General features: G+C 43.1%; 1 protein-coding gene across 1 annotated transcript; it reads right to left on the bottom strand.

The window, feature by feature from the left end:
- Window positions 1-217355: 217355 nt before the first annotated feature.
- On the bottom strand, window positions 217356-1128461 carry LOC121290458 (limbic system associated membrane protein). The gene is made up of 7 exons (XM_041210895.1): window positions 1128307-1128461; window positions 747110-747342; window positions 595015-595140; window positions 382620-382754; window positions 355721-355841; window positions 353736-353887; window positions 217356-217456 (listed from the first exon to the last, which is right to left on the bottom strand). Exons 1-7 carry the CDS (start codon window positions 1128459-1128461, stop codon window positions 217356-217358), a joined length of 1023 nt encoding a protein of 340 aa, XP_041066829.1.
- Between the last annotated feature and the right edge of the window lie 24972 nt (window positions 1128462-1153433).

Here is a 1153433-nt window from a genome sequence, read left to right as displayed (position 1 = left end):
TACTGTCTCAAAGTAAAGAGCAACTTTTAAAACTACAAGAGAAGATGACCAATGTGCATGACAAAAATGCAGGTACAGAATTGACAAACTTGCTGTTGGGACAAGTTCACATCCAGGATCCCACATAAGGTACGAGGCCACCAGCTGTAGTGACAAGGCTTTGTTCAGAACCAAGATCTTATGAAGTCATTACACACAAAAGGTGCAATGGTGAGGCGAAACCAAGGACAAATCATATCCATCCCAGACCCTCGAGCATTGTGCAGTCCTGTTGCATCTAGGACAAGATCCTAAATGAAATCAGGAATAACATCTGATAATGCAATTCCAAATATCACTGAGCAATTGAAACTTCCAGACAAGGGTACCATCATAAGGTCTGGGCATGCCAGCAGATTAGTTTTACCCTTGAGAAATTCATAGATTCATCAGTTCTATGCATTTGTGTAATGGTAGCTAAACACGAACATGTATTATAAATTATAATACTTCCTTGGAGGAGGAGAAAGTATCTTTAAAAAGAAAGTGGGATGTTGTAATATGCCTTTAAGGCATATCAGCATAAAATCGCCAGAAGGGAAATACGTCATGTGATCCAGTCTTGGGGCAGTATTTTTCAGTCAGCATGCGGGGCCGGGCCTGACATGCTGATGATGCAGGATGACGTCGGGCGTGCGTCCTGATGTCATTACGCTGTGTTACAATGTTTCGCTCAGTGGGCGTGCGCCAGAGTCGGCTGTGCGCCCGCTGATGTGTAAACGGCCTATTTAAGGCCATTAAGGAAGTAAGTAATGTAATAGTTAACACTGCCTGTCCAACCTTAACGTTGGCAGGCAGGTGAAAAGACCAAGCGCCCTTCATGTTTCTTAGGAAACCTCATCCAAGTGGGATGAGGTTTCCTAAAGCTTTTATTAATTAAATAAATAATTTTTACGAAATATCAAAACATGTCCCATCTCATGTGACACAGTCACATGAGGGAACATTTTTAATTAAATTTCACCTCATTTATTTAATAATTTCAATAGCCCTTCAATCTGCCTGAGGCAGCTCTGCGCATGCGTGTGAAAGAGCACTGGCCCCGACCTCTCCCCCCTCTCTCCACCAGCACAAGTAGCACTGAGCGCTACAGCTCGTGTCTTATGCTGGACGGGTCTTAATTGGCCCGCCAGCATAAAATAGCAGTGCGGAGCTGATCGTGGGCAATGACCGGCTCCACGACCGCTCCCAACGAGCCTGCCCGCGAACTGGAAAGCTCTGGCCTTGGTTTCACTTTTTTTGCTGTAAGCAACAAAACAAACAACTGCTCCTCTTGCTCCAAGCTTTACAACAATGTAAGACGGTTCCCAGGTGTCTTGTCTTAATAAAGGAACACACAATGTGTTTACCCAAACACATGAGTGATTGGTGCCTTGTGTCTTACACAGCAAATAAGCTCAAGGTCTTAAATCATTCTAGAAACATGGCAGGTTTTGCTCATCATTTGTTTTTATTATTATATTATATAATTCTGCCCATCTTTTAGTTCCTCATTGCTGTCTTCTCCTGATATCAACCATGAGGGTGGGAAAATCCAGGCCATAGACTTTTTTCAAGGTCTGTATCAGTGGAAACATGATAGCTTATGTAAATTACATATCTGTGAATAGTGTCTCTGCATCTCTCCTCTAACAAGGGCTTGATGTGGTACAGTGGTATCCTCAATTCAGTGGTCCAGCTGAGAACTGCCAAAGCTCACTCCATAATGAAATAGAATGATTCGGAAGTATGAAACTGCCTTCAAAATAAAACACAAAACTATTTTTATTTAGCCATGCCTCCCTTATAAATACTCTACTTGCAGATTGTAGTGCAAGTATTGAATGCTTTGCTTTGCATTAGTGCAAAATATCAACATAGGTTTAAGGTTAATGCAGTCCTTGAGACATTGCACAACATTGATTGTACTCTGTCAGTGACGATGATTAAAATAACTCAGGTGCACTACAGGATACAGCAAAATCTGAGATGCATTTGATGTTCTCTTGTTCACATTTCAAAAAAATCTTCTTGGGTCTAACTGCTTCCTGAGGTATTCCCCAGTGTTCTTTTCTCAGGTTTAGAAATTAAGCCACAAATTCAGAACTTGTCAAGTATAAGAAATCATTTAGGAGGAACAGTGCAGTGCATAGGCCTAATGGTGAAGGCAAGAGTTTTTTTTTATTGTGGAAGCAGTGATTTGGTTTCTGAAACTCTTAGAGGCTTTTCTTGCATTGTTATCTGATGTATTAACTCAAGGCTTTATTTACCACATATGCTTTCTAGGTTATTCAGCATTGTGGAGGTTAATAACCTCTTCACTATTATTCTGGAGATGCATATGAATCACAGTGGAGGCATACATACATATTCACATGAGTTGAGAAGAGCTAAACTTACCAGATGGTTGTCATAATAAATATGCAATATATTCAGATGAAGGTCTAAAAAGATATGAGCCTTATTACTAGTCTCCGTAAACTGAATATTACAATAGATGCAGGGCAAGAATTCTAAATGCTGAATCTGACATGAGATAAAGTGTCAAAACTGCTACATTGACATTTTGACTTCAACCCCTGATGTTTCTGGACACACGTTTATAAAAAATAACTGGATTATTCCTTAGGCAATATAAAATATCATTACCTGCATATTGTAGTGTGGCTAGATACATACTGATACGCTGAGAATGGAAGAATATTTTGGTTTCGAAATAAGGCTTAGATCTATACGTTCGTTTTGTTTTGTTACTTTTTACCAATCAAGCCAAGTGTTACACAGTTCCGTCAAACTGCCAGAACAATTCAGTTCTGCTGAAGGGTCATGAGGACTCGAAACGTCAACTCTTTTCTTCTCCGCCGATGCTGCCAGACCTGCTGAGTTTTTCCAGGTAATTCTGTTTTTGCCAGAACAATTGTCCATTTGTGGACAATTCCTTCAGCTATTCATTTAAATATTTTACAAAACAATTATTTTACTGTGGTCTTTTTGGATGAAATATGTCACAGCTTTCTCCATGGCCTTGCCACATGCTCTCAGGTAACAGTTGTGCATTCACTCAGCTCTATCTAATTGCATATCAATTCAGCTAGTTCTGTTTCTCTGTAGTCAGCTCTAAAGGAGATTCAACCAGTCACCTGCTGCAACTCAAACAGAAGACCGTTTGCTCCAGGTTCTTGGCTTTTTCTGAGAGTTTCCTATTTGCCTTGCAAGGGTGTCTCTTCTGTCTGCCCATTGATGTTAAAAGATCAGAGCCAGGAGAGGGAATGTGCACACCAGAATTTCCTGTTGCTACTTAGTCAAGATCTAACATGTCCAGCCAGGCCTCAACGTAGTGGATGTGGGCTCCATCTGGGGGTTTCAGATCAGGAAATTGGCCTTGGCTCCCAAAAATTATTGTTCAGTTTTATTTTTTCAAGGTCAGCCCATTTGCTCAAGGTTCTAAGGGGAAGGTGGCCAGGACCTGATGGGTTGCCAAGTTCCTAATGACAGACAGCCACTAATGTTTCTAGCCACTTGGGGCAGAGGGACATTCATTTATCCCATATCAATTAATGCCCTCCCACTGACTCTGAAGTTGCAATCCCAGTGTAACTGCTGGGGTCACATACCAAGGACATGCAGCTCTGTAGTGTCTAAACATTAGGAGCCTCCTCTATAAGTGATGTAGAGTTAACAGGTCAAAATAATCTTAATGAAACCAAATTCCTGACAAAGTCTGATGGATGCAAATTATTGTCAATTCCAAATTTTCCTACTCCCATTGTAAATTTTGAAACAATTAAGCCTATTTTAGGGAAGCTCAGCAAATTCCTTGAATGTTGAACTGAAGCACTGAACCTGACAAACTTTTATCGGGGTAGTTATTTCAGTTTGCTACTGATCAGCTGTTGTGTCACAAGTTATGACTGCACTCAAGTCCTCACGTTAGATTCATCCCAACTTGAAAGATAAAGTATTGCACTCTTACTCAGAATATCAAAATCCATGTGTGTTGTAGACAGGAATACTTACAACTCGGAGGGCAGAACTTTTCATCCCGTGGGCAGTCGCGTACCCAACCCGAACGGGAGTGAAATAGTACGCGATGACATCGGGTGAGCATCCCGATATTTCGCTCGGCAGGAGCAGCCCCCATCATTAATTAAGCGGCCTATTAAAGCCCTGAGCGGTCCAATTGACTATGATTTTTCCTTGCCCGTGCAACTTTCTGCCTGTCACAGGGACAAAAAGGGCAGTCAGCCAGCCGACAATTTCCCAAACCTCATCCAAGGGTAGGATAAAAAGGATCAGCAGCATTGGCAGTGTGAATAGTGAGGAGTTTTGGAGATAGCTTGCAGCTGGTTGCTTATTGTTACTTGGCAGTTTCATCTCTATTCGGGGCTTCAATCTTAGCATTTCCAAGCTTCATTTCAGGACTCATTGCTGTCTGCCAGGCCCCTGGAGGATTCAGACTGTGTTGACCCTTCCAGGTATCAGGCAGCCTTCCCTTACCCTGGTCATGGGGATTGTGGTCTCTGCTGGAGTTACCTACTCTGAGGAGGAAGAGAAGTGCAGAACAGAGAGGAGGCCACATGTCCCAATTCAGCTTCCAGGGGAGGGACCTGTGGGAGGAGATGTGCAGGCACAAGGGGCGCAGGGACATCAGGTAGTCCAAGGTGGACGGGGCTGCAGAAGATGCCACTATCCTGCTGCCAGGGTTCACAGGCAGCAATGCAGCTACCTCAATTTGTCTGAGGTGCAATGCCAAAGGAGGCTCTGCTTCTCAAGGGAGAGCATGGCATCAATTTGCCAGATGATTGGGCCTGAGATCAGCTACAACTGTGTGGGTGGACACCCCATGCCAGTGGCTCTAAAGGTCCTGGTGGCCCTCAACTTCTACACCTCCAGCTCTTTCCAGGTCAGTGGGGGATCTGTGTGGAGTCTCCCAATCAGCTGTCCGCAGCTGCGTCAAGCTGGTGACAAGAGCTCTGTTCAGGCGGGTCCTGACCTTTATTCCAGAGGCTTTTCAGCGATCGCTGGGTTCCTCCATGTTCAGGGTGCAATTGACTGCACACATGTGGCCATCAAGGCGCCAGCGGTCAGCCCGGGGGCTTCGTCAACAGGAAGGGCTTCCACTCCATGAACATGCAGATAGTGTGTGATCACAGGATGCAGATTCTGCAAGTCTGTGCAAGGTACCGTGGCAGTTCCCATAACGCTTACACCCTGAAGCTCTTCAGTGCTCCAGCCCGACTGGATGGATGATGCTGGGTGCCAAGGGCTATCCGTTGGTGGCTCATGATACCTCTCCGCCATCCAAGAACAGAGGCAGAGGAGCGTTACAATAGGAGTCATGCCTCCACAAGGGCAGTGGTAGAAAGGACCATTGGTCTTCTGAAGATGCGCTTCTGATACCTGGACCATTCAGGGGTAGCACTACAATACCTCCCAGAGTGGGTGTCACTGATCAGGATTGCATGCTGCACTCTCCACAATCTGGCATTGGCAAGGGGGGACCCATTGGAGGAAGAGGACCTTGACACAGCTCCACAGGCCACAGATAATAAGTCCAGTAGTGAGTCCCAAGAGGAGCACAGTGAGGAGAATGCCGAGAGCATGGAACCTGTCCTCAGTAACCTCCAGGGAGGCAGGTCACCAGGTACTCCTTGATCCAACGCTCCTTCAGCTAGGCTACCAAAGATCAGCTTCAAACAGATGCCAGTACTGTCGTGTCCATCCCAGATGCCTGAAAGGACCCTTTCATTTGAACACACAGAACACTCAGTGCCTGTCAATGAAGTTCAGAGCCCCGTACAACCAAGAGTATATACTGGTGTTCCCTGCACCAATGAAATAAAAAGGTAAAGAACACTCAGGCCATGATGACAAAAACACAATTTATGTCATTCTGACGGTTAAATAATCTTAACAGAAACATTTCTGGTATTCAACATCAGACCAGTATACATAAAGTAAACAAAAATGAACATAAAATCATCCGTGAACTGTCCCTCTTGTGCTCATGGTGCCTTTAACTTACGTTTACGAGTACTACATCTAGGTGCTCGCCCCTCACTGGCACCAGCATTGGAGAGAGCCTGCTGACTCTGCTGTCTTGTTGTCTTGATGGCCTTGGCAAACATCCTCTGGCCAGTGGAGCCTGTGCTGACCCTGCCTGGGAGAGAGCGGCCAATGCCACAGCTGGCATCCCCCAGTCATCACAGCCTCATCAGATGCCACTGTCAGTAGCGGAGGGGCTGACGAACTGCTGCCAACATCCAGAGCGCCCTGAGAGGAGCCCACAGAGGTGAAAGGCAGCTCACAAACCAATGTGAGGTCGTTGTGCACCTCCCTGCACACCATTGATGAACGAGCACCTAGCTGGGATACTAGGTGCCTCATCCATCTGCCACACTGACACTAATCGCCTGAGGTCAGTGCCTGTTTGAGGGCTTGCAGGCCCAAGCTCAACCCCAGGAGCCCCTCATTCTGTTCCAGGAGCTGCCCCTCCATGAGAGTCACCACTCTCTCAATGGAGGAGGCAGTGCGCTCGGCTATGACGGTCAACGCAGTTCTCATACTCCGCATGGACTCCTCCATCACAGAGACCATGGCACGCACACCCTCATGGACCTCCGCCAGATCCTCTTGGGTATCTCGCTGGACATCCAGCATTTACTGCCTAATGGACGACTCCAGAGACTCATCATCAGCCTTCGACTGAGCATCATTTGGTCCCCAGCAGTCCTCCGACTGCTGGCGCCCTGCCTGCCTCTGCCTGCACCTCAAGCTAGTGTGAAGTGCCCTCACCAATGTGCACCGAGATGCTAGACGCTGCTCTAATGCCCACCAAGGTGCTGGTGCCTGCTCCAGAGTGGGTGTGACGCAGGTGCAAATGACACTCGGTGGCCCTCTGGTGCCAGGGGTGGCCCTTTGGGATCTGGAGATCAAGCGCCTGTTGGCGACCCGAAAAGGACATGTCATTAGTTACGGTCATCACACTGTTACTGTGCATGACAGGTACCCTTGTGAGACAATGGAGATCCGCATCATGGTGCCCTCCAATGATCAACGGGGACTCCTGATTCGAGGCCCGCATCAATGAAAAGACCACATTAGAATTGTTGCACAAGCCGAAATCCTCATCTCTGTGCACTGCACTCATACTTTCGTATGGCACCTCCGCCTTTCCACGCCCAGCTGCACAGGGAGCGTACCAGCTCTTGAGTTGTAGGACATCTTGCTCATACCTCAAGAGGATTAGGAGGCTAGGGGGGCCTCCACTTGCCTGTGACCTTTCTATATTGTCATGGGCTGTTTTCTCCTGAAACACCAGGGGAGATTTGATAAGTCCACTCTGTACATGCAGCACCATTGCAGCTTAGCGAACCCCAGCTGAGGAGCACCTTGCAGGGCACATCCAAGTTGTGGGCCTTGAGCTGCAAGGCACTCAGGCCAAGCAGCCAGGGCTCACCCTTCACGCCAGCTCTGGCGTGATTGACCGTTAGCACTCGGGCTGTAGCACACCTGAGGTCCACGGTGGGATGGCCACACCTTAACGCATCTGCACACTGACCCATGGTACTCACCTGTCCTGAGCGCAGCAGGTCATTGAAGAACTTCTGGCACTAAACCCAGGAGCACAGCACCATGTCACAGCTGCTGACCAGTGCTGCTACCACCTCCCATGCCCTCTTGGTAAAGTGCAGTGGCCACCTTCTCCCACCCCTGGGGACAAGGTTGTTCCTCCTGGCAGCCACCTCCTCCAGGAGGACAGCGAGGCACTCATCAGAGCAGCAGGGAGGCAAGTGCCCACCTGGCCTGCCCTCCCACCTGCCGTGTCCAGCAGCACTCTGGTCCATAGTGCCGGCTCAGGGAATGTCCTCCGTAGCAGCCTTCTGGGGGCTGCCCAGTGGCCAACAGGTCCATCCCCCCACCCCACCCCCTGCTCAGCCCTTCCAGGCCAGTGTTGAGCTGCGTTTCAATCGCGGGCAACGCCCCATTTCGCGGCAGCTCCCGCCCTCGCAGACCCAATGAAAGGAAAACCCTGCACTTTGAAATTAAAAGCACTGTCTACAGATGTATAATGACAAAGTGTACTAATTTTGTAGGGCTACCAGAACTGCAGAAATGCTCAATGTTTGATGAAAAAGCACATGCAAATGATTGAAATAGAAATGCTAGGGTCAATAGTGTAATACGATAAACACTTTTGCTTTGTTAGCTTGTACACCAAGGCACAGCAGAAGGTAATTGCAACAAGGGGAGACACCTCCGGAGTTTAACAGTGGTTGCCGGGAGCTCTAAAGGAATTGAAGAGATATGTTTTAAATACTTTAAATATACACCAGAACCCTGGTTCAGCATGTGATCATTTGCAATAAAACTGAAGTGAACACAGGATAGCATTCAGGGTAGGCACAGTGCCTGGAACACTGTTTGAACAACAGGAGATGCAGCAGATGCAAGTTCATGGCTGCTGTGTTGTGCAGATATTTTTAAATCGACATAGCTTCTACAGTATATAACACATTTGGAGAACCAGCAACCATGATGGTATAGCTCTCAATATGACCTTATGTACTCAGCTGATTCAAGGAGTTAAGTGATGTGGTTTCTGGAGATTTCTATGACAGTACATCATCAGACAAGGAGAAATTAGCATTTGCTATTTTTTCTATTTTGGAGGTTCTGGAGGGGGTCGGGTGGGATGTGCGGAATTGGACGTTTAGGCTTTTTATAGCACTGAATTAGGCAGTGGTGGCTAGAAAAACTGAAATTCTTCAAGACTACTTTTTCTAAAATCCTTCATAGCAACCTTTATCAATCTGCAATTAGCAATCTGCTCCAAAATAAGTCAGCTTTCATTACAAACCACAGTGATGCCGTAGGCTAGATAGACAGCTCCTTCATCTCCACAAAGCTACCAGAGAAAATTTATCTTATGTAGATTTCTCAGTAGTTTGATTAGTAAATTTGTTTGATAATGGATTTCTAGGTTTTTCAGCACCAAAAAAACAAACTGGAAATTCAACAGAAAGAATTAAAACCACACCAAAATGGAACACTTTACGAAAACAGAACAGGGCAGCAAAGAATAATCATAATTCCAAGAAAAACGGTCTCTCCTTTTTTCTTAATAGTCCTTCCTTGACCCATGACACAAGCTTTTACAGTGGTAGAAATAGCATCCTACATTGATAGAAGGACAATTTTTCCACATACACATGTTGTATGATGTTTTGTGTGCCTGCATAGCATTGTACTGTAAAAGTGCTCAGCAAGGCAAGGGTTAGGGGGACTGGAAAATAGCATTGCCCATGGTATGATGTATAGAATCACGTGGTAATAGACTCAGAACATTCTAGTAGGAACCAAACTGCGTGGAGCAGCACCATGCATAGCAGTAACTGGAATCTGTACATAGTAAATAATGTGGTAGCCGTCAAATCAATGTGTTGCCCATCTCCACTGGAATGAGCGGGGGTAGGTCACGAATTGTGACCCCCACACTCAAATAACAGTACAATCCAGGTTTTAGCCCAATTCTAGAGAGAGAGTTCGGAAAAGGGTACATAATCTTAAAATTAGAACTAGGCCATTAAGTGGCAGGAATCTGGAATTGTCTCCCCCAAAAAGCTGTTGAAGCCAGACAGTTGAAAATTTCAAAACCGAGATTGATTGATGGTGTTAATGTTTACAGTACATAGGCAGATAAGTCTGTTTGTTTCATATCTTCACACATACTTTTTTTCCCCTTTGGGAATAATGCGAAAGTGTTGGAAGGATTAGCAGGCTGATTATCAACCTGTTTGAAGTATTACCATGAATGCTCCTTGTGAGCCAACTAGTCCTGGATTGGGACTTCAAGCCGAAGCTTCTGGCACAGAAGCAAGTGCGCTATTCACTGAGCCACAAGACCTCCCTTTTACAGGCATATGAATGAAATTATCATACAGATCAGCAAAGACTTATTTGAACAGTGGGACATGCTTGAGAGGCTACATGGCCTTCTCCTGTTTCTGTGTTCCTCCCTATCTTCCTAACGTCAATCTTGGGCAAGGCAGTTTAAAATGAACTGTTCTACATATCCACGGATTCCAATCCTCTGAAATCTACTGTTTATACACTGTAGGAACATTTCAGAGCGCTGGCAGAAATCCAGTAACAACTGCAAAAGTCCAGGCACAGAATTCTGTGTCATGCTCCAGTATATAATGAGCATTCAGAAAATTCTTCTAAAATTTTGGACACAGTCTGCTAAAATGGCCACTGCAAATCATATGATCTTTGGCATTCTGTACCAAACAGTCCTGAGTTCCAAGTAAATAATTAATTGAGTATGGACATTCGCAGCCAGCCAGGAAATTCAGACATCCCATTGGTTAAGGATGGTCTGTCAACAGCAGAACTATAGCATTCCAGCCAACTCATCTTTCTGTATCATCATGGACAAAAGAAACAGCAGAAGTCAATGGCCAGGATTTTGCCCTCGTCGGGCAAGAGGGGTGGAGAAGTCAACCGCCACCCACGATCAGGGCCTGACTGCAATCTCATGCTGGCGGGCCAATTAAGGCCCACCCAGCGTGAAACCAGCGCTGCAGTGTACAGCACTTCCTGTGTGTGGCATGGGGGGGGGGGGGGGGCGGGGGTTTGGGGGAGGGTGGGGGGGGGGGGTGGTGTGGAGGAGGGGGAGTGGAGGGTGAGCAAGGAAGTTTGTGCATGCACACAGGGACATGCAAGAAAATCTTCCTGAGGCACAGAGCTGCCTCAGAGATGAAGGGTTTAATAATTAAAAATAAAGAATTTAAAATTGTTAAAAAACATGTCCGCTCATGTGACTCTGGCCCTGAGCAGGGACATGTTATTAATGAAATGTTAAGATTTTTATTTAATTTTTAATAGCTGTTGGAAACCTCACCCCACCCATGGATGAGGTTTCCTAAAAAATCCAAAGGCTGCTTGGCCTTTTTGCCTGCCGAACAACCATACGTTTGGACAGGCAGTGAAAAATTTCATTTAGTTGGGGCTTTAATGGCCTTAATACGCTTGTTAATTTTCAGCGGGCGCGCTGCCGACTCCCCTCTGTGCCCGCCAACTGAAATATCGTGCGAGTGCGCAATGATGTCAGGACGCTTGCCCAACATCATCACGCGTCTTTTTATGTTCATTCAGGTCAAGCACGCACTTGCACGACGAGCTAAGTATTCTGCCCAATTCTGGCAAAGGGATCATCTCAACCCTCCATTGTATTATGATGGCCCCTCATCCAAACTAGACAGGATGAATCTCCAAGTGTCAAACAGCAACACACCTTGCTTTGGAAAAAATAATTTTGAGCTTGTGCAAGTTACATGGATGAGCACAGCCATGTTTTCTGTTTGCTTTTAAATAGCAAAGGATGCTTGCAGAGACAGAGTTTTATCAGAAAAGCCAACACAATAGCTGTATGAAAACTAAGCAGCCAAGGGAATGAACAGCAATACCTTGTCAGTGCGACAAACATTATCCCCAACCTGTTCCAACTTCAAGTTCACCTGAGAACCAACCTCCTGGAAGTTCAACTGCAGGAAGCCTCACAGCTTACTGAGAAACCTCTGCTTACAAGACCTTCATTTAAACTTAAACCTTCAGGCCTGCCACAAAAGAGCGCCTGAGACAATTATACATTGTAACTGTACTGTTTTTTCCTTCTAATCCTTGTGTGAATGATAGTGTGTCAGAGTCAAGTGAGTGAGGCATCATGTTTTTAAACCTCTGTGGCAAGTGTGGGATAATAGATAACCTTTATTTTTAAACTCAAGAAAACCTTGTTGCTGGAATTATTTAAATGGGGACAACCACTCTGAGGGTAAGAAAATACACACACCTCACATACAAAACACATTCATCATGGGCAGTAAGAAAACACAAATTCTGTCCATAACACCTGCTTGTACAATAGTTTGAAAGTTAGATTTATATCTTTTGTTTTCCGAGAATAGGCAGCGGCTGGGAAAGACCTGTACAAGCATTAGTACTACAAACACATTGCTGGCTCTGTGGGTTGTTACGATGCTCAGAAATTGTGACTGGGTTAGATCTACCAACAACTTCACCAACTAGCCACAGACATATTAAACTGTTTAAAGAAGAGCTGTTTTTTTTAAGTACAAGACATGTCAAAATGGCTGCCATGAGTCACCTGGTGTTTTATATTGTAAATTGACCTATTGGAAAGTTTCTATATAAATTTTACTGCAGATCTGTTGGATGGAATTTTGCACCGATGTGGGGTAGGGGGGCGGGGTGGATGGGGGTTGTCAAGGTCCACTTCAAACAGGGAGTCTTTTGAAAGGAAGGCATTAAAAATGCAAATTGCTGGAATTTGATCAGCTGTAGTTCAACTAAGGCAATGCTAACCAGCCAAATACTCATCAGACATTCAAAACCCCCTGTGGAGGATGAAATAACTCCACCTCCTGTTGATTTCTATCTTGAAATGTGTCAAAGGTTTCAGAGATCAAAAGACCAAAAAATGGGATTACTTGGTCTGCAGCAATGTCTGCAAGATGTGCTAAATAAATTCCTTGCTGGGAATATACAGACAGGAGTTTAAAATAACTGGTTTTGCCAAGCTGAATCAGAAGGAGGAAGAGAAAAAACATCATGGTCATCTAAAAACACTGCAGGAAGAGAGCAGAAAAGATCTCTTCACCCCCCCCCCTCCCCTTTCTCTTTCTCGCTAAAGCTAAAAGAGTGTCAAGAACGTCTTAGAATAAAATGCAAATCTGAACCAAGTCAATTCCAGAATTCAGCAGGAAACCAACTAAATTCAAACAGCTGCAACGTTCAACAATCTATGCCTCAAAGACAAGCAAAGGGCTTAATTGTATATTCTTTTAACATTTTAATTGAACATTCATTTCATTACTCCTGATATCTGTGTGTGTTGTCGTATCTTTTTTTTCTCGGGTTTAGTAACTGAAACTTTTCCTTTGATTCCAGAAAACCCGGTTTGATTGGCTCCTTATTAACAAATAAATACATTTGGATTGGAAAAGACATTTGCAAGGAAAATAAATTTTAAAGCCTTAGTTGTGACCAACTGAGGGGACTGAATAGAAGGGGAGCCAGCTCATTCCTCACCTGGTTGCAACAAGATGATCAGCTGATTGTGACAGAAAACCATGGTGATCACCTCTGTCTAGTGATGGCACTGGCAGCTGTTTGTTTGTTGCTAATAATGCTGTGCTTCCAATAACACCAGGAAAATATTATTTTTAAGTGGTACTTCATATTGCCTGAGGCAACACTGCCTCGCTTGCATTACAACATTACTGCTGCTGTTGTCATGGTTGTGTCAGTGCTGTAATGTGAAAGAAAATTAATTCATTAAATAAATAGCTGTGATTTTCCCTACCTTTTAAATTGATTTAGCAAAATACTGCAGATGCACAGTTCAGTTTTTCAGGGAGAGTGACAATATTTTCAAAAATATGCTGTATATGAGAATTGTGCAACTAATTTACATATGGTTAACACATCACATTTTTATCCATACATGTACCATTAGTATTATTTAGCTCCCTATTTGGTTAATGTCAGCCATTTCAGTAACATTGGACCCTTATTGATTCAGCTTTGGTCATGAAAAATATACATAAAACATGGGGGCAAATTTTACGGACTCCAGGCATATTTGAAGGTGGGAGCCAAAATAAAGCAAAGGGCCAACCCACCACCTTGCTGCCCACCCTTGATTTGTCCCCAATGTTATGGTGTGTGGATGAGGTGTCAGGCAGTCTGCCCGCTCATAGGCCTTTTTGAGACCCTTAAGTGGACACTTAACTGACACTTAATGGCTTCATTCCACCTTAACCACAATATTTCAGGGAAAGGCGGAAGTCAGGCAGACAGCCCAACAGCTTTGCCAGCGTGGGCTGCTGTCAGGCAGATACCTCCTTTGGACAGTCCTCTGTGCCCATCAGGGTAGACTCCACTAAGATGGTACCTTCCACCCACCCCTTTGTTCCTCCCCACCCCACCCAGGCATCCCTAACCTGACCCTAAACCCGCCACCTTGCCCCTTACTGGTGTCTCCCAGTGGTGCCTGCCCAAAATGCCCAGACTTGCCTGAAGTCTAGCAGGCATCTTCACTTCTTTGTGGGGACTGGTTGTAGTTCCAGCTAATTGGTCAACAGCCATCTATGGAGGGAATTCCTGTCCCTGTGGACACTAATTATGGCTGCGCCTGCCTAAATATCACTGTGATTTCACTTCAGTGAGGTGCCGACCAATTTATAGGTTGGGGTGGGGGTGGGGAGGAGTATGGGTAATCCATCTCCCTATTAAATCCAGCCCATGATTTATGTCCTGACACATCTGAACCTAATGAATGCATACATGATGAATATACAAATGACGAATATATAAATAATTTGCAAAGACATTTTAAGTATCAGTATTATGATTGGCTTAGGGTTTGTATGTCGTGAGAAATAAATGAAACAGTACCTTGGAATTTGGATTCAATATTTGTTTAAGTAGACTCTACCATCTATCATTGAATAACAGCCAGCATAAGCTCTGTTGTAAGTATTTAGAATATTTGGAATGCAGGATCACATCAGTTCATTTCCTTAGCCCAGCAACTTGACCTGCTGTATAAATCCATTTCCATCTGATATGAAACAGCAGTCAGCAGATTTACATTTCTAGGTTTTATATCTTACCAGATATTGTGGTTATGTTCCAGCAAAGCTTCCAAATTCTTTGAAACTCTTAGCAAGTTAGAGTACTCATCCGATCTCCAACATTGACCACATGTTAATCAAAGTGCTATTTCCGTATCTTGCATATCAAAAGACTTAAAAGCAAAGATGAAGTGGACTTGGGAATTATGAACATAATTTCAGAATTTGTTAAAGACGTAATACCTTGATTTTGCACCAAGGTTTGGCAAACAACAATTAAGATTGTAAAATATATTAGGATGATATATGCTTCCAGAATAGGCAGAGAGTTTTTGATACATTTAATGTAAATTTGATAGGGTGAGGAAAAAATCAAGGACTGATAAATGTGAAGAATTTGGATAAACAGCACCATAGGGAATCATATATATGTAACTGCTTGGACTTGCAAGTGCAGGTAGATAAACTGGTAAGAAAAGACAAACAGGATTTTGAATTTTATATACCACAGCAAAGAATGTACAAATTAAGAACTAATGACAGCCATTATCAAAAGGACATTGAAGCAATCACCAATGCATGACCCTGAACTTTCTGTTAATTTTGATTTCAGTTTTCCAACATGTTCCCACTCTGATCTTTCTGTCCTTGGCCTGCTATAGTGTTCCAATGAAGATCAATGCAAGCTCAAGGGACAGCACCTTAACTTTTGACTCAACATGCTAGAGCTTTCTGGACTCAACATTGAGTTCAACAATTTTAGATCATAACCTCTGCCTCCATTTTGTTTCATTTTTTATTAATGGTTTGATTTTATTTGGTTTCTTTATTCCATCACATTGCATTTGGATGGCTGCTATGCAGTCATTGGCACCTCATCTGGATGCATCTTTCATTTTGTTAATATACCCATTATCACTCCCTTCGGCTTTTGTACAATGAATGATGAATGTAAAGCACAATTAGAAGCAAATGAGTATGATATGATAGCCATTATAAAGACTTAGTTACAAAGTGACCGTGGCTGGGATCTGAATATTCAAGGGTACTTGACAATTTGTAAGGACAGGAAGAAATGAAAAGGAGGTGGGTTGGCTCTGTTAATAAAGGAAGAGATCAGTACACTGGTGAGAAAAGATCTTGGTTCAGGGGATCAAAATGTAGAATCAGTTTGGGTGGAGATAAGAAATAGCAAAGGAAATAAGTCATTGGTGGGAGTGGTTTATAGGCCCCCTGGCAGTAGCTATACTGTAGGACAGAGTGTAAATTAGGAAATAATGATGACTAAGAAAGGTACTGCAATAATCATGGGAGATTTCAAACTCCATATAGATAGACAAATCAAATTGGCAAAGGTGGCCTAGAGAATGAATTAGAGTGTATTCAGGACATTTTCTTAGAACAGTATGTTCTTGAACAAACAAGAGAACAGTTTATTTATAAAAACAAAAAACTGCGGATGCTGGAAATCCAAAACAAAAACAGAATTACCTGGAAAAACTCAGCAGGTCTGGCAGCATCGGCAGAGAAGAAAAGAGTTGACGTTTCGAGTCCTCATGACCCTTCAACAGTCTGTTTATACCTGGTAATGTGTAATAGACAAGATTAATTAATAACTTCAGAGTAAAGAGTCCTCTAGGTAAGAATGATCATAGCATGATAGAATTCCACATTCAGTTTGAGGGTGAGAAATGTGGGTCTGAAACTAGTCAAGGGTATGAAGTCAAAGTTGGCTAAAGTATAAAGGGAAAATAAAAAATAAGACAGTAGAGAAACAGGATGGTATCAAATTGAACGAAAAGATGTACAATTCTGTAAAGATTAGTGGTGGCCCAGAAGACTAGGAAAATTTTAGAAACCAGCAAAGGATGACTAATAAAAATGGAAGGTCATATTGGAGTGTTAGAGAAAACTATCAAGAAATATAAAACCAGGCAGTAAAAGTTTCTACAAGTATATAAAAAAGAAAATAGTGACAGTGAGTGTTGGTTCTTAGCGGGTGAGACTCAGGAATTAATAAAGGGAAATGGAAAAGATTTTGAACAAGTACTTTTTATCTGTCTCCACAATAGAAGACACAAAAAGCATCCCAAGAATAGCTGAAAAGCAAGTGACAAAAGGGTGATAGGAACTGAAAACAATCACAATCACTAGGGGAAAAAGTAGTCGGAAAACTAATGGGACTAAAGGCTGACAATACCCCTGGACCTGTTGGCCTGCGTCCTAAGGTCTTAAAAGAAGCGACTGCAGAGATAGTGGATGCATTTGTTATAATCATTCAAAATTCCCTAGAATCTGGAAAGGTCCCAGCAGATTTGAAAGCCACAAATATAACATCACTTAAGGAGGGAGACAGAAAGCAGGAAACTATAGGCCAGTTAGGCTAAAATCTGTAATTGGGAAAACGTTAGAATATATTATTAAGGAGGCAGTAGTAGGACGTTTAGAAATACATAGTACGATCAGGCAGAGTGAACGTGATTTTGTAAAAGGGAAATTGTGGTTGACAAATTTATTGGAGTTCTTTGAGGAAGTAACAAGCAGGATGGATAAGGGGTACCAAAAGATGTGGTATACTTGGATTTCCAGAAGGCATTTGGTAAGGTGCCACATAAAAGGTTCCTGCACAAGATAAGAGGTCATAGTGTTGGGAGTAATATGTTGATATGGTTAGAGGCTTGATTTATGGACAGGAAGCAAAGATTAGGCTTAAATAGGGCATTTCAAGTTTTCAGGCTGTGACTATTGGAGTGCCACAAGGATCAGTGCTGGGCCCTGAGCAATTTACAATCTTTATTAGTGACTTAGACAAAGAGACAGAAAGTAATGGCCCAGATCTTCCGATCTCCAGTTGACTGGAGATCAGGTGTACCCCAGAAGATGCGCTACATGACCCCTCAGAGGTCCCAATGCAAGCACTCTGTGGGAATTACCTGGGATGTTTGAACTTCCAATGGGCACTTCCTCTGAAAAAGTCTCAAACTTAGAGTCGGAAACTTTGGACAGTTCAGACTTACGCAGGAAAGGTTAGACAGGAGAAAACCTAATCTAACTGCTGGGTAACTATATACAATTGATCTCTCAATCATTCACATTGATCCCCCCCTCAACTCCCCTATTACCCATTGACCTGAACTGACTAGCCCCCACCACCTGACTCCCCCGACCCCTTAACACTACCCACCCAACCTGACCTGAATAGCTCCCGATCTGACTATCCCTGACCCACCTGTCCACTCACCCACCAGCCATCCTACCCACATGCTACCCTGCCCCTTTACCTGCCCTACCCTCTTACCCACTTGCTTTCTCTCTGTAGCTTTTCAAAGAAGCTTTGGGACATTTAAACTCTTTACTTACAGAATATGGCAGCGAGAGCTATAAAAACGCTAGATTCCCCTGATGCTCCAGCGCTACAAAGAAGCTATTTGAGGGATTGCAAGCTCCGCATTTCTGGAGAAGCTGGGATCAGAAATCCTAGCCAGAAAGGCAGAGCTCTGGTATAGTTGTCTAAAGTTGGAATGGAGTGGAAATCTGACGGTCATTGCCACTCCTTGTAAGATGCTAGCCAACGTATCTAAATTTGCTGATGATACAAATCTAGGTGGGAATGCAAGCTGTGCAGAGGCTGTGAAAAGATGTAGCTAAGTTAAGTGAGTGGGCTACAAGGTGCAGCTGGAGTATGGTGTAGGAAAATGTGAGATTATTCACTTTGGTGTTAAGAATAGAAAAACAGAATATTTTTTGAAAGGTGTGAAGCTTGTTGATGTTCAGACAGACTGGGGTGTACTCGTACAAGGAACAAAGTTAGCATTCAGGTACACCAAGCAATTACAAACAACACTTTGGCATTTATTGCAAGGGGTCTGGAGTACAAGAATAAATGTTGCTACAATTGTAAGGATCTTTGTGAGACCACATCTCGAATACTGTGTGCAGTTTGGGTCTCCATATATAAGGAAGGGTATGCTTACATTGAAGGCAGTGATCGTTCACTAGGATCCCTGGGATGAGAAGGTTGTCATATATGAGACGCTGAGTATATTGGGTCTATCTTCTGTGGAGTTTAGAAGAATTAGAGGTGATCTCATTGAAACATTCAAGATTATGAAGGGGCTTTACAGGGTAAATATTAAGATGTTGTTTCCCCTGGCTGGGGAATCTAGAACAAGGGAACATAGCCTCAGGATAAGGGGCCAATCATTTAGGACTGAGGTGAGGAGAAGTTCCTTCGCTCAAAGGGTTGTGAATTTTTGGAATTCTCTACCCCAGAAGGTTGTGGATGACCCATTTTTGAATATATTTAAGGCTGAGATAGACAGATTTTTGGTCTCTAAGGGAATCAAAGGATATGGGGAGCAGATGGAAAAGTGAAGCTGTAACCCAAAATCAGTCCTGGCCAGTGATGAGAAACACATCTTTGAGCTAGCATTAGCGCCATACTTAGAATTTCATGGGGAGAATTTACTGTACGTCGAGTGGGCCAGTCAGGAGCAGGCACTGGCAGTTGCGGAGCCTATTGCTGCCCGTGATCAGCTGCGCGCTGCCATTTTATGGGCCAATTAAGGCCCACCCAGTGCTCAGCGCTACCTGAGCGGGCCAGGGGAGGAGGGAGGGTCCGAGCCTGCGGTCTTTCACACGCAGCACGGAAACCTCCCTGAGGCATGGAGCTGCCTCAGGGAGATTAAGTATATAATAAAAGTTCAAAAATAATAACGTTAAAAATTATTTAGACATGTCCCGTCATGTGACAGTGTCACATGAGCTGGAACATGTTTGTGAACTGTGCAAAAAATATTTACTTATTTGATAAAACCTTCAGGAAACCTCATCCCGGCCATGGATGAGATTTCCTGAGAAATGGCAAAGGCCGTTTGGGCTCTTCGCCTGCCCACCAACCTTAAGGTCGGATGGGCAGTATTGATAACTACTTTAATTAGGTTTTTAATGGCCTTAATAGGCCATTGACAGTTCAGCGGGTGTGCAGCTGCCTCTGGCACGCACCCACCAAACGTAACATCTAAATGATGCTGATGTCGGGACGCACACCTGATGTCACCGCGCGTCATTTTATGCGTCGGTGTGCCGGGCCCGCCCCCGCTTGCCAACATCAAAGTTCTGGCTCATATTGCCACCACTAATATTAGCATTTGGATATTTTAGCACTGTGCATTGTCTGACCTGTAAGTAGTGCCCATTGACTGAACTGTGAGGTGTGTTTCTGTGCATTGTCTGAACTCAGGAATTATGCCTGCAGAAGTTGAAGGCTGCACTGCCGACCACCAGCCCAACTGATATTGACTGGAGCAAATGATACATTCCTGGCAGAATACTGAGTGATTGATGTCTAATTACACCTTCCACTTCTTTGTGTTATCTCTACTTCTGTGCACTAGAGGAACAACATTGTCCAGGGTTGCATTCTTTTTCAAATAGCCCTTAACATGGCAACTGTGAAAAGGATGTTTATTTCCAAAATCAGCAAAGCATTTTGTTTTGTGATAGCTTGAAGCTTAGAGTTCTATGACCTTTTTGTGCCCTATTTCTCTTTCCATTGTTTCCACACCACCTTCTAATTGAAGCGTTCAAGATAATGGGAGGAATTTTAACACCCAAAAACAGCTGAAATTGAGTTGAGTGGGAAGTAAAGACTTAAAAAATCTTAAGCATTGGATCTGTCCCTACATCTCTGACCCAAGACGTCATCAATCATCAACTCCTGCAATCACCGCCCCTGCCTCCCAAACTGCATTTGAACCCCTGAAATTAGGCCAAACCATTCTGTAGGTAAAAGCAAAATATTCTGGATGCTGGAAATCTGAAATAAAAACAGAAAGTTCTGGAAAAACTCAGCTGGTCTGACAGCATCCGTGGAGAGAGAAACAGAGTTAACGTTTCAAGTTCGTATGACTCTTCTTCAGAGCTGAAGAGAAGTAGAAATGTGATGAAATTCATACCCTTTAAGGGGGGTTGGGGCAGGTGAAGCTGGATAGAAGGCCAGCGACAGGTGGGGGCTAAGGAGAGATTGACAAGCATGTCATGGACAAAAAAAACTAAGTATGTTGATGATAATCTTTTAAATGAAAATCAAATCAACAAAATTGGGATAAATCAGACACAGCCCCTAATTCAGGTCAGCTGTAAAACCAAGGACAAAAGTTTAAAGGAACCTTACAAACTTTAAATCAAAATGTGATTAAAGGGGTCACCAAAACACCCCAGTCCCCGCGGTGCCCACCGAGCACGGAAGGCCTCGTGAGTGCCAGCAGAAAGTATGTTGATGATGGTGGTGAGGGCTAAAAGTGGCATTAATTATCTTTTATTCATTCATGGGATGTGGGCTTCGCTGGTTGGGCCAGCATTTATTACCAATCCCTAGTTGTTCTTGAGAAGGTGGTGGTGAGCTGCCTTCTGCAGGCCATGTGATGTAGGTACACCCACAGTGCTGTTAGAAAGGGAGTTATAAGGATAGTGGCATAAAGGTAAGAAAGCAGAATGTGTTAATAGCAGAAGAAGGGTAAGCACTTTGTGAAAGAACAACAAGGAACAAGTAACAAGTGGCCCTTTTGAGGGTGGGGTGGGGTGGGGAGGGCAGTGGTTGGTGAAAAATGATAGAAGAAGAAATGAAAAGGGGATAAAAAGGTGATAAAACAAATAAATGAATAAAAATAAGTAGATAAAAAGTAAAAATAAATTTTAAAAAAGGAATTTAAAAAGGGGCGAAGATGGAGGAGAGCGTACATGGCCTGAGGTTGTTGAGCTCAATGTTAAGTCCAGATGGCTGTGAAGTGCCTAATCGGAAGATGAGATGCTGTTCCTCCAGTTTGCATTGGGCTTGACTGGAACATTGCAGCAGGCTAAGCATGGACAATGTGGGCATGAGAGCTGGGTGGTGTGTTGAAACGGCAAGCGACAGGAAGGTCTGGGTCATGCTTGTGGACAGACCAAAGATGTTCTGCAAAGCAGTCACCCAATCTGAGTTTGGTCTTCCCAATGTAGAGGAGAATGCATTGGGAGCAGTGAATGCAATAGACCAAATTAAAAGAGGTGCGAGTGAAGTGCTGCTTCACCTGAAAGGACTGCTTCTTGACCAGTAAAAATTGGGGCTGATGTTTCACCATGAAGATGCTGCTCCTTAATTTTATGTGGCACCTCCATCCAACATTCATGGTCTTTGGTCTCAATGTGGGGATGGGAATGAGGCGGCTGTTTGGGTCTCCCCTTGGGCCTGGCCAAGGTGGTCATCTACACATCTGGTTGGATGTCCTCGGGATGTTTTTTCCATGGCATATGTCCATGTCCAGGTGGTCCAAGAGAAGGACCAAGCAATGTCCTTCAGTACACGTAAGACCTTCTGCAACTGATGGGACTGGTGGGACTACAATGTATCGTCAATACAGGTAACAATATCCTGGTTTAATTTGATATTTTTGTTATATTTATAATTTGGGTGTTTATTGTTTCCCATTGAGAAGGGGACAGTTGTTAAATTATTTTTGATTTTGGTTGATGACACTCTAGCAAGCCAGTGCCATCATAATTGACAATTAAAGTTAGAAGACACAATGCATGGGCTTTTGGGAAATCATTCCCTTTCAGAAAAAGATCAATAACAAAGATAAATTTCAACTAACCATAAATAAAACAAATTTAAAGGGTATATGCATTTAAATACAGATCTGGGCTGTATAATATAAAGAGATAACATCAATATAAATAACTTGACAGTCAAATGGTTGGTATTTAGTGTTACCTTGGTAACAGAGCCTGTGAATATGTCACTGACACCTCATGGCAGATGCTTCTACTGTATCTTTAAGATTACATTTGAAAACTAAATGAAGCACCCAGTCTCCAGAGACTCCTTAGCTGTCAACCAATGGTGTTATGTCACCATGGCAACTGCACTGTCTAGCCAGTATGAGACATAGACTGCAATTAAACTACAGTTTCATTCCCTTGCTACCCTGCTTTCTGATTTATTGCTAAGATGTGTAGTATAATGTTCCCAGACAGAGACTATAGAGCACTACATTTCAGTTCACAAATTATACCTCTGGGTTTCCCCAAAATCAAGCTGGTTTCTGGAAATAAACTCAGGAACCTTTTCATGCTATTTGAACATACACTCCAAATATAAGTTTAAATCCTGTCAGATATACATTTGTTACTGGGTATGGTAGGTTGATGACAGCATTTATCAGAAGACATGACAAACTTCCATTACCTGATGTAATTAGCTTGCAGTCTGACTAGTGGCTTGATCTTTGAGGTTTGAGTTTCATACTGCTAAATCATCAACTTCACCTTCATATTTTAACTGACTGTCATTTCCAATGTGACCACGAAGGATTGTTTGGCCTTTGTAGACTTAAAATCACCAAGGTTCAATCAAAATAAATGGAATGTAATATGAAAGCAAATTTAATCCCAAAATACTGTCAAGAAGATAATTAAAAGAAAACCCAATAAATGGACCCATTTAGATCAATAATAATTATTAAAAATTAGGATGGATTTCATAATAACACTTGGGTGGGTTACTCCACCTCTCCAAAACCCACATCTTGACTCACCCATATGTTTAACTATTACTTTGTCTCTAAATCCTCTGGTTTAGAACCTCAAATGTGTCAGTCTCACAGCTGTATGCTTATGGCTCCCACATCCATCTTGCCCCTAACACCAAGACCACCTTGATCAGAGTCACCAATGATATCCTCTGTGGGTGTGACCAAGGCACTTTGTTCTTCCTCGACCTGTCTGCAGTATTCAACATGATTGATCAAGCAATCTTTGTCCTCCAACTCAGGTAGGGAAGGAAAAACAGGGAGGGGACAAGGTATTTGCATCAGTTAAAGATAATATAATGGCAGTTAAAGAAAGCAATGTAACTGACATTAAGGTAGAAACCACATGGAATGAGACAAAGGATAAGAAGGGATCAATTAAGTTAATAGAGGTAATTTACGAATCACTCAAAAGTGGAAAGAATTAGGAGGAAAAATATGTAGAGAAAGCTGAGAAATGAATAAAAAACATAGTAATTATGAGAGATTTCAAATACCCCAAATTAACTAGCAAGAGGATGTAAAGAAAGGGAAAATGGAGTTGAGCTTTTAGAGTACATTCAGGACTGAAGAGGACCAACAGGAAAGGAATCACTGCTGCATTTAGTAACAGGAAAGCAGTAGAATCTAGCAAATGCACTATTTGACAGACAGCTAATGTTAATCCTATATTTAAAAAGGGTGATAGAACAAGTCCCGGGAATTATAGACCATTTACCTTACCATCAGTGCTGGGAAGGTTAATGGAATGTTTACTCAAAGATATCATTGAAAGCTTCGAGAAATTGAAAATATAATAGAACCAGCACCTCAGCATGATTCCTATAAGGAGAGTTGGATTTGACAAGCCTTATTGAATTCTTTGAAGGTGTAACAGTAATAGTGGACATGGTAAAATAGTAAATGTAATATATTTGGATTTTTGAAAAGCTTCAGTAAGGTATGATATCATAGATGTGTACCTTAGCTGGAATCAGGGAACAGGAAGCAAAATGGATAACAACCTGTACTATAACAAAACAGGGTTGATGGATATCTATTCAGACTGGTAAAAAGTGACAAGCAGTGTTCCAGGGATCGATGCTTAGATTACTGTTGTTCACAATTTGCATTAAAGATTTTGACCCAGCAATTGGAAGTACGATTTCAATATTTCCAGATGACACCAAGTTGGGCAATATGAAATGCAGCACAATAGAGGAAAACATTAACAAGCTTGCAGAACAGACATGAAATTGGCAAATTAATTTCAATACAGATGAGTGTGAGGTGATGCATTTTGATGGGACAAATAAGGAGGCCGTGCCGACATTGGATAATGGTAAGAGTCTGAATGCAGTAGAGGAGCAAGGGGGCCTGTGGATACAACTACATAAATCATGAAAAGTAGCAACCCAAGTAAATAAGTCCATAAAATAAAACAAAGCAGACTCTGGGGTCCATTTGTAAAGAGATAGCTTCTCTTCTTTATACTTCTATGTTAAACTTGCATTGAACTCTGGTTAGAACAAGCTTGGATACTGTGCATTATTCTGGTGTTCATATTGTATAAAAGGTTCAGAGTCATTCGGTGCAAAAAAGATCTACAAGGGTGATACCAGAATTCAGAAGATATGCATTAGGAAAGGCTGGGGCTCTTTTCTGTAGAAAAGAGAAGACTGAAGGCTGACCTGTTAGAGAACTTTAAGGTAATGGAAGGGTTTGATAAGGTAGACATTGATAAATCAAATCAAAAATCCAGGAGAAACTTTACCCCAAGAATGGTAAGAATGTAGAACTCATTACCACAAACAGCATTTAAGGAAAATAGCAAATGGACGCATTTAAGGAGAAATTGCCACCCAGGGGAAGCACATAAATGAGGAAGAGGAAGGAATCAACAATAGATCCTTGAGGAATTCTGGATGTTGACCCTCCAGCAGATGTAAGAATAACCATTGCTGGAAATGTGCTGGTAATGAGTACATGTAGGAGAAAGGAATAGAAGTACATAGAAATAGGGTCAAATTAAAAAGGGTGGGAGGAAGCTTGAATGGAGCATGAGTACCAGTTAAGATGAATGGCTGGTTTCTGTGCTGTACACTTGTTACCACCTCATTTCTGAGTCAAACCGAGTGAACTGTTCTAGTGTGGTTCCAAACCCAATTACCAGCACATTTCCAGCAATGGTTATTCTTACATCTGCTGGAGGGTCAACATCCAGAATTCCTCAAGGATCTATTGTTGATTCCTTCCTCTTCCTCATTTACGTGCTTCCCCTGGGTGGCAATACTTGTAGGCATTGGCTTAATTTCTACAAAAACGTTGATGATATCCAGCTCTACTTCTCCACCACAATCACATCTATGACTGCCTGTCTGACATTAGATTGTGAGTGAAACAATATTTACTGGAACATGCAGGTTCTGCCAAAATCTCTGCAACCTTGACATCAATTCCACCCCTTCCAAGTCTGCTCTATCAAAATGAACCAGACTATATCCAATCATGGCCTATTTAGAGTTCAACTTATAAATTCTGAAGCTTAATTATATCTGGTACCATGATCAATTATTTCCTTTTCTGCCACATTACTTGCCTCCACCCCTACCATTTATCCATTGATCTCCTGTATTCCCAACATCCACACACTCCAAATCTCTCAACACATAGCCATCTACATCTACCCACGCAGTAAGTCGCACTCACTCATTTTCCACATGCTTAATAACCTATATTAGCTCCTTGTCCCCTAGTAGATTGAATTTAAAATTCTGGTCCTCAACTAGCGATCCCTCCAGAGATATTTTCCAACCATATGTCCGCTCTTACACTCTCCAGTTCTCTGGCCTAGGCTTTCTATACAATTTGCCTTCTGCTTTGGAACATAGAACATAGGAGCAGGAATAGGCCATTGGCTCCTTAAGCCTGCCCTGCCATTCATCTGCATCATGGCTGATCTTCCACCTCAACGCCATTGTTCCTCACTATCCCCATCTCCCTTGGTGTCTTTAATGTTTAGAAATTTATCAATCTCTGTCTTGAGCACACTCAATGACTGAGCTTCCATAGCCATCTGGGGTAGAGAATTCCAAAGATTCACCACCCTCAGAGTGAAGAAATACCTCACAACTCAGTCCTAAATGGCCTACCCCTTATTCTTAGACTATGTGCCCTGGTTCTAGATGTCCCAGCATAGGGAAACATCCTTCTTGCATCTACTCTGTTGAGCCCTATAAGAATTAAGGGTGTCACGGAGCGGCTGCAGGACATCCTTTGGGAGAGGGGGATCAGCTAGAAGTCATGGTCAACATTTGTACCAATGACATAGGTAGGAAGAGGGATGAGGTCCTTAAAACAGATTTCAGTGAATTAGGAAGGGAATGACAAAGCAGGACTTCAAGAGCAGTAATATCAGGATTACTCCCAGTGCCACGTGCTAGTGAGCATAGGAATAGGAGGATTGATTGATTAGATACATGGCTGGAGAACTGGTGTAGGAGGGAGGGCATCAGATTTTTGAGGCATTGAGACCAGTTCTGGGGCAGATGGGATCTGTACAAGCTGGACTGGTTACATCTTAACAGGTCTAGGATTGATATACTCACTGGGAGATTTGCTAATGCTGTTGAAATGAGTTTAAACTAGCTTATCAGGGGGGTAAGAATCTGAGGGGTGGCCCAAATTGGATGAAAGTAAAGTTGGTAACAAGGGGCAAGACTTTGGTTCGGTGGGCACCTGCGATCGGCAGGCCCAGGAGCAGTCGGGGAATGGAACGCCAACCACAACCGGCTCCCAAACACGATTTCAATTAATGGCTAGCCAGCGTGAAAGATGCGCTGAAATGCTTAGTGCTGCTGGGGTGGGGAGGGAGGAAGGCCAGCACTGAAGTCAGCACAGGGGAGCATGGAATGAACACTCCCTGAAGGCAGAGAGCTGCATCAGGGAGCTGAAGAATCCAAAAGCAATAAATAAAGATTTTAAAATGCAAGAAAAAATGTCCACGCATCAGAATCAGTCACCTGCACATATCGATAATGAAATTTCTGTCCAAACATTTTTTTAAAATTAAAATTGGAAATATCATCCCACCCTTGGATGAGGTTTTCTCAAAAAGGCAAAGGCCACCTGGCCGACTCACCCACCTACTATGCGTAACATTGGATGGGCAATGAAAAATCTCTGTCAATTACATTGTTAATGGCCTTAATAGGCCTCTTAATTGTCGGTGGGCACACTACCAATTCTCACGCACACCCGCCGACCAAAATAATCACGTGAGTGCAATGACTTTGGGATGCTCACCCAACGTCATCATGCATTATTTCATGCTCAAGCAAGCTGGGCACGTGACTGCACACCGAGCGAAGAATTCTGCCCAGGAAGTAGTAGTGAAACTAGAAGGCAAGAGAAGCAAAGCAGAATATTGAGTGTGCTTTGAATGCGAAATGATATCAAAAAGACAACATTAAAGGCACTCTACCTGAATGTACACAGCATTTGCAAGGCACAAATAGAGGTAAATGGGCATGATATAATTGCCATTACAGAAACATTGCTGCATGGTGACCAGGACTGGGAACTGAATATTCAAGGATATTCAATGACTAGGAAGGACAGACAAGAAGGGAAAGGAGGCGGGGTTGCGCTGATAATAAGGGATAGGATCAATGCATTAGGAAGGGAGGATCTCAGATCAGAAGAACAATGTGTGGAATCTGTTTGAGTGGAGCTAAAAAATAGCAAAGGGCAGCAGACATTGGTTGGATTTGTTCAAAAGCCACCAAACAATAGTGTTAAAGTGGGACATAGTATTAATCAGGAGATGAGAAGCATGTAACATGGGCAACACAGTAATCATGGGTGACTTCAATCTGCCTATAGACTTGATAAACCAACTGAGCACTAATGCTATGGAAGACAAGTTTCTGGAAGTGTGTTAGGAATGGTTTTCTAGAGCAGAATGTTGAGGAGCCAACTGGAGAACTGATTACTTTAGATCTAGTATTATATAGTGAGAAAGGCTAATAATCTTGTTGTAATAGAACCTTTAGGGATGTGTTGTGTGACAACAATATGATAGAATTTTACTTTGTTTGAGAGTGAGCTAGTTCACTATGAAGCAAGGGTAATAAAGTTGAATAAAGGAAATTATGAAGGCCTGAAGGATAAATTGGCCGAGGAGATTGGGAAAATAAATTAAAAGGTATGACTAAATAGGCAATGAATAGTCATACATTCCTATACCTATACATTCCTTCAAGGTACAAAAACCCAAAAAAAGTCAGTCAATCGTGACTGACAACAGAAGTTAAGGATTGTATAAGATTAAAAGAAAAGGCTTATGAAGTTTCCAGAAGTAGTAGTAAACCTGAGGATTGGGACATTTTTAGAATACAACAAAGGAAGACCAATGAACTGGTAAAGGGAGAATAGGACACAATTGCAATGTAGCAAAAAATCTAAAAACAGGCTGTAAAAACTTCTATGCGTATGTAAAAAGACATATGTGGGTCCATTACAGGCAGAGTAAGGAGAATTCATAATGGTGAATAGAGAAATGGCAGAGAAGCTAAATGATTACTTTGTGTCTGTTTTCACTGAGGAAGATACTGGAAATCTTGCAGGTTTAGAGACCCAAAGGACTAGGGAGAATGAGGAATTGAAGGAAATTAGTATAAGTAAGAAGGTTGTATTGGAGAAATTAATGGGACAGAAAGTTAAGTCCCCAGGACCTGATATTCTGCATGTGTTGAAGGAGGTTGCTATAAAGATAGTGGATGCATTGGTGATCATTTTCCAAAATTCTATAGATTCTTGAATGGTTCCTGAAGATTGGAAGGTAGCAAATGTCACCCCACTATTTATGAAGGGAGGGAGAGAGAAAACTGGGAATTATAGACCTATTACCCTTATATCAGTGATAGGGAAAATGCTAAAGGATGTAATAAATGGATACTTGGATAACCATGAGCTGATTGGGCATAGTCAGCATGGTTTTGCGAATGGGAAGTCATATTTGACGAACTTGGAATTTTTTGAGGATGTTACTAACAAAATTGATAAAGGAGAGTTGATGGATTTTCAGAAGGCTTTTGGTAAAGTCCCCCACAGGAGGTTGATTAGCAAAATAAAAGCACATGGGATAGGAGGCAATGTACTGGCATGGGTCAAGGATTGGCTAACAGGCAGAAAACAGAGAATAGGAATAAATGGGTCATTTTCGCATTGGCAGGCTGTGACTAGTGGGGTACTTGACCCCCAGCTGTTCACAATATATATCAATGATTTGGATGTGGGGACCAAATATAACATTTCCAAGTTCACGGTTGATACAAAGCTAGGTGGGAATATGTGTTGTGAGAAATATGTAAAACGGCTACAGGAGGATTTAGACAGACTTAATGGGCAGAATTTTACGGCAGCGAGATTTTACGTTCCCGCTGTCATCAATGGGATTTAAAATGGCTCGCCACATTTTACGGGCCTGTCCCTGCCAAACCAAGGCCATAAAATTCTGCCCAGTGAATGGGCAAGAACATGGCAGATGAAATATAATGTGGAAAAATGTGAGGTCATCCACTTTGGTTGAAGGAACAGATGTGCAGAGCATTTCCTAAATGGTAGGAGATTAGAAAGTGTAGATGTACAAAGGGACCTGGGTGTCTTTGTCCATATGTCACTGAAAGCTAACATGCAGGTGGAACAGGCAGTTAGGAAGGCTAATGGAATGTCAGCCTTTACCGCAAGAGGATTTGAATACAGAAATAGTGAAGTCTTGCTTCAATTGTGTTGAAGCTTGGTTAGATTACACCTGGAATACTGTGTGTAGCTTTGGTCACCTTACCTCAGAAAGGATATTATTGCCATAGAGGGAGTGCAATGAATGTTCACCAGACTTGTTCCAGGGATGGCAGGACTGTCTTATGTAGAGAGGGTGGCGAAGTTTCGTAGAATGAGAGGTGATCTCATTGAAACGTACAAAGTACTTAAAGGAATAGACAGAGTAGAAACAGGTAAAATGTTTCCTTTGCTTGGGGAGTCTAGAACCAGGGGACACAATTTCAAAATAAGAGAGACCGAGATGAGGAGAAATGTATTTACTCAGAGGGTTGTGAGGCTGTGGAAGCTCAGTCATTGAGTATGTTTAATGTAGTGGTTGATATATTTCTGATTAATAATAACGTAAAGGGTGGTGGGAACAGTGTGGGTAAAAGACATTAAAGTGTTGGATCAGCGGTGATCATATTGAATGGCGGAGCAGGGCCAATGGGCTTAATGGCCTTCTCCTGTTCATATGTTCCTAATTCTGTTCATGCCATTGAGATTAACGCTCATTCTTATGAAATCTAAAGAATACAGGACCAGGCTCCTCAACCTCTCCTCATAGGACAATCCTGCCATTCCAGGAATCAGCCTGGTGAATCTTTGTTTCACTCCCTCTATGGCAAGTATATCCTTTTCTGGGCAAGGGGATCAAAACTGTACACAATACTTCTGCTGCTATGTCACCGAGTCTCTATACAACAGTAGCAAGACATCTTTACTCCTGTATTTAAATCCTCTTGCAATAAAAGCCAACATACCATTTGTCTTCCTAATTAATTTCTGCACCTGCATGTTAACTTCCAGCAACCCATGAACAATGATGCCAAGGCACCTTTGGACATCAACACTTCCCTATCTCTAACATTTAAGAAATACTTCTGTTTTTCTGTTTTTCCGACCAGAGTGCATAACTTCACAATTTTTCCACATTATATTCTATTAACCATGTTCTCACCCACTCACTTAGCAAGTCTAAACCCCCTTGAAGCCTCTTTGCATCCTCTTCACAATTCACATTCCCACCTGGTTTTGTGTCATCAGCAAACATGGAAATATTGCATTTGGTCCCCACATCCAAATCAATGATATAGCCTATCAATAGCTGGGGCCCAAGCATTGATCATCCCTGCAATGCCCCACTAGTCACAGCCTGTCATCCCGAGAATGACCCATTTATTCCTATTTGCTGTCCTTTAACTGATTTTCAATCTATGCCAGTATATTATCCTCATTCCATGTGCTCTAATTTTTTTCCACTAACCTCTTCAGCAAGCCTTCTGAAAACCCAAATACACCACATGCACTGGTCCCCCTTATCTATTCTGCTAGTTGCAGCCTCAAAAAACTCCAGCAAGTCTGTCAAACATGATTTTCCTTTCATAAATCAATTTTTACTGTACTCAATCTTGCTATTATTTTTTAAGTCCAGTTATTACACCCTTTTTAAATAGATTCTAGCATTTTCTCCATTACAAATGTTGACACAACAGCGGATCACAGTCTCAAATTACTTATGGGCATATTGAACTTTTGAAGGAAGGTATGTGTTTTTCTAAAAAAGGCATACAAGCAAAAGCTGGTTGAGAATGTAAAGTAACAACTTTCTGTAAAATTCCTATGTGGATTACACTTGACCGACTAGCCTAGAGAGAACTTGGAATATCGCACCTAAAACGGTTTCAAGGCCTATTTCAGACAGAGACACTTGAATGGAAGAAATGCAATGCAAAAGACTGAACTTTATTCTCCTGTGGCTGCAGAGACAATGGAGCCTGATTACCACATCTCAGCAGAAACCATCTCCTGTTGAGTTATATCTCAAAATGTAGAAATGGCCTGGGTCGTAAGATAACAGATTTGGGGTGAAAGACATGTTTGTTTTTTCCCTTCCAGGAATACACAAGAAAATTGGTTAAAAAGCTAGTTGCAAACTTGATCTTGGTGCTCTAGCCCTGGTGTTCTAGTGTGTGCTGCGAGGGTCACAGAAGAACAGCAGTTAGGCATCCCTACATATTGCAGGCAGAAGTCTCTACATATCTCTCTCTCTCTCTCTCTCTGTTGCTGGAGGCAACTCAGCAAAGCCACAGTCAAAAAGGAAGCAGGACAACTCCTTGAGCTAACCTGCAGAACCCAGTGTCTCCAAACCAGCTGCTCAACTGCCAAAGTCAGCTATACCTGAATTACCCAACTTAATGGCCACAACATTTCACCTTCTACACCTCACGGACAAGCCAAAGACAAATTCATATATCTTTTTAACTTTTCTTTTTGAACTCCACTTCTCATTTCTGATCCGTGTATATATGTGTTGCGTTTTTATTATTTTTTCTTGGGTTTCAGTAACTAATAAACATACTCCTTCTTTGATTCAAGAAAGCCTGATTAAATTGGCTCCTTCTAAAACATGAATACATTTGGACTGGGAAAAAGTATTACCGAGGGAAGGGATCCTTTTTAAATCAACCTTATTGCGATTAACCAAGGGTTGAATAAAGAAGGGGAGCCAGCTCATTCTTCCCTCACCCAGAAGCATTACAAAATTGGGGTCTCGTTTGGAAATTTAACAATTTGGGGTACCTTGTCCAGGATCATAAATTGAGGGATCTTGCCCAGGGATCGGTCATAAGTCTTTCACCTTCTTTGGTACATCTATTTAGAAAACTATCTCTAAACTTCTTGATCTACCTCCCCACCTTTAATAGTCTTTTCAAAACACAGGACTTCAGTTAAGCTTTTGGTCATCTCTCCTAACGCCACCATGCTGTTCAGTACCTGCTCCTACTCTGTGAAGTATGGTGGGACCATTTTCCATGTTAAAAGCATTATGTAAGTGTAGGAATATCTGGGAAGCCATTAATCTCTTTTTAGATTGTAATTACATATTTAAATAAAAACACAAGCACCCCAAATAAAATAATTTATTTTTCACATAGAAATATATTTCCCAGAAGGTCTTTTCAATGATCGACAGGCCTCAAGTTGTACATCCAGTGCTGTTAATTGATGTAAATGGGTACTGTTTTGTGCTTCTGAGCTGAAACAATGAAATTGGGATCCTATGCTGTGGTAACTGAGTAATTTTTAACCTCCTGCTAACCAATACATGTGCTGAATATGAATGATTTGGCACTAATCCTAGGTTCTGCTTCATTCCCACCTGACGTGAAATTGGCTGGGGTTTTAGAGGCTGAAAAATGCACTCATTATCATGTGTAAAATGTTAAAAAGAATATTTATTCTAATTTTAATTCACAAAGGCATGTTTAATTCACACTTAAAGGCCATTCAGTTGTAATTTTTTGTTTTTATGAAGCTTGTGTTTTTTGAAATGAAGGATACTGTGAAATCAGCTTTTCTTTAAAGATCTATGTTGTCATCAAGCACTTCCAGATGCAGCATACTGAGTCAAAAGAAGCATGAAACAACCCTAGAACACCAGTCAATCTCAAACAAACACTCTCACACCACTAGTAAGATAATTACATGTCTCACACTATCTAGCCTGATTGTCTCCCCAACTGAAATTACCAATTAGCGCTCAATTATTGGCAGTTTTGTATCGTGGATGTATGCCCATGAGGAAATGTGTTGAGACTACCTAAACTCATTTTGCTTAACAGTTACTGCCGTCGAGAGAAGGGAATTTCATCCCATCAGACTTGGCTACATTCAAATTCTGGTCTCAGGATTTATAGAAAGGTGCTATGACCAACAGGGGTCCCATTACCACTGTAAATGTTTAGTCCGCTATTTTTGCATTAACTATGTGAACAAGACATGTTTGTGAAACCTTTGCTAGTACTGTTAGAATTCTGAAGCATGAGTCCAACGTTGTTAGCTGCAAACAAAAAGTAAAACTCACAGTATCCACCAAATCAGAAGTAAGATTCTTTTATTATAAATATAGAGTCTGTTCACTGAAACATGTAGGGAAGTGGCTACACAAGGCTGATAATAGGACCATGGCTGGACAAAGCACTTCAAATAGCCGCTTCGTGGGAAATTGGGGGTAGAAGCCTAACATCTTCAGCAATGCTAGAAGCATTCATCATGCTCCAATGAAGGCAGTAAACTCAGACATCTTAATATCTGCACACCAGTTGTACATGAGGCTTATTAGGCAGTCAGTAGCCCTTGACTGGCTGCTAGGACCCAGTGTGATGCCCTGGTTCATAAAAGGCATGCTCAGGAATTTCCCAATCAGTGATTTAAAATGATATGAATGGACTTAATACTAAAACCAAGATATGTAAGGCAGCAGAATTAAAACAGCCAAAGAGACAAAACTGCTGAAGTTTACTGGGTTACTGGCTATATCTATGCAAACATTTATTACACAAAAATCTTGTTTCTTAGAAAAAGGGGGATGTGCATGGGTCGTGGATTTCCAAAGGGAGGGCACTCAGTTCAGATAACCTCTGATCCACGCTATTTTACCATGCTGGCTGAATAATCCATATTTTTCAATTTTTCTTTTTGAAAAAAAGTAAATGAGTGCTCTTTTGCCATGAAATTGCTCCACAATAACTTGGATTGATTTGGATATTAACCGATGTAGGAAGGTGTTACTGTGTGGACAGCTTTATCTTGTTTTCACTTTCCTCTAGCATTTGGGTGGTTCCTCAGAATGAGGATCCATTTGGATTGTTTTTGCAGTGACATAAACGGCAGAAAATTCACACAAACAGGCATCCCAGAAAGAAGAGGAAGGCTCTTTATGGTCTCTTAAATTCCGATAATGTTCACATATTCCGCTGTTTTTTTTAAAAGCATAAGACAGTTGGATTTTTGATTTAGATATTACCTTGAACCTTTATAGTCACAATAGTAGGAATCCCATAGTTTAAGGTTGGGATTGCACTCATATTGGTATCAAATAGATCAAATAAAGTTAGAATAATCAATTTTATGCAAACTATATATTCTACTTCTGCCATAAATAAATTGCTGCATTCACAGAGGAGATTCTGTTGGTAATGTCTAGGCCAAATATGTTATACAAATGGAGATATTTTAAAAAAAATGCAAGTAATGTAATTCAGTATCACAGGAAAATAGGGCAGAAAACTAGGTTATAATATTTTTACTTGACTTCAGTTTCTGGAACAGCAGTGAATGTAAAAATAGCCTTTTCATTGATAAAAGGAAATATTCTAATTGGTATAATGCCTTATTGTGAAATTATATTGTTGGCATTGAACGCCAGTAATATTTTGAATCATTGTGAACAGCTACTGTAAAACATGATGGTCAATTTTATGGTTTCAGGCACAAAGTATCGTTTGACAGGAGTGTAGACAGTCAAGCATGGAGAGTAGTGTGTGAGATTGGAGATGTTCTAGATATTCCAGTCATGAAAATTAATCACATGAGAATTCAGGAGAAGTGAACATTGGATGTGCTGATGTTTGTGCTTGATTCCCTAGTCTACAATCACAGCAGTGAAGACTTTAAACTAGGAACAGATCCCCTGAAATTGTATTTATTGTATCTGGTTTGTACTTATGGGGCTCAATTTCCCCCCATCGAGGGGGTAGTTGAAGGGCGGGAACGCACAGGCGTGCTTCCGATCAGCGCCCCCGATTGGATGCGCGGCACCATTTTACTTGGGTGGGCCAATTAAGGCCCACCGAGCGTGACGTCCGCACAGAAGAGCTGTGTGCTCCTTGTGTGCACAGGTGGGGAATCCCAAAATCGCGAGTGCGCTCTTTCGCGCATGCACACGAAAGAGTGCATTTATCTCCCTGAGGCTAGGTGCAGCCTCAATGTCACATGAGTTGGGACATGTCCAAAATTGTCACAAAAACTTTCTTAAAAATTTTTAAAACCTACATGAAACCTCATCCCGCCCATGGATGAGGTTTCATGCTTTTTCTAGTTCACACCAGGGCTTCTGGCCTGCCCGCCAACCTTAAGGTTGGGTGGGCAGGCCCTTTAATTACATAATTGACTCTGTCAATGGCCTCAATTGGCCATTGACAGGTCGACAGATGCGCAGCTGATTTTGCTGCACCCCCGCCTTCCTGAAAATTTAAATGGGGCGCAGTGATGTCAGGAGCTCCCCCCGACATCACTGCGCATCATTTTACGTGTCAGCGAGCAGGCCCTGCCCTCGCTCACCAATGCGTAAAACCCTGCCCAAACAAAACATTCCTATTTTATTTATCGAATATTTTCTAGTATTATTTTGTTGGGACCTGAAATTATGCTATGTGATATTACATGCAAAGACATTTGTCTGAGGTTCCTCTCTTCACTGCCATAACAAGAGGCACTAATCTTCCTATTTCAAATCTGTTAATATTTTTGCTAAAATAGCAGAGAAAATGTTAAGTGGAGACCATTAAACATTTATACAGTAATGTTTCATGCTGGGATTTTGAGGCATTGAGACATGAACTGTCTGAAAATTTCTCACTAGATTGGCCAAGACAGGAGCATACATTTAGGAAAAGGTAGTTCATAGAACAGCTAACCCTTAATTATTGTGTCATCTTTGTGATTATGCATCATCGTTTTATCCTCAATTTAATCAAATAGTGTGGGTTTTCCACAAAAATGCACCAATGTAATATGCAAAACTACTTTGCTTTCAAGAATCATGTTGTACAGGAGTCATACTGATCCAGTTTGTCTTTATATTGTATTTCTTACAGCAGATTTATATTACAGAACTACTCTCTGAAACTGTTCTCGTGTGTTGGCTCCCTGCCCTGCTGCTGTAGGAACCACTTATTTATATTTCATGGAGACTTTCTTGTAGCCGAGATGGAAGAGATGGCTGAAAAGTATGCAAAGTTGTCCTGATATTGATGTTGGTTCTTCATTTCTTTAATGCCTTTTCCAGTGGCTAAGAGAAATCATGCAAGCATTGGAAAGCCTGTTTAGAGATGAATAAGCATTTTAGCCTCTCAAATCTGTGTGACTGCATGTATCTCACATCAAAATGTCAAGTTTTAAGATTTTAGTAAGCAGGCTCACTATTTTTTGTAGACAATTTATACTTCAAACTACAAAACAGAACCCTCATGTGATTTTTAACATGACTGACAATGCCACGTCTCGGTTATACCTTACTCTGTCCCTTAAATGGACACTTTATTCTCCCAGAACATATCCAAAGCTATTCTCTACTCGTGATGCTCTACTTCTTTTTTCCTTTGTTAGCTGGATAGCTTCTAACCCCAGGACTGATTTTTATGGTATGGATTATCCTGGAAATTTCTCCTTTTAGCCAAAGCAGGGCGTATTTTCCAGCCTTGTTTAAATCCTCATGAATTTGGCCTCTTCAATCTGACCATTACCTCTCACTCACTTTCCATGTGGTGAATAATAAAGACAGCATTTTCTCTGCTTCAGTTGGTGCAGGACTGGCTCCCTCTCTCTCTCTCCCCCACACCCCCTCCCCCCCGACCACCCACCCCCTCCCCCCAATCCCCACCCCCCACCTCACAGACTTGCATTCTCCCTTGTCACTGTGAGTTTCAGGGATATCTTAGAGAAACCCTGTAACCCAATGTCTTTCTGTATATTCGTCCCCTCTCAAAGCCGAACTCCATGGCAGCATGAATCACATGGGCCTTATATCAAGGCAGAAATGATAATGAGCTATCCCCTAAACACCCCTACTCCATTCTATCTTGGAATTAGACAGTTTAAGGTTTAACCATTTATTTGACTTGACTTTTGACTTTAGCATCCATCTGTTTCAGGAAACAATGGACTGTGCCCAGGGTGTTTGTCACTTCTGGATTGAACATCATCTGTTGTGGCTCTAGAGGCCTATTTATGAGGGAAGTCCATTCCACAGAAGGCACAGAAAGATAGTGTTGGCCTGAGGTTGACTGACATTTTTTTTTCCTTCCGATGGGCTCTCTTTTTCACCATCTGGTGATTTCTTTTGTCCTCTGATTTTTCCATCCCCTTTCTGACCACTTGTCTCCAGGTACCCCAGTTAGCAGCGAGGAATTCTCATGTATTGACTCCCATCCCAGTTAGTTTGACGTCTCACTTGCAGACATGTTGGTCCCATGCCAATTTTAAGCTCGCTATAGAACATGCTTTTGGGGATGTGACCATCATACATTTGGCTCACATGATCTAGCCAACGGAGTCACCACTGACTCAAGAGGGGAAACAAGCTGGGGTTCTTGTAAGGCTGAGACACAGGAGTCCTGTCAAAACGAATGACAGGACATCAATATTAATTTCTTTGTTCTATTTCCAGCTGGCAGCCAGACAAATTGATAGCCTGGTTGGTGGTTGCAAGAGTGGACCAGAGCCTGAAGGCCATAACCTTCAGCGACCATGGTTGATGTTAGTAAAGGTGTGCTGATGGCGTAGGGGATGATCGGATCAGAAACCAGAAGGGCGAAGTCTTCCTTGAGGGTCTAGAGAGAACTCTTGCCAATCATGACCTACAAGAAGTGCTAGAAAAGGCATTTATTTCATGGAGCAAGCAGCTCCCACCTCCCTTTCACTACAGGTTTTCCTGAGTCCTGGGAAAGCCACACAACAACAATTGATTTTAAAGGGGCCTGCTCACATGAGTCATAAAGTGGTGGCTTCAACCACTCGTCCAAGATTCCTAGCATGTATGTTAGGCTGACACCTCAAATTCAATACCAAAGGAGTGCTGCATTGTCAGAGGTGCTACTTCTAACCGGGTTCTAAACCAAGACTCCAATTGTCTATTCAGGTGGACATAAAAGATCCTATCTGAAGAAGATGGAGATTTTTTTCCATACTCAGGGTCAACATTCATCCCTCAAGTCATGTCACTAAGAAAATTGATTAACAAGAACATGTTGAATTACTTAGTGCCTTTTAACGTAGGAAATTAAGGCTCTTGGCAAAAGTACAATTGGACAACGATCAACACTAAGTTAAAGAAGGAGCATTTATATTGCATTTATAGAGCACCTTTCATGACCTCAGGATGACTCAAAGTGCTTTAGAGCCAAAGAAGAACTTTTGAAGCTGTTGTAATGTAGGAAGCCTTGCACCCAATTTGTGCACAGCAAGCTCCCACTAATAGCTGTAAGATAATGACCAGATATCCATTTTTTGTGATGTTGATTGAGAGATAAATATTGGCCAGGACAGCTGGGATAATTTCTCTGCTCATTTTTAAACTAATGCGATTGTTAATACCTACCTGAGAGGACAGACTACTCTCTAAAAGATCTACTCCTCTGAAAGATGGTACTTCCAGCAATGCAGCATTTTGTCAGTGCTACTTTGGAATGTTAAACCTAGCTTTGTGAGCTCAAGTCTCTGAGATGGGACTTGGCTCCACAACCTTCTGAATCAGAGGCAAGATTGCTAAAAACTGAGCTGCAACTGACACAACAGGAGAGGTTAGGAGGGTTGATTAAATGTTTAGTGGCTAAAATGAGAAATGAAAGATATAATTACATTAAAGGAAGTGGCATGTAATGTTGACAAAAGAGTACTAAGCCTGAAGATTGGGAAGAATTTAAGTAATGCTTACTTAGAGATTTGAGTGGCCAGACTCAATACAGATTTATGAAAGGGAATGATGGCTGAAATCTCACAAAGGCAACGAGGGTCATGGCTGCAGGTTGGAGAGCAGGGGAGAGCCCTGCATCGCTTCTTTCCGGAAAGACCCAGCGCACCATGTGCCACTGAGGTGCTTGACAGGCTAGTGGCGGGATTTCCCTTGGGTCAAGGACTATGTTGGGGCATGGAGGTCCCGCCCACCAAGAGCTGCCAGCTAATCAGAGGCCAGCAGCTGTATTGAACGGCAACACCATGAAGGAGTGGTGGCTGTTGCCGGTACGACACAAACCCAAGGATTAGGATTGTTTACTGCATCCCAAGCCATAAGTGAGTGATGGCGGGAGGGGGGATCGTGGGGTTGGGTCGGAGGGAGAGCTGGGAAGGGGGCAACAGAAAGGGCATGGGGCTAGCTATCAGTGGCCCCCTCCCCCCCTTGCTGATGCTAGGTCCCTGAATCAGGCCTTGAGTGCCTATGAATGAGGTTCCCCACCCCTCGGAGGCCACAAGCAACTTTGTATAGGTTTACATGTCATACTCCTCACATAGCAAGCTCCCCACCCACAGTTGGGTTAATACCAGTGGTGGTGGGATGAAGTCCTAAAGTGGGCACTAAGGCCTCAATTGGTGGTGGACGGGAAGGCCCACCCTGTTGCCATGGGCCTTCCTGCCACAGACTTAATCAAAGTGGAGGCAGGAAGGTGACAGACTCCCCACCCAGCACCTTCTCACCTGATTTAACTCTTCTCATGCCCTGCACCACCACCCCCCACCCCCCCACCCCCCTCCGACCCACACCACCACTGCCACCAAACTCGCCACAGGGTAGGATAGAAGATTCCGGCCAACATTTCACAAATCTGTCAGAGCTTATGAGGGCGGATCAGGGAGAACCAGTGGATGTAATGCATTTGGATTTTCAAAAAGCATTTGATAAGTTGCCACACATGAAGTTATCATACAAATTTAGGACTCATAGGATTGGGAGTGATAAATTAACATGGATTGAGGATTGGATGAGACATTTTGGGTTGGCAGGCTGTAACCAGTGGAGTAACACAAGGATCAGTGCTTGGGCTTCAGCTATTTTCAATCTAACTTAATGACTTATATGTAATGTATCCAGGTTTGCTGACAATACAAAGTTAGTTGGGAAAGTCAGTTGTGAGGAGGATGCAGTTTTACAAAGAGATATAGGCAGATTAAGTGAGTGGGCAAGAATGTGGCAGCTGGAATATGATGAGGAGAAATGTGGAGTTATCCACTTTGGTAGGAAAAATGGAAAAGCAGAATATTTTTAAATGGTGAAATACTAGAACTGTTGCTGCTCAAAGAGATCTAAGTTCCTTGTACAGGAATCACAGAATAGTAACATGCGGGTGCAGCAAGCAATTAGATATGCAAATGATATGTCCACCTTTATTGCAAAGGGATTGGAGTAAAGGGTGAAAAAATATTACTGCAGTTTGGTGAAACCATACCTGAAGTATTGTATGCACTTTTAGTCTCCTTACTTGCCTTAAAGGATATACTTGCCTTAGAGGAAATGTGACAAAAGTTTCACCAGGCTGATTCTTGGGATGAGGGGAGATTGAGTACACTAGGCCTATATTCCTTAGAGTTTCAAAGAATGAGAGTCGACCCCATTGAAATCTATAAAATCTATAGAGACCTACACAGTGGAGACTCTTGGAGGAGGTTTCCCCTGGTTAAATGGTCTAGAACTAAGGGTCACAGACCCAGAATAAGGGTCATGCATTTAGGATTAAGATGAAGAGAAATTACTTAACTCAAAAGCTTGCAAATTTTGGAATTCGCTACACGATTTGGATTCTCGGTTGTTGAATATACTCAAGAATGACATTGATAGATTGTTGAATACGCAGAAAATTAAAGGATAGCAGATAGTGCAGGAAGGTGGAGTTGAGCTTAAAAATCAGTCATGATCCTATTGAATGTTGGAGCAGGTTTCAAGGGCTGAATGGCCTACTCCTGCTCCAATTTTTTTATGTTCTTAGTCAAAAAGGTGTTTTTTAAGAAGGGTGTAAAGGATGGAAGTGGAGAAGTGCTTACATAAGAATAGTGACAGCACTTTAAAAGTAATACCTGTGGTTGCTCTATGGGCATGATATGGTGCTGATCAAAAAATAAATGTTACATTATTACTGTACCTATCACAGAACAGGGCATCTCAAATCACTTCACAGCCAAAGAAGTGCTTTTGAAATGAGGCCACTTTTGATTCAATGTGGGAATATTGTGCACAGCAAGGTCCCACAGACAGTAATGAGATAAATCTATTTTCGTACTGCTGGTTCAGGAGTAAATGTTGGCCAGGGCACTAGAAGAATTCCCTTAATGTTTCCCAAGAAGTGAGGTATTTTACATCCATCTAAGGGGGCCTTGATCTAACAACTTATCCTAAAACAGTACCTCCAACAATGTAGTCTCCTTCACTACTGCAAGTGCTAGCCTAAATTCTGGACTCAGGTTTCTGGATTGGGGCTTAATCCTACGACATCTGTCTTTCTTTCTTTCTTTGAGCTTGCAGTATGGAAACCTGATGGCTAATATGTCCATAGTAACTTACTCCCATGATTCTGGTCCCTTAACATAGGTTGCAATTTTAATTCACTCCCAGTTGCTGGCTAGCTGGTGGTTGCCAGCAGAAAGGGTGACTGATGGGCCAAATGAGGCCATGGAGCTAAAAGCTCACGAGATGCATGCTGTGGCTCTACCCCTAGCTAATTCCTGCTAGAGGGAGTTAAAAATGAGGCTATTCAGGATCTGTGGTTGTGTCAGTGCTGGCCAAGTCTGTTTGTTCGAAATGAATGTTCCAAATGGCCGTCAATACCTAAATCAACCATAAAGTATTATTGAACCATTTCAATTTAAGACCATGTGCAGTACAGCCAAGAATCACACAGAGCACAGGCTCAGGAAATTAAATCCCTTGCCCCAACCCTGCAGTTCTGTCATTTCTTTAAGCTCTGTTCTGCTGAGTTTGTCACCCTTCGAAGGTACCAAGAGATTTGTTCCATTCTGTTCCCCATCCAGCGTTTTATGGTGTGGTTTCATCTGAAATAGTGCTAATTTCATAAAAACTCATATAGTTGTGTGTCACTGTATTTTATTAAATTAAATATTTTATTGTTTAGATAAAGAATGAAAGACTTTATGTCAATGTAATGTATAGATCCTATTGTAGGTGGCTTAGTTGGTTCCTCTGAATCACAAAATTCTTGGTTCAAGTCCCATTCCAGCACTTGAGCACAAAAATCAAGGCTAACAATTCGGTGCAGTACTGAGAGAGTGCTGCACTGTCAGAGATGGTATATTTTGAATGAGACATTAAACTGAGGCCCCATCTGCCAACTCTGATGTGAAAGGTTGCATGGCACTATTTTGAAGAAGAATAGGTGAATTACCCCCAGTGTCCTGGCAAATATTTATCCCTCAATCAACATCTCACAAAACAGATTATCTGATCATTATCACATTTTTGTTTGTAGGAGTTTGCTGAGCGCAAATGTTTCCTATGTTACAACAGCAACTACACTTCAAAAAGTATTTCATAGGCCTTAAAGTTCTTTAAGGCATTTGATAGTCGTGAGAAGCACTTTCTTTCCTTGGTCAAAACATCCATTCCAGTTTGAATGATCAAAGGAGAGAAACTAAACCAATACTTTGGGCAGAATCTTCTAGCTGACAAGCAGATGGCAGAGCCCGCACGCCAGCCCTTAAAATGGCGCATGCTGACGTCGTGCGAGTGTCCTGATGTCAGCGTGCAGCATCACGATACTTCGGTCGGCGGGTGCGCTATGCAGCGGGACGTGCGCCCGCCATTAATTAAAGGCCTTGTTGAGGCCATTAACTCTTCAATCGACCAGGATTTTGAGGGGCCCGTGCGAACTTCGGCTCGGCGCACGGGCCCAATGAGCAGGCAGGTAAGTGATTTTTTTTACAAACCTCACCCAGTGGCGGGATGAGGTTTGATATCGGAATTATAAAATTGTAATAAAGCTTTTGTGTATTTCATTAACATGTCCCATCTCGTGTGACATTTTCACATGAGGAGGACATGTTAATGATTTTTTAAATTTCCTATTTTTAATGTTTCAGTGCCTTTCAGCGCTCTCCCTGAGGCAGCATTTTGCCTCAGGGAGATCTGCGCTCTTTCGTGCACATGTGGGTAAGAGCACACTCTGGCAGATGTGGAATCCCCCCCCTCTGCCCACACTGGAAGCACATAGCGCTTCCTGTCGGGTGGCCTACAGGGCGGGCCCATTTCGCCGGCAGCGATTAGCTGCCTGCCCGCTAATGAGTTGGTCAGGCCCGCCCACCCATCAAGGGCAAAATTCTGCCCTTTGTGTCTGTCTTCACGGGGGAAAATACAGAAGTTGTCCCAAATATACTGGAGAACCAAGGGACTAGTGAGCATGAGAAACCAAAAGAAATTAGCTTTAGTAAAAATGTAGTACTAGACAAATTAATGGGACTGGAAGTTGATAAATCCCCTGGACCTTATGACCTACACCCCAGGGTGTTGAAAGAGGTGGCTATAGATTAGTGGTCATCTTCCAAAGGTCTATAGATTCTGGAATTGTTCCTGCAGATTGGAAGGTGAAATGTAACCCCACTATTAAGAAAGGAGGGAGAGAGAAAACGGTGAACTACAGAGCTGTTAGCAGACATCAGAAGTAGGGAAAATACTAGAATCTATTATTCAGGAAGAGATAACTGGATACTTAGAAAATAATATTAGTATTGGACAGAGTCAACATGGATTTATGAAAGGGGAGTCACATTTGACAAGCCTGTTGGAGTGTTTTGAGGATGTAACTAGCAGAATGGATAATGGTGAACCAGTGGATGTGGTGTATTTAGATTTTAAGAAGGCTTTCGATAAGGTCCCACAAAAGAGGTTAGTGAACAAAATTATAGCACATGGAATGGGGGTAATATACTGGCATGGATTGAAAATCAGTTAAAGGACAGAAAACAGAGTAGGAAGAAATGGGTCATTCTCGGGTTGGCAGGCTTCCATGTTTGCCAATGATACAAACGTAAGTGGGAATGTGAGTTGTGAGGAGTATGTAAAGAGGCTTCAAGGGGACTTAGACAGGCTACTTGAGTGGGCAAGAGCATGGCAGATGGATTATAATGTGGAAAAATGTGAAGTTATCTACTTTGGTAGGAAAAACAGAAATGCGGAGTATTTCTTAAATGGTGAGAGATTGGGAAGCGTTGATGTCCAAAGGGACCTGGGTATCGTTGATCATGAGTCACTGAAAACTAACATTCGGGTGCAGAAAGCTATTCAGAAGACAACTGTGCAGTTGGCCTTCGTTGCAATAGGATTTGAGTACAGGAGTGAAGAGGTCTTGCTGCAATTGTATAGAGCCTTGATGAGGCTGCACCTTGAGTATTGTGTACAGTTTTTGTTTCCTTATCTAAGGAAGCATATACTTTCCATAAAGGGAGTACAACAAAGGTTCACCAGACTGATTCCAGGGATGCTGGGATTATTGTATGAGAAGAGATTGAAAAGACTTCTCTAGAGCTTACAAGAATGAGAGGTAATCTCTTTGAAACTTTAAAATTCTTAAAGGTGTTGACAGAATAGATGCAGGAAAGATGTTTCCCTCGACTGCAGGTGGGGTCTAGAACTAGGGGACACAGTCTCAGAATAAGGGGTGGGCCATTCAGGATTGAGGTGAGCAGGAATTTCCTCATTCAGAGGGTGGTGAATCTTTGGAATTATGTACCCTCGATGGCTGTGGATGCATACTCATTTAGTACGTTCAAGACAGAAATCGATAGATTTCTGGACATTAAAGACATTGAGGGAGATGGGGATAGTGCAGGAAAATGGTGTTGAGGTAGAAGATCAGCCACAATCTACTCGAAAGGCTGAATGGCCTACTCCTACTTCTATTTCCCATGTTCCTAAAGTAAATTGTGTTAAATTTGTCACTGATACTTAATAAATTACATTAATAAATGATATCAACGTTTAGCTTCGTAACACTTCTCATTTTCCCATTATGCTCCCTTTAGTGCTTCATTTTCTTTTTTATTTTCTGGATTGATTATGTTCTGTGGGGAAGAAACAGTGGGTTGAAAGGACCCAAAGGGTAAGCTGCAGGTCAAACTAAGAACACAACCGCTTTAGGGCTGAATTTTGCTGTTGGCGAGCAGGGAGCGGGGTTCCCCTCTACATCACCCCACCCCATTTAAATATTCAGGAAGGTGGGCCCACAGCAAAATCAACTGCAGGCCTGCCAACCTGTCAATGGCCAACTGAGGCCATTGACAGGATCACTGAAACAATTAAAGGACCTGCCTGTCCAACCTTAAGGTTGGTGAGCAGGCCAGGAGCCCTGGCAGGCAATAGAAAAAACATGAAACCTCATCCGCCGGTGGGATGAGGTTTCATGTGAGGATTTAAAATGTTTAATAAAGTTTTAGTGTAATTTATGAACATGTCCCATCTCATGTGTCACATGGGGGGGGACATGTTATTTTTTTTTCTATTTTTAACGTTTTTAAAACAGTCAGCGATCTCTCTGAGGCAGCACTTAGTCTCAGGGAGATGTGCGCTCTTTCATGCGCATGTGCAAAAAAGCGCACTCTCGCTTTTGGGGAATCCCCCCACCCGCACAGGGAGCACATAGCACTTCCCGCTGGACGTCACGCTGGACGGGCCTTAATTGGCCCACCCATGTAAAATGGCGGCGGGGCCCACTTCTCCGTCAGGGATCGGCTCCCCACCCACCGGAGATTGGGTCGGGCCCACCCACCCGGTAGGCAGAAAATTCTGCCCTTAGTGTTTGGCAGGCAACACTTTGCAGCAATGTACTTGGGCTATCCACTTGATATATGATATTGTTTGATGTTGCTGTAGGTGAGAGTTGTGTGAAGAAAGAGGACCATCTATGGAATGCAGTCAGAGGTACTGCCACTTCTGCTTAACTTTTTGCCTTCTCTCTATCTTGGCACTTTTGCTATCTTTTTCCACACCTGTTTCCAAGTCTTGCAAATACCTCTTCTCCAGATACAATGTACCATTTCCCTCAGGGGAGAAGTGTTGTAGAGTACAAAATAGGATGGACATTTTCTCTCTCACACACCTCATGCAGCAGTGCCCCATTTTGCCAGTTATCAGGCATGTAGTGTGGATCAGTTGTTCCATCATTTTCCCACTAACTTCATTTCTGATCTTTAAATTTGTGGTGCCAGCCATTGGCTTTTGCCAACTATTTCTTTTCCCCAGTAAAGTCTTCTGAAAACCTGCCTTCAACTTTCAGCCTCATACAAATTTTTGAAAAGGCTTCCAAAGGTCTTATGTCCCATGACTACTTGTTACAATCTCCATCGGGACTGATAAATTTTAAAGAAAAATTCATGAAGGTGGCTCACCACCACCTTTTAAGGGCAATTAGAGATGGGCAATAAATGCTTGCCTAGCTAGCGGCGCTCATATCCCATGAATGATTTTTTTTAAAAAATGTCACATGGCATTTTTCATTCACCCTACATTTAAAGATACAGTCCCAAACCATGATGATCTTATAAACCAAAAGATACAATCCAAAAACATAATGATCACATAGCCTTCACAATTGTAACACATCAAAGTTTAAGTGGCCACATCCCTTTAAATCCCAGCACTCTAAGGGCTGCCAACGTGTCATACATTCATGTACTCAACTTTGGTGAGCTCTAAACAATGAGGCCTAATCCAGGAACTCACCTTGAATATTAAATGAGGTGTCAACCCCTGAAGGTGCGGCAAGTCTCCCATTTCCGCAAGGTGAGAGTGCATAAGTTCATCCTACGTTCATCCTGCAGCATCAATGACCAGGAAATATACGCATATGGGTTGCTTTTGAGAAAATGTACAAAATAATTTTCTGGAAGGTTTAACTAATATTAATGGAACCCTCAAAGGAAGAATATTAAAATTGTTTGCTTGGAACAAAATTATTTGTTTATGAACAAAAGAAGTTGAGAAGCTATGTTGCAAGTGTTTTTGTTAGGGGTGGATAAGAAATAAAAGTGGTCATTTGAAGGACTTCAAGGACAGAATTTTATGTCCCACAGACAGGTACGTGCCCAACCCAATCGGGAGCAAAAAAGCCTGTGATGATGCTAGGCGAGCATCCAAATGTCATTGCGTACTCATGCGATATTTCGGTCGGTGGGAGCACGCGTGAGTTGGCAACGTGCCCACCAACAATTAAAAGGCCTATGAAGGCCAAAAAACTAGCAATTAATTTGTATTTTTCACTGCCTGTCCAACCTTATAGTTGGCAGGCAGGCGCATATGTTAGGCAGCTTTTGCGTTTTTTAGGAAACCTCATCCATGGGCAGGATGAGGTTTCCAAAATAATTTTAAAAAAATGTATACATCATTTTTAGTATGTCCCTTTTCATGTGACTGAGTTACACGTGGGGACATGTTTCCCTAATCTTTAAAATATTTATTTATCGTTAAATTCTTCAGCTCCTTGAGGCAACTCTGTGCCTTCAGGGAGCTTTCAGTGTGCGCTCCCCTGCGTATGCGCAGACTTTAGCGCTTGTGCTTCTCCTGCCTCCTCCCTGACTGCGCTGAGGTTCTCAGCACATGTTTCACACTGGCTGGCTATTAATTGAAATTGTGTTCAGGGCCCGATCGTGGGTGGCAGTCTGTTTCGTAGCAGCTCCTGGGCCCGCCCGCGGCGCCCACCTGACGAAGGGAAAATCCTGCCCTAAATGTTATTATTTGAGGGATTAGATTGTTCCATTTTTAGGAATAGTATTTGTCTGTGAAATTTGATCAAGTGAACATGGCCCACATTCTTCAGACATATCAGACACATACCAGGAATAAACCTTTTAGACATGCTGCTGTTCTGGAACTGTAATGATTTATCATGCAAAAGAGGCAGATTGCATCTGGCTCCTCCATAGGAAAGCATAAGGCCATAACTTCCGAGCTCCAGGCCATTGTCTTGGGGAGTACCCCAAAGAAATGCTGGGGAACTCCTTTCAGAAGTTCACAGGTAAGATTTGCAAGTCAATTGTCCAGAAGTGCAGACCTCCCCTGGGCAATTGCCTTGCACTCGGAACCACTTGAAAATATGATTTAAATCGCAACTTTGGATGGTTCCAACTGGTTACGTCAATAGTTACCCAGTTACCCCCTCTCCCCACCGATCCCTATACCTTAGACACTTACCTTCTCCCTGGCCTGTTAAGGACCTTTAAACTTGCCTGGACCTTTAAACTTACCTGGTTTACGGCAGCTGGTACCATAAAAAGGGGGCGTGGCCTCCTACCCTTCGACAGCGCTGCACTGTGCTGGGCCCCGTGAAAGCGCAGCACTGCCCAGTTCATCCAGCCTGAGTCGGAAGGTCGGGCAAGACAGAATGGAAAAAAAAATCAACTAAAAAACTAGGAGCGGAGTGGTAATCTGACTCTGATTGCCGCTCTGAGGAAGTTCAGGCCATTTATTAATTACCTTCTTCATTCCAAATACGCTATGGTAGTCTATTTATATGGCTTTTGAAGACACTATTTTTATAAGGACAGTGCTGTAGCTTTGACAAATTTTACATGGTTGTCATTATTCAGGTTCCTGCATAATCTATGCTGTATTATGTCCCAATGGGTAGCTGCTTACTCGACTAATTCTACTAACATTGCTTATAGTATCAATCAAGTTAAATAGCCAAACTAATTAAAGTACAGATATATGAAACATAATAAAATTTTATAGTGACAGAGTAAAGGATCTTAAAAATTTATTGCCTGTCATTTCTCCCTAGATTTTACTTACTCTTGCAAGTCTTCTTTAGTCTTAAATAGTTTTTTCGAACATTTCTGCTGTGATTGGTTGCCTAGTGTTGCAGTTCCTGTAAAATATCATTTATGTAATCCATCTCCCTACAACCTCTTGTGCTGAGGCTTGCTGAAAAAATAATTAATCCACACATGTTTTGCTGCTGAACAAATTCCCCTTAGATTAGATTCTGCACAAAATATGTACGCAGTCTAATTTCAGTGATCTAGTTCTTGATACATTAGCAAACAGGGAGTTAGTAGTGAGTACATAGCTATATGCCTTTTTAGTTAGAGACATTTAAGCCTCAAAGGACTATTAAAATACTGTATATGACGAAGAAGCGTTCGATTCTATCGTTTGATGTCAAGAAGGCTTTTTTTTTGCAATAATTAGCATACTGCCTCAAAACATTTGAATTGCAGAGGTTCCTGCAGCACTCCTGACAATGAAACTTTATTTCAACCACACAAGAATACCATCTCCTGCATCAGATATTCTCATTAACAGTGTAAGAGTAACCATGTGTGCACTGTGATATCACTGCTGTTAGAATATTTCATGAGACTGCTTGTGGTGTTTGGGAAACATTGCTATTTTTTTAATAAAATGTCAATTTTCTCCCCTCCCTCTCTCCTTTCCTACTGACTCCTTGCTCATATATGGTACATAAACATCAATCATGCTCTTCACTCCAGTAGCTATTATTCATTTGTGACCATTGACAAGGAAAGTGTGCAGGCTATAAAACAAAGGGGAGTGGGGAGACCTCAAAGCCAAATCCAACAAGTGAAAAGGGCACTCAGCAGAGCACATAAATATGCCACACTGTAGGCGGAATCGTCCCAGATTTGCAAATAGTCCGGTAGCTGGCGTGAAAAAGGCCGTTTTATCCACCGGCCGCAATGGCAGTTTTTCGCGCCATAGTGTTCCATTCCTAGCCTCATTTGTAATGCATTCACAGGAAACACAATGGATCGCTAGCGGGTGAGTTCGGATTTGCCCGCCACGCCATGACCTCAGTGCTTCCTCGCTCCAGGTGTCATGTTTAAAGCACACCGGACAGCAGCCTACTTCATGTCCACAGACCAGGACTGCTCCAGGCGACTGATGGCCCCGAAAGCAAAGAAGACGGCAGCCCCCAAATTTAGTGATGCCTCTCTGGGTTAAATGAAGTGGAAGGCTAACGTGATGTCCTCTACTCCTGCCCTGACCACAGGAGGTCCACCAAAGTCACCAATCTAGCCTGGGAGGCAGTGGCAGCAGTGGTCAGCACCAACGGAGCATGAGGAGGTCAGCCATCCAGTGCAGAGGATGAATGATCTCATCCGTTCTGCCAGGATAAGTCAACCATCTTATCACTCTCAACATGCCCACTCACAAACCCATCACACATCAAAGGGCAACACCACTAACTCTCACATACACCATCACATCTCCATCAGGCTCATATCCTCCGGAGCTCGTGTCCTCATCCTGTTTATGTCTCTGCTCACCACACAAACAGTCCACACAGTGCTATGTGTCCTGCTCCCACTTGCTCCATCTGTTTTCATGCAGGAGAAGCTGGCTGACAAAAGCAGGGAGAGGTCTCAGATTGGGGGTGGAGTGGCCCACATTAGGCCCCTCACTCACTTTGAGGAGTGTGCAATCGCGCTGACCGGTGAGGACATGGACCATGCTTGCAGCGACAGTGAGGTCAGTGACGAACACCCACGTGAGGATCCTGCACCACATCATCCCTGTCTCAACGCAACTATGAAGGCTCTCTCTCCTGCTTTTGACTCTGCTGCCATGCACTAATTATCTCTACTTTGATTCACAGGGAGCTCTGCCAATCGACCAACGCCCTCAACCAGCCAAGAGGACTCCCTCAGCTCCATCTACGTCCTCACCTGCAGCCAAGAGGACTCCTCCTCCATTGAAGGGCTGGAAATCAGCAGCCTAGAAGGCCCATCACAGTGCTTACCCACACCCTCCACCAGCAAAGAGACACACATTTTGGTGAGACTTAGATCTAGAGGAGGCTCAGGTCCACAATCTTATGGTCACCGTACAGATACATGCCTGCAGCAGGAAGAGGCAGGTTCAGCTGAGCTCCCCAGCACTCAGAGGGCTGCTGGGGAAGAGGCATCCATGAGGTCTGATTCAGATGATGGGCCTCTGGATTTGACCTTCCAACTCATCCTGGAGAGTCAGCAGAAGAACATCACACAGCTGTTGGAAGCCCTCAACAGAGTGGCACGTGAGTCAGAGAAGTGCGTCCACCTGCTCTCTGATGAAGTGTTACCCACATGTGCGTGCACGGAGGTCTCCATGGAAAGGACTCTGGACATCCAACAGAACATGGAGATGCACACAGACCTACTCTCCATCATGGTAGCTTTGGGTGAGTTGCTGCAGTGGCAACGCGAGAGGGTAACAGGGAAGTTCGACATCCCTCCAGGTGCTCCTTCCCCTCAAGAAGTCAGGCCGGGGCACTCGGACACCCAAAGGGACGAAGGGAGGAGGAGCGGCAGCTGGACTCTCCTGGGCCATCCACTCAGGAATCTCAGAGGCTGTCCCCTCCCTCGAAGTCTCCTTTGCCTCTGAGCCCCTGAACCTTGTCCTTTGTCACTGCAGATGGAGCAGCTGACCCACAAGAGGACAGCCAAAGCAAGCCAGGGCCCACAAGGCCTCAGCTCTGCAGAGGCCACACACTAATGTCTTCTGAGACAACAAGGCCAACCATTGCACATACTGCCTCTTCCCCTGCTGTGGATGTCAGGGCAGCACCTAGAAGAAGTGGTAGGCCGAGTGAAGATTAAGAAATTCGGACCATAAGTGGTTGCATGGATGAACACATTTTATCACTTTATAATCTGAAAATATATTCACCTTTATTGAATAATGTGTAATGTTGTCTTTCAGCTTTATTGAAAGGCTCGGCAAGTCCTCGCACTGTATCCCTCCCACTAGCAGTTCAGCTGCACGTAGCCAGACCTTGAGTAATTCCGGATGGTGAAGTGTGTATGTGTCAGGGCCTTTCAGAGCCTCGTGCATGCACTCTCCCACGCACATGGAACCTTCATCCATCACACTCATCTTACTGTCCTGAGCATTTTCAATGCTGCCCGCTGGGGTTCTCTTCCAGTTGCCCATCTGAGCTGACCTGCATCTCCGCCCACCCACTGATTGAACTCCCATGCAGCATCTGTGCCCTTCCAACATAAGGCTCTGCTCACTTTCGATTTTGACAACCATGGTCGTGGTCAAGTATATTGTCAGCTCCCCCATCTTTTCCCCTTCCCAGTTATCCACGTCCTTTCCCCCATCACTATTGAACACTCTCACATCACCTACTGCCTCCTGGCCGTCACCTACCAACCTGAACCCTAATCTTTCTGGGATGTCCAGCTAAACGTGCACATTCCCTACCTTCCTGAGAATCCCACCCCCATCCACATTAACCTCCCCGACCTTCTCCTTCCCGCCTCCAGGGTCCATGTCTGCCTGTGAGTCCCCACCAACCACCCTCGCTGTCCCTTCTACCGCTACCGATGCACCCTCATACTCCCATCCTTCCGGCTCCCTCTGCCCTCTCTCACACTCATCATTCCTTCCTACCATGCCCAACCTCACTTCCTCCCCTGGAGGCAGATTTGACCCTACAGACCCCTCCCTTGCATGTTCAGCTTACTCCCTTCTCCACCCTTACTGATTCCTACCCCCTGGACACCTCCCCACCTCCAAACTCCTTCCTCCCACCGGACACCTTGCCACCCTCCAAACTCCCTACTTTACATCTTCCTCCCCCTTTAAACCTACCTCCCCTGTTACACCATCACCTTCTCAAGGGCATTTAGGGATGGACAATAATTGCTGGCCTAATGAGCAATGCCCACATCCCATAAATTAATAACAAAAAACACCTTACTCCCCAGTGTTGCCTCCTACTTCCCCAATCTCACCCTCCCTCCCCCACCTGATACATTTGTCGCACCCATAGCTCCCCTGCCAACGCCATCCTCTCCCAGTCAAACCTAGACCTTCCTCTCAGAAGCCCCACCTTGGTACACCTTCGTCTCCCACTCGCAGCTAGACCTTCATCTTCCCCTCTCCCCCTCACACCACCAATCACCCGTAGCAGCCCAAGGCCAAGACCATGATGTTCAGAAGTAGATCCAAAGCATCAACAGAGACCTCTCACCTTCCGTGAGCTGCTTCACAGCAGAGCCATTAGCATGAAGATGCATCCAGCATGCAATGCAAGTGTTCCTCCAGGGTCTGGCAGCTGTAGGGCTCCAACATTATCCTCTCCTCGGATGTCTGTGGTCTGAGCAAGGCCCTAAAGGTGAGTCCTGACTTCTGCACGTCTTGCTTTTCTAGACATTTTCTGGGCCGGTGTATTTTCCTGCTGGCGTAATGATAAATCAGGCATGGGGGGGAAATTCCAGTCGGGCCTTACTTTGCATCCATTAGTGGGATGCACTTAGGTTCACGCTGGCCTCCAGCAGGATTCGCATTCCACCATAGCGGACATACATCGCATAATCCCCCTGTACCTTCATGCCGGCATTAAACCGATTTCTTCCCCTCACGCTGAATTGTCCTCCCTGCCTGTCATAACACCTGCCACCAACAAGACCAAATGATTCCGCCCTGTGTTAACTCAACATTATTAAAATTAAAGAACTCTTCTTTGAGGCTTTTCCCTGCCTGCTTGGGTTAACTACAAAGCTGAAAAAATAAATCTTCTTATTAAGAGTTTCCATTTTACTGAAGAGGCTTCAGGCCACTTCACATCCAACAACCTGCTCTGAAAACTCTGCTCACATTTTGACAGCTGCGACAAATTCCACCAGAAGAGCTGCAACAATCCATTGCATTCTAACATAATCAACAATATTTTAAATAAATCAGCCCACAACATTCTAAAAAAAAACAATTTACCCTATCTCCCAATGTTAATGAATTCTTTAGAAAAATTCCAGGATCCAGATTCACACCATCACCAAAAATTAATCAGTTTTGGGCCATATCCTTTCTGTGTACCAAGTTTTATTGAAATATGTCAATTAGTTCTTGAGATATATTATTTACAGATAAACAGACTAACAGGGATGAAAACATTTTCTCCACCTACCTTCAGTAGGTGGACATCATTTCCAGGATCGACTGTGTGGTGATGAGGAGTGGAAATTCTGGTTGAGTTTCCCCTCCTTAACCCAAGGACCCTGAGGCCAAAGGTGGAACTTCTGTCACTCTTTGCTACTATAGTGATTGTAGGTATACCCTTTCATACTGCCTTTAGGGGTCACGTGATTATTCTGATGAATATGCCTTAAGTGTGGGTAAGTCATGGACCTGGCTCAAGCATGTCGCTTCTAAAAGAGCCCTGTAATAAAGTTTTCTGTTTCAAGTAAGAAACCTGTCCTGTAAGTTCATCAGGTTCATTACATTAGTTCTGATGCCACAACTCGCCTTGTGAATGTGAGTACATCAGTTCTTAAGGGAAGAAAAAAGTATACTCAGTAGTCATGCCAATTTTCAGCAGAATTGACCCTTGCAACTCATCCATGGAATACTAGAGCCAGTACATAGAGCGCTTAGGTTTTTATTTTGTGGTGAATGAAATAACCAGAGGAGAAGCAGAAAATAACTCTTTTAAGCATCTGTAGTAGCAAGACATATAACCCCATCCACAATCTGACAGCCCCAAACACATCCAATTCTAAATCTTTTAACAAATTGGTAGACCTTGAGAAGACACATTTTCAGTCAAAACCATTGGTAATAAAGTAATAATTTAAGTTTAACTCCAGAGTAAGGGCCCCGGGAAAATCCATTGCAATTTATCTAACGAATTTGAAGCAGTTGACTGAGCACTGCGACTTCAGAGATACACTCAATGACAATATGTGGGACTGGTTGGTTTGTGGCGTTCATGGCGATGCCAGTCAGGACCGTTTACTTGCAGAAGTTAGTACTGATTTGTAGCAAGCCATGGAAATAATGCTAGCAATGGAGAGTGCTAAGAGGGACTCGCAGCCTTTGCAGAGTGTGCAACATGGCGCTGTTCTTCAGTTGGGGCAGGATCCTACCGCCGGGCGTGGCGTGAAAACCAGAGAGACAGCAACGAAGCAGGAGACCGTCTCTGCTGCTCAAAAAATGAAAAAGCATAGTGGAAGCATCTCAACAGCGATTCAGAAGTCAATCTGTTACAGATGTGGGGGTAATCATGTACCAGAAACCTGCAGATTTAAGGAGGCAGAATGCCACTACTGCCACAAAAAAGGCATGTAATAAAGCAATGCAAGGTGAAATCGAGACAGCTAATCAGACAGCAGACCAAGATGATTGAAGTGCACAATATAACAGAACCAGAAGTTACTGATACTGATATCTATTCCCTATAAAATGCTAAAGCAGTAAAAACTGAACCAATAACTGTTACCCTTCAAGTGAACATGAAGCCTCTGATCAAGGAGGAAGACACCTGAACCTCGACCACAGTGGTGGGAGAACACACATTTAAATACTTAAATTAAGGTACCCAGCCACTGAATCTGGAGCAGACCGCGGCTCAGCTGAAGACATACACTGGAGAGTCAGTACAGGTAAAGGGCATCGCCACACTATCTGTGTCCTTTCGGCAACAGACAGCCCAGCTTCCATTCATCATTGTAACAGGTGAAGGGCCTAGTCTTCTGGGCCATGATTCCTTACAAAAAATTAAGCTCAACTGGTCAAAAATATTTCGAGCGAGAACAGGTGATCCACAGACATGTACACCAAGATCTGTCTGATCCTCTGTACTTCCTAGGGTCTTACCATTCATTGGGTGTTCCCTTGGTGTGTTAGTCCTCCCAAAATGCATCACCTCACACTTTTCAGGATTAAATTCCATTTGCCACTGTTCTGCCCATCTTACCAGCCCATCTATATCATCCTGTAATCTAAGGCTTTCCCCCTCACTATTTACAATACCAACAATTTTCGTGTCATCTGCGAACTTACTGATCATACCTCCTATATTCATGTCTAAATCATTGATGTACACTACAAACAGCAAGGGTCCCAGCATTGATCCCTGTGGTACACTACTCGGCACAGGCTTCCAATCACAAAACAGCCTACCACCATCACCCTCTGCCTACTGCCACTAAGCTGATTTTGGATCCAATTTGCCAAATTGCCCTGGATCCCATCGGCTCTTACCATCTTGATCATTCTCCCATGCGGGACCTTGTGAAAAACCTTACTGAAGTCTGTGTAGAGAGCATCAACTGCACTACCCTCATCTACACAACTAGTCATCTTCTCAAGAAATTCAATCAAATTTGTAAGACATGATCTCCCCCTGAGAAAGCCATGCTGACTATTCCTGATTAATCCTTGCCTCCAACTGGAGATTAACCCTGTCCCTCAGAATCTTTTCCAATAGTTTCCCTTCCAAAGGAGAGCGAATGGATGTTATCTACCTGGACTTCTAGAAGGCCTTTGACAAGGTGCCGCACAGGAGGCTGCTCGGTAAGATAAGAGCCCATGGTGTTAGAGGCAATGTATTAGCATGGATAGAAGATTGGCTGTCTGGCAGGAGGCAGAGAGTGGGGATATGGGGGTCCTTGTCAGGATGGCGGCCGGTGACTAGTGGAGTTCTGCAGGGGTCAGTGTTGGGACCACAACATTTCATTTTATACATTAATGAACTAGATGAAGGAACTGAGGACATCCTGGCTAAGTTTGCAGATGAAACAAAGATAGGTGGAAGGACAGCTAGTATTGAGGAGGCGGGGAGGCTGCAGAAGGATTTGGACAGGTTAGGAGAATGGGCAAAGAAGTGGCAGATGGAATACAATGTGGGGAAGTGTGAGGTCATGCACTTTGGTAGGAAGAATAGAGGCATGGACTATTTTCTAAATGGGGAGAGAATTCAGAAATCTGGAGTGCAAAGGGACTTGGGAGTCCTAGGATTCTCTTAAGTTTAACTTGCAGGTTGAATCAGTAGTTAGGAAGGCAAATGCAATGTTGGAATTTATTTTGAGAGGACTAGAATGTAAAAGCAGGGATGTGCTGCTGAGGCTTTATAAGGCTCTGGTCAGACCACATTTAGAATATTGTGAGCAATTTTGGGCCCCGTATCTCAGGAAGGATGTGCTGGGCCTGGAGAGGGTCCAGAGGAGGTTCATGAGAACGATCCTAGGAATGAAAGGCTTAACGTATGAGGAACGTTTGAGGATTCTGGGTCTATACTTGATGGAGTTTAGAAGGATGAGGGGTGATCTGATTGAAACTTGCAGAATACTGAAAGGCCTGCATAGAGTGGATGTGGGGAAGATGTTTCCATTAGTAGGAGAGACTAGGACCCGAGGGCACAGCCTCAGAGTAAAGGGAAGACATTTTAGAACAGAGATGAGGAGAAACTTCTTTAGCCAGAGAGTGGTGAATCTATGGAATTCATTGCCACAGAAGGCTGTGGAGACCAGGTCATTGAGTGTATTTAAGACCGAGATAGATAGGTTCTTGATTGGTAAGGTAAGGTTACGGGGAGAAGGTGGGAGAATGGGGTTGAGAAACTTATCAGCCATGATTGAATTGCGGAGCAGACTCGATGGGCCGATTGGCCTAATTTCTGCTCCTATGTCTTATGGTCTTATGGTCTTAGGATGAATCTCCTCTGTACCCTCTCCAGTGCAAACACATCCTTCCTATAGTGAGGTGACCAGAACTGTACACAGTGCTCCAGCTGTAGCCTAACTAACATTTTATACATTACCTTACATTAGCATACATATATAAATTACCTCGCCGCTTCCTCATACAGGGTGCCATATTCAAACGGCAGCCGCATGCACACTCCTTAATGTTTGCAGCCCAGGACTGCTCCGGTGACTACATGGCCCCCAAAGCCAATAGGAGTACAGTCTCCTGATTCAATGACACATCCTGGGAATGCCTTTTGGATGCCGTAGAGACCCAATGCAATGTCCTCTACCCCGTTCTGACTGCAGGAGGCCCATCAGCCTCACCATCTGGCTTGGATGGTAGTGGCAGTTGTGGTCAGTGCCAATGCTGCACACAAGAGGTCGGCCATCCAGTGCAGAAAACAGATGAATGATTCCATCCATGCTGCCAGGGTAAGGCAACCATCTTATCACTCTAAACTCACACTCACAAGCCCATCACACATTCACTGGCATCTCACTCACTGCCAGCTCAAGGGACATCACCACTCACTCCCTCATAGAAATCCTCACATCTCCATCTGGCCTTATCTCCCCTGGAGACTGCCTCCTCAGCCCTCACTATCTTGCACAGATCCCCCACGCACCCTGGGATACCCTCCTTCCCCTGAACAGCTCTCGTCCTGCAGCCTCTTCCCTTGCCTGAGCCCACTTCTCCCCCTTCGCCAAGCAAGCCCTGGCCCTGCAGCTGTTGAAAAGCCACCTCTGCCTTACGACTAGTCGGACAAGCAGAGACCTGCCCGTGAGCCCCCCTAAAAGTCATGTGGTGCTACCTGCAAAACCTGAAGTTAATGACCACAAGTGCTATCCACAGCAAAGTAAACAAAGAAGCCTCAAAGTCCCGAGCGAAGTGCAGTTTGCCAGGTGCACATCGCTTATGTATAGTTTTGAATGTGCCGACATGTCGTGATGATTCTGGTGAGCAGGGCTTATAATGAGATGCGAACGTATTGAAATTAGGTTCCCAATGTGCGGCGATGGGAAACACGGCCAACCATTGACGGGTGGAGCGGACGATCGCAAACTGATTTCACAACGGCGTGAAAACTATTTCTGACCTTCTCACCATATTGTGCCACCTGCCATGATGCTTGATGCCAAAGGGGCATGGAAAAATTCCAACCAATGTCTTTCCATGTGGGAGGTGGGATGCCCCAACCTCGTCCACACAAAATCCCAGATTTTCATGCCACCATCTGTGTCAGAATGGAGATGGGTGGGATCTAAAATGGCGGATGAGTCTCCTATCCCTATTTCGACCATTTGGCATTTTTATGGTTCTGTGATAACAGTGCAGGAAGCAATCCTGCCCGTGGGAATTTTAGATCCCCACTATTTCCATGCAGTCGGGCATTTTTGCTCAGAGACATGGACCTCAGAGGAGTTTGCGACCCATGAGGCAAACCTAGTCTGGAGTTAGGAATCTTTTGACTGGTAAGTTGAAAAGGTACAACTTCATACGTCATAATGTAATGGTGTATAATACATTAAGTATGTTTAAAATAATGATAAATGATAAGGCTTTGTTTAGAAAGGTAAGTGACCATTAAATTGACCAGCATTGTGAAAGTGTTCAGATACATTTGAGTACTTTATCTGGTTGATAAAATGCTCATGTGCATTCAAGAATATTGAGATTAATACCGGGATTATATAGCCCTATCATGGCGGGACCTGCCATGGGAGATTTGGCAGCCCAGCCAAAAGTCCATTGATTTTCAGCAGGACCAGATGAACCTGGCAGGGGGCAGGGCTAGAAAATCCGACCCTAAGATTTTAATGGATCAATTCTCCGTGATTTAATCTTTGCTTTGATTGACAGTCCAGTCATTTGTTCAGCCCTTTGAAGCAGCAGAGTAGATGACCATCTGCTCCACTGCTTCAATAGGTTTTAATTATTTATCTTTAGAGGTTTTGTTGACACAGCTGTGCTTTGGATTCCAATTATATATGCTTGGCTGAGTCCTAAACTCCACTGATAAGACCATAAGACGTAGGAGCAGAAGTAGGCTATTCATCCCATCAAGTCTGCTCCACCATTCAATGAGATCATGACTGATCTGATAATCATCAGTTCTACCTCCCTGCCTTTCCCCCATAACCCTTGATTTCCTCACTGATTAAGAATCTGTCTAGCTCAGACCTGAATATACTTAACGGCCCAGCCTCCACAGCCCTCCGTTGTAAAGAATTCCACAGATTCACTACTCTTTGAGAGAAGAAATTCCCCCGCATCTCTGTTTTAAATGGACGACTCCTTACTCTGAGATTATGCCCTCTGGTCCTAAACTCTCCCACAAGAGGAAACAGCCTCTCATCATCTACCCTGTCAAGCCCCCTAGGAATCTTACATGTTTCAATAAAGTCACCTGTCATTCTTCTAAATGCTAATGAGTACAGGTCCAACCTACTTAACCTCTCCTCATAAGAAAATCCTTCCATACCCGGGATCAACCTAATGAACTTTCTCTGGACTGCTTCCAATGCCAGTATACTTTTCTTTAGATAAGGGGACCAAAACCGTTCACAGTATCCTATGTGTGGTCTAACCAGTGCCATGTACAGTTTTAGCAAGACTTGCCTATTTGTATACTCCGTTCCCTTTGAAATAAAGGCCAACATTCCATTTACCTTCCTTATTACCTGCTGAACATGTATGCCAGCTTTTTGTGATTCATGCACGAGGACCCCCAAATCCCTGTGTGCTGCAGCTTTCTTCAGTCTTTCCCCATTTAAGTAATAATCAGCTCCTCTATTCTTCCTGCCAAAGTGCATAAGCTCAAATTTTCCCACATTATATTCTTCTATCTGCCAAGTTTTTGCCCACTCACATGACTTGTCTATATCCCCTTGTAGATTCTTTGGGCAGAATTTTATGTTTCGTGTGTGAGCACGCACCCAACATGCTGGAATGTAAAATGACGCACGATGATGTCAGGCGTACATCCTGACGTCACCTTGCACTATTGCCGTATTTTGCTAAGTGGGTGCTATGTGGATGGAGGCGCGCCCGCCATTAATTAACGGGCCAGTTAATTGTCTGTGATTTTTACGCAGCCCATGTGATATTCAGGGTGTCACATGGGCGCAAAGGGCCGGCAGGGAGGCCATATTTTCAAAAACCTCATCCACGGGCAGGGTGAGTGGACTTGCTAATGTGAGTTGTTAGTACTTTAGCTTATAACTTGCTGCTGCATGCTTGTGTGAACAGGACAACTTCATTTTGCTTCAGAGCTGCTTTGACAGAGATAGCAGGCTTCAGTTCAGGACTCCAGAGGAGTTATAGCATTTGGGCCTTCCAGGTATTAGATAGCCTTCCCTTACCCTGGAAATGGAGATTGTGGTCTCCGTTGGAGGCACCTCCTCTGAGGAGGAAGAGAGAACCGGAAGGGGGAGGAGACCAGGTGTCCCTATTCAGCCTCTAGGGGAGCAACCTGTGGGAGGACAGGCGCAGGCACAAAGGGCACAGGGCCAACAGGAAGTCCAAGATGGAAGGGGCCACAGAAAACGCCACTATTCTGCCGCCAGGGTTCACAGGTGGCAATGCTACTACCTCAATATGTCTGAGGTGCAGTGCCGAAGGAGACTCTGCCTTTGAAGGTAGACCGTGACCTCCATCTGTCAGATGATCGGCCCTGAGATCAGCTCCAACAGTGTAGGTGGTCACCCCATGTCAGTGGCACTGAAGGTCACAGTGGCCCTCAACTTCTAAGTCTCCTGCTCTTTCCAGAGGTTGTTGGTTGATCTTTATGGAATCTCCCTGTCCATGGTTATGCCAAGCTGGTGACAGACGCTCTGTTCAGGCATGCATTGACTTTCATTCACAATTGCATGGACAAGGCCAGTCAGGCTGAGTGAGCCAGAGTCTTTGCCACAATTTCTGTGTCCCCTCCCCCCCGCATTCAGGGTGCAATAGACTGCACACATGTGGTCATCAAGGCACCAGCAGGTGAGCCCGGTGCTTTCGTCAAAAAGGAAGGAATTCCACTCCATGAATGTGCAAATAGTGTGTGATCACAGGATGCAGATTCTGCAAGTCGGTGCAAGGTACCCAGGCAGCTCCCATGACGTTTACATCATCAGACAATCCCAGGTGCAGAGGCTCTTCAGTGCTCCAGCCTGGCTGGCTGGATGGCTGCTGGGTGACAAGGGCTATCCCCTCAAAAGGTGGCTCAGGACATCTCTCCACCATCCAAGAACAGAGGCTGAGTAGCAGTACAATAGGAGCCACACCTCCACAACGGCTATAGTAGAGAGAACTATTGGCCTTCCCAAGATGCGATTCCGATGCCTGTATCGTTCAGGTGACGCACTCCAATACCCCCAGATTGTTTAACACTGATAGTGGTTGCATGCTGCACTCTCCACAATCTGGCACTAGAAAGTGGGGATGCAGTGGAGGAACAAAATGTAGACACAGATGCTCTGTCTGCTAACAATGAGTCCAGTGGTGAGTCCGAGGACAAGCAGGCTCAGGAGAATGCTGAGGGGATAGACATTGACCTGGGCAACCTCCAGAGAGGCAGGGACACCCGGGCTTTGATCAAACGCTTCTTCAGCTAGCCCGCCAAAGATGAACCACCACCACATGCCAGGGTAGCAGGCTTCATATTCGATACCTGACAGGAACATTTGCTTGGTGAACAACATGCACTATGTGCCATTTCAATAAAGCTCAATGACAGACAAGTTACTCATAACATCATGGGTTACCCTGCACCTGCAGAACTAATGAAGCAGCCAGAGGCTTGTTGAACACAAACATATTTAATGTTGTGGTGCCTGGTATACATAAAACAAATTAAATAGAAAGGTGTTCTCCATCACACCATCTAATAATGAAATTAAAAGTGGGGGGAAAAAATATCACCAGTGATTAGCCCCACTGTGCTTAAGATGCTTTAAGTTTTTGTTTGCTACATCTAGGTGCACCCCCCTTACTGGCACCTCCATTGGAGACAGCCTGCTCACTCTGCTGTCCTGTTGTCCTTGATGACCTTGGCGGGAATCCTCTGGCCTGTGAAGCCTGTGCTGACCCCGCCTCGGAGGGAGCAGCCAGTGCCATGGCTGGTATCTCACCAGTCACCGCAGCCTCATCAGATGCCACGGTCACTGGCAGAGGTGCAGGGGAGCAGCTGTCATCATCCAGAGTGTCCTGAAAGGAGCCTACAGAGATAACAAGCAGCTCATATGCCAATGTCAGGTTGCTTCAGACCTCCCTGCTCATCATTGATGGATGGTCACCCAGCTGGGATGTTGGATGCCCAATCAATCTCCCATACTGGCACTGACCACCTGAGGTCATTGCTGGTGTGAGGGCTTGCAAGTCCAAATGCATCCCCAGGAACCTGATTCAGATCCTGGAGCAGCCAGTCCATGAGTGTCACTACTCTCTCCATGGAGGAGGCATTGTGCTTGGCTATGAGGGTCATTGCATTGCTCATGCTCCACATGGACTCCTCCATCATGGTGACCATGGCACGCATTCCCTCATGTATCTCCGCCAGATCCTCCCGCAAACCCTGCTGGACTTCCAGCGTATACTGCCTCAGGGATGACTCCAGAGGCACATCATCAACCATTGATTGAGCATGTCACTGGTGCACAGCAATCCTCCAACTACCGGCGCCCTGGGCACTCTCTGTCTCCGCCTGCACCTCGAGCGTATGTGACGTGCCCTCACCAATGTGCACCAAGATACAACCCGATGATCTACTGCCCACCAAGGTGCTGGTATCTGCACTGGTGCCTGCCTGGTTGAGAGGGTGTGACTCTGGTGCGGTTCTGTGGTCAGTGTCCTCTGGGGTGAGTAGCGGGCCTTCAGGCTCCTGGCCCCTACAGGCTTCTGGTGAACAAGGACATGTGATTAGTTGAAGTCATTACACTTTTACTGTGCATGCCTGGCACCCGGATCAGTGTGCCCTTGTCTTTCCATTATGAATGGGGATTCCATGTTCAAGGCTCACATCAATATATAGACAACAGTGGAATGGTTGCTACTACAGACATTCTGACCTCAGTGCACGGCACTCTTACCTCCCTGTGGCACCCCAACCTCACTATGGCCGGTTGACCTAGGCGCATGGCACCTCTCCAGCTCCAGTGCCTCCTGCTCGTATCTGGTCAAGATTGGAAGGTGGGGCGGTCCTCCACCATTCCACAACCTTTCAACATTGTTATGTGCTGTCTTCTCCTGGAAGGAGAGAGGAGCTTTGATTAGTACTCCCTGTACCTGCATTGCCTTTGCAGCCTGGCCAACTCCACCTGAGGAATACGTCGCAGAGCTCAGCCGATTCGTGACCCTGGAGCTGCAGGACACTCATCCCAAGCAGCCAGGGCTCAACCCCTTGGTCAGATGCTGCCTCACTGACATTTGTCACTCACACTCTAAGAACTCGGAGGTCTGGGGGTGGGGGAGTGCAGGAGGCTCCTAGTTTCTGTCCTAAGTGACCCATGCCAACACAGTACTTACCCTTCCCGATCGCAGGAGATTATTGAGGTGCTTACAGCACTGCACCCACGTACACCTCACCACATCATGGGAGTTCACCTTGGATGCCACCTCCTCCCAGCCATTTTTGGTGAGGTGGGGGGGCCTCCTCCTCCCATCCCTGGGGGAAAAAATATCTCGGCACACTGCCACCTCCTCCAGGATGGCAGCGAGACACTCGTTGGAAGAACATGGGCCGACTGCCCTGCCGACCTGCCCTCCCACCTGCCATGTTCGACACCGACATTCTCCATAACAAGGGCCCTCCGAATCAATGGGAGCCTTTGCATGGCTGCCATGGCCACTTTTGAATTGGCCGTTGGGTCGCTATTGGACCTGGTGGACATTGAGCTCCCACCCCCGTCTGTCCCTTCTCGCTGATACCTTAATTGGCCCACCTGCATAAAATGGCGGTGCGGAGCCGATCGCAGGCGGCAGGCGGCTTCCCAACTGTCCCTGCCCACTCCCGCTGAGCCCGCCCAACAAATACAAAATCCTGGCCTTTGTGTCATTCTCACCACTTACCCTCCCACCTATTTTTGTGTCATCTGCAAACTTGGTGATAGCACATTCATTTCCCTCATCCAAGTCATTAATATATATTGTAACTAACTGTAGCCCCAGCACTGATCCCTGTGGCACTCCACCAGGTTCCTATCCCGAAATTGCCCCCCTTATCCCAAATCTTCATCTTCTATTCATTAGCCAATCCTCTATCCATGCTAATATACTACTCCCAACACCAGAGGCTCTTATCTTATTAAGTAGCCTTATGTGAGTTACCTTATCGAACGCCTTTTGGGGATCCAAATATATTACATCTACTTAATTTATCCTGATTGTTACCTCCTCAAAGAATTCTTATAAATTTTTCAGGTGTGATTTCCCCTTCATGAAGCCATGTTGACCCTGCTTAATTATAATGGGCAGGATTATTAGTTCGGCGGGCGCGCATAATTGGCGGGCCCAGGAGCAGCTGGGGAACAGAACGTCGACTGCGATCGGCTCCGACCGCAGTTTCACGCTGGCTGGTCAATTAATGGCTAGCCAGCATGAAAAGCACGCTGAAATGCTCAGTGCTGCCAGGGTCGGGGTGGGAGGAGGGTGGGTGCTGACGTAAGCAGGAGCGCAGGGGAGCGCAGAATAAAAGCTCCTAGAAGGCAGAGAGCTGCCTCAGGGTGTTGAAGAATTTAAAAGCAACAAATGAAGATTTTAAAATCCAGAAAATAATGTCTATGCATCAGAATCTGTCACCTGAACATATAGATGATGAAAATTCTGTTCAAACATTTTTAAATTTAATAATGGAAACCTCATCCGGCCTTGGATGAGGCTTCATCAAAAATGCAAAGTCTGCCTGGAAGATTCACCCATCCGCCAACCATAAGGTTGGGCAGACCATGAAAAATCAGAGTCAATTGGAACTTTAATGGGCTTAATTGCCCTCTTAAGGAAGAGGGCAATTAAGGAAGCGGGTATGCTTCCAACTTACACGCATGGCCGCCAATGGAAATATCGTGTGAGTGCGGGCTGCTCACGACCTTCATCGCGCATCATTTTACACTCAAGTGGGTCACTGGGGTGCCTGCATGCCGAGCTAAAAGTTCTGCCAATTATGTATTTCTAAATGCTCTGCTATACATACTTTATAATAGACTCTTAAAATCCGTCATTTTGGTAAAATGTTAAGCTAACTGGCCTAAAGTTAGCTCTTCTTTGTCTCCTTCCCTTTTTGAATAAGGGTGTTACATTGGCAGTTTCCAATCCTCTGGGACTTTTCCAGAATATAAGAGCCAGAATTTTTACCTTGATGGCAGGCCCCACCGGCTCGGCGGTGGGCGGGCAGCCATGCCCCGCCGTCGAAATGGGGCCCGTTGCCATTTTGAGTGGGCGGGCCAATTAAGGCCCGCCCTGAGGCCTGCCCGACAGGAGGTGCTATGCGCCTCCTGTGCGGGCAGGGGGAGGGATTCTCCATCTGTCAAAGTGCGCTCTTTCGCATGTGCGCATGAAGAGACCACTGCTCCCTGAGACTAAGTGCTGACTCAGGGAGAGCGCTGAAAGTTTAAAAAACTTTAAAAATTGAGAAAGATAAACATTATTAACACGTCCCCCTCATGTGTCCCCCATCATGAGATGGGACATGTTAATAAATATGAGTGAAACTTTAATAAACTTTTTAAAAACTGAGATGAAACCTCATCCCGCCAGTGGATGAGGTTTTATCTTTTTTCAGAAGCCCACTGGGTCTCCTGGCCTGCCCGCCAACCTTAAGGTTGGACAGGCAGATCTTTCAATGAGCTTAATGATCCTGTCATTGGCCTCAATTGGCCATTGTCAGGTCGGCGGGCAGACAGCTGATTTTGCTGATTCCTCCCGACGTCAATCCGCATCAGTTTCCCATCGGCGAGCGGGCCCCACCCCCAAATTGCCAACGGGAAAATTCTGGCCAAGGATTCTTGGAAGATTACTATCAGTGCATCCACTGGCCAGAATTTTCCCGTTGGCAATTTGGGGGCGGGGCCCGCTCGCCAATGGGAAAATGACACGGGATGACATCGGCAGGAACCCCGACGTCATCCTCGTCCATTTAAATCGTTAGGAACGCGGGCGGACAGCGAAATCAGCTGTCCGCCCACCGACCTGTCAATGGTCAATTGAGGCCATTGACAGGGTCATTAAGATAATTAAGACCTGTCCATCCAACCTTAAGGTTGACGGGCAGGCCAGGAGCCCCAGCGGGCTTCTGATAAAACATGAAACCTCATCCACTGACGGGATGAGGTTACATATTCGTTTTTAAATAATAAAGTTTATGTGAGATTTATTAACATGTCCAATCTCATGTGACATTGTCACATGAGGGGGAGATGTTAATAATTTTTTTTATTTTTCTATTTTTCATGATTTTTCAGTTGTTACTAATCTCCCTGAGTCAGCATTTACTCTCAGGGAGCAGTGCGCTCTTTTGTGCGCATGCACAAAAGAGCGCACTTTGACAGATGGAGAATCCCTCCCCTGCCCGCACAGGAATTGCATAGCACTTCCCATCAGGCAGGCCACTGGATGGGCCTTAATTGGCCCACTCATTCAAAATGGCAACGGGCCCCGTTTCGGCGGCGGGGGTCGGCTGCCCACCCACCAAGGGAAAAATTTTGCCCATTAATCTCTGTAGCTACTTCCTTTAATACCCTAGGATGCAACCCATCAGGTCCAGGGGACTTATCGGCCTTTAACCCCATTAGTTTCCCTAGTCCTTTTCTCTCGTGATAGTTATTGTATTTGTTTCCTCCCCCACCCACCTTTGTTCCTTGATTATGTAGCATTTTTGGAATGCTATTGGTGTCTTCTAACATGAAAACTGATGCAAAGTATTTATTCAACTCCTCTGCCATTTCCTGGTTCCCCATTATTATTTCCCCAGCCTCATTCTGTAAGGGGCCTATGTTCACTTTGGCCTCTCTCTTCATTTTTATATACTTAAAGAAGCTCTTACTGTCTGTTTTTATATTACTTGCTAGTTTACCCTTAAAGTTTATTTTCTCCCTCTTTATTTTTTATTTGCTCATCTTTTGTTGGTTTTTAAAGCTTTCCCAATCCTCTGGCTTACCACTAATCTTTGCCACATTGTATGTTTTATCTTTCAATTTGACACTATCCTTAACTTCCTTGGTTAACCATTGTTGGTTTATCCCCTTCCGACAATCCTTCTTCCTCACTGGATTTTATCTTTGTTGTGAATCATGAACTATTTCCTTAAACATGTGCCATTGTTCATTAACTGTCTTTTCTGCTAAATTCCTTTCCCAGTCCACTCCATCCAACTCTGCCCTCATTCCTTTGTAATTACCCTTATTTTATTTTAGCACAGTTGTTTCCAGCCCAAGTTTCTCACTTTCAAGCTGAATGCTAAATTCTACCATGTTATAGTCACTCTTTCCTAGGGGATCTGCTACTCTGACATCATTTATTAAATGTCCCTCATTACACATTACCAGATAGAAAATAGCTTGATCCCTGGTTGTATCCACAACATATTGTTTTAGGGAACTGTCGAGAGTACACTCTATGGACTGAACTTTGCCGTCAGCGAGCAGGGGGCGGGGCCCGCTCGCCGATGCGCAAAATGATGCGGGATGACGTCAGGGGAAACCCCCATTTAAATCTTCAGGAAGGTGAGCCCGTAGCAAAATCAGCTGCAGGCCCACCGATCTGTCCATAGCCAATTGAGGCCATTGACAGGATCATTGAAACAATTAAAAGGACCTGCCCGTCCAACCTTAATGTTGGCGGGCAGGCCAGGAGCCCCAGCGAGCAATAGAAAAAACATGAAAACTCATCCACCAGCGGGATGAGGTTTCATGAAGGGTTTAAATGCTTTAATAAAGTTTTAGTGAAATTTATGAACATGTCCCAAGTCATGTTCATTGTCACATGAGAGGGACATGTTCAGGATTTTTTTTTCTATTTTTAATGTTTTCATAACTGTCAGCAATCTCCCTGAGGCTGCACTTAGCCTCAGGGAGAAGAGCGCAGTCTCGCTTTTGGGGAATCCTCCCTGCCCGCACAGGCCGCTGGACGTCACAATGGGTGGGCCTTAATTGGCCCGCCCACGTAAAATGGCGGCGGGGCCCACTTCTCCAGTGGGGATTGGCTCCACGCCTGCCGGAGATTGGGTCGGGCCCACTCGCCCGGTAGGTAGAAAATTAACCCCTATGACTTCTTGCTTGTGGCTACCTCTGCCAATTTGATTTTCCTAATCTACATGAAGATTAAAGTCATTCATGATTAATGTACTTCCATTTTTACATTCCCTCATTATCTCCTGATTTATTTTCTGCCCTACATTATCGCTACTGTTAGGGATCCTACAGAGTACTCCCACCATTATCTTCTTCTCCTTGTTATTTCTTATCTCCACCCATTATGGATCCTACAGGCAGAATTTTCTGCCTGTCGGGCGGGCAGGTCCGACCCAATCTCTGGCGGGCGGGGAGACGATCCCCACCGGAGAAGCGGGCCCTGCCGCCATTTTATGCGGGTGGGCCAATTAAGGACCTTTCAGCATGACATCTGCCAGGAAGCGCTGAACGCTCCCTGTGCGGGCGGCGGGGGGATTCCCCAAAAGCAAGAGTGCGCTCTTTCACGCATGCGCATGAAAGAGCGCACATCTCCCTAAGTCTAAGTGCTGCCTCAGAGAGATCACTGACACTTTTAAAAATATTAAAAATAGTAAAAAAAAATCCTTAATATGACCCCCTCATGTGACAATGTCACATGAGATGGGACATGTTAATAATTTACACTAATACTTTATTAAACTTTTTAAATCCCTACATGAAACCTCATCCCGCCGATGGATGAGGTTTCATGTTTTTACTAATTCCCGCTGGGGCTCCTGGCCTGCTCGCCAACCTTAAAGTTGGACGGACAGGTCCTTTAATTGAAAATTTAAATAGGGCAGGATGACGCCGGGGTTTCCCCCAATGTCATCCGGCATCATTTTACAGGTCAGCGAGTGCACCCCGCCCTGTGCTCACCGACAGCAAAATTCAGCCCTACATCTTCCAATCCAAAATCATTTCTTGCTATCATACCCATCCCTGCTCGCCAACGTGTAAAATGACGTGCAGTGACATCAGGCATGCGTCCCATCATAACCGCGTGTCATTCAGGTCTATAGTTTGGCGGGCGTGCACCGGAGTCGGCTGCACAACACCAAACTGTCAAAGGCCTATTAAGGCCATTTAAATTCCAATTAAAATAGTTAACTGAGCTACTCGTCCAACCTTAAGGTTGGTGGGCAGGTGAAGACCCCAGGCAGCCTTTACATTTATCATGAAACCTCATCCACAGGCAGGGTGAAGTTTCATGAAGGTTTTAAAACTTTAATAAAAATATTTAATAAAATTCATAGACATGTCCCTGTCACATGAGGGGACATGTCTTAATTATTTTTTCTTCCTTTATTTAAATTTTTAAAAATCAAACTAATCTCCTGGAGGCAGCTTTGTGCCCCAGGGAGATTTCTGCGCTCTTTTGTGCTCATGCGCGAAAGAGTGCAGGCTCCAACTCAGGGAATCCTCCCACCCGCATAGGGAGCGCTCAGCACTCCCGGGTGCGCATCATGCCTTAATTGGCCCTCCCATGTAAAATGGCAGTGTGCAGCTGATCGTGGGTGGTGATCGGCTGCGTGCCTGCTCCCGCTCAACCTCCCCAATGGGGAGAAAATTCTCCCCTATGAATTCTTGCTCGTGGCTACCTCTGCCAGTTTGATTTTCCCAATCTACATGAAGATTAAAGTCACCCATCACTACATGCCCTCATTATCTCCTGATTTATTCTGTGTCCTACAGTACAGCTACTGTAAGTGGTTTATAGACTACTCCCACCAGTGTCTTCTTCCCTTTGTTATTTCAGCTCAATGGGTCTGGTTGGTACAGCTGATTGGGAAACTTGAATACTGAACTACTGAAAAAGACAGAGGAAAACCCAATGCAAGTGGTTTGAGTATAACACAATTACATTGAAAACTCTTGAATCTTTTGCACTGGTTTGATCAATTGTGCTGGAATCTGTGCACAAATCCAATGGAAAGAAGCATGAGCTCTATGGCGAGAATTTTTAGCCTGGCAGGCAGGCCAGTGCCCGACCTGACTGAGCATAAAATGATGCGCAAAGACGTCGGGTGAGTGTCCCGACATCATCATGCACTCACGCGATATTTCAGTCGGCAGGCACATGCCCACTGACAATTAAAAGGCCATTAAAAAGGTAATTAAAAGAAACTTTTCGCTGCCCATCCAACCTTATGGTTGGCGGGCAGACGAAAAGGCCAAGCAGCCTTTGCATTTTTTAGGGAGCCTCATCCACGTGCAGGATGAGATTTGCAACAGCAAATAAAAATAAAATAAAAGTTGTTAAATTTCGTGAATAACATGTCCCTGCTCATTTGACAGGGTCCCATGAGAAGACATGTTTTATAACGTTTTATAAACATTTGCTTTTTTTATTTTGAAAAATTTTCTTCTCCCTGAAGCAGCTTTGTGCCTCAAGGAGATTTTCAAGCGTGCACTTGCGCGAAGTTTGTGCTGGCCCTCCTCCCCACCCCACATAGGCAGTGCTGAGCGCTGCTGCTCACATTTCACGCTGAGCGGGCCTTAATTGGCCTGCCAGCATGAAAGCTTGGTCCGGCCCCAATCACGGGTGGCGGGCGGATTCTTGAACGCCCCCACCCGCCCCTACTGTGCATTAAGTGTAGACTAGTAATTTATTAACCTTGTGCATGTTGTGTGAAAAAAAAATCATATTCCAAACCACATCTCCGAGGGAGTTTCAGGCTGGAAGGTGTTTCATTTATTCCTTTTTACAACACTTCCCAATCAAATGAATTATTATTAAGACTTTATTGAGTTCTGATGGCAGATAATAGAAGATTTAAATTATTGTGACAAAATAGATTGTTATACTTAATTTCATACAATTTCAAAATGACTGTTAGGAGAACAGTTGCTGAATAAACCCGCGTGGTTTGCAGATTTCTAAGTTATACTGGATATGGGGAATTTGTTCCATATATGTACTAAATTATGCCTGTCCATGACATCAGCAGATACTCTGAACTAAGACAATGTTAACATGTTGATAATGAGCTAAATATGGAGATAATAAGACAAATAATTAAAAGCTTGGTCACTTAAATAAGCTCTATGAAGCCTGTTAAAGGAGGAGAGAGGAGTACAAAGGCTCAGGGAAGAAATTCCAAAGCTTAAGTCCTAGACAGATTAAGTCATGGTTGCCAATGGTAGGGTGAAGGATGCAGCAGATGTGCAAGAAGCCAAAATTCTGGGAGGGTTATAGGGCTGGAGGAGATTATAGAGATAAGGAGGGAGTTGAATAGGTGAGAATTTTAAAATTGAGGCATTCAGGGATTGGACGCCTATGTGGATTAACAAGCATATGGATGGGTGAAAGCCTTGGTGCAAATTAGGATATGGACAGCAGTATTTCAGATAAGCAGAAGTTTACAGAGTGGAAGGTGGGAAAATGGAATAATGCACAAGTGACCATTATTAATGGAATTGAGAATTTAGAGAGAAATATAGGCTGAAGGAGGTTACAAAGATGGGGAAGGGTGGAATCATAGAGGGATTTGTGGACAGGATGTTGTAGCTGAGACATTGGAGGGCTGAGAGCATGGAGGTGATTAGTGATTAGCACTTAGTTCAGCATAGGCTACACACAGCAGAATTTTAGATGAACTTAAGTTTGTGGAGGGTTAAGATGGGAGGCCAACCAGGAGAGCTTTGAAATAATTGAATCTGAAGGTGATACAGGCATGGATGAGGATTTCAGTAGCTGATCAATAAAAAATGTTACATAAGAAGCAACACTGGGCCATTGTGATGGAGAGAACGTGAGGGTTGAAAACTCAGTTTGGGTTCAAACAGGACTCAAAGGTTGGGAACAATTTGAGATGGTAGAGGGCAAGGGGCGGAGTTGGTGGCAAGAAAATTGAATTTGTGATGGCAATGGAAAATTATGGTTTTAGTCTTAATGTTTCACTGTAATTTCTAGACTATAAACATTATTGTCTAGAAATTAATGTCATCAATGCTAGAGGACTAGATTAAAATGCTTGTAGAGCATTCCTTTGACTACAGGAGTTGTCTGTTTATTTTTAATGACTCCAGATCATTCAACAAAATAGCAGAGATGTCATACAGATGGATTCAACATTTTTTTACTTTATGATGTGAGTGTTGCTGGCAAGGCTGGCACTTGTTGCCCATCGCTAATTGCCTTTGAACTGAATGGCTTGCTTGGCCACTTCAGAAGGCAGTTAAGAGTCAACCATGTGGCTGTGGGTCTGGACTCACATGTAGGCCAGACGAGGTAAGGGCGTCAGCTTTCCAATGACATTGTCCAGTGAAATTACCACTACACCACCTTTATCTGCAAGTATTAATTGGTATTTGTGAAACAAGTGCACTACAATCAATCAATGATTTGGGCATTCATGAAAATAGACCATAGTATTTTCCACATTGTAAATAATAATAATATTCTACACTTTGAAATTTTCAGTTATCAATTATATGTTTTTTGTCATATTAAATTTGTCTTTTCAGATTCTGCAGATGAAAGTAAACCTTCTGAAAGTGCCCAAAACGAAGAAGTTAAAGATGATGAAAAGAAGGCCACTGAGGAAAATGCCTGAAGATGTAAGGTCCCCAGCCCCAGCTACTCTCTCCCCTTTGATGTGTGGACCATTCCCCATATGGCTAAAGGCGGGAAAGTTTTCCAGTCAAACCGTGTGGCTTAATTTAAATGTTCTTGGTGTTGTTCTGGCAGTTTGACCATCATTTGGAATTCTTGCACTGTACAAAATTTCTCTGGCTCTCTGTTTCACTGTATGCAATGTTATTTTAAGAAGTAAAAATGTAAGTGAAAATGGTATCCTTTAAATGTGATGGGAATGAATATACATTTGTTTTGAGAATAAAGCAAAGTGCCAATTATTGGTGGGTAAGGCCTCATTGTGATCCCAACCTTGGGGTCATTTATCTTAAACACTATCTCCATTTAATTGATTCAAATAACTAATATTTAATTGCAATCTAATTAAACCTTATTTTTGTTTATCCAATGATTCATGTATATTTGATGATTATGTCACTGCCTCATAACCTTACACAGAATTGTACTGATGACATATGTTTATTGCATGACCTTTAGCAAAATTACATTATGCATTAAGGAGAGAAATGCATTGATCATTTAATTGCTAACCAACAATAGTCTGCAGCTTTAAATTTTGTGACCAGCTGACTTATATATTCCTCTTTCTGGGTGTTTTCTGTGCTGCCCTATGTTCTGCTGCAATCTTTTTGTCAGTTCATCAGAAAATCTTCAAAGTTGGCCTTCACTATTTAGTTGTTAATTAGAAAAAGAATGTTCCCTAATGTCAATGGCTAACATTTCCCCTCATTTGTATTTAAATAAGAAAAAACTCCACAGTAAAAGTAAAACTTCCTTTAAACATCCACTATGATATTTTGGGAACAGATAAAAATAATAGGGAAAAATGGCAGCTAACAGGACAGGACAGAATTCAAGTAGATTGGATAATTTGACTATTTTACATCATTGTGATTGTTGTATTTTGGGATTTTTGCATGGGTTTTACCTCATTTTATATATACTTATTGCCTCTGTGCATCAAATACCAGTCTAACTGCATGTGATTCCAGAGTAATGCATTTCCTTTATTATTTGGAATTTACACTTAAAAAGTGTGAATTTTATTGTCTGATGCTTGAATTCAAGTGTCGACAAAGCCATAAATGCATACATGTATTGTTCTCAGCCATTAGATCTTATATGATTTCTAAATAGGTTTGCAGTTCCAGATTTTCCAACTCTTCAACTTACTACATATTCCAGAAGAGAAAATGTGCATTTTACTTACAGCAGTGCGAGCTTGCTTGGAAACTGTCTCTTGTAGTATATTGTGAGGAAGCTGATTCACATTGCTGCCTTAACTTCAGGTCCTCACACCATTCCAAAGACACATCTATCATTGTATGCAGCACATATGAATGAATTAGCAAGAGCACTGATCCAGACAATGGGCAGAGAGACAGAAGGAGAGAGGCTGCTCTTCCTTTCATAGACAATACAACCACTTGCTGAGTGAAGATGCCCACCCACATGAAGCTGCCAGAAGTTAATGCCAGACCCAAAATGATGGCTGTGCCTAAGAGAAAGCTAGTCACAATTCAATCCATTTTGTTTGACCAACCATTCCCTTTCATTATCTCTCAAACCACTTGTACTTGCTGACATGTAAGATTGGAACTACCTGGCAGGGCTGTTAGTGATGAATGAACCAATGGATATTTCCACTATAATACTTGTTGTAACACTTGCAATAGTATTCACTACATTATAGAAAGGTGGTTAAAACCTTCATTCACAGCTCTCTCACGTTGAGTTTTTGCACTTTTTCTTCAAATTTGGTCTATACTGCTATCTGCAAATCTTTTGGCATAATTTTGTTCAGCAACTGAGAATTGCTGACAACAACTTGAAAACAGAATGTTACATTGAGGCTTGATAGAGTGTCTCATTAGTTTTCTATGTAGGTTCTCTTTAATAAAGGGTTGTGTTTGTGGCTTATAGCATGTTGAGAAAATGTACCAAGGCCATTACATACATCACATGACTGAACATCATTGTGTGCACACATGACTCTTCCCATTAACCAATAAATGTCCTTAAGTAGTTCCTTTCACATTTTTTCATATCAAAAACTTGGTATTGAAATGTAAAGTGACATTAGAGAGTCACAAATCCCTACGTTAAACCAATAAAACAAATCAACTTATGAAAGTTAGTAAAGCTAAACAATTCAGAATTCCTAAGGATTTGACCTGTAACGTTGCATGAGAAAGCATTTTTAATTAATACATATTGATTATATTCAAGAAAAATGTTTTCCCAATTAAAAGTTAACTTCAAATTCAATTATTTTACCAAAAGCGATAATTTAGTTGTATTACCTTCACATGGATCTCACTATACAATTGTAATATTAATTTGGCTGCAATTTCACTTTAAAAATGGTAAGACCATTAAGTGCAACATAACAAGTTAAAAGAGGAAGTGCAATGGGATAACACCATTTAGCTAGTGTGTGCAGCTTCCGAAATAATGGTTACTCTGGTTGTAACTTTTTTGTGCAGAACTAATTAGAGATCCTTCTATTACCTCAAATAATGAACTTTTAATCTAAATGCTCATCTTTATATAATGTGCCTTTCCACTTCACTGAAGTAAGCCCAATCTCTCGTGTGCCATTTTCTGACAGCTGCTACCATTGAAATCTCAAATTGTAGCTAAGTGCGTCAGTAAAAGCTACTGTGTCACCTTCACAATTTACGCTCATTACATAAATTATAAAATGAGAGATTTTCTTATCCATGTTTCAAAACACATGAACAATACACAAAGAGTTTGCTGAATAAGACAGTTTGTTTCTCAATGACCAATGCCTTCATTGTATAAATCTGTATTTTGATGACCATTCATCATAAAAATTATTATCATATGATATACTATTATATCGTATTGAGAGAAATTTAAATTCTTAATGTATTAAAATAGGAATGAACAGCCCATTTTAAATTCAGCTCCATTTACCACCACTTAATAGAAGCAAATAAAATCACTCGTCCCAGATTGAATACTTTCCTGAAAGTGTGAACTTTACTTTGATGTAAAATAACAATAATTGAGACTTGTTTGGTTACAGTGTTCTTAACTGTTAATGAATAAGACCAAATTCAAATCACAGCTTACTTGAGAAATAATATGATTTTTTTTTATTGATTGGCGACATCAATGCAAAAAAAAGTCTTACTAAAACAAATCCCCCTTTCTACTCCAAGCTAAACCATTGCTGTTGGCATTTCACTTTGCAAACCAGTAATGCTAAATTGACTTATTTGAAAGGTGACAGACTAAATAATAGTCATAAGTGTTAACCTTCTTGCCAAGTATGAAGTTCCAAAGCAAATTCTTGATGGCTAGATTCTTTGGCAAATGCCAAAAGATAGTGATGCAGTTCCTGCAAATCTGTCTCAATTACCTTAATGCCTAAGTTTTCAACTGCCAAATGACAGCTAAGGGATTTAATTTATTTGTTTCAGATTTACCTAGGGTCACACACAGTTTGGTACAACTCAAACAGAAAAGAAACTTCACTGCACAGGATGGATTGTTTTCAGTAATGAGAGGATGTTATGTTCTTGTACTACGCACAAAAAAGTCAACTTAGTTTTGACCTTTGTAAGCCATGGGCTGGAGATAACATCTGCAGAAGACTTCACAAAGTATTACGTAAAATTGAAGACTAATTGAAAATAAAGAGATTGTTTTTATGCCAGGGATGATCATACAGATAAGTGTAGCTCGCAGCAACATTGACTGGAAGTACAGTTGATTGGGGTTACTTATCAGACACCAAATGTTCTGATATCTTTGCACTGTGATCTTCAACCTCCACATTTTTATCAGGGCTATAAGATAATAGAACAAGAAAACATCACATTTAATAAAAATGCATTTTACAAACATAAAGATTAATCCTTATCCCAATCAATGATAAAAAAAACTGAATATTTAATTGGAACATTGAAAAATTGAAAAGTTCTTTCATTCAATTTCTCTTTATATAAACCCCATTTGACTAAAAAAATTAAGTCTTAGTGGCTTGTAATATTTTTAATATTATTCTCTGGAATCATACTTTGTGATGCACATTGGCAACCAATAGTTGCTATCTGACATAGTAATTGGATTTCTTGTTAGTTGCATGTTTCTAATGTGTATTGACAACAAAAAGTTGTGAAACTTATTTTTGTTACTGGTCCATTCTTTAAGCAACGTTGAACATAGATGATTCTTAATTAGTTAGTGTCCTCTGTGTTGACTGTAATCATGTGCCATGAATACAACCAAAGCTATTGCCATATTGTTCAGTTGCAAAACTGGCATAACTAGCCTATCACTTTGAATATATTGTCAAGCTTTTTGAAACAGTTCCACTTTTCTATTACACCTATAACTAAACATGATGATTGTTTCATGTAGCACTTGTCACCATTTGAACCATGTGTATTAAAATTCAATGAGCCTTCTGGGAAAAAAAACCCTATGTGGGTCAACAAAGGGTTACTGTCTATTTAATCTTCCATAAGAAATGTTGAAATTAATTTGAAAAGTCTTGAAGACACAAAACAGTCTGCTTTTCTTATCTTGCTAACATAGGTAAGTATTGAAAACTTTGTTAATCTTAGCACAGATAGGTTTTTTGATATAATGGCAAGCTTATTGTACTTCAGCATGTAGACAGACAGCACTAAATCACCATATCTGTTTCATACATACCACCAAAAGCTTTCACTGCAAGCAATCACTTGTACTTCAGTACATGTCAGATCTTCAGTAAGATGGCATTTGTTTTATTGTGTCCTTGGGTGAAAAAATGTCATCAACTTTAATATTTTCAATGCTCACTGTTATTCAGTCTTGCCTCAGAGAGGATGATTGTTCATAATATCAGGAGTGAATAGCCTTTTGCTTGATTGTTCTGCAAAGTCTCTTGTTGAAAACTGTTGTTCACTAGTGAGAGTTAATAGGGGATTGTATTAGCGAGAATTTCAGCTCGTTTTAATAATGATTCTTGCCTGAAGGTAAAAGCAGTTAATGCATACACTGGTACAGTGTGATTTCATATGTCACACCAAGCAACAACATGCTATTTAAAAAGAATGTTTTTAACCTACCGTTTTTAAGATGAACACAAATCACAGGAAACATTTAATATTGTTCTTGAAGTGATTTTTTATAATGCTGTATCAATATACTCCTAATTATCAATGTGAGCATGTTATGCCTTGCTATTGGACAGATCACAAGCTTTTGCCATACCAAAAACTATTGCATTTAATGTCTTCTTAGAATGATATAGTTACAGAGCTAGCAAGAACTAAATACAAAAGAAACCTGTATTATTAAGCGACTACCTTCCAATTTTAATCAGGTGGTCTCTTAATCCTCACCAAGACTGAATCTTTTCCATGGTTAGATGACTAGAAGTGGGTGTATTTTGTAGCGCATATATTTCTATTAGTCTAAGTAGCAATTTTTAGGTTTTACTCATCAAAACAGAGCAAAGGGGACCACTACAGTTATAATAGTGTGCAGCCATTAACCATATTAGTATGTGATTGCTTAATAAAGGCTTCACTCGCTATACATGTGGAAGAAGTAGTGGGATTGGTGAAACAGGCCATTAAATGCAGGTAACTGCTTAACAAAAATAACTGCTTGCGGGGGAGGGAGGTTTTAAAATGGGGACACATGCGGGCCTGTTTTAACTGAGTTTAGAACTCTCGGTCACTATCTTTTTTAACTGTGCTAAGGGAGTGTCCAGATTATTTTGCATGCTGGTCATAGGTTTCAAATTGTACTAATGTTGTATTTGCTGGAGCTGTACTTTTGACTTGGAACTAATTGATGCTTAGGCTAAAAAAAAATTCAAAGGCTGCATGTATATTTCCAACTATCTTGCCAGAAAATGAAACTCCAGCAGATAAAGCCTGTTGGCAGTGCAATTGCAATGGTTCATTTTTCAATATGTTGCCCTCCTTATGGATATGACAGGTCTGAAGAAATTAAATGACAGGTGGAAGCCATCATTAGCCACCTTACATGTCATAGAGTCAATTTTACCTTTTGTCTCTGTAATTGTGTTTTATAGAATGTGATTATATTGCACTGGAACCCTTCCGCTCGTTGGTTGGTATTTGGAATCCACTGCAATATTGTGCCAATTAGGCTTCAAGGATATGCAAATCAAAGTACAGTGAATAAATGGTAATTAATTAATATAATGAAATGAAAGTCCGAGTGCCCTGGTTTTGGTAAATCTAATTGAGCATCAAGAATACCAATGCTAATCATGCATGAGCATGAAATCTCAGACAAAGTACAACTCTCAGTGTTTTAAATGTTGACCATCCTCAGAGCACGAAGTTTGTAGTTGGAAGCATACATTTCTTTCAGCCTTACAATGCATTTTTTGATTGCCTTCCTGCCTACTTGATTGGCCACTGCCTTACGCAATCCTGATCTACTTGCTTGGTGCTGTTGAGTCCTTGTGATGTTCTGTAGTGCTTGATTGCTGGTATTTTTGTACTGGTAAATTATTTTTACTCAGCAGTAATGATATTCTGAATTTGTGAGTGTGTGTAATTGGTGTGGCATCTAAGATGGCTGATGCAGAATGTGGCCTGCCTTTTTTCACAAAATGTCAGAGAGACAGTGGGGAGAATGAAAAAAAAAAATAAAAGTCACCAGTCTTCACAAAACTCAAGTCTTTGGTGTTTCCTTTTCACATGTGACTCCTTAGCATGTTTTAGTGCACTTAAGAGTGCTGGATTGCTATAAGAGAGTATGTATTTATCAGATAAATGTTATCTTTGTGTTAGTAAATCCCATCATAACTTTTGTTTAAAGTACCCTTTCTTTCTGTCACATGATGAAGAACTGCACAGAAAAGCTAGGGAGTTGATTATGGTACTATCGGCAATAGCAGATACACAAAAAAAATATGTCTTCCTCAGAGTAGCATAGGTGTCAGCCAATGTCTTTGAGGCTCTCATAAAGTTGTCTTGAAGTACAACACTTCAGGAAGCTTAATTTTGAAATTCTGGAAAAAAAATGTTGGCCTGAGAGTTAGAAATTGAAACGCTAAGTCTGAAAAAATAGTGGCAAGTCAATTCCTTTCAAACATTATATTCTAATTATAATTCAGAATGTTATTGTTCATTGCTTGAATGGATTGGGTCTCCCTTGGCTATGTATGCCTCACTGTAGCACAGCTAAGGATCAGTTAATGTTGTGACATAAACAACTGGCAGTTATCAATTTGATCAACAAGCATCAGAAGTGATGTTCTTTGTAGCTTACATTACAGAAATAATCCATTTTTGGAATCACAAAAGAAGGCTGTGACACATTTGAGAATTTGAATATTATATACAAGGCAGCCTAGAAAACTACCAAAAACTGATCTACAGCTTTCTAAAAGTTGATACAGCTGAAAAGAATGACAACTCAAAAACAGACCTCTTAAAAGTTCCCAGGACACATGAAGAAAAAGGGATTGAATTTCTGTGGGGGTTATTTGTCATAAATTTATTGAATGATCCATGAAAATCCCAGAGAAATGCCTTAAATAAGAACACAACAAACTAAGAAATAGGAGCACAGTAGGCCATTTGTCCACTTGATCTTGCTCAGCCGTTCAATAAGATCACGTATGACTATCTACATTAACTCCACTTTCCTGCTCTATCCCCATAACCTATGATGTCCTTAATACTCAAGACTCAAACTTGAATATATTCAATAAGTGGAATTCTCTTCCCCCAGGGAATGTACCGTCAAAGATGTACAACCCTCTGAGTGAACAACTTTCTCCTTATTTCATTCCTAAATGGTCAATGATTATCCAGAGACAATGCACCTTAGTTCCAGACTCTCCAGTCAGGGAAATAGCTTCTCTGTATTTATCCTGCCAAACCCTTTCAGATTATAATGTTTCAATGTAATCACCTCTTATTCTTCTAATCCTCACAGAATACGGCCCATTCTACTCAATTCCTCCTCATAGGACAACTCCCTAACAAAAATATAACCTTCCTGATAAAGGGACTAAAACTACACAGTACTTCAGATAAAGTCTCAGCAAAGCCCCAAATAATTGCAGCAGGACTTGCTTATTCTTTTTTATAGAATCATGGATCAGAATATCCTCAGACTTTTGAAGCAGCTTTGAGGGCGAGCAGGATGGGAAAGTACTGGAAAGTGACATTGAGACAATTCAGGTATGATCCCTTCCCAATCCGGCATTCCCTGAGGCAGCTTTGAAGGCAAGCATGGTTAAATAATTAAGAACAAAAACAAAAATTGCTGGAAAATCTCAGCCGGTCTGACAGCATCTATGGAGAGAAAGACAGAGTTAACGTTATGAGTCTGTATGACTTCTTCAGAACTAAAGGGAAGCGGAAATGTGGTGAAATAAGCTGGATAGAAGGCCAGTGATAGGTGAGACAAAGGAGAGATTGCAAAAGATGTCATAAACAGTACTTCTGACATGTCTTCCTTCTTCCTTAACCGAGGTTTCCTACCCATGGTAGTTGACAGGGCCCTCAATCGTGTCCGACCCATCTCCCACACCTCTGCCCTCACACCTTCCTCTCACTCCCAGAACCATGATAGGGTCCCCCTTGTCCTCACTTTCACTCCACCAGCCTCCACATTCAAAGGATCATCATCTGCCATTTCCTCCAACTCCAGCATGATGCCACCACCAAACACACCTTCCCTTCACTCCCCCCTGTCGGCATTCCATAGGGACTGTTCGCTCTGGGACACCCTGGTCCACTCCTTCATCACCCCCTACAGCTCAACCCCCTCCCAGAGCACCTTCCCATGCAATCGCAGAAAGTGCAACACCTGCCCCTTTATTTCCCCCCTCCTCACCATCCAAGGGCCCAAACACTCCTTTCAAGTGAAGCAGCACTTCACTTGCACTTCCCTCAATTTAGTCTACTGCATTTGCTGCTCCCAATGCAGTCTCCCCTACACTGGAGAGACCAAATGCAGACTGGGTGACCACTTTGGGGAACACCTTCAGTCTATCCGCAAGCATGACCCAGACCTTCCTGTCGCTTGCCATTTCAACAAACCACCCTCTCTTAGGCCCACATGTCCATCCTTGGCCTGCTGCAATTTTCCAGTGAAGCTCAATGCAAACTGGAGGAACAGCACCTCATCTTCCGATTAGGCACTTTATAGCCTTCCGGACATAACATTGAGTTCAACAACTTCAGATTATGAACTCTGTCCTCCACCCTCGCCCCTTTTTAATCCCCTTTTCTCAATATTTATTTTAAAATTTTTATATATATATTTTCCCACCTATTCCTATTATTAATTTTAAAATGTATTTCCATTCATTGTTTTATTCTCACCTTTTAGCCTATTTTGATCCCTTCCCCCTACCCCACCCCCACTAGGGCCATCGGTCACTTGCTCATCCTACTTTCTACACTTAATGTCACCATTAGCACCTCCTTTAGGTGAATATCATAACCATCAACACCCCTTCGACCTTTTGTTTATGACATCTTTTGCAATCCTTCCTTTGCCTCCACCTATCAAGGGGCTTCTATCCATCTTTACCTGTCCCACCCCCCTTAAACAGTATATATTTCACCACATTTCTATTTCTCTTTAGTTCTGAAGAAGAGTCATATGGATTCGAAACATTAACACTGTCTTTCTCTCCACAGATGCTGTCAGATCTGCTGAGTTTTTCCAGCAATTTTTGTTTTTGTTTCAGATTTCCAGCATCTGCAGTATTTTGCTTTTAAATAATTAAGAGCTGGTCAAGGTAGTTAAGAAGCCAATTATGAGCTCCTTTTGCCCTGAATCCTGGATTTCTTAGCCATGTAGCCTATTTGTCAGCTTGTCAACAAGTTGCCAGGGTCACTGAAGTCAGTGCACAGCAGGAACAGCTTCTTCAGTGAAATGATGAACTGGGAAAGCTTTGATCAATTACATTGAAGAGCTGCAGTCATGGGTATTGAGGGATTGCTGAGCAAAGCATGCCTTCTCTCACAGAGTGTTTTTATGGCTTCACAGGTAATTGCAAACTGCTTGGAAGGCACTTCACCTGCCTAGCACTGCACTCACCCTCCGCTTCACTCCTCTGCTGCCAGCCTTCATCACAGCATGGGAACAGCTTATCCAGCTCCACCTTCCACCTCACCTGAGGCTCAAGGGCAGAGGCTACACCACTACCAATTAAGGACAAAGCCATTTTAGATCTAGTATGTGTAATGTGGCAGGGCTGATTATTAATCTCTCTAATGAATGATTCTCTAGAAAAAAGTGATCATAATAGAATTGAATTCTAACTGAAGTTTGAGAGTGACATATTTGAGTTCAAAACACAAATCTTAAACTTAAAAATGCCTATTACATGGATATGAGGTGAGAGCTGGCTAAGGTTGACTGGGTAATGTGACAAAAATGTATGGTGGTAAATAAAAAGTAGGAAACATTTAAAGAAATAATTCAATATTTTCAACATTGAAGAAACTTGACGAATATTGTTCCAAATCAGCATGTTATGTGGCTTGGAGGGGAACTTGCGGCTGGTAGTGTTCCCATGTATCTTCTGCCCTTCTCATTCTATGTGGTAGGGGTCGTGGGTTTGGAAGGTGCTGTCGAAGGAGGTTCGGTGAGTTACTACAGCGCATCTTGTGTTTGGTACACACTGCTGCCACTATGCATCAGTGGTGGAGAGAAAAGACTTTCAATTATGTAAATAATAGAAAGCCTGAGGATTGGGAGTGTTTGTGAAATCGGCAAAAGGTGACCAAAACGTTGCTAAAAAGGGGAAAAAATAGACAGCGGAATTTTCCAGTCCCATCAGCAATGGGCGTCATGGCGAGGGATGGGAACATGTGGAGAACAGTCAATGGCCAGTTTCCCGTCAGCGTAAAAATAGGGCGCCATTTTCCGCTCCCGATTTTCATGGTGGGTCAGTCAGGTAGCCCGCCATGCCATGTCAGGAATCGCATTTGCATTCATTTGAATATCATGAATGCTCATTAAAAAGGCATTTCGTCAGAATCTGCCCCCACTCCAGAGCAAATGCCACTCTGGCAGCTAATTAGACCCATGTGATTCACGACCTGATATAAGGTGCATCTAGCGAGCACCACTTCACTCATAACCTCAAGGTATGTTCACCCACCTTCATCGCACGGCAGCTGCTCCAACTCCATTCCAGGCTGCACAGGCAAGACTAGTGGGAATTCAAGGAGGGGGGGGGTCAGAGCCAAGGCTTACCATACAAGCCCAGCAGGAAATTGGGTGCGATGGAAGGGGCTGGGGGACAAAGGCTTGACTGAGGGGGCTACTGAGACAAGACATAGACAAGGAAAGGGGCTGAAGGGCAAATACTTGACTGAGGGGGATACTGAGCCATGACAGAGGCCAGGGAAGGGGCTGAAGGCAAATGCTTGTCTGAGGGAGGGTACTGAGACAGGAGAAAGAGAAGGGGCTGGAGGATAAAGAATTGACTGGGCAGGAATGACTGGGGAAGAAAGCACAGAAACACATGACTGTTGGAGGGCAGGGCAAATTAATTGGATCCATTAAGCGTAGACATTCCTGGGCAATAGAATAATGGATAGTCAGGGTCACAAAGCATAGTCCTGGGATCACAAAGTCCTGGGATCTGCACCACAATTCAGAGGGCTGCACTTGGCATGCCTGGGCTGGGCCCAGTCCAGGGATGGAGAGGGCCTGTCAGTCCTGTGTCAGCCGTGCCCAGCATTGTGCACAGGGCATGGTCAATTCCTCACACAGAGGGCAGAATTTTGCCCTTGACAGGTGGGCAGCCGATTGCCGCGGCCGAAATGGGCCATACCACCATTTTGCATGGGGGGCCAATTAAGGCCCGCCCAGCGGGTTAGCGACTCCCATGTACAACGGGAAAATCGTTACAGAGGTGGATGTGTTCAGACCGCCAACTCCAGTGGGGAATCAGCAGTCTGTATAAAGAGTGGCCAGGCAGCCTCGTTGAGGCAGTGCACTTCGCCACTGACAAAGAGCGACATGCTGCTTTCAGGGCACAGGAGGAGGAGGAGAGGGGCAGGATAGGTTAGCGGGGGGCCACTGTGCCCCTCGCTGCTCAGATGCCAACGTTGCTGTCCTCCTCGAGGACGTGTCCAACCATCGGGATATTTTGTATCCAGAGGATGGGAGGAGGAGGGGTCCCCATGTCACCAGGCAGGCATAGGAGGAGGTGGGAGAGGCAGTAAGCGCCCATGACAATGCACGGCGCACAGGAACACAATGCCGCAAGCGCTTCAATGATTTATTGCGCTGTGGAAGGGTAAGTACCATGTCAACCTTGGCCATTTGACCCAGCAGGTAGCCTTAACCTTTCAGCCCACCACCAGCACCCCCCCACCCCACGTCTTACTTTCGTTACTGCATTGGGCATTTGGTGCACACTGGATGGGCAAACAGATAGTGACCATGCTTACATCAGCCTTAGTGGTTGAGGAGAAGATGGGTTCTCCCCGCAGCATATGTTGGTGTTTGTCGTATTTGAGTAGTCTGGGGGCAACCTGCAGGGAAGGCAGCTAGACACATACTCAGAACTCCAATACATGTCTTATTGATTGTGATAAGATGGTGGAAGGGGAGCCTCAAGGTGTCGTGGCCAAGAGCCATCTTCTGGCCTCGACGCCGCACCTTGTTGCGCTTCCTTGCCATGAACGCTAAGACCCGTGTGTTATTCAAAGTGAGGGACGCCGAATGTGTCCAAGGTGGCCGTTGGGGGAGGGGGTTGGGAGCAACCGTACTATCTTCTAGTGACTGATTACCAGTAGTGTGGACAGGAGCCGCTGGAAGCCTCAGATGGGCCAATGTGGTTGGGGTGTGGCGTGCGCGTGCAGAGTACATGAGCGATCAGCCCCAATAAATCCTCTTCTCTGTTCTGCAGGCAAAAACTGAACACAACCTCAGGGGGTGCCAGTGGATTGGTGGTGGGCACACCGTGCTGCAGCACGTCACCACCTACGAGGAGCTGGTCATGGAGCTGGGGAGGAGGCAGGCGGCCAGGTCGGTAGGTGTCGGAGATGCTGGGGTGCAGCAGCCAGGTATTTGAGGGCCACAGTCCCATCCACTCTGTCTCCCCACCATCCAAACCACTGATGGTTGCTGCAATCGTTAATGCAGCAACACTGCTCATTCACAGACTGATACAGTCTGACGTGTGTGTCATGCACAGAGGTTCCTCGGCCCCTTGAGGATGTGGGTCTCTAGCACCTTCCAAAGTCGCCTTATTCTATTTGTGACCACTATCCCCATGGCCTAACATGCCATGGCATCCCTGCTACACAGCCAAAGATGTTTTGCATCTTAGGAGAGTTGGTACCTCCACCACACTATCAGGCAATGCGTCCCACATTACTCTTTCCAAAAGGTCCCCAGCACCTCACCTGTCAACCTCATGGCACTCAACTTAAATGAACGCCGCCACGTTAGTCATCCCTGCGCCAAGGGGAAACGTTGCTTTCTGTCCACCCATTTTATGGCCCTCATAACGGAATGAAGGTCAATAATCTCCTGTGCTCCACAGCAAATGTCACAAGTGTTTACAATGTTTCCGCATCACTGCAACTCTCCAGGCCATCATGCATCCAGGTCAGGCACATCTGCACTCTCCCCACTCCAATGGCACATAACATTCCATGTGGCATTCCTGAGGCCATCTGATCAGCCTGTCTGTATGTGCGTCTAATGTTTGGGCCTCCTCTTGACTTTCCACCCCACCAACATTCGTCTCCTTAGGTTCTTGAAGGGTGAGCGACTTATGAGGCTGGGGGGGAAAGGGATGAAAGGTGTTACTGACTGAACGCTAACTGATGCACTGCCCTTGTTGTTAATTTCAGCATCACCACTGCATGGCTGTGGCCAACACGTCCAGAGCCCCCTTCCACACCTGAGGGCCAAGACATACAACTTGCAGTACATCATTTCAGCCATCCAGGCACAGCGCAACCACAAACACTTGGTTGAGGAATGTAATGTCGGCTAGTGTCCCGAGGCACAGTGGAGAGGGTACTTCACAATTGCTGGAGGAGATGGCAAGGACAGAGGGTGCCGATGGCACCAGCAGCCGGAGGCTGCAGGGGACCAGGCACGTGCTGAGTGCGGCACTGATGATGTGCCTCTGGAGATGTCACCACTGCAGCAGCTGCAGTACAAGCGGCAGAGTGCGCGGAAGCATCTGCAGGTTTGCATGAGGGTGTGCTTCAGTTGGTCTCTGTGGTGGAGGAGTCCAGGCAGAGTGTCACTGATGGCATGAATCTCAGGACAAAGCTTCAGGCTTCCTCCACTGAGAGATTGACGACTCTCGTGGAGAGGGGCTTCGATCGGATTGAGAGTCTTCTGATTGGCTTACGCTCTGACCTGCAAGCCCTCACAGCGGTAATGGCCACAGGTGGTCATTCGCAATGTGGGAGATGTTCTGGGCACCAAGTGTCGCTGCTCGGTGCCCATTCATCTGCAGTGAGCAGGGAGTTCCAATGTGATCTCACGTCAGTGCAACAGCTGCCTGTCATCGCTCCGAGCTCCTCTCAGGGCGCTCCGGATGAGGGCAGCAGCTCCTTGGCCCCTCTGCCAGTGACTGTTGCATCCGTTGAGGCTGCAACAACTGGGGAGGTGCCAGTTCTGGAACTGGCCACTCTCCCCCACGCAGGGCCATCACAGGCTCCACGGGCCAGAGGACACCCGCCAAGGTCATAGAGGCCAACAGGACAGCACAGTCAGCAGGCTGTCTCACAAGCCACTCCGATCAATGGGGCACCTAGATGTAGCACCCAAAAACAAAAGCATAAGGCATGTTAGGCACTCCACGGGTATGTCTCTGGTGATTTTATGTTGGCCCTAGATTAGGGAATAAATAGTTATGTATGTCAGAGAGACGTTTGTGTTTGGTGTTGGACTGAATAAAGACCAGTTTTCTGACATTGGCTGAAGCCTCAAAGTACAGAGAAGGCTGTTGGAAATCGATGTGAACTGCTAACAATCACACAGGCAAGTTTAAAACACTTTCTGCATGAAATACTTCAGGAAAAACATGAACAGCTCCTCTGAGTCCACATATCCCGCCAGTGCGTGTGTTTTGATAAAAAAGTCACCTACCCGCCTGCCCGTTGGGCCCGTGTGCCGAGGCAAAGTTCTCACGGGCCCCTCAAAATCCTTGTTGATTGTCAACTTAGTGGCCTTAACAAGGCCATTAATTAATGACGGGCGTGCGTTGCGCTGCATACCATGCCCACTGACCTAAACATCGTGATGCCGCAAGCTGACATCAGCTCACGACATTTTAAGCACTGACATGCGGACTCCACCACCTGCACATCAGCTGGAAGATTCAGTCCACACAGTGTTGGTGGCTTGTTGCTGGTCTGCAGATGGCACAGTCGCAGTCTGCAGCTTGTAGATGGGGAACAGTTAATGTGGGGTGGGGGGTGGTGCTAGTGATGGGCGTTAGATGGTCTCATGGGGGAAAGCTCAGTAAATCACAGTACAGTTGGCCTTGAGATGGGGTGGGTGGGCGGGGTCACATCTACATGGGGCATTGGGACATCAAACACCAAACGGTTCAACAACTATAACAATAGGATTAAGGACTACAGGGATAGGAAGGAGAGTAATTAAAGGGAGGGAAACCTGCATAAGATGTTCCTCCAGCTCGATAGTCATAGTGGGGAGGTTCTTGAAGCTGGTCTAGTGGTAAAACCTCAGCACCACCATTTTTCAAGCTGATCCAATGACACAGTTGCAAAGAAATCTATGAAAAAAGTTGTCAGGGGAGGGCTGTCACTTGTGTGCTGATTGAAGGGGTAGCCTACTAGTTTCCACTTTCCCAAATGGTGAGGAAGGCACAGCTGAAACATATTAAGAACAGTCAAATGCCAATGAAGGGAATGTGTCACCTTAACTCATTTTGCTCATATTAACTCATATTCTTGTGAGAGTATAACCCAATTGGGAACTTTGCAGGATTGGCTTCCAAAGCCCCATTGTTCCCCTGGTGTGAAGTGTGTAGTGTCAGAAGGGATCAACTGAAAAGGGTCCACAGGCAAAAATGCATATGCCTAATGGCTCTAGGACCTCTAAACTTTGCAACTGGCAGTTTAACATTTGCAAGTTCCCCTCCTCCACAAATCTCTCATTACATGAGTGCAATTTGGACTGCTGTGTAATCCAAAGGTTGCAGTCTGACAGTGCCCTAACTGAGGCTTCTCTCACCTGACAGAACACAGTCAGATCCAAGCCCCTATGTCAAAGCCCTGTCATGGCCTGTGTCATTTGAGGGGAACAGGTAGAGTGAGTGTTTGGGAGGTTGGAGGGGTTGATGCCCTACTGATGATCCAGAAAGCTGTAATAGTGCTCCAAGTTACTAAGTGGGAATTTAATGGCTGGGATGAATGTGACCCAAGGGCTCCAAACTGACTCTCTAGTGACTGGCTGGAAGGTGGCCATCGTAGGCTTATGTTCATTCATGTTTCTGTTCAATGTTTCCACAGATATGAGCACGAGTGCCTTATGGATGGAGCAGGTAATGTTGTGTACATCCTGCAATGAGGCAACTAAAAAGGAGAAGAATGGCCCATTGCCACCAGGCTGGGCAAAGGGAACTGCCTCACCCGACGAGTAAGGGCCAATGTGGCATCCTCAAGAGCCAGAAGCTGAGGGTGACAGAGCTAATGAATGGAGACATGTTGCAAGATGAAGAGTGTACAGAAGGTGCCTCTCTTACCTCCAGATGAGACAACGCCATAGACAGCTTTGCATGTGTAGGGATGTGGTAGTTTACATCTGCAACATTCTCCTAGAGCAGTTGACACGCAAGGGCTGGGAGACCAACCAGTGCCAGTGGCACTAAAAGTGTCCGCTGCTCTGAACCTCTTCGTGAGGCTTACTCCAGGGCTCCACCATGGTCTCTGCAGGATTTCTCAAGTGTTTGCTCATAAATTTATTCGAGAGGGTGCGGATGCCCTATTTAGCAAGGTGCCCAATTATGTCCAGTTCTCCCTGGATGAAGCCATCCAAGCTGCCAAAGCAATGGGACTTGCCACAATCTCCAGATTCCCACAGGTGCAGGGTGCGATCAATTGCATTCAGGTGGCTTTAACAACCCCCTGGGAATAGTCATTAATGTTCAACAACAGGAATATGCAGCTGCTCTGCAACCACCAGAAGTAGTTTATGCTTTGTACATCTTGAGTCACTCACAGGTGCCCCAGATCTTTGAGGGCCCTCAGCACACTCAGGCTTTGCTCCTCAGTGACAAAGGCTACCCGCAAAGGACATGGTTGATGATGCCAGTTCAGTGGCTACAAAGTGCCTCACAGGAGAGGTATAATGCTGCAACACACTTATGAATTGAGCAGATCATTGGCATCTTGAAGATGTGTTGTCGATGTCTGGACTGGTCAGGCAGCATTCTACGATACTCTTCCCAGATGGTGTCACACATTATCATGGTTTGCTGCACTCTACACAACCTGGCACTCTAAAGAGAGGATGTCTTGCCAGAACAAGAAATAAAGGAGCTGCAAGTCTCCTCTGAGGGTCAGGACATTGAGAAAGCTGAGCTCAATGAGGGCAAGGAAGCGGAGACTCCAAAGGAAGAGCCCATAGCACAAGTCACATGAGGCAGGTGTGCATGTTACATGCTTATAGCGACCAGGTTCCGGAAGGATGAGGTTGAGGTGCCCTTTCCCTCTCGCCTAGCCACTGATAGATCCCACCTATGGCTAGAGCAATGATGCAGGTCCTGACGCAGGTCAATTGCAATGTCCTGGACAAAGGTCTCCATGGCAGTTACCATCCTACCATTGTTGACCTGAGTGCGTGGGCATGTCTGCGTTACAACATCAGATTGAATGCAGACGCACTCCTCCATCATCGGTTGCAACCTGGTGACGGAATCTGACAACCCTGCCAGATGTTCCCGTGTCTGTCTATGCAGTTCCAACATCTGCTTGAGAGCCAAGTCTGTACGCTTGTCATCTGACTCAGGCTGTGCAGGAACCTCGCCTCCAGCAGTCCCCTGAGTACCAGTGACCTTGGATGTCCCTGCCTCCGCCAGCTGTGGACCCGAATCTATGCTGTGCTCTCGAGATTTTGACCCCAAGCTTGCTCCACAACAGGTTCCACTGAGGTGTGTGTCTCCATGCTGGTGGAGGTTGCCGGTGAACACAGTAATGGGTCTTCATCCAATGTGTCCTCAGGATCCTCATCTGAGGTGGTTTGGAGCTGGGGCAGATGGGCTGGCTGCCAGTGAGCCTCTTCCTTTTCCTGCTGGTGCCTGTCAAAGATGGAAGAGATAATGAATGATTGGCTGCAAAGTCACCAACATTACAAAGCACTCACTGTTTTGTCAGGGGAACGATGAGTTGTTGATGGGTCCTCACTGGCATGGGAGATGCCAGTCTCACCCTTGACACAGGCATAGTCAGGATCCTTGCTGGACAGCTCTGCCCCATTCTCCTCGCACTAAGTGAGGGCCCTGAGCTCAGGCATCCCCCTTCCAGTCTGGGACCTCTCCCTTTTGTTGTGGACAATCTTCTGCAAAAAGACAAATTGATAGACCGTGAGCAGGATGGATGCCAAGGCAGCTGATAAGGATGCCTGCCTTCTTTGGGTGCTGAGTGGACCTGCGTAAGGTCTGAGCCAGCTGCGATGTCCCTTGTGCTGACAGTGTGTGAGATCCCTGTGGACTGTAACCCTGTGAATGCCTGATTGTCTTATGAGAATGTGAGTTGAGAATGAGGAGAATGTTGGCTTACCCTGGCGAAGCGGATGAGATCATTAATCCTCTTCCTGCGTTCGATGGTAGTCCTCTTTTGCCATCACGAGGGTAAAGGATGTTCCAGCATCCCTCCACTGCATCAAGAAATGTCCCCAGTACATTGTCACTGATCTTGGGGCAGTAGGCTTCTTTCCTTTTGGGGCCATCACTCACCGTGACCAGCCCTGGGCTGCAGATAGTGAATGATGTGCACAGGTGCAGTTTACATATGGTGCCTGGAAAGGTGATACAATTAGGTCACGGTGGGGCGGAAGAATCCCAGCCCGCCCTGCCACGAGAGACGACATCCTTCATGCATATATAATGAGCAGAAAAGCAGGTGATCTGGCGCAGAAACCTGCCACGTCGGCTGGTGGGAAACGTGCCGCTTCTCCTGCCTGGCACCGCAATTAGACTCCAGAGTGGGAAGTTCCACCCATTATAGGTGAAAGCTACCCAGGAATGTAAAACAGATCCTAAGAGCATTTATAAGTATATAAAAATGAGCAAAGTGACTGAAGTCAACATTGTTCCCCTGGAGGCAGAAACAGGAAAAGTTGTCATGGGGATTGAGGAAATGGCAGAGACGTTGAACAATTATTTTGTGTCTAGCTTCGCAGTAGGAAGCACAAACTATATTTAAAAAATAGAGGGCAATCAAGATGCTATTAAGAGTGAGGAATGTAAGTTATTCAATATCAGCAGAGAAAAAAGCATTAGAGAAATTTAAGGACCTAAGATTTAACAAAACTCCATGTAATTTATGAGGAGGACACAAAGAGGTTGCAAAGGGATAGAGGTAGGTTGTTAGTGAGCAACATGGCAGAAGATGGAGTATAATGTGGGGAAGTGTGAGGTTATTCATTCTGGTGATAAGAATAGAAAAGCAAAACATTTTTTAAAAGGCATGAAACTTTTGTTACAATCCCCATAGAGACCGATAACTTTAAAAAGAGATTTGAATTCCCAGTGACCAACTTAAGTGAATTGCATGAGAATATTTCGAGTTTTAAGGCTTTTGCAGTAACAAACTAAAATCAACATGACTAAGCATTACCTAGTAGGCAGATAATACTCTGAACTACAGAACAGATAACCTTTGTTGGTGTCTTAACATGACTAATACATCCACGCCACACGTATACATTACAGCACACTCTATAGAATTGCATTCACTCAATCACAATCACTCCCAGCTTCCAATGAGTTCACTTCTCCCTGTTTCATTGGGTCATAACAACCCCAGTGACCATTGAAGGTCACTTCCCTCAATATCCTGAAAATTCCTGAACCGACTTACAGCAGTAAGGCCAATTCTGGTGACTCCTTCTCGCGGCCTAGCCAGGGCGATTCTTCCACTGTCCATAAATCATTGTGGGTTCCTTCTCTTCAACCAGTGGACAATTTTTCCCTATCATTCTCTTTGGTAGCTTACAAAGCAAACAGGCTTTTCCTTCTGCAGACCGCAGCATCTTGAACCAATCACATAAATCTCTCCTGCACCATCTCTAATGCTTTCATATCACTTCTGAAGTGAGTTGCCCTGAATTGGGCTGAATCAACACTTTTTAGAGGTTCATCATAACTTCCTTGCTTTTGTATCCTATGCCTCTATGTAATTTATGAGGAGGACACAAAGAGGTTGCAAAGAGATAGAGGTAGGTTGTTAGTGAGCAACATGGCAGAAGATGGAGTATAATGAGAGAGAGACAGCCCAGGACCCCAAATGCACTTTTAACCACTTTCTCAACCTGCCCAGCCACCTTCAAGGATTTGTGTACATTTACACCTAGGTCTCACTATTCCCGCACCCCTTTTATAATTTCTCCTTAATTTTCCTCATCACAATTTTTCCCGCAGGCAGCAAATGTGAAGGCCGGCAGCTTTTACTGCTCAGCCTGGTGGTGGCCAAAAGAGATACCTCCATTGGGGACTGGCTGCAATGCCAGGAGTGGCCACCACTCCCAGATGGGGGCAGAAGCCTGTGCAATCCAATTAGCAGCTCACCCCCCACATTTATTCCAAGGGAGCAGGTGGGGCCCCCAATCCAGCATAAAGTTCTGGCCATTGTGTCTGTATCCAGGCACCACACTGTGTGAATGAAGTAACAGTCCTAGAGAGGCTGAAATAAAGATTTTCGAGAATAGTACAAAGGATGAGGGACTTTAGTGAAGTGGGTAGATTGGAGAAGCTGAGATTGTTCTCCTTAGAAAATAGGAGGTTAAGAGGAGATTTGATAGAGGTATTCAAAATCATGAGGGGTCTTGATAGAGCAGTTAGATGGGTGAAGAACCAGAAAACATCGATTTAAAGTGATTGGGGAAAGAACCAATGATGACATGAGGAAAAACATTCTTACACATCAAGTGATTCGGATCTGGAAGACGCTACCTGAGAGTATGGTGGAGACAGATGCATTCAGGGCTTTCAAAGGGAAATTGGATAAATGCTTGAAGAAAAAGTTTGCAGGTTGTGGGGATGGTGCTTGAGGCCAGCTGAGTTACTCTTTTAGAGACCTGGCACAGATACAACAGGCTGACTGGCCTCCTGCTATGCTGCAACCACTCGATGAATTCTCCATTCCTCTGGCATCACTTCCATATCTAAGGATATTATGGAGATTATGGTCGCTACTTCTGCAATTCCACTCTTATTTTCCTCAGCAAGCTAGGATGCATCTTATCTGTATCTGGTGATCTATCCACTTTAAGCCAGTCTATTATGTACATCCTGTTTATTAGATTCACAATGAATATACACTTGCTCTTAGCAGTTCTGTCTGTGGAGGCCATACTGGTGGGAATTCCCAGGGTAGCCTGGTTACACGTTTGATCACCCCATCCAAGCAGGTTGTAGATCTAGTGAGGGCTGAGAGAAGAGTTACCACCAAAATCCTGAAATCAAATAGCCGTCACAGCTTGTATGGAGTGGAAACCTTTTCCATGGATTGCCACCTTGTTGTGGTGGAGAGGCATGTGTGGTCTTGATGATCCCTTGTGGGAGCTCCTTGAGGGTAGGGACACCTGTGGCAGCAAGGTCGAGGGGGTGTGGGGGGTGTGGGGGGTGCGGGCAGGCAGGGGGTGGGTGGGGCATGTCAGACAAAGTACAGCCCAAAATGTGCTCAACTGTAGAAAAGGCTATGGAAGACTGTGGGCAGAATATTATGCTGGGCTTGTGGGTGTGTGCCCGAGCGTGAAATGATGTGCGATGACGTTGGGCGTGTGTCCCGTGATGTTTCAGTTGGCGGGTCCACGTCGGTAATTAAAAGGCCAATTAAGGCCATTAACAACCTCATTATCTTGAAATTTATGCTGCCCGTCCAACCTAACGGTTGGCAGGCAGGTGAAAAGGCCAAGCGGCCTCTACATTTTTCAGGAAACCTCATCCACAAGCGGGATGAGGTTTCCTAAAGCTAATACACAATAAATGAAAACGTTATTTTGGAATTAAAAACATGTCCCATCTCATGTGACAGAGTCACACAAGGGGACATGTTTTAGTCTTCTACCAGGGACAGTGAAGACAATGGGCTGGAAACACAGCAAGCTTGGTTTTGACTCCAAATTACTGTCTCCATTGTAAATAATTTATTGCCTTTGTGCTCACCGGCACCCTTGGAATTAAGGATCCAAGGACTTTTAACAGCCAGCTCAACTATAATATTAGATCAAGCTTTTATCAATGCAATTTTGCAAATTTTGGGAGTTACAGGCTGGAGAGGGACTAAATCAAACTTAGACCATAGGACCATAAGACGTAGGAGCAGAAGTAGGCCATTGGGCCCATTGAGTCAGCTCCACCATCCAATGAGACCTTGGCTGATCTGATAATCCTCAAATTCATTTTTCTGCCTTTTCCCCATAACCCTTGATTCCCTTACTGATTAAAAATCTGTCTATCTTAGCCTTGAATATACTTAACAACCCAGCCTCTATAGCCCTCCACAGGAATTCCATAGATTCAGAAGAAATTCCTCCTCATCTCTGTCTTAAACAGGCGATCCCTTACTCTGAGATTATGCCCTCTGGACCTAGACTTTCCAACAAGGGGAAACAACCTCTCAGCATCTAACCTGTCAAGTCCCTTAAGAATGTTATATGCTTCAATAATGCTTCAAGTCTGGTAGCCAATAGCAATGACCAGATAGTTTTTGCAGTTAGTTTCCGGGCCTGACCCAAAGCCCATCTAGATCAAGAGGCTGGGGATGTTGAGATTTCTCCATATGAATGAGACCTAAGTTATGAGGGTTAAAATAACGTAGAGTTTCAGTGTCATTATGGCACAGAAAGAATCCATTTGGCTCATCAAGTCCATTTCAATTCTCTGTAGAGCAGTCCAGGCAGTCCCATTCCCCAGCTCTAACCCTGTAGCACTGTAAGTTTATTTTCCTCAAGCGCCCTTCCAATTTCCTTTTGAAATCATTAATCGTCTCCGCTTCCACCAGCCTCATATGGAAAAAAGTTCCAGATCATTATCACTCGCTGTGTAAGAAAGTGCTTTCTCGCATGCCCCCTGCATCTCTTGTCCAAAACCTTAAATCTGTGTTCCCTAGACTTTGTTCGATTTGTTAATGGGGGCAGCTTTTCTTTGCTCGCCTTATTTAAACTCATCATGACCTCATACACCTCCATCAAATCCGCCCTCAATCTCCTTTGCTCCAAGGAGAACAACTGCAGCTTGTGCAACCTAAACTTGTAGCTCATCACTACTTTCACAAGAGCAATTCATGATGGGCAACAAATACAGGCCTTGCCAGCATTCACAACCCATGAAAGAATGAAAAAAAGCTAAAATCCCTCATCCTTGGAAGTATTCTGGTAAATTTCCTCTCTGCCTTCTCAAGGACCTTCACATCCTTCCTAAAGTGTGATAACCAGAACTGGATGCAATACCCTAGTTGTAGTCTAAGAAGAACTTTATAAAGGTAACAAGATTGGAAGGTTCTTAGAAAATTAATTTGTGATGTTGGAATGATAGAGATAAGCAACAGCAATAAGTGAGACTCATGAAGATCAAAATTTATATTTGAGGCAATGAGGGACCAAGAGCTAACATACCACACAGAGGAAGGGGTAGTGAGTGAGTGGGATTTGGTGCTAGATAGGATAAGAGCAGAATAATTTTGGATGAACTGAAATTTATGGAAGATGAAAGATTGGCTAGGAGAGCCTTGGAATAATTGATCCAAAGTTGACAAAGACAAGGATCAGGGTTTCTATAGAAGTTGGGCTGAGTAGTTATGGTAGGCAGGCTTTGTGATGGACAGAATATGGGGTTTGAAATTTAAACAGAAAATACTGGAGATGCTCAGTAGACCTGACAACATCTGTGGAGAGAGAAACAGAGGAAATTTAAAGTCTAGTTTTAGGTGACATAGGAGGCCAAGGCTATAAACACTCTGCTTTAGCCTGAAAGAGTGAGCAGGTAGGGAAATCCAATTGATGGCAATAACATAGAGTGTGTGGCAGGGTTGAAGAGATAGGGCAGAATTTTACGGCCCCGTTTCGGGGGGACGGGGCTGTAAAATGTGGTGAGCCATTATTAACCCCCATTGACGACAGCGGGAACGTAAAATCACACTGCCGTAAAATTCTGCCCATAGGGTGGAATTTTCCCAGATTTATACTAAGTGCAATAAAACGACATTTTACCTGCCAGCCGCGATGGCAGGTTTTCACACCATATCATCCCAAACCCACTTCATTATTTATGCAATCCTAGGAAATACGCCGTTTCCATGGTGGGTCGGCTCTCATTCACCCACCAGCCATTAACCCGTCGCTGCATCACGCCAGGGGCCAAGTTTAAAATCCAACCGCAAGCACAGTGCTTATTGCTTCCAGCTCACCACTGCTGGACAGAAGACATGGCCAGCCAAGGGAAAAAGGCCGCAGCCCTCCGTTTCATTGAAGGGTCCCGCAAACGGTGGAAACCCACCGGGACCACGGCTCTGGCTGCAGGACGGGCAACAACGTGACCAATCCGGCTTGGGAGGCGGTGGAAGCAATGGTCAGCTCCAACATCCTTCAAGAGTAGACAGCTACCCAGTGCCGCAATAGGATGAATGATCTCCTCCCTTCCACCAGGGTAAGTCACTCTTCTCATCACTCTCAGCTCACACACTCACAAACCTATCACACATCCACAGAGCCCTCACTCATTGTCAGTTCAAGGGATATCACCATTCAGTCTCTCACACACCTGGTCATTGTCGTCATCCTGTCCATGGACCACTCAACACCCACACAGGCCAAGCATACACATCATCTGGCCTGGCAGATGTCCTGCTTACTCTTTCTCCATCTCTATCCATGCAGGACAAGCTAGCACACAACAGGAGAGAGAGGTCGCAAACCGGTGGTAGAATGCCCGACATCAAGCTCCTCATAGACTTTGAAAACAGCCATCCAGTTGGTCGGCCATGATCTGGACCGGTCCTGTGCTGAGGGTGAGGTCAGCGTTGCTCTACCATGTGAGGATCCAGCAGTCCAGCATCCATCAGACAACCATGCTGTGAGTGTTGCGTCCTCTTTCACAGGCCACTGCCATGCACCAATTATCTCTCCTTGCTTTCACAGGCACATTCGCCGAACAGCCAACAGAGTCCATGACCCAGGGCCCCTAATCAAGCCTCGAAGTAACCTCTGGAGAGGAATCTGAAGGCACCCTCCATGATGTCCCATCACAGCGCTTACCCACACCCTCCACCAACGCAGAGACACACACCTCAGTGGGACCTAGCTTTAGCATAACCTCGGGATCACAATCTGCTGAGCACATCACACTTTCTGAACCACAGCAAGCGGCGGCAGGGACTTCACAGGTGTCCAGCACTTGGGGGACAGAACATTGCTGAGTCTGATTGATTTCATGGCACGATGGAGGAGTCCATCCGCCTTCAGGCTGAGTTGTTAGCACCGGCTTGCCAACACACTGAGGTCAACACTGGTAGGGTGGCAGTCGCCATGGAGACCTTGGTCCAGGACTTCACTCCTGCACTGTTGCACATGCTCAACTCCATTACTGAAGCCATTGTTGGTCTCCAACAGTGTGTTCACAAGATGGGTCCTGGGCAGCTCGATCTCACTCCAGCTACCCCTGCTCCTCATGGAGTCAGTTTGGAGCCCCCAGGCGCCCATAGGGAGGAAGATCAGCAGGTGCACACTCTGGGTCCATCCCATTCAGGGTGACTCCAAGGGTGTCCGGCACATCCTACTCCCCTCTTCCTCTGACCTCAGCAGCTCTAGCTCCACAGGCCGAGGAGGTTGCCACTGCCACACAGCAGGACCCCAAAAGCAGGCCAGGGCCCCCCAAGTCTCAGCCCTCCAGACAACATCCGCCAAAGCCATCACAGACGGGGCGTCACAGTCAGCAGACTGCCTCCACCTCCGCTGTGGATGTCCAGGGAGCAACAAGACATAGCAACAGGGTTAGGAAATTAAGGAGAATTAGCTGCACAGCCTGGGCACAAGTGTAAATCACTTGTGCGTACTGTTCACTATTGTCAATAAACTCCCAAGGATGTCTCCCTGACTATGACTCGTTGTCCTGATGAGCAGTGTTCTTGTCACTCAGATGTGAAATTCTTCTGCACAAGATAAAGGCAAGTCTCTCAATCCAGGGCCTATTCCCTGTGCTCTGTGCAGCCTTGAGACCAAAGTGATGGTCCAGCCTCACACTCCCTGGAAACATTACTGATGCCTGCACCTCGGTGGTTCTTGGCATTGCTGCCAGAATGTAGTGGGCAGGTGCCACAGAGTTCTCTCATTCTCTTGATGTGCTCTCAGCAGCTTTAGGAGGGGCTGTCCCCCATGTCTTCAGCATCTGTGACCACTGATGCTACGCTCCAGCTCCTGAAGGGCTCAGGCGCTGAAGACGGACCAAGCATCAGAATTTCTAAATTTTCATGGCTGCGTCTCTGAGATGGCCCTGATCATGGAACGCAAGCGAGTTGCCCTCAGCCAGACAGGAGTCAGACATTCTCAGAGGCTATGTGAAGATCTATGGAGTGTCCTCATTGCATGTTGTCCTCATCCTCCTACAATTGAGTGACTATTAGGTACTGCACTGCACCTCCAAGACAGGAGAATTCTCACAGAGGGTACTCGCGCTGCCATAAGCCAGGCTGGGGTCAAAAGTTTACAAACGGGATGTGAGGAACTATGGGGTCAACCTCACTGCATATTGTCATCATCCTCCACAAATCTAGCAGCTATGAGGGCCTCCCGAGTGCACCTGCCTTGTCTAGCTAGTGCGAGGGCCTCATCACCGTTATCATAAAGTCCGAAGACCTCCTCAGCCTCATCTCTGTCATCGCCCTGCTCATTCTTCATCTTCTCCTCAGCCAGCTTGTCTCCCCGTTGGAGCACCAGATTGTAAAAGTGCAGCAGACAATGATGGTGTGTGACACCCTCTGCGGACTGTATTGTAGGGCTCCACCAGACCAGTCCAGGCCCTAAAACCGTATCTTCAGCATCCCAATGATCTGCTCCACCAAGTTGCAGCATGAGCCTCATTATACCATTGCTCTGCTGCAGTCTGAGGCTGCTGCACTGGTGTCATCAGCCACGGCCGCTGTCCCCAAGAAGCCAACCCTGCAGGTTCTGTGGACTCTGAAAGACTCCAGGGGTCTGTGAGTGACTGAGAATGTAGGCATCGTGCACACTCCCTGGAAACCGTGCACACATCTGCAGGATGGGTTTCTGGTGGTCGCACACCAGCTGCACATTCAGTGAGTGGAATCCCTTGCGGTTGATGTAGTCCACCTTGTGCAGCGATGAAGACCTGAGTGCCACATGAGTGCAGTTAATCACACCCTGCATCTGTGGGAATCCTGAGATCTGGGAGAATCCAATGGCCCTTGCATCCTGGCTGTCCCGGTCCCAGGCGAAATGCACAAAGTTGTGTGCCATGGAGAAGATGGCATACGTGGCCTCATAGATGCATTTGTGTGTGGCGGATTGTGAAATCCCACAGAGGTCACCTAGGGAGCCCTGAAAGGAGCCACTGGTATAGAAATTGAATGCCGTGGTCACTTTCACAGCCACTGGCAGTGGGTACCCTCCATGCTCCCTTGGCGCCAAATCCTGCAGTAAGTGGCAGATGTGAGCGACCAGGTCCGTAGACATGCACAGTCGTCGGCAACACTGATTCTCAGTCACCTGCAGGAATGGCAGGTGGCATCTAAAGACCCTGGAAGTCGCTAGGCACTGACCAACCATGGCTCACTGTCGCTCCTGACCAGTTTATGCGGGAGCCCCTGCTGCCCCTTCTTCCTGAGGTTGCTGCTGTTGTGTGGTGGGGTGGGAGGAGGGAGGCTAAGGTCTGGAGCGCTTGGTGGCACTTTGGTGTCTCTGCATTGCTTGCATGGGCGGGCAGGCTAGGACCCTGACCTCAATCATATCACTGTGGCTGTGCCTGAACTGTCTCAGTTGCAGAAGAATGGTCAGTTTATACAGATGTCCTTACTGCGTGGCCACTCCCTCGCCTACACTACCCCCCTACATCTAATTTCTTGTTTGTGGGGCCCAATGCCAAGGCAGCAGTTGCCCCCCCAGCCACCACCCCCCACAACAGTTGCCTCCAAGGCCAGGCAGCAGTTTCCCCCAGTCACCCTCCTGTGGCAGTGCAGTTCCTCCCCCAGTACCCCCTGAAGGCTGCAAAGCAACAGGCGACCCTGGCGAGCTCTGCAGAACGATGCTGTTCACTCACCCCCAAAATGAAGGCCGCCAAGTGCATGTTGCCTGCGTGCTGTTGTGAAACACGGCGGCGTGCTTTCCCGCTGACATGGATGGATGATCTGGCAGAGTTCCAAGACCCTGGTGGGATGGCCTTTTAATGATATGCTGGTGTATTACAATGAGCTCCCTGATGACTGTTGGCAAGAAACGCGGTCCGCCATTGGCAGGCTGGGCATACGATCACGACCTGCCTTCTCGCCTTCGTGAAACCAGTCGTACCATATTGTCCGCACAAGCCACCTACTGCCAGCAGGCACAGAAAATTCCACCCATAGGAACTGGAATGGCAATTCAGCCCTTGAGCCTGTTTCACCACAAATCTGTATCCCAATTCCATTCACCTATCTTTGATCCCTTAACATCTTTATCTATCATCAGCTATGGCTCGATCAGTTAATAGCATTCTTGCCTCTGAGTCACAGGTTAGGGTTCAATTCTCACTCCAAAGACATGAAGACAAAAATTCTAAGCTGATGCTCCAGTGCAGTACTAAAGGAGTGCTGCACAGTCAGAGGTGCTATTTTTCAGATGAGCTGTTAAAGAGAGGCCCCATTTGCCCTCCTGGACAAAAGATCATGTAGCAATATATTGAAGAGTGGAGAAGTCAGCTCAGTGTCCAGTCAATATTTATCCTTCAATCAGCAATATCTGGTCATTATTAGATTGCTGTGCATAATTGTGTTGTCATATTTTCTACATTAATACAGGGACTACACAGAAGTACTGCATTGGCAGTGAAGTACTTTAGGACATCCTGAGACCATGAAAAGTGCTATATGAATATAAGTCTTTCTTTCCTTTTTAATAAAATCTACTAATCTCAGTCTTTAAAAAATTCAATTAATTCAGCATCCACTGCTTGTTGGGAAGAGAATTCCAGAGTTTTGTTACCCTTGTATTAAACATATTTCCTGATTAACTCCTGAATGGCCTGGCTCTTATTTTAAGATTGTGATCCTTGTCCTGGGCTCTCCCACCAGAGGGAATGTTTTCTCTGTAGCTATTGCATTGTACCATTTTAAACACTTCAGTTAGATCACTCACCAACATTCTAAACTCAATGGAAATTCAGTCACATTTTTGCAATGTGTACTCATAATTTAACCCTTTTAACCTGGCATCTTTCTGATGAACTTGTGCTGTACTTCTTCCAAGGTCAATATGCCCTTCTGATGTTTGGTACCCAAAACGTGTCTGAATGAAATACGTGTCTGAAAAAGGCTTTGTACAATTGAAGTATAACTTCCTCTCATTTGTATCCTGACCCTCTTGAGACAAAGGCCAATATTCCATCAGCAGCAGGGTGACAAGTGTATCCAATAAAAGTGTATTGCCAGAATAGATGGCCAGATTATACTTCTAATAACCTGGTACTTCACCAATACTTCGAACACAGAACACATCTCACAAACATTGATGATTTCTTAGTATTTAATGCCAGACTAGTCATTCCTTAAACACTTTGACTTAACATTCTCCAAATAATCCAGTAAGGTCACTTGGGAATAGGAAAATGCTGAGTAAGAGCCTAGCAGTCAGCCTGGTGGCCAGTCATCAATCACTCCATTGAAGAGTGAATCACAAATTGCCTTTCATGTGCAGTGAGTAGCTAACAACAGAGCGAATCACTGTCACCCTCCACTTTTCCTTCAAGGCCTTGGCTGTGTCTGGGAATGGATTTATTTGAGTTCAAAGGCAAAGTTTGCATCATTGTCATTGTTGCCTACTACAGTTGGTTTGAAGTGAGTAGACTGCACAGCATCATGGTGGAGGCACTTAGTACATCAATAAGAAGAATCCTCATGACACACAGCATCCTATATGTTGTGGTGTCAGATGGTGGTCGTTAGTTTGCTAATGAGCTGTTCTATAACTTTGTGCAGGAATATAGTTTCATGCATGTGATTGGTTTGCCTCGATATCCTCAGGCGAACAGAGAAGCAGAAAAAGGAGCTCAAACAATCAAGGAATTAATGATAAAGAACAAAGATATTAACTTAGCCCTTCTTAACTACAGAACCTCACTGCTAAAAACAGGTTCTCACCATCAGAGCTACTGATGGGAAGACAGCTGCAAACATGATGTCTGGGATGCCATGTGTCAGAAAGATTTTCCTTAATCATGTTATATCTGCCTCGGCCATGGTGTTGTGCAGTCTACCCAATTTTTTTTACTACTCATTCATGGGATGTGGGCTTCGCAGGCTGGGCCAGCATTTATTGCCCATCCCTAGTTGCCCTTGAGAAGGTGGTGGTGAGCTGCCTTCTTGAATTGCTGTTGTCCATGTGGTGTAGGTACACGCCTGTGCTGTTAGGAGTAGTGGTCAATGACGATGATGAAAGCTTTGTTTTTAAACTCAAATTAATCTATTTCCAAGCACTGCCATGGCCTCAAAGGAAAAGTGGAGGGTGACAGTGATTCGCTCTGCTGTTGGCTATTCAATGCATGTGAAAGGCAATTTGTGATTAACACTTCAATGGATTGTCTGATGTCCGGTGACAAGGCTGACCACTAGGCATTTGCTCAACATCTCACTATTCCCAAGTGACCTTGGTGGATTCTACAACAAACCATACCTAATATTACCTCGGATGATAATGAGAAAGTTAGAAAACGTGAGGAGCAATAAAGAGACAGTCAAAGTCGTAATTTCAACTGCAGGCACAGAGCATGAAAGTCCACAGCCCGGGGAGAGAGTATGGATACGAAAGCACAGTAATAGAAAGAAATTCACTGCTGAGATCTTATAGAATTGAGACCAGGGAATTCCAGAAGGAATGGAAGAGCCCTGATATCATTAGGAAGGAAACCAGTAGAACCTTGGACTTACTATGTAGACCTGAATGGAAACAAGGAACCAGAAACAAGTAGAAACTCTACAGCCACTCAGGTGGAAGGCCCTTCTATCAAACAATAAGAGAGTGCAGTTCGCCCCCAACCTCAAAGCGAAATCAGGATCAGAGAGACTTACGTTCTGAAGTCTGAAACTTTGTCGGGTGATGTCCGAGTATGTATCTAGTTGGTATAAAGACTTCAGGGGAGATGTAGAGTAAAAGATTAACATCAGGAGCACCTGACGCTGATGTAAATTCTGATAAAACTATGATGCAAAACACATGAATAATACACTGAGATCTGGTGAGAAGCAGAAATCTAAACTTGTGTAGAGAACTGAGATGTGTATAGATCGGTGAATAAACAAGAATGGTTCTTACAAATAACAGTCTGTGGTAGCATTTTTAGGGCAACACGCAAACCCTAATGAAACTCCATCTACACATGCTCAACTAACTTCTTGTAATTTCTTCTCAGTGGCTGGTAAGTGTTTGGTAATGAGTGAAGCATATGAGTCCATTTTGTCAATAAAATTTAAATCTTTCAGCTTGACTCCTTCCACTGGTGTTCTTGATAATGCATCTGCTGTCATCTGGTACTTCCCTTGAATATACTCAGTAAATGAATCGTATCCCATGAATCTTACTCGAAAATGTTGAATTCTAGGTGGCATTTTGTAATTTCCTTTAGGTTAGAAAGAGCAACCTAAGGTTTGTGGTTGGTTTTAATTTTAAACCTTAATCCCATGACATGACTTCTCACAGACCCATACAGCTGCTAATGCTTCTTTCTGAATAGTTGCATACCTTTTCTCTGTGTCCATGAGTGATTTTGAGTCATAATAAACTGGTCTTTATCCATCCTTTTGAACTTGGAACAGCACTGCACCCAAGTCTGTAGATGATGCATTGTTGGCAACTCTGGATCGTGGTGTCTTAGAATTTCTGGTGAAATTAGGAGGTTTTTGATCTTGTCAAAAGCCATTTTGCTGGTCTACATTCCATCACCACTGTTGACCTTGTCTCAACAGCTTTCATAATGGTTTGTTGATTTCCCCAAGTTTTACAGGAACTTGCTTACTTGATTGACCATCCCAAGGAACCTTTTTAATTCTGTGATGGCTGTTGAAACTCTCTAATGACCTTGGTCTTCTGTGTGTCAGCCTTAATTCCCAAAGCTTGCACAATGCGCCTTAAGAATTTTATCATAGGCTGTCCAAATTCACATTTGTTGTTTAATATCAGATCTGCTTCTCGTACAAATTTGAGGACTGCTCTCAATCAGCAGTTCATGTTCTTGCCTTGATGAACCACATATGCGAATGGCATCTACATGGCACATTACTCCTTCCATGCCTTCCCAGGTCTGAGACATCATTCTTTGGAACATCTCAAGTGCTGAAGCAATTCCGAATGGTAACTTGTTAAAACAATAATGACCAAAAGGGATGATAAAAGTAGCTAACAATCTGGATTATTTGTCCAGAGGCAATTGCCAAACACCGCAGTTAGCATTTAATTTTGTGAAAAGGATGCTTTTCGCTAAGTTGGTGAGCCATTGATGCTATCGGATGGATCTCACACTCTACTGACTTGTTTAATTGAGTCAAGCACACAGATTCTAACTGAACCATTTGGCTTTGGTATTGTGACCATTCCAGAATACCACCGGACAGATGACTCCTTGTTGTTGCTATTGAATTTGTCCAAGAGTGGGTGAGGGACCCTTGCTGCATAGTGACATATAGGGCAGAATTATCCCATGTGCTGACGTGCAAAATGATGCGCGGTGACATCGGGCGAGCGTCCCAAAGTTACTGCACGCCATCGCGATATTTCGGTGGTCGGATGCGTGATGATCTCCGATGCATGCCCGCCATTAATTAATGGGCCACGTAAGGCCCTTGAGGCACCAATTGATGGCAATTTTTGGGGACCCGTGCGATCTCCAGGTTATCACATGGGTGCAACAGGCAAGCAGGTAGGACACATTTGTATAAACCTCATCCACAGGCGGGATAAGGATCAGTGAGGTCACGAATGTGCTCACTCAGATATTTAATTTGGAAAGTTACTGATCCTTGCCTGTGTGAGCAGAAATACTTCAAAACTCATACCAGCTGCTTGGACAGGACTCACAACCTTCAGGTCAGCACTCTACTGTGAAGATGCTTTTTGGGGTCTGCAGGTTTCAGGAAACCTTCCCTTAGCCCAGGAATGGGAGTTGTGCTCTCCACTGGAAGCGCCTCCTCTCAGGAGAAAAGGAGGGCCAGAAGGGGGACGAGGCCAGGACTGCACATTCAGCTTACAAGGGACCCACCTTTGGGAGGAGAGGCACAGGCACAAGGGACACAGGGGCAACAGGAAGTCCAAGGCAGAAGGGGCCGCAGAAAATGTCACTATCCTGCTGCCAGGGTATACAGGCAGTGAAGCAGCTACCTCAGTATGTCTGAGGTGTAGTGCCATAGGAGGCTCTGTTTCTCAAGGGAGACAGTCAACTATATCTATCAGATGATTGGGTCTGAGACCTCTGTTAACTGTGTGGGCGGGCACCCCATGCCAGTGGCTCTGAAGGTCACAGCTGCCCTCAACTTCCCTGCCTCTGGCTCTTTCCAGGGCTTGGTGGGTGATCTTTGCGGAGTCTCCCAATCAGCTGTCCACATTTGTGTCAAGCAGGTTACAGACACTCTGTTCAGGTGTGCATTGATCTTCATCCACTACCGCTGGGACCAGGCCAGCCAGACATGGTGAACCAGAGGCTTTGTGGCGATTGTTGGCTTCCCCCATGTCCAGGGTGCAATAGACTGCACACATGTGGCCATCAAGGCACCAGCAGGTGAGCCCAGTGCCTTCGTCAATAGGAAGGGCTTCTACTCCATGAACGTGCAGATAGTGTGTGATCACAGGATGCAGATTCTACAAACCTGTGCAAGGTACCCAGGCAGCTCCCACGATGTCTATATCCTCAGACATTCCCAGGTGCTGGGTCTCTATAGTGCTCCAGCCCAGCTGGATGGATGGCTGCTGGGTGACAAGGGCTATTCCCTCAGAAAGTGGCTCATGATGCCTCTCCGCCATCCAAGAATAGAAGCTGAGCAGCGGTACAATAGTAGCCACGGCACCACAAGGGTTGTGGTGGAGAGAACCATCAGTCTTCTCAAGGTGCGCTTCCAATGCCTAGGCTATTCAGTGGGAGCACTCTGGTACGCCTTGTGTGTCGGTGATACTGGTAGCATGCTGCGCTGTCCACAATATTGCACTGGAAAGGGGGGATGCTGTGGACAAAGAAGATGTTGATGCAGTTGCTGCGGCTGCACACAATGAACCCAGCAGTGAGTCCAACGCACAGGGAAATGCTGAGGAGGCAGACGCTGACCATGGCATACTCCATGGAGGCAGGGACACCCAGGAGGCTTTAATCCAATGAACCTTTAGCTAGTACACCACAGATGGACCTTCAACACACACCTGTGCTGCAGGCTCCGTACTCGATACCTAAGTGCTAAATCTGCGTGGATAGGAACATTAACTAAGGATCTTGTCAATAAAGCTCAATGTGATACAACTCACTCATAACATCATGGGTAACCATCCACCTGCAGGAGAAAAGAGGCACACTTAGCCATGGTCACATGTCTAAAATTTAATGATATAACAAAATGAACTTAAGGAAACAAAATGGCAAAGGTGTTAAGCAGCACACCAATTAATCATGACCTCATTGTGGGGCAACGCAAAAGCACCATGAGAAATCCATGGTGTGCCTAGGTGGCCTTAAATTTATGCTTTCGGGTGCTACGTATAGATGCTGTCCCCTCGCTGGCACTGGCATCTGAGACAGCCTGCTCATTGTGCTGTCCTGTTGGCCTCAATGTCCTTGGCGGCTGTCCTCTGGCCTGTGGAGCCTGTGCTGGCTCCGCCTGGGAGGGAGTGGCCAGTTCCACAGCTGGCATCTCCCCAGTCATCGCAGCCACATTGGATGCCATGGTCACTGGCAGAAGGGCAGAGGAGTTGCTGCCCTCATCCAGAGCACCCTAAGAGGAGCCCGCAGAGATGGCAGGCATCCAAGGTCGCTTCGAACTTCCCTGCTCACCATAGATGGATTGGCACTGAGCTGGGAAACTTGGTGCCCAGACCATCTCCCACACTAGCACTGACCAGCTGAGGTCAATGCCGATGTGAGGGCTTGCTGGTCCGAGTCCATCCCCAGGAAGCCCTGATGGGTCTCCTGGAGGAGCCTCTGCATGAAAGTCGCCACTCTCTCAATGGAGGAAGCATGGCATTCAGCCATGAGGCTCATTGCATCTGCGATGCTCCGTATGGACTCCTCCACCATGGAGACCAAGCCAAATATGGCTTCATGTATCTCCGCCAGATCCTCCCGCACACCCTGCTGGACTTCTAGCATTTGCTGCCTCACAAGCGACTCCAGCCGCCTAAGCATGTGCCTGGTCCCATGCAGTCCTCTGATTGCTGACGCCATGGGCACTCTGTCTCTGCCAGCCCCTCCAACAACTGTGAAGTGCCCTCACCGCTGTGCCCCGGGACACTAGCTGATGATCTAATTCCCACTGAGGTGCTATTGTCTGCGCTGGTGTCTGCCTGGCAGAGATGGTGTGACACTGGTGGGTCAGAGACTTCAGGGCCCTCAGGCGTGAGAGGGGGCCCCTGTGCCTCCTCCTCCTCCTGGCGCTTCTCTGCTGATGCTGAAAGGAAGAACAATGACATTTGATTAGTTAACGTGGAGACAACGTTAATGTGCATCCCTGTCCCCCAGATCATTATGCGCTCATCCTTCCATAAGCAATGATCAAGCAATATTGTAAACTTCAATTACTGAACATTCAGCAGTGCCATGGCTGCTGGGACACCAATGTTGGCCTCAGTGCTATGCCCATGGCACCCCAACCTCATCGACACCGGTGGACCTGGGCACATGGTGCCTTTCCAGATCAAGGGCTTCCTGCTCGAACCTGCTAATGATCGCCAACTTGGGCCAGCCCTCCACAGTCCTCAACCACTTGGTGGCATTATGAGCATTCTTCTCCTGAAAAGGAGAGGTGAGCATTGATTAGTGCAACTTGTACCTGGAATCTCTTCACTGCCATCCCACCCCAACCAGACTGGAGGCTCCAGTGCCTCCTCACCCCACAGCTGATGCACACTCACACAAAGATGCTAGGCCTGTTGCTACCCCCTTGACCAAATGCTGCCTATATCACATTTGGCACCACACAGTCTAACCTTGCAAAGCAAGAAGGTGCAAGCACGTGGAGCGCAGAGGGCAGCAGATGGGTCGGTGCCCCGCCACCTGGAAGCTCCCCTCCCAGCATGTCAGCAGCCTGACTTTGACATGTCCTGGAGTTCCAGTACTGCACCTAGGTGCAGATCCTCCAGGTTGCCCCCAAAACAGTAATGTGGGTGTCACTATACCAGATGCTGCGGGTGCAGACCCCATCTCATCACCACCCTCTCAGAGTGACCGAGGCATGGGCAATATCTGCTAGCCGACCCAGTGAAGGACAGATGCTGTCAATGATTCAATGCAGTAGCTACACTCAGAGTTGGGGTGGTGGTGCGGCCAGGAGAGAAAGCTTACCTGCTGGGTTAAGTGGTCAATGCTAGCATGGTATTCACCATTCCCGAGCACCTGATGCACTGGATCCAGGTGCGCCGCACTATGTCGCAAGAGCTCACTATCTCCACCACCTTCTCCCAGGCACGTCTGGTCATGTGTGGGGGGCCTCCTTCTCCCGGGTTTGGGAATGGGGACCTCCCACTGTTCTGCCACCTCTTCCAGGAGGGCAGCAAGACAATCGTCTGTGAAACGAGGGGCACAGTGCCCCCCTGCCCTATCCTCTTGCCTGGCCTGTTCACCAGCAGTGCTCTGGGGAGCCCTTCTGCTGGCCATGTTTGACAGCCTTTGCAAGGCTACAGGAGGACTTTTAAACAGGAAACCTGGTCGCCATTGGACCCGGCGGTCATAGCAGTCCTGCCGCCACCCATCCACTCCCGCTGTCCTCGGGAGCCGCATTTCACGCTGGGAGGGCCTTAATTGGCCCACCCACGTAAAAAGGCTGTGCAGACCCGATTGCGGGCAGTGATCAGGTCTCCGCCCGCCCGCGCCCACTCCCGCACGGTCCACCTGACTGGCAGAAAATTCTGCCCATAGGCTGAGCATCTGCCCTTCAGGTTATGTGATATTCTGCTTTCAGTTTTCCTACGCCAGAAAATAGGGATAGTTATTCACACCTTAATACACCACTAGACTGCTTGTCAGCAATTTCATCAACCTTGTGAATCAGCCTCAGCTGAAACCATGCTTTTCTGCTCAACAATGAATCCTGGTTCTGTATAATGTACAGATGTTCAACAATTTCCTTATCCTTGTATCTTAATCATGCCAGGTGTTGGCCTATTGCTTATCGTGTGGTCCCTCCTGGACCTTGCAACTGGATGGAGGATGTAACGTAACATTTTAAGCCATTTGACTTCAACAGATAATACTGCCACTATGGGCTGAATCTTCCATCCTGGAGTCCAAGTCTGATGCCAGTTGAGGAAATCAGTGTGATTTCTGCTGGACAGTGGGATGGCTGTACATGTGTGATCTTCTTCTGTTCAGCTCCTTAATTATGCATTCACAAGGAGTATAGTGAACATCACAATAGTGGGGACGGGGCAGGAAGACACTCACTGTGTCATTGCTTCATGGGGTCAAAGGTCCTGCTGCCATATTTAAACAACATCCGAATAGCCATCCACTCACCATAGGCCAGAAGCTCCGCATTACTCCTCCAGAGTCCTTAAGGTCACAGCCTGTACTACAGAAGCTGGTAGATAGATGTGAGCAACCACATCCTGGGATATATAAAGGCTCATTTCTAGATAAGAGCCTGTCTGCAATAGACCCATGGTCAGGTCAATGCTACTGTTGCAGTGGACCCTGATCACCAACATCTTAACCTTCTTGAGGCCCCACTGCCTCTGGCTGCTCAGGGCCTTACTTATCCTGTGCCAACCTGTGATGAACCATCCATCTACTCATCTGGGTGAGAGCCATTAGCAGGGCAGTGTCATTGACACCTCAATGGATCTGTGAACAACTTGAAGTGATAAATTTAAAGCACATTCTTTACAGGCGACACTCCATCTCAAAGCCAGCAGGCCAGCGTTCAGCCCTCTGCCTGGCTTCTGTCTAGACAGGGCATCCTCATCCCAACCCTTCCAGGTGAAGGACATTCTCAGATCAGATGAGGAGTAGAGTAGAAATTGGGGCTTGTTGTACCCATTTTACTGGTGCAAATAGGGCATGAGACCTAGTTTAAGCACCAATGTCCAGTGCCCCAAGGACATCTGAAAATCATCTGATTCGAGGTGGCTGCCTAACACGAGTTAGTCTCGTTATGGGTGTTGATGAGGGACCTAATGCTTGTTTTAGGACCCTTCTAGGAAAATGGAAAGCTCCAATTATTAATGTAGTTGCAGCCTCACAGGGAGCTGCCACCAAAAGGTAAGTGTAACTATTTTCTATAAATTGATGTGCAGCTGGGGAGTACAGGAGTGCTCCCCTCAGCTCCACAGTACTCTTGAAGGCAGCTTCCAGCTGTGATCATCTCCATGTCTGCTTTCCTCTTACCCATTTTCAGGACTAACCTGAGGACCATTTGATTCATCATCAGACACTGGCAGCTTGCTGCAATTATTTAGACGAGGCCTGAGGACTATTTCCTCACAATCCTCTGTCTTTGGGCTCGAGAATAATTCTAAGTTCCCATTCAGTGCTTGAAAACTGGTCTAAATGACCTTCTATGCCTCCATGCCTTCATTCACATCTTTAACATAAGGTGAAAAGATGAGGCTCTGGTGCAGTTCTTTAGGGAACACCACTTTTTGCAGGCCACCTATCAGAGTGCTTTCCCTTCATCATGATTCTTTGTCTCCTACCTCTCAACACTAACCAGCCCACATCACAAATCTGTGCTTTGTGAACATCGAGTATATTTCTAATTTATTCTTTCATTGCATGTAGACATTGCTGGATAGAACAGCATTTATTGACTATTCCAAATTGCCCTTGAGAAGGTGGGGGTGAGCTGCCTTCTTGAACCACTGCAGTCCGTGTGCTGTAGGTTTTCCCACAATGCTGTTAAGAAGGGAACTACAAGATTTTCATCCAGTAGCAATGAAGGAACAGCGATATGGTTCCAAGTCAGGATGGTGTGTGTGACTTAGAAAGGAACATGAAAGAAACGTGGTGTTCCCATGCATCTGATGCCCTTGTCCTTCTTGGTGGTGGAGGTCATGGGCTTGGAAGGTGCTGTCAAAGGAACCTTGGTGAGTTGCTGAAGTACATCTCATGTGATACACACTGTTCACTGCATTGGTGGTGAAGGTAAAAAGCTTTCAAGATTGCAAATAGTAGGAAGCCTGAGGATTGGGAATGTTTGTGAAATCAGCAAAGGGTGACCAAAAAGTTGGTAAAAAGGGAAAAAAATGAGAATATTTGAATGGCTAAGTGCATCTTGTAGATGGTACGCGCTACAGCCATTGTGCGTTGGTGGTGAAGGGAGTGAACGTTTAAGGTGGTGAACAGGTGCCAATCAATCGGGCTGCTTTATCTTGGATAGTTCCAAGCTTCTTACATGTTGTTGGAGCTGCATTCATCCAGACAAGTGGAGAATATTCCATTAAACTCCTAACTGTGCCTTGTAGATGGTGGACACAAATTGGGGTGTTAGGAGTGAGTTACTTGTCACAGAATTTCCAGCCTCTGACCTGCTCTAGTAGCCACAGTGTATCTATGGCTGGTCCAGTTCAGTTTCTGGTCAAAGATAACCCCCATGATGTTGATAGTGGAGGATTCAGGGATGGTACTGTCATTAAATGTCAAGGGGAGATGGTAGATTCTCTCTTGTTTTAGACATATATTGCCAGATTCTTGTGTAGCACGAATATTACTTGCCACTTATGAGCCCAAGTCTGAATGTTGTCCAGGTTTTGCTGCATATGGATACAGACTCCCTCAGTATCTGAGGAGTTGTAAATGGTGCTGAATATTGTGCAATCATCAGCAATCACCCCCACTTCTGAGCTTATGATGCAGGTAGGTCATTGATGAAGCAGAAGATGGTTGGGCATCGGGCCTTGTGGTAGGTATGATTCCAACCAGTGGAGAGTATCCCTTCGATTCCCATTGACTTCCGTTTTGCTCGAGCTCCCTAATGCCACACTAAGTCAAACATTGCCTTGATGTCAAGGGCAATCACTCTCACCTCCACTCTTGAGTTCAGCTTTTTTGTCCATGCGTGGCCCAAGGCTGTAATGAGGTCAGCAGCTGAGTGACCCTGGTGAAACCCAAACTGAGCAAGGGTAAGCAGGTTATTGCTGAGTAATAGACCCTTGATACCACTGTTGACAACCCACTCCATCACTTTGCTGATGATTGAGAGTAGATTGATGGGGTGGTAATTGGCCGGGTTGGATTTGTCCTTTTTTGTGGACAGGATATACCTGGGCAAATTTCCATATTGCTGGGTAAATGCTGGTGTTGTTGCTTGGCTAGGGGTATGGCTAGTTCTGGAGCACAAGCCTTTAGAAGGCAGAGCAATAGCACTAAATTAATTGCTCATTTGGAGAGCCAGTGCAGACACAATGGGCCAAATAGCCTTCTTCTGCACTGTAACAATTCTGTGATTCTATGATTCTGTGGTTCCATTGCCAAAATGTTGTCAGGGTCCATAGTGCTTGCAGTATCCAATGCCTTCAGCCATATCTTGGTTTCATGTAAAGTGAATTGAATTGGCTGTAGACTGACACCTGTGATGTTTGCGACCTCAGGAGGAGGCCGAGATGGATCATCCACTCGCCACTTTTGGCTGAAGTTGGTTGCAAATGCTTCAGCCTTATCTTTGCTGAGCAATGATGGGGATATTAGTGGAGTCTCCTTTTCCGATAAGTTGTTTAATTGTCCACCATCATTGTGACTGGATGTGGCAGGACACCTGAGATTAGATCTGACCACTTGGTTGTAGAATTGCTTAGCTCTGTCTGTTGCATGTTTCTTCCACTGTTTGGCATGCAAGTAGTCCTATATTATGGCTTCACCAGGTTGACACCTCATTTTTAGGTATGCCTGGCGTTGCTCCTGGCATGCCTTCCTGCACTCTCCATTGAACCATGGTTGATCCCCCAGCTTGATGGTCATGGTAGAGTGGGGGATATGTCGGGCTATGAAGTTACAAATTGTCTTTGAATACAGTTCTGCTGCTGTTGATGACTCACAGTACCTCATGAATACTCAGTTTTGAGTTGCTAGGTCTGTTCAAAATATATCCCATTTAGCATGGTGATAGTGCCATGTAACATGATGGAGGCTATTCTCAACATGAAGATGGGACTTCACCTCACCAAGGACTACGCGGTGGTCACTCCTATCAATACTGTCATGGACAGATGCATCTGTGACAGGTAAATTGGTGAGGATGAGGTTAAGTAGGTTTTTCCCTCTTGTTGGTAGCCTCACCACTTGCCAAAGATCCAGTCCTTTAGGACTTGGCCAGCTCAGTCAGTATCGGTGCTACCAAGCCACTCTTGGAGATGGACATGGTTCATGTGTTTTAATATATACTTTTTAATTTTAAGAATTAATGTTTTAACTAGAATATGGTGTAAACGCAACATAAACAAGCTTGCAGGATATTATACTTAAAAGAACAGAATAGAAGAGATAGAGCTATAAAACAGCAGGTGGAGAAACTTTAACAATGCATGACTAACTGAAAACAGAAACTGATATGGAAACAGAAAGGGGAAACATAGAAAGGAAACCGACCCTCCCTGTTTCTAAAGGAAAAAGAAACTGAACCTGAGATTTGGAAACCAAAACTGCTGGGCAAACTGAAACTGGTTGAGGCTATATAAAGGGATGCAGAGCCAGCCAAGCTCAGATGTTGCAATTTGGAACTGGTGAGTGAATTTTTCAGATCACTGGGAGAAGATAGTAAATGACAATTAGATCTGCACTGTAAGCTGAGTAAAAAACTAACTTTATCTTTCATCAAATCACACCCTATGTGACCACAACAAAGGTAAACAATCCCTCCCCATCCTTCTCAACCTGTCTGTAGCCCTTAAGACAATGAACTACACCATCCTTCTTCAATGCCTCCCCACAGTCATGCAGTTAGTGGGGCTGCTCTCACTTGGTTCTATTCTTCTGTTATGACCCCAGCTGCTGTTACAACTGGACAAGCCAGATCCCAGGGTGGAACCTGGCTTGATACATCCTAAGTTTTATTCTTTGTTTAGAAACGTGAAAGGTGGTTGCTGAATAGTCACAAGGGTCTGCTGATCAACTTGTAACAAAAAAAATGAGACAAGAAAAGCTGAACTATATTACAATACTCCTTCACCCACAACTATACCTTTACAGATATATACACATTCATAAGGATGACACAAGCTATCTAATATTGTCATGTTCACAGCAAGTATCCAGCCCATGTAAACCAATAGGCGACCTGTGGTCAGGCACACCACACTCTGAAACCAAATGACAGATGTCACCCCAACATGCCATGGATCCCTCATCAACTCCCCTCAGACACCTGTCACAGTGTGAACCAACCTGTCTCACTGAACTCTGTCTCTCATACAAGGGTTCCAATCTCCACTCTCAAAGAACCTGCTTTGGAATCTTCCCCCAAAAGGATGCTTTCTTTTTGATGTCTTCCACAAGGGTCCATCTCCAGGGTTTTGATCTCTCCTTCCGATGTCTTCTCAACTGGACCGCTGCATGCATTCAAGCTTCATCTTCCATGTACTTTCTCCCAGATACTCAGCTGTGCCAACAGAACACCATTGCTTCACATGCCCATAGTAAGGACTCACCAACCTTTGGCTATCTCGTTGAATCCACTGGCTTCTCACAAGCCTATTTTACTTTAGGTCTGCATCCTGCAGCTTTTGCCCTTTAAGCCTGGAGGCTTTCACTCTGCTCCTTACTTTTGCTTCCACTGAACAGGATCTTGCTCAGATTCCTGTTCTTCTCCCTTGACTTCATTGTCTTCCTGGGGCCTTTCTCCTGTTGCGCTCCTTTGTTTTGGGTCTTTTCATTCTTTGAAGCCTGCTTCTGGCAGTTAGCTTCCCTGTGTCCTACTTCTCCTGGCACCTGCTTCCAACTGAACTAAAAACTACTGTTCTGTTTGTCTCTGTCTCTCCGGATCTCTCTCTCTGGGCCCTTGTGACTAAGCAACAGCAGTTTTTTTTCTGCCTTGTGTTTATTTCAACTTCCCTTCAAGCGTCATAAAACCTTATTAGAATGCAGGCACCTTTTAAAGTAAAACCAAACTCAAGTCTCCCCCTTTCTTAACACACCAATGCAGAAACACAAATTAAGCTTTAAGTTCATTCATAACACCCAAAAATCTAATATAACTTACTTAAACTATTTCTAGTTCTTAACACTTATCTAATCATAGCCAGATTATCACTTGCAATGGTTCCTCTTCCTGCTCCCTCACCATTACATTTGGTAACTCCCAAGGATCTACCCTTGACCCCCATCCTGTCTCTCATGTACATGCTGCCCCTCAACAACATCAGTAGAAGGTATTGTGTTAGTTTTCACACGTATGCTGATGGTACCCTGCTCTACCTCACCATCAAATCTTCTACTATTGCTAAATTATCAGATTGCACATCCTACATCCAGTACTGGATGAGCAGAATCTTCCTCCAATTAAACATTGGGAAGAGTGAAGCCATTGTTTTCAGCCACCACTTCAAACTTTATTCCCATGTCCCCATACCATTCCTCCTGCTGGCATCAGACTGAGACTAAACCAGTTCATTTGCAATCTTGCTGTCTTGTTTGACACTGAGATGAGCTTCTGATCACATACCCTTACCATCACTGAGAGAGCCTATTTCCACCTCTGTAACACTGCCCAAATTCACCCCTGTCTCAGCTCATCTGCTGCTGAACCCTCATTCACACCTTTATTGTCTCTAGCCTTGACTATTCCAACACACTCCTGGCTGGTGTCCACATTCTACCCTATGTAAACTTTAGGTCATCCAAAATTCTGCAGCCCATGCCTTAACTCACACCAAGACTTGCTCACCTCCGCCCATTCAATGGCCTCACCTCTCCCTATCGCTGTAATATCCTTCAGCCCCACAACCCTCTGAGATATCAGCACTCATCTAGTTCTGCCTTTTTGAGCATCCCTAACTTTAATCGCTCCTCCAATGGTGGCTGTGTTTTCAGCTGCTTAGGCCCTGCACTCTGGATTTCCCTCCCTTTATCGCTCTGCATCTCTTCTTCCCTTTCCTCTTTTAAAACACTCATTAAAACCTACCTCTTTTGCCCAAGCATTTAGTCATCTGACCTAATATTTCCTTATGTGCCTTGGTGTCTTATTTTACTTTATCATGCTCCTGTGAAGTACCTCACAGTGTTTTATTACACTGTGGTTTTATTGTTGAACCTCCAATGCCTCCCCCTCTCCCCCACCACCCCACCCACCATCTTATCCAATGGGGTGGCATTTGCAGTTTCCAATACATTTTCTGAATCTTGAGGTCTTTAAAATTATGACCAACATATCTCCTATTTCCCTTAGAGTGGAAACTTTTAGGCCCTGTTGATTTCCAGAAGGCATTTGTTAGAGTGCTGCATCAAAGGTTATTGCAGAAAATAAAAGCTCATGGGAAGGATTTTTTCCTCGTTGGGCGGACTCAGCAGGGGCGGGTGGGGGGCAGTTGGGAAGCCAACCGCTGTCTGCGATCGGGGCCGGACCGTGATTTCATGCTGGCGGGCCAAGGAAGGCCCGCCCGGTGTGAAGCCGTTGCTGCAGCGCTCAGCACTGCCTACGTGGAGATGGGGGGAGGTGGGCAAGCATGAACTTCGTGTATGCACGCAAGTGCGTGCTTGAAAGTCTCCCTGAAGCACAGAGCTCCCTCAGGGAGATTAACAGTTTTCAAGATAAAAAATAAAGGTTTATAAATTGTCCCCTTATGTGACTTTGTCACTTGAACAGAGACATGTTATTAAATAAATTTTAAAATTTTCATTTTATTTTTATTTGCTCACCCTCATCCCACCCCTACACCATGGGGGGGAATTTTTAGCTCGGTGGGCGGGTGTGTGTCCACTAACCAAAATATCGCACAATGATGTCTGGATGCTCACTTGTATTTATCATCATTTTACACTCGGTCAGGCCAACGCCCGCCCGCTGAGCTAAAAATTCTCCCCCATGGTGTAGGGGGTAACATATTGGCATGGATAGAAGGTTGGCTAGCTAACAGGAAGCAAAGAGTTGGCATAAATGGGGTTATTTCTGGTTGGCAGGATGTGATGTGTGGTGTGCCACAGGGAGTAGTGCTGGGGCCTCAACATTCTACAATTTATATAAATGGCTTGGATGAAAGGACCGAAGGAATGGTTGCTAAATTTGCCGATGACACAAACATAGCTAGGAAGGTAATTTGTGAAGAGGACCTAAGGAGGCTACAAAGAGACAGAGATAGGTTAAGTGAGTGAGCAAAGATCTGCAAATGGAGTATAATGTGGACAAATGTGAAATTGTTCATTTTGTTAGGAAAAATAAAAAATAAGCTTATCTAAATGGCAAGAGATTACAGTGCTCTGAGATTCAGAGGGATCTGGGTGCCCTAGTGCACGAATCACAAAAGGTTAGTATGTAGGTACAACAAGTAATTAGGAAAGCTAATAGAATGTTATCATTTATCATAAGGGGAATTGATTACAAAAGTAGGGAGGTTATGCTTCAGCTGTACAGGGCATTGCTGAGGCCACATCTGGAGTACTGTGTATGGTACTGGTCTCCTTATTTAAAGAAAAATGTAAATGCATTAGAAGAGAAGGTTTACTAGACTAACACCAGAATGAACTTATGAAGAAAGGCTGGGCAGGTAAGGCTTTATTCACTGGAGTTTAGAAGAGTAAGAGGTGACTTAATTGAAACCTTTAAGATCCTGAGGGGACTTGACAGAGTGGATGTTGAGAGGATGTTTCCTCTTGTGTGAGAATCTAGAACTAGAGATCACTGTTTAAAAATAAGGGGTCGCTCATTTACGACAGAGATAAGGAGAAACTTTTTCTCTCAGAGGGTTGTGAATCTTTGAAACTCTCTTCCTCTAAAGACGGTGGAAGCAGTCTTTGAATATTTTTAAGGCAGAGCTAGATAGATTCTTGATTAACAAGGGGGTGAAAGGTTATCAGAGGTAAGCAGGAATGTGGGGTTAAGGTTACAATCAGATCAGCCATGATCTTATTGAATGGCGGAGCAGGCTCGAGGGGCTGACTGGCATAATCCTGCTGCTAATTCATATGTTCGTATGTTCATATGTTTGACTATCTTCATTCCAATTAATTTCTCCATTATCGTTTAATTTACTTATTTTAGATTGATTAAGATCCTCTCTGACTTTATGTACTGCTTATTTAGTACATTTTGTCCTTTTCATCCACTGTGAAAATGGATGCAAAGCATTCATTTAACAAGTCTGCCATTTCCTTATTAGCCATTATAGCATAATCTTCATCGGTTTTTAAAGAGGCATATTCCCCTTATCACATCCGTTGTCTAACAAAACCTATATGAAAAACGTTACAACTGTTAGCTTTAATATTGGTTGAGAGTTTTTTTCACTCTCTTTTGCCCATCGTCACTTTTTTTGTATCCCTTTGTTGCTTTATATTGCTCTCCCAATGGCTTGGATTTCTAATTTATCTTGCATTTGTGTATGCCTTTTTTTTAGCCTGACATTGTGTCTTATTTTGTTTGTTGACCATGGTCATTTAACTAGATAAGTGGAGTTTTTGCCTTTTCTGGATTTGTCCTGATTTTGTATTGTGCCCATAACTCCTTTGCATATTTTTTGGAGATCTATTAATGGTTCAGTCCAGCTTATTACAGTCAATGGCCAATTCATCCCTCATCACCTTAAAGTTTGCTTTACTTAAACTTAATACCTTTGTTTGTGACTCTTGCTACACCCTGTCAAACTGAATATCAGAAAAATTGTATTGTGGTTATTATTCACAATTGCTTGATCTGGCTTGAGAAGGTGCTGAAGACTAATTCAAAAATATGGCAACATTTCCAGCATTTTCTGTTTTAATTTCAGGTTTCTAGTGATGACTTGTTGAGTACTTCCAGCATTTTCAGTATCTATTTCATCTTTCCAGCATGCGCATTATTTTGCTTTTCAAAAAGATGATAGAAAGTCTTGGAAAAAGAGGTAGCACACCAAATGAAAGGTAGGTCTAATATCATTCTGGATGGTAATTAATGGCTTTAGGGGCTTGGCGGATCATCTATGAGTGTTGAGTCAAATTTTTGATGAATGTGGCTCCATGTCTGAACTAGTTAATGGTCTCTGTTTTGCTACATCGCCCAGGAGCTGGGCGAAGGAGGGTTGGTATAAGGGGATGAAATCAGATGAAGCGTCAGAGGGTGGATGAGCATGGATGGGTCTGATGCCTTGTCTTATCCTGGATACACAAACACATAAATATCAACTATGACTAGTAGTAACACAGCTTATTTTTATCAAAATATTTTTGGGATATGTGTGTTGCTGATGCCAGCATTTATTGCTCATGCTTAGTTGTTCTTTAGAAGGTTGTTTTATAACTAGATCTTTGCTGATTAGGAGTCTGTGAGATGGTTCATATCAGTTATTGTGCTTAAATCTACTGCTGCAGTTAGCTCCATGGTGACAGATTCAAACAATTCTTCTTCTAGTGCCACCTTATCTCCCTGGTATGTGGTCTTTGGCCAGTTTAGTGAAACCCTATCTTACAAAAAGATGTTAATTAAAATGATAGTGTACTTCTAACAGGTTACATCCTGACAACCCATCTTATTTGCTGTCTTTAATGTCAATTTGAATGTAGGAATTTTTCAAGGAATTTAAAGCTTCAATCTAATGCTCTTGTTTGCTTGCCTTTCCATCTGTCTAATAGCAAACTAAACCAGTAGGAAACTCAGAATATTGCTCCATTTTATGACTGTACATTCACACCAGCCTGAAATGTTTTCTTAGCTACAGGGTAGCTATTATTTCATTAGAAATCAAGATCTAAATTCTTTTGGGGAAGGGTGACCCTTAGACCCACCAATTTTTACTCCCACCACCCTTACTTTCCATGAATAGAAGCAAAATGCTGTGGATTCTGGAGATCTGAAATAAAACAGAAAGTGCTGGTAAAACTCAGCAGGTCTATTAGCACTTGTGGAGGGAAAAACAAAGTTAACATTTTGAGCCCAACATGACTCTTCTTCAAAGAAATGTCATTTTGGGCTCAAAACATTAATTCTGCTTTTTTTTTCCACAGATGGTGCTAGACCTGCTGAGTTTTGCCAGCCCTTTCTGTTTTTACCTCCCTATCCATGGTTTGGAGGCCAGAAAAACCCACTCCTTCCACTTACTGCCACTGGGCTGAAGGGAAATAATTTTCTGCTACAGCCTATAAAAGGCGGCCGCTATTTAAACGGTAGCATCCCTTCTCAGTAGACAAGACAAGAAAGCAGTCTTCAAGATCAGCAGATGGAAGGCACTTAGATTTCCCAATGCATCAGTGCCCATCAGACAAACCAATCTGTCCCTCATTGGTGTTTCGAGCACATGAGAGTGTTAGGTGTTGTCTGAATGGAGGTGCAAACAATGCATTCTCCACCATCTGAAGACCTACCACACAATACAGATAGAAGTTTAATGGCCTCACGAGAGTTGTCAAAATAAGTCAAAACTGTGCTGCCACTACACTACTCATGGGGTATACTGTGTTCTGACATTCAGACAGCTTCACTCAACAATTCTCTATCAGCACCTGGGTAGAAAGAAAACTCATTTCTGCTGTGGGAACTCTCTCCAAACACTCAAGCCACACCTTCTAGGTATAATAGGCAGATGGATTGGAGAACCTACAGGGGAGGACAAGTTTAGAGAGGAAGTAGGACCCCAAGACTCATCAAATGTAGTTTTTGTGCTTTCTTAAAGTACTGCATTGCCCTTAGGCCCAGTTGTTATATGATAATTGCCACTGTATGCACAGCTAAACAAAGTCTTCTGTCTTTCATATTATAAAAGCACCTGGAGCAAGAGGCTAGCCGTTCCAATGATATCCGAGGCATTTCCAGGAAAACAGCTGCAGCCACATTTTCAACAACTCCAACCTAGCAGCTAACCTACCAAATACCAGCACAGAGAAATGAGTTAAACAGTTGGAAGCATTGACAACAAGGGAATAATTGAGCACTAGAAAAACTGAGGACCCAAAAGAATCTCAAACAAAATGCCTGGCCCTAAGCTAGTTTGGAATTAGCAAATCATAAGCCAGAAATATGCCAGGCCATACGTAATGCATGATTACAGGAGTTGGTTGTCTAGCATTGGACTACAACCCCCAGAGTGCTTTGGTATCAATGAAACCCATGTTCCTGCGATAATGGAATGTCTCTTTGAATGATCACTGCTAGCCTGTCTGCAATGAAGTAAATATCATTAGTTGCTTGTGTGACTTTCTGAGACCCTGCGGTTATCCTATTTGAATTTGTGTGTGGCTGATTGCTGCTACAGTTTGCCTTCGATGAAGTAGATCCCTGTTGACATATTTGTTTAGTGAAACTGCTGCCATTGCCAGATTGTCACTATGGCACATCTCCACTAATCTGTTTAATTCCTCTCAGCTGAAGTCATTGTGCCCTTAATTCCACAAAGAATTTATGAAATGTTTGTTTAAAGATGAGAAAAGTTGTATTGCTGTATCCAAGATTATGGTAGTTTAGAATAAAACATATTAAATTACATATGTCTTCAAAACATTTCAAGCTTTTTGCTTATTTCAAATGTCAAATGACAATTTTACCATTTATATAAGAATATGTCATCCTTTATCCAAGTAATGTTAAGCCTACGTGAATTAATTAACATTAATTATCTTTATCTCTTTCAGCTATTCTAAAATAGATGATATTGGTATAATTTAAGGTAACACATAAATAAATGATAATTTGGTATCAAAGAGCTTTACACCAAAGAATGGGGCAAGTTGGCTTATTGTGTCTGTGCTGACTCTTTAAAAGAACTATTCTATTAATAACTCTCTCCTGTTATTTTCCCATATCCTTTCAAACCTCTATTTTTAGGAATAATCAATCCCATTTTGAAAGTTACTATTCAAGCTACTTATACTAACTTTGTTTTCTTTCCTTCTCCTGCTTGGAGTCTTTATATTGCATACCATCTGCAGCTGAAAACAATTTGTTACCTATGGATGAACTCCTATTATTGTGTTAGATAAGCCTTGAATGAATGACTCTCCATGTTCTCCCTCTGATTCGGCGGGGGGTGGACTTCTAATTGTGTTATTGAATTGGGAAGCATATGGGGAAAATCACATGTAAACCTACAGCCAATCATTCACACGTTGGGCTGGATTTCAAATTCCCAACACATTGGGAGAAGGAGTGGGACAGAACCTGGGGGCCTGGTAGTTTGTGGGAAATCTGGAAGGAGTTTCAACGTCTGTTAATGCCTTTTTAACCCAGCCACTGTATTGACATATTATTTCCAGGCTTTCTGACCAATTAAGTTGAGTGGGCATGATGGTGACCCGCATGAATCGATTTCAACTGCAGCATTTAAAGGGACATTGCAAACGTGAAATTTGAAGGATTCTGGAGTTGGGAGCAGAACACAAGAAGGTGACAGATTAGAGTGCAGACATTCAAAGCTCCGTGGATATGATGCTGGGGACTGGAAGGATCCATAGGGAGATACAGCTCCCTACTATCTGGGGGAAGGAGCCTGTCAGTGAAACCAAGAAGAGTGACGGGAGGCAGCAGTGTTCAGTAGCAGAAGTGTGGTGCCATGCTTGTGGATTCACTGCCAAAAATGGTTTAATGACCTAATCAGGGCAGGAAAGGTGAATGCAATGACTATTGACATTCATCCTGATGTGTGTATCACACTTTTTCAAGCCTACTCCAGCGCAACACTATTCACAGTAACTTAGCTTACAGGTGCACTTATCCTTCTCTGTCCACACACTTCTTCACATTCCTACTATCCACTGATGCTCACCCTCACCTTTATGTAATGCCATGCCTCTCTCAGTAACTGTCAATGAAAGCTGTCCATCCATCTGTTCAACAAATGTCATTAGTCTCAATCACAGGTCCCTTCTTTCCCTCTTTGTAGAAGAGGGTACAGAACACAAGGGACAGGCAGAGAATCAGAGGTGACGCTCCAGCGATCTCCATTCTGATAGATAAGAAGTTAGAGCTGCTGGAGATAAGCAGATTCTCAGTGTGTTTGACTATCAGAGATGGGGGCTTTCCATCAGATATGCAACATTCGCCCATGTTTACTTGATGTCAGCAGTGAGTGAAATATGATCATGTGCATAACGATCACTTAAAACATTCTTAACTTGACAGTTCCAAATCATGTCTTTAATCTCCCATAGGATCTTCAAGTGTCCTGCAGGGGATGGTCCAGGTGGGCAACAATGGCTCCTCAGAGGAAGCCATTCACTCAGTTCCAATATGTCATAACTATCACTAGGTCTATTCTGAGTGCACAACCAGTTCAACTGTCCAATCAAACTTCTTAATTGCTCTATTTCTTGCTTGGATACAGGATCCTCTCTTTGTGAGGACCTGGCCCGATTTATTGGGATATGATTGACATTTTCTAAATAAGAATGTTGATTCAAGGTCACTCCTGACTTATCCTGCTGAATGTCTAACCCTGTACATTTAAAGGACCCTGAAGCCTGACTTCCAACCTTAAACTCTTCTTTATTTTATCTATCACCTATTGCTCAAATTCTGCAGAACCTCCCCACAGAAAATCAACAACATACATTATAAAGATGTCTGCTAGTTTTTCCTTGTGATACCAATAGAACATTGCTGGGTCTGCCCTTAGCAGAATACAACCCGTTTTCAACAGGTTGGACCTAACTGAGAAATGCCAGCCTTGACACATCATTCAACCCATAAACACACTTGTTCAATTTCCAGTTTCCCTTCTATGCCGCCAGTTTCTTTAGGTGGTTTCAAAAACTTCTCACCCAGCAAAAATGTAGCTTTATATCAAGTGATTTACATTCCCAGTGATATGTTGCATCACTGAAGTTTAGAAGAATGAGAGGTATCTCATTGAAATTTATAAAATCCTGACAGAGCTGGACAGACTGGATGCAGGGATGCTATTTCTTCTGGCTGGGGTGTCTAGATGAAGGGGTCACAGTCTCAGGATATGGGGTAGGCCATTTAGGGCTGAGATGAGGAGAAACTTCTTCATTCAGCGGGTGGTGAACCTATGGAATTCTCTACCACAGAAGGCCAAGGAGGCTAGTCACTGGATATATTTAAGAAGGAAATAGATAAGACGTCTAGACTCTAAAGGCATCAAGGGGTATGGGGAGAGAATGGGAGTATGGTATTGAGGTAGAATATCAGCCTTGATTCTATTGAATGGCGGAACAGGCTCAAAGGGCACAATGATCTACTCCTGCTCCTATTTTCTATGTTTCCATGTTAAGAAAGCTAAGAAAATCTTCAAGGTCACTTCGCCTGCAGTAGGGGAGACCACCCTGAAATCTTGATGACCAAGTCTTTCTTTGAAACCCCGAGCTACTAGTCTAGCTTTTGCCTTATACAAGAGAGTACCTTTCCTGTGCATATCCACCTATGTGATAAGGCTGACTGTCCCCTCTCTGGTAATTCAGAGTATACATCAAATTCCTTCCAGAGCCCCTTTCGCAAGTCCGTGATCTTTTCCTATGGCCGCAACCACTTTTCCTGCTTTCCCCATAATGGTACTATCCCTTCAAAAACTGGTCCTGATGGGCATATAAGTTACTCTAGTGACAACTTTGGGTAGTTGTCCTTTGGGATAAATAGCCTTATCCTGCGCTTCAGTATCACTTTACTCATATTAAGTCACCCCTTTATCTGCAGTAATCTGCTCCATGTAATTGTCCAATATATGCGAAGTGTATGTGCCTCTTCATTTTCTATTCCCTGTTCAGATTCTGTAAATGTATAATCAATGCCAATTAGCCTTGAGGAATGTTCCCTAACAGTTTGATTGCCATGTTGTAAAATTTCTGTTTTTCCATCACTGCTTATAACATTACCAAGTCCTTTCCATTCTTTCTGCCCTTCTCTTTTATATATACCACATCCCCTGAATTAGACTGTATTTCTGATAGCCTTATGTGGTGCCATAAGGCTCGACAAATTTTCTCTGAAACCTCTGCCTTTCTCCTTGCTTGCAGGGCATTCAAGCGCTCAGAAAATGTTGAACTAATCGTAGCCCCTTCCAAGGCCAGGGATGATTCCACATCACTAAAGGTATTTTTGGGTTTTTCCCATAAACTAATTAATAGGGACTGTAGCCCCAGACCATGAAGTGAGGTAAATTTCAAGTGAATTATTCACATGGGCTCCCCACTCCAGAGCAGATATCAGCTTACAGTTTGGTTGGTTAGCTAAGATTTTGTGAAGCACTTTGTCAATATTGCGTAATTTCTTTCACAAATCCCCATTACGAAAGGAAATTTCTGCTGCTGTGTTAATCACTATGATGTTCATATTTTCACATTGTCATCAGCAAATTCTCCCTAATTGTCAATTAAGAATTTAGTCGGTGCTCCCAGTCCAGATCCTATGCAGTTTTCCATTATCATGTCCACAATTGCCTTTTTCCTTTATTATATATTACTGTTGACAGACTGGATCTGGTTTCCATGTCCATGAAGTGCAAGAAAAAAATGTTTTTGTCCTTATCCCATATCTTTATGTCCATTGCTACAACTTCTTACTAATGGGAGTCTTGTTGATGGGCCGTGATGGTGTCCTCCTTTATTTTCTACATGTATCACATTTCTCTCTGATCTCTTCTATAAAGTTAGTATATTCATCATCCATTACCCCTGCACCCTTTAGTAGAATTTTTAACCTATGACAAGATGGATCTGTAAACTGCTGATGTTGTTTTAAAACAATTTGTTTTTTTCCCTTTAAAATCCCATCCTTGATGTTGTCAAACAGCACAATTCTAAATGTTAAGCCTTGTTAAGGGGATACAATAATGTCCAGATTGCATAAGTTCTAAAACACAGATTTCCCAAAAACAATTGCCTTATTGTGTTCCATATCTAATTTCATTTGAGCCTTTTTCATGGACAGCTTATTCAACAGTAAGGGTATTTCACTAGATATTACATCTGTGCTGATAAAATGGTTTACTCCAGCTGTGTTACAAAGAATCACCATTCTATTTAGTGATTTTAACATGTTCTCAACCCCGAACCTGAAGTAAGTAGAACTCTCATATCCCTTAACCTTATTTCGGACTTTACTATTGAGGGAATCCAGGTAGCACTTAAACCAGCATACTCCATGTACTGTGGACATACACCCACTATCTAGCAAAGCACAACTTAATGAGTCTGCCACTGGACTAAAGCTTCTGGTGACCAGCACAATTCCATCTGACTGATCAGTATCTTCATATTCCCCTTCAGATTCTTCCTTGTCATTGGTAATTTCAAAACTCCTATTCTATTTTGGAATATCATCGCATAATGATATTTTGAGTCACATCTGAAGCACTTGTTTTTTATTCCTCCTGCCATGGTTTCCCAATTCCTGTCATCTGTTGGAGCTGCCAAATGGTCTCTGGCCTTGTTTCTTTTGTTTATGGTTCTCCTTTTGTATTGATGGTTGTGCCCCATACCTAAACATTCTAAAATGCTGCCAGCATTGAATCTTCCATCTTTTGTGTGACTGCTGAATGTTCCATTGGTGCCAGGAAAGTGGCTGGAAATGAATATTTTCCTAGAATTTGTTTTTAAAGTTTCAGAAATCTGTTCCAAAGGCATATCTTTTTCTGAGAATCTCATTCCAGTCAAGGTCAGGAGCCTATCCGTGTTCAATACTTTAGCACAATCCAACAATTTGAAGGCAAGCACTGAATTAGGGATCTCCAAATAGAATTTCTGTGATCTTGCATATAACCTGTTAAATTCCATTATATATTTGTTCTATGGGACAACTGTCCATCCTTCTAAGTTTATCAAAATCTGACCATGCTTCACATACATTTAACAGGTCATCTTTCTTCTAAATTTTGTCCATAATTTTTAAGAGATTATCTAAACCTTCCTCAGTGGCCGATTGATGAGCCTTCTAGTTCCAAAAATACTATGCATTTGATCCTGCTTTTGGTGGGAAGTGAAAGCACCAAAGCCATACTTTGCTTTTTCTTTGGTTAGGACATAACCCGTGTCCATATATCCACTTCATTCTTCCGTTGGTCATAAGGTTCAGCTTTACAGAACAATAGTGGAAAATCAAACCCTGATACTTTACACTTGATTTCAGCCATTCTTCTCAGAAGTACTCCGCTAACTATCTTCTGTCTGAAAAGGTATCTTGGTTTCCAAGTAGCACTTAAACCTTTAGGCTAACCATCCTCTCCCACTAATGTTAACTGGATCCATGCCTGCTGGTGAAATAAACACTAATGCACAACTTATGTAATTGCCATTAAACCTTAATAAGACAATTATCACAATTATATACACCCTCCTACATCTCCCCACAAAGTCTCAGAATTCACAGGGTTAGTCTTTGAGATGATTTGACCTATCTCCATGATCTTGTTCTGATCTCTTTCTGAGATCGAGGACATTGTGCAATCTCCCTTTGTTCGATATGAGTGTCCTTCTCCTGGGTGATTGTAGAGCTTTGTCTTGTTTTTTGTTCCATATTTCCAACTAGATCTGAATACTAAGCCCAAGTTTCTATTGGCTTTCTTTCCAAGGATATTGAGGTGCTACGGTTTCTCCTTATATTTCCTTGGTCTGTTTCAATCCAATAAGATCTCAGTTGTGGAGCTCTTTCTATTATTATGCCTTTTTTCTGCTAGCCTCACATTGATACTCTCTCCCCAAGCTGCAATACTAATAAGTCTGGTGCCCTGTGCCTGAAGTTGAAGTTATGAGCTTGTCCATGTCATTGTTCCTCCTCCAATTTTTTACTTTCTAATGGTTATTTGAGGTGATATATGGTTCTTCTTTCTGTTGCAGTTCTGGAAGTTGTGTGCTCAGCCATCTTCCCATTAACAATTCTGATGGTGAGAACCCATTTTGTAGCAGTGAGGTTCAATAACTAGGAAGGGCTAGGTTTAGATTGTAATTCATTTTCATCAAGTCTTTGATGATTCAAATACCTCTCTCAGCTTCTCCATTCACTTGAGGATATTGAGGTGAACTAGTCACATGAATGAACCCATATTAATTTACAAAGTTATGGAATAATTCATTAGCAAATTGTGGACCATTGTAAGACACTACAATGTCCACGATGCCATGTGCTGCATAGATTCTCTTCAGTGATTGAATAACTGCTTCCACCATGATGCTGTGCAATCAGTTCACTTCAATTCATTTGGAGTAGCAATCAATGACAATAAGGATTACCTTGCCTTTAAAATCAAATAAATCCATTCCCAGGAGCTCTCATGACCTTAATGGAAACATGGTTCTCTTTGCTCATGGCCATCCACTGCACATGTAAGGCAGTTCGGAATTAGTTCTTCAATTGAATAAGAAATGCCTGGCCACCAGGCTGATTGCTGGGCTCTTGATCAACATTTTGCTATCCTTAAGTGACCTTGACAATTCTTTTGGAAAATTTCAAGCCAAAGTGTTTTTGCAATGACTATTCCGTCATTAAAAACTAGGAGATCATCAATGATTGTGAGGTGCTTTCTCTGCTCAAAGTACTGCCATAATACTGGGTTGTTAGGAATATAGTTGGTTAACCTTCCAGGCAGGATTCCTTTATCTGGACACATTTGTCATCTTGCAGTTGTGCTTGTTTTATCTCCTGCTGCTTCCTTGCAGTACCCAGTAGGTGGTAGGTGATTGGTGATGAGTGATGCATATGCTTCCAACTCCTCGATGAAATTCAAATTGTCGATTTTGGTTTCTCAAATAATATTCTTGATAGTGCATCTGCTGTCACCTGGTAGTTCCCTTGAACATGCACAGTTACTGAATCATACCTCATTAGTCTCAGTCTGAAGTATTGAATTCTAGATGGTATCTTCTCAATTTCCTTCATGTTCACAAGAGTGACTAATAGCTTATGATCGGTTTCAATTTTAAACTGCAATCCCACCATGTAGCCTAAGAACTCTTGCATGCCCATGTTGCTGCCAGTGCTTCTTTCTCAATAGTAGCAAGTTTTTTTCCTGCACCTGTGAGTGATCCTGAAGCATAATGAATTGGTCTACATTCACCATCTCTTTGTACCTGGGATAAAACTGTACCCAGACCTGTAGATGATGCATCTGCTGCTACTATGGTTGGCAATTTTAGATTGTAGTGCACTAAAATTTCAGGAGAAAATACAAGATTTTTGATCTTCTCAAAAGCATTTTGCTAGTCCACATTCCAGCACCACTGTAGACCTTGTCTCAACAGCTGCCTCAATGGTTCATTGGTTTCTGTCACATTTGATAGGAACTGGCCTACTTGATTGACCATTCTTAGGAATCTCTGCAGCTTTCTAATGTTACTGGGCTGTGGAAACTCTAGTCAATTTTTTTTCTGTGGGTTGGCTGTTATTCCTGAGATTTCCATAATGTGCCCTAAAAATTTAAGCATAGGTTTTGCAAATTCACATTTCTTGTTCAATGTCAAGCCTACATCCTATAGAACTTTCAAGACCGCTCTCACTCTACGGTCATGCTCTTCCCTCGTAGAACCATGTACAAGTATGTCGTTCATATGGCATATTACTTCTTCCATGCCTTCTAGGGTCTCAGACATTGTTTTCTGGAATATCTCTGAAGCAGATACAATTCCAATCTATTAAAGCAATAATGGCTGAATGGTATTATAAAAGTGGTCAACTGTCTGGATTCTTTATCAAGAGACAACAGCCAAAATCTACTGTTTGCATCTAATTTGTCTATTTCCCCTAAGTAAGCTACTCAACCATTATTATTTATTTAAAGCTCTATGTAATTCTTAGGAAGTCTTCACAAAGTTGGACTTCTCCTCCCTCCAAATCTCTACTGATTGCCTGTATGTCATTACCTCATAGTTACATCAGTATCGGGTGCTTCTGATGTTAACTCTTTACTTTATAACATCATAATTATTGTTTCAATCAGATATCCCTTGTCTCAAAGCAGCCAGTTGGTTAATCTGCTTCAAGGTGTGTAGAGATCATGGAGGCTGGTCTGTCACAGCACCAAAGCACAATGACAGCTGTACTGGAATCTTGCACACACCTGCATAGAGATCTTCTTATGGTTGTATACCAGCTGTACATTGATGGGGTGGAAGCCCCTGTGGTTGATGAACACTGCAGGGCGATCTACCGGTGCCTGGCTACCACATGCCGATGGTACCCTGCAGATGTGGGAAGCCAACTGGAGCCGCTAACCAAAGGACCCACTTATTCTGATTGGCATCATCAGTGGCAAAGTTGACATAATTTCCTGCCCTGGCAAACAAGCCATCAGTTATTTGTCTTATGTATTTGTAGACCACTGACTGAAATCCTGCAAATGTCTCTGGCAGAGCCAGAGGCAAATGGTTAAGGACGGTGGTGAATATGGCAGCCACTTGTAAAGCATGGCCAGCAGGTTCACTTTGCATCAGGCCTTTTTCTAGCAGTCTGCAAATATCCACCGCGATCAGCCTCCTGAGCTATTGGTGTTCTGATATGTTGAGGAAGATTATCCTCTGTCTGTGTACCCCATGTTGTGGGTATGCCCTTGTTATATAATGTGCCATGTGTACGTGTTCCAGTGGGCCACAATTCTCAGCTGAACTAGAGACTGAAGTGATGTGTACTTAACCAATACAATCTGTTTATTTTTTTCTTTTGAACCAGACAGCATGGCAAAATTAAAGAATTTCTGATCTTTACAAACGTAATGTGTAACAACATCTGGGAGCCAAAAGACAACAAGAACCCCCGTAGCAGGCCTCCTCTGAGCTGCACCTCTCTGCCCATCCCCTCTATCCTGTGGAGCAGTAGATCAGTGAGGAGCAGCCTGTAGCTGGTCCTGTTGCTCCTTCTGCTGCTACTGGTCATCTTAGTCCTCACCTGAAGTCAAAATTGAAATAGCATTAACAGTATCCAGGCTGATCTGATAGAAGTTTAGGAAGGGAATTCCAAAATTTAAGGCCTAGACAGCAGAAGACATGGCAACCAATGGTGGAGAAATTAAAATCAGAGTTTTTCAAGAGAGCAGAATTAGGTGAGTGCAGGTCATCTGTTGTCCTGGGGCTGGAGGAGATGACAGAGGTAGTGAAGGGTAAGACCAGGGAGGGATTTGAAAACCACGATAAGAGTTATGAAATTGGCATGTTGCTTAACCAGGAGCTTATGTGAATCAGCGAAGACAGGGGTGATGGGTAAATGGGGCTTGGTGTGAATGAGGATGCAGGCAGCAGAGTTTTGGATAACACCATGTTTACAAAGGGCAGAATGTGGGAGACTGGCCAGGAGCGTGTTGAAGTAGATAAATCTAGAGGGAAACAAAGGCATGGATGAGAGTTTCAGTAGCAGATGAGCTGAGACAGGGACATGGTTAGGCAATGTTTTAGAAGTGGAAATAGGCGATCTTAGTGATGTACAGATATACGGTCAGAAGTTCATCTGGACTTGCAAACAGTCTGGTTTAGCCTTAGCCACTTGCCAAGGTGAGGTACATAATCTGTACCCAAGGAACAGAGCTTGTAAACAGATATAACACAGTCCAATTTCAAGGATCTGCAACAGTCCCTTAAAAGCCCAACATTCTATTGAGTATTGACGTCAGTCCATATAATGTAGTTGATAAACAATTTTCTTTTCAGCAAACGTTCTGTAGATTAAAAAAAAAATTATTAATGTCAGCACCAAAATAGTTTTGTGGTTGCTACTTTTACAAAATTCGTGGAAAAGGTAGTTTTGTGCAAACATTTTTAACAAGCATTCCTCTCCTGAAGGCCTTTGGGGCTAACCTTCTGAGTATGTGCCTTAGCCAAGTTGTCCCTAATGTTATGTCACAGTAGTTGATAAAGGCTGAGTTATTTAAAATCCCAGAGGGAAACTTTAAACAACTGTCATATTTTCAATTGGTATGTTTGGGATGTAGCTCTGAATTCGGGAATAAAAACCACCAAGCCTCAAGTGGTTTTTTTATATAAAATAAATTAAATATTTATTAATTTAACAACAAATTCAAATGCATACATATGTCCACAAATTACTACCATAATAACTTTTAAACCAATCCCCAAATTAATCATTCCCAGGTAATCTTCCCCAAGGCAACAATAACCCATAGATGTAAACAGACACCAGGCAAAGTACATATTATCTTATGAATTCAACATGAGGTTCCTTTCAATTTGGTTCCTTTGCAAACACAGTGGTAGGGCGTACAGGCAGCATGGCTCTGACTTCCACACAAAACCCTTTTTCTGTATATACCTAGCCTTCCCTTTGAATATAAATGCTCATGGTCTCACCAGGCTCTTTGAACTCCACCTCTTCTAACACTTAAATCCCTTTCATAGTACCAATTTTATTAGTAATATAAATATATTGCTTGGTCTCTCCTAACTAGGTGCGAGATTTCACCCCAGTCTTTGAATGGTTTATTCAACAAAATGCAAATGTACACTTTACCTTACTGTTTAACATCTCAAAGCAACTATACATCAAAGCACCCAGACCAGCTGCCTTTAATCCAATTAAGATACACACACTCATATCCACAGACACAGACCCTACTACAAGTCCAATTTAAAATAATTTCCAATAACATTATATACATTAATATGTTCATGACACTAAGCTCTCTGGATTGTGGTATATGGATTGTAATACGACAGGAACATGGGGCGCATTTTACTCTAGACAAACAGAAAATGTTCCTGTGTAGAGTTCTCAATAATTTAGTTGGGAACACTTGATGGGTCTCTGTGCATGTCAGAATGGTTCACCAAAACAATCAATCACTTTCATTATTCCTGAACTGGAGGAAGATCAGAGAAGAGCCACAAGGCTGCTCTCCAGTGTCAACAGATTGAGTTATGAGGAAAAATTGAAAAAAAAACCTTGGGCTTTCCAGCCTTGAAAAGTGATGTCTAGGGGGTCATCATATAGACATTTGTAATATAGCTAAAGCATGGAAAAAGTAAATGCAGAAAATTACTTCAAACTAGATTGTGTGAACAGATCAAGGTGCAAGCTAGTGAAAGAGAAATATGGATCTGACATCAATGGTCAGTGTAAGGGTTAATACAATTACAGGCACTATAAAAAAATTAAAATAATCGCCATTATGTTTTGCTTGACCTCTGAACGTATAAGTCCTCACACAAAGAAGATTGTTATGACCAGGTGAGGAGGAGTAAGGATGGTTGCTCTCTTTTCTCAATTCTCATTTGACAGCAATGGATTTTTTTTAAAAGGATATGCTTGCTAATTTAGTGAATGTTTAAATGTTTACATTCTGTGACTGTCAAAGACGCAGACATGTTTCCTTGAGCTTTTAAAAAGAAAGCAATTGATATTCATTGTACGTAACCCGGTCTAAGAAAATTAATAAAAGTTTACCAACTTTAACACACACACTCAAATTTCACACACAAACAAACAGGTAACAAAATGGGAGGATAGTTTAAGCAATTCAAAGTTCAGTAAAGTTAAAGGGGTATATGGTTCTTAAAGATTGTTGACTTAGCTGGCTTCAAGCTGAACTTGGTGGTCCTTCTGTGGCAGCATCAAGCCAGTTTACAGATGTAGATGGACAATTTTCTGATTGTCTGAAGATAGCAGCTGTGAGGTTGGGTTCTTTTAAAATCTCTGTTTGTGACACTTGGAGAGTCAAACAGGAGACAGGTTTGAAAATTGCAAGTTGTATGGAGAGAGAGGGGGAGGTCCACATGGGATTTTGCTTCTTCAGTGGACCTGCTGGTCAGCAAAGAAAACAGGTGCTTAAACAGTCAAAGGATGAACTGGTTTGTCACATGCCCCCCCTCTCCAACTGCCCAGTTACCCCAAATATGGTCATGGCTAGTGGATTCCAGTTTTGTGGCATGCATGCTTGGATTACATCTGGGAAAATTCCATTCATAGCCAGAGTCCCATTGTCCAAGTGATTATGTCTAATGGCTTGACTCCACCCAGTTGAGTACCCAGATGATTGTCTGGGTGCTTTACTAATGGGATTGAAGATGGCCCCATTCATACTCCTTTAAGGCAATTACTTCTGTGAGGCTTTACAGATAGCTAGGCTCCACTTAATGGACTTGGTATGTAGAAGGTACAGTGATGCAAAGGTGGAGCCATCTTTGACTGTGTCTTCAAGTAATTGGAATGTGGCTTTAGTCTTTCAAAAAATCCATTTAGTGGTTTCAAGCTAGTAAATTCATAGACATTTTTTCCATAAAACATGGTTTCACAACAAGATATGAAATAATGTCCATTATAATGCTTAGTATGGTTAATTTTCCCCATTACCTCACTCAAAATATATTGATTGCAATGACCAACAGATTAAACTGTCAAATTTTCTGAAGTAAAGATGGATGTAAATAACACAGACCTATTTATACACAAGTATTTTACACATTAGTTTGAACATGAAGCAAGCTTACATATGAGATAACTTTAGGTATAAGCACAGATCCTCATTTCTAAATACCTCAAAATTGTACTGAACAAACTATGAATGGAATCTTGTTGTTGTGAGAGTCTCCCAATGGTGGGACCGGAAATACGGGGTCTTCTGCTCGGTGTTGGGACAGCTACAAAACCACAGAGCAGCCAGCCAATTGGGTGTACAGAGTCATGGGCCCAGCCAATCATGTGGCAGGGGTGAGATGGAGGTCAACAACCCCACTGTTAACCCATGGGGTCAGAGGTCCAGACATCATCTTATTAAGGCACCTGGAGAGGCACACACTTCATGCAATTCAGCAGCACAGTACGGTTGTGTAAATGGATGTTTTGACTTTACAACAGCTACTGCAAAGTGCTGATCTAACACCCCTGGAAACCTGCAACTGCTGCTGCAACTACTTGATGTTCTTGAGTAATGTCTCAGCCCAGAGAACGAGTGGCCCCATGGTTTAGCAATGCCTTACTACAGGAGAAAAGCTCCTTCAGGCTGGCTGGGAATGGCGGGCAGTCCTGTTTTCCAGTGACAGTAGCAGGGGACCCTTCCACCTGACCAAGGCTTCCTGAGGAAGATTTCAGCAGAGGTTAGCAGCCGTGGGGTCCACAAGTGAAACTGGGTCCAATGCTGCAAAAGGGTCAACTGCCTCCTGCGCTCCGCAAGGGGAAGTGGCATAATGCAGTGACTGCAAAGTGACACTCATGATGATGTCAAAGAATGTAAGTGTGAGTGGAAAGGTAGGCCAGGCAGGAGTTTGCATTCAAGACTTCAGCATATGTGAACTAAATGTGTGGAAGCCAGTCTATGTTGTGAAATTTGCATCAGTTGAAACAGAATGCGTTTATGGAACACTTACAAGGGAGGTGACATTAGCTGCCTTAGAACTGCATGTACTTAAAAGGTTTGGAAATCCATTGAGATGATGCTCAATCCTTCTGCCTGCAGGAAAAAAGAGCGCATAACATCAGGGAGCCCTCAAAAACTGGCGATGACGTACCTGATATCCGCATATTTAACCCTGCAGAAGAGGAAGCTGTGGAACTCATGGGTTGATGCTCAGTTGTGGATGATGAGGCTGAAGTGTCAAGACATCAGAGTGAAGATGTCTCCAACCTGGTGTTGAGATCTGGTATACAGGAGAAATGCGTGATACACGGCATTGGTGAACTCCTTTACACATCTGTGTGTGTTTGACCTAGAAGGACAAAGGCAGCAGATAGATGGGAACACCACCACCTGGAAGTTCCCCTCCAAGTCACTCACCACTCTGACTTGGAAATATGTTACCATTCCTTCACTGTCACTGGGTCAAAATCCTGGAACTCCCTCCCTAACAGCACTGTGGGTGTACCTACACTACATGGACTGCAGCAGTTCAAGAAGCCAGCTCACCACCACCTTCTCAAGAGTAATTAGGGATGGCCAATAAATACAAAAAAACTGCGGATGCTGGAAATCCAAAACAAAAACAGAATTACCTGGAAAAACTCAGCAGGTCTGGCAGCATCGGCGGAGAAGAAAAGAGTTGACGTTTCGAGTCCTCATGACCCTTCAAGGGTCATGAGGACTCGAAACGTCAACTCTTTTCTTCTCCGCCGATGCTGCCAGACCTGCTGAGTTTTTCCAGGTAATTCTGTTTTTGTTATGGCCAATAAATGTTGGCCTAGCCAGCAATGCCCACACCCTATAAATGAATAATAAAAAAAGCCTCAACCATCCCTCCATCAACCTTACCCTGCCTTCAGTGGCCCTCGAGCTACCCACCATCATCCTTGACCAACTGGCTGTCAACCTTGAGCTACCACCCAACACCATCAACCACACCCCGCCCCCCGGCATCCTCAACCTGCCACTCATCCATCTCCCTTGACCAACCTCCCCTACATCCTTGACCTGCCCCCATCACCCTCAACCTGTCAAGCTTCATCCTCAACCATCCCTGTATCACTATTGACCTTGCCCTAAGTTACCCTCGAATCTTGCAGTCTCACCATGGACCTGCCCTCAATCACTCTTCATCTCCCCTCCACCATGCTTGATCTGCCATTGGTAGAGATTGACCTTTCCTGTGTTAACCAGCTCCTCCCTCTGTCCTCCAGAAACACTGTCATGACTACACAACCTGCCCTCCCTTCCAGAGACATCCATGCCCTGACCTCCCTGGACAGTTACCCCCCACACTCCCTCAGAGAGATATGCCTGGACCTCCCTGGACAGTTACCCTCCCAAACTCCCTCAGACAGCCATGCCCTGACCTTACTGGGCAGTCACCTCCCCTCTGCCCCACCCCCCACCCTCCCTCAGACAACCATGCTCTGACCTCCCTGAAGAGTCATTACCTTGGCTTCCAAGGGCAGCAATGCCCTGACCCCCCTCGACAGCCAACATCAGAACTCAACACAACAGCTCAGCCTCCTTTCCCCTGATCCAACAAAGTTCCTCATACAAGTAAAGCAGCTCTTACTCACTCAAAATTCACCACATAGACTACCTCAAGTGTTGTGCACTACCTTCAGTCAGTCGTGAACCTGAGAGCATGTATTTCTTGTTTGTTGCTGACTTAATAGCAAAGGTATAATTTAATCAGATGAACATGTTTTAATAGTATACATGACATGCTAATCCATTACAAACAGGTTCCCACTGCTTGCCATCGGGAAACCCGATCCACCTCCAATCCGCCGCTGACTTAATAGTTACCATTAATCTTGCCATTGGGTAGCTGTTTTTTCGCCACCCAGACCATTAAGATCGCTCATCTATCTCATTTTCTGCTCCTGGGAGCAATATTAGATTCTGTCCAATGTATGAGATGATTGAAAAGAATTTATTTGCCGAAGTAGATTCTAAGAAATATGGGAAAAAAGGGAATCACACTTTTCAAAACTCCTGCACTTGACTCCTGTGATCCCTGCAAAACACAGTATATTAGTTATGGCTGAATAATACAACTTAATGGACTGACTCAGATTAGATGGGGGAGGGGGATATTGATGGATTGCAGACCATGAGGGCCTCGCTTCATTTCACTTTACACATCATGCTTCACTAATGGGAGTGTCATTAATGGATGTTTTACATTGTGTCATTTCCAGTCAGGGTTTTGAAAGCATCCTGCTGTATTGCTCCCTGGAGTCACTTAAGAAGAAACTTGTCTCATAGAGCATATGCTAGCCCAGATAATGCATGCCTTCTCTGGCCACTTGGTGCACTGCCAACAGACTTTTGTCCTAAACCCATGAACTGTTAGGTGTTTAGTGTACTAAGTGATGTTACATAGCACTCATAATGCAGTTTAGAACAATGAACAATACAGGGGAATGCCATTTGTGGTAATGATTTTTCACTGAAGTCTGATGATAGTTTGTATGTTATATGGAAATCCATGGAGTACAAAAGTAAGTTTCATGTTAATGTAATTGGTTTAGAATTGTTTAAGCACCTTAGTTAAGTTACACAACAAATATATGACACCTTCATTGTTCAGGATTGGTCAATGGATTATTTTTTTTTAAAATACAATTGATTTTTGAAGGAAACATTAATCTGCATTGCAGTCTGACATTTCTGGAATAGTTTCAAGTCTAAAGGCAGTGACCTTCTGACTTCTGGCTGTAATGTCACCTTGTGCTTTAGTCAGTTCATCATTCCGCAATCCAATCAAAACCCTGCTGGATCATGCATCACAGTTTCATTATTGGCCCTTCACAAATCCTACTTGCTATATCTGCTGCTCATACATTTATATGTGTCGTTGAAGTGCAATTATTTCCACTTATTTTAGTCCAATATCATCGATCTTCATCAGCTGTAGTAAAATGCCACTGTCAGGTCAATAGCAATCACTATTTCTACTTCGTTGCATTCCTGGCAATTTGGAGTTAATCCCTTGATTGAAAGGCAGAGATTAGTTATTTGTCTCATAGGTTTTATGTAATTCAACTCTCAGTTTTGTAATTTTTTTAAACCTATAGAACAAATATCCATTCAATGACGGGAAAAAGATTATTGTTCAGGTCAATTTATGTGTTTATATCGAACATAATGCATCATTTTTAGACCAAACTATTAGCAAATTGTCTGCTGTCATTAAAGTATATTTTGTCTTTCCTATATCATGTTGGTTTATTTTCCATACATAGATGTAAACGGCAGTAAATCAAGTCTTCAGTATTTCTAAAAATAGGATTGGAGCTCAGGAGAAGGATGATTATTAAGATGTTAATGATCCTGCTTTGGATTTGGCTTTGGAAAATGATTCGTAAGTGTCCAGAACACTGTGTCCTGTCAGATTATATTCAGGAAACTAAAATATCGGTAATAAGTAGAAGGAACATTAGGAGAAATTATCAGTAGGCCACTGGAAGCAAGGAAGATAAGAAAACATCAAGCCCTTCATTAGTCTTCAACATCAGCTATATGAAAAGATATCAAAAATTAACACCAGAAGAGGGTGTGAAGAAATTGGAAAAATAAAAAATACAGCAAACTTAATCTCCACTAAGGTGAACAGCAAAATGTGCCAGAAATCCAAAGCAAGATCATTAAAATTGCAAAATAATAGAAAAAAATAGCTTAGCCTTTTGGATAGAGACACTTCACAATAACTTCTACAGGGATTCTACTGATCTCCTGCTGTAACTTAAGTGGAAACACTGGGGAAATGGTGTCAATCACTATTTATGTTGTTTTTTCTGGGATTTCTGCCAGTCTTTTTCCCAAGTTATAGCTGGAGGTCAAGGAAACTCTGTAAATGTTCTACCACTATTGCCAAAAGTTTTGATGAAGGGAAACTACCCAGAAAAGTTAATGCTTTTTTGTTCAGTTGCTCAGGCACCTGCTGAGCATTTCCAGCAGTTTAGTCTTTTATTTCATATTTTCAGCACTGTCAGCTCTGGCTCAGTGGTAGCATTCTCACTTCTGAGCCAGAAAATTATATATTTAACTTCTGAAGAAGAGATATATTTGACTCTAAACATTAACTCTCTTTCTCTATGCACAGATGCTACCAGACATGCTGAGTATTTCCAGCACTTTCTGTTTTTATTTTAGACTTCCAACATCCCCTGCAGTATTCTGCTTTTATGATCATATATTTAAGTTATACTTCTGCGACTTGGGAATTAATTTTCTACCCCTACCATTGCCAGGGTCGAAGGCAGGCAGAAGCCAAAAGTTACCCTATCAGCCTGCATATTGATTTCCTGTTTCCATTCTGCCTACAGATCATTTTTGGGGAGGTGGGATTGGGGGCCAGCAGAGCTATTCCCGCTCATGGCAAGGACCAATTTAGGTGCATGGAGGTGAGCATTTAGCAGCAGGCCCAGGCACACAACACTCCAGGCAGGCCTCAAAGTCCTCCCTGCCTGCCAGGGCGCAGGAACAGCCATGGGCTCCCTGGAGAAGTCTTCTGCCCAGGGTGGTGGCTTGGCAGCTGAATCTATTTTTTAGTTGAAGATTTAAAAAAGTTGAAGAGAGGGGGTCTCCAAATTAAGGCGCCCTCTGTCTTACTTACCTTGCAATGTAGTCTGCTGCTCCTTTCAATCTGGAAGGCCTCTGATTGGCACAGCAGCTTTGGGAGCCCGCCTGCCATCCTTAATTGGATGACAAAGCTGCCCTCTGGCTAATAATTGGCTGCTGTAGGGAAAATTACTAATGAATGCCCGTATCCCTCCAGGGGCATGTTCAGGGCCTGGAAACAGGTCCAACCACGGCTTCCTGCCCCTGGATGGAAGATCTGACCCTTGAGCACATCATTGACGATTACGAAAGCAGAGAATACTGGAAAACCTTAGCAAGTCTAACAGCATCTGTGGAGAGAAAGACAGTTAACTTTTTGAGTTCATAGACTCTTCTTCAGAGCTAAAGAGAAGTAAAAAGGTGATGAAATTTATGCCTTTTAAGGAGGGGTGGAGCAGGTGAAGTTGGATAGAAGGCCAGTGATTGTTGGAGGCAAAGGAGAGATTGACAAAGATGTCATGAACAAAAGGACAAAGGGGTGTTAATCGTAGTGGTACTGGCTAAAGGAGGTGCTGATGGTGTCATTAAGGTCAGAAAGCAGAATGTGGTACTAGCAGGGCAAGGGTAAGCACTCTGGAAAGAACAACATGAACAAGTGACAGATGGCCCTAGTGGGAGTGGAGTGGGGGGTTGGGGGTTGGGGGGGGTGGGTGGGGATGGTGGTGGGAAAAAAGATCGAAAATAGGATAAAAGGTGGGGATAAAACAATGAATAAAATAAAAATAAATGGATAAAAATAAAAATGAATATTGAAAAAAGAGGATATAAAAGAGGGGTGAGGATGGAGGAGAGAGTTCATGGTCTGAAGTTGTTGAACTCAATATTAAGTCCGGAAGGCTGTAAAGTGCCTAATCGGAAGATGAGGTGCTGTTCCTCCAGTTTGCACTGGGTTTTATTGAAACATTGCTGCAGGTCAAGGACAGACATGTGGGCATGAGAGCAGGGTGGTGTGTTGAAATGGCTAGTGACAGGAAAGTCTGTGGGGTATGTTCTAGTCCTATTCAGGCCCCCTCCCACAGCTCTTTTATCAGTACATATCTTTTATCTTTTACCAAACACTGATCCACTATGAAGCTAAGTCATCTTGCTGTCATAGACCAATTTCACTCACATAGATTCCATTGAAAAAAAGAAGTGAACTAATTGGACTGAATTTTCGTTTGGCTAAGGAGGCAGGACCAGAGGAGAGCAAGGCCACAATTTCACACTCCCGAGCAGTGTGCTAGCTGTCGGATGCAGTCCCACCTCCCAGTAGTAACTCTTTTGAGTACAAACATGTTTCCATCTGTTCCTATTCAGATGAAGTTACATTGTTTCATAGTTTGCCATTGTGAGATTTGAACTCTTGATCTTGGGGTTACAAGCCCAGTACCATAACTACTTGGCTATTTAGGCCAAGCCACTAAATGTAACAGTAACTCTTTCAAGTACAAACCCGTTTCCATCTGTTTCAGATGAAGTTACATTGTTTCATGGTTTGCCATTGTGAGATTTGAACTCTTGATCTTGGGGTTACAAACCCATTACCATAACCACTTGGCTATTTAGGCCAAGCCAAACCCCAGTAGTAACTCTTTTGAGTACAAACCCATTTCCATCTGTTTCAGATGAAGTTACCTAGTTTCATAGTTTGCCATTGTGAGATTTGAACTCTTGATCTTGGGGTTATAAACCCATTACCATAACCACTTGGCTATTTAGGCCAAGCCAAACCCCAGTAGTATAAGAAGTGGTGTAGAGCCACTGTAAATTGGCCACTCACCCAAACATAGCAAGTAACCAATTAAGCTCAATTTTTAGAGCTTAATTAAGGGTACTTTCCCAACCCCAGCTGGATTTTCAATCAGGGGAATGGAGCACCCATGGGGTCAGGAAGCCATCGCTGAAATCATAGCAGGCAGGTGGACATTAGATCTGGTGGCTCTAATCAATTTGGAAGTCGCCACAATTGCAGCAGTATCCATTCCTGTGGGGTGCTTTTCCCCTGATTCCAAAGGTCTGAAGTCTCCTGGCTAGCAACTGGGAATGGAGGTGCTCTCAGACACCCCTATCTACTTCAGCAGCTCCCACCTCTGACAGTGGGGCTGCTGATCTGTTAGTGTCTTCTATTGGCCCTCCAGACTCAGAAATGTGTAGCCTGCCATCCTTAATTGGACAGGGACCACTTTATTTGTTGCCTTCATCAAAATTGCCCTCAGGACCCCACTACTGGCATTCTTCGTCTAGTTTTTCATCCTAACAGTGAGATCAGGCCCAAGAAAAAAAATTTAGTCCATTATTTCACAATACTACCTTTCTTCCTCGATTACTTGTACTTTTGACTAGGTTTAAAGACATGAAAAGCTTTTTTATATTACTCTGATTTCATCAACTCCTTATACAATGGTCCAGTTACTGTTTTCATAGTCTGTGGGTGCTAAAATGAGCAAGTGCTGTAGAGAAGTTGTTTTGATGTTGTGTTCTCAAGACCTAGATTGCACTGAGCTACTGCTTAAGAATATTTTAGGTTCAACTAATTGGACTAAATACTGATATAGCAAATCAGACAGACATCCTGCCACCTGGCAGATAATTTCTGTTATCCTATAATTACATGTAATGTTTCCTGTGAGTATAAAATTGGTATCATGGGTCTATATGTGTGATCTGCTATTAGACAGCCTGATGACTGGCACTTCTTTCCTTAGCAGAAATGTGTAGCATTCTGATTTTTCTTAATATTCTGGTCATTTTAGAATATCCTATGAGAGGATTATGGCTGATACAGCAAACCAAAAATTGCATTGTTGCTCTATTCTTATTCACTTTGGTAATAAATCCCCATCAGCACAAGCTAGAGTCAGGTTTGTAGATTGCACTGAGGAATTATCATCTTCAGGGAAGAGTTCAACCTGCCCCTTTGAATCCACCCCAAATATCACTTATTTTCCAGGGCCAGAGTTCACTCTATATAAAGGGCAGACTTCTGGCAGGTTGTATGCTGTCAAAAAGGAGACCAGCAGCAGGGACTGCTACTGTGGGGCCAGAAGAGGTAGAGAAGAATCTTAAAGTGGCAGAAACGCACTGATAAAGATAGCAAGGCACCCACTGAAGTTCAAAGTTATGCCTCAGGCCTTCAATAGTTGAGCGCTGTGTCCAGTTTAGAGAGAGAAGCCACCAATACAAGGTCTTTCCCACCCACTGGAGCAGTGCAGATCCATTACAACTGTTTCACAGGCTTACCACCATCTTTCACAGGGTTGCCCCTGGAAGTTGCAGTAAGTGAGGAGAATAGCAAGGAAATTGACCAAGGACCTCGGCCCATGCCCTACAGTTACTTGTGTATGATGGTCTGGGGGGGAGAGGAGGAGGGCAAAGTGAGAGGCAATGAAGTAGAAATAAGCCTCCCTGCCTGAATTCTTCCTAATCTCCCTTCTGTAATCCTGCCTAATTTTAGGTGAGGCCATGGAGGAGAGTTACTCCAATGCATGCAAAACATTTAAGTGATCAAAATTGTGTTGTACCCAGTTTATGAGGTGAGCTCTGTCATTATAAATCAAAGCTTACTTTTATGTTTTTATAATGATATTAAAGCGCCAACCACTCATAAGGGATTGTGTAAGCATGTTGTGGGTTCATTTATTTAAACTAGGCACACGCATATATATATATATATATATTGATAGAAAGTTGAAGACATCAGCAGCAGGGCTAAGTTTTGCTCACAGGCCAAAGTGAAAATGAGATTGGATCACATGACACATTTTCCTTCTAACGATGTCATGCTGATACCCTTCAAAGGAATATTACAACATCCCCCCTTCTTTTTAAAGATACGTTCCCCCCTTCCAAAGAAGTAGAACTATTTACAATACATGTTCATGTTTAGTTACCATTACATAAGTGTAAAGAACTAATGAATCCATGAGTCTGTAAAGCATAGAGGCAATCTGCTGATGCACACACATGTTGTAATGGTAATTTTATCTGGAGGTTTTTTTAATTATTCACAGTGATCTGTGGGATTGTTGTTTTTGGATGTTGTTCCTCATTGCCTTTGGGATTTTGTCCTCTATGCAATAGGACTGTACAGTGATTGAGGAGCTGGAACGGATCTGAATTGTCCTTGTCAGTGTGCCTGCCAAAAATTAAAAGGCCTATTAAGACCAATAAAGTTACAATTGAAAGAATTTTTTTTGCTGCCCATCCAACCTTATGGCTGGCAGGCAGGCAAAAAGACCAAGCAGCCTTTGCATTTTTTAGGAAACCTACCCACAGACTAGATGAGGTTTCCAACAGCAAATAAAAATAAAATATAATATATCCTGTGCCTCAGGGAGCTTTCCCAGTGCGCATCCGCGTGCATGCATGAACTTGCACTCTTGGTCTCCTCTCCCCCCACACACACAGGCAGCATTGAGTGCTATCATGCGCATTTGACGTTGGCGGGCCTTAATTGGCCCGTCAGCATGAAATCAAGGTCTGGCCCCGATCGGGGGCAGCAGCCGGCTTCTTGATCGCCCTTGCCCACCCCTGCCGAGCCCACCCAATGAGGGAAAAATCCTCCCCAATGCCTGATGAACTGGCTGAAGCTTCACATACTGAGCTACATCTACAAAGGTTAATAAGCAATAGTTGAATACAATCAATGAGGTGAAGGATTCAGATGAGTCTTGAATGCCTGTTGGTAGGCTTACAACAAGACTGTTCAGTGCTGTGATTAGATGCCATTCTCAAATTTGAAGAAATCAATATTATCAAAAAGAAAAATGCTGCAAAAGGTAATGGCATGCATTTAACTGTTGAAGAGAAGTTACTACTTAATAACCAATTTAAAGATCATGATCCCAATCACAGTGAGTACTGGAATGACGTATGAGAAGATACCAAAAGTACTTCCAAATGCTCCTGAGACAGTATCAGTGATCCATTCAATTGGAGATTTAGTAACAGAAGCCAACCCTGGCATTGCCTCTATATTACCTTGACCTATAGCCTGAAGCCAATCTGGAGTCTGCCAGAGATTATTGAACTCAATTTGTGACAGTAAATGTTCTGCCCTTCTAAGAGTATCCCCTCTGTTGATGGTAGATTTCCTTATAATTTGATGATATTTTATTCCTTGAAATTTTACTCTGATTCTTTTAAGAAGACTTGGAGTTATGACAGGATAGCCCGTTTGCACTTGGAGCATTATTCCACTTTTAATTCCACCTACATGGGATATTGATCAAAGTAAAGATCAGTTCCTTGCCCTGTAACTGGCTAAGAACTGTACTAATCTTGCTAACTTTAATAGGTGTATAACAATATGAGTTGTATAGGAATTTATAGGTCATCGTGAGAGTATAATAATTTTCATAATATTTGTATAGTTTATTGTAAAGTATGTTTATGAGGGTAAGTAGTTAGGTCTGCCTGTGTGATATAATTACATTTTGTAGCCAAGCAGACTGCAAGTTGAAGTTATCAAAAGAAGTAAGGTGTAGAATTGTTTTTGAAATGCTAAGTAGGTAAACATGGCTGGGGTCTTAGCATGTAAGGTGTGAAGGGTGTTTGCATATTTAGATAGATGAAAGGAGCTTTGAATTTCAAAGAGGTTAATGAAAATATTGGCAACATGAAAAGATTTATATTAGGAGAAAGGTAAAGTTCCAAAGACATATGGAAACCATGGAATTTACACATTAAAAGGGAGAAACATGCATAAAGGAAAATGAGGCTATGTCAGAGGAAGGCATTGTAAGATCTAACAGAAGTGCATGAAGCCTCCAGTATTTGTACATAAACATGCTGGCTACAGGAACCAAAGCTGGAGAAAGCCATTTTGAATTCCACTGTCCAAGATACTGTGTTAATTTGCTGGATCTGTTTAAAATCTAAAATCTATTTTCAGACCGTTGCCTTAAAGGGGATATAACTGGGAGTCAGGTAAATTAAGGATTTCAGGAGTTATTGTAATAGTAATTTGTTGTTCTATGTATGTGCTTGAAATCTTCTCTTTTGTTAATAAATATTTTAATTTAGTTTTTTTAAAAATCTCAAAGTCTTGGTGGCCTTATTACTTCTGAATTCAGAGCACACATCTCGAAATAAGTACAAATTGATTGCAAAACCATTATAATAGCATGGTCAGGTTTCCCTCATGCATTTGATCTGCCTGGCACACATCATCTGCCACATCATAACATTGATCTAGAGGATTTTATATATTGGAAAGTGTGTCCAGAACAAGTGAGACCTTTAGAGGGCATTATCCTCCAGGTGCCTATGTCCAGACAACAGTCAGAACACCTGGACCTCATGGCATCCATTCCCCAAAGAGAAATGTCTCCAGTAATCCAGTCTTATTGGTGTAGAGATGACAGAGCAGTTTGCCTTATCTGAACCAGTTCCACATTGCTTACATTGCTCCCATATATGACAGATAAAAAACCCCTGATCAATACATTTCTTCACATGAAGAAAATCATATTCCATGGAGGCGGAATTGAAAGTGGAATTATGCTCCATGTGCAGATCGGCCATCCTGTCATAATGCCAAGTCTTCTTAAAATTTTAAGGAAATAACATATTACTGTCGAATTGTAAGGAATTCCACCATCAACAGAGAATAAAATCTTTGGTTTATTATGGTGCCAAAGCCAGATGGAGTTGAATGAGAGATGTATTGCTGAATAGTATTTGAGGCTCCAAACACACAGATTCTAGAGGAAGTTCACAATTATTCCACATCATATCCATATAGGAACATGTTGTGCCAGTGAAGATGTTGTATCAGTGGGAAGATCAGCAGTCAGGAATGCAAACTGTGGCTGTTTTCCAATTTCATCAATGGTTGTGTTCTGCACACCCCAGTCAATAAAGTAGCAATGCTGTGTTCTACTCAAAAGCCAAAGTGAAACTGAGACTAAATCACATGACACACTTCCCTTCCAGTGATGTCATGCTTTTATCCCTTAAAGGCATATTACAACACGTACACTGTTGGCATACTGTTGGAATTAATAATTACTTGCAGAAAAGTGCCCTTATTTTTGATGTAAAGTATAAGGACGCTTAGACTACATTGACCCTTAACAACTACAGCATTCATTTATACAGTGCTTTTAATGTAATAAAATGTTTCAAGGTGCTTCATGGGAGCGTTATGTAAAAAATAATGACCTGGAAAAATTTGAAATAGTGTTTTAAATGTCTGATACTGCAGATTGTGTTTTCATCAAACTTACTTTAAAGTTCTAACCAAATCCTGGCTAATTTTTGTAAATGCAATTCTACAATAGGACATTGATGACGGCATTGAATGTTGGAAAAGGCTCGAGAAGCTGACTAAACTTCTCCTATTCCAGTGTTGTTGCTGCTACAGGTGAAAGCAGTTATCAAAATATTTTCTTCTGAAGAATCAGTATAATTTTTCTTAATGTATTTAGGCCTTATTCCTCCCAAATATTCTAAATAAAATCACTTTTTTTCTATCCCACAGATTAGAACTAAAATTTATATCTTAAGTACAATTTCATTTTCTTCAGTTAAATTTATGCAAAGGACATTAAATTTCATATCCCACTTGTGATATGTAGTAGAAAAGCTGTGAGTTGTTCTCAAATTAAATAAAGACTGAATATTCCTAGAAAATGGATTGCCTATTTATTCCTGGCATCTTAGACATACTGGTGCCCTTACCCTTAAAGCCACGAGTCTTATAATAGAAGCAACACAAAGTGCCATCCTACTGAGCTCAAGCCTAATGAATGCCAAAAATGGCCAGCTGGCAGCATGATTATGTTCATACTTTAATTATATGGCAATTTACCTTGCTTAGACTGGAGAGAGAAAAATCCAACGAAAGCTAATATGGATTGGTTCAGCAAGCAATTAACATGTCCAATCCTGTCTGGTTTAGTCTAGTCTGCTGGATTCTATAAAACTGCAAAAATAGGATAGAGTCAACGAATGGCATAATGGATATCTGCAACAAGTTTAACTTGTTGCTAGGTTACATAAGCACAATACAGTGATTGCTTAAAACAGCACTGACACATTTCCAACAGCTACGTCACAATTTCAATTTAATTCCTGCTATCTCCGTGCACATGAATTAATTTAGAAATGTTTTTTGCTAAATGCAATACTGCAAATAAAAATCAATGAAAAGATAAATGATCAAAGCTGGCAAGCCCAATAAAAGGGAATAGTGTGCTGAAGCATTAAAATGTGTCTTATTATGCAAGGAATGGTTACAATTTATCAGTAGGACATTTTCTTCACTGCATCAGTGAACATCTATGATAGCTTGTGCTCCCTGGTTCATTGTTACCCTCGCTGGCCATCTAGAGCTGCACCAGTGCACATTGTTGTTCATTATTGTATTGTTGTAGGATCCTTTCCTCAAGGTGGAGTAAGGAAATCAAATCACTTCATAATTTTATGGCAAAAATTACCATAAGATACATTCAAAGCATATTTACTTTTAATTCAATATTTTTAAAAACACATACGCACACATATAAATATATACAATTCCTTAAAGTGTTAGTCACTGGGTTACCTACATTTATTCATGTGATAGTTCTGTTTTCTTGCATTAGGTATTAGTATTCATGTTTAACCTCACCAGACTTTCTCAGGATTGGATGAAGCTGAATGTGCAGTGGTGTTATTCACATTAGACACATGGGGCAGAATATTGCCGTCGGCGAGCAGGAGGTGGGGCCCATTCACCGAAGCGTAGAATGCCGCGGGATGATGTCGGGCGGAATCCCCAATGTCACCACGCCCCATTTAAATTTTCAGGAAGGCGGGGACTCAGCAAAATCAGCTGCGGGCTCACCGACAGTCAATGGCCAATTGAGGCCATTGACAGGATCATTTAAACAATTAAAGGACCTGCCTGTCCAACCTTAAGACTGGCGGGCGGCAAATAGGAAAAACATGAAACATCATCCACCGGCAGGATGACGTTTCATGCAGGGTTTTAAAAAGTTTATTAAAGTTATAGTGTAAATTATGAACATGTCCCATGAGGGGGACATGTTAGGGATTTTTCTTTCTATTTTTAGTCTTTTTCAAAGTGTAAATGATCTCCCTGAGGCTGCACTTTGCCTCAGGGAGATGAGCGCTCTTTCGTGCGCATGCGTGAAAGGGCGCACCCTCGCTTTTTGGGAATTCCCCTCCCCCGCCCGCACAGAAAGCGCATAGCACTTCCCGCCGGACGTCAAGCTGGGCGGGCCTCAATTGGCCCATTCACGTAAAATGGTGGCAGGGCCCGCTTCTCCGGCGGGGATCGGCTCTCCACCCGCCGGAGATTGGGTCGGGCCCGCCCACCCGGCAGGCAGAAAATTCTGCCCATAGTACTCTTAAGGACATTCTTCCAGCCATGTTTCAGATGGTTCACCATTCTCAGAATACAGCACATGATCTAACAGGTTGCAGACAAATTCTTGATACTTATCCCAGGTTTCTCTACATCCTATTAGCACATTTCAAGTTTTCAACTGCAGAGAGGATGAACTCATAAAATTATGATTTCATTTACCTCTTCAGCTTTCCGAAAAATTTTCAGATTAAGGAGCAATCTCTCTCTCATTATTGTACACAGAGTGGTTACAGCACAGAAAAAAGCCATTCAACCCCTTGTGTCTGTGCCTGCTCTCTGCAAGAGCATTGCAGCTGGTCTATTTTTACAGCATTTTTTTTCTCTTCATGTGCTTATCCAATTCCTTCCCGAAAGTCAGGATTGAATCATGGATTGAATAATAGTGATCATGATATCATAAGGATAGGTTATTTATGGAAAAATGGAGTATAGCCAATTTCAGTGGGATGAGAACAGATCTGTCCCAGGTAAATCAGAATCAAAAATTGGCTGGCAAAACTGTAAATGAATAATAGAGATAAAAACAAAAAACAAAAAAACTGCGGATGCTGGAAATCCAAAACAAAAACAGAATTACCTGGAAAAACTCAGCAGGTCTGGCAGCATCGGCGGAGAAGAAAAGAGTTGACGTTTCGAGTCTTCATGACCCTTCGACAGAACTTGAGTTCAAGTCCAAGAAAGAGTTGAAATATAAGCTGGTTTAAGGTGTGTGTGTGGGGGGCGGAGAGATAGAGAGACAGAGAGGTGGAGGGGGGGGTGTGTGGTTGTAGGGACAAACAAGCAGTGATAGAAGCAGATCATCAAAAGATGTCAACGACAATAGTACAATAGAACACATAGGTGTTAAAGTTAAAGTTGGTGATATTATCTAAACGAATGTGCTAATTAAGAATGGAAGGTATAGCTGTAGTGGGGTTTTTTTTTTATAATGGAAATAGGTGGGAAAAGGAAAATCTTTATAATTTATTGGAAAAAAAAAGGAAGGGGGAAACAGAAAGGGGGTGGGGATGGGGGAGGGAGCTCACGACCTAAAGTTGTTGAATTCAATATTCAGTCCGGAAGGCTGTAAAGTCCCTAGTCGGTAGATGAGCCGGTAGTCGGAAAATGAATAATAGGCTGCTTTTAAAAAGATAATAGTTCAGGCACAATTCAGATGCATTCCCATGAGCGGGAAGGTAGGGCAACCAAAGCCAGCATTCCCTACATGACAACTGAGATTGAGGGTAAGATGAAGCAGCAAAAGGGGACAGATGATAGATGCCAAGTTGATAATTCAAGTCATCCATATTAATGATGACTAGGGTGTATAGGGCACAATTTCAAAATTTTCAGGTGACACAATACTTGGAAATGTTGTGAACAGTAAGGAGTATGGTGATGGGCTTCAAGAGACAACGGCCCAGATCTTCCACTCGGTGTCAGAGAGGGTGCGCCTGTTGCTGCCTGTGATTTGATCTGCCCACTTACCATTTTACACTGGAGCCTTTGCATCTTCCAGACTTGGCTTAAACTGGGACCCTGCGACAAACTGAGTTGGAAGGGCAAGTGGTAAGTGCCATTCCAGTGAAGCCACACCCTCTGTTTTGTCTTGAACTGAAGACACACACCTTAAAGTCTGTATTCAGTTCATTAACTTACAATGTTTCAAATGAACCTGTCAACCGAAAGACAACACAGCCTCAATAACAATGCTCATGCCCTAACTCATCCCCAACAGTGCCCATCCCCACCCTCATCATGACAATGCTCACCCACTGACAATGCTTAACTCCCACCCTCACCCATGATAATGTTCACCCCTGAAAATGCTCACCCCCAACAATACCCGACAATGCTCACTCCCCGACAATGTTCACCCTCTCTGCTCCTGCACTCCCCACCAATTCTGTTTCTTCTGACATCGACCAGGCAAGAGTCAGGGATCCCAGAAGGTGAGTCAGGTTAGGGTGTACTGGAGAGGGTGAACACTGTTCAGAGGTGGGGGTGAGAGAGTGAGTTGGGAGCAGGGTGAATATTGTCAGGAGGTGGCAAACATTGTCAGGAGGGGGTGAAAATTGTTAGGGTGGGGGTGAAAATTTTCAGGGGTTGGGGGGCAGTGAACATTGCCGTAGTGGTGCTAAACATTGCAGAGTGTGAGGGTGAGCCTGGATGGGGGTGGTGAATATTACAGAGAGTATATAAAATAAAAACAGAGGCCTGAATTTTTTTCCCATTTGCGGACATGGGCAATCGGTGAGCCCGAGAGCGATCGGGAAGCAGGCCCCCGACTGCAATCGGCTCCCGACCACGATTTCATGCTGGTTGGCCAATTAAGGCCCACACAGTGTGAAACACACATTCCCAGTGATCAGGATGGACCAGGCCTGTTGGGTGCGGGGTCCAATGGTGGCCCGGCAGGTGGTTTAAAAACGGCAGAGGCAGCTCTTAGAAGGCTGTCAGGGAAGAATCATATACTGTTGTCTAGAGACGGAAGCTAAGTCCTCAATAGTGGCTGGAGACACCAGGTGGGTGGGCAGGTCCGATGGGCACCCGGCCCCCTGGTTTTTGGATGTGTCTCACGGCGCTCTTGGAGGGCACCCTTGTTCGCAGAGATGCCAGGGAGAGGCCACCACACCAGACTAAAAAAGCTTGAGAGGAAAGTGGCAGCCGAGGTCAGCAGTCACAACGTTGTGTGGCACATATGGGTGCAGTGCCACTAACGGTTCAACGACCTGCTGCGCTCAGCAAGGTTGAGTACTGTGTTGGCATGGATCAGTGTAAAGAATTGTTAAGAGCTGGCCGTCCACCCATGGAGCTGAAGGGTGTTAGAGTCTAAGTGCCAACTGTCAATGATGCCGGAGCTGGCCAAGGGGGAAAGCCCTGGCTGCTTGGACTGAGTACCTTACAGCTTGAGGGCCATGACTCAGATGTGCCCTGCAAGGTGATCCTCAGGTGGGGACGGCCAGGCTGCAATTGCGCTGTAGGTAGAGAATAGACTAGTCAATTCTCCTCTGTCCTTTCAGGAGAAGACAAGCCATAACAACATTGAGAGGTCAAGGACAGGCGGAGACCCCCAAACCTCCTAATATTGACCAGATTTGAACAGGATGCCTTGGAGCTGGAGAGCCACTATGCACCTCATTCAGCCAGTCGCGGACAGGCAGGGGTCTCAGCCGATGGTAAGAGTGCAGTGCAGAGACGTGAGAGTTTCAGGCTGTGCAAACATACTTGTGTAGTCTCTTAATTGATGGGAGTCTCAAACCTCAAGCCCCCATTGATCATTGAATGATGATGCAGACCTCCATTGTCTCACCAGGGTGCCTGACATGTCATTTTTCTCTTTTAGATTCGCCAGCACGCACTTGTTCACAGAACCCTGAAGAGCCACCCCTGAGACCAGAGGACCGCTGGGCTTCAGCTGCACCTGTGTCACACCCATTCCTTGAACCAGGCACCAACGCAGATACCACCACCACAGTGTGCATTAGACTGGTAGCTAGTATGTTGGTACACAATCGCTTGAGGTGAAAGCGGAGGCAGAGAGTGCCCAGGGTGCTGGCAGTTGGAGGGCTTCTGGATACCAGGATGATGTTCAGTTGAAGGCAGATGATGAACCTCTGAAGTCGTCCATTTGGCGGCTGATGCCAGATGTCCAGCGGGATGTGCAGGAACATCTGGCGGAGATCCATGAGGATATGCATGCCATGGTTTCTGTTGTGAAGGTATCTATGTGAAGCACCAGCACTGTGTTGACCTGCATGGCCATGTGCACTGCCTGCTCCATTGAGAGAGTGGTGAATATCATGGAGATGCAGCTCCAGGGACAGAATCAGAGGTTCCTGGGGTTGCACTCAGACCTGCAAGCCCTCACACAGGCAATGACCTCAGGTGGTCAATGCCAGTGTGGGAGATGGATGGGGCACCCAGTATCCCAGCTAGCTGCCCGTCCATCAGTGGCGAGCAGGGAGGTCCAGAGTGACCTCACGTTAGTGCATGAGCTGCCTGTCATCTCTGTGGACTGCTCTCAGGGCACCCTGGATGACAGCAGCAGATCCTCCCTCCCTCTGCCAGTGACTGTGGCACCTGATGAGGCTGCGATGACTGGGGAGATGCCAGCTTGTGGCACTGGCCGCTCCTGCCCATGTGGGGCCAGCACAGGCTCCACTGGCCAGAGGATGACCACCAAGGTCATCAAGGCCAAGAAGACAGCAGATTTAGCAGGCTGCCTCCAAATCCGCTGCCAATGAAGGGGGAGCACCAAGACAGAGCACATGTAAATCTAAGTTTAAGGCACCATGAGCACAAGAGGGACTGTTCACGGGTGATCTTCTGTTCTGTAATGTTTTGTTTATATGTTTACTGGTGTGGACATGAACACCAGAGATGGTAATGTTAATTTGTTTTGAGTGTGAAAATTATACACATCTTACTTCTGTCGTAATGGCCTGACTATGCTTCACCTTTTCCTTAGTGCAAGGTACACCAGTATGTCATGCTGGAAGTGAATAGCTCTAAACTTTATTGCGCAGGCACTGAGTGGACTTGGGATTCAAATGAAAAGGTTGTTTCAGACATCCGGGATGGAGGTGGCAGCCCTGGCATGAGGTGGAAGCTGATCTTTGGCAGCCTAGCTGAAGGCGCATTGGATCAAGGCATCCCTGCCTTCCTGAAGGATCAGAGGTTTGCCTCCATGCCCTCAGTGTTCTCCTCACTGTGCTCCTCTTCTTACTCACTCCTGGATTCATCCTCTGTGACCTTTGGAGCTTCATCAATATCCTTTTCCCCCAATGGGTCCCCCCCCACCTTGCCAGTGCCAGATTGTGGAGAGCGCAGGCTGGAACTGCCATCAGTGACACCCACTCTGGAGGGTATTGTAGTGCACCCCCTGAACAGACCAGGCATCAGAAGCACATCTTCAGAAGACAGATGGTCCTCTCTATCGCCGCCCTTGTGGAGGCATGACTCCTACTATAACACTTCTCTGCCTCTGCTCTTGCATGGCGGAGAGGAGCCATGGGCTACCTTTTCTATGGATAACCCTTGTCATCCAGCAGCCATCCATGCAGTCGGGCTAGAGCACTGAAAAGCCTTGGCACTGGGAGTGACACTGGATGTAAGAGTCATGGGGGATGCCGGGGTACCTTGCACAGACTTGCAGAATCTGCATCCTGTGATCACAAACTATCTGGACGTTCATGGAGTGGAATCCCTTCCTGTTGACGAAGACACCCAACTAACCTGCCTAGATGGCCACATGTGTGCAGTCGATTGCACCTTGGCTGTGGGGGAAACCCTCTGGCTCAGTCAGCCTGGCTGGCCTTGTCCATACAGAAATGAATAAATGTCACTACCCACCTGAACAGAGCATCACTCACCAGCTTGACACAACAGTGGACAGCTGATGGGACACTCCACACAGATCCCCCATTGACCCCTGGAAAGAGCCGGAGGCATAGAAGTTGAGGGCCACTGTGACCTTCAGACCCACACAGCTAGAGCTGATCTCAGGTCCAATTACCTGACTAATGGAGATCACAGTCTCCCTGGAGAGGCGGAGCCTCCTTTGGCATTGCATCTCGGACATATTGAGGTAGCTGCATCGCTGCCTGTAAACCCTGGAAGCAGGATAGTGGCATCTTCTGCGCCCCCTTCCACCTTGGACTATCCGCTGGCCCTGTGCCCCTTGTGCTTGTGCCTCCCCTCTCACGGGCCACTCCCCTGGAAGCTGCATTGGACACCTGGTCTCCTCTCCCTTCTTCTTCTCTCTTCTTCCTCAGAGGAGGTGCCTCCAACAGAGAGCACAATCCCCATTACCAGGGTTACAGGAGGCTGCCAGATACTGGGAAAGATCCACACAGTCAAAATCCACCGGGAGTCTTGGAGACACCAATGGGCCCTGAAATGAAGGCTGGAAATGCTAAGATTGAAGCTCAGAACTGAGATGAAGCTGTCAAGTTCAAATAAGCAACCAGCAGCAAACTATCTCCTAAACGCCTCACTACTCACAATGACAATGCTGCTGACCCCTTTTACCCCGCCCTTGGATGAGGTTTTTCAAAAAGTGGGCTGCCCGTCTGCCTATTTTGTCTGTGCAACGAGCACAAAATTTTACAGGCAAGGTAAAATCTGGATCAATTGGGTTTTTAATGGCCTTAATTGGCCTTTTAATTGATGGTAGGTGAGGGTCCGACTCCCACATGCACTGCTGACCTGAAGAGTGCACATATGTAGGATGACATCGGGACGCTCGAGAAAATGCTGGAAAAACTCAGCAAGTCTGGCAGCACCTGTGGAGAGAGAAACAGAATTAAGCTTTCGAGTCCATATGACTTCTTCAGAGCTAAAGAACTTGAATTGTGGAGGGTGTGCTGACCAATGTTGGGACTTGGGTGAACATTGTCATGGTTTCTGTTGTGCTTTGACACTCCAGTTGATTTACTTAGAGTTATGCAGCTTGCTTTACACCTGCTATGAAAGCCTCGAAGTAAATATGTGTGAAAACCAGCATAAGTATCGGGAAAACAACTGAAGTCTCCTTTGTAGGGAATTGTGGAGCAATGCGGATAGGGTAAAAACAGCAATCGGAAGTTTAAACTTCCTACTTAAGTACTGAACACATGCTTACGTGGGACTTCCTCAGGATCCCGAGGCACATCAGAAATTGAAACTGAATCATTCGCCTCTTCACATATTGGAAGATTTGGGCCATGGACAGGCAGGTGGAATGGATAGATGAGTGACGGATGAAAATTAATACAGCAAGTAGTGAAGTGATACATTTTGGTTGGAAGAAAAGTGACAGGCAATACAACTAATTCTAAAGAGGGTAATGGAACAGTGAGATCTTAATGTTTATGTGCACAAAACCTTGAAGGTGACAGATTGAGAAAGTGATTAAAAAAGGCATATGGGACCCTGGGCTTTATAAATAGAGATTTGGCAGAATTGTCCAGTCCTGTTGGTGTTGGGCATCATCACAGGCTGGGGGAGGGGAATCATATGGCGAGAAGGCCAAAAATCGGTTTCACGTTGTTGTGAAACCAGATTGCGATCGTCCACTCCACCCATCAATGGTGGATCGTGTTTGCCACCACCCCATGTCAGGAACCTAAGTTAAATACTTTTGCATCTCATTATAAACCTGGCTCGCTGGAATCAACCCCCAACATGAAATTTACTGCCCACGTTGGTGTGACTTCAGAATGGTGTTCTACATGACTGCTTCTGAAAGGTGTTCACTTGGCAGTCTGAGCTTCGAAGGGAACTCAGAGATGAGTGCACACAACCTTGCGCAGCACTCGCAAGCATCGCCTCTAGAACATCAAGAGGTGCCATGCATTCACAGGGGGCACGGGCAAGTCACTTTGTCCTGGCTGACTTTCCGTGCGGTGCCGGGGCAAGGGCTCTAGTGTGGGTCGGGGGGTGAAGGTGGGGGCTAGAGTGGGGGGGCAAGGCAGCGTAAACTGAAGGAAGTACACAAGCATGTGCTGGGGGATGCACGGAGCAGCCATTCCCTTGGAAAAGCCTGTCAAATGTGAGCATTCTTCCGCTGAGACTGTTTAGCTGCTCCATTGACATGCTTAGAATCGGGCCTCTGAAGCTTTTCTGCGCACTCAAGCAATACAAGCAATGAAAGTGCCACCAAATGCTCAAGATCTTTTCACCCCTCAGGCATAGGCTGCAAATTAATGTGCATTTTAAAGGGGAGGAGAACAATTGTCCAAGTAGGCAAGTTGTACAATCCCCTTACGAAAGGTGGTCATGGTGTAGTCACTGGCGGAGGTGCTCACAGCCCCTTGTAATATCTTTATTAAGGTTTGGACCAGTATCTGTCATGGCTCAAGCTAACAGCACGGCCTTGCAGTATGGGTTAGGAGGATGTCTGTGTCTGAGCTGAGAGCACAGCATGCAGTCCAGTGGCCGAAACTGCTGCCAATCGGTCAAAAGGAGTGGGGCGGAGGTGGGTGGGGTTTCGGACAGCCATGAAGCGCACTACACACTGGCCATCCAAGTGGTGGCCAACACTCTCCTGCATGTGTGAATAAGCCTTCAGACTTAACAAAGAGAGGTTCTTAGGATACATATGTTAAACCACATGTCTCTCCCTTTTATCCTGCAGCAGGTGAACATCAGGATCATGGAGCCTGGTGATTTAGCAGTATGCTTCATGACTTAACAGGAAATAGAGGAGAAGAAGAGTGCAGTGGAGGTGTCTGCCTCGCAAAGGGAAGAGCCCCTCCCTCAAGATGAAGGGGCAGCAGGGCCTGCTGCGCAAGCAGCTGAAGATCCACAGAAAACTGTTGCTCGTCTGAGTTTCACTAGACCCAGTGTCTATAAATGGCGCTTTTCATTCCTGCAGATGACTGACAACCAGTGTCGCCAAAGACTGTGCCTGCCTAGGGAACCGGTCAGTCACATGTGGCACCTGCTGCAGGAGTTTAGAAGAATGAGAGGGGATCTAATTGAAAAGTATAAAATTCTGACAGAGCTGGACAGACTGGATGCAGGGATAATGTTTCCTCTGGCTAGTGCGTCTAGAACAAGGGGTCACAGTCTCAGGATATGTGGTAGGCTATTTAGGACTGAGATGAGGTGAAACTTCTTCACTCAGGGGATGTTGAACCTGTGGAATTCTCTACCACAGGGGGGTATGGAGGCCTATTCACTGAATATATTTAAGAAGGAAATAGATAGATTTCTAGACTCTAAAGGCATCAATGGGTATGGGGAGACAGCGGGAGTATTTGCCAGGAAGATATAATAATTCTCATAATATTATTGGAATTTATTGTAAAACAGAGTAATAGTAGGATGTGTCTATGTGTCTATATGTGTCTGTGTGTCTATAAGTGTCTGTGTGTCAATATGTGTCTGTGTGTTGTGTGTAAGACTTAAATGAATTAGAAGCAGCTGGTGTGGGTGCTTTGATGTAAGAAAAGGAGTTAGGTTTGAAATGTTAATTACGTAAACATGGGGAAGTTTAGAAACATAGGAACGAGGGAACATTTGCATTTTTAAATAAACCAGACTAGATTGTTTTCAAAAGAGGCCGTGAAATGTGTCACCTAGCCAAGTGAAGTATACAAACAGTGTGTTTATTTGTACCAAAGATTACTGGTAAAACTTAGTGCTATGAGACATTTTTATTATCAGGGAGATAAAGCCCAAAGACATAGTGAAACAATGTGGATTCAAAGGGGAAAATTTAAATAAAGGAGCAAAAGTTGTGTGTCAGGGCACAAGTGTGGGAAAGCCTTTAGATCTATGCCTCAAGCTACTGTTTCAGGAAGTGAAGTGAAGAGAGCTCACTTTGAATTCGACTTGTTCTGGGTATCATGTTTCTTTGCCTGGGTCTTTTAAAATCTATGTGTTTTACTCTTGCCTTAACAAAAGTGTAACTGGGAGTTAGATTGATTAGGGGATTTAGAAGTTACCATAGTAGTAATTTGTAGATCTATCTATGTATTTAAAATCATTTCTCTTATTAATAAATGTTTAATTTAGTTTTATAAAAACCTATAAGACTTGGTGGTCTTATTACTACTGAATTCAAGGGATGCATCTCACAATTTATACAAACTGTGAAACCATTTGTGGCAATCGTTTCAAGTTTCCCTTTGGGATTTGAACAACTCAGCATTTACCATCATCAGTGTCATAAGAGAATGGTGTTGAGATAGAGGAATCAGCCATGATCATATTGAATGGTGGAACAGGCTTGTAGGGCTGAATGACCTACTCCTGCTTCTATTTTTCTATGTTTTCTATGCTTTCTATTTGGTGCCACGGGGACATGGAGGGCATCCACTGACCGTGGCTGTGAAAGTGAGCATGGCGCTCATTTTTTACACCAATGGCTCCTTCCATGGCCCCGCAGGTGACCTGTGTGGGATCTCACAAGCCTCCATGCACAAGTGTATCCATAAGGTCATAGATACATCTTTGCAAAGGTACACAATTTTGTGCATTTTGCCCAGGATCAGGAAAGCCAGGAAGCAAGAGTGCTGGGGTTTGTGTGGATTTCTGATTTCCCACAGGTGCAGGGTGCCATTGACTGCACTCACATGGTGCTTAGATCCCCATGGTAACAAGCAGTCAACGACGTCAACCACTAGGGCTTCCACTCGCTGATTTTGCAGCTGGTGTGCAACCACCACAAACACATCCTGCAGGTCTGCACACGGTTCCCAGGAAGTGTCCACAGCTCCTACATTCTCAGTCGGTCTCAGGTCCCTGACATTTTCCAGGGTCCACAGAGGCTGCAGGGCTAGATCCTCAGGGACAAGGGCTACCCACAGCGGAAGTGGCTGATGAAGCCCATGCAGCAGCCTCAGACTGCACCAGAGTGACAGTATAACAAGGCTCATGCTACGACCTGGGCTTTAGTGGAGCAAATGATAGGCATATTGAAAATGAAGTTCTGGTGCCTTGAAAAGTTCTCTGGAGCACTGCAATACACTCCCCAGAAGGTTTTGCGCATCATCGTCACTTGCTGCGCGCTACACAACCTGTCGCTGTACTAACGGGGAGGACCTGATTGAGGAGGAGATGGAGGAACTGCACATCTCCTCCGATGAGGAGGATGTCAAAGGGGATGATGGTGATGAGGTCCTCGAAAGCCAGGATGCTGGCAATGAGGCCATCACACTGGCCAGATGAAGCAGGCATGCTCGGGAGGTCCTCATAGCTGCAAGATTCATGGAGGATGGTGACAAAATGCAGTGAGGACATTCCTGGCATCCTCATCTTGCATCTGTGAATGCTTGACTCCTGTGTGGATGGTGGCAGTGCACATACTGTCAGTGCTCAGGTGCATGTGATGGAGATGTGGCTAAAAAGAATTGTTAGATTCCAGGAGGATGATGATAAAGTGCAATGAGGACACTCCATACATCTTCACATAACCTCTGTGAATATATGAGTCCTGTGTGGCTGAGGGCAGCTCACTTGAGCTCTGTGATCAGGGTCATATCATGGAGATGCAGCCATGAAACCTTAAATATACCTAATCCTTTGACAGTCTTCAACACCTGTCTCTGTTCAGGAACACACCGTCACCAGTCATAGATGCTGAAGAGATTGGGGGTGGGGTGGGTGCAGCCCCACCTCAAAGGAGCTAAGAGCACACAGAGAATGTCCGGACAGTGGATCACAGCCCCAAATTACTTACGAGCATATTGACCTTTTTAAGAAAGACATGTGTTTTTTAAAAAGACATACAAGCAAAGACACTGAGTGAAAGATGGCTGAAATGTAAAGTAAACCTTCTGGTAAATTCCTATGTGGATTATAGTTGACCGATTAGTCCCAAGAGAACATGGAAGGTTGCACCTAAAAAGGTGTCAAGGCCTACTTCAGACTGAGAAACTTGAAAGGAAGGGATGAATGCAAAAGACTGAACTTTAATCTCCTGTGGTCGTGGAGACAATGGAGACTGATTGCCACATCTCAGCAGACATCCAAAATCATCTCCTGTCAATTTATATCTCAGAATGTGGAAATGATCTGAGTTGAAGAAAACTGACCCTGTGAGAACAATATGTTTGTTTTCTCCATTCCAGGAATACACAAGGAAATGAGCTAAAAAGTTAGCTGCAGGCTTGATCGGTGTGCACTAATGTTCTTGTGTTCTAGTGTACTAGTATGCTAGTGTGCTGTGAGAGTCATGGCAGAAGTAGATCAGCTAGGCATCCCTGCAACTTGTAGGCAAAGGCTCTCTCTTTCTCTTTCTCTCTCCCGCTGTTGCTGGAGACAAGTCATCAAAATCACAATCAAAATGGAAATAGGACGGCTTCTTCAGCCAACTTGCAGAACCAAGTGTCTCCAAAGCAACTGCTAAACTGCCAAATTCAGCTCCACCAGAATCACCCAACTTAAGGCTGCAATGTTTCACCATCTACTCCTCACAGACAAGCCAAAGACTGATTTGTAAATCTTTTTTTTAATCTTCAACTCAACTTCTCATTTCTGATCTGTGTGTATGTTTGTTGCATTTTTCTCTGCCTCAGAAGGTGATGGAGGCATGGTCATTGAATATTTTTAAGGCAGAAGTACATAGATTTTTGTCAGGCAAGGGCGTCAGAGATTATTGGGGGTAGATGGGATGTGGGATTCAAAGCACAAGCAGATCATCCATGATCTTAATGAGTGGCAGAGAAGGCTCGAGGGGCTGAATGGTCTACTCCTGTTCCTATTTCTTATATTTCTTATTTTTGTTATGACCTCAGAACAAGGGAACTCACTCACTTGGTGTCTGATGGATGCTGCACAGCTCGATCCTCACTTGGTTGAGCAGCACTGACCTCATTGTCAACACAGAAATAGTCCAGGTTGTCGTCAGCCAACTGGGTGACTCTATTTTCAAAGCCTTTGGGGACCTTGATGTCGGACACTCCTGCACCAGTCTGCGGCCTCTCCCTTTCATTGTGTGTCGGCTTGTCCTACATGAATACAGATGGAGAGAGCGTAAGCAGGATGCCTGCCAGGCCAGATGCTAAGTATACCTGGCATGTGTGAGTGGTGAGTGGTACCATGGATGGGATGAGTGCATGATTTGCAGGGCTGATGAAGGTGTGTGTGAGACAATGAATGGTGATGCCCCTTGAACTGGCAGTGAGTGAGATTCCCATAGATGTGTGATGGGTTTGTGAGTGTGTGAGTTGAGAGTAATGAGAAGAGTGATTTACCCTGGCAGAATGGGGGACATCATTCATCTCTTTTGGCACTGGGTGGCTGTCCTCTTTTGTAGAGAATTGGCACTGACTGCTGCCACCACCTTCCATGCTGGACTAGTGATGCTATTGCCCATCCTGCAGGTGTAGAGGACATCACAGCGGGCCTCCACTGTGTCCAAAAGGCACTCAAGGGATGTGTCATTAAATTGGGGGGCTGGATTCTTCTTGCCTTTCGGGACCATGTCTTCTGTGCAGCAGTTCTGGGCTGGAAGCACTGCGAGGTGTGCACGCAGCTGCACTTTAAATAGGGCACCTGGCATAAGGAAGTGATGAGGTGATGGTGTGCCGGCCAAATGAGAGCCCGCCCGCCATGGAAATGGCTTGCTTTCTGGGAGTCCATAATTAATGAGGTAGGGTTGGGACGATATGGCATGAAAAGCTGCCATTGTGGCTGACAGATAAAACATCCTTATCATACTTAAGGCAAATCTGGGATGATTCTGCCCACAGTTTTTGTGATCTGTCCAGTTTTAGCACCATTACAGTGGATAAACTCCAATTACTGTGGCTGGGCTCTAGGAAGCCATTTTCAATTATCAATTCAATTTCTTTCCACGCTTGAGCCAATTTTATGGGATATAATCTATATGGGTGTTGCCTTATTAAACTGAATCCCCCACATCAACATCATGCAAAGCCAACTTTGTCGCCCCTGGTCTATTTCCACAAATTGCTTTGTGCAACTGCAAGAGCTCTCGTACATAACTTTGGCAGATTTCTGGATTAACTTAATATTGCATTCAGAATTAAATACTTCTTCATTGTCCAACTTCATCGAAAGAGGGTCAATTTCAGGACCTTTAATTTCAGTTTCTCCCTCCTTACCTACCACTACCAATATCTCTTTCTGTTTATCCTGTCTGTCAAAGTACTTTTTTAGCATGTTTACATGGCACACTCACTGGATATTTCTTCCATCTGTCGTATTTACCACAAAGTTTACTTCACTCAGCCTCTTTTCATTCTGGTAAGGTCCACTAAACCTTGCCGTTAATGATTCACCTGAAACTAACAACAACACTAACACTTTTATCCCAGCCACAAAAATATGAGCCTTTGCCCTTTTTGCCTGCATTTGCCTTCATCACTTGCTGAGATATCTTTAAATGTTTCCGAGCTAGCTCACATGCACTACTTAACCTTTCTCTGAATTTTGTCACATAATCCAGGAAAGTTGTTTCAGAACTTTAACTCACTAATTTCTCCTGAATCAGTTTGTGTGGCCCCCTTACTTCATGACCATAAATTAACTCAAAAGGACTGAACCCTAATAGCAAACAAAAAGAATAGATTTCCTCAATCTCAATCATGAAGGTAGTCTTGACTATATGCTCTAATCATAGTCTTTACCATTTGATGCCACCTTTCTAAAGAACCATATTATTCAGGGTGATAGGTTGATGGCCTAAATTACTTTATTTCTAGGTTGTATATTACCTCTTTAAATAGATCTTTTAACCCTGATCCAACTGCATTTCTTTTAGCAACTCAGACCTTGCAAAGAATTTGGCCTCTCGTTTTAAATCACTTTTGCTATGATTTTCCTTAAAGATATTGCTTCTGGAAATCTCATGGACACATCCATGATTGTCAGTAAATACTGATTTCCATTTTTAGTCTTAGGGAGGGGCCCTAGACAATCAATCAGGACCCGATTGAAAGGTTATTCAAATGTTGGAATTGGAATTAAAGGTGCAGGCTTAATTACTGCTTGAGGTTTTCCTATTACTTAACATGTGTGGCCTGTTTAACAGAACTTAACTATACGTTTATGCAGTCCAGGCCAATGGAAATGTTTTTGTATTTTAGCTTGAGTTGTCCTAATTCTCAAATGTCCAGCCATTGGGATTTCATGAGTCACTCTTAAAATTTCATTCTGATACCTAGAAGGTATCACTACTTGGTACACAATCACCCGCTTTTCATCTGCTGGGACATGTGGCGATCTCCGTTTCCTCATAAAAACACTCTGGAATGTATTCTGCTTCCGTTTCAGGATAAGGTGTCTGGTATAACTGCTTCAAGTCCTGCTCTTCAATCCACTAACTTCAATGAACTAAACAACTGAGCCTCGTCCTCTCTAATCTTCTTTTCTTATGTAATCTTTTCAAAGATTGATACAGCCAACAGAGATTCAGCATCCTCCCCATATCTTTTAGATTCTTCCTCTTCCTGTTTAAGTTTGGGTCTTTGTGACCTCATCACCACACAATCTGGAAACAATCCAGGATGCTCTTTCTGTAAAACCTCTGTTGATTGCGTGTCAACAGGTTTCTCTATTACAGTAGGCATAGTCAATGTTGGCAATCCAGCTATACCATTCCCTAGGATAAATCGAACCCCTGCGATGGGGAATTTCTCCACCACTCCAACAATCACCAATTTTGTTTGCAAATCACTCTTCAAAGGTATCTTACATAATGAAATAAGCTTAAATCCTCCATGAATTCCACTAATTAACACTTTCACCCATAACAATCCTTCTAGACAGCAGGTGGCACTATCACATAACATTACTGAATGGCTAGCCCCTGTACCTCTTAAGATTTTTTTTTTCTGCTCTTTCTGGAAAACATGGATATATTTTCCCTTTGCATATAAAATCTTTAAACATCCCTGCAACTCACCCTTCAGAACTTCTTGGGTAGGTTGTGAACACATTCCCACCTCTCTGGCTAATACTGGCTTCCCTTTTCATCTGTACAAAGGCTACTGGCCTGTCTTGCACTTGGGGCTCAAAGCCCACAGCGCTTTTACTTACAGAAATCTTCTGAGTTCTTATCACTGCAATCAGCATACCATATAACATCCAGCAATTTGATCTTGCACCTGCCTTGTTACAATGATAACACACTACTTTTCTTCCTTCACCTTTGCCTTCTTTATCTTTCCATATTTAATAGACTGGCATCCTTCATTTGGCTCCTTGTTACTAATGCTTCTACCAAAACTAGGGGCAGAATTTTGCCATAGGCGAGCAGGGGGCGGGGCCCGCTTGCCGACACAGGATGACATTGGGGGAAACCCCTGACATCATCCCGCCCCATTTAAGCGTTCAGGAAGGCAGGGGCATAACCAAATCAGCTGTGCACCTGCCGACCTGTCACTGGTCAATTGAGGCCATTGACAGGATCAATTATACAATTAAAGGGTTGGTGGGCAGGCCAGAAGCCCTGGCGGCAAATAGATAAAACATGAAACCTCATCCAGCGGTGGGATGAGGTTCCATGCAGGGTTTTAATCATTTTAATTATGTTAGTATGTATATTACGGACATGTCCCATCTCATATGACATTGTCACATGAGGGGGACATGTTACAGAATTTTTTTTTCTATTTTTAACATTTTTCAGAGTGTAAATGATCTCCCTGAGGCAGCACTTAGCCTCAGGGAGATGTGCACTCTTTCCTGCGCATGCGTGAAAGAGTGCACCCTCACTTTTGGGGAATCCCCCTCGCTTTTGGGGAGTCGCCCTCCCCCGCCCGCACAGGAAGCACATAGCACTTCCCGCCGGATGTTATGCTGGGCGGGCCTCAATTGGCCCATCCATGTAAAATGGCGGCAGGGCCCACTTCTCCGGCGGGGATTGGCTCCCTGCCCGCCAGAGATTGGGTCGGGTCTACCCGCCTGACAGGCAGAAAATCCTGCCCCAGTTTTTCCAAACCTCACATTCCCTTGCTGATTTCCATATGACCCTTTCCACACTCAATTTTCTAAGTAAAATATCATAAGTATCGGCTATAACGGCAGTTCCCCTGATATTTTTACTTCATCGTTCATCTAAATGTATCTTGCTAGTTCCTGAAATACTATTTCTAAATTGTTCCATAATCATAATTACTCTTACATTTGCAAAATTCTTGTTTAACTTCAAAGGCCTAAACCATTGATCCCAGAGAACATTTTTTCCTTGCAAACTCTACAAATGTTTGATCAGGTCTCTTTCTTTTAGCCCCAAACTTCAATTGATAAGCTTCAGGGACAAGCTCATAAGCATTTAATATTCCCCTTTAACTACCTTGTAGTCTGCAGGTCGTTCCTCTGATAAGCTAGCATACACGTTCATTGCTGTTCCTGACAAAACACTCTGTAATATTATAGCCCAAGCATCTGTTGGTCAATTCAACTTCATAGCTATATTTTCAAATTAGGTGAGATATCTTTCAACTCCATCCTCTGTAAATGTAGGCACTAACCAAAGATTTTTAGTTGAATCAAATTCCTCAAAGGTATATAAGTCACCACATGAATCATTATCTATTCTTTCCTCCTTTATTCTAAGCTTCACCTTAGACAATTTATATTGTCTGACTTTTTTCTCTCTCTGAAGCTCTCTATCTCTTTCCCCCTCTCTTTCCTCAATTGCTAACTTCTCTCTTTGAAGTTGAAATTCAAGTTTTCACATTTCTATCTTTTGTGTTCTTTTATTTTCCTTTTCTTTCTCCTCCTTTTCCCATTCAGGCTTTTTTTATTTCTATTTCTTTTAATCTGGACTTTTCTTTTTAAAGGCCAGGATTTTATGGCCCCTCCTGCCCAACAGGATATTATGGTACCACCAAACAGAATGGAGATTTAAATGGCTCGCCGCATCCACCGGGCAGGGGGACACACCGTTAAATCACCGGGCAGGGGGACACACCGTTAAATCACCGGGCAAGGGGACACACTGTTAAATCACCGGGCAGGGGGAAACACCGTTAAATCACCGGGCAGGGGGACACACTGTTAAATCACCGGCCAGGGGGACACACCGTTAAATCAAGGCCCAAGCTTTTTTCATTTCTCCTTATTTCTTTGAATTCAAGTCCTTTCAGTTCCATTTCTTGTTCAAGTTCAAGCTTCTTCATCTGCAACTGAAGTCTTACTACTTCTAACTGTTACACACTAGTTTCAGATGTCTGCTCCTCTAACTTTAAATGCTGAGTAAGTATTTTAACCATATCAGTCTTACAAAATTCACCTTTTATTTCCACCTGCACTTCACCTGCTCACTCTCTCAGCTGAGATTTAGTCAGAGATTTCAATACTCCACAGTCACATCTTTCACCACCAGAAAAGTCTTATCAACTACCAAAACCATTTTGCTGTCGAACTACTTTAAAATCTCTCAACACAAATCTCCTGGGTTTAGTACTCTCGTCCTGCTCATATCATTTAAATTCACAAATCCCAATTCAATCAAGGAATTTTAAATCCCCCAAACAGACCACAAATTTGTTACAACCACAACCTAAGTTATTCGCTGAGCAAATCACATCCCAGAGGGAAACTTGTCTTACTGATCATCATTTTTTTTTTTGTATTTTGAAAATGAAGAAAGAACTACTAATCCCAGGAGCATAGAATCCCAGTAACACTTTTAAGATTTTAAAATTAAAAGTCTGGTGGTGGAAGATGTGACTGTGGAGTATTTGAAATCACTGACTAAATCTCAGCTGAGAGAGTTATTAACAAGAAGAAAAAAAACTTAAGCACACAGGATTAAAGCTCCACAGTTAACGGTCCTACAAAACATCCCCCCAAAAAAACTCACTTGCCCAGAACACACAGGTAAACCTCTTGGTAACGGTTCCTTTATAGATTTTTAACCATAAGAATCCAGTAATATTACCCCAAGGAAAGCTGCTGTCGCTTTAGTAAAGGTATACTACACAACTCAGTCTCTTCCACTCTGCTGTGGAAATCCAAGGAAGTTCAGAAATAACCTGCTTTCTGAAACAAAAGCTTTCCTGGCCTCACTGGGTGGCTGCTTCAGATTTCACACCTTTTCTCAGCACAGAGTTGGCCTCAGGACATCTCCCCCACATACAGCCAACACAACTCAGCTCAACATCTTTCCTTAAATGTCTTTTTCCCCTTTCATCTTAGATTCCTTTGTCCTAGCACCTCTTTGAGCTCAACTTTTCCAAAATATGAAAATCTTCCACATTTTCTTATTGTCTCCACTTTCAGGTCAAATAAAATTTAACAACCTTCCCTTGTTTACTAATGAAACATTTGTAAATTGTAAGTGTTCCTTTTCACTTCTTCACCCCTTTGAAATTTAACGGATAGCAAGCCCCTACCTATCACCTAATGCAAATTTTAAAACCCAACCTATTTACTCGTAAGTCTGCTTCACCAGAGCCTCACATTACAATGCATGCATCTAGAACCTTCACCTTTTACCTCTCCGTTCCCACAAACAAGCTGTCTTTACTAACCTTCCCCCAGTTTAATTAATCATGGACACACACAAACACACAGGTATACATCCTACTTTACAGAATACCACCATATTCTCAAAATATATTTTAAAAACAACCAACTTCACTCTCCTCTTGCTGGTCCAGTTCCTGCACTTAAAGCTATCTAGGTGATGGTAGGGGCTGGGCCTTCATGAAACCAAAGCTGTAGAGCATTGCACAGATGTCCACAGATCCAAATATCTGCTCAGAGGGTTCCTCTGGGACAGTCAGGCAGTGAAAGCATTGTTTGAGCAAGTTGATTGTTTGATCAATTGAATTCTTGCTACAGCTTGGCTCTTATTGTAGGCTAGTTTTGAGTCAGTGCATGGCTTCCAGACAAGAGTCATGAGCCATGTCCAGATGGGGTATCCCTTGTACCCATCAGCCAGCCTGTGTGACTTGTTGATTGAATTTGAATAAATGAATGACAAAGGATTGGTACAGGAATTGTCATGACTGCTGTCTCGACACTGGGAAAGGGCATTGCTTGTGTTTATAAACCAGATGCACATCAAGGGAGTGGAATTCCTTATGATTGGTTTGAGAGTGCTGATAAAGATCATGCAAGCTGGGGAAACCAATTGCACCGTCAACTGGTGCAAGGTTAATATCATGGCTACAGCAGATGACGTGTCCCAGTGACAGCCTCCTATGTGAAGTGAAGATGCCACAAACACTGCTCACCAGTAATGTTAATATAACAGACATGACCCTTGAACACTTGCTGCGGATATGTCTTCTTCCTCTTCTCTCTTTTGATAGCTGCTAGGGGCAGGGCTCTGTGCGGTCTTCTGTGCTGCTTTCACTCATCCTTCAGCCCCAAAGGCAGCTCTGCTGCTACAGTCAAATTATTTCTGAGGTGGCCAGCAGCAGTTAAACATCAGAAAAATCTTGTTCTGGATAGACTATTCACCCTTCCAAATTCTTCTGCCATGCACTTTTAATGCCACCAGAGAAGCCCAATCCAATACGGTGGGCGTTGGATTTTCAGCTCCTGCTTCTTGCCAGCCATATAAGACATTTGGATGTCAATGAGCTACCAAAAAATGGGCACTACACAATCTAGTTTTTAGGCGCTCATGATCTTTTCATTCATTTAACACGTACTGATGATCTGTCAGCAAGTCATTTGTGTAGTTTAAGAAGTGCACCAGTGACATCTACTGGTATACCACAATATTATGCCATAATTCTTTTGATAATGCATATATTGTAACATGGAATACATGGAATATGTCATTTATAAGGTTTGACATTTGAACACAATTTTAGACTAAAATTTACTTATGTCTACATTATTATTTAGTTAATTAAATGTATCAGTAACTACTGGAATTAAAGTGCTTTATTCAATAGAATTGAATGCAATGCATTGGATTGTAGTGAAAGATAATGTCCAACATAGACAGATACTTTCATTTCAAGTATGTACGCAAACTTATAGGCCAGGATATTGAGGTCAGTGAGCGGGGGTGCAGGGCCCACTCGCCAACGTGTAAAATGATGCGGGATGACATCGGGCGGAACTCCCGACGTCACTCCGCGCCATTTCAATTTTCAGGTCGGCGGGAGCGCAGCCGAATCAACTGTGTGCCCGCCAACCTGTCAATGGCGAATTGAGGCCATTTAAAAAGTAATTGAGCTAGTTAATGGACCTGCCTGTCCAATCTTGAGGTTGGCGGGCAAGCCGGGAGACCTGGCAGGCTTCAGGAAAAGCATGAAACCCCATCCACCGGCAGGATGAGGTTTCATGTAGGTTTTTAAAAATTTAATAAAAGTTTGAATGAAAGTGATGGACATGTCCCAACTCATGTCACATGAGGGGACATGTCAGGGTAATTTTAATTTAGTGCATTGACCAATTTTGAATTTGGCGCCGATCTCCCTGAGGCAGCACTTAGCCTCAGGGAGATGAGTGCGTTCTTTCGCACACATGCGCAAAAGAGTGCACTCCCAGCTGAGGGAATCCCGCCCCCCTCCACCCCCCACCTGCACAAGGAGCACATAGCGCTTCCTGGCAGACGTCACGATGGGCTGGCTAATTAAGGCCCGCCCATATAAAATGGCGGTGTGCCCCAATCAGGGGCGCCAATTGGAGACATGCCTGCACGTGCCCACTCCTGCACTTACCCCCCCATGGGGGGGAAATTCTTCTCATAGACTTTGAGAGCTATATTGACCCATGTAATTCCCATTTTTATGTGCTACAAAGCCAAATAAGACTTAAAAATAGAGTCTAAGATCTGAACATCCACTTCTGAAGGAGACACTTTCTTGGAAAAGGGGATTACACAAGTGCATCTAACATCAATGGCAGCATCCAGAGCAGCAAGGTGGTGGTGTGAATCAGTGTGCAAAGTTGATTTCAAGCTGCCACTGCTAATTTTGAACTGCACACTCCAGCAATGACCTGCCCTAATCTCTCACAGTCGAACACATATTAAACAGAAAGAAGGAACTCTCAATAGTGCTATTTAAAGGGATCATAAATGACTCATGGGTTAGTTGCTGAATTATTTCTTCTGATTCCTGGTACAACTGTACTCATTTTTAGAGGTTTACTGTGCTCGGCTAAAATTTGAGGGTTCCACACGACTTTTTGTGTAATAAGTTTTTTGTTGTGTAAAACATTGAGTTGAAAGAAGTTGCTTCCAGACACAGGTGGCTTAGTAAAGCTTCGTCTGGGATTTGAGTATGACTGGGAGTATGAAGAGAGGTCATACAGAGCAGGATAAGCTGCTAGAAGAAAGTAGGGAGAAAGATACTCAACATGGGTTATGTATACAAAGAAAAACACGTTCATCCCATTCTCTCTTGGCAAAGGCACACAGCTAATAACCCTTGTACATTCTCTCCGTGCCCATTTTCCATGTGTCTTTCCAGTTCTCCAGTGAGGTGTTATCTACAAGGCTGCAGTGAAAGGCAGCTGATCTTCAACTGAGGAGGTCTTGGATCCAACCCAAGCAGCTCTGGACCTATAGGACCCAGCCTCAGACAGCACAATCTCAGCAAGGGTTGCAGCAGTCTGGGCTGACTAACCAGCTGACAGGCAACAGACAGGGGTCAGAGCAGAAACGCTGTCATCCTGAGAGAGGACAGATTTCCTGTTCAATTGAGCCACAGACACTGACCCCTAACGTTGCCTCAGCAACCCCACTGATCTGTTGGAGAACAGATTGATGGAGTGCTGCGATGCCTTGGAAGCCCCTTTGAAAGATAGTATCCATGGCCATGAAGGCAGCAGCTTGAGCTTGGAAGACAGCAGTCCACTAGAGTGCTCATATGTCTGATGGATGTTGTTAGTGCTATAATGAAAGTTATTTGTGCTGCAATTTATGCTGTGACATTAGCCATCAAATGCTGCATCATCTTAGGTTGCACAGATGTATTGATGGAGGTGATCATCCATTCCATGTTGGAAAAGGTGGACTCCAATCTTTGTGCAAAATCCTGTGCCAATTTGGAGCTGGAATTCTTCATGCTCCTTGCGATTCTGGATGGCTTTCCAGTGCATCAAACATTTGTTGTACATCTATTAGACTTAATCTGAAGCATGGTCCATCAAAATCCTCATCTTACTCTTCTGCAGCAGAACTGGTGTGCAACCTCACCCTCTGGCAAGCTGTATCTTTCACTATCCTTTCTCCCTAGGCTGGCTCCAGCACATTGTGCCCAGTCTCTCAGTGCATGCAGATCTCTCCTCCACACTATCCTCTAAAGTACACATGGTGCCAGCCTCTGACGGAGTGTGAGATTGACTGACGGTGTCTTTTCACCTTCATTCCTTTCTTCATCTTCTGATTGGGAATGTTCCAGCTCTTGGGCATCTGAAATGAAAAAGAGAGGAGAAAGGGAGAAGTGCATGCTCACACCATCTGCAGCTCATGAATCAGAAAAGATAGTGAAAGAAGGTGAAGTGAGGAGCAAAAAGAAGGATTAGGTGTGCAGGTAACCTAATTGTTGATCCTTCCAGCCACAAACTCTGCTGTGCCCTTCCCATGATGGTCAGCACTTTCTCCTCTGTGGGAATTAAAGTATGCAGGCATGATTGTCCTTCTCCAGTTCTTTGCTGTTGATTGTTATTATGTGCTACCTTCTCCTGCAAGAAAAAGAGAATAGTATCAGTGAGTGTCATGCAATATGATTGGATAATATGACTGTCATGGTGGAATAGCTGACAGTATGTGGGAGCTGTGAGTGAGAGGGTTGTAACAGTACTAAGTGTGTGAGGGTGAAGTAAACCATATGAATTGAAAGGTTGATTACCAAAGTAAAAAGGCAATGGGGGTGCAGCGAAGTGCAAAGAGGATAAGGCTAGTGGTACAGTGGTATGAAATACCATCTGAAGATTGAAATCACTCAACCTGACAACTTGTGTCAGATCGTCAAAATGCACTGCACCCATGCTTTTGGAGCTACACTGCTGTCATTGATCTCTGACATTACTTCTTCCCACTGCCTCCTGAGTATATGCCTGAAGGACCTCCATCTTCCTGAAGATACAGGATGTCTCTCCTTTCCACCAAGACCTCCAGTGCCTTATCAGAAAACTTTGTTGCACAAACTCTTTCAATTTCATTTTTTACAGCACAGATTCAGTTCCCAAAGTCTCTTTTTAAAACCACAATGCACTTGCCCTTAAAGAAGTGTAAGCGATCTTTAAGTAACCCTAGCTGTCTACAAGATGGGCTGATCTCTGGACGAAGTGGACAGCACAGGTAGTGATGGCTTCATTATTCAGTAATGATCCAAAGCACAGCACCAATTTCACATATTATCTGCAACAGAATGGACAGTCTTGGATTACTTATCTCTATTAGTTTCCTAGACTTAGCTGTGTAGGACACAATGTCAACATTTGCAGATGACACAAAACTTGGAAGTATCGTGAACTATGAGGAGGTCATAGACAAGGTGTAGGAACGGATGGGCATGTGGCAGATGAAATTCAAAGCAGAGAAGTGTGGAGTGATACAATTTGGTAGAAGAACAAGGAGAGGCAATACAAAATAAAGGATACAATTGTAAAGAAGACTCAGGAGCAGAGGGACCTGGAGGGTACATGTATAAAAATCATTGAAGGTGGTAGAACAGGTTTAGAAAGTGTTTATAAAAGCTTATGAGATCCTGGGCCTTATAAATAGAGGCATCAAGTACTAAAGCAAGGATGTTGTGAACCTTTATAAAACTCTGGCTCAGTCTTTGTGCATCACATTTTAGGAAGGGTGTGAAGGCATTTGAGAGGATGCAGAAAAGATTTATGAGAATAGTTCCAGAGATGAGAGATTTCAATTGCATGGGTAGAATGGTGAAGCTGTAGTTGTTCACCTCAGACAAGAGGAGTTTGGGAGGAGATTTGTTATATATATGATGAAGGGCCTGGACAGGGCAGAAAGGGAGGAACTGTTCCCATTGCAGGAAGAGTCAAGAATCAGAAGGCACTGATTTAAGTTGATTGGCAAAAGAACCAGAGGTGAAATGAGGTAAAATGGTTTACACAAGGGGTTAGGATCTGGAATACACTACCTGAGAGTGTGGTGAAGGCAGATTCAATTGTAGTTTTCAAAAGGAAATTGGATAATTATTTGAAGAGATAAGATTTGCAAAGCTACGGGCAAAAAACAGAGGAGTGCGACAAGTTGGGTTGCATTCACAGAGAGCTGCGTGGGCATGATGGGCCGGATGGCCTCCATTCTATAATTGTATGATTCTATGAATACATACTGTGATCTCCATACTGGATATTGCTTCATTTGTCTTACAAGGTTTCAATCTTTAACACAATCTCACTGACGTATGAAAGAAAATAATTATAGATAATGTCTACATGTTGAATAAAAAGTCTTCAACTGACACACCTCCATATGTTGCACTGAGTTTAATTGGTGGAAGATATAAATGCATAAGTTATCCAATTCCTGATTTCAAGATGAGTCCCATCGAAGGAATAATAGAGTATAACTTTTATCTTGTATGCAGGTTAACTATTTATTAATAGTTTTCTAAGTTCAATTAAATTTGTTGTAACAAAATCAAAAATTTCAAAACAGAGAGGGTTAAAAAGAATCAAAATTCAAGCCCTACCTTACATGCACTGCTTATATAATTAGCAGTTTTTGAAGAGAACATTTCTATAAACATTTTCCTTGCTTGTAAAGATGAGCGTGGGTGTTCCAAATGCCAACTGTCTTTTCATGCACTGTATTGCCATACAAACTTATTCATTGATTGAGTCTTCTATTATTCACAATGAATAAACGCATTACTTTCATTACCCATGCTTCTTAGTTCATGGTCACACAACTGATACATGGAGGCAGTGTGTTATTATCTTGCTGACGGGTTTGAAATAATGAATGGAGGAATTCAAGGATGCTACATAAACCAGGGGAATAATTACGTACATGGACTGTGAAAATAAAACTGGAAACTAACTGTACACTAAAATTATTTGGATACAATAGTAGGTCAAGCACTAAGTGGAGCTTTACTGGACCACAATTGTGGTTAACTGTTCTTTTTTTTCATGAGTCATTTCAGAAGCTGTTTGGTTTCAGAAAACTGTTAATAATAATAACAGAAGACAATTTTAAATGGCATTTTGTCACTTCATCAGGTGATTATTAAACTTTCATTAATAGGCTCTAAGTTTGAAGAATGTTTTTTGTTTCATATGGATCTCTTGTCAGTACTTTTCAGCTGGTCCAGCGAGATGGGTCCTAGTTCCACAGAGACTGGAATTAATAGATTAATATGGTATAATATAGTACATGACCACTGAAGCTGATGCAAACTTCAGTGGAAAAGGTGAACCTGGCATCTGGTCAAATATTTTGATTGAGCAATAGGAACAGGACTTGGCTGTTTAGCCTGTTCCACCATTCAATGAAAAAAGACCATAAGGCCATAAAGCGTAGGAGCAGAAGTAGGCTATTCAGTTCATCAAGTCTGTTCTGTCATTCAATGAGATCATGACTGATCTGATAATCCACAGCTCCACTTTCCTGCCTTTTCCCCATTTCACCTTACTGTTTAAAAATCTGTCTATCTCAGCCTGGAATATACTTAACAACCCAGCCTCAATAGCCCTCTGCTGTAAAGAATTCCACAGATTCACTACCCTCTGAGAGAAAAAAATTCCTCCTCATCTCTGTCTTAAATGGGCACAACCTTACCCTGAGATTATGCCCTCTGATCCTAAACTATCCCACAAAGGGAAATAACCTCTCAGCATCTACTCTGTCAAGCCCCCACGAATCGTATATGCTTCAATAAGGTCACCTCTCATTCTTCTAAACTCCAATGACTACAGGCCCAACTTACTCAACCTCTCCTCATAAGAAAATCCCTCCATACCCGGAATTAACCTAGTGAACCTTCTGTTTCCTTAGATAAGGGGACCAAAAATGTTCACAGTATTCTAGGTGCAGTCTAATTAGTGCCTTGTATAGTTTTAGATCATCTTCGACCTAACTCCATATACCAGCCTTTGCCCCATATCTCGTAACACCTTTATGAATGAAAATCTATCACTCTCAGATTTAAAATGAACATTGGTCCTTTGGATAGCAGGAATGTGCAGGCAGTGGTGGGCGTGCACAAAGCCCCGGATCCAATGGCGACCCGGCAGTCTGTTGTAAAAAAGGCCTGGCAGCCTTTTGGAGGCTGGTGACAATGGCCAGTTTCAGGGTGCACCAGAGGGGTTCGGGTGTGCAGGCCAGGCTGGAGGGAAGGGCAGAGGAGCAGGCCAGGCTGCAGGGAAGGGCAGAGGAGCAGGCCAGGTTGGAGGGAAGGGCAGAGGAGCAGGCCAGGTTGGAGGGAAAAGCAGAGGAGCAGGCCAGGCTGGAGGGAAGAGCAGAGGAGCAGGCCAGGCTGCAGGGAAGCCGTGGATCAGGGCAGGCTGCAGGGAAGGGCCGTGGATCAGGGCAAGCTGCAGGGAAGGGCCATGGATCAGTGCAGGCTGCAGGGAAGGGCAGCGGGGGGCCAATGCCCCCCTTGTTTTTCCAATACCTGCCTTGCTGCCCTCCTCAAGGAGGTGGCAGCACGGCGGGAGGTGTTGGTCCCCCTGGATGGGAGGAGGACCCCCCCCCCCCCCCCACCCCACCTCCACACCACCACCACCACCACATGAAGAAAAATGCCTGGGAGGAGGCAGTGGAGATGGTGAGCTCCTGCGACATGGTGCGGCGCACCTGGATCCAGTGTCGCAAGCGCTTCAACGCTTTGTTGCACTCTGGCAAGGTGAGTACCATGTTGGCATTGGGCATTTAACCCAGCAGGTAGCCTTACCCTCTGAGGTCCCCCTCTCTAAGTCTTACTATCATGACTGCATTGAATCATGTAGGGCATTTTTCCTTCGCTGGGTGGCCAAGCAGATAGTGCCCATGCTGAGGTCAGACTGAGTGGGTCATCATGAGATGAGTTCTCCCCCGCACCATGTGTTGCTCTTAGTTGTACATGACTAGTTTGGGGGCAACCTGCAGGAGATGCAGCTAGGTGCATACTCAGAACTCCAGCTCATGTCCTATTCAGGGTTATGAGATGGTGGAAGGGGAGCCTCAAGGTGTCATGGCAAAGGCCCATTTGTTGCCCTCTACGCTGCACATAGTTGCACCTCCTTGCTATGGGAGGAAATACTGTGTGCTTCCTAATGTGATGTATGCAGCATGCGTCCAGTGTCTGAGTGATCAGCAGCAGCAAGGTGAGGAGGCACTGGAGGCCTGATATGCCCCACTCTGGTTGTGGCGTGGCATGCGCATGCAGAGTCCATGTGCAATTTGCCCTAATGAATGGTTTTCTCTTTTTCACAAGAGAAGAACGCTCATAACGCCTCCGACTGTACAAGGACTGGAGGCGGCAAGTCACACCTCTCCATATTAACATGGCTCAAGCAGGAGGCACTCAGGTCACCCCAGTGTTGGTGACGCTGGGGTGGCAAGGCGAGGTATTTAAGGCCAACAGTGAGGTCTGCATTGTCCTCCCAACAGCCATAGCAACTGATGATTGTTAAATTAGTTATTGTTGCAACATTGTTGGGTCATAGAGTCATACAGTCATAGAGGTCTACAGCACAGAAAAAGGCCCTTCGGCCCATCGGGTCTGCACCAGTCAAACAAGTACCTAGCCATCCTAATCCCTTTTTCCAACACCAGGCCCATAGCCTTGTGTGCCATGGCATCGCAAGCTCACATCCAAACATTTCTTAAATGTTATGAAGGTTTCTGTCTCTACCACCTTTTCAGGCAGTGGGTTCCAGATTCCCACCACCCTCTGGGAGAAAAACTTCTTTCCTTACATCCCCTCTAAATCTCTTGCACCTTACCTTATATCTATGTCCCTTGGTTATTGATCCCTCCACCAAGGGAAAAAGTTCCTTCCTGTCTACCCTATCTATGCCCCTCATAATTTTATACACCTCAATCATGTCCCCCCTCAATCTCCTCTGCTCCGAGGAAAATAACCCCAGTCTATCCAATCTCTCCTCATAACAAAAACTCTCCAGCCCAGGCAACATCCTGGTAAATCTCCTCTGCACTCTCTCTAGTGCAGTCACATCCTTCCTATAATGCGGATTCCAGAACTGCACGCTATACTCTAGCTGTGGCCCAACCAGCGTTTTATACAGTTCCAGCATAACCTCCCTGCTCTTATATTCTATGCCTCAGCTAATAAAGGCAAGTATCCCATTTGCCTTCTTAACTACCTACCCCGCTACCTTAAGGGACCAGTGGACATGCACACCAATGTCCCTCTGATCCTCATTACTTCCCAGGGTCCTACCATTCATTATGCATTCCGTGCCTTGTTTGTCCTGCCCAAGTGCATCACCTCACACTTACCCGCATTAAATTCCATTTGTCACTGATCAGCCCATCTGACCAGCCGGTCTATACCCTCCTGTAATCTAAGGCTATCCTCCTCACTATTTATCACCCCAACAATTTTCGTGTCAATTGGTTCACGACGATTGAACGCATAATGAACCGGGAGGAAAGAATTGAAGTTTGTCAGTGTGTGCATGCTAACTGATCCACTGCCCTTGTTCTTCCTTTCAGTATCATCAGAGCGTGGCTGAGAGGAGGAGCAGCAGGTGCCCCCTCTCACTCCTGCGGGACCTGAAGTCTCACCAGCATCACACCCTTTCTGCATGGCAGGCACCAGTGCAGATACTAGCACCTCGGAGGGAATTGGAATATTGGCTAGTGTCCCGGAGCACAGTGGTGAGGGCACTTCACAGTCACTGGAGGAGCTGGCAGTGACAGAGAGGGCCCATGGCACCAGCAGTTGGAGGGCTGCAGGGGACCGGACACATGCTCAGTTGGTGCCTGATGATGTGCCTCTGGAGTCATCCGCGATGTAGCAGCTGCATGAAATGTAGCCGGGTGTGTGGGAGCATCTGGGTGTGATACATAAGGCTTTGCTTGGCTTGGTCTCCGTGTTGGAGGCGTCTACGTGGACACTCGCCGAAGCAGTGAGCCACATGTCCGAGCGCCATGCATCCTCTATAGAGAGGGTGGCGACTCTCCTGGAGAGCCTACTCCAGGAGACCCATCAGAGCTTCCTGGGGATGCGCTCTGACCAGCAAGTCTTCACATCGGCATTGACCTCAGCTGGTCATTGTCAGTGTGGGGGATGGTGTGGGCATCAAGCTTCCCAGATCATTGCCCAGCCAGCCACAGTGAGTCGGGAGGCCCGAGGTGACATCACTTTGGTGCAGCAGATGCCTGTCATCTCTGCAGGCTCCCCTCTAGGCGCTCCAGAAAAGGGCACCAGCTCCTCCGCCCCTTTCCACTGATCATATCATCCGGTGAGGCTGCGCCAACTGGGGAGATGCCAGTTGTGGAACTGGCAGCTCCCTCCCAGGCAGGGCCAGCACAGGCTCCACGGATCAGAGGATGACTGCCAAGGTCATCGAGGCCAACATGACAGCAGAGTGAGCAGGCCGGCTCAGATACCACTCTGAGCGGTGGGGTAGCACCAAGACGTAGCACCCAAAAGCATAAGGCACCTTAGGCGCACCACATGTTTTTCACTGCTGCTTTTGTGTTGACTGGACTTAAGGCCTTTATCATTTCTTTTTGATTGTTTACACTAGTGTTTAAGAATTTTGCACATTTCTGAATCGCCAGATGTGTGACCATTGCTGAGGGTGGCTTATTCCTCCTGCATGTGTATGTTTAAGAAAAGTGTCATGAGAGATTCTTTGGACATTCAGCATTATGTACAAGGCCCTTAGTTCCTGCTGATGACCTGGCAGATTTTGCACTTAGGTGTCAAGTTGCAAGGTACCAGGCAAGGCTGGTCCTGGTGATCCATCTGTGGAGTGCTAGCTAAAGGTTTGTTAGATTAAAGCGTCCCGGATGTCCCTGTCTCCTTGGAGTAGTCCCAGGTCAGCGTCTATCCCCTCAGCTTTTCCCTGTGCATGTTCATCCTCAGAATCACTGCTGGACTGATCATGTGCAGCGTCAGACACTGCGTCGACGTCTTCAGCATCCACTGCTTTATCCCATTCCAGTGCAAGATTGTGGAGAGTGCAGCATGCAACCACAATCACTGAGTCACCATCTGGGGGGTACTGGAGTGCTCCCCCTAAACCGTCCAGGCAGTGGAAACGGACCTTGAGAAGACTGATGGTTCTCTTCAACACAGCCGTTGTGGTGCCGTGGCTCCTATTGTAGCCCTGTTCAGCTTCTGTTCTTGGATGGTGGAGAGGCGTCATAAGCCACCTTCTGAGGGGATAGCTCTTGTCACCCAGCAGCCAACCATCCAGCCTGGCCAGAGCACTGAAGAGCCTCTGCACCTGGGATTGTCTGAGGATGTTGATGTCGTGGGAGCTGCCTGGGTACCTTGCACAGGCTTGTAGAATCAGCATCCTGTGATCACACACTATCTGCACGTTCATGGAGTGGAATCCCTTCCTGTTGACGAAGGCACCGTGTTCACCTGCTGGCACCTTGATGGCCACATGTGTGTAGCCGATTGCACCCTGGACACAGGGGAAGCCAACAATTGCTGTGAAGACTCTGGCTCGCTCAGCCTGGCTGGCCTGGTCCCAGGAGGTGTGGATGAAGGTCAGTGCACGCCTGAACAGAGCGTCTGTAACCTGCTTGACACAAATGTGGACAGCTGATTGGGAGACACCGCAAAGATCACCCACCAAGCCCTGGAAGGAGTCAGAGGTATAGGAGTTAAGGGCAGCTGTAACCTTCAGAGCCACTGGTATGGGGTGTCTGCCCACGCAGTTAGGGGAGATCTCAGGCCCAATCATCTGACAGATATAGTTTATTGTCTCCTGTGACAGTCAGAGCCTCCTTCAGCAATGCACCTCAGTCATAATGAGGTAGCTGCTTTGCCACCTGGTATACCCTGGCAGCAGGATAGTGGCGTCTTCTGCGGCCCCTTCCACCTTGGACAACCTCTTGGTCCTGCGCACATTGTGCCTGCACTTGTCCTCCCAAAGGTGGCTCCCCTGGAGGCTGAATGTGCACTCCTGGCCTCCTCCTCCATCTAGCCCTCCCTTCCTCCTCACAGGAGCTGCCTCTAATGGACAGATCAGATCCCATACCCAGGCTACAGGCCTGCAAAAGATTGCTCATTGCAGAGTGCTGATCTGAAGGTTAAAAGTCCAGAAAAAGCTGCTTGGATGCATTCTGAAGTACCGCAGATCACAGAGTCAAGTTTAAAATACTTTCTCCAATAAATACTTCACAAAACAGATTCATGACCCCACTGAGCCCTCTTATCCTGCCCGTGGATGAGGTTAATAGAAAAGTATCTTACCAGCCTGCCCATTGCACCCATGTGCTGACTCGAAGAACGCACGGGCACTGAAAAATCACCATCGATTAAAAACTGAAGGGCCTTAACTGGCCCGTTAATTAATGGTGGGTGCATGTCGGACTTCATCACATGTCTGCCGAGCAAAATATTGCTATGGCGCGCGGTGCCATCGGGACACTCACCCGACGTCACCGCAAATCATTTTACGCGCAGACGTGTGGGGCCCACCCCCAGCACGTCAATGGAAAATTCTGCCCCTAGTTATGTGGAATTTTCCTGGTAACAGAAATCGGGTATGGATGCATACGTGGAGTTAAATCCCCTGAAAGTGTCAACAGGTTGGGTTACTGACATTACCCACCTTCTTCCAAGTTTCACTGAGGATGGGTTGAAATCAAACAAGGTATCAGCTTCTTGCTAAGTAATTAAAAGACTCAAATATGACATTAAGTACTGTTTGATCCCTAATTATGGATTTAACACTGCCAGCTAACCTGTTTACCAGGCAATCAGGAACTCTCCAAGGTCACTGAGGTGAGTGCACAGCTGAAAGAGCTTTTACAGTGAAACTGATAGGGTAGGAAAGCTTTGCTTAGTGAAACTGAAGAGCTCCAGCCATTGGCAGATAAGAGACTGTTTGTGGTAATTATGGTTTTATCTGATGTGTAGTATACTTTTAAGAAGGATGTTATAATGGAAGATCGGATGATGTTGTATAACAATGGAAGAGTAGTGTGGGCTAACTCTGTAGCCAGTTGGAAGCCTGTAGTCTGCAGTGAGCACCAGAAGTATGTAGATAGAGTTTGGTGTGGAAGCACATTTTACTTGCTGCTGAGTATCATTTAAATAAACAGAAGGTGTTTCCCCTCAGAAGTAGCTGCAGAACTACTCTATCTAAAGTACCAACTCGGTCACCCCACAACAAGCATGCAATTGGGACTTCACATGTCACCATACTGTTGTTCATAGCACTTCTTATCTCAGAGAGTGGGTTCACTGCTTGGAAGTCATTGCCAATTACTAGGATGACACCTCACCTGTCCAGCGCTTCACTCATCTTCAGCTGCGTTTTCCTGCTGCCAGCCTTCATTGACAATGAAGCAGCTCCACCTTGCACCTCTGATGTGGGACAAGAAGAAAAGCAACACCGCTGCCAACAGAACCAGCAGCAGTAAGAGCAATGCCAGCAGCAACAGCTGCCATCGCTTCACCCGCATGTCCCTCTACAGATCAGAGGGGATAGACACTGAGATTCAGCTGGAGGAGGCGAGCTCCCAACAGAGGGTCTATAGGCAAAGCATCAGTTCTCTTGACATGTCTGAGCACCATTACCTCATGAGGCTCAGGCTCTCATAGCAGGTCACTGCTGACAAATACAGCTTCCTGGAACACAGCCACCTTCCCAGTTTGCCAGGTGGGCAGGTACTGCCCTTGGAAGAAGGTGCTTGTCATTGCAGGGGCATCCCAATTGTCAGCAAATTGTGCGTTCCCTTCTTTTGCAAGGGGAGAAAGCAGAGAGGTTAGTGATTGCCCGTACTGGTTTGATGGAGAGGAGGGATGGACAACATTTGTGGAGGATGTCTGTGAGGCTTTGGTGAGAGGTAGCAACAGGTTCAGGGCGAATGTGAGTATTGGCTGTTCAGATGGGGATGTGCCTGGAGCAAGAAGAGTGATTGGAATTGCAAGGAGTGTTATCCTGAGGAGTGCTGTGCACTAGAATGCTGGGACAGTCGGAGTGTGGGGCCTGGCACCTGAAAGTATTAGGCCATTCATCTCTCTTAGCTTGCTGGATACTCTTAGGCTAGAATCTTCAGGACAGCTTGCGGGGTCAGGCCCTGCTCGATGATATGTAAAATAATGCGCTGTTAAGCGTGTGTCCTGACGTCATCACGCATCATTCAGACCTTCAGTTTGGCGGGCGCGCACTGGAGTTGGCTGCGCATCCTCTGAACTGTCAAAAAGGCCTATTAAGGCCATTAAAACTCTAGTTGCAATAATTAACTGAGCTGCCCTTCCAACATTTTTGGTGATAGGCGAAGAGCCCAGGCGGCTTTCGCATTTGTCATGTAACCTCATCCACAGGCAGGATGAGGTTTCATGAAGGTTTGAAAACATTAATAAAAAATTTAAATAAAATTCATAGACATGTCCCAGCTCAAGCCTTAATTTTTTTTTTCCTTTATTAAAATTTTTAAAAGTCAAAGTAATCTCCCTGAGGCAGCTTCATGCCTCAGGGACATTACTGTGCTCTTTCGCAGGCGTGCATAAAAGAATGCAGGTCCTGACTCTACCTCCTCCCCTCGCCCACACAGGGAGCGCTCAGTGCTTCTGGGTGCACGTCACACTGGGCGGGCCCTAACTGGCCCACCCACATGAAATGGCGGCGCGCAGCCGCCCGCTCCCGTGACCCACTAATGTGTGGCCATTACAGGCAGAATCAGGATAATTTATAATGGGAAATAGGGAAATATGGAAATGGCAGAGAAGCTAAGTGATTGCTTTGGGTTGTATCTTTCAGTCAGTGAGTGGGGGTGGGGCCCGCTTGCCAAGGCATAAAATGACATGGGGTGATGTCGGGCGGGTGTCCTGACATCACCCTGCGTCATTCACATTTTCAGGTCGGCGGGTGTGCTGCTGAGTCGGCTGTGCGCCCACCGACGTGTCAACGGCCTATTAAGGCCATTAAAAAAAGTAATTGACATCATTAATGGACCTGCCTGTCCAACCTTAATGTTGGTGGACAAGCCGGGAGCCCTGGTGGGCTTCTGAAAAACCATGAAACCTCATCCACAGGTGGGATGGGGTTTCATGAGGGATTTAAAAATTCCCGAATATGTTAAAATTAAAGTTATGGACATGTCCCAACTCATGTGACACTGTCACATGAGGGGACATGGCAGCAAAATTTTTATCTCATCTTTATTTACTGTTTCAATTCTGAGCCGATCTCCCTGAGGCAGCGAAAGAGTGCACTCCCCAGCTGAGGGAATCCCTCCCTGCCCGCACAGGGAGCTCATAGTGCTTCCTGGCAGGTCTTAACTGGCCCACCCACATAAAATGGCGGAGTGCTCCATGATCGGGAACCCGCCCACCCGTGCCCGCTCCCACACATCCCCCACGATGGGGGGAAAATGTTGCCCTTTGTGTCTCTCTTCACTGAGGCAGTTACAAGAAATCTCCCAGAATTAGAGATCCAAGGGACCTAGAAGAATGAGAAATTGAAGGAGATTAGTATTTGTAAGACGGTTGTATTGGAGAAATTAATGGGACTGAAGGTCGATAAATCTCCGGGTCCTGATATTCCACATCTCAGAGTATTGAAAGAGATTGCTATGGACATAGTGGATGCATTGGCGTTCAGCTTCCAACATTCTATAGGTCCTGGAATTGTTCCTGCAGATTGGAAGGTAGCAAATATCACCCCATGATGTAAGAAGGAAGGGAGAGAGAAAACAGGGAACTATAGACTTGTTAGCTTTATACCTGTGTTAGGGAAAATGCTTGAATCAATTATAAATGGTGTGACATAAGGACACTTGAATAATAATGATCTGATTGGGCATTGTCAGCATGGATTTATGAATGGAAAATTATATTTGACGAACTTGTTAGATTTTTTGAGGATGTTACTGACAGAATTGATAAAGTGGATAAGGTGGATGTAGTATACATGGATTTTCAAAAGACTTTTGATGAAACCCCCCACATGATGTTGGTTAGCAAAATTATAGCACATGGGACAGGAGGCCATATACTGGCATGGATTAAGGATTGGCTAACAGGCAAAAAAGAGAGTAGGAATAAACGGGTCATTCTCTCATCGGCAGGCTGTGACTAGTGGGATACTGCAGGATACGTACTTGGAGCCCCAGCTGTTCACACTATATATCAATGATTTGGATGTGGGGACCAAATGTAATATTTCCAAGTTTGCGGATGACATAAAGCATGGTGGGAATATGTGTTGTGAGGAAGATGTAAAGCAGCTTCAAGAGGATTTGGACAGACTAAGTGAGTGGGCAAGAATATGGCGAGATGGAATATAATGTGGAAAAATGTGAGGGTATCCACTTTTGTAGGAGGAACAGATATGCAGAGTATTTCTTAAATAATAAGAGATTGGAAAGTGTGGATGTACAAAGGAACCTGGGTTTCCTTATCAAAAAGTCAGTGAAAGCTAAAATGCAGGTGCAGCAAACAATTAGGAAGCCTAATGGAATGTTAGCTTTTATCACAAGAGAATTTGAGTACAGGAGTAGCAAAGACTTGTTTCAATTGTATAGAAACTTGGTTAGACTGCACCTGGAGAACTGTGTGCAGTTTTGGTCCCCTTACCTTAGGAAGATATTATTGCCATAGAGGGAGTGCAACAAAGCTTCACTGGACTTGTTCCCAGGATGGTGGGACCATTCAGTGGAGAGAGATTGGGGAACCTGGGCCTGTATTCTCTAGAGATTCGAAGAATGAGAGGTGATCTCATTGAAACCTACAACGTAACTAAAGGGATACACAGGGTAGATGCAGGCAAGGTGTTTCCAGGTGTTGTGACCCCTGGTTGGGGGGGTCTAGGACCAGGGGTCACAATTTCAAGATAATGGGGCGAAATGTTTTTGCTCAGAGGGTTGTGAATCTTTGGGTTTCACTACCCCAGAGGGGTGTGGAAGCTCAGTCATTAAGTATGTCTAAAGTAGAGATTGACAGATTTCTAAATGCCAATGACAAAAAGGAATATGGAGATATTGTGGGCAAAAGGCATTGAAGTGAATGATCAGCCATGATCTTTTGAATGGTGGAGCAGGATCAATGGGCTGAATGGCCTACTCCTGCTCCTATTTTCTTATGTTCTATGCACAACAACTTGTTGGGAGATAAAAACTGCGGATGCTGGAAATCCAAAACAAAAACAGAATTACCTGGAACAACTCAGCAGGTCTGGCAGCATCGCCGGAGAAGAAAAGAGTTGACGTTTCGAGTCCTCATGACCCTTCGACAGAACTTGAGTTCGAGTCCAAGAAAGAGTTGAAATATAAGCTGGTTTAAGGTGTGTGTGTGGGGGGCGGAGAGAGAGAGAGAGAGAGAGGTGGAGTGGGGGTGTGGTTGTAGGGACAAACAAGCAGTGATAGAAGCAGATCATCAAAAGATGTCAACAACAGTAATATAAAAGAACACATAGGTGTTAAAGTTAAAGTTGGTGATATTATCTAAACGAATGTGCTAATTAAGAATGGATGGTAGGGCACTCAAGGTATAGCTCTAGTGGGGGTGGGGAGAGCATAAAAGATGTAATAAATAAATAAATAAATAAGTAAATAAATAAAAAAATTTCTTTTTTTCTTTTTCTCTTTTTATAATGGAAACAGGTGGGAAAAGGAAAATCTATATAATTTATTGGGAAAAAAAGAGAAAAGGAAGGGGGAAACAGAAAGGGGGTGGGGATGGGGGTGGGAGCTCACGACCTAAAGTTGTTGAATTCAATATTCAGTCCGGATGGCTGTAAAGTGCCTAGTCGGAAGATGAGGTGTTGTTCCTCCAGTTTGCGTTGGGCTTCACTGGAACAATGCAGCAAGCCAAGGACAGACATGTGGGCAAGAGAGCAGGGTGGAGTGTTAAAATGGCAAGCGAAAGGGAGATTTGGGTCATTCTTGCGGCCAGACCGCAGGTGTTCTGCAAAGCGGTCGCCCAGTTTACGTTTGGTCTCTCCAATGTAGAGGAGACCACATTGGGAGCAACGAATGCAGTAGACTAATTTGGGGGAAATGCAAGTGAAAGGCTGCTTCACTTGAGAGGAGTGTTTGGGTCGTTGGACGGTGAGGAGAGAGGAAGGGAAGGGGCAGGTATTGCATCTTTTGCGTGGGCATGGGGTGGTGCCATAGGAGGGGGTTGAGGTGTACGGGTTGATGGAGGAGTGGACCAGGGTGTCCCGGAGGGAGCGATCCCTACGGAATGCCGATAGGGGAGGTGAAGGGAAGATGTGTTTGGTGGTGGCATCATGCTGGAGTTGGCGGAAATGGTGGAGGATGATCCTTTGAATGCGGACGCTGGTGGGGTGATAATTGAGGACAAGGGGGACCCTATCATGTTTCTGGGAGGGAGGAGAAGGCATGAAGGCAGATGCGCAGGAGATGGGCCGGACACGGTTGAGGGCCCTGTCAACGAACGTGGGTGGAAAACCTCGGTTGAGGAAGAAGGAGGACATGTCAGAGGAACTGTTTTTGAAGGTAGCATCATCAGAACAGATGCGACGGAGGCGAAGGAACTGAGAGAATGGGATGGAGTCCTTACAGGAAGCGGGGTGTGAGGAGCTGTAGTCGAGATAGCTGTTGGAGTCGGTGGGTTTGTAATGGATATTGGTGGACAGTCTATCACCAGAGATTGAGACAGAGAGGTCAAGGAAGGGAAGGGAAGTGTCAGAGATGGACCACGTGAAAATGATGGAGGGGTGGAGATTGGAAACAAAATTAATAAATTTTTCCAAGTCCCGACAAGAGCATGAAGCGGCACCGAAGTAATCATCGATCTACCGGAGAAAGAGTTGTGGAAGGGGGTCGGAGTAGGACTGGAACAAGGAATGTTCCACATAAAGATATGTTCCATAAAGAGACAGGCATAGCTGGGGCCCATGCGGGTACCCATAGCCACATCTTTTATTTGGAGGAAGTGAGAGGAGTTGAAGGAGAAATTGTTCAGCGTGAGAACAAGTTCAGCCAGACGGAGGAGAGTAGTGGTGGATGGGGATTGTTCGGGCCTCTGTTCGAGGAAGAAGCTAAGGGCCTCTGACCATGCTGGTGGGGGATGGAGGTGTAGAGGGATTGGACGTCCATGGTGAAAAGGAAGCGGTTGGGGCCAGGGAACTGGAAATTGTTGATGTGACATAAGGTGTCAGAGGAATCACGGATGTAGGTGGGAAAGGACTGGACAAGGGGAGAGAGAAGGGAGTCAAGATAACGAGAAATGAGTTCTGTGGGGCAGGAGCAAGCTGAGACGATCGGTCTACCGGGGCAGTTCTGTTTGTGGATTTTGGGTAGGAGATAGAAGCGGGCCGTCTGAGGTTGGGCGACTATCAGGTTGGAAGCTGTGGGAGGGAGATCCCCAGAGGAGATGAGGTCAGTGACAGTCTGGAAACAATGGCTTGATGTTCAGTGGTGGGGTCATGATCCAGGGAGAGGTAGGAGGAAGTGTCTGCAGGTTGACGCTCAGCCTCCGCGAGGTAGAGGTCAGTGCACCAGACAACAACAGCACCACCCTTGTCAGCGGGTTTGATGACAATGTCAGGGTTGGACCTGAGAGAATGGAGTGCAGTAAGTTCAGAGAGAGACAGGTTAGAATGGGTGAGAGGAGCAGAGAAATTGAGACGACTAATGTCGCGCCGACAGTTCTCAATGAAAAGATCAAGAGAAGGTAAGAATCCAGAGGGAGGGGTCCAGGTGGAGGGAGAATATTGGAGATGGGTAAAAGGATCCGTTGAACTGGGAGAGGACTCCTGCCCAAAGAAGTGAGCCCGGAGACGAAGACGGCGGAAGAAGAGTTCAGCATCATGCCGAGCCTGAAATTCATTGAGGTGAGGGCGTAAGGGTATGAAACTAAGTCCTTTGCTGAGCACTGAACGTTCAGCATCGGAGAGGGGAAGATCAGGGGGTATAGTGAATACACGGCTGGGGTTGGGATTGGAAGATGGGGTGGGGACGGAGGGACATGCAGGGGTGGAGGGTCCTAGATGGGTGTTGGTGTCGATGAGTTGTTGGAGCTTGTGTTCCTTAGCACTTGAGAGAAAGAGAAAAAGTTTCTTGTTGAGGCGTCGGATGAGACGAAGAATAAAATGAAACTGGGGGCACGTGCAGCTTTGAAAAAGGGTACGGCGGTGCTGCTGGAGGGAGAGGTCGAGTGTGTTCATATGGCGGCGCATGGCACTGAGTGTGGATTTCAGAATGTGACGGGAACAGCAGTCCGAGAAACGTTTTATGTCCCGGAGATACCTGTAATCCTGGGTGGGTTTGAAACATGAGGGGTGGAATTTCAGTTGAAATCCACGTGGGGTAAGTCGGAGATGGAGACAGTCACTGAGAAAGGAGATGTGGCTGTGAAAGCGGGTTTTAGTAAACACCTTGTCAAACACCAGGAGGGAAATGGAAAGCAAGGAAGGTGGGCAGGGCAAAACAGAGATACGGAAATCTTGTCGCAGAGAGGAACAGAACTTCTTCAAGGAGGTAGGCATTTCTTGAAGAGCAGTGGCAGTCAATAAAACACAGAGATAAAAACAAAAAAACTGCGGATGCTGGAAATCCAAAACAAAAACAAAAACAGAATTACCTAGAAAAACTCAGCAGGTCTGGCAGCATCGGCGGAGAAGAAAAGAGTTGACGTTTCGAGTCCTCATGACCCTTCGACAGAACTTGAGTTCGAGTCCAAGAAAGAGTTGAAATATAAGCTGGTTTAAGGTGTGTGTGTGGGAGGCGGAGAGAGAGAGAGAGAGAGAGGTGGAGTGGGGGTATGGTTGTAGGGACAAACAAACAGTGACAGAAGCAGATTATCAAAAGATGTCAACAACAATAATACAAAAGAACACATAGGTGTTAAAGTTAAAGTTGGTGATATTATCTAAACGAATGTGCTAATTAAGAATGGATGGTAGGGCACTCAAGGTATAGCTCTAGTGGGGGTGGGGAGAGCATAAAAGATTTAAAAAAAAACAAAATAAATAAATAAATTTTAAAAAAAAAATTCTTTTTCTCTTTTTATAATGGAAATAGGTGGGAAAAGGGAAATCTATATAATTTATTGGAAAAAAAAGAGAAAAGGAAGGGGGCAACAGAAAGGGGGTGGGGATGAGGGAGGGAGCTCACGACCTGAAGTTGTTGAATTCAATAATCAGTCCGGATGGCTGTAAAGTGCCTAGTCGGAAGATGAGGTGTTGTTCCTCCAGCACCTATGTGTTCTTTTGTTCTTTTGTCTGTGATAACTTTTGATGATCTGCTTCTATCACTGCTTGCTTGTCCCTACAACCATACCACCCCCCTCCACTTCTCTCCTCCCACCCAACGCCCCCGCCCCCCAACACACCTTAAACCAGTTTATATTTCACCCCTTTCCTTGGATTCACCTAGTTCTGTTGAAGGGTCATGAGGACTCAAAACGTCAACTCTTTTCTTCTCCGCCGATGCTGCCAGATCTGCTGAGTTTTTCCAGGTAATTCTGAACTGGTTGGGAGAGCTTGTCAACTTCCCCTCCTCCTTGGGAAAGATCATCTCACTGCAGTCCCTCAAATCCTCCTTGTAAGAGCAAGACACTGGGGCAGCAGCCTTCCCAGACCCCCTTTACATTCCCGTGGTTGCTGCAGCCTCAAAAATCCATGTCCTGTTGAGCAATTCTAACCCATGTCATGGTCCCTTTGATTCGAAATCCTTCTTTTCACAGATGTAGGGTTTCATCCCATCTGTCCTCTCTGATTGGCTGAGGGCTCTGGAGGTAGGATGCTAATGTAATGGTTCATTGATAGAGAATTGATAAAATCTGCTCCAGCTGTCAACAGATTTACAACCTACAAGTCATTTTGCCAGGGGCTAAGTAGGAAAATTCAATCTTAAGGGTTGGATTGATAGGCTGGGAGGTTGGTGGGCCCCTAAAATTGTGAGGGAAGGAGGTGGGTGGGAGGGGGAGGGGCAGGGGTGGGGTGGTGGTAGTGGCAAGTCGAGTACATGTCACATTCCTGTTGCCATGGCATATTACCAGCGGCAGGAGGGGCCATCCACAGGCCAATTGGGCCACTTCAGTTGTCATTATGGGCCTCTCCCCACCGCCACTGGCATTTTCCCATTGGGGGATGGGCCCTGTGGCACTGATGAGCTGCCAGTGCTTTAAATTGGCCAGAAGATCTAGGACATTGGTTTTCATCCTTTCAATGGATGGGAGTCCTGTTGTCAACTAGCTGCTGGAAAATGCAGCCTAGGAGTCCCACAAACAGCCAAAGTGGTGTTGCCCCCAAACTTTGCCATTCATCTTCTGAGCCCCCACCATGACAAAACAATTCTAGTCCAAGAATTGAGAGAGCGTGGTAATATAGTTTGCGTCACAGCCAAGTCTTCTTTCCTGATCTGATGTTCACATGTACACTTTCCAGCAATGATCTCTGGTTAGCAAAAAGGGGTTAGATCGCTGAATACTTTCCCCACTCTAGGCCCTGGAATTTGAAAATTCATTCTTGGGATATAGGCGTTGCCAGCAAGACGAGCATTTTATGGCCTTTCCTTGGATACCCCAGAGGAGGTGATGATGAGCTGCATTCTTGAACCACTACAGGTTCTTATATCCAATAGTCCTTATATTGCCCATCCTTACTGGGATCAGCTAACTTTGCACAAACTAGCTAGATTGCTATTTACCTATTGACTTATGATGGGGGCCCATACTGATCTCCATAGAAACCAACAACATTTAAAAAGGAATTTGAACTTCCGGTTAACAATTGAGAAATGGCACATCAAGAGTTCACATTTTAAAACATTTACTGTAACAAATGAATTTGAGCATTGCTGACAAAATACTGGGCCATAACTTCTGAGCTCCCCAGTGTCAAATCTGGGGGATACCTCAAAGATGCACTGGGGCATCCCTCTTGGAAGTTCCCAGGTAAGGGTTTGCACAGTGGTGCAAACTTCCACTGGACAATTGCCCTGCTCTGGTAACCAACTGAAAGTACAATTTAAATTGTAAACTTTGGATGGTTCTGCCAGAGTTAAAGCCTCTTCTAACTTCTGGGTAACTATTGTAAACACCCAGACTGATCCACATGGGACTCCCCCCACACTACTGACCCTCCCCACAAGGAATCCCCCATCCTGTGACCTCTGACCCCTGACATCTAACCCTCCCACCTCCTGCCCTCCGACCCCTGCATTCCCCTGACCTCTGACCCCAACCTCTGAACACCCCACCCCCCAACTTCTGATTCCCTCCACACTCCCTCAAATCCTATCCAATTACCTTAGACACTTATCTTCTCCCAGGCCTGTCAGTTTCACTGGCCCTTTAAGCTTACCTGCTTTATAGCAGCTAGAGCCATAAGAACAGGGATGTGGCCTCCTTGAATCCACCAGAGCTGCACTTTGCTGGGAGTTGCGAGAAGTCTTGTGATGCAGGTCCCATGCAGCTCCAGTGATTGGAAGTGTCAGCGTAATTTTCAAGGGCAGGTTAAGTATGGATTTATTTGTTCTAATTCCTGCAGGCCATCTCTTTTTGACACCAGTTGGAAGTTACGGCCCACTATTTTCTTTTTTGTAGGCATCTTACACTTTAAACTAGAGATAAGAACATTTCCTTTTTATACTAACCATACATTGCACTCTCCATGAAATTGTAGCTCTTAAAGCAAACATCCACTGTAGCTCCCAACTTCCAATGAATTCCCATTTCCTCACTTTGCTGAATGGTAACTTCTAGTGGATGGCTCCAAGTGTTTTCCTCAGTTTTTAGAGAGTTCCTTAAATCCATTCCCAGCAGTAATATCTATTCCAATGATGCTTCTTCCCCCGCAGACCACCACCACACCCCCCCCCCCCACCACTCCGCTTCAATGCACATCTTAGCCATACCAGGACAAATCTCCTGGAATATATAGAAGGTAGTAGGATGCCTCTCTTTGACTAGAGATCATCTTCCTCCTACACTCTGCTGTGGTAAGTCAGAAAGTCAAGCAGCCTTTTCTCTTTGCTGACGGCACAGAACAAAAACTGCTCTCTGTCTTGTGATATTAATTTGTTTGTAGGGAAGCCTGTAACCTGATTTCAAAAATGGCTTCCTCTGTCTCCTTCCCCATGGCAGCGTGAAACAATATAGCCTTGCATCTAGGTAGAAATGCTAAATAACTATGCTTGACCAGAACTCCCTTTCATCTTAGAAATAATTAATAGTTTACAGCATAACTGCTTACAACCCAATATCTGGGATTTTGTTGACTCAGACTCTCCTTACGGCAAACCCAGAGACTGCTGCCATTATCTCCAAGCATTAATACCTTGCACCTTCTCAGTAAAGCAATCTAAACCTTCCTTTGATATCTAACTATCAAACCGCCCAGGCTTACTGTCAGACAGACTTCAGAACAGGTCACATGACTCCTTCATTTATGCTAAATTTAAAGCTATAGCCCCAAAATGTTATTATCTTATAAATCTCATAATTATAACAATATGTTTTGCTGAGAACACATTTGCATACTATTGTGGAAGGATTTTTAAGCCTGAATGTGTGAGTGAGTGAAATAACAAAGTTGATGAAACAGCATTATTATGTTAATAACTGTCTGAAATCAATTAAATTCCTTCACACCGTTGTTCTCAGCAATTAAAGCCAAAGCCCCAATAAAATCAATGGCAATCATGGTTTATAAAAAATCCAATTATTCATAGAAATGTATGGAGCAAAGTAAAAACAAAAGTTAATGCCAATTCTTTGTTATTGTTTAATTTGTTAAATGAAATGAGACATTTACTTGAAGTAACATATGTGGCAACCATGTAAATTGAATACTATTCCATTTTCTGCTTTTGATGGTATACCTAACACACATGTCTCATAAGAATGTCCTATCTTATTACCAGTGTAATTATGAGCAGATTACTCTTGCAGTGATTTACCTAGCTGAATGATTTGCATGATTCAGTTATGAGTATCATGTACAAAAACAGAATTACCTGAAAAAACTCAGCAGGTCTGGCAGCATCGGCGGAGAAGAAAAGAGTTGACGTTTCGAGTCCTCATGACCATTCAACAGTCTGTTGAAGGGTCATGAGGACTCGAAACGTCAACTCTTTTCTTCTCCGCCGATGCTGCCAGACCTGCTGAGTTTTTCCAGGTAATTCTGTTTTTGTTTTGGATTTCCAGCATCCGCAGTTTTTTGTTTTTATCTATGAGTATCATGTAGTCACTTCAAATAATTCAACTGAAAGTTAAAATGTAATCAAACCCATTTTACTAGACCGATGCAGGTAAAAAATACAATGTAAAAAATGTAACCTTTTAAGATCTTATATGTCAGTGGTTGATGAGACATACTGACCAGAGTTACCTTGCCCTGTAGTAAGTTACCAGGGACATTACAATTGGTCTCAGCACTCATGTTATAGGAAAGAAAATCAGCAAGGTAACAGCTACTAACCACGATGCTGCGACACCTGCTGGATGTTTATGTGTGTGATCATTGACTGAGGACATGTTTGGGCTAAACAATAGAATGCACTTCTGACACTCATAAATGTTTATGCCCTCACATGGAAAATGGTCATTTAACTGGAAAACTGGAGGGTGCCTAGACACACAAGCTCCAATATTTACTCAGGGCTGTGACTGGGCAGGAGGTGGGGGTAGGAGCGGGACAGTGGTGTGGGTGTTGTGGGTGATGTAAATGAAAATCTCTGAAATAAGTGCACACACGACATGGTTTTCTGTGGGTGGAGTGTTCTTTGGGGAGGAGTGGATTGTGAATGTCATGGGTAAATCATAAAGTCTGGGGTAAATCATGGGCGAGATGTGGGGGTAGTGACTGATCACAGGGTCTGTGAATCAGTTTCTGGTTAGACCTGAAGGAAAAACTCTGCTTCTCCTGGCCCATAAGCAGTGCTGTCAATGCACTTATCTTATGGATTCGGCTCTTACCATCACCGGGTTCCCCAAACCTGGCTGACATTAACAGAAATCATGTAAAGATTTAATATGCCAATAGTAAAAGATTTCAATGGCTGACTCACTTACTGGGTTGTCCCACACCCCCAAACCCTGCCATCACCACCTCCACCCCTCTCCCTTTAACAGCCTTTATTAAAACTGGAGCTAGGGAGGTTGAAGCGGCTTGGGGTTAGGTTTGAAACATTTATAATTCTTTACTTCCCATCAAACCTAAGCCCACACATTCTTGGGGTTAAAATCACTGTGTCAAGTCATATTCTAGCAAAAAAAATAGCCACCTTAGATAAGTAAGGGGGCAGGAACAAAATTGATGATAAAGGAGGAAGGAAAATAAATTGTCATATATTGCATGAAGAGAATATATCTGTTTTGTTATCCAAGGCAGCTATGTAGTGTCCTACATCATTGAAACCTACTTTACCTGTTGTATGTTATTAGTGTTAACCAACACTTCTGCTGGTGCTAGTTTACAACGAGTATTAGGTAAACATTTGAAACAGAAGAATGTTGGCAGCAATGAGGACAACTCATCCAACATAACCCTGACTGTGTACAAAGTTGTGCAGTCTAAAACTGATGGCATTGGTCTCTACTATCCCTAAAGCTGCGGCAAAAATGTACCCCAAAATTAGGAAGCCACTTTTGAGATGTAGGGGAAAAATGACAGAATGAGTAGAATCACTTTGGCTTCTTCAGTGAAGAAGTGTTAATCCAGATATCTTATTTTAGGGTTTGTTCAATAATTTCCATCATACTACAGTCCCTACAGGATATTAACGTTTATTTTTTAAAAAATAGTTTTTTGATGCTGATAGGAGGCATGTTTTAATGAAGATTGAATCGTAGAAAGCAGGAAGGGAATGTCTTGCAGATTTGTTTTGTAGTAATGGGGTTTCAGCTTAAGGGTCCAATACCAATACAGTTTCACTCATGATCAGAACCATTGAGCCTAATGGGTTGGACAGAAGACTTTCGGCCCATTGGACAGAATCTTATCATGTTTGAAAATATTCTTCTATGGGGGACAAGTGTGGATCCCAACACCAATGGTAACTTCACTAGAAGGCAATAAAGTGTCAATCATTCAGACCCTTTAAAATGTCAATAACAAAACCCCAAACCCTTGAAACCCTTAATCTTATGTAAATAAACATTGTGAAATTAACTGCAGAGATCGGAGAGCCTGAGCTGTCAGTGAAGCAATTTTCTCTGGGGTGCAGCTGTTTCAACAAGGGTAATTGACTTTCAGCCAAGCCTCATTATGTGAGAGTTGATGATTGGAGGGCATTTGTGTTTTTATTTTAACTGGGGCGAAGTCCCACAGCACCAAGGTGGGCTTTTTAAACAGTTTACCTCAGCACCCAGCAACCCCTTTGGCTGCCTCCAAACTTTTTCCCAGGTCAACTGGCCCGACTCCAGCCGACACCCATCTTTGTGGTCACTTTCTCTTGAGGTAGACAGGCCAATCAGGGAATTTTCCCAACTCCCATTAGCCACCTCAAAGATGAAAATTCAGGCATTTGTATCCTCCTCACCATTTCCTTTCCTGACTATCTTTGCTTGTCAGCAAACTTGGCTATAATGCAGTTAGCCCGTTCATCTAAGTAATTAATATAAATCGAAAAAAATTGAGGCCCAGCACTGATCCCTTTGGCACTCCACTAGTTACAGTTTCCCATCCTGGAAATTACCCATTTATCCCAGCTGTTAATTAGCCAATCCTCTATTCATGGTAATGTGTCACCCCAACACCATAGGCTTTTATCTTGTGAAGTAACCTTGTACAGTATGTGACACCTTACTGAATACATTTTGGAAATCCAAATGCACCACATACTGGTTCCCCTTTACCCATTCTGCTTGTTACAACCTCAAAGAACTCTAATAAATTTGTCAAGCACGATTTTCCTTTCATAAAACTATATTGACTCTGCCTGATAGTATTATGATTTTCTAAATGTCCTGCTGCTACCTCTTTAATGATGGATTCTAGTATGTTACCAATGACAGATATTAGGCTAACTGGCCTATAGTTTCCTGCTTTCTGTCTCCTTTCTTTCTTGAAAAGATGTTCATCTGTGGTTTTCCAAACTGCTGGGGCCTTTCCAGGCTCTAGGGGCAGAATTTAGCCCTTGCCAGGCAGGCTCAGTGGGAGTGGGAGGGAAGCCGACTGCCACACGCGATCAAGGCTGGAAGGCGATTTCATGCTGATGGGACAATTAAAACCCGCCCTGCGTGAAATGTGAGAGGCAGTGCTCAGCACTGCCTGTACGGTGGAGAGAGCGGGGGAGAGGGCAGGCAGGGTGAGCGGGGAACTTCAGGGATGCGTGCGAGTAAGCGCTTGAGAATCTCCCTGAGACACAGCGCTGCCACAAGGAGATGACGGGTTTTCAAAAAATAAAATAAAGATGTGAAAAATGTTATGAAACATGTCCCCTCATGTGACTCTGTCACATGAGTAGGGACATGTTATAAGTGCATTTTAAAAATTTTATTTTATTTTTATTTGATGCTGGAAACCTCATCCTGCTCATGGATGAGGTTTCCAAAAAAAAATGCAAAGGCTGCTTGGTCTTTTCATCTGCCCGCCAACTGAAGGTTGGATGGGCAGGGAAAAAGTTAACTTAATGGATACTTTAATGGCCTTAACAGGCCTTTTAATTGTCGGCGGGCGCGATGACATTGGGACACTCGCCCGATGTCAATACAACTCTTTACACGCTCGCGAGGGTCGGGCACACACCCGTGCGCCACGGTGAAATTGCTGCCCTAGGTCATTTGGAAGATTACAACCAAAGCACCCACTATTTCTGCAGCTGCTTTTTAAAGAACCTAGTATACAGGGTGCAGGCCATCAGCTCTAAAGGACTTATCAGCCTTTAGTTCCATTAGTTTTCCCATTACTATTTCATGAGTTACAGAGATTGATTGAAGTTCCTCCCTCACTTTTGCATCTTGATGTTCTACTCCTCTTTGAATGTTTTATGTGCTTTTTGCTGTGAAGACAGATACAAAATATTTGTTCAAAGCCTCCATCATTTCCTCATTTCCCATTATTAATTCCTCTGCCTCACCCTCGATGGGACCAACGTTTATTTACTCTTTTCCTTTTTCTATACACATAGAAGCTTTTACGATCTGTTTTTATACTTATTGCTTTCTATCATACTCCAATTTCTCCCTCTATTAATTTTTTAGTGATCTTTTACTGGTTTGTAAGATTTTCCCAATCTTTCCCAATTTGATACTACCTTAGTTAGCCATGGATGGTGCAACCTTCAAGTAGAGTCCTTTTTCCTCAATGGAATATATCTTTGTTGAACATTATGAAATATCTCATTAAATTTCTTCCACTGATTCTTTACCATCTTCCATTTTAACCTATTTACTTTGTCCACTTTAGCCAGTTGTGTCTTCATACCTTTGTTAATTGCCTTTATTTAAGTTTAAGACAGTAATTATGGACCCACATTTACCACCATCAAACTGAATGTGAAATTCCATCATGGGAAAACCTTCCCCCCACTTTGCGGGGGGTTGCCCGATCAATGCCCCCGATCGGGGCCACGCTACCATTTTACATGGGTGGGCTAATTAAGGCCAGCCCAGTGTGACAGGGGGGTGGGGGATTCTGAGTCAGGGCCGGTGCTCTTTCGCGCATGTGTGTGAAAGAGTTGCAGAAATCTCCCTGAGGCATGGAGCTGCCTCAGGGAGATTAAGAAAAGTCATAAAGGTGTGAAAAATAAAATTATTCAGACATGTCCCCTGATGTGACATTGTCACATGAGCTGGGACATGTTTATGAATTTACATGAAACATTTTATTAAAATAATAAGCCCTTCATGAATCTTCATCCTGCCCATGGATGAGGTTCCATGAAAAATGCGAAGGCCGCCTGGGCTCTTCACCTGCATGCCAACCTTAATTTGAACGGGCAGCCCTGACAAGCACTTCAATTAGTTGAATAATGGTCTTAACAAGCCTTCGACAGTTCGGCAGGCGCGCAGCTGATTCTGGTACACGTAAGTCCAGGACGCACACCCGACGTCACCATGCATCATTTTACACGCTGGCATGCGGGGCCTGCCCCTGCATGCCAACCAGAAGACTCTGCCCTATTTGATCTTGCACCCCCTTTAAAATTGTACCATTTGCTTATACTATGTCCCCTTATTCTTCCCACCAAAATGGATCATATCACACTTCTCTATGTTAAATTTCATCCGCCATGTGTCTGCCATTTCTAAGTCCTCCTGAAATCTGTTATTATCTCCCTCATTCTATATCATTTCTAAGTTTTGTTTCATCTGTAAACTTGAATACCGACATCAAGGCCATTAATATACATCAAAAAGTGCAGAGGCCCCAAAACCAAACCTTTTGGAACACCACTGCACACATTCCATTAATCTGAAAAACAACCATTCACCACTACTTTCTGCATCTGTTCCTTGGCCAATGTTGCATCTGCACAGACACTGCCGCTTTAATCCCATCAGCTTCAATTTTGCTTACATGTCTGTTATGTGGTACTTTATTAAATCCTTTTGAAATTCTATATACACAACCACAATTGCACTACCCTCATCAATATCTTCCATTACTTCATCAAGAATTCAATCATATTTGTCAAGCATCATTTATCTTTAATAAGTCCATGCTGGCTTTTATTTATTATTCCACATTTTTCCAGGTATCAGTTAATTTTGATTTGGCTAATTGTCTCTAAACTTTTCCAAAAATCAATATTAGGCTAACTGTTCTGTAACTGCTAGGCTTATCCTCTCCCTTTCTCAAACAGGAGCATAATATTTGCAATGCTCCAGTCCTTTGGCATCACTCCCATATCAAGGAAGATCACAGAAAGGTCTCAGTAATTTCCTTCCTTACTTCTTATTTTTAGTAACATTCACACCACACAAGTGTCAGGCAATGACCATCTCCAACAAGGTAGAATTTAACCATCTCCCCTTGTCATTCAATGGCATTGCCATCACGGAATCCCCCCACTATCAACATCCTGGGGGTTACCATTGACCAGAAACTTAGCTGGACCAGGATATAAATACTGTGGCTACAAGAGCAGGTCAGAGGCTGGGAATTCTGTGGAGCGTAACTCACCTCCTGACTCCCCAAAGCCTGTCCACTATTGACAAAGCACAAGCCAGGAATGTGATAGAATACTCTCCACTTGCCTGGATGAGTGCAACTCCAACAGCACTCAAGAAGCTTGACACCATCCAGGACAAAGCAGCCTGCTTGTTTGGCACCCCATCCATCACCTCCAACATCCAATCCCTTCACCACTGATGCACAGTAGCAGCAGTGTGTACCATCTACATTATGCAATGCAGCAATTCACCAAGGCTCCTTCAACAGCAACTTTGAAACCCATGACCTCTACCACCAAGTCATAAATGGTGGTGGAAATTTAAACGACTCAGTGGAGGAGGAGGCTCCACAAATATCTCCATCCTTAACGATGGGGGAGTCCAGCGCATCAGTGCAAAAGGTGAGGCTGAAGCATTTCCTATAATCTTCAGCCAGAAGTGCCAAGTGGATGATCCATCTCAGCTTCTTCTGGAGATCCCCAGCATCACAGATGGCAGACTTCAGCCAATTCCATTCACTCCACATGATATCAAGAAATGGCTAAAGCCATGGGTAGTGGAAAGGCTATGGGTCCTGACAATATTCCAGCAATAGTACTGAAGATTTGTGCTCCAGAACTTGCCGTGCCACTAGTCAAACTGTTCCAGTGCAGCCGTAACACTGGCATCTACCTGGCAATGTGGAAAATTGCCCAGGAATGTCCTGTACACAAAAAACAGGACAAATCCAACCCACCAGTTACTGCCCCAGCAGCCTACTCTCCATCATCAGTAAAGTAATGGAAAGGGTTATCAACAGTGCTATCAAGCAGCACTTGCTTAGCAATAACCTGCTCATTGATGCCCAGTTTGGGTTCTGCCAGGGCCACTCAGCTCCTGACCTCATTACAGCCTTCGTTCAAACATGGACAAAAGAGCTAAACTCCCGAGGTGAGGTGAGAGTGACTGCCCTTGACATCAAGGTGGCATTTGACTGAGTGTGGCATCAAAAATGCCTAGTAAAACTGGAGTAAATGGGAATCAGGGAGAAAACTCTCCAGTGGTTGGAGTCAAACCTAACACAAAGGAAGATGACTGTGGTTGTTGGAGGTCAGTCATTTTAGCTCCAGGACATCACTGCAGAAGTTCCTGAGGGTAGTGTCCTCGGCCCAATCATCTTCAGCTGCTTCATCAATGGTCTTCTTTCAATCATTAAGTCAGAAATGGGGATGTTCGCTGATGACTACACAAAGTACAATTCGAAACTCCTAAGATATTGAAGCAGTCCATGCCCAAATGCAGAAAGACCTGGACAATATCCAGGCTTGGGTTGACAAGTGGCAAATAACAATCATGCCACACAAGTGACAAGCAAGGACCATCTCCAACAAAAGAGAATCTAATCATCGCCCCTTGGCATTCAATGGCATTAACATCACTGAATGCTCACTATCAACATCCTGGGGGCTACCATTGACCAGAAACTCAACTGGATTAGCCATATAAAAACTGTGACTACAAGAACAGGTTAGAGGCTAGGAATCCTGTGGTGAATAACTCACCTTCTGACTCCTCAAAGCCTGTCCACCATCCATTAGGCACAAGTCAGGAGTTGATGGAATAGTCCCCGCTTGCCTGGATGAGTGTAGCTCCCATAACATTCAAGAAGCTTTACCCCGTCCAGAACAAAGCAGCCTCCTTGATTGGCACTGCATCCACCAATATTCACTCCCTGCACCACCAACGCATAGTAGCGGCAGTGTGTACCATCTACAAGATGTTCTGTAGAAATTCATCAAGGCTCCTTCAACAGCATCTTCTAAACCCACAACCACTACCATTAGAAGGACAAGGGCAACAGATAGATGAGAACATCACCATCTGGAAGTTCCCCTCCAAGTCACTCACCACCCTGACTTGGAAATATATCACTGTTCCTTCACTGTTGTTGGGTCAAAATCCTGGAACACCCCTCCTAACTGCATTTTGGGTTTACCAACATTGCATGAACTTCAGTGGTTGAAGAAACCAGCTAACCACCACTTTCTCAAGGGCAATTAGGGATGGGCAATACAAATGCTGGCCTTGTCAGCACCATCCATGTCCCATGGAAGAATAAAAAAACTTCCCTTAGCAATCCAGGGTATATCACATCTGGGCTGAGGACTTTCCTACATTGCCAACATTTTTAGTAGGTCCTCTATCTTTATCCTATCCAATTTCTCTACTATCTCATTCTTTACTGTGACATTGGCAGCATCCTCTTCCTTAGCAACAATGCAAAGCATTCATTTAGTATTTCCTCCATGCCTACTACCTCCCCAGGAAGATTTCATTTCTGGTCCATAATCAGCCTCACTCTTCATTTTACTACTTTCTTACTGTTTAGATGCTTATAAAATATTTTTGGGTTCCTACTGAACTTTGAACCTAATGCTTATAATAAGCCTCCTGTTTCTGTTTCAGTTTAATCTTTAGTCACTCACGGAGTTCTAGCTTTGGATGCTCTTCCTTTTCCCTCATGGGAATATGTCTAGTCTGCACTTGAAACATGTCCTATTTGAAGGTCTTCCATTGCTCATTTATTGGTTTACCTGACAATATTTGATTCCAATTCACTTTGGGTCAGATCCCTTTTAATTCACTGAAATTAGCCACCTTCCAGTTGAACATTTTCACATTTGATTTCTTTTTCCCATTTTTCCATCACTACTCTAAATCTAATGATCGTGCAGCCACCCTTTATTTGCTAGATGCTAAAAATAATTCTGTTTGCCAGTGTCCCCTCCCTTTTACTTGTTCCTGTGTATCTATGTAATTCAGTAAATTTGTTAAGGTTGATTTTACACAGTCTATCTTCAGAAGATATTTCATTTTGAGTGCAGTCTTTCACTTTGGGAAGATCATAAGACATAGGAGCAGAAATTAGGCCATTCGGCCCATCGAGTCTGCTCCGCCATTCAATCATGGCTGATAAGTTTCTCAATCCCATTCTCCCGTCTTCTCCCCATAACCTTTGATCCCCTTACCAATCAAGAACCTATCTATCTTGGTCGTAAATACACTCAATGACCTGGCCTCCACAGCCTTCTGTGGCAATGAATTGCATAGATTCACCACTCTCTGGCTAAAGAAGTTTCTCCTCATCTCTGTTCTAAAAGGTCTTTCCTTTACTCTGAGGCTGTGTAAGTCCTACAATCAAATCACATGCTGGCGAATGGTTTATGTTATTATGTTGTGTTGTTCACTAACTTTATTTTTTCCTATTGTGTTATGAATATAGGACTTTATGTAACTGTCTCCTTTATTCTAAAGGTGAAACTGAATATCCTAGATGGGGGCAGCAGGGACAGTCGGGGCAGGAGGGGGGGTTGTTGGTGGTTGTGGTGATCATACTATATCTCTGCCCAGAGGCAAGCCCATGTGATCTTGTCATGGGGGAAGAAACCCAAATCAAAACTTATTGAAAGTCAAGTGAAAGCTTCCTTGTCTTGACCCAAAAAGAGGGACAGCTGCTTTTTGAACATGGAGACACACAAGAGAGAGAGGGGGGGGGGGGGGCAAAGGAATTATTGTTGTGATGAGTAAGAAGCAGCAGCTGGAAAGGAAGGGGACAGGACTGATGGCACTTATACAGATTTAAGGAACAAGAAGTCGCCAAGGTGGACCTTGCCAGCAGAGCAAAATGATTTTCAAGAGACATCAGACGATTGGACCTGGCATAGCATGGCGAATTGAGTCTGCTGGTAGCTTGGAGTGCCTCAGGGCTTAATCTTGTATTGCTTCACATCTGCCAGCCAGAAGTGTAGTGCATAGCAAAAGGATTTAAAAGAAGAATCTCGATTGAGTGAATTAGTTAATGTGAAAAAGGGCCTTTTCTTTAGTTTGGTATATTAGCTGCTTGTTAATTAATGTTTGGTCTATGTTGATTTTAGTTTGTTTGTTACAGTAAGACTTAAATGTGAAATCTTGTCCTTTCCAATGGTCACACGGAAGTTCATCTGAAAGTTATCGGTCACCATGGGGATCGTAACAATAGATATCTCCTTTCTGTGAAAAATAATCATTCCCTTTAATTAAAGATAGGGCAGCTTCACAAACCAACTGACAGCCATGGGTACCAAGGATGACGAAAGGAAGTTGATATCTTCAATAATTTTTCTTGTTTTGACAATTTTGTATTGTAAATATTAGCCAATCACCACACTAGTGATGTTGCTGAAATATTGGTAAAGCTAAAAGCAATATAGGGCCTGATCCATGATGATACATAACAGCTACTGAAGTTACTTTCTAGAACCAAGTAACTGGGAATGAAACTATACTCTATATATCCAAATTAATGCACCTCATCCTGATTATAATTTTATAAATTTGCTCCAACAATTTTCTTTTAAAAACAGCATACATTTTATTAGAATTGATTCCATATTTCACGGATCATTTATTCGCAATTGTAACCAGAATAATTGTACACAATTGGTACGTGCAACACTCTTTTGAAAGGAGCAAATACCATATTTTGCATTTGCCTCAAGGCACAGATTATATTACATTCAGTGCCTGACAATAAGCTTATACCATATTGTGCATTTGATTTAGTTACAATTTGGATGTAGGAATAAAATATGAGACAGACATTTTCACTTAAAACAGGTTTTATTCATGTTAGCAAACCCAAAGCAACACAAACTAGTGGAAAGCAGTAAAAGTAGAAAAGTCACTCACTGGAATATGTTTATAATCACAGACAAAATATACATAGGATTCATCAACACAATTTTACAAGTGGTGCAGCAGTACAGAGTGGGTCACAGCAACATAGAGCTAGGAGTAAGTTTGGCAGGAATTAGGTAAAACAGCAATGAGCTTGTTTTTTCTCATTGCTCAGAATAAAAATTAAGCACATCATGAACCTGAACATGTAGCCAGAGTTTACTTTAGCTAGTGTGTGTGTGTGTATGTGTGTGTGTGTGTGTTTGCTTTCACTGTTACTGCTGCTGGAACTTGTTGACTAACTTGTCAAAGGGTAAAGACACAATCTATTAGGGATGGCACAATCCAACATATTTCAATGTATTTCATCCACAACAACCACTGATACATTGCACCCTTTGCCATTAATGGGGATAGCAGTGTTGAAAGCTTTCAGGTACCAGGTTTGCTTCATCTGTTTGATTCTTCTTTAACATGATGGGACAGTTATAGAACGTCCAACAACTTTCAGTCTAACAAATATTGCTATTTTCATTCATTTTCCTTCAACTGTAACTTCTTTAAAAGATGAACATTTTAGCAGAATGAATTAGTTTTAAATGATGTATAATATTACATGTGAGTGTTCCTAACAGTTTAGAGATAACAGTATTTGCAATATGCAATAATTGTGTTTACAATATATTTCACACCTTGACTTTAGGCCTCAAATCAGACTTATATATAGCGTTTCAGAATTTCAGCCAAAAGCCCAGCCTTATCTATTTCAATACACTTCCTGGCCAGATTCCCATATTCTATACTCCTTAAACTTGTGATCATCCAAAACTCTGCTGCCTGTGTCTTAATTTGCCCATCATCTGTGTGCTCACTGATCTACATTGGTTCTCAGTTCAGCAACATCTCAATTTTAAAATTCTCATGATTGTTTCCAAATTCCTACGTAGCTTTGTCCATCCCCATCTCTGTAACCTCCTCCAATCCTACGACCCTCCTAGATATCTAAATTCCTCCAATTCTGAGCATCTTCAATTTTAATTGCTCCACCATTGTCGACCATGCCATCAACTGCTAAGACCCTAAGCTCTGAAATTCCCACTGCCTCTCTACCTCTTCGTCCTCTTTTAAGACACTCCTTAAAACCTCTGTCTTTGACCAAGCTTTTGGTCATCTGCCCAATATTTCTATATGTGGCTCAGTATCTACATTCCTGTGAAACACCTTGGGACATATTACTCTGTTAAAGCTGCTATATAAATGTAAGTTGTTGTTAAATGGAATGTGCAAAATTCCACTGTTTTAAATAATGGTGAAGGATGTTGTCTTTTTGATAATTACAACTACTTATGAGTGAGCTATAAGTGTAGAATACTTTGCATGTAAGACCTGCACAGGAGAAGGCAAATAGTGCAGATCCTCTATCACTTTAAACACTCCTTATATCTTCTGTAGCTTTTTTTCATAAAAGTCCCCAGCAGGAGGAACAATGACAGAGTTTCAGACATTATCCTAAAGAGGAGATCCTGAAACCACACTGCTCCATTAAGGGTCTACTGATTCCTGGTGTTATGAGTTTGCTAGCTTGCATACACCTGCAATTCATTTTTAGAACAACAACTCCTGTGTTAAGAGCAAAATCTTTTTCTTGTGGTACACTAAATACAATGGGGAGGTGAAGAGGTGCTTTACTAAATGCAATTTCTTCCAACAGTTATACCACATTCTTTATTATTGTTTTGTCTCATAGGAATGATATGGAAATTGTGAATACTCACCTTTGGTTGTAATTTTGGTAGATTTTGGGACAATTGTAGAATAATTATAGTAAAAATAGCAATAGTCCATGAATCATTATGCAAGTAATTAAAAACAGACATGCTTTGTGGAGCTGTTCTCAGTGTCGCTGTGTATTCTGTTGCAGGGCTTATATTTGGGCCACCAAGTCCTGCTTCGGTTTGGACCGGGCACTCTGTATTGCATGTTGAGTTGGATTACTAGCAATTCTGTTGTGCATTGCGGTGCGATGGCCTATATTTTTCCTGGTTGCTGACCGTCAGACAGAAAGCATGAAATTTTAACAGACTTGAGAAGGCTACTTGTTTGGTTCAGCAGCCTGTGAACCTGAAAGGATTAGTTTGGAGCTGGAGAGAAAGGGCATAAAAAAAATTGCCCAGATTTTACAAACATCCCAGGCATTTCTAGTTTAAGAAAAGGATAAGGGTGGCCGCAAATGTTGGGAGTTAGGAATGTGCAATTTACAATCCTATTGTAAGTGGATCTCCTTCTTGGTATAGTTGAAGTAAGCTCTTTACAAGGGTTGCTCTAATCTGACAGGGGTTTGGGTTGGAATTTGAAGTAAATTGTTTGGGATATATTTAAAGCTCGGATCCAATTTTTAATATTTTCTGCATTTAATCAATTTGCTCCGTTCTCCTGAATATGAATGACAATATCACAGTTGAATGTTATAAAAGGAAAGGTGCATCCACAATGTAACTTGTAGAGCAGCTTCTCTTCTGCTTTTTAAATCAATTGGCAGGAAATACAACATGTGGTAGAAATGCGAGGTGCAAAACTGGCAAATGTAAGACAGCTTCCACAGGAGTTATTGTAATTACTGATCAATGTGAACTCTACTTGCGCAGTTACTTTCCACAGTTTATCTTGGAGTTACGTAACACAAAATATTTTCTGAGTTGATACTAAATATATTTATCAAAAATTAGTGAAGTAGATCCAATGAATATGAAATTTAAAATTATTTGTAACATGGCATGCATTATTTATCCAAATGTTAATATTTTGCATGAGCTGGTAATCCAACAGAATAGAGATGTCATTGCAGTTTACTTGTTGCACTTAATTTTACAGAAAGTCTCAAAGCTGCTATTGTTTCAAGTCGTAGTGGTTCATAACCAGTTAATCTTTCAGATGGCTCAGCCAAAAATGTCATTTCTACGAGGCCTTGAACAAACATTGCTGGCCACTGTCAGCATTGCAACAAACATTTCCTATCAAAAATACACTGACACACCTCACATAGCAGATCATATCAGATCACTTCTACAAATTCTTTGACATGTTTAAAGGGATGTAGATAAACCCTAAAATGCTGATGTGCCAACAAGATAAATTTGCACTTAAGTTTGTCACCATTTCTTGGTAAGAAATAAAATGTAAATAAACTTCATTAACCTTTCTTTACAGAAAGAAGAGAGAGATGAAAGTATGAATGAGGCTGCATACCCCTTTCCCTCAAGCATGCTTCCTGTATCCAAAACAGAAGTCGGTATTGGCGTTACAAATAGGGTGTGACAACATCAGTCCAATTACAAATTCTTGATCTCAAATGGACACTTACTTATATAATCACAAGACTTCATCATTACTGTGAGCACCGTAAAAGATAGGTGTAGAAACTTTGCTAAGATCGGTCATATTTGCTACGATCAATCACTAAATATTTAGGAGGTAACTCTGTTTCTATCTTATATCAGTGAGGAAATAAAGCCAATTAGAAAAAAATGCAGCACCTCTCATGCTGAAACACGTCAAAGCACTCTTCATAATGAATTATTTTTTGAAGTGCTATGACTCATGTCACAGAAGAAATTTGATTGTAACAGTGAAAACAATTCCATGGTATGTGGCTTGCAGTCTAGCAATTCATTCTGAAGGTTATCTGAAAGCCTTAAGAGCATGAAATATCAACTAGAATGGATGCAATACATTCACATGTGTTTCAAAATAATTATGCCATTCCTAATATTTATGGGTTAACATCAATAAAATGAAAATAATGGACAGTATTATTTAAATGTTAGCACAGTTGAATACCACACATTTAAATGTATATTTCATTATATACCTGAAGATGTTTTTGTTACATAGATTTCAACTGTGTAACACTGTAATGATCTATTTGTTCTCAATCACAAAAATATTTGGAGAAATCTCATAATCTCATAATATTGTCTTATATATCTTCACTTCTAGTATTTTTCCAAAGCAGCAGTATATTTATCACTGCATTATAAAATGTGTATTTACCTATAGCGTTATCTGGTTACTTATAGAGTGAGAAGTAATATGGTGATAATATGAAGGCAATACATTTTGTATAGTATGCTAAACTTTTGAAACCTACAGATACTTTCTTCAGGTGCCAAACACTATGAATAATAATGCTTAGTGCTTACAATACTTTTATGCAGAGCACCAGTTTGTTAAGTTCCTGCAATAATGTAAGAGATGGTGTGGTAGACAGTGGTTGTGGCCCACAGGTCTAATAGAACAATCAGTTCCCAAGTATATTTACTTGTCTTTACAATGTAACTGACTGACAATAATAAAGAATGGGGTATCTTCTCCTTGCATCTGGTGACAAGTACTCAAGACTTTGGGTATACCATGTTTCAGTCAGTCAGTTAAACTTTGGACATCGGACGTACTGCTGCACAATGCACTTCAGTTAAGTTTCCACATTTTAAATGTATCTGATCTTTAAATCAGGGAAACTAAATTTTGAAACATTTCCCCAGCAAGGTAGATAAAAACTGAAAAGCAGCTAGATAATAAAAGGGGATAAATAGGTAAAAAGAAAAAAAATATGGAATAAGAATTTATAACATGAAACTTTTTGAAGCCTTTCTGGCATATTGAGACTAAAGTTGACAAATTGGAACAAGGTTATAGTTGTTGTTAATGAAGAGCCTTAACAGACAAATAACCTGAAGTTTTGAACTTCTAAGCAGCTGTGTCTAATGATTGACGTGATACTGAGTGCAAATAATATGCATAGACACTAAGCACTGCAACGGGAGCAAATTGGTAAGTCAGCCAGCGGACTGTAGAAGTTAATATTACCATAATACAAAGATCCACATGGGATGATTAACCCTGAATTCAGAGAGCAATTGCAGTCTTCAACATTCATTTCTTTAGATCTGTGGCCTTGGCGGTTCTTTACTTGTACGTACCTAGGAAATAGGTTTCAGTCTCTGTGGTCCCCCAAATCCTAGCTGGATTCTGACCTGGCTCTCCAGAGTTGAAGCATTAATGGCAGGGACAAATGTCTTCATTGAGCTTGCTAACGTATATGCAGAAGAAATGTGTAGGAACATAGGAAATAGGAGCAGAAGTAGGCTAATCAGCCCTGTGAGCTGCTCTGGCATTCGATTAGATCATGACTGATCTTCTACCTCAATGCCTCGTTCATGCTCTATCCCCATATCCTTGATGTCTTTACCATCTAGGAAATCAGTTAACAAAATATTTTGTAACTGGAAAAAGAAATAAAAATCAATGTAGCCAAAATGATGGGCTATACTTGGCAAACCTATATAATGAGGCTGCATAGTGGCACTGTTACCCAGAGCACTTATTCAACCTCTATTGATCAAATATTCAAAAAGTTCATAAATTGTTTATAAATTAGCATTTGCAGATCTAACATATCAGGTCACATTCTTTAAGTCAGTCAGTATTTGGTAGTTAATAAGAATTCACCTTCTTCTGTGTCGCTTGTCCTTTTTTTAAGTGCTGCTCAATTTATTGGAGATTTTGAAGTGGAATGAGCTATAGAAATCTAATTTTCTACCAATATGGGAGCTGACATGATTGGTTGAATGGGACATTGCTGCCTGGTCCTTGTTGGTGATGCCTATCATTTATACTGGATTATTCGACAACTTTCTTAGGCATTTGTAAAACTGTCATCAGATGCAAGAGAAATTTTCACTGTCAACTTTCATGTCATACAAAAAAAAACACAACTCTTAAATTGGTGCTGTCCTGCTGGCAGGAAACATTATTCCTGTCTTTAAATCTCTCATTGGTCAGGGAAAGGTCCCTTGTCAGAACTAAATAGTTATATCAACAAATTAATTCGGTAAATCATGGTCTCTAATTCACTGTTAAGCAGTTATGGCCCCATATTTTATTCGTTAGTGTCAAAAAATGAACACTTGTTTCAATGAACAGGTAATGTGAAAATCTTTTTCATATGCCATCTGTATCATGGCTATGTCATATCAACCAAACTGGTATATGTCACAGAATTTGACTGGCACCATAATTCAATTAGAATTTATTTTAGTTAAAACTTGTTTAGCATATTATTATTCTCAAACTTTTCAAGCAGCCGGATAGCCACAACAGCTTTACTGAAGTGATGTAGGGAATTGCTTAAAAGTTTTGAGAAACAACCCATCCCTGCCAGCCTTACTGAAATTCCTCAACATGTGACATTAGCAGGATTCAATCAGCCATGGCATGCTTCAAACAGCTTTCTGCATTTTACAGGCCTGCTTAATCCTTGTTGCACAGAAATATTTACAATACAATCCTTCAATCACAATACTTTACAGAGACTCCACAGTTCAAGCAGAGCATCATGGGATTGCTGACCACCAGAAACAACATTGCCACAACTCAGTTGGTGGAAAGAACAAGATGATTCAATTGGATTTGCTTTACGAGTGAGAATAAATCAAATTAATTCAGTTACCTTTTTTATTGTCTTGTCCAGAACCAGGGAGAAAAATCGAAAAACATGGTATTTAACAATAATAGGGTGGTAATGAAAATGTTTTGGATTAGATATCCTCCGATCATGTTAATAGACAATGGGACAAAGTTATTGTCCACTAGTGCCTCAAAGCGCTGTCTGCTTGGGTGCTCATCTTACTTGGTAAAAGTCTCTCCCAGCCGTTATTGAAATAATACGTAAAGCATATAAACATTTAGTGCCCTCACATTAGGTGGCAGACTATAAAGTAAATTCCTCAACCTTTGGGCTTTGCACATCATAACACTTTTAACATGCCTGCAATGGTGAACATTTTAGCTCTAAAATGCAATTAATATTAGTTTTAAAAAGTAGTAATTATCATTTAATTATCTGATGTATTGCTATAAATCTCATTCCATGCAAAGTTCTTAAAAAAAAACATTTTTCGTTGAACAAGTTATCAGCAGGACAGTGGTAAAAAGTGCCAGTAATTATCATAGTTACTTGTCTACTTTAATACAAGCCTGATAACTGTTTGATCATCATTAAATCATGATATATATAGTTATTTTGGCCTCACATTAGAATACATTGTTTGGTATAACATTTTAGGCAGAAAGATGTCAAGCTATTTTTAGATGATAAAAGGCCATTGTTGGCTTAGAAATGGCCAAGCATTAAACCATAAACATTTTACCATTTAATCTTCTATCCATCTGGACAAAGTGTTATTGAGGGTGAAATTGGTCTACGCAAGTAGCACAAAACTTGATCATAGCGAATTGGGCACATCATGCCCAAGGAAAGTCAGGTTATTGTCATAGCCCAATTTTGCTTCCATTTTCTTTAGCAAAAGATAGTTCTTCTGTATTCTAAATTGCACCATTGTGGCCTTGTATGTTGATGTGGAATTATGTGCATAATAGGTGGAGTTATTAAATCTGAAGTTGTGGTAATGTTGGAAACCATGTGGCAGCTTCAAGCAGTTGTGCAACTGACTCCCAGCCATGGAGTTACCACAAGTACCTTTCCCAGAGCTCCCATTATTTCAATTTGCTTTCCTTTGGATAATATTTGTTAGATGGACTTCTACGTGTGAGGCATTTCATTTTTGGATGAGTGGGAGAAAGAATTGGTGGATTCTGATTCATACCACACATCAGACAATCAGCAGTGTCAGTTCTGGGAATGAGGAAAGCTATAGCGCCAGTTGTAAAGTCCTCCCAACTGGAAGAGAGTGCCTGCAGCAAGTGGTATCCAAGGAGGATGAGGAAAGGGAAAAAGAAAAGCAAGATTTAAAAAATGCCGTGGTAAAGTTGCTTCTGTGGAGTTTCTGTGCTAATCCCATCTTTAATGAAAGCTGTACAGAAATCATATTGAGTACCCATCGCCTAACCAAGAAACTTGCAAAATATTAGACTTAACCGACCACCACAGCATTAAAAACAGGAACCACGTTGGAATTAAATCAAACTATAGAACTCAAAGTAGAGCCACACACCATTTTAATTTTTTTAAGCTTTTTTGTACAGTTATGCCATATAAGTTATTTGCATCCAGTTTTGGACAATCATTAAAGAAAAATGTATTAAAATGCGTTTTCCATGTTTCATTGTGATATAAATCAGCTTCACAATAACAAATTGAACTGTTTGAGGAATGTAAATTTGTTGCATGTTGGAGGCAGTGACTCCTATTTGGAGTGCTCTTCCATTCATAGATTTACAATGGTATTACAGCAGTGGTTTATTGATCCAAACTTCGTTAATACAGATTTTATGTGATCACCATTGTACATAATATTCATCTCATTTCAAGTAAGTTAATTTACTCTTTTCCAAACCGTTTTATTATTCCAGTAAAATCTGCTTTTGTTGAACACTGCAAAGAATTACTAGCAATGAACAGTGTATTTTCTTTCACCTTTTACCTTAGAAACATCCATCTATAGAACTGCAATGCTGAATATCATTTAGAAAGTGAAATGCAAACAAAAATTTACAGTGCACCACAGCATGTTATAGGACCATTATTAACTGAGAAATCAATCAGAGCTTGATAAAGTGGAGCAAAATCCTACCACTGTTCCCATGCCTTCTCTTCCGAATGCACACAGCGCTTAACTGTCACAAGGAGATCTAACATGGTCTAAAGCTAGCAACATATGTAAATCCATTCAAGGGCACTGGTCTCATATATACACTGACAGAAATGAAGAACATGTTTAGCGTCTGAAATGCAATCTTGTTTTATAACTCTTATAAGATAAGCAATTATTATGACCCATTGAACTGGTGCCGTGTAAACTCATTCTCAGAACTTTTCACAAGTGATTGAACTTGGAGTGACATGACTCACTGTATGTTCCAGGGGCTGCAGTAATTATTAGAAACACTTAAGATCTATAGCATCTCATGTATTATATATAAAATTAGTATGTCACACCCATAGCTTAACGAGCAGTGGTTTATGACCAATGACATATCACTTCCTTGGACCATAAACTTCAGGCCCAATGCGGCTATAATACCCACTCAAATTTGATTCAATTTATCTACCTTCTCTAGTGAAAACCTATGATTTTCAGAGAGGACCCTCCTGTTAGAATCCCATGCATTTGAAGGACATGATCACTTGGATTTTCCCTTAGTAACAAGCAGATTATCACAAAAAAGGGTTTTTCAAGGGAAAGTTTTTAGCTGTTCAAGAATAATGCATTTTTAATAAATAAACAAGAAATGCACTGTATCAATATAACACATAATGACGGAGCATTGTGCAACAAAACATCCCATAAATGACACAGGCCATGTAATATCATCAGCTTTGTAACCTGTTGGACAAATCATTTTCAAAAACCACTGCAGGTTGATATATATCTTGTATTTTGCTAATGATGTTCGCCTTATAATCACTGGAACAGTATAACAGGCCAGATCAGCCAAAGCTTCAACAACCTGAAGTCACTCCCTTTTGAGATCCCTGGTGGAAATAAACATGACAAGTTGGATGTTCTCTCAGTATTAAAAGGAAATGAGGAGGTTTAAAAATTACACCTGTCTTCCCCAACAGTTTATCCTTTTCATTAATTAAGCTAGAGCTTCATTAATTTAGATAGAGTAATGTTGAAATATTTTTATGATTTTATGATCTGGTCAGAATATATTAGCATTTGTTACAGGATAGATACACTAATAATGGCATTTTAAGTTCTACTAATAATTTAAAGGAAGTGTTCCATAGGCTTTACAATTTTTTCTGAACCAGTTTATTGAAGAGGTCATCATCTAATTCGTGTTACTTCGATTAAATTCGTCAAGAATTTACCCTTTGATCCAGGCTGTCGCACATCAGTCCCTGTGTCTAAATATTGTGGGTGATTCATTAAGTCATAATCAATCTATTTAACAATGAGCTCCAGTTCCACTCATCACCCACAATATTACTTCAGGGGTGTTTAATTTTTATATGGTGAATGGGTCACTTGGCACCAACAAATACAGGGTTGTGTTTTGCGTTGATTAAAAGTCATCATTCAGACCCAAAACAAAGGGTTAGATCTGTGTGAATGTAAACATTAGCAAATATGACAGGAGAAAGAATTTCTTTTTACACAATATTTGAAATTCATGAGCAAATGTTGATCATTTTGTATCTAATACACCCTCGACCTTTTGTTTTGTTTCTATTCTAAAAGCTTTTCTAGCAATACTTTTTTTTGTGCGATGTCACGCACTGTGTTGAAATACAAATAGTCTCCTCTTTCCTTGCGGTCAGTTTTTGTATTATTAACATTTGTAAATTAGACAGACTAGAGTTGCTGCTAGCAGCCACAGTGATATGGTGACGCCCGCTAATCCGGTGCCTGAGTCTCGCATGGAACCTGGCCCTGTATGAATGAGAAAGAGAGACATTATTAATAAGTAATCAGTAACTTAAGTTAAACATAAACAGGTATAGCTGTCACTTTCACATTTTCTGCTTTTTTATTTATATTTGGTTCAGGTTATTTTCTCAAGAGAATTTTATTATAGTTAATGAAACAGAACCCATTTTCACCAAGCTGGGTGTTATGAGATAGTCTGTCAGTAAAGCTGAGTTATTTAAAAACCCCAGAGAGAAACTTTAAACAAATGTCATAACCTATATTTTTAAGTGGTATGTTTGAGATGCAACTCTAAATTCAGGAATCAGACCACCAGTTCTCGAGAGGTTTTATATTAAACTAAATGAAACATTTTATTAATTTACACAAGTTAAATATATACACATAGCTACAAAGTACTATGATTATAACTTTTAACAAATTCCCAAACTTATCTCTATAAAGGCAATAGCAGCCCATAGACTTAACTGGACACCAGGCAAAGCATTTTTACCATACAAATTCAAAATGAGGTTCCTGTCACTTTGGTTCCTGTGGAGACAGTTGTAGGCTTACAGCTACTTTGATCTTACATTGCCACTGCCCTGCACACACAAAACTGTTGAGGTTATATCTGGCACAGCTCATTGAATATAAATTCTCATTGTATCACCAGCCTCTTTGTACACATCTCTTCTAACATCTCACATATTTAATGATATTCATGGACTTAACTCAAGCTAGAACTGCCAGTAACAGAGAATGATACCGCATTCATTTTGCTTTGCTTTGTAGGCACCTTTCAATTTTATTTGCAATATAAACATATTTCTTCGTCTCTGCTCGCTAGGTGCCAGATTTCACACCATTTCTTGAATGCTCTGTTCAAAATTGCAAATGCACTCTACCTCTCTTACATCTCAAAACTAGTACACATCAAAGCACACCAACTATCTGGCTTTAATCCAATTAACATGTACCCACAGACTAAACCTCTATTTTAAAAGAAAAATATTTTCCAATAATATATACATTAATAGCTTCATAATACTGGGCTGCAATATTAACTCTCTTTTGCCTCAGAAGCATGTCTATGTAGGACATGCCTTACTGTAAAGATACCATGTTATGAAAGGTGCCTACATAGCAAAGCAAAATGAATGTGATATCATTCTCCGTTACTGCATCAATATCATTAAGTATTCACACTTTCAAGAGATTCTAGTTATTGAAAAGAATGGTTCTCACTTGATTCCAATAATATATCAAGATAGTATGAATTAATTTGTGAATTTTTTGCAGATAGAAACAATCAAACCTGAATATGATAAAGAATAATGCATGAAAAGCATCCACAGCGATTACATGGGGTTGAATTTTACGCCAATTGGGCGGGTGCATGCCGAACCCGATTGGAGCTGAAATCGCACAAGATGATGTTGGGTGAGCATCATGACGTCATCCCGCACTCGCACAATATTTCGGTTGGGCATGCGCAAAAGTTGGAAGCGCGTACACTAACAATTAAGAGGGCAACTAAGCCCAGTAATGGCGTAATTGTCTGTCATTTTACATAGCCTGTCCAACCTCATGGTTGGCGGACGGGTCAATCAGCCAGGCGGCCTTTACATTTTTCATCAAACCTCATCCAAGGGCAGGATGAGGTTTAAATCCCAGAGGGAAACTTGAACGACTGTCATAACCTATATTTTCAATTGGTATGTTTAAGATGCAGCTCTGAAATCAGAAGTAAAACCACCAAGCCTCAAGAGGTTTTTTATATAAAACTAAATTAAACATTTATTAATTTAGCAACTAATTAAATACATAGACAGGTCTATAAATTACTACCATATTAACTTTTAAACAACTTCCCAAATTAATCACTCCCAGGTAAATATTCACTAAGGCACCGATAATCCATAGACTTTGAACAGACACCAGGCAAAGCACATTTGACCGTACAAATTCAAAATTAGGTCCCTTGTAATTTGGTTTCTTTGCAGGCATAGTTGTAGGGCTTACAGGCTGCTTAGATCTTACATGCCTCTGCCTTGCACACACAAAACTCCTTCCTATTTATACCTACATTCTCCTTGAATGTAAATTTTCCATTGTATTACTAAATCTTTTAATTTTACCTCTCCTAACAATAATCCTTTTATTCCACCAATTTTATTAGTCATATAAACACATTGCTTGTTGTCTCCAAGCTAGGTGTCAAATTTCACTCCCTTCTTTCAAATGGTTTATTCAACAAATGCAAGTATAATCTTTACCTTTTAGCCTAACACTTATCTAATTAACATCTCAAACTGCTATACATCAAAGCACCCAGGCTAGCTCGCTTTAATCCACGTAAGCAACACACAGAGATACACAGAAACACAGACCCTATTACAAGACCAATTTAAAAATAATTTCTAATATAATAGGCATTAATCTCTTCACAACAACAGAAAGTAGGACAAATCCAACCCAGCCAATTACCACTCTATCAGCCTATTCTTGATCATCAGTAAATGATGGAAGGGGTCAACAACAGTGCTATCAAGTGGCACTTGCTTAACAATAACCTGCTCACTGACGCTCAGTTTAGGTTCAGCCAGGGCCACTCAGGTTTCGACATCATTACAGCCTTGGTCCAAACATGGACAAAAGAGCTGAACTTCAGAGGTGAGGTGAGAGTGGCCACCCTTGATATCAAAGCAGCATTTGACCGAATGTGGCACCAAGGAGCCCTAGAAAAACTGGAGTCAATGGGAATCAAGGGGAAAATTCTTTGCCTTTTGGAGTTATACCTGGCACAAAGGAAGATGTTGTGGTTGTTGGAGGTCAATCATCTCAATTCCAGGGCATCAATGCAGGAGTTCCTCAGTGTGGTATCCTAGGCCCAACCATCTTCAGCTGCTTCACCAATGATCATGCTTCCATCATAAGGTCAGAAGTGGGGATGTTCACTGATGATTGCAGGATGTTCAGCACCATTCATGACTCCTCAGATACTGAAGCAGTCTATGTCCTAATGCTGCAAGACCTGGACAATATTCAAGCTTGGGCTGAAATGTTAAGTAACATTTGTGCCACATAAGTGCCAGGCAATGACTGTCTCCAACAAGATAGAATTGCCCCTTGACATTCAATGGTATTAACATCACTGAATCCGCCACTATCAACATCCTGGGGGTTAACATTGAAAAGAAACTGAACTGGACTGGCCATCTAAGTACTGTGGCTACAAGAGCAGGTCAGAGGCTAGGAATCCTGTGTTGATTAACTCGCCTCCTGTCTACCCAAAGCCTGTCCACTATCTACGAGGCACAAGTCAGGAGTGTGATGGAATACTCCCCACTTGCCTGGTTGAGTGCAGCTCCAATAACATTCAAGAAGCTTGACACCATCCAGGGCAAAGCAGCCCAATTGATTGGCAGCCCATCCACAATCCGTTCACCACAGTGGCAGCAGTGTGTACCACCTACAAGGTGCTCTGCAAGAACTCACCAAGGCTCCTTAGACAGCACCTTCCAAATCCATGACTACTACAATCTAGAAGGACAAGGGTAGCAGATAGATGGCAACACAAAAATTTGGAAGTCCCCCTCTAAGTCACCCATTCTGACTTGGAAATATATCGTTGTTCCTTCACTGTCACTGGATCAAAATCCTGGAACTTCCTTCCTAACAGCACTGTGGGTGTATCCATACCACATGGACTGCAACAATTCAAGAAGGCTGCTCACCACCACCTTCTCAAGGGCAATTAGGGGTGGGAAATAAATGTTGGCCTAGTCAGTGGCGGAGCCCATACGTCAGCGCCTAAAATGTCGCATGAGCATCCCAATGTCACCATGTGGCATCGCAATATTTAGGTCGGCGGGCGTGCTATGCAGTGGGGTGCACGCCTGCCATTAATTAAAGGCCTCATTAAGGCCATTGTGTAGCCAATCATCAACGATTTTGAGGGGCCTGTGCGAACTTTGGCTCGGCGCACGGGCCCAATGGGCAGGCGGGTAGGTGATTTTTTTTATTAAAACATATGTGGACTGAGAGGGGCTGTTCACGTTTTTCATGAAGTATTTAATGCAGAAAGCGTCCTAAACTTGCCTGTGCAATTGTTAGCAGTTCACATTGATTTTCAAGAACATTTTATGTACTTTGAAACCAGTCTTCAGACAGTTATCTTTATTGGGCCTGCAGCTTTCCAGGGGCCTCCCTTTAGCCTGGGAACATGGGTTCTGACCTCTCCACTGGAGGCAGCTCCTCTGAGGAGGAAGGGAGGGATAGGATAAGGAGGAGGCCAGGAGTGGACAATCAGCCTCCAGGGGAGCCACCTTTGGGAGGCCAAGCGCAGGCACAAGGGGCGCAGGGCCAAGAGGTTGTCCAAGGTGGAAGGGGCCACAGATGACGCCACTATCCTGCTGCTAGGGTATACAGGCGGCGAAGCAGCTACCTCAATATGAATGAGGTGCAGTGCCGAAGGAGGTTCCATCTCTCAAAGGAGACAGTCAACTCTATCTGTCAGATGATTGGCCCTGAGATCTCCCTTACCTGTGTGGGCGGACACCTTATGCCAGCAGCTCTGAAGCTCACAGCTGGCCTCTACTTCTATGCCTCTGGCTCCTTCCAGGGCTCAGTGGGTGATCTTTGCGGTGTCTCCTAATCAGCTGTCCACACTTGTGTCGAGCAGGTTATAGATGCTCTGTTAAGAAGGGCATTGACTTTCATCAACTTCCACTGTGACCAGGCAAGTCAGATATAGCGAGCTAGAGGCTTTGTGACAATTGTTGGCTTCCCTGCGTCCAGGGTGCAATGGACTGCACACATGTGGCCATCAAGGCGCCAGCAGGTAAGCCCAGTGCCTTCGACAACAGGAAGGGCTTCCACCCGATGAACGTACAGATAGTGTGTGATCACAGGATGCAGAATCTACAAGTCTGTGCAAGGTACCCAGGCAGCTCCCACGACGTCTACATTCTCAGACACTCCCAGGTGCCGGGGCTCTTCAGTGCTCCAGCTCGGCTGAATGGTTGGCTGCTGGGTGACAAGGGCTATTCCCTCAGAAGGTGGCTCATGTCACCTCTCCGCCATCCAAGAGCAGAAGCTGAGGAGCGCTACAGTAGGAGCCATGGCACCGCAAAGGCTGTGGTGGAGAGAGCCATTGATCTTCTCAAGATGTGCTTCCGTTGCCTGGACCGCTCAGGTGGTGCACTCCATTACCCCCCAGATCGTGTCTTTCTGATAGTGGTAGCATGCTGCGCTCTGCACAATCTTGCGCTGGAAAGGGGGGATGCAGTTGAGAATGAAGACCTTGACGCAATGGATGAAGCTGCACATGATGAATCCAGCAGTGGGGCTCAGAGGATGAGGAAGCACAGGGCAATGATGAGGGGCAGCACGACGACCCGCTACTACACCAAGGAGGCAGGGACACCCAGGTCAATTTAATCCAACGAACCTTCAGCTAGCTCCACACACATGGAGCAGCAGGAGCAGCATTGCCTGGCACTTCCGCATGTGGCACTTAGGTGCTCCATCTTCCACCTTATCAGCTGCAACTAAGGGCTTGGTACAGAAACATCAATGTCCGCTCAACTACTCATGAGATGTCTGTGAAACATACAAATGCAGCACAAAGGAAACACCCTCAGCCATGGTCAGAAAAGTGGACTTTATTCTGTCCAAAATAAAACACAAATGTCTCTATGACAAATATAACTATTTGTTCCCTAATCTAAGGCCAACACTAAATCACCAGTGACAAACCCGTGGAGTGCCTAACGTGCACTATGCTTTCGTTTGCGGGTGCTATGTCTAAGTGTCGCCCCATCGATCGGAGTGGCTTGTAAGACAGCCTGCTGACTCTGCTGTCCTGTTGGCCTCGATGACGTTGGCGGGCGTCCTCTGGCCCGTGGAGCCTCTGATGGCCCAACCTGGGAGGGAGTGGCCAGTTCCAGAATTGGCACCTCCCCAGTTGTTGCAACCTCAATGGATGCAACGTTCACTGGCAGAGGGGCAGAGGAGCTGCTGCCCTCATCCAGAGAGCCCTGAGAGGAGCTCGCAGTGATGACAGGCAGCTGTTGCACCGTGAGGTCACATTGGACCTCCCTGTTCACCGCAGATGCATGGGCACCGAGCACCGACACTTGGGGCCCAGAATATCTCCCACATTGCGAATGACCACTTGTAGCCATTACCGCTGTGAGGGCTTGCAGGTCAGAGCATAACCCAATCAGAAGACCCTCAATCTGATCGAACCCCCTCTCCATGAGAGTCGCCAATCTCTCAGTGGAGGAAGTGTGAAGCTCTGTCCTGAGGTTCATACCTTCACTTACACTCTGCCTGGACTCCTCCACCACAAAGACCAAGTGAAGCACACCCTCATGCAACCCTGCCAGACGCTCCTGTGAATCCTGCCGCTTGTCCTGCAGCTGCTGCATTGGTGACATCTCCAGTGCCGGACTCAGCATGTGCCTGGTCCCCTGCAGCCCTCTGGCTGCTGGCGACATCGGCACCCTCTGTCCCTGCCATCTCCTCCAGCGTTTGAGAACTGCCCTCTCCACTGTGCCCCAGGACATTAGCCGATGTTAAATTCCCCACCGATGTGTTTGTGGCTGCTCTGTGCCTGGCTCACTGAAATGATGTGCCGTAAGTTGCATGTCTTGGCTCCCAAGTGTGGACGAGGGACTCCGGTGTCTTTGGGCACAGCCATGCGGTGGTGATGCTGAAATTAACAACAAGGACAGTGCATCAGTTAGCGTTCAGTCAGTAACACCTTTCATCCCTTTCCCCCCCAGCCTCATAAGTTGCTTATCCTTCTCATAAGTTGCTTATCCTTCAAGAACCTAAGGAGACGACCATTGGTGGGGTGGAAAAGAGTCAAGAGGAGGCCCAAACATTAGACGCACATACAGACAGGCCGATCAGATAGCCTAAGAAATGCCACATGGAATGTTATGTGGCATTGGAGTGGAGAGAGTGCAGAGGTTCCTGACTTGGATGCATGCTGGCCTGGAGAGTTGGAGTTATGAGGAAACATCGCAAACACTTGTGACATTTGCCATGGAGCACAGGAGATTGACAGGTCACATTATTGACCTTCATACCGTTATGAGAGGCATAGAACGGGTGGGCAGAAGGCAACATTTCGCTTTGGCGCAGGGATGAGTAACATGGTGGCATTTATTTAAGTTGAGTGCCATGAGGTTGACAGATGAGGTGCTGAGGACCTTTTGGACAGAGTAATGTGGGACGCACTGGCTGAAAGGGTGGTGGAGGTACAAACCCTCCTAAGAAGCAAAACATCTTTGGCTGTGCAGCAGGGATGCCATGGCATGTTAGGCCATGGGGATAGTGGTCACAAATAGGATAAGGCGACTTTGGAAGGTGCTGGAGGCGCGCATCCTCAAGGGGTCGAGAGATCCTTGTGTATGACCCACACGTCAGACTGTATCAGTCTGTGAATGAGCAGTGTTGCTGCATTAACGATTGCAGCAACCATCAGTGGTTTGGATGGTGGGGAGACTGAGTGGATGTGACTGTGGACCTCAAATACCTGGCCGCTGCACCCCAGCCTCGCCGCTACCTGCCGCCCTTGTAGCCTGCCTCCTCCCCAGCTCCTTGGCCTGCTCCCCGAAGGTGGTGAGGCGTTGGAGCAGGCCATGCCCACCGCCTAAGGTTGTGTTCAGTTTTTGCCTGCAGAACAGAGAAGAGGATTTACTAGGGCTGTTTGCTCATGTACTCTGCACGCGCACGCCACACCCCAACCACAGTGGCCCATCAGAGGCCTCCAGTGGCTCCTGTCCACACTACTGGTCATCAGTCCCCAGAAGATAGTATGGCTGCTCCCAACCCCCTCCCCCAACGGACACCTTGGAAACATTCGGCATCCATCACTTTGAATAACACACGGGTCTTAGAGCCCATGGCAAGGAGGCGCGACCATGTGCGGAGCCGAGGTTAGCAGATGGCTCTTGGCCACGACGCCTTGAGGCTCCCCTTCCACCATCTCATCACTATCTATATGATATGTGTTGGAGTTCTGAGTATGTGTCTACCTCCCCTGCAAGTTGCCCCCAAACTACTCAAATGTGATAAACACCAACGTATGCTGCAGGGAGAACCCATCTTCTCCTCAACCACTAAGGCTGATGTAAGCATGGTCACTATCTGTTTGCCCATCCAGCATGTGCCAAATGCCCAGTGCAGTAACGACAGTAAGACGTTGGGCGGGGGCGGGGGGGCTCAAAGGCTAAGGCTACCTGTTGGGTCAAATGGCCATGGCCGACATGATACTCACCCTTCCACAGCGCAGCAAATCATTGAATCGTTTGTGGCACTGGGTGCCAGTGCACCGCACATCATCAAGGGCACTTAGTCACCCATCTCCTCCCACGCCTGCCTGGTGACAAGGGGAGCCCTTCTCCTCTCATCCTCCGGATACAAAATATCCTGATGGCTAGACACCTCTTGGAGGAGGACAGCAAGGCACACATCTGAGAAGTGAAGGGCATGTTGGCCCCCTGCTGACCTATCCTGCAGCCTGCCCCCCTCCTTCTGCTCCTGCTCCTGTCCCTGAGAGAAGTCTGTCTCTCTGTGAGTGGCCAAGGTGCACTGCCTCAACGAGGCTGCCTGGCTACTCTTTATACAGACTGTCAGTTCCCCATTGGAACCAGCGGTCTGAACACGCCAACCTCCGCAACGATTTTCCCATTCCACACGGGAGTCGCTGGCCCGCTGGCCGGGCCTTAATTGACCCGCCCTCGCAAAATGGTGGCGCAGCCCGTTTCAGTGACAGCAATAGGCTGCCCATCTGCCGCCGAGTCAGTCAGGCCTGCCCGCCCGTCAAGGGCAAAATTCTGCCCATATAGTTTCAATAGTACTTGTTCAATGCAAACTTTTTTGTTGGAAGCAAACAGATGATATTAACCATGTAGGGTAGATTTTCTCTTATTGTTACTTCCAGTAAAATCTTCTTGAATGATTTTGCTAGAAATAAGTAATGGTATGAATCTCCCTGCACTATTTACCATGTGATTAACATATTTGGAAGAAATATTCTCTTCATTAACAGGAGATTATTTTCATGTTTGCCTAATGCATTGAAATAACAAGGTGTCCACTGTGTTGTACACAGTTAAGTACAACTATTATCCACGTTTGAATTCAGCACAGCATTTTCACTTTGTTTGTTCCATACATAGGTAAGCTAAGGGATGGAGCATGGATGGGTTCAGATAATACATGAAACAATTAGATAATATTCAAGGAGCAAATGAAAAGCCATTATCTGAACCACAAGATGCTTTCTGCCCTTTTAATAGGAAGTGCAAGGCAAAAAAAGTGGGGCTCACCAATGCCACCTGAAGGCCAAGATACTTACTGACCTTGAAAAACCTACTGGTGGAAGGCACCATCCTGAGCAGTGACAAACTCAAGTAACATTAATTTACGTGTTATTACATTATATTACTTGAACTTCAGTGATTCTATATTTTATTTCACTGCACCTTCAGTAAAAGTAGCATGAAGTAGTATAATCTACAAGAGAAATCAAGAGGGTTTAAAATCAATATTAATAGTCAGGTTAGAATAATTTCTTTTGGAGCAATAGGAGATCTCACTACTAACTGACATTAAAATTGAAACTTTTTTTGTTCAGCTTTTCAATATAAATGTAAATCAATTATAAATCAATTCTTTGAAATATGAGGGTATTTCAGTCACAAGCATAAAAATGGAACACATCAGATTATATCCATAAACAAAAAAAAAGATATACAGCTCTTTCATTCTGGTCTATAACACTCAGCATTTAAATTCACTCATATCAGTTTTGTGGATGTAATACAACCGAAATTATGCACATATTTTAAAACTATCAGGTTAATTTAGTAGTCAAAAAGCTTACACCAAAATATTTCAATATCACAGTGAGAAGATTTTCCCTAACCTTCTTGATTTATGGAAAACATTAAATATTGAAGTTACTATGTAAACATGGCTAACCCTAAACTTTCAAAGCCAAGCTGGTTCGTTCTTTTATATCCTTTCTGTTGCAAAAATATAGATCAGTGTTTCTGAATGAGAAAAAGTGCAAAATGAAAATCTCCATCTCGACTTTAAGAACAAAGAAAAGTATAGCACAGGAACAGGCCCTTTGGCCCTCCAAGCCTGCACCGATCATAATGCCCGTCAACTAAAACATTTTGCACTTCCGGGATCCGTATCCCTCTATTCCTATCCTATTCATGTATTTGTCAAGCTGCCTCTTAAATACCACTATCGTACCTGCTTCCACCACCTCCTCTGGCAGCGAATTCCGGAGACTCACTAACTTCTGTGTAAAAAACTTGCCCCGCACATCTCCTCTATAATTTTTTCCTCTCACCTTAAATCTATGTCCCCTAGTAATTGACTCTTCCACCCTGAGAAAAAGTTTCTGACTATCTACTCTTTCCATGCCAGTCATAATTTTGTAAACTTCTATCAAGTCGCCCTCGATCTCCATCGCTCTAGTGAGAACAATCCGAGTTTCTCCAACCTCTCCTCATAGCTAATAACCTCCAGACCAGGCAGCATCCTGGTAAACCACCTCTGCACCCTCTCCAATGCCTTCATATCCTTCTGGTAATGTGGCGACCAGAATTGCACACAATATTCCAAGTGTGGCCTAACCAAGGTTCAATACAGCTGCAGCATGACTTCCAGCTTTTATACTCAATACCCCTGCCAATGAAGGCAAGCATGCCATATGCCTTCCTGACTACCTTATCCACCTGCGTTGCCACTTTCAGTGACCTGTGGACCTGTACACCCAGATCCCTCTGCCCTTCAATGCACTTAAGGGTTCTGCCTTTACTGTATAATTCCTGCCTGTATTAGACTTTCCAAAATGCATTACCTCGTATTTGTCCGGAGTAAGCTCCATCTGCCATTTCTCCACCCAAGTCTCCAACCGATCTATATCTCGTTGTATCCTTTGACAATCCTCTTCACTATCTGCAACTCCTCCAACCTTAGTGTCGTCTGCTTTAGTTAATGATATAAGAGCTTCGGCCACCAAGCTGTTAATCTGTTGTCACCTTATGGTCAAGAACATATATTTTCAACAGGCTCTCAATGTCTGCTCAGTCAAACTTCCTGCTTGGCTATATGGAATGACACCAGGACCCTCAAGTGGTGCAAGAAGCTATCTTCTCATAAGAGGACCTGGTATGTTTGAAATTGTATACATTAATACTATGGTATCTTTCTATAATTATTTAACACGTGAATAACATTGTGCTCTGAAATCAGTTTTCAAGTTGCTGGTTTATTGTTGAGAAAAGTGTTGAATCTAACTTCGGAGAATATAATGCATTAAAAACTGAAGCTCAGGAACACAGGTGAAATCCAATTTGACAGCAGACATTTTGCAAATCTGCATGTGGAATAACCACAACTAACAGCTGCAACAACATTATTATTCATCCCTTATTGATTTGGATCATAGTTCCAATGATAGAAGAAGATGGAAACATGTTGCATTTATTCAGGTAATCTATTTATCAATAAACTTCACTCATTGTTCTTGATAGAATACCATATACATCTTGAATGTCACTTGTACATTTCTATGTCTATCTAATGAGACTGAACAGTTTGAGTAAGGAGGTACAGATAATTTACACTGCCTGACTGATGGGTATCTGTTGGACTGTTATGGAACCTGCAATGGCTGTGTCATTTTATTTGTTAAAAATTGATACTAGAATACTCTATGAACTGCCACGTCTTGTTTTGACTGAAACAACACACACTGAATTTCTCCAAAAAGCCTTGTAGCCACCAAATAGTGGGAAAGATTTGAAAATGACAAAAAGTTTGATCAGCTGTCATAGCAACCACAATGATGAAATTTCTATTGACAAGAGATACAACTGAAACCTGGAGCCCCCGTTAGATGAAGATTACTCAAAGGAAATAATTTAAGACCGGGTGTGATTTTTGCAGAGTTGGGCTGATTCCAGAGGCCTTTAAAACAGGACCCAGATGCAGAAGTCCCACTCCCATTTTCAGCAGGTCCCATTTTTGCTGCTAGGGCATGAATCATACAGTGGGGAGACATGAGCTCCACAGAGCCCTTTGAAATTATTACTGAGTTCAAACAAGCCTGTTTTCAAAGGTTGTTCTAAGGGCCCTAACACGCAAAGTGGAAGCCAGGGATTTATGGGGGCAATGTAAAAATGCTTGAACGCTGGATAGGGTTTGTTTAAGTATCATGATCTGAAGTTATTTAAATCCATAGCCCTTTTAAAATGAAAGAAAAAAGCAGACTACAGATTTCCAGTGGAGTAACAAAGAAGACACGCACAGCTGGAGTGCATTGACAGACAGGCTACCTGATGTAGAATAGAAAAAAACAGTTAGCCATCAGTTCTTGTAGTTTAAATGGACTTCATTGTTGACATTTCTAAAGGGCTTTTATTACAGCTGAGCATTTTATGAATGCTTGGCTGAGTTTCAAATGCTCAAGAACTGCTTATCTCAGCAGGAGACTGCTCACACTTTGATTGATAGTTTTAAGAAGCTGTTAAGGATTAGCTCTCTTTAATGCTGTTAGGGAATATAAGCTTGTTTGTTTTGCAACAGATTGACAACTTGAGGGGATTTTAAATCTTTGAATGGGTTTCATGAATGCAAGTTTCTTTTTCAGTGTCAAGCATTGTATGAGTGATAATTCATTTAGACTTTTAGAAGTGTTTTTTCATTTCCTCATGCTCCTGAGGCCTGCCCATAGTGGATATTGGGTGAGTGGCTAGGGAGGTGGCATGGGGGTAGAAAGCAAAGGGGTGAAGGCTAGAGGGCCTAAAAGCCTTTTATAAACCTGTGCAAGGTTTCACAGAACAGAGGCCGGCCTTGTAACCAGCCCCACCTTGTTGACTGCCCGCTTCCATGCCCACCTTGGAACTCCCTCAGGAAGATGCAGGCCAGACTCGATCACACCCACATTCCCACTTCCAGAGCAAAAAATCATGTGTGTGGGGGTCACTTCCATGCTGATGAGACTGCTGAGTCAGAAATCCTGACTCAAGCTTCATACCTTGATAGCGAAAATCCAGCCCCTGGGCCAGGATTTTCCTATGGCGGGCGTGCTGGGCGGGGCAGGTGCGGAGCCAATCGCTGACTGCGATTGGCTCCGCACCGCCATTTTACACAGGCAGACCAATTAAGGCCCATCCAGCGTAATATGTGGCCAATAGCGCTCAGCGCTACCTGTGTGAGTAGGGGGAGGAGGGAGAGTCGGGGCCAGCATTCTTTCGCACATGCGCATGAAAGAGCACTTCAATCATCCTGAGGCAAGGAGCTGCCTTAGGGAGATTGAGTGGATTGTAAAATAATTAAAGAATTGATTTAAAAATTTATTTAAACATGTCCCCTCATGTGACTGTGTCACATGAGTGGGTACATGTTTTTAATATTTATGAAGATTCATTTACTTATTTAGTAAAAGCTTCAGGAAACTTCACACTGCTTCACACTTTCCTGAAAAACATAAAGGCCACTTGGGCTTTCCGCCTGCCCGCCAACCTTAAGGTTGGACGGGCAGCGTTCTCAAGTGGCTCAATTGATTTCTTAATGGCCTTAATAGACCGGTTACATTTCGGCCGGCGTGCGCCCGGCAAACAAAATATCGCAATGGCGCGCGATAATGTCCAGATGCATGCCCAACGTCATCGCACGTGTTGGTGTATCGGGCCTTCCCCCACACGCTAACAGGAAAATTCTGCCCCTGGTGTATGATGAAGCTCAGGCTTTCTTATAGACTGACCAACGCCAACAGCCATGAGTGCTGCCATTATCAGAGGAAAAAACATTGAGGGTGACCAGAGAAAGGTTCTGTATTCAAAGTCGGACACTGGGGATGCAAGCTGTCAAGTTCTACAATTATGGAGTAAATCTTTCCTTGTGAGCTAGGCAAGTTATTCTTTTGGTACATAGGTACTGACAAAAGAGTAACTAATCTAATTACATAAAATAATTAATTGTTCTTATTCAAAAATATACATCTATGTTATGGTATAGATGAAGCTAATTCCAATGCACAGGTTGTTTCTGGAATAGGATAGACATCATGTACGTACAAGGGTTTTGATATCTTGTGACATTATCCTTAGAAAGAAATTCAAGACAAGGCATTAAACAGATAGTGGAAAACTCCCTGATCATTTTCAGATATCATTTTTCACTGACAATTTTCCCTTCTTTTCAAGTAAGATCTCCATATTTTGCATTTTTTGGGAAAAATGAAAGTCTACCAAACAGGTTATTAAATAACCAACCATTTGGTTTACATGAATAAACTTGATCATCCAAGAAGACCGAACAGAATGAGGTAAATTTTTGTTTTTGCTCACAGAGCTGATCACCTGCCCATTATTGAAACCACCCAACTCTCATTCTGTTCAAAATAATTTACCCAAATGCCACAATTAATCTAGCAAAAAATAAGGAGATTATCACCATGGCAACATTTTAGCAAGACATGCTATCATGTTTATATCTAGAGGACATAAAAGGGAGTAATGCAATTACCCCATTGTGCTTGATGACTTTCATCTTCATTATGACTCTGTTACACCATGAATGTTATTATGGCTAACAGGGCAGCAACATTTTTAAAAAGGCTGCTGCTCATGTTGCAGGAACTGAGTCAACATTTTTGTAATTTTGCAAATTTTATAACAGAATAATTAGAATCTAGCCATCACCTTCTCAAGGGCAATAAATGCTGGCCTAGCCAGCGACACCCACATCCCATGAACGAATAAAAAAAAATTTGATGATGGAAACTACATAACTACATCCTGGTAAATAAAACTCTGAAAGAATATTTTACTTTTTGGTAACAGCTTAGTATATCAAACAATCAATGTGGTTTCACTTCATGAATTATAATGACTCACAGTACTTGATACAGATAATAAGTGTTTCTCTTTCTGCCAAAATAATATACTATATTTGACACAATAAAAGAAAAGGCACATTTTTCAGAAAAAAAGGTGGTCTTTAAATAATGAATAATGCAATTTGTTTCACTATAATTTGAGTGATCCATCTGAAGAATGAAATAAACATTACTGTGGAAAGGTGGGGAAGATTGATCCACAGATAAGCATTGGTTATAAAATGAATACTCTGATTCCTGAAGTTTAAAGCTTCAAAGAATTTTGAGTATGATATTCCAGCAATATACCATGAATTGTGAGACATTCAGAGAATATTACTTGGGGTAAGCAAATCATAATCATGTAACCTAGATCAAATTTGAGCAGATCCTGACATTATTCATTTCTCAGGTTCAGCTGCACTGGTCAAAATTTACATTTTATTAACACATAAAAAACTCAAACGGTTAATTGAGAAAGTCTCTTTTATCATGGGATGAATTTTACGTGGGCCCCACACCGCATAAAGATTGGTGGCAATCCCACCCTCAATTGGCTGGCTCCCCCTGTAGCCATTTAACAGCTGTCATGCTGTTAATTAGCTTGAAGTGAGACTTCGGTCTCCCCATCTGTGAAGAAGTCCTGCCTCTGAGAGCTGTTGGCCAATCAGAGGACCAGCATCTCTCTGGTTCTAAGAGTGGCTACTGAGGGTGGTGGCCACTGCTGGCACCATAGCAGGTCCCAGAGGGAAGCATGCTGCGATGGAGTCAGATTCGAAGATACGTCTGGGTTCTGGCTGGGGCCAGGTTAGCAGGCACTGATGAGGGGGCTGTGGGGGGTGTTGGGGGGGAGGTGGTGGCAGTGTGGGTAGGGAAACGGCAGAGAGGAAACATGGAGGGAGTGAATAACTTGGGTGGGAGTGGAGTGTGTGTGGGGGTGGGGGGGGGGGGGGGGGGGGGGGGGGGGGGTGGTGGGGGGGGTTCCAGTATAGCTACAACACTGGCACCTACCCAGCTTTATGAAAAATTGCCCAGGTTATGTCATGTACACAAAATGCAGGACAAATACAACCCAGCCAATTACTGCCCCATCGGTCTACTCTCCATCAACAGTAAAGTAATGGAAGGGGTCATCAACAATGCTATCAAGCAGCACTTGCTTAGCAATAATCAGCTCACTGATGCTCAGTTTGGGTTCCGCCAGGGCCACTCAGCTCCTGACCTCATTACAGCCTTCGTTCAAACATGGACAAAAGAGCTGAACTCCCAAGGTGAGGTGAGAGGAACTGCCCTTGACATCAAGGCTGCGTTTGACAGAGCGTGGCATCAAGGACTCCTAGCAAAACTGGAGTCAATGGGAACCAGAGAGAAAACTCTCTGCTGGTTGGAGTCATACCTAGCACAAATGAAGGTGGTTGTGGTTGTTGGAAGTCAATCATCTTAGCTCCAGGACATCACTGCAGGAATTCTTCAAGACAGTGTCCTAGACCCAACCATCTTCAGCTGCTTCATCAATGTCCTTCCTTCCATCAAAAGGTCAGAAGTGGGGATGTTGCTGATGATTGCACAAGGTTCAGCACTATTCAGGACTCCTCAGATACTGAAGCAGTCCATGTCCAAATGCAGCAAGACCTGGACAATTTCCAGGATTGGGCTGACAAGTGCCAAATAACATTTGCACCACACAAATGTCAGGCAATAACCATCCCCAACAAGAGAGAATCCAAGCATCGCCCCCTTGATGTTCAATGGCATTACCGTCACTGAATCCCCCACTGTCAACATCTTGGGGGTTACCATTGACCAGAAACTGAACTCGACTAGCCATATAAATACTGTGGCTACAAGAGCAGGTCAGACGCTAGAAATCCTGCAATGAGTAACACCCTCCTGACTCCCTGAAGCCTGTCCACTATCTACGAGGCACAAGTCAGGAATGTGATGGAATGTCCCCACTTGCCTGGATGAGTGCAGCTCCCACAACACTGAAGCTTGACACTGTCCAGGACAAAGCAGCCCACATGACTGGCACCACATCCACAAACATTCACTCTCCATCACCGATGCACAGTAGCAGCAGTGTGTACCATCTACAAGATGCACTGCAGGAATTCACCAAGGCTCCTTCGACAACACCTTCCAAACCCTCGACCACTACCACCTAGAAGGACAAGGACAGTAGATAGATGGGAACACCACAACCTAGAAGTTCCCCTCCAAGTCACTCACCATTCTGACTTGGAAATATATTGCCATTCCTTCACTGTCACTGGGTCAAAATCCTGGAACTCCCTTCCTAACAGCACTGTGGGTGTACCTACACCACACGAACTGCAGCGGTTCAAGAAGGCAGCTCACCACCACCTTCTCAAGGGCAACTAGGAATGGGCAATAAATGCTGGCCCAGTCAGCGAAGCCCACATCCCGTGAATGAATTAAAGAAACTTAAGGGGTTCAATTAGCCCACGGGTGAGTGAGCTGCCGCTGATAAAACTGAAGCAAAATTTGCAAGGAATTCAATAGCAACCAGTACACATTGGACTAGCCATATTTTACTAATTTAACACTTTACTGTTAGATAGGCCTAGTATTAATTAGGCTAAATGAATGATAAGTGGCTACAGGCTCCCTGTCCGTCCCAAAGGAATGATCCCTAGCACATAAGGAAGCTTTATGAGAGTCTCATATTTGGGAAAGAGGGGAGCATGAGGCAGGAGAGCTGTGGATCTTCTAGAACACACAAAGAAAGTAATAAAAAGCATATCTTTGGGCAGCTTATGGTTCTTGCTCTTTCTGTTCCCTTCACCTCGATCTTTGTCCTTGATCAAAGTCATCAAAGTGACTGAAAACAGCCCTAGACTTCAACATGCCACACTCTGATGCTTCAAATATCAAGCTCAAAGTAAATCTGTAATGGCATGTTCCCTTTAACTTGTAACTTTTATAGCTAACATTTTAATAATGTGTCTCATTCTCTCAGCTGCGCAAATGATAAAAATGTAAAAAAACCTTTGGGTCAGATGTGCATAATTTCTTTTGAGAATGGTTAGAGGCTGGGTAAAAATTGACATTGCTCTGTCAGCCTGCAGACAGCATATCCTGTTTCAGCTCAGCACACAGTGACATTGGTGTCAATGCTTCAGAAACATCTGTGCCTTATGGGTCCACCCTCCTCACTAAAAGAGGCTCTACTGGGAAAGTCAGTTTGGCCCTTTGCTCTTCAGTATACTTTATTAAAAATAACACAGCTGTTGTGAGGGCTGAGTGGCTTTTCACCTCCGGAACTGATTCCAGCCTGGACTGATAGGATAAAAGTATATTCATTCCAACATTTGTAAGAGTTCTAAGTAAATTAATATTGGCTGTCTTAACTCAATTCCTGTTGAGCACAAGTTCACCAAACAAAATTCACAGGAAATTCACACCCAATGTTGCAAACCTGGCAGTCTTTTTTACACAGGTCATTGTGGTATGTGCAGTCATCAGAGAACTCCATCATGGTGCAGCGGCATCAGCGGAAGACAGGACATGCCTCCTTTTTATGGTACTAACTGCCATTAGGTAAGTTTAAATGTCTAGGATGAATATCACTGAATGGGTGAATGAATGAGTGAATGAATAGGTAGAATGGGTTTGTGGTAGAGTGGGTGAGGAAAGTGGGTAAGTGGGTAGGATGGGTAAGTCGGTAGAGTGACAGGGGGGTGAGGTGGTAGGTGGGTAGGGTGACAGTCCGTGAAATGGGTAGGTAGGTTGACGGTAATTGGGTCAGATTGGGAGGGTTAGTAAGGTTGGAGGCTGGTCAGGTCATGTCAGGGGCCGGCATTCGGGTAGTGGGAAGGTAGTTAGATCTGGATGAGGGTAGTCAGGTCAGGTTGGGAGGGGTAGTTGGGTGGTTGGATTAGGGTTAGCATGGTTGGGAGGGGTAGTTGAGTTGGGTCAGGGTTGGTATAGAGGTTGGGATGGTAATCGGAGTGTTGAGGAGGGGGAGTTCATGGTGGGGGTGGGGGTGTTCAGTGATTGGGGGGTTACACTAGGATTTTTCTCTCCAACATTTCCTGGGTAAATTTACAGGTAAGTAAGTCTGTCTGAAGTATCCAACACTGACTCAGAGTCAGGGGTTTTTCACAGGATCTTGGGGAGCAGGAGAACTCCCCACTGGAAGTTCAAACCTCCCTGGTAATTACCTCGGAGATCAGCACGTCAGGACCTCTGCAGGGTCCCAATATGCATCTTGAGTCGTACGTCTGGGGTTTAGAAGATCTGGGCCAGGGATTTATGCTAATCAATTTGCCTCAATTTCAAAATGTGATATTTCAAGTGTTCACAATCACTATTTTAGCTAATTTAAACAGAACTTAGAATGATCCACTTAGAGCCTTCTCCCATTTTACCTGGGATCGCCACAATGTTAGTTCATCACTGATCTCCATCTCCTCCTGTTAGTCACCCACTGTATTTAAGTCTCTCACCACCACATCTTTCCATCTGGTCTTAGGCCTTCCCCTTCTCCTTCTTCCTGGTAGTCCCATTCTCGCCCCACCTCATTTCCTCTCTTTCTCACTCTGCAGTAGATGACCATGCCATTTCCATATCTTCTCGGCTACTTTCTTTGATACTTTCGCAATCTTCACTGACCCCCTGATGTACTAGCTCCTGACTTTGTCCTTTCTCGTTACTCCACACATCCATCTCAACATCTGCATCTCATTAGTATCCAGTCATCATTCCTCTCCCCTTGACGTTGCCCAAGTGTCTGCACTCTGTAACAAGGCCGGTCTCACAACTGTCTTGTGGTTTTTTCCTTTCAGTTTCCGCGATGCTTTTCTATCACATAACATTCCACTGCACTTCTTCCAATTACTCCAGCCAGAGCTGATCTGTTGCTTAATTCCCATTTCCATACTTCCATCTTCTGCCACCACTGACCCCGGGTACTTGAAACTACTCACTTGCTTCAAGTCATAACTTTTTCTTAAGGGAACCAACTGTGCTCAAACCACCAAAATGAAATGGTACTAGCTACAAAAAGAAAATGGCGCATTTTATTTCCACTGGTTCTAATATAAACACAGCGGGACCTCAATTATCTGCTACAATTTTCATAGGCAAAACAAAGGACATGAATGTTTGAGAATTTTGGCAAGAGCCTGGCAACCCCCGATGGAAATGGAAGGCCATTATTTAGATTCAGTAGCTGATGCTGCTGATAGATGCTTTGCAGTAAATGAGCAAAAACCAAGGCAAAACCAAGAAATCAAGGCAATAATAATTTTTAGCTAATACATGGACAGTGTAGTTCAATGTACAGAAATATAAAGCATTTCCCCACCAGCTCAGCCTGATGGAAGAGATGCACCAAATCACTTCACATGTGGTTGACCATCCCTGAAAGCTCTCCTGATCGCCTGCCATGGCTGAAAGTGAACGATATGCAGAAACCATCGAGAAATGGTGTGAATGGATGTAAATAAAAACCTACTTCAGATTTCCAGCATCTGCAGTATTTTGCTTTTCTATTGGCGTAAATGGCTCCATTGATGTTATGGTGAGCGCTTGGGAGAGCCCCCATGAAAATTCTACCCCTTGTGAGTAAGGGCTGGATTTTCACTTCTGGCACCTGACCCTCCCGTTGAGTTGAAATGCTGGTCCGGAACCAGGAAACGCCAGCGGCAGGATCCCGTGGGAAATTCTGGATGACAATTAAGAGGGCACCTCAAAATTAAAAAAAAGTAAAAATAAGAAGTTGCCACACTGCTGGATCATCATTGTGAAGGAGGAACCCCGCCACAGGATGGCCTGGAACCTAATGACTGCCCTCAACAGGCACTTTAATTGGTCTAATTGGTAATCTGTCTCTGCTGGGCAGGAGGTCTTCACCACCAGCAGCACCAACACTCCTGACCACTCCCCCCCCATCCTCCCCCCCATCCTCCCCCCAACCACCCCCCCCCCCCCCCCCCACCACACCCCCCCCACCACACCCCCCCACCACCCACCCCTCCACCAACCCCGCCACCCGCCAAAGCAGCTGCCATGAAAATACACCAGAGTTGGGAAAATTCCGGCAGACCAGCATGCTGGCTGGCAGTGAGAAATTGCCACTATGCCTGCCTCCAGTCCCACCTCCTCAGCCCAATGAAAATTCAGCCCTTAGTATCTGATTGATTGCTTTTTAAAAAAGATCAATTGCAGTAGCCAGTGACAAGCAATTCTGCCAATAACAGCACAGAGATAGAGTTCATGTTCAATATTCTAAGAGGGTTAATAATGATTTTATGTGGCCATAATTACAATGCAGAACTAGGACAGAGTGTGCTAAGTAATACAGCAATTCCTCGAGGGCATGTTCAGACAGCACCCAGGGCTAATCAAGTTATGGGAGCACAGAACCTGGTCAATATTCCTGTCTCCAGTCACCTTTTGTTCAACGTAGCATTTTATGATTTGTGTAAAGCACCCATGTGGTCTTCAGTCTGCTGCTTGTAACTATCAAGAGATCAAAATTTTCCCAGTACTCAACTTAGTGAGTCAGTTAGATCAAATCCTCCTTTTCTGGTGAATGATTAATCCATTTACCTCCAGTGCCAGAATTCAGTTCCCTCAACAATGGACACTTTGCACAAAAACCATTTCATGTATCATGCTAACAATATAATACAGTTCAAACTGATTTTTCATTTCCTGAACAGTCTTCATGCTAAGACATCATTCCTATGAAAACACTTCCACAAGAACAAGAACAGAAAGACTTCAACTAAACAGACAATGAGGGACACCCTGCAGGATTAAACCATAAAATCAAATGGCTCAGACTCTGACAATAATCTCTAGCAACTAACTAACAGGTATGAAAGGTAGCCTGAAGAAAAGACATAGCAGGAAGAAAACAGGAGTTGCTACTCACAAGTTGCTGATGTTCTCTGCGAAATATAAGCACAAAACCTCCCTGGAGTGGCAATCACAGTCATATTGCCACACTGCTCCTTTTTACTTACCCAGGTTGGGAGCTGCACATTTCTCGCCCAGTCCTTTGTCCTGGGCCTGATGGGAAACATGCAGGGCAGCAACTCCAGAGACCCTCCAGCGCAGGGCAGCAACTCTGGAGTCCCTCCAGCGCAGGGCAGCAACTCCAGAGTCCCTCCAGCGCAGGGCAGCAACTCTGGAGTCCCTCCAGTGCAGCAGCTCCAGAGTCCCTCCAGTGCAGGACAGCAGCTCCGGAGTCCCTCCAGCGCAGGGCAGCAACTCTGGAGTCCCTCCAGTGCAGCAGCTCCGGAGACCCTCCAGTGCAGAGCAGCAGCTCCGGAGTCCCTCCAGCACAGGGCAGCAGCTCCGGAGTCCCTCCAGCGCAACAGCTCCGGAGTCCCTCCAGCGCAACAGCTCCGGAGTCCCTCCAGCGCAACAGCTCCGGAGTCCCTCCAGCGCAGGGCAGCAACTCTGGAGTCCCTCCAGCGCAGGGCAGCAACTCCAGAGTCCCTCCAGCGCAGGGCAGCAACTCCAGAGTCCCTCCAGCGCAGGGCAGCAACTCTGGAGTCCCTCCAGTGCAGCAGCTCCAGAGTCCCTCCAGTGCAGGACAGCAGCTCCGGAGTCCCTCCAGCGCAGGGCAGCAACTCTGGAGTCCCTCCAGTGCAGCAGCTCCGGAGACCCTCCAGTGCAGAGCAGCAGCTCCGGAGTCCCTCCAGCACAGGGCAGCAGCTCCGGAGTCCCTCCAGCGCAACAGCTCCGGAGTCCCTCCAGCGCAACAGCTCCGGAGTCCCTCCAGCGCAGGGCAGCAGCTCCGGAGTCCCTCCAGTGCAGGGCAGCAGCTCCGGAGTCCCTCCAGCACAACAGCTCCGGAGTCCCTCCAGCGCAGGGCAGCAGCTCCGGAGTCCCTCCAGCGCAACAGCTCCGGAGTCCCTCCAGCACAGGACAGCAGTTCCGGAATCCCTCCAGTATAGGGCAGCAGTAGCGTTGGGGAAGTGAAGCCAGGTCCCTTTTTAGGGCACTAGCTGCCATAAACTGGCTATGTTTAAAGGTCCCAGCCACTTTGAGAAGCCAGAGAGAAGGCAAGTGTGGAAAGTGAGTAGGTGAGGGGTTAGGGTGGTAGGCTGGGTGGTTAAGGGGTTCGGGTAGTCAGTGGAGGGTTGGGTGGAAGCCAGAGGGGTGGGGTTAGTTTGAGGGATGGGAGGTTAGTTGGCAGTGGGAGTGTAATTGAGGTGTTGGGAGCGTAGGTGGGGATGGTGGGTAGTCAAAAGGGCGGGGTGGTAGTTGGGGGGTTAGAGAGGGTAGTTGAAGAGATGGGAGGTTAGTAGGGGGTAGGGAGGGTAGTTGAGGAGATGGGAGGTTAGTAGGGGGGTAAGGAGGGTAGTTGGGGAGTAGTCGGGTGTCAGAAGAGTAGTTAGCAGAGTGAAAGGGTAGTCGGGGTCAGGAGGATAGATGGAGGAGGTCATGAGGGTAATCAGGGAGGGGGGTGTGCGGGTGAAGGGGTCAGGGAACAGCCAGGGTTGTTAGGAGGGTAGTAAGGGTGGCGGGAGGGCAATCATGGTGTTGGGAGCAGTCTGAGTGTCGGGAGGCTAGTTGGGTGGTTGGGAGGGGGGAGTTGGTGGGTAGTCAGGCGGTCAGGTGTTTAGTTGTGGGGTCCAGTGGGCGGGGTCTGCAGTGGTCAGTACTATAGTTACCCAGGAGTTAGAAGTGGTTTTAATCCTCCTAACTTTTCCTGTGTAACTATTCTGCTAAAAGAGTTAGAATCATCCAATCTCCAATTTAAATTGGGGTATGGGATGGTTCCCAGTGCAGGTAAATGCCCAACAGCAGTTTAAACTTCCCGCGCTATTCCCGTGCAGTCCTTGCATGATGACTTCCAGGGGTCCCCCAGTGCATCTTCTGGGGTACCTCGAGGTACGACAACTCCCTCCACTCCACCCTGCTTCCCTCCTCCCCCCCCAGGTAACAGAAGTTCTGTGCCATAGTAGCAAAGGTGAACACCTACGTGTTCAAATTCATTCCACCTCAGAATGTCTAAATTGAATTGAGACCTTCAGGTCAGCTACTTCCATGTACCGGGCACTGCCCATTGTGGCACTGCCCTCATCCAATGCTGGGGTGGAGGGAGCCAAGAAAAACTATCTTATACGTGTGGATGTTAAGGGGTTTAATTACCTGTTGCACTGATTTAATATATCAGGTATAAATATTATTGTAAATTCCTGTCTTAAAATAATCATTAGCGACTATTAAAACTAGCAGAGAGGTGGAGGAGATTTTTAAAAGTCAAGGAGGTGGGGCGGAGGTGTGGTGGAGGTGGTGGAGTGGGGGGGCAGGTATCAGTTTGTGCGAGAGAGTTAAAGCAGCTAAAAGTGCCACCAGCAACAGCAGCAGCACCACTATCCTCAGCCACCATGCTGCTCCATGGGACAGGACAGAGCTCCAGCTCACAGGGGGTGATAACCTAGCACAGGGTTTACAAGCAGAGGATCAGCCTTCTGGATATGACTGAGCACCAATAGATCAGGAGGCTCAGACTCTCATGGCAGTTCACTGCTGACCTCTGTAATCTCCTGGAACAAGATTTCCTTCTAAGTAGACCAGGAGGACATGCATTGCCAATGACCGTCAAGATCACTGAATTTCTTCTCCTCTGGCTCCATCCATCATCTGTTGATGACATCTGTAACATTACACAATCTGCTGCACAAGTGCATAGTGGCCAATGCCATGTTTTCCACTGCCACCAATTACATCCACTTTGCAACTAATGAGGCCAGTCAGTACGAGAGGGCTTTGGGACTTGCTCTCTGGCTGGATTCCTACAGGTAGAAGAAGTCATAGATTGCACTCATGTGGCACTCAGGGCATCCTCAGATTAATCAATAGGACTTGTCAGTCAAAAGGGATTCCAATCCATTTATGTTCAGATGGTGTGTAACCACCAGAAGATTATCATGCATGGCTGTGCAAGATATCCAGGAAATTGCCATGATGCCAATCAAGTCTCCTACACACCTTCACACCCCTAACCAGAGTCAGTGGGTTGGAGATAAGGGACATGGCTGGTGACACCTGTGATGATGCATAGGAAAGCCAAAACTAAAGTCACATGAGCACAAGAGCAACCATTAAACAAGTAAGTCATCAAGAGACTGAAGATGTGATTCAACTGCCTGGACATATCTGGGGGCTCCCTTCAGTATGCACTAGGAAAGATTTCCAGAATGATAATGGTTTGCTGTACCTCACACACAGCATAGCTCTGAGAGGATTGGCGCTGCAGGAGGAGGAAAGTGAGGATAACTCAAGATCCTCCAACACAAGGAGGGGAAGGAGGAAGAGGAGCAACAGGAGGAGCAGCAAGAGGAGGAGAAGGAACCTGGTGTGGCCAGAGTCCTTGCAGCTGCTCACTTAGCTGCCAGAGATGCTTGGGACAAACTGATACAGGCATGAACCAGCTAACCTAAGGCTGTGCAACAATATGGAAAAGCAATGCTGAATCCACTGCAGTGAGGCAGGTTGTTCATTCTTCTGCTCTGACTGCTCAGATGCTCATGGTTGTTGTCCTCTGGGTGTTGAACTCCATGAGGGCCCTGCCAAAGACTGCTCTACCTGCGCAGTAGCAGATTCAGCTAACAGGACAGGAAGCAGCATGTGTGGCTCTGACTGAGGGGTGGTGGTGGTGCGGGCCAGGTATGAGGAGGAGTACACCTTGAGAAGAGTCTCCACTTCCACACGCCCTTTCTCTATCTTCCCTCTTGTGACCTACATTGCTAACCAAGAGTTGGAGAGCACTTTGCTGCGATTCAGTGAGGCACTACATGGCCATGGTGAGGCTTTCCTCCATCCTATTTAAGCTGGCAGACTGAGTGTCAGGCCATTGGTCAGGGCTGCATGCAATTGGTTGACTGCCACAGCTGATGCTCCAGGTCAGTTGCTACTCTTCCCAAAGAGATGGACAAATTCCTGGGTTATTATATCACTCATGGTAGAGACAAACACCACCAATATCGCTCTCAAATCATGCGCAGTGTCTTTGGAAAATGCAGTAGCAGAATCTCATTTTCTGCTGCTGCTCCAGAGTTGTCCACTTTGTCAATGACCGACCAGTGCCCAGCATCTACACCCAGCTGAGCTTGTAGTGCCCTGCATCCTTTGACAGGCCTCTCCACTGCTTCCCATGCCTCCAAACCTACTCATTGTGATGTGCAGCTCACCATGTGACAATTCAGCTACCTGTTTTGGAGGCCTCATCGAGGCATATGTATCTGTGCTTGTGTAGGGAATGCATAAGTCATGTGACTGTTACTTCAGAGTGAGTGACTTCCTCTGAGGAGTCTTTGCCCATCTCCTACACCAGTTCCTTTCTGATGCCCGAAGGACCTGTGGTCCACATGCCTCGCTGTGATTTTACAAGCGGTGGAAGAAGCATTGGGTGGGCTGCCCGCCTGTGGCCCAGATAACTGGTCAATCAATGCCCATTTGAGGACCTCATCCCACTGCCACTCAAATTTAACACGTGGCGGGAGAAGCTCTTGCCCGGCATGCAGTCCGGCAGGTTTGGCTCTGAGGGCTGCAGGCCAGTAAATGGGGGGGGGGGGCGGGGGGGTGCCTCCTTTCTGGAACCCCAATGCCAATTGGAAAACCCCCACCCAACAGTTTCCTATCTCCCATCCACCATCTCCCATCCCCAACCACCCCTCACCACCATCTCTGGGGCCTGCCTAGATTCCGGGAGGCCCTGATCCATTGCTGGGCACCTCCTCCTTGGTCTCGCTGCAGTACTCTCGCCTCTCCAAGTGGTCCAATACTCCAGAGCTGCCAGCCTCTGTTCAGCTCTCAGTTTCTATGAGGCAGGAAATCCGCCTGAAGTGGGGCAGAAGTGTTGCCTCATAATAATTAAAGGCCCGCCTCCACTTGGGCAGCACGGCCCTGACATTGACCCTGGGGTGTCAGGAGCCTGCCCTCAGTATATAATTCAGTCCCATGTTTCATTCAATTCAATATGTTTTGCATGTGACCCTCCCCACAAATAAATCTAACCCTATTAGGCTAACTTCCAGAAAAGGGGGAGTTGATGGAGGTTATCCCCAAGCTCTTCCTCCCACTATTTGCCCCAGATCCACTGGAAAACTTGGGGGGAGAAAGTCTGGGCTAGCATATGTCAGTTGGCAGGCAACAGGTTGGGGATCTGACACTGGCTTGCACTCCGCATCTTGCTACCCCTAGCATGAAGCTTAACTTTGAGGTGGGCAAACATTAAGCATCATCAATTCAGAGCCAAGTGTGTCATTCAACAAAGTAGTAAATGGAGAATTGGCCAATTTCAAGATAAATTCAGCTTCTAACTGCTTTTATAAATGTGGTATTTCATTTTTTATAAAGGGAGTTATTTTCATAAAGCATTATGCTAAAATATTTTAGCATTTTGAGGATTAAAGTTTCATTTCCTCACTTACTATTGAAAAGCTAGTTATTCACCCAATTAGATTAATAGCTGAGAACCAGTGAAATATATTAAGTACACCCAAAACATATATAGTCTCGATCTATCATCAGGCTTCCTTTCCAGTGGTAACGCAGAGCCATTTTAATAGCTTTGACATACAGCCTAAGCAAACTAACAAAGGAAAGGATTCTCATCTCTTTAGGTGTATTGAAATTCCAATCACTAAAAACTGTCTCTTAGAGTCCAGACACCATCTCCCTCTGGGATCATTAATCACTACAATCAAATCAATAAAACACAGAACCAAGAACCATTCTGATCATTTACTCAGGGGATTGAACTAATCATGTATTCTGTAATAGGGGCCTTGATACTTTGCCATTTACTTGGTAAATTGGGGAATGTTTTCACATTGCAACAGCTTTCAGCAGCACATGCCTGCATTGAGGAGAAACAGATTCCATGCTCAACATAAACCAATACATTTATATTTGGTTTATTCTCAGTTCCTTTTTCAAAATAGCTTGTTCCTACATAAAGATTTATAACGGAATAGCTATCTTTTTTAAACAAAACTTTAAATGACTAACGAGCTTTGCATGTGTATTTCAGTGAAGACACACACTGTACTGTCATCTGATATATGGAGTGCATTATCTTTTAATGTAAAAAAGTAATTTTGTAAAAAATTGCATGAGTCCCAGAACAACACAGCTGGTGCCACTTTCAGTGAAACAAGGGTGAAATATGGATGGAGTAGAAAGATACAGTGACAGATCTGCCCTCATTCAGAATGGCAATCCAGGCAATCAGGATGGCAGCTCTGGCTAAATATTTTGTAAAACTTTGCAAGAGCAAACTATTCTGACTTCTTAAACTAATGATACTAAAATATCATAACGATTAAATACAAAGCAATGGGACTACACTGGGCAAGTAGGAAAAGCTACCAATCAACAAAGAAGCACAACAAAGCCAGTCAGTCAATCAACTATCTTTTCAAATCCAGTAATCAAGAGTCCTCACCTCCCTTTAGCTGCTGGCTTTCCTAAGGCCTAGGAATCCTAGCCAGCCAGCCAGGGTGAAATTTTAAAAAGAAGTAAAATGTGGGGCATGCAGGTTGGTCACCTACATACTGTCTTGCCTCCACTAAAACAGTATATGGGGGTGTTCAAGGTGAGTTTGGTATGGGTTTGTGATTTTTAAATTATTTACCCTGCCTGACCTAAGCCGGTTACATCTATGTTGTTAAATTCTGTGCATGTTAGAGGGAATACATAATGCAATCATAGTCCTCACCTTATTACTCTGGAATGACAATATCCTGAGTGCACCAGGACAACCTGTGTCCTGTGACAACCAGGAAATAAAAATAACAAATTATCAGATACAAACTGCAAGAAAAGAAATAATTTTATATAACATAAAACATTAAAATAAATTAAAGGTTTATACAGCCAAGTAGTTGATGCTTTACAGATTGAAAAGTTAAAGCGATGATCACGAATCAACAGCGCCAGTTTTAAAAAAATATACAGATGGAATCCACTTCTCTCACGTGATGAAGCTTTGTGAATGAAGTTTAAAAAGAAATCCTTCCATACCCTTGCACTGCTTCCCTGGTTGAAGAATAGCAAATGCTGGCTCCTGTCAGTCGAATTGGTATGTGGTCAATATGCTGCTGAGCAAGTGATGGGATATGCTGGGCTTCTACTACCAGCCCTGAGAGTCCTGCACCAGTGGGGTGAAAATTCAAACTGAGCTGAGCTGCAAGGATTGGGTAGCCTTCAGGGCCTCAATGTGTCTGGCTGGAGAATGGCCAATGGAATGGTGATGCACTTTATCGAAGTAACAACTTCTTGAATGGGAGCATTTACACCGACAGTAAATAAGTTAAGATTATTTATGCTATGCTGATGATTTAGAAATTGTTACAGCTTTGTCAGCTTTTAATTGGCAACACTTCAATTAAAACACAATTGAATGTTTTTGTCAACGTTTATGGCTTTGCTATAAAAATACGTAAGCAGTAAAGCAGGAAATTCATATTGACCCAGCACGTTGTATTTATAAAGCATTGTCACACCGTTATGAGATGTCTGCATCAATGAATTCTCATTTTCACAGGGAGGAAGGAAATAATGCTAAGATTGGCACTCAGTGCCATTCTTTTGTATCTTGGTGTACATATTCATAAAATCTCTCTTTCATCTCCTTCTTCTACCCTCTTCCTTTCCCCATTTGTTCAATTCCCTTTCCTCCACTCTCTCATTCTGCTCTCTGCCACACTCTCTCTCCTCATTTCCCAGTTATCTCTTCTATTCTTCCTCTTGCTGCCCTCAGACCCTTTCCCTGAACCTTCTGGCTCGGCTTACTATGCCTATCACTGATATCACTGATATCACTGTGACTGTGAGTGGTGTTCTAAGGCACCCTTCGATTTTCTTTTCCCTTCCTAGCCTCCAACTCTCATCTCTCCTTCTTCTTCACTCCATCAACATTCTTCTTCTCTCAGCCTCTAACCCTTCTATACCTCTCCTCATCCCACAGCCCATAACCCTACTTTATCATCCCCCTTTCTCCCCAGTCTCTAACCCTATTCTACCCTCTTTCTTTCCCTAACCTCCAGTCTTACTTCAACATCTCCTAGTCTTTTGTCTTTAACCTTTTTCTTTCTTCAGCCTTTAATCCTTTCTCAGCTTAATCCTACTCTAACTTCCAACTAGGCCCCATCCTGTTCCACCTTTAAGCTCATTTCATCATTCATTGGTCAGAAATGGGCTTAATGGTAGGAAACCATTAGTTGCTTGGAACTGTATGAATCTTAGTCTTATGGCTGTACCATATCAGGAATCATTATAGTGATTTCAGTGAGGTGGTGATTAGAATTTTTGTACAGTAATATCTTGGAAGAGATAATCTTCTGAGAGAAAGTATTGGAATGTTACCGAAGAATGGTATTAGAAATAAAATGGGTGTCCCACAGAAGTAACAGATATTGAGGGTAGATTTGATAGAGATGTACAAGATTATGATAGATTTAGGTAAGGTAGATAAAGAAAAGCTGTACCAATTAGCTGAAGATTAAGGACAAGGGGACACACATTAAAGGTTTTGGACAAGAGATACAGGGGAGAATGTGAGTAAGAGCTTTTTTATGCAGCAAGTGATAATGAGCCTACGAGGGTGGCGGCAGCGGAGACAATCAATGATTTCAAAAGGAAATTGGAAGGGCACTTGAGGGAAATAAATACAGGGATAGTGCGGGGAAATGGGACAGATTAGCTTCTTCTACAGAGAGCAGTCCCATGACTCTATGGGCTGAATGGCCTCTTTCTGTGCCATAATGACTCTATGACATGAAATTAATTTATTTACAGATTTTTATGATATGTGCTTCCATCAACTGTGGCCATTTTCCTTGTTCTGGTATCTGGCTTACCTTGATTGAAGTGAAGTCTGTCCCTGTGGTTTTTCTCACAAGTGTGTATACATCAGTAGTTGCTGCAGATACAGGAAGAGGGCTTGGTTCAGGATGGAACAGCACGGGATTTTCACAATGCTGCCCAATGAAATGAGGAGGAGATAGACAGCAGTGTAATTACTATTGGTTCCATACAGTACACCTGGAGACAATGCCTGAAGAAATGTAATGGCTATGAGATCAAACAAGGTAAGAGAACGCAGTTACCTTCCATTAATTCAGTGGAACAATTACATCTCGTTTAGATTGTTTGAAAATACTTTCTATATTTTAGCCCAGTGCCAATTAGAACTTAGGATACACTTAGCACCATCAGTTCTTCACTAGCAATGTGATGCTGAAACAAAGCTTAAAAAAACTAAAATCAGAAATAGTTTTATACCAATAATTTAAACCCAATAAGGCCAGTAATACAAAACTGAACATTCTTGCTTGACAATTTTCATGCCACCACTAGCAAAACAAAAGCTCACACCTTGGTGAATGGGTACCTGTGGACCGCTGGCAGCTGTTATGACCAGTCCCTGGGTGAGGTCCCCCAATTTGTTAACTTCCCAAATGGGACCCAATTTTGTTATGCTTCCAGGTGAGGAGGAAAGAGCTGGCTCCCCTTCTTTATTTAGCCCCCTTGGTTGGTTGCAACAAGGTCAATTTAAAAATGATCCCTTTTCCCTTTTCCCAGTCCAAATGTATTTATTTTTTTGAAGAAGCCAATTTAACCAGGCTTCCTTGAGTCAAAGAAAGAATAAGTTTCTTAGTTACAAAAAACCTGAGAAAAATAATAAAAATGAAACACACACAGACAGGTCAGAAATGAGAAGTTATGAGTCCAAATAAAAGTTTAAAAAGATAGAGGAGAGAATGGCCATACAGACTTGAAACGTCAACTCTGTTTCTCTCTCCACAGATGCCATCAGACCTGCTGAGTTTTTCCAGCATTTTCTGTTTTTATTTCAAATTTCTAGCATCCAGAGTATTTTGCTTTTATATACGAATCAGACTTTGGCTTGTCTGTGAGGCATAGATGGTGAAACATTGCTGCCGTTAAGTTGGGTGATTCCAGTAGAGCTGACTTTGGCAATTTCACAGGGGATTTGGAGACACTTGGTTCTGCAGGATAGCTGAAGAAGCTGTCCTACTTCTTCCTTGATTGCGGCTTCTGCTGAGCCTTGCTTCCAACAACAGAGAGAGAGAGAGAGAGAGACGGAGACTTTGCCTGCAACTGCAAGGGTGACTAGTTGGTCGTCTTCTTCCTGTCACACACACAGCACACCAGCATGCTTGCACACACTGCACTGTTCTGCAGCCAGCTTTTTAACCTAGTTTTCCCTATGTATCCCTGTAAGGAAAAAAAATGTTTTGCACCCAGAGCCGGTTTTCCTTCATCTCCAACCATTTCATACATTTTGAGATATAAGTCAACAGGAGATGGTATCAACTGAAACACAGTAATCAGTCTTTGCCTTTGCAACCACAGGAGATTAAAGTTCAGTCTTTTGTATCTTTCCTATCTCCCTTTCAAGTTCTCTGCTTAAAGAATGTCATTTTCAGGTGTGACATTCCATGTTCTCTCAGGACAGGTCAGTCAATATAATCCACATAGGAATTTTCTAGAGAGTTGGCGCTGTACATTATCAACCATCTTTTCCTCAGTGTCCTTGCTTGCATTTCTTTAAAAAAAACACAATTTTCCTTAAAAAGTTCAATACGTCCATAAGTAATTTGTGGCTGCAATTGGCTTTTCATGACATTGTCCCCATATCACGAATGAAACGAGATTCATTCTCATTTCATTGCAAAAAGGGAAAAAAATATAAAACTAACAAACACACACACTCTCATTCATTCTCTTAGCTTTGATCAATACCCAGGTGACTCTAAACTGTTTTAGCCCCTGGATAACTTGCCCGCATTGGTTCTTTTTATCCTTTCAGGTGGTTGGTTACATTTATTTACAGATTAATTTGGTATCAATGTTTCAAAATTGCTGTGTTTCTAGTGGTAGTCTTTATGGTCAGTTAACCCTGTGTCAGTCCCTTGTTGTAACACTGGATTAAGTATCATCAATAGGGTTTGGGTGTTTTACCTGACTGTGAGCTCCCAAATTGCTGACAACAGCCAAACTGCTCTGGAATAGGCTAGGCTTCGCCCTGGCACTAGCCTCATACTGTCTTTCACAAATTTGGTTGGTTGTTGGGCTGAGCTGCTCGTGTCAGGATTAACTCTTTGCCTATCTCTGTAACCCATGAATTTACTGGCTCTAACCAAGCACTTTTACAGGTCAAATTGCCAGGAGGTAAGTAGGCTGTGTTTTGACTTTCATCTCCTGTAGGGATTCTGGTTCCAGTACTTCACTTTTAGTGAGATTTTTATCAACTGTTCTGACTGAGCTCTAAATCTTGTTTTGTTTCACCTGGTTTTTCAGAGCTTACTGCTGCATGAGTTTCCCTGCTATTTCTTGTGATCTCCACACTGCAGATCACCTGCTTTGAGGTGGGTCACCTTCCCTTTCTCCTGTGCAAATCTAATTCCTATAGTGGGAGAGGCTTGTAACTCGAGCTTAAGCATAAGTTTTGCCTACTTTAGCGTCGACTCTCCTCTCTTCCTTCTTTTGCTTTAGGAGGGGGCCTTCTCCTAACCTGTCTCACGTATTCTGGGAAACTACTGCCCTCAGGTGGCGGTTTAGCTCCTGCAGCACTGTCCTGCAGCACATCAACTAGGTGATCTGCATGTTTACTTAGGACATTCCCTGTTCTCCCTCTAAAGTTGGAAAATGATATGAGCTAGCCAGACCACCAGCTCAGACTGCAGGGGTGCAGGTTTCTTTCTTTTTGAAACATTCTGCCTGGTTTGGGACCTTTTTGAGTCCCTGTTCTGTCCTGTATCTTTGGGGATATTTTCGTTCACAGGGGTTGGGCTAGCTTCGGCTGCTGTGCCCTCCGGCTCCTCAGCTAGGGGCATCACCTGGCCTATTTGGGAATTTCCCTGTTATTTATTTAAATCTGCCACAAAGCTATCTATCAAACAGAACGTTGGTACAATAGCACCCTCCATTGTCTTGGAAATTTGCATCCCCCTAAACTGTTCCATATCTCCTAGGACATTACCGCCTCCATTGGACGTTCGACTTCTGCCGTACTCTCTTGTGGCTCTTCGGGTGTCAGCCAAACAGACCATTGGTCTATTCCTATCCTCCTATTTAACATTTACAGATGCCTCTTGGACCTCTTTTATTACTGCTGGTCTAGTTTTGATCCTTTTAACTTGCTCAGGTTTTACCTTGTCTCTATGTACTACTGCTCACCTGTCTTTGGCCCTTTTAACTTCCAGTAGCTCTGCAGCTGGGTGTGGCATCTCTCTCACTGTCTCCTTACTTGTCTTGGAACTCCCCTGGTCCCTATTCTGCAAAAAATGTACCTACTAACTCAATTTCCAGGTCATCTTCTTTGCCTGCTTTAAATTCCACCAGTCTTTTCTGGACCCTTGTTAACTCTAAAGACCTAACCTTGGCCTTTTTAAATACAAGAAGCTGTTGCTTAACGGCTCCAACCCTCACTGGTTCTATTGCCTCCTCCTGGGCCCCTGAACACTCTCCAGCTCTCTGCCTCTGCAAACTTTGGCTGCATGTTCCCGGTCTCTGTGATTGCAAGTAACCCTTGCCTCGCTACTCCAACCCTTACAGGCTCTATTTCCCCCTTTAAGGCCTCTGAACTATTCTGGGTTCCGACAGATCCCGGCTGGTTTCCTCCAGCTCCTTTTGATTCAAGTGATTTTTCCTGACTTTTCAAAAGTGCTATCCTTTTGCCTGCTCAGTTGCCTTTATCTTCCTTTCCAATTCATGCAGTCTTTTTTGGAAAGTGTCCTTCCTTTCCCTTTCTCTTCCCTGAATCTCCTTCCTTTCTCTTTGGAAAGCTTCCTCTTCTTCCCTTCTCTCTAATTCCCCTTCTCTTTCCTGAAACTCCTTCCATTCTCTTTGGATAGCTTCCTCTTCTTCCCTTCTCTCTAATTCCCTTTCTCTTTCCTGAAACTCTAATTTCTGCTGCTCCAATTTTAGTCTCTCTTCTAACTCTTTGACGAACAGAACTGTTAAATTTTCATAACTAAAGTCCCCTCCAACTGTAAAAATGCTGCCATCAAATGTGGACATTTTTACATTCTAGTAGGGCAGACTCAAGATAACCTTTTTGTGGTTTTTAAAAAAATTGGGTCCAAAGAAACAATTTATTTTCCCCACTCTGATTCTTTTGTTTTGTCTATGGGAACTATTCCATCACCGAGCCCCTAATTTGTTCCGACCGGTCCCCGGGTAAGGTCCCCCAGTTTGTTAACTTCCCGAATGGAGCCATAATTTTGTTATGCCCCCAGATGAGGAGGAATGAGCTGGCTCCCCTCCTTTATTCAACCCCCTCAGTTGGTCTCAACAAGGTTAATTTAAAAAGGATCCTTTCCCCCCGTGGATACATTTTCCCAGTCCAAACGTATTTATTTTTTTAGAAGCAGCCAACTTAACCAGGATCTCTTGAGTCAAAGAAAGAGTAAGTTTATTAGTTACTAGAAACCCGAGAAAAATAATAAAAAATGCATCAAACATACACACAGATCAGAAATGAGAAGTTATGAGTCCAAATAAAAGTTAAAAAAGATATACAAATCAATCTTTGACTTGTCCGTGAGGCGTGGATAGCAAAAATTTGTGGCTGTTAAGTTGGGTGCCTCTGGAGGAGCTGACTTTGACAGTTTTGCAGTTGCTTTGGAGAGACTTGGATAGCAAGATAGCTGAAGAAGCTGTCCTATTTCCTTCTTGATTGTGGCTTCTGCTGTGCCTTGCCTCCAGCAACTGAGAGACAGAGACTTTGCCTGCAACTGCAGGGCTGACTAGTTGGTGGTCTTCTTCCTGTCACACATATAGCACACCAGCACACTAACACACACTACACTGCTCTGCAGCTAACTTCTTAACCCAGTTTTTCCTGTGTATTCCTGTCAGGAAAAAAAAATGTTTTGCACCCAGAGTCAGTTTTCTTTCATCTCCAACCATTTTACACATTCTGAGATATAAATCAACAGGAGATGGATTTTAGATGACTGCTGAGATGTGGTATTCAGTCTTTGTCCCTGCAACCACAGCAGATTAAAGTTCAGTCTTTTGCATCTCTCCCATCTCCCTTTCAAGTATTTCTACTTGAAGAAGGCCATGATAGCTTTTCAGGTGTGACATTCCATGTTCTCTCAGGACAGGTCTGTCAGTATAATCCACATAGGAATTTTCCAGGAAGTGGTCACTTTACATTATCAAATGTCTTTTGCTCAGTGTCCTTGCTTTCTTCTTTAAAAACACTCAAGTCTTCCTTAAAAAGTTCACTATGCATGTAAGTCATTCATGGCTGCAACTGGTTTTTCATGACACAGTTTAAGGATTAAATATAAGTGGTGCAAAAATCACTAATCTGTATCAAAACTGAGTACAAGTTATAAGTGCAATAAAATATCATTTTTGTTCAAACTTGGACTGAAGGGTAATGTATTGATGTTAATTTATTGACTTGCTGTAGTTCCAGTGTGGTCAGATGTACTTCACCCAAGACATCTTTCTTCATTTGTGAACTGTGGCAGTATCAGAAAACTACATGACTGCAGGTGACATACAGCAGTATTAACATTTGTGTAACTTTATAACTGTCATTGAATACATAAAGTTCTCTGATTGTTTCTTCAGAAGTGTTGGTACTGTATGATAAACAGATACATACAATCTACGGAAATTATGTTTAGTACATGTCAGAGGGTTGAAAACCCACAGGCCTTTGATCCTGGTGTAAATGTTCTTGTCTACCTGCCCCTGACTCCCAGGGCTGATGCTCCTAAAGTTTGTAAAGTCAGTTGGAGGTCACCTTATTTATATTGTCATGAGGCTATGCCCCTTTATTTTGAATATATTATTTTTCAACTTTCAACTGAGTGGAGATTTTGCAATTTGAACTGGGACAGAGCAAACTGCTTAAAAATGTAAGGCCACATTCCACGGTGAACCTTTCCTTTGTTACAATCCTACTCAGATCACCTTGTCTCACCCCGTTTCCCCCTTTTCCAGTAGGTTGATGACTGTATCAGTGTCGCTTCCTGGTCCTGCCCTGAACTAGAAACTGAAAATTTCATCAACTTTGCTACCATTTTTCACCACTTCCCTCACATTCACGTGATCTACCTTCGAATCTTTCCTTCCCTTCATCAACTTCTCTGTCTCCATTTCTCAGGGTAGACTATCAACCAATATCCACTAATAAGCCCACTGGCTCGTACAGTAACATTGACCACACTTCCTCTTACCCCAATTCCTGTAAGGACTCTATTCCATTCTCTTTCTTTATCCCTTCATGCTGCATTCAGGTGACTGCTATGCAGTCATTCTTGCCTCATCTAGACACAACCTTTGTTTCGTCATTATACCCACTACCATTCTCTGTGGCTTTTGCATCATGAGATCTTTTGTTAGTTAACTTCTCCTGTCCTCCAGGCTATCACAGACTTTCCCTTTCGTTCTTCCAGCAGTTCCCTCTTCCACTGACTTAAAACCTCTGACATTCCTATCTTCCTTCTGTTCTGATGAAAGAATCATCGACTTAACTCTGTTTCTTTTCCCAGATACTGCCTGACCTGCTGAGTATTTCCAACACTTTTTGTTTTAATTCAATTAAATGTTACGCTGTCAGTGTCACTTCATTAAAGAAAGAATACCAGAATGATTGCCAGCGTTTGTACGCTGATTGGTTGCACCCAAGATATCACCAATTGTAAATGCAGGCTCTGGTCTCACTTATTTGGCAATAACTATTTCACAGGGTCTCGCTCAGCAGACAGCCAGGTGCAGAAATGTGTAATCTGCTGCAAGGACACATGAAGTTCTATGCAGCACAGGGTGTAATCAGCATCAACAATGGTCATCTGGGCCTGAAACTTGGCTTCACCTCTTTTCAGCTGTGATGAGGAACAGTAAAGAGAACCAACCCCCTCCACCTCTCTGTCTCTCTATCTCTCCGCCCCCCACACACACACCTTAAACCAGCTTATATTTCAGCTCTTTCCTGGACTCGAACTCAAGTTCTGTCGAAGGGTCATGAGGACTCGAAACGTCAACTCTTTTCTTCTCCGCCGATGCTGCCAGACCTGCTGAGTTTTTCCAGGTAATTCTGTTTTTGTTTTGGATTTCCAGCATCCACAGTTTTTTTGTTTTTATCTCTGTGTTTAATTGACTGCCACTGCTCTTCAAGAAATGCCTACCTCCTTGAAGAAGTTCTGTTCCTCTCTGCGACAAGATTTCCGGATCTCTCTGTTGCCTTGTTCACCTTCATTGCTTTCCATTTCTCTCCTAGTGTTTGACAAGGTGTTTACTAAAACCTGCTTTCACAGCCATATCTCCTTTCTCAGTGACTGTCTCCGTCTCCGACTTACCCCACGTGGATTTCAACTGAAATTCCACCCCTCATGTTTCGAACCCACCCAGGATTACAGGTATCTCCGGGACATAAAACGTTTCTCGGACTGCTGTTCCCGTCACATTCTGAAATCCACTCTCAGTGCCATGCGCCGCCATATGAACACACTCGACCTCTCCCTCCAGCAGCACCGCCGTACCCTTTTTCAAAGCTGCGCGTGCCCCCAGTTTCATTTTATCCTTCGGCTCATCCGACGCCTCAACAAGAAACTTTTTCTCTTTCTCTCAAGTGCTAAGGAACGCAAGCTACAACAACTCATCGACACCAACACCCATCTAGGACCCTCCACCCCTGCCTGTCCCTCCGTCCCCACCCTTTCTTCCAATCCCAACCCCAGCCGTGTATTCACTATACCCCCTGACCTTCCCCTCTCCGATGCTGAACGTTCAGTGCTCAGCAAAGGACTTAGTTTCATACCCTTACGCCCTCACCTCAATGAATTTCGGGCTCGGCATGATACTGAACTCTTCTTCCGCCGTCTTCGTCTCCGGGCTCACTTCTTTGGGCAGGAGTCCTCTCCCAGTTCAACGGATCCTTTTACCCATCTTCAATATTCTCCCTCCACCTGGACCCCTCCCTCTGGATCCTTACCTTCTCTCGATCTTTTCATTGAGAACTGTCGGCGCGACATTAGTCGTCTCAATTTCTCTGCTCCTCTCACCCATTCTAACCTGTCTCTCTCTGAACTTACTGCACTCCATTCTCTCAGGTCCAACCCTGACATTGTCATCAAACCCGCTGACAAGGGTGGTGCTGTTGTTGTCTGGCGCACTGACCTCTACCACGCGGAGGCTGAGCGTCAACTCGCAGACACTTCCTCCTACCTCTCCCTGGACCATGACCCCACCACTGAACATCAAGCCACTGTTTCCAGGACTGTCACTGACCTCATCTCCTCTGGGGATCTCCCTCCCACAGCTTCCAACCTGATAGTCGCCCAACCTCGGACGGCCCGCTTCTATCTCCTACCCAAAATCCACAAACAGAACTGCCCCGGTAGACCGATCGTCTCAGCTTGCTCCTGCCCCACAGAACTCATTTCTCGTTATCTTGACTCCCTTCTCTCTCCCCTTGTCCAGTCCCTTCCCACCTACATCCGTGATTCCTCTGACACCTTACGTCGCATCAACAATTTCCAGTTCCCTGGCCCCTACCGCTTCCTCTTCACCATGGACGTCCAATCCCTCTACACCTCCATCCCCCACCAGGATGGTCTGAGGGCTCTTAGCTTCTTCCTCGAACAGAGGCCCGAACAATCCCCATCCACCACTACTCTCCTCCGTCTGGCTGAACTTGTGCTCACGCTGAACAATTTCTCCTTCAACTCCTCTCACTTCCTCCAAATAAAAGGTGTGGCTATGGGTACCCGCATGGGCCCCAGCTATGCCTGTCTCTTTATGGGGTATGTGGAACATTCCTTGTTGCAGTCCTACTCCGGCCCCCTTCCACAACTCTTTCTCCGGTACATCGATGATTATTTCGGTGCCGCTTCATGCTCTCGTCAGGACTTGGAAAAATTTATTAATTTTGCTTCCAATCTCCACCCCTCCATCATTTTCACGTGGTCCATCTCTGATACTTCCCTTCCCTTCCTTGACCTCTCTGTCTCAATCTCTGGTGATAGACTGTCCACCAATATCCATTACAAACCCACCGACACCCACAGCTATCTCGACTACAGCTCCTCACACCCCACTTCCTGTAAGGACTCCATCCCATTCTCTCAGTTCCTTCGCCTCCGTCGCATCTGTTCCGATGATGCTACATTCAAAAACAGTTCCTCTGACATGTCCTCCTTCTTCCTTAACCGAGGTTTTCCACCCACGGTCGTTGACAGGGCCCTCAACCGTGTCCGGCCCATCTCCCGCGCATCCGCCCTCACTCCTTCTCCTCCCTCCCAGAAACATGATAGGGTCCCCCTTGTCCTCACTTATCACCCCACCAGCCTCCGCATTCAAAGGATCATCCTCCGCCATTTCCGCCAACTCCAGCATGATGCCACTACCAAACACATCTTCCCTTCACCCCCCTTATCGGCATTCCGTAGGGATCGCTCCCTCCGGGACACCCTGGTCAACTCCTCCATCACCCCCTACTCCTCAACCCCCTCCTATGGCACAACCCCATGCCCACGCAAAAGATGCAACACCTGCCCCTTCACTTCCTCTCTCCTCACCGTCCAAGGACCCAAACACTCCTTTCAAGTGAAGCAGCATTTCACTTGCATTTCCCCCAACTTAGTCTACTGCATTCGTTGTTCCCAATGTGGTCTCCTCTACACTGGAGAGACCAAACGTAAACTGGGCGACCGCTTTGCAGAACACCTGCGGTCTGTCCGCAAGAATGACCCAAACCTCCCTGTCGCTTGCCATTTTAACACTCCACCCTGCTCTCTTGCCCACATGTCTGTCCTTGGCTTGCTGCATTGTTCCAGTGAAGCCCAACGCAAACTGGAGGAACAACACCTCATCTTCCGACTAGGGACTTTACAGCCTTCCGGACTGAATATTGAATTCAACAACTTTAGGTCGTGAGCTCCCTCCCCCATCCCCACCCCCTTTCTGTTTCCCCCTTCTTTTTTTTTCCCAATAAATTATAAAGATTTTCCTTTTCCCACCTATTTCCAGTATATAAAAAAAAATAAAAAAAAAAATAAAAAAAAGTAAAAAAAAATAAAAATAAAAAAAAAACCCACTAGAGCTATACCTTGAGTGCCCTACCATCCATTCTTAATTAGCACATTCGTTTAGATAATATCACCAACTTTAACTTTAACACCTATGTGTTCTATTGTACTATTGTTGTTGACATCTTTTAATGATCTGCTTCTATCACTGCTTGTTTGTCCCTACAACCACACCAACCCCCTCCACCTCTCTGTCTCTCTATCTCTCCGCCCCCCACACACACACCTTAAACCAGCTTATATTTCAGCTCTTTCCTGGACTCGAACTCAAGTTCTGTCGAAGGGTCATGAGGACTCGAAACGTCAACTCTTTTCTTCTCCGCCGATGCTGCCAGACCTGCTGAGTTTTTCCAGGTAATTCTGTTTTTGTTCAAGAGAATCACCTTCCTTACAACTACATCTCCACTTCTACCACTAGCTATCAGGGGGTTGGGCATAGAGCTGTTCCATCACTTGAATAAAATGTAGTGCTTGCACATTGAGTTTCTTTACCCTTCATGTGCAGCTAGATAAGGAAGCCACTCCCCTCTTTTTTATGGCACCAGCTGCTGTAAAGCACGTAGGTTTACAGGTTCCAGCCACTTTGAGAAGCCAGGAATGAGGTAAGTGCATAAGGTGAGTGGGTAGGATTGGGGGATGGACATGGAGGGGGTGGGGGTAGGGTGGGTCAGGTGGTCAGTGGGGGTGGGGGGATTAGGTGGTTGGAGTGATTAGATGGTCGGGGTGGTTGGTCAGTGGGGGGGTCAAACAGTCAGTGAGGGTGTGGTCAGCAGGGGGTCAGGTGGGTAGTTGAGGGGAGGGAGGGGTAGTCAGGTGGATGGTGTAATCGGGGGTTGAGTGGGTAGGCAGGGAATGCTGCAATTAGGGGGAGGGTAGATGGAGGCTAGTTGGGGGGGGTGGGATAGTTGGGGAGTGGGGTAATTGGGGGACAGGGAGGTAGTCGGAGGCAGGGAGTTGGAGGATGCCATGGGAGGTCAAGGGGTAGGGGGGAACCCTATGGGGGGCTGGGGGGAGGTCAGTTCTATAGTTGTCCAGAAGTTAGAAGTGGTTTTATTTCTCCAACTTTTTCTGGGTAACTATTACTATAAGACAGTTGGAACCATCCGAAGTTTGTTATTTATAATGTAGTTTTTGATGGCTCCCTTTGCAGGACAATGCCCAACAGAAATTTGAACTTCCTGGGCATTTGCCATGCAATACTTACATGGGGACTTCTGGTGGTGTTGGGGGGGGGGGGGGGGGGGGGGGGCGTTGGTGGGCTGTCATCCAGTGCATCAGTTCATCTTTGAGGTACTCCCCAAACCCCCCCTACCCCACCCCAGTTATAACACCCTGGAGAACAGAAGTTTAGACCATTTGTATTAAAAATATTCCACAGAAAGCTCCACCACAAATAAGGCAAAAATGTTACTGCTTAATTCAAACCTTAAGAAAATGAAGTTAATATTAATCATGTCTAATACTGGACAAATAGTTCCTGTCCTCTTTAGTCCCCTGCACTATGCAGCATTCCCAGATGGCTGACATGTTCTTGGGCCTTTGTTCACCCTATTCTGCAACTAGCTGCTATGAAGCACACTGAAAGATAACAACGCAGTGCAACTTGTCTACTCATTTTTGCTGCACTAGGTGGCTTGTGGTGGTCTTGTGGTGCTGTGGGTAGTGTCCTTGCCTTTGAGCCAGAAGCTCTGGGTTCAAGTTCCTATCCAAGGCTTGAAAACCAAGGAAGGTAATTCATAATGTGGCCAATGTATCAACTTGTAAATCCTTCTAAAATACATTAATGGCAGGCGGTAAGAGTTATGGAAAGAAATTGAAGCCTCTATCATCACTAGCCATAGCTCCAGGCTACAACATGCATGTAAAGTGCATTTTGCCACAGCAACTCAGACTCCTTGTGGGGCTGGTTGGCTCAGTTGGCTGGATGGCAGGTGTGGATCAGGTGCCAACAGCACCTGGTCTTATCCCCATTCTGGCTGAAGCGGATTTGGGACATGCCTCCTTGCCCTGCCCGTTTTGGAGGTCATGGCATTGTGGGTGGGATCTGCCTTCGGGCAGAGAAATCAAAAGGAAGAAGGTAACTTGAATGAGATTAGCAACTTACTCTATAGCTAATGACAGACACAATCTGGATCCCACTAATCCCAGGCGAAGTGCGTTTTTACAATGTCACACTGCATCACCCCTCTCGCATTAAAAATAAAAGAAGACGAAATATGATACACATATACCAACTTACCACATGCAAAACTCATGACAATTTCTCATTGTTCTATAGTATACCATAGTAACCCAGTAGGTTAAGTTTAGCACAAGTGTAATTGGTCAGTCAGACATTCCAGGAATTTATTAATGCAGTGTTTAGTGTTGCGTTAACCATATAGCATTGCCACCTGAAAGTCTCCAGCGTTGGCACTAACATTGCAAGATAAATGAAATGACAGCAGCTCACCTTGAGAGCTGGTTTCTGCTGAGCTGAAGAAATAATGTAAATCGCTCCCAACTTGGCCATAAGATGGCTTCAGCATTCAGTGCATTCATCCAGACCAACAACTTTGAGCCACGAGGGAAGGTGCAGTGTTCAGAAATAAAAGGTACAACTCACAGTTTCCAAACAGCTGTACAGATCTGAAACTGCTGGTGATGTGGAAGTTGCCTGTAATACAGGGTGCGGCACAAGCAGCCTAGACAATTGTATACCGGTAGATGTATATTCTAAACGGAATGTGAGTTTATTCCCATTGATTGAAGTGCCCGTAAAATGCATCGAGGATTCTGAGTCTTTACACTCCGAGGTTTTTACTTTTCTCTAGTAATGCACTAGTTAACATGTGGTGAGCCCATTGATTTTAAACATTGATTCAATGACTACATTAAAATGCTGCACAGACGTATTTTACTTTAAGATATTAGCCAGTGCAATCCTGGGGCAAATTAACCCCTAAATGTTAACAAAAACAGAAAATATAGAATAAACCAGCTGGTGTTTGTAAAGAGAAAGTAAAGCAGGCTCCAAAAGTTGGAGATGAAGCATTTTCCCTTGGCCAATCTCAAAATATTGTTTCATATTATGCACATGAACAGTCAATCACATCATTCACATATGATTAGACTTTAAAGGCAAATTAAATGCAGAAACTTACAGCACAAAAATAAATCAAATAAACTGGACAGCATTGAAGCTCCCGAATCCAATTAATTGGCCTAGTGGTTTGGCTTTTAGCCAACCTGCTGCAATTTTTAATTGTCACATAGAGATCACACTGGTTTGCACATTCTCCTGTGTTTTAGAGGCACAACCAACAAAGAAATGAAAACATGAAAACCAATTTCAACAGAACTAAAAAAAGAAACTTATGAAACAAAATCATAATGCCATTTTGTGGGTCTATAAGACACTCCTTCCCTTCTATACCCACTGGTCACAGGAGAAGCCTCAAGTATAATAAGTGAACACAGTTTGCCTCCTTCTCCAGGGTCACTCGGGCAATGACAACACCGTGGAATAGAGGCAGGCAGGCAGCCAGAGCAATCTCTCACACTCCCCGATGTGCCACTTCCATCCTGAACCTGTGAACTGGCACCTTATCAGACCTAGGGGGCAGACCCACAAGACGGTGATCCAAATTCCACATCACTCCCCTTCCAGGAAACTTAAATTTTTACACGTGCAAGTATTGGTTTGGTCTGTTAAATTTTTCAATCAGCCTTTCTGATGTTTTATTTCAACGAAAAGAACATTTTAAGATGCTGAACAAACATTGAAAGCACAGAAATATTATTTGCTGCTGGTCAGTGATGCATGCGATTGAGTAACAATCAATGGGAGTGCAGCTGCTTAAGCCGTAATATCCACAGGAGTCAGATCCTGGCCACCTTCTGCACAGAAGAATTCAAAACCAGTCATATGTTCAGACTAGTTAAAAGAAAACCTCAATGCTTACTAAATTTATCGGAACTGCCGTCTATACAAGGTGCCTAGAGGGCTGCTGCACATTCACTTTTGCTCTCCACACGTCAATGAACAACAATCCCAACTTTAAGCAATGTATTTATGCTTCAAAGGCACAAGCCCTTTGATGCACTCTACTGCTAATCTTTCCACCCAGTTTCACCAAATTTGAAGCACTGCGGTTTCCATGGACACAGGTCTACTTCCTGGGATTTTCAATCAATTTCTTTCTTCACTGGGGTCTGAGATGTTGATTCAAACATTTCAATGGGACAGTCTTAAAGCAGCATTTTCCATTTCAAGTAGCAAGTTCAGTCACACTGCTTATCATTTACATAAATAACATGACACCAAGTGCAATCTGTACAGTCAGTACTCTCATTAAAATAGCATGAAGGACACTTGATTCTAAACATTCCCGAAAGGATATCTTGTTTGGCAGAGAAAAGTGCCCAGATACTGACCTCTTTTTTTTGAATGCACAGTGGTTTCTATTTGTTCTAAAGAAAGAAACATAAAGATTACATTTATATGGAAAAATTGTTTTCAGAATAAATTTATAGCTTGTGCTGCAACAACCCACTTGTCAGCAAGTGGTAGGGAAATACTCCCATCTGCTGGGCAATGGATGATACTACCCAATACACAGTTGAACTGCAATACATAATTCAGGCAAATCTGTTTATAGCCCCTTGTTACACACTCTTTCCATATTAGCTGCAAAAATATTAAATAATCAAATCTGAAATTTTTTGAAATATCTTATTATCTTGCCAAATTCACAAATATATGTCTGCTATTGGGAAGTCACACAATAATGATGTGACTTCAAATTAGATGATAAAAATAAACAAACATACAGAAAAATAAAATGTGGCATTGACCCACTCCATCACGACTCTAAACTTTGTTTCCCCATTGCTATGGCTCTTCTTTCAAACTTTCTCTACTTGCTGTCAATGGCTTTTTTGGCTGTTTATTCCATTATTTTCCTTTCTTTCTTTGACGCACTGTTTCCCATCATTGCTTTCCCATTTAAATTTCTCTGATATCCTGCTTCTTATTTCTGCCTCCACTACAATTTCTCATCATCTCTACAGCTTAATTTCTCACTTTCATTATTAATACTGTTTTTGTTAATTATTGTCTTTTTAATTGTTTTATGTAACCTCTCATTCACTCCCCCTACTGCTGTTTGTCTGTATTCTTCTCTGTTATGTTAACTGGAATCTTTGAAATGTCTTAAACTATGTCCTTCTGCAAAGGGACATCCAAACTTTGGAATTCTCTGGTATTGTCTTTGCAATCTTTCACCTCCATCTCTGTGAACTGACCAATTCGCTGCTATCACTACAGGGCTGTCACTTACTAAAAAGAAACTCTCAGTAAAACGAAATAATAAGGGGTAAATGAGGCAATGGAGAAATCAGAAAGACCTAAGGGCTGAGCAAGATGAAGAAATGTTGCAGAAGAAAAAAATGACATCACATTTAGTCACACCCAAGAGAAATACTCTAGTTCTACAGTTCCACTAGCGAATCCAGTCAGCAGCTCACTCTCCCAGTGCAGGAGCCGTGCACAGCATAGGGAGCTTGATAAGTAATTAAAATAGAATGAGGGATTTGTTCTTCTAAATACTGGAATACATGATGATTTGGTGAGCTTGGCCAAGGTAACTGGACGCATATTTTTGCCATCAACATAGCCAGCCATTTGCTATATTACAATAGCGGCTCAGGAATTCACTGGTGAGGTGACTCTAATGACATGCAATACTGTACAAAGTTTAGAGATAAGCAGAGGACAGTGATAAGAAAGTCCATGCGAAAGGCTGCAATGATTTATGTCTTGTAACTAGGCCAGAATGTTGGTATAAATTAACTAAGTGAGGAAGCATTTTCACCAATACCATTAATTAAACTTGGAAGGGGTAAAATGTTGTTAATGCCTTCCCTCAATCCCTCATGTGAATATAATTATGGCATGATTGAAGGACAAAAACATTCCTACAGAGGAGGAGAAGAACTCAGGGGAATGATCTGATTGAGGCCTGTATACCTCCCAGTGGTCAGTTTTAGAGCTGATTTGGAAGAGACCCAGAAGCAGGTCTCTTGCCCAGTTTCAGCTGAAAAATAATGAGTGTCACAAGAAGCCATCACAAGGGCAACAGGAATAAAATTAAAAAAAACATACGTTGTTCTAAAATCAGTGTAAGGGTATTGGTCAGCGATTCAGCACATTTAAGTACTATGCCATTGTGTCATGAAATAGTAAGACGAGGTCTTGTGACCTTGAACCTCTTGATTACTGAGCTCCTAATCTGATGGCAGCTCTATTTGGAAACCCTAAGTGAAGAGGCAACCACTTTTCTAAAGGCAAGTAGGTTGGGTAAATTGGCTCAGTAGCCATCATGACTTTGCTTTCTCACTCTTGGCAATGGCTAGTTCAATGAAAGTCTGGATGTAGGTCAGTAGTACAGTCTTTGTGCAGAGAGCACAAGGCGAAAGAATAGAAAATAAAAAAATGGGAGATGGAGAGAAATAATGCGCTAAAAAAGAAAACACATACTGAAAGCGAATCAAATCATGCTAGCTGCCACCTTTCAGACAATGATAAAAAAAAAGTACCAGTCAGTCCTGCTTTCTAGCACATCGAGCTGCTGTAGTTTCTTTGTAGATTTTATTTTGCTCAGATCATTTCACAAATGAGCAGCAGGTGACAGAAGTGATACTTATTTAATGAAGAACTTGACTAAAGAAAGAAATGTGGAAAAATCAAGGCAGTAATGAGAACACTGTGTTGTAGGCAGTGCAGTGTCAGTGGTATCAGTCAGCTGTTTGGCAAGTTGCACGAACATGCTTTTTCAAATAGGGTTCCATGCAGGGAAGGACATTTTGATTTGCTTTTCTCTTATCTTATTTTAATAAGCAGTGATCCCATATCAGATTAACAGTCACATAACTGGATTTGGGGTTTTGGTCCAGGATGTTTCTAATAGTGTCAGCCTCTTTGGGAAACAACACATGACTCTTTTAATATAAATACACAGCCCAAAGACCCATGCTGCCAGCTGTCTGTATAGTCCAAACAGGGACATCATTGCTCAGTAATAACAAGAAGTTAGGACATAGCTCTCGTGTTTTCAAACAAGAAAAATTGGTTGGAAATAAATCATTTAAGATGGGATGAAGGAATTAAACAACTATCCAATCTGTATCTGTTTTTAATAGCAATCAATTAGGAAAGGACCGTTGCTATATATTTTGATTCTTCAACACCAAGAAGATAAAACCTACACTATGGAATAGCACCGCAAGCTAATTTTCCCAACTCTGAGATCTAAGTAAGGGTCAGGGAGAGTGCAAATCCAAAACTCTGGCTGGAATTGCACAATTATAATTGAAACATCATGAGCAGCACTCATCTGAACGTTAGGCTTACACTGCCAGTGGGTGTATTTAATACCATTTCATAACCATGAATGGGATTCATAATTCACGACCAACGCCTTTGTAATGTTTGTTATTACACACTAGTATTTTGAGACAAAGATTTCAGAAGTAAACAAAGATTTTCATTGACATGGGCAGAATTTAGTGTTTCCCCCCTAACTCCCCACCCTGATGGTACATTTGGAGGTGGGAGGCATTTCAATGGGAGAGAGGGTGCAGGTGGGGACCCGCCACCTTCTTACCTCCAACTGATTGCGTCTGAGTGGGAAGGCTCCTAGGTGGCTTTCCCTACTGGATGCTAATTGGGGCCTTTAAGTGAGAAATTAATGCAACTTAAGATCTCATTTTGTCGCCACTGGTATTTATCCATCAGTGGGCGGAAGAGTTGACACGCGTGGAGCCCAAAAAGACTTCCAACAGGGTCCTAAGTTCAAAGGTGCTCAGTGCCTGATTGAGGGACCTAGTATCAGGAAGTTGGGGGAGGGGCCTGCTGAGAGCCATCCCCCTTGCCCTTTCCTCCCCCACCAGCCAGCAACACTCTCCCCGTAACCCCCATCCTACCCTAACTCACCTGCGGCCAGGATCCCTCATGGATCCTAAGTCCCTGGTGTGTGCAGCCACTGTTCCTGGTAGTGCTGATAGGCAATGGAGAGCTGCCGGCCTCTGGTTGGCCAGCAGTCTCGGGGTGGGGTGGGGGAGGGGTTGGGATTTCTGACGCCAGGGTCCTAAATCCCAGGGAAGGCCTGACACTAGCTAGTTAAGTGCCCGATGGATACTTGATCTGGTGGGGCCTTCTCCAAAACAGGTGAAGCAGGGTCCGCTCGATTCTCCAGCCGGTGAGCGAGACCCCTATCATCAACATTAAATTTCATCCCATGTCCATCTGAATTCTACAGTTCAGCTCTCAATTATGGTGACATTGTCTAAGTCACAAGGGTTAGGTTGAGAATTTCCTGTAGTTAAAACTACTGAAAATGTTTCAATCTGTATTGATACACATTCCTTCCCAGATAAAGTTAAATATTTACACAATAGCACTTCGTCAACACCAAGCGCCAAAGCCTCAGCAGTCCAAACATTCCAATATGAACAATTCAAACAATCATAAATTCACAGCTATATAAAATTGTTTGTGTATGGTTTTCATACAGCTCTCATACATCCTGTTGTTGGGGTACTGAGCTTGTTCTTCGTCGTGTTGACACGAGACTTTCCACAGCTCCTGTTGCTCTGCTGCATTTAGTTCTTGCTCATTGGTTAGCTGAGTATTGACCCCAATCTTCTTCCATGGTGCTTTGTTGTGGCTGCGATTGCTTGACTGTGGATTACCTAGGCATGCTCATAGTTTTATGAGATGGGTACTCAATTCTCCACTAGCTCCAGAAATAATTAATTCTACTGTTTGCCTTAAATTCTTCCTAATTGTACATTCTGATGTCCATTTGATATTACACTTGTACCACTATCAGTTTCCCTCGCCTTTTTTGTCTTCAATATGGCAACTGCTCCGAGCTTATCAAGTTATTTGGTTCTGTACTGTGGAAATGGGCCTGTTTTTATTAAGCATTTTTTTCTCATTGGATACAAAGTTAGCTGAGTGGAAGAAAACAGAGAGTGCTGATGAGCAGTTGGTTTCACACAGACAGGAGGGAGTTATACATTGGTGTTCCCTGGGTGCAGTGCAATAACCATTGCTTTTCTTAATATATATGAATGACCTATGGAGCACAATTTCAAAATTTGCAGATGATTCGGAACTTGGAAGTACTGTGGACTGTGAGGACAATTGTGATAGGCTTCAAGAAGACACAGATAGGCTGGAGGAATGGGTGGATATATAGCAAATGAAACTAAATGCAGAGATGTGTGTCGTAATACATTTTGGTAGGAAGAATTAGGAGAGGCAATATAAAATAAATGGCTTAGTTCTGAAGGAGTGGGGGGGGTGGGGTTGGATGCAGGAACAGTAAGTCCTGAGGTAAACGTGTACAATTTGTTGAAGGTGGCAGGGCAGGTTACGAAAGTGAGTTAAAAAGGCATAAGGGATTCTGGGCTTTAGAAACAGAGACATATAGTACAAAGACAATGACATTTTGATGGGCTCGTATAAAGCACTGGTTCAGTCTGGAATAGTGTGTCCAATTCTGGACACTGCACTTGAGAAAAGGTGGGGAGGATTTCAGAGGGGTACAGGAAAGATTCATTAGAATGGTTCTAGGAATGAGAGACTTCAGTTACTTGATTAGATTGGCAGATCTGGGGCAATTCTCCTTAAAGAGAGGATTGAAAGGAAATTTGACAGGCATGTTCAAAAACATGAAGGGTCTAGACACAGTAGATAAACTGTTCCTATTGGCTGAAATGTTGAGAAACAGAGGACACTGAAATAAAGCACTTGGCAAAAGAACCAAAGGTGACCTGAGGAAAAGCATTTTTTTTGACACAGTTTAGGATCCGGAATACACTACCCAAGAGTGTGGCGGAGGTGGAGTCAATTGGATAATTATCTAAAGGGAAAAAAAAAGCAGGGCTACAGGCAAAGGACAGAGGAGTGAGAATAGCTAAATTGCTCTTGCAGAGAGCTGGCACACAATGGGCCTCACTTTGTGAAACAAATAACATTTGAACTGGTCAACCATCCAGCATCTCACTTGATACATTGTACAAATCATGAAGGATGAGGTAGGAGGTGAGTGTTAGACTTATGGGCCTGAATTTTTCCCGCGTCGGGCGGGATCAGAGGGAGCAGGTGGGGGTGGTCGTGGAGCCAACCATGCCCACGATCGGCTCCGCACTGCAATTTTAGGCAGGCGGGCCATTTAAGGACTGTCCAGCATAATACGTCAGCAGTAGCGCGCTACCTGTGTGGGCGAGGGGAGGAGGGAGAGTCGTGTCCAGCGCTGTTCGAAAGAGCGTTTCAATCTCCCTGAGGCATGCAGCTGCCTCAGGGAGATTGAAGTGCTTTTGAAAAAAATCACTAAGTCCAATAAAAATTTAATAAAATATGTTCCCTCATGTGACTATGTCATATGAGATGAGACATGTTTTAATTTTTCAGAAAAAGTTTTTAAGTTGTAAAGGTTTTAGGAAACCTCATCTCGCTCTTGAATGAGGTTTCCTAAAAAATGTAAAGGCTGCCTGGCCTTTTTGCCTGCCTGCCAACCGTAAGGTTGGATAAGTAGCGTATACTTGAAATTAATTACTTTGTTAATGGCCTTAACAGGCCTTTCAATTATCGACGGGTGCACAGCCCATTCCGGCACGTGCCTGCTTAACGAAATATCGTGAGAAAGCGTGATGATGTCAGGACGCACGCCCAACCTCATCATGTGTCATTTTACATTCCAGCATGTCGGGCCTGCCCCCAAACGCCAACTGAAAAATCCTGGCCTTGGAATTTCTTTAAGTTAAATGCTGGATACCTGTCTCATTTGACCTCACTTGGAATAACATGGTGTGCAAAATCAGCTTCCAGTTTGACAATGATTTCTTTCTTTTTTTATCAGTCAATTTGCCAAATTGACAGACATTATCTTAGATAACCTTCTCCATTCACTCCAAACAAATCATAACACATTCTGGTATTTGACTAATAACAGTATCCCTTTCCTGTTTAATTTGAAATTGCTTATATACTGCACCTTCAAAGGTACATCTCTATGTCTTGTTCTTTAGAAATCAATAGATCATTCTGTACCTCCCTGAAGACAATCTCTGATTTCAAAGTGGCTTCAGAAAACTGTGCTTTATCTCATCTCTCGTTTGTTGGGATACAACTACTTTTCTACGAATGGATGTCTATCCAGTGTGCTGAGCTCCGAGCCAATAGTAAAATACACAGTCATGTGGGATGGCACTTTTTCTGTCAGCCCTTTCTTTACCGTCATTCTCAGCAATTTCACACTTTGATCTGCTCCAGCAGTTCGGTAATTCCAAAAGTACAGGCTAATATTCTGGCACAATGATAGTCTCAATTCTTCCCAGTTTCCAAATTTACGTTAATTGACGACTACCCTGTTATTAATCTTTCTAATTATGTGAAGTAGAAAACCTCCGCTCAATGTGCCAGTAAGAAAAAGCAACTTGTCTCTCGCAAATAAAATCAAGTTCATGCTCACACTTAAAAAGATGCAACACCATGGAAATATTTTGGGACATTAATCACACTCTTTTTCAAAATTGCTTTAAACAATTTGGAATTACCATATGCAATAATTTTCCTGTCAAGGTTAATTGTTCAAAAATAATGGATGAGCTTTTTTTTAAATTTAAGTAAACATGCATTTATATTTCACAAAGGGGGCTTGAGAAGAAGATAATGTCAAACCTGTTGCATGAGATCGGCAAAAAAAAAGAAATCATTGTCAAACTCGAAGCTGATTTTAGCTGATGTGAGTTCATATGAGACAGGTATCCATCACTTAACTTAAGGAAATTCCACAAGTCTAGCAATAATCTCTCACCTCATCCTTCATGATTTGTATAATGTATCACGGAATGTAAGCATCACTGGCTAGGGCAACATTTATTGCCCATCCCTAAGTGCCCTTGAGAAGGTGGTGGTGAGCTGCCTTCTTAAACTGCTGCAATCTATATGGTGTAGGTACATCCACAGTGCTATTAGGGAGGGAGTTCCAGGGTTTTGACCCAATGACAGTGAAGGAACAGCGATATATTTCCAAGTCAGGATGGTGAGTGGCTTGGAGGGGAACTTCCAGGTGGTGATGTTCCCATATGTCTGCTGCCCTTGTCCTTCTCGATGGTGGTGATCGTGGGTTTGGAAGGTGCTGTATAAGGAGCCTTGGCAAGTACCTGCAGTGCATCTCGTAGATGGCTGCTGCTTAGGTGGTGAAGGGAGTGAATGGTTGTGGATGGGGTGCCAATCAAGTGGGCTGCTTTGTCCTGGATGGTGTCAAGCTTTTTGAGTGTTGTTGGAGCTGCAAGTGGAGAGCATTCCATCATACTCCTGCCTCCTCACTTGTAGACAGTGGACAGTCTTTGGGGAGTCAGGAGGTGAGTTAATCGCCACAAGATTCCCAGCCTCTGACCTGCTCATATAGCTACAATATTTATATGGCTAGTCCAGTTCAGTTTCTGGTCAATGGTAACCTCCAGAATGTTGGTAGTGGGAGATTTAGCGTAATGCCATTGAACACAAGGGGTGATGGTTAGATTCTCTCCTGTTGACGATAGTCAATGTTTGGCACTTGTGTGGCGCGAATGTTATTTGCCACTTGTCAGCACAAGGCTGCATTTGGTCATGGACTGCTTCAGTGTCTGAGGCATAGTAACAGTCCTCTTTTGGCTCAGCTACATTCTAGAATTATATTCTTATTTGCACCAAAGAATTTGAACTGGTGCTTCAGAGATGATCTTCTTTACCTTGTGTAGACATTTATGGTGGCAGTCCTGTTTCGTTTTGGATAAATCATTTGGAGGAGCAGTTACTGCTGATAATATTGGAGCAGAAGAATGCAGAAAATCATAGCCAGAATCCTTTGCCTATGTTCCTTGTCATTGCAGATGGTTCTAAAGAGCTTGTAACAAGGATATTACCAATGTAGAGGTGAATGATTAAAACTCTGATGTATAATGAATTAACTGTTACATATAAAGATGTGGATATGGTTCAAAATGCATGTAAAAGGTTGTGCTGATTTGGCAAATTACTAAAGAATAATGAAGGATATGGAATGTATGTATTCACAAAGGAGTCATTTAACTCTCAAAGACAAGGACTGTTAATGAAAAAATGTTACGAATGGTTAAAAACAAAAAGAATATAAAAAACTGGACGTCTGATACTATGGTCCAAGTAAGTAAACGCTAGAACAAATGTTGTAACAAATGGGTTATGAAAAATAGGTGAAATCCCTGTCATCGAATAAGAAAAGCCAATGCCTTGCCAAAGATCTCTGTGTCCAGAGAAAATGATGAAGAAATGTTGATGCATGTAGATTTAAGTGTATGTAAGCATGAATTTAAGTTATGCAATATAAAGGCAACTTTATTATTTAATTTACAATACATGCATGACAGACTAAAATATGATCTGCCACATCAGTGACTGTCTCATGAACGTTTCTGTGAATATTCCTCAGGAGTGGGGAGTTACACAACCACCTGTGCCTCCAGACAGTGTTGAAAAGGCAGTTAAGTATCTGATGAATATGGCAAACTCATTTTTTGCATTGACAACCATAAGCAGTTTCTTCATTGCTTGTTCAAGCACAGCTGGAGTATTTGTGCAGTTCTAGTCGCCACATTATAGGAAGGATGTGATTGCACTGGAGGGGATGCAGAGGAGATTCACCAGGATGTTGCCTGGGATGAAACATTTAAGTTATGAAGAGAGGTTGATAGATTTGGGTTGTTTTCGTTGGAGTAGAGAAGACTGAGGGGTGACCTGATCGAGGTGTACAAGATTATGAGAGGCATGGACAGGGTGGATAGGGAGCAGCTGTTCCCCTTAGTTGAAGGGTCAGTCACAAGGGGACATAAGTTCAAGGTGAGGGGCAGGAGGTTTAGGGGGGATGTAAGGAAAACCTTTTTTACCCAGAGGGTGGTGACCGTCTGGAATGCACTGCCTGGGAGGGTGGTGGAGGCGGGTTCCCTCACATCTTTTAAAAAGTACCTGGATGAACACTTGGCATGTCATAACATTCAAGGCTGTGGGCCAAGTGCTGGTAAATGGGATTAGGTAGGTAGGTCAGGTGTTTCTCATGTGTCGGTGCAGACTTAATGGGCCGAAGGGTCTCTTCTGCACTTTGTGATTTTGTGATTCTGTGAAGTCACCTATGTTGCAATGCAGGTTGTAATGAATTATCAAAGTTTTGTTAAGTGGCTTTGGATCATTCCCTTTCATCACAACCACCACAGAACTGATCCAGTTTATTGGGACACTGACCAGTGCAAGGGCTTTACATCGTTAATGTACTTCTTGGCAAGTTCTTTTGAAACTAAAATTAGTTTTCTTGCCAGAAACTATGTAAATAGAACCTGAGTATTTAAGTGAAGATGCAGAGTGATTTTCTTTGAAGACATCCTGATACTTGATCATACATCTTGTTTTATGAGTTTTGATGAATCCTCCATGATTCACTAGCCAAGACGTGCTTGCTGGATAAGCTGTAGATTAGGTTTCCATTCACTTGGTATCAGTGCTGACCTTCTTGTTCCTCTTGGGGATTTTTAAAAAATAATGTTTCATCCCAGTTGTTTCATTTATGTTTTGTTGAACATAGGCAGTGAAAATATTAGAATTTTGAAACTCTGCACTTGGATCTTTACATATCTCACAGCCTTTCATTTTAACTGGCACCTTGACTGTAGCACCATTGTCTAGCTGAAATCCACCTTACTTGTTTTGGAGCACATTGAAATATAAATTGTTGATCTCCTCATCGCCAAACAGATTCAACATTTGAATGAGAGATTGTGACCTTCTTTCGTTTCACCATTAGTATTATCTACTGTATGCAGCCAATGTTCACCTCTGCTCTGGAATTTGGACACTTGGCCAAGGCAGCTCTTCTCCTGCACATCTGCAATATTTGTCAATTTTGGTGAAAATTGCATGGATTGAAGGAAGCTGTCTTTCTGTACTTTAAACATTCATTCACTTTCTGAAGCATTCTGCTAGAATCATGATAAGTTACTTGCATTTCTACTAGAAGGTTGTGATTGTTATTATGGTCAGTTATATAGGCAATGTTTTCAGGCCTAAATAAGTATGCTATTTACAATATAGCCCTCATAATTCTACACTGCAGCAGCCAATCACAGCTTGAGAATTTCCTATGCCACACTACTGATACACACTTTGGATTAATTATCAATAGGGTCATGTGGAGCATGAAAATTCTACCATGAGTATATTTAGCTGCTCTTATTTAACTATTCACCATTTTAATTAATTAATTACAATTAGTGTGAAATGGAGCCAGTGATCTCTGCTGAAAGGTGAGAAGCCATGTGGTATCAGCATTCATCCAACTGAATGTCTGTGAAATACATTTTTCTGTTATCTCACATACTTGAAGTCCTCTCTGCATGTCTGGAGGGAAATGATTCCTTTAAAATGAGGCTTCCATCATGAAGATGAATGGATTAAGACTCCTTAAAAATAGACGGAACATTTTTAATCTTCACACAAAATAGAGGGGAAATCATAGAGTGTCATTAACCTGTGATGGGGAACTCACCAGATCTGATCCATCATTGAAATCAAAAACTGCTCAAGCCCTAAGATATCAGATAGGAAAATGGAGTAGGAAAGTGCCAGTTTCAGGAAAATTAATAACTGCATGTCACAGAAAAGAAAGGCTCTGTTCTGTCAAGCGATTATTTTAAGAGACAGTTAAAAATGATTGACTTGCGGAAAATATTAATCCGTCTAACACACACGGAAAGAAATAAATTTATAAGAAACCGTTGGGTGCTACAATCCTGTCCTAAGTTAGACTCAACAACACCAGAAAGTTCATTGTTTAAAGAGTTTTAAATATAGACTAAAATAAACTTTGCCGATGGTAAGTATCAGATATCCCTCAGTTCAAGTACAAAATAACAGTGATGAAAGAAAGATAAATTAGACAAAATGAATTGATGAAGGAATAACTAACCCGTAACAAGCTAAGAGTGCGGCACAGGAAGCTAATTACGGCCGAGATTTTCATCTCTATGGATTAAATTCTTCTGAGCAATTCACCAGTAAGGTTAACTTCTTTAGAGAGGGCAAAAGCAAAATACTGAATGTTGCAAACCTTGAAAAAAATTGAAACCATTGGAAATGCTCAGCAAATCAGACAGCCTCTGTGCAGAGAGAAACAGAGTTGACTTCTCAGGTTGATGATCGAACACTGACCTGAAAGGTTAACTCTGGTTCTTTCTCCATTGTTGCTGCCTGACTTGTTTCCAGCATTTTCTGTTTTTATTCTTTATAAAGGGATTTCACCAACAATGACCTGAGGAATGAATATTGCCCATTTAAGTTTTTCTCTTGATAGTTATAATTTTAAAACATTATTTTGCTGTAAAGTGTATCTGTTATGCCTATTTTTACAGACATCAGGTCAGGCAAGCTAAAAGGATTCATACACTTTTTTTTAGAAGACGAAGTCAGAAGTTATATTTTATAAACAAAAAATTCTGGAAAAAGACAACAGGTTGATCAGTATCTGTAAATATAACATTGCAGATAGAGGTCCTTTAACAGAGCTCACCCTTATTTCAGCAGAAGGATCTGTTCATGTTTCAAGCATTTTCTGTTTATTTCACATGTTTAGCAGCTGTATCTCTGGTGCATGTATTCTCAGGTTTGCTGTGAGTGCCATCCAGTGATGCCATCTTGTCACAACAAGCTGGCTTTTTTTCTTCCACTTGGAAATTTGGAATTGCTGTAAATACTTCCTATTTTAATTGGTGCAAGAAACCACCTGCCTTAGCATTCAGAAAGTTAAAGGTCATTAGCAATAATGAGCTGTCAGATCCTCTCTTTCCTATGTGAAATGATCCCTTATCAAATGAATGTGACTGCCACTAATAACTGTGCCACAATGTCTTTGCAGCAAGCAGCTCCTATTCTGCTTCAATTGCTGGGCAGCTATGGAACAGTAAATTGTGCACATTTTGATTTTAACAGTGATATCATTGGAGATGCAGAGCTATTTTATTCTATCCTGGTGTCTAGATATGCACTAAACATTAGTTAGAAGCAGTTGTCAATTCCAAAACACCTACTATGCAATGTAAGTGGAGAATTTCTTTAAAAATCCTTTCCAATGGTGTGTTTACTTAGCAATGGTTGTGGAACTGCGAATCGTCCCGTTAACTTCCCAGCTCTCTTTTGCCTTTTTAGCACCTGTAGCCTGTTCTCAGGTCACAGCCAACTCATTATCACTATGGGCAGAATTTTACGGCCTCTTCGTAGCGAGGGCAGGGCCGTAAAATGCAGCGAGCCATTGAAAAGTCCATTGGCTTCAGCAGAACTGTAAAATCCCACCCTATGGCCAGAATTTTCCCGTCGGCGATTTGGGGGCGGGGCCCGCTCACCAACGGGAAAATGATGCAGGATGACGTCGGGAGGAACCCCCAACATCATCCCGGTCCCTTTAAATTTTTAGGAAGGCAGGTGGACAGCGAAATCAGCTGTCCACCCGCCGACCTGTCAATGGCCAATTAAGGCCATTCAGGCTAATTAAGATCATTAAAGACCTGCCCAGCAACCTTAAGGCTGGCAGGCAGGCCAGGAGCCCCAGCGGGCTCCTGATAATACATGAAACTTCATCCATTGGCGGAATGAAGTTTCATGTCCGTTTTTAAAAAGTGTAATAACGTTTATGTCGTTTTTATTAACATGTCCCATCTCGTGTGACATTGTCACATGAGGGGGACATGTTAATAATATTTTTATTTTTCTATTTTTTAACTTTTGTGCACTGTCACTAATCTCCCTGAGACATCACTTTGACAGCTGGGGTTTCCTTCTCCCCACCCGCACAGGAAGCGCATAGCACTTCCCATCAGGCAGGCCACTGGGCGGGCCTTAATTGGCCCGGCCACTCAAAATGGCGGGGTTTCGGTGGCAGGGGTCAGCTGTGTGCCCGCCGCCGAGACGGTGGAGCCCGCCCGCCCACCAAGGGCAAAGTTCTGCCCCATGATTTAGCCATTTTAGAAGGCAGACACTCAATAGCAGTCCAGAGATGGCTTTGCTGAATATCTACCCTTTTTGATGTAGGTAGGTACTAGGCATCTGCTTAATGCCTCTGCAGTGAAATAGAGCAGTCATCAGACTATGGAATCCAAACAACATCCTCTTCCACTATGATACATGCTGGTTTTTAAAACTGCTGCTGTTTGCTTTCCTTCACAATCCTTCTTATTTTTTCCTTTAAGATTCCCCATTAATACCACATATCATCATTGTTCAACAGGATAAGGTAGGACAGCAGTGCCTAGGCTTCCTGCTGCGTTGCTCTTGAGGTGATTGCTAGCTTGTGAGTGGCAGCTTTGCCAATACTTGTGATTTTTTGCACATTATGTAAATTCAAACACTGGGACTACATAAGGGAAATTTACATGCATAGGAAGCTCTGTTTAAGTGTCAGCTTGAAAAAAAAACACTCACAAATTGTGGGACTTGTAAGTGAATCATGAATGTAGGAAAAGCTGGAACGGTGAAAGAGACTCCCCTGCTGAATTTTCTCTTTGTCCTTGTGGTGCATTGACTGATCTATGATCAGTTATACCTACCCTTCCTGCCTCCACATGAAGCAGTGAAGATTGAGAACTCATAAGGTAGAAAACCACAGGGAAAAACTGGCACCTGCAGCACAGAATATTACCAGCCTGCCAGTATAATTTAGTTTAATATAATTTTGAAAGCTGTTTTTGAATGGTAGGACAGTGGTTTCAATTTTGTGCAGAAAGGGATAGAATCATTGCGTTACTCTCATATGCTTTCCAGCTAAAGAGCAGGACTGGTATAAAAAACATGCAAGCATGCCTATCTTCTTGACTATGAAAACATATCGGTGAATGGAGTGGTGTAGTAGAAAATAACTTGAAAAATAGAAGGAAAAATAATCTTCTCATTTTTACATCTGACCAAAGCAGAGGTCCAATGTGCTATGGGCATCTGCAGGACTCATGCATCTTCTAGGTTGTTTGCCGGGACATGAGAAATCCAGCTGGCACCTTACTGGTTCAGAGTTTAAAAAAAAAATCACAGAGCAAGTACTAATAAAGGGCGCTTATTTTTTCCCAACTTTATGAATATACCCTGAATGCTGAAATTTTAAAACATACTGGTTTGATTTAAATTTCTGCACATCGGCAAATATTCCGGAAACTGCAAGTTTTAGACCTTGTGGCTCAAACTATATTTTGCTGGCTTGGAAGCTGGTTTGCTCTTGTGTAAGTATTGTGTTTGGGTTGGAGTCAGTATTCATCTAGTTAATGAGGTCACTCTTCCAACAAAGCCATGCAGAAAGCAATTATCATTTTCTTCATCAGTAAACCTTATTTTTTTATTCAGCTCCTTCTGGGGCTTGATTTTCCTGTTTTGCTTTGTTTAGTTTTTATCGTATATACTGTGTAGAAGGTGCCATGGAAAAATGTGTCCTACAGAATACACTAGGTCACTCACAGAGGAGGCATGGACAACTTGTATTAGATTATGTATTATTTATGGGGCTGCTGCACTAATCTGAGTTGGTTGATCCATAAATACTTCCTTGTCTATCACTAACAGAACTTTATTTTTTTTTACTTGAAATAAACGTATCAATCCCTTATGTATCCATCCTGAGCCAAGCTTCATTTGGGGGAAGAGACTGACCGACTCTGAGGCAGTAGTGAGTGTGGAAATTTCAGTGTACTATCATTCCTCAGTCTTTAAGACTAAACACATGCATTTGCTTCACGCATTACATGTTTCAGGGTACAAGTTTTCAGGAGATTCACCTCACTACAGTCCATAACATGGGATAAAATTAGTGAACACAATGAAATGGGCTGATCACAAACAGTCTGCATAGATCTATAAAAGGGCTTGTCATGGTTGGCTAACTTCATTGTGGTTTCAGGAACAAGTTCAGTTACTGGGGCAGTCGTGATGGGTGCCTTGCTTAGGATTGGGTTAAAATTCCAAAAGGAACAAGTATATTTCATGGAATCCTGATCCTATTAATAAGGCTCCTGTCAGAGCCATGATTGACAGACTGGTATAAAACAAAGAGGAAATTTGGGTTTTGGAGCTGAAGCCTCATCCGCCACCAAAAGCAGAGGCATCAAAATTGCAGATCCGTATGAATAGAGTATGAAATGCGAAAGCTGCTCTCCGACCCTTACCCATCAATTGGGGAGAGTTAAAATTGGCCTGACTGTCTTTGGTGATATTGACTGAGGATAAAAATTGACCAGAGAACTAAGAGAACTCTCTGCTCTTTGAATAGTATCATGGATCTGTTATATTCGCCAAAGAGAGCAGACTTGTTTTGACGTTTCATCCAAAAGGCAGTAACTCCGATGGGGAGTGCTCCACTGAGTACTGCACTAAAGTACGAGTCTGGAATAAATTCCGAGGTAGGGCTTGAATTGACTCAAAGGTGACCATGAGCCAAGGTCAGAAATAAAGATTCTTAACAAACTGGAAAAGGAAAATGATGTAGAAATGTGGATAAAAAGATGATAAAATAATGGAATGTGTGTAGAAGGGGTGGTCAATAATAGACAATAGTTAGCCCCCAGGTGATAATTGCATGCAGTTCTGGGAACCCCTATAAATGGAATCATGGAAAGGTTACAATGAAGATGCACTAGAATGAGCCCATAAGTGAGACAAATGGTTGTGAAGAAAGGCCTGCAAAATTGGAACATTTTCCACTTAACCCCAGAGAAGGTTAAGGAGAATTTCAAAATTATAAAAGGTTTTGAGAGGGTAAATAGTGAAACACAGGGCAGGATTTTCCCTTCATCGGGTGGGCACGGCGGGCGGGCACAGAGAGCTGAAGATTTTTAAAATAAAAAATAAAATTTTACAAACAATATAAACATGGCCCTACTAGTGACTCAGTCACATAAAGAGGGGCACGTTAAAAATTACTTTCTTAAAAAGGTATTTTTAAAAAATTTACTGTTGGAAACCTCATCCCGCCCGTGGATGAGGTTTCGCAAAAAATGCCAAGGCTGCCTGGCCTATTTGCCCATCTGCCAACCGTAAGGTTGGACGGGCAGCGAAAAATTATACTTAATCAGCTGGCTTAAGGGCCTTAATAGGCCTCTTAATTGTTGGCGGGTGCGCTGCTGTCTCTCGCGCGAGCCCACCAACCAAAATATCGCGCAAGTGCGCGATGGTGTTGGGACGCTCTCCCGTGTCATTAGGCACGATTTTACTCCTGATCGCGCCTGTCCACGGGATGAAAAATTCTGCTCATAATTTCCATTGTTTAGCATATCAGTAATAAAGGACCATAAATTCGCCGGTAAAATGAAAGGCACATTAGAAGACAGGACATGGAATGCTGCACCACATGTATCTTTTTTTAAAGTAGATCATAGATGTTATTTAAAACATAATTTGAAATATGGAAAGTTATTGGGAAAAGTTCAGGGATTGGGTTAGAATAGATACTTCAGTTATAGAACTGGCATGAAAGCACCTTAATTAGTGAAACAGCCTCCTTCTGTTCAGTAATTTACTTGATATTACGCACGTACTATAAAGTCACCAATGTGAAGTCGCAGCTTTTACTTTAACTACTTTCTGATGCAATAACTGTGGCCTCCCTCCCACTGGATATTAGAGCATCCTTTTTTAAATGGAAGTGTTTGGTAAACATGTTCTGTTTGTTTTAAAAGGAGACAAGTAGTTGAACAGGTGACATGAAGATATTTTTGGTGCAAATTACATTATTGCAGTACATGTTTGCAAACAAGCAAAAAAATGTGTAGAATGTGTGCGTGCACATTAAGCAAGGAACAAGATCAAATGTGGCTGTGATGCCTTTCTATATAGAATAGTTTGCCATGATTCACTGCCTGCTATTACTAATTGACAGTGAATAGAAGGGTGACCAGCAGCCTTGAAACTGTACACTAGCAATAGTCAGGACTTTGTGAAAGGCAAGGATAAAGACTTTTTGCCTTTTTAAAACAAGTCAGTACATGGATTCTGGCAGTAGGTGACAGTGTTTGCAGCTAACAAGATGCCTGAATGGAAAAACAGGTTTGAGATTCTCAACCAAATAAATAAAATGTCCATTAGCTGAATCTGAGGTGGGTTTGGTGTTTAAATTCACAGGTAGACATCATAAATGACACCTTATATCACTTTGACATAGGTAAATTTTCTTTCCTCATCCTTCTCAATCTGTCTCCAGCCTTTGACATGGTTGATTCCAGAGCATTCACTTGATGCTTCTCACCCAACTTGTATCTCTCCCCAAGACATCCAAAACTCAGTGTTTCTTCAATTGCAGAGTAAACAGATGATTTCCCTAAACTAAGCTTTCCAGTTGCACCTCCGCTAAACTAATCAGTTTACTGAGTCCCATAACTGATTATTCAGTCAACTACTGTCCCACCAGCCTTGTAGTTTTTTTTCCTTCTCAGAGAGCTTCAAATCCCTGTCTTCTCTCTTTGACTCATACACTGAACCCTCCTGTCTTTCCTGTGTCTGTGTCCCTGGATTACTGTTGCTAGGCAACAGTAAAGCTCTTCTAATTTGCTTTTTTTATCACTGAATTTTTAACCCCTTTTAACCCAACTCTTTCACTTCAGGGGTTGTAAGGCCTCATTAAAAATGTATATATACAAACAAACCCGAAAAACCTGAAATATTTTAGTGACAAGTCTATGCAGACACCCAGACACCAAGGTTCAGAAATAAAACCTCAAAGAAACTGAAACCATTTTTACCTTTCTTTACACATAGATGTATATAAATTCAATTTAAAATTGTACATTGTTCATAACACTGTAAGTAAAGAGTAAAAGGTTTGAGAAACTACAGACTCAAGCAGCATACTTTTGGAGTTTTTGGCTCATCTGTTCCTGAAACTTTCATCTATGCTTTTGTTATCTCTAGACTTGACTATTCTAATGCACTCTTAGTTGCACTTTCACATTCTACCCTCCATAAGCTTGAGGTCATCCAAACCTTTGCTGTTCATGTCTTAACTTGCAGCGAGCCCCATTATCATCCCTGTGTTCGCTGACCTACATTGGCTTCTGGTCAAACAACATCTTGATTTTAAAATTCTTATCCCTGTTTTCAAATCCCTCCTTGGCCTTGGCCCTCTCTTTGCAATCTCCTCCAACTGCACAACCCTCTGAAATACATGTGCTCCTCTAACTCTGGCTTCTTGTGCATTGCCAATTATAACTGCCCCATCATTGGTAACTGTGCCTTTAGCTGCCTAGGCCCCAGGTTCTAGAATTCCCTGTACACTTCTCTGCCCCTATACCTCACTTTCCTCCTTTAAGACATTTCTTAAAGCTTACCTCATTGACCTGGCTTTAGCCATTTGATCTAATATCTCCTTACGTAGCTCGGTGTCATACTTTGTTTTATAATGTTCCTGTGAAGTGCCTTGGGGCATTTTATTATGTTAAAAGTGCTATATAAATACACGTTGTTGTTGTTGATAATGATAAAGTATGATTTAGAGCAAGAAGGTAGAAAAGGAAAACTAACACTTGAAAAATTTGCTTTGTGTAATGAAATTGTAACTCTTTCAAGTACAAACACGTTTTCCATCTGTTCCTGTTCAGATGAAGTTACATTGTTTCATAGTTTGCCATTGTGAGATTTGAACTCTTGATCTTGGGGTTACAAGTCCAGTACCATAACCACTTGGCTATTTAGGCCAAGCATAATGAAATTGTAAATGTCCTTTTTATGAATAGATTTTGATTTCACTACACCTAGGACAGGGATAATTTAACAACCCTGATGAGTTTTTCTGGGTCTGCATTACTGATGTAGATACTATTGTCATATTACACAGGTGCTCCAGAATGTGTTGTTCTTTGTAATATATATCGCAGCCTATCATTGACTAATGTTAATGAGCTGAATGCTGAGCCCACCTGCAGCTAGAACAATTGGTTGCTGGCAGCAGCCTGTGCTGGCAGCATGTATGTGAGCATGAGGATAAAACAGATGTTGAGGTGCTGCGTTTTGTTAGGAGTGACAACAGGACTTACATTTATCTATTTACCTTACAGCATGAACTTTAAAGTCATGGCTAATGGCAGCAGCACTACTCAGGTTCAGTGCAGAATTAAATGACTCATCGAAGATGTCAAAGTAAGTTAATGTTGAAATTGTGATTAAAGTGCCGTCACCTGTATTATCGCTCGGACACATTAGTTGTTGGAATGAATAACTTCAATTGCATAACTTTGTTATGGGAAAGAAGCTGTGGGCTACATATTGCTCCTCCCTAAATAACCTATTCTATACATATTCACTGCATATTAGCCATACTGTGAGCCATGAAGAACATAAGTAGCATATATATTTGATGTTCCTCATGCAAATTCCTTTGCCTTACAGTAGCTGGAGTTCATTTTCTTACTTAGACCCTTTGGAACAAAGGACTTAGGAGCAGGAGTAGTTCATTTGGTCCTTCGACCCTGCTCCACTATTCGATGAGATAATGGTTGATCTGGCTGTGGTCTCAACTCCACTTTTCTGTCTGTACCCCATAACTCTTGTACCCCATAACTCAAAAATCTATCTCATTCAGACTTGAATAAATTCAATGACCCAGCCTCTACTGCTTTCTGGGGAAGAAAATTCCACAGACCAACAATCCTGAGAGAGAAAAAAAGTAGCTTCATTGGCATTTTAAGGGGAAATCTCAGAATCTTTAACAGTATCCCTTAGTTCTGTTTTGTTGCATGGTCAGGATCGAGATGGCTGTTTTGGGAATTGGCTATTCTCCAAAAGTACGCTGCTTGAGTCTGTAGTTTCTCAAACCTTTTACTCTTTATTTACAGTGTTATGAACAATGTATAATTTTAAATTGAATTTATATACATCTGTGTGTTAAGAAAGGTAAAAATGGTTTCAGTTTCTTTGAGGTTTTGTTTTTGAACCTTGCTGCCTGGATGTCTGGATAGACTTGTCACTAAATGATTTCAGGTTTTTCGGGTTTGTTTGTATATATACATTTTTAATGAGGCCTTACAACCCCTGAAGTGAAAGAGTTGGGTTAAAAGGGGTTGAAAGTTCAGTGATTTAAAAACCAAATTAGAAGAGCTTTACTGTTGCCTAGCAACAGTAATCCAGGGACACAGACACAGGAAAGACAGGAGGGTTCAGTGTATGAGTCAGAGAGAGAAGACAGGGATTTGAAGCTCTCTGAGAAGGAAAAAAAAACTACAAGGCTAGTGGGACAGTAGTTGACTGAATAATCAGCTATGGGACTCAGTAAACTGATCAGTTTAGCGGAGGTGCAACTAGAAGGCTGAATTTAGGGAAATCATCTGTTTACTCTGCAATTGAAGAAACACTGAGTTTAGAGTTCAGTTTTGGATGTCTTGGGGAGAGATACAAGTTGGGTGAGAAGCATCAAGCGAATGCTCAGGAATTCACCGGAAGAAAACCGTCTGTAATTGTGCCAGTTCCAAGCAAGAAGCCCTTGTGTCAAGCTAGTGGTAATTCTTCACTGCTTTATTTCTGTAGAGATATTGGAGTAAAGGAATAGTGCAATTTGAATTATATTCTTGTGTTTGTATTGAGATCTTTTCAACCATTTTTTCTAGTGTAATATAGTTCATTTTTCTTGTTTTACTAAATATTTTATTCTTTGTACTTAAAGTTCATCAGCAGGCTGCAATGAATTTGTTCAGTATCTTATCTCCTCTGAAAAAAACATTAGGATCTACCAGGCCATGTTTCACTCTGGGATCTGATTTGTCCAGTATTAACATCGCTGGGATCATAACAACAGCAAGTATTTACACATTTGGACTTCTACATGAGGTTGGAGCTTCTCCGCCTTCCAGATCTACCTTACTTGTCAGTCATGTGATCTAACATCATTATTACAACAGCATCATCTATTTTTCTGATCTTAACTCTTTACTCTACATCTCCCCTCAAGTCTTTATTCCTATCATGTTTACATCTTCGTACATCCCACCCCCAAAGTCTCAGACTTCATGGGGTTATTCTCTGAGGTGCCTTGACCGATGTCCCTGAACTGGTTTTAATCTCCTTTTGAGGATGAGGCTATTCTGTACTCACCCTTCTATCGGTGTGAGTGTTTTTCTCCTGGGTGGCTGTAGACTTGTAGTAAGTCTTTCTTCTTCATCAGGGTCTGTGTGGTAAGCCCAAGTATCTATTGGTTTTCTCTCCAAGGATATTAAGGCACTGTGGTTTTTCCTTATGATCCTCTGGTCTGTCTCAATCCTGACAATCTTTGTTGTGGAGTTTTTTTCAATGATTGTGCCTTTCTCCTGTTGGTCTCAAGCCATGCTTTTGTCTTTGAGCTTCAGCACTTGTAACTCATGTGCTCCATAGCTGTGATTAAAGTTCCAAGCCTGGTTGCCTCTCTGTTCTTCCTCATGCTGTTTTATCCTCTCATGGTCATTCATGTAATATTGGGTTTGAGTTTTTGTTCCTGACTGCTTGTGGCACAAGAAAGACAGTTAGAAATAATTTCTTCTACAGAGCAAGTAATGTCTGGCCACCAAACTGATTGCTGGGCTCTTGTACAACATTTTGCTATTCCTGGATCATTTTGGTGAAATCTTTGAAGAATATCAAGCTGAAGTGTTCTTGGAAAGACTATTCTCTCGTTGAAGACTACTAAGTCATCAATGACTATGAGGCACTTGTGTTGTTCAAAGTACTGCCGTAGTAATGGATTAATGGGGATATAGTCTTGTCATCCTTCCAGACAATATTCTCAGATTTGGAGACATTCTTCATCTCGTTGCTGGACTTGTTTTGTTTCCTGCAACTGCTGAGTGATTAAGGATGTATATGCTTCAGCTCATCAATGAAGTGTAAATCCTCCTGCTTGTCTGCTGTTATATACTTCGAAGCACATACTCTGTCAAGGAGTCATATCTCATCAATCTTAGTCTGAACCGCTAAATTCTGGGCAGCACCTTCACAATTTCTTTCATGTTCAGAAGAGCAGCTAGTGGCTTATGATCTGTTTTGATTTTGAAACACAATCCCATAACGTAATCTGAGAATTTTCTGCATGTCCATATTGCTGCCAATGCTTCTTTTTATATCAGGATGTATCATTGTTCTGTTTCTGTTAGTGACATAGAAGCATAGTGGACTGGTCTACACTTGCCCTCTCTCTGCACTTGAAATAAAACTGCCCTAATCCTGTAGACAGTGCATCTGCTGCTACTAATGGTTGGTAATTCTGGGTCGTGATGTGCCAAGATTTCAAAAGAGATTAAAAGTTATTTAATCCTTTTGAAGGCATTTTGTTCGTTCACATTCCAGCGCCACTGTTGACCCTGTCTCAACAGCTGTCTCAAGAACTCACTAGCCTCTGCTAAATTTGATAGGAAATTGCCTACTTGGTTGACCATCCCAAGGAATCTTTGAACTTCAGTTACATTCCCGGGTTGTGGAAATTTGCCGATTACATCATTTTTTTTGTAGATCAACTCTGATTCTAGTGGCTTGTACTTTGTGATGTATGGGGTGCTCAGGGAGGGGTGGTATTTCTCTTGGGGAAACATGTCGTGCTCTGAGTAGTTCACCAACTTGGGTCCCCACCCGACATCTAGCTCTCACCTGTGGCTCCTTGAAGTCGCTTGCATGCGATAACGGCCACACCACGGGCAACCGCTTTGACAGGAAGGCTAAATCAAGTGGGGGTAGCTGACAGGTCTCAAACCATCAGTGAGTTTGGGGTTTGCCTATCTCTAGCATGTGAAGAATGCTCTGGCAGATTGGGCAGGAGAAATCACTTGATTGATTCAATGGTCAAGAAGACGGTTCAGCATAGTGCTGTGGAGCATGAAGAGCATGACAAGGTACAAAAGTGGTCATAGTCATCCACTGTAGCCAAAGAAGCCTTCAGTTGTAACAGTTCTCTGTGCCATTGAAACCAGGCTTCTGCAGCAGAGAGAATGAGATTGCTGTTCGATGGTTTTGCCCACTTTAAAAGCATTCTTGCACAGGTTTTTGTGCATACTCATCTTTGCTTCTTTCTTCCAAAGTCCTGTGATGATGGGGGCATGGTGGAGTGATAGGTGGAGGTGACCACTAGCAGTTGTAGTCACAAACCTGCATGTAGGTGGCCCTTGGACTAATAGTTGCTTGACGCTGTGCCGGGGGCTGCATCCAGGGTGACTGGGGCAGCTCTTTTTAGGACAGTACTGCCCACCCTTTGGTGAGGGAGAGGGGTACAAAAGGTACCTCAAATATTGCCTGCCCAGCAAACGTCTGGCTAGCTTACCACAACTGGCAGATCATCCATTAATGCAGTCGAGTGACATCAAAATCAAAGAAACAAAAAGATTTATCATTGGAGCTTGGAATGTCCAAACTCTACTGCATGAAAAAACACAAGACTTTAGAGAACAATTCTTATATCCAAAGAACTAGCACACTATTGCATCAATATTGCAGCACTGAGCAAGATAAGGCTCGCTGATGAGGACTCACTAAAGGAAGACGGAGGTGGCTACACTTTTTATGGAAGGGGAAAATGGAGAGTGAGGGCAGGATACATGGTGTAGGATTCACAATCTGATCATCTTTGATGAAAGACCTTACTACACTTCCTGTCAGGATCAACGAGCACCTCATGAAGTTGTATTTGCCATTCGACCGAGCACACCACGGGACCATCATCAGTGCCTATGTACCAACTCTCAACAGCCCTGAGGACATAGAGGAACAGTTCTACAAGGATTTGGATCAACTTATTAAGTCTATGTCTGTCAATGGGAGACTTCAATGCCTGTATGGGGAAAGTCAGAGATAACTGGAAAGGAGTTCTGGGTAACCACAGAGTTGGAAAATTTAATAGTGATGGCCTGTTACTCCTGATCAATGTGCTGAGCACAATATTTGCATTACCAACACAACATCCAGACAAAGTGATAAGTTCAAGACTAGTTGGATGCATCCAAGGTCAAAACAGTGGCAAATAATTAACTACGTCACTGTGTGTCAGAGGGATCTTCAAGGTGTACAAATTACCCATGCAATGTGAGGTGCCGAATGTTGGACAGATCACAAACTAATCAGAGCAATTCTCAATTTGCAAACTGCTCCAACTCAGCACAAACGACCAAAGGTCATCAGAGACTCTCTCAATACTGAGTAACATCACTTGCTACAATGAGCTTCAGAAAACACTTGATCAAAAACTCAAAGCTAGCATACCCCTAGTTGGAGACTGCATTGAGAAGTGGGGCAAATTTAAAGACACTGTCCCTGAAACAGCAAGCACTGTTCTTTGACTAAAGAAGTGATACATCAAGATTGGTTCAATGAAAATGGTGAAAAGATCTTTCAAATCCTGCAGGCCAAATTTAGAATACAAATTTAGAGTGGCAGAATAATCCAACTTCCACCTCCAAAAGAGACAAGTTTTGACACCTGAAGAGCAAAGTTCAGTGTGAGCTACATGTGATGCAAGACAGATAGAGGGAAAGGAAAATTAAAAATTACAACAATATGCTGACTCTCACAACTCCAAACAGTTCAGTTCCATCAAATCTGTTTATGGGCCTTCTAGGTCAGGCTCCACACTGTTGCTCTTGGATCATCTTTGGTAAAAATCAGGCAGAAATAAGAGACAGATGGGTGGCCAGCTAAACAGACCATCTACCATCAACACCACAACCCTCAGCCAGATTCCTCAGTGACCAGTCCTTGATGAGCTTCACTTGTCTCCTTCTGTTGATGAGATCAAGAAAGCCATTAGGCAGATGAACTCAGACAAAGCTTCAGGAAAAGATGCAATCCCAGCAGAAACTTTCAAAACAGCAGACCCTGAAATGATAGTAGTCTTCCATTAGACCCTCTTGTGTATTTGGAATGAAGAAATTATGCCAACTGACTTTTGTAATGCCACGATTGTTGTTTTGTACAAAAATAAAGGCAGTAAAGCTGTGTGTGGCAGCTACTGAGGTACATCACTCTGTCCATAGCCAAAAAGATCTTTGCTTGCATCATCTTGAACAGACTCGTCATTGTGGCAGTAAGGAACTGACCTGAGGCTCAGTGTGGCTTTTGACCAGGTTGCAGCACAGTGGATATAATGTTCACTGTGAGACAAATACAAGAAAACTGCCTTGATCAGAACAAGGCTGTTTACTTCACTTTCGTTTTCCTAACAAAGGCCTTTTGACACAGTCAATAGGGGACCCTCTGGACAATCCTGGAATGGCTTGGTTGCCCAAAAAAGTTTGTCAAGATCATACAGCTGTTCCACAATGGAATGATGGACCAGGTCCTTTCAAACGGTGAATGACCAGCTTTCTTTGGGATCTCAAACGAAGTGAAGTAGGGCTGCATTCTAGCAGCAGTCCTCTTTAATCTGTTCTTCACCTGTATTCTTAACCATGCTGTTGTGGATTGCAAATAGGGAGTGTATTTCCAATATCATCTTGATGGCTTACTTTTTGATTTACGACATCTCAATGCAAAAACTGGAAGTTCTGAGAAACTCATCCTTTTCACGGATGATTGTGCCTGAATGCCTCACAAAACGAGAGATTTGCTGACCATGGTTGACAGATTCCAGAGGCTTCAAAGCTATTGGATAAACCATCAGACTTGGAAGAGCTGAGGTTCTATACCAGCCCTTACCAAATTCCAGCATTATTCGACCAGATATCGCCATCGATGATACAAAGCTGAAGAATGTTGATAGCTTCAAATCTCTTGGAACCATTATTTCCAACAATGGTTCGCTTGATAGTGAGATGAAATATCAGCTAGGACCAGTAAGGCAAGATAGGCACTCGGAAGATTTCGCAGCAGAGTTGTAAACCACCACAACATTACACTGTCCATGAAGATCAAGATGAACAATGCTCTTGTCATTACCTCCCTCCTCTATGGCTGAGAGTCCTGGACTTTATACCGCAAACACATAGGGCAGTTGGAAAAATTTCCCATGCATACTCTTCGCTCCATCCTTGTTATCTGCTGGCAAGACCAGATCACAAATATTGAAATCTAAGACTGAGCCCAGGCAACAAATATTGAAGCCCAACTGCACTGGGTAGGGCATGTCATTAGAATGGAGCACCATCGCATCTTGAGACAGCTAGAGAGCTAGCATCTGGCAAAAGAAATCAAGGTTGGTCATGCAAAGGCTACAAAGACATGTTTAAGGGAAATCTGAAGTGGTGCAGCATCAAGCCTAATGAGCTGGAAGAATCAGGAGAGTCTGGAGAGTCCTGATGCGTAAAGCTTCTGTCACTTTTGAAAAGGATCAACGTCAACGTCATATTGCAGCCCATGCACAACATCATAGAGCAACGCCTGTTCATGTCACAACATGAGTTCCAATGCCCCAACTGTTTTCGACTCTGTGTCCTTACTGGCACTATACCACCATTGTTAATGATTCTGAATGTCTGTCGTCTTCTTTGAACTTAAAAGATAACCAACATCATCATTGTACTATGCGAGCTAGAAACTTGATCATAGGATTGATGAACTCACATTTTTCGTTCAATGTTAGGCCTGCATCCTATAAGACTCTCAGGACTGCTCTGACTCTGTGATCATGCTCTTCTGGCACGGAGCCATGTATGTGTATGTTGTACATATGGCATATTACTACTTGCATGCCTTCAAATTTCTGGAGCAGTCACTATTCCAAAGGGCAATCTACTGAAACAATAATGATTGAATGGCGGTGGTGGTAGGTAGCAGGGAATGGGGTGGTGCAGGCAGCTTTCCACAACTATAGATAATAGGCCCTTCCAAAACTGCTGTCATCAAAAAGACCTACAACCTGTAAGAAGATGGAGGAAATTTTAAAACAGAGCCACATACAAGAAAAAAAAGAACCACAAGCAAGAGTGGGTGAGGCTACGTTCCTCAGAGTAAGAACACAAACTGATTTAGCATCAGCTCATAAGGTGATATCATACTCAGTCTTTCACTTCCCTAGGCAAATAAACAACTTTCAAAGTTCATTCTGAAATGTACTGCTGTAGTTATCAACAGCAAATATATTAACTTTATGGATTACTTTCAGTTTTAGGCATTCCTTTCTGGTTAGTAGAGAGCACTCTTGATTTTGAATGACAGAGAGATTCGAGGATTTCTCAGTCTTTGTATTTCAGCTTTGCCATGAGTTGGCTTTTGTCTATTAAAGTTGCCCCAACAGGACCTTGTAATTTGATAGATGCGAGTTATAGTATTATCTGCTTGAATCATTTGATAAAACAGAAACTCCTGCTCCTGTGTCTAGTTTTTAAACTCTGTGGGATGTTCATCCACTTTGAATACTCCATTACTTAATACTTCAATGCTTTCGGTTTTCAGTATCATTTACCTCCTCCAGGAAGGTTAGTCTCTTTGCTTGTGGTTCTTTCATTTCTTGTATGTGGCTCTGTTTTAAAATTGCCTCCCTCTTCGTACAGGTTGTTAACATTTTTGAGTGCCAACAGTTTTAAAACGGCCTGTTTTTCTACAGTTGTGAAACTCTTCCTGCACCACCTCATTCCCTGCTACCTACCATCACCACCACCACCACAACACCACGTCCCCCACCACCCCACCGTTCCACCACCCCCGCCGCTGCGCGCACCCCCCCCCCCCCCCCACGCCCCCGGATGTTCTTCTTGCTTGTGCAGTTCATTCCTGCCATACGAAGACATTTCAAAATGTCAGCTGGCACACTTTTCCCCATTTTGGTAGGCTTAGGCTTTGGCATGCTCTCTTATGGCCTCCAAACTGAATAGTCTCAGTTGGTCTGCATAGGACCTCTCCTTCCCCATGCACAAATGCCAGATTCTGTTTCCTGAGTTCATTTGCCTCGCAATCTGCACTCTCTTGCCTGAAAAAGACCTGATTATATTTTGTCTTGGATTCCTGTTGTGAATCAGCTGATCCTCTAAGGCTTCATTATCACAGTTCCCTGTCAACCTATAAAGATTGTTGATGAATGAATCCATGCTTTCACCTGATCTTTGTTTTCTTTTAATAAATTTAGACTTCTCTATTATTAAATTCTGATGGATGCTGAAATAAGAATCAAAAGCTTGCAAGACTTCTTCATAAGAAGCTGAAGTCTCATCAACACCATGTCTTGTTATCATGCCACCAACAATAGATCCTACTGCATAAAGTAGTGTACTGACCAAAATTTTTTGATATTTTTTGTGCAATCCTGAAGCCATTCTGTACCTCGTGAAACTTTTTCTCCAGTTGCCCCAGTTCTGGGCCTGTTGCAAGCCTTCTGTACTCCGAAATGATGCATGGTACTGTGGATTCGATGCTTCTGCTGAGCACTGGAATTATTCTTGTTTCTGTGCTGCTGTTTGCTGCTTCAGGCCTGTGCTCACTGCTGTCTGGTCTCTGGATCTGTGTCTCAGCTGTTTCTCCCTTGATGCTCTGACATCTTGGTGAGTCTTTTTGTTTTTCTTTTGTCCTTCCTTCAAAGATCTCTTTTTTTGCCAGCCCTGTATATTCTTTTTAAGGTCTGCAGGGTCTTCTACTCACTGCCACCATGTTTTGTTGTGTGGTCAGCGCCGAGATGGGAGTTTTAGGGATTGCCTATCCTCCCAAAGTATGCTGCTCAAGTCTGTCATTTTACAGGAAGCATTTACACATTTGGACCTCGACATGTGTTGGAACTTCTCCTCTTTCCAAATCTCTCTCACTTCTCAGTCATGTGATCTGACATCATTGTTACTTCAGCATCATGTATGCTTCTGATGTTAACCCCTTTCTCTACAAGTTCTAGTCTCCCCCACAAGAGGAAACATCCTCCCGATATCCATGCTATGAAGTCCTCTCATCTTATGTGTTTCAATAAGATCACCTCTCAATCTTCTAAAGTCCAATGTGTATAGGTCCAACCTGTTCAACATTTCTTCATAAGGTAAGCCCTTTATCCCAAAGCCTGTCCACCATCTATAAGGCACAAGCCAGGACTGTGATGGAATATTCCCCACTTGTCTGGATGGGTGCAACTCCTACAACACTGAAGAAGCTAGACACCATCCAGGATGAAGCAGCCCGTTTGATTGGCACCACAACCACAAACATTCACTCCCCCCAATACCGACTCACAGTAGCAGCAATCTGTACCCTCTATAAGATGCACTGCAGGAATTCACCAAGGCTTCTACGACAGCACCTTCCAAACCCACGACCACTATCACCTAAAAGGCCAAGGACAACAGATAGATGAGAACACCACCACCTGGAAGTTCCCCTCCAAATCACTCACCATCCTGACTTGGAAATATATCACCGTTTCTTCACTGTCGCTGGATCAAAATCCTGGAACTCCCTTCCTAACAGCACTGTGGGTGTACCTACACGACATGGACTGCAGCAGTTCAAGAAGGCACTCACCACCACGTTCTCAAGGGCAATTAGGAATGTGCAATAAATGCTGGCCCAGCCAATGAACCCACATCCCATGAATGAATAAAAAAAAAATCTCAGAAATGAGTTCAGTGAACCTTCTCTGAACTGTTTCTAAATGAGTTTTTTTTCATAAAGGAAATCAAAACAGTACACAGTACTCCAGATGTGGTCTCACCAAGGCCTTGTACAGCTACAGAAAATCTTTCTGATTTTTATATTCTATTCCCCTCGCTACAAGTAGCAGCATGTCATTTGCTTTCCTAATCACTTGTTGTATATGCATACTAACTTTTTGTGATTCATGTATCAGGATACCCAGATCCCTCTGTACTACAGAGTTCTGCAATATCTCTTCATTTAAATAGTAAATTGCCTTTCTATTGTTTCTGCTAAAGTTGACAGGTTCACATTTTTTCACATTATACTCCATCTGCCAAATTTTTGCCTTAACTTAACCTATCTGTATCCTTCTGTAGACTGTTTACCACCTCTTGTCAGCTCAATTTCCTACAGATATTGGTGTCATCGGCAAATATAGCTACCATACATTTGGTTCCTTCATGCAAATCATTGATATAGATTGTAAATAGTTGACACCCAGCACTGATTCACTCATTACACTTGCCAACCTGAAAAAGACCTATTTATCACTAACCTCTTCTTCCTGTTAGCTATCCAATCCTTTATCCATGCTAATATATTAACCCCTACTGCTCTTATCTTATGTTGTGGCACCTTATCCAAGTACACCACATCTACTGATTCTCCTTTGTCCACCTTGAATATTAATGCTTCAAAAAACTCTAATAAATTAGTTAAATACAATTTCTCTTTGACAAAGCCATGCTGACTCTGCCTGATCTCTTGCTATAACTTGCTTAATAATGGATTCTAGATATTTCCCTGTGGCAGATGTGTGGCTAACTGGCCTATAATTTCCTGCATTTTGTCTCCCTCCTTTCTTGAGTAAAGGTGTATTTTCCAATCCGCTGGAAATCTAAGAAATTTTAGAAGATTATAATCTCTGCTATCTCTGTAGCCACTTATTTTAAGACCCTAGGATGCAGGCCATCAGGTCTTGGGGACTTGTCAGCCTTTAGGTCTAATGGTTTTCCCAGTAACTTTTCCCTGGTGATGGTGATTGCTATAAGTTCCTCCCTCCCTTTCATCTCTTGATTTTCAAGTACCTTTAGGAAATTTTCTCAGTCTTCTACAGTGATGACAGGCACAAAATACCTGTTCAATGTCTCCGCCATTTCCTTTTTTTCCCACTATCAATACACCAGACTCACTCTCCAGAGGAACACCACTAGCTTTAGTTACTCTTTACCTATTCAAATACTTATAGAAACTTTCATGTCTGTTTTTATTTTATTAGCTAGTTTTCTCTCATACTCTACTTTCTCCCTCTTTTTTTATTTTAAGAACTTTGCTAGTTCTTAAATCTTTGCTGAGAATTAAAATGTCTCCTTAAAAATCTGCCACTGCAACTCCACTGCCCTACCTTTTAGCTTAATTTCCCAGTACCTTTTCCCTGGTGATGGTGATTGTTTTAAGTTCCTCCCTCGCTTTCAGCTCTTGATTTTCAAGTATCTTTGGGAAATTTTCCAAGTCTTCTATAGTGATGACAGACTTCACTTCAGCTAACTCTGCCTTCATACCCTTATAATTACCTTTATTTGGGTTTAAAACACTTGTCTTAGACCACACTTCTCCCCTTCAAACTGAAAGTGAAATTCTATAATGTTATGATCACTCTCAACTAGAGGCTCCTTTATCATTAGGTTAATTGATTAACCCTGTCTCTTTGCTAATTACCAGGTCTAGAATAGCCTGCTCCTTGGTTGGCTCCATAATGTAAGCTCAAAGAAATTATCCCAAATGCACTCTGTGAACTCATTTTTCAGTTATCTTTGCCAATCTGATTCACCCAATCTACATGTAGATTAAAGTCACCCATGATTATTGTGGCACCTTCCTTACATGGCCCCATGTATTTCTCCCTGCATACTCCTTCTTACAGTGTACCTACTGTTGGGGGGGTGGGGGTGGGGGGGGTCGCTCTTAACTACTCCCACAATGGCCTCTCCCCTCTCCTATTTCCACCCCAAACTGATTTTACATCTTGCTCTTTTGAGCTAAGGTCATCTTTCACTACTGTACTAATGACATCCTTAATTAACAGAGTTACCCCACCACCTTTTCCTAGCTTCCTGTCTTTTCAAAATATCAAATACCCTTCAATATTCAGATACCAACTTTGGTCGCCTTGCAACTATGTCTCTGTAGGTATCATAACAGTGTTTTCTTAAATAACAAATAAAAGGAAAACATTTATACTTGAATAAATGAAAGAAAATCAACTGACATCAGAAATTTTATTTTGAACACCCATTGGTCTATTTTAGTTACTGACCAAGCTCCTGATGTGGGCTGCCACTAAGGAATAGGGACCTCTGAAATAATAGAGGTAAGTTTTTGATGCTGGTGCATGCAACATTTCTTTCTCTCTTCCTAAGTTTTGAGTTCGAGAAAGCAGACATGCCAACCTAGAAAACTAGGAAAATCTGACTTCAAAAGAGCAGACAACTCAAAACAACCCTAATTATAGACCTCCATCACATAAAGAACTAATTACTCTGAAAGTGCAGTTTCTGTAAGTGTAGAGCCAATATAACGTCATTTGTATTGCAGGGAACAGAAAGTACACAAAAGCGAGTTGTGATATTGGTGCTCACCAATATTACTGTGTAAAACTGACAACTGCTTGGGCTTGGTTTTCAATTGCCCTTGGGGTTGAGAATGGATGTGGGCATGCTTTGAAAATAGTGTTCCCAGATGGCTTGTCTGTGCCTCAAAGCCTTTGGGACATGCTGCTATTTTCAAAGCAAGGACTGGTGGGGTGGGGTGTGGGGAATCTACTTGCCTTCAATTAATTACGCATCAAGTTCCATGAAGAGCTTATTACTATAATGTGGAGGGCCAGATGGCAATTTTCAAATTGCAGATTGGCAAAACCAAATATTCTAGTACTGTTCGTGCACAGTGTCAGGTGCAATGTGGAGAGCTATTAAGTAATGTTTAATTTGAAAAAAAATTGGCAATAAAGATTACTGAGTCAGGTCTGGTGTTGTACCTTTTTTGCCTGTTTGGTCATTTCTCTGCACCGTGAGATTGCTGGCCCTTTGATGTCCTGCTTCCTCTATTTTACAAGGTGGCAGCAGGTCCTTCCTGGCTGTCTTTGAGGATTGTGCTCAGTAATCAGTTCCTGCCCCTGGCAGCATTTAGACCACTAATTGGGCACCAAGCTTGCCACCAGCCCAATTAGGGCATTTATATTTGAAGATAGCATCACGTGAGTGACGCAGATGCAGCGCAGTGTCGGAGCATGATCCAGGCATTGAGTTCCCAGCCCCACATCGAAAATCAAGTCCCTAGTGTCAACGCATACACGTTTAATGCATATTCTGAAGTTCCTGTCAGTGATACACTCCTCCGCAGAGTGCACTGTTGTAATCATCGCAGTTAAAACCATTAACAGCCAATGGATTTGTTGTGAATCTGAACTATTTACACAACATTCTGGCTGTAAAAATTAATGAAAAGGTTAAGCTATGTTCAATCAAGATTATCTACATTTTTAATCTGTGTACCATGTTATAGTTATTGCTGAACAACCTATTTAGGCTTGACAAACTAACAACCTATTTAGGCTTGACAAACTAATTTTACAAGTGTGGAATCCTATTCCCTCAGAAGAAAATTAAAAGTGTGATCAAACGATTTCCAAAAAGATTTTTAAAAGTGTTTAAGTTTCTCCTTTAATCCCATAGATATACTCAATCTGATTTTGCTAGAATGATGCTTTAAATGTAATTTATATCCCTTTTTAATTACTCCCTGTTTTGCTGCCTGTGAGAATTTTCAATTCTGATTGGCTGATCCATCTGCCTGTTGCCTGACTGGTTACAGGACACTACAGATCCCCTGTAGAAAGCATCAAACTGAAACTGACTTTGGAAAAAATAAAATCTGTGTTTTTGAGCCTGCTAAATCTTATGGGTAGATTATTCACAGTCAATGATGTGGGCCATCTTTTTGCCACTGACAACAAAATGTGGGCCAAATATTTATTTCCAGGGAAATACACATTGAAAATTTGAGTTTATTTGGTACTTTTACCAACATGACTAGTTCAATCAGTTTCAATAGATTGCATCAGCTGCACAGTCCAGTTGAGTTTCCAACCCCCATTCCCATCTCCACCAATGACTAGGAATCAGTCCTTACTGACAGCCTGTAGCTCAAATAGAACCAGTGCACAAAACTAGAAACAGTGCTGCTGTAGCAGCAGAAAAAAACTTGAAGTTGGTTATCCATGTTGACTTCTACTGGTAATGTAATCAAAGGACACTACCTGCAAAATATTGATAGGCTGCATAAAATTGGAACATGTGAGAGACGTTTTGAGCTTTTCATTCCATGATTGGAGGTTTGCTGCTGAATATTCAAATGTTTGAACACCCACTGAGATTTTCTCCTGGGAAAGGTGACAACCAATTTATTTTGGAGTTACTTTTTCTAAAATACAAAAACCAAACGATAAAATCAGTAAGTAAGATGGATTGGTTTCATTAGTTACTTATGCCCTATTTTATCTCCTGTGCCACACTGTTCTTTTCTTCCCCCACTCCCTCACCCCACTACAGCTCTAATCACGATACTCGTAAAAGGGTTCTGTGGTATTAGACTTGTTTCAGTAGGCTGGTAGCAGACTTGTAGACTTGGACCCACTGAAACCAAATTTAATGATGCACACACTAGGTCTCAGTCACAGATATCAGGCTCCTGTAATCCAGATTAAAAGAGGACCAATATTCCCCTTTCTATATGCAAGTGTGCATGCCAAATTCATTCCTGCTTCCACTCTGTCTAGTTGATCCAATAAAAAATATTAACTATACACAGTAGATTTATTGTCCTAAATGGCAAAACAAGAAGACACATAGGCCCTCGCCTGCCATATAATATCCAGAGACTGGGTGGATCTTTAACTCCAAAAAATAGGTGGGTTTGGATCAGATGGGCAGATACAGTTTTAAAAATCTGAATCTTGACCCCACTTTCAGTTTTAATGAAGATGGGATATGAGGGCAACGACCTGCTCCCAGGAAGTGAACTGGAAACTTAAATATAATAACGAGGCTACATGCCTTATATTTAACCACTAATCCTAATGTAACTTGAAGAGTCTATGTTTCCCAAGCCTTGAGAAACCTTGCAACGACAAAGAGATGAGGACTGCTGCAGGCATTAAATGCCTGTCCACTCATCTGCTAGATCCAAAGTACCTGCCTTGCCAACACTCCTCCCGCGCTTCCTCTACTGGAGCACCATGCTCAGCCCTTCTGATCTTCCCCCAACGCTGACCAAGCCCATGAGGCCTTTGATCTTTTCCCTCATCACCCCATCCCCCAATCCCACCCACCGCCTCTGCTTCTCCCACGAGATTTCCAATCTTCATCCCATGGCCCCCCAAACCCATTTTGCCCTCCCACCCCAAAATAGAATGTGGATCCTCCTACCACATCCTCGGTTGGAACTCAGACCTAGCTGGTCAGTGGTCTCTTCTCCAACATCCCCTGCCTGACTGAAAGCCAAGCCTGTCAAACAGGTTGACTTCAGGATGGGGAACCTGTAACAGCATGCCAGTAAGCCTCACCTCCACCCCGACCTCTTCCTCGCATCCAGCAAGCCAAAATATTAAACCACCCTTACCACCACCACCATCACTCTCTTCATAAATTTTAGGTCTCAGGCTAAACCCTAATGCTGAACTGTACTGACTTTCAGTACGCTAAGAACCAGCATTGCACTGTGAGTAAAATCATAATTTTTTTTCCACTTGAATATATATAATTCCTTGTCAAAATTCCTGTTTTTCTAGCAGAATATAAGAAGCAGGTAGAGATCAAATGACATGTCAAAAATAATCAAGGTAGATAATTAATTTGAAAATTAATTTAAGTAGAGAATTAATTTAAGTAGAAATTAATTTGATACAGCAGAAAGCTGACTCACACAATTAAAAAAAGGAAAAAAGTAAGACAGCTTTGGTCAGGCCTGACACTACTTGACAGCAGTAATACATCCAGTTCATATTCAACAATTGGAATACTTAGGGCGGAATTTTCCCAGATTTGCACTAAGGGCAGAATTTTATGTTTGTCAGGCGGGTGGGACTGACCCAATCGGCCGCAGGCGCGTAGCCGATCCCTGCCGGCGAAACAGGCCGCGCTGCCATTTTGCGTGGGTGGGCCAATTAAGGCCTGCCCAATGCATTTCAGACTCCCGTGTACAGTGTGCAGTAAGCGTGTACAAACCGCCGGTTCCAATGGGAAGCCAGCAGTCTGTATAAAGAAAGGCCAGGCAGCCTCCTTTCGGCTGTTCACCGCGGCCAGCGACTGGGCTACAGAGGAGGTCAGGGCAGAGGAGGAGGAGGGGAGCAGGCTGCAGGGTTGGCCAGCTGGGGGCTAATGTGACCCTCGGTTCTCCGATGCCTGCCTTGCTGCCCTCCTCGAAGAGGTGTCCAACCATCGGGAGGTGTTGTTTCCCGAGGATGGGAGGAGGAGGGCTCCCCACGTAACCAAGCAGGCATGGCAAGAGGTGGCAGAGGCAGTAAGCTCTCATGATGATGTGCAGTGCATAAGAACACAGTGCCGCAAACACTTCATTGATGGAAGGTTGAGTACCATGTCAGCCTTGGCCATTTTACCCAGCAGGTAGCCTTAGCCTTTGAGGCCCCCCCTCCCCCACGTCTTAGTGTCGTTACTGCATTGGGCATTTGGTGCATTCTGGGTGTGCAAACAGATAGTGACCATGCTTATATCAGCATTAGTGGTTGAGGAGAAGATGGGTTTTCCCCGCAGCATATGTTGGTGTTTGTCGCATTTGAGTAGTCTGGGGGTAACCTGCAGGGAAAGCAGCTAGAACTCCAACACATGTCTTATTGATGGTGATGAGATGGTGGAAGGGAAGCCTCAAGGTGTTGTGGCCAAGAGCCATCTGCTGGCCTCGGTGCCGCACCTAGTTGCACCTCCTTGCCATGAACGCTAAGACCCATGTGTTATTCAAGGTGATGGACGCCAAAAGTGTCCAAGGTGGCCGTTGGGGGAGGGGGTTGGGAGCAGCCATACTATCTTCTGGGGACAGATGACCAGTAGTGTGGACAGGAGCCACTGGAGGCCTCAGATGGGCCACTGTGGTTGGGGTGTGGCGTGCACGTGCAGAGTACATGAGCGATCAGCCCCAATAAATCCTCTTTTCTGTTCTGCAGGCAAAAACAAAGCACAATCTGAGGGAGCGCCAGCGGACTGGTGGTGGGCATGCCGTGCTGCAGCACATAACCACGTATGAGAAGCAGGCCATGGAGCTGGGGAGGAGGCAGGCGGCCAGGGCGGCAGGTGTCAGCGAAGCTGGGATCCAGCGGCCAGGTATTTGAGGTCCACAGTCCCATCCACTCTGTCTCCCCACCATCCAAACCACTGATGATTGCTGCAATCATTAATGCTGCAACACTGCTTATTCACAGACTGATAGTCAGACGTGTGGATCATACACAAAGGTCCCTCAGCCCTTTGAGGATGCCCATCTCTAGCACCTTCCAAAGTCGCCTTATCCCATTTGTGACCACTATCCCCATGCCCTAACATGCCATGGCATCCCTGCTGCACATCCAAAGACTTATTGCATCTTAGGAGGGTTGGTAGCTCCACCAGCCTTTCAGCCAGTGCATCCCACATTACTCTGTCCAAAAGGTGCTTAGCACCTCACCTGTCAACCGCATGGCACTCAACTTAAATAAATGCCACCACGTTACTCAGCTCTGCACCAAGAGCAAATGTTGCCTTCTGCCCACCCGTTCTATGCCCCTCATAACGGTATGAAGGTCAATAATGTGACCTGTCAATCTCCTGTGATCCACGGCAAATGTCACAAGTGTTTGCGATGTTTCCTCAAAACTCCAACTCTCCAGGCCAGCATACATCCACGTCAGGTACCTCTGCACTCTCCCCACTCCAATGTCATCCCTCCCATGCAGCTCAGGTCACAACTGAATGCAGAAGTGTAGATGTGGCCTTGACAACGTTTTCTGTACTTGCAACATGACCTCCCTTTTCCTACATTCTATTCCTCGGCTAATAAAGACAAGTCTGGCTTTGACCTTGTTAAACACTTTATGCTCCTGTTCTGCTACCTTAACGGATCTGCTCAGCAAGATCCCTGTAATCGTCGTGACTTTCCTCAGTCCTACCATTACTCATGTATTCCCGTACCTTGCTTGCCTTTCCCAAGTGCTTAACCGCACACTTATCAACATAACATTCTATGTGGCATTCCTTAGATCATCTGATCAGCCTGTCTGTATGCGCGTCTAATGTTTGGGCCTCCTCTTGACTATTTTCCACCCCACCAATGTTCATCTCCTTAGGTTCTTGAAGGGTGAGCGACTTATGAGGCTGGGAGGGAAAGGGATGAAAGGCGTTACTGACTGAACGCTAACTGATGCACTGTCCTTGTTGTTAATTTCAGCATCACCACCACATGGCCACCAGGAACAAGTCCAGGACCCCCCTTCCAAACCTGAGGGGCATCACTTGCAACTTGCGTCACATCCTTTCAGCGAGCCAGGCACTAGCGCAGCGACTACCACATCGGTGGGGATTATGACGTTGGCTAGTGTCCCGGGGCACAGTGGGGAGGGCACTTCACAATCACTGGAGGAGAGGGCACAGACAGAGAGTGCCGATGGCACCAGCAGCCAGAGGACTGCAGAGGACCAGGTACATGCTGAGTCTGGCAGTGATGATGTGCCTCTGGAGATGTCAGCCATGCAGCAGCTGCAGGAAAAGCGGCAGGGTGCGCGGGGGCATCTGGCAGAGTTGCATGAGGGTGTGTTTCACTTGGTCTCTGTGGTGGAGGAATCCAGGCAGAGTGTCAGTGATGGCATGAACCTCAGGACAGAGCTTCAGGCTTCCTTCATTGGCGACTCTCATGGAGAGGGGTTCCAACAGATTGAGACTCTTCTGATTGGGTTACGTTCTGACCTGCAAGCCCTCACAGCGCTAATGGCCACAGATGGTCATTCCCAATGTGGGAGATGTTCTGGGCACCAAGTGTCATAGCTCGGTGCCCATTCATCTGCAGTGAGCAAAGAGGTCCAATGTGACCTCATGTTGGCACAGCAGCTGCCTGTCGTCGCTGCAAGCTCCTCTCAGGGCGCTCTGGATGAGAGCAGCAGCTCCTCCACCCCTCTGCCAGTGATCATTGCATCCGTTGTGGCTACAACAACTGGGGAGGTGCCAGTTCTGGAACTGGCCACTCCCCCCCCAGGCGGGGCCAGCACAGGCTCGATGGGCCAGAGGACGCCTGCCAAGGTCATCAAGGTCAACAGAACATCAGAGTCACAGGCTGTCTCACAAGCCACTCCGATCGATGGGGCGGCACCAGTGGTCACAGATGCTGAAGCGATGGGGGCCAGATCCTCCTTAAAGGTGCATAAGGTACGCTCGGCACTCCACGGGTTTGTCACTGGTGATTTTGTGTTGGCCCTAGATTAGGGAATGTTTCATTATCTGCTTCAGAGAGATGTTTGTGCTTTATTTTGGTGGGAATAAAGTCCTGCACTGCTGCACTTGCTCAACTCCATCGCTGATGCCATAGTTGGCCTCCAACAGTGTGTATGCGAGAAGGGTGCCAGGCCCAGCTCAATCTCACTCAAGCAGCCCCTGCCCCTCAAGGAGTCAGTCTTGGGCCCTTGGGCACCCATAGGGAGGAGGATCCGCAGGTGTACACCCCAGGTCCATCCACCCGGGTGACTCTGGGAGGCGTCACCATGACAGGAGCATTCTCACAGAGGGTATTCACGCTGCCAGAAGCCAAACTGGAGTCAAACATTCAGAAATGCGCTGTGAGGATCTATGGGGTCACCTTACTACATGTCATCATCATCCTTCACAAATCTAGCAGCTATGGGGGTGCCTCATCCCCATCATCGTTGCCTCCGAGATCCTCCTCAGCCTCATCCCCATTGGCGTCCTCCTCATCGGAGGAGACATGCAGCTCCTCCATCTCCTTCTCTGGCCAATCCAATACCCCTCTTCCTGTGACCTCAGCAGCTCTAGCTCCACAGGCTAAAGAGGGTGCCACTGCCACACAGCAGGACCCTGAAAGCAGGCCAGAGCCCTCCAAGTCTCAGCACTCCAGAGGGTACCCTCCGCCCTCCAGAGGGCACCCGCCAAAGTCATCACAGACAGGGTGTAGCAGTCAGCAGGTTGCCTCCATCTCCGTTGTGGATGTCGGGGGAGCACCAAGATGTAGCGTCAGGGTTAGGACAGTTAAGGGGACTTAGTTGCACAGCCTAGGCACAGGTGTAAATCATGTACATATTGTTCACTATTGTCAATAAATCCAAGAATGTCTCCCTGCCTATGGCTCCTTGTTCTGATGAGCAGTATTCTTGTCACTCAGATCTGAAGCCTTTCTGCACAAGATAAAAGCAGGTGTCTCAGTCCAGGCCTCTTCCCTGTGCTCTGTGTTGCCTTCAGACCAAAGTGATGGTCCGACCTCGCACTCCACAGAGTGATGCCTGAACCTCGGTGGAGCTTGTCATTGCTGCCAGAATGTAGTGGACAGGAGCCACAGAGTTCTCTCATTCTCTCGGTGTGCCCTCAGCAACTTTAAGGAGGATCTGGCCCCCATCACTTCAACATCTGTGACCACTGATGTTGTGCTCCAGCTCCTGAAGGGCTGAGGTGCCAAAGGCGGACAAAGCATCAGATGCTTCCAAAGTTTCTTGGCTGCATCTCTATGATATGACCCTAATCATGGAGCGCAAGCAAGTTGCCCTCGGCCAGACAGGAGTCAGACATTCTCAGGGGCTATGTGAAGATTTATGGAGTGTCTTCACCGCATGTCATCATCATCCTCCTCCAGTCGAGTGACTATTAGTGCCTCCACCGCGTCTCAATGACAGGAGCATTCTCACAGAGGGTATTCACGCTGCCATAAGCCCAACTGGAGTCAAACATTCAGAAATGCGCTGTGAAGATCTATGGTTTCTCCTCACTGCATGTCGTCATCATCCTCCACAAATCTAGCAGCTATGAGGGCCTCTCGAGTATGCCTGCCTCATCTAGCAATTGCCAGTGCCTCATGCCATTCATCGTTGCCTCCGCGGACCTCCTCAGCCTCATTCCCATCGGCGTCCTCCTCATTGGAGGAGATATGCAGCTCCTCCATCTCCTTCTCAGCCAGCTCCTCTCCCCGTGGCAGCGCCAGTTGTAAAGGGTGCAGCAGACGATGATGATGTGTGACACCCTCTGCAGGTGTCCATCAGACTGGTCCAGGCACCGGAACCTCATCTTCAGCGTCCCGATGATCTGCACCACCAAGATGCGAGCTGCAGCATGAGCCTCATTATAGCGTCACTCTGCTGCAGTCTGAGGCTGCCGTGCGAGTGTCATCAGCCACAGCCTCTGCAGGTATCCCTTGTCCCCGAAGAGCCACCCTGCAGCCTCTGTGGACCCTGGAAGACAGCAGGGATCTGCGAGTGACTCAGGATGTAGGCGTCGCGCACACTCCCTGGAAACCGTGTGTACATCTGCAGGATGCGTTTCTGGTAGTCGCATACCAGCTGCATGTTTAGTGAGTGGAAACCCTTGCAGTTGATGTAAGGTGATGTGTGTAACGATGGAGATCTGAGCACCACATGAGTGCAGTCAATCACACCCTGCATCTGTAGGAAAGCCAAGACCTGGGCAAATCCAATTGCTCATACATCCTGGCTGTCCTGGTCCTGGGCAAAATGCATAAAGTTGTGTTCCCTTGCAAAGATGGCATCCGTGACCTCATGGATACATTTGTGGGTGTCGGATTGTGAAATCCCACAATGGTCACCTGTGGAGCCCTGAAAGGAGCCATTGGCATATAAATTGAGCACCATGATCACTTTCACGGCCACTGGCAGTGGGTGCCCGCCATGTCCCTGTGGTACCAAATCCTGCAGTAATTGGCAGATGTAAGTGAACAGTTCCCTAGACGTTCGCACTTTGGTGACACTAGTTCTCGGTCATCTGCAGGAAAGGCGGTGTCTATAGACCCTGGGCGTTGCTAGGCCTGCAACGGTTCACTGTGGCTCTTGGGTGGTGTGTGCGGGAGCCCCAGCTGCCCTTCATCTTGAGGTTGCTGCTCCTGTCTCTGTGTAGCCAGAGCCTCAGTCACTCTCTCCTCCGTCTTCTTCATGCTCTGTAGGCCAACAGGCATCATCTAGTTCACCAGGCTCCATGATCCTGATGTACCCCTCCTGCAGGATTAATGAGAGTAATACATGGTTAGCATGAGTGTACTAAGAACCTGTCCTGGTTAAGTGTGATGGCCCCTTAATGCTTCACGGAGAATGCTGGCCACCACTTAGATGGCCAGAGATTAGTGCGTTGCATGGCTGCCCTTTTAGCTTGAACTATTGGGGAGACTGGTCCAAGCCAGGATGCTGACATTGCAAGGGGCTGTGAGCGCCTCCAGAGTTGACTGCTATATGGCCAGCTTTAGTGAGGAGATTGTACAATGTGTGCAGTCCAACTGCTCTGCAGTCCATTGAACAGAATTTGCAGTCTGTGCCGGGGGGGGGGGTGGTGGAGGAGCTCTGGAGAGCTTGGTGGCACTTTGAAGCCTCTGCTTTGATTGAGTGGGCAGATAAGTTAGGAGGCCAACCCCAATCATATCAAAAACAAAAACAGAATTACCTGGAAAAACTCAGCAGGTCTGGCAGCATCGGCGGAGAAGAAAAGAGTTGACGTTTCGAGTCCTCATGACCCTTCGACAGGGTCATGAGGACTCGAAACGTCAACTCTTTTCTTCTCCGCCGATGCTGCCAGACCTGCTGAGTTTTTCCAGGTAATTCTGTTTTTGTTTTGGATTTCCAGCATCCGCAGTTTTTTTGTTTTTGTTCCAATCATATCAATGTGGCTGTGCCTGAAGGGCCTCAGTTGCAGAGGAATGGTCACTTTCTACAGGTCTCTCCAATGCGTGGCCAATTCTCTCGCCCACCCTACCACCCCCCCACCCCGAATGCTTGCGCGCTATACTCAAAGGCAGGGATGTTCTTGCCACCCCCACCCCCACACTACCATTAGTCACCTCAACGGCAAGGCTGCACTTGCCCCCTGCTCCCCCTCACCCTCAAAAGTTGCCTTAATGTCAAGGCTGCACCTGCCCCCTATCCCCCTTACCTTCCCAAATCACCTCAGGGGCAGGGCTGCACTTGCCCCCCAGCTCACCCTCACCCTCAAAAGTTACCTCCGAGGCAGGGTGACATTTAACCCCAGAAGCCTGCAAAGCAACAGACGACCCTGGCGAGCTCTGCAGAACGTTGCTGTTCACTCACCTCCAGTTCACCCAAAGTGCAGACCGCCAAGTGCACGTTGCCTCTGTGCTGTTGTGAAACACGTCGGTGTGCTTTCCCGCCGATGTGGACAGACAATCCAGCAGGGGTGCAGGAGCCTGGTGGGATGGCCTGATAATGATATGCTGATGTATTACTATGAGGTTCCCGAAGACCGATGGCAGGAAATGTGGCCCGCCACCAGCAGGCTGAGCGGACAATCATGACATACCTTCCACCTGTCGTGAAACTGATCACACCATATTGTCAGCTCACGCCACTTATCAAGCCTGCCACCAGTGGGCACGGAAAATTCCGCCCTCAGTGTACTTGTAACAGAGATGCAGTTGCATGGAGCACCATTAAGTAGAACTCCTCTAGATTTAGTAAAGCACTCAATTATCTTGTTATTATCAGCCTGAGCCTTTTTCAATAGTGTAGACTATTTTCATGTATCCAGTAACCATACAAAAACATCATACATCATGCCTTTTCACTGTCTTCATCTTCAGTAAGAGTATCTTTATTTTAAGTAGAAATCAGCTGGTAGGCAGCTATGCATCTTACAAATGTTAAAAACTTTGAATTATATTTTGTTGCAGAAGTTGAGCTCAAAAGATATCTGCAGGCAGGAAAAGTCGGGTACTTAACTAATGTTCAGAGGCCAGAGCAGCTCATTCACCTCAGTCTGGTGAACTGATAAATTGCTCTCCAGACTTGGGACATGGAGCTTCTCATGGAAATTAAATACTTCATCAGCGGAGGAAAATAATGATTAACAAGCATGATAAGCATGAAATTGTGAGCCAGACAATGGCAGTCTCTTAATTAGAGGAGGAGATAAGCTGAAAAATAGCCTGTGAAGAAAAAGGGGGAAAAAAGCAGCATAGTGGTAATTTCCACGGAAAGCCTTGTTTACCAGGAAAAACTGAAGAGGGTAAGTAGAGGTTCTATCCTGAATTTCCTTATGTGCTAAGGTACAAGGTATTTCTGAGTGCTTACAAACTGAGCTTTGGGCGTGCTGGAATCTTACCTCACTTCCCTTCATGTATTTGATCTAGAAGATAAATCCTATGGAATAAATCTATGTTAGTTTAGGCAGTTGAATCTTGCTAATACTTCCTCTCTTTGGCACTTCCTATTCTCACTGTCAGCTCAAATTTTTTAAAAAAGGTAAAATAAATCTGGCTGATTATGGTAAAAAGATTGATAGGTACAGTATTGATTTTTAGAAGGAAAACCTCTGAAACTCTTAGATAGACAATGTTACAGACCAAGGTTAAGAAATGAAAATGGAAAATGTTGGAAATACTCAGCAGGTCAGACAACAATCATGGAGAGAGAAACAGGGCTAAAGTTTCAAGTCAATCACTATTCATCATAACAAAGATTAAGACTGTTCATCTCAATGTAAGCAAATCATTCAAGTGACCGTGGGATGCATGGATGTCAACTATCATATCCATGGTATTGCAGCTACATTTTGCAATTAGGGTATGTTTTGAGCAATAAATAAAATCCAAGGACTAAAGCATACTGATAGGAATGAATTAAAATTTTTGTATCTAAACTAGAGGGGTTACCGAAACAATAGATTTAAAGACATCCAGGGTAACCCACCTGAGAATAGACTACTAACAGTGGTTTCAGTGAACAGCCTAGGTCTTTATTACACCCTTGGGCTAGAATTTAAGTGAAAGACTAAGTCTACTCTACTGAAGCTTTCACAATCACCTGCTCCAGGCATCAATTTTGACTCAGTAGGATTTGTATGTTCTAACAACAAGCTAGAACCGTTCTAATCTAATCTCTCCTCTGACATAGATTTATAGCTAGATTAGAAGGATACCATATTTGGCTGCTAACTTTGAATTATGGAGACCTGTGATTATTTTGTATAATAAATCTTCACACCTGTGTGTGGTGACATGATTAAAGACCATATAAAATGCTACATTTGAATGGAAAGAATTCAGTCAAATGAATTATTCACTTTGAAAGATGGCATTTACTCCACTGCTCATTGTGCCCTTTAATTTTATGTAAGCACGTGGAGGCACTGACCTTCCTTCATTGTATGCTTTCTGCTTGAACTTCTGAATGTTTTTTTGAAACTAGATTGAGATTTTCTATCACTTATTTTATTGGCAAGACTTACAAACAGCCAAGGTTTGATGCCACTTACTTTGACCCATAATTGTTCCATGCAGCAATGATAAAGGCAACTTCATAAGGCTGCCTTCCACTCTCCAGAACAACTTTGGCAGGTGGAAATAAAGTGCATTTAAAAAAAGATAAAATGTAGGTTAGTGACCCCAACTTAATACATTTTTTTTGCAAAAGCCACTTCTAGTATCAAGGAAAGGTGCAATGAGAATGGAAATCATTCTTTCTATTTTATATACTTCTGACATTTTCAAGGAAGATGTGAGATGGATGGATAGATGGATAGATTCTCTGCTTCTTTTCCTTATTTTGACAATCTGGTTTCTACCTGAGGACACGGGGAAGAAACTTCCAATTATGATGTCACAGCCAATAGTCCCAACTGACCTCAGAATATGCCAATTGAAACCTCAGCATGTTTTGACTGAGGCCACTTCCCAACAGGATCACCCAGCCTAAAGGAAGAGGAGAGTTCTGCCTTAGCAAATAAACATCACTGCAGTACTCCCAGGCCCAGATTACCCACAAGCAATACCACAGGAAACCAGTTGGTAACTTATAATATTGGGGATGCACCAGATGGCATTGCTATTGATACTGCAAGGAACAGCTGCGATGCACAGCAAGTGGTATCATGCTATGGCTCACAGGATTCATAAATGAGATAGTACATGATTTGTATGTACAAAACATCATAAGTTTATACTCCACTGAAAATGTGTTGGCAAATACAAAATAGCCATGGAGGTTTTCAATACCCGCCCTGGACGGGCCCTTCTTAATATAAGTGCCTAATTTCCATAGCCCAGGAGTATAATAAATCAAATATTGATTGCTGTTAAAGAAAACAAGGTTAAATACTATGCCGTTGTATTATAAGAGCTCTGTTAATTATAAGCCACAAATGGTCTTCCTTGTATTCCAAGTGCAATGCTATATCCTCATTTCATCAACAGAAATCAGTATTTGTCAAAATGCATCTTTGGTAGGTTAATAGTCTACGGCACAAAGCCAGCTAAAAGATATTTTTAGTGCCATCTAGTCTAACAAAAATGACTAGAATCATGACTAATCCATACTGACCTTGAATGGGGTTTGGAATAGTTGGCAGGATACTTTCTATGGAAGGAAATGGTAAAAGAAAATGGGAAAAGGACATTTATACATACATCATGCTGCCATGATACAACGCTGAACACAAATGAACACAGGAGGGCCTAGTTTTACAGAACGCTTAGAATTTGTTTAATTTGCCAGTCATTGTGCTCAAGTTCCTCTTGCCCGATTTTCTGCTGTTATGTTGCTTTATAGTCCAACTTGGCACAAAGCAAACATGACAACTAAATGCTGGTGTCGCTTCCACTGGAGTTAAGTGCCAAAATCACTTAAGTATGGCATGCAGAATAAATAGCCTTCAACCTACTGAGAGATTAAAGGTCTGCTCACATAGTTTAAATTTTTTAATGTTATATTCCTTTAAATTTAAAATATCTTCATGGAAGGAAGGTTGGACTATAAATTGTACTTTGATTTGATCCTGAAAACTGGTCTATATATAGTCAGAGTAACCAGTTAACAGCATGAAAGGTTAAAACAAAGTCCTGTGATGCTGTCGGTGACAATCTATGAAAAGCTTGTATTCCACTTTATTCCCTAAAGCAGCCAAAAACAAAATAACTTCTCTTCAATTCTCAATTTGTTATCAAGGTAAATTTCTTTCTTGCTCTGCAGATGGACTACATTTGTGCTCCAATCTACAACCTAATGCAGCTTAACAACAGTGCAAACAATATAAAACCAGGCCCGGGTTTCTTTGTGGACAAACAGTCACATTTCTGACACCTTAAACTTATGAACTCTCTTGTTGTTGGCTCATACAGAATGTCAAAGTCTATATCACAGCTTTGTTTTTAGCTGGTAAAAAATCCACCACATTTCCTAGTGGGAAAATTGGCTAAGATACTCTGCAATGAGGCCATGAACAGTTTGCAAAGTAATGAATCATCATTCAGGAAAATGAAAGATGCAAAGTGCCACAGTGCAACGTTGTGTTTCCTAGCAACCAAATCGCTGTCTTTAATTGGTCCCAAATATTTAAGTTTTACAACCCCTTGGGAACACATCCAAATTGTTCTGCATACAGTATCTGAGATTTGCCTAAAATTGATTATTCTGTGCATACTAGAGTCTGGGTATTTTAATATTACACTGATAAGACTGTAAGCTTTTGGTGACTATAGCGCCATCACTCAGTTTCCTTTTAGCTTAAAATGATGAAAATATTTTTGTTTCTATCTCTCTTGCTTTACTTAAAAGTGCACAGCAAACAATTAACAAGGTCAAATCATTGTACATCTTTGCCCAAAGATGCCAGAGGTCTACTTGACCAAGACAAAGAGTAGGCAATACATCAGAACATTGCACAGTGACACAATAATGGAATAATCACCTGATAATTCGACTTAACAGACACTTAATATTTTAATATTAAGTTACAAATGATAATGAAATCAAGAGCACAGACTGAATGCAAACTCAGCATATTAAGTGTCTTACATGAGTAGCACTTGCCCTCCTTTATGGAGCCCTGGGCCGCCATTCTGAACGGTCTACAGACAGGCAAGATGACAGCCAAGAATTTTCCTATTTGCTGTCTGCACATTCTATATCTGTACTACAAGTGGAACTGAGCACACTATAAAGGATCATCATGAATGATTTGACCCAGCAGCATCCAGACACCATTCTCAATATGAAATGGAGTCCTGCCAATACAATATTCTGAAAAATCAATTGTTACTTAAAGAAAACCCCTAAAGATAATGTACAGTTAATTACTAGTCATCATCAACACTTAGTCATCCAATTATTTCATCAACACTGCTGAAATAAACTCTCCCATTTTTACAAAACGATAAATCAAAAAAGTCAACCTATGCTCCAAATGTATTAATGATATAGAGACTTTCATTGGAGTATCTATCTGGTATAAATGAATATTTGAGTTAAGTGAATTGAAATTGAGCATCCCCATACATTTTCTATCATCAGCAATCTTGTTAGACGAATCATTACAGCTCTAACTTATCACTAAGTGCATATCATTTCATCCAAAATACACATTACAGCATGTTTACAGCCAAAATGATATACACAATTACATTTCGACATATCTGTTACATGATTTTAATTATTTGTCCATTGTGCTGATTTGTAGAATGTTAAATATGATAATACATGTGGGCAACCCCTACGTGACAATTAAAAGTATACAAAATATTCCCTTGATGTCCCAATCATTAAAAACTTACTGGGTTAGTTCTGATGGGGTTTTGTAGGCAATACTATTCACTTCTGTGCTCCATAGCTATAGAGAGGGTAAAAGCAACCAGAGTTCTAATCCCTGATTCAAGTTTGTATGTGAAGAACACTAATAATATCACTTATTGTCAATGGCTCTTTGGCAGAAAGTATATGTTTGTGGATGTCTGGTGAGTGCAGGATCATACTCAGCTGTGATATTCTGACAGCTAAGTAACTTCAGCCACTCACTGTCTCGGGCTACATCAAAGAACAGACATTTGACTACAGTAAAGGAGAAGAACCAATACTAATTGTCCTATATCTCAGTATAAGTCAGCACCTACAGCAGAAATGTTGTGAAATTATGGGAGGATTTTTCCCTCATCGGGTGGGCTCGGCAGGGGCGGAAGGGGGCGATCAGGAAGCCGACTGCCGCCTGCAATCGGGGCCGTAACATGATGTAGCCTGAGACAGTGAGTGGCTGAAGTTACGTAGCTGTCAGAACATCATAAACGTGATTTGAGGCCCACCCAGCGTGAGTCATGTGCAGCAGCGCTCAGTGCTACCAGTGTGGGGGAGGGAGGAGGGTGAGAGCGCAAGTTCGTGCATGTGCATGGGTACATGCTGGAAAAGCTCCCTTAGGCACAGAGCTACCTCGGAGATGAATAGTTTAAAACATTAAAAATAAACATTTTAAAGTGTTATAAAAGATGTGATTCTGTCACATGAGCAAGGACATGTTATTAATGAAATGTTTTAATTTTTATTTAATTTTTAATAGCTGTTGGAAACCTCATCCTGCCCGTGGATGAGGTTTCCTAAAAAATGTAAAGGCCACTTGGCCTTTTCACCTGCCCACCAACTATAAGGTTGGACGGGCAGTGAAAAAATTATTTCAATTACCTTTTTAATGGTCTTAATAGGCCTTTTAATTGTCGGTGGGCGTGCGCCAGAGTCGGCAGCGCACCCACCAACCAAAATATCATGTGATTGTGCGATGACGTCGGGACATTCGCCTGGCATCATCACGCATCATTTTACACTCGGTCGGGTCGGGCGCTTACCCGCCCAACGAGCTCAAAATTCTCCCCATGAGCTATTTAATGCTCACCTGAATCAGCAGCTGGAATTTTAGATTAACATTTAATTTCAAGCAGATCATCTCTGATATTGGAACATTCTTCCTCTCCATGGTGTACCAGCTTAGATTAGGTGTCCATGTGTTGGATTGGGGTTGAACCCACAATCTACAGGCTTAGAGTGATACTAAATGAGATGAGCTGGCATTTCAGTGCTACTTACTTGACCATTCATGGTAATTCCAGAAAGTTTTGTGACACACAATACCACTTGGTTTGCTGTGCAATTTAAGAGTTTAATCTCCAGTATATTTTCATTGAAATGGCCATTAAGCATTATCAAAAGCCCTGTGTGAATTGATCAAGATGTTTCTAAGGGAAGGTACAGTGACAGTGAGATGATTTTGACTTCACATCTTAATGATGATAGAACAAAATACTGTAATTGATATGACAACTCAATTCAACAATTCAACTCCAGAGCTCTCTAAGTGTCCAATTTGGAAAATTAGCAAGATATAAACTTTACAGTGTTCCACTAGCTATCCTTGAGAACTCAGGCAAATCGTTGCTTCTTTGACTGTTACACAAAAAATGTGGAGGGTTTTAAATTCCATCCGATACTACAGTTATCTCATTTTTATGAGGAGGATATGCAGATTAATCAAATATCAGCAGTCATTTTCTGATCATTGAAATTGTGACATTTTGTACTCAACAGGAATCAGTGAATCACATTTTCATGAACTCTGATGCACACCTAAGGAAATGTACCTCAATCCATGCTCTTTACCAAAGTTCAATGCTCAGTCCTTGAATCTGAAACAATGTAGATTTTCCAGTTTCCACTTTCCAGCTCCCTTCTGTGATTGAAGAGAGCCAGCAGTCTGGCGTGCAAGCTGTTGCAATCTGTAAACATGGCACAAAATCCAAAACTGCCATTCAATGAAAAGAAACATTTTAGTATCTTCTATATGAAATGTGTAAAGCCTATGCTTTGCAGATTTTTTGCTTTATCTTAGCTTCTATTGGCACATTAAATTTTAATTGAGCTAAAGCTGATTACAATTGGCTATTAGCTCTCTGAAAATCTCCAGATTTTTTTTCTTTTACAGCTCTGCCTGAAGGTACAGCATTAGAACAGTGAAGAATATATTTCATGAAACTGTCAAAGTCTAAACATTTTATAGAAGTATCAGAGAACATATTTCATGAATTTTTCCTCCATTTTTGAGAGCTATCGGTGAGTGTATAAATCATTGATATCAGTTCTCAACTTCAATTATCCAGCAGTAGTCCTCACTCTGCAGAATTGGTAACTCTGTGCTGTTTCAATGCCACTTTCTGCATTTGTTGAAGTCCCACCCATTAAAATTGAGCCCCAAACTAGATTAGAGTCTGAGTTATGAAATAGAAATGCCCAGCAGATAACTAATGCTGCATTTCCAGCATGCACCCAAACTGGAACGAAGCTCAACAGAAAGTGGGCCTCAGCCTCATTTTAATAATTGCAGTAGGATGCTGTTGCTGGTCTCATTTCCCAAGGCAGGTTGCCACTATGCAGTGCGCCAGTTTATGCCTCACTGGAAGAGATCTGCAATTAGGTCTGAGGGAACCATGCACCAGCACAGGCAGTATTAATGTGGGGGCAACTCCTACAGTCCCTTAGGGTGTAAATCAGGAAAAGAATAGCTGGGATTTATGCAGCACGACCACTGACTAGGCTTGAGGAATTTCACAAACCGGTTGCAAAATGAATGCTCAACATTAACATGAGGCCTTGTGTTCATTTCAGACAGGTGCTGGGATAAAAAAAAAGATGCTGATAAAATAAGCACTGGCCTGAATTCATGCACAGATTAAGCTGTTCCGCTGTTAAAACACAACTGTAAAATGTGCAATGATGTTGATTTTCTCCTCCAACGTGCCAGGTCTTTTAAAATTTACTCAAATGCAACTCTTCAATATAAACCATTGTATGGGTAACAATTGGAATAGAACGGATAGTTAGACCGTATTTGATACTCCCCTCAGTGCAAAGTAAGTTTGTTACAGGGTGTTTTGCAGCCAGATTGATAGAAACATAAGACCATATAAATAGGGGCTGGAGTAAGCCATTTGGTTCTTCGAGTGTACTTCGCCATTAAAATAAGATCCTGACTGATCTTCTACTGCAAATCTTCTACTCTTCGTACCTAAAGGCCTATTGATTTCTACCTGGAATATACTCAATGTCCAAGTATCTTGAAGCCTCTGGGGTAAAGATTTCCAAAGATTCACAATCCTTTGAGTGAAGGAATTTCTCCTCAACTCAATCCTAAATGACCCCTTAAGCTGAGACTGGAACTTCTGTAGCTCACTTGTGCACCAATACATCACAATAAGAATGTATTAAAATACACACATGCTTAACTTTAACATTGCACCTGTAAAGAATATGCAAAGATATGTTCAAATATATATATCTATGTACTTGTACATGTAGCTAGTTTGAGTACCTTGAGCAAATGTAGATGCTAATATTCCAAATTACCTATCAAGATAATTAACTTATACTGAAGTATGAACTACACCACTTGTAATAATAAGTAAATTTCCAACCCAAGTTGGATTCAGCTGTGTAAATGTCTGATCCATGATTTACAGTAGTGGCCCAATAACGGTTCGCCAGTTCTTCTGGTGGTCCGTGAGCTGGTCCAAAATGCAAGTCACTGCTACACAACATGACAGCTGAGGCCATAAGAGAGAAAAGAACAGAAGCCTCAACCCTACTAGACACAAAACAGACTGGCTTTTGCATGAGCAGCAAAAGTTGTCATGAGCATGAGAAACAGCAATGTAGTTTATCAGCAAAGATTATGTTACTCTTGCTGCAGTGTATTTAAGTGGGTACATCCATAATCTGTATACATTATCGAATGTGATTCATTTACCATGTGATATAGTAGTTGGATGTGTTAGTTGACCAAGCAAGATGGACAAGTAAGTGCTGTTCAGCAACGTGTATATACTACTGTAATCTTCGAATAAAGAACTGACAATATAGTTTAGCAGTCTTATTTGAGCGATTAGTGACTTTGTGTTTGAAGGATGGAAGGAAATGCAACATGAGGGCAGCTGATGGGAATTCAAAGATTGAGCTTTTAAGGCATACCATGTACAATGTGGTAGCAAGATTCAGGACTTTAAAGATTTTGAAGTATTAAAGCTCCATTGCCACAGCATTGTTGCAACTTCGAAGGTTCTACATATTTGAAGACTGCCATGTGCAGCACAATCGCAATACATCAAGTTTAAAAAAGAAAACCCACAGCATTTTGAAGTAGGTAGCATCCGTAGGTTGATAGATTTAACTTGGGACTACACCAGCAGACTGCAAGGGAAGCAGAATCTGCCAGAGCTTTGAGGTGAAGTACTATCTGCAGTCAGTGCTCCATTGGGAACAATGAGTAACTATACAACGGCGCTACAAGATCGATAGCAAAAGGGTGTGATCAGTCGATTTGGATCGTGCCATTGGAGGTCGATTCAAAGACAGGCTTAAAAACGGCTGGAAAAAGCCATTGCAGCCTTGATAGCTATTTGGGTTGTCATGGTACCATTCATGTGAAAAACACTACTTCGTGGGCAGGGCCTGAAAAAAGAGTATGAAGGGGAACAATAGCACCACAGACCCACTCCAGAAACAAGGTGTGGCAAGTAAAAATATTGCAAGCAGTCAGATCTGCAATAGATTGAAACCTTTCTGTGGAGGAAAGCAGGAAAGATCTTACTGCCTAGAACATCATGGAAATTCCCAGGAACTTCAGCAAGGTGTTGGTAAAGATCCCAAGTATGAATTAGAAAGCAGTGAACACTCTTTCTGAATTCAAACTTTTCAAAAGAAGAATAGAGCTGTGGTTCTTTGATTTGGTTGTAACAGAACCCGATAAATAAGCAGTCAAAGCAAAGAAAGCTATTGGAAACAAAGGGCTTCATAGGCTAAATACATCAGGCTTATCTGAAGATGATCAGAAAAGAACTTGACAATATGGGCCATGCTAGAAGACCAATTACAAGTGAAACTCAATTTCAGAATACATCGCTTGGAATTTATGTCATATTAGGTGGTAACCAAAAGAGACAATCTACCAGTTTTTCAGTCACTGCAGTAACAAAGACAGGGACTGCGAATTTCCTGAAACTGAGTTCACTGAAAGAATTGCAGAATTGGTAATACAATTGATTATCTTTTCAAAAGGACCTCCTTGAAAAGCCAAATAGTCATGATATTGAATCTTTATTAGTAGACAAACGTAAATATGAAGCTATCCTTGCAGGCCAATCGAGTTTGCAAGCATAATGTGGCTACAACTATTGGCACAGTAACCAAGATGGTGAAACCAAACAAATCTTGAGGAGGATGTGGACTTCTTCATCCATCAAGAAGCTGCCCAGCATACTAGGGTCACTGTAAGTGGTGTGGTATTAAAGAGCATTGGGCATGGCAACGTAAGAAACCAAATACAGAAGGTGTGGCAAGAAGTCATGGCAAACCACATTACCCTCAATCAAATAGCCTAGCAGAATGAATTGTTCCTACTATTAAGGTCTTGATTATTAAATGTTAGGAAATTAAGCAGGGTTTCCTGGTCACAATGCTATATCCAACTGTAACACCACTGAGTGTAAGTTTACCCTCATTAGCTGAGCTCATGTTTGGGAGAAAAGTCTGAACAACTCTTCCAAACCATCACCTATTCAAAGTTTACAGTTGTATGAGACATGTTACTGGAAAGATAGGGAGGGGGTGAAGGATAGGTGATGGATATGCATGAATGAATTGCCAAGTTTGACCATAGAACAAAAGTTTGGGTTTCACATCGAACAGAAGGAACCTGGTTTCCAGCTGAAATAGCTAAGGTTTGTCAAAAGCCAAGGTTGAAGAAGTGGTGACACCAAATGCAGCAACATTACACAGAAATCAATGGCAACTCAGGGAGTAGTCCAATTATACAATACCCAGCAATGATATCACAAATAGTATATATTCAAAGGTGAGATCTGAACAGAGCTTGGTGTAAGCTGGTGAAGACAGCCAGTGTGATGCTGTGGTGCAAAAAAGCAACACACCTACAAATTAAGACTATTGTGATAACAGTCAGAGGTCTCAAAGAAGTTTCACTGTGACCAGATCGGCCATTTTAATAAACTTGCAAAGTTGTGAACTCACATTGCACAAAAGTTTTGCTGTAATGTAAATAAATAAATAATAACATAAGTGTGTAATCTGAACATTAGATAAAGGGGAAATGCCTTTAAGTGGGTATGTCCATAATCTGTATATAACATCAGATGGGATACAATGTCATTTGACACAGTAGTTGGAATGTGATAGTTGACCAAGCAAAACATATGAATAAGCGCTCATCATTAATGTATATATACTTAAAATATTTTTGAATGAAGAACTCACAATATATTTTACCAGTCCTACTTGAGTGATTCTTGAATTTGTGTTTGCAGGATAGAAGGAAACAAATCAACACTTCCAAGATATAACTATGAGATCAGATTTTTAACACTTGTAAGGCTGAAAAAAAAAGGAACTGATTGAACGTGCAGTTCGACATGAGACTGAAGCTCTCAAGTTTAGAACCAGACATCGCCTCATTGGTGTCTCATCAAAAGCAGCACCATTCTTCCTATTATTTCTGATAAGATCTTTTGCGCTGACAAGTGAATGCAGGTGGTATTGGACCAGTAGGTGGTCTGTGAGGCCTTTTGCCCCACCTTAGTGGTTCACAGGTGAAAAAGTTTGAGAACCACTCATTTAAAGCAGAGATGAAGTCCTGTGATGCAGACATCCATAATACCAGGGTACTGTTTACAATTCTGGTCACCATATTATGAAAAAAAGATTTAGTAGAGCTGTAGTGGTTGCAATAAAGATTCAGAAAGATGATAGAGGAAATGCAGGGGTATATCCCTCAGGAAAGGATGAACAGATTGGGTCTCCTTTCTCTTGAAAAGAGAAAGCTGAGAGATGACCTAATAGAGATCATTTAAGTTATGAAAGGTTTTTGATAGAGTGGATACAGATAGAATGTTTTCACTTGTGCCCTAGAGCAAAACTAGAGGCCAACAATATAAGATCCTCACCAAAAATCAATTAGAAAATTCAGAAGAAACTTCTTTACTCAGTGAGTGGTGAGAACATGGAACTCGCTACCACAGGGAGAGTTTGAGGTGAACAGTATGTACACATTTAAGGGGAAGCTGATAAGCATATGAGGGAGAAAGGAATGGAAGATTAAGCTAATAGAATTAGATGATAAAAAGCAGGAGGAGGCTCGAGTGGAGCTTAAATGCCAACATGGACTGATTGGGTCAAATAGCTTGTTTCTGTGTGCTATTTATCCTATGTAATTCTATGTAAGGCAACAGTACCTGGGCAATGTACCAGGAAGCTGTTGGCCAGTGTGGAAACTCCACAGGAGGCAGTGGCTTCTAGAAAGCCCAGGAAAAAAGGAAGAAAAGAATAAATAAATCTATAACACAGCTTGAGATTAAAAATAAACATTTGTGTTTTGCTCATCAAAACTATGAATATGTTTCCTCTTCATGAAACGTACAGAACTTTTGTTCTGATATCTGTTCAGGTCACAAGGTACAACATTCCAGTTCAAACCATATGAGCCAATGGTGAAATCCTTTTGCCAGGATCAATACAGGTGAATTGCAACACTGCATAGTCATGGAATAATATAGGTTAGAGTCTGCTTGAAGGAAAGAACATATCTCAATTTGACATTGCACTGATGAAGTTATCCAGCTTTTCTCTCACAGTTCTTAACATCATGTAAACCATTCAATGTGGATGTTTTACTGCCTCGTAACTCAGTCTCGACTATGTCTATCATTCAAATTACAATAAATGTTGTCTGTTCCTTGAAACATCCCTGATCTGTGATAGTGTTTGCAAACAAGTGGTATAACTGTAACTAAACTACTAAATTTGCTTAGCATTCTACCAATTCATTGGATAAAACCCCACTGGCTGTTGTAAATCTAGAATAATAAGCAACATGCATTCCTTCAATTTCTACAGCATCAAAACCAATAAATCAAAAATCAACAAGAGCAAATCCAGACCTCCATCAAGATTGAATCACTTTCCCTCAGATAACTGTTATTCTTTGGTAAACATTTGTCTTTATTAAGTTGGGGGACACCAATTGTGGATAATGGAATTCTTTTCTGCTGCAGGTATCCAGTATCATCTCCCAGCACACTCAAATCAGTTATTGAATGACCATATATAGATTCAAGCTTCCTGCTCTTAGCTCCAAGAATGTGCGTAATCTGAACCTCAGTGGAATATCCTCTATTATATAAGTGTCAATTTACCATTTCCAACAATAGTTATCCTGCACTTCTATGACTGAAACTATGGGCGAAATTTTACGGCAGCCGGATTTCACGTTCCCGCTAAAACCAATGAGGTTTAGAATGTCTCGCCGCATTTTATGGCCCCGTCCCCGCCAAAACAGGGCTGTAAAATTCTGCCCTACATTTAGTAACAAACTGCACTGAACTGAGGGCATATTTTTCAAGGACACTTTCTTACCCATTAGTCTAGATTACTGGTCCCATGGGTAAAAGAATGGCTAGTTTTCTTCTTTACAGTACCCTGGGATAATACTGGTGCAAAGCCTTGCTAGACCTAAGTGTGGGTCAGAAGAGGCCTCAACATTCTGGCTCCAATTTTCTGACTAATGCTAACTAATAGTAAGGCTCCTGAAGGCCTGTAGAACCTTGTGAAATCATCCCTATATTGTCTAGCAGTTTAAGAAAACATTATAAAAAATTCATCATTAGGCAGAGAACCTGCTTCATCAGCAACAGATGGTGTGGTTTAGTTTGGAAAGTAATAAAAAGTTTATGATATAGCTGCCAGATGTTTATGGCATCATATGACTAGTGCTAGGCCATTATTGATTTACTTGTTTTAGCAGAATACAGGAAAATACACAATACATTAAAAACATATTAAATAACTGACTTACTTATTTCTTAAGGCAAGGTCTCATAAATGGCTGAGAAATTACTGTTGTCAATAAACATAGAACTTGCTCACATAATGTTCCTTGGTCTGCTATTTAGTGCAGGAGTTAGCCCAATTATTGTAAATTGTTTAATAACTTCCATTAATGAAATGGACAGATAAACATAGGCATGCTACAAGTTTGTCTATTCATATTGCCAACAATAATTTCTGGGCTAATGTCTCAGCTTCATAATTATTTTATTTAATCAAAGCAAGTAGGGCATTACTTGAAATGCAATTTATCCTATCTGGAGATATTCCACAAACTCAAGATGCTGGTCTGTGTATAGTACATGAATTAAGGCATAACTGACTAATTCAGTTAGCAAACCTCTGTCTAAAAATCTAGCCCAAACATGAGAACCAGTGGGGGACCTGCGTGTCTGTGCACATCCACCTCATGAAGACACAAGGTGCAATATTAAAAACAAAATGTTTTCAATCCTCGGTCCAGTTGAAATGAATGGGTTAACTCATTTGCTAAAGAAACAGACAGAAGAATTTCATACAAATGTGTCAGTGGGAGGAATTTTAACTACCAACGCTGAGCGAATTGGGGTCAGGCGAGAAGTAAAAATTTTAAATCACTCAAATCCATCACCAACCCGTCTACTTCTGGGTTTAACAGAATTAGGATGGTGCTTGGGGGTGGGGAAAGGCAACCAACCTACTGCCAGAAGGCAGGTTAGTCATTTAAATATTATAACGAGGCTGTGTGCCAGGCTTAATCTTGGCCACAGTTTCCTAGGTCTGGGGAAATCCAGCAAATAAGAGGAGGCAAGTACTGTATTGGGGCAAAGGTAAATGCCTTTGGACCAGGAGGAAACCAAGCTTCCATCAGCACCCCTAGCTTATCTTCTTCTGTGCCCTTGTTTGGATTAGAGATTGGAACTCCATCTCCCACCTATGATGAGATATCATTCCTCCCCCCATAATTAGAAATCTCCCCTGGCCAAGGATCAGCGACCATCCCAGCACCCGTCCACGCTACCATTATCCCAACTGTAGGCTCACTACCTGCTCCTAGAGCCCTGGCATTCTCCAGAGAGTTTTCTGCCAAGCAGAGAACCAAGCCTGTCGAACAGGTTGATAACTGGTTAGGGAACTTTCTGGGAAAGAAAAGATGTATACACTGCAATGTTAAAACTGTGCGATGATGGCTAAAGCTCTTTCCCTCCGTTCGCAAAACCCACTGCACTAAATAGAAGGGCCAATATATCTGTTGTTAATATTAGACCTTGTAACTTTAACCTGCTAGTCTGTTACAGATCAAGCTGCTGTCTTACAATCTCAGTGGCAGAAAATGGGTCATGTGGAATCAAGCAATTAAAACTACTCAGAACATTCACTGATCCCCATGATACCAGCAATACTGAAGTAAACCAAAACTGACTATGATATTTATAATGTGCTGACTCATAAAACAATCTTTCTTTCTACTAGCATTGAATTGCTTATTCTGCTTCTCCTGGACTTGCCAACAGCCCTCCAGTAGTTCCTCCTCCAAATGTCTGGTCTGCACAAGTGAGCTTGGAGATCAGTGATGTCAGTAGACTAATCAATTATAAGAGATATCACATTTAAGCCTGATTCTCTTGCCAATCATAGATCCAGTCATCCAATCTTTTGCAACCAGAACTTCTTTCATTCATTTAAGAACAGTTCCACTATGATCAAAATACGGTGATGATTTGATAGAAGAGAAATTTTAAAAGACATTACAGTTTTCAAAGGGCATTTTCCCATCTTGTCAATTTTGAAAGGAGTGGAAGTGACATTAATTCAAATTTTCAAGCAATAATCCGTTACTGCTACAAAAATATTCCAAATAACTAATGCAGCAATAACAACCTCAGTATTATGAGCAGCAGCTTTGTATCTCTCAAACACTAAATATCAGGCTGTTGTTTATCATTTTAGAACATTTGATAATCAGGCATTAGTGCATAATATCATTATCATATTCAGCTGAAGTCTATGTTGTGTGCACCAAAATTAGTCCGTCGAGGCAACTGCACAGTCAGCAGCACACAGATCAAATTAATCCAAAAGATACAAAGCATGCAAAGCAATTGAAAAAATATTTGTGAGAACTTTAAAGCCACATTTAAAGAGAACTAGGAGCAAAGAACATAGTTTGTTTTAGAAAATGAGTTCTTGTTCTATCAGACGGTACTATTTTCTATGAGTGGAAGTGAGTGGCAAGCTGCCAGCAATCCAATCACTAAAAGCTATTCAGGTATGACCATTTCAAGCACCAGTACCTCATCGTGTATTCACCGGAGAACTGCCTGTCACTGAGCAAGTCCATATGCTGATAAAATGCTAGATCAAAATGTGACAATTAGTGGTCAGGTTGGGCATCTGCAACAGTTTAAGCAACAGACTCCAATGTGCCCTTTGCTGCTAGTGTATCACATTTAAAAAATAGCCCTGAAGTGTGCAGCTGAAAAAAAAAATCAGATCTTGCTGTTAGAGCCACATGAAAAGGGGGCTGTATCAGCCTAGTCCAAAACACAATCTGCTCCTAATGGGTCAGATAAACAGATGCAAAAAAGTGTTACAGAAAATATGTCCATTTTGTCTTCACCTTTCTGAAAGAAAGAATGAAACTAGACAGGCGTAAACATTTTGACTGACTACAGGTCTTAACCCAGAGTAAGTGAGGTCAGTTGTAGCATCCTGAGCACTGCCTACATGGAATTACATAGAATTGACAGTACAGAAATAAGCCAATCAATCAAACTGTCTGTGACAGTGGCCTGAATCTTCCAATGGAGTGGTAATCACTGTTGGATTGCCACTCTGCTTCTATTTTTTACCCAATGTTGGAGTTCCACATTCTTGGCCCAGACTTCCGAACTGATCCTCTTCAGGAATGGGGAGTGTACGTGTTCTCGGAGTCCTCCTCCTAGGGCATGATAGTGGGGGAAGCCAAGCCATGCCCCCTTTTTATGATAATAGCTGACATATTTCAGTAAGTCTTCATTCACTAACATACTGAAAAGCTTTGGGACATTAAAATAACTTCTCAGTATATTAGTAAATAAGTGAGAGTGGGGTATGTGGGCAGGTTGCCAGCTGGGTAGGGTGGCAGGGTGGGCAAGGTGGAATGTGGCAATGTGAGAGGTGGGTAGGGTGGTGAGGGCGGGTCAGGCCTGGGATGAGTTGAAGGGCCAGGGGGGAATTGGAGTGTCAAAGGGAGAATGGGAGGTTCGGAGAGAGTCAATAGGTCAGGGGTAAGTCGGAGAGTCAGGGGACAGTTGGCGGGCTGGGTGAGAGTCAGAGCATCGAGGGGGAGTCGGATGGTCAAGTGGGGAGTCGGAGAGTCGAGGGGAGAGCTAGAAGGTCAGATGGGGCGAGTCGGAGGGTCACAAGGAAGTTGGAAAATCAGAGAGGAGAGGGCTCCAAGAATTGGGCCTTATTTTTCTCTGTCTAACGTTTCCTGGGTAACTATTCAGGTGAGTGAGTTGGAACCCTCCGAAGTCTCCAACTCTAATTCAGAGTTGGAGGCATTTTCAGGGGGTTCCGGACACAGGAAAATTGCCCATCAGAAGTTGAAACTTTCTGGGCCATTCCGCAGAGTCCTTCCATTGGGACTTCCAAGTGGTCCCCCAGCACATCTTCCGGGGTATGACCATCTGGAGATCAGAAGATCCAGGCTACTCTTCCACCTGAACGCCCCCCCCGATTCTACTTCATCTAACCTTAACCGCATATTAGACAGGGAAGACTAAATCTCACCTGTCCTACATCTAACGCAGCAAACTGAAAGCAAAACAGTTGTCAGACTCCAAACTGCTCCATTCCTGTCAGGTGGGAGAGCTTAAAATTGGAACTTAGCTTCAACCCACATAACTTTAAAATTGCAAAATTCAAATTAAAAAGAAAATCTGGTTTTCTCCAAAACCTTTTGGGGGCTGGGAATGGGTATATCTCTTGATATAAACAGGAATTATTTCAGGAATTGGAAAACAAGGAACAGAGGAAATGCAGAGCATTGTTGATCAATTCTAAGCCCATCACATTCCCTAATATTCTTTTCAGAACAAAACATGTCGTCCCTACCCAAACATATACCAGTGGTGAAGGGAGTCAATACTTAAGGTGGTGAATAGGCTATCAATCAAGTGGACTGCTTTGCCATGAATGGTGCCAAGCTTCTTGTGTATTATTGCAGCAACTGGGCAAGTGGAAAGTACTCCATCATACTTCTCACACTTGCATTGTAGGTGATGGAGAAGCTTTGGGAAGTCAGGAGATGAGCCAGTTGTTGCTGAATAACCAGCCTCTGGCTGCTCTTGTAGCCAGGGCATTTATGTGGCTAGTCCAGTGAGCTTCCAGTCAATGTTGATCCCTAGGATGTTGATGGCAGGGAATTTGTCAATGGCAATGCTATTGAATGTCAAGGGGATGTGGTTACACACTTTCTTCTTGGAGGTGACTATTGCTTGGCACTTGTGTGCTGCTATGTTACTTGCCATTATCAGCTCAAACCTATATGTTGCTTAAGCCTGCTGCATGTGGAATAGTCTACATCATTATTTGAAGAATTGTGGATGGTGCTGGGCATGCTGCAATCATCAGCAACAGACCCACTTCTGATCTTATAATAGAGAAGTAGCTACTGATGAAGTCGCTGAAGTTGGCCCTAGGACACTGCTTTGCCAAACTCTGCAGTGATAGCCTAGGGGCAGATAACTGGCCTCCAAGAACCACAATCGTCTTCATTTTTGGCAGGTTTTATTCCAGCCATTGGAGAATTCTCTCCCAATCCTCACTGACATTAGTTTTACTACAACCCCTTGGTGCCACACTTGGTCTAACACATATTTGATACCAAGGCTGCCACTCTCACCACACCTCAGGAATTCAGCTTCTTTGTCCACATTTGGCCTAAGCTGTAATAAGGTCTGGAGCTGAGTGGTCCTGATGGAAACCAAACTGAGCATCAATTTACAGGCTATTAGTGTCTAAGTGCTTCTTAATAGCACTGTTGACAACTCCTTCCATCACCTTGCTGATGATTGAGAGTAGGCTGATGAGGCAGTAATTGGCTGAGCTGGATATTGCCCAAAAATTGATAATTATTTGAATTAAAGTCAATTTCAAAGTTGTCAATTATAGTGAATTAAGTGTTCCATTTATTTCTGGAAGAAGCAGCTGTGTTTACTACTTTGTACCGTGTTAAGATGCACTGAATGCAAGAGCAAATGTATGTAATTAAATAAGTTAGTAATGCCAAGTTAACATCTACTCCCCAAACAACCTATATGTGGTCTCCTTCTGTGTGCTAGTTCAGGGGTTCTCAACCATTTTGCTTTTGAAGACCCCCTTCCATGCTATTAACATTCCACTGATCCCTCGTTACACAAGTATATTTTTCTATATACACACATCAGGAATAGGGCCATGGAATTTTTATCACATAACAAGATCTTTAAAAAGATGTTTTTCTTGAAAGATGCAGATTTGACAGACCCCTTGAAATCTTTTCATGGACCCCCAACTGAGAACTCATGGGCTCAATCTGCAAGAATTGCCAGCTAATTTAATCAATAAGATGACTGAAAACCTAAATGTGATCTCCTGGTATGAAAAGCATGAAAGCATCAAACATGTCAACCAAGAGTCCCATTCAGGATTAACCAACCACAATAATCAGTCCAGTATTTGGCATTTATCAACTCAATGTTGAAGGGCTATCTAGAGCTAAGTATAAGGTCTTGTCAAGGACGTGTAGAACACAAATGATCAGCATTTTTGCCCTGCCAGAAATCTACCTATATGAACCCAACTCCGTCCAGACGCAGATCCATAGTTTCCACATGATTGCGTGCCAATACCACTCAAAACAAGTAAGGGCCACATATGTCCAGGCCAACCTAATTACTGAAGCTGAATAAATCCCATTGGTAGACAGATCATCAATTATCCTCTATGATCAGAGTAAGCAAGGTGGCCAATGTGAATGTTTACATGCTGATTGGAGACATGGTCAACCATTGCCCTACCAACTGTCTTTATCTATTTCAACCAACCATTAATCACCCAGTCATCTACATTGGTGATTTTAACAGCCATCACTACATGTGGGCTACCAAAAGATAGATCAAGCTGACAAACAACTAGGAGAGTGGGTGCTGGCCTTGGATATCTGTCCAGTCTATGATGCCAAATAGCCAGGCAACTTTTTTACTGTCTGTTTATGGAAGGAATACTTATTGGACCTCTGTTTTGCGATCGGTGACTAAAAGATGGATGCTCACCTGCTCTCCACTCACAATACCGACTCAGCATCATGTAGGAATTGAAGTGCTGTTAGCTGCTTCAGTCCAAAAACCAAGAAGACATTTTTGTAAGACTTCATGGGCCAACCATCATAAGCACTGTCAAGAACACAATGCAGAGAATACCATCACCCCCAAACAACAATGACCACTTTGTGCAGCTGCTGAAAGTGGGGGCCGCCAGAAGTTTTCCAAGTGACTACAGGAAAGAATACATGCCATGCTGGTCCCAGGAGAGTGAAAGATTGCAGGTGGAGTTTAATGTGACTCAAGACTCAGATACAGCAACAGGACTCATTGATTCCTTAAGTGAAGGCAGATTATTGCGGTGGCAAGAAACCACTGAAAATCTGCATTTCTGACAATCCAGCTGGAAGCCCTGGAACTTGCTTCACTGGTTTGGTGGCACCTCGCTGCCCAACATGAGGTGCCAAAGGTCAGTGCAGATGCCATTCCAGCCTTCCTCCTAATTAACTCAAAGGCAATGACGGCCACCAGAAACAAAGAGTGAAAACGCTACATAAGCTCCCTCTGCAAAAAGCTGCTCCACACCATCTTTTCCACTGCCTTCACCATTGAAGAAGTGGATAAGTGCTGACAGTCTAGGGACCAAATCTAGGGAGACCACTGGTATTAATGGTATCTACTCAGCATTCCTCAAGAAGTCGGGATCAAATGCATGGATATAATTTGTCAAATTCGCCTTCAACATCTGTGACACTGAGATAATTCTGGAAGTCTAGTGCCATTCCAAAGTCATTGCTATCCTAAAGCCAGGAAAGCCAGTCAACAATTCCAACAGCTACTGCCCCATTTCCCAGTGTCTACAAGTTGCTTGAATGGCTTGTGCTCAGTTGGATAAAATTGAGCTTAGAAGCTGCCCTCCAAAACAAGCAGGTGGGTTTCAGAGAAGAAAAATGCTGCTCTAACCAGATCCTTGTGCCCACCACAATATTGAAGCAGGATTCCGGAAGTAACTGAAGACTGGAGCTGCCTTCATTGACATGTCACCAGCACACAACACTATCTGGCACGAAGGCCTGCTACTGAAGGATTCAACAATCATTCAACACCACAAAACTCTTAGGCTTATTTTTCTTAGTTTTCAATTGTTCGGCATTTGATTATTTGTGTCTGGTACCTGTTCTTTGTCTGTGTGTGTGGTTGGTTAAGTCTGGGTGTGGTTACTGAGAAAGAGAAACTAAACTGAAGCAAGCAGCTGGAAGCATAAGAGCAGACATCTGAAAGCATTGAATAAAACTCCTGTTCAAACATATAACTGGAGTGTATCATCTCCAAGGCATAACACACAAGTGGTAACGAGGATGATGGAGTATAGTTTTAATTTACTTGCTCAAGCACCATTTCTTTCTTTGCCAGGAGATCCATCCATGCTGTGGGACTGATGGATTTTGGGGTTCCAGAACTACTTGATTGCAATGGGTATGGACAACCCGCAGGTAGCAGCGATCCACAAGGAAATGATATTTGTACATTGCCTCAGAGCAGAAGGCCAGCAAGTATTCAAGCAGCTCACAAAAGACATGTCTATGTTTGAAATGGCAGTAAGTGCTCTCGAAAAATACTTTGGCCAAAGAAAAGTGTGATGATTGAATGATATACATTCCACCAGTAATGCCAGGGAGCCTATCATGGTCAGGCACCCTCAAGCATGTGCCGAAATTGTGGAAGTGCTCATCAGTTCATAAAGCCATGTCCAGCTTGATTAGAAAAGTGTAACTCATGCTTAAAGTGGAACCACTTTGCAAAGGTATGCTGGTTAAAGAAGAGGATGACTTCATCGGTTTGACGCATGGAGGAGTCTCTTCCTGAGAGTGAGGAACACCGTGAGCAGAATTTTCAGGTCAGTAGACAGCCACGATCAGCGAGCCCGGGAGTAGCTGGGGAACAGACAGCTAGCCACGATCAGCCCCTGACCACGATTTCACGCTAGCTGGCCAATTAACAGCCACCGTGAATGACACACTGAAAGGCTCAGCACTGCCGGGTGAGGCGGGAGGAGGGCAAGAGCGGAAGTCAGCACAGGCCTGGGGGAGCATGGAAGGAAAGTTCCCTGAAGGCAGAGAGCTGCCAAAGGGAGCTGATGAATTTAAAATCAATAAAAACAGCATGTAAAATCAGGAAAAATGTCCACGCATCAGAATGAGACACCCCAACATACGGATGATCATTTTTTCAAAACACTTTAAACTTTTTAAAAATTAATTACGGAAACCTCATCCCTCCATTTGATGAGGTTTCCTCAAAAATGCAAAGGCTGCCAGGCCATTCGCCCACCACCACCCCCCCCACCCCGCCAACTGTAACGTTGGATGGGCAGTGAAAAATCGCTATCCATTGCTACTTTAATGGCCTTAATAGGCCTCTTAATTGTTGTCAGCAGATGCGCTGCTGACCCTCATGCACGGCTGCTGACTCTTGTGTACGCCCGCCAGTGAAATATCGCGTGAGTGCACGATGAGATCGGGACACTCACCCGACGTCATTGCACACTATTTCATGCTCGAGTGTGTCCGGCGTGCACCCGTACGCCAAGCGGAAAATTCCACCCTACGTGTACACCATCAAAAATGGTAAAGCACCAGGTCATTTTAAAGAATGCTCAGTGGAGATTGTGGACATCTCAGTGTTGTTTCTCATCAATGTTGGCGTGTGTGTATATCTACAATGTGCAACAAACCCCACCATTGCTATTATTCTCAACTTTTTCCTCAGCCCTGCAACAGGCACCCTTTATGCTTATGACAACATCATTATTCCAGTTTTAGGAATGGTTACAGTTCCAGTATATGTAATATAAGGGGTTAACATGGTGTCCCAATACATGCAAGATTGGATCCAGGCACCAGTTGACCTTGAACACAAGACGTTGCTAAGAGACTTCCTGTTATCTACTGAAGGGAGTCGGAGCCGAAACCGCATGGGAACAATGCCCAGTACTAAACAATGTGTTGGACGAGTGCCCAACGCGGACTCAGTGAACTCGGCAAGTAGCGCATATATAAGCCTGGAAAGTCCCCAGTTCGGGGAGTCTGCTCCGGGTTAAGCTAATCGCTGAGCGTGGGTCACAGGCGGCACCTCCGCAGAACTGACGGCTCCCAGTTCCAGTAATTCGTGGAGTAAGTATATAGCCAATTATGCCAGACCCGTTGTGAGTATCGGACCTGGTTTCTATCCTATATAGGCTAGGTAGGAAACAAGCAAAATAAAATAATATTATCCTAGCAAGCTAGTCTCCTGTTCTTTGTTTCCGCATCAAACTACCCGCCTGCGAACCTGATCCTCATAATTTCTTAGAACATTTTGGCGTAGTCGGCAGGATCAATCGCAATTGAGGAGGGATTTTGATGCGAAACAATGTTTGGGAAAAGGAATAAGAAACCAGAAGGGCAGGCCGAGGCGGTTGCGGTCCCAGGATGGCAAGGGCCGTGGCATAGTGTAGCGGCCTGTTTGCGGAAGGGTGGGGGGCGACCGGAAAACTGGGAGGCCGAAGGCGTAGGAACCACCCCAGGGTCGCTGCTGTCCACCCTTGAGAAAATCCCGGTCCCCTCAAGGAACCCCTTGCCAGGGATCCAGAGGCGGATGTGGGCTTGTGCGGCGGCTTGTAAGCAGCAGTCTGACAGGCGTCAGAAGTTGGAGGCTGAAATAGCAACCCTTAAGCATGAGCAGGGGCTCAGTAGCGGGGATGCCTCCGTGTTAAGACAAGAAATTATAAAACTAAAGGCAGAAATAACAGCACTAACGGAATTAGCAGGGCGGGCGATCACACATTTGTCGTCTAGTAAGCGGAAGAGTGAGCGAAAGCGCCCGCGATCCGTGAACCCCACTCAAATAAGGGCGTTTGTGGCGCAGCTAAATAATGGGGACGGCTGGGATATTGACCACTGGGACGGGAATATATGGGGGGATTCGGATGATCAATACGAAGATGAGCTGCCACCCCAGGTGCGAGCGAATCCGGTCGTCCGGAGAAAACAGGTTCAGAGACGGCCTCCTGTTAGGTTTGAAGTGTTGTTGGATGATGAGGGAAATCCCCAACGAAACGAGCGAGGCGAGCCGATCCATCATGAGATCCCTCAGTTGCAACCTCCTCCGGAGTTCTCCGAGCTAACGGAGGACTTTACTACGGAGGAAGTATTATACATTACTCAAAAGACTCGCCGAAATCCTGGGGAGCCCATTGAATTGTGGTTGGTGAGGCTTTTGGAAGAAGGAGGACAGCAAGTCCAGGTAGATTTTCAAGATGCGCCCAAATTCGGGGGATTGGCCAAAGATGCGGCAATAGACCTGGCATATAGACGACGGGCATGGTACGATACCTTGTTAGGAGGGGCAGGGACAGTAATGGGGATATCCAATGCTATAGACTCTGAAGTGACCCGTACTAAATTATCCAGTACGGGGCAAGCAACTGCACAAGGCCTGTACACTATTGGCCGATGGATGCCGTCGGCCATGATGACGCAGGAAGAGACTGCACGAATTTTGCTGCATTCCTTAAAATGGGAATTGGACGTGTGGGATTCGACTCAACGGCTGTTCCAAAATTTTACTGTACAGATGAACTGGACAATTTGCGGTATCCAAATGCTGCATGCACATTTGCAAAAAGAACGATTTTTACGAATAGTCACTTCGCCTAATGTTCAGGCCTGGCGAGGGGTGTGGAACGTATCTGAGAAATTATGGATGAACACCTATCCGGACAAAACATGGTGTAATGCAACGCTGTGTAAAGGACATTTTGTAACCTTGAATGTAACTGATTTTGTGACGGTGTGCCGATATTACGTATTGCCGGTCATTACATCTGATGGATATTACTTTCTCAAAACAAAAGGGAATTGGTTCAGTCCGGACACCAATCTTACCTATGACTTGTCCGCGTGTGAGCAGGCGGATCAAGGAAAGGCCTGTCTGTTGATGGATCGATATCGAGACCCGTGCCTTACAGAAGACACGGCTTTGTGTGAATGGATGATTGAGGCACCCCGAGATGTGATGTGGCAGATTGGTCCCCATACGCTCTGTGTGGCCACTAGTCATGCCCATGCCTTACTCCCGACGACCCCTTTTTCAGGTTGCCTTACTGGCATCTATCGATGGCGGTGGCAGAACCATACTTACCTATTGACCAATTACAGCGGAACGCAACACCTCACCACTATGCAGTGGCAGGTATGGCTGCACCCTTGGAGTATCTCGCTAGAGCGTTTTAAACAGGCCCTCGATCGCTCGGAAGAGCTAAAGCAGATATTGCGACAACATCAAATCAATGTTACCCGGGTGACTGTGTCCACCTTTATACATGGCCAAAAGGTAGTACACGCTGCTCATGTAGTAGAGGTGGAATCCGCCCATCACTGGTGGGATCTGTTCAATGGGCTGTCAACTACGGCACGACGTTCCCTATTTCCTCCGTTGTTCATTTTAATCGGAGTTTTAGTGATTCTGACCTGTTGTAATATACTGACCTGTACGTATGTTTGCCGTGTGCGGCAGCAACTGGAACAAAACATGTACATGTTATAACAATGTATTGCTTATTATTATGTATTTGTATAATCGTTACATGTATTGGGCCAATCAGTGGAATGTAATATAAGGGGTTAACATGGTGTCCCAATACATGCAAGATTGGATCCAGGCACCAGTTGACCTTGAACACAAGACGTTGCTAAGAGACTTCCTGTTATCTACTGAAGGGAGTCGGAGCCGAAACCGCATGGGAACAATGCCCAGTACTAAACAATGTGTTGGACGAGTGCCCAACGCGGACTCAGTGAACTCGGCAAGTAGCGCATATATAAGCCTGGAAAGTCCCCAGTTCGGGGAGTCTGCTCCGGGTTAAGCTAATCGCTGAGCGTGGGTCACAGGCGGCACCTCCGCAGAACTGACGGCTCCCAGTTCCAGTAATTCGTGGAGTAAGTATATAGCCAATTATGCCAGACCCGTTGTGAGTATCGGACCTGGTTTCTATCCTATATAGGCTAGGTAGGAAACAAGCAAAATAAAATAATATTATCCTAGCAAGCTAGTCTCCTGTTCTTTGTTTCCGCATCAAACTACCCGCCTGCGAACCTGATCCTCATAATTTCTTAGAACAGTATACTACAAAAACATCAATCTAGATAGGTTCATGTTCTAAGTGGCAAATAAAGGCAGAAGCCTTATAGAAGTCTATCTTTTGGATAGGCTTGAATTCAACTTGAAGACCAATAGTATGAATGATTACACTGACTATACCCAACAGTATCCTTCCTTATTTACTGGGTATGAGGAGATTAAGGGGTACTGTCATGCCCCTCGCGTCGACATGTCAATGCGACTAGTTTCACACAATTTGAGACAGTTGCTAATTGCAATCGTGCTGCAATTTCAGAAGCTGAAATGACTTAGTATCATTGAGCAAATCAACTCATCTCTGTGGATATCAAACCTAGTCATTACGCAATGCTAAAATGGCAAGCTTAGACTATGCAATGACCTTCAGGTGGTCAACAAAGCTATCATTCCAGACAAGTATTCACTTTCTACAATCCAAGAACTATCAGCATCATTTCATGACCCCACAGCCTTCATGAACCTCAACATGTGGCAGAACTATCTCCAGATACCACTAGCAAAGCAAAGCTGATACCTTACAGTTTTATTACTTATGAAGGTGTGTTTCAGCACCGCAGAATGTCCTATGGAATAAGTTCAGTACCTGATGCATTCCAGAAGACCATTTCATAAATCTTGTCAGATGTTGAGGAGATAATCAACTTACTTGACAATTTGTTGTCCATGGAAGGGACAAAGCAGAACACAATCAGTGGTTATCAGCGGTGCTCACTCAACTTGCACGACATGATTTGATGCTCAACAAGGACAAGTGCATATTCACGGCACTCAAGGTTGACTTTCAAGGGTATAGAGAGCAGTTAGAGTAAAGCATCCAGATAACATCAAAAGCCATTCACACGCTTCCCTCCGACCCAGTCTAACGTGAAAGATTTGCCATTGCTTCTCGGTACTACCAACTTTTATCACAAATTCGTTCCAAAGTATAGAGATCACGGAGACTCTTTGAAAGCTCCTGTGCAAGGACGCACAATGAGAATGGACAGTTGCACAGCAAGCTGTGTTTGATATATTAAAGGTGAAAATAGCATCTCCACCAGTCATCACACATTTCAACCTACACATGGGAACATATGTCACCACAGATGCATCTGGAAATGTGATTGGAGCTGTACTCTCACAGTACATTGAAGGAAGCAAACACAAATACTTTACTGGAGTGGAAGCATCAGCCTGTATCGACGCTTATGAATATCTCTAATGGTAGAAAGTTTACTCATTGCACCGATCATCAAGCGCTGACTATATTGCCAGCCACATCAGGATCTGGTCATCGACCTCAACACATCTACAAATGGTCAGATCATCTTTATCAGTACAACTTTGAGGTCAAGTATCTCGTAGGTTCACACAGTTGAGTAGTTGACGTGTTTAGCCATACTACTATCATAGACAACGTTAGTAATACCAAAGCCACAGCAATGTCGAAGACTACATAATCGCGGTGATCTCGCATATGACTGCGAACCTTGTTACATGAATGGAGTTGATGTAATCAGAGATGGTGTACTGCAGAAAGTAAACCAGTACCTAAGTGGCCTATGAAATAGAGGGAGAACCAGTCCCATATTATAGAGTATGCAATGAATTCTTATTATTTTGTGATAGCTGTACTGCAAGTGGAACTGGAGCGGTTATCCCAAAAATTCTAAAGTAACATATATTCCATCTTGCCCACGAAGGACATCCAGGTGTTATTCAGATGAAACAATGACCCTGTGAAGCAGTCTGCTGGCTGGCAATAGAGTACCATCATCAGAAACCTTCATATCTCAAATTTCTGTACTTAGAGAGGATGGATAAGCTGAACTCTAAGAAATGACTCGATGTACAGGTGTTTCTTGTTTAGGATGGTTTAATTTAAAATAAGGCCTTTTAGTTTTATTAGGGGGAAAAGATGTAGGCCAAGATTTTCACCTTGATGAAGAGCCATGGCATGTTCCATTTTCATGGGGGCCATGGTAGAGTTGAGCTGGAGTTTGCACTTGTGTGGATTACGGAGGCAGCTTGCCATTCAAATCACGAGCTGCCTCCACTGAAGTGTGATTTTGGTAGACCAGGAGAAGGAAAACTGGAGTGCGCAGATTAAATTGGGTGAGAGCTTGTCTGAACTTGCTGGATTAATTTGGATAGGCAGGGTACCCCTTTGGGGAGCTATGATACCCCTTTGGATTGGTCCTGGGACATCTTTGGAGGAGAGTAATGTCAATGTATCAGCAATTACAATGTCAAGTTCCAAGACCAGTACCATAACCATTGGCTATTTAAGCCAATTACAATTACATTGTGAAGTGCTTGGCCTAGATAGCCAAGTGGTTATGGTACTGGGTTTGTAACCCCAAGATCAAGAGTTCAAATCTCACAATGGCAAACTATGAAACAATGTAACTTCATCTGAAACAGATGGAAACAGGTTTACTCAAAAAGAGTATCAAGAGTTCAAACCTCACAATGGCAAACTATGAAACAATGTAACTTCATCTGAATAGGAACAGATGGAAACATGTTTATGCTTGGCTTAAATAGCCAAGTGGTTATGGTACTGGGTTTGTAACCCCAAGATCAAGAGTTCAAATCTCACAATGGCAAACTATGAAACAATGTAACTTCATCTGAAACAGATGGAAACAGGTTTACTCAAAAGAGTATCAAGAGTTCATTTTCTTAACAATCTCGTGGAGGCAATTGTGGATTCAGTTGGTTCCCTGATACTGAGGAGAGAAGGTGTGTGGTGTTGGTGTTGCTGCTCCTCAGTGTTTCAACTGTTTCTGCTGCTGCCTTTGGGGTTGTTGCTTCTGCTGTGTGCTGCTGCTGCTGCTCCTCCAGTGCTGCTGCTGCTGCCTTGCCCCTGTGGTGCCAAAGGAGAGAGAGGGAGAGAAGAGAACAGTTGCTACTGTTGCTACAGGACAGGAAGGCCAGGAGGCCAGGACTGAGTTGAAAAACAACATCCTAGGTGGGTGTCTGAACTGTGTATTTTTGTTTAAGGTGGGGGCAATTAAGGACTGTGTTTTGTAGGGGGAGGCAAGAAGACTGCCAGAGGGGTTGGGGAAGGAAGAGAGGGAGGGTGTGTGTGTGCTGAAACCATCTTTCTGCCACCCCTCCCCCCCCCAACCCAGCCCTTTTCCCGGTAAGGCCAGCAATAGCTGGTGAAGACATCGCCTCCCCCTGCCTGAAGAACATCAGGCCCCCACCCACCGTCCATCCACCATCGAGGACACCCACCTGGACATTTACCTCTTTCCCTCCTGTGCCTCCCTGTCTTTTACTCCTCTCCCTCCTCTCCTCTGCTGCCTAAAAGAGGGGAGGTTGTTTCTACCTCTCTCCCCCACCCCCTTTCCTCCCTATATATATAAAAAAAATATATAAAAAGAAAAAAACAAAATGGCCAATCCTTCCCGGGGTGGGCGTGGCTCTGGCCCTAAGGCCAATTCACCATCGCCTGTGGCCGGGCCCTCGAGGGCTAATGTGGAGGCGGTTTTGTCACCGGTGGCAGGGCCTCAAAAAAAGAAAACCTATGCGGGGGTGGTTGCTTCTGCGGCTCCAGCTGCTCCCGCTGCCCTGTCACCTTTCCGCCTCCTCACCAGGGCCCTTGGGGTAAAGAGCTATGCTCACCCTGAAATGACAATAGAGGCCTGCGTAAAGGCTGTGGCTGGGGTCGTCGGCCCCTCAGCCATTGTTGCGGCCTCTAAAATGTATGGGAAGGCCATATTCTTCTTGAGGTCCGAGCGGGCGGTGCACCTCGCCCTGCAAAAAGGACTCACTGTGGGCGGGAGTTTTCTGGCGGTGGACCCCTTTGAGGCCACCGCCCAGAGAATTATTATTTCGAACGTCCCGCCAATTCTATCCAGTGAGCTCCTCCTCCCCCACCTTAATAAATTGGGGGAGGTCAGGTCGGGGGTTGCACCAATCCCGCTCGGCCTCAAAGACTCGGCCCTCCGCCATGTGTACTCCTTCCGGCGCCAGGTATTTGTCCGCTTGGCCCAGGAGGAGTGCCTGGAGGGGGCCTTCGTTATCAATTTTGAGGGGACCGCCTATCGGGTCTTCTGGACCGTGGAGGGCGTGCGGTGCCATGCTTGTAAGGAGGCGGGGCACGTGAGGAAGAACTGCCCCGCCTCCAAGGCCACGAGCCCCACCCAAGCGGCCACGGCTGGCACCGCCCCTCCTCCCCCCGCCACCACTCCATCTCCCTCCCCGCAAGGGGAAGTGATGCCGGTGGCAACTGCCATCTCGGCTGCCGGTGAGGCGGGGGGAGAGCCCCCGCGCCGTAAGAAGGCGCGGAGGAAGACCCGCAACCTGGAGGCGGCCCCTGAAACGCCCCAAAACCCCCAAACACCTGCAAGCACCGGCTCGGGGGAAAAGACATCATCCGGCCCCGGCGTCGTGTCCGCGTGTGCTCCCGGGCCCGTGGGTGCTAAGGCGCCGAGTGCTGGGCCCGGCGTCGTTTCTGCGCGTGCTCCCGGGGCCGGCGGGGAAAGGACGCGGGACCCCGAGCCGGGGTATCTAACACCCAAAACCCAGAGGGTGGAGTGTCCGGGAGGGCTGGACAAGGAGGAGGGGGCCTCGGAAATGGAGGTCTCCCTAGCCCCCAGCCTGACCCGGAAGAGACGTCACGCTTCGGAGGAGGAGGTGGGTGATGCCCAAACTGAAGAAGTTGGGTGTGTCCCTTCCCCCGATGAAGAGGTGGTGGCGTCTCCGCCAAGTAAAATCTCGCCCTGTCCTCTGGGGGAACTCAAAACCCCTGCACCGACTCCCACCACTGTTACCCCCGTCAACCTGCTGCAGTCCCCTGAACAGGGCCCCTCGGGGGTCACTGAAGGCACCTCCCTTGAGGTGGTGCCCGACTCAGGAACCCTCGATACCCCCGAGGTACCTTCTGGCTCGTCGGGGGACTGTAGCTTTCAAAATTTAAAAAATGTTAACGGGTCATTGGGTGGCGGCGAAAAGGAAGGCCTTCCCGCTCCCTCCCAAACCTTAGCACCGGGCGTCCTAGTTTTGGGTCAGGAGCTTGTCCTGAGCTCCCCGGACGACCCGGTGCCGGGAGGAGAGCGGGCATCAGAACTGCCGCTGCCCTCTGACCCAAAACCTTTAGAGGAGACCAGAGAGGACCCCTCTGGCCTTGATCCTGGGGGTGGGATCGAGGTACAGGTGGGGCCAGCTGGCAGCTCCGAATCAGCCCCCGTACTCAATGCGGGGGAGGGGTCAGAAGCTGGAGGCGACGACCTGGAGGAGGACGGGGTGTCTGTGGTGAGCGCTGGAGATTACGCTGAGTCGCTCTCAAGCGAGGCGGTGGATCCCCTGGTGCCCTCCACTGACTCCCCCCTCGTCCCCCCAAGGGAACTCCGGGACTTTTTGGCGAGTCATCGCGGTCGCCGAGACAGGGTTCAGTTGGCCTTGGACCGGTGGCATTCTTTTCCGCTGGTGTTCTGGTCCACTCGCGAGGCTCTCAAGTCTCCTGCGTTGGATAGGAACGCGCGGCGGAGGGTCCAAACGTTTCTCGCTGGGCTCCTGAAGGAGAGGAAGGACTAAAAAGTCCTCTTCTTCTTTTTAATGACTTAAGGTGAAGGTTTGATGTACCTTTGACAATGAAGACGACTATAGCCAGCCTCAACATCCGCGGCAGCAGGGCCGCACAGCGCAGGTTCCAGAACTTCTCGGTCCTCAGGGACAGGAAGTATGCGTTGTGCTTCCTGCAAGAAACCCATACCGTTCCGGGAGATGAAGCCACGTGGCTCCTGGAGTGGCGAGGGGGGGTCTACATGAGTCACCTAGCCTCCAATTCTGGCGGGGTGGCTATCTTGTTGGCCCCGCATTTTCAGCCGGAGTTCTTGGGGGTCAAGGAGCCGGTGCCAGGCTGGTTGCTGCACCTGACTGTGCGTCTGGGGGGGGCGGTGCTTCACTTTGTGAATGTGTACGCTCCCCTGGGCACGCAGCAGCAAGCGAGCTTCTTTGAAGAAGTGTCCACTCATCTCGGCTCCATCGACGCTGGCGAGTGCATCGTCCTCGGGGGGGATTTCAATTGCACCCTCGGGGTCCGGGACCGTCACGGTACCCCGCACTGCACGCGAGGTGTGAGTAAGTTGCGGGACCTGGTCAGGTCCTTCGACTTAGTGGACGTCTGGCGAAATCTCCATCCTGACTCCAGCGTGTTCACCTTTGTGTCACCTGGAGTCGGAGCGTCCAGACTCGACCGCCTTTACGTTTCGAAGGCGTACGTGTCCTGCGTTCCGGCTGCTTATACAGCAGGTTCCGTGCACGGACCACCGTCTGGTGTGGGCGGAGCTCACTTCGTTCTGCGCTCGGACGGGGTCCGCGTACTGGCATTTTAATAACCTGTTGTTGGAAGACCAGCGGTTCCTGGACTCGTTCCGTCGCTTCTGGGCCGGCTGGAGAAGGAAGTGGGGAGGCTTCCCCTCCTTGAGGCTATGGTGGGACGTGGGCAAGACTCACGTCCGAGTTTTCTGTCAAGAGTACGCGAAGGGGTCGACAAAGAGACGCAAATCCAGGGTCGAGGAGTTGGAGAAGGAGGTGCTCGACCTGGAGGCACGTCTCCGTCAGCCCGACGCGGACCCGGCCCTGCGGTCGGTGTACGATGAGAAGAAGGGCGCGCTGCGGGACCTGCAACTGGTCGGGTCTCGGGGCGCGTTCGTGAGGTCGCGGATCTGTTTCCTTAAGGAGATGGACCGTGGCTCTCCCTTCTTCTACTCACTGGAAAAAAGGCACGGGGTCCGTAAGCAGCTCTTTACGCTGCTGGCCGACGACGGATCCCTTGTCTCGGATCCGGAGGGCATCAGGGCCATTGCCCGAGATTACTACACTGCCCTGTTCTCTCCGGATCCGTCCAGTGAGGAAGCTTGCAGAGTTTTGTGGGAGGACCTGCCGCAGGTCGGCCCGGAGTGCGCCGGAAAGCTCGACTCCCCTATAAGTCTGGGGGAGCTGACCGGCGCACTCGACGGTCTTTCTAGGGGCAAAACCCCGGGACTAGACGGGCTGACCGTGGAGTTCTTCAGGGCGTTCTGGGACGTCTTGGGGAGCGACTTCGCGGGGGTCCTGGGGGAGAGCATTGCTACCGGGGAGATGCCCCTTTCGTGGCGCAGGGCCATGATTGCCCTGCTGCCGAAGAAGGGGGATCTCCGCCTTCTTAAAAACTGGCGCCCGGTCTCCCTCCTCAGCACGGACTACAAAATCTTCGCCCGAGCCATGTCTTCTCGGCTCGGCACCGTGCTGGACCACATGATCCACCCTGACCAGTCCTACACCGTCCCGGACCGAACCATTTATGATAACATCCATCTGGTCCGGGACATCATCCACCATTCCCAGAGGGCTGGTCTGTCGAGCGCCTTCCTGTCTCTCGATCAGGAGAAGGCGTTCGACAGGGTGGATCACGAATACTTACTCGGAACTCTGCGAGCTTTCGGGTTCGGGACGCATTTTGTCGCCCGGATCCAACTTCTGTACACCGCCGCGGAGTGTCTAGTGAAGGTTAACGGGTCCCTGACGGCGCCCCTTCGCTTTGGGAGAGGGGTACGTCAGGGCTGCCCCCTGTCTGGCCAGTTGTATTCTATTTGTGTGGAGCCTTTCCTGCGCCTCTTGCGGAGGAGGTTGTCGGGATTGGTTCTGCGCGGGCCGGGCATCGGGGTGGTCCTTTCGGCTTACGCCGATGACGTGCTCCTTATGTTTAGTGACCCGGCTGACCTGCGGAGGATGCGCGAGTGCCAGGAGGTCTACTCTGCCGCTTCTTCTGCCAGGATCAACTGGGGTAAATGTTCTGGACTCCTGGTCGGTCAGTGGCAGATGGATCCCCTACCCGAGGAGCTCAGGCCTTTCACCTGGAGCAGGACCAGCCTCCTCTACCTGGGGGTCCATCTCTGCCCCGCTGAGGAATCCTGGCCGGCAAACTGGCAGGAACTGGAGACGAAAGTCACCGCTCGCCTGCGGCGCTGGACAGGACTGCTCCGAGTGCTATCTTACCGAGGTCGAGTTCTGGTCATAAACCAGCTGATCGCCGCCATGTTGTGGTATCGGCTGGTCACTTTGACCCCTCCCCCGGACTTTGTCACAAGAATCCAGACATTGTTAGTCGACTTCTTCTGGGACAAAAGATTGCACTGGGTTGCTGCCGAGGTTCTGAGTCTCCCGCTTAGGGAGGGTGGTCAGGCGCTAGTGTGCCTACGCACACAGGTGGCGACTTTCCGCCTTCAGACCCTGCAGCGATACCTCTACGTTGAGCCTCCTCCTAGATGGTGTGCCCTGATGACGTATTTCTTCCGTCAGGTGCACGGCCTGAATTATGACGTGCAGCTCCTGTTTATAGAACAGCTGGGCCTCGGTGGCTCCTTGCAGGCGTTGCCCGTCTTTTACCAGGACCTGATCAAAGTCTGGAAAGTGGTCGCCTCGCGACGCAGCTCTCCCCCGTCAGGAGTAGCGGCTATCGTCAGAGAGCCGCTGCTCAGGAATCCGCCCCTCCGTCCTTTTCAGTGGTTGGCGGAGAGGAGGGCTGTGGCCACAGGGGTGACCAGGATCGGGGACGTGCTGGGTGGCGGAGGACTGGGCTGGATGGTCCCGCAGGAGTTGGCGCAACGCGCGTCTGTGAGTGTCCAGGTCGCAGCCGATGCCATCCAAGACCTGAGAACGGTCGTGCTCGGACCCGACGTTATTTTGGGTCTTGAGGTGGCCCAGGTGCGCGGTGGTCTTCCGTCTGAGCGTTCCCCTGTTCGGACGGAATTCCACATTGGTCCCAAGCCCCGAACCCTCCCTCGGGTGCTGGTGCCCCGCAATATGAGCCGCCTCGGGGACATGCCCTCTGTGCCTTTTGGCACGGCAAAGAGGTCTTTTTGTACGGACTGCTGCTGCACACCTTCCATTTTCTCGCCCTTGTCCGTCGACCGGACACGCCCTGGCGTGCCTTGTTGCCGTCCGGCGGCGGAGGCCCTCGATGGGAGGCCCTCTACGGAGGTGTCCTCCCCCTTTCTATCGGGGACCTGGGTTGGAGGGTGTTGCATGCAGCAGTCCCTTATAATAAGAGGATGCATAGGTTCACGGACTCTCAGGACACATGCCCTTTTTGCGGTCTTGTGGAGTCCGTGGACCATGTATACATAGGGTGTTGTAGGCTGCACTCCCTTTTTAGTTATTTGAAAAACCTTTTATTGAAGTTTTGTTTGCACTTCAGCCCCACGCTCCTGATCTATGGGCACCCGGTGCGGAAGGGGGTCGGGAAGGAGGAGGACCTCCTCGTGAACCTGCTCCTGGGCCTGGCCAAGTTGGCCATTAACAGGTCCAGGCAGCGGGCGATCGACGGGGGAGTCCCGCCCGATTGTTTGTCCCTCTTCCGTGGCTACGTTCGCTGCTGGATGTCCCTGGAGAAGGAGCACGCGGTGTCTGCTGGCACTCTCGAGGCCTTCCGTGCTCGGTGGGCACCGCGGGGACTGGGGTGTTTTGTTGACCCCTTTAATCACATATTTTGATTTAAAGTTTGTAAGTTTCCTTTAAACTTTGTTCTTGGTTTTACAGCTGACCTGAATTAGGGGCTGTGCCTGATTTATCCCAATTTTGTTGATTTGGTTTTCATTTAAAAGATTATCAAGAGTTCAAATCTCACAATAGCAAACTATGAAACAATGTAACTTCATCTGAATAGGAACAGATGGAAACGTGTTTGTACTCGAAAGAGTTACATTGTGAAGCAGTTACATTGTTAAGACAGGTGATGAGCATTGACTCACCCATAAATGGGTACAGCTGTAACAATCCAGGGGGGAAAGAAAGTGTGAGTCTGTCACTCTGTTCATCTGCTGAAGAATAAACCTGCTTGAGGCAAAAGACCAGCTTTAGACTCATTTTTCCTTTATATACAATTATTGGAGTTAATGGGTAATGTGCTTTTGAGAGATGTAAGGCAACCTTTGGGATTGTTAAATGTAAACATTATTGTGTGCAAAAGATTCATAAACTAATTGGAACTGCCAAGCTGTCAAGGAACTGTCAAGATTTTAATGAACTGTTAAGCTATCAAAGAATTGTCAAAAACAGTTAAAGAACTGTCAAGGAACTGTTAAGCTGTTGAGAAACTGTCAAGCTGTCAAAGAATTGCCAAGCAACTGTCAAACTGTCAATAAACTGCAAAAGGACACTGGGTGAGTTGGCATGGAGGGGTAAGGGCAAAGGGTGGTGGGTGGGGAGGCATGATGTGGCACTAAGTTGGCATAGAGGCTATAAAGGGCAATGAGGTTGTGGGGCATAGGAGGTATCAGGGACTATTGGGGTTGGGTAGAGAGGAATGGACTGACATGGGGGTGAGGGATCATGGAGGGTGGATGGAGGGGCATGGGTTGGAACAGGGGATATGGGGCTCATGGAAGGGTGGAGGTGGGTGATGGTCTTGAGGTAGCATGGATGGTGCACAGGAAATGGGTGAGGTGTGAGGGCAGGGGGCCTTTTTTTTTTCTTTTTAAAATTTAATTCAATATAGTGCTGGAGTATAGAGTCGGGCCTTCTGCCCAGCCTGCCTTCACACCTGGCAGCCTTTGCACACATTCTAGGTTGGATTGAAAATCAGGCCCACCACCGGCAACCCCCCTCACCCCCACCACCCCCACCCCCCCAACCCCAGAACAAAAATCTAGCCTGTGGGCAGTCATTTTTAAAGGTCAGGTTTGCAGAGCCAGGAATTCTCCCATTCCTGCCCAGCCAATCCAGGAGTGAAAATCTGGGCCCTTGTGTTCAACTGTTTAGTGTTTGATTGTGTGTGTCTGTTATCTGTTCCCTGTATGTAATTAGGTAAGCTTGGATGTGGTTACTGAGAAAATAAAACTAAACTGAAGCAAGCAGCGGAAGCATGAGAGCAGACATTTTAAAGCATTGAATAAAACTCCTATTCAGGCATATAACCTGGAGTGTATCATCTCTGCATATCTCCAAGGCACAAAAAATAACACCATAAATTCTATATTTATCTTGCTGACAGCACCAGATGAACACAGAACAATAATAGTCTACCACATGGGTTGGAGCATGCACTGACCTTTTTCAATATCCATACAGCAGCTAATATTTATTCAGCTGATATTAACCCATTAACCAGATGGATGGAATAATGGGATGCATGCAACTTAAAGAGTCAACACTTCATCAATGACTCAATAGCTGAACCTGGTTTCAAACTCCCTCAGATAGTGGACAACGCTCAAATAAATCCACATGGCATGGATGATGCAGCCAGCTGTTTCATAAACGGAAGATGAGGGAAAACCAGAATTATGATAATGGTCATGCATCCTAGGTGATGGAACACATCACATCAACCTTCCCAGTAAGAGCTTTGTGAGAGGCACCTCATTTCGTCACTCAGCATCTCAGGAGGCCAATGAACAGAGTCAAAGTCAGCAATCAATTGAAGCTCACCCCATCATCAAAAACAGTGGTACCTTGTAACTGTTTAATTACCTTTGTGTACTTAAGCCTAAATGGCTGGGGGTCACAGTTTGTGGTAAACATTGATTGCCATTTAAATAAAGCTGCAGGTCAAACAGGAGCTAGAAATAATTCAGTAAAAGGTCATTACACAGAAGAAACATGCATGTAATGTAGTAATAGTGCTACTATCTTAAACGGGCCAACGTGCATAGCAGGCAAATTATATTCGCACAAATGTGTCCGCTATAACTGGTGGTGATTATGATGGAAATAGAAAAAGGTGTGTTTTTTGACCGAGATAAACAATTGCTTGATTAAGCTTGGGCATGATAAGCAGTGGGGAATGTACCAGATTTAATTGAAGCAACCAAGCCTGGGGGAACATGTGGAACACATTAAGCTTCAGTGTTATTTAACCCTAATTCTTAGGTCTAATGCAAACTGAAAGGGGAAAAAAAACTGCACCCCCGCCCTGTCAGTTTTCACAATCAAACAAACATGACTGTTCACCATGCTGGAAGAAAATGCTGTGATTCTGGAATCGTTTGACAGGGAAAAAACCTCTCATTATTTCTGGTTCCCTTTTCTTTTTTGCTGATGCTGCTTTAATTGTTGCTTTGAACTTAATGTAATCCATCCAATTAAAAGCACTTACATCCCCATACAGCCAGAACTGGGAACCTAACTGACAAATGTATGAAATGCTCTTGCTTCGCAACGGGAGATATGATGGGAAAAATATCTGTAATTCTACAAAAAAACATTTGTGCAAAATAGTTTAATTAGGAGCATATTATGGAGAGTGAGTCACCATTTACATATCTTTAGATGACAACAGTCAGTCAAAGAGATGTTGAACTCAGTGTCAGAGATATTATTATAAAATGATGTTGCTTAGGTAACCATGCATAACTGAAACCTACACAACTGAACATCACATTGAAATGAAAAAATACCACAGTAGAATATGAACAGTGCAAGTTGTACTGATGTCTCTTTAGACATTTAACCACTTGACTTGCAGCTTTTGAGTCTTTGAGTTATTTTATTTGCTTTCCAGATTTCTCCTCTGGTCTCCTGCTGGATGATGATTCCCAGGCTACCTTGTTCGAATGATCAACCTTCATGTTTGGCTCTCAGACTTTCAGAAAGGTAGAGGGAGATAGAAGGCTACTTTACTCCCAATCCAAACCTGTCCTGAAAATTGGAACAGAGCCTGATTTTTTTTTAGCTCAGAAGCACTAAAAGCCAAATGTAGTGCCCCAATTGCTGCACCAAATCAGTCACAATGCCAAGTGGTTTTGAGGTCTTCTGGCATTTATCCAATAGGCAGTTTAAAGTTGTTGCAAATTGAGATTCTTGCCTTAGATATTCCTTCGTGGGTATAGTAGTTCTAGTCACTCCCTTAAGAAGAGCTTCCAATTAAGACAGCACATAAATATTCAATCCCTAATTACATGACAGCATAACCCAGGGGGGAAACCCTTATAATTTGGGTGTTCATATGGCAAGTTCTTTGACCAGCCTAAAATAGTCCTAAGTATATCAGAGAACTGCAATTTCTATATTAAAATGGACCTATAGCCTGAAACAGACAGGACTTTGGCTACCCAGCAGTAGACCCCATCGGACCAATCATCAGGGTTAACACGGCGATAAGGTGATTGATCTCATTTTGAAGGCCTTACCACCCCATTAAGTCTGATCTATGCGGATTGGTATCAAATTCTAGAATCTGAAATCTTTTCACATTAAGTGACAAAGATCTTCATAATCTGTCAGACCTTCATTTGCCAGCCACGAATTTTTGAACTGACTAATCATTTCTTCATAAATACTGTCTGGATTCTTTCTCAGTTCCTTCAGATTTTGCCAGTACACTTCAGGCGTTAAATCATAAGTCTTGAGAATAGCAAGCTCTGCAATATTAAAATTTATCCTACTAGCAGGATTGACATGAAAAAACAGGCTGGAGCTCTTTTTCATTAGTGATGTTGCAAATGGACAAGTTCATTCAGCTGTGACCCATTTGTGGTGACCAGCTAACAATTCAAATGCCTGCATAAAACTACCAATCTCTCCTGCTTTAAAATTTGGAACAAGATTTGATTGAATAAAATGGTGGGCCCTGACTTCCGTGACTTCACTTATCAGACTTGTGGCTGAGGCAAGCTTCTCTGCCAGTTCCAGGGAGGTGCTCTTTTGCCTTCTCATTGACCTCAGTATTTACGTTAATTCCTTCTCTTCTTCTGTACCTTGCTCTTCTTCTTGTCTAGGTTGTTCAAACTCTAATTTAAGTTCTCTTTCCTTTCTCTTGGGTCAATCTCAATTCTTCCCCTTTTAGGGTGGTTGAAATTTTAAGGTCTTATAATTTTTAATAATCACGACAGTCACAGTATCGATGCCATCAATTGTTTGAAAAGGAGGGTCTTGCTTAAAGATATGTTCTAGGTACAGTGGTGCTATTAATGCCTACAAGCAGTCTGAATTTTACATTTAGGCAAGTGCCCAGTCTGCTCAATAAATGAATATAGGGATGTAACAATATTATACTCTCTTCATTTGAACTGCAAAGTTCTGTCAATCAGAGTTGGATTGCCACTCCGTTCCCACACCTTAAAATCCTGACTCGCTCGACCTTCTAACTCAAGCCAAGTGAGAACCCATGCAGGGTAGCACATTTCTGGGGCATTTGATAAGGGCTTCAGAGTAGGATGCATGGAGGTCACATCCCTTTTTTTTAATGGCACTGGCTGCAGTAAATCAGATGGGTTTAAATGTTCAGTCACTTTCAAGCAAGAGATAAGATAGGTTTGTAAGATAAGTGGTTAGAATTTGTAGGGGAAGGGTAGGGTGGGCGAGGGGAAGGGTGAGGTGGTGCGTGGGGAGGCACGGTGGGTAGGGGGGGTGCAGGGTGGGGTTGGGTAGTCCAGGGTGCTGGTGGAGGGGGATGGAGTAAGGTCAGGAGGTTGGGGGGTTCCAACACTCGGTGGAGGGGCGGAACAGGTGGGAGGGTTGTCTGAGAGTAGGGGGGTTGTCAGATAGTCGGAGGGTGGGTTGGACAGTTGGGGGCTGTGGCAAATGTGGGGGTTGCAACAACCTGGAGAGTGTGACAGTTGATGGGGGGGTGCAAGAATCGTGGGTTGGACAGTCGGAAGTGGGGTTGGCCAGTTGGGCAGATGACAGTCAGAGATGGGAGGGGCACAGTCAGAAGGGGGAGCCGCCAGGGGTGGTAAAGGCTTGGGCAGCCAGCAGGTGGAAGGGGGAGGTGCGTGGGTGTCGAGTCAGGTCATACCTCGAGGGGTGTAGACGAGGTGTACCCTGGTGGGTATTCAGGGAGTGTCCTCTGGGGATTTGGGGGAGTCCTGGAGGGGTTTGGGGGGGGGGGGGGGTGGGGGAGGTACCATGGGGGATACTTAGGGGTGGGGTGTATCCCCCTGGGGTTTGGGGGATTCCCATGGGGGGATTATGAGTCCTTCTAACTTTTTCTGGGTATCTATTGATGTAACACAATTGGAACCACCCAAAGTTTGTGATTTAAAATTGCATTTTCGGATGGTTTCCAGTGCAGGGTAACTGCCCATCGGAAGTTTGTACTTCCCATGCAATTGCTGTGCAACCTTTACCTGGGAACTTCTGGCGGCGGGGAATTGTGCAGTGCATCTTTAGGGTACCACCAATTATACTGCCCTGGAGCTCAGAAGTTAAGGCCCAATGTGCTCCTAAAAAACAGCGTGTTCCACGAAACTGTGATAAATCAAAACCACTTTCACATAAGAAACCATGTAATAAAGGTGCATTTATGTTCCTGACCTTTTTACCATAAAAACCTAACTGGCTCAAGTATCCTCTTACTAACTCTTAATAACTGACAGTACTAATTTTTTCAACTTACCTCTAGCTAGCTGCTTCCCAGCTGCAGCTTGCCACCTCTTCCACTTTGCTTTCCTTCCTGACTCTTCCGCTAGTGCTCTGTCACAGCTTGCTGCCTCTCCCAACTCGCAGCCTACCTTCCTGACCTTCCCACTCACTGCCTTTCCTGACTCGCCACCTCTTCCATTTGCTGTTTCTCTCCCCGATCCATTCGCTCACCACCTCATCCCACAAACCTCTTTGATCCTCCAACTTTGTTGTCTCTGCCACTCACCAATCCTCCTGCTCATCACTTCCCTCCTACTTGCTGCTTCCCTCCCTGACCCATCTGCTCACTCGCCATCTCTCCCACTCCCCAACTTTCCCACTCCCTCTCACACGCTGCTTCCCTCTCCTAAACCCTCTCTGTGAGTGAGGGCTTGGGAAAGAGTCAGCGAGAGGAAGGGAGGGAGCAAACCAGGAAGCAAGAGGAGCTGTGAATGGGAGGAAGGGAAGGAGGGTCAGGGAAGCAGGGAGTGGGAGGGCTAGTGTAGCTGTGAACAAGTGGGTCAGGGAGGCAACAAGTTGGGAGTTGCAGCAAGGGGGAGGCTCGGGGATACAGGCACCAAATTGGAGGGTCTGGGAGGAAAGCGATGAGCAGGAGAGGCAGTGAGCAGAAAGGCAGGGGAATTGGAGAGGCAATGATTTGAGAGAGGTAGCAAGCAGGGGGGGTCGGGATTGGTAAAGGCGGCGAGTCGGGAGGGTTGGGGCCAGAAGAGGTGCTGAGTTGGGAAGGTTGAGGTCGGAAGAGGCAGCAGTCGGGATTGAAGCAGCAAAGTGACAGCTAGACTGAGCATGCTCAGTAACTGCTCTAAAATGAAAATGGCGGCAGCACTCCCGGCGAACACGCCTAATTTACCAACCATGCTCAAATGCAAATGTGTTATTAGAATAAAGGGAGACACCTGTACAAGAGAAATAATGAACAACTTAGACTTCTCCACATTACTGGGTCATATTATTTGACTTAAATAAAGTATTCCTAACTACCTTAAAGGCATTCTCCTTTGAGATTGGCTGATGCTTACCCTTGTAATTTCTGTTTAAATATCTGGCTAATTCTCCACTTTTCCTGGAACAGTCTGTGTATTTGCTACTATTTCTTTCTGCTCACCATCATAAAGGAAGGTTCGGATGATCACCTCTGCCAAGCAGCTAGCATGAGTCATCTTAACACAATAGGTGTGAGGTGTTAATTGATTGCTGAGACAGGCCAGTGAATAGTTTATTTAGAGTCAATTGGGAAACAGCATCCAACTCATCAGCACTTTAACCACCACTGCTATTGTGTAAACCTGTGTGCATACACTTTGCTTTTCAAAAGAAACAACAACTCTTCTCCCCTCCCAGTTCTTTTCTGTGAAAGATTATCAAAAAATCCCTTAATGTGATGAGTTATTCCTCATTTTTAGTGTAATTTGTGGTTTCTGTCTCCTTCAGCTTTAACTTAAACTATTGTTCTGGGGTTTTTGTTTTGGCTGGGGGTCAGGGTGGGGGGGGGGGGGGGGGGGTGCGGGGCGGTTGGTGGCGGGGTTTATCTTGATCATTAACCCCTGATATTGGGGTTTTAGTTGCAGATGTACATGGTTTGATCTACTGTCCACAGAGTAGCTATCATTTATCAGAACTGGTTTACAGGCAGACCTACACTTAAAGGTTTACAAAAGCTGTTGTTTTGATGTGTTATTCGTAAAGGCAAGGAACTAATTGTTATGTGAATAAATATACCCAGGGTGCCACATTCACTGCTGTAATGTAGCCTTGTGCCAAGTTACTATGTATCAGTCCACCAGCCACATGGAGAACAGCAAGAAATACACAATGAAAAATGTGATTATTTCTAAGTTATGGAAATCAGAAGACATAACATGGTGGCAGCCATTGTCTGTAATTTAATGCTGAATTAGATTGAAAAATCAACTCGAATTAGTACCAAAAGAAGAGAAAAACTGAGTAAATCATGTAAAAACAAAATGGCTGTCACAGCAATAAACACACAGTTCCAACCAGTGATGAATTGGGCAGCTGATGACGTCATAGAGGCAGTTGAGAAGTTTAAACAAAAGTGCAGGCTGACATTCAGTAGCTTTCTAAAAGGCACTAGTCAGCTTTGAGAGGTGTAGATCAGAGTACACTGAAGCTCATTTTCTGAAGATCTGAAACTGTTGTGGAGTAAATGCTTTCCAACTGGGTGACTATCTGGCATGAATGTTACTTACCATATATCAAGCCAAACCCAGGTCTTGCTCCATGTAGGCACAGGCTGCTTCATTATTTGGGGACTTATGAACGGAGCTATGCAATCATCAGCAAACAGACCCACTTCTGATCTTATGTTGGAAGAAAGGTTATTGATGAAGCAGCTGAAGATGGTTGGCCCTTGTAAATCGAAGAACTCTTGCAGTGACATCCTGGGGTTAAGATGATTGGCATCCAACAGCCAGAACCATCATCCTTTTGGGCGCGTATGATGCCAGGCACTGGAAAGTTCGTCCCAGAACCTCACTAATTTAATAGGGATCCTTAGTGCTGAACTCAATTAAATCTTGCCTGATGTCAATGGTCATCATCTCACCTCATCACAGAACTTCAGCTCTTTTGTTCATGTTTCGACTAAGTCTGGAATTTTCCAACCCTGCCCAGCTGATTCCTCCAGTGGATGCAGCAAGCCATTCAAACAACCATTCACTTCGGCAGGACCAGAAGATCCTGCTGACAGGAGGAGCCAGAAAATTCCGGCTAAAGTCTGTAATGAGGTCTGGAGTGCAATGTTACTGTCGGAACCAAAACTCTCTTTTCACTCATATTCACCATTCAGCATTTTTCCATGAGGAAATAGTCTAATCCAGTTGTACCATTATTAAACTCTCAAGTGCCTCATCATTCATCCTTTATTTGCCATGACACCTATGTCGCTGTTAACTTGTTTAACCATTTCCTTTTGTTGCCAGAAAAACTTTCACTGTCTTCCCATGTTGTACATTCCAGTACCAGCTCCAACTTCATTGTCTCAAGTCTGAAGGGGGCAAGCTTGAGCACCACGATTAGTCATCTTTGTGAGATTTAGCATGAACATGCCCACAGCTAAACCCTTTCCTGCTACAGAATCATCTTGGAGAACAAGAATAAACTCAAGTTCTTTAAGATTAACCACCTCCTTAAACCCATCAACCCAAAAAACAAATGTGAGCATCAAGAGTGAAAACAACCCTGCAGCTTTATCAGCTGCATACGTCCCTTCCTCTTATGCATAGACCTTAGCCTTGTAATCTCTCTACCATATGGACAGTGAATTCCTGTCCTTCTGCAATTTCTGCCCCTTTCCTCATCTGTTCTCAGCAAACTCACATTATTGACAAGACCTCCTTCTTCAATCTCTTTCCCATCCAAATCTTGGCTACCCACCTGGCTTTCCTGGCAACCTTTCCCCAGGCACCATCCATAACAACCATATCATTAAAAGTGGGAACTTGGTAAAGTTTGATTAATTCACCTAAAAATGGGTTTATCACAAAAAATAAGCATTTCAGATTGCAGTGTCAATCCACACCATCTGCAAATACTCAAATTTAAATGACTGAAAATCAGTTAAAAAATATACAAAGCTATTTTCTAGTTAGATTGAGGTACAGTAGCAAATTTCTTAGTAATTAAAAAAAGACACTTACTCAAAACCTACCAAAACTTACCTACCAGTGTCCTTGTCCCAATTTTTGGAGCCTCCCGAAAGGCCTGTAAACAAGCGCAGTTAGCAGAGATTCTCAATGGTCATTATTTCATTCTGCGGGCGTGGCAAACTTTGAGTGTGGCCCAGCTTGCAGTGCAATGTTTTTAAAACTAGCACAAAAGATTACAGAAAACCATGTTGCACCAAATGCAAATTTGTGTTTAAAATTCTGCAATTGCTGATGTCAGCTTAATTGCATTGAGAAAACCAGCGCAATCGAGCAGAAACCCCAGGCGCTGTTCTTAGAAGGTAAGCTTCTTTCACACCAACCTTTCCAGAGAAAACTCAAAATAATCAGCCAACAAAACTTGAGGAGCTTTGCCAATTCTAAACAGCTGCAGAAACAAGGAACAAAACTAAACTAAAATAGCCATTTGCAAAACATGGGTGTAGAGATTCACCTTGTGTGGTAACACAACATAGGCAGTATTGCATTGGCCACCTATTATATTCACCTCTAGATATGTGGTATTTAAAGTGTTACAGGGTTGTATATAAGAGATGGCCAATACAATACCACCCGTATTGTACTACAAGGCAGATTTGAACCCCATTGTTATGAGGAGGAATGCCACTGGGCTGGTCGTTGTTTAAGAACTATTTCTCAAATTAGAGATGGGAATTCGCTCATTGTCAGCATTTATTTGACCTTCTTTGTAACTGAAAGGACATTTCAGAATTCCAAACTTTAATTTAACTACCAGTGCCTTTGCAGGGCAACAATGATACAGGCTCAGAGTTTGCCAATGAAGGAGTGTTTGGGAAAAGCATTAAAGTATATGGCAGTCTAACCAAATATTTGTTAAGAAATTCTTTCACAAACTCAATGCTCTTATTCCCATTGTTTTTTCCATCTCCCATTTATCCTGCTTCTCCAAAGACAAATCAAACGACTTTCACTTAATGACAGATACTGTCTCCATCGAGCAGGAGACACAGAGCATATTGGATCATTGCCTTCCCCACGACCACAGTCAGGATTGCTTTTTTGATTAAAACAAAAATAAAAACAAAAAAACTGCGGATGTTTTTGTTTTGCTTTTTTGATTGACCAACAAAAAGGTGGGCTTGCTGCAAGAGAAAGAAAGCACATCAAAAGATTTTCCTCCTTGTCAGGTGGAGTAATCTACTGTCAATTCCAACAGGAAGAAAAGACTAAAGGAGACAAAGCACTGTTTCAAAAGGCACTTGAACAAGACTAGCCAGTTATAATTTCCATAAAAGGAAATAAAAAAAATTCAGTGACTGTTCAGGAGAGGCCTTACTGTATAGAAATATGCTTGCATTGGTGATCCCAAGCTTGTTGCCTGCCACGCACGTGTAGTTGCCATAGTGGTCCTCCGTGGCATTAGTGACAATGAGTCTAGACCGACTGTCCAAGTTCTGGATCTGGATGCCTTGTGAGCTGTTATATAGCCTGACAAGAGTGGAAAGATTAAACAGTCACAAGTTACTCATCCAAGACTATTGTGAAAGTGTTAGCTCTTCTTGGCATCTTAGGCACTTTGTATTTTGGAGTCTCATTTCTGGTTGCCTGCAATATTCAGACTGTTACCATGTTTTCACATCTAACTTATGCATGGAAAAATTACAAAATATATGTTTGCCTGTGAGTGGGTGAGTGCAGAGGGTCCATCTTGCAGCAATCCTTTTCAAAATATTTCCTTATTACATTCAAACAGCTCAGATCATTTTGCAAAATTAAATACTTAATGAAGCACAGTGACTCTTGCTACATGGGCAAATGCTCTCATGTTGTAATGTTCATTACTTTAAGGCAGAGGGAAGAGTCAAACAGACAATTTAAATGTAAAGACTGGTAGAGGCAGAAAACATATGGAAGGTAGGTGTTACAATACACAGCAAGGATTGATAAATGACAGTTCAAGTGCCAGGATGATACATAGGGAAATGATGGAAACATAAACAAACACAACAGTCTATAGAGTCAGGGAAATGAATACCTCAAGGTTCAGTAACTAAATGCTTATCAATGAAATTGAAGACTTGGATGTCCTTGATGGAGAGTGTGTTGATGGTATCAGAAGCATCTAAGAAACCTGGTTCAACAATAGCATAGGGTGGGTAAACATAATGAAAAACAGATTACTTTATGGAGATAAAAAACACAAACTGGGGAACCGGATCATTTTTTTATGTGAAAGAGACATTGGTTATAATGGATATAGATCTATCTTGTCCATATGTGGACATGGTGTAAATCCTGTGAATAGAGATGAAAGATACAACAAAATTAATTTAAGGCATTTACTAGTTTACAGGTCAGGAGGAGAGACTGGGGCATGAATTTTACAGTCAAATAAGGCAGTCACATACAAGACCAATTGCACTTGCTATAAATAATTTATTTAAACCAGAGATAGACTGGGAAATTCCTAGAGGGTAGAATAGGAGTGAAAACTTGATGTTAGACAAAATATGGAGTGTTACATGGAAATAATTGGTTAAGCAAGCATGAGAGTCAGGGAACTATTGTTTTGACTTAATGTCAGCTCAAGGAAATGGTGGAGTAAGTCAGGGAATATATTGGTAGCATAGGAAGTCTGCCATTTGTCTCTTGCATCTTGGAAGTTATTTTTACTATAGGTTGGTGAAGGTTGTTGACAAAACAACTCACTCTTGCTGTCTACTCTTAGAATAAATTGCTGACTCAGGATAGTTTTCTCCCCTTTGAAGGGGAGGTGATGGCATAGTGGTATTGTCACTACACTGGTAATCCAAAGACCCAGGGGACCTGGGTTCAAATCCCATCATAGCAGGTGGTGGAATTTGAATTTTAAAAAAATCTGGAACTAAAAGTCTAATGATGACCATAAAACCATTGCTGATTGTTGTAAAAACCCATCTGGTTCACTAATGCCCTTGTAGGGAAGGAAATCTACTGTCCTTACCTGGTTTGGCCTACATGTGACCCCAGACCCACAGCAATGTGGTTGACTCTTAAATGCCTTCTGAACAATTACGGATGGGCAATAAATGCTGGCCCAACCAGTGACACCCACATCCCATGGACAAATTAAAAAAACACAAACCTTTACCCATTAAAGTTTGTCAGTGTTTCTTCAGTTCGTGTTCTTGGTAACCTTCTGTCTGGCATAATGTTCAACACTAGTATATTGCATACATGGGGTTATCTTCAATTCCATGTATCTTAATTTTAGCCACTCATCTCCTGTGTAGAACTTGTCCTGGTTGATCATTAAATGTTATATTTTGTTGCAACACTCACCGCTTATCTTCCTTATACCACTCGAAATCTGCTGGTGGGACAGCCGAAACCTCACAGTGCAGCATCCCAGTACGGCCCACTGCAACATCTGCACTCTGAGCATACTTAATAGTGGGAGCATCTGCAAAGCAATAAAAATTCACATATGGAGACCAGCACTGAAAAAGTGATTACCACATTGTGATGCAACATTTGCCTTACTTTGGTAAATAATACAGTAGTTTTAACCAATAATAGTGTGCCGAAAGTTAATGCATTCAGGAGTTTTTAATGCATGCATTTTAATCCAGAATATTGGCCAGTTTAATTAAAATGTGTTACCACCTCCACTAAGCAACATTCATGCCACACAAGTGCCAAGCAATGACCATTTTCAACAAGCAAGCTGCTTCCTGAATGCATTAAAGAGACAGTGCACCTGAATGGGCTGAACTTGAAAACTGTTAAAAATTAAACCTACCCAAAAAAAGAAAATCTAACCATCACCCCTTGACATTCAATGGCATTACCATCTCTGAATCCCCTGGGAGTTACCACTGACCAGAAACTGAACTGGATGAGCCATATAAATACTGTGGCTACAAGAACTGGTCAGAGGCTACCCTTCTGCTGCAAGTAACTCACTTCCTGACTCCCCAAAGCCTGTCCACCTTCTAAAAGGCGCAGGTCAGGAGTGTGACAGAATACGCTCCACTTTCTTGGATGAGTGCAGCTCCAACAACATTCAAGAAGCTTGACACCATCCAGGACAAAGCAGCCTACTTGACTGTCACTCCATCCACAATCATTTACTCCTTCCACTACTGATACACAGTGTGTACCATTGTTGCGAATGGTCCTTGGCGAGGTCTCCCAATTTATGATCCTGGTCAAGATATCCCAAGTGGTTAACTTCCCAAATGGAAACTTAATTTTGCTATGCTCCCAATGTGGAGGAATGAACTGGCTCCCCTTCTTTATTCAAACCCCTCGGTTGGTCGCAACAAGGTTTAACTTAAAAGCGATCTTTTTCCTTGTGGATACCTTTTCCCAGCCCAAATGTATTTATGTTTTAGAAGGAACCAATTTAACCAGGCTTTCTTGAGTCAAAGAAAGAGTAAGCTTATTAGTTACTAATAACCCAAGAAAAAATGAAAACATAACATATATACACACAAATCAGAAGTGAGATTTGAGTCCAAAAGTAAAAGTTAAAAATGATAAAAAGATGTACGAATCAGTCTTTGGCTTGTCTGCAAGGAGTAGATGCTGGAACTTTGCAGCCATTAAGTTGGGTGATTCTGGTAAAGCTGGCTTTGGCAATTGAGTAGTTGGCTTTGAGACACTTGGTTCTGTAGGTTGGCTGAAGGAGTTGTCCTGTTTCCTTTTTGACTGTAGCTTTGCTAACTTGCCTCCAGCCAGAGAGAGAGAGATAGACATTTACCTGCAAGCTACAAGGGTGTATAGTTGATGTTCTTCTGCTGTGACCATCACAGCACACACTATATACTAGAACTAGAACACAAGATCAGGTTTGCAACTGGCTTTTTAACCCCTTTTCTTCTGTATTCCTGATATGGAAAAACAAACATATCTTTCACCCGGAATCTGCCTTCTGAGATAAAATGCAACAGGAGATGGTTTCTGCTGAGGTGTGGTAATCAGTTTCCATTGTCTCCATAACCACAGGAGATTAGAGTTCAGTCTTTTACATCACACCTCTTTCTTTTAAGTGTCTCTGTCTGAAGTAGGCCTTCACACATTTTTGGGTGCGACATTCCATGTTAGTATTCTGGACTAGTTGGTCAAGTGTAATCCACACAGGAATTTTCCAGAAAGTGGTTACTTTACATTCTCAGCCAGCTTCTGCTTGTAGGTCATTTTAAAACACATGTCTTCCTTTAAAAACTTCAATACGACCGCTGTCATGATACTTGCCCCACACGATGAATGAAATAAGATTCATTCTTATTTCATTACAAAGGGAGAAAAAAAATTATAAAGCAACAAACACTCACACACATAAATTCATTCTCCTCGCCTTGGTCGATATTTTCTTTTTAGTTCTAACCGGGTCTCTTTAAGTTCTGGACAAGGCATCTGCAATCACATTTGATTTCCTAGAGCAGAATTTTTCATCCTGTGGGCGGGTATATGCCCAACACTAAAGTAGTGTGCAATGATATCGGACGGGCATCCTGATGTCATTGTGCACTTGCGCGATATTTCATGTGTGCATGAGAGTTGGCAGTGCACCTGCCGACAATTAAGAGGCCTATTAAGGCCCTTAAGCAAGTAACTAAATGCAGTTTTTCGCTGCTGTCCAACCGTATGGTTGGCAGGAGGCCGAATAAGCCAGGCAGTCTTTGCAATTTTTAGGAAACCTCATCCGCGGGTGTGATGAGGTTTCCAGCAGTAAACAAAAATAGGGCAAAATTTTCTGCTTGTTGAGCGGGTGGGCCTGACCCAATCTCCAGTGGGCGGGGAGCCGATCCCCGCCGGAGATGTGAGCTCTGCCGCCATTTTATGTGGGCGGGCTAATTAAGGCCCACCTAGCGTGATGCCTGGTGGGAAGCGCTATGTGCTTCCTGTGCAGGTGGGGGGGGGGGGGGCGGGGGGGATTCCCCAAAAGCGAGAGTGCGCTCTTTCACGCATGCACACGAAAGAGCGCATATCTCCCTGAGGCAAAGTGCAGCTTCAGGGAGATCGCTGACACTTTTAAAAATATTAAAAAATAGAAAAAAAAACCTTAACATGTCCCCCTCATGTGACAATGTCACATGAGATGGGACATGTTCATAATTTACATAATAAGTTTATTAAACTTTTTTAAATCCTACATGAAAACTCATCCCGCCGCTGGATGAGGTTTCATGTTTTCTCTATTTGCCGCCAGGGCTCCTGACCTGCTCGCCAACCTTAAGGTTGGACGGGCAGGTCCTTTAATTGTATAATTGATGCTGTCAATGGCCTCAATTGGCCATTGACAAGTCGGCGGGCCTGCAGCTGATTTTGCTGCGGGCCCGCCTTCCTGAAAATTTAAATGGGGCGGGATGACGTCAGGGGTTCCGCCCGACATCATCCCGAGTCATTTTATGTGTTGGCGAGCGGGCTTTGACCCCTGCTCGTCGACGGTAAAATTCTGCCCATAAAAAAATTACATTTTTTTAATATCATTTTTAACATGATCTTCTTCATGTGACTGATCACATGTGGGGACATGTTTATATCATTTGTAAAATATTTATTTTTCATTTTGAAATTCTTCAGCTCCCTGACATAGCTCTGTGCCTTCAGGGAGCTTTTAGTGAGCGCACCTTGGTACATGTACATACTTCAGCGCTTGTGCTCCTCCCACCCCAACCCCTGGTTGACCATTAATTGGCCTGCCAGCATAAAATCGCGGTCGGAGCCCGATCATGAGTGGTGGTCTGTTTCGCGGCTGTTCCTGGACCCACCCACCTGCCTGATGTTGGGAAAATCCTGCCCCTGGTAATGTGGTTGATTTTTAGGTGGTACAGTTGGAGCAACAAGCTTCAACAGAACGACCTGGCATTCTGCATCCTAAACTTTTTCACAAAGGTTAATGGTTTGTGGTCAGCCTAGACTAGTCTGTCAGTATCCATTTTGGACATATAAATCAAAATGTTTGAGGGCCAGTAATAAACCGAGGGTTTCCTTCTCCACTGTGGAGTACCATTTCTGGTGCTTGTTTAGTTTTTTCAAGAAATACCTGAATGGCCTCTCTATCCCTGATTCGGCTTCCTGGAGGAGGACAACCCCTTCCCGGATGTCACTCGCATCGATGGCCACTTTAAATGCTTGGTTAAAGTTCAGAGCTGCAGCACAGGCTTGCCTAATAAAACGGCTTTCAGCTTTTCAAAACCTGCCTGAAATTTCTCAGTCCACATTACCTTTGCTTTTTCTGCAGTAGGTCTGTCAGCGGAGCAGCTACTGTGCTGAAGTTTGGGAAGAACTTACGGTAGAATCCACACATACCCAAGAACCTCATGATTTGTTGTGGGAATGGGGAATTATGCCACTGCTTGTACCTTTGCAGCCCTGGGCAGTACTTGTCTTTGACCTACTACGTGTCCTAGATAGGCCACCTGAGCCTTAGTGAACTCGCTCTTTGGAAGATTGACTACTAGGTCAGCTGACTGTACTTTCAGGAAGAGGGCTTCTAGTTGCTGTAAATAAGTTTCCCAAGTGTTCCTGTACACTCGGAGGTCACTGGGTACACTCTGCAATTGGATAAGCCCGCCACTACCTGGTTCATCAGCCTTTGAAAGTTGGCTGGGGCATTATTGGGTCTAAATGGCATGACTGGACACTGGTATAACCTATTCAGAGTTATAGAGGTGGAGATTTCTTTCATGCAGGCAGACAAGGGAACCTGCTTCAAGTAAATCTATCTGCTTTACCTACCCTTTCTATGCAGCCTTCCAGCCAGGGTATCAGGTAGGAGTCAAATCTGGTCACTGCATTAACTTTTCGGTAGTCAGTCAGAACTTTGTGAAGCCATCTGGCTTGGGCAAGAGTGCAACTGAGGAGCTCCAGCTACTGCTGCTAAGCCCTATTAGTTGATCCTCCAGCATATAGTTAATTTCCTCCCAAACCTGGACCAGCTTTTCATGGTCTAGCCAGTAGGGATGTTGCCTTATGGGAGGGACCCCTCCTATATCCATATCATGTAGAGCTAGTGTGGTGCAGCCTGGCTTGTCCCTGCATAAGCCTTTAAATGCAGTGAACAGCCTTGTCAAGCCTGCTCGCTGTTCTGCACTTTGGCAGCTGAATAAGGAGTCTAAGTTCACTAATGTTTCTGGGTTGGTTAGCTGGGTAGTAGGGGATTCCATGTCTCCCTCCAATTCATCCCCACTGCTACTTTCATCCTCTAGGTCAGTAGCAATAGGACAGACCATTACCTGCTTGCCATGTTGATATGACACAGCCTTTGCTTTTTCCCCCAATCTGGGGTTTCAATTAGATAGTTTACTTCCCTGAGCTTCTTTGCTCCTCTGTACGGGCCATTGAACCAGGCTTTTAAGGGTCCGCCTGGTATTGATAGGAGCACACAATCTCCTGGCTGAAAGGTTTGGACCATGGCATGGTATCTGCCATGGTACTCCGCTGTCATGACACCGCCTACAAGATGCATGGCAGGAACTTAACAAGGCTCCTTAGACAGCACCTTCCAAACCCACAAACACTACCATCTAGAAGGACAAGAACAGCAGACACATGGGGACACCACAACCTGGAAGTTCCCCTCCAAGCCACTCAACACCCTGACTTGGAAATATATAGTATTCATTTACTGTCACTGGGTCAAAATCCTGGAACTCTCTCCCTAACAGCACTGTGCGTGTACCTACACCATATGGACTGCAGCAGTTCAAGGAGGCAGCTCATCACTACCTTCTCAAGGACAATTAGGGATGGGCCATAAATGGTGGCTTAGCCAGTGATGCTTACATCCCATAAAAATGAATTTAAAAACATGTTGGCAGAATGAAAAAAAGCCAAATGAATGTTCAAAGCCTTCATCCATTCCTACCATCAGTAGTAATTTCTCAGTTTAAGAGGGAGATCTTTCTCTTATGTTCCTGGTAGAAGACCATGATCACTAACAATATATACTTGCAAATTGGAAATCCCCAGGGCATGATTTTCTGAACATTTGGATGAAAAATCACAGGCTGGAGGTGGAATAATTCCCTGATGTACATTCTCACCAGCAGATGTACAAGTGGGGAGTGTTGAATTGGATATACTACCCTGCAATCTTCAATGGATATTACAGGGCACTTGAAAAGAAATTGTTTCACAATTTTCTAGAATAACTTTCATTGCACTGGTTGGAGATAGAATTTGCAATCTTCCTGACCTCCATCAGTATCACCCCATATTGTGCATTAACCCACCGAACTAGATGTGGATCCAGTATGCCTTTCAGAATACCACTCAGCTAATAGAATCAGGCAATAGAATTCCAAAGGTATTCTCCCAATCTTCTGGCATTTTTTGCCAAGAGATTGGTAGAATTATCAGGCACAAGGAGTGGATAGCTGAAAATGACTACTTCTGCCACTTCTCTGAGAAACCCACTGATCTTCAACCAAAGCAACAGTGGGAGATTGGGAGAAGCCCTGTGGAATTTCCAGCTCATAATGTATGCAATGGTGCAACATGTTGGAGTAGAATGTGACTGCATTTTCTCACAAAGTAAGTCACAATCTCATCTATCCTGCCAGGATATGTATTGAGCAGAAGACAGATATTCCTATATAAGGAGAGAGTGAAGATCAGAAAATTGTGCAATAATACCCTCCTCCCAACGGCAAGTTACTGAGATGCAACAGCAGAGCCAGAGACGTAGGTTGTTTAATTCAGGTATGCTATGTTATGTTTTTAAGATTTACACAGCTGTTTATTCCTCATACTCAGTGCCCAAAGAAACCCTTAGTAAGCCCTTCTGCCCCAGCAACTATATTTCCTACAAAAAGTTACTATCTGGTTAAGTAGTGAGCCCAGAGATTGAGGAGGAACTCATCACTTATCCCTCTCTCAACTTCCTAAATCATTTATATAGAGCCCTGCACAAAATGTCCCAAGGTGCTTCACAACCAATTTTGAAGAATAATCAATGAATATTCATAACTAATTTGAATACAAACTGATGCTTAACATGATCTAATGACAACGTAGTTACTGCAAAAGCAACACAGAAGACTTTATTCCTCCTTGAAGATAAAATAATTCAGCCATTTTTGTTCACTTTTATCATTAATACTTGATATGGGATAGCATCCCTGAATATAACTTTACAATCAGGTTTTTTGTTTAATTCACAATACAATTTCTTCTAATGGCCTCAAAAGAACTGAGGAATGTGAAATAGGGTAGGGAAAGTGAAGGAAGCTGGTTTTATGGGCACACCCATTGGCAAATCACCAACAGGTGGAAGTCATTGTCCCAGCCTTTCCCCAGGCTGGGCAGACCAAGAGAAAAGAGGCAAAGGATACATAAGCTGTTAAATGTTACATAAAATGACTCAGGGCCTATAGCTGAGAACCTAAAATGCATGAGGTCAGTATTTGCACTTAGATGGTGTCTAGAAAGAAAGGTTCAATTAAATATGCTCATAAATCAGCATATGCTTTACTATTTCCCACCTCTTGTTTCTCAGGAGAGGAACAAGATTGGTACTCACTTTAACTGTTGATCTATTTGTTCACTTCACTTATCCTGTCCCATTTAAAATATCTTCCCCATACTATTGTCCTTCTGTATCTGATTGGCTGTACAATGTATACATTAGTCAGCTGGCTAAATGAGCTACTCACCAGTTGATGAAGCATCTCACACTCAAAACAACAACTTTCATTTATGAAAGAAAGAACTTGCATTTATATAGAGCCCTGCACAAAATGTCCCAAGGTGCTTCACAACCAATTTTCAAAGAATAATTACCAAACATTCATAGCTAATTTGAATACAAGCTGATGTTTTACATGATCTAACCAGATTTAGGGATAGGTAACACCAGTCATCTGATAAATGCACTCAAGTATTGCCCCTTATGTTGTAGGTTATATCTAATTCTATGCCATAAAATATAATTTCAAGTTCAGTTTGAGAGTGAGAAACTTGAGTCCCACACTAGTGTTCTGGAGTTAAACAAAGGTAGCTACATAGGTATGAGGGCAGATTTGACCCTAGTGGACTGGGCAGGAAGACTACAAGGTAGGACAGTTGATGAACAGCGGCAGATATTTAAGGAGATATTCAATTCCTCCCAAATAAAATATATCCCAATGAGGAAGAAAGATGGCAAGAGGGGGAAAAAGCATCCATGGCTAAGCAAGGAAGTTAAAGATAAATTAAAGGCAAAAACTAAGGCATACTAAATTGCAAAGGTCAGTGGCAGGCTGGGAGATTGGGAAACTTTTAAAGATCAACAAAGGGTTACTAAAAATATAATAAAAAGAGCAAAGGTAAATTATGAAAGAAAACTAGCGCAACATATAAAAATTACAAGTATATAAAAGGGAAGAGAGTAGCTAAAGTGAATGTTGGTCCCTTGGAGGACGAGACTGGGGAGTTAATAGTGGGGAACACAGAAATGGCAGAGACGGTTAATCAATATTTTGCCTCAGTTTTCACAGTGGAGGACACTAGTACCACCCCAATAGTAACAGGTAGTGCAGAGGATATAGAGGAGGAACTTAGAAAATCACCATCACTAGAAAAAAAGTACTGAGCAAACTATTGGGATTAAAGGGTGACAAGTCCCCAGGACCTGATGGCCTACATCCTAGGGTGTTAAAGGAAGTGGCAGCGGAGATAGTGGATGCATTATTGGCTATAATATTCCAAAATTCCCTGGATCCTGGAAAGGTTCCAGTGGATTGGAAAAATGCTAATATAACACCCTTATTCAAAAAGGGGGAGAGGCAGAAAGTAGGAAACTATAGACCAGTTAGTTTAACATTTGTCATTGGGAAATTGTTGGAATCCATTATTAAGGAAGTAGTAATGGGGCGTTTGGAAAGTCAAAATGCAATCCATCAGAGTCAGCATGGTTTTATGAAGAGTAAATCGAGTTTGACTAATTTGTTAGAGTTCTTTGAAGATATGACAAACAAAGTGGATAATGGGGATCCTGTAGATGTAGTAGATCACACGTAGTCAGGGGTAATACATTAGCTTGGATAGAGAATTGGCTAACCAACAGAAAGCAGAGAGTCGGAATAAATGGGTCTTTTTCTGCATGGCAATCTATAACTAGTGGGGTGCCACAGGGTTCGGTCCTTGGCTCCCAGCTATTTACAATCTATATTAATGACTTGGACTCAGGGATAGAAGGTACTATAGCTAAATTTGCAGATGACCCCAAAAGAGGTGGGAAAGTAAGTTGCAAGGAAGAAATAAAAAATTTACAAATCGATATGGACAGTTTAGGTGAATGGGCCAAAATTTGGCAGATGGAGTTTAACGTGGATAAGTATGAGGTTATCCATTTTGGTCGGAAGAATAAAAAGGCAACTTATTATTTAAATGGAGAAAAACTTCAGAATGCTTCAGTGCAGAGGGATCTGGGTGCCCTCGTACATGAATCACTGAAAGCTAGTATGCAAGTACAGCAGGTAATAAGGAAGACAAATGGAATTTTGGAATTTATTGCAAAAGGAATAGAGTATAAAAATAGGGAAGTGTTGTTGCAACTGTACAAGGCATTGGTGATGCTGCACCTGGAGCACTGTGCACAGTTTTGCTCCCCTTACTTGAGTAAGGATGTAATTGCACTGGAGGCAGTTCAGAGGAGATTCACTAGATTGATTCCAGAGATGCAGGGCTTGTCTTATGAGGAGAGATTGAGCAGTTTAGGCCTATACTCACTAGAGTTTAGAAGGATGAGAGGAGACCTAATTGAGGTATATAAGATGCTAAAGGGGATTGACAAAGTAGACGTGGAGTGGATGTTTCCCCTTGTGGGGCATAGAATGAGAGGCCATAGTTTTAGGCTAAGGGGTGGTAGATTTAAATCAGAGATGAGGAGGAATTACTTTTCTCAAAGGGTAGTGAATCTGTGGAATTCACTACCTCAGGGTGCAGTGGATGCCGGGACACTGAATAAATTTGAGGAGATAGACAGATTTTTAATTAGTAATGGGTTGAAAGGTTATGGGGAGAGGGCAGGAAACTGGAGTTGAGGCCAAAATGAGATCAGCCATGATTGTAATGAATAGCAGGGCAGGCTCAAGGGGCTGAATTGCCTCTTAGTGCTTATGTTCTTATGTTCTAAAAGGATAATAAAGCAAGGAGGTGGTGGTGGAAAAGGAAGAGAGAAGAACAGGAATGGGGGGTAGACCAATTGATGGGGGTTTGGGTCTGAACTTAGGGTAAAATCATAGATTCCATGAAAAATAGCAGCGAGCAAGGCATAGCTAGGAAACTTAGTGTGGGAGCTGATGAGGAGATGTAATCAGTCTGATGCTGGTGAAGCTGGTCGGACACCTCAAGAGTCCTTGAGTTAAATAAAATATTTAGGGACTGAAGCAGGAAGGAATGGTTTGGAGTTTACAAGGAAAGATTGAGAAAGTCAATGTTTGTCTTTGGCTACGTTTATACTAAGATAATGAAATGTTCAGTTACCTGAAATAGTTATTTTCTTAAGATAATGAGTTTTTAACCCCCAAAAGTACTGGAATGAAAATAAAAAGCAAAAATGCACTGCAAACAAAATATTCCACTTTATTGGTGTGTTACGTTTGGGTGCACTAAGGAGTTAATATTTGCCGTGCTGAAAAACTTGATGTCAATACAAAATGGGAAATCCTGTTTTGTAGTCAGGGGAAAAAAATTGCTCGAAGATTGGCAGCAAAAATTTCACCCACTATACATTTTTAGAAGCCAATGACTAGGCCACAGTTAGATTCCGTGCCCATTATTGAAAGGACTTCAAATCCAGATTCATCGGGGTGGTGCCTGGGCTGGCTAACTGTAATTAAGAGAAGCTTGAGCTCCTGAAAGTATTTCCACTGGAGTAGAAGAGTATAAAAGGAGATTTAATGGATGTTTGTAAATTTATCAATGGTTATGATACAGTGAATGGAAAAAAACATATTTAGGGAATCAGTGATGGGGGCCATCAAATTCAAATTCTCGCTGGCAGAAAGGAGAAGTCAGAAAAAAAAGTCTTTATGCAGGGTATTGTTAGAAAATGGAATGCTTTGCCACACCTAGTAGTTGAAGTAGAGACATGTATCTTTGAAGGGGAATAGGTAGAAGAATATAGAGGACTAGAAGGAGAAAGTAGAGAAGTGGGTTTTACTATTGCAAAGAGCCAGCCCAGACCCAATGGACTCAATGGTGTCCTTCTTCGCTGTAACCCCTAAGGTTCATTGGGAAGGAGTGAAGATGGTGCTGATTGGTTCAGAAACTGCACTGGAAAATAAATTAAGCTTTTCCACAGCAACAAATACCGTAGTTTGCAATTGTGGAACGTGTTTCAGGAATCAGTCCAGTAATATAAATGCATCATAACATGTACAAAAACAATTGTACACATCATGACACAATGGGCTATGAGTGTATCTAACAGGTTTTGAATGCATTTTTCCAGTGTACTTTTATCTTTAAGAGCTTTAGGACATATTCCTTGTGATTCTTCCAGGAATGGAAAGGAGCCATGGAAGGTTCTTTTTGAAAACAACCGATTTCATCAGTAATATGAATCATGAATTAGCTGACTAGCCACATGTTAGCCTAATATACTTGAAACAAATCAAGGAAAACTCTCCTACTGTTAATATCATTATTTCAGGTGAGATCCAACTCTTCAGCTGTGGGTAGGAACTATCATGAAGAGGTTAATGTCCATAATGTTATTGGAAATTATTATTTTTAATAATAGTTTAGTGGTGTCTGTATCTATGTGTGTAACAGTGTCTTAATTGGATTAAAGCCAGCTGGTCTAGACATTTTGATGCACAGAAAGTAGATTTGAGATGGTCATTTGATAAACATGGGGAAGTTTAGAAATATAGGTGTCAAGGGGGCAATTCACATTTTTAAATAAACCATTCAAAAGAATTAGGGAAATCTTGCACCTAGCTAGAAGACACCAAGCAATGTGTTTACTTTTTTCAGCTTATTAATAAAATTGGTGGAATGAAAGTATGTTATTGTTAGAAGAGGTAAAATTAAAAGCTTAGTGATACAATGGAAAATGTAAATTCAAAGATAAATATATATAAAGGAGAAAGGAGGTTGTGTGTAAGGTAGAGGCATTTTAAGATCCAACAAGTGTGAGAAGCCAGAAGCTGCAAGGTCCCAGAGCAGAAAGAAACTCATTTACAATGCAACTGTCCAGGTTGTGCTTTGCCAGGTATCTGTTTAAATCTATAAGATTTACTGTTGCCTTACTAGGGGTTTAACTGAGCGTCTGATTAATTTGGGGATTTTTGTAGTAATTTTGTGGATGTATGTATGTGTTTACAATCTTTCTTGTATTAATAAATGTTTAATTTAGTTTTACAAAAACCCTCTTGAGACTCAGTGGTCTTATTACTACTGAATTCAAAACCTGCATCTCAAAACATATAAATTGCAAAAAATGGGTTGTGACAGTTGTTTCAAGTTTCTCTCTGGGATTTGAAAAACCCAACCTTTACCATCGGCTGTGTCATGATAATTGGGGACTTGTCTGGGATATATTTGAAATTCCTTGATTTTTTTTGGAAATGCTGAATCTTAAGGCTATGCGTACGAGAAGCACTTTGAATTCAGGAGTGGATGTGAGGTATTATTGAAGTGGTGAGACTGCAAAAAATGGCTGTATCCATGGCTAAATCTATTTTGGAAGTAGAATATATAACTCTGGGTTACAAAAAGTATCCAAGAATAAGTTAACCGAGTTGGCGGGTACATTGCAATTGGGGTTACCTGTAGGGTCTAGGAAATCAGACATAATTGAACGGATAGCACAGCATTTCAAATTGGAAGTATTACCTGAGAGACAGAGTTCTCCAAGGGGTGGTTCAGTGGAATGGGCAAAGATTCAGTTACAAATGAAAACGATTGAATTGGAAGAAAAGGACAGAGACAGGGCATTCAAAAAGGAACAGGCAGGAAGGCAGGAGAGAGAAAGAAAACAGGCAAGGTAGTTAGAAATTGTTAAGATAGAGAAGGAGGAAAGAGAAAAAGGGAGGGAGAATTCCAATTGAAAATGTTGGCAGTTTAAAAAAAGATGCCAGGAGGTGAGGAAGGACTTGTCTCAAGAGTACAGCCCATTGGGGAAATGTTTAAGTTTTCACCTGCTCTTCCAAAGTTTGAGGAAAATATATTGAAGCATTCTTTATTTGATTTGAGAAGATAGCTAAACAAATGAAATAGCCACAGGAGAACTGGTTTTGTTACTATCTAAGTTGGTGGGTAGAGCACATGAGGTATATGTTTTGCTATTAGAGGAAATGTTGAATTATGATATGGTGAAAAATGCTATTTTGAGTGCATATGAGTTGATTTCTGAAGCACACAGGCAGAAATTTAGGAATATGAGTTGAGGAATTGAGTTTGAGTGAAACAAAGTAATTTTGACTGGTGGATATGGGCATTAAAATAAAGACAACATTTGCAGTTCTTAGAGAAGTAATTCATTTGGAAGAATTTAAACATTCAATCCCTTTGGTAGCAAGAGCTCATGTGGAGGAACAGAGGGTTGATTCTGTAAGACAATCAGCAGAGATAGCTGATGATTATGAGTTAGTGGAAGAACTAAACCTTTTTTTTTATCAATCCTTTCAAATTGGAAAAGCATAGAAAGTGGGAAGGTGAAAGGAAGGTGGATCAGGGAAGAGAAGGAGTAGCTGGAAATTCCCAATAAGTTTTTTCTCAGAATAAAAAGGAAGTTGCTGAGGGTAGAAGTGACATTCAAAAGCTGGGGTGTTTTCAGTGTAATAAAGTGGAGTGCACAAAGTTAGTGTGTTGGAAATTGCAGGGCAAATCTGTTGAAACTATTGGGGTGCAGAAAAGAACTGGAAGTAAAAGTGGGTTCTGAGATTCAGGCACAGGAGAAACCAATGGTTTGTGTACAAGTAAAACGGGGAAAATCAGTGGGAATGTGTTCACAGTTTACCCAAGAGAATTCCGAGGAGCAGGTTGTAGAAATGTTTAAAGATTTTGTGTGTGAAGGGAAAGTCTTACCATGTGTACAGGGTGGAGTAGGTAAAGATCTTAACTTTTTAAGAGACTTAGGGGCTAGTCAATCCTTAATGTTGTGGGATAGTGATATTTGTTGTTCAGATGGAATATTGCAGGAACAGGTGAAAGATGGGGTTCATAGAGATGCTAAACTTATTCTATTGTGGAAGGTAAATTTTAAAAAGTAAGTGGAAAACTGGCAAAGTGACTGTTGGAGTGGTGAAAAAAATGCCCACTGCAGGGGTTCAATTTATTCTGGGTAATGATATAGTTGCATCACAAATGTGGGTGACGCCTATGGTGATTGAGCAGCCTGTAGAAGTGTTTTCAACAAAGGTGTTACAGAAGCAGCATCCTGGATTGTTTCCAGATTGTATGATAACAAGATCACAAACACATGGGTTGAAACAAGAAAAACAAGGACAAGCAGCTCAAAGGCAGGAAGGAGGTATTGAAATCCAATTAGCAGGCACTGTGTTTGATAACCTTATTCAGAAAGACACAGGAGAGGACCATTCAGCTGAAGTGTTTAACTCAAGGCAGTTAATTAAGTTGCAGCCGAGAGATTTGCAATTAAAACAGTTATATCAGAAAGCTTACTTGGAAACAGAAGCAACATGCATACCAGAACGTTTTTACCTTAAGGGTGATATTTTAATGAGAAAATGGAGGCCAGGTCATGTTTCAGCAAATGAAAGCTGGAGGGAGGCTCATCAGATTGTTATCCCACTAGGGTACAGAAATGAAATGCTGATGATTGCTCATGAAGTTCCAGTGGAGGTACATTTAGGAATTAGAAAGACACAGGCAAAAGTACAGAAACATTTTATTGATCAAGATTGCATAGGGATGTAGTCAAATTCTGTAGAACATTGTACACGTCAGGTGATAGGAAAACCACAAGCCGGCACCTTTAGTCCCAATACTTGCAAGATATGGCTTAACTAAGGAAATATAATCAGTTCAGGGTTCAAATTTTATGTCACAGCTGTTTAAGGAAGTAATAAACAGTTTGGGGATAAAAAAACATTTCAGTCAACAGATTATCATCTGGAGTCACAAGGAGCTTGCATAGATGGCATCAAACTTTAAAAGCTATGATGAAGGCATACTGTCAGGATTATTCATGGGATTGGGATAGAGGAATTAGGATGCTCCTAATGCATCGACTAGTTTTAAGTGCTTTTGAACTAGTTTATAGTTGTGAGGTAAGGGGACCACTGAAATTGATTTATGAGAAATTGGTGGGTCAAAATGCAGAAGCTATTTTACTGGCTTATGTATCAAACTTCAGTTAGCTAGGGAACACTTAAAGATATCACAACATGAAAGTAATGGCAGATAAGAGAACAAAAGCTCACATTTTTATTGCTGGAGAGAATGTGCTAGTTCTGTTACCACTATTGTGTGACTCATTAAAGGCAAGGTTTAGTTGGCCTTACAGGATCAAAAAGAAATTGAGTGAAATAAATTATTTAATAAACATTCCAGATAGGAGAAAGAAGCAAGAGGGTGTGTCATGTAAATATGCTTAAAAAGTACTTTGACAGGGAAGAGGACCAAAAGGAGGTGTTAGTGGTGGTAGATAATGAGAAAGAGATAGAAATGCAGGACTCTGGGCTGAATTTTCCCAGAATAGCACTAAGTATGGTAGTGGGAGGGGAAAATGGAGTCCTACCTGCCAATGAAAATGGTGGGTTTTCACACCATATCTTCCTGAGCCTGCCTCTTTATATTCACTCCTACAAAATATGCCATTTCCATGGCAGGCAAGTTCTCATTCGCCCGCTCGCCATCACCCAGCTGTTGCATCACACTAGCCGCCATCTTTAAAAGGCAGCCGCTAGCAAAGCACTCATCGCATTTGCCCAGCACCGCTGCACGGGAAACATGGCCAGCAAGGGCAAAAAGACTGCAGTACCCCGCTTCAATGATAGGTCCCTCGAGTGACAGTGGAATGCCATGGAGGCCCTCTGGGATATGCTTTGCCCCTGCTCTGGCCGCAGGATGGATAGCAATGTCACCAAACCCAGCTTGGGAGGAGGTGGCAGCGGTGGTCAGCGTGAACGCCCTACAAAGGAGGACAGCCACCCAGTGCCACAAAAGGATGAATGACCTCCTCGATTCCACTAGGGTAAGTCACTCTTCATCACTCCCAACTCACACACTCATAAACCCAGCTCACATCCACAGGGCCTTCACTCGCTGCCAGTGCAAGGGGCATCACCATTCACTCTTTCTCACACACCGTCATTGTCATCATCCCATCCATGAGACCACGCACCACCCACACAGGCCAGGCATACTTATTGTCTGGCTCAGCAGGCGTCCTGACATCTCTATCCATACAGGATAAACTGGCTCACAACAGGAGGGAAAGATCACAGGCAGGTGGAGGGGTGCTGGAATTCACAGTTCTGACAGAATTTTAAAACAGAGCCATCCAGCTGGCCAGCAATGACCAGGACCTGTCCTGTGCTGATGGTGAGGTCGGCGCTGCCCTACCAAGTGATGATCCAGCAGTGCAACATCCATCAGACAACCATGCCATGAACGATGTGTCCTCTTTCACAGGCCACTGCCATGCACTAATTATCTCCCCTCGCTTTCACAGACACATCTGGGAAGCAGCCAACGGAGTCCACGACTCAGAGCCTCCAAGCAAGCTTCGAAGAAACCTCTGGAGAGGAATCTGGAAGCACCCTCCCTGAAGTTCCATCACAGCGCTAACCCATACCTTCTACCAATGCAGAGACACATTCCTCAGCAGGAGCTAGCTTTAGGGTAGCCTGGGGACCACAATTGGTGAGCACATCACACTTTCTAATCCACAGCAGGCACTGGCAGTGGATGCCCTCCATGTCCCCTTGGCGCCAAGCCCTGCAGTAACTGCCAGATGTGAGCTACCAGGTCCCTAGACATGCGCAGTCATCGGCAACACTGGTTCTCAGTCACCTGCAGGAATGGCAGGTGGCGTCTATAGACCCTAGGTGTCGCTAGGCACCGGTCAGCCACAGCTCGCTGTCGCTCCTGGGTAACGTGTGCAGGAGCCCCTGCTGCCCCTTCATGAGGTTGCTACTCCTGGCTTTGCACAGCCAGGTGCCTCAGTTGCTCTCTCCTCTATCTTCTCTGCTCTCTGTAGGCCATCAGGCATACAGCTAGGTCACCAGGATCCATGACCCTGATGTTGTCCTCATGCAGCATGAAAAAGAAAGAGACATGGCTGTCATGGCTGTACTTAGCACCTTTCCTGGCCCTGTGTGACCGCCTCTTAATGCTTCCAGGAGAGTGCTGGTCACCACTCAGATGGTCAAAGATGAGTGCACTGCATGGCTGCCCTGTCAACCTGCGACATGGAGGAGACTGGTCCAAACTGGGATGCTGAGATTGCAAGGGACTGTGAGTGCCTCCAGCAGTGACTGGTGCATGGCCAGCATTGGCGAGGAGATTGTATAACGTGTGCAGTCCAACTGCTCTGCAGTCCAATTAAGTGTTGGTGGACTCGAAATCTATGCCAGTGGGTGGGGGATAAGGTATGGAGCACTTGCTGGCCCTTTGGTGCCTCCCCGATGCTTGCATGGCGGGCAGGCTAGGATTCTGACCTCAATCATATCACTGTGGTAGCGCCTGATCTATCTTAGTTGTAGAAGCATGATCAGTGTGTATAGGTATCCCTAATAGGTGGCCACTTCCCTCACTTACCCTGTCCCCCTACCTGTGTGCGGGATGCAGTGCCAGGGCAGCACTTGAATCATCCCTTCCCCCTCAACAGTTGCCTCCGAGGCTGGCCAACACTTGCCCCAGACACCCCCCACCCCTCAGCTGTCGCCTGCAGCTAAAATTTTAGGCATCAGTTTCCCTTGCCCCTGGCACCCCTGAGACTTGTAAACAATAGGCAAGCCGTGGAGAACACTGCTGCTCACTCACCTCAGTTCCCCCGAAGTGCAGGCTGCCAAATTCACGTCGCCTGTGTGTTGTTGTGAAACACTTCAGTGTGCTTTCCAGCAGACGTGAACGGACAATATGGCGAGGTTCCAAAAGCCTGGTGGGATGGCCTTTTAATTATATTCTAATGTATTACAATTAACTCCTCGCCAACCGATGGCAAGAAACACAGCCTGCCGTTGACGGGTGGAACAGAAGATTGCGACCTGCCATCATGCCATCGTGAAGTGGGTCCAACCATAATTTCCACACATGCCACCTATCATGCCCGCCGCCAGCGGGCTCGGAAAATTCCACCCTCTGAAACTGATTTTCCTCTCATCAAATTGGATAATGAAGGGGTACTTGCAAACTTAAATGTTATATTGAGTTACCTTCCAGACAAGTGTCAAAGTGATTTGGAAAAGCCACTGCAGTCACACAAACCTATTTGTGGTAATAGGTTGGGGAGGACAGATTTAACTATACATGATATCTCTGTAGCAGTTTCACCTTTGATAAGGCAACATCTTTATATATAAAATCTGGCAAACTTATCACAACTACAGAAAGAAATTGATTTCATGCTGGCACCGAAACCGGATGGAACACAAAGGCTGTGTGTGGACTATCGAAAGGTGAATATGGTGACAAAAGCACATTCGTATCCTTTACCATGGTTGGAGGATTGTACTGAGAAAGTGGGACAATCAAAATTTATCACTAAGGTTGACTTGCTAAAAGTGTATTGGCATGTACCGTTATCAGAAAAAGCAAAGGAGATATCGGCTTTTGTGATGCCAAATGGACTATATTAGTTTAAAGTCATGCCATTTGGTATGAAGAATGTACCTGTGACATTTCAAAGACTGACAAACAAGTAATTGCAGATCTAAGCAATTATGCTGTTTATACTGATTACTTAATATTTTTCAGTCAGACATGGGATGAGCATTTATAGCATCTGAAAGAATTATTTACCCGATTACAGGAAGCTAATTTGGTAATGATTTGGCTAGAGGTGAATTTGCAAAATTGCAAGTTACGTGTTTAGGCCATACCATTGGACATGGTAAGGTGGCTCCAAGGGATGAGAAAGTCAAGGCTATCATAGATTTCCCAGTGGCCTACAACAAAATGAGAAGTTTTGAGGTTTCTGGGCATGAGTGGGTTTTACCAGAAATTTGTACCAAATTTTAGCAGTGTGGTTGCTCCATTGACTGAACTATTAAAAAAGAACAAGAAGTTTCAATGGACACTGGAGTGTCAGAAGGCATTTGATTGTTTGAAAACCGTATTAACTACAACATCAGTTTTGGCAGTATCCAATTACGCCAAGCAATTTAAGTTCATCTTTGTTGCAAGTGGTATAGGCATTGAGGCCATATTATTACAAGAAGATGACACTAGAATTGAAAAACCAATAGGATATTTTTCACAGAAGTTGAGTGCACACAGAGAAGATATTCAATAATTGAAAAGGAGATGCGTTTGGTGTTAGCATTGCAGCATTTTGACATCTATGTGGCAAACAATTAGTCAGAAATAATTGTTTATACAGACCACAATCCTTTAAAGTTTGGACAAATTTCGAGACAGAAATGGAAGGCTATTCAGGTGAAGTTTATTACTGCAACCATCTAATCTACAGATAATGCATGTTGCTGGACAAGAAAATATGATTGCAGATGCGTTATCAAGAGTTTGAAGCTTCAAGGGAAAATTGGACATTTTAAAACCTGGACACTGAACTGGAATGACTTTTGCTGACACTAAGGATTTGTCTATATATATTATTATGTTAATGCATGCATCTAATAGTGTAATAGTATAATAAGTATAGGAGATATTGTAAGATGGGTTATTAAAAATAAAGCCATCTTTTAAAATTATGACGGTTCATTTTTCGATAAGCAAGAGGATGTCATGAAGAGATTAATGTCTATAATGTTACTGAAAATTATTTTTTCAAAATAGAGTTTAGTAGTGTCTGTATATTTGTGTGTAATATTGTCTTAATTGGATTAAAGCCAGCTGGTCTAGAGACTTTGATGCACAGAAAGAAGTAGGTTTGAAATGGTAATTAGATAAACATGGGGAAGCTTGAAACATAGGTGTCAAGGGGGCAATTTGCATTTTTAAATAAACCATTCAAAAGAATGAGTAAAATCTTGCACCTAGCTAGAGGATGCCAAGCAATATGTTTTTTTTCAGCTTACTAATAAAATTGGTGAAATAAAAGGATGCTATTGTTAGAAGAAGTAAAACTAAAAGCCAAGTGATACAACAGAAAGTTTACATTCAAAGAGAAATATATGCATAATGGAGAAAGGAGATTGTATGTAAGGTAGAGGCATTTTAAGATCCAACAAGTATGAAAAGCCTCAAGCTGCTGTCTGCAAGGACCCAAAGCAGAAAGAAATTCATTTTCAATGCGACTGTCCAGGTTGTGCCTTGCCAGGTGTCTGTTTAAATCTATGAGATTTACTGTTGCCTTACTGGGGGTCTAACTGAGAGTCAAATTAGTTAGGAGATTTTTGTAGTTATTATAGTAGTAGTTTTGTAGATGTGTGTATGTGTTTATAATCTTTCTTGTATTAATAAATGTTAATTTAGTTTTACAAAAACCCTCTTGAGACTCGGTGGTCTTATTACAACTGAATTCAAAGCCTGCATCTCGAAACATACAAATTGCAAAGAGTGGGTTATGACAGTTGTTTCAAGTTTCCTTCTGGGATTTGAACAACTCAGCCTTTCCCATCAGCTATGTCATATTGGGAACTAAATGAAGGCTGATATCACTGGCTGAAGAAGTAATAACTAGCTAATTAGTAAGTAGTTTTACTAATTAGTAATTAACAGAGCACTCTTGTATATTAGGTTCAGAGAATGGCAGAGATAGTTAATTGTTTTTAAACAGTGGAATGCGAAATTTGTAATATTTGAATTTAAAAATGTGTGGAGAACGCACAATTGGGAAGGAATATTAAAGGGAAATATGTGCTAAACCCATTGCTCCAACTATAAGTAGAAAAGTCACCAAGCTTCTTTGGTTATGTATCTCAGAAAATGGCAGGTTAACAAGCACAAAGTGAAGTCATTAACAATAAGTTTTCAAAAAACCTTTGGATACAGGAATACAGCCAGTGCACTGTAAAGTGTTACAAAATCTCTCTTCAAAAAGAAATAATGGATAAGCCAGGACATCATAAGACAGTTATTCTTAACTTCATTGTGTATAAACATTTAAGTTGGAATTTCCTGTGGGGTGATAATTGGGAAGCTGCACCCAAAAATACACCAATCATAGGTCAGTTTTACTGATGTATTTTTACACCCAAGTTTCATGTCAACCTCACTGACATACACAGGAACGTAAAATGGGTGTAAACAGCAGAGTTTTAAATTTGAGGCTAGGAGACTAGGAGGCGGAGAGAAAATATAAATCAGCAAGCGATCATCAATCATCAGCAATCCCTTGTTTTGGGGATGATTCACAAGGGGGGAATAAGTTCAAAGTGAGGGGCAGGAGGTTTATGGGGGATGTGAGGAAAAACCTTTTTACCCAGAGGGTGATGACAATCTGGAATGCACTGCCTGGGAGGGTGGTGGAGGCGGGTTGCCTCACATCCTTTAAAACGTACCTGGATGAGCACTTGGCACATCATAACATTCAAGGATATGGGCCAAGTGCTGGTAAATGGGATTAGATAGGTAGGTCAGGTGTTTCTCAGTGTCGGTGCAGACACAATGGGCCAAAGGGCCTCTTCTGCACTGTGATTCTGTGATTCTTCTTAGCAGATGGCTGGGTTTAAGTGGGGTGTCAGTGGTGGCTGAGGGCATGCAGGTGGCTCATGAAACTCATCTTACAGACTCTCCCACCATGAGAATATCAGTTGTTGGTTAGTAAAGGTGGCGGCAGATTGTCAGTTTGAGCAGCTTTCCTCACTTTCTGACGCCTCAAGGTTCTCTCTCAGTGACTGCTCTTGTCGATTGGAGGGTTCGGACATCATTTCTGATGATTGATCACCAAGCGATTGGATGTCTGCTTCCCATATGTTGATATTAATAGGGAAGACCAGCATAGAGGCTTCGAGACTGTCTATGACTGGGCTTTCTGGCACAGTCCCAAATAGAGCACCTGTATGGGCAGCCCTGAATCGGGCATTCTGACAACATGTCCCATCCATCTCGGTTGATGTAAGATTATCATGGCTTCTATACTTGACATACCTGTGTTATGGATGACACTTGTGTTTGTGTGAGTTGGTAGAGGACTTTGGTCTTTCTGGTGTTCAGGGCAAGTCCTCTGCTCTTTAGATTTTGGTGAATACATCAACTATCCATTGTAGTTCTTCTTCAAAGCAAGTACCAACTTGTGCATCATCAGCATGTTGTAGTTCTTATCGAGAAGTGGTTGTTGTATTGGTTTTGGCCTTCAGCTAGTTGAGGTTGAAGGGTTTACCATTAGTGCAATAAGTTATTACCACACCTGGAGGAAGCCTGTCAGTGGTAAGTTGCCATTTTGCTGCTAGAAAGCTTGAAAATAATTGGTGCAATGAGACACCCCTGTTGACACCTGTTTTAAAAGGGAAGGGGTCTGTCCCCCATTTGTTCTTAAAATTGTGGGTTCTTCCTTGAACTTCAGTTTTGGCTGTCTAGTGGACAAGCAACTTTTCTGTGTAGTTTTGGCCTTGTTATCAGGTTTGAAATACATTTACAATCAATGAGTTTGCTTATTTCTCTATCGTTCTCATCAAACCAATCTTGGTGTCTTCCAGGTGTGAGTCCAGGATTTCTTGGCATGTATGAGCATGATGGACTTCAATGATTGTCAGTCATCCTGGATATTGTTTGATGGCAGGATCATTCATTCCTATAGATAGCTTGCTCTTAGAGTTTCTTGGGCTTAGTTGTTGTTTGACAGGCCAAACACCTTGAATTTCTTCTGTACTTGTTGTGGCTCTCTCTTTGTTTTAGGGGTTGCCTCAAGTGTTAATACCAAATACATTGGTGACCTGTCTAGCACTTGTCAGCTGTAACCATAGTACATAACATGTACATCCTTTTGATCCATCACATAGTCAATTAGGTGCCAGTGCTTCAATCTTGAATGTTGCCAGGATTTCTTGAAACCTTTTCCTTGGGTGAAAAAGGGTGTTAATGATCACAACATCATGTTGTACAATGTGCAGGAGACCTACACAGTTAGGATTGGACTTTTCTACTCCGTGCTTTCTAATGGTGGTTGACCAAAGGGAGTGGCGGTCCCCCACCCCATAAGGAAAAATACAGTAAAAACTGGGAAATAAGAATACTGATCCAAACTGGTCTTGTATACCTTCAAATGGAACACCAATAAAAACAGGGAAATAAGAGTACTGGTCTGAACTGTGTTTTCTTTCTGGGACCCTGGCGTTGAAATCTCTGAGAAATATTATTTGTGATGGTACAGCTGCCAGAATTGCACCTAGGTTGGGATTGAAGGTTTCTTTCACTTGGCCTTCAGAGTCCAAGATAGGTGCTTAAGCACTTATTAGGGTGACAGACTGATTGCCTTTGAGCTCATGATTCAGTGTCAGAAGACACTTATTAATTCCAACAGGGGATTGTAGAGTCTCTTCATAAGTTTGCTTTTGTTGGCAAAGCTGACACAGTGAATTCTGTTCTTCTTATGCTTTCATTTTGCAGGAGAAAGTACAGTCACCTTCATGTTCTTTGATTTGTCCCTCATCTGCTTCATGAGTCTTGCTAAGAGCTGCTATGTCATTGGAGCTCATGGGCTACTATGACTGTTTGTTTTCTGGGTCATTCCGAGTTATCCATTAATGACCTCATACTTGAAGATCTGATCTTGATTTTGTGAGTTTTGTTCATCAATGGGTGATCCTGTTGGATGTGGCTATCCAGAAGGTTTTGGAGCGAGGGTACCATTTCTAGACCCTTCCCATTGTGGGATGAGCAGAGATAATCCTGCAGAGGGCTGCCCAGTCACAACTACAAACACCTGAAGAGCTTGGCCTAAATAGCCAAGTGGTTATGGTACCGGGTTTGTAACCCCAAGGTCAAGAATTCAAATCTCACAATGGCAAACTATGAAACAGATGGAAACGGGTTTGTACTCAAAAGAGTTACAAATACCTGCACTATCTTTCTGTCTCAATTAAGTGTGAAGCAGTTAATTGGTAACTGCTACCTGTGTGTCAGATTGTGACTAGAAGCTCCCGAAGATCACAATTCTGTCCTCGTTGTCAATTGCTGATTGTCAAAGGTCTTGAGAAAAGTTTCCATCTGTAGAAGGGACTGTGCATGGTGGCTTTTAAAGTAGGAAGCCCATTGCAAAACAGGCCCCACACCATCTTGACAGAGAATTGCATGGTTTCAATGATCAGGTGAGCCACCAGACCCTGGTGTTTTTTTTTTAATTCTTTCATGGGATGTGGGCATCTTACCCATTCATAATTACCCTTGAGAGGGTGGTGGTGAGCCATCTTCTTGAACTGCTGAAATCCATCTGGCAAAGGCAGCCCACTCACAATGCTGTTAGGAAGGGAGCGCCAGGATTTTAACCCAATAACAATGAAGGAACAGCGATATTGTTCCAAATCAGGGTGGTGTGTAGCTTTGAGGGAAACTTACAGTGGTGGTGTTCTCATGCGTTTGCTGCCCTTGTTCTTTTTAGGTGCAAGAAATCGTGGTTTTGGAAAATGCTGTCATGGAGCCTTGGTGAGTTGCTGTAGTGCATCTTGTAGATGGTACATACTGCTGCTACTGTGGTTCAGTGGTGGAGGGAGTGCATGTCCATGGTGGAGGGAGTGCATGTCATTGGTGGAGGGAGTGCATGTCTAAAGTGGTGGATGGGGTGTCAATCAAACCGGTTGCTTTGTTCTGGATAGTGTCGATTTTCTTGAGTGTTGTTGGAGCTGCACTCATCCAGGCAAGTGGAGATTATTCCATCACACTCCTGACTTGTGTCTTGTAGATAGTGGACTGACTTTGGGGAACTGGGAAATGATACTTTTCACAGAATTCCCAGCCTCTGAACTGTTCTTGTAGCCATAGTGTTTATATGGTGGTCTAGTCCAATTTCTATCCAGGATGTTGATTTGTGAGGGTTCATCAATGTTAATGTAGTGGAATGTTAAGGGAGATAGTTAGATTCTCTCTTGCTTGAGATGGTCATTAGCATCAGACATGTGCCAGGCAATGTTATTTGCCACTTATCAGGCCGAGGCTGGATATTGTCCAGGTCTTGCTGCATATGGACCTGGGTTGCTTCAGTATCTGAGGAGTTGCAAATGATACTGAATATTGTGCAATCATCAGCATACATCCCTAGTTCTGACCTTACTATGGACGAAAGGTCATTGATGAAGCAGTTGAAAATGGTTGAGCCTGGGACACTACCTTAAAGATGTCCTGGGACTGAGCTGACTGGCTAAAACAAATAGAACCATGCTAGGCATGGCTCCAACCAGTGGATTCTCAGTGATTTCAATTGTGCCAAAAGTCCTTGATACCACACTCAGTCAACTGCTGCCTTGATATCAAGGGCAGTCACTCTCACCTCACTTCTCGAATTCAGCACTTTGGTCTATGTTTGGACCAAGACTGTAATGAGGTCAGGAGCTGAGTGGCTCTGGTGAAACCCAAACTGAGCATCAGTGAACAGGTTATTGCTGAGTAAGTGCCGCTTGATAGCACTGTTGATGAACCTTCCACCACTCTGCTGCTAATCGAGAGTATTCTGAAAGATGGTAATTTACTGCATTGGATTTGTCCTGCTGTTTGTGCACAGGACATATATGGCCGATTTTCCACATTGCCGTGTAGATGTCAGTGTTGTAACTGTACTGGAACAGCTTGGCTATGGGTGCAGCTAGTTCTGGAGAACAAGTTTTCAACACTACTAATAGGATGTTGTCAGAGCCCATGGCCTTTGCAGTATTCAGTACCTTCATATCACGTGGAGTGAATCAAATTGGCTGAAGACTGACATCTGTGACATTGGGGACTTCAGGAGGCAGCCAAGATGGGTCATCCACTCGTCCACCTTCACAACCATCAGCTGATCCACCATTGAAGGATTTTATTGCCACAGCTCTTAGTGAATGGTGAACCTTGATTGTCATGTCACAGGGTGCTGTTTAAAGTTTTATGGGAGTTTTGAATGTTGTAATGGCACTCTACGTCCCCCTAAACACCCTGTCACTGTGGTGCGCAACTGATTATTTGTCCGGGGAACTCCTACTTATTTTGCGGCTAGCCTCTGTATCTGCATGAATCAGGCCCTGGTGGTAGTGTTGGGTTAATTGGAGCATGATTCTGGTGGTGCTAGGGAGAGATTGTAGCCTGGTTGGGGGTTTTGTGGGGAATAGAAATGTCTAGGGGAAGGCTGTTGGTGGGGGGGGGATCCATTAGTGGAGGTTACTCAGGCAGACCTGTCGATCTACAGGGTAAATGTGAAGACATTTAGCTCCTGAATCCTTGGCTGGAAGAATTTACCAGCTTCCTCAACACTCAGGAAACCCAGCTGGCAGCAGTTAAATTCCAAATGCTGCAAGAAAATGAGGGTTCAGCCTGATTATCATATTTAAAGTTTGAACACACATCTTTGGATCAGGTTGGTCATTGACTGACCTTCCTGCCTCAGTTAAAGCCGTTAATGGATGAGTTGGAGGTGAGTTTGGGTCATGAAATTGATATCTGACTCTTTAAACCCGTCTAACCCCAACTATGCCCGCTGTTTTCAGTTAAAATTCAGCCCTTTGTGACAGACCAAGAGTGAGTTCATAAGGAATACTGATTGCTGTTCATATTTATAAAAATGAGAATGAGTAAAATTTTTAACTAACCTAGGAAATGATATACTCAAATAAATGATCACTTGATGATTATAATCTGCATAATTCAACAATATCCAATACAACGAACAATTAATGTATAACGTCAATAAAATATTTGTGAAAACTAATACATGACAAGATAATTTGATTTAATTCATAATATTAGATTCTATAATTTCAATTTACAAGTTTGCTTGATTGCCTTTTTACTTACAATTTTTTTTTGTCAATTGGTGCAATTACTAAGGTATCGAATGGAAGCTATTTAAAGCTTCCCTGCAAAAATACCTTGTTACTTCTGATTAAATTAGTTCTATTTTTAAAAATGTGACATATGTAGTTCAACAATGTGCTAAATCATTTGACACCTGTTTAATCACAACACTCTTTCTCCTTTTGGAAGACAAGAAGAATGAAAGGAAGAAAGTTTGTGAACAACTTACAGTTAACAGTGATGTGGACTTCTTTCTCATCAGCCGAGGAAACCTCATTGGCAGCTTTGCACTGGTAGCTGCCTGCTTGGTACCTACTGATCATGAAGATTTCCAGGTATTCCTCTTCCTCTTCAATCTCCCTGGCTAAGATAGAAGTTAAAGAAGGTACAGTTTTAAAAAATTAATACTGCATATTCATTCATTCTCTTTCATGAAACTGAACAAAACTGCAGACGAAGTGGATCATAATTAACATTTGTTGAGTTATTTATATGTGAGAACCAAATTTGACTGCAGAGATATTTTGCGCGAGTGAACTTAATATAAAAGAAACCGTTAGATTTCGACCATCAGCATCAATAAGTAGGACAAGCTCACCTTAAAAATATCTAAGATTGGACAGGACAAAATTGAAATACTATTAGTGACTAGACTACATTTACCACACATTTACCAGTTAGAATCATTATAAGGTTCGCATTCAATGACTACAGCGAAACACAACTACAAGAATAACTTGTGTAATACTCCTCGCCTATAGAGTAGGAACTTGGAGAGGATGGAAAGTGTCAAGAAGATAAGGAGTTGCAAGACAATAGAAGGAATTGACATGACATTTGAGGTATTTGGGTGAAATTGAGGATCTTGGAGTCCAGCAAGAACTGGAGCAATGGATAAATTGGCTTTGGCAAGGTTGGGGACATGAACGCTAGTATTATTTTAGGAATGTTAATGGAATTGAGACCAGAGTTGTGGAGCTGTTTGTGAGAAGCATAGAGATTTGCTTCAGTTTCTGATGTTGAGCTGGAGGAAGTTATGGATCACTCTGAAAGCCAATCTCATCTGGAAGATGTTATCAAGAAACAGGAGGGAAATAATGGTGGAAGGGGATGAGGATGGGGCTGTTCCTTACACCACAATGACTGTACCAGCATGAAAAGAGAAGTGATTTGAAAGAATATAGTACTAAAACAACAAATTAGATAGAGCCAGGAGAGAGCAATGCCACATGGAGACACTTTGGAGAGAAATGTTCATGGATGATAATCCTTTCAAAGTCATGTATAGATGTGAAAATGTGAGTGATATTTAACATAGAACAACAGAATTAATTTTCATTATTACTTTATTATACAGGATTCCAGTATTGCAACTTTCTTTGAGTGCAACTTAAAAACACGACAACAAAAGTAAAACCTTGGATAAGAAAATGCAATTCAGTGTAATGAAAAGCATCCCTTCTGGCATCTTAACTGTCCAAACCTACATTTTCCATGGCCCTGATGTTGTGATGACAGGTGAAAACATTGTCTCTAGCAGGCCTATTGGCAGTGTACCTCAAGCTTATCTTCACAAATACCTAAATGTTAGGTCTATTGATATCATTACTCATATCCTTCATGCCATTTAAACCCAAAAAGGGTTTGACGCCATTTGCAAGAGTACAACAGCTGCATACACAAAATCTAGTATAAGATGTGAATAATTCAAAGATATATATGTTGTGAAATCTGATTTCAAGATTTGAAGACTGTTATCTGCCATTTTAACATTTGTCTTACACACAGAGGCTTCATTAGGAAATGCATGAGGAAGTTGAAAATATTCCTTTCACAGTACTTTAAAATTTTACAAATCAAAAGGTGGGGAGAAAAAACAAGCAATGAAAATTCATACTTGATATTTGCTGGGACAATGCAACAACAGTTATTAGCTCAGCTCTGTAGCCTTGACCTAAAGTCACTTTCTTCCTTCGAGAATAGATTTCATTTTCAGAATATGTTTTTGTACAAAGAACACAAATTTCAGCAACAGTTCCCTTTCCTTTCTTTGCTTGTGGCTAAAATGGAAACATTGACCAACTTACCAAATATTTTCTGCCGTCTGCTACTAAAACAAATTAAAGGGGTTGACTTCTGCCATTATCTGAAAACAAAAATATTGGGCCTTAACCTCCAAGCGCCTCAGCATCGGATTTGGGAGGTACCCCAAAGATACGCTGGGGAATCCCTCTGGGAAGTTGCCCAGATGTGCACATTACCTCAGGACAATTGCTTTGTGCTGGGAACCATCCGAAAATGTGGTTTAAATCACAAACTTCGAATGGTTCCACCAGGGTTATACCAATAGTTACCCAGAAAGTTAGAAGAATTAAAACCTCTTCTAACTTCTGGGTAACTATTGTAAAGACCCAGACCAATCCCCCCTGGGATTTCCCCAACAGCCCCGATCCCCCAGGGGACTCCACCATTCCTGACTAACCACCACCCCACCACGGTATTCCCCACCTGCTGACGCCCCCATAAGATTCCCCTCACCCGCAAAGGACTCCTCACCCGACACCAACCCACTTCACGGGCTCGACTCTTACTCCCTCCATCTGATAACCTCACAATGTCTGACCCACGGCCCCCAAAATGCCAGCCCCCCAGCCCCTGAATGTCAGACCATCTCTCCCTCTCCCGATGTCCGACCCCCCCCCACCGACTTTCAGAGCCCCCCCCCCACCGTCTCCCGATGTCCGATCCCCAAGCCCTCTGAATGTCAGAACCCCCCCAACCTCTCCCAATGTCCAACAACCCCTGCCACCTAGTCTCCCCATTATCCGACCCTCCCACCCCCTCTATATGTGCTATCGCTCCTGATCTGAACCCCCCAACCCTCCCCATGTCTGTCCCCCCACCAGATGTCCGACATCCCACCCCCACCCCTATTCCCAACACCCCCCCGAACGTCTGGCCCACATCACTCCCTCCCGATGTCCGACCCCCACAGTTCCCCGCAATGTCTGACCCTCCCCAACCCCCATGAATTTCCAACCCACTGCAACCCCTCCCGATGTATGACACCCCCACCCACACCACCCCCAGATGTCCAACCCTCTCTCCCTATCCTCACCCAACCTCCGAACACCCCCACCCTCCAAAACCTTTTTTCTTACCTTAGGTACTTGCCTTCTCCCTGGCCTATCAATTTCAATTGGACCTTTAAACTCACCTGCTTAACGGCAGCTATTGCTGTAAAAAAGTGGGGTGTATCCTCCTTCAACTCAATGGTATTGGACTTCGACACTGGACTTTGGAGACATCTGCACTGCCTGGATCTCACCCAGTGTGAGTTGGAAGTTCAGGTGAGGCAGGCATGGAAGGAATTTGGTGTAGGTAAGTGGGCAATCCGACACTGATTGTCACTCTGGGGAAGTTACAGCCCATTATTTGGGAAAATATAATATGAGAAAGTGCACTGCAAAATATCTTTTGCACTTGGTATCTTGAGAGCTTCAATGCATTATGTCAATACCTTTAGGATCTCAACAGTATGTGTAATTATAATAGTTATTATATATTATGCATGGTGTGTTACCCTCAGCCCTCTCTTCCATGGTTGAAAATATTAATATTGACAGAGTAGAATTGGAAATGGAACAGGGCTCATCATTTATGGTTTGTACATTTACTAGAACAAAATAAGAATGAAAAGGCAGGTGAATCATTTACTATTTAGAAGCTGGGCTGTTTTTATATTGTGGTCTAATTTCAATTAGAGAATACCCAAGTAACTACACCTATGCACGTAACTACTTAATATAGCTGTATAAAGAGTGCATTAAAATTTATGAAATTAGTCAAATTCATGTTGCTCGAGATGTGGCAAAAGACTCATACTGACCCTAGTATTCAAATCCCACTCCAACTGATATCCCACTCCAACTGATGTGGTTTAATAGTGCCCTAATTTGTGGATGATAAGTAAATCCAATGAACCCACTTCTAGTATTATGAAGAGGATAATAAATTTGTCAGCATGTATCAGAGGACAGGAACTCAGAAGCGGGATTTCACTTTGTGTGCAATGTGATTCGATCTTTGCTGGAAATTGGTTTGGAGTTGTTTGCAGATTTTGCAGTGGTTACCATTTCAACAAAGTGTTGTTAGCCTGGCGACAATAAATCCAGTCATAAGCCATGTTTGATAATAATAAGCTGTATTAAACTAACTGATTTGATCTTCCATTGATAGCAAATGATATGTAAATAACATAACCTGGTTTCCAGTCTCCGATTACCTCGAGAGTGCACTCGGACCCAAAAGTTTAATACAAGCCCAGTTCCAGACTCTCCACGCAGTTGTGTGGTACCTGACCTCATGAATGCTCCGCCTTAAAGAGGAATCGGGTTCTCTTCTTATACTATAATACACTAATATACTATAAACCTTGGCCTGTGCTTCCATAAGAAGCAGAAATAACATAATTTGCATGCTTACCTGAGGCTGAATTTTTAGGTCTTTGCCCAATTTTTTCAGCCACCCATTTAACAAGCTTTGTTTGCGATACAGTAAGTGTCTAAGCCCAGGTCTTTGCTGCCTACCACTGGTTGGTATGTGGTGTCTTGGCAACTAGTCTCTTATGCGATTATGGGCTTTTTTCTTGACCTGGGTATTTCCACTCTATTGTGTTTCCAAATTGCTTGTTGTTTACATAGAGGGACAAGATTAAAATGTATTTTTCTCCCATATTTGCTCTTTTATTAAATATGTTAACAGAAAGAAATGTTGGGAGACCATGCTAAAACATTCTAGCAGGATGTATTTTTAAATATACAAAGAAAATTTCTTTCCTTTTTATAAATAAGGATGCTCAGAGGCCAAGCTATTTGAAGTCAGTGTCATCAGAAGATCAAGGTAGTGCCACATAACGTAGAACCTGGAGGTACTTTGATTTATGTCACAGGACCCAAAAGTACACAGAGTTTACATATCTGAGCCTCTCCAAATATATTTATCTAACAGTGAGCAGGATTTTAAATGATGGAAGCTGGCTTGTGGACAGTGGTCTTAGAGAATCAACCAAAATTAGTGTCAATATAAAAGCATCCACACATCCTATGTGAAGAAATGCTAAGATTTTTCAGCATCCTAGCCAGCATCTCTACCTTTAAAGTCAGATTAATTGGTCCATCATCTCACTGTGGTACATGGGACATTGCTGGCGCAAAATGGCTGATGTGAATGACTACATGATAGTAATTATTGTACTTCAAAGTAATTCATTGTGTGAAGTGCTTTGAGCCATAATAAGAGAGTGTACAAGCATTATTAATTCAAATAGGCAATCTTAGTGATGTCACAAACCATGACAGCAAAGCTTAAACATTTTACGAATGCCAAGCTAATCAGGGCAGTTAAATATTGCCTTAAACTTACTGTCTCACATTTGTTTTGGTTCATATTGGCTTGGATTTTGCAGTGGTAATGATGGTGAAACTGTCAGTGCTCGCCATCATTGCAGCTCAGAAACTGACAACAATTTCTAGACTCCGCATGCGCAGACAATAATGGCAGTAATTCTATGCTCCCCATGGGAAATCATATATATTTATAGCATTGAAGGAAGTCATTCGGCCCACTGTGTCTGCACCAGCTGACAAATAGCAATACAGCCTAATCTCAGGGTGCTTTATTAAAGTCCCTGCAGACAACAATCAATTAGGAATCAGTGAGCTTGAGAACTTGCCCTTTTACACTGTTAGTATGGTTTATTCACAGCAAGACCACCTCAGGTTGGTCTAAAATGCCTGCTGATTAATAGAACTCCTTGCTAAAGTAGGCTAAACCCTACCTCATGGATCCTAATCATAGTTTATGGTTCTTCAGCACCAATTCCACCTACACCACCAACCTTAGGGTCAAGATAATTTCCCCTTATAGGCATTCAGTTAATTCACATGATTTTGCTGTTCATTTTTATTCTATCCGGGACCTTTACTGAACTTTTTTTGGAGTGATTTTGATTTTCACTGGATTTCAATTCATTCATTTCTATTCAATTGCAAGTCACTTTTCATCTAATAATCCCATTACACATTACCACTCTGTACAGAATACTCATCCTACCTGCGGTTGCTTACTTCCTTACCTAAAGACTTTGACATACTTCTGCACACAACAGTGTTAACTTGTACTCGGGTGCGATACTCTGCATTCTGAAGTGATCTTTCAGTCATCATTTGACATCTGATAGCAATCAAGTGAAATCACTTACCTGAAATGAATTCATACAGCACTTAAACCACATCAATTGTGAACATTTGTTTGCCTGTGAGCACTGAGCTGACATCATTGGTGTTCAGTCAACATGGAATGAAGTTTAATCAGCCATCAGCTAGCAACATCTATACTCGTAGTAAAGGCTTAAAGCAATCCAGCAAGTTTAGGGAGCTTGTGTAAGTGCTCAGAGATAGAAATTTTAGAAATTTAACTAAGTCCCTGCAATTGTTTAAGTGCGCACATACTTGGAAATTTAACTAAGTCACTGTCGTGTGGTTTAAGTGCATGTACAAGGAATTATTATTATGGGCCTGCCTCTAGTGAACATGTCCATCTCCCAATTTCCGGTGTCATGGAACATATTTCCAGCGTTTTCTGTTTTTATATTTTCTGTTTTAATATTTCCAGGGGGAAGCGGGGTTGGGGGGTTTGAGGCGGGTATGGGAGATGGAGAGAGATTTGGGGTGAAACAGAATGAGAGACAGTGAGAGAGGGAGAGGGAGAGAAAAATTGTCATTGCTGCATTCCAGCAAGTCAAACATTCCTGGCACAATAAGCAACTGGAACTCTTAGTACACTTAAATAACTCCATGTAATAAAAGCATAGCAAGCTGAGTCCCAATTTGGGCCCAGTAATGATTCCCTAGATTTTGGAGAATCCATCAGCGGAGAAAATTAGATATGAGTGGCATCCTAATATTCAGTAGAAAGGAGCTGTCAAGTGGTAGTTCTCCTGAATAATGCACACATCACTTAGGTGATGCATCCATTGACAGCAGTTTGGTTTTACACGTAATACCTTTGTTAGCCTGCATGTAAGTGCAGATATAATAGTCAGAAGGTGATCTTAACTGATAGTGCTGTTGCTCTGTGCAGAATGCTTGCAGGTGTCCTTCCAGCAAATGGACAGTTCAACAACTGCCTCAATGGTGATTCAGACCCTATGGAGACCCAATCCTCAAACATTGCTATGTAGATTTGTTGGGGTCTGTAGGTAGTGGTGATGGCATAATGGTGGTATTCATGCTAATTTCCTGACAGGCCTTCTTTCACCTTCTACCACTTTAAACATTACAAACTGTGACTGGGGCACCATGATTACTGAAAATCTGCCTTGGACAAAAATGAATCATCGTTTTCAGAGCTACCTTCTCCATTTCAAAGCAAATTGAATCCTTAGATTGGGCAGGGTCATTGGATGGGACATTACCAAAAACCCAGAAAATACAGAGTTACGTGTTGGTAAGAATTAATAATGCATAACCAACCCTTAACAGATTCTATGTGAGTGTACCAAATGCCAGTAGGAAAGGCTAACCAAAAAATTGTGCTGTACACATTCAAAACAGACATACTGCAAAGTATCAGAGAGATACTTTTCTGGTTCCCTGCTCATATTTTTGATACCTGAGTGAGTATTCTTTCATGTCAGATAATCCAGCTTCATACCCCTACAGAAGGGAATCTCATTTTCTGAGTGTGACCTCCCAGGATTTACACTCACAGGGCAGAATTTTGCCCTTGGCTACAGGCTCAGCGGGGGCGGTCGCGAAGCTGACCACCTCCCGTGATTGGCACCACACCATAATTTCACGCTGACAGGCCAATTAAGGCCCACCCAGCGTGGAATGCGAGTCGCAGCATGCAATGCTACCTGTGCGGGCTGGGGGAGGAGGGTGAGTGGGCCAAGCGTGAACTTCGCGGATGCGCGCTTCATAAACTCCCTGAGACACAGGCTTGCCTCAGGGAGACGAAGCACTGTTGAAAAAAAAATAAAGAAAATAAAAATATAAAACATGTCCCCTCATGTGACTGCCACATGAGCAGGCACATGTTTTTAATTTAAGTGTAAAATTTTTATTTGATTTTTATTTGCTTTAGGAAACTTCATCCCGCCTTTGGATGAGGTTTCCTAAGAAGTGCAAAGGCTGCTTGGCCTTTTTGCCTGCCTGCCAACCATTAGTTTGGATGGGCAGTGTAACTTTGAATTTAATTATCTTTTCAATGGCTTTATCAGGCCTTTTCATTGTTGGTGGGCTCGCTGCCGACTCTGGCGCGCGCCCGCTGAATGAAATATCATGGGACTGTGCAATAACATCGGGACGTTCGCTTGACATCATCGCGCTTCATTTTACACTCGACTGGGTCAGGCGTGCACCTGTCCGGAAAGCGTAATATTCTGCCCATAGAGTTAAATTTTGGGAATTAGCACTCCCAGCATGGAGCTCTGTGCAATGAGATGCACATTGGGAATTCAGATGCAGAAGTCATTTCATCATCCTTGATTTTTTTACCCAGCATTGAATTTGTAAAGTCAACCTACAGCTACCTCAGCTGAGACTTTTTCCTTGAACTATGATGATTTGTGGTGGACAGGTAAGCAATTTGATGGAAGGAAAATCTCCTGTTTATGATTCAAGGCTAATCGCAAAACACAGATTTTACTTCAATCTACAACTGCAAATAACACAATATTACTTATTCTTGATCTAGAAGTGTTAGCCTCAGTAACATAATCATTGATATCTGAAATCAGAAATGTTAGTGCAAACTGAGTGAAAATTCAGGGAATTTCACAATCGTTTTGTACATCTACCAGGATGTCTTTGGCTGCTGTCCAGGGTAGCAATGAACATTGGTAAATTATGCATGGACTTATTTCTTGGTTAAAATCCCAGCCTTCCAATGTGTTAAGGAACAAACTAATGCTAGTCACATGACTAAGTACTGAGCGAACAATTTGAGTAACTCATCCTTCGGCTAATACCACCTGATATATCTGCTGGCCATTTACTGAGAATTAATGAAAATGTGTGAATTCTATTTCTCAGTGCTGCTTCAACACTCCCATACACAAGATCACAGATGGGTTTGGTTGAAGAAGGCTCTTCAATCCACTTGATCTCATCTTTTCAAGATGAACAATTTTTAATATCTTCACATTGCAACATCTGTTTTTTTATCTTAAATGATTTGTGGGTTCAACCAATTTTTATGTCAACATTTTCTAGCTGTTGTTTAAATAATTTAGATTTTACTACTCTTGAACAGCATCTTTAGATTAATATATTTTTATCTTGGACTCCATTATCCAAACTGGAAATTAGGCTTGAATTTTACCTTTGGCAGGTGTGCCCGATTGGTGGGCCTGGTAGTGGTCGGGAAACAGATCGCTGACCACAATCGGCCCCCGGCTGTGATTTCACGGTGGCTGGCCAATTAACGACCAGCCAGCATGAAATGCATGCTGAAAGCTCAGTGCTTCTGGGGTAGGGGTGGGAATAGGGCAGGTGGTGACATCACTGTGGGCTGAATTTCATGTCCCGCTGGCAGGCACAAGCCCAACCTGATTGGACGTAAAATTGTGCAGGAAGACGTCAGGCGAGTGTCGCGACATCAACGCGCACCTGCGTGACATATTGCTCAGTGGGTGGCGTGCAAAAGTCAGAAGCTCGCCCGCTGACAATTGAGAGAGCAATTAAGCCCATCAGTGGCGCAACTGTCTCTGATTTTTCGTGGCCCGTCCAGCCTTGTGGTTGGCGGACAGGTGAATTGGCCAGGCGGACTTTGTATTTTTCATCAAAACTTATCCAAGGGCGGGATGAAAGTTTCATTATGAAATAAAATAAAAATAAGTATCTGTGGGCAGCATTTTTATCAGCTATATTTTCAGGTGATTGATTGTGATACATGGATGTTTTATTTCAGATTCTACGACCTTTATTTTATGATTTTCAGGACTGCAGCACCCTAAGGCAGCTGTCTACCTCTGGGGAGACTCCTCACAGTGCTCATCTGTGCCCGCAGTAATGTCATTGCTCGCCCTCTTCCGCCTCCACCCCAGCAGCACCGAGATTTTCAGCCCATGTTTCACGCTGGCAGGCCGTTAATTGGTCAGCCACCGTGAAATCACAGTTGGGGGCCAATTGTGGTCAATTTCCCAACCAATCCTGGGCCCGCTGATCAGGTGCACCCTCCAAAGGTAAAATTCAGGCCAGCAGGCACCCGCCTGTCTGCCCACGAGGTCTAAAATTAAGGCTTAGTTTCTAGTAATTTGGATTATTTTTAGTGTTTTTTTTTAAAGGTTTGGCACTATCATGTAGCAGGAATACCTGATAAACATACTAAGCAAAGGCTGACATTATTAAAAAGAACTGCACTATCAATTTTGAAGGAAAGAGCAGCCACATCATAAGCACGTGCACCAAATAACTTTGACTCTATCATATTCTATCATAGTTTAATGAGGTGCTGAAAAGGGAAGAAATGTCATTTATGTCCGAACTGAAATAGTGAGGTCATTAAAATACAATAATGATGGATATAACATCGTTCAATACAAAGATTGTCTGTGACATCTTTTGATGATCTGCTTCTATTACTGCTTGTTTGTCCCTACAACCACACCAACCCCCTCCACTTCTCTCCTCCAACCCAAACACCCCCCCCCAAACACACCTTAAACCAGCTTATATTTCACCCCTTTCTTGGATTCACTCAAGTTCTGTCGAAGGGTCATGAGGACTCGAAACGTCAACTCTTTTCTTCTCCGCCGATGCTGCCAGACCTGCTGAGTTTTTCCAGGTAATTCTGTTTTTGTTTTAGATTTCCAGCATCCACAGTTTTTTTGTTTTTAAGCACTTTACGTTATTTGGTTTCCTAGCGACAGATCTTAAACCAGAAGTTGTACTTTAGTGTGAACCTGAGCTGTGAACCTTTCTAAAAAGATGTAATTATGGAATTGCTGAACATCATGTGATCATATTGGCCCCGAGAAGCAGCTGCTAAATGCGCCCTTCACCACCCCATCCCCTTCAATGAATGCAACAGCATTTCACCCTAAATATCAAATGATATTCCTTGTCACATATGTTTGATATAATACATTGGATTAATAAATGTTTCATCGACCTCTATCTTTACAGAATTCTATCATGCAGTATTCATCTATGTAAAATTAAATAAACAATTTTTTGTGATAAAGTTGGAGAAAACATTTGCATGTGCTGATAGTTGATAAGGCCATTGAGTGTTCACAAGGTTAATGCAGAAATGTCAAGGAAAAGCATGATTTCCAAAGAGCGTTGGGGAAAATAAATCGGGATCTAAAGTGATTGCAATTTCTTAACTACTGAGTGTTAACCATCTTGTTATACACATTTTCTCTGTATATTGGAATTGTATATGTGGCCTGGGCATTAAGGTGTTCACTTTGTGCCTTCTGGTAGGGGCATACTTCAAATGCTTGTTGATAAAATCACGGTGAGATGATATGGAAGTGGGAAAATGAGCTGCTTGATTTTTACTTCCGATTTCAATGTAGGATGGGGACAGCGAGGTGGGTGTAATTAAAACGGACTCTTGTAACCCCCAAGATCAAGAGTTCAAATCTCACAATGGCAAACTATGAAACAATGTAACTACATCTAAATAGGAACAGATGGAAACGTGTTTGTACTCAAAAGAGTTACAAAAAGTTTCTCCACTCTTGAAGGGTGTTTAGACAATGGGGTTTGACATCATAATTTATTGCTGACATAGAGTTCATTTTTATAAAAAGGAATCAACTTAGAGTTGTTTGAAAAAGAGGAATATTGAAAAGCATGAGGGTGGGGGGGTTGGTATAGGGATTGAACTTGTTGAGTTATGGATAAATATACCTGTGCAGACTTCTACAGTAGTGTATTCTATAATTCTGGCAAGAAACTCAATTACAGAAAAAGAGAGCAATGTGAAAAATGTTTCCAAAACATTGAAAAATAAATTTTAAAAATGGCATATGCCCGATTGAAAGAAAGTATAATCAGTACAAAGCAAATGATATTATAATAAATTATCTAGCCACCATTAATAAAACACAAAATTGTCCCTTTCTAAAGCAATCAGAAAAAGAGTTCTACTTTAAGTTCACATTTGTCAATGCAGTTATCCAGAAAATGCATATTAAATATTCTTTTCGTGGTGTTTAAACTATCTTTTTGTAACTAATATCACAAAAAGAAAATTCAGGACAGAATTTTGCCCATGTCAGGCAGGCTCGGTGGGGGCAGCCATGGCCGGACTGTGATTGTGAATTAAGGCCCACCCAGTGTGAAACGCAATGGCAGTGCTCAGCACTGCCTGTGCAGGTGGGGAGGAGGGCGAGTGGGGAACTTCGCACATGCACGCGAGTGAATGCTTGAAAATCTCCCTGAGGTGCACAGCTATCTGAGGGAGATGAAGAGTTCTAAAAATTAGAAATAAAGATTTTAAAAATGTTATAAAACATGTCCCCTCATTTGACTCTGTCACATGAGTAGGGACCAGTTATTAATGAAATTTTTAAAATTTTATTTTATTTTTATTTGATGTTGGAGACCTCATCCCGTCCGTGGATGAGGTTTCCGAAAAAATGCAGAGACTGCTTGGCCTTTTTGCCTGCTCAACCGTAAGGTTGGGCGGACAGCGAAAAATTTAAGGTAATTAATACTTTAATGGCACTAATAGTCCTTCTAATTGTCAGAGGGCACACTGCCAATTCCCGCGTGCGCCCGACGACCGAGCTATTGCACAACTGTTAGGATGATTGGCTGATGTCATCGCGTGTCATTTTATGCTCAAGCGGGTTGGGCGTACGCTTGCCCACCAAGGTGAAAATTCTGCCCTCAGAATCCGCAACATAACACCAGCTAAAATGTATTGGTGAAGATGACTTTTTTTTGCATCACTGCATAATCTGAATAAAATAAATTAATTCCTTCTTAAAAAATATACTGCCCATAATTATCACATAGTAAAGCCATTCCAGTTACTTATTACGTTCCTTGTAGAGACCAGTAACTTTTAAAGATAAATTTGAACTTCCAGTTGACAGCTGAAGAAATAACAGGGCAAACTTTCACATTTTAAAACATTTACTGTAATAGGTGACTAAAAAATACTATCGACCAAGCATTATTTTCTTTTTGTAGACTTATACTTTAAACAACAGAAAAGAGATTCCCCATGAATATTTTAGCATGATAGGGAATCTCATACTACAGTTATACGTTAAGCTGTCCCTTAGTGGACACTTCAACCACTAGGACTGGTCTAAAATTATTCTGAGCTCTTGATAGTTTCCTTCCTTTTTACTTTACCAGCTGGGTAACTGCTAATCACAGAACTGTCTCTTACAGTGAGGGTTATGCTGTAGATCCCTTCTTCTAGCTCTAAGCCAGGTGAATTTTCCAGCTGCTTTTATATCCTCACAAACATAGTCTTCAGTCTGAGCTCAAACTCCCACCTGCATTCTGTGTGGTGAATAATAGAGTCAGCATTTAGTTTGCTTAAGGTGCAGGCCTGGCTGCTTCTATCTTTTGTTCTCTTTAATGCTCAACTGGCTACAGGCCACACAAGACAAATCTGCAAACTGCTGTCTCTCTGATATTAATGGGTTTATAGGCAAGCCTTTAAGCTGATCTCAAAATGGCTTCCCCCACTAATTAGTTATCCTTGATCCCAATTCCCTTTCATCCGAGAAGTATTTGGGTAGTTTATAGAACCACTGTCTACAACTCAATACCTATAGCACCCTCCTGGGAATCTGGGAGACTTAGGCCTGGATTTTCACCCCCGCGGCAGGTAGCACGGGTCAGAAAATTTTCTGGTTCACCACGGCCTCCTCAGGAGAAACTCCCACGACTCTTCATTCCAGGGTGGTGCAGGTGTGAGCTGGCATTGGTCTGTCACCCCCGGACACAGATCAGTGATGGCCACAGGGGCTGTTGAGTGCCAAAGTGGGCTGTTTAAAAGGCCTGTCTTGGTTCTCTGGGAATTTTCCCCATTTGTTTGCTTACATGACAAGAAATCTCCTACTACAGTTATATGTTAACTGTATCTATCCTCAACCCTCACACCCCCTCAAGTCCCGACCATTGCCCATGCCTCAGCCATGCCAACATATACCCCCGCCAACCAACATGGGCCCTTAAAGTCCCCATGGTAACTTAATGCCAACTATGCCAACCCAGCTACCACCATTGACCCTTACCCACTCCATGCCAGCTCATCCAGAATATACTATGGTCAGACCTCAGGAGCCATGTTGAGATTAAATCAAATAACAGTCCAAATATCTATTACAATCTTCCATATAATAAAAAAACACGATTCATGAAAGCCCATTCAAAACTTTTACATTTCCCCAGCTGGTTGATCCCTTATAAAAATAATCAAACTCATATCCATAATCACATATCAAAAACAGCTAATCCTTTAATAACCACAGGGCTGCCAATCAAACTGTGAACTTAGAGCCCCTTGCTGAGATAATTATTGGTTGTGGAAGGCAACTAAGCATTCATAAAGAGCACTTAGAATAATGTCAACAAACAGCTATTGTAACAGCCAGAACAGAGCTTTTTTCACTCTTGCTGATACAGGCAGGCTGTTTTTTTTTATTTTAAAGGGCAGAGGATTTAAATAACTCCACAGCTTGACAGTTCCACAAACCTTCTTCACCATTCAAAAGCATTTACATCTACTCTAAAAATTTGTAACTCCCACATTTGTATTAAGGCCCTTGCTACAGTGAAAATGGGGTCCGCTTGAACTCAGCACTGAGTTAAATGGCCCTGCTGAGCTTGGGTTTCCCTCATGTGTGAGTCATGCCCCACTCCCTTATTCCTAAAAATGAAATCTGTCAGGCTTGGGAGGCGAGCCTCCTGAATCCAGGTCCCATCTGCCATTTTGGAAGGTCCGAATCCATGTCTCGGTGTTGGCTCATGATATACTCAGGGACTGCAGTCATTGGCCCCAAACGTAAATACCTTACACCTTCCTCTCAGGAGAACAATCCGAGTCCCCCTTTGATTCCTAACAATCCAACATCCAAGGATCGCTGTCAGGCACACTGCAGAATAGGTCACATGACCACCTTCATTTACCCTAAGTTTAAAGGTGCAGTCCCAAAATATAATGGTCTTATAAATCTCATAATTGTAACATGAGCGTTAAAATTTTAAAACTTGTTTGGATAACAATGATGATTATTATTCATTTCTCTACATTTGACCTTGCCAATTGCATCCACACTCTTCCCCCATTCACACCAACCCCGTTTCTTGCAATTCTTTATCTCAGAGGCTGCTGCTGACAGAGTGAATTGATTTAATAGTTTCACTAGATGACAGGCCAATTTTAAGGCTAGAGTTTCTGCAGATCCAATCACTATGTGGCATAGCTTATTTTTTTAATCAAACAATTAAAGAATACGGTGAACTTAGCACATTTTTTGCAGTTAATAAAACAGTAACTTACCTGTCTTCAAAACAATCAAAAAGGCAAGGTTAGTTGAAGTGCATATTTTCCCTAAATTGTATCCAATTAAATAATCTGTATTTTCTATAAGTATTGTTTAATGTACATTTTAAAGAGCTGAGTATCTTTACCAAATATTAAAGATTTATAGGCTCTGTACCATATATATATGCCCCACCGTTTTACAGATTACCTTCTAGCTTTTGGGATGCAGCAAGTGTATTTGAATATTTGAATAATCTAATAATGAAAGCATTTTCTCAGTTCCTGTTCCCCGGACTATAAATTAAATGTGGTGTAGCAAATGGAAGAGACGAGTATGTCCAATAATTTTCACCATGGCACTTTATGCTGTGGAAGACAAAACAAGCATACTTTGTTGTGGTGCAACAAAATGATTCAGAAACCTAATTGGAGAGACCAGTTTATAGCACAGGACACCAAGGTTGAAAAAATAAAAAGTGGAGTCATTAAAGAAGCAATGTCAGATGATGTCAAGTGTGGGGTATAAGCCAAACGTTTCCATTGAACAAAATGACAGTTCTTATCTGAGTGGAGACCAGTGACTTTTAAAAAGAATTTCAACATCCTTATTGTTAGCTGAAAGAATTACACCACAAGTTTTCATGTTTTAGACAAAAAAACGTTAAACTCAAAAATGTCAACATACCACTTCCTGTTAGACTTTTATTTCTACTCAAGAGTTACCCAACCCTTTACAAGATTGCGAGGGTTCCTTCACTATTCTTGGGACCAAACTAAGGTGTGCTACAGCTCTCAGGGATTCACTTTGACTCTCCTCAGTGTTCCTGCTATTCTCCAAGATTTGAGATTTCTTGGGTCCTTACACTAGCATCCAGCTAAGTGACCCTCCAACTCTCTTCTTCAATACCTTACAATTGTGGATTCCTCAGCTCAATCGTGGGCCTCACTGCATTCCTGCTTAATGATTTCAAATCAGAAAATACCCTTTGATTCCTACAACCCTCTGCTCTTGGTCCACAGCTTCTTTACAGTTCCTGATAGACCCTCTCTCTCTCTCTCTCTCTGCCTGTCTCAAAGCTGCTCCCAAGGTGACTGCCTATCTCTGTGAGAAATCACACAAAGAAAACCTAAAACCAAAAACACCTCCTTGCAATATATCTCCACTGCAATCTAGCACAGCTGGGATATCCCAAATAGTGAGTCAAGCTAATTAACTTTACCTTTAAAACATCCCTTTGATTCTGGCTCCCACATGAATAATTTATATCTCAATTGGGGACAACTGCAATGTTACCAAACTGACTGTCTTCATTAAGAAGCTAAGAGCTTCTTATTAAGAAGCTAAATCTGTTGTTTATTGTTTTGGCCCTCTAACTTCTTTTAAATAAACATGGATCATCCTTTGAATTTTAAGTATCTTAGGGGTATTTTCAAGTTTCTCAAACCCAGTTTTTCTCCATTTATCTTACATTTAAAAATTAAATTCCCAAAACTAAAAGTTATGCTGCCAAAACATATGAATTATAAAATCAGATATTCATAATGCAGTGGTATAACGTGCACCATGGTTCAGTTGATTCAATGCACCTTTAGAATTGCTACAGATTAGATGGTCTGTCACCTGATCGTGCATGTGCTGGGAGCACAAGTATAAAATTTAATGATGAAACAATTTACAGAATTTGACAAACAGCAAGAAGAATTGTAAATGACACTAGGAAGGCAGTCAGTAGAATGGACAAAGAGGTGGAAAGTACAATTTAAAGCAGTTAAGTATTGAGGCACTACAACTTATGAACAACAAGGAATGGGTATGTTCACTCAATAGAAAGATACTGAAGTGTGTGGATGAACAGCAAGATTATGGAATTCAAAAAACATAATTCTTTATCTCTGCAAGTGTTGTTAGATGAAGCCATTAAAAAGCTCCTCAGCATTTTGTGTTTTATAAATAGGTGAATAGGGTAAAGAATATTGGTACATTTGTACAAAGCAACGGTAAAGCTACAGCTAGAGCACTGCTTGCAGCTTTAATGCTTAGTTATTGAAAGGACATTAAATCCATTGAGAGCAGAGAGCATGGATTCAACAGAATAATGCTAGCGTGGAAAACTATAGTTATGAAAGAAGACATCTGATGCTGATATTTTATTATATTGCATTGAGAGGGTTGTTCTATGAGGAGAAATTGGCTAGGATGGCTCTATATTCTGTGGAGTTTAGAAGAATGAGACAATCTCATTGAAATATATAAGATTCTAAGAGGGCTTGACAGTGTAACTGTTCAGATTTTCCTGGCTGGAGAATATAGAATGAAAAACTTCAGACTCAGGGTATGGGGTCAACAATTTAGAATTGAAACAAGAAGAAATTTCTTCACTCCACTCCAGAGAGCTGTGGAGGGCTGAAGTATCATCACAAAATGCTCCCAGGGTGTGTTTAACAGTGACGACTGGAAACAAAGCGTCCAAGAACTTCCAAACATTTATTAACTATATACAACTAGGTACTGGGATAGATAAGCATGAGGCTCCTTCCAGAAGCATCTTTCTCTGAATTCTAGTGACACATGACCTGAAATCACTGATGATGTACATTAGTTATTAGCATAATAGGAATTAACCCTTTATACTACAGGGGCTTGATTTTTAGTTCCTGTATGGACTCAGATTGGAGGTAGGTTGGTGCTAAAAATAGACCAAACTACTTTTGTGAAGGCAGGATGGGGAGGCTGCAGGGCTACCCGTCCACAAGCAGTAGATAGCCAACACAGCTCATTAAGAGCCTTTGAGGCCAATTGAAGGAAGCTGACCAGGTTTTCTAGGTCTCTGCAGATGGGAGGGGCAGTTCAGCTGCCAGGAAGGGCTGCATTTATTTACATCATAACACTAGGAGAAACATCTACATGTGTAGAGCCAGTCAGTGTCGTCATAGTCAGCGACTTCCTAAGCAATGCCTGCATCAAAAATGGTCTCCATTTTCACAGACACCTCCAGGTAAGCACGCAGGAGCTGGGAGAACTGAGAAGGCACATCTTGATGCATCCTCTTTGGCAGGTGGACACTGCTTCCTAATCCCTCGCCACTCCTTCCTGCCTCTTGCTCACTGTCCATCTTGCCCACCCCATTCACTGTCTCCTGTTTGCTGCTCCTCTCCTGCATCTTCGTCGCTTTGTACATGGCAATCAAGATGCTGTGAGTGATCCGAGGAGGAGTTGGGACCAGAGCAGTAGGGGGTTGTTGGGAGTGGAGTGGTGAGGGTTGGGGGAAGAGCTTTAACGTGAATAAAGAAAGAAGTTAGGAATAATTTACACAAAGGGTTGCAGGAGCATGGAATGCGTTGTCACATGGGGTAATAGAGGCAGAGATGATTGGATTTTATAAAGGAAACTTGGATAAATATTTAAAGCTGACAATACAGGGCTATGGATAAGGTGCAGGACACAATGGGCTTAATTATCTTTTTCTGCAACTTCTGCATTCTGAATTTGTTTTTGTGTTGCTAAAGAGCAGCTTTCATATTATCAATAAATCCTGACAAACAATCCCTCCATTTGCACAGCAGATCCCATTCACCTCAAATCAGTTCATTTAAACAGAATTCATCTTCTCAGTGGTTAATCATCACCTCATACTCAGAGCAGGTATTCCTAAAACTGCATGTGGTGTTGGGTGATGATGTAAGGAGACAGCAGGACTTCAATTTGGCTGCTTTGCATGAGCTTGTTCAAACCTTTCTGATTCGCAGTCTTGTTTCAAACCAGCAAAGGGAGTTGTTTTCCTTCAATTCTTATCAATCATGCAATTTATATGGACCAGCAGGGAATTTAAGCTAGAACCAGAATACAAGCTTCTGTGTAATTGTGCTAAGAACAGATGTTGATGGTGTAACACATATCAATCAGTGCTGTACTTTTAATATTCATTTAGAATATAATTCTAACACATTTATATTGCTTTAATGTGATTTTTGGATCTGAAAACTGTAAAGAGCGTTTTCAGAGGTTTGTGCAATTGAATGAGACCTATTAAATAAACTAGATTTTTGTCAGCCACGGCTTAGTTAGTAGCACTCTTGCCTCTGAGTCAGAAGATTATGCGTTGAAATGCTAATTCGGTTAAAATCAAGCATGATACTTCAGTGCAGTACTAAAGGAATGCTGCACTATCAGAAGTGCCATCTTTCAGATGAGACATTAAACCAAGGCCCCATCTGTCCTCTCAGATGGACATAAGAACATAAGAAGTAAGAACAGAAGTAGGCCACTGAGCCCCTCAAGCCTGCTCCACCACTCAATAAGATCATATTCCAAGTGTGGTCTCACTGATGCCCACAAATGGGACATAAAAGATTCCATGGTACTATTTCAAAGAAGGGCAGGAAAGTTATTCCCGAACCCCTGGACAATAGTTATCCCTCAATCAACATTGTGTTCCCTACATTACAACAATGACTATACTTCAAAAGTTGTCGATTTGCTGTAAAACACTAAAATGTACAGTGGTCATGAAAGGTGCTATATAAATGCAAGTCTGCTTTTTTTTTCTTTTTGATACTTTTACATGGTAACATTGATTGAGTTTGCCTTTCTTATTATAAATGCTTTCAGGTTAAAAGAAATTGAATGTAAACAGTATCATCTCTGAAGAAGGGTCATAGGGACTTGAAACATTAACTCTGTTTCTCTCTCCACAGATGCCATCAGATCTGTTGAGTCTTTCCAGCATTTTCTGTGTTTATGTCAGATTTACAGCATCCACAGTATTTTGCTTTTATCACCTTTAATAATATGCAAGCCCTTCAGAACCTCCCCACCTCTCCCCGCCACCACAGCCTCCAGTAATTCCTGGGCTTTCAATGTAGGTTAATGGCCACTATGGAATTAAGCAGCCAATGTTCAAACCTGCTTAAGTATTTGAGTATTATCTAATCTTGGTTCATCTTTTGAAAAAAAAACCCTTTATTGTACCTATTCAGGAATTATGATTTGACATAGTTCAAAAATGCTGTTCATTTAATTTTGCAACTAAGTTAGATTGAAACAAAATTCTAGCAGATTGGCAATGTGTTCCCACAGCTACAAATATCTGCAGGAATGATGTGGGATCAGAAACCTCTAATGAACACACCATAGGTTGCCAATCATGAGGCTTAACTATCCAATTGTGAAAGACTCCAGTATTGATTAGGGAGTTTGGTTCATAAAAAAGTATGAAAACACAGAAGAACAGTAGGCCATCTGGCCCTTCAGATCACTTCTTCCACCTACCATGCACAACCTACTCTATTATTGGCTTCAACCCACATCAAAAAAAAACCTCCTGAGTTGAAGCACTATATAAATTATTCCCTAAACTTCAAAGATAATCAAGACAAGTTCCAGAATTTTCATCAATTATTGTATCTCCAATATTTAATACAGCCCATTACCTCCTGCAGACAGTACTTCTCCCTACCTCATCCCCTACAGTTCATTTAGGAGCTCTGAAGAATTGATCTGGGTTGATAATACAGGTAAATTTGAGTGTTCAGGTTTCCAGCATCCAAAGTACTATGCTTTGTATTTCTCTTCAGTCCACGTAGTAAAACTCATTAATGGTTACAATAAAACATTTGCCAACAATGCTGAGCTAATAGGTAAAGTGATCTGTGAACATAACAGTAATTTCAAAAAGAGATGGATGGATTAGACAAACAAAATAATTGCTGATGCAGTTTAATGTAACAAAGTTTAAAGCAGCTTACTTTAGACATAAAATTAACAGATGGGAATAAACTGCTGTCTTCATACAGCGGAGGTGGGACTGTTGAGTTCGAACATCGTATCCGCATGAGGTGTTGTGAGCTGACCTTATGCTACAATTAAAGTGAGGTCATTTAACATGACATTGCAACACTTCTGGCATAGATTATATGATGTGCTGGGAGTACACTGATGTGTAGAGACAAGCTATCTGCCACGAGCAGCTTGTTATGGACAGAAAGGGATTAATTTAAACAGCACTAACTTCTCCTCTCACCACCCATCCATAAACAGATAGGTGTTCTGATTTGTTTCCCTTTTTATACGCAGAGGCATATTTCCAAACCCCTTGCTTTTGGTGCGATTCAATTTTCTATTAATAATCGCATAGCAAACTCAAAAAGAGGGTTTTCAACATTCCCTCCACACTCAGGCAATAAAGAAAAGGATAAAGGAAAGAAAGATTTACAGTACAGAGGCCACAGAGAAACTAAATATTGGTCTAAGTGAATTCCAGAGTCCAGAATCAAAGTCCAATAAGGTATTCTTTCACAGAAGTTGACAGACTGAAAACTGATGTTGTAGAATTCACTTTTCCAGTGGTGTTCACAAGAATGAGAGAGGCATGTAGTAATAGTACAGAGCTTCCAGCAGAGTCAGAGTAGTCAGGTGTCCAACCTGGGCCAGAGTTCCTTCGGTGTGGCCTGCTTGTCCAATGTTAAACAGCAGACTGCGTTTTTCAGTTCAGCAAGGCAATATTTCTTATTCCACAAGCCAGAAGCCCATGTCATGTGACTCCCACCTCTCCACTTTCACACTGATAAAGAATGTGCATCCGGGGTCTGAAATTCGGCTTGATCTTCAGGACTGTCACTATGAGTCAAAAGGAATGTTTGAGAGGCTTTTGTCTTAGTAGGCATTCCATCTCCATTGGCAAGCCCAGGTTATCCAATAAAAAATGCCTTCGATGTAGCTCCCTTTGAAGTTGGGCTGTGTGGTCCCCTGGTGATTGTTAGTAGTTCCTCAGGGATAACAAGGTGTGAGATTTCTGAAACTGCAAAGTGGCTTATTTTGTTCTGGAGCCACAGACAGACATGTTTTCAGCCATTTTAAGGATCTTTGTTCAGTTTTTAAAAGAAATTTAGAAGTAACCACAAGGATATCTATATATTTTTTGTAAAAATATACAGTGTGAGGTCTCAATCCCTCACAAGCTCTTAAAAATGTAATGATTATCCTTAGTATTTATTGCCCATCCCTAATTGCCCTTGTTTGGAGGGCATTTAAGAGTCAACCACATTGTTGTGGGTCTGGAGTCATATGTTGGCCAGACTAGGTAAGGACAGCAAATTACCTTCCCTAAAGGACATTAGTGAACCAGATGGGTTTTTACAACAATGGTTTCATGATCATCATTAGACTTTTCATTCCAGATTTTTATTGAATTCAAATTTCAACATCTGCTGTGGTGGGATTTGAACGAGGGTCCCCAGAGAATTACTCTGGGTCTCTGGATTACTAGTCCAGCTACAATACCATCACCTCCCCTTGATGGAGCTAAATAATGTCCTCTAATGAAAAGCTACACCAGAAAAGACTGGATTAAGGTAGTTCAAAGAGTAAGTGCAGCCCTACCTGAACACTGGTCCTGGGAGGAGGAGAGAAAGAAATCTACTGGTCTCTAAGGGTTTGCTGATGAAAGTGCACTTGTCACTTTGCTTAATTTTACAATCTAGCCTTATAATGCATCTCGATAATACTTCACTATGAGCTTGGTGTAGCATTACAGAGGAAGAATGCACAGTGTTCTCAAAGGTTTAACTACATCACAATTGCACAGGCACCCATGTGTTTTAGCAAGATGTTGGGCAGGATATTGAGCTCGGCAAGTGGGGGGCGGGGGGCACTAACCGACGTGTAAAGTGATGCAGGATGACGTTGGGCAGAACTCCCAATGTCACCCCACATCATTTCAAATTCAGGTCTGAGGGGGCACAACCGAATCAGCTGTGTGACTGCCGACCCGTCAAAGGCAAATTAAGGCCATTTAAAAACTAATTGAAGTAGTTAAAAGATCTGCCCGTCCAACCTTAAGGTTGGCGGGCAGGTCGGGAGCCCTGGCAGGCTTCGGAAAAAGCATGAAACCTCGTCCACGGGTAGGATGAGGTTTCATGTAGATTTTTAAAAATTTTATAAAAGTTTATTTAAAAGTGATGGACATGTCCCAACTCATGTGATGGTATCACGTGAGAGGACATGTCAGGAAAATTTTAGTATTCATATTTTTGAATTTGGCACTGATCTCCCTGAGGCAGTTCTTAGTCTCAGGGAGATGAATGCGTTCTTTCGCACGCATGCACAAAAGAGTGAACGCCCAGCTGAGGAAATCCCCCTTCCCTCCGCCTGCACAGGGAGCGCATATCACTTCCTGGCGGACAACACACTGGGCAGGCCTTAATTGGCCCGCCCAGATAAAATGGTGGCCTGTTTGTATCCATTTGACACCTATATCAAGCAATTGCTGATGACACAAAGATAGGTAGCAATATAAGTTGTGTGGAGGGCATAAGGTGCCTACACAGGGCTAACGATAGGTTAAATGAGTGGGCAAAATTTGGCAGATGGAATATAATGTAAGGAAATGTGAACTTTTTCACTTTGGCAGGAAGATTAGAAAAACAATGTATTATTTAAATGGAGAGAAATTGCAGAATCCTGAGGTACAGAGGGATCTAGGTGTCCTGGTACATGAATCACAAAATGTTGGTATGCAGGTACAAAAAGTGATTTGGAAGACAAATGGAATTTTGTTGTTTTATGGAAAGGGGAATGGAATATAAAAGTAGGGATGTTTTGCTACACTTGTACAGGAGTTTGGTGAGACATCTGGAGTACTGTATATAGTTTTGGTCTCCTTATTTAAGAAAGGATGTAAATGTGTTAGAAGAAGTTCAGAGAAAGTTTACTGATACCTGGGATGGCGGGGGTGGGATGGTGGGGTTATCTTACAAGGAAAGGTTGGACAGGCCGGGCCTATAACCATTGGAGTTTAAAAGAATGAGAGGTGATCTTATTGAAACATATAAGATCCTGACAAGGTGGATGCTAAAATGATGTTTCCCCTTGTGGGAGAGACTGGAAGTAAGGGACACAGTTTAAAAATAAGGGGTGTCCAATTTAAGACAGAGATGAGGAGAAAAGTTTTCTTTCCGAGGGTCATGAGAGTTTGGAATTCTCTTCTCCAGTGAATGGTGGAGGCAGGATCATTGAATATTTTTAAAGTAGAGTAAATAGATTCTTGACTAATAAGGGAGTCAAAGGATATCAGGAATTTGGAGTTGCGGCCACAATCATATCAGCCATGATCTTATTGAATGATGGAGCAAGCTCAAGGGGCTGAGTGCCTTACTGCTGCTCCAAATTCTTATGTTCATATGTATCAGTAAATACCTTATTGAAGACCTTTGGTTACTTAAGAAGAGAAGGCCCTGTTGATGGTCTAGGAGGTAATAAGAGAGAGTGAAGAAGAATGAGATCAGGACTTCCCAGGCTCATAGCTGGTATTATTATCTCTATTTCCTTACTTAGCTTTATTCGAACATACTATTTACTTCATTGCACACAAGCCTACACTGCAGCATCACAGCATAACATATTGGAAAATGTTATGTAAGTTCTGTCACCTTATGGCTAACATTAAAAGTATTTCCTTTTAATGCTTCAAATACCCAAGAAAGAAGGTGGCATATCTATTCTCAGCCAAACATTTTACAGCATTCTGCATCATTCACTCCTACAGTGGCTGACACCAGTACATATGTATTTACTCCAGAGGCAGTTCAAAAGTTATAAGGGAAAGTACATTGTGAAGAACAGTTCATCGGTGAGCATCAGCTAGTACAGGTGGAATTGGGGGATCTGCTGGCAGGAAGCTCCACATGAGTAATGTGGGATTTAGACCTTCCTATAAAAATGTGAATTCAGTTCGAAGTGTGCAAAGCAGCATGTACGGCAGAAACCATATCATCGTATCTGTGTGGTGTTGCATGACCATGCTGCAGATCATTGTGGGGTAGTAGGGTGTTTGTATTCCATTTCTCTACATGCCGAGATCACTATATTTGCAGGTACATCACAAGGGAAATGTCAAGAGCACACAGCAAAACAGAGGAAATCAATGCAATCACAATAGGATGTTTTGGTACATTACCTTGTGTAATCACAGACGTGTTCAGAGTAGGTAGCATACATACTCTTCAGGTGGAAATTGTATTTGGCACAGGAAACTAAACTAAGCAACGCTCCATTTACATTGAATAACTGTTTCAATTAGAAGTGATTCTCTTCATACTGCTGATTGCAGGTACTCTGCCATTTACAGTGTGGGTTTCAGAGTATGAATGACAGCTGCTGTGCTGTTCAGGATTGCAAATGTGACATTATTTATTTTGATTTTCATATTGCTGGCTTGTGGCTCTTAGCCCGCTCAGGGAAAAAAGTAAAGTTATAATATGGGAGTGCATCTGCTAGCAAACATTGTGATGGCATATTCAACTTAAGGAATACCTCAATATTTTGAGTAGGACACAAAGAATTGGGGAAAGGATCAATAAAAAGCTCTACTTTAGATTGTTCCTTGCTCTTTTGCATTGCTAGTCTAAACTTTATATGATGCTACCAAAATGTTCCCCCATAGACACTTGATCCACTTGGCCCACCTCATTCTCCAATACCAGAGTAAGCAATGCCTGCTTTCTAGCTAGGCTGAAAACATACGGATCAAAGAAGTTTGCTTGGACACAATTCAGAAATTCCTCCCTCTCCTTACCCTTTACTTTAACGCTATCCCTATCGATATTTGGGTAATTATAGTTTCCCAATAGCATGCTCTATAGTTTTTTTGATCTGTGATTTCACTGAAGATTTAATTATCACTCTCTCTATTTGAAGCCCTGTAGAATACTTCAGCAGTATGATCACACTCTTTTTGCTTCTTAACTCTATCCACCTAGATTCTGCCCTTGCTCACTCAAGCACATCCACTATTTCCAACATGACAATGTCTTCCCTAATCAGTACTGCTACCCCAACTTCCCCTTGTTCTTTCCTAGCTTTTCTGAACACATTATAACCTTGAATATCAAGTACTCAGTCTTCGCCATTTCTAAGCCAAATTTCCACTGCACCATATTCCCCTACTGCTACTTGTGCTTGTAGCTCACCAATCTATTTGCCACACTTTGTGTGTTTACATATATACACTGTAATCCTGTGTTTGCATTCCATGTAGTCCTTCTTAGCTTGCTCCTATCTTATAGGGAACAATTCCCTCTACTAGTGCTTTCAACACTCTCACTTTATGTGCCTTATTCCTCTTTTCTTTTTCTATGTGCTGGTGTCCATCCCCTTGCCAATTTAGTTTAAACACCCCCACCCCCTCCCAGCCACACTAATGAACCTTCCTATTTCTTATATTCTTAACATGTTTCCAATTCAAAAGTTCCTGTTTCCCTTTTGAGATTATGTTATAATGTTTCCAACTTGCTGCCCATTCTCAGGTTTCTTCTCACATCTCTTTGTTTTCTGTGTTGATTTTCTTCAATGATTTTCCTTTACTTCTCTGCTACTTTATGTAATCTTCTTGTTGCTACCTTTGTTTTTGTTTCTAGCCTCTGGTGTTAAGCTGTGGTTTTGGATGCATAATATGTTCATTTGAAATTTCCTCTCCATTGACTATTTTAAGACACATATAACAACTTTGTTTTTAAAATAATTTTCTATAGCTGACTTTAGCACTATAAAGAATTATCCTGACATCACATAGTAAATGCAGACTTTGGAAGTTTGGGATCTCAAACTGCCTTTACAATCTTTTGCAGATAGAAGCAGAATGAAATGGACCAAAGGTGAAGAACACAGGGCGTTTAGCATAGAGTCTGACTGAAGGTATGTATGATAGAGGCACTACAGGTTGAGGAGTCATCAACCATTCTCCAATGCCCAGGGCCAGGAGATAGATGGAGTGCATCTTCATTAAGACAATATTCTCAGAAAAGAGCACTGGAATCCCTGGATGATTTCAGGAACTCCTTACCTATATCTATATTTTCATTGGAATCCAAAGTAAAAGGGAAGGCTGCAACATTTAGTGTACAAACATTACCAATCTCATTATCATCCAACATGAAGGACAAATTCAGAACAAGTGAAGAGACACTCATTAGAACTCTCCACCACGCTGTGTTAGATCAACATTATTAGTTACACAGCTCGTGAGGCTTTTCCCTGCATATTTGATACTCTGTAACTAAAAAGCTGAAAAAAAAAATCATTATTAAGAACTCCCATTTCACTGAGGTGGCTTCAGGCCAATCCACATCCAACAAACTGCTATGAAAACTCTGCTTACATTTTGACAGCTGTGATAAATACCACCACAGCAGCTGAGACAACATTCTAAATCAAACCATATACAACAGTCAAAGAAAAACTCTATTTTCCCTACCTCCCAATGTTAACAGATGGATCCTTTAAAAAATTCCAGGATCCGCATCTTCGCCAAAAAATAATCAGTTATTTCTTGCGCCATACCCTATCTGAAATCTATTAGCTTTTGAGATATGTTACTTATAAACAAGGTCAAAAATATTACTTCTACTAACAGTGAACTGAGAAAGCTGAGATAAATTTTTACTAAAAAGCTCATTCTCAACTTTTTAATATTAGTAGGATTACTAGGGAGAAGCGGAGGGGTGGGTGGGGTGGAGGGTGGCATGGTAGGTCGATGCTAAGTGAGATGGGTGGGTGGGGGGGTGAGAGGTGTGATTATTGTTCTGCAATTTTGCTTTTAAATACATTTTGTGTAAGGAAAAGATCCCACTGATACAGTTTGCATTGCAAGTTTGCTTTTAAATACATTTTGTGTAAGGAAAAGATCCCACTGATACAGTTTCCACCTGATCCTACACCTGTGATTAAAGGTTTTAGGCAGAATAATGTAAATTTCTGAGCAAGTCCAGAAAATCTAGGCCAAGTCTCTGATGGCAGGGTCAGTGTTGGAGGTATCTATGGAGGAGTCCAGGTAGCATAACCGGCCCACCGGAAGCTTTAAGTTCCCACGCAGCAATGTATTCAGAAATGAATTTCAATCCCTATTTAAAGGCTTAGGAAAGCTGAAAACAGAATATCACATAACCCTAAAGGTGAATGTTAACCCTTTGTGTTCCTCTGCAGCAATGAAGTTTCCTCACCCACTCTTAGACAAAGTTAAGAGTGAGGTTGAACACATTTTGCAACAAGGGGTCATCTGTCCAGTAACCATACTGACAAAGTGGTGTTCTGGAATGGTCACAGTGCCAAAGCCTAATGATTCAATTAGAAACTGCGTTGACTTGACTCAATTAAACAAGTCAGTAGAATACAAGATCCACCCAATGGCATCAGTGGATGAAAGTCTCGCCAAATTAGCAAAAAACAGACAATTTTGTGAAAGGGGTCCTTACAGTGGCTTTTGGCAGTTGCCTCTGGGCCAAGAATCCAGATTGTTAACTGCTTTTGAAGCCCCATTTGGTCATTATCGTTTTAACAGATTACCATCTGGCATTGCTTCCACACCTGAGATATTCCAAAGAACCATGTCTTAGAACCTGGAAGTTATGGAAGGAGTAATATGCCATACAAATAACATTCTTGTACATAGTTCATCGAGGGAGGAACATGACTGTCAAGTGAAAGCAGTCCTCAAAGTCACACAAAAAGCAAGTGTGACATTAAATGACAAATGTGAATTTGCAAAGTTTATGGTCAAATTCTTAAGGCACGTTGTGCCAGCTTTGGGAGTTATGGATGATCTGTAGGAAACCAAGGTGATTAGAGAGTTCCCTCAGCCTAAAAATATCACAGAATTACAAAGATTTCTTGGGATGGTCAATCAAGTCAGCAAATTCTTACCAACCTTGGTAGAAATCAACGAGTTATTATGATAGCCATAGAGAGAAGGTCAACAGTGGTGATGGAACATGGACGAGCAAAATTGCTTTTGACAAGATAAAAAAATTTCTGCATTTCACCAGAAATTCTAGTGCACTACGATCCAGAGTTGCCAACAATTGTAGCAACAGATGCATCAACTACAGGCTTTGGCGCAGTGTTGTTTCAAGTTCAAAAAGGTGGACAGAGATGATCAGTTTGTTCCAAATCAAGGTCTCTCATAGACACAGAGAAGAGGGAAGCAGCCATTCAGAAAGAAGCATTAGCAACCACATGGGCCTGTGTGAAGTTCTCTGATTATATCATGGAATTATGGTTTAAAATTGAAACTCAGCATAAATCTTAGGTTACTCTTAACCTAAAGGAAATTGCAAAAATGCCACCTAAAATTCAACATTTTAGGCTGAGACTCATGAGGTATGATTCAGTTACTAAGTACATAGGAAGAACCAGGAAACAGCAGATGCATTATCAAAAATACCAGTGGAAGGAGTTAAGCTGGAGGATTTAAATTTTATTGAGGGAGTGGAAGCACATACTTTGCTCATTACTAAATGTTTACTAGCCACAGAAAATAGATTATAAGAGATTAAGCAAGCATAACAGTAGGATGACAAATGCAGCCAAATAAAAGAGTATTACCAGAATAGATAGCTGGATTATTCTTGGAATAACCCAATATTTCGCCAGTACTTCGATCAGAGAAAGCATCTCACAATCATCGATGATTTATTAGTTTTTAATGACAGACGAGACTTCCTTTAAACAATTCGACTGGGCACTCTCCAAAAAATCCATCCAGGTCACTTGGGAATAGCGAAATGCTGAGAAAGAGCACAGCAGCTCAGTGAGTCTGCATGGCGGAATTATTGCTGCCCGGCAATGGGAGAACATACATTGGAGGAAGATGGGGTGGGGACAAGAAGCAAAAACCTCTGGTTGCTGCTCTTCAGGGAAAAGGCTGAAAGTTAACTGAAAGCTGCCAGCGCTCTGAGTGAGAATGTATGATCTGGACGTGGTGGGTGAAGTTGCTGAGTTTAATATTCAGTGGCTGGTGGCCAGTCATCAGCCATTGCACTGAAGAGTTAATCGGGAATTGCCTTTCATGTGCTGTGAGTAGCCAACAGCAGAGTGAACAACTGTCACCCTTCACTTTTCCTTCAAGGCCATCGCAGCAGCTGAGAATGAATTGATTTGGGTTCAAAGGCAAAATTTTCTAACTGTCATTGTCATCTACTATACATTGGTTGAAGTGAGTAGACTGCACAGAACCATCACTAAGAAGAATCTTTCTGACATTTGAAATCCCGGATATTGTGGTGTCAGACAACGGATCTGTTTGCTAATTAGCTGTTCCATAACTTTGTGCAGGAATATGGTTTCATGTATGTGACTGGTTTGCCTAGATATCCTCAGTTGAATAGAGAAGCCAAAAGAAGAGTCTGAATCAAGGAATTGATGAAAAAGAACAAAGGTATTAACTTAGCCCTTCTTATCTTCAGAACCTCGCTGTTAAAAAACGGGTTGTCGCCATCAGACACATTAATGGGAAGATGGCTGCAAACATAACTTCCAGCTCTATAACAAAGATTACCACAGATTATTGTGAGAAAGTTGAGAAGCATGAGGAGCAAGAAAGAGACAGTCAAGCTCGTAATCACAACATCAGGCACAAAGCACAAGACTTGAAAGTGCTACAGCCCAAAGAGAGAGTGTGGATGTGAGATCAACAGAAAGAAAGCATTGTAATCGAAAGAGCTCCACAGCTAAGAACCTATAGAATTGAGAGGGTTCAGGGAAATATCAGAAGGAACCAAATAGCTTGGTTTCACTGGGGAGGAAATCAATGGAACCTTGGGCTTATTATACAGATCCGGATGGAGGTAAGGAAACAGAAACAAATAAAAACTCTACAACCACCCAGGATGAAGATGCTATTGAATGATGAGAGAGCACTGTTAGTCTTCAACCTCAAAATGAAATCAGAACTATCAGAGAGATTGGTCAATGCACCACAGAGATGAACTCTATGAAGTCTGAGACTTTGGGAGGAGGTGTAGGAGTATGTTGTTGGGATAAAGACTTCAGGGAGATGTAGAGTAAAGGGTTCACATCAGGAGCACCAGATACTGATGTAACTGTGATGCAATGTCACATGACTAAGAGACTGAGACCTAGTGGGAAGCAGAAGTACAGCCTCGTGTTCAGTACTGAGATATGTATAGATCTATAAATAAACAATCATAACCTTTACAAATAACAGTCAATGGTTGTATTCTTAGGGAAATGGGCAAACCCTAAAGAAACCCCATCGAGGCCTCGCACTCGAGATGAAACATTTCCAGCCAGGACTTCTGATCCTGGCTGCAATTATGAAGCCTTGGTGCAGAAATCCAGGAGAAAACTGGTGAAAAGGAGCAGCACAGAGGACACACCCCTTTTATGACATAAGCTACTCTATTCAGGTAAGCTTTTATAGGTCTCAAGTCTTTCACTGAGTGAATGAGCAGGTGATTGTGGGTGGGTGAATGCATGGGCGGCTGAGTGGGTGGATGTGCGAGTGAATGGTGGGATGGGAGGTGGTAATTGGATCAGGGGTACAGTTGGGATGGGTGGGAAGAATTGGTTATGGGTTGAGTTACACTGTTAATTGCTTAGTTACATCAGAGCTTAATCAGCGTAACAATTCTAGGCCGAGTTTCTGGGTAGGTTGCATGTATCTAACCCAAGTCTCCAACCCTGATATCAATGTAAGGGACATTCACTGAGAGTCTCAGACTGCCCAAATCATCCAATCAGAAGTTTCTTGGACATAACAGCACCCGTGCATGCATTAGGACTCCCTCAGTGCTCAACAGCAATCTAAGTTCAATGCAATGCTACTCCTGATACTGGAAGATCTGGCCCAATGACTTTTGATCACAGTGCTCCACAAAGTATTTGCAGCATAGAATAGTTGAATCTAACAATGTCTGACATGGTTTACAAATGCTTTTCGCCTGCTCCACTTACGCATTTGCAAATATATGAGTTTGTAAGCTACCTTCCTCTTTGTGATGTTTCACTGAATCCAGTTGCCAGCTTACCTCTGTGTTATGACCGAGCAGTTGGTAAAGCTGAGTTATTTTTAAAAAAATCCCAGCGGGAGGCTTGAAACAATTGTCATAACCTATAATTTTAAGTGTTACATTTGAGACGCAGCTCTAAATTCAGGAATCATACTACCAGTTCTTGAGGGATTTTATATTAAGCTAAATGAAACATTTTATTAATTTACACAAATTAAATATATACACATGGCTACAAATGACTACAATCATAACTTTTAACAAATTCCCAAACTAATCCCCATTAAGGCAACAGCAACCCATAGACTTAGCCAGACACCAGGCAAAGCATTTTCACCTTACAAATTCAAAATGAGGTTCTTTTCACTTTGGCTCTTGTGGAGACAGTTGGAGGTTTACAGCTGCTTTTGATCTCACATTGCCTCTCCTCTATAGACACAAAATGATTGCCTTGATATACCTAGCACAGCCCATTGAATGTAAATTCTCATTGTATCACCAGTTATTTTGAACTCCATCTCTCTAACAATAAAACACCCTTCATAGTACCAATTTTATTAGTAATATAAACGTATTGCTTGGTCTTTGCTAGCTAGGTGCTAGAATTCACCCCACTTCTTGAATGCTGTATTCAAAAAATGTAAATGCACTCTACCTCTCTTACATATCAAAGCACTCAGACTAGCTGGTTTTAATCCAATTAAGACACACCTACAGACTAAACCTCTATTTTAAAAGAAAATTATTTTCTAATAATATTATATACATGAATAGCTTCATGATGCTCTGGTAGCCAAAATATATCTAATACCTAGTTATCAGAAAAGGTACAGCTTGTACTTGAGTAAAATGGCTTAACCATCTATAAACATAAGATAAAAACACTGCCCTTTCTCCATAGGAGGCAGTTTTATACCCCCGGCTGTAGTAAATATGAAAAAAAATGTTTAATGACAACTGTTGAGTGCTAACTGAATTCTTGCAGACAATGGTTTTGTTTATCAGGATTTTGGTGCAAAATACATCAGCTCTGATTTTAGAAACCGAAGGTTAACACCATACAGTATTAATGCAGTGTTGTGTAAAGCATTTTTGAATTGTACAACTATGTTATCGACTATTCTTCTGGATTTCCTCTGATCCCCTCAACAAACCTGCAGCTCTTTCTCCTCTCATACATCTGCACTAGATATTTGTCCATCATCATTTGACATTTATCTTTATTTAGAGAAAAATTCTTGCCCATAACTTTTCATTCCTATTTTGCAAGATTTCAATTTTATTTCATTCATATTTTCTGTAACTTTCCTTTAAATTTAGCATTTGTCTCCATTTGCTGCGCCAGAGATCTGCTATGCTGTCTAAATCTGGTTTATAATTTTCTACTTTATCCCAAACCTTCTTTTGTGATTGTTCTGCATATCCAGTGGGAGATGCCAAACACGCTTTCACATAGTGAGGAGAAGTTGATATAAGAAGAAGAATAGAGCAGTTTTGGTGGTTCCCATGATTGTGCTTCACAAGGTATAGACTAATAAGGAAGGATGTTTGTTCCAACTAGATTGTCGTGCAGAAAGAGCTGACAATCGATCAATCATAAACTGCTCCTTAAATGATTCTTATGTCTCCACTGCTCTACTTTGAAGTCCATTTGACATTTTGATTATTCTTCATGTGAAGAAGAACTTGCTGCCATCATTGTGTCTTGGGGATATTTCTTTATTTTAAATTGTTGTGTCATTTAATTTGCAAGAAAGTAGAACAAGATATTTGTGAGAAATGATGCGCTAGTTTGTGGATGTTGATATAAGACTGGGGGCAATAAGAGATAGTCCTTTGGTATAAGCACTTCAATGAAGATTAAGCCTCTTTTTCAGTTCTTTTCTACTATAATAGGGCATGGCCCTTTTTCAGGGTGAGGCTGTGTAATGTACATTGGGTTGCATATCTAGGCCACTGTAAGTTTACTCTGATGTGAAGTTTTTCTCCATCAGGCCCTAGCATTATTGCCTCTAATATTTGTATTGATAGGAGATCTATGGAATTCCACATGAAATCCTGGTTGCACCTGCAAAATATGACAAAATTAATCCCTGGTCTATGCAACTTAAGTTGTACGCTCCAGGGGCTTGATTTTCAATCTACAGCCAAGAACCCAATGCCCGGATCATTTCCAGGGCCTGACCCCATTGATGTGACACTATTTTAAATATAGACCCTCTAATTGGGCTAGAAGAGAGTATGGTGCACAATTAGTGGTGCTGGGTGCTGCCAAGGGCCAGGGACTGATTGTTGAGCACAATCCACAAAGGCAAATAGCAGCTATTTGTTGTTTTCTTGCAGAATAGAGCAGGCAGGATATCAGAGGGCTAGCTGCCTCACAGCACAGACAAGTGGACCAACAGGCAATGAAAAAGTGCTAGCCTCGTTCTGACTGAATTAGCCCTTTTTTTTTCAAGTGGCAGTGGGATGAAGGCCTTAAGTAGGTATTAATTGACTACTTAAGGGCCTCAATTAGCAGTGATGTGGGAAAGCTAACCATGAGCCTTCCCAGCCCGGAATTAGTCACAGCAGAGGCGGGAAGGCCCCACCCTCCCATCCAATTAAATGCCTCCTTTCCACCAAACTTGCCTCGGGGGTGGGTTTTAAATGCCACTCAATGGGCAGAATCATCCCAGATTTGCACTAAGTACAGTAGTGAGCGGGTAAAATGACATTCTACCCACCAGCCGCAATGGTGGCTTTTCATGCCGTATCATCCTAAACCCGCCACATTAATTATGCATTCCTGGGAAACACTCCATTTCCATGACAGGCAGGCTCTTCTTCGCCCATCACGCCATCACCTTGCCGTTTCATCACACTGGGCGCCATAATTAAATTCCAGCCATGCGCACACCTCTCAGTGCTCCAAGCCCATGACTGCTGCACGGAAGACATGGCTCTGAAAGGCAAGAGGACTGGAGCCCCCAGTTTAGTGACACATCCCTGAAGTGCCTTTTGAACACTGTGGAGGACCACCATGATGCCCTCTACCTACGCTCTGGATGCAGGATGGGCAGCTGCATCACCAATCCAGAATAGGAGATGCTGGCGGCGGTGGTCAGCGCCAATGCCCTGCAAAAGAGGACAGCCACCCAGTGCCACTACAGGATGAATGGTCTCATCTGTTTCGCCAAGGTAACTCACTCTTCTCATCACTCACAACTCACACCCTCACAACCTCATCTCACACCTCAAAGAACAATCCCGCTAACTCTCACACACACCCTCACATCTCCATCAGACATACGCTCTGCGGCTCCCGTCCTCATCCGTCCATGTCTCCGCTCACCACACAAACATTCCATGCAGTGCCCTGCGTCCTGTTCACACACTCTTCCTCTGTTTCTATGCAGGGGAGGCCTGTTCATCATCAGGGAGAGGTCCCCGTCAGGGGGTGGAGTGATCCAGATTAGGAACCTCACTCACTTTTCAGAGCGTGCCATTGCACTGACTGGTGAGGACATGGAAACTGCCTACGGCGATGGTGAAGTCGGTGGCGAACACCCATGTGAGGATCCTGCACCAAATCATCCCTCTCTCAAAGCAACTATGAGTGTTCTCTCTCCTGCCTTTGACTCTGCCATGCACTAATTATCTCTTCTTCGGTTCACAGGGAGTTCTGCCAAAGGACTGACACCCTCAGTCATCCAGTTCTTCAGCTCCATCCATGTCCTCACCTCCAGCCGAGTGGACACATCCTCCATTGAAGAGCTGGAAATAAGCAGCCCGGAAGACAGCGCTTACCCACACCCTTACTAGCACAGAGACACATACCTCAGCAGGACCTGGTTGTAGAGCAAGTTCGGATTCACAATCTGGTGGTCACCTCACAGACATGTGTCTGCAGCAGGAGGAGGCAGGTTCAGCTGAGCACCCCAGCACTTGGAGGACTGCTGGGGAAGAGGCATTTTTCAGGTCCAAGTCCAATGACAAACCTCTGGGTTAGGCCTTCCAACTCATCCTGGAGTCAGCAGAAGGTGGGTATGCATCACACAGAGCTGTTGGAAGCCCTCAACAAAGTGGCTCGCAAGTTGGAGGAGTGCGTCCACCGGCTCTCTGATGAAGTGGTGCCATAAATGTGTGAATATGGAGGACTCATGGGGAGGATGGCGGATGCCATGGAGACCCTGCTCCTGCAGAACGCAGAGATGCACGCAGACCTGGACTCCATCGCGGGAGCCATGGGTGAGTTCCTGCAGTTGCAACATGAGAGGGAAATGGGGTACCTCAACATCCCTCCAGGTGCTCCTTTCCCTCAACGAGTCAGGCCGGTCACTCGGGTACCCGAAGGGAGGAAGAGCAGCAGCTGGACTCCCCTGGGTCATCCATTCAGGAATCTCAGAGGCTGTCCTCTCCCTCCGAGTCTCCTTTTGCCTGTGAGCTCCTCAACCTCATCCGCTGTCACTGCAGAGGGAGCAGCTGGCCCACCAGTGATTCTGGAGGGTGACGTGTGTGTGTGTGTGACAGGGCCTTTTGGAGCCTTGTGCAAGCATTCTCATGCGCACGTGGATCCTTCCTGTGTCACACTCATCTCAATTTCCTGAGCATTTTGAATACTGCTCGCTGGGGTTCGCTTTCAGTTGTCCATCTGAACTGACCTGCATCTCCACCCACCCAATGATCAGATTCCCGTGCAGCACCTGATCTCACCCGCCACAACACTTGTTTCACTTTCAATTTGGACAGTATGGTGCTAATTCAATTTTACTTTCACTCCTTATCCTTTACCCTCCCCCAGTCACCTATTTCCTTTCCCCTCCGTGCCCTACCAGCCACAGCCCTTTTCCTTCGGGGATGTCCTGACGAACGTGCAGGTTTCCTTCCTTCCCAAAAATCCTACCCCCATCCACATTCACCGCCCCGACCTCCTCCTTCCCACCCCCAGGGTCCATGGCTGCCTCCGAGTCCCTACCAACCACCCTCCCCATCCCTCCTACCACTACCGTCGAACCCTCATTGCCTCACTCTGCCCTCGATCATTCTTACGAACCCCACATACCACCCACACCCTCGGTTCATTCCCTAGGCGGCAGTCATGGACCCATCAGGCCCCTTCCCTGAACATTCACCTTGACATCCTCCATGCTGAACCCTTTCTTCCTTCATCCCCTTCACCCTCAGGATCACCTTCCCCACCCCCTTTAGTCCTCCTGCTTAATTACCCCCTTCCTTACTCCCTCAGACATCCTTAGTCCTCCCCCCAACTCCTTCCTCCAGCCTTACCTCTTCCTCCAGCCTCATTTCTTTCTCCAGCCTCACTACCTCCCCGTTCCTGCCTCCCTCAGACATTCTCACTACTTCCTCCAGCTTTACTTCTTCCCTCTTCCTGACTCCTTCTTCCATCCTTACCTCTTCTTCTAATCTTACTTCCTCCCCTCTGCGCACCACTTCCTCTCCCCGGACTCCCCCTCCTCTCTGCACTCCTTCACTTATGCCTTCCACCTCCTTACATCTACTTCTCCAGTTGCTATCTTCTACCCCGTACTCCCATCCAACCTCCCACGACACCTTCATCCCACCCCCTCCCAACCTCACCCCCTGACATCTTCATTTCCTTGCTCAAAACCTCACCCCAATACCTTCATTCCCCCTAACCTCATCCCCCTGACACCTTAATTCCCCCACTCCGAACCTCAACCCCGACACACCTTACTCTCCCAGCCAATCCTAGACCTTCTTCTCCCACCCCCTTGACCATCATCCATTGTGAGCACCAACAGTGGCTTTCCAACTTCCATGAGCTGCTTGACAGCAAAGCCATGTCCATGAGAATCCACCCAGCATGCCATGGACATTCCTCCAGTGTGCCGTTGTTATCGAGCTTCAGCATCTTCTGCTCCTCGGATGTCTGCAACGTGAGCAAGGTCCTGGCAGTGGGTCCCGACTTTTGCACGTCGCATGTCTCAAGATGTGTTCTGCACTGGTGTGTATTCCTGCGGATGATCCAGCAGGAGGGAAATGAGTCCAGTGGGCTGGCCTAATTATATGATGATATATTACAATGAGGTTCCCGATGTCCGATGGCAGGAAACACGGCCCACCACGTCATGAATCCAATTTTTGGCCTTCTCACCATATTGTCCACTCACGCCACCAAACACGCCCCACGCCAGCGGTATGGAAAGTTCTGCCCAATGTTTCAAAAGCGAAAACTATAACTTAGGCACTGTAATTGGTTTACACGAGTAGTAAACATCGAGCTGATGTTTTTTTTTTAAATCAGACCTAATTGCCTTTCCGCTGGAGTTCATTGAATGATGGTTCAAAATCTTTTTGGAGACTTGTTTCCCCGTCTTACTGCCACATTTACATGGTTTGGTCCCTAGTCAATGGAAAATAAAAATTGACACGGTGTCAAATCAAGCTTCCAATTCATCACAAACTTGCTTTGACCTGCTGGTAGCACAGACCAATTTCAACCCATAGACTTTCCCCTAGGTAATTGCTAATTCTAATCTTGATTATCCAACCTATTGTATTATAATTCTTTTTCACAATTTGTTAAAATGATCTGCAACAGATCTGTAGGGGTAGAAGATTTATCATCAAATATACAGTGAAATGGCTGTGAGAAAATGATAGACTAAATGAGAACCAGGTTTCTAAAAAAAAATCTTCAATTAAATATCTAACCACTTTCATTAAAAAGGTTCATTTAAATCCTGTAAGACAATTTATTGCTCTATAAGGTCAGAAGTAGGTTCCTTGAGTACAGCTATCATTATTCTGAATGGCTTACTTCTGATGAATCTTATAATAAGATTGCAATAAGTAGAAGCAGCATAGGCTCTATTTTGTCAATTGTTAGGTAACTTGAACATGAAAAGGATACCTTGGACCAACAGTTTAGCTAGTCAATTAATTAATTGCTGTTTATGTGACCTTGCTGTGCATAATTTGGCTGCTTTGTTGCCCCACTTTCAAATCAATCATTGGCTGTGAAGTGCTTTCGGATGTCCTGAGGACATGAAAGCTTGGAACCTCTGTCTTAGAAAATGAAACATCCCCTTGACATAATTATTTATCCGTTATTTTATTTTCCTTTCTTGCCAGTTCAGATCTACCTTAATCACAAACATCATTAGATTTTTGTTATGCATACAAATTGGTACTGTTGATATGATGACATATGGGGAAATGGTCGCATGATGCTAATGTCACACTGGGCTCGTAATCCAGAGGTCCAGACTAATACTCTGGGCACATGGGTTCCAATCCCAAAACAGCGGCTGGTGGAATTTAAAATTCAATCTAAAAGCTAGTCTCAGTAATGGTGCCAAGGTTCATTTACCAATTATCTGTATCTCCTAGTTTACTCTATCAAAACTCTCCCCATTTTGAACAACTCAACTAAACCTTCTTTCACCTAAGAAGAACAATTCTATTCAATCTTAAATCAAGAAAAACCTTGTTGACTGTACACAGTTTCTAGCTTTATCCAACCCACTCAGAACATTTTCACATTTAAACCCCCCTCTCACTCCGCACAGGATGCAGGTTGATCTGTGATACCTCATTATACATTTCTAATTTTAATGATACAGTTTTGGTCTTTTATTTTTTGGACCCCAAATACATAGACATTGTCAGCCGTGACTCAATTGAGAGTACTCTCGCCTCTGAAACAAGGTTCTGGGTTCAGGGATTGAGTACAGAAACCTGCACCGACACTCCACTGCAGTACTGAGGGTGTGCTGCACTGTTGGAGGTGCTGTCCTTCAGATGAGACATTAAACTGGGGCCCCATCTGCCTGCTTGAGCAGATGAAAAAGATGAAAAAGATCCCATGGCAGTATTTTGAGGAAGAGCAGGGAGTTATCCTTCAGGTCCTGATCAATATTTATCCCTCAATTAACAGATTGTCTAGTCATTATTACATTGTCATTTGTGAGAGTTTGCTACTCACAAATTAGCTGCCATGTTTCCTACATGAGAACAGTGACTATACTTCAAAATACTTCATTGGCTGTCAAGCACTTAGAGACATCTGGTGCTGATGAAAAATGCTATACGCAAATCAGTTTTTTTCTTACACCAAGTTCAAATCCAGCCCGGAATGCTGGGATGCAATTCTCCCCTTTTTGCTTGCTGACACAAAGCTTGTGTACTTGGAACTCAGTTCCCAGTTTGAATAAATCACAGGATGGATCATTTAAGTAATAGGAAGATGCACTATTAGTGTAATTGCATCTAGCTATGCTGTATCTAATGTAGGGATGTTTGCTGCCGACAGTGAGTGCTTAAAATTCTCTTGCACCAAACGTCGCTCGCCTTGATGACTGCTAAATCCCACACATTTATACAATATTATTCCCATAAGATCACATGATCATGGTCCCAAAGCTCACTGCCTTCTGACATCAGACTGTAAATGGTCCAACTTGATATTTACTATAAAATCAAGAATATGTAGGTGTAAAAAGGGATGATTTGAAGCACATCTCATTATAGATAATTGCTTCAGCACTCTAATACTTAGACATGACTCTTAATCATTTTGAAAAAATCTCCAAGCATTAGAATTATGTTATAAATCAAATCAAGCACAGCAATTACCTGAAATTTTAAAAAAAATGAAAGAAACATATTCCACTTAAATATTCCTTTCCTACATCTTCTTCAACTAAAATTTGTAATTCTAATGACAAAGATAATTTCTGTGTAATACTGGGTTGGAATACCATCCATTCTTAGTACAATACTTCTGTCAATCTTGGAAAAATCCTAGTCAATGTTAAGTGGCATAGATCTCCCAAGATGTCCCAGCAATACAGAACTATAAAGACCATGCAAGTCCCAAATTCAGTTCATGGTGTGTACTACTTTAGTTGATTTAAACTGGGGAATGCAAACCCTGTATCTCTGGAGTAGAAAGAGAAAAAAAATCACTAATTGTTTCCTGTGTCTACTTACTGACTGTAGTACAAGAGCAGAGCAAGGGTTAATGTGGGACTGGGGAAACAGAATCGCCCACAGTATGATGTAGAAAGTCACATGATGGTAGACTGTGTGTGTGTAGTAGATTCTAGTAGGAGACAGCATGGAGATAGCACCCATGCAGGGCTGTACCTTGGATATGTATATAGTTATGGGATTCCAATAAACTGCTTATGTTCAATCATACAAACATTCAGACCTCTTAGTGAGACACCTATACAGCCTTACAACATAGTGGGCGTGAAGGATGAATCCAGAAATCCCATAAGAGATTGGAAAAGGAATCCAGAATCTGAAAGCATGAAAAACTAAAGAAACTGAAGCCTGACCTAAGCGAAGTGCATCTAAATTGAAGACACAGTTGGAGATCGTCTGAAAAGAAGCTCCATTGCAGGCGTGAAGACTGAAGGACTCCACTAGGGCACGTAGAGGTCCATTGCCAGACTGGATCGATCACAGAGTCAAGGGACATAGCTAGATCACAAAAGACTGAGCAAAGTTTTTAAAAAGCTGAAACACAGAAGAATAATCCACCCTGCAGATGAAAAAAACCTGAGCGAACACAGGGTCAAGAGACCTAGCCAAATCACAAGAAGGGGGAGCAAAATACAGTAAAAAGGCTGAGTTTACCTTTTAAAATAGGAAGCAATCAAAATTAGCATCAGCATTCCAGAGTGCAGATGGAAGAAAACTGCAGCAACAGGTCCACATACGCTGCCATAGCATGTGGTGGTCGAGTTTGACTGAATGAAAAAATAGTTTTTAAAATGGCAGGCAGAGCTAAAAGGTTGTCTTCCATTTGATTCCCAGGCTTAAAAAAAGCAAGTAGCTATCCCAAACTACTTCTTTTAAAGGTTTCCTGCAGAGAGAATAAGTTTTGAAAAACAGTTCTGTCAGAGCAATAGGAGCCTGCTGAAACCCAGCAAGCATGGGAAGAACAAATACAAGAAAAAAAGGCAGATGTGGAGCCATCCTGAAGAACAAATAAATAAAGAGGTACTCACCTATTATGAAAAATGGCCATGGATATTAAATTGAAACTACCAAACCAATTTAGGCTAAGGCAAGGGCCAAGCCAGACCCAAAATTGGGCATCTTGGGAAAGAAAATCTTTAGATTACAAGAGTACATCAGGATTAAGAAAGAAACCAGAAAAAGTAACAGTTAATACATTTCTATACTTGTTTGGTGTATTTGTGGATGATGTAATCCTAAGGCAAGGTATAGATAAATCCTTAACCACATTTGGTGAGATAGTAAAAACCTTTGACAAATACTTTAAACTCCAAGTTGTGGAGAGCACAGACCTAAAATAAAAGGTCTAGAACACCCCAAGAAAGTACTGAAGGGGCAAAGAGTAATCAAATTGAGGGAGATGGGAGACCTCAGGTTGAGGAAGACAATACCTAAGCAAACAAGATGGTGCAGACCATTTCCGTGCAATGAAGTATGCAGGCTGAAAAGTTTCATACATAAAAAAGAAGAGGCTGAGAAGCAGCCAAATGGCTTAAACAGAGCTCTTTGAAAATGCTGACATATTATCCAAACTGCAAAAGGTGGTGGCAGTGTGGAGTGAACAGCTGGCTGTGAATGAATGAATTATATCTGTGATAAACCAAAGGAATCAAAACCTGCAAAAAGAAAATGAAGCTGTTCCACAGGAAAATGTTCGTATTAAAGCTAAGCTGCAAGAACTCAACTAAAAGTACAGCTAGGCACAATGGCAGGTAGAAAAGGTATTCAAAGAAGTCACTGCCCTGAAAGACTCTTTGAAGAATCAATATGTGGCCCTGGAAAAACACAAGGAGTTAAAAAAGTTGTTGAATACTCTTTCAGGGAAAGCTGCATTGGAACTATCAGTAGTGAAAAATCAATGCCCTGAAGCACAGAGTGAGAAGGCAAGAGCTGAATAAGAAAATAAACAGTTAAAAAGCAGCTGATTGTCTTTCAAGATCAAATGCAAAGGTAGTACATAAAGCTTCAGCAGAATGAAGAATCGAAGACTAACTTGAACAGCTGAGTGGAAGAACAGCTGAAAAATGTCTAGAAGACTCTTGAATTAAAAGAAAACTCAAGATGAAGCAATTGAGATTTGCAAAGACAAGAACCTTCACACACTACAAGGATCCCTCAGGTTAAAGTTTGTTCCTCTCGGTAATTACAAGGAGAAGCAAAATGGATTTAGTGTGACTCTGAATGAACTGAAAAATCAGTTGGCAGAGAAGATTCAACAATTTCAATATTCCAGGAGAAAGCCAAGTACAAGAAAAGAACTGAGGAGCTGAAGAACCAGCTGAATATAAAAAAGGAGGCATCGAAAGGAAAAGCTGTAGAATTTTCCAAGTTGCGAGCAGATAATGAAGCACAATTATGGAACTAAAACAAGTTAAGACTTTGCTGGAGACAGATCTGGCTAACAGTGAAGCCAAAATGAAGGACAATGACAAAGTTATTTTGCAGCACAGAAAGAAAGGACAGAAATGAGATTGGAAAATGTAAACCTGATGCTGAAACTCAAGGGACTAGAAGAAAAAGCACTGTATGCCTCAAACATAATGAGAACCATCGAATTGTTGAAAAATGAAATGGTTGAAATGACAATCAAGAACATAGAATGTCAAGATAAAGTTCAACTGTTGCAAGTAAAAGTCGAAGTTCTCACAAAGGAGTATGAAGAGTCTCAGAAACAACTAGCAGAAATAAAATTAAAGAATGTGAATTTGAAGAATAGCACACAGGAATTAGGTTCTGCTAAGTGGGGACTTTTCAGTTTGGAAACCAACATGGTCGAAAGATGAGTTTGCTAATGAAAAATTAGAACTTCATGAGATTCAAGTATCATAAGTACCTGTTGAGTATTGTGAAAAATACCTGGAACAGGAAAAGGAATTACTGATGAAGCAGAACAGTTGGTTGAATGCAGAGTTAACAATCAAAACTGGTGAAATTCTTGAACGTCAATCAATCTGAAGAACATGAAAGATGAGATGCTGAATATGGAAGAGCAAATCCAGACTTTAAAAGCAGACAGCTCTGAAACAGAGATAACTGAACTCACCAGAGGAGTTGCTGAGCTGAATGAAATGGTTCATAAGCTTGAAAAACGATTGGAAAATAAGAATGTAAAAAATATTTGGGTGAAATTGTGAAAAAAAAGTAGAAATGAAGGTTCCATTTTCGAAACATAAATTTCCAGGAACAACATGGACCCAAAGAGAAAGAAAATCTTATTCATTCTGGGAATGAATCGAGTGAACATTCCCTTCGGAAGGAATGGGTCAAGCCCACGGTGCCAAACAAAGCAGACGGGTTGTTGATGAGGAGAAACTCAACTCAAAGGAGTGCAAAAAGCAAATGAAATGGAGACCAAGTGCCAGAAACACAGAGTACTACAATTTCAACTCCAAACTGACAAAGTCAACCCAAAGCAGCTGGGTCTAACATTCCTCCAAATGAGATCTGAAAGAATTGTCAAGCTCCAAACCTTCTGGAATTAAAGTCAGAGACGTTGGTGGGGGTGGGATCAGGGGGAGGTTTGGAGGAGGAGGGGTAGCATGGAGGTAATAAAGATTAAATTGTAAATATATTTTGGTAAGGACTTGTGGGGAGTTATATTAAAAGGGTGCCTGAGCAGACCAAGTGTTGATATGAGACTGGGGAAACAATACCGCCCACAGTATGATGTAGAGAGTCACATGATGGTCAACTGTGTGTATAGTAGAGTCTGGAAGGAGACAGCATGGAGACAGCACCCATGCAGGGCTGTACCTTGGATATGTATATAGTTATGGGTTACCAATAAACGGCTTATGTTCAATCATACGAACCTCCAGACCTCTTGGTGAGACACCAAACAATTGTACAACACTAACCAGGAAACTGGCGTAGGCATGTTCAAGATGAGGAGCATGTTGAGCTGAGCTGTGACACCCATAAATAGCCATATTCACATTGTCCTGACTCATAGATGATGAAGGAACACTTTCACAAGATATTGGAAGGCTCCCAAAGTAGAATCCAGCAGCTATCAGCATCTTTGGTAGAAAAGGGCAGAAAGGTGGTGAAGAAAAAAAAAGCTAGGTTTGTGACAAGAAAGTGGTAAGCACAATTAGTATCTCAAGCAAGTTAGCTGCAAACTAACATTATTTTTCAAGATGCTTGAAGCCCGCAATTCTTCCAGTGGGAGTTTGTGGTAATTTGGCACAAAGGTGCCTCAAGTGAAACCTTGTAACATCCTGCAAGTTTACATTTTTGAGAGGTTGTGCCATGGTTCCATGCGCTTGTCACAAGTTAACATGCCCGAGGGTTTGAAAATAATCATAAGAGTAGTAGGCATGCTTATGAGCGACTCAGATAGAGTATGCACCTTAAATAATTTTCGCCTATCAGTAACTGTTGTAACCCTGCGGTAAGGTTCATGCAGCACTGTCAATGGAGGGAAAAATCATTTCCCTTGTAGCCACTGTACTGTAGCAATCTTAAACTCAGGGGCAAAACTGTCTAATCATATATCAAAATGCTAGCAAGGGTAATTCTGCATTTTGACAACCTACTGACACTCCAGTGATGTGAGACTTTGTATATTCTGACTGCTAATGCAAGTTCCAGAGCAACATGAAAAATTTACAGGCACTTATCTCAGTTTTCTTTTTGGTTTTCATTTTGCTTTTCCTTTAGGAGTAAAACAGTTTTTGTGTTTATCCAGGCTGAATATTTCACTTGTATGATCTATTTCCATTAAGGCAAAATTATTTTTGGTTTCCTGGGTTTAGCTCATGCATATCTCATTTCAACTAACATTTCTTTTAGCCATCATTGTTTGTAACTATAATGTAACAATAATCTACTGAGACAGACAAAATATAAGAACACGGCACTTTCCACAGCAAGAATCAGGCTCATTTTTAGGATTTTGATTTAAAAGGCTAAAATGTAGAATTTCTTACAAAATACTAAGTAAACCCTGCAAAACCTATAGGTTCAATTTTAGTGCTAGCATTTTAACTCAAGACTTTTCTGAGCCACAGTTTATGCAGGACTTCTTGCCAACACTTGAAGTAGAAGCAGAATTTGTGACTGTGCGTGGTCCATCAAAATGCTTCCCAATTTGTTGGACATTAAATGTCAATGTAACTCATTACAGTCTTTTACTGAAATGTATTTTGAATGTGTGACTACATCATTGTATTTGTATGCATATGTAAATTACCTCACTATATCCCAACTGCCAATCTGGTTCAGTAAGAATACTGTACTTGGAGATAATGGGCATAGACTGACTGTTGCTATATGGCATGCAAAGAATTCCTGGCCTCGAGTTTCCTCTCAATTCCACTTTTTTTTTGGCACATCAGCCAAAATCACATCTCCAGTTCAAAGGAATTTTAAGCGCAATTTGCAACCCGAGTTCCCACCATCTTTTGAGCTACTTTTTAAAACATTGTGCTGGAAACTGGTCATGCCCACCCCATCAGGATGAACTGATTTCCATTAATTACACTTGTTTGCAGATCTTCAGGTAGGCTTTAAAATTAAGCTGCTTCTTTTGGGTGTGAGAACAGTAAAAGGTGCATCTGAAAAGTTTTTGAATATAATTTTTATTTTAATTTCGTAAGAAATTGACTACCATACCTCAACATAGCTACAAAATTGTTTTATATATTCCCTAAAACTGAATTTCGGTAATTTTAAATCTGGTTACTTAGAGGTGGTCCCAATTTTTATGCTGAACTCATTTTCAGCTGTGTTAATCAAACTCACCAAATTACCACTTTTAACTACATGAAGGCATTTTCAAAAAATAAATTTTTCAAGAAGTATATGTGGTGGTTTAAGGCAGATTTTGTATATAGTGATATGCAAATGAGTGGAAACAATGTCAAACCGGCACTATTTAGGACTCTGGCGAATGCATCTAAAGCAGAAATTCTACCACATGAATTTAACAAAGTAGTCATGCAGCTGTCCCATTTCATGACTTGATTTGGCACATGCTGCATTAATAAAAATCCTACCTTTTTGGATGTTAAGGATCTAAACGAGCTAGTCAAATGGAACTAAAATTCAACAGTTGAACTGGATAAATGAAATTCAAAAGAGATGATCTTCATGACAGATTAAGCTGTTAAAATGGTAAAGAGGTCAAAGAAAAATATTTTCTTTGTGTAGCTTAGTGGAATAGCAGCTGCAATGTTCCATTCACACTACAGCAGGCACAGTTCAAGACCCAGTGGTTAGCATTCTCAATACACTGACTAAGGAACTCATACATTATCACAGTTCTCTTAGTACCGGGTGGTGTATTACATAACGATAATGTCTGCTGGGATCCTGACAAAAATGAATTTGTTTACGCCTTTTTTTTCTGTTTAGCCAAGGTTTTTGTTAAATAAGTACACACACAAAATGCTTGAGTTGCTGGAATTTTTAAATGGAAATTTCAACTCTAAATAAACAAAATACACACAAATAAACAGAAGTCCAATAACTAATGTTGACATAAGATGTAGCCAAAATGTAAAATGTAGCTTTGCGCATTGGTGAAAATAAATGTATTATGTGATATAGAAACAGAAAATGCTGGAAAAACTCAGCTGGTTAGACAGCATCTGTGTAAAGAGAGAAACAGAGTTCACGTTTCCGGTCTGATCTGTGTATGATGTGATATCTGATATCTACACATTTGGGAACAATAAAAGATGGATGAATGACCGAGCTCCTACAGAATCCAAGTTAAATCCTGACTCAAATTCAACCTCTTGAAAATACTAGTCTCAAGTTCAATGGGAAAGCAACAACTTGGGTGAATAACAACTATTCACCATTGCTCCTGGAAAAAATAAAGAACCCAGTTAATCCAATCCTTTCTTTTGGTTTTAATATCCTGTACTCAAATACCTCTGCGGGTCCTGACATTGAAGCCAAATTTGCTGGCATGCTTTGAAACGTTGGGCAAAATATTACTTGAAAAATAACTTTGAATTCACACCACACACCATTATTATGGCACAAATTGGCCAGCAATGTTCATGGATTACTTTATGCTACTTTGTTATTTGCCTTGGTCATGCAAATAGCATCTCATCCTTAACTTCCTTGTTATTTTTCAAAATTTGATGGATTTGCACCATAATTGCCAATGTTTCAGGTACAGGTTGGATACTTTCCAGCATGGGGAAAAGGCAGGGTAACCAAGGCTAGAGCTCCATGGATCACCAAAGAAGATAGAGAATATGATGAAACAAAAAAAAGAGGGTGCATGATGTATGTCAAGTAAAGCCAGGCCAATTACAATAAGTTGAGAGGGAAAGTAAGACAGCAAAGAGAGAATACAATTGAGTGGAATGGTAGTTAACATAAACGGGAACCCAGAAATCTTCTACAGGCATATAACTAGTAATGGGCAGTAAGAGGCAGTGAGGGCCCTATTAGGGACAAAAAGGGTGATATGTGCTTTGAGGTGAGGGCAAGGCTAGAGTACTTAGTGGGTACTTTATATCTGTGTTTATTAAGGAATAAGATGCTGACAAAATATCAGTAGAAGGTGAGATGATAGAGGAAATGAATGGGGTGAAAATTGATAGGCAGGAGGTACTGGAAAGACTGGCTATGCTTTGAGTGCATAAATCACCTGGTCCAGATGACTTGCATCCCAGATTGCTAATGAAGTGGGGATGGAGATGGCGGAAAGGGTTGCCATAATCTTCCCTAGTTACGGAAGAGGTACCAGAGGATTGGAAAGTGGGAAATGTGAAACCCCTGTTCAAGAAAGGGTGTAAGGACATTCCTAGTAGCTACAAGCAAGTCAGTTTGACATAGTGATGGGTAAGGTTTTAGAAACAAAAATCACTGAAAAATAATTAATAGGCACCTGAGAGAGGATTGAGTTAATTAAGGAGAGCCAGCGTGGATTTGTAAATGGAAGATTCTGTTTGACCAACCCAATTGATCTTTCTGATGAATTAACAGAGATGGTTGAAGGTGGAAAGCGATAGATGTTGTTTATATGGATTTTACTAAAATGTTTGACAAAGGCTGTTTAACAAAATTGAGGCTTACAGAATACAAGGATCAGTGTCAGCTTAGTTTTTTTTTTAATTGCTTAAGGCCAAAAAACAGCAAATCGTGGTAAATGGTTGTTTTCGGATGGGAGGATGGTAGGCAGGAATGTTTCCCAAGGGTCAGTGCTAGGACCACTACTTTTTTAATGAATACAAGTAACTTGGATATTGGAGCACAGTATAAAATTTCAAAATTTGCTAGCGATACCAAACTTGGCAAACAGCGAGGATGATACCAATTGATGATACCAACAGGACATAGATACGCCAGCAGAATGGACAGACAACTGGCAGATAGAATTTAATACAGATGAGTGTGAGGTGATGCATTTTGGCAAAAGGGACAGGGAGAGGCACTACAGACTTCATGGCACAGTTCTAAAGAGTATGGACAGAGAGACCAGAGGGTTCATATGCATAAATCTTTGAAGATGGCTAGATATATTAAGAGAGTAGTCATCAAAGCATATGGGATCTTGAGTTTTATAAATATAGGTATTGAGTACAAAAGCAGGAAAGTTATCCTGAATCTTTATAAAGTTCTGGTTAGGTCACACTTGAGCATTGCTCCCAAATCTGGTCACCACATATTAGGAAAGTGATGGAAGTGTAGATGATCAAAGATTTTAAAATTAAACTGGACAGTCACGTGAGGGAACTGCATTTGCAGGGTATAGAGTGGGAAAACAGGACTGACTGGATTGCTCTATAGAGAGCCGACATGGACTCAGTGGACCAAATGGCCTCTTTATGTCCCATGATGACTCTACAAGTGGAATTTAATCATCCAGACGCGAGTTTGGAGGTGGGGGAGGTGCCGTGTGATTTTACTTGGGAGAGTAGGAGTTGGAGATTTTCCCGCCTTCCTGCCACCCCCCAACTAAGACTGTGGCAGTGGGGCTTGTGGGTGGTCTTCCTGACTGGAGGTCAATTGAGATCCTTAAGGGCAACTTAAAGGTCTCATCCCGCTGCCATTGGTACTCAACCAGCAGCAGGCAGGGGATTCGCTATGTGGGTAGATTAACCAGCAAACACTATTGGGTTTGCCTTTGGCCTTCTGGCGAGATCCCTTATTCAAAGGCACTCTGTGTCTGATTGAGGGACCTGGCATTGGGAATGGGGTCCCCAGAGAAAGTCACCCTCAGTCCTTGTTGCTGAGCTCCCTCACCCCTCCTGGATGGTACTGCCACCCCTCCCATCCCCCCCCACCGAGATGCCCATCCCGTCCACTTACCTGTGTCCGGAGGATGCATTGCCAATCTTCTAGTTAGACCCCAGTGCAATTCTGGCAATGGCCAAACTCTCAGAGTGGCCAGCAGCTCTCAAGGGCAGGAATATCCATCCCACAGAAATGTAGCAATTTTAAGACCCCCTATACAGCCAGGAAATCTTGCCAGCAAGGTTTCTGCTGCCAATTAGGAGCCTTATTCCATCAGGGTTACTGGAGATCAATTCAGTGCCATCAGGTTTCGCTGCTGATGAAGGGCCCCCCACCACTTATATTAAAGGAGCCCGAGGCTTTCTCCGAGATGGACCAGCATGCTGAAGATGCACTGTCACATGATTCCAGTACCTTTGCCAGCAGCACAGACACACACAGCTTGATGGGTCCAGTTCTCAGACAAATAGGGTGGCACATGGTGAGATGTACATCACACATTGTAGGATTGGAATCCCCTCCAACTGGGACATTTATGGAATATAATTTCAAACCCATGTTTTGACCTCATGATTGGAACTATAAATTACAAAATGATAAGCTGCAGTTAGCAGTACAGGGCTGGGCAGCAAGGGGTTAATTCTGACATTTAGTTAAAAAAAGTGTCTCATCAAAAGGGTTTGGACATTGACTGGCTGCTATCAGGGAACAATGGTACCAGGGAAATACAACTAACTGCCATCAACTAATGCAACCAAGAAGTCTGATTACCCAATATAATGGAAAATGACATCTCATCAATACAATACACTCAAGGAATTATGCAACTAGGTCTGCACCATAGATAATAGTACTGGAATGGGGTCAGTTAAACCCTCATTAACTTTGGAGCCAAGTGCTGTTGCTGTGCCACCTTAAACAGCATCTGATCCTTTGTCCGACTTCAGCACCTGACTGCTTCAGGGGCACAGCATCACTGGTCACAGATTCTTAAGAGATGGGGGCCAGGCCCACATTGAATGTGCTGAGAGCACACAGAGAGAATTATGATATTCTGCGACGCCTGCCCACGACATTCTGGCAGCAATGACAAGCACCATCGAGGTTGCTGGTATCAGTAATGTGTCCAGAGAGTGTGTGGACGGCCCATCACTTTGGTCTGAAGGCTGAACAGACCCCAGGGCAGAGGCCCTGGTCAGAGACACCTGCCAGTATGTTGTGGAGAAATGTTTCACATCTGAATGACACAAACACTGCTCATTAGAACAAGGAGCCATGAGCAGGGAGACACTCTTGGGAGTTTATTGGCAATAGTGAACATTATGTACAAGTGATTAACACCCATGCCCAAGCTGTGCTTCCTGACTGGGCACACGTCAGCACGTCCCTGTCTGAGTGGGAGTTGTGTGCAGCTGGCTGTGGCTGCTACTACAGGGAGAGGTACACCCTGCCGTTACTATTGCTTTTTTCAACATACTTCTCTGAACTTTTACAAGCTGCTTTGGTTTTGCTGCCGCCCAAGGGACAGCAGAATCCTACTGCTTGTATTGTTGCCAGAGCTGCTGGGGCCTGAAGCCTGCAAGTTCTGAGGTTTGAAGAATTGGAGGAGAGAGAGAGGAGATGTTGCAAGACAGGGAGGTCAGAAGGCAAGGACTTTTTTCATTAAACCTGCAGTGGGTGGCTAGACTTTTGTTTGGTGTGGGCTGTGAAGACTGTGTTACTTTGTAGGAGGAGGAAGAAGACTACTGAAGGGACTCGGGGAGAAGGGATGCATGCGTGTGTCCTTTTAACATCTTGCCCCCCCCACCCCTCAACCACTTCTTGTCCCGCCCATGTCCAAGCCCAGGTAGCAGGTGTTGCCTGGTGAACAGGGATGAACCTAACTTCAGTGTGCCAGGCAGTACCAGCTGCCTGGCAAAGACATCACCCTCCCCTTACAGGAAGAACAGCTAGGGCCCCACCACCCCTCTCCACTCCACCCAACGACGCCCACCTACCCTGCACACATTACCTTTTCCACTTCAGTGCCTCCCTGTCCTTTTTCCCTTTCTCTCTCCTCCCCTTCTGTCTGTACACACCATGAGGAGGGAGAGGATAATTCTTCTTTTCCCCCTCTCCCCCTTTAGAAACATTGTTGCTACCACCGACAGGGCTCGGGGTGGCTGTGACTCATCCCCCAATGGCTGCCGCAGGGTTACCGATGGCCGGGCCCTCCGGGGCAGCTGTGGAGGCGGCGCTATCACCAGTGGCAGAGCCGCCAAGAAGGCCTATGTGGGAGTGACTGCATCTGTGGCCTCCACTGCTCCTGCGGCCCGGTCACCATTCCGACTCCTGACCAGGGTCACGGGGGTAAAGAATTACATTCACCCTGAGATGACTGTAGAAACATGCAGGAAGGCTGTGGCCGATGTTGTCAGCCCCACGGCTGTTGTTGCAGCCTCGCGTGCGTATGGACAGGTGGTGTTCTTGCTGAGGCCCGAGCGGGTGGTGCACCTGGCCCTGGCCAGGGGGCTCACTGTAGGTGGGACCTATCTGGCGGCGCATCCTCTTGAGGCCATCGTGGAGAGGTTTGTCTTATCCAACGTCCCACCCTTCGTTCCCGGTGAGTTCCTCCTCCCCCAACCTTCACCAACTGGGGGAGGACAGGTCTGGGGTGGTGCTGACCCCGCTCGGCCTCAGGGCACCCAGTCTCCACCACGTAAACTCCTTCCAGTGTTTTTATTGCCTGGTCCGGAAGGAGTGCATGGAGGAGCGGTTTGATGTCAACTTCTGGTTGGCGGACAGCGTGCAATGCCATGCCTACAAGGAGGTGGGGCATGTCCGAAAGGACAGTCCCACCTCCAAGGCCACCAGTGTCACTCAGGCGGCTGCATTGGCACCGCCGCTCCTTCCCCCAGCACCACAGCATCTTCCTCCCCATAAGGGGAGGTGCCACCAGCAGCCACCGCCATCTCAGCTGCCGCTGAGGCAGGGGGGAGAGACCCCACGCTGGAAGAAGGTGCAAAGGAAGACCTGCCATGGCCCCTCAAACACCTGAACTCCCCAAGCGAAACCCAGATACCCAGGGACACAAGCTCGGGGAGAAAATGATCATCCGGCTCCAGCGACATGTCTGCACATGCTCCCGGACCCATGCGCCTCAGCACCATGTACTGGGCCCGGTGTCATTCATGTGCAGACTCCAAGGTCCTGCAGCAATGGGGGGGCGCAACCCCGAGCCGGTGGTCGTCCTGAAAAGGATAGACCAGCCAAAATTCCATAGGGCAGAGCATCCAGAGCAGCTGGAGAAGGTGGCAGGGACCTCACAGATGGAGGTCTCCCCAGCCTCCAGCCTACCCCGGAAGAGACGCCATCCCTCGGAGGGGGAGGATCTCACGATTTGAGAGGTCGGATGTGTCCCCTCCCCAAATGAAAAGTTGGTGGCATCTCCGACCCCTAAGTCCTCACTCTGCCCTCTGGGGGGAGCCCCCTGCAGTCCCCTGAGCAGTGCCCCTCGGGGGTTGGTGAAGGTATCATTCCGGCCCATCTTGTACCCCCAAGATGCCATCTGGCCCACCGGGGGACTGCAGCAATCCCTTCATGGCCCCGACCCCTTGGTCATCGGACTGCAGTGACAAGGAAGGCCTCCCAGCTCCCTCCCAACCTTCAGTGCCAGGCGCCTCCATGCTAGGTCCGGAGCTTTGTCCAGACTTGCTGGGCAACCCGGTACCTGGGGAATGAGCAGGGGCTCTAAGGTACCGTCACCCTTTGTCCCATATTCCCAAGAAGAGACCAGAGAGGACCCCTCTGCCCTTGATCCCGGGGGTAGGATCGAGGTGAAGATGGAGCCAACTGGCAGCTCCGAACCAACCCCCAGATTCAATACGGGGGAGGGTTTGGAAGCTGGAGGCGATGACCTGGAGGAGGGCAGGGCTTTGGTGGTGAGCACCAGGGATGACATAGTCGCTGTCGGGTGAGGTGGTGGATCCCCTGGTGCCCCCCACCGATTCTCCCCTCATCCCTTTATGGGAGCTCCAGGATTTTTTAGTGAGTAATCGCAGTCACCGAGACAGGGTCCAGTCGGCCCTGGGCCGGAGACATTCTTTTCCTCTTGTCTTCTGGTCGGCCTGCGAGACCCTCAAGGCCCCTGGGCTGGACCGGAACACGAAGAGGAGGCTCCACATGTTTCTCGCTGGGCTCCTGAAGAAGAGAAAGGATTAAAATAGTCCTCTCCTTCTTGCACTTTGCATTAGGTGATGGTAGCACATACTCCTGACAATGAAGATTACCATAGCCAGCCCCAACATCAACAGCAGCAGGGACGCACAGCGCAGGTTCCAGAACTTCTCGGTCCTCAGGGATGGGAAGTATACAGTGTACTTCCTGCAGGAAATTCATACCGTTCCGGGAGACAAAGCTACGTGGCTCCTGGAGTGGTGAGGGGGGGTGGTCCACATGAGTCACCTAGCCCCCAATTCTGGCAGGGTGGCTGTCGTGTTGACCCCACATTTTCAGCTGGAGATCTTGGGGGGTCAAGGAGCCGGTGCCAGGCTGGTTGCTGCACCTCACTGTGCGCCTGGGGGTGCGGCGCTTCACTTTGTGAATGTGTACAATCCCCTGGGCAAGCAGCAGCAAGCGAGCTTCTTTGAGGAAGTGTCCACTCATCTCGGCTCCATCGACATGGTCGAGGGCATTGTCCTCGGGGGGGGATTTCAACTATACCCTCGGGGCTGGGGACAGTCACGATGCCCACACCGCTCACTAGGTGTGAGTAAGTTGAGGGACCTGGTCGGGTCCTTCAACTTGGTGGACGTCTGGCGACATCTCCATCCTGACTCCAGCGTTTTCACTTTGTGTCACCTGGAGTCGGAGCTTCCAGACTCGACCACCTTTACACTTCCAAAGCGTTTGTGTCCTGAGTTCCGTCGGCTTCTGTGCAGCAGGTGCTGTGCACAGACCACCGTCTGGTGTGGGTGGAACTCGCTCCGTTCTGCGCTCGGACGGGGTCTGCGTACTGGCACTTTAACAACCTGCTGCTGGAGGACAAGTGGTTCCTGGACTTGTTCTGTCTTTTCTGGGCTGGCTGGAGAAGGAAGCAGGGAGGCTTCCCCTCCTTGAGGCTATGGTGGGATGTGGGCAAGGCTCACGTCCACATCATCTGTCAGGAGTAAGCGAGGGGGTCGATAAAGAGGTGAAAATCCAGGATCAAGGAGTTGGAGAAGGAGGTGTTGGATCTGGAGACAAATCTCCATCAGCCCGACGCGGACCCGGCCCTGCGGCTGGTGTACGATGAGGAGAAGGGCACGCTGCGGGATCTGCAGCTCGTTGTGTTCCACAGCGCAAACGTGAGGTCGCGGATCCAGTTCCTCTGGGACCTGGACCATGGCTCCCCCTTCTTCTACTCGCTGGGAAAAAGGCATAGGGTCCATCAGCAGCTCCTTACACTGCTGGCTGACGATGGATCCCTTGCCTCAGATCCAGAGGGCATCAGGGCCATTGCCTGAGACTATTACACTGCCCTGTTCTCTCCGGGTCCATCCAGCGAGGATGCTTGTAGAATTTTGTGGGAGGACCTGCCGCAGGTCGGCCTGGAGGATTGCCAGAAAGCTTGACTCCCCTATGAGTCTGGGGGAGCTGACCGGCGCCCTCAACAACCTCTCCAGGGGCAAATCCCTGGGGCTGGACGGGCCGACCGTGGAGTTCTTCAGGGCGTTCTGGGATGTCCTGGGGAATGACTACGTGGGGGTCCTGGGGGAGGGTGTCATGACCAGGGATATGCCCCTCTCGTGGCACAGGGCAGACATTGCCCTGCTGCCTAAAAAGGGGGATCTCAGCCTGCTTAAAAACTGGTGCCCGGTCTTCCTCCTCAGCACAGATTACAAGATCTTTGCCAAGGTAATGTTTTCTCACCTTGGCAAAGTGTAGGAGCACGTGATCCACCCTGAACTGTCCTACACAGTCCTGGACCACACCATCTTTGCTAATATCCATCTAGTCTGGGATGTCATCCATTTTTCCCAGAGGACTGGTCTGTCGGGCACCTTCCTGTCTCTTGACCAGGAGAAGGCATTCGACAGGGTTGATCACGAATCTTTATTCGGGACTCTGCGAGCATTCAGATTTGGGGCACATTTTGTCGCTTGGATCGACTCCTGTACACTGCTGCAGAGTGTCTAGTTAAGGTTAACGGGTCCCTGACAGTGCCCCTTCACTTTGGGAGAAGAGTGCGTCAGATCTGCCTCCTGTCTGGCCAATTATATTCTATTTGCATGGAATCTTTCCTGTGCCTCTTGCGGAGGAGGTTGTTGAGATTGGTTCTGCACAGGCCGGGCAACAGGGTGGTCCTCTCGGTTTACGTCGATGACGTGCTCCTCATGTTTGCTGACCTGGCTGATCTGCAGAGGATGCACGAATGCCAGGAGGTCTACTGTGCCGCATCCTCTGCCAGGATCAACTGGGACCAGTGTTCTGGACTCCTGGTCAGTCAGTGGCAGATGGATCCCCTACCCAAGGAGCTCAGGCCTGTCACCTGGAGCAGGACCAGTCTCCTGTACCTGGGGGTCCACCTCTGCCCTGCTGAGGAATCCTGGCCGGCGAACAGGCCGGAGCTGGAGGCCAAAGTCACCACTCGCCTGCGGCGCTGGACAGGACTGCTCCGAGTGCTGTCTTACCGGGGCTGAGTTCTGGTCTTAAACCAGCTGATTGCCGCCATGTTTTGATACTAGCTGGTGATTTTGACCTCTCCCCGGACTTTGTCACAAAAATCCAGAGAATTCACATCAACTTCTTCTGGGACAAAAGGCTGCACTGGGTCGCTGCTGAGGTTCTGAGTCTCCTGCTTAGCGAGGGTGGTCAGGCGCTGGTGTGTCTACGCACCCAGGTGGCGACTTTTTGCCTTCAGGCCCTGCAGTGATATACCTTTATGTCAGCCCCCTCCAAGATGGTGTGTCCTGGCAACACATTCAGATGTGCGGCTTGAATTATGACATGCAGCTCCTGTTTGTAGACCTGAGGGCCCTTTGTGGCTCCTTACAGACATTGTCCATCTTTTACCAGAACCTGATCAAAGTCTGGAACGTCGTTGCCTCGCGATGCAGCTCTCCGCCACTGAGCCACTGCTCAGGAATCCGCCCCTCTGCCCTTTTCCGTGGCTGGCGGAGAGGAGGACTGTGGCTGCCGGGGTGACCAGAATCGGGAACGTGTTGGGTGGCGGAGCAGTGGACTGGACACTACCACAGGAGTTGGCGCATTGTGCGTCCGTGGACGTCCGGCTTGTGGCCAATGACATCCAAGACCTTAGGACGGCCGTGCTCGGCCCCAACATCATTCTGGGTCTCAAGATGGCACAGATGCACAGTGGTCTTCTGTCTGAGCGTACCCCTGTTCGGATGGAATTCCACATTGGCCCCAGGCCCGAACCCTCCCTTGGGAGCTGGTGCCCTGCAACCTGAGTCGCCTCATGGAAATGCCCTCTGTGCCCTTTAGCATAGTGCGGAGGGCTTTCCTGTATGGGCTGCTGCTGCACACCCTTCAATTCCTTGCACTTGCCCGCCATCAGGACACGCCTTGGTGTGCCTTGTTGCTGTCCAGCAGTGGAGCTTCCCAGTGGGGGGGCCCTCTCTGGTGGTGTCCTCACACTTTCCATTGGGGATCTGGGGGTGGAAGGTATTACACGCAGCAGTCCCATACAATTGTAAGTTTTGTCGGTTCACGGACTCCCAAGATAGCTGCATCTTTTACGGCCTTGTGGAGTCCGTGGACCATGTATATATAGGGTGTTGTAGGCTGCACTCCCTTTTCAGTTATTTAAAAAATCTTTTACTGTTGTTTTGTTTGCACTTCAGTCCCATGCACCTGATCTACGGGCACCTGGTGCGGAGGTGGGGGGGTGTGTATGTGTGTGTGTGTGTGGGGGTGGGGGGGAGGGAGGAGGACCTACTCATGAACCTGCTCCTGGGCCTGGCAACTTTGGGCATTAACAGGTCCAGGCAGCGGCAGATCAAGGAGGTAACCTGACCCAACTGTCTGCCCCTCTTCCGTGGCTATTTTCATGGCAGGGTGACCCTGGAGAGGGAGCATGCAGTGTCTGCCGGCACTGTCGAGGCCTTCCATGCTCAGTGGGCACTGCAGGGACTGGGGTGTTTTACAGACCCTGTTAATCACATTTTGGTTTAAAGTTTGTGAGTTTCCTTTAAATATTGCCTTTGTTTTTGGAGTTTCCCTTTAAGGTCTAACTTTTACTTTGTCCCTAATGTTGATAATTTAGCTTACTTGATTGACTCAAAAGAGTTTTAAAAAAGATGATAGAGTCACTCTGTCTGTTGACATAAGCCTGAGGGTTTCCATTACTGCTACATGACTGATTTCAAAACCATCCACTATCACAGTAGGGTGCCAGCCATTTCACAGCTTGATTGACAGCTACACGTGGTTATAGACTTTTTGATGTGGGGCTGAATTCCAATGCTTGTTATAAAGGATGTGCATGTGAATGAAATGTTTGTTGTTATAGGGCTTTATTTGGTTGAAGGAATGTAATTGTAGTAAATGGTTTTTTAGAATGATTCACCCACCACGCCACCACCTTGCTGCTTCCTCACACCGGGTGTCACATTTAAAGTGTAGCCACAAGCATACCTCTCGTGCTTCTAGCCCAGGACTGCTGCACAGAAGGCATGGCCCCAAGAGGCAAGAAGATTGTAGTCCCCCCACTCCCACCCCCCACCCCCGATTCAGTGAAGCATCCCTGGGTCCTTCTGGACACCGTTGGAGCTCGCCGCAATGTCCTCTACTCACGCTTTAGCCACATGAAGCCCATCAGTGTCACCATTCTGGCTTGGGAGGTAGTGGAAGAGTTGATCAATGCCAACCCTGCAAAGGAGAGGTTGGCCATCCAGTGCAGAAAGAGGATGAATGATCTCATCCGTGCTACCAGGGTAAGGCAACCATCTCATCACTCTAAACTCACACACTCACAAGACCATCACACATTCGCTGGCACCTCACTCATTGCCAGCTCAAGGGACATCACCACTGTCTCTCTCACATACAGACCCTCATATCTCCATCTGGACTCAGCTCTTCTGGAGACTGCCTCCTCAGCCCTCACCCTCTTGAAGCCACTGGGACAGATCAACATGTGTCCCCACACACACCCTGGGATACCCACCTTCCCTAGTAACGATCTAGCCCTGCAGCCTTTTCCCTTGCCTGAGGCCACTTCTCCCACTTTCCCAAGCAAGCAGCAGCCTTACAGCAGTTGAAAAGCCCTTCCCACCTTATGGATGGTCTGATAAGTAGAGACCTGTCTCTGAGCCACCCTAAATCTTATGTGGTGCTGCCTGTGAAACTTGCTGCTGAAGACTGCAAGTGCTGCCTGAAGCAAGATAGGCAAACAAACTTTGAAGTCCTGAATAAACCGGTGCAGCTGGCCAGGTGCACATCACTTATGAATAGTTGTGGAACACATGCCTGTATAATCCAGCATGAGGGAATGATTCTGGTGAGCTGGGTGTATAATGATATGCAGATGTATTACAATGAAGTTCCCGACATGTCACAGTGGGAAACATAGCCCACCATTGATGGGCGGAGCAGATGATTGCAAACTGGTTTCACGATGTCATGAAACCAATTTTTGGCCTTCCCGCCATATTGTCCGTTCACACCTGCCATGACACCCGATGCCAGCAGGCACAGAAAATTCTTCCCCCTGTCTTTGCACACCTGACTGGGAGCGAAAATTTGGGCCACAATGTGGAACCCAATCCACCATCAGTCTCCGCAATTTTTCCGCTTCACACACTCCAAAACCTGTCTCTCCCTCGCTGGAAAGATTCTGCCCATGGAGTTAACAGAATACACCAAAGCTATTAAGAGGGATGTTAAGTAGGCAGGATTGAAAGATGTATCTTCAGAATGTGGTTTGTTGAATCCTGGAATTGTCAAGGCATGAAAATTGCTATAAAACTTTTAAAGAATGTTCTACTCTACTTGGTTTCACTGTTCTTTCAGGTGCAATTTGTCCGAAATCTGCATAACCCACGCAACGATCAGGGAATTTGTTTGATGCAAATCGAGTTTCTATGATCTTCGAGTACCCACGTGATAGAATGTTTCCCAGGTGATAGCTAAACTTTACACTTGTGACTTTATCCTCCACATGGACTTCCATGCAAATGCTGCTTTATTGCTTTATGCCATGTCAATCATTATGTTGACAAATGTGTCACAGGGAGATGGATTTTGCCTGCACTATGAGCACATGTACCATTCACTCTCAATTTAACCTTCCTGCTTAATTTCAGGAATTTACTGTTCAAAATGTTGCCACAGGTTTCAACATTTCCAAACTGGAAAAGTAAATGCAATGTTTATTAACTGCCAATGAGATAGCGAAGTACAAGCCTATCATGCAGAATTCACAATCTGGAGGGAATTTTTATCTAATGCCATAGTGTAAAGTGGGAATTATCAGATCAGCCATCCATTTGACATCTCTCCCAATTTTTATTCCCACTGAAAATCAGGAGAGGTGTTTAGCTGGTAATTGATTCAGAATCTCCCATTTTACACTAACAACCAAAGTCTAAATTACCCCCATTATGTGCCTGACAGCCAAGGTTGACAACTATTAGTGCGCATAGAGTTAGCTGTTGGAATTGTTTTGGAACTGTTACAACAGAATAACTTCTTACAGGTGTAGAATTGCTGTAAAGATCGTAGCCTAGAGCCATTGAATCTTGTTCTGCTTCAGTCACACTAGCCTGGATTTTCACTCCTAGGATTGAGACATTTGGCTCCACAAATCTGACCAGAGAAAATGTGCCCCAGAAGTTGGGATTTTTGTTCTGAGGATGGCAGGGTTCTCTGTGAGTTGAGCCCACCCCCCTCCCCCCAACCTTCCCCAGAATGATTGAGGAGGCTGCATGGTGTGGAGGCGGTCTGGGCGGAAGGCTTGTCTCTGTGTTCTGGCACTGTGTCCAAGATTTTAAAAACACAATAAAACAACAGCCCTCTAGCCCCTACCCTTTACACCCTCCACTCCCCCACACACTCTCCATGCTCCATCCATGCCAACCCAGGCCACCTCATGTCCCCTTACTGCCCCCATGGCTCCTCACCCTCCATGCAAACCTATGCCCCCTTGGCCTTTATAGCTCCTTTGCCAACAAGTGCCAACTCCTGCCCCCACCCATCATCCTTTGCCCTAGCGTTCCAACTCACTCAGTATCCACCACGGGCAGACCTCAGGACCCAATAAAGTTCCAAGTGTCTATTACAGATTTTTTTAAACACTCTCATTCCTGAAAACCCATTCATTACATTTACATTCCTTCAACTACATCTTCATAAAAAATATTTAACTCAAGTACTTAATTCCTTATAAAAACAAACATTGAAATTCATGATCCCACTTCAAAGAGTTTATAACCATTTGTAGCTGTCAATCAAACTGTGAAATGGAAGGCATTCTACTGTAAAAATGGAAGATTGTGAAATCAGTAATGCAGCACTAATCCAGTAATGGCCAACCTCAGACATATGTCAACAAACAGAATGAAATAGCAAGCAATGATTTTTTTTTTACACTCCAGACCTTTTTTTTCAACGATTTAAAGGGCAGAAGTTTTAAATACCTTGATAGTTGATATTTGCCTTTGACTGTTCATTTGACAGTCCCAATGAACTTGACAGTTAGAGTGTAAGCACTTTTTATGCACATTCATGCCTAATTTTAACAATCCCAAGGAACACCTTGCCTCTCCCAAGGGGTATCTGACCTCTACCAAAGGTGTCCCAGGACAATATCCAAAGGGGTAACCTACCTCTCCAAAAGGGTACCACACCTCTCCAAAGGACTCCACAAAGTTCAGACCTGCTCCTACCAGGTCTTAACTGTGTACTTCATTTTACATGCCTGGGTCACCAAGTCAGCCCTGAGTGGAGGCAGCTGTTGTTTTATATGCACAGCTGCCTCCACAAAACACACATGTGCATTCCTGATCCAGGCCCATTCCTGTCCCCACAAAAATGATAGGTGCCATTTTCAGGGGCTGGACTTCTGATTCTCGACATCTTCCACCATTTCACAATGAAGGAAAGGCTCTCTGTCGTTGGGAAAATCCAGGCCACTGTCTTCACTATTACATACCCAAGGTGGTTGTGTTAGAGTGGAGCAATGTATTCATTCTTGTACAATAGCTGATGTTAACAATAAAAAATATAGTATTACACCCTTTAATTACACTTATAGAACACAGAGTTGTGATTAAAGATATTTATTAAAGGTATAGAGACCTCAAATATGTAATACATTTTTTTAGAATATAGCAGCATGAAATGTAGACATACTTGGTTAAAATGGCATCACATTATCAGCTAACTGTTTGCAAAGGGTGAATAGAAGACCTCAACAGTGAACTGCAATTTGTCATTGTGTTCATGATCAAGAAGAACAATTTATTTTATAATGAGTTGATATAACACTTTATCCTATCTCATCAGTAATCCTTTCTGTCTGTGGAAAGTAATGCCAATAGCTGGGTATTTCATTTATTTTATTATGATCTTGCAGTGTCAGAAAATGGTGCTGAACTTTTTAAAATTACCTGAACATGTATAGGTTTCAATTCACTCTACAGCTTCCTCAGGCTAGCTAATGATCCGATGAAGCTAGCACATACCTCAGTTATAATTAGGTATTTATTTGCAGCAATGCTTGGGCATATTCTAACCTTCTGAAATAAGTTTGAAACAATTTATTGGCTTCTGTTTTGGGGTTGGATTTGGGCCATGGCGCAGACCATAACAATGAGTTTCATAAATTTGGCAAGGTTTGGAATTTGTTCAGTAGCTCATGGATCACCAGATAGGCAAGTGATTTGTTATAGCCAATTATTTGTCATCACTGAGAGCCATCCAGATAGCAGTACCTTCTCTGTAACCAGGACTTGTTACACAAATTTTCACAACACTCTGCAGCAAATTGCTGCATAGAAACTTGCAGGATGTCATGCTAAACTAAAACACTTCTTCTAACAAACAGCCACTGATGTTAGCTGATGGGTTGTGCCAAGCTTTCCAATGGTAATTGCATTCATTTCATTTATCTCTTTTATTTTAGGATTTGTACATCTTCATTGATAATTTTGGCTCTCTGTCAGCTTACTCAACTCCTAATGGTTTCATTTCACTATACAGTTGCACAGATGCCAGTAGCCATCTGTTACCTCACCCTTGCCCACTTTTCATTTTGGCTGGGATGGATAGTGCCACTGATATGTTTGAGGAGGTGGAAGGGTATTACATCTAAGCATGATTCTGCCCTTATCTAATAGCAATAAAGCAGCTTACCAGCAGGGGTTTACTGGATATTAATCAGCACCCAGAATCCTGGACGGTTTTCTTCTGGGCAGCCTGTGAAAATTGAGACCTATTGTAATGTTCCACAAATGCTAGGTCTAAGATCTTCCAATTTAGAGCAGGTTAACAACTTGAATAGCAATCTATCTGGTCTGTAAGGCATTATGTATTTAGTCACTAAGCTATCAACAAGAGCTCTGGTAAATGTATGTGCTCTGCTACATTCAACAGGATCAAACCTTGGATGTGGTATACTCTGAGAGGTAATTTTCTGATTGAAGTCTCAGTGGGGAACTTCATCTTTCAAGAGCATAAATTAGAAATAAGGCACATCTTCCCCTGACTTTCCAAATAAAATGGTCAGAACAAACAGTGCACATTGCATTTTCCATTTTTGAGCGGAGTTGTGACTGTGAGATGAACTTGGATTGTCCAGTCTGAGCATATGCACTGCATCAAATTTCCCAAGATACACCCATACAATTTAGCCAGCTCTTTCAAAAGCAAGAGAGCAAATTCCAATGTTTTATTGAAATAAAATAAGTAATGTGTGATATGGGAGGTTGAAAACTGGCAGGAACAATGTCAGACTCTCCCCCAATCTCAACTTTCCCATGGAGGTGCATTCCAAAAAAAATGACGTTAGTAGAAGCCGATAATAAACTGAGTGAAGTGTGAATTGAAATAAAATTGAATTATTTCATTGATAAAGAGGCAATTGCCTCTGAGTACAAACTTAAGTAGCTCAGGTCCTTACTGGTTAATTATTTGATCCAACTGGTTCTACTGATCTGGAATTAGAAGAATTGCCTGTCTCTGTGTGGAACAAGTTTTGAATTTTAATCTTAGTATTTTGCACAAATGTACATAGAAAGTGAGAAATTCTGCTTTTACTATAGGGCAACTTAAATCACCTTATACAGAAAATGCTGCTAAACTGCACACATCAGCTGAGTAAGAACCTGTTCAATTCTGTTCCTGGAGCTCTGCGGATATAATTTCTGTCTATACTGACACTATGGTTTTAATGATTCATTGCTCTGTAGAGAAGCAATAGCAGCCCCCTAATGTTCTACATCTGGAGTGATTTTATGAATCTGTCCATATATCTGTGAAGTTACAGGTGGGTGGGATTCCTTTGTTCTGAAGTATTGCTAGTGTGATGTTTATTTTACACTTTAATCGTGTAACTATGCAGGAAACACAGAACAGTGCTTTTGCGCTCTGCAACTGCTTTATGAATTATTTAGTCCCAATGACTGCCATGTTATTTAACCCTCTTGGCCTAAATAAGGAAAAGCAACTATTTTCCTTTCAACTCCATCTATTGATTTTCCAATACTGGTTGCCTGGTTTCCAGAATGCACAGGAAGCACCACACATTATGACTGGCAACATGTAGAGAATCTTAGTAGTCAATGAGAAACAGCGCAATAGTTATAGAGTTGCAATGTTGAAATCCAGTTCATGTTGATTTTCATGCCCTCAGAAATGTTAAGGTGAAAACCAGCCGTAGTTTTGAAAATAAACACTTTTTAATTATGAATATAAACATCTCCATATGCTGGAATGTGCCTGTAATGTTGTACATTTTAAATCTGAATATCCCCTTATCATTAGCAGTTTAACACTGGATTAATTCCAGATTTAGCAGCGAATTAAAAACAAAGTTGTGAATGCAATTCAAATCACCCCTTTGTTTAGTTATAAACAAGGGTGCTCTTCTAAACCTAGGCCTGAATTTTACCCTTGGTAGGCAAGCGCGATTGGTGGGCCCGCGACCCATCGGGAAACGGGCGGCCTCCCACAGTTGGCCCCTGACTGTGATTTCATGCTGGCTGGCCAATTAAGGCCCACCCAGCGTGAAACATGTCCTCCCAATGGTCGGGGAAGGACGGGCGGGGGCCTGTTGGCCGCCGGGTCCAATGGTGACCTGGTGGCTAGTTTAAAATGGCCCGGGCAGCTCCTGGAAGGCTGCCAAGAAGCAACGTATCTTCTGCATTGTGAACACTGAAATTATGGCATCAAGCGCGGCTGGAGATGCCAGGCAGGAGGGCAAGTCGTATGGGCACTCAGCCCTCTCAATTTTCAGATGAGCGCCTCGCCGTACTCCTGGAGGAGGTGGCTGCCAGGAGGGATGCCCTTGTCCCCAGCGATGGGAAGAGGAGGCCACCGCACCTAACAAAAAGAGCTTAGGAGGTGACAGTGCAGGTCAGAAGCCACGACGTTGTGCGTCGCACATGGGTGCAGTGCCACAAAAATTTTAATGACCTGCAGTACTCAGGAAGGGTAAGAATCATTTTGGCATGGATCAGAGTGTTGAAGTGTTAAGATCTGGTTGGTCCCCCCCATGGAACTTGGGGATGTTAAAGTCTGAGTGCCAACTGTCAATGATGCCGGAGCTGGCCAAGGGCGTGAGCCCTGGCTGCTTGGACTGAGTGCTTTCTGGCTCAAGGCTCACGACTTGGATGCAAGGTGTTCTTCAGATGGGGTTGGCCAGGCTGCAATGGCGTCGCGGGTAGAGAGTGGACTAATCCATCCTCCTCTGTCCTTTCACGAGAAGAAGACACATAACAACATAGAGGGGTCACGGACAGGCGGAAGCCCCTCAAACCTCCTGATCCTATCCAGATTCAAGCAGGCTGCCTTGGAGCTGGAGAGGCACCTCAGTCAACCAGACGCAGAATGGCTAGGTTGTCAGGCAAAGGTAAGAGTGCAGCGCAAACATTCTTGTGTAATCTCATCATTGATTGGAGCCTCAAAATTGGATTCCCCATTGATCATTGAAAGACAATGACACCATGATGCAGATCTCCATTCTCTCATCAGGGTGCCTGGCACAGTGACAGTGTGATGACTTAAAATAAAGACAAATTGTTGTTCACTTTTAGATTTTCCAGCAGGTACTCAATCGCAGGACCCTGAAGAGCTACCCATGATGTCAGAGGAAACGCCAAGCTTCACATGCACCTGTGTCATGCCTGCTCTCTGAGCCAGGCACCAACGCAGATACCAGCACCTCGGTAGGCATCCTCGACTAGAATGTCGGAACACAGTGGTGAGGGCACTTCACATTCACTTGAGGAGCAGGCAGAGGCAGAGAGTGCCCGGGGTCCAGCAGTTGGAGGACTGCTGGGGACCAGGACGATGCCGAGTGGATGGCAGATGATGAGTCATCCATTAGGTGGTAGATGCTGAATGTCCAGTGGGACGTGCAGGTGGATCTGGTCCAGATCCATGAGGGTATGCATGGCATGCCATTGCGGAGGAGTCCATGCGGACTGTGAGCAATGTGTTGACCCTCATGGCTGAGCGCAATGCTTCCTCCATTGAAAGAGTGGTGAATCTCATGGAGAGGCAGCGCCAGGGACAGAATGAGGCATTCTGGGGGTTGTGCTCGGACTTGCAAGCCCTTACACAGGCAATGACCTCAGGTGGTCAGTGTCGGTGTGGGAGATGGATGAGGCACCGAGTATCCCAGGTAAGTCACAATCCACAATGGCGAACTGGGAGGTCTAGAGCGACCTCACATTGGTGCACAAGCTGCTTGTCATCTCTGCAGGCTGCTCTCAGGGCTGTCTGGACGACAGCAGCAGCTCCTCCGCGCCTCTGCCAGTAATCATGGCATCTGATAAGGCTGCGATGACTGTGGAGATGCCAGCCATGGCACTGACCACTCCCCCCTCAGCTGCCTCCATTGTCACCAAGATGTAGCACTCGCAAATGTAAGTTTAAGGCACCATGAGCACAAGGGAGACAGTTCATGGGTGATCTTCTGTTGTGTAATGTTTTGTTTATGTATACTGGTTTGGGAATTAAGACCAGAGAAGGTGATGTTAATTATTTTGGAATTTCAAAATGAGATAAATTTTGTTTTTGTCCTAATGACCTGAGTATGCTTCACCTTTGTATTTTTTTGCTGCAGGGTACACCAGTATGTAATGTTGGTCGTGAGTGGCTCTAAAATTTATTGCACAGGCACTGAGTGGACTTTGGGTTCAAATAATAGGATCATTTCAGACATCCGGGATTGAGGTGGCAGTCCTGGCATGAGGTGGTAGCTGATCTTTGGTAACGCTGAACGAGCATTGGATCAAGGTGTCCCTGGTGTCGCAGCCTCCCTAAAGGATACAGAAGTCTGCCTCCATGTCCTCAGTGTTCTCCTCATTGTGCTCCTCTTCTGACTCACTACTGGATTCATCCCCTGTGATCCATGGAGCTGCATCAAGATCCTCTACCTCCAGTGGGTCCCCCCTTGCCAGTGCCAGATTGTGCAGAGTGCAACATGCAACCACGATCAGTGACAGCCACTCTGGGGGCTATTGTAGTGCTATCTTTGAATGGTCCAGGTATCGGAAGCGCATCTTCAAAAGACCTATGCCCTTGTGCAGGCATGACGCCTATTATAACGTTGCCCTGCCTCTGTTCTTTGGTGGCGGAGAGGTGTCATAAGCCACCTTTTCAATGGATAGACCTTGTCATCCAGCAGCCATCCATCCAGTCAGCTGGAGCACTGAAGAGCCTCGGCACCTGGGAGTGTCTGAGGATATAAATGTTATGGGTGCTGACAGGGTACCTTGTACAGACTTGTAGAATCAGCATCCTGAGATCACACACTATCTGTACGTTCATGGAGTGGAAGCCCTTCCTGTTGACGAAGGCACTGGGCTCACCTGCTGGCACCTTATTGGCCACATGTGTGCAGTCTATTGCACCCTGGATGCGGGGGAAACCAGCAATTGCTGCAAACCCTCTGGCTCATTCAGTCTGGCTGACCTCACCCGGACAGAAATGAATAAAGATCAGTATCTACCTGAACAGAGTTTCTGTCACCAGCTTGACGCAACTGTGGGCACCTGATTGTGACACTCCACAAAGATCCCCCACTGACCCCTGGAAAGAGCCAGAGGCATTGAAGTTGAGGGCCACTCTGACCTTCAGAGCCACTGACATGTGGTGTCCACCCATACAGTCGGAGGTGATCTCAGGCCCAATCATCTGGCAAATGGAAGTCCCGGTTTCCCTGGAGAGGCAGAGCCTCCTTTGGCATTGCACCTCAGACATATTGAGATAGCTACATTGCCGCCTGTAAATCCTGGCAGCAGAATAGTGGCGTCTTCTGCGGCCCCTTCTGCCTTGGACTTCTTGGTGGCCCTGCATCCCTTGTGTCTGCGCCTCTCCCCCCACAGGTCATTCCTCTGGAAGCTGCATAAGGACACCTGGCCTCCTCTCCTTTCTGCTCCTCTCTTCCTTCTCAGAGGAGGTGCCACCAGCAGAGATTGCAGTCCCCATTACCAAGGTAACAGAAGGCTGTCTGATACCTGGAAGGATCCACACAGTCAAAATCCTCCAGGGGCCTTGGAGACACCAATGAGTCCTGAAATAAAGCCTAGAAATGCTAAGAGTGAAGCTCGGAATGGAGATGAAGCTGTCAAATTCAAATAAGCAACCAGCAGCAACTATCTCCTAAACTCCTTACTACTCACAATGGCAATGCTGCCAAATCTTTTTATCCCGACCTTGGAGAGGTTTTGCAAAATGTGGGCTGCCCGCCTGCCCATTTTGCCTGTGCGATGAGCATGAAATTGCACGGGCAACGTAAAATCGGGTTCAATTGCGTTTTTAATGGCCTTAAGTGGCCTCTTAATTGATGGTGAGTGTGGCTCCGACTCACGCGCATGCCCACCAACCTGAAGATTGCGCGCATGTGGTTTGATGTCGGGATGCTCGGCCAACATCTTCTCACACTATTTTATGCCCGATCAGGTCAGGCACGTGCCTGCCCGCGAGGTGTAAAATGTGCCCCAAATGTATTGTGCAGTGGAGATCAAGATTAAGAGCACAGATATATATCCTAATGTGTAAAGGCAATAAATATTTACAAAGCAGACATTCAGTAATTTAACACCTACACCATCTACAGAATTCAGAGGACCTCCATTTTACATTATATTGATATTGTCCACTGTAATCAAAAGCAGATTACTGCCACGAATTACTTTCGGGAATATTGAAATTTTTAAGGAAGACCTGTGATTTTTTTAAAGAAATACAAACAAAGACACTGAACAAAAGATGACTGATAATGTAAAGCGCCCATTTTCTTTAAAATTCCTATGTGGATTATACTGACAGATCTGCCCTGAGAGAACATGGAATGTCGCACCCGAAAACTTGTCATGGCCTTCTTCAAGCAGAGACACTTGAAAGGGAGTTAGGAAAGATGCAAAAGACTGAACATCCTGTGAATGAATAAAAACTAAATGGGGAGAAGAGTGGGAAATTATGCACTATCAACTCTTAATGAGCTCCTGACATAATTTAAAGAGATTAATGTCGTGGCAGGAATTAGAATCTGAAGGTGAGTGTTGGAACAACATAGAATCTAACCCATGAACAAAGTAGAGACTGCTGCATGAGACTAGTGCATTTTTGTTTGTTCTATTTGGTATTGCAGGGTAACTAAAATACAATATATAAGATTCACTGAACCTGGGAATTTATGCATAAAAAATGGAAAACTTTAAGAAAAATGCCAGGGTAAGATTATCCCAAAAGTATTATTTATTAAGTAGATTGCCCAGGTAAGCATGCCACAAAATGCTGCTACAGCAGAACAAACATTTAAGTTGCAACTTACACATGACTAACATTTTTGCTGTACTCATCTTCAAAAGATTTTGCAAATAAAATAGTTGTAGTACGACTAAATTGCACAAGGCATTGTCACTTTCTGGCATACATGGCTGCTATCAGTGATGCCCCATCACCACACCCCCCCTCCCAAACTGAGAGATACAGAAACGTGGTGACTATGTCATGCTGTGATTACATTCAGTGGGAAAGGAGATAAAAGTGCTGACAATGTCGATGTGCATTAATCAGCTGTTTGACACATTTATGAGCAGCACATTGGCTGACACTACAGCACCTTTGTTAGCCTGGAAGGATGAGGAGTTAAAATGGTTGGTGCTTGAGGCGATCTTGGATGTCACTGGCAGTTCTATCCCTAAGGGATAAATAAAGAGCAGGTGCCCTTTCAGCAGATAGTACAGAACTGTGACTGGCTCCATGCTGAGTTACCCCGGCATTCACTGAGACTTTGGGAAATATATGATTTTGAGCATATGGTACATACAGACAGCCCAGGCCTGATACCTGCTGAACTCTCAGTGAAGTCCCTTTTACACCAATCCTGTCATGAAATACTTAGGGCGATTCTGCAATTTGGTGCTTCCAATTGAGTGCTGTTTCTTATGAAAGCACCACATTAGGGAATCATTCCTGACTGCATTTGTTGTGTTTCAAAATTAACTGTAACCTTATTTTTAAACTTGACTTGGAAACTACCTTGGGACTCTCAATTTAGATGTCCTGTCAATACCTGAGCTCCAATAGTTTTTCAAGTTGCAATGTAAGCGTTGCTTCACTAGCATGCCTTTGTTTTCATAATCTCTTCCTGTTCTCCTGAAATCTTGGAAATCCTGCAATTATGAACAGCTTTCTGATGAAGTAACAGATGATTATTTTGTTTCACAGAAATATTAGATACTACTGGGAGAAAGAAAAAACAATTTTCCAAAAAGAAAGCAACAAAATGATTTTTCTCCTAAATATAAAACCAATGTTGATAGCAAAGGTTGGTACTAAAAATATTCTCAAATTAAAAAATAAAGAAAAGACTGTCAAGCTGAGCAACCTCTGGGTCTATCCCTCATAGAGCTTCCCTTAGGCCCGTTCCAATGAGCAAAAAGAGCTCCCAACCCAATCTTGTCCTAAGCAGATGGAAAGTTGCTCGTTCCATGCATTATATTTAAATGAAACAATGACTCTTTTTGATGAGATCACTTAAGACCAGTCAAAAAGGCTAGTTGGGAATTTGCACTCGGAATGAAATTGACATAGATCCAATTATTTTACTTATCTAAGGCAGATTTTTCTGTTCCCCCAATGCTGATCTTCTCCTGCACTAATGACCATTGTAACTGGGAAATATCCTATTGAATAATTATTCTTTAATCTGAGCTCAGCGGGTGAATTTGCACTGCAGAATATATTTAAAAAAACTGTCAGTTATCCTTACCAAAAACAGTTAAATGCAGAACTAAATAGCCTGGCTCTAATTTTAAGACAATGCCCCTTTTTTCTAAATTCTTCAACTAGAGGAAATAGTTTCTCTGTATCAGCACTATAAAAATCCCCAATTGTTTTACATACTTCCACCCCTCAACAAATAGAAATTCAAGAGAATGCAAAGCAAGTTTATACAACTCATCCTCGTAATTTAACACTTTAAGGCCAGATATAATTCTGGTCAATTTGCACTGAAACCACTCCAAGGGTCAAATATCTTTCTTGAAGTTCGGTGTCTAAAACCAAATAATGTGCTTAAGGTGGGATTTTAGTACGAGGCTGCGTGTAACTGAAGCATCACTTCCTGTTTTCAGCTGCGTTGAGATAAAGACCAACTCTCCATGGCATCGTTTCATTTCTTTTTGCACCTGTGCACTAGCTTTAAGTGATTTATGCATTTGGACCTCTAAATCCTTTTGCTCCTCCACACTGCTTATTAAGAAAATATTTAAATATGTATTTTTTGATTCAAAATGAATGACTTCACACTTACCCACATTTACCTCTATCTGTCACAGTTTTGCAAACTCAATTAACATTTGTAATTTCCTGCTCCTGTGTACATAACTTACTATGCCTCCAATCTTAATATTACCTGGAAACTAGGATGTACAATTCTGTACATCTTCATTCAAGTCATATGGTGAAATCCCTTAAAACAGAAATAAAACAGAATGCGTTCTCTCGATATCTGCTCTGTTTCCTACATTCCAACTGATTACAAATCCACGTCACAAGGTTACACCCAATTCTTGATGCTTTTATTTTGTATGCAATCTTATCACATAACTTCTGGAAGTCAACATAAACTTCATGCACAGAACTTTCCATTTCTGCTATGCCAGTGACCTCCTTCAAAATTTCAACACATGCCCTATCCTTCAAAAACCCAAATAATATCTTTGATTAGCTTCTAATTACCCACTTTCTCACTCAACATTTTTCTGTCTGCAATTACTTGATTCCTCCCTTTACCCTTCCTAAAATAAAAGGAAGCAAATCCTGCACTCCGGATCCCACAACTTCAGGAGACATTGAATGAGTCGCGAATTGGCCTGTTCAATCACGTGGAGAAGTGTGAAGCATATGATTATTATGATTTGGGACTATATCATTTGGTTATAAGATTATCATGGTTTGGGACTGTACCTTTAACTGTGGATTAAATTAAATGAGTCATGTGACATATACTAGAGTCTGTTTGATAGTAAATCTGGGTGGTTTATTTGTTAGACCAAAAGGAGGATCACATTGGACAGAATTTTACGGTACCCTGTCAGTGGGTTTGAAGGTAGAGGGGGGACGGGGCACGATTGTAAAATGCAGTGTGTAGCCTGTCACTACCCCCCTGCCTGCCCTAATCTGTCTCCCATTTTACAGGGGCGTTGGAGGCTTTGGACAGCCCATCTGCCCTTGAGCCAGTTGAAACCCTTAATGGCCGCTTAACTGCCACATGCCATGCCTGCCACTATTTTACCCGTGGTGGGGGAGGCCCACACCAGGTGGGTAGCCCACCAGCTTTTACCTGGTGAGCTGATGTCAGGCAATGTGGGAGGAATCTCCTTTGGGTGTCACCTCTGCCCATCGGAGGCAAACCCCCCACCAACACCTCAAATCTAGCCCCCATCCTTTTCACTGGGACCTGCCAGTCAGGCCCCACTGATATCCTGGGCTTAATTGAAGTCTGACCTTCTTCAGGAACTGCCTGTAGTCACAGCAGTAGTAACTGCTCAAACCTAGCGCTGCTGGGACTACAGAGCTGCCAGCCAATCAGATTGGCCAATAGCCTAAGGTAGCACTTCCTCCCCAGATGGGAGCAGACATCTCGCCCTTAGCCAATTAATGACTTGCTGAGTGTTAAATGGCTGCAAGGCAGCCGATACTGGCAGGAGTGCATTCCCCGTTCACTCTTCGGGTTGCAAGGCAAGAAACCTCGTCATCCAAAAAAAATCCTGTCCATTGTCTTACTGAAAGGGAGTTGTCAAATAATTCCAAGTCTCCTAAAATCCAGAATGGAGTTATCGGTATCATGTCATAAATAGCTTTGATGGAATCTATCCCTTTGTTTCTAAGGTAAAAGGCAGTGGTAATTAGAGATAGCTGATTACCATTTCTACAGAGGTAGTGTGTTTTCTGTTGTCATGGAGGGGAGGGTAGCAGAAGGATTACAGGCTTCCCTATAAACCCAGAGATATCACAGGCAGAAGGGCAGTTGCAGATATGATCTTGAGTGAAATGCAGCCACCTGAGAGCAGAGTGCATAAATAGATGCTGGCCATGCCTGCACCTTAAGCAGTTACAACGCTGAGTCTATCGTTCTCTTTGCAGAATGTGGGTAGGAGTTCATGTTCAGTTTTAAAACTAAGTTTGTGAGGAGTTAAAATAAACTTAGAGGGTTTGCCTAGCTGAAGCTAAAGGGAGAATCCTGAGGGAAAACTCTTACAGTAGAAGATAGTATTGGAAAGGAAAGAACAGAATTAAGGCCCTTGGTAATTGTGAAACACTTTGGATTTGTTCCAGAGGAAATGAAGAGTCGGAGTCACATGATAAAATTAGTGTTTTTGGTTAACAGTAAACATAGAAAGGGGCAAACTTTATTTGATTGTTCAAAGTATATGTTGTCTAGAAAAAGTTACTAGTGTTTAATTAATAGTGTTTTGTCTTCAGTAATTGATACGGTAAACGTTCTTTTCAAATATGAAATCTTGATGTATCATCCTTTTAGCTAGTAACTAGAAGTTCAAATTTCTCTTTAAACTGTTATCAGTCTCTATGGAGATCATAACAAGACCCATGGCAGGAACACGCAACCCTGAGTAGACGTCATCCCCAATTCGGGGGACAGCCGATGACGATGAACGTTGTAACATTTGCAAATATCCTATCCTAAGGCACAATTCTTGAATCCAGAGTGCTTTGGGAAATTATAACCAGTTTACCACAATTTCTATAGTTTTTTTTAAACTTCTAGGGTGGAATCCATCAGGTCCTGGGGACTTGTCTATCTTAAGCACCAATATCATCTCCATTACCACTTTATACTACTATCACTAATCCCTTCCCTTTACTTATTTCTAGGTTCTCTTGTGTCATTTCTTTTGTCCTTTGTCCTTTACCGCTCTCTTCTTAACAACAATAAAATCTTTTGCTGTTAGCTTTGATATCCCTTTCAAGTCGTTCTTTTTCATATTCTCATTTTGCACTTTCTACTGCTCCTTTGCTTCCAGCATGGATCTCCCTCCACTTTCTGCCAGAACCTGCAGGTACAGACAGGTGCCTAATGGGACAGCCATAGGGTGGTTTCTGTACAAATCTTATTAACTTGGTAAATACCTACAAATGGTAAAGGGACACAATTTTAAGCAAGTATGAATAACTTTAGCAGAGAATGAGGAAAAATGCATGAAGAAGCAGAAAAAGCACTGGGTTAAAATAAAAGTACCAAATGAAAAAGAGAACCCCAGCATAGCTTACTTTGAGCTATACCATTCAGCACCAGTTATAAATAGCTGCTCATGACTACAGCACTGCTCAGGTTTCAAGGCCAGGAATTTCTGTGCCTGCTGGCGTCAGGCATGTCAGTGGTTTAAGTGGACAAAATGGTGAGAAAGCCAAAAATTGGTTTCAAAACGTCGTGAAACCAGTTTGTGATCATCCACTGCATCCGTCAATGGCGGGCCACATTCCCAGCCATCAATGTCAGGAACCTCATTGTAATACATCAGCATATCATCATAAGGCCAGCCACAGTACTCATCCCCACCATCCCCACCACCCCCACCACATTCCCCCACCACCCCCCTCCATTGCTGGATATCCACCCTCCTCACAACAGCATATATAAGGTGTGCACTTGGCGGGTTGCACTTTTCTCAGGACTTGAAAGTTTGTTTGCCTACCTTGCTTCAGACAGCATTCGTAGTCGTCAGTGCCAAGCTTCATAGACAGCACCATATCACTTTCAGGGGGAATCACGGGTAGGTCTCCATCTACCAGGTCAGCTGTATGTGGGTGGCTTTTCAATGGCTACAGGGCAAGGTCTTGCTTGGGAAAAGGGGAGACGTGGCCTCAGGCAAGGGAAGAGGCTGCAGGACGAAAGCGTTACTGAGGAAGGACGGTAACCTAGGATGTGTGTGGGGGCAAGTGTTGATCTGTGTAAGTCGCCTCAAGATGATGAGGCTGAGGAGGGAGTCTCCAGAGGAGATGAGGCCAAATGGAAATGTGAGGGTACGTGTGTGAGAATGGGTGGTGATGTCCATTGAGCTGGCAGTGAGTGAGACACCTGTGAATGTGTGATGGGATTGAGTGTGTGAGTTTAGAGTGATGAAGTGGTTGCCATACCCTGGCTGCATGGATGAGATTATTCACTCTCTATCTGCATTGGATGGCCAATCTCTTCTGTGCAGCATTGGCACTGATCACCACTGCCATTGCCTACCAAGCCAGAGAGGTAATGTAGCTGCCCCTCCTGTGGCCAGAGTGGGCATAGATGATATCACAACGGGCCTCCATGGCGTCCAAAAAGCACTCAAGGGCTGCAATCTTCTTGCCTTTAGGGGCCATGTCTTCTTTGTTGCAGTCCTGGACTGGAAGCACTGAGCGCGGCTGCACTTTAAATCTAGTGCCTGGCATGATGAAGCCGCAAGGTGATGGTGTGGCAGGCAAATCGAAGCCCACCTGCCATGGAAATGGGGGGGTATCCTGGGAATACATAATAAATTCAGCGGGATTGGGACAATACAACATGGAAAGCTGCCATTTCAGCCAGCAGGTAAAATGCCTTGTTAGGTATTTGAGACCTTAATGCATCCATTGAATGCCTGGCATGAAGGCCTTCTTGCCACTGGCAATCTCATAGTTCATTATGGCGTGCTATGAACAACAGGCCTTAGTAGGACTTGACCCCATGCCATTCTGACTGAAGATTTTAGACGGGCTGAGCCAACCTGACATATAATTACTGGTCTGAAGCAGAATAATGATACTTTCTATGATTCACGTGATATTTTACATGCGCACATTCATACAACTGGTTGGAATCTGACCCAGCACAAAGGAAGATGGTTGTGGTTGTCTGAGGCCAGTCATCTCAACTCCAGAACATTGCTGCAGGAGTTCCTGCAATGTCCTTGGCCCAACTATCTTCTGCTACTTCATCAATGACCTTCTTTCTATCATAAAGTCAGAAATGGAAATATTTGCTGTTAACATCACAGTATTAAACTCCACTTATAATTCCTCAAATAATAAAGCAGTTTCTTCCCACATGCAGCAAGACCTGGACAACATTCAGGAATGGGTTGATAAGTAGCAAGTAGCAATCATGGCACACATGTACCAGACAATGACCATCTCTCACACAACTGAGCCTAACCACCTCTCCTTGATATTCTATGACTTTACCCATGGCTAAATCCCACACCATCAAAATCCTGGGGGTCACCATCAATCAGAAACTCAACTAGACCAGCCACACAAATACTGCGGCTACAAGAGCAGGTCAGAGGCTTGGAATTCTTCAGTAAGGGACTCAGCTCCTGACTCCCCAAAGCTTTTCCAACATCTGCAAGGAACAAGTCAGGAGTGTTATAGCATACTCCCCACTTGCCTGGATGAACTCAACTCCAACAACACTCAAGAAGCTCGACTTCATCCAAGACAAAGCAACACACTTGATCTTCAATCAATCCAATGCCTTAAACATTCACTCCCTCCAACATCAGTGCAAGGTGGGTGCAATGTGGACAATCCATGAGGTGCACAAAAAGCATCATGCCAAGACTTCTTCAACAACACTCTAAAGCCCTGACATCTTCCATCTAGAAGGCCAAGGGTGACAGGCACATGGGAACACTATCACTTCCAAGTGTCTCACCAAGCCACACACCATCCTTACTTGGAATCACTTCCTCCTAAACAGCATTGTGAGAGTATCGTCACCACACAGATGGCTCAAGAAGGGGGTTTACCACCAGCTTCTCAAGGGCAATTAGGAATGGAAAATAAATGGTGCTATTGCCAGCGACACCCGCACACCATGACTAAATCATTTTTAAAAATAGTAGAACATGTAATGAGAATACAATGTCTAAATAGATGTGTTTTAAGATACTAATCATGTATTCTGTGTTCTTTTGTCAGAACAAGGAGACACTAATTAACCATCAGTATGCCTGAAGTACACAATAACTGAGCATCAAGGAAATAAAGTATCTGAAGGTGGATGATTTGATGGATGCAGATGATAGAATCATTTTAAAGAAAGTAAGGACATTATCAGAGAAGAAATACGTTGATGCTGTTTGTGAGCATGGAGTTGAGGAATGGACGGTTGTACAGTCATGAGCTGAGATGGGCAGAGAGTAAAACACATCCACAACCAACATGGGGAAAAGGTGATAGCAAAACATATACAACACCCAGCATGGCACAACTTCATAAAATGAATCCACTTTTAATATACCTTCAAATATTTTTTTCTTTTATTGTGCAGAAAATAAAGCATCAACTGTCTAAAAGCCATGTAAACAAAGCAGCTAATACAGTAAAGTCACCTGAAGGTGCCGGAACAGCCGCAGTGATATTAAAATTGAGGGCACATTGCTGACCTTCACCATCAATGGTCGTGCATTGCATCATGTTTGGTCTTGTAGATCCTTGACAGCAATTGACACAACTCAGTCGTAGATTGTGGGATCAGAGCTTCAATGATGCATGGCTGGCTGACTCAACTCTAGTATACCTGTTGCATGGAATAGTACCTGAAGTATGCATCCCCTGCTATTACATTTTGAAATAACTTCCTTTTCTACTTCTTCTCCAACATAATCTATCCACCAGTAACTATTACACACAATGCTCTTGGATATACACTCCAAAACCTTTATCCTTCATCAAATTCACTAAGTGAAGCCCTAACTAGGAGTAAAATGTTTAATCTCGATGTAGCTGCTGCTGCAAAACGCTTCTTATTTTCATCTTTAATAGTCTTAACATGTTAAATTGGCCTTTTTCCTGACTTTGTTTTTGGAAGTGGTAGAAATCTTCAGAGCTGCACTAAAAATGAGCAATATGCTTATTGTTGCTTATTCCTCAGATTCGTGTTATGTCTTATGGTTCCCAGAAGTTCAAGACAATCACCTTTATAAATTCAAACGCTGGAACTCCATTAAATGTATTTCTCAGCTCACATCATGAACTGCAGACTGATACATTGTTAGTACGATACATAGCCTGTAGTGCAGTAGCGAGTGATGTGGTATTCTGGATATTTATGTAGACGTACTCATGAAGATATGGTTCCTAAATCATATTGGAATAATATAGCAATATAACAATTCCATGGTCTGAATCTTGCATTCCGAGGTCAGACGCACACCCAACCCGAACTCACGTAAAATTGCGTAAAAAGATGTCGAGTGTGCGTCTCAATGACATTGCGCACACGAGCAACATGCTCAGCAGGCATGCGCAGGAGTTGGAGCAGCGCTCGCCGACAATTTGCGGGCCAACTGAGGTCATTAAAAAGCCAACCAACCACGATTTTACGTTGCCTGTGCGATTTTTAGCTCGATGCACGGGCAAAATGGGAGGGGTGGAAATAACGTTTTAATCATTTCCTTAACCAAGGGAGGGATGAAACCTCAGTTAGGATATAAAATAGAAAGAAATATCTAGGTATAAAATTTTTATGAGGTAAGCTTTCAGGTGTTTGATTGTGCTGCATGGACATTTTTTGAAACATTTTTGTGCTTTCTTTTATTACTTGGAGGTCTGCAGCTCCCTGAGGCAGCTGTCTGCCTTCAGGGAGCTGAGTGGAAGCGCTCACCAGCACCCACAGTGATGTCGGCACCCGCCCTCTTCTCGTCCCCACCGGCAGTGATGAGCTTTTCTCAGGGCGCTTTTCACGCTGGCTGGCTGTTAATTGGCCAGCCTGGGTGAAATTGCGGCCAGGGGCCGACCATAGTCATGGGCCCGTTTCCCATCCGCTCCTCAGCCCACTGATCAAATGCACCCGACAAGCGCAAAATTCAGGCCCATAGCTCTTTGCTCACATTTGCTTTTTTAATGTGAAAGAACCCTGGCGGTAATGGGAGCAAGTACTGAAGCACCTGCTGCCACTGTGCCCTCCAATACATCTGAAACCATGTAATTAAATGATTATTTAAGTCTTTCAAGCTGTTGCATTGTTCAAACTGTATTTAATAAATGTGTGCAGCTTACTTCTGTGAATGGTTGCCTGTGAATAGACTTGATAATACAGGCGGGAGAGGGGTTATGCAGTGAACTAGAAGTTGGTCACAGCCACCAGTTTAAGAACCTCCTGCCCTCTCACTCTCTTCTTGTTTATTATAGCAGCCTAAACACAGTTACCAAGTGAAGTCTAATAACACCCAATGTGTGACCCTCACCAGCAGACACTGCTGCTACATGCAGCCCTGGTCCCGTTTGCACACGTTTTCATCCACCTTTGTACCACCTTCTTACACCTGGCATAAATCACTCCCAAACTTTATCTTGTCCAACAACTAAAATATTGGGCAGAATTTTCTGCCTGTCGGGCGGCCGGGCCCGACCCAAACTCCAGCAGGCGGGGAGCCGATCCCCGCCGGAGAAGCGGGCCCTGCCGCCATTTTAGGTGGGTGGGCAAATTAAGGCCCACCCAAAGTGACACCCAGCAGGCAGGGTTGGGTGGGGAGGGTACCCCAAATGCGAGAGTGCGCTCTATTGCACATGAGCACGAAACAGCGCACATCTCCGAGGCTAAGTACTGCCTCAAGGAGATCACTGACAGCTTTATAAACTTTAAAAATAGAAAAATAAAAAATCCTTAACATGTCCCCCTCATCATATGAAATGGGACATGTTAATAAATTTCACTGAAACTTTAATAAACTTTTTAAACCCTACATGAAACCTCATCCTGCCGGTGGATGTGGTTTCATTTAATTGTTTTAATTATCTTGTCAATGGCCTCAAATGGCCATTGACAGGTTGGCGGGTAGACAGCTGATCTCTCTGTGCCCCCGCCTTCCTGAAGATTTAAATGGGGCGGGATAACATTATTTTTGTGTCAGCGAGCGGGCCCTGCCCCCTGCTCGCTGATGGAAAAATTTAGCCCATTGAGTGGGCAACGGAAAATTGCAGCCAATTGAGCCTTTAACATGCTCAGTAGCTTGTTAATTTTCTTTTTCAAGAGCAGGTGAGCTTCCGATTTCAGCACCCGCTCACCTTCCTGCCATGATAGCATTGGATTGTTGACCCAACATCATCATGCCACATTTTATGTAAAAGGGGGTGGCGGTGGCCCACCCAATTTGTGGCCATAAAATCCAACTCCATGTTACATTACAGAAAATAATATGCATTTCAGTTCGGAGGAAGCATAGGATTGACTATGAGAGCATGTGTCGGACACACAGGAAAAGCATTTGAAGAAGACCCAAACTGCAGTAGTATTGTATCAGTAGAAGAACTGATATGCAAGCATGGTTATGATGGAGACAGTGAAGTTGGAAGCTCCAAGTGAGAGAAGGATCAACTAATACATCAAAAGGTAAATATAATAATAAGATAATACATAAATAGGTAAGGAAATTCATTCAGGTCATCTTAATTCCATCTACATGAGAATCTTTTGATTATATCCTCCCAGAAGTACAGAAGAAGAGCTCATAACATGGCAGCAGCATTCATTTGTTTTATTTCCCATTGTATATACATGTTATAACATATTCCATGAACATGTATATACAGTGGGAACTACATCAAATTCCACGGATTTTCTAGACATGTAGCGTATTTAGTAATAACCCTGTGACATACCATTCAGTAATTAGTGGGAACAACATCTTACCAAAATATTCCAGCAAAGTCATCCAGTGAGCTATTTTGGTGACACTAGCAACATCCTGTTAAATACATCCCGTTAAATTTACTAATAGAAATTGCTGCATCAACAGCCTCTAAAAAATAAAATTAGGGTGAAAGTTTTGGACTGCAATTTTCATTGGTTTCTGTGGAAGGCAATCATTTTAAATGATTTTAATTACTATAGGAAAATAGAATCTTCTAAACTGCAAAATGGGTAACATGGTCAGCCTTGACCTTATTATTTTATTAGCTTTGCTAATGCAGTCAAATGGAAAACAAACTATAGGTTTTGACAATGGCTTGTGCTCTGAAGCTTTTTAGGCAATACTGTGAACACTGATCAATTATTAGTATAGTCAGATACATGGATGTTAATTCCATTGTGGAAATATTCTCCTAATTTATTACCATGTGCATCCCACAGTGTTGTGCAACAAACAAAAAAGTATCTGTCAAAATGTTTTTTCAGGTGCTAATGAAATACTTTGATTCTCTCTGATGTGGAGTAATTAGGACTTTAGCACCACCATGAGACTGCTCCTTTAGACTGGGAGATACAATGCAAGAATAAATTATTACCCAATGCTTCTTCAAGAGATGAAAACAAAACACTGCGGATGCTGGAAATCCAAAATAAAAACAGAATTACCTGGAAAAACTCAGCAGGTCTGACAGCATCAGCGGAGAAGAAAAGAGTTGACGTTTCGCGTCCTCATGACCCTTCAACAGAACTGAGTGAATCTAAGGAGAGGGTTGAAATATAAGCTGGTTTAAGGGGGGGGGCGGTGTTGGTGGTGGGGGGGGCAGGGGTGTTGGGTGGGGGGAGAGAAGTTGTTGGGGGGGGTGTTGTGGTTGTAGGGAAAAGCAAGCAGTGATAGGAACAGATAATCAAAAGATGTCACAGACAAAAGAACAAAAGAACACAGAGGCGTTGAAGGTGGTGATATTATCTAAATGAATGTGCTAATTAAGAATGGATGGTAGGGCACTCAAGGTACAGCTCTAGTCAGGGTGGGGTGGAAAGGCTAGCAGGGCATAAAAGATTTAAAAATAATGGAAATAGGTGGGGAAAGAAAAGTCTATATAAATTATTGGAGAAAAACAAAAGGAAGGGGGAAGAAACAGAAAGGGGGTGGGGATGGAGGAGGGAGTTAGGGAGTTCAAGATCTAAAATTGTTGAATTCAATATTCAGTCCGGAAGGCTGTAAAGTGCCTAGTCGGAAGATGAGGTACTGTTCCTCCAGTTTGCGTTGGGCTTTGAACAATGCAGCAAGCCAAGGACAGACATGTGTGCAAGAGAGCAGGATGGAGTGTTAAAATGGCAAGCGACAGGGAGGTTTGGGTCATTCTTGCGGACAAACCGCAGGTGTTCTGCAAAGCAGTCGCCCAGTTTACGTTTGGTCTCTCCAATGTAGAGGAGACCACATTGGGAGCAATAAATGCAGTAGACTAAATTGGGGGAAGTGCAAGTGAAATGGTGCTTCACTTGAAAGCAGTGTTCGGGCCCTTGGACGTGAGGAGAGAGGAAGTGAAGGGGCAGGTGTTGCATCTTTTGCGTGGGAATGGGGAGGTGCCATAGGTGGGGGTTGAGGAGTAGGGGGTGATGGAGGAATAGACCAGGGTGTCCCGGAGGGAACGATCCCTATGGAATGCCACCGGGGGGGGGGGTGAAGGGAAGATGTGTTTGGTGGTGGCATCATGCTGGAGTTGGCAGAAATGGAGGAGGATGATCCTTTGAATGCGGAGGCTGGTGGGGTGATAAGTGAGGACAAGGGGGACCCTATCATGTTTCTGGGAGGGAGGAGAAGGCGTGAGGGCGGATGCGCGGGAGATGGGCCGGACACGATTGAGGGCCCTGTCAACAACCGTGGGTGGAAAACCTTGGTTATGGAAGAAGGAGGACATGTCAGAGGAACTGTTTTTGAAGTTGCATCATCAGAATAGATGCAACGGAGGCGAAGGAACTGAGAGAATGGGATGGAGTCCTTACAGGAAGCAGGGTGTGAGGAGCTGTAGTTGAGGTAGCTGTGGGAGTCGGTAGGCTTGTAATGGATATTGATCTCTTCAAGAGAGCAAGTTTCACCAGCTTCAGCCAGAATATTTGGTTGCAAATAACCTCTGCATTGGGTAAACCATGGCATATTATTCACATATCCAGGGAGATCTCTACCTATCAGACTGATGTTTGCTCCCTTTAAGTAAGATTGTGTAACTGAGGGCAGATGGAGGAATTCTTTAAAAATAGGCATGCTTAGCATAGCTGTTTGTGCAGCCATCTGAATGCTTAAGCCTTTCCCTTTTGATTCTATAGTTTGGATAACATTCTAATTATTTCCTGATTTATTTTTCACTCTGTCATTCAGGGCACCAGTTACATTTCCATGTAGAGTTTTCATACAGTTCCCCTTCTTTTAACTTCTAACATCTTCTGACTGTTCTACTTTACTTTATCTTACTTCTCAGTGACTGGACTCACTTCTATGGTTTAGCTCTTTATACAATTGCACTGTTTAAGAATGCTCTCTTCTTAGAATGTTATTGTTTTCCGGACTCTTTGATTGGTCTGTATATATATTATTTTTTACCCCTTTTTTAAATTACCCTGCTGGCTCTCAGAACATTTCAGGTTTTTGACACTCCAACATCTCTCATTTTTTTCTGCAAGCTTGCATTCAGCCTTTTCCCTCTCCTGGGCTTCCAAAGCTCATTAAGTTCCTCTTTGTTGTCTTACCTTTATAACACTCTGAATAGATGCAGGACGTTTATGAAGTAACCTTTAATATCGTGAACCTGAGAAATAGAAATTAAACCAAAAATCCTCACCTAAATCAAATATTTAACAATTCCTAAATGTGACAGAATTGTTGAAACTAATGGAAAATAAAACTGGGTGGAGTGTGAAACTAGCTGTGATTCATCATGCATTTTGTGCCATTGTTGACGATTAATTTGACCCTTAATGTGCCCATCATGGGCTCTCTTCCCATGCCCTCCCTACTCTTTTGCCCTTATTATGTCCCCTACCTCTTTGCTTTCCCAGTACTGATTCCCATTCCTACCTGCTTCACTTCCATTACTACCTCTATCTATTCCCCCCTGAGCAACTCAATCCTACATCTCGCCCTTTTCCTCATTCTGCTGCCACTCACATCACTTTTAAACCTTCATCCATTCCCCCCATCCCCACTCTTCCCCACAAGGACAAGTGACAAAAAAAACCAGAGACACACTAACAATCAAATAATTTTCCTTTCCCATATCCTCCTATCCTCATTTCCTATGAGTTTCCCTCTGACTATTTTTGCTTTCGAAATTCAACTTTTAAAAAATGAATGCATAAACTGTTTTTCTATCCTCTGCCCCGGTCTTTTTTCTCTCTCCTATCTCAAATAATGGAACGGTTAAAAGAAAACTAATGTTGCTATTACATCAGCTAAAAAGTTAATGGAAAAGAGAGTGGATGATTGTAAAAGTAATGTTAAAAGCTTTTCCAGCTGCATTAAGAGTCAGAGGACCATCAATGATTACATTGGGCCACTGAAAGATTCTCGAGGACTTGTTCAAATGGGCTCTCAGTGTAAGGCAGGGGTACCAAATGAGCACTCTTTACTCTTGATGATGATCTCAATTGTTAAAATAAACCAAAGTAAATGCTGCTGATAACAATACAAGTATTGATATTAATCTGATATTATCTCAATTAGAATAAGGAATCTTAAAATTGATCAGGCTGCCAGCCAAGATTGCATTCACTAGAAATGGGACAGGTGTGTCATTTAACTGTGTCATTAATAGCCCATGGGAGTCAGGGGCTGTTTCCTAGACTGGGAGGATACTGTTAAATAAGTGATAACGCAGAAATGGATAACTTTAGGCCAATTAGCTTGACGTAACTAAAACACAAGATGCACAAAAGTATTATTAGAGATGTCTTGTATGATCATTCAGGTAGAGAAAGCCCTATCAATGATGCTGAGCATGCCTCTGGATAATAAGGTCATGTCTTAAAATTTTGATAGGATGTTTTAAAGAAATCACCAGATTTGAGGATGCACATTTCTACTTGGACTTTCAGAAGGATTTTGATAAGTTATGCACAAAAATAGGGCTGGCAACTCTGGTTCAGCCTATTCCTTGAGCTTTGAACACAAGTCATTTGCCCACTGCAGGGATTATTGCACATATCATAATTGAGGGCTCAGTACTCCAAGCATTGAAAACCATAATTGACTTTTTTTTTATAGTGAGACGAATAACATAATTTATGTATCAAAGAAGGAACACAAAAGAATAGAAAGATTTAAGGATAATTGAGATTTAAATAAAAAACAAATTCTGTGATGTTTCCATGATATTGACTGCAAGGAAAAACAGTGTTCAAGAAAAACATCATAAATATAAAAAACTTAAAAACTAGTTTTCATACAATTTTCTGACTTTTTACAAAAGTTACAAAAACAATAAATAAGGCAAAAAAAAAGAAACAATTCAACCCATTGACTCTTCCACCCTGCTACAGCCCAGCTTCAGGGAGATGAGGTTCGGTCCTCTGGGAGCAATACCAATGCTACCTGAATCCCAGGATAAGCCACATTATACAATAACACACATCATAGGCCAACATGAACTCTTCTTCCCCGCAGTTAGCGTTGCTGTCTCTCTCCATCTTCACTTCATGTTATTCTATCTCTCCCTTCCCAGGTTGTGCTGCCCTCTCACTCTCCCTCCCCATTATATGCATCTCTTCTCCCCATTTTGTGTGTGTGTCTTTCTCCCTCCACTGTTTATTTTTGCTCCTGCTCCTTCTCCCAGTTTGTATGTCTTTCTCTCCCTTCCAGTTTGTGCTTCTCTCTCCCTCCCTCCCCATTGCTCTCTTAGGATTCACAAAATCTCCAGGAGATTTGTGTTGGTCTTGATGCTGTCATGCTCACAGTGTTTCCAAATAAGTGAGGACCAGCAGGCCTTAGAGGACGTGGATTGGTTGCAAGCCACAAGACACTGTGCATGCACAAGCCCTGCATACATGACAAGTTTCTCTCCAATCGCTAGCAGCAGTGATCAGGACATCAGTTGCCCATTCCAGTAGGCTCCCACCAAAAGCAGGAGAAATGAGAACCCCCTACAAGAAGCTTCTATACAAGACAGAAGGTGATAAAATTAGTGCTAACTGCTGCGGAGGATTGAGAATTGACTGAATTCCTGTAGAGAGCAAGCTGTTGTCAGTTGATTTGAATGTTTGAAGACCTGCTATTAGTGGCGTCCCACAGGGATTAATATTACGGCCTTTGTTATTTACAGCTTTCATTAATGACCAAGATGTAGATGTGTTTGGGAATAATCATCAAGTTTGTGGGTGATACCAAGATATGTGCAAATGGTAGAACTTCTGCAAGTAGATCTCAATTTGTTGTGGGAATGGACTGGTGCATAGCAGATGATGTTTAATTTAAAAAGTGCAGTGTTATGCATGTAGGCAGATCTGACGCTAAATATACATATGTACCACAGGGAACAGAACTGAAGCCAGCTGTGAAGACAGTGTATTACTCTCTAAAGGTTCATTGCAATGCCTTGCAGCTGCAGTATAGCTAAGGCTAATGGGGTTCTAGATTGCATTCACCGGACAATGCACTACAATTCAAAGTACACCAATTGTACCCTGTACAAGACCTTGGTTAGGCATCAGTTAGAATGCAGTGTTCAGTTTTGGCTTTCTCACAGGCTAAGGGACAATGAGACTTTCAAAGGAGAGCCACAAGATGAATTCCCAATTTAAACGCCATTGGTACCCAGATAGATTCAAAAAGCTGGGTCCATGTACTTTAGGGCAGCATACTCAGGGAAGATTTGATTGAGTTGTATCAAGAATGGGCTACAATATGTTCATGTGGACTAATTCTCTCAACAGGATAAGTTAAAGAGAACCAGGGCGACACTTACAAACTATCTAAGGAAGGAACTAGGTTCAATATTAGGCAGCTCTTTGCTTCCAAAAAAATAGTGGACCTGTGGAAAAGCTTTTGGTTCATTCAGTGTACACAGGTTTGCTATTTTGCTCCAGAGAGAGTTGGACTTGGTTCTTGCTGGGCAGAGATCACCTCATACAAAAGGTAGGTATTCTGTAATATCAATCTGCGTCAATGCGATATCCTGGACTAATTAAGATCCAATATGGCAATTGTGAACCACATGCGCATTACAAACTGAAGGTGGAATGCCCACTATATTGGTACAGGCAAAAAAAATAGGTGTCCAAGGTCTACACCTGTGTATACACCTTTTTCGAGGTCGGGTGTAAAATTAGGATTTCCTGTATGCAACCACCATTGGGCCAGCTGTATTCAGGAAAATCAAGTCTTCTTCCAGTCCTTAAATGAACTGTTAGAAGACACCATCCAAAAAGGTAAATTTGGAGAAGATTATATTTACCTCAATGGGGAGTCGGGCTCTACAGGTGTGCTGCTCCAAACCCCACATTAAAACTATGGGCCACTGCACCACTCCTGCATCTGCTGTCTAGAAACTCCCCCTCCCAATTCCAAAGTCCTAATCAACCCTCCTCTGTCCCAATCACTTCCAATCCAAAGAGATCCAATGGCCAATATCGGATGCACTTCAGACCTACTGCCCCATTCCTTACATGAAAATGAGGATGAAAATTGCTGCAATAATACCCTACCACACATTAACGCCACACTTTACAAATTACAAGAGCAGATTTCCAAGTACTGGATTTAACAGGAGGAATTCCCATGCCATAAATTAAAGTGCAGATTATTCGAGTATTTAATTGAGATATGAACTTCTTGGATCCATTGGGAATTGCATCACTTATATACAATATCACAGAATGAAGGTCTACAAAAAATTGTTTTATTCAAGAACCTCCTGATTGTTAAGCCATGCTAAGAATTATGTTCTAAACTTTTGTGGACTGTTTTGATTGTTTTGTAAAAATATTCTTCTTTCTGTAATTGTTTTGTCTCATAGGGCCTCTTTAATATTTAACCTGCAAATAAACCTTACCATTAGTTTTAGCCTGTATACATTGCCCTGCTGGCATGGCTTTTTCCAACTTTTGAAGGAGACAGAAGAAAGTGAAAGATGCCCATAATCTCCATTGTCCATATGAAAATCTGCAGTAATTGTTATGAGGAATTGTCACATTCTTGCCAGGTTGTGTTTCCAAGGAGACATTTCTCTCCCCAACAAATTGAAAGCAAATATGGCCACATAATAATTAGTGAAAGGCTTACTTATACAAAAAGTTGCAATTTTTAGAACCTTCTAGACACCGAAGCATCAGCCTTTGTCTATTGATACACAATCTTTCCTGAATGACAGTAAGAAGAGGCACAATCAAAGTTTAGGGAACTAAAAAAAGCTATTCAACGTTTCTCACAGGAAATGAGAATTAGTCCTTGGAGTGTTTGAGGCGGCAATGTAAGTTGTGGCCCATAATATCCTGCAAAGTTACAATCAATGATGCACACTGTAAATTTCAAATCCTTAGGATATCGCCCAATGCTGGGTACATTGCCTCTGTTCGCAAAGATTTTCGTGCTTCTGCCCATTTCTTCTGATCCTGACTGACAGAGAAATCAGCAGCATGGTGTCTCCAGGGCAAGTACAGTGAGCAGAGCAGAGTTTGGGGCGGGGATGGGGGGGGAGGAGGAGTAGACACGCCTCATCTTTTCTGGCAGTAGATGCAGTATTCAGATCAATTTTTAAAGCTCCAGTCAGTTAATGAATGAGAATGGGTAAGTGAATGGGTGAGTGAATGGGTGACTGGGTGAGTAAGTGCATGGTTCGGTGGGTGAGGTGGGTGAATAAGAAGGTGGGTGAGTGGCTAAGTGGGTGAGGTGGATTGGTGGGTGACATGGGTGGGCAGGTGGTTGGGGGTAGAAAGATAGTTGGTTCGGGCTGGGTGGGGCAGTCGGGTCAGGTGGAGGCAAGATCAAGGGTGTAGTCGGGTAGGTTGGGGTTAGTCAGGTGGGAGGATAGTTTGGCGAGTGGGGGGTAATCAAGTTGGATTGCGGGTAGTTGGGTCTGGGGTGGTGGTCGGGGGTTGATTGGGGGTATTGCTTGTGGAGCTATCCAGCTGTTAGACCAGGTTTTAAACTGTTTAACATTTCCTGGCTAACTATGCAGTTAGGTAACCCAAATCTCCGCCCTGAGCTCAGAGTCAGAGACATTGCGGGAGGGTCCCGGGCAGCAAGGAAATAGCTCATCTGAAGTTTGAACTTCCCGGGCAATTCCCACATGTGTCCATGCATCAGGACTCCCGCAGGGTCCTGATGTGCATCTTCTGTCATATGTCCTGTCTCCGATGATCTGGAGACAGAAAGATTTGAGGCACCATTTTTAATTTCATTCAAATCCATTTATAGTCAAGAAAGGACACCAATCTACTAAAACATTAATTGCAAGCACCTTTAGAATCTGATATTGATTGAGAAAGTTAATGGCCTGAGGGTTAGAACAATTATCCTAGCAAAATTTTATTTTACACTCTAACATTAAGCTGCAAGATTCACCTGAAGACTATCTGCTCAAAAGATGATCAACAGAATGTGCAAAATAATTGTGTGGTTATGGATCATATACAAATCTGTTTCATTTCACCCATTTTGTCAAATTTATTGGGATTTTAGTATTGAAAGCTTTACACTAAAACTTTGTAGAAATGTCTAGCTGACTTCATCTGGACTGAGTGCCAGTTCTGATTTTGAGCAAGGTCGGATTTAGTGCTTTGATACTTCAGAAAAATTTCTGCATAAACCCATTTGATTGATGAGGAATTTCATTGTCAATACGCATTTACATCCGAAATTCAGGGATAGAAATTAGATATACTTATGCCTGTGTTATGGAAGTAAAACAGGTGAAGTGTGGTCCAATTACAGGCACCAATATCCTCCACCCAAGGACGCCAAAGAGCGATCTAACCTGAAAGTGGATTGAAGTGTTTTTCAGGTGACTTGCCAGCCCTAGGCACTAGGGGTGATATAAATATAGAAGAGTGACCGCACACTTTGGTTTAGAACCCAACAGGAAATTGGTGACACAGGGAGAAAAGCAGGAGCCAGTTTCACCTGGCACGGGTGTAGCCTAGGAACCATTTGCCATGGAAAAGACTAGCTGCAATGGCCCTCTCTCCCGCTTTTCTCCCCTTCCCCAGTACTTACCTGAGGGACATTTATATTGAGGCAGGTGGCTCAAAACCATTTGGATGAGCAGTCTCTGGATATAAGTAGCTCATCAGGCATGCTTAGATGAGGCCCAATCCCCAATTTTAGACTGGCATCAGGCAAAGGTCACTTAAGTTCTTGGGACATCCATGCTGTACACCACATCCTACAAAGCAGGAAATTCTGATGGTGGTGTTGCTAACCTTGACAAACTACTGAGTTTCACTTTTACTGTTATGTCACCAGCACCATTCAATTGAATCAAAGCTTTATAATCAGCATTTATGTATTTGTATATTTATTATCTAGTGATGACTTGCATTGTTCAATCACTTAATTTCTACACTAATGTCTGCAATTAGTTTTTCATTTGCTTTTATTTGCCTCCCTCTCTCTTATGGTTGCTTTGGGCAATAAATTAATCTACAGCCAAGAAAAACATTGGCAAACTTCTTGCAGGCCTTTGACAATGCTGCTCGTTAAGCCTTGCCATACTACAAGCAGCACGATGGGCATTCATGATTGCAATTTCCCACATGATAAATTCCAATATTATCCCTGCTGCCAGGATCAAATAATAAACAGAAGACAGAAACTTCCCCACATCTGGAATGGCAAATCATCCTTCTGTTTTTCATTGTGTCTGCAATCATTTTGCCTATTCTCTATTTTCCTCTCTTGCTCCAGTTCCATCTTCTCCAATCATTTCTCTCCCTTCTTTTTTGCTCCTTCGCTAGATGTTAATATTTTTCTTATTTATTTCCCTTTCTCTTTCTGTTCTCCTTTATATGCTGTCTCCATCACTGTTTCTCTTTTTCCAACTTTTGTCATTTCTTTCTTCATCTTGCTTGCTCTCCATCTCATTCTTTCCTCTAGGCTTGGTTCCTTTGTTTTCCACTTTCTCGATGTCACATTTTTCTCTTTTTCTGTATCTAGCCCCATTGCTTTATCCATCTTACGTTTCTTTCCCACCCATTATTTCCCCTGTCTGTTTCTGCTTTCTCTCTTCCTATGACTACTTGACTTGCCACTGATCCTTTGTTTTCCTTGATTTCACTCTGTCTCTCAATCCTCTCCTCTTCCTGGTATGGGTCAATTTTAATTTTGCACTGACATCATGTACATTCTACCTGTTCCCCATTTGATGACACTGGTGAGATGTTGATCCAATTCTCATGGCTGGGCTTCATCAGCATGCTGTCACCAAGCTGCTCATGCATAAGGAGTGCAAGCAGTGAGCTGGGGGCAAGAAATTTGGCACCTTCTACATGAAGCAGGGCTGGATGAATTCCATAAGTGGAGCAGCCTGCGAAGGGAGCAGCAGCATAATTTTGGGTTTCCTTGACCCATGGAAATCATTCAAAGAAGTGACTTTGTCCATTTCTGGAGTGGCATCCAGCAGTCACTTTAAGGACCACAATCACTCTGTACATTTCCACTGGACAGGGCTTCTGAAATGTTGCTATGCTTAGTGTATATCCTAAATATGTCAGATGTTATGATCACTGTAGAGACCGATAACTTTTTAAAAGAAAGGAACACTCATGGCCCCAACAGAAAGGAAACTGATGGACAAGACTTCACTTTTTAAAACTTTTACTGTAACAAGCTAACTAAAATCAACATAATTCAAACATTAATTAACAGGTGAATGATATTCCAAATAAAAAGATAAATTTCACTTTAACCAGTTGATACAACAAAAATATGCCTCATGTAGTTATAAGGACCTACATCACTTTTCACACAAATGTGGCAACATATGCAATCTCACAGTCTTTCCAACTCAGCCTTCAGTATGTAGGATGTTTCACTTCCCACTCAATGGATTTGGCCTTTGAGTTGTTTTCACCAGCAGCTGTATTCTACCCAAGGTTTTTGATATAGTCGACACCCAAATAGTACACACCTACAGAACCTCCTTAGCTATGATGACACAGAATCCCCAGAGACTTCTTTCTCTTAAGCCTTTAAAGCTCTGGTTGCCTCTGGCAAAACAGAGATAGCAACAGTATTCTTGTCCAATTCACAATTGCTGCTCTCCTTGTCTTCAACTTTCTGTTCTTTTTTGAAGTATATTAAACATACAGGTCTTTAAAGCGCCTCCTTTGTTCACCTCAACTGCAGGTTCTGTTCCTGTAGGCATTTGGCTTTCTGGGTTTTGAGACCAGTTGTAATTTGGTATTCAATTAGTTTTCTATTTACTCTTTGCTTTTTAGCTTTCGTCCCCATAACAACCACAGATCGCATGGATACTTTGAACTAAAATGCTTGCTAGGAAGTCCCATTACACCCCTTTCAGAATACTCCTTAGTTTTACTGTGGAATTAAAAATTCATTCACCAAATAAAATAGAAGCTTTTGCAAAGTTCAAGGGTGATCACACAGAGGATTATGATTTGCATGGATTAATGAGACACCTTTTTGTTTTTGCCAATGCCCGAGCTACCAATATAAAGGGCATGCCAAAATGGCAGTGGTCTGGATTTCAGTAGGAGTTGGGTGTTCAGTGCTATGCTGTGATTCTCAGTGTATACTGACATGATCCAGCCAAAATCAATGACAGAAATTTGGCCTTCATTTTCATTTCTTTCTATTGTTACTAACATTATTTTATCAGTAATAATACCCATAACTTTCAGCACGAAATGGGTGGTGGGTATTGAAAATTACTCCCTTTGAGTCTATATCAGTGTAGGCATCCTAATATGCAGGTCAAATGCCAGAACAACCTTAAAAAGAAATGAGGGAATGAATAAAACAATAATTAAGGATTACTGGTGTAAAAGAAAGACAGAAGAGAGGTTACATTCCCAAAAGTCTTTCCTTTTTTTTCAAAACAAAATCAAATTCTCAGCTTGTATTTTACTTGAAAGCCCTAATTACTGAGCTAGATTGACAGCCGGTATTTGAGATGTTTATAAAGGTGACAGTTCTTTCATTCAGTGAGCATCACTCACACACTATGATCAAAGACATCCTTGAAGTTTGCTTGTTAATTCTTAATTTATTTGTAATTTAAAACTGAAGGAAAATTAATGCTGTTGCTTGCAATCTGAACTCTTTTTATAAATCCTGCCATCATTTCCTTTCTTGGTTGTTTCTTGGTTGTTGCATTTTATTTCTTTTAGAAGAGATTACTGAGAGAAGAGATGAAAATGCTAACAATAGCGTATATGATGGGCTATATGGGATATGAATTTACAATCTTTATTGGGTAAGTTATTTTCCATAAGTGTTTTCCTGGCAGCTAAACCCAAAGGAACCCAAATCTGGTGTCATGCCATATCTAGATTTCTGGCTTGTGATGTGAAATCATATAAAACAACTTAGCATCTATGATGATGGCAACTTCAAATTACTCCAATAATGCAGAGCAGAAATAAATGCTGTGAATAAATACTGTGAATTACCAACAAGAAAGCTCTGTCTTGCTAAATAAACAATCACTATACATTTTGTATAAAAACAAAGCATATTTGAGAATGCGTTATCATACATTTTAAGGGCATGGAAATTCCATAAACTAACCATTACTTCACAGAAGTGAAAAACTGACAAATGTGTAGTGATCTTGTCACAATTCTTGATCCTCTGCATGGTATTGTTGCATCCCACACAGCACACTGACTGTTAGTGTATGCCACAGTACAAAGTGTTGGCAAAAATGGAGATTCAAAACTAGATCAAAACATTATCACAATTTTGCAAAATATAAAAAAAAAAGACTTGCATTTACGAATCATGAGGAGTGTAGAGTGTAAAACTTCAAAAGGACATAGACAGGTTGATGGAATGGGTAGGCAGATGAAATTTAATGCAGAGACGTGTGAAGTGATTCACTTTGGTAGGAAGAATGAGAAGACGATGCAAAATAAGGGTACAATTCAAAAAGGGGTGTAGGAGCAGAGGGACCTGGGTGTATATGTGCATAACTCATTGAAGGTGTCAGGACAGATTGAGAGTGGTTAATAAAGCATTGGCATCCTGGGCTTCATCAATAGGAAGATAGATTACAAAAACAAGTTATGTTAAACTCTGTATAAAACACTGGTTTGACCTCAAGTGGAGTAGTGGAGTATTGCTTCCAGTTCTGGGCACCACACTTTAGAAAGGATGTGAAGGCATTAGAGAGGATGCAGAAGAGTTTCACAAGAATAGTTCCTAGGATGAGGAACTTCAGTTACGTAGAAAGATTGGAGAAGTTGCCACTGTTCTCCTTGGAGAAGAGAAGGTTGAGAAGAGATTTGATGGAGCTATTCAAAATCATCAGGGGTGTGGACAGAATAGATAGAGAGGAACTGTCCCCATTGGTGGAAAGATCAAGAGCCAGAGGGCACCGATTTAAGGTAATTGGCAAAACAAGCAATAGTGACATGATGTGAGTGGTTAGGCTCTGAAATGACTTCCTGAAAGGGTGGTGGAGGAGGGTCAATTGACGCTTTCAAAAGGGAATTGGGTTATTATCTGAAAAAGAGTAAAAAACAATTAGGGCTATGAGGAAAAGGCAGGGGCTGGCAGTGGGTGAATTGTTCCTTCAGAGACCCAACAGCAATATGATGGGCCAAATGGACTACTTCTGTGCTGTAACCATTCAATGGTTCTATGTATCACAACATTTCTCGACCCCAAGGTGCTTTATAGACAAAGAAATACTTTTGAATCGTACTCTCTGTTGTAATGTTGGGATATGTAGGTATTACAAGAATAATATGCAGCCTGGAGTGAACTGAAGTCTCTACAGTAAAGTCCTGCTGTTTGCGGCGGTTCCATTCCGCAAAATCTTGCAAAGGGTAAAATCATGAAAGGGCAAACTTCTACATGCACAGAGACGGTACATGCGCAGTGTGAGCTTTCTGCATGGGAAAGGTGAGAGTTTAACATTCTAAATTGCAAATGAGCAAAGTTTTGGGGCTTCGAACTGCGATTGGTTGCACAAAAACCTTTGTGCAGGTAAATGAGTTCACAAAAGAAGGGGTCATGAATGGTGGGAACACACCAAAGGGCTAGATCATATTTTGAACCTCACAATTCAAGTTTTTCTTTGAAGGCATTCCACATATAATTTCTTGTATGCAGTATTAGAAACAGAAAATTTATAACACAGAAGGGAGTCATCCTGTCTATGCAGGCCAAGAAAAAGTGATCAATCTAATCCTTGCATCCCACTGCCCTGTAGGTTCAGCAGTTTCAGAGCATATCCAAGTATTGTTAAATATGATGTGTTTCTGCCTCTACCACCCTTTCAAGTCATTAGTTTCAGATCCCCACAACCCTTTGTTATTGTTATAAGAAACATAGAAAATAGGAGCAGGAGTAGGTCATTCTGCTCTTCAAACCTACTCCACCATTCAATATGATCATGCAAATTCTCTATCTCATTGCCATACTCCTGAGCTCACCCCATACCCCTTGAGGTCTTTAGAGTCCAGGAATCTATTTCCTTCTTAAATATATTCAGTGACTTGCCCTCCACAGCCTTCTGTGGTAGAGAATTCCATAGGTTCATCATCCTCTGAGTGAAGAAGTTTCTCCTCATCTCAGTCCTAAATGGCTGACCCCATATCCTGAGACTGTGACCCCTTGTTCGAGATCCCACAGCCAGAGGAAACATCATCCCTGCATCCAGTCTGTCCATTCCTGTCAGAATGTGATATGTTCAATGAAATCTCCTCTCATTCTTCTGAACTCCACTGAATATGGGCTAGGCCCAATCTCTCCTGATATGATAATCCTGCCATCCCAGGAATCAGTCTGGTGAACCTTTGTTGCACTCCCTCTATGGCAAGTACATCCATTCTTGTTAAGGAGACAAAACTGCACACAATACTCCAAGTATGGTCTCACAATGGCTCAGTGCAGCTGCAGTAAAACATCCTTGCTCCTGTACTCAAGTTACCTTGCAATGAAGGCCAACATACCATCTGCCTTCTTAACTGCTTGCTGCACCTGCATGCTTGCTTTCAATGATTGGTGTACAATGATACCCAGGTCTGTTTGTACATCAACATTTTCCAATCTATCACCATTTAAATAATACTCTGCCATTCTGTATTTCCTGCTAAAGTGGATAACTTCACACTTAACCACATTATACTGCATCTGCCATGTATTTACCCACTCACTTAACCTGTCTAAATTGCCTTGAAGCCTCTTAACACCCTCCTCATCATTCACATTCCTGCCAAGTTTTGTTTGGCAGCAAATTTGGAAATGTTACATTTGTTTCCCTCATCCAAATCATTGATATATATTGTGAATAGCTGAGGCCCAAGCACTTATCTCTGTGGTACCTCACTAGAAATTGCCTGCCATTCCAAAAAAGACCTATTTATTCCTACTCTCTGTTTCCTGTCTACTAACCAATTCTCAATCCATGCCAATGTATTACCCATAATTTCATGTGCTTTAATTTTATACACTAACCCCTTATGTGGAACTTTATCAAAAGCTTTCTGAAAATGCAAATACACCACATCCAATGGTTCTCCCTTGTCTATTCTGCTAGTTACATGCTCAAAAAACTCCAGTAAGTTTGTCAAACATGATTTCCCTTTCATAAGTCCATGTTGACTTTGTCTAATCCCGTTGATATTTTCTAAATGTCCTGTTATCACGTCCTTTATAATAGGCTCTAGCATTTTCCCTACTACTGATGTTAAGCTAACCAGTCTGTAATTTGTTGTTTTCTCCCTTCCTCCTTTTTTAAATAGTGAGGTTACATTTGCCACACTCCAATTTGCTGGAACTGTTCCAGAATCTACAGAATTTTGGAAGATGACAACTAGCGCATCCACTATTCTCATGGCCACCTCCTTTAGTACCCTGGTGTGTAGATAATCGAGTCCTGGGGATTTATCGGCTTTCAGTCCTATTTCAGATTGGATTACTTCACTTTATATCCTAATGAAGAATCCTATCATGTTATGGTCACTGTTCTCTAAAGGACCCCACATAGCAAGATTATTAATTAAAGCCTTCTCATTGTATAATACCAAATCTGGGATAGCCTGTTCCCTAGTCAGTTCCTCGACATACTGGTCTGAAAAACCAACTCATACACAATCCAGGGATTCATCCGCCACATTATTGCTAATTTGGTTTGTCCAGTCTATATGTAGATTAAAGTCACCCATGATTACTGTAACACCCTGTTAGATGCAGCTCTAATTTCTGTTTAATGCTGTCCCCTACCTTATCATTACTGTTTGGAGGCCGATAGGCAAGTAATGTTTCCTGCCCCTTGTTGCTTCTTAGCTCTAGTTACCAATGCTGCTGCTCTTCTTACTGAGGAAAGGTAGAAAATGAAAGGATCCCTCCTTCCCTCTTCAGGGAACTCCCTCTCTCACCAAACTCCAACTGAAGCATTCCAATGCAGCTCAAAGCAGCACTCCAGTGCAGACAAAAGCAGCACTGTCGATGGCTTGCTTTTATGCTGTCTGAACCTAGCTTCTGAAAGCCAGTTAACTATTTCTACATCCAGATTTTCTGAGCCAATATCCTCTCTCACTTTCTCACTGACTTCATCCTTAATGAACAATGCCACGCCACCTCGTTTTCCTTTTTGCTTGTCTGTCCTAAATACTGAGTACCCTCGGATATTCAGTTCCCAATCTTGGTCACCCTGCAGCCATGTCTCCATAATTGCAACCAAATTGTACCCGTTTACATCTATTTGCACTGTTAATTTGTCTACCTTATTGCGAATACTTCATGCATTCAGATACAGTGCCTTTGGACTTGACTTTTTAACACTTTTACACATTTTCTTTGCATGAAGGCCCTATTTGCTGGTAGCCCTTGTTTCCTCTGCCTTCCACTTTTGCTTTCTACTGTTCTGTCTTTCATTTCTATCTTTGCTTCCCTCTCTTGTGTTTCCCCACTGAGGTTCCCATTCCCCTGCCAGTCTAGCTTAAACCCTCCCCCACAGCACTACTGAATACCCCTGCGAGGATATTAGCCCTGGTCCTGTTCGGGTGCAACCCGTCCAGCTTGTACAGGTCCCATCTTCCTCAGAATCAGTCCCAATGCCTCAGGAATCTAAATCCCTTTCTCCTACACCATCTCTCCAACCACGCATTCATCTGGCCTATTCTCCTATTCCTGATTTAGCTCGCACGTGGCATTGAGAATAATCCTGAGATTACTACCTTTGAGGTCATGCTTTTTAATTTATTACCTAGCTTCCTATATTCTGCTGTCAGGACCTCATCCCTCTTTTTACTTATGCTGTTGGAACTGATATGGACCACCATATCTAGCTGTTCACCCTCCCCCTTCAGAATGTCCTGCAGCTGCTCAGTGACATCCTTGATCCTGGCAATAGGGAGGCAACAAACCATCCTGGTGTCACGTCTGCAACCGCAGAAATGTCTATCTGTTCCCCTTATGATAGAATCCCCTATTACTATTGCTCTCCGCCTCTTCCCCACCCCCCCCACCCCTGCCCCCCCCCACCCCTACCTCCCCACCACCCTGTGCAGCTGAGCCACTTGTGGTGCCATGGACCTGGCTTTTGCTGCATCCTCCTGAGAAACCATCTCCCCCAGCAGTATCCAAAACAGAAAATATGTTGGAGAGAGAGATGGACCCAGGGGACTCCTGCACTACCTGCCTAGTGCTTTTACTCTGTCTGGTGTTAATCCATTCCCTTTCTGCCTGTGCACTCTTTACCTGCAGTGTGACCACTTCACTATATGTGCTACCCACAAAGATCTCATCATTCTGGATGCTCCACAGTGACCCTTGGTGCAACTCCAGCTCCAAAACATGGATTTTGAGTAACTGCAGCTGGAGACACTTCCTGCACACATGGTCGCCCTGGACACTGGAAGCGTCCCTGACTTCCCACATCACACAAGATGAGCATTCCGCTCGACCGAGTTGCCCTGCCATGACTTATCTTTAAATTACTCCCCTTACTTTTACTTCCTCTAGTTTAGAGAATATTATGGACAGAAAAAATACTTACCAGGTCCTACTTACCAAGGCTGCCGCTCTTCTTACTGAGGAAAGGCAGAAAATAAAAGGATCCTTCCTTCCCCCTTCAGGGAACTCCCTCTTTCACCAAACTCCAACTGAAGCACTCTAATGAGGCGTAAAGCAGCACTCCAATGCAGACAAAAGCAGCACTCTCAATGGTTTGCTTTTATACTGTCTGAACCTAGCTTCTGAAAGCCAGTTAACTAATTCACTACTACAAGAAGCCAGTATATCCCTTGTTTTCAAGCTGGACTAAAGCTCACCTTCCCCCAACCCAAAGAGCAACTTTTAGTTAGTTGCTAAATTAAAGAAATATTAAACTTCAGACAGAAATTAACCCTTAAAAGTCGCTCTCTCACCAAACTCCAACTGAAGCATTCTAATGCAGTCCAAAGCAGCACTCCAGTGCATCTGTACATCAAGGAATATTTTTAATGTAAGGGGAAAAAGATAGATAATTATGATCTAAAACATTGAAATTGTGCTGGTTCATGGAAAAGGTTACATTTTGATTATGCAAATAAGTTTGATCAGAGATTTGAACCATAACTTCAATTCAGAAAACGAATGCAATTTTGAGAACAATTTGCACCGAGATTGCCAATTCTACCTAAAGTGGAAGCACTACACTACAGTGCATAGCTCAAATCCAAACATCACAGGACATTCTTGGATGAAGAAACTCATTGATCCATTTAGTCACATCCCTCCAGAATATGAGGGGGTCATTTTAATTTTTGGCACTGGTTTAAAACAACCGATATTGAATCAGCCACACATTTTGTACATTGCTTGACTTTACATTCCAGTGAAGCCTTGTTCAAATGAAGCTCAACCATTAAAATGCTTCAGGCCTCTTGCTGTTGCCATCAGGCAGGCAGTTGGATTGCTCCATCCAGCACCAGCCTGGTAGCACTCTTTATGAAAATTGGCCCCATTGTTGTGTAGCTCACTTCCAGATATTTATATATCATAGTTTTAAAAAATTAGTATTTGTGATGCAAATGGAAACATTTCTCATGTAATATTCATTGTCCAGATACAGTGGCAATTCTAGCCACTTAGAAGAAATCGGGCGAGTGTTTGTTTAAAATCCCTTAAGCTACTTACTTCCTCTGGAGCAATATGGCACATAATTTCATCTTCTCTCCTGAGTAGGCCACAAGGATCCAAGCTTAATCTTTTTTCTTCACTTTCCATGTGTAGCTAGGAGACTTTGTTCCTGCCACCTTACTATTTTGCTAGGTGGCCTCCAGAACTTGTGATTTACTACCACATCCTACCCAGAAGTGCAGGCAGAAAATTAACTTGTTAGCATGGTTTCCCAGAAACCAGGTAATGGTTAACATCCCAGCCACATTGTCGATCAAGCAAGATTTATTACTCCCATCCATCTCTCCCCTCTCTGTGGCGATGTGTCTCACAACAAACTCAGAACAACATCTTTCACTGATGCTGACATTTCCAATTCTCACATATCTTAGCATTATTGTATTTTGGTGCATAATTGGAAACTTAATCTCAATCAATTCCAATTCAACAACACTTTGTTCTACCAATCAACAAGATATCTTTCTAGACAATTAATATGAGAATTGTTCTAAGGCTTGTGATCATTGAAATGCAGATAAAACAAAAATATTTATTGATTTTGTAAAGATTGCAATACTACCCATGTGTTCCTAAGGATTTTCATGAAAACACTTCTGAAAAAGACAAGATAGTGGGAGCAAAGGCATGATTTTGCAAATGTGAAAGCAAAGTAACACACAAACTGAAGTCTGCCTTGTCACTGTAGTCCCTCTGCACTTGACCTCAATATATGTTCTTACAAATCCCTTTCCTACAGTAGGCATTTCCCTACAGAACATAAATCTTCCAAACCTTTCATCTTTCTTTAATAAACAAATTATTATTTCATGGACATTTTCTTTTATGCATGCATATTAACCCAAGCTTTTCTCATTGTGCAAATTGAAACTTTTTGCTGAATTCAGAAATCTTAGTGTATGATTAGCGCAATATTCTTATAGCTCAATTATTTCCTTTTGCGATTTTAATTGGCTGCACCTCAAACATAATCAATATTGAATACTTCTATACAAAAACAAAAATAAAAATACCTGGAAAAACTCAGCAGGTCTGACAGCATCTGCGGAGAGGAACACAGCCAACGTTTTAAGTCCTTATGACTCTTCAACAGAACTAAAGAATAATACTTCTATGCCTGACAAGGTCTGATATCATCACAAATTGTACATCAGATGCTATAAATATGAAGAAATTAATATGATTGATATATCTTAGGCAACAAGACTTATCTATGCAATCCATTGAAATGTATGAATCATAAAGATGGTACGTTATATTTGCTCTCCATTAGTGAGAGAGCTGAACACAATGCAATAGATGGCGTGATATTGTAAGGGCAGTATGAAGTATGTAGATGTGTATGAAATGGAAACCAGGACAAAAAATGTACTGTTGTTTAAACCTTTCTTATTTTTAGTTTTTACTGAGAATTAAACAACTCTTTCAAGAAGCCAGATGGAGATTATGAACATAAGAAATAGGAGTAGCAGTAACCCATCAGGCCCCTCAAGCTCGCTCCACCATTCAATAAGATCATGGCTGATCTGATCTTGGCCTCAACTCCACTTCCTGCCTGTTCCCCTTAACCCTCAATTCCCCAATATTTCAAAAATCTCTCTATCACAGCCTTAAATATATCCAATGGCTCAATCTCCACAGCTCTTCGCTAGCAAAAGTCTCAGTGAACATGACTAGATATGCCTGTAGGCAAGGTACGTGTCAGAAATTCTCATTACCTTAACTGAATCATTTAGCTAAACAGAATTGTTAACATTGTGTTTCAAGACGATGGCCATTGATATAGCTTAATTGTGCTGTCAGTAATCTGAGATGAATGGGCCTTATGTTCACTGATTGTTTTGTAAACCCCACATGTGGGATTTGACTGTTCAAGGAAATTAATTAAGAGAAGGCTTTAAATGAATTGGGCCCCATTAGTTCCAAGAGCTTTTGTGTTTTTTGCATGATGTAAAGCTTCTTGAGTGTTACTGATGCTGCAAATATCCAGGCAAGTGGTGAGCATTCCATCACATTCCTGACGTGAGCCTTCTAGATGTAAGCGTGCTGTGAAGGCTCAAGGGGCAAGCCACTTATTGCAGAGTACTCTGTCTCTGACTTGCTGTTATAGCCATGGTCCTGATATGGCTGATCCATTTGGCTTCTGATTAATGGTGACCCACAAGATGTTGATGGTGAGGAATTTAGTGACAGTGGTGCCACTGAAAGTCAAGAAGAGGTGACTAGGCATAAGCTTATATGAGATGGTAGTGAGTCGTTGTAACTCTCTTCCTTAAACAGCGGCGGAAGCAGAGTCTTTGAATATTTTTAAGGCAGAGCTAGGTAGATTCTTGATTAACAAGGGGGTGAAAGGTTATCAGGAGTAGACAGGAATGTGGAGTTGAAGTTACATTCAGATCAGCCATGATCTTATTGAATAGCAGAGCAGGCTCGAGGGGCCAAATGGCCTATTCCTGCTCCTAATTCGATGTTCGTATGTACATATGTATCATATGTATACGTATCGTAATTAACAGACATTAATATGTGCAAATGTTGAGTCACTCATCAGTCCAAGCCAGAATGTTGTCTGGGGTGGCATTTAATGTCCTCCCCTGTGTTGAGTTTGGTGGCAGGGGCATTTGAATTTGGCAGGAGGATGGCAGTGGGGACCCTGTTGTCTTCACGCCTCTACCCCAATTAAGCCTCTAGTGGAAGGCCGTGCTGCCTCACCACCAATTGAAGCCCTTACTTGAGCAATCAATACCCACTTAAGGGCCTCATTCCGCCACTGCTGGTATTCACCCAGTGGTGGGTGGGGGATTCACCCATGCAGGAAGCCCAAAAAGCAAACCCTGTTGGGGTTACTTGGAGGCTTCTGGGGGCGGGGAGCGGGGGGGTCCCTCCTTGTCAGTGTCTGATTGAAGAAATCAGCGTTGGCAAAGGGGGGGCCGACTGAGAACCACCCCCTGCCCTTGCTGCCACCCCTTACCCCCTACCAAAATTCATCTGTGGCCTGGGTCCCTTGGCAATCTGGGGCCTCAGGTGGGTGCATCACTGGCAGCAGCCTCTATCTCTCTGGTGGTGCTGCCTAGCAATGAAAAGTTGCCGATCTCTCCACGCTCTCTCCACGCAGGACATCTGCCCTGGGATCTTTGATCCCAGGCAAGGCCTGCTGCTGTCTGGTTAAGCACTCAATTGGCACTTAATGTGGCTGAGCTTCATGAAAAGAGGCAACGTGGGGCTCTTGCGAGCTTATGGGCTCCTGTTGCCTCCATTAAATAATGCCCCACTTCTGATCATCTTATTGAGCAAAGGTCATTAATGAAGCAGCTAAAGAAGTTTGGGCTGAGGACACATTTATGTCTGCATGAGCATGTATGTGTGCCTGTGGCTATCTCTTTGCCATGGAGCAGCATTACATATGCAAAAGCAAAATCAATTTAAAATTTCATTTATAGATGATATAATCTCACTGGACTATATATAAAATTTGTGTCAAGTCATTGGCTATATTGGTGTTGTTAAAAGGAGGGAGAGTGCAAGGTGAGAGTGATTTTCAAAGCATTTGACAAAATGCAAAAGACGCTCAAAGCTTGCTGAATTTTAATGCAATTCTGAGTTACTCTAAAGAATCCAATTGGTCCACAGGATTTAATCCATTTCTCATCTTAGCTTCTAGCTTTTTTTACCAGCCCACAACAACTATATTTTTGGACATTTGGCTCAGTTGGCTAGATGGCTAGCGTGTGGATCAGATTTCCATCAACAGCACAGGGTTTAATTCCCGTTCAGACTGAGGTAGACTGATTCAGAGCCTGCCTCCTCATCCTACCAGTAGTAAAACAAATCATGGCACTTTGCAATGATCCTGTGAATAATCGGCAAAGACCTGCCTTCAGACAGAGACTTCTTGAAGAAAAGCTATATTACATTATAGTATTTAAATTAATTTTGAATAGAAACTACATATTTGGACTGAATACATTAAAACATACTCAGAAGTGTTCAAAAGCATGTTTTAAATATATTTTTGCTTCTGTATTGCTGAAAAAAGAGACATGTTGAAGCTTTTCGCCTTGCACTCATCAGGATACTTTGCAAGAAGACTAATATAAGGGGAAAACAACAATTTATACTGTATCAGAAGAGAATGCTGATTGGTTGGCAAGTGGGCTCTGATTGGTAGAGGTGTTGCCAATGGAGAATGCATCAGTGATAGTGACTGGCAGTTAACTGCCATGCATTGTTTGAAATTTAAACTAGGCAATTGACCCTGATTTGTCAAGGCATTGCCCTGAGGAATGAGTCAGCAACTGGCTGTCACCTATTTTGTTTAGCTGAAACAGGCACAATGTGTGTACACATTCTCTCTGTCTGCGAAGAATAGGGCCCTGTGTATTAATATATATAGGTTCCTGTACCTGCAAATGCACCACACTGCGAACCTGAATGACAATCTTAAATTGATTGCCAGTATAATTCTTAGCACAGTGAGGATTATTTAGCAGATGTCCAATTGCAGAATTATATCTAATGCTGGACACTGTGTTTTGAGTTTTGCAAGCATAGGCTGGTTGTGTATGGTTCATGGATATTGCCCATTGTGAACAGCAGCTGGGAAATGCTGTCTGATATGACCTGCCTGTCTGGGGTGTAAGGCCTGTGTATTTAGTATCACTGGCAATGAAATTCATATACCAATTACTCAATTCCAATTTGGAATGATGTTCAGGAGCTAGTGATGGTACTGACTGAACGGTTGCTTAAATGTGGGGTTGGGAGGAACAGTTCTCTTCTTGGCTCCACATTCAGGGAGGTTACTCCACCTCTTTGCTACATGTGATCCCATGACTTGGTCCCTGCTCCCAGTGGACTCCATTTAAAACAGAAAACGGGAGAGCATGAACTTCATTTAAAATAGAGAGTGGGTGAGCGTGTGGACTTTATTTAAAACAGAGAGTGGGTGAGCGTGTGGACTTATTTAAAACAGAGCGGGGAGACATCATTTAAAAAGAGCACAGAGAGCAGATGATTGGTGAGTTGGATTGGTGAGTATTTCTAGTCTTAGTATAAGATCAATACTGGTGTAACTAATTAATTTCAATAAAGTGTAAAGAGGAGGGATACTAGAATAATTAATTAACAAATTAAATAAAATAAGATAGTGATGGTAGGACAGATGATGTGTTGCTGCTGCGGCATATGGGAGCTGCTGAACACTAAGGTGACCTGGAGCAAACACATTTGCAGTGTTTGCAGCTCGAGAAACTTTAGATCCAAGTTAAGGAGCTGGAGTCTGAGCTGCAGACATTGTGCCACATCAGGTAGGGGAAAAGTTACCTGGACACGTTGCTGCAGGAGGCAGTCACACCCCATAGATTAGAATTTGGTATGTAATCAGGGACAGGAGGGCTGCAGGTGAGGCAGGTATGGGGGCCCAGGGGGTAGCATTCAAGAAGACTCAACCCCTGAAATTGTCCAACAGCTACGAGGTTCTTGCAAGCTGTGTGGATGAGAGCAGGAACTGCAAGGAGGATAAATGAACTGACCACAGCACCGTGGCACAGGGAGCCATTCAAGTGGGGGGGGGAGGAAATAAGAATGTTGTACTGGTAGGGGACAGTATAATTAGGGGGATAGATACTGTTCTCTACAGCCGTGAGCATGAGTCCTGAAGGCTGTGTTGCCTTCAATCAGAGTCAGCATGGCTTCATGAAGGGGAAATCATGACTAACAAATTTATTAGAATTCTTGGAGGAGATAACAAGCAGGATAGATAAAGGGGAACCAGTAGACGTAATGTATCTGGATTTTTGAGAGGTGTTCGAAAAGGTACCACATATAAGGCTGCTTAATAAGATAAGAGCCCATGGTGTTGGGGGTAGTATATTAGTATGGATAGAGGACTGGCTAACTAACAGAAGACAGAGTTGGGATACAGAGTAGGGAGGCATTTTCAGGATGGCAAACTGTAAATAGTGGAGTGCCATATGGATCATAACTGGGGCCACAAATATTTACAAATAATGACTTGGATGAGGGAAATGAATGTACTATCGCTTAGTTTGCAGATGACACAAAAATAGACGGGAAGGCAAGTGGTGAAGATGACACAAGGAGTCTACAGAGTCTATAGACAGATTAAGTAAGTGGGCAAAAAGTGGCAGATGGGAAAACGTGAGGTTATGCACTTTGGCAGGAAGAATAGAGAAGCTGAGTATTATTTAAATGGAGAAAGACTGAAGAAAGCTGTAGCACAGAAGGATTTAGGCGTCCTTGTGCACGAATCCCAAAAAGCTAGCATACAAATTCAGTAGGTGTTAGGGAAGGCAATTGGGATGTTAGCCTTTACTTCAAAGGGAAGGGAGTATAGAAGTAGGGAAGTCTTGCTAAAATTAAACAAGGCACTAGTTAGACCATACCTAGAATACTGTGAACAATTTTGGTCCCCTTATCTAAGGAAAGATATACTGGCATTGGAGTCAATCCAGAGAAGGTTCAAAAGGGTTGATCCTGAGTATGGAGGGATTTTCTTATGAGGAGAGGTTGAGTAGGTTAGGCCAGTACTCATTGGAGTTTAGAAGAATGAGAAGTGACTTATTGAAACATATAAGATTCTTAAGGGGCTTGACAGGGTAGATGCTGAGAGGTTATTTCCCCTTGTGGAAGAGTTTAGGACCAGCGGGCATAATCTCAGAGTAAGGGGTCCCCCATTTAAAACAGAGATAAGGAGGAATTTCTTCTCTCAGAGAGTAGTAAATCTGTGGAATTCTTTACCACAGAGGGCTGTAGAGGCCGGGTCGTTAAGTATATTCAAGGCTGAGATAGATAGATTTTTAATCGGTAAAGGAATCAAGGATTACAGGGAAAAGGCAGGAAAGTGGAGTTGAGGATTATCAGATCAGCCATGATCTCATTTAATGGTGGAGCAGATTTGATGGGCCGAATGGCCTACTTCTGCTCCTAACTCTTATGGTCATGGTCTTATAATGGTGCTAAGAACCCGAGGTCTCCAACACTGGCCCCATGACCCCAGATTTCCCTACCCTTATCGCCTTCCTGCCACACCAATGCCACTGACTCCCCCCTCCTTAACCCTGGCCTGAAACCTTCAATCTCCTTCCCTCCATCTCTTGCTTCCTCCTAGCCTCCGAGACAGAACCCTGACCAGTCCAGATGCATGGCCCTAATATTGCCTTCCTCCACCAATATTTCTGAACCAACATACCTGCATGAGGGCCACTGCTGACAGGCTTTTGCACTGTGCTGACTCTATTACAATTAGATCTCAAGCACTACATCTTGGGAACCTTGAACCTCTCATGCTGATGCAGGCTATTTACTCTCACCTCCACCCACTCCCCCATTCTGGACAGCCATAAATTGACACTTTCAAATTTCCACAGTTTTTGATCTTGCATTTTGTTCTTTAGTCATCTGAAGGTATTGACTTCTGCTAGCTTTATGTTCTCACTTTTCCTTTCCCTTACCCAGGCAGCCAGAGATAAACTTTTGGTTTAGTGGTAGCATTCCTGCCTCTGAATCAGGAAGTGAAGGGTTCAAGACTCACTCCATACAGGCCAATGAGTGTAAACTACATTCTAGTTTCTAGATACTGTGTTGACATCCAGTGGGATTCTTGCATTTAGGCAGAGTGACCACTGGTTCAGTGAATCAGAAGGTTTGGGTTTGGGTCCCACTCCAGACAGCCCTGGTGAGTTCTTAACACTGAAGAACTATGAAGAAGTTCATAGAAGAACTCTGGGTAATGTTGAAAAGGATTACCCTTCATCGTAAAGCTTTTGTTGCAGCCCAGCGACAAGAAAGTACTCTGGAAAAAACCCTCAAGGAAGGCACACTGAAGCCACCTCAGCTACACTTCATAAATGATTCATGAATCTCATGCATCTGTCTTGAGTTAGGACACAACGGCTAGACCCAAGTCAGAAAATAGGAACTTAAGTATGTCGTTCTGTCCTTCGAACCTGTAAATGAGGTCATGGCTGACATACACTTTACTCCATTTACCAATCTTTGTTCCGTATCCCTTGATATCCTTACCTAACAAAAATCTATTGATCGCAATCTTGAAAATTTTAATAGACATTCTTTTGGGAGCAAGTTCCAGATTTCCACTTTCTGAGGTTTGGTGAGTAAAACTGACTGCAGTATTTCAGATGATGTATGATCAACGTTCTTTATAACTGAAACATCACATGTTCCCTTTTGCATTCCAACACCCTTGAGATAAAGACCAGAGTCCCACTCATCCTTTGAATTACTTTTTGTGCCTGGATACTAGCCATTGTTCAGGTGTGAGCCCAGACAGTGAGGGTCAACAAGTTATTCAATCATGAAAATCAATAGTCATGTTCAATCATGTCCTGACTGAGTGCTTCTACAAGCTCATCTTTGAACATAATTCAGCACAATAATAATCAAGGGCAGAAAGCAGAGCTGATTTTTTTTTCCCTTTTGCTAACCTGAGGGCACTAAAACCAATTGTAATGTTCCTACTACTATTCTAATTGAGATCAACCAACTCAACACACAACAGGAATCAAACATGTACCTATTATGAAAAGGGCTGTCTTCCAATACTTATACTTTGTTTTCATTGGAAACATCAGTATCCACAGGTGGATTCGATCTGAACCTTAACTTTATGCATATAATAAATGGGATACAAAATGTCACAGGACCAACAATCCATCCTTTATTGCATATCTGTCATTGTGTATTATGTAAGATTCCATTCTGGCATTTCAAAAGACAGATCCTTTATTATGCTTGATAATAGGCTAAATTATTGAACAGGTTTATTTGCAAATAGAACATTTTTGGAGACAAACAAAAGAGTATTGTACTGAAGATAACATACAGGAAATGAATACTCAGGGGGCAGATTCCAAGGGGTAAAATTGTGGCAAATGGATTTAAACTTAGGCAAATGGGAGATCACCCACAACCCTGACCCAGAAGTCATACAAAAATATACTTTCTAAAAGAGATCCAAAGGGATTTTGAAGTTCAGGTATGGAGATCGTTAAAGTGACATGCACAGGTACAGAAAATAATCGAAGAGGCCAATGAAATGCTGACCTTCATATCTAGAGAACTAGAATACATGGGAGTAGAAATCATGTTTCAGCTATGCAAAGTCCTGGTATGACCACATTTGGAGTATTGTGAGCAGTCTGTGCACCACTCCTTCAGAAGATATGTTAACCTTGGAGGGAGTGCTGTGTAGGTTTACTAGAATGACACCTGGACTCCAAGGATTAAATTGCAAGGAGAGATTACACAAACTAGGGTTGTACTCCTGGAATTTAAAAAGGTAAGGCTTGTTTGATGTTGTCAAAATTTCAGAGAATCAAGTAGATGGAGAGATATTATTTCAGTTGGTTGGGGGATCTAAGATTAAGGGGCATAGTCTTGAAGCCAGGACTTTTCAGCAGTGAAATTAGAAAACATTTCTACACATAGAGTGGTGGAAATTTGGAACTGTCTTCTGAAAATGGTAATTGATGGTGGATCAGTTGTTAATTTTAAAACTGGGCAAAAGCTGGTTCATGGTGTTAGGCTGCATATCAGCTATGATCTTATGGAATATTGGAACAGGCATGAGGGGCTAAATGGCCTAGTCCTCTGGCTATGTTAATTAATTATATAATTTCTGGGATCAAATAAGCAATATTATTCTTCAGAAAAAACAGAAAATAGCCATTGTGCAAGTTACATAAACACAAACTTATGGATCCTAATTCACTCTCATACTCTATGCGAATAAGATAACTATTTTTATTAGTCATTCACGGGATGTGAGCTTTGCTGGCCTGGCCAACATTTATTGCCCATCCCCAGTTGCCCTTGAGAAGGCGGTGGTGAGCTGCCTTCTTGAACTGCTGCAGTCCATGTGCTGTAGGTACACCCACAGTGCTGTTAGGAAGGAAGCTCCAGGGTTTTGACCCAGCAACTATGAAGTATGCTTTATTTTATAGTTATAATCCTCTTGGAGAACAAGCACTTACTTTGGAAACTGGTTGAACAAAGGCACAAATCTGTACAACCCATAGATGCAAAGGATTATCAGTTGGAGCCATTGATATGGACCACATGGATCTGTCAATTGGGTTTGAGCACTTCCATACAATTTCAACCCACTTTATAAGGCAGACACATCCCAGCCGCACTTGGTAGTAAGCATGGATTTTTGCTTGTGGTATATGAGCACTTAACAACACTTCAATTAAGATTCATGTCAAACATGACAAAATATTTTCTCACTTTCAAAGAAGTACAGTGACAGTAAATCAGACACTTTGTAAATAATGTTTGACTATCACCCAGGTGTCAATCCAAGAGAGCGGATCGCTGGTCCATTGTAGAGGGCAACTGACTTTCTTCCTAGTGAAATCAATGGGATGAACACTAAGTAGATTCTACAAAGATAGTTAATCTGTTGCTTAAGAGTATTTCCACGGTAATAATTGAAAATTATACCCCCCCCCCCCACACTCTGTTTCTGAGCAAATATGCTGACTAAAAAGATGATGTAAACTCCACTTTAAAGATGATGCATAAAATTGCTATTTGATTAGAAATGAAGACAAGAGAACCCATTTTTCCCAAAGTATCTTTCTTCTGTGGGGCTCATTTGGAAGTCAATTGGTGTTTTCACAACTGCCCCTTCAGGGAAGCTAGAAAAATTGTAAACTACACTTCAGGATTTTATGATCTGAGTGCCTGTGGATATGGCTTAAATACATATAAATTTTACCAGCTAACACAACACAGCATCAAACTTAGACCAGATGTAGGACTTATGGATCACGGATATCCAGTTAGCAAGAATTTTATGAATGAGCATGAAAGAACTAAACTTGAAATTATATACATTAATTTCAAGCTTAGGAATTTCATTTTCATTTTAACACTTGTTGACTGGATTATATATATATACTTAAATCCCCATTATTGAAGCTTAATATTGGGGAATGATTTGTGCGCTTGTAGTTTTAAACTGCTGTCTACCACAGGGATGCTGAATAAAAAGTGCTTTTGTCTGTTTCATGCAATTATTTATCCACAGGCATAATTGGTTCATTGAAATTCAAACAGGCAATATTCCTGACCTGCTTATCATAAATTATCAGAAAGGATTAGAATAAATAAATTAATAGAGTGCTCAGTTCTCGAAGGATTAAGATTTGTGGACTAATTGAATAAAATACAATAAACCACAGTCCATTTTTTCTTTTCCAGAATGCAATAGGTTATCCTCTCCCTCATGAGCCTGGCCTTCATTATTTATATAGTCGCATCTCTAAAAGCCAGATGTACAAATTGATTCCATATTATCTGGAGCCATATCGTGTCTCACTTTAAACATTCTGCAAACACCTGCTGGTTAAGTGAAATGATGAAAAGACTCCTCTTAGGCATTTTCAAATTAATAAAGTGAGCATCACTCTTGTTTTGTTTATAGATTACATAAGGGCACAGTGGGATTTGTCCACCAGACAAAACAGTTCACTGTAAAGCATTACAGTGACCATTTTAATCAATTGTCCAGACTAGCTGCATTAGTTTTAAACATATCTCAATATCAGTCAGCTTAAATCTGCAGGGTAAAATAAAAGTTACTTCAATTGGTCTAAGCCGGTTACATTTAAAGTGACACCATCAATTTCCTCTGCCATTGTATAAGCCAGAGCACAACAATTTGGTGGCATAGGAAACACAGCATTTAATTTACATGTTTGCTACACCCTGTAAACTGACATAAACAAAGCATTATAGAGGCATAAAGCATTTGTCCCTTAGTAGAGATTGGGGAATTGGTAATGGGAAACGAGGAAATGGTAGAGACTTTGAACAAATATCTTGTATCTGTCTTCATGGTAAAAGACACAGAAAGCATCCCAAGGATAGTAGAAAATCAAAAAGCAAAAGGAAACAATCGCAATCACCAGAGAACAAGTACTAGCAAAAGTAATGGGACTAAAGGCTGACAGGTCCTCTGGACTTGATGGCCTACATCCTAGGGCCTCAAATGAATTGGCTGTAGAAAGCTGGCTGTAATTGGTTGTAATTTTCCAAAATTTCCTAGATTCTGGAAAGGTTTCATCAAATTGGAAAACTCCAAATCTAATACCACAGTTCAAAAAAGAAGGGAGGCAGAAACCAGGAAACTGTAGGTCAGTTAGTCTGACGTCTGTCATTGGGAAAATGCTAGAATCCACTATTAAGGGGTGCTATGACACAGCAGTTTGTAAAAGCTGAGTTATTTAAAATCCAAGAGGGAAACTTTAAACCACTGCCATAACCTATATTTTCAATTGGTATGTTTGAGATGCAGCTCTAAATTCAGGAATAAGACCACCAGCTCTCGAGAGGCTTTTTATATCAAAATAAATGAGACATTTATTAATTTACAACAAATTAAACATATACATGTGGCTACAAATTATTACTATCATAACTTTTAAAAAAATCCCAAATGAATCTCCACTAAGACAGCAATAAACAATAGACTTAACCAGATGTCAGGCAAATCATTTTCACATTTTGAATTCAAAATGAGGTTCCTTTCAATTTGGTTCCTTTGCAGACAGCTGTAGGCTTACAGGCTTTGATCTTACATGCCTCTGACCTGCACACACAAAACTGCTTTCTGTTATATCCAGCACTCCCTTTTGAATGTACATTCTCATTGTATCACCAGGCCCTTTAAACTCCTTTCATAGTACCAATTTTATTAGTAATATAAACATTACCTGGTGTCTCCTAGCTGGGTACAAGATTTCACTTCCACTCTTGAATGCTCTATTCAACAAAATGCAAATGTACCTCTACCTCTGTTTACATCTCAAACTACTTTACATCAAAGCACCCAGACTAGCTGTCTTTAATCCAATTAAGACACACACAGACACACCCACAGACTAAATGTCTATTTAAAAAAAAAATTCCATTAACATTATATATATATTAATAGCTTCATGACAGGGGGTAGTAGCAAGACATTTAGAAAATCATAATACAATCAGGCAGATTGAACATGGTTTTGTGGAAGAGATGTAGCAAAGTCCATGTTTAATAATTTTAATAATTTTAGTTTAGTTATGTGCAATGATCAAGGAATTCCTCAGTTAATTCAATACATAAGGCAGTAGTATCATGCTTTGTGAGTCTCTGTCTTTAGGTGCATTCCTACTTGTCAAGTGAAGTGTGCCATATTGCCTTAGGCCAAAGTAAGGTTACATTTCATGATTTTAATACAGGACAAAAGTTGAAGGAAACCCACTGTTACATTTTGTGACTTGATTAGAGGACACATGTGAGGTTTCTTGTAGCTTAACTGTGAAAGCAAATGTTCCAGAAATGCTTTAAAATTTATAGTCTGGGAAGTGGTTTGACACTTATGTTGTATTCCTCTCAAAAGCTTCAAACTACAGTTCTATGTCTTAAATTGTCTTACCTTTTTAACTTAAAGTGCCTTAAAGAGAAACAGTCACTTTCCTTCTAAGTATACAACAAATTTTATGCATTACTGTGGTTTTTATTATCATATTCTATAATGTGTTGCAGTTATGTAGTTTTTGTGACTTTTATTTCTAATGAACATGCATTAATAGAATATGATATCTTGTAATGTGTACATTGCTACCTCAACTTTAACACATCAATCATCTTCATGCACTGATTTTATATGTACTATAGTAATTTTGTAATTGCTGTATTAGTTTAAGCTTGTGTATTTCTTGGACTTTTAGTTATTGTTTTTAAGTAACTTGCTTCAGGCATCAACAATCACTAAGTAGTTAAATATATATTTTTTATTATTAATAAATGATAATATTCTATTAGTTTTCCCAATTACTTGCTGTACCTGCATACTACCTTTTGTTCTGTTTGCTTCAGGATTGTTGATGAAAATAACCCTTGCTCTTTTAATTTTGTATATGAAGTGTATGGGAAAATGAAACACCGTGATGATGAAGCAGATTTTATACTCACCTAAAATAGATAAAATGTGAATCAAAATATTTTTTTTCTGAATGGTTGCTATTACACTGTCACTTTTATCAGATGTAAAGTGATTATAAATGCACAACACATAAGCATCAATCTAATTCAGGAGTTGGGTTCTGAATTGTCTCCAAAGTTCAATGAAGCTGAAAGGAATTAAACCATTTCCAATAGCTAGTCTCATATGCTTAGCATTCACAACAGAGGTCAGTGGAACTTTGTGCATCCATGACCATAGATCAGTTTAAAACTATTAGTTCCCACAACTTTAAAACAGGCATTGGTTGTGACCAAGGTAACCAACCTACAATAGCATCATAAGTGCACAGTAGGCAGTTTTAAAACTGCCCATTGGTCCATTGAAAGCAGCTGACCACTTAGTTAATGCTCTGGAAGAAAAACACTCCTCTTGGCTCTCTGATTATACATCGCAGTCCAGGAGCAGATACATAAATCTAGTCAATCATAACTAAGTAGCCTAACTTTGTCAATATGAGGTAGAACAATATGCAGTTTACAGCATAGCTTGCATCTGCCAGTTATACATTGTACTATAAAGGCACTAGCCTGAGACCTGTAACTGCAGCAGCACAGCAGCCAAATACAATTAGAGTCACAGCGTTCAATTAATTCAGAAGCCAAAAACAGCATCTTGTCTCAATGACAACAGAAAAGCAGTTCTTAGAAAGTTATGAGAATCCCTTTTGAAAATAAATTCTTCATTGCATTATGTCTCTTGTGAATGAGACCATGCTTCATCTATTCTAGTGCAGAAATTAGATTAGTAGTCTCTGTGCGTCATATGATGAAATGTCAAGCAAGTGCCTGTTCTTGGGTTTGGCAGAAATCATATACATGAATGTGGTACAATTGTGAGAGCGCTTTAAATTTCACAGAAAGAACAGCTTTTAAATAGGCAGTATGACTATTGTAAAGTGGTTCCTGGGGCATCTTATTGTGTTTAAACATTGAGAAGGATATGATTGTTAGTGTATTTTTTAATATTCATTCATGGGATGTGGGAGTCACTCACTAGGCCAGCATTTATTGTCCATCCTTAATGTCCTTGAAAAGTGGTGGCGAGCTGCCTTCTTGAACCGCTGCAGTCCATGTAGTGTAGGCACATCCACAGTGCTGTTAGGATGGAAGCTCCAGGACTTTGACCCAGTGACAGTGAGGGAATGACGATACAGTTCCAAGTCAGGATGGTGTGTGACTTGGAGGGAATTTGTAGGGAGTGGTGTTCCCATGTATCTGCTGTCTTGTCCTTCTACATGGTAAAGGTCAGAGGCTTGGTAGGTGTGGTCAAAGAAGCCTTGATGAGTTGCTGTGGTGCATCTTGTAGATGATACACACTGCTGCCACTATGTATCATTGGTGGAGGGAGTGAATGTTGAAGATGGGGGATGGGTTGCCAATCAAGTGGGCTGTTTCGCCCTGGATGGTGTCGAGCTTCTTGAGTGTTGTTGCAGCAGTGCTCCTCCAGGCTAGTGGGCACTATTCTATCACACTCCTGACTTGTGCCTTGCAGATAGTAGGCAGGCTTTGGGGAGTCAGGAGGTGAGTTACTCTCCGCAGAATTCCCAGCCTCTGACCTGGTCTTGTAGCCACAGTATTTATATGGCTAGTCCAGTTCAGTTTCTGGTTAATGGTAACCCCAGGATGTTGATAGTGGGAGATTCAGCGATGGTAATGCCATTGTATGTCAGGGGGTAATAGTTAGATTTTCTCTTATTAGAGATGGTCATTACCTGACACGTGTTTGGCACAAATGTTACTTGTCACTCTTGTCACTTAAGGGCCTCTAGCCCTTGCAGTATCCAGTGCCTTCAGCTGTTTCTTGAATCACGTGGAGTGAATCAAATTGGCTGAAGACTGGCATTTGTAATGCTAAGGACCTCCAGAGGAGGCCGAGATTGATCATCCATTTGGCACTTCTGGCTGAAGATGGTTGTGAATGCTTCAGCCCTGTCTTTTGCACTAATATGCTGGGTTCTCTCATCATTGAGAATGAGGATGTGGAGCATCGTCCCCCAGTGCATTATTTAATTGTCACCACTGTTCACAACTCGATGTGGCAAGACTGCAGAGCTTATATCTAATCCATTGGTTGTGAGATCGCTTAGCTCTGTCTATCAGTTGTTGCTTATGCTTTTTGGCATGTAGGTAATCCTGTGTTATAGCTTCACCAGGTTGACACCTCATTTTTAGGTATGCCAAGTGCTGGTCCTGGCATGCCCTCCTGCACTCTTCATTGAACCAGGGTTCATATACTGGCTTGGTGGTAATGGTAGAATGGGGAAATGCCAGCCATGAGGTTATAGATTGCATTCCAGTACAATTCTGCTGCTGCTAATGGCCCACAGCACCTCATTGATGCCCAGATTTGAGTTGCTAGATCTGTTTGAAATTTATTCCATTTAGCACGGTGGTATTGCCACACAACACTATGGAGGGTATCCTCAATGTGAGGATGGGACCTCATCTCTTCTATGCGGTGGTCACTCCTACCAATAATATAATGGACAGATGCATCTGCAACAGGTAGATTGGTTTGGGCGAAGTCAAGTAGATTTTTTCCTCTTGTTGGTTCCCTCACCATCTGTCGAAGACCCATCTAAGAGTTTTATCCTTTAGGACTCAGCCAGCTCACTCAGAAGTGATGCTAGTGAGCCACTCTTAGTGATGGACATTGAAGTGCTGTTCCCCTCCCCCTACATCCCACCACCACCACCCCAGGGAACATTCTGTGTCCTTGCCACCCTCAGTGCTTCCTCCAAGTGCTGTTCAACATGGATGAGCACTGGTTCTTCAGCTGAGGGAAAACCATAGGTCGTAACCAGCAGAATGTTTCCTTACCTATGTTTTACCTGATGCCATGAGACTTTATGGGGTCTGGAGTCAATGTTGAGGACTCCCAGGGCATCTCCCTCTTGACTGTAAACTACTGTGCTGTCACTGTCCTGTCAGTGGGACAGGACCTCTCCAGGGGTGCTGATGGTGATGTCTGGGACATTGTCTGTCAGGTTTGATACTGTGAGTCAGACTATGTCAGGCTGTTGCTTGACTAGTCTGTGGGACAGCTCTCCAAATTTTGGCACTAACCCCTTGATGTTAGTGAGGAAGTCTTTGCAGGATCAACAGGGCTGGGTTTACTGTTGTTTTTCTGGTGCCATGGCTAATGTCTGATGGTCTGTCCATCATTCCGTTTAGGCTTTGTAGCAGTTTGATAAAACTGAGTGGCTTGCTCGGCTATTTCAGTGCATAGTCAAGTCACATGTAGGCCAAACCAGGTAGATTTCCTTCTCTGAAGGATCTCAGGTGGGTTTTTACAACCAGCTTTTAATTTTAGATTTAATAATTGAAATTAAGTTCCACCAGCTGCTGCAGTGGGATTTGAACTCCTGCCCCCAGACTATTAGCTAGGCTACTGAAGTACTAGTCCAGGGACATTACCACTACTCCCCATAATGGCATTATTCCAATATTGATCATGACTAAGATATAGTCATTGAGATATATTCACAAAAAAGATGGTAGGATTTCACAATATAGCAAACGTAATGTAAGCTGCAGTATGCCCCTCTAAATATTTTGAAGCCAAAGCACATATCTTCATGGGTCAGTTATACTTCAGATTTTGTGTCAATTTGATGTGAAATACACACAAAATGGCTAAAGAATCTGTTGGGTACTGTAGCTGCTGTATCAACTGGTGCATCAGGTTTTCTCCCAGTTTATGTTCTAAGAAACATTTTTAGTATTATACCTGAATTGACCTGCCTCTGATTACCTGAATTAACGCACAATCTTGTTGAACTCCCCTTGCCCCTCTCCAACACAAGTTTACACAAAAAATCTTGGAGAACTTTCAGATTCCCATATACCAAGCAGTGAGGTTGAGAAGCCTTAGAAGCAAATTTAGTTGCTTGTTTTTGTAAACTATTTTGTTATTCCACATCTTATCTTCCTGTCAATTCCACACTGCATGCAATTCACTAGCCAAGAGGAAACGCATGCAACTTTCACTGGCTCATTGCAATGTTAACCAAATTCACAGAAAAAGAAGGCACACAAGAGCCATGATGAGTTTTCTCTAATTTCCCAGATTTTCCACCAGGTAGCACCTGACGTGAACGCTTTCCAAACTCTTACCGCTATTATAGCTGCCACCTTCTAGGAACTGCTAGCCATTCAGGAGACACTAAGCAACATACAGGAAATCCTAAATCTGATTGCAAGTGAACCGCAAGACAATAAGGAGTCACAAGCCATTACCATTGTGATGGGTTGTTTCTGACTTACTGTGATTGAAATGATTGTGTGATTGAAATTTGGGGTGACGTATAACACTTGCTAGTGAAATATTTCATTTACAAGCAGTCTCAAATTACCAACTTTCAATAAGCCAGTAAATAAAGATGTTATTGTTTTCCGATTGCTCTGATTTATACAAGAGCACAAGTGCAGATATTTATCATGTTTCACAGCACCCAAGGAGAGTTATCAGATTTGTAACTTTTTTGGCTGAGGAAAAAAATTCTAAGAGACATTTTTCAATGTTTGTAGTCATTCCTACATGTCTCAGAAATGAACTGAAATGGATCCTGATACCATTTTGCCATTGCTACATATTAACTGAGCAAATAGAAAAATTGTTTATATCAAGGTATCAGGGGGAGATTTGTAACAGAATGGCATATGGAAAGCTAGAATGAGAAAACTAAAATGGAATAACAAAATGCTAAATAGTTTCATATCCCTAGCATGACCTCTTCTATTGGCTGTGACAGTATGGTTTTGAGATGTCTCGAAGGTCAAATTTAGTTTCATGTGTAAGATCTGGCAGCCAAATATTTCATTTTGCATCTCACAAATTACTTTTGTTAAACTGAGCTCATAAACAAATGTGATCCTCTCCTTACATTATTCTGACTTATGTTGGGTAAGCCTTTTTAGCTGGTTGTCTGAAATGCATTTCTGTATTCATATATTTAGAAAGCCTTTTAATGCACTACCGACTAAACACAAATTTTTCCATGCTTTCACTACAGTTCCTGGATCCAGGAAGTTCACACTTATATAGAAAGCAACTGTCATTGACAATGTTATTATTTGGATTCAACAGGTCAGTGACACACAAAGCAGCACGTGTTTTCTGGATAAAAAAAATAAGGTTTTAAAATTTGTGTTTAGCCCTTAACATGCAAAAATGATGGGAAGGCTGACCAATCAGGCCTGCCCCACACTCATGATAGCTGGAGCAGCATGATTAGATCCCCAACAACCATTCATCATATGCTCTCCTCCCACCCAATCCCACCCCCTTCCTCACCTCCACATAGTCATGTAATCTTGCAGAAGAGGCAAAGAAAATAGGACTAATAAAGACAAAGCATGAAAGTGCCATGCTGCTAGCAAGAGATACCTGCAAAATTAGTTTGGACCAGCACCTTTGAAATTTTTATTCTAACTGAATTTACATATAGGAAAAGAGACTTCAGATAGGAACTAGAATCAGGGAAGTGTTTTCTTCATGTGACAAAATTAACAGTTGCCATCATACCAACTTCTTTACACCACCATTTATATGGTCTTAACAGATGACTTTCCTACAACTAAAATCTTTGATTTGGAGACTTGGCTGATTTATTTTCTCATGACACTGCTAAATAGTACTAATAGAAAGGGAAAAAAATGTATTCATATACTATCGTCTTATCGCATCTCTCAGAATCATCTGAAAGCACTTATACATATACAATGAATTACTTAAATATGCATTGTCTGTTGCGATGTAGGTGAATATAGCAACTATTGTACACAGAAAAAGATCCCAAGGGGCATCCATTAAAGTCTCACCCAAAGGGTAGCACCATCAGCAAAGCAGAACTTTTTCAGTACTGTTCCAGGATGTTAACTTAGATTACTTGCTCATGCTCTGGAGTGAGCCTGGCCTCACAGGAATGAAAGAAAAACTTGCATTTATAAATGCCTTTCACAACCTTAGGACATTCTAAAGTGCCTGACAGCCAGTGAAATATTTTTGAAGTGTACTCACTGTAGTAAAGTAGAAATGTGCTGATTCAGAGCCAAGACTGTTCCCAGTTCATTCTAAATGGCCTTCATGCCATATATTGAGGCACTAATACTCCTCTGACCCAGAAAGCATAGTCATCACAACTATGAAGCAAAGGTGGGCTGCAACAAATCAGAACACTATACCACCACATGATGAATGAGTTAATGCTTGTGTTAGCCACAACAGTTCCTTAAATTCACCAGCTTTTTTTACAATCTGTGTTTAGGAATTGTTGTTAATGATATTAAAGAATAGATAATGAATATTAATGAATAAGTAATAACATGTTTGAATGATCTTCAATTGTCTGCTATTTAAGTGGCACAGATAATCTGTTTAAAATAAAATTGTTATGCCTTTATGAAAGTAGTGGACTTATAAATGTCATTAAAAACTAGCTAAATGTTAATATCAGCTATTAATATCGGCAGCACCATGTCTGGATGATTGATTTTAAGTCAAAAAGTGAAATTAGAGAATTGCCCATAATTTTGCTTCAAACTACTCTTCCAGAACTATTTTTAAAGACTCCAATCAAAGTTCAGAGTACCCCTATATTGCCTTCAAGCCTGTGCATAATTTTCTCATACCATATCACTTGAAGAAAGTCACAATGGAAGATATTTTTCTGACAGTGGCCTCAGTGAAAGCATAAGTACACCTACAATAGGTGAACCACACTAACGTACATTGCACTGCAATATATCGGAGAAGTTTCAACCTTCAGTTGCTATAGGGAACAAACTTGTATCTCCGACTGTTCTCTGTAGTCTAGGTGATTCTATTTTAGTCTCATGGGCTTTAACACAAAAATCAATGTACTGAAATTTTCCATTCAAAGTTACATGGATAAAAAGGAATGTGCAAGATATTGTTGCACAAGATTTAAGGAAACAAAACCTGACTAATATCAACTTTGAAGTTCATGATAATACTGCAGTGTAATTGGCTGAAAACAAGTCAGCATTTATCCACGTGAAGAGGCTTGAGGTAGGATTTTTCCTGTGGCTCCTGAACACCAGTGTCAGGCTCAAATGGTCGTCAGAAGCCCATATTGTTTGGAAAACAGTCACTCAATGTGATTCACCTTGGAGCAGCTAAGCAAGTTAGTGGGCAGACTTGCAATCTAATTAAGGATGGTTGCCAGGCTCCCAAAGCTGGAGGGCTATTCAAAGGCCTTCCAGCTTGAAAGCAGCAGAAGACTGCAATGGAACGTAAGTGAGGGAGAGAACCCTTCAAAATGGAAGCTCCTACTCTCCAATTTTTTTTTAAAGTTTAAATTAAAAAATGGCTTTTGAAGCCAGGCCACCACTGTAAGGAGATCCCGTCTGCAGGGCAGCCTGTGGCTGATACAGGTCTGGTGACAAGGGTTTAAATCCCATCACGGAAGCTGGTGGAGTTTAAATTCAATTAATAAAATCTGGAATTGAAAATCAGTCTCAGTAATGGTGACATGAAACTATCACTGATTGTTGTAAAAACCCATCAGGTTCACTAATGTCCTTTAGGGAAGGAAATCTGCCATCCTTACCCAGTCTGGCCTACATGTGACTCCAGACTCACCACAATGTGGCTGACTCGTAGCTGCCTTCTGAAATGGCCTAGCAAGCCACCCAGTTCAAAGGCAATTACAGATGGGTATCAAATGCTGGCTTTGCCAGGGATCCGCACACCCCATCAAAGAATAAGTCAATTTAAAAAAACAGGCAGACAAGCTTGGTGTGCTAGCTCCCTGGTCTGCCATGAGGAGGCCACCTTCAAGCAGCTAAACCTAAACCTGAGACCTGAATATCCAAGACTATTTGACATTTCAGAAGGACAGGAAAAGGACGTCGGGTAGCTCTGCTAAACAAGGATGTGATCAGTACTGTAGTGAGTAATGATCTTGGTTCAGAAGATCAAAATGTAGAATCAAATCACTTTGGGCGGAGATAAAAATAAAAAAGGAAAGAAGTCACTGGTGGGAGTGGTTTATGGGCTCCCTAACAGTGGCTGCACAGTAGGACAGAGTACAATTCAAGAAATAATGGGGGCTTGTAAGGAAGATACTGCAATAATTGTGGGAGATTTTAATCTTCATAAATATTGGGCAAATCAAATTGGAAAGGTAATCAGTAAAATTGGTTCATAGAATGTATTCGCACAGTTTCTTAGAATAATATATTCTGGAACCAACCAAGGAAAAGGTTGTTTTAAGCCTGGTAATGTGTAATGAGACAGGATTAATGAATGAACTTATAATAAAGGTGTAACTAGGTAAGAGTGCTCATAATATTCATATTCAGTTTGAGGGTGAGTAATTTGGGTCTGAAACTAGTGTCTTAAAATGAAATAGATTAAAAGATAGGGAAGCAGAGACAGACTTTTAAAGAGATATTTCAGAACTCCCAACGGAGATAAATTCCATTGAGAAAGACTCTACAAGAAGGATGAACAATCTGTGGCTAATGATGGAAGTTATAAGAATATTATCAAATTGAAATATAATATATACAATGCTGCAAAGATTAGTGGTAGAAGATGGGAAAATTCAAGAAACCAGCCAAGGATAACTTTAAAAATAAAGAGCGGGATATTGGAGTAAGGGAGAAAACTAGCAGGAAATATGAAAACAGACAGTAAAAGCATTTACAAGAATATAAAAAGGATTAGAATAGTGACAGTGAACATTGGTCCCTTAGAAAGTAAGACAGGGGAATTAATAATGAGAAACAAGGAAACGGAAGAGATTTTGACCAAGTATTTTGTATCCCAAAAGTATCCCAAGAATAGTACAAAAGCCAGGGTCAAAAGGGAGAGAGAAACTTAAAACAGTCATGATCGCTAATAAAAAATGTACGAGGAAAACTAATGGGACTAAAGAATGACAAGTCCTCTGGACATTGGCCTGCATCCTAGGCAGGAACCTCCGGTCAGCGAGCGGGGGCAGGACCCACTCACTGACACGTAAAATGATGCGGGATGATGTCAGATGGAACTCCCGACATCACCCTGCGTCATTTCCATTTTCAAGTCAGCGGGGGTACAGCCGGGTCAGCTGCCCGCCAGCTGACCTGACAACAGCCTAGAGAGGCCATTGAAAAACTAATTAAAATCATTAATGGACCTGCCCGTCCAACCTTAAGATTGACGAGTAGGCCGGGAGCCCTGGTGGGCCTCAGAAAAAGCATGAAACCTCATTCATGGCTGGGATGAGGTTTCCTGAGGGAATTTAAATTTTTAATAAAGGTTTCAATGAAAGTTATGGACATGTCCCAACTCATGTGACAGTGTCACATGAGGGGACATGTCAGTGAAATTTTTCTATCATTTGTATAACAATTTTAAATTCAGAGCTGATCTCGCTGAGGCAGCGCTTAGCCTCAGGCAGATGAGTGTGCTTTTTCACATAGCACTTCCTGGTGGACGTCACTCTGGGCAGGCCTTAATTGGCCCGCCCACATAAAATCGGGGCGCCAATCGGAGGCGCGTCCGCTCCCCACATCCCCCCCAACAGGGGGAAAATTTTTAAATTTAAATTTAATTTTTAAAAGAAGTGGCTGCAGAGATAGTGGATGCATTGGTTGTAATCTTCCAAAATTCCATAGATTCTGGAAAGGTCCCAGCAGATTTCAAGCTGCAAATAAAACAACACTATTCAAAAAGGAGGGAGACACGAAACTATAGGCCAGTTAGTTTAATATTTTTAATTGAGAAAATACTAGAATCCATTATGAAGGAGGTAGTAGCAAGACATTTTGAAAATTATAATACAATGAGGGAAAGTCAACATGGTTGGATAGGAAAATCGTGTTTGACAAATTTATACCGATGTATGACTCCATGTTTGGTTTCATGTGCCAAGTCTTTGAGGGTATAGCAAGCAGGATGGATAAAAGGAGAAAAATGGGGGTCGTGTATTTGGATTTTCGAATGGGATTCCATAAGGTACATCATAAAAGGTTAGCACTCAAGATAAGAACTCATGGTGTTGGGAGTAATATATTGGCATGGATAGAAGACCTGCTCACAGGTTACAGAGAGTTGGGATAAACTGGTCATTTTCAGGTTGACAAACTGTAACTAGTGGAGTGCCACAGGGGTCAGTGCCTCGCCTATTTTACGATCTATCTTACGGACTTGAAAAAAGAGAGCGAGTATATTGTAGCTAAATTTGCTCATACAATGATACATAGGAAAACCAAGTTATGAGGAGGATACAAAGGCTGGGAATTTCCATGCCCGCCAGTGTCGGGCATGTTCAGTGGTATGAGCGGACAATATGGCAAATCAGTTTCACGATGACATGAAACCAGTTCACAATCTTTCGCTTAGCCCACCGATGGCAGGCCACATTCTCTGCCATCGGACGTCGGGAATCTCATTGTAATACATCAGCATATCGTCCCACCGGAATCATCCCACCGACCCCCCCCACCCCCCCCCCACTGGATCAACCACCCACATCAGTGGGAAAACACACTGATGTGTTTCACCACAGCACATAAGTGACGTGTACTTGGTAGGCTGCACTTAGCTTGAGACTTCAAGGTCTGTTTGTCTACCTTGCTTCAGTCAATACTTGCAGTCATCAGCGCCAGGCTTCTCAGACAACACCACACCACTTTTAGGGGGGCTCATGGCAGGTCCCTACCTACCAGATCAGCCTTTGCGGGGGGCTTTTCAATAGCTGCAGGAATAGGGCTTGCTTGGCGAAGGGGGAGAAGTGGCAAGGGAACAGGCTGCAGAGCAAGGGCTGTACTAGGGATGGAAGGTGTCCCAGGGTGTGTGTGGGTGCACATGTTGATCTGTTCAAGTGGCCTCAAGAAGGTGTGGGCTGAGGAGGCAGCCTCCAGAGGAAGTGAGGCCAGGTAGACATGTGAGGGTATGTGTGTCAGAATGGGTGGTGATGTCTCTTGAGCTGGCAGTGAGTGAGATGCCAGTGAATTTGTGATGGAGTGTGTGAGTTTAGGGTGATGAGATGGTTGCCATACCATGGCTTCAATGATGAGATCATTCATCCTCTATCTGCATCGGATCGCCAATCTCTTCTCTGCAGCATTGACACTGATCACCACTGCCACCACCTCCCAAGCCTGGTTGGTCAAGCCGCTGCCCATCCTGCAGCCAGAGCAGGGATAGAGGACATTGTGGCAGGCCTCCACAGCGTCCAAAGGCGGTCCAGTAATGTGTCACTAAACCTGGGGGAGCCACAGTCTTTTTACCTTTCGTGCACATCTTCCCTGCAGTAGTCGTGGGCTGGAAGAATTGAGATGTGTGCGTACGGCTGGACTATAAATATGGCACCCAGCTTGATGAAGCGGTGGGGTGATGATGTGGTGGGCAAATGAGAGTCCGCTGGTCATCAAAACAACATGTTTCCCGAGACTGCTTAACCAATGCAGCATGTTTGGAACGATACAAAATGAAAACCCGCCATTGTGGCCGACGGGTATAACTCCCGCCCACTACCGCACTTAGTGCAAATCTGGGACGATTCTGCCCAAAGAGTCTGCAAGGGGATGTAGATAGGTTAAACGAGGGCAAAAATTTGCAGATAGAGTATAATGTGGGAAAACATGAGGTTGTCCACTTTGTGCAAGAATAGGAAAGCAAAGTATTATTTAAAAGGAGAGAGACTGCAGAATGCTGCAGTACAGAGGGATCTGAGTGTCCTTATACATGAATCACAAAATGTTAGCATGCGGGTCCACCAAGTAATTAGGAAGACAAATGGATTGTTGGCTTTTATGGCAAGGTGGATGGAGTATAAAAGGAGGGAAATCTTGCTACAATTGTTTAGGGCTCAAACCTGGAGTACGGTGTACAGTTTTGGTCTCCTTATTAAAAAGAGGATATACTTGCATTAGAAGCAGTTCAGAGCAGGCGGATTCCTGGGATGTGTTGTAACATTCCTCTAAGGGATATCAGCATGTTATCACAAGAAGAGAAATGTGATTTGTGACCCAGTCCTCATTTCAGTTTTGCTTTGAGCAGAGCACACACACTGCTCTGATGTCTTAAAGCTTTATACCTATGTATAACAGTTCTCATTTGCCTAGTCTTAATAAATAAACCCAGAATATTTTTACCCATTTCCTTATAAAAGATTGGTGTCTTGTGTCTTGTACAGTAAATAAGCCCAAGGTATTATATCATTATAATAACATGATATGGTGATCAGCGGTGGTAATGCAGGTGGCAGCAAGATTAAATATAGGTTTGACAAAGTGAACAGCTGTACATCATGCAACGTGGCATGAGAAGACCCTTAACATACCCTTACGCCCTCATCTCAATGAATTTCGGGCTCGGCACGATGCTGAACTCTTCTTCCGCCATCTTTGTCTCCGTGCTCACTTCTTTGGGCAGGAGTCCTCTCCCCGTTCAACGGATCCCTTTACCCACCTCCAATATTCTCCCTCCACCTGGAACCCTCCCTCTGGATTCTTACCTTCTCTTGATCTTTTCGTTGAGAACTGTCAGCATGACATTATTCATCTCAATTTCTCTGCTCCTCTCACCCACTCTTAACCTGTCTCTCTCTGAACTTGTTGCACTCCGTTCTCTCAGGTCCAACCCTGACATTGTCATAAAACCCATTGACAAGGGTGGTACTGTTGTTGTCTGGCGCACTGACCTCTACCTCGCAGAGGCTGAGTGTCAACTTGCAGACACTTCCTCCTACCTCCCCCTGGACCATGCACTGAACATCAAGCCATTGTTTCCAGGACTGTTATTGACCTCATCTCCTCTGGAGATCTTCCTTCCACAGTTTCCAACCTCATAGTCTCCCAACATCGGACCCTTCTACCTCCTACCCAAAATCCAAAAACAGGACAGTCCCGGCAGACCGATCGTGTCAGCCTATTCCTGCCCACGGAACTCATTTCTTGCTATCTTGACTCCATTCTCTCTCCCCTTGTCCAGTCCCTTCCCCCCTACATCCGTGATTCCTTTGACACCCTACATCATATCAACAATTTCCAGTTCCCTGGCCCCAACCGCCTCCTCTTTACCATGGACATCCAATCCCTCTACACCTCCATCCCCCACCGGGATGGTCTGATGGCTCTCTGCTTCTTCCTCGACCAGAGGCCCGAACAATCCCCATTCACCTCTACTCTCCTCCGTCTGGCTGAATTTGTTCTCACACTGAACAATTTCTCCTTCAACTCTTCTCACTTCCTCCAAATAAAAGGTGTGGCTATGGGTACCTGCATGGGCCCCAGCTATGCCTGTCTCTTTATGGGGTATGTGGAATATTCCTTGTTCCAGTCCTCCTCCGGCCCCCTCCCACAACTCTTTCTCCAGTACATCAACGATTACTTCGGTGCTGCTCATGCTCTCATCTGGACCTGGAAAAATGTATTAATTTTGCTTCCAATTTCCACCCCTCCATCATTTTCACATGGTCCATCTCTGACACTTCCCTTCCCTTCCTTGACCTCTCTGTCTCAATTTCTGGTGATAGACTGTCTACCAATTTCCATTACAAGCCTACCGACTCCCACAGCTACCTCAACTACAGCTCCTCACACCCCACTTCCTATAAGGACTCCATCTCATTCTCTCAGTTCCTTCACCTCTGTCACATCTGTTCTGATGATGCCACTTTCAAAAACAGTTCCTCTGACATGTCTTCCTTCTTCCTTAAGCAAGGTTTTCCACCCACGGTGGTTGATAGGGCCCTCAACCGTGTCCGGCCCATCTCCCGCGCATCGCCCCTCACACCTTCCTCTCCCTCCCAGAAACATGATAGGCTCTCCCTTGTCCTCACTTATCACCCCACCATCCTCTGCATACAAAGGATCATCCTCCACCATTTCCGCCAACTCCAGCATGATGCCACCACCAAACACATCTTCCCTTCACCTCCCCCCCACCCCCCCCCCACCCCCCGGCATCATTCCGCAGGGATCATTCCCTCTGGGACACCCTGGTCGACTCCTCCATCACCCCCTACAGCTCAACCCCGTCCCATGGCACCTTCCCATGCAACCACAGAAGGTGCAACATCTGCCCTTTTACTTCCCCACTCCTCACCATCCAAGGGCCCAAACACTCCTTTGAAGTGAAGCAGCATTTCACTTGCAATTTCCTCAATTAAGTCTACCGAATTCGTTGCTCCGAATGCGGTTTCCTCTACATTGGAGAGACCAAACACAGACTGGGTGACCACTTTGCAGAACACCTTCGGTCTGTCTGCAAGCATTACCCAGACCTCCCAGTCGCTTGCCATTTCAACACTCCACCCTGCTCTCATGCCCACATGTCCGTCCTTGGCCTGCTACACTGTTCCAAAAGTGGACTTTTGATTCTGGACTCTGGATTCACGTGAAACCATGGGGAAAATTATCCCCCATTGCTGGGGTAAGTGCAGGAGGGGGCGCGGGCACGTGTGCCTCCGATCAGCACTCCCAGTCGGAGGCACGCCACTATTTTACGTTGGCAGGCCAATTAAAGCCCACACAGCATGACATCTGCCAGGCGGGGGGGAGGGGATTCCCTCAGCCGAGAGTGCGCTCTTTCGCGTATGCGCACGAAAGAACACACTGATCTCCCTGAGGCTAAGTGCTGCCTCAGGGAGATCGGCTCCAAATTTAAAAATTGGAAGCAAATTATATCAATATTTCCCTGACATGTCCCCTTATGTGACACTCTCCATTACTTTCACTGAAACCTTTATTAACTATTTAAAAAACTTCATGAAACCTCATCCTGCCTGTGAATGAGGTTTCATGCTTTCTCTTAAGCCCGCCAGGGTTCCTGGCCTGCCCGTCAACCCTAAGGTCGGACGGGCGGCTCTGTCAATTACCTAAATTAGTTATTAATGGCCTCAATAAACAACGGCTTATCAAAAAGCAAAAACAACCTTCTGTTTATGGATAGGTAATGAGTTGTGAAATCAGGGCTGTTTAAATTAAATCCCCTCCTGTCTGTAACATCATATATATATATATATTTGTGTGTTAAGAAAGGTAAAATGGTTTCATTTCATTTAGGTTGTTTGCGAGCCTTGGGCCAGGATTTTCCAGTCATCGGGCGGGCTTGGCAGTAACAGGCAGGAGTGGTCAGGGAGCCGGCCACTGCCCACCATCGGCTTTGCATCGCAATTTCACATGGGCGGGCCTTACCGTGGATCACGAGCAGTAGCGCTGAGCACTACCTGTGCAGACGGGGGGAAGAGGGAGTTTGGGCCTGACGCGCAGTTGGTGCACGTGTGTGAAAGAGTGCTTCAATCTCCCTGAGGCACGGAGCTGCCTCAGAGAGACTGAAGCGCTTTTTGAAAACCTTAACAAGTACAATAAAAGTTCAATGAAACAAGCCCTCTTGTATGACTGTGTCACATGAGATGGGACATGTTTTTAATTTCAAATGAAGGATTTTATTTAATTTGTAATAGCTTTAGGAAACCTCATCCCGCTTGTGGATGAGATCTGCTAAAAAATGTAAAGGACACTTGGCCTTTTTGCCTGCCCACCAACCAAACGGTTGGATGGGCAGCATAAAATTCAACTTAATTACCTTGTTAATGGTCTTAATAGGTCTTTCAATTATCAGCGGGCTCACCAACTCCAGCAAGCGCCTGCCGAACGAAATATCGCGTGAGTTCGCGATGACATCAGGACACAAGCCTGACGTCATCGTGCATCGTTTTGCATTCCGACTTGTCGAGCAAGTGCTCGGATGCCAAATGTAAAATTCTGTCCTTGGTGTTTGGGATTCTGGATAGACTCCCAACTCAAGGTCAGATTTTTTTGGTTTGTTTATATATATATATATACATTTTTAATGAGGTTTTACGACCCCTGAAATTAAAGAGATGGGTTAAAAGTTTATTTATTATATGGAGAAAAACACAAAGTAGAAAAACTTTACTAGAGATAAAAACAAAAAAACTGCGGATGCTGGAAATCCAAAACAAAAACAGAATTACCTGGAAAAACTCAGCAGGTCTGGCAGCATCAACGTTGTGTCTTAACTCCAGGAAACCACAGCCAGGGGCGGCGAAAAAGTCACTGCCAAGGGCCGCAGATCGGGTGGAAACGGAGCTCGAGGTCACTTGGTCTTGATTTTCAGCCCGAATTTAAAATTTGGCAAGCGTGGATGTTTGCCACTTAGGTAGCGATGAAACCAGGAAGCCGGTCACAAAGTTAGTGGTCCGAAGACCTACCCTGAATTACATCATCTGATGTGTGTTACTTTATTAATTACTTATTTACATTAACAAAGGAAAAAGCCGTAATTAAGTTAACATAACTGTAACCAACTTTAAGTAACACTAACAAATGAAAAATTTATTAATTTTGCTTCCAATCTCCACCCCTCCATCATTTTCACGTGGTCCATCTCTGACACTTCCCTTCCCTTCCTTGACCTCTCTGTCTCAATCTCTGGTGATAGACTGTCCACCAATATCCATTACAAACCCACCGACACCCACAGCTATCTCGACTACAGCTCCTCACACCCCACTTCCTGTAAGGACTCCATCCCATTCTCTCAGTTCCTTCGCCTCCGTCGCATCTGTTCCGATGATGCTACATTCAAAAACAGTTCCTCTGACATGTCCTCCTTCTTCCTTAACCGAGGTTTTCCACCCACGGTCGTTGACAGGGCCCTCAACCGTGTCCGGCCCATCTCCCGCGCATCCGCCCTCACTCCTTCTCCTCCCTCCCAGAAACATGATAGGGTCCCCCTTGTCCTCACTTATCACCCCACCAGCCTCCGCATTCAAAGGATCAACCTCCGCCATTTCCGCCAACTCCAGCATGATGCCACTACCAAACACATCTTCCCTTCACCCCCCTTATCGGCATTCCGTAGGGATCGCTCCCTCCGGGACACCCTGGTCCACTCCTCCATCACCCCCTACTCCTCAACCCCCTCCTATGGCACAACCCCTTGCCCACGCAAAAGATGCAACACCTGCCCCTTCACTTCCTCTCTCCTCACCGTCCAAGGACCCAAACACTCCTTTCAAGTGAAGCAGCATTTCACTTGCATTTCCCCCAACTTAGTCTACTGCATTCGTTGCTCCCAATGTGGTCTCCTCTACATTGGAGAGACCAAACGTAAACTGGGCGACCGCTTTGCAGAACACCTGCGGTCTGTCCTGCAAGAATGACCCAAACCTCCCTGTCGCTTGCCATTTTAACACTCCACCCTGCTCTCTTGCCCACATGTCTGTCCTTGGCTTGCTGCATTGTTCCAGTGAAGCCCAACGCAAACTGGAGGAACAACACCTCATCTTCCGACTAGGGACTTTACAGCCTTCCGGACTGAATATTGAATTCAACAACTTTAGGTCGTGAGTCCCCTCCCCCATCCCCACCCCCTTTCTGTTTCCCCCTTCTTTTTTTTTTCCCAATAAATTATAAAGATTTTCCTTTTCCCACCTATTTCCATTATATAAAAAAAAAAACCCACTAGAGCTATACCTTGAGTGCCCTACCATCCATTCTTAATTAGCACATTCGTTTAGATAATATCACCAACTTTAACTTTAACACCTATGTGTTCTATTGTACTATTGTTGTTGACATCTTTTGATGATCTGCTTCTATCACTGCTTGTTTGTCGCTACAACCACACCAACCCCCTCCACCTCTCTGTCTCTCTATCTCTCCGCCCCCCACACACACACCTTAAACCAGCTTATATTTCAGCTCTTTCCTGGACTCGAACTCAAGTTCTGTCGAAGGGTCATGAGGACTCGAAACGTCAACTCTTTTCTTCTCCGCCGATGCTGCCAGACCTGCTGAGTTTTTCCAGGTAATTCTGTTTTCGTTTTGGATTTCCAGCATCCGCAGTTTTTTTGTTTTTATCTCTGTGTTTAATTGACTGCCACTGCTCTTCAAGAAATGCCTACCTCCTTGAAGAAGTTCTGTTCCTCTCTGCGACAAGATTTCCGGATTTCTCTGTTGCCTTGTTCACCTTCATTGCTTTCCATTTCTCTCCTAGTGTTTGACAAGGTGTTTACTAAAACCCGCTTTCACAGCCATATCTCCTTTCTCAGTGACTGTCTCCGTCTCCGACTTACCCCACATGGATTTCAACTGAAATTCCACCCCTCATGTTTCGAACCCACCCAGGATTACAGGTATCTCCGGGACATAAAACGTTTCTCGGACTGCTGTTCCGTCACATTCTGAAATCCACTCTCAGTGCCATGCGCCGCCATATGAACACACTCGACCTCTCCCTCCAGCAGCACCGCCGTACCCTTTTTCAAAGCTGCGCGTGCCCCCAGTTTCATTTTATCCTTCGGCTCATCCGACGCCTCAACAAGAAACTTTTTCTCTTTCTCTCAAGTGCTAAGGAACGCAAGCTCCAACAACTCATCGACACCAACACCCATCTAGGACCCTCCACCCCTGCCTGTCCCTCCATCCCCACCCCATCTTCCAATCCCAACCCCAGCCGTGTATTCACTATACCCCCTGACCTTCCCCTCTCCGATGCTGAACGTTCAGTGCTCAGCAAAGGACTTAGTTTCATACCCTTACGCCCTCACCTCAATGAATTTCGGGCTCGGCATGATACTGAACTCTTCTTCCGCCGTCTTCGTCTCCGGGCTCACTTCTTTGGGCAGGAGTCCTCTCCCAGTTCAACGGATCCTTTTACCCATCTTCAATATTCTCCCTCCACCTGGACCCCTCCCTCTGGATTCTTACCTTCTCTCGATCTTTTCATTGAGAACTGTCGGCGCGACATTAGTCGTCTCAATTTCTCTGCTCCTCTCACCCATTCTAACCTGTCTCTCTCTGAACTTACTGCACTCCATTCTCTCAGGTCCAACCCTGACATTGTCATCAAACCCGCTGACAAGGGTGGTGCTGTTGTTGTCTGGCGCACTGACCTCTACCACGCGGAGGCTGAGCGTCAACTCGCAGACACTTCCTCCTACCTCTCCCTGGACCATGACCCCACCACTGAACATCAAGCCATTGTTTCCAGGACTGTCACTGACCTCATCTCCTCTGGGGATCTCCCTCCCACAGCTTCCAACCTGATAGTTGCCCAACCTCGGACGGCCCGCTTCTATCTCCTACCCAAAATCCACAAACAGAACTGCCCCGGTAGACCGATCGTCTCAGCTTGCTCCTGCCCCACAGAACTCATTTCTCGTTATCTTGACTCCCTTCTCTCTCCCCTTGTCCAGTCCCTTCCCACCTACATCCGTGATTCCTCTGACACCTTACGTCACATCAACAATTTCCAGTTCCCTGGCCCCTACCGCTTCCTCTTCACCATGGACGTCCAATCCCTCTACACCTCCATCCCCCACCAGGATGGTCTGAGGGCCCGTAGCTTCTTCCTCGAACAGAGGCCCGAACAATCCCCATCCACCACTACTCTCCTCCGTCTGGCTGAACTTGTTCTCACGCTGAACAATTTCTCCTTCAACTCCTCTCACTTCCTCCAAATAAAAGGTGTGGCTATGGGTACCCGCATGGGCCCCAGCTATGCCTGTCTCTTTATGGGGTATGTGGAACATTCCTTGTTGCAGTCCTACTCCGGCCCCCTTCCACAACTCTTTCTCCGGTACATCGATGATTATTTCGGTGCTGCTTCATGCTCTCGTCAGGACTTGGAAAAATTTATTAATTTTGCTTCCAATCTCCACCCCTCCATCATTTTCACGTGGTCCATCTCTGACACTTCCCTTCCCTTCCTTGACCTCTCTGTCTCAATCTCTGGTGATAGACTGTCCACCAATATCCATTACAAACCCACCGACACCCACAGCTATCTCTACTACAGCTCCTCACACCCCACTTCCTGTAAGGACTCCATCCCATTCTCTCAGTTCCTTCGCCTCCGTCGCATCTGTTCCGATGATGCTACATTCAAAAACAGTTCCTCTGACATGTCCTCCTTCTTCCTTAACCGAGGTTTTCCACCCACGGTCGTTGACAGGGCCCTCAACCGTGTCCGGCCCATCTCCCGCGCATCCGCCCTCACTCCTTCTCCTCCCTCCCAGAAACATGATAGGGTCCCCCTTGTCCTCACTTATCACCCCACCAGCCTCCGCATTCAAAGGATCATCCTCCGCCATTTCCGCCAACTCCAGCATGATGCCACTACCAAACACATCTTCCCTTCACCCCCCTTATCGGCATTCCGTAGGGATCGCTCCCTCCAGGGACACCCTGGTCCACTCCTCCATCACCCCCTACTCCTCAACCCCCTCCTATGGCACAACCCCTTGCCCACGCAAAAGATGCAACACCTGCCCCTTCACTTCCTCTCTCCTCACCGTCCAAGGACCCAAACACTCCTTTCAAGTGAAGCAGCATTTCACTTGCATTTCCCCCAACTTAGTCTACTGCATTCGTTGCTCCCAATGTGGTCTCCTCTACATTGGAGAGACCAAACGTAAACTGGGCGACCGCTTTGCAGAACACCTGCGGTCTGTCCGCAAGAATGACCCAAACCTCCCTGTCGCTTGCCATTTTAACACTCCACCCTGCTCTCTTGCCCACATGTCTGTCCTTGGCTTGCTGCATTGTTCCAGTGAAGCCCAACGCAAACTGGAGGAACAACACCTCATCTTCCGACTAGGGACTTTACAGCCTTCCGGACTGAATATTGAATTCAACAACTTTAGGTCGTGAGTCCCCTCCCCCATCCCCACCCCCTTTCTGTTTCCCCCTTCTTTTTTTTCCCAATAAATTATAAAGATTTTCCTTTTCCCACCTATTTCCATTATATAAAAAAAAAACCCACTAGAGCTATACCTTGAGTGCCCTACCATCCATTCTTAATTAGCACATTCGTTTAGATAATATCACCAACTTTAACTTTAACACCTATGTGTTCTATTGTACTATTGTTGTTGACATCTTTTGATGATCTGCTTCTATCACTGCTTGTTTGTCGCTACAACCACACCAACCCCCTCCACCTCTCTGTCTCTCTATCTCTCCGCCCCCCACACACACACCTTAAACCAGCTTATATTTCAGCTCTTTCCTGGACTCGAACTCAAGTTCTGTCGAAGGGTCATGAGGACTCGAAACGTCAACTCTTTTCTTCTCCGCCGATGCTGCCAGACCTGCTGAGTTTTTCCAGGTAATTCTGTTTTTGTTTTAGAAAAACTTTACTGTTGCCTAGTGACAGTGGTCAAGTGACACAGGCAGGGAGGGAAAAAAAGGAGAGTTCAGAGTATGTCAGAGGGAGTGGGCAGGAATTGTAAACTCTCTGATAAAGACTACAAGGCTATTGGGGACAGTAGTTTACTGAGTTCTATAACTGACTATTCTGTCAAATGGTCAGTTTAGCAGAAGTGCTACTGGAAGACTTAGTTTAGGGAATTCATTTGTTTGCTCTGCAGTTGAAGAAACAGTAAATTTAGAGTGCAGTTTTTGGGTGTCTTGGGGAGAGAATCAAGTTGGGTGAGAAGCATCAAGTGAATGCTCAAGAATTCACTGTAAGAAAATCATTTGCTAATGTGCCAGTCCCAAGCGAGAAATCTTTGGGTCAAGCTATTGGTAACTCTTCATTTGTTGATGAGTCTATAAAGATTTGTTGGGGTAAAGGAATAGTGTGAATTTGAAGCGTCATCTTCTGTTTGTATTGAGATATTTCTAATCTTTTTATCTGGTGTAATATAATTCATTTTTATTGTTAATATATATTTTATTTCTTGTTAAAAGTAGACTTCTGTGAATTTGTTCAGTTACTTTCTTCCACTGTTTCTAAAAAAAATGTTAGGTTCTATCAAGCCAGGTTTCATTCTGGCATCTGACTTGTCCAGTATTAATATCAGCGGGGATTGTAACAGTACAAAGTGAGTGCCAACAGGCCACTTGAGTTAGAAAGATAATATGGTTAGATTTGGGTCTTTGCTCACATGACATGCACATAGGTACACTTATGCCAATGAAGAGTGATAATTTGAACCATTGACATTTACAGCAGAGATGATGGCCATTTTGCCAAATATTTCTATGCTAGCTGGAGCAATGCAAAACTAAACCTATTGGTCTGTCATCTCCCTGATCAGCAACAAAAACCTATACTGAGTATTGAATTTATCAAGGGAAATATTTAAAACAAAATACAAAAACATTCCTTTCCTCTCCTGCCATAGATTTTTTTTTAAATCCACAACTGTTTCATAAGAAGCACTTTGATGGTGGGATTCGTTCTTTTACCCAGCTGTGCTTAGCTATGTAAAAGCAAAAACAAAAACATCAATTGCAAAATCAATGGTAAAAAACGCAATGATATTTTGTTTTGATTGCAGACCTACACCTAGGATTACCCAGGGTTGAAGAAATCACTCCAAACATTTAGACCCCCAACAGAAGTTTCTATCCAGCCTTCAGCAGCTGACTATTTCCTGTTGTAAAAAGACTAATCATCAGATCACCAACCTAGAATTGTGAAAACAAGTGAGTGAACTAGCCCAGTTGACCTCCAAAACCTCAAAAAATATATCAATTTTCAATTAAAAGCATTACATGGCCCCTGTTGGAATCCACAGCATTAAGATGCTGAAGGTAAAGATTTTCAACCACTATTGATCTAATGGCCCAGATTTTGCTGTGGTAACAACCATAAAACTGTAAGTATTCGTCGTCGTTATTTCACTGAAACTGACAACTACATCAGTATTTCAGACATGCGAAGAATAATATAGAAATCCAGAGGTTGTTGTCAGTAAGCCTAGCGTCCTCCATGGGATGCAATGTAGTGGTTCCCATGAACTGCAATCTCTATTGCAATTACGAATTGACAAGAATTTCCACTCTAACACTGAAATAACCTTGGAAAAGGTTACACCTTTATGACTCAATGAATTGGAACAGGATTTTTAATGTTGTACTAACTTCAAAATTACCACTAAAAATCCTTATTGACCCTGAAAAAGTAAATTTTATATTCTCAAAATGTCAACTTTCTCCATAAAGATTACAAATTCGACTTTTTTTTAAGTCTGTCTATTTCAGCTTCTGTCTTCATACATTTCTATCACTATCTGAAAATTTCAATTAAAAGTCAAGGATTTTAGGTGTTTAACTTACTGATTTACTGTGTGTCAATACATCAATTTGATTGGTTGCCTCACTGCTTGCTGACATCACAGCTGCTGCACACCAAGACAGGTCTAAACTGCAACATGCAAAGGGGAAATTGCCACCATAGAAATTACTAGATCTTTGTGGGTAGTTTTCTTCAAGGTTAATGTTGTGAGCCCTTGCTTCACCACTGATTATAAAATCTAGGCCAACATTGCATCCAAAGTATGATTACAGTTTATAACCCTTTAATCGGGCAATTGTTTTTAGATATTCGGAAATTGTATTACCTTTATTGTCTCAATGATAAGAAATCGTGACTGAGTGAGATCTATCTACAACTTCACCAGCTAGACACAGACATATTGAGCTGTTTAAAGAAAACCTGTTTTCTAAAAAATACAAGAAAAGACACTGATCAAAAAATGGTTACCATGAGATGCCTAATGTCTGATACTGTAAGTTGGCCACTTCTCTGGAAAGCTTCTATATGAATTGCACTGCAGACATGTTGCATAGAATTTCACACCTGGTGGCATCAAGGTCCACTTCAAACAGGGACTCTCTTGAAAGGGAGGCTTTAAAAATGCAAAGTGCTGGACTTTGATCAGCTGTAGTTCGATCAAGAGAATGGGAACTACTAACCAGCCAGATACTCATCAGTCATTCAAAACCCCCTGTTGGGGATGAAATAACCCCATCTCCTACTGATTTCCATCTTGAAATGTGTCAAAAGTTTCAGAGATGAAATGGTCAAAAAATGGGATTAATTGATCTGCAACAATGATTACAAGACATGCTAATTAAATGCCTTTCTGAGAATTTATAGACCAGGCAGAAGTTTTACAAACTGGTCTTGCCAAGCAAAATCAAGGAAGGAGGATGAGAAAGAAACATCACAGTCATTTGGAAACGCTGCTCCCTCTCTCTCTGAAGCTAAAGAGTGTCTTCAATGAAGTGCAAACCTGAATCGAGTCACGTCCAGAATTCTACAGGAAACCAATGTATTTCACACAGCCACAACATTCAACAAGCTATGCCTCAAAGATGAGCCAAAGACTTAATCATATATTCTTTTAATTTTTTTATTGGGCACTAACTTTCTTACTTCTGATATCTGTGTGTGTGGGTGTGGGTGTAATTGCGTTTTTATTATTTTTTGTCGGGTTTAGTAATTAATGAACTTACTCTTTCTTTCACACAAGAAAACCTGGTTTGATTGGCTCCTTATTAACAAATAAATACATTTAGATTGGAAAAGGCATTTACAGGAAAAATAAATTTTGAAACCTTTGTTGCAACTAACTGAGGAGGCTGAATAGAAGGGGAGCCAGCTCTCTCCTCCAAACCTAGTCATAACATTATGGATATACATACATCTCCCCCACATCTGCTTTAAGTGGTTCACAGCATCACAGGACAACCATCCATAATTATGGCTACAAAGATTATATAACATACACATAGCTACGACTTGTTAGTGCTATTTTTTGGAAATGTTTTATAAGGATATTTGTTTTTGCTATTAGTTGCATAAAGTTTATGTACAGTCATTCAATAAGAGAAATGGATCTATAGCTAATCAACCATTATGTTTGAAGTATACAGACACAGTTGTGCCAATACTACTTCATTAGAGATAAAACAGAAAATGCTGGAAATACTCAGCAGATTTGGCAGTGGAGAGAGAAAGAGAGTTACCTTTAAGTCTGTGACCTTTTATCATAATTGGGAAAAGTTAGAGATGTGACAGGTTTAAAGCAAGTTCAGAGGCAGATAAGGTGGGTGAGAGGGTTTGGGGAGGGGAGCAAAAGAACAAAAGGGAAGGGCTGGTCATTCCCGGCAAAATCATTTCTAAAAATTACAAATTGAAAGTTCAAGCTTGACATGGCAATTTTAAATAAGCTATATTTTCATCAGCAAACATGGGCAATCATGTGCCTCAATATTAACCCCTCCCCTGCACTGATAAGCAAATGAGGGTTGTAACCATTAGCCCAGAATAGGCATCCCTTTCTGTTTTTATGGAGATGGGTTTTGAGGTGTCAGATTGTGTCCAGCTAGACTTGTCATTAACATATTTAAATCAGGCTCCCACAGTACAGTTGGGAACCAAACTTAAATTATTAAAAGAATTTTCTTGGGGATGGGAAACCCAGTGGTGAAAGGATGGTGGGAGCTGCCATTTCCACAAGTTAAGTGCACTTCATATCATAACTACTGGGTAGGAGGAGCAAAAGAGCTCCCCATGTTCCCAGTCCCTCAAAGGAGCCTTCAGCCTCCCCTCTGCCATTCACGGCCTCTCTTCACTGCCTCTCTGCCCCTGCCACACCACCTGCCCCCCACCATGCATTTTTGCCCCCCCCCCCCCCTCCAACCCCCATGCCACAAGCATCAATCATATAAACCAACAATTGGCCTCAAGGAAAGCACAGAACCTATGACATCTTCTGGTTTTAAATTCTTTTTTTTCTTATTAATATTTTGAAAATTAAAATCTGAAGCTATTAAATGATCATGTTTCAGAAAATCTTTTTAATGTGACATATTCTGATGCCATAAAAATGTACTCATACAAAGCATTGTGCAAGACTATAAAAAGGCAACTGTTACAATACGCCAGAAGCAGTTACTTTAGGCCTTACTACACCTAAAATTTTGGATATTTAGGACTGTCATAGATGCAGGAAATTTGCATTCTCGCGCCTTCTGCATGGGCCAGAACAACATTAATGAGTTGAGCATGGTTTTGGATGGCTGCAACTTGGAAGCAATGCAAATGTGTGATGTTTTGGGGTAAATCCCTTAGACACACATTTCTTGGAAAAAAAATGGGGCTACTCTATCCTTACATAACAGTTGGTTCATAATATCAGTAGGTGATTGAACTACTGCATTCTCTCTGTTTACAAACTTGATATTTTTCAAAAACAAAAACAGAATTACCTGGAAAAACTCAGCAGGTCTGGCAGCATCGGCGGAGAAGAAAAGAGTTGATGTTTTGAGTTCTCATGACCCTTCGACAGAACTTGAGTTCGAGTCCAAGAAAGAGTTGAAATATAAGCTGGTTTAAGGTGTGTGTGTGGGGGGCGGAGAGAGAGAGAGAGAGAGAGAGAGAGGTGGGGGGGGTGTGGTTGTAGGGACAAACAAGCAGTGATAGAAGCAGATCATCAAAAGATGTCAACAACAATGGTACAAAAGAACACATAGGTGTTAAAGTTAAAGTTGATGATATTATCTAAACGAATGTGCTAATTAAGAATGGATGGTAGGGCACTCAAGGTATAGCTCTAGTGGGGGTGTTTTTTTTTAAATAATGGAAATAGGTGGGAAAAGGAAAATCTTTATAATTTATTGGAAAAAAAAAGGAAGGGGGAAACAGAAAGTGGGTGGGGATGGGGGAGGGAGCTCACGACCTAAGGTTGTTGAATTCAGTATTCAGTCCGGAAGGCTGTAAAGTGCCTAGTCGGAAGATGAGGTGTTGTTCCTCCAGTTTGCGTTGGGCTTCACTGGAACAATGCAGCAAGCCAAGGACAGACATGTGGGCAAGAGAGCAGGGTGGAGTGTTAAAATGGCAAGCGACAGGGAGGTTTGGGTCATTCTTGCGGCCAGACCGCAGGTGTTCTGCAAAGCGGTCGCCCAGTTTACGTTTGGTCTCTCCAATGTAGCGGAGACCACATTGGGAGCAACGAATGCAGTAGACTAAGTTGGGGGAAATGAAAGTGAAATGCTGCTTCACTTGAAAGGAGTGTTTGGGTCCTTGGACGGTGAGGAGAGAGGAAGTGAAGGGGCAGGTGTTGCATCTTTTGCGTGGGCATGGGGTGGTGCCATAGGAGGGGGTTGAGGAGTAGGGGGTGATGGAGGATTGGACCAGGGTGTCCCAGAGGGAGCGGTCCCTAATGCCGATAGCGGGGGTGAAGGGAAGATGTGTTTGGTGGTGGCATCATGCTGGAGTTGGCGGAAATGGCGGAGGATGATCCTTTGAATGCGGAGGCTGGTGGGGTGATAAGTGAGGACAAGGGGGACCCTATCATGTTTCTGGGAGGGAGAAGAAGGCGTGAGGGCGGATGCGCGGGAGATGGGCCGGACACGGTTGAGGGCCCTGTCAACGACCGTGGGTGGAAAACCTCGGTTAAGGAAGAAGGAGGACATGTCAGAGGAACTGTTTTTGAAGGTAGCATCATCGGAACAGATGCGACGGAGGCGAAGGAACTGAGAGAATGGATGGAGTCCTTACAGGAAGCGGGGTGTGAGGAGCTGTAGTCGAGATAGCTGTGGGAGTCGGTGGGTTTGTAATGGATATTGGTGGACAGTCTATCACCAGAGATTGAGACAGAGAGGTCAAGGAAGGGAAGGGAAGTGTCAGAGATGGACCACGTGAAAATGATGGAGGGGTGGAGATTGGAAGCAAAATTAATAAATTTTTCCAAGTCCCGACGAGAGCATGAAGCGGCACCGAAGTAATCATCGATGTACCGGAAAAGAGTTGTGGAAGGGGGCCGGAGTGGGACTTGGACAAGGAATGTTCCACATACCCCATAAAGAGACAGGCATAGCTGGGGCCCATGCGGGTACCCATAGCCACACCTTTTACTTGGAGGAAGTGAGAGGAGTTGAAGGAGAAATTGTTCAGCGTGAGAACAAGTTCAGCCAGACGGAGGAGAGTAGTGGTGGATGGGGATTGTTCGGGCCTCTGTTCGAGGAAGAAGCTAAGGGCCCTCATACCATCCTGGTGGGGGATGGAGGTGTAGAGGGATTGGACGTCCATGGTGAAGAGGAAGCGGTTGGGGCCAGGGAACTGGAAATTGTTGATGTGACGTAAGGTGTCAGAGGAATCACGGATGTAGGTGGGAAGGGACTGGACAAGGGGAGAGAGAAGGGAGTCAAGATAACGAGAAATGAGTTCTGTGGGGCAGGAGCAAGCTGAGACGATCGGTCTACCGGGGCAGTTCTGTTTGTGGATTTTGGGTAGGAGATAGAAGCGGGCCGTCCGAGGTTGGGCAAATATCAGGTTGGAAGCTGTGGGAGGGAGATCCCCAGAGGAGATGAGGTCAGTGACAGTCCTGGAAACAATGGCTTGATGTTCAGTGGTGGGGTCATGGTCCAGGGAGAGGTAGGAGGAAGTGTCTGCGAGTTGACGCTCAGCCTCCGAAGGTAGAGATCAGTGCGCCAGACAACAACAGCACCACCCTTGTCAGCGGGTTTGATGACAATGTCAGGGTTGGACCTGAGAGAATGGAGTGCAGTAAGTTCAGAGAGAGACAGGTTAGAATGGGTGAGAGGAGCAGAGAAATTGAGACGACTAATGTCGCGCCGACAGTTCTCAATGAAAAGATCAAGAGAAGGTAAGAATCCAGAGGGAGGGGTCCAGGTGGAGGGAGAATATTGGAGATGGGTAAAAGGATCCGTTGAACTGGGAGAGGACTCCTGCCCAAAGAAGTGAGCCCGGAGACGAAGACGGCGGAAGAAGAGCTCAGCATCATGCTGAGCCCAAAATTCATTGAGGTGAGGGCGTAAGGGTATGAAACTAAGTCCTTTGCTGAGCACTGAACGTTCAGCATCGGAGAGGGGAAGGTCAGGGGGTATAGTGAATACACGGCTGGGGTTGGGATTGGAAGAAAGGGTGGGGACGGAGGGACAGGCAGGGGTGGAGGGTCCTAGATGGGTGTTGGTGTCGATGAGTTGTTGGAGCTTGCGTTCCTTAGCACTTGAGAGAAAGAGAAAAAGTTTCTTGTTGAGGTGTTGGATGAGCCGATGGATAAAATGAAACTGGGGGCCGCGCAGCTTTGAAAAAGGGTACGGCGGTGCTGCTGGAGGGAGAGGTCGAGTGTGTTCATATGGCGGCGCATGGCACTGAGTGTGGATTTCAGAATGTGACGGGAACAGCAGTCTGAGAAACGTTTTATGTCCCGGAGATACCTGTAATCCTGGGTGGGTTCGAAACATGAGGGGTGGAATTTCAGTTGAAATCCACGTGGGGTAAGTCGGAGATGGAGACAGTCACTGAGAAAGGAGATATGGCTGTGAAAGCGGGTTTTCGTAAACACCTTGTCAAACACCAGGAGGGAAATGGAAAGCAAGGGAGGTGAGCAGGGCAAAAGAGAGGAAAGGAAATCTTGTCGCAGAAAAGAACAGAACTTCTTCAAGGAGGTACGCATTTCTTGAAGAGCAGTGGCAGTCAATTACTTGTTTGTCCCTACAACCACACCCTCCCCACCTCCACCTCTCTCTCTCTCTCCGCCCCCCACACACACACCTTAAACCAGCTTATATTTCAACTCTTTCTTGGACTCGAACTCAAGTTCTGTCGAAGGGTCATGAGGACTCGAAACGTCAACTCTTTTCTTCTCTGCCGATGCTGCCAGACCTGCTGAGTTTTTCCAGGTAATTCTGTTTTTGTTTTTGTTTTGGATTTCCAGCATCCGCAGTTTTTTTGTTTTTATCTTGATATTTTTCTGTTCAGCATAGTACAATTGATCAATTCATAGAGATCCTTCAAATCACTCCCTTTTAGAGCCAAGAATCACTGATTTTTGAGAAAATATCAGTAATTTCTTTGCCTGTATCATTCTAAAAAGAACTCTTTGCAATTAATCTGTCTCATGGCCTGTCACAAAAATTTCACTTTAACGTTAATCTGTTTACTCTTAGGCATGGATTGTTCAGTAATTTTAAAATAATGTTAACTCCTTTCTACCGTTGTTTCTAACATAGTCTACACCTTTCTGCAGATAGTTGCCTTGGTAACAAACAGCTGTCATCAAAACTGTTGCGGCAATAGAATATCCATACATTAATTTTACGGATATCCATCTGCAGTCAAGATTACACTCTTCGCACCACCTAATATGTCGTTAAGTTGTGCAGACTGGAAAGCCCTAGCTTCCAGTCCTTATCTGTAATGAATTACTTGATTCTTGTCTGGCAGCAGTTGGAAAACTGCTTTTGGCAGATTTGGGAGGAGATAAAAGCCAGTCAGGTTTGACATTCCTGGTCAGTATACCTGCAGGAAAATGCATATCTGTGAATATTGATTTGGGCTTGTGAAGGAGAGGGTTTCCAACCCTTCAGAATTGGCCTGGAGTCACTAAGAATTGAAGACTAATCTCCAGGACAGTGTTGTGCACAATTCTGGAGAAAAATCATCAGGACATTTAAAAAAATAGTTTTTTTTAATAATATCCTTTGAACTTTCTTCTTAACCAGATATAAAAATATTGAACAATTGGGGGTAAAAAGGCTGTTTGGCTAACAGTCAAGCATCATCCGATTGAGTAATTTTAGCCCTTCTGCTTTCCAGTTGGCATAGGAAAGCAGTGCATCACAAGGATGGATGTGTTGATCGACTAATGACAACAGCATGGGAGCAAGCCATGTGATGAAACTTCCAGGAATACAGTTAATCATAGCTGGCAGCCCTAGTGAAGAATGGCCACTCTAGCAAGTTACCAGTTGGGTTACTGGCAGCCATGGAATCATATCTTAAAAGCTTACCTATTCTCAGTTCCATTTGGCATCTACTGCTAGGTAATACAATCTATTTTTAGTCAGTAAGTTGATAATACTAACACAAGACATACAAATGTGGTCAGGAAATAGGAAAGGATTGGAATAGTTTTGGCACCAAGATTTTTGATTTAAACAATTAAAAAATCTAAATACAGGAGTTCTTTTGGATGTTTCTATTCTGTGTTTGTTTGCAAGAGGAAAGAGGGGTTGAAAGGAAGAACGTAACACAGATTACATAAGAGGCCATGAGGCTGCACTAGGCATTGCCGCATAGTTAGTTGTAAGGATGAAGCCCACGAAGGCAGTTTTCCTTGGACATTCCCATCTATGTGAGAATGTCTAAGAAAAAGGACACTTATGGGCTACACTTCACCAGGGAAGCAGTGACAGAGTTATGCTCTTTGCAGGAATCTGACCTGCAGACAAACTCTACTGTAGGTTCGGCACTGACCTGTCAACAACAGTGCCATTCTGCAGTGGAAATTATCTGGAAGTCAGAACCTTCATACTTTAGGCTGATTCCAAGCAATCAGAGGCCACAGCAGAAAAATAATTCAATTTCCAGGTGCGCAGCTACATCAAGCATGCATTGATTACTGTGCAAAATGCTTTAGCACCTTCCCCTGGAAAACCTGGAAAATGATTCCAATAATTTTTTAAATATTTGTTCATGGGATGTGGGCATCGCTGGCTAGGCCAGCATTTATTGCCCATCCCTAATTGCCCTTGTTCAGAGGGCAGTTAACAGTCAACCACATTGCTATGGGTCTGGAGTCACATGTAGACCAGACCAGGTGAGGGCAGCAGATTTCCTTTCCTAAAGGACATTCTTACACATTACAAAATTTTTCTTATTGCTAATGCCACTATATGGTCATCTGGGTCCATACACATAAGTCATGGTGAACTGAATTTTCTTTGGGCTGCCCCCACACTGCTGCTGTAACTTTGGAGGAGGTCCAGAGAAAACCCTGTGTTAATGTCTTCAAGTGCAGTTATCTTTGAGAAGAATGACTGTGCACTGCCCTGTAATTGGCAGAATCCTGCCTTTCATTGGTAGACTCAATATCAGCAGGCTTTCCATTTTTAGTTCTATATTAAAAGGGCATCATGGCTCCTTCAGATTAATATGCAGGTACGGCAAGTGATTAGGAAGGTAAGTGGAATGTGGTCATTTATTGCAAGGGGAATCGAGTATAAAAGTAGAGAAGTTTCGCTGCAGTTTTACAGGGTGTTGGTGATGCCGCCTCTGGAGTACTGTGTACAGTTTTGGTCTCCTTACTTAAGAAAGGATATAATTACATTTGAAGCAGCTCAGAGAAGATCCACTCAACTGATTCCTGGGATGAAGGGTTATCATATGAGGAAAGGTTGGACAAGTTGCCTGTATCCATTAAAGTTTAAAAGAACGAGAGGTGATCTTATTGAAACATATTCCCCTTGTGAGAGAGAATGGAACTAGGGGTCACAGTTTAAAAATAAGATTACAAGGATTTTTTTTTTCTGGTCATTTGCCTGTGGAATTCTCTTCCCCATAGATAAATGGAGGTTGGGTCATTGACTATTTTTAAGGCTCTGGTATATAGATTCTTGATTGACAAGGGATCAAAGAGTATGGATGGTAGGCAGAAAAGTAGAGTGGAGGCCACATTCAGATCATCCATGCTCTTATCAAATGGCGGAGCAGGCTCAAGGGACCAAATGGCCTACTCCTGTTCCTAATTCATATGTTTGTGCATATGTATTGTCAGAAAATAGTAGCCCACATTTTATTTTTACAAATGACTTCTCTATGATATAACTTGTGCAGGAAAGATGAGAGTGTAAGTGTCATGAAGGCACTGTAGCATTGCCTAACTGCAAATAAATCGTAAGAAAACTTGGAATGCTGAACGCCTCCAGACAATTTTTCTTTTGCTAAAATGGTAATGATTCTCTTTTAACAAAGATATTCCCCAATGACTCAGGATAAATTCTCCAAAGTGGAGAGTCTATCTCATGCAAGCTGGAACACAATCTGTCCTTACAGTCATATTTTTCTTCCTGCTTTCTCATTCCAAATTGGCCATTTGGCATGGGCTCAGTTATACTCCTGTGACAACAGGTTGCATTTGACAACTTATCCTCTGTCTAATTCAAAGCTGCTTGTTAACAATATTGCAGATTTTTACATTCCAGCAGTATTCGTGTTATGTATTTTATTATCACCAAATTTTGTGCAACACCACCTTACAGTTGTGACCAACAGAGTTTCACCACTGGCTGTGCAAGGAACTAGGCCTGAGGGATTCACCCAAGCAAGAAAAATCTACTCTTTCAATTTAGAGCCTTGGTTCACCCTATCCCTGAGCAGGATTTTCACCCCCTCCACCTCTACCTACCTTAGCTCCTACCATTGCGATTGACTTGTATTGGACTAAAAAAATCAAAACAATACACCAGATTAGTATCTCTTCAGTGTAAATATATGTTAACTGTTCCATTTTGTGTGTGAACAACACTGTACAAGAACTGCATTCAACACAATTGTCACTGCCAATACTAAAAGTTGTATTTCAATTAATTCAACTTTCAGAAGCAGTATACATAATGAGCACATACAATGCCTGCTGCTTTGTTGGCGGTAATTGAGTATTTTCTGACAAACTCTGCTTCACAGCATCTCAGTGACAAAAAAAAGCTAGATGGAACATCCAATGTTCTAAATGTTCATGAAGATGGATAATTCCATTGTGTTTAAATAGGCCAAACTCTTATTTTCGGTGTTGATGGTGAGGATAAAGTTCTGGCATATGATACTGAATGGAATATGTGCATGCATTAATTACTGAGTAACTAGAAATGGACCATGGCTCTTAAAGGAAATTATTTGAGCCATGTGCATTTAATTCCATGCCAATTATGAATAAGTAACACAGTTTTCCATTGATTTAATATTCTGAATGAGTGAAATACATTTCAGGCACAATAATTTCTGTTGCGGTAAAGTCACCTTTGTGAGAGGTGGCAGCCTGGAGAGTGGATCAAATTAGCTAAATCAGACCTGCACCAGTAAAGAAGCTGTCTGTGCCATGGATTGAATATACTGCCCCTTCCACACTCATATGTCAAGTAATAACTCAGCTATATGAAATAAGATTTATTCATAGAAGGCTTGTTATTTTCCTGGCAAAGCGGTAGCTTCTACTTTTCTTACTGATCCTGATATGAATTTACATGACTAACATTGTAAAAAAGTACATGTTAAATTAGCTCTGAACAATTTCAGTAATAACCTTCAGTTGCTTATTTATTTACTAGCATACCTATGGACAGGCTGACAAAAAAGCCAATAGTGTCAGACAGTTTGAAAGTGGACAGGGAGCACAGCTTTATTTTGACTGTTGATCCTGAGAAGAAAGTTCTAATCTCATCCAGCAGAATGCATCAATAAAATATATTGCGTATTTGGCAGCACAATGCAGAATGAATTTATTAATAAATCTACATACACTTTGAGAACATTTCCGCTGTACCTTTTCCACTATTTTGAAACTAAAGTAATGGAGATCACTCATGGTGCAGCCCAGTGATACTTTCTCCACTTTTCATCCTCATGGTGAAAATAATATCAAATGTGAAAAATGTGAAGTGGTGTTTATATAGTTGCATTAAGAGATTTAGAATCCAATGGGGGATGGGAGTGGGGGGGGGCGGTTGATGAATGTGGAGAGGAGGCAGGAATTCTTATTTTCTGTTTTGTACAAGGGTACAAGAAGAAACTGGGGCATCAGATGGTCTGAGTACCTGTGGGTCAAAATTACCCATTCAGTGAAACATAAACAGAATACTGTTGGTAACAAATGATGATCCACATGAATGTATATTGGTTTGCCTATTAGAGTCCTTAATTTGCAGTGACATCTCAAAACAGAGGGCAGTCAAAATGCTTTTATTTCTGGCAGTGACTGATCAGAATTTTCATTCTAATTGTTTTTGAGGCTGATTTATACTCGGTAAAATATGGTTTACTTATCATTTGATAGCATGACTAATTCACCTGTTATATAAAAATCACACAGTGTCTACTGTTTCACAGAAGAAGTGAACTGTGGAAATTTATTATTAAAAAGACACTCTATAATCTCCTTTGTTTTAAGACACGGCTCAATCCCAGAATAATTTCTGTGAAGATAAAAAATGATCAAATGATCTTAAAACATGACAAACAAACAACAACCATAGTGTACAGGCTAAATTCACCAAGAAGAAAGCAGGCATAAGAAACTGTCATTATAAGGAGAGACACTGGAATCTTTTCCAGGGAACTAGAGAAGATAGACAAGAGAAGGTTGATTTCCCAAATGGGAAGTCTGGTGATGAAGTGATAGTTGTAAGAGTATCGGTCAGGAAATTACAGCCCTGCAGCTCCTGATTATTTTTGTATATTCATTTAATAAAAGACATTTTTTAAATTGTGAAGTGGTTTGACAGGGGGAATAGCAATAGAGTATTTCTTCTGATTGGGGTGTCAATGCTGAGAGTCATCAATTTAAAGCTGGCACTTGAGTGTGAAGAGAGTGATTGCAAAAATTTCCTTATGCAGAAGTTGTTGGAGCACCAAATGTTTTGCTACAGATTGGTTGAGACTGAGAAACTTGCAGCAAGTTTGCTGATGACATGAAATTTGGTGGGAATGTGAACAGTGAGGAGGGTGTTAAGATGGTTCAAGGTAATTTAGACAAGTTGAGTGAATGGGCAAATACATGGCAGATGCAATATAATATGGATAAATGTGAAGTTATCCACTTTGGTAAGAAAAACAGAATGGCAGAGTATTATTTAAATGGTGATAGCTTGGTAAATGTTGATTTGCAAAGGGACCTGGGTGTACTTGTACACCAATCACTGAAAGCAAGCATGCAGGTGCAGCAAGCAGTTAAGAAGGCAAATGGTATGTTGGCCTTCGTTGAGAGGACTTGAGTACAAGAACAAGGATGTCTTACTGCAGTTATACAAGGCCTTGGTGAGACAACACCTAGAGTATTGTGTGCAGTTTTGGTCTCCTTACCTAAGGAAGGATATGCTTGCCATAGAGGGACTGCAGTGAAGGTTCACCAGACTGATTCCTGGAATTGAAGGATTGTTGTAGGAGAGATTGTGCCAACTAGGCCTGTATTCACCGGAATATTAGAAGAATGAGAGAGGATCTCATGAAATGTATAAAGTTCTGACAGGGATGGACAGACTTGATGCAGGGATGATGTTTCCTCTGGGGTCTAGAACAAGGGGTCACAGTCTCAGGAGATGGGGGAGACAATTTAGGACTGAGATGAGGAGAAACTTCTTCACTCAGAGAGTGGTGAACCTATGGAATTCTCTACCACAGAAGGCTGTGGAGGCTAAGTCACTGAATATATTTAAGAAGGAAATAGATAGGTTTCTGGACTCAAAAGGCGTCGGGTATGGGGAGAGAGTGGGAGCATGGCGTTGAGATTAAGGATCAGTCACAGACATATTGAATGGTGGAGCAGGCTCGAAGGGCAGAACAACCAACTCCTGCTCCTAATTTATATGGGCAGAATTTTGCCCTTGGTTGGCGGGCAGGCCCCATTAGCTCGGCAGCAGGCGGGCAGCCGAACTCTGCCACTGAAACGGGGCTCGCCACCATTTTGAGTGGGCGGGCCAATTAAGGCCCGCCTAGCGGGCTGCCCAACAGGAAACACTATGCGTTTCCTGTGCGGGGGGGAGGGATTCCCCAACTGTCAAAGTGCGTTCTATCGCGCATGCACGCAAAAGAGCGCATTGTTCCCTGAGGCAAAGTGCTGTCTCAGGGAGATTACTGACATTCTAAAAAACTTTAAAAATAGAATAATATAAAAATTATTAACATGGCCCCCTCATGTGACAATGTCACACGAGATGGGACATATTAATAAGAAGCACATAAACTTTATTAAAGTTTTTAAAAACGGGTACGAAACCTCATCCTGCCAGTGGGTGGAGTTTCATGTATTATCAGAAGCCTGCTGGTGCTCCTGGCCTGCCCGCCAGCCTTGAGGTTGGATCATTGACAGGTCGGCAGGCAGCGAGCTGATTTCATTGTCCGCCGCCTTTCTCAATATTTAAATGGACTGGGATGACATCGGGGGTTCCTCCCAACGTCATCCCATGTCATTTTCCAGTTGGTGAGCAGGCCCTGCCCCCAAATCACCGATGGGAAAATTCAGGCCTATATTTCTATGTTTCTGGAGGAAGAATGAATAAATAACTTTGTGGAAGGTGCCGAGTTTAGAGGGAGAGTGGCGTAATGTGATTGAAATGCTGAAGAGTTGACACAGACAAAATGGGCCAAAATATTTCCTTCCATGTTGTAACTTGTATGGTTCTCTCAACTTTCTATAAATGCCCAAAATGGCACTTTGAATTTTTTCTCTGACTATGAAAGATTATGATATTAAATAAAGTATATCGTTTTAGCATATTCAGATCAAAGCACAATGAGACTGAAGGGAGTGATAAAGGAGTCATCTGTGAGAGACAGAGAGACCAGGGAGAGTTAGAAAGGTGCGGGCCCAGGGGAGAGAGCATAGCGAGACCAGAGAGATCTATAAAGGAACAGCCTGAGAGAGCCATTGAAATACTTTTATTCATTCATGGGATGTGGGTGTCGCTGCCTAGGCCAGCATTTGTTGCCCATCCCTAATTGCCCTTGAGAAGGTGGTGGAGAACTGTTGCCTGGAATTGCTGCAGTCCACAGTGCTGTCAGGGAGGGAGTTCCAGGATTTTGACCCAGCGACAGTGAAGGAACACCAAGAGGCTTGGAGGGGAACTTGCAGGTGGTGGGTTCCCACGTGTCTGCTGCCCTTGTCCTTCTAGATGGCAGTGGTTCTGGGTTTGGAAGGTGCTATTTAAGGTGACTTGGTGAGTTGCTGACGTGCATCTTGTAGATGGTGCATGGTGCTGCCACTGTGCCTCAGTGGTGGAGGAAGTGAATATTTGTGAATGGGGAGGCAATCAAGCTTTGCCCTGGTTGGTGTCAAGCTTCTTGAGTGTTGTTGGAGCTGCACTCATCCAGGCAAGTGGAGAGTATTCCATACTCCTAACTTGTGCCTTGTAGATGGTGGACAAGCTTTAGGGAGTCAGGAGGTGAGTTACCCGTTGCAGGATTCCTAGTCTCTGATCTGCTCTTGCAGCCACAGTATTTATATGGCTAGTCCAGTTCAGTTTCTGGTCAATGGTAACTCCCAAGATGTTGATAGTGGGGGATTCAGCATGGTAATTCTGTTGAATGTCAAGAGGCAATGGTTAGATTCTCTCATATTGGAGATGCTCATTGGCTGACACTTGTGTGGTGTGAATATTACTTGCCACTTGTCTGCCTAACCCTGGATATTGTCCAGGTCTTGTTGCATTTGGACATGGACTGCTTCAGTACCTGAGGAGCTGCAAGACTCGAGAGAGTTAGAAAAGAGTGGCCTGCGAGAGACATTGAGACCGGCGAGAGCCATAAAGGTGTGACCTTTGAGAGACATTGAGACCATAGGGAGTTATAACGTAGCGGCCTGTGAAAGACATGAAGACGGGAGAGAACAATGAAGGAGCAGCTTGAGTGAGACAGTCTGATTTTCTTTAGAATGCAATCAGTCAAAGCGTGACATCACAGGGAAGAAAGTAAGTGATTGTTGGTGAGTATTTTTCTCTTTTCTCTCTCTAAACTAGGATACTTCTTTCAAATTCAGTACTGGAGTTAGTACAGCAGTAAGTGAATTAATAAGATTATATGCACATAGCAGGTCAGAGGTTATAATTAAAATTAATAATTTTGTTACATAGTCTAGCAGACTGGGCAGACAAATGGAAGATGGAATTTAATACAGAGAAGTTTGAGGTGATGAATTTTTGCTGAAGGGATGGGGAGAGGCAATATTACTTAGTGACATAATTCTGTAAGAGTGAAGGAACAGAGGGACCTTGGGGTGCATATGCATTGATCTTTGAAGGTGGCATGACATATAAAGAGAGAGTGATTAGCAAAGCATACGGGATCTTGGGCTCCACAAATAGAGGCATTGAATACAAAACTGCCTTGTATATGTTGAACCTTTATAAGGCTCTGGTTAGATCCCAACTAGAATATTGCAGCTAGTTCTTGTCACCACACTTTAGGAAAGATGTGAAGGTCCTTGAGAGGATGCAGAGGAGATTTACCAGTATGGTTCCAGGGATGAGGGGGTTGTAGTTATAAGGTTAGATTGAAAAGGCTGGGGTTGTCCTCCTTGGAGGAAAGGAGATAGAGGGGAAATTTGACAGAGTTATACAAGATTGTAACTGGCTTAGATAAGGCAGAGAAGGAAAAATTCTTCCCATTGTTTGTACAAGGACAAAGGGCTCAGGTTTGAGAATTTGGGCAAGGGACGCAGGGGGAATGTGAGGAAAAACATTTTTACGCAGCGAGTGGTAATGATCAAGAACTAACTGCCCATGAGGGTGGTGGAAACAGAAACAATCAATGCGTTCAAAGGAAATTGGATGTGAGCTTGAAGGAATAAAAGCTTGCAGGGCGACGGAGACTGAGCAGGGGAATGGGACTGACTGGATTGCTCCGAGGGAGCCAACATGGACTCGATGGGTGGGCTGGCTTCCTTCTCTGCCAGTGGACTGGTCTCCTTCTTTGCCATAAATGACTATAACTGATTGAAATCTGACCACTTCAATTCTTATGATATCCTAGAGCTTGATTTACAATTCAGGGGCAGGAACCCGATGCCCAGATAATTTCCAGGTCCTGATCCCGCGCCACATCCGAATCACTCACGTAATGCAATCTTCAAAAGTTAATGCCCTAATTGGGCTGGATGTTTGAGCTCAGCACCCAATCAGTGATGTCAAGCTTTGTGAGGAGGCAGTTGCCTGTTGGATCACAAGCATCAAAGGCAGATGTCAGCCATGATGGGGCCTGCCACTGCCTTGCGCAAGACAGAAGGTAGGAATTCGGAAGGCCAGAAGCCTCAGAGAAAAGGTAGAATGGCCAGCCCAACAGTACTGCACCCGATCTCACATTGAAATCTCTGATGCGAAAAATGCTTCTGGTTTAAATAAAACTTTGCAACTCTGCACATTGAACCTGACAGCTGTGCATTATTTCTGATTTGAAAATCACCTCCTGTCCCTCCCCAGCCCATTAACAAGCTCCTCAAGGAGCTTAATTGACAATTAATTGGAAGAGAACAGGATCCTGGTTCCCCCACCTCCATCCTCCATTTGAAAATTGAGTTGCATTCCAGAGTGTTGTGATCCAGTGACCTCTGGGAAAACAATTATTAATGCACACTTGCATCCCTGTTCGCTTACTCCTACAATTGAAAATTCAGCCCCTTGAGTTCCAATTGAATTCAGATCATTTTTTCATGCTCTGTATTCGTTTCTTCACTTGATATTTGTTAATTTTGACAGCTTTCAATGTTTATGAGTACAGCTTCCACTTCTGTGTACTGGAGAGGGAACAATCATATATTTCTATCTATTTTTAAAATTGTTTAAGACTTGTTAATTTTTTTCATTTGAGTACTCATATTCCTAGCAAATGACTTGCTTCCTTTTATGTTATCCTTGCCTCTTAGTGATTTGTGATTTACTGATCAGGACGGTGTCATCTCTTACATTTCTTCTCTCCAGTGGTCACAAGTTTAATTCTGTTTGTCACTGATGTTGCTCCTTCCTGTATCCATTCCAAGACACCAACATGTTTTAGCCCTGATTTCTCAAGGATAAATTGTCAAATTTCTCACATTCCATGTGAATTTGGTGCATTGTCCTTATTTGCCACATGGATTTGTCACAAAAGTTTTATTTGCTGCACAGTGATTCATCTCAATCCCAATGTGTCCTACAAAGATTCACAACAATGAAGTCAATGGAGAGGAGAATTGGGTGGGCTGTATAATGAGTAGCTAATCCCCAATTGCTAGTTTTATACTCAAACCCAAATTAAAAATAACACCCCCCTCCCCCACCCATATCCTAATCCGCACCCACACATATATTGAGGTTAGAAGAAACAAGAGCAAAATGTTGGAGCATTGACCATAATTGCACAGAAGGAAGGAAGACAAAAAGGGTTGAAATTGAGAGTGCATTTGAAAGATATGGGTAACAGAATTGCCTTTAAATTGTTTCCCTTCAGGCTCTTTAGGAATATGAGGAAAACTGTACAAGACTTCACAGATAAGGCAGCAACATTCCCTTTAGACAAAGTTAACAGATGTTGCATGGAAAATAAATGATTAGCATGAATGAGGAAATTAAGTTTCTAGATAGCGAAGGTTTAGTTTTTTTGCCAGTGATATAAGGCTAACTAGAAAACAACCAGTCACAGCAGAGGCAGAATGCAAAGTACATTTTATTGTATTTTTTTCATATCCAATCCTGATATTACAATTTGTTGTCTAATTTAAAGGACTATATTTGGAAATATAATTTGGGTTAAATGTCTTCTGAGCTTCAGATGGTTAACAAAACTTCTGTACCTGTTGGAAAAATATATGTGCAGATGCCAGGTGAGGACAAAAAAGGTTTGTGATACCCATAAATCTATAGTCTATCTGTTGAACAGGCTCATAAATGACAGAGACCACTGAAGTGAGATACAAAAAGGTTACCAGCATCTGTGGCAACTATATTCTAGTGCAAATCATGAATTACTATTTTCAAGCGAACAGGGGAGAGTAAAAAGGCAGAGAAAATAAGTAGAAATGGAGGGGGCTGAATAAGAAGGAAATAAAGGTGATTACTACAGGTAAATATTGATCTTTTCATGGAAAAATAACAATGCAGATACATAGAAAGATTGCTGACTTGGTGTTGTTAACTTTTCACCTGTGTCACAAATGAAACTCCATATGAAACAGATCTCTTTTTGTAAAAAAAAAAAAAAATTACTTCCTGATGATGGTATTTCATAGAACAAAATGAATGCTATTTGAATTTGAAAGGTGCTAAACTGAAATGTAAATGATTGAAGGTAAGAGTGTAAACAGACACAAGAAATAATGTTATCTCTAGAAAACAAAGAATGAAGTATCTGAAGGAATCTGCTCAGAACTTGGCTATTCCCTGGTGCATGTAAATTCCATTCACACATTACTACTGACCTCCACTGTACATGGTATCCTGGAGTGGAGTCGACCCAGGATTAAACCTTTGAAACAAAAGTAGACCTCACAACTATGATCTGAACGAATGTAATTATTTGATGGGGATCTAGAGTTACTTGTCAAAAAGTTTCATACAAGAAGAAACGCCAAGCCTCAGAAACCTGTGTCTACAGTTGAAAAAACATGTTTGTTAACTTCAGCTGATGAACATGTAACACACTGATCTAACAATCCTCTGTCGAGCATTTTAATAGGCTTAAACTCAGTTAGTAAAGTGACAGACTGAAGGAGGTAATGTGTACAGCATTTGTCTACCAATATCATCACAGAAATGTTTAGACTGAGATCTCAACTTTACTTATTCTAATGAGCCATATCACTTTCTCTGGTTCTGAATCTGAATGCACATGGCTTGCTTATACATACATCCAAGATCAAAATAGAAAAAGCTATAACAAAAGTTTGACTTTTTTCTTCCTATTAACTATATATTCCTATTACAAAATTTCACCTGCATGCAATATTATGATTAGAATTTCATCTTGGTTGAAAAAATACACAGGATACTTCACATTGATATGGATTTATGATTCCCATGTGATCAGTTACCAATCTCAGCTGTTCCAAAAATTTAAATGTGAAGTACAAAACCAGATGCTTCCCAATCGTAGGAAATTCATCTTTATAAATATTGGTGGCAAGTCTCCCAAGGCCACACTTCCTAGAGCCACGTCAAGGGAAGTATTGGCAGAAAAAGTATACCTTTCTGCCAATTGTGCTGAGAAATAATGTATGATGTGGAATTGCAGAGAATAGATATATTGATGGAAATTAACCCCTTAAAACTCTTAGGGAAGTCATTTGCTTGTGTATCATTCAGCACAATTTTGGCTCCACAGACCAATACTTTCCTAGTCCATTAGAATTTATATTCTAACTCTCATAGTATAATTGAGATAGGAGTCTGCATATATGTTTCCTCACTACATAATATGTGTTTGATTGAATGATAGTCTACATTGCTTTCGAGTGTCTGATAATCTATTTGTATCCCTGTGGGTGGAATTTAATGTCCCCTCCCTCCCCCTCCTTCAGTAGCAGGCAGGGAGGTGGGGAGGGGGGAACGTATATAGGACGGGAAGACTCGGGGTGGAGAGGCCATAACTTTCCTTACTTTCTCTAAATAAGTCCAGGGTGCAGAAGGTCAAGGATGGCCTACTGTCCAGAGGCCACTTGGGGACCTGAAATGGCCAAAGCAAGAGAGAAGAGTATTCATATAGAAAATGATAAACATACTGTGACAGGAAGGGATAGGGAGTACAAAGCTAAGAAAAGATCAACAGGTAAGGCTAGAGGTTACAAAAATAATAAAAGGACAAAACTAATGGTTCTGAATCTGAATGCACATAGCATTTGTAACAAAACTGAGAATGCAAATAGAAATAAATAAGTATGATTTGATGGCCATTACAGGGATGTTGGTTGCATGATGACATAGACTGGGACCTGAATATTGAGAGGAACATGAAATTTAGGATGGACAAGAAGCTAGGAAAAGGTGGAGGAGTAGTTCTGCTAATTAATGGTGGCATTAACACAATAGAGAGGGATAACCTATGTTCAAGAAACCAGGATGTAGAAACTGTTAAGGTAGAGGTGAGAAATGATGAAGGCAAGAAGTCACTTGTCAGAGTCGTGTACAGGCCACCTAACAGTATCCACATGGTGGGATGGAGTAGAAAAGAAGAAATAATGGGAGCTTGCCAGAAAGGTACAGTAGTAATCATGGGGGACTTTAATCTACATATCAGATGGGAAAAAAGTAGCCTAGATGAGGAATTAATAGTGTTTTCAGGGTAGTTTCTTAGAACAGCACATTCAGGGGCCAACCAGAGGACAGGCTATACTGGACCTAGTCTTGTACAATGAGATAGGATTAATTGATAATCTCATAGTGAAGGCATTCCTAGGTAGCAGCAATCACAATATGATTGAATTTTACATTCAGTTTGAGGGAGAGAAGTGTGGTTCCAAGGCTAGTATTTTAAATTTAAATAAGGGCAATTATGAGGGCATGAAAACAAAACTAGCTAAAGTGAACTGGCAAATGAGGTTAAGGGTTAGGTCAATAGATATGCAGTGGCAGGCATTTAAAGGGAGATTTCAGTATACTCAAAATGGATGCATTCCAACAAGAAAGAAAAATTCCAAGGGGAGGACCCACCATCTGTGGTTAACTAAAAAAGTTAAAGATAGTATCAAACTTAAAGAAAAAACATATAATTGCACAAGGATGTGTGGCACGTCAGAAGACTAGACAGAATATTAAGAACAGCAAAGAAAAAACTAAGAAGATTAATAAGGAGGGAAAATTAGAGTATGAGGCTAAGCCAGCTAGAAACAGTTACTTAGAGTTTCTACAGATATTTAAATAAGAAAAGAATTTACAAAGTGAGCGTTGGTCCTATAGAAAGTGAGTCTGGGGAATTAATAATGGGAAATATGGAGATGGCAAGTGAATTGAACAGATTTTTTTTATCGGTCTTCACTACAAAGGATGCAAGTAACATCCCAGAAATAGCTGTAAATCAGGAATTGGAAAGGAGGGAGGAACTCAGGAAAATTACAATCAAAAGGGAAGTGGTACTTAGCAAGTTGTTAGAGCTGTGGGCTGACAAATCCCAAGGTCCCATTTCATCCTAGGGTCTTTTTTTTATTCATTCATGGGATATGGATGCTACCCATCCCTAGTTGCCCTTGTTCAGGGGCATTTAAGAATCAACCACATTGCTGTAGGTCTGGAGTCACATGTAAGGACAGCTGATTTCCTTCCCTAAAGGGCATTAGTGAACTAGATGGGTTTTTACAACAATCAGCAATAGTTTCATGGTCATAGAACCATACAACCATAGAAAAGTTACAGCACAGAAGGAGTCCATTCGGCCCATTTTGTCCATGCCATGTCATCATTAGACTTTTTTATCCCAGATTTCTATTGAATTTAAATTCCGCCATCTGCTGTGGATTCAAATCCGGGACCCAGCACTACCCTGGGTCTCTGGATTACTAGTCCAGTGACAATATCACTACGTCACCACCTCCCCATCTTAAAATAAGTGGCTACTGAGGTAGTTGATGCGTTGGTTTTAATTTTCTGAAATACCCTAGATTTGTGGAAGGTTCCATTAGATTAGAAAATAGCAAATGTAACTCCTTTAATCAAAAAGGGAGGGAGACAGAAAGCAGGAAACTACAGGCCAGTTAGCTTAACATCTATCATAGGGAAAATTTTAGAAGCTATTATTAAACATTTTATGGCAGGGGACTTGGAAAAATTCAAGGCAATTAGGCAGAGTTAATATGGTTTTGTGAAAGAGAAATCGTGTTTAACCAATGTATTGGAGTTCTTTGAAAGAGTCACATGTGCTGTGAACTGGTGAATGTACTGTACTTAGGTTTCCAGGAGACATTTGATAAGGTGCCACATCAAAGGTTACTGTGGAAAATAAAAGCTCATGGTATAGGGGGTAACATATTGGCATGGATAGAAGATTGGCTAGCTAACAAGAAGCTGAGAGTAGGCATAAATGGGTCTTTTCTGGTTGGCAGAGTGTAAAAAATGGTGTGCCACAGGGGTCAGTGCTGGGGCCTCAACTTTTTACAATTTGTATAAATGACTTGGATGAAGGGACCGAAGATATCATTGCTAAATTTGCTGACGACACAAAGATAGGTGGGAAAGTAAGTTGTGAAGAGATCATATGGAGACTACAAGGATGTGTTAAGTGAGTAGGCAGAGATTTGACAAATGGAGTCTAATGTAGGCAAATGTGAAATTGTCCATTTTGGCACGAAGAATAGAAAAGAAACATATTATCAAAATGGTGCGAGATTGCAGAGTTCTGAGATCTAGAGACATCTGGGTGTCCTATAGCATGAATCACAAAAGGATAGTATGCAGGTACAGCAAATATATTTTTTAAAATTCATTCATGGGATGTGGACTTCGCTCACTGGGCCAGCATTTTATTGCCCATCCCTAGTTGCCCTTGAGAAGGTGGTGGTGAGCTGCTTTCTTGAACCGCTGCAGTCCATGTGGTGCAGGTACACCCACAGTGCTGTTAGGAAGAGAGTTCCAGGATTTTGACCCAGCAATAGGAGGGGGGAGACGGTGCTGTAGTGTAATATAACTGTACTAGTAATCATGAGGCCCAGGCTAATGCTCTCAGAACATGAGTACAAATCCCACCACAGCAGTTGGTGGAATTTGAATTCTTTTAATACATCTGGAATATAAAGCTAGTCATCGATTGTTGTAAAAACCAATCTGGTCCACTAATGCCCTTCAGGGAAGGAAATCTGCTGTCCTTACCCAGTCTGGCCTACATGTAACTCCGGATCCACAGCAATGTGGTTGACTCTTAACTGCCCTCTAAAATGGCCTAGCAAGCCACTCAGATCAAGGGCAATTAGTGATGAGCAACAAATTCTGACCTTACCAGGAATGCCACACACCATGAGAGAATAAAAAAAAAATAGAATATTATCATTTATTGCGAGGCAAATTGATTATAAAAGTAGGGAGGTTATGCTTCAGTTATACAGGACACTGGTGAGATCACATCTGGAGTATTGTAGTATTGTGTACAGTATTGGTCGCCTTATTAAAGGAAGGATGTGACTGCATTGGAAGCAGTTCAGAGAAGGTTTACTAGACTCCCACCTGGAATGTGGGGGGTTGTCTTATGAAGAAAGGTTGGACAGGCTGGGCTTGTATCCATTGAGTTTAGAAGAGTAAGAGGTGACTTTATTGAAACAAGAGATCCTGAGGGGTCTTGAAAGGGTGGATATGAAAGGGATGTTTCCTCTTGTGGGAGAATCTAGAACTAGGGGGTCACTTTTTAAAAATAAGGGGTCACCCATTTAAGACAGAGATGAGGAGAATTTTTTTTCTCTCAGAGGGTAGTGAGTCTTTTGACCTCCCTTCCTCAAAAGGCAGCTGTATATTTTTAAGGCAGAAGTGGATAGATTATTGATAAACAAGGGGGTGAAAGGTTATTGAAGGTAGGCGGGAGGTTATGATCAGTCATGATCTTATTGAATGTCAGAGCAGGCTGGGGAGGTCGAGTAGCCTGCTCCTGCTCCTAATTTGTATGTTCATATTTTTGTATGTTTGTATTCCAGGACTTCCACCATTACCAGCAGTGGCCACCACTACCAGCAGTGGCCACCACTCCCAGTGGTGTTGTTGGTACTGAAGGGCCTCTGATTAGCTGTTCGTGGATGGAGGACTACTGCAGGTGCTGAGAACCCTGATGCCAAACAGGCCTGATTTATTTTTACTTATGTCAGAGCACCTGAGAATGTCCGTAGCTGGGTTGTCACCTGCTCCCTAGCCAGTGGACAGGCCTACCACTTTGACCATTAAATCCAGACCCAGGTGTGCTGGTCAGTTTGTGTCATAGTGTGTGATGCTCTGTCTTTGAATCAGTTCACAATGGTCTTATGTTCAACCAGAAGCCGATGTTGTTAACGGTTCCCTCTTCTCAGATAAGGCCCCTTCAAATCAGCAGTCTTCATCCCTCCTCAAAAACTCTATATTTCAACTTATATGTCTTTACATCCCATCTCAATCTCCCTTTTCTCTTCAAAGACCTTGAAGGTGTTGTCACTTCCCAAATCTGTGACCATTTTTCCCACAATTCCATATTTGACTCCCTTCAGCCAGCTTTCTGTCCCCATCACAGTACTGAAACAGCCCTTATCCAAGTTACAATGATATTCGAATGACCAGAGTACTCTGCACCTCCTCATGCAACCTATCTGTATCATTCCACACAGTTGACTTCATTCTCCTCCTCCAACATTTCCACACTATGACTAAATACTTCCCACCTCCATAACATAACTTGACTCCAACCCTGCCTCATCTGCTGCTCAAATACTTACCAACACCTTTTTTTTACCTCTAGAATTCAGTCATCCAAAACACCTGTCCCTGCATCATAACCTGCACCAACTGCCATTCATCCATCACACCGTGCCTGCTAACATATACTAGTTTGCAGTCCGACACACCCCAATTTTAATATCCTCATTTGTTTTCTGCAATTCCCTCCATGATGTTTCCCCTCCCTATCTCTGCAATATCCTCCAGTTCTACAAGCTTTGAAGATCTCTGTGTTCCCCCAATCCTGGCATTTTGGGTGACACCAATTTTAATCATGCTTTTAACTGCCTTGGACCTAAGCTCTGGAATTCCCTTTTTAAACCTCTCCATGTGGAGCACAACTACTGCACCCAAACATCCAATTGGGAAAATTTAAATCACTGAAATATTTTAGGTATGCCCTAGGTAGAAGTCAAGGAGAAAAGGATACTTTGGTGTTCCTGGCCTCTTAATTTAGAGCTAGCCAGAAGAAATGTGTGAGAAGTAGAAGTATGTAAGTGTGTTAAATATTCTGGGATTGGTTAAAGTGGTAATGACATGAAATATTTTTTAAATAATTTTTATTTACACAAGCTCTGAACTGTTACAAGCTCAACAGACATTTCAAAAAGATGAACAATAATAAAGGGCAGCTTCCTCGATGACAGCTATGGACAGAAAGCAGCAGCAGGGTTCAACCAAATTAGAGGGCTGCGTATAAGGACCTTTAGCTTATAGTCACATGCAAAATGAGAAAATGTATACTTTTCAGTGAGCATTGTCATTAGTGTCATTGCCCCACTATGTTGGCTGATAGGATACTTGGAACTGTTCTTTTGATCAATGTATTACTGCACACAGGCATCATTTTTCCTTTTTGACAATCAATGGAACAAACACAACCAGAAGACAGACAGATTTTCAGATTTGCTTGTGCGTCATGCTCATGCTGCTATGCTAGAATTCTATTGCAGCAGAAACTTGAATAGGAGTCTGGATGTCTTGAAGGCTGTCTTGGAAGGAACTGAGACAAGAGCAACATTGTGGCCAGCAAGAGGACAGAGTAACAGAGAAAACAAGTTTGTGTTTGGAAAATGATCACGCTGGAATAGGAGAAAGAATCCAGATGTATTATGAGGCTCTCGTTACACTCCAGATAATGTGGAAGAGGCATTTAGTCAAGAGATGGACTAATCCCCACTAATGGGAAGAAAATTACTATTCATGGCTCAGGTGAGATCCAGGCAAGTGGCCTCAGCAGCTAGTGGTTGTTACCAAACAACTAAAAATGACAACAAAACAACTTGCATTTAGTAACATCCCAACATTCAAAGGCACTTTACAGGACCTTTTATCCAGAAAAAAACAGACACTGAGCCACATATGGAAATATTAGGGCAAATAATCAAATGTTTGGTCAAATAAGTAGGTTTTAAGGAATGCTTTAAAGGATGAAAGCGAGGTAGAGTTAGAATTCCAGAACTTAGGGCTTAAGCGAATGAAGGTTTGGCCACCAATGGTGGAGCAATTAAAATTGGGTGATGCACAAGAGGCCAGAATTAAACAAGCGCAGATATCTCGGAGGATTGTAGCGTTGGAGGAGGTTACAGAGGTAAGGAAGGTTGAGGCTACAGAGGCATTTGAAAATGGATGAGAATTTTAAAATTGAGGTGTCGCATAACCATATAGGTCAGAAGCACAAGGTTGACTGGTGAATTGGACTTTGTGCTAGTTACGATAGGGGCAGAGCTTTGGTTGAGCTAAGTTTATGAAGATTGGATGATGAGTGTGTTGGAAGAGTCAAGGTAACAAAGCTATGGACATTGGTTTCAGCAGCAGATGAACTAAGGCAGAGACAGAGTTGGGGAATATTACAGATGTGGAAACAGGTGGTCTTAGAAATGGTGTTGATGTCTGGCTGGAAGCTACATTTACGTGTTGCCCCTTGGCAATGTCATTCGAAAGCACAATGTCACATTTCACATGTACACTGATGACATCCAGCTTGACCTCATTGCCATCCCTCTTAACCCCTCCTCTGCCTTTAAATGATCGCACTCCTTGTCTGACATCCAGTAGTAAATGAGCAGGAATTTCCTCCATTTAAGTATTTTGAAAACTGAAGCCATTGCCTTTGATCCCCACTCCAAACTCATTTTTGTCTAGCTATTTATTTAATCACTCTCCTGAGACTAAACCAAACTGTTCACAACTATGGTGTTATATTTGACCTCGAGGTGAAGTCAATCTCTATCCATGCCTCAGCTCATCTGCTCTGAAACCTTCATTTATGCCTTTGTTACTGTTGTGTGTTCTTGTTGTCTTTTGGTTTCCAGATGTTGTTAGTAATCACACTTTAAATTTGGAAAGATCAAAAACTCTATGTTTAATTTTGCCATGCTGTCTGGTGCAGTAGAAGGACCAGACTGAACTGGCTCTGTACACATCATATCAGTCTCTCGTGCAACTGTGAAATGTGGCCCCCTTGAACACTTACAAATAACCTATTAAGTCCTAGCTAAGTAGTTCTTAGTTATTTACAGATATTTACAGATACTCCAATACCAAAGAACAATATATAACATCCCTCTTTCTTTAAAGCGTAATGCTCCTATCAATATAGCTGTTCCAGTCATTAACTTTTGTAAACCAAAGAAGGTTATCAATTGACTTCTGGAAATAAACTGAACCCCTATTTTAGTCTTTTATAGCGTGTATTTGTTTCTAAAATATTAGTTACGGTATCACTTAGATGTTGTGCCTCCATTTGGTAGATTTGGCATTTGCTGCTTAGTGGTGAGTTGGCATGGTCCCCAGGCAATGATGTGCATGTTGTCCCTGGTGTTAGAAGAGTCATGCTTGCTGTTACAAGTGTTGTCTCATTTGCTGGAGATGTTGTTAATGTTGTCTCTCTGGATATTAATGTTTCTGGTGTTACTGATAGTCTTGTATTTTTTTTTCAGATTTGGTGTGGGCCGAATATGGATTAAGTTTCTTCTTCTTTGCTTACTGGTTTGGGTCTCAATTATGTATGACCTTTGTGTCTCGGCTTTAGCAACAACTTTTGCTGAGCTCCAGGTTTTCATAATTGGATCCGGCATATGTATACTTTGTCCTTTCAAGAGCTCAGGTAGAGATTTAGCATGTTTTTTGAAGTGCTGACGTCCTCTTTCCTCTGCTTCAGTGAGTTATCTCATTTCCTCCTGGTTACTTGGAGGATGTATTTTGCTTGGCAGAGTAGGCTTATATTTGCTTCCATTTAACAATTCTTCAGATGATTTTATATCAGCTTGAAGAGGTGTGAATTGGAGTGACAGTCAGGCAAGGTTTGGGTCTTCTTGCCTCTCCGTATTTCACATTTGACCGTCTGGTTGCACCTTTCTATAAACCCATGTCCTCAAGGGTTATGTGGTGATAATGTTGAACCTATGCTGTTCAGCAAATTCCTCAACTTCTCTGGATGTGAACTGGGTGCCATTGTCATGTATTAATCTTTCAGGAATCCCTTGCTCAGCAAACAGAACTCATACTGCTGAGATTATTCTGTGGCCCTCAAGTCTTTCATCTTCTAGATAAAAGGAAACTTTGAATAGTAGTCTATGACTATGAGATTCCATTCCTAATTGTGTGTGAATAAATTGGCTTCCACAGTTTTCCACGGTCTGGGTGGTAATTCAGTAGCTATTATTTCCTCTTTGTGTGTTTCTGTACTTCTAGCATACCTTGCATGGGGACACCATATTTTCAATGTCTTTATATATTCCTATCTAGTGGTCAGTTGGTCTGGCTTTGAGCTTACACTTCTCCATTCCCATGTAGCCTTCATGTATCTTCTGGAGAAGTTCTTCCTGCATTGTTCTGGGTGTGATTATTATGGACCCTGCTAGCAAAACACCAGCTTCCAGTGAGACACCATCTCTGATAGACCAGTTCTGCCATATTGCTAGCTGTGCTTGCTGTATCTTATCAGGCCAATCACTTGCTACGGGAGCATCTGTTACTCCTCATCTTTGCTGGTCTCATTTCCAGTTTTGGTGGTGTTATGTTCACTATCTTGTGTTTCTCCTGTGGCAACAACTGAGATAGGGTATGTGCCAGCACCATTTCTCTTCCTGGCTTGTATTTTAGAGTGAAATTGTAACTCTGAAGCATCAAGAGTAACCGTTGTAGTCTTGATGGTGCTTTACACAGATTCTTCTTGTAGATCTGCTCCTGTGGACAATGATTACTGTTCACTATGAACTTTCTCCCATCGTGATATGTATGGAACTTCTCACATCCATACATGACTGCCAAAAGCTCTCTTTCTATATTGGCATATCTAGTCTCAGCTGAAGTTAGAGCTTTGGATGTGAATGCTATAGGCTTTTCCTCTTGTACCAGGGCTGCTTCCAGTCCTTTTGTAGAAGCATCCACTTGCAGACTGACAGTTTCTTTCTGACATAGTACAAGGCTTGCCTCCTGGCATATTACAGTTTGAATTTGTTGAAACTCCTGCCATGTGACTCTGACCACTGGTACTTTACATTTTCTTTCATCAGCTCCTGCAGGTTTGCTGTGTGCTCTGACCTATGCCGTATGAAAGAGCTCATGTATTGAATCAAGCCAAGGAAACTTCTCAACTCTCTTATCTCCTGGGGCTTCCATCCCAGGGAAAGCCATGATTTTTTTCAGGGCTTGGCTTGATCCTGTCAGGTGCATACACTATTCCGAAGAACTGGCATTCAGTCACTTTCACAATGCATTTGTCTGTGTTTAACTTGATTCCAGCTTTCCTGGTTCTCTCATAGCTTCATGTAGATGGTAGTCATTATCTGTTTCATGTACGCCGACTGTTCCTTTGCATCCCCTGTATGTCTTGTCCACTTTCTGCTGAACCACATCCTGCCTCACTTCAAGACCAAAAGTAGAAGCAGGAATTTGTATTGTCCAAAAGGGTGTGTTGAATGTTGTTAACAGTGAAGATTCCACATCTAGTTCCACATTCCAGGAGCCATTTTGGACATTGAGCTTGCTGAAACCCTTTTCCCCTGTTGCTGCTGATGTGAACTCTCCCAGTGTTGGTATGGAGTAGTGATCCCTCTTAATGTCTTGATTAAGATCTTTGAGATCCAGGCAAATTCTTAGCCGTCCATTTGGCTTCTCTCTCACCATGATAGAATTTACCCAATCTGCAGGCTCTGTGACTCTGGTGAACACCTTTTCTTCCATCTCTTGAAGCTCTCTTTCGAGCTTTTCTTTCAGTTCTTTTGGTACTTTACATGGGGGATGAATTTTTGGTTTCATTACTGGGTCATTCATGATGTGATATTCAAAATTTTCAAAGCATCATACTGTCTCATCAAAACACTCTGGGTACATTTGCACCAGATCTTCTTTGCATCTGCTCGGAGGGTGCTTTTCAATGGTGTGCTCTCTTCAACCCTCAGTGTTGCTTCCTATACCTCATGGTTTACTTACATAATCTGCAGCTCTTCACAACTGCTCAACCCCAGGATGGCAGGACCACCTGTTTCAGTGACCATAGAACATACAGTTAACATCTTTTCTTTTGTGTGTCCTTCTGATTTGGGTTCTTCAGCTGTCAGATCTCAGTTCCCCATATGCTGTGGGCATGACATTGCTCAGTTGTAGAACATCTTTCTTTGAATATATTATTTTCTTCCAAATTTTCAGGAATGATCTTCTAGTATAGTCTGAGCAGAGTGATGTTACTCTGTGCTCTGGTATCAATATTAACCTTCAGATTTATCTTTGTAGGCTTTTCCCCTGCTTAAGCAATGCCTTGATTTGACAATTCCCATCCTTGTTTGTAAATCTTTCCATGGCTTTGCCCGTCTTGTGTGGCTTGGTGTGAAACTTAGGTGTATAACACTGCTGTGAAGGAACTTAAATGTTTAATTACATTAAAGGTGCCATATAAATACAAGATGTTGTTATCTTCAACAATAAGGGTATGAAGGATGCTTTGCAATCAGAGTTTTTAAAAAAAAATGCTTCTCTTTGACAGATGCTGAGATTCATCAATTACAAATGTATCAAATCCTCAGTTTCACGCCTTTTTGACAGCTTTTAGCGACAGGTACAATTTACCCTTCCATTATTCTCTATGACAAGCCAGTCAGCTCTAGGCAGCCATTGCTTCTATTCTGAGGAACATGCCTCCTTCAGTGAGGATAATTAAACAACAGTTTTTCCCAGCAAAGCAAGCTTTTCTTGAAATGTTATCCTACTTTTGTAAGTTCTATACACAATAATTACAAAATAGTGAAGACAGATCAAGTGTAGGGAAGCCAGACAGAACTGATGTGGAGGAGATTTGTTGCAAAATAACTTCACTGACAATAAATATGCTCAGAGATATGCGAAGCTGACACATGGGTCCTATGTGTGAAGGAGTTTTATTTGCAGTGCTTTTAAATTGTCTGCAGCACAAACTTCCAGCTTACTTTTAGTTTCTCTTTCTTAGTAACCACACCCAGGCTTGATTAACAGCATACAACACAAATATCAGTTAACAGACATATATGAACAAACACTGAACAATGGAACAATTGAACATTGCAATAAACACCACAGTTAATACATTTCTTATTTATGGAAAAAAAAGAGGCAAAATGCAAAGAAATATCATGTTAAAATGTTCCAAATTAACCTATATTCAGTAGGGAGCCCTTGACCACACAATAAAACTCAACACAACTTAATCAGCTCTTAGAGCAAGATCTTTTTCTTTTTGTGTTCTGGCAGTTGAATACAGACTGCTATCAGCAGCTCACTATTGCCTAAAAATCTATATTGTGTAATCTGGGCTGTCTTTTTGTTTGCCGAATAGACCTGCTCAGCCACAAATTACCCCCACCACAAACACTTGACTTGACAGATAAATTACAAACAACAGCACAGGTGGCCTTGGACATTTGTTTGATGTACTTTGTGATTCTGGAACAAAAACAGAATTACCTGGAAAAACTCAGAAGGTCTGGCAGCATTGGCGGAGAAGAAAAGAGTTGACGTTTCAAGTCCCCATGACCCTTCAACAGAACTAGGTGAATCCCAGGAAGGGGTGAAATATAAGCTGGTTTGGGTGGGTGGGGGGGGGGGAGGTTTGGGTGGGGGGAGAGAAGTGGAGGGGGGTGGCGTGGTTGTAGGCAAAAGCAGTGATAGAAGCAGATCATCAAAAGAGGTCACAGCAGAACAAAAGGACACATAGGTGTTGAAGTTGGTGATATTATCTAAACGAATGTGCTAATTAAGAATGGATGGTAGGGCACTCAAGGTATAGCTCTAGTGGGGGTGGGGGGAGCATAAAAGATTTAAAAATAATGGAAATAGATGGGAAAAAGAAAAATCTATATAATTTATTGGAAAAAAAACAAAAGGAAGGGGTAAGAAACAGAAAGGGAGTAGAGATGGAGGAGGGAGGTCAAGACCTAAAGTTGGTGAATTCAATATTCAGTCCAGAAGGGTGTAAAGTGCCTAGTCGGAAGATGAGGTGTTGTTCCTCCAGTTTGCGTTGGGCTTCACTGGAACAAGCCAAGGACAGACGTGTGGGGGAAGAGAGCAGGGTGGAGTGTTGAAATGGCAAGCGACAGGGAGGTTTGGGTCATTCTTGCGGACGGACCGCAGGTGTTCTGCAAAGCAGTCGCCCAGTTTACGTTTGGTCTCTCCAATATAGAGGAGACCGCATTGGGAGCAACGAATGCAGTAGACTAAGTTGAGGGAAATGCAAGGGAAATGTTGCTTCACTTGAAAGGAGTGTTTGGGCCCTTGGACGGTGAGGAGAGAGGAAGTGAAGGGGCAGGTGTTACATCTTTTGCGTGGGCATGGGGTGGTGCCATAGGTGGGGGTTGGGGAGTAGGGGGTGATGGAGGAGTGGACCAGGGTGTCCCGGAGGGAACGATCCCTACAGAATGCCTACAGTGGGGGTGAAGGGAAGATGTGTTTGGTAGTGGCAGTCCTTCCGGACTGAATATTGAATTCAACAACTTTAGGTCTTGACCTCCCTCCTCCATCCCCACCCCCTTTCTGTTTCTTCCCCCTTCCTTTTGTTTTTTTCCAATAAATTATATAGATTTTTCTTTTTCCCACCTATTTCCATTATTTTTAAATATTTTTAAATCTTTTATGCTCCCCCCACCCCCACTAGAGCTATACCTTGAGTGCCCTACCATCCATTCTTAATTAGCACATTCGTTTAGATAATATCACCAACTTCGACACCTATGTGTTCTTTTGTTCTGCTGAGTGTGACATCTTTTGATGATCTGCTTCTATCACTGCTTTTGCCTACAACCATGCCACCCCCCTCCACTTCTCTCCCCCCACCCAAACCCCCCCCACCCCCCCACCACCACCTTAAAGCAGCTTATATTTCACCCCTTCCTGGGATTCACCTAGTTCTGTCGAAGGGTCATGAGGACTCGAAACGTCAACTCTTTTCTTCTCCGCTGATGCTGCCAGACCTGCTGAGTTTTTCCAGGTAATTCTGTTTTTGTTTTGGATTTCCAGCATCCGCAGTTTTTTGTTTTTATCTTTGTGATTCTGGAAATCTGTTACATTCCACCTACTCCCTGTGTTTAAAGACAGGTTAATACCTGTCTCTACTGTTCCAACATTATTAAACTCACTAGTGAGCATAGAGTTAACCACTACTTTATTTTTATTCTTTCATGGGAAGGCAGCATTTGTTGCCCATCCCTAATTGCCCTTGAACTGAGCACTTCAGAGGACAGTTAAGAGTCAACCACATTGCTATGGGTCCGGAGTCACAAAAAGTAAGCATGGCCAATTTCCTTCTCTAAAGGACATTAGTGAACCAGATAGGTTTTTATGAAAATCAGTGACAGTTGTCGTGTTCACTACCGTCATCAATTAAACTAGCCTTCAATTCCAGATTTATTAACTGAATTTAATTTCACCAGCTGTCATGGTGGAATTTGAAATTATGTCTCTAGAGCATTAGCTTCAGCCTCTAGGTTACTAGCCCAGCAACATTAGCACTACACTATCATCTGCCCTTAAAAAAGTAGATTGTTAAATCCAGAAATCATATTAAAATGGTGTAATAAACTTGGGGTACCAGGCAGGTTTCTTGTAAGAAACAGTAAACTTTATTTACAGAGCTCCTGATGAAGCTATATGCTTGTATTACGACTAAGGCCTAGAAAGCTCTGCCCCTAAGATTACCCGCACTTAGGGCTAAGTCACATGATCCCTATAAAAAGGTTTAACTTACTGCCTTCTTTCCTCCTTAACTTTGTTTTATTTACAAGAATATCTTAACCCATATCATATAAAAATATATACAGTTAATGCAATTATAGATTTAGTCTTTGAGGTGGCTTTCTAATTCAGGTAGAGCGATGCAACTCTATGACTTGGGATTCTTCCATTGGATCAACTTGACCAGGAACTGCAGCATCCTTAGACAATGGCAGTTTAGATTTATTTACTTCAACAGAGACATCAGGTATGTCTATTCTTTGTTAATCTAGCACCTCAGGGATCATAGGTTCGACTTCAATTTCAGGTGGAGTTACTAGTTGTTGGAGTGTCTCTCTACATCTTAGATTTTTTTTGAAAAATATACTTCATTCATAAAATATCTGGAAGAACATTACAAAACATTTCTAAGTCGCCATCAGAAAAAGTGCAATTAGGTCAACGATTACACATGGATCACGAGGTTCTTCAATCCAATCAATAAATATTACAATCATTTCAATATGGTCAGTACAGACAATCAGACAATGGTATTGGAGTTATCAACATACATCATGTTGCACTCCGTGGTGCTTCAATACAATTATAATGCAATTAGTATTCACTACATACGTTCATTGTGAGCCGTACAGCCCAAGGGGCTGTAAACAATTCCCAACCCCTCGGTGCACTATGGCAGAAAGGTCTCAGACAGTGACCTTTCCCCATTGTGCCTTTGCAGTGGCTGCCCCAAGCTTTAGTGCATCCCTCAGCACGTAGTCCTGGATCTTGGAATGTGCCAGCCTGCAACAGTCGGTCAGGGACAATTCTTTGCGCTGGAAGACCAACAAGTTTCGGGCAAATCAAAGAGCGTCTTTCACTGAGCTGATGATCCTCCAGCTGCAGTTGACGTTTGTCTTGGTGTGTGTCCCTGGGAACGGCCTGTAGAGCACAGAGTCCTGTGACACTACTGCTCGGGATGAATCTCGACAGAAACTACTGCATCTCTGTCCAGACCTTTTTTGCAAAGGCACAATCCACAAGGAGGTGAACAACGGTCTCATCCCCACCATAGCCACCTCAAGGGCAACGTGCAGAGGGGGTGAGACTCCTGGCGTGTTGGAAGGATCTGATGGGGAGTGCCTTTCTCACCACCAGCCAAGCTACATCTTGGTGTTTGTTGGAAAGTTCTGGCGATGAGGCATTCTGCCAAATGACTTTGACAGTCTGCTCGGGAACCATCCCACAGGATCCACCCTCTCCTTTTTCTGCAGGGCCTCTAAGACATTACGTGCCGACCACTGCCTGATGGACTTGTGGTCAAAGGTGTTTCTCTGCACAAATTTTTCCACGAGGGACAGGTGGTATGGCACGGTCCAACCACTTAGTCTCTCTACTTCTTAGATGATCCATGTCCTAACAATTCTTTTTTCCACTTCCACTTGATATGACAAAGGTCCTGTTTCAGTGGCGATTGTACCAGGAACCCATCTCGGTCCGGGTGCAAAATTTCACACAGAAACTGACTCTTCCACAGTAAATTTTCGATCTCTACTGTGAACACCATGATTCACTTTCTGACTACTCTGCTTCTTCTCCACCTTCCCTTCCAAATTAGAGAATGCCAGACTTAATCTTGTATGAAGGCAGCGTTTCATTAGTAATTCAGACAGTGTTGAACCCGTAATTACATGAGGAGGCATGTGATAGTTGAGAAGGAATCTTGAAATTCATGTTTCTAATGTTCCTTCTGATGGTTTCTTCATGCCTGTTCTAAAGGTTTGTACTGCTCTTTCTGCTAACCCATTTGACGAGGGATGATTCAGTGCTGTTTTGACATGTTTAATCCCATTTAGGTTCATGAATCTCTGGAATTCCGTACAAGTGAAAGCAGTACCATTCATTATCCGAAACAAAGATTTCTGGTAGGCCATGTACGCTAAAATATTGGTGCAGCTTTTCAATTGCTGTACACAATGTAGGTGATCTCCCTTGATATACATCGATCCACTTAGAATCCACGTCGACAATCGCTAAAATCATGGTACCTAAAAATGGGCCTACATAGCAGTGTAACCCAGGGTTGACCAGGCCCCTCCCATGGATGCAGTGGGGCTGAAATGAGCAACTAATGCTGTTGTTCACACTGAAGACAGTGTTTAACTATTTTTTCTATATCACTGTCTATACCTGGCCATCAGGTATAACTCTGTGCAAGCATCTTCATTTTTGGAATGCCTGGATGTGCACTATGAAGCTCTGTCAACAGTGGTTCTCTTCCTTGCAAAGGGACAATGACTCTTGGTCTTCAGGGAGTTGTGCATTTGACCATCCTTGCAATACCTATTCTGGGACTCTTGCTAAAATTAGATCCCGGTTTGTCCAATTATTTATCTGCTTCACACAGACCAGTGAGGAGTCCAGGAAACTCAACACAAGTACAACTTCTTGAGGTACGGGAGCATGTGTAATGCTAACAAAGATGACTGAGGGTTTCTGCATTTGCTATATGCACACCTGAACGGTGCATAAAAATGTACTCTTATGCCGACAAAATTAAAGCCCATCTTTGAATTCTAGCAGAGGCAATCGGTGGGATTGCTTTAACTTCACTAAACAAACCCTACAGTGGCTTGTGATCTGACACTATAGTAAAGTGTCAACCATGCAAATATTGATGGAACTTCTTTACTCTAAATATGATGGATAAACCTTCTTTTTCAATTTGTGGGTAACCTCTTTCAACTGCAGAGGGGGTTCTGGAGACATATCCTATTGGCCTTTCATTTCATCCTCTATCTTCTGTGACAGTACCACTCCCACTCCATAGAGATATGCATCACAAGTTAGTATTAATTCCTTTGATGGGTCATAGGGGAGAATTTTCTCCCCGTTGTGGGGGTTGAGCAGGAGCAGGTGTGGGTGGGCGCGAAGCCACCATTTTACGTGGGCGGGACAATTAAGGCCCACCCAGCGTGACATGCAGCCGGAAGCACTGAGCGCTACCTGTGGGCGGGGGGAGGAGGAAGAGTTGGGGCCTTATTTACAGTAAAGAAGTTCCATCAATATTTGCATGCGCGCGAAAGAGCGCAGAAATCTCCCTGAGGCACAGAACTGCCTCAGGGAGATTAGTTTCTTTATCAAAACTTCAAAAAAATACAGATAAAATTATTCAGACATGTCCCCTCATGTGACAGTGTCACATGAGCTGAGACATGTCAATGAATTTTAATAAAAAAATTTATTTGATTTATAAAGCCTTCATAAACTTCATCCCACCCGTGGATGAGGTTTCATGATAAATGTGAAGGCCACCTGGGCTCTTCGCCTGCCCGCCAACCTTAAGGTTGGATGGGCAGCCCTGCTAATTGTTTCATTTACTTTTTAAATGGCCTTAATAGGCCTTTGACAGCTCGGTGGGCACGCAGCCAACTATAATGCGTGCCTGCCGAACTGAAGACCTGAATGACATGTGGTGATGTCAGGACGTACGCCTGATGTCACCGTGTGTCATTTTACACATCGACAAGCGGGGCATGCCCCCGCACACCGACCAGAAGATTCAGGCCATAGTGCACTAGCAGACATGTCGAGTGAAAAAGCTTCTTGACTTTTATAAAGGCTTCCTCTTGCTGCGCCTTCCAAGGCCATCTGTAGTTCTATTTCAATAATAAGTGTAACGGGGCTAACACTGTGGATAGATTAGGCAAGAAGCGATCGTAAGCCCAAAGAAGACTTCAGTTCAGTGATTTTGGTAGGAGAGGGCACTTCCTCGATTGCCCTGACTTTCTCCTCTAATGGATGCAAACCTTGGGCATCCACTTGTGACTTCAGTTGTTTGGAAAGTGCACTTCTCTTTTTTAAAATGTATGCCAGCCTCCAAAAATCTCTTCAGAACCTCTTCTAGGTTAGTCAAAAGTTCTGCTTCTGTGTGATCCTGTGATCAGGACGTCATCCAGGTACACTATCACTTGGGGAAGTCCTTGTAGTAAGCTTTCCATGGTTCTTTGGAAAATCACACAGGCAAATGACACATCAACCGGTAGACATATATATTGGTACAGGCCCTTGTGCATGTTTATGGCATCTTACCCTCTGTATCTGTTGTCCCACCACTGTGGTCAGTTTCCTGTGTTAACATCCATGACTAGAGGCTTCCCATTTAATTGAAGGGCAACAGTGATTGGTTCAGTTTTCCTGGCCTTGAGATTGTGTAGGGAATAGATATCAGTATCAGCAGCTTCTGGCTCATTTATACTGTGCACTTCATCCAACTTGGCCTGCTGTCTGAATGGCTGTCTTGATCACACCCTGTATTATTTTAAAACATGCCCTTTTTTGTGACAGTAGTGCTATTCTGCCTCTTTAAACCTGCAGGCTTCCAGTACATGATTACCCCATATCAGTAAACACTTTAATTTCTGAATTACTGGTGAGCTGCTTCCAGGATTTCTTTTTGTTTTTCAAGTGGTAGGAACCATGTCCCATTTCGTGGTTATCTCCCTGGCTTTCACACCTCACCCAGCAGCAAGTTCCCATCCTAACTGAAGAACAGCACCATGTTGCACACTCTCCAAAACCCGCGAGTCCCTCTCAGCTCTCTCCATTACTAGCATTATCCCCATGGCATGCTTCAAGACTATATTAATTTCTGAAAGTAAATGGCATCGTTGTGTATGCTGCAAACCAAACAATCTCGCAACATGTTGTTTAGAATATCTCCGAAGTCACAGTGCTCCATTAACTGTTTTAACTTCATGATGTACTTTGTGATCGATTCACCGGAGACCCTTACTATGGAGTTGAACTTGAACCTTTGCATGATCACCAATGATTTAGGCTGAAAATGTGCCTTCATGAGGTTTACTAGCGCGTTAAAGGATCTGGAGTTTGGCTCATTCGGGGCCTTCAGACTATGGATTAGGTTATACATTTTGCTCCCACAGACACTAAAAGACTTGCCTTCTGTTTCTCCTCCGCTATTATTTCATTCACCACAAAGTGGAAACCTAGGCGCTCCATGTACTCGATGGATGAGTTGTACGGGTCAATTCTGCTGAAGAGTGGCATGACGGGTGAGTATACTTTCCTTTCTTCCCTTAAGAGTCAAAATGCTCACATCCAAGAGGCAAGGTGCGACACTGGAACTATTTATCCTTGTCGCCAATTTAATAAGTTTAGAGTTTCTTGTAAAAACTCTATTTTCAGAGCTCCTGATGAAGCTACATGCTTGTAACGCGACCAAGGTCAGGAAGCTCCACCCCAAAATTACCCATGCTTAGGGCTGATTCATCTGTACAGTCACATGATCCCCATAAAAGCATGAAAGGTTTAACTTACAATTACTACAAATGGGATTTTGGCAACTTGCTGAAATTTGATGTCATTATTATTTGATAAAGCTTCCAGTTTGGAAATAATATACAAATTAGGAGAACAACAATTTATCAATATCCAAAGTGATTCCAGACCAGAAATACATTCTTCATCATTACTCAGATAGCAACAGAAGAAGTAGCCAACATCTCAGAAGGTCCGTCAGTGGCAAGCCACATAAAACAGCAATGTTTATCTCAGTGCATTTTGGTTTACATTCCTTCAGAATGCCCTGAAGTCAGCAATGCATATGTCTGGGCTTCCACTAATAACAATTATATTTAAGTTGATTCTTTGGGATGTCATAGCAAACCTATTAGAGCAAATAGAAAAGGTTGGAGAGTCAATGCTGAGAGGTGTCATTTAAAATTGTCACCAAGAGAATAAGGAGCAAAGTTAGGAGATATTTCTTTAGGCTGAACGTTGTTAGAGCATGGATTAAGTGTAGTTGAAGCAAAGACCATTGCACCTTTTAAGGGAAAATTGAAAAAACTATTTGAAACAAAGGAAAATATGGGGCTAGAAATTCCTGATTTCTGGGTGCGGGGCTGTGATTCATGGCATGGCCAGGCCTGCTCAGTTCAAGATGGATAAGTAACAAAATTGGGTCACCCGCCTCGTGTGCACAATTTTAGTGCAGGAAATTTGTCCTCCAGCACTGGTCTCCTCACTGCTGTTGAGCTCGGAACACAGTCGGCAGTGGGTCCAGCAGCATTGTTTCCCAATCAGCTGGTACAGGCAGCCTGCTTTTTCTTAAAAGGCAAGTTCGAAAAAAAAGTTTTCCAAAATGGAAAATCCTGAACAAAGAACACCAGAACAAGAGGATCCAGGCTAACAGATGTGGCACTGGAAATATTAGTGCTGCAGGAGGACAGGAGGAGAAACACCATTGTCGCACAGGGGACCGGCGGACCTCAAGGATAATTCTTAGAAGAGAGTTTGAGCAGATGGCTATCAAAGTCAACACTTACAATCTGGACCCAAAGATCTTTTTTTAATTCATTCATGGGATGTGGGCATTGCTGGCTAGGCCAGCATTTATTGGCCTTGAAAAGGTGGTGGTGAACTGCTTTCTTGAACCACTGTAGTCCATGTGGTGTAGGTACACCCACAGTGCTATTAGGGAGGGCGTTCCATGATTTTGACCCCATGACAGTTAGGGAAAGGCGATATATTTCCAAGTCAGAATGGTGAGGGGCTTGGAGGGGAACTTCCAGGTGGTGGTGTTCCCATGTGTCTGCTGCCCTTACCTATCCAGATGGTAGCAGTCATAGGTTTGGAAGGTGCTGTCTAAGGAGGCTTGGTGAGTTTCTGCAGCGCATCTTGTGATGGTACACACTGCTGCTACTGTGCATCGGTGGTGGAGGGAGTGAATGTCTGGCAGCAGTATCACAAGAAGTGGCCAATGTCAGTGAATGCATCTTCATATCACAACTCCTCCCCACACAACCCCAATCTCCTATGCTGCTCAATGCATCACACTCCCATCACTCACCGGAAGCAAGCCCTGGCACTCAGGACTCATACCTAACATCTTGACACTTTATCTTACCGTCACGCATCTATCAATGATGCAAGCTTCAGACCAACTTCTGTTACCTTCATATATCTCCAACTATTCAGCTATGGTAGGTATATTTCCCAAACACAGTGTTAGAAAGCCACAGTGTGCCCTCTCTCTTAAAGGATAAGGTGGCTCATGATAGAGCCCCCCTGCAGTTGCAACATGGCCTATAGCATTCAACATCACGAGAACATGACAGTTTGCTCCTGCCTTCTGCCCTTCTCAACTCCCAGCACACCCTTAAAGTGCTATCTGGCAAGATGAGCAGGTTGTTGATGTGTGACCATGGTCCTCCTCCTTCCCATCCCATTCCTCCTTCTTTCACCCCAACCTTCTGAGTTCCTACTTTCAGACTTCCAAGAACTGCTTCCTGCCCAGCTGTAGAAACCCAAGAAGTGAGAGAGAGAGAGAGAGAGAGAGAGACAGCAACAGCAGACAACATTGATGAATAGACCCCGTCACTTGATCTGACACCTGCAGCCACTAACTTAGATACTGGCACTGCAAATGGCTTGGATATTAGTATAGTGCTGGGTTCAGAATGTATTGAGTGATCTAGGCATGAGAGAGGTGTAGACGGGTGAGTGGTAAAGGATAGTTCATTTGTCAGCTCTCTGAATTCTGCTACAGGAGACTCAGGTGAGGACCTCAATGGAGTGGCATACAAGACAGCACAGATGGAAATGCACACCAAGATGCAGGGTGTATTGGCTGGCCTGCCAGGCAGCCTCCTGTCACTGTTAAGGAGCATGGAGGAGTGCATCTCCAAGTTGGCAGAAGGCATGATGAAGAACCTGCCCTCTCCACAGCCTCTGTCCTATCTTCTTGTGGTGATGCAGACCCAGATGCAGTATAATTGCTGCCCCATATCCATTGCAGCCTTTGTGTGGACAGGTCACCTACTCCACTGTCTTTCTTGTAAGGATGAAACAACACTGTCCAGTAAATACACCAAAAGGCCTCCAAAAACACTCAAATTCAGACATTCAGACACTCTGCAGTGGAAAAAGTTCAATACATTTTACTTACCTGCAACCAGGGTGACTAGCTATTTAAATAAGGCTATTGCAGGACCCATCTTGTTTCCTTATATTTTTCTACTTAACAGTGGACAACATGGATGTTGCCAGGACCTACATTGCCCAATTATGATATCCTGGTGTCACATCAGTTGGCTGGGCTGTGTGACATTAAGATTTTCACATGTTTGGTAGCAAGCAGGGGATCCAGCTGTGTTTGCCCGTATCAATGATGGATGCCCCACCATCCATGCAGATAGTGGCCCATGGCACTGTCTTTCCATGAAGAATGGAGGTAAGTTAGCATATCACTGCAGAAACAGTACTATGCCAACAAGCAGAGTGAATTTCATGCCATAGGCTACAGGAAAAGAGAGGGGCAGTAGGTTTACTTTTGGTTTATCCTTGTAAAGGGCAGAGCAAAGACACATAGGTTGCATGTCCAACTTCTATGGAAATACTTGGACAAACCATGGATTTTTTCTGGGAGATATACTCTAGCTTGAAGGTCCATGTAAGAGCAGGTAAGAAATACATGGAACTCATCTTTCTCAAACGATGAATGAGGGAAAGTTACCTGGTGTCACTCATGCTATTTGTTGTCTAACTCACTGACATCATAAAGCATGCTCTTGCGGTCCCAGTTTTTGGCATTTCTGAATTGCTCTCCATTTTGTGGATACTATATTACTGACAGACTCGGCTGTGGATCTAATGCATTCCACTCAGTCTTTTTCTTTAACTTCAAAAACAGAATGCTAGAAAATGTACAAAAAATGGCAAACATTAAACATTTTCAGGAGTTCCATGCTTGCAGCTTCTTGAGAAAATATTTTGTGCATCTCTAGTGATCACATTCCTTTTCATAAACTTCTTAATCCACTGCAGAAATGCAGCTCTTAGGCCAGGACCCACCACGGGAGATTCCATGGCCCAGCCAAATGCCCATCGACTTTCGGTGGGAGCGGACGATCCAAGTGGCAGGTGGAGCCAGAAAATCCCATCCTGCTCTTAGTCTTTTTCCACTTGTAATGCAACCGATGAAACAATAGTCATGCCTGCACCTAAAATAATGACAAGCTCATATCCTGCTGCACTCTTATTGTAACTACTTTTCATATGTCACAAATAGGGCCATTAGATTTCAGTTTGCAAACATAAACAAAGTGAACCATGGCATGTAATCCCAAATACTAATAAAAATTCTGAAATTCAATGCAACTGAAGGAAAGAAATGTAAAGCATGATAAACCACTGGCCTTGGCTGAATGCTTTATTTGAGGCTGCTTTTCGGTTGTGTTGTTTAATAGAGCTGTCAGCTTTATGGTGGGGACTATGCCAGTTTGTTTGAAACCATCATCAACTTTTCTGCACTTTGTAAGTTGGCAATTTACATGTTATCATCAGCCCAGCATATTGCTGATATATAACTCACTGAGGTTTGGGCTTCAGCCATTCTGACATTTCTTTGCATGACAGACCACCAGCAAAATGGCAGATTTATGAATTATTCCTGGCACCATGTGAAATGCATTTCCTTTGTTAAGTTTACCAGGTACAGATCCTTATTCATGATCCTTCAGAGAGCCTTGTAAGAAGGGAATACCTTGCAGTTTTGTCTTATCAAGCAGGCTATAGATTTCTTTACCACACAACCTGCTCATTTAAATATAATGAAAAACCTTCAAATTTTTGACCAATTTGGCTATTTTCTTAATTGGATCAATAGTGTAACATATAGATCAAAATAAAAAAAAAAGAGCTCTACTTTTGTGCAGACTGCCTTTGTGGCGATGAAAGCAAAGCTGACTTGAAAGTAAATAAGATGAGACATCTTGAAAGGTTTTAAAATGAGATAGTTGCAGGAGGGAGACATTTCAGATTTGTTTGCTCCTCATTAATCCGACAGAATTGCTGTTATTTACCTGAGAAATAATTTTAAATGATTCTGGCTTCTCTTCAGCTTTCTTTTCTTTGTATTTTATTGTAAAATTAGATCTTGCTACAGACTGCCATGAGCTTTTATTCATATCATTAAAAAAGTCACAAACCTGAAGTGCTATGTAAATACAGTGGCCGTAATTATTGTGAGTAACATTAACTCGAGGCATTTGTATCCAAATTTTCTCTCTGTTGCTTAAATTGAAATTGTAACCTCTTTGTTTTAAATGGGTCATATGTTTGCTGAAATTGCAGAGAGAAGGATTTAATGTGAGTACATTGAGAATTTTAAAATAACATTGCTGACAATCATTAGTATTCTATGGTGACCAAACAAAATTATGGTTAGAACCAATGGGCAACCAAATTTGTATTGAATAAACAATGCAACAGTCGCCTGTTGATTTCATTGTCTGGTTTGTGAAGCATCTTGGAATGTTTTATATGTTAAAAGCATTATATAAATGAAAGCTGTTGTTGTAAAATCTCTGTTGTTTGAATGAAAGGCTAACAATTAAATTAGTTCGTAGACAAAGGGACTTAGGAACATAGGATGTGTTTAGCATTGATACACACTAGACAATTTAAAGATCCTGATTGGTACCTAATGACTGATACTTTGTGCATTGTCGTCAGCTACCACGTTTCTCCAGCCTAAGTCAGAATGCCTAATACTTTCTCCATGTTCAGCCATGAAGGTGTTAGATGGCTATGGGTACCCTTGTCTGTGGAACTGTACTCAAACAAGAAACATTGCCTTCAGAAAAAGGGGGAAAAAACTGGATGAAAGAGAGAGGGATAAAATAAAAAAAATGCCAATGCATAGTAGGTTAGTCAGCATCTTATGGAGAAAAATGGGTTGATGTTTCACTTTATTTGTTTTATTAATGCATTTGTGTCCTTGAGAGTTCTCAGAAATATAGATGCTTCTGACTGACACTGATTAGACCAAGACTCCAGACAGAAGATGCAAATAAGCAGGTGCAACTGAATCCAAAGGCAGAATTTCAGATGCAAACATAAATTTTATGCAAGTCTATTTGATTAATAATGTTACTGATGCAAGGGAAATGAGAGAAAAATTAGAGACTTCAGACTCTTATGCAATTAAGCAGGTATACAATTGACTGCTGTAGAATTAAGTGGGAGGTACTGCCCTGGAATAGCAATTTCATTACCAGTGGGTGCCTTACTGCTTATAGTGCTCCAGTTATTAAAGGGTCATGTAATGGAAACAGAGGGAGCTATGTTAATGCAGTGAATTAGATGCAATGGAGAGAGGGAAAAGCTAACTGTAATTTTACATTTGAATTGTTAATTGAGGAACTTTCTGCTGGTCTGAATTGCACTTTGTGCTTTTTAATGATAAAAAAGAGCAAAAAATACTTTGAAAATGAATGATTAAGTCAGTTAACATTAAAACAAAAAATAAATCTAGTCTGCCCTTTTATTGATTTTTGTTAACTAAGGGTATTAAAGGATATGGAACCAAGGTGGGGGAATAAATGGAGTTAAGCTACAGATCAGCCATGATTTAAATGAATGGTGGCACAGGTTTAAGGGCCTGTTCATATGCTCTGTACTCAGGCAGGAACTGAACCTTAGCATTATGCTTTGTTGTGGAAAGGATCTTTCCTCCTTGTTGCTTTTTTATATGCCTACAGTGCACAGCAATGATTATAACTATTGTAGTGATTTAATACTGATTATTTGCATACTACATCAGAAAATAGGTTTTTGGAAAACTGGCAATGGCTTCTCAGGTGCATATAAGCTGTCATTTCAACTCAGAATATACATATACTTATCATAAGAGATGTACTGTTAGTAATTGTTTGCTGTTGTGGTATTGGCCAGCATGATTGTGGCACACTATTTGACACCGGAGGGCTTCACAACCAATCGGATTCTATCTTCTCCCGATGTGCGCAGGCACATGTACATACAACCACCACCCAGGAACACTGCAGGCCAATTACAACACTGATGTTGTAAGTTAAAATAAGGTAAAATTGGCATGATTCATATTGTCTTCATCTCATCATTTGAAGCTGAAGAATTAGATGAAGTAGGGTGGCAAAAGGCTTGCCTGGAGGATAAAGACTGGCACAGACTAGTTGAGTAGTCTGTTTCTGTGCTGCAAATGCTGTGTAATTCTGAAGTTAATTGCTTTCGCCAGTTGGATGCTAGATGTTTTCCTATCATTAGATAGTCCTTTCACGAACTGCAGCATGAATAGATATTTCTGCATCAGCCAAGCTTAGATATTGGTGGAAATGTCAAAGCATTCCTGCTATTTTTTCTTTAATTTACAGGTCAGGGACTTTGTTTGCAGACTCAGCTTTGGACCTGAACTCAAGTGAATTAATTTTATTGAGTTGAGTTACTGAATTGTTGAGAACAATTCAACAATTCTGGATTCAATTACAATTTTTTTAAAATTTGGTTGGAACAAAATTTGGTTCCATAGAGAGAGTTTGTGTAAGTCAGGATTGCACACTGAACAAAAAAACGAAAATAACCAGGAAAGTGCATTTACTTTTCATCCTGTTTCTTCCTGGAACACAATTCGGAGTTAATCACCAACAGTATACTTGCTATGTACTTTCATGAAATAAGAAACAATTCATATTTGTGCACAGAATTTCATACAACACAAAATTCAAAATGCCTCGTATATGAATGAACTAATCAAAAAAAATGGGATGGCTGAAAGCACAATAGATTTTATGGAGGCTTTTAAAGGCAGGAAGGAAAGTGACAGGGCAAGGAGGTTTAAGGATGAAGATCCAAGAAAGGGATCTAGATTTCTGAAAGTTCTACAACAAGTTAGAAATACCAGGAGGGAAGGATGCATAGTAGGGCCAGAGTTGGAGGACTGAGAGGGAAGGGCTAGGATGCAAGGTTGGAAAATGTTACAGAGATAGAGTGGGACAGGGGCAAGAAGGAATGCATAGGTGTGTACAAAGATTTTGAATTCAGTGCATTGGCAGGCAAGAGCCAGTGGGGATAATAAATGAAGGGTAGTGGTGATGCATGTGTGTTGAGAAGTCTTAGACAGTTTGAGGTTTGAATAAGTAGGGGCTTGGGTTGCCAACAGGGCACTTAGCCACTCAACATTTGAGCTAAGGAAAGCATGGATACAGTTTTCCGTGATGCTACAAATGGTGTCGGGATGTGAACTAGTAAAGCTCGTCTCCACTTTGAGCAATTTACTAAGATTGTGTACCTATTCCATTTTTTAGTGATAATCCCACCTGTTACTGTTAACTGCTGTGCTTCAGTGCTGCAGTTCAGTGCTGGCTTCTCTGCTTTATTCTGCTATGGTGTCGGATCCTGGATTGAAGTTTGTTTTTCCCTGGGTCGAAATTAATTTCTTCATCAAATTCTGAGCTTTGCTGGGACTTCACAAACATTTTCCACTGAGACTGAGCACTCTGCTGGACATCCTCTATTCGAGTACTAAGTCTGCACCTCAGAATCAGTTTTCTGCTCCTTCTCCTCAACATTCTCCTATTGAGATTCTCTCACTCCATGCTGAACTAGCTCAGATCTGTTCCTGCTGTTTCTATTCTGCTCCTTTTCTAATGAATGGTCTCCACCTTCTGCTTTCTGCTCATTTCCTGTGGTCACGGACTCTACTCATAATTCAGAACTCCTCCATCATATTGCTCTGGACTGGGATGAACTGACTTCTCAAGCTAGGCCTTCTGCTCCTGATCTTGTGCATCCCAGACTTCCCCACAGATGTTCCTCAGATCAATTGCGTTGGTCCTGTAGGTTTACATCTCCCTCCACTGGTTTCTTGGAAACAGTCCTCTGTTTCTTACTGTTCCTCACTCCTCATCTGGTAAATTGCACCCACAGGCATGTATCACTAACGCCTGAGGTCACCTTTCAATACCCAAAGATAATCTGCACCTTTAACAGATCCTGATTTCACTCGTTTTTCATCACTGACTCTGAAACTGTACGTTAGTTTATTGATGCCACAGGTTAACTCCACCCTATTTATAAAGTCAACTTCATCCCACCGTAGGACATCAGGTCTTAACTTAGAGTTCTCTCACCATCTCGTTCCTGTCCTATGTTGGTGACCAGGACACACTTCACTTAAACTTTGCTACACCCCTCTCCTAAAATGTGAAAGTACATTTTACAAATTGGTCTTCATATCTACACTTAACAATAGAGTTCGTGAATGGCACCTTGAAGATGACAATCCTCATTATAGAATTATGTTCATAGTGTTATATATGCCCATACTTATTTGCAGTCCCTTGATAGTTCATTGCATGAATAACTGATTTGCTCCAAAATTAATAACTGGTTGAATCAATGTTTTCTTTCTTGAAACAGAGGGCAATCTTAGTCTCTTTGTTACCCAGCTACCAGTACAACAACAACAGCAGATATTTGCATAGCACCTTTAATATAATAAAGCAATCCAAGGTGCTTTATAGGAGCATTATAAAACAAAGAATGACACTGAGCCACATAAGCAGATATTAGATCAATTGACAAAGAGGTACAGTTGCTCTCACAGCTCTGTATGCAGAATATAGTAGCACTGTATTTCTGCTAACCATTTTTAGTAACATTCCATTGTGATAAATTTGGTGTTGTGAACCCATTGTTACAGGCATGGCTGATAAAACACTGGAGGTGCTGAAACCTAATAACATGGTACTTGTTTTCAAAATGGGAAAAATCCTACTTTTTATTTAATTTACAATTGCTGACTAAATTGTGGGAGCATGCATTTTTGCAATATGAATTTTTTAACAATGTGATTCTGTTACCGATAATGGAAATTCAGCAGGCAATTACCAGAGATCTGTGATAAAGACCCTCTAATATTTCCCCAGCTGCTAACAGGCTACTCATGAATAAATGTACGAAAGTTTGCTAATGGAGCTGCGGATTCTGCAATGTTTGTGGATAATGACTCCATGGCATTTGAGGAAAGCTTTCCTTAGCAACGAGGCCAGTGCATACAAGTAAGTTCTGTAAGGGAGCAAGGCAGTCAGATTTTTGGTAAATGACTTTGACTCTAAATATATGTTAATTTGTTACTGAAAGAATAAACTTCTAGTCTGACTTTGAGATCTAGACTAAGGCCTGAATTTTACCCTTGGCGTGCGCATGTGATCGGCTGGCCTGAGAACGGTGGGGAAACAGGCCGCTGCCCGTGGTCAGTCCCGGACTGCGATTTCATGGTGGCTAGCTAATTAAGGCACAGTCAGCATGAAACACATCTTCCCAACAGTCGGGAAGGACCAGGCGAAGGCAGGGGCCTGTTGGCCGCCAGATCCAATGGTAACCCGGCGTGTGGTTTAAAATGGCACAGGCAGCTCCTTGAAGCCTGCCAAGGAAGAACTTATTTTCTGCGTGTTGAAGACCGAAGCTGTGGCCTCAAGTGTGGCTGGAGATGTCAGGCAGGAGGGCAGGTCTGGTGGACACCCAGCCCCCCTGGATTTTGGACGAGTGCTCGCAGTCCTCCTGGAGGAGTTGGCTTCCAGAGGGGACAACCTCATCCCCAGAGATGGCAGGAGGAGGCCACCGCATCTGACAAAAAGAGCTTGGGAGGAGGTGGCAGTCCAGGTCATCAGCCAGGACCTCGTGCGGTTACATAGGTGCAGTGCTGCAAAAGGTTTAATGACCTGCTGTGCTCAGCAAGGCTGAGTACCGTGTTGGTATGGATCAGTGTGGTGAAGTGTTAAGGTTTGGCCATCCCTCTGTGGAGCTCAGGAGTGTTAGAGTCTGACTGCCAACTGTCAATGATGCCAGAGCCGGCCAAGGGAATGAGCCCTGGCTGTTTGGACTGAGCGCCTTGCGGCTTGAGGGCCACAACTTGGACGTGCCCTGCAAGGCGTTCCTCAGGTGAGGTTGGCCAGGCTGCAATGGCGCTGCAGGTAGACAGTGGACTAATCAATGCTCCTCTGTCCTTTCAGGAGAAGATGAGCCATAACCACATAGAGAGGTTCCAGACGGGCAGAGGCCCCCCAAACCTCCTAATCCTTACAAGGTTTGAGCAGGATGCCTTGGAGCTGGAGATGCGCCAGGCACCTCAGTCAGGCAGTCGCAGAGAGACTGTGTTGTCAGATGAAAGTAAGAGTGCAGTGCACAGAGGTGAGAGTTTCAGGTGGTGCAAACATTCTTGTGTAGTCTCTTCATTGATGGGAGCCTCAAAACTGAAGTCCGCATTGATCATTGAAAGATGATGCAGATCTCCATTGTCTCACCAGAGTGCCTGGTATGTACAGTGACAGTATGATGACTTAAAATGAATTTCATGTCGTTATTCTCCCTTAGATTTGCCAGAATGCACTCATTCTCAGGACCTGAAGACCCACCCCTGGCACCAGAGGACCGCCAGGCTACAGCTGCACCTGAGTCACACCCGCTCTCTGAACCAGGCACCAGCGCAGATACCAGCACCTCAGTGGGCATCTTCAAATAGATCTTCAAATAGAATGTCGGAGCAAAATGGTGAAGGCACTTCACATTCACTTGAGAAGCAGGTGGAGGCAGAGAATGCCCAGGGTGCTGGCAGTTGGAGGAATGTTGAAGACCAGAATAATGCTCAGTCGAACCCAGGTGATAAGCCTCTAGAGTCATCAATTAGGTCGCAGATGCTGGATGTCCAGCGAGATATACAGGAAGATCCAGTGGAGATCCATGAAGGAATGCATGCCATGGTCTCTGTTGTGTTGGAGTCCATGCAGAGAATATGCACTGCTTTGACCCACATGACCGAGTGCACTGCCTCCTCCATTGAGAGAGTGGCAAGTGTCATAGCAGCAGCTCCAGGGACAGAATGAGGTGTTCCTGGGGTTGCTCACAGACCTGCAAGCTCTCACACCCAGGCAATAACCTCAGGCGGGTAGTGCCAGTGTGGGGGATAGATAAGGCACCCAGTATCCCAGCTAGGTGCCCATCTATCAACAGTGAGCAGGAGGTCCTGAGCGACCTCACGTTGGCGCATGAGCTGCCTGTCACCTCTGCAGTCTCCTCTCAGGGCGCTCTGGATGACAGCAGTAGCTCCTCCACCCCTCTGCCAGTGACCATAGCATCCACTGAGGCTGCGATGACTAGGGAGATGCCAATCGTGGCACTGTCCACTCCCACCCAGGCAGGACCAGCACAGGCTCCACTGGCCAGAGGACGACTGCCAAGGTCATCAAGGCCAACAAGACAGCAGAGTCAGCAGGCTGTCTCCAGTGCTGGTGCCAGTGAGGGTGGGGGGCACCAAGACTTAACACTGGCAAGCGTAAGTGTAAGGCAACATGAGCTCAAGAAAGACTGGTCACAGGTGATCTTCTGTTCAGTAATGTTTTGTTTATGCTTACTGGTCTGGGAATAAAGATCAGAGAAGGTGATGTGAATTTGTTTGGATTGTGAAAGTGACTTAAATTTTGTTTTTGTCGTAATGGCTCGATTATGCTTCACCTTTTTCTTTGGTGCAGGGTACGCCAGTATGTAATGTTGGACATGATGGCTCTAAACTTTATTGTACAGGCACTGAGTGGACTTTGTGTTTAAATGAAAGGGTCATTTCAGACACCCAGATGGAGCCCTGGCATGAGGTGGAAACAGATCTTTGGCAGCCTAGCTGAAGGAGCGTTGAATCAAAGCATCCCTGGTGTCCCCGCCTCCCTGAAGGATACAGAGGTCTGCCTCCACTCCCTCAGCATTCTCCTCACTGTGCTCTTCTTCTGACTCACTACTGGATTCATCCTCTATGACCTGTGGAGCTGCATCAAGATCCTCTTCCTCCAGTGGGTCCCCCTTGCCAGTGCCAGATTGTGCAGAGCAGAGCATGCAACCACTATCAGTGACACCCGCTCTCGGGGGTATTGTCATGCTCCCCCTGAATGTTCCAGGCATTGGAAGCACATCTTCAGAAGACCTATGGTCCTCTCTATCACCGCCCTTGTGGGGGCATGACTCCTATTATAGCATTGTTCTGCATCTCTTCTTGGGTGGCGGAGTGGTGGCATAAGCCACCTTATCAATGGATAGCCCTTGTCACCCAGCAGCCATCCATCCAGTCAGGCTGGAGCACTGAAGAGCCTTGGCACCTGGGAATGTCTCAGGATGTAAGCATCATGGGAGCTGCCAAGGTACCTTGCACAGATTTAAAGAATCTGAATCCTGTGGTCACACACTAGCTGGACATTCATAGAGTGGAATTCCTTCCTTTTGATGAAGGCGCTTGATGGCCACATGTGTGCAGTCGATTACACCCTGGATGCGGGGGAACCCAGCAATCGCTGCAAACCCTCTGGCTCACTCAGCCTGGCTGGCTTCATCCATATGGAAATGAATAAATGTCATTACCCACCTGAACAGAGCTTCTGTCACCAACTTAATACAACTGTGAACATCTAATTGGGACACTCCACACAGATCCCCCACTGCCCCCGGGAAGATTGTAGGCATAGAAGCTGAGGGGCACTGTGACCTTCAGAGCCACTGGCATGGGGTTTCCATCCACACAGTTTGAAGTGATCTCAGGCCCAATCAACTGACAAATGGAGGTCACAGTCTCCCTGGAGAGGCGGAGCCTTCTTCTGCATTGCACCTCAGACATATTGAGGTAGCTGCATCGCCGCCCATAAACCCTGACTACCTGCTGGCCCTACGCCCCTTGTGCCTGCGCCTCCCCTCCCACAGATCGCTCCCCTGGAATTTGCATAGGGGCACCTGGCCTCGTCCTCCTTCTGCCTCTCTCTCAAAGGAGGAGGTGCCTCCAGCAGAGAGCACAATCCCTATTACCAGGGTAACAGAAGGCTGTCTGATACCTGGAAGGGTCCACATGGTCAAAATCCTCCGGGGGCCTTGGAGACACCAATGGGTCCTGAAATAATGCCTAGATATGCTAAGAATGAAGCTCAGAACAAAGGTGAAGCTGTCATGTTCAAATAAGCAACCAGCAGCAAACTATTTCCTAAACTCCTCACTACTCACAGTGGCAATGCTTTTGACCCTTTTTATCCCGCCCTCGGATGAGGTTTTTCAAAAACTGGGCTGCCAATCTGCCTGTTTTGCGACAAGCGGAAAACCGCACAGGCAATGTAAAATCGGGTTAAAATGGGTTTTTAATGTCCTTAAGTGGCCTTTTAATTGATGACGAGCGTGGCTCCGACATCCGCACGCGCCTGCCAACCTGAAGATTGCACGCGTGTGGGCTGACGTCGGGAAGCTCGCCCGATGTCTTCCCGTGTTATTTTATGCCCAATGGGGTCAGGCACGCTCCCACCCATGAGACGTAAAATTCTGCCCCAAGTGCTCACAATAACACAGCAAACACATGTACCATAGATATCAGCACAGAAGTCGCCCCATCATTCCAAAAATGGGAGTCAAACTATACACAGAGTGGAAATGTGACTTGTAGTGCGGATGTGGGTTGTTGCCATTTTGAAATGTGAAAAAAAACACTGGTAATTAAATTAATATGGCACGGATTATTGAATAACATAAGTGTACAAACAAATCTTTAAAGGTGGTGGACAATTAACCAGCTCACTGGGGGAGGAGGCTGCACAAATATCCCCATCCTCAATGATGGAGGAGCCCAGCACATCAGTGCAAAAGATAAGGCTGAAGCATTCACAACAAGCTTCACCCAGATGTGCCAAGTGGATGATCAATCTCAGCCTCCTCCGGAGGTCCCCAGTATCACAGATGCCAGTCTTCAGCCAATTTGATTCACTCCACATGATATCAAGAAACAGCTCAAGGCACTGGATACTGCAAAGGCTATGGGCCCTGACAATATTCCAGATTTGTGCTCCAGAACTTGCCACACCCCTAGCCAAGCTGTTCAAGTACAGCTACAATACTGGCATCTACCGAGCTTTGTGGAAAATTGCCCAGGTATGTCATGTACACAAAAAAAAGGACAGCCTCATCAAGACAGCATTTGACAAAGTGTGGCATCAGGGAGCTTTAGCAAATCTGGAGTCAATGGGAATCAGGGGGAAAACTCTCCACTGGTTGGAGTCATACCTGGCACAAAGGAAGGAGGTTATGGTTGTTGGAGATCGGTCATTTCAGCTCCAGGACATCACTGCAGGATTTCCTCAGTGTAGTGTCCTCGGCCCAACCATCTTCAGCTGCTTCATCAATGACCTTCCTTCCATCATAAGGTCAGAAGTGGGGATGTTCACTGATGAGTGCACAATGTTCAGCACCATTCATGACTCCACAGATATTGAAGCAGTCCATGTCCAAATGCAGCAAGACCTGGCTTGGGCTTGGGCTGACAAGTGGCAAGCAACATTCGTGCCACACAAGTGCCAGGCAATGTCCATCTCCAACAAGAGAGAATCCAGCCATCGCCCATTGATGTTCAATGGCATTACCATCACTGAATCCCCCACTATCAACATTCTGAGGATTACCATTAATCAGAAATTGAACTGGACTAGCCATATAAATACTGTGGCTACAAGCGCAGGTCAGAGGTTAGGAATCATGCGAAGATTAACTCACCTCCTGACTCCCCAAAGCCTGTCCACCATGTATAAGGCACAAGTCAGGAGTGTGATGGAATACTCCCTTCTTGCCTGGATGAGTGCAGCTTCCACTGAATGTTCAAGAAGCTGGACACCATCCAGGACAAAGCAGCCTGCTTGATTGGCACCATATCCACAAACCTGTGTGTTTTGTGTCACTTTGTCTATGGTATCATCGTAAGGACTTCACTCTGGATTAGTTGTGTTGCTTCCAGTTTTAGAATCATCCTGCCACAACTAATCATCTTCCTCTCCATTTAATTGGATATTCCACATTTTTTTAATGATCTTAGGGCAGTTTGTGCACCTTTGGCAAGGCCAGCAGATACATGACAACCTGGGAATTCCCCTCCAAGCCACTCACTGTCCTGACTTGGAAATATATCGCCATTCCTTCACTGTTGCTCGGTCAAAATCCTGGAACTCCCTTCCTAACAGCACTATGGGTGTACCCACACTATATGGACTGCAGTGATTCAGAAAGGCAGCTTGCCACCACCTTCTCAAGGGCAGTTAGGGATGGGCAATATGTGCTGGCCCAGCCAGCAACACCAACATCCTGTTAATGAATAATAATAAAAAAAATAGCATTGCACGATTTGACAGCGAAACCACCCAAAACATCAAATGGGGCAGTGTGCATATTTCCACCCTTTGTAAAAGATCTTTTTTCCACCAGACATCCACCTTTTCCATTCAGCATGATCATGATGCTTGAATAATTTTTGAAGCACACATCCAAAGGTTGAACTACGGACATTAGGACCCTCTGCTATAACTCCAATTTGGATGTTATTTCTTCACAGGCATCTTTTGATCTCATTAGTTGTATGGGGTCTGATCATGTCCCAAACTAATAAGCTGCATTCTTTACGCAGGCCACCAAGACACTTATTCCATACATTATCGATCCATAACTTCACTTCATCTTCATCCAGTCAACTATTGTCATGGACATGCACAACAATCCCTGCAGGGAATTTGATTTTCAGCCTGATTTTACGTTTGAAAATTACTACAGGCTTTAATTTTGTTCCATCAGCCATGCAGGTTAGTACCACTGTGAATCATGTCTTGTCATGTCCTGTGGTTTTCACTAGAACCATTCTTGAACTTTTCTACTCCACAGTTCAGTTGCTAAACATATCAGAGTTCATGGGTGTTTCATCGACGTTGCTGATGTGGCATCATGGGTACACATACTTTCGCTGCTGTCTGATGATGAATCGTTGGAAACTGGTATTTTTGGCATCAAGGTCTTTTGGTAGTCTTTGAGCAATGTTGATCTTCTGCCACAACATTAGACTTTTCTGTAATGCATCTACACTCAACTAGCTGTTGCTCTGAAATCTTTGCCGGACTCGGTTGATTTGGTCCATTTAAGTGCATATATTTGGATTGCATTTCTGGAGATGATGTATCCAGTTTGGGGGTGAGGCGGGGGGGTGCAGTGTGGAGGTTGACAAGTACGTGTAAAAACATGGTTTTTGGAGCTGGAAACATAATTGTCTTATATGTCATGATCCACAATAATCAAGACTGTTCGCTTTGATGCTTTAAAGTATCAGGAGGGATAGCAAAGAAGGTTGCCTCAATTTGGAGCTGAAGGCCACCCTTCAGTGAAAGCAACGCTGCCAGTGGAACTCTGGAAAGTTACGCCATCAAGAGTGACATGACCCCGAGTGAGAAAGGGCTCATGGACATGCGCCTTGTCAATGTTAACAGTGCCTAGGGACCTCAGATAGAATATGCCGGCTGGTGAATGTGACCTGAGGGCTGAATTAATCAAGTTAGAAAGACTGAGAGATTGCACATGGTGCCACATTTATATCAAGAGTGATGTGAATGCTTGTTGTTGCGTATGATGTATCTTTGTTGTATTGACTATTTAAAATGAAATTTACCTTTTTATTTGAAGTATCTTTCGCCTGTTAATTCATTGTTAATTTGCATTGATTGTGATTCATGTTAAATTAAAAGCTACCAAAAGTGGAATCTTTCCGGTAGTTTCTTCCTTTGGAGGGGTCATTTGGTAACTTTGGTTTATCGGTCCCCCATGGGGATTGTAACAACATCAGAAAAGCCTTCAAAAGACCAGGGATCTGGAAGGATGTCTGGAAGAAGTAGCGATGATTTAAATAAAATCAGAATTATATAAATATGAATATCAGTGCAAAAAGCAGGACATGACATGCATGAACATAAAGGAAAGCAGCAGTTGTTAAAGATGCATGTAAAAAAGAAATGTTATCATAGGTAAGGTAAAAGTGAAAACAGCAGGATAATGAGAATGACATTATACATATCATGATGCAATACAGAGTATACTCCGTGCAAAATATTTATTTTTTATGGAGCTAAACCACCAAATTGTATATTCTTAGGTCTCTGTAGGAAAAGAATTCTGATCAGAATATCAATCAGCTTTCATCTGCCTTCAGATTCGCAACTTGATTCGCCAGTCCTTAAGGCTAACAACTTTAATGCAAGCTTCAATGAAGTATATTTTTGAATAACTCATACCAAAATCCTTTCCATGGAAAAATAGCCAAAGAATCCTGAAACATGAAAGTTGCCTTTCTGGGCAGATTTCAGACAAACTCAATTTATGGAACAGCTGGCTCTGAAAATTCTATTCAAAAGCTTCAGTTATAAACACTAGCAAGATTTGTACTGCTGCAGATGTAATATCTGCTGCAGAAGAGTCCTTCGTGATACATATTTTGCTGAGAGGCAATGTTAATTTTCTGAGATATTTTACTCTGCAGAGAAAGTATTGCAACGTGAATGACGTTAGACAACATAATTCATGACAGATGCCTGCAAACACTACTGAAAACATTTTCAGTCGTCCCATCAAATATTCTGAGCTACAAAGAATCCCACATATCAATACCACAAATCTGAACACAAAACCCTCAAATTACATAGAAAGAATTTTAAAAAGTTGGGCACACATGTACATTGTAAAGAGTGTGCTGCTGCAAAGTGCATATAGGCGAGCAAGAGATAATCTAATCAAGATTTTCAAAAAGATTAAAAGGTTTAATAGGATAGAGAGAAACCATTTCCTCTGGAGCTGGAATCTAGAACAAGGAAGCACCACCAGAAAATTAAAGCTAGGCTGTTCAAGGTTGTGAAAATCTGAAACTCCCTCTCCCAAAAAGCCATTGAGGTTAGTTCAGTATAAAATGTCAAAAATGAGGTTAACAGATTTTTGTGAGGCAAGGGTATTTAGGAATATGGAGCCAAGGTAGGTAAATGAAGTTAGTACATAAATCATAATTGAATGGTAGTACAGGCTTAAGGGCTGAATGGGCTAGTCTTGTTCTTGTGTAATGGGCTTGAAATCCCACAGGTGTTTTATCAGCCTCCTCTGCTATCCCTGATGGATTCCCCGTGGAATTTCAGTCCCAATTAAGTTATCTCTTTTGTTGGTGACAGTGCCTGTCCCATGATCAAATAAACTGATTGTGCTTACATATTAAGCAAATACAACCATGCTTGGCTTGGCCTAAATAGCCAAGTGGTTATGGTACTGCGTTTGTAACCCCAAGATCAAGAGTTCAAATCTCACAATGGCAAACTATGAAACAATGTAACTTCATCTGAAACAGATGGAAATGGGTTTGTACTCGAAAGAGTTACAACCATGCTTGTTGGCCAACTTACACCCAGAAATTCATAGCGTGGACTACTTGACCTGTTTGGACATCTCCAGATATTACATGTAGCTGTCAGCTTCATAGTTATAGGCAGGGGTCCATAACTTCCAATCTCTGGGACATTGCACCTGATTGGGATTTGGCGGGGGGGGGGCTCCTCCTCCACCCACAGAGGTCCCCATGTAAGGATTAATGGCAATTACCCAGGAAGTTTAAATTTCCATTGGGAAATTTCCCTGCACTAGGAACCATTTGAAACTTCAATTTGAATTGCAAACTTCAGATGGTTCCAACTGGGTTACAGCAAGTTACTCTGAAAAAGTTAGAAGGATTAAAACCACTTCTAACTCCTTGGTAACTATAACACTGCCACCCCCCCCCCCCCCCCCCCCCCCCCCACCCCCACCACCACCACCACCAAACCCGCCACAGAACTGCCCCCATCACCCCGAACCACAATGGCACCCACCGACCACCCCACTCAAACTCACCCATCGCCAACTTACCCCCAGTCACCCACAGGACTCACCCCACCTCCCCCCGCTGGTCCCCACAGTAACCCCCAACTACCCCTCACCCGCCCCCTACTGGCCTCCCCAACCCCTAGCCCCTGATCACCCCCGATCTCCCACGGAACTCCACCACCTCCCGCCCCTGACCTCCCAACCACCCATGGGAACTCCCTGACTGCCCTCCCCACCCTCACTGACCACATCCACAGACCCCCCTTTCTGCTGCTCCCCCAACCCACCCTACTCCTCCAACCCACCCACTTACCTTCTCCCTGACTTTTCAAAGTGGCTGGACCTTTAAACCTACCAGCTATTGCACTAAAAAAGGGGTCATGTCTTAGTTATCTTTGATTCTCCTGCACTTGGTTGACGGTCTCGGGAACCCACTGCACTGCAACTTTCTCACCCAGCCAGTGTCGGAAGGTCAGGTGAGAAAGATGCGGCTGCATTTCAGTGTAAGCAACTAGCAACGGAATGACAATCTGACTATGATTGCCACTTCACGCAAGTTACAGGCCCAAGAATTTAAAACTTGCTGCAGAAAAACTCAAATGTCAGAGGGGCCATTTCTAGAATGGTTGAGATTTGTAGCAAGTTTTACAAAACTGAAGGGGAGCTATCAAAGAAGCTACGTTAAGATAAGTTTAGGATATGCTTTGGTTCAATTCCAACAGACAATCTGCATCATCCGACCCTTATGACATTCTGTGAGATGGCCTGTATTATCTTAATCCTACAAAGAAATAAGAAATCCGAAAGAAACACTAAGTGAGACGTTCACACAAATACAGTGCTATAGTGCTGTGCATTTCTTGAAATATCATGAGGCGTTAAGATAAAATCGAACTATTTATGTGTCCAATGATAAATTAACAAGCACATGCTGTACAATCAGCTGTGCAAATAGGGCAAACAGACAAAATGGACTCCCTAAATTTCAAGGGGCAGGGCAATTGTACACCACCAGTTATTTCAGAGCTGATTGATCAGTAATAACGGCAGGAATGTTCCGTTTTGGAGTCGAAGTTCAGTGGCGGGCACAGGAATAGGAGTGATTTCTGCAGGGGATCGGGACGGTTGATCACACGTGATCTTGTGCTGTTCAGCTCATTACATATGCATCTGCAAGCAGCTCGCCGATTCTCTTGGCAGGGACAGACAGGAAATTGCACTTTGTCAAAGGTCTGGGTACCATAATTAAAGGGCACCCAGACAGCCTGCACTATTCCTTCCACCTTTGCCCAGACATTGCTCCACCCTTCCCTGCCAACCCTTCCTTGGTCGCCCTCCACTCAACTTGCACTGCCACCAGTCTCAAGCATAAGCTAGCATTTACAGACAGTCCCTAACAAGGACAATACAGTGACAACTCATCATTAATCATGCAAGAAGTCTACTTCACCAGGTGCATGTCACTTTTGTATATTTGTGAATGTGAACATTCTAATTTCTCGCTGGCAGGGAATTTAATTTGGAGGGGGAACTTAACTCTGATGAGATAGCCTTTTAATGAGCATCCATTATTTGCCAATACATGGAAAAAGACTTCCTGACATTATTCTTGGGAAGCTCAGCCCGCCTTTAAAGTCCCGAGAACTTAATTGCTAAAGTTTGTCCCTCTGTCAGGGAACTGATTTTTGGCCTCCTGTCAAATTAAGTCCCCCCACCCACCAAGCTTCCTGCTGCTAACTGGAGCAGAAGATTCCACCCAATGGCACATGATCAGCACTGCCTTCTCAAAGACTGTTAGGGGTGGGCAATAAATGCTGGCCTTGCCTATGAACAAAGAGATAGGGTTTGTTTCTTCAGAGCCACGTGATGTGCTGAATGATGACACAAAGCTTGTCACCAGGGACAACTAATGCACTGCAGTGAATTATATAAAGTGCAGAGAAATAGAGACATTACAATTCATTGATGAGCCACTAAAAATAGACAGACTAAAGGCTTGGTTGTATTGCCATTGAGCAAATGTTGCACTTTTCTGCAACACTTCATTTGACACTACCAAGTATTGTTTAAACTTATCCTTATACAGCTGAATCAGCTGACAGAATGTAAAGGGAAACAAGGAAAAATCAATGTGAACTGATGTGAATGTAGCATGGGTACCTGAATATTCCCTTGTACAAAAGTAACTATACCTTTGTATTTATGTGTAGCACAAATAGTTTACTCATAATCTTAGATAAAATTAAACAAGTGGAATAATATCAAATGACCTGGACATTCAGTCTGATTTTAAATGACCATTGGACCCCCTGTGGCATTGTTCAAGGCTAGTCTTAGCATGGTTACGATGTTTAACTGCAAATTTGTTCTATTTCTTTAGGATTACTGCTCAGGCAATCCCTTTGGGAAATCGGTCACATAGGCAAATGCAGGTAACTGCAGCTGCTTTATAATCCTTGGACTAACCACAGGGCAATAGTAAGTGCTTGCGAATCCAGGTCAGAAGAGCTCCATATGAAATTACTAATTTTCTTTCTTTTTTTAATTGTTTAACTATAACAAAGTTTAAAATGTAATATGATCTTTTAAAGACAACTGCTAAATGCAAGGATTTTTTTTTTAGATAGATATACCAGGCTAGCAAATGTCTTACAGCACTGCTCATGGGCATTGTACATGTTATTTTATAAACATTGCTACAGTTTGGTGTGCTCCCAATAGCTGGCTTTTAAAATATGTTCAAAGGAAACATTAATATGCCTTTCCTTCTTGCCAATGCTAACAAGTCTATTTTGAGTTATTGCTTGAAATTTCCAATATTTGCAGGTTTTTCCCTTTTTATTTCAATAACAATATTAAACTCTAGTAATAATAAACCCACTTCCATCTTTCAACTCAGGAAATCTTAATGGGTAATTAGGAAATAGGCTCATTTATGCTTATTAAAAGTAATTCATATGCAGGGACCCATTCTCTGCAAACATAAGGAATATATTCAATCCTTGCACTTTTTTGAATTACCCAGGAGCTTGGGGAGCCTATAGTTCCCCATTGCTTCCTCCATGGCAACACCTCGGCCAATGAGAGTTGACTTGCTAACTGATCAGCAATCTTCCCCTGTGGTATAAATTGTTGTGATCATTTGAAATTTGGCCTTCGTGCGTTTGTCCTGATGAGTGCAAGATGAAAAGTTTTGGCAACATGTCTCTCTTTTCAGCATTATTCAAGTTATTAGTACCAAACATCAATCTATTAATTTCCAAAATGTCATTGATTAAAACACTGAATTCGTTTTTTAATAAATTGCATTTAATGCAATGGAAACTGCCACATCTTCCGGTTACTCAGAACTGAAATAATACCTGTTTCATCTTGGCACATTAGGAATCAAGTTAAACATGATTAGATACTTTAATGATCTTGTGCAACAGTCTGATACAAAGCAACATAAAATACTGTTTTGTATCTCAACATTAATGTCATAAATAAAGGAAGGAATAAAATCATGTTCAGTAAACCAGTTTTGAGGCAGGAATATATCCAAGGACAAATAAAGACAATTTTTAAATGGAGGGTTATTTTTATTGGCCCAACTCAATTGAAGCTGTTTCATTCAAGCACAATTTATTTAGTCTTATATGTCACCTCACATTGTTTCTTTCAGTAAATATTTAATGGCCTGTTTTAATGATCTGTTTTCAGTCTAAAGATCAGCTTATTCCTTTCAATGACGGAATGGTGATTGTGTTTTTCTTTGTGAATCTACAATGCCCATCTTTATCTCAACCACCAAATTGTGACATCAATTACACTCAAGGATATACAGAGACAACTTACAGAAGCTTCAATCTAACTCATTCATAAGGCTTGGAAATAGATATTGGACACATTAAGTGTAACACTTCATTTAAAAGAGTCTCTATAGTTATTTCCTCTGCTGAAGACAATAACCCTAACCTTGAAACAAAAAGGAAGACATTTAAATGGATAATGAATCACTTATTTTAATACATCTATGAGGAGGTGACATAGGACATCATTTTGTAATATTTATCCCCTTCTTCCCATTCTACAGCTGCCAATTTATATAACTGGTTGCAGGAAATATACAAGAGCTGGAGGTATCAGTCTTTTCTCTTTCTTCTCCCTGTATACACCATTCTGTACCACCTAGATGGTCAGACTGAGGTTTAAGCTCGCTACCTGGAGAATGCTTGGCACAAAGTTCCATTCTATCACTTTGTGCCACAGCAAATTGGCACACCAATGTGTTATGCCATCTTGCCACTTTTCAATACATTACTTTCAAGCAATAAAAGAATTATACAGAATTCATTATTATTTTTGAGTCAAAGGGTGTAAGTTTACCAGCCCTGGGGCTATGAGCTGAGAAGCAGGAAAGCTTAGAAAATAGTGGGAAGCCATGTCAGACTGGCTCCTCAACTTAGCATGCTGCTGACAAAATTCCCAGTGGTGGGAGCGGCTGCAGCTCGGCTGCCTGCTGAACAGAGGAGGGCAGCCAATCTGAATAATAAAAGGCCCGATTAAGGGTGATTTGACCAGGCCACCAACATTTTGCCAGCAGTAGACTGCACCACCCCTCCCCCACCCCACCACTTAGGAGGCCAACCGCTGCCTGGAGGAGGCCTCTCTGTGGTTTACTGGGGAGGCTATTGGAGCTAGAGGCTTCGTGGCCCATGGAAGGGGCACCAGCAGCAAAGACTGCCCTTGCGGCCCCCAATGTCGCTGCTGAATGGGTTTTTTTTTTGCAAAAATATACTTTATTCATAAATCTTCAAAAACATTTCAAACCATTTCAAATCACAATTACAAAAATACAATCAGGTTCAACTTTTACAACATGAATCACAAGGTGTATCAGAACAAACAATGAATATTTCAATCATTGGCAGACATTCATTTTAAGCTGTACAGCCTGAGGGGCTCTTTACAGTTCCCAGCCCCCCAGTGCGCTGTGGCAGAAAGGTCTTAGGCAGCGACCCTTCCCCATTGCGCCTTTGCAGTGGCTGCCCCAAGCTTAACTGTGTCCCTCAGCACGTAGTCCTGGACCTTGGAATGTGCCAGTCTGCAACACTCGGTCGGGGACAACTCTTTGCGCTGGAAAACCAGCAAGTTTCGGGCAGACCAAAGAGCGTCTTTCACCGAGTTGATGATCCTCCAGCTGCAGTTGATGTTTGTCTCAGTGTGTGTCCCTGGGAACAGCCCGTAGAACACAGAGTCCTCTGTCACAGAACTGTTCGGGATGAACCTCGACAAAAACCACTGCATCTCTCCCCAGACCTTCTTCGCAAAGACACAATCTACAAGGAAGTGAACAACGGTCTCTTCCCCACCACAGCCACCTCGAGGGCAACGTGCAGAGGGGGTGAGACTCCTGGCGTTTAGGAAGGATCTTACAGGGAGGGCCTTTCTCACCACCAGCCAAGCTACATCTTGGTGTTTGTTGGAAAGTTCTGGTGATGAGGCATTCTGCCAAATGACTTTGTCAGTCTGCTCAGGGAATCATCCCACAGGATCCACCCTCTCCTTTTCCCTCAGGGCCTTTAAGACGTTACGTGCCGACTACTGCCTGATGGACTTGTGGTCGAAGGTGTTTCTCTGCATAAATTTTCCCACGAGGGACAGGTGGTATGGCACGGTCCAACTACTTGGAGCGTTCCGCGGCATCGTGGCCAGACCCATCCTTCGCAACACTGGGGACAGGTAGAACCTCAGCATGTAGTGACACTTGGTGTTTGCATACTGAGGGTCTACGCACCGCTTGGTGCACCCACACACAAAGGTGGCCATCAGTATGAGGGTGATGTTGGGCACGTTTTTTCCCCCTTTATCTAGAGGCTTGTACATCGTGTCCCTGCGGACACGATCCATTTTCGACCTCCAGATAAAGCGGAAGATGGCTCGGGTGATTGCCACCACACAGGAGTGTGGAATGGGCCAGACCTGCGCCATGTACAGCAACAGCGAGAGTGCCTCACACCTGATGACCAGGTTCTTACCCGCAATGGAGAGGGAGCGTCGTTCCCACATGCCCAGTTTCCTTTTCACCATAGACACTCGCTCCTTCCAGTTTCTAACGCATGCCCTGGTCCCTCCGAACCATATCCCCAGCACTTTCAGGCCATTAGCCCTGACAGTGAAGGGGACAAAGGATCGGTCAGCCCATTTCCCAAAGAACATGGCCTTGCTGTTCCCATGATTTACCTTGGCACCCGAGGCCAGTTCGAACTGGTTGCAGATGTGGATAAGTCTGTGCAGCGACAGCGGATCCGAGCAGAAGACGGCGACATCGTCCTTGTACAGGGAGACTTTGATCTGAGTGCCTCCACTACCTGGGATCGTCACTCCTCTTATGCCCGGATCCTTCCTGATGAACTCAGCAAAGGGTTCTATGCAACGCACGAAAAGAACAGGCGAGAAAGGGCAGCCCTGCCTGACTCCAGATTTAATAGGAAAGCTATCTGATTCCCACCCATTGATTGAGACTGCACTACTGATGTTAGTGTAGAGCAGTTGGATCCAATTGCGAATTCCCTCCCCAAACCCCATTTTGGAGAGCACATCCACCATGTAGGTGTGCGATATTCTGTCAAAGGCCTTCTCCTGATCCAGGCTGATGAGGTAGGTGTCCACACCCCTGTCCTGTACATAGGCAATCGTATCCCTGAGCAGCACGAGGCTGTCAGAGATCTTCCTGCCCGGCACAGTGCAGGTCTGGTCAGGGTGGATCACCAATTCCAGAGCAGATTTGACCCGATTGGCAATGACCTTGGACAGAATCTTATAGTCCACATTCAACAGTGAAATGGGTCGCCAATTTCTAATTTCCTCCCTTTCCCCCTTCTGCTTGTAGATGAGGGTGATAATGCCTTTCCTCATGGATTCTGACATACTGCCGGCCAGAAGCATACTCTCGTACACTTCTAGCAGGTCTGGGCCGATCCAGTCCCACAGAGCCGAATACAACTCCGCCGGCAAGCCGTCACTTCCGGGAGTTTTACTCTTCTCGAAGGACTCAAGGGCCTCGGTCAGTTCGTCAGGAGTTAGCGCTTTGTCCAGACTCTCCCGTGTACTGTCGTCTAAGACCTTCGTAATAGAGGACAGGAAGGACTGGGAGGCCGTGCTGTCTGTGGGCTTCACATCATAAAATCCGGCATAAAAGGATTTGCTTATCCTCAAAATGTTGGACTGTGATGACTTTACTGAGCCATCTTCTTCCTTCAGGCTGCTAATCACAGAGCTCTCTCTGTGTACCTTTTGGAAGAAGAAACGTGAGCACGTCTCAACCTGCTCCACGGAGCGGACTCTGGAATGGAAGATGATCTTGGAGGCCTCCGAGGCAAAGAGCGAGGCTTGCTGGCTCTTCACCTCTTGGAGTTCCTCCTTGACATCGACTCCCGTCGACCGCAGCCAGAGCAGATTCTGCATGTTTTTCTGGAGTTGGGACATTTCCCTCTGTTCCTTTCTAGCTTTCTGGGTGCCTTTGAGGACGAAAAACCTCTTGATGTTTCCCTTGATCGCTTCCCACCAGTGTGTCAGTGACTCAAAGTGGGGTTTCATGGTTCTCCAACCTTTGTAATCCCTCTTGAGCTCCTCAATGTTCTCTGGGGTCAGCAGTTGCACGTTTAGCTTCCATGCCCCCCTGCCACCCCTCTGGTCCTTCTCTAAGTGACAGTCAGCCAGTAGGAGGCAGTGGTCAGAGAAGAACACTGGCTTGACGTCAGTGGATCTGACTGTGAATGCACGGGACACAAACAGGAAATCTATCCTGGAACAGATGGACCCGTCAGGCCACGACCAGGTGTATCTATGCTGCGCTCCGTCTGCAGGGTTGCTGAAGACGTCATGCAGCTTGGCATCCTTTACTGTTTCCATCAGGGATCTGGACGTAGTGTCCAATCTGCTGTCAGCCCTGCCAGATCGTCCAGCCACATCGATGATGCACTTGAAGTCACCGCCCAGAATGACCGGCCTGGAGGTTGCCAGCAGCAGTGGGAGCTGCTGAAAAACCTCCAGCCGCTCAGCCCCTTGTGACGGGGCACTGACGTTAATTAACCGGAGTGGAGCGTTCTTATACATTACGTCTGCTACGAGGAGGCGCCCGCCCACCACCTTCTTAACCTGGGAGACGGTGAAGCTGCCTCCCCGCAGCAGAATCCCCAGGCCAGTGGAACGAGGGTCATTTCCTCCCGACCAGATCGATGGCCCATGGGACCACCATCGTGACCACTGCCTGTAGGAGCTGAGGTGCGGTATCGCACACTCCTGCAGAAACAACAGGTCAGCTTTGACCTTGGCAAGGTAGTCCAAGGTCGCAACACATCGTGTAGTAGATTTAATGCTACGCACATTTATGGATACAATCTTTACACCCATTTTAAAGCAATTAGTCGCTTACCAAACCTGTTGTCTCTGAGAGTTCCAGACCATTGGTCTGCTCCTTCAGGCCCGTGGTGTGCTCAAATTGCTTCACTTGGGATGGGCTGAGGAAAGCGTCCTGAACCTCCCCATTGGAGATGTTCTGCTCGGGTGGCATCTGGGGAGTGGGAGGTTCAGGGGGCAGTGCTGTTGATTGGCTGTCTGTTGCCCCAATCTTTTCCTCCACCTTGTCTCTCTCTGTGTCCTCCTTTGTCCCGTTGTTCTCCCTGGGGGCCTTGGTGGTTGGAGTGACATGAGAGCGGGATTTGAAATGTCCTCTGTTGGAGAAGCTTCTCCAATCCTCTCCCCCTCTGGGGCGTTGCTGCTCCCGGCTTCCCGGAGCTGGGGTGCACTGAGCGCCTCACTGTTCCCAGATTCCTGGGGCTGTGGTGCACTGGCCTCTTCGGGTTGTGGGCAAAGTTGGGGTGCGCTGGTCTCCTCATTGTCTCCAATGTTCTGGAGCTTGGTTGTCTCGTCCTCCAACTCCCTAGCGTTTTGCCGCTTCTTCTGTTGGCGCCGCCCTGGCCCTTCTTCGTCCGAAGAGCTGCTGCTCTTGTTATCCGTGTCGGATAGGAGACGCCTCTTGACTCTTGTCTGGGAAGTGGCTTGGTTTCTTTTTAGCCCTTTCTTCCTTTTGGCTCTCTTCACCAGCTGCCACTCCCCCTGCTGCTTTCCCACTGCTGCCTCCTCCTCCTCCGTTGATTCGCTCTCCTGAGGAGTGGGAGGTTCAGGGGGCAGTGCTGTTGATTGGCTGTCTGTTGCCCCAATCTTTTCCTCCACCTTGTCTCTCTCTGTGTCCTCCTTTGTCCCGTTGTTCTCCCTGGGGGCCTTGGTGGTTGGAGTGACATGAGGCTTTAGCCGCCTGTCTGTGCATAAGTACGGCAATGTTTGGGGCAGGTCTTGTAGAGGTGACTTGCCTCACTTAGCCTGTTTACAATCTTTTGTCTGGTGCCCTTCCTTTTTGCAGTTCTTGCAGAGGACAGCGTTGCAGTTGGCCGCCACATGACCAGACTTGCCGCATGAGCGACAAAGTTTGGGTTGCCCAGCGTAGACAAGGTACCCACGGCTTCCCCCGATAGCGAATCTGGAAGGGGGGTGGAAAACGGCTCCCTTACCGTCGGTCTTGAGCGTGACCTTAACCTGGCATTTACATGTCCAGATCCCCAAATTATCTTTAACCTCAGTGCAGCTCCCAACCTTATCGAAGTACCTGGTAAGGAAGGTGAGCACGTCAGCGACAGGGACGTAGGGGTTGTACAGATGCACCGTCGCAACCCGTTCTCGTTGCAACGGCAGAGCAAAGAGCGGCTCCGCCGTCAGGATCTTCATTTCTGGCAGGTCTTTCTTTTCCTCAAAAACCCTCAGGAGTTTGACACAAGCTGCCACTTGCTTGAAGGTCACATCAAAGAAACCAGCGCTGGGGAAATCCTGTAGGCAGTAGATCTCCGCAGCCTCGAAACCACACAGCTTGAATAGGATCCTCTTGGTGAAGAAGGTCCTATCCATTCCTGTTCCTTGCTCGCTGCCCTTCACCATGACTCGGATGGTGTTAGGTACCCCATGGTAAGGGGTTTGACTGGTTATAGCCATTGCTCTTTCCCTGGCAGAAATGCGATGAAGGTCTCTGCCCTGCCAGGTAAGTCGCTGCTGAATGGGTTTTGCCTCCGATTGCCAGGGCCTGCCTGCTCAGCTCATCAAAAAATAAATAAAATCATGTTTACCCTCCAAGGGCACCTCCATCTCTTAATGGCACTGCTGCTGCTCCAGATTGGGATAATAGCCTGGAAGTCCCACCCACCATCCTCAATAGGCTGCTTCCCCCATTTGCCGGCTCCTAATTGCCTTCTCCTGACAATATCACAGGTTGAACTCCTGTGGCCTTCCGACTCAAAAACCACCCTGAGGATGATGTAAATTCCAGCTTTCCAGCTTTGGAAAAAAAAATTCCAAGCGGTAGCAATGACAGTAAATTATATATCAGATCCTCCACACTTTATAGTATATTTATGCAATTTTTATGTGCCTTTTACACAATTATCATTGGTACATTTCAAGATTTAACAGTGAACACTACACATGGAAATGCTCAGAAGGTGCCAATTCTCACTTACAGATGTTGGCAGAGAATTTAATTATCTCTGGCAATTTTGCTCTGAATGAAATGACACATTTGTGAAGAGGTTGGCACATGGGTCTATAAATATCTTTATACCTTTACCTGGGTAGGTTTTTGGCACAATAAAAACTAACCCCTTTGTGTTTAACTCAAGAAAGCCTGTCAGACTGAGTTATTTTCAATCAGCACATAAATGGTAAAGTACAGACATTTAGTTGATACCTTCAGCTTTATAAACTACAAAAACCATGTAACGATCAATAGAGGAGTGGGAAAGAAAGGCTGAGTCCTGACACATGTTTTCACTGGTCATAACACATGCCACCTTAGTGTCATCAGCAACCTTAGGTATATAGTTCTCTATTTTTTCATCCAAGTCATTTATGAATATGGTGAAAAGCTGAATGAATACCCATTTAAGGGCCTCACCCTGCTGCCACTGATATTAACCCAGTTGTGGATGGAGGAGCTCGTCCTGTGGGAAGCATAACAAGCAAAGCCAGGCAGTGCTGCTTGTGGGCTCCCGCGGCTCCCTTGTTCAAATAGGCACTCAGTGCCTGAGTGAGGGAGCTTATATTGGGTAGGATGGTCCCACTGAGAGTCATACCCTTGCCATTGCTGCTGCATTGGCTACATGGCCCTGGGGCCTGAATTTTCATCAAGACAGAAGGGTTTTGCACCTTAGCCAAAATGGCACAGGAGCCCCAGTTTTAGAAGTCCCACCTTTGAACCTGCCACTTTTGCCAGGTAGAGAATGGGGGCAGGTTGTACTTTGCATATCCATGGTTCATGAGTGCAGCAGCACATGTAAAAGTGTAGCTGCCTTCAAACAGAAGCAATTTTCATTACTGGGGTTTCCAAATCTCAACTCATAGGCTTTAAACATTTGAGGAAAAGGTCTAAAACTGCCAGAGTTATTTGGAGAGGTAAGGTGCCCCTTTGGGACTGTTGAGAGTAGACATGAATGTGCGTAAAAGTGGAACTCTAAAGTTGCCCAGTCACTTAAATCCTCAGGCCCTTTAAATTTCTGAGAAAAAAAATCCAGCCTGCAGCTGAGAAAAATCCTTACTTGTGATTTCATGATTTGTTGACATAAACCTGAGGGTAGGCATTATCGGATTAGTGCTGCTTGACTGCTTCCACAACCTATCATTATCACAATGGGGGGACTGGTAAGTTCACAGTTTGATTGACAGATCCAAGTGTTTATAAAGATATCAGCTATCCTTGATGCAGGGCTATGAATACCAATGTTTATTTTCATAAGGGATAAAGGATTTGAAGGAAATGTTTGTTTTATAAGGGATTAAGTGCTTGCATTGATTTAAGTGTTATCAATGAGAGTGATGTTTAAATATAGTGAAGTTTGCAATGGACACTTCAAGCTTTATTTTATTTCATCTCACCATGGCTTCTGAGGTCTTCCCATGCTGGATACTGGATGAGTTGGCATGGAAAGTGTAAGGGCAAAAGGTGGTGTATGGGGAGCAACAGTTGGCATAGAGGCTATAAAGAGCCTTAGGAATAGTGGGGGGAATGGGTAGGCATGAGTTGGCACTACACTGGCATGGGGCAAAAAGGGCCATGGGCTTGAGGGGGCATAGATTAGCATGGATGGTGTGAGGGGTTATATGGGGTGAGGTGGGCATAGATTCCACAGGCCTGAGAAATGAATGCCTTTAATTCTTCAAATGGTATTCCAAAACAATCCTTCTAATACTTAGAATTCTTAAACAGAAAAAACATTACAGTGAGTTGGCATGGATGGAGCAGAGGGAGTGTGGGAGCTGAGGGGGTGTGAGAGGTGAGGGCTAAAGGACTGTGTTACAACTGGACAAAGCCCCAGAGCACCAAAGCAGACCTGTTACCCAGCCTATCTAGGCACCTTGCAGCCATTGTGGCGGCCTCTGAATTCTTTCCATGGTTAGCAGTCCCAACTGCTGTTCACAGTCGCCCTCCCATAATGAAAATCCAAAGATTCAGGGCACTTTCTCCCAAGTCAGGTTTGCAGAGCTGGCAACTTTCCTGATTCTAGAGTTAAAATTCAGCCCTAGGCTAGGGAGAGGGGTCAAAGTCAGGCATGTTTCCTGTTCTTACCTTTTTTCAAGTAACTCTTGCTGGAAATGTCATGTGTTTAGGAATAGGATCAGAATCCACTGCAGTGTCCTCATAGGAACATAGTCTTTTGACTGTCACTGTCTATACTCGCACAAGAAGAAGGGCTGCTTAGGTAATGTACTAGGGTCTGTCAATCACTTTTTTTTAAATTCATTCATGGGATGCAGGCATCACTGGCTATCCACCAATTATTGCCCATCCCTAATTGTCCTTGAGAAGGTGGTGGTGAGTCACTTTCTTGAACTGCTGCAATCCATGAGGTGTAGGCACACCCACTGTGCTGTTAGGGAGGGAGCTCCAGGATTTTGACCCAGCAACAGTGAAGGAATGGTGACATATTTTCAAGTCAGGATGGTGTGTGCCTTGGAGGGGAACATCCAGATGGTGGTGTTCCCATGTATCTGCTGCCCTTGCCCTTCTAGGTAGTTGAGGTTGCAGGTTTAGAAGGTTCTGTCAAAGGAGCCTTGGTGAGTTGCTGCGGTACATCTTGTACATGATGCATACTGCTGTCACTGTGTTTTGGTGATGGAGGGAGTGAATGTTGAAGGTGTGATAGGGGTGCCACTCAAGTGGGCTGCTTTATCTTGGATGGTGTTGAGCTTCTTAAGTATTGTTGGAACTGCACTCACCCAGGCAAGTGGGGAGTTTCCATCACATTCCTCACTTGTGCCTTGTAGATGGTGGACAAGCTTTGGGGAGTCAGGTGGTGAGTTACTCTCCATAGAATTCCCAGTATCTGATCTGCTCTTGTAGCAACAGTATTTATATGGCTAGTTGATTCAGTCTCTGGCCAATGGTAATCCCCAGGGTGTTGAAAGTGGGAGATTCAGTGATGATAATGCCATTGAATGTCAAGGGGCAATGGCTATTCTCTTTTCTTGGAGATGGTCATTGCCTGGCACTTGTGTGGCACGAATGTTCCTTGCCGTTTGTCAGCCCAAGCCTGGGTATTGTCCAGGTCTTGTTACATTTGGACATGGACTGCTCCAGTATCTGAGGAGTCGCAAATGGTGCTGATCATTGTGCAAACATCAGCAACTGTCCCCACTTCTGACCTAGTTTACAGTTGTTAATTTATTCTCCCTTTCTTTAGCAGTTTCTTGGTCCTCCCTTGCTGTATTCTAAAATGCTCCCAAACCTCAGTTTTATTGCTAGATCTGACAACTTTATGGGCCTTTTCTTTTAATCTTATACAATCCTTAATTTCTTTTGTTAGCCATTAGCCACGGTTGACAGACTTTCCTTTTTGGGTTTTTGAGTCTTGAAGGAATGTATAATTGCTGTAAACTCTAATAATTCTTTAAAGACTATCCATTGCCTATTGACATACCTTTCAATGTATTTTCCCAATCCATCTCAGCTAATTTACCGCTTATACCTTCATAATTTCCTTTGTTCAAATTAACACCCTGGCTTCAGATTGAACTATCTCACTTTCAAACATAATCTAAAATTCTATCATATTATGGTCACTCATTTCTACAAGATTATTAGTTAGTCCTTTCTCGTTACATAATACTAGATCTAAAATAGTCTTCTCTAGATGCTTCCTCAGCATACTGCTCCAGAAAACCATTTCTAACACACTCCAGAAACTCATTCTCTACAGTATTAGTGCTTATTAGGTTTACCCAGTCTATATGCAAATTGAAGTCACCCATGATTACTGTAACTCCCATGCTACATGCTTCTTTAATCTCCTGATTAATACAATGCCCCATGCTACCACTAACGTTTGCTGGCCTATAAACAAGCCTACCAATGTTTTCTGCCCCTTGCTGTTTCTTAGCTCCACCCAGACAAATTCCACATTTTGTTCTTTAGATATGAGATCCTCCCTTACTAATGTACTGGTCTCATCCCTTATATTCAGTGCACCACCACCTCTTTTTCCCATTTGCCTGTCCTTCCTAAATGCCGAATATCCTTGAATATTCAGTTCCCAGTTTGGCCATGCTGTAGCCATGTTTCCATAATAGCCATTTATCTCTACTTGTGCTTGTAAATCATCTACCTTGTTGCAAGTGCCACTTGCATTCAGGTAGAGTGCCCTTAACTTTGTCTTAACATTATTCCGCATTCTATGCCTAGTTGATGCTTGCCTTCATTTACCAGCCTTCTAATTTCATTTGCTATTTTTCTACTTCCTGTTACCAGTTTACTCCCTTCTAATTTGAGATACCCCTCAGGTTTCCATCCCCCTCACAAGCTAGTTTAAAACCTCCCAAACATCATTGGCAAATCTCCCTGCGAGGATATTAGTCCTGGTCCTGTTAAGATGTAACCCATCCATCTTGTACAGGCCCCACCTGCCCCAGAACCAGTCCTAATACCTCAAGAATCTAATGTCCGCCCTCCTGCACCAATTCTCTAGCGATGTGTTCAATTGCTCAATCCCGCTATACCTATGCAGGTTATTACTGATTAAGGTCAGTGAGCAGGTTATTGCTGAATGGGTGCCACTTGATAGCACTGTCGACGACACTTACCATCGCATTGCTGATTATCAAGATTAGACTGATGGGTTGGAACTGGCTGGGTTGGATTTGTCCTGCTTCTTGTGGACAGGGCACAGCTGGGCAGTTTTCCAAATTGCCGGGTGGATGCCAGTATTGTAGCTGTTCTGGGACAGCTTGGCTTTCATGCACAGCTAGTTCTGGAGCAGAAGTCTTCAATACTATTGCTGAAATGTTGTCAGGGCCTATAGCCTTTGAAATGTCCAGTGCCTTCAGCAGTTTCTTGATATCACGTCGAGTGAACAGAATTGGAGACTCTGACATCTGTGATGCCGGAGACCTCAGGAGGAGGCCGAGATGGATTATCCATTCAGCACTTCTAGCTGAAGATTGTTGCAAATGCTTCAACCTTATCTTTTGCACTGATGAGCTGGGCTCCCCCATTATTGAGGATGGGGATATTTGTGGAGCCTCCTCCTCCTCCTATTAGTTAATTGTCCACCAGCAATCATATCTAGCATCTTTCAGTTTCTTGGGGACAGTAAGAAAGGAGGTGTGGATAAGAAGTTTCTAGTACATAATTATAAATTATAGTTACAGCTTACAGAAAGTATGCCAATAACAAACACTAATTGCAGTTCACTGTCTAGGTTGTGAGTCAGTGCTGTAATTTTGAGATGATTGGCTCTCTCCTTTCTAATGTTCAAATATAATCAACTTTAAAAGTTTACAAGCATCTAATATACAGTTAGAGAAACTTTACACCAAATTCTGTCCAAATGTCAAGGATTTCAGATGGGTTAATACAACAGCAATTTTACTTATATAGGCCGATGCTTTTGACGAAAGGGCCTGAATTAAATCAAAAATGATAAACGTTACTCTTACCCGAAGGGGAAATATGTCTCCAATTTATGACTGGTTCTGGTCTTCCATTAGCCAAGCACACAAGAGTCACGTTGCTACCTTCGTTGACTGTGATGTTAGACGAGATGTTGTAGATCTTTGGTGGAACTGTGGAGAAAATGTATATTGTAATCATAAAACAGGTTTATATGTCTCTTATTGTCTCATATTAGTTTTACTTTCAACCAGCATTTGATAATAATGTAAGTATCCATAGCAAATAGGTTATCTGATTGTTTCCAAACCTAATTTTCATCTTGCACTCATCAGGACACTCACAAGAAGACCAAATTGTTGTTTTCCCCATATATTGGAATTCTTGTGAATATCTTGATGAATGCAAGATGAAAAGCTTAGACATGTCTCTTTTTTTCAGCAAAGCCTAATTTTAATATTAATCTAATCCATGTCTTGCAACCATATTTTTAATGTATGACACATAAATGATACTACAGACACATTTTGTAATCTATATTAAATTCCACCACCCAATCAAAATTTGAAAACAGAATCAGGCAGTAGGATGCCCAATTATTTCAGCAATGTACATGAGCCATTATCCTTCGGTCCTCCAGGACCCCAGCATTTGAATCATGGACAAATAGATAGGAACAAAGAGTGAATCAATCCAAATTCAAACAGTCCTAAAGTTATGTTATGTTATATATTTGCTGGGTTGCTGTATATCTTACTTTGTCTCAGACCAATGCAGAGATGTCTCGAGTTCTAAATCCAACAACAGTGTATTTACAGAATTTAAAATATCTCAGAACTCATAGAATTTCCAGCACACTTGTAATCTGTGTTCTTTGCTCAGAGCCCATATCCTTTCTGGAATTTTCTCAGATTTCTTCCCTCACTATCTCTACTCACAAGCTTAAGCAATCATGCAAACATACAAGAATCAGTTACCAGACTAGCATAATCAAACACAGATGAAACAAACTATTGAACACTACAGTCTGCAAGTTGAATGAGTCAGACAACAAAACTGCCCTGGAACGCACATTTATTTTAGCGGTGGCAAGGCAGCTGAGTCACAGATTTAAGAAAAATTAAAATTTTATTTTTGTGTAGCAGAGTTATCACAAGATTTGGGAAAATGTACATTACCAGGGCAGTGTACAGGAAACTAATATTCTCAATGGAATTATATTCATAAGTATTGAAACAAAATGTTTGCATAAATAATGATTATGACACTTTTCAACTGAAATAGTTAGTCTGATTAGATTATTCAATAGATTATAAACTTCAGTATAGTTTTGTCTATTTTGCAACTATTTGCTTGTTATTTCCATAGTGATCTCCCACATATACTACATTTGCTCACATAACTTGTAAATTGTACCAATCTTTCTCAAAAAATGAAGTTCTTAACTTTGAACAGATCTGTTGGGCATTCTAAAATATTTATTTTTCAGGCCACAATAAGCCACTCTGTTTTGTTGGAAAATTTAACAATGGCCACAGTAGATGGATTCATACTTACGTTAAGGCAACAATACTGGTTTTTGCATGATTCTGTGTGCCTTATTTGTGAATAGCTTACTTTGTTCATACTGATCTGATGAGGCACTTTTGAATAACATATCTTGTCAGCAACAATGAACCACAGTATATCAGGGAAACCCTGGTACAAAGGGCATACAATTGAACTAAATGTGGGTCTACAAGTGTCAACCAGTTGTTTAATGTAACAGTATGTGTGTTATAAAAATTGAACAGCAGAGATTCACACTACCTGGACAGGAGTAAAGAATAACCTATCTGAAGGACTTGATGGTCTCCTTTTACACTCAACGTTGAAAATTAGACTTAAAGGATGTTTGGATTTTCCATATTCTCGCTAAAACAATGAAACTCTTCAGAATACATATCTACAAGTTGTACATTTTGGTTTAATTTCCAAATCTACACATTGTGGATGACAGCTGCATTTAAAGATGATGTTCTCCACCCCTTGCAAATTCAGCCACAATACTATCTCTAGTATACCTATTTGCAGCTTTTTCTCACTAAACAGTTTAGAAAGACTTGGAATTACTAGCCTCTGATTAAACTATATGATGTATCTGAATGACATCATCATACGGGGGGTGGGGAGAATCAATTGTGGCAGATTAAGTGTACTGGATTAAAACTGAGAGTGATGAACCAAAGGACATAGAATGCAGACTGATGTAAAATGTTAGGAACTTGGTTGATCATCTGAATTGTAGCATCATCATTACTTCGAAATTTAGTGTGAAAAGAGTTATTTTTATTCACCAAAAGGAGCTTCATTTTTACCCACCCTAATTATTGGTTATGGGTCTCTCGCAAATTGAAAAACAAATATGAAATCTCACGTGAATGAAATTTCGTAGTACATACTAATACGTGTAATTGTTCTTTAGTTTGTCAATCTATAGTTTGTTTCAGTGTCTATTCTATTGAAGAATTCCAGAACACAGCACATACAGAAAATTATTAAGGGATAATTTATTAGAATAAATTATTATTTCAGTTTGCTGTTGCAGTGAATCATGTCATAGAATTTTGAGATTATTACCAATGCCTATATGAGAAATAATATGATACCATATGATATTGCATCTTAAGTGATTAAATCTGCTATTTGCTCTGAATCATAGCTTTAATAAAATGCATGAGATTATTGAGACAGAATGACTTGAGTGCATATTCAAACATATTTGTGATATTTGTTTTAAAAAGATTGACAGTTGGGGCTTATTTCAAAGAAAAGTGATGGGACAAAGGCATTCTTTGAGGAAAGACCAGATGTTTACTGTTTTTATAGAATTAAATGTTTAGTGATGTGTTCAGATATCTGTACAACAGTACTTGGTCTCTAATAGGGAGGTGTTAGGAGCAACAAGGACAAACCCCAGCCTCCCCACCCCCACCACCCCCATTCCTCCCCAACCCCACAAAATAAGATCACCAAAACCAGCAAAATTCATCTGTACTGCAAAGTGGCAGCAGACAATTAACAAAAGCTAAAAGGATGCAAAAGAAAACAAGAGACCCTATCAGAGATCCATTATAGTTTCCCTGCAATGTATTTTTGTGCCCTTTATTGTCAGGAAAAGATATCTTTTAGCCTTTATCTTATTTTTCATCTTCCCCCACCCACTAAATCCATCAATTTAATGAGTGCTGCTGACTTTAAAGGTGACGTTACAAATTCAACAATCATATTATCTCAAGTTTGAGAAAGCAGTACTGGGAACTAGTTCAATTTCAGAAGAAATATAAACATCAGGGCGGTTTCCACATTACCCAGCATAATCATCACCTGAGTTGAACTTGCCTATATTTCCATGTTCAGGTTGTTACCCACATCTTGTGTTCACCCAGGACAGGCTTACCTCTCTGGCAGAGAGACCTGCAGCAGTGGCAATGGCCACCAGCTGAAAGGCTGTCCAAATGAAGAAAAAGGCCCGCAGCCATAAAAACCTTTGGTGCACCTATCATAATGATGGGTACTTATTTGTCTTTTGCTCTGAGCAAGCCTGGTTTCAAGGACAAATAACAACATGCATTTATACAGTGGCTCTAACTTAGCCTAAAACCCAAAGGTGCTTCACAGATGTGTAGTCAGACAAAAATTGACACAAAACCAAAGAAGGAGGCATTAGTTGACCAAAAACGTAGTCAAACAAGTAGACTTTAAGAAGCATTTCAAAGGAGGAGAGAAAGGTGGAAGGCGGATAGTCTTAGGGACAGAATTCCCACAAAAATCCATTAGTTGTAGGTGTTGCTCCACTTCGGTTTCTGTCAAATGAATGCTTAGACAAATAAGGCAGAAGGTGTGGAGATATCACTCCTGCCTCATTTGTACAGCCTTTGAGTCCTTATGCCCAATGGGTCATTGCAAAAATCCTAGGGAGCATATTGGCAAAGCAGAAGGGACAAAAAGTTCATCCCTTCATTCATCATTCTTCACCCCTTTTGCTCCTGGAAAACATATGCTCCCTGGGCACAAAGTGGAAGAAAATCAGCCACCTTAAAGCTGAATCTGAATCTTGTTTGTCACTCACACTTGAAACTTCACTAGAGTGAGAGGTTGGGAAGACCAAACAGGCTGAGGACAGACTTGTCTTGCACCATTCAATTCTTAGATATTAGCAGGCTGGAGTGGTCTACTCTCCTGGCAACAAATAAACCATCAGATAAAGCTATGAATGCAAGCAGGCAGAAGCAGAAGGAAATTTAAATCAACAAAAGATTGAAACCTAGGAAGCATTTTTCTTAAGTGATAAAAGGACTACTGGTTACATAATTCCTTGAAATACGGTCTTCAATAAGAGGTGTGGACTTTGATTTTGGTACTATTTTGACTTTGTTAACAAGTTCACATCAGGAAAACAGCCAGAAAAACTAAATACATTAACAATTTCTTCAAAGGCAGTGGCAGTATGAGTTCAAAATATGACAACATTTTCTCATATGATAAGTTGCAACTAGTAATGTTAGTTACCCAACATTAGAGAATATGACATTGTTTGCACTTAATATTGAGAAATGTTCATATTTCAGTAGCCTCCAGGGAATGTTTGGTTGGAGAAATTGTGGTCGGAGATCCAGCCTAGTGTCAAAACATCTGCATCACCTAGTTATAAAAAAATGTAAGCGAAACCATCATTTTGAAAGCCATCAGTGAGTTTTGATTGAGAAATCTGCTGGATAAGGTTTCTCAAAATAATCAATCTGGATGGTAGAGCAAATCAATAGGAATAGTTACAGAAGCCAAAGAAAGTCTGGCAAGTAGTTAGGGAAATCAATTGTAGGTTTAGCTCATCAATAAATTCTGACTTTTTAGTCATTTATACATTACACTAAAAGCTGGAGGCAGATAACTCATTTCAGGAGAGCATTATGTACAAAATTTGACAATATTTAGGTTTAGCGTAGTATTATGTATGTTGACGTGTTATATTACTGTCAGCTACAAGTGTTTTAGGTGCTTCTTGGGGATCAACCATGAGCCTTTTCTGGCTCCTAGCTTGTCAGACATTGAGGCTTCATTACCTAGTTCCAGTTGCAACATATCATATGAGCAAATGTTATCATATTTTGAATTCTAAGGGCAGGATTTTGAGGCCATCAGGTGGGAGCGGTGGGCGGGCCCGAGACTGGCCAGGAAACCGTCTGCCATCCGTGATCGGCCCCCAACCGCGATTTCATGCTGGCAGGCCAATTAAGGCTCGCCCAGCATGAAACAGGGCTCGTCGCTGGTCGGGAAGGGTTGACTGGGGGAGGGTGCCTGTCGGCTGCTGGGTTCAATGGCAACGGGCCGGGCAGCCCCTGGATGACTGCCACAGAAGAACGTCTCCTCTGAATCTTCAACGTTCAAGTTATGGAGCCGAGTGCAGCTGGAGATGCCAAGCAGGAGCGCAGGGTGGGTGGGCACTTGGCCCCCTGCTTATCGGATGAGTGCCTTGCCATCCTGCTGGTTGAGGTGGCTGCCAGGAGGGGCACCCTTGTCCTCAGAGACAGGAGGAGGAGGCCAATGCACATTACTAAGAGGGCATGGGAGAAAGTGGCACCGCTGGTGAGCAGCCATGATGTGGTGCAGCGTACATAGGTGCAGTGTCGCAGTGGTTCAATGACCTGCTGCGCTCAGGACGGGTGAGTGCCGTGTTGGCATGGGTTAGAGTGCAGAAATTTTAAGGTCTGGTTGAGCCCCTGATGAACCTCAGGGGTGCTATAGTCTGAGTGCCAACTATTAATGAAGCCAGAGCTGACCAAGGGAGTGAGCCCTGGCTGCTTTGACTAAGCGCCTTGCAGCTTGAGGGCCATGACTTGGATGTGCCCTGCAAGGTGTTCCTCAGCTGGGGTTGGCCAGACTGCAATGGCGCTGCAGGTAGAGAGTGAACTAATCAATACTTCTCTGTCTTTTCAGGAGAAGATGAGCCATAACCAAGCAGAGAGGGCATGTACAGGCAGCGCAACGTGCTGCTGCTCACCAAGTTCGAGCAGGACGCCCTGGAGTTCGAGAGCTGGCATGCTCCCCATGCAACCAGGTATGGAGAGGCGGGGGTGCCAGATGAAGGTCAGAGCACAGTGCACAGAGGTGAGAGTTTTAGATTGTGCAGCCTTTCTAGTGTAGTCCCTTCATTGATGGGAGCCTCAAACCTGATCATTGATCATTGAAAGATGATGGCACCATGATGCAGATCTCCATTGTCTTACCAGGGTGCCTGGCATGCACAGTGACAGAGTGATGACTTAAACTAATTAAATGACCTTGTTATTCCTTTTAAGTTCACCAACATGCACTTTCTTCCTGGACTCTGAAGGGCCACTCCTGCGGCCGCAGGAGCACCAGGCTTCATTTGCACCTGTGTTACGCCCACTCTCTGAAGCAGGCACCAACGCAGATACCAGCACCTTGGTGGGCATTAGATCGGCAGCTAGAATGTCGGTGCACATTGGTGAGGGCACTTCACTCTCGCTTGAGGTGCAGACGGAGGTAGAAAGTGCCCAGAGCGGTGGCAGTTGGAGGACTGCTGGCGACCAGCACAACGCTCAGACAAAGGCAGATGATGAGCCTCTGGAGTTGTCCATTAGGCGGCAGATGCTGGATGTACAGCGGGATGTGCAGGATAATCTGGCAGGGCTGGGCTCCATGACAGTCTGCGTGACATGGTCTCCGTTGTGGAGGAGTCCATGTGGAGCATGAGCACTGTGTTGACCCTCATGGCCGAGTGCACTGCCTACTCCATTGAGAGAGTGGTGGCTCTCGTGGAGAGGCAGCTCCAGGGACAGAATGAGGGGTTCCTGGGGTTGCGCTCGGATCTCACTTAGGAACTGATCTCATGTTATCAGTGCTAGTGTGGGAGATGGATGAGGCACCCAGAGTCCCAGCTAGGTGCCCATCCATCAGTGGCGAGCAGGGAGATCCAGAGCAACCTCACGTTAATGCATGAGCTGCCTGTCATTTCTGTGGACTGTTCTCAGGACACCCTGGATGACAGCAGCAGCTCCTCCACCCCTCTGCCAGTGACTGTGGCACCTGATGAGGCTGCAATGACTGGGGAGATGTGAGCTGTGGCACTGGCTGCTCCCTCCCATGCAGGGCCAGCACAGGCTCCACTGGCCAGAGAACAATCACCAAGGTCATCAAGGCCAACAAGACAGCAGAGTTAGCAGCCTATCTCCAATGCAATGGGGAGGTGGGGGGCACCAAGACGTGGCACTCAGAAATGTAAGTTAAAGGCACCATGAGCACAAGAGGGTTCTGTTCATTTATGTTTGGTTTATCTTTACTGGTCTGGGAATGAAGAGCAAGAGGAGCTTATGTAATTTTTATTGGTTTGTAAAATTGAGATAAATTTTGTTTTTGTAATCATGGCCTGAGTTTGCTTCACCATTTTATTTCTTAGGTGCAGGGTACGCCAGTATGTAATGCTGGACGTGAGTGGCTCTAAACTTTATTACACAGACACTGAGTGGACTTTGGTTCAAATGAAAGGGTCCTTTCAGGCATCTGGGATGGAGGTGGCAGCCCTGGCATGCAGATGAAGCTGATCTTTGGTAGCCCAGCTGAAGGAATGTTGGATCAAGGCATCCCTGGTGCCCCTGCCTCTTTGGAGGTTATCAGTGCCTGCCTCCATGCCCTCAGTGTTTTCCTCACCATGCTCCTGTTCTGACTCACTACTGGATTCATCATCTGTGGCTTCTGCAGCTGCACCAAGATCCTATTCCTCCAGCGAGTCCCCCCTTGCCAGTGCCAGATTGTGGAGAGTGTGGCATGCAACGACTATCAGTGACACCAGCTCTGGGGAGTATTGTAGTGCACCCCGTGAATGGTCCAGGCGTTAGAAGCGCATCCTCTCGACCACCGCCCTTGTGGAGGCACGACTCGTATTGTAATGCTTCTCTGCCTCTGTTCTTGGGTGGCAGAGAGGCGTCATGAGCCACCTCTTCAACGGATAGCCCTTGCCACCCAGCAGCCATCCATCCAGTCGGGCTGGAGCACTGAAGAGCCTCGGCACTGGGGAGTTTCTCAGGATATAGGCGTCATGGGAGCTGACGGGGTACCTTGCACAGACTTGCAGAATCTGCATCCTGTGGTCTCACACTATCTGGACGTTCATGGAGTGGAATCCCTTCCCTGTTGACGAAGGCAACCATCTGACCCACAGGCACTTTGATGGCCACATGTGTGCAGTCGATTGCACTTGGACTTGGGGGAACCCAGCAATCACTGCAAATCCTCTGGCTTGCTCAGCTTGCCTGGCCATCGTCCATATGGTAAAGAATAAAGGTCAGTACCTGCCTGAACAGAGCTTCTGTCACCAGCTTGACACAGCTGTGGACAGCTGACTGGCAGACTCCACACAGATTCCCACTGAGCTCTGGAAAGAACCAGATGCATAGAAGTTGAGGGCCACTGTAACCTTCAGAGCCACCGGCACAGGGTGTCCACCCACAAAGTTGTAGGTGATCTCAGGCCCAATCTGCCAAACGAAGGTTACCGTCTCCCTTGAGAGGTGGAGCCTCCTTCATTGCACCTTGGACATATCGAGGTAGCTGCATTGCTGCCTGTAAACCCTGGCAGCAGGATAGTGGCATCTTCTGCAGCCCCTTCCTCCTTGGTCTACCTGCTGGCTCTGCGCCCTTAGTGCCTGTGCCTCAGCTCCCCCAGGTTCCTCCCCTGGAAGCTGCATTGGGACACCTGGCCTCCTCTCCCTGCTGCCCCTCTCTTCCTCCTCAGAGAAGGTGCCACTAGCGAAGACCTCAATCCCCATTACCAGGGTAAGGGAAGGCTGTCTGACACCTGGAAGGGTCTACACGGTCTGAATCCTCATGGGGCTTGGCAGGCAGCAATGAGCCCTGAAATGAAGCTTGGAAATGCTAAGAATGAAGCCCCGAACAAAGATGAAGCTGCCAAATACCAATAACCAGCAGCAAACTGTGTACCAAATTGCCCACTACTCACATTGGCAATGCTGCTCACCCCTTTTATCCTGCCGTGATTGAGGTTTTTGAAAATTTTGGCTGGTTGCCTGCCCGATTTGCCCATGTGACGGCCGCAAAATCGCACGGGAAACAAAAAGTCTGCATCAATTGGCTTTTTAATGGCCTTAAGTGGCCTCTTAATTAGTGGTGGGTGCGGCTCCGGCGGCCACTCGCATCCATTGACCAAAATATTGCATGAGTGCGCGATGATGTCGGGACACTCACCTGACATCACTGTGCGCTATTTTACGTCTGATGTAAATTGCTGCCCTAAACATACCAAAGTTCCGTATGCCAATTGGAATTTCTACTGTTCACTTAAAAACCATTTCCTCAGCATTTGAAGCAGTCAATGCAAGAGTAATAATGCATATTGAATGCTCATTCAGAAAAATGATTTACCTATTACACATGATTCTCTACAATAGCATCTTAAAGAGACAAATTTCCCTTTGTTAACGTAAAATCCTAAATTTGACACTAAAATGTTTATTTTCAGAAATTTGATCTTTTATTGTTTTTAATTTCACATTAAAAGGCTGCAGCATTGCCTTTGCCTGTTCTTCAAACCCGTTTTGCCATACAATTTCCAGTAAATTCTTTATCCTTTTCAACAACTTTTGTTCTATTTTAGCAGGCATAGTATGCTTTTATGAACCAAATTTCCTCAAAATAAATGTCAACTTGTGGTGCATATTCATGTAAATGTACTTTTTTTTGTGCCAGGTGTTCTCTTTTCCCGAAACGGTTGCCACATGCAAAAGTGCAGTTCCAAAATACACGTAGCTCGAGAAAGTCAAGGAAGTAAGCATTTGAAGGTCATTCAACAATAGGGAAATATTACTTTTGCTTGTCACCCACAGAATTGCACATCCAGATGGAACCACCGGACAGCAATGAGCAGGAGAGCACAGGATGGATTTTACCCCATCCCAGCACAGACACTGGGATTGATTTTGACTTTTGGGCAGCCAACCAGGGGAGCACAGTCTGGTGTAGAAGAGGGTGTTGCCTGTTTCAATTACCTGTTTGAATTTGACAAGTGAACTGTGGATGCCAAATATATGTCCCAATTCCTGCTCTTCATCCAAAGGAATGTTGACTGGGTGGAACTCCGGTAAAAGCCTAGGAGTTGGATGTAGAGGTGTGGTAGGGAGTGGGTTGGGGGTGTGGCATCAGGTTTAGACAGTGATGTATCAATGAGGCGGCATGAGGCCAGGTCAGCAATAGCTCACACCACATTTGTGAAACCAGAAGAAGCATTTCAGTCAATTGTGAGTCACAGACTCCACCATGTGTTTATTAAAATTGCATTTGAGGTCCTAACTATGTCATTAGATCATATTGATTAAGTCTATATATTGCAAAATACAATATTTTGTTGCTACATGGGACAGACTGGATGGACCAGAAGGCCATTTCCTATCAGATTTGTTTGTATTTGCTTTGGAATGCTTAACCACCCAGGGGTTTTCCCCTTTCAAAGTGATGACACCTGGAACTATTAATGGGATGGTATGGCTACAAACTCTATTTTGAGACCTTTTCTGCTTGGGTAAGGATTGGGGTGTGCATTGGTGGTGGTTACCTTAGATGGCTAGACGACTAGCATGCGGATTAGATTAAGATCAACAACACAGGGTTCAATCCCCGTTCTGGTTGAGGTAGACTTGGGGCCTGCTTTTTTACTGTACTTGGCCATGACATTTGAATGACCAATGTTCACGTGCCCCTAAGAGTCTTTGAATTTCCATTGTTTCTAGCTTATAATTGGAAACACTTGTAACATGGAGGTAAGTTGTATATTTATATAACTATGCATGATCAAATATTGTGTAACTTTAACTTTTTTTACGGGCAGGATGAGAAATTCCCAGCCCAAGAGTTTAAAAATCAGCACTAATGAGTGATTATGTCTCCTGTAGCTCAATATAATATCTTAATTCAAATGTATTTGAAAGATGAAATTTTGGAATTATGGTGCGCTTCATTCTTAGAAGTGACTTTTACCCATATTTACTCCAGATAAATATGTAAAACAGTCTGGAGGATTTTCAGTCTCCGATGGGGGTGAGCACATAAGCAGCAAGTAGCCAACTGAGGTACTTAAATGCCAATTAATGCTATTGTCAGAGGCCGACTGGATTTTCCCCCAGGTTTAAGCTGAAAGTCCTCAAAAAAAGTTCTTTGCCAGAACTAGAATTGGTTGGTCAAAGATAAAATCGGATGTCTAAACTGACATTACTAATATGCATGCAACCTTTGCCCAACATTTACCGAGGAGCATGAACAAGGGTGGCAAGAGAATGCAAGAGAAATGAAGCAGGAGAATGATAGATAAAAGCAAAATACTGTGGATGCTGGAAATCTGGAACAAAAACAAAAATTGCAGGAAAAACTCAGCACGTCTGACAGCATCTGTGGAGGGAAAGACAGAGTTAACATTTCACATGGACTCGAAACGTCAACTCTGTTTCTCTCTCCACAGATGCTGTCAGACCTGCTGAGTTTTTCCAGCAATTTTTGTTTTTGTGCAAGAGAATTATAGTTTGCATAGAGTGCTTATAGTAAAGGAAGTGCATGGAATACAATGCTTTTCAAGAAAAGCATAAAAAGCAACACTCAGAGGCTAACTTACAATTATAAAACTTTAGGATGAGCTTCAGAGTTTTACAACAGTAGCATGTCTCATCTTGATGAAAAGGGACAGTTCATTTTTACTTATAATCTAAAGGCAGGCAATAGGTCTCATGGTATCTGGCATCTGAACATAGGAGATCCCTGAAGTGAAATTGGATAACATGGGACGACTGTTCTTTATTCTTGCGGAACGAACCCAGATGGAAGATGTCAATATGGAATAGAGGATATCATATCATTTCCTTTTAATGAGTGGAAAGAGGAACCAGTTTTAAAAAAAATTGGTGACTTAAGACAACAAGGTAAGTAAAATATTTCATAGTAAGTGCAACTTTTCTGTTGTATTTCCTTAAATGGCATCAAATTGCATGACGCTTTCATGTCAATTAATCTGCATGACCTGAGACACTGAACGGAACTGTCTCAGATTTGCACTAAGTGCGGTAGCGGGTGGGAAAAAAGTTGTTCTACCTGCCAACTACAGTAGCGGATTTTCAGGCCATATCATCCCATTCCCGGTGCGTCCCACCTCATTAATAATGCATCCCCTGGAAATGCGCCAGATCGCTGTCGGGGCGGCCTCTGGTTCACCCGCCCCACCATCACCTCAGGCCTTCAGTAATCTGGGCACCATATTTTAAAGGATGCCCCTGCACAGAGCTAGCACTCTCCATGGGATCGGAAGCTGCTGCAAAGTCATGGTTTCCAAAGGGAGGAAACATGCTACTCCCAAATTTAGTGACACCTCCCTTGGGTGCCTCGTTGATGCAGTGGAGGCCCGCAGTGAAGTCCTCTACACCCACGCTCTGGGTGAAGACCAGCAAGCAAGATCACCAATCTAGCATGGGAGGCAGTGGCAGCGCTGGTCAGCGCAAACACCCTGCAAAAGAGGACAGCCACCCAGTGCCGAAAGAGAATGAATGCTCTCCTCCATTCTGCCAGTGTAAGTCATTCTTCTCATTACTCTCAACTCATTTGCTCATAAACCCATCACACATCCACAATGATCTCACTCACTGCCAATTCAAGGGACATCACCATTCACTGTCTCACACATAGCTTCATCTGCCCTGCGGATTTTGTCCTCATCACTTCCATGGTACCATTGTCTACCCACATGTGTCAGGCATCCTTCTCATCTGGCCTAGCAGGTGTCCTGCTTACACTCTCTCCATCTGTATTCATGCAGGACAAGCTGGCACACACAAAAGGGAGAGGTCGCAGACCAGTGGAGGGATGCCTGACATCATGATATTCACATACTTTGAGAATAGAGTCATCCAGCTGATCCATGATGATCAGGACCATCCCTGTGCTGACAGTGAGATCGGCAGTGCTCAACCAAGTGAGGATCCAGTAATGCAACATCCGTCAGACAACTATGCTGTGATGAGTTCTCCTGTTCCGCAGTCTCCTGCCAGGCACTAACCATCTCCCCTTGTTTTTGCAGGCACATCTGGGAAGCAGCCAAGAGGGTCCACGAGCCAAGTCCTTTACTCAAGCCCCAAAGACAGCTCAGAAGAAGAATCTGATGACACTCTAATGGAAGCCCCATCATAGCACTCACCCACACCCTTCACCCGCACAGAGACACAAACCTCAGTGGGACCTAGATCTAGAGTATCTTTGGGATCACAATGTGGTGACCACATTGCACTGCAGGTGAGTGCAGGAAATTCCCAGGTTTCCGGCACTCAGAGCTCTGCTGGAGGCCAGAAATCTGCTGAGTCCGAGTCAGATAAATAGCCTCTAGATTCAGTCATACCTCAGTTGCTAGAGCTCAAAGGCAAGCTCGGGAATGTCAGGAAGGGATGTCCGTTGCACTCCTCAGATTGCAAGGCACAATAGAGGAGTCCATCTGCCTTTAGTCTGAGGTGATAGCGCGGCATGCCAATGCACCGAGGTGAGCACTGGTAGGATGACAGCCGCCATGGAGATCTTGGCCCAGGACCTCGGCCCTGCACTGCTGCGCAGGCTGAACTCCATCGCTGACACCATAGTTGGCTTCCAGCAGTGTCAATGTGAGAGGGGTGCAGGGCAGTTCGATCTCACTCCAGCTTCTCCTTTTCCTCAAGGAGTCAGCCAGGGGACTTAGGGCACCCATAGGGAGGAGAATCAGTAGGTGCACATCCCGAGGACATCCACCCAGGTGACTCCGGGTGTACCTGACTCTTCCAAATCCCCTCTTCCAGTGACCCAGCCACTGCCACACAGCAGCACTCCGTTAACAGACCCAAGGCCCTTCAGGTCTCAGCCCTCCAGAGGACGCCCATCAAGATCATCACAGACAGGGTGTAGCAGTCGGCAGGCTGCCTCCACTTCCGCTGTGGATGTCGGGGGAGCACCAAGATGTAGCAGCAGGGTAGGAAAGTTAAAAAAATTTAATTGCACAGCCTAGACATGGGTGTTAATTACTTGTCCATAATGTTCATCATTGTAAATAAACTTCCAATAATGTTTCCCTGCCTATAGCTCTTTGTTATGATGAACAGTGTTTGTGTCACTCAGATGTGAAACTTTGGTTCCTGCACAAGATAAAGGCAGGCATCTCAGTTCAGTGCCTCTTCCCTATGCAGAGTGTAACCTTCAGACCCAAATGATGATTCAGCTTCACACTCACTGGACACAATACTGATGCCAGCATCTTGACAGTGCTTGTCATTGCTGCCGGAATGTCGTGGGCAGGTGTCACAGAGTTCCGTCATTCTCTCCTAGTACTCTCTGCACCTTTGGGGTGGGGCTGCCCCCACCTTCCCCCCTTCCCCCCCCATCTCTTCAGCACCTGTGACCGGTGACGTTGTGCTCCTGATAGGGTCATGTACTGAAGGTTGACAAAGGATCAGGTGCTGTTCAAGTTTCATGGCTGTGTCTCCATAATATGACCCCGATCACAGAGCACAAGCGAGCTGCCCTCAGCCAGACAGGAGTCAGACATTCACAGAGGCTTTGTGAAGATCAATGAAGTGTCCTCACTGCATGTCGTCATCATTCTCCTGGAGTCTAGCAACTATTAAGGCCTCTGCTGTGTCTCCATAATATGAACCTGAGCACTGAGGGTATATACGCTGCCATCAGCCACACAGGAGTCAAACGTTCACAGATGCAAGGTGAGGATATCAGGACTGTCCTCACTGCATCTTGTCATCATCTTCCATGAATCTTGCAACTATGAGGACTTCTCAAGTGCCACCTGCCTCATCTTATCAGTGCAATATCCTCATTGCCAGCATCCTCACCTTTGAGGGTCTCATCATCGCCATCCCCTTCGATGTCCTCCTCATCGTAGGAGACCTGCAGCTCTTCCATCTCTTCCTCATCCAGGTCCTCCCCACTGTTGCAGTGCCAGGTTTTGGAGCACGCAGCAAGTGACAATAATGTGCGACACTCTCTGAGGACTTAATTGCAGTGCTCCACTGGACTTGTCAAGGCACCAGCACCTCATTTTCAAAATGCCTTTAATGTGCTCCACCAAAGTCAGGGTCTGGGCACAAGCATACCTTTGCTGTGCTGAGGCCGCTGCACAGGTGTCATCCTATGTGGGTAGCCCCTGTCCTCGAAGGGCCATCCCTGGAGCCTCTCTGGACCCTGGAAGATGTCATGGATCTGAGACTTGCTAAAGACATAAAGGTCATGGGCACTCCCTGGGAATCATGTGTAGACCTGTAGGATGTGTTTGTGGCGGTCGCACAACAGCCGAACATTCAGCAAGTGGAAGTTCTTGCAGTTGACTGCTTCTTGCCATGGAGATCTAGGCACCACATGAGTGCAGTTGATGGCACCCTGCATTTGTGGAAAATCTGAGATCTGCACAAATCCCAGCACTCTTGCTTCCTGGCTTTTCTGATCCCAGGCAAAACAAAATTCTATGCTTTCATGAAGGTGACGTCTGTGATCCGGACACACTTGTGTGTGTTGACTTGCGAGATCCTGCAGAGGTCACCTGTGGAGCCCAGGAAGAGCCATTGGCATAAAAATTGAGCACCATGGTCACTTTCACAGCCACTGGCAGTGGAGGTCCTTCATTTCCCCATGGCGCCAAATCCTGCAGCATGTGGCATATGTGACCAACCAGTTCCCTAGACATGTGTAGTCTTCAGCAACACTGGTTTTCAGTCATCTGTAGAAGTGACAAGAGGCATCTATAGACCCTGGATCTCGTGAGGCACCTATGAGCAACAGCTCGCTGTAGATCTTCAGTTCCATGCTCAGCAGGCCCTGCTCCCTCTTCAGCTTGAGGGAGGTGTTCCTCTCTTTGCCAAGCCAGGTGCCTCTGCTGCTCTTTTCTTCTTCTTCTCTGCTCCTTGTAAGCCATGAGGCATTCCACTGAATCAGCAGCTCCATGATCCTGAGGTTCTTCACCTGTAGGATCAAAGAGAGACGCGTGGGTTAGCATAGGTGTCCTACGGACCACTCTTGGTTAAGTCTGATGGCCCCATCATACCTGCAGGAGAGTGCTGGCCACCACTTGGATGGCCAGTGTGTAGTGTGTTCGTTGATTGTCCAAAACTGTACCCACCTCCACCCCACTCCACTTGACCGATTGGCGGCAGCTTTGCTCATTGAACTGCATGCTGCTCTCAGCTCAGGTGCACGCATTCTCCTAATCCACACTGTAAGGCTGCGCTGTTAGCTTGAACTATGGGGGAAACAGGTCCAAGCTTTACTAAAGATATTGCAAGGGGCTGTGAGCACCTCCATCAGTGACTGCACCATAGCCACATTTTGCAAGGGGATTGCCCAGTCAGCCAATTGCTCTGCCGCCCCCTAAAATGCACACTAATTTGCAGTTTGCGCCCGAGGGGCGAAAAGTCCTGGAGTGTTTGGTGGCACATTCATGCTTTTGTATTGCTTGGGTGGGCACAAAAGCTTCAGAGGCCCGACTCCTAGCATGTCAATGGAGCTGCAGCTGAACGGTATCAGCTGTGGAACAATGCTCACTTTTGACAAGCTTTTCCAAGTGTGAGGCTGCATTATTACCTGAGCCATGTGCAAACTGGCATAGGGAAAATAAGATTAGAGACACAAATGCGTGGCTGAAAGACTGGCGTGGGAGAAGTGGGTTCTGGTTTGTGGGGCACTAGCATCAGGACTGGGGAAAGTGGGGGCTGTACGGTTGGGACGGTTTACACCTGGGATGAGTGTCCTCACAAATCGCATAACTAGGAAAGTAGAGAGGGCTTTAAACTAAACAAGAGGGGTGAGGGATCAAGCTTGGGTAGAGGTAGCAATTCAAGGTTTACAGTCAAGACAGGAGAGCAAAATAGTAATATGAGAAATGAGGGTCAGAGAATGGCAGGAAGGGTCAGAGAGAAAAAAGCTAAGAATATAGCAATAGTCAAGACTAGATGCTACAAAGGTAACAAACAAAGTAAACAAATTGATGGCCCACATTGAAGTAAATAAATATGCTCTGATAGCAATTACAGAGACGTGGCTGCAGAACAACAATGATTGGGTCCTTAATATTGAAGGGTATATGACATTCAAGAAGAATAGGAAGCTAGGTAAAGGTGGAGGGGTAGCACTGTTAATCAAAGAGGGCATTGATGCAATACTTAGAGATGACCTTGGATCAGGAGATCAGGATATAGAATCGGTTTGGGTGAAGATGAGGAATAGTAGGGGAAATAAGTCATTAGTGGGAGTGGTTTACAGGTCCACAACAGTGGTAACAGTGTAGGACGAAGTATTGAAGAGAAAATATTGTGTGCTTGTGATAAAGGTACGGCGATAATCATGGATGATTTTAATCTACACATAAACTGAAAAAATCAGATTAGCAGTAGTAGCCTGGACGAGGAGTTCTTTGAATGCTTTTGAGGTAGTTTCTTAGAATAGCATGTTCTAGAACCAACCAGAAAGGAGGTTATATTAGACTTGGTATCGTGTAATGTGACAGGATTAATTAATGACCCCAGAGTAAAGACGCCCCTAGGTAGCAGTGACCACAATAAGATTGAATTTTACATTCAGTTTAAAAGGGAGAAGAGTGGGTCTAAGACTAGTATCTTAAGCTTAAATAAGGACAACTATGTGGGGATGAAAGTTGAGCTAGCTGAAGTGAACTAGGAATGTAGTCTAGAGGATAAATCAATAGAGAAGCAATGACAGGCATTTAAGAGGATATTTCAGAGTATTCAGAATAAGTACATTCCTACTGTAAAGAAAAATTCTAAGAGGAGGACCCACTATCTGTGGTTAACTAGAGATGTTAAGGAAAGCATCAAACTTAATGAAAAATCATACAAGTCCGCAAAGATGAGTGGCAGGACAGATGATTGGACAGAATATAAAGAACGGCAGAGAATGACTAAAAGGTTAATTAGGAGAAGGAAATTAGAGTGAGAGGAAGCTAGCTAGAAATGTAAAAACAGATAGCAAGAGTCTACAGGCTCCCCTTTATCCACAGCCCGTGTTACTCCATCAAAAAGCTCCAATAAATTGGTTAAACATGATTTTCCTTTCACAAAACCATGATGACTCTTCCCGATTGCCTGAGCTCTTCTAAGTGCCAGGCACTTAAAAAGGAAAAGAGTGAGTAAAGTGAGTGTTGGTCCTCTAGAAAGTGACAGTGGGGAGTTAATAGTAGATAATAAGGAAATGGCAGAAGAAATTAGCAAATATTTTGCTTCTGCGTTCATCATAGAGGATACAAAAAACATTCCAATAATAGCTGAAAATTGAAGATGAATGGGAGGAAGGAACTTGATGAAATGGAAATCACTAGGGAAATGGTATAGAACAAATTGATGGAGCTGCGGGCTGGCAAGTCTCCAGGTCCCAAAGGACAACATCATTGGGTCTTAAAAGAGGTGGAATGAAGTAGTCGATGCGCTGGTGTTAACTTTCCAAAATTCACTAGACTCTGGAAAGGTTCCATCAGATTGGAAAGTAGCAAAAATAACCCCTCTATTCAAGAAGGGAGGGAGGCAGAAAACAGGAAACTATAGGCCAGTTAGCTTGACGTCTGTCATGGGGAAATTATTAGATTTATCATTAAGGAGGCTATAGCTGGGCACTTAGAAGAGCTCAGGCAATTGGGAAGAGTCATCATGGTTTTGTGAAAGGAAAATCATGTTTAACCAATTTATTGGAGTTTTTTGAAGGAGTAACCTGGGCTGTGAATAAAGGGAAGCCTGTAGACGTGCTGTACTTGAATTTCCAGAAGGCATTTGATAAGGTGCCATATCAAAGATTATTACAGAAAATTAAAGCGCATGGTATAATGGGTAACATATTAGCAAGGATAGAAGATTGGCTAGCTGGCAGAAAGCAGAGAGTATGCATAAATGGGTCTTTTTCAGATTGATAGAATGTGACGAGTGGCGTCCCACAGGGGTCTGTACTGGGGCCTCAACTTTTTTTTACAATTTACATCAATGACTTAGATGAGGTGGATGAAGGCATGGTAGCTAAATCTGCAGATGACACAAAGATAGGTAGGAAACTATGTTGTGAAGAGGACACAAGGAGATTGCAGATGGATATAGATAGGTTGAGTGAGTACGCAAAGATCTGGCAAATGGAGTTTAATGTGGGAAAATGTGAAATTGTTTACTTTGGCAGGGAGAACAAAAAAGCAGAGTACTACTTAAACAGCTGCATAATTCTGAGGTGCAGAGGGATCTAGTTGTTCGTGTACATGGGTCACAAAAAATTAGTATGCAGGTACAGCAAGTAATTAGAAAGGTAATGGAATGCTATCCTTTATTACGAGAGGGATTGAACATAAATGTAAGGATATTATGCTTCAGTTATACAGGGCGTTGGTGATACCACACCTTGAATACTATGTGCAGTTTTGGTCTCCTTATTTAAGGAAGGATGTAAATGCATTGGAGATAGTTCAAAGGAAGTTTACTTGGTTGATACCAGAATGGATGGATTGTCTTATGAGGAAAGGTTGGATAGATTGAGCTTGTTTCCACTGGAACTTAGAAGAGTGAGTGGTGATCTGATTGAAGTATACAAGATCCTGAATGGCCTTGACAAGGTGGACATTGGAAGGATGTTTCCTTTTGTGGGTGAGTCCAGAACTAGGAGGCACTGTTTTAAAATTAGGAGTCGCCCTTTTAGGACAGAGTTGAGGAGAATCTTTTTCTCTCAGAGGGTTGTGCGACTTTGGAATTCTCTGCCTCAGAAGGTGGGGGAGGCAGGGTCATTGAATATTTTTAAGACAGAGGTAGATAGATTCTTGTTAGGCAAGGGAATCAAAGGTTGTCAGAGTTAGATGGGAATGTGGAAATCGGAATACAAGCAGAGAGCCATGATTTTATTGAATGGCAGAGCAGGCTTGAGGGGCTGAATGATCTACTCCTGTTCCTATTTCTTATGTTCTAATGTAAGATGACAGATGGTCTGAACAACATTTAAGACTTAGCATAGCTAAGGTCACATTCACAGTACAGAGCACTGTTTGTGAGGCATGACTGATGAGTTGAACTAAAAATCCAAATGCAGGTCCTTACACTTATATTGATAGAAAATATATTGCTGCCTATATTTCAGTATACTGCTGTAATAAATTCTTAAATGCAACAACCAAAGAATCAGCATTTGTCAGTAAATGTTGTGATTTCCATAACCATCAACTGACACCAGCACAGGAGTTCTCAACACTTCTGCACTTGAGGCTACCCTCACAGAGCCCAGAACTTCTGTCGAGAGGCAATCAGTGTCGGATTACCACTCCGCTCCTTTTCACTCACCCTAGACGGGAGCTGCACATTTCTCACACGGACTTCTGCCCCAGCCCTGCCGAGAAAAGCCATGCCCCCTTTTTGCCGCACTAGCTGCCATAAACCAGGTCACAGTTTAAGGTCCCAGCCACTTTGATAGGAGAGAAGGTAAGTGTATAAGCTAAGTGGATAGGATGGGTTGGAGCGGGGGTGTTCGGGAGTTCAAGGGAGAGGTTTGGGGGCTGGGGGTTGTCGGGAGGGTCAGGTGGTAATGGGGGGGGTGGGGAGTAGCCGGGTGTTAGGGGAGTTGGGTTGTCAGGGGTTGGATCGTGGGAGGGGTTTTATTTTGGGAGCTCAGGTAGTAGTCGGGGGTGTGGGGGGTTTGTCAGGTGGTTGGGTGGTTGGGGGGTCAAGTGGTAGTCAGGAAGTTGAGGCGATGTCGGGGGGGGGGTGTAGTCTGAGTGGGGGTGTCTTCGGGGGATGTTGGGTAGTCGGGGCATCAGTGGGGTAGTCTAGGGGGCTATTGGGGGAGGGTTGGAGGAAGGTGTTTCAATACTTTGGTTACCCATGAGTTAGAAGTGGTTTTAATCCTTCTAACTTTTCCTGGTTAACTATTCTACTAAGAGAGTTGGAACCAACCAAAGTCTCCAATTTAAATCAGTGTATCGGATGGTTCCAGGCACAGGGTAATTGCCCATCGGAAGTTTAAACTTCCCAGGCAATTCCCATGTAGCCTTGCCTGGGGACTTCTGGGGGGGTTCCTCAGTGCATCTTCAGGGGTACCTCCGGGGTATGACCAACCGGAAAACAGAATACCTTGACCATGATATAAGAATTCCACAGGACCCTGCGACAAAATACAAGTTTTTTTTGTACAAAATGTATTTATACAATTAAACAGCTATAATTGTTATCTTTGTTTGATTCACTTAATATGGACCTCGGTGCTGGTGCTAGTGCTGAGCAACTATTCTCAATTCTTGCGCCAAGGTTCACGTGGCTTTCCTCCCCAAATGTACATTTTGTTAAATTTTTTAATCATGCAACTACCAACAGTGAAGAAATGTTTCATGTTCTCACTATTACCTTTACCAATCAAACATAACAATTTCTTCTCCTTTCTCAGAGTTCCTGACTGTCACCCTGCTGCAGCAGCAGGTCCAGGAAACTGTCAAATGCTTGAAACCCTTATAGCCGGCACTTCCACCTTCCTCCACCATGGTTAATTGGTCACATGACAGTCTCTGTCCTGCTGAACTCATGTTATTATTAAACTGATTTTCTTTTGACAAAATGTTTTAAGACATTTCACAGAACAAATTACCTTCAGAATGCGGTGACTCTATTTAGTTAGACAAACTTATTCAGACGAATGTAAATATTTCTTTCAGCTAATAGCAGTTAATTTATGGGTGCAAATAGTATTTTATTATACACAATCTCTGGTTATTTTTGATGGATCCCTTAAAAATTTCTCATGGACCTCTAGAAGGATGTAGAACACAGGTTGAGAACTCCTGCATTGGTACATAATGGTCATCAATGGGGAGTGCTAAAAAGCAATGAAACATACACCAGTAAACTTATTTCTAATTTTAATTGAAAGTAGCAGAAAATAAATTTTTGGCTATAATCTTCTGGAAAAATAAATGTGTGGCTAATGGTGCTCATCATTTTTTATATGCAAATTGTATAGGAACTTCAGGCATGGGCAGATGTGTAGTTAAATATGAATATCCAAAGGCTGCTGTTGGAGATGCTTCATAAAAATGACATTTCACTGCCTGCCCCATTATATGCTGTATTTCTACGTTAGGGATTAAGTGAACTTGCCACAGAAAGTTAAATCTTGTCCAGTTCAGTCTAAGCATCCTTTCATCAATGCAATAAGTATTAGTTACTTCCAGTCAATCTCTCTACCACTGAAATTTAGCAACTGTGGAGTCTCATTCCTTCCAATATTAAATGGTGTTAAAGATTTTGAAAATATAGAATTTTTTCAAAAAATTTATTTTTCCTTTCTGTTTCTTTTCTCTTTCTCTCAATGAGTCCTTTCTTTCTACCTCTTCATTTTCTTTCTGTGTCTGATTTGACATTGGATTCATTCAATCTAGACTACACTTTCTTCTCAGTCTTTACTCTGTTAGTTTCACAATCCTTCAATCTGATTGGTTAAAGAGAGAAACAGTTGCTTGCCATGTTTATTCAGGTGCCAGATGCTCAATTCCTCTCACTACCCCATTATCAACTCAAACTTTCAACAACCTGCCACATAAATATTTTAAATCTTAAATTGCAAGAGCAACTCTAATGGTCGATGCCTTTATATCCACTCTTACTGAAAATTATGGCCCACTATTTGCTTATAATATTGTTATGGTGAGGTGAAAAGGGTGAACTGGCTCCCCTCTATTCAACATCCTTGGCTGGTCAAAACAAAGATTTAAGTTTCTTTTTCATGAGGATATGCCATTTCTGAATCAAAATGTATTTAACTATTTAAGCTGTGAGCAATGAAATGCTAATCAGAAAATGTTTTCTTGAGTTAAAGAAAGAGCAAATTTATTAACCACTAAACCCGAGGAATAAAATGATAAAAATGTAACATCAAGCATTCGGCTCTCAGGCAGTCTGCGGGCCGACATACACACACACACAGACACTTACAGACATACACATACACACACACACACACACACACATATACCAGAGATAAGGGGAATTAGAGTTCAATAAAAAAAGTCAAATAATATACGCTTAAGTATCCTTTGATTGTGCTTGAGGCATAGTTGTTGCAGCCAATTTGGGATAGCTGGTTTCTTGCATGTGGTCAAGTGTAGAAGAAGTTGCAGTTTTATGAAATCTCGGTTCACTGGTCGCTTTCTGGTAACGTTAACTTCTCAAACTGGGCAATACACTTGTTCCAAAAGAGAAAGAGAGAGAGAGAGGGAGCCCCTTTCAGCCTGTCCTTTCTGCTGAAAACTTTCTTGCAATCTGTCTGCAGTGGCTGCAGCTTGGCCTGTTATGCTTCATCCACTATATATTTCCAAGGGGTTTTGGAGGAGTCCAGCACTTTGCATTGTAATATCTCTTCCTTAGACTGTGGTGACTTTCAATGGGTCTCTGAATTGTAGGAAATGAATCCCTCTTCACATTCCCCTGAGGGCGACTTGTTTGTTTTTCACCTTCGCCTTGGAAGGTAGCCTTGCACTTTTAAATCATTTGTTCTGCCCCTTTACAAATAGCAAAATTTCCAGTCAGTTGAAAGTTTGAAAGTCTTATTTTCAAAATTAAAGGGGCATAACTTCATGGCAATATGCCTACTTCATAGTAGACCATGCATGAGGATGCCTCCATACTTGTTCTTCCTTGCTTTCCACCTTTTTTTGTAATTTACAGGCAAAGTGTTGTAAGAAAAGGCTCCTTCAAGCCTGTATGGCAATACTGACGTCCTCTTCTCTTTCAAAGGAAATCTGGCCCATAGTCACTAGCAATGGGGTGCTCACCTTGAAAGCAAATGCCTAACCCTTTATGAGGGAGAAGGCTGGAGATGTAGAAGGGTCAATGACAGCTGTACGTTTCTCTGGGTCATCTGCAGCTGCCTGTATATAGCTTGAGAACACAAAATACTAGTAAGTAATATAACTGGCCACCTTCAAAAACTACAGAAGAACTGTCATGGTAACCACACAGCATTGTAGCTTCTCATCATTTCCTTTTCCTCCACACAACCCAAAGCAAGATGATACTGAGGAGGAGGAAGAATAAAATGAGAAGCCTCTCCCCAATCAGCCACATCCTCACCCTTGCCATTACTGACCCTTCGTCTCTCATTTATCAACCTAGACAAATCCCCCTAGAGGATATAAATCATTCCCACCACGGTTTTTCTCTGGGGAGAATATCACACATAAGCCCCAGAAGAGTTAGAAATGTAAACAGAACTTGACAGTGGTGAGCAAATGGTCCATAGAAGTCAATTCCAGCTTCAAAGTTACACAATAAAAAGAATAATGGATGTGCATCCCACTCACATGCACCATCTTGGAAGACCTGAGTTAAATAGCATGAGTTATGGTGCAATCCAATGCCATCATCACTACCAATATCGGAGAAGGAATCAATATGATGGCACCAGGGTCATCTGTATTTCTACTCTTTCAAACACTTGTCATCCCTCCACTGCCACACCAGGCAGCTGGCAAGGAGCTTGCCAAAATTCTGTAATAAATTGAGCTATCCCAGTGTACCCATTTTTAAATGGGATTATTGAAATACCAGTGGAACAAGCGCAGAAGAGACGGGGTGAGCCGATCAGCAGCAAGCAGCCAGACAAATCACTCAACATGGAAGATTATCTCTTTAAATGTCAGCCCAGAATTCAGAGCATGGGCTGCAGTCTCCACTCCCCGAATTGTCCAGCGTGGGGTTTGAGCCCTATGCTTTCTGATGTAGAATTAGGTGTTTATTTTAAATATAAGTTTATGAAATGTTGAGAAGTAATGTGTGATTTTTAAACACATTAAGGAAAACATGACCCTTAGCTGTGCCTAAAACATGTCAAGACTTGAAGAAAAACATGTTTTTTCCTATACTGACCTTACTGCAAAGAGCAATGGCAAAAGCGGAGCTGAGTTAGCTGTATCAGCTAAGGTGTGAACTCTAAGACCAGGATTTTCTGGTCTCGCCATGGCCGGATCCGCCTCAAGCAATGCAGCATCCCAGCAAGCAAAAAGTCCATTGACTTTCAGCGGGACCGGATGATCTCGGCGACATGTGGGGCTGGAGAATCCTGCCCTGAGACTCCTGAAAAGGATAAAGGACAGGAAGTATCCTTTCAGAGGGTCGTGAGGAATACACAATTTTGTTTTATGCTTATGGACAAGTGATGAAGTAATTGTAAACCAATCAAGTGGACTAAAAATTAGTTTCACCTAATATGGTGCAAGGCCACAGCCAAAAAGAATGTAAAGGAAGAGATTGTTTGACCCCATGGTGCACACCCCAGGAGAGAGCAAGAGGACCACCGTCAACTGGACAGAGAAAGACGCAGCACCGCAGTCCATCAGAACCCCGTGGACTAATGTTCAACTGAACTGATTGTGCACCACTGCCTTTGTTAAGTATCACACTTTGTACTTCTTGTAAAGTATCCTGATAAATCTGTTGGACTTGTTTCAACTCACCTCTATGCTGTAAGGCATTTTGATATTTTGTGTATTTCTGTGATGCTGTAAGGCCTCCCTTTGTTTCTTTTGAATATGTATCATCTTTGTACTTGTGTCAAAATGTAACCAGTTGTGAGGTGGACCAAAGTTCTGAGCTCAGAACTGGGTGGTAGGAACATGGAGTGTGGAAGGCCTCGGACGAAGGGAGATTTTTGATTGAAGGCATCAACTCTGAGATTTACATGGAACTTCTTAAAAACGAAAGACTGGACAAGGATATACATGCACAGACACAGACATGTCAGGACATGTCAGTGGCTAACCACTAAACTTTGATTACAGGAACTGACTCAGACAATGGCCTCGTGGGTATGTGTGAATGGCTTTCTTCCTGCTTTACCAAGATACAGAAATCACATCCATTGCTGGTATGTACCTGGAAATGCCCCCTGCTAAGAGCAGGAAATGGCCACATGCAGGTGGTCTTTGCATGACCAGGGTGGGATTGATAGTCCAATTAGATGACCTGGTTAAAGACATTACCCTATATGCCGAGAGACCAGGGTCAGAAAGGGGTATGAAGACACAGCTCCCAAGGACATCCAGGAAGTGTGATTTAGTCAGTCACGGGAAGTCATGTGGAAGAATTCGTTCAGCAGACCGATCATCCAGGGACGAGCTCCTGCACATGGGTCTTACTAAGCAACTGGTGTTGTAAGTATATACTGTTGCTTAGTGGGTTAATAAAGGTTTTCCAAGTAAAGTGGAAATTGTATCCATAGTTTGTTTTGTGTTGCTGATACCAAGTATGGGGTGAAGACCTTACAGGGAAGTGAGATTTTTGATGGCCATGAGCTGGGACCCTGAAAGATGTTGGAATGACAAAGCTGACTATGGATGAGTTAGTCACAAAATATGTGGTGGGGAGACTGCCCTTAAAGGGCGGTGGGTTATGGTGATTCTGGAAGCAGATGAGTGGACACAGGGATCCACACATAAACAATCGTTTGTAAAGGAATATCAAAGGAAATGCCGTGAAATGGAGGCAGAACTGATTAAACTGAGAAAAAGCAAAGAGGAAAGAGCAGCTGTAGTGAGCAGAACCATAGAATAGTTAGGGCAGTAGAGGGAGGAGAGAGGTAAAGAGAGAAGAGAATCAGGATAGAGAAATGTAGAGATGGGCCAGTAAGACAGGATACTTAGAGAGTCAGTATGTCTATAATCAGCAGCTGTGTAAACTCTGGTCTGAGAAAGAGACAGAACAGAGAATGAGGGGTGACCGTGCTGAGAGAAAAATGGAGATGGTACCAGAGCAGCCAACAGAGTTCAGCAGCATGAAAGGAACAGGCTTGCTGACCACACACACTGTCTGCAACATGTTGCGGTGCTGGAAACAAGATTGCAGCAGCATCGGGGTATCATTTACATGCTTGGGGAGGAGCAGCTGGAGACAAAGAGGAGCTTGAGGATGACGAGTGGGAAGAAACAATGTCTATCCTGGATGGACCAATATTCTGGCTATCAGGGAGGCCAAGGGAGGCAGCATCAATGTGCTAGATGCAATTTCAAGCCCCAGGACTCAATCAGTAAAGGGGTGCTCTTGATCGCAAATTTGCTATTCCCTATTCAGCTGAGAAGCTACAAAACATGGCTGAAAACTCAAAGAAACTCTAGGCAGGGGAGGTAATTTCCTGGAAATCGATCAGTTGGCCAGGCTCCACGATTTGGGTGAAGAGGAGAAAGGCAGACTGCTCCTTTTTACCTTGGCTCCCTCTGTTTATGCAACTCTGCCAAATGAGGCAAAGGTGGGACGAGGGACATGAGATCAGATGAAAACCCGAGTAACAGTAGCCATGGGACTGACCAGAAGGGACACATTTAAGTTTGTAGACAATGCTCACCAGAAATCCACAGAGTCACTAGTGATGTTTGCCAACAGGCTTTGGACGATGTATGATCAGGCCCGTGGGGGTGCCGCTTCAGACCGGACACACTTACAGGCTGGCACCTTGAATCATTGGTTTCAGACCTATATGGCCCACTCTCTACCCATCTTCAGGCAGCCTTCAAGGGCTTTGACCCAGATGCTGATAATAATACGGAGGCTGGAGTTCTAAGGAAAATGACCCTTAGATTTCAAGGGAGACAGGTAGAGAAAGCAACTAAATGGGAAATCCCTAAAGAAAGGGGGAAAGAAAATGAGATAAAAAGAAACTAAGGGAGGTCTTACAGCATCACAGAAATATACAAATTGTCAAAATGCCTTACAAGCCAGAGTGATCTGTGGTTAGACATGAATGGGTCTTTGATCTGGGGAGGTGGTGGTGCTATTGTCACTGACTAGTATTCCAGAGACCCTGGGTAATGCTCTGGGGACCTGGGTTTGAATCCCACCATGGCAGATGGTGAAATTTGAATTCAGTAAATATCTGAAATTAAAAGTCTGATGATGACATGAAACCATTGCTGATTGTTGTAAAAGCTCACCTGGTTCACTAACATCCTTTAGGGAAGGAAATTTGCTGTCCTTACCTGGAAGGCCTACATGTGACTCCAGACCCACAGTAATGTGTGTACACAGAGGGTAATGACTCTCAAAAAATGCTCTCTGAACAAGGGCAATTAGGTGTTTAGGGGTGGGCAATAAATGCTGGCCTAGCCAATGGCACCCACATCTCATGAATGAAAAATTAAAAAAAAAAAGCAGGAAATGTACTGTGTGGAATGCTACTGTGATAGCCCATGTGTTTTTGGTGGAATTTTATATTGGTGTAATGGTCCCTTTAAGAACTAGGTTTCTCTGGAAGATGATTCTGGGTAAAAAAAATCTTGCTGCCTGGACCTGATCATGTGACCAAGTTGCCTGGGAGATAAACAATAGAAATAGGGTCAACAAGAAGTCAATTATAGGGGTGGATAGATTGTGGGTGTGGCTCTGGTCTCAAGCAGGGTTTTAGTTTTTAGTTTTTAGTTTAGAATAAGCTTGCTGCAGGAGACAGCACTTTCAAGTAGAGTTCTGCTGACATTCTCTGTGCTGTCCAGAAGAGTTTAAACCTCTTCTTAACTGAAGGACTCCTAACAGTGAGTTGGACTTCTGGGATAGCCAGGCTGAGAAGAGACAGAGACAGAAAATTTTAGACGCAAAACTCCAGAGTTAAAGAAGATTTGGACCAGAAGATTTGTGACCCGGGGTGACTACACATACAATGTTAGCGATGCCTGTTATGAACTTGGAGTCTACAACCATGGGACGTTTGGAGGAGATTTGAAGGGACAACCTTGTCAGAAGTAAGTGGAAGGCCCAAGAAATCTCAGCCCTTATATGAATCTTTGAAACAGTACTCAGACTAAGTGGTTAATCTTCCAATTTCTGATAAGTACCTGACTTGAGTTATAGGGGATGAAAATCAAATAGATGTAGAAGGAAAATTGAATTAGAAGTTTGGTTTAAAGTATAAGAATCTGTGTTCATTGTATGTTTCATATATTTTACATAACTGACTATTTAAGATAGAGTCTAGTTATTATCGTTCATGATCTTTGATTTTTTTTGTGCAGTAAAATTCTTTTGATTTAAACCAAGAACCTTGTAGCTTCATTTTTCAGTAAATGCATGAATTTTCAGATTTTAAAAAATAATTAAAGATGTTACTGGTCTCTACTGAGACATCATAACATGACCATTAAGTGAAAGGCTCTCTCCACATTAATGTGACATCACTCCATATTACTTACAGATACTCATAACTAAACTACCTTACGCATGGACACACTACAACATTTTGCAAATTAAATACCTGGAGAGAAGACAAAATCAAGTTTTAATGAGTAGTTTACAAAAGAAAATCTAATACTTTGCTCAATGGCACAATTGGACATTATTATATTGATATATAATCATCAAGATGCCTCTATTTAAAAGTATATTTCAGAACATTTCTTTATACTTCAGTGAATACTTCATTAGTTAACAAATATCAATAAACTCACTTTGGAAAACACAGCAGAAAATACGTTTGGATAAGTAGAATATGCTTCCAACCAAGGAAAAACATCTTGTAAAACTGCAGCTGCACATTAACAACATTCCAATTATTTCTACCAGAAACATTCTATTAATTGTTTGGCTGTCAGTGGAATCTTTGGATAAACACAGTAGACCAGTGCTTACTGAAAAAGTAATGGGGCACCTTGCAATGAGACCCTAATGCATTTTTTGCTGATTGCAGTATGTTAAAATGATATTTCTTTTATATGGTGTGTACCAGATTCAACAAGTATTTCTCATAATTTGACAGCCAAATTCCCTACAGATCTGTTTCTCTGCATTCTTCACTTCCCTTTTAATTTGTCTAAAGTGGGTATCCATCTGCCATGTCTGTTTCACTCAGAATCTAAGCTGGTGTACATCTGAGCTTTCTGCAGGAAGCAGAAGTCCCACCACCTGAGTGCAAGCAGGAGGCGAGCCTGCTTTTCGGCCAGTGGCGGGATTCTGTGGTGGCATGTTGCTGATGGTGGACATCCCTATTAAGGTCTGTAGTAATGGTGACCAGTGCTGAGGTTACAGCTGGGAGGAGAGGGTGCTTCAATGGCTAAGGTGCCCTCAAAGAGGTGTAAGTGGAGTTGGGGGCACCAGCGCCAAGAAAGCAGGCTCCTGGGATCCATGGGGTGTGATTTTCACTAAGAGCAGGCGATGCTGTTGCTGTAGGGCCCTCTCTGCACCTTGGGATGTCCAAAGCAAAGAGATACCCACTGCTGGAGCCAGCTGGAAGGCCGCCAGTTTTCACTGCCATCCTACTGACACTGGCAAAATAGAATGGCTGCAGGAAAATGTTGGATGTACCGGCTGTCTCCTCCCTGTACTTTTATGCCAATCGTCCCAATTCCCCGACATCAAGGGGCTGGTAAGATTCCAGCCATTGATTTTTACTGATGATATAAAGTTACCAGCAAACCACAACCACCACCCACTCCAACCCAGCTCCCCTCCCTCATATGATTATGTCCATAGTTGGACTTTTAAGGATATGAATGCAGTTTATTATCAGGCTTTTCATCTAAGGTTTCTGTTTCCATAATAGTATCAGGTTCCTATCACTTTATGGTGTCCCTATCCTAGATAATCTAATGGGACTAGTACATGAGTAACTAAAACAGGTTTTACTTGCTATGATTGTCTGAGTGATGACTACAATGCATGAAGGGAAAAATGACAAATTCATATCACATGAATTTCTACTGTTTTATGACCATAAGTCAAAAGCTTGCTATACCATACTTACAATGCTTTAAGCCCCGACCACTGCGCAAGCAGCGGTTGGAAAATTGCGAGATTTGCTGGCTTTGCAGCCCAGTCTTTTCTCCTGATCCAACTGTCTACAGTAATACACCCTCACATAGCACAACAGCTTTATTTTCAAGTTATTTTTAAGCAAATTACGGCTCAATTAGCAAGCCTGCAGATTTCCTATTTTCCCACCCTATTTCCTTTCCAGCACTACTTCACTCATTTCAAAGCGAGTGTTAAAGCCCAGCAAGAATAATGCCAATAGGAAAAGGATCTGTTAAAGCTACAGGGTAAATTTAATTTTGCTGCTCTTCCATTTCAAGCTATGGCAACTGCTTTCAGTGATCTCCATTCATAGAATTTTGTGCAATAGATTGAAAAATAAAGAATGTATGCCAAGGATATCAGATAACCACAAGTGGATGGCACACTCCTATTACTAACTCACCAACCAATTATACAGGCCTCAAAGAACTACCAGACAATAACAGAACTGAACTACCACCACATGTTAACTCAGCAGGGAACAAGTTACAATTTTTTGGCATCCCTGCAGTGAGATCTGCTACCGATATGCACTATATGGACAGCGCTACCCGTGATTGTCAAGATCATCGCCACCCTTAACTTTACACCGATATCTCGCCCAGCCTGTCACTGCCTACATATGGGCCAGAATTTTGAGTTCGGCAGGCGCAATAGGCGAGCCTCGGAGTGGGCGGGAAATGGCCCACCGCCCACGATCGGCCCCCCAACTGCGATTCTATGCTGGCTGGCCATTTAAGGCCCACCCGGCATGAACGGCGGGTTCCCCAATGGTCCAGAAGGGGCGGGTGGGGGCCTGACCATGCCTGCTTAAAACCGTCCCAGTCAGGCCCTGGAAGGCTGCCGGCGAGGAAGACGTCTTCAGTGTTGTCAGCAGGACATTAAAAATGATGGATTCCAATGTGGCTACAGGCACCAGGCGGGAAGGCACTCGATCCCCTGGTTTTCTGATGAGTGCCTCATGGTCCTGCTGGAGGAGGTGGCTGCCAGGTTGGACACCCTTGTCCCCAGGGATGGAAGGAGAAGGCCACCGCATGTTACAAAAAGAGCTTGGGGGTAGGTGGCGGCGCAGGTCAGCAGCCAAGATGTTGTGGGGCGCACCTGGGTCCAGTACCGCAAGAGGTTTAACGACCTGCTGCACTCAGAAAGGGTGAGTACCATGCTGGCATGCATCAGTGTGCTGAAGCGTTAAGGTCTGGCCAACCCCTCACAGAGCTAAGGGCTGTTAGAGTCTGAGTGCCAACTGTCAATTACACCAGAGCTGGCGCAGGGGTGAGCCCTGGCTGCTTGGACAGGGCGCTTTGCGTCTTGAGGGCCACGACTCAGATGTGCCCTGCAAGGTTCTCCTCAGCTGGGGTTGGCCTAGCTACAATGGCGCTGCAGGTAGAGAATGGACTAATCAATGCTCCTCTGTCCTTTCAGGAAAAGACGGCCCATAACAACATTGAAAGGTCGCGGACAGGCAGAGGGCCCGCTAACCTAATCCTAACCAGATACGAGCAAGACACCTTGGAGTTGGAGAGGTGCCATGCACCCCAGAAAACCGGTCGCAGAGAGGCTGGGGTGTCAGATCAAGGTAAAAGTGCTGTGCACAGAGGTGAGAGTTTAGAACGATGCAAACATTCTTGTGTAGTCTCATCATTGATGGGAGCCTCAAAACTGGATTCCCCATTGATCAGTGAAAGATAATGGCACCGTGATGCAGATTTCAATTGTCTCACAAGAGTGCTGGGCATGCACATTGACAGAGTGATGGCTTAAACTAATGACATGCCATTGCTCACCCTTAGGTTTTCCACCATGCACCTAATCGCAGCACCCCAAAAACCCACCCCTGATGCTAGAGACCTGTGTCATACCAGCTCTCTGAACCAGGCACCAGCGCAGATACCAGCAGCTCAGTGGGCATTCGATCGTCGGCTAGAATGTCAGTGCACAGCGGTGAGGGCACTTTACACTTTCTGGAGGAGCAGGCGGATGCAGGTAGTGCCCAGGGTTCTGGCACTCAGAGGACTGCTGGAGTCCAGGACCATGCTCAGTCGAAGGGAGATGAGGAGCCTCTGGAGTCATCCATTAAACAGCAAATCTTGGATGTCCAGCAAAATGTGCAGGAAGATCTGGTGGAGATCCATGAGGATGTGAGTGCCATGGTCTTTGTAATGGAGGAGTCCATGTGGAACATGAGCACTGCTTTGACCGTCATGGCCCAGCGCAATGCCTTCTCAATTGAGAGAGTGGTGTCTCTTATGGGGAGGCAGCTCCAAGAACAGAACCAGGGGTTCCTGGGCTTGTGCTCGGACCTGCAAGACCTCACACAGGCATTGACCTCAGGTGGTCAGTGTCCGTATGGGAGATGGATGAGGCACCCAGTATCCCAGAGAGGTGCCCGTCCATCAATGGTGAGCAGGGAGGTCCAGAGCAACTTCATGTTGGCGTACGAGCTGCCAGTCATCTCTGCGGGCCCGTCTCAGGGTGCTCTGGATTATGGCAGCAACTCCTCTGCCCCTCTGCCAGTGACCATGGCATCTGATGATGCTGCAGTGACTGAGGAGATGCCAGCCATGGAATTGGCCACTCCCTCCCAGGCGGGGCCAGCACAGGCTCTACTGGCCAGAGGACAACTGCCAAGGTCATCAAGGCCAACAGGACACCAGAGTCAGCAGGCTGCCTCCAATGTCATTGCCAGTGAGTGGAGGGGGAGCACCAAGACATAGCATTTGCAAACATAAGTTTAAGGCACCATGAGCATGAGAGGGACAGGTCACAGGTGATCTTCTATTGTGCAATGTTTTGTTTATTTTAACTGGCCTGGAGCTAAAGACCAGAGAAGGTTCTGTTAATTTGTTTTGACTATCAACATGAGGTAAATTTTCTTTTGTTGTAATGGCCTGAGTATGCTTCACCTTTTTTATTTAATGTGGTGCAGGATGCGCCAGTATGTAATGCTGGATGTGGGTGGCTTGACTCTTTATTGTGGAGACATTGAGTGAACTTTGGGGTCAAAGGAAGGGGCCATTTCAGGCATCTGGGATGGAGGTGGCAGCCCTGGCATTAAATGATAGCGCTTATTTGGCAGCTTAGCTGAAGGAGCATTGGATCAAGGCATCCCTGGTGTCCCTGCCTCCCTGGTGGTTACAGAGGTCTGCCTCCACACCCTCAGCATTCTCCCCATCTTGCTCCTCTTCTGACTCACTACTGGACTCATCTGTGGCCTGTGGAGCTGCGTCAATATCGTCTTCCTCCAGTGGGTCTCCCTCTTGCCAGTGCCAGATTGTGGAGAGCGCAGCATGTAACCACTATCAGTGACACCCGCTCTGGGGGGTATTATCGTGCACCACCTGAACTGTCCAAGCATTGGAAGTGAGTCATCAGAAGACTTATGGTCCTCTCTATCGCTGCCCTTGTGGAAGCATGACTCCTATTATAATGCTGCTCAGCCTCTGTTCTTGGGTGGCAGATTGGCATCATAAGCCACCTTTTCAAGGGATAGCCCTTGTCACCCAGCAACCATCCATACAGTTGAGTTGGAGCATTGAAGAGCCTCGGCACCTGGGTGTGTCTCAGGATGTACGCCTCATGGGAGCTGCCAGGGTACTTTGCACAGATTTGCAGAATCTGCATCCTGTGATCACACGCTATCTGTATGTTCATGGAGTGGAAGCCCTTCCTGTTGACAAAGGCATCAGGCTCACCCGCTGGCACCTTGATGGCCACATGTGTGCAGTCAATTGCACCCTGGACACAGCGGAAGCCAGTAAAGGCCGTGAAGCCTCTGGCTCACTCTGTCTGGCTGGCCTCATCCATACAGAAATGAATGAAAGTCAACACCCACCTGAGCAGAGCTTCTGTCACCAGCTTGACACAACTATGGATAGCTGATTGGGGGACACCACACAGATAGTGATGGCGTAGTGATATTGTTGCTGGTCTAGTAATCCAGAGACCCAGGGGTAATGCTCTGGGCATCCAAGTTTGAATCCCGCCACGGTAGATGATAGAATTTGAATTCAATAAAAATCTAGAATGTACTCTAGGTGTCCACTGTTGTAAAAACCTATAAAATGCACTTTAGGGAAGGAAAATTGCCCTCCTTACCTGGTCTGGCCCACATGAGACTCCAGACCCACAGCAATGCCTTAAATGTTTCCAACCGCTACAAAGTCAAAAATAAGACCACCAGCAGGACAAAGGTGATGGCGCAGTGGTTCACAGTGGGGAGCGGTTGCCCTGGGAGTCTTCAACATCGACTCCAGACCCCATGAAGTCTCATGGCATCAGGTTAAATATGGACAAGGAAACCTCCTCTGATTAACATGCACCACCACCCCTCAGCTGATGAATCAGTGCTCCTCCATGTTGAACACCACTTGGAGGAAGCACTGAGAGTGGCAAGGGCAAAGAATGTACTCCGGATGTCCATCAAAAAAAGAGTGGCTCAGTCGCACCACTACTGACATAGTTGCTTACCTGGGTCTGCAGCACGTGATGAGGGAACCAACAAGAGGAAAAAACATACAACCTCATCCTCACCAACCTGTCTGCTGTAGATGCATCTGTCCATGACAGCATCGGTAAGAGTGACCACCGCATTGCTCACATTGAGAACACCCACCATCATGTTGTGTGGCACTACCACCGTGCTAATTCGGATAGATTTTGAACATATCTAGCAACTCAAAATTGGGTATCCATAAGGTGCTGTGGGCCATCAGCTGCAGCAGAATTGTACTCTAACACAATCTGTAACCTCATGGCCCAGCATATCCCCCATTCTACCATGAGCAACAAGCCAGGAGATCAACCCTGGTTCAATGAAGAGTGCAGGAGGGCATGCCAGGAGCAACACCAGGCATACCTAAAAATGAGGTATCAACCTGGTGAAGCTATAACACAGGACTACTTGTGTGCCAAACAGCATAAGCAGCAAGTGATAGACAGGGCTAAATGATCCCACAGCCAACGGACGAGATCTAAGTTCTGCAGTCCTGCCAAATCCAGTCATGAATGGTGGTGGACAATTAAACAACTCACTAAAGGAGAGGTTCCACAAATATCCCCATCCTCAATGATGGAGTAGCCCAGCACAGCAGTGCAAAAACCATAAGGCTGAAGCATTTGCTACAATCTTCAGCCTGAGGTGCTGAGTGGATGATCCATCTCAACCTCCTCTGGAGGTCCCCAGTATCACAAATGCCAGTCTTTAGCCAATTTGATTCACGCCACGTGATATCAAGAAATGGCTGAAGGCACTGGATACTGCAAAGGCTATAGGCCCTGACAATATCCCAGCAATGGTACTGAAGACTTGTGCCCCAGAACTTGCCACACCCCTAGCCAAGCTGTTCCAGTACAGCTACAACACTGGCATCTACCTGGCTATGTGGAAAATTGCCCAGGTATGTCCTGTACACAAATAGCAGGACAAATCCAACCCAGCCAATTACCATCCCATCAGTCTACTTTCGACCATTGGTAAAATAAAGGAAGGGGTCATCAGCAGTGCTATCAAGGGGCACTTGCTTAGCAATAACCTGTTTACCAATGCTCAGTTTGGGTTCTGCCAGGGCCATTCAGCTCCTGATCTCATTGCAGCCTTGGTTCAAACATGGACAAAAGAGCTGACCTTCCGAGGTGAGGTGAGAGTGACTGCCCTTAACATCAAGGCTGCATTTGAGCGAGTGTGGCATCAAGGAGCCCAAGCAAAACTGGAGTCAATGGGAATCAGGGGGAAAACACTCCACTGGTTGGAGTCATACCTAGCACAAAAGAAGATGGTTGTGTTTTTTGTAGGTCAGTTATCTCAGCTCCAGGGCATCACTGCAGGAGTTCCTCAGGGTCGTGTCCTCAACCCAACCATCTTCAGCTGCTTCATCAATGACCTCCCTTCCATCATAAGATCAGAGGAGGGGATGTTCGCTGATGATTGCACAATGTTCAGCACCATTTGATGTTCAACGACAGTACCATCACTGAATCCCCCACTATCAACATCCTGGGGGTTACCATTGACCAGAAACTGAATTGGACTAGCCATATAAATACGGTGGCTACAAGAGCAGGTCAGAGGGCAGGAATCCTGCGATGAGTAGCTCACCTCCTGACTCCCCAAAGCCTGTCCATCATCAACAAGGCACAAGTTAGGAGTGTGATGGAATACTCCCTGCTTGCCAGGATGAGTGCAGCTACCACAACACTAAAGAAGCTGGACACCATCCAGGACAAAGCAGCCAGCACTATTGGCACCATGTCCACAAACATTTGCTCCCTCCACCACCGACGCACAGTAGCAGCTGTGTGTACCATCTACAAAATGCACTGCAGGATTTCACCAAGGTTCCTTCGACAGCGCCTTCCAAACCCACGAGCATCTATGGTCCATCTAGGAGGACAAGGGCAGCAGATGGATGGGAACATCACCAGCTGGAAGTTCCCCTCCAAATCACTTACCATCCTGACTTGGAAATATATCACCGTTCCTTCCTAAACTCCCTTCCTAATAGCACTGTAGGTGTACCTGGACTACAGCGGTTCAAGAAGGCAGCTCATCACCACCTTCTCAAGACAACTAGGGATGGGCAATAAATGTTGGCCCAGCCAGTGAAGCCAACATCCCATGAATTAATGAAAAATAGATCCCCCACTGACGCCTGGAAAGATCCGGAGGCATATAAGTTGAGGGCCACTGTGACCTTCAAAGCCACTGGCCTGGGGTGTACACCAACACAGTTGGAGCTGATCTCAGGCCCAATCATTTGATAGATGGAGGTCATTGTCTCCCTTGAGAGACAGAGCCTCCTTCAGCATTGCTCCTCAGACATATTGAGGTAGCTGCATCACCGCCTGTAAACCCTGACAGCAGGATAGTGGTGTCTTCTGCGGCCCCTTCTGCCTTGGATTGCCAGCTGGTTCTGCGCCCCTCATGCCTGCGCCTCTCCTCCCTCAGGTGCTCCCCTAGAAGCTTCATTGGGACACCTGGCCTCCTCTCCCTTCTGCCCCTCTCTTCTTCATCAGAGGAGGTGCCTCCAGCAGAGACCACAAACCCCATTACCAGGGTAAGAGAATGCTGGCTGATACCTGGAAGGGTCCACACAGTCTGAATTTTCCAGGGTCCTTAGAGACGCCAAGGAGTCCTGAAATGAAGCCTCGAACTGTTAAGAATGAAGCCCCGAACAGAGATGTAGGTGCCATATACCAATAAGTCAGCAGCAGTAAACTATCTCCTAAACTCCTCACTGCTCACGCTGGCAATGCTGCTAACTCTTTTTATCCCGCCCATGGATGAGGTTTTTGAAATTGCTGGCTGGCCGCCTGCCCATTTTGCCCTTGTGATAACCGTGAAATCACATGGGCAATGAAAATTGGGTGCCAATTAACTTTTTAATAGCCTTAACTGGCCTCTTAATTAATGGCGGGCGCAGCACTGGCACCTGCACTTGCCCATCGAATGAAATATCATGCGGGTGCGTAATGACATCACTCATTTGACATCATTGCGTGCTATGTTACGCTTGAGAGTGTTGGGTGCGCGCCTGTACACCCAGCGTGAAATTCTACCCATGCAGTATTTGCCAATTTTCTCTCTGCAGATATATCAAATAAGTGGTGCTGAATTACTCAGGAAGACCAATATTTTGGTCTCCTTTCCCACTGAACAGCAATGACAGTCATCCAGTTTTTCTACACTGTAGGTTTTGCCCAAGTGTAAGGGTCACTGATGACACTAAGTTGACCATCCAGCATAATAACTCGAAGGGGATTCTATTCCACAACTATCAGCTTATTAGCAGACAGCACCATATATGCAAGTCACTGCTCACCCCTCAGACAACTGTAATGTATTTTTGTTAATTATCAGGCCGTCATCTGCAGCAAGTTCCTTTTTCAGAATGATTCAATGGATATTTTCACCTGATCTGAAAGCACTAACATTTGCACTATTTTGAGAAGCATAGTGTAAGAAAGGTTCCATCTACCTGCATTCACATTGTTCATATTGAGAACCAATGTCTGATTTTCTTTGAAGCATTTAATGTACATTGCTACATGAATTGCAAGAATTTCTTTTCAGATTCTTGACAAAACTACCAGCTCCAGTGATGGAACCATGATAGCAAGTTTAGTGGAGACAGGTGTTGAAATCTATGAGCCTGTACTTAGTGCCTTACAGATTCCAATGACTAATTTGGCACTGAAACTTGCTTATTGAATTGACTCATCCAAGTCTGTTCAAAGGCTGTGGCCAGCTGATCTTACTCCTTTCTGTCACCATTTATTAAACAAGACAGTATTGCCTCTCATAGTCCCGCTGCGCTGATTAGGCTTCCCTAGTAGTATTTATGGTACAGCATGGTGATGTCATTGCCTGTAATGGATGAGCTGCAATGGCTGTTTTGAGGTCTTACTGTTCTTTATCAATTTGACTTGGTACATGCAGAATTTTAAGCACTTCCATATATTATTTTTGTATGGCTTACAGACTTTTAAAACAATTCAATTATTTACTACAGTGTGCATAAACAATACAAATAAGACTGTTTTCCAAAGGGCTGGGATTTTCCGTGCCCGCTGGCGTCAGGCACGCTCAGAGGAGTGATCTGGCAATATGGCAAGAACGTCAAAAATGAGTTTCACGGTGACGTTAAACCAGTTTGCAGGCATCCGCTCCGGCCACCGATGGCAGGCCCTGTTTCCCACTGCCATCAGACGTCGCCGGGAACCTTATTGTAATATGTCAACATATTATTATAAGACCAGCACAAGCACGAGAGGGGGGGTTGGTGGGCGAGGGAAGTAGCCACACATTAGAGAACCCTTGACCATTCCTCTGCAGCTGAGACAGTTCAAGCGCAGCCACATTGATGTGATTGGAGTCAGGCCTCTATCTTTGTCCGCTCAAGCAACGCAGAGGCGTCAAAGTGCCATCAAGTGCTCCAGAGCTTTTCACCCCTTGGGCACAGATTGAAAACTAATGAGCGTTTTAGTGGACTTTGGAACAATCAGACAACTGGACACATTGTACAATCGCTTTGCTAAAACTGGTCATGGAGCAGTCACTGGTGGAGGTGTTCACAGCCCCTTGCAATGTCATCATCCCGGTTCGAACCAGTCTCTCCTGATGGTTCAAGCTAACAGTGCAGACTTGCAGTGCGGGTTAGGGGAATGCCAGCGCCTGAGCTGAGAGCACAGTGGGCAGTCCAGTGGGTAAAGCTGCCAGCAATCGGTCATGTGGAGTGGGACAGAGGTGGGTGTAATTTTGGGCAGCCACGCAGCGCACTAATCCATGACCATCCAAGTGGTGGGCAGGACTCTTTTGGATGTGTTAAGGAGACTTCAGACTTAACAATACAGGTTCTTGGTACATCCATGCTAACCCACGCATCTCTCTCTTTCATCCCGCAGGAGGAGTACATCAGGATCATGGAGCCTGGTGAACTAGCTGTAGGCCTCGTGGCGCACAGAGAGAAAAGATGATGGAGAACAGAGTGACTGAGGTGCCTGGCTGCACAGATGCAGCTGCTGGGGCTCCTGCACACACTGCCGAAGAGCCACAGCGAGCTATCATTGGTCGGCACCTAGCTAGACCCAGGGTCTATAGGCACTACCTTTCATTCCTGCATATGACCGAGAACCAGTGTTGCTGAAGACTGTGCATGTCTAGGGAACTGGTCGGTCACATCTGTCAGGATTTGGCGCCACGGGGACATGGAGGACATGCACTGTCAGTGGCTGTGAAAGTGACCACGGTGCTCAATTTCTATGCTAGTGGCTCCTTTCAGGGTTCCACAGGTGACCTCTGTGGGATCTCATAAGCCTCCACCCACAAATGCATCCATGAAGTCACGGATACCACCTTTGCAAAGGCACACAACTTTGTGCATTTTGCGCGGGACCAGGACAGCCAAGATGCAAGATCGATTGGATTCGCCCAGATCTCGGGTTTCCCACAGGTGCAGGGTGCCATCATCTGCACTCATGTAGTGCTCAGATCTCCATCACAACACATGGTCAACTATGTCAACTTCAAGGGATTACATTTACTGAATGTGTGTGACCACCACAAACGCATCCTGCAGTTCTACGCATGGTTTCCAGAGAGTGTGCATGACTCTGAAATTCTCAGTCAGTCACAGATCCCTTAAGTCTTCCAGGGTCCACAGAGGCTGCGGGGTTTGCTCCTCGGGGACATGTGCTGCCCCCAGAGGACTTGGCTGATGACACCTGTGCGTCGACCTCAGACTGCAGCAGAGCGAAGGTATAATGAGGTTCATGCTGCAGCTTGCAACTTGGTGGAACAGACCATCGGAATGATGAAAATGAGATTCCGGTGCCCGGACCAGTCTGGTGGAACCCTGCAACATAGTCCATAAAGGGTGTCACACATCATCCTCGTCTGCTGTGCCCTTTACAGCCTAGTGCTGCAACAGGGAGAGGAGCTGGCTGAGGAGGAGGTGGAGGTCTCCTCCGATGAGGAGGACACTGATGCAGTACGGTTTATAGATTTGGGAGAAATCACCTACAGTAGTTTATCATGCCTAAAAAGGCCTTTAGTTCTGTAGTGTTTCTCAGTGCAGGTGCCTCACAAATAGCCTTGACATTTTCATCCCTGTGCGGGCCCTGTGCATCGACCTTATGGCCCAAGTAAACTACCTCTTTGGCTTGGAAAAGACATCTTTCTCGCTTCAAGCGCACTCCCGCTTGTGAGAAGCATTTCAACTTCTCCTCCAAATCAGCTAAGTGTTCTTCATCAGTTCGTCAAGTGACTATGACATCATTCAGATAAACAACAATATGGGGCAGTCTCTGAAACAGATTTTCCATGGTGTCCTGGGAAATAGCACACACCTATGAGACCCCAAAGGGTAGTCAAGTATATTGATAGAATCCTCGATGTGTATTGATGGTCACAAATTCCCTAGAGCCTTCTTCCAACTCTACCTGCTGGTAGTGTGGCTCATGTTGTGTTTTGAATATGTGATGCCCCCTTCCAATTTCGAATATAATTCGTCAATCTTCGGGTAACATGTATCTATCAAGTTTGGCCACGCTGCTTACAGTTAACTTATCGTCACTGCATAAGCAAACACTTTGGTCTGGCTTCAGTACAGGTCCTATGGGTGCCGCCCTCTTGGAAAATTGCACTGGTTGTAAGATACCAACTTTTCCAGCCTGTTGATCTCAGTGTCGACTTTTTCGAGTAGAGCATAAAGGCCTGGTCTGGTTCTGATAAATCTGGGGGTTGCATTAGAATCTAAGTGGATTTTGGCTTATATCCCACGAATCCTTCCTAGCTTGTCACTGAAAATGGAAGCATACCTTTGTAACAATTCCTGTAGGTTTCTCATTCTGACTTGAAAAATCTTGTCCAACTGCAATTTGATCTTTTTGAGCCCATTGTGACCAGATAAACTGGGGCCTGCCCCAGCTACCACTATAAGGGGTAAATTTGCAGACTGATCCCCATACTGCATCATGACTTGACATATCCCTTTCATTCTTATTTTTTCGCCCGTATATGTTTTTAATTTAGTGCTCCATTCTTGAAACTTAAAGGATGGACTCCTTTATTTTAAGTGTCTGAACTATGATAGACATTGATGTCCTAGTATTGAACTCCATTGTTCATTGACTGTAATGACTACCTGGACTGGCACAGTTCTACCCACTTTCAGGTTGTATAATGAATAGATGTCAGATTCTGCTTCCTCTGATTCTTCAATGAGACAGATTTTGCGATTTCTACCCTTGTTTTTAAAATGCTGTCTCAGCCTATCTTGACAGTGCCATATTATGCGACCATTGCGGTGGCAGAAAAAGCACATGATATTTCTGAACTGTCGATAGCCTGCAGGCTGCCTGGATGCATTCCTCCTATCAATGCCATGGTTTTTCACTGTAGTATTGTTGTTCCTCATTGATCTGTACATAGTGGGTGTTCCCTGCCTTTCTGCGGAATCCGACGTTTTCACGCCTTTTGTTACCGGCCCTTCCCGCTCTACAAGATGGACGCCACCATTCTGTGTATCTTTTATTACCTCCAAATCTCTAACAGTGCTCTGCATGGCTGTTGCCAATTCTAATGCCTTACTGAAGTATAGATTAGGTTCAGAAAGCAATCACTTTTGAATAGCATCGTCCCCGATTCCGCATATCAATCAGTCTCTCAACATGTCATTAATTGAAGTTCCAAACCCACGATATTCCGTTAATCCCTTTAAAGCAGCTACATAGCCAGTAATTGTCTCTCCTAGAAGCCTATTCCTTGAATTGAATTTAAAATGCTGCATAGTTACTGAGGGCTTTGGCTTCAGATGGTTTTTCACAATGTTTACTAACTCATTGAAAGTCTTCATATCAGGGGTGTGAGGTGACGTGAGGCTGTGGATCAGCCCATACGTTTTGCTCCTGCATGTGGACAAAAGAATTGCCCTCTTCTTGTCCTCTGCTGCGATGTCGTTAGTGGTAAAGGAGAACACTAGGTGTTCGTCGTAATAAGACCCGTCATCGGAAAGGGGTTAAATGGTTCAGATGCCCAAACCGCGGCATATTCAATGACTAAGGAGAGTGCACTTTCAAACAGCTTTTAAGATAGTGGTGAAGTAACATAGCTGGCTTACCGCCGCTTTCTTGATTGCCGTCAATTGATCTGTTTTATTCTCATCGCCAGTTTTATGTTTTTGGTATCCAGTGAACGCTAGCTGTACTCTTGATATTAACACATTTGTTGATGCTTGAAATAATACAGGCAGGGCGACCGATTACTGAACAAAAACTGGTAGTTTATTGGAACTAAAGACAGAGCACTAACACAATATGTGCTTCTTCAATCACCTCCAGCTCTAAACTTATAGTTACCAAAGAAGCCCCTGCTGTATGGCGATTGGCTAATCAGTCACATGGTGAACTAACTACATTTGCTTAAAGGTACATATAATTCCACTTTACCACACTCGGACTCAGCAAGTTTCTTGCCTCCAGCAGTCCTCTGAGTGCTGGACACCTGGGAAGTCCCTGCCACAACCTGCTGTGGATCAGACAGTGCAATGTGCTCACCAGATTGTGATCCCGAGGCTACTCTAAAACTAGGTCCCACCATGGTGTGTGTCTCTGCACTGGTGCAGGGTGCAGGTGAGCACTGTGACGGGACTTCAAGAAAGGTGCCTCCAGATTCATCTTCAGAGGTTTCTTCAGGGCTTAGTTGGAGGCCCTGGATCGTGGACTCCATCGGCTGTTTCCCAGATGTACCTGCGAAAGCAAAGAGATAATTAGTGCATGGCAGTGGCCTGTGAAACAGGACACATCACTCACAGCATGGTTATCTAATGGATGTTACATTGCTAGATCCTCACTTGGTACAGCACCACTGACCTCACCGTCAGCACAGGAACAGTCTTGGAACATCACCGGCCAGCTGGGTGGCCCTGTTTTCAAAGTACATGAGAACCTTGATTTCAAGCTTTCCTCCATCGGTTTACGACCTCTTGTCGTGGGCCAGCTTGTCCTGCATGAATAGAGATAGATAGAGTATAAGCAGGCCGCCTGCCAGGCCAGATGATATGTGTGACTGGCATGTAGGGTGGTGAGTGGTCCCATGGACGGGATGAGGACAATGACAACATGCGTGAGAGAGTGAATGGTGACGTCCCTTGAACTGGCAGTGAGTGAGGGCCCTGTGGATGTGTGATGAGATTATGAATATGTGAGTTGAGAGTGATGAGACGAACGACTTACCCTGTGGAATGGAGGAGATCCTTCATCCTCTTGCTGGCACTGGCTGGCTGTCCTCTTTTGACGGGTGTTGGCGCTGACCACCACCTCCCAAACCTAGTTGGTCATGCCACTGCCCATCCTGTGCCCAGACCGGGAGTAGAGGACATCACGGCAGGCCTCCATAGTACCCAAAAGGCATTCCAGTGATGTGTCATTGAACTTGGGGGCTGCAGTCATTTTGCCTTTCATGTGCACCTTCCCTGAAGTAGTCATGGGTTGGAAGCACTGAGATGTGTGTGTGTGTGGCTGGCCTTTAAATATGGTGCCTGGCGTGATGAAGCGGTGAGGTGATGACGTAGCAGGTGAATGAGAGCCCACCCACCATGGAAATGGCGTGTTTGCTGTGAATGCATAATTAATGTGGCGGGTTAGGGAGAATACCGTGTTAAAATCTACCATTGTGGCCAGCGGGTCAAATCTGCCAAGACTCCGCCCAAGGTCTGTCCAAACTCAGTATGACTTTTTTTGTGTCGTCGTCAACTGTCTCTCGATTCGAGGATTATGACAACTTTCTGCCATGGATCTTCATGTGACTGAACAGGTCAATTCTCGACACACAGATCTTCAGATACAAGAGGCAGAATGTCTCATGAGGGAGTGGGATTTGGAGTAGGATTTCTTTCCTTTCCTTCTCTCCCACTGCTTTGCCTCATCATTAAGATGTTGTGATTCAAAGTGTGATGCAGTTTGATGTACAAGTTGTCCCCATTCTGAATGATTGGTAGCAAGCTCCTCTCAGTCACTAATGTCAATGTTGCACTTCATGGAGAGCTTCAGAGTGTCATTGAAGCATTTTCTTTATCTCCTCTGGAACATTAGCCATTTGAGAGTTGAAAAACAGGACCTGGTGGTGGTGGTGGTGGTGGTGGGGGGTTGCGCAACAATTTTCAGCCAACTGGACACAGTGTCCAGTCCACTGGGATTGATTTCACTGGAGTTTTGCCTGAATGCTTGTGGATCTGGCTTCAAGAGGGACATTAACATTTGTTCGATTGTCCTCCCATTGAATCCAGAGGATGCAGTAGGGATATTGCTGATGAAATTTCTCTATCACTCTTATGTATCGCTGATATAGATTCCAGGTATCAGTGCAGTACAGGAGCTTGGTGACGACAACTGCGCTATATGCCAGAACTTTTGTTGATTTATGGAAGTGTTTGTTGTCAAATATTCACTGCCGTAGTTTTTAGAATGCTGGGTTGGCCCAGCTGATCTGGTTAAAAACAAAAAAACTGCGGATGCTGGAAATCCAAAACAAAAACAGAATTACCTGGAAAAACTCAGCAGGTCTGGCAGCATCGGCGGAGAAGAAAAGAGTTGACGTTTCGAGTCCTCATGACCCTTCGACAGAACTTCAAGTTCTGTCGAAGGGTCATGAGGACTCGAAACGTCAACTCTTTTCTTCTCCGCCGATGCTGCCAGACCTGCTGAGTTTTTCCAGGTAATTCTGTTTTTGTTGTTGCAGCTGATCTGGTGTTAGATTTCATCATCAGTGACCTTCCAATAAACAACCACTCTGACACTAGGACCATTCTCCAGGCACTTGCTCATAAATTGCACAGTGCCGGGAGGGCAAATAAGCTATTAAGGATAGACTTTATTCTTTGACTCAATTATATATTTGTGAAAAATGTAACTCTTTCAGAAACTACATGTGTGCCCGCTGCAGAAAACATTAATGGAAATAATTGTCCAAATATTTCAGGCTCCGGGCTATCTTATAACCACTTGATGAAATTTGGACTCAAGCTCTTTCTCCTCAGAAAAAAAGACATCTTATATTTATTATCTATTCACTTAAGAAATAAGGGAAGAGGGTAATTGTTAATCCTTTTCCTGATTTGAGTACTATTTAGAGTGGACCACACAACCTCTATTTATAATTTACTTTAAGCTATAATCGGATCAGTTCAGTGTCATGTAACAGGTGTTATGGTTAGAATGTTGAAGAACTCAAAAATTATTCAAGATGGCAGACACTTAAACAAATCCTTGAGATGTTTCTAAAAAGGTTCAGCAAGGTTCTTATTTTATGTGTTGACAATCAAACATTTCATAGGTCTCACTGGTGATTTTTTTTCCATCTTTGATGTTTTGTTTATTTTAGCTGTGGCTGGTACAATCAATTAGCTTAGGAAATTGAAGCATTCGAATGGAGGTATATTGCACTCCTTCAGACATGAACTGTCAGTGAGGTGCAAGAACAACAAAGGAATAGACCATGAACTGGTCTCCAATGACGGAATTCCAAAGCGTAGAGCAAGGTTATACTGTAATCTGACGAGGTAAGAGGAACATGGAAAAGCCATAAAACCCCAGGAAACAAACAACATTATAAGTAAATTAAGCATTAAGCAATCATTACCAATCTTACAAACTACTTCTCACACAGGTGCATGTAAAGTATTCAGGATTTGTCTCTCGGTTTATTCAATAGAATATAATGTGACCTTGGCATGGTATTGCATCTTTGTGTGGTGATAGGATTTGTACTAATGTGCAGTGCAATGAAGGATGAATAAGGTTTGGCAACAAGGGCTAAAAAGTCCATCAATTTCTAATCAATCTGCCTCAGTCTGTTCCAATAAAATATTCAGTTGGCTGCAGACCACTATATGTTATTAAATATCATAAAATGAATATAATAAAGGGACTAAAATATGGTTGCAAAGATTTAGGATTAGCAGAATGTCTAACATTTTAAAAGTTAATATTTAATTAACATACAAGTGAAATTATTTAGAATATTGATCCTGATGCTTATGTTTTTGAACATGCAATATCAGTAAAGTTACCAGATCTTTCCAAAGGCAAAATCTGATGAAAAATGTCTCCATTTGTTCAGTCTCTCACAGACCCATAATGATTTTCTAAAAGCAATTCTTATGTTCATTAAATGCAAATTTATACTTGGAACTTTGCACTATTAGAACATTTGTTTTAATGACACTTACAGTACATACAGCTGTAGAACATTGTGTTCTTGCTGCTCCGTATTGTAAGAAGACACTGTCTGCTGAACAACACAGTAAAATATATTTTCTCAGCAGTCTCTAAATGCTAATGTTGTTCACTGATGATTCTCTACAATAGGTACTATAAGAAAATGACATCCCTATGGAAAATATTAAGCTGATGCTAAAAATTATCTATTCTAAATTGCACATTTAAGAGTCATCTGCACGAGAATAATGCACTGAGGGCTCTAAAAGTACTTTGACAATCATGTTACTGTGCCATATGCACTTTTTTCTTGCTGTGGTGTGGCTTGGATAGATAGTCCTTTTCCAGTCCCCTGCCATTCTTCTTCTCATACTCAATGGTATTTGAATATTTTTAAAAAATATATCTGTGCTTGAAAACAGCTGGTGAGACTCCTGCAATTATAAGTTTTTGAAAAATGCAGGAAATATAAATCAAGATGGATAAGTATATATTATGTACTCAATTATCTCTTTTTTACAGTAGTTTTGTGTTATCTTTATTAAATATATTCCTTTATTTAAAAAACACAATTAACTACATTTTATTTTTCATAATTCAATTTTGATCATTCAACTAATCAGATGGGGGAAAATCACATCAACAGATTCTAATCTGTTGAAACTCTTCTACACCTTCCTTCTTGAGATGAATGATTTAAAAAGGTAATTTTAAATGAGAAACTCATTCCAAAACAATCCAAGGTTTTAGGCTACAATTCAAACATTCTTGTCTGAATTGAAGATTTTATGAGTAGTTTCCTGAGCACTGGCAATGGCAGACCTCACCTCACAGCAACATGTCAGGTGACTCAACAGGCAACTCACCCATGAATAGGCAGTCTGGGGTCTAGGGTTCCTTCCATTAGCACTGACTTGGAAAATGACCTCCTTCATTTTTCCTATGGTCAGCCTGCCTGATTGTTCTTTGTGAAAGATTTGGCTGCGTCAGTATTCTCTGCACTAAGTGATAACATTCCTTGAAATAAATTAGTTTGGTATTCCCTACAGTAATTTCATTATTCCTCACAGTAAATCGTACCTGTGTTCCCTGCAGTAAATGTAAAAAGTGTTTCGTCCATTAAGAATTTCTTGAAATATCATCGGTATTCTCCACAGTAATTGATATCTGTATTCCTTGTGTCATTTTGACATAGCATTACCTGCAATGATACCTTACTCATATTTTTTGCATTAAGTGGTTTGTTATTCCCTGATATAATTTTTATATTCCTTGAAGAAAATGGAATGATATCCTTTGGAATATATTGTAATCGTAGGGCTTGTAGTAAGTCACTGTAGTTTTTCATATTGTAAGGGATCTCATTATTTCCTGTAATATTAGTACTTATTGCAATTGCTATCTTATTATTCTCTGTGCCAGATGGTATCAGTAAATACTGTGATTGGGATCTCAGTATTCCCCAAGGTAAGTGGTATCAGTACTTACAGGAATAAAGATCTCAGTACGTGCATAGGAAGTGGCATCTGTATTTACTATCTAGGGATCCCAGTATTCCCCCAGGTAAAAGGTATCAGTATTTACTATAATACAGATCTTGGCATTCCTACTATTCCACTGATAAGTGGTAACAGCTATTGCTGTAATAAGGAATTATATTCTCTGTGCTAAGTAGTATTAATATTTAATGTATTAGGGATCTCAGCATTCCCTATGGTAAGTAATATCAGTATCTCAATTAGTAAATGGTCTCAATACTCCCAAGTGGTATCAGTATTTCTGGCTTTAAGAGTTTTTTTCAATGTGTTTGAATTAACTTGAAAAAGTTACTCAAGTTCCTTTTTTGTCTGTCTCTTCATAATTCAACAGACCTGAATCACGTTCACTTGAATTTTCTTGTTATAATGAAAATAGTCTATGCAGCATCACGTTTCCCTTCAACAAAAAATGATTCTTTCTATGTACTGGTCACAGTATTCCTGCAGAGTCTAAATAATCTTATATTACTTGTTGGACTTGTACTCTATTCTTCAATCTATAAATTAGTATTTAGTGTGCCTTGGTAATTGCTATTTTATATTCAAAGATTTCTTAACTGTTAGAATTATATTCTTCATTTACTGTTATATGATTTTATTCTGTAATGTTTGATTTTATTTTATACATATATTTCCTCATAATAACATACTAGCTGCAGCATTCCACTGTCATTCATAATGAAATAGAACAGTGTTGCTGAAGTTCAAGTCACGTAGATCTTAGCAGCTTGCATTTCATCATGGTTTAATATGGCACTTGCCAGGTCATAGTGAGGTGGGACATGTGCCTGCCACTGCGACTTTGAGGCATTTTTCTGGGTCAGGGTATTTTACCCTTCCTGTGGGATACCTGCTATTCACTGAAGAGGGAAATTCTGCTGGTGTTCTAGTGAGACCGTCAGTGCAGTGTCAGAAAAGGCAAATGATTCATTAGAATGGATTGAAGAGTCCGAAGAAGAGGAAGTAATTTTTTTAAATGCCTTGATCAAAGCATAAAATGATAGATTCTTTGGGATCATTATGAAGGGAGAGGAAACCATGGACTGGTCATCGCCCAGCACTGAATTACTTAGATTATTCCTGCTGCTACCCCACGGTGCGGTGCCATGCTATATTTCTCTTGGCAGTTCCTGGAGTTGGCAAAGATGGCAGCGGCAAGAACAAAAATTTGCCACGATCCCAGGCTCTACCACTTTGGCAGCATTTTACAGCAGGTGGGGAAGGGTTGGTTGGTAGCAGTGAGGACATGGGGGGAAAATCAAGGTCAGGCTGCAATAGCAGCATTAGGCCTTAGCACCCAGTTTTGCCTTCTGTTCGGTTACTATCAGGCAGGATAATGGAACAAAATACATCCCCAGCTAACAGCAGAAAATAAACAATGCAAATATGGAACAAATTCATGTATCCACAATAAATAAAACAACACTGATCGCAAAAACATTTCAAGCATGAGTTTTGATTTTGACTTTTCACACATTCTTAATAAAATTATAAACTTATGATTTACAATGTCAAACACACTTTGTTCTATGAACTGTTCCATGATATATATTTGTAGCATATTTAAAACGTATTTCCACTGGCACTTTGTCTCAGCAAATCAACTTTTGATAATTGACTCAAAAAAACACTTGCTCCATTTTTATTTGATTTTAATTGACCCCCTGTGACCCACTTGAATGTGTGGGGAGGCTACCTACTTTCAGTTCTCTGCTGTACCAAGCTGATCTTAGGCATTATGAGCAGCGCCATCCAGTTTAAAGGCTAAATATGTCAAATATATTTTCCTAGTCATTCAGGAATTGGTTGTAGTGCTTAAACAAGCTGATTGAAATGATCTTCTTGGTTGGAAGGACAGCAACTACTGATCATATACAGGAGAGGGATGATTTCCTCACCAAGTTGGAAAATTACCCTTGTGGCATAATCATCAGCCATGAATTAGGACACTCAGTATCATTGCCTCCCATGTCACACTAAGTTTTCCAATTGGCTGTTTTTGCTTTGCAAACTGCTCAGAACAAATGCTAGTACTGAATCAATGAAACCTGCTTATCATCAATATTTCAGATTGCAATCCACCACAATGTCATTACAAAATGATAAATTGTTCATATTAATTTCTGCATAAAGAATCATGCTTTGTTATGATGAAGGTAATTTAATTCTGAACAATTCCCTAAGTTGAAGAGCCATATTAGCCTCAGCTGTCTAAGTTTGATATGGTAACAACATAAAAAGATGTTTCTACTCAGTCCAGCTGAAGAGTAACAATCATGCTAAACAAAAAGAGCTCTTTCAACATTATTCAAGCTATGCTATGTTAACTCAGATTGCACGTTAGCAGAACCATGAGCTGGTCTTGTTGGAGTTGAGAGGACAGCTGATGAATATCATTTAACTACATACCTTGCACAGTTTAATATAATATATAGAGTAATATAAAAAGATCCAGCATAATGGTGTGACCATTCAACCCTTAAAGGAATACTTCTAAACTCTTAAAAAAAAACCCAAGAGGGCTGGGGGTGAGGGAGGTGCAGGTGTGTGTGGTGCTTAAACAAGCTGATTGAAATGATCTTCTTGGTTGGAAGGACAGCAACTACTGATCACATACAGGCTGAGAACAGGATATTAAAACTAACATGAAATCACAACATGGAGCCTGTGCATGTGTTGGAACAACTTTGACGGCGAGCAAAGGTGTTGCATGTGATGAATGCAAGCAAGGCTGCCTGCTTAAAATTCCAGGGCACCTCTCTCCCCTCCCATCCCCAAAGAATTTCAATGTACCATGTTTGGGAAGAAAGCGCCAGTTAGATTCAATGCTATTTACAGTACCTACTCAAGATATGCCATAGGCCTAACAGTTCAGGGTAGTGGAGGTCTCATCGATCACTGGCAGTGCATACCAATTTTGTAAGTTGACTAAAAGTATATTTGCCCCAGATGGTGAAGCTTTGCCCCAATAACCAAGATCAAGCTGTGATGGTTGCTCTATCATTGGTCAATACATGCGTCAAGATGTATAGATAAAATTTATGACTCACTGATTTCCTTAACAGGTTTCATTTCATCCTCTACCACCTCAAACATGAAATATTATATTTGAGAAACACAAAGAAAGCAATCTTTAGGAAAAATAGCAACTTGCACTCTAAAAATATTTTTGAAAATTAATTGAAATTACAGAACTGTGGAAACATGTTTGTTGTAAACAAGGCACTAAAGTGTACTGGAAACAGTACAAAGGAAGAAAGATGAAATAATCTTCATCCGCTGGTTAAAAATAGGCACCTAAAAAATGAGCAAACCAAAGATGTGCCTTTGAATTGTGTTTTCTATTCATTTAAATATTTTTCTATAATGGTAAATGATACATTCCATTGACTTTTACAAGTGTTGCTCCTCATACCTCCAATCAGCATAGATCTACCCTTTAATCTTTTGTTTCAGGCCTGTGCTTTGCAGATGGACTCCCACACTTTCCCTTCCACTACCGCCCCCTGGAAACATCAAGCTGGCTAACAGTGTTTGGAACATATTTCAAGCACACTGGATGAATACAAACGAGGCCCAGACATCAAAATGGTTTGAGCCGTTGCTAGTTTGTTCCACACACCACCCATCCAATATTCACTGCAGATGAATTAGGGTTGATCCTGTTTCAGCATCCAATTCTTTATTTAATCTAATATACAGCCCAGCTGTCAAAGAATTTGCATTCGCATAAAAAATTCAGACCCTACATGATTAAAAAGATACATTTTAAGTCTGTCAAAGGGCAAATTTGAGTTCTCACCCCACTGACTTCCTGCAAGCCACAGTGGTCAGTGGTGCCAGGCAAAAATTAACAAGGAGAGAGAAATACTAGTCGGATAGCCTTATTGGAACACAATTTGCAGCTCTTGGTGACTGGCTATGAATGGCAACAGCAATGACAGTAAACTGGGGTAGGATTTTTAGCTCGGTGGCTGGGCATGTGCCCGACCCGACCAAGCATGAAATGATGTGCGATAATGTTGGCCAAGTGTGCCGACGTCAATGTGCTGCTGTGCGATAGTTTCATCGGTAGGCACGCGCTGGAGCCGGCAGCGTGCCTGCTGACAGTTAAAAGGCGTACTAAGGCCATTAAGTTATCAATTGTGCTGAATTTTTCACTGTCCGTTCAACCTAACGGTTGACAGGCAGGCAAAAAAGCCAAACGGCCTTTGCAATTTTTTTGAAACCTCATTCACGGGCGGGATGAGGTTTCCAAAATGAAATACAAATGAAATAAAAATGTTACTTTTTAATTAAAAACATGACCCTGCTCATGTAACGGACAGAAAATGCTAAAATTATACTATATTCCAGGGGCTGAATTTTTCCATCGGCGAGCAGGGCGTGGGGCTCGCTCGCTGACACAAAAATGATGAGAACCCCCGACATCATCTCCATTTAAATACTCAGGAAGATGGGGGCATAGCGCGATCAGCTGTCCGCCCGCCGACCTTTGACAGGATAATTAAAACAATTAAAGGACCGGCAGGATGAGGTTTCATGTAGGGTTTAAAAAAGTTTATTAAAGTTTCAGTGAAACTTATTAACATGCCCCCGACATGTTAAGGAATCCCCCCGCCACCGCCCACTTAAAATGGCGGCAGGGCCCGCTTCTCCGGAAGGGGTCGGCTCCCCGTCTGCCGGAGATTGGGTTGGGCCCGCCCGCCCGACAGGCAGAAAATTCTGCCCCAGATTGAGTTAGCTGTGACCTTTTTTTTAAATTAAATATTCTCACCGGGTCTTCAGTGAGTGTCTCCATTGTGAGGTGCCCACGTGTTCTCTCTGCAGACATCATTAATTCCTATCTAGGACAGTGGGGCTGCTGATGTGTCATCAAGTGTGTCCACTGTCCATAGTTGGAAGGCATGGACACTCCCTGGCCATTAATTGCCCAATTATGCAATCAATATGTCAGAAGACCAATTCCCAAAATGCTACAAGGTCAGGAGTCACATTTGAACCTGAACTTGGTTTCCTGACCCCAAACAGAAAATCCTGCCCTTGGGATCAGTTAATGAAGGCTGGGGTCAGTAGGAATTCCTGCAAAAAAGTAAGAGGGACATCAAACCTGAAGCTGCTCCAATAGCAATTGAGTATATATTTCAATTCAAATACTGACTCGAAAATGCTAAACTTATACTCTTTATTCCAGATTGAGTTATTGGATAGATTTATTTTTTATCACCTTTGTACAAAGCATCACCTGGTCAAAGCAAAAAGAGGAAAATCAGATAGGGAAGAAAACACACACATGACAAAATCCACAGGGCCCTTCCCACCCAGCTTTCATAGGCTAAATTTTACCCTGATAAGGATCTACATCAGATGAGTCAATAAAAATCTACTCACGGGCCAAATCTTCCTTTACGCTCAGGAAAACACGATTTGCAGTCTTTTGCAGCTCACAACCTGCACAACTGACCCACATATGACTTCACACACTGGGGTCACAGTGCAGTTTACGAGCTGCGGTGGAAGGAATGCATGAGGAGTGTGGGTGCAGAGGTGGGCCAGTTAGAAGGCCTGTCTCAGTTCTCCAACACAGTATCCCAGCTCCCAGGAGTATTTAATGGCCCTCTAAATCTCACCCCTCATCTCCCTCACCTCCTCCCATTCAGCCCCATGCCCTCAGATCGCCCATGCCACCTCTATGCCATGTATCCTCTATGCCCCCAACTCATTCATGCCACCTCTATCCCCCCATTTATCCTCAATGCCTCATCAGATTACCAATGCAACCCCATGTCACCTCTATGCCTCTCATGTATGCTCCATTGCCACTCACCTGGTATGTGCTATGTACAGTACTCAGATTCCATGCAATATCAATGGCAAATACTTTACATTACTTGGGAAAAAAAAACTCACCATCAAAAAAAAAGTCTCAACATCATTGATACTGAAAAAAGCTGCAATTGGTCATGTGGAAAAGATTTGTAAAACTTGTGTCAACAAACCAGAAACCACATCAAAATGACAATGGGCAGGATTTTCCCGTCGGGGGCAAGGCCCGCTCGCCGACGTGTAAAATGATGCGGGATGATGTCAGGCGGAACTCCCGATGTCACCACGCCCCATTTAAATTTTCAGGTAGGCGGGGGCACAGCAAAATCAGCTGTGCATCCGCCGACCTGTCAATGGCCAATTGAGGCCATTGACAGGGTCATTAAAGTAATTAATGGACCTGCCCGTCCAACCTTAAGGCTGGCGGTCAGGCCAGGAGCCCTGGCAGGCTTCAGAAAAAACATGAAACCTGATCCACGGGCGGGATGAGGTTTCGTGTAGGTTTTTAAAAATTTAATTAAAGTTACTTAAAAAGTTATGGACATGTCCCAACTCATGTGACAGTGTCACATGAGGGGACATGACAGGGATTTGTTTTTTCTATTTTTAGTATTTTTTATTGTAGAGCCAATCTCCCTGATGCAGCGCTTAGCCTCAGGGAGATGAGTGCGCTCTTCCGTGCGCATGTGCGAAAGAGTGCACTCTCGGGTTTATGGATTCCCCCACCCGCACAGGGAGCGCATAGCGCTTCCATTTGGATGTCACACTGAGCGGGCCTTAATTGGCCTGCTCATGTAAAATGGTGGAACGCCCGCACTTACTTCCCCCCAACATGGGGGAAAATCCTTCCCAATCTGTCTTTAGAACTTCTTCAACCTGACATTTATTCTCAGTTGTGCAGAGTGCTGGTCTGCTTATTTAAAGAAAGATGTAAATGCATTAGAACCTGTTCAGTGAAGGTTTACTAGACTGATACCAGGAATGGGCAGGTTGCCTTATGAGTAAAGGCTGGACAGGTTAGGCTTGTATCCACTGGAATTTAGAAGAGTAAGAGGCAGTTTAATTGAAACCTTTAAGATCCTGGGGGGTCTTAAGAGGGTGGATGTGGTGAGGATGTTTCCTCTTATGGAAGAATCTAGAACGAGAGGTCACTACTTAAAACATTTAAACATTTAAATCATTTTAGGCAGAGATGAGGAGAATTTTTTCTCTCAGAGGGTTGTGAGTCTTTGGAACTCTCTTCCTCAAAAGGTGATGGAAGCAGAGTCTCCAAACGTTTTTAAGGCAGAGCTTGATGGATTCTTGATTAACAAGGGGGTGAAAGATTATCAGGGTAGGCAGGAATGTGGGGTTGAGTTACATTCAGATCAGCCAAGATCTTATTGACTGGCGGAACAGGTTCGAAGCGCTGAGTGGCCTACTCCTACTCCTAATTCGTACGTTTGTATGTTCGTTTGTATGTAACACCTATCGTGATGAAACACATTAGTGCTTGAAACTTAGCGAAGTATTCAAAATGACCACAACTTTCTAAACAATAGATTTGTCTCTGGGAAGGAAAGAATAGGAGGTGTTCGTTTTAATTTCAAAGCCGAGTGGCGGTCAATGTAGTGGTGGTTTGATCTTTTTTCAAGTATCAAAACCGGGATTTTTTTTAAATCAGCAGAACCATTTGAAAAGTTGAAAAGATGAGAGCATAAGCTGACAGTACATTTTGTAACAATTTTTATTGCGTAATGGTGCTTTCTCCATTAGAAAAGCAGCATAATACATGTGAACAAATGCACAATGCTGGTCAACATTAAAGAACAGATCCCTATGATGAATCACTGCATTAAAAATGCATCTACATTACAACATAGCACCTAATCGTGACATTTGAAGGTTTGAAAACGCTTTATACTTATCTTTTAGAATGTTCTAGATTTCTTAGAAGGCTTTTAATTTTCTTCACAAACTCTTAAAAAACCTGGCACGATTTTACTAGGCTTCCAAAACCCCACACCACCAGATGAAATTGGTGTATTGGGGAAAATCTGATTTTCGCCCATCATTAAAAATGGGGAACCTGACCTCAACGGGGGCAGGAGTGTGTTTTGCACACTAGGCAATCCTAATCCACAAAGAGGCCAGAGGAAAATGGGGCAGAGCCAGAAATGCTGAGGAAAATCGGATTTCCTCCAAATAAACAAAGTATGGCCATTCGGTTCAGCACCCAGACAAAAAAGTGACCACATGTATCATAAGCTACATTGTAATGATTGGGAAGCTTGAGTAAAAGCCAACCACTTAGATTCATGCTGACATTAATCAGTTTGCAAGACAGAAACTAGCATTGCTGAACAGAAAGTTGCTTTAAATTTCAATAAGTCTTGTTTGTTTTTGTTTTTATCATTTAACGTTAATTTATCATAAATACTACTGACAATATAAAAACAATATATACATCACTATCATAATGTGACACATAAACACCCTTATACAAGTATTTATATTTCAAGGGGGTAAGGAGAACTTGAAGAACTATTATTGAAGAAATGATTATTGAATGTTAATGTTGAACTCAACTAAAATACTTGCAATCAAATTTTCAGCAGCGTTTTCAGCTTCTCACTGAATATCTTGCATTAAATATCCAGCAATTAAACTTTATTACATAAAGTGCCAAGCTATTGGCAACAGCTTCCAAGTCCTGTCCCATGCTTTTATTGTTTTCATTATCAATAAAGCAGAATGAAACATTACCACGTTAGCAATTAACATTTATTTACTTCATTAATTAGAATGTTGATGTCCACGCCATCTATGGCAATTGGATCTATTGGATTAAAAAATGTCCTGGAAGATGTAAAGCAACCTATTACCCATTAGCTACATAGCAGAAACAGCAGGCTGAATTTTCAAATCGAGGTCGGTAAGCCAACACCCTGGTAATTTCCCAGTCCTGAGCACATGCCACAATTACTTCACTCATGCAATGTGATCTTGAAATGTAAATGCCCTACTTGGACTAGTGATGAGCTCTGCTAGGAGGTGGGGCTACCTAAAGAGCATGAGCAACAAAGGCAGGCAGCAGCAATATGGGACCTTCCACTGCCTTGCAGAGGAGAGAAGACAGTACCTCGGAGGGCCAGCAACCTCACTGAGCACAGAAGTGGCCAAACAGCCAAATCCAAATTAAAAAGCAGCAGCCTCCAGCTCCTGAAATTTTTCAATATTTAAAAAGCAATTTTGACTTCTGTCAGCTTTGAATATGACAGCTGTGCACTAACAGGCACCAGATTGTTTAGTCCACCAATTTCAGCATTGAAAATTGCATTCACGCCCTCCCCGGCCACTGATGACCTCTTCAAGGAGCTTCAAAAAACAGAAAACTGCGGATGCTAGAAATCTGACATAAAAACAGAAAATATCCTGCTGGAAATACTCAGCAGGTCTGTGTGGATCTAAGTGGTTGGCTTTTACTTAAACTGCTCAGTCATTACAATGTAGTTTAGGATACATGCGATCAATTTTTAGTCTGTGTGCTGAAGCAAATGGCCACACTTAGTTTATTTGGAGGAAATCCAATTTTCCTCAGCATTCCCAACTCTGTACCATTTTCCTCCGGCCTGTTTGTGGATTGCCCCTGTTGAAGTCAGGTTGCCCATTTTAAATGGGAGAAGAAAATCAGGTTTCCTCCCATGCACCATTTTCATCTGGCGAATAGAGAAAGGTGGTTAATGGGTGGGATTTTACAGCCACTCCCGCCGGCGGGATCTTTCAGTCCAGCTGAAGTCAACAGGGATTTGATTGGCTTGCCGCATCCACCATGCAGGAACCTGCCGTGCTGGGGCCAGAAAATCTCAGCCAATGTTTCGTGTTGAAGATCTTTTTTTTGCTGCCCTCCAGGAATGCAATTTTCAAATTGCATCTTCCCAACCCCAATGGCAATTGTCCTGGCCAATCTGTATTTCAAGTGTTCTGCCTCATTCCTAAGAATCTGCATTCTTCATTTCCAACAAACATATCTCTCAAGCTAGAAAATCAGGGATATATCAGATTATGATCACCTTTATTTATTTTAAAGCATGTAAAGCACAAAGATGTACTGATAACCTACTTTATCCTTCTGCAAAAAATTGTTTCTAACCTGTTAACTTATTGTACAGTATCCAAATTAAGGGCCTCAAAAGAAATGGGCAAATTTGGGCATCACATTTTAGCAACAAGGTAAGAGTGTGAACTAGGCAAAGTTGCTGGAACAAAAAGCATTGCCAGGGTTCCAGTAAGGGTAGAACAGATTCCAATAAAACAAAAGGTTCAGGGTTATTAGATTTAAAATTATATATCAATAATCTTGGAAGTTTTGCAATCTGTGATGATAGTGATTGGCTTCAATAGGACGTAGACAGGCTGGTTGAGTAGATGGTCACATGGCAGATGAAATTTAATGCAGAAAAGTGTGAAATGCTATATTTTGGTAGAAAGAATGAGGAGAGGAAATATGCAATAAACAGTGCAATTCTAAAGGTGGTGCGGGAACAGAGACCTGAGAGCATATGTGCACAAATTGTTGAAGCCGACAGGACAGGTTGAGAAAGTGGTTAAAAAGGCAAACAGGACCCTGATTTTATAAATAGAGGCATTCACAAACAAGGATTGAATTAAGAAAAAAACACCCTTGGATTCTCACCAACCTGTGGGCTTCCTCCTACGTAGCCTTGTTCTATTGGTTGGCAGTCAACCCCAGGACCTCCTCACCTTTATAAAACATTGGTTTACCCTCAATTGTGTGCGCAATTCTGGACTGTAAGCGACAGGTGGGAAGTCCTAATGCCAGCTGATGGAAACCTCCCAGCCTGTCAAGAGCAGCCTGGACAGAGGTCAGCAGCAGAGGTCAGCAGCCTTGGGGTCATCCAGCGAGCCTGGCTGCAGTGCTGCAGCAAAAGGCTCAATGACTTCTGAGATTTGCAAAGGTGAGTGTGTCACCATTCTAGAGATGGACATATATGGAAGGGTGTGATGTGGGTCCATTATGGACTTGTATTGTGTTGCCCAAGTGTATAAGGCAGCATGGTGCACATGTGCCATTCTGCATGGCAATGGGGATTAAGAAGGGGGTGGGAACTTCAAAACGTGTTAGCTGGCATAGAGGATAGAATAAAATGTGCTGCCAACAAAATACACAACAGCCACACCTTTGAAAGCAGATTGTAGCACAGCATTATCATCATGTGTATTTTGCAGGAGAAGAGGGTGTACCATACCACAGGAGAAAACAGGACCAGAGGCAGTGTCCCCAACGTCAACATCCTGGCAGCAATCGAGGAGGAGTTGGCTGCCAACCAATGGAGTGGGACCATAGTTTGAGGCTAGATGGGAGGAAGGCCCCAGGGTGGGCCTTCAAACACTTCCGAAGGGGCTGGGGAAGGGAGGATGCTTGAAGCTGGGCAAGCTGGTAGGAAGGCATGGATGGTTTGTGACTTTGAAGGCTTCATGACATTGTGAGGAAGGTGTGCTTTATGTTGAATGGTGTAAGGTTTAACACTGAAGCACATTTCCCAATGGCTCATGTGTTTGCAATGACAAAGTGTTCCTCAGCAACTCAGCTGAAAACTTGAAGGAATCCCTAACTCTCCTTTTTGTTTACCATGCAGGTGCAATTTTGGCAGACCGACAATAACCTCTGAGGTAGAAGAGGGTTCCTTAGCGGGTACGTATCACATCATTGCTCCGCACCCAGCACCAGCGCAGATACATACACCTCGGTGGGTTTGCGTGACTTGGCTATAATGGATATTGCACTGGTCGCACATCATAGTCACATGAACAGCTGTCAGAGACTGAGAGCAGGCCTCTTGCAGTCAGAACAATCCCAGAGGCAACCTAGGTGCTGGGCCCCAGGCTGATGATGAGCCTCTCGAGTAGTCCGTCAGATGGCAGATGCTGGAAGTTCAATGCAAGGTGTGTGGAGATGTAGTAGAGTTACCACAGGGGTTGTACTTTCTGGTACTGACAGTGGAAGTATCCATCCAGGCCATGAGTGCTGCAATGACCCACTCAACAGAACACATGGTTTCCTCCATTGACAGACTGGTGACTGTCATGGAGGTCCAACTGCAGCAGATCATGGATGCAATACTGGGTTTGCATTCTGACCTACACTCCATTACCTTGTCTCTGACCTCCAGGCCCTACAGCCAGGGTGAGAGGGGGATAAGGAGCCTGGAGTCACATACAAGTCCTAGTTCCTCTCAGCAGAACAGGGAGGTCAAATGGACCTTACGGCAGTGAAGGAGCAGCTGCCAACGCTATTGCAGGGAACCTCTCAGGGTGCTTCTAACGCCCATGACTTCTTCTCCGCCCCTCTGCCATTGGCACAGATGCTTCTGAGTGCTACGACAACTGATGAGTCACCTACCACTGCACAGGAGGCTCCCTCATGGCCTCAGGCGACCAGAATACAGCTGCCAAAGTCATCCCAGGCAAAGGGGCATAGCGGTCAGCAGTCTGTCTCCACTGCAACCGGCAGTTAGGGGTGTTATTATTTGGCTGTATTCATTCATTATTTATGCGTGAAAGTATGGATATGGATTTATTTGATGCCCTTATGTGCTTATATGCATTTTTCTGAATTACATTATTTGGCTGAGCAACATTGCCCGCACATGGCACTGGTGTTCATGTCAATGGAGCTGTGTGGAGAGGTTGCTAATGGTCATGAAGAAGACTTGAGTTGGAGAAACTCAGCTAATGGAATTTTCTGATGATCAGAGCTTTCCATATCCCTTGGGCATCCAGCCCTGCCCTTGGGCTGTCTTGGCCAATTGTTTGCTGCAGCTCACCCTCTTCTTCCTTAGACTCCTCATCAGAGGGCCAGCCTATCTCCCTCAATTCCTTCTCTGACAGGTTTCCCCTTTCTGGATGGCCAGATTGTGCAGCACAGAGCAAACTACTACCATGAGGGAGACTGTGATATGCTAATGAGACACAGTATACATCATCACAGGAATTGATGCAATGTCACATGAAATTGTTCTGTTGTGGATCCTTGAGGTAAGATGCAGACACACTAAGAGATGTTCCAATGAAGTTGATGTATTTCTTACCTCAGCAGACCTTGTAAATACCTGTATTAGCATGACGAAACTGAGAATATTGTATTGATGGTGGGAGATTCAGCAATGGTAATGCCATTGAATGTTAAGGAGAGATGTTGACATTCTCACTTGTTGGAGATGGTCATTGCCTTGCACTTGTGCGGCTCAAATGTTACTGTCCCGCATTCCCCCTGCCTTGGTTAACATTGCTGGTGCCATGAATGGTGTCTTGGAACTGACAAATCTACTAGTGGTGGTAATTTTGGGCCCCATGCCTCCATTCTTGACCTGGTGGTGTGCCCAAATATTCAGTCCCTTGACCAAATTAAGCTACATTCAACATTCCAGCCTTCCTGACTTAAAGCTATTTATTGGGATGATTAATTGATGATTAGAGCAATATTACTGTTTTTAGGGTACATTATACTTTTTTAAATGCTGGGTTATCACGGCTGAACATAGCGCATCAAATACCTCACCAATGCTTAATAAATATCATTACCATGTCCCTGCACATACACCATATGATAATTTTCTGACTTTACACTCTTGACATGGAGCATCATCACAAGAAGCACATGGCAAAGGTTCTGGTGCATGTTACTCCATCTGTACTTTTTGAACTTTGACTGTGAGTATCAGTAGCCTATTAACAGAAGGGGTTCCCAGCCACGTTCAACCCTGGGCTCAACCAGTGCCCACGTATGCCTGCTTCAAGTGATCACTGATAAGCAATCAGAAGCAGGCTACACTGGCTGCTTTTTGTCCTCTGTAATCCAGGAATGTTGATGCCAAATATCATGTGCCTATCATTGCCTTGGATGAGGTGACCGGCTATCTCAAGAGAGACATGGGATTAAACTTGGGCCCTTCCTGTTTTGAAAAGTTCAACTACTTGCTGCATAAATTCATGGAGTATTTGGAGGATCGAATCTCATTGCAGCATTTGAATTCTTTGGTCATCTTAAACTCCTAAATCTTTTCCCTGCTGAAATTTATCTGATTATACACCCTTCCATTGGCAATTATACTTGTTTTACTTAACTGATTCAAATAACCTTATATTTCTTAATATTACATTCCATTTATTTTGCAAGTCACTAAGTATTTGTAGATCTTTCTAGATCTCTGTAAGCATATCCTGCCTTTCAACACAACATAATGGCATGTATAGACTTAAACATTCTGCTCCTAATGCTTTCATTGAGATCATCAGCAAATATTATAAAAATCAAGGTCCAAAACTATTTCCTTGGTGATTTCACTGACCAAAGTTATCCAATTAGCACTCATATGATTGACAACTACCTAGAGCTTCCTTAGATCTAGCCAATTAATAACCCTATTTACATTTTAAACTTGGATCCCATGAGGTTTTATTTTAGCCATTAGTCTCCTAAGAATGACCTTATCAAAAGCTTAACAAAAGTCACAAAGATTATAGCATCCACTGTTGTACCCTTTTCATCAATGTTATATCCATAAAGATTTGCAATACTGTACATTTGTTAAGCATGACCTTCCTTTCATAAACTCGTGTTGGATTGAATTTTTTGTCATGGTTCTCATTAAATACAGCACATGGGTTGTAACACTGACCCTTGTTCCAGCTCTATTTAAGTTTTCATACTGAATAAGTATTTACAAATGCTTTGAAATAAACTGAAACAGTTCTGTAATACTTCATCATGTCACCATCTTCAGAAAAGGAGGATAGAATATTTTAAAACAAAAGGGAGACATTTCCTCTGTCTTGACCCATTTCCCCACTGTCATTGTAACCACAGTGATGGCATATATATAACAAACAGACTTCAAGGACTTCACAAGATAGTTACAAATGTATGCAGCAACTAACCCAGTGGAACAAAATAAAGGCAGTGAGAGGTTACAAAATGAACTGGAACATCCACTGTCAATTGAAGAGGTTTGTTACATCAAGAAGGACATGAGTCATCTGTCAACAGAGAAATTAAGAAACCTGGAGTAATCCTCTTGTACAACTAGGATGTACAATGTCCTTCAAAGTGTATATTTTATCATAAAATCAAAATAATAAAATGTTTTGTGTTTGTTGTGAATAACATGACCACCAATTGTTATTAACTTCTTTGAACATTCAGAAATTTCTGTTCCTTCTTCATTAGAATTGTCATTTCTTCTTTCCAAATGACAAAATATGTTTTTCTATTTTAAAATTTATCAATAATAACAAAATCTGACTGTTTTTCTCAAAATAAATTATGTTCAATCACAAGGAAACAACACACACCTGTTATGACACAGCAGATGATGCGTGCCAGGCAGATCAAATCCACAAAGGAAACTTGGGACAGGACTTTCCGTTCGGTGAGTGGGGGCGGGGCCTGCTCGCCGATGCATAAAATGACACGCGGTGACGTCGGACGGAACTCACAATGTCACCGTGCCCCATTTAAATTTTCAGGTAGACGGGGGCTCAGCAAAATAGGCTGTGTGTTCGCCAACCTGTCAATGGCCAATTAAGGCCATTGACAGAGTCATTTAAGTAATTAATGGACCTGGCCGTCCAACCTTAAGTTTGGCAGGCAGGCCCAGAGCCCTGGCGGGCATTAGCAAAAGCATGAAACCTCATCCACAGGCAGGATGAGGTTTCATGTAGGTTTTTAAAAATTTAATTAAAGTTTCTTAAAAAGTTATGGGCATGTCCCAATTCATGTGACAGTGTCACATGAGGGGACATGCCAGGGATTTTTTTTCTATTTTTAATAATTTGTACATTAGCGGTGATCTCCCTGAGGCAGCACTTAGCCTCAGAGAGATGAGTGTGCACTTCCGTGCGCATGCGCGAAAGAGCGCACTCTTGGGTTTAGGGATTCCCCCCCGCCTGCATAGCGCTTCCTGGCCGAGGTCACGCTGGGTGGGCCTTAATTGGTCCGCCCATGTAAAATGGTAGCATGCCCCCGATCAGCGGCGCCAATCGGAAGTGTGCCTCCTCGCGCCCACACTTCAACATCCCTCCCCTGACGGGGGGAAAATCCTGCCCTTGGTCACGCTATCACAACAGTCCACAATTTGTATTTATTTCAAGATGCATGCACTGAATTCAGAGGTAATACGTCCACCAAGACTTTTAGAGATTTTTTTAAAAACCAAATTAAAATATTTATGAACAAAATAAAAGATTTCAAGTACATACATGGAACTACAAATTACTACTATAATAACTCCTAGGGCAGAATTTTGCCCTTGATAGGCGGGCATGGCAGGGCTGGGTGGGGGCGGTCGGGAAGCCGACATCTGCTCGCGATCGGCACCGCACCATGATTTCATGCTGGTGGACCAATTCAGGCCTGCCTGGCGTGAAACACGAGTGGCAGCGCTTGGTGCTGCCTGTGTGCATGGGGGGAGGAGGGCAAGTGGGCCAAGTGCGAACATTACGCATGTACACAAGTGAACCCTACATAATCTCCCTGAGGCGTTTTTAAAAAGAAAATGAAGTAAATAAAAATGTAATAAAACATGTCCCCTCATGTAACTCTGTCACATGAGCAGGGACATGTCATTAATTAAATGTGAAAACTTTTATTTTATTATTTGCTTTTGGAAACCTCATCCTGCCCGTAGATAAAGGTTCCAAAAAATGCAAAGGCTGCTTGGCCTTTTCACCTGCCTGCCAACCATTAGGTCCAACAGGCAGTGAAAATTTTAATTTAATTGATTATTTAATGGCCTTAACAAGGCTTTTAATTATTGGCAGGCGCACTGCTGACTCCAGCACACACCCGCCGACAGAACTATTGCTTGACTGTGCATTGACGTCGGCATGCTTGTCTGACATCAATGTGTGTCATTTTACGCTCAAATGGGTCTGGCGCGCAACTGCCCGATGGGTGAAAATTTCTGTCCCTAAAATCCCTAATTAACCTGACTCCCAGTTCAACCCCTTTTAAGGCAACTGTCCAAAAATAGACTTTGGATTTTAAACAGATCCAGCAAATTGACACAATACCATAGACAGTGGAATTCCAAATGGCTTTCTCCTCCAGCTTCAGTTTCAGTAGACAGTAGGTTTATGCACTTATTGGAGGCTTCATTAATGCTATTTCACACACTTAAGTTAGATGTCACAATGCCTTCTCCTGGCACATAGCCTCATTCTCTTTTATAACCATTTCTCTCTTCTTAATATGTAAATTCTATTGTTTCATAAGTCTTTGAAACTGTATCTCTGTCATAACATAAAAACTTTCATGTATTTACTATATATTGTCAGTAACCGTTGGAAAAAATAAACATATTCCTTAACCTTGCTTGTCTGGCTATTTGTAAACAGACTGAGATCCCTTTGAAATCCAAATCCCCCTTCATCTATCTAAAAATGCAAGTTCCCGTCACACCTTACATGCTAAGCCAGCATCCATGTTTACTCATTAGCATGACAAGCACCTAGCTTCTTTTGATGCATCAAAGCTTGCAGTCTACTTGACTTCAAATGTAATTAAATCACACACAGACAGACATAACTATTTACCCCCATAAGCCTACTTTACAATAAACTAAAAATAAATATGAAAATGATTATACCTTCATGACACTGCCCCAAATACAGGCAGCAAAATAAATCTCCAATATAGCTGTCTTGATAATTTCTCATCCGGCCCAATATACATATTTCCAGAATTTAAAAAAAGGAAAAATTTAAACACAACAAAAAAGTTTGAAAAAATTCCAATTGTACAACAACTTCCCCTAAATGGCCCAACCCCTCCCAACCACTGGCCTCATGAATATATCCAATCTTTGGGTTGGTGAAATGTGCTCTGGGACAAATGTGACAATGTTTTACTTTAATAGTCAAAATTACACAAATTAGATTTAAAGGAATGTTGCTATACGATAACTTACTCTCCATAGCCTATCTATATATGAGGCAAACAAGGTCAGAAATGTGCCTCCCAAAAATTTTTTTTTTTTTAATTGGGGGCCGAAACATATTTTGTAGCTGCAAGTAAAATAGATGAGATGTGTAATCTCCCTGCTTCAGTTTTTTTTTTGGAAATACATGCAGAGGATGAAACAAGGGGTATATGAGAGAAATTTTGCTTGAAGGGGCAAAATGCCTACACCGTCCATTACCCATGCAGCTGTGTTGACAGATCAGGCATAATTATCTGCCAATGTCGGAACAGAACTGATTCAGTAGTCTGAGGCTCACCAGATATTTAGTCAAAGAGTTGTGCCATACAGTGCAATCCTGCAAACAGCCTCCACTGTGAAAATGATAGTCACAGCAGCAGTATCACTGTTGTGGGCTCTTATGCCCATGACTCCTTTTAAGCCAGTTCACAGGACATCTATGCCATTAGACAGTTCATAGCACACTGATGCTTTGTTCACCAAGGCAAATATGACTTTCCACAGGGAAAAGAAACAGTGAAATGAGAGGGTGTTAATTTTTTTCTTTTGGCAGGCTTTCCCAAAGTCCAGGGATCTCTGTAGCCTTCTGGGCTCCTAGACAAAATATTCTGGCCCATAAGTTCTGAGCTTCTGGGTGTTGTAACTGGAGGGTACTGCAAAGATGCGCTGGAGAACCCCCCTCTCGCCCCAGCACTCGGAGAGCCCCAGGTAAGGATTGCACGGCAATTGCCTGTGATGTTCAAACTTCTGTTGGGCAATTGCCCTGCACTGAGAACCATCCAAAAATATGAGTTAAATCATAAACTTTGCATGGTTTCAACTGTCTTACAGTAGTAGTTACCCAGAAAAGGTTAGAAAAATTAAATCCACTTCTAACTTCAGGGTAACTATTACTGTCCCCTAACTCCCCACAGGGTTCCCTCTCACCCCCCGGACCCCTTATGGGACAGTGCTGACTACCCCCAAGCGCCCATGGAACTACCCGAACAATCCCAACCCTTCATAGGACCTTCCCGATTCTCAAAGGACTTCTCCCACACCTCCAGCTCTCCCCCAAAGTACCTCTGGCTGCCCTCCCCTTCCCTCAACTGCCCTCCCCCTCCCCACACTGACCACCGCCCACTGATCACCCCCCCAACCCCCACCCCACTGACCACCCCATTGAACACTTGACCCCCAACTGACTACCTGAACCCACACCCCACTGACAACCTGACCCCCCCCACTACCCAACCACCCACCAACTGACAAATCCCAACCACCTGACCCCCCCACCAACCATTCCCCCTGCCGACCACCTGATCCCCACCCCTACTGACTACCTGACCCCACCCCCCACTGCCCCCAACCCCTGCCAACCGACCCACTCCTAGGCCTCAATCCTACCCACTAACTTACGAACTTAACTTCTCCTTAGTTTCTTAAAGTGGCTGGACCTTTAAACTTACATGCTTTACAGCAGCTGGTGCCGTAAAAAAAGGGGATGTGGTTTCCTTGCCTCTGGCTCTCCTGCCCTTGACACAAGGCTGCAGGAACCCGCTGTGCCAAACTGTTCTCACTCAGCCTGAATGGAAGGTTGGGCAAGAAAGGAGTGGCTTCATTTTCAGGTAAGTAAGTGGGAACTGAGTGGCAATCCGACTCTGACTGCAAATCCACGCAAGTTACCGCCCTTTATGCTCATGAACAGCAAAGTGCTCCATTTCATCAATATCCAATGATCAGTCACCAGTAAAATAGAATTATGTAGGTTAATGTTTGCAACTTACAAAAGTAAAAAATAATTCCCATTCTACCTTGCAAATGGATGTGTGGAGTAAAATGCAGCAGAGTGAACGTGACACCGCAAAATAACCAAACAAAATTCAAAAATCAACATTTTCCCTTCAATATTACTGCTTGTAATGTGGACCAAAGTAGCAAATTCCAGAAACTGACAAATTGATACTGGATTTAAATATTTTAATGAGGCTGGGATTGCCACTCATGAAACCTCATTATTTCAGCACAATTCAGGCCTTGTAAAAGTCAAGGGGATGACCAACAAACTTCCAATTGACAAGAATCTTATAGAACCTCATATAATCTAAGCTTTTTGGTTAAACTCATCCAAAGAATGGCCAGAGAACCATGCAGGTGCCTATGAAATCAAAATATAAAGCAAGGCATGTTCAAGAGATAAGTAAAAATGGGGGAAAAATAAATCTTTCTATTCCTTACATTACTCTATCCACCATTTTGAGTGCAATTAGTTTCAGAGCAAAATTTATATGAACTCACTGTGATAACAGAAGAGTGAATGTTCTGATCCAGAGGGACTTTAAGCAGCGAGCATAAAGCTCATCAAATCAGAGAAAGAAAAATCACAGGATTTTTCAAGACTTACTACACATCAATTCAGAAGATGCTTCGGATGCAAGATTGATCCCAACTCCAGGGGCAAAATTTTGCCCTTGGCGGGTAGGCTTGGTGGAGGCTGGTGGGGCAGTTAGGAAGCCAGCCGCTGCCTGCGATCGGCACCGCACTGCGATTTCACACTGACAGGCCAATTAAGACCCGCCCAGCGTGAAACACAAGTGGCAGTGCTCAGTGCTGTCTGTGAGGGCTCAGGGAGGAGGGCGAGTGAGCTGAGCGCTAACTTTGCACATGTGCACGAGGGAGAGTTTCATAATCTCCCTGAGGCACACAGCTGCCTCAGGGAAATGAAGAGATATGAAAACAATAATTAAAAAAATAAAAATATAAAGAAACATGTCCCCTCATGTGACTCTGTCACATGAGCAGGAACATGTAAATAATGAAAAATCAAAGTTTTTATTTTTATTTGCTTTTGGCAAATTGCTGATTGTCGCAAAAACCCATCTGGTTCACTAACGCCCTTTAGGAAAGGAAATCTACTGTTCTGCTTGGAGAAGAAAAGGTTGAGAGGAGATTTGAATGAGGTATTCAAATTCATGAGCGGTCTGGGCAGGGTAGATAGAAAGAAGCTGTTCCCATTGGTGGAAGGATCAAGAACCAGAGGACACAAATTTATGGTGATTGGCCGAAGATGGAACAGTGACATGATGAGAAACATTTTTATGCAGCAAGTGGTTAGGATCTGGATGTATTGCATGAGGGTACAGTGGAGGCAGATTCAATTGTAGCATTCAAAAAAGAATTGGATAATTAGCAAAAGAGAAAAAAAATTGCAGGGCTAAGGAGAAAAGATGGGACAATTGGACTAGGTGAGCTGCTCTTGTATATGGTCGGCATGGACACGACAGGTTGAATGACTTCCTTCTGTGCTGTAACCATTCAATGATTCTATAATTCTGTGGTTCCCTCTGTGCAAATCCTGCAAGCATTATGAGAAGGTTTTGCTGGGCTTAGTGGCACCTGAGAATGCAATTGCCATGGGGAGGCTTGAGGCCTCAGTGAAGGTCAGGACAAGTAGCATTTCTCTCCTGCTATTCTTGCACTCACTCATTCATTGTAACACAACACAAACAATATTAGCTATATAAACAAAATACTGCACATGCAGGAAATATGACTTAAGAGCAGAAAATGCTGCCTGAATTGCTGAGTACTTTCAGCATTTTCTTTTTTTTAGTTGGGTGGGCTCTGCTTCAGTTGTGTCCTTCCCAGCCACCATAGGATCATATAGCTCTTCTGTTTCTATAGGAAACATTTTCTTCTGCCTTCACACCAGTTTTCAGAGGCATTAGGGTTGGCAGCTGCAAAAAGTGAATTGAAGATCTGGCCACCTTTTATGAATATGCCAGGTTTCTCAGATTCAACCAGATGCTGGAAACTACTACACAAATATGAATTGGCGCATTCAACTCAGCCTATAATAATGCAATTAATGAAATCATATTTTGTATTTTCTGTCATAATCACCTTAGCAGTAGTAGAAGCAGGAAATGCCAGCATTCAACAGGCATCCAGCGTTGCTATGGGGGAAAAATGGGCATAAAATATTTAAACAGATAAGAGAAGAGCTTTAATCAATGGTGGCATAATGACTTGTCTGTTTTACATGAATGGATTTTGTTACTTTATAGGTACTAGGATTTTTTTCTTCAGGACTACAGTTTGTTTTGCAGTGGCTGTTAACTCGAGAGCCATTATGTCAGCCTTCAAAAAGCCACTCTTCTCCAACGTGATTGAGGGGATGGATAGAGAGTGCCAATACACAGGGTTTAAAGGCTGATTTATCCTTTGAGTATCTGTCTGTGTCAGAATCCTGCAGCGATAGCCATTTAAGTTTACTCAGAGAGAAGGGCGAATATTGAACTCACTACCACAAGGTGTAGTTGAGGCAGTTGGCACAAATGCATTTAAGGAAAAGTAGACACAAATCAGACAATGCCACCAAAGGGAAGCATGAGAGTAAAAAGAAATACAACCACCTAAATTCATCTCTTTTAAGGAATTAATTTTAGTTGCACTACATTTCAACAATATCTAGAGACCATTTTGAATTGCTGCAAATTAAGGCATTGGATTCTTTGCAGCTCAGCGCTAATGAGCGTAAACATGAATTTGGTCACTACATGGTGCAGATGTTCAGAGGATTGTGAGCAAATAGGAAAATTAAAATGAAAGTTTCACTAACGTCAGCTTACCACAGAGTTTAGCTGCTCCACATCTTTATCATCCTTGGTTCCTATCTTTCACTTTGAAGTATACCTCTTGAGATTGCTAAATTCTAGAGAGTGGAGCACATTATATTATCTTGAGCAGGCTAGTGGACTTATATTGTGGGTAGCTAGACATCTGAAGCACTGGATCCAGATGTTTACTGTGTATGAACCATGGACACTTCCCTCTGATGGAGAAATTCAAGTGGTGATATAGCTGTGTGGCAGCACTCCACACCAAGCATGGGGCAGGTCTCCATGAACTACCATAGCCAGTACGCTGATAGAACCTGCAATGTTGTCATCATTCTGCACCACGTTCTAGCCATCAAACCAATTGAGCTAACCAACCCCCACACTGATCTACAGTTTATGGCTTTTCAGAAGTATCATAAGCCAGAGTTCCAGAGGAGAGTTAATGCATTCTGTGAGTCAAACTTGTGCTTTTTCTCATGGCTCAAATAATCCTAACACTACAGGTTACTTTAAAATAAAGAAGACCTGGCTGCTGTCAGGGAAGTGAGCATTCAATTGCATGTTTCTGTCTTGATTGTTACCAACTAGACATTGATGGCGGGTAACATTTGGGATTCCTAAGGGTGATGGGATTATATGCAGGAGCCTGCATGACTACATGAATGTTATAATCGCAGTTTTGGTTTAGAGGAATTGTGGCAAACTGAGTAGCCAGTTGTCTATGGGAGGCAATCATGCAACAGTTTGCCCTTGTGAATAATGCATCAATCATCTGTTTGATATAACTGTGAGCTGTAGATTGATTAATATTGTTGATGCCCTTTGTGGTAGCGTGGAATGAACCCATGGTGACCTTAACAGCTAGTGACAATGCCATTCATGCAGTGCAGCATTGTTTTCAACTCTACCACTGAGTTAAAATTATTCAGGCTTCACACTGAAAATGTCACGGGGGCTTGTCACCAAACCCACAATGCCCCACCGTCCAACCTGATTCCATCCCAAATCTGATGACGTTAGGAAAAGACTTGGGAAAATGTGGATTCATGAGTTATAAATGAAATAGAGGTGTGCTGCATTTAAGTTTTAGAAAGAAATTAAACAAAGGGCTTTATTTCAGTCTGTCAGAGCTAATAAAGCAGGCAGAATAATTGCATAAAACACTTATTTAGTTTAATGCATATTTTTAGCTGACTGGGAATCTGCAATTGAACCTGTCGGCCAAACCCTGCCTGATAAAAGGCAATCATTTTGAATCTCATTCGTGGTGGCATATTGCTATGGAAGCCTACATTCTCCATTGAAGGTATAACTACAAAAAACTGGTTCTGAATACAATGAAATGTATTGCTACAGAAAAAAAAAATCAATGATGTACTGTAATTTGAAGCAGAATTACTCCTGCCTAGTGGAGTTTATAGACGTTAGATGAGCTAATGTTTCAACATGCATTTTATAGTGTTGTATTATGCTTTGTTACATTATATTATGTCATTATACTGAATGCCTTCATCGTTACTGTTCAGTGTACTTGAACCCTGGTCTTAATGAGATAAACAAGTTGTCCAATACATCTCTCCAAGGACAAAAGAAATTTCATGGTTACCATGCATAATTTATAGTTAAATCCCGTTATGTCATAATTTATAATAATAAGATGGATATGAATAAATCAGCTTAAGTCATGCTCAGACTAATGGAGCAATCTTTGTACCCATGAAGACTTGCCACACTGCTTTTCTCATGCCTGTCACCTTAGGTTAGTTCTAACATTTGTCAAAATTGTTCCGCCGTCTTTTATACTGGATTCAGTTGAGAGGATCAGGCATTGACTAGAGCTGTTAAATTACTTTCTAAGTACTAATTCTGTAAGATGTAATATATTGTCAAGACAACAAACATATTCTTAATACAGTAAAGATTTACTGAATGTGTAGTGATTCTAATCCATATATCTACGTTAGTGATAGACAAGATTCATGAGGTATGCAAGGCAACTATATTAGCAAAATCGTCCAAGTTTCTTTATATTGCAGTTTGGTTGTGTGGTGAACAGATGTGTTAATAACAAAGCAGGTGAAGGGATGCTTTGCTTCCCCTCTCTTACAATACCCCTCATTTTATTCTTAATTAATTGCATCTGTTCAGGCAGTTAAGTAGCAGAAGAAAGGACTTTACATTAAAATTGTTACCATAAAAAAACAACCTTCTTAGATTTCAATTCACATAGGAGTGAAGAGTCCCTCAACACTATCTTGGAAGAGTTAAGCAAATGAATTTAGAGAGTTCCAGATTATTTGATCCGATGGATCAATTATTTCTTTGAACCTTCAGCATTTGAAGTTTGAACCCTCAAAACATTCATCTTAGTCACAGATCTCCATTGTGTGAGTTTTTCTCAAAGTGCAATAAAATCTGATCAGTATATTAGATTAGATGAATTTTAACCTCAAACTCTAAGAGGCCAATTTTATACCTCAAACCTTCAAGCAATTTTTCTATCAAGGTCTTCAGCCAGGAAATAATGGAGGTGGATAATCTTTGGTGTTGCTTTGATTGTTCTATCTCTAAGTTAGGTTAACAAGCAGGAGACAATGTATGCCCAAATTCGTTTGCAATCTTTTGAAATTGATGTGATGAAATGCATTGTACTGAATGCTCCTTTTGAGTTCTTGAAAACATTGAAATATAGGATCCCAAATAAGTTTGTCACATTTAAGATTTCCTTGCTGCTTCAATATCTCCATTCCGGTCACTTATCCAGGGTACTATACGCAGAAATACACCATGGGAACCATAGAACAACCTCATGACATTTTTATTACAGTTTTCAAATTCCAGCAAGCCTGTGGCTAAGCTAGGCTGTCACTCCATTAACACAAATTGTGTTGCAATACAGAAGAAAATGGCAATTTAGGGCTCAGGCTCAGGAAACTCAAAGCAAAAATGGAACATTTCCATTTTAGTTTATTTGGCGGGTATGCTGTTACTCATAGTATTAAAATTTAACACAGAGACTGTTCTTTTACAGAAGCCTGAGGGTGCATGCTGCTCCTGAACACAAGAGAATTGTATGTCCAGGGTACACTGACCACTCAGCAAGGCTCAGAGCGTCGTGTGGCTGAGGACCTGCCAGCACTGATACATGCAGCTTCTTGTATAGACGAGCCTTTGGCATTAGCCATAGAGGGCAGCAGAGCCTAATTTCTCTATTTCTTTGTCCTTGTAGGAAATACAGGCACATAATCCCCATGAGAGGGCCCAGATGGGAGAAGGGGAGTCTGACCTACATACCTGATGACAGGGGTTACTCCTCAGGGGTCAATGGCATCATCCCTCACCTCTGTGGCCCCTCCAACTCAGGAACCATCCATACTGCAAGGCCCTGCGACAGGGGCTGCCAATGCAATGATGCAGATGCAACACCTGTGGAGGAGCCCCCATGGGCACCTCCAGGATGAGGACCAAAGACAGGGACATCTCAGCCATGAGCAAAGGCAATGGAGTAGGCTGCCACTACCTCATCCTCAGCCAAAGGGGGGCAATTATTGAAGTGGATATGAACACAAAGCACCATAGCCATCAGCAGCATTTTGACTCGCCTGGGTGAAGTTTTCTCAATTTGTTTGTTCATTTATTTTTCCTGTAATAATAATAATTGCCTACCTTCTTCATCAGACTTGTGTATTATCAATGTTTGATGTCAAAGTGAAATGGAAGGTTGGGGGTTATGATATGGGGGACCCTGGATCTGGTGTGGTTCTGTAGTCCATACATAGGACAGTTGTGGTGGTGGAGATCTCTTTCTCAATGTCTTTGGGTGACACTGGGATTCTTCAGATGTGTGTATTTACTGGATAATTTCTCACTCTGATGGAAGGTGAGTTACAGAGTCATAGGGCGGAATATTTTGCTCTTGCTGGTAGTGAGCTTGGAGGCAGGAAGTGCATGTAATTAGGCAGGATGGTGATATACCAGAAACCGGAATTAAGTTCTGGGCAGGAAGGCCAATGTTCGACCTTCCCATTCTGCTGCCTATTGAGGTCCTTAAGTGACCAATTAATGACTATAATGAGCCTCATCCTGTCGCCAGTGATATTAATCCAGCTGTAGATGGGCCTGTCACCATGCAGCCTAGATGATAGCTAAAACCGTGCAGCCAGCTTGTCACCTCTGGGGTGGGAGAGGTGGGGGTCGGGGTCGCTCAATCAAAGGCACTCAGTGCCAACTCAAAGGACTCAACAGAAGTGGGGGGGCCCACTGAGAACCACCCTCTGCCCTTGCTGCTATCCCCTCTACACCCCTCTCTCTGCAGCCCATATCCTGCGAACAAACCCTACCCCCCAGCCCCAAATTACTTACCTGTGGCCTGGGTTGCTCCACAATCCTGGGACTCTAGTAGCTATTTGTCCTTCAGCAGCCAACGCCTCCCATGTGATGCTGTTGAGCACAAGAGTTGCTGGCCTCTGACTGGCTGGTGGCTATCCGTAGGCCAGACGCTGCCTCAGGGTCTTGATTCCAAGGGAAGGATGCATGCCTTCCTGAAAGGAGGCAGCATGGGTCTCTTGCCGGCTCTCCAGCTAGCAGGCAAGACCCCCGGAATCAATAAGATTCCGCCCAAAGAGTCATGGCCTGAATTTTCAACTTGGTGGACAGGTGCCATCGATGGGCTCGGGAGCAGGCAGGAAATGGACCACCGACCACAATCATCCTCAACCGCAACTTCACGCTGGCTGGACAGCATGGAACGTGCCTTGAAGTGCTCAGCGCTGGCGCGGTGGGGGCGAGGGGAGGACAGGCAATGACGTTTCCACAGTTACAGGAGAGCGCTGAGAGAAAGCTCCCTGAAAGCAGAGAGCCACCTCGGGGAACTGCAGACCCGAAAACCATGAAATAAAGTTTTGAAAATCAGGAAAAAAAATGTGCAAGCATCACGATCAGGCACCTGAACATATAGATGATAAAAATGCTGTCCACAGGTTTTTATTTTATTTAATAATGGAAACCTCATCCCAGCCTTGGATATGGTTTGGTGAAAAATGCAAAGGCTGTCCAGCCAATTTGCCCATCCGCCAACCATAAGGTTGGACGGACCAAAAAAAATCAGAGGCGATTGCAGTATTAATGGGCTTAATTGCCCTCTTAATTGTTGACGGACGTACTCCTGACTTTTCCGCACACATGCCAAAATATCGTGCAAGCGCAGGATGACTTTGGGAGGCTCGCCCAACGTTTTCTCGTGTGATTTTACACCCGATCACATCAGTTGCATGCCTGTAGGACATAAAATTCTGCCCATAGAGTCATTTATGTCACAGAAGGAGGCTATTCGGCCCTTTGAGTATATGCTGGCTCTCTACAGAGCAATTTAGTCAGTCCCACTCCCCTGCACGATCCCCAAAGTCAAGTGTCCATCCAATTTCCTTTTGAAATCATTGACTGTTTCCGCATCCAGCATCCCAATGGATTGTGAGTTCTAGGTCATTCTGCCATAGGGCTAAGAGCTGCTCAAGTGAAAAATTGCTGCGGCCATGCCAGCTTGCTGATTGCCACGAGGCCAGGGATAGCCTTGGTGGTCTTCCTCCATCTTCTTCTTCCTTCCTCCATCTTCTTCTTCCTTATCCTCTTCTTCCCAGTTCTCCTCTGAGGATGAGTAGCTTTCCAGGTCCTCCTCTCCACCCATCTCCAGACAGCTTTGTATTGTCATGTTGTGCTGTGTGCAGCAAAAGATCACAATATGAGACATCCTGGCTGGCTCATACAGGAGGGCATCACCCAACCAGACAAGGCAATGGAAGAGCATCTTCAAGATGCCAATAGTCTGTTTAATGCAGGTTAGTGTTAGGACATGGTTTTGATTATACTACTACTTTCCATCAGTGTTTTGGTACCGGATGGGTGTCAGGAGCTGCCTCTTCAGAGGATAATCCTTAGCCACCAGCAGCCACCCACTGCCTCTGGATGTTGGCCTGAAGAGAAGCGGCACCTGGACTCTCACAGGATGAAGGAATCATGACAACTGCCCAGGAACTAAGCACAGACCTGCAAGATTTGTTTCCTGTGGTCATACACCAGCTGGATGTTGTGAGTGGAGGCCTTTTCTATTCAGGGATCTGGCTGCCTGGTCTGTTGATGCTTTAATAGCTGTGGGCACAATAAATGACTCCTTGTACCTGAGAAAATTCATTGATGATGGCAAAACCCAATGCCCTCTGTGCCAGTCCCAACCCTCTGGAAAAGGGATCCATGTCCTGCCTGATGGATGTGAGGAGCTGCTGCTGTGAGACACCATCCAGATCTACAGATGATCCTTGAGAAAGACCCAATATTCAATGTCAGGAGGCCCTTGATAGCTGCAGGTAGGGGAGTGACATGGGGTCCACGAGAGCTCAGGTCATTATGGACCAGAGTGCAAACATCTGAGACTAGCTGTCTGGATAGGCACAGCCACCTACAGCACCAGCGCTGTCATCTGAAGGTAGCTGATTCTTGGCCTGCACACCTAATGTCTTGGATAGTGTCTTCTTTCCCTTACAGCCCCTCCCCTGAGCTCCTCTGGTCTCATCCTGACCAGGAGGGTACATCTACTGAGGCTCCTCCTCCCTACACTGTTCGATGTCAGAGTGGCCTGTTCCTATTTCAACTCCCTCAGCTGGCGCTCATTCATTCAACAGGGCTTCCTCTGCCAAACTCTACTGTGTAAGTGATGACTGCAGATACTTGTCCCTCTCAGGACTCTTACCTCTCACTGCTAACAAATATAGTAGCCTCTCAGCTCCAGCAGTGGCAACTCTGTGCCACCGGTTGAGCAGCCAAGCATTATTCTCTGCTTCTTAAATATTGGCCAGTGCATCCATTAGCCCTCATGGCTACCCTCTGGGTTCACAAAAGCTGGGCCCTGACATGTCCCACATGCTGCATTTTCTCCATGCCTCCTAATTGAAAATTCAAAACTGCTCCAGTGAGGCCTTTTAATGAGCTCATCAATATGCTCAACCATGAGCTCCGCAAGGGCTTAATACGTGGCATCTGAGTTCCGGTGCCCCACCACCTCATCCTGCCTGCCTTTGAAAATTGTGTTGCATTCTGTAGGTGTCAGGATCCAGTGATGTCTTCCTAGAGTGCAAGGTTCAATGCAGACCCACATCCATGCCTGCCCTCACCAGCAAATAAAAATTCAGCCCAGTGTTTCAAGTCTGTGAGTTTTCATCAGAGCCTTTCATCTGTTCTGCTGAGTATTTCAAGCATTTTCTGTTTTTATTTCAGATTTCCAGTGTCTGTCATATTTTGTTTTGGTATTGTGATGAAATTGTATAATATGGATACTAGATTGGCAGGTGGTATTATATATAATCAAAATTGGGAAACTCTAGAGTACAATAACAAAGGAATTTAAGGGTCCAGGTCCTCAACTCAATAAAAGCTAACTTACAAGTACCCAAAATCAGGTTAAAAATCATATTAGGATGCTGAACTTCTGCCAAAATTTTTAAAATATAAGCCAAAGCAATTCTACTACAGTTATAGAAAGAGTTGATCAAAAACCTCTATTGAAAACAGTGTTTAGTTTCAGGCCCAATTTTCAAAATTATTAAAATCTGATACTGGAAAACTGGGAGCACCACAAATTGAGCAGGTTGGTTCTGGGCCCGGTTCCCTGATGTATGTACCCATCAGGTGAGGCTATCCCATTGCTGCTATTCTATTGAGGAAAGGCAAGGGATAAGGTCAAAAAAAAGAGCTACATTTATCAAAAATGGCAGAGCAGACTCAATGGGCCAAATGGCCTATTCCTATTTAGATAATAATCTGTTCCTGATAAATTAAAGTTGTTATTTTAGTTAAAACAAATCAAAAATTCAAATTAAGCTGTATGGTGCAGTAAACTTTTAATGCTAAAAATTTTCAAATAACTCATGTCATAAACAATTTTAAGGTGTTACTTTTGGTTGCCCAAGGTCAGATATATTTGTGTGTGGATGTGTGTAATTCTTACCCTCTTAGTGATTGAGTCAATTTTAAATAACCCAACAGCAACTTTTATATTTGATAAAGAAAAGCTTTGTTTATTTTCCCACACACTTTGCCCTGGAGGTTAATAAAATAATGACTTCGCTCTTACTCATACTCACAAGCACAAAATTAATTACAGATGAAGATAAAATCAGTAATTATAAAAATGGACTTTAACTTAATCTCTGTTTCGGTGCAGGCCTGTTGTTTCATTGTGTTGCTACATTGTCTGAAGTGAAGGCTTTGAAATTGCAGCAATATCTCAACAGCTGCGATAGCTTCTAAAGCTGATCTGCCTGAGACTGGTTTCTCAGGTAGTCTTGAAGATTGGAACAGGATAAAGGAAAAAGAGACCAAACACAGATTTGATGACCCCTTTGGGGAACACCTTCGGTCTGTCCGCAAACATGACCCAGACCTCCCTGTCGCTTGCCATTTCAACACATCACCCTGCTGTCATGCCCACATATCCGTCCTTGGCCTGCTGCAATGTTCCAGCGAAGCTCAACGCAAACTGGAGGAACAGCACCTCATCTTCCGACTAGGCACTTTACAGCATCCCGGACTTAATATTGGGTTCAACAACTTCAGATCATGAACTCTCTCCTCCATCCCCACACCCTTTCCGATCCCCCTTCTTCCAATAATTTATCATTTGAAAAATATATATTTTTCTTTTCCCATTTTAAAATTTATTTTGATCTATTGTTTTATCTCCACCTTTTAGCCCATTTCGATCCCTTCCCCCCACCCCACCCCCACTAGGGCCATCTGCACTTGCTTGTCCTGGCTGCTACCCTTAACGTCCTCATTAGCACATCCCTTAGATAATATCACCACCGTCAACACCCCGTTGTCCTTTTGTCTATGACATCTTTGGCAATCTCTTCTTTGCCTCCACCTATCACTGGCCCTCTATCCAGCTCTATTTGTCCCACCCCCCTCTACCAGCTTATATTTCACCTAATTTCTCTATTTCCTTAGTTCTGATTAAGAGTCATATGGACTTGAAACGTCAGCTGTGTTCCTCTCTGCAGATGCTGTCAGACCTGCTGAGTTTTTCCAGCTATTTTTGTTTTTGTTAGAGGAAAAAGGTCCTGGTTTCTCTTTCAAGTGTGGCCCTATCACTCCTTAGCTGATTATAGCAACACCTCTTGCTCTGATGATATTCATTCCCTCTCTGAAGATGTCTGTGAAAAACAGTTTAAATTCTATGCTATTTCTTTAGCAGGAAGCCGCTTTACCAAGTGACCTCATATCAGTGTTGAGTCGTGATCTAAGTAAGGTATTGTGGTAATCCCATTAGGCAGCTGGATTCTTCTCCTACCTGTGGTTTCAGTACACCAAGACAATTTGTTTCTTGAAAAGGCAAATTCGCATCTTTATAATCAAGGTGCCAGTGCAATTTTGTTTATCTCCTGGTCTGACAAGCTTTAAGTCAATATCAGAACTGTTGTCACTGTCCTCTTTGAGAGATAAGGCTGTCTCTGAGGAGCCATCTTGATTTTCAACCTTTTAAAGTGTAATTTTTAAAAAAATATACACTTTTTAAAAAGTCACAATATCGTCACACTCGTAAGGCTGTGACACTAGATAATTAAAAATAGCAACTTGAAAGTTTGATTAGACTGTAATTTGGTAACAAGTTGCCTACTTACTTTAGTTTTTCTTATCCTGAATTCCTGCCTACAGTTATGGAATTTTGGGCAGAATTTTGCCCTTGATGGGCGGGCAGACCCGAACAGCTTGGTGGCGGGTGGGCAGCCGATCGCTGAAGCAGGCCCCGCCGCCATTTTGAGTGGGTGGCCCAATTAAGGCCCGCCCAGCGGATTTCCCGACGGGAAGCGCTATGCTCTTCCTGTGCAGGGTGGGGGTTGCGGGGATTCCCTAGCTGTCAAAGTGCGCTCTTTCATGCATGCATGCGAAAGAGCACACGTCTCCCTGAGACTAAGTGCTGTCTCAGGGAGAGCGCTGAAAGTTTCATAAACCTCAAAAATAGAATTTATAAAATTAAAAATGTCCCCCTCAGGTGACAATGTCACACGAGATGGGACATGTTAATAAATATAACAAAAACTTTATTAAAGATTTTTAAAACAGATATGAAACCTCATCCCGCCAGTGGATGAGGTTTCATGTTTTTTCAGAAGCCCGCTGGGTCTCTTGGCCTGCCCACCAACCTTAAGGTTGGACAGGCAGGTCCTTTAATTGGGTTAATTATCCTGTCAATGGCCTCAATTGGCCATTGACAGGTTGGCGGGCCAACAGCTGATTTCACTGTGCCCCCGCCTTCCTGAATATTTAAATGGGGCGGGATGACATCGGGGGTTTCCCCCGACGTCATCCCGCATCATTTTCGCGTTGGCAAGCAGGCCCCGCCCCCAACTCACCGATGGAAAAATTCTGGCCTCTACATGCATAAGAAGTTTGGTTCACTTGTGTATATAAATGTGTTGGATTGTCATGGGATAAATAACAAAATTAGGAACTCATTCTTTATAAGGAGGTTTATGATTTCAATGCACACCGTGCACAAAGTAAACCTTACCTCTGAAAATAATTTGTTTTTATGCTTGCAGCAGTTACTTTTATGAACAGGTTTCTCCACATAAACAGAAGTAATTAAACTGCTACAACTTTACATCTTATGGACATTACTTTTTCCCTTTGTTCTTGGCTTGCAGTTGACAGCCATGTACCATAAAAATAGATTGCTCTCTTTATCCCTTTTTTCCCCAATTGATTTTAATTGATTTTCTGAAAGTCAATTAAATCACCAAATTATGCACATGTAATTATATTCATGTCTGTCAATCAACATAAGATAAGAATGACCAATGCAAGTAATATGAATCATAGTGTGGCTCAGGTTCTCTACGGAGACAAGCAATGTGAAAAAGCAGAAGTGGGACAGACGGCTGGGTGAGGGTACATGGCCATGAAATGGTTGAAAACATTCCCAAGTCATGTCTTTGTTCATGCCACTGAAGAATTTTTGATCAAATTTTCCACTATGTAAAATGTAGCACATTTCTCAGGGAGTCAGAGAAAGCTCTGAGAATAAGAGTTCGCTCTTAAACTCAACCTTTTAATTGGCACTTCAGAGTGCACTTAAACTCTTTACACATTCCAGTAGCAGATGTGCCATTCCAAACAGCATTAAACGTGCTGTACTTTTTTGAGAGCTACAAATATTTGCACTGTCGATATAATAGAAGTACAGGAAAGTGTCTTTTCTGGTTTGTGTACCGAGTTCTCAGAGCTTTATAGAGTTTGAAAAAATCTATGATCTCAATTATTACGTGCAGAAAGAATATTTTTTCTATATAATGCTGATACAATTGTGTCAACACATTTAACAGAAACCTGCCTGCCGTGTTAATACTACACATGTTTGAATAGAGCTATTATACATCTATATTTATGTTTTGATAATTGAAGTGATTTTTGGATTGACATAATTCTTCTGTTTTAATTTCATTATAATTTTTAGTCAGTTGCATTTTAATGGTCAGTGACTAGATCACAAAGGCAGTTACCAGGATGTTTCCTCCCACTGTAAACACTGAAGCCATGAAATTGCACCATGATATCATAGGAGACAATTGTTTTGCCTGAATGTCTAAAATTCTTCTTCTGTTGGTACATTTCATCTTAAATTAAACAGTTAATGCCTCTTAAAGAAGAATTTCAGGTTAGTGCAATTAAATGTTTGTCTATTACTTAACAATGGCATAATTATATGTTCTGAAAGTTTAGGCAAATTTTATTCTTTCTGGGATAAAATGTATTTTGCTGATTATTAATGAACAATATCTAACTGAATGGGTTATAAAGCTTTTGTTTATGTAAATGTTTGCATATTAACTAATTATGCCTTACAGATATATGCTTTCTTGTCTTTACAACGCCCTCAATTCTGTTTTTTGCCACAATACGAGTCACTGACCACTCCCAATAGCTTTTAGCATATTTCCTCTCATTAAACCCCCATTGCCAAGTAGTGAGGCCTAGGAAAATGCCTCACACCATCGGCAGGATGACTTATATGCACAACAGCATCCTCCCTGTTTCGCTAGGAGAAAGGTACCGGTTTAAGCTCTGTTGTTTATTTGAACAAATTTATTAATTGTTCTCCAAAATGGCCACAAAAGAATTAAAGTTTGAAATACAGAAATAATTTATTTGACTACATGTTACTGAAGCATTATTAAAATGAAATATAGCTTTGTTCAGACATGGGCAGAAGCAAAGGAATTTAGTGGCTATGTCCACAATCTACATTCAACTCCACAACAATAACTTAACATTTTGTGTAAAACAAACTGTTGATCAGTTCAAACGGCAGTAAAGTAAAGCACCCCTCCCCAATCCGCCCCTCACCCCACGCACCTAACAAGTAAATGAGCAAATTTCAGGCTATTCAAAAGTAATGACTTTTAGTCAACCAACTTTAAAATTGCGGATCTGATTGAAATAGTTTGCTTGTTCACTTTGTGTTTGTTATATATATTCATTACATTCATTTTACTTGCATTGTTACAGTAATATTAAGCTGCAGTTTTGCCAAAAGATGAGAAAGGAGATTAATATAAGGTTCCAAATGATTTTTTTTTAAATTCTGCCACCATATCTCACTGATGGATCAGTACAGTGCAATGCATCTGCCATGCTCCATATGGCTCATTAAGTTTCCCTTCTTCCCTTGTAATAATGACAGTGAAAGTTTTAACGGATTTGGTCATGGCTGTTCATTTTGAAATATGCCAAGATCTGTGCCTGGAAACTAAAATTCTAGCCCTTAAACGTTTCATATTACAAATTAATTTCAATACATGGACCACTGAACGAGAAGTGTATACACAATGTAAACCATCTGCACCAAATATCTCATAATATCAGTTTTATTTTTGATTGGGCTTGCATCTACATCAGCCTATTTCCTTTTGTGTATCTTTCAACTGCTAGGAATGGGAAGAAAATATTGCACTGTATACTTTGTCACTTTTCTTCTGCACTTCTATTTTCTCCCTCTGACACTGGGGCGTATGAATCAATGGATAACATTGGAAAACAGCAACCTTTTTCAATTTTCCTTTCCCTTACTTAGGAAGCCTATTCTGGATACAGAAAAAGTCATGGGCCCTGAAAACATCTCAGCTGCAGTACTTCTGTACTCTAGAACCATCTGTCCCCCTAGGAAAGCTGTTCAAGTACATTTACCTTAAAAATGTAGAAAATTGCCCAGCTCTCTCCTGTCCCAAAACATGAGACAACTCCAGGCTACGTAGTGCTCATCAGTCTACTCTCAATCATCAGTAAAGTGATGGAAGGTATAATTGACAGTGCTCTGAAGTGGCACTCACTCAGCAATATCCTTCTCACCAATGCTCAGTTTGGTTTCCCCAGGGCCACTAAGTTCCAGACCTCATTACAGCGTTGGTCTAGATATGGTTAAAAGAGCTGAATTCCAGGGATGAGGTGAGAGTGACTGCCTTTGACATCACTGTAGCATTTGACCAATTGTGGCATTAAGGAGACTTAGAAAAACTGAAGTCATGGAATCAAGAGGATGACTCTCCACTGGCTGGAATCATACCTGGCACAAAGGAAGATAATTGTGGTTGTTGCAGGTCAATCATCTCAGTTCCACAGCATTGCTGCATGAGTTTCTCAGGGTAGTGTCCTAGGCCCAATCATTTTCAGTCAGTTCATCAAAGACCATCACTCCAGCATAAGGTCAGAAGCAAGGATGCATGCCAATGATTGCACAAAGTTCAGTGCCATTCAAGACTCTTCAGATATAGAAATATCTGGCCAATATTCAGGCTTGGGATGATAAGAGGCAAGGAACATTTGCATCACACAAGTGCCAGACATTGACCATCTCTAATAAAAGATCATCTAACTATCTCCCCTTAATGTTCAATGGCATTACCATCACTGAACCCCAGCCATCAATATCCTGGAAGTTATCATTAACCAGAAATTTAACTGTACCAGCCATATGAATACTATGGCTACAAGAGCTGGGCATGGGCTGGGAATTCTATGGTGAGTAGCTCACCTCCTGACTCCCCAAAGCCTGTCCACCATCTACAAGGCACATGTCAGAAGTGTGATGGAATATTCTCCACTTAACTGGAAGAGTGCAGGTCCAACGATGGTCTAGAAGTTTAACACCATCCAGGACAAAGCAGCTCATTTGATCAGCACGCCATACACCATTTTAAATATTCAATCCCTCCACAATCGGCACACAGTATACCACCTACAAGATGCACTGTAGCAATTCGCCAAGCCTCCTTTGACAAGCCTCCAAACCTGCGATCTCTACCACCTGGATAAGGACAGCACACACATGGGAACACCATCACCTGCGAGTAAGCTCCATGTCACCCACAATCCTGACATGGAATTATATCACTGTTTCGACAATGTCCCTGAGTCAGAAACCTGGAACTCCCTCCCTAACAGCACTGTGTCTATCTACACCACATAGACTGCAACAGTTCAAGAACACAGCTCACCTTCTCAAGGGCAATTAAGAACTGACAATAAATGCTGGCCTTACCAGCAATGCTCACACCCCATGAAAGGATAAAACAAAATGAACCAGAGCACCATCCAAGGTGAGTTCAACTAACTCAACATTACCAGGCACTTCCTAGACCTTTATGGCTTAATACCAAATTAGTCGACATCTCAATTCACATAGCCTTTCCTTTGCCAACTCTGATGTCAATAGGTACTTTGTTGATCAGAATCAAAACACTGTAGAGCTGGTCCATTTCCAAAATGTCAGTTAAACTAACGAATACTAAATACATTGTTCAATATCAAGCTCACAATATGATTGGTTTCTGCAAGTTGACATCTACCGGATGAGTGTTACAATGCTCTCCTGATCTTAGCTACATTAGACAAGCTTATCCATAATTACAGACGACTGCATTTCAAGGATTTTAAGCTAATTCAAGTTGCCAACTGTGTCAGATATTTTTTTCTCTATATTATGTCTGCAATGATGAATTCTTATTCGGTTCCTAAGCACCATTCTTAATCAAAAGCAGACAGATGATCTAGTCCCAAGCAGCTAAGAATGGCATTTAGTGATCTGCCGCTCAGTGGTGGATTAGAACAACAGAAAATTATTGGGCCTTTCATTTTAACTTGCCTCTACTGGGAAATCACATAGATGGTTCAGTGCCTTGGTTTATTATTCTCAGCTATCTAAAACACTCAAAACTAACTGTATAAAGACACCTACATTTAAAGGGCCATCATGAACATGAAAAATAAAATAAGCAAAATTCTGAAGAAAATGATAACATTGTTGAGAAATCTGTGGCCATGTAGCTAAAATATGTACTGCAGGACATAATCTTTTCAAATGATTCAACAGCAATGCCACAAAATAACTTTTTTTACAGGTTGTCATCCACCAGGTTCAGGCTTACAGCACTCTCCTGATCTCAATTACAGTTTTAAAATTAGGGGTCACCCTTTTAGGACAGAGATGAGGAGAATTTTTTTTCTTTCAAAGGGTTGTGCGACTTTGGAATTCTCTGCCTCAGAAGGTGTGGAGGCGCGGTCATTGAATATTTTTAAGGCAGAGGTGGATAGATTCTTGTTAGGCAAGGGAGTCAAAGGTTATTGGGGTTAGATGGGAATGTGGAAATCGAAACACAATACAATCAGCCATGATCTTATTGAAAGGCGGAGCAGGCTCGAGGGGCCGAATGGTCCACTCCTGTTCCTAATTCTTATGTTCTTAGACAGGTCCAATCATGACTATTTATTTTCCATTATCTTTTTACTCAGTTATCTATTTTTCATATCCTGTTTGTTGTGAATAACTCTCCGACATTACAGGAATTCCAGGAGGAACAGAGAAAGGAACTACAGAAGAGTTTTGGTTTAAATAGTCTTTTGACTGCATTCAAAAATAGGAGTGTTGAACTCCAGCGGAATTTTTATTTTAGTGTCAACAAAATAAAATGATGAGTTCACTTTGTTCTCACTGGTTAGATTTGTGGAAACAACTTCACCAATTTAATGCTAGAATTCCAATTCTATGCAATAATCCAATTTAAAGTGCTTAATAGGAACTTAATTGCTGGAAGTAACAAGTCAGCCTACATGCTAGAGTGCACAATTTCATGGGAATTATATTTCAACCACAGAATCATAATATGTGTTTTCAGAAAGGTGTTTGATCAACTGTCTGGTGCCATGGCAGTGAGGAGAATCATCCTTTTTTACCTAGCATAGGTCATCAGCCCTTGATATTTCACAAGGGAGAGACACCAACTTGATGAACTGCTTTTGAACTGTCATATGTAACTGGAAGGAGAAACACAGGTTTTATGATTAATAAAGGAAAATAAAGCAAGCCTATTCAGAATACAATGGAAAGGCTCAAGAAAAATATGTGATTAGGTTGGCCATCAATGTTGAACTAACAGAAGGACTTTACTGTTGCCCCAGCTGATATTTTTTAAAAAGCAGCTGGGGAGCATAGTTGGAGGCTAACAGTACACTTCTCTTGTTGTAATGTTGATAATCCAAAATTATGTTCTGACCAAAGAATAAGGGTGTTCAGTAATATGAATAGTAATTGCATATGTATTATGCAAAGTATCAGTTTCTCAAACCAGTGAAAAAGTATCACAATTAATTTTCCTTCACATTTCTCTGAAATAGGGATTCAATGTTAAAAGTACAGATCAAAAAGAGGGCAATGTCTTTCTTTTGCCCACAGGAAAAAAATCAGCCCCCAATTTCTCACAACTGCACTTTCAAACTTTTAACCGCCTAGCTTTTGATACTGTTAGGAAATGGAGACAGTTTAAGTAAGTTATATTGATATTTGTATGTGTTAGGAATGAGTTTTAGCTTTAAATTTTAAGTTTGATTTGTATTTTTGTATCTGTGTTAGGAAAGGTCAAATTAATTTTTAGTTTCACTTTGAAAATGTTAATGAGGTTTACTGACTGTAAGCTGAGTTAAGCAAACACAGGGGTAGAAGAATTGGGCTATTGCCTAGCAACAGGGGGCCAGAGAGGCAGGTCCCTCTCACAGACAACATAACAGAAGAAGGGAGAAACAGCTGTTTGTTTTGGAAGCCGTAGAAGTTCAGTTGGTTTGAAGACAGCTGTAAAGCAGAAGCAGCCTAGTAGGGACAGATAGCAAGTCCCAAGCTAAACATTCAGATGCGGGGGGTAGTGGCGGCGGGGGGGGGGTGGAAGAGGGGAAAGTCCAAAAAAGACCTTATAGCCGAAGGAAGGGCAGGAACCTGGCAACAGTCCTGTTAAGTGAAGTTAAGAGTGAAGGGCAGGGAGAAAGGCTCCAAGCTTCAGATTTAAAGAGAGAAAAGCTGCAGAAAGCAGATTTAAAGCGAGAACAGCTTGCAAGAGGCAAGAAGGTCCATAGAGACAAAAGAAGGTCTGTAACTCTTTACGATGGGCATGTGAAGCAGCAATGTACTGTTGATGGTTGAGTCAGTGAGACACAGCGTGTGGAAGACATCTTGAATGCATGTGGTGACCCAGGGAAAAGGAACATTAGAAGGAGAGTTTGAAACTCTGGAGATGAACCCTTGTGGAAGACATCTGTGAGAAAGTATCAGGTTGGGAGAAGATTCCAAGGCAAGCTCTTGGAGACTAGAGATTGGAAACTCTTGTGTGAAGACTGAGTTTAGTGAGGCTGGTTGGCTCACCATGTGACAAGCATCTAGGGGAATTTGAAGAGAGATCCATAGCATCTGGTTGAGGTGGCATCTGTCACTTGATTTCGAAGTATGGCAAGTCTGACCACAGAGTGCCTACTGATCTACATGGATTGTGAACTTACTGTGGACATTAAAGTATAAGAAAGCTTTTGTAAATTGTGTTATCCTAACAAATCTGTATATATCTATAAGGGTATAGGTTTGGGTGAAGGAGTATTATAATATAGTTCAACTTTTCTTGTTGAATAAATGTTTTATTCTTATGTTGAAAGTTCATCAGCTGACTCCTGTGCCTCTGTTCAGTAGCTACTCTCCACATATCTAAACAAACAAATAAAAGTTAGGATGTATCAAGCTGGGTTCCTCTCTGAGTTCAGGCTCATCCAGGGGTAACCTCAGCGGGGATTTTGATTTGCTTAACCACTTTCTTGCCTTCATTTTTGATGCCCTTATCCCCAGTACAACCTTATCATGCTCTCTTCCTCTGGTACTAGCACAATCACTCTCTAAAATCCAAGGAGTATCATTTTAATCATATACATCTGGTACACTATTGGTGTACAATTGGTTATGCTATCCAGCACCAGATTTAGTTATGGCTACATCATGCTCCACCAAGTCTCATTCAGCTCTTCTAAAATCCAGGAAAGCAAAGGTAACACATTTTCTGCTAATTGCCTCATTGAACCCCACTCTCCTACCAGTACACTCTCATTTCTAACAAAAAGTGCAAAGAACTCAAGGATGCCTTTTACTAATGCAACTATTAATTCAGCTACCTCTCTAGGGGGAGGCAATGGCAGAGTGGTATTGCCACTAGATTAGTAATCCAGAGACCCAGGGGAATGCTCTGGGTTTGATGGTGGAATTTGAATTCAGTCTCATGATGATCATGAAACCATGTCAATTGTCATAAAAACCCATCTGGTTCACCTTAAGGAAGGAAATTTGCCATCCTTACCTGGTCTGGCCTACATGTGAATCCAGACCCACAGTAATACCCCCTGAAATGGCCTAGCAAGCCACTCAGTTGTGTCAAATCACTAAAAACAAGTCAATAAGGAATGAAACCAGATAGACCACCCGGCATCGACTTAAGCACCGGAAATGACTATGGCAAACTCAGCCCTGTCAACCCTGCAAAGTCCTCCATACTAACATCTGGGGGCTTGTGCCAAAATTGGGAGAGCTGTCACAGACAAGCAAAAGCCTGACATAATTATACTCATGGAAACATACCTTCCAGATAATGTTCCAGATACCAGCGTCACTATCCCTGCGTATGTCCTGTCCCACATGCAGGAGGGAGGGAGTTGTCCTGGGAGTCCTCAACATCAACTCTGGACCCCATGAAGTCTCATGGCACCAGGTCAAAAATGGGCACGGAAACCTCCTCTGATTAACATGCACCACCACCCCTCAGCTGATGAATCAGTACTCCTCCATGTTGAACACCACTTGGAGGAAGCACTGAGGGTGGCAAGGGTGGAGAATGTACTCTGGGTGGAGAACTTCAGTGTCCATCACCAAGAGTGGCTTGCTAGCACCACTACAGACCAAGCTGGCCAAGTCCTAAAGGACATAGTTGCTAGATGGGTTTGCGGCAGGTGGTAAGGGAACCAACAAGATGGAAAAACACACTTGACCTCATCCTCACCAAACTACCTGCTGCAGATGCATCTGTCCATAACAGTGTTGGTAGGAGTGACCACCGCACAGTTCCACATTCACATTGCCCTCCATGTTTGTAGCACTACCACCGTGCTAGATGAGATAGATTTCAAACAGATCTGGCAACCTAGGAGCAGCAGCAGGCATAGCTAAAAATGAGGTGCCAATCTGGTGAACCTACAACACAGGACTACTTGCATGCCAAACAGCATAAGCAGCAAATGATGAACAGAGCTAAGCAATCCCACAACCAATTTGATCAGAGCTAAACTCCACAGTTGTGCCACATCCAGTCATGAATGTTGGTGGACAATTATGTGATTCACTGGAGGAGGAGGCTCCACAAATATCCTCATCCTTAACGATGGGGGAGCCCAGCACATCAGTGTAACAGATAAGGCTGAAGCATTTGCAGAAATCTTCAGCCAGAAGTACCAAGCAGATGGTCCATCTTGACCTCCTCCTGAGGTTCCCAGTATCACAGATGCCAGTCTTCAGTGAATTCGATTCACTCCGCATGATATCAAGAAAAGAATGAAGGCACAGGGTACAGCAAAGGCTATGGGCCCTAACAGTAATCTGGCAACAGTACTGAAGACTTGTGTTCCAGAACTTGCAGCGCTCTTTGCCAAGCTGTTTCAGTAGAGCTACAACACTGGCATTTATCCGGCATGTGGGAAATTGCCTAGGTACATCCAATACACAAAAAGCAGGACAAATTCACCCCAATCAATTACCATCCCATCAGTCTACTCTCGACCATCAGTAAAGTGATGGAAAAGGTCAACAACAGTGCTATCAAGTGGCACTTGCTTAGCAATAACCTGCTCACTGACATTCAGTTTGGATTCTAGCAGGGTCACTCAGCTTCTGACCTCATTACAGCCTTGGTTCGAACATGGACAAAAGAGCTGAACTCCCAAGGTGAGGTGTGAGTGACTGGCCTTGACATTAAGGCATCATTTGACTAGGTGTGGCATCAGGGAGCCCTAGCAAAACTGGAGTCAATGGGAATCAGGGGGAAAACTCTCCACTGGTTGGAATCATACCTAGCAGAAAGGAAGATGGTTGTGGCTGTTGGAAGTCAATCATCTCAGTTCCAGTACATCACTGCAGGAGTTCCTCAGGGTAGTATCCTAGGCCCAACCATCTTCAGCTGCTTCATCAATGACCTTCCTATCATCATAAAGTCAGAAGTGGGGATGTTTGCAGATGATTGCACAAAGTACAGCACTATTCGTGCCTTCTCAGATACTGAGGAGTCCATGTCCAAATGCAGCAAGACCTGGACAATATCCAGGCTTGAGATGACAAGTGGCAAGTAACTTTCGTGCCACACAAGTGCCAGGCAATGACTATCTCCAACTAGAGAGAATCAAACTGTTGGCCCTTCACATTCAATGGTATTACCATTGCTGAATCCACCACCATCAACATCTTGGGGCTTCCATTGACCAGAAACTGAACTGTAGTAGCCATATAAATACTGTGGTTACCAGAGCAGGCCAGAGGCTAGGAATCCTGCAGCGGAGTAACTCACCTCCTGACTTCCCAAAGCCTGTCCGCCATCTACACGGCACAAGTCAGGATTGTGATGGAATACTCTCCATTTGCCTGGATGAGTGCAGCTCCAACAACACTTGACACCCTCCAGGACAAAGCAAGCTGCCTGATTGGCATTCCTTCCACAAATATTCACTGCCTCCACTGCCAATGCATAGTAGCAGCAGGTATACCATCTAATGGATAATGCAGGAACTCACCAAGTCTCCTTAGTCAGCACCTTCCAAATGCACGAACGCTATCATCTAGAAGGATAAGGGAAGCTACCACATTGGAACAGCACCATGAGAAGTTCCTCTCCAAGCTACGCATCATCCTGACTTGGAAATATATTGTTGTTTCTTCACTATCGCTTGGTCAAAATCCTGGAACTCCCTCTCGCACAGCACTGTGGGTGTAACTACACTATGTGGACTGCAGCGGTTCAAAAAGGCAGCTCACCACCTTCTTAAGGGCAATAGGGATGGGCAATAAATGCTGGCCCAGCCAGCGAAGCCCACTTCCCCTGAATACTTTTTTTTAAATTTCCCCTTTCCCTTTGTCCACCAAGTCAAATATCACCCCTTCCTACCCTTGCCCTGAACCCGTACTTCTCTATAGTCCTTTGTCATATGTTCAGCATCTAGATGGGGTTCTTTGGGGCTTCTCTATGCTCCCAAAATAAGCTGCTTGAGACTGTTGTTTGTTGAAACCATTATTCTTTCTTTCCAGCTACTATCTAAATATTGGGACGCCACACTAGGTTGGAACTTCTACTCCCTTCAGATCTCTGTTAATCATATGGTGTTACATCATCATTACATCAGCATCATAAGCTTCTGATGCCAACCCTTTCCTCTGCTTGTAGTTGCTCTTCCATCTCGCTGCACACCCCACGCTCCACATGCATGCTCTGAATTATTCTTAGATTGACTTTGTGTTTCCTCAATGGCCATTCCCACTCTCTCCTCCATCCCCACCCCCTTTCCTATCCCCCTTTTCCCGATAATTTATATTTTTTTAATATATTTTTCTTGTCCCACTTATTTTTAAATCTTTCGTTTTATCTCCACCTTTTAGCCCATTTCGATCCCTTCCCCCCACCCCAACCCCACTAGGGCCATCTGCCACTTGTTTGTCCTGCTTTCTACCCTTAATGTCACCATTAGCATATTCCTTAGATAATATCACCACCGTCAACACCCCTTTGTCCTTTTGTCAACATCTTTGGCAATCTCTTCTTTGCCTCCAGCTATCACTGGCCCTCTATCCAGCTCTACCTGTCCCACCCCCTTCTACCAGCTTATATTTCACCACATCGCTATATTTCTTTAGTTCTGATGAAGAGTCTTACGGACTCTAAATGTTGACTGTGTTCCTCTCCGCAGATGCTGTCGGACTTGCTGAGTTTTTCCAGCTATTTTTGGTTTTGTTTCAGATTTCCAGCATCCGCAGTATTTTGCTTTTATCTTAGTGTTTAATTGACTGCCACTTCTCTTCCAGGAATGCCTACCTTGAAGAAGTACTGTTCTTCACTCTGACAGGATTTCCGCTTGTCTCTTTTGTCCTGTTCACCTTTACTGCTTTCCATTTCTCTCCTGGTGTTGACAAGGTGTTCATAAAACTCGCTTTCACAGCCATATTTCCTTCCTGAGTGACTGCCTATGTCTCCGACTCACCCCACTTTGATTCCAATGGAAGTTCCATCCATCATGTTTCCACCCCACCCAGGGTTACAGGTATCTCCAGGACATACAACGCTCCTTGAACTGCTGTTCTCATCGCATCCTGAGATCCACACTCCGCCATGTGAACACACTCGACCTCTCCCTCCAGCAGCACCGACTCACCCTATCTCCAAGCTGTCCTTGCCCCCAGTTTCATTTTATTCTTTGTCTCATCCGACGCCTAAACAAGAAACTTTGTCTCTTTCTTTCAGGTGCAAAGGAACGCAAGCTCCAACAACTCATCGACACCAACGCCCATCCAGTACCCTCCACCCCTTTCCATCCCGCTGACCCCATTCCGTCTTCCAATCCCAGCCCCGGCCGTGTATTCACCATACCCCCTGACATTCCCCTTTCTGATGCTGAACGTTCAGTGCTCAGCAAAGGACTCAGTTTCATACTCTTACGCCATCACGTCAATGAATTTCAGACTTGGCACGATGCTGAACTCTTATTCTGCCGCCATCATCTCTGTGCTCACTTCTTTGGACAGGAGTCCTCTCCTCGTTCAACGGATCCTTTAGTCCGCCTCCAATATTCTCCCTCCACCTGGACCCCTCCCTCTAGATTCTTACCTGCTCTTGATCTTTTCATTGAGAACTGTTGGCGTGACATTAGTCGTCTCAATTTCTCTGCGCCTCTCACCCACTCTAATCTGTCTCTTTCTGAACTTGCTGCACTCCGTTCTCTCAGGTTCAACCTTGACCTTGTCATCAAACCTGCTGACAAGGGTGGTGCTGTTATTGTCTAGCGCACTGACCTCTACCTCGCAGAGGCTGAGTGTCAACACGCTGACGCTTCCTCCTACCTCCTACCTCCCCCTGGACCATGACCCCACCATTGAACATTAAGCCATTGTTTCCAGGCCTATCACTGACCTCTTCTCCTCTGGAGATCTTCCCTCCACAGCTTCCAACTTCTTAGTCTCCCAACCTCGGATGGCCTGCTTCTACCTCCTACCCAAAATCCACAAACAGGACTGACCCGGCAGACCGATCGTGTCAGCCTATTCCTGCCCCACGGAACTCATTTCTTGCTATCTTGACTCCATTCTCTCTCCCCTTGTCCAGTATCTTCACACCTACATCGGTGACTCCCCTGATGCCCTACATCATATCAACAATTTCCAGTTCCCTGGCCCCAACTGCCTCGTCTTCACCATGGACGTCCAATCCCTCTACACCTCCATCCCCCACCAGGATGGTCTGATGGCTCTCCGCTTCTTCCTCAAACAGAGGCCCGAACAATTCCCATCCAAAAACTACTCTCCTCTGTCTAGCTGAACTTGTTCTCACACTGAACAATTTCTCCTTAAACTCCTCTCACTTCCTTCAAATCAAAGGTGTGGCTATGGGTACCTGTATAGGCCCCAATTATGCCTGCCTCTTTATGGGGTATGTGGAACATTCCTTGTTCCAGTCCTACTCAGGCCCCCTTCCACTACTCTTTCTCCGGTACATCGATAACTGCTTCAGTGCCACTTCATGCTCTCGTCTGGACCTGGAAAAATTTATTAACTTTGCTTCCAATTTCCACCCCTCCATCATTTTCACATGGTCCATCACTGACACTTCCCTCCCCTTCTTTGACCTCTCTGTCTCAATTTCTAGTGATAGACTGTCCACCAATATTTATTACAAGCCTACTGACTCCCACAGCTACCTCGACTACAGCTCCTCACACCCCGCTTCTTGTAAGGACTCCATCCCATTCTCTCAGTTCCTTCGCCTCTGTTGCATCTGTTCTGATGATGCCGCTTTCCAAAACAATTCCTCTAACATGTCTTCTTTCTTTCTAACCGAGATTTTCCACCCATGGTGGTTGACAGGGCCCTCAACCGTGTCTGGCCCATCTCCCACGCATCCGCCCTCATTCCTTCCTCTCCCTCCCAGAACAATGATAGGGTCCCCTTGTCATCACTTATCACCCCACCATCCTCCGCATTCAAAGGATCATCCTCCGCCATTTCCGCCAACTCCAGCATGATGCCACCACCAAACACATCTTCCCTTCACCCACCCGGCAGCATTCTGCAGGGATCGTTCCCTCCGGGACAACCCGGTCCAATCCTCCATCACCCCCTACACCTCAACATCCTCCCATGGCATCTTCCTCTCCAACTGCAGAAGGTGTTACACCTGGCGCTTTGCTTCCCCCCTCTTCACCGTCCAAGGGCCCAAACACTCCTTTCAAGCGAAGCAGCACTTCACTTGCACTTCCCTCAATTTAGTCTACTGCATTCGCTGCTCCCAATGTGGTCTCCTCTACAATGGAGAGACCAAACGCAGACTGGGTGACCGCTTTGCGGAACATCTTCGGTCTGTCCGCAAGCATAACCCAGACCTCCCTGTTGCTTGCCATTTCAACACACCACCCTGCTCTCAAGCCCACATGTCCATCCTCGGCTGGTTGTAATGTTCCAGTGAAGCTCAATGCAAACTGGAGGAACAGCACCTCATCTTCTGACTAAGCACTCTACAGCCTTCCAGACTTAACATTGAGTTCAATAACTTCAGATCATGAACTCTCTCCTCCATCCCCACCCCCTTTCCTATCCCCCTTTTTCCAATAATTTATATTTTTAAAATATATTTTTCTTGTCCCACCTATTTTTAAATCTATAGTTTTATCTCAACCTTTTAGCCCATTTCGATCCCTTCCCCCCACTCTACCCTCACTAGGGCCATCTGCCACTTGTTTGTCCTGCTTTCTACCCTTAATGTCACCATTAGCACATTCCTTAGATATCACCACCGTCAACACCCTTCGGTCTACGACATCTTTGGCAATCTCTTCTTTGCCTCCACCTATCATTGGCCCTCTATCCAGCTCTACATGTCCCACCCTCTTCTACCAGCTTATATTTCACCACATTTCTATATTTCTTTAGTTCTGATGAAGAGTCATACGGACTCGAAATGTCAACTGTGTTCCTCTCCACAGATGCTGTCAGACCTGCTGAGTTTTTCCAGCTATTTTTGTCCCACTAAATTACTGCCCATCCAATTTCTCTTCCTGGGCTCAATGCGAACTAGCATTGTAAATGAATCCTTCTCATCAGGGACTAATCCCTTCCTTTTAACATTACCATCATCACCCACTCCCAATCAAGTTTTCACTCTTCCTAAAGTTACGAACAAAATCTCTGATATTGCTCCCTGACCTTTCCGTAACCTTTGATGGTTAACTAGACCTTTGTCTTCCAAAACTTCTCTGTTGTCCAGTGAAATAGAATTGCCTTTGCTAGGTTTTACTCCTATCTATTTAATTGCAACAGAAGCATCTGTCTCTTTGGCTAATGCTCCCACTCCCACACTAACATCTGGTCAGGCCCCTAAGGATGCACGGTTATGACCTCTTGCTCTTACTCACTTATATGCTGTTCCTTAACAACATTATTATGGCAGCTTCCACTACATAAATGCACTCGATCTATCAACCGTTTTGCACTCTCATTCTGTTTGTATGGCATCCAGTCCTGGATGAATCACAATTTCCTCCAGCAAAACATTGCCAAGACCAAAGCTGGCCCCTCAGGTTCCATCAAGAAATTCCATACCCATGCCACCAATTTGCTCACAACCTCATTGCATCTCCATTACAGTGACTGCCATCTTCTACTTCCGTAACATCACAGAACTCCACCTCTTCCACAGCTCATTTTCAACTAAAAACTTCATTCATTTCTTTGTAATATCAAGACCTAAATGCTGAACATGTTGGCAGTCCATCTTTCACCCTTCATAAACATCAACAATCCAAAACTTTAGCGTTGCCTCCTGTCCTCACTGACCGATATTGGTGGCTGTTATGACAAATTTAATATTCTCAACCTCGTGTTTAAATTTCTCCATGGCTTTATTGTATCTTATACCTCAAGCATCTTTAGCCTTAAAACACCAGCTCCAAACTCTGCTATCCTTTGAATCACCCCACCCAACCCTACATCCACCACCTGCACTCCAACTGCCTCTCTTCTTATAATCTACTTCTTTGAACAAGTTTATGATCACTGCTCCTAAAATCTCCTTCTTTGGCCCAATTTCTGATTTTTCCTTTCACCTCTGTAATATTTTTCTATGTAAATGGCTCAACATTTACATAGTTGTTGTGTAACTATGTTATTATAGGGGAGTCTGTAACTAAAGGGACAGGTTTAAGCCTCACCAATCTAACTGTCATAGACGTAAGTGTCCAAGACAGTATTGGTAGGGGTGACTACTACATAAATCAATGGAAACAAAGCCCCACCTTTGCACTGAGAACACACTCCATCGTGTTGCGTGGCAATACCACAATGCTAAATAGGATTGTTATAATCCCCGTAGCGACCAATAACTTTTTAAAAAGAAAGGAATCCTTACGACACCAAAGAAAAGTAAACCGCTGGACAAAATTTCTTCTTAAAAAAACTTTTACTGTAACAAACAAACCAAAATCAGCATAATTCAAACCTCAATTAACAGGCAAAGGGTATTTAAAATAAAAAGATCAGTTTCATTTTAAATAGTTGATACAACAAAGGCAAATTTTAAGTAATTACGAGAGCTCGCATTATTTCCCGCAAAATCACAGTCTTCCCAACTCGGCTTCCTGTTAGGTAGGATCTCTCACTTTCCACTTCATCACTTTGGCCCTTGAGCTACATTCACCATTTCATCCAAAGTCCCTGGGCATGGTTAACACCCACAAGGTGAATATCAATGAGCACTCTCTCACTCAGGTCATGACAGCCCTGATGGTACAGAATCTCCAGAGACTCCATTCTCCATTCCCTTTGGGCAATTTGGTGAGCTCTGGCAACAGTGAAACAGCAGCAATCGGTCTTCTCCAATCTACAATCTCTCGCCCTCCCTGTTTTCAGTGTTCTGTCCTTTCCAACTGTATAACACGTACATTAACAGTCTCTGCTCTATTCTAAAAACCCTGCTTCAACAGCAAGGCCTGAGTTTTGTGCTCTGAGTTCAGGCACGCACCTGAATGCATGTAAAGTTGTGTGAAATGACATTGGGTGTGCGCGCTGACGTCATCGGCTCACGTGCAACATTACTATAACATTACTATGCCCACTGACAATTAAATGGAAAATTAAACCCATTAAGGAGGTATTTGTTAGCAATTTTCCGTGGTATGTCCACTTTTACAGTTGGCGAACGGGCCAAACAGTCAGGCGGCCTTCACGTTTTCACTACAAACTACACCACGGTAGGCTGAAATGTTCTGGGTTAAATAACATCAGAGAAGATGTTTGAGTGATGATCTGCTATGTAGTCTGCTGCCAGGTGCGTGCATTTACAGTATTCTCACAATTTGCAGTCGTTTAATGAGCTCATTTCATCTTTAAATTACTGCAGCTCCCTGAGGAAGCTCCACAGCAGCCATCAGACTTCAGGGAGTACAAACCCACATTTTCCCTTCTCAAAGCACCCGCTCTCTCCCCGCATACCCTCCGACAGTGCTGAGACTTTCTCAGCGCATGTTTCATACTGGCTGGCTGTTAATTGGCCAACCAGCGTGAAATTGCGTTCTGGGGCAGATTGTGGGCGGAAGTGCATTTCATATCCTCTTCTGAGCCCGCAGATCACTGATGAGTGTAAGATCCAGTCCCAAGATCTATTCTAATACTGCAAACTGAAAAGTGCTCCTTTAGGAGAGAAACTTGCTTGTTTTCTATCACCCGAATTCTGTCAAACCAAGATCTGTTAAACAGAAAACACAAACTGAAAAGCATCCCCACAGCAAATACTTTCCTATTCACAGTTGTCTCTTAGCTGTTCATTCCCATGGCAATCTCTGATCACATGGGCACCCTTGGAAACAATGATGTCATAATCAGGACACCAATCAATCCTCTTTCAGAAATCTCCACAGTCCACTTTGGTTTTACAGGGAACATCACACAAAAAGAAAATACAGGCTTTTCCCAGCATGTGGGTCATCACAGGGATAGACTCAGAACAGACCTCACGGCTCAAAATTGGGCACCCATTAGACACTGTAAGCCATATCCAGCAGCAACATGTCAGAAAGGTATAATCATTTTCATAATGTTATTGGAAGTTATTGTAAAGTAGAGTAATAGTTGGGTTTGGATAGTTTGTGTCTATGGGTGTGTTTGTGTGTCTTAATTGAATTAAAGACAGCTGATCTGAAGGCTTTGACATATCAGAAGATAAACTAGGTGAGATGTTAAGTAGGTAAACATAGGATAAGTTTTAGAATGTGAGGTGTGATGGGAACATTTGCATTTTGAAATAAACCAGAGTAGCTTGAATTCAAAAGAGAGGGTGAAATCTTACACCTAGCCAGAAGAAGTTAAGAACCAGTGTGTTTATTTTTCCCAAGGATTACTGGTAACATTTGTACTATGATAGATTTTTATTATTAGAGAGGTAAAGTCCTAAGACATAGTGAAACAATAGGAATTTGCATTCAAATGGGACAATATGTGTAAAGGAGAGAAGGCTGTGTGTAAGGGCAGGAATTCTAAGATCTAACACCTGTGAAAAGCCTCCAGTCTCTGTGCCCAAATCGCTGTCTGCAAGAAACTGAAGCTAAGAAAACTCACTTTGAATTTGACTGCTCAGAGTATCACATTAATTTGCCTGGGTCCTTCAAAATCTATGTGTCTTACTGTTGGCTTATTGGAGGTGTAACTGGGAGTTAGGTTAACTAGGGGAGCTAGGAGTTATTATAGTAGTAATTTGTAAACTTATGTATGTGCTTAAAGTCATTTTTTTATTTAATAATGTTTTGTAAGAAACCTATAAGATTCGGTGGTCTTATTACTACTGAATTCAAGGCTTGCATCGCAAAATAAATACAAATTGTAAAATAGTTGTGGCAGTTGTTTCAAGTTTCTCTCTGGGATTTGAACAGCTCAGCATTTACCATCCACTATTCCCTAACAAGCAGCAGAATTGTATTTTACCACAACCTGTAACTCCATGGCCATGTGACAACCATTAGCCAGGAGATCAAACCTGGTTCAATGAGGAGTGTAAATGAACATGTCAGTGGCATCAGGCATTTCTAAAAATTGAGGTGCCAAACTACTTAAGTTAAAATGCAGTACTACATTTTTTAATTCATTCATAGGACATGGGCATTGCTGGCAAAGCCTACATCTATTGCCCATCTCTAATGATCCTTGAGCAGGTGATGGTGAGCCACCTTCACAACTGAATAGCTTGCTTGGCCATTTCAGAGGGCAGTTAAGAATCAATCACGTTATTGTGGGTCTGGAGCCACATGAAGATCAGACCAGGTAACAATGGCAGATTTTCTGCTTTAAAGGACATTGGTGAACCAGATGGGTTTTTAGAGCAATCCAGTAGTTTCGTGGTCACCACCTCTGAGATACGTTTTTTTGAAGATCCAGAACAAGCTGCACCTCTAGCCAAGCTATTCTAATACAGTTACAACACTGGCATCTACCCAAAAAAGTATAACATTTCCCAGATATGTACTGTGCACAAAATACAGGACAAATACAACCCAGCTAATTAACGCCAATTACGAACTCTCACTCAACAGCAAAATAATAGTAGGTGTTGTGGTCAATGCTATCAAGCAGCATTTACTTAGCGTTGAACAGATGACCGATGTTCAGTTTGGGTGCCATCAAGAACAATCAGGTCCAGAACTCATTACAGTCTTGGTCCAAACATCGACAAAAGAGCTGAATTCCAGAGGTGAGTTGGAAGTGACTGGCTTGACATCAAGGTCGCATTTCCCAAGTTTGACACCAAGGATTCCTACCAAAATTGAATTCAATGGACCATGCCTAGCACAAAGGAAGGTGGTTATAGATGCTGTAGGTTAATCACGTCAGTTACAGGACATTGGTGCAGATGTTACTCAAGGCAGTGTCCCAGGCCTAACCATATTCAGCTGCTTCACCAATAAACTTCCCTCCATTATAAGGTCAAAAGTCCAGATGTTCACTGATGATTGCACAGTGTTCAGTTTCATTTGTATTTCCTTAGATAATGAAGTTGTCCATGTTCACTGCAACAAGGTCTGGACGGAAGTCGGGTTTGGCAGATAAGTGGTAAGTAGCATTTTCCATTGTGTGACCATCTCCAACAACAGAGAGCCTAAACACTTCCCTTGAATTCAGTGACATTAGCATAATTGAATCCTTCACAATCAATCAACTGTCAGTCATCAGGAGACCCGGCGGGCAATAGAAAAAACATGAAACCTCATCCACCGGCAGGATGAGGTTTCATGTCGGTTTTTAAAAAGTTTACTAAAGTTTTTGGGCAATTTATTAACATGTCCCATCTTGTGTGACATTGTCACATGGGGAGAACATGTTAATGATTTTTTTATTTTTCTATTTTTAAAGTTTGAAAACCTTTCAGTGATCTCCCTTTGCCTCAGGGAGATGTGTGCTGTTTTGTGCGCATGCGCGAAAGAGCACACTCTCGCATTTGGGGAACCCTCCCACTTGCACAGGAAGCGCCCTTAATTGGCCCGCCCACCCATCAAGGGCAAAATTCAGCCCACTGTGGCAAGATTTTTTTTATTATTTATTCATGGGATGTGGGCTTTGCTGGCTGGTCCAGCATTTATTGCCTATCCGTAATTGCCCTTGAGAAGGTGGTGGTGAGCTGCCTTCTTGAACCGTTGCAGTCCATGTGGTATAGGTACACCCACAGTGCTGTTAGGAAGGGAGTTCCAGGATTTTGACCCAATGACAGTGAAATAATGATGATCTATTTCCAAGTCAGGATAGTAAGTGGCTTGGAGGGGAACTTCCAGTGGTGATGTTCCCATACCTCCTGACTTACCAAAGTCTTTTCATTACTTCCACCAGTCCAGATGAGTGCAGCTGCAACAACACTGAAGGAACTTGCCACAATCCAGGGATAAAGCAGTTCACTTGATTGTCAGTTGCTCCACCATCTGAAACATTCAACACACAGACACTAGTAGGCAGAATTTTACAGCAGTGGGACTTTATGTTCCTGCTGAAGTCAATGGAGTTTAGAATGGCTCGCCGCATTTTGTAGCCTCATTCCCGGTGCAACGAGGCTGTAAAATTCCAGAAGGTGGCAGACCATCATCTTCTCAAGGATAATTCAGAATGTGTAATAGACACTGTCTTTGTCAATGGCACCTATGTCTCATCAATAACTTTTTTCCAAGATTATAATCATTTTTGCTGCCATGATGAAGAGCCCCATTTGGTGTGATGCCTCTACAGAAAAGTGTATAACAGAGTAGGTGGAAAAATTTATGAAAAGGGAGGATAATGAGCCAACATACTGATTTATTTCATAACCAACAATATAGGAAGAATAGAGTAGAGATGTTGTAGAGGGAGGTATGAATTCAAAATGCAAAAGCTTAAGGTGTATTACTCGCAGTATTATTTCTGTACTGCTTAGAAATGAAAATTAGAGGCATTAGTGTGTGCCTTAAGAAATGGTACAGGAGAGAGAAATGCACAAATATGTGTGAATAAGGTAAATTCCAAAAAAGATGAAAACTGTCAAGTTAGATAGAGGAAGAGAATTTAAACTTTAGTGAAGGACAGGCAGGCAGCCCAAAACCTAGTAAAGCTGATAAGTGTTAGTGCTTCAAGATGCTAACTATAGATTAAAGAAATACTAAGATAGTAAACAAGAGAGAAAATAGCACCATCAGATAACACTAGACAGTTGAAGACGAAGTGATAATGAGACTTATTTTAGATAGAACATAAAGGTGATCAAACGAAATGTAAAGTAATATGAAGAGTGACAGTGTTCAAGCTTATTAACAACAAGGAAATCAGGCTAAACAGCATGAACAGTAATGCAAGCAGCGTAAGAAATAAAACTAGAAACTGGAAGCATAATCACTTTAGAAAAATATCATTGTTTTATCTGAAAATTGGCTTCATCTGGAGTATGACTTAAGCTTTCTGATGTAGACAACTGCTTTTGAAAAAATTAGAAAATCAAAAAACTTATGAAAATATGGATGTCAGCATTATGAAGGAAAATATTACAGATAATAAAGCACCAATAGATGCTAAAGTGTTCTTCTTCTGCGCTCACTATCATGCAATTTTTTAACCGTTCACTTTAATGGGGTGAAAATCATGGGTTTTCAGGCACAGAAATAGCAAACTGTTGTAGGGTGGCCGAGTTGTGCTATTTGTGAAAGAGTCGATCTGCAGACACTTCTTGGATGGAAACATTTGTTTATTTACAATGTACTCAATTGCAACTACACATGTGCTTTCAACTCCAACTCTATCTCTACACTGACTGCTGAGGTAGCCCGTGCTATTCTCCTACTGGTTACTACAGATCATGTGATCTTCCTTAACAAGTATTATTCTTAAAGGTACATTACACACTAAATAAAAACATAATTACTACACAAACTCTGACCAGAATCACTGTGGATTGAGCAAGGACCAAAAGTAAAGACCTGTTATAATGTTGAGAGTCCTTTTCCATACCAAAATTGGGAGAGCTATCCTACAGATGATTCCAGCAACAGCTTAACATAATCATGCTCACAGAATCATACCTTTCAGCCAATGTCCCAGACTCCTCCAACACCATCTCTGGGCATGACCTGTCCCACTGGCAGTAAAGAACAAGAGGTGGTGGCACAGTGGTATACAGTAAGGAGGGAGTGGCGGTGGGAGTCCTCAATATTGATTTCAGACCCCATGATATCTCAAGGCATTAGGTCAAACATGGGCAAGGTAACCTGCTGATTGCCACCTACTACCTCAACTCATGAATCAGTACACCATGTTGATCACAGACTGAAAGATGCATGCAGGTTAGCATGGGCACTGAATGCTCTCTGGCCGAGGGACTTCAATGTTTATCACTAAAAGTAGCTCAGTAGCACAACCATTGACCAAACTGGCCAAGTCCTGAAGGACATACCTACCACACTGGACTTGCAGAGAACCAACAGGACAGAGAAACCTACTTGACCTTGTCCTCAACAATCTACCTGCAGCAAGTGTATCCATCCATGACATTACTGACAGGAGTCCCTGTGAATGCTGACATGCAACTATTAATGCTATAGCAGCTATACAGTTCAATGTGCACAACTGTATTGTGCTTATGTTGTGAATCCAGGGACAGTTACGGAGCCACACATATGTATTTTGTGACATTTAAAGATGCAACGAAAGTGACTGCACATAGGCTATGTGAGCCAACGTTATAGTTATGAAGGAAATACATTTGATTGAATTTTCAGGTAATGGGAAGTCAAAGCTTCTTAACTTAAGCACATTGGCTGCACCTGTTATTCACAAAGGCATTGCAGTGAAATGTCGATTTTTGTTGAGGTTTGCCAATTTGACTTGGAGCAAACATGCATATTCGATATGCAGGCCTGGGACCTTCCATGAAAGCAGGTGCTGCTCAACCACTTTGTATTCCTTAAACCTCAGATGAGACAGAAGGCCCTCAGTTATTGTGCAAATGTCCAAGAGCAAGTTACATATCCCAAATGTAGTTTATTAGAAAATGCCACACTCAACTCCTCATGCATCTGTATCTCCACTTATACTAGCCACTTAACAGAGAGTGGCTGTTTTTCCATGGCTTTCTGTTTTTCCTCATTTAAGCCTATGATGATGCATCATTCAAGTTCATGATAATATTGTACAGCATGCAACATATGGTCATAATGTTCATTATCAATTCTAGAGCATTGCACAAACACACCGAACATCTGCCCATCGAATACCCTTGTTTAAACATACACCTTGTTCTATTTGTTCTTTGGCATGTTGCAGGAGCTGCACACAGGTGCTTACAAGTCTTGGCAGCATCAGCTGGTCCATAATACCAAAGAGCCTTCCATCCTTACATTTTCTCCTTTAATGGTCTCCAAGATGTTCAGCTGCTTTAAAATACAATTTTTTTGTTGATTCCCAGGAAGCACGATACTTGCATTCTTAAGGTATGATTTTTGCTAATGGTTATATAGGGGTAGAGATTCAGCTTTTAGCACAATTGGTGATCCAAGTGAAAATTGCACTAGTGTTGAGAAGTCTTTCCCATTTCTCATATTTTCGCTCAAACTCATTTGTATACAGCCAATGTAAAATCTGTCACAAACTACTTCAATTGGCAATGTTTTACAATATCATTTTTGTTGAAGAAAAACTTACTTTAAAAATTATTCTATGCCATATTTATGAATGGTAATTTGAAGCGGTTTGATTAATGCTGCTGAAAATGGATTTCTCACATAAAATTCTCAATCACAATGTTAATCCACCACTTGTTGTTAACATAATTTCAATGAATGAAAATGACTTTAGACTGAAGCATTAGCTAGTTACATCAATATTGTTGTGGATACAGTATGCAAAGACATCCTGAAATAAAATAATTAAAAACCTAGTTGGTTAGATATGGTATGATGCAAGAGAGCCAGCATTAGCTTTAGGGTTAGGCCTTAAGGTTAAGGTTTGGCCAAACCAAGAGAAATTGAAAGGTGGCAATAAATGGAGCTGTATCAACATGGCCAGAGATCTCTATTAAGATACCATAGTACCAGGCCTATTGCTGATTACAGTGTATATAAATATAAATGATTTGGAGCTGGGGACAGAGAGAAAGCAGTCTCGGTTCGCAGTTGTGCAACATTTGGTGTATTGTCAGCGGACGGTAGGGGGCATGGTGATGCGGGGGCGGGTTCAAAGAATAGGGAATTGGCACAAAAAAAAGGAATCTGGATAGTTTATGAGATGTTGAATGCCAAAAGGCACTTGATGTGGAAAAATACAATATACCAAAATCAGGGAAGAGAATTAAATAGTGGGAATTAACGTAAACCGATGGATCTTCTGTGGTGTTTGTTTCATCTTGGGTTTGGTGTCTATATAGGGTTTCTTTAAGGTTTGCCTGTTACCCTAGGAATGTTACCATAGACTGTTATTGGTAAAAAATGTTCTTGTTTGTTTACAGATCTATGTACATCTCAGTACTCCACGTGAGGCTGTACTTTTGCTTCCCACCAGATCACGGTCCCTTAGTCATGTGACATTGCATCATCATTACATCAGTAACAGGTGCACCTGATGTTAACCCTTTACTCTGCAGTGTTATGTGTCTGGAATGTCCAGACAAAACAAATAACCTTGAGAAGGTATCAGTGATGTTGCAGACTTGGCTGCAGAGATTTGCAGCTTCTGACACCTTATCTATGGTAGAAGAGTGTAGCTGCAGCTGTGAGAGAATTGAATACAATGAATTGAATACCCTGCAGAATCAATCTCTAAAGAGAGAAAAATCTGTTGCACTGTCAAAAAATAGTCTGGGAAAGCTTAAAACAGATAAACAAGACAGGAACAGCATTTTAAAAGACATTCAAGTGGGAGGATGATAAATGAGGCAGGGAAGTTGTGGGTACAGCCTACAGAATTAAATGTTTGGAGAGAAAAACACCTAGAAAAGTGTCATGAGCCAATTATTTAAATATAGAAAGGGAGACATTAAAAAATAGTGGATTTTTAACATATTTAGAATATATTATAGATATGCAGTCAATTTTAAGTTGTATGAGGCCAGAATGAGGTTAGATATCAGGAGGTGGTTTTTTCCCAGAGAGAAGGGCAGCTCTGGAACATGCTATTGGTTTATGTGGTGGATGCCAATTCACCGTAATACCTTCAAGCAAGAGCTGGGCCTGTTTCTGGCTGGGGTGAAGATCACCTCTTACAAAAGGGAATACTACAAGGAACAAAAAGAGCCAGAATGATCTCCTAGATTAGCTCCAGATGGCTGAGGTGGGGGGGAAGGATGGGGGTCATCAAGCAATTTCTGTTTTTTTCCTAAATTAGTTTGGGATTTTATCCTCTCCTCTCTCTTTGCCTCTCCTCGGTGCTCACATGTTTTTTTTTGGTCTGGTGGAGAGTGTTTATATTGAGAGACTCAAGGCAGCATAAATGTATGGAGCAGGCTTGATGAATCAGGGATCTTTTCCAGTCCATCATTCTTCATATGTTCCCGTCTAATTTGTCATCTGCTGTAAAAGGCAGAGTTTCAGATTTTTGAGTCTTCTGAGATATTGCTGAGACTGTACTCAGGGCTCTGAGTTGGGACCTTTTTAGACTGTCATTTATCAAGCAAGTTGGAAATAGGCACTTAAGAAGTGATGTTTAGGTTCTCTGCAGATACCAAACTAGGGGTTAGGGCAAGCTATTCAAAGGAAGGCAAGAAATTGCAGGACATGGATGGATAAGCAGAGTAGGCAAACAGGATGCATTTCAAAGCAGGAAAATGTGAAATAATGTATTTTAGAACACAGAGCAATGATAACGAGATTGAAAGTTATGAAGGTACACTTGAAATACTGGATTTTCCTTTTACAGTGACAGAGAAGGCTGTGAGGGGAAAATTAATAAACATTTTCAAGATTCTGAAAGGTTTTGAAAGAGTAAGTGATTAAAAAGTTGTTTCTACTGGTCGGGTAATCAATAACAAAGCAGCACGGTCTGAGGGTCCTCACCGCACGAATAAATGAGGAAGTGTAAGCAATTTTTATTTTACACAAAGAGTTATTAGAGAACATGGCACAGTATATCATCCATTGCTTTTGATGCATAAAGACTGAAATTCTGCAGGGATTGCCATTGCTGTCCTATTACAATGGGAGACTGGTGGAACCCCTGTGTTATTTCAATCCCCAGACTGTAGCATCATTTAAAAAGAAAGACAGTAAGTATTAATAAAATAATCTAAAAGGAGTCAGAGAAGGGACATAGAAATAACATTAGAGTAGATAGCTTTAGTTGAAGAGTTATCAGCAGCACAGGCCTGACTTGCTAAATTGTCTCCAGTTGTGCTGCTATTTCTAGGATTATATGAACGTATGTAAAATGTTGTAAACAAATAAGGAAAGCCAGTCATGCTCTGCATTTTTCCTGACCTTAGGAAGGAGCAGGAAATTCCAAGCAATTGATCTCCAAAATGTTCCTACACTTACTACAGTTAGATCTTGAGATATGAAGGAGCCGGCCAATTACGCACTTCATTTTAGCAACTGAAAAATAAATTCTTTATTATCTGTAAAATGCCACTTTCCTTCTAAAACAGTTCACCCTCTGATTTAACTGTGAGAAACACTGACTGGGATTTTATGGCCCTGTCGTTGCGGAACCCGCCACGGAGAATGTGGCGACCCAGACAAAAGTCCACTGGCTTTCGGCAGGGCCGAATATCCCAGTGGCAGGCTGGACCAGAAAATGCATCCCACCCCCACACCACCCTGCACTACCCCCCCGCCCCCCCCCCACCCCCACCCCAAACTATGGTATATCTACTACTACGATAAAAATTAGCCTCGGTAAATTGGCCAATGACTGAAAATTTGAGAAAAACATAAATTGTTCATCATGCCTCACAACAGAACCTGTCTATAAAGCATGGGACACTGACAGAAATTATGTTTAGATCTGCAACAATCCCATTCTTCCAACAAAAGAATACAATTGGCCTCAAATGCTAAAAAAAAGATAAAGAAAGAAATGGTAAATAAAATGCAAATATGTTTAGAACGTAAACATAAATATCACTCTTTACTGCACTGCATACATTGCACAGATGAAAAAGCAATTATTCCCAGAAATTACAGGTTACTGTGTATTTTTTTAAAAATTGCATTCAGTACGTTTTCCAAACAAACAACTACTTTCAATGTTAGCCGCTTGAAAATCATGTCTGATCAGAAATCTTACTGTCAGAGAAAGAAAAACGAGCAATATTTTGGTTTTTCCAGCATAACTCTGAGTGCATTTATCAAACAAAAGTCTCCCAGAAGCACATAAAAGCAACATTATGATTGATAAGGTTTTACAATGCATTTGCCAAAGGGGTAAAACATTGAGTATAGGTCCTGCAGAAGATTAAGAATAAAACAAGTTAGCAACCATCTGAGCTGAAATGGTCACACATTTATTTGTTTAGGAACAGAGAAAATAAATCTGTAATGGTGTGCTTCATCTTTTAAAAGTGAGAGTTAGAAAAGCAATTGTTAGTCAACATTTTGATGGGGAAGGAGCTTTCAAACATGTTTCCAATATTTAAATAGGACAGTAATTTTAAAAATTGCATTGTACTAAGAAAGACACATTTTGGGAACTGGCAGACACCATTTTTTATATAACACAAAAATGCACTTAACAGTGAAATTGTAAATGTTTAAAATCACAATACGAATCATGGGATGACAGTGTGTTCACTTCTGCTTTCTTAACATAAAGCTAACCAATCTTTCTATATGCATTAGGCTGCCAATGACTCACTCTCTTCTGTCAAGTCTTCTTAGTTAAAATGGAAGTGTACAGTACCGAATTGTTATAAAGTGAATTATCTCTATACTTATTATTGACTCCAAGTCAGCATTTGTTTATGTTACAAACTATTGGTGATAGCATGACAGCATACATTTTGAAGGGAGGGTGCTGCTCACATTCCCACTGTCACCACCCATAATGGCAATAGAACTTTACAATGTCGCATCAAAGGAGTTATATGTAAAACAATTACTGCTAAGCTACCTTCAGCAAACAATTTCGAACATAAATATCTTGCTTGACACCACTTAATATTGTATGATTGTTGAGAACTAAACTACAAACTTTGTGAAATCTTTGAAGACAAGTGGTGTACTTGGTCTGAGGAGAGTTAATATGATTTCTGTTGATGTGATATGAGGAGTGACAGTAAAATTCGTGGCTGAAACTCATGATAAAAAATAAAGCTGTTATCAGCCTGCTCAGCCATAATCCTGCTACAGAGGGTCAGGCAAGCCTCATCGCATGATAGAAACTCAGTGAATGGTCTTTCAGTAAATCATATGAATGGGGTGAATAAGACTGGTTGATCGGCAATTATGAGAACAGGCAACCATCATTGACCCAGTTAAGATGTCTGCTTCGTGATTATGTGATGCTTGTAACTTGCAAAGGGTCGAGTAATATGATCAATCAATAACTAACAGTCTGCTAAGCTTTTCTGGATGAAGCTAAACTGTCCATGTGAGATCCCAGTCTAACTCAGGTTAGACTTATCCCAGTCAACAAAGATCATGCATAAGAATACATTCCTCTTTAAGTATTTTACCTGGATTCTCCAGCTTTACAGTTTTAAAAGAAAATGTTTTAAAAACATTTATAATCTGTATTGCATATAATGAAAAGGAAATGGCAGTTTATTTTAACATGTAAGAAATATTGGATGCTAATACAATTCATAAACTATTCAAGGTTTGCTCTCATAAGATTGGTATCCGCCAGAATCCTATGCATTGGAGTCCAGTCAAATCTCTAAAGTTTCAAACACTCAGGAAGATTGTGATAAACTTCAAGAGGAGATGGGTTGGTGGAATGGGTGGGCACATGGCAGATGGAATTCCATGCAGAAAAGTATGAGCTGAGACATTTTAGTGGGAAGAATGAGGAAGGACAATACAAGCTAAATGGTACAATTTTAAATGGAGCGCAAGAACAGAGAGAGGTAGGGGTAGTGTGCACAAATCTCTGAAGGTGGCAGGACAGGTTAACAAAGCAGTTGATAAAGCATTTAAGACATGAAGCTTCATAAATAGAGACACAGGGCAGGATTTTCTGGCCCTGACACCAGTGTGCAGCGTCGCAGGTGGGACAGCTGAAAACAGCTCTCCAAATTTTCCCATCCCACCTGAGAAAATGCCCCTTGGTGTCAGGACCTGAAAATCCCGCCAGTAGATTGGTATTTAATCCAGGCGACTTGGATCTTGCCCCCAGCTGGAGAGCCAGTGTGGGCCCCGCATCACCTTCTTTGGGGTGCCAATCAGGCACTTAGTCTCAGCAGTGGGCCTACGCCAGGATCAAGGACCCCAGAGTCAGAAATCCTGCCCCCGAGAGCCGCTAGTCAATCAGAGGCTGGCAGCTGGGAGCAATGGCAGATGTCAGTAATGCATTCACCAGATGCTTCGGATCAGCAAGGGCACCTGGCCACAGGTGAGTGAAGGAGGGATGGGGGTTGAAGGGAATGGGAGAGGGTGTGTGGGGGTCAGCACCAAGGGCAGGGTATAGCTATCAGTGGTCTGCCCCCTTCCTGATGCCAAGGCCCTCGATCAGGCACAGAGTGCCTTTGAACAAGAGACCAGTCTACAAGGAAACATGACAGGGTTTATGTTTCAGGCTTCACGCATGGAAAATGCCCCGCCCACCAGCTGTTGAATACCAATGGCGGCTCCCCCCACCCCAAGACATAATCAAGCCAGAGGCGGAGTCCCCACCCGGCACCCTACCTGCTGATCAAATGCAACTCTCACCTCCAAACTAACCTCAAGGTAGGGCACTGAATTCTGCCCTTTGAGTTCAAAAGCCAGGAAATTATGCTAAACCGATTAAAAACACTAGGTTAGCCCAGTTGCAGTGTCACATCCAATTCAGGCCACAATACTTTAGGAAGCACATGGGGAGGATACAGAGATCATTTACCAGAACACCGTATCTCATGCCACTGCACTGCAACAGGAAGTTTCTGGCACTGACATCACTGCTGTGCACCATTTGAACTCTTGCCACCACCCTCCCAACCCTTGGCCACTTCGCTCACCTTCCCTCTTGCTGCATGTAGACAGTGAAGCGGCAGAGCAGCAAATGAGTGAGAGGCAGTAAGGGGTCAGGGGTCAGGGATGGGATGGCCAGTGAAACAGCAAGCAGGGTAGCGAGCAAGTCACAATAGTGATCCCAGAATTTTTAACTGGTGATTTGGACTTCAATATGCTGTGAGAACTGCAAACCTTAACCATGGTGAAGAAAAAAAAAAACATTTTATTGACGCTGCACTTGTTAAAATATCTTTACATTGATCAATATTACAGATGGTCCTATTCTTTGATGCAGATAGCAGCTACCTGTGGTGTCACTGGCAGTGATGTCACAGGTACTGTGATTGCTGTCTGGTGAATGCACCCCCTGCAGTTATGGTGGCAGAAAACACAGCTAAACATTAACAACATTAAACCTGTGTGTGTATTGCCAATATTTTATGTGTCAAAACCTAGGGGATCAATCATTTAAGTTTCCTGCTACAGTGCACGTTGTGTATTGAAAATTGCATTGTGTATTTTGTCCATCTAAGGCTGTCATACAAACATGTACCAGCAGAGGGATTCACAAGGAAATAACTTGTACTAACAGTATGGGCAGAATTTTCATCTCAGCAGGTGAGCACGTGCCCGACCCGCTCGAGCATGAAATGATGAGCATTAACAGCGGGCAAGCGTCCCGACGTTAATACACAGTCACGCGACAGTTTGGCTGGCAGGCACATGTGGGAATTGGCAGCGCTCCCATTGACAATTAAAAGACCTGTTAAGACCACTATGGTATCAATTAAGTTAATTTTTTCACTAACAATCAATCTTATGGTTGGCGGGCAGGTGAAAAGACTACGCGGCCTTTGCATTTTTTTGGAAACCTCATCCATGGGCGAAATGAAGTTTCTAACATCAAATAAAAATAAAGTATAATGTTTTAAATTTCACTTATAACTTGTCCCTACTCATGTGACAGAGTCACATGAGGGGACATGTTTTATAACATTTCTCACACCTTTATTTTTTTTTAAACTCTTCATCCCCCTGAGGCAGCTCTGTGCCTCAGGGAGATTCTCAAGCACGTACTCGCATGCATGTGCAAAGATTGCACTCACCCTGCTCGCCGTCCACCCCCCATCGCACAGGCAGTGCTGAGCGCTGCCAATTGTGGCTTACACTGGGTGGGCCTTAATTGGCACGCCGGATGAAATCGCCTTCCGGCCTTGATCGTGGCGGGTCTGTTGGCTTCCTGACTGCCCCTGTTGAGCTTGCCCAACAAGAGCTAAATTCTGCCCCATATGTGCAGTTCTGATTCCGAATGCTTCTTACTATCTCTTCCCAAGAACTTCATAATGCACACCTAGCACAAAGGAAGATGGTTGTGGTTGCTGGAGATCAATCATCTCAGTTCCAGGACATCTCTGCAGAAGTTCCTCAGGGTAGTGTCCTAGGCCCAACCATCTTCAGTTACTTCATCAATGACCTTCCTTCCATCATAAGGTTAGAAGTGGAAATGTTCGCTGATGATTGCACAATGTTCAGCACCATTCGCAAGTCCTCAGATACTGAAGAGGTCCATGCTCAAATGCAGCAAGACCTGGACAATATCCAGACTTGGGCTGACAAGTAGCAAGTAACATTTACACTACACAAGTGCCAGGCAATGACCATCTTCAACAAGGCAGAATCTAACCATCGCTCACTGAATCCCCCACTATGAACATCTTGGGGTTACCATTGATCAGAAACTGAACTGGACTAGCCATATAAATACTGTGGCTACAAGAGCAGGTCAGAGGCTAGGACTCCTGTGGTGAGTAATTCACCTCCTGACTCCCAAAAGCCTGTCCACCATCTTCAAGACAGAAGTGTCATGGAATACTCTTCACTTGCTTGGATGAGTGCACGAACACTGAAGAAGCTTGACACCATCCAGGACAAAGAAGCATGCTTGATTGGCACCACATTCACAAGCATTCACTTCCTTCACCACCGAAGCACATGGCAACAACGTTACTGTTTATGAGATGCACTGCAGGAACTGACCCAAAGCTCCTTAGACAGAACCTTCCAAACCCATGACTACTACCATCTTGAAGGACAGGGGAAGCAAGTAGATGGGAACACCAACACCTGAAGTTCCCCTCCAAGTCACTCACCATCCTGACTTGGAAATACATCGCTGTTCCTTCACTGTTGCTGGGTCAAAATCCTGGAACTCCATCCCTAACAGCACTGTGGGTGCACCTAATGCAGCAGCAGCAGTTCAGGAAGGCAGCTCATCACCATGTTCTTGAGAGCAATTAGGAATGAGCAATAAATGGTGGCCCAGCCAGCGAAGCCCACATCCCATGAATGAATTTTTTAAAAGCACCATACTGCCAGCATTCCCTCTGTGCCCCAGATATTGGGGGCTAGGGGAGAGATGGGGAATCGAAATAGAGTTGGAGAACAGAGGAGAGTTAAGTATAGGGGGAGAGATGGAAGATAGGAGGAGAGATGGAGAATAGGAGGAGACATGGAGAATAGGGGGAGAGATGGAGAATACAGGGAGAGATGGAGAACAGGGGGACAGATGGAAAATAGGGGAGATTTGGAGAATAGGAAGATAGGTGGAGAATGGGGAGAAATGGGGAATAGGGGAAATGACGGAAAGATGAAAACTGGGTAAAGGTGGACTTAGGGGCGAACAAAACAAGGTTTACCACTGGAAGAAACAAAAAGAAAAAAGGTGGAGAGAATTTCTTGAATTGGACACTATTGGATGGTAGGAAACTTCAGTATATGCAGCTTTTGAGGTAAAAACTAAGTCTGAATTTCAAAGGGAATGGGATGTATATTTGAAAAGGATGAATATATAAAGATAAGGTCAGGAATAGGAATACAAAAGAGCTCAGGCCTTTTGAAAGTGGCATCAACTGGGGAGCCTGACCATACCTTGAGCAGAACAGGGTAATTCAGGCAATGGTTTCAGGGTGAATATCAATGGCCTATAAGATTATACTAATTACAGATAAGGTATCAAGGTGTTACATTTATTCTTAGCAGTTGCATATAGACTATCCGTGAGCTATTATATTTCTGTTGATTATGAAGGGAATCTGCATTTTATCAGTATTGTTATTCATAGCGCAAGTTCATTGATTTACCGTAAGTTACTGGTGGAATCAAAGTTCCTCCAATCTCTGGCTTCCTCTTTGCAAATTGCTCCCTCATCTTTAGATTCCCCACCCTTAGTTTTCCATCTTCCCCATCCTTGATTTTCCTCACTCTCTGCCATTTCTTTCCTCCATTTCATCCTCCCTCACTTTTCCCTCTCTTCCCGGGTCCTTAATCCCCTGCCTCCCTTGTTTACCCCCCTCCCCAGCTTCTTCTCTCCCCCTCCCTCAGTTTCACCTCACCCACTGCCTCAGTTTCCCTCTCCACCCTTTCTCGGTTTTCTCTCTCCCGTGGCTCCGCACGCCCCCACACCTCTCCGCCTCTTGGTTCTTGGAACCTGTCCCACAACAGCTGCTAGTGTGAAACCACAAGGAAAAATACTGTCCAACTACAAGAGGTGAAAATTATAGAAGATAAATGCAATAACATTGGTGGAAGTCATGCAATCGTATGCCATCTGATCGGGCACCACATGGGCAGATGTCACATGGTCCAAATGTCACCTGATCATACCTCCAGAGATCCCACCCATCCAAACATATTTTCTATTCTGACAGCACTTGTCCATAATAGGTCTATATTAATGTCTTATCATACTCAGGTGCACCTCAAAGTTAACTCTAAACTCTATAATCCCCTGAAAAATGCAAATGACTATTCCTGAAGTCAAAATGCTCACAAATTTAGACACAATATACTGAAGAAAATCACTCAATTGAATATTTATATATCTCAAAAATGGTTGCAGCTAAATCATATTCTGCCATGTTACTGTTGCTTCAGGCATTTTGGGAATGTAGATATTTATAATCCTTCGCACAAAAATATCAGAATCAAAATGAAACTTATTTTTTCAATTAAAATTACTATTTTTTTTCTGGCAGAGAAAGATAATATTTACATGTTGAATGGGTTGTTAGAATCCACTAGCATGGAAACAAAAATGTAACATTTGGGGCATTGCAGCCATATTGCCTGTGATAAGTCTTTGAACCCACTTTATTGTAAATGGACTCCTTCGAAGTGTATGGGAGTATATATAAAGTAATGGAAAATCAGATTACATTTAAAAGAAGTGCACTGTAACAGGCTGTACAATTCAATTGCACTCAATGCATTGAAAGCTTTTACTTTCTGTGTAACCTGAGTGACTTCCAGCAGTCTTAATTCTCCATGCACGAATGTAGAGCCAGTTTATTGTGTGAATTACAAAAGAAAATGAGTGATGACCGATTTGCGGTTTAAAGGAGCCAAGAAGAGTGTTCATGCTTTTAGAGAATAGTTCATTCCTATTTTTAACATCAAATCCATAATGCATTAAAAAATCTCTCAGTTAGCATGTGCGTAGATATTCAGTGGCTTAGACCTGTCGGTCGCTGTATGCTATGGAAAGAGCTAAGTAATCCCACAACCAATGGATCAGACCAGAGGTCAGCAATCTTGCCACGTTCAGTCATGAATGGTAACAGGCAATTACCATAGATCATGGTGTATAAATCAGCCTGGCATATAAGACGACCCAATTTTTTGCTGCCAAAAACTAGGTTCAGGTCTAGGCTCAGCATATAAGTCAACCCTCTTTTTCTGCTAAAAATTGCTATTCTCATATTTGGAGCTGGCCTCAATATTTCACCTCAGCAATGCATGTTTTACTCACCTTATAAGTCAGCGCATGGGATCAAGCAGGTGATATGGGCCATGTTGTCAAGAAGATAAACAGGAATTTAAGACAAGCTCACACAGAGCAGACTGTGTGGTGAACATCAAATAAAAATGGCCACCCCCCCCCCACCCCCCCGCAAAAAGATTGAAGTGCGAAGCTGGTTTCAAACTAAAAATCTTAACATTTGCTGACTTGTCAAATAACTGCGCTGCAGCAAGGGAATTTGGTGTTGGTGAAAAACTGCTGTGGAAACAAAAGAAGAGGGAATCCATCCTGAAGAAGATGCCAAGACCAAAGGGGCCATGAGAACAAGGACTAGCCACTTGCCTGATCTTGAGAAGCATGTATTGGAATGGGTCCTTGAAAATTGTCAGAATTCTTTCATCATCACCAGAAATGCAATGCGTATACATGCATTTAAATGGGCCAAATTAAACCCTGAGTCCAGCAAAGATTTCAAAGCAACAGCTAACTGGTGTAGCTGCTCAATGGAACAAAAAATTATTGTGTTATGGCAGAAGACCAAGATTGCTTATAAACTTCCCAAAGACCTTGTTGCCAAAATTACCAGTTTCCAGCAATTCACCATCAGACAGCAGCAAAAAGATGAATACCCATTATGACACATTGGTAGCATGGATGAAACATCCATAAATGTTGGTATGCCCAGTAGCCGACCTGTGGAGTGGAAAGGTTTGAAACAGTTTGCGTGAAAACCACAGGACATGAGAAGGCAAGATTCACAGTGGTACTAACCTGCATGGCTGATGGAACAAAATTAAAACCTATGGTAATTTTCAGATGTAATACCAAACTGAAAATCAAATTTCCTGCAGGACTTTTTGTGCATGTCCTTAACAACAGTTGGATTGAATGAAATGTGGATCGATAATATGTAAAATATGTGTCCCCAGTTATTATTGTGGAACATTTTCAAATCCCATATAACCGATGAGACCAACCTGCGAAGAAATAACACCCAAATAGCAGTTAAACCGGGGGTGGGGGGGGTGGTGTCGTCGTCGTCGTCTAATGTCCATAGCCTAACCTTTGGATGTGTTCCTAAACCCGCCATTCAAAGAGCATGTTCACATCAAATAGAATAGGTGGATGGTTGATGGAGAAAAACTTTCACAAATAGTGGAAAATGTATGCTGCCTTGTTTAATGTTTTATGTAGATTAGACATCAAATCATGGATGCCGGTAATGCACAAACTTCATCAGATCAATCAAAAAATGTGGAATATCCAATTTAATGGATGGAGAGGATGATGATTTGTTGTGGAGGAATGAATCTGAAACAATACCAAATCTGATTCAGAATAGGATCCTTACGATGATGCCATGGCTAAAGTGACTCAAATGAATTTAATGAACTCTTTCTGTTGGATGCTGAAAACATGGAATTTGTCAGTTTTGAAAATATTTTGATTGTGTTTAAAGGTATTCTTGAAGAATTAATTCATTCAATGAAACGTGTCATATTGATTATGCTTTTTTTTCCACATTCAAAATGGTGATCACCTACACCAACACCAGAGAGTCACATTTTATACTCGGCGTGTAAGTCAACCCACCCCATTTTTGCAAGGACTTTTCGATGCTCCAAAGGTCGACATATATGCCGTGACCTAGAGTAAACAAATAAGAGTAGGAAGAGGAAGCTCCCATTTGCAATGAAGGCAGACCCCGGTACATCAATGCAAAAGACAATGCTGAAGCACTTGCAACCATTCTCAGTCAGAAGTGACTAGTGGATGATCCATCTCAGCCTACTCCTGATGTCCCCAGCATCACAGATGCCAATCTTCAGTCAATTTGATTCATCCATTTGATAGTAATAAATGGCCGAGAGCACAGATTATAGAATATCTATGGATCCAAACAACATCTCAACTGTAATGCTGAAGGCTTGTGCTCCAGAACAAGTTGCGTCACTAACCAAGCTGTTCCAGTACAGCTACAACACTGACAGCTATCTGACAATGTGGAAAATTACCCAGGCATGTCCTGTTCATAGGAAGCAGGACAAATTGAATCCAACTGATTACTGCCCCATCAGTCTACCCTCAATCATCAGCAAACTAATTGAAGATGCTGTCAACAATGAAATAAAGTGACACTTACCCGCCAATAACCTGCATACCAATAGTCAGTTTGGGTTCTGCCAGGGCATCTCAGCTCTAGACCTTGTTACAGCCTTGGTCCAAATGGACAAATGAGTTTAATAAAAGAGGTGAGGTGAGAGTAACTACCTTTGATATCAAGGTGACATTTGGACCTGAGTGTGACATTGAGGTGCCCCAGTAAAACTGAAGTCAATGGAAATCAGGGGGAAAAATCTCTAATGGTTGGTGTCATAACTAGCACAAAGGTAGATGGTTGTAGTTATTGGAGGCCAATCATTTCAGCCCCAGGACATACTAGATGAGAACACCAGCTGAAACTTGATATCCCAAATTAGTTGTCAGTTTGCTTTCGCTTTAACTAACTCTCATTTCCATAGCAACCTAGATCACTTGAGCACTTCTCAGGAGTCTACTGACAACATTGCCAAGAACCACTTTAACTTCTTCTCCCAGAAATCAACTTAGTTTCACTTTGGACTTAAAGGGGTAGTCACAGAAAAAAGAAAATACAGGCTTTTTGCAAAGCACAAAGTTCATCACAACAAATATGTTTGAATGCAATTCTGCTGCTGATGCCCATAGTTTTCTTAGATGCCAAGTTTTTAGCTGCTAGATCTGTGCACAATTTATTCCATTTAGCACAGTGATGATGTCACAGAACATAATGGAGGGAATCCTTAATGTGAACTCGGTTTTCATCTTCAGAAGGACTGTGCGGTGGCTGTTTCCATTGAGATTGCCATGGACAAGTGCATTTGCGACAGGTAGATTGGTGAGGGTGAGGTGAATAAGGCAACTTCCTTTTGTTGATTCTCTCACCACCTACCACAGGCCCAGTCTGGCAGATATGTACTTCAGTACTCGGCCAGCTCAGTCAGTAATGGTGTTACCGAGCGACTCTTAGTGATGGAGATTGAGGTCCCCCACCCAGAGTAGTTTCTGATCATCAGTGCGTTTTTCAATTGGTGTTCAACATGGAGGAGCACCAGTTGGAGAGTGGTAGGTGAAAATCAGCAGGAGATCTCCTTGCCCGTGTTTTACCTGATGCCATGAGGCTTCAAGGAGTCCGGAGTCAATGTTGAATATGGCTGGGGCCACTCCTTCCTGACTGTATACCATTGTGCCAATACCTCTGGTGGGCCTGTCCTGCCAGTAACAGGACATACCAAGGAATGATGATGGAGGAATCTGGGATATTGTCTGTAAGGTATGATTCGGTGAGTATGACTATGTCACGCTGTTGTTTGACTAGTCTGTGGGATAGCTCTTCCAATTTTGGCATAATTCCCAGATGTTAATGAAGAGGACTTTGCCAGGCTGACTGGGCAGGTGTGCCTTTGTCATTTCTGCTGTTGATGCTGGCTGATCTGCCCAGTTTTATTCTTATTCGACTTTCCTGTATTTGCATCAATCTGAGTGGCTTGCTTTGCCATTCAGAGTCACATACAAGGCAGACCAAATGAGGACAGCAGACTTCCTTCCCTGAACGATAGTCAACCAGGTGGGTTTTACGGCAATCCAGTAGTTTCATGGTTACCATGACTGAGACTACATTTTTATTCCAGGTGTATTCATCAATTTAACTTAAATTCCAACAGCTACTGTGTGGGTTTTGAACTGTATTCCTGGAGCATTAGTCCAGGCCAGTAATCACCATTATGTTACCACTTCTGGTTATGTTGCAGCAGTTCAGGAAGGTGGCTCATAACCACCTTCTCAAGGGTAATTAGGGATGGACAATAAATACTGGCCTTGACAATAATGTCCACATCCCATGTGTGAATAAAATAAATAAAAGTATGATTCCGTTGATAGCTAATACTGTGAATGTGGTTCAAAAACAAAAATAAAACTAGCTGGAAAAACTCAGCAAGTCTGATAGCATCTGTGGAGAGGAAGACAGAGTTAACGTTTCGAGTCCGTATGACTCTTCATCAGAACTAAAGAAAAATAGAAATGGGGTGAAGAATGTAAGCTGTTTAAGATGGGTGGGACAGGTGGAGCTGGGTAGAGGGCCAGTGACAGGTGGAAGCAAAGGAGAGATTGCCAAATATGTCATAAACAAAGGTCAAAAGGGTGTTAACGGTGGTGATATTAGCTAAAGGATGGTGACATTGAGGGTGGAAAGCAGGATGAGCAAGTGACAGCTGGCCCTGGTAGGGGTGGGGTGGGGGGAAGGGATCAAAATAGGCTAAAAGGTGGAGATAAAACAAAGGATAGAAATACATTTTTAAAATAATAGAAAATAATTCACACTGTGAATGTGGTTCATTTGCACATTGGTGGCAGAGGGCTGTTTTATAGATCACAATCGATCTCCAATCTATTTAAATATATACAGATTACCTTCACCTTAATTGGGATAACCCGATCAATGCTCTGATTTTCGTTTGGTTCATACTTCCCAAATAGCAGATTTCAAATATTCACAGCTATGTATCAACTTAAATGTCAGAAAGCTGATAAAGAGTTAAAAGTAAACAGAGAAAAATGTTTGTGTTCTCAAAATGTAGCAATGTGTGATGTCGTGTAGACAAATTACCACTGTGTATCTGCAGAGATCTGCAGATTTCCTGCCTCAAGCAGCAAGCTCATTGCGTATGTCAGAGGAAGTCATGCATTCTCTGCCTGGAGGAAGGGAATAAACTTTCTTAGGATGGGATGTGAAACATAATAAGTGGAAAGCTTAAGAATCAAAGCACACTTCAAATCCCTTACATTTTGCAAGTTGTGGTCCAGATGATATCACACTCTGATGGTCTATAGCTTTTATGCAAAAATTATGCAAAATGAAAGTTGCACGTTCATTTTTGAAGCATTTGTTAATGATGTACATTAAGTTTACTTCATTGAACCATGTCCCTTGTAAAAGGTGCTTTTTAATTTTGAGAATTTCAGATCAGATGAACACCTCTTTCTCGTGCACAAGCACGTACGCAAACACATTAGGCAGTCTCCTGTTTCAATTGCACATAAGCCCCCAGTCCAAAACTGCCTGAAAAATGGCACATAAAACAGAAATAGCTAATTACTTCAGTGCATTGGATAGAATAGTCACAAAATGTTTAAAATTTACACAGCAGAATAAGATAAACAGTGCTGATTTGTGGGTTTTAGTTAATATAGTTTTAAAATTTCAGTCTAAATAACAATGCAGCAGATTTCATGTAAGCAATATGTTTAACAGCCCACTAGCATGAGGCAACCACCTGTACATCACTTCCTGCAGGGCATGGACACAGCTTAATGATCCTTTGGACGTTTCATAAATTAGGGATAGCTTGACAGTTATTACATCCACTCCTGATTTCCTACATTAATTCAGGACACAATATTGAAGCCCAACCTAAGTTAGCTTTATCCCTAGCCTGAATGCATAAAACAGGATACAAAAAGAACTGGCTGGAGTCAACCACTAGCACCACAGGGTTTTGGGTGTTTGCATACCCTCACAGTTGTGGTCAGGATTCTTTCAATGCAAATATGGCTACTTAACCTTGACCACAAGTCGGAACCATGATTTTAAGAGCAAAGTACATGATTATGTATAACCATAATTCAAAATATTGAAATAAATAATTATGCTATCAAGCAGGAAATAATCATTCAAAGAGAATCGGGGGAAAACTCTTCACGAGTTGGAGTAATGCCTAGCAGAAAGGAAGATGGTTGTGGTTATTGGAAGCCAATCACCTGAACACCGGGATATCCCTGCATGAGTTCCTTTGTGTAATATCCTAGGCCCAATCATCTTCATCTGCTTCACATTCTCTCTATCATAAGGTCAGAAGAGGTGCTGATGATTGCACAATGTTCAGTACCATTCAAAACCATTCAGATACTGAAGCAGCCTGTGTGCACATGCACCTGGTCAACCTTCAGATTTGGACTGATAAGCAAGTAACATTTGCACCACACAAATGGCAGGCAATGACCATCTCCAACAACAGATAATTTAACCATCTCCCCTTGATATTCAACTGAATGCCCCCACCATCCACAACCTGGGAGTTACCACTGTTATGGCATGCGGATGATAAATGCCCAAGCTGCCCAAATCCCAGAAGAGAAACTTGATGCAGCTGCCACAACTATTTACAATTTATACTTATTTCAAGATGCAGGCTATGAATTCAGGAAAAAGGCCACTAAGTCTTATATGTTTCTTAAAAACTAAATTAAACTTTTATTTAAAAAAAATGATTTTAAGCACATACATAGATTTACAAATCACTACTATAATAACACTTAGCTCCCCTGATTAATCTAACTCCCAGTCACACCTCCGTTAAAGCAACAAACACATAGGGGAGAATTTTCCCCCCAATGAGGGGGTTGTGCAGGGGTGGGCGGGGGTGGGCGCAGACCCAATCGGCGCCCCCGATCGGGTCCGCGCTGCCATTTTACATGGACAGGCCAATTAAGGCCGGCCCAGCATGATGCGGACATGGAATTGCTGAGCGCTCCCTGTGTGGGCGGGGGGAGGGGGGTGTTCCCTGAGTTGGGGCCTGCGCTCTTTCGTGCATGAGCACAAAAGAGCACAGAAATCTCCCTGAGGCACAGAGCTGCCTCAGGGAGATTAAGTTAAGTTTGTAAAATTTTAATAAAGAAAAGAAAAAAAATTAAGACATGTCCCATTGGTGACAGTGTCACATGAGCTGGGACATGTCAATGAACATTAATGAAAATATTTATTCAATTTATAAACCCTTTATGAAACTTCATCCCACCCGTGGATGAGGTTCCATGAACTATTTTATCACTTTTGCATGCAATTATGTGTATGGTCCAGTGTTAATTTTCAAAGTAGTTGAGATTCCAAAATGGTCCATTTGTTGCAAATATGCTTCAGTCTGCTGAATCTTGGAGCAACAATAAAGTAGGATAAAAGACTACACTTCTTGTCACTGCAGGGTCTGCCACAGGAGCAGGGCAGGCTGCAGGGTAGGCCAGCAGGGGGCCAATGTGCCCCTGGCTTTTCTGATGTTTGCCTTGCTGTCCTCCTCGAGGAGGTGGCAACACGGCGGGAGGTGTTGGTCCTCCAAGATAGGAGGAGGAGGCCCCCCCCCCCACACCCCCACATGACCAAACATGCCTGGGAGGAGGTGGTGGAGTTGGTGAACTCCCACGCGTGGTGCGGCGAACCTGGATCCAGTGCCGTAAGAGCTTCAACGATTTGATGCACTCTGGAAGGATGAGTACCACGTTGGCATTGGGCATTTAACCCAGCAGGTAGCCTTAGCCTTTGAGGGCCACCCCCCTCCCACAATGTCTTAATGTCATGACTGCATTGAATCATGTTGGGCATTTCTCGTACACTGGGTGGGCAAGCAGTGCCCATGCTTACATCAGCCTCAGTGGGTCATGAGGAGCTGAGTTCTCCACTGCACCATGTGTTGCTCTTAGTCATAAATGACTAGTCTGGGGGCAACCTGCGGAGATGCAGCTAGGCGCATACTCAGGACTCCAGCACATGTCCTATTCATGGTGATGAGATTGTGGAAGGGGAACCACAAGGTCTCATGGCCAAGATCCATCTGCTGCCCTCGATGCTGCACGTAGTTGCACCTCCTTGCTACGGGAGCTAAGACCGTATGTTTCCTAAAGTGATGGATGCAGAATGTGTCCAAAGTGGCCGTTGAGGGGAGTTGGGAGCAGGTGTACTATCTTTGTGTGACTGATCAGCAGTAGTATGGAGTGGTAGCACTGGAGGCCTGATATGGGCCACTGTGGTTGGGGTGCAGCGTGCGTGTGCAGAGTACATGTGCAATTAGCCACAATGAATGGTTTTCTCTGTTTTGTAGGAGAAAAATGCTCACAATGTCTGTGAGTGTTCACATACTGGAGGTGGCCAGGCCCAGCTGATGACTTTAAGCCGTTTCGAGCTGGAGGCCCTGGAGCTTGAGAGGCACCACGTGCCCAGGTCCACTGGTGTCAGTGAGGCAGGGGTGGAACGGCCAGGTATTTGAGGCCAACAGTGACATCCGATCTGTCCTCCCACCATCATAGCACTGATGATTGTTTGAATTGTTAATGTAGCAACATTGCTCATTCACAGACTGATAGTGTCAGTGGTGCGGGTCATAGACAAAGGTCCCTCGACCCTTCGAAGATGCATGTGTCAAGCACCTTCCACAGTCACCTTATCCCATTTCCGACCACTATCCCCATGGCCTTGTATGCACATCCAAATACTTATTACATGTTAGGAGGGTTTCTGTGTCCACTACCCTTTCAGGCAGTGCATCCCACATTACTGTGTGCAAAAGTTCCTCATCACTTCACCCATCAACCTCATGCCCCTTACCTTAAATCAATGCCGCCAGGTTAGTCATCCCTACGCCAAGCGGAAAAGTTCCTTTCTGTCGACCCTATAACGTTATAAACCTCAATAATGTCATCCCTCAATCTCTGCTCCAGGGGAAATATCCCCAGTCAGTGCTATGTCTCCTCATAAGTCAAACTCTCCAGCCCAGCCAGCATCCCGGTCAACGACCTCTGCACTCTCTCCACTCCAATCACATCCCTCCTGTGAAGCACATTTCATAACTGCATGCAGAACTATAGCTGTGGCCTAGGCAGCGTTTTCTGCACTTGGAACATGACCTCCCTGTTCCTATATTCTATTCCTCGGCCAGTAAAGGCAAGTATGGCATTTACCTTCTTAAACACCAATCCTGCTACCTTAACGGGCCTGTCGACATGCACAGCAAGGTCCCTCTGATCCTCCTTAATTTCCACGGTCCTACGATTCCTTGTGTATTCCCGTACCTTGTTTGTCCTGCCCAAGTGCATCACCTCACACTTATCCATAAGACATTCCATTTGACATTCCTTGGGCCACCTGACCAGCCCGTCTGCATCTGCCTGTAATGTTAGGGTCTCCTCCTGACTATTTGCCACCCCACCAATATTAGTGTCCATAGGTTCTGGAAGGTTGAGCGCATAATGAGCCAGGAGGAAAGGAATGAAGTGTGTCACTGTGTGCACACTAACTGATCCACTGTCCTTGTTATTAATTTCAGCATCATCAGAGCCTGTCCACCAGGAGCAATTCCAGATACCCCCTCTCACACCTGAGGGCCCTCAACTGTCACCTGCCTCAGACCATTTCTGTGAGGCAGGCACCAGCACAGATACTAGCAACTCGGTGGGCATTGCAACATCGGCTAGTGTTCTTGGGCACAGTGGAGAGGGCACTTCACAATCGCTGGAGGAGCTGGCTGAGGCAGAGAGTGTCGATGGCGCCAGTAGTCAGAGGACTGCAGGGGACCAGGCACATGCTCAGTCAGTGTGTGATGATGTGCCTCTGGAGTCGCCTGCGATGCAGCAGCTGCAGGAAATGCAGCCGGGTGTGCGGGAGCATCTGGGAATGTTACATGAGACTAAGCTTTGCTTGGTGTCTGTGGTGGAGGAGTCCACGTAGAACAGTGAGGCAATGAGCCTCATGGCCGAGGGCCATGCTTCCTCCATGGAGAGAGTGGCGACGCTCATGGAGAGGGGCCTCCAGGAGAACAAGCAGCTTCTCCTGGGGTTACGCTCGGACCTGTAAGCCCTCACAGCACCAGTGGCCACAGCTGGTTATTTCCAATGTGGGAGATGGTGTGGGCTTCAAGCTTCCCAGCTTGTTGTCCATTCATCGACGGTGAGCAGGGAGGTCCAGGGCGACCTCACATCGGCGGAGCAGCTGCCTGTTGTATCTGTGGGCTCCTCTCACAGCGCTCAGGATGAAGGCAACAGCTCCTCTGCCCCTCTCCCAGTGACCGCTTCAATGGGTGAGGCTGCGACGACTGGGGAGATGCCAGCTGTGGACCTGACAGATCCCTCCCAGGCGGGACCAGCACAGGCTCCACGGGCCAGAGGACGACTGCCAAGGTCATCGAGGCCAACAGGACAGCAGAGTCAGCAGGCTGTCTCAGAAGCCACTCTGAGCAATGGGGCAGCACCAAGACGCAACATCTGTAAACTTAAGCATAAGGCACCTTAGATACACCATAGGTTTCTCACTGGTGCTTTTGTGCTGGCCCTAGATTAGGGACATATTATTTGTTTCTGCTTGATTAACATTTTGTTTTGACTTTGTGTGAACCTCTGATGGCAAAAATTAAAACCAGATGTGTTACCATGTCTGAGAGTGGCTCCTTTGTTCTGCATTTGTATGTTTTATGTACATGTCATGAGTGTTTGAGTGGACATTGAAGCTTATGTCCAAAGCCCTTAATTGCAGCTGATGACCTGGCAGATGTAGCACTTAAGTGTCGAGTATGGAAACGCCAGGCAAGGCTGATCCTGCTGATCCATTTGTGTGGAGCAAGCTGAAGGTTCATTGGATTAAAGTCTCCCAGGTGTCCCTCCCTCCTTGGTGTAGTCCCGGGTCAGCGTTTATCCCCTCATCATTCCCCTGTGCTTCCTGATCCTTAGAATCAGTGCTGGACTCATCGTGTGCAGCTGCATCCACTGTGTCAACGTCTTCATCATCCATTGCGTCCCCCCTTTCCAATGCAAGATTGTGGAGAGCGCAGCATGCAATCATTACCACCGACACACAATCTGGGGGGTACTGGAGTGTGCCCCCTGAGCGGGCCAGGCAATGGAAGTGCATCTTGAGAAGACCAATGGCTCTCTCCATCACATCCCTTGTGGAGGCGTGGCTCCTATTGTAGCGTGGCTCAGCTTCTGATATTGGACGGCGAAGAGGCGTCATGAGCCATCTTCTGAGGGGATAGCCCTTGTCACCCAGCAGCCTTCCATCAAGCCGGGCTGGAGCACTGAAGAGCCCCGGCACCTGGGAGTGTCTGAGGCTGGAGGCATCGTGGGAGCTGCCTGGGTACCTGATGCAGGTTTGTAGAATCTGTATCCTGTAATCACACACTATCTGCATGTTCATGGAGTGGAAGCCCTTCCTGTTGACGAAGGCACCAAGCTCACCTGCTGGTGCCTTGATGGCCACATGTGTACAGTCTATTGCACCCTGGACTTAGGGGAAACCAGCAATGGCTGCAAAGCCTCTGGCTTGCTGTGCCTGACTTGCCTGGTCCCAACAGAAGTGGATGAGGGTCAATGCACACCTGAACAGCGCGTCTGTGACCTGCTTGACACATTGTGCACAGCTGATTGGGAGACACTGCAAAGATGGAAGGAACCAGAGGCATAGAAGTAGAGGGCAATTGTGACCTTCAGAGCCACTGGCATGGGGTGTCCGCCCAAACAGTCAGGGCCAATCATCTGACAGATGTAGTTGACTGTCTCCCTTGACAGTTGGAGCCTCCCTTAGCACTGCACCTCAGTCATATTGAGGTAGCTGCTTCACCGCCTGTATACCCTGGCAGCAGGATAGTGGCGTCTTCTGCAGCCCCTTGCACTTTGGACAACCTCTTGGCCCTGCGCCCCTTGTGCCTGCGCCTGGCCTCCCAAAGATGGCTCCCTGGAGGCTGATTGTGCACTCCTGGCCTCCTCCTTATTCTAGCCCTTCTTTCCTCCTCAGAGGAGCTGCCTCCAGTGGACATGTCAGAACCCATACCCAGGCCAAAGGGAGGCCTCCAGAAAGCTGCAGGCCCGATAAAGATTACTGACTGCAGAGTGCTGAGCTGAAAGATCAAAGTGCACAGAAAGCTGCTGGAATTTGTTCTGAACTGCTATAGATCACACAGGCAAGCTTAAAAAACATTCAGCAATAAATACCCCACTGAGCCCTCTTATCCCGCCTGTGGATGAGCTTGATTAAAAAGTCTCTTATCTGCATGTCCGTTGCGCCCGTGCGCCACCCCGAAGATCGCACGGGCGCCTGAAAATCGGCATTTCTTGACAATTTAAGGACCTTAACTGGCCCGTTAATTAATGGCGGGCGCGTATCGGACTTCATCACGCGCCCACCCAGCAAAATATCGCGACATCGGGATGCTCGCCTGACGTCACCGCGCATCATTTTTCGTGCTGACGTGCAGGGTCTGCCCCTGCCTGACAGGCAGAAAATTCTGCCCCATATCTTTTTTCAAATGGTAAAGCAAAATACTGTGGATGCTGGAGATCTGAAATAAAATTCTGGAAATATTCATCAGATCAGGCAAAATTGGTGGAGAGAGAAAGAGAGTTAACGTTTCAGGTTGATGACCTTTCGTCAGATTCTGCGAACTCTGTTTCTAGCAACACAGACTAGCTGATGTGCTGAGTATTTCCAGAATTTCCTGCTTTTATTTTTTAAATGGGGTTGTGCAAGATCTCCAAGGAATACATTTTGGTGTTATGAACAGAAATCATGGATAACTAAACAGAAAGTGGAGCCAAAAATCAAATAGGATGAGAGGACTTTAAGCATGCCTTTTTCAATTTCTGAAAGCTATAATTCATGGTAGGATTTGTTTTCATAGTTCCTGGTAGTTTTCTGGCATTCTTCACAAATGAGGCTGGATAGCAAGTACAGGCAGAGTCCTCTACCAGCTGGCAGATGACAGTTGAGGCCAACCTGTCTTGATTAGCACTCACATATACAATCTTCCAGCTGGATTCACTAGAAAGCAATTGAGTGGGAATCCTGACCTATAATTTTGAGAGCACTGAGGTGAATGGGAGCACTTCCATCATCTTTTAAAATGGAATCAGTTCATAAAGCACAGAAATAGGATACAACTTGAGACCTTCCTGACCTGTGTGGCTCAATATCACATCAGGAAATGCATTTATTCACAAGACATCCAAGTGCCAAAGAACAAGAGGTACATTGCAAAAAGCAATACAATGAATCAAGGAAATACAAAACAATCATACGAGTGTCAAATTAGTTTAACTAAAATTAACAACAGAAGAAGCAAGAGAGCAATAAAAAGGTTGTTTCTCTATAGTTAGTAGAGAGATCCAGAAACATTGTCAGCATTACAGGCTGAGTAAGTGGAGTAAACAATTCAATATGTTCTTGGTGTGGGGTTGTCCTGAATAGTGTCCCTTTCAGCAGGAAGTATGTCAAATGCTGTCATCTGTTGCAAAAGCACAGATTTATTTCCTAGAATAACCACTTTGAGGAACGTTTCTCATTAGCGCTTCACATCATATTGAGTTACTAGTTTTGAATGAGCTTGGATCCCCAAATATGATGGTATTTAGCCTTTATGTCAATCTTCTACTTTTGTAGACAAGGTAGCCCAAGAAGGCCTGGAAAGAGTTGGACCTCAACTAAGATTACTGCAGCAAGTTCAGAACACGGTGTTTACACATTTTTGAAAACAAATGCTACAAAGAAAACATAGATGGTGGATAAACATTTGAATGGGTTTGTATTCCATCTTAGACCACTTCAAAATAGCTTCAAATGTGGTTACATTTACTTTGCACTAAGGCTTTGCAGATTCAAAGACAGCACCAACAGGTCAAGAGAATTAATATCAATATTAAGACTAGGTTTGTTTCTGCTTCATGGTTATTTTGATTATTTTCCATTCTTCGAGAGTTCGCAAGCAGAACTCTACTTCTGTAATGTCAGTTTACAGGATACAGTTTGGTTGTTCAAGATTTAAGATGCACAGGGATTATCAAAACTATGTTATTGAAGTGGTAAATAACTTTATTGGTACTGGTTGGGTATTTTTCCCAATGATGTACATTGCTCTTCAATGTATCAAATGTATTCGTTGTTCTTAGCTGCTTGTATTGTACAAGAATTCAATTATCCTGCAATTATGCAATTTATCTTTTGTGGATTTGGCCTTTGTAACACAAACAATGTTTTATGGAGAATAATTCAACAGATTCATTAGCCGTCCCCAAGCATTTTATTTTACTCAGGAGCAAGAAGGGCTGCCCAATCGAAACATGCAGGTCTCTTCATATTGTTGCTTGCTCATTTTTTCTGATTTTTATCCTCCTGCAAGTATGATGTCCGCCTATCTGTACAAAATATTCCTCATGTTGGGCTCTTTCTTCATTCCCTTTCTAATTGAACCCAATTCTTCCCAGTTGTGAGGTCCATGAGCAGGTTTTTAGGTCAGAGTGCAGGTACGATTGGCAGGCCCGGGAGTTGCCGGGGAACGGATCGCCAACTGAGATCGGCCCCCAGATGCCAATCAACAGCCAGCCAGCGTGACGCACACACCAATATGCTTAGCACTGCCTGAATGGGGATGGGACGAGGGCGGGCACTGACATAAGTGCGGGCGCGGGAGAGCACTAGATGAAAGCTCCCTGAAGGCAGAGAGCTGCCTCAAGGAGCTGAAGACTTCAAAACAATTAAATAAAGATTTTAAAATGCGGAAAAAATGTCCATGCATCACAATCAGTCACCTGAAAATATACATGATGAAAATTCTATCCATACATTTTTTAAAATTTAATAATGGAAACCTCCATAATTGGATGAGGTTTCATCAAAAATATAAAGTCCGCCTGGCAGATTCGCCCATCCGTCAACTATTAGGTTGGACAGACCACGAAAAATCAGGGACAATTGGGACTTTAACAACTTTAATTGTCGGCGAGTGTGATTCCGACACTCGCGCATGCCCGCTGACCAAAATATTGTGCAAGCCCGGAATAACATCAGGACGCTTGCCTGACATCATCTCACGCAATTTTGTGTCCGATTGGGTCGGGCACATGGCCACATGCCAACCTAAAAAATCTGGCCCATGACTTATTGTCCTGACCCTGGTCACCCCTGCTTGCATTGAAAATCTATAGTTCCCCTCAGCTTAGGTCTTGGCCAGACTCTCACCATAATGCAAAAGCAAAATACTGAGGATTCTGGAAATCAGAAATAAAAACAGAAAAATGCTAGAAATACTCAGCAGACCTGATAGTATTTGTGGAGAGAGAAATATAGTTAACAGATGGGATCACATGCCATTTAAAAATTAACGTAGGTGGGGACTATTTCTGGATCTCGACGCCGCATGTCTGCTAGCCCGATCTTACAGGAGACGGTCACTTATTGGTCACCTTGATGTCTGCAGTCCAATTTTGGATGGTAGGTGGGTTCCTGATGCTGCAGGCCCAATTAGAGGGCTTGCAGTCTTGGAAGTACAGCAGCTCTACCAGGAGGAGTGGGAGCGACCACTACAGGATGGGGACCGCGAGGCTGCCTTCAGCTTGAGGCCCCCCGAGGAGCTTTTTACATTTTAAAAATAAACTGTGGCATAGCTGCCAGGCCACCACTATGTGGCAGTGGGGGGATGGGGGGAGAGGTGTGCAGGGTTGAATTAAAAGATGCCTCATGAGCCCGCCCCATCACCACCACCAGTCTCTCATTAGCCACTCCAGGACACCAACCAGATTTTTACCTCAGTAGAGGGCTGGGAAGGTGCTGGCAGTGTTCCCAAACTGCCCACTACTGGACACTTAAAAGTATAAATTGGCAGCCCACCACTGTCAGGTGGGTAGCCCTTGCCGCTTTCACCTCCGCACAGTCAGAGGCAGGGACCGATTGGCCTGTCAATCCACCGCCATCCAATTCTACTTTCCCCCTGGTCCTGCTGTCACAGCTGCCTCCAAGGTACTGCAAAGATTCCACCCTACATTTCAGGTCGATGACCTTTAATCAGAGCTGATGAAACGTCATCAGTCTGACACATTGGGCAGGATTTTGGCTTCCAGTGTGGGTAGCTCAATTCGGGGAATTTCTCGACTAGCTGGGCCTGCCTCAATAAAAAGGATTCTGAAATGCACTTCGGCGGGGAGGAGCAGGGGCAGTGGGTTGGGGGGTTTCGGGGTTGGGGTGAGTGTGGCGGTCAGGTTCAGGATTGAATCAGGCCAGCCAACCCTGGAAGAAGAGCATAGGTGGCCATGGGGGCGGGCGAATGCCGAGGTGGGCTGATTAGAAGGCCCGTTTCGGTTCTCTGAAACTTTCTTCCAGTTGTTTTGAAAGTTGTTTGGCCCTCTAGGCCTCACCCCTCACATCCCCTAACCCCTCATCTACCCCCATGCCCTCATATCCTCCGTGCCAGTTCAGTGCCAACTCCTGCCCCCCACCCATCTGTCATGACCATTTGCCACCCCATGCCACCACCATAGCCACTCACCCAGTATCCCTCCTGGGCAGACCTCAAGAGCCATATGGAGATGAAAAAAGTAAACTTGTAATAATCGACACTTCTCACTCTGACACACTTGAAATTGGGAAAACAAACTCCCATTTATGAAACTCATTCAAAGATTTTAAATCTCAAGTGATTAATCTCTAATAAAAGCAAACTTCTATTCATACCCCACATCAAATACAGCTAATCCTTTACTAGGCTCTTTAAACTGCCAATCAAACAGTGAACTCAGAATCCCCTGCAGAGATAATTGTAACTTTTGAAACTCAGCCAAAAATTTATAATGATATAATGATAGCCCTTGGGGAAATGTCAACAAATAGTTCTATTGAAACTGCATGATCAGATTTCATATTTATTTCTAACCTGTGTCAATCAAAGCAGTCAACAGAGATTTTATTTTAAACTCTCACTGACAGCTACTGCTTTTTTTTTAAGTTAAAGAGTGGGACGTTTAAATAACTTCAGATCATGACAGTTAAACAGACATTATCCACTTTTCAAGAGCATTTATTTACACTCCATAAATTTGTGGCTCCTACACTGTGGGTTAAGTCCCTTGCAGCAGTCAAGGGGGTCTGTTTGAACTCCATGCTAAGTTCAAGTGGCCCTGCTGAGTTTGGTTTTCTCGTCTGTGTGAATCACGGCCCACCTTCTTTCCCCTGCCAGCAAAAGTTGGACTTTTCAGAAGTAGGGCTGGTACTTCTGCTTTGGGACATACCTGTCATTCCCAACTCCACGAAAACCTGGCCCATTAACCCTGTTTCTTTCTCCACAGGTGTTGCCCGACCTGCTCACCATAATACATTTTGCTTCAGGTTTAGCGTTGTTGTTGATTGGCATTTGACTGTTATGAATTTTTACCTACATTAATTATTCTTGTAATTTTGTTATTCTGCTGTACAGAGCATAACAATAATCTTTCCTTCTTTGTATTTATTTTTCTTTATTTGCCTTTTTCTGGTTTTGTTTATTATCGAGTCATTGAGGTATACAGCACAGAAAAAGGCCCTTCAGCCCATTGAGTCTGCGCCGGTCAAATAAGCGCCTAACTATTCAAATCCCTTTTTCCAGCACTAGGCCCATAGCCTTGTATGCTATGGCATTGCAAGTACACATCCAAATACTTCTTAAATGTTATGAGGGTTTCTGCCTCTACCACTCTTTCAGGCAGTGAGTTCCAGATTCCCACCCTCTGGGTGAAAAAATGAACTTTTATTAAAACTTTCATTCAATTTATAAACACTTCATGAAATCACATCCCGCCTGTGGATGAAGTTTCATGATAAATGCGAAGGCCGCCTGGGCTCTTCGCCTGCCCGCCAACCTTAAGATTGGACTGGCAGCTCCATTAAGTATTTCAATTACCATTTAAATAGCCTTAATAGGCCTTTGGCAGTTCAGTGGGCGCACAGCCGACACTGGTGCGCCCCTGCTGAACTGAAAATCTGAATGACCCGACCCGACATCACCGCGCATCATTTTACACGTCGTGGAGCAGGTCCTATCCCCGCTCACTGACCCAAAGGTTCTGGCCCAAATGATGGTAGATTCAGTGCTTTGACAGTATTTTCCTATATCTGTTAATTGGTGTTGTTTCGGTTCATTTGGGAAGCTGTGTTTAAAGTCTTTCGTCTTGGGGGATGGAAGTAATTCCTTATAACAGTTAGCTTTGTGCAAGCCTATGAAACTGGCACTGCTACAGCATGCAATATTACTTCTTCTGCCTTCTGTTTTTCCCATGTTATATGGAGTCGACACAATGCTGATTTATCGCTTTGATATCAACCATCTTTTTTTGGATTTGGTGGGTGGTTTTACAGTTGGATGCCCTTCTTGCCTTTCCTGGATGATCTTGCAGCATGCAATACTGTCTGTTGTATAAAATGCCAGGCAGAGGAGGGGCACATTTTATTCAGTACTTTTGAGTGGCTCTTGCACACATTCCAAACAGAAACTATTGCTGTAGCTGCACAGTGTCAAAAAAAACCTGCTTGTTGTGACTGTGCCATTGTGTTCCAAGATTAAGAATCCACATATTGGGAAGGATTTTATGGAGTCCACAAGAAAGGGAAAAGGGATATGCCGGGTGGATTAATTAGGCGGGATGCAAAATTTCAATTTCCCAACGGCAGGTTGAGATGCAAAGATAAAGTCAGCAGTCTGTTTGTGGCATGTCAAGCATTGCCAGCCTGTAGTGGTTTCATACTTGTAATATATTTGCATGTCCTGAAAACTCATTAGCAATGAAACAGTTATTAATAAAGTCCTACCCTCAGGATAAAGTTAGTGGTGCACAAGAATCTTGTGGCACCTGTTTCACGAATGGTTTCAAGATTGTGTGCACCATGTTGTGCAGCTGTGACTCAGGTAAGTGGTTGTCCATGTTGAACTCCGAGGCAAAAGGTGGGGTGTCTGGAGAGGTAGACTGGTTCGGATACTGACAGATGTGGAGGGGGGAAGGGCCTGGTGTCCTGAATGTGGTGGTTCTGTACGGAAGGGGGCAGTTCCGCAAAGGGAAGGTAACGATGATAATGAACCAAAAGGGAGGGTTGGTGCTGTCACTGTAAGGATCCTGAGGGTCGAATTAAGTGAATTAAGGGTGCTAGGTGGCAGAGGGATCAGTCACAGACAAATGGGGGAGTCGGATTTGGCGTGGTCAGGGTTAGGTATCTGAAGGTCTCATGGGGTGGGGCACAGGAGTGGATGAAAGCATTGAGGAGGATAACAGGAGGGTTCAGGGTCAGAGTGTGCATGAGGATGGTCACGGGTGCAGGCATGGGGGGAGAGATGGATTGCCCCAGGGAAATGGTGATGGGGTCCAGGGTAATGGGGAGGCCAAAGAGTAACAGAGCGAAGTTATGTGGGGTGGATCATGGGTGATGGGGGCAAGTGTGAGGATCATAGGAGCAGGGTAGGAGATACAGGAATGGGCCTCATAGGTCACACACCATAGTTAGGGTCTCATGTAAAATGCAGCATCGCTCGATTGAAGTGGGAGGAGGATGGGTGGAGTTTAGGTTGTGCACAATTGGCCAATTAAAGGGACTCCCACATAATTAGCTAAATGGATGAGAACCATGGCGAGCATGCTCTCACATGTACAAGGTTGTGAGGGACCTGGATAGAGTGGAAGGGAAGGACCTATTTCTCTTAGCAGGGAGGTTAGTGACTAGGGGCCATAGATTTAAAGTGTTTTGTAGAAGGATTAGAGGGGAGATGGGGCAAGACATTGACACCCAGAAGGTTGCAGGGGTCTGGAACTCACTGGCTGAAAGGGTAATAGAGGTAGAAACCCTCAACTCATTTAAAAAGTGTCCGGATATGCACCTGAAGTGCCATAACCTGCAGGGCTACAGACCAAGTGCTGGAAAATGGGATTAGGCTGGGTGGCTTGATTTTTGGTCAATGCAGACACAGATGGCAGTGTGGCATCTTCTGTGCTGCATATTATTCTACATTTACTAAATTTTCTAAATATCTGAAAAGGAGGAATGTGCATGGGGGTGGCGAGAGGGAGAGAGAATGGCAGTATGTGAATTACTCCTTAGGAGGGCCAGCACAGACATGATGGGCCGATTGGCCTTCTTCCATGCTGTAATGATTCTACAATTCTACATGTATGTTGGCCATATTTACACAGTGCAATTACTGCAATAACATGGCTCTCATTCACCCGATCTTCCTGAAGCCTCAGGAGCAGAAAGAGAGGACACAAAGGAGGGGTCTTGTCCAATAACAAAGGATTCATGGCCAAGAGTGGGCAACAGCAGAGGAGGAGGTTGGGCCGGATACAGACATCCAGGGAAGACATCAGCGAAGATGGGCACTGACACATCAAGCATCCAGAGGAGAAGAACAAACTACCTCCAGATGTGAGAGAGGCAATGTCAGAGGCGTCTGAGGATGCCCCGGGTAATGGTTGCTGAGATATGTCAGATTATTCATCAAGATTCGCAGCACGTGGATTTCCTCTTGGTCGGAAAAATGGGAGGCTGAGCATACACTCGATATGGAATTGGAGGTGTGCAGGCATACATGTGTGTGTAGGAAGAGCTTAGAGAATGTTATCTTTGTTTCCAGTGGGGATAGGATGGGACGGGAGATTAGATTTGTTCTCATAGGAGTTGGTGGTTGGTGAGACATCCTTGACCCCATAGTGTGAGGAGAGGTTTTCACTCAGTGAGGTAGATGATTTGGTGGAATCTCTGCTAAACGAGAGAATTAATGACTGGATTTCCATTCAGTGGGAGCATTTTGGTTCATGGGGTGAGGGAGAAGGTGTCAGACTTCTTTGGTGTTTGGCTTATGTAATGATTTCCATTCAGCTGGATTGTTCTAATTTCAGCTCAGGGGCTATGACCACTATCATTGGGATCAATTTTGTATATGTTAAGAAGGACCACAGTGTTGACCAGATGCCCTTGTCACTTGCAGGTAAAATCACAGACTTGCAGGGCAGGTGTGGGTAATTTACTGCTTAGTTGTATGGTTTTCACCAGGCAAGTTAAAAAGTAAACAACTGCATTTATTGTTGTGATATTGTATGCATGCCAATGCAGACAATGACATATATCTTTAAGAAGCTGCATAGTGACATCACCGTGTGTGAGGCTGAAGTGTAAAGTACAGCTTCCATGTTAGATGGTCACCATTGCCTGTGTTCTTTATTGCAGATGCTCACAACTGCCTGTGACCCTGTATCAACAAGACTCTATGTACATCATATGAATCAAGCACAAGTATATAGTCATGTAATCAGCCTTAGTCACTGTTAGGGTGCAGGCCAGATCAAGGCCTGTGCATAGCTGTATATCGATGTTGTTAGTAACAAACTTCACATTTTTGTGTTTGACCAGTCTCAATACTTAGTATAGATAGCATAGGGACAGATCCCTTGAGGTCTACACTGAGATCCTCTATATATACAGTGGCAGCAGACTGTGATATACCACATTTATATTGTTCCTTTCTTGATCTTAGGACATCCATAAGTGCTTTGCAGCTGATTAATAACTTTTTGCAGTATTGTAATACTGGCAACATGGCAGCCAATATGCACACAGCAAAGTCCCACAAACAGCAATGAATAATGAATAACAATATAATAATAAAAGTTTTGTTACGTTGGTTGAGGGATAAATATTTGCTTCAACACTGGGGATTGCTCTGTTGCTCTTTGAATAGAGCAATGGGATCTTTTACATCCATCTGAGAGGGCAGACAGGTCCTCAGTTTAATAATTCATCCACAAGATGGCAACTCTGACGGTGCCCCATTCCTTCCATACTGGACTGGAGTGTCAGCCTAGATTTTGTGCCAAAGTCCCTGGAGGTAAGATCAAAATTCCCCACCTTATTTTTTACAGCCCATTTCAGGTTGTTTTCTTTCAGTGGTCCTGTAAGCTTCATGTCCGGTGTTGACAGTCATTACAGAGATTGCTTACTTACACATTGATATTCACTGAATGCCTGTCAGACTTTTAGGGTTGTCATTTAATACAGAAAGCTCTGTGTTCGCTACACTGCAATTGTGAATGGATTTGTTACACTCAATTACACTTACCAAGGGAGTTGGTACCATAGGTTTATCCAGAAGGGAATGACTTTACCTTTGTGAGGGTTCAATGAGTATACGTGAGATAAAATTAGATGCCATAACATATGCAATTAATCATTCTGATAATATTACATTTAGATGACAAAAATCCTTCCATCTTCCTCCCCTCTGGTCGGTACTACTTCAACCATCATTGATAAGGACTGTTGCAGTAAACAGTTGCACCTTGGTATGCCATGTCTAGGAAAAGGAACTTGTGACTTATGGAGATCCATTACCAGCTCTGTTTCCGCCTTATGTCCATGACCTAGTAACTTCTTCAGTGTCATTTATTATTCAAGATTCAACACTCAGCTCTGGCAATTCTACAATTGCAATATCCCTGATTTGTGAAAGCAAAGGCAAAGTGTTTATTTAGCATCGTTGCCATACACTGACTCTCTACTAGAAGCTTATTTTCAATACTTCTTGGTGGCCCTAACCCAACCGTGTCAACCTTCCTATGATAAATGGTGCACTTGCTACATTTTAAATTAATTATCTTCCTTATACCCTCTTAGCTTTCCTAATAACTATATTGCCTTTACATTTATCCTGGCGTTCACTTTTATTGTCTGCCATGTAAGTGATAATCTCCTCATCATCCGTGGAATCCTTGTCTTCAAGATACTCTGCTGTTCTCTGTACGAGAATATATTTCATTTGTACCCTTTCCACCTCTGTTTAAATATTTTCCAATCTTTTTAAACACAGAAATCAAAGAAAGTGAAAAGATTCAAAGGCTTTGCCTCTGAAGGTCTTAGTGTTGAAAAACAGCCTTATTTAAGAAGAAAAATGACATGGCTCATTGTTGGTACATATTTACTTACGTAGAATTACTGTAATTGTCCATTGCTGGACAGATTGTTAATATAATTTATCTCAAGGCTGGCTCACTTAAGCAGAAAAATTTATTCAAAGCAAACAGAAATGGAGGTGCTGATATTTTTCAGAATGGTATCATATCAGGCTTGAGGACTTTACCAGATTTCACATCTAAAAATGAATGATCTAGTTGTAGCTACTCCTCAACAGGTATGTGGTTATCACAACCCAAAAAAAGGTTTAGCTTTCTTATGGTAAAACTTATTTAGAACAGACTCAGGATTCATAAGATTTTACAATAATTGTGCATGATAAACTACATCTTTTAAAAAATGTGCTGGGTGTGAACTCCTTTGAAAGCTTTTCTGTGGAAATTTCCATGTGTAATGATAAATCTGCTGAGTATAATTCATAGAAGGTGTAGCTTTCTCTGTTTATTCTGCTTGAGTTGCCATGTAGTTGTCAAGGTCATGTCCTTCTATTGCTCAGTTTCCTTTGTTGACCACTATGTCTCTGTTTTCTACAAGGATAATATTGCTGGGATCTTGCATCACTGTGGGAAGTTGGGTCGAAAAGCTACCTTGTGGTAGCTTTGGTTCTGTTCTCCTGGGCTATCTTTGCCCAAACAATTAATAGTCTAGATCATATTCTTTAATGTGATTGCCGATGGGTAAGTGATGAGGAGGAACTCCTACTTGCTTGACAGGAGCAATGGTGGAATTTTCCCCTTCGAGACTAAGGGCATGATTTTTCCTATGTTGGGTGGGCTGGGTAGGAATGGGCGGGGGTGGACGGGGAGCCGATCGCCACCCGCGATTGGCTCAGCACCACCATTTTACTAAGGGCGGGCCTTAATTGGCCCGCCCAGCGTAATACATGGCCGGTAGCACTCAACGCTAACTCTGCTGGCGGGGGGAGGAGGGAGAGTCAGGGCCAGTGCTTTTTCACCCATGTGTGTGAAAGAGTGCTTCCATCTCCCTGATGCATGGAGCTGCCTCAGGGAGATTGAATTGATATTAAAATTATTAAATAAAAGGTTTAAAAATTCATTTAAAAATGTCCCCTCATGTGAAAGATTCAGCTTGAGCTGCTAATTCCAGCTCAGGCACAATTTCTACATTGCTGGTGTCTGTATTCCCTTTCCCTCCTATTTAAATTTGAGCAGCTACAGGTCAGAATGTCAAATGAGGCAGATTCTGAATGAGTGGAACTGGATCCCAGCTCGTTGATGAGGTTTTCTGAAAAACGCGATGGCCGCTTGGCCTTTTCGCCTGCCCGCCAAGCTTAAGGTTTGACGGGCAGTGTTCAAAACTGCTTCAATTAATTTCTTAATGGCCTTAGTAGGCTGTTTACATTTCGGCAGGCGCATAGCCATCTCAGGCGCATGCCCGCCGAACAAAACATCGCGACGGTGCACAATGACGTCGGGACACACACCCGATGTCATCGCATGTCATTTTACATGTCGGGCCCGCTCCTGCATGCCGACCGGAAAATTCTGCCCTAAGTCCTGTGGCGGGGGTAGGGACAGGAGTGTTTCCCAATGCAGAGGCCATCAGGAATTTGCGCAGTATCACGCAACCGTGGCCTCATTAATTATGTGGTAGGGGCTTTACTGATGTTTTGCATGGTGAGATATATAGTACACGCCCTGCCGTCATATCTAGGAGCCATATTTAAAAGGTGCCCAGACAGCAACTTACCCACCAAGCTGATTGAGAAGATGGTCAGAAGAGGAGACAGAGCTCCGGCACCCAAGTTCAGTGACTCCTCCCTGGATGTACTCTTCGACTAAGTGGAGTCCTGGAGGGATGTTCTCTTTCCAGCATTTGGGAGGAGGAAGACAAGAAGGGAGACCAACCCTACAAATCTCCAGGGCAGTCAGTGCCCAGGGCCTGCAGCAGAGGACTGCCTGCAATGCCGAAAAATGATGAATAACCTCATCTGCTCACACTCAACTCAATGAGTGGTACTGGGAACATGCACCTCAGTGGCGCCATGATAAGGTCATGTCTCATAACCCCACTGCAGTCCATCTACTCTGCATGTGGAGAGATCACAGTTGGTCCATTACCCTTTCACACGGACAGCTCACATATTGTCTTGAAGGGGGAAAGGGTGGGTAGGGGCGGAAAGGGCTCAGGCATTGAGGACACCAGCAAGCACTGCAAATGACATGCCTCTCTGAGCCTTATCCTTGTAGCTGCATGCTCACTGCTCTGGAGGGTGCTGGCCCAGAACCCTTCTGGATAATATGCAGTGCATCAATCATATGCCACACAATCTAGTGGGTTATTTGTAAGACCGGAAGCTTGAGAAAGATACATGAAATCCAATTTCTCTCAACACCATCCTCTCTCTTTGCGCGGGAGAAGTTATGCCATAATTGTAAAGAAAGGGAGGAGATGGTCAGGGGTCGGCCACAATTGAAACAACTGACTGACTTTGAGGAGCGGGCAGCCCAGCTGGCAGTGGTGGAACGGAACAGATCCATCAGAGATGGAGAGATTGGCTTGCGGCCTCCATCCAGTTGGATCGACGCATTTCATAGAAGCCTCAGGATCAAGGGTGCCTCCATATTGAAGGCAGCTCATGCAATCACTCACTTTCTCTCCTCTTATTTACAGATGCTACCAGGAAAAGGGCATGGTCTGAAACTGAGGAAGTCCTGTCCAGCTTGAATACAAGCCCAGAGAGGACCAAGTGTATATGGAGGAAGAAAGGACTGCACTGAAGGAGACACAGGCAAAGGGAATTCAGAGAGTTCCTGGAGGTCCCCAGGGTGTCCATCTGACACTCCTCCTCCTCCTTTTGGATGCCCAAAGACCCTGCCTGGCACCTTGAGGGAAGGGCCACCTGAAGGGAGGTTGAGGTGCTGTCCCCCTCTCGCGTAACCACTGCAGAAGCTCACTCATGGCTACAGCGATGGAGTGCAGGTCTGCACGCATCTCCGGCAAAATCTGCTAGACCAAGTCCTCCATGGAGTCTGCCATGGAGTAGAGGCATCACAGTATACATCTGCATCCTTCACCCACCCAGAGACACCCACCTCGGTGGATATTATTTCTAATTTAAGAAGGGTCTCACATTCTGGTTGTCACTGAATGGACACGTATATGCAGCAGGAGGAGGTAAGGTCAGCTAAGCTCACCAACACTTGGAGGAGTGCTGGGGAAGAGGCATCTGCAAGGTTCAAATCCAATGATGGGCCTCTGGAATCAATCTTCCAAGAGACACTGGAGAGGTAGCAAATGACGGGGGAAAGCCAGGCAGAGATGGCTGAGGCCCTCAACATGGTGGCATGCGAGGCAGAGAAGTCTATCCGCTTGCTGGCTGATGAAGTAGTGCCAACCTGTGCATGCATGGAGGTCTCCACAGAGAGGGTGGCAAACTCTATGGAGGGCCTGGTCCAGCAGATTATGCCAGAAATGCGCACAAGCCTGCATTTCATCGCTGTAGACATGGTGAGCTTCTGCAGTGGCTAGGCAAGAGGGGGATGGGTCATCTCGACCTCCCTCCAAGTGTCCCTTCCCCTCAAGGAGTCAAGCAGGGGCCCTCCAGCATCCAAAGGGAGGAGGAGCGGCAGTTGGACACTCTGGGACCTCCATCCAGATCTCTCTGAGGTTGTCTGGTCCTTCCAAATCCCCTTTGCCTGTGACTACTTCAGCATCATCTTCTGTCACGGCAGGACAGCCACAGTAAGCCAGGGGCCCTCCAGGCCTCAGGTCTCTGGACGGTCACCAAGGTCATCCAAGGCAACAGGCCCAACAGGTCAGCATGCTGCCTCCACCCCAGCTATGGATGTCAGGGGAGCATTTAGAAGAAGTGGTAGAGAAAGAAAAGTTAAGAAGTTCTGAAATCACAAGTGGTTGCAAAAGTGCACCATGATTGTTACACATTTCAATCTTTTGGAAATATAGTTCACTTGCATTTTACTCATGTCTGATGTGGTTTATTTGCGATAGTCTGTAAGCCTTTGCAAGCCCCCTGACCCCCCAACCCATCACCTTCCGAAGGACTCCCCATGACCCCCCAGAATCAGGTATGTACAGGGAGGCAAAGGTCTTTGCCAGGGCCCTTGCGAGCCATGTGCAAGAAATGTCCTGTGCACGCTGAGCCTTTGCCCTTCACATTCTCAACTGTCCCAGGGCCCTAGCATTGTAAATGCTGGGTTCGCCTTCAGTTGTCCAGTTGAGCTGACCTGCATCTCCGCCAGCCCCAGTGACCCAACTCCCATGCAGCATCTTGAGATCTCCACCACGAGGTTCTGCATAGTTGCAACTAGCCATGGTGGTAGTAACATTTGAGGTACAGTCTAATATCTTTTCCCCTCTCCCTGTCACCCACACCCTTTCCCCATAACCATTGACCCCCCCAGGAATCACCTTCAACCCCCATAATGATGGACATGCCCACCTTCATCCTTCCAACTCCTCAAATCCGTGTCACATTCCACATTCCTAACAACAACCCTTGGTGCCACTTCACACAAAATCATGTCACCCTCACCTTCCCACTGTAGTAGCTCCCAGTGCCCCCTTTAATTGTTACCATACCCACCTAACACCAGTACACTCAAGATTCTTCCGTTGACTCCACTGACCGCTCTCTCTGAACCCCTTTGTCAGTAGCCCTCTCCATGGCCTTCCACACCTTTGCACAAGCCCCCATAACAATTCAGATCTGCACAAGCCCTCACCCCAGCCCACAACCTAACATTGCTCTTTTCAGTACCAACTCAACCATGGCAAGATCCCTGCTGAATCTCTCTCTTTCCCCTACCACCCCAATATTCCCTGCCTCCCTCTAGGCCTGCACGCCCGCCCCGCCTTTTCTTTACTCTCCTTCCCATCTTCCCCTTGCCCCCCAACACAGACCTTCCCCGCCAAGCAGTACCTTCTACTGCCTTCCACCTGCAGCTTGAGGAAGTGGCTGCTTGAGCATCTGAACCCTGAAGGAAGTTGCTACGCTGAGAAGACCACCTCCTGGATGTTGCTGCACAGAGAAGATCCACATGGTTGACATGCTCGTGGTGTTCCAGCGTCCGGTCACTGGAGGCCTCCATCTTCTCCTCAGCTCTGCAAGCTGCCCCAGCCCTTCTTAAAGTAAGTACCGACATGTACATGCCATGTTGGTCCAGATGTGTTCCAGACTGTCGTGATTTCCCGCTGGTGGCGCAGACAATCAGATGGGGGGGTGGGATTCTAGTTGGCCTTCATCTGCATCCTATTAGCGGGTCACGGAATCATGACCCGCCATGGCAGCCAGGAGCGGAAGATCCTGCCAGCGGGAAACCAATTTTTCAGCTCCCACCATATTGCTACCCCCCCCACCCCACCCCCTCCCCACCACCCCCATCTGCCATCAAACCCGCCATAGCTGGACCAGGAAAATTCTGCCTATTACCACTGGCAGATATTCTAGGGTTTCAGCCAGTAGTCCCATTCCTGACTGGGAGCTTGTCCTGAAGTGAGTCAGGATTTAAATACCAGTAGCACCTTGAAGGCTCAAGACAGATTGGAAAGTTCACGCAGAAAGAATCAAAGAGCGGAATTGACCTAGGTTTACACTAAGTGCAGTAGCGAGCAGGAAAAAGAATGGTTTACCCACTGGCCACAATGGCGGCTTTTCATGCTGTAGAGTCCCAAACCCATCTCATAAATTATGCATTCCAGGGAAATTAGCTGTTTCGATGTCAGGCAGCCTTGTCATTTGCACATCACGCTGTCACCTCACTGCTTCCTCATGCCGGGCAGCATATTTAAAGTGCAGCTGTGCGCACACCTCTTAGTGCTTCCAGCCCAGGACTGCTGCACAGAAGACATGGCCCCGAAAGGCGAGAAGATTGCAGCCCCCCAAATCTGTAATGCATCTCTGGGATGACTTCTGGACACTATTGGAGCTCGCTGCAATGTCCTCTACTCCCACTCTGGCCACAGGAAGCCCATCAGTGCCACCATTCTGGCTTGGGAGGTGGTGGCAGAGGTGGTCAGTGCCAATGCTGCACAGAAGAGGTTGGCCATCCAGTGCAGAAAGAGGATGAATGATCTAATCCGTGTTGCCAGGGTAAGGCAGCCATCTCATCACTCTAAACTCACACACTCAAGCCCATCACACAGTCATCTCACTCACTGCCAGCTCAAGGGACATCACCATTCACTCTCTCACACACACCCTCACATCTCCATCTGGCCTCATCTCCTCTGGAGACTGCCTCCTCAGCTCTCACCCTCTTGGGGCCACTTGCACAGATCAACATGTGTCCCCACACACAGCCTGGGATAACCCCTTCCCCGTTATGCCCTAACCCTGCAACATATTTCATTGCCTGAGGCCACTTCTCCCCTTCCCCCAAACAAGCCATAGCCTTACAGCCATCGAAAAGCCACCCCCACCTTATGGTTGGTTTGGAAGGTAAGAGACCTGCCCATGAGTCCCCCTAAAAGTGATGTGGTGCTGCCTGTGAATCTTGGCACTGATGACCGTGAGTGCTGCCAAAGCAAGGTAGGCAAACAAGCCTCAAAGTCCCGAGTGAAGTGCAGCTCACCAAGTGCACATTACTTATGTACAGTTGTGTAACATATCAATGTGCCTGGATGATCCAGCCTGGGGGGACGATTCTAGCGAGCTGAGCTTATAATGATATGCAGATATATTATAATGAAGTTCCCGACGTGCAGCAGCAGAAAACACAGCCCGCCATTGATGGATGGAGCGGCCGGTTGCAAACTTGTTTCATGGCTGCATGAAGCTGATTTTTGGCCTTCTCGCCATATTGTCTGCTCATGCCTGCCATGATGCCCGACACCAGCAGGCACGGAAAATTCCGCCCAAAGTCCCAAATTTTCAAAAGCTTCAAGTGAAATACTGGTGCAAATCTAGATAAGGAAGGAGGTATGCAGGAGGTCAAGTCAGCAAAGGCACTGTAACTGCTCCTCAGTTAGGTCCCCTGCTGAGCATCTGGAAAGTTCATTCTCCAGGCCTTCTGGGGAGACTGGTTTGCGACACAAAGCCAAGGAGCAGGAAACACACAAACCCTATTCTTCAGAATCTAGCTGGATTATATTTATCTAGATTTATCTGGCACCTGGAATGGGCCTTCAAAATTACAATAGCGAGCTCTGTAATGACTTTGATCTCAGAATAGAACACTTGGTAGAGAAGCTCAGCTCTTGTCATGCGAAAGCACATAGGTGCCATCAACTATAGCTGCACAGGGTTCCCTGATCTCCCAATATCCACCCTGACACTTTCTGGCTGAAAGAATGCATGGACATTGAGGTACATGAAAATGAAGGCTGCATCCACGGAAGCAAACATTTACTTCCATGACATAGTTCTGCTGGTCACAAACAAGTTGGATACTGAATGAGTGCAATCCTTTTATATTGGTGTTGGTGATGGGATTGATAAATGGAGCATGTATGACCATGTAGCTGCACTCTATGACTCCTTGTACTTCGAGGTGCCCTGTCAATCAGTAAGATTGCTATGTTCTGTCATGCTGCTGCTGCTTATCCATGGGAAAGGTGTTGAACTGGCTTCTGCAGAAAACATTTCATGTATGGCTTTGCTTGTGCTTCTGTGCACTAGCCTAATGTTACTAATGTCCCGTCCCCTAAAGCAGTGATCCAATAGAAATAAAAAGTCAGGGCAATGGTATCTTAATGGCAGCCTATGATTCAGGGTGGCACTGAGAAGGGTGGAGTCAGGGGGTTGGTGTATCAGGATGCAGCATGTAGCATAACTCACTCACGACTTTCCTATTGAAAAAGAGCTTCCATAAGCATCACTGCTGGCTGAAGTGTTCTATGTACGTAAGGTTACTTGGTAGTTGGGTAGCTGGGTAGTTGGGAGCTGGTGCCTTAAGTCTCCTCTGGTGTCTGATATGCCTGGTCTCCAATATTCTTCCTCCTCTTCTGGTTTCAGGAAACACAGACACAGGACTATACCTAATGAAACTCAGATTGAGGTCATTTTAAATTGGGGAAATGGGCAAAAATGAAAAAGCACAGCACAAAGGTAGACAGTAAAACAGTAGCCAGTAGTGAAATAAACCAAAGCCTTTGTAAAACAATTATAAAATGGATTTTTGACTATATTTATCAAGTACATGCTTTGGAAATACTTCCACCTTCTCAATTGCATCTACTGGATGTCTGTTTTATATATTCATGAGTTGCATTCAGTAAAAATGAGACAGAAATTATGAAAAATGGAATATATAACCTCACCAGCTCAGTTAATTGTGCCATCCTTATATTGGGGTTCACAGAGACGTGTCATTGAAGTAATACCAGAAAATCAGAAACCGGACAAAAATAGGGCTGGGGTCCAGTGCAACAAGCCCTTGTTGTACTTTTTATACTTGCTGACCTGAGCTTTTGGTTAATCTTGCCTAATGGTTCTAGAACATAAGGAAAGTTCACTCAAAACAAATGGCGTAGAAAAACAATAGATCTCCTATAAATTCTCATGGTCTGGAGATAGTTTGAACTCTCAGCAATTGGAAGACTTCAATAATACTCCTTGGAGGCATTTCTCCTTTATCAACCACATAAGGAACAACTGTAAATCTCCTGATCTTGCTCACACTCAGTGAGTTACAGAAATTATGGCCTCCATCTCCAAGAATTCTTTTCATATATACTCCATTTCTCTTTTCAGGAATCAGCTGCCACTTTTTCCGAAGGCAGTAAATTTATATTTTTGGTAAAAATTGTACAATTCCCCAAAAGTTAACTTATTTCTCAACAGAGGAATGTAAAGGCCAAGGGGACAATTTTCACTTTTGAAAATAATGTAAACTTATCTAGCAAACATTGTTTTGTGATTCTCTGTCTGAAAACTTGCTATCCCGAAATTTTTTATGTTTTGTGATAGATTTTTCTTTAAAATGGATTATCTTTTCAAACATAAAGTTATAAGAGAAATTCTTGTCTACATGAAGGGTTCCAGTAAATGGCTTCATGTTCAATAAAATTCTACCCTCAGAAGAAGAAAAGGTAATGCTGTTTGCTGCTTTTCAGGCGCTAAGTAATCATAGGAGGCTGTTGCTGCAAATGTTTGAGTACTCAACTTCCAGCCATAATTTCAAATTCAAAGGCTGCTTGTCACTTGAATTTAATTCCTTCTGCCGGGTTATTTCTATCAGTCCTCAGCCAGGCTGTGAATGGGGTACCATGTGGAAACTTTCTATCTACTGGAATAAAATATCTTCTGGCTTGGCTCACTTGACTTCCATCTGTAAGCCATTGTGAAACACATTGGATTTTGGTAGCAGAAAGGTTTATGGGTCAGGCAGTTCTGTCCTCTAGTGATTTATATTACAATATAAACATCTTACATCTGCATGCACATCTTGTTAACTTCTTGCAGCATAAAGTTCTATGTCTTCCATTTATAATAGAAGCTACCAATATAACTTGTCATGTTATAATTACACCCTTTCTCAGTTGGAGGTACTTTCAGCATGAGCACTGGATGGGCTGGTGTGGGAACGGTTGTAATTGCAATATGACAACTTACATATGCAATTTTCATAATAAATGTGGACATCAGGAATTTATAATGTCAATATAAATGTAAGGACCAAATATGTAAGAGAGATTTTAACCCAGTTCGTCTGGTGGGAACCAGGCCAGAAGGCAGTTAAATTCAACTGGGAGAACTTTTGCTTCAATGACCTGCTGTGTTTCCTAGTTTGTAATTTTAACCTGCTCTTTTGGGCAGGCTGCAGTAACACCTATTTGAAGCCATTGGGGTACTATTTTAAGTACATGGATTAAGGTCTGATCATACCATTTTTGATGCTCAACCCCAATTTTAACCAGTGACCTGAGCAGGGAAACCATTCACTCCAGTTTATGTCAAGGCTTTGTGCAGAGCATGGAGACCATTCTGTCCAACATCTCCTGAGTGGACTGCACTTCAGAATGCTTATGAACCCTTAAAGCGCAGAGCTACTCAAGGTCAACCACCACAGTCATGTGAAGTGTTCTCAATGGGAGCTCCATAGCCTTCCATTTGGTGTAGCCACTAGAAAACATTTCATAGGAGCAGCAGGATAAGTAAACAAGCAGTAAACAAACACACAAGACAGGCACTAAAAGTTTGCACAATGGATAACTCATAAGAATTTTGGTTAACCATCAGCTACAGATGGAATATAGAAGTTTGATAAAGTTGATCTTTGTTCCAGGTTTGGTGTTGGTCTTGATAGTTGTAGTGAATTGAAGAGTTGACCGATAATTTTAGGCTGAAGAAAGTCAATTGCTGGTGGTATTAAGGATGATGATGATAAGGAATGTGCTGTATCGAGAATGGGAGGGATGGTTCAGGTGCACCACTCTTCAATGAGCTTGTCCTTGAACATTCAGCAACTAGGAGCAGTGATGTTTGATGCCACTCTTGGGCTTCATCCTCTTCATGCAGCTCATCTTGTTCCCTTGGTTGATTGCCATGACAGGAAAGTGGATATCCTTTGTTGTCAAGTAGCCAGCCTGTAACTGGATGACCTGGCTGGAACAATGGTGGCACAGAGGGCTTGCGCAGGACCAAGGAAACATAGCAGTAGCCAGGAAACTGGGCACAAATCTGCATGATGTGCGGCCTGTTGTCACAAAAATATGGGACGTTGTGTAAGTGGAATCCTATCTATCAAGATAGATGACAGACTAGTAATGGGCTGCAAGCCAAGTAATGAGAGTATAGGCAATGGCATTTTGGACCTTAATGAAGTCTGCATTGCATGCAGAGCCCTGTGTTGTTTTATCCTACTTTGCTCTGTCTAAGGAGAAAGAGATGTAGGTATTTTTCCTCATGCTGTGCATCTTGGTGACCTTCTTATAGAGGAGCCCTACTAGGCCAGTCATGACTACAGTACAACTGTTGAGAAAGCAGTCAAAAATAATCTAATGCCAGCAATATCTTCTCTGCAGTCGGGATTATTTTTTACGGTCAGGAAATATCAAAATGTTGACCAGCATTCTCAAGTGATAAACCAGCAACTAACCATTATGTATTTGATGAGTTCTTTAAAAATGCTGGTAAAGGTTCTTCTGACTAACAAGCACATGCTACTGGGCAAGTTTATCACATTGTGAGTCAGATGTTGGGGCAGCCCAATATCATTAAAGGGCCCACCATTAAGACCTTTACTTTAATAGTTATCAGTGATTTAAATAATTCAAGTGTGACCCTGGATGCCTACAAAGTGGCCTGATTCAATAAGGTGGGCAACGCGCTTCCAGCATATAACATGCTGGGCGAGGAGTGCATGTTCATTTGGAGCTTAGTTGTCTACTTTCCACCTGAAAAAAGGCTGGGATGCCATTGAAGTTCTTGGGTCCCATGTCCAATGCCACAGGACATGGGTTCACCCTGAATGCAGCAGGCGTCAGTTTTGTTCTGTTCTGAATTACCACATGAACATATGGGTATAAATAGTTGTAATTAAAGAAACTCATCAGAATGTGGAACTGAAAGGAGGAGGTGCGCTCCACACTAAAACTGAGAGCCATGGCCAACTACGGTTCATCACCCTCATGATTGCCTCCTCCTTCTCCAAGCCTCACTGAAGGCTCTATGCCAGCATCCCAGCTGATTGCACTATGCCTGTGGGGGAGGGGAGAAGGGGGGATTTGGGGGGAGGTGAGGGTGAACGAGGAGGCCTGATCCTATTTCCATGCATACATATGTGCCTTCACATTTTAAGTTATACTCCAACTCTTTAATTTCCTATGAGACATGCTTGTGGTGTATGCTATTTATTAACCGTAAGACAGAAATTAAATCTCTTAAAAATAACCTCCTCTGAAGACAATCAAATTAACAATCATTCACCAAACTCAGCACTGTGTTTTTATGAATGGCTGCTGAATATTGAGACAACATTGATCCCTCCTGCAGGAATATTCATATATTGCTGTGGCAAACAGATAGATAAATAAGGGACACAAATACCTTACCTTGTACTATCAAATGCACTTGATAGGTCTTAGGGTGATGCTGGGTCTGTACTGAGCATGTGTAAGGACCTTCATCAGATACATCCACCTGCTGAATCTGAAGGCTATACTCTAAGTGAGCGCTGGTCAATAGAGTGACTCGAGGGTCCAGGGACCATTTGTCATTTCCAGCAAAAATGATATTGGATCGGTTCAGCCAAGCAACCTTTGAGATCCTGTCATCAACATAGCACCTTTAAAATAAAGAACAAAAACTTCCAATCAATTGTCAAAAAATAGCAACTAAAAGAAACAGCCAAAATATAGGGAAGTTCTGAGTCAAATATCTTAAAAGTTTTTATGCTGTTCATTCTAAAGGCTGATCCACATGAACATGCTGTGACTACGCTATTTATATGGAAGATAATGGATGGTTACATGAAGTGCATATAGAACATTCAATAGGCAGAAGTGGATTTCAATCCTTTAGCATAAACTGAGAGCACAAAGATTTGTCAGTCATTTGAGTTCCAAAACTGAAATACTAGCACAAATCCTCTACCAGACACCCAGCATGCTTTTTCACATATCTGTATGTATGCAGACAATTTGTATACAAGGCTAATGGTGACTAGTTCTATCAGCATAGGTCAATTACAATAGTTCCGAGTGATGCTGAGCAATACTGATTACTCAGCCATGAAATATGAACCCATAAAATATAGGAATCAGATATACAACTTGATGGGTGTGAGATTATCTTGCACTACAGGGGATTCATAATTTCCACACAAGATAAAAGGACTGTATATTTGCTCCTAAACAGGTTTTGACAGCGCACAAACAAGCCCCAAATCAGCAAGGAATATATGTCAAATTCATAAGCTGAGCTCCAAAATATTAAATTATTTGAACATTTTTTTCCTTTACTTCCCTCCTGAAACTAATTATTTGTGATATTAGACACAAATATGGTTGTAACAGATCAGAGATTCCAAAACATAAGATAATTAAAGCCAGAATGTACAAAATATGTTATATTTTGGAACTGCTACAGGGTATGTATTTTCATGTATTTTCAAGTACATTTAAGTGAACCACACAAGATTGTTTTATAGTTGGGATCTGTTTAAAAGGAATAGTGGATACAGTATCTTTGTAATTGACAGCTTTGAACACTGTAATATGTAAAGAGTATGTAAGAGAATAATACATTGAAGAACTGCTAAATCACAAAAGTTTTGGGCATCATGTTTCTATAGTTTATTAACATGTGTTTGGGTCTGCAAAACAAATTCATGGCAAAATAATTAGTATCAGATTATTTTTTCCATTAGGGTGCATTTAGTACTGTGCTCACAGGTCAGCTCTGTATGAAATAACACATTTTTGTTGCTAAATACGTGACTATGGCTGTTATTAGTTACAAGTTGAACATTCATGCCCATCATGAGGAATATATTATATAATTTAGGATATAATATAATATATTGTCTGGCAGCACCAACTTTTAGAAAATATTTATTTCAGTCATAATTAATCAATTTGAGACATTTATGATTTCTCAACTTTGAAAATATATCAGCTGAAACACAAAATAATGCAACATTATTTTTTCAAAATACAACATTAAAAATCTGCTGTTTCCTTTCTGTCGGGTTGGCACAGGGAGTATGCATTTTTAGCACACAGCCTCCAAAATACTGCTAGTGAAAAGCTGTCATTTCATAAATGGATACAGGTTGCTTCAAGGCACTATGTAATAACAAATAATGAAGCATGCACCATGCAGTGATGAATAAAGCACCTCAGAATCTGATTTAAAACACTGATTTTGGCTACCTCGCCAAATGAATTTTGATGCAGCCCCCCAAAGCACTTTTTCCAATGCATTCTTTCATGGTTTTATTATTTTCCAATTCTCAATAAAACTGCATACTTTGCCTCTTCTAATAATATTGGAACTGAGGTTAAACAGAATTAATGTTGGTGACCTTGAAAAGCACAAAATTCAATAAGACACGTTAGACCTTTTCATACATTTATAACAGACTACTACTCAAACATTAATAAAAGAAGCCAGGAATTAATGTGCAACCATCTGTGTCATGGATAGCAACTTTGTGAAAGGAGCATAATTTCTTTCCCACCCCCAAGTCTACCCTTACTTTGCTTGCACAAGGAAACTCAATTTTGTGATTTAGGAAGCAAAAAGATAATGTGCAAGATAGGATAAAATGCTAGCTTCTCTCCCATTGTGTTGCTCATGGACAAATTTATGAAAATAATTCTTCCTCCGAATGTCTCTCTGGGTAATGTTGATTTTTGGTGATAAATATGGGTGATATTAATTTTCCTGCCTCTTATATGTCCCTCAAATTGAAATGTGAATTGGGAGAGATGAATATTGAGCAGCTGAATTGAAAATGCCTGTTTTACACCATTTCCAAAGTCAAAATTACACTTCTTTGACTTCAGGTTTCTTGTCCTTCTGTTTCTCTGTGTCCTTCCTATTTGTCTTCCATTCTTTATGCTTCATGCTTTTTCTCTATTTTTCTATAAGACATTTTTCTCATGTATTATCTCTAGTTTCATTTGCAATGAAGTTAATGGAAACAAAAATCAGGAGAGATGTAAAACAGACTGCCAACTCACTGTTGCCTATCTTACACAATTGGCATAGAATCAAAATGATGCCATTAGCCTCCTGACCTTGATCATATCTCTCTCCTATGGTATTCTTGTACCTGGAGAGACCATACAGAAAGACTCAAGTTTCTCGAGAAGAAAAGTTATGGGCCACAATTGAAATGGAAAAGAAAATTAGCTAAGTAGAGCAGGCATATGCAGTTGTAAGGCAAAGAAAAATAAAATAATCGCAAAAGGATAAAACAAAGCTGCAAGCAAGGGGAAATGTGATCCTTTGCCTCCAAGATAGGTATGCCTGGAAAAGAATAATGCAGGAAAGTGGAATATGATGGAGGAAATGTTCAAGCAAATTCTCTGATTTTGCTGGGGGTTGGAGGTAACATTTTTTAAGGGTTTATCTTGGAAATTATTTCTTTGTTACTTATTAGCAAAATTAAAGCCCATGGTATGAAAGGGACACTACCTGCATAGATACAAAACTGGCTAAGGGACAGATAGCACAGAGTAGTGGTGACTTGTTGCTCCTCAGACTGGAGGGACGAGTACATTGGTATTCCCCAGGGGCTGGTATTTGGATGTATATTAATGACTTGGACTTGGGTATACTGCTCATAATTTCAAAGTTCACAGTTGATGCAGTAAACAATGAGAGGGATAATAAGACGTTGGAAGTACTCTGGTGAAATGGGCAGATAAATGGAAAACAAAATTTAATGCAAAGAAATCTGAGGTAATGCATTTTGGTAAGATGAATAAAAAGAGGCAATATGATCTAAATAGTACAATTTTAAAGAGGATGCGGGAACGGAGAGGCCTGGGTGTGTATGTACACAAATCTTCGAAGGTGGCCGAACATGTTGAAAAAACTTTTGAAAAGCACGTTAGAAGAAAAATAGAGTATACAAACAAGCTAAACCTATACCAAATACAGTTTAAGCCTTAACTGGCCTATTGTGCTCAGCTCTGGGCACCACATTTTCAGAAGGATGTCAATCTACAGACAGGGTGCAGAAGAGATTTACTAGAATTATACCAGGAATAAGAATTTAGTTGCATGGAGTGATGTGGAGGGAAGCTGGCATTATTCTCCTTAGAAGATTAAAAAGAGATTTGACAGAGATGTTCAAAATTATGAATGGGTTTGATAGGATAAATTATTTCCTTTTGGAAGATCATTAGCCTGGAGATATAGATCTTAGGTGGTTGTTGAAAGAACCAGAGGGTACAGGAAGGATCATTTATTTTTAGACAGTGAGTATTGTGATCTGGAATGCACTGCCTAAAAAGAGTGGTGGAAACAGATTCATAGTAACATTCAAAAGAGAAATGGATAAATACTTGAAGGAAAAAATATAGTGGGGCAATGAGGAACGAGCAAGTGAATGGGGTTAATTAGATAGCTCTAGCAATGATGGTCTAATTGGTCTCCTTTAATGCTGTATCATAAGAACATAGGGAATAGGAGCAGGAGTAAGCTATATAGGCCCTCATTTTGTTTTGCCAATAAATAAGCTCATGGCTGACCTTCGACCTCAGCTCCAGTTTTCCAGGCCTATAATTTGCCTTCAATTCCATAACTTTCAACTTTAGCTAACAGTCTGTAATGAGATTCTTTATCAACTGCCTTCCGGAAGCCCATACAAATAACATTGTAGTAATTATAGTTTGGATAAACATAGGACTGTAGCTTTAAGAATAATCCTGTGTTGTAAGATTACATGCTCTGTGTAAACTAATCAGTTTGTAGCATGAGGAACCTCAAGGGGAGAGTTCTTCTTTAGTTATAGAGCTGGATGCACACACATAGTTTCTGCTGCTATCTTGTAAATAAAGTTCAATTCTATAACAAAATCCACAAACATTCCCCTATCTATTAATTAAGTTTTATTTTTGTGTATGGTACAAAAACATGGATGTAATAATCATACTTTCTTCCACATTTTATGTGCCTTTGTTGATCACTCCTTCATTTTCTTTTGATTCTCAATAGGGTGGATGAAATGTATGGAATCTCCTTAACTCACAAACTCTCACACACCACAATGAGGCAGCAGAAGTCTCAATATTAAAGCACTATGTACTGCAATATTGCATCATAAGATGTTCCTGTCTCACACTCTTCGTTTATGCTCCTATGCTCAATCTTAGGCTAGGCAAAAAAAAACCTGTGATTGTTCTTGGCTAGTCACATTTAATCCATTGAAAGCTAAACCACAATATCATAACTTTGTTATTTCCTAGTTAGTTCACTGTCATTTAAATTTTGTGACAACATATCACATAACAAACTTATAACTATAACTCATGTAAGTATTGGTGTTTGCCATCAGGGTTGCCATTAATTTGCCAGAGCTCAGGTCAAAGAAACAATACTCATTTCACTCTGTCCTCCTGACACCCCAATATTAATTTTGAGAAGTATCATTAAACTTACTGCTAACATTTCCCTAATTGATCCTATGGGAGATCGGTATACCAAGGGTTAACATCCAACAATATTATCCAGCCTATGGCTGGATTGGATTATCTACCAGTGGACAATGGGCAATACTTTGAATCACAATTTTCTTTGCTACAGTGTAGAGATCTTCTTCCCTTGTCCTGGTTGATTAAAATATTTGACTGAACCAAATATAATAGCATTCAAAACTACATTTCATTACAAGTGTAGTTTTTTCTGATCAACATTTGAAAAATTCAATATGAAGAAGCATTCTAATGATTCATTGATTCCTGCTGCACAGCTATATCTTTGTGATTAAACTAAGCAGTGACATAGTGCAGGAAAGCGCTGAGAAAGGATAATTGCCTGAAAAGGTTTTATATACTTTACTCTTTTAAGCACATGCTCATTTTCTCTAGTTCCAACACTTGTCTATAGCTGTCATATCTTTCCTTTTCCCAATCTGTTTGATGGATGCAAAGTGGCAGATTCTGCAAGGACTTGCCTAGGGATAGCCTAATGTAGCTCACCCAGCTTCATTTAGAGGATAATGACAAGGCAGAAGGTTTGGAAGCGCTGCTATGCATCTGTTTTCAATGACACTCACTGTTTAAACTGTAGTCTTGGACTGACATGTCATCACATGAAACTGATATAACCCCAAAGAGCAGTATGAAACTAACGATGTACCTCTCTATCAAAGATGCGACATAAAACAACGAAGCTACATGTACATATGAGAACGAATATGTATGCACCAGTCAGGTATAAACAAAAGTCACTCTCTTCTAATTTTTTCTAATCATTACTGCTTAGTAATGATTAGTAAAGGCAGCAGGAATTTGTTTAAAAATGATGTGCACCAATATACTGCTAAATTATACACGGTGTGCATGTATTGAAATATGTCTGCATGGGTATTGGATTGAAAATAACCCAAATCTTCTAGATTTGTCTTAGAATATGGCACAAAAGTAACAGGAGTAAATTACTGATGCACAAACATAAACCTGTACCTGACCGAAGAACTTTACTGGGACTGGATCAAATTTCTCTATATATTAAAAAAAATGTTAAAGTCCCTCCTCATCATCTCCTCAAGAACATAAAGTTCCTGGATAGTCAATCTTTTCTTATAAATATATCCTCTAAAGTTCAATCAGCCTTATCCATGTGGCCCTCTTTTCAACACCATGTAATAACTCTGTAGCTTTGCTACTATATGGAACACAAAACTCCAAATATGATCTCAGCTTCAAAAAATGTTTTATTCGTTTAGATTTTTGGATTGCTAGATATGCTTCCAACATGTGGATGTTTCATTAAATAACAATTTGATTATGTCTGCCACACACACTATTTTCCACTATTTTGATGTGCAAGGCACCCAACATGAAGCTTGTCCATTTGAAATGGGCGTCCAGAGTTGTTAGGTAGCAGTAATATAAAGCTAAATTTACTTCAATCATTTCATTAGGATTTTGCCTCATCTCCTTCTCACTGGCACTTAAGCCTTTCAACCAGATATTCTATTTATTTTTCACCCTAAGTGAAAAAGTCACTGAGTCACTCGGGCTATCAAGACGCAGCAAAATGAAAGGAATAGAAGAGGGGGAGATCTTAGAGTGGGATAATGGGCAAGTCAAGCTGCATGGAAGACACCATATGCCAACCCACTGGTACAAAGGCCTTCTGACAAAAATGTACATTCCTCATTCTTCCGTGACTTATTAGTGCATGTATAGGCTTCCTCAGGAGCATCCAATCACATAATTTCATATTTTCAATGATATGAAAGAATGAGTGGCCAGATGACTAAGAACTAGTATATCCCACAGGTCTGGCAGCATCTGTGGAGACAGAAACAAGAGTTAACATTTCATGTCAGTGATCTTTCATCAGTTCGGATGCAAGATCATTGACGTGAAACATTAATTCTGTTTCTCTCTCCACAGGTGCTACCAAATTTGCTCAATATTTCCAGCATTTTCTGTATTTATCTCAGATTTCCAACATTCACAGTACTTTGCTTTTTCATTGAGCTAATATATTTTAATTTGCCACCGTACAATGATGCCAACCATTTTTACAGGTTCTGTTATACCCAATCAGTATTTACACATGGTTAGCAGAGAGGTAAATTATGGGGTTTACCATCTGCCGCCAGGTCACCTGTGGGTATAATAGAACTTCAAGCTGGCACTTAACCGCAGTGTCAGTAATGGTTAGCTGCGGCTTGAAATTCAGTTCTGCCTTCTTGCAGGACTATTGCCCTCAAAGGTACTTCAATTTTAATTTACAGAGCCACCAAACATAAGTTTGGGTGCTGAGCTGCTCTGTCTATTGCCTGCAAACCCATGCATACATCTTGGGCACCTTTTGCTTTCATTTTTGCTTGTCTTTTCTTAGTCCCCCAGTTCCATTAGTCTTGGAAGAAGAGTGAGGTGTCTTTTAAGGCTCTCCAAACTCTTTCAAAAATAACCCTTCTCTAACTTTTTCCCTTAATTGCTCATATCTTTTTAAACTTCACATTCATGCCATTTTTTGTTCTTACAACTCAAGTGTGTCAACTACCAGAAAGTCAAGTGGTAAGCATGGGATTTGAGCTAGTCTTTACATACTTTTATAAACATTTGTTTAGAAAGATACATGTTGCAAACATGCACCTCCTAATTCAACCACCACAGCTTCAGTTAATTCCTGCGGTGGTTGAATTAGGAGGTGCATGTCAGAGAAGGATTAACTTATGTTTTTTGCTGCTCGTCCAACCTTACAAGTGCACCCCCAGTTAACGCCCACCACTGCATACAATTAAATACAACTAATTATGTGCTCCCAACACTCATCCAAATCTGAACCCATAACTTGCTAATGAGTTGACCTTGGGAATTTTGTTGCAAACAACACACTTACATTTGAACCTGACTAAAAGTCTGCCAGTAGCAATTCAAATCTAAACTTCATTCATCATCAAAAATCTGGGCTAATGTGTCAGGTCATATTACTTTTATAAATCTAAAACTGTCACACTTTAAATTCATTTCAGAAAGCATTTTCACTCATTTTCTTCAATTAGTATCACAGAAGAATGGCTCCGATGAAAGGTCAGCAATTGAAAAGTTAATTATTCCTCTCTCTACAGATACTGTTCGACCTGCTGAGTATTTCCAGTATTTTCTGTCTATTTAACATTTTAACCAAGATGTTGCACAAGGAGCCAAGAACTAACACATTTGTCACAGGACTAAGTTTCCTTGTGCCCAGTAAAATTTGTTCAGATTCATCATTATCTTCAACTTTTTCCTCAGAATTCCCTTTGTCATAAATTATTTTGTGGATCCTGCCTCTTCTTCTTTGGTAGTTCACCATATAATGATATTTTGAGTCACACCTGAAGCACCTATTAACAGTTACTTGGGCGTTCGTGGGATTCATTCTCCAGTATTTTTGTTCCAGTTTTGTTTTCTGCTACAAAAGCTGGATCTTCTAAAAAAAGATTTCATCCTCACTTTGCCTGTTTCCAATCAATCCTTTATATGGATGCCTTTTTCCTGGTCTCTGAACTATTTTGAAATCTGGCAATCATGAGCCCTCTATTCTTTGCAGAATAGAGTCATAGAAGTCTACAGCTCAGAAAAAGGCCCTTCCGCCCATTGAGTCTGTGCGATCAAACACATACCTAACTATTCTAATCCCATTTTCCAGCACTAGACCCATAGCCTTGTACACCACGGCATTGCAAGTGCACATCCAAATACCGCTTAAATGGTTTGAGAGTTTCTGCCTCTACCAACCTTTCAGGCAGTGACTTCCAGATTCCCACCACCCTCTGGTTGAAAAAAATTCTTCCTCACATCCCCTCCAATCCTTCTGCCCCTTATCTTAAATCTATACCCCCTGGTTATTAATCCCTCTACCAAGGGGAAAAGTTCCTACCAGTCTGCCCTATCTATGCCCCTCATAATTTTATACACCTCAATCATGTCCCCCCTCAGTCTCTGCTGTTCCAAGGAAAATAACCCCAGTCTATTCAATCTCTCATCATAACTAGCCCGTCCTATTTATTCCACAAAACCAGAAGGAAATGACTATTTCCCCAGGAATTTTGTAAGGCGGCAAGCATCTGATTTAACAGAATAAAAGCAAAATACTGCGGGTGCTGGTGATCTGAAATAAAAACAAAATGTGCTGGAAAGCTCAGCCGGTCTGGAAGCATATGTGGAGAGAGAAACAGAGGACAGAATTTTATGTTCAGCATGGGGGTTCACACCCAACATGCACGAACGTAATATGACATGCAAGACATTGGGCATTCACACAATATTTCATTCGGCAAGCGCGCGCTGGAGTCAACTGCACACCCGCCCATAATTGAAAGGCATATTAAGGCTATTAACGAGCTAATTAACTTGAAATTTATGCTGCCTGTCTAACCTCACGGTTGGCGAGCAGGCAAAAAGGTCAAGCAGCCTTTACATTTTTAGGAAACCTTAACCACGAGCGGGATGAGGCTTCCTAAAGCTAATCAAATTAAATAAAAACATTATTTTGAAATTAAAAACATGTCCCAACTCATGTGACACAGTCACACACGAGGGGACATGTTTCATTAAATTTTTATTGCATTTATTATTTTTTTTAAAAAGCGCTTCAATCACCCTGAGGTAGCTTCATGCCTCAGGGAGATTGAAGCACTCTTTTGTGCGCATGCATGAACTGCGCGCAAGGGCCGGCTCTCCGTCCTTCCCCCTGCCTGCACAGTTAGCACTCAGCACTGCCGCTCGTGATTCACACAAGGCGGGCCTTAACTGGCCTGTCTGCATGAAATCGCGGTGCAGAGCCGATCGCGGGCGGCGGTCAGCTTCCTGCCCCTGCTGAACCCACCCGATGAGAGAAAAATTCTGGCCAGAGTTATGTTTCGAGTCCAATACGATTCTTCTTTGGTTCTGAAGAGGTCATATTGCACTCGAAATGTTAACTCTGTTTCTCTCACCACAGATGCTGCCAAACCAGCTGAGTTTTTCCAGTACTTTATGTTTTTATTTCTGATCCAACAGGATTTCCTTCTCCAAGACCTGAACAAGTTGTCTGTCCACTTGAGACACCTTAGCACGTTCCAGTAATTTAAACACTTGTGCCAATCCAGGGATCCCCAAATTGAATTTCATCAATCTTTTAGATACTCTGTTAAAAATCCATGACATACTCTCCCATGGAATGACATGTTTTTTTAAACTTATACCTAATTCTAACCAGACCTCTCAGGCATTTAATATATCATTGTTCTTTTAGATTTCATTTACTTTTAATTTTCAAATTTCAAGAACTTAAATAGAAAGTCCAAACATTCATCACTATCCAGGCACCCATCTCACAGAATACTTTACTTCTTATTTTATCTCTGGCAGAAAGTGACAATGCCAAAGCCATACTCTTTGGCAGCGATGTAACGTGCATGCACATGTGCATCTCATTCTTCCACTGATCATGTGGTTCAGACTCTGAGAACATTGGAGGGTAATCATGTCCTGACAATTTATTATTGCTTTCTACCATTTTCCACAATTGTCACTAAGATTTTAGTTTTCTGTCGGATTTTGTTTCCTAGATTCCAACCTTCATCTTAGGCAACCATCCTCTGCTGCCATGCATTCCTCCAGTAAGTCAGGTGGTGAAGGTGGAGCTAATCATTACACACTCTTATAAGCATTTCATTTATGGAGATATACATTTCAAACATGCAGCTCCCAACACAATCACCACAGTTTCAGTTTATTTATGGAAGCACAAGTGAATGCCAGAAAATTACCACTACTTGCATGTAATTGATATACAATTAACAATGTGCTCCCAACACTCATCCAGATCTAAAGCTATAGCTTGCTAATGAGTGGACTTTGGGAATTTTGTTGCAAATGATGCATTTGCATTTGAGTATGGCTAGAAGTCTGCCTGTGGCAACTCACATCCAAACTTCACACTTTCATGGAAAATCTAGGCTAATGTGTCATGTCATACTACTTTTATAAAGCCAATACTGTCTCACTTAAATCTCATTTCAGAAAGCAGATTCATTCATTTTCTTCACGGAATATCTGCTGTCAATTCTTGTACAGGTATTTCTCACAGAGAAATCAAATACTTGTTTGAAGAACATTCCCCTGCAGTTAGGCTTCTTTTCAGAGTTTTATGTTTTTTTTAAAACTCAGGCTGTTTACATTATAAAGTGTAAAGTCTTACCTTCCCCAACAATGGCAATGAACACAATAATTTATTTTATGGCCTGAAATCTTCAGTCGGCATGCAGGGGCGGGCCCAACACACTGGTGCATAAAATGAAGCGCGATGACATCAGGCGGGCGTCCCGACATCATTGTGCTGTCTCGTGATGTTTCATTCGGCAGGCACACACCAGGAGTCGGCAGCGCATCTGCCAATAACTGATAGGCCTATTAAGGCCATGAACAAATTAATTAATGTAATCGTCTACACTACCCGTCCAACCAAGCAGCCTTCACGTTTTTTTAGGAAACCTCATCCACGAGTGAGATGAGGTTTCCTAAAGCTTTTACCACTTAAATAAATCTGAAATATAAAAACATGCCCCATCTCATGTGACACAGTCACATGAGGGGACATGTTTAATCAAATTGTCAAACCATTTATTTATTTATTTCAAAAGCATTTCAATGCCTCCATGCCTCAGGGAGATTGAAACGCTCTTTTGCACGCATGCGCATGCACGAAAGAGTGGTGGCCCCGACTCTCCCTCCTCCCCCGCCCTTACAGGTAGCGTTGAGAGCTATGGCTCGTATATTATGCTGGGTGAGCCTTAATTGCACCACCCACATAAAATGGCTGTGCGGAGCCGATCACGGTGACGGTCAGCTCCGCGTCTCCCCCGCCCACTCCCACCGAGCACCAACTGAAAAATTCAGGCCTATAAGTATTTTCAGTGAATTTCCATTATCTGCCAAAGTTCTCTTTGGAGACTAACATTTTGCACAGTGTTATGCTCAGGTGACTAGGGATGACCTAGCTTCCTCTATTCAACCTCCTCAGTTGTTCACAGCAAAGGTTTAAGTTTGTTTATTACGAGGCTATGCCTTTTCTAAATCAGAATGTATTTAACGATTTAAGTTGTGAGCAATAATGAAGCAATTAAACAAGGTTTTCTTGAGTCAAAGAAAGGGCAAATTTATTACCACTAAGTCCAAGAAAAATAATAAAATCACATCAAGTGGCTGTCATACAATCATTCAGACACGCACGCACGCACACACACACACACACCAGAATAAGGGGAGCTAGAGTCCAATAAAGAAAAGGTAAAAGAATATATGGTTAAGAGTCCTTTGATTTTCCTGGAGGGATAGATTTAAAAATTGCAGCCAATTTAGGTCAGTTGGTTTCTTGGATGCGGTCAGAAGTAGAAAATGTTGCAATAGTTACGAGATCTCGGTTCGCTGGTAGGTTTCTGGTAGAGTTAGCTTCTCAAGCTGGCTGACACTCTTAATCCAAAAGAGAGGAGAGAAAGCAGCCCTCAGCCTGTTTCCTTGGCTGATGACTTGATTGATACTGCTTATGTCACTTTAAATCTCTCTCTGGTGGCTGGGCAGCATTGCCTTGAAATACTCCATCCATTGTGTATTTCCAAGAGGTTTTGGGTATGTTTGTCTGTGGTAGCCATTGTTTCAATATCCAGCACCTTGCATTTTTAATGTATCTTCCTTAGACAGTTATGAGTTTCAATGGGTGGCTGGATTATAGGAAAGGTCTCTCTCTTCCCATCCTCTGAGGGTGATTTGTTTGTTTCTCACTTTCAGCTTGGAACCTGACCTTGCATTTTTAAACTGTTTACTCTGTCTCAGTTCAAATTGCAAAACTAGCAGTCAGTAAAAAGTTGGAAAGTCACATTTTCAAAGATAAAGGGGCATAGCCTCGTGACAACAGCAAAAGATAAAATTACAGACACAAAATGTAAAAAGGCTGAGTTCCATCAACTATAGATAACACTTGATCCAAGTGATCCCCTGGACTGGTTTTGATCACTTGAGGGGAATGGAGGGCAATGTTCAGGTAATTTATTTCTCTTACTGGGCATTGTTTTTTCCTTGTCTTTTCCAGGAGATTATATGGCTACAGTATGGAGTAGGGGGAGGAAGTGTTTCATTATGATGCTCAGGCTACACTAAGCGTGGAGCAGGCTTGATGGACCTTCTAGTCTTTATTGCCCTTCAATTTTTCATGAGTGTATGTTCATAACTGTACAAACAAATAAAAGGCAAAAGATTTGCCTACAGTGCAGGATCCGTAAATATGACAGTTATATTATGTCCTTGCACATTAGGGTAAATTTACCAGTCTTGTACTCCCACTGGGGAGCTTCAACCAAAGGGTTGGCTACAAATACAGGAGAGGGCAGAATCCTTGCATACTCTTTGGTGTAACCTCTTGACACATCTCCCGCTTTTATAATATTAATGCACCATATTAGGGCTTGAACCTGTACTGTTTGCTCCTAACCACATAATGAACTTTAGAACTCATGCTCACGATAAATATTGCATTATACAATGGTTAGAACTTGCACATTTTTGTTTCTATTGATGTGGCTCAATATACATGACTGCCTTACCAGAAGCTATGCTGTCATTCAGTAATGCCTTGGTGAGTTCCCTATTTTTAAACATGGCACACGGAATTATATCACAACTCATTATGTATTTTTATTTTATTTCAAAGTAAAGGTATAGACTGTATCGCACACTTACAACAATGAAATGCAATCCAGGGAGTAATAAAATGACAGGTTTAAAGTCAGACCAATCAGGAACTGTCAGCAATACTTTCCACAATGTAGACAAAGTGTCTTTAAGAAAAGATAGCTCAAATAACTCAATCCATCAAACACTTTTGTACAAGATCATCAGTGAAACGATTCAGTTAACTTCTTGTGGCTCTCATTTCTCATTCTTTGGTGCTCATGGGCACTGTTCTTGTACAGTATATAACTCAATTAGATCTATCTGAGGTATCAAAAGCCTCATGGAAACCAATATGGTGTTTTAATACAATGAAGAGCATCAAGAATACTGCATGATGAGAAGAGAGAAAATAACACTTTGTCTCATTCAGTGCTGGTGTGTATGTGCAACAGGTGTACATAGGAGTGTTTCAAATATACAGGTTTCCAGATCTTATGAATTTCAGTCTGTCATAAAACAGGAAGGAAATCAGTGATTTTTTTTAAACAATTTTATTTATGCTTCATAGGATGTGAGCATCACTGACAAAACCAGCATTTATTGTTTGTCCATACTTATCCTTGAGAAGTTGGTGGAGTTTCTTTCTTGAACAGCTACAGTTTGTGTAATGTAGGCACAGTCACAGTGATGTTAGGTAGGAAGTTCCAGAATTTCGATCCAAGGATGATGAGGGAACAGTGATCTATTTCCAAGTCAGGTGTGTGACTTGGAGGGGAACTTGCAGGCAGTGGTATTCACATGTGCCCACCACTTTTGTCCTTCTAGGTGACAAACATTCTGGGTTTGGGTGATGCTATTGAAGAAAGCTTAGCAAGTTCCTGCAGTGTATCTTGTTGATAGTAAACAGTGCAGCCACAGTACGCCAACAGTGGAGGGATGCAGGTCAAATGGATTGCTTTGTCCTGGATAGTGTTAAGCTTTTTGGAGTTGCATTAATTCAGGAAAGTGAAGAGCGCTCCATCACACTCATGACTTGTGCCTTGTAGATAGTAGAAAGTCTTTGGTGAGTTAGGAGGGGAGTCACTCCATGTAAAACATCAAGCCTGTGACCAGTTCTTGTATCCATACAATTTATGTAGCTAGTCCAGTTAAATTTCTGGTTACTGGTGGCCCCAGAATATTGGTCGTCGAGGATTCAATAATAATAATGCCTTTGAATGTCATAGCGAGGTGGTTTGACTCTTTCTTATTGAAAATGGTCATTGTAAGAATGGTGAATCATATCAAACAGCATGTCCCAGCTTATATTTCAACTCTTTCTTGGACTCGAACTCAAGTTCTGTCGAAGGGTCATGAGGACTCGAAATGTCAACTCTTTTCTTCTCCGCCGATTCTGCCAGACCTGCTGAGTTTTTCCAGGTAATTCTGTTTTTGTTTAGCATGTCCCAGCTGCTGCCTGTTCACAATGGGTAGGGTACAGACCATAAACCAGCCTGTGCTTGCAAAACTCAAAACACCATGTCCAACATTAGATGTGATTTCATGATTGGATAACATTTGCTAAATAATCCTCAGTGTGCTAAAAATTACGCTGATAACCAATTTACAGTTGTCAGTTGGGCTTGCAGAGTAGTACATTTGCGTGTAATAGAAGCTACATGTATTAATACACAGGGTCCTGTTCTTTGCAGATAGAAGGAACGTGTACATACATTGTGCCTGTTTCAGCCAAACAAAATAAGTAACAGCAATTCGCTGACTCATTCCTCAGGGCAATTCCGTGACCAATCAGAGTCAAGCTGCCTGGTTTAAATTTCGAACAATGCTTTGCAGTTAACTATCAGTCACCATCACTGGTCAATCTCCATGGTAATGCCACTTGCCAACCAATCAGCAATCTCTTCACATACAATATAAATTGTTGTTTTCCCCTTATATTAGTATTCTTGCAAGTGTCCTGATGAGTACAAGAGTACATGTCTCTTTTTTCAGCAATACTCAAGTTCTGTACTGCCAAATGACTATTTGAATTACACAATCCTGCCATTTTGTTTTTAGTCTGTTAAAAGTGTAACTAGTTTTATATTCAAAAAGTGAAGAAAATATACCTTGCACAATTACCATCACTTTGCATTGTGAAATACTTTTGGTATTTTTGTTGCAATTATGTTGCAAGCAAGTAACAGCTCACATCTCAAATCCCATCAAACATAAAAGACTAGTTTTCATCACCTTTCAAAACTTGTTTTGAAATTAAAATTTTACTGACTTAAAAGTCGGTATCCATATGTTCATTTACATATCTAACGGCAGCCTGGAAATGTCACGGTATAATGAAGCATGCAAAGCAGACTTCAGCATACGGGATTAACATGCACTGAAAGCTGCTGTACCTGCTAGCTATTGTTAATTGCAACAGCAGTGGACAAAAATGACTTTTGTGCAATGGTATTTTTCCACAAGATTTTTAAACTGGGATTTGCCTGAAGTAAACATTGGTTGTCAAGTTGCCTTAAAAATAATTAGCTCCTGACATCCAGATTGTACCAGAATGGGTTGTTTGATGGATAGTTGTGTAATGAGTCCTCAACTAATTGATCACCAAGCACAGCTACAGTCAATTAAGATGATCAATCAAATTAAATTAATCAGTTATAGAAACACGATTAAAACTGTCATGAGTGATTGATTATTAAAATAAATATTGTCCATCTTGTCTTGCAAGTTCTTGCTTCCAATCATTCCTTCACACTTTCGGGCCAGAGATGTCCATAATTTCCATTGCATTTTGTTACAAAATTTGTACCATCTAAATTTTCAAAAATGTTTAGAAGCCTGGGATGTGGAGATGGAGGGAGGAACGTTCCCCATGCACAGTATGGAAATAGATGACCAAGCTTCATAACCTTTGCAGCATATTTTTTGTGAAGAGACAACTGGAAAAGTACTCTTGGGACAATAATATGGCCTGTATGCCTGTGCATAAATGAATTGAACTTGCTGGATAAAGTGAAGTCAATCTATGTGCATAGTTTTCTGACACTCTGGGTGCATCTTTCATGAAATGGCATCTTTGCTGCATTGTTAGGCAGTTAAGGGTCAGGAGGCATGGGGGATACTAGTCAAGAGAGCAAGAGTACTAAAGAACAGAGACTCGTAGTATCTGTACCAGTATCAGTTCCAAATTGCACTGAAGTTGTTGACCGAATCACCAGCTTGTGCACAGGCTTCCAAATCCCACATTCGGGCATGCTCACCATGCTGGCATGTTGTAGGACTCAGGCATCCCCGTCTAAACTTCCAGAGTGGGCATCTAATGCACGTTCTTTATTCATTCTTATTATTTTTAAGTTTTGAAAATTTATTTTCTTCCTTTCCTGCTGTCTCCCCATCCTCTAATCTCCTATAATATTCTCCACACAAAAGGGAGCACAAAAAAACTAGAATACTGGATGGAATTTTCCATCCTGTTCATGGCAGTTCCATGGTGGGTGGGAGCAGAGAATCTGGAGAGAGGCAAAAAAATCCAATACCCGCAAGCTTGAAAGCAGTTTACAATATTCCTGACAAGTCTTTAATAGAGTCATAGTCATAGAGGTCTACAGCACAGAAAAGGGCCCTTTGGCCCATTGAGTCTGCACCGGTCAAACAAGTACTATTTTAATCCCATTTTCCAGCACTTGGCCCATAGCCTTGTATGCCATGGCATCGCAAGTGCACATCCAATTACTTCTTAAATTTTATGAGGGTTTCTGCCTCTACCAATCTTTCAGGCAGTGAGTTCCAGATTCCCATCACCCTCTGGTTGAGAAAATTCTTCCTCACATCCCTTCCAAACTTCCTGCCCCTTACCTTAAATCTATGCCCCCTGGTTATTGATCCCTCCACCAATGGGAAACGTTCCTTCCTGTCTACCCTATCTATGCCCCTCATAATTTATACACCTCAATCATGTTCCCCCCTCAATCTCCTCTGCTCCAAGGAAAATAACCCCAGTCTATCCAATCTCTCCTCATAACGAAAACTCTCCAGCCCAGGCAACATCCTGGTAAATCTCCTCTGCACTCTCTCTAGTGCAATCACATCCTTCCTATAATGCGGATTCCTGAACTGCATGCAATACTCTAGTTGTGGCCCAACCAGCGTTTTATACAGTTCCAGCAGAACCTCTCTGCTCTTATATTCTATGCCTCGGCTAATAAAGGCAAGTATCCCATATATCCTCTTAAACACTTTATCTACCTGTCCCGCTAGCTTAAGGGACCGGTGGACATGCACACCAAGGTACCTCTGATTCTTGGTACTTCCCAGGGTCCTACTATTCATCGTGTATTCCCGTGCCTTTTTTGTCCTGCCCAGGTGCATCACCTCATAATTATCCGGATTAAATTTAATTTGCAACTGATCAGCCCATCTGACCAGCTGTCTACATCCTCCTGTAAACTAAGGCTATCCTCCTCATTATTTACTACACTACCAATTTTCGTGTCATCTGCGAACTTACTGATCAACCATCCTACATTCAAGTCTATATCGTTTATATATGCCACAAACAGCAAGGGACCCAACACCAATCCCTGTGGAACCCCACTGGACACAGGCATCCAGTCACAAAAACACCCCTTGACCATTGCCCTCTGCTTCCTGCCACTCAGTCAATTCTGGATCCAATTTGCCAAATTGCCTTGGATCCCATGGGCTCTTACCTTTGTCGTCAGTTTCCCATACAGGATCTTATTAAATGCCTTGCTGAACTCCAAGTAGACAATGCCAATGCATTGCCCTCACCTACACACCTGGTCACCTCTTCGAAAAATTCAATCAAATTGGCCAGACATGATCTCCCCTCAACAAAACCATGTTGACTATCCTTGATTAATCTCTGCCTCTCCAAGTGTAGATTAATTCTGTCCCTCAGATCTGCTTCCAATAGTTTCCCCACCACTGATGACTGGTCGGTAGTTCCCTGGTTTATCCCTTCCTCCCTTCTTGAATAACAGTACCATATTGGCTGTCCTCCAATCCTCTGGCACCTCTCCTGTGGCAGAGAGGTATTGAAAATTATTGCCAGCACCCCTGCTATCTCCTCCCTTGCCTCACTCAACAGCCTGGGTTACATTTCATCCGGGCCTGGATATTTATCTGCTTTTAAGACTGCCAGACCACTTGGAACCTCCTCCAAGTTAGTTTAAATGCTCCCCAACAGCACTAGCAAACCTCCCCGCAAGGATATTGGTCCCATTTCGGTTCAGATGCATCCCGTCCGCCTTGTACAGGTCCCACCTCCCCCAGAAATGGTCCCAATGTCCCAGAAATCTAAAGCCCTCCCTCCTGTACCACCTCTCCAGCCATGTATTCAGCTGGACTAACCTCCTATTTCTATACTCACTAGCACATGACACCAGAAGTAATCCAGAGATTGCTACCTTTGAGGTTTTTTTTTATCTGTTTCCTAGCTCCCTAAATTCTGCTTGCAGGACCCCATCCCTCTTTCTACCTATGTCGTTGGTACCAATATGTACCACAATCTCTGTCTTTTTGCCCTCGCCCTTTAGAATGCCATGAGAAAAAAAGCACTTACCCATGACTCATCAATCAACTCTCACCTTTGTGCTGACGTCACTTTTTGAAGCTTCCCCGCACTCGCACTCGTTCTGATCTCTCCGCCGCTTTCTCACACTGTCTTGTGATGTCACTCTTGTTATTTTCAACAAGAACTGACTGCAGGACACACTTCTCAGACTGCTTCACCACAATGCTGACTGCAGGACACTCTTCTCATGCTACATCACAGCGATGCTGACTGCAGGACACTCTTCCCAGAATGCTTCACCATGATGCTGACTGCAGGACATTCTTCCCAGGCTGCTTCACTGCAATGCTGACTGCAGGATGCTCTTCCCAGACTGCTTCACTGCGATGCTGACTGCAGGATACTCTTCCCAGCTGCAATGGCTAGTCAGATATCTAGCTAACTAGTGTTGGGAATGCTATTTGTATTCATCACCATCTTGTGAATTCTCATTAAATATGTTGCTCGTCAGAATTACATGATGCCTTCCAACCTTGCATCAACCCCACGGGAATTCACATCAGCCTGAAACACGTTTGAAAAAGAGTGCCGTGCAGCGGTCAGACTTGACTTTGCTCACGACTTCAAGGTGAGTGCAACATTCATAGCCTGCATGTGACAGCGCTGCGCCGGTCTCGTTCTGATGCCAGTGGAATGCCACATTGCGGGTGTAGGCTTGGTCTGTTCCCAGTGAGTACCTCCATAGTCTTGGAAGACACCACTGTGCAGCACTACTCAGGCAGGGCTCTACACACAAATGGGGACCAGCATTATGATCGGGGGGTTGGGGGAGCAGAAAAGGATGGTGGATTCATTGGCGGGAGGGGTGGGGGGGGTGGTTTACAAAGGCATCGGAAAGGGGTAGGGAGGGTTGAAGGACACATGGGAGGCAAAGGTGCAGGAAGGCATTGGAAGGGGAGGGTTGCTAATGATGGATATGCAGAGGTGAGACCGAGGGGTGGGAAGCTGGATCTCAACAAGCGAAACTGAAACACAGGCATACAATGGGGTGGATGGGATACCATATGTGTGAATGGGAGGGCACGTACACAGACACTGGAGTAGAAAGTGGGGGGTGGGGGTGTGTGGTGTGTGGCACAAGAGAGATGGGTTGCCCAGAGACTCAGTAAGGGGGGGGGGGGGTTGTGGGGGTTGTGGGGGTTGGTGGGGGGGAAATGAGACAGTGTAGTGATCAGTTATGAGGGCATTGGTGAACTCATTGAAAGTCAAAGTCCTTGGTCTGGGACCAACAGGTAGGAGCGAGAGAGTAGAAACACTCCTGGGACTCACTAAAAGGGGTGAGAGAGTAGAGACACTCCTGGGGCTCACAGTCAGGAGTGAGAATAGAGACACTCTTGGGGCTCACAGTCAGAAGCCAGATAGTAGCGACACTCCTGGGGCTCACAGTCAGGAGTGAGAGTAGAGACACTCCTGGGGCTCACAGTCAGGGACAAGACAGTAGAGACATTCCTGGGGCTCACAATCAGGAGTCAGGTAGTAGCGACATTCCTGGGGCTCACAGTCAGGAGTGAGAGTAGAGACACTCTTGGGGCTCACAGTCAGGAGTGAGAGTAGAGACACTCCCGGGGCTCACAGTCAGGAGTGGGACAACGAGACAGTAGAGACAATCCTTGGGCTCACATTCAGGAGTCAGAGAGTAGAGATACTCCTGGGGCTCACAATAAGGAGCCAGATAGTAGAGACACACTTGGGGCTCACAGTCAGGGGTCAGAGAGCAGAGATACTCCTGGGCTCACAATAAGGAGCCAGATAGTAGAGACACTCTTAGGGCTCACAGTCAAGTGAGGGTAGAGACACTCTTGGGGCTCACAGTCAGGAGTGAAAGTAGAGACACCCTTGGGGCTCACAGTCAGGAACGAGATAATAGAGATAGTCCTTGGGCTCCGTGGACCTCAGAATCAAGAGTGGGAGAGTATAGACAGTGCTTGGTGCAGCGGGTCACACGACAGGGTTATTTATGGCACACACAATGTACTCCACTCCAGGGAAGGGCAAGGCCTGTGTGCTCAATTAGGATAAGGCACAGCTTGGTGTGCAGGGCTTCATCACAGTTGCTGTCTGTGGGCTTGTCTGGCTCTGCACTGGGCTGCAGATGGGATGGTCCTGGTTAGGGGAGGTAGCTGTAGCCTGTAGATGGGGAAAATGTAATAAAGGGGGCGTATTTGAAGCTCTCTTGATGGGGCAGGTCTCCTCTGAAGGTGAATGTGCACAGCCTCTAAACGGGGAGGGGTGAGGTCCACATGGGCAGAGGCACGTCAACAGAAATAGGTTTGGGGGGGGTGGGGGCATAGGAATGTTGACCACAACAGCAATGGGATCTCATATCACTGGGGGAGGCTGGAGAATAACAGGAGGGAGCTCTACCTGTGAGGTTCCAGGTAAATTGCGGGGGGACTTGAACACTGACAGGAGGAGGATCAAAGCTGGACTCAAAATAAAAGTGAAGAACCACCATCTTGCACAAAGGAAGTAATAGCGCAGTTCAAAACAAATCTACATAGGAGTGGTCAGAGGCAGTGTCGGAGCAGCATACTCATGATCAAGGGGCCCTTTCATGAAGCACCCTCAAACTTGTAGCCACAAGCTTGAAATTGAGTCAGAGCTGAGAGGAAGTAGGAAGACTTCGTTGAGATGGGTGCCATTGGAACCCATGCCTTTTTCCGCTCAGCAACAGGAGAATGCAGGAGTCACCGGCTTCATATGACACTGGCTCAATTTCAACATTAACAAACAGAAATGTGAAAATTGGGAATGCAGGCAACCACGCAGCTGCTGCATATATGGCATCTCATCAATGAAAGACTGTCATATGCTTTCCGCAATTGGCATGCATAATGGGCCAAAGGGCATCCAGTCATTAACCATGAGCAAATGATTATAATCAGTATTCCAGATCTGAGATTGGAGCACTGAGTTAGGTAAGGTTGTGCATGTCATTCAAACCCTCTCCAACCTCTGTGGGACTGAGAGGTTAAGTCTTAGGGATGGAAGCTTAGTCACCTCAAAGTGTCTGTGCCTCGGATACAAGGCTGCATCAGTGACAAGGCTAGTAGGGCAGAAGCTGCTCAAGAACATTACAGTGTCTTTAGGTTTAAGATTGTGAGCTTCACTGATTTTCCCTGTTATTCATTGCTATCATTTTACAAAGAGAAGGACAAAATAATAATGGAAACTGGGCTCAATGCAGCCTTCTTGAGGGTTCTCATAGAATGGAGGAGGAGAAGAAGGGACAATTTTCTGAGTCAATTTGCCACAGAGCAACTTCAGGAGGGAGCCCCACCTGAGGTCCAGGGTCCAAGGGAGCCCCAGCAACAACATGATGATCAGGAGGATAGCCCAGACCATAAAAGTGACAAGGTCGACTATGGGTCTACTAAAGGAGACTCTTCTGTCTGCAGATGAGTGACAGACAATGCCGCGCAATGTGCTTCTCCTGAGCTCTGGTGGGCCACATTTTCCACATTCTTCATGGAGGGACTAAGGCCCATGGCATGAGAGGCTATCCCCTGCCAGTAATCTTGAAGCTGACAGTTGCGCTCAATTTCTTGGCCTGCAGATCATTCCAGGCATCCACAGGAGACCTGTGCGGCATCTCAAAGTCCACAATATAGAAGCATCAAGGAAGTCACAGGTGTCCTCTACAGCAGGGCTCACCAGTATGCAAGTTTTTTTACTTGATGAAGATAGCCAAGCTGCTAAATTTAATAGGTTTGCAGCTATCTCAGGCTTCCTTAGAGTGCAGGGTGCAATCAACTGTTCCTTGGCAGCAGCCCCTAATGTTTATCAACCGTAAAGGGTTTCAGTGCAAGAATGTTCAACCAGTGGGCGATCATCAGAAGCACATAATGCATGCACATTCCCAGGTGCCTCACATATTCAAAGGGCCTCAATGTGTACAGGGATGGCTGCTTGGAGATAAGGGATACCCGTTGAAAGGATGGCTCATGATACCTGTGCGTGGGCCTCAGAGTGCCTCAGAGGAGAGGTACAATGCAGCTTATAGCTCCACACGGTCCATAATTGAGCAAACCATTGGCATCCTGAAGGTGCGCTTCTGATGTTTAGACAGCTCAGGTGGGTTCTGCTGTAAAATGCACTCTAGATAGGGTCTTTCGTATCATCGCTGTTTGTTGCGCCCTTCATAACCTGGTGCTATAAAGGGGTGATCCCTTGCCAGAGGGAGAAATGGAGGAGGATGAGAGCTCCTCAGAGGGTGAAGAGCAGGAAGGGCAAGAACCTGACAAGGCAGATGAGGGTCAGCTCCCATAGACAATGCCATCGAGGAAGCACAATGTGGAAGCCATGCTCATGCCAATTTAATTGCCACCAGAATCCAGGAGGAGTAAAGTGAAGTAAAGGGGAGATGGCCACATTCCTCCTGTCCCTTAATGCCATTTCCATTGAATTAAAAGGGATGTTCAACCAATCACATTGAGACAAGTTCAGCATTCAGACTTGCATCTTCAAGTCTCATGTTTCACCAGGCCATGATCTATCAGAAGGTCACCTTGTATTCGCTCACTCTGGGAAGTGAAAGTCGACACAATAGTGAGAATACTGCATCAGCTAACCTGAGCGGTCATCACCACATTAATGAGAAACTACAGCAGCCAGTGAGATGAGGACATGGTTGGGGATATCATCTTCTGGTTCATGTCTTGTCTTTTGGCACTGCCACTGAGAAGACACAACTGCTTCAAGGCTGATGAGCTGCCCTCGCACAATGGTGTGTCATGAGCAAAAAGGGTTATAAATGCACTTAGCACATACTTCCAACAAAGATTGTAACACACCTCTCTGACATCGCATAAGAGTGCAGAAACCATATTGAGTTAGGATGACATCACATGAATGTGAATCTCACAAAGGGTGGCTGGCACTGAGTGGGAGGAAGGCTGACCCTTGCAATAAGAGGATACATATATAAATAATAACAACACCTTCAGTTGACCAAGCCATTCACATTAACAGCCAGTGTATTAGCAAAAGAGCAATATTTATACAGTGGTTGCACACCCGTGACCTAAAAGTGATTTCAATATGTCTTAACCTTCATAATCCTAGCACTATGCCTGGGTGCAGCCCTGACATCTGCAGCAGAGGTAAAGGCAGCCTGCTGACTGCTAGGTCCTGATGTCTGTAATGACCTTTGCGGATGTCCTCTGCTGGCCCGAGGCCTGCAGGGCCCCGGCCTGATAAAGGTCTCGTGTTCAGGAAAAGATTCACCCTCCTCGGCCTGAGCAGCTGGAGTGGATGGGGTCACAGATAGAGGGGATTCAGAGTGACTAGACACTCTTGGAATGTCCTGAAAGGAGGCCCCCATGGCATCCAGCTAATGTTCATCCTCCCCGTGGGTGCCCGAGAGTCCCACCTGAGGAGATGGGGCACTTGGAGGGAGGTCAAGATTCCCCAACCCACCTCTTGCCTAGCCACTGATGGAACCCAGCATTGTCTGTGATCATGGAGTCCAGGGCAAGCGCAAATCTGTCAAAACCTGCTGGACCAAGGTCTCCCTGGCAGCTGCCACCCTTCCCTTGGCTTCTTGAGGCGCTCCCATGTCGGAGCCACGACAACAGGCAGAACGCAAACAGACTCCTCCATCCTTTGCTCTAGTCTGCTGAGTGATTATCTCATCTCTGCCTTATCCGCCGCCTGTCATTGCATCACCAGTATTATGTTGATGGTTGCTCGCAGAGGTTCATCACCTAACTCGGACTGAGCAGGTGGCTAATCCCCACAACTGCTCTGAGTGCCAGAGACCTGGACTGTCACTGTCTCTGACTGCTGTGGAGATGTGTCAATGAGATGTTCTCCAGTAGGTGACCCCAAGCCTAACCTAGAGCTATAACACACCGACGTGTATATCTCTGTGTTGGTGGAGGGTGCAGGGAATGGTTCTTCTACGGAGGCTTCCTCAGCTTCCTCCTCCAAGGTGGTCTGGGGGCTGTGGCTTATGTTGGTCCTCTGACTGTGCCTTGATTTGCTGGTGCCCATAAGAGAGAGAAGATAGTTTTAGTTCATGAGCAGACATAACACAAGATTGTTAATGTTAGGATGTGATGAACTCATGGAGGTGTCATCCATACTAGATTGTGGGATAAGCTGATCTTCCCCTCCCCACAGGAACATTCCCTGTCCTCCCCAGCCAACTCGGCAGCATCCTCCTTGAAATAGGTGTGGGGTGTGATGTAGGCTGTCCCTCCTCTGGTTTGGGATCTTTCCCTTTGGTTGTGGGCAAGTTTGGATTGCATGAAGACAAAAGAAAGGAATGTGATGAGAAGCTATGGAGCAGATTTTGGGAAACATGCCTGCCTCTTGTGTGTGGTGAGCCGTCCCCAGAAAGGGCTAAGGATGGAGTGTGTGCAGATAGATAGATGAGATGGTGGTGATATGCATGTGTCCTGGAAGCAGTGCTGATATTCGTCCCCCTTTAATGTTGTGTGAGGTCCCTGAAGAGTGTAGCCCTTTGAGTGCATAATGCCATGATGAGAGTTCGATACTGGAGGCAGTTGAAGATTGACTTACCCTGGCAGAGCGGATGAGATCATTCATCCTTTTCCTGCACTGGATTGTGTTCTGGGTAAGGTGGCCAGCTGTGCTGATCTGCCTTGCAATGGTCCCCCAGGCTGGAAAGGTGAGGCTGGTATGATTCTTCGAGCCATCCCTGGGGTAGAACACATTCCTCTGCTGCTGTACTCTTCTGATCAAGGCCTGGAGGGTGTTGTTGCAGAAGCGAGGTGCAGCCTTCTTTTTCTTGTTGCTAGTCATATCTACTGGTCTCTTGCAAGGCAGTTGGGCTGGAAAGAGTGAAATGTGCGTGCTCAGGAAGTGTTTAAATATGGTGCCCAGACCAGCGGCCCCATTAGGTAATGCCGGGGCAGATGAATCAGTTCTCAGCTAGCCATGTGATTCGGAGAGATACTTGACTGTGCATAATTAATGAGCTTCCAAACATGGAATTGGACGTGATTTCCCGCCATTCCGACCAGTAGGAAACACATCATGGAACTCACCCACCAGCACACAGCTTCAAAAATGGAAAATTCCACGCACGAAGCTGTAAGGGATCAGTGAAATGTATGGGTGCAGAAGAACGTGGAGCTTAATTTCACCAGGAATAACTGAACTGCAAGTATCAAATATTTCACTAATGTAAAAGCAAAATACTGTGGATGCTGGGAATCTGATATAAAAACAGAAAATGTTGGAAATACTCAGCAAGTCTGGCAGCAAGTGTGGAGACAGAGAAACAGAGTTAATGCTTCAAGCCTGTTCTGGTCAAAAGTCATATGTTTTTCTCTCTCCACAGATGCTGCCAGACTTTCCAGAATTTACTGCTTTTATATTATATTTGAAATATTCATTTATATATTTCAATATATTGAGAGTACTTTTATTCACTTCAGCTGTTCAACAGCGGCAATATTTTTAAATAGTTTATTCAGTGCTTGAATTGTAAGTTAGTTTGAAGTGGTACTTAATTAATTGATTACAAAGTGCAGTGATCAGCAGTTCTGTCATTTTGTTTTCCCTGTGGTTACTAGGCTATTATGTATGTTAATACAGTATAATTTGAGCTGAGTCTGGAGAGCTCAATCCAAGAGATGAGTGAAGTGAGAAAGGACAGAAGAGTGTAGTGTTTAGTCTCAGAGGTAATTCAGCATTGAGATGTTGTTGGAGGGCTGGGAATACAAAATGAGGAAGAGGAGCTTGATTCTTGAGAGAGATTAAGCTCATGCTAACACAATCTACATTTTGTTCCAAGTTAAATATGAAGGGATGGTAGTGTAAAGGACCATTGTGATGTGGGTAGAGAACAATATATGGGCCATCGTAGGTTTGTCAGTGTATTTCTTTCATATTGGTTCGTGGGATGTGGGCATTGCTGACTAGGCCAGCATTTATTATCCATTCCTAATTGTCCTTGAGAAGGTGTGCTGCCTTCTTGAACCGCTGCAATCCACATGTTGTAGGGGCACTCAAAGTACTGTTGGGAAGGAAATTCCAGGACTTTGACTCACTCCACAGTGAAGGAACAGCAATATAGTTCCAAGTCAGGACAGTATGTGACTGGAGGGGAACTGGCAAGTGGTGGTGTTCCCATGCATCTGCTGCCCTTGACCTTCTATGTGGTAGAAATCACAGGTTTGGAAGGTGCTGTCGAAGGAGCCTTGGTGAGTTGCTGCAGTGCATCTTGCAGATGGTACACACTGCTGCCACTGTGCATCGGTGGTGGAGCGAGTAGATGTTGAAGGTGGTGGATGGGGTGTCAATCAAGAAGGCTGCTTTGTCCTGGATGGTGTCAAGCTTCTGTTGTTGGAGCTGCACTCATCTAAGCAAATGGAAAGTATTCTATCACACTCCTGATTTGTGACTTGTAGACAAAGTGGACAGGAGTCAGAAGGTGTGTTTCTCTTTGCAGAATTCTCAGCCTCTGACCTGCTCTTGCAGCCACAGTATTTTTATGGCTGTTCCAATTCAGTGTCTGACCAATGGCCAATGGAAATGGTCATTGCCTGGCACTTGTGTAGCATGAATGTTACTTGCCACATATCAGCCCAAGCCTGGAATTTGTCCAGGTATTGTTGCATATGGACATGGACTGCTTCAGTATCTGAGGAATTGCGAATGGTGTTGAACATTGAGAAATCATCCGTCAACAAAAGGTGGGTCTAGAGGAGCTGTGTTACGAAAGTATAATAATTTTCATAATATTACTTGGTTTATTATAAAGTAGGTTATGGGGGTGAATGTAGATGGTTTTGTCTGTGTGGTTTAATTACATTGGAGTCAGGGAGACAGTAAGCTTTAAATTGTCAAAAGAAGTTAGGTGTAGAAGTATATTTGAAATGATAATCAGTAAACATGGATGCCGTCTTAACATATAAGGTGTGAAGGAAATTTGCATTGTTGAATAAATGAAGGAGTTATTTGGATTTTAAAGGGATGTCAGGGTGTTTACAACTAGCTAGATAAGCAAGGCCAAGCAGTGTGTTTACCTTTCCCAAAGGATATTTACAATATTGGCAACATCAGAGTTTTTATATTATGGGAAAAGTACAATTCCAAAGGCACACAGAACAATGGAATTTACTGATTAAAGAGAGAGAAACATATATAAAGGAGAATGAAAGGTTATGTTGGGGATGGGGGGCATGTAAGATCTAACAGATGTGTGTGAAACAGCCTTCGGGAAGCCTCTAGCCATTTGTGCATAAGTCTGCTGTGTCCAGTAACTAAAGTTGGAGAAAAGCCTTTGAGAATTCCACTGTCAGGTGGTACTTTGGTAACTTGCTGGCTTGCTTTTTAAATTTAAGATCTATTTTGGGGACTATAGCCTTAAAGAGGATGTGTAACTGGCGGTCAGGTTAATCAGGTATTTTAGAATTTGTTAATAGTATTAAGTAATTGTACTCTTATGTATGTACTTGAAATATTTTCTTTTGTTAATAAATATTTTAATTTAATTTTTTAAATCTCTAAAGGTCTTAGTGGACTCACTATTTCTGAATTCAGTGCACACATCTCATAATAAGTACAAATTGCAAAACTGTTGTGATAGCGTGGCCAACTTTCCCTTGTGGATTTGGTCCGCCTGGCACTCATCACCTGCCACATCATAACAAGCTGTAAATACAGTAGCAGAATCAAAAACTAGAGCAGTGGTAATGATCTAAAATTGTTGAACATAATGTCCAACCCGTAATAAAAGCTGAATAAAAAGAGTATGGTACTGTTAGCTGGATCACTGAGGAAAAGGTAAGATATTCCATCCATGAAAGGGGACTGACATCCTTCCCATGGTATGTAATTACATGTGAAGTGGAGAGACACTCAATTACACAGTTCTATGTATAACAAGGATGGAGTAACACTATTTTTGACCTAGAAAAGGTTACGTTTTTAAAATGAGAAACAATTAAATTTTCATTTATTCATATTTCAATTTAATTATGTTCAGTTTCCTCCACGAGCGGTAATTAACTGCAATAAAATAAAACGTCTGTTAAGAATGGTAGACAATTTTTTCTCCATTACACTTGCATTCCAGACTAAATGCAACTAAATCAGCAGTATTATTTTGTCAACTGAGCCACTCTGAAGGAGTCAGCAGCTTCAGTGATAAAAAGATGAATTTCAGTAAATCCGTTGTTTAAGATTGAAAAATACTGAGAGAAAAGGATTAAAAGCCAGTAATGTACAGTAATTGAAACAAAATGAATTCTAGTCATTTTGGATGAATATACAATGGAATGGCTGAGGAATGAAATTCTTTTTCTTCAACATATCTCATATTTCATCACATTTCGAGATTTCTGCACTTCTGCAGTTAATGAGATTACTTATGTGAGGTACAAATTGTGCTTCTGATAACTATGGTTTCAAGTAGAGGACAATGTTATTACCGTACAAATAAATTAATGGCTGTAGGGCTTAGGGGATTATCAGTGGTGCTGCTAACAGGATCACTTGGAAGATCACAGTCTTCTAGAATGAATAACACATTATCTGAATGTTAAATCACTTGGTTAAATGCTTGATTTTTATAAGGGAACAAATAGATTCGGCCCTGGGCACTGCAGCAAACAGCTTCCTCTAGAACTAGTATTGTTTATGCAATGCCAAGGAGTTGGCTGAATAGTAGGAATTATGTCAGCCTCCTTTCACCTGAGACTGGTCATTTTATGGTGGCATCATGACTTCTTTTGTAAACATACAGGTCAATTATTAGCATTGACCAGAGCTAACAAATAAAACACATGTTTGACACCGATTGCATACCTGTTTCATTCTATTTGTAAATCAATGGTGTAAATATTAAGACAGACTACCCACTGAAGAAGATATTCTTAAACTTCTTTTGGCTCCCCATGCACAGGCAACATGGTTACCAAAGTGGAGCAAAGGCAATGTGTTTGCATTCTGAATGGCTATGGCAATTTATGTTCATGACTTATAGTAACCAGCACTAAAGGAGAAATATTAATCATTCTCCCCCTTTTAAACATAAAATATTCACATTACACTTTACCGGGTTAATAGACCCAATACTGGGAAACATCTTGCCAATTTTACATTCCTATTATTTTTCAATAGCCATGCTGTCATACAAACAGAGATACAATTTAGATGTTCAGTTGCTGCAGCACTAGGAATTTTGTGGGCTGTGCTGAGGGGCATTGCAGGTGTCTTCTCAGCCACCTTACCATATTGGCATACAAAGGAATATAAAATAGATAAACCTATGACATATTGTGTTAACAATTGTATCACCATTAGAAACTCTTTACCAATATGAATTTTTAGTAAAGATTAAAATGAAAATGTTAACAACACACCACAAAATTTCACTGCAGCATATACAGCAGCTAATGCCGTGTGACTCTCAGTGAACAACATCTTAATGGAGGTTTTAGTTCCTGTATCATCCGCTATTCTTAATTTTAAAAAAAGCTAAACCTACATTAAAATGCCCTTTTAAAGAGCAGGGGCAGAATTTTCTGCCTGTCAGGCGGGCCGAACCGACCCAATCTTCTGTGGGCGGGGAGATGATCTTCGCCAGAGAAGCGGGCCCCGCCACCATTTTACGGGCAGGCCAATTAAGGCCCGCCCAGTGTGACATCCGCCGGGAAGCACTAAGTGCTTCCTGTGCAGGCAGGGGGGATTCCCCAAAAGCGAGAGTGTGCTCGTTCGCGCGTGCGCACAAAAGAGCACATTTCTCCCCGAGGCAAAGTGCTGCCTCAGGGAGATCATTTCCGCTTTGAAAAATATTAAAAATAGAAAAAAAAAATTCCCTAACATATCCCCCTCATGTGACAATGTCACATGAGATGGGACATGTTCATATTTTACCTAATAACTTTATTAAAATTTTTGAAACCCTGCATGAAACCTCATCCCGCCACTGGATGAGGTTTCATGTTTTATCTATTTGCCGCCAGGGCTCCTGGCCTGCCCGCCAACCTTAAGGTTGGACGGGCAGGTCCTTTAATTGTATAAATTATCCTGTCAATGGCCTCAATTGGCCATTGACAGGTCGGCGGGCCCGCAGCTTATTTTGCTACGTCCCCACCTTCCTGAAAATTTAAATGGGGCGGGATGACATCGGCGGTTCTGTCCAACGTCATCCCGCATTATTTTACATGTCGGCGAGCGGGCCCTGCCCCCTGCTCACCAACGACAAAATTCTGCCCCAGTATTTGGAGGCAACTATTAGATTACTGATTGCAATGAAGTCAATGGGACATATAAAATCAAATCTCCAGAGAAATAGGCAATTCAACCCATCCAAACCATGACTGTGTTCTTCTCCACAGGAGACACTAGCCCCCTGCTTGTTCCCTATGCAGTTTAATGTTCCTCGTTTTCAAGCAACTATTCCTCTTTTTAAAAATGGAGTTTGCTTCAACAGTGATGTCGTATTCTGAACTCCCACTGTGTATAAAACCCTTGGTATGTGAAGAGAGGTTTGGATTAATAATCCAGAGTACATAAATTCAAATCCTATCATGGTACTTATGACAATTCGAATTCAGTTTTTAAAAGTCTGAAAATAATATGAGTTCTCTGGATGCCCTGCTGAAATTAACCATACAACATCTTTTAAATTTTAGCTTTGAAAAGAGGTCTCTGTAATAAAGTTATCTGTTTCAAGTAGAAATCTGTCTGGTATGCGGTCAATATATTTGGCAGCGAAAGTAAAATAGCTCCAACATGCATCTTGCCTTGTGAATGTTAATACATCACTTTTTAGGGAAAAAAGAAAAGTATACTTGCTAGTCAAGCCACTCTTCGGTAGGATCGATCCTAATGATGCGATTATGGAAGACTGGAGCCAGTATGTAGAGTGCCTTGGTTTTTATTTCATAGAGAACGAAATTACCACGGAGGAGAAGCAGAAAGCAATTCTTTTGAGTGTGTGTGGTAGCAAGACATATAACCTTATCCACAGCCTGATGTCCCGAATGCGCCGAATTCTAAATCTTTTAACAAATTTATAGACCTAATGAAGTTGCATTTTTAGCTGAAACCATCAGTAATTATGCAGATGTTTAAGTTTAACTCCAGAATAAGGGACCCAGGAGACTCTATTGTAACTTATATCGCAAAGTTGAAGCAGTTGACTGAGGGCTGCCACTTCAGAGATACACTCAATGATATGTTGCGGGGCCGGTTGGTGTGTGGAGTTCACAACGATGCTATTAAGTGCTGTTTACCCACAGAAGTTAACATCAATTTGAAGTGCACAATGGAAATAGCACTAGCCATGGAAAGTGCTGCGAGGGACTCGCAGGCTTTACAGAATGTGCAACATGGCGCCATTCTTCAGATAGGTTGGAACTTTTTGGCATGAAAACCAGAGACACAGCAGCAAAGTGAGAGACAGTCTGCTGCTAGGAAAACGAAAAGACCTAGTGAAGCATTTCAGCAGCGACTCCACAGTTAATCTGTTACAGATGTGGAGGTAACCATGTACTAGACGCCTGCAGATTCAAGGAGGCAGAATGCCATTACTGCCATAAGAAAGGACACGTAATAAAGCAATGCAGGGTGAAATTGAGATAGCCCTTAAGGCAGCAGACCGAAATGATTGAAGTGAATAACATAACAGAACTTGAAGCTGCCGATACCAATATCTATTCCTTGTACAATATCAAAGCAGTAAAAACTGAACCTATAACTGTCACAATTCAAGTGAATGGGAAGCCACTAGTAATAGAGGTATATACGGGAGCCTCAACCACAGTGATGGGACAGCACACATTTAAATACTTAAATGAAGGTACCGAGCCGCTGAATCTGGAGCTCAATTGAAGACATACACTGGAGAATCCATACAGGTAAAGGACATCGTCACAGTACCTTCACAACAGACAGCCCAGCTTCCAGTGATCATAGTGACAGATGATAGTCCTCTGGGTCGAGACCAGTTGGAAAACAATAAGCTCAGCTGGTCTGAAATATTCCAGGTGAGAACAAGATGAGTTCCTGAGCTGCTAAGGAAATATGACAATGTATTTCATGATGAATTCGGGAAGTTAAGATGCTTGCAAGCAAAAGTATATGTAGATTTACAGGTGACACCCTGGTTCTTTTAAGGCCAGACCTGTGCCTTATGCCCTAAAGGAGAAGCTGATGCAGAATTGTGCCACTTAAAGAAGCTAGGCATCATCCAACCAGTCCAATTTTCAGAATGGGCAGCACCCATAGTCTCTGTGATCAAACCTGATCAAACTATCTGCATTTGTGGGGACGACAAATTGACCCTGAACAAGGCAGCCAAACTAGATAAATATCCTATCCCGATAGGTGACTTGTATGCTAAGCTAGCTGGAGGCAAATCCTACTCCAAACTGGACATGAGCCATGCATATCAACAGCTAGAGTTAGATAGCACATCCAGAGAGTATGTAACCATCAACACACACAAGGGCCTATGTCAACATACGCGCCTACCCTTTGGAATATTGGATGCATGTGTAATCTACCAAAGGACCATGGAGAGTCTTTTGCAAAGACTTTATACCTAGATGATGCTCTGATCACAGAGTTAATGGAAGCAGAGCATTTAGCCAACTTGAAAGATGTTTGGTACAATTGTCTCAGAAACTTGTCTTTCTAGCTGTAAGTGGAAGACCGAATTGTTTGAAAATATGTGGATTATCTTAGGAGTGGAGAGACATTCTAACAAGCAGCTATTCCGCCTGTGATTAACATTGAGCCATTAATCCCTGAGGTGACAGATCAACCTAGAATGGACATACCTGTTGTCTCTGCAGAAATGCCTAACCTGAACTACCACTTTCTAATGATGTACCTGATGCTGCAGTTCCTGATCATGTCGATCCAGTGGGACAACCTCAAGTGGTAGAGCTACGCCGCTCGAACCAAATAAGAAAACCACCTCAGAGATGCAATTTTTAATCACCTGACCTGTATATGTGCGAATATTGTGGATTAAAATTTTCTTTATAAATTGGAAATGTAAAAAAAACTAAAGGCAGAGGAAACGTAGTGATTGAAGGTATAGCCTTTTCCTACTGCCTATTAGGGGTCATGTGATTGTTCTTGACAATTAAGCCCCAAGTGCAGGTAATCCAGGGGTCATGGCTTTCTAGTCCTGGGCCTGATTCAAGTGTGTAGCTTCTAAAAGAGCTCTCTGTAATATAGTTATCTGTTTCAATTAGAAACCTGACCGGTACGTCAAGTCATTACAGTGTTGGGTTGTCATCGAAGCTCAACTAGTTCACCTGTCATCCTCATCGTATATAGTTGATATATGATTCCAGTCTGACACCAACATGACTCTCAATTGCCCTCTGAAGTATCAATTGAAATGCAAGTTGATTTTGCTAAGACACAAGTTCAATAATGTTATATCCCTTTGCTAATATAATGGAGAGCAATTCACCTATTTCCTATTGTTTTGGCATTTTACATCTACAAGATACACTGCAGGAAGACATCAAGGCTCCTTGGACAGCATCTTCCAAACACGCATCCTATACCATATAGAAGGACGAGGGCTGAAAACACATGGAAACACCATAAAGTTCCCCTCCCAGCCACTCACCATCCTGACTTGGAAGCATATCGCCATTCCTTCAATGTTGCTGGGTCAAAGTCCTAGAACTTGCCCCCTAACAGCATTGTGGGTGTACCAACACCACATGGACTGCAGCCGTTTCAAGAAGGCAGCTCACCACCACCTTCTTTAGGGCAATTAAGGATGGGCAATAAATGCTGGTCTGGCCAGTGACTCCCACATCCCATGAATGAATAAAAAAAGAGAATATTACTGCCAACTTCTATTATCGTATGTTGGATTAACGCATTAGGCAAGAACTCTCCTATCATCAGGAGATGCCAAAGACAATTATACTATTAATTAATGATCAACTGAGTATGACTGAAATTAATTAAAAATGTACACTTTTCTTAATTAGACCCTTTCAAAATCTTTCACTCCTGGTTATTTCACATTAATATGAGTTATTCTCTGTATCTCTTATTGGTAAAAATGAAGCATACATAAAGCTATTGGGCTGGATTTTGCCTTTTGGGCCTGGGTACTGATTTTAGGACACACGGGGCTTCCAACCCTACACTGCATGGGAGTAGTTGTCTGAATTGGCCAATTAGTGGCCAGAGGGCAAAATTGTCATCCAATTAAAGAAGGTGGCATCTCGGAGCTGGAGGGCCAAGAGGAAGTTCTCCAGCTAGAAAGCAGATGAAGCCTGCAGTTTAAGTAAGAGAGAGAGTGTGAAGGTTCTTTCATTTTGTGGCACTCTCTCTGCAAATTTTAAAACCTTAATTTTTTTTTCAATGGCCTCAGTAGCAGGGATACCTTTGTGGAGGGAATGTCCCTGCGCAGTGAGGCATGTGGCTGCAGTTCAGGCCAGGCAGGTGGGGAGGGCCTGCCTGGCATGCATATATTGTAATAGGTAGCCATTTTGCTATACTACTTCTCTGCTGCTCTATCTGTTGGGGAGGTGTAAATAACGTTAGTTCAATAATGGCCGTCTGCAGCTGTGCATGTGTTAGTCTTACTCAGTGCAATACACAACAGAAAGGTGATGACAAGGCTGGGATGGAATTTTCTTTTACATTTCATTTGAGAAATTAAGGATTGAAGAACAGTGTGACACATTTTTGGAACTCCTAAAGTTGATTTTGAAGAAGTTTGGGTGATTTGAAATATTACTCCATATACACATTGTATTCAGGTACTCAGTGAAGTCAACACTACACATAAATGATAAAAATGGCAACAAAGACATTATTGGGGACAAATTGAACCTAACAAAGAGGGCTGGTAGGAATATGAATAAATGTTTCACATTTGCTTAAAGCGAATAGGTGATGAGGATAAAATAAATGTTTCCTCACCATGATGAGGCCTGATGCTTTTGATGTAGCTTTTAATCACTGTTGCCCACAATGGACTACTTTGAAATTAATGAGATTCTGGACTCACATTATGGCACAACTAAGAATGAGATTGCACAGACAGTTGCATTCTGGGAAAGGAAGCAGTTGCCAAGTGAAACTTCTGCAGATCACATTCTTGAATTAAAGAAACTCTTGTCACTGTGGGTATGGCACAAACTTAGAAATCAACCTTGGGGGTACATTTGTAGGAGGCCTAAAGAATAATAAAATCCAGGCCAAGCTTTTGAGCAAAGGCAATAAGCTGATGTAGAGGAGGCCTGTGGTGAGGCCTCAGCCATGAAAATGTCAGAAAGAGATAGTTGCAAATTGCAAGGGATCTCTTTTCCTGATCCAACAGGGAGATCCACTGGATTTCAGCAAGATCCAGGCACGGCAATCAAGTTCACAGCTTCGGCATCATAGATTTAGATGCCGCCATTGCCATGGCAACCACAAACCATTTAAATGCCCCAATTTCCAATCAGTGCTGCACCTGTGCAAAAATCAGTCATAGGCAGACCGCAGGAGTAGAGGAAACAGTAATGCTGCAGGTCAAGGTAAAGTTCCAGGTCACAGCCATACACCAGGTCAAGGTCATGGTAGATCTAAAACTAGTTCAGGGGCAGGATCGTTAGGTCGGCGAGCGGGGGAGGGCAGGGTCCACTCGCCGACGAGTAAAATGATGCGGAATGACGTCGGGTGGAACTCACGACATCACCCCACATCATCTCCATTTTCAGGTCAGCGGGGGCACAGCCGAATCAGCTGTGCACCCGCCGACCTGTCAATGGCCTACTGAGGCTATCTAAAAAGTGATTAACCTAATTAATGGACCTGCAGCATTTAAGAGGGCATTAGATGATTATTTGAAAAGAAACAATGTGCAGGGGCACAAGGAAAAGGTAGGGCAACGGCACTAGGTCATGATGTACATTTGGAGAACCGGTGCAGACATGGTGGGCCGAATGGCCTCCTTCTGTGATGTTAAGATTCTGTGATTCTGATTCTGTGATTTTGTTCTAGTGCATGAGTCACAAAAAGTTAGTATGCAGCTACAGCAAGTAATTATTACAAGAGGAATTGAATATAAAAGTAAGAATGTTGTGCTTCAGTTATACATGGCATTGGTGAAACTACAGTTCTAATACCGTATGCAGTTTTGGTTACCTTATTTAAGGAAGGATGTATACGTATTGGAGGTGGTTAAGAGGAGGTTTACTAGATTCATACCTGGAATGAGCAGTTTGTCTTATGAAGAAAGGTTGGGCAGACTGGGCTTGTTTTCATTAGAGTTTAGAAGAGTGAGGGGTGACTTGATTGAAGTATATAAGATCCTGAACAGTCTCGACAAGGTGGATGTGGAAGTGATGTTTCCTTTTGTGGGTGAGTCCAGAATTAGGGAGCACTGTTTTAAAATTAGGGGTCACCTTAATTACAGTACACCCTAAGTACAGAGATGAGGAGAATTTTTTTCTGAGGGTTGTGCGACTTTGGAACTTTCTGCTTCAGAAGGTGGTGGAGGCCAGGTCATTGAATATTTTTAAGACACAAGTACATAGATTCTTGTTAGAAAAGGGAATCAAGGGTTATCGGGGCAGATGTGAATGTGGAATTTGTGTTTCAAATGATCTTATTGAATGGCGGAGGAAGCTTGAGGGGCCGAATGGCCTATTTCTGCTCCTATTTTGTATGTTCATATGTTATACTACCTTTCTGCTGCCCTCTCTGTTGGGGAGGTGTAAATAAAGATGTTCAATGATGGCTGCTTGCATTAGACTTATTCAGTGCAATACACAACACTGACTCCTGGGTCTGCTACCTCCAGGCAGATGGCCTAGCTGTTGACAACTTGTGGGCCCACAGGTCAACTGGAGAATTCCATTCAATTGTTGATAATAGGCCTTAATAGACCGTTAGCTTACCTCATTTGGCTATCTGCCTCTTGTGGGTGGATAAGCCCTTTGGTCACTGATTGCGCCCTCTGGAAAATGGCCCGGGATTGTGGGATGGTACCCATATACCTCCATACTTGCCACTCTATGGGGGCAAAAATTCTGCCCAATGTTTCTCAGTGTAAATGACAAACATTTTGCAACCAGCATCATAACTTTTTCCACAAACAACATGTTACCATGAAGTAAAAGTGTTTAAATATAAAAGTAAGGAATGTGCAATAAATAAATGTTTTGAAAAGCTTCTTAAATGCTCCATTGGTACTTGCACTGAAGCACACCAACTCAGAGGGTCCTAGGTTTGATCCCTTATCACAGTTGAATTAGCTGATCTCAGTCAGAGAAGGAGATAAAACACTGTTTTGTGCTAAACAGGGAGAAAGTCAATCAGAGGCTCCAGCTTCTCATTGAGGCCCAGTCCTTCATGCTGCAACTGTGCAGGTGCGGACATGAGGCAAGACCAGACTAAGCACTGATATCTCCCTTAGATAAATTGCCTTTATATAGTCATTATTTAGATTTGCACATTAAAAATTATGGACTTTGGTAAACCAGAGAGCAGATGCATTCACAAAACTGCATCCTAACACTAGAACTGGAGGATTGGATGTGTGGGGGTGGTGGGAGCGACAGTAGAAGATAAAAAAAAAGTGAAAAACAGCTATATTATTAGCTTGACAGTTCAGGCTTTGGAATAATACCTAACATTCATAATTTTTGGCACACGATTCTTTGGTGGAAAATTTGTTATGAGACTCATCCTCTTATTTAAACATTTGTTTTAAAGTGGCATTGTTGCCTGGAACATGTCTAACAAGGCCATTTCCAGGTTAATAAACAACCCATATGTGTACAAAAAAATAAAGTGAGAACATGATGATATTTGCCACTAAAATATCATTCATAAGTTACAAGTAAAAAATGCTACTAATAATGGAATGGAGCTCCCTAACAATTGGCAGTGGAGCAGTACAATTTTCTCCAACAGCCAGCCATAACAATAAAGTTTTTTTTCCCCAGCTCATTTCAATTTTTTGCCCTGATACTTGCAGAGTGGAAGCTGCAACCTGCTCGCCCTCCTCCCCCCTCCCTCACCATAATTGGCCCCCCAGCATGAAATCGCAGTCCGATGCTGATCGTGGATAGCGGTCTGTTTCCCAGCTACCCCCACTGAGCCCACCTACGAAGGGCAAAATTCTGCCCAGTGTAAACTTAAATTGATGTTTCTGCACAACTGGAAGTTTTGTAAGAAAGCAGTTCTCTACCCTGTACTGCTGAGTTCTAGAAAAACCCAAAGGGAATTGTAAGATGTTTTATTAAGCTATGGCCTTAAATGTGATAAACCTGTTGAAATGGCTCGATGGGGAGGATAATTGATGGGTCAATTTGCTTGTGAAGCAACTATGGAATAAACAGAGTATTTTTTGAAAAAGGATCAAAGTCAGAAGAATGGCCCTGCAGCTGTGGTAAGTTGCTAAGAATTTTTTTTAGAGTTATTGAACTAACCAAATGTCTGCTTTTCATCAAGATACTTGAAATTTGCCTATCATCATTTCTGACACATGCTTCTTCAAGCACAGGAGAAAGGAACAGGATCTAAACTATTTACAAAGATGTCTGAGTATCTTCTAGAAAGGATAGAGTCCAAAACTATAGGTCATTAATTCAAGATAGTCACTAATAAATCCGATAAGGAACTCAAGAGAAGCATTTTTATCCAGAGAATGGCTAGAATGTGGAACTTGCCACTACATGGAGTAATTCAGGTGAATAGCATTGAATATTACGCTCGGCATGCGGGCACGCACCCGATACGCCCGAGCGTAAAATGACCCATATGTCGCTCAGCGGGTGTGCGCCGGAGTCAGCTGCGTACCTGCCGATAATTAGAAGGCCTATTGATGCCAGTAAAAAGCTAATTAAATTCAAATTTACGCTGTCTGTCCAACCTAATGATTGGCAGGCGGGCAGGCGAAAAGGCCAAGCGGCCTTTACATTTTCAGGAAACCTCATCCGCGGGCAGGATGACGTTTCCTAAAGCAAATAAAGGTTGGGTCTCTTACAAAATTAACTACAATGGCTGCTCCCCAAAAAGCATTATCCACTATAGTACTATTGTGCCACTCGCAGATTCTTTGCAACTTAATGCATATTCTATCAACCGTATTCCAGCAAGAGGTGTTTAACTCTGTTTAAAATTTTCCAAGTTCTTGGCAACAACATCAGGAGATAGCCCCACAGGCAGGAAGAGAAAACTGTGAAGCTTTGCTGCACATGATGCATGTGGGAATTTTCATCAATATAGCCACATCATCAGTATCAAATGCTTGCTTTCCTGACGTAAGTAGGGATATTTAGCTTAAACCTAATCAACTTATGTGGCATTAATCCAGTTGAGGCTTGACAGATCAGCCGCTTCTGTTTAATACTCTGTCAAGAAGTAAGCTGTATAGATATGAGTACATTGTGTAATCGTTGTGGTATAGGATAGAATCCAGAGGTTTTGAGTTCAAATCGAACTCTCAATAGTTGTGAAAATGAATTCAATAAATTTAGTGTGAATTAAGTACCACAGAAAATGCTGGATTGTTGGGAAAGGTCTAACTAGTTCAATAAAGTCCATGTGAAAACCTTCCCCTCTACCTGGTCTGATCCACACACAACTTAAGTTTATATATTGCAGTTAATGAAGGAAAACATTCCAATGCACTTTACAAAAGTGTAATCAGACGGATGTTGATGCTATCATTTTCCTAACTTTCATAATACAAACTTTATTCAATGTGGACTCTTTTAAATTAACTTTTGCTTTTTAAAATGAACCATATGCTGCCATCAAAGTCAGATGACCTGCGCTGTGTATTCAAATATTGACCCACTGTCTAACAGAGACAAAAGGGTGCATCCCAGACAAAAAGGCATTAACTACACATCTCCTGAGACCATCAAAAGACATTCCTGAATTGAATGGGTGTTTTTTGAAACAAAGAAGGCAGACGTCTTAACCCAGCTCAGGATGAGTGTTTTAATAATAAATAATAATAATAAACCAAAATATAGATAATCAACCTAACACCACCACCATATTTGGAAAAGAAACTGCAAATTGAGAGGAGTCACATGGTAAGACAGCCATGTTTGTCACTTTGTAATTTTTAAATGTTGACTGCAGAAAGTAAGACAGCAGCTAAAAGAGCAATAACAACTATGCCTTAAAAGAACTGGAGACTGTAACTTTGCAAGGTCTCCAAGCCTGTTCCTTTTTGAATCCACCAATACAGCAAACTGAGCTCCTGGTAACAAGACTACCACCAACTAACTTCATGAACTGCAGAAAGTCCATCTTTTTGAGATAATCCTGAAATGACTTTGGAATAAGACTTCGGCTGTTGAATTCACCTAAAATTCCCTTCAGGAGTAAAAACGTCTTCTTCGTCAGGCCAGCAATGTGTGTTTTCCAGAACAAGACAATCACATGAATTATGAAGATTCTTTTTTGCTTATAACCTGTAAAAGTGTATTATTCTCTTCAACTGTGCTTTCGAGTGGTGTTTGTATGTGTGACTGTGAGGGAGTGCCGTAGTGTTAGATTTCAGTGTAAATAAAAAATCTTCTTTCTTTACTGAAATTCATGAAAAGCTTGCTGCTGGTTAATCAAATTGTCCATGCATTCAATGGCTAAAACACACACACAACTACCTCTCAAAAGCTTAATGATTACAGATAGTTGGGAAGGGAACAGGGATTTCAGCAGTTGTCTCTCACTCTGTCCATAACACTAAGCTAATGAAGATAATATTAGGAGGGGTAATCAGAGCCTGACCAGGGAGATGGGTTTTGAGGAGAGCCTTGATGGAGGAGAGAGAAGAGGAGAGGTTTAAAGAGTGAATGTCATAGTTTCAGGCCTGGATGGCTGAAAGCAAGGTTGACAGTGGTGCTGTAAAGGAAGTGGGAGATGCTTAAGAGACCAGAATTGGAGGCACTCAAAGTTCTCAAATGGTAGGATTAGAGGAGGTTATAGAGTACCAGGGGAGTGAGGCCATGAATGGATTTGAATATGAAGTTGAGAAATTTTACTTGGAGTTTTTGAAAGCCAATGTAGATCAGTGAACATAGGAGTGATGGGTGAGCAGGACTTGGGTGGGATTTTCCAGCCCTGCCCATTGCTGAGATCATCCAGATCTACCAAAAGTCATTCGACCTTTGGCTGGGCCACCACATCCCCCAGAGCAAGTCCTGCCAGAGCGGGGTTGGAAAATCCCAGCCTTGGTGTGAATTAGCATATGGACAGTTTTGGACATTTACAGAAGCCAGCTTAGCTTTGGGTCAAATAGGGTCCAAAGGTTACAAACAGTCTGGTTCAGCCTGAGACAATGACCAGAAAGTGTCATGAAATTGGGGAACAGGTTACTGTGGGGAGCCAAATATCATGCCTCAATTTTCGCAGTACTTAGTTGGAGGAAATTGATGCTCATCCAGGACTGGATAACTGACAGGCAGGCTGCAACACAAAGACACTGAAGGTGTCAAGCATCATGTGGTGATGTAGAGCTGGTTGGCTACATGTGGAACTGTGAACCATATCTTCAGATGATGTCACTGATGAGCAGCATGAGAGATAGGAGGGGAGGCAGCATTAGATTACAATAAGAGAAGCCACTGCTGGAAATGCCTTGACAATGACTGGAAACTTGGTGGATTCAAGCGAGGGCATTCCCACTCAGCTGGGCAATGGAGGTGAGATAACATAATTTTAGTCCAAACTACATGGTTGATGCCTCTGAATTGGTTGTAAAATAATAATTTAAAAAAAGATTCCTAATCTGCATGGCCTTGGTCTTTAGTTTGATTACTCTATCATTAGGTTGATAGAGACTTTACAGAACACTAAAGTAGCTTATGGCAATAAATAGAATTAGACTGTTTTGAGGATTACCACTTTTAGTATCACCTGGCTAGGTCCAAAAAAAATTCCCCAGTGAAGTGATAAACCACAAAACAAAATCACTCCAACAGCCATCATAATTATCCCTCCTCCATTGTCACTGTCCATTAAAGAAGATTCATCTGAGTTGTCTGAAAATTGCTGCTGGATTCCTCAAGTTGAGAGACAGGCATACTTCTGAGATTTGGTAAAATTACCATTTAAAATGGACTATTTAATTATTAATTATGAAGGAATAAAAAGCAAAGAAACAAATGATGCCCAAATATACCACATAATGAAACTAGTCTTAGTTTAACAGTGGGCAGAAATTTTCCCTCGGCCGAGCACGTCGACTTCAACACGCAGTCGCACGATAGTCCGATCTGGAGCCGGCAGTGCGCCTGCAACAATTAAAAGGTCTGTTGGCCATTAAGTAATCAATTAACTAAAATTTTTCACTGCGCAAAAAGGTGAAGTGGCCTTTGCATTTTTTTTAGAAACCTCATCCACAGCCGGGATGAGGTTTCCAAAAGCAAATAAAAATAAAAACTTTAATTTTTCATGAATGACATGTCTCTGCTCATGTGACAGAGTCACATGAGGGGACATGTTTCATCACATTTTTATTTTCTCTTTTTTTTCATATCTTTTCATCTCGCTGAGGCAGCTCTGTGCCTCAGGGAGATAATGAGGTGCTCATTCATGCACAAGCCACAAAGTTCGCGCTCAGCCCACTCACCCTCCTCCCTCACCATAATTGGCCCCCCAGCATGAAATCGCAGTCTGATGCTGATCACAGGCAGCGGTCTGCTTCCCGACGACCCCCACCAAGCCCACCCGCCAAGCACAAAATTCTGCCCAGTGTAAACTTAAATTGATGTTTTTGCACAACTGGAGGTTTTGTAAGAAAGCAGTTCTCTACCCTGTACTGCTGAGTTCTAGAGAAACCCAAAGGGAATTGTAAGATGTTTTATTAAGCTATGGGCACAAATGTGATAAACTTGTTGAAATGGCTCGATGGGGAGGATAATTGATGGGTCAATTTGCTTGTGAAGCAACTATGGAGTAAACAGAGCATTTTTTGAAAAGAGATCAAAGTCAGAAGAATGGCCCTGCAGCTGTGGTAAGTTGCTAAGAATTTTTTTTAGAGTTGTTGAACTAACCAAACGTCTGCTTTTCATCAAGATACTTGAAATTTGCCTATTGTTAGGGGAAAATTAAAAATGCTAAAAGAAAACACTAAGAACATACTGAAAAACCCTAAAATCTCCAGGTAGACATGGATGCTAAATATATTGACTGCTGATGGTAAGCAGATGGACATTACACACCAAGGAGCTTTGAGTTTTATGTGATTTACAAAGTTTCAAGAGATGAGCTAATATCTCAGCACAGACAGAACCATTCATATGGTAAAATGGTGCGTTGAAGCTTTGAGAGCTGGACTGGAAATAAAGCATAACATAAAATTAGCTTGGGTATACTCCTCTCTCAGATAGGGAAGGGGCAGATGGTTTTAGTTTAGATATGGGAAAACATACAATGGACAGAGGGGTCTTTGATGAAACACCAGTAGTCTTGAGTTGTGAGAACCAAGGTCTTGCGTACATGTGTTAATTTTGACTAATATAATTATGTATATGCCCTTTAGAATAATTGGTTAGCAGAATCGCATGTTTATGTACTCAATAGGATAGTTTTAACATGGCACCTGTGTGTTTGTTACCAAGTGGATATATTCAAATGTTCTCAAATATATTGTGATAAGAAAAAGTATATGTTACGAGACTTTGTAATTACGGCAGAGCACACCTTGATGGACTAAGAGGCTGCTCTCCCTGCATATGCTTGTACAAAATTGAATAAACCATCTTGTTTGAGAATCCAAACAATGGACATCCTGAGTTATTTGTCCTGACCTGAGACCTGGTCTGAGCCGTAGTTAAGAGGGCAGCTGCCCCATGTGAAAGCCAGATCAACCCGGGGTTTCGGGAAAGGAGGTTGAATCCCGCCAACACCTATCATTGTTTCTGACACATGTTTCTTCAAGCACAGGAGAAAGGAACAGGATCTAAACTGTTTACAAAGATGGCTGAGTATCTTCTAGAAAGGATAAAGTCCAAAACTATAGGTCATTAATATAAGATAGTCACTAAAAAATCCAATAAGAAATTAAAGAGAATCTTCTTTATCCAGAGAATGGCTAGAATGTAGAACTTGCTAGAGCGTAAAACAACATCATCGCGCACTTGTGATATTTCGTTCGGCAGGCACTCGCTGGACTTAGCTGCGCACCCGCCAACAATTAAAAGGCCTATTGAGGCCACTAAGAAGCTAATTAAATTCAAATATACGCTGCCCGTCCAACCTAACAGAGTTTACAGGCGGGATGAGGTTTCCTAAATCAAACAAACATCAAATAAAAATTTCATTTTTGAATTGAAAACATGTCCCAGCTCATGTGACAAGACGCACAAGGGGACATGTTTTATGACAATTTTATTTTATTTCTCCATGCCACAGGGAGATTGAAGTGCTCTTTCGCACACATGCATGAAAATCGCACTAGACCTGCTTAGACTCCTTCCCCCGCCCGTTTGCATTCAACACTGGGCGGGCCTTAAATGGCCCACTAGCGTGAAATCGCGATGCAGAGCCAATTGTAGGCAGCAGTCGGCTTCCCGACCAACCCCACCCGCCAAGGACCCCCGCCAAGGGAAGCTGGATTAATAGATGAGGGAAAAAAGAACAGAAGGACATACTGATAGCATTAGATGAACTAGGATGGGGGGAGGATCATGTGGTGCATTCACCTGCTTGTTCTATGTAAGTTGAATATATGATAAAAGGCCTAAAAGCAATTCTGCCAGCGCAGAAAGGGTGAGAGTAAAGCTGTAAGATTAAGAAATATTCAAGATTTAACCTAATAGAGGTAATTTGTAAAATGTATCACAACCGTACTGAATAGGTCATGGCTGTGAGCACTGTGAGGGTGTATTGGTAATCTATTGATAGAGAAACATGCGCATGCAATGTGAGCTACTGAGACAATCAGAGAAACAGAGAGTGACAGACGCAAATAGTAACCCATTCCCAAGGAGCTCAATGAGCTGGTGTGAATCCTTTCTACCCAAGTATTGCTGTGCCCACACCACAGCGTTATCCTGATTTACTGTTAACTTGTCAGTGACGCACTTAATACAAAGGGCAGAAAGTTTACTTCGGCAGGGAGGCGGACGCGTGCCTGACCAGCTCGAGCATAAAATGACATGTGTAGGCATCGGGCGAGCATCCCGACTACAACACACAGTCACGCGATATTTTGGTTGGCTGGCAATTAAAACGCCTATTAAGACCATTAAAAAGAATAATTAACTTAATTTTTTTTTGCTGTCCGTCTAACCTTATAGTTGGTGGGCAGGCGAAAAGGCCAAGCGGCCTTTGAACTTTTTAGGAAACCTCATCCCCAGACGGGATGAGGTTTCCCACAGCAAATTAAAATAAAATTAAAAATTTTACACTTCATTCAGAACATGTCCCTGTTCATGCTCACAGAAACACAGGAGGGGTCATGTTCTATAACATCAAAAATTGTTTTTTTGAAAACTGTCCACCTCCCTGAGGCAGCTTTATGCCTCGGAAATTTTCAAGCGCGCACTTGCAAAGTTCACTCTCGCCCTCTTCGCCCACCCCACCCTCCCACCCTGCACAGGCAGCGCTGAGCGCTGCCACTCGTATTTCAAACTGGATAGGCCTTAATTGGCCTGCCAGCGTGAAATCACGGTCCGGCCCCGCCGAGCCCACCCAACAAAGACAAAATTCTGCCCAAACTGTAAACCTAGCCTTGTTATGTTACACACCCTCAGGCATCAGATATAACTTATGACGGTCCAAAGCCCCTCAACATAGATAAAGTGAATTATTCCAGGAATGTGTTACTTCTATACTAGATATGATTGACCACCCATTGTTACCTGACACCATTAATTACAAATCACAGAGGAAATACGAGAATTAGAAGCACCTGAATGAATATTTAGTTTTTTTTCCCTCCCCCAGGAAATAAGCAAAAGCCATTACATTATATTTTCCAGGTGTTCTGCAAAGCGGTCGCCCAGTTTACGTTTGGTCTCTCCAATGTAGAGGAGACCACATTGGGAGCAACGAATACAGTAGCCTAAGTTGGGGGAAATGCAAGTGAAATGCTGCTTCACTTGAAAAGAGTGTTTGGGCCCTTGGACGGTGAAGAGAGAGGAAGTGAAGGGGCAGGTGTTACATCTTTTGCGTGGGCATGGGGTGGTGCCATAGGTGGGGGTTGAGGAGTAGGGGGTGATGGAGGAGTGGACCAGGGTGTCCCGGAGGGAACGATCCCTATGGAATGCCGATAGGGGGGGGTGAAGGGAAGATGTGTTTGGTGGTGGCATCATGCTGGAGTTGGTGGAAATGGCGGAGGATGATCCTTTGAATGCGGAGGCTGGTGGGGTGATAAGTGAGGACAAGGGGGACCCTATCATGTTTCTGGGAGGGAGGAGAAGGCGTGAGGGCGGATGTGCGGGAGATGGGCCGGACACGGTTGAGGGCCCTGTCAACGACTGTGGGTGGAAAACCTCGGTTAAGGAAGAAGGAGGACATGTCAGAGGAACTGTTTTTGAAGGTAAAATCAGCAGAACAGATGCGACGGAGGCGAAGGAACTGAGAGAATGGGATAGAGTCCTTACAGGAAGCGGGCTGTGAGGGGCTGTAATCGAGGTAGCTATGGGAGTCGGTAGGTTTGTAATGGATATTGGTGGACAGTCTATCACCAGAGATTGAGACAGAGAGGTCAAGGAAGGGAAGGGAAGTGTCAGAGATGGACCATGTGAAAATGATGGAGGGGTGGAGATTGGAAGCAAAATTAATAAATTTTTCCAAGTTCCGACAAGAGCATGAAGCGGCACCGAAGTAATCATCGATGTACCGGAGAAAGAGTTGTGGAAGGGGGCCGGGGTAGGACTGGAACAAGGAATGTTCCACATACCCCATAAAGAGACAGGCATAGCCGAGGCCCATGCGGGTACCCATAGCCACACCTTTTATTTGGAGGAAGTGAGAGGAGTTGAAGGAGAAATTGTTCAGTGTGAGAACAAGTTCAGCCAGAAGGAGGATAGTGGTGGATGGGGATTGTTCGGGCCTCTGTTCGAGGAAGAAGCTAAGGGCCCTCAGACCATCCTGGTGGGGGATGGAGGTGTAGAGGGATTGGACGTCCATGGTGAAGAGGAAGCGGTTGAGGCCAGGGAACTGGAAATTGTTGATGTGACGTAAGGTGTCAGAGGAATCACGGATGTAGGTGGGAAGGGACTGGACAAGGGGAGAGAGAAGGGAGTCAAGATAACGAGAAATGAGTTCCGTGGAGCAGGAGCAAGCTGACACGATCGGTCTACTGGGACAGTTCTGTTTGTGGATTTTGGGTAGGAGGTAGAAGCGGGCCATCCGAGGTTGGGCGACTATCAGGTTGGAAGTTGTGGGAGGAAGATCCCCAGAGGACATGAGGTCAGTGACAGTCCTGGAAACAATGGCTTGATGTTCAGTGGTGGGGTCATGGTCCAGGGAGAGGTAGGAGGAAGTGTCTGCGAGTTGAAGCTCAGCCTCCGTGACGTAGAAGTCAGTGCGCCAGACAACAACAGCACCACCCTTGTCAGCGGGTTTGATGACAATGTCAGGGTTGGACCTGAGAGAATGGAGTGCAGAAAGTTCAGAGAGAGAGATATTAGAATGGGTGAGTGGAGCAGAGAAATTGAGACGACTAATGTCGTGCCGACAGTTCTCAATGAAAAGATCGAGAGAAGGTAAGAATCCAGAGGGAGGGGTCCAGGTGGAGGGAGAATATTGGAGGTGGGTGAAAGGATCCGTTGAACGGGGAGAGGACTCCTGCCCAAAGAAGTGAGCCCAGAGACAAAGACGGCGGAAGAAGAGTTCAGCATCATGCCGAACCCGAAATTCATTGAGGTGAGGGCGAAAGGGTATGAAACTAAGTCCTTTGCTGAGCACTGACCGTTCAGCGTCAGAGAGGGGAAGGTTAGGGGGTATAGTGAATACGCGGCTGGGGCTGGGATTGGAAGATGGGGTGGGGACGGAGGGACAGGCAGGGGTGGAGGGTCCTAGATGGGGGTTGGTATCGATGAGTTGTTGGAGCTTGCATTCCTTAGCACTTGAGAGAAAGAGAAAAAGTTTCTTGTTGAGGCGTCGGATGAGACGAAGAAAATAATGAAACTGGGGGCATGCGCAGCTTTGAAAAAGGATACGGCGGTGCTACTGGAGGTGCTACTGGAGGGAGAGGTCGAGTGTGTTCATATGGCGGCGCATGGCACTGAGTGTGGATCTCAGAATGTGACGGGAACAGCAGTCCGAGAAACGTTTTATGTCCAGGAGATACCTGTAATCCTGGGTGGGTTCGAAACATGAGGGATGGAATTTCAGTTGAAATCCACGTGGGGTAAGTCGGAGACGGAGACAGTCACTGAGAAAGGAGATATGGCTGTGAAAGCGGGTTTTAGTAAACACCTTGTCAAACACCAGGAGAGAAATGGAAAGCAATGAAGGTGAGCAAGGCAAAAGAGAGATACGGAAATCTTGTCGCAGAGACAAACAGAACTTCTTCAAGGAGGTAGGCATTTCTTGAACAGCAGTGGCAGTCAATTAAACACAGAGATAAAAACCAAAAAACTGCGGATGCTGGAAATCCAAAACAAAAACAGAATTACCTGGAAAAACTCAGCAGGTCTGGCAGCATCGGCGGAGAAGAAAAGAGTTGACGTTTCGAGTCCTCATGACCCTTCAACAGAACTTGAGTGAATCCAAGAAAGGGGTGAAATATAAGCTGGTTTAAGGTGTGTGTGGTGGAGGGGGGGGGGGTGTTGGGTGGGGTGAGAGAAGTGGAGGGGGTTGGTGTGGTTGTAGGGACAAACAAGCAGATCATCAAAAGATGTCACAGACAACAGCACAAAAGAACACATAGGTGTTAAAGTTGGTGATATTACCTAAATGAATGTGCTAATTAAGAATGGATGGCAGGGCACTCAAGGTATAGCTCTAGTGGGGGTGGGGGGAGCATAAAAGATTTAAAAATATTTAAAAATAATGGAAATAGGTGGGAAAAGAAAAATCTATATAATTTATTGGAAAAATACAAAAGGAAGGGGGAAGAAACAGAAAGGGGGTGGGGATGGAGGAGGGAGATCAAGACCTAAAGTTGTTGAATTCAATATTCAGTCCGGAAGACTGTGAAGTGCCTAGTCGGTAGATGAGGTGTTGTTCCTCCAGTTTGCATTGGGCTTCACTGGAACAATGCAGCAAGCCAAGGACAGACATGTGGGCAAGAGAGCAGGGTGGAGTGTTAAAATGGCAAGCGACAGGGAGGTTTGGGTCATTCTTAGTAGTTTTGGGTGTTGACTTTACAATTTTAGCTCATCCACTGAGCAGAGAGGGGAGTTGTTGGGCTGCCAGGGTGTGTCCCCACAGGAGAAAATCAGGTGATTAGTCAATCACTCTATGGCAGTTTAAGGGCTTGGCACATAAAAATTTAGCGTGGGAAGGAGTACAGTACCAGACACACAGTGATGTAAGAAAACACATTACACTGACCTCTAGGTGTGGGTTGTGTTGGACAGAGCCATGCATAGATTCAAGCATGGGGACAGCTCCTAGCTTGGACCTTTACTGTACTAAATATATAGTTTTTAGTAGATATACTTATTGTTGAACTACCTAAGACCAATAATACCTTAATAAGACCTCCTGAACTACACCTAACAATAATGTACACAGAAGATTCCTTGTTGACAGGTGGAGTCTTGGAAGCAGTTTATATATTAACCCTCTCAGCTGGGAATATTACCTGTCAGGGAAGCCTAAATAGTAGAAGGGAGTAGGTACAAAACAAGTTCCAAAAACAGGAAGAAAAGAAACATCAAACATTATCGGCGACCTGTCTTTCAGTTAAGCAATGATTTTTTTTTATTCAATCATGGGACGTGGGCTATTGCCCATCCCTAATTGACCTTGAGAAGGTGGTGATGAGCTGCCTTCTTGATCCGCTGCAGGTCATGTGGTGTAGGTACACCCACAGTGCTGTTAGAAAGGAAGTTCCAGGATTTTGACACAGCAACAGTGAAGGAACGGCGATATATTTCGGTCAGGATGGTGAGTGGCTTGGAGGGGTACTTCCAGGTGGTGGTGTTTCAATCTATCTGCTGCATTTGTCCTCCTAGATGGTAGTAGTCGTGGGTTTGAAAGGTGCTGCCTAAGGAGCCTTGGTGAGTTACCGCAGTGCATCTTGTAGATGCCACTGTGCATCAGTGGTGGAGGGAATGAATGTTTGTGGAAGGGGTGCCAATCAAGCCAGCTGCTTTGTCCTGGGTGGTGTCAAGCTTTTACAGTGTTGTTGGGGCTGCACTCATCCAGGCAAGTGGAGAGTATTCCATCACACTCCTGACTTGTGCCTTGTTGATGGTGGACAGGCTTTAGGGAGTCAGGAGATGAGTTGTTTGCTGCAGCATTCCTAGCCTCTGATCTGCTCTTGCAGACACAGTATTTATATGGCTAGTCTAGTTCAGTTTCTGGTCAATGGTAATCCCCAGGATGATGATAGTGAGGAACTCAGCAATGGAAATGCCATTGAATGTCAATGGGTGATGGTTAGATTGACTCTTGTTGGAGATGGTCATTGCTTGGGGCTTCGGTGGCACAAATGTTACTTGCCATTTGTCAGCCAAAATCTAGGTATTGTCCAGGTCTTGCTGCATTTGGACATGGACTGCTGCACTATCTAAGGAGTCCTGAATGGTACTGAACATTGTGCAAGCATCAGCGAACATCCCCATATCTGACCTTGATAAAAGGAAGGTTTAATGAAGCAGCAGAAGATGGCTCAGCCTAGGGCACTACCTTGAAGAACTCCTGCAGTGATGTCCTGGAACTGAGATGATTGACCTCCAGCAACCACAACCATCTCCCTTTGTGTTCGGTATGACTCCAACCAGTGGAGAGTTTTCCCCCAGATTCCCATTGACTCCAGTTTTGCTAGGGTTCCTTGATGCCACACTCGGTCAAAGCCTTGATGCCAAAGGCAGTCATTCTCACCTCACCTCTGGAGTCCAGTTCTTTAGTCCATGTTTGAACCAAGGCTGTTGTTGCATTATTTGACTTTTTTTTACGACCGCTTCACAGCAATCTTACTTTTTTCCAAATGAGAACCATCTACAGTCAAGAGGATAAATAAGTGATGTACTACTCCATGGTCTTCCTCCAGAGCCATTCTCTAATGAGTCACTGGAAGATGTGCAGTCAGCTTATGGGTTACTCTCTCACTCTGTCCCAGATCTGAAATAGGTTCCTGATTTATGTTTACCCTTTACCATTACAGGCAAGATCAAAATCTGAATTGTGTGGAATCTTGCATTATTTATTACATTTAAATAAGTTCAGCAGGCAAGGTAAGCCATACACATTTGGCATCCAGGCAGCTTCATAAATTCAGACAGCAAGTGCACATATAACTACACCTAATTTATAACAACACTACAAGTCATTAAAACTCACTATCATTACTTAATTTCCAACATATCATAACAGCTTTCATTAGAGAGGTCAGAGCAGAAAGAGCATGAAAGAATGTGAACACCAGAATGAGCATTTTAAAGGTGATTCTCACTGGGGTAATCCAGTGAGGTCTAACGAGTATGAAATGATACAAGTTTAAGACTTTTACGATATGGGTCACAAAAGGAAATTTTCTGGAATAGTTGGAGTTGAGGTTGGAGTTGGGAAGCTGACAATATCAGCGTTTAAAAAATTTAGCTGTGAGGTGGCAATGACATGGATGAGCATTTATCAGTAGAAGGGATTATATAAGGAGGAACATAAGGAGGTGATGCTGTGGAGGTGGAAAAATCAGCCTTGGTGATGAGGTGAATGTGGGGTCTGACATTTAGCTTAAGGTTGAACAGGATAATGAAGTTTTTTTACCATTAGGTGCAGCCTGAGGAAGCAGCCAGGGAGAAGAACAAAAGCTCTGAGAGAAATTGAATAAGGTGTGCTCTATCTCACCTGTTACTAAGCCGGAGAACTCACTGGCCCACTCTGGGCTTGACATCTGACAGAATAGTGGAAGGAGGGGCCATGGAGTTACATGGCAAAAAATGTTCAACTGTCCTAATGACTAGTGTAAATGTACATTCAGAGTCCACATTAAATCCATGAGGAAAGCACCCTGCTCCCAACTCACCTGATCTCAGGCATGATGTGCTGTAAAATACTGATGTATTAATACCATGAAAAGAACAGTTTGGCTACAGTGAAATGAATGCAACTGTTTTATTTGTATTGTTTCTGACAGGTTACTAAAGAGATTGGAATTATATTTTAATTCTTTCATTTACTGTAACTCAGATATATTAACAGTGAAGTGTGATAGCTGGAATGAAAATTAGTGCAGCATATGGGTAGCGCCCAGCTCTTCGTATGCTATCCATCAAATTAAAGAACCTACAACAAACTTGGCAGATAAAGGCTAAATGCTATTGCAGTTTCAGCTAACTCCATTTTCCAATTTTTTGAGGAATAATTTATTGTGACATCAGCAGCAAATTAAGAATCAATCATTTTGCAATTACTATTTCATAATAAATCAGAGTTTTAGTATTGAATTGTTCATTAAAGTGGTTGACAGAACTTTAATTCTATGATATGCTAAGCCATGTGTTTAGTAACATTTTTAATTGTATTTGATAATTTGCCATACCACTTATTTCTTGAGATCTACTAGAGAAAAGAATAATGATAAAACAAAAGCATCAGTAATGTAATGCCACATATTCCCAAGTAATACTGGTCCTTAATTTGCTGTCAAAATAATATTGAGGCGAATGGCATTCATTGTTTTATATGCATGAATGTTACAACATTTTCAGGCAAGGGGAAAAGGCGCATGCTAAACTTGGAGATCCAAATGTTGCTGTCCAAGTAGCACTCCTCCACTGCTAGCTTTGCAAAAACAGCATTCACAGTCTCTCACCATTGAAATGCATTGACAGAATGAATTTGCTGTATTTGCATGGTAGATACGAATTAAACTTGCTGCAGGAAGGTAAAGCTGGTCTGAAGTGACATTAGGAGTTTGTCTTGGAGCCAGTTAAGGTCAAAGCATATTTAATTAAACTTGGCTTAGCTGTTAGAGATCCTTATAGTGATTGCTAAGTGCTATTTATTGCCAATGAAAATGAACTATTACAAGTGTTGAGTCTATTCCTTCAGGTTTTAATCATTGTTGGATATTTTAGAAATGTAAAATCTAAATTTATTTTTACTTTTTCTTTCTGTCTCCTTATTCTCACTCTCAGGTCAAAGCTTACATTCTCTTCATTTCTTTCTCTATCTGATTTGGCATTGAAGTCAGTTACTATAATTTACACTTTCTTCATAGTCCTTGCACTGCTAATTTCACAATCCTTCAGTCTGATTGGTTAAGGAATTATACAGCTGCTTGCCTTCTTCAATCAGATTTCAGAAGCCCTATTTCCCTCGCTGCACCATTGTTAGCCCAAATATTGCTGAGATTAAATGTGCAAGAGCAAGTCTAATTAATGGCAGATGCCCTTTGATGCCCTGCTACAGCAAATATGGTATATTACCTTTTTTACTCATTCACCTATGTCATGTTATTCACTGCTCAGTATCCCTGCTTTATCCAGTATATTCTCAGCAGCCTCTCCCAGCTTCCATCAGTCACTCTTTCAACTATGGTCTGCTATGATCCACTTTTCCTCTATTCTACTGAGAGCCTTTAAACTTCCATCTATAAATCTCGCCTTATCTTCAAAAACTTCTTCAGAATCTACCTCTTCAATCACCTCTCAAACTGTATATCAAACTTCTGCTCAGTGTCTGATTCCCTTTGTGAAGTACCTTGAGGCGTTTCACTACATTAAAGGCAGTCTATAATTAGAAGTTATTGCAAATCAAGCTATAAATTACCTTTTGTGAAAAACAAATACCTGAGAAGAGCCTTCAAGTCATTTGAAACCAGAATTCTGCGAATGTTCACCAACAATTTTCACTTTGCTCTGACAGTGTGATGACCCTTGTTCTTGTTGGGGGAAAGCCTTTTTTGTTCTTTTAGGAAAGGCCCTTTATGTCCAAACTGAAACTAAGATGCTTCAGGTAATGTGTTCTTATTTTTGAGAAGTGCTCATGTGATCGAGGTTGCTATGCAGCTGAAGCAAAGGGTTAATAGACAACTAATTGGATATTAGATTACAACTGGTCTCGCAACTCAGAAAGACAGATATCTGGTGGTGGAGGCGATGTTGTAGTGATATTGGCACTGGACTAGTAATCCAGAGACCCAGGGTAATGCTCTGGGGACCCGGGTTTGAACCCCACCACGGCAGAGGGTGACCATGAAACCATTGTTGATTGTTGTAAGAACCCATCTGGTTTACTAATGTCCTTTAGGGAAGGAAATCTGCTGTCCTTAACTGGTCTGGCCTACATGTAACTCCAGACCCACAGCAATGTGGTTGACTCTTAAATGCCCTCTGAAATGGCCTAGCAAGCCACTCAGTTGTAACAAACCGCTACAAAGCTACAAAAAAGGAATGAAACTGGACCGACCATCTGGCATCAACCTAGGCACCAGAAATGACAACAACAATCACAGCCCTGTCAACACTGCAAAGCCCTCCTTACTAACATTTAGTGCCAAAATTGGGAGAGCTGCATCACAGGCTAGTCAAGCAACAGCCTGACATAGTCATTCTCACAGAATCATACCTTACAGAAAATATCCCAGACTCCACCATCATCATCCCTGGGTATGCCCTGTCCCAATAGTAGGATGGACCCAGCAGAGGTGGCGGCACAATGGTATACATTCAGGAGGGAGCTGCCCTGGGAGTTCTCACTCTCGACTCGGAACCCTCATGAAGTCTTATGGCATCTGATTACCACGTACCGCCCTCTCTCAGCTGATGAATCAGTGCTCCTCAATGTTAAACATCACTTGGAGAAAGCATGAGCGTGGCAAGGGCACAGAATGTACTCTCGGTTGTGGACTTCAATGCCTATTACCAAGAGTGGCTCGGTAGCACCACTACTGACTGAGCTGGCTGAGTCCTATATTACATAGCTGCTAGACTGGGTCTACGGCAGGTGGTGAGGGACAAACATACTTGACCTGATCCTTACCAACCTACCTGTTGCAGATTCATCTGTCCTTGACAGTATCGGTAGGAGTGACCACAGCACAGACATTGTGGAGATGAAGTCCTGCCTTCATATTGAGGGTGCCCTCCATCATGGTGTGTGGCACTACCACTGAGCTAAATGGGATAAATTTTGAACAGACCTAGCAACTCAAGACTGGGCATCTATGAGGCGCTGTGGGCCATCAGTAGCAGCAGAATTGTACTCGAATACAATCTGTAACCTCAAAGCCCGGCAGATCTCCCACTCTACCATTACCATCAAGCCAGGGGATCAACCCAATGAAAGGTGCAGGAGGGCATGCCAGGAGCAGCATCAGGCATACCTAAAAATGAGGTGTCAACCTGGTGAGGCTATAATACAGGACTAGTAGCATGCCCAAAAGCATAAGCAGCAAGTGATAGACATGGCTAAGTGATCCCAAAACCAATGGATCAGATCTAAGCTCTGCAGTCCTGCGACATCCAGTCATGAATGGTGGTGGACAACTAAACAACTCACTGGAGGAAGAGGCTCGACAAATATCCCCATCCTCAACAATGGAGCAGCCCAGCACAGCAGTGCAAAAAATAAGGCTGAAGCATTTGCAATAATCTTCAGCCATAAGTGCTGACTGGATGATCCATCTCGACTTCCTCCAGAGGTCCCCAGCATCACAAATGCCATTCTTCAGCCAATTCCATTCACTCTACATGATATCAAGAAACGGCTGAAGGCACTGTATACTGCAAAGGCTATGGGCCCTGACAATATTCCGGCAGCAGTACTGAAGACTTGTACTCCACAACTTGCCGCGCCCCTAGCCAAGGGGCATTCCAGTACAGCTATAATACTGGCATCTACCTGGCTATGTGGAAAATTGCCCAGGTATATCCTATACACAAAGAGCAGGAAAAATCAAACCCAGCCAATTACTGCCCCATCAGTCTACTCTCGGTCATCAGCAAAGTAATGGAAGGTGTCATCAACAGTGCTACCAAGCGGCACTTGCTTAGCAATAACCTGCTTGCTGATACCCAGTTTGGGTTCCGCTAGGGCCCCTCAGCTCCTGACCTCATTACAGCCTTGGTTCAAATATGGACATAAGAGCTGAACTCCTGAGGTGAGGTGAGAATGACTGCACTTGACATTTGACTGTGTGTGGCATCAAGAAGCCCTGGCAAAACTGGAGTTAATGGGAATCAGGGGGAAAACTCTCCACTGGTTGGAGTCATAGCTAGCACAAAGGAAAATGGTTGTGGTTGTTGGAGGTCAGTCATCTCAGCTCCAGGACTTCACTGCAGGAGTTCCTCAGGGTAGTGTCCTCGGCCCAACCATCTTCAGCTGCTTCATCAATGACCTTCCTTCCATCATAACGTCAGAAGTGGGGGTGTTCACTGATGATTGCACAATGTACAGCACCATTCCCGACTCCTCAGAGACTGAAGCAGTCCACGTCCAAATGCAGAAAGACCTGGACAATATCCAGGCTTGGGCTGACAAGTGGCAAGTTACATTTATGCCACACAAGTGTCAGGCAATGACCATCTCCAACAAGAGAGAATCCAGCCATCGCCCTTAGATGTTCAATGGCATTACCATCACTGAATCTCCCACTATCAACATCGTTGGGGTTACCATTGACCAGAAACTGAACTGGACTAGCCATATAAATACTGTGGCTACAAGAGTAGATCAGAGGCTAGGAATCGTGTGACAAGTAACTCACCTCCTGACTCCCTGAAGCCTGTCCACCATTTACAAAGCACAAGTCAGGAGTGTGATGGAACACTCCCAACTTGCCTGGATGAGTGCAGTTGCCACAACACTCAAGAAGCTGGACACTATCCAGGACAAAGCAGCCCACTTGATTAGTACCACATCCGCAAACTTTCACTCTTTCCACCACTGACGCACAATGCAGCAGTGTGTACCATCTACAAGATGCACTGCAGTAATTCACCAGGGCTTCTTAGACAGCACTTTCCAAATCCACGGCCACTACCATCTAGGACAAGGGCAGCTGACACATGGGAACACCACGCCTGGAGGCTCCCCTCCAAGTCACTCACCGTCCTGATTTGGAAATATATCACTGTTCCTTCACTGTCGCTGGGTCAAAACTCCCTTCCTAATAGCACAGTGGGTGTACCTACACCACATGGACTGCAGCGGTTCAGGAAGGCAGCTCACCACCACCTTCTCAAGAGCAACTAGGGATGGGCAATAAATGCTGGCCCAACCAGCGAAGCCCACGTCCCATAAATTAATAAAAAAAAGAACGGAACCTACAGTTGAGGGGACCAAAGGAGACACTTTTACAAGGAACTGCGTGTATAATACAGTTAAAAATGACAGACATTTTAAGACAAGGAGAGTAGGAATTGTGGATTGGACAAGACCATTGATGCTGAGTCATTTTGCCAGAGCCAGCCAGACCATTTAAAGGGATAGGGAAAGGAAACTCTGCGGATTCTGTGCCATCAAAACTGTTGTGAACCTAGCTAAGGAAATTCTGCAGGAGTAGGTTGTTTGGTTGTTAACTGTGTCCAGGAACTTTGAATAGAATACAGCTGCCACTGAAAGTGACTCAAAGGCTAAATTGATTGATGTGAAGTGAGAGATGCTATATACCTAAGGCTGAGCTAGAGAACTTTGGAACCACATGTGTGCGTGGAGTGAGGTGGGTGCTTGTGATCTGAAAAGACATATATGTGTTGTATTGATTATTTGAAGTGAAATTTACCATTTTATTTGAAATATCATTTGCCTGTTAATGTTTGAATTATGTTGCTTTTAATTCATTTGTTGCCATACAAGTTTTAAAAAGTGAAATATTGTCCTTTGGCTATTTCCATTGGTATAGTGGGGATTCCTTTCTTTTCAAAAACTTCCTGTTCTCAAAAGGGATCATAGCAATAGTTTATAGAAACATAGAAATTAGGAGCAGGAGTAGGTCATTCAGCCCTTCAAGCCTGCTCCACCATTCAATATGATCTAGGTTGAGCCTCTATCTCAATGCCATTCTCTGCCTCTCTCCCCATAACCCTTGATGCCTTCAGAGTCCAGGAACCTATCTATTTCCTTCCTAAATACATTCAGTGACTTGGCTTCCACAGCCTTCAGTGATAGAGAATTCCACAGGTTTACCATCCTCTGAGTGAAGAAGTTTCTCCTGATCTCAATCCTAAATGGCCTACCCCCTATCCTGAGACTGTGACCCCTTGTTCTACACGCCCAGCCAGAAGAAACATCATTCCTGCATCCAGTCTCTCCATCTTTGTCAGAATTTTACATATTTCAATGAGATCCCCTCTCATTCTTCTAAATGCCAGTGGATACAGGTTTAGTCGGCCCAATCTCTCCTCATATGACAATCCTGCCATCCCAAAAATCAGTCTGGTGAACCTTTGCTGCCCTCCCCCTTTGGCAACTATATCTTTTCTTAGGTAATGAGACCAAAACTGCACACAATACTCCAGGGTGTGGTCTCACCAAGGCCCTGTACAACTGCAGTAAGATATCCTTGCTCCTGTACTCAAGTCCTCTTGCAATGAGAACATACCATTTGCCTTCTTAAATGCTTTTTGCACTTGCATGCTTGCTTTCAGTTATAACAAACCACTCAACCAAGTAACTCTCTGCCAACTATTGATTGCATCACCTACTGTTTGTCTAGTGTTTGTCCGTTTTGCAGCATTGCTGGTCAGTCTCACCCCAGAGCCTCCCACCAACCAACATGTAGCAGTATTAAGGAAAAATTAAGTTGCTCTGTTTTGTTAGCAGGTAATGAGTCTTTCTTAGCATTATTTAATCATGAGACTGTGCTGATGAAGTGAAGATAATGTTACTAAAACATCATTATTCTTCCATCAGCAACAAAACCAAGTGTGTGAGCTTTTCTATTACACGTCACAATATCTATGGACCATTAATTTTTGTAGTAATACAGTATACAGTGTGATATTGTTTTTTTAAAGTATGGAAAATCTGCAAGGTACACTTTCTTTACAGAGCTAACATAAAACCTCCACTTTGTAGGAGTATATTTGTCATTATCAATTGAAGCTGGAAAAATTGTCAGAAAGGATCATCACCTTGTCACTAAAACATTTCAGTGCAGATTATACAATGAAAGGTGAAATTATTATATGAGTTACCCTGATTCCAGTGGTTCAAAGATAAAACTTCACCTCAGAGATTAATCCTACTACTTATGTAAGTCAAAAAGTATGACACAAGTGCTCTTCTGTTCAAATGTTTAAGCTCGAGTGAGTTTTGTGGTTTGTCTTTGGATGGATATACATGATAATCACAGTTTGAGCTATCAACAGATTTTGATTACTTCTTTGCCACCTAAACATTTTGACTGCACTTGAAAATATAATTGGATGAAACATATAAGTGCTGTGGCATAGCCTGAGGACTTGAAAAGGGGTCTTCAGAAATGCCATCATTGTTTCTAGCCAAAAACAGCCATTCTATCTCTGGTAAGATTGTGTTCTTTTATGCAAAGGGCCTATATCATAGAAGTAAAATAGAAAGACTCCTTTCATAATTGGACACACTTGGTAACTCACAAGTGAAGGATATACAGATTAATTCAGATCAATCCATTAGTGATAATATCCCCAACAGAAAGAATGCATGCACAATGGAGATGACTGCCAACACCCCACAATCTCATCGCCGCAGGTTACAGAGTAGTACTGTAATGCATGACAACACATGATGACCTGCATGGTGGGTGCTGTAGTAGTTTTAATATTTTTGTGATAGCACACTTATATTCTCAAATATCCATATTTCAGATAAAACAAATTTTTCCCTTACGTAATGCCTCATGTAAAATAAGTTTCACTTTTATTTAATACGTTAATTAAAATAAGTTTTATTCTTATTTCTTTTTCATCTTGAAATTGTATTATATGATATTATTATGCTAAAAGCTTTACATTCCATATAATGTGATCTCCTCAGTTCATGATAACATGATGGGTAAGGTCAGCTATGATGGAGAAACAATGGGATCCACTGCAGTGGGGCCAAACAGGGTTGTGTTCTGGCACTGACATTATTTGACATATTCTTCTCAAAGCTACTGTCATATGCCTTCAGGTCATCTACAGATGGTGTCTACTTACATACCAGAACTGACCGAAAACTGTTCAGCCTTGCTCAACTGAGATCCAAGACAAAGGTGCACCAAGTCCTCATCAGAGAGTTCCTCTACACTGACAAGGCCATACTAACATTCCATACTGAGGAACACCATCAGTGGCAAATGGACAAACTCTCTCATGCCTGTAAAGAGTTTGGTTTCACCATCAGCATCAGGAAGACAAATGTCATGATCTGAGTTATTGCCATACCACCATCAATCTACATGGACAATGTTTTGGGCTGGAGGCTGTTGACAGTTTCACATATCGAGGCTCTACAATCATCAGCAATCTGTTACTTGGTGCTGAAATCAACACTTGCATTGCAAAAGCTGCAGCTCTTACGTCCAAGCTGAATAAGAGAATATGGAATAACAGCAACCTGACTGAGAACACCAAACTGCGAGTCTACCAAACTTGTACTCTCAGTGCACACCTCTGTAGTGGTGAGATCTGGACAACATATGCTAGGCAGGAGAAAAGGCTGAACAGTTTCCACCTTCACTGTCTCAGACATATCCTCAGCATTTCTTGACAGTTCAAAGTCATCAATTCAGAGGTCCTGGAGTGTGTCAAATCCATCAGCGTACACTCATTGATAAGCCAATGATATCTGTGTGGCTTGGCCACATTCATTGGACGGATGACAGCAGTTTATCTAAAGACCTGCTGTATGGTGAACTGGTCATTGGTTCACAACCTCTGGACATCCATACCTCCATTACAAGGACATCTGCAAATGTGAAAATGGAGGAGATTAATGCTGACAACTGAGAGACCGTTGTTGACGGCCAAGACCTCTGGAGGCTGACGACTTGGAAGGGCATTGGAAGAGGCAAACAGAAATCAAAAGCTGAACTAACTGAGAAGAGGGCCCAGAGATAAGAGAGGCCTGTAAATCATACACCTTCTCAGCTCACTGACTTCCTCTGCAACAAACGTAGCAGAGATTTCCATGCCATAGTGGGGCTCCTGAGCCACCCCAGGCAATGTTTAGCATAGAGTTGGCCACCAAGGCACAAACCATCCTCTTATGAGATGGAAGGTTACCACCACCACCCTTTTGTCTGCTATTTCATCAGATTTTTTTTATTCGTTCATGGGATGTGAGCATCGCTGGTTAGGCCAGCATTTATTGCCCAACCCTAATTGCCCTTGTGATGATGGTTGTGCTGCCGTCTTGAACTGCTGCAGTCCATGTGCTGTAGGTACACCCACAGTGCTATTGGGGAGGAAGTTCCAGGATTTTGGCCCAGTGACAGTGATGGAACGGTGATATATTTCCAAGTCAGGATGGTGAGTGACTTGGAGGGGAACCTCCAGGTAGTGGTGTTCCCATGTCTCAACTGCCCTTGTCCTTCTAGATGGTAGTGGTCATGGGTTTACAAAGTGCTGTCTAAGAAGCCCTGGTGAATTCCTGCACTGCATCTTGTAGATGGTACACACTGCTGCCACTGTAAATCAGTGGTGGAGAGAGTGAAAGCTTGTGGATAGGGTGCCAAGCATGCAGGCCGATTTGTCCTGGATGGCATCAAACTTCTCCAGTGTTGTGGGAGCTGCACTCATCCAGGCATGTGGAGAGTATTCCATCACACTCCTGACTTGTGCCGTGCAAATGGTGGATGGGCTTTGGGGAGTCAGGAGGTGGGTTACTCGCCACGGGATTCCTAGCCTCTGGCCTGCTCTTGTAGCCATGGTATTTATATGGCTAGTCCAGTTCAGTTTCTGGTCAATGGTAACCCCTAGGATGTTGATAATGGGGGATACAGTGATGGTAATGCCATTGAATGTCAAGGGGTGATGGTTAGATTCTCTTTTTGGAGATGGTCTTTGCCTAACACTTGTCTGGCACGAATGTTACTTACCACTTGTCAGCCCAAGTCTGGATATTGTTGAGGTCTTGTTGCATTTGGACAAGGACTGCTTCACTGTCTAAGGAGTTACGAATTGTGAACATTGTGCAATCATCAACGAACATCCCCACTTCTGACCGTATGATGGAGGAAAAGTCATTGATGAAACAACTGAATATGGTTGGGCCGAGGACACTAACCTGAGGAACCCCTGCAGTGATGTCCTGGAACTGAGATGATCCTGGAGCTGAGATGACTGACCTCCAACAAGCACAACCATCTCCCTTTGTGCTAGGTATGACTCTAACCAGTGGAGAATTTTCCCCCTGATTCACATTGACTCCAGTTTTGCTAGGGTCCCTTGATGCCACACTTGTGAGTGATTCCATATTTATGACTGTGTCAGGCTGTTGCTTGACTAGTCTGTGAGGCAGCTCTCCCAATTTTGGTACTAACCCCCAGATATTACTAAGGAGGTCTTTGCAGGATTGACAGTGCTGAGTTTACCATTGTTGTTTCCGGTGCCTAGGTTGATGCTAAGTGGTCCATTAGGTTTCCTTCCTTTTAGACTTTGTAGCGGTTTGATACAACTGAGTAGCGTGCCTGGCCATTTCACAGGGCATTTAAGAGTCAACCACATTGCTGTGTGTCTGAAGTCACATGGAGGCCAGGGCAGGCAAGGATGGCAGATTTCCTTCCCTCAAGGGCATTCGTGAACCAGATGGGTTTTTTTTTTACCAACAATTGATGATGGTTTCATGGTCATCATTGGACTTTTAATTCCAGGGTCGGAATTTCATATTCTGTGGGCGGGCGCCACCCGACCTGAATGGGTGTAAAATCGCGCGAGATGTCGTCGGGCAAGTGTCCCGATAACACTGCGCACTCACTCGCTCTGCGGGCGCAGTGCCCGTCGACAATTAAGCAGGCAATTAAGCCCATTAACAGCACAATTGGAAGCGACTTTTCGTGGCCTGTCCGACCTTACAGTTGGCGGTCGGGCAAATCAGCCGGGCAGCCTTTACATTTTTGATGAAACCTCATCTGAGGGCGGGATGAAATCTCCATTAGGAAATAAAATAAGAAGAAATATCTGGGGACAACATTTTTATGAGGTCTGCTTTCAGGTGCTTGATTGTGCTGCATGGACATTTTTTGCAGCTTTTTTGTGTTTTATTTTATTATTTGCAGGTCTGCAGCTCCCACCCGCCCACGATGACGTCGTCGCCCACCCTATTCCTGTCCCCACCCTGACAGCGCTGAGCTTTTTAGCGGACATTTCATGCCGGGGGCCTGTTTCCAACTGCTCTCGGGCCTGACGATCGCACACACCCAACGAGGGGAAAATTCAGGTCCAGATTTTTTTTTTTTTTTACACTCAAATTTCACCATCTGCCATGGTGGGATTCAAACCCAGGTCCCCAGAGCATTAACCCTAGGTTTCTGGATTACTAGTCCAGTGACAATACCACTATGCCACCACATCTCTCAATATTTATCCATTTCAAATATCAAACACATATTTCTCATACTGTATATATTTCACACTTGTCAAAACCTTATGTATTGGACTGTATTTTAAGGTAGCGTTCATAATTGTCAGCGTTCACCATCAATACTTTTCTGAAACTGACAACAACTTCTGGAGACTGCATATGCACAGTTTAACTCAGAGATTGCCATCAGCGTTTTCACACATTCCCAAGTGCACTGTGTGCAATTCCCCAATTAAGTAGAAACCACTGAACTGATGAAAACCTGCCATTTTATTCCATGAACCTCACTGCAAAAACCTTAAAAAAAAAAATTACACCTTGTTGAATAAAATAAAATTGGGTTTTAACAGCATACTAAGTTCATAATTACTGTTACACAGCCATTCTATCCCTAAAATACTAGTTTTATATTTATGGAATGACAAATTTTCCTGTTTTGATAAAAAGAATCACAACTTTTAAAAAAAATTATTTAAGTTTATTTTTGATATTGCAAGATCTTTAAATTGGAGAGATTCTGGAAATTTGCCATTGCTATGAATTATTGTATGGATTCTGTTTGTACATGGGAATTTATTAGCAATTCATGAAAAAAAATTATGTAAAGAATAGGGGCCTTAGAGTATATTTATGATATTTCAACTTCCATATTGATCCTATATGGGTGTTCCAATAATATATTTTATTCTATACCTGTATAATGTTTAATTAGAATTTGTTTAAAAATAGTGCATTTTGCTTCCTGGTTTGCTGTCTGTGAGAATACTTCAACATGATTTGTTGTTTACCTTGCTTGATGACATTACTGTTGCTGGGAGCCTGGAGTCTCCCTTAACTTGGTGCCAGATTCAAACTGACATTAGGAAAAGGGGAAATCCATATCACAGTGATTGCTAAATCCTTATAAGCAGCTTTCTTCAAGGTCAGTAACAATTGCTACCTCTTTGCCGCTGGGCACAAAATCTAAGCCATTATTACTGCTAGTTTGAGCATCTGGTATTAATCATGCGAAAAAGGAAAACACTTGCATATTTCTAACAGCCCGCATGTCTGACAAATTTGGAACCAAACCTGCTAGATATATGCTGTCACAGATGTCCCTTTCAGGTTTATTGCCTCTACAAAGACAGTATAAATGTTTGGTTTCCATCCTTTACATAATACACTATTTTTCATGAATTGTTCATCAATCCTTATGTACAAACCAAACCCATATTGTAATTCATTACAATGGCAAACCTTCAGGATTTCTTCAACTTAAGTGTATCTCAGCACTTACTTATATTCCCAAAATATGACCATAGAAGATCTCCAGATTTGCAAGACAGACTCTAAGGAAACCCATGTTCAAAGAATAATTTTATTGTGCAATCTACAGTACAATACGTACTGTGTCTGTTAAAGTTCTTTACAAGCATTTCTCGCATTAATAACTATGGCTTCATAACAGAGTGTAGAAAGCAACTCACTGCAGGTGAGCTAATTGAAAGGCCCACATCCTGACTACTTAATCACTTGTGAGCTGTAAGTATTAAATACTACAGAGAGATCTCAGGCTAACATTCATGACTGTGTTGACACCAGTGGCTAGGCTGTTCCAGGAAGTTGATAGCATCTTTAAGAACCTTTTCAGAAGGTCCCAGGGCAGCAAAAGAGAATCCAAGTGACTCTGGCTGAAACTTTACAGCCTGACTGGGACTGAACCGCTCCTCATTTCCCCTCTCTCCAATTGCATTTGGGGCTACATATTCAACTTGATAATGATTGTTTTGTTTTATTTTTATATAGGTTCTTGCTTTTTAATTCTTTGTGCAGTTGCACCAGAAATATTGTATTATCACTATTTTAGAAGTATTCATGTTCATTAAACTTTGGTGAATACTATGTAACCTAATGGATTGTACAGTATCATTATTGTTGAAGTATGATTGTGACTGCTAAGGAATGATCACAGAGACATCAATATGTCTGAACAATACTGGTTTATTGTATAAACATAATTATATACAAATACACAAAACCATGACCTTTCTTCTCCTTGACTCTTGGTCATGTGTCTCTCTTTTACATCATCATGTGGCTGGTACTGTTTCTCCAGTCCCACACATTAATCCTTTCAGCTCTGAACACCCTAATACTACACCTTTCCCAAGTCTTTGTCCAAACATATTTTGCATTTATATTTACATACTACCCCATCTCCCTCCAGGTCTCTGACTTCATAGGTTTAATTGGTCTGGGCATTTCACAACTCTCCCTGATTGTGTTCTTGTCAGGCATGGATGACTGGTAGTCTCCCTTTGGTTTGACTTGGTTAGTCTCCGGTAGGGGTTGCAGTATCTATTGTCAGTTTGACTCTCAACATCTGGTTCTCCCAAATGCATAATAGAAGGTTTTCTTTGAAGAATGAGGATCAGATTTCCTGCCTTCTGGGCTATGTATTAAGTAAGATTGTAATTGATCACCATACCTTTGGGTGACAGCGTCTTCTCTGCCTTAGTATCTCATCCAAACCTTGTCTCCTTTGTTCAGCCTGGGGCAGGTTTTTGGTACGGTACCTCCTATTGTAATTGGAAACTTGTTGTTTTCTGTAGGAATGCTATAGGTCCTGAACTTTATGACAGTCCTGGACTGCTAACCCTGGGATTAATTTCTTGGGAAGAAGGGAAAACTGTGTTCTAAGCTTTCTGCCCATCAGCTGCTCTTATGGTGCCAATCCACCTTGCAGTGGATTAGACCTGTATGTTCAAAGTGCCATTGGGAAATCCTCGTTCTTCTTCAAGAGGGTTTTAATAGTGTGAACACCCCTTTCTGCCTTGCCATTGGTTCGGGGATACCCCGGAGAACCGGAGGTGTAGAAACCTGTTGTTCTCAGCAAAATGGGTGAAGTAGTCATTGGCAAATTGTCAGCTGTTGTTGGACACCACCTGGTTCAGAATGCTGTGTTGTAAATACATTTTTCAATGACCTAATGACCAACTCAGTGGTTGTAGTGTGTAAACTTTTCACCTCAATCCACCTGGAGAAATAGTCAATGATGATAAGAAGATCTATTCCTAGGTCTGGTAGGGAACTGAGTGGGGATAAGGGGCTCCCTTTGGACTGGTTTGTGCACTGCACACACCTAACACTGTGAAATTGTCTCTTCTATTGATCTCAATATCCCCAGCCACCACACAGCAGGCTGGGTTCGTGCTCTGCATTTTGTGATGTCCATGTGGCCTTGGTGGGTTCTTTCCAGAATCTCTGTCGGAGTGAAATGGGAATTGCCAACCAATCACTGTACACCAGCAGATCATCAATTATGGTAAGAATCTCCATTGTTTGAAGTACATTTTCATTACCGTTCTACTAAGATGCTGCTGTGGCCAACTTGCATGCAGTATTGACAGATGCGGATGCAGTCCTCATCCTGCATCTGCTCTTACAGTATTTGTTGTAGCTTTTTGGAACTTGCTGGAAATTGTGCTGTCAGGAACTGTGAATAAGACTCAATCACTTTGACCAGATTACTTTCCTGTGTAGCTAAATGGTCAACTGTGGCCCTGGACAATGTGTTCACAGTCATTTGTAGCTTGCCCTGGGCATGTGCTTTGCTTACAAGACAGAGTATTACTCGTAAGTGGAATCTCTGGATTCTCAGAGGCATTCTGGCAAGTTCCTTCTCATCCAGTAATGAGACTAATGGTTCATGATCAGTCTCAATGACTACTTTTAGCCTGATGATACAATTGGAGAATTTCTCACAAGCCCACATGACTATGGGAGCCTCCTTCTCTGTAACCACACACCTCAATTCTGTGTCAGAAAACACCTAGTTCGCATAATAGAGTGTTCGAGGTTACCCATTCAATTGCTCTTGAAACAGGATTGCCCCTAGCCTTGTGGATGAGGCATCAACTGTGATTGTCAGTAGTGATGGGTTGTAGTGGGCAAGGATATCTAGTGAAAGCAGCATGTCTTTAATTTGTTGAAGGCTTGCTCTTGGTGTGCATCCAAACACTACGCTTGAGTCACCTTCAACAGGTGTCTGAAGGGCTCCGTGATTTGGGCTAGGTTCGGTGGGAATTTTGCCAGCTGATTTACCATGCTGAGGAATCGCTGAAGATCTGGAATGGATGACGGGGTCGGAAATCCACTGATGGTCCTTGTTTTTTGTGGGTCCAACGTTATGCCTGTGCTACTCACAATGTGGCCTAAGAATCAAACAGGCGTTTTGGAGAGTTCACACTTATCGTTAAGTATCAGTCCTTCTTCCTGCAAACGGTACAAGACAGCTTTAAGTCTCAGGTCATGTTCTTCAGCTGTTGTTCCATTAGCAAGGATGTAATTCATGTGGCATATTACACCTTTAAGGTGCTGAGGTTATGCCAAATTTTTTAAAAATTCATTGGATGTGGGTGTCACTGGCTAGGCCAGCAGTCATTGCCCATCCCTAACTGCCCTCATGAACTGGATGGATTACCCATTTCAGGGGCATTAAGAGTCAACCACATTGCTGTGGGTTTGGAGTCACACATAGGCCAGACCAGGTAAGGACAGCAGATTTCCTTCCCTAAAGCAGATTAGTGAACCAGATGGGTTTTTTACAACAATCATTCCAGGTTTTTATTCAATTCAAATTCCACAATTTCACTTGGTGGGATTCGAACCCAGGTCCCCAGAGCATTACCCTGGGATACTAGTCCAGCAACAACACCACTAGGCCATTGCCTCTCCTTCACAAATGGCTAATGATTGAAGCAAAATCTGTCAAATGGGGTAATAAAGGTTTTCAATAATTTAGATTTTTAACCTAATAATATCTGCGAAAAGCCACTATTGGCATCGAGTTTTGAGAACACTGTGCTCCTGGAGCGTTTAGTCAAGCTGTCATCCACCGACGACATCAGGTGGATTTCCCTTGCCACATCCTTGTTGAATTGAGCCAGGTTGACAGATGTGGAGGGACGCATTTGGTTTAGGAACCATAACCATTCCGGAGCACCATTCTGTCAGCTTAGTGATGGAGGAGATGACCCCTGTCTTGGTCATGTTGTCAGGTTGCAGTTGGACCTGTTTCATGAGTGGATATAATATCTTCCTCGGTGTGAAAAGATACATAGGTTTAGCATCTTTGCTCAGTGTTATGCTGATTTCAGTCTTCAATCACCCCAGCCCAATGAATAGTTTTAGAAAATCCTTTTTAAAGTCAGACCCAGATCCTTGCTTGTTGATCTCCTTGAGCTTTTGGATGAGACTGAGGTTGACACAGGCTTTTCAACTCAGAAGAGGGAATTCCTGGTTGTGGAGCACATGTAATGTTTCCTATATCTGTTTGTTCTTGTATTGGAATGTTGCTTGCAACGCAACTTTGACCCGCAGCTTGACCCTGTGCCACATAACTGGGTTGTAGATGGCTTCAGGCAATGTTTTACTAGCAACAGTTCTTTGTCGGATAAGATGTTACACTTACCCCTGTATTCAATTTGAAATTAGTAATGTGTCCATTGACACAAATATCCACATTTCAGAATGTGTATCTGGGGTCTTTAATCATGCCCAGGAGGCACTGTTGTTCCTCTTCTTGCTGAGGTTCCTCTTTTTCATTCATGGCCTTGTGTGTTAAGGTTCTCTTGTCATCCTTTGTGTATCTAGAGGTTTTAGTTCTGCACATCTTTCCAAAGTATCCAATCCTATTACAATGAAAGTATTCTGCAGTGCTTGCAGGACCCTGTTAGTACCTGTGGGGCTTTTTGGCACCACAGCGCTGTCATGGTTCAATGGCTACTTGAACTTTTGTTCCATAAGGTGTCTTTTCCTTGGAATGTCTTTGACATTCTTTTGTTTAATAAGTTGTACTGTCATTGAGGTTTTTCTGAGCCATGGTTTGTCTTCTCCCCTGAGTATGGCCCTATTTTGTTTATGGACTTCCGCTTGTCTTGCCAACTGTACTGCCTTTTCCAAAGTTAAGTCTTCTTTAGATTGCAGTCAGTGAGATAGGGTGTCATTAGTTACCCCAACTATGATGCAGTCTCGTATCAGCTGGTTTTAAGAATACCATACTTGCAACCTTCACCCAGTCGATACAGGTCATTGATAAAGGTATGTACTGGTTCATCTGGTTTCTGGACTCTTTTGTTAAACTAGGCTCTTTCTAATATCTTGTTACTCCATAAATTAAAACAATTAACAAAGGCTTTTAAGACATCTTCATATTTCCCTGACTTATCTTACTATAATATCATCAGGAATTTCTCCAATAGAATTCAAGAATGTACTGAGTTGTTCAATCCAGGTGCCATTCTGAAGAGCTGGAGAAGAGTCACACGGATTCGAAACGTTAATTCTGTTTTTCTCTCCACAGATGCTGTTAGACCTGCTGAGTTTTTCCAGCATTTTCTGTTTTTGTTTCCCTGATACCCGTTGCGATCACTGGTCCTTTTTGGTAATTATCTTAAACTCCGCAGAATTTTTCAAATATTCGCTCAAAGTTACTATCAAGCTCTGGTCACTACTTTCTTCTCATTGGAGAATTGTGTTTAAGCAGCTAAAATGCTTGTTTTCCAATTGCTGACTCATGATTGCCATGTGTAATGATATCAACCTTAGACTCGGTCTACAGGGTGTATCGAAACCCATGCTCACTAAAAATGGAATTTGCCCATTGTTGCCCGCTTACTGCGCTGTTAGTGTGAAGACTTTGAGCCTTTTTCAAGGTTTGCTTGCCCTTCATCGATCATCACTAGGTTCTTTGACACTACTGCTGGGTTGGATTTTTCAGGGGCCAGTACATGCTGCGGTGTAGCCCTGAGTAAGCTGAACAGTTGAATTTTTTCTCAGCCTCTCAGCCTCCACATCTTCTACAGAGCTTTTTTGAGATTTCCACTCTCTTACTGAAGTCTTTAATTTTGATGCCTTTTTTCAGGTCAGACTTGCAAACTTTTTTAAAAGTTGATTTTTGGAGATTTTGGGGTTCTTCAGAGCTGCTACCATGTTGTATGTTGGTCGTGACTGGCTAAGGAACGATCACAGAGACATCAATGTGTCTGAATGAATAACTGGTTTGTTGTATGAATGTAACTGTATGCAGATATACAGGACAACAGGTCTTCCTCAGTCCAAGCCATGAACGTTTTCCTCCTCCACTCTTGATCATGTGTCTCTCCATTACAACATCATGTGGATGGTACTGTTTTTCCAGTCCCACACATTAATCCTTTCATCCCTATTATGACAATTATTATCCAGAAGACTTAGATTAAATGATAGGCTATCGTAATTAACTTGTATTATAACAAGCCACAATGTCTGTAAAATTACCATATTCAAATAATACTGAACTTGTACAGCTCAAGCTAATGTGCTTTCAGATACAAATGGAAGCTGTACTTTAACAAATTGCATGCCACATTTAAATTGCTATGTTTTATGTCTTGAGTCTATGAGTTCACTAGTCAAGTGAACTCAAATTGCATGCCTTCATGTACACTTGTTAGTATTTGCTCGCTATTAATAATCGAGCGACCGACATAAGAACAAACTGTGATTGTTTATTGCAACAGAAGGCAGAGCACTAAATCTTTGTATGCTCCCACAACCACCTCCAGCTATAGACTTACAGTTAACCAGTAGCCTTCACTGTACAGTGATTGGTCAGTACTGTCAAATGGTTAGTCCACTTAATTCTCTTAAAGGTACATGGTACTCCACTTTACCACACTTTTGTTCATAAAACCCTAAATATAACTCTGTTTTCTACTAAAATACATATAATTGTTTTCAGGTTGCTAAGAACGCAATTCAACATCTGAACATGTGGCAATCACTTCAAGGAAACAGAAAGTTTTGATCAAGATGTATTGATCACATGGTGCTATCAGTTCCTGTAATAATCATCAGACTGCCCCAGTGCTTTCAGGCCAAAGCCTATAAAAATATCAGTGAGTATTTTTTTGTGAGTATCAAATGTTCAATCAATTCAACATAAGCAACCAGAAACCCAACTTTTTATATCAGTAACCTCTATCTGTGCACGTTTTAATTAATGTCATGCTTTTCTTCATTTAGTTTTCAAGTACATAACTATATCTCTCAATATAAATCTGCCTCCTGACAATGCACTACATTTTTATTAAACTGAAGACAGCAGCAATACTAGGAATAAATACACGGCTGTGTTTGACAAGCACTTTCAAAGGAGCATATAAGTGGAAGGGACTTTTTAAAAATTAACTGCAGATTTCCACACTCCGGGAACTAGAGCGGCATTTAGCAAACTACGAGTAGTTTGACATTTCACTTATTTGCTTAAAAATGAGACACCTTACTATGCGAGAAAAGACTACATTTATCCATTTATATGACAGTTTCTAGTGCAGGCATCATTCCATTGTAAAGTATACATAAACCAATAGGAGAAAAACTATTTGTAGTAAATGGAAGTGACTATAAGATTAAAAAGAACAAATGAAAACTGAAGAAGAAAAAAACATTTGCACCTTCAGGTCTGCTCCTCTCACAGACCATTAGAGTCTTCTCATCAAGAGCTCTACCCTTCGACTGGCATGGAAAGAATAGACCAAATAGTCTCCTTCTGTGTCAAACATTTTCCATGATTCTATGAGTTAATCTCGAGATTTTGTGTGACTAGCTACTTGTTTGCCACAGATGTCATTCCCTTGGTTAAACACTGTGCCCCATGGAGCAGTCAGTGATTTCTGTTGCTATTCTAAAACTTTAATTCGAATCAGTTGCTTATCCAGGTTTTATTGCATGAATAAATGAATGGATGATTTAATTAATTAATCAATGCAACATTAACTGCTTTTGTTGAGTGCCTGTTGCACAAAGCTGTGCACTAGGGAAAAGAGTTGCTTTTTATTTGTAGTCTCGCTTGAGATTTGCTAATTTTGTATTCCTGTCTTGTAATTCTACACTCTATGTAAACCTATGTTATCTCTGCTTTTTGTTTTTTGTCTCCTCTCAGTCTTTTCTCCACAATGAATGTAATCAATTCTGTGAGTCAGTCTTGATAATTTGGAGTCCTAAATTCTTGAATTATCAAAATCCCTGGACTGCAGCATTAATAAGTGTGACCGTGAAGAAAAAAATTCAGTTGATAATTGTGCCTACATCATTCTACTAATTTATTATAATTTATTAATACACTTTTAACTATATTAAGGACAATAGAATCCATTTGTGACCATCATCACATAAAGGACCTAGTGTTAGCCATTGTCATTAAAGCTGCAACTCAAAAATGGACAAAGAAAATTTGCAAACTGCATTATACAAGCAGATTGTCCCCTTGACAGCAATGCAAGAGAAGAAAATTGGGCCTGAAATACAATAAAGAGTAACAGATTAAAAAAGATAAAAACCGTAAATGCCGGAAATCTGAATGAATAGCAGAAAAATGTTAGAAGTAGACAATGGGTCAGTATCAGAATGAAAACTCGTGAGACAGGATCTTCTCCCCATTGGGGGGGTTTGTGCGGGAATGGGCAGGTTCCTGATTCATGCCCCCGGTCAATTAAGGCCCACCCAGCATGACATCCGCCTATGTGCTTCCTGTGTGGGTGGTGGGGGTGGGGTGGGGGGGGTGGGGGGGTGGATTCCCTGAGCTGGGGAGTATGCTCTTTCAAGCATGCGCAAGAAAGAGTGCACAGATCTCCCTGAGGCACAGTGCTGCCCCAGGGAGATCGGCTCAGGTTTGAAAAGTTCATTAAAGAAGGGGAAAAAAGTTACTGACAAGTCCACTCGTGTGCCACTGTCACATGAGCTGGGACATGTCAATTTCTCTTACTTAAACATGTTATAAAAATTTTAATGCCCTCATGAAACCTCATCCCGCCCGTGGATGTGGTTTCATGTTTTTTCCGAAGCGCGCCTGTGCTCCAGGCCTGCCCACCAACCTTAAGGTTGGACGGGCAGGTCGTTAATCATGTTAATTACTTTTTTAATGGCCTGAGTAGGCCTTTGACAGTTTGGTGGGTGCGCAGCCGATTTGGCTGCATGCCCGCCGAACTGGAAATCTAAACGACACAGGGTGACATCAGGACGCACGCCCAACGTATCCCCGAGTCATTTTACGCATCGGCGAACAGGCCCCGCCACCCGCTCACCAAACAGAAGATTCTGCCCATGGTTTGTGTAGGGTCTATTTGTCAATTTTTATATTGGTGCCAATCTCCTTTGACACTGAACTTAGTGAATCTGTTAGTTGTTGGTTAGTGGTGTAACCAGCTTTGTGAGATATGCTCTTCAGAAACCACAGGCAACATTTTCCCTCCATCGGGGTGGGGGTGGGGGGGGCGGTGGGGGGTGGGGGGGGTGGTGCGGGGGAGTATAGGAGCAGGTGCGGCATGCGGGCGAACTTCTTATCGGCACCTCTGGTTGGGGGCGCGCCATCATTTTAAGTGGCTAAGCCAATTAAGGCCCACCCAGTATGACATCCGCCAGGAAGCTGTGCTTCCTGTGCAGGCAGGGAGGGGATTCCCTCACTGGGAGTGCGATCTTTCACACATGCGCGCAAAAGAGCACACAGATCTCCCTGAGGCAAAGTGCTGCCTCAGGGAGATCAGCTCCAATTTAAAACTTTCAATAAAGGTGAATAAAAACATTTCCCTGCCATGTCCCCTCATGTGACACTGTCACATGAGTTGCGACATGTCCATAACTTTTATTTAAACATTTAATTAAAATTTAAATACCCTCATGAAACCTCATCCCGCCCGAATTGGCTGCGCGCCTGCCAAACTGAAAATCTAACTGACGCGGGTGACATCGGGGCGCACACCCAACGTCACCACACGTCATTTTACACGTCGGTGAACAGGCCCTGCCCCAGCTCGTCGACCGGAAGAACCTGACCCAAGGTTCAAACAGCTCAATAACACTAATATAAAACCAGCTAAAGACAAACAAAGGAAGTTACTATATTATTACGCAAAGCAACAGTGAGCAGAGGCTGAAAGAACAACAAAAGACATGTTAACTGTGAGCAAGAAGAAGCTGCTCATAGCTTCAGTAGCCATTGAGCAAATTCTTTTCAGAGGCTCAAAAGCTGGGAAAGAAAATGATATCTAAAAGTTGGCAATGTTGTGAAATGCTGTAAGAACGTCAAAAGAGAACTAAAAAGCTCCTAAATCAGGAAGAGAACAGGGGCTAAATTTTACACAAGGGGAGGAAGCCCCAGAAAAATGTTAGGGGTAAGCTTCCCCTTGCGTGGCCAGCTCGCCTCATGGCCACTTAATGGTTGTTAAGACGGTAAATAGTTTGAGGCATACCTTCTGTCTTCATGGGCAGCATTTTCCGATTGACAAGTGGGGGGTGGGGCCCGCTCGCCGACACGTAAAATGACAGGTGGGGATGTCGGGCGGGCATCCCAATGTCATCGCACATCATTTAGAATTTCAGTTTGGTAGGCACGCAGCCATTTAAAACCTAATTAACTCAATTTAATGAGCTGCCCGTCCAACCTTAAGGTTGGCGGGCAGGCTGGGAGCCCTGGCGGGCTTCAGAAAAAGCATGAAACCTCTTCCACCGGCGGGATGAGTTTTCATGAGGGTATTTAATAAAGGTTTCAATAAAACTTATGGACTTGTCCCAACTCATGTGACAGTGTCACATGAGGGGACATGTCAGGGAAATCTTTCTATCATTTTTTCAACAATTTTTAATTTTGGGGCCGATCTCCCTGAGGTTAAGTGCATTCATTTGCGCGCATGCACAAAAGAGCGCACTTAGCTGAGGGAATCCCCCCCCCGCCAATCCGTACAGGGACCGCAGAACGCTTCCTGACGGACATCATGCTGGGCGGGCCTTAATTGACCCGCCCACGTAAAATGGCGGCGTGCCCCCAATTGGGGGTGCGAATCGGATGCGCACCTGCCGGCTCCTGAACTTCCCCCCCAACAGAAGGAAATTTTTTTCCAATATTTCCTGATCAGCATCCTCAGTAATTACCTTTCCACAGAGGGATTATTTTTGTGCTTGGACTGAGCTTTTGTGGAGTGCTACATAAGGCCAAGCATAGGAATCCCAAAATGGGAGTTGAAGGGGAGCTGCAGGTCTCTTAGGCTTTTGGAGACAAGAAATCAGGGGCAGAATTTTTTGTTCCACAGGAAAGCACGCCCTGGACCTGAACAGGAGTGAAATAGCGCGTGATAACATCGGGCAAGCGTTGCAACATCATCGCCACACTCTCGCGATCTTTTCATCAGCGGGTGCACTCAAGAGGATGCGGCATGCCGCTGACAATTAAGAGGCCTATTAAGCCCCTTAAGTAATCTATTAAGCTGCATTTTTCACTGCCCGTTCAACCGTTCAGTTGGCGGGCGGGCAAATAGGCCAGGCCGCCTTTGCATTTTTAATGAAACCTCATCCACGGGCGAGTGAGGTTTCCAGCGCTCACTAAAAAAAATAGAAATCTTTAAACATCCTTTTTCACATGTCCCTCTTCATGTGACTGAGTCACATGTGGGGATATGTTGATCTCATAAGTTAAAAGTTTATTTTTGTATTTGAAATCCATCTGCTCCCTGAGGCAGCTCTGTGCCTTGAACAGTGTGCGCTCCCCTGTACATGCGCACATTTCAGTGCTCACGCTCCTCCCATCCCCGCCCCGGCAGTGCTGAGGCTCCCAGCCCGTGTTTCACGCTGGCTGGCCATTAATCGTCCAGCCAGCATAAAATTAGGGCCGGAGCCTGATTGCGATTGGCGATTGGTCAATTTTGCAGCCATTCAAGGGCCTGCCCACCGCATCCGCCCGGCAAAGGGAAGATTCTGGCCCATGCCTGATATTAAATCGGAATGTAATAATTATTTAAGAAAGTATGTATTATATTATTTATAATATAATTAATATTATATTAATTAATATAAGTCAATTATATTAATTCAGTTTAAAACAACTAATGCGGAATAGTTAGTGATAAAATTAGCATTTATTTGGTGGGGGGGAAATTGGATAGCAAAATTAGACAGGGCAGAACTTTCTGGCTGGCAGGCGGGCAGAGCGGGAATGGGCACGGACACGATTGCTGCCTGCGGTCAGGTCTGCGTCACCATTGTACGTGGGTGGGCCAATTAAGGCCCACTCAGCATGAATTGTGGCTCCCGAGGACAGTGGAAGTGGGCGGGCAGCAGTAGGACAGCAATGATCACCGGGTCCAATGGTGACCCACCGGCCTGTTTTAAAAAACTGCTGCAGCCTTTCAAAGGCTGTCAAACATGGTGACTGGAAGGGCTCCCCAGAGCGCTGCTGGTGAGCAGGCCAGACAGGAGGGTAGGGCAGGGGGATATTGTGCCCCTCATTTCTCAGACGATTACCTTGCTGCCCTCCTCAAGAAGGTAGCAGCACAGCAGGAGGTCCTCATACCCCAGGATGGGAGGAGGAGGCCCCCCCCACATGACCAAACATGCCTGGGAGGAGATGTTGGAGATAGTGAGCTCCCATGACGTGGTGCAGTGCACCCGAATCCCATGCCGCCAGCGTTTCAACGACCTCTTGCGTTTGGGAAGGGCAAGTACCATGTTGGAATTGCTCACTTAACCCAGCAGGTAGGTTTTCCCCACCCTGGTGGCACCTTCCCCCCGGAAGTGCAGACAGAGAGGGAATGGGTGACCATCATTCAGAAGAAAGGTGTCAGGAAGATAGTCAGGAAATCCCCAGGGTGCATCTCGCTCAAGAACACTTTTTCTGTCTTGGAAAATGGTGAGAGTGACGGTTCCTCTGGGGAGTGCAGCCATGCTCATGGCACTGTGAGTGGCTCAGCTGCACAGGGTGGGAGGAAAAAGAGGGGAAGAGCAATAGTGGTAGAGGACTCGATAGTAAGGGGAACAGACAGGCATTTCTAAGGCTGTAGACATGACTCCAGGATGGCATGCTGCCCCCCTGGTGCCAGGGTCAAGGACGTCACTGAACGGCTGCAGGACATTCTAAAAGGGGAGGGCAAACAGACAGAGATAGTGGTACATATTGGTACTAACAACATAGGTAGAAAGAGGGATGAGGTCCTGCAAGCAGAATTTAGGGAGCTAGGAAACAGATTAAAAAACAGACCCCAAAAGGTAGTAATCTCTGGATTACTTCCGGTGCCACGCACTAGTGACTTTAGAAATTGGAGGTTAGTTCAGATGAATGCATGGCACGAGGGAGGTCTTTAGATTTCTGGGACATTGAGACTATGTCTGGGGGCAGTGGGACCTGTGCAAGGTGGATGTGTTGCACCTGAACTGGAATGGGACCAACATTCTTGAAGAGAGGTTTGCTAGTGCTGTTGGGGAGGATTTAAACTAACTTGGCAGGGGGATGGGGTCCTGAAAGGAGGTTCAGCAGGGGGAGATGCACAGCCAAAATTAGAAGAGAGAACAAGTGAGTCTGGAAGGCATAGAAATTAAAGGCCAGTTAAGGCACAGGGGAACTTGGCAAGGTTGGATGGTATTTATTTTAATAAAAGGAATCTGAGGAATAAGGCAGATGGGTTCAGGGTACAAATTAATACATGGAAGTATGGTGTCATTGCTGTCAAAGAGACATGGTTGAGAGAGGGGCAGGATTGGCAGCTCAATATTCCATGATATTGGGTCTTCAGGTGAGACAGAGGAGGTAAAAGAGGGAATATCGCAATATTGAACAATAAATCAATTTCAGCAGTAAGGAGGGATGACATCTTAGAAGGTTCCTCAAATGAAGCCATATGGGTAGAACTTAAAAATGAAAAAGGAGCAATCACATTGCTGGGAGTGTACTATCGGCCCCCAAGCTGTCAGAGAGAAATAGAAGAGCAGATATGTAGACACATTTCAGAGAAGTGTAAAAATTATAGGGTAGTAATAGTGGGGGATTTCAACTTCCCCAACATTAATTGGGTTAGTCATAGTGTAATAGGTTCAGAGGGAAAGGAATTCTTAAAATGCATCCAGGAGAGCTTTTTAGCCAGCACGCAAAAGGTCCTACAAGAGAGGGGGCGGTCCTGGACCTAATTTTAGGGAATGAAGCCGGGAAAGTGGTAGAGGTATCAGTGGGAGATCCTTTTGCAGATGGTGATCATAACCCCATTAGGTTCAAGGTTGTTATGGAAAAGGACAAGGATGGGCCAGAAATCAGAGTTCTAAATTGGGGGAAGGCTGATTTTAATAAGAGCAGATATGATTTGGGAGCAGCTACTTTTAGGTAGATCTGCATCAGAGCAGAGGGACTCATTCAAGAAGGAAATAGGAAGCATACAGGGCCATCATATTCCAGTAAAGACAAAGGGTGGGACCAACAAATCCAGGGAACCCTGGGTGTCAAGGGATGTACAAGTTTGGATAAAGGTAAAAAGGGAGGCTAATGGCAGATACCGAGGGCTCAAAACAGTGGAAGCCCTAGAGTTGTATAGAATGTGTAAGGGGGAACTTAAAAAGGAAATTAAGAGAGCAGAAAGGGAGCATGAAAAAACATTGGCAAGTAAAATAAAGGAAAATCCAAAGTTATTTTACAAGTACATTAAGAGTAAGAGGATAACTAGAGAAAGAGTAGGGCCCATTAAGGACCATAGTGGTAATTTGTGTGTGGAACCAGAAGACGTATGTAGGGTTCTAAATGAATACTTTGTGCCGGTGTTCACAAGTGAGACGGACAACATGAGTATGGAAATCAGGCAGAAGGACTGTGACTATAATTAAAGAAATTAGCATAGAAAGGGAGGAGGTTTTAAGTGATCTGGCAGGCTTAAAAGTAAACAAAATCTCCAGGCCCGGATGAAATGTATCCAAGTCTGTTGAGTGAGGCAAGGGAGGAGGTAGCAGGGGCGCTGGAAATAATTTTCAATACCTCTCTGCCCACAGGAGAGGTGCCAGAGGACTGCAGGACAGCCAATATGGTACCGTTATTCAAGAGGGAGGAAGGGATAAATCAGGGAACTACAGGCCAGTCATCTAACCTCAGTGGTGGAGAAACTATTGAAAGCAATTCTAAGGGACAGAATTAATCTACACTTGGAGAGGCAGGGATTAAGCAAGGACAGTCCGCATGGTTTTGTTAAGGGGAGGTCATGTCTGACCAATTTGATTGAATTTTTCGAAGAGGTGACCAGGTGTGTAGATGAGGGCAATGCATTTGATGTAGTCTACTTAGACTTTGGCAAGGCTTTTGATAAGGTCCTGCATGGGAGACTGATAATAAAGGTAAGAGCCCATGGGATCCAAGGCAATTTGGGAAATTGGATCCAGAATTGGCTGAGTGGCAGGAAGCAGAGGGTGATGGTCGAGGGATATTTTTGTGACTGGATGCCTGTGTCCAGTGGGGTTCCACAGGGATCGGTGTTGGGTCCCTTGCTGTTTGTGGTATATATAAACGATTTAGACTTGAATGTAGAAGGGTTGATCAGTAAATTCGTGGATGACATGAAACTTGGTGGTGTGGTAAATAGTGTGGATGACATGAAACTTGGTGGTGTGGTAAATAATGTGGACGATAGCCTTAGTCCACAGGAGGATGTAGACGGACTGGTCAGATGGGCTGATCAGTGGCAAATGGAATTTAATCCATATAAGTGTGAGGTGATGCACTTGGGCAGGACAAACAAGGCACGGGAATACACAATAAATAGTAGGGCCCTGGGAAGTACCGAGAATCAGAGGGACCTTGGTGTGCATGTCCACCGGTCCCTTAAGGTAGTGGGACAGGTAGATAAGGTGGTTAAGAAGGCATATGGGATACTTGCCTTTATTAGCCGAGGCATAGAATATAAAAAGAGTGAGGTTATGCTGGAACTGTATAAAACGCAGGTTAGGCCACAGCTAGAGTATTGCGTGCAGTTCTGGATCCACATTAGAGGGAGGATGTGATTGCACCAGAGAGACTGCAGAGGGGATTTACCAGGACATTGCCTGGGCTGGAGAGTTTTCGTTATGAGGAGAGATTAGATAGACTGGGGTTATTTTTCCTGGAGCAGAGGAGATTGAGGGGGTACATGATTGAGGTGTAGGAAAATTATGAGGGGCATAGATAGGGTAGACAGGAAGGAACTTTTCACCTTGGTGGATTGATCAATAACCAGGGGGCATACACTTAAGTTAAGAGGCAAAAAGTTTAGAGGGGATGTGAGGAAGAATTTTTTTCACCCTGAGGGTGGTGGGAACCTGGAACTCACTGCCTGAAGGGGTGGTAGAGGCAGATATACTCATAACATTTAAGAAGTATTTGGATATGTATTTGCAATGTCATGGCATACAAGGCTGGGCCTAGTGCTGGAAAATGGGATTAGAATGCTTAGGTACTTGTTTGACTGGCACAGACTCGATGGGCTGAAGGGCCTTATTCTGTGCTGTAGACCTCTATGACTCTATAGCTATAACTCCCAGGCAGGGCCAGCACAGGCTCCACGGGCCAGAAGACTGCCGTCAAAGTAATAGATGCCAACAGGACAACAGCGTGAGCAGGCTGTCTCAGATGCCAGTCCCAGCGAGGTGGCAGCACCAAGACGTAGCACCCGAAAGCGTAAACATAAGGCACCTTAGGCACACCACAGGTTTAATTGCTGGTGCTTTTGTGTTGGCCCGCAATTAGGTTTTTATGAGTTGGTGTGATGTTGAACACCATTGTCATTTTGTTCTCTTAAGTTCCTTTTGTTATACCATTAAATTCAAACATATGACCATGGCTGAGGGTGCCTCTTTTCTTCTGCAGGTGGATGGTTACTAATAATGTTATGAATGATTTGTGGGACATTCAGTTCTATTGAAAAGGCCCTTAGTTAATGTTTCTATCCAGGCAGGTTTTGCACTCAGGTATCAAGTATGGAACCTGCAGCCCAGGTTTGTCATGGAGGTCCATATGTGGTGTGCTAGCTGAATGTACATTGGATTAATGCCTCTCGGGTGTCCCAGCCTCCCTGCAGTATGCCCAGATCAGTGTCTACCCCCTCAGCATTTCCCTGTGCGTGCTCATCCTCGGATTCACTACTGGACTCATTGTGTGCAGACGCCGCCACTGCGTCTACATTTTCATCATCCACAGCCTTTCCAGCGCAAGAGTATGAAGAGCACAGCATGCAACCACTATCACCAACACACAATCCGGGTGGTACTGGAGTGCGCCCCCTGAACGGTCCAGGCATCAGAAGCGCAATTTGAGAAGACCGATGGCTCTCTCCACTACAGCCTTTGTGGAGGCGCGGCTCCTATTGTACTGCTGCTTCTGTTCTTGGATGGCGGAGAGGCATCATGAGCCTTCTTCTGAGGGGATGGCCCTTGTCACCCAGCAGCCATCCATCCAGCCAGGCTGGAGCACTGAAGAGCCCTGGCACCTGGGAGTGTCTGAGGATGTAGGCGTCGTGGGAGCTGCCTAGTTACCTTGCACAGACTTGTAGAATCAGCATCCTGTGATCACACACTATCTGCACATTCATGGAGTGGAAGCCCTTCCTGTTGACGAAGGCACTGGACTCCCCTGCTGGCGCCTCGATGGCCACATGTGTACAGTCTATTGCACCCTGGACGCGGGGGAAGCCAACAATGGCCACTAAGCCTCTGGCTCGCTGTGTCTGGCTTGCATGGTCCCAACAGAACTGGATGAAGGTCAATTCATGCCCGAACCGAGCATCTGTAACCTGCTTGACACAAGTGCGGACAGCTGATTGGGAGACACCGCAAAGATCACCCACCGAGCCCTGGAAGAAGCCAGAGGCATAGAAATTGAGGGCAGCTGTGACCTTTAGAGCCACTGGCATGGAGTTTCCACCCACACAGTTAGAGGAGATCTCAAGCACAATTTTTTACAGATATAGTTGACTGTCTCCTTTGAGAGATAAAGCCTCCTTCAGCACTGCACCTCAGACATATTGAGGTAGCTGCTTCGCCATCTGTATACCCTGGCAGCAGGATAGTGGCGTCTTCTGCGGCCCCTTCCGCCTTGGACTACCTCTTGGCCCTGCACCCCTTGTGGCTGTGCCTGTCCTCCCAAAGATGGCTCCACTGGAGGCTGAATGTGCACTCCTGGCCTCCTCCCCCTTCTCACCCTGCCTTCCTCCTCAGAGGAGGTGCATCCAATGGAGAGTTCAACTCCCATTCCCAGGCTAAGAGGAGGCTGCCTGAAACCTGCAGGCCCAAAAACGATTCTTCATTGCAGAGTGTTGACCTGAAGGTTGAGAGTCCAGACCAAGCAGCTGGTATGTGTTTTGAAGTATTGCAGATCACACAGGTAAGTATCAGTAACTTTGCAAATTAAATATTTGACAGAGCATACTCACGACTCCACTGAGCCCTCTTATCCCGCCCATGGATGAGGTTTATACAAGTGTCTCCTGCCCGCCTGCCCGTTGCACCCGTGTGACGACCCGAAGATCGCACGGGCCCCGAAAAATCACCATTAATTGATGCCTCACAGGTCTTAAGTGGCCTAATAATTAATGGCGGGGGAGCATCGGATATCATCGCGCACCCGCCCAATGAAATAACGCGATGGGGCATGGTGACATCAAGATGCTCACCCGACATCACCGCACGTCATTTTATGCGTTGGCATGCAGGTTCAAACGGGAAAATTCTGCCCATACAAATCTATAGCTTGAGTGGTTTATACATCGACTGACACCCTTCAACCTACCACCTATTCCTTAATTTCAACTCTAAACTGAACACTTTTTTATACGTGTTTTGTGATTTCAATTTTCTGACCAGGACCTTCACGTTTTGGTGGAAGAGGTCCAGAAGGGGAGCCCAGTTCTCTACCCTGCTGGCCACTGTAACATCCCTGCAGCAACCAAGAAGGCATGGATTCAAATTGCAGCTGCGGTGAATGCAACAGGAGACCATTAGTGCTCATGAATTCAATACAGCGATAGGTTCAATAACCTGCTGCATTCCAGCAAGGTGAGTCATTTGGCTCATTACATAGAGCTCCAAGGGAAGAGTTGTATCTGTATAGTGCAGCAAAGATGTGAGACCTGGCGCATACCTCTGTTTCTGCATTGAGGTTTATATGTGCACACCGCTCATGCAGGTGTGCACAGAAAATATGTGAATGAGTACTGTGATGCACAGACGTAATGAAGAGCAATATCCCTCCATGCACTAAATATTAGGCTAACATAAATTCATATCATTGCAGTTGAAAAGGGTTAAGAACACTGGGGAGATGACCCGGACTGGGGGTGAGTGAGCTTGGCTCACAAGCATCTGACCCATGGAACAGAAGGCCATGGCGATTGCCAGGGTGCCTAAACAGCTGTCTGTTGGTGATGGTGAATCACCATTAGCAGTTGTTGAAATCACTTTGGCACATAGTGGTAACGGTAGAGGTCATGCTGTCACTTTGCTGAGCACAATGTGATGTTGGTATGTGAGGGAATGCAACGATGGGATTGCATCATAGGGGCAGTTCAAGCATGGTTAAGGCAATAGTGTGAACCAGAGCATGCTTTCACAATGAGAAGGGCTTTATCCAAATAACTTCTGTTGTGTTTCATGTAGGTTCCAGCTCCACTCCCCTAACCTTCGGGCCAGGTCATAGCGCATGTATCAAGAGGAGGAAGGAAGATGTTTCCAAGGAGGCAGCATCACATCATACTAGATCACACTCCGTCAACTCAGATACCAGCACTGCAGAGGGACGTAGTATGCATGCAGATTCTTTGGCACAGGGTAAAAGTCACTGCACTAGAGTATAGGAGTAGGTATCAGAGTGAAAAATATCTGTGCACAGTCCCCCTTGGAGAAGGGAGGAAAGTCACAATGATGCTCCAGTGGGCAGGAATGTGGAGCCTCAGAAGTCACTTTTTGGAGCTCAACATTTAGATAAGCATCAGCAGATGTATGGACATCAGGCGGAGTTCCCTGAGGCAGTGGGAGCTCTTGGACAGTGAATGGAGAAGTCCATCATTGTCCTGAGTTTCGCATTGCCCCAGTGGTTGAATTACATGAGCTCTGACAATGAGGGATTAACCAAACTCATAGAGGAACACATGCAGCAGCACTTGGAGTGAATTCATGAACAGCGTCTTGGCCAGTAAAGGGTGTAGGCCTCACTTGGTCGCCTGGATAAGTCCACTCAGAATATCCATGGAATACACAAGGAGCTGCGTACTCTTAATGATCATATTATTGGCACAGTAGTTGCTGGAATGAACGACTGCTTTGCACCAGCAGCCAGTCCCATCAACCTCACCTGAAGGCCAAGCCAGGGCTGAGCAGGTTACTGAGGAGAGTGAAGGTACCGAGAGTTCCTCAGCACCCTCACCTTCCTCCACCAGCCCAGCCACTCCGCTTGAGCCCTTGTTTGCTCCACAGATGCCAGTGACCATGGCTGCTCATGCAAAGGTGTAGAGGCTGCAGTCTGAAGGAGGTCCCCAATTGGTGCCTGTGGTGAGGCAGGCCACCACAGTCCTCATTGCCATTTAGACAGGGAAGTGAGTAGCCAACCTCCACCTCCTCCGAGGGTAACACAGAGGGCACTTCATAGGAGTGTGCGAGTGTGAAGGGCGCCATCTTGCTTAAAGCACTAATGGGTTCCCCATGGTTACACTTTTCACATTCTACATAGCACATTTGAGCACTTCTTGAGTACATTGCATTTGGTGTATGATTGTACACAAGAAAGCTCAGAAAGAATGGTAAAATTATGAGGGAGCTTGTTACCAGTAATAATGTGTGGCATGATGTGTCCATAAAGAGGATCAAGGTTGGCAGCAGATTTGTGATGCTTTGGAGGGCTTTTTCCTTCTCTGCTGTGTCCTGTATGATTCCAGTGTTCAAAGGCTCAAGCACTGAGATGCTCCTTGTATATTTCATTGTCCAGCCAAGCTTGACTTTAAGAGAAGTTCAATGATCAAGCTCCATGAACAGATGCTGGGCAGCAGATGCATCTCACGTATGAGTGTTGGATGCAAGGCACTGATCTGCACTGCAATGTTACACATTGGCCTGGGTGTAGGCATCGCAGCTCGAGAGGCCATGTATCACGCAGGTAATATTGGTGATCTGAGTCATCATGCCATTGTAAGGAACCACATTATGTGTACCCAATTATGTCCTATAAATGCACTATGACTGTAGCTCGATAGTTAAAAGGATTGTGTAGCCTTATTGTAATCCTCATTGCACATTATTGGAAAAAACCCCAACAAATCACATCAGTCTCTTCAGATGATGCAAAAATAAAAGGCAAACATGATCATTGCAGGAAGATGGTGCAATATTAAACAAAATGTATAATATCTAAGATTAATTTCTTTAAGGAACAGTATCATCACATTTGGTCAAGGGGTATCTGTACAAACAATCTACAAGTGAAGTAGGAGTACTGTGCCCCAATAATTGTTCAAACTAGTGGCAGAATGAATCCATGTAAATCAGACATCAGAACTAATTCTACATATAACACCATGAATTCATAGCAATATGAAAAGGCTGCCATTGTAGAATATTTTCTTGAATTCTCTGCCTTAAGGCAGGTCTGATCCGCAGCGCCACGACTTCCACCATGGGTAGACCAAGGAGGCAGGTCTCGAATCCACCCCAGACAGACAGGGATCGAACCCTGTGTTGTTGGCATCAATCTGATCCACACCAACTGAGTCAACTGCCGCCCCACAAGAAATCTAAGTTGCTGTGCCAACATTCGCTTTTACATGCATGTTGTAGCCTGGAACTATAGATAGTGATGGTACAGGCCCCAATTTCTTTCCAGCACATAGCTGACCAGGAATCTCTCCTGCTCTTAACGCCAGCATTGGCGTATGTTGGAAGAATTTACAAGTTGATACCTGTCCTGGAGAGATACTTGAACCCAAAGCATCTGGCTCAAAGGCAGGGAAACTGTGCCACAAGACCTCCTCATGTGGGTATACTTTAGGCCAATAAGAGCTTGGAGATACCACAGAGGAAATGATTCAAGACATTTTCATATCCTTTTTGCAATACTTTTTTGCAGGTGTTGTTCTTTGATTTTTAACTATGGCAGAAAATCCATGGCAGCTGTATTTTATAGTGAAATAAAGACTGTTGATGCAGTGAAATGCTCGTCTTAGCTGTAAACTATGGTGGCTTTGATGGGCATCTTAAATCGAGCAATATTCTGCCCCACAAATATTTTAAATCAATTTAATCCTTCACAGCATTACAAAAATGACTAGCATTCTTAATCGCAATTTTAAACCTGCACATTGTTAACCTCAAAGAGCGCCTGAAATCTGATAACTTTCATTTACATGAGCAAAAACATTTTGCAAACGAGCAGGTCAAACCTGAAAATAAACTAAGTCCCTGGTAGCTTTACTCTTTTACTTCATTTTATCCACATTAAAAGGATATTTAGGAACCGTAACCATTTTCCTCACCATATTTCAGTGACCCTGGGTTTCAGGTCTGTGTTCAGTCCTTGGTAAGAGTTACAAAGACAAGCTTGAAGCATTGAAGTGTAGGTATCCCCAGAGTCTTCATGCCAGTGCACCCATCAGCAATATTAAAACCACCGTCTGTTCTCTCTGGCTTCTTAAAAATGGGAAGATCATACACAGACCTACAGATCAATCTCATCAGGATAAGATCCTTGCTTATTGAACAAGTTATTATCATACATGGGGGTGGGGGAACAGAGATCAGCCTCAGTGGATAGTACAAACATTAAATGCAGAATTGCACAATAGGCTAGCAATGTTCATTATGAATAATATTTCATACCCTCCCCTTGGATATACACTTTATGTAGAATGGAATCAGACAATCATAGAATGGTTACAACACATAAGGAGGCCATTTGGTCTGCTGTGTCTGTGTTGGCTCTCTGCAAGAACAACTCTGTGAGTCCCATTTCCTTGTCTTTGCCCATAGCCCTGGATTTTTTCTCCTCAGTTAGCTATCCAATTGCCTTTTGAAAGCCAAGATTGAATCTGTCTCTAACACAATCTCAGGCAATGCAATTCAGATCCTAACCACTCACTGTGTAAAAATGTTTTTCCTCATGTTGATGTTGGTTCCTGTACCATTCACCTTAAGCCGGTGTCCTCTGATTCTTGACCCTTCCACCAGTGGGAACAATTTTTCTCTATCTACTCTGTCGAGCCCCTCATTATTTTGAACACCTCTATCAAATCTTCTCTAAGGAGAACTGACAACTTCTCCTATCCACATATCTGAAATGCCTCCTCCCTGGCATCATTCTCGAACTTTGTAGTACATGTGCAAAGAGTGATGCAGCTTTAAATAAATCTGACAAGTGTTAATAATTTAATATCTTTGAAAATATGCTTGCTCAATGATGCAATAAGTTGCTGCTTAAATACGTTGTGTGATAGCTATTGACAAATACGACTATGTTGTCCTTTTGTTATTTCTATAGTTTTAAAATCAGCAACTCTTTGTCAAGGAACAAAGTTTTAAAATGGCAACTTTGTTTTGGCTGCAGGAACATGGCTGCTTACCTTTGGTCATAATCAAAGGTGTTTTGAAATAGATGTGAATTGAATATGATCAACGTCCGGTGAAAGCTGAATTAAGTTAAATGTAAAAATGCAAACAATCTACATTTAGGGTCTTCGAGATCCAATGTGTACATTTTCATAATTTTAAAGTTTTGAAAATGTACTGTTCAGTGATTACTTTAATTTGAAATAGTTAATTACATGGATAGTATCTGTTCTTCACTGGTTTTATTAGTATTCAAAACCATGAATACAGTACTGTATTGAGGTTCTCTCAATTAAGAAAAATAGGCCATAGCTTCCAAGCTCCAGGGCAGTGTAACTGGGGGGTACCTTATTGGTGCGCTGAGAAAGCCCCCACCTCCAGAAGTTCCCAGGTAAGGATTGGATGGCAATGGCCTGAGAAATGCAAACTTCCCATGGACAATTGCACTGGGAGCCATCCGAAAATGCAATTTAAATCGCAAACTTCAGATGGCTTTGACTGGGTTACATCAATAGTTACCCAGAAAAAGTTAGAAAATTTAAAACCACAGCCCCTCATCGAACCCCCAGAAGACTCACCCCACCCTTTACGAACCCCAAGGGGAGTTCCTGCACTCCCAGCCTCCCATCCAACCACCTCCCCCGACTACCTCCACCCACAGAACTGCCCCCGCCCCACAGTACTCCTTCCACCCTCCACCATGATTGCTCCCCGTGCATCGGGACTCCCCACCCCCACAGGATGCACCCGCCATGGGATTTCCTCAACTCCATGGAAGTCTCCCCCCTCCCAAGGGGACTCTTCCTTGGACCCCCGGCAAGGCCCGACTCTTGACTCTTACCTCCCCCAACTCCCAATTCACACCCCCACCCCAAGGCCCGACCCAATCCACCACCACTACCCACCCCCTGCCACCCCCTTCCCCTCGCAGAATTTCAGGCCCATTATACCACGAATCACTCCTGATTCAGCTTTGTACAGCTCTTTATGAGCAATATCTGGAGACTCCTTGGGTTGTAAATTCATTTTGGGCAGTAGTGCAGAGTAGATTACAAAAAGTCCTCATCTGGTTTTGCAATCTGCTTGATTGACTTCAATGAAAAAGAATCAGGCACAATATAAAATGTGCCATTATACTCTATCCCCAACGTGATTTATACCTGCCTTGGGCACACTGTTGTGAGTCACTTACTGATTTGATACTCTTTTCTCAATTAATTAATGAGTATTGACATGGTCTTATAGGGACAATTGGGCATGATCTAGGATGGAAGTGAAAGATTGGCCCTTAATTTGAAAGTGGCATATAAGTGAGGCATGATGCCAAAAGAAGATGCTGTTAAATAGAACAGAAAATTTCAGTGATCAGTTATGTCTGATGCCCCTTGCAGCTGTCCCTGTGACATCCGCTGATGCTGATGCTCTCATCCCCATGTGATTTTTCTCTTGAAAGATGTGAGGGCCACTCCCTAAGATTAGGTTGAAACATCAGATGGTCGCTTTGGTTAGAGGGAAGACTGATTGGAACATTGCTGCCAGATTTTATGGAAATAAAATGATGATTTCAAGCAATGTGAAAGGCTTTGAGATGAACTCAAAAGATGCCTACTGATAGAGAAGCACCACATCATAACACTGTAGGACCAGATTCCTCTTCTATTAATGCCTAAGAAATACTAATGTTTAGGCTAAAGTGCCAAAGCGTAAGTTTGATTATTCTGAAATCAAAATGAAAAATGTGTCCCCTGAGTGTGTCAATTAAGCCTACATTGACTGTGCTGCATGACTGACTCTTCAATTGAGAAATTGAAACCGGGCTGTGAATTTATTGTTTGTATCAAATTCCTGTTAGTTTACTGAAGGATTATATTATCACATATTTTAAAATAATAGACAAAGGAAATTGAAATAAACATTACAAATCTCATACACGATGATTTTAACATCTAAGTTTGAAGTACTTACTGCTCATCAGTGCTGGAATTTCCTGATCCTGTGCCATTAGGCTAAAAGTATGCATTTCACCCATTGTCCCTATACTGCAATGATCCCAGCTTAGTTACTGAGTCTGGGGTCATTAGGTAATTATTGTAAGCTCTTGGCAGGTGGCAAATGTGTCACCACACATGGTCCCAACAGGGATGATGAGGGAAACTAAAGTTAAGGCAATGAGGCTACAGTAAGTCTCACTGCCCAATTTTGGCTCCATTTCCATTTGCAATTCTGATAAATTTTTACAAATCCATTCCAATAAGAAACATTTAATTGATAGTTTCCTTAACGTCATGATCATGTTGCTTAGTTCTATTATGGTTCAAAACAAGAAACTTCTCCACATACAACTTATTGATTCCTTTCATCACCTAAAATTCCTAGCAGGAGTTCCCCCCCACCCCCCAATAAAATTAGTTTCTGCTCCCATTCCCTATTCCAAAAGGCTCATTGATTAAAGTCTAGAACCAATGTTGTTTGGCTTCTTTGAAATATTTCCAATTCTTCTTGTAAGTATGATGCCAAAACCTAAATGCTACATATGTCATCATTATTCCCCTTCTGAGACTATGCTGACGATAAATAAAAATACAACAAAGGAACATCTAAATTGCAATTTGAGGATACAATATTTTTGCTGAGGGCATGAAGGGAAGAAAGATTCCCAGTGGCAAGCCAAGAAGTTAATGTGGATCAAATATTAATAACTACAACATCATGAAGACCAGATTACCTTGTATGTTGAAAAAACACTGTCAAAGACCAAGGACTGCAGTACTATGAGGCAGGATAATCCCTAAGAGGCAATTCTCTTAAACTGCAGCTTCTCAAGCCTGAACATTATCGACCACAAAATTGCATAAGATATCTATGGAGCATATGTCGACACTCAATTACCAGACTTTTATTTCCAAAGATATCTGTGAAACTGTTTAACTTTATTGACTTGCAATACGCTAAATGCTCCCTCTTTGAAGTTTAGGGAATTGAATTTCTGCATAGTTACCGACATTAACTATAGGTTTTTGACAACCACTAAGTACTATTTCTGCAACAATTAACTAGTATAAATCCACTCAAGCTCCAATTAACCAACAATTTGATACTGCTTAAACATAATTATTAACAGGTTAGACTTCTATATTCTAATTACATCCTCTTTTCTAACATTCCACTATGTGTAATATATCGCAGTTAAACACAGACACAATACACATTTCATCATCTTGCTCCTGCATTGATCTCCCTATTGCCCTATATAAAAGATCATGGCCTAGTTTTCTGCTCATTGTCCTAATGAAGAATACGATTAACTCATGAGGCAAAACTATGGGGTGAACATTCAAATTAATGGGAATTAAAATCAGGCAGGTTCGATAAAAGGAAAGGGATTTGCTCTGCCAGATTACACAGAATCACAGAATGTTATGCTGCAGAAGGAGGCCATTCTACCTGTTGTGCCTGCACCAGCTCTCTGAATGAGCATTGTGACTTAGTGCCACACTCCTGCCTTTTCCCATATCCTTGCACATTGTTTGTATTCAAAAAATCATCTAATGCCCTCTTGAATGGCTCAATTGAACCTGCCTCCATCATGCTTCCAGGTAGTGCGTTCCAGACTCGAACCACACCCTGTGTGAAAAAGTTTTTTCCCACATCACATTTGCTTCTTTTGCAAATCACTTTAAAACCGCGCCTTCTCATTCTCGATCCTTTTACAAGCGGGAACAGCTTCTCCCTACCTACTCTATCCAGCCCCCTCATGATTTTGAACACCTCTACTAAATCTCCTTTTAGCCTTCTCCTCTCCAAGGAGAACAGTCCCAACCTCTTCAATCTATCTTCATAATTGAAGTTTCTCATCCTTGGAACCATTCTTGTAAACCTCTTCTGCGCTCTCTCCAATGAATTCATGTCCTTCCTATTGTGTGGCAGCCAGAAATGTACACAATACTCCAGCCAAGGTCTAGCTAGTGTCTTATATAAGCTCAGCATAATCTCCCTACTTTTGTACTCTATGCCCCTATTAATACAGCCCAGGATACTATATGCTTTATTAACTGCTCTCTCCACCTGTCCTGCAACCTTCAATGATCTATACACATATACACTCAGGGCCCTCTGCTCCTGCACCCCCTTAAGAATTGTACCCCTTATTTTATATTGTACTTCCATGTGATTCCTACCAAAATGCATCACCTTACACCTCTCGGCATTGAACTTCATTTGCCACCTATCTGACAACTCCACCAACTTGTCTATATCCTTTTGAAGTTCTATACTCTCCTCCTCACAGTTTACAAAGCTTCCAAGTTTCATATCATCCGCAAACTTTGAAATTGACCCCTGCACACCAAGATCTAGATCATTAATATACATCAGGAAAAGGAAGTGTCCCAATACATACCCTTGGGGAACTCCACTACAAACCTTCATGCCACCCGAAAAATATCCATTGACTAGTACCCTCTGTTTCCTATTACTCAGCCAATTTTGTAATCACATTTCTACTGTCCCTTTTATCCCATGACCATGTGTGCAATGAAGGTGAACGTTAACCTACTTGTCCCAGACCCCGAATACTTTTGCCAGATGAAACTAATAAATTTCAAAAGGAAAAGTTTTGCTTGACCAACCAGATTTTCTTTTAAAGAGAAACAGAGAAAGTAAAGAAGGGTAATGTAATAGATATAATTTATCTAGATTTTCAAATAGCCTTTTATAACGTACCACAGAATTAACTCATGAATAGTCTGAGAAAATGGAGTCAAGGGACATATAGCAGAATGGAGTTCGCTGGCCTCAAGTGAGAAAGCAGAGCATGGGGTAAAGGATAGTCATTCAAAATGGCAAAAGGTGGGAAGTGATGTTCCACAAGAATCAGTCCTGGGACCACTGCTATTTACAGCTTACATTAACAATTCAGACTTTGGAATTAAAAACACAATTTCTAAATTTGGGGATGACACCAAATTTGGCGGGGGGATAGTCAATAAGCTAAAATTACAAGAGGATATTAATAAACTTACAGAATAGACAGATAATTGGCAAATGAAGTTCAACACATAAGCCAGGATTTTACGGCCCCTTCCAACCCAATGGGATATTATAGTCCTGCTGAGCTGAATGGAGATTTAAATGGCTCGCCGCATCTGCTGGGGGGGACACATGCCATGGTGGAGCCGTAAAATCCTGGCCCTAAATGTAAGGTATTACATTCCGGAATGTAGAATAGGGAGGTCACTTATAACTTAGAAGATGCAAGTCTCGGTGGAGTAGAGAAACAAAGGGATCTCAAAATAGAATTAGACATATCATTAAAATCGCTACACAGGCTGACAAGGCTATAAATAAAGCAAACCAATACTAAGATTTATCTCTGAAGGGATAGGATTGAAAAGGAAAGAAGTTATGCAAACCTTGTATTGAACCCTAGCCAGACGACACCAAATCATTCCAGATTTGCACTAAGTGCAATGTTTTCATAAAACAATGTTTTACCCGCCGGCCGCAATGGCGGCTTTTCACGCCGTATCATCCCAAACCTGCCACATTAATTATGCATTCCCAGGATGCAAGCTGTTTCGATGGCGAGCGGGCTCCAATTCGCCCTCCACGTTGTCACCTCGCCGCTTCATCACACCAGGCACAACATTTAAAGTATGGCCCTGCTCTGTGCTTCCAGCCCAGGATTGTTGCAAAGAAGACATGACCCCCGAAAGGCAAGAAGACTGCAGCCCTCGAGTGCCTTTTGGATGCTATGGAGACCCACTGTGATGTCCTCTCGCATACCCCAACTCTGGCTGCAGGAGGGGTAGCTACAGTACCACTCTGGCTTGGTAGGCAATGGCAGTGGTGATCAGTGTCAATGCTTGCACATAAGACATTGGCATCCAATGCAGATAGAGGATGAATGATCTCATCCATGCAGCCAGGGTATGACAACCATCTCATCACTCTAAACTCTCACACTCAAGCCCATCACACATTCACTGGCATCTCAGTCACTGCCAACTCAAGGGATGTCACCACCCATTCTCACACACATACCTTCACATGTCCACCTGGGCTCATCTCCTCTGGATACTACATCCTCAGCCTTCACCATCTTGAGGCCATTTGCACAGATCAACATGGGCCCTCACACACAACTCTGGGACAACCCCCTTCCCCAGTACAGCCCTTGTCCTGCAGCCTCTTCCCTTGCCTGAGGCCACTTCTCCCCTTTCCCCAAGCAAGCACTAGTCCTGCAGTCATTGAAAAGCCACCACTGCCTTACAGCTGATCTGATAGGTAGAGACCTGCTGTGAGCCCCTCTAAAAGTGATGTAGTGCTGTCTGTGAAGCCTGGCGCTGATGACTGTAAGTGCTGCTCAAAGGAAGGTAGGCAAACAAACCTTGAAGTCCTGAATGAAGTGCAGTCTGCCAAGTGCACGCCTTATATATGCTGTTGTGAAACAGGTCGGCGTGTTTTCCCGCTGATGTGGGTGGATGATCCAGTGGGGGGGTTGAGTCTGACCTTATAATGATACGCTGAAGTATTACAGTGTGGTTCATGATGTCTGACGACGGTGAACACGGCCCGCCATGGGCAGGCAGAGTGGACGATCACAAACTGGCGTCACAATGTCATGAAACCAATTTTTGGCCTTCTCGCCACATTGTGCACTCATGCCACCAAACACACCCGATGCTGGCAAAAAAATCCCAGCCCAAAGTATGGAGTACAATTCTGCTCATATAAAAAAGATGCACAGGCACTACAGATGGTGCAAAAAGATTTACAATGATGATAGTGGAAATGAGGAGATATACATATTAGGAGCAGATAACCAGATCTGGCCGGAGAAAGCTGAGGGGTGACCTGAGGCCTTTAAAATTAGGGAAGGTATTGATAGAGTAGACACAGAGAATTTATGAGAAAGGGCAAAATTAGAGCCCATCAATATAAGATAGTCACCAAGAACTCAACTTGAAATTAAAAGAATCCTCCTTATCCATGACTTGAAACATTGGCTGGATTTTACCCGCTGGGTGCGTTTTAGGCAGGAGGCACGTAAAATATGAAGGGTGGCCAGCCCACCACCTTCTAGCCCACCCACAAGCTGTCTCCCATAATACGGGTAGGTAGGTGCCGAATTTGGAAGCCCGTATACCGTATGTAAATAATTAATTAAGGGTCAATTGAGCTGGTGAACAGGCCAATTGACTACAATATTATGTTACTCATGCCATAACGATTGGCATGGGCAGGCAGATTGGTGTGGGCAGCCTGTTCTTTCAAAAAAGATTTTAAGATGGCAGGAAAGAAGCAGGTACTATCTTCGGGAGGCCTTTGTGCCTCCACTACAAAACCTACACACTCCTCCCGACCACAGGTACCCGATCCTTCCCCACCCAATGCCCCTGACTTAACCGAGCCCTGGATCCATTGGGGCCCTCATCCTGGGACTGCCTGCAGTCCTGGCAGTGCCCACCACTGAGCTCCGATGCTGGGACTGATGGACAACCAGATTGGCCGGCAGCTTGCGAGGAAAGGACTTCCTCCCACTGAGTTGCAGAAGTCCCACACTTACCTAGCTGTTTCCACCTGCAACATATTATTGCTGTGGGGCACTTTTTCTTCATTAGTTGATTTCTTCATTGGTCAGTTGGGGGGGGGTCAGGTAGTACAAACCCAGCCCATTGTTTCTCTCTCCACAGATACTGCCTGACCTTTTATTTAATTCATTGGATGTGGGCATTGCTGGCTAGGCTAGCATTTATTGCCCATCCCTAATTGCCCTTGTTCAGAGGGCATTTAAGAGTCAACCACATTGATGTGGATCTGGAGTCACAGCAGATTTCCTTCCCTGAAGGGCATCAGTGGACAGATGGGTTTTTACAACAATTGACAATGGTTTCATGGTCATCATTCCAAATTTTTTTTATTGAATTCAAATTCCACCATCTGTCATGGCGGAATTCAAACCCAGATTCAAACATTACCCTGTGTCTCATCCAGCTATAATACCACTACGCCATCGCCTCCCCTGCTGAGTATTTCCAACATTTTCTGTTTATATTTCAGATTTACACCATGCACAATATTTTGTTTTTGTAGCTAACTAAGGAGAGCTGGATTGTAATCAGCAATTGGGAAAAAAAATAACTTCATGAGAGGGAAAACATAATGGTAATTACGTCAAAGGAGTACACTGAATCTGTGGAATTAATCCCAGAAAGACAATGAAAATGAAATCACATGCTGTTCTACTTTGCATTGGAGAACTTACTGATTACATTTTTTAAATGCACCAGCTTTTTGACTCCCCCACCTCATCACCGTGCAGTGCAGCTGGGCAATCACAAGTTACTAGAAGGTTTCACAAGATGATTATTAAAATAAAACACTTGGCAAGCCTGTTTCAAGTATGCTTGCTTTATATGTTTCTTTAATCACACAGTATATAGAGATTGAAGCAGCATCCCATTGTATTATACCATTGGCACTGGCACCTGCGATTGTTTTTATTCATTCATGGGAGGTGGGCATTGCTGGCAATGGTAGCATTCATTTCCCATTCAGAATTTCCATTGATCTGTGTTAAACAATGCTACATTACTTATTTTGACAATATTCACGTACAGTCAGACACCAAATTTCAGAGCAGTGTGGTCAGTACTTCTGGCCCATTTCATAATGCTCCACATTCTAACGTCTCATCAAGTCAACAGCCAAAGGGGAGTTCGACCTACTATTTTAAGTAGGCAGACTGGTCTCCATATATGTAATGAGATTAAGGGCATCTATGACTGCAGTTTTCCATGTTTCCTAGGTCCAACCATCAATGGTTGCTTCATCAATGACCATCCCTGCATTAGTGGGGAAGTTCAGTGATGACTGCACAGGGTTCAGCACAATTTGTGACTCCTCAGATGCTGCACATGCTGCACTGCTTCAGTAAGAACTGGACAACATTCTTTTCCCTGTACCACAGATGACAAAATCTGAACTTGATGGCCTGCACTGTTTTCTTTAATCTTTCATGGAATGTGTCACTGGCAAGGCCAACATTTGTTGCTCATCCCTAACTGCTCTTCAGAAGGTGGTGGTGTGCCACCTTCTTGAAACACTGCTGTACAACTGGTGTAGATACACCTTCAGTGCTTTTAGGGTTCCAGGATTCTGACCCAGTGAAAGTGAACGAACAGCAATATAGGGAAAACTTTCACCCCGTTGGGGGGGAAGCTCAGGAGCGTGTGGGTGCACCTCCAATCGGTGCCCCGATTGGGGGTGCGCAGCCATTTTATGCCATCGTGACATCCGCCAGGAAGCACTATGCGCTCCCTGTGTGGGCAGGGTGGATTCCCTAAGCTGAGAGTGCGCTCTTTCGTGCATGCGTGCAAAAGAGCACACTCATCTCCCTGAGGCCAAGTGCTGCCTCAGGGAGATTGGCGCCAAACTCAAAAATGTGAAATATAGAAAAATAAAATTTCTCTGACATATCTCCTCATGTGACAGTGTACTTTAACTTTTGTTAATTTTTAAAAATCTACATAAAACCTCATCCCACCCATGGAAGAGGTTTCATGCTTCTTCTGAAGCCCACCAGGGCTCCCGGCCTGCCCGCCAACCTTAAGGTTGGACGGGCAGGTCCTTTAAGTACTTCAATTAGTTTTTAAATAGCCTCAATTGGCCGTTGAAAGGTCGGTGGGTGCACAGCTGATTCAGCTGTGCCCCCACTGAACTGAAAATTGAAATGACGCAGGGTGATGTCGGGAGTTCTACCCCGCTGGAGCTGAACTCATCCAGGAAAGTGGAGAGTCACATTTCTGACTTGGGCCCTGTGGCTGCTTTGGGACCAGGCTTTGGGAGATGAGTTACTTGCGACAGAATTCCCAGCCTCAGAACTGCTTTTGTAGTCACAATATTTATTTGGCTAGTTCAGTTAAGATTCTGGTCAATTTCTAACCCCCAGGATGTTGATGATGGGAGATTCAGCAATGTCAATGCCATTGAATGTCATGGGGAGATTATTAAATTCTTTCTCGTTGGAGATGGATATTGCCTGGTACATCTGTGTGACATGAATGTTACTCGCCACTTATCAGCCCAATCCTGAATGATGTCCAGTTCTTACTGAAGCAGTGCAGCATGTGCAGCATCTGAGGAGTCACAAATTGTGCTGAACTCTGTGCAGTCATCACTGAACATCCCCACTAATGCAGGGATAGTCATTGATGAAGCAACCATTGATGGTTGGACCTAGGACACTACCCTGAGGAACTCCTGCAGCAATGTCTGTTTTGTTGTGTAGTCAGGGTCCAGAAGAGGTTCTTTGAGGCTTGTCTATTCTGCCAAAGTAAGCTGCTCAAGACTATAGTTTCTTAAAACCATTACTCTTTACTTACAGCTGCTACATACATATTGGGACCTCTCCATGAGGTTAGAATGTCTGCTCCTCCCAGATCACTATTTCTTAGTCATTTGATGTAACATCATAATTAAATCAGGCATCATATGCTTCTGATGTTAACCCTTTACTCTAAAATGTCATGGGGAAGAAATGATTGTCTACAACAACCACAACCATCTTTCGTTGTGCTAGGTATGACTCCAGCCATGGAGAGTTTTTCCCCTGATTCCCATTGACTCCAGTTTTGTTAGGGCTCCTTTATTTCACACTCAGTCAAATGCTGCCTTCATATTAAGGGCAGTCACTCTCACCTTACCTCTTGTGTGCAGCTCTTTTGTCCATGTTTGAACCAAGGCTGTAATGAGGTCAGATGTCAAATGGCCCTGGTGGAACCCAAACTGAATGTCAGTGAGCAGGTTATTGCTGTGTAAGTGCTGCTTGGTAGCACAGTTGATGACAAATTCTATCACTTTGCTGATGACCAAGAGTAGACTGATGAGGTGTTATTTGGCCAGATTGTATTGTATGTCCTGCTTTATGTGGACATATCTGGGCAATTTTCCAAATTGTCAGGTAGATGCCAGCCAGTGTTTTTGCTGTATTAGAACAGCTTTGCTAGGAGTGGTCTTAGCTCTGGAGCATAACTCTTCTGTACTATAGATGGAAAGTTGTCAGGGCCCATGGCCTATGCAGTGTCCAGTACCTTCAGCCAATTCTTGATATCATGTGGAGTGAATCAAATTGCAATGGTTACAGATGAGCTACAGTGGATAAGTGGATGGTGCAAGGCAGACTAGCATGACATACCATGACAACAGATCTCCTGGTAGGAGTAAGCTACAAGCAGCAGTAACAAAATCAAATTTGAACACTGGCATATGTGATGCCGGGGATCTCAGGAGGAGGCTGAGATGAATCATCCACTCAGCACTTCTGGCTGAAGATAACTGCAAATGCCTCAGCCTTGTCTTTTGCTCTGATGTGCTGGGCTCCCCCATCATTGATGGAGATATTGTGTTACAAGAACAATTCGGTGCATGGGACTGGGGATAATATATGGGCATGGATTGAGGTCAGTTAACAGATAGGAAACAGGGAGTATGAATAAATAGATCATTTTCAGGTTGGCAGGCTGTGAGTAGCAGGATACCATAATGATCAGTGCTTGGGCCACAGCTATTTATAACCTATATCAATGATGATGGGATCGAGTGTAATGTATTGACGTTAGCTGACATTCCATGTTAGTTGGGAAAGTAAGCTGTGAGGAAGATGTAAAAAGGTTGCAAAGGGATACAAACAAGTGAATGCACAAGAATATGGCAGATGGATTATAATCTGGAGAAGATGTGAAGTCATCCACTTTGGAGGGAAAAGTACATATTTTTTTTAAATGTGAGAGACTGGAAAATGGTGGTATGCGGAGTGTGTCCTTGTCCTTGAATCACAGAAAGTTATTATGCAGGTAAAGCAAGCAATTAGGAAAGCAAATGGTACATTAACTTTTGTTACAAAGAGATTGGAGTATAAAAGTAAAGGTGTCTGACTGGAATTATATAGTACCTTGGTAACATCATACCTGGAATACTGTGTGCAGCTTTGACCTCCTTACCCAACAACATATATACTTCCCTCAGAGGGAGGGCAACATGTTCACTAGATTAATTCCTGGAATGAGGGGATGTCCTATGAGGAAAAATTGAGTACACTGGGCCTGTATTCCCTAGAATTTAGAGGAATAAGAGGTGTTCTCATTGAGACATATAAAATTCCTAATGGGCTTGACAGGGTAACGTAGGAGGCCGGTGACTAGTTTTTGCTGGCAGGTTTGAGACTGTTTTGCAAATAATTGGCTTGCCGCTAAAATGGCATGCACATCATCAGAACTTGATTTACTACTCAAATTTTGCCTCCGTTGCTTTTGAATAAGAAGCCTGTGCATGATTTAATTTAAGATGGTGGGTTTGGATGGGAGTGAGAATGAGTTTTAAACATGTACAATTCCCCCAATCTCTTGCCATTGTAATCCATCTTTCCTCATCATTATTGATCTGTGGGGAGAGAGGGCTTAAAATACTCTTTTTTGTTTCTTTAACAAAATAGAACTAAGTTTGGAAAGAGATGCATTAACTCCATCTGCACAATAGAAATAAGGTAGGCAGGTATATGAAGCTTTCCACACTCCCTCAGCCTTAACAATGGCAGATCCAAACTACTTGTCCAGCGCTTGTTTCATCATGGACCAAATATTTTTCATCCAAAGGCAAAGGAAAGTGATGTTTGGGCATCTAGAGTCTGCAACTTTTCAGGAAAGACAGCATATGGACCATTAGCTGAGCTTATAATTTAAAAGAAGCAGGAATTGTGAATGAAGGCAACTTAAAAAAATAGTATTACATCCAACAAACTGAAGGTGAACCATTTTTTCTCATCAATTTTGCAAAATAACCTGTTTAGAGAAGTACTTGATATTTGAAGTATTGAATAAGCACCACCACTTTCCTGAACTGGATTGATAGTGAATATTAAATAGCCTTTAACCACAGGACTTTGTGACATGAAAAGCAGTAGAAAGCACATAGCTGAACCTCAGTGAGCCTGTCAGAGAGATCTGCATTTCAGTCCAAACTTGATTGTTCCCTCAAGATTTGGCTTACCTTGCTAAATATTATTAGTTTTCAGCTGATTTGAAGGGAAAAGAATAATGATTAACATTTTCTTGCTCTATTTAAATTGTCCATTCCTTAATCATTTTTGGAGCAACAATGATGTCATGGGAAAGCTCATGATCCAGAACATGTTCGTATTTTCCTGTTTGGAGAGTATAAGTGATAACTTAAAATGGGTTTTGGAATAGGGATTGGGGGCAAGTAAAGAAATTCTTTTCATTGACTGTAAATCTTTTAATTACTGAACAGCTGGTTAGATTCAATGCATTTTTAAATCGTTTGTGATAGAACTAAATCAAGTGAAAAATCAAACAAATTAAATATATCAAATTTAATAGAATTAAAAAGAACCATTTTTGGAATAAGTACTTGATTAATTACCAAAAGCTGACCAATGGTTTTGGTTCAATGATAAGTAAATGATTCTGATCAAAGTAACGTTGTAATTTTATACAGTGGTGGTACTGTACAATGTGCCTGATATGGATCACATCAAAGTACACAAAGTGGCTTAAATGTAACTGCATTCTAAGATCAAGACGACAGGGCAGTTAATGAGCCATAAAATTGCTTTCTTTAGAGTGTAAAATGATCTTGGAGACAGAGGCACCTTTAAAGCTGCAATATATTAAAATGACATGTTTCTGAAAAATGTAGTGCAGAGGGAAAAAAATTGTAAAAAAATATAATCCTAACATCCCCATCCTGATAACTTTATATATGTGGCCTCTCTGCTTGGCTTAGTGTTCCAAATACTTTCAGTAATGAATTATTCTAACATTTATTTCTTCAATGTTTTGTAACACAAATCCATATTTCATAAGCAGTTCCAATTAAAACAGACCAAACATCCCTTACTCTGAAAAAAAGATGTCTTAGAATATAACGTCAACTGGAGTGTTTTGCTCTGTATCAAATGAACTCACACAGTAAATATCTTTCATATTCACATGGCAGACCACGTCTATTCTCCTGCCAATTTATTCTCCATAAAATGCTGCAATCAATCTTTACAACATCATTTAGACTGTGTTTTCAGGCGATTTCTGGTCAAACATGACGTTTGCAGTCAGAAAAGGTAAATTTCATGGTTACGCATAACTTGATGAAATAATACATTGTATTCACATATAAGGATGCATAATAGGGATAAACTGTTTTTGTTTTGTTTTAATATTGTGAATAACTTACTGAAATAAATAGGGAAATTTTCACTTTTTGTTCTTTCTAGCCCTATTCCCTTCTTTTGCTATAAATGTAAGTTCTTCCTTCAAACAAACTGGGTATTCTTTGAAGTTTAGTAATATTCCCTTATAAACTTAGAATTAAATTTCAAATCCTACAAAGGACTCATGTTTTAAGCTATGTGTGATAAATGATGAATGCACGCAGATTAGCAGGTTGGTTCGGAGGTCGCAATTCAGGAGTCAATCATGATGCTGCAGATTGAGTTTTGGCAGTGTCAAATGACATACCTGGTGATTATAGCAGTGAGCAGATTATTCACCAACTGAGGATACAGGCATGTGGCATGTTCCCAAGCACTAAAAAGTGCACAAATCTAACATTTTCTGATAGTTTTGCCATTATTGGTACAGTAGAAACCGGCTCAATATCTGGTCACATTTTTCATTGTTGTTTGTGAGACCTTGCTTTGTGGAGATTGGCTGCCAAGACTCCTACATTACTACAGTCCTTCACTTCAAAAATAACTTTATTGGCACTTCGGCTCATCCTAAGGCAATGAAAGGAGCTATATCTATGCAAGTTCTTTCTTTATGTGTCAAATCAAAGGGCTAAAATTTGCAAAGAGCATGGAGTGACAGAAATGTTGCAAAATTAATATTGTGCCTGTCCAAGTTACGCACAGCTGACACTCTGAATGTTTCAGGATCAGGCCTCATCGGCAGTGAGAAGAAGCTTTCGGCATCTAATCTGCCAGGGAATAGAAGAACATAGTTCTAGATCTAAGATATCAGTTTCTGCTGCAGGCTTTTAAAAGGGCTATGGCACCCGCTTCAAGAAGAAATTAATTTTTTGTAGAACATTTTTTTTGGTACTATCTAGTGTAATAATGAATCAGCAAAGTGACAGAGCACCAAAGTTTCCAGACCCAGACATGAAGGTGCAGCTAGGAAAGTTGAGCAAGAGGAGGGCTATTCCATTTGGCATCTCAAATTTGCAGAAATTAGGATGGAGGAATCTTATATTTGTAACAATTGTTTTCCTCTCCATAACACATTTTGCAAAAGTATGCTATTTTAATATTCTGCAGCTTTAAAAGGTTTCTCGATCACCAAGGTCATTTTACAATCTAAAGAAAATAATTTTCTGGCTCATGTTACGCATTGACAGCTGTCCTTATGCAAAGCACTCAATCTACCTTACAATGCTTTGAACGTTAACCACCCATGACTGTACAGCAGTACTATGCAAACTATGGACTGAAATTCTTGATTCATTGATATCTTAATAGACAACAAAAATAAATTCCAAAAAATTGAGCTGTTTGTTGCACATTCATGTCATCACACACTCAACGTAAGGTGGATTTTTGGGTGTCACTTTATCTATTTCTGAAACTTCTAACATCTCAACATTACCTCTATACTTGCAGGACAAGGCAACATAAAATAGAAGAGAATGGGGATGCAAGTAGGAGTGCATCATAACAGAAACCTTTGAGTGTGTCCAAATAAGTGAATATAGTGAAATGAGTGGAGGGAGAGTAAAGTTGAAAACTTCCTCAGCACCATTCTCATTTTCTGACTTATCCTCTTGCCCATTCACTCTCCCCCAGGCATGTACCATAGCATAGCGTAGAGCCATCCAAAGATATCTTCCTCTTTTGTGCCTGGAATCATTCTTAGTACAACAGAAGATAGTTATGCTAATGGGAGGCCAATCATCTCCACCCCAGGATACCACTGCAGAAGCCCTCGGCAACGTGGTAGGCCCAACTATTGTCAGCTGCTTCATCAATGACCTTCCTTCTATCACAAGGTCAGAATTAGTGCATTATGCCAACAATCACATGTCACTATTTGCATGTCCCTAGCGGCAAGACCTGAACAATATCCCAATATCCCGACTTGGACTGTTAAGTGGCAAGTAACTTGATACCATGCAAGTGCCAGATAATGATAATATCCAACAAGAAAGAATCTAACCACCTGCCGTTGAAAATCAATGGCATTGCCATCGTTACGACCTCTTTAACAACAACTTGCATTTTTAGTATTTGTTGACGTGAGCATCACTGACAAGGGCAACATTTTTTGTCAATCTCCAATTACCTGTAATGGTGGTGAGCCATCTTCTTAAACCACTGCAGTCCATGCTGTGTAGGTACATCTACAGTGCTTTTAGGGAGGAAGTTCCGGGATTCTGACCCAGTGACAGTGAAGGAACAGTGATATAGTTCCAGGTCAGAATCATGTGTGACTTGGAGGGGATCTAGCACCTTTAAAGTTAAAAAGAAATACCTGGACATCTTATGGTGCGTAATCTGACAAAAATTGATAGAGCAAAAGAAGGACATAAGAGGATGGGTGATTAAAAGCTCTGTTAATGAGGCGCATTTTAAGGAGATTTGAAATGAGAGATGAAAGGTGGAGAGGTATGAAGAGAATTTCAGAGTTATTGGCTTATACAACTGAAGGCACAACGGTCAATGGTAGGGCAAAAGGATTGGGAATTGCACAAGAAGCCAGAATTGGAAGAATGCAAATTTCTCAGAATGAGAGTGGTTCCAGGGATGAGGAACTTCAGTTATGGAGATAAACTGGATAATTAAGGATGGTTTTCCTTGAAGAGCAGAAGGCTAAGAGGAGATTTGTTTGGGGTATTCTAAATCATGAGGGGTCTGGACAGAATAGATAGGGATAAACAGTCCTCACTCGTGAAAAGATCGAGAATGACAGGGCTCAGATTTAAAGTAATTGGTAAAAGAAGCAAAAGCGATATGATGAATTTTTTTCACACAAGCAGTTAAGGTCTGGAATTCACTGCCTGAGAATATGGTAGAGGAAAGTTCAATTGAAGCATTCAAAAGGGAATTAGACAGTTAACTAAAAAGGAAGAATGTGAGGGTCATGGGGAGAAGGAGTGGGAATGGCACGCAGTGAATTGCTCATTTGGAGAGCCAATGCAGACATGATGGGCAAAATGACCTCCTTCTGCTCTCTGATATTTCTATGATTCTATGGCTTTACAGGTGTATAAGGTTACAGGGATAAGGAGGGTGAGGCCATGAAGGGATTGGAACATGATGATGTCAATTTTAAGGTAAAGGTATTGGTGAACCAAAAGCCAATGTAGGTCAACGACAATGGGTTATTTGAAAACAGGATTTGGTGCAAATTAAGATATGGGCAGCAGCGATTTGGATGATCCCGTAGAGGGTGAAAGTTGGGAGGCCAACCATAAGAACAATTAAGTCTGGAGTCAACATTTTGGATGCCACCAGTAACCAAAAGTTGAACTGGACCAGCCAAATAAATGCTATGGCTACCAGAACACATGATTATACAGTAAGTGGCTTACTTGCTGCTTCCTGTAAATCTCTCTACCACCTACAGGACACAAGAGAAGATTGTGATTGGTACTGTCAAATTGCCTGAATAGTTGCAGCTGCTGTGACACTCAAGCAGCTCAGTTTCAACCAGGACAAAGCAGTCAGCTTGGTGGGGACTTCATCCACTGACTTAAACATTCACCTATCCCTCAAACTACCCTCACAAAACCATCAGCATAAGATAGCTGTAATATGTACTAGTCATAAGATGCACTGTAGCTACTCGTCAAATCTTCCTGATCTATATTGTTTAGTTATGCACTGACATATCTACATGAATTATTGGGAAATGGTCATTGATTTTCCATGTTTATTTAGCTGAATTAGTTTTTCAGGTTTTTTTTGGTATTTCCTTACCAACTTCAATAAATTCAAACATTGGCTTTCTCCTCAATGAGCCCAACATTGCGACCCACATAAGTGGATGCAGATGGAACATAGCTCCACACACACTGTTGGTTGAGGCACTATTGAAGATGATTTAGTCTGATAAGCACTAATTGAGAGAGTGCCAGGAGATTTGAGATTTCCATTGCTGGCCTACTGCCAATAATTGGAAACCACATGAATAATATTCCTGGTGTAAGTATAAATACAGAAGTGATAAAGGTACATAGCAACCCACCCAATTCCCCAGCACCCTTTCTGAATGTAACTTGCATTTATATAGTGCTGTTGATGTAGGAAAACATTCTGCTTCACAGAAGTGTAAAGATGTACAAAGAAATGCCAGTGCAAGTTGTTAATGTTATGCAACAGCAATAATAAATGCACACCACTTATGATTCCACATACAACATGGAGGAACACTAATAACGTGTATACAGTGTGAAAGGTACCACTATGGAACTGCAGAATTTTTGAAAACAAGAAAAATAAAGGCTAATCATTACACTTCAAGTACACCCCATGCTTAAAGGTACCTTGCAGCTCACTGTCAGGTAGCAGCTCCTGTACCTATCAATATTCACAGATTCATAATTACTTGGATGTGTAATTTTGTTGTTCTAAGAGACGCTCAAGCAATATGCAAGTGGAAAGATTATAGTTCATCATGCCTTTGTTATCTGCAGTTATGGGTAGAAGCCGTGGATTGGAACAAACTGCATTCAGTTTGCCAACAATTTACATTTACATCTGTGCTATTACCGCCCTTTGTTCATTCTGCGGTATTTGATTGTCATTTGGAGGTCTGTAAATGAAGCGAAAAGCATACAATGAAAACTTGAACTTTATGCAAATAATAAGCTATGTTATCGGGACTTTCAAGCTTGCAAGCCAGGAACTCATTTTTGTATTCAAATAAGTGGGAAAAGTCTGATTTCTTTCCCCTAGCCCGCTAAAGAAATGAAGCAAAATGTTGGAATAATTATCTATTCCTTGAATCTCCATTATTCAATCGAGGTGGTTCTTTTCTATAAACAGAATTTCCACCAGCAGCATTAGGAGCATTAAGAATCTTATCATTTTTATCCAAACTGCTTCCATTTCATTCCTAACTAGTTATTTATCCAGCTCATTTCAAAAAAGTTAATCAACACAGCATGCCTAGCATCAGAGTACTAAGCTTTGAGGCAAGGCTTAAGAGATTTCCAGTTTACAGCCTTGAAACTGAAAAACAACATGGGCTATTCAATGGCTTCAAACTGTTATAATAGAGCTTGTGAGTTCTGTTCATAAATTGGATAATGGGTGAGGGGGTGAAGTGAGTGATACTAAAGGGGTTGAAAGGTGAGGGGATAGGATGAGGGGGAGGTTAATGTGGTCATAAGCTTCAACTGTATATAGATGAGCTGCTGATTGCCTCAAGAGCACAGGCTGAGACTTTTTGGGAAGAGACAGCCTTTTAAACCTGCCTGCTCTGGACTTGGCCAACCTCCACTTTCAATAGCAGGCCCACCTCCAGGCTGATTAGGGCCCCAAAAGACCCTGCCTGTGCACTGTTTCAAGACAGAGGTGGGATCACAATGACAGGATTAGTCCCATCTCCTGATTCCCGCTTCCAACAAGAAAATCGGCATCTGGTGTCTGTCTTCACTAAGGATGATGTTACCAATATCACAGTAAAGGAGGAGGTAGTGGAGAAATCAGAAAGATGAAAATAGGTAAAGAGAATGTACTCAAATGGTTGGCAACACTCAAAGCAGAAAATTCATGAGGTCCAAATGTGGTACATCATGGTTTACTGATGGAAGCAAGGGTGCAAATTGTATTGACCCTGGCCACAATCTTCCATTTACCCTCAGATATGGGAATATTGTCAGATGACCGGAAGATTATAGATCCAACTAATCTGTTGGGAAAAAAGGTAGAGGGCTAAACCAGGCAACTGGAGGCCAGTCAGCCTAACGTCAATGGTGGGGACATCTTCAGAGATAATTAACTGTGAAAAAAATAATTAGCACTTAGAAAAATATGGATTGATAAATGAAAGCCACATAGAGTTGTTAAAGGAAAATGTTGTTTGGCTGACTTGATTAACTTCTTTGATGAAGTAACGGTCAACTTTGATGAGGTAGTGTGATTGTTGTTGTGTATATGGGCTTTAAAAGGTGTTTAACAAACAAGCACATAATAGATTTGTAAGCAAAATTGAAACCTATGGGGTTAAGGGACAGTGGCTAAGTGAATAAAAAGAATTAGATGAGGGACAGAAAATATAGAGTAGTAGTGAATGGTTATTTTTCAGACTGGAAGGAAATGTACAGTTATGTCTCCCAGGGCCAATGACTTGGACTTGATAAACTCATAATGTAGTCAACATTGAGGTATGCAGTAACAGACTTTCAGGGGACATGAGCAAACTTCAGCCATGGTGAAATGGGCACACATGTAGCAGATGCAACTTAACTCAGAAGTGTGCAGTGATTAATTTTGGAGAAGAGGCAATCAAAATTAAGTGGTACAGTTTTAAACGAGTGCAGGAATAGAGATCCTTCAGGCTAATTCTTTTTAGATGGCAGGGCAAGTTGACAAACAAGATCTTTTTTTTGGCATAGAAAACAAAATCAAGGAGGAAAGGCTAAACCTTTATAGAATACTGGCTGGAATATTACATTCAACTGTGGACACACAATTCAACAAGAATGTCCAAATCTTAGAGAGGGTGCAGAAGTGATACAAAGTAAAATGAAGCAGAAAAAGGATGCATGTAACAGATGTCAGTTGGATAATAGAATCGAGAATCAGGCTCAATATAGAAGATTACAGAGGGGAATTGAAAAAGAAACAAGAGAAAAAAAGACTGTATGAGAAAAGACTCTAACATAAAAGGGAATCCAAAATTATTATATAGGCATACAAATAGTAAAATAGTGGTAAAAGGAGGACTGGGGCATATTAGGGACCTAAAAGGGGATTTATGTATGGGGCAGACATCATGGGTAAGGTACTAAATGAGTACTTTGGACCTGTCTTTACCAAGGAAGAAAATGCTGCCTAACTCGTGGTGAATGAGGAGGTAGTTGAGACATTTGATAGATTTGAAATTGGTCAGGAGGCGATCAGGGTGGCTATACTTAAAGTTGATAAGTCACCACAACCAGATGACATGCATCCAAGGATACTGACGAAAGTAAGGATGGAAATTGCAGGGGAACTGGCTATAATTTTTCAAATGCTCCTTAGCTAAAGAAGAGGCACCACAGGACTGAAGAATAGCATTTGTTACACTCTTTTTCAAAATAGGGTGTAAAGATTAGCCCAGCAACTACATGCCAGTCAGTTTAACTTCGGTGGTGGGGTAATGTTTAGAAACAATAATTCAGGATTAAAACAATAGTCACTTGGGAAAATATGGGATAATTAAGGAAAGACGGCACAAACTTGTTAAGGGCAAATTGTGTTTAACTAACTTATTTGAGTTTTTTGATGAGGTAACAGAGATGGTAGGTGAGGGTAGTACTGTTGTTTATATTGGCTTCCAAAAGGCATGTGATAAAGTGCCAGACAACAAACTTGTGAGCAAAGTTAGAGATCATGGAATAAAATGGACAGTAGCAACATGGATACAAAATTGACTGAGTGACAGGAAAATCCAGAGTAGTGGTGAATGATTGTTTCTTGGACTGGAGAAAGGTTTATAGTGGGGTTCCCCAGGGGTCGATGTTAGTATAAATTTCTGATGAAGGGTCATCAACCTAAAACATTAATTATTTTTCTCTCTTCAGATGCCACCTGGCCTGCTGAGTATTTCTAGCATTTTCTGCTATCATTTCAGTTTTTTTTAGCAACTTCAATATTTTGCTTTTGTGTTTATGTTACGACACCTGCTCTTCTTGATATATTTTAATGACCTAAACTTTGGTGTACAGGCCATAATTTCAAAATTTGCAGATGACACGAAACTTGAAAGTATTGTGAAATGTGAGGAGAATAGTGTTAAACTTCAAAAGGACATAGACAAGTTGGTGGAATGAGTGGACAAATGGCAAATAAAATTTAATGCAAAAAGCTGTGAATTCATTTTAATAGAAAGAACTGGCAGAGGCAATATAAAGTAAAGGGTACAATTCTAAATGAGGTGCAGGAGCAGAAGGAACTGGGTGTATCTGTGTACAAATCATTGGCAGGACAGGTTGTGAGAGCGGTTGAAAAAGCATTTGGGATCCTGGGCATTTTAAGTAGGGAAAAAAGTACAAACAAAGGAAGTTATGTTAAACCTGTATCAAACACTGGTTCAGCCTTAATTGGATTGTATCCTGTACTCGGGACCACACTTCAGGAAGGATGTAAAGGCATTAGAGTTGGTGAAGAAATGATTCACAAGAATATTTCCAGGAATGAGAGACTATAGTTATGCAAACATATTGGAGAAACTGGGGCTTTTCTCCTTGGAGGAGAGTGTTGAGAGGAGATTTGATAGTGGTATTCAAAATCATCAGGGGTCTGGACAGAGTAGATTGGGAGAAACTGTTCCCATTTGTGGAAGGATCGAGAACCAGAGCATTCAGATTTAAGATGATTTTAGGCAGCCAGTGGTTAGGACCTGGAATGTTCTTACTGTAAGTGTGTGGTGCAGGCAGATTCAATTGTGGTTTCCAAAAGAAAATTGGATTCTTATCTGAACAGGGAGAATTTTCAGGGCTACAGGGAAAAGATGGGTGAATTGCTCTTGCAGAGAGGTAGCACAGATATGATGAGCCAAACAGCCTCCTTCTGTGCTGTAATCATTCTATCATTCTACATGAAGTGGAAATATTTGGACAGCTATGAGGAAAGAATGAGTAAGACTAATTGGATTGCACTTTGAAAGAACTAGCAGAGGCCCAATGGGCCAAATCACCTCATTCTGTGCAGTATCATTCTATAATTCTATTATTTTCTTCTCAAAATTTTCTAGGTCTGGAAATTGGAAAAGGATCTTTTAACATTGCTGCTTCACTGATGGATGCTTTGAAATTTTGACCTGGTGAAATATGACAAAGGGCACAGTTCAAACTGTCTACAGACAAACTTAGCACTGATTTTAGAAAGTTTTGATTCATACAAAGAGTGATTAACTTCTGGATATAGATGAAACACCATTAAGTAAATTAATGAATAATTGTATGAAATGATGGGGGAAATATAGGTTCTCTTTGAAGAGCTAAAATGCATTGAAAGGCCTTTCTCCTGTATACCTGTCTTGTGATGTCTTCTCTCAATCTTCTCTATTGAAAACAATTTCAGTTCAATGAGCGTCTCCTCATAAGCTGGACCCACAAACCAGGATTCACCTTTACTGTTCTTCCCCAAAGTTCCTCCATCACACTAGTATCTTTTTGAAGGTAGAATGAACAAAACTGCATACAAAACTCCATACTTTGACTCACTGATGTAAATAAAAACCACATTTGTTCCAAGACAAAACTTAAAAGGTGCATTTCCATACTGCAATCGTCACAATTACCATATCTAACACACATAGGAAAACATCTCTTTGCAAGAAAAATACACAATTTCCCTTCACAATAAGCTTGAATGCTTTGAAGTAAATTTAACCATTTACTTGGCACAACAGTTGTGAGAAATGGCTGCATTGACAGAAAGCGCTGTCTTATTGTTCAGGATACAAAATATGGTCCCATCTGTTCATCTCTGGCAGATACAAAAGATCTTACACCACTATTCAAAGAGGAACATAGACATTTCCTGCTGTTTGAATCAATAATATATAAACTGCATAAGTTACAAAGGCCCTGTAACCATTTACTTTTCCAACTCATATGCTTATAAACAGGGCTGCTCATGAGTTGGTAGCTTTTTAGGATCTGTGCCAATTTTCGTCAAGTTTTTGGCCAGCTTTTGCTAGGCTGGCATATGTGTGTGAGCTAATTATTACTGATACCTGTGCACAACTGAAATCTCTTGAAATAAAAATTCTAATAAAATAATTTGCAAAATATACTGGGATAGAATTAATATTTTACAATATTGTATAAATTTTACATGTTAGGAAACAGTTAGGATTTGCATAGAGATCAAGAATCACAATAAGTCCTTTATTTGACAGGGTAGTTTGTTCACACTGATACCAAGAATCAAATCTAATGCACTTCAAATCTCTGGATTTAGAGGCATTGTCTGTGATGACCATGGACATTGTAATTGATCATGTGCATGCAACAAACACAAGCATACACTACAATTCGAGGCTTGTTAAATATAATCAACATCATGAATGCTGAACTTTGCGATACTATTATGTTTTAAAATGTACCTTTAAAGCAAAGTAAAAGAGATAGTTCTGAAAAGGGGATGGTGAATTCCTGCTAAACATCTCAATTTGGAGAAGTGTCCATGTGACTTCAGGTTGTCCTGGGGCTGGCAGTTGAGAAGGGAGAGAAACTCAAAAAAAAGCCTACTGAGTTGTTAGTTGCAGTTTATAGCACCTCCAACAGAAGCTCACAGTACAAAAGAAAACCTGCTGCTCAGAAGCAGGAAAAAAGAATTGGAACCCCCCAGGAACAGGTTTTCATTGTTCTTCAGGAAAAGATGAGGAGCAAAAGGAAAACTCTTTAAGCAGAAAACAGTTCTAGCACAGCCGATTAAACTGTTTAAAGGGGTCGGATACAAGAATCACAGGAATCCTGAATCTTCAGGACAGTAATGACTAGAGAGATAGGGGGATTCGTCAAGGTGCATCTTGCTGGTGATAATCAGATCTGGAAAACACAGGCAGAGTGGCGCAATTGTCGGACTCAAGAAGTTTCGACCTGGCATAAGCGGGGAGTGGTAAGCCTCTGCTGGAAAACCAGGAGGGACTTTGACACTATCTCTTTAATGTTACATATCTGCATCAGGAAACCAGAATGTAGAAACGGTTTGGGTAGAGGTGAGAAATAATAAAGGCAAGGAGTTGCTTGGGGGAGTGGTGTACAGTCCTCTAACAGTAATAACATGGTAGGACTGGGTATTAAGGAAGAAATAATGGGAGCTTGTCAGAAAGGTACAGTCATCAGAGATTTTAATCTACATATCTGCATATAGACTGGAAAAATCAGATGGGCAAAGGGAACCTAGATGAGGAATTCATAGAATTTTTCATGAAGATTTCTTAGAACAGCACATTCTGGAGCCAAACAGAGAGCAAGCTATTGTGCAATAAGATAGGATTAATTAATGACTCCATACTGAAGGCAGCTCTAGATAGCAATGATCATAATATTATTGAATTTTACATTCAGTTTGAGTGAGAGAAGAGTCGGTCTAAGACTAGTATCTTAAACCTAAATAAGAGTAACTATGAGGGCATGAAAGCTGAGCTACCTAAAGTGAACTTGCAAATTAGATTTAGGAATAGGTCAATAGCAATGCAGTGGCAGACATTTAAGGCGATATTTCTGAATGTACAGAATAGATACATTCCAATGCGAAAGAAAAATTCCAGAGGGAGAACCTCTGTGGTTAACTAAAAAAAAAAATTAAAGATTATATCAAAATTAAAGAAAAAGCATATAATTATGCAAAGATGCAAAGATGCGTGGCAGGTCAGAAGACTGGGCAGAATATAAAAAACAGCAAAGAATTATGAAAAGATTAATAAGAGAAAAAAATTAGAGTACAAGAGAAAGCTACCTAGAAATATAAAGACAGATAGTAACAGTTTCTATAGACATTTAAGAGTTAACAAGGTGAGCATTGGTCCTATAGTAAGTGAGTCTGGGGAATTAATACTGGAAAATAAGGACATGGCAGATGAATTGAACCAATATTTTACATCAGTCTTCACAATAGAGGATAAAAGTAACATCCCAGAAATAGCTGTAAATCAGGAAATGGCAGGAAGGGAGGAACTCAAGAAAATTACAATCACCAGGGAAGTGATACTGAGCAAATTGTTGGAGCTGCAGGCTGACAAATCCAAGGGTCCTGATGGACTTCATCTTATGGCCTTAAAAGAAGTGGCTAATGAGATAGTTGATGCATTAGTTTTAATTTTCCAAAATTTCCTAGATTCGGGGAAGGTTGCATTAGATTGGAAAATAGTAAAGTAATTCCTTTATTCACAAAGAGAGGGAGACAGAAAGCAGGAAACTACAGGCCAGTTAGCTTAACATCTGTCACAAGGAAGATGTTATTAAAGATGTTTTAGCAAGGCACTTAGCTACATTTAAGATAATCAGTCAGAATCATTGTGGTTTTATGAAAGGGAAATCATGTTTACCCAATTTATTGGAGTTCTTTGACGATGTAAGATGTGCTGTGGATAAAGGGGAACTGGTGGATGTACTGTACTTAGACTTCCAAAAGGCATTTGATAAGGTGCCACATCAAAGGTTATTGCAGAAAAAAAACTCATGGTGTAGGGAGTAACATTTTGCCATAGATAGAAGATTGGGTAGCTAACAGGAAATAGAAAGTAGGCATAAATGGCTAATTTTCTGGTTGGCAAGATGTAATCGGTGGTGTTCTACAGGAATCAGTGCTGGGGCCTCAGCTTTTTACAATTTATATTATTTACTTAGATGAAGGGACCAAAGGTATATTTGCTAAATTTGCTGATGACACAAAGATAGTTAGGAAAGTAAGTTGTGAAGAGGACATAAGGAGGCCACAAAGGGATACAGATAGATTAAGTAAGTGGGCAAAGATCTGGCAAATGGAATATAATGTGGAAAAATGTGAAATTGTTCATTTTGGCAGAGGAATAAAAATGAAGCATATTATCTAAGTGGTGAGAGATTGCACAGCTCTGAGATGCAGAGGGAGCTGGGTGTCCTAGCGCATGAATCACAAAAGGTTAGTATGCAGATACAGCAAGTAATTAGGAAAGCTAATAGAATGTTATCATTTATTGTGTGGGGAATTGAATACAAAAGTAGGGAGGTTATACTTCAGTTATACAGGGCATTGGTGAGACCACATCTGGAGTACTGTGTACAATATTGATCTCCTTATTTAAGGGAGAATGTAAATGCATTGGAAGCAGTTCAGAGAAGGTTCACTAAATCAATACCTGGAATGGATGGGTTGTCTTATGAGGAAAGGTTGGACACGCTAGGAGTTTAGAAGAGTAAGAGGCAACTTGATGGAAACATATAAGATCCTGAGGAGTCTTGACAGAGTGGATTTGAAAAGGACGTTTCCTGTTGTGGAAGAATCTAGAACCATGGGTGACTTTTTAAAAATAAGGGGGTCATCCATTTAAGATAAGGATGAGGAGAATTTTTTTTCTATCAAAGTGTTGAAATTCTTTGGAACGCTCTTCCTCAAAAGGAAGCAGTATCTTTGAATATTTTTAAGACTTAAGTAGATAGATTCTTGATAAGCAAGGGGGTAAAAGATTATTGGGGGTTAGGCAGGAATATGGAGTTGAGGTTACAATCAGATCAGCCATGATCAATGGGCTGAGTGGCCTACTCCTGCTCCTGCCAGCAGCGTGACGTAAAATAGAAAAGTTTTGTAAGGCATATTTGTTGCATTAGTTAACACAAAACTTACCTTATTCTTTAGTTTGATAAAGCAGTTACCTATTAATTAATGTTTGATATATGTTGATTTTTGTTTGTTTGTTACAATAAAATTCTTAAAAAGTGATATGTTGAGCTTTGTTTATCTCCTTTCTTTTCAAAGGATATCGGTCTCTACAGGGATTGTAACAACAAGAACAACAACTCATATTTATGCAGCGTTTGTAAAGTAGTAGAATGTTCCAACGCCTTTCAAAGGTCATTATCAAACAATAACTGACACCGCTACACATAAGGACATAACAGGCCCATTGACTTGATCAAAGAGGTAGGTTAGAAGAAAGATCTTAAAGGAGAAAGGAGAGGATGAGAAGCAGGGAGATTCAGGGAGCGAATTCCAGAGCTTGGCGCCTTGGCAACTGAAGGCATAGCTGCCAATGGTGGAGCGATTAAAATCAGAGAAGCTCAGCTGGCTAGAATTTGAAGAGTGCTGATATCATGCTGGGTTGTAGGGCTGGAGGAGAGTGCAGAGGTATGGAGGAGTGAGGGCTTGGAGGGATTCAAAAACAAGGATGAGTGTTTTAAAATCAAGGTATTGCTTGATCAGGAGACAATACAGGTCAGTGGGCATAGAGATGGGCGAACAGGACATGGGCAGTATAGTTTTGGAAGACCTCAATTTTATGGAGGATAGAATGTGGGAAGGCAGAACTGCACTCTGGAAGCACAAGTTGAAGCCTAAAGTTCCTTCACAATGACTGATTATAAGCACTGCTCTACATGTGAGATGAGACGCACTCAGTTGTCTTTACACTTTTTCTTAGTACTACTGTACTACATGAAATGGATGGTATGTTGACAATGACAGCAACCCTGGACTTCTGGAAGTTCTATGATGGCTTACTTCAAACATACAGTGCTCTTCATTTTAACCTATAAAATTGAGGCTATTGATCTAATGGGATTGCCTTCTTCCAATATTAGCACTTTAAAACTGTTCTTCCAAAAATATGATTATCAACATTGAACAGAATTTTCTGCTCAGAAGCAGAAGCGGGGGCACTAAATTTGATGTAATTGAAAAAGTCAGTTTCCCACCAAGGCAAAATTAGTTTGGAATTTTGTTCTCCCGACTTTGATGGTGGATTAAAGGATGGTCTGGTTTCCCATTGATCTTTGTTGGGATACAGATTTGCATTTATTTGCATCTCATGAATGCTCATTAAAAGGCCAACTCAACAGAATTAAGTGACTAACCAGAGGATAATTAGTCTGTTTTAAGACTGTATATAAGTGATGTGCACCTGGCGAGCTTCAGTTCATCCACAACATGGAGGTCAATACACGCTGCTTTCGCCTTCCTTTAACACCATAACTGCAAAATATCAGGTGCCTGTAGCACAAGCTGTGCCAAAGCCAGGCACAAGAGACAAGACCAGCGGGGAGGGATGAAATGGATGCAGGACTGTTGGGAGTTGGGGGTGGGGAAGCACGAGGAGGGAGGGCTAAGATGCAGACAGGACTGGGGAGAGGGGAAGCATGAGAAGGGAGGGGTGAGATGGAGATAGGCTGGGGAGGACATGAGAGGTGAACAGTGAGATGGATACTGGACTGGGTGGTTGGGAGGGTGGAGGGAGACAAGCAGGGAGGGGTGGGATGGAGACAGGATAAGGGGTGTCAAGAAACAGAGTGGAAGGATGAAAAACAATTCAGGTGCAAGAATTATAAGTCTATCTGTGCTAGAGTCAGAGACTATCCTGGGCTGAAGCCATACTGTCGGGGACATATTGAAGACACTGTCCTGGGGTCATGCGGACCATTTGTAGAGCTCTGCATGGCACACATGTCTTGGTCCCAGTCTTGGGTGGGGGATGGCCGCTTTGGGCAGTGGCAGTCATGCACAGTATGCTTTGTAGGCTGTCGTCAGTCGCCTAAGGCATTTGGTCCTGAGGTTTGAGTCATGGTATTTTGAGGTAAAGGGCACATTAACTCTCAAGGGAGGCATCTGGGTCCTGTATGTTGTTAGCTGAAAAGTCATGGGGTCTTGTGGGTGGCGGTTTGGGGAGGGTTGCAGAAAGTAAGTGTGCATGTAGCCTTGAGAAGGGGAGAGGTTGGGTCGACAATCGGCAAAGGGGCATCAACATTCAAGGGTTTAGTGGGGGGAACAAGAGTATCCACATGAAGGATGATGGGGTCAACGGTAACAGGGGTAGGCTGGATAGTGACAGGAGGAATGGGAATTAGGAGGCAGCGAGTATAGAGGAGGATGGGAGGAACTTGGTGGGTGATAGGGGAAGATTGGAAGCTGGCTCACTCACAAAATTCAACAATACCATTTTCACAATCATCAAAGAATGATGCAGTTTGAAAAACAAACTAAAAACAAGCTAGAGAAAAAAAATCAATCAGAGTGGGCTCTCAGGGCATGTGGGAGGAGTTCAGGCAAGCAATATTGGGCCGATTGAAGGGGCACCCTATAAATGTCCTGCTCAAACCCGTGGAGAGCATGGCTCGGCTGAGTGCAGGACTCGAGGCTCTAATGCACAATGAATGTGCTTGGCTCCTTTATAAATGGTACATATTCAGGTGAGAATCCATTAAGTCTAGTCAGTGCATTTGGTCTTAATTGGCATCTGATCCTTACAGAGCTATGTGAGAATGGATGTAGGGTCAAACAATCAAGGGCCACGGCTGCTGCGCAGAAGCAGCATGGACCCTACAAGCCTCAATGTTCCCAATGTACTTGTCATGGCATTCAAGACACCACGCCTTGCATTCATGACATAAGTGCAAGGAATGGGTATCGATAGTTGTTATCAGGGAAGGACAACGAACAGAAGACTGACTGACGGTTATAGGACATGGGTCGTTTGAGCCTAAATAAGACCCTCATTGTGAACGTGCAGTCACATCTGAGGGGAATACTCAGCCAGCTGTTGTAATGCAAGGGCTGGCCTTGGAATGCCATGTACAGACTGAGGGCAGATCAATGGCTACAGTCTTGTTTCCTCCATTGGATATGGAGGGAGACCAATCAAGAGGAAATTCTAATGATTGCTCAATTGTATCCATTCACAGATACATGGGGAGTGGAGAAAGCAAGCTGCAGGCAACACTGCCTTGTAGATAGCTATGATTAGAACGAGGGAAAAGGTCCTGTTGTCAATTGGCACAGCTTAGGGAATACCATCATGCTGAGAACCAAGAGCCAGTGGGACCCCAGGAACTCCCAGATGCTGCCGAGGAGGGGCCAAATCCACAAAGATGTTTGGCGCAACCAAGGGTCTGCAGAAGACAGAGCTCATACATGAAGATGAGTGAAAGACAGAGCCGCAGGTGCCTTTGTTTGTCTAGGGATGTGATAGCTCACATTTGCCATATTCTCCATAAGGAACTCATGACACAAAGACTTGGGGGACATCTCATGCGGTTGCTTTGAAGGTTAACACTGCGCTGGACTTTTTTGTCAGCAGTTCCCTCCAGGGCTCCACTGAGGATCTTTGTGAAATTTCACAATCAGCAACACTCAAATGCATAAGGGAGTCACAGATGCCCTTTTCAGTAAAGCTCACCATTATGTGCAGTTCCTCATGGGTGAAGCAAGACAAGCTGCTAGAGCTGTTAGATTTGCTATGGTCTCAAGTTTCCTGTAAGTGCAGGGTGCCTTTGACTGCACACATGTGACCTTGAGAGCTCCCTAGCATTAGCCAGTGAGATTCATTAACAAAAAGAGATTTCACTCTCTTAACATCCAGCTCATTCGTGATCACAGAAAGCATATCCAGCGTGTTTCTGCTAGATACCCAGGCTGCTCACATGACTCATACATTTTCAGTCTCTTGCCAGGTGCCGCAAATATTTGAGGGATCTTAGCACTTAGAAGGTTGTCTCCTCAATAACAAAGGTACCCCCAGAAGACATGGCTAATGACGTCCGTTCAAAGTTCACAGAGTGCAGCTGAGAAAAGATATAATGCAGCACGGTCTGCCACAATGTCCTCAATGGAGCAGACTATTGGCCTCTTAAAGGCACTTTTCCGATATTTGGCAGGTGGGGCTTGCCAATACACACTTCAGACAGTGCCCCACATGATCATTGTTTGCTGCATCCAGCACAACCTAGCGCTGCAAAGGGGGCATGTGTTGCAAGAGGGAGACATGGAGGAGCTAGATGTCTCCTCGGATGAGGAGGGCTTGGAAGGGAATGAATCTGAACAGGGTGAGGATTCAGATGAACCACATGAGGATGCCGTTGCATGGGCATGGCCAGGCAGATGCACCCCTAACAACCTCATGGCACCAAGATTCCCGGAGTAATGAGTTGAAGACAAGTTTCGACAATTGAAGTTCTCTTCAGGCTTCAACGCAGGGGACACAAGACCTTTATTCTCAGCATTAGCTTATCAGGAAAGGTCAAAAATCTCACAATGATCATGGGGCCATTCTTGGAAGGCACAGTAGCCTTGGGAATGGTGGAATGTGATTAGCACTCCATTAGCAGATATCCTTAAACTTGGGCAGTCCCTGCAACCATTGGGTCCTTGGGCATGGCAGCTTTCAGGTGACTGAAATGCCATTGCACACATGGATGCACTCATGTCAGTATGACAGCAGCTTAGCAAGGCGGCCCAAACAAGATAAAACATTCATCAATAATTAGCGTTTGACCATCCCAAGAGGGAGCAGCATCCGAACAGCACCATCTCTCCAATCACCAGCTGTCATGGATGAATAACTCAGAAGGAAAAGACAATTTGGACCAGTATTCTTATTTCCCAGTTTTTACTGGTATTCCATTTTAAGGTATACAAGACCAGTTTGGACCAGTATTCTTATTTCCCAGTTTTTACTGGTATCCCATTTTAAGAAATACAAGACCAGTTTGGACCAGTATTCTTATTTCCCAGTTTTTCCTGCTGTTTCCTCCTGGGAATGCAAAGGCCTTATCTTGATACAGAGCCCCAATATGTTCTCTGATATCAAGACACAGTGACCTGTTATTCTACATCATGCATCCAAAGCTGCAAGTCATGATTGCATTGTTCTCACAGAGAGAGGCTCACCAAGTTGTTTACAAACACTCAGGGTCCTGAATTTGTCAAAAACCTGCCAAGTTTCTGTCCAGGATTATCTTGGCATTAGGGAGAAATGTGGGACAGTCAGTATTGACACAACAGTTAAAGACAACTTCTTCCCTTCATAGACCAGGCTGAGGTCTCAGGAGATGTGCAAAAGCATCGTTTTCAGAGCATGACAGTCATCAATATTGTCCAACTCACAAAGGCCAATCTCTCTATGTACCCTAAGTCAACGAGTGTACAGTCATGCAATGAATTCCATATCGAGCTATGTGCTTTAGAGAAAGGTCACATAAAGCTGCTAGGCTGCTGTTCAGGAGCAAAGTAAGATCCTCACAGGTAAGGAGACAGTTCCATCAAGATAAGCACACACCTCCGACATCATACACTCATACCCGTCCCACAGAGAACCAAGAGAACCCAACATCCATAGCTGACCTCTCTGGTGACCTCCTCCTAGGCCAGATGGTCAGATGGGAGAACCTCCCGCTCCCATCCCTAGGAAAAAGGACATCCTGCCTTTCCTGGACAGCAAGGTGGAGAATCCCCAGGGAGGCCATGCTGAACCGTGATACTGACTGCTTTGATCTTTTAGGCGCAATGGATTAACTGCCCGAAAGAACACTTGCCATGTAACGAGTGAGTGTCTGTCCAGGCGCTGTTTAAATATGGCGCCAGGACCTTCGACCCCATGAGGTAATGGCGGGGTGGCCGAATCCTGCTTGTCCCGCCATGAGATTTGCTGAGATTCTCGCTGATGCATTATTAATGAGCTGAAAAGCAGAAGATTACATTTGTTCATCTGACCCACCGCATAGCGGAAATCACACCAACTTTTCTGTCTGCCACCAGACTTAGTCTCCAGAATGGAAAATTCTGCTCATTCTGATTGAGACCAATTTAATAAAATGATTGTGGTTAGTTTTTAAAGACATGTTCATAAGAAAGCACACAACTGAAACACTGCATGCTACATTTGCATGCTGTGTGGAGTTTATCCGATGCATATCAACCTATGGATGTATTGTCGCCACATAGAAAATAAAACCAAAATATAATTAGAGTAAAAGATCTGGGTAATTGCAGTTGTACTTTATCACTCTCCACACATTTGCTGCTGCTTGAATATGTAAAAAATATAATTGCATAAAAATTGTCAGTATCGTCAAAATAATCTGACTTGATAAAAAGATGAGGGCGATTCAGCTACAAAACTTTTTGTTTAGATAATTTATTTTAAAATCTAATACTTGAAGACTGTCGTGAACTATTGATGACATTTTGAATTTATCATTTGCAACTCTTAAAACAAAATGCTTTTCATTCAACTGGAAATTATTTTATCAAAAGAAAATAAGGTGAAATTTTCACTGTCATTACATGTTGATCCAACACTAAATTCTACCAGAAGTCCAGAATAGGTGCTACATAATATCAATGCACAATTACACCTACAATGAAGAATTTGTGGCTGTAGCATAATCACTTCAATTTCATTGAGGAGCAGTCAGATGGTATAATTTATGTCCTCTTTATTACTAAATTTATGCTTCAGCAGATGGACATCCAAAAGCCTTTCAAGCAGCAAAAGATACCATATTTAGCTGCGGAGCTGTCTGCTCATTTGTTTTAGTGGCTTTCTATAGTGGCTTATTTTTAATTTTCTAAATTTGCTATCCATGTGGTATCAATGCTACATATTACTGATGACATCATACCATGGTATCACCAAGTATGGATCCCTCTAATTTGCTACCTGACTGAGAGACTGACTATCAATTCTACCCATTTGACCATTCAAGAATCAGTGCAGAATCTCATGCTCTTCAGCAGCGAATTTATAAATGATCAAATTGGTTGCTGCCATATTTTCAGGGAGTACCCAAAATCTTAACATCTTAAAAGAATTTTGGATGTCCATTTACCAGGGTTAAATAATTTAGAAAGTAAATGTCTTGAAACATAATGAATATCTATTCCAAACTTTGTGATACTATACAATCTTTTGTATCTCACAAGAAAGAGCATAGGACATCATACAATCAAGAACAAAATCAAACAGATAATAGGTATGCTCAAGCAATGGCTCCAAATGTTGAACTGCATTAGAATTCAGCAAAAGAAAGAACTATAGCACCCCTCAAATCTTCAGAACAGAATAGCATTTTACACCCAATGGATTCAAGTGCAGTCGCAGCAATCAATTTGCAGATGGCAAAGTCGCATAGACAGTAAAGAAGTCAGTTCCAGTTAATCTGTTTTTATTGGCATGGGATCTTTTATTTCCATGTAGGCAGGCAGACAGGGTTAACATCTCATCAGAAAGAAGCCACCTGCAACAATATAGCATTCCCGTTTAGTGTTTCACTGCAGTGCCAGCCTAGACCATGTCCTCAAGTCTATAGTGGGACTTGGTGTCTTCAACTTCTGAATCAGAGGCAAAGTACTACCAACTTATACTTTCATATCTTGTTATACTTGTACACTGTGCAGAAGATTTAAGGATATAGAATTCCATACCAGGAACAACGGTAGAGCACAATATGTAACACGTTGTTAAAAGGAAGTGGGTAAATATTTTGAAAAGTTAAAATTCAATAGGATATGTAAAAAGAAAATTAGTAATTAAACTAACTGATTGGTTTTCAGACATCTGGCACAGGTGCGATGGACCAAATGGTCAACTTCTGTGTTGTAAAATTCTTTACTTTTATATTGTAAAATAACAACCAAGAGATGGTAGAGAGTCGGAGAACAACTTGACAACAGTGACTTGAATAATAGCAATGTTGGAGAGAGAAAAAATGGAAGACAAATGAATCATGTTCAAAAGTACTCCGCACAGAAAATAGAACAGATAGTTCATTCATGGGATGTGGATGTTATTGGCAAGACCAGCCTTTATTGCCCATCCCAAATTACCATTGAGAAAGTGCTGATCAGAAATTCTTGAAACGCTGCAATCCATGTGATTTAGGTAAAGGAACATAGGAGCAGGAGTAGGCCATTCAACCCCTCGGGCCTGCTCCGCCATTCAACTAGATCATGGGTGATCATCGATCTCAACACCATTTTCCCACACCATCCCCGTATCCGTTGACGTCTTCAATGTCTGGAAATCTATCAAGTCTCTGTCTTGAACATACTCAATGACTGATCCTCGACAGCCCCCTGGGATAGAGAATTCCAAAGATTCACCAGCCCTCACTGAAGAAATTCCTCCTCATTTCAGTTCTAAATGGCTTGCCTGTGTCCCCTGGTTTTAGATCCTCGCCCAGCCAGGGAAAATATCCTTTCTGCATTTACCCTGTCTAGCCCTTTAGGAATTTTGTAATTTTAAATGTGACTATCTCTCATTCTTCTAAACTCTAGGCCCAGCCTCCTCAATCTCTTCTCATAGGATGGTCCAGCCATCCCAGGAATTAGTCCTGTGAGCCTCCACTGCACACCCTTTCATGCAAGTATATCCTTCCTTAGTAAGAGGACCAAAACTGTACACAATACTCCAGCTGTGGTCTAATCAAGTTTCTATACATTTGCAGCAAGACATTTTTACTCCTGTACTCAATCTTCTTGTGTTAAAGACCAACATACCATTTGCCTTCTAATTGTTTGCTGCACCTGCATGTTAGCTTTTCAGTGGCTTATGAACAGGGACATCCAGGTCCCAGTGAACATGAACAGTTCCCAATCTCTCATTTAAGAAATCTCTGTAGCTCCATTCCTCACCCTTTTCCACATTATCTTCCATCTCCCATGTTCTTGTCCATTCACTAAGTCTGTCCAAATCCCTTTGAAGACTCTTTGCATCCTCCTCACAACTTACATTCATTCCCACCTAGTTTTGTGTCATCAGCGAATGGAAATATTACATTTGGTCCCCACATCCAAATCATTGATATAGATTATGAGCAGCTGGGGCCCAAGTGCTGATCCTTGTGGTACCCTACACACTGAGAATGATCTGTTTCTTCCTACTCTGTTTTCTGTCCATTAACCAATCCGCAATCCGTGTCTGTATATTATCCCCAATCCCATGTTCTCTCACTTTTCTGACTAGCTTCCTGTGTGGGACCTTATTGAAAGCCTTCTGGAAATCCAAGTTCACCACATCCACTGGATCCCCCTTATTTATTCTGCTAGTAGCATACTAAAAAAAAAACTCAAACAGGCTCGTTAAACATGACTTCCCTTTCATAAATCCATATTGACTGTCCAATCAGGTCATTATTTTCTAAGGGTGAGGGTTTTTCCCTTGTCGGGCAGGGGCAGTCGGGAAACTGACCATTGCCCACGATCGGGGCCAGACTGCGATTTCACACTGGCGGGCCAATTAAGGCCCCCTCAGTGTGAAATGCGAGCTGCAATGCTGCCTGTGTGTGGCAGGAGGGCACAGAGCTGCCTCAGGGAGATGAACATTTTTCAAAATAAAAAAATAAAGATTTCTAAGATGTTGTAAAACACGTCTCCACATGAGCAGGGATATGTTAATAATTAGATTTTAAAATTTTTATTTGCTGTTGGGAACTTCATCCTGCCTGTGGATGAGGCTTCCTAAAAAATGCAAAGGCCGCTTGGCCTTTGTTTCAGTTACCTTTTAAATGGCCTTAATGGGCCTTTTAATTGTCGGCCAGCACGCTGCCCACTCTGGCATGCGCCCGCCAACCGAAATATCATGCAAGAGCGTGATGACGTCAGCTCACTCACCCAATGTCATCGTGCGTCATTTCATGCTTGTTCAGGTTGGGCATGTGCTTGCGCAACAAGCTAAAATTCTCCCCCAAGTGTCCAGTTATCACATCCTTTATAATAGATTCCAGCATTTTCCCTACTAATGATGTCAGCTAACAGGTCTGTAGTTCCCCATTTTCTCTCTCCCTTCTTTCTTAAATAGTGAGGTTACATTTGCTACATTCAATCTACAGGAACCATTCCAGAATCTATGGTCTGCATCTTCCAGTTGGCGAGTGGGGGGCGGGGTCCGCTCGTTGACGCGTAAAATGACGTGGGGGGGACATTGGGCGTGCGTCCCGATGTCACCCGTCATTTAGATGTTCAGTTTGGTGGGCACACAGCCGAATCAGCTGCGCGCCTGCCAAATTGTCAAAGACCTATTAAGGACATTAAAAAAGTAATTAAACTGATAATGGACCTGCCCGTTCAACCTTAATGTTGTCGGGCAGGTGAAGTGCCTTCTGAAAAAACATGAAACCTCATCCACAGGCGGAATGAGGTTTCATGAGGGTATTAAAATTTGTACAAAATGTCTAAATAAAGGAAATTGACATGTCCCAGCTCATGTAACAGTGTCATGAGGGGACATGTCAGGAATATTTTTTTCTGCCTTTGATGAAATGTTGAATCTTGAGCCAATCTCCCTGGGGCAGCACTTTGCCTTAATTGGCCCGCCCACATAAAACGCCCCCGATCATGCCCACTCCCGCACAGCCCCACCCCCCGATGGGGGGGAAATGCTGCCCTATAGAATTTTGAAAGATGGTGACAAATACACCCACCTCTTTCAACACGAGATGTAGACCATCGGGTCCCAGGGATTTTTCAACTTTCAGTTCCACTAATTTCTCCAGTACTACTTTTTGGTATACCCAGGATTCCATGATTCTGACCCACACCACCCCTCCACCCACCCCACAGAAGATGCTTGGCCCCTGCCACTTCACTGTTTCATTCTCCTGACCTCACCCTCTGTCCTCCCTCAGATCTCTCTTCCACTCCTCTATGCCCCCAACTCCACTCCACATCACTGCCCCCGCCCCCCACCCCCACCGGCTCATCCTTGTCTTATCTGAACCTCCATGTAAGCTGCTATTCTCCTGCTCCTCTCCCTTAACTGCAGAGTTCAACAAGGAAAACTGCTAGCCTCAGACAAAACTGCACAAAGCCAACTGTTGCACACCACATTTAAACAAACAATAACCGGGTTCCACAAGAATCTCATGTGCTGCTAACTTTATGCTGATGATAGGAAGTAATTACCAAACATTTTACATTAATGAGTATTCATGGAGTACAAATATATTACAAGTGGGAACCTGCCACAGAATAGTGTGAGGCTCAACACACTACAAAGACACACCACTGACTTAATCTCTGCAGCTGAAACCCCCCGCCTTGTCAGGAAATCAAAATTTCATCTCCCAGCTAATTCAATCACTCTGCACGCCAAATTTCCGCTCTTGCGGGGTTGGAAATTAACTCACCTCCCCCTCCCATCCAACATATTGATTGGGCTGTGAAGTTGGGGGAGGGGTGCCTTAGAATCAGGAGGGAATGCGGGAGGCAGAGTGCTTGTTGCCTTCTGTTACCAGAGATCACCGGTAACGGTTATTGGCATAGTACACACTGAAGAATCAATTCTCTCTTAACTCTAAATTTGCTTCATTCACTTCGTTACATCATCTACATATAGCTTATACGTCTGGTTAAATATAGACATGCAGTTTACAGCAGGTTATACAGTTTTATAACCAAAACTAGGATCTAAACGCTCACCCACTAGGTTTCTCTGACACTCCCTGAGTGGTCACAGAATATAAAAGACAATACCCGAAAAGGAGAGCTGACGCTGGCCAGGCGTTCATTCTCTCTCTCTTGCGTCTCTACGGTGCTGACGTAGGTTCTTCTGCTTCTGCGATGGTTGGTCTCCGGAGTCTTGCTGCCCCATGCCCGAAATCCTCTCAGTATTATACTGAATCATATCTCTTCAAGCTGTGCTGTCTCTCTTCCCGTTGGTTTAGGCCTGCTTGCCTGATCTGTGGCATCTTCTCCATTGGCTCTGTTCCAAGACTTGCAATATCACCTCGTTCCCCCTTTTCTAAATGAGGACTCATCACATTTCCTATGTCTTCAAGACACTCAGCTACTTTGAAACTGGTTCCAGCCAGTTCGGACCCAGTGACTGGAGTCAGGTTTCAAAAGTTGCTCAGGCCAGTAACTGGACTCAGGTTACTTCAGGTCAAAAGTTGCTTTTGCCTGTGTCAACAATTCAGCTGCAGCCCCTGTCCAACACTTCCCGACTCCTCCCGATAAAGTCTAGAGGTCGACTGCGGCCCTCAGTTGGCCATTTAATGCTCACTTAAGGGCCTCAGTTGGCCAGCCATATTCTAGCAGCCATGAACACTCATTTGTGCTAAATTTTTTGTAATTACGATGCCTTTTCCATGACGCTGTCTGCCTCACCATCAAAACGCACTGAATGGTGTGAAATTCCTGTATGTGTGCTGTAGCTACAAACTAAACCCACTGCTGAAATGTAGAGCTAGTAATTAGTTTAATTATTGAAGTAGTACCTGTTAATCAACATTTCTGGCATCAGCAAATAATTATTACAAGCATGGAGTCCCACTCCTTCAAGTTTTGAAGTTTCAGAAAGGTTTTCAAAATGTCAAATATTAAATGTATTTTTCTATTCTTACTTTTTCCATCTGTCTCTTTTACCATCTCCCTTAATCCAACTTTTCTTCCCCCCTCCATTTTTCCTTCTGAACCTGATTTGACACTGAATTCACCCTCTCAGTTTATTTCTCAATATTTATATCTTATTGGTTAAGAGACGTTCTGTTGCTTGCCTTTCGAGTCACTGGTGCCCTGTTTCCCTCACTATGCTGCTATCAGTTTGAACCTCCAACAATTTAGTGTGCAAAAACATTTTGAGCTGAAAGCTGCAGGAGCAAATTGAACTCATGACAGACACCATTATATGCCCTGCTATAGCAAATTCTGGCCCAATAATGCGCAGTGAGCAATAACAGTAAATTCTGGTACATATTACAAAGTTGTCCATGCGGGTTAACAGACAAGATTTTAAGGCACTTTTCAAAGAAAAGCAGAGTATTATCCTTTTACTGGGCCTGTATATTCATCTCTCAACTGATGCCACTTATGCAGATTAAATAGTTATGCTGTTGTGAGGTTTTGCTCCTGCTGTTGTGCTTGCCTGCAAAACAACAGCAACCACACTACATTTCATAAGTAATTTGTTGACTTTGAAGTACTTTGGGGTGTGAATAGTGCTGTTTAGATGAAAAATCTTATTTTGTTTATTTGCTAAGTTTAGGTTGAAACTGGAGGAAAGATGGCCATGTTCAAAATTGAACGGCCTCACTAATGCCATTTATAATTGACTTTGCTTATCATGTATTTTAATTAGCATTTCACACTATGCTAAGGCTCAGGATGTAACTTCAATCAGCTTTGAGTACACTAGTCATTCTGTGAAGCATTAGTCAATCAAATGCATATAACTCTTTTACTGTTGTACATTAGTCCCTCAGAGGGATAGAGCAACTCTTCAATTCTCCTCTTAAACTCATTTATTAATATAATTCAGAGAACATTCAGAGGAATTATAATGTGTTTTGGAGCCCAAAGTACTACAAACACAAAGATAGGTTCAACTTTATCAATCTTTCCTTTCTGACATTGTTGGCAGCTTCATGTACTTATGTTCTATAAATGGAAACAAGCCAACAAAAGAATTGTAGTAGAGGATTCACACATGTACAGAACTAAATCTACCAGAGATTATCAAAGCCTCTGTTAACGCCCGTTTCTCCGTCCTGGATCCCCTATGGTGAGGTTTGTGGCATTTTCATACCATCTACTTGGTTATTCCCCCAAATCCTCCAATACCTCAAAGGCCGACAGTCTTCAGGGTTAGATGAAGAGCTTGTGTCCAGCATAAACTTCACATGGACCAGTAACTCAAATTGTCTGTAATTCTATGCACAAAAATCCTTTGTGAGTTGAGTTGTTAAAAGACAACTGCACAAAATCCAAATCAAAGAAATTGTTATCCTTTGAAAATACAGTATATACCTAAAAGATTTGAAGGGGATACCTCAGCATGGATTAACAATTTCAAAGCTCATTATTTTTTTTTGTCTCCCAGAGGCTGATTATGACAGATGGTAATTGTGGTGCTCTTGGTTTTACTGATGTCACACAGATGAAATTACACAAATAAAATATTCCTTGTTGTGATCTATTAGCTGCTACATATAGTCTAGCTTTGCCATTATTTTGAGTTTAGGCTATCTGGGTCAAAAAATGTGGTTCAACAGCTGATATCATGTCCCATGTCAAAACCAATTGGCCAAGGTGAGCAACACAATATAAAAGAGCCAAAAGAACAAGCAAAAACATTGAGATTGTTTCAAAAAGATCAATGTCTGACACCAGTCCACATTGCAGCTCAACAGATTGCTCCAAAAAAAAGCTAAGATATAAAACACCACTTAACATATTCACTCCTAGTTTTGAGCCCTGGTGTTTTGGGTAAATTTATATTCACACTGTTGTTAAGATATAGCAAGGTCAGGGCTGAGTTGCAAGAATCCAAAATCTAAATCCAAAGGAAGGCTGAGCTTCTTCACAATCCAAAACAGTATCAAAGAAAATGATATAGTAAAATGGATGCCTTTCAACACTTATTTTGCTATGAATTAAGAAAAGGAGTTACCTTTCCTAGCTTTAGTATCCCATTAAGGTTGGAGGCAGAATCTTAACTGTAATTATAATTGGAATATGGAGACTTTCTAACCTTTCCTAAATACTTGCCTCAACTATTTACAATTTATATCAATGACTTGGAGGAAAGGACTGAATGTATGGTTGCTAAATTTGCTGATGACACAAAGACAGGTAGGAAACTGAGTTCTGAAGAGGACATAAGGAGTCTGCAAAGGGACATAGATAGATTAGTGATTGGGAAAAAATTTGGCTGATGGAGTATAATGTGGAAAAATGTGAACTTGTCCACATTGACAGGAAGAGGAGAAAAGCAGCATATTATTTAAATGGAGAGAGATTGTAGAACTCTGAGTTAGAGGGATCTTGATGTCCTGATACGTGAATCACAAAAAGTCAGTATGCTGGTACAGTAAGCGATTAGGAAGGTGAATGGAATGTTGTTGTCTATTGCAAGGAGAATGAAATATAAAAGTAGAGATGTGTTTCCACGTTGTTGACACTGCATCTGGAGTACTGCATACAGTTTTGGTCTCCTTATTTAAGAAAGGATATAAAGGCATTGGAATCAGTTCAGAGAAAGTTCACTCGACTGATACCTGGAATGGCTGGGTGGGGGTTACCATATGAGGAAAGGTTGGACAAGCTGGGCCTGTATCCATTGGAGCTTAGAAGATTGAGAGGTGATCTGATTGAAACATACAAGATCCTGAGCGGACTTGATAGGGTGAATGCTGACAGGATGTTTCCCCTTGTGGGAGAGGCTAGAACTAGGGGACATAATATAAAAATAAGGGGACTCCCAGCTAACACAGATGAGAAGAAATTTTTTTCTCAGAGGGTTGTGAATCTTTGGAACTCTCTTTCCCAGAGACCGGTGGAGGCAAGGTCGTTGAATATTTTGAAGGTAGAGGTGGATAGATTATTGACTAACAAGGAGTCAAAAGTTATCGGGGTAGGTGGAATGTGGAGTTCAGGCCACAATCAGATCAGCCATGATCTTAATGATTGGTAGAGCAGACTCAAGGGGCTGCATGGCTTACTCCTGCTCCTAATTCGTATGTTCATTGTTCCCTCCTTAGGTGGAAGGATAAAGCCAACTTGTTCACATTTTATATTGCAAGGATGTACTGCTTATCTTTCTCCTTGTAACATGTTGTGATTGGCAGTTCTGTGCATATCTGCAGAAACAAATTAGCAACAAATTTCAACAGAAAGCAAATCTGCCAGGATTTTCAATGTAAAGGTTTACCAAAGACCACAAGGGGACAAACTATTATGTCATTACTCCTGATAGCTTCCTAATTCTATCTAATTCTCATTCTATGAATGGCTAAACCAAGAGTGAAGATTTAAATTATAAAACATTAGACATGGTGGAACAGCTTTCTTTTAAAAATACGAGTTGGCTCCTACTACATTCAACGTATTACAAACAATGGAATTCAGCTAAATCAGGAGAACTCAGCTTAAAGTTTGTTTCGTTACTATATTTAATTGAAAATCAGAACCCATATCTAACAAAACATTAATTGAACATTAATTATAGTGAGTATGTTCGCTTTATCCATTTTGTGTGAGAATAACAATTACATTCAAATTAGCAATGATTATGAAATTAGAGCATATCCAAAGTGTCATAACTCATATCGGATTAATTCAAACACAGGCAGAGTTTTTGCACCCAATATACAAATCTATTTGAAAATGGGGTGTGAAGGCAATTTTACCACCCAGTGTCAGTGTCCAAACTACATGCAGAGAAACAAAAATAAAAATATATTGAAAAACTCAGCAGGTCTGGTAGCACCTGCGGAGAGGAACACAGTTAATGTTTCGAGTCTGTATGACTCTTCAACAGAGTTAAGTAAAAATAGAAAAGAGGTGAAATATATGCAGAGAAAGCCTCTCTCTCTCATCATGGAAGATCATGGAAGCAACAAAAACTGAACAATCTTGTCTGGAAACAAACTATTTTGGAAGCAACTTTGGTTTTACATATCTCCCGATTTTACTCTTCATTGAATGTTGGGCAGAACGTAAAAGCAGCATTTCAACCATCCAGTGGATATTCCGCCCAGTAAGTTAAGCTAAAATTATGACTTAACTGAACTTTGAGTGAGCTTATGAACACGGTATCAAATTATAGGCAGGTGTGAATATAGGTCTACGCCTTTTAGAGGTCAGTTTGAAAATACACTAAATTCATATATTTTGCCAGGAGGCAGAAGACCCTGTGACAGTCTGCACCAGTTCTGAAGCCAGAGCAGTGTTATGATTCACTGTCTGTCCAGATTCTATTTTCAGTAATATTTTAGATGATTTTTATTTTATTGTACAAATCTGTGAGTCACCTAGAGGAATGTGGATCAGCTCAAAATATGTAGTGCAGTATGGATAAATTCACAGGTTCAGCACCCGAATCCAAGGGTCAGTCTAAGCCATGGACTTCCACTGATACAGAGACTACCTTGACATATTTGCACTGTAGATTGATGCAATGTAAAAGCAGTCTTGCCTTTACACCAATGCTATATTTGGATAGGATTAATGGATTTTTTTAACTCTGAACTAACTCAGAAACAAAATGAATGGGCCACTTTTGTCTAGTTTCAGGTTTGGCCCTGATTCTGTATTTAGGCTACATTTGCACAACAACAATTAAGGTTTAATTTAATTGTTTTTTTCAAGTCTATAATTTGATTGCAACATCAAGGATAGTACATTTTTTTTCAAATTTCTTTCTTATTCATGAATAAAAACTACTGGGGTATGAATTTTTGAGAACAGCTGGTTCTACTGTACTTTATTGAAATGGCCCTTGTCCAGATAGGGGTATGGAAAGTTTCAGTGTCTTAATTGACCATGTAGGTTATCACTGCACAACTGATCCCATCTTCATCCAATGTCTACCTACATCCAGCAGACTCAGTGTCACGTTACATAATAAATTACCCAGTGAGTCAACATGGTCAGGATTGGAATCAAAATTTTTTGAGCAAGGTTAGGTAGCCCAGTGTTGCTGTCCATTGATATACCACTGAGTTACATTATGGAGTGAGACAGTACAGCTCAATGTTAACAATAGGGAAAAGAGAGAAAAACACTGGGCGGAATCACCCCAGATTTGCATTAAATGAGGCAGCAGGTGGGTAAAATGACATTTTACTCACCAGCCGCAATGGTGGGTTTTCAAACCGTATTGTCCCAAACCCACCATGTTACTTATGCATTCCCAGAAAACACTCCATTTCCACGGTGGGTGGGCTCTCATTTGCCTGCCACGCTATCACCTCGCCACTTCACCACGCCGGGCTTCCAGCCCAGCCATGCACACACATCTCGGCTCTTCCGGCCAACGACTACTGCAGGGATGATGTCCATGAAAGGCAAAAAGACTGTAGCCCTCAGGTTTAATGATGCGTCATTGCAATGCCACTTGGAGGCCTTGGAGGCCTGCTATGAAGTCCTCTACCCCAACCCTGGCCACAGGACAGGCAGCGGTATCACCAATCCAGCATTGCAGGTGGTGGCAGCGGAGGTCAGTGCCAATGTTGCACAGAAGATAGACAGTCATTGATCTCATCCGTAGAGCCAGGGTTTGGCAACCATTTCATCACTCTAAGCTCACACACTCAAGCCCATGGCGTCCGATGGCAGGAAACGCGGCCCACCATTGGTGGGCTGAGCAGACGATCACAAACTGGTTTCACGCGGTTGTGAAACCAATTGCGCCCTATTGTCCGCTCACACCACCGAACACGCCCGATGTCGGTGGGCATGGAAAATCCTGGCCCTTGAGTGAAGGCAAGATACTTCCAAACTGTGAGGATGCAGCTGTGGTTGGGGTGGGGAGGGGGGGGTGGTGGATGAGGGGTGGGGAGTTGCTGTGAATTAAAGGATTGAGTATCCGGTGCCACTCACTTGTACTTGTACTTTTGCTATGGCTTGAAAAGGTGAGAAAGAAAAATGGCAAGGAATCTAAAATTTAAAAATGAAGTTCAAAATGCTGTGTACATACTCAAGACTGAACTGCGGAAATATAATGGAGTGATCTGAGGTTCCCAATTCTCCAGTTCTTCTGGAAAACATTGCTTTTGTTTTTGAGACACTGGCAAACTTACTACGTATATTAGCCAGCAATAATTATCATGAACTACTTTCACAACTGAGTAGCTTACTAACCACTTCAGAGGACATTCTAGATCATAACATGGGGAGATGGTGGCATAGCAGTAATGTTAGCAGACTAGTAATCTGGAGGTTTAGGCTAATAGTCAAAAGACATAGGTTCAAATCCCACCATAGCAGCTGATTTAAATTCAGTTAATAAAATCTGGATTATAGAACTAGTCTCAGTAATGATGACTGTTAAGCTATCATTGATTGTTGTAAAAACCCACCTGGTTCACTATTGTCTTTTAGGGAAGGAAATCAGCCATCCTTACCTGGTCTAGTCTTATGTGACTCCAGATCCACAACAATGTGGTTGACTCTTAAATGCCCTCTGAAATGGCCTAGCAAGCCACTCAGTTCAAGGGGAAATAGAGATGGGCAACAGATGTTGGCCTTGACAGTGCCACCAACATCCTATGAAAGAATTTTTAAAAAGTATGATTACAGTCATGTCTAAAGCAGACCAGTGTGATGGCAGGTCATTAAATCATCAGCCAAACAGTTTGGGTTTTTATGACAACCCAGTAGATTTTAGGATAGCAACTCCTAAATGACCATATTTTTTCAAATTCACTGCCAGCCACCTAGTATTTAAACTCAACTCCTGAATTGCTAGCGATGTTCCCTCTGAGCTGCACAGCTTCACAGCAAACAGGAATTTCCTGTGAAGGCCAAGTACAAATTGGCCCTTTAAATTACAGTGCACTGTGCCTATATACATAAATGTTCTGTGTATTTAAACAAATTAGCCGCGAACAACTTAAAAAAGAAGAGGGGCAATGGCTGCTCGCCTAGTATAACTACCACACCATAGTACTCTAATAAGTGGATGATGCCATGATTTTAACATTAACAAAGAAGACTGAAAGTTTTCAACCTTTCTACAGATGGAGGGTTTCATTTTTCTTACTCAGACAGAGCCTATATACTAACACAATAATACTGCAACAGCAAAATAAATTATATTCCAATGTGCAATAAATACCATAATCTTGCCAGTATTGTGATACATGTATATTGTGATTCCACGCCAAAACAATTAGCTTTTGTCCAGTTGGTGGTGAACTTTAATTATTTTGGATAATGCTACATATTTTTGAAGACCTATATTAGCTTGCACATTTCAGAATATTCTGTTGCTAAATCCTCCAGCAAAACTTTAATCTCCAATGATCTTTTGTAGCAGTAATTAGTGGCGTTCTGGGTCAAGCTAGGACAACACAGGCCAGTTTTACAAAATCATGGTATTGTTGGAGAGCTTCAGCTGCTGGGAGTACATTTTGAAAAAAAGTGGGTATACTTGCCACGATTTTATAAAATTGACCTTGACATTCAAAGTGAGATTGACCCCATCAATATAAACTAACATGATTCCCAAAGCATGGTTAATGATTCTACTCATTGTGAACGTGCAGGAAAGGGATAGCAAGCTCTATATATTTGTTTGCAATGTCTTCCTGGAAATGGTGTCAGAAGCATAATTTACCTGTTCTTGGCAATTCCTTAGGTTTCCCCCTGCCATTCCTGTTCAAGAGGGCATGCCCAATACCACAGTTCAAGCAAAATAGTTATAGAAAAGTCCTAGTATAATCAGTAACTTTATAGAAAGTTGATATTCTCAGGGGAGATGCAACCTCACATTCAATATTATCTCTTGACTCCTTTCCTTGGAAGAAAAATCACAAAGACACTATTACAATGGAGCTAAGACAAAGAGAAATCTGCAATGCAGATGATAAGCATATCAAAAGAGACAATGGTAAAAGAAACCTTGTTGATGGTGAGCTCTTTGTTTTCATCCCGCATTGTAATATGCAGTTTGAACTTATGCTTCCATAAGTGATAACTGATGTAAAACCAATTGATATTCCCCTTGCTGCCAGGGATATAAAAAAAATCTGAATTTATGCTTTGACAACTGGAATTCTTTTGCTTCTTTCAGAATGGGCACAGATTCTACAAAGCAACACCTCAGCTATCATTCCCTTAGATTTTACTTACGGAAGCTTATGGAACCAGAGTATTTCCTAAATTGCATCAATCCATAAATAATCAGAATAATTATGTATTATTTGGAAGCTGTAATGCTGTGGCAATGTTCAAAGTCATTCATTTTAAACGCTTTGCCTTTTTTCTCTTTTAACTGCAATGGACCCTTGCATTATTAAAGGTATTACATTCAAGTAAATGCATCTTTAAATATACGGTGAGTTTGATATCACAAGAAAATTATATTATATAAGCTTAACCCTTTGGTTACTGAGTGTCTCTTGTCATATGCCAAATCTAAATTTTATTACAGCATCAACAGAGATTTTTTTTGCATTTATCAATCATGGTTTAAGATAAATCAGAGTTAGAAAAATATATGTACAGCAACAAGCAACATTGTTTGTTAATTCTTATCATAAAAAAAATGAACAATTTGAAACTGGTTTTAAAAAATGATTCAAAATGCCATAATTGTCTGGTATTTCTCAAAAGGTGAAAAAGGGATAGATAAATCAGCGAATTTGGGGGTTAGAATTCCTCCGGTCCCTACTTGTAACATCATAGTAAGCATATTTAAAACATATTTATGATTTTGTAAGAAATACCAAGCCAAGAAAATCATAAATTTACAGACAGCTTTACACAGAAACCAAAGGAAATCTTCACAAACACACACAAACACAGACAAAGATTGAGCAGTGCAATTTGTTTTCTGGCCTGCTCTTGCCACAGTAATGATAGTATAAGTTCAGTTATGTTTCTGGTCAATGGTAATTTCCAAAGTGCTGGTGGTGATGAACTCATTGTTAGTATGTTGTTGATGATTAAAGGCAGATTGTTGGGATTTATCCTGTTCAAGATAGTTATTCCATGGCACTTCTGTGGCATGAAAATTAACTACGACTTAGAGGGTGTCCAAATCCTGCTAAAAGGCCTCCATTTTTGGAGGAGCTGCGAAAAGGGTTGAACACTGGAGTCCTCTGAATGGGCTCACTCCTGACATTATAATGATTGATGAAGCAACTGAAGTTGGTTGAGCCTAAAACGCTGCCATAAAAATCTCCTGCAGGGCCACCCTGAGACTTATAATAGCAGCCAACTTCTTGTGCATCTAAGACTGCCCCATTAATTAATAGTTCCTATAAACTGCACAGATGCACAGCAGCACAGCAATCCAGAATGTAGTGCATAGCACAACAGACATTCCTTTAAAGATGCTGATGTGCTCAGTCACATGACGAGCTTAAACAAAGCACGCAGGACAACAAACAGGCTGCATGCACTAAAGAAGAATTAGAGAGAACACTGTCAGTAAGTGAAGGATTTTTCCTTGGACATAAGTTTGGCAAGAGCTCTGTTATTGCATACTTGGTTTTGTTGCATTGATGCAAATGACAGCTACTCCCACTGCTCTTCCACCATTCAGCTTTAAATCATCACCCCCCTGCCCCCAAATATACATGGAGGAGTTAGCCAATAATGAATATATAAGTACAGTGATACTTCAAGGTGGGAGTGAATGAAAAATAGTATTTCATAGAAAACTAAACTGAATTGCAGGATATAATCCCAAAACAATACAAAAGGTCCTGATATCCAATGTAATAAAAACGACCTTAATTTATTGCCTTGGAGTTGAAGCCTTGGCCACAAGTCTTTATTTTTCAGTGATTTGTTTTCTGAGTTGTCAGCTTTTTAATGTTTTGTTGGATACATGGGGAAAAAACTGCCTGGGCTGCTGGTCTCCATTATGAGCACAATGTGAGAAAGAAAATCATGAATCTTGTGAGATTACCATTAATAATCTGCCAAATGTAATCTAGTGGATCTCGCTGAGTTAACTGTTAACGCTGAGGAAACTGCTTGCTCTGCTCCTGCATCAAGTTTCAATTTCATGTACTCCTACCAACAACACAAAGCACTCAATATAACAATTGCAGCAAAATCCATGTGAAATAAACACTGCACCAAAAGCAAGAAGTTGCAATTATACACCTCAAAATGTCCCAAAGTGGGTATAAAATATAGTTGCAATGCAGGGAAACATAGGAGTCCACAAACAGAAATGAGATAAACCCAGATCACTCTCTCTTCGGTGGTGTTGATTGAGGGATATATGTTTGCCTGGACACCAGTAGAATTCTCCTGTTCTTCTTCAACTGCTGCAACTAGGGGCTGGATTTTGCCAGAATTGCACTAAGTGTGGAGGCGGGTGGGTCAAATGGCGGGTTTTCACGCCGTATCTTCCTGAGCCCACCTCATTATATATTCACTCCCGCAAAACATGCCGTTTCCATGGCGGGCTCTCATTCGCCTGCTTGCCATCACCCTGCTGTTGTACCATGCCAGCTACCATATTTAAAAGGCAGCCGCCAGCAAAGCATTCATCGTCACCAGCTCACCACTGCTGCCTGGGAGACAAGGCCAGCAAAGGCAAAAAGACTGCAGCCCCCCACTTCAACGACAGGTCCCTTGAGTGACTGCTGGATGCCGTGGAGGCCTGCTGGGATGTGCTCTACCCCTGCTCGGGCTGCAAGATGGGTAGCAATGTCACCAACCCGGCTCGAGAGGCAGTGGCAGCAGTCGTCAGCATGAACGCCCTGCAGAGGAGGGCAGGCACCCAGTGCCGTAAAAGGATGAATGATCTCTTCCGTTCCGTCAGGGTAAGTCACTCTTTTCATCTTTCCCAACTATCACACTCACAAAGCCATCACACATCCACAGGGCCCTCACTCACTGCCAATGCAAGGGACATCACCATTCATTCTTTCACACACACCGTCATTGTCCTCATCCCGTCCAAGGGGCCACTCACCACCCACACAGGCCAGGCATACTTATCATCTGGCCCAGCAAGAGTCCTGATACACTCTCCCCATCTCTATCCATGTAGGACAAACTGGCTCACAACAGGAGGGAAAGGTCGCAGACAGGCGGAGGGATGCTGGAATTCAAAGTTCTGACAGAATTTGAAAACAGAGCCATCCAGCTGGCCGGCGATGACCGAGATGGGTCCTGTGCTGATGGTGAGGTCAGCGCTGCTCTACCAAATGAGGATCTATCAGACAACCATGCCGTGAGTGATGTGTCCTCTTTCACAGGCCACTGCCATGCACTAATTATCTTCCCTTGCTTTCGGAGTCACATCTGGGAAGCAGCCGATGGAGTCCACGACCCAGATCCTCCAAGCAAGCTTTGAAGAAACCCCTGAAGAGGAATCTGAAGTCACCCTCCCTAAGTCCCGTCACAGCGCTCACCCCCACCCTTCACCAGCGCAGAGACACACACCTCGGTGGGACCTAGCTTTAGAGTTGCCTCGACATCACAATCTGGTGAGCACATCGCACTTTCTGATCCACAGCAGGCAGAGGCAGGGACTTCCCAGGTCCCCGGCACTCAGAGGACTGCTGGAGGCCAGAGCGTTGCTGTGCTTGAGTCAGATGACGAGCCTCTGGACTCGGTCATGGCACAGAGCAAGAGCTGCAAAGGCAAGCTAGGGAACAACAGGAAGGGATGTCCGCTGCACTCCTCAGATTGCAAGGGCCAATAGAGGAGTCGGTCCTTCTTCAGGCGAAGGCGACAGCACTGGCATTGCAACACACTGAGGTCAACATTGGCAGGATGGCGGCCACCATTGATCCAGGACATCACTCCTGCACTGCTGCGTGGGCTTAACACCATCGCTGATGCCATAGTCGGCCTTCAACAGTGTGTATGCGAGAGGGGTGCTGGGCAGCCCGATCTCACTCCAGCTACTCCTTCCACTCATGGAGTCAGCCAGGGCCCTCAGGCACCCATAGGGAAGAGGATCAGCAGGTGCATGCTCCGGGCCATCTAACCAGGTGAATCTGGGAGTGACTGGCCCATCTGAATCCCCTCATCCTGTGACCTCCGCAGATCCAGTTTCACAGGCTGAGGAGGGTGCCACTGCCACACACCAGGACCCCAAAAGCAGGCCAGGACCCTCCAAGGCTCAGCATTCCAGAGGACACCTGCCAAAGTCATCACAGACGGGGCATCACAGTCAGCAGACAGCCTCCAATCTGCTATGAATGGCTGGGGAGCACCAAGATGTAGAGGCAGAGGTAGGAAAATTACGGAGAATTAGCTCTTTTGAAGCCCACCTAATAAACTAAATCAACAAAATGAGGGATAAAGTAAACACAGCCCCTAAGTTAGGTTAGCTGTAAAACTAAAGACAAAGTTTAAAGAAAACTTACAAACATCAAATCAAAATGTGATTAAAAGGGATAGAGTATCCCAGACCACGCGGTGCCCACCGGGCATGGAAGGCCTTGACGGTGCTAGCAGACACCACGTGCTCCCTCTCCAGGGACACCCGGCTGTGACACAGCCTGGGCACAGATGTTAATCACTTGTACATAATGTTCACTATTGTCAATAAACTCCCAAGAATGTCTCCTTGCCTGTGACTCCTTATTCTGTTGAGCAATGTCCTTGTCACTCAGATGTGAAACCTTTCTGAACAAGATAAAGGCAGGTGTCTCAGTCCAGGGTCTCTTCCCTGTGCTCTGTGCTGTCTTCAGACCACAGTGATGGTCCAGCCTCACACTCCCTTGAAACATTACTGATGCCTGCACCTCGGCAGTGCTGGTCATTGCTGCCAGAATGTTGTGGGCAGACGTCACAGAGTTCTGTCGTTCTATCTGTGTGCTCTCAGCACCTTTAAGGTGGGGCTGGCCCCCATCACACCAGCATCTGCGACTAGTGATGCTTTGCACCAGCTCCTGAAGGGCTGAGGTGCTGAAAGTGGACACAGTATCAGATGTGTCAAAAGTTTCTTGCCATCGTGAAATAAATACTGCCATATTTTCTGCACATGCCACCTATCATGCCCACCGCTAGCAGGCTCGGAAAATTCCACCCTGAGTTTTACATTCATCTAAGAGAGAAGGCCTTTTTGAAACTCATACCCAGAAGACAAGACCTCCAACAGTGTAGCCCTCCATCGATACTTTATTGGAGTGCAAGCCTGGATTATGTACTCAATTCTCTGGAGAGAGGCTCGACCACACAATCGTCTGAATCAGAGTTGAGAGCACTACCAATGAGCTACCTACATCCAACACCTGATGAAGTACTTGTGTGCATTTATTATTGGAATTAACTGGAGCTCAGCAGGCTTGACAATTTTAACCTGATTATTTGATTTCCCATAGTGAAAGCCTGCTGCATCGCATTTCGAATGCTCATTAAAAAGATCTTAATTAGCCTCAATGAAGATTTGCATTTTTTCCTGAAAATGTGTAGAAATTTCCCAACTCCTCTCCCGTTTTGGGGAATACAAAATAAAAGGCAAAATACAGTAAAGTTAGAAAAAAAACTGGCTCATTCAGCTTCTGCTTTCTATGCCTTAAACATCTCTCAGTTCAGCTAAACTTCCGAAGGAAACAGTGTGGCGTTATATGGCACTTTCTGTAGCAATGAAATTCAGGGTTCTGGTGATGTTGCAGCCAAATTTTGGAAGATTCTTCAGCTTTTAAAAGGATATTTGATCCACCCTCTTAAACAGACAGTTCAGGAATTATTTGGTCCTGGTTAAAACATGGTATTCATGTTCTTTCTCCTTTATCCTTCTATTCCACTGTTCTCCAAAAAAAGAAACAATATAGGCTGGATTTTTGCATAGTTAGGAAGACTCTGTGGATCTTTAAAAACTGTGGGTGGGACTGGATGCAGACGTTCTACCCCCATTTTTGACAGATCTAATCTTTGCTGGCAGGGGGAAGGGGGAAGCGCATGATTCGCACAGGAGGGAAACCCGCACTCAGTCAGACTATTTGAACTTAGTGCTGAGGCCAACCATTTTGGCTGCTCCAAGGGTCTTAACCTGCAGCGTGGGAATCACGAATTGATGGTGTTGACATAAAATCTTGAGGGGCAGAGAAGGTTTGTTTAACTGTCAAGATGCGATCTTTATTTTTTTAAAAACCCTGCTCTTTAATCTTGAAAAAAAAGTCTTAGGCCGTCAGTGAGAGTTTAAAAAACAGGATTACTAGACAGCTTTGACTGAGAGGCAATCTGGTATAGATTGGAAAAACTTGACCACCAGTTTCATAGTTTCAATAGAAACAGTTGCTTGGAAGTACAGGACTGGAGTATTGCTGAAAATAGAGACATGTTTTTGAAGCTTTTTATTTTGCACACATCAGGGCAGAATCACAAGAATACCAAATTTCAAAGGTAACAATCATTTATGCTGCATGAGAAGAGGGTGCTGATTAGTTGGAAAGTGGACTCTGATTTGTAGAGGTAGTTGCCTTGGAAAATGCATCAGAGAATAGTTAACTGCCAAGCATTTTTTAAATTCAAACCAGGCAGGTTGACTTATTGGTTAAGACATCGCCATGAGGAACGAACCAGGATATGGCTGTCCCTCTCCTCAAGCTTTTGTTTACTTGAAAAAGGCACAATGTGTGGACATGTTATTTCTGTCTGCAAAGGACAGGGCTCTGTGTATTAATATATATATAGCTTCTAGCATGCATAAGTGCTCCACACTGCAAATCTGACCGATAATCTTAAATTAGCTGTTAGTGTAATCCTTAGCAGAATCAGGGTTGTTTAGTAAGTGTTGTCCAATTGTGGAATCACATCTAATATAGGACACCGTATTGAGTTTTGCAAGCATGGCCTGGTTGAATACAATCAGCACATTGCCCTTTGTGAGCACCCACAGGGAAGTGCGGTTTAATATGAGTCGTTGGGGCAAATGGCCTGGCATCATACCAGCACTGAAATTCATATGCTACATTGCTCATTTGTGTGGTAGGCAGAATCTTTTTTGATTTGGCAACAACATCCTGTTAGTGGAGAATACCACTCGTGTTGCTACTGCATAGTAGCAATGTGAAATGGCTAACTTCACCTGTTGCCCAAATTTTTGAGACACCTTACCCTTCCAAGGTAATCTGAGGTAGACTGAGAACTTTGCAGGACTGAAAGTGGTGGCCTTAGACCCATGAGTCTGCATGATATACAGTGAGCAATGATCTGATCAGGGTAGCCCACATGATAGCTTTGATGCGCTCTATTTCAGCATCAAGCGTGCATGATGAGCGAATGGCTTGGGTCCTGTTTACAAAGTTGCTGACAAGGCCAATCTTATAGCATGTGGAAAGTAGGAATCCCAACATGACCAACGAACGTGGGTTTGCAGCTCACAGTAGCAGAGAACCCATTGGCAGGTTTCTCAACCAGCACTTGAAGGAAAGGGAGCTTGTTTGACTGCTCCATTTCAAAAGGTGAATTTTAGCACAGGATGCCTAGCAGTTTCTACCAATTAGAGTCTACTTGCCAACCAATCAGTACCCCCTTCTCATGTAGCATAAATTGTTGTTCCCTTTGAGATTTGGTATTCTTGCGATTCTGTCCTGATGACTGCAAGCTGAAAAGCTACCACAGCATTTCTCCTTTTTCAGCAATACTTAAGTTTTAATAGAGTTCTTTGTTCACATTTCCCAAGGGCTGTTATTACAACATTATGAATGCTCTGCTGAGTTACAAAAGCTCCAATTACATCAGCAGGGTGTTCTAAGTTCATAGTTTAATTAACAGTTTAAAAGGTGTTATAAAAGAATTAGCTGTCTTTGATTTGGCTACTGAATAGAAGTGTGTTTGTTTTTAGAACAGATTAACCACTTGAGGAGATCTAAAAGCTTTGAATGGGTTTCATGAATGGGAGTTTTTCACTATCAGGTGTTTATGAGTGAGAACTGTATTAGATTGTTAGAAGTTTTTTTTCATTTCCACATGGCTCCTGACATCTGTACAAGATGGATTTTGAGTCAGTGGCTGAAGATTGCATCAGGGCTATGGGGGATTGATGTGATGAAGGATGAGATAGAGTGCCTAACATCTTCTAAAACAAAACAAAACAGGGAACTGAGGTGAGCTTATTAAACAGCCTGCTTCAGCACTCACCTGCCTCTGTTCCACCTATAATCAGTTTCCAGGGTCAGCAGGCCCAAATCTATCCCATCGCTCCCTCCATGTAATGAACATTGAGTTTATTGGGGCCCTTTAACTCAAAGCCGGTCCAAGATGCTCATCTTGATGGTGAAAATCTGGCCTTATGGATTTCTTTAAAAATATATGTGCAGTGCAACAGTGACGATTTAGATAATCTAATCATGTTTTCCCTCACTACAGAATGCAAAATATGTATATCTAAGTAAAAACAAACATTCTAATGAGTACATATAACAAAATTTACATGCAATATGAATTTGAAAGCAAAATGCACAGTTCACAATACCTTGCATTTATATAGCACCATTCATATAGAAAAACAAGACAGCTTTACAGAGAGGCAATCATGTCAAATAGACAATCAGCCAAAGGAACTATTATGAGGAATGACCAAGAATGTTGTCAATAATATGGATTTTAAGGACAGTGAGGCAGAGAGGTTTCTGGCCATTAATGGTGAGGGTGAAGGGAAACAAAATGCAATGAGGTAAGCGTCAGAAGAATGGAGAGTGTCATGCTCAATAAAGGAATAACTTTGAACATGTATAGAATTTTCTGGAATTGCCTTCTCTTTTAACAATGGACACTAAAATACTGCTAAGATGGCTGCTGAGGGTAAGGTCCCTTTTTGCAATTTCTGCATAAACCAAGAACTACCTCAAGTCCCTGAAAAGTCCTTAATTGAATGAGCATGGGGCTTCCCCCAACCTGCACCACCTTGAATGAACATACCAATACAAATCCATATGTGGAATTCATACCTACTATTGTTTGTGGACCTACCCAAAACTATCAAATCTATGGACTCCTAGAAACATGGGCTGGGACTTTCCAGCACTGCCAAGATGGGACCTACAGCAGGTATGCAGCTGGCCAGCCAAATGTCCATTGACTTTTGGCAGGACTGGACAATCCCGGTGGCAGGCAGGGCCAGGAATTCCTGCCCATTATCTACAACCTTGAAACTTAAAGAGAGCTATCGAGAAACCAGTTCATCATAAGTAGGTGTGAATGGCCTCCATCCATTCCCCCATTGTCTACAACGGCTTCTAACTTCAGAACATTTGGGTGGATAATAGAATATTGATTATTTCATCACATGACCAAAACTGACCACAGATAAGGGATCTTATTATCCCAAGAACCAGGGAGAAATCAGTTAGTCTTCAAACAACATAGTAAGAAACAGCAGCAACAACAAAGACTCTTTTACAGCAACAGCAAGACATCTATGCCTAAAGATTAAAGACTGCAACATCACAAGGTCTCCAAGCCTGCTTCAAGTCCATGAGCACAGAAAATCAACCTCCTAGCAATAAGAATACAAGCAACTAATTTTGTGACTTGCTGAAAATCCAAACATGTTTCAAAAAGGAAGGTATCCTACTTGATGCCTTATAGAATCTTAATGGAAGGTAGTGAGCACAGAAGGAGGCCAGTCAGGTAGTCAATTCCATGCTGACTATCTACAAGAGTAGCTCCATTAGTTGCACTCCTCTATCCTTTCCCTGTACCTCTGCAATATTTTTCTCTTCAAACAATTACTCAATTTCCTCTTGGAAACACATTGGCCAGGATTTTCCGGTTGTCAGGCGGGCTTGGTGGGGCCGAGCAGGAACAGACCACTAATTAATGGCCAGCCAGCATGAAATGCCCTCTGTACTGCTGGGGTGGGGGTGGGAGGGCCAGGAGCTTGGAGGTTCATACAGAGATGCCTCAGGGAGCTAGACATTTTTAAAATATAAATAAAGAAATTAGAAATATTAAAAATATGTCCCTTTATATGACTCTGTCACATGAGCAGGGACATGTTAGAGATGAGCTTGAAAAGTTTTTAATTCTTTTTAAGTACAGGTCAAAACCTCATCCCGCCTGTGGATGAGGTTTCACCAAAAATGAAAAGGCCGCTTGGCCTTTTCGCCCGCCTGCCAACTGAACGGTTGGATGGGCAGCAAAAAATTTCAATCAGTTCATTAAGGGCCTTAATAGGCCGCTTAATTATCGGAAGGTGCACTGCCGACTCCCGTGCCCGCCCGCTGACCATAATATTGCGCGAGGGCGTGATGATGTCAGGACGCTTGCTTGCCATCATCCGTGTTTACGCTCATTCGGATCATTCGGCGCACACCTGCCCAACGAGCCAAAAATTCTTCCCATTGAATCTGCCTCTCGGGAAGTGTATTCCAGATATAAAGCACACACTGCATAAAAAACATTTTTCCATATGATGCCTTGGTTCTTTTGCTATTTGTTTTAACTCAACGTATTCTCTGGTTCTCAACCTTTTCCCTAATGGAAACAGTTTATCCCTATTTACCCTGTCCAGATTCCTCATGATAAAATTTCCTCTCAACCTTCTCGAAGGAGAACAGCCCCAGCTTCTCCAATATATCCATGTAACTGAAGTCCCTCATCCTCTAATATCTTCACATTCTTCCTAAAGTGTGGTGTCCAGAATTGAACATAATTCTCCAGATGAGGCCGAACTAGTATTTTAGAGGTTCACTATAACTTTCTTGCTTTTGCACTCTATACCCTTCTTTATAAAGGCCAAGATCCCATGTGCCTTATTATCCATTTTCTAAACCTGTCCTGCCACCTTCAATGATCTATGCACATTTACCCTCAGGTCCCTCTGTTCCCTGTACCCCTTTTACAATTGTATCCTTCATTTTAAATAGCCCCTCATCGTTCTTCCAACTAAAATGTATCAATTCACACATCTCTCACTGTTCAACTGCTAGCCCTTACCCTCATTTATTCCACCTTCATACAGGACAAATTAAAAATCAATGCCCAAGGCAGTCATCTAAAGGGGCACCCAACATTTAATGCCCTTGTCTCCTTCAAAAACAAGGCCAAGCAGCTTGCAGGCACTGTTGTCTTGATAGTCCTCTGAAGCTCTACAGAGAACCTTTCAACCCCTTTCTCTGTTCCATTAATCCCTAGGGAATAATATGCTTCCACTCTTACCTTCAACTCTGCATTCCATCAGACCTGGCACTCTAACGGAGGAGGAGAAAGATGGTGAAGGTGAAGAGGTGGAGGAGGATGATGAGCAACGGAGTTTTTTTTATTCTTCGCTGATTTGCTAGATGCATAAGGAGAAATGGCTTCAGAAAAATTACATGTGTTACTATAATGCTGAATTTAACTGTGGTTCTGTTGACTCTACTCATCATCTTGAACAATGGAGTGAGGTATAGCAATGAGCTCCTCCCGAAGAGAGCAGTGGAAAAGCTTTTGGATCCCTGCAGATGTCAAACATCCCTGCCAATTCATGGAAGCCCTTGACTTGTGACTGATCAAAATTGATAAGATTAATTTGGGAAGGTATTAAACACATTGAGACTCTTAGTCAGAAACATGCAGAGGCAAAGTTGAGACATTGGAGAGAGTACACAAACCTCCAAACAGCTCATCTCCAAGTACCACCTGTCCCATGCATGACAGAGTCTGCAGATTGCAGATTGGACTTAGACATCTCAGAACCCACCAAACTGGAGTGGAAGCAAGTCATCCTTGATCCTGAGGGACTGCCTAAGAAGGATCGTAATATGTACCCCAATTGCATTATGACAGTTTTGCATAGCTCATGAAAGTCTTTCAAAAGATATTGACTGGGAGATGTAAGGGACATTTTCCTAACAACACATGGAAAGTCTTGGTGAATAGCATCTTCAGTCTAGAAACAATCCTTAAGGAACTTAAAAAAGAGTGAAGGGTACTTTGATCTTTCTTGGTTTCTTTAATGAAGCAACACTAGTTAAGATTGTTGTATATCAGAAACATAAGAGTTCTCCTGAATGCTTCAAAGCCCCAAGTTCAGCCGCAGCACAAGACCCAGGATCAAGTTCTAAGATGGATTTGTGCCAAAAACAAAAAAAGCATTGCAGAGTGGGAGGGCACCTGCCTGCACAAACATTTCACTGAGTACCCTGGAGGGGAAGTCATCAGTACACTGGGAAATTCTCTTTGACAGCAATCCTTGTGTGAAGGCTTGGATTAAGCAGATGATGATAAGTAACCTGATATGCCACAGCGAACTTGGATAGCTAAGAATCAAGGTAATTGCCACGCATAGATCCTTGCAATGTGAAGACATATTTTTGTCACAGAGCTGATAAAGAAACTCTGAGCCTTGGCTAACAGCTGCTGGAAGGCACAAGAATGCACTCTCATACATCTAGGGTTCAGTGCCTACCATATCTGGATTATATACAGGTATGCAGTTGATACTAAAGCTCCCTACCTCTAACTGATAGAATCATCATTCTATTGCTCATGGTCTGAAGGATTACGGCAATGTGCTTTCACAATTTTTGTTGAGATTTGCTGCCACCATAGCGCTTAAAAACAGCCCTGGTACACTGTCCATTCAACATTAGTAAACCAATCTGACAAAGTTGGAGTTATTTTAAATGTCCCAAACTGCTGTAAAGACAATAGGCATAATTCAATTTATGAACCTATCTGTACATCTTCTTAAAGCTAGCACAATGGAGGTTCATTAAAGCTGTACTGTATGAATATTATATTCAGATTATTGTATCAATTTTTTTTAAAAGCACAAAATACTATTAAGTGGAAAATTAATAGTTTGATCATTAAATGTTTTTGGGGTTGTTTTGCTATATTAAGTAATGGATTATATCCATAGCTAACACAAGAAAGGATCCGATGCTGATCTTAAAGCATTACTCCTTTAGCAAATTTCAACTCAGCAATTATGTGCTAAAGCACCAGCAAATAAGATTGATCCAACTGTTGCCAAGATCTTTTAAACACAAATCTCTGTTAACCATTGTCACCATAGGCCCCTCATTTGAACCTTTTAAGATAGACTTAAAAAAATCAACTAATTATGATCAATAGCAATTTTTATGTACAAAAGATGCAAACAGCTTAATTGATCATTTTTACCAGTAAACTCCACATTGATTGTAAGTCACACCTATTGGGCAAAATTTTGCTGTCGGCGAGCAGGGGGCGCGTAAAATGACGTGGGATGACATCGGGGCAAACCCCCAACATTGTCCAGCCCCATTTAAATTTTCAGGAAGGCAGGGATACAGCTAAATCAGCTGTGCGGCCGCCGACCTGTCAATGGCCAATTGAGGCCATTGACAGGATCACTGAAACAATTAAAGGACATGCCCGTCCAACCTTAAGGTTGGTGGGTAGGCCAGGAACCCCAGTGTGCAATAGAAAAAACATGAAACCTCATCCACCGGTGGGATGAGGTTTCATGTAGGGAATTAAACTGTTTAATAAAGTTTTAGTGTAATTTATGAACATGTCCCATCTCATGTGACATTGTCACACGAGGGGGACATGTTAAGGATTTTTTTAAACTATTTTTAATATTTTTAAAAGTGTCAGTGATCTCCCTGAGACAGCACTTAGCCTCAGGGAGATGTGCGCTCTTTTGTGCGCATGCGTGAAAGAGCGCATGCTCACTTTTGTGGAATTTCCACCCCCCCCACCCCCGCCAGCACAAGAAGCACTTAGCGCTTCCTGCCAGATGTCACGCCCAACATAATTGGCCCGCCCAACATAAAATGGCGATGGGGCCTGCTTCTCCAGCGGGGATCAGCTCCCTACCCGCCGGAGATTGGGTTGGGCCCACCTGCCCAACAGGCAGAAAATTCTGCCCATTAATTTAGTACAATTAGTTTCCATTTTCAGGATATCAAAATTTTCCTTCACATAAATAAAAAGCATTTTTCACTAACAAGATGCTCAGTGAAAAATGGCATTAAGCCTAAACAGGCTTCTATCAGTTACAAAGTGTATTGCTTCTAGAATAATATTGGAACCTCAAGATGACCTGAGTAAACATACTGTCAATCAGCAAGGACAAACAATGCGGGAGGCGGAAAACACTTAAATTCAAGAAGTGTCCAAAGTGCTTATCCATTTTTTATAATTTAATTTTTAAAGCAAAAAGAAGCCATTTGTTTTCCAATCCAATGCTACAGTTTGGAAGAGATATGAAACAAATTTGATTGTTTTTTTCCAGTCCAAGGTAAGTTACAGAATACAAAAAATGGCAAAATAACTACTCTGTCAAGTCCTGATTGTCAGATAAAGTGTAAGATAATTGCTCATCTCAAACAATTTGTTCAGTCAGATGCAAAAGAAACTAATGATAAGGGCCTTTTTCAATCTTACCATAATTCTCAGTAAAGTGATATATCGAGCTGACAGTACTGGACAAATCATAGGTTGAGACCAGCTACAAGCTGTAAACCTGTGTCACTGACTGACATCGAAAACAATGCGGCAATCTGCACCATCGTATGGGCTACAAGGGATAGCTCCAAATCATTCATATGTTTTTCTTCTTTTCCCTCTCTCTCATTACTTTGCCTGGTTTTAACCTCATTTCCCTCTTACACCATTTCGCTATATCTTTCTTATTCTCTCTTCACAGTCAAAATGGCTGTGGCTTTGATACCTTATTTCTCTTGTTTTCTATCATCGGGCACTAAAAGACCCAGTATGCAGTAGGTGTCTCACCTCTTTGATGCTTTGTTTCATCACATCTTGAATGGAGATAAAAAAAAATCTTACATTCAACTGTCTCATTTTTCTTAGGATTACAGTGATCATCAAATGCTCATGTTACTTCAGCAACCTAGTATTGTCCTGGAGTTATATCAAACAGAATAGCATACCACACAGCTTTCTGTCTTGAGTGCCTAGTGAGTACAAAAACAGTATAAACTTAATTTCCTCATATCTTTCAGAAATTGTAAATTCCACCTGCAACTGCATATGGTATCCCCAGTAGTCCCAGACCTGGGTACAGCCCTCACATGATTTTGAACAGGTTCTGAAGGTTTAAACTGTTGCTTTTTTGCATACTTCTGTTACATTCACTATGCTTATTTTAAAGTTTTTTTTTAATTAATTTTATACATTCCTTGTATTTGTAATTCTACAGAATATCTTCTGTGATTAATATTTACATAATTAGTTCAGGGCATTTTTGTGTACTTTACACCACTGAGACACAAGAAAGGTCATATTTGTTTGACCTCGTGCAGAAGCTCATCTGAGACATCGGCAGAATTTTCCTGCAGGCTTCTGAACCCCACCATCAGGCTCCAATGGGGAGAAGCTGGCGCTGTGTGAGAAACAGTCACTCACCAGTGATTTTTCCTGAATTGGCTGATTCTCAAAGCTGGGGGGACAATGGGATGCCTTGTAGCGTGCTGTGACAGCAAGAATGCCATAGCAAGTAAATAAGTGACACATTGCCCCAAAATCGAGGCGCCCTCTAAATGTTTTCAAATTTTAAATAAAAGGTGCCCTGCTGGTGCATCAAGACAGCTGAGAAACACCTGGAGAGCTGATCCCCAGGCTGCTGCCAGGAGGCCACCTCCAGGAAGCTAAACTCTCCCCTGCCATCTGCAGGGAGCTGGAGGCCAACTGGAGAATTCTATTTAGCCTCCTTCGATGGGCCAATAGGTGGCCAATAATGAGAGAAAGTGGCCCAGAGGCAGAATGGAGCCGCGGACTGGCAGGCCAGATGATGCCACTATTTCTAGTGGTTGCCCACCTCTGTTCCGATCTTGGTGGGGGCTCAAAACCCTCTCCCATGTTTTACTTCTTTGGCTTTTTTGTATCAACAGGGTGAAACCTGAGAGTGCATTTCCAAGTAACAAGAATATATTTAGAAAGGCCTTTTCTGACATAGGCATTGTACCCCAGTTCTTGCAACAATTAGTTTGTTTAAAGATACAGTTATGGAAATTATCTAAGCTGTGTACCAAATTGTGCTGTTCTAGGAATGTAAGGGTAACACAATGAGCTGCACTACCAATGTGCAACATCCCCGAAAAGATGCACGGGTAGAAAGGGACAATTCTATAGTGCAATTCTGTACTGTAGTCTGGTAAGGTTTTGTACTAGGAACACAGCCTGACTGAATTTACCCTAAATAGCTAACCTAACTATTAACTATTCAAAATAGGAATTGACATTGCTACAACAGGGCTGTCACAGCACCCTCGGCATTTTTGAAAACTCTCTATTGAGACAAGCTATTGAAAGAATAAACATTATAGTTTTAGCACACACGTTCACTATGAAGGCTTATGCATGGTTTGGCACTACCTTACATTCTCTCTTTACCCAGTGCTTGAAAACAAGATAAGTGCTTAAATTTTGTTGGCGGAATTTAACATTTGCAACAGGCATCTCACCTGGTGAAGGACTGGCAGCAGCCCCACATTGCCTGATTTGGTGAAGGTGCACCGGTGTCAAGCGGCTATCATTGGAGAGCATCAGGCCTTTCCCTGAATTAAGGACCATGAGGCCGAAAATCCCACCCCCACCACCCCCCACTCACCCCATCCGCAAGAGATGCTGGCCATTCAGAGATTGGCAGCTCTCCTTTACTGCCAGCGCCACCTAAAGCAATGGCAGCTACCAGTAATGTTCCAGTGGCCCCAGGATCAACGAGGGTCCACGCCTCAAAGGTAAGTGAAGGCGAGATAGAAGCTATAGGAGATGGAGGGAGGTGGGGGTTCAGAGAAAAGGCTGGTGGGGTGGCTTTCATCAGCCCCACCCCACCCCCACTCCATCAGAATCCCACAAGCAAACTCCACAAAGTTTGCTTTTCGGGTTACGCAGGTGTAAGATTTTGATAACACTACTAATTTTTAGGGTGCTATGTTGGTTTGATGTAATATTTATGGATTTTATCATAGCTACCTTTTAAACAGTTCAATTTTAATTTCTGCTAGCAGGGCAATTACAGTTAAGGCAGCCTGGGAACAGGCTGGCAGCTGTTTGAGAGGAACTGGTCTTGATGAACCTCAATTAATCTAAAGGTGACAAAAAGTCTGGGTTCAAGGAATTGTATTTGTTTAATTAGACTATGTGCAACTGAGGACTTCTTTGTCAGTTTTAAAAAAATAAGCAAAAGGTTTGAACTCAGCAGCCTGAAGTTTGTATGACACCTTATCAATAAGCAAAAAACCATAGGCGGAATTTTAAAGTCCAAATTCAAAAGTCCACTGACTTCAATGGGGCTGTAAAATCCCGCCCCATGTATTTTTAGGTTTTGGATTATTAAATGCCTAATTGATTAACCATATTTGTAGGAAACAACATCTATTTTTTAAAAGGAAGAAATTCCTTTCCTGACATTATGGTAGGAATTATTATTAACATTTTGCTCTTAATTGTCTTGGTGTCTGTGGGAATTGGGTAATATGTTGATGTGAATTGTTTATGATAGGTTGTGTTATCGATAAGAGTGTGTAACATTGTACAACTGCTCAGGATGCGTGATTTGCTCACAACGGAATGTAACTCAGGGTGGGGCCAAGAGATAGCTGCCTTCAGGCTACATGACTCTAGTCACATTGGTGGGATGACACCAGATGACCCTCACCCTAAGCCAATGAGAGAGGTTAATTTTGACTATTTCTGAATAAGAAAGAGGAACAGTCAACATTAGGGATAAAAGTTGGAAAATCAAAGCCTCTGTTGGTACAGTTTTACCATCACTTCTGTGATACTATTTTGTGTGCTGCTTAAAGACACAATACTTTAGGAAGGATATGAGAAAGGTTCATGAGAATGGTTCCAGGGATGAGAGACTTGAGTTAGGTAGATGGATTGTAGAAGCTGGGACAGTTCTCCTTGAGGAAGATAAAGTTGAGAGGAGATTTTATAGAGATATTCAATATCATGAGGGGACTGGACAGAATAGGTAGAGAGAAACTGTTCCCATTGGCAGAAGGATTGAGAACCAGAGGACATAGGTTTAGGATGTGTGGCAAAAGAAGTATGGCAGCATGAGGAAAAGTTTTCTTATGCACAGAATGGTTAGGATCTGGAATGCACTGCCTGAGAGTGTGGTGGAGAAAGATTCAATTACAGCATTCAAAAGGATATTGGATCATTATCTAACAAGGAATAAATTGCAGAGCTACGGGTAAAAGGTGGGGCATTGGCACGAGTTGAATTGCGCATGCAGAGAGCCAGCACAGATATGGGCTGAATGGCCTCCTTCTGTGCTGCAATTATTCTATGATACTATGAAATAAACTGGTTTTTAATCTATCTTCAATCTCAGACAATACTTAAAACTTGGTCTTTTCACCTATGATGTTTGGGTACAAAACGACTTAAAGCCCAAAACAGTGGAATGCAGGTGAGTTCTTCTTGATGGATGAAAGAGTTTTAAGTGAAATAAGATCATGCAATCTCAACTCAGTTCTTAATGGCCACAGGTTCATCACCCAAAACTCCCAAAATTCAACGACCAAGGAAACTGAGAGTCAACATCTGCAAGTGCCCTTCCAAGTCACATATCATCCTAACTTGGAACTATATTGTCGTTTCTTTACTTTCGCTGGGTCAAAATTCTGGAATTTCCTTCCTAACAGCACAATGTGTGCACCTACACCACATGGACTACAGTGGTTCAAGGCAGTGGCTGACCACAACCTTCTCAAGGACAAAATGGGGTTGGACAATAAATGCTGACCTTGTCAGCAACATTGTATCACAAGAATGAAAAAAAGTCAACAAGGATTTGAGCTAAATTTTAAGTGCCTCACACTAACATCTTTCAGCTATGGAGTATAAAATTCAAATGAAGCGAAGTGAACAGAGCCTACAACACAATAAGTTTATCTAGAAGAAGATGCTTCATGTTTACTATTTGTAGCAAAATTATAATTGTGTTCTTTACATACATTAACTATTTTGCAGCAAATGAACTCCATTTAACATTCTCCTAAAGGTTTTGCTTGATTCCCATACCAAGTTAGAAATTATGTTAGAAATCATGTTAAATTTACAAATAGCTGTCAGCAATAGAGCTGAAGGCTATATGGAAAGAGACGGTTTAAAATCTTATTTGTATCATAAAGTCTCTTTCCTTGCCAAAAAAAAAACTACTACAAAAAATTTACCAGTTTTACAAGGTTAATTTTATGCCTTACATTGGTATTACACCAGTTGCTCTCTAGGGGTTTGCACTCGGCATTAATTTAACAACTTTTTTTGTTACCAACAACAAACTGTCATGTTATTATTGTGATATAATACCTTGGGCTTGTTTACTGTACAAGACACAAGGCACCAATCGTTCATAAGGGATTGGGTAAACACCTTGTGGGTTCATTTAGTAAGACTAGGCAAATGAGAACAGTTATACATAGGTATAAAGCCTGAAGGCATCAGAGCTGTGTGTGTGTGTGTGTGTGCTCTGCTCAAAGCAAAAGCGAAACAAAGACTGAATCACATGACATTTCCCTTCTAGAGATGACATCCTGATTTCGTTAAAGACATATTACACACAGACCAGTTTCACCTAACGTACTGTTCTCATGTGGAAACATTTGCGTCCTATTAGGATCAGCTCCTATCAATGTATTACTTTTGGCAATCAAAACTTTTTGACTGATTTATATATGTTTCTCTCAGGCAAACCAGCACACTTAAAGCTGATGTTTTCAGGATTTAGCTTTTTTTTTCAGAATAACGCAATTGCCATAGAAATAAAAACACTTTAAAATCAGTATTTGTCTTCACAGTCTTTGGGGGAAGAGTTGACAATGAGGTGCACATGTTTTTCACACAAAGCTGACCTCTGGTTTTTGCTCCTAAAGAATCAGGAATTGAAGCTGAGAAGTGCAAGTTAATGTTTTAGCACAAAGCCTGAGCACACCCATTTGCTCACACCGCCACAAAGAAACAAAATAACTGTCAAATATATTGTCTTTGGAGAGCGATTTTCTTTTCACACAGATGAAATTTAATGCAGAGTAAACACCATTATCAATCAATGCCTTAACCTGTTACAATTCAGAGAAATATTTATTGTAAAGTCCAGTGTATCAATCATACCTACACAGAGGTTTTTGCAAAACTAAAAATGTTAGGTGATATCTTGTTGGCCACTGGATTTTTACCATATCGAATTGTTTAGTTCATTATCAATGCAGTTACATACATAACTTTCTTAAAAACACTTGAATTTATATAGCAATGCATTACATCATCTAAGCATCTCAAAAGTGTTTCAGACAGTGGATACCTTTTGGAGGTGTGGTGACGATTATGGAGGAAAATCATTTTTTCTCATGTTATCTTTTCTTCCTGAGGAACATTTATCTTGAAATCTTTTGACCAACTATCTGATGATAGACTAAACTATCCCACACAAAAAGCCCTGAATGCCTCCTCCATATTTAGGAGAGCTAAGCTGCCATTTTTTTTAGATTTGCATTAAGAAATGTATGAAGAATACTCTCAACATTCCTAAAGAATTGAAATTTAGAATTACTTTCATATTAAAATCTATTCACCTTTAGGTCAGAGCAATGTTGGATTTCAAACCTGAGTATTCCTCATCCATCACATATCATTCCCATGTCAGCTACAGTGACAGGCATACATTGAACAGTCATGATGTGCCCTGTTGGAAGAACTTCCAGAGTCCAGGCTGGAATTAGGTGAGATTAGCGGCTGAATATCTGAATTGAAGATTATGAACATCTGTGGCGAGCCAAGGCCAGTTCCAAAAGATTAAGTAGCCACTAAGTTCAATGGGGTGGCATTGGGGGAGAGAGGAAAGCAGGTGGGGGGAGTAGGAAGGTGGAAGAGAGTGAGGGGGGGGCGCGGTTGAGAAGAGGGTGGAGGGGGTGTTGAGAAGAGGGCGAGGGGGAATGTGTGTTTAGGAGCAGCATGCATTGTGGGGGATATGTTCATGATGTAATTAAATTGCAAGTTTTCTGTTTTCCATTGTTCAGTGATATTTTGCTTTATTCTATAACCAGTACCATATTTTGCACAATGCTCCTTCACAATTCTTCCAAAAGTACAAAAAATACAAGCAAGTTATTTAGAAAATTAGTTTAATGGTGCCCTTGAACATAACATAAAACATCTACTAGCTTATCACTTGATTTGATTGGAACTTTTAATTTGCTTTGTGCCTCACGTCTACATACTTTCAGTGCCTGTCATCATGGAATGCCTGATTAATTTTTCTAAAAACGATGTTGATCTCAGTAATTTGTCGAGCAGAAACACAAATAGGATAATGCTTTCATCTAAGAAGGGAAAATTAATTACAGAATTACAAGTCATTTTGGTGCTCTGCCAGAGCTGTTTGAAAGTCCAATTATCTAGAACAATGAGTTGTAATTTTGCTTTTTTTTAAACCCCATTCCAAGCAGTTTACACTGTTAATTTTTTTGGGAGGCTATAATCAGGCAATAGTGGTGCATTGGTTAGTCAATCAATCGACCATCAATTGTCTACAGCTGTAGTTCATTAAAATATTCATGCCTGATCAAATAGACTGCATTCCTTTAAAATCTTTGAATCTGCAACATATTTTGTAACTTGTGCAATCTTAGGCTAATGATATCAATTGCATCATGTCTGCAATGTGCATGGTTATTAGGCTTGGCCTAAATAGCCAAGTGGTAATGGTACTGGGCTTGTAACCCTAAGATCAAGAGTTCAAATCTCACACTGGTGAAACAATGTAACTTCATCTGAAAAACAGATGGAAACGTGTTTGTACTCAAAAGAGTTACAAACTGGCTTCAGCATTTTCGGTCTTGTGGAGTCCGTGGACCATGTATACATAGGGTGTTGTAGGCTGCACTCCCTTTTTAGTTATTTGAAAAACCTTTCATTGATGTTTTGTTTGCACTTCAGCCCCACGCTCCTGATCTATGGGCACCCGGTGCGGAAGGGGGTCGGGAAGGAGGAGGACCTCCTCGTGAACCTGCTCCTGGGCCTGGCCAAGTTGGCCATTAACAGGTCCAGGAAGCGGGCGATCGACGGGGGAGTCCCGCCCGATTGTTTGTCCCTCTTCCGCGGCTACGTTCGCTGCCGGATGTCCCTGGAGAGGGAGCACGCGGTGTCTGCTGACACACTCGAGGCCTTCCGTGCTTGGTGGGCACCGCGGGGACTGGGGTGTTTTGTTGACCCCTTTAAATCAAAATGTGATTAAAGTTTGTAAGGTTCCTTTAAACTTTGTCCTTGGTTTTACAGCTGACCTGAATTAGGGGCTGTGCCTGATTTATCCTAATTTTGTTGGTTTAGTTTAATTGTTTTCATTTTAAAAGATTATCAAGAGTTCAAATCTCACAATGGCAAACTATGGAATAATGTAACTTCATCTGAATAGGAACAGATGGAAACATGTTTGTACTCGAAAGAGTTACCATGTGAAAGGGGAAACTAAGTGCCAATTAACACACAGTGGGGGTATGAGTGTGTGCATTAATGTTATGGTCAGGTCCAGTTCCTTCTATCCCTCTAGCTCTGTCGACACCAAATGCTGCACAAGCTGTTTAGTTTTTGTTTGCTTGACTGAAAGGACTACTGTGTGTGGGCATGTGTATGTTTGGAAGTGAGATTTGTAGTTAAGAAGGAACAACAAAAATAAAATCACTTGGTCCACTTAGGAACAACATGCAAAACCAGAAAAGTGTCTTCAGTCCACCTGACCAGTCTAAACTTCAACCATTTTCTTCAAACACCCAATTCTCCCTCAAATGTTTCAGCTGTCTGCTTCCACTGACAGTTTTACACATTCACCGCACTCTGTACAAATAGTCTGTGTATCTTTTTCTAACTTTGAATCCATGCCCCCATGCTCAAGAATTTTACTTATTCTGGGCAACTTTTCCACCATTCTGGTCCTTTCCTTTATATCATGCCTCCCGGTAACACCTTAAAACACAATCAATTCCAAATCTATGTTGGCAACACTCTGTTTCACTTGTCTCCCTATACCTTTCCCTTTCCATCCATTGCTGTTTTCAGCCTCTTCAGCTGCTTGTCCAACATTAACCTATGGATAAACTGTAACCTTCCCCAGCTTCATATCTATGAATCCTCTTTGGCTCCTTGCAGCTCCTCTGACTCCACCAACCTCATTGGGAGTTACCTTAAGTCTAAACTGGAGATTTACTTATTTTCTCGCTTTAAATTTTTCAGCATTAATGCAGGAGAGTCACTTGAGCTAGTCTTTTGCATGAGCTGCAGCTATGCAAATTGCCAGAGAGTTTTGGCTAATGGATCTTTGAAGTAATGCAACCAATTGCTGAAATGCACTCATAGCAATAATCAGCATAAACAAATTATGCACCATTTTCTTAGGGGTATTCAGAGTTGCTGTGCAACCCATCAAGAATACCACAGCCCTTGTACACTTCAGCTGAACCCCCTGCTTCTAGAATTTCCTCCTAAAATCCGCCTGCCTCACTACACCCCTTTCTGCTTCCAAAATTCAAAAAATCTTCTCTTTGCTTCCCCTTTTTAACTCATTTGTCCTCTCTCCCTTTTTGCCCCTCCTCTGTGTCCATCTTCTGTTAAATTCTGAGGCGTCCCCTATATTAGGAACACAATTGAAATATAAACTGCTGCCATTGTTTTGCCTTGACTGATTTAGAAAGTTCTGCAGAGATTGAGTTTTGATGCCACATCTGCTATATGAAATATTTGGATTTCTTTGTGACACCATGATTCTACCTTTCAAAGCAAAAATAATTAATCGTGGATTTAAGTATTTTTCAGGCTTAAATATTTAGTTTCCAGACTTCAATATCATTTTACAAAGTCTACTTCTTTCCACCAAACCCAGTTTTATTTCTTTGCGCTTGTTAATAAAAAAAGAAATGGGTTTAAACTTCCTATTCTTTTTTAAGCCACCACACATGGGTTCTACGCACGATGAGACAGATCAATTGTCATTGGGTGATGAGGGACAGTACCAGGTGAGAAATGCCATTGGATTCTACCTGCCCCAGAGGATTTTGCAAGGTGAACCTTTGAATTGCTATTTTGTTTTTATCATATTACATGAATCACACTGTGGTGACTTAATGATTTTAGTCACATCACATTTAATACTTCTATTCACATTACAATTACTTTTTTTCAATTCAATTAATTTTTAATTGTAATGCAACAATTAGCAGCTATGCTCAATTAATTGCTTTACTTCACAAAATATCCAGCCATGATTAGAATGCAGCTGGCTCGCTCCTTCTCCACATGTAACTGGTAATCTGTCCCACCAAGTCTGGAAGCAATGTAGATCAGAATAGCCTGCACTTGTTGCTCCACTGAAATAGCATCCAAGACTGTGGGCTGAATTTAATGGCTGTGTTGGTAACCCCCAAGGTAGGCCTGAAAGCTAGGGGCAACATTGTCACAGCTGATGGTAGAATACATTAAGGCCATCCTCAACCTTCCATGCCCATGGCTATATTGCAGTGAGTTGGGAAGGTGATAGGCACTCCACTCCACATCCCCTCTTGCCTTCCCTCCTGATTCTATGGCCTCTTGCCACCAACCTCCCAGCTTGTTCCTGTGGGCCGGATTAAATTGAGCCCTATGTGCATAATGGGGCTTGAACCCACAATCTTCTGACCGTGAAATGAGACTTCTACAAGCAAAGCCAAGCTGACTCAATAACCTAGCAGTTACATTTCTCTGACCCACTCCCTTTACAAATCCCAGAAATCTTGCCTGGATGAACCAGAGTAAATTCTTTGAGTAAGTTGCATTGCTGTCAGGGATCTAATACTTTTTGGGCATTTTACTTAATTTCCTTTACTATGATAAAAAAAAACTGACAATGAAACTCTTACCATTGATTGATTGCATAAACTTGTAAACCTTAACCTTGGATTTTGAGGTAGAATAACAGTGAGGCTAAAATTGCTCACAGTCATTGGGAAGTATATCAGACAGCAACTCCTAGCGATAGCACATTCATAGTTAAACATGGAAATCATAAAGTTGGTCTCTGAGTTTCCTGGCTTCTCCTGGACCCTCACTACACTGGTACCTCACCAAGAGATTCAGCATTCAACATATCAGGGGTGTAAAGATGCCAGAAAAAGCTAGTGCTTATCCTTTCAAGTGTAAACTTTTAACAATATTGAGTCTTATTAGTAATAAACAACCTCGCTGGCATGGAAAATTTACATTTACAAGTATGGAGTCTCATTCCTTCAGATCTTAATTCTTGTTGGGGCTTATTTTTTGTCTCTTATCTCTCAATTCCTCTCTTTACTTTGCTTTTTGTATATGGTTTTACACCGAATTAAATATTCTAACTTGCATTTTCCAGTTTTGACTCTGCTTACCTCATCAAAGATTCTTCAATCTGAATAGCTGAAGAGGCACATTGTTGCTTGCTGTGTTCACACAGATCCCATATGCCCTGTAGAGGACACTGCACTGCAACAGACTACAGACAACCATAAGTTGCCAGGCAGAAGTCCACGAAAAGCCTCTGGACAGCCGTAAGTGATGAGAGAGCCCTGTTTATTTGCCACTGACGGCAAAATCCAGGTCAATATATATTACAAAACCTGATCACTTATTAACCAAATAAAGTCTTTTTTGTATTCTAAAAGAAATCAAGGTATTTTGTCTAGTGAATTCTAATTGCAGAAATAAAATAATGATGTATTGCAACAAGCCAAGCATGTGTGAATGAATAATTAACTTCTGCTACATTGACTACAACTTAAATTAGTCATTAAGAAATGAAAGGAAATTAAAGTGATCAGTGATGTAAAAAAAATTCACTTCCAGTTCACATTTCTGATGGTCCTCTTAGCGCATTTTTTAAACCAATATTGCAATCTGAAGTACTGTGATATAATTTCTAGTCAATCAGTTCCATTCTTTATTTCCAGCAACAGTTTATCAGCAGTGGTGCCATGCTGACTTTATGCAGACCTATTGGCAATGCAGACGTTGTACTGAAGCAGGTGTCTGTTTGCCACCTAAATTGCCACCTAAGACCCTGATAGTGTGGAGAAAGCAGCAAGCAAAGAAACACAACATTGCCCTGTACAGCTCAGCCCAATGGTGACAAGGCTGGAAGGTGACCTCTTCATCCAACAGTGTTTAAATTTGCCAATGGAGCACTGTTGCCAAAGAACCAGCAAAAACATATCTTAACATAGGTTACCAGACCATCAAAGACAGCAGTGCTGACTTATTTATCTTATACCACTATTACCAAAGTTGGAGTTGCCATAATATAAAGGGCCATAATATAAAGGATACACAGACTTTTTAAAAAATCTAAATAGTTAATTATTAGCTTCCTAGCTAATTTAGTGATTATACAAAAACATGCTACTCCTCTTAATTTTGTGCAATGAACTATCAGGTTTGTTTGTTTCAAGATATACATTAGTTAAATTAGATACTTTTAGCCACAGAAAGAAAAACAGACTAAAATTATCTGGCTGCTGAGACTTAAATGTATTGGTTCTCTTCAGCTTTTCCCAGCACAGTACCTCACATGGTGGAGCATTCCAGGTTAGAAACAGAACTGATATAGTGATCTTTATCTTACCAACGATTAAAAATACACCCACTATATGCCAAGTATTGAGCATTATTTGTGGTCATCATATTGTGTGCTGAACATAAAAGAACACACAAAACAGAGTCCTGTGAGCAGAACATTCTCCTGATAACTTACCTGCTAGATTTCCTCCAGCCAAACCCAATGGATGCCAGAAAGCTGCAAATTCCTTTAGCAAAAGTTAGGTAGTGCATTTCTCTGGTACTTCTTTTAAACGGAGATTGAATGGCAGCTGACAAAACTCAAGAAAATGCATCTCTGATGGTCTCTGACCTCCACAGTTTCTCTGCTTTATGTTACAGTGCTACTGACTGTGGAAGTGCATAGCTAAAGTTGCCAGGACTCATCAACCAGAACAATGTCTAAAGCCTCATATCACTGCCTGCTGCAATGCTGTCTCAGTATTCTTTCTTAATGGATACAAAAGCCCATGAGTGGTTGGTGTGGGAAATGAAGAAAAATCTCAGGTGGTTGTTCATGGACATGTTTAGATAGAGGAGACAAAATTGAAAAGAGTGCTAAAACTAACACTGAGAACAAAATTTCCCAATTCCAACATCCCATTACCTTCATGAGCACTAAATTAATTTGAAAAGCAGCCTAATTCTTGATGGCAAACCATGCAATTAACTGCAATGCTCAGCAAACCTAGAAGCTGTTGCCAATTGCTTTTAGCCTTGCAAGAAGAGTAAATTTAGATACGGGGCTGTTGGCACCAAGAGGAGCAAAGAACAAGAATTGTTATATTATAAAGGTAATTATAAAAACTCTGCTGTTTTTAACCTACATACTGAATAGCCACTTGCCTCAATCAGAAATACTTTGTAAAGTCCAGAGACAAAGAGTTAAGGGTCCAGTGTAGTGAGGCAAATGTTATTGCATTTTAATTGACAGTGTTTTAACTAATATTTAATTGTCATAGTTAGCTCTTGTCCTTCAAAATAAGGTTTGGGAAGCTCATGACACAGAACTGAAAACCATTTTAATTGAAGAAAACCTCTACTGTAAAACTATTGTCAGCAGAACAGAAAACCCACAGTTTACTGGCCCATGGTAAAACCTTAACAATCTAAGGATAGTGCAATTAATGACTCTTTAGAATTTAGCACAATTACTTTTTAAATCCCAACTCCCTACATTTGAGCCACTGTGTTTCTACAATACTTCCACTGGAAAATCATCTGAAGTATTCCACCCTTAATGTCTTCTCTCCCAACGTCTTCTTTACTCTCTCACATTCCACTCAATCCTTTGGTATGGTCCCTATTTTCACTAACTCTAATCCAAGGGCTGTGGACAAGAGCATATGCCCAGGGGATAACTGACTGAACCATCAACAGATCTGGATATACCATATTAAGTTGTCATGTTTCATATCCAAAACTGTCCTCTACTCCAGAATCATCTTTAAGAACCAAGTTACCCCTATACCCAACTTTTTTTTTCTTCATTCTGAATCATCTCCTTAAACCCCTCTTCCCTGCCCAAATGCCTCTAACACAAGTGCAAGAAGTTCGTGGTCTACTTTGTCACTCAGTTTGTGACCTAATATTCGGCTGCTTCACCCTTGCTTACTAGACCAAGACAAGCCTTCCTCCAGATACACCCCAGTCTAGTCCCGAATTTGCATCTTTGAATGTTTTGAGTGGCAATTGCCTGGGAAGTGCAAACCTCCGCTGGGCAATTGTCCTGCGCTGGGAACCATCAGAAAAAACAACTTAAATCACAAACTTTAGGCGGTTCCAACTATGTTACATCAATAGTTATCAAGAGAAAGTTTGAATCAAAACCTATCTAGCTTCTAGGTAACTATTGTAAAGACCCACACCAACCTCCCACAGGACTCACCACACACCCCCAGGGGACTCACCCCGCCCCACCTCCTGTCTCCCAACTACCCCTCCCATGGCATTCCCATGCCCCCTCTCGACTATCCCCAATCAAGGGACTCCCCACCACACACCCTCCCCACCCCCGACTAACCCCACCAACAGGACATGCCCACCCCTCCCCCCGAGCAGCTCCTCCCCCCAAAACCTGACCCCACTACACACCAACACCCTCTTCAAGGGCCAAAGTGACTCTCCTGCCCCCTCCATCCGAGGCCCGACCCGATTCCCTCGCACTCCCCCACATCCCCATCTGAGGCCCAACCCAACTCCCTTGCCCCCTCCAGCTGAGGCCCGACTCAACTACCTTGCCCTACCCCACCCCCTCCATCCAAGGCCCAACCCAACTCCCTTGCCCTTCCCCTCCCCCGCCCCGAGGCCTGACCCGATGCCCCCACACCGAGGCCAACCCGACTCCCCCACCCTTCCCCACCCTGAGGCCTGACCCGACTCCCCCGCGCCCCCATCCAAGGCTCGACCCAACTCCCCCACCCTGAAGCCCGCCCCACCTCCCTGTCCCCGACTCACCCCACCCCAACTCACACCCCACCAAGGCCCACTCCAACTCCCCCACTCCCCCACCACCCGATGCCTGCCCTAACCAAACTCCCCCACTACCCAAGACCTGACCCAACTCCCCCATCCCCAAGGCCTGACCAGCCCGACGTCCCCCAACCCAGTGTGAATAAGTATCTCTTTATTCCCTTTTAAGCAACGAGATAAACAAATGAACAAATAATCAAATGATCAACCCTTTAAAGAGGAACAATAACCAAAACAAAATCTGTCTGGAGCTATGGATAGTATTGGAGAAGCTCCAGTTTCTTTCCACCACATGGCTGACCAGTAACTGCCTGCCATTGGCGTATGTTAGAAGGATTTACACATTGATACTCAACCTGTTTGTCTGCATTATGTACACTGCGTCCTTAGCAATTAAGACCCGGAGTGGGACTTGAACCAAAAACTTCTGACACAAAGACGAGAGTGCTACCCACTAAACCATATTGTAAACATAAAACTCTCTTTATATTCTTTGAGTAACAACTAAACAAATAAAGTAATTAACTTAAAGGAGCACTATCTCTTATGCTGCTTTGGGTATAGCAATTAAACAAATAAACTAATAAACAAAGTAACTAATTGGCAGTGCCTTAAAGGGGAAGTATCTCTTGAAATGTGTACAAGTAATTATCCAATGAGTGAGCCCTCCCTCCCATCTGTTGATTATTGATTTACACAATTAACATACTACAGTGTCAAAATGGCTGTAAAGACATCCTCCTTTATCATTGTGCATTTCTTTCTTTGTCTTCTTTTATAGCTTTTGACAGTCAATCTCTAATGTTTTTCCTCCATTGTCCAGCACAGTGGGATGGCCCTCATTTGGTTCAACTGATCATAACCAGTCCATAGTTTGAAATATCTTAATATATTTCTGACTCCATATCAATACCTCCAGAGTGCCACCATGATCTATCTCTGGCCTCCTTCTCACCTATGTACATTGGTGACTTCATCTAAAGACACGGGGGAGAGTTTTCTCCCCATCGTGTGGGCTCAGCGGGAGTGGGCACGGGCGGACATGCAGCCGATCGCCGCCCATGATCGGCTGCACACCGCCAGTTTACATGGGCAGGCCCAGCGTGACACGCACCCAGAAGTGTTCAGCGCTCCTTGTGTGGGCGGGAGGAGGAGGGAGAGTCAGGGCCTGCGTGAATGAGCACAAAAATCCCTCTGTGGCACTGAGCTGCCTCAGGGAGATTATTTTCATTATGAAAACTTCAAAAAAAGTATAGCTAGGACTTGTCAATGAATTATAATAAAAAATTAAATTTGATTTATAAAGCCTTTGTGAAACCTCATCCCGCCCATGGATGAGGTTCTATGATAAATGCAAGGGCCACCTGGGCTCTTCATCCGCCTGCCAACCTCAAAGTTGGTCTGGCAGCCCTGTTAATTGTTTCAATTGGTTGTTAAATTGCCTTAAAAGGCCTTTGACAGTTCGACAAGTACGGAGCTGACTCCGGTGTGCACCCACTGAACTGAAGATCAGAGTGACACTCGGTAATGTTGGGACGCACACCCGGTGTTACTACGCATCATTTTACATGTCAGAGAGCGGGGCCCACTCCCACATACCAACCAGAAGATTCGGGCCATGGGGTCAGCTTCCAAATCACCACTGATGCTAGCTCATTCTATTTCTCCTAACCCCTCCATTGCCTGTGTTGTCAGACTATTTGTCTGATATTCAGTCTTTGATAAACCATAATTAAACAGTGGAAAGACACATTTCACTTCCTCACACCAATGTGGTACCCTCATACCAGTCAGCAAAACCTGGACAATATCCGGGCTTGGACTGACAAGTGGCAAGTAACATTCACACCACACAAGTGCCAGGCAATGACCATATCTAAGAAGAGAGAATCTAACCATCAACCCCTGATGGTCAATGGCATTACCATCACTGAATCCCCCACTATCAACATCCTGGGGGTTGCCATTGACCAGAATCTGAACTGGACTAGCCATATAAATACTGTGGCTATACTGAGTGGGTCAGGGGCTAGGAATCCTGCAATGAGTAACTCACCTCCTGACTCCCCAAAGCCTATCCACCATCTACAAGGCTCTAGTCAGGAATGTGATGGAATACTCCCCACTTGCCTGAATGAGTGCAACTCCCACAACACTCAAGGAGCTTCACACTATACAGGACAAAACAGCCCGCTTGATTGGCACACCATCTACAAACATTCACTCCCTCCACCACTGGCACACAGTAGCAGCAGTGAGTACCATCTACAAGATGCACTGCAGGAATTCACCAAGTTTCCTTAGACAGCACCTTCCAAATCCACAACCACCATCATCTAGAAGGTCAAACACAGCAGATAGATGGGAATTTGAAAGTTCCCCTCCAAGTCACCCACCATCCTGACTTGGAAATATATCACCATTCCTTCATTGTCGCTGGGTCAAAATCCTGGAACTCCCTCCCTAACAGCAGTGTGGGTATACCTATACCACATGGACTGCAGTGGGTCAAGAAGGCCACCTACCCAAGAGCAGTTAGGGATGGGCAATAAATGCTGGCCCAGCCAGTGAAGCCCACACCCCACGAATGAATAAAAAAAACAATGATGCTTAATGTAGCACAATTCCAAAATAGAGTATGATACTGTTGTTTCTACAGTTAGTCCAGCTATGTACAAAATCATCCTTCTGTTTTAATTTTACTTATCCATCCTTTTTCACTCAAGCTCACTTTCATTTTTAGGTATTGGCATTTGAATGAATTTAGGCCATACAAATGTTACATTAGAAGCGCTACACTAATAACAATAAAATACTTTAGCACAACTCTGATTTCAGCATGACTAAATTGTTTTAAAGAAGGGAAATTGCTTTAAAACCAGTAAATATTTACATCAATGGACAATATAGGCAGCTTTAAAGATGTGTTTGTAAACTTTTGTCTGCAACACCCTCTGCTCAAAGCATTTTATAACGATGTTAAAGCTCCTGAACAAAATTGCCTAAAGTCCGACATTTGCTTCAGAAAGTTGAAGTATTATCAAAGGTTTAACTGATGAAAAGGATCTCCTGGCTCAGATGGATCAAAGTGGGCAATGTGCTGGTTTATGTACGATCATTAAAAGTATGAATCGAAATGTAGCACATTTGCAGCACACAGTACACACCAGGACAAATATTGGTAGAACTTCACTGAATCATAATGAACAGTTCTATTCAACTAATGATACTCTCCACGCAAAGGTCAATTATTTTGGTCTGCGCAGGTGTGATCAGCATGCCTTAAGCTTGACAGGAACCAATGTCATTTTTAATGAAAAGAATGGGATCAGGTCAGAACACAAGAAAGTAGATGACATGTATTTTATAATGATACACCAATATTTAGCTGCATTTTGCCCCATGTGGTACTGTGCTCAGTGGGACTCTTACATATCTGTTTTCACGTAATGATTCCATTTGAGAATAAGACTGCTGTAAATAATATTAATGCATTGTTGTACTTGTATATACTATTATTTTACAATCTCACACTAATAACATTTCTTCCATTTTGCAATATATATAACTTGCCTTTTATTAGGAAAGAATAATTATTCCATCAATGACTTTCATAAGCATAGTAAGCTTAGACAGATATTTATAAAGAGCACCAGATGACCACTGCATTATAGTTAAAATAAGATAGAGAAGCCACAGTACATGAATTGGAAATTTGAGAGCATGATTTAAGAACGGATATGCAGAGGTTAATCAGGCATTTTCATGGGCCCTTCACTGAAATACTGTTCGTTAAAACCCAAAATATAATTTATGAACTTCCCATGTTCTGTGCTGTTTCCTTTGTTTTAATTTTAAAAATAATACTTCCATAGTGCTGAAAACATGTTTGAGTTACGAATGTTATCCTTGCTTTAATGCTGTTTGAAGAGATCAGAGATCTGTTGATTTTTGCACTTATGAGTCTGGAAAGATGATTATCTGTAAATAATTCTTTTGATCTTGCTTAGGTGACAATATTATTTAATACATTTAAATTTGTAGTCAAATTATTGAATGTGTTTAACGTATACAGAAGAAGTCAAGGAAGAAGGGATCACATGGCAGCACTGTAGAATAAGACACAGCAATATAGGTGACTATAAATAAATAAAAGGACGCCCATTATCTTCTGAGCACTGAGTTCCCGAGCTCAATTGTGCCACTGTGGAAAAGAAGATCAAAGTGAGTCACTCCAGGTACCCATTTGCCTACACTCAGTCTCAAAGAAGAAGAAAGATGTTTGTCATACATAACAACAACAAAAATAACAATGGGGAGAATTTTATGCTCGTTGGGCGGGCGCACACCCGACCTGGCCAAACATAAAATGACGCATGATGAAGTTGGGCGAGTTTCTCAATGTCATCGCGCACTCGCGCGATATTTCAGTCGGTGGGGACGCGCCAGAGTTAGCGGCACACCTGCCAACAATTAAAAGGCCTGTTGAGGCCATTAAAGTCATAATTGAAAGAATTTTTTTGCTGCCCATCCAGCCTTATGGTTGGCGGGCAGGCGAAAAGGCCAAGTGGCCTTTGCATTTTTTTGCAAATTGCATTCACAAGCAGGATGAGGTTTCCAACAAGAAATAAAGATAAATAAAAACTTTAAACTTGAATTAATAACATTCCCTGCTCATGTAACAGTCACATGAGCGGACATGTTTTATAAAATTTTTAACATCTTTATTTTTGGTGTTTTAAGCTATTCATCTTCCTGAGGCAGCTCTGTACCTCAGGGAGCTTATCAAGCGCACACCCACGCACATGTGCAAAGTTCGTGCTCGCCCTCCTCATCCTCCCCAACACAGGCAGCGCTGAGTCAGCTTCCCAACTGCCCCTGGCCGCCCTTGCCAAGCCTGCCCAAAGAGGGAAAAATCCTCCCCCATGAGAACAGCATTTATCCTGTCCTGTTCATATACTTATTTAGGAAGATTGAAATTAATGCTCTGGCTATGAAAAGGGAAATGCTCATTTTCAACTAGGGAGGGAAAAGAAAGATTGTGTTCTTTAAGATAGGCACTATGGAAGTAATATTAACCTACCCTTTAGATGGGAAACTGATCACATTGTGTTGAATGTCAATTTTACATCTCACCCAATTTTGCTGTCCACTGGCATCAATGGAGCATAAAACTGCACAAAGTGTAAGCCTGGCTTTCAAACCTATGAGTTCAGATTCCCACCAGGTAAGTTAAGTTAAAATTGTCCGATTTGTGAGGTGTATATAGTGGAAACCAATTTTCATTTGTCATGGAAACTTTCGAAAGGACTATTTGAAAGGGATCAAAATTTAAATAAATGATGCACGGTTTAAATGATTGTCAGGGGATACCATTTGTTGTGCATCAGAACACCTTCTCAGAGCAATTTGGAATGGGCAATAAATGTTGGCCTTGCTTAAGAACAAATATAAAAATGTCAGAATTGATATGTAAACAGAATTTTGCATAAATGAAAGTCAAAATACAAATCCTCTTCCGATGAGGTATTAACAACACTGTCAGTGCAAAAGACAAGGCTGAAGCATTTACAGTCACCTTAAACCAGAAGTGCCGAGCATATATCCATCTTAGCCTTCTACTGAGGTCTGCACCATCATAGATGCCAGTCTTCAGACAATTCAATTCATTCCATGTGATATCAAGAAATGTTTGAAGGCACTGAATACGCCAGTGCTCAGTTTGGGTTCTGCCAGGGCCTCAGCTCCAAACCTCATGATGACTTTGGTCCAAAAATGGACAAAAGAGCAGAATTTCAGCACTTAGGTGAAGTGACTGCACTTGGGATCCAGACAACATTTGACTGAATGTGGCAGCAAAGAAAATTGAAGTCAACTGGAATCATGGAAAATCTCTCTGCACTGGCTGGAGTAATACCAAGTGCAAAGATGGCTGCTGGAAGCCAATCATCACAGCTCCAGGAAATCCCTACAGGACTTCATCATGGTGGTGTCCTAGGCCCAACCATCTTCAAGTTAAAAACAAAAAACTGCGGATGCTGGAAATCCAAAACAAAAACAGAATTATCTGGAAAAACTCAGCAGGTCTGGCAGCATCGGCGGAGAAGAAAAGAGTTGACGTTTCGAGTCCTCATGACCCTTCGACAGAACTCAAAACATCTTCAAGTTACTTCATCAATGATCTTTCCACCAACATAAGGTCAGAAATGGGGATGTTTGCTGATGATTGCAGTGGTCAGTACCTTTTGTAACTCCTCGGATACTAAAATCATCCCTGCCTGCATACAGGACTTGGACAACATTTACTTGATATTCAATGGAGTTACCATCACTGAACCCACCATCAACATTCTGGAGAGTTACCATTGACCAGAAACTTAACTGGGCCAGCCATGTAGGTGCTGTGGCTGACTTTGAGGCTGTGAATTGTGCAGTAAGTAACTCACCTCATGACTGATCAAAGCCTATCCACCATCCACAAGGCACAAATCAGAAGTGTGATGGAATATTCTTTACTTGCCTGGATGAATGCAGCTCCAAAAAACACTCAAGAAGCTCAACGCCATCGAGGACAAAACAGCTGGATCAGGACACCAACCAACATCTTAAACATTCACTCCTTCCACTACTGACACACAGTGGTAGCAGTTACCATTTAAAAGATGCACTGCAACAACTTGTCAAGGCCACTTCAAAAGCATCTTCTAAACCTACAACCTCTATCATGTTGAAGGACAAGGGCAGGATACAAATGGGCACATCATCACCTTCAAATTACACCATCCTGACTTGGAACTATAACATCATTCCTTCATTGTTGCCACGTCAAAATCCTGGAATTTGCATCCTAACAGCAGTTTGAGTGCACCTACTCCGATTGGACTGCAACAGTTCAGGGTGATGGTTTACCGCCAAGGGCAAAAGGCAATCTCAGGAGCAATTAGAAATCAGCAATAAATGTTGACCTTACCAGTGATGCCCACATCCCAAGAGCAAATAAAAAAAAATTAACAAAGGTGTGCACTGTATAGATTTAAATTAGTGCTGTGGCACTCTGCCTTAACATTTCTAATGTAAGGCGCATTTACATTTTTAAAAAATGGCAGGATTTTCCCCATGAGCTTTGTAACCTCATCATCATGGACAAATGGGGGTCAAAAGCCCATACTATATGAGGAATAGTCACCTAGCTATGATTTTCCCCAAATTGGCCAATCAGTGGCCAGATGGTGGGTTCTTCATTCTTAAGAATGGTTGGCCAGCTGGAGATCCTCCAGCTCAGAAGAAGCAGCAAGTTCCCCTTACATGACAGTGAGGGAAAGGGCACTGAAGATGGAGGCAGCGCCATTCCAACATTTCTGTACTTAAATTAAAATATGACCTTTTCAGCTAGGTCACCATTATGTCACATTGTGCCGCACAAACAGCCAAGCTACTGCAGTACAACTACAATACTGGCAGCTACTTGACAAATTAGAAAATTAACCAGGTCTCTCCTGTCTACAAAAGCAGAATAAATCCAATCCAATTAATTACTGCCCCATTGGACTTCTTTCAATCATCAGCAAAGTGATGGAAGGTGTTGTCGACAGTTATATCAAGCAGCACTTACTTAGCAACTGTCTGCCCACCTATGCCCAGGTTAGGTTCTGCCAGGGCCAGTCAGCTCCAGGTCTTATTACAGCTTTGGTCTAAAGATGGACAAAAGAACTGGATTGCAGAAGTCAGGTACAAGTGAGTGCCCTTGGAGTCATGGCAGCATTTGACTGAGTGTGGCATCAAGGAACCTTAGCAAAACTGAAGTCAATGAGAATCAGGGGGAGATACTCTCCATTGGTTAGACAAAGGAAGATGGTTGTGGTTGTTGGGCAACCACAGGCCCTGGACATGACCATAGGTCCAATTATCTTCGGCTGCTTCATCAATGATTTTCGATCCATCATTAGGCCAGAAGTGGGGATGTTTGCTGACGATCACACTGCATTCTGTACCATTCCCAACTCCTCTTATACTGAAACCATCCCTGCCCACATCTAGCAAGACCTGGACAACATTCAGGGTTGGGCTGATAAGTAGCAATTCATGCCAGGCAATGATCATCTCCAACAAGAGAGTATTTGGACCATCTCCACTTGACATTCAATGGCATTACCATCGCTGAATGCCCCACCAACTATTAATTCACTCCAAAGCCAGTTGGTGAAGTAGGAAACTAGATGTTAATCTTTTACCAGTTACAAGATTTAGTTACAGAATGCAACATTATAAATATCTGCCTCATCCCTCATCAGCACCCAGTGCCTCAGGAGTCTCTCTTTTCACTTTTTTGAGAAAACAAAATAAAACTAAATAATTAATTAAAGAAAACTAAAGAACCACCCCTTAAAAAGGACACTGTAACAAAAGTAAAACTTCAACAGAAACTTATCAAATCAAACTAAAATGTCATCGTGAGGGGAAGTATTGCACTCACACTCCTGCGGTGCCCATCAGGCCACAGAAAGCCTCAAGCAAAGAGGTGACACTCTCTCCAGGGATACATGGGCGCAAACGTAGCCACGCCAGAAAGGCAGGCAGTCGGGCCTAACGACCCTGCCTGAACCTGTTAATGGCCACCTTGGCCCAGACGCATTCTCACGAGGAGGTCTTCTAATTTGCAAGCCCCCTCCACACCAGACCGCCAAAGATCAGGAGCAGAGATTGAGAAGCAGCCCCTTCAAATAATAAAAGAGGGGCTGCAACTGTGCACAACCTAAGTAAACTTGGAACACAGACTTCTCAAAGCCACAGAAATTACAGGTAACCTGGGAGTCCATTAACCAACTCAACCTAAGATTGCACAGGACTGCTGCTTGCAATACTCTCCATGCCAAATCCCCGATGGTAAAGGGGAGGACTCCCGCATAAGGAGCCCTCCACCGGGGGCCCCCACCAACTCCAGACGGCAGGATGGAATGCGAAAGTGTGTCTCAATGGCAGACAAGCAAGAGGAAGCAAAGGGTTTGCAGTAGCAAACTGTACAGGAAACCCCTCCATGGAGAGTGGAATGGCACAAAGGGGATTTCCACAAGACAGTTCAAACTGGGGATGGGGCTTCCCAAGGGAGGTCTTGGGACCCAGGACCAATAAAAATTCCATCTGAATGGGGGTCAATTTGGGAGTGCTCTGCACACTTCAGCTGCCTCAATATGACAAGAGCCCAGGGGATTGAACATCATGGTTTTAAGGCTGTAGATAGCTTGGGCTGTGCACAGGACATCCAGTCTGCTCCTTCATTATCCAGCACGTCCCCAAATCTGAACACCGAGCAGACCAAGCCCTCTCTTCTTCAGCCACATGAATCCATATTGGTGGAGGTGTGGATTCCTGAGCTGCAGCTCCCTGATAACAGCTGTTACTCATGAAGGGAGGGAGCTCAGGCGAGAGGCAACCATGTTCCTAACGTCGATCAGATCCTGGTAAAAGACAGGCAACTCCTGCTAAGGGTAACGGACACCCCTCATGTCAATGAACAGGAGTTGCATGTCATTGTTGAGGCCAGAAGAAATATATCGCCAGTGCACACCATATGGGAGGGGCTCAGTATAAAGGTATCTCTGCAAGTCTCACTTTATAAACTCTTTTTGAGAAACAAATCAGTGAATTAAACTAAAAATCATTAAATCAGAGCGGGTGACAGCCCCTCATGGGGCACTGTAGCTGAATCAAAAAGGTGAAACGAAACTTACAAAATTAAACCAAAATGTCATTTCCGGGGGTGATGATGCACTCCAGAGCTCACAGTGCCCACCGATCGCAGAAGGCCGCTAGCATACCATTAAACGCTGCACACTCCCTCTTCAGGGCCACCCAGCCGTGAACATAGCCATGGTAGAGAGGCAGACAATTGGGTTGGATGACCCCCCTCCTGCCTGGACCTGTTGATGGCTATCTTGGCTGGGCTCAGGAGCAGGCTTACAAAGAGGTCCTCCTCCCGTCCCGTGCCCACCCCCCATCCCGTGCCGCACCCACCACCCACCCATCCTGTGCCTCCCCTCCCCCACCCCACCCCAACCATCACCACGTGACTAAAGATCAGGAGCTTGGGACTAAGTCTCTCTTTTATGTGCTCAAGATTCTTAATCAATCAATATCCTCCTCTTGTTAACCTTAATAATACAATTAATGTGCCATTAATACACCAACATCCCGGGGGTTACCATTGACTAGAAACTTAACTGGACCAGCCATATATATATACTATATATATACTGTGGCTATAACAGCAGGCCAGAGGTCGGCAATTTTGTGGTAATTCAACTCCTGACTCCACAAAGCCTGTCCGATATCTACAAGACAGTACTGTGATGGAATATCCTCCACATTCCTGATGAGTGCAGCTCTAACAATCCTCAAGAAGCTTGACACCATCCAAAATAAAGCAACCCACTTGATCAGCACCCCATCCACCATTAAACCTTAAATCCTTCCAACACTGTGCACTGGCAGCATCTATAAGATGTACCATAACAACCTGCCAAGGATCGTTCAACGGCACCTTCCAAACCTGCGACCTCCACTACCTAGAAGAACATAGGCAACAGGTGCATGGGAAAACCACCATCTGGAAGACCCCTCAAAGACACACACCATCCTTACATGGAACTATATCGCTGTTTCTTCACTGTTGCTGGGTCAAAATCCTGGAACCTCCCCCCTCCCTAACAACACTAGGGGAAAAATTTTCCCCTCATTGTGGGGGGAAGTGCAGGAGCAGGCAGGCACACCTCCAATCGGCAACCTTGATCGGGGAGGCGGGGGGGCGCCGCCATTTTACATGGGCGGGCCAATTAAGGCCTGCCTAGCGTGACATCCGCTCGGAACTACTATGTGCTACCTCTGCTGGCGGGTGGGGGATTCCCTCAGCCAGGAATGCACTCTTTCATGCATGCGCGTGAAACAGCACAGAGGTCTCCCTGAGGTTAGGTGCTGCCTCAGGGAGATGGGCTTGGAATTAAAATTTTTAATACAAATGATAAAAAAATTTCCCTGACATGTCCCCTCATGTGACACAGTCACATGAATTGGGACATGCCCATAACTTTTATTGAAAGATTGGATAAAAATTTAAATACCGTCATGAAACCTCATCCCGCCAGTGGATGAGGTTTCATGCTTTTTCCAAAGCCCGCCGGGACTCCCAGCCTGCCCGCCAACCTTAAAGTTGGATGGGCAGGTCCATTAATGACCTTAATTAGTTTTTCAATGGCCTCCCTAGGCTGCTGACAGGTCGGCAGGTGCACAGCTGACTCGGCTGCACCCCCATTGGCCTGAAAATGGAAATGATGCGGTGTGACGTTGGGAGTTCCGTCATTTTACGTTTCAGCGCGTGGGCCCCACCCCTGCTTGCTGACCGGAAGATCCTGCCCTGGGTGTACCTACATCACATGGACTACAGCAGTTCAAAAAGGCCACTCTCCACCACCTTGTCAAGGCTAATTAAGGATTGAGAATAAGTGGTAGCTTTGCCAGTGATGCTCATAACTCAAGAATGAATAATTTTAAAAATCCTACATTTGCTAACAGCCTAACAAGCAATTCACTAATTGCTCTTTGCTTCAAGGTGATAAAGGGCCTATACCCAAAACATTAATCTGTCTTTTCACTTTTCAGACACTGACTAGCCAGCTGTATATTTCCAACATTTCCTACAGATTTCTAACTGTAGATTTTTCTGGTCTGCAGTTATTTTAAAGTGAAAAGGGCAGCACAGCCCAACCATTAACCAGTTATGGCTACACATTGGGAAGTTATCTACTAACCATATTGCACTTTAAAATTTGATGATTCAGTATCAAAAGTCCTAGAGAAGCTACTAATCATATGCAATGTTAGAATCATGTCTCATTTTCAAAGAGAAACACTGGAATTCTGCCAAAAGATAAGCGAGAATCAAGATAATTACTTCTCCTGTGCTATTAAAGGACTTCCTGAGACTGTTTCATGTTTTGGAATATTACAGCAAAAAAAAGCTGATAATTTATAGAGCTTGTACAGGGGCATTGTTGACCTGCTGGGAAACCTGAGGAGGTGAATAATTATGGTAACAACTTAGAAAAACATAATCAGTTCCCAAGAGAGACTGCATCATTGACCATGGCACCTTAATACAAATCTACCTGGATCTTTTAGCATTGCTTTCCATAATTTAATAGTTGAAATTATGTACATATTTACATAAAAATATCGAGACAGAGATTGTAGCCATAATAGGATGTGTAGCACCTGTTTTTTGGGTGGCCTTAGAGGACCAAAACGCAGTCAATGGCACAAACACAATTCTCATGAGTCGCATCAGATGTCAGAATACAGAATAGACGGATCATGACATTGTTCATGCTGAATTGACACCAGGACTACCATTTTGGAGCTCAATTTTCCAGCTAACACAGTCTCTTAATCAAACACAATTGAAGACATGTTCAGCAGCATGAAAGGCCCCCAATAGCACTATTTAAAGGAATGATCAACTACTTTCAGGTTAGTTGCTGATTGATTTCTATTGGCTGCTGCTACAATTGGACAAGTGCTTGGTGGTTTCTAGAGTTCTTTAACTTTGCTGAAGTTAATATAAGTTAGTGTGGTATATGCTGAAGTACTTTATCCTAACTTCAAAGATCCTGCACAAACCACTTACTCTTAAACATGGATGCTACAGTATGCATTCCCCTTGAACAGGGAGAATGAACAGTGACAACACACAGCAGGACAAGCTGTTGGAAGAGAGAGGAGGATGAGGGGAGAAGGACACTCAGCAGGTGGCCATGTCTGCCTAATATGTTCAGGTAGCAATTCAATGAGGAGCAGTGTGTCAAACATCAGCAAATCACTCAGGACATTCTCTCTGAAATCTGCCACCTACTGCAATCAGAACTATAGCTTCAGAGCAGAGCGAAGACAATGTTGACAATGCCTGGGCCATGACAATGGCCATGAATTTTTTGCATTGGGCTCCTTCTGTAATGGAGCAGGGACTACTTGCTATCCACTGTTACATAATCAATGTCACTGAGGTTGTCTTCCAAGAAAGGTGAATATATTTTGTTCTTTTCTGCCAGAGGGTAGTAGGCGGAATAAGCATGCAGCTTCAAAGCATTTTGGGTTTTTCTGTGGTACAGTGTACCATCAACTGCACACACATTGCTTTGCAGGCATCACGCATCAATTTTGAGATGTACCACAGCCAGAAAACATACCACTTCCTAAACATCCAGCTGATGAAGCAGCATATCATGTGAGTCAATACTTGGTATCCTTGCAGCAGTCTTGATACCTTCATTCTGTAGCAGACCACTATGCCAACTGCATTTGAGCCTCCATGGCAAATCAAAGGGTGGCCACTGGACAACAGGAGCTATCCATTGATGACTTGGCTTGTGAGTCTGGTGCACAACCTGGAACTCCCTTCCTAACAGCACTATGGGTATACTACACCACATGGACCGCAGCAATTCAAAGAGACAGCTCACCGCCACATTCTTAAGTGCAATTAAGGATGGACAATAAATGCTGGCCTTGTCAGCGACACCTACATCACATGAATGAATAAAAAAAAAATCCACATGTGCAAGGACAGCATGCATGCAACAAAAGCCATGCTGCCACATGTAATCTAAATGACTACTCCAATGCACTCCTTTTTGGCCTCCTACATTCTATCCTCAATAGACTTGACATGATCCAAAATTCCACTGCCCATGTCTTTACCTTCATCAAGTCCCATTCATTCATCACCCCTATGCTTGCTGACTTATATTGGCTCCCAGTCAAACCATGCCTCAACTTTAAAATTCTCATCCTTGCTTTCGAGCCCCTCGATGAGCTTCAACCCTCGCTATCTCTGTAACCACTTTTAGACTAGCTTTATCTCATGCTCTCATGATTTTGAGCCTCCTGCTGAGACACACAGAGCTTTTACTACCAGCTGCATGCTGCGACATTTAAATTAGAAGACAGCCCAAAGTTTGTGTGCTGCCGACATCAGAAGCAACCGGCTTGGGGTAAGCCTACAATGCGATCCTACCCCATACTTGTTTTCAGATGCTGTATGATGAAATCCTTCTGAAACACCTGTGATAGGCTATGCTCAGCTGCAATTTTTTATATCTAGAATGTTGGCTTGTCATCTGAATGGAAGAATCAGATCATACCAACCCACAAATCATGATAACAGACCCCCCATGGGTTGGCACTGTTCTGGCACAGCTGAGACACAGAATTGTATGTTTATCAAAGAATTCCTAGAAGTTTTGTGCATTTGGCAGCACCTTAAAGGCAAAATGTCAAATAGAAATTCAAAAGTTCCCAACAGGAAACAGGAAAACTAACTCCTGCAGCTCAGTTGTTTAGAGGTCAGAAACAGATAAAAACTAGTTTCCTTTGCTGTTTGTGTGTGTGATGTGATAACAATTACGGCATTTATGTTACATTACAATACTTGTGATCTTGCATATTCAGAAGGAAAGCACAAAGGAGATATATGGCTCAGGGCTGTTACAGACTTGAAGAATTGTAACCATATCATTTTAGATACAGTTTCATGTTGATTACCTGTGTGGAACTTTTCCTTTTGAAACTAAACGGTGGAATTTCAATCTTACATTACTGTTTCCCAATTTCTCCACAATGTTCCACATCACATATATTTATAGATAGACTTATAAGATCTTGACAGTAGATCATGGGAATAATGGAGTAAAACAACAAGGAGAGTTTATGACTGAAAAACAATGCACTCTTGTTTTGGAGAGCTCTAACGTTTGTGTATATGTTGCAGCTACACAGTTAATAATCCAGCTCTACCTCTGCCCTGACTTGAACCGATCTGTCACTGAAGCTTTCATCCATGCCTTTATCACCTCCAGACTTGATAGTTGCAATGGTCCCCTGGTCAGTCTTCCATCCTTCACTCTCCATTGGCTCCAGCTCATACAAAACTTTGCTGTTCATACCTTATCTGGCACCAAATTCCTCTTATCCATCATCCAAGTCTTTGCTGATCTATCTACATTGGCTCCCAATCTCTCAGCACCTCACATTCATGAACACATATATCCCTATCTATGCAATCACCTCCAGGCCTATAAACCCCACTTCCACACCCAACTGCCCTGAAACTTTTCCTCCAACTTTAGCCTCTAGTGTATCATAGCCCTACCTTTGGCCTATCATTGGATTTCTTTTCCTACACCTCTCTGCCATTACACTTCTCAATCCTCTTTTAGGACCCTCCTCAAAATCCATCTCTTTGTCCAAGCTTTTAGTCAATGTACCAAATATCATCTGCTTTTGTCCAGCTTCTATTTTTTTCTGATTATGTCTCTGTGAATCATTCTCATTTGTTTTTTATTATGTACAGTGAGTATATTGTAGTATACCTCGACAAAATACAAAGCATAATGTCAGTGAAATCCCAAACTTTCTGTCAGCTGCGTCTGTTTTTTCATACCATAATGTTATCAAATATGCCTTCTTTCTATCATATAAACAAAGATTTGCCAATTATATGCTTAATGTAACCAAAGAAATAAATGTGAACAGTAGAACCCCAACGGAAAAGTCTAATAAGGTATTAAAACATTGTGCATTGAATAAAGTACTTTTTGTCAGTGCTTTCAAGGCTGCAGCTGATTCACGGTTTATGGATCCTACTGTTAACCACTCAAGATTTCAATTTAGGGATTAATGATGGACAAGAACAGCCTTAGAACACACTTTCATATACATGGACAGCAGGCATAGGGTTAACATGTTTGGTATATCTAATCTTCATATGCACCAGAACCACAGGAATACTCAATTTGTGCCAAATGTTTCCTGGTTTAAAATCTACCTTCAAGCATGTTATATATTTCAGCATCTCACTTTGTGGCCTGACAGGTGGGTTAATGGCCCGATTCACGGCCAGTCAGACAAAGTAGCACCACGTAGGTTGTCAGTAATGGACCTAATTACACTATTCTTCACTGCTGTCATATGTGCCACATAATGTCATTCTTCATACTCCACCTATATTAATAAAGAACAGTGTTGACAGGATCATTCTTACTTCATCTCAGTTGTATTCAGCATCAAAAGCAAATAAAAAATAATGATTTTTAAGTGAATTTATATAGTTATACTTTTTGAAATTGATAAATTATCTTTTCCTTTCTCCCATTTTCTTTTAGTTTTCCATCCTTACAGACCACTTGGCACAATACACCCCCTCCTTTCTGTGGGGGTGCAGGGGTTGGGATGGGGGATAAGCAAATGGGGCGGAATTTAATCCAGACAATGGTGGTTTCGCCCTAGGGTTACCAAACCTCCAGATTGGCCTGGAATCTCCAGGAGTGGAAGATCAATCTCCAAGTCACTGCTGTGTGCAATTCTGGAGAAGAATCATCAGGATATTAAAAAGATAGATTTTAAAAAATATTCTTCTCTACCAGGGATAGAAATATTGAAAATGGAAAAAAAAAAAATTGCTTGGCTCAAGTCAAGCATCATCCAATTTGGGAATGAGTCTTTTTGCTTTCCAATTTGCTTTTCCAATAGGAAGGCAGTGCATCACAAGGATGGATGTGTTGGCCGATGAATGGCTGGAGCGTGGGGGCAAGTCATGTGATGAAACCTCCAGGAAAACAGTGACTCCCCAACTTCCCAATGGTGGGTCCCTCGATCAGGGCCTCCCTCCCTGTTGCACACTTACGGGTCTCAATTCGCGTTAGGATGGGAAGCCCGTTCATGAGCCCTCCCTCCTGGAGTTAATTGGGGAGGGAAGGTGCCGGGATTTCCATATGACACATACTCACCTAATTAGATGCCCCTCCCCACCTCCAAATGTGTCTCGGGGAGAGCATTAAAGTCCCCCATGATCTGCAAAGCAGTCAAGTCCACCAGCGTTGTTACTGTCACTCTTTGACTAGCAGATAGGATGCATGGCTTAAACAGATATGAGTTCTCTGCTCTGCACTGGCAATCAAAAATTACTTTCTACAATTAACTTCATCCTGTAGTGTACAGGTAATGATTTAAGGGCTGTAACTGAGCATGCCAAGCAACATGCCTGCTTTTGTGATGGTGTAGACACATTAGCCGGTACTTTCTAAACTCTGAGCCACTGTATAATGAAATTGAATGCAGGTGTATGTCACAGGCTTTACCACAAAGACAAAATATGTAGTGGCAAAATTGCTGAGTGCACATTATTCTTATTGCCATTATATTATTAATATTATTAATATTATTATTAATATTAAGGAGTAGATTTTACTTTGATTTGCCATCAATTTTTAGACTGTTAAAAAGTGCAAAAGATTCCTTCTCTAGAGAAATCACTGTGCCTCATTAACACCATTGGGAGACCGTCCAGCTACATTTCAATGTGATCAGGTTGGTGATAAAGCCATGCTAAAAATGGCAGTCTGAGATCCATGTGCAAAGTCCACATTAGATACTGCATTAAGGAGCCTATTTTATGCGCATTGAAGTCAAGGGCCTGAATTCTTTGCTCATCGGGTATGCATGATCAGTGGGTCCAGAAGTGGATGGGAAATGGGCCCCTGACCACAATTTCACACTAGCTGGCCAATTAACAGCCAGCCAGTGTGAGATGCGCACTGAAATGCTCAGCGCTGCCAGGGTGGGAGTGGGAAGAGGGCAGGCGCTGACCGAAATGAGGGTGCGGATGAGCACTTCTAGTGAGCTCCCTGAAGGCAGACAGTTACCCCAGGGAGCTTCAGACCTCCACAGAATAAAGGAAATAACAAAAATGCTGCAAAATATATCCATGCAGCACAATCAAGTGCCTGAAAGCATACCTGTTAAAAACCCAATCCCCAGATATCTGTTTTTATTTTATGTCCCCACAGAGATTTCATCTCACCCTGGATCAAGGTTTGAGCAAAAATGCAAAGGCCGCCTGAGAGAATGGCCCATCTGCCAAATGTAAATGTGGACAGCTCATGTAAAATCGGTGTTAATTGCATCATCATTGGGCTTAATAGCCCGCTTAATTGTCGGCAGGTGTACTTCCAACTGCCACACATGGCTGCCGAGAGAAATATTGCGTGAGTGTGCAATGATGTCAAGGTGCTCACCCAACATCATTTCATGCTATTTCACATCCATTTGGGTCAGGCACACCTGTGGGCCCATGGGATGTAAAATTCTTGCCAAGGTTTCTTATACCTTGCATAAACTTTGAATTTAGCAGTTTCATTGCCCTGCTTATAGCCACCTTTGCTGAAAGTACAGTTGTGGACTGGAAATAATGGATTTGCCAACAGAGTTCTACCTATGTTTAGATGAAAATATGGAAGAAGCAAGATTGGATACACTTGGAATGAGAAAACACAGAAGACATGTTTCTTTATATACAGGTACCACCTCAATTGAGTTTGCAGATCTAGAAGTTGGTTCTCAAACTTGTTTACATGCCATACATAACAGAAACCTCATCCCACCCTTGGATGAGGTTTCATGAAAAATGTAAAGGCCATCTGGCTGATTCGCCCATCTGCCAACCATAAGGTTGTATGGGCAATGAAAAATAGCAAACAATTGTGTCATTAATGGGCTTAATTGCCCTCTTAATTGTCAGCGGGTGCCCTTCCGACTTTCGTGTGCGCCCACCTAGAGGAATATTGCTCAAGTGATCAATGATGTCGAGACACTTGCCCAACGCCATCTCATGCGATTTCATGTCTGATCGGGCCGGGCACATGCCCGCCCGATCAATATAAAATTCAGCCTCTAGTGCCTTTGTGGTCCTTCCAAAGGAAAACACAATTTCCACAATCTGCATTTTGTGCTTTAGACCTACAAACATTAAAAGTCAAAAAAACAAATTATGGAATATTCTCTTGGGCTGAAAAACAAAGCCACATGTCATCCAACAGTTTCGAGTAATAATCCGATGTTTACATTCCAAGTGTTATTTTCTGGAACTTGAAGAATCTTTTACAGAGAGAAATCATTCATAGTACATGCTGCTATCTATTTGTCATGAAAAACCATTCTGAGAACAAGTGCATTTACATCACAGCAATAATTGATAGTAAAGAATAATCAATAATAGGGTCAATAATTATTAGAGGATTGCAAATTGCACTGATAGATTTTGGCCTTACACATTAGTATGCAATTATTTAGTCCAGTCATATATACAAGAAACTTGGCCTGTCCTTGAGTGTTGCCAAAACAAAACTCACATCAACCCACACCTGATCAGCCAAATATTCCAGCTCCCATTACGTTTAAGGAGACTCTTGAAATGTTAAGCACTTCCCACACCTTGGCAGCCAACTCTCTCCAAAGGTCGAGAAGATCCAACATCGGATCAGCTGCATCAGCTTTGCCCTCTAGAAACAATAGCAGCAAGTGTTTGACAATAAAGACCTCTGCAAGCTAACAAATGTATTTGTGACAGAACAGTAGTCAGCCCCACACTCCCGTACTGCAGTGACACCTGGACTGTGCATTAATGACACATAAGAGCGCTAGAGAAATTCCAACAGCAATGCCTCCACTGCATCCCCCAGATTCAATAGGAGGACTTTCAAAAAAATGTTAAAGCCAGCTCCACAAGCATTCAGGCAAAACTCCTCAAAATCAACTTCAATAGATGAGACACTGTGTCCAGATGGCTGAAAATCGCCTCCTCTACCAGGTCCTGTTGACTTAACTCTCAAATGGCCAAAGTTCTAAGAGAGGACAAAGAAAGTGCTTCAAAGACACACTGAAGCTCTCCTTGAAGCACATCAGGATTGATATTGATGACTGGGAGAAACTTGCGACTAACTGTTCAGAATGGTGACAACCCTTTGATCAAGCTGCATCATGTTTTGAGTCACAACGTCTTAATGTTGAAACAGAGCGGCAGAAGAGAAGGAAAGAAAAGGAAGCAAATCCTGCATTCCGAATCCCACTACCTGGTGGGGCATCCTGCCCTATGTGCCCAAAGATGTGCAGCTTGATAGTCTGCTTGCTAAGTCACATGAAGACCCATCGCAGAAACTCATGACTCTGAACAGATGTCATCTTTGAATCAAGAGTCAGCCAACAACAATAGTCAGCATACTGGGAGCATGACATTATAAAATTATCCCTAATGATTGAACCTCTTTCCTCAGGTGTCAATCCTAACTGTTTGGAAAGTTCCAAGCATATTTTTGAGAAAATATAAGGTAAAAATTAGAAAAGGTTATTCAACATATCTGGCTTATTGTGTTCCTTAGTTCCATGTGAAAAGTGTTTTTTTAAGTTATTTTATGTGTCAGAGATGCTGCTAAACAGTGTAAGTCTCAGGCAGCCATTTGCACAAGTAGTTTTAGCCATCTCTAAAGACTGAACTGAATTGTTCACAAGAAGAGGAGTTTCAACTGCCTCAATGAGTTTACTTACCATGCTGGCCTTTCACTTCTGGGTCTTTTACTTGAATTGAATTCATTTTTCCAATAAATTGTTGTTTTCCTTTTAGGTGCCATTTGAGGGTTGCTACCATAAGTAGGGTTTATCCAATCAATTACTGGCTATTTTCCCAAATCGTAAAAAACCTCTTTAATCTTGGCATTAATTTTATACTCTATCTGAAGGAAGAATGTTGGAAAGTGAATGCGAAATTTTGTCCAATCTGAATACTTGGCAGTGGAACTAGAGACGAAGTAGAAAAAAAAATTCCAACATTGTCACCCTTCACTTTAATGAAGACAATTATAAAGCTGAATTGATAGTTCATAATATAAACAGGAAATGCTGGAACAACTCAGCAGGCCTGGCAGCATCTGAGGAGAGAGCAACAGAGTTAACGTTTGAGACCAATGTCACTCTTCTTCGGAGAGTCATATTCGCAGTATTTTCCTTTTTTTTAGTGAATTGCTAATTTACCTTGTTCCAATGCAACGTTTCAGCTCCACTAAATCAATTCAATAACCTTTCAATGATAATTAATCAACTCAGAGTATCAATACATTTCACACAAACTCAATCACCAGATGCAGAAAAAATAATCAACCTTCTGAATTCCATTTATGGACGTCTCGAAATAATCTCCAAAATTCATGTTTTTTTTTAATTAGCTCAAGAGGCATAAACTAATTTTATAATAATCAAGATGAATTGGTAAAGGAAGACATCAAGGTGTAACAATGACACTCTTTATAATGTTGTGAAAATTATGTGGCTGTGGTGACCCTGATGTTATGTTTTTATGTGCTAATGGAAAACATCCTCATAAAGCACCTTGCCCTTCAGATTTGTTGACAACTAAGCCTTGATCTTACATTGTACAAAACCTTATTACCATATTCATTCTATATCAAAAAAGTTAAATTGTTTCAGTCCGAGACAACCTTGTTTTAATCGATTGGATACACTGAGGTAAGTAATTTCTCTGAACACCAAAGTTGAAATTTTCAAAATGTTATACACGATTTTTAGATCAAGAGTGGTTTGCAAATCTGATACCGAGTGGGCAGTGACACTGAAGTCATCCACAAACTGTAGATTGTGTTTATATATGGTGGTCAGCTCAGGCTGGAGATGACTTGCGGTTAGACTTTTCTATCTACATGGTATTTAATACTGACACCAGAAGGCAGTTGATCTTTGATGAGGTGAATAACCACCGTCAGATAGATTGTAAAAATTATGGGGGCTATCAAACAGCCTTGCTTGACCCCAGTTCAGATTTCGAAGGCATCTGTTTCAGATCTCCCACTCAAGACAGTTGTAGTCATATTATCATGAAGCAATTGTAGGATTGTGATGAAATTTCTTGGACACCCAAATCTATGTCACTCACAGCGCCTCAAGGTTTACTGAGTTAAATGCTTTGGTCAGGTCAATGAATTCAATGAAAAATTCCTGTTCTCACACCACACCAGGAACAACACCAGGTGACTATTTTCAAAGGGCTAATCAGTCAAAGATAGGACTACCATATCATAATCTTGATTGGCTGACCCACATTGGCTGCAAGTAGTTTCCTGTTGTGGAGCAGGATTATGAAACAACTTATGTTGCGCTCAGTTATTCTTTAAACAAGGAATTTAAGATGTTAAAATTGACCGCAGAGCATCCTCAATATCTGGTGTAATAATTAACCAACATAAAGACTTATATTTTGCTAAAATAAAGATGTGTCTTAATGACACACTATTATTAATTTGCAAATCATCCATTAACTTTTGGTGAGGAAGAGACACACTGTGAACTGCAAATTGTCATAAGTTGCTGGCCAATTTGTACCTCTCTGCTGTAGGCATCACAAAACAGCATCACACCCTTAAGCTCCCTGAACTTTTCACAATGTTGCCGTGTTTGCATAATAATTTCCATTAAGCATGATGCAGAAAGCTAAGTCTACTAATTGACAGCATAAGTACCCTGCTAACAATGTGATAATTTGTAATAACTGCCAATCAATCTCTTTTGCCCAGAGAATGAACACTTAAAAGTGTGGAGTCTCATTACTTCGAGTTATGCCTTTTAGTTGAAATTTTTTACCAAGTCAAATTTTAAATGTTTAAAATTATTTTTCTGACTTTTTCTTTTGTTTTCTTCTCTCTCTCTTAACCCAATCATTCTTTCCTCCCTTTATTTCTCATTTTCTACCTGTTCTGACATTGAAGTTATCCACTCAAATTCATTATTCTTATTAATCCTTCTCTTGTTTATCTTTCAATTCTTTAATGTCACTAGTGAAAGGAAGTGCAGTGCTTGTATCATTGTTCACCAATGTCCTAGATACCCTGTTGTCCTCACTATGTCATAATCAGTTCACACTTCCAGCAATTATGCTGAAAAAGCACTTCTTAACCCGAAGTGTGCCCAAATAAGCACAAGTGTACCCATTCCAGCAAAATCTGGACCAATGTTTTCATCTATTTACACAGCAGTTAAACTACATAAACATGAAACCTACACTATAGCAGTATTTCACAGACAAGGTCAGCATTTATCGATGAATGGATTGAAAGAAAAAAGTGGAATTAAAGAGAACACATAAACAATTAATTTTAATGGGGCCAGAAGAGACTGAATTTTAATAGTCAATTGGTTGGACAGAACTTGAAAAAATGAGATATGTTGATGAAGCTCTTCATCTTGCACTCATCTGGACAAACACAAGACTGCCAAATTTCAAATGATAACAATTTGTAACACAAGAGAAAAGGGTGCTGTTGGTTGGCAAGTCAATTCTAATTGGTGCAGACATTGCCATGGAGAAAACAATAGGAAACTATAGGCTCCCCATGCTTCCAGGTATTTAAAAAAGGCACACGGCTTGAACATATTCGTTTTGTTTACTGAGAATGGTTCCCTGCATATGACCGTAAGTTGCTTCTAGCTCAACTGATTATCTTAAATTGGTTATTAGTGTAGCTAGTAGCACACTCAGGATTGCTCAGAAAGTGCTGTCCAATTGCGGAATCAAATCTAACAGTAGACAGTTTGTTTTGCAAGCGCAGCTGGTTGAGTACAGTCTGCATCCTGCCTATTACGAATAGTGGGAGGAACATCTTATTTGATTTAATCAGCCAATCATTAGCACATACAGCCTACCTTCCTGGCATTGCCCAGACACTGAACTTATAGACAATGTTGCTCAATTGTGCGGTAGGCAGAATGTCTCAGATTAAATTTTATGTTAGTGCGATGGCCCAAGCCTATATTGTGTGTTAGCGTGTTAGTTCCTTTAAGAACTGGATTTCTCTAAGATATAATTTCTAGTAAAACAACTGGCTTCTAGTAAGTAATTATGTGATCGAGTTGCCTGAGAGGTAAACAATAAGCAGTGTTTCCCAAACTTGTTTTTGGTGTAGACCTCATTTTAATGCCTCAGGCTTTGTGTGAGCCCAGAGTGAAAATCCAGGGGCTTCAGCTGTTGAGCAGGGAGAAGAGGCTTCAGTTATTCAGCATTAGAGGAGCTTCAGATGCTAAGTCAGAGGGGGCTTTAGTTCTTCACCATTAAGGGTGGAGGGTATAGGAGGGTTGGGGAAACAGGAGTTGTATTGGAGGAGTTGATTAAAAGGCTCTACAAAAAGACAGAACAAACACTTTAAACAGGCTTTTTTTGCAACAGCAATGAAGTCTGAGAGAGCATTCCATTAGGTCACACCCACAAGTGGAAAAAAACAAGGATTTAAAGGGGCCTCACAGTTATCAGAAATCAGTCTGAGATCCATGACAGACATTGCTGCCTTGGAGCTCATGGGCCCAATATCTCATCTCCTGATCTCACTGGGCGTCACAGCCAGTTTGGGAATCCCTGCAATAGAGGAATGCAGGGTCAGCATATGTTAATTATGGGGTGTGATTCTGGGTTCAAGCAGTTTAGGTTTTAAGTTTGAGATGAAGCTGGTTGCAGAAGTGAAAACATTTCTCTCAGAGTTCAACTGAAATTTTCTGTGTTGACTAAAAATAACTTAAAATCTGGTTAACTGAAGGACTTCTAAAAGTGAGTTAAACATCTAGGATAACCAAGCTGAGAGAGATATAGGAAAAGAGGGAAAGAGGGAGCCAGAGAAAGAGAGTTTCAGATTCATGTGGATTGGCAGAAAGGAAGACCCAGAAGCAGTCAACATTGGTTAGAATAGCAGTGAGAAGGAAAACCCAGAAGCAGGCAGTGTCAGTTAGAAAAGCTGTCAGTCTGTGTCTCCCAGAGCAGCCGTCTTCTGACAGAAATTAAAGTGTGGCATCACAGGAAAGCTAATAAGTTGTTGGTTGATGGATATTTTGCTTGTTTATCTTTAAAACTCATCCTTTAGCTTATCTTCAGGGAGCAGAGAAAACCAGACCTGCTGGAGATGTCTCTACTCAGGAGAAAATAAATGAAGGGGCAAGGCTTGGGGCCTTCACTTACCTTTGGGGAGTAGAGAGAACCGGACCTGACCTACTCAGGAGCTGGCTGAGTTTTTTAAAAATCAGAGTGACATCACAGGAAGACTATAAGGCCATTGTCTGATGAGAAGCTGTTATCAGGGAGTGTCTTTAAATAGTTGAAAATTAGAAAAATGCATTATTTTTAAAGAAGTAGCTGGTTAGATGCAAATAAGAAACACAAACAAGAGGGAAGTAAAGTTAAGGCCAATTAAAGTAATATAAGTAAACAAAGTAAAATAAAGTTAACATTAGATAAGTAAAGTTTAGGCATGGCAGGGCAGCTTGGTCGTGTGGAAATGCGAGTCCTGAAGTATGTGGGAAGTTGTGAACGTTATCGGTGGCCTAGGTGACCACATTTGCAAGAAATGTCACCAGCTGAAGAAACTTGAGCTTCAGGTTTCAGAACTCGAGTGGCGGCTGAAGTGCCACATCCGCGAGGCTGAGAGCTACGTGGATAGTATGTTCAAAGAGGTGGTCACACTGCAACTTGGGAACATGAGGGCAGAAAGGGAATGGGTGATCACCAGGCAGTCCAAGAGAACCAGGCAGGTAGTGCAGCAGTCCACCGGGAACCTGCTCGCTAATCAGCTTTCCATTCTGGATACTGGTGAGGGTGTTGGTTCCTCAGAGGACTGCAGTCAGAGCCAAGTTTGTGGCACCGCGAGGGTATCAGCTGAACAGGAGGGGAGGAGGAAGAAGAAAGGAAAAGCAGTAGTGATAGTGGATTTGTTGGTTAGTGGAACAGACCGGCGTTTCTGTAGCCATAAATGTGACTCCAGGATGGTATGTTGCCTCCCTGGTGCCAGGGTCAAGGGTGTCCTGGAGCGGCTGCAGAACACCCTTCTGGGAGAGGCTGAACAGCCAGAGGGCGTGGTCCACATTGGTAGCAATGACTTAGATAGGAAAGGAAATGAGGTCCTGAAAGCAGATTTTAGGGAGCTAGGAAGGAGGTTGAAATGCAGGACCTCTAAAGCAGTAATCTCAGGATTCTCCTAGTCCCACGTGCTAGTGAGCATAGGAATAGGAGAATTGAGTGATTGAACACATGACTGGAAAGCTGGTGTAGGAGCAGTGGATGGCCATTTTGGAGTTAGTGACCATAATACACTTAGATTTAGCATCATTATGGAAAAGGACCAAGCTAGAACAGGAGTAAAAGTTCTAAATTTGGGGAAGACAAAGTTTACAAAACTGAGAAGTGATCTAGTGAAAATGGACTAGATACAGATACTTGAAGGAAAATCAGTGACAAATCAGTGGGAGGCATTCAAAGGCAAGATTCTACAGGCACACTATAGACATACCCCACAAATAAAAAGGACCATACTGCCGAATCTAGAGCCCCATCAGTATCCATCAGATTTCTGAGAAGGTGAGATCTCTACAAGCCAGACAGTCCACACCTGAACAGGAGCAGGACAAATATCCTCGTGGGGTGATTGGCTAGTGCTGTTTTGGAAGATTTAAACTAGATTGGCAGGGGGAGGGGAACCTGTGGGCAGATTTAGCCAGGAAAATTTCAGAGCAGGGGATGGAAGACAGAAAATTACTGAGTGGCTTGGAAAGACAGAGGCAAAGGTTAAAAAGTGTACAGCACAGGAATTTGGCAGTGTAAAAATGCGTATATGTAATTGCAAGGAGTATAGCAAATAAAGCCGATGAACTGAGGGCACAGCTAGACACATGGCAATACGATATCATTGCTATAACAGAAAATTGGTTTAAAGGGGGCAAAAATGGCAGCTCAACATCTTTGGGTATAGAGATGTCCGGCGGGATAGGGAGGGGAATAAAAGAAAGGCGGGGGTGTAGCATTATTGGTTAATGAATCAATTACAGCTGTGGGGAGGGATGATATATTAATTGACTCATCAAATGAGGCCACATGGGTTGAGATCAGAAATAAAAACAGGGCAGCCACACCACTAGGAGTGTGCTTTAGACCCCCAGCTAGTAAGAGTGAGATAGAAGAGCAAATATGTAGGCAAATTTCTGGTGCAAAAATAATAGTTGGGGACTTCATCTATCCTCATTTCAACTAGGATAAGAACAGTGTGAAAGGCACAGAGGGCACAAAAATCTTGAACTGCATTCAACAGAACATTTTTAGCCAGCACATAACCCATTGAGAGGTGATGCAATTCTAGATTTAATCTTAGGAAATAAAGCAAGGCAAGTGGATCTAAAATTGACTCAGTGATAGGAAACAAAGGGTAATGGTTGATGGATGTTTTTGTGAATGGAAAGTGGTTTCCTGTGGCATTCCACAGGGTTCAGAGTTGGGTCCCTTGCTGTTTGTTGTATATATTAATGATTTGAACTTATACGAGAAAAGCATGATTGGCAAGTTTGCAGATTACACAAAAATTGGCCATGTAGTTGATTGTGAAGGATAGCTGTCGACTCCAGAATGATACCAATGGTTTGGCTGTGTGAGTGAAAAAGTGGCAAATGGAATTCAATCCAGAGAAGTGTGAGAGACTGTAATGCATTTTGGGAGGGCAAACAAAGCAGGGGAATACTCAATAAACATGAGATATTGAGAGAAGCAGAGGAAGTAGGATACCTTGGAGTGCATGCCCACAGGTCCTTGAAGATGGCAGGACAGGTGGATAAGGTAGTAAAGAAAGCACATATAATGCTCTCCTTTGTTGGATGTGGTATAAAATACAAAAGCAAGGATGTAAAGCTGGAACTGTATTAAATGCTAGTTAGGCCGCAGCTGGAATTATGTGTACAGTTCTGGTTGCCACATTACAGGAAGGACATAATTGTTCTGGAAAAAGTACAGAGGAGGTTTACAAGGATGTTGCCAGGGCTTGAAAATTGCAGTTATGAGGAAAGATTGGATAGGTTAGAGTTGTCTCCCTTAGAACAGGGAAGGCTGAAGGGTGACTTAATTGGTGTTTTTTTCCGGTGTTGCCCCTTCAGGCGTAAACCTTGCTGGGGTGTCCGGTTTTCTAGGGCAACAGCACAGCCTGGATGTTGGGCGGGATCCCATCCTGGGCTATGGTGACCCCGCTCAGCAGCTTGTTGAGCTCCTCGTCATTGCGGATGGCGAGCTGCAGGTGGTGGGGGAATGATGCAGGTCTTCTTGTTGTCCCAGGCCACGTTGCCGGCCAGCTCAAGGATCTCGGCGATCAGGTACTCGAGGACGGCGGCCAAGTAGATGGGGGCTCCGGCCCCAACCCGTTCGGCATAGTGACCCTTGCGCAGCAGCCGGTGGATACGGCTGACAGGGAACTGGAGCCCGGCTTGGGGCCTAGATAGAGTAGACAGGGAACACCTGTTGGAGAGGTCAATTACCAGGGGGCACAGATTTATGGTGATTGGTAGAAAGATTAAAGTGGACATGAAAAGAAGTTCTTCACTGAGAAGGTAGTGGGTGTCTGGAATTTGCTGCCTGGTTTGGTGGTGGAGGCAGAAACCTTTAACTCATTTAAAAGGTACCTGGATCTGCACCTGAAGTGCTGTAACCTGCAAGGCTACAGACCAGGTGTTGGAAGGTGGGAATAAAACGGGTGACTAGTTCTTTAGTTTCTCTTTTTTGGCTTGTGCAGACATGATGGGCTGAATGTCCTCTTTCTGTGCCATAACTTTTCTATGGATCTAAAACTCCAGAGTTAAAGAATATTAGAACCAGTTAAATCAAAGCAAAATACTGCAGATGCTGGAAGTTTGAAATGAAAACAGAAAATGCTGGAAAAACTCAGCAGGTCTGGCAGTATCTGTGGAGAGAGAAACAGAGTTAATGTTTCAAGTCCAATATGACTTTTATTTGGAGCTTCAAAAGAAGAGCCATGTTAGACTTGAAATATTTTCCAGCATTTCCTGTTTTTATTTAACATTAGAACCAGGGGAATTTTGATGAGAGGTAACTTTGTTCAAGATGCTACACTTCAAGACACTGACGTTGAATGTTAATTATCTTAAATTGGTAACCGTAGGATGGTTGGAGAAGATTTGAAATGAAAACCTTGCCAGAAGTAAGCAGAGGATTCATGAAAGCTCAGCCCTCACAAATGAATTTTCAAAGTAGTACTCAGGCCATGTGGTTAATCTTCCAATTTTTGATAAGTATCTGACTTACGTTTATTGGGCTGTAAGTCTAATGGGGGTAGAAGGAAGTGCGATTTGAAGAGTTCGGTTTAGATGATAAGTAACTGAGTTCATTATACGTTTATTATTGATAGTGTAAATGAGTATTTAAAATAGTGTATTTATTAGTACTCATGTTCTTTGACTTTTGTGTAGTTAAGTTCTTCTGATTTGAATCGTGAATCTTGTGGTGTCATTCTTTTAGTAAATACCTGGGTTTCCACAGTCCTTAAAAAAATTAAAATGTTATGGTCTCCGTTGAGATCGTAAGATTAACTTCTGAGTTAGATGCAATTTGGCCTTTAGTTTCTTGAAAAAAGTCAATTTTAGTCCTATTTTCTGCAACATCAATGTTTAGGAATGACACTTTTTGAAATGTCTGAGGATATCATTTAGAGATGGTTAACCATATTCAATCATTTCGCTATTAAACTGTGGTACCGTTTATTTTAAATTCACTTAAAAAATCAGAATCTTGGGGCCAGGATTTTCCCATCGGCGAGGGGTGGGGGGTGGGGGGGGGGTGACGTGGGGTGGAACTCCCGATGTCACCGCGCCCCATTTAAATTTTCAGGTAGGCGGGGGCTCAGCAAAATCAGCTGTGCATCCGCCGACCTGTCAATGGCCAATTGAGGCCATTGACAGGGTCATTAAAGTAATTAATGGACCTGCCCATCCAACCTTAAGGCTGGCGGGCAGGCCAGGAGCCCTGGCAGGCATTAGGAAAAGCATGAAACCTCATCCATGGGCGGGTTGAGGTTTCATGCAGGTTTTAAAAAATTTTATTAAAGTGTTTATAAAAGTTATGGACATGTCTCAACTCATGTGACAATGGCACATGAGTGGACATATCAGGGAAATTTTTTTTTCTATTTTTAAAATTTTTAATGTACAGCCAATCTCCCTGAGGCAGCACTTTGCCTCAGGGAGATGAGTGTGCTTTACTGTGCAACTGTGCACATGCGCAGGAGAGCGCACTCTTGGCTGAGAGATTCCCCCCCACCCCCCACCCCCCCACCCCCCTCACCCCCCCTCCCTCCCCCACACAGGGAGCACATAGCACTTCCGTGCGGACGTCACGCTGACCAGGCTTTCATTGGCCCGTCCACATAAAATGCTCTTCAACTTCCCCCCCCCGACAGGGGGAAAATTCTGCTCTTGATGTCTATTTTATCCCTATTCCATCTTGCATTCATGGTAATTAAAGCATCAAAATATTTGGGTGCTAAAAGTCCTACATAGGTGAGATGCTTCCAATAGCTTTTTGTGGGAATACTCTATTGGACAAGCTAGCAAACTTATTGCTTGCCCAGGAATGATCCCATTCCACAATAAACTCAGGGCTATTGGGAAAAATATTCCCCCCTTTGGGGGGGAAATGCGGGAGCGATTGCGAGCAGGCACACCTCCGATCGGCACCACCGATCAGGGGCGTGCTACCATTTTAAGTGGGCAGGCCAATTAAGGCCCGCCCAGTGTGACGTCGGCCAGGAAGCACTGTGCACTCCCTGTGTGGACTGTGGGGGTTTCCCTCAGCTGGGAATGCACTCTTTCGCGCATGTGCATGAAAGAGCGCAAATATCTCCCTGACACTAAGTGCTGCCTCAGGGAGATCAGTTCGGACATCAAATTTTTAATAAAATCCAAACATGTCACATGAGTTGGGACATGACCATAACTTTTATTAAAACTCAATGCGCAGATTTTAAATCACTCATGAAACCTCATCCTGCCCATGGATGAAGTGTCATGCTTTTTCCGATGCACACCAGGGCTCCCGGCCTGCCCGCCAATATTAAGGTTGGACGGGCAGCTCCACTAATTATCTAAATTGGTTTTTCAATGGCCTCAATAGGCCATTGACAGGTTGGTAGCTGCGCAGTTAACTCGGCTGTGCCCCCGCCGACCTGAAAATGGAAAAGACACGGGATGACATCGTGAGTTCCACCCGACGTCATCCCACGTCATTTTATGCATCGGCAAGTGGGCCGCGCCCCCTGCTCGCTGACTGGAAGATCCTGCCCATATTGGCAGAATTCCACAGTTGTCATATTTGCTGCAACAAATCTCTTCTTACCTGCCTTCTTAAATGGAACACTGCCTTCAGGAGATTACAGTAGCAAATGCCTTTTAGTGTCCTTGAGAATGAACAAGATCTTTTTCTCACAGCATTTTGACAGGTGCCACAATTCTGATCAAAGATGTGCTTGGGATCCATTCTCACAGATATATATTATAAAGAATACTGGAGTGGCTTTAAGAAAAGTACTTTGTTTTCTGCCTTGCCCTCTCTGTCCATCCCTGCCTTCCAAGAATCCTAACATCCTTGATGAACTGTCATTTTCAAGTAAGCAGTCCTAACAAGACCTGATATTTTAATGTGCTTCCTAACCTCTGCTGTAATTTTTCACTGGACGGTGAAGTGAATAAACTGCTGGCAATGTGAATCAGTTATGTTAACCAAAACCTGCTCTGCAATAATTGATGCTGCTCTGATTTTTTCAGGTTAAAAATCAAATAAAGGAGTTGTTGTATGAGTGACGCACAAATTGCATTTACTTATAAAATTCTATCTGGGAAATAATTGGAGTTGTGTTCTCAACAACATTCTAGCCTGTGCTTCACTTCTAGGCAGGATTCTTGGCTTTAACGATTTGCACTGTAACACATTTCAAGCATAAAAAGATCTGAATAACACTGAGTCTGAATTCCAGTATAGTATTTACCATCAGCACTAGACAAAGACTGTGGCCCTGAACATTAATATATCACAATATTAAACCCTATCACATACTGACCCAAAAATTTCCCCAGTGATACCCTTGGTAGTTTTACTGTGGAATAGTCATTTACACTACGTTTTGTAATTAACCTAATCTAGATATGTAAACAATATTCTAAACAATGTTTTCTCAATGAGAGAATGACAATAGCCTTCAAATTTAATAAAAAAAATTGATTTATAGTGGGAAATCTATTTTCTAATTAACCTAATTTTCATATGTAAATATGACCTAATTACCATAATTAATGTTTTGTCATTAATAGCATAATGAATACAGCATCCATATTTCATAAAGATAGAATTTTTCTGAGTTATGGGAAAAGTCTATTTGTAATTAACCTAGAATGTATATGTAAATTAGGCATACTTAGCATGTTTTACAAATTTCTCATATTCACTATTTTCACTCTGTTCATTACAGCACAATTCACTCAGATAAAATTTTGAAAATTATAAATTTCACTAGTTTCCTAACTTACATAATTCTCTTCCTAGTGTAAGCCTTCTCTTTCTGATCGGTCTACTGAGAACATAGGTGTGGAGAAGTTTGGGTTGGTGAATCAAAGGCTTTGTGCATCAATTCATGTTGGCTGAGGACTTTGGGCCTCATCGAAATGCCGCCAGCAAAATACAGGTCTGAAACTGGTGTCCAGCTGCAGCCCACCTGTTGGGAAGTACAGGTAGTTGGCTGGCTATATGATTGAGAAGATTGAAAGGTGGGTCAGGGTTGGGGGGGTGGTGGAGGGTAGGGAAGGTGAGATAAGGAAATCACAAGGAGGTTTCCAACACACTGACAATGGGCCAGCATTTCGTTGTAAGCCTGGGATGACCACGCCTGCTTTTCTTAGGCCACAAAAATAGAACTGAAAAGTTCCGGGACATTTAATCCCTTTAACAGCACCAGTGGGACTGCTTATTGCAAGGTATAACTAACCAGAACATATGTGATGCAATCTTCACTCATTTGTTTCAGAATTTGACATTTGCAGTCCTACAACTGGCATTAGACACACGTTTGCTTATTTAAGGAACCTAACCTATATTATGCTTGTGTTAGTCGATTACTCCAGATGACTGAAAGTCACCTAAGCCAATATGGTGTCGAATGTAATTCCAGCACAGTTCGGACATGGAAGATCACAAAACTCTTACACCAATTTTACTTCAGAAAGCAAATGACAGTGAATTTAATTTCTCCCGCAGAAAGTCATAGAGTATTAAGAAACAATATATCATCACGATGGGTCATATCGGTGATCATGTTCACTGTGGTTTATTTTCATGACAAATCTAACCAACCTTATTACACTTATTCTGCACAAAGTGCAAGGGCAAAATACTTGCAAACACATTCTGATGAATTATATTTTTGAAGGTAAATCAGAATGTAGAGGGATGTTGCAGAGAGTTGGTGATCAAACATGGAAATTAAATTATTTTAATAAAGACTGAAAAGAATACTTTAAAACTTTCTTCAATCCATCTATTTCTCCTTTCAAATGGCAATCAGACTAGACTTAAAACTGCCCGGCATCCTGCCTCTATTTCAGAATGAGAATTAACCAAATACTGTGTCAAATTTATGTTAAGTGAAAAATTGGAGTTCAAGTTTACATTGGTACTAGTTGGTAACTATTTGTAATGAACACTCAAACAAATTACTCAATCTCAATCATTGAACCCACCCTCCCCATTCAGGCCAGTGGACTAGTCTTTTTAAAATTAACAAAACAGAAAGAACCAACCAAGCAATGCATTACTTAAAATGTCCAAAAATTAGTCCCAGATTTAAAGAATTACTTCAAGCCAACATTGATAAGAATATTTTTTAAAAATCGTAAAATTGTTAGCACTGAGTTACACTTGGAAGCTTGCTTTGAGTGGCTTTATAGTTCAATCAGCTAGTATAGAATAACTCTGAAGTTGTAAGCTCAATATCTGCATTCAAAAGACTAGACACCTATTAACTATAACCCAACTACAAGAGACTTGATGGCAAATGCAAAACACAGATCCAACCCATCAACGAGGAACACTTAAAGCCATGACACTTAAGTACCTTTCTAGTGAATTAAGCAAATTCTGTCCATAATTCACAGTTCATGACTCTGTTTTCACAATATATGTCAATGAACATTAAAAATACATCTTTAGCATGTTATGCAAATGATAAAATGTGTGATATATTGTCTATTATGCATATGCTGTGATAACATAAACCATCTTGTGTGTCAGGTGCGATTAGGTAACTTTATGTCCAATGAGTGCTCAATATACCCCACACCAGCAGCTTTGAATAAATTGCAATGATACAGTGCCCTTAACTTAGAAAAATGTCCGAAGGTGCTTAACAGATTTTTATCAGATAAAAAAGACACTAAGCTAAACAAAAGAAAATATTGCACTAAGCGGTAGGTTTGAAGGACGAGAAGAGTTTGAAAGGTGCAAACATTTATGCTGGACATTCCACAGAGTGGGCTTCAGGCAGCTGTAGGCATGGCTGCCAATTGTGAGGTGAATGAAGTTGAGGATATGCAAGAGGCCAGTATTTGGGCAAGACAGAGTGCGGGGTTGGTTGTAAGGCAGGAAAAATTACAAATGCATGAGGCCTAATTTTTTAAAGAAATCTACAGCCACTTAAACAGGTGTTAGGGTGCTTCAGTAAATTAATTGGTGTCATGTCTGTTGAAAAACTCTGTAAAATTAGTTACCAAGAAGCAGGGTGGCGGTCAAGCCTTTCCCCAGGATTCTTCAGGTGGCCTTCTGTGGCAACCAGCCACAATTAAGATTTGTTTATTTTTTTCTAAAAACTTTCTTTGGAGCCATAAGGTACAGGAGTTTTCCCCCAACTCCACAGTCCTGATAATCACATGTTCTCACCATTAGCTGCTCTAAACCCTTCCCAAAACTTGCCAGAGGTCTGCTCCTGGTGAGGTAGGCTGTCAAAATTGAAGTTTATCTAGCGAAGTGGGCTGCCTGTAGATGAAATTCAGGAACTTCCTTTAACAATTTTTACTAATCAGCATTAAGTCAGTTAGACTAATGCATGCTATTAATACCACTTCTAAAATTGAAGTGATCAACCCACAGATAAAACTTTAATTTCCTTTCTTTTGCGATTCATGGGCTGCGGATCTCAGCTCATAGAAACATTTTTAAGATGGCTTCTTCAATTCATTCTGCATACTGACGAGGACAACTTTCAAAGTCGAAGGTGGTGAGTTCCAGGGATGACAAAATAATTTTAAATTAGAAATTTGTTTGAGTGAGATCTGTCCTAGGGCAGAAGGGTAGGCATGCGCTCGACCCAACCGAGCGTGAAATGAAGCGCGATGATGTCAGCTGAGCATGCTGATGTCAACGTGCAGTCGCACAATAGTTTGGTCGGTGGGCACGCGCTGGAGCCGACAGTGAGGCCCCCCAACCTCTTCCCCTCCACCCCGCCTGACAATTAAGAGGTCTATTAAGGCCATTAAGTTCACAATTACTTTTAATTTTTCACTGCCCATTCAACCTAATAGTTGCCAGACAGGCAAAAAGTTTTTCTGGAAACCTCATCCACAGGCGAGATGAGGTTTCCAAAAGCAAATACAAATAAAATAAAAATCTTATTTTTTAATTAAAAACATATCCCTGCTCATGTGACAGAATCACACGAGGGAACATGTTTCATTACATTTTCTGTTCTTTATTAATTTTTTTGAAAATTCTTCAGCTCCCTGAGGCACGGAGCTGCCTCAGGAGATTACTCTGCGCTCTCTCCTCTCTCGCATGCATGTGCAAAGTTCATGCTTGGCCTGCTCTCCACCCACCCTCCCCCCGCCCGCACAGGCAGCGCTCAGTGCTGCCACCCACGTTAAATCGCGGAGCACTGCTGATTGTGGGAGGCAGTCATCTTCCCGACCACCCCTGCCTGACCCCGCACGCTAAGGGTAAAACTCTGCCCATAAAATGAAAAATTTGACATCACTATCAGCTACAAACAACTTCCACAATCCCAGACCAGGAAAAAATTGACTTAATATAACAAGAAAAAAGGCTATTCTGACGTACCTGTGTTACTCAATAACATGCCTGAACCTAGACACCATTAAACACCTGTTGCATCATCGTAATGTGATGATTGAGAACAACAATTTAATGATGCTTATTGCAGAATATCTGAAGGTGTCTGCTGTGTCCCCTCAACAACAACTGCCTAAGATTGAATTCCTTCAGTTCATCTCATCCATCTAAATGGATTCCAGGTCTGGTAGGAAAGGAAAGTGGGAAGACTTCCCACACCGCCCTTCAGCAATCAATTTGGTTTTACTCAACACAGGCCATTCATAAAACCTGACATAACTTGCTTTAATCAAATAGACCAAACACTTAAACTGAGTAGTAAAATGAAATGTTAGAACATTCTGAGCATGCTAATGATATTGCTTTGTAATTTCTGTAATTCACAGACTAATAGCAGTGTAATTAGGCGTGCAGAGATTGATAACTCTATTCCAGCTACAACTAGCCAGGGTTGGAGGAGGAGGGGGGGGGTGGTGGGAGGGGGTGGGAGGGGGGGCTGGGGAAGGGGTCAAAATATATTGGTTGCTACCAACATAATGCAATTTCCCCTATCATTGGTTTAGCAATTTTGAGATCCATTTTCTCTTCTTACCCTATTCAGGTCTATCTGAAGATGGGGGGGTAATTCCTGTTTGTTTAGGTGCCAAGTTGCGTGCACATAGATTGTCTTTAAACACTTTTCTTTAATTCAGTTTTTAATATGGCAAGAAAAAACTGTTTTCAGGCAATATAAATCTTCCTAATCCATTCTTTTTTGGCAAATTTTGCTTCATCTTTAAAAGTAGCTCCTTTTCCATGCCTTTGGTCACACCTTGTAATCACCTCCCAAGTCAGAGCATGATGCTATTTCACAATGAAAACAAGCACTTTAAGCAAAGAAGAACACTTCTGCCAAGGAAATGCCATTGAAAAACCTAGGGCTGAATTTTGCGTTTGTTGGGTGGGCGGGCCCGACCCAATCGGCGGCGGGCAGGGAACCGATCCCCGCTGGCAAAATGGGCCTTGCTGCCATTTTGCGCAGGCAGGCCAATTAAGGCCTGCCCAGTGCGTTTCAGACTCCCGTGTTCAGCGAGAAATTCAAATTGGTGGCGGGCATGTTCAGACCACTGGTTCCAATGGGGAACCAACAAGCAGTCTGAATAAAGAATGGTCAGGCAGCCTCCTTTAGGCTGTTCACCATGGCCAGCGACCGGGCACCGGAAGAGGTGAGGGCAGAGGAGGAGGAGGAGGGGGGGGGCAGGCTGCAGGGTAGGCCAGCGAGGGGGGGTCACTGTGCCCCTCAGTTCTCCAATGCCTGCCTTGCTGCCCTCCTGGAAGAGGTGTCAAACCATTGGAAGGTCTTGTTTCTGGAAGATGGGAGGAGGAGGGCCCCCCACATGACCAGGCAGGCATGGCAGGAGGTGGCGGAGGCTGTAAGCTCTCAAGACGCTGTGCGGTGCACAGAAACACAGTGCTGCAAGGGCTTCAATGATTTGTTGTGCTCTGGAAGGGTGAGTACCATGTCAGCCTTGGCCATTTTACCCAGCAGGTAGCGTTAGCTTTTGAGGCCCCCCCATGTCTTAGTGTCATTACTGCATTGGGCATTTGGTGCATGCTGGGTAGGCAGATAGTGACCATGCTTACATCAGCCTTTGTGGTTGAGGAGAAGATGGGTTCTCCCCGCAGCATATGTTGGTGTTCGTCGCAATTGAGTAGTTTGGGGGCAACCTGCAGGGGAGGCAGCTAGACACATACTCAGAACTCCAATACATGTCTTATTGATGGTGATGAGATGGTGGAAGGGGACCCTCAAGGTGTTGTGGCCAAGAGCCATCTGCTGGCCTCGGCGCCGCGCCTAGTTGCACCTCCTTGCCATGGGCGTTAAGACCCGTGTGTTATTCAAAGTGATGGACACCAAATGTGTACAAGATGTCCATTGGGGGAGGGGTTTTGGAGCAGCCGTACTATCTTCTGATGACAGGTCTTCAATAGTGTGGACAGGAGCCGCTGGAGGCCTCAGATGGGCCACTGTGGTTGGGGTGCGGCGTGCGCGTGCAGAGTGCGAGTAATCGGCCCCAATAAATGCTCTTCTCTGTTCTGCAGGAAAAAACAGAGAACAATAGCCGGGAGCGTTTGCGGACTGATGGTGGGCATGCCGTGCTGCAGCACATAACCACGTATGAGGAGCAGGCCATGGAGCAGGGGAGGAGGCAGGCGGCCAGGTCGGCAGGTGTCGGCGAGGCTGGGGTGCAGCAGCCAGGTATTTGAGGGCCACAGTCCCATCCAGTCTGTCTCCCCACCATTCAAACCACTGACGGTTGCTGCAATCGTTAATGCAGCAACACTGCTCATTCACAGACTGATACAGTCAGACGTGTGGGTCATACACAAAGGTCCCTTGGCCCCTTGAGGATGCCCGTCTCTAGTGCCTTCCAAAGTCGCCTTATCCAATTTGTGACCACTATCCCCATGGCCTAACATGCCAAGGAATCCCTGCTGCACATCCAAAGACTTATATCATCTTAGGAGGGTTTGTACCTCCACCACCCTTTCAGCCAGTGTGTCCCACATTACTCTGTCCAAAAGGTCCTCAGCACCTCATCTGTCAACCTCAAGGCACTCAACTTAAATAAATGCCACCACGTTAGTCATCTCTGCACCAAGGGGAACTATTGCCTTATGCCTCTCATAACGGTATAAAGGTCAATAATGTGACCTGTCAATCTCCTGTGCTCCATGGCAAATGTTGCAAGTGTTTGCGATGTTTCCTCAGAACTCCAACTCTCCAGGCCAGCATACATCCACGTCAGGTACCTCTGCACTCTCTCCACTCCAATGTCATCCCTCCCATGAAGCTCAGGTCACAACTGAACGCAGAAGTGTAGATGTGACCTCGAAAGCGTTTTCTGCACTTGCAACATGACCTCCCTTTTCCTACATTCTATTACTCGGCTAATAAAGGCAAGTCTGGCTTTGAACTTGTTAATCGCCTTATGTTCCTGTTCTGCTACCTTAACAGGTCTGCCCAGCAATGTCCTTGTAATCATCGTGTCTTACTATGGTCCTACCACTACTCACGTATTCCCGTACCTTGTTTGTCTTGCCCAAGTACTTAACCGCACACTTATCAACATAACATTCCATGTGGCATTCCTTAGACCATCTGACCAGCCTGTCTGTATGCGCGTGTCATGTTTGGGCCTCCTCTTGACTATTTACCACCCCACCAATATTCGTCTCCTTAGGTTCTTAAAGGGTGAGTGCATTATGAGGCTGGAGGGGAAAGGGATGAAAGGTGTTACTGACTGAATGCTAACTGATGCACTGTCCTTGTTGTTAATTTCAGCATCACCACCACATGGCTGCGGCCAACACGTCCAAAGCCCCCCTCCACACCTGAGGGGCAAGACTTGCAACTTGTGTCACATCCTTTCAGCGAGCCAGGCACCAGCGCAGTGACAAACACTTCGGTGAGGATTATGACGTCGGCTAGTGTCTGGGTCACATTGAAGAGGGCACTTCAAAATCCCTGGAGGAGATGGCACGGCCAGAGACACTCACCCAATGTCAGCGCGCGACATTTTAAGCGCTGAAGTGTGGGCTCCGCCACCCGCACGTCAGCCATAAAATTTCGCCCCAACTGATTTAACTCTGTGTTAGATCACTTAGTCTCTTCGACCCTTTCTAAAGTATCTCCAGATCAGCTTTGTCATGCTTTCTTGGTGCAGTGAAAAAGAGCAACTCAGTTGCAGTGAAATTAAGTAGGGAATTTAAAATTAGTTCTGTGCTGTCTCCATGCCCAAGCTTCTGCTGATTGTAACAGCTGACATAGTTACATTTTTAATTCACTGTAGCAATGAGATGGTGAGGACATTACATTTCAAACCAGCAACCGTGGCAAATTAAAGGGACAGCATGGTTTTAACCCTGCTGGGAGTGACCTTCGATCTGCTGCTGGCTTTTGCAGGGCTGTCACTCTTGCGTATATGAGCGCATTTTCACTCCAGAATGATTAAAAGCACACAAGGAAAGCCACCCGATACAATATGTCATGTTTGAATAGCTATTGAAATGATTTTTGTAATTTATAAAAAGAAACATCGTTTTGGGATAATGAACAGCAGTAGTAATGGAATATGGTCAGAAGTAAGAGACAAGATCTGGCTCTGTCTGGTTCTGGAAACATCCATCACTTTATGAAAGACTGTTGCATAACTCAGAAATTGGTTGTGGTTCTACCTTAATATAGAAGACAGTAATGCAACAGTGGCAACATTTCATCTGGTAAAAGTAATGGCATCAACTTAGAAAATTAGTACCATTGTGGCTGATAGCACAAAATAAGAGAGGGTAATCTTTCAGGGTGTAGGTAAGCAGCAGCAGAGAAAAAGCAGGTGCCATGTGTCATCGAGCTATTAATGTATGTAATATTTTGGAAAATATTTTTCTTTTAAAATAGAGGCTTAGCCTGTGAGTGTGTGTTAATTGGATTAAAGCCAGCTAGTCCGGGTGCTTTGATATGTACTAGTTTTGATATGTAAGAGAGATAGCTTGTATTTGCATTTTTTGAGCAGAGCATTCAAGAAGTGGGGTGAAAACTTGACGCCTTTCTAGCAGATACCAAGCAATATGTTTATATTACTAATAAAGTAATATACTATGAAAGGGGTTTCATTGTTAAAAGGGGAAGTTCAAAGAGAGACAATGAGAATTTGAATTCAATCAGTGGTGGTAGGTATAACTACAGTCGTTTTCGGGTGTGCAGGGCAGAGGCAATGTGATATCAAAAGGCAGCTGCAAGCCTCCAACTGGCCCCACAGTGAAAAGAACCTCATTTTGAATTTGTAAGGTGAAAACACTTTGCCTGGTATTTGGTTAAGTCTATGGGTTGCTGTTGCCTTAATGGAGATTAGTTTGGGAATTTGTTAAAAGTTATGATAGTAGTAATTTGTAGCCATGTGAACATGGTTTAACCTGTGTAAATTAATAAAATGTTTCAATTAGTTTAATGTAAAGCCTCGAGAATTGATGGTCTGATTCCTGAATTTAGAGTCGCATCTCAAACATAACACTTAAAATTACAGGTTATGACAGTTGTTTAAAGTTTCCCTCTGGGATTTTTAAATAACTCCGCTTTACCAACTGCATCAGTCATAACACCATGCCCTAACCAAATGTTGGCATGAGCACAGCATCCAAAGACCATTCACATTTATTACTTGAAATTATTTTTAAGCTATAGTAGCTACTCTCCCGCCCGCCATCATAAACTTATGCTGTCAAGGGACAGCATTGTGAGACTTGGCAGAAATAGGAGGTTCTCAAAAAAACTTTAGGAGGAAAGTGAGAGAGCCTAATTGGTTCAGTCCAGGTGCCAGTATCGAACAGCACGGCTGAGATTCCCAATTTATGTCAGTTTTTGTGTCTCTCATCTTTTCAAGTTTACTCAGAGATGAGCCTTGAAAAACAACTCGTATAAGTCAAAATGTGCAACATTGATCCAGATAACAGATTGAACCTACATAGAGTTTCAGAGAGCCTGAAATTCCTGACACACTACAGAATACTAATTCTGTCAATTAATAGCATCTGCTTAGATATCATCCGTATGCTTTAACGTTAATTATTAAGATCATGTTAATTGTTTTGTGTTCATATGGATATGCTGGTTCATCATTTATCTTACTTCATCTATATGGCAAAAATAAGTTGACTCATGAGCTCATGATTAATTTGTTAATTGTTATTGCAATTTGGACTGATTAAAGCAAGACTGTTTTGCAAGTTGAAGGTTAGTCATCAAATAATTCCTGCATGTGCACAGTAAACAATCAAATAGTTGTTTACTGAGGAATTAGATAGAAAGGGTTAGTGATTATTCTTGTGCCTTCTGATTAATTTTCTTTACAAGAGGTGTGAGTTTATTGATCACATAGAAGTAAGTTTGATGAATGCAAAAATATAGTTACATACTCAGGGACAACATTTAAACTATTTACATTAAGTTAATTTTGAAAACTGTTTTGTCCTAATAATGCTCTCCCAAAACACTGCCAAAAACTACCTTTTGCCTTTAGTTCCATCATTTATTGAATTTTGTGTAAGTTCTATTAATCAGGGAAGATAGCAGTTCAAACAGTATCTGTTAACACAGACTTCTCAAATTCTCCAACAACTTTAAAATGCTCATTTAGACTTCGGGCAAAATATTCACTTTGGGGGCTGAAACAGTCATTCGTTGGAATTTTGACCAAGGTGCCCCATTAATCTGGATAGACAGGGTTTTCTGTCAAAAAACGATGGCAGGTGTGCTCTCAAAGCTGGAGGGCCAATCAGTGGCTGTAGTAATTATGGTCTTATTTAGTGTGTAATGTACTTTTAAAAATAATACTCGTTTGGAAAGATCACATGATCTGTAGTAACCAATAGGAGAGCAGTGCGAGCTACCTCAGCAGTCAGTGGAGAGATAGAATTGGATTTGAAAGCACATGTGCAGTGGCTGTTGAGGATATTGTAAATAAACTTAATATTTCTACTGAGAAAGTTGTCTGCAGATCAACTCTATTACTAATAGTACCACTTGGCCACCCTACAACAGTGGCCTTCCAGCTTCAGGGGAGTTTCTTATTGTTGGGTTAGGGAGACATTGGTTTTCTTAGTCTAGAAGAAATGTTGCTGAAGGCAACGGTTTTCCCTTCGAAACTTTTTTACTTACATAACTAACTATATACAATGTTAAAGAACATAGGAGATGACCACAGCTCCTCGCTTCGGTGCTTCTCACTCATCTTCTTCAGTATGCACATGCTCAGTAGCTATTATTCGAGTTAACCCTTTACTCTACAAGGAGCAGCCAGCTACAATGAATGGTAAATAACTGAGAGGGCGCTTCAAGGTGAAGGTGCCCTCTCAGCAGCCTTTTAAAACTTTAATCAAAAAATAGATAAAGCAGCCAGGCCAACACTGTGGTGGTGTTGATGGGAATCACGCGACAGGGTGACCTTCGGCTGAACCTGCACCCAGTCATCTCAACCTGTCACTGAGTGCCCACCTCCAGGCAGTTAAACTGTCCCCTGTCATATCGGGAAACTTGAGGCTGAAAATTCCAGTTCACCTCCATGACTTACTGTTAACAAGACTCTTAATGAGGCATACTGTCTACCTGCCTCATGGGGGTGGCATGCCTGCCAGCCCCAATCCTGCCTCAGCCAAAATGAATGTTGCCAGGAACGGGGCCGGGAAACCGGAACACTGTCCTTTCCTGGTATTTATCGGGACCCATCCGCTTCTGTTCCCAGCCTCTGCAGAGCCTGAAAATCCTGCCCTCAGAATGCATAATTTGAGTTGAAGTTAGTGAGCATTTAGAAATGCATGGTTAAGACAGGAGAGTCAGCATGGATTTGTTAAAAAGGTAACTTGTGTTTGACAAATGTAAAGAGTTTTCTGAAGAAGTGATCGATTGGATGGACAAAGGGAATGTAACAGGTGCAATGCTTTAGGATTTTGAGAAGATGTTTTAAAAGTTGTCCGATGTATATATTTGGGACAATTAGCATACTTGCTGCTTTGGTAATTAGGGCACAGGAAATCATATACCAGCATCAATCCATTTCAGAGATTGATTGCTCTTAATGGAGCAGCAAAACAACATGAAAACAGTTGGAATGTAAAATCTTTTGAAATGAAGGCATAGGTTGGACTGGGTCTACTGTCCTTTGCAGTGTGGCAAGGTATCTCAAAATCTCAGTGCCCCATGAAGTAACTGCCCAAAAAAGGAGTAAAATGATACAGGTATTATGTTAACCTTGCTCATATGGTTTTCTTGGAACCATTAGCCTTTCAGAGGTGCTCTCACTATAATCTGGGGCATGATTGGAAAAGTACTGTGCCAATACACCTACTTGCAACTTTACCCTGGTTGGTCAAACACTTAGAGAGTAATTTTTAACTTCCCGCTGGAGTATAAAACCAGTGTTGTGTGTTGGCTGTCCTGTAGAAACTGGCTGAATTTCAAAAAATACAGAGCTGGGCTTAGGACTTTCATAGGGAACCAAGCTTTAGAGTAGAGGGGAAAAAAAAGAGCATGAAGATCAGGTTTGAAGCCTGGCTGAGAAGTATAATTTGGTGTGCAGCCATTGTAGAAAGGAAGGTGGAGAAGGAGGGCCAGTGTGCAATGTGCAACTCAAAGGAAACATGAGGATGGCAGAACAAGGTTGAAATGGTGGTGATGCAGGGTAAGAGCAATCAGCGCTAGCACTTAACTTCAGCAGCAAAAGGAACAGGGAAGAAATACAAGATCAAAAATAAATTCAGCAATAAGTGTAGTAGAACAGGTGAGATCACCAAGGTAAGGCTGCAAGGACAAGAATAGTGGGGTAAGGACACAAGGGAATGGAAGAAGAAAGTCTACTGGAGGATCTGTAAGAGGCAGCTGGTGCAGGCAACTTAGGGTCAGAACCAAAGATGAATTACTTACTAAATTAAAATAAAAGATAAAAAATGATTGCAGGAACTTACCTGTGAAAAAGAAAATGTGGAATAGAGAGAGTTTGGAAGCCAATGCCATCTGATGAGCAGAGGTGTCCAACTACATCACACAGACACTAGGACATGATTTTAGCTTCCAGTAGGGGCAAGCACAGAGCAACGAGCGCATGAAAATTAGTGCCACTGGCTGGCGTGCAGGTTTGCTGGCACAATCCCACGTCTGGGCCATTTGTTCGGAGACTTCCTTGGAGTTGCTGTCCTTCAACAGCACCTTCCAAACCTTTTGATCACTACCATCTCGAAGGACAAGGGCAGCAGATAGATGGGAATATCACCACCTGGACGTTCCCCTCCAAGTCACTCACCATCCTGACGTGGAAAGTTCCTTCACTGTCGCTGGGTCAAAATCCTGGAACTCCCTTCCTAACAGCACTGTGGATGCATGGACTGCAGCGGTTCAAGTAGGCAGCTCACCACCACCTTCTCAAGGGCAATTAGGGATGGGCAATAAATGTTGGTCAAGCCAGCAAAGCCCACATCGCATTAATTAATTTTTAAAAAGTTGAAATGGGGAAAGGGTTGGCAGGGCTACCCACTTACATGCGACAGGTAACCAAGTAACATGATTTAAAGGCCACTGAAGGTCTATTGTCAGAGGTCACCTGGAAAATTCCAGTCCTTGAAGGCAACGGGGGTGATGTCTGGAGGGAGCCTCCAGCCGCATACCGGGAGGTGGGAGCAAATGCTCCAGGTAGGCTTTTGAAGTCCCTCCATCCCCATCTGCTTGATCACAACTGTTGCCACTGGCCCCCCTCCATCCTCAATGGTGGCCCAGCTGCTCAGTCTATTTTTTATTTAACATTTTAAGACGTTGAAAAGAGGACGCCTCCATCTTGAGGTGTCCCCTCTTTCTCTCTTACACATAAAGCAGCCGACTGCTTTTTCGGCACTTTGAGAGCCCAACCACTGGGCAGAATTTTGCCCTAGGTTGGTGGGCGGGCCCCACCGGCTCAGCAGTGGGCGGGCAGCCGAACTCTGCCACCAAAGCGGGCCCTGCTGCCATTTTAAGTGGGCGGCCCGCCACCCAACTGCCTGCCCGACGGGAAGCGCTATGTGCTTCCTGTGCAGGGGAGGAGGGATTCCCCAGCTGTCAAAGTGCGCTCTTTCGCGCATGCACATGAAAGAGCGCACATCTCCCTGATACTAAGTGCTGTCTCAGGGAGATCGTTAAAAGGTTTATAAACTTAAAAAATAGAAAAATAAAAAATTATTAACGTATCCACCTCATGTGACAATGTCACAGGAGATGGGACATGTTAATAAATATGACATAAAATGTATTAAACATTTTTAAAGCGGACATGAAACCTCATCCCACCAGTGGATGAGGTTTTATGTTTTTTTCTATTGCCCACCGGACGGGCAGGCCCTTTAACTACCTTAATTATCCTGTCAATGGCCTTAATTGATCATTGACAGGTCGGCAGGCGGACAGCTGATTTCACTGTCCGCCCGCCTTCCTCAATATTTAAATGGACTGGGATGACGTCGGGGGTTCCTCCCAACGTCATCCCACATTATTTTCCCGTCGGCGAGCAGGCCCCGCCCCCAAATTGCCGACGGGAAAATTCAGGCCAGTTTGAATGAACAGCCCACCCTCTGGGCACAAATTGTCTAGTTGAGGTGAAACCACTGTGGGATGACTGTTCTCTCCCAGTGTAGGGTTCTGACACCTGTTCCTCACACAGTGACCCCATTTGAACCTGATATCAGGGTCCCAAGGGCCACACAGAAAATCCTCCATTTGCATGCAGGTTCCTATCATAAAACCTTGGCCAGAATTTTTGGCTCAGTGAGTGGGGGTGGCGCCTGCTCGCTGAGGCATAAAATGATGCACGGTGATGTCGGGCGGGTGTCCTGACGTCACCGCGCGTCATTTAGATTTTCAGTTTGGTGGGCGTGCAGCCGACTTGGCTGCGTACCCGCCGACCTGTCAAAGGCCTATTAAATCCATTTAAATTTCAATTAAAGTAGAAACTGAGCTGCCCATCCAACCTTAAGGTTGGTGGGCAGGCGAAGAGCCCAGACAGCCTTCGCATTTTTCATGGAACCTCATCCACGGGCAGGATGAGGTTTCATGAAGGGTTTATAACTTAAATAATTTTTTTCATCGATGTTCGTTGACATGTCCCATCACATGTGACACTGTCACATGAGGGGACATGTCTTAAAATATTTTCTTTTCTTTATTTAAATTTTTAAAAGATAAACTAATCTCCATGAGACACCTCTATGCTTCAGGGAGATTTCTGCGCTCTTTCGCGCACATGTGCGTGGGGCAGGCCCCGAATCAGGGAAGCACGCCCCACCACCCACCACCTACCCCCACCCCCCGAAAAGCGCTCACAGGGAGTGCTTAGCGCTTCCGGGCGCATGTCACGCTGGGCGGCCCTTAATTGGCATGCCCACATAAAATGGTGGCGCAGACCCAATCGGGGGCACCAATTGGGTCCGCACCCGCCCCCACACAATCCCCCAACAGGGGGATAATTCCCCCCCTTGATAAATTGTTGATGTGTTTACTTTGAATTGTCTCACTATAATTTTTTATATGGGCGGTTTCCTCCATTGTAATGACAAATGTTGGCACAACACATTTTATGAAGTAATGCTTGTGAATGGGAAGTGCTTAACTTACACAAGGTTTCAATAACGACCCAGGTTTTGTGCTTGTAATGATAGTAAAACTTTCAGCATTCCCATCATTATAAAAGTGAAATTGACTGCAGCCTCTGGCTGTAGCATGAATCTAAATTCAGAAGTTTCTGTAGTGATTCCCTGTTCCTCCATGTTGAGGTCCTCACAGATGGAAATCTTTGAAGACACTTGATTTGACAGCCAGTTTTTATGCTATTAGTCTCAAAATACTATAGGAATTATAACTTATTGAATGAGAAGCAACTTGATTTTTAATGACATACTAAGCCACATACCTTCATTCTCATGTATATGTCCCAATCTTTATTTTGCCCTCTGTAAAAGGATTAAAAAGGGCTGGATAATCAACATTTTTTTAACTTCCTCATTTGCTGCCTGTGAGAATTCTTCAATGTGATTGGCTGTTTAGCCTGATTGACATCATTTTTGCAAGATACCAGAGATATCCTTGAGTTGACACTAGAATGAAATTAATGTTGGGGAAGATGAAAGCCATGACATAGAGGCTACCAGATCATTGTGGCAGCTTTCTTCGAGGTCAGCGGCAAGTAAAGGAATTGATAGAAACAAGTACATGGTGCCCTCCGGCAATGACAAAACACAAGATAACCATCCACAAAAACTATAAAAACCATTCGTTTCCAAGACAATGTATCAAAAATCTTTCTTCCCAAGGACAATACCATATTGGAACAAGCTGCCAAAGGAAATAATCACAGTCCCATCAGTTGAAATCTTCAAGGCTCATCTTTAAATTATTTCCATTTAAAAGTTCTCATTATCAGAGCTATATTCTCAGCAGGTCATGCCTGGTTTAGCTAGCACTACCCATATATATATTGGCAGAATACAAATATTAGTCTGTGATGCTGTCACAACTAAAGCAGAAGCACCATCATTTCGCCACTGATCCATAAACTGGGTCATTATTGTTAGGTATGCACATGTAGCAAAAGTTTATGCACAAAAAGAGGAAACTTATTAAAAGTTGGTTCAATGCCATGGAGTGGAATTCACCCCAGTGAATTAATGGTACTCAGAGTGGCATCTCATATTATCCTGAGAGATTGAACAAAGCTGGGGAAGAAAAAAATCAAGTGAAGCCATATGAAACCGGGTAGAAGTCTACATACAGCAAGAAAACTTAGATAAAATGTAGTAGAAACAAGTCACAGTCAAATTGGAACAAGCTTCTTGATGATCAATTAATCAAATAAAATAGTATTCCACACCAAATTAAAAGAGAACATGTATTCAAATAGCAACAAATTAATGAACTATAATGGCATTTGGCAGGAGCTTGACCTGGGGTTCGAACTTGTGTAGGGGGAAATGAATAAGTAGTGAAACAGCTATAAAGAATCAAATAAAAATTAATACACAGCAAAAAATGTTGTTTAAAAATAATACAAACAAATGCTAGTTAAGTATAGCAGACTTTATTAATTATTATTATAGGTTCATCTATATTAATAAGTAAATAAATAAAATTGACCTCTGGCGCTGGCTTATTCTGCTGTTAATAAAATAAATCATGATAAAGGGTTTAACAGAGAACCGAGGCCCCAAATTTTCTTGAGAATTCTACCAGAATCCTGCTATACCCATGGCAGGAATTTGTAAGATCATCTCAGAACCAGAGCCTGAGTTTTTCACCTGCCGGGTGTGCAATCGGCGGGCCTGTGAGCAGACAGGAAACGAGCCCCCGACCGCGATCAGCCCCCAACTGCAATTTCACGTTGGCTAACCAATTAACAGCCAGCCAGCATGAAACGCCTGCTGAGAAAGGCTCAGCACTGCCAGTAGGGGCAGGAAGAGGGCAGGCGCCGACGTCACTGCGGGTGCTGGTGAGCGCTTCCACTGAGCTCCATGGAGGCAGACAGCTGCCTCAGGGAGCTGCAGACCTCCACAGAATAAAGGAACAACAAAATGCTGCAAAATATGTCCATGCAGCACAATCAAGCATCTGAAAGTATACCTCATAAAAAACCAATTCCCGGTTATCCCTTTTTATTTTATGTCCCCATGGAGATTTCATCTCGCCCTGGATCAAGGTTTGAGCAAAAATGTAAAGGCCACCTGGCCGATTAGCCCATCTGCCAACCCTAAAAGTGGGCGGGCCACGTAAAATTGCTTTCAATTGCCTCCTTAATGGGCTTAATTGTCCTTAATTGTCAGCGGGCATTCTTCCGACTGCCATGCCCGCCGGCCGAGTGAGATATCCAGATAGATTAGGTGCCGCCCACCCATTGGAAGTAAAGCCCTGGCCCAGGAAATGATAAGAGGAATATCAACTCTGGGAATTTCCAGTAAATTTTTGTAAGGGACAGGTCTTCCACGCATTCCTTACGGGACCAATAATGCCAACAGGACAGGAACTCTCTAAGATGGGATTTCCTCCTTCCCCATTCAGAAATGACCCATTTCAAAATAGGAGGTTGGTATATTAACATAGATGAGATGTAAAAACAGAAAATGCTGGAAATACTCAGGAGGTCTGGCACAATGTGGAGAGAGAAACAGGATCAATAGGCCAGATTCTGAGCTTTAAAAATGGCAGCCGGGACTTGGGTGCAGAGATCCTACCCCTACTTATGACAAATCTAACTTTTGCTGGTGGGGGAAGGGACGGGGTGTGATTCACACAGGAGGGGAACTGGAACTTAACAGGGCCATTTGAACTTAGTGTGGAGTTCAAAAAGATCCCACCTTGGCTGGTCCAAGGACCCTAAACCAAATTTGTGGGAGTCACAAATTGACAGAGTAGATGTAAGAGCTTTTGAAGCACCTTCTCAGGGGCAATTAGGGATGGGCCAGCAACGCCCCCATCCCATAAAATGAATTTTAGAAATCTGTTTAAGTATCATGATCTGAAGATTTTTTTAAAAATTCTCTGCTCTTTAAATTTGACAAAAGGCTTAAACCATCAGTGATAATTAAAAAAAAAAACACTGCCTGCCAGACTGCTTTGATTGATGGGTCATCTTGTTGGTGTAGATAAGAAAAATAACATTATCACCTGTTTATGCAGTTTCAATAGAGTTCTTTGTTGATATTTCCCAAGGGCTACTATTATGTCATTATGAATGCTTGGCTTTGATTCAAAAGTACCATTATCTTAGCAGGGGTAGCTGAGTTCACAATTTGATTGGCAGTTTAAAGACACTATTGAAGGATTAGCTGTCTTTGATGTGGAGTCTGAATAGAAGTTTGTTTTTATGACAGTTTGGACACTCGAAGAGATTTAAAAGCTTTGTATGGGTTTCATGAATGGTAGCTTTTCACTAGCAAGTGCGTATGAGTGACAGATGCATTAGATTGTTGCAAGTTTATTTTTTCATCTCCACATGGCTCCATGGTGGATGCAGGGTGAGTGGCTATGGAGGTGGCACAGGGTATGAAGGGCCATGAGTGTATTATGGAGGCCGACAGGGTATGAGAGTGCATGAGTTGGCATGGATAGGCCACCGGGGTATGAGGGGAGTGAGGGGTATGAGGGGTGAGGGCTAGAGAGGCTAACAGCTTTTAAAATAACTGGGGCAAAGCCCAAGGGAACTGAGGAGGGGCCCTACATTACCACACTGCATAGAGTGTGTGAAAGAGACAAAAACAGAGAGATTGAGAAAATATGAGACTGTGATCAACTCCTAGCTATTAGGGCGCCCTCCATGAAACATTCCCAGTATATACTTAACTGCCATCCTTCCATAGTGTTCTGTGCAATGCAGTTCCCTTCCCCATCCCTAGCACACCTATTGCTAATGTCCACCACGATTCCCCAAGCCTTACCTGCTCTGTTTTCAGAGACCTCCCACTTGGGATGTCTAGTTTCATTAACCTGGGTTCCAGGTTTGAATTGCCCAGGAGGTTTGAACTTCCAATGGGTAATTCTCCTGGTCCCCTACCCTCCTACAAAATCTCCAACTCTGAATTAGAGTTGGAAACTTCAGACAGTTCCGACTTAACTGAAAAGTTACCCAGGAAGTGTTAGACAGAAAAATCTTAGCCTAACTCCTGGGAACAATACAACTGACCACCTGACTTCCCCCTTCGACCCCCTGATTTGCCCCGGATCCCACCTGACCTGACCTGAGCCAATCCAACCATCTGACTTCCCCAACCTTCTAATACCATCCCCAATGCCCTGACTCCACTTAACCTGAACTGACAAGGCTGCATCATCCGACTCCGCCCCCACCACCACCACCCCCCCACCCCCGCCCACCAATGTCCCGACTCCCCGCCAAACCAACCTACCCCAAACCAACCTGACTAGTCCTGACTACCCAATTCTCCACCCCCGGTTCCTCCCCGATTCCCCGACACCCCCACCAACATCCCGACTCCCTCCGGACCCAACCTTAACACTCTACCCAGCAGCCTCCCTACACCCTCACCCACCCTATCCCTATACCCACTTATTTCATCCACCGTACCCCCTTACCCACTCTACCCACCCTGCCCCTCTACTCACTTACCTTATTCACCCCATCCCCTTATTCACTTACCTTACCTACCCTATCCTCTTACCCCCTTACCCCACCCACCCTATCCCCTTAACTTCTTGCCAAAGCTTTTCCAAGAAACTTTGGGACATTTAAACTCTTTGGGCAGCACTTATCTGTCAGCGAGTGGGGGATGGGGTCCACTAGCTGACACATAAAATGATGCACGGTGACATTGGGCGGGCATCCCGACGTCACCGCACCTCATTCAGATATTCAATTCAGCGGGCGCACAGATGACTGTCAAAGGCCTATTAAGGCCTGTTAAAAAGTAATTAAAGTAATTAACTGAGCTGCCCATCCAACCTTAAGGTTGGTGGGCAGCCAAAGAGCCCAGACGGCCTTCGCATTTTTCATGAAACCTCATCCACAGGCGGGATGAAGTTTTATGAAGGGTTTATTATTTAAATAAAATATTTTGAAATAAATAACGGACATGTCCCAGCTCATGTGACAGTTTCACATGAGGGGACATGTCCTTAAATTTTTTTCCCACCTTTATTCAAATTTCCACAACTTAAACAAATCTCCCTGAGGCACAGAGGTGCCTCAGGGAGATCTCTGTGCTCTTTCGCGCGTATGTGCAAAGGAGCACAGGGAATCACTCAGGGAGTCCCCTCTCACCCACTCAGGGAGCGCTCAGCGCTTCTGGGCGCATGTCACGATGGGAGGGCCTTAATTGGCCCGCCCTTGTAAAATGGCGGTGCGGACCCAATCAGGTTCACACCCACCCCGCACCCCCCTAAAGGGGGGAAATTTCTGGCCTTTAACTACCAGAATACAGCAGCTAGCATCATGAAAAGGGGGCATGGCTTGTCTTCTTCCGACAATCCAGTGCTACACAGAAGATTTTAAGTACACTCCACATTTCTGGAGAAGCCAGGATCGGAAATCCTGGCCAGATATGCAGACCTCCAGCATTGGGCACAAAAGTAGGAGGGATGTGGCAATCCAATGGTGATCGCCACTCTTCGGAAGATTCAGGCCATTGTATTTCCCAATTATGCTCTTGTAGATAGAGTAATAATGGATTTTGTTCTTAAAACCAGAGTGTAATTAGGCACCAAGTTATTGCCAAGAGCTCATCCAGGCAGTTTGGGAGCTTGTTGCATTTCTTTCTATTAGGCTAGCTCCCTCAAATGCTGTCATGCAATAATCTACCTTCAAAACTATCTTCAAATCAGCTCAATGCTTCCAGATCCCAGTACTCTCTCCCAAATCTTCTCACAGCTAGAATCCTCCATTCTTCTAGAAACTCGGAACCTTGCATTAGCAGATACCAAGAACCTCAGTCGCTTCTCAATGCTCTCAAAACTGTCAATCTCATTCATTGCTGTCTAAACCTAGTACCCTTCCTACTGCTGGTGTCTCACAAAACCCTTGATTCCTCAATGATAACTAACCAAGTATCTCACCCCACTGCTTTCAAAGCATGGGTCTCCCACCCTCCATTATTGCCAGATCCAAGGATCCCCGAAATCACCTAATAAACCAAATGCCAGATTCCACCCAATAGTTCCATAGCATCCACTTTGGCAATCCACAGAACTGTCACATGCCAACATCAGTTCCCAATGTTACTAAAGTATACCAATACAACTGCTGCTCAACCCCACAAACAGGGCACTGACTGACTTACTCATGTTCCTATTTCCCTAAACCCTCCTGGCCACTAACACCAAACCCCAAATCCCAATATCCATGCTCATCTTGGATACCTTTAATCCTTGTTCCCTGGAATTTAAAAATGTAAGAGGGAAAAAATAAATACTTAATATGTAATGGAACATCTAGTAACAATCAAGGACACACAAGTATAATTTTCAAGGAAAAGGTAACCAAAGTTTGGATTACCCAAAACACTGATTTTGAAAAACCTGCATTATCATATAATGAAAATTGTATTTGACTTATTCAGTCATTAAAAATCAGTGCTCCTGACAATACAGTGCAATTAATATGGCATAATATCGCTGTCTTTATAAAAATAGTGTATCTTCCAACTCATTGTAACCACTGCAGGTGTTGTGTGTGCATGTGTGTGTCTGTCTGTATGCTGTATTTCCCTATTTCTTTTTTATATCCTGGAATGTCTACTTGATCCAAGGACGTTGTGGCAACAGCTAATGCAAAACTCTTAGGTTCTGGAAACATTGAGCTGATGTGACAGTTTTGGAGGTAACTTACTGCATGGTAGCTTGAATGGAGCTGGCCTACGAGAAAGGAGCCCAACAAGCTCCCAAACTGCCTGGAACAGTTTTTGATGATGAGTTGATGCCCGGTCTGACACAGTTTATAAGAACAATATCCATTATTACTTTATTTGTTCCATATAATTGGCAAATCCAACATTTCAAGTGTTTCTTATTTTGTTGGATGAATTCTTCTCTTTCCTGTCCTCCTTTCTGAGTTAATTTGAATTCTGTCACCATCCTGTCTCTTCTCTTTTTCTTTATTTTCAGTCCCTTTTGCTCATTTCCCACTCAATTGTCTGCCTCTCTCATCCCCCATGTAATATAAGCAGCTCAGCTGGGTTGTATGTTCTCTCATTTCTGATAGTTGATATCACTGCATGATTAAGATGATGAATTAGAGAGTAAAGATGAAAATGTGAGGCGATGCCAATTAGTGAAATAAGGATTTGATATATATTGCTTTTTGACAGTCGCATACTGTACGAGAACATTCATGTCACCTAGTTAGTGGAAATGATGGACAGAAAAAGAAACAAAGCCAATCAAAATAGAAAAATGTAAGATGGTTTAGAAGGACTAACATGTATATGGTTATTCACATTATAAGGCTACAATGAAACATTAAGTTAGGTCAGCCATCTCACATAGTAAGGGACTGAGTCCTCCAGACAGCAGGGAATTAGAAGAAGCAGGCACGACATTACATGCACTCACTTGTTTGTTACTTCACTTGTCTGATTAAAAGAACACACGTCAAAATACGTCAGTGCTTCAATGTGACTGTCACAAAATTGAGGGGAGGTACTGCAGTAGCTTTCCAACCTGAGGCTGAGAAAAACACAAATTCAGATCATGTCATCCTATTCATGTGCACCTCCTAGTGGGTGTGTCAAGAGCAAATTTGCTAGAAGCCAGGAAACACTGGTCTCCTTATCCAGGAAATTATGTGTGCCATGGGGATGATGGGGTGGTGGGCATGGGATGGGGGCTGTTGTGGAGGGCAGTGAGGGTTGGAGTGACAGGAAGATAAAACTTCTTTTTCAAATATCATTCCCAGTTGACCACACCACCCTGTTCCAATTCCTCTCCAGGTGATGGGACTGGAGTCACCTGCTTCCATTCTTATTTACCTCACTGTAGCCAGAGGATCACCTGCAATAGGTTCTCTTCCCACACCCGTGCCATTACCACTAATATCACCCAAGGATCTATCCTTGACTCTTTCCTATTTCTCATCTGCATGCTGCCACTCAGTGATATCAACTGAAGCAATGACAATTTCCACATGGGCCCTGATAACACCCAGCTCTACCTCTCCAGCGTCTCTCTCAACCCCTCTACTGTCTTTAAATTGTCAGACTGTTTGTCTGACATCCTATAGCAGATGAGCAGAAATTTCCTCCAACAAGATATTGGAAAACAAACAAAGCCATTGTCTTTGGCTTCCTCCCAACAAAGTCTGTTCCCTAGCCACTGACTCCATCCCTCTCTTTGACAAGTGCCTGAGGCTGAACCTGACTGTTCGCTGTCTTGGTGTCATATTTGATCCCAATGAGCTTCCAACAACATTGCTGCACTATCACTAAGACTGCCTGTTTCCATCTCTGTAACACTGTCCAATGACACTCCTGTCTCAGCTCACCTGCTACTGAAATTCTCCTTCATGCTTTTGTTACCTCTAGATTTGACAATTCCAATGCACTCCTGACTGGTCTCCCACCCTCTATAAACTTGAAGTCATCCAAACTTCTGATGCACTGAGATATCTGCAGTTCTCAAAGCTGGGGATGCTTAAGAGGCCAGAATTGAATTGCTCCACCAATTCTGTGGTTCTAGGCTCAAAAAGAAAGCGAGACTTGCATTTATATGGCACTTTACATGGCCACTGGACAACCTGAAACATTTTACAGACAATGAGGTACTCTTCAAGTATTGTTCTTGGTGCAATATAGGAAACATGGCAGGCTATTTGCACATATCAATCTACCACCAACTGCAATGTGATAATGGCCAGATAATCTATTGTTCTGATGTTACTCAGGGATAATTACAGGGCAGGAACACTGGGACTAAAACTTGTATTCTTCTCTGAAATAGATATCTTCTATATTCACCAGTGAAGGCAAACAGGGCTGTAGTTTAATGTCTCATTGGAAAGGTGAGAGTGCAGCACTCCCTCATTATGAAGGTCCATCAACCTAGCTTAGAATACTGTATATCTGCAATGAGGCTTGAACCCACAATCTTCTGATTCAGAGGTGAGAATGTGAATAATTGAGCTGTAGCTGATATCCTTCACCTCTCTTTCCTCCTTTAAGCTGCTCCTTAACACCAACACTTTGACCAAGCTTTTGGTCATCTGCCCCAATATCTTCTTAAGTGACTTGGTGTGAAATTTTGCTTGATAACGCTCCTAAAAAGCAGCTTTCCCGCCATTGGACGTCAGGTACCTCACTGTAATACATCTGCATATCTTATTAGGCCAGCCTGCCAGGATTGTTCCCTCCCCCAACCCTGCAGCTGGATCGTCCACTTATGTCAGCAGGAAAACACGGGACTTCAAGGTTTGTTCACCTACCTTGCTTCGGTCAGCACTCACAGTCATCAACACCAGGCTTCACATACAGCACTACATCACTTTTAGGGGGGCTCACAGGTAAGAATCTACCTACCAGATCAGACTATGCGGGCAGCCTTTCAATGGCTTGCGTGGCGAAGGAGGAGAAGTGGCCTCAGGCAAGGGAAGAGGCTGTACTGGGGAAGGAGGATATCCTAGGGTGTGTGTGGGGGCACATGTTGATCTCTGCAAGTGGCCTCAAAATGGTGAGGCTTGAAGAGGCAGTCACCAGAGGAGATGAGGCCAGATGGACATGTGAGGGCATGTGTGTGAGTACGGATGATGATGTCCCTTGAACTGGCAATGAGCGAGATGCCAGTGAATGTGCGATGGGCTTGAGTGTATGAGCTTAGAGTGATGAGATCATTGCCATACCCTGGCTACACGGATGAGATCATTCATCCTCTATCTGCATTGGATGGCCAACCTCTTCTGTGCAACATTGTCACTGATCACCACTGACATCACCTACCAAGCCCGGTTGGTCACACCACTGCCAAACCTGCGACCAGAGTAGGGATTGAGGTCATCATGGTGGGCTTCCAGGGCGTCCAAAAGGCAATCCAGTGATGCGTCACTAAACCTGGGGACTGCACACTTTTTGCTTTTCATAGACATCTTCCTTGCAGTAGTCCTGGACTGGAAGCACTGATATGTGTGCACACGCCTGGACTTTAAATAGGGCGCCCAGCATGATGAAGCAGCGCGGTGATGGCATGGCAGGCGAATGAGAGCCTACCCACCATGAAAACGGTGTGTTTTCCTGGAATGCATAATAATGCAGTGGGTTTGAATCCACTGGTGGTAGTGTTGACTTGAAATATACTCCCACCATTGTCATCCTCCACAGTATGCTTGCCACAAAAGAGCATACTTTTAAATTTCTGATGGCATATTTAAAAGTAATTAGGTCAGAATTCCAAGACAGGCTTGGAAGAGGAACCAGAATTTGGGTCAGAACCTGGATCTATTGGATTTCTGCAGCAAATTCCAAGGGAGAAGGGAAATTCTAACATTTCCTTCACTCCTACTCCACACCACCCACTTCCCACAACTCACTGTCCCAAAAGCAATTTGAAGAGATTCCTGGGTTTGCCCAAGAATCTTGTAAGATACATTTCTTCTTGACTGGGTGGTATTCATGTCCGCAGAACCCAGACAATTATGCTACTGTAGGCCAATTTTGGGCCCTGGAAACACGTGATCAAAAATCTTAGCATCCAGTGTGGGAGTGCCAAGTAAGGGTTCCAAGACCACTGGCAGCAACATTTCCCTCCCTCTCTGATGGTCTGGTGGTAAGACTGGATGGGTGACATTGTTGCAAATTACAGCCATCCCCCATGGTCTGCCTCTCATATTCAGATGACTCCACCCCTTTGACTTACGGTCAAATCAAAGTGGCGGACAGATGTTACACCTCAGCACAACAGTGCTGAAAGAATTTACACTGTTTTGTTGTGGATTGTGTTAAACCAGAAGCCGAGATATCCAGTTAGGAAATCAAATTCTCTGTCCAAAATCAAAGAAAGAATTGTCATTCAGTAGGTGGCACTAAGCAGAAGAGTTAAATATAAATGGCCTTTGAATAACACAACCAGAAAAAAGCAATAAAAACAATCCATTAATGTCAAAACAAATGTTCTAATAAATGCCACTCAGTTGTAGGATGATCACTTTATTTTTGTGTATTGCTTCTGCCATTCCTGATTTTTGTAAAATCTACACACAAGCACATAGATGCTCAATGATGTCTCATGGAGAGTGTACTCATGAAGTGCAGCCTTACAATAATATCACTCACAACACTTGAAAACAATCTCTTATTTACAGGATTTCTGAGCAGAATGATTATAAATGCAGACAGCTTTTGGTGTCGAGACAAACTGAGGTAACCGTCTTAGAAGACATTGAGAAGAAATTGCTAAACTTCCCGAAAGTGACAGCAATGGTATCAATTTCATGAAAACATCATAGCAGGGTGATTTTGAGGCTTGTATTCTCCTGAATATGGAATATTAAGGGGTTGATCTAATTGAGGTGCTTAAAATTATTAAAGGACTTTCTAGGGTAGGTGGAGAGAAACTATGTCATCTGGTGGGCGAGTGCAAAACAAACATCTTAAAGTTAGATCCAAGCCAATCAGGGATGTTATCAGAAAGCATTTCTTCAAAGGGTAGTGGAAATCTGGAATACTCTCTCCAAGCAAGACTAAGTGAATATTTCAAAACTGAGATTTTTGGAGCTTTGTCAGACATGGATATTAAGGGTTATGGACCCAAACTGGGCAGATGGAATTAAGATATAGGTTAGCTACGAACTAATAAATGGCAAAACAGGCTCAAGGGACTGAATGGCCTACTCATGTTCCTATGAGTTAGACTACAAATGGGAGTCATCAGCCCATATCTTCCACTCTCTGGATAGTTGGAGATCGGATGTACCCCCCCACCAGGTACGCAATGAGACCCCTTGGAGGTCCCAATGCAATGACTCAATGGGAATTGTCCAGGAAGTTTCAACTTCTAATATGTAATTCCTCTGCTCCTGAGACCCCTGCAAAAGTGTTAGAGCCTGAGTTAGAGTCAAAGATTTTGGATGGTTCCAACTTACTATATTGGATAGTTACTGAGGGAATGTTAGACAGGGAACACCATGGGCAGCATTTTCTGGTCAGCGAACAGGGGAGGGGCCCGCTCGCCGACACGGGTTGACGTCAGGCGTGAGTCCCAACATCACCCCGCGTCATTTAGATTTTCAGTTTGGCGGGTGCGCAACCAACTCGGCCTATTAAGATCATTAGAAAAGTAACTTAACTGATTAATGGACCTGCCCATCTAACCTTAAGGTTGGCGGGCAGGCAAATAGCCCATGCGGCCTTCTGAAAAAGCATGAAACCTCATCCATGGGCGGGATGAGGTTTCATGAGGGATTTTAAATGTTCGGAAAATTTTTAAATAAAAGTAATGGATATGTCCCAGCTCATGTGACAGTGTCAGGAAAATGTTTTCTTACCTTTAATAAATTTTTTAAATTCAACCGATCTCCCTGAGGCAGCACTTTGCTTCAGGGAGGTCTGTGTGGTCTTCCACTTGCACAGACCTGCTCAGGGAATCCTCCCCGTCCACACAGGGAGCACACAGCCTATGTGAAATGGCAGCGCGCCTCCAATCGGGGTACCGATCGGGAACCTGCCCGCTCGCGCCTGCTCCCACACAACTCCCCAACAGGGGGAAAATGCTGCCCCATGTCTAACTCCTAGGTAACTGTACAACTGACTCCCCCAGCCCCACAATTTACCCATCAAGCCCCCCCCCGACGACCCCATGACCCAACCCCCCCACCTGACTCCCTCCCTTGACCCCTCACTCCTTCCAATGGCCTGTCTTCCCCTTCCTTGACTCTTTGACTACCTGAATCCCCCAATGCCCCGACTCCTCTCCTGCCGCCACAACTCTGCTGACCTGATCTAACTAGCCTACAGCACCGACGCCCCTCATCCCCCGACTCTCCTCTTACGTCCCAACTCCTGCCCGACCTGACCCAACTACCCCATCTCCAATCCCCCGTCTTCCCATCTGACTGCCTGACTTCTCCCGACCTGACATGAGCTGACCTCTTCATCGTACCTAGCCGACACTCTAACTCCTCACCCACCCTATCCCCTTACCTTACCCACCCTAGCCCCTTACTTGCTCATCCACCCTTAACCCCTTACCTCACCACCCTAACCAGCTGCCACCCTACCTCCTTACCCACCCTACCCATTCACCCATCCTATCCCGTTACTCACTTCCCTTAACCACCCTACCCCTTTATCTCACTCATCCTACCCTCTTTCCTCACAAACCCTACCCCTTTACCCACTTATCTTCTCTCTGTAGTTTTTCAAATAAGTTTTGGGACATTTAAACTCTTTACTTAGCACAATACGGTAGCTAGTGCTTTAAAGAGGGAGTGAGGCTTGTCTTCATCTGACAATCCAGGGCAATGATGAAGTGGTTCCATTTCAGGTACATTCTGTATTTCTGGAGAATCTGGGATTGGAAGTCCTGGCCAGATATGCAGAGCTACAGCATTGGTCAGAAAAGTAGGAATGGAGTGGCAATCCGATCAAAAGATTTAGCCATCGTAATTTTGGAAATTAAAAATCTGTGTAATTCCATCTTGAGTTTTTTTTTTGAGGTTTTTAGGACACTGGACATCACTATAACTAATTTTCCTCCTTTCATTATTCAAATTATAAAGCTTGGAGTTAAAAATGCACAAGATTGGCAGCAGGTAACTGCTGTGGGTTTGGAAATATTTCTGAAAGATTATTTTTGCTCCACAGATAGAGAAGTGATGCATCTTTGGGACTGAAAATGTATCAAAGGAAAAAAATGCACACCAGTGAAGTAAATGTATATCTCAGATGTATATAAGGTCTGTTTTTACTTTCAGTTTGGAGATGAAGTTTTATGCTCAAGTTGACGGAACTTCACGATAGGAAATGAAACATTCTCCCATTTCAGGCAATTACTTTAAGCAGGAAGCACTCTCAGGTCAAGTATGATACAGTTAGAATTAACATCCCTTCGCTCTCAGGTGTGCCTTAAAGTGTCTGAACCAGCAGCTCAAAAATTGACTTCTACTGTATCATTGCAACATTTATCATTTTCTCGTGCTTCTCTAAAGGAAATGACCAAACGTTGTAGACTTAGGTAGAATTCTGTTCTTTAGACTCGTACCCACCAGAAACTATATTGAGCCTATCGAAACTCACTTCCAGAATTGTTACAGCTAAACCACAGTAGTCATTCCATCACACTGGACTGGATTCAAGCATTAGTGGCAGAGGCAAAAACCAAGAAAATACACACTCCAAATTCCAATCCAAATATGAGTTTTGTGATAATTGTGCAGACCAAGGAAGTCTCAATTATAAAACCTTGTGCTGAAATAGTTAGCCACAGTCAGGACAGCTGTGGGGTACAGCAACTGCTCTCAGTGATTCAGGTTACAGAAAGGGGGGGAAAAAATAGGTGGATTCCCACTGCTGATCATTATCCTATGACTTTGGCACCAAATGCTCATATTTGGTCAACAGATGAGAATCAGTTTCAGTAATTATTCATCCCACACCACTTGGTTAGAATTAATGGTCTTGGCAAAATAGTCCCAAAGACTAAGGGCTAAGTTTTCACTTGGGGAAGCGAAACCGGAGTCAGGACTATTTCTGCATCCTGAACTGGCCCTCAGAGGTGAACAGTAACTCTGGGATTTAGATCAGGATGTCCCATAATTGGTATGGAGACACGTTCCCTGTCCAATTAAGGGTGTTGGTGAACTGTCGAAGCTGAAAGACAAAAGACAAACAGCCTGAGAAAGCAGCCAGCCCTCAAGAGCGGCAGTGGGTGGGGGGTGGCAGGAAAATCCCTCTATTTAGGCACTATCGCACCCACGTAGGCAAGGAGGGCCTCTAAACCTCCCTGAAGGACTGGCCCCCATAGTCTGCCACTGGGTGCCTGCCTCCAGGCAGTTGAGCTGATCATGTTGGAACAAGAAACTGGCAGCTCAGTGGAAAAACTCAGTAGGCTTCCTTTCACTTCCCTTAATAACGTTTTTAATGAGCCTAACTGGCTGTCTGCTTTGTGGGGCTGGGCAGACTTGACAGACCCTGAACCTGCCTTCCCTAAAATGGCCAAAGCTGGGAATGGTGTCGGGAGACTGGCACGAGGGCCAGCACTGGTACTTTCATGCCCTGAGCACCTCTGTTCCAGACCTCCACTGAGACCTCAAAGTCCTGCCCTTATCTCATCCCTGGGTGCTCCTCCCTTTTCTTTAAATGCTTTTTTAAAAAAAATGTTTATAAAAGTTCTTATTACTTCAATATGTTAACCTTTATTCATAAGCTCTTTCAAATCTTTTAATTTTCCTTTTCGCCCCCACCGATTATATACACTTCTACATACCTTATGATTTTTGTTATTATTAAATTTATCATATATATTTATTACATGTAACTCTCTTTTGAATTTCAGTTTCATGTTTATCCATTTATTCCAAGGAAATTTTATTTTTATTCATTCACAGGATGTGGGCTTCGCTGGCTGGGCCAGCATTTCCCAAGTTGACCATGAAAAGGTTGTGGAGAGCTGCAGCCCATGTGGTGTAGGCACACCCACAGTGCTTTTGGAAGGGAGTTCCAGGATTCTGATCCAGCAACAGTGAAGGAATGGTTATATATTTCCAAGTCAGGATGGTAAGTGACTTGAAGGGGAATTTCCAGGTGGTGGTGTTCCCATCTATCTGCTGCCCTTGTCCTTCTAGATGAGAGTGGTCGTGGGTTTGGAGGGTGCTGTCTAAGGAGCTTTGGTGAGTTCCTGCAGTGCATCTTGTAGGTGGTACACACTGCTGCTACTGTTCATCGGTGGTGGAGCAAGTGAAAGTTTGTGGATGTGGTGCCAATCAAGCAGGTTGCTTTGTGCTGGACGGTGTCAAGCTTCTTGAGTGTTGTGGGAGCTGCACTCATCCAGACAATCGGGGTATATTCCATCACACTCCTGACTTGTGGCTTGTAGATGGTGGACAGGCTTTGGGGAGTCAGGAAGTGAGTTACCCATCGCACGATTCCTAGCTTCTAACCTGCTCTTGTAGCCACAGTAATTATATGTCTAGTCCAATTTGGTTTCTGGTCAATGGTAACCCCTAGGATGTTGATAGTGGAGGATTCAGTGATGGTAATGTCATTGAATGTCAAGAGACAATGGTTACATTCTTTCTTGTTGGAGATGGTCATTGCCTGGCACTCGTGTGGCATGAATGTTACTTGCCACTTGTCAACCCAAACCTGGATATTATCCAGGTCTTGCTGCATTTGGACATGGACTGCTTCAATGTCTGAGGAGTCATGAGTGGTGCTGTACATTGTGCAAAATCAGCGAACATCCTCACTTCTGACTTTATGATGGAAGGAAGGTCAGTGATGAAGCAGCTGAAGATGGTTGGGCCTAGGACACTACCCTGAGGAACTCCTGCAGTGATGACTGGAGCTGAGGTGACTGGCCTCCAACAACCACAACCATCTTTCTTTGTGCTAGGTGTGACTCCAACCAATGGAGAGTTTTCTCCCTGATTCCCATTGACTCCAGTTTTGCCAGTGCTCCTTGATGCCACACTTGGTCAAATGCGGCCTTGATGTCAAGGGCAGTCATTCTCACCTCACCTCAGGGGTTCAACTCTTTTGTCCATGTTTGAACCAATGCTGTAATGAGGTCAGGAGCTGAATAGCCCTGGTGGAACCCAAACTGGGCGTCAGTGAACAAGTTATTGCTAAGCAAGCGCCGCTTGATAGCACTGTTGATGACCCCTTCCATTTCTATATTGATGATGGAGAGTATACTGCTGGGGAGGTAATTGACTGGGTTGGATTTGTCCTGCTTTTTGTGTACAGGACATCCTGGGCAATTTTCCACATAGCTGTATAGATGCCTGTGTTGTAGCTGTACTGGAACAGCTTGATTAGGGTGTGGCAAGTTCTGGAGCACAAGTGTTCAGTCCCATTGCTGGAATATTTCAGGGCCCCCTAGCCTTTGCACTATCCACTGCCTTCAGCTGTATCTTGATATCATGTGGAGTGAATTAAATTGGCTGTAGACTAGGATCTGTGATGCTACGACCCTCCGGAGGAGGCTGAGATGGATCATCCACTTGGCACTTCTGACTTATGCTGTTTAGCACAAGAGTAGTCCTGTGTTACAGCTTCACCTGTTTGACACTTCATTTTTTGGTATGCCTGGTGCTGCTCCTGGCATGCCCTCCTGCACTCTTCATTGAACTAAAGTTGATCCCCTGGCTTGCTAGTAATGGTAGAGTGGGGGATATGCCAGGCCATGAGGTTAAAAATTGTGTTTGAGTACAATTCTGCTGTTGCTGATGGCCCACATCGCCTCATGGATGCACAGTCTTGAGTTGCTAGATCTGTTCAAAATCTGTCCCATTTAGCATAGTGGTGGTGCCACATAACACGATGGATGTTATCCTCAATGTGAATGACTGTGCGGTGGTCACTCCTACCGGTACTGTCATGGACAAATGCATCTGTGGCAGGCAGATTGGTAAGGATGAGACCAAGTATGTTTTTCCCTCTTGTTGATTCCCTTACCACCTGCCGCAGACCCAGCTATGTCCTTTAGGACTCACCAGCTTAGTCAGTAGTGATGCTACCGAGCCACTCTTAGTGATGGACATTGAAGTCCCTATGCAGTGTACATTCTGCACCCTTTCCACCCTCAATGACTCCTCCAAGTGGTGTTCAACATGGAGATGCACTTATTCATCAGCTGAGGGAGGGTGGTGTGTGGTAATCAGCAGGAGGTTTACGTGCCCATGTTTGACCTGATGCCATGAGACTTCATGGGGTCCAGACCTCAATGTTGAGGACTCCCAGGGCATCACCCTCCCGACTGTATATCACTGTGTTGCCACCTCTGCTGGGTCTGTCTTGCCAGTGAGAAAGGACATACCCAGGGATGGTGATGGTGGTGTCTGGGACATTAACTGTAATGTATGATTTCGTGAGGATGACTATGCCAGGTTGTTGCTGGACTAGTCGGTGAGACAGCTCTCCCAATTTTGGCACTAGCTCCAAATGTTCGTAAGGAGGACTTTGCAGGGTCGACAGGGCTGCAATTGCCGTTGTTGTTTCCGGTGCCTAGGTCGAAGCCAGGTGGTCCATCCGGTTTCATTCTTTTTTTGAGACTTTGTAACATTTGATACAACTGAGTGGCTTGCTGGGCCAATTCAGAGGGCGTTTAAGAGTCAACCACATTGCTGTGGGTCTGGAGTCACAGGTAGGCCACATTTCACTTCCCTAAAGGGTATTGGTGAACCAGGTGGGTTTTTATGTCAATCGACAATGGTTTCATGGTCATCATTAGACTTCTAATTTCTGATTTTTATTGAATTCAATCCGAATCCTGTGGCAGGATTCAAACCCAGGTCCCCAGAGCATTACCCTGGGCCTCTGGATTACTAGTCCAGCAACAATACTACTACTCCCTCTTCTAAGGAAATCTATTCTTCAATGCATTCTCTTTTTGCCTTATAGGAACTCATTAATTTATCCTGTTTGTTAACTTTTCCACCCAGTTATCAGAGCCAGATTCCTTCCTATTTCAGTAAACATTTGCCCTTTTCCACACCAGCACCTATGGTATAAGTTTGTACGCAAATGTGACTGCAATGGCCTGCTTGATTACATTGGTGACCTTCCTCTTCTAATATGTTTTAATTTATTTTCACATCTTTTAGATATGCTCCTTTATTCCCCAGTCATTTCCTCCATTTAATCCATGCTGCTGCTGCTTATTATTAATAGTCAATCCAGAGTTTTCCTCTTGGTATTCAACTGACAGGACATCAAAGAGAAAAGGACATGTGACTGAATTACAAATGATGAAATACAGGTCAACCTTATGCTTAAAAGACAAATGCTACAATTCTGCAGAATTATCTCTAGGTTGTAGTAATTCTGGTATTTGGATCCAATCATTTTGATGTCAAAGGTCTCAAATAAAAAATTAGGTGCGAAATTAATTATGGCCAGAATTTTATGTCCTGTGGGCGGGCACATACCTGACCCGTTTGGCCGTGAAATAGCACAAGTGAGCATCCCGACGTCATCACACACTCATGTGATATCTCACTCGCAGGCACGCACGGCAGTCAGAAGACATATAAGCAGGCAATTAAGCCCATTAAGGAGGCAATTGAAAGTGATTTTTTATGGCCCATCCACTTTTACGGTTGGCGGCTGGGCCAATCGATCAAGCGGCCTTTACATTTTTGCTCAAATCTTGATCTAGGATGAGATTAAATATCCGTGGGGATTGATTTTTTTATGAGGTAAGCTTTCAGGTGCTTGATTGTGCTGCATGGACATTTTTTGAAACGTTTTTGTTGTTCCTTTATTCTGTGGGGTCTGCAGCTCCCTAGGGCAGCTGTCTGTCTTCAGGAAGCTCACTGGAAGCGCTCACCAGCATCCCTGGTGACGTCGACACCGACACCCGCCCTCTTCCAACCCCCACTGGCAGTGCTGAGCCTTTCTAAGCACACATTTCATGCTGTCTGGCCATTAATTGACCAGCCAGCATGAAATCACGGTGGGAGGCCGATCTCGGTTGGGGGCTTGTTTCCCATCCAGTCTCGGGCCCGCCAATCGCACATGCCCGATGTGCGAGAAGTTCCGACCAATGTGTTCAGCTTGAACATTATAACTATTTGAACACTTTTGAGAACTTAATATTGATGCACATTGAGATTATCAAAGTGAGTCCCTATTTAACATCCAAATACTAAAACAGATGTCTCAAAATTGGACTTAAGTGAAATCAAGGTCATTACTCTTGGCTCCTTCAACACAGTTGTGGCACAGCTTCAAGACTTTCACTTGGAAATTGCCTCAGAACTTTCTTTGAGAATCATGATTGCTCGGAACACTGCCCAGAGGGTGAAATTCTATTGTACAGGACACCAGTAAGGCTGAATTGAAGACAAGGTAAATCACAAAGTAATAATGAAAATATTGACAAGATTGGCTTTTAAAAATCTGGGGATAAAGGAAAGACTGAGGTCCAGCCCTCTAAGCCACACACTATCCAAACTGGTCCTTCACTGTCACTGAGACAAAATCCTGGAACTCCATCTCTAACAGCACTGGGGGTGTACCTACACCATATTGTTATGATCCAAGCCATAAGAACCTGGACAAGCCTGATACGTGTACGGATCCGGCTAGATAGACCATAATCATTCAAAGAATGTAATGCATGGAAGAACCAAGGGTGAGGAAATAAGCGGCAAGACTCCAAGATTAAATCAAAATAACAAAAGAATCTACCATATAAACTTGCATCAAACAAACACATGCAATAATGATTAAATAGCTACACTAAGCAAAGAAGATAATGATTCTAAACAGTATGAACTTCTACCTTAAATTCAATCCAACAGACTTAGCCCAGCTTAATTTGTTTTACTGTGGCTTTCACTCTGACTGGCTTTTAAACATACTCATATTCTGGAAGGCAGTTCTTTTCTCTCTGGGTCTGGCTGCACGGGTCACAGTTCAGGTTTATGGTATATTCCTACCACTATGACCTCCTGGTAAAAGTGTAAGTGTTGCTGATGGTCACATGCCACGACCCACCAGCCACATGTGGACACTCCCATGGCACCTATTCCATTGCTAGATTTCTCCTCTTTTTATAGAACTACTTGGTCCTACCCAATTATCTAGAACTCTCCCTGGTACAGGGGAAAGTGGGAGCTGTACCGTTGGACGGCCTTCACCTGAACCATGCTGGGACGAGTATTCTGGCAAATTGTATAACCAGGGCAGTAGAAAGGGCTTTAAACTAAATGGTCAGGGGCAAGGGATCAAGTTTGGGATGATGTGATAAATTAACTCAAGAAGACAAGGCAAAAGAGCAGTTTAGGAATAAAGGGAATGATCATCAGAAGGAAGGCAGGAAGGAACAGAGTATAGAAACCTAGGAGTGCATCAGCAGATAAGGCTAGAGGTTAAAAAAAAGTAAAAAGACAGAACTAAAGGCTCTGTATCTGAATGCATGTAGTATTCATAACAAGACAGATGAATTGATAGCACAAATAGAAATAAATATGTATGATCTGATAGTCATTACAGAGATATGGCTGCAGGATGACAAAGACTGGGACCTGAATATTCAAGGATAGAGGACGTTTGGGAAGGACAAGAGGTTAGGAAAAGACGGAGGGATATCTCTGTTAATTAAGGATGACATTGGTACAATAGAGAGAGGTGACTTTTGTTCTGGAGATCAAGATGTAGAATTAGTTTGGGTAGAGATGAGAAATAATAAAGGTAAAAAGTTACTTGTGGGAGTAGATTGCAGGTCCCCTAACAGTAGCCATACTGTAGGATGGGTATACAGGAAGAAATAATGGGGGCTTGAAAGAAAGATATGCCAATAATCATGGGTGATTTTAATCTACATATAGGATGGACAAATCAGATTGGCAAAGGTAGCCTGAATGATGAGTTCATAGAGTGTTTTGGGGTCAATTTCTTAGAACAGCACGTTTTAGCACCAACCAGAAAGTAAGCAGGCTATACTAGATTTGCAATGAGACAGAATTAATTAATGACCTCATAGTGAAGGTGCCCCTAGGTCGCAGTGATCATAATATGATTGAATTTCACATCAGTTTGAGGGGAGAAGAGTGGATATGACTAGTGTTTTAAACTTAATTAAGGGTAATTATGAAGGCATGAAGGCTGAGCTGGCTAAAGTGAACTGGGAAATTAGGTCAGGGGTAGGTCAGTAAAAATTGAGTGGCATTTAATATCTCATTTAATGAGATATTTCAAATACTCAGAAAAGATATATTCCAGTGAGAAGGAAAGACTCTAAGGGAAGGACACACCATCCGTGGCTAACTAAGAAGTTAAAGATAGTGTCAAATTGAAAGAAAATAAGTATAATTCCACAAGGATGAATGGTAGGTCATAAGATTGGACAGAACACAAAGTACAACAAAGAAAGACTAAAAGATTTATAAGGAGGTAGAAAGTAGAGTACAAGAGAAAGCTAGCTAGACATATGGAGAGTAAGAGTTTCTATAGGTACTTAAAAAGGAAAAGAGTAAGTAGAGTGAGCATTGGTCCTCTAGAGAGTGAGAATGGGGACATAATAATGGGAAACAAGGAAGTGGCAGATGAATTGAACAGATATTTTGTATCTGTCTTCACTGTAGAGGATACAAATTAACATCCCAGAAATAATTATGAATCAGGGTGTGAAAGGGAGGAGGGAACTTAAAACAATTACAATCACCAGGGACAGGGTACTGAGAAAATTATTAGAACTAAAAGTTGACAAGTCTCCAGGTCCTGAAATACTTAATCTTGGGCTCTTAAAAGAAGTGGCTGCTGAAATAGTAGGTGCATTGGTTTCATTTTTCCAAAATTCTCTACATTATTAACCCTTAATATAATCTGCAATAGAGACAGTTATAACAACATGGACTTCAGCACTTCAAGGAGGTGACTCCACCACCTTTGCAAGAGCAATAGGGATCATGACCCCAAATGTTCCCATTTACTAAGTCACGAAAGCCCTTGGGGAAAGGCAAAAAAATGGTATAAATGTGAGGTACAAATCCAGTTCAGATTAAATCAATTGAGATCTGGTCCAGCTCCTTTTTGAATGTTTGCACTGAGTCTGGTTGGCCTGCACGAGCTGGTAATATTTTCTACAAGTTGGTGACCATCCGTAAAAATAATCTCCTAACATCTAATATAGTTCTGTGTTTATCTTAGAATTCATGTCCCCTAATTCTCCCTGACCCACCTAACTCAAATAGTCTCTCCACCTAGACACTGTCTAATCACTTATTTTAAATGTCTTAATCAAAGTCTACACATTTATAAAATAAAGAAAAAGATACAGCTCTCCAAGTCTCGATCTTTTAGCTAGCTGGCCTAACTTTTAACCTGGTGGCCTTTTTAAAAACTCTTTGAGGGACTCTTGATCACAAAACATACGAAGCAGCATAAGCTAAGACTGATCCATTTTTATTATGGACTCTTCAACTTTGCAGTACTGTATTCATTTTCTATTTTTTAAATCTTACACAGCAATAAAAAATGCGCTTGCACTCAAAGTGAGGATACAGCTTTAATATGCATTATACAAAATATTCTTGGTTGATCATCCAGATTCTACCTAGCAGCTATAATTTAATTGTGAGACAGTGACTATTATCACACATGTATACATCATACTTATACAGCTTCAAGTGATTTATGAAGGATTGAGAATGACTGCTCACTATCAGCTACCTGCTTAGTAATGCTCCACACTGACCAACCAGGGACTCAAAGTAACAAGCACATTGATGTGCTATTTAAGGTGCTTGAGACTGTTACAGTATGAATATTCATCTGTACTGGGAAAAGTCTCAGTGAAAGAACTGTCAGCTGAGTAGCTTTCCAATTTGAACTTGTTGACACAAAGGACCTGCTCACAGCAGCTTTGATGGCTCATTTGGTTTGGTATAAGGACGCATTGTTTAAATAGAATCATTAAATTTATACAATACAGTACTGCTTTAAGAGATCTTTGGTCAGAAGAAGTATTAGGCATTAGGTGGGAAACATCACTGACACAGACTTTATTCTTAACAAACTATTCTTAACAAACAGTAAGAGGACACCATCAGTAGAAAAAACATTTGCTTTTTGTTTTCTTATATTCTTCTCCTGGGATGATTGGAAATGTAAATATTCACTTGCCATTTAAGCCAGTTTGACAACCACAATATAGAGGATAGAAACTTCAGTAAAGTGTGACCAGTCTGCAACATGAGTAAAGCCAAAGTGAGGACAAGATTTTTTCATTTGCTCACAGGATATGGGCAATGCTGGCAAAACCACAATTAATGTCCATCCGTAAATCCCAGTCATCCCCAAAAGGGAAGTGATCACTTGTTTTATCCCAACTAGTTGGAAAAATAAAGCCAACCTCTGATTGGTCTCTTCTTTAAAGAAAAACTGGACCAGTAAACTCACAGTCCATTTATTTTCTTCTGCTTGGACAAATACTTCTACATTCTGACAATCATTTACTGAAAAATAATTTCATAAAAATGAAGGCCACTTTTTCCTCATAGCTTATCTGTACCTCAACTTAGTTTACCCATCTTTGATATATATCCCTTCACTGCTTACCTAATAAAAATCTATCGATCTCAGTCTTGGAAATTTCAGCTAACCCCTTTGAGGAAGAGAGTACTAGATTACCAATAGCCCTTGTGTGGAAAATGTGTGTCCTGATTTCACTCTTGGATGACCTAGCTCACTGGATTCCATCACTAGGGGAAGGAACTTCTCTGTAGCAGCTCAAATTAAGCCACCTCTTACCCGTATAAATGCAAATGAATACAAATCAAGTTTATTCCACCTGTCCTCATAACTTACCCTCCTTTAACCCATGATATAATTCTGCTGAATCTATGCTTTACCTCTCTCTAAGGCTAATATATACTTCCTGAGTTATGGAGCGGAATCTTCTGCTCTCACTGGTGGCGAGCTTGGAGGTGGGAAGGGCGTGTAATTAGACAGGATGGTGAACCCCACTACTGTCTCACCTCTGCCAGAATTAAGTCCTGGGTGGGAAGGTCCATGGTCGACCTTCCCACCCAACTGCCTATTGAGGCCCTTAAGTGGACAATTAATGACTACTTAAGCGTCTCATCCTGCCATCGCTGGTATTAACCCCACTGCAGGTGGGCCTGTCACCATGCAGCATACATGGCAACTAAAACCGTGCAGCCAACTTTTCACCTCTGGGTGGGAGGAGGAGAGGGAGGGGCTTCCTGGGAGAGAACATTGAGAAGAGGTGGGGCCTGAGAGGCAATCCCCTGACCTTGGCTGCCAACCCCCTTATACCTCTGTCCCTGTGACCCCCACCCACGATTTCACCCCCCCAACCCCCACATTATTTACCAATGGCCTGGGTCACTTCGCAATCCTGGGACTACAGTAGTGTTTTCCCTGCAGCAAGCACCGCCTCCCCTGTAGCGCTGCTGAGCACAAAGGCTGCAGGTCTCTGATTGGCTAGCAGTTCTCAGTAGGTAAGATATCTTCCCCCAGGGTCTTGATTCCAGGGGAATGTCCCCTGGCAGCCTCACCGCTGCCTAAATGGCTTGTGATTTAGCAGGCCTTCCCGAAAAGAGGCAGCACAGGTCTCTTGTCAGCTCTCCAGCCAGCAACAAGACCCCTGACGCCTTAACAAGATTCCGCCTGTTGTGTCCAAAACAGAATCCAGTATCACAGATGAACTCTGACCTAGGGTCCATCCAACTATACCAAAGCTTTCTCCCCTTTGTATTTCACACCCCTTGAGTTAAAGACCAATACTCTATTGGAACTGTTGATTATTTATGCACCTGGCAATTAACTTTTAGCGATTTGTAAACCTGGACAGTGTTTCTCGTCTGCTGCTATTAAGAATATATTCCAACTTGTCTTTCTTGGATGCAAAATGGAAGTGAAACAAAATCAAAGCAAACTTCATCGCAAACCACAGTTTTGCCCACTTGCTAAATCTGTCTACATCCCTTTGTAACTTTTGATTCGATCTATACAAAGTAGTTAGCCTTCTAACTTCAGTGTTGTCTACAAACCCGGACATATAACTCTCTATTCCTTCATCCAAGCCACTAATATATATATTTTATACAAATGTGTATATATATGATATATATATATGACAGGGCAGGATTTCCCGGTCGGCGTGTCGGGGTGTGGCTGGACCCTCACGCCGACATGTAAAATGATGTGGGATGACATCGGGCGGAACTCCTGATGTCACCTTGCGTCATTTCAATTTTCAGGGTGGCGGGGGCACAGCCGAATCAGCTGTGCACCTGCCGACCTGTCAACAGCCAATTGAGGCCATTTAAAAAGTCATTTCAGTAGTTAAAGGACCGGCCCATCCAACCTTAAGGTTGGCAGGCAGGCTGGGAGCCCTGGCGGGCTTCGGAGAGAGCATGAAACCTCATCCACCGGCGGGATGAGATTTCATGTAGGTTTTTAAAAATTTAAGAAAGGTTTAACTAAAAGTGATGGACATGTCCCAACTCATGTGACAGTGTCACATGAGGGGACATGTCAGGGAAATTTTATTTTTAACATTTTCAAATTTGGCGTCGATCTCCCTGAGGCTGCACTTAGCCTCAGGGAGATGAGTGCACTCTTTTGTGCATATGCGCGAAAGAACACACTCTCAGCTTAGGGAATTCACACCCCCCCACCGCCTGCACAGGGAGTACATAGTGCTTACTGGTGGATGTCACGCTGGACGGGCCTTAAATGTCCCACTCACGTAAAATGGCAGCACGCCTCTGATTGGGGGTGCCTATCAGAGGCGCGCCTGCACATGCCTGCGCCTGCACATGCCTGCTCCTGAACTCCACCCTCCACCCCCCCCACAGATGGGGGGAAAATTCTGCCCATAATATTTATCTATAAAATATATAAAGAGGAAATAAAAGCAAAAAAACTGTGGATGCTGGAAATCCAAAACAAAAATAAAAGTACCTGAAAAAACTCAGCAGGTCTGGCAGCATCTGCGGAGAGGAATGCAGTTAACGTTTCGAGTCCGTATGACTCTTCAACAGAAAAATGGCCACTCTGCAGATCCCTGGGAAGTAGCACTTGTCACATTCTTCACCACTAATCCCTTTATCCCTGGACTCCCTATCCTACCCCACAACTAATTACCAACTCAAGTCAAAAGGTTATCTTCAATTCAACGAGCTGTTATTTTTGCTAATAATTTACATGGAGCCTCATCAAATGCCTTCTGAAATTTCTTTGCAAAACATCCCCCTCCACAATGCTAGCATCAGCCTCAAATATCAATTAGATAAGGTGGAGATATACAAAAGCTTGCCTGTGAAGCTCCTCAATATATTCACAATGTTTCATTTCCTCCAATGAGATGCCTGGGCTCTGCTTAGCCCCTAGTAGCAAACAATTGGCTTGAAGGGCAGCAGGAGAAAAATCAAAATCATTGCTGCCATTTGATCTGGATTGGTGCCCCAATACAGTATGCTACTGCTCTAGTGAGCATTTTAACAGAAGTTGAAATTACTCTTTTGATTCTAAAATTAATTTGCCAGCTTTTCTCTATACTGTGTAATCAATGATCCACACATTTATAGTGAGCTCTCAGAAATGACTTTGCTCACTAGATTTTCATGAAAAAAGTAAGGATTTTGTTTTGTGGGGAATTAAAATTCCTTAGTTAAACATCTACATATAAACATAGAATAACTTAAGGTGCAGACAGAGGCAATTTGGTCCATTGTGTCTGTTCTGGCCACACAAAAAACTATACATTATAATCCCAGCTTCCAGTTCTTGGTCTAAAGCCCCCTAGGTTACAGCTCCTCAAGTGCATAACTAGGGGCAGAATTTTACACTCGGCGTGCGGACATGAGCGCAATGATGTCAGGTGTGCGTCCTGACAACATCATGCACTTGCGCGATATTTCGGTCGGCTGCGAGTCTGCTGATAATTAAAAGACCTATTAAGGCCATTAACATGCTAATTAGATTCAAATTTACGCTGCCCGCCCAACCTTTTGGTTGGCGGGCAGGCAAAAAGGCCACGCGGCCTTTACATTTTTTTAGGAAACCTCGTCCACGAGCAGTATGGGGTTTCCTAAAGCAAATAAACATTAAGTAAAAACTTTATTTTGGAATTAAAAACATGTTTTATTAAATTCTTACTTTATTTATTCATTTTTTTACACAAGAGGTTTAATCTCCCTGAAGCAGCTCTGTGCCTCAGAGAGATTGAAGCGCTCTTTCACGTGCATGCACGAACTGCACACTAGACCCGGCTCTCCCTCCACCCCCCACCCGCACAGGCAGCGAAATCGCAGAGTGGGGCTGATCACAGGCGGGGGGAAGCTGCCTGACCGCCTCCGCCCACCCCTACCGAGCAACCTCACCAAAGGCAAAATCCTGCCCTAAATGTTTTTTTTTTTAAATGTGAAGAGTGTTTCTATCTCCACCCTTCAGGCAGTGAGTTCCAGATCCTAGAACCCTCTGGGAGAAAAAAATTACCTCTCAGCTCCACAATGATCTTTCTACCAATTACTTTAAATCTATACCACCATCCCAACGCCGCCACTGCACCCCCCCCCCCACCCCACCCAACTCCACCCCACCCCCAGTTCTCTGCTTGTCCTTCCTATCTATTCTATCTCGGCCCCTCATATTTTATACACCTCATGTAAACCTCCCTTCAGCCTCCTCTGTTCGAGAGAAAACAGTAATACAGTAATCAGAACTATATGCAGAACTCTATTTGTGGTCTAACTAGTGTTTTTTACCGTTCTAGCATAACCTTCCTGTTCTTATACTCCAGGCCTTGGCCAGTAAAGTACAGGATGGTGAGTGATTTGGAGGGGAACCTCCAGGTGGTGGTGTTCCCATCTATCTGCTGCCCTTCTTGACCACCTATTTACTTGTCCTGTGACCTTCAGGGATTTTTTTTTATTCAATCACAGGATATGGGCTTCACTGGCTGGGCCAGCATTTATTGCCCATCCCTAGTTGCCTTTGAGAAGGTGGTGGTGAGCTGCCTCCTTGAACTGCTGCAGTCCATGTGGTGTAGATACACCCACAACACTGTTTTAGGAGGGGAGTTCCAGGATTTTGACCCAGCGACAATGAAGGAATGGTGATATATTTCCAAGTCAGGATGGTGAGTGACTTGGAGGGGAACTTCCAGGTGGTGGTGTTCCCATCTATCTGCTGCCCTTGTCCTTCTGGATGGTAGTGGTCATGGGTTTGGAAGATGCTATCTAAGGAGCCTTGGTGAATTTGTGCAGTGCACCTTGGGAATACCCTCCAACGTCCCTCTGGTTCTGTACTCTTCTCAGAATCCTGCCCTTCATTGTATATTCCCTCGCCTTGAAAGTCCCCCTTAAATGTAGTACCTCACATTTCTCCAGATTGAACTCCATTTGTTACTTCTCTGCACATCTGACTACTCTGTTGATATTTTCCCACAGTCTACTTCTTTCTTCTACACTATCAACCCTATGACAAATTTTCTATTATCTGCCAACTTCTTAAGCATGCCCCTACATTGAAGTCTAAATTATTGATATATGTCACAAAGAGCAAATGGTTCAGTACCATTGAAACCCACTGGTAACTGCTTTCCAGTCACCAAAACACTGCCTATTTTTACTTCTTGCAACTCAGCCAATTTTGGGTCCAACTTACCACTTTTCTTTGGATCACATGAGCTTTAAATTTTCTGCCCAGTCTGCCATGTGGGATCTCATCAAAAGCTTTGCTAAAATCCATGTAAGCCACATCAAACACACTACCCTCATTAACCCTCCTTGTTCTCTCCTCAAAAAATTCAATCAAGTTAGTCAGACATGACTTTCCCTAAACAAATTCATGCTGACTGTCCTTGATTAATCTGTGCCTTTATAAATGATGTGTTATGCTGTTTTGAAGAATCTTTTCTTATAATTTGCCTGTCACTGAGGTCAGGCTGACTGAACAACAGCAATCATTGGCTGGGTAGCCAATTGGGATGGTCCATATACCAGATTGGCTGCTTTGGACACTGACCAGTCTAACAACGTATAAACCATCTCAATTGACAGGCTATTCATCCGATGAGCCCGTACTCCCCTTTATCGGGGAGTAGTGCCTCCAGTGCCATGCCTGTAACCAGAGAAAATGATGGTCAGGATTTCTGCTATTTCTTTCCCTGTGTATTAATGTATGTGTCTTCCAGTACATGCAAACGTGCCACAAGGACTCACAATGTAATGGATTTGCGTGTACTGGAAGCTACATATATTAACACACAGAGCCCTGTTCTTTTTGGACCGAAAGAATATGTACACACGTTGCACCCATTTCAGCTAAACAAAATAAGTGTCAGACATTCACTGGTTCATTCCCCAGGGCAATGTCTTAACCAATCAGAGTCAAGCTGCCTGGTTTAAATTTCAAACAATGCTTGGCAGTTAACTGTCAGTCACCATCCACTGGTGCATTCTCCATAGCAATGCCTCTACCAACCAGAGTCCACTTGCCAACCAATCAGCACTCCTCATATAGTATAAATTGTTTTTCCTCTGACATTGGTATTTTCTTGTAAATGGTCCTGATGAGTGCAAGATCAAAAGCTTTGACAAAAAAGTATTTTTTTTCAGCAATACTCAACTTAATATTTCCTTGCTCACTATGGTAATTCCATTCAAAATTTCACACTCTTCATCCTTAATTATAATGTGTGCTTCTTCCCTCTTTTTGTGAAAACAGATGCAAAGTATTCATAAAGTGCCATGCCCACATCTTCCACCTCTGCACACAGGTTGCCTTTTTGATCTCTAATTGGTCATACACTTCCTCTTGCTTTTTATGTATTTATAAAACACCTTTTGGTTTTTCTTGATTTTACTTGCCAATTGCTTTTCATGCTGACTCTATACTTCCCTAATTTCATTTTTTAATTTTACCCCTGCATTTTCTACACTCCTCTAGTCTTTCGGCAATATTGAACTTTGGCAACTGACATAAGCTTTCTTTTTTTGTCTTACCCTACTGTGTATACTCTTTGGCAGCTAGTGGGGGCTGGGAGGGTCTAGACTTACGAGTTCCATCCTTTTTCTTCATAAGAACATTTGATTTGAACCCTCTCTATCTCCTCCTTGAGAGCTTCTCACTGTTCTGACACAGATTTACTTTCAAGTGATATCTATAAATGGCTGAGGGAAAGATACAACAAAGGTTATGGGCCCAAACAACATCCTGGCCACAGTACTGAAGATATGTGCCCAATAACTAGCTGTTCCCCAAGCAAAGCTGTTCCAGTACAGTTACAACATTGGCATCTACCTGGCGATGTAGAAAATTGCCCATGCATTTTCCGTCCACAAAAAGCAGGACAAATCCAATCCATCAAATTACTATCTCATCAGTCTTTTCAGGCATCAGAAAAGTGTTGGAAGGTGTCATTGACAGTGCTACCAAGTGGCACTTACTTAACAATAAGTTGCTCATCAATTTTCACTTTGGGTTTCGTCAGGACAACTCGGCTCCAGACCTCATTACAGCCTTAGTCCAAACACAGACAAAAGAGCTTAAACTCAGAAGTGAGATGAGAATAACTACCCTTGATATCAAGGCAGCAATTGACTGAGTCATCAAGGGCTCATCAAGGAGCCCTAGCAAAATTGAAGTCATTGGGAACTTGGAGTATACAGATTGGAGTTACACCTAACACAAAGGAAGATGGCAGTGGTTGTTCAAAACCAATCATCTCTATCCCAGCACATCACTTCATGAGTTCCTCAGGGTAGTATCCTAGGCCCAGCCATCTTCAGCTGCTTCATCAATGACCTTTCCTCTAACATAAGGTCAGAAGTGGGAATATTCACTGATCATTGCAGTGTTCAGTACTATTTGTAATTCCTCAGATACTGAAGCGGTACATGCCAATATGCAGCAAGTTCTGGACAACATTCAGGTTTGGAATGATAAGTGACTAGTAACATGTGTGCTGCACAAGTACCAGGCAATGAGAACAACAACTGAGAATCTAACAATCTCCCCTTGACATTCAGCATCATTAACATTGCTGAATATTAACATTGCTGAATCCCCCATTACCAACATCCTGGGGATTACCACTGACCAAAAACTGAACTGGACCAGCCATATAAATACTGTGGCTACAAGAGCAGGTCAGAGGCTAGAAATTCTGTTGCGAGTGACTGAACTTCAGACTCCAAAAAACCTGTCGACTATCTACAAGGCACAAGTCAGGAGTATGGATGTAACACGCTGAGTTAATCTCTAAATTTGAACCCACCATCGAGAAAGCAAAATTCAATTCCCATTTAATGAAGTCACCGGGCCCACCACGTTCCCGCTCTTGCAGGCCCCATTACCGTGCCACCTACACCCCCACCTCCCCCACCCCAAAACTACCACTGCTTTTTGTGTGAACCCCTTTTATTGGAGTCTCGAGTTTCACTTCAGTTCATACTTGGCCACAATTTTGTTGGTATATATTTTTTAAACCCCTACCCAACTAATCGAATTAAAGTGTTGAATTTAGCAGCCCTAAGTAAAACAAATTCTTGTACTGTTCCCATGGTTCCCAATGGCCATGGCAAAAAAATGTGCACTAATCTGCATGAAATTGACAATTTCACTCACACATTCTCACTTATCATTGCTGTGATTAATGAAAATGTCATACTGGTGCAGTAGGAAGTGCTTTTATAAAACTGGGGTTGAAGTCCATTTGTTGCGCCAAAGTAGAGGAAGCTTTAATTGATGAGAATATGCAGTGAGGACACGCTTCCTCAGCAAAACATTATTAGCAGTGAGAGCATCTTGTCCATGAAACCCACCTTCTGCTCTTAACCCTATTCCCACTGCAGATCACTCAACTTTTCTTCCAAGCATGCATGCTAGCTGATAATGTTTCTCTCTCCCCTGGTGCTGAGCTGCTCACTTTCAAATGTGCCCTCATCACCCACTCCTCAAAGAAAAAATCCTTGACCCACCTGAAACTCCTTGTTTGAATCCTTCCAATCAGGATCCCACCTTGCCACAGTACCGAAACAGTCTTTATCAAAGTCACAAACAACATCACATGTGACTGTGACTAAAGGTAGCGTATTCCTCTTCATTCTTCTTAATGTGTCTGGAGCCTCTGTCTTAGTTAACCACTCAATCCTCCTCCAACACCTCTCCACTGTTGCCCAGCTAGGCAATCACCTGGTTCCATCTTATCCATGTAGTCATAGCCAGAGAATCAGCTGCAATGACTTCTCTTGCTGCTCCCTCACTGTTACCTCTGTTGTTCTGCAAGGATACATCCTTGACTTCCTTGTATTTCTCGCCTACATGCTGCCTCTCGAAAATATCATCTGAAAACACAGCGTTAGTTTTCTCATGTACTCTGACAATACCCAACTCGACATCACCACCACTCTTGACACCTCCACTGTCTCTAAATTGTCAGACTGTTTTCTAACAGCCAGTACTGGAGGGGCAGAAATTTCTTCCAATGAAATTGGACCCGCAAAAGATTCTGTTCCATAACCACTAACACCATTCCTCTCCTTAGGAAATGCCCGAGGCCAAACAAGGTTGTTTGCACTTGTGTTATACTTGATCCCCATCACTAAAATTGCCTATATCTACCTCTAAAATATCTTCCATTCTTGCCTCAGCTCATCTACTGCTGACATCCTTATCCGTGCCTCTGTTACTTCCACACTGGAATATTCAAACACACTCCCAGCTGGTCTCCTATATTCTGTCCCCCCCTCCTTGTAAACTTGAGATCATCTAACTCTGCTACCCATGTCCCAAGTCTGTTCACCTGTCACCTCTTTCTCAATGGTGCAGATTGGTTCCCAGTTAAGCGACACCTCTATTTTGAAATTCTCACCCTCACTTTCAAATCTATCCAAGGCATCGCCTTCCCCCATTAATGCCAACTCCTCCAGCCCTATAACCATCCGAGATATGTGTGCTCTCCTCATTTTGCCCTCTTGAGCATCCCCAACTTTAATTTCTCCACCATCGGCGACAGTGCCTTTAGTTTCATAGGCCCTAAACTCTAAAATACCCTCTCTAAACCACCCTCCCCTCCTTTCATATGATCCTCAAAACCTACCTCTTTTACCAAATTTGTTGTCTACCCTAATATTTCCTCATGCATGCCACATGTGGCTTGGTGTCAAGTCTTCTTTGTTAATGCTCCTATGCAGAGCCTTGGAACATTTTCCTACTGTAAATACAAGTTGTTGCTGTTTATTGTTTGGTGTATCTTTATTTCTGATTAATTCTTGCAAGTACACACAAGCACAACACTTCAATACTGTTTTTTTCCTGAACTGCTTTGAAATGGTTCTTTATTTAACGGGATAAAGCAGTTGCTGAGGATGTGTCAATCCAGACCATAATGATATTCATTCTGTGCATGATGCAAATAGCTTTTTTAAAAAAAAACAAAACATGCTGAACAGGAGTTTTAGTTCAATTGCACTGATTTCTTCCCCCAGCACAATTTGCTCACAAAACAAGCACAGAACAAGTTTCTTGGATCTAATGTTTTAGTTTAAAAAGATCATGCCGGAAACCAGCTCCACTTAATAAACTGACCATGCCTCTCAGTCAAATTAATCACCATGGTGAGTTTTTACTATTTGTGCCCATTTGTGAACATTTGAGGAGACTCTTAAAGTAGGTGCAAGGACACAAATAGGCATGTGTTAAACTCCTTTAAAATTTGTTTTAGTTTACAAAAGGAACTGACAACTGTGACCAGCAAATAGTTCTATTTAGTTTTTTTAAAGTTATTTTCAGCTATAGATATTTAAAATCAGAATGATGGGTCACTGACCTGAAGTGATAACTTTGGGCAGAATTGTCCGTGCCAGCTGGCATCAAGCGTGTTCAGTGGTGAGAAGGCCAAAAATCAGTTTTATGACATCATGTAACGAGCTTGCGATCTTCCGCTCCGCCCGCCATTGGACATCAGGAACCTCATTGTAATACATCAGCATATCACTATAAGGCCAGCCTGCCAGACTCATCCCACCCCAATGGATCGTCCGCCCATGTCGACGGGAAAACACACTGGTATAGAACACGCTTGACAAGTGTGACATGCAGAAATTAGGACTTAATTGCCAAGGCCTTGATCATATTGCGGACATCCGAAAAACAGAAGATACTAGAGCCTGACAGCAACAACACACTGGAGGGACATCTGGGGTATATTGGGTGGATTCTAATGAACATGGCTGTGCTGCAAAGCAGTTCATGGAAGATGGAAACTTACCGGAAGCTCACAACGGATGATGGTAGAGTGGGTGGGAGAGGAAAGTCTAGGGGGAGGAAGAGGTTCGGGGGATGGGGGGCTGAGGTTTGGGGGGGGGAATGAAGGTGTTGGGGATGAGGTTAGGAGGGGAGAATGAAGGTGTCGGGGGGAGGTTGGGAGGGGAGAATGAAGGTGTCGGGGGGAGGTTGGGAGGAGGGAGTAAGGGGGAGGAGGGGGTAGCAGAGGATAAGACGGAAACTGGAGAGTTAGGTGTAACGGGGGGGGTCGAAGGTGTAAGGGAAAGAGTACAGAGAGGGTAAGGAGTCCACGGGAGGAAGGAGTGTGTAGAGGGGAGCGAGTCCAGGGGTAGGAAGGAGTGCAGAGAGAGGAGCAAGTCCAGGGGGAGGAAGGAGTGTGGGAGGGAAGCAAGTCCACGGGGAGGGAGGAGTGCAGATAGGGTAGTGAATAAGGGTGGAGCAAGAACTAAGAGTGGAGGGAAGAAGTCAGGAAAGTGGAAGGAGTAAAGTTGGAGGAAGAAGTGAGGGTGTCTGAGAGAGTCAGGAAGGGGGAAGGAGTAAGGCTGGAGGAAGGAATCAGGAGGGTGGGTGGAACTAAACGGGAGGAAAGACGGGGGAGTAGAGGAGGGGTGGGGGCATGGTGGGACAACTAAGTGGGGAAGTGGTTCTGGCGGGGGGGAAGGAATCCGGAGGTGGGGAAGGGGTGCAATGGGGGAAATGGGTATGGAGGGGAAGATGTGCAGGTGAATGTGCATGGGAGGGTACTGATAGGTCCATGTCTGCCTCCTGGGGAGCAAACTGAGGGTGAGGCATGGTATGAAGGAAGGGTGAGAATGACTGAGGGCAGAGTGAGGCGATAGGGTGGAAGGTTGAGGGTTTGACAGTAACTGTAGAAGGGATGGCGAGGGTGGTTGGTGGGGGCTTTGAGGCAGACAGGGACCTTGGGGGCTGGAAGGAGGAAGTCGGGGAGGTTAATGTGGATGGGGGTGGGATTTTCAGGAATAATGGGAATGTTCATGTTCACCTGGACATTCCCAAAGGAAAAGGCTTGTGGCTGGTAGGTCACGGAGGGGAGGTGGAAGGTGATGCCGGAGAGTCAACTGTAATTGGGCAAAGGAAATGGGCAACTGTGGGAGGGAAATGTTGGGGGAGCTGACAAAAGAGTGAATCCAGACCATTCTGTGCAAATTGAAAGTGAAACGAAAGTCATGGTGAGCGAAATCAGCAGCTGCATGGGAATGTGATCATTTGGTGAGCAGAGATGCAGGTCAGCTTGGATGGACAACTGAAATCGAATCCGAGCAGGCAGCATTCAAAATACTCAGGACATTGAGGTGAATGTGACACATGAAGTATCTGCATGCATGGGAGAGGGCTTGCATGAGCCTGCGAAAGGCCCTGTCACATAGACTTCTCCCTCCAGAATCACTCGTGGGCTGGCTGCTCCCTCTGCGGTGACAGAGGACAAGGTTGATGGGCTCAGAGGCAAAGGGGATTCAGAGGAAGAGGATAGCCTCTGAGATTCCTCAGTGGATGACGTAGGGGTGTACAGCTGCTGATCCTCCTCCCTTTGGGGCCTCAGGATGCCGGCCTGACTTGTTGAAGGGAAGGAGCACCTGGAAGGATGTCGAGGTGCCCGATTTCCCCCTCACATGGCCACTGCAGGAACTCATCCATGACTCCAGCGATGGAGTGCAGGTCTGCACATATATCTGCGTTCTGCTGGACCAGGATCTCCATGGCATCCACCATCTTCCCCCTGGAGACCTCCATACACACACATTTGGGCATCACTGCATCAGAGAGCAGGCAGACACAATCCTCTGACTCAGGTCCTGCTCTGTTGAAGGCTTCCAACAGCTCTGCATGATGTTCCGCGCCTTCTGCTGACTCTCCAGGATGAGTTGGAAGGCCAAATCCAGAGGATCATCATCAGACACGGGCCTCACCGATGCCTCCTCCCAAGCAATCCTCTGAGTGCCAGGGTGCTCAGCAGAACCTGCCTCCTCCTGCTACAGACACATGTCCATGCGATGACCAACAGATTGTGAACGTGAGCTTGCTCTAGATCTAGGTTCCACCGAGATGTGTGTATCTGTGCTGGTGGAGGGTGTGGGTAAGCACTGTGACAGGTCTTCCGGACTGCTCATTTCTAGCTCTTCAGTGGGGGAGGTGTCCTCTTGGCTGCAGATGAGGACCTGGATGAAGCTGAGGGGCTGGCTAGCTGCAAGTGTCGATCCCTTAGTAGAGTTCCCTGTGAACCAAAATAGAGATAATAGTGCATGGCAGCGGAGTCAAATGCAGGACAGAGAGCACTTATAGATGTATTGAGGGGGGGAATAATGTGGTGCAGGATCCTTGAGTGGGTGTTCACCGTCGACCTCATCGTCACCGCAGGCAGGATCCACGTCCTCACCAGTCAGTGCAATGGCACGCTCCTCAAATTGAGTGAGGGGCCTACTGTAGACCACTCCAGCCCCGGTCTGGGACCTCCCCCTGCTGTTGTGAGCCAGTTTCTCCTGCATGGAAACAGATGGAGAGAGTGTGAGCAGGACACATGGCTCTGCATGGAATGTTTGTGTGGTGAGCGACTCTATGGCAAGGAATGAGAATGCGAATTCAGGAGGATATGAGCCTGGAGATTTGAGGGTGTGTGTGAGAGTTAGTGGTGTAGTCCTTTGGGGTGTACGATCCTTGTGGATATGTGATGGGCTTGTGAGTATGTGAGTTGAGAGTAATGAGAAGAGTGAGTTACGCTGGCAGAACACTGGGGTGCAATGGGTGGCTGTCCGCTTTTGCAGGGCATTGGCGCTGAGCCACGCTGCCACCAGCTGCCATGTTGGATTGGTGAAACCACTGCCTGTCCTGCAGCCAGGCCGGGGGGGAGTAGAGGACATTATGGCGGACCTCCATTCCATTTAAAACGCATTCCAGCGACGTGTCATTGAACCTGGGGTCTGCAGTCTTTTTGCCTTTTGTGGACATCTTCCCTGCAGTAGTCCTGGCTGGAAGCACTGAGATGTATGCGCGTGGCTAGGCTTTAAATATGGTGCCTGGCATGATGAAGCGGCGAGGTGGTGGCGTGGTGAGCGGATGAGAGCCCACCCACCATGGAAACAGCATGTTTCTTGGGAATGCATAATTAACGCGGCGGGTTTGGGATGATACGGTGTGAAAAGCCGCCATTGCGGCCAGAGGGTGAAACGTCGTTTTACCTGCCCGCTGCCACACTGAGTGCAAACCTGGGACAATTCTGCCCTTTGTCTCTCTCACCACAGCTGCTGCCTGACCTGCTGAGTATTTCCAGCATTTTCTATTTTGGTTCAATATTTTCCTTGTTTCCGTCTCTTGATCTTCCAACTGGAAGTAAAATAATTATTTAAATCACACTTGTAACATGTCTGACGGGTTGATGGACACTGATTCTTATCCTGTGGATGTTTCTTTTCAGAAAGCTGGGAGTAAGTCATTTCACTTCCAATCTGTTTGAGCTTCTGTTTTTGGGGATTCTTGCCAGATAGTTGTCTTTGGTTTTCTCTTTCTGTCTTTTTGATCATTGCTGAGCTGCTTCGTCTGAGGCGGGTTGTGCAGCTGCTCTTTCCGTATCCACAGTTGTCTCAAGTTTAATGCCTGGTTCTATCATGTTGTTTGTCACTCTGACTCCAAATGAAGCAGTAGCTTGAATCAGTGTGACTCATTCAGCCCACCAAAGTCATCAGTATCTGCAAGGTTCCTCAGCACAGTTACATGGCGAGCAATTAATTTTCCATTCACTTCATTTCTTGAATTGGAAACAGAGTTCCTTGCCTGTCAAAGTGGTCAAATTTCTCTGTTGCTTTCTACTTTTACTGCTCATCATCCACAACCCACAAAAACATGCCACACACATCAACAGCTTCCACACTCACCACAATAAAGACTATTGCATCCCTTATGTTGTCTCCTTCCTCTAGCTGTCAACACTTACACCTAGCCCATAAACACACGTTTGCTTAAACTTCTATTTTTGCACTTGGGAGTTACACAAGTTTAGGCAGTGGCAAGCTCCACGTATTTATTTCAGTCAGCAATTGATGGCACTTTTAACCTGGAACGGAATCATTTAAAAGGTGTGAGATGGAAGATACTAAACAGTACGGAAAAGCATAATCTGGAACACAACTTTAAATTAAACTGTGGGAGGACAAGGTGATACAGGATCAAATTACTATAACTTCATAAAATGATATCAGGCAGTTCTTAACACTGACATTAATTTTCCACTCCTTACTCTAGGTTAGGCCTGATCTGGCCAAGCTCCCAGAGACACTATTAAAATCAGAGAGGAGTAAATTTCTCTACATCTGCCTCTAATTCTGTCCCAAAATGGTGCCTCATATCTCTCAAAATTAGTTCTATATTTAACATGCATGTGGCCGGTTTACTGAGCAGCTGGATAAATTATAACAATTCCAGAAATATTGGCCCCAAAAATGCATGGATGTTTGGTTTCAGTATAACCACTGTAGCTAGCTTACCATGAATCTCCACTATTGATCCTGCTGGAATACCTTTGATTGGCAGCTACAGCACTAGAGGTAAATCTCAGGTGCCTGTTGTAGGAGGGTTGATAAGTAATGAAGTGTTGAGCAATCACATGGGTGCTATGGGTTCTTGTTGTTTTTTGGTTCCCAGATATTGTGAATAATAACACTTTCAGTTTGTAAAGATCAGAAACTCTTTACATTTAATTTTCCATTCTGGATCAAAAGAGAAACCATATTGAACTGCCTACGTATACATCAGTCTCAAGTGCAGCTGTGAAATGTGCCCCCTGGTGCACTTACTCATCACACATTAATTCCTAGCTAAGTAGCTCATAGCTGTTAAGTAGATATTTACAGGTAATAGAACAGTATATAACAACGGGTTTATGCTAGCATCCTAAGATTGTTTTAATTTTAAATGGCTTAGAAAAGATAATGCCAATATTTTTGTTCTTGATTACCTGCACCAAATTCAGTTATGGTAAACAGGCATTCTACTCAATAAACCAACTCACACAGATATACAGAGCAATACACCTCCAATGAGGACCCTGTTTGGCTCATCTTGTATGTTTATCAAAGTTAAGTAAAGGAAGGTAACTTTTCCAAAGGATTGGAACAACTATGAAATCCATTTTCAAAGTTCATTCTGGCCACTGACACATTTGACAGGTATGCCTTCATGTAGGAAGTTCAGCAAGTCCTCTCCCATGTTGAAATGAAAGGACAGCTGTCAATAATTTATTTGGTAAATGAACTGTCTGGTGTTGCAATACAGCCAAGAATTAAGTCCCAGGCTCAATCCCTTGTCAGTGCTGTCTCATTTGGGCAGAATTAGGGCCATTACAATTGAATTCAGTGCTTCTTGGCAAGGATAGGAAGCAATCAACAAAGCTCTGTCACACACTATTCCTATCCAGTGGGCCCTCCAGAAAGTGTGTTTGGGCGTCAGGTCAGAAAAAAAAAACAAGATTAGCTGTGAAAACTCATAATGATTAATTGCATGCCAACTATCAATGTCTAGACTCATGCATGAAGAATGGTCACTTGGGCAAGATACCAGCAGGCCACTGGCACTTATAAAACTGTTCTGCAGCTACAGTCAAAATGCTTGAGAGAAGAGACAAAGATAGAAATCTGGAAAATGAAAGTACAGGCCAAAGTAAACCAGGTTGATGTTACAATAGGAACAATGGTAAACGGAGATAGAATTTTCAATTCAATATCAGAACAACAGAACGACTGTGAAATTTGTCCTCTTTTACAAATGTCTTTCAGAAACATTAATTACAGTGTTTCAATAAATCAAAATATCAGCCTTTAGTCCCAGAAATTCTTCTAGAAACAATGACAAGCTCAGTGAATACATTCCTTCTTGTGATCAAGGTTAAAAATTTGCTTTGACGTTATGAATTTGTTGGCTTATAAATTACAAAAGATTGCTAGATGTGCTCTTGGTACAAACTAAACTTCTAGAACATTCTTTAAATTGTATAGAACTATGTGCTGTTGCTGAGCATTAAGTGATATTCTGCCAAAGTGAATTATTGATTTTCTTTGGGTGGAATCGTGTGAAGCTCCTGGGGCAGGGAACAAGGCAGACAGGGGCACGTAACTGAGTGGGAGACAAAATGTCAGCTTTTTGATGGTGGAATGAAAGTTGGTTATCAAGTTGCTGGAAGATTGAGGGTGGATTGTGCTTCCTGATAGCTGGTGGTGGGAATCAAGTTTCAGTACATTAGCAGATCATGCATGTTCATTAAAACACAACTTTGCCAGATTAAGTTGTGGCTTTGGAAGTAAGTATGCAGCAAATGAGAAATAGGTGCCTTCAGATTCATGCCTGCTTAAAGGTGGTGTGCAACGGATAAGGTAGTCTTCCTTGTGGATTTAGACTGAGTTGAAGCTGCTTTTCTTGTATGAGGGGCTTTGTTGAACCAGGTAGAGGAGGCGTTGATATTGGTTGGCAGCTGTGCAATGGGAATGGGTAGGGAGGTGGCAGCCCTATGAAGGCTCTTCGGGCTCAGCTGGGCTTCACAGGGAAGGTTAATGTCTACAGATGATGGGTCACACACAATTGTGGGGAGATCAAGGGCTATACAGAGTTGCCATTTAAATATGGTGCTCAGACTTTTGACCCCGTGAGGTAATGGCAGAGCTGGTGGCATCCTGCTCATCCCTGCCAAGTGATTGGCTGGGGCCTTTGCCTCTGCATATCCAATTGGCTAGCCAATGCATGATTTCATATGGCCAGCCTCTTTGACTTCAAGGCGGAAGCGTTGTGCATTTCCGGTCCTACCACAGGGACACTTGATGAGAGAAGGAGATTCCTCCCCAGGTTTCAATGTCACATTGTAAGAAGGAAAGTACCACTTTTGTCCAAAGCATTCTTTTTCAAGAATTTTAAAAGTATTTATTCTGCATTTATTCTTGCCTCTTTCCATGCTGTACTTCCCTTAACTGAGATGGCAACCTAAAAACCTACTCTCCTATTTCCAGTAATGACACATTGAATCTGGTCTCTCAGGAACATAACGAAAACAAACAGAAGTGACTTTGCTCAAAAGCCTTCTTTCCTACTGTTTAGCTCCATGCTTCCAAGTAATGACAGTGCTGAAATTGGGAACTGGACATGTGTGATAGTAGAGATACTGGGTGACACAATTTTGTGACACAGCATATTGAAGCTTCTACACCCATCCATTCCTAAACTTTTCACAGGGTTAATAAACAATGCTTAAAGGGTATCAGGTCTAAATAGCCCAACAATTCACTTTGCTGTTTGATTGGACTCAGACATTGGTGTATTGAGCACTTGTTCTCATCCTCTGGCAGCTGTTTGTCATTTAACAATGTCCACATTCAATCTGTATTTAGCACCATGATCAGCCACGAAGTTTGCCACGGCCAGTTAGGTTGTGGATAGGGTGGATGGATCAGGATTCAATGTTCACATGACGTAGCAGCATCTCCCACCAACTGTGACATCGCATATATTGCTCAGCAGAGAAAAGCTGCATGCAATTGTTAAAAAAATCAATAACCATGTAAGTAAGTCAAGGGTGATGTGACTCCAATCCCTTCAGGAGTAGGGAACTTAAAATGTAGATTATAATGGTACTGTCATGAAAAATCATTGGCAAGCCTTGATGCTTTAGGTTCTAATCTCTATTGTATTCCTGGGGGTGGGAGCCAGTGATCAGAGGTGGGAGGAGCTGGAGGGAAAGTTTTGAACTGGAATTTCCTGTGGCTTAGTGAACATTTAATACTAGCTGAACAGTTGATCTTCCAGCAGCAGTCACAATCCAAAGGTTAAGCTAAGTCGCAACATCTTAGTATTCCAGTCTGTATGCTGATATGCTGATGCTAAACGTGGGGGAATCACATCGAACTCTGAAACAAATTGCCAGAAATAGCCAAAATATTTATTGAAACACCCTTCCACGTTGCACAGACAATTCCAACTGTCCAGGAGAAGATGGCGGCTTTTTAATTAAAAAATAAATTTAGTCAGGGAAATGGCTGGGATGGTACATGCATGGAGGAAGACACAAATAGCTTCCCAGAAATACTAGGGAATCAAGGGTCTAGTGAGAAGGAGGAATTGAAGGAAATTAGTATCACAAAAAAAAAGTGCTGGAGAAATTAATGGGACTGAGAGACGATAAATCATCAGGGCCTGATAATCTATATCCCAGGATACTAAAAGGAGGTGGCCATGGGAATCGTGGATGCATTGATTGTCATCTTCCAAAATTATGTAGATTCTGGAACAGTCCCAGCTGATTGGAGGGTGGCAAATGTAACCCCACTATTTAAAAAAGGAGGGAGGGAAAAAAACAGGGAATTACAGACGGTTAGCCTAACCTCAACGGTAGGAAAAATGCTAGAGTCTATTATAAAAGGTGTGAAAGCAGGACACTTAGAAAATATCAATGGAATTAGACAAAGTCAACATGGATCCATGAAAGGGAAATCAGGTTTGACAAACCTACTGGAGTTTTTTGAGGATGTAACTAACAGAATAGACAAAGGAGAACCATTGGATATGGTGTATTTAGATTTTCAGAAAGCTTTTGATAAAGTCCCACATAAGAGGTTACTGTGCAAAATTAAAGCACATGGGATTGGGGGTAATATATTAGCAAGGATTGAGAATTAGTTAGCAGACAAAAAACAGAGAGTAGGAATAAATGGGTCTTTTTGGAATGGCAGGCGGTGACTAGTGGGGTACCACAGGGATCAGTGCTTGGGCCCCAGCTGTTAACAATATATATCAATGATTTGGATGAAGGAACCAAATGTAATATTTCCAAGTTTGCTGATGACACAAAACTAGGTTGGAATGTGAGTGGTGAGGAGGATGTTAAGGGGCTTCAAGGCAATTTAGACAAGTTGGGTGAGTGGGAAAATACATGGCAGATGTACTATAACGTGGATAAGTGTTAAGTTATCCACTTTGGTAGAAAAAACAGAATGGCAGAGTATAATTTAAATGGTGATAGCTTGGTAAATGTTGATGTAGAAAGGGACCTGGATGTCCTTGTACACCAATCACTGAAAGCAAGCATGCAGATGCAGCAAGCAGTTAAGAAGGCAAATGGTATGTTGGCCTTCATTGCAAGAAGGCTTGAGTACAGGAGCAAGGATGTTTTACTGCAGCTGTACAGGGCCTTGGTGAGACAACACCTGGAGTGCAATTTTGGTCTCCTTACCTAAGAAAGGATATACTTGGCATAGATGGACTGCAGTGAAGGTTCACTAGACTGATTCCTGGGATGGTAGGATTGTTGTATGATGGGAGATTGGATTGACTAGGCCTATATTCACTGGAGTTTAAAAGAAAGAGAGGCGGTCTCATTAAAACGTATAAAATTCTGACAGGGCATGACAGACTGGATGAAGGGATAATGTTTTCTCTGGCTGGGGTGGGAGGGGCGTCTAGAACAAGAGGTTACAACATCAGTATATGGGGTAGGCTATTTGGGACTGAGGTGAAACTTCTTCACTCAGAGGCTAGTGAACCTGTGGAATTCTCTACCACAGAATGCTGAGGAGGCCAAGTCACTGAATATATTTAAGAAGGAAATAGATAGATTTCTAGATTCTAAAGGCATCAACGGATATGGGGAGAGCAGGAATATGGTGTTGAGATAGAAGACCAGCCATGATCAGATTAAATGACGGAGGAGGCCCGAAGGGCTGAAGGACCTACTCCTTCTCCTATTTTCTATGTTCCAATGTTTCTAATTTATCAGCAGAACATCCAGACACACATACCTTAGTAGCCTGTGTAAAACAGAGATTCTAAGGCTCCTGAAAAAATAAGTATCCTAATACCTAGATGTTTGCAGATAGGCAAAGACCTATGGACAGCAGAAACTGAAGATGAGTCAATAAATGCCACAACAGTAGTGGAACCTATAAATAAATTATCAACACATTGTACTCCTCTAGGCCCCACCTTCTATCTCATATGGAGCTAAGAGATGTTTTTCTATTCATTTATGGGATGTGGACTTCACTGGCTAAGCCAGCATTTATTGCCTATCCCTAATTGCTCTTGAGAAGGTGGTGGTGAACTGCCTTCTTGAACTGCTGCAGTCCATGTGGTGTAGGTACACACATGGCGCTATCGGGGAGGGGGTTCCAGAATTTTGACCCATGATAATATTTGAAGAAGAGCAGGAGAGTACACTTCACTGCCCTAGTCAATCCTTTTCCCTCAACCAACATTACTAAACCACATTATCTAATCACGTATCTCATTGCTGTTTGTGGAACCGTACTGTGTGCAAATTGCGTACCATGTTTTTTATATTACCACAGTCACCACACATTAAAAGCATTTCATTTTCTGCGAAGTGATTTTGGACATCCTGTAGACATGAGTGGTACTATATAAATGCAAGTCCTTTCTTTCTTTTTATTTATTTAAATAATTAAGATGGAGAAGGATTGCTGTATGGATAAGGATACTTTATTTACAGCGTAATTTCACTACTATCAGCACTCCAGAATGACTAGTGCTGCAATCATTGGTATATGTTAGTTCAACCTCCACACCAGATGTCTGTGCTTTAGGAATTCATATCTAAAGTAGCAATTAGTTGCCTTAATGAGATGCAGGACAACTTGATAGACCCTGCAGGCCTACAATAATATACTGCACATTTATCTTCTCTTAGACAGTCAGTCTGGATCAAGGATGACTTGCTTCCGCTCTGGTTCTTTGGGTTCTGAGATGACTGATAAATCCAATGAGTGATCTGCAGACTCTGCCACATGTGGGGCAGGTGGTGCTTGAAGGGTTGGGTAGATGGGTTCTTTGGAGGTTATTGTGCTCCCTCCGATGCCTTGAATTCACCCCTGCATACTACACAGAAAGAAACCTCTGCAATGTACATGTCTTTGTTCATAAGAACATAAAAGTACAGGGTTTTTAAGAAAAAACAGATCAGTGTTATAAAAGTAAGAAAAATTAGTAGATCATATTGAAAATTTCTGACTCAGGAAAATGATCATTCAAGATCTCTAGAAGAAACCTGGCCTGGGATATAACCACAAAATTTCCTGTTAATCACTAAGTGTGCATCATTGAAAATCAACTGTTATCACTACACGCATCACCTGAAAACATCAGCAGAAGCTTGAAACAAAATGTGTGCAACAGCTCCAGATCTTGAGTCTACAGAAAATGTGTGACATCTTGACAGCAGAGGTAAAAAAGATTTCAAGATCTCGATAAAGGAACAGAATTTTACCAGTATAGGGACTAACATTTGACCTAATACAAAAGAAATTGTATAAAAATCGATACATGATAAATCCATTATGGTTCAGACTATGATAAAAAAGACAAACTGCAGGGAAGCATGGAAAAACTGACAGCGATTTACTTGTATATCTTCCAATGCAGCAACCGTATTTACTGATCACAATATATTCATTCTTATATGGGGAAAATTGAGTGATCACTTTGCCAAGATTGTTCTGTCCATAAATGCAATCCTGAGCTCCTAGGTGGTAGCCATTTTAGTTCTTCGCCTTCCACTGAAACTATTCAAATAACAACACCTCATCCTTCTACTTTACAATTATCTAATCTTAGCACTGACCTGAACAGCTTAACATGTTAACCACAGCTCTCATTTCTCATGTAGGATGTGTGTTTTCAGGGATGGGGGTAGGAATGGGTTGGTACCTAAATTGGAGATCCCTTAGCAGTACCCACTTCGCGGGTAAAAATCTGGGATTCTTGGAAAATGTCACAGAAAATCTCCTTGACAAATGTTACATTATAAGTGCTTTCTAGAAGTGGAAGAGGGCTAGGGTTAAGGGTATACTTCCCATGGAAACATTGTGCACACAGAGGGCTGAATTTAATGGCAGCGGTGGCTGGAAAGCTGGGTTAACTCCACCACAGCCATTTTTGGAAACACCGATGGGTTTGCATGCTAATTGGGCAGTTAACTGTCTACTGTCTGGGCTTCCGTGCCTTTAAAGGCAAAGAGTCCACCTCCAAGAACTGCTGGGCAATGAGATGACCAGCAGCTCTTTAGCCCCAGCAGGGTCACTGGGAGCTGTGGCTAATGCTGGTATTTTAGTCAGCCCAGAGCAGCAATCATGGAGGAGGCCCCACAATTAAGGTAAGTGGGGTTTGGGCTCACTGGGGCCAGTGAGACAGGCCCTGACGAGAGAAGGTGGGGGGGGGGGGGGGTCATTCAGTAGGGCAGGCCATGCTGGGGCCTTCTGTGAGACACAGGGTGCCCGATCAGAAGGGCCACCCCACTGAGCCTGCAGGAAGGCCAGCTGAATTTCTGGGTGGCATACCAACCTCCGCTGGTAGGGTACTAGCAAAGGAGGGATGAGGCCCTTAAGTGGCTATTATGGATGATTCTTAAATCCTGCCCAGGCTTTAAAGAATCTTGCCCAATAAATTAATGCTGTGTTCAGCACACAGAGGACAAAGGAGCAGAAGAGGGATTTAGTTTATTTGTTTCAGGAAGTTTGTCAAGGTAACATCAGCCAGAATTTTGTTATATTATATTGATGGCAAAAATATTTATATCACAAAGAGAATCCTCAAAATAATTCACACCATGGTGACTTAATAAGACTTCAGAAACCATCTCAGTTTTTTTCCAAAGTTTCCTAGTTATGTCCATACTACAACAGGGCAGCTTTATGACTGTCATTTAAAACTGAAACCATTGTTGCATTTGGATTTGGAAATGTGTGCCCAGAAAGCAAGCTTGTGACAAAATATCATTCTATGATTATTGTTCATTTACTGATAAAAGTAGTTACATGTGGTGGACATAATACCATATTGTCAACGTCTCAGAGTAACCTCTCAACTTACAGGACATGGCAACACCTAATTGGGACAAACTGGAGTCAAAGGAGGGTCCTTTAATTTTAAAACCTTATGTTCATCATGGATCTATTGGGGCCAAAAATATACTGAGGGTGTAGGCCAAGGTGAAGTTGGAGATTTCTCCAAAGCTGAGAGCCAGGTGCATCTTTTTCCAGTTATTCTTTCTCCCTTTATTCACTCGCATGCACTCTCGTGTACAACATGAAAAGCTCATACAAAATTTGTGTGAGAGCACTTCAGACTGGCAGAATGTATATTGCAGACCACAAGCAGGAATCCAGCAATATTAAATTCATCCATGGTCACAACCATCGCTCATCCATTGGGGCACACCACCCACCTTACAGAGCCAAAAGTCTATTCCTATGTTGCATATTTCCTCAACCGTGGAGTGGAAGCTTAATTGCAATTTTAAATAAATCAAAGATTACATGACCAACCAATAAAGAGGCACCAAAATAATGTCCTCCTGTTTGAGCTTAGTAGAGGAAAGTACAAGTACCAAGGCAAGGACGGAAATAGTAGAGTGAGTGAAACATCAGCAAAAGTGCAGAGACAGAGAAATATCAATGTGTGAGAGAGAAATATCTACAAACAAACAGAGCAAGAGAGACATCAGCAAACAAAGATAGAATTGTCAGCACCGAGAAAGAAATGTTATCCCAGAAAAGCAGAGACAGAAACAATGGCAAAATAAATGTCAGCATAAAGAAAGAGAAATATCAAAATAGAAATGGACAGAGAAAATTTTACAGAAAGGAAGAGAATGCCAGCATAGAAAACTGTTTATGCATGACTACTTAGAGTGTTGCTGTCAAATTATTCTCTCCACTCAAAAATCACAGCCAAACACAAACCTGTCTCTAAGCAACGTTCTTATGCACTTCTGGCAGGGGTTCCTGTATGGTGATTGTTGTATTGTTACTGATACAAAAGGCACCAATTGCTCATAAGGGATTATGTAAACATGTTGCGGGATCATTTATTTAAACTAAGCATATGAGAACATTTACACAAAGTTAAAAAGCTTGAAAACATCAACAACAGAGCTGTGAGTATATGTGTGTGTGCTCTGCTCAAGAGCAAAAGTGAAACTAAGACTGGATTGCATGACACACTTCACTTCTCTAACTTGGCACAGACCTGGTCTCCAGTGTAGTAATGTGGGGCAGCAAATATTCAAAGTAAAATTTTGCAGCATATATTGGTAAAACAGCCACATGGGGAAGTGTCATCTACCCAACAGAACATGCAGGTCAGAAGTTTCCAAGTTTAATTCTTTGTTTATAGGGAGTTCCCTGATTTTAGCCATGCAGCAATTGTGATGATATAATTGACATCAAGACACCTTGGCTAGAGAGTTTTGTGGAGGGGTTGGGGGGACATCAGTTGAGGTTCCAGGTCCTATTCGTTATGCAGTGATAGCTGTAACTGGAAAAAGTGCCCATGTGTGGATATCAGACAAGAACAAGTTGGATTAGCTATAACACTCTGGCAGTTGACCATTTTGCAAGCTCGTGGCTATGCAAGCCTTTGGAACCATACCTCAGCAGTCATGAGCACGTTCAGAGATAGAAGAATGTAATAGGGAATAAATTGGAGAAATAATTATTAAAATGTTTTAATTAATTTCACACTGGTACAAAGATAAGGCAAACTTTGTTATCTATTATCAACGTATAATATCTCATAAATTTATGCCAGCCACATTGTTAACTGTAAGACTAGGAAGACAACAGAGCTTGGTAAAAGTTTCTAGGTGTTTCTCTCATTCAACATCTAAAAGTAGAGAATATTTTCCACTGCTCAGGGGACAATATTGCTATTAAATGAGAACTTAAATATAGCTTGAACCACAAGCATTCCCAGATCAGAAAAAATATTAGAACAAAGCTGCTTCCAAATGTTTGTGTTTCATCTTACACAGTCTTGTGAATAAAACTCTGACAAATGCAATGCTTACTCTGACACAACAACTGTTCATTCTGCGCCTGGTGATTTTGCCTGCATATTATTCCCATTTTTCTGGGTCCCAGTTCAGAACAGGATTGCAATTTTTTTTGTTTTATGTAAAGATTATTGCCTGTAAAGAAATGTTTTTGCTGCACAATATACCTCTCCAGATTTCATCCCCCATTCCCTTCACCTCACCAGTGGCAGCCTTGCTTTCAGCCATCCAGTCCCAAAGTTCTTGAATGTCCATCCTTAAATCACTCTACTTTCCACCTCTCCCCCTCTCTCTTTCCCTTCAAGACCTTCTTAAAACTGCCTTGCTGACCATGTTTTACCCAACTGTCTAAAACCTGCTTCTTGAGCTTGGTGGCAATTTTTGTTTGATCATGCAGCTGTGAAGTGCTTTAGTTGTTTCCCTGTGCTGTAGGGGTGATATAAATGCACATTGTTATTGTACCTCAGTGCTAATCATTCAAAATGTTCTTGTGAATATCAGTGTCATTTCCCTTAAATTTTCCCGGTTCTATTGCATTTTTGCCTGCAGAATGTTTAGCTCTTCTACTATAGAATCATCAAAACTGCATAGAACATTATAGCACAGAGTCCCACCCATTTAGCCTATCAATTCTTAAAAATAAAAATAATTTCATATTTTACTGTGTTAATGTTAACTGTTTTATAACCCAACTGGTGAGGAATTTTAGGATTCTAACATTTCACTGATACAGTTCAACAAAATATAAATAAAGCCTCTGGGCAAAAGAAAAATCTGTGGTAAAAAACTGAAGCTCAACAAAAGTATGCACAGAGTTTCAAATATTGGCCCAGATTTTCACCAAAAGTGGAGAGGTTCTCTATTGTGGCAAAAGTCCCAGAAATGGCTGAAAATTCTAAGTCCCCCATCCACCCTCCCCAAGCATGGCATTTCTTACTTTCGCGGAGGCAGGACTGAAGTTAGGCTGGGATTCGAGCATGCATGATTTGCAGAGGCAGCTGGCTATTTAAATCACCAGCTGTCTCCACTGAAATGGGATTTTGGGTGAGCAGGAGTGTGGAATCCAGAGTTTACAGATTAGAACAAGTAAGAGGTGGCCTGAATTTCGTGGATTCACTTGGAGAGCCAGGGTACCCCCTTGGAGAGGTAAGGGTCCTGGGACACCTTTGGGAGAGTAAGGCACCCTCTGGGAGAAGTAGGACATCCTTTGGGATTGTTAAATTTAAACATAATTAAGCACATTTTAAAGCAAAAACTCATTAAAACTACCATGCTGTCAAATAACAGTCCAGCTGTCAAGGAACTGTTAAGCTGTCAAGGAACTGTCCAGCTGTCAAGGAACTGTCCAGCTGTCAAGGAACAGTCAAAGAACTGTCCAGCTGTCAAAGAACTGTCCAGCTTTCAAAGAACTGTCCAGCTTTCAATGAACTTTCAAGCTGTCAAGGAATGGTCAAAATCTTCCCAGCTGTCAAGGAACTTCCAAAGCTTTCAAGGAAGCATCAAAGCTGTGAAAGAAGAGTCCAAGGATACTAGATGAGTTGGCATAGAGGGGGTAAAGCAAAAGGTGGTGAGTGGGAGGCATAGGTTGCACAAGGAATGGGGAGCCAAGGGGGCAGGCAGAGGGGCATGGGTTGTCATGGATGTGTCAGGGGCCTTGGGGACTGGATGGGGTCATGGTTTGGCATAGGTTGGCATGGATGGGGCATAGGGAGGGCATGGTGGGGGGAAGAGGTGAGTCAGGGCAGTAGGGCAGCTTATTTAAACACAGTGCCAATGCACAGAGGCAGGCCTCCTGCCATGTCTGCATCCACACCCAACAGCCTCTGCAGTCATTCCAGAGTTGCCTGTGCCAATTCCTATTTCAGCCCCCCATCTCCACCATACTCTGCACCGCACCTCCCCCCACAACTGACTAAAAATGTGACCTGTGGAAAGGTTGGATTCGAAGAGCAAGGAAATCCCCTGAGTCTGCACACTTGACTCGGGGACAATAATCTGGGCCATTGTCAACAGAATGTGGGCCTAGATGTTCCAGGTGCTAGAATCATTCAAGGTATACAACTTGTGATGCTGGATCACAAGGATACAACTCAAAAACAACATGTAGCAAGAATGCTGGGATGTCTTCAAATGAATGTGGAAGTTAGAAGGCACGTTGCACCTTCAAATTTAAAAATGTAAGTGGTTTCATGCTAAAAAAAAAAGTAGAAGGAAGTGATTAGCAGTAACCAAATATGAAAAAGGCCCTGGGAAAAAATATTCTGTTTGAAGCACATGAAAGAAACTATGGGCAGAATTTTTAGATTGGCATGCGTCCAACCCAATCGTACACAAAATTGCGCAAGATGATGTCGGGCGAGCGTCCATACGTCCTCCTGTGTTCGCACAATACTTCGGTCGGCAGGCACATGCAAAAGGCAGAAGCACGCGCGCCGACAATTAAGAAGCCTATTAAGGTCACTAGTGTTGTAATTGTCTCCAATTTTTTGTGGTCCGTCCAACTTTATGGTTGGTGGATGGGGAAATCAGCCAGGCCGACGTTGCATTTTTCATAAAACATCATCAAAGGGCAGGATGAGGTTTCCATTATTAAATTAAAAAATAAAAATCTATGGATAGCATTTTACCACGTGTATGTTCAGGGGACTGATTGTGATGTTTTGACATTTTTTTCCAGATTTTAAAAATTTTATGTAATTATTTTCAAATCTACAGCTCACTGAGGCAGCTTACATCACATCGACCTGTCGGACACACCGTTCAACCATAATTAATACAAATACAACTGTCACAAAACAACCGCCAACCATTAGTGTTTTCACACGAGTTTTGGGCAGCACACTTTAGGAAGGGCATGAAGGCTTTGGTAAAAGGACAGAAGCAATTTATAAGAATGTTTCCATGGATGAGGGATTGCAGTTATGTGGATAGCCTGCAGAAGATGTGGTTGCTGAGAAGACTAAAAGGAGACTTGATAGTGGTACTTCAAATAACGAAGGGCTTATAAAGTAAATGAAGAGAAAATGTTTCTAATTTCAGAAGGTTTTATAACGAGACTAAGACGATTTGCACAAGAATCAGAGGCGCCATGAGAAAAACATTTTTATGCAATGAGTGGTTAAAATTTGGAATACACTGCTTAATAGGGTGGTGGATCAGGTTCAATAGTAAGTTTTCAAAAAGCAACTGGATAAATACTTAAAGGAGAAAAAATGCAGTATATGGGAAAAGATTGGGGAGCGGGATTAACTGGATCACTCTTAGAAAGAGCTAGGTTGGACTCGACAGGTTGTTCTTCTATTCTGTTCTTGATTTTGTGAACTAGCTTGTCAGTTGTACCAGCATAGTCAGTGCATGTAAAGCAATAAGCAAACAATTAAACTTCTACCAGTAATTTAATCAACAGCTAACTGGTCAATAAGAAGTATTTACCACAATCACTCCAGCTCAGGCCAAACATCCAGCTAATTTATTCTTAGAAAGTTGATGACTATAAATTGTTGCTATAACTGGGAAAGTAGGTATAGTATAATATATATTCAGTCCACATTCTTTTTCTCATTATCAGCCTTTGTTTAAAAAGGGGCTATAATTCAGCTGTCTCCAGTCTCTCCTTCCAGCTATTCTTACCTTGTCCTCCACCAGGGATGTCAGTATCACACTGGATTCCTTCTATCTACTTTCCCTTGATCTACATCTCAGTTTAATTCAACCATATGGGATTTCATCTCCCCAAAGTTGCTTCAGCTACTAGGTGCTTTCTAGTCTGTTCTGGTGACCAACCCTTGCAGTTAGCTCCTTCCAATGCTTCAGCCAACCGTGATGTTTTTGGAAAGAAGATTTTCTGCAGTAAACTCATATTTCAGCAATGTCACAGGCATTTTTCTTAAACACAACTTAACTTTAAAATGCCATCATACCTACTGAATAGCACGGGCACATTTTCCCAGACTGTAGCAATGGGCTCTTTCTATGTACTACTGGTGGCCTCATCAATATTTAATCAGGGATATGGATCCAAGTTATTGTGGGGCCAGGGTGGCATTTGAAAGTCATACCCTCTCTGATGCTGAAACAGGTCCAGCTGAATCTCATATCTTAAGGTCACAATAATCTCAACCATTGTAGTTTCATCCATACTGTTGAAAACCATTACCATAGTTTACATACTGAGATGATTGCATCTATCATAAATATATAAGAGGAGAGTAGATGTAATGCTGAAATTTAATCTTGCAGTTACTGTGAAGCCCCCGAACTGCTGAATTTACAATCACTTGTAAACTCTGAGAGTGAAGCTTTATCATTCACTATGATATCTTTCACTTTCTATACAAATAATTTAAAACATATACAACACTGCCATTTTATAAGTGATACATTGCAGATTAAGCCCCGGAATCTTGCAGTGATCATTGCAGAAATTTAATCTTTCACTGAGAATGTCGCCACACATCAAGCGAATGGAGTGCCCTGGCAAACACCAGACCTGCTGGAAAATTATTGGTTTATGAATAGTTAAAAAAACAGCTTTAACAACATAAAAATTACATCTTATATAGATGTTTACTGTTATACTGGTGCACATATGTACACATATATTAATTTAGGATAATATGAATGCAGCTATATATTAGTGCTAATTTTAAGCTTAATATAGTTAAACTTTTTTGTTATTTAGAAGGCAGTATTTATAATACATGTATTTAAGAAATATAATGATATTTGGGATTAACTGCCCTGAAATCAATCTCATTGTGGAATTTCTTTTGAAATTCTATTCAAACAGCAAACAGAATTTTAGCAGCAGCACACCTCAAAATGAGAATTAAACTACTCTCAAAACATTCAAAACTACAGTGCTCAATTAGTTTTTTTTTTAACTAAGTCATGGGATGTGGGTGTTTTTGGCAAGGCCAGCATTTATCATTCATCCCTAATAACCCCTGAGAAGGTTGTGGTGAGCCACCTTCTTGAATTGCTGCAATCTTTGTGTTGCAGGTACTTCCACAGTGCTGTTAGGTAGGAAGTTCGAGGGTTTTGACCCAGTGACGATGAAGGAATACGGATATATTTCCAAGTCAGAATGGTGTGTGATTTGGAGGGTATCTTGGAGGTGGTGATGTCCCCATGTGGTTGCTGCCTTTACCCTTCTAGGTGGCAGAAGTCATGAGCTAGGAAGTACTGCACTGTCAAAGATAACTTGGCAAGTTGCTACAGTTGCTTGCAGTTTCCCACAAGGTGAAAACCAAAGTAGGGTCATCATGGATAGGTTTGAAATACAAGGTAGTTTGGACAAGAAGAGGCAGAGAGACTGCGATTCTCTTTATATGCAGTTTCAGGTTGCCATCTACAGAGAACTGAGGCAACATTTTCCCATTGCCAGGAGGGAAGTGCGGGAATGGGTGCAAGCGGGCGGGCTTCCGATTGGCGCCCCTGCTCGGGGCACGCCACCATTTTACGTGGGTGGGCCAATTAAGGCCAGCATAACGTGCTCCAAGAAGCGCTACGTACTCCCTGTTTGGGTGGCGGGGGGGGGAGTGCTGCCTCAGGGAGATTGGCTCCGAGTTAAAATTTTGAATAAAGATTAGAAAAAAATTGCCCTGCCATGTCCCCTCATGTTAAACTGTCATGTGAGTTGCGACATGTCCATAACTGTTATTGTAAAATATTCTGCATTTTTAAAATCGCTTATGAAACCTCATCCCCGCCCGTGGATGAGGTTTCATGTATTTTCACAAGCCCGCCTGGGCTCTCAGCCTGCCCTCCAACCTTAAGGTTGGATGGGCAGGTTCATTAATGAGTTCACTTGGTTTTTTAATAGCCTTAATAGGCTCAGATGCCCGCCCGCCGAACTGACAATCTAAATGACGTGGGGTGACATCACCCCGCGTCATTTTACACGTCGGCGAGTGGGCCCTGCCCCTGCTCACCGACCAGAAGATGCTGGGGCTGGGTGCAATGTAGCCATAACTCTCTTAGCTGAGGAATGTAGCATGATATGGGAGATGATACATTAAGAAATGGAAGCAAAGGCAAAAGCTAAATTCATAACAATATGCTACCAGAAGCAGGGCTACTATCTAAATAATGGTTGCAAATTATTGTTGTGTTCTTGTTCAAAGCAAGAAAAGGCAGGACTTGCAGGAAATCAAGAGTCTTCTCACAAGGAAGTGTTATATTACCTTTGTGAATGGTCACTCTCATGAATCCTTGTAAACCTCTGATTGCATTTTACAAAAAGCACAGGCCCAAAAATTCTGGTAGGGGTGCTCCACCAGCTGAAAGAGATCCAGAAAGCCCCAAGGGTAATAAAAATACCATCTGTTAGATGGGCTGCAGCAACTTGCCAAGCCTCATTCAAAAGCACCTTCTAAACCTGTGCTTTACCATTAAAATAGACAAAGGCAGCGGATGCACGGGAACACTACCATATGCAAGATCCCCTCCACGTCATCCTGACATGGAACTATATTGCCGTTCCCTCACTGTCACTGGGTGAAAATCCTTGAACTTACTTCTAACAGCATTGTGTACACCTATGCTACATGGACTGCAGCAGTTCAAGAATAGACATTATGAGGGAGGTGGTGGCATAATGGTATTGTCACTGGACTAATATTTCAGAGACCTAGGGTAATGATCTGGGAACCTGGGTTTGAATCCCACCATGGCAGATGATGAAATTTGAACTCAATAAAATTTGGAATTAAATATCTGATGATGACCACGAAACCATTGCCAATTGTTATAAAAACCTATCTGGTTCCCTAAGACCCCTTAGGGAAGGAAATCTGTCATCCTTACCTGGTCTAGCCTACACGTGACTCCAGACCCACAACAATGTGATTGGCTCTTAAATGCCCTCTGAACAAGGACAATTTGGGATGGGCAATAAATGCTGGCCTAGCCAGCAATGCCTCCATCCCACGAACGAATAAAAAAAAAACACCACCTTCTCAAGTGCAATTAGGGATTAGTAATGCTGGCCCAGCTAATGATGCTCACAAGCCATGAGCAAATGAAAAAAATGTAAAGGGCTGCTCAGCTTTGATGCAGCTTTCTGTATAATCAGATTGAAGATCGCCACTAATTCCTTGGTGGGTGATTGTACAGAAGATTATATCAGAGGGGGAATCACCACAAAGATCTCCTGGTTTCACAGCAGCATTGGTGGAGGTTTGAGCAAGAAGCTCACAATATGTAGTTTGCTATAACTTTTTCTTAATTTTTTTCTTGGGGTGTGGGTGTCATTAGTAAGGCTGCCAATTGTCGCTGTCGAGAGGGTGGTGTTGGGCCTTCTTTCTGAACCACTGCAGTGTGTACAGGAGAAACTAAAATAATTATTGACATGGGAAGGTTTTTATTTTAAGTAACTTGCATGGCCAAACATGTATGGTGTAATTTAATGCACTTGCCCTAGGCGAGTTTGGAGATCAGCGGCTTATAATTGGGTGGCAGAGTGATGGGCCTCGATTAAGTACAGGGCGGGAAGGCTCATGGGTAGCCTTCCTTCCCCGCCACCAATTGAGCCCCTTAAGTGTGCAATTAACGAGATGATAAAAGCAAAATACTGTGGATGCTGGAACTCTGAAATCAAAACTTCAGCTCTGAAGAAGTCATATAGACTCGAAACATTAACTGTATTTCTCTCTCCACAATTAATGCGGTAAGCTGAGCAGTCGCCACACAGAAAGCCCCAAAAGCAAACAAAGGCAGGGAAGGAGGAGGTTGCTGAGAGCCATCCCCTGCCCTTGCTCGCTGAGTTTATAGTCCTGGTTTGTAAGTATATTAGTTGGAGCCACTGGCTTGCTGGCTAGATGCTGGCTAGTTTGAGTATCACAGTCATTTGAACAAGCAGCTACATCTGAGATTACTTTTGTCAGTCTGGGGCCTGGTCACTTGATGGAATTCCCTTTCTTTTGAGGAGTTGGGAAACTGAAAAGATCTTTCAGCAGCACCTGCCTTGAATTGGACTCCTATCAATTAGTTACAGGGTAGTGTGGAGGGCAACCTTGGACTAATATGCCACCTCAACTGTTCCAGCTGTGGAGCTTCCTAAAGATAAAAATAAGCTTTAAATTAGAAAAGTTGAAATGAGAAGAATATCTAGACCTTCAGGAAGTGTGTGAATATATTGCTTAGTCAAACTCAGAATCAAATATGCAATGTTTCTTCGGTATCACCGTGATATTCTTGAAAAGTATTCTTTCAAACAAACATTTTGCATTTATTTGGTAACATAAAATGAGAATAATGTCATCAGAAACCAGGAAAAAAATAAATACCTCTATGATTTAAAATTATGGTTGAGAGAAAGCAATGACAAGAGATGGAATGAGTCACAGAGGAGTAGAGAACACTATAAAAATCTGAGTGAAATTCTGCATTAAACCAGTCAAAGTTATCATTTCATGTTAACTTGAATTTAGTCAGGGAATCAAAAAATAACTCTAAATTTACACAAAAAACCTACTTCAGCAAGGTGAAAGGATATTTTGGCTTTAAAGTGTCTTGTTGTTGTGTTGGGAGTGGGGAAGGTTAATAAATCTAAAAAAATTTTAAACAGATGAAGACGTACCTCACTGTGAGTGATGATATTTTCTTAGCTGACTCTAAGAGAGCAACATCCTGTAGATCTGTTGCAATCTTTAGCACTGGATTTAAAGAGATTAATCAGTACAATCCAAAAAGATATTTTCCAAAGGCATGTTGATTAAATTCTTTAAATCCAGCATTATTGACATATTAAAACAGATGAAAATTACTATGGAAGCTTGAAATTTGAAATAAAAGTAGAAAATACTAGAAACACTCGGCAAGATAAGCATTTTATTGTTGACTTACTTGCCTGGACATGAGCATAGTCCATTGTTTTCTATCCAACTGTATCTGTTTTCTCTAATATGATGTTTATATGAATCATGTAAAAGGTTGAACTATGCATCCAAGACAGTGGAGTACAAGTTGGAAGGAACATATTAAACTTTACAGTATTCTGGTGAGAACATGCCTGAAGCTCCACATCTAGTTTTAGTTAATGAGACATATGGGAAATATTCAAGCCCTGGAGGCACTACAATAATGAACCACCAAATGGATCCGAAACATCAGAAGAATGAGATTCAGACAGTTTATTTCAAGGAATTTTCTTGTAAGGAAGCCTCAAAGGCATTTAAGATAGTAAATTGTATGAAATAGTAAATCTGAAATATTACTTCAACATTATCACTGGCTCTAACAATAGGACAAAGGAGCATGAATTCCATCAGTGACAGTAGAGACCTTGGAATTGTTTAAGAAACAGCTGCAAACTGGGATGGTTGTTTCTGGCTATTTGAATGAGTATCAGAAAGACGGCTTTCTTCATTCATCCCCATCTTCTAACCTTGTGATACTATACCTTTGAGAATAGGTAATACAATTCATGAGATTTTCTTCTCAAATGGGGAAATAAAAGAACATACTTAAATTTCAATAGAAGTCATATTTTCTGTGACATTCCAATGCACCACATTGAAGATGAGGCAGGAGCTTTACCCATTGGCCTCTTACCCACATCCCCAACCCCCCCTCAAGCCATACTTCCCCTCACAGCACCAACAATAAAGCCCTTAACTTTTTAAAGAATAGTCTTTTAAATGATCAGACACTCTGTATAATGATGTTGGTTAAGGAAAAAAATATTGCCCAGGACATCAGGAGAACTCCCATGTCATTCTTTAGATTGTTTCCAGAGATTGTTTTTTAACCTGAGAGGACAGAAGGGATCTCCATTTATGATTTCTAAAGATAGCACCTTCAACAATGCAGCAGTCCCTCAAGACTACACTAAAATGCCAGCCTAGAATTTGTGCTCAAACCCCAGAATGGGGCACTGTGCTCTATACATTCTGACCTTCCTATTTCCCAATAATCCCACTCCATCTGAGTCTGCTTGGTCCTATAACTGAAACACAACTGGGACAGAGGACTAACTTTAGCTCCCTGCATTCCAAAGTAGTCTACTCTTTTTATAGCATGAAAGCAGACATGAGCAGATTTATTTACAGAAGTACTTAGGGCAAAGAAATATTTCATGTGACAACTAGACAACTTCATGTGATTCATGATAAGCAAACATCCTACACAAACAAAAATAAAGTGATGCTATAGGTTACACATAAAATCCCTGCCATGTTTATGCAGTTTTACTCTTGGATTTCTGGAAAATTGATACTTTACTTTTATAAACAAAATGGAGAATGGACAATCGTTTGAAACTGTTGCAGGGTGGTCGAGTTGTGCTATTAATGATAGAGTTGATCTGTAGACACTTCTTCAGTAGAAACTTTAAGTTTATTTACAATATACTCAGCAGCAACTACATGTGTGCTTTCAACTCCAACTCCATCCCTGCACTGACTGATGAGGTGGTCTCTGCTATTTTCCTATTGGTTGCTACAGATCATATGATCCTTCTTAACAAGTATTATTCTTAAAGGTACATTACACACCATTACATACTAAATAAAACTATAATTACTACATTCCTCCCCTGTTAACTCAGCTATACATATTATATTTACAAGTACATATTTTCAAGACAATATTATTTTTACACTGGGTAAGGAATTTACAAGTTCATTCTTTCAGGTGGTTTTCAAGTGACCTTTCAGAACATTTATTGGGAAGATATTAAAATGCAACAAATCTCTCTTGTGGATTTAATGACTACCGTTATCCAAGCATCTGCAGAAACCTACTGCACAATAGGCTTGCAGATTTCTTGGCTGTGGAATGGAATTCCATCGAAGAGAAACCTTTCCTCTCACAAGGAGATGCAAATTGATGAAACTGATGAAATTGATGTATGTTAATGCTCAGGTCATCAAGGACCACCTGTGTGGACAATGAAAAAACAGATACAAGGGTCACCTGACAGAAACAAGGGGCAGAATCATCCCAAATTTGCACTAAGTGCAGTAGCAGGTGGGAAAAACGATGCTTTATCCGACGGCTGCAATGGTGGCTTCTCACACCATATTATCTCAATCCTGCCACATTAATTATGCATTCCCAGGAAGCATGCCGTTTCAATGGTGGACGGGCTCTCATTCACCCACTGTGCCATCACTTTGCCACATCATCACGTTGGGTGACATATTTAAAGTGCAGCCATGCACACACGACTCTCAGTGCTTCCAACCCACAACAGCTGCAAAGGAGACATAGCCCTGAAAGGCAAGAAAACTGCAGGCCCAGGGTTTAATGATGCATTCCTTTTGGATGCAGTGGAGGTCTGCCATGATGTCCTCTACTCCTGCTCTGGCCACAAGATGCGCAGCTGTATTACCAGTCCAGCGTTTTGAGGCTGTGGCAGCGATGGTCAGCTCCAAAAGTGATCAGCCACCCAGTGCAATAGGATGAATGATCTCATCTATTCCACCAGGGTAAGTCACTCTTCTCATCACTCTAAACTCACACACTCACAAACCCATCACACATCCATAGGGATCTCACATCTCAAGGGACAACACCACTAACTTGACACAAGTCCTCATATCTTCCTCAGGCTCATATCCTCTCAAGCTTGCATCCTCATCCCATCTATTGCTCCGCTTACCAAACAAACATTCCACGCAGAGCCATGTGTGCTGCTTACACTCTTTCCATCTGCTTTCATGCAGGAGAAGCTAGCTCACAACAGCAAGGAGAGCTGCCAGACTGGGGGTGGAATGGCCCACATTAGGCCCCTCACTCACGTTGAGGAGTGTGCCATCACGCTGACTGGTGATGATGTGGACGTGCATGCGTCGATGGTAAGCTCGGTGGTAAACACCCTCGTGAGGATCCTGCACCACATCACTCCTTTCTCAATGCAAATGGGAGTGCTCTTTCTCCTGCTTTTGACTCTACTGCCATGCACTAATTATCTCTACTTTGGTTCAAAGGGAGCTCTGCCAAGCGACCAACACCCTCAGTCAGCCAGTCCTTCAGCTCCATCCATGTCCTCATCTCCAGCCAAGAGGATTCCTCCTCCATTGAAGATCTGGAAATGAGTGGCCTGGAAGACTCATCACAGCACTTACCCACACCTTCCACCAGCACAGAGATACCACCTCAGTGGGATCTAGATATAAAGCAGGCTCAGCTTCACAATCTGGTGATCACTGCACGGACGGGTGTCTGGAGCTGGAGGAGGCAGGTTCAGCTGAGCTCCCTGGCAACTCGGGGACTGCTGGGGAACAGGCATCTGATAGGTCCAAGTTAGATGACAAGCCTCTGGGTTTGGCCTTCCAACTGATCCTGGAGAGTCAGCAGAAGGCAGGGGAACATCACACAGAACTGTTGGAAGCCCTCAACAGAACGACATGTGAGTTGGAGGAGTGTGTCCACCTGCTCTCTGATGAAGTGGTGCCCAAATGAGCACATATGGAGGTCTCCATGGGGAGGAATGGGGACACCACAGAGACCCTGGTCCAGCAGAAAATGGAGCCATGGGTGAGTTCCTGTAGTTCAACGCGAGAGGGAAACGGGGTACCTCAACGTCCCCCCAGGTGCTCTTTCCCCTCAAGGAATCAGTCCAGTGCCCTTGGGCACCCAAAGGGCAGTGGAGCGCCAGCTGGACATTCCTGGGTCATCTACTCAGGAATTTCAGAGGCTGTCCGCTCCCTCTGAGTCCACTTTGCCTATGACCCTCTCAACCTCATCCTCTGTCATCACAGAGGGAGCAGCTGACCCACAAGAGGACAGTCAAAGCAAACTAGGGCCCCAAGGCCTCGGCTCTCCAGAGGACCCATGCCGAAGTCATAAGAGGCGACAGGGCTAACCAGTATCTCAGTCTCAACCTTGTCCCGTAGAGCATAAGGGGCTGGTCTGGTTCTGATAAATCTGGGGCTGCGTTAGGGTCTATGTGGATTTTGGCTTGTAGCCCACGAATCCTTCTTAGCTCGTTACTGAAAATGGAAGCATATTTTTGTAACAATTCCTGTAAGCTTCTCATTCTGATTTGAAAAATCTCGGCCCATTGCAAATTAATCTTTTTGAGCCAGTTGCGACCAATTAAACAATTAAACTGGGTCCGACCCCAGCTACTATTATAAGGAGTAAATTTGCAGATTGACCCTATACTGCAACAGGACTTGACATATCCCTTTACTCTTAGCTCTTCGCCAGTATATGTTTTTAATTTAGTGCCGGATTCTTCCAAACTTAAAGGATGGACTCCTTTATTCAAGTATCTGAATGTATGTTCTCCTATGACAGACAATGATGCCCCAGTATCGACTTCCATCTTGATGGGTTATTCATTGACTCTAGTGACTACCTGGATTGGCTCCGTTCTATCCACTTTCAGGTTGTATAATGAATAGATGTCAGATTGTGCTTCCTCTGGTTCTTCAACGAGACAGATTTCGCGATTTCTGCCTTTGTTTTTAAAATGCTGTCTCAGCCGATCTTGACAGTGCCACATTATTGTGACCATTGAGGTGGCAGAAAAAGCATTCCATATTTCTGAACTGTCGATCACCTGCAGGCTGCCTGGATGCATTTCTCTCATTAATGTTGTGGGTTTTCACTGTAGTACTGTTGTTCTTCAATGGTCTGTACATAGGGGGCATTTCCCATCTTCCTGCAGAGTCTGACGTTTTAATGCGTTTTGTTACCGGCCCTTCCCGTTCTACAAGATGGACACCGCCATTTTGTGTATCTTTTATTACCTCCGAGTCTCTAATAGTACTCTCCATGGCTGTTGCCAATTCTAATGCCTTACTAAAGTATAGATTAGTTTCAGATAGCAATCGCTTTTGAATATCATCGTCTCTGATTCCGCATATCATTCTGTCTCTCAACATGTCATTAAATGAAGTTCCAAACTCACAATATTCCGTTAATCCCTTTAAAGCAGCTACATAGCCAGTAATTGTCTCTCCTGGAAGTCTTTTCTTGAATTGAATTTAAACTGCTGCATAGTGACCGAGGGTTTTGGCTTCAGGTGGTTTTTTACAATATTCACTAACTCATTGAAAGTCTTTGCATCGAGGGTGTGAGGTGATGTGAGACTGCAGATTAGCCCATACATTTTGCTCCTGCATGTGGACAAAAGAATCGCCCTCTTTTTGGCCTTCCACACAATGTGGTTAGCGGTAAAGAAGAATGCTAGACATCTGATGTAATGAGACCAGTCATCGGAAACAGGGTCGAATGGTTCAGATACCCAAACTGTGGCATATTCAATGACTAAGGAGAGTGCACTTTCAAACAGCCTTCAATGTAGTGGCGAAATAATGTAACTGGCTTACCGCAGCTTTCTTGATTGTTATCAACTGATCTAGTTTATCCTTGTCACTAGTTTTATGTTTTCAGTTATTAGGTTCACTTAGTCCGGCAAACGCTAGCTGTGCCCTTGATATTAACACTTTCGTTGGTGCTTGAAACAATACAGGCAGAGAGACCGGTTAACTGAACAAACACTGGTAGTTTACTGGAACTAAGAATAGAGCATTAACACCACGTGTGCTTCTTCAATCACCTCCAGTTCTAGACTTCCAGGTACCCAAGTGGCCCCTGCTATGGAGTGATTGGTCAATACAGTCATACAGTCAATTAACTACATTCTCTTAAAGGCACATAGCACTCCATTTTACCACACCATCCCAGGGTCCAGGTCTGCCTCCGAGTCCCCACCAACCATCCTTCTACCGATACCTTTGAACGCTTACCTTCCCACCCTACCACCTCACTCTGCTATCGGTCATTCTCACCATTCCGTTGTACCACCTCCACTCTCAGATCACTCCCCAGGAAGCAATCATGGACTCATCAGGGCCCTCCCTTGCACGTTCACCTAGGCAGCCACCCCTTCAGTCTCCTTCCCCCTGCTGGAGCTCCTCCCCCCACTCCAGACTCCTTCCCCCCCACCCCCGGAACTCCTTCTGCCCTCACCCAAGACATCCTCCCCACTCAGTCCTTTCCCCAACCCCCGGAATCCCCCCCCCAACTTCCCCTTCCTCCTTCCCCCTTCCTGACTCCAGACACCCTTGCTTCTTCCACCACCCTTACTCCTTCTCCTCTCCAGACTCCTTCCTTCACCCTCACTTCTTCCTCCAGCCTTACTTCATCCCAGCCTTACCCCTTCCCCTTCCTGACTCCTTCCCCCACCCTTACTTCTTTCTCCACCCTTCCTCCCCCACCCCCCCAACCCGTACTCCTTCCCTTACATCTTCAACCCCACCTTACACCTACCTCCCCAGTTGCCATCTTCTCCCCCGTTATCCCCTCCTCTCCCAATAGGCCCTCCCCATCATCCTCCCCCTTCTGAAACCTTCATTCACCCCCTCCCAACCTCACCCACCCAACATATTCATTCCTCCCTCTCAACCTCACCCCCCCCAACACCTCTTCCTCCCCCACTCGATCCTAGACCTTCCTCTCCCACCCCCCAGTACATTTTCCTCTCCCAAACACAGCTGGACCTTCATCTCCACTGCCTTGACCATCATCCGTTGTGACCAGACCCTCAATGGTGACTTTGCACCTTCCATGAGCTGCTTTGTGGCGGAGTCATATCCATGAGAATCCACCCGGCATACCATGGACGTTCCTCCTGGATCCCATTGCCGTCGGGCTCCACCATCTTCTGCTCCTTGGATGTTTGCGATGTGAGCAAGATACTTGCGGTAATCCCGACTTCTGCACGTGACACTCGTCAAGGTGTGTTCTGCACCAACGTGTTTTCCCGTTGACATGGGCAGATGATCCAGGATGATTCCGGTGGGCTGGCATCATAATGATATGCAGGTGTATTCCAATGAGGTTGCCAACATCCAGCAGCAGGAAATGCAGCCCACCATAGATGGGCAGAACAAACAACTGCAAACTGGTTTCATGATGTCGTGAAACCAATTTTTGGCCTTCTCGCCACACTATCTGCTCACACCACAGAACATGCCTGGCACCAGCAGCCACAGAAAGTTCCACCCAAGGTTGTGATAAGGAACATTTATTAACACGCATTTTTAGAGCAGCCTCAGTGGAGTAGTCCGGGCAGAGAAAGACCAGCAAAAGAAGGACCCTACTGCTTAAAATCCATCAGCAGGCAAATAACTGGGACCAGCTTTTACCTAATGATTTGAAGAACCAAACCTTTCTTTGCTACAGGAGTTAGACTGCACCCCAACTGGAATGAAGCCAGAAAACTGCTGCTGCAAGCAATAAGCCACTGTGAATTCATCGCCCAAAACTTCCAACCTTAATTTTTTCAGTGAACCAAAAGGGAATCATCAAGCCTCCAATGTTTCAATCTTCCATCTTGAGAGATTCAAGAATAACAGTGAATTTTTTGATGTTTTAGGAACAAAGGGCTTTTCTTGTGAGTGTGTTTGAGTGGGTGCTGTTGCGATTATATTTGGGTGTTGAGAAATAAACAATTATCCTCCTTTCTTTAAACTTATGAAAAAACCTGTCATTTGTCAGTTCTTGAGAGCCACAGCATTCAAGGGGTTAAAATACTCTTTCTCTTTAAAACACATCGATCTGCAGTCATTTGAGAGGTGGAAAGGGGGGAGGGGAGGGGGTAACCATCCTACCATCTCTCACCTGTCCTTGACATCCCACTATTCACATATCTCTTAAAAGATCAGTTACAAATACATCAAGTGTTTTCATTTCCTTTGTTCACTAAGTATAACAAAATCCACAAAAATACTTCAAAATAATAGACTTATGGTTTCACTGTACATAGTACACATTCACTATTAATGGATAGATACATCATTAGTGCAGGGGCTTCAGTCAACCTGCTATGGCATTTCAGCTATCTTGTACTGTTGGGTTCAAAATGCTCCAGTTCTGTAAATGTAGACTTGCCACTCATCTGGTTTTAGTCTTGGCAGAATTTTCACTCAGTTGTCGAGACAATTTTAAAATTCAAAACAGCTACCAAAAGCATGGATTTAAAAAAATGTAAATGAACTTTCATTATCAGTGAAAGTAACACCAAAAGTCATATTATGGTCCAACCATCTAACTGCATTGCTATCGTCCTTCCTTTACAAAAGATGGCAGACCTACTCGAGCTATCAGTACTCAGTATAAAATCATAACTGTTATAAAGAAAATAATGAAGCTTAGCACTAATACTTGCAATACTTAGTTTGCAGTATGATGTCAAAGTGCCTTCTATAAAATGGACAAAAAAATCCTAAGTGAGTAATTAGTAAGCATTGATAAATATGGATACTACTTCAGTGAGCTAATGAACAAACACAACTCCAACCTCTTCTTCCACACTTGTCCAGCTTCATGCTTGGCTGGTTTTTTCGATGTGACATCACAGTGGCAGGTGCCCTGACAAGATGTCACAGCCCATGTAATCAACAACTACTGCCATGCCTGTTTAACTTCAGCTGCATAGAAAACCTGTCGACTCTCATACAATACCTATTGTGCCTCCTGATATTATTACACATCGCGTCCAACGCCAGATGTCTACCAAATGTCAAAGTAAGTTAATGTCACAGAATGAGAGACATTTCACCCAGCATTATGTTTTTCACCTCCTTCTCCAAAAAAGCAAAATGACTGTCTTGAAAGAATTCATTTCCTTGGACTGCCTCAAAAGTACTTCTCCACTCTACAAACATTATTCTGGTCAAAAACAAATGGAATTTTCAACACAAGTAGCTGCAAATCCTAGTTACAGTATCAGACTGACTGTGGGGCTTATAGATACTCACAGAAGTGTCTACAAACAAATTTTTAAAAATTGAAATTATGTAGAGTCTTACCTTCCCTCACAGAAGCATCCCAAAGTGTTTTTCATACATTTAATTACTTGAAGTACAGTCATTGTTGTTATGCAGTCTAACACAGTGGCCATTTTAAGCACAGCAGGTTACCACAAACAGCACTGAGATTAATGATCAGTTAATGTATTTATTTTGATAGCAATGACTGCTTGCCTCTTTATAACCCAATCAACGTACAAAATGAACCCTGGATAAAATATCACCTGATTGCATGCCGTGCCTTCATGCAGCATCTTTCCACTGCTGGCCTCACAACCCAAGCCTCAACAGTTTATGGATGGATATCCTCAGCATGATGAAAGCAATAGACAGCACAGGGTACCATTTATTTAGATGTTCTACATGTCTAAGTCTATTGCTGCATAACAGTATCACTCAGCAGCAACTGCTTAATCCAAATATTATGCAAATGCTCAGTATGAAGCTCTCACGGAGTGAGGAGCGATTAGTTGGCGTCTGCTGGACCTTTGTTCTCTAAATTATTTCCGCTTTTCACCATATAATCATAGCTTAGTCCTGGATTTCAGGCACAGGTTAAAGAAGGCCTCCATTGCACGTGTAGAAGTTCCAAGAAATTAAGAATAGTTTGGATACGTGTTTTCTATGCTAAAAGTCTATCTTACATGAGGACATTGCTTTCATTGGAGAGAGATGAAAAAAATAAACTATCTTCTCCCTTTTTAGCATGATCCCTAAGAACAGTTTCCAACGTAATACCAGCATCTACTAGAAGCCCAGTATTGATAGGAATCAACAATCGGAATTAACAACCTTTTCAGATCCTGGTCCTCTCTTGATCATTGCAATGCCATTATATAATATTTGGGGGCAGCCACCAGCATTTCTAACTATCAAAATACTATTCTAGATTACAATTAGAAAACACTCAAGGATAAATTCATTAATCACATGCTACTATTTGGGTGCTTCAATCAAAAGAACCAGAGCATTGAATCAACGCAACAGTATTTTAGCCCCAAATTTCTTTCAATGCAGTACCATCAGGCAATTATACATCACTTGCAATAAGAAACCATACAATTCGTGAACACTTCTACAAATGAAGGGTGGCAGAAATTTAGAACTCTCGTCCACAAATGACAATTGATATTAGATCAATTGTTAATTTTAAAACTAAGATTTATAGATTTTTCTTAACCAAAGGCATAAAGCGATGTGGGAAAAAGTGGATATATGGAGTTAAGTCAAAGGTCAGCCATGACCTTATTGAATAGTGAAACAGGCTTGAGGGGCTAAATGGCCTACTCCTGTACAATGTTCTAATTCTTTCAAAATACCTAGAATGACATTTTAAAATCCTTCCTTTGTCATCAAATTAAGGTTGCTAAATTATATAATCAATTCTTCAATTATGGTGCCACTTACAGTGCCATTCATGAGAAGTTTCTGATATTTGCTGTGTCTGGTAAGAGTGCAAATCTGTATTTGCTTGTCTTCTAATGTGGTTATAATCCTTTGGGTTGAGACTCTCTGAGGTCAAACTTGGCTTTAAGATACCAAGTTTAGCAATGGAAGAATTATGATCCATTCCAGGGTCCTCTAGGAGCTAAATATTACGGGCTCACTGACATTCTTTATAAGGAGGTGAAAATAAATCCCTAACTTCAAAAAACTTTGCAGTTCAAGTGATTCCTGGACCGCCAAGGTGGTCCCTACTTTTACCAATACTGAGGCTGATACTTCTCTTCCTTGTTGGCTTGCCAGTCCCCAAAGATATAAAATTGAGGTCAGAGGGGCTCCCTTTGTTGGCAGTGTCCATAACAGATCCTGTCCATGACTCGATCCATTCCATGTCACTGGCCTAAGGAAGGACTGAGGTTCTGTCCCTTATTAGACCCAGCACAGCATAAGATCCAATCTTCCAGTGCAATCACTCTGGAGTTACAGCAAAAGCGTGACTCAAAAGTCATGAAATTTTGCCCCTATTATGTCTGCCAATACAAGGCGTATGTATGAACTCAATTTAATACAAATAGATATCAATAATAAATCTTTCAGAAACTTTTTTTTATCATTCTACAGCATGATGATGAGTTTCTGTGTGTCAGTCAGCTGACTGACAAAGAAAAATAATTTTTGAACTTGCTAAGTAGCAGTTTAGATAGTAGAGTTTAGGAAGTAGAAATTACCAATACAGCTACATCACCATCAGCTGGCAGTGTTTATTCATTCACTGAAATCAATTCATTGAAGCTGATTGATAGCAGGTCTTCCACTGAATAGCAGACAAAACCAGATATGAATTGCTCTGTTTAATTTTTCAACTGGATAGAAACTTTTCAGGCCTGCTTTTTCAAGGTGCCATTGGCAGAAAGGTGTTCTGATGATGAGATGAGGAAACAAATCTCACATGACTGATTTACAGGACACCCAATTTTCCAACATGTGATTTGGACACTAGAAATGAGGTCACTCTACCTCCATATCCAACAAAACTTGAAGCAGTTGGTCTGTCCTGAGCACTATTGAAGACTCATATTTATAGACCACATATTATAGACTCACATGTAGATGCCACTGTTGACCAAAGAGCTGTTTCTTTCCACCTATGTTTCACAAGAGTGGTTGCCAAGGAGATTAACCATCTGCTGCAGGATAACCTGCCCATAGCATGCAAATCAGGGATGGCTCTCCCCAAAGAAGATAAAATTGCCCTAGCTCAAATATGTCATGCAACTGCATCCTCACATTCACCACATGGGACACCTGTCACATCAGGCAGTCTGCAATGCACACGTGCATCACACAACTGAGAAAGACAGTGACTGAATTTCTCCAGGGGGTTCTCCAGCTCACCTTTTTTTAAAAATTCATTCATGGGATGTGGTCATCACTGGCAAGGTCAACATTTATTGTCCATGCCTAATTGCCCTTGAGGAGGTGGTGGTGAGCTGCCTTCTTGAACCACTGCAGTCTGTGTGCTGTACGTACACCCAGAGTGCTGTTAAGGATGGAGTTCCTGGATTTTGACCCAGTGACCATGAAGGAACAGCAATATATTTCCAAGTTGGGATGGTATATGTCTTGGAGGAGAACTTTCAGGTGGTGGTGTTCCAATGCATCTGCTGCGCTTATCCTTCTAGGTGCTAGCGGTCGTGGTTTAGAAGGTGCTGCCTAAGGAGCCTTGGTAAGTTCCTGCAGTGCATCTTGTAGATGGTACACACTGCTGCCACGGTGCTTCAGTGGTGGAGGGAGAAATATGTGTGGATGTGGTGCCAATCAAGCGGGTTGCTTTGTCCTGGATTGTGTCGAGCTTCTTGAGTGTTGTTGGAGCCGCACTCATCCAAGCAAGTGGGCAGTATTCCATCACACTCCTGACTTGTGCCTTGTAGATGGTGGACAGGCTTTGGGGAGTCAGCAGGTGAGTTACTCACTACAGGATTCTTAGCCTCTGACCTGCTCTTGTAGCCACAGTATTTATATGGCTAGTCCAGTTCAGTTTCTGGTCAATGGTAACCCCCAAGATGCTAATGGTGGGGAATTCAAGGGACAATGGTTAGATACTCTCTTGCTGGAGATGGTCATTGCCTGGCACTCGTGTGGAGTAAACGTTCCTTGTCGCTTGTCAGCCCAAGCCTGAATTTTGTCCAGGTCTTGCTGCGTTTGGACATAGACTGCTTCAGTATCTGAGGAGCCGGGAATGGTGTTGAACAATATGGAATCATCAGCAAACCTCTGACTTTACGATGCAAGGAAGGCTACTGGTGAAGCAGCTGAAGATGGTTGGGCCTAGGACAATACCCTGAGGAACTCCTGCAGTGATGTCCTGATACTGAGATGATTGACCTCCAACCACAACCATCTTCCTTTGTGCCAGGTATGATTTCAACTACTGGAAAGTTTTCCCCTTGATTCCTATTGACTCCAATTTTGCTGGTGTTCCTTGATGCATACTTGGTCAAATGCTGCCTTGATGTCAAGGGCAGTCACTCTCACCTCATCTCTGCACTTTTGTCCATGTTTGAACCAAAGCTTTAATGAGGTCAGAAGCTGAGTGGATCCTGGTGGAACCCAAACTGAGCGTTAGTGAGCAGGTTATTGCAAAGCAATTGCTGCTTGATAGCACTATTAATGGCCCCTTCCATCACTTTACTGATGATTGAGAGTAGACTGATGAGATGATAATTGGCCAGGTTGGATTTGTCTTGCTTTTTGTGTACAGGACATACCTGGGCAATTTTCCATATTGCTGGGTGGATGCCAGTGTTCTAGCTGGATGGGAATAGCTTGGCTAGGGGTGTGGCAAGTTCTGGAGCACAAGTCTTCAGTGCTATTGCTAGAATATTGTCAGAGCCCTATAGGCTTTGCAATATCCAGTTCCTTCAGCCTTTTCTTGATATCATGTGGAGTGAATTGAGTTGGCTGAAGACTGGCATCCAAAGGAGGCTGAGATGGATCATCCACTCAGCACTTCTGGCTGAAGATTATTGTGGCTGATTAAGCTTTGTTTTTTGCACTGATGTGCAGGATGCTCCCATCATTGAGGATGGGGATATTTGTGGAGCCTCCTCCTCCAATGAATTGTTTAATTGTCCACCACCATTCACCACTAGATGTAGCATGACTGCAGAGCTTAGATCTGATCCGTTGGTTTTGGAATCACTTAGCTCTGTCAACTGCATGCTGCTTACACGGTTTGGCTTGCAAGTAATCCTGAGTTGTAGCTTCGGCAGTTTGACACTTCATTTTTAGGTATGCCTAGCGTTGCTCTTGGCATACCCTCCTGCACTCTTCATTGAACCAGGGTTGATCCCCTAGTTTGGTGGTAATGGTAGAGTGGGGGATATGTAGGGCCATGAGGTTACAGATTGTGGTTGAGCACAATTCTGCTGCTGCTGATGGACCACAGTGCCTCATGGACGCCCAGTCTTGAGTTGCTAGATCTGTTCAAAATCTATCTCATTTAACACGGTGGTAGTGCCACACAACACAATGGAGGGTATCCTCAATGCGAAGGCGGGACTTCGTCTCCACAAGGATTGTGTGGTGGTCACTCCTACTGATACTGTCATGGATAGATGTATCTGTGGCAGGCAGGTTGGTGAGGATGAGGTCAAATATGTTTCTCCCTCAGCACCTGCCGCAGAACCAGTCTTGCAGTTACATCCTTTAGGGCTCGACCAGCTCAGTCATAGTGGTCTACTGAGCCATTCCTGGTGATGGATATTGAAGCCCCCTACCCATTATACATTCTGTGCTCTTGCAAACCTCAGTGCTTACTCCAAGTGGTGGAAATGCACTTATTCATCAGCTGAGGGAGGGCAGTACGTGATAATCAGCAGGAGGTTATCTTGCCCATATTTGGCCTGATGCCATGATACATCATAGGGTCCAGAGTCAATGTGAGGGCTCCTAGGACAACTCCCTCCTGACTATATACCACGGTGTTGTCACCTCTGTGGGTATAACTAATGAATCTACAATCTGTGCCATTACTTATTTTACAACCCTAGGATGCAAGCCATATGGTCCTGGGGACTATTCAGCATTTAGGTCTAATAGTTTTCCGAGCATTCTTTCCCTTGTGATGGTAATTGTATAAATTCTTCCCTCCCTATTATCTCTTGATTTTCAAGAACCTTTGGGAAGTTTTCAAAGCCCTCTATCATGAAGACACACAAATTACCTCTTCAACACCTCCACCATTTCTTTGTTTTCCATTATCAATTCCCCAGGTTCACTCTCTACGGGCCCAGCACTAGTTTTACTTATTCTTTCCTTATTCAACTACTTGTAGAAACTCTTACTATCTGTTTTCATATTACTATCTAATGTTGTCTCATACTCTGCTTTCTGCTTCTTTATTATCTTTTTAGTGATTCTTTGCTGGTTCTTAAAATCTCTCCAATCCTCTGATCCATCACTAATCTTTGCAGATTTGTACAGTGTTTATTTCAATTCAATACTCCCCTTGATTTCCTTATTTAGTCAGGGATAATGCATCCTTCTCAAAGAGGCTTTCTTTCTCATTGGGATAAATCATTGCTGAGCATCATTAAATATCTCCTTAAAAGTCTGCCACTGCAACTGTACTGTCCCACCTTTTAACCTAGTTTCCCAATTCACCATAGTCAACTCTGCCTTCATGCTCTCATAGTTAGCTTTATTTAGGTTTAAAATACTAGTCATGGACCCACATTTCTCACTTGCAAACTAAACATGAAATTCTATCATTCTCTCATTCTATCACGTAGAGGCTCCTTTACCATGAAGTTATTGATTAATCCTGTCTCATTGCACATTACCAGGCCTAGGATAGCCTGTTCCTGGCTGGCTCTAGAATGTACTGCTCTAAGAAATTGTCCCGAAAACACTCTATTAGCTCATTTTCCAGGCTACCTTTGCCAATCTGATTTTCCCAATCTATGTGTAGATTAAATTCACTCATGATTACCATAGTACATTTCTTACAAACCCTATTTATTTTTTCTGTATACTCTGTCCTACAGCATAATTACTCTTAGGGGCCTATAAACCACTTCCACAAGTGGCCTCCTACCTTTACTATTTCTTATCTCGCTCCAAACTGATTCTACATCTTGTTCTTTCAAGCTAAGGTCTGCTCTCAGTACTGAACTAATGCCAACCTTAATTAACAGAGCTATGCCACCACCTTTTCCTAGCTTGTTATCATTCAAATATGTCAAAAACCCTTCAAGATTCAGGTCCCAGACTTGGTCACTTTTCAACCATGACTCTGTAATGTCTATCAGGTCAAACATAGTTATCTCTATTAATTTTCTATGCTCCAAGCTTTTCTTGGGCCTGATTGTTTCCACTTTTTTATGCTAGTTTTTATGTTCAGATGTATCATGAGGAGATTCTCAGGAAATATTGCTGGAAATCAGGTGAGACCAGCATCGAAACCAGTGTAAATTCTAGCATAAGGTGGATTGAGAAATGTTGAACCTATTATCATAGAATATGAATCATAGAATCATATGCACAGTTATCTCTATTTTAGGCACTGAATTATTGATTTCCTTTCTGTATGAAATAGGAGGTCATAAATTGAGATATAGGCCTAAATTTTCTTTTTCTGAATTTTTCAACTTTGAATCTTTGTGGCGGGTAAGAAAAGAAAATAGTTCGCACCCACTCCTTACTGAAATAAAAATGTGGTGCTAATTTTCTCCAAAGGGTAAGTGAGCTGCCGCTGTCTTATTCCAGTCAACTGCACATATTTCAGGTTAAACAGCTCTTGAGGAGCAACATTCCATTTCCATTATTACCACCTATCACCAGAAATGAACCTTTGAATAAAAGCAGCATTAATAGTTAATAGGTGCCATCGAACAAGCAGCAGTACAGTTAAAGATCAGTTTCTGAGGATCATGTGATAGATTAGACTTCTCTACTAGATTAAACTTTTTTACTTTTTCAAGTACTATCTTGATAATAAACAATGGACACAATGCTGTACTCCTTCATTTTTTTTTATCTCAATTTACTGACATAGCAGACAGTTGTGCTATTTCCCTTGAATACTTATCATGATCAGTAAGAGGATAAGTTGCACAAAAGAGCTAACTTGTCATGCACCATTGGAGTCACCCAACTGACAGTATCCATGCATCTACACCTACTGAATAAGACAGTTGTTACAGACAAGGAAGAGATTATAGAGATGGTTTCTCTTTTTCCAACACTTGACTGACCAAAGACAATGGGCTGAATTTTCCCCCCGTTGGGGGGGATGTTGATAGGTGGGCGTGTACGGGTGTGCACCTGATCGGAGGCGCACTGCCATTTTACTTGGGCAGGCCGATTAAGGCCTGCCCAGCATGATGTAGGTACAGAAGTGCGATGCGCTCCCTGTGCGGGCGGAGGGAATCCCAAAATTGAGAGTGCACTCTTTCCGCATGCACACAAAAGAGCTCACTCATCTCCCTGAGGCTCAGTGCAGCCTCAGGGACATCGGCTGTAAATGTAAAAAAGATAAAAATAGAAAAATAACATTTCCCTAACATGTCCCCTCCCCTTATGAGACAATGAATTGGGACATGTCCATAACTTTTACAAAATCTTTAGTAAAATTTTTTAAGGCCTACGTGAAACCTCATCCCTCCGTGGATGAGGTTTCATGTTTTTGCTGGTTCCCGCCGGGGCTCCTGGTCTGCCCAACAACCTTAAGATTGGACGGGCAGGTCCTTTAATTACTTAATTGATCCTGTCAATGGCCTCAATTGGCCATTGACAGGTCGGTGGGTGCACAGCTGATTTTGCTGCGCCCCCACCTTCCTGAAAATTTAAATCAGGTACAGTGACGCCAGGAGATTCCCCCCCCTCCCCACCCCCCCTGGCGTCACCGCTCATCATTTTATGCATCAGCGAGTGGGCCCCACCCCCCCGCTCGCCGACTTATAAAATCCTGCCCAATGTGTTTCAAAAAAGAAATGTTTTAACCCCTGAGTGCTGTAGCTTTCAGGAACAGACAAATGATGGGTTTTCTCGTAAGTTTTACAAGAGAGATAAATGTTAATCACTTAACATCTGAATATATATGCAGCTATGCTCATTCTCACACTCATACAGATCTATACACTCAAGAAAAGATATTGTTTACAAACGTAGCATGCGTTTAGGTCTTACGAGTTCAAGAATTCTTTGTCACACTTGCTTTTCCCCTAGGGTGAAAACTCAAAATGATGCAGCCTGTAATCCTTTTTTGGTCCACTGAAGAAGACCTTGGAGGTTTAACAAAATGGATTTGCTGTTGCTTTTTTCACAGTAGCAGATTTTTCTTCTTACACTCCAGTCAAAGTGCAATGGTGAAGCCCAAAAGTGAGTCCCTAGTCCAATTCCTCAAGTAGAGAGGTCAAGGCCAACCCAAGTCTCTTAGATAGGGTTTTGCTCTAGGTGTTTCTCTCTCTTGTCTGCTCCAAAAATATGCCTTATTAAAACACCTTTTCCAAAACCTAGGTTGGGATTTTTCGTGCCCGTTGGCATCAGGCGTATTCAGTGGCGTGAGCCACTGAATATGGTGCAATTGGTTTCACGACGGCATGAAACCAGTTTGCGATCATCCACTTGGCCAGCCATCCAGCCATTGGATGTTGGGAAACACAATGTAATACATCAGCATATCATTATAAGGCCAGCTCGCTGGACTCATTCCTCCCGCCTCACCCCACTGGATCGTCCATCCACGTTGGCTGGAAAACATACTGACGTATTTCACCACAGCACATAAACAAAGTACACCTGGTGGACTGCACTTTGCTTGGGACTTTAATGTTTGTTTGTCTACCTTGCTTCGGTCAGTACTCGCAGTCATCGGCATCAGGCTTCACAGACAGCACCACATCACTTTTAGGGGGACTTACAGCTGGGTCTCTACCTCCCAGATCAGCCATTTGTTGGTGGATTTTCAATGGCTGCAGGGCTAGGGCTTGCTTCGAGAGTGGCCACAGGCAAGTGAAGAGGCTACAGATCAGGAACTGTTCTGGGAAAGGAGGGTAACCCAGGGTGTGTGTGGGGGCACGTGTTCATTTGTGCAAGTGGCCTCAAGATGGTGAGGGCTGAGGAGGCAGTCTCCAGCAGAGATGAGGCCAGGTGGACATGTGAGGGTATGTATGTGAGAATGGGTGGTGATATTCCTTGAGCTGGCAGTGATTGAGATGCCAGCGAATGTGTGATGGGGTTGAGTGTGTGAGTTTAGAATGGTGGGATGGTTGCTATACCCTGGCTGTATGGGTGAGATCATTCATCCTCTATCTGCCTTAGATGGCCAACCACTTCTATGCAGCACTGGCACTGATCACTGCTGCCACCGTCTGCCATGCTGGATTGGTGATGCCGCTTCCTGTCCTGGTGCCAGAGTGGAGGGTTGAGGACATCATGGCAGGCCTCCATGGTGCCCAAATGGCTTTCCAGTGATGTATTATTAAACCTGAGAGCTGCAGTCTTTTTGCTTTTTGTGGACATCTTCCCTGCAGTAGTTATGGGCTGGAAGCACTGAGATGTGTGCATGCGGCTGGACTTTGAATATGGCACCCGGCATGATGAAGCAGTGAATGAGAGCCCACCTGCCATGGAAGCAGCATGTTTCCTGAGAATGCATAAGTAATGCAGCAGGTTTGGGATGATACGTCGTGAAAACATCGTTTTACCCACGCGCTACTGCACTTGGGTGCAAATCTGGGACGATTCAGCCCGTAGTTTCTGTCATGTGGCCAGAGCATCCCTTTCCATTGTCTTCACAAATAATTCCTGGCGGTTAGGTCATTGTCAAACAATAGAGTTCGAGTATCACTCATTCGCATACTATCAGGATAAAACAGTGGTCCTCACACCAATTCTCTGGATTTCAACTTTGGAGTTGAAGAGTCTGCAAACAGCATTGTGAAAACAGTTTTTTTTAATTAGTTGGAGAAATGTAGCCATTGGCCAAGGGAAGGTCACTTGCATTTTAATGATTTCTCAAAAATATGTCCAGAAAGGTTGTTTGCATTTTAATGACTTTGTCAAGGTTTGTCCAGACATGAAGAGTAACTCAAAATGCTTGCAGTTCCATGTGTATTGGCTGGAAAGAAAAGATCACGTCCTCTGAACTCCATTTTGTTTCATAGGAAAGGGTCCAGTTTGGGTTTATACTTCATAAGTTCATATTGAGCTCATGGGTAGAATTTTACCTATGGCGGGTTGGCAGGAACAGGTGGGGGCAGGCGCAGAGCCAATTGCTGCCCACGATCAGCTACACGCTGCCATTTTACGCAGGCAAGACAATTAATGTGACCGGTAGCAGGGAAGGAGAGTCAGGGTCTGCACCCTTTTGCGCACTTCCTCAGGGAGGTTAAGTAGATAACAAAAGCTTTTAAAAATAAAGTAAAAAATTATTTAAATATGTCCCCTCATGTGGCAGTGTCACATGAGCTGGGACATGTTTGTGAAGTTGACAAAATGTATTTATTAATTTTATAAAACCTTTAGGAAACCTCATCCTGCCTGTGGATGAGGTTTCCTGGAAAACACGAAGGCCGCTTGGGCTTTTTGCCTGCCTGCCAACCTTAAGGTTGGATGAGCAGTGTTGTTAATAGGGTATATTGCTTTCTTAATGTCCTTAATAGGCCGTTGATAGTTCGGCGGGCGCGCAGCCACCTCCGACGCGTGTCTGCCGAACACAATACCGAAATCACGCGCAATGCCAGGATACACGCCCAACGTCATCTCGCGTTATTTTATGCGTCAGCTTGTCGGGTCCGCCCCCGCACGCCGACGGCAATATTTTGCCCCATCAGTTCGTATGGCATGGGCATGACACAGTCCTATCTCAACCCCTACAATACACAAGGCCATAGTTCACTTGTGAGACTAGACAGGAGTCATGTCACATGTTGTCTGCAGACTGGGAACCCACTTCCACCACATTATAGGATTTGGTATTCTGGAGTATGCCTCAGGCACTTTGCCAGAATGGATGAGCTCCTCATTGTCGACCAGCCTGGCTGACTCACATTCTGCTGGCACAGAGCATGCTCCATTATTGACTTATTCAGAGAAGATGCCTGCCCAAGAAAATAAAAATGGAGAACAAACCTAGCAGGGAGATTAGGCTACCATGGATCGACTGCATGAACAGGTTGCACAAGAGCATTATTGCCAGCTAATGGAATCTGAAGGAACAGCCCATCAGGGACAACATTTTCCAAATTCCATTTGCAGCCACTACTAAAGTAGTTCTAGTGCCATGCTTTCCTTTAACAGAATAATTCCACTACATACATCTTTCTGTCTACCACAGCCCAGCAAATCTAACAATTTGAGATCATGATCCAAGACACCATCTAACCTTGCCAAAGACCATAATATACACGTAGGGCAGGACATTTCACTTGGCGTGTGGGCACGTACCTGACACACACAAACATGAAATAAAGTGTGTTGATGTTGGCCAGGCGTGCCGATGTCAATGCACACTCTGGTGATATATAGGTCAGCGGGCGCGCACCAGAGCCGGAAGTGCGCCCACCGACAATTAAAAGGCTATTAAGTGAACAATTGTCCTGAGTTTTTGATTGCCTGTTCAACTTAATGGTTGACAGGAAGGCGAAAAGGCCAAGTGGCCTTTGCATTTTTTAGGAGACCTCATCCACGGGCGGGATGAGGTTTCCTAAAGCAAATAAAAAATTTAACACTTGAATTAAAAACATCTCCCTATTCATGTGACAGAGTTACATGAGGGGACATGTTTCATGACATTTTTACTTTGTGCATTAGTTTTTTTAAACAGCGCTCCATCTCCCTGAGGCAGCTCCGTGCCTCAGGGAAATTGAAGTGCTCATACGCGTGCATGTCTGAAGTTCACGCTGGGCCTGCTCGCACTCTTCCCCCTGCCCACACAGGCAATGCTCAGTGCTGCCACTCACATTCCATGCTGGGTGGGTCTTAATTGGCACGCCTGCGTAAAATTGCTGTGCGGTGCTGACTGCGGGTGGCGGTCAGCTTCCCACACCAAGCACCCTCACCAAGGGCAAAATTCTGCCCATAAGATCTGCATAATATATTTTACCTACCAGAGCTCTGTGTTCTTTACGAATGTTGGCTTCGCCCTCTGTTAGTCAGCTGTAAACATTCTCACATGCACTGCATCTCGGAAATATCTTCAATTTCTCTAATTGAGCTCATTATAGTCTCACAACCATGTCTGACCGATTTCCCACACCTCTGCCCTCACCCTTTCCCCTCCTTCCCAGAACCATGATAGGGTCCCACTTGTCCTCACTTTTTACCCCACCAGCCTCCACATTCAAAGGATCATTCACTGCCATTTCTGCCAATTCCAGCATGATACCACTACCAAACACATCTTCCCCTCACTCCCCCCATCAGCATTCCTCAGGGACTGTTCCCTCCGTGACACCCTGGTCCACTCCTCCATCACCCCTAACTCCTCATCCCCTCCCCACGCCACCTTCCCATGCGATTGCAGAAGGTGCAACATTGCCCCGTTACCTCCGCCCTCCTCACTGCCCAAGGCCCCAAACACTCTTCTTAGATGAAGCAGCACTTCATTTGCACCTCCTCCAATTTGGTCTACTGTATTTGCTGCTTCCAGTGCGGGCTCCTCTACATTGGGGAGACTAGAAGCAGGCTGGGTGACCACATTGCAGAACACCTTTGGTCAATCCGCAAGCATGACCCAGATCTTCCTGTCGCTTGCCATTTCAACACTCCATCCTGCTCTCATGCCCACATGTCCATCCTTGGCCTGCTGCAATGTTCCAGTGAAGCTCAACACAAACTGGAGGAACAGCACCTCATCTTCTGATTAGGCACTTTACAGCCTTCTGGACTTAATATTGAGCTCAACAACTTCAGACCATGAACTCTCCCCTCAATCTTTACCCCTTTTATAATCCAATTTTTTTTTCATTTTTTTAATCTCAACTTTAATTTATATTTTTATTTTTTTAATTCTTTTTCCCCAACTACCCTCCACCAACAGGGCCATTTGTCATTGGTTTCTATGGGCAGGATTTTTCACTGACTGAGCAGGCACACACCCAACCAGCTCAAGCGTAAAATGATGCGTGATGACGTTGGGCGAGCATCCCGACGTCATCGCACACTCGCGCAATATTTCAGTCGGCAGGCGTGCGCAGGAGTCGGTAGCGCGCCTGCCGACAATTAACAGGCCTACTAAGACCATTAAAGTCATAATTAAATGCAATTTTTCGCTGCCCGTTCAACTTTAGGTTGGCAGGCAGACAAATCAGCCAGGCAGCCTTTGGGTTTTTTATGAAGGCTCATCCACGAGCGGGATGAGGTTTCCAACAGGAATTAAAAATACTATAAAAATGTCAGATCTCATTTATAACATGTCCCTGCTCAAATGAGGGGACATGTTTTTAATATTTTTAAATTCTATATTTGTGCTATTAAAAATCTTCAGCTCCCTGAGGCTGCTCTGTGCCTGAGGGAGTTTTCAATGTGCAAACTTCCGCGCTTGCCCTCCTCTGGCCCCAACTCCGGCAGCGCTCAGCGTTGCAATGGCCATTAGTTGGCCAGCCAATGTGAAATCGAGGTCTGGGTCCGATCATGGGTGGCAGTTGGCTTTGTGACTGCTCCCGGGCCCACCTGCTGTTCCCACCTGATGAGGTAAAAATCCTGCCCTATGTTTTGCTTTCACAGAGCGCTGACCCTTGTTCTGCTATTAACACATTCTGCTCTTACCTTTATGCCACTATCACCACCTTCTTTAGTCTGTACCACAACCGTTAATACTCAAGAATAATGCAATGTTGCTAATGTCTACAATGAGTGGAATGGAAAGTGCTGAAGGGCTTCAAGTATTCAGAAACTACTTGAGTGCAGACAACAGGCGCAGTAGTGTGCATTTCCTTGGGCTACAGCATGACAGGGAGACTGAGCAGAGGTGAAGAGGGAAGAGAAGGAGCATGGTAAGAGCCCTATGCAGGAGGCCCCACATCCACTCAGTGGGTTCAGGGACCAACTCACTTACCTTAACCTCAGTGTGCAAGACATCTCAGTTTAGTAAGGATCTCCTCACTGGAATCCTCCACCTGCTGTAGCCAGAACTTCAATCTTGGAGCAGGGCACATTTGGCCAGTGGGTGTGAGGGTAACCATGGACATAAATTTTTATGCATCAGATTCCTTCTAGGCTGGGGCAGGCAATGTTCGCAACATCTCCCAGTTTTCTGTCCATTGCTGCATAAGGTAGGTTACTGGGGCTCAGGATTCCAAGAGAGCTAAATGCACTTTATTCTCTCTTGCCAGCAAATATTGCAGAGGCTTTCCCTGTGGTGCAAGGAGTATTGACAGCACATACATCACTTTGCAGATGTGCATGTCAACCCTGAGATGTAATACAGCTGATACCCTCAACAGATAGCTGGTGTGTGACAATTTGCAACAAGTCAATGGTCAATGCCCAGTATCCTGGCATGATATCTTCATTCTGCAGCAATCCAATGTGCCATCTGTATTTGAGCCATCATGACAAACAGGAAGGTGGTTCCTGGGCAACATGCGCTACCCTTTGATGACATGGCTCATGACCCTAGTGTGCAACCCAAGCACACTTGGCAGTATGCATACAACAAAAGCCATTCTGTCACAAGACATGAGTTGGGCAGGTCACTGGCATGCTGAAACAACAGTCTTGTGCAGGTACACTATTCTCCCTGCTGCCAATTTTGTCTTGTAGTGTTCACGGGGAAATCCAGCACCACTAAAAGCAAATTGAAAACAGTTCAGCAAAAGCAACTTGAGCACATTATTTCGGATAATCATTTATTGTAGTTCAAAGCAATGCTATCTTCATGACAAAAAGTTATGGAAACTTTAATCAGGAAAAAGAGAAGGCAGAGAAACCATGTGCGATTTATCACAGTAATGTTGCCTGTGACATGATGACATACAAGAACTTTCAGATTTGCACTACTACTTATTCTTGTTATTGTGACTCTCACCTAAAGGTGAGTGTATTTATGTGCCAAAACTTCAGCAGAGGGGATGCTTTTCTTTTATCTTTTATACCATTTGCTGGAACTTCCACAACTTTATCTATTGGCTTTATCAGATAAAAGGTCACAGACCTGAAATGCTAACTCTGTTTCTCTCTTGCAGATGCTGCCAGACCTGCTGAGTGTTTTCAGCACATTCTCTCTTAAATAAATCATATTGGAATCCCAACTGGCATGACACTCTTTGGATGGCTGCATCAGTGAGTAACCTTGGCCTGCATTCTTCTTCTTTTGTTGGACTTACAGTGGGGCCGCCTCAATATCTGCCAATGTGGAACTGTTGCAAATACATCGCACTCAGATCATTTATTAACCATGAAGAGTTGCTGGGTTGCCTTAAAACTGCCCGCTTTAACAGCACTGGGGAAGGAGTGACATACATTTCCACTGAAGACAGTTAAAACACAATATCATTTCACAGCAAGATGGCAAAAAGAGCAGTAGCGTCAGAGAATTAAACAGCATGAAAGGCTGTTGCATTTTTCATTGGAGCTGGCATGAGGGAAGAGGACCCTTTACAGTTGGGAGGGACGTATCAGAGGGAGTGTAACCTCTGTTTACCATCCAAGATGGTCAGTAATTCAGAGGAGAAACAAGGCCAATTAATTTTACCTCCAGCCCTCTTCACATGCATACTGTTGTAGGGTTGTAGTATTAGTAATAGAGGTAAACTGCAGACACTTCTTGGGTAGAAACATTGGCCAGAATTTTCGGTTCGGCGAGCGGGGGCAGGACCCGCTCGCTGAGGTGTAAAATGACGCGGGGTGACATCGGGCGTGCGTCCCGATATCACCGTGTGCCATTTAAATTTTCAGTTCAGCGGGCACACAGCCAACTCGGCTGCACACCCACTGAAGTTTCAAAGACCTATTAAGGCCATTTAAATATCAATTAAAGTTATTTACTGAGCTGCCCATCCAACCTTAAGGTTGGTGGGTAGGTGAAGAGCCCAGGCAGCCTTCACATTTTTCATGGAACCTCATCCACGGGCGGGATGAGATTTCATGAAGGGTTTATTATTATAATAAAAATTTTTGAAAAAGTTAATATGTCCCAGCTCATGTGACAGTTTGACATGAGGGGACATGTCCTTAATTTTTTTTTCACCTTTAATAAATATTCCAGAACTTAAACTGATCTCCGAGGCACCCCCCTGCCTCAGGGAGATTTCTGCGCTCCTTCACGCACATGCGCGAAAGAGCTCAGGCCCTGACTGAGGGAATCCCTCCCCGCTCACACAGGGAGCGCACAGTGTGTGCGTCACGCTGGGTAGGCCTTAATTGGCCCCCCCGCGTAAAATGGCGATGTGCACCCGATCAGGGGCGCCAATTGGGTTCGTGCCCACCCCCGCAGGCCCCCACACAACCCCCCTGATGAGGGGAGAATCTTTCCCCAATTCTAACTCTGCACTGACTGTGGAGGTAGCCCACGCTACCCTCCTAGTGTTACTACAGATCATGTGATCTTTCCTAACAAGTATTATTCTTACAGATACATTACACACTAAATAAAACCATAACTACTACACGTACATCCGCATTTCATAGAACTACTTAAGACTACATAGAATGTACAGCATAGAGACAGGCCATTTGGCCCAGCTGGTCCACCCCGTTTATGGCTTCACACAAGCCTCCTCCCATCCTTTCAATTCCTTTCTCTCTCACTTGTTTATTTGGCTTCCTTTTAAATGCAACAAATGCATTTCAATGACTGGGCAGATTATCTGATGCAATTTAAAGCAGAAATTTGCACTAGGCGTGAGTAAAATGATGCGCGATGATTTCAGGTGAGTGTCCCGACGTCATCGCGCACTTGCGCGATATTTCAGTTGACGGATGGGCACAGGAGCCAGCAGGGCACCCACCAACAATTAACAGGCCCATTAAGGCTTTTAGAGTAATAATTGAAATTTTTAGTTGCCCGTCTTTGGATTTTTTAGGAAACCTCATCCATGAGGGATGAGGTTCCCAACAGCAAATAAAAATGTTTAAATTTCATTCATAACATGCCCCTGCTCATGTGACAGAGTCACATGTGGGGACATGTTTTTAACAGTGGTAATTTTTTCATTTTTGTGTTTTTAAATCTTCAGCTCTCTGAGGCAGCTCTATGTCTCAGGGAGCTTTCACTGCATGCATTAACTGCACTCACCCTCATCCAAATTTGGCTGTTCATTGGCCAGTCAGCATGAAATCAATGTCGAGGCCTGATCGGGGGCGGCGGTCGGCTGCGCAACCACTCCCGGGTACGCCCGCCATACCCGTCCAACAAGATAAAAATCCCGGCCTTACTTTCTGCCTGGGAAACTAGTTGGTTCATACTTGCCAGGAGATTGCATTTCTGTCTTTAATGTGTACAATTTCCCATTGTGCACACCTGATACATGACTGCACCAGGAATGCTAAAGGCAAATATGTACCCCATGGAAATGTAGATATTCTTGGACAGTAATTGCACATTTTTCCCACAAAGAACTCATAAGAATACAGCTAACTGTAGTATATTTAAAAATTAAAGACACATTCAAGTCAGGTAAAAAGTACAGAAACTCAATATACAGTTCTAATTATTCCTGCAGTACTTTTTTTTGAACCAGGCCTGTACAAATTTGAACATCAGCACAAATGTCCACAAATGATTTATTTTTTGAGGGTGGGGTGCAGATGTTAGCATGTTAAAAATAGAGAAACAGTCTGCTTTTTAATCAAAATTGTAGTTTTATAAAATAAATGATCTCTGTTGATTAAAAGTGAGATGTACAGGTCCAATTGTTCCATGCTGCATTGAATATTAATGTTTGCCCGACCTGCTTGTACTGACAAAAATTCCTGGGGAAAATTGCTTCTTGTTCCAGAGGTTAGCTGAAGACAACCAGGAGCACCACCGACTTTCAATGATACAGACACCAGAATATGAAATGGTCTCATTAGAAACCAGTTTCCAGGGGTATTGCTGGAAAAATGCAACAAGGTCATCAGGAAGGTTGCTATGATTAAAAGTAATAAAATTCATCACTTGATAGCTCTATAAAGCTAACATACTCCCAATCAGATAAATATAGGAGGAGTTAATAGATTACGGCACAGACATTTGGTTAAATCATAACAGCCCTGCAGTGAATGCTTCCCATTCAATTAACGATTAACCACACAGATACCACAGCCGAATCAATGTTGTTTTGTATATTAAGTTCATAATATATTTTTCTGATTTTTTATTGTGTCATGAACATATAATAATTCTCATAATATTATTGTGATTTATTGTAAACGTAGGTTAATTGTGGGCTTTGGATAGTTTTCTCTATATGTATGTGTGGGACTTAATTGAATTGGAAACAGCTGGTCTGGAGGCTTTGAGTTATCACAAAGGAAACTAGGTTTGAAATGCTAAATACATAAACGTGGCTGAAGTATTAGAATATGAGATGTAAGAAAAATTTTCATTTTTAGATAAACCAGAGTAGTTTGAGTTTCAAAGAGATGATAAGATGTTACACCAAGCTGGAAGAAGCTAAGCCAAACAGTGTGTTTATTTTTCCCAAAGGTTACTGATAAAATCAGTACTATGAAAACATTTATATTATGAGAAAAGTAAAGTTTTAAAGACATATCAAAACAATAGAATTTGCATTAAAAATGGAGAAACATGCATAAAGGGGATTAGACATTGTGTCAGAGGAGAAGGTATTCTAAGATAAAATAAGTGTGAAAAGCCTCCAGCCTTCACGCATCAAGTTGTTGTCTGCAGAAACCGAAGCTGAGAAAACTCGCTTTGAATTCCACTGTCCAAGGTATTGTGTTGCTTCGCCTGGGTCTGTTTAATCTATTTGTTTTTACTGTTGCCTTAACGGGGGTATAAATGGAAACTAGATTAATTATGGGATTTAGGAGTTATTATTATAATGATTTGTAGACCTATGTATGTGTTTGAAATCTTTTGTTCTGTTAATAAATGTTTAATCTAGTTCTGTAGAAAAAGTGCTAAGGCCAGAATTTTATGTTCAGTGTGCAGGCGCGTGCCCAACATGCACGAGTATAATATAATATGTGATGATATAGGGCATATGTCCCGACGTCGTCACAAAGTCACACGATATTTTGTTCATCGGGCACACGCCGGAGTTGGCTGCTGATAATTGAAAGGCCTATTAAGACCGTTAACTAGGTAATTACCCTAAATTTTACGCTGCCCGTCCAACCTTATGGTTGTTGGGCAAGCAAAAAAGCCAAGCAGTCTTGACGCTTTTTAGGAAACCTCATCCACAAGCAAGATAAGGTTTATTTAAGCTATTACAAATTAAATAAAAAGTTTCATTTGAACTTAAAAACATGCCCCATCTCATGTGACACAATCACATGAGGGGACATATTTCATTGAATTTTTCTGCTCCTTATTATTTTTTTCAAAAAGTGCTTCAAACTCCCTGAGGCAGCTCCGTGCCTCAGGGAGATTGAAGCACTCTTTCGCACGTGTGCACTAACTGTGCGCTAGGCCTGGCTCTCCCTCCTCCCCCCGCCTGCACAGGTAGCGCTCTACCACTCGTGATCAACGCTGGGTGGGCTTTAACTGGCCCGCCCACGTAAATTCATAGTGCGGAGCTGCTCATGGGCAGTGGTCAGCTCCGCAACCACCCCTGCCCGCTCCCGCCGAGCCCACCTGATCAGTGTAAAATCCTGGCCTTGGTGGATTTATTACTACAGAATTTAAAGCACACGTCTTGAAATAAAATACAAATTGCAAAATCGTTGTGATTACATTATCAAGTTTCTCTTGTGGATTTGATCCGCTTGGCACACATCATCAGCCATGTCATAACAATTGCTATACATTGTAAAATATTGTTCAAGTATCCAATCATTTCCACCTTTTTCAAATAAAATGTGTTTTTCTTGTAAGCTTTCTCTTTTTCAGAAGATAAAAGAAAATAAAAAATAATTTAGGGGATCAGTTATATTACCACTTCTGTCCTAAAGTGGCTTCAGATGCACATTAGCACAAAAGAAGTTGTATCACCTAGGCATTAGCTTGGGAGTTTAACAGAGACTGCACCAAAATCAAAAGGTGTGAGTGAGACCAACACCAGGATGTTGACATATCCTTTGGATATGATTCCAGTCTGGTGCAAATCCAATTTTGAAAAATTGCCAGTCACTTCTATATAAAGAGCTTTGAAACTCGTCAATTTCATTTTCTGTGTTTTGACATCAGGTAGCAGCTGCTTTCACTGGTTCTCTCTTTATTACAGTAAAAATTCAGGTAGCATTTGGAAACCAATAATTTGAGCTTTACTGTCACTGAACAAAGAACAACATATTCCCCTGTTGCCCAACAGCCGCAAAATGAGAAGGACATCCTGCATCTGCCTCTACACCTATATGACATTTTCCTGTTTTCCACATTAGCCACCCAGTGACTGAGATTGTCTATTTAGTATGCAGTAGTGTCAAGATCTATGTACAGATAGAAAGTGCTGGAGCTGATAATGAAGCAGAGATTGTCTTTTCTCTTTCAGCCATTGAAGGACCTGAATGAATTAGACAAACAACAGAAATGACCAGAGAAATTACAGATGGAGTTTAATGCTGCTAAATGTGTTAACAGGAAGAAAAGATAACATACATACACCATGAATGTTGCTGAAAAACTGTTGAAAGAGACTTTTGAGTATTAATAAACTCAATGGGGTGGAATTTTCACTTTGGATACAACTATCAGCCTGGGCTCAAATTATACTGAAATTGTACTAGTTTTCCCAAGTGAATTTATTGATCAAGTTTCTGTCCAAACTCATTTGCATAATCACAATGTTAAACTCTTCCATGTACTGACACAATCATTTCTGAAGCTTTTATTTATATTTTCTCTTGCATTAAAAATATTTATTAATATATTTTGGAAGGGTAATTACGTGCAGTTTTATCAATAGCTGAAATAGTGTTTAGCAAAAAAAAAATTAATCAATGTGCCAAGTCGGCCATTGGTGAGTCACCTGATTTTAAATAACTAAAAATGACATACGGAACCATCTACGGGTTTCATCGGTGTACGCTTGAAGCATTTCTTAGTAAATTAAGTACTGTTTAATATTTAAAGCCATATAAAAGATGACTATTGTGCCCCCCCGCAAAAAAAAGCTAAATTTGAAGAGCTTCCTCGAAGGTCAGCAAACAGACAGAATTGGAGGAAAATCACCATGTTCATTAATTTGGTCTGAGGTGTGACCAGTGGAGGTATTTTCCAGCATGGTGCTTTTTAAACCAATGTAATTAATTCTGAAAAATTGATTTGTACTGGACATTATTTACATCTGAAATTTCTTGCTCTTTTATACTGATTAGGTTGGTTTCAGTTTTCGATTTCAAGTGATGTGTCTGAGAAGCAACTTTCCTGGCAATTGTAAGACAGTGAACCATATAAAAAGAACTACTCTGATAAAATATATTTCAAACTAAATTTCAAGAGTAGGATAAGGGAATAATGCATGAAATAGGCTTCCAGATAGAGTAGTAAAGAGTAAAAACCTTCGAATCATTTAAATGTCAATTGGATGCTGCAACCAGGGAAAGGATGGATAAGCTAAGATGGATCAAATGACCTTTTTTACCTATAATTATCTTGTGACCTGTATGATTGCTGCATTTTTGGGTTTTATTTTAGAATTCCACAATTTATGGCTCTTCTGTTTATGAGTGTCAAACTAGGGGTCCTTGTCTGCTGTGGGTTCTGCTGTAGGAACTGATTTAGGACTGACCAAACTTATTTCCCATAGGAGGCTTACAATCATTGGATTAATGAGAGTTTAAACCCATCAATTTGTCCTGCATTTACCATGCTGTAAATACTCTTGTTTAATGCAGTCAATCTTAATCAATTATTTTTAGGGGTCACATCCATCTTCTCTGTCTAATTGCCAGCTTAGGTATGGTAAACAATGCTACATTTGTGGTCTGTCTCATCTGTCTTTGTACTCCATATTGTAATTGGGAAAGAGGCTGACCTGTTGGTAGCTAGGAAATGTGAATCATTCATACGTTCATCCATCAACAATCAAAATGGCAGGTTTGGTGGGGTGGCATGAAGTATTTTTAAAGGTGCATTTTTGGCTTTTTTTCTTAAATGAACAACAAAGATGCTGCCTGCACAGCCATGCCCAAATTTTAGACATTAACATCACATCAGTCAGTTAGGCTTTGTGACATCAGAATAGTGACAAATTGAAACCTTCTGCTGCACATTATCCTGGAGCAATGGCACGTGGGCTGTGCAGGAAACAGCCGATAGCATGCGATAACAGGTAGAATGTGCAAGGTCTCCATGCAAGTGGCACAACACCAATTAGTCTCTAATTGCTGCGCATGTTTTAATGGCCACTTTTTTGTGAGCTGGAATCCATCACATTTTAAACCATGGGCAGAATTTTGCTGTCGGCGAACAAGGGGCGGGGTCCACTCGCCGATGCATAAAATGACGCGGGATGATGTTGGGTGGAACCCCCGACGATGGGGTTTTAAATTTTCAGGAAGGCAGGGGCACAGCAAAATCAGCTGTGTGCCTGCCAACCTGTCAATGGCCAATTGAGGCAATTGACAGGATCATTTAAACAATTAAAGGATCTGCCCGTCCAACCTTAAAGTTGGTGGGCAGGCCAGGAGCCGCGGCGGCAAATAGAAAAAACATGAAACCTCATCCACCGTCAGGATGAGGTTTCATGCAGGGTTCTAAAAAGTTTAATAAAGTTATACTGTAATTTATGAACATGTCCCACTTCATGTGACATTGTGAGCTGGAATCCATCACATTTTAAACCATGGGCAGAATTTTGCCATTTTGACATTGTCGCATGAGGGGGACATGTTAGGGAATTTTTTTTTTTCTATTTTTAATCTTTTTAAAAGTTTAAGCGATCTCCCTGAGGTTGCACTTAGCCTCAGGGAGATGTACACTCTTTCGTGCGCATGCGCAGAAGAATGCACTCTCGCTTTTGGGGAATCGCACCCCCCCACCACCCCCCCCCACCGCCACCCACACAGGAAGTGGGGAATCGCCCTCCCCCCCCCCCCTACCCGCACAGGAAGCGCATAGCACTTCCCGCTGGACGTCACACTGGGCGGGCCTTAATTGGTCCACCCATGTAAAATGGTGGCGGAGCCCACTTCTCCAGCGGGGATCGTCTCCCCACCCGCTGGAGATTGGGTCGGGCACACCCACCCGGCAGGCAGAAAATTCTGCCCCATGTCCAACCAGCATCCAGGGTGACAGCGTTAATATTGTCAGGAGAGAGAACCGTGGATGCATGATCTTGAAAAGTAAGCATGTTCTTGCACACACATAGACTCAGGTGTACTATAATTTCTTAGATGAACCCACACCCAAATCTATTTCATCTGAGGATTAATTTTATTTACATGCCTTTTTTATTAAAAACTCAATTTTTAAGGGTGTGATCTTTACGAAAATATTTTTGGTAAATGGTTTTTGGATGTTTTGAGAGAGAAGCATCAGAAAATTTGACTGTCAAATGACCTAGTATAAGTAATCCAATGATGCATTTCAATGTGATGCAAATCTCTCTCTGCAAATTCTGCAAAGTCGACAAACTCACAGAAATAAATTTGACTTTTTATTGGAAAAAAGAGAGAGGAAATATAACCCACTTATTGAAAAATGCTGCTTAGAGAAATGAATAATGTGGAATCAAGCACATTATTTAGTTTAATAAGAAGGACAAAACTGGAAGGAAAGAGCATAAAATTAATGAACCTCAAGCAGCATTATTCTTTCAGTAAGTAGCGGTTATGTGGAAAAGACTCCCAGTGAAGTTGTACTGGAAAGCAGACTTATGTAACATCAAATTCTGGGGAGAATATGCCAGATTGTGATTAACCCCATGATCACTGCCTCGTACATGGAAAGTAGAACCATATCCTGCAGAAAGAGGCCAGTGTACCTGTGCCAGCTTCTTGAAAGATCTAATTATCGTAATTCCCCTGCTCTTTTCCATAAATCTGTGTCATGTCCCAATACGTTATAAACATTCCATCAATAGTTTATAGTTTTAAAAACTACAAAAGGCTACTAAAAGATGGACACCTGAGGATCAGCTGACTTCTCTTGTGAATTGAAACACTCCCCTGTCTTAAGAGGGAACAAAAGGAACTTTCCAGACTGACGTTGACTCAATGCCTTTTCCTGAAACTAATTCAAAACAGTAATTTCAAATTAAATGGGTGATTCAGATACAAAGACACTGGCTGTCTCAAATACTCAAGGTGTAAAGGTCATCACACAGGATACATATTAAACTTAGCCACTTACCTTATTTAGAAATGGACTTTGGACTTGTAACAGGTCACATTGTGACACAGCCATGTTTGATGCCTGTTTTTTAAAACAGCAAGTTGTTGTTCTTCAGATAGATTTCACCGAATGCCATCAACCCGCTGTAAAACACCTAAGCAGCCAAGGTAATAAACAGCAATACCTTGAAAGTGGGAGATTCCTGAGAAGGATATTCCTCAACCTATTTTAATTTCAATTTCAGCTGAGAACAAACCTTCTGGAAAGTTGACTACGAGGGACTTCACACCTTATTAAATATCTTCTGCTTTACAGTGCCTTCACTTCAACCAAGGCATCAAATCATCCAAGTAACTGAAGGCCGGACATGAAAGAGACAATCATATATTGTAATTGTGTTGCTTTATCTTCATCTGTACCTAAGCTTTGTGTGAGTGTTAGTGTGGGTAAGTCGAGTGAGTGAGACATTGCATTTTTAAACCTCTGGGGCTAATTTGTGATAATAAATAATCTTCCTTATTTTTTAATGCACAAAAAATTGTTGCTGGAGTTATTTAAATTGTGAAAATCACTGAAGGTAAGAAAACACACACCCCTCAAACATAAAACATACTGATCATGGGAAGTTAGAAAACACATGGGGAAGAATTTTACGGCCCCGTTTCGGTGGGGCCGGGGCCGTAAAATGCGGCGAGACATTCAAAACAACATTGGCTTCGACAGGAACGTAAAATTCCACTGCCGTAAAATTTCACCCATAAATTCTGTCCGCGACACCTGCCATTTTTCCTGTTCAAGTATATATCCAATTCAGTTCTGTATTGCTGATTTATTGGTGAACATGTTCATTGGTTGGCAAGTAGATCAGTACCCTCTGCTTATACAGTACAAACTTGTTCTGATTTGAGATTTGGTATTCTTGCAAGTGTCCTGATGAGTGCAAGATGAAAAGCTTCAACAGCATGTCTTATTTTTAGCAATACTCTAGTTCTGTGCTACCAAGCGACAATTCACTTTTGAAGGTTACCACTGAATCTGCTTCCACCATCCTGAGGCAATGAATTTCAGATCATAACAACTCACTGCGTAAAACACATTCTCCTGAACACCCCTTTGTTTATTTTGCCATTTGCCTTTACCAACCCATTTGCCAGTGGCAAAACATTTCTCCATCAAAACCCTTCACTTACACAAGTTACTGGAGAGGTGCAAATACACACTTGACAATGAACAACAGAAGAATGGGGTAAAAAATGGAGGAAATTGGAAAGCGTCAGTACTTTACTTTGTGACTTATATTCTGTTTTTTTTTACAAAGTGCTTTAAAAAGTGATGGGTCAGGCTGAACTCAGTGAAATGCAGGAGGCTCAACAGAAAGTAAAAAAAAATACACTTCAGCTGAAAAGACTGCATCTTATTACTTTCTGAAGCAAACAATTATAGTGGTGAAGTTGGAGTGAGGAGAAAGGGACAATTTATGTAAAAATAAACCCTGCCCTACAACCAGTATGTAGATTCAGAATCAAGGCTCTTCATTGAAAAAGACTTGGAAACACGGTACCATCAACACAAGTAGCCATCTTGTAAACCTGTTTTTTTCTTTAGCCAGTGAGTAAACTGATATTTGAGGGGAGGTGAAATTCTTCTTAAAGTTAAAGTTGGAAAAGAGTCCACAATCTTGACAGCTTTTAAAATAATCCTAAAAGAGGAAACCAGTCAGCTGAACTTTTTCTGCTTTGTGTCAACCCTACTTGTTCACCATTGGAGCTCTTGTGGTACAGCGGTAGGACCACTACCTTGAGTCCAGAAGCTCTATATTCAATTCCTATGCCAGGGCTCATTCGCCATAGAAGAAACATTCGTGATGTGGTTCAACAGGCTGACAATCAGCCTGGTAATCCATACACTATTCCCCAAAGGGAAAAAAAATGTGTGAAAAAAGCTAACAAAAACACTGGAGTAAATGTTTGTCTTCTCCAGATGGATCAGCAGCCCATTATAGAACCCATCTAAGTTTTATTCAATTGAAATAAAAGCCTAAATTTTGCAAATGGCCCAACATCAGTGGGAAATACAGGCAATAGCATGGACGGGTGGCCAGAAATTCAGCGAATTAAATGGCTGCTACCTGAGTTGCCATCAGCCCAGTCCTGAAAGCAACTTCAGCAGCGCCACCAGGAGTGGTGGCATTGCTAAGACTGGCAGGAGCCCTGCAGCCGAGCAGGTAGGCAAGAATTTTTTTTTTAAATTCCGGTTCTGAGAGCTCAAGGGGAAGTCCCTCTGTGGAAATCATTGGGGTTACAGGGGCTCTCTTCTCTGCCCTCCACCCCCTCTTTGCTTAAAATATCCTACTCCCCTCCCATTTCCATTTAGCTGGCAGCCTCCTGACACAGCAGGGGCTCAATCCACTGTTGCCAAAATGCCCCTTAATATTTAAGTTGCAAATTTAATTTGGCAGCCTTCTTCCTTGCAGACTACCTGATTCTGGTACCACCATTGGTAAAATTCCCAGAAGGCAGGACATGGTCAGGGAGTCAATACACCAACGCACTCCATGATTTTGCCAATCCTCCCAACTCCATTCCCTCCTCCAGGGGGCTGGTAAAATTTTGCCCAAAGTGTACTTTTCTCTTTCAATTTTCTCTCATAATCCTCTTCTAAAGGTCCATGATATACAAATACAGGAATGAGTGGCCTCCTTTTGTGTTATATAGTTCAATGAATGGAGGTATGTTTAACCTCCATAATCTAGTAGGACTGTGTTTCAGAGAAGAAGCAAAAATAAAGACGTATTGATATAACACCTCATCACAGTTCAAAGCAGTTCCAATATTGCTAAATATTGGTTTTTGCTGTTATGCAGGTACACAGAAACAAATTGGTGACATTAAGATCTCTCTAGTGTTATTCAATGAATAACAAGTTAATATACTTTTGGTTAATCTACATGTTCTGATGAATGATCATCCACCTGAAACTGTAACCGTTTTTTACTCCAAAGGTGCTGCCTGACTTGCTGAGTATTTCTAGCATTCTATATATTTATAACAAAAACAGAATTACCTGGAAAAACTCAGCAGGTCTGGCAGCATCGGCGGAGAAGAAAAGAGTTGACGTTTCGAGTCCTCATGACCCTTCGACAGAACTTGAGTTCGAGTCCAGGAAAGAGCTGAAATATAAGCTGGTTTAAGGTGTGTGTGTGGGGGGCGGAGAGATAGAGAGACAGAGAGGTGGAGGGGGTTGGTGTGGTTGTAGCGACAAACAAGCAGTGATAGAAGCAGATCATCAAAAGATGTCAACAACAATAGTACAATAGAACACATAGGTGTTAAAGTTAAAGTTGGTGATATTATCTAAACGAATGTGCTAATTAAGAATGGATGGTAGGGCACTCAAGGTATAGCTCTAGTGGGTTTTTTTTTATATAATGGAAATAGGTGGGAAAAGGAAAATCTTTATAATTTATTGGGAAAAAAAAAGAAGGGGGAAACAGAAAGGGGGTGGGGATGGGGGAGGGGACTCACGACCTAAAGTTGTTGAATTCAATATTCAGTCCGGAAGGCTGTAAAGTCCCTAGTCGGAAGATGAGGTGTTGTTCCTCCAGTTTGCGTTGGGCTTCACTGGAACAATGCAGCAAGCCAAGGACAGACATGTGGGCAAGAGAGCAGGGTGGAGTGTTAAAATGGCAAGCGACAGGGTGGTTTGGGTCATTCTTGCGGACAGACCGCAGGTGTTCTGCAAAGCGGTCGCCCAGTTTACGTTTGGTCTCTCCAATGTAGAGGAGACCACATTGGGAGCAACGAATGCAGTAGACTAAGTTGGGGGAAATGCAAGTGAAATGCTGCTTCACTTGAAAGGAGTGTTTGGGTCCTTGGACGGTGAGGAGAGAGGAAGTGAAGGGGCAGGTGTTGCATCTTTTGCGTGGGCAAGGGGTTGTGCCATAGGAGGGGGTTGAGGAGTAGGGGGTGATGGAGGAGTGGACCAGGGTGTCCCGGAGGGAGCGATCCCTACGGAATGCCGATAAGGGGGGTGAAGGGAAGATGTTTTTGGTAGTGGCATCATGCTGGAGTTGGCGGAAATGGCGGAGGATGATCCTTTGAATGCGGAGGCTGGTGGGGTGATAAGTGAGGACAAGGGGGACCCTATCATGTTTCTGGGAGGGTGGAGAAGGAGTGAGGGCGGATGCGCGGGAGATGGGCCGGACACGGTTGAGGGCCCTGTCAACGACCGTGGGTGGAAAACCTCGGTTAAGGAAGAAGGAGGACATGTCAGAGGAACTGTTTTTGAATGTAGCATCATCGGAACAGATGCGACGGAGGCAAAGGAACTGAGAGAAGGGGATGGAGTCCTAACAGGAAGTGGGGTGTGAGGAGCTGTAGTCGAGATAGCTGTGGGTGTCGGTGGGTTTGTAATGGATATTGGTGGACAGTCTATCACCAGAGATTGAGACAGAGAGGTCAAGGAAGGGAAGGGAAGTGTCAGAGATGGACCACGTGAAAATGATGGAGGGGTGGAGATTGGAAGCAAAATTAATAAATTTTTCCAAGTCCTGACGAGAGCATGAAGCAGCACCGAAATAATCATCGATGTACCGGAGAAAGAGTTGTGGAAGGGGGCCGGAGTAGGACTGCAACAAGGAATGTTCCACATACCCCATAAAGAGACAGGCATAGCTGGGGCCCATGCGGGTACCCATAGCCACACCTTTTATTTGGAGGAAGTGAGAGGAGTTGAAGGAGAAATTGTTCAGCGTGAGAACAAGTTCAGCCAGACGGAGGAGAGTAGTGGTGGATGGGGATTGTTCGGGCCTCTGTTCGAGGAAGAAGCTAAGGGCCCTCAGACCATCCTGGTGGGGGATGGAGGTGTAGAGGGATTGGACGTCCATGGTGAAGAGGAAGCGGTAGGGGCCAGGGAACTGGAAATTGTTGATGTGACGTAAGGTGTCAGAGGAATCACGGATGTAGGTGGGAAGGGACTGGACAAGGGGAGAGAGAAGGGAGTCAAGATAACGAGAAATGAGTTCTGTGGGGCAGGAGCAGGCTGAGACGATCGGTCTACCGGGGCAGTTCTGTTTGTGGATTTTGGGTAGGAGATAGAAGCGGGCCGTCCGAGGTTGGGCAACTATCAGGTTGGAAGCTGTGGGAGGGAGATCCCCAGAGGAGATGAGGTCAGTGACAGTCCTGGAAACAATGGCTTGATGTTCAGTGGTGGGGTCATGGTCCAGGGAGAGGTAGGAGGAAGTGTCTGCGAGTTGACGCTCAGCCTCCGCGAGGTAGAGGTCAGTGCGCCAGACAACAACAGCACCACCCTTGTCAGCGGGTTTGATGACAATGTCAGGGTTGGACCTGAGAGAATGGAGTGCAGTAAGTTCAGAGAGAGACAGGTTAGAATGGGTGAGAGGAGCAGAGAAATTGAGACGACTAATGTCGCGCCGACAGTTCTCAATGAAAAGATCGAGAGAAGGTAAGAATCCAGAGGGAGGGGTCCAGGTGGAGGGAGAATATTGAAGATGGGTAAAAGGATCCGTTGAACTGGGAGAGGACTCCTGCCCAAAGAAGTGAGCCCGGAGACGAAGACGGCGGAAGAAGAGTTCAGTATCATGCCGAGCCCGAAATTCATTGAGGTGAGGGCGTAAGGGTATGAAACTAAGTCCTTTGCTGAGCACTGAACGTTCAGCATCGGAGAGGGGAAGGTCAGGGGGTATAGTGAATACACGGCTGGGGTTGGGATTGGAAGATGGGGTGGGGACGGAGGGACAGGCAGGGGTGGAGGGTCCTAGATGGGTGTTGGTGTCGATGAGTTGTTGGAGCTTGCGTTCCTTAGCACTTGAGAGAAAGAGAAAAAGTTTCTTGTTGAGGCGTCGGATGAGCCGAAGGATAAAATGAAACTGGGGGCACGCGCAGCTTTGAAAAAGGGTCCACAACTCTTTCTCCGGTACATCGATGATTATTTCGGTGCTGCTTCATGCTCTCGTCAGGACTTGGAAAAATTTATTAATTTTGCTTCCAATCTCCACCCCTCCATCATTTTCACGTGGTCCATCTCTGACACTTCCCTTCCCTTCCTTGACCTCTCTGTCTCAATCTCTGGTGATAGACTGTCCACCAATATCCATTACAAACCCACCGACACCCACAGCTATCTCGACTACAGCTCCTCACACCCCACTTCCTGTAAGGACTCCATCCCCTTCTCTCAGTTCCTTTGCCTCCGTCGCATCTGTTCCGATGATGCTACATTCAAAAACAGTTCCTCTGACATGTCCTCCTTCTTCCTTAACCGAGGTTTTCCACCCACGGTCGTTGACAGGGCCCTCAACCGTGTCCGGCCCATCTCCCGCGCATCCGCCCTCACTCCTTCTCCACCCTCCCAGAAACATGATAGGGTCCCCCTTGTCCTCACTTATCACCCCACCAGCCTCCGCATTCAAAGGATCATCCTCCGCCATTTCCGCCAACTCCAGCATGATGCCACTACCAAAAACATCTTCCCTTCACCCCCCTTATCGGCATTCCGTAGGGATCGCTCCCTCCGGGACACCCTGGTCCACTCCTCCATCACCCCCTACTCCTCAACCCCCTCCTATGGCACAACCCCTTGCCCACGCAAAAGATGCAACACCTGCCCCTTCACTTCCTCTCTCCTCACCGTCCAAGGACCCAAACACTCCTTTCAAGTGAAGCAGCATTTCACTTGCATTTCCCCCAACTTAGTCTACTGCATTCGTTGCTCCCAATGTGGTCTCCTCTACATTGGAGAGACCAAACGTAAACTGGGCGACCGCTTTGCAGAACACCTGCGGTCTGTCCGCAAGAATGACCCAAACCTCCCTGTCGCTTGCCATTTTAACACTCCACCCTGCTCTCTTGCCCACATGTCTGTCCTTGGCTTGCTGCATTGTTCCAGTGAAGCCCAACGCAAACTGGAGGAACAACACCTCATCTTCCGACTAGGGACTTTACAGCCTTCCGGACTGAATATTGAATTCAACAACTTTAGGTCGTGAGTCCCCTCCCCCATCCCCACCCCCTTTCTGTTTCCCCCTTCTTTTTTTTTCCCAATAAATTATAAAGATTTTCCTTTTCCCACCTATTTCCATTATATAAAAAAAAAACCCACTAGAGCTATACCTTGAGTGCCCTACCATCCATTCTTAATTAGCACATTCGTTTAGATAATATCACCAACTTTAACTTTAACACCTATGTGTTCTATTGTACTATTGTTGTTGACATCTTTTGATGATCTGCTTCTATCACTGCTTGTTTGTCGCTACAACCACACCAACCCCCTCCACCTCTCTGTCTCTCTATCTCTCCGCCCCCCACACACACACCTTAAACCAGCTTATATTTCAGCTCTTTCCTGGACTCGAACTCAAGTTCTGTCGAAGGGTCATGAGGACTCGAAACGTCAACTCTTTTCTTCTCCGCCGATGCTGCCAGACCTGCTGAGTTTTTCCAGGTAATTCTGTTTTTGTTTTGGATTTCCAGCATCCGCAGTTTTTTTGTTTTTTTTTCTATATATTTATTTTGGTTTTTGGTGGCTTTGGTTGAGAAAGGAATATTGGACTGGAACTGATGGAACTCCATGTTCCTCTTCAAATAGTGCCATGGAATCTTAAAAGTTGACTGGAGGTGGTACGTCAAGCCTCGATTTAACGCCACATCTGGATGATTACACCTCACAATGCAGCACTGAAATGTCCGACTAAATGATGTGCTGAAGTCTTTTAGTGTGATTTAAAAACACAATCTTCTAATAGCACACTAAAAATACCCCATCTTCTCCATTATTAAAGCATATTAATATTGAACAGCATTCATAACAGGAGAAGGAAAATAGGACACATTGTTGGTGTATGATAGAATCATTTGTAGTGTAGGACACAGCTAGTGCAAAAACAATTTTACAGTGTAAGAATGAAAATAAAATGTAACTGCTGTAATATGCCTTTAAAGCATAGCAGCATGACATCACTAGAAGGGAAGTGTCATGTGATCCAGTTTTGTCTGTGAGCAGAACAAAGGACAGCTCTGATGTCTTCAAACTTTCTACCTTTGTATAAATGTTCTCATGTGCCAAGTCTAAATTAATGAACCCACGAAGTGTTTGCACAATCCCTTATGAACGATTGGTGCCATTATGTCAGTATAACAACACAACCGTAACCTAAGGTGTTCACTTTCCAAGTGCATGCAGCTGTACAGCAGGAGACCTTGGTTATCAATATCACATACTCGAATGTCAAGGTATTGTCATTCATTTCTCAGTGGCAGCACTGTCAATTGAGTCAAAATGTTATAGGTTCAAGCCCCATTCCGGAAAATTGAGCACAAATCTAGACCCTCAATGCAGTTCAGAGAGGGTGCTGCCATCCTTAGGAAAAGACATTAAACTGAAGGCACTCAGGTGGATGCCACGGCACTATTTCAAAGTTCTGTCCAGTGTCCTACTTAACGGGAAAATTTTTCCCCTTGTTGGGGGGGTTGTGCAGGCATGGGCGCGAAACCAATCGGCGCCCCTGATCAGGGACATGTCACCATTTTACGTGGGCGGGCTAATTAAGCGCTGTGCACTCCCTGTGCGGGCAGTTGGGGGATTCCCTGAGTGGTTCGCATTTGCGCAAAAGAGCACAGAGATCTCCCTGAGGCATGGATGTGCGTTTGACATGTGTAGGTTTAAATAAAGAAGAAAAAAACTTTTGAAACATGTCCCCTCATGGAACACTGTCACATGAGCTGGGAAATGTCAAAGAATTAATGTAAACATTTTCATTACATTTTAAAACATTTCATGAAACTTCATTCCGCCTGTGGAAAAATGCAAAGGCCGCCGAAGCTCTTCGCCTGCCCTCCAACCTTAAGGCAGCTCATTTAATTGAGTTAAGGACTTTTTAAATGGCCTTAACAGGCCTTTGACAGTTTGGCAGGCGCTCAGCCGAGTCAACTGCGTGCCTGCCGAACTGACAATCTAAAATGACGTGCGTTGACGTTGGGACGCATGCCCGACATCACCGCGCGTCATTTTACGACCAGAGAATTCTGCCCAATATTTACTCACGACCCAGCATCGCAAAGAAAACCAGTGATCTGGTCGTTATCACATTGCTGCTTTTGGGACTGTTCTGTACACAAATTGGCTGCGCCGTTTTCTACATTACAACAGTGACTACACTTCAAAAGTATTTTGTTGGCTGTAAAGCACTTTGGCACATCCTGAGGTAATGAAAGGTGTGATATAAATGCACATCTTTTGTAATACCATCCATGGTTTTCTGATTTGCACTCCTGACAAAGTTCCTAAGTGTCAATTCAATTTCAAATCACCAGCAGCATATGCCAACTCATAGGTTGCAGGCTACATATTGTTATTCCAAGATAATGGAGAACAGAAACCACAAAATTAACCTGTGCCTTGCATATGTAGATAATGGATCATATGACTGACAAGAGTTAAAGATGTTTGAAATCAGAAAAGGATTTTCAATACGATTTAAATTTTTATTATTAAGTTGTAGACGAACAGATGCTGGATCAAATGAGGCAACAATTTTCAAAGGATAAGAGTTTAAGCAGATTTTCACCAAGCTTGCTGACAGTCCAATTCCTCCGTGCATGAGCGTTAGCAGGCTACCTTAACATGCTGTGTACTGTCTAAGCTATGAGAACTTAAGTGTGTTCCCTATACCCCAAAGGCAATGGCCTAGATTTTCCATGCCCCCCCCCCCTCCCCCCCGCACCCCGGTGTCAGGCGTGTTTGGTGGCATGGGCAGGAAATATGACACGATCAGTTTCACGAAGGCATGAAACCAGTTTGCGATGTCTGCTCAGCCCACAATGGCAGGCTGCGTTTTCCACTCTCAGACTTCAGGAACCTCATTGTAATACATCTGCATATCATTATTAGGCCTGCCCGCTGGAGTTGTCTCCCTCGCTGGATTGTCCACCCACAACGATGGGAAAACATGGCGGTGTGTTTTGTAACAGCACATAAGCGACATGCACCTGGCAGGCTGCACTTTACTCAAGACTTCAAGCTCTGTTTGCCTACCTTGCTTCAGTCAGCACTCACAATCATCAGTGGTAGACTTTACAGACAGCACCACATCACTTTTAGGGGGGCTGACGGGTAGGTCTCTACCTACCAGATCAGCCATGTGTGGGTGGCTTTTCAATGGCTGCAGGGCGAGAGCTTGCTTGGCAAAGGGTGAGATGTGGCCTCAGGCTAGGGAAGAGGCTCCAGGACAAGAGCTGTAGTGGGGAAGAAGGGTAATGCAAGGTGGATGTGGGAGCACATGTTGCTCTGTGTAAGTGGCCTCAAGATGGTGAGGGCTGAGGAGGCAGTTTCCAGAGGAGTTGAGGCCAGATGGACGTGTGAGGGTATGTGTGTGAGAATGGGTGGTGATGGCCCTTGAGCTGGCAGTGAGTGAGATGTCAGTGAATGTGTGATGGGCTTGAGTGTGAGAGTTTAGAGAGATGAGATGGTTGCCATACCCTGGCTGCATGGATGAGATCATTCATCCTCTATCTGCATTGGATGGCCAGCCTCTTCTGTGCAGCATTGGCATTCAACACCTCTGCCAATGCCTCCCAAGCCTGGTTGGTCTCGCCGCTGCCCATCCTGTGGCCGGAGCGGGAGTAGAGGACATTGTGGTGGGCCTCCATGGCGTACAATAGTCATTCCAGTGACGTGTCACTAAACCTGGGGGCTGCAGTCTTTTTGCCTTTCGTGAACATCTTCCCTGCAGTAGTCGTGGGCTGGAAGTACTGAGAACTGTTCACGCGGCTAGACTTTAAATATGGCCCCTGGCATGATGAAGTGGCGAGGTGATGGCATGGTAGGTGAATGAGAGCCCATCTACCATCGAAACAGCATGTTTCCGGGATCATAACTAATGTGGTGGGTTTGGGATGACAAGGTGTGAAAACTGGCCATTGTGGCCGGTAGGTCACCTGCCCACTACCACACTTAGTGCAAATTTAGGACGATTCCACCCAATGTTCTAATATCCTTCCCCTCACAAATCACTAAGAGGAAATGCAAATAGATCCTTCCCTTTTCAGATCACCATGAAAAAGAAATGAACTATCTTCTAATCAGGCTGCCAGGTAAAATGGATATGTACTCCAAAATTAAGCAGCCAAGAAGCACTTGTGTGAATCACCAGTTAATTAATAATTAATTCATCTGCAAACAGAACCTGCAATAATTGTGAGAAACTGCAAGGGAGATAGCACAGACTGTTTGTCAATTTGTGTAATAAAACAAATTGTCTTTCTGCATTTGTGCCTGGGACCATAAAGACACTCATCTCTGAAGTGAATCGTGTAACTATGGGAAAGATTAGATGCACCAATGTTCTTTTCTAGGCTGTCATTTTATGATATTTGTATGTTTCCTGAGTGTTGAAATAGGCCAATTTGTGCCTGACCAAGACTGGAATTTGCTTCAGATCTCTTCCCCACAATGTAATTTGCTGTTTAGAAAAGATATGAAGCTACTCCTGCTAGGCTCAGTTATCGGGCTTCATAGATGCCAAATGACACAAAAACCCCTAAAATGAAATATAATCAAAGTAATCAACCCCAGAATGCCAGCCAAAGCAGAATAGAGGATTTTTTTTTCTTTTCAGTCTGGTGAAGGCTTAGGGGTCCCACTGTCTGAATGGCCAGTGTTGTTCGAAGGTTGCAATGACAAGGTGAACACCTCACTTATGCCCCTACAAATTGTATCGCATGCCCCAATTATATATGGCAAGGTCGTAGAGAGGCCTAAATTTTAGATGGAGGCCATGCCCCAAAATTGCCACTTCTTAAGAATTCATGAAATTTCAAGGTCGGATTCTCATGTGGAAAAAAAAATGGAGGTGGTAGCAATTTAGAGTACATTTACAATATATCTTTAGCATGGTATAAAAAATGAGATAGCAATGGGGATACCTGGTGATGTATGTGCACAAATCATCGAAGGCAGCAGGACAGGTTGAGAAAGTGGTTAAAAAGGTTAATGGGACCCTGGTTTATAAATAGAGGCAGGTAGTACAAAAGCAAGGAAGTTATGGTGAACATTTATAAAGCACTGGTTTGGCCTCAACTGGAGTATTGTGTCCAGCTCTAGGCATCACACATTAGGAAGGATGTGAAGGCTTTCGAAAAGCTGCAGAAAGGGTTTACAAGAATGCTTTCCAGAGATGAGAGGCTTCAGTTATGGATAGATTGAAGAAGCTGGGGTTGTTCTCTATAGAGGAGAGGAGATTTGATAATGGTATTGAAGTAGATAGAGAGGGAAACTATTCCTATTGATGAAAGGGTCGAGAAACACAGGACACTTGATTTAAGGTGAGTGGCAAAAAAAAAAAACCAACAATGACAAGAGAAAAAGTTTTTTTTACATAGTGAGTGGTTAGGATCTGGAATGTACTACATGTGAGAATGGTGGAGGCAGATACAATCAGGGTTTTCAAAAGAGAATTGAATCATTATCTGAAGAGGAATAATTGGCAGGTATATAGGGAAAGGGTGGGGAATGGGACTAGCTGAGCTGCTTTTGCCAAGAGCCAGCATGGACATGATGGGCTGACTGGCCTCCTTCTGTGCTGTTTCTATGATTCAAGAAGACGATCTACTAGAAAGGCTAGTGGTACCTTAAAGTAGATTAGTTGCCAGGCCGAATGGGAAACAACTACGTTGCTGAGGGAAGAAATTGTGGCGGTCCTGGTCACAATCTTCCAATCCTCCATGGATGCAGGGGTGGTGCCAAAGCACTAGAGAGTTGCACTGAGGAGTTTTCCACCACGGCGGTTGACAGGGCCTTCAACAGGGTCTGGCCCATCTCCCACGCATCCGCCCTCACACCTTCCTCTCCCCTCCAGAACCATGATAGGGTCCCCCTTGTCCTCACTTTTCACCCCTCCAGCCTCTGCATTCAAAGGATCATCCTCCGCCATTTCCGCCAACTCCAAACACATCTTCCCTTCACCCCCCCCTTGTTGGCAATACATACGAACCGTTCCCTCTGGGATACCTATTCCTCCATCACCCCCGACACCTCAACCCCCTCCCATGGCACCTTCCCATGAAACCGCAGTAGTTGCAACACCTGCCTCTTTACTTCCCCCCTTCTCATTGTCCAAGGGCCCAAACACTCATTTCAAGTGAAGCTTCCCTCAATTTAGTCTACTGCATTCACTGCTCCCTATGCAGTTTCCTCTACATTGGAGAGACCAAACGCAGACTGGGTGACCGCTTTGCAGAACACCTTCGGTCTGTCTGCAAGCATGACCCAGACCTTCCTGTCGCTTGCCATTTCAACACTCCACGCTGCTCTCATGCCCATATGTCCATCCTTGGCCTGTTGCAATGTTCCAGTGAAGCTCAATGCAAACTGGAGGAACAGCACCTCATCTTCCGATTAGGCACTTTACAGCCTTCCGGACTCAACATTGAGTTCAACAACTTCAGATCATGAACTCTCTCCTCCATCCTCTCCCCTTGTTTTCATCCCCTTTTTTCTAATAATAATTTTTTTAAATATTTTTGTTTATTTTCCCACCTATTTCTATTATTATTTTTAAAATTTATTTCCATCCATTGTTTTATCTCCACCTTTTAGCCTATTTCGGTCTCTTCCCCCTATCTGTCACTTACTTGTCCTGCTTTCTACCCTTAATGTCACAATTAGCATATCCTTTAGCTAATATCGCCACCGTCAACACCCCTCTGACCTTTTGTTTATGACATATTTGGCAATCTCTCCTTTGCCTCCACCTATCACTGGCCCTCTATCCAGCTCCACCTGTCCCACCCTCCTTAAACAGTATATATTTCACCACATTTCTATTTCTCTTTAGTTCTGATGAAGAGTCATGTGGATTCAAAACATTAACTCTGTCTTCCTCTCCACACATGCTGTCAGACCTGCTGGGTTTTTCCAGTAATTTTTGTTTTTGTTTCAGATTTCCAGCAGCCTCAGTATTTTGCTTTTATGCAAATGTTATACCTTGTTCAAAGATTGGGAGAAGGTTAAACCTGGCAATTACAGGCTAGTTGGTTTAACACCATGTTGGGGAAGCTCTTAGATACAGTAATCCGGGAAAACATTAACAGGCACTTGAAGAAGCATGGAGCAATAAAATAGACTCAACATTTGTTGAGGACAAATCAAATTTGACGAAATTGAATTTTTTGATAGGGTAACAGAGAGGGTGGATGAGCACAGTGTTGTGTACCAGGACTTCCAAACATGTTTGATAAACTATGACATATTAGGCTTGCTTGCAAAGTTGAAGACCCTGGGACAAAAGGAGTAGTAGCATCAATACTATATTGGTAGCGAGATAGTAATCAGAGAGTTGTAGTGAATGATTGTTTTCAGACAGGAGGGGAAAAAGCAGCGTGGTTCCCAAAATTGAGTACCAGGTCCACTGCTGTTTCTCGTATACATTAATGACTTGAACTTGGGGCACCAGGACATAAACAGATTGGTGGAATTAGGTGGAGACATGGCAAATTAAATTTAATGCAAAAAATATTAAGTGATAATTTGGTAGGGAGAATGAGGAGAGACAATACTTACCAAAACATACAATTTTAAAGGGCATGGAAGAACAGGGAAACCTGACAATGTTAAGGCACAAATCATTGAATGTGAGAGGTATCATGCAAAGCTGATAACAGCCACAAATTACTTATAGGCATATTAAACCTTTTAAGAATGACATGTGCATTTTTAAAGAAATACAAGCAATGATACTGAGCAAAAAATGGCTGATAATGTAAAGTGACCACTTTCTGGAAAATTCCTATGTGGATTATACTGACAGAATTGTCCTCAGCGAACATAGAATGTCACACCTGAAAAGGTGTCATAGTCTTGTTTAAGCAGAGACACTTAAAAGGGAGATAGGAGAGATGCAAAAGACTGAACTTTTATCTCCTGTGATCACGGAGACAAAGACTGATCACCACGTCTCAGCAGTCATCTAAAATCCATCTACTGTTGATTTATATCTCAGAATGTGTAAAATGGTCGGAGATGAAAGAAAACAGACTCTGGTTGCAAGACATGTTATTTTTCACTTACAGGAAGACACAGGGAAAAATGGGTTAAAAATCTAGCTGCAGAACAGTGCAGCGCGAGTTAGTGTGCTGGTGTGCTCTGTGTGTGACAGCAAGAAGAAGAACAACTAGTCACCCCTGCAGTTGCAGGCAAAGTCTCTGTCTCTCAGTTGCTGGAGGCAAGGCACAGCAGAAGCCACAATTAAAAAGGAAATAGGACAGCTTCTTCAGCTATCCTGCAGAACCAAGTCTCTCCAAATCAACTGCAAAACTGCCAAAGTCAGCTATACCAGAATCACCCAACTTAACAGCCACAACGTATTGCCATCTACCCCTCACAGAAAAGCCAAAGACAAATTCGTATATCTTTTTAAAACTTTATTTGGACTCTTAATTTCTCATTTCTGATATGTGTGTCTATGTTTGTTGCATTTTTATTATTTTTCTTGGGTTTTTAGTAACTAATAAACTCACTCTTTCCTTGACTTGAGAAAGCCTGGTTTAATTGGCTCCTTATAAAAAATAAATGTATCACAGGGGCAGGGATCCCTTTTAAATTCACCTTGTCGCAACCAACCAAGGGGGTTGAATAAAGAAGGGGAGCCAGCTCATTCCTCCTCACCCAGGAGCATAACAAAATTGGGGTCCCATTTGGGAAGTTGACAAATTAAGGGACCTCACACAGGGACCGATCATAACTCAGGACAGGTTAACAGAGCAGCTGATAAAATATATGGGATTGTTGGCTTCATAAACAGAGGCACAGGACTGAGTTTTCCAGTGGACATATCAGCTGCCTGCTGAGGCTGAAGCATGGCTGAGGGATGGAAACAGCCTCCTGGTGACACTCAATATGCCGCCTCCTGCAAAATCGGCTCCAGGTTTCTGCCACCATCATCTCCAGGTCCCTCACCCTTAACTCATTCTGGCATCAGGATTGGGATCGTGGAAGAAAAATCCAGCCCAGAGAGTACAAAAGTCAGGAAGTTTTGCTAAACCTATATAAAACACTAGTTCAGCCTCAGCTGGAGCATTTGAGCCAATTCTGGACATCAAACTTTAAGAAGGATGTGAAGCCTTTGGAGAGAATGCAGAAGAGGTTCACTAGAATAGTTTCAGTGATGAAGGATTACAGTTATGTGGACAGTCTGGAGATGCTGGGGTTGTTCTCCTTAGAGCAGAAAGGGCTAAGAGGTGATTTGATAGATTTATTTAAAATCATGAAACATTTACATAGAGTAAATAAGGAGAACTGTTTCCAATGCCTGAAGGGCCAAAAACAACAGGGCACAACTTTAAAGTGACTAGCCAAAGAAACAAAAACAACACGAGGAAAAGCTTTTTGGGCTGGATTTTACAGCCCCCTGGCCAGGCCAGTTTTCAGCAGAGTGACAGGTAAAATATGACAGGTGGCTAGCTCAATGACTCCCCACCCACCCCTAACCCGGTCTCCATAAAATGGTAGGCGGGCAAGTGCTGAAATCGGCAGCTGAGGGGCAGAAGTCCCCTCCCTGCTTGTTTAGCCTACTCTTAGAATGTTACCACTATGGGGCAGGCTTTTTAATTTGATCACCTGGTAATATGCTAAAACAGTTGAAAACTATTAGTATCAACTTGTCTATAAAATTTAAAATCTGATTCAATTTAACAAAATGGTGGATCCAGTGTTCTGCAATCTCACTCATTGGACTCACTTTTGATGTGCGTTTCTCTGCCAATTTGGAATGTATTTGATAATCTTCCTCCTTCACGTGGGCCTCATCTTTTTTTCCATCTTGGCCTTGAATTCTTGTTGTTGCTGTTCTTTTTCCTATTGCTGTTGCTCCAACTCTAGTTAAGTCTATGCTGTTTGATGTTTTGACCGATGCAGTTGGTAAAGCGGAGTTATTTTAAAAATCCCAAAGGGAAACTTTAAACAACTGTCATAACCAATAATTTTAAGTGTTATTTTGAGATGAGACTCTAAACTCAGGAATAAGACCACTAGTTCTCGAGGTTTTACATTAAACTAAATGAAACATTTTATTAATTTATACAGGTTAAAATATATGTACTCATGGCTATAAATTACTACTATCATAACTTTTAACAAATTCCTAAACTAATCTTCATTAGGGCAACAGCAATCCATAGACTTAACCAAACATCAGGCAAAGCATTTTTACCTTACAAATTCAAAATGAGGTTATTTTCACTATGGAGCCAATTGGATTAGATGGAGACTTACAGCTGCCTCTTGATCTTACATTACCTCTACCTGCACACCCGAAAATTATTGAAGTTATACCTACCAGCCGCATTTAATGTTAATTCTCATTATATCAACAACCTCTTTGAACTTCACCTTTTAACAATGAAACCCCTTCATAATACCAATTTTATTAGCAATATAAACATATTACTTGGTATCTACTAGATAGGAGTCAAGTTTTCACCCCAATTCTTGAATGCTGTATTCAAAAGAATGCAAATACACTCTACCTCTCTGTTTACATCTCAAACTAGCACATATCAAAGCACCCAGACTAGCTGGCTTTAATCCAATTAATACATACCCGCAGACCAAACCTCTATTTTAAAAGAAAAATATTTTCCAAAATATTATATACATTAATAGCTTCATGACATTTGAGCTTAAATTTATTTCCTTCAGTTTTTCTTCTCATGTAATCAAGATAACCTAAGTTCTACCACTTTGGATTTGGACATTTTAAAATACCATTGTTGCTTTTCAGTTCATCTATCATTTACAGGGTATGGTTGTTGCTGGAATGGCGGACATTTATTGCCCATCCCTATTTGACAAGAGATGATAGGAATTGTTTTTGTTGTTGCAGTTTGATATGACTGAATGGTTTGCTTGGCCACATCAGAGGGCAGTTAAGAGTCAACATCATTAGTGCAGGACTGGAGCCACATATACATCAGATTGGGGAAGGGCAGCAAGTTACTTTCCATAAAGGATATTAGTGAACAAGTTGGGTTTTAATAACAATCTCTTTACTTCATGGTCACCAATACAAGATATTGATATGAAAAGGGTGATTGCAGCATGTGTCATACACACACAGCTCCAATCACAGTCCAATTTGAGAAAGAAGCCTGATGTAGATGTAAGATCACCTTCCCTCTGCTTCCTCCACCTCCCCATTCCCCCATTTGTGTAGGCAATGAGCTGAAAGCCTGTATCAGGAAGGTGTCCTGGATGGCTACAGGACTATTAATCAACACAGCGCTAATCTGGCACGAACTGAGCCCATACTTGTCCAAGACCTGTGTAATTGAATTTCCCACACCATACTCATGTTTGTATGGAATGAGAAAACAAGAGAAATATCCAGATTAAGACTCGTGGTGTGGGCAACAATAATAAGGCACTGGACATAGACCAAAAATCAATCACAAATGCTAAGATATGGTCATCAATATTGTATCTTTGAATGATCAGATTAGTGTTAGGGGATCAATTCCCAACGATCAAGCAGAGTTAGGAAACTTTTCATAACCCTTTTTAGCCCTTACTTGAGACTGCATGGCACAAATGGTACAACAGTGGCACTTTAATTAACCATTGTAAAGTAGGGATCCCTGAAAGATAATCAAGACTGGGTTATCAAAGATCCCCACCTTTGGTCTTATATGTATGATCAAGTAAGAAAGACAAGCACGGACTAAAGAACAATTGTTTATTTGCCATCACATGGATAAACTGTGAATTGAGGCATTTTGTCAACCAAGAGGGTACTGAGTAAAGTTCTGGTGAGTAATTGCGATGGAACTAAAAGGTTTAAACATAGGTTTCAGCCCTGCTTCTCACTGCTTATGCACAGGTTGTTCAGCTTGTTCAGGATTTCAGCATGACGTGCAAGTGCACTGTCCAATATAAATTCAGTCTCATTACCAAACCTGTGCCAATTAAACAGGCAATGGTTTTTCATTATCATTCAATGGATACAGTGCACTGCTAGACTTTAAGTACCTTACTGCTTTCCTCAACGTCTCATGGCATGTAACTGAAGATTAATTTTGCCATCCTAATGCTTAATGTATCCACTGATAACACTCATGATAGACAGCTTCTTAAATGAAATGGCCTCATGTGCTGGAATTTCAGCTGGCAACCAAGCACCAAGAGTTGATGTGGAATGATATCAACAGATGAGGATATGAAATGCTTCATTAAAAAGTGTTGCTTGGTGGCAAACCAGGAAAGATTTCCTAGTAGCTAGAGACGAATGACATACTGTGCAGTAAAAAAGGAGGCCGTTTTTATTTTTTGGTTTGGACTAACCATTAGATTCTATTATTTACAGTGGCAGCTGTGATGCACTGCTTTTATTTATAGGCCATGCTCCCTGGTTAGTGCAGCTGTCATCAGATCAGGGGGCTATTTCAAATTTATTACATTTACTTAGGCCCTATCAAATGGCATCTTTATGACAGACCATAATTCAGAAAATCTTGCAGAGTATAAGATCCCCATTGTTCCACCAGGGAAAGTGCATTGATAATTGTTAACCTTCCACCTCCAAAATGGGTGGACTGTGGAGGTTATTGGGAGCAAACTGATTGATCATCTTGTCATTGTGCATGTTTTTTTTAAGATTTCTTATCTAGCTAGCCTGGGTGAAGTAGACTGAGAGAATTGATTGTGTGGTTAGGATGCACTGCAAGCAGTGCTTTTATTGAGGATAGCTTTCAGCTTTACTCATATTATGGAGATGTTTTCGCTTACCACCTTATACCATGCATGTTAAGGCACCTAGGAAATGAAGCCTACACTTAGTGCACACACAGCATGAAGTTTTACCCATATTTTCAGTTGCAACTTTCTCATAAAAAACAATAAAACATCAAATATACTGTATCCACATTGTTGACAGGTTTAGGTGTTGATTCTCTAAGTGTCAGCATATTTCTGTATCAGAATAACAGCATCATGATTGCAAGGGCAAACATGGAATTGGTTTTGTCTTTGGGTTTTAGGATGAAACATGCTTATTTGTCAGATACTCTTCATTGAGCTTTGTGAGGAACTTATCTTAATTCAATGCTCCTATACATGCTTCTCTCAGTGAGAAGCATTCCATTTACATCACTTTAAGGGGTATTATCGTTACAAAAACAATTGTTTGCTAAACTAAACTATATTCTTCATTGGTGGGTTGGAGCAGCAAAGAGAACTGTCAAAAGAATTAGTGGGTGATCTTCATTATAATGATATCATACTCCTCCAATATGATGATGATAATTTTAAGTTTGAGAAGGAATCGGGTGGGCAGGGTGAACAAGGTGGGCGAGGTAAACGGGGGAACATGACGGGTGGGGTGAGCAGAGTTAGCAGGACAGGCAGGGTGAGCAGGGTGAGCAGGGGGAACAGGGTGAACAAGGTGGAACAGGGTAAGCAGAAGCAAAAGGGTGAATGGGGGAGCAGGGTGAACAGGGTGAACAGGGGAGCAGGGTGAGCAGGATGAGCAGGGTGAACAGGATGAGCAGGGTGAGCAGGATGAGCAGGATGAGCAGGGTGAAAGGGTGAGCAGGGTGAATGGGTGAAAAGGGAAGCAGGGGAGCAGGGTAAACAGGGTGAGCAGGGGAAGGAGGGGGAACAGGCTGAGCAGGTTGAACGGGGGAGCAGGGTGAACAGGGAGAGCATGGTGAGCAAGGGGAGCAGGGTGAACAGCGGGAGGAGGGGGAGGAGGGGGAGCAGGATGAGCAGGGTGTACGGGGGAGCAGGGTGAACAAGGGGAGCATGGTGAGCAAGGGGAGCAGGGTGAACAGGGTGAACATGTTGAGCAGGGCGAACAGGGGAGCAGGGTGAACAGAGGAAGCAGGGTGAGTAGTGTGAACAGGATGAACAGGGTGAGCAGGATGAGCAGAATTAACAGGGTGAAAGGGTGAACAGGGGAAGCATGGTGAGCAGGGGGAGCAGGATGAGCAGGGTGAACAGGGGGACCAGGGGGAGCAGAGTGATCAGGGGGAGCAGGGTGAGCAGGATGAACAGGGTAGGCACCAGGTGCCACCATGACTTTGCCAGAATGAGGCCTGGACACTTTTAAATTTTGGTCTCATTTTAATATGATTGTTTTCTCCTCACAAATTTAAATTGGAAAGTACTTTATGCACTGTTGTTTTTTTTTTTGAGGCCCGATTTCTCGTGAATGGTATGGAGACAATTTATCTCACAGCTATGCTTTGTAGGTCTGTCTCCAGATTTTCAGATGGCTCTCTGGAGGCTTTTGTGGAGGAGGTTAGGGTAAGAACAGGGTACTGTTCTCCAATATCTAGAGGAGCATCCCCAGAGTCACTTTCCAACCAGACTGAACAGAGATGGGTGACAAGAATAGCAAGGGTGCATACAGCCCTTCAGATACTTCAACAATATCTGTCAACATTCCTTTGCTCCACCACTCTCAATAATTCCATCTCCTCCATCACATTCAACATATAATTGCACTGTAACACCTCTATTCCCCATTCCAAACATACTCACCCATTCCTTTAATCTCTTCACAGCAGGCATTACCATGGGCAGAATTATCCCAGATTTTCACTAAATACGGTTGCTGGTGGGTAAAACAACATTTTACCTGGCGGCCGCAATGGCAGCTTTTCACATCGTACCATCACAAACCCACCACATTAATTATGCATTCCCGGGAAACATGCCGTTTCCATGGCAGAAGGGCTCTCATTCGCCCGCCAGCACCTTGCCACTTCGTCACGCCAGGCACCACATTTAAAGTACAGCCACGCTCAGTGCTTCCAGCCCAGGATTGCAACACAGAAGACATGGTCCTGAAAGGCAAGACAACTGCAGCCCTCAAGTACCTTTTGTACGCCATGGAGGCTGTGATATCCTCTGCTCCTGCTGTAGCCAGAGGAGGGGCTGCATTACCACTCTAGCTTGGTAAGCAATGGCAGTGGTGATCAGTGCCAATGCTGCACAGAAGAGGTTGGTCATCCAGTGCAGATAGAGGATGAATGATCTCATCTGTGCAGCCAGGGCATGGCAACCATCTCATCACTCTAAACCCACACACTCAAGCCCATCACACATTCACTGGCATCTCACTCTCTGCCAGCTCCAGGGACATCACCACCCGTTCTCACACACATACACATGGCCTCATCTCCTCTGGAGACTGCCTCCTCAGCCTTCATGATTTGAGGCCATTTGCACAGATTAATATGTGCCCCCACACAACCTGGGATACCCCCCTTCCCCAGTACAGCTCTCGTCCTGCAGCCTCTTCCGTTGCCTGAGGCCACTTCTCCCCCTTCCCCAAGCAAGAGCTTGCCCTGCAGCCATTGAAAAGCCACCCACATGTGGCTGATCTGGTTGGTAGAGACCTACCAGTGAGCCCCCTAAAAGTGACGTGGTGCTATCTGCGAAGTCTGGCGCTGATGACTGTGAGTGCTGAACAAAGCAAGGTAGGCAAACAGACCTTGAAGATCCGAGTGAAGTGCAGCCCCCCATATTCACGCCTTTCTATGCCTTTGTGAAACATGTCAGAGTGTTTTCCTGACAACGTGGGTGGATGATGCAGCGGGGGGATGGATGAGTCCAGCGGGCTGGCCTTATAATGATATGCTAATGTATTACAATGAGGAACTGGTTTCTTGCTACCATGAAACCGATTTTTGGCCCTCTCGCTATATTGTCCGCTCACGCCACCAAACACACCTGCGGGAGCAGAAAATCCTGGCTGATGTTTTCTTCTCACATCCTACCTCTCACCACTTCTTCCTCACTTCACATTCCACACACTCGACTCTAATTTCATCAGCTCTCCATCCACATTCTGTCTTGCCTTCTCCAGATCTCAGCACATGCATTTATATGCACAAGCTCTGTACTTTTCAACTGACACTCATTTCTTCCATTTCCCTTTCTGTAGGACACGACAGCAGATAACACCAGTGAGCAGATTAAGACCATGGGAGGAACACCAAGCCAAGTAGAAAATGAAAACTGCAGATTAGTGACCTGCTCAAAGCAGTGAGCAGCAGGGAAGGTGAGTTCCTTGCTGCAGAATTGCCAGCCTCTGATGTAGCCACAGTATTTACATGGCTGGTCCAGTTAACTTTCTGGTCAATGGTAACGTCCAGGATATTAATGGTGGAGGATTCAATGATAATTATGCAGTTTAATGTCAAGGGGAGATGGTCATTGCTTGGCACTTGTATGGTACAAACATTACTTGCCATATATCAACCCAAGCCTGAATGTTGTCTGGGTCTTGCTGCATATGGACAAAGACAGCTTCAGTATCTGAGGAGTCACCGATAGTACTAAATATTGTGCAATCATCAGCAAACAGTACCACTTTTGACCTTATGATAGAGGGAAGGTCATTGATGAAGTAGCTGAAGATGGTTGGGCCAAAGACATTACCCTGAGGAACTCCTGCAATGATATCCTGGGGACAGAGATGATTGGCCACCAACTACCACAACCAACTTCCTTTGTGCTAGGTATGAATCCGACCAGTGGGGAACTTTCCCCCTAATTCCAATTTACTTCAATTTTGCTCAGGCTCCTTGATGCCACACTCAGTCAAATGCCACCTTGATGTTCAGGACGGTTGCTCTCAACTCACCTGTAAATCTCTGAACTCGCAATGTTGACTGTTGAGGTCAATTGAGGCTGCGGGTGGGGGCAAGCAGTGGGGGGAAGGGTTAGTTCTGATATTGGTATCCTGCTTAAGGGAGCTGTAGACTGCAGGCTAGTATATCTGGGTGATGTCCCCTGTAGCAGACTAGGAGGAATCTGTGGTGCAGAAGTGAAGGGCTTTTGTGGCCTTGCCACCATTGGTGAAGCATGAACCCCCTTATCCAACTGGTTTTGTTGCAGGAGATTACAGAGGTTTGCAACAACATTCTAGGAGAAGAATAACTTCTTGATATACTCCTAAATCCAAGAAACATATGGCCTGTCCACCCTGAGTATTTGGATGACCTCCTACAAACATCTCCTCACTTGCTATCTTATGGGCCTAGTTGTTGGTGGTGGTTGCTGAGGCAGCCACTCCTGTTCCTTGAACTGCTCCTCCATCCATATTAAACTGCAATAATTGCACTCATTATAAGAAGATAGAGCTTACAGAGAGTAAGGCAACAATTACAGAAACTTTCCTGGCAATCCAACCAGAAGTGCACAAATTCTGTGATTCAATTGCCTGCTGGTGAGTGTGCTTGCAAATGCTGCTTCAGTGACTCTGAGACCAATCCTATTAGGTTTTACTGCTGGCTTGACCGCTGGGCAAGACTTCTGTAATTTTGCATTAAAATTACATTGAAATTCTAATTGTGCATAGGACCCAAATTCATGAGTCCCCACCTGCCTCTAGCAGATGCCATAACCAACTAAAAAATGTGGTTAAATGATGGCAATTGGTAAGAAAGCAGTATGGGCTCAGCGCTAAGGACTCAAAAGAGACTTTAACACCCATTTATCCTGATTATATTGGACGGACTGTTAAAATCGACGTTGATGTATTGTACAGCAATTTATAATAATATTATGATGGAGTGCTTTGTTTTCAGAAAGACAATGGCTCTTTAAGAAATAGGAGGAAAGTACTGATAACTTAGGTCAGAATTTTACGCTCCCCCACCTTTAGGCGGTGAGGGGGGTTGGGGGAGGGGTGATGGGCGGGCAGGTGGGATTGTGGAATTGAAGGAATGGGATTCCTGACCACCCCAACACACAACAATTTTATGCTGGAGCGGGTATGGCCTCAGATGAGAACCCCACCATTGAGCCAATTGAGGCCCTGAAGTGGCAAATCATTGGCTACTGAAAGGCCATTTCCCACCCAGCCTCAATTTTTAAGCTGGCGGGAGGATTGACCTAACATGGGGGAAGCCCAAAAATCAATGGGCTAAGATCTTGGCGGGAAGGTGGTGGGGTGGGGGTGGCAGGGGCAACTCCATCAGAAGCCCCCTTTTGACAGCATCCCCCCCCCCAACCTTAAGGTCCAGTGGCCTCTAGACCTCCTTTCCTTGCGCCCACGACCTCTCCTCCGATACCCCAATCGCCCCCTTCGTGCACCTCCCCAGGCCTTCCCTACCCTCCCCGCCCCAAGACACCTTAAACTTACCACACTTAGGGCAAAACGTTTACCTCAGTGGGCGGGATGGCGCACGCCCAATCTGCTCAAGCGTAAAATGAGGCACGTTGACGTCGGGCAAGCGTCCCAACATCAACCTGCAGCCGCATGATATTTTGGTCTGCGGGCACGCGCAGGGATCAGCAGCTCACCCGCCTACAATTAAAAGGCCTGTTAAGGCCATTAAAGTCTCAATTAAGTTACATTTTTTTGCTGCCCATCTAACCTTACGGTTGACGGGCAGGCGAAAAAGCCAAGCAGCTTTTGCATTTTTTTGGAAACCTCATTCACGGGCAGGATGAGGTTTCCAACATCTAATAAAAATAAAATAACATTTTTAAAATTTTACTTCAAACATGTCCCCACTCGTGACAGAGTCATATGAGGGGGCATGTTTTATTACATTTCTCATAGCTTTATTTTTTTTTAAATCTTCATCTCCCTCAGGCAGCTCTGTGCACTTGCGTTCATGCCTGAAGTTTGCGTTCTTCCCGCTCACCCTCCTGCCCACACCTGCACAGGCAACACTGAGTCCTGCCGCTCGCATTTCATGCTGGGCAGGCCTTGATGGGACCACCAACATGAAATTGCCTTCCGGCCTTGATCCTGGGCACCCGCCCGCTCGCGCCAAGCTGGCCCGACAAGGGCTAAATTCTGCCCTTTGGTTCGAGGTCTTCCTGAACTTCCTTTTCCATCCACTGCAGTGCTGCTGCTGCAGGGGCTAGTGGGCTGCCAGCCAATTAGATCGGCTGATGGCTCCCTATAGCAGGACTTCCTCCCGGGTGAGGGACAGAAGTCCTGCCTGCAGCCAATTAATGCTCATTGAAGTCTGAAATGGCTGTGGGACATTTGGAGTGAATGGGAATTTGTTCTCTGTTGACCCTTCAGATGGTGGGAAGGGAGACCCTGCCATCCAAAAAATTCAGGCTTTAGATAACTACAGAGCCTCCAATACACTGGATAAAGTGAATCGTATTTGTTATTACAATGCTAACCTAGTAAGTTAAAATATTAGCTTGACCAAATTTAAACCCATTTGGAAAACATATCAACATGCAAAAGCTTAGTCCTTCCTAAAATTTAAGGTATTAGTCCCCACATCAGAAACAGTAAGATGACTATATGGACAGAAGAAAAACAAAGTAATACCTTCATGGACCCAATCAATACCCAGAATATAAAAGTATAAACAAACAATGGAAGGTGCAAATTAGAAGCTCTTCCTATCAGTCAAATTACATGGCTCAATATATTGTAATTTATAAATAACCAAAGAAAAATGGCAAAAAAGATTAAAAAAAACTTGAGCACTCAAATTTACTAAGCTTCTACTTGCAGGTTACTCATTCTCAATTAGAATATCAAATCACTAAGCAAAAGTAAATTTACAGGTGTTACAGTTTAAACAAAGACATTGTTTGTAATTCAATATGGAGAACAAGTAGACTCAGGATTGTGTCGAACAACTCCAAGTGAATAAATCAAGCAGTTACTGCTTAAAGTCTCCCATGTGTCGTTAACACAAAGCAGGTCACAATGGGTCAATAGATCTACACAAGCCAAATGCATCCAGTCACGTAGAAAGGCCCCAATACAACTCCTTTCTACTGTGGCTGCTCTGAAGGTCAAGGTCTGCTTTTAAAGGCATTATTTGCCATATATTCTGTGGCACTGTCAAACAAGTGATTTACAGAATTCAGAAGAGAGGGAAAGAATAAAGGAAATGAACTAAAATGTCAGTCACAAAGCATTAAAAAGACATTAAAAGAATCAGAAAGTAAAAGAAAATGCATCAAGGAGAAATGTGAAGATCCAGGAAGAGATGGTATGAGAATACAAATGATGAGGAAAGGGTATGAAATAAAACTTTCGAAGAGTATATACCTTGAGCAACATTGTCACTTTAGTATTACAATACTGTAAAATATATTATATTTAGGTAAACATATTTTGCACAATGCAGTCATGTATTAAACATTGTAAGGAATTCTCCTTTCATTAGTTAAATGTTTCATGATTTTTTAGGCTTGACTGTGTTGTCCATAGGCAAGTTCGTTACTCAGACACAGCAATACAGTATTTATTACGGTTATGCAATGAACTCAAACCACCTAGTCTCTTGCAGACCAGAGGTGATCAAGCTTGGTCTCTGTGGGCATATTCCTTCTGACTTTCCATGAGCTCTCTCCCCAAAGGCCTTTGCTGTTCTAGGGAACCCCTACTTATCTCTCCCACTAAATCCAGAACCTTCACCTTTGATATCAATTCACGTGACCTGATGTTCAGCTATGTGTAAGAAAAAGAAATTCCCCTGTACAAACCTCCAAGCTACATGCAATGTCTATTTCCAAGTTACAAAAGGACAGGAGACATATTGGCTACTTCTCAATTAGCCTTCCTGCTGGCCCCAACCCCCCTTACCCCTCATCCGCTCCAACATTGTTCGAACCAAACCTTGCTGTTCACACTTATTCTAGCTTGACAAGGTCTCAGGAGTGGATGACTTGACTCACACCTGAGAATGATTTGATTAGGAAGAATAACAAAGCAGATTCTAACAATCATGCAAATTTATTTCCTACTCTCACATCACAGTATGCCATTGATATAATAAATAAAAGGGACCATTAGTCAATTAACTCCTCATTAATGCTTCTGACAACTGTATCACAGCGTCAACTATTCAACAAAAAGCAGTATTTGCAAAAGAGATGAATGTAATGTCGTCAGCCAACAGATCAGCTTTAGTCAATATAATCTTGCTGGAGTAAGTCAAAATACTGCGGATGCTGGAAATCTGAAACAAGAATAAAAAATGCTGGAAAAACTCAGCAGGTCTGACAGCTTCTGTTGAGAGAGACAGAGATAACGTTTCGAGTCCGTATGACTCTTCTACAGATCAAAAGGGAGGTAGGAATGTGGTGAAATATATGCTGATTAAGGGAGGGTTGAACCAATGAAGCTGGATAGAAGGCCAACGATAGATGAAGGCAAAGGAGAGATGGCAAAAGATATCATGAACAAAAGGTAAAAAGTTGCTAATAGTGGTTGGTCTGGCTTAATAACGTGCTAATGGTGACATTAAGAAAGCAAAATGTGATAATGGCCAGACCAGGGTAAGCACTCTGGAAAGTGACAGATAGCCCGAGTGGGGGTGGGGTGGGGTGGGGGGGAACGGGGAAGAAAGATCAAAAATAAACTCAAAGCTGGAGATAAAACAATGAATGAAAATGGAAATAAATTTTAAAAATAATAATAATGAAAATAAGTGGGAAAAAATTAATAAAAATGTAAAAATAAAAACAAATATGGAAAAAGGGGGATGAAAACAGGGGGTAAGGATGGAGGAGAGAGTTCATAGTCTAAAGTTGTTGAACTCAATGTTAAGTCCAGAAGGCTGTAAAATGCCTAATCAGAAGATGAGGTGCTGTTCCTCCAGTTTGCGTTGAGCTTCGCTGAAACATTGCAGCAGGCCATGGATGGACATGTGGGCATGAGAGCAGGGTGGAGTGTTGAAATGGCAAATGACAGGAAGGTCTGGGTCATACTTACGGATAGACTGAAGGTGTTCCGCAAAGCGGGCACCAAGTCTGCATTTGGTCTCTCCAATGTAGAGGAGACCGCATTGGGAGCAGTGAATGCAGTAGATCAAATTGAGGGAAATGCAAGTGAAATGCTGCTTCACTTGAAAGGAGCATTTGGGCCCTTGGACGGTGAGGAGGGGGGAAGTGAAGGGTCAGGTGTTGCACCTTTTACGATTGCATGGGAAGGTGCCGTGGGAGGGGGTAGAGATGTTGGGGGTGATGGATGAGTAGACCAGGGTATCCCAGAGGGAATGGTCCCTACGGAATGCTGATGGGGGCGGGGGTGAAGGGAAGATGTATTTGGTGGTGGCATCATGCTAGAGTTGGCAGAAATGGCGGAAGCTGGTGGGGTGAAAAGCGAAGACAAGGGGAACCCTATCATGATTCTGGGAGGGAAAGGAAGGTGTGAGGGCAGAGGGGTGGGAGATAGGTCAGACACGGTTCACGGTCCTGTCAACCACAGTGGGTGGGAAACCTTGGTTAAGAAAGAAGGAAGGCATGTGAGAAGCACTGTTTTGGAAAGTGGCATCATCAGAACAGATGCGACGGAGGCGAAGGAACTGAGAAAATGGGATGGAGTCCTTACAAGAGTCAGGGTTTGAGGAGCTGTAGTTGAGGCAGCTGTGGGAGTTGGTGGGCTTGTAATGAATATTGGTGGACAGTCTATCACCAGAAACTGAGACAGAGAGGTCAAGGAAGGGAAGGGAAGTGTCAGAGTTGGACCATATGAAAGTCACCATGTAAAAGACCGTGTCACATGGTCCATCTCTGACACTTCCCTTCCCTTCCTTGACCTCTCTGTCTCAGTTTCTGGTGATAGGCTGTCCACTAATATTCATTACAAGCCCACCAACTCCCACAGCTACCTCGACTACAGTTCCTCAAACCCTGACTCTTGTAAGGACTCCATCCCATTCTCTCAGTTCCTTCGCCTCCGTCGCTTCTGTTCTAATGATGCCACTTTCTAAAACAGTGCTTCTCACATGTCTTCCTTAACGGAAGTTTCCCATCCACAGTCACTTTCCAGAGCACTTACCCTGGTCTGGCTATTATCACATTTTGCTTTCTTAATGTCACCATTAACACCTCAATTAGCCAGTACTACCACCATTAACAACTCTTTATCTTATGTTCATGACATCTTTTGCCATCTCTCCTTTACTTCCATCTATCGCTGACCTTCTATCCAGCTTCACCAGTTCCACCCCCCTTAATCAGTATATCTTTCACCACACCTCTCCCTCCCTATAGAAGAGTCATACGGACTCGAAACGTTATCTCTGACTCTCTCTCCATGGATGCTGTCAGACCTGCTGAGTTTTTCCACCATTTTTTGTAATCTTGCTAGAGGTTCAGGACAATAGGTGCACTGTGTCAACTGCATCTTGCTATGACAATATTGATTGAACTAAAGAACAATTGGAGAGTTTGAGATACTATCCCATACAAATTCCCATTCAGTTCCTACCCATCTTCTTGTTCTGGTTGCATATTTCCCAATGCATTGATCTGAAAATTCTTAGATCTCTGTGACCTTTCTCAGCCTCATATTTCAGATTTCACCCTCCACTCTTCTAGACTACTATATACAACCCCTATTACACCATCGGTGGCACAGCCTTCAGCTATCAGAGCCCTCTGTTCACTGTTTAATGGTGCATTAACCATTTCAAATTAAACTGATTAACATCTGCTTTGAGATAGTGGATAGAGAAATAGCACAAGAAGATGGGTGGAATGTTCCACTCCAGCCACAGGCAGGAATCATGGCAGGTGGGGGCACTAAATCTGACGTGATTATAAGAGTCAGTTTCCTGTTGGCGGAAAATTAGTTTGGAATTGTGATCTCCCAATTTTGATGGTGGGTTAAAGGCAGAACACATTTCCCACTGATCTATGAAGGGAACTGCATTTGCATTAATTTGCTACTCATGAATGCTCATGAAAAGGGCAACTCACCAGAATTACATTCCCCCAACAAATTAAGTGACCCACCAGTGGATAATTAGAATGGCCTTTTTTACAACTATATAGAAGGGGAGTGCATCTGGCAAGCTTCACCTCTTCCACAATTTGGAGCTTTGTAGATGCGCATTCTCATTCTTGGGTTCCTCGCATAACTTTACTCTAGTGCCGTTAGCAAACACTGCAAACCAAGGCTGGACACAGGCGACAGGCAAAGGCTGCAAGAGACAGGGTAGAGAGGAAGTTTGGAGTGAAGGGTGGACAGGGAAGGAAGGCTTACAGGGCAAGGATGGGGAGGATGTCTGGGGATGGGGGATGGCAAGGAGAGTGTCTTAGAGAGAGAGCGGGGTCAGTGGCGTCAACAGTGGGATCCTGGACGAAGAACTCGGTACTGGTGATAGGAGGGAATAGTTACAGTCAGGAGGGTAGTGGGAGGTGCGAGAGTGGCAGGTCCAGGGTGAGAGTTTGTTAGGTGAAGGTCTCATCAGTTGGGTCATGGAGAGGGAACAACAGTAGCTCAGATAACGGAGGGGGGGAAGGGTCAGGGTGGACATGGAAATGGTAACGGGTGTCAGGTCTGAAGGGAGGAAAGGCATGTGGCGTGGATTGTGATGGGGTCCAGGGTAACGGGGGGAGGTTTAAGGGTGACAGAGGGGAGAGTAATGGTGATATCAGCTCTGCCTATTGTGGGGGAAAGTTAGTGGGTGGCAGGAGAGGGTAGAAGGTGGTGAATTGAAAGGCGGTGTGCACCATTTTGCCAAACTAACCTTGACCATGCAGTTAGTCAGTCAGAGGGATCCCTCGAGGTAGGAGGTTAGTCTTTTCAGGTGGGTGAAGTTCACGATCAACACAAGTGGCCGAATAAAAGGATACCCAAATAATTATGTGGCAACTGGATGTCAAAGATGTTCTTTTGTGTTCTCCTCTCTATGGTGAGGCCCGAATTGCAGCAGGTTTGTTCCCAACTCATGGGTCTCATAACAACAAGATCCCAGCAAGGTGTAGAGCTGCCATTCTTTCAATGCCATTAGCCTTTAACTGCAACCAGAGACAGGGATGAAGGGAGGGAGGTGGAATGCCCCCAAGGGGCATGGGTGGTGGAGGGTAACCAACTTGTGACTCCAAACCTCCATCCTTCTGGGATAACGGTCATGGCTGACAAAGGATCATGCAGTTAATCTTTCTATGCTGCCAAGACAATGGTCTCTCTATAGATTTTCGAAGGTGGTGGAGACAAGCGGAAAAGTGTCTTAGTGAGGCTTCTTGCACATGGCTCTCATCATCCTGGTCAAAGATCAATGTCTCCATATGCATTCCAGTATGAATGGGAGGAACACCCATCTCTGGTCCTCCAGAATATCATTTACCTCAAAGGGTTGAGGTGGGGTTGCCACATCTAGAAGGAGGCTGGATGAAGGGCTTAGCACTGGCCTGCTGGCTGTGAGATGGAGGGAAACCTGTAAAAAACATGTTCACTTAATGTATCACTTCAACTCGTTCACACTCCCACAGAGGCGTCAATACTGGCTGCAGGCAACCCTACTTTGGTAATGGCTCTCATCCAGATGAGGAGCAGGCGGTCTCATCACTGGTTGGCTCAGGGCCAGGAGGAGCAAGGACCTGAGCAGCAAGAGGCAGTGGGGCTTCTCTAAGGTCAAGAGGCTGGTGAACACAGATCACTGCAACGGCCCCACCATGAGTGTATCGAAGGCGGTGCTCTTAACCAGAGATGAGCAAAAGGCAATGCAGAGGGGCCCTTCCAAGTCCTGGGGTGTGGTTGCTAACACCTGCCAGCTTCTCCAGTGCAACGTGGCCACATGGACTCTGGAGGAGTAATGTCGAGCTCCTGGCCTGCAGCGAGTGAATGTTTGTCCAGGTACTGTTTAAATATGTTGCCGGGACCTTCGACCCCCATGAGGTAATAGCAGGGTGGGCAACTTTCTGCCCACCCCACCACAAAATTCACCAAGCTCCTCACCAGATTTGCACAAAATGCAGGAGCCGACGGGAAAAAACTTGTTTTATCTGCCTGCCGCAATGGTGGGTTTTCACAAAGTATTGTCCCATTCCTGCCTTATTAATTATGCAGCCACAGGAAACATGCCATCTCACTGCGGGTGGCCTCCAATTTGCCCACCATGCCGTTACCTCATTGTTTCCTCATGCAGGATGCCATATTTAAACTGCAGCTGGGCACACACTTCTCATTGCTTGCAGCCCAGGACAGCTCCAGTGAAGACATGGCCCCAAAAGCCAAGAAAAGAGTGCAGCGCCCCCAATCCAGTGACACATCCCAGGGTGCCTTCTGGATGCCATGGAGGCCCGCCATGATTCCCTCTATTCTCTCTATGACCGCAGGAGGCCCATCAGTCTCACCTCTCTGATTTGGGAGGCAGTGGTTAGGTGGTCAGTGCCAATACTGCACACAAAGGTCAGCCATCCGGTGCAGAAAATGGACGAATGGTCTCATCAATGCTGCCAGGGTAAGGCAACCATCTTATAACTCTAAACTGACACACTCACAAGGCCATCACATATTCACTGGCATCTCATTCACTGCCAGCTCAAGGGACATCATCACTCGCTCTCTCACACATACCCTCACATCTCCATCTGGCCCCACCTCCTCTGGAGACTGCACCCTCAGCCCTCATAACCTTGAGGCCACTTGGACAGATCAACATGTGCCCCCACACACCATGGGATACCCCTTCTTCCCCAGTATAGCCCTCACCCTGCAGCCTCTTCCCTTGCCTGAGGCTAGCTCTCCCCCTTCCCCGAGAAAACCCACAGCCTGCAGCCATTGAAAAGCCACCTCTGCCTTACGCCTGGTCTGGTAGGTAGATTCCTGCCCTTGAGCCCCCCTAAAAGTGATGTGGTGCTGCCTGTGAAGCCTGGTGTTGATGACAGCGAGTGCTGCCCAAAGCAAGGTAGGCAAACAAACCTCGAAGTGCTGAGCGAAGTGCAGCTCACCAGGTGCACTCACTCATGTACAGCCTCAAAACACGTTGGCATGATTCCAGATGATCCAGCATGGGAGTTTGATTCCAGCAAGCAGGACTTCTAATGAAATGCTAAAGTATTGAAATTAGGCTCCTGTTGTGCGGCGGTAGGAACTGCAGCCCACAACTGACGGTTGGAGTGAACGATCGCAAACTGGTTTTCATGGTTTTCATGATGGCATGATAGCGATATTTGGCTTTCTGGCTGTATTGTCACCGCTCCCCTGCCACGCCCACCATGACACCCGATGCCAATGGGGCTGGAAAATTCCAGCCTTAGTCTTCACAATGGAAAATTCTGTCCTTTGTGTTCATCATCTATTATTATCATCACCAGTAATTTCAATCCTTCATTATCTCCCATCAACACCCTCACCCACAAATTCCTGTGGAAACTGGAATAAAATCCTCCACAAGTGGCACTAATATGAAGTAGACTTTTCCTGCTATTTTGTATTATGGCCTGTTGGAGGTAAACTACTTTCATTCATTTGAAGGACCCCCATCCAGCCATTACTCACCTCTAGCCTGGGATCCTAGGCCTTGGGTGGGTGTCATTACCAGCAGCAACCACTGCCTCCCCGGTGGCATTCCGTTTTGAGGCCAGCAGCTCTAGGCAGACAGCACTTCCACTCCTGGGGTCCTCGATCCTGGCGGAGGGCTCACCACTAATCTGTCAAGTGCTTAAGTGGAACAAAGTAAGGTGGGCCTTTCTACAAAGAGGCCCCCGCGACCGTCACAAGATACCACCACAGAGTGAGAAATTAAGTAAGATAGCACCAGTTACAAAATAATATGCATTACAACAAATCATTATGCTTACAAAAAAAGCACATACAACCACCTAATAAAGCAAATGTCAGTTACACAATAAATTGCATCAATAATAGTTAACAATATGTGTCTCTTTATTTTAAAAAAATGACTTTAGTGTTTTGCTGTGGAATCACAGGAAGCAGGTACAACCGTACAATTTCCTGAGAAATTCACAATTCTGCTTGATCTTTCAAGTATCTCCTTACAGGAAGGCAGGAGAATTTGTAGATAAGCCTTCACAAAGCTCCCTTACGTACCTCCTTGTGCCTATTGTGAGAGTCACTAAGGAGTGATGTGTGATACAAAGAACCTAAAATGGAGTGGGGGAATTAAATAAGGCAACAACCTCTATCTATTGTCAAAATATGTAGGTTTTGCTTACTCTTTTGTCAATAATGTATTTGTATAAATACATTCTTGTCCTAAACCAATTTTGAAATAAAACAAATTATTCTGCAAATCTAAGGGTGCAGTTTCACTGTCACTTTCAGAATACATGTTCAGTTGTGTAACATTGGAAAATTGGCCATCAACCCAAACACACTTAAGGGAGAGTTTGGGCCTCAAATAAATGGCCTCATTCCGTAAATGCTCAGGGTGTCCATTGGAACTCTTGGGCAAATTTCCAAATTAGTTTTTGCTTTTATGTTATGAGAAATGCTTACTCTCATAAACACCCACAAAAGAAGCAGAGCTCAGTGCAAGGTATCAGCTGCAATATAATTCAGGTCTTCTGGCTGCAAATCATATTTTACAAATACCCACCACCTGGATGTCGCACCTACCATGAAAATGCAAAATTAAATCAAATACTTTTGCCACATTAAAATGAAAGATGATGAAGATGATATGAATGCATTTTTGAAAGAATATGAAATATAGCCAGTAGCTTATGATCATTATAGACCCATATTTTGTGTGCGCTCATTAATTGGAATCCCCAAGCAAGCGGTTAAAAGCTAGAATTTTTTTTTATTTTTACAACTAATGGTTTTCTTTTAAGGTTTATCAAGCACCCGTGGATGTCTTAATGTTATCTTGAAACAAGCTCAGTCAGGCCTGTCAAATCAGAGCACAATCTAACCCAATAATTGATGGCAGGGTTACCATTATCTGTTATTGACAAAGTTCCTTCAGTGTAAAAGTGTCTGTTTTGTGAATAATTGAAGAAATTATGAAGCTTTGAAGTTATACCTATCATGAAGTTATACCTATTTCAGCCTCAGATACTATTGACTGTTTGCACCATGAAAGAACGAAAAAGAAAGTAAGTAGCGGAATTCAGGGAGCCTTTCTTTCTCTTTTGAGATAAAACCCAATCATTTCTTTTGTTAACTACTAGCTTTGAATTCACCTGATCTCAACATTATTGATGCTACCTGGTAACATGACATTGGAAAAGCTAAAAAGGCAAAAGGAGATTTCTGGAAATGCACAGGAGGAGTGGACCAGGGTGTCACGGAGGGAACGATCCCTACGGAATGCCGCCGGGGGCGGTGAAGGGAAGATGTGTTTGGTGATGGCATCATGCTGGAGTTGGCGGAAATGGCGGAGTATGATCCTTTGAATGCGGAGGCTGGTGGGGTGATAAGTGAGGACAAGGGGGACCCTATCATGTTTCTAGGAGGGAGGAGAAGACGTGAGGGTGGATGCGCGAGAGATGGGCCGGACACGGTTGAGGGCCCTATCAACTACTGTGGGTGGAAAACCTTGGTTAAGGAAGAAGGAGGACATGTCAGAGGAACTATTTTGAAGGTAGCATCATCAGAACAGATGCGACAGAGGCGAAGGAACTGAGAGAAAGGGATGGAGTCCTTACAGGAAGAGGGGTGTGACCTCCCTGTCGCTTGCCATTTTAACACTCCACCCTGCTCTCTTGCCCACATGTCTGTCCTTGGCTTGCTGCATTGTTCCATTGAAGCTCAACACAAACTGGAGGAACAGCACCTCCTCCTCCGACTAGGCACTTTACAGCCTTCCGGACTGAATATTGAGTTCAACAACTTTAGACTTGAACTCCCTCCTCCATCCCTACCTCCTTTCTGTTTCTTCCCCCTCCTTTTTGTTTTTTCCAATAATTTATATAGATTTTTCTTTTCCCACCTATTTCCATTATTTTTAAATGTATTCCACCCATGATTTATTTCACCCCACCCCTACTAGGGTGCTTGGTCTTCACTCTTAATTAGCACATTCTTTTAGATAATATCACCACCTTCAACAACTCTTTGCTCTTTTGTCTGTGACATCTTTTGGTTATCTCCTCCTATCACTGCTTGCTTGTCCCAACAACACCACCCCCCCACCCCTTAAACCAGCTTATATTTCACCCCTTTCCTATTTCTACTTAGTTCTGTTGAAGGGTCATGAGGACTCGAAACATCAACTTTGCTCTTCTCCGCCGATGCTGCCAGACCTGCTGAGTTTTTCCAGGTATTTCTGTTTTTGTTTTGGATTTCCAGCATCCGCAGTTTTTTGTTTTTATTCCTTTTGTCTTATGTTGGCATTTAATCGATTCATGTTCTCCACCAAATTACTTATTTTCTGTGGCATTTGGTCCTTCCCCATTTTTTGTTTTAAAATAATTTTTAAATTCTTATCCTAGTGTTTAAATGCCTTCCTGGCCTCACCCCTCCCTGGCCCTGTAACCTTCTCCAGCCCCACAATCTTCTGAGAACCCTGCATTCCTCCAACTCTAGTCTCTTGCGTGTCACCCATTTCTTTCTCCCTACCATTGATGGTCAAACTCTAAATGCTCAGCTCTGAAATTTCCTCTCCAAAGTTCTTCAATACTTTCTCCTCTACTTAACACCTACATCTTTCAATAGCATTTGGCCATCTGTCTTAATATCTTTTCCTTTTGCTCTGTGTCACATTTGTCTGATTGCAATTCTGTGAAATGCCTTGGGACATTTTACTTTGTTAAAGGCACTATATAAATACATTTTATTCATGTTGCTTCTTCTTATTCATCTCCAATACCTTTCGCATCTGATGAAGGCTATGTCTGTGACACAAGATCATAGAAATAAGAATAGGAATAGGCCATTCAGCCCATTGTGTCTGCTCTGCCATTCAATAAGATCATGATTGATTCATGATTGTGATCTTAACTTAACTTTCCTGCTTGTCCCCCATGAACCTTCCTCCCTTGTCGAACATTAACTTCTTACCTTTCTCTACAGAAGCTGCCTGACCTGTTGAGTGTTCTAGCACTTTCTGTTTTTGTTTCAGCTACCCAGTTCTGTTTGTTTCTTTCTTGCAGCCCTTTTAAAAATAACTTGCTGCAAATGTTCTTATTTTGTTTCATGATAAGCTGTCTGACATGCTGACAATTAATGCAGGCAGTAAGTGTGCCATGTGACTGACAAATGTTAACAATAAACACGGTGCCAAATACCATTAAAATGAAAATTCAGTGATAAATGCTGAGCTTTGCAAATACAGATTTTGAAAAAATAAAACACTGTGAGTTAGGCATTTTTGTGTCCAATTTATTGCTGAAGTAATACTGAAACTGCTCTTCCTCCCATCAGTGTCATGCAATTGAGGATTATACATTTTTTTCTCAATGTGTTTTCATTAAATAGTTATGGCCTTTAAGTTACATTCCTGGACTCTGTAGGAAATCTACCTTCTGAGCGTGGCAAGTCTAGTATTACAGCAGCAGAAAGCAGCAAGGAAGCCTGTTTGTGTCAGTAACAATTAGGCTTCTTGTAACATCTGAAATGCTTCTTCAGCACACAAAACCCACAGATTTATAGATACCTTATTTGGTATGTTATGCCTATAATCCAACTATGCTGAGAGAAGGATATAGGTTAAGTGGTCTTGATAGCAAATACCACTTCCAACAGCCTTCATATGATTATTCAGTATTAGGAAAAAGTCAATTAACTTCAACAGGCCATCATAATAGGAAGCAGCCATATCTTTTAACAATGTACTTTAAAAGGCATGTTTCATATGTGCAACACCTTTGTCATGATACATTGATGTAGATGCAGAGGCCTATTTAAGTGGTTAAGGCTTGGAAGATACCTATAATACCTGACCAACTTGTATTCCCATACAGTATTCCTCTTGATCCTCCTCTTCTGCCTGCTCATAGAGAATCAAGAGGAAGGTTAAGACAATTTCCTGAAATTCCAATATCTGCAATATGGTCCTTATGAGAAAATATCTACAGTTCCTGAAACTCTTAGGATGTGGCACAATGGCATATGTCTTTAAGAGCCAGCTCTGAGTCCCTTGTGGTTTACAAATATTCCAGTGCCACATGACTCTTTCAGATTGGCTTTTTTTTTTTCGCCCAGGAGGCAGACTTGTGTCAGCAGGGACAATAAATGGGATGGCGATTCCCAAGGAGGAAAGAAGCAATGCACCAGATTTCACAGGTGAACACGCCAACAATGTTTTACTGGTAATAATCAATGAGCAAAAAGCACATTCTGCAAAGAATATATGCAATCAAAAAGAACAAATTCTTGGTGAGAAGGTTTTCTCCATTTGCTATTTGCAGCAAAATTGTAAATACATTCTTTAGGCATGCATTTATAATTTTATTTCAAAGTAACTAGAAGAAAGCTTCCCCCACATTTGTTTTACAGAAATTGCAGACAACTTTCTTGCAATTGCCCACTTTATGTTGTGTTGTGAGGAACACAGTACAATGTTGCATGAGTTCCTCAGGGTAGTGTACTAGGCCCAAGCATTTTTAATTGCCTCACCAATGACCTTTGCTCCTTCTTATGTCAGAGGTGGGGTATTTCAACAATGTTCAGTCCTATTTGCGCCTCCTTACACGCTGAAGCAGTCCTAGACAAGACCTAGACAACAATCAGGCTTGGGCTGATAAGTGGTGAGCAACATTTACATCAAACAAGTGCCAGACAATAGCCATCTCCAGCAAGACAGAATCTAACCATCTCCCCATGATGTTCAAGGGCAATACCATTGTTGAATCTGCCACCATCAATATCCTGGGGTTACTACTGACCAGAAACTTAACTGGACCAGCCATATAAATACTGTGGCTACAAGAACACATCAGTGATTGGGTAATCTGCAACCAGTAACTCACCTCTTGGTTCCCCAAAGCCTGACCCCCCAAAGCCTGTCTACAAGACTCAAGTCAGGAGTGTTATGGAATACTCTCCACCTGTCTGAATAAATGCAGCTCCAACAGCACTCAAGAGACTTGACACCATCCAGTGCAGCATGGCCCATTTAATTGGCAGCCTATCCACTATCTTAAACATTCACATCCTCCACCACTGGTGTACAGTGACAGCAGCGTGTACCACCTACAAGATGCACTGCAGCAACTTGCCAAAGCTCCTTCAACAGCACCTTCCAAACCCATGACCTCTACCACCTAACAGAACAAGGGCAGCAAATACATGGGAACATCACCTGCAAGCTCCTCTCCAAATCATGCACTGTTCCTTCAATGTTGCTGGGTCAAAATCTTGGAGCTCCCTCCCAGCACTGTGTACATACACCACATAGACTGCAGTGGTTCAAGAAGGTAGGTCTCCACCAACTTCTGAACAGAAATGAGGAATGGACAATAAAAGCTGGCTTTGCCAATGATGCTCACATCCCATGAATGATTAAATTAAAAATATCAAGTTGATGAAGCTGGCATATAATTTACATCCCACCAAACTAAAGTTCACCCAGCCTGTTTGTTTACATTCTCAAAAAGAAGACTGTAGAAAATAAAACTTTGCTGTACTTAGAAAATGTCAGTTGCAGAAATGAATTTTAATGTGATTAAATGTTGGGCAAGTTAAAACAAACCCCAACATTTCTCTGGTCTGATCCCATGACAGATGGTTAACTTTGAATGATGCCATTTTGGTTCACAAGTTTATTATATTCAGAAACAAAAATTCTGAAAAGAAGAAGAATCATATACAGTTTGTAATTCTACAACCTGCTGAAGGGAAGATCTGTTCCTGAAGACTACCTCTTGAGAAATGTCGTAAGTATCCAAATTCTGCAAGAATAGTTACATTCTACAAGCACCTCAAGCTCAAAAATGGCCTCAGCATAGCAATAGCTAGGATTTACCAAAAATACCTACAGACTTTATATTTGAAATGTTAAGAAATTACTGTGACTCAGTTAAAGATATAATTCATGCTGGATTCTGCTCTGTTCGTCTAGTTTATGATGCCATCAAAAGAGTTTAATAGAATTATCTGTCTTGCTACTTCCTACCAGCCATATATTATCTTTATAGCAATACAATGCATGGAAATTAATGTCATTTTTAGACTAGAAAGACATACAATGGTGCATAAAATAAGCCAATGTACATACTGAATGTTACTTATGATGATCACAGGACTTTGATTCCCATGACATTTTATATAGAATGTTGAACACAGAAGCAGGCAATTGGGCCCAACTGGACTATGGTGTTTTTGCACTACATAACTTAATCCAACCTATTCAACATAATCTTCTATTCTTTTCTCCCTCATGTGCTTATCTAGCTTCTCCTTAATGCATCGATGTCCATTCAGCTCAAGTACTTTTGGTGATAGTAAAGTGTCACATTCAATCCCTCTCAGCATAAATGCTTTTCTCCTCAATTTCCTATTATTTTTATGGCCCATAGTTTTAGCCTCCCCGCCCTCCACAAGTACAATCAACTCGTCCTCATCTACCTTATTAAACCCTTTTATAACCTCTATCGAGTCACTCCCGAGCCTTCTATTTGAGGTTAGCAAATCCTGGTCAGATCAATCTTTCCTAATAGATATAACCTTTCAGTTCTGGCAACATTGTTGTAATTTTTTTTGTTACCATGTATTAGGGTTCTAAAATCTTGTGTTGCACTCCAGACTGTTAAAATCAAATGGATCTTAAGGTTATTGTTTAGTTTCCTAAATCTGATAATGTTCAATACAGACTAGGAATATACAATTTTCAACAGGGAGTACAAAGCTGGCTCCAGCTCTGACTGGCCAACTTGGAAATGAAAAAGAAAGAAATTGTAGGTATCTTGTGACATGCAAGTTTACCGTGCCTATAGTTGTTGGACTGACTACCAGAGCATTCACATAAAAGCATGGATCAACTTAATTTTGTTGAGTGATCCATTTTCAACCTCTGTAATTAAAATCCTCTAAAACATTTTATTAAATTAAAAAGGGATCTGGACCTTTGGAGTTAATGGAAATTTAAATACTTGCAATTTCAGGTTTGCCAAGCAACCCTCAAATCATAAGGCTATTTGCAATTTATTACTGTTTAATTGACCTGGATCAATGTTGGTTTTTAACCTGTCACAAACCAATTACACCTGACAGGCAAATGTGGTGCAAATCAAAAAAAAATCAAAAGGGTCTTACCCAAGGCACAAAACTACCTTTCACTTTTTGACATTTACTTATCTCTTACACTTTTCCAGCATTTTTTATGAAGACATAAATCACAACAGTGAAAGAAATTGAATTTTGTGTGTAGAATAGAAACAATTGGAAACCTCATCACTTACATTTTTCATACAGTAACTGAATCTAATAAAAAGATGATGCCAATAATCCAAAAACCCGATAGTTTTTATACATTTATCATTGTATATTTGATCTCCAGTGGAATTGCTCACAGACGTGAATCAGGGACCAGCCTGAATCTGGAAAGAAGTGCACAGAGCGAGCAATACACTGCAAGCAACTAGACAAAGATGGAGATAACTTTTAGAATTAAAGCTGCTTGGTTCATGTACAGCGTGGTAATAGTTTCTCTACTCTGATCTCACAAACTAAGACTTAATTTAAAATCTAAACTGTTCAACAACTTTGAGAGCGTATTTTTCAATCCAAGCAAGCTAACAATAAACAATAACAATACAGAATCCCATACAAATGTATCATATAATCAGTACCACTTAATGCTGTCTCACTGAATCATTGGGCAGAATTTTTGATTCGCATGGGACGCAGGAATGGAGGCAGGGGCACTGGACAATTAGCGTCAGAAAACAGTGTGCCAGTTTTCCAGCATGTTCCCACTTCTTGGCCATTTTAAAAGTGGGCAGTTAAGTGGAGGGGTGGATTGGCTATCCATCCACAAGCAGCAGGTAACCAAGTATGGTCCTAAAGGCACTGAGGAGACACCAACTGGAAAATCCCAATTCCAGTTGGGCCCCCTGTGGGTGGCTGTAATCCAGTCAATGTGCGGAGGTGGCCTCCCAGCAATGGATCAGATGGGGCAGTATTCCAAATAACTTGTTTAACCATCACAGCTGTGGCCGCAGATCACCCTGTGGAAGGGTTCCCCCTCCAAAGTAGAGGTCTAGCAGCTGAAGCCAGTATAAATTTAACTTTTATTAAAAAGTTTAAGGTTGGCGGACAGGCGAAGAGCCCAGGTGGCCTTGACATTTTTCATGGAATCTCATCCATGGGCAGGATGAGGTTTCATGATGGGTTTATTAATTAAATAAAATGTTTATTGAAAATTCATAAACATGTCCCAGCTCATGTGACACTGTCACACGAGGGGACGTCTGGATAATTTTATTTTTTTTATTTTTTCCATCTTTATGACTGAACTTAATTTCCCTGAGGCAGCTCTGTGCCTCAGAGAGATTTTTGTGCTCTTTTGTGCGCATGCGCGAAAGAGCACAAGACCCAACACTCCCTCCTCCTCCGCCCGTACAGGTAGCACTGAGCATTTCCGGCTTTGCGTCAGGCTGGGTATGCCTTAACTGGCCCACCTACATAAAATGGCGGTGCGCAGCCGATCACAGGCGATGATCAGCTCTGCACCAACTCCCAACCGGCCCACCTGATGGGGAGAAAAGTCTCCCCCTTGAGGCTGACAAAACTTACTGTCAGACAGCAAATTTAGTTGAATGCAAATGTGCAATTAAACTTGAAAAGCAAATGATTTGGTATCTGAGACGATCTACCCCTCCATAATCTATGCAAAAACAATAGCTTGCCAGGTGGCTTCCCATTGAAATGGTATGAATGGTGTCAAGCTCCTGTGCTGACATTATAGATCAGGACTAAACATGCCCCAAAAATTTAACTCCAGCTATTCCAGTATGAGTACTCAATTACTAACAACTTCTCTGGTACTGAAATTAATTTTACAAGTGTGGGGTGTCATTCCTTTACATTTTAATTACTGGGGATTTTAGGGAAATATCTTTATTACATTTTATTTCATCTCTTTTCTTTTGCTTAATCTAATCTAATCCTACACTTCATTTAAAATGTTCTTACTAATTTGACTTTTAATTCGCTACTCTTACACTTTCTGGTTCAGGCTCAACTCTGTTAATTATGTAATGAAACAACAACAACTTATATTTATATTTTGCCTTAAATATAATAAAATATCACAAGATGCTTCACAGGAGCAATATAACACAACATGTGATACTGAGCCACATAAGGAGATATTAGTTCAGATGAGCAAAAGCCTCCTCAAAGTTGTAGCTTTTAAGGAGTGTCTTAAACGAGGAAAGTGAGGTAGAGGTGCAGAGAATCATAGGGAGGGAATTCCAGAGCTTAGAGCCGAAATAACTGAAAACATCGCCATTGATGGTGGAATATTAAAACCAGGGTGCTCAAGAAACCAGGTTAGATGAGCACAGATATCATGCAAGGTTAAGGGGATGGAATAGCATACAGAGATAAGGATGGACTAGGCCATGCAGAAATTTTACAAAAAGGATGGTAATTTAAGAATCCAGATGTTGCTTGATCGGTAACCTACACAGGTCAGCAAACACAGGGAGGTGAATGGGACTTGGTTCGAGTTAGGACCTGGGCAGCAATGTTTTGGATGTCCTTAAGTTTACAGAGGGTAGTATGTCTGAGACTAATAGTGGGTTAATAAAGGCACAAATGGGGATTTCTGTGGCAGACAAACTGAGGCAGGAATCAAAGCAGGCACTGTTATGGTCATGGAAACAGATAGTCTTAGTGATGGCACAAATATGTAATTCAATGCTCCTCTTGGGTTCAAATTACACCAAGAGCTGAATTGGGTGTGCGCTTGACCCAATCAAGCATAAAATTCCGTGAGATATCAGGTGAGGGTCCCGACATCATCATGCACACGCGCGATATTTTGCTCAGTGGGCACAGGCAAAAGTCGGAAACGCGCCCACCAACAATTAAGAGGGCAATTAAGCCCACTAACGGCAAAACGGTCTCCAATTTTTCGTGGCCCAACCAACCTTACGGTTGGCGGGCGGGCCAATTGGCCAGGCGGCCTTTGCACTTTTCATCAAACCTCGTCCAAGGGCAGGCTGAAATTTCTATTACGAAATAACATAAAAATAAACATCTGTGGACATCATTTTTATCAGCTATATTTTCAGGTGATTGATTGTGATGCATGGACATTATTTTGCAGCTTGCTAAAACTTTATTTTAGCATTTTCAGGGCTGCAACTCCCTGAGGCAGCTGTCTGCGTTCAGGAAGCTTTCTTGCAGCGTTCACCTGCACCCGTGGATATGTCATTAACCGCCCACTTTCCGCCCCCACCCTGGCAGTGCTGAGCTTTTCAGCACGGGTTTCATGCTGGCTGGCCATTAATTGGGCACTGGGGGGTGGGGGGGGTGGGGGGCGGTCATGGCCCACCGATCGCACATGCCCGCCAAAGGTAAAATTCAGGGCCCAATATTGTGAACAGTCTTCCAAGTCTTCCAACCTGGGTAAGGATACCCTGTAGAGGCCACAGTATAATTTGTATCTCTAAGTTGCAGTGTAAAAGGGCAAAGAAATTAAAAGGGCAAGGGCCAGTCTAACAGTTTCTTTGCTAGGTACAGTAAAATGTGGCTCTATGTCAAGATATTTAATTTCATGTGCTGTTTGGTTAGAGTCTTCGTCCAACATCTGCGGTTGAACGCAAATAATTTGAGTTCTGGAATTTAATGGTATTCAGCAAGTTTAGTGAACAAAATGGACAAATGTGGTTTGATAAAAGTAGGAGAAAAATTGGAGCTAATTTGGAATACTTGATTAAACTGTGTCAAAATGGATTCATCATCGGCATAATGACAATGCAGTAGAAAACTTACAATAGCTAATACAAGTTACTGCAAATGTTGGGGTATAAGGGACCTTCGAAGCCTCAAAAAATCCCTCCAAAAATGGCAGTCAACATATATGCCAAGTGTGAATGGTCACCATCTCTGTTATCCTCCACGCTAGGTCACCTCTGTGTGGACATGCCATAAATTTCCGCACGTTTTCACAGACACACCTATTGGCTGCTTGATTCCTTGCACTCAGTTATAAGGCACCAGTAGGTAAAACATCCACTTGTAGGGTGAAAAATTGAGGCTGACTACTAATGTGAGTATAGCACGTCATGGCTGAAAAGGGAAGTTGACTTATATGCCAACTAAATGCAAAAATGGGCCATAACTTCCAACTAGCGTTGGAAAGCGCTGGCCTGCAGGAATTAGAAGAAATAAATACCTATTTGACCGGTCTTGAAAATTACGCTGACTCTTCTGCTCGGCCGAGCTGCTTGGAGCCTGCATCGAAAGACACCTCGCAGGCCCCAGTGAAGTGTAGTTCCAGTGGATCCAAGGAGACCACGTCCCCTTTTTTTTATGGCACTAGCTGCCTTAAAGCAGGTAAGTTTAAAGGGCCAGGGAAATTGACAGGCCAGGGAGAAGATAAGTGTCAGAGGTGTCTTGTTTTTTGTTTCAATGATGTGCACATACCATTGACATTGTGGTCTTTTTTTAAAATTCATTCACGGGATGTGGGCTTCACTGGCTTGGCCAGCATTTATTGCCCATCCCTTGTTGCCCTTGAGAAGGTGGTGGTGAGCTGCATTATTGAACTGATGCAGTTCATGTGGTGTAGGTACATCCACAGTGCTGTTAGGGCGGGAGTTCCAGGAGTTTGACCCAGCAACAGTGAAGGACAACAATATATTTCCAAGTCAGGATGGTGAGTAACTTGGAAGGGAACTTCCAGGTGGTGGTGTTCCCATCTCCCATCTATCTGCTGCCATTGTCCTTCTAGATGGTAGCGGTTGTGGGTTTGAAAGGTGCTGTCGAAGGAGCCTTGGTGAATTCCTGCAGTGCACCTTGTATATGGTACACACTGCTGCTACGTCAGCGGTGGAGGGAGTGAATGTTTGTGGATGTGGTGCCAATCAAGTGGGCTGCTTTGTCCTGGACAGTGTCAAGCTTCTTGAGTGTTGTGGGAGCTGCACTCATCCAGGCAAATGGGAAGCATTCCATCACACTCCCAACTTGTACCTTGTAGATGGTGGACAGGCTTTCGGGAGTCAGGAGGCGAGTTACTTGTCACACAATTCTTAGCCTCTGACCTGCTTTTGTAGCCATAGTATTTAAATGGCTAGTCCAGTTCAGTTTCTCAGCTAACTGAGAAAGCTGAGCTAACTTTATTGTTAACATATTTTCCTAACATGAACACATATCTGCAGTAACTGAATTCTATCAAGACAGGTTCCAACATGTGCTATCTAACCCTCAAGCCCCAGGTCAGGTGACCTGATATCTAGTACAGAGTACTGTAAAGTATCTAACACTGGAGTCCACAACCACAATAAGCTATTATCATGACATAAGGTAAGTGTATAGGATTTGTGGAGTGGTGGGGGCCTGTCAGGGGTCTGGGGGCTCTGGGAGGGGGGATGGTTGGGAAAGGAGTTCCTGAGGGATAGGGTTGAGGGGGCGAAAGTCTGGGAGAGGTTTGTTGAGGGTCTGTGCTCTAGGAAGGAGAGGCATTCGAGGTCAGAGTGGGTGTGGGAGAGGTAAGGGGTGGGGCGTTGGAGGTTGGGGGATGGGAGGCCTAGAGGTCGGGGAGTGAGGCATCAGAGATCAGGAGGGTTGGAGGTTTGGAGTGGGCTTTGGGGTGGTTGGAGGAGTGGGGAGGGTGGGGGGGTTTTGGGATGTTGGGGGGAGTCCCGTGGGGGAGGTCGGGGATGAGCGGAGAGTACCGTGGGGGTATCAGTTTGGTTCTTTACAATAGTTACCCATAAGTTAGCAGAGGTTTTATTTCTTCTAACTTTTTCTGAGAAACTATTGGTGTAAACCTGGCAGAACCATCTGAAGTTTGTGATTTAAACCGCATTTTTGGTTGGGTCCAAGTGCAGGGCAATTGTCTAGAGGAAGTTTGCATTTCTGGGCAATTGTTGTGCAAACCCTTATCTGGGAACTTCTGAGATGGATTCCCTAGCACATCTTTGAAGTACCCCCAAATCTTACACTGGGGAGCTTGGAGGTTACAGTCCAATATGACATCTGGGGCTGAAAATATGGGGGTCATTTTATACGCCAGGTCAACTTATACACTGTGATCCACGATAGTTTGGATATCATGATGGTGTAATTTTTACAAAATTACCTTGACAGTAATTATCGAGTAGTACTCTTACAGATCATTATAAGATCATTAACAAAGCATTAAAGGATTTTGGCCATTTTTCACACATTGACTATATGCCATTATAAAGTTGTTTATATATTGCTAACTGGTTCTCTGCATGAGCTTCACTCTCTCCATTTCACTTAGAAGATCCATAATACTGCTTTTTCCTTTTTTCACTTTATTTTGTTGCTTGGATAATATTGTTGCTGCTTTGCGCAATGCTAATGCCACTGAGTCCAGATTTGTAGTTGCTGGCAACTCCAAGGTAACTTCACTAGATTTGTAAAAGTTATTGGCTGAGAAGACTTCTCAGTAAGTGTGGCAAGTTATTATGGGCTGTTTAGGCTCACCTATTAGGAATCAGCAGCATTAGCCTGACACAAACCAAATACAGAAGCTTGAGAGATTGCAGTGTGCAAATTGGCTGCTGTTATCTACATTACAACAGTGGCTACACTTCAAAAGTACTTCATTGTCGGTAAAGCACTTTCAAAGGTTCTAGTGTCATGAAATGTGAGATATAAATGCAAGTCTTCCTTTCTTTTTTACAAGCAAGATCTTTCTTTTGTTTCCCTCTAAACAATGATAGCGACAACTTCTGATGCAAAGGCCAGGAGAAATTGGATGATTCCATACTCTCTTCATTATGCAGCACCATCTCCATTTCAAGAGAGTATCCTGCCATCCTTTTCTGTACAGGAAGGCATTTTCATTCCCTGCTCACTCTGTGTTTAAGGCAAATTGAGCCCAAAGAAGTTGCTTCTGCAGAGGTTTTGGATAGTTTACTGTTTTTGATCACATTTTTACTAGCACTGAATGCATGATCTGTGAATCTTATTTGACAAAATTTATGCTGAGGCCATAATCTACATTCAGCAGTTGAATGCGCTTGGTACTGGTTTTTTGGACAGCTGAACACACTCACTGAGAAAGAAATATTCACATATTATTTTACTTCCCGAATTTCCCCACAAAATCCTGAACCAACAATTTCTTTTTTCAAAAAAGCACATAAGTGTGTACAAATGTTTCCATAAGACCATAAGACCCATAAGACATAGGAGCAGAAATTAGGCCATTCGGCCCATCGAGTCTGCTCCGCCATTCAATCATGGCTGATAAGTTTCTCAACCCCATTCTCCCACCTTCTCCCCGTAACTTTTGATCCCCTTACCAATCAAGAACCTATCTATCTCGGTCTTAAATACACTCAATGACCTGGCCTCCACAGCCTTCTGTGGCAATGAATTCCATATATTCACCACTCTCTGGCTAAAGAAGTTTCTCTTCATCTCTGTTCTAAAAGGTCTTCCCTTTATTCTGAGGCTGTGCCCTCGGGTCCTAGTCTCTCCTACCAATGGAAACATCTTCCCCACGTCCACTCTATCCAGGCCTTTCAGTATTCTGTAAGTTTCAATCAGATCCCCCCTCATCCTTCTAAACTCCATCGAGTATAGATCCAGAGTCCTCAAACGTTCCTCATGTGTTGAGCCTTTCATTCCTGGTATCGTTCTCGTGAACCTCCTCTGGACCCTCTCAAGGGCTAGTATCTCATCCTTCCTGAGATACAGGGCCCAAAATTGCTCACAATATTCTAAATGTGGTCTGACCAGAGCCTTATAAAGCCTCAGCAGCACATCCCTGCTTTTATATTCTAGTCCTCTTGAAATAAATGCCAACATTGCATTTGCCTTCCTAACTACCGACTCAACCTGTAAGTTAACCTTAAGAGAATCCTGAACTAGGACTCCCAAGTCCCTTTGCACTTCAGATTTCTGAATTCTCTCCCCATTTAGAAAATAGTCTATGCCTCTATTCTTCCTACCAAAGTGCATGACCTCATACTTGCCCACGTTGTATTCCATCTGCCACTTCTTTGCCCCTTCTCCTAACCTGTGTAAATTCTTCTGCAGCCTCCCTGCCTCCTCAATACTACCTGTCCCTCCACCTATCTTTGTATCATCTGCAAACTTAGCCAGGATGCCCTCAGTTCCTTCATCTAGATCATTAATGTATAAAGTGAAAAGTTGTGGTCCCAACACTGACCCCTGCGGAACTCCATTAGTCACCGGCCGCCATCCTGAGAAGGACCCCCTTATCCCCACTCTCTGCATCCTGCCAGACAGCCAATCTTCTATCCATGCTAGTACCTTGCCTCTAACACCATGGGCTCTTATCTTACTGATTCCCTTAGATCAGGCTTGTCCAACGTACAGCCAGCAGGCCGGGTGCAACCTGCAAAGCCCCACTATGTGGCCTCGGAGCCTGTTTTCAAAATGCCAGTCAAACAGGTAAATTGAAATGCAAGATTCTGCAAAGAACTGCTCCTCCAATCACAGACCGTTCCTCTCCCAGTTTGCTGCTGATAAACTCACAAGTGATCCTATCAGCAGCAAGTGTGGGACAGAAACAAACACCAGCGATGGTGAGTTTGGGCACACGGAGCAGACATGCCGGGAAGTGAGGCCCAGGGAGCGGAGATGCCGGGGAGCATAGTGCCAGGGATTGGCATTGTTGGAAGCTGGGCCCAGTGAGCAGAGGTGCCAGGGATTGGAGATGTCAGAAGCGGGGCCCAAGGAGCGGAGATGCCGAGGAGCGAGGCCCAGGGAGCGGTGATGCCATGGAGTGCCGATACTGGGGAGCAGAGATGCCAGGGATTGGAGATGCTGGGGAGTGGGGCCCAGGGAATGGAGGTGCCAGGGAGCCGAGGGCCAGGGAACCAAGTGCTGGGGGGGGCAGGGCCCGAGGAATTGGGGGAGGAAAGGGTGCCGGGGAGCGGAGATGCCAGACTACGGAGATACTGGGGAGCAGGGCCAAGGAGCAAAGGTGCCAGAGAGTGGAGGTACCGGGGACCAGGGCCCAGGGAGCCGAGGCACCGTGGAGCGGCGATGCTGGGGAGCAGAGATGTTGGGGAGCAGGGCCCAGGGAGCGGGGATGCCGGAGAGTTAGGCCCAGGAAGTGGAGGTGTAGGGAGCTAAGCCCAGGGAGCAGTGGTGCCAGAGGGTGGAGGTACCGGGGAGCGGGTTTAGTGAGTGGAGATGCCAGGGAGCGGGGTCTGGGGAGTGGGGCCCAGAGAGCATACTCCCAGCAAGTGAAACAGTGTGAGGTGCCAGGGAGTGGCGAGGACAGGGAGCAGAGGTGCTGGTGCTCCTGGGAGGAAAAGCTGGCAGCGAGACTCAGGAATTAGACACTGCAGTGCCCCAGGTCAGATGGGGAAGAGACTGACTGCTGTGTGGGGGAGTGAGAGAGAGAGAGAGAGAGAGAGTGGGTGTTTGTGTGGGAGTGAGAGAGAGAGTGAATAAATGTGTGGGAGTGAGAGTGTGTGGATGGAATTTTAATGTCCATAAAATGCGGCAAAGTCCATTCACTTTGTCAGGACCATAGAAACCCACCGGTGTAATATTCCACCCTGTGTATATATGTGTGTGTGAGGGCAGGATTTTTACCTCATCAGGCGGGCATGGCGGTGGGTTGGTGGGGGGGGGGGTGAGTGGGGGGTGTGTGGGGGACGGTCGCAATCGAGCCCCAACATCGATTTCACGCTTGCTAACCCATTAACGGTCAGTCAGTGTGAGTCATGCATTGCAATGCTGAGCGCTGCCAGATTGGGGGCGGGAGGAGGCCGAGCATGGATGTTTTCAAATGCTTGAGAGCTCCCTGAAGGCATAGAGCTGCCTCAGGGAACTGAAGAATTTTAAAAACATAAATAAAGAATTTTAAAATGGTAAAAACATGTCGCTCATGTTGGTCTGTCACATGAACATGGACATGGCATAAATGAGATTTAAACATCTTTATTGTATTTTTAATTTCTGTTGGAAACCTCATCCCGCCCATGGATGAGGTTTCATAAAAAATCCAAAGGGCGCCTGGCCGATTTGCTTGCCCGCCAACTGTAAGGTTGGGCAGGCAGTGAAGAATTGCATTGATTTATTATTCTAATGGCTTTAATAGGCCTGTTAATTGTCGGCAGACGTGCTACTGACTCCCGTGCGGGACATTCGCCCTACGTCATTGCATGTCATTTTACGTTCAAGCGGGTCTGGCATGTGCCCACTCACTCAGTGAAAAATTCTGGCCTGTGTGTGTGGGAGTGAGGAGAGTGATATGTGTGTGTGTGTGAGAGAGAAAGGGGTTGGGAGAGTTATTGTGTGTCTCTATATTCCCAGTGTCAGGTTTCTCACTTACTCCCACCACCCACACATACACACGCCCACCCTGAGACTGAGAGTGAGCCTAGCACACATACTCTAACCTCTCACTCTCTGGTCATTTTTATTAACTAGCCTTTTTTTTAAAGTTAACAAATTTTTGCTATGACATTGCTTTATTTTTGTTTCTTTTCTTAATGCCTCAACATTTTTTTGAAATTCAGTTTAAAGTTGTGCTAAATGTTATCTTTGCAAAATTTGCTCATCAGCTCCTGGAGGGAGAAATGGAAATGAGACCCCCGCCCCCACCCCACTCCCCACCAAGTAGGACAAGCCTGCCTTAGATTGGCATCAACTGCCTGCAATTCTGTTCTCAGATTTTAGGATCCCAGCTCAAACAAGGTGAGATTAAAACTAACTGAAATAACTCTTTTTATGTGGCAGGATTCGATTTATTACTGTTTTGATTAATTACTTAAAATGTATAGGGCAGAATTTTTACCTCATCAGGCAGGCGGGCACCCTACCCGAACGGGAGAAAAATAATGCGCGATGATGTCAGGCAAGCGTCCCGATGCCATCGCACACTCTAATTATATTTCATTTGGTGAGCATGAGCAAGAGGCAGCAGCGCACCCGCTGACAATTAAGAGGTCTATTAAGGCCCTTAATCAGTTAATTAAATGGAGCTTTTCGCTGCTGAGCAACCTTCACATTTTTTGCGAAACCTCATCCACAGGCGGGATGAGGTTTCAACCAGTGATTTTAAAAAAACTTTTAAAACTAATTTTAACATGTCCCTGCTCATGTGATAGAATCACATGAGGGGACATGTTTATCTTATTTTTCAATTGTTTATTTTTAATGTGAAAAATCTTCAGCTCCCTGAGGGAGCTCTGTGCCTTCAGGGAGCTTTCTGTGAGTGCATCCGCACGCATGCGCTGACTTCCGTGCTCACTCCCCTCCCCCACCCCACCATCCAGGCAGCGCTGAGTGTTGCAGTGCACGTTTCACACTGGCTGGACGTTAATTGGCCAGCCAATGTGAAATCGCCGCTGGGGCCCAATCACTGGTGGTGGTCAGTTTCGCAGCCGCTCCCGGGCCCGCTCGTCGCACCTGCCCAACGAGGGAAAAACCCTGCCCTTAAAAAACACATCTCTGCTCTCTTTTCTTCCCTGTCCTGTACTTTCTTCCAAGGTCACCTCAAAATGATTCCTGTTTTCTGCAAACTTTACATTTACTGGCTTTCCTCTGTCCCTGGGGGTCCCAACACTAATTCTAGAACTAGGCTGCACATTTTTAGCTTCATCCCTTTTATTTGCTGAAACTGACTCCAAAGTCTGGTTTGTCTCCTAATCATGGCTCAGGACATGATAATTTGAATGAACTATAATCAGAGCGATGTATTTTGAATGTAATATTATCCAGATTAACCTTTCAACAAATTGTCTGATTGACAGTCCAATACATCTCAGTGAAATAGCTTGAGGTACGCCAGGGGTTAAAAAAATTTTTTGTACTGAATTGAAACATGTGTACTTCTAAATTGAATCCTTTGGCTTTATGCTGGTTTCGAACTCGGGTAATTGGGTCTGATTACAGCAAAAACTAAGAACCAGTCTGGGACAAATCCAACCTCCTTTTGCAACTATAAAGAAGGTATTAAGGTCCTTTAGCAACCATCAGATGTCCTGTTTACACTGAATGCTTTATTCTGAGATAAAACCTGGCACAGACTCAACTCTGCAGTACCGTTTGCTGTACAAACAGTCATCAATGTAAAAGCATCATTGAATACAAATATCAAAGTTATAGATTGAATCCCTGGTGCACTGCAAAATGTGAATAATTTAAATCTCAGACTGATATTATACTAGAATGACTATCCCATCAGATCTTGGCAACATAGATGCTAACTAGGTGATGTTGGCAAATTGGATCACAATACAAAATCCCAGCATCTGAGTAGTTCTCTCGGTGCTGTGATGTTACTGCTGATTGGAGTTGCATCAATGCAATTGCAGTGTAAATAGGACAGCTCTGTTCCCTTACTTGGCAGAACCCAATGGCTAGTGCAAGTTATATCAGTTACTCTGGATACCTGATTTGTGCTATATTCAGAAGGACAGCGTCATTCAGCACAGTACCACCCAGTGCCACCAGTCTGTTCAAAAGCCGGAAATAAAACGTTGACTCCTGATGGACAATGTAGAAACATTTATATTTGCTACATGTTAAATCAAACAAGCAGTTTATACACTACTGAACTGGGAGTATATTTTGACCATTTGATAAAGGTTAATGTGTTGCATCATGATAAGTGGCTGTATTCCCTCATGCACGGAATATAAATTATCTGTTAAATGAAGTAATTCTGCATTGGATGATACAAAGTAACTGAATATTTTTTTTATCTTTTATTTGCTAATTGCAGTGGGAAGATAAATCCAGAATGGGTGACAGGAATAAGTCACAGGGATACATTTTCCTCTTCTTTGGAAACAGATTAAATGTCCTTTCCTATACATTCTAACAACTCACAATCAAAACACAATTTTGCTATGACTGATTTTGCTTTGGGTGATTTCATGCAACACAATTCTGTTCACAGGAATGATGGAAAACTGCTCAGTCATGCTACATCCTGCACTAATGATCTTTTAACACTTCTGAAGCAGCTAACTAGCCACTTAGCTGGTATAATTGATGAGAACTCTATGAATCCAGCTGTGGGGCATGCAGAACGTTCAAGAAATAGCTCAGAGGCTCTTGTACAGCGCAGTTTGGAGAATTGGGTGACCTTTCAGTTAGGAAAGACAGTTCACAAACTTTCACTGGAGGCAGTCTATGTGACTATACACAATGGATCATGTGAACACAACGTTTGACTACTGTGAGAGATATGGTTTGGAAGGAGTTTCATAACTTGGGAAGAACACCAAAGTAAAGCACCATTGTAAAGTGGCTGCACATATCAGATAAATGGATTCATTTGCAGTTATATGCAAAAATGGTTCGACTTAAAAGAACAATGTAACAAGGAATTTTAAAATAGGAGGCAATGGAAAATCCACTGATCAAATTTGCCCTTCCAACTAGATACATCATGTGCAGCACACGGTCAATCTGCATTTGGTGCTGGTGGCATAGTTGAAATACGTGTTAGTGGGTGTGAAATGAAGCAGGACTTCAGTTGTATTCTCAAAGGACTTCAATGCATTTGACCCCTTTCCAGATGGTAGCCGCAATATTGGGCTTCAGCCTCCATTTAAATATAACGAAATGTTCAATCTGATTCTCTCTCCACAGATTCTGCCTGACCTGCTGAGGATTTCCAACATTTTTTGCTTTCATCAAAGTGGCAAACATATGCTAGACATCTCCAGACTGTTCATTGATGAATGGATCTTGGACTACAGCTTATATTCTGGGAGGAGGTGGAATTGATCATAAATGGAGGAAACAATCAGAAGGGAGGAGTGCTGTAGGGAGGGAAGGATCTGGGTCGAGGGAGGTTGTGGTGCCGGGCTGGGATGATTGGGAACCAGCAACGAACTTTAGCGCTGCAGTGTAGCCTGGAGGACCTACCAGAAAAGAAACTGAATTGGACCAGCCTTTTAAATACTACAAGAGCAGGTGAGAGGCTCGGAGTTCTGTGGCAAGTAACTCACTTCCGGACTCCCCAAAGCCTGACCACCATCTACAAGGTACAAGTCAGATGTGTGATGGAATTCGCTCCACTTGCCTGGATGAATGCAGCTCCAACAACAGTCAAGAAGCTCAATACCATCAAGGACAAAGCAACCCGCTTGATTGGCACCGCATCCACCACCTTCAACATTCACTCCCTCCACCACTGATGAGCAGTGGTAGCTGTGTGTACCACCTACAAGGACACTGCAGCAACTCACTTCGACTGCACCTTCAAAACCCACAGCCTCTACTACCTAGAAAGACAAGGGCAGCAGATGTATGGGAACACCACCATCTGCAAGTTCTCCTCCAAACCTCACACCATCCTGACTTAGAACTATATTGTCATTCCTTCACTGTTGCTGGGTCAATATCCTGGAACTCCCTTCCTAACAGCATTGTGGGGGTACCTACACTACATGTATTGCAGCAGTTCAAGAAGGTGGCTCATTGCCACCTTTCACAAGGGCAATTAGAGATAGTTAATACATTCTGGCATAGCCAGTGATGTCTACATGCCATAACATAATTCTTAAAAACAGCCCTCCAACAAATTTACACTTCTGATGATGACTTCAAGTAGTTCCTTTCAGGACTAACCACTAGTTAGACCACATGTAGGCCATGATTTTATGAAAGCAACTGGCTCAACATTATAATCAGGCCAGTTTTGTAAAGGGAGCAGCAAACAGGCATTAGATGCCTTATTTGCTTCTGCAAAGGGTCACTTACGCCCCTTTAACTGTCTTTACCAACATGGCAGATGATGCACTCAAAACAGAATAATTCGCTGGCATATTTCATGTTTTGGTACCTGAAGAATGAGTATGGAGCCAATAAATTTTTAACTAGACTTTCAATGTCTTCTGCATTCCCAGGCTGTGCTCTCCTCCTGCTGTGGGATTATTAAAAGATACCTGGTAAAGGCCACTATATTCATGCTAAGTGCCAAAATATGATTTTAGCTAACAAACACCAGATCTGACTCTGAATTTAGAATGCACTTTAAAAAAATCTTCCCCATTTCCTTGCATAATTCTGTACTAGTTTCTCACAATGGCTGTTTCACAAACACTAAACATTGTGCATATATTTTTGAATATGAGCAAGACTCAGAGTAACGGAAAGTATTGTGGTTTTTACAGTCTCGTGTCACCATTTACACATATTCTCTGAAGTATTCTTATCATGCTGGAATTAAAGCTTGGCTCTTAGTGTAGTAGACAGAGGAAGTTTTAACTATACATTTGTCTTGACCTGAACCTAACTGCATTGTTCAACAGTGACAACTGAATGGACAAATGGAAAACTATTCCATTCACTAAAGCTGACATCTCTTGCCATGATGAGCAAAAAAACTACACTATCAAAATAGTTTACTGAGGGAATATCATTACAAGACACATTTCTTGAGGTAGTACAGTAAATGTTATCCAGCACTCTACAAGCTGGAATTTCTGATGTTCCCCTAATACAAATCATCACTTTACCAACTGGTAGCAATTGCAAAGTTACCGGAACCCAAGATTTCCCAGGTTACCTCGGTACAGTTAGTCAAGCTTCTGGGAGAGACGCCTATCATCCTTCTTGTTTGTAGACGTAATTGTTACTTTTGCTATTATAAACCCCATCGTGCAATTATGGTACCCAATAAACCAGGGAAAAACCAAAATGAAAAGCACAAAAAGGGTTGCGTTAACACTAAAGCAGGAAATGGACATTTGTAGATGTATTGAAAAGGGTGAGAATATGATGAAAGAATATGATGTTGGATCATCCACAATTTACAATATCAGGGGTCAAAAGAACAATTGCGGAAGTTTTTCGCTAATTCCAAATCAAATAAAGTTGCTGAAGGACGCCGTTCTCTACATGCATCTGAGTTAGAGCAACCAGTGTTTTACTTGAACGGTTTATGCTGAAACAAAAGTTTAAACATCCTAGATCATTTAAAGCTGTTGAACAGTTAACTGTAATTTACAATGCACCAAGTGATGCGTGGATGGACGAAGAAATTTTTAAAGAATGGTTTCATCATGTTTTTGCACCTGCAGTCAAAGTACATTTTAGAAAAATAGGCAAGCCTGAAGATAGTGAAGCTATTCTATTGCTAGACAATTGTCAAGCTTAATCTCATGAATCTGAGTTTGTGAATGGTAACATTTTTACCAATTTCCTGCCTCCCAACGTAACCTCATTAATTCAACCTGTGGACTAGGGTGTCATCCGGAATATGAAATGTTATTACAGAAGAGATTTCATGAGAAAGTTAATCAATCATGAAGGCACTGTACAGAACTTTCAATCTGTTTAGAGCATAAAATATGTAATTCTTAATATGGCCTGTACCAGGAAATCAGTGAAAAGTGCAACATTGAAGAAGGCTTGGAGAAAATTATTGCCCAGTGCTAAGTTTGTGAAAGGCTCTTCTGATGAAGAGGATTTTGAAAGATTTAATGTAAGGCCTGGGACAAATACATTATCCAAAATTATGGAAATGGTGGATGATACTCTTTCTACACACCCAATCAGGAAACTTCATGAAAATGAGATAGAAGAGTAGGTTGAAGCTGATGAGGAGGCTGAAGTGACACATTTACTGTTAGTGATGTAGAAATTATGGAGAGTGTTGTGAATCCTCAAAAGCTGAACAAGACCAAAAAATACTCTGAAGAAGATTCCAGTGAAGAGGGCTGATATAACTTGGGCTAATGCTGCTTCAACTTTTGATACACCAATTAAAGGCAGACTTGTTACTCTGCACAAGAGGCTATGTCATTGCACATTCTGCACTCTGCCTCCAAACAAAAAAGACAGAAGGCAAATAGGCAAGCTGACATCAGGCATTTATCCAATAAAGTGTCCAGAGTTTGAACTAGGGCCCAATCTCCTACACCTTCTACATCATCAGGGACACTTATAAGAGATGCTGAGGATTAGTTTCCTTGAGTACCTGTATGCTGTATTATTTTATACTTTAATTTATGTTTTAATGTAGTGTTGAAGATTAGAAGTAAAACAAATACTTCCTGAGTACTTGCATATTATTATATACTTTATTCTTTGAAAGTTCATGTTACAACTATTGCCCTGTATTCCATCAATAAATGGAACTCTCCATTAAGCGACATTTTTGATTAATTGGCACCATCCATTCCCCACACATGCAGGATAATAAAGATGTTACTGTAATAAGATTTTCTGGTTGTTTACATCATTCTGGTAATCAATTTTATGGTGTTTACAAATGAATGCCTGAAAATCATGCTGTGTGTAGGTTTTAGTACATGGAATTCTTTTGTCTGCTATTTATTGTTCACATGGTATAATTTCATGACCTTAGTCTTTTCATTATAATTCCACACATATTGTCACAAAATTAGCTGGAATTATTTTATTTCCATGTTGTTTACCTTGTAATACTGCCCTGACTCTTGTCAATCAACAGATTAGAAGAATGAAAGAACGTTGCCTCAAACATCTCTTAATATAGTGATGTTCCCACCACTGAACAGGTGTGTTATGTCATTTTTAGACTGTTTGATAAGCTACAAATTGAAGTACTGTCAACAGGGCGATAGGAGCAAAATGAAAATGGGTTTGTTACGGCAGGATGAAGAAGCAGGAAACCACATCCAACTTGTTAGATCATAAAATACAGTGAAACCCAACCTGGATTGCAATATGGGAGTAGTCCACTAATATGAAAATTATTTTTCTTGAATCCCCTCAACCCACTTGTATTGACAGGCAGTCTTGTCACCCACATACCAACATATGCATCAGCATGCAATTTCCCTCAACCTCTGGTCTGTTTCTGTGCCATGTATCTATATGCTTGCTGCCTTGACATTTCTTAGTCTCAAACTAACTTGTAAAAGTATCTTATCTATCTTTCAAGGCTTGTCAGAGAGTTGGGACAGAAACATTGCAATCACTGCTGAAGTAAACCTAAATACCATGATTTTGAACTATAGCCCTGGAGTCAAAAGCAGATACATTTAATGTAATAGTCCATTCTATACATACAGAAGTCAGCTGCTTTCCCATTTTTTTGGGGGTACCTCCATTGTGGCAGATTTCAGTGTTTGGACTGCTAAGATGGAGGGTGGAATTGTCCCATATTTGCACTAAATGTGGTAGTGGGCGGGAAAAACAACGTTTTACCCACCAGTTGCAATGGCGGCTTCTCACACCATATTGTCCCAAAACTGCCACATTAGTTATGCATTTTCAGGAAACATGCTTTTTCCAGATGGGCTCTCATTTGCCCACCACGCCATCACCTCGCCGCTTCAGCATGGCAGGCACCACATTTAAAATGCAGAGACATGCACACCTCTCAGTGCTTCCAACCCAGCACAGAAGACAGGATGGCTCCTGAAAGGCAAAAAGCCTGCAGCCCACCGCTTCAGTGATGCATTCCTCGAGCGCCTTTGAAAGCCATGATGTCCTCTACCCCTGCTCTGATCACAAGATGGACAGCGGCATCACCAATCCAGTATGGGAGGCAGTGGCAGCGGTGGTCAGCACCAATGCCCTGCAAAAGAGGTCAGCCACCCCGTGCTGCTACAGGATGAATAGTCTCATCAGTTCCGCCAGGGTAACTCACTCTTCTCATTACTCTCAACTCACACACACAAACCCATCACACATCCATAGGGATCTCAAACCTCAAGGGACAATACCACCAACTCTCACACACACCCTCACATCTCCATCAGGTTCATACCCTCTCGGGCTTGCGTCCTCAACCCATCCATGGCTCCGCTCACCACACAAACATTCCATGCAGTGCCATGTGTCCTGCTCACACTCTCTCCATCTGTTTCCATGCAGGAGAAACTGGCTCACGTCAGCAGGGAGAGGTTGCAAACTGGCAGTAGAGTGGCCCACATTAGGCCCCTCACTCACTTTGAGGAGTGTGCCATCGTGCTGACTGGTGAAAACATGGACCATGCCTGCGGTGACAGTGAGGTCGGCGGCGAACACCCTCGTGAGGATCCTGCATCACATCAGCCCTCTTATAACGCAACCGTGAGTGCTCTCTCTCCTGCTTTTGACTCTGCTGCCATCCACCAATTTTCTCTACTTTGTTTCACAGGGAGCTCTGCTAAGCGACCGACACCCTCAGTCAGCTAGTCTCTCAGCTCCATCCAGGTCCTCACCGACAGCCAATAGGACACTTCCTCCATTGAAGAGCTGGAAATAAGCAGCTTGAAAGACATGTCACAGCACTTACCCACACCCCCCACCAATGCAGAGATGTCTCAGTGGGACCTAAATTTGGAGCAGGCTCGGTTTCATAATCTGGTGGTTACCACACGGACACATGTCCGCAGCAGGAGGAGGCAGGGCTAGCCGAGCTCCCTGGCACCCAGAGGACTGCTGGGGATCAGGTATCTGTGGGGTCTAAGTCAGGTGACGAGCCTCTGGATTCAGTCTTCCAAGTCATCCTGGAGAATCAGCAAAAGGCATGGGAACAGCACACAGAGCTGATTGGCAGCCCTCACTAGAGTGGCACGCAAGTTGGAGGAGTGTGTCCGCCTGCTCTCGGATGAAGTGGTGCCCACATGTGCATGTATGGAGATCTCCATGGGAAGGATGGCGGAAGCCATGGGATCCCTAGTTCAGCAGAACAATGTGTGCAGACCTGCACTCCATCGTGGCAGCCATGGGTGAGTTCCTGCAGTGGCAACGTGAGAGGGAAATGGGGCACACATCCCTGCAGCTGCCCTTCCCTTCATGGAGTCAGGCCGGGTCCCCCAAGCCTGAAAAGAGGAGAAGCAGCAGCTGGATGCCCCTGGATTATCCACTCAGGAATCTCTCTGGGTCCCTTTTGCCTATGAGACCCTCAACCTCATCCTCTGTCACCACAGAGGGAGCAGCTGGCCCACAAGTGATTCTGGGGGTTGAAGTGCGTGTGTGGCAGGGCCTTTCGGAGCCTCGTGCAAGCACTCTCTCATGCACATGTATCACACTCACCTCAATGTCCTAAGCATGTTCAATGCTCCCTGCTGGGGTTCGCTTTCAGTTGCCCATCTGAGCTGACAAGCATCTCCGCCCACCCAATGCAGCACCTGATCTCGCCCATCACGACTCGCGTTTCACTTTCAATTTAGACAGCATGGTCTTGATTCAGTTTTTCATACGTTCCTCCATCTTTTTCCCTCCCCCAGCCACCCATTTCCTTTCCCCCATCACAGTTGACCTCCCGGCATCATCTTTCACCTCCCTTCCATGACCAACCAGCCATGACCCTTTTCCTTTGGGGATGTCCGGTGAACATGCATGTTCCCTTCCTTCCTGAAAATCCCACTCACATCCACATTCACCTTTCCAACCTCCTCCTTCCCACCCCCAGGGGCCGTGTCTGCCTCCGAGTCCCCACCAACCACCCTCGCCATCCCTTCTACCAGTACCAGTGAACCCTCACCCTTCCAGCCTACCACCTCACTCTGCCCTCAGTCATTCTGATTATTCCCTCATACCACACCCACCCTCAGTTCGCTCCCCTGGAGACAGTCCTGGTCTTTGCAGAGCCCTCCCTTTCATGTTCGCCTGGACATCCCCCCCACCCAGACTCCTTCCCCCCGAAGGACCCCTTCCCCCCTTGGAACCCGTCCCCCTTTGGAATCCTTACCCCCTCCAACTCCCCCACTTTGGCCATGCCCCCACCCCTGGACTCCACCCCTGCTTAGTCCTTCCCCCCATGGACTCTTTCCTCAAGCCTTAGTTCTTCCTTCAGTATTACTCCTTCCCCTTTCCTGACGTCTTCAGACACCCTTACTTCTTCCTCTAGTCTTACTTCCTCCTCCACCCTTAGTCCTTCGCCCTTCCTGACTCCTTCCTCAACCCTTCCTTCTCCCTCCAGCCTTACTCTCTCTCCTCTCTTCACTCCTTCCCCTCCCCTCTCCACACTCCTTTCTCCCCCCAGACTCTCTCTCCTCTCTGCAATCCTTTCCCCCTCCGAACTCCTTCCCTTACACCTTCCACCCCTCTTACACCTACCTCCCCAGTTGCCGTCTTCTTCCCTGTTACCCCCTCCTCTCCCATACTCCCTCCCTCCTTCCCCATACTCCCTCCCTCCTCCCAATGTCCTCCACCAACACCTTCATTCCCCCATCCCAACTTCATCCTACCCTGACACCTTCATTCTTGCCTCCTAACCTCACCCCATCCTGCCACCTTCATTCTCCCCCTCCCAATCTCACCCCATCCTGATATCTCTTCCTCTCCCAGTTGATCCTAGACCTTCGTCTCCCACCCCCTGGTACATCTTCCTCTCCCAGATACAGCTGGACCTACCTCTCCATCCCTTTGACCGTCATTGGTTGAAAGCAGGACTTTCCACCTTCCACGCGCTGCTTCACTGTGGGACATGTCCATGACAATCCACTCAGCATGTGATGGACATTCCTCCAGTGTGTTGTTGCTGTCAGGCTCCAGCATCTTCTGTTCCTCGGATTGCCGTGATGTGAGCAAGGTCCTGGCGATAAGTCCTGACTTCTGTAAGTCACACTTGTCAAGATGTGTTCCGCACTGGTGTGCAATCACGCCGACATAGATGGACGATCTAGCTGGGTAGGGGGATGAATTCCAGTGGGCTGGCCTTATGTATTACAATGAGGTTCCCAACATCCAATGGTAGGGAACAAGGCCCACTCTTAACGGGTTGAGCGAACAATTGCAAGCTGGCTTTACAACACCATGATACTGATTTCTGGCCTTCTCACCATATTGTCCGCTCACACCAAGGAACACACCTGATGTCTTTTCACATACTGTTCTCGATGTAAAGTTTTCAATGATGTGTTTCTTAGAGGCCTTGTGTAAGTCCAAAGGTGAGGTGAGCTGAATCCTTTCCATGAAAGGCAGGATTCATCATTCAATTCAATTTGAGCAATGTAAGAAGAAAAGATAAATCAGCACAATAGGATTTTGTCTTATATACATGGGATAGGTAGAAACTAAATGCAATGAAGAAGAATTCCAAATGTAAAAATAAATGTTTTTCATAGCTATTCCCTTTGGACCAAGGATGACTTTCTTCCACACTAAGGCTGTGGGTCTTAAGGTGACTAGAAAGTCCAATGCTAAATCTGCACACTCTGCCACAGATGGGGCAGGTAGTGTTTGGTGAGGCAAGCAAGTGGGATGCTTGGATTTTGGTATGCTTCTTCCACTGTTTGCACTTGGCCACCGCCTGGGTCTGTCGGAGATGTTCAAAATGATTGGCACCTTCGCGAAAGTTTCTTCTCTAGTTTGTGCACTCCCGAGAAAAAGCTTCTCACAAAACGGTGGGCATTTTTTCAGGGAAGCTTTGAGGACGTTCTTGAAACATTTCCTCTGCCCTCCGGGTAACCGCTTGCCATGATGAAGCTTCGAGTAGAGAGCTTGCTTTGGGACTTTTCTGTCAGCCATGTGGATGATGTGGCCTGCCCAATGTAGCTGATTAACCATAACCAGTGCTTTGATACTGGGAATGTTGGCCTGAGAGGACAATCAGTATAAGCAAGAAAGGTGAAGCAAGAAAATATATTGTATTCATGGTCATGATGGGTCTTTTCGACTTTGGGGACACTAATTGCAAATTGGATGAATGAGCTTCTGAGCACCTCTCCTCAGGTCCCAAGTGTGATCCTAAGCTTCCAGTCACTTGCTATTTGAATTCTCTGTCCTACTCCCACTCCCATTCCCTCTCTTACCTTAGCCTCAAGCACCTCAGCTTTCGATTAGACACTGTACAACCTCCCAGACTCAACATTGAGTTCACCAATTTTAGCTCATAACCACTGCTCCTATTTTTCTCAGACACCAGGTGCTGGTAATGATTCTGCAGTTTTTATTTACACCTCCTCTAGACCCATTTTTTGTTTCATCACTCATCCCAGGACCATCCATTTTTACCTTGCACCATCTCCTGTTTGTCATTTAATCACACTTGCCTGCCACCTGATCACACTCTGCCCTGCCCTACCATTCCCTACACCTGTGCTTGCTTAAAAACTGTTAACATCTCTAACTTTTTCCAGTTCTGATGAAAGGCCCATGACCTGAAACACTGGGCTGAATTTCTAATCCCATGTCAGGGAATGAGAGGCTGGAACATTTCTCACTTGCCGTGCCTACCTCTGGAAAAAGTCCTGAGTGGCAGGAATTTTGTTCTTGGAAAGGGGGTAAGGGATGGACTTGGGCCCACTACCTCTGGTTGTGGATCAGAGATGGCCACAGGGGCTGCCAAGGTGGACTGTTTAAAAGGCTCGCCTCAGGTCTCTCGGACTTTGTCCCAGTAGTTTTGTGAAATATTAGGCCTCACTCCTCACATCCCCTCACTCTTCCACCCATTCCCAATGGCACGTCATACCCTTCAATCCCACTCATGTCCCCCAACCACCCCCCGTGGCCCCTTACCGCCCCCTTGCCAATGTGATGTCCACTCATGCCCCCCACCTCTCCCATAGTCCCTTATAGCCCTCTTGCCATCTCATAGCAGTTCCATGATCATTCACTCAGTATATATTCTGGACAGATTAAAATGAGCCCTACAGTAACAATGATATATGGCATTCTTATTATAAGTTCATTAGATCTGTACAGAGTGTACTGAATGGAAGGGTCTTGAGCTGTCAAGGGGATTATATGGGATCTTTCAAAAGGTTCATGAATTCAAACTATAGTTCATGACTCCTCTGGGGGGCTGTGAACCACGAATCCTTAAGAAACTGGCCCAAATCCATGAAAATTGTCGGGGGTGGGTTGGGGGCTGCTAGGAGATGCCTACCACCACAGTGTAGCTGGCCAGGTTAGCGGTGAAGGGTGCAGGCTCACTGCCTGCACTCTTCTTCCATGCCAGTGAAAATTGGGGGCGCCAAGAATGGGGGTGGGTGTCCCAGAATCGGGTCCCACCCACCATTTTCAAAAGTTTGTGGAGTCTCCACACTTCTGCAAAAATCTGGCCCATTAACTCTGTTTCTCATTCCACAGATGCTGCCTAATCTGCTAAGTATTTCCAGCATTTTCGGTTTTAACTGTAAAATTAACTCCTCCTGATTGTCATTTCAGTTACTGGGGGCTATGTTATAGGTCATACCAACATTAGAAGGAGAGCAATTTATTCCATGAAAAAATAGAAAAGTATATAAGAATACACCATGGTTTTAATAGGTGCATTTCAGGAAAAACAAACATAAGTAAACATAAATTTGGAAAATTCAAGTTATTGAGAATCAGGGTCGGCAGATACGAAAATACAAATTAGGAGCAACAGGAGGCCATTCGGTTACTCAAGTCTGCTCTGCCATTTGATAAGATCTTGGCTGATCTGATTGTGGCCTCAACTCCACTTTCCTGTCTACCCACTATAACATTTGACTCTCCTAATAGACAAGGATCCAGCTAATTCTGCCTTAAAAATATTCAATCTTGCCTCCACAACTCAATAAGGAAGAGATTTCCACAAGCTCATAACCCTCTGAGAGAAAGAATTTACCTCCTCTCTGTCTTAAATAAGAGACCCTTTACTTTTAAACTGTGTTCCCCCGTTCTAGTCTCTCCCCAAAGGGGAAACATCGGGCGGAATTCTCCCATGGCCCTTGTGGTGGGTTTAAGGGCGGGGGGGAGAATGCGGCGAAAGGTCCAAAAATTGGTTTCATGCTGACATAAAATGACAGCAGGGTCTGCCACTCCCAGCCGCCAGTTGGGCCGCAATTCCCACCAGGGGCGATTTCCATGGACTGATTTGCATCCTGTTAATGGATGCAAATGAAGGGCTGACCATAATCATCCATAGCCCCCTTCCCCATCCAATTGTTCTTGCTGCCAGCGGACAATCATGCCAGTCCAGAGCACATCTGGACCAATGTGGTGTGTACCTATTGGAATTTAACTGGAGGCAGCTTGGGGCTGCGCCCGGAGTTCAGGTTGTAGGTTTCCAGCCCTGGTGTCCATGGGTCCTGGAACATGCAGCCTTGGGTGGGGGGGAGCATCTGTCAGGTAGATCTTCTAACTTCAATGTCTTCAAGAAGGTCCATCTTCCAACCTCCGAGTGTTTCTGAAGGTCCATCTCCTTTCTTCAACAGTGGGTCAGTGAAGTCCAGATGCCTTTTAAAAATGATGCCCGGATATGATGGCAGGGGATGAGCCATCCAGCTCACCCACCAGGCAAAACATTGGGAAATCACCTACTGCATAATTATGAGGTGGGGTTGCACGATATGGCTTGAATTTCAGCGGCCTCCACAGTAGCAATGACTCTCAGCCCCCACCCCCGTCACGGGACGTAGTCCCAAATGGGAGAATTCCACCTTTCCTTTCAGCTGCGACCCTGTCAAGCACCTTCAGAATCTTGTACATCTCAATAAGATCATCTCGCATGCTTCTAAACCCCAAAGGATACAGGTCCAACCTGTGCAACCTTTCTTCATAAGACAACCCCTTCATCTCAGGAATCAAACTAGTGAATCTTCCCTGTACTGCTTCCAATGCAATTATATCCTTTCTGAAATAAGGAGACCAAAATTATACACAATACTCCAGATGTGCTCACACTAATATCCTGTACAACTGTAGCAAAACTTCCCTACTTTTATATTCCATTTCCGTCATAATAAACAACATTCCATTGCTTTCCTAATCAATTGCTGTAACTGTATAGAAACTTTTTTTGATTTATATACCACAATACCCAGATCTCTTTGTGCCTCAGAGTTCTGCAATCTCTCTCTATTTAAATAATATGCTGCTTTTCTATTCTTCCTGCCAAAGTGGACAAGTTCACATTTTCCCACATTATACTCCATCTGCTACATTTTTGCCTATTCACATAACCTATCTAAATCCCTTTACAGATTTAGGTCCTCTTCACACCTTACAGTCCACCTTTGTATCATCAGCAAATTTAGTCAGGATACCTTTAGCTCCATCATCCAAGTCATTGATATAGATTATGAATAGTTGAAGCCCCAGAACTGATCCCTGTGGCACTCCACTCATTACATCTTGCTACCTCAAAAATGACCAATTTATGCATACTCTCTGTTTCCTGTTAGCTAACCAATCTTCTATTCATGACAATATGCTACCCCTACACCATGAGCTCTTATCTTATGTAGTAACCTTTGATGTGGCACCTTGTCAAATGCCTTCTGGAAATCCAAGTGCACCGCATCTATAGGTTCCCCTTTATCCATGTTGCTTGTTACCTCCTCAAAGAACTCTAATAAGCTGGTCAAACACAATTTTCCTTTCACAAAACCATGTCGACTCTACCTGATTGCATTGAGATTTTCTAAGTGCCCTGCTATAACCTCCTTTATAATAGATTCCATTATTTTCCCTATGACAGATATTAGGCTAATTGGCCTGTAGTTTCCTGAAACTAGATGTAGTTCATGAATACTCCATGACCTACGATGTAAAGTAAGCCAAAACAGGCAATGCTTATCTTGATCTAGTATTTATAAATGCTCTAAGGTACAAAGAACGTTGCCAGTGGGGAAAACAACAACAGAATGATAAAGATTAACATGACCTGGCAGTCAGCAATATCTAAGATCAAGGTCCAGGCATATACTTTTAAAGAGGATTAAATTCAATGAGTTTTTTAAAAAAAATGTCCATGGGATGTGGGAATTGCTGGCTAGGCCAACATTTATTGCCCATCCCTAATTGCCCTTATTCAGAGCGCATTTAAGAGTCAACCACATTGCTGTGGGTCTGGAGTCACATGTAGGCCAGGCCATGTAAGGACAGCAGATTTCTTCCCTAAAGGACATTGGTGAACCAGATGGTTCACTAATAAGAGAACAACAAAATCAATTATATTGAAGAAAGCTGTCAAGGACACTTCAGCTGTGGTAAATGGATTACCTTTAAAAGTGAAGTGCTGTGAATGCAGAATATATGCATTTCTAAAACCAGCAAGTTCAGTTTAAACAAATGTTTTCCAAATGAATCAGCAAATAAAAGTGAAGTTTGTTAAAGTAGAAAACCTGCAGCAAGAAAGGAGAAAGGGTCCACTGGGGATGAATACAATCGCAGAAACACATTTAAATGTGATCTGAGAGGCATAGAAACATAGAAAAAATAGGAGCAGGAGTCGGCCATTCGGCCCTTTGAGCCTGTTCCATCATTCATTATGATCATGGCTGATCATCCAACTCAATAGCCTGCTCCCACTTTCTCCCCATATCCTTTGATCCCTTTTGCCCCAAGAGCTATATCTAATTCTTTCTTGAAAACATACAATGTTTTGGCCTCAACCACATTCTGTGGTAGTGAATTCCACAGGCTCACCACTCTCTGGGTGAAGAAATTTCTCCTCATCTCAGTCCTGAGTTGAGCAAAAGTACAACAGGTGAGGCTAAACATACCAGCAATAAAAATTGTACATTACTATAAGGTAATGAGAGAGTAGTGACAGAAGAGATGAAAACCAAAGGAGATGCAGTCAGGCTTGAATCTATGAATGAGCATAAATTTCAAATATTCTAGATGACTGCTTCCACCAAACTTTCACAAGGAAAGGATGAGCAGCATGCTCACTCCAAACAAAGTTATCCCAAATAAAATCAAAGAAAGGGAAATCCTGGACAGATTAATCAGGCTCAAAACAAAAAAACCTCGAGGAATAGATGATATTTCTTCCAGGGTGCTGAAAAGATTAAGAAGAGATTGTGAAGCACTGACTATCATTCTGAGGGAGCCGGGGAAGCAGTAGAAGAATGGGAAAATACTAATATGCTACCCATACTCAAAAATGGTGGAAAAGACACAGGTATCGTATTTCATGTAAAATAAAGGAAATTGATATTAGGACAAAGCTTGAGGAAAAGTTGAGAAGTAACAGTTCAGTAAACAGTCATCAACATGAATTCAGAAAGGAAAGATTCTGCCTAACCAAATTTCTTGATTTCCTTAAGGAAATAACAACCAAAGTGGGCTTGGTTTTGACAAAGGCTTTTGACAAAGTCCAATCAAGAGGCTATTCGTTAAACTCAAAACTGATAGGTTCAAGGTAAGCCCTGGAAATGGATATGAAAATGGTTGATGAGTAGGAAGCAACAAGTACCCACAAGAATATATGGGTAATAGTGACTGTGATATATCAGGACTCGGTACTAATACTACTGTTTCTAATTTACATTAGAAAAATAGATTCATAAACTCATGGGGCAGAATCTTCCAGTCGGCATGCGGGGGCTCATGCCCAGACTGCCCGTCATCGGCATACACTGATGTGTAAAATAACGCACAATGATGTTGGGCGTGCATCCCGACATCATTGCGTGCCATTGCGATATATCGTTCAGCAGGCACATGCCGGAGTCGGATGCATACCCACTGAAATGTTAAGGGCCTATTAAGGCCATTAAGAGATGAATTAAAGTATTTAAGAACGCTGCCCGTCCAACCTTAAGGATTGGCTCCACGCCCGCCCCCACCTGCTCACGCCCAGACCGCTCGCCATAGGAAAAATCCAGGCCAATGTGAAATGGTCAAAGTTGTAAAGATCACCCAGCCAGGAAGGGTAGTGCTTTCTCAGAAATTATAGAATGGATTGGACAAGATATGTAAGTCAGGAGAACAATGTTAAATTAAATTCAATACAGACAAGTATACACAAGAAGGAAAAACAGATGACACATTCACTCCATCAATGGTCTTGAGGTAGCTAACATTGAAGCTGAAAGAGTCTTGGAAGATTTAATCATAAATATCCAATAAATGTAGAGCAAAATCAGCAATGTGAAATACATATTGAATTACATAACTAAAAAAAAGTAGAACATAATTTTGAGGCAATGAACAAATTCCAGAATTCTCAGGCCACACCCTGAATTCTGTGTCCAATTTTGACTACCAAGTAACTAGAGAAACATTCAAGCACAAGGGGCAGGACAGAGAAACACCATGAGGATGATTCCCATATGTCAGGGGTATATGTTACGAGAAAAAAAACTGAAGAAACTTGGGTGATGAATTTTCACTTTTACGGCTGGGCCATATCAAATCAGCTGTTATTTTTCATTTTTATTGATTGCAGGTCTGTTTTTTCAATTTGAATGACAGTATGGCAAAAAGAATAAATAAATTTTGTTTGCATTTTCTATGATTTGAACATTGTTACTGGGAATAAATAGTGGCTATTAAGACAGACATCCAGCTCACAAATAAGCTCCACTAGCTTCAAGTTCAACAGCGTTAAATTCCAATTCCAAACAATTACCAACTCATAAAATTACCACAGGAACACTCAGCAACAAATGTGCAAAGCTAATGTCACTGTATTATGCACTCCAATATCTTCTGTAAATAAAACATTAATGGAAAATTTCACAATTGTTAGTTACAGGCAGACATTGATTTACTCAACTGTCTGCATTCCATCAATGTTATACGGAAGTGCATCTGCGTATTTTCATATCTTTCGGTCTGTTATGCTATGTTCCTAGTTAGAGGCCTCCTAGTAGCAGACCTTTTGCATAGATCATCGCAATATATGACTCCATAGCATTTCACTACAGTGAAATAATGAAAAGGGAGTGCTGCATGTACTTGCAGATCATACGAACAACATTCTACCGAAACCAAATTGTCAGCTTATATTTGCAAAATTCCCAATAAAAGATAAAGAGGGCAACAAAAATTCCTTTAGATACAGCAAATACATATATGTATTTCACTTTATAACAGTTAGAATTATGCACAGTTCAGCAATAGATGTCTTCCAGTTCTCCCTCCACTCTCACAATCATTCATTGAGGAAGACAATGTGCACCTAGACATACAAACCAAAAGATCTCAATCTTTGTTGAATTAACTGACTTTAGCTGTAATTGCAGTTGCAACATGCATAGTTGGCCTCAGTGATCATGGGCTAAGGGTAAACCAGTCAGTTTCTGATGCTGATCACTTAACTGGCACAGTTCAATGGAGGATAGGAATGGGTTCACTTGTACTCTCCCAACCCCTTGGTGGAACAACCTCGCAACTCTGACTAACTCAGGCTTACAAAGAATGGTCAATTGGGTAAAGTACGAAAGAGCAAAGGGTGTCAGGCTTCTCTTCAGCCATTTCAGAATGAGTCAGCACTTTCAGGAGACAAGATAGAAAAATGGGAGGTGGTGGGGCAGGCAGGAGAGTTGGTCAAGGATCTGCTTCCATGCTTCAAATTTCTACTTTTGGCAAAATTTTGATTCTCACACTTCAACCCAAAATAATAAAATTGAAAATTTATTTCAGTTTGCCACTTACTCCTTACAATGAACTTTGCTGGAGTGGCAACAGCTCCTAAAACTTAAATGTTCCCAGCAGAAGGAAGGAACGATTGTCATGGCATTTATTAACACAAACCACTCCACTTATCTAAGATAAAAGTAAAATATTGCAGATGCTGGAAATCTGAAACAAAAACAGAAAATGCTGGAAAAACTCAGCAGGTCTAGCAGCATCTTCAAAGCTTCAGAGCTCCGAAGAAGAGTCATACAGACTCGAAATGTTAACTCTACTTTTCTCTCCACAGATGCTGCTAGACCTGCTGAGTTTTTCCAACATTTTCTGTTTATGTCCCCTCCACTTATCTCTGGATCTGAAGCACAGTTTTTCAATAATTTGTAATCAAAATCTTTTATTTGGCTTCTTGATCTATCTGAATAAGGATTTTGTTATTTTATTAAGTGAAGAATAAATTTGGCCACTAAATCCATGGTTGGCGTATAATATTAATGTCTAATAAAACAGAAAAAGTGCACTTAGTGCTTTTCATTGGCCATGCTCCCTTGCCTCTTCCAAACACCAACATTATAGTTAGTCAAGGGATGAAATGGCATGAGCAAGGTTTATTAATTTATGGAAAATAAAATGACATGTACGACAGCACAACTCACATTAAACTGTGCCCAATCTGCTTTAATTTTTCGTCTGGAAGCTTTGACCAAGCTAAATTTTGCTGAGTCACTGAGTTGCCACTGCCTGTTATGCACAAGTAATTTGATAGACGTGTTTCTCTGCTGAGGGCGTCAAACTGATAACAATCCTCATATAATTGCAGCCAGATTTGAAGCCAGACTATTATACCTATTTCTTATATTTTTCTTAAGTTTAGTCAGATGGGGCCTAACTCATTTTCTTTGTGCTTATCTATGCCTCCTGTCCAATTTCTGTAGCAGGGTGTGTGCCTGGGGAAACTCATTAGTTCTCAGGCCAATTTTCACATTTTGCCTTTTTATAGGCAGCAAGCTGCTCCCTAGCTGAACTAGCAGGCTGCCGCCACCTCTTCTCCATTGGCAAACCACCTGGATGGGTGCTTTCAAGTAGTATACAAACCTTCCCTCTCTCCCAAACAGAGCACACACAAGATGCTTCCTCTGTCAGTGCAATTAAGATTTGATATTGGGGCATGCAAAAATGAATACCCTTGTATCCTATGGTGCATGTGCCCATGTGACTTTCCCAAAAGTATTTTCAAATGGTTTCTGGAGGAAACTGAACAGAAACCATGATTCTTTGCAGCATGGCTATGTATTATTTCGACCACTGACCGCCTAGGTCTGAGCTTATCAAAGGAATGGTGGTGTTATCTCCATGACCTGCTAACTTTCTTGAATAGATGTATGATTACAAAATATAACCTTAAATACTGCAATGCAATTCCTCCATTACCCTTGAAGGCTGTGGTTCAAGTTGGAGGACATTTGGTGCTTTCCAGTCGCTCCCCAAAATGTGTTTGCTCTACAATATTTATTCTAGGGTGAACCTAAATGGTGACCACTGACAGATTATTTTGAAGTGGAAGTAATATATTCAAGCCCTATCCTGACTTCATTTTGCATTCATTCTTTACAATAGGAGTCAATGGTCATTCACAGGACCAAAATTCCCAGATGATATCCTGCCCGGCCGCACAATCACTCCCAGGAATGGTGAGGCCAATATCTCTCTGGGTGAAATCAGCTGACTTACCACAGCCAAGGATTGAACCTCAGATCCCAATGATGATATGACTTAATACCAAAAGTTTATCAGTTTAAACTTTCATTTTGACTGAACTATAACCCACATAGAAGCTGTGAAGATTACTATACAAGATGAACAGAAAGTATCAGGTCTAAGTCAGTCTGTTTGGAGTTTTAACTTTAACTGGGTGAAGCAGATGGTGACACTGCAATTGAACTCACTGTCTTTGGGTTAGAGAAGGAGAAAAAAATTGCATAGAGTTCTCATGCTTGATGAGTAACTATTAATCCCTCCTGCATGGACATGTGCATCTATGGTCTGGTGTGGTGGTAATGCACCACACAGCTGAATAGCTGACATTCAATGTAGGCATGCACATAAAAAATGGGTTTTTGCACAAGGTAATGGGGGAATGACCAACAGTCCTGAAACCTACAACCTAATATGAATCAGAAGAAAAGAAGAAAATAGAGCAGCATCACTGTGCTATGTGTTTGATGCTTCAAGCAGCACATCCACTTATCACAAAGAGTAGGATACATGGGCTTGCAAGGTATTGCCACCCTTGTTAACTCTCCAGATTCAGGTTGGAAATGGCAAGTTTTAAATCTATTCCCCTATCCACTGATCTACAGCAATCCTCCTGTGCAACAAATGCAGATTTGAACAACAGAGGAAAAGAAATCAGCAAGTGAGAAAAGGAAGAAAAATAATCTTAGTGTCAAAAGAGAAAACATGCACAACTGAAAGGGGAAGAAAAAGGAATGAAAGGGTTAATATCCTAATAAAAACTTTGTATAGACTCCCTCCTCCCCCTCAACACCTGCTCAATGGCAAGACAGTACCATGATAGTATATTCAATCCTCCCCCACAGTATCCTGTTTTGGATTTGTTTTAACCTTACCAATGGAATTTGTTCGATCTTTAATAGTAGATTGTGCTGAGGAGGACTAAACAATAAATGGACAGTCAGTGCACATGACTGTATATGACATATATGTACACACAAGTATGATCACTATACATGAATATTTTTGAACCAGATTGCCACTAGGAGAGGGGAAATCAAGTAAAATGAATAATTTCTTTGCTTAATTCAAACAAAAATCCTCCTGATTTGCTTTTATTCCTCTCTGCCTCTGCCAGAAGCACAGACTGTTTCACACATGCAATATGTGTTGACATTGTACTAGTCTCAGTGTATAAGTTATCATTTTAAATGAGAAGTGCTGCAAGAACGGCTGTATTTTTGAAGCTGTTATTTCAGCAGTGAAATGCATCAAAGCCCGCTGCAGCCAAGAGGTGCAAGAGTCCAGGAATTAGCCTTTATTTAAAAACTACTTGGACAAGAAAGTGTTACTTTGATTCCATTATTCATGTTTTTGATCATCCCAGTGTTTATGTGGAAGAGCATTTTCAAAAACGTCTCTGAGAAGAACATACGAGCAAGAACAATCTCTCAATGTTTCCCCCAAAGCATTGACAGCCTTGCACTGTGTTCTGTGTTTCCAGGCTCTCAGTAAGCAGTTATTATGTAACCCTTTGAATACCTGAGTGTGTCTGAAACTCACAGCACATGGGTCCTTTTTCTATTTCTTTACATATTAAAGGATAGTGTTAGACTGCCACGCCAACATTTTAAAACAAAGCTACAAGCAAGCTGCAGAACAGAAAAATATGACCTGCATACGAGGGAGATGATTGGAACCTATCAGATCTTAAGCCTGTGATTATCATTTTAAAAACAACCAAATAAATAAATTCCCTCAAAGCGTTTGAAACAGCAACAGGATGTTAATGAGCCTCTGTTTCTACTTCGTTCCACATAATTAACTTGTGTTTCCTACCTGAGGATAGCCGTGTCTCCCTGCCTGATGGTGATGTTGTCCGTCCCCCTGGAGAAGTCCACGCTTCTAACCGGCAGTCCTGTTGGAAGAAGGCAGAGAAATCTCAGAAGGATTACGGGTAGTGGGCGCTGATAAAAAGGACCCCGAGATACCATTGTCAGAACAGGATGAACAGGCCGGACTAAAAGAAAAAAGCTCTCCCAAACACTGTGGCAACACTAAAGCTGTCTTCACTAATCGCAAGCTTTGCAATTCCAAGCCCCAGCTGAGTTCCCACTAATCTGACAGCAGAGGCATCACTTGTAAGAGATATGTGAAGCGATGCTCTGAGCGTGAATTGACTGCTTTCCCTCCTTACGCTTCTTTACTTCACCTCCCCCCTCTACCACCCGCAACCACCACCCCCCACCCCCCCCCCACCCCTCCCCTCCCTCCACCACCACCACAGCCACCCCTTTGGCAGCAAGCTTGATGAAGGTCTGATACCACTCCATCACCATGGCAACAGCTCCATCTGAGGCAACTCAACCCAGAGAACAGAATTGTGCTTTGAGGCAGAAACTTACCAAGCTGTTAAAGTGAGGAATAAAGTTAAATCCCTTTTTTTGGCAAAAGTAATATTTTTTGTGAATCAAGCTTGCAAAACACGGAGTGTTCAGCAGTAAATGACTGATGCAGACAAAATCTTAAAATCTAGCAGTAATTATCTGTGACACCGGTCTTGCTATAAGAAGCCTGACTAAAGCAGCTGATAATATTACGATATGGAGTGAATGCAGTCATTTTATACTGAGAACCAATTAAAGCACAAAATCAAAGGTGAGCTAAAGTTCCCTATTTTATAACAGTGCATGTACACTGTACCAATTAGTAATTAGTTGCATTTGAGTTCCTTGAGCATGCAGACTCTGTTACAGAAGCATCCTGTGACTCTGTAGGAGTTAGAGCCCGTGGTCAATCAATAGGATCACTGGGTTCTATTAAATTATCTACTGAAATGTTAACAGTTACAGAAAGAGATAGAAACTGGTTCTGTCCTATTTTCAGGACTTAAGTGGCAATGTGCACAGTGCTTTGGACCGGAGGGCTGAGACTGGCCCAAAATTGGGCCTCGCACCTCATTTTGATAATTTAAGCAAGCTGGCAATGCCTGTCATGCCCCCAAAGACAGCTTGCCTATGTCAAGCAATTGAATTTTGGGCAGCTAGCCTTTGCCAGCAGAGGCACAGGGGTTCTGTTCTAGAGAGTGGGAAGTTGGGTTTCGGGACATGGGAGAGGGGGTGGGGCGAGTAGGTGACGGAAGGGGGCGGTACAATCAAAGATCAGCTGCAGCTCTTGAGAGAGCTGTGGAGCTGGGAATGGTATTATTAATGAAGGTCGCCTGCTAGTCTGCATTCACGTTTGGAAAACATGCCCAACACATGTTCCACTCAAGACAGACCACTTTCATTGAGGGGAACTAAAACAGACATTAGGGTCAGGTCTCCCCCAGGCAGATGCAGCAAGCCATTTAAATTTCCATGCGGTTCGGAGGGACCATAATATCCCACCAGGCAGGAGGGGCCATAAAATCCTGGCCTAGGTCCCTCATTAGTGTAAACAAGGGCCTACTGGCTGCTTTAAAATGGGTATTTCTAAAGTACCTAATTTCTGCCTTGAAAATGGATACATCTCACTTACATCATATTGAGCATAATTTGCTGCATTTCAACATGACAGCACCATGTTGCTCATTTACAATATTTAAATGATTGCCAAGACATGGCAAGGAAATCCTGGGAATGGTAAAACAATGAGTGCAAAATCAGGCATGTTGATTTTGGAGCACAAAAACTCAACAAGACTGGCCCTGCTCCAATTTCCCAGCCAGATGAATGGCATGTCAATTGTAAGTCTCACGTATGTTGAAAACAGTAACAAATAAGGTGTCATCCTTGGGCCAGTGGCAAGACTTGCACTTTGAGGCAGAAGAATATGGGTTCAAATCCCACTTCAGGGACCTGAGGACATAATCCAGGCTGACACATCAGTGCAATGCTGAGTGTGTGCTGGTTTAGGTACCACCTTTTAAATGAGATATTAAGCTTAGACCCAATCTATCCTCACCGGTGAATGCAAAAGGTTCCATTGACTTTACTTGAAGTGGGTGGTGGGGTAGAGTAAATTTTAACAATCACTCAAAGAGATTTTGATGTAATTCATCTCATCACTGTTTGTGGGAATTTGCAGTGCACAAATCGGCTACCACTTTTCCCATCATTACAACTGTGATTGCACTTCAGAAATGCTTTATTGGCTGTAAATCAGTTTGGGGCACCCTGAAGCCACAAAGGGTGCTTTAGCAATGTAAATTCTTTCTTGAAATTGAGTTCATATCTTTTGCACAATTTTAAAACTGAATTAAAAGGCATGCTTTTAAATGTGCTCTACCTCACTGTTTTATATAGCTTGGAATATTTTCTTGTCTAGAAATTGTGTTTGTTTTGCATTCAGGTCAATTTATTGCTCACAAATTAAATTCTTCTCTCTTCTTTTTATTAAGAAAATCAATGTAATTTCTTCCTTTCCTATTTTTGGTCACATCAAAATAGAAAACCAAGCTGCCACCAACCCTCACTGCTGATGCAACTCTATAAATAGACAGAAGGAGGTGCTAATGATCACTTGACCTCTCTTTTCCCCGTAGTGAAATCCTGATCTCCTCTGCATGGTGTCATGAGTCATTGGAATCAAGCAAAATATGTCCAATCTTTAACATATTGCTTTTGGAACTCCAGTCAGTTGGCCTTTATTTCATTATTTTTCTTCTTTTTTGACCCTAAAACTTCTGCCAAATTTATAAATGGGTAGGTTTGCTTCCGTTCCTCTTCTTTCTTTCCTGTTACTCTTTTTTGCCGATTGGAGAAAATCTTTGTTTCAACTCCATGTCTTTTCTTAATAGTCAATCTAAGATTGAGAACTCTCTGTTGCTTTATGCCTCGGAGATGTGCAGAGATGACACACCAGATTCTATGTGCGTAACAGGAGTTTTATTTCCAATGCTTTAAAATATCTGCAGTCACAAACTTACATTTTCTTGCATCAGTCTAGTTTCTGTTTCTCTAACCACATCGAAGCTTGACTAACAGCACATGGTGAACAGTTAACAGGCACACACAATCAAACACCAAACAACTGAACAATTGAATATAACAGCCTTTCCTCCTGGTAATTTTTAAAATTAAACCATCCTAAACATCAAACATATATGCAGTGGTTCAAGAAGGCAGCTCACCACCACCTTCTCAAGGGCAATTAGGATAGGCAATAAATGCTGGCCTAGCCAGTGACACCCACATCCTGTAAAATGAATTTTTAAAAATTAAAAAGTAATTTCTGAGTTCATAGTGTTCATTTTTTCTACATACAAAGACTTTAAGATATAAAGGTTGTTGAGGCACTGAGATCTATGAACCTGAGGTTGTGGTTCTGCATGTTCAGCAGATGAGATAGATGATCAACATCACAGTTGCTCATCGTAAAAAGAATTGTATCCTCATAATTGCTATCCTTGAAATATGCTGTTTTGCTTGCTATCCATCATGTCACATTCCACTTTTTGTTGTCATCCAACAGATAAGCATTGGTACCAAGCAACCACTTGATCTGCTTTGGTCTGATAGAGATGATGCAAGTTTGTGTTTGCAATTTGGCCATTTGATGCAAACTCAATCTCCAACTTCAGATTGCGGCTCCCTTGTGAGTGTTCACATGTCTAAGTATGGTTTTGCTTCACCTTGTTGTTTTGCAATTTCTTTTGCTTTCTCACTGACATTCTCATCGAATAGTCATGACAGCTTACGAATGGTTGGTGGCATGCAAAGGTTACAACCAGTTCTAAGTTCAGCCAGTGTCTTTCTGGTCAGAGAGTGTGAAATGGATCAATATGTGCAAAGCAGTATATGGATGGATTTTTCAAACATTTTTTGCTCTGAAATACACGCCCTCAGACTCCCCTTGATTGCCCTGTTGAATCATTCTATGCCACAATTTGATTATGGGTGTATTGTGATGTCAGATGGTATGGATTCCACAGGTTGCTGGAAACTCTGTGAACTGACTGGGAACAAACTGCAATCCATTGCCCATTCTTATAGTTTTCGGTTATTGTAAACATTTTGTAAACAACTTGTCTAAAATGACAATGACTGAAGCGATTGTTACGGGATTTGTTGTGTCCAGCCATTTGCTATGCAGATCATGAACAACAAGCAAAATATGAGAATGTTGATTCCTAGAGATTGCTTACAGATCTCCAAAAATATCTACTTGGAGTTGTTGCCATGGTTTTGTTGGACATGGGGTCAGTTGTAGAAGTGCGGGACATTATTTAACAGATCTTCCCCAATCACTGAAGTTACGCAGTTTCTAATGAACTCTTCTGTACGGTGATCTATTGCTGGCCTCCAGACTGCTTCATGAAATTGTTCCTTCATCTTAACAGCACCTGGATGTTCTTTATGACCAAGATACAATATACGTTGCTGTAGTGCTTTCGGGATAACAGGTCGAACTCTGCAGTCAATACAACTGCCATCAAACAATTGCAAGTTCATTGGATATTCGGTAGTGTGGGATCAATTCTTCCTCAATTTCATGAGAACACTTGGTTTTTAAGTAATGCTTCCTTACTGCAGTGCGCTGTCTGTTGCTGATTCTGCCTCCAACTCCTCTTGCGTAACAAGATTTGCAGTTGTGAGTGAAATCACCATATTCACATAATCTTTGATGTTTCAAGTCACTTCACTATCACTAACACTCTCTGCAATAGTGGTATGGCTAAGCGTTTCAGCTACTCGGTTGCATGAGGCTGCAAGATACTTGATCACAAAGTTTTAATGATGAAGATGATCTGAGCATCTGTAAATGCGTAGAGGTTGATGACGAGATGCTGCCATAGCTAACAATGTAGTCATCACTTAGTGATCAGTGTGGAAAGTGAACTTTCTACCCTAGTGATACATGTGCAAATGTTCAGAAGCATTGATGCAGGCTAGTGCTTCCCACTTTGCAGTACAATATTTGCTTTCAGTTTCTGACAATGGGTGTGACATGTGAGCAATTGGTCATTGACTTCCTTCAATGTCCTGTGAGGGTACAGCTTCAGGCATGTTTCCTGACACATCTGTTGTGCCATACATTTCCACATGTGGGTTGAAATATGTGAGGACTTGTGGAGATGTTATCTTCATTTTAAATGTGTCAACAACTGCTTTCCATGTGATTAACCATTCCCATTGTGTTTCCTTGCACAATAGCTTTTGAAGAAGCTCCATGATCTTTACATACTTAGGAACAAATTTGTGATAGAAGTTAGTAGTACCGAGGAATGATTCTAACTCTTTCACATTAGAAAGTTATGGAAGCGCATGAATGGCCTTAATGTTGTCATGTGTAGACTTTACTTCAGCTCCTGTCACTCTGTACCCTAGAAGGCTAATCATGAATGCTGTGAATGTGCTTTTGTCCTTGTTCAGCATCAAATTGTCTTGTGCAAACCAAATGAGAACCGCTGATAACATCTGATTGAGTTCTACTTTGTTACTTCCATGGACAATAACATGGTCAATTAAGTTGACTATCCCCTCAATTTCTGACAAGACTGAAGAAACAATTTTCTGGAATGTGCTAGGTGGTGAACTTAGTCCATGGAGCATTCTGCAGTACTGAAATACACCTTCATGAGTGACAAAAGCCAGTATCTTACAACTTTTGCACCAATGTTGATTAGGGGTGATGATGAAATCTTGGCTGACTATTCCTTAAAACAACCTGGTCTTTACTGTCTGATGGCCTACACATGCAGTACCTCACTCTCAGGAGCAAAAATAGCAGCTTGGTCATACAGAACTTGAGAACTGCTGAAAAAATGAGACATGCTATCGAAGCTTTTCATCTTGCACTCATATTCTTGCTGCATGAGAAGGTTGGCAATTGAGGACTTTGTTTAAATTCAAACCAGGCAGGTCGACTCTGACTGGTCAAAGCATGGAGAATGAACCAGGGAATAGCTGTCTTCAAAGCTTTTGTTTAGTTGAAAAAAGACGAAATGTATGGACATGCTCTTTCTGTTTGCAAAGGACAGGGCCGTGTGTGTGAATATACGTAGCTTCTAGCATATGTAAGTGAGCCGTACTGTGAGCCTGACTGATAATCTTAAATTGGTTGTCAGTGTAATTCTCAGCACAGTCAGGATTGTTTAGCAAGTGTTGTCGAAACGCAGAATCACATCTCATGTTGAACGCTATGTTCTGAGTTTTGCAAGAATGGGCTGCTTGAGTAGGGTCAGTACTTTGCCTGCGTGAACAGCTGAATGGACAGGCTGTTTGATTCGATCTGCTAGTCATTGGGATGTATGGCCTACATATCTAGCATCACACTGGCACTGAAATTCATATACCATATTACTCATTTGTGTGGTAGGCAGAACATTTTTGTGGTTTGATGGCAGCATCCTGTTAGTGGAGAATACCACTCATGCATAATAGCAGTGTGAAACGGGTAACTTCATCTGTTTGCTCAAATTTTTGAGACACCTTACCCTTCCAGGTAAGTGGCAGCCTTAAGCCCATTTATGAGTTTGCGCAATATACAGTGAGCAATGATCTGCCAGTGTTTGTTTCCAAGCCTATTGATAATACTAAAATGACACACAGTCCCACAATTGATTGAGCATTTATTGCAGGATGTGATTGAACAAATTAGTGGTAGGGTTACTAACTTAGGTCATGGCCTACACTGCGCTTGGCCTGAGATGCGCAAATTTCTTTAATTTTTCAATTTGATCTGTTTATGTTGCTATAATGCCTTGATAGATGACCACACCATAAACAAAACCTGGCTGAAACATGCACACACTCTAAAGTTACTTAAGAGGAAGCAGTTTGACAGCTTAATTAATAACACTGCCAAACATGTAGTAAATCTTTCTGACCATGTACTATCTAAAAGCGAGGAGTTTATTCTCACACATGGCTTTAATTTTGGTGTGCCTTTGACCACATCAAATGGGAAGGGGCATTTGCTGAGTTTGAACTCCGCTGCTCCCAGTTATCCTACCACAAGCCAGTGTCCAATGAAGACCGAATCCTTGGAAGTATGCCTAGCTGATCTAGTGCACACACATTACGCGATACCACATAACTTGGCTGGTTTTCTCATGTAGTATGAATGTCTAGTAGCATTGAGAAGGCTCAAGGCCAACTGTAGTATAAAAGCAAAATACTGCAGATGCTGGAAATCTGAAACAAAAACAGAAAATGCTGTTACTTGTTCCATGTTGTTTTTTCACACAATGCTACCCTTGTTCTGCCATTATCACATCCTGCTTTCTTACCTTTATGCCACTACCAGCACCTTGTTTAACCCTTACCACTACCATTGACACTACCTTTGTCTTTTAGTTCATGACATCTTTGCCAATCTCTCCTTTGTCCCCATCTATCACTGGCCTTCAACCCAGCTTCACCTGCTCCACCCCCCCTAAACAGTATAAATTTCATCACATTTCCACTTCTCTGCAGCTCTGAAGAAGAGTCATACGGACTTTAAACATTAACTTTGTTTTTCTCTCTACAGATGCTCCTAGGCCTGCTGAGTTTTTCAAGCATTTTCTGTTTTTGATACATATTTGTAAATCCAGCAAAGGGACTGGAATAGTCATCCTTAACAAGTGTGACTATATTAACAAAATGCAAGCTGTTCTTAATGACAGGTCCAAATTTGTATCCATTGGACCTGCTGCTAAGCATAATCATATAGCCTTGCTCAAAAGCAAGTTACAAAAACAGTTGTTGGACTTGTGTAAGTGCAACTTGCTGATACATAGATGATACATTTGCTATATTTGAATCTGCAGCTGCATGTAAGAGTTACCTTAAATGCATTAATGGGCTCTATTCTGCACACAAATTCACCTTTGAAATAGAGCAGTCAAATGATCTCCCTTTCCTTGATGTGCTTGTTGAGAAATCTGCTATTGGGATCTCTATTACTGTCTATTACAAGCTCATCTTCACTGGTCAATATATGCTTTGGGATTCCTGCAGTACTATGCACTATAAGATTGGCCTTTTAGGCAACCTCATAAATAGGGCCCCAAGTAATTTGTTCATTGTGCAAGCTTGATGCTGAAATAGGGCGCGTCAAAGCTATCCTGCGGGACAATGGCTACCTGATAAGATTATTGTTCACCATGTATCATGTAAGCTCGCGAATGGGCATAAGGCTGCCACATTCGGTCCTAAAAACTGCCCAGTCTATCTCAGGTTACTCTGTGCATAAGTTGTCTCATTAACTTGAGCAACAGGTGAGCTACCCATTTCATGCTATTACTATGCAGTAGCAACATTAGTGATATTCTCTACTAACAGAATGCTACCATCAAACCAAAACGAGATTCTGCCTATCACACAACTGAGTAATATGGTATATGAATTTCAGTGCCGGTGTGATACATCCCAATGACAGGTGGATTGAATTAAACAGCATGTCCATTCAGCTGTTCGCAACAGGCAAAGCACTGACCCTACTCAACAAGCCCAGGTTTGCAAAACTCAGAACATAGTGTCCAACATTAGTTGTAATTCTGCAGTTCTTGCTGAACAATTCTGATTGTGCTGAAAAGTATAATGACAACCAAATTAAGATTATCAGTTCGGCTTGCAGTGTGGCTCACCTACACATGCTAGATGCTACAAATTTTCACAAACAGGGCCCTGTCCTTTGCAAACAGAAAGAGCATGTCCACGCATTGTGCCTTTCTTTTTCAACTAAACAAAAAAATGGGGACAGTCAGCCCCCGGTTCATTCGCCATGGCAACGCCTTGACCAAAGTCAACCTGCCTGGTTTGAATTTAAACAAAAGTTTGGCAGTTAACTGTTCCCTGGTGCATTCTCCATGGCAATGCCTCGATCAGTCAGCACCCTCTTCTCATGCAGTTTAATTTGTTGCTCCCTTTAGGTTTGATATTCTCGTGAATGTGCCCTGATGAGTACAAGATGAAAAGTTTTGACTGCATGTCTCTTTTCTCAGGCGTAGATTCCTCCACGTGTTGAACTGATGAAGCCTTCTTCTTCAACAACCAGCACACTTTTGCGAAAGGATTTTTCCTTCAAGCTGGACTTGGTGTTATGAACCAATAGGTATCTCTACAATTTGGGCACATTTACAAAGGTATCTGACTATGCGGGCTCTCTGACATCTCTGTTGGAATGTATATCATTTGATCGCCCCACTTTCCTTTGTCCTAAAGTATTTTGGAAGCAGCTGCTGCCATATCAAATGTAACATGTCTTCTGTGAGCTGCCTGCCTAGAAGGAAAAAAAACAGTAAAAACTGCTCTTGTATATCTTAAAATGAACACCAGTAAAAACTGGGAATTAATATTGCTGGTCCAAATTGTTTTTTCCTTCTGGGTGACTACTCACTGGCCTTCTGCTCCAAGACTATGCACGATTATCACCTCCTTATGGGTCACTGCTATATCTATACATCTGCCCCCGTAGTGAGTGAGTAGAACCTTGAAATCCACCGATCGCACGGCATGGATGGATCCCCAGCAAAGAATGGAAAGATGCAGGAGCCAGTAAAATTAAACAATTCTCCATCTCATCGCTAATTGTTGCATTTAATGCCTTGGAGATATTCAGGGATAACACACCAGATTCTGGCTGCGTAACAGGAGTTTTATTTGCAATGTTTTAATATGTCTGCAGTGACAAGCTTACAGTCTCTTGCTTCAATTTAGTTTCTGTTTCTCTAACCACACCCAGGCTTGACTAACAGCACACAACGAACAGTTAACAGACACGTAATCCAACACCAAACAACTAAATGCTATATACTGCTTGGGGACATGATGTGGCACAGTAAGAAATGGAGATGATCTAAAATATTTATTACAAATTTAGGGAAAGATACAATTATATCTTCCATTTAATGTTAAAACATGACTCCATGTCATTACAGCTACAACTTAAAGCCACAGCTTGGTAATCAGAGGTTCAAGTGCTGTCCCTGTCTTGGTCAGAAGAAGAGTTAGCAGTTTTTGATCAGTCTGCTCTAGTAAAGTGCAACATCTCATTAAAACAAAGCAACCATCCAAGAAAGGAGAAGCCAATTCCATCCATCACATCCTGTAACAAAGCTGCTTCTTTGAGCTGAGAATGAAGCTCAGTGGCAGCTGTCCAGGGATCAATGGCCTTCACAATTTCCCTTTTTAGCTAAAGGAACAAGAGGCATCATTGGGGATGGGAGGGTGGTGGTGGGAGTTGAGGAGGGTGATAAATTAGAACTAAACTGAAGAAAATGTATGTTTTAAAAAAAAATCAGCAATTTTCTTGTAACAAGCTTTATTTTAACCAGTTTAACATTGTGATGATTTCTACCTCCAGACAATACTTGCTTAAACTATATTCTCATAGTGCATTTACAGCATCCGACTCCAGTACGCTTCCAAATTATACATCAAAAACGCTCAGTGTCACAGGTTTTTAAACAAGGATTGTAACCAAAGCTTTATAGCTCGTGTGGAAAATGTTTCTCATGTAAACATGCTGGGAATCTGCAGTATTTGATGTGGTGGCAGTCTTCAAATATGCCATGATATATTTTCTATGAGCAGAACAATGAGAAACCTCTATCATGTTAAACAGTATTAATGAAAGGATTGATTAAATATTATGTGGATGGCACCATTGCCAATAACAATTTAAAAAAACACCGCAGCATTATCCTTTCTCCTTTGATGACAATTAACTCAGACTGGAGAAAATTCCTTAGGCACAGTCAGTAATCTGGTATCGCCCCCAAATTTATGTCCGAGCCTGTAATGCACTAACAAGAAGGAAGTCACAGCTGAACCTAGTCCTTTCTCACCCAATGGCCATACATATATGTTTTCCAGCAGGCACAAACAGATAGTAACATTCTGGAAGTTTTTTTAAAGTGCCCAGGATATTAACACCCATTGTAGCATCCTTGTTGACATGTAAGCTGAGATGAACTAACACTAAAAACCTAGGACCTGCCTGGTCAGTGTAACTCAGTACCACATTGAGTAATGCATTGTTCCCTGCACCACTTATAAACCAGATTAGCCATTTCTGAATCTAATCCCTCCCCTCCTAACTAGACTTGAATTTAAACAGATACTTGTTTTATAAATCTGATGAAAGGTTATCAACCTGAAATGTTAACTCTGTTTCTCTCTCCACCGATGCTGTCTGACCTGCTAAATATTTCCAGTATTTACTGTTTTTATTTCAGATATGAGTTTTAGGTCAGTTCAACAAACTGAACCTAAGTGGTCATCACTGGAATTGCAGCAGGACAATTCCTATTCCTCCTTTATAGGTGGTAATAGCTCTTTAGTCTGTTTCATAAACTAATTTGCTTTTACTGGTTCTGTTGTTAAAGTAGCTGCTCCCTGTCATGGTTGCCTTGACAAAACCTAAATGCAATATGTAAGCTAATGCTTTCCTGAGTATTTTCTGTTTAAAAGAGTTCAGCAAACAGTAGATGGCAACAATGCAAGAATGCTAATGCCATCAAAATAATGACAGATGGTTCTCAGAGTCTAACTCTGAACTTGCTTCCGGTTCAAAAAGTCACATTATTATGCAATTAATTCTTTATAAAGGGTTTTTCATGACAGAATTGAAGTTGTTGCATCTACATTTTATTATTCAGTTACATGAAAAGTAATATGGTATTAAATTATAGCTGGCACAATCAGACCTAACCACTTTGGGGGCTGAGCAGACATGTGTCTAATGGGCTGTGCTGCTGAGTACTGGCGCTCAGTTATGAACACGAGGTGGCCTAAATAGTGACTTCCTAAACTCTGCTATATAGGACAAAATCATTGAAAGAGAAAAGGAAAAGCAGAATTCACTGACTCCGCACACTTATGCCCCCTACTGGCAAACTAACCAAGTGACCAAATCTGCTGCTTTGTTCATAACAATTCTTTTAGAGAGGAGCATTGGTAAGCATAAGCCATACCTTTCAACCTCTGAGCAAACAATCAAGAATATAATCTGCGACCAAAATCAGGGATGCTTACTTCCCATTGTGTGTACCGCCATAAATCTTGAGTTTTAAGTTGTGCAGCACAGTAACCCACTTCTTAAACCCAAAGCTTCTACAAAGAACTTGATTCATCAATTACACCTAATTTTGTACTGTATTTTTGGTCTTACTGTGGCATCTTAGAAACCAGTCTCACACAAAGCGCAGCATGAAATGAACAAAGGCATTTTGGTGAGCTGATAGTGAACATATTCCAGCTGAATGGTCTAAGTCTAGGGTTGTACATCAGTTGCAGTACAAAAGGACCTATTGCAAAGCTCTGCCTGAAAAAAAAAGTTTTAAAGATAAGGTTCAATGGTGTGCTGTATTACCACTCAGATTTAATGATGAAAAAAACCATGTATTCAATTCCCTTCAGTCATTTTAAATCAAGAGAAACAGGCAGTGTCACCTACACGTGTACGCATTTTTGTACTAACTTCAAACCGGCAATGAAAACATATTCTCCTTGCTTCCTGTTTTTAAGATTACTGAAGATTCCCATTATATCTCCAAGCCCCCATCACCACCCAAAAGGCATGCATTTATGATTCTTAGTTGGTCCTAGGTTTTCTTTTTTGGAGTTAAAATAGGATGGGAGGAATTCAGTGTGCCTGGCAAATGCATAATTTAAGTTCTGCACACTTCTTTTTGACGACACTGTACCATCAAACTGTAATAAAATATCAAATTGCAGCAGGCAAGGAAAACAAAAATACAATGCAGGCAAAAGGTCCCTTAAATTATTGAGAAAGCATTGTGATGAACCTTGCACTTTGGAAAAATAACACAGACAGGGTTTTCGGGTTGTCAGGCAGGCGCAGTGGACAGGCCTGGGAGCAGTCGGGAAATGGTCTGTTGCCCAATTGGCCCCCCGGCCACAATTTTGTGAAATGCGCGCCGAGAACGTCAGCACTGTCAGGTGGGGGTGGGAGGAGTGCAAGTGCAGAAGCCTGTGCATGCACAGGGGAGCACACACTCAAATCGCCCTGAAGGCAGGGAGCTGCCTTAGGGAGCTGAACAATTTTAAAATAAGAGTTTTAAAATCTGAAAAAAATGTCCCGACAAGGGACTCACTAACAATAACATTAACAGAATAAAATTTCTGCCCAAAAATGTATATTCATTTCTTATTTAATTGTGGAAACCTCATCCTGCCAATGGATGAGGTTTGCTAAAAAGTCAAAAGTCCGCCTGGCCAATTTGCCCACCATTCATAAGGTTGGATGGGCAGCAAAAAATAGATTTTAATTAATTGATCAAGGGCATTAATAAACCTCTTAATTGTCAGCAGGCGCATTGCTGACTCTCGCATGTGCACCCGCTGACCAAAATATCGCGCGAGTGTGCAATGATGTTGGGACGTCCATTCAATGTGATCATGCACTATTTTACACCTGATTGGGCTGGGTGTGTGCCCGCCCACAGCACATAAAATCCTGCCAATGTTTTTTAGTAAAGGTCCTTTTAAATCCAGAGTAAAACTAAGTTCAGGAAAAGGATGACCCAAATTACTAGCTTGGGATCACTTCTGAGAAGTGCATGTGACCCAAGTTGCTATGAAAATTGGAGTTGGCTAAAGCCAAAGGTAGATAGATGAGGATCAGAGTGTTGGGTTACGGTTGGTGTTCTCAGTAGCAGGATAGTTGCAAGGAAAGATAATCACATAGAATCTCTTAGTAGCAAAAGAAGCAATCTCTCTGTTCAGGGCAGGTCACTGGAGCCAACTAAACTGTTTAACAGAGATTATTTAAGGGGCCTGAGAAAGAGTCTTTGAAAATCTGTGCTGTAAGGACAGAGGTGACCAGAGGGAGAGAAGCTTATCCAAGTCTGCCTCGCTGGTGATAATGGTATCCAGAAGACTCAAGCTGAGTGCAGCAGTTGGCAAAGGCTCTTGGGAGGTTCAACCTGGTGTGGCAAGGAGCAGTAAACTCTGCTTGAAAGCTGGGAGAAACTTTGGGACTGCCTTTGATTCTACTTGGATGCCGGTAACATTTGTGTTATCAGTTTAAAGTAACATTTATTTTACTGTTTGAAGTCATGTTCCTATTAATTAATGTTTGATTTACATTGATTTTGGTGTGCTATTTACAGTAAAAGTTTTAAAAAGTGACATCATGTTCATTGTTTTCTTCCACTGGGTTGTTTGGCAAAGATTTTTTTTAAAGTTATTGTCTCTAAAGGGATCATATCAAATTGGAGGCTCACTGGGGAAAGATCCCAGAGTCTGTAAAACAGGCACACTGGAACTTTACGGAATTTAAACAAACATGATTTTGCATTTACTTTTTCTGTATTCAGTGTATATCAACATGGCTATTTTTAATGCTTAGGCCTTCTTGGAGGGAAAAAGACTTCTTTTAATGCCTGGAAGTATTTAACAAAAGATGATTTGAAGGTTGTAGCAAAGGAATTGAGGGTTGACTTAATATCAAGAGCTGAGAAGGCAGAAGCCATTGCAGAATTAGTACTTCACTTAAATTTGCGGAGAAAAAGGATTTTCCTGATAGTGTTTGGGTGGAATTGGCATGAATTGAATTAGAAAAAAGAGAGGGTGAAACTAGAAAGAGAAGAGAAATTTTAAAAAATGAACTAAGGAAAAGATTAAGGAAAGTATAGAGATTTGGAAAAAGAAAGACTTGAATTACATGCACATTTATTGGAGGAGAAAAATTGGGATGAGTCAGGACCAATACTTTGTATTTTTGACTCAGCAAAAAATATTCGCTTAGGACCTAAATTTAGTGAGAAGGAGTAAACATATATTTTGTGTCATCTGAGGAAGTTGTTACAAAACTGAAATGGCCTAAGGAAGATTGGCTGTCCTCCTACAGAGTGTTTTCATAGGAAAGTTTCTGGAGGTGCACTCATCCCTTTCAGAAGTATTCTCTCTGTGGAGGGCAGTTTAGCCAGAGCCAGCTTCAACAGAATCTATTCAAGGGGAGGACAAAGGCACCTCTGTAAGTCTGTGCAGCCAGGACTGCGGTGACCCTCCTCTGTATAAACACTGGTTCAGCCTCAGCTGGAGTATTGAGTCCAATCCTTGGCACCACGTTTTAGGAAGGATGTAAAGACATTGGAGAGGGTGCAGAAAAGATTTACAAGAATGTTTCCAGGAATGAGGAACTTCAGTTAGGTAGATTGATTGGAGAACGTGGGGCTGTTCTCCATGAAAAGAAGGTTGAAAGGAGATTTGATAGATGTATTCAAAATCATGAGAGGTCTGGACAAAGTAGATAGGGAGAAACTTGGTGCAAGGATTGAGAACCAAGATACACCAGTTTAAGGTAATTGGCAAAAGAAGCAATGGCAACGTGAAAAAGCCGGAAGCACTGAGCACTACCTGTGCAAGTGGGGGGGAAGCGGGAAAGTTGGGGCCTGCGCTCTTTCGCGCATGCGTGTGAAAGAGTGCAGAAATCTCCCTGAGGCACAGAGCTGCCTCAGAGAGGTTAGTTTGATTTTTAAACATTTTAATAAAGAAAAAAAAAATTAAGACATGTCCCTTCGTGTGACAGGGTCACATGAGCTGGGGCAGGTCAATGAATTTAAATTAAAAAATGTATTTACTTTATAAACCCTTCATGAAACCTCATCCCGAATGAAGCTTCATGATAAATGCAAAGGCTGCCTGTGCTCGTCGCTTCCCCGCCAACCTTAATGTTGGACAGGCAGCTCAGTTAATAACTTTAATTCATTTTTAAAGGGCCTTAATAGGCCTTTGATAGTTCGGTGGGCACGCAGCGAAGTCGGCTGCGTGCCCACCGAACTGAGGGTCAGAATGATGTGCGGTGATGTTGGGACGTACGCCCAAGGTTACTGTGCATCATTTTAAGCATGGGCCCCGCACACCGACCCAAAAATTCCGGCCCAGGACTAGATGAGATGCAAGCAAGGATACCAAGTGAAGTAAGGGTGGAAATTGCAGAGGAATTGACCATATTTTCCCAATCCTCTGTAGATAAAGGGGTGGTGCCAAAGGATTACAAATGTTACACCTTTGTTCAAAAAAAAGCTGCAAGAATAAGTCCAGCAACTTTAGGCCATTCAGTTTAATTTTTGTACTTAGAGAGGAAGTTTTAAGAAATGATAATTTGGGACAAAATTAATAGTCACTTGGGCAAATGTGGATTAATTAAGGACAGCCAGCCTTCTCTTATGAAGGACAAATCATGTTTAACTAACCTGCTTGAGTTTTTTTTGAAGAAGTAACGGTGGTGGGGGGGGTGGGGGGGTGGGGGTGCAGGGGTGGTATATAAGGGCAGTGTACATGGACTCCCAAAATGTATTTAATAAAGTGTGCCAGGCAGCAAAGTTTTGAGCAAAATCACAGCACATGGAATAAACAGGACCGCAGTAACATGGATACAAAATTGGCAGAGTCTTAGGAAACAGAGAGTAGTGGTGAACATTTGTTTTTCAAATTGGAGGAAGGTTTATAGTGGAGTCCCCCTAGGGGTTGGTGTTAGGACCCCTGCTCTTCTTAATATACATTAATGATGCACAGGGCACAAATCCAAAATTTGTGGATGACACCAAACCTAGATATATTGTGAACTGTGAGGAGGATTGTGTTAAAATTCAAAAGAACATCGACAGGTTGTTGGATGGGTGATGTCAGGGGGCTAAAACCGCACTCATATTTTTATTAAATATATATATATCAGCATGGCTAATTTATAAAATCTTTTTAAAAAACTGTACAAAGGCTTTAAAATGACTGAAGCCATGGGTGGCTTTGACTCAAACAAAAGGAACGTTCTGAAAAGCTGACATCTCATTATCTATAAAGAAATGCTAATGACCCTTGTGACTATAGAGATCAAATCCAAGGGAATTGTACAAAGATCATTACATTTCTAAGGACAGGCCGGTCAATGGAGACAACCAGTCTGGGAGAAAAAAGGACCCTGAAACCTCTTTTGAAATCCTTAATGGTTGAAACATTACCAATCTCAAGAATTCAGACTAAAGACTGTACATTCTTCGTTCAAGCCAAAGTGGAGAAGTGGGAGTCAAATTACATGACCCCTGGTATCTGGGAGAACTAGTTACACTGCCTTGTTGGAGGTGCAAAGCAGACTGCCATCTTCCAACTAGCGGCGGCAGTAGAACCAGAGCTCTGTCCAGTTTTAAATTGCTGTGCTCCCATCTATCATTTTAATTTCATTTGTTAATTTATATATTGCTGAAAAGAAGAAATTTTGTCAAGCTTTTCGTCTTGCACTCATCAGGACAATTTACAAGAAAACAATATAAGGGAAAACAACAAATTTATACTGAATGAGAAGAGAGTGCTGATTGGTTGTCAAGTGGACTCTGATTGGTAGAGGCATCACCATGGCCATGGAGAATGCACCAGTTGATGGTGACCAACAGTTAACTGCCAAACATTGTTTGAAATTTAAACCAGACAATTTGACTCTGATTGGCCCATTTCTCTGAGGAATGAGTCAGCGAATGGCTGCCACTTATTTTGATTTGCTGAAGCAGGTGCAATGTGTGTACACATTCTTTCTGTCTGCAAAGAAAAGGGGTCAGTGTATTAAAATATGTAGTGTATTAAAATATGTAGCTTTCAGTACACATCATGAACTTGGCAACTCGTGCAGTTGAGTTCAGTTTTAATGACAGCATGTAGGCTCAAATAGATGGTGTTGCCACAGGATCCCCTCCAGGCCCAGCTCTCACTAGCATATTTATTGGGTTGCATGAGAAACGTGTCTTCAATGGAATGACACCTATTGTCCTAATGTTTGCATATTTCCAATATGTGGATGATATGTTTACTATATTCAATTCATAGTTGCATATAATAATTTTCTTACGTGTTTTAACGGGATCCATCCTGCACTCAAATTCACCTTTGAAATGCAACAGTCAAATGAACTCCCTTTAATTGATGTACTAATTGAGAAATCTGCCAGGGGGTTCTCTATCATGGTCTACCACAAGCAGACCTTCACTGATCAATATACACGTTAGGATTCTTACAGTTCCACATGCTATAAGATTGGCCTTATTGGTAGCCTCGTAAATAGGGCCCAAGCTATTTGCTCACCATGCAACTTAATACTGAAAGAGGGCACATCAAAGGCATCAGCAGGGTAATAGCTACCCTGATCAGATCATTTTGCGCTGTAGATCACACAATTTATGAATGGGCCTAAGGCTATCATTTTCGACCCTGAAAAGTGTCCAGACTATCACAGATTGACCTTGAAGGGCAAGGTATCTCAAAGTTAGCTGTTTCTCGCTGCTACTACGCAGTTGCAACATGAGTGGTATTCATCAATAATAGGATACTGCTGCCAAGCCAGAAAGGTGTTCTGCCTACCACACAAATAAATAATGTGGTGTGTGAATTTCAGTGCCAGTGTGATGCTAGGTGTGTAGTCCAAACATCCCAAAGACTGATGAATCATATCAAATAGCTTGTTGCTTCTGTTGTTTGCAATGGGCAAGGTACAAACCGTACACAACCAGCCCATGCTTGCAAAACTCAAAACAGTGTCCAATAATAGATGTGATTCCACAATTGGACACATTTTCTAAATAATCTTCAATGTCCTAAGAATTATGCTGATAACCAATTTAAGATTGTCAGGCAGGCTCACAGTGTGGCACATTTACATGGCATATGTATGCTGGAAGCTACATATATTAATACACAGAGCATTGTTCTTTGCAGACAGAAAGAACATGGACACACATTTCGTCTGTTTCAGCTAAACAAAATAAGTGTCAGACATTTGTTGGTTCATTCCTCAGCACAATGCCTTTACCAATCAGAATCAAGCTGCCTGGTTCAAATTTCAAACAATTCCCAGCAGCTAACTGTCAGTCACCATCAACTGGTGCATTCTCCATGGCAATGTCTCTACCAATCAGAGTCCATTTTCCAACCAATCAGCACTCTCTTCTCATTCAGTATAAATTAGTTATTTTCCCTTATATTGTTTTCATGTGGATTGTCCTGATGAATGCAAGATGAAAAGCTTTGACAAAATGTTTCTTTTTTAAGCTACACTCAAGTTATATTTTACCAAATGACTATTTGTCAATCTGTCCATTTGTTAAGTGATATGATCAAAAGAGTATAAAGAAATACTTCCCCCAAAAATGTATTTCAATTTAATTTGATTAGTTTCCTTTATTTTTTTGTTTCTTTTTGTTACCTTTAAGGGGTGGTGCTTTAATTAAATTGATTTGTTTTACTCAAAAGAGTATTAAGAGAAAACCTTCTGTGACCGGAGGGCACTGCAGGTGCTGGAATGCTTCATTGGCTCCAAAAAACACATTTTGATTTAGATAGACAAGTTTTCTTTGAAGCTTTGGTCCTGTTACAGTGCCCCTTTAAGGGGCTATCACTTCAATTTGCTTTGTTTATTTGTTAACTTCCCCATTTGTTTATTGTAGTTATCAAAAAAGTATGAAGAGAAACTTGTCCCTTTAATAGGCTATTACTTTAATTTGATTTGTTTACTTGTTAATTTACCAACTTGTTAAGGGTGTACTCAACATAGTATAAAGAGATAAAAGCAAAAAACTGCGGATGCTGGAAATCCAAACAAAAACAAAAGCAAAAATACCTGGAAAAACTCAGCAGGTCTGACAGCATCTGCGGAGAGGAATACAGTTAATGTTTCGAGTCCACATTACTCTTCAACAGAACTAAGGAAAAATAGAAAAGAGGTGAAATATAAGCTGGTTTAAGGGGGGTGGGACAAGTAGAGCTGGAAAGAGGGCCAGTGATAGGTGGAGATTGCCAAAAGATGTCATAGACAAAAGGACAAAGAGGTGTTAATGGTGGTGATATTATCTAAGGAATGTGCTAATAGGTGACATTAAGGGTAGAAAGCAGGATGGGCAAGGTACAGATAGCCCTAGTGGGGGTGGGGTGGGGGGAACGGATCGAAATAGGCTAAAAGGCAGAGATAAAACGATGGATGGAAATACATTTAAAAATAATGGAAATAGGTGGGAAAAGAAAAATCTATATAAATTATTGGAAAAAAGGTGGATCGGAAAGGGGGTGGGAATGGAGGAGAGAGTTCATGATCTTAAATTGTTGAACTCAATATTCAGTCCGGAAGACTGTAAAGTGCCTAATCGGAAGATGAGGTGCTGTTCCTCCAGTTTGCGTTCAGCTTCACTGGAACAATGCAGCAGGCCAAGGACGGACATGTGGACATGAGAGCAGGGTGGAGTGTTGAAATGGCAAGCGACAGGGAGGTCTGGGTCATGCTTGCGGACAGACCGAAGGTGTTCCGCAAAGCGGTCACGCAGTCTGCGTTTGGTCTCTCCAATGTAGAGGAAACCGCATTGGGAGCAGCGAATGCAGTAGACTAAATTAAGGGAAATGCAAGTGAAATGCTGCTTCACTTGAAAGGAATGTTTGGGCCCTTGGACGGTGAGGAGAGGCGCAGTAAAGGGGCAGGTGTTGCACCTTCTGCGGTTGCATGCAAAGGTGCCGTGGGAGGGGGTTGAGGTGTAGGGGGTGATGGTGCAGTGGAACAAGGTGTCCCGGAGGGAACGATCCCTGCAGAATGCCGCCGGGGGGTGAAAGGAAGATATGTTTGGTGGTGCATCATGCTGGAGTTGGTGGAAATGGCGGAGAATGATCCTTTGAATGTGAAGGCTAGTGGGGTGATAGGTGAGGACAAGGGGGACTCAATCATGGTTCTGGGAGGGAGAGGAAGGTGTGAGGCCAGATGCGTGGAAGATAGGCCGGACAGAGTTGAGGGCCCTATCAACCACCGTGGGTGGAAAACCTCAGTTAAGGAAGAAGGAAGACATGTCAGAGGAACTGTTTTGGAAAGTGGTATCATCAGAACAGATGCGACGGAGGCAAAGGAACTGAGAGAATGGGATGGAGTCCTTATAGGAAGCGGGGTGTAGTTGAGGTAACTGTGGGAGTCGGTAGGCTTGTAATGAATATTGGTGGACAGTCTATCACCAGAAATAGAGACAGAGAGATCAAGGAAGGGAAGGGAAGTGTCAGAGATGGACCATGTGAAAATGATGGAGGGATGGAAATTGGAAGCAAAATTTATGCATTTTTCCAGGTCCCAACGAGAGCATGAAGCAGCACCGAAGTAATCATCGATGTACCGGAGAAAGAGTTGTGGGAGAGGGCAGGAGTAGGACTGGAACAAGGAATGTTCAACATACCCCATAAAGAGACAGGCATAACTGGGGCCAATGCGGGTACCTATAGCCACACCTGTTATTTGAAGGAAGTGAGAGGAGTTTAAGGAGAAGTTGTTCAGTGTGAGAACAAGTTCAGCCAGATGGAGGAGAGTAGTGTTGGATGGGGATTGCTCGGGCTTCTGTTCGAGGAAGAAGCGGAGAGCCCTCAGACCATCCCAGTGGGGGATGGAGGTGTAGAGGAATTAGACGTCCATGATGAAGAGGAGGCGTTTGGGGCCAGGGAACTGGAAATTGTTGACATGATGTAGGGTGTCAGAGGAATCATGAATGTACGTGGGAAGGGACTGGACAAGGGGAGAGAGAAGGGAGTCAAGATAGCAAGAAATGAATTCTGTGGGGCAGGAATAGGCTGACACGATCGGTCTGCCGGGACAGTCCTGTTTGTGGATTTTGGGTAGGAGGTAGAAGTGGGCCATCCAAGGTTGGGAGACCATTAGTTTGGAAGCTGTGGAAGGAAGATCTCCAGAGGAGATGGGGTCAGTAACAGTCCTGGAAACAATAGCTTGATGTTCAGTGGTGGGGTCATGGTCCAGGGGGAAGTAGGAGAAAGTGTCTGCGAGTTGACGCTCAGCCTCTGCGCGGTAGAGGTCACTGCGCCAGACAACAACAGCACCACCCTTGTCAGCAGTTTTGATGACAATGTCAGGATTGGACCTGAGAGAATGGAGTGCAGCAAGTTCAGAGTGAGACAGGTCAGAGTGGTTGAGAGGAGCAGAGAAATTGAGACGACTGATGTCATGCCGATAGTTCTCAATGAAAAGATCAAGAGAAGGTAAGAATCCAGAGGGAAGGGTCCAGCTGGAGGGAGAGTATTGGAGGCGGGTAAAAGGATCCATTGAACCGGGGGAGGACTCCTGCCCAAAGAAGTGAGCATGGAGACGAAGGCAGCGGAAGAACAGTTCAGCATCATGCCGAGCCCGAAATTGATTGAGATGAGGGCGTAAGGGTATGAAACTGAGCCCTTTGCTGAGCACTGAATGTTCAGCATCAAAGAGGGGAAGGTCAGGTGATAGGGTGAATACACAGCCGGGGCTGGGATTGGAAGATGGGATAGGGACAAAGTGATGGGCAGAGGGTCCTGGATGGGCGTTGGTGTCGATGAGTTGTTGGAGCTTGCGTTCCTTTGTACCTGAGAAAAGAGACAAAGTTTCTTGTTGAGGTATCGGATGAGATGAAGAATAAAATGAAACTGGGGGCATGGGCAGCTTAGAAATAGGGTGCGTTGGTGCTGCTGGAGGGAGAGGTCGAGTATGTTCATATGGCGGCGCATGGCACAGAGTGCAGATCTCAGGATGCGACGAGACCAGCAGTCCGAGGAGTGTTGTATGTCCTGGAGATGCCTGTAATCCTGGGTGGGTTTGAAACATGAGGAATGGAACTTCAGTTGAAATCCGTGTGGGTAAGTCGTATAAGGAGAAACTGATGCTCCTTTAAGGGGCTGCAAATTCATTTATTTGACTATTTTCTTTGGTATACTCAGAAGAGTACAAGAAGGGATTCTGCCCCTTTAAGTGGTGGTTCTTCAGCTAATTAGTTATTTTGTTTTATTTGTTGTGCTCAAAAGAGTATAAAGGGGAACTGCTGGGTTAGTAGATTGGAAACAGATACATGTTATACTGCATTATGTGAATAAACCAGAAAAATATCTGTGCTTAGTTTCATACTTCACCAACAGGCCCAGAATCAATATAACAATCTAAACCTTATAATATACTGATCATTGTCCCGAAGTGTCCCTACTGATAGTTGATCCACTTGGCCCATCCCAATTATTCCTGTGGCCTAATTTGCATTCCTCAATGAAAAGAATTACATGGCCTAGGTCTTCCGGCCTGTCACTGCCCAGAAACTTTTTTCCAACCCAACAATACTATTCGTTTCTACCAGGATCTTCCAATCCTGGCTGAATCAAAATGGCATCTCAGGCACTCCAGGGTAAGTCCAGCGAGCATAGAAGAGACGGGAAAAGGATTTTTTATTCCAGTAGCTGCTATATTCAGCTAAGTTTTTTTATAGGTCTCCTGTCTTTTAATGAATGGGCGTGGATTAGTCTTCGGGGGACTGGTTGAAAGGTAGCTGGGTGAAGTGGGTAGGTGGGTGGGTAAATGAGTAGATGGGTAAGGTGGGTAGGTGGATTGGGTCAGGTCGAGCGTATGTTGGATCTGGTCATGGGCAGTTAGTTGACTTTGGTCCAATGTGTGTAGTTGGGTCTGTTCAGGGGGTCATCGGGTGGCGGGGTAATTGGGTAGATGGTGGGGGGGCTACTCAGGCATTCGGAGTTGGATGATCAGGGGGTGTAGTCAGGTTGATGGGGGTAATCAGGTCATTGGGGGGTTAATTGGGGTATTCAGAGGGGTAGTCAGGTTGACAGGGGTAATCAGGTCATGGGGGGGTTAATTGGGGTATTCAGAGGCGTAGTCAGGTTGTCGGGGGGATGTCGGTAGTCAGGTGGTCAGGGTGTGTTGGTTGTGATGTAAGTCCTGAATATCTGGCCCAAGTCTATGTCCTGAACTCAGGGTGAGAGCATTCACAGAGGGCTCCAGGCAGCAAGGAATCAGCCCATCATAAGTTTAAACTTTCCAGGTAATTTCCGTGTACACCTAACATCAGGACTTCCACAGGGTCTGATGTGCATCTCCCAACATATGTCCCATCTCCAATGATCCAGAGATGGGAAGATTTGGGTCATTGTTTGAATAAGAGCAGTTTCACCTCACAAAAGTGTTTGTACAGAATGTTGATGGTTCGCAAGCATGCTACTATTTTAAAATTCTTTTTAAAATTCCTCATCCTTGTTTATAAATCCCTCCATCACCTCATCCCTCTCTATGCCTGTAATCTCCTCCAGTCCCACAATGCTCTGAAATATCTGCACTCCTCTAGTTCTAGCTTCTTGCATATCTCTGCTTTGAATTACTCCACCATTGGCAACTGTCCATTAAGCTGCCCAGGCCTTAGGCTCTGAAATTCCATCCAGAAGTTTCTCTGCCACTCCACCTCTCTTTCTTCCTTTAAGATGCTCTTTCAACTTACCTCTTTGACCAAGCTTTTGGTCATTTGTCCAAATCTCCTTATTTGTCTTTGGGTCAAATTTTGTTTGATAGGATAACCAGGGAAAGAGTAGGGCCCGTAACGGACCAAGGGGACAATCTATGGGTGGAGACTGATGACATCGCTAGAGTGTTGAATGCATACTTCACATCCGTCTTCACCCAAGAGAATGAGAATGAAGGTATTGAACTCGGTGAGAGAGACTGCGAGGTTCTTAAGCAAATTGATATAGGGAGTGACAAGGTATTGGAGGTGTTGGCAGCCTTAAAAGTGGACAGATCTCCAGGTCCGGGTGATTTGTGCCCCAGACTGCTGAGGGAGGGAAGGGAGGAGATTGCAGGGGCTCTGACCCAAATTTTTAATTCCTCTCTGGCCATGGGGGAGGTGCCAGAGGACTGGAGAACAGCTAATGTGGTTCTGCTATTTAAGAAGGGCTGTAGAAATAAGCCAGGAAACCACAGGCCAGTGAGTCTCACGTCAGTGGTAGGGAAACTATTGGAGAAAACTCTAAAGGAGAGAATTTATCTCCACTTGGAGAGGCAAGGTTTGATCAGGGATAGTCAGCATGTCTTTGTCAGAGGGAGATCATGCCTAACAAACTTAATTGAATTTTTTGAGGAGGTGACCAGGTGTGTAGATGAGGATAGTGCAGTTGATGTAGTTTATATGGCTTTCAGCAAAGCCTTTGACAAGGTCCCACATGGGAGCCTTATAAAGAAGGCAAATGCACTTGGGATACAGGGTAATTTGATAA

Source organism: Carcharodon carcharias, chromosome 18, assembly GCF_017639515.1.
Source record: "Carcharodon carcharias isolate sCarCar2 chromosome 18, sCarCar2.pri, whole genome shotgun sequence".
Classification (NCBI taxonomy): domain Eukaryota; kingdom Metazoa; phylum Chordata; class Chondrichthyes; order Lamniformes; family Lamnidae; genus Carcharodon; species Carcharodon carcharias.
Note: the sequence above shows the minus strand (reverse complement) of the source record. Positions and strands in the feature narration are given on the sequence as shown.

Bases quoted from the DNA above. Each gene is read 5' to 3' on its own strand.
- LOC121290458 (XM_041210895.1), bottom strand. From the start codon at position 1,128,461: ATGGTATCTCGGGGTCCTTTTTATCAGCGCCCACTACCCGTAATCCTT. The intron at 355,842-382,619 runs GTAAGTTGTTCA...ATTGCTTTGCAG, and splicing joins AGTCCACATCACTGTTAACT to ATGCTCCCACTATTAAGTAT. The intron at 217,457-353,735 runs GTAAGGCCTCTC...TCATTCATACAG, and splicing joins TGCAAGCATATTTCTATACA to GGCCAGGTTCCATGCGAGAC.